The sequence below is a fragment of the Anthonomus grandis genome, chromosome 13, assembly GCF_022605725.1.
Source record: "Anthonomus grandis grandis chromosome 13, icAntGran1.3, whole genome shotgun sequence".
In the NCBI taxonomy this organism is placed as follows: Eukaryota; Metazoa; Arthropoda; class Insecta; order Coleoptera; family Curculionidae; genus Anthonomus; species Anthonomus grandis.
Window position 1 is genome coordinate 8,066,812 of NC_065558.1, and position 1,052,211 is coordinate 9,119,022.

Here is a 1,052,211-nt window from a genome sequence, read left to right on the forward strand (position 1 = left end):
AGGAGAAGAATTGGTATAGCAAAAAAAGCTTTGGATCAAATTAGTTAGGTAAAATCTGGAAAGACCACAGTATTTGGAAAATGTTCAGATGAGTCTAAAAACGCTGATATTCGCCATCGAATCTAATTTCAAGCCAATTAATTTATAATTCTCTTAATTAAAAGAAAATATATTTCAAATAATCCTTTAGATTAGTCAGACATAATCCATTACCGATGAATCATCGGCAAATTATCGTAGAACATTTTCGACTAATTAACAACTAATCCCTTTCATAATAAAATTTCATAAATCAAATAATCCCTAATATATAATATTTTCGCAAGAGAACAAACGTAGCTGATTTAAACATGAATTATTGAGTTTCCAGCTGCGGTCAATACATTAAATAATGTACTGATAATATTATTTTTAGATAGAATAACATTATTCCGGGTACGTTTTACGATAATATGGAAATGTTTAAGCTGAAAAAATTTATTTGCCTTTAGAATTATTATAAATCAAACATTTTAAATGTTAAATGTCCCTTTTGATATATAGGGGGGAAATAGAGGTCTCGGCTTACAAAGGGCTCGGTAAAGTGATTTAGCGAGTTAAGTTATTAAGCTGATGGTGAGTATGTAATTGTAGCTTTCATATGCACGTCTCCCGTACCTCTTTAACTTTACGATAAACCAGCTATTTGATACAAAGTTTAAATGGTGCCAAATGACGAATTCAGGATTAGGGTGCTAATATTGATTTATTATTGTTTATACTATGCATTTTTTTATTAAATGTTTCACAATTTTGGATATCTATGATCTCATTTTTGTGACTGGTGTTCACGCTATACTGCGATTTTATTATGTATATAACCATTTTGGAATTTGCAAATCGAGGTTAAGTGACGTAGTAGTGACAGGTGTTTTCTGTGCATTTCCAATATTTTAAAAATACGGGGGATTTTTTAATCTTTAATTTTTTGATGTATGGCTTAATGATTTGTTCTATTTTTGACAAAGAATGCAATAAAGAGAAAAAATTTTTTATATTATTAATAGTTTTCGAAAAAATGAGGAAGCACTTTTAAGAGGTTTTTCCCAATTTTCTAAAAAACTGTTAAGCTTAAAAGTTATTTTTCTATTGCATCTGATGCGTATTATCGTTTCAAATAATTTTTGTTTTAACAATTTTTTTCTCTAATTAATAGTTTTGCAAAAAAAAAATTAAAACCAGAATTACGAATATTTTCCTATGGATAGCTCTCCCAAACAACACATCATAATATTATTATGGTTAAATATATATTTAACTTATATTTAACTAATTTATTTAACGATTTTTTAGTAAATTTTTGGTTTTGGTATATTGATCAATCGTATATCGTTAAGATAAATTTATTAAACTGTAGAATATACGTATATCATATACGATTCTGTTTAAAAAAACAAGAAAACTTTGGTGTTTAAAAAAATTGACAAGGGATTTACATATCTAGTTATAAACTTGATTCTAAAAAAATCATTATTTTTCGTCCATACTATTCAGTCTAATAACGCTGTTTTTACATTAAATAATTATACCATGCTTTTCTTTGAAGTCCCTCCCCCCATTTATTTTTTGAACGGGTCAAAAAAAATTTTTGAAACTTGGCATAAGTAAATTGGTCTATAGATACTATTTTTCACTGTAAAGGGTAGTTGTAAATTCCAAGATGGCGGCTGGGCGACATCTTGAAAAAAAATTTTAAATAGAAAGGGGGGTCGTGTGGTACCTCATTTTAAAGGTCTCAATGAGTACTTTATAACCCTGAAATATTAGACCCATATCTTAACTCGTTTCAAAAAATGGCGGCCTAATAAAAAAGTATTTTTTTTTATTTTAACGTTTTACATTTTTATGATTTTTGAATAGGTAAAAATCAGTGTACGAAAATAAATGCGTCACTATTTTATTTTGACATAAAAACGACAGTTCTAAATGTCAAAATAACACATAAGCGCCATCTTAAATAAATGCATTAAATAGAAATCTTGTGTTACCTCATTTAAAAGGTTTTATTGAGTACTTTTAATATTTATTACATGGACTCGGTGGACTCCGTTTTGACTTGTCTAAAAGTAACAGCCAAAAAAAAACACTGTTGCGATTTTATTAACGTTTTTAATAATAATATACAAATAATTTATAATTTTTGAATTTTGGATTTAAAGATTAACTTTTTGGTTTCTAAAGACTTACTGAACCGCCCTCGTATGTCACATTTCACGTTAAAGGTTATTGAACATTATTTAGACATTCCAAAAACCAAATAGCTATTAAAAAAACTCGAAAAAAATTTTTAAGATATTTTTCCTTAACCGGTAAATTACTCTTGTATCGGTCATTGCTAAATATTTAAGGGAACTCGTAAATAAATTTACAACTACTGGTACTGTCCAGGATAAAAAACGCCCAGGCCATATGTCTATTTCAGAAGAAAAGCAAGTCCAAATAATTGGCGAAATAATAGAAAATCCCCAACATTCTACTCCAACTGTTGCTGACATCTATGAAGTTTCAACTTAGACGGCATGGAGAGTTTAAAAAAAAAATAAGTTTCACCCATACAAGATCCAAATGGTCCATTAACTGACTGAAGATGATTCTGACCGAAGAGTGCAATTTTGTGAAATTATGGCAGAGAGAGTAGAAAGGCAACCTACGTACGTGCGCAACATTTGTTTTAGCGACGAATGTACTTTTTTTTTAAATGGTAATGTCCACAGACAAAATTGTCGATATTGGAGTGATACCAATCCACACATTTTTCGTGAAACCCGATCTCAGTATCCGCAAAAAATCAATGTATGGGCAGGAATATTAGGGAATCATATCGTAGGGCCGCTGTTTTTAGAAGAAAATTTAACAGGTGAATTGTACTTAAATATGCTGGAAAATGCTATCGATCCTCTCATAACAGAAATTGTTGAGGCTAATATCCATGAATTTGACATGGAAATTACTTTCAACAAGATGGTGCTCCTCCGCATTTTGCCAGGAATGTGAGAAATTATGTAAATGATAATTATTTTAATCGTTGGATATGTCGTCGGGGTCCTATTGAATGGCCAGCTCGGTCACCAGATTTAACGCCGCTAGACTTTTTTTGTGGGGATACCTAAAGCAAAAGGTATACAAAACAGAACCTGCCTCAATTTTTGAGCTACGACAAAGAATCACTAACATTTGTCAAAATATTGAGGCAGATGTATTTGAAAATGTTCGACGTGAATTTTCAGATAGGTTATTTATGTGTCAAGAGTTACAAGGAAATCATTTCCAGCATCTTTTAAATTAAATATTGTTTTTCTTTTGATAAATTGTTTATTTGCTAATTGTAAATTAGTATTTCATTGTATTCTAATAAAAACGTTAATAAAATCGCAACAGTGTATTTTTTTGGCTGTTACTTTTAGACAGGTCATTGAGACCTTTAAAATGAGGTACCACACGACCCCCCTTTCTATTTAAAATTTTTTCTCAAGATGTCGCCCAGCCGCCATCTTGGAATTTACAACTACCTAGTTTACAGTGAAAAATAGTATCTATAGACCAATTTACTTATGCAAAGTTTCAAAAATTTTTTTTGACCCGTTCAAAAAATAAATGGGGGGGAGGACTTCAAAGAAAAGCACTGTATATAAAATTATTTCAAATTTAAATTAATAGGGTTGATAAATTAAATATTGAATATATACAGGATGTCCCGAAATTACATCGCAATATTTTACCAGCCGCATCTTTGTCTAAAAATAAGACAAAAGGTCAATATACAGTATGGTTCAAAAGTGCATCGTTTTTAAGTTTTATGAATCATGTTAAAGATGGTTTTTTGTTAATATATCCGGAACGCCTAGTTGTAATCTTTTGAAAAATTCAACATTTACTATTGGTTTTATTAAAAACTGATATTGCAAGCATTTTTGCCAAAATGTATACAGGCTCGTGTAAAATAAGTGGTCGGTAAAATTTAAATTGTTAAAACTTTTTTTCTAGCAACTCCGTGATAATTTTGGTATTAGAATTGAAAAGAACAAACATTTTTACATAAAAAAGGTGCTCTTGTCTAATTTCGATAGGAGCTTCCGTTTTCGAAGAAATTAGATGTAAATGTTTTGCAAAGGGAACGCGTAAGTTATTTTGGTAACAGTTAATAAAATTAAAAAGCATCTTAAAAATCCGTTGGGGATAAACATGACCTAAGACTATCACAAATACTTTATTTAAGATCAAAAATTGTTTTTTTTTAATGTAATTAAATAAGTAAAAAAAAGGAACAATTAATTTATTACGTATAAAAAAAAACATAAAAACACCAAACAAAAAAGCACAAATTACAACAAATGTTCAAAGTGATTTCCATTTTGCTGAAGACACAATCTTGCCCTACGCGTTATTGCGCGACTAGCCCTTAAAACAAAATGATTCCCCAAAATTAGAAGCCCTTGAAACAAGTGGATTTCTCTTTATTTCATTAACAGCCCAATTAATTCTTTACATCAGTTGTTTACGGGTATTTATCTCCACGGTATATACCAACTCATTTCAATGTCCCCATAAATAATAATCTAACGAAGTTAGATCTGGAGATCGAGGAGGCCAATTTATAGGACCAAGTTATTCATCCACTCACGCACATTGCGATCAAAATGAGCAGGCGCTCCGTCTTGTTGAAAAATCATGTTTTGGCTTAAGATAAGAGGAACTTCTTCCAGAAGCTCCACACGATTATTTTCCAGCATATGAAGATAATTCTCCGAAGTTAGCCGATTGGGTAATTCTATCGGGCCAATAAGTTGGTCCCCGATTAATCCTGCCCACAAATTTACCGAAAACCTTCTTTGAAAATTACTACGCCTTATGGCTCTTGGATTTTGATTTGCCCAAAAATGCATATTATGCATGTTAAATGAACCATTTCGTGTGAAAGTGGCTTCGTCCGTCCATAAAATGGAACGAATTAAGTTTGGATTATTAATTACCCATTGACAAAATTGGATCCTCAACGGAAAATCATCTGGCTCTAAATCTTGGACCCGCTGGTAATGAAACGAATGTAACCCTTGGGATCTTAGCATTCTTCCAATCTAATAAAAATTAAATTTCTATCGTAACAATAAGTAATTTTTTTAATTACTTACTATAGAGCGAGGGATATGTGTGGCTCTTGACACATTTCTTATACTTGCCCCCGGATTTTCTTTAAAAACATTTAAAACATTTTCTAAATTATAATCTTCATGTGGTCTGCCTTGTCCACGAGCTCTTTGAAAACTTCCGTTATTGCATAAATTTCGGTGAGTGTTCATAAAAATTTGACGATCTGGAACATGTCTTAGGGGAAATCTTCGGCGATACTCACGGACAGTCGCTAAAGAACTGCCATTACATAAACCATAAACAAAATGCATGTCAGCTAACTCTTGATTTGTAAATCTATCAATAATTTTTGAAAAATTAATCACTAAAAAGAACTAATTTACTTTGCCAAAGCAAATTTAAAAAATGTGAAATGTCAACAAAACGTTAAACAAAATTTAATAAATAAACTAATTGTCAACAATATCGAAGAACTTCGTAATAGAATTATCGAGGCTTCGTGTACCATTACTCCCCGGCAGCTCCTAAATATTAAAAGACATTTCTACAACTGTCTGGGCTTTGGTTTGGCTCAATTTGGAGGTCACTTTGAACAATTTATTTGAAAGGTTTTATTTGTTTATTGTTGATTTTTGAAAATATATTTTTGAGATTTTGAGGAAATTATTTTCACTGTCAGATATTTGTCTACCTGCTTTAAAGTGTAAAGGTAATGAAGGTTACGAGGTGCAGAAAAAGCAAACTTTTTCATCAGAAAAACGTATTTTAAATAGGTTTCTCGCAAATTTTTTTTGCAAAATAATGGGATTTTTTAAAGTCTGTTAACTTAAACTTCACTTGTTCCAAGTTTCAATCCTATCGATTAAATAGAACAGGTTCTAACATGGGGTTGAAAATATTACACGTAAAACCCTATGACCCGAAATAAAAAAAATGCACTGTATATTCTACTGTGTTTAATTCTAGGCAAGAAAAGAAAAGAATAAAAAAACTTCATTCAAAAATTAATAAAAAGAGCAATTGGATTTTTAAACTTATGAATATGCATATTTATTATTTGTTTAAAATTGCATACTTAATTCTGGAAGAAATATATGTATAAAACAAAAAATATTACAGAACTGCATAAATTTTACAAATTTTATTTTTTAATTTGTAAATTCTGCAAAATTGTGTGTTTGGGATTTTCCTTATGTCCTTTACCTCTTACTTCAATATTTGCAAATTTAAGAATATAGTAAATTCTTTTTACTTATAACTAAAGGCAAGTTTTCATACATGTATATAATTATTTTATAGTGTAATAATGGAATAATATTTACAAAGAAATCTAGAAAAAAAATTGTACATTTGACTTTAAGATATTATATAGATTTTTAAATAACACTTTGTCCTTTATTTGTTAGATAGGCATAGAATTTAACATAAAGCAAGTCAAATATATACCGGGTAAGACATTTTTACCTGGGAAAATATGACGTTATTGAGTAAACTGCAACAAAAATAGAACGAAAAGGTTTTATACATTTTTGTAAAAAAGAATGAAAATTATAAAAGCTTTATTTTATTTAAACATAACATTATATTAATAAATAAAACATCATCTTCGTGTATTATGAATGTTGCTAAAAGTTTCACAATATGCCAGTAAAAGCACGGCAATCTACAATTTTATATTAAGTTGATCGCTTGTCGGTTCCTGTTACACACTGACTCTTTCATCTGCCACTTGGATATGGTCCGGTTGTAGGTTTTATTAAAAAAAAAACCAGAAATAAATCAACAAAGAAACCGGGTCGGAATTTCACGTGTGAACGCTCGACTAGTCCGAGGCTCGTTACAGAGACGAGCCCTAACAACGTCCTAATTTGCCCTAAAGGGCGAAAGCGCAACTTTAGTTTGCACATCGACACGGGCACGACAACGTAATTATTCAACGAACCCCGAGAAAATAGCAGCCAAATGAAAAACTGGCTGCTCTCGCTGCTTGTTTTGCCATTATTACGTCTTTTTTATTCAATGAGCGACGACGCTTTAGTTTATGTTAAAAATGTCATTTGAGCAGGAAAAGAGGCTCTTTTGACGGTCTTTTTTTGTTATCTTACGAATTTGCTTGCTAGTTGATTTTAAAATTTATTATATATTTACCTCTATTTTTGTTGCTGTTTTATTGTGGTCTGAGGTTAATTTTATTTTATTCTATTTGAACATTCTAATTTTAACATAGATTAACTTCATCAAGAGCTAAAAAGTATATTTTTGTCGTTTAATATTATTTGACATGGGTCAGAATGTACCATCGGCGAGTTACTTATTATATTGGGTATTACGTCACCAACGTTTCGGTAGTTATATCTACTACCGTTATCAAGATAATTAAAGTAAAATTAAATTAAATTAAAAATAAAATATACTTATCTTTCAAATTTTCAGTAATGCAGTCTCATCAAAATTTCTTCCTAATTCGAAAATACTTTATATACTTTTTTATGATTTGACGGTTTATTAATAGTTTGACAAACTATTTTGAAAGATAACAAAAATTTCAAAGGTTACTTTTTTTAAATTAAAGGGGTGTGATCTTAATGTAAATTAATCATAGAAAATACATGAATATCAAATATTTTAAATCATTAATTAATTTTGAGAATACCCTGATCTACTTCTCTCTTTAGCAAAGGAATCCATGTATTATGAAAATCAACCGAACAAGTAGCTAGGCATTTATCTTCATTTAACATTATAAATGCACTTTCCTTTAGCTTACGTAATTTTGAAATTGGTTCCTTTGCTAAAATTGAGGAAGCATTCCGGTCTATTCTGTGGTTATTGTCGAATGCATGTTGTGTAATTTTTGATTTTTGAAAATCATTGTTTTTTATGTAAGATTTATGTTCATTAATTCTTTTTGGTAATGGTCTACAGGTTTCACCTATGTAAAATTTACCACAAATACAAGAAATTTTATAGATTACATTTTTATTAAATTCATTTTCATTGAAAGGTTTAGTTTTTGTTAATAAGTATCGTAATGTGTTTTGTGATTTAAAAATAGTTCTTATATTAAATTTTTTAGCAATTCTTTTTATCTTATCAGAAAAACCTGGAATAAATGGTAAAATAAGATTTGTCGTAAAAAATGGTTGATTCAATTTTATACGTGGATTATCAAACTCTTTAAAGCAATTTTCTAAAAATTCTTTGGGATAATTATTTTGAATTAAGATATCTTTAATAAAATCTTTTTCAGTTGTTAAATATTGATTATTACAAATAATGTGTGCACGAATATATAAACTTTTTACCACTCCTTTTTTTACCATTATTGGATGATTAGAATTAAAATTAAGATATCTATTAGTATGAGTTGGTTTACGATAAATTCTAGTTTCAAAATTTTGTAAATCCTTTTTAATTAAAATATCAAGAAAAGGAAGCTGACCATCAGCCTCCTTTTCAAGAGTAAATTTTATAGTAGATTCTTTTGAGTTAATGTAATTTAAAAAATGTATAAGATCTATTTCATTATGGTGATATATTGAAAAAATATCATCAATATATCGCCACCATATTTTAGGTTTTTTATCAAATGTATTAATAATTTCAGATTCGAAATTTTCCATAAATATATTATTTAAAATTGGTGAAAGAGGATCGTGCATCGTGCCGAAAAAAAAACTGAGACGTTAAATTGAAGGTAGGGAATTGTCTCCTAGTCTATTATAGTAAATCGCATTCCTTGGGTATGGTATGCATATTTACGCATTATAAATTTTTGGAGCCTCAATCTTATATATAAAAAGACGTGTCCTGACTGATAATCAATGTGCAGCCCAAACGGTAAAACCACAGTCTAACAGTTGAAATCTATTTACTTTGGTAAAACTTACAAATATGACATTTGGGCACAACATTCCTATGGTTATATAGACATCCACTAAGAAAGGATTTCTTGAAATTCCATCGGGAAGGGGATAAAACCACCCCTTATGTATCATAGCTTCAAAACTAAGTACTTTTTTGAAAAACGGTGAAACACGTCATTTTTACTTTATTTTTTTACTCAATTTCCACTTTTTTGTTTTTTTTTGTGGGGTTAAAACTACTCTTTAAGATCTTAACATCTTTTTTTATCCTTAAATTGATTGCTTTTCGGAACAAAACTGCACACAACAGATTCTCCAAAATTCCGCCACCCTGAAGGGGTAAAAACTTCTACGAAAATTCTTTCTTTTTAAACTTATAGCGTTGAAAATTGATTTTTTACATATTAGTAAGTATACCTAGGTAGTATTGTTATTTAAATTTTGTTTATGCCAGGGGTGTATTAAGGTAAACGGGGTTAAAATATACAATTATTTAAAAAATAATTGATTTTAAAATTACCCATAAAATAAAACCAACATAAAAAAAAAAATTTTGTTGGCCAGAAAGAGGCAAGGTGAAAAAAAGGAGAAAAAATTATAAGGAAACTTTATATATTTTAACTTTAAAAAGGGGTATTTTGGATTGATTTACGCTTTACGCATTGACAATTCTAGGTACCCTGTTCTACAACAAGTTCACCAAAAAAATTAATAATTCTGGCACAAGGAGGCAAAACAAAAAATGTTGTTTGCAAAAGAAGTTCTACAGTAGAATTTTTCTTTTATTTTCAAATTCCATGCGAGTAACGCCGCGGGCATTCGGCTAGTAATTTCATATTTAAATAATAATATTGATACAAACATTTTTATTTTTCGATATTTATTTTTATTTGGAACTAATATCTTTTTTAATAATATGGAATAAGAAGTTATTAATACTTAGTAATTATATTATATTATATTAGATAACGACGGTGCGCTCGTCGTTATCAATTACACCTTGCAAACGTCGTGGCATACTTAAAATTAAGTTTCTGGCATATTCTTCGGTCCCATGCGTCATCTATCTTTAGGCGTAATCCATTCTGATGTTTAGGCCTTAAGTTATCTTTATACATATTTCTTGTTTCTTGCCATTTTACCCCAAACGTTTTCAATTGGGTTGATATCAGGGCTTTTCGAGGGCCACGGAAAAACTTGAATTCGTCTTTCGTTTAGATAGTTTTGAACTATACAGGCTGTATGTATAGGAGCATTATCATGTTGCAAGATAAAATCTTGCCCATAGACTACACCAACCGATGGCATCATAACATTGTTCAGGATATTGCAATGATTCTAAGGCATTAAGCCTTCCCTGCACTATTTGAAAAACGCCTAGTCCTCTAGAACCTAATCCAGGCCCAAACTTTTATACTAAAACGCCCACTTTGATTAGTCTTAGTTTATGTGCATTAGCTGTATTAGCAGAATCAGGAAAATGCGTGTCTTCTTTCGCCTTTATTGCTGTTTCAAACGGATTGTTTCTTAAAAAGCCAACTCTCTATCTTGAAGGTCGTTTAAAATGAATTTCTTACAATAGCTCCATATTCTGCAAGTTTTGCCTTAGCTAAGAAAACTGTATTTTTACTAATGCCCAATTCTTCTGCGTTTCTTCCAATAGGAACTCCATCCATGAGACGAGTGTATATTATCCCTTTTTGTTGAGGAGATAATGCAGGCATTTTGAAAGAACGATTTTGTTGACGCGGCTGTCACAAAATTAAATTAACTTTGACAACATCAAAATATATTATTCTAATAGACCAAGAGATTTAGAAAATTTTGCTCGCCCAGTTGTTTTTCGGCACGATAGTACCAGAGTGAGTAATAAGGGTTCAAGACAGATATGCTATATTTACTCTAATTATGATAGTAGCGAAATTTGCATACTCGTAAATCTAAAAAAGTGTGAGTTCTCTGATCACCATCCCCTTTTACTAAAACTTAAAAATTCTTAAGAAAAAATTAAGGATTTTGATGCAGTACTTCTGCCTCAAATTTTGCATTCGTGCAGTAGGATCTTACATCCTATCACGGAAAAAAAACTCCACAATAATTAAGACTAATAATCTTGACTAAAGATAAGCTTAACGTAAAAATCACACTTAATCTAACGCAAAAATTACATTTTATTTAAATATTAATAATTTTTGTCCTAGTATAGCAATACTCGGCAGAACACGTTTGCAAATATTATTACAATAGGATAAAAGCTTCATTTAAGAATAGTAATCTTTCGATACAATTTTTTAAATGTATTGTTAGTTAGAAGTAACTAAACTTGAAATAAGTATAGCTTATACTTTATTAATAATGTGCTATTCTTAAATAGAATGTAACTATAATTTTAAATTTGAAATACGCATCTTCAAATAAAACGCTAGAACTTTTTGCTTAATAATAAGAATATAAAATTTGCTGTAGCATCAAAGTTAAAAAATGCTATACAATTTAAAAAAAAAGGTACTTTTGCCTACTAGCTAATTTTCAACAGTTCTTCAATAGAATGATTAATGAATTAGGTTAGGTAAAAAGAAACTCAAATCTTATGGCATTTATTTAAGTTGTTTTGTCAACCAGTCATTAATACAAATGATAACGTTAGCCCTAATTTATAATTTAGGTAATTTGATTAATTATAATTTTTTGGACCCTATAATATGGTCCGTACATTAATATAATGACATGTAGGTTAAGCTTCTTATTTCAATATGGAATAAAAGCATATAACAACGTAAGTTTTGTTAACAAAAACTCATATTAACATTAAAAAAATATTTATTTTTTTTTATACAGTAGGCATACCATATAATATATGTATACTGAATAATTCATAACAAAAAAATGTTATTCTATTCTAGGGTTTTGAGAATGAATTTGCATTAAAACATTTTATAGTGACACCCTCCATAAAAGCAAATAAAATAAACAATTTTTTCCAATTAACAACTTTCCAAAACAAAAAAAAAATTAATTTAAAACAAACTGAGTTTTATCAAAAAAATAGGATCTACACACTTGCTATTAAATAATGGACTTACAACATACAACATGAAACCCAAAGTTCGAAGCAAGTGTTACCACGTGAAGTTTCGGTGGTACCTTTAACTGGATCCAAGTATAGCAAATATCGGGTAAAATAATTTGGCATCTTGCAGAGAATGACGATATTATTTAATTAATATGGTGTGCGTTTCAAGAAAGGTAAGTTATTCCCGGTTGAAAATATTTAATTTTTGATTTAAAAAATATAAATATTTGTGTTAAGGCACGGAAAATATATTTCTAAGAATATTAAATGTAATTATAATAACATAAACTTAGAATTTGATTTAACTGCAATATTTTCCCTAATGTGAAATATAGCTTGTTCTTGACTTATTACAAACCAAACCAAAACAAAAAAATCACCCATCTCATAGGTGATTTTTAGTTTTGGAAATTAAATATTGGATATATCAGTACCTAAAGACAAAAATAACAAAATATATAAAATTAGCCACAAAGATTTCCCAAAGAGACTTTGAGAAACAGAAACAAGTAATTATTAGACCATTCATTGTTTCAATGACCGGTATCACCAAATCAAAACATCCATATAAACATACAAAATTGTGTAAAATTTCGTTAAAACATGCAATATACTACGATCATTCCTCGATTCGAGCAATAGACTCTGAGACGACTTGGATTATCACAGAAAAGAAATAAATATCACTTAATAGAGTGAGACAAAATAAAAATATTTTATCACCTCTTAACACCCTGTATCTTCGTTATTAAACATTTCTGAGAAAAAAATTTTAAGGAAAGTCTATTTCTTTTTAGATTCTCTATCATGTATTAAAATTAATGACGTTTAAACTGGCCACCCTGTATAAAGAATCCGTCCATTATTAAGGATCCCATTTTCTCTGTATATGGCAATCAAACGCAATAAAGCCATAAATAATACATTAGTTTATAGGCAAATGTTCATTTTTGTAGATTTCTAATAAAGAGCGGAATTAATCGAACTGACAGACAATGAAGGGGCCCCATTATCTTTTCGAAAATTCACACAAACAAACGAACAAACAAAATGCGCCTTTAAATGGAATTGATCGATCCGTGTCCGGGCGATTTTTCCTCGTTTTGTTTGGTCCCATCACACAAAACCAGATAGTGCGAATTCATGAATACATCCCGAAATTAAATGGTTATTGGGCCGCATACATGCACATATAACGATAGTTGTTGTTGTTGCTGTTGGGGGGAATTTCAGCGTATTCCGGATAGGAAATTTTATTTTCTTCTTGATGGTTAAACCTGTTGCCCGTATAAAAATCCCGTTACGGGACCCGATTTCGCATTTAGATCGCCATCTGTAACTGTCACATACGACGGACGACCCTTTTCCAAGATCTACTTACCCTTATCTGATGTCCGACTCCAATAATTCCCATAAATTTCCTTTAGTTTGTGCCTCTTTAGCATGCAGCCAGTGTTATCGACTGCACTGGACACATTGTGCGAAATTACGACACGTGAAAAAGAGTTTTATGTGTGAAATATGAAGTTTCTTCAGAAGGTCCGTCATAATATTATTTTTAACCCTATAGGGTGTGACCATAAAAGGATTCTGCAGTATTTTCATTTTACTTTATTGGTTGTTCTATCATCTGTTTACAAGGGATGTATAATTAAACTATAATATAGTCTCACTCTTATTTTATTTACTATAATCTGAATTGGGTAGCAAAATTACATTTTTGTTATATTGCAAACTAGCTATTGAAAAGTGACTTTTACTGCAGCTAGTGTTTAAGTATATTTTTCTCGTTATACCTCAAAATGTACCTATAGTACCCATACCTTAATATAGACTACCTATTAACTAGTGTGAACTAATTCTAAATTAAGTACAAAAAAGGGTTTTCCTAAGTAAAAATTAAAAAAATACTTTTGCTACAGTTAGTGTTTAAGTATTTTTTTTACTATATCTTAAGGTGTTTTAATTACTAGTAAAAACTAGAATAAAATCGGCCCAATAGTTGTTGCGCAGTTTTTTTTTAAATATGGAAAGTGCCTTTTTCAGCGGCAATTAAAAAATACTTCTATTACAAATAGTGCTAAAGGGCATTTTTTTATTATACCCTAATGCGTTTCCTATTCATTAGTAAAAACTAAAATAAAATCGGTAGACTAGTTAATAAGCAGTAATGTTTTTTTGGTATTTCTCAATTTTGATCGTTTCTGCCCGGATTAATATAAATCGTTATGAGTGAAATAAATCAAATCGCCATTTTGAAAAAAAAATTTTGCTATAGTCCGATGTATAAGAAAAATATTTTTCTTTTATGCTGTATCTGATATACTTGGTAATATTTAGTTTTGCCCGGACTAATGTAGTCATTAAGCGACAGTACATAAATCAAGCATGAGTGAGCGAGATGGAAAATCTACAGTAAGGTTATTTCTGCTACCATAGTCCGGGCGTTTTGAAAGAAAATAGTTCATGTAAGTTTTCAGGCATGAAAATTAAATATCGATTCTTTTTTGCATATTTTTTTTTAACCTAAATACCTGGAAGGAACTTACATCTTTTTCTTATAGCAAAAGATTTGAATATGAATACATCAAGAAAATGAACATTATCAGAACTATAATGCATAAAAAAATCTGGATTACTTTATGGCTTCAACTGCCTGGAAAAATAAATAAATTCCTTCACAAACATTAAGCAAAGACTGCAAATATCTGTTGCACCGTTTTCAACTGCCTTGAAGAAGTCATTAGTATGTCATTCTGCCTTGAACTGAAACCTGAAGGGAAATATCAATACTTTTCCAGGAAGTTGAGGTTTAAATATTTCCAGAATTCTGAAGATAATCTATTTTCCATTTTAAACCGGTCTTTTTTTATTATACATGATATTCCTTGCTAATATCAAAAGGGCATAAAGTCAGCTCGAAATTCCTGCCGCGCCAATATTGCCAGTATTAAATTAAACAGATAAAGCACCTGACATGCATAATTGAATAATAGACCCTGGTAGACGATATATTATCCGCGCCTCATTCCCCATTAAATTTATACGTGACGTGCTAGCAAAATCAATAAAGAAAATTTTTAACAATACTAAAACTTGTATTATCCAGAGAATGGCCTCGGGAAGATCTATATGGCATCAGCTAGTGAATGGGGGCGAAAAGGGGCAGAGATTGGGGTGAAAAATCGAAATTTGTCCTTTCCATAATTAAAGCAGTAAATTGAAATCCCCGCGGGCCAACTCCGGAATTATCCAGAAGTAATCCGAATTATCGCCTCCGGTGTTAATTTTCCTTTACACTTGGCCGCGGCACGTTATACGGTCGGTTGCACGTCCCTTCGTTCATATTATTATGGCCACGATAACCTCAGTCAGGTTCAAAATTTTTAATTTTCCCGCACCGGAGTCAGTTTCCCCTCCGCCCACTTTAAAATTGTCGAACGACTCTATGCTAATTTTCCAGGCAAAAACTTAATTACCATTTAACTGCAACAGTTCAGTGCGCGGGACTGAAATGCGCTCTAAATGGAAATTCTGGATAATCGTGCAATGAAATCTTACATAAACCTGGCTGGGCTTAATTGAAATCTTTTAGTTTATTGCCCTACTGCCTATATCAATCCGTTTAATATTTTTTAATACGTGTTGACGATGTGCCATTAATTAAATTAAAAAAATTAAAAACCGCTAGATTTGAGATTATGACCTTACAGATGAAAGTGTAAATTATTCAAAAAATATTAAATAATATTTTGATTTAGTTTACTTGTTTGGTACCACTTATTTAGTCAGACTATATAGGTGTTGACAATCAGAAACAATTTCGATCGATTCTTGGGTAGTCAGCAAACAGTTACTTCTGGCCTTCAAGTTATTATCCTAGATCATTTATAAATAGCAAAAATAGCAAAGGGTTTAAATTTCAACCCTAAGAAACCCCAGATTTAAAAGCATACTTTTACTACAAGAAATTTTAAAAATTATTTTTCCAAATTTGATAATTAATCATATAGGTCATTACCATTAAATGCATTTGGAAAATGGGTATCATTTACATTGATTTATCTCTGAATCTCAATACAATCCTATTATGTAATAAATATTTTAATTTATACTATATGATTGTCAAATGAAAGTTTTTGTCAACATTTTTTCAAAAAATACTAAATCAAACTAAATGGAATCAATTGTATTGAATTTAGATTTAAGTTCTTTTAAAATGACTTTAAGGGCTTTCGATTCGGTCATAAACACTTTTGAAGTTATATCGCCTTAAACCAAATAATGCATCAAGGCCTTTAAAACCTAGAAATCACGGTCTCTTTAAATATATGTAAGCTTGTATACGCTTCACGTGTTTCGCTTCTGTCGAAGCATCATCAGGTCTAGGCCTGCACCTATACAGATCATATTACAACTGACCATTTTCAATGTGATTTGACTTTAAGGGTTTCTGATTCTAAAATAAATCCATGTTGAAGCTATTTTGCCTTAAACCAAATTATGAACCCAAACTTTCTAACTGAAACCATCGTCATTAAAATTTTTGAATTTGTTCAAAAACTCCGAAAGCAAACTAAATAGAGCTAATTGTGTTGGATTTAAAATTAAATTCTATATTCAAGACTCTTTTCTTACGTTGCCCTATAGCTTAAAGCATAATATGACTTTAATACTTAGGGTCATTAAACTAAATTTTCTTAAATACTATTGAAACATACCGAATGGAAGTAATTTGTATTGGATAGAGAACCATATTCACTTCAAATGACATTCAGGGTTCATAACTCTATATTTAACATCTGTTAAGTTATTAAGTTTTAAAATTCGAAAATATTATATTTACAAAATATATTGAAGCATTAGTCTTGATTTTGTTCCTAACATCGCCATTTTTCTTGCGAAACCAAGCCTAAAATTTTAAGAAACGCTAAATGTTATGCTCTTTATAAATTTATTCCAGGCCCTAAGATCGCAAAAGTTTGATATTGTTGCTATTGTCTAATAGGAATTAGTCAGTCGTAAAACGTTTTATGACCTTTACGTTATCCAAACGATTTTGGTAAAATTTTAATAACTGTATTTTGTGTTGAAAAGTCGCGAGGTGGAAAGCGCATGTCATATTTCGACGGCAAGCGAAGGCCAACTTCTGTTTATTTCAACGTCGCCTTTTTAATTTTGTCTTAATATTGGCGATCAAAAAATATCAACGCGTTTAATTTCCTCCACATTTGCTTATATTCGCCAGCTTATTGATAGTTGTTGATAAAATTGCCAATTGCAAAAATATATAGGGTGCATTAGTTTTTAAGTTAATAAAGGGAGTTTTTTTTAGAGGCGGCGAACTTTAAATTGAAATTAAACACAAAATATTTTATTGATATGAACGAATTTGCTTTTATATTAAAGATTTTTTTTTGGCATTAATATTAAAAAATGATTTCGGGCAAGTGACCCCCACGGCTGGCGCGTACGTGGCGTAATCTAGAGGTCCGATTTTCACAAACTCTTTCCAGTACTGCAGGCTGTATTTCGACAATCACGCGTCGTATGTTGGCTTCCAAGTGCTCAAGTGTTTCGGGTTTATCAGCGTAGACATGCGACTTAACATAGCCCCAAAAAAAATAACCTAATGGCGTCAAGTCGCACGAATGAGCCGGCCAGTTTACAGGTCAATTCCTTGAAATTATTTGTTGCTCCAATGTCTCTTGCAGTAAATTAATTGTTTGACGCGCTGTATGGCACGTGGCACCGTCCTGCTGAAACCACATTTCTGCAATGCCTGCAACGGCTTCCAATTGAGGAAAAAAAAAGTTGGTTATCATGTTTCTGTATCGCTCACCGTTTACTGTAACGTTCTGACCATCAGCATTTCTGAAGACATAAGGACCAATGATTCCACCGGCCCATAAAGCGCACCAAACGGTTAGTTTTTCTGGATGTAAAGGTTTTTCGCCAATAACTCGTGGATTCTCATCCCCCCAAATTCGGCAATTCTGCTTGTTTACATAGCCATTTAACTAAAAGTGTAATTCATCACTGAAGAAAATTTTCATATAAAATCGTGGATCCACAGCAATCTTTCCTTCCGCTTTCTATCCCAAAAAGTGAAAAAAACGCTTTTTTGGGTACTTTGACGCCATCTATTTTTTGTAATTTTTATCGCAGCAAGTGAACTCAATAAGAAAAGTAGAAAATGATGTCCCCGACATTTTTTGTCCTTACAAATTTTTCCAAAAACCTACCATTCTCAAAATAAATGAAATTCAAAAAATTTTTGAGTTTTTTCAAAAACCCGGTACGCGTCGAGGTCACAAATTTTAAGTTAAGCTTTTTGAATACTTTTTTAACGATTTTCGCAAAAAAAAGTGTGTAGGCACTTTTTCGTCAAAACGGCCTTTTTTTCGACAGATTTACTGTACTATAGGAAAAGATAATTGATGCATAGGAACGTTCTATTATCATCAAGAAGAATAGTCTGACCTTTTTATTGGTCGCTTTATCATTTTTGTTATACTTTGGTATCGGTGTGCTAAATAAATATATTCTCTTGTTAAATGATTTATTTAGTTACTTTTACCAAAGTTTACACTTACAACAAAATCTATACAGTTAATAAAACCAATCCTTCCGGATAAAATTCCATTTAAAAACCCGGTTTCCGTTCTTTAATGTTGTGCTAATGGTATGCACGAATAAGCAAGTAAGTCGGGGATTTCAGTGAGGAGTGAGGACAAAAAACTATCGAACACCGAATGGGATTACCGGAGGGGACTCCCTCTCGTTAATCCGGCGGCGACGACGGTGGCATCGGCAAAACAAAGAGATAACCGTTTCGCCGAAGAAAAATGTCCCATTTTCGTGCAGGTTCCCGCGACAAACGCGGATATTTATCTGCTTGTTTTTCGGCGAAAAGAAAAATATAAAGTTTTCCGGAGCGGGGGGGAGGGCGACGGGGTGAGGAGGGTTTTTATTTAGAAAACTTTTCGCTTTATCAGATCGGAGCGTGGGCAAGTAAAAATTAATTAGACGTCCCGGACGGAGGGTGGACGAAAAAACTGTTCTCCATCTGTTTTCTGGTCGGTGGTGTTTGTTTTTTTTTTCGTTGGCGTTCTTTAGTCCGGAGCTTTTTAAGCCTCGGAGTTATTTTGCCTTTTGGGACGTTGATTGATGACGGGGACGTTGTAATTTCCTTGCACAGGCAGGAGGTTAATCAGCTTGTACGGTTTTATGATTGCTACTTAACTCAAAAAAAAAAACGAAATTATAAGCATAAAAATCGGTAATTTTCATCTTCAACTGCCCGCAAAATTTTTTTTTTGATTTCTTTTAATTCAACTGCCTTTGAATCAGTAAATATTTTTCTTCTTCCAGGCAGTCGAAAAAGGAATGAAAATTTCTACAACTTGCTAGGTTAAAGGTAATAAGAAGACTTTTGGTTTTATCTTTAACTCCCTGGACATAGTGGAAAATTAGTTTATTGCATAGAAAATAGGTTGGATAGCAGTTCACTGCTTGGAAGAATCTAAAATATTAATTTTTCCAGGCGCTTAAATCGAAATCTATAAAAAAATAAATAAATTTTAATAATTATGACTCTCTGGGTAAACAAAATCTTTTTCCCAGACACAATTTTTTTTGAAGTAACTAAAGTCACCATGTATATTTAATTTAAGGCTTGTACTGCATTCAATTTACTAAATCAGTATCTTTATTGTCTTTTTCTTCTTCTTCCTTAAAAAAACATTGTTTCTACTACCGTGCGTAAAGTACTCACTTTACACACTTTCCAAGGCTTATATAATTTCACTTTTTACACACTAGTGTATAAAAAGACTTAGTAAGTAGCGTAGATGGAATTTGCAGGTTTAGGACCAAGAAATTAATAACATTAGTATTTTTAAAATTTATTTTTTACTTAATTTATAGGCAATAAAAATGGACAAAAATAATAAAAAAAGTACAACATTAAAATCACTATATCTATAAAACTGTCAAACTAAAAATTTTATAAAAATTACCTGTTTACTATGAAGACGCTTTTTTGTCAATTTTGCATATATACTAGTTGCCATGCAATTTTTTTCATTAATTTTTTATGAATAATATTTCCCATTAATAAAAAAATTATCATTTTACACGCTCGTTACATAAATAACTATTGCATGCAGTTGTATATTAAGTACACTATTCAATTGCCATGAGTTTTTTTTTTAATTAAACTCATTTAAAATTTTTTTCAGAGAATCAATTAAAAATTACTGAAAATCAATGAAAACTATTTATTTGCTGACACACTTTAGTCGCTTTCTTTGTCAATTTTCTAGAATAAATAAAAAAATTGTTATTTCTAGGCAGTTGAGTTTTTTATTTTTATTGCCCAGGTATTTTGTATAAAAAATTATGTGCTAGACTTAATAGCAAAGTGCAGGGTCTTCCAGTTGCTATATAATCGTTTGAATAAATGTATTATTTCTTTAAAAAAATATTTTGTATAATATTTTTCTTCTTCCAGGCAGTCGAAAAAGGAATGAAAATTTCTACAACTTGCTAGGTTAAAGGTAATAAGAAGACTTTTGGTTTTATCTTTAACTCCCTGGACAAAGTGGAAAATTAGTTTATTGCATAGAAAATAGGTTGGACTGAACTGCTTGGAAGAATCTAAAATATTAATTTTTCCAGGCGCTTAAATCGAAATCTATAAAAAAATAAATAAATTTTAATAATTATGACTCTCTGGGTAAACAAAATCTTTTTCCCAGGCACAATTTTTTTTGAAGTAACTAAAGTCACCATGTATATTTAATTTAAGGCTTGTACTGCATTCAATTTACTAAATCAGTATCTTTATTGTCTTTTTCTTCTTCTTCCTTAAAAAAACATTGTTTCTACTACCGTGCGTAAAGTACTCACTTTACACACTTTCCAAGGCTTATATAATTTCACTTTTTACACACTAGTGTATAAAAAGACTTAGTAAGTAGCGTAGATGGAATTTGCAGGTTTAGGACCAAGAAATTAATAACTTTATTATTTTTAAAATTTATTTTTTACTTAATTTATAGGCAATAAAAATGGACAAAATTAATAAAAAAAAGTACAACATTAAAATCACTATATCTATAAAACTGTCAAACTAAAAATTTTATAAAAATTACCTGTTTACTATGAAGACGCTTTTTTGTCAATTTTGCATATATACTAGTTGCCATGCAATTTTTTTCATTAATTTTTTATGAATGAAATTTCCCATTAATAAAAAAATAATCGTTTTACACGCTCGTTACATAAATAACTATTGCATGCAGTTGTATATTAAGTACACTATTCAATTGCCATGAGTTTTTTTTTAAATTAAACTCATTAAAATTTTTTTTTTAGAGAATCAATTAAAAATTACTGAAAATCAATGAAAACTATTTATTTGCTGACACACTTTAGTCGCTTTCTTTGTCAATTTTCTAGAATAAATAAAAAAATTGTTATTTCTAGGCGGTTGAATTTTTTATTTTTATTGCCCAGGTATTTTGTATAAAAAATTATGTGCTAGACTTAATAGCAAAGTGCAGGGTCTTCCAGGTGCTATATAATTGTTTGAATAAATGTATTATTTCTTAAAAAAAATATTTTGTATAATTTATTAAGCATTTTTCCAAAGTCCCTGAATACGTGACTAATCATTTTAAATGAAAATCGTTGTATAAATTTTTTGGGGCTCTAGCTTTTTTGGTATTTTTTTTATTTACTGTATATTTTTTTTAAACTTCTAAAATTTGTCTTTAATCATTTCAAATGAAGTAAATTGGACAAATTTTTCATGTCTCTTATTCACTTAATGTCTCAGTTAAATACGATTGTTGTGAAAATATATCAATTTTTCCAGAAAAAAATATTTTTTCAACTTCTTGTACAATTTTTGAGAATGACTGAAACAATATATCTCTCTTCTTTTCTTTCCCATCCATTTCAATTAAAAATATCGTCTATTCAAACGCAAAAATCTCATCTTGCAATAGACTTAAAAAACCATTTTGAAATTTGAACGCTATTACATAAATTCTAGCTCCTCACTTAAGAAAGCGAAAATCGATTTATCCAAATGTCTAAGAGATAAAACCGCCATTTATCAACCAACCCTCCCCATAACAACAGGTAAGGGTGGTTTTCCGAATATTTTTTTTTATATATTCGGCCTGTCACCGCCTGGGAAAACTAATGAATCCCCCACCGCCTTGCTGAAAATGATGTTTTCCCTTAAAGAAAAATATGAACCAGAAAAGGAAGGAAAGAAAAACAAAGAAAACCTGATTTACAACAGGCGTCTGTTTTAATTTAGTTTTAAAACAAAGCGGCCGGTTAATTAAGAATCTGATTTGAATTTTCTTACGATCCTAACGAGAAAAAACTGCTTTAATCGACTTTACCGGAAAGAATTGGGTTTTTTTTGATACTGAGAGAGAGAGAGAGAAAGAGAGAGAAAGCAAAAAAACTACCACTTTTACCGAAATGTATAAAAAGGGCTTGAATTAAGGGTTCAATTTCGTAAAGGGCAATTAATAACCTTCGAACGGGAAAAAGAGCGGGGAAAGGGGGCAGCAGAAAATTACGAGAGAGGGAAAATTCGCAATATCACCGGGCCTGTCTCAAATTAAATCGTTTCCTTACAAAATTAGTGACATAATTTTAGTTTATCGGCCTCCTAATTACTTTCGCAATGGGCTAAGGGGTGAAAAGTAAAGGGGCGCCACTTTAACTACGGACACACCTTTTGACATCGCGCACTTTTTCATTAAGGGTAATAAAATAAGGGAAAATTTCATTCGCTTTTTTTCATATCATTTCATAATAGGGATAGATTTTCAGAATATCCAGACAGTATTATGCGAATTAAAAAAAACGTGAATTTTGATTTTAATATTTTCATGTTTGAAAACCTTTGATATCAGTTTTTTAAGACTCTAATTTTATTACGAAAATGTACATTTTTCAATAAAAACAAATAAAATTTATGGTATCTCTAAGGCACTGTACAATTATTTGAAGAATTGTACTTTTGTCCAAAATAGTTATGTAAAAAGTGTATAAAATGATCTTTTTTTTATAAATGCGACAATTCCTATGAATTACACACGCGTAAAATGCAAAATTTCTTCTACTACCGAAGTACACATAAAAAGATCAAAAAATCCAAATTGCTTTACGCACTAATGCCTAAAAAAATTACTTAACGCACTGGTCAAAACATCGTCAAAAAAAAAACATGACAAATTAAATGTCAAATTAACGTTTAAAAATTATTTTTTACGCACTAGTGCGTAATTAAGAGACATGAAAAATTTGTCCAAATTAAATAATATCTTTATTTAGCAAAAAGCTACATTCAATAAAAACATAAATGAAAAATAAACTAAAAGTATAAGTTGGCCATAACTGTATCAGGACACTCTGGTTTGTCCATGGATGGTCTCGGTAATCCAGAAACATCATCTCGGTTCTAGAAATATCCTGTTAGAGGTAGACCATAAATTAAAACAAGACTTAACCTGAACATTATTTCCTTCCCCACTTATTAAAAGCACAGTTAATTGTTGCTTGCCTTATAATAATAAAAAAAATAATGTCGACTCAGGTTGATCGAGTCGGTTCGGTTGCAAGCAGCCGATGACACACATTTGGAACTTTGTTGACCTTGCTGACCAGACACATTGTTCCCCCCGTGTAACACTTATGGAGGGTCCTCATGGGCGCAATCACGGCGGAAAAGCGTAAAAGCGGATCTCCGCGAAATACGGCGGATCGTCCTAATGCAAACTGACATAACAGATCTTAGACAAGGAGAAGAGAGTCTCTCTTTCCTTGTAATATCCTCAATAAATAAATAAAAAATAAATAGTTTAGTTTTTGCTAGTTTTGAATTATTACCTATTTATTATGGAAAAAGAATGTGATTTAGTTTTGCAAACTATTGGAGTATTAGTTATTAAGTAAGGAGACTGCTCCTTTTTTTATAAAAACCATTATCGACACCAAATAATCAAAATGTTTAATTTATATAAAAGTCTTCTGTTAAGGCAACAGAATAAAAGATTTTGGTTAAGGGATATATTTACTGAAGACCAAAGGCTATCTCAAGGTACTAGTCATAAACTAGTTGATGAAATGAGAAGAAATGATCCAAAAAAATTCATTAATTTTTTGAGGATGTCACCAAAAACTTTTGACATTTTACTTACAAAACTTACTTACAAAAGCAATGTGTAATTCGAGAACCAATAGAACCGAAAATTCGTTTAGAAATTACTTTAAGATATTTAGCCTCCGGAGACAGCATGATGTCATATAGTTTCCGCATAGGAAAACAAACTGTTTCTACTATTATTTCTGAAACATGTGAGGCGATTTGGAATGTATTAAAAGACCAGGTATTTCTTAAACCAACTGCTGAAAATTGGAAGAAAGTGGCCCAAACATTTGAGCAAAAATGGAATTTTAAAAAAGATATATCTGATTTACCTACAACCACTCAAGGGTTAACAGATATTACCAGAGGGGGTTCTAAGACATATAGTAAAAATGCTGCAGCAATAAGAGAATCTTTCACAGATTATTTTTGTGGTGATGGTGCAGTAGAGTGGCAGTGGCAGAAGGCCCAAGACAATGAATTTTAATGTATATAGATTGCTCTAATATAATTAACTTGTACAAATATTTGTTACATTTATACAATTTTATTTTTTCCACTGTATTGCATATTGTATTAAAAAAAAAATTGAGCTTTTTGGTTTTATTTACCCAAATTATTTTAAGACATTTTTTAATTATAATTTACTTCAACTTTATTTTTTTATTATATTTCAGAAAACAATCCATTATTTACTATTTATTTTGTTCTTAATAACTTTAGCCCTAAAATTAATTTCATAAAAAGTATAGAGATTTTTTATATTACTTATTATAAACCAAAAATGAGACAGATATTTTTTCAAGCATAACTTTATTTATAAATTTAAATGAGATTTAATTCAACTTCTCTTGAATAAACTAATTGTAATATCTCAATCTCTATCCTACTTCGTTCTCTTTCTGGGAAACGGCGGAGACTGTAGCCCAACCTCTCCAAAAAACCATTGACCCCATCTAATTGCCTTGGAGGTCTTGTCCTTAATGGCCTGTTAAATTGACGGTTTATCTTCAACTTTTCTTCCTTAAAAACATTAAAAAAATAAAATTTAGATGCATTTTAGCAATTGCAATTAAGCAGAAATTTAAAGGATATAACATAATATTATTGAGCTTACTTTTGGAATTGGGAGTTTGAGATTGGGATTTGCTTCCTGAAGCACTTATAGAAGAAACATCTTCTTCTTGCTCGGAGGTAGATGCCAATGTTGGTGTGGGTGGTGACAATAAAGACAGGGGAACTGAACTAACCGTTCTAAAAATAAGAATTAATAAAATATCAAATTAAATCATTTATTCATGCTAAATAAATTAATATGTGCAATATAATATAACTATAGATTATAAATTATTAAATTACTTTGGTTTTAAAAACATTTAAATTACAGGCTGTCCCGAAGTTAGATATCAATATTTTAACGACATATTTTATAACCAACAATAAGGTTAAAATTTCATATAAAGTAAGGTCCAAAAGGCTTAGTTTTATGGATACAGGGTGTTAAAAGTTGATGGTGGTTTGTTGTAAATATTTGCGAAACATGCAAAGATTTTGAAATTAAGATTGCTACAGTTGCTAAGCTTTTTACACTCTATTTAACAAACTAAAACTTAGTCATCATTAATTAATAAATTACAAGGAGGGGAGGTACAAAATAAAAATTATAATAATAGTTATTTAAGCACCAAGGGAGTAAAATAGGCATTTATTCCCAATGGTAAAGTTTACTGCACCAGCTTTAATGAGGGCAGTAATTCACCCGAGGGAATAACTTCTATTTATAATATAATAAAATTTTTCACCTTATCACTTACAAAAGATGACTTAAATTAAAAAAAAAAAGTGTTGTATTTAATAATTATAGTATTACTTTCAGTATTGTTAATTTCAAGTAATTATTTTTAATTAAAACTGAAATAATTTACTTTAGAATAAAATGGGTCTACAGGTCTAAAATAAAAGTAGTAAAGTAAGTATATGGGGAATAAAGTAATAATTGTTTGGGGAGTAAAGTAAGGTGATGGAGGAAAATGATGTTTTACTTCATCATCATCATTTTACTCCCTCTGAGAAGGTCAATAAAGTGCTCGGTAATTACGGTTGCCTATCAATTGTATCATCTAAAAATGTCATCAATTTGTAAAACCGAAATCCAGACTCTTCCACAACAGTTGCTGCTGACCCACTGGGAACATATTTCTTAACTTTTTTTTGCTTTTAAATAGCAATCCCTAAGGTATTTCTACTTTGACTTTAGGTCCTCAACTCCTATGGTCCCATTAAATATTGTAAATATCTCCGACTACAATTGATTTTTTTAATGCTGTTCTTTGTGCTACAGGAAGTTTAATATTATATAAAGCAGGTCTATCTTGAATGTACTTTATGAGTAGTTCTTCCCATGGCCCTTTATTTTTTTCCTGTGGTTCATCATGTTCTTTCTCAACTTAAAATAAATGTAACTATTAGTGTTGTATTAGTTTAATAATTGATACTTTCCAAATAGAAAAATCAAAAACTAATTTTATTTCAATCAACATGACAAATTATTTTAAACAAGTAGTTATGCTCAAAACACCTACTTACCTATAGTAAGAACACCATTATCACTCACCAACTGGTGTTTTCTTTTATCATAATGTTGAAAACACTGATGTTCCCACAGGTTTTCACAGTTAGAATTGATCAGGTAAAAACAAAGGCCACATTTATATTGCTAAAATAACAATTAATAAAAATACTAATTATTGCTTAAAATTGCTAAACCTTTTTACATACCTCTTCCATAATTAATATTAAATGTAAGAATAACAAATGAAACTAGCAAAAACCTCGAAAAAACAAAACTAATAATGATGAAATATTTCATACTATTTATGAAAATAGGAAAAATTAATACATAACATGTGCACAACCCAAACACAAACAAAACAACACAACATTTACGTTGCGCCTTTCCGCTTTTCCGCCGTGATTGCGCCCATGAGGACCCTCCATTAGAAATGCTTCGGTAGTTCCAAGAAGCTGTAACCAGTATCCCGGTTGGCCCAAAAATATCCAGTCAACAGATAAACCCATAATCAAGATGATGATTGGAGCGGAAACAATGCATACTAAAGTAAAACTTAATAAACCACATAATTTAAATAACATAATAAAATAACAAACACAATATTACTTATTCATGATAAATTTTCTCAAGAGCCTTCTGAATTGATTGAAAGTAATACAATTTTTGATGCGAGCAGGCAAGTTGTTAAATAGAATTAAACCTTTGTACAGAACTGAATTATGCATTTGGGTTGTGTTACATCTGTCGACCAGTATGAAGTCTACGATTTCTCGTATTATAGTTATGTATATCTCCAAAAACTCTTAATTTATTACAAATATAATCGGGGAGATGTTTTAATTTCAAAATAAACAAATAAACGTTATACAAAATTCTTTGGAGTACAGACAACATATCTAGGACACCCAACATAGAGACAACAGGCGTGTAACGATTACAATTTAGAATCAGTCTCATAGCCCTATTTTGAATTATTGCCAGTTGGTAAATTCTATACTGTGGCAAGTTAAACAATCATGTTGAACAGAACTGTAAATGAGGAAGATCATAGTTATGGCGTTGTAGAGTTTTAATTTGATGTACATTGACAAATTTTTTCCAACTCTTGTGATAAATCCAACTTTTTTTGAAAATGTTCTCATTACGTAATCTACATGAGCATGGAAATTCAGATTGGCATCGAAAATTGTTCCCAAATATTTAATTTCTTTGGCATACAAAATACTTTCCCCATTCACAGAAATCTTCTCACAGAACTTAATCTAGATCTCTTGCCAAATATACAGAACTTGGATTTACTTGCATTTAAACTTAGTTTATTTCTACAAAGCCAGATGAATAAATTGTTGAGTTCAACGGTCATGATCTGTTGTAGTTGATAAATGTCTTTACCCACCACATATAACATTGTATCGTCCGCAAACAACACCACATTACACCCCCGCACTACCTCTACCATATCGTTGACATAAAAATAGCAAGGGGCCCAAGACCATTCCCTGTGGTAAACCATGCATTACTATCAGATGAACTATTTTTGAACATGACTCACTGAACTCTACCACTTAGATAAGATTGAAGCCACTTCAATACATTATTTTTAAGGCCTAACCGTTCTAATTTCCTAATTAACATTTCTCTACTCACGGTTTCAAATGCTCTCTTAAAATCTGAAAACACAGCAAGTATTAGATTATCAGAGTCAAGGGCCCTGAGAAAACTATCAAGTATATTAATAATGACAGAATTAAATATTATTTCAAATATCTGAAAAATATAAAATATGATCACAATTCCTTGGACGATATGAAAAATTATGCCTTGAAAGACATAAACAATTTACCAAAAATGCCTGCAAAAAACAAATCAAAAAAATGTTTTTTAAAAACACAAGAAACAAGATTTCTGTGAAAAAATATAAATATAATGCCTTTAAGGCCAAAAAAAAAAATTATAAATCTACTCCGAAAGCCTAAAACTATGTATAAATTATTTCGAATTATTTGAAATGTCTTAGAAACATGAAAAATTATTCCAAGAGCCTAGAAACCTTAAACATATCGAATAAATCCTTGAAAAATATAAATAATGCCTAAAAGAATTTAAAAAATTAATACAAATCTGTTGAGATGAGAACGAAAAATTATTATAATAATAATAATAATGAGAAATACCTGGAATATTTAAGAATTGTCTGAAATGATTGAAGCATAAGATTTCAAATACTTGTAGTAAAATTAAAAAGTACTTTAAATGCCTGAAAACCATAAACAAATTAAGTGGACTGTCTAGAAGATATAAAAAATAAATCCACATTCTCGGAATTAAGATAATATATAAGAATAAATCTTAAAAATCCTGAAAAAGTTAAAATTAATTTTTAAAGTTTGAAAAAACATCAGGACAAAATAGATAAATTATTTGAAAATAAAAAATTTCTCTAGAGACGTACATGATTGAAAATGCCTGGAATAAAATAAGAAAATTATTTAAAAATTGGTTCACTTCTTTTTGATCATTTTTCTAACCTGCAAATTTAGACCTTTAACACATTCTATTCTATTTTTTTACACGATTAGTTAATAAAACATTCTTTTAAAATAACAAGAAAAACTTACTCTCATATTCCATTATCAGACCAAACATTGATTTAACAATCAACCGTTATATCTAAAACCACTGCTTTCACCCTTATAAAAACATTGAAAAGTGGACCTTAACGTGAACTTTTAAGTAAGTTTTATATGTTTTAAAGTGAATGCCATTAATAAAATATAATTTTATTATAATTTGACGTTCACAGAAAAAAACTACTAAAATTTTCCAATATCTACATACGTGGCAATATCGCCATTAAATTCAATTTACTTTTAATTACACGGGCCGAAACAATAATTAACTGCGCTTTTCAATACACTCGTAATTACTATTTTCGATTTAATGCGGCCTTACGGGTGATATATTATAATTATAGCGGCGTTTTTTTAGTTTAATAATAGTATATTTTTCGACTGAAAAAGTCTACTAGTAATAAAAACTATTAGTTTTTTATTCGGGGGGATTTTAAATCTATGAGGTAGTCCTACAAGTAATTTCCATAATAATTATCTAAGCCTTAAGGAATTTTGTCAAGTATGCCAAATATTATTGAAGGGAATTAATGTGTTGGTGACAAAGTTACGTTGTTTCGACGCAAAATTGTGCCTCTATTAAATGCTTTCAAGCTTCAGGTGAACTATCCTGCATAGTGTTACAAACGTTTAGTTCTTTTGTAATACGCTCTATAAAACAGTTTTATATTAGTTATTATTAATAAACTTATAACTGCTGTTTATTAAAGAGACGGAGATATTTTAATGGGTGATGTAAAAAAATATGAGAAAAAGTTTCTATAAACATGGGTCCGGAAATGCACAGTTTTCAAGATACAGGGTGATAAATTTCTTTAAAAATATTATTTTTTTATTAATTTTAAAAAATATATTTACTCGATTCTTGAAATTTGACACTAGTACTTGTTGTATTAAGAGGATAATTTAGCCCTAATTAGATTAAAATTATAAGGTCCAGTGGCGTCCCGGGGGACATCTTAGCAAATATTATTGGCAAAAAAATGTACGCCACTGCCTTTTTTCAACTTTAATATTTGTTGTTTGATTAAACATTTAAAAATACAATTTTCTTGCTTCTTGTATTTTTTTCGTGTCTCACTTCGTTTCCGGCAAAAAAATAAATACTGTTTTATTGCATGCCACTGGACAAAATTGGTTTATTAATTTTTGGTAAAAAAATCACAGGTGCCTTGGAAAATCATTTCTGCATGGAGGTTTGACATTGACATGTGTCAGTTCTCCTAGAAAAATAATTAATATTGATAAAAAATTAATATTTAAAAAAAAATGTATCACCTGTATCTTGAAAACTGTGCATTTCCGGACCCATGTTTATAGAAACTTTTTCTCATATTTTCTTACAAGGAATCACCCATTGAAATATCTCCGTCTGTTTTTCGAACACCCTGTATAAAACACGCATACGTAACGCATTATTCATCTGTCTTTTAAGACCTTTAGGATCAGTTCAATTCTAATATGATATAATGACATACTGATCGTGAAATCCTGGGGAAAAATATTTCAAATGCTTAACCCTATCATACGAATTTATTGCGTTTAAATTATATTTTGTGTATACAGGGTGATTTTTATAGGGGACGTTCAAATATAACTTTTGATATAAGACACTATGGGTCGGAAATGCCTCAGAAGCAAAATACAGGGGGTTAGAGTTTTTAAAAAAATTAAGAAATTAATTTTTAAATTTTTGACTGTTTAAGACATCGGTGACAAATTTTCTCAATAAAGCGACCTAATAAAGATGCTTTTAATGTAAAAAGTAAATGTTTACGTTTCAACCAGTGGCGTAGATTAGTTAGGCATTAGAGTAATTTTTTAATAAAAAAAATAATAAAAAAATTTTAAGAATCCTTGGTTTATTTAACAGAAAAAAAGGTATCCTGCATCTTTCTCCCAAAAGGCACCATCCAAATTTGGCACGTGCCAAAGGATCATGTTCATAATGGTGTAGAATAAATAAGTTGGTCCAAATGATCCCACAAATAAAAATCACAGGGATTTAAATCGGGGGAGCCCGCTGGCCAAGCCAATCTTTGGTTTAAATATTCGCTGATAACGCGACCATAGTGTGCCGGACAACCATCATGTTGAAGCCACATTATTTGCCGAACATCCAATGGCACATCTTCTAAAAGTTCAGGCAGTACATCTTGAAGAAAAATCAAATAATTCCCTGCAATGAGACGTCTTGGCAAAATGTACGGACCAATCAAGTTCTCCCCTACAATGACTGCGCAAACATTCACAGAGAATTTTTGTTGGTAGCCACGGATAAATTTAGCATGAGGGTTTTCATCAGCCCAGACATGATTGCTTCTTGGGTTGAAAACTAAACAAAATAGCTTGGCGAATGTCTGGGTGTTCAGCCCCTTGTTGAAGATACCAAGTGGCAAACGCGAACCTATTAACATAGTCTTGGGGCAACAGATGCTGAACCTTTTATTTTTTAAATGGATAAAGGTGGTTATCATGCAAAACTTTCCAAACCAACGTTTGGCTTATCCTCAGGTGATCAACAATTTTTCGGGTACTTGTACTTGGATCCTCTTCAATATTGTGAAGTATTTCCTCCTCAACATTATCACGAATAGGTCTTGCACGAACTCTTATGCCTGGGTTCACCTAAAACAAAGAGTACTTGTTAATTTTTTGTTTTTATTTTTTTTAAGTAGGTACTTTTTATATATTTGTGATGTGAGCCCAGCAATTGCATCCTCCGTCGATCTACCCTCCATGAACCCATACTGATTCTCGGATATCAATTTGTATTTTGTTAAGAATTTCATGATTCTACTTTTTAGCACTTTTTCAAAAATTTTTGCTATGTTTGTTAACAACGAAATTGGTCTGTAGTTTATAATATCCAGTCTACTTCCAGATTTTAGCAAAGGAGAAATATTACCTATTTTTAATGGTTTTGGAAAATATCCCTTTTTTATACATTTATTTATTAAAAATACTAATGGGTATGAGATTTGACTGTCTATTAATTTTAAGATTTCAGTACGTATACCATCAAAACCGGGGGATTTTTTTGTCTTTAATTTTTTTATAATCTTTAATATTTCTTGTTCAGTAACAAAATTAAGAAACATATTGTTTGCTATTTCAGGTTCGTTGACAATAAAATTTTTAGGTTTTTTAATTTTTTTGGCATAGTTTTCCCCTACTGAGCAATAGTGTTTATTAAATACGTCGGTTATTTTTTTTTATCAGATATAATTTTATTTTTTGATTTTATTTTTTCAATTTCCTGATTTGTTTGGTTTTTATTACAAATTTTATTGACTGAATTCCATAGGCATTTGGTGTTTTGTTGGTTACTTAGTAATTTTTCAAAATATTGTTTTTTTGAGGCGGCGATGGATTTTGCAAGACTTCTTTTACACATGTTGTAATTTTGTTTTAGAGTTAAATTGTTAGGAGATTTTTTTAATTCTTGATGTAGTACATTTTTACCATTAATAGCATTTAGTAGGCTTGGACTAATCCAACCCTTTCTTGGAATTTTTTTTTTGTTTATTTTAACGTTTTTTGTATTTTTTGCATGATTTTTGTTATGTTATTTATAAAAATGTTCGTCATTTCATCTAAGTCCTTACAAGAGTAAAAATAATTCCAGTCTATTAAAAAGGAGTCTTGTATCAATTTTCCATAATTAATGTATTCTTTAATGATTTTATTTGGACAATTTCTACATAAATTGTTCTGATCTCCTATTTCAATGATAGTTGGATAATGATCCGTTATCTTGTAATTTAACAAATAAGCTTTAATATTTTCAGAATTTCCGGATTTAACAAAGTAGTGGTCTAGACAGGATTTCTGTAAATTTCTCTCCCAAGTGCCAACATTATTTACGTACGAAACATAGGAGTTTGCATTAAGAAGGTTAAGATATTCTTGAACATGATTTAAATCTTGTTTTTCCTTTAGGATATTAATATTAATATCCCCACAAATAACGTGAACATCCAACTTAGGCAACTCAGATAAATAATGAAGCAAGTCTGCATTAAAAACGTCAGCATCTGTGGACGGTGGTCTGTATATAGCAGTAATTTTAAAAGATTCATTTTTTTGTTGAGTTAGATCAATATGAATAAAATTTATATTTGACAATTTTTTATTTCATATTTATAACTGAACTTTTGACTAATGTATACAAGAACACCGTCATTTTTATTAATATTGCCATGATTGTAAAGCAAATCATATCCTGAAATATTTAAAATATCTGTGTTCAATATCTGAAAAGTTTCTGTCATACTATGATATCAAAATTTACCTCAATCTGTGACAATAAGAGCAATAAATTATCAAGATTTTTAACAGCACTACAGATATTTAGTTGAAGCTAAGCACTGCTAAGTACTTAGCAGGTCACCTAGCTATAAGGTCTGATGATGCTTCATTAGCGAAACATGTCATCTGAATAATTAAAAAGACATTTTGAGACTGAGACTTGGAGTTTTCATTTTTTTCTCTAGTTACGTATAGGTCTCTTTAAGATAATGGACGAGTTCTTTCAACCATATCTTAAACAGTCAAAAAATTAATTTCTTAATTTTTTTAAAAACTTTAACCCCCTTTATATCAAAAGTTATATTTAAACGTCCCCTATCATCCCTCAAAAGCATGACCTTATAAAAGTCACCCTGTATAGTTTAAGTATCTAATGTTTGTGTGTTATTTAGGCAAATATAGAATTCAAATCAGGTACATTCAGAAACATTTTGTAAGTTTTTTAAGTAGTTTTCGCAGTGTCAAAGTTTATATACTTAAACGTTAACGGAGTTGTTATTAATGGAGTTAAAGAGTTGTTGTTGATCGTCTTTTAGAGATGATTAACTCATCCTTGAGTAGTGATGTTTCTGTGATTCATGAAAATTAACTAATGATATTATAAGAACAATCTTGAAGGCTTTATATAGTAGGCAAAGATGCACAATATTTATTTTATAAATAAATTCGATCATAGACATGCGTAGACATACATTTTGTTACAAAGATAAAGTACTAACTAACCTTGTAACATAATACAGACCTTAAGGCATAATTACTAGTTCTTTAGTAAAGTAGTTATTAAAGCTAGACGGTACATTAACATTTATTTACAGCTCTATATAAATTTTGTTTTAAAAATAAATATTAGTTCATCAAAAAACTAAAAGAATACGCTTTTATTGCTAATCGAATTAAAAAGTTTTACTACATCCTTCTTTGGCTTTTTTTTTTTTTTTAAGAGGAAATCTGCAGATAGACACCCTGGACATTGAATCCAGGGTAGCATGGGGTTGGATTTGGCCATGTCTCTAGGATACTTGGTACTTTCACTTTTAGTGTAAATAACATAATTTATTACTCCTGGCAGTCCTAAGGATAAGGATAATGGGAAACTGTTATCAAATTATTGCATTGTCATCGGTCCTTGATACGTATGCAAAGTTTCAAGTTAATCAGGCTTTTAAAAACCAGTGAAAATTAAGCTTAAAGATTTCATCACATACATAGATACAACCTCAGCTAATAAAAGCGTGTGGACATTTATTCATACAAAAAAAAAAATTCTTTTCTCAGGATCTGATTAAAACAATGTGACGAACTTCATGAACTATATAATGAAGTTCAAAAAATTCATGTATTTTAAGTACCCTTTATGCTCTCTAGCGTATTGTAACCTGTTTACTGCTCGTTTAGGATTAAATTAAAAGACTCATTGCATAAAAATAATCATCTGATTTATTACATACTTATAATAACATTTATTTACATTTGTATTCGGTTCATACTATTTATTTCGATTTAAAATTCGCGCCAGTACTCAGACTTTAACTGGCCTCCTAGCGGCGAGGGCTTCTAATTTATTAAATAGTACCAATTTTTCGGAACATTCACCATATTGTCCAGAAATGTCGCGAGATGTGCCCGCCGCTTGCTCCATCTTTGTCCTATTTAGGTGCTTTATAATTATATCTAAGGTATTTTACACCCACGATTGTTTATTAACTGCCTTAATTTTCTAGTTTTGATAGAAACATACTGAAGATTTATGTTTTGGGTTATTTTTGCCTTTAAGAATCGATATCTTAGCTTACAATTTTTTAATGATTATTTCTTGGGTAACTGCCTACTGTATAGTATGTATTTAAACTACCTGGAACTAACGAAATTTTTATGTATTTTTTTGGGAAAATTGACTTTATACAAGCATTTTAACTGCCTAAGTACCTTTGCTTATATTTACTTCTATTGCCTAGCATAATGAAATAATGATAGTAAATGCCTGAATTTTTGTTTTAATTTGAAATCAATAAAAATTGTTTTTCTTGGGTAATGTCTTATTGCCTAGGGAATTTTTTAAATGCCTAGGCAATTCAATTTCCTTAAAATAATAAAATAATGGTATTACCTGCATTAAAAAAATTATTTGATTGTCAAATGATTAGCAATTACGTCAGTTGAATCGCTCACATGAAAATCATCTAAAAAAGTTTCAAAGCGCTTGAAGTCTTGAAGAATTAATTTACGATCAAAATCAGGATCAAAGGATCAAAATCATTTTAGAAGTTTTCCAAATAAATTCAAAAAGTAAAATAGTTGATAGTTACTAACGATTAATTTAGAAGAGTTAAAGTTAATTTCACATAATTTAAGGCGATTTAAAATAAGGGACATTAAAACTGATTCAAAGCATTCCATAAAAAGTAAATAATTAGCAAGTTTCTGAATGAATTCAATAAAATAAAGAGAGTTAATTCTGAAGAGTCCAAAGAGACCAGATGATTTTTTGGCAAAAAAAACTTTAGTTCTGTAATCATGACTTTAGATTGACTCATAAGGATCAGAATTAATTTTTTAATGCTCAGGTAATAGGAGTCATGGATAATTCTTAATCGATCAAGTCAGAAGAAACCCTTAAAAATTTATTGATAATTTAGAATTGATTCAGGGGATTCAGAATTAACTTCTTAAGATTTTTTATATTAGAATAGCATAGTGATTCTATCAAAATCATTTGTCTAAATAGAGAGTAAGTAGTAAAAAGAGTTACAGATTTCTTAGAAAAAGTCAAATTTATCTGTATAGTCGCTAATGATTTGTAATCAATCCAAAAGAGTCAGAATGCAATTTTTATTACAATTTTTGTACAATTATTGATTAATTGAATTTGATCAAAGGAATTCTCAAATAATTTATTCTGGAATGATTTTAGAAGAGCCAAAATTAGTGTCAATAGATCCCAATTAATTAAATGGGAATCACACTAAAAAATTCAAATTTTTAAGGAAATATTGGTAACTTATAATTGATTCGAAGGATTTATAATTCATTTATGAAGCCATCTTAGGTCAAACTTATATGATCCATTAAGTGTGTTTAAATTTCAGAGATGTTAGAATTTTCTTAAAAAAGAATCTTCAGAATCCTTAATGACTTATAATCAATTTAGAATAGAATAAATATAAGTGTCCAAAATTTTCTAGACTTTCGATTGCGAGGAAAAGAAATTGTTTATTACCATTTTTTCCAGAATCCATTGAATAAAAATGAAATTTATTTTATTAATTTCGAACTAATTTTATTATGACCGTCAGCGTTCTTGGACCTGAGATGGATAAGTTGAAAAAAAAAGGTAAAATCTGCAATAATATTATTAAAATGACGCGTTGTGATAATATTGATTTTATGAGATTTGTTGAGTTTCTTCCACATTTTATTCTTCTGCCTAGCTCTCCAACATACCAATATTCTAAAAAAAAAGTTTCCTTCTTTGTAGATGCCAATTTCCATACAAAAATTCATCAAAGCTTTTACAGGAGCATCCATAAAACCAGTCAAAAAAACGACCGCTTCAAACCTTTAATGGCACTTAAATCTACTTAAAACGCATTATTATCTGTTGCTCTTCAGTCAATTCTTCGCCTTTTTTATATATATAAAATGTCTTTTTTTTCTCGGGATTAACTGTTTGCAAGCGATTCGTTATAAAGACAATTCGCCCTCAGAAAATGGTGTGAGGCCTTTCAACCAACTACGCCGCAGCTATTTTGGATTTCCGAGATGTAAAAAGTCATAAATTACGGGTAAAATGTCGACAAAAAGTCGGTCGTTAACGGCGGTTAAGAAACTTTTAAATCCATAGTTTATAACTACGGTATGGACCGAGCCACCACTACTACTATACTGGGCTCCCGGCAAGTGTTCCTAATTCTTATAATTTAAATTAATGTGCGAAGTTTCCGGCAAATAATGATCCCGGAGGGTGGGTGGGGGCGGTTTTAGTTGTAACGGCTTCATTAGTTGGGATTGAAATTAGGTTTTGTCACTGTTTCGGGAGAATAAACTTAAATCTTTTTCATATCCTACAGAGCCAAACTACGTAGCCAGCTACGTATGGCCAAATCCCTTGTGGAATTAAAATTTAGCAACTTATCCAGAAATTTTAGTTATATAACAAAAAAAAACACTTTTCTCAATTCTTATTTAGTTTCGTCCTCTTGATTTTAATAAGATCATCCGCAAGGTCGTAGCTCTCATATTAGCCGATATTTCGCATTTTAAGAGCCTATTTTTGGGCTCAAAAACGGCTAAAATATGACAATTTCCAAATTTTTAAAGTGCTCTCATTCCCTTAGTGGTGCTCGAATCCTGTTATAAGCCAATATTTTCGTAATGTAGGTGACAAGAGCAAGTCGATGGTATAGATAATTTTATTTCAAAAAAAATCTACGGAGATTACGAAAACACCGGGTTAAAACCGGATCCAAGCAGAACTAAGGGAATGAGAGCACTTTGAAAATCCTGAAAAAGTCGTTTTCGACGACCGTTTTTGAGGCCAAAAATGGGCATCAAAAATGCCATATCTCGGCTATCGTAAAAGCTACAATCTTGCGGATGGTCTCGTTGGATTCATAATGACGAAACTAAGACAAATCCGTTGAAATTTTCCCGATAGCTCGCATAGAAGCCGAGATATCGACCTTGTATAAAAAAAAAATTCTGAAAAAAATCCAAACGGTATACTCGAAAAATGAAAAAACCCAAACTTTGAAGGCCGATATCTCGGCTTCTATGCGCACAATCGGGAAAATTCTAACGGTTTTGTTTTATATTTGTCCTTCTGAATCCAACGAGACCACCGGTAAGGTCGTAGCTCTTATATTAGCCGAGATTTTGCATTTTTAGAGCCCATTTTTATGCTCAAAATATGACTTTTTTTCTCAATTTTCAAGGTGCTCTCATTCCCTTAGTTCTGCCCGTATCCTGTTATAACCCGGTGTTTTCGTGATGTAGGTGATAAGAGCAAGTCGCTGATATAATTATTTCGATTTCGAAAAAAATCAATTTTTGGTATTTTTTTTAATAGGTTTTTTTTTTCATTTCCCGCTACTTCTCTCTTTCGAACCGGAAAAAAAATTTCTGAACTATTTTCGAATTTTAAGCATACCATACCCATTTAAGTTATGCATAATTTTTATATAAAGTTGCCCATATATATACACACACACCCACATCTCTCAGTTCACTATTAAAATATGGACCGTTTCACGATCTCGTTTCCTGACGTCGTACATTATAAATTTAAAACTTTTCTTTCGGACCCCGGCACCGTTCAAAATGGGGAAACTGGAGCAAAACTTTTCCGTTTACTGCAAACGTTTAACGTAATTTATTGACGCTTAAGATTTACATTCTCTTTTATCGGTCCGCCATAAACATCGACGTTTGAAAGTTTAAACGGTCCCCCCATGACTGTTTCGTTTAAAACCGGTTATCATTTACATTTTGTTAGTCGGGGGCGTAGCCGAAAAACCTCCTCACAAATTAATGGCCAGAGGAATTGTCACCAATATAATCGAGACCCTAATTGAGCGAGTCCAAGGGTTCCGAAATTAACTCAACCCCAAATTGAGATATTGGTTTTCATCCTGGTTACAATTAAACTTAGCAATTTGCCCAAGTAAGCCATAAGCCCTAAAATTATGTGAGACAGTGACAGAGTACAATGTCCATTATCGCTGATGGGAAAACCGCACTCTGTAAACGTGCAACCCCTTAAGTAAATTGCCGATTTCTCTTGTGCCGCCCCCAGTTCGATTAATTTCCGTAACATGCAACTATCAGGGAGTAGTCCAGACCGTAGTATAGAAAAGAAACGATAATTAATTTATAAGTGAGCAGCAAAGGCTTTGTATATACTAAAATATCCATTAGCAAATCGGAAACCCCTAAGCGAGCGTATCCTAAGCAAATATCATTGAATCGGCGCCCGATCAGATATGATTGCGTATAATACCCGTTAGCTAATGTAATTCCAATGGAAATAGGCCGGCCATTACCTGTATTTTCCTTTAGGTTATACGCCTGTCGAAGATATATGATTCAGATATTGGGTTTTGTTAATGCTAGGGTATATGCGATTTAATTGGTATTTAACGGCCCAGGTAGAAAGATTATGCGTTTTTTTGGGTCGAAAGGTTTCGAGGCCGTTTTCCAGGGTAAGTTAGAAAGAAATATTTGAAACAAGTCTTGGTAAATAATTAAGTAAATCCCTAGAAGCCTTATTTTCTTTTAATTACAAAAAACATCCTTACAATTGCAGCCACTAATGCACCACGATCCGTACTTAAACAACTCTACTTTAGTCCGTGGGGACCAGTAGAAATTTTAAAAATGTTTGTTAGTATAAAAAAAAAATCTCCACAATTATCCAAGGAGTGCCCTAAACACACAGTGGGGAAGATACCTGCCTTATCCTCGTAAGACTCTGAGTTCAAACCTTAGCCTCGGCATGATGCTCTGCCCAACTTTTCTTTTTTTAGTACTTCGAAAAAATAAACATCTATAGTAAATACAGAGAGAAAAGGCAAGGTCTTATTATATATTATAATCAGAAATAAATTTCATTGAAATATTACTTACTTATTTCTGGGTATCATGCTTCAGAGAATCATGATGTATTACAGTGGACCACAAAAGTGATGGTACAATAGACAATTTATATATAAATTTTATTTATAATTTTTATATGAAATAAAAATCAATTTTTACTTTTATGTATTTATTTTTTCCAATGCCCAACATCATAACATAAACCTATTTGCATAATATATCTAACACACAATAAAGAAAAAAATAAAATAAAATTTTCTATAAAAATTTAATCCACAAAAGTCAAGGTACTCTTAATTTGTGTAAATTAAAATATGCAAGTATCTTTTAAATTTATTGTTATTTTGTTATTTGCTAATAAGAACATTCCTCTAATACTATTCTGGCATTCGTTTTCAGTATTCACTAGAATATTTCTTCTTAACTTTGACTGGTAAATACAGTGATAATCATGGGAAGAACCGAATTAAGTGTCAGTGAGCGGAAAATTATTATTAATTTGCATAGACAGGGAAAATCATACACCAAAATTGCAGAAGTGATTAAAAGAAGCAGGTCCACTATACAAAAAGTAGTAAATCGTTTTCAAAATGAAAACAGAATTGAAAATAAAACGCGAACAGGACGTCCTCGGAAGCTGTCAGAGCGCGAATCCCGGTACATATTAAATGAAATTAAGAAGGACCCAAAGAAAAGTGCCATACAAATATCATCAGAGTTAAGAGAAATGTTTGGAGTATCTGTTCATGAAGAAACTGTTCGCCGGAAACTTAACCAGGGTGGATACAAATCCTGTAGTGCACGTAAGAAGCCCCATGTTAGCGATATTAATAGAAAAAAGAGACTGGAATTCGCTGAAAAGTACAAGTCTATTGAACTTGATTTCTGGGATAAAGTTATCTGGTCAGATGAAAGTAAATTTAACATTTTTGGGTCCGATGGTCGTGTCAAGGTGTGGAGAAAACCCGGTGAAGCTCTTAATCCGAAAAATACAATCAAAACAGTGAAACATGGAGGAGGTGGAGTAATGGTTTGGGGTTGCATGGCAACTTCAGGTGTAGGAAATATTGTTTTTATCGACGAAACAATGGATCAAAAAGTATACTTAAATATTTTAAAAGAAAATTTACGTGCCAGTGCTGAAAAATTAGGGTTGCATGAGAACTATTACTTTCAACAGGATAACGACCCTAAGCACAAAGCTTATACAGTACGTCAGTGGTTGGTTTTTAATACTCCCCATCTGCTGGAAACTCCTCCCCAAAGTCCCGATCTTAATCCTATAGAACATTTATGGGATGTTTTGGGGAGAAAAATTCGGCAACATGTGATTCATAATAAATCAGACTTAAAACAGGTAATTTTAGAAGAGTGGCCAAAAATATCCAACGATGTGACGAAAAAACTAGTTCATTCAATGCCAAATCGCTTAAAAGAGGTTATTAAACTGAAGGGTTTTCCCACGCGTTATTGACAGAACTTTATTAGCCCATAGTCTGAAATGTACCTTGACTTTTGTGGATTAAATTTTTGTAAGAAATTTTATTTTATTTTTTTATTTATTGTATGTTAGATATATTATGGAAATAGGTTTATGTTATGATGTAGGGCATTAGAAAAAATAAATACATAAAAGTAAAAATTGATTTTTATTTCATAAAAAAATTATAAATAAAATTTGTATTGTAATTCTCTATTGTACCATGACTTTTCTGGGCCACTGTATATACAATACGCTCCGCTCACAAGTAACTCGCATAAAAGTAACCAATATTCAATGATACCTTCTTATTTTAATATAATACGCTAGTGGCTTCTAGGGTAAATATGCTGAAACAGACTCATCAATTAATACAGTGTCGTACTGGTGAACGTTATGGAGTATTCGCCATAATATGCAGATAATCGCTGTTTTCAAGGTAATTCTCTATTTACGTTTTCAAATTATGCTTCAAATTTAAAATTTCTTTTTTTATCTTAAAGGCCATTCAAAATTAAGTAAAAAAGTTTTTAAAGTAAATTTGGAAAATTAAAGTGGAATTTCAAAAAGTTTGTTCGTATCCGGGGCCTACATTATAAAAAGATATTGTTGCAGTTAATTTTTTTTTCTTAAGGCTCCGCATCACGACCATGCGAAAATATCATTTTTAGGGTTTAGAAATCTGGGTATAATTTGAAAACCGTTAAACTTTTTGACTCAATTTTTTTTTAATTTTATGGATAAAGGATCAACACATGTCCGTAATTATATGAAAATCTGAGGATATGCCTAGAAATATATAAATTTGTTAATCAAACATTGTTAATATTCAAACGCCATTTAAGAGTAATTATAAATTTTAAATTAAGTTTAAACATAATTATAGACATCGACCAAACCTTCTAAAGGCTAGTCAAATTTTAAAAAAAAAGTTAAACCATTGCTGAAATATTCGCGGATTTCGAGAGCCTTACAAGTGCATTTTTACTAGCAGCAACTACTAGCAGTTAGTCAAGGCATATTTGAATCAACTAGGTACCTACTATTTTTTAAGGAAAAAGTTGTGCTCGTGTTTTGATTAATCATTATGATTTTATGAAAATGGCAGTAAATTAATTTAATAAATGTATTAAATTAATTAATTGCAGTGATAATAAAAATTCAGATTACTAAAGCCTATTAAATTAAATCAACACTATTATTAAAATAGCCTAAAAATACAGGATTATTCCGGTTTTCTATCAATCTCTCTTAAATTCCAAATTTCTTGGATGGTAAAAATTATATGAATTTAAGGGTTTTATTCTCTCTTTGGCAATTCTTAAAAAGAAAGTTAAATTACTTCCTTTTTAAGAAGAAGAAGAAAAAAAGGAACTTATTGTAGTGATTAGGAATATTTAGGAATGGAATAATATACGGGGTGACAATTTAAAAACTTGAAATGACCATTTATATTAGGAACGAAAAACTGGAATAAAAAAACGCTCAAAACAGTTTCTATAACACGAAGGGGGAACAAAAAGAAGAATATTATCCCATCCTTATCTGCACCCCTTGGACAGGGTGAGATACACCCCTAAAATCTTAAATAGAAAGGGGGGTCGAGTAATAGATCAGCTTTGAAGCTTTTGAAAAATGCTTTCCAATGATACCATAGAAAGCCACATTTCAGGAAATTGATGTCACTCGACTCCCCTTTCTATTTAAGATTTTAGGGGTGTATTTCACCCTGTCTAAGGTGTTGCAGATAAGGGTGGGATAATATGCTTGTTTTGTTCCTCTTTCGTTTTATAGAAACCCTTTTGGGCGTTTTTTTATTCCAGTTCTTCGTTCCTAATAGATGGTTTTATTTAGTTTTTCATTCCTAATCCTCCTGGGACCCAGAGGTGTTTTTTTTTAGGAAAAAAAAATCCTTTTAAATTTCGTTTAAAAGTGTAAAAAGAAACAACTTTTGTTAATAACATTTTTTATTTTTTTTATAGTTAACAAAAAAACTGGTGTCCATTTAAGTGGAAATTGGGTCTTAATCCCTAGAAAAAATAGAATAAACAAAAATATTTTAAATTCTTAAAATAAGAAATACATGTTTCATTTTAAACTAACATTTTAAAAATAAAAATATAAAAATGTCAACATAGCTTAAGAATTCAGAAAATATTATATTTCTGCATGCAAAATTTAAAAAAATACAAGTTTTACTGAAAAAAAAACCGAAAAATGCAGTTATTTCAAAATTGTTTAGAATGAAGCTCTTTGAAACAGTTTCTATTGCTTGTTATGCATAAAAAAGTTTCGCAAGTATCACAATAAAATTTAGTTTTTTTATTACAATTTTTTAATTTGCATCTTACAGAATTTTTTTATCTCAGAATCTATTTCAGGAAAATGTTCGCGTTTTTTTCTATTAGTTGAATTTGGAGATAAAGAGTCAACTATGATATTTCCTACTGGGTTTTTTCTAGTAGCCATACTTCGTGGCATGTCTATTGCAGCATCAGGCTGTCTTGTTAGCAAGTATGTGGCAATCTCTATTTTGAATTCAAGAAATTGCTGAACTTTTCGGGAATATGTTTTAAAAAATGCTTTATCTCTCCGATAAAGAACCCAAGAGTTTGACATTGCCAAATCAAAAAAAAATTGAAATTTGTTCTTACTGTCCATTTTCTTGACCGTGCTTGAATTCTGTAGTAGCTGATCATTCTATCTATGAGATCAATTCTACCCATGCAGTCATTGTATTTTGCCACAATTTCAGGTCTTGAGACTTGGAGTTATTTCCCATCTTTTTTGACCATCGCTTGCACTCATTGATTGGTTGACTTCCTAAAGCCGTAGATGCCATTAGAACAGATTTTAAATCATACCATTACACAACAACCAACTTGCCATCCTCCCTTTTAAACTGTTTCGAGGTTCCACGAGCCATTTTTGCCAACGTTTTGTCAGGTGTCATGTGAACAGCTGCTGGTACACGTGACTTCATTATGGTACCAGTACTATACAAATTCCGTTCATGGAGGTATTCAAGAAGTGGAATGGTTGTAAAATATCTGTCGTGGTAAATATGTGATCCTGGACGTAGAAGTCTCTATTTTTAGCTGTATTTTCCAAAAATGTATTTTTGCCTTGCTCCTTATCGCAAAAAATCTGTCTCTGGCCATAACATCTGCAATCGCTGAAACTCTAGTTGTTTTGGCCCAGTACAGTCTAATCCTTGGATACTTTAAACAGGACATTAGGCATACTACGCCAAAAAATTGTTTTATCTCATTTAACGTAAGTTTCAGAGATAATCCTTTTAATTCAACATATCTAGCATTTGTACAGTCACACATTGTTTAAAAAAGTTCATCATCAATATACATTGCGAGGTAGTCTTTTGCGGCCCATGTACTTCGACTTTCACAATCAGATTTAGCAGGAGAGGAATCTCCAAATTCCTGAGGTGAGAATACAGGATTTTTCATCCAAACAGCTCTCCTTGAAGAAGTTGGAACTTCATTGGAAGTTGTTAAATTATTTTTAACGACACTAAGAGGAAGGTTGTCCTCCTCATCTTCACTGCTAGACTCAACATTTTCAGCCTCATCTTCTTGCTGGTTGTTTTCAATATCCAGATCTTCAGTTTTCCCTTCGTCGTCGGACATTCCACAGTCTGAGTCGTCCTGGATAAGATTCAAAATTTTCTCTAACTTTTCGTCGTCTTCTCCAGGCCTCAAAAACTATTTTCGGCCGAATACAGCTAAAACAAACAAAAAGACGGTAATAACAAATTGTGGTGATTAAGACCCAATGTCTATTAAAATGGACAGGTAATGTTTAGGCAGATTAAAGAAAAAACAAAGGACCAATAAAAAAACTATTTACGTTAAATTGTTAAATAAACATTATATTTTAAATTTCTCTAAAATGAACAATGCGCACGTCATGATTCTGCCAACATAGTGCTTCGGTGCGGATCGTAATTTTTTTTATTTCTTACCAAAGAGCATAATTACATATATACTTACAATCTGTCCTTTTTTCGGACCTGGGCGTTTTCTAACTGCATTTAACCTAAGTCGGCCTTTTAATCCTTTTCTTTTAGCATCCATATTTTACAAGTATTTAAAAAAAATACTATATATATATATATATATATATATATATATATATATATATATATATATATACTATACTTATGTAAGTAACCACCAAAATAAAATGCAAAAAATGATCGCAACGAAACCACACGGCTACATCCCGGAACTATCACGCACTAAACAAAAAAAAAACCCAAAATGCATATATAATAGCATTATTAGGTAGTAATGCAGGTATATAATTATACTTGCATAACCTGCACCAAATTTATGTAGGCCAACCCTGAAATTACATCGGATCCCGGCGTAAGAGGGTGCCTGAAATTTTATCAACCGTTCTAAAATAGACTTTTCTTACTACCGCGTCTCTCACCGCTGCCCCTCAGCTGTGTGACTAGAAGATAGGTAGCGGAGCCTTAAGTTGATGCATGCGACTCGTTGGTGCGGGCAGTCTCCGTTCAAACTCCGAAGCCACGCCGCCCCCTTAGTTCTCGAGGTCACGACTAACAATTTTCCCATTTTTTACCCCTTATCGGTGGAATTCCGAAAAATCCGTTCTTATCCGGTGCCTACATTATAAAAGAAACCCGTTGGGAAAATTTTACGTTTCTAGCTGTTGTAGTTTGGGCTCTGCGATGATGATTCAGTCAGTCAGGACGAACTCTTTTATAAGATTTATGTTCATCTACATATATTATTCTGTTGCCATTAGTATATATGCAATCGACAAAAAAGCGTCTTCACAGTAAACAGCATTAAAAAAGACGTAAATAAACATCGATACGTCGGCACCTTTTCAAAAAAGGAAGTTTTCGATTTCTTGGTCCTAAACCTGCAAACTCCATTTACGCTACTTTTAGTCAGTAAATATCAACTTAAGCCTGAATCTATATTGATTCCCAAGAATCTTGTAGACTAATTATTTATTATGCAATTTTCATTTGTTCTTATAAGGAAGGATTTAGGATAGTGAGATAGTGAATTTTATATAACTGTTCATAAACCACAATAAAGTTAATTAAAAATTATTGACTCAAGCTGTACACCAACCTTTTTTTCTAAATTTTTCCTCATTTTACTCCTCTTCAGATTTTTCTATTCATAAAAAATGGCAGTACAGAGGCTTAACATCCTTAACACCAAGTTTTCCTCAAACCTATAAATAGCCCATAGACTCGTAGCTGATTTTGTTCACCCTATTGCTCAAATTCGTCCACCGATGCTTTGAAAGAAGAATCATTTTCCTTCTTAAGTGCGACCACACGACTTTCCAAATGAGTTATCTTTGACGATTACCAATTAATCAATTTTATTAAACGAAAAAAAAATCCTACCGACTGCGCCTAATAACCGAGCGATTTAAAATAACAAATTCTAATACTGTGACAAGGAAGGGACATTAGGATGGACAAATCGTAAGGATAACAAAGAGCCCGAAAAAATAAACGAAAATCCAGGGCCAATATTTATATCCGAACAAATGGGATGTTACACGGCCAACGATCCCCTACACTTGTCGGATGCCATTAATTATTCCCTAACAATGCGTCCGTAGATTATAATTTTTTTTTTTTAATATATATGTTTGTTCGTCCGTTGTTCGACATTGGTTGACTTTCGTCACTGGACGTTATGTCCCGGGATAAGCCAATTAGTGAGACAGTTTTATGTTTGTTTGTGTTTTTTTTTTATTGAGCATTGCTTTTGACATTGTATTTCTGTTATTATTATTAATATTGAGTATCAGTTATTGTAATAGAATTGGGTTTTTCGTACAGAATGGGCTTAATTGGAATGGAAAACTGCAAATTTAGGGTCATACAGGCTGTTTTAGAGAAGATGTTCGCATTTAATTAAATTAATTATTCCTTTCAGGCAGTTGAGGTGATTTCATGAGAAGATCATCTTAAGGTTTTATTGAAATCGGTATAGTTTCTGCTTTAACTGTTTGCAGTTTACTGATCCATTTTATCCAATAAAATATATTTTAGAAAGAAGGGATCTGTATTGAAATTATCCTACTAGAAGACTAGAGATTTTTACTCTTGGTCTTTTTGCTACAATTTCTTTCGTTTGATTTTAGACTCATCAAGCATCTTAGAGGATCATAAGAAATCATGCGTTACGTATGTAATAAGCTTTTTTAAAATGATTCTGGCCGTATTAGAGAAATCAATCGTAAATGATCGAAATTGTGCAATATTCCAGTTTATTGAAATCTATGTTTATTTTTAAATTAAGAAAATTGACAGATCTTGCTTCTTCTGGTTTAATTTAATCCCGATGCCTTGCAGATCTAGAGCAACCTCAACATTGTTATAGTTTATTATACAAATTAGAGATAATCGTAAATGCATATAATATATAATTGTTTATAAAAAGGACACAAAATTACTTCGATAGTCCGGAATATGTAGGAAATTATTTTAAATTCGCAGCAGAAATAAACATGTTATTTAAGTGCCTTACAGGAATAATTTGTCAAACTATATTTGCTATTCTGCCATGGAATTCAGCACCCATTGGTGCTGAATTCCTTTTGAGAACTTCAGACAGTACAAAAAAACACGTGCTGAATTGGATAGTGGAATGTCAAGTGGTACTCATCAAATGTCACAAATCTTTTATATAAATGAAACAATCTAAAGAAAATCGAAAATGCATATTATTTCATCCTCTAATTTTTAGGCTGAGTAGGGATATAAAAATTAAAATTTGATTTTTCCACCAATTTTCATTAATTTTATTTTTATTTTTTAAATAGTGTTTGGATCGGTTGGAAATAGTATTTTTCTCTCGTAATATGTCTAATTATATCCGAAAAATATCATTTTATTACCACTTCCTTGTAATTTTTAAATTGAAATAGGGATATATAAATGAGAACTCGATTTTTCCCCCTATTTTACATATCATCGTTTCATTTTCTAAATAGCGAAAAACATCTAATAATTTCTATTCTCTGCTTTTCTATTCTTAATTATTCTTTTTTATTTTTTAATTCTTTTTTAATTATCCTTTTTAAATATATTATTTATTAAATTAAAAAGTTCAGTTCATTTGAAGTAGTTAAAGAAAACCTTAAGACTAAAGATCTTCTGCTTAAAATGACCTCAACTGCCTGGAAGAAATTAATAATGTCCTTTTACTAAGTAGTTGAAATAGAAGATGCAATTTCCGTTAGTTCACCAAGACCTACTTCATTAGTATTCAAGGATTCCAAGGATTATTTCTGATGTATTCAAAATTCGTTGATTTATACCAAACCAGGCATGACTGAAAGCCTCACGAGCTAAGATCATTTTTAATATCCTTGATCTTGGAAAGTACACTAAATTTTGTCAGTTTGTCAGATTAGTGCAATCTCTATTGATTAATTTTGCCCAATTTTATTAATTATTAAACACATAATTTCCTTAACGAATAATATCGTTTGTTTCAGGACGATCGCGTGTTCGCACCGGCACCAGACGTCACCAGAAGACTGGGTTCGACCACAACCCTGTCGAAACCGGAACCACCCGGATCACCGCCCTATTACCGCTCCACCTCTGCCTCTAGTTCAAACTCGGTTTCTTCAAGAGGTAATGTACATACACTATTAAAAAATCTAATTTAATAATATTAAAAACTATCTTGGATGTAAGCGCCAATGTTGAAAGTCCTTGTCAAAACCGGGACCTTAATTAAAACTAAAATATTAGCGTGGACGCGTCTGAAATGCGAGTGTCTACGCGCGACATTGTTTGCACGATTAAATCCGTGTCGGTCTGGAAATGTCCCGAATTACGTCGCCTGGAGTAATGACCGGAGTTATTAGTTTAAGACCTTTCTGGATGCATGAAAGCTAAAAAATTATTATAAGTGGTAGTGAAAGATTCTATCTACTTTCTGTGGTTCTTATGCGATTTCTGAGACTTATGCAATGCATGGTTCCATTTTAGAGATAGTTCAATTGTCTCTATTTCATACGCTTATACTGGCAGAATACATTTTATGTTTAAAGTATGCATTGTTCCATTTAGTTCCATTTATAGAAGAATATATAGAGGGGGTGATTTTTTCGTTTTTCGTTTCGTTGTTGAAATAAACGTTTATTTTCAACTATAAATATCGGATAAAATGTCCGCATGGTGATACACGTTGAGGAGTTTAATATTATGTTTATGTTTTATTCACGTTAAACAAGAAGGTTTATTACATTATAATATGTTATATTGTATACTATTTAAAGATGTTTATAAAATGAGTTTAATGGAATGAGATTTTTTTTTAAATTTGCAGATGTGTTGTATGCATTAGAGGGCATTTCTTGACGTACCGGGTGTCCAAATAAGAAAGGACGCCGGCTGTATCTCGGAAACTATTCATCGTACAGCGCTAAAAAAAAAATTCTTAAGAAAAGTGGCCAAAAAAAAATGGCTGGAAAATATTTACAGATTCCTAAGACTACCACAAGAGGGCGTAACTGGACAGTGATTTCAAAAAATTCAAATTTCGTCTAAAATAACCAGTATTAGGTACCATTTTGAAAACATCAGAATAATCTTCATTAATTTTGCCTTAATTACTAAATAATTTTCTTCATAACTCCAATAAGAAGGAGGGGGGGAAGATCATAAATAATGCAACTTTTTAATCGCCCTGTACTCAGATTCTTTATTAAAAGTAATTCAAGTGGACACTCGTTTAAAAGGAAATTCAAAGGGCTTTCAAAATATGTACCTGTCAATGTCACTTTGTTTTCAGTGAAGTCGTCAGAGGGCGTTGTTTAACAGAGACTGGGTTTTTAGAGATTTGCTCTAAAAAGTTAAATGCAATGATATGATTTTTTCACTGCGGTTTCCAAGACTTAAAACATACTAACAAACCAGTGAACCGCATTTCGATATCTCCATTTGTCTTCGAGTTATTTTAAAATAACCTATTTTTCAAATTTTAAATATAAGTACCTATAATTAATTTAACAAATGATTCAGAATTAGCAGGAATTGACAGATTAGATAAGTCGGAATAAGTTTGTCTCAACGTTTTTACATATATTGAGTCGCATTAATATACAGGGTAATTCACGGTAGATGGCTTATTAGACGTTTTAGGCGAATGGCAACGCCGATCCATCTGAAAAAAAAACGATACAAAAATTAAACTCTCCCGACTTGATAACAGTTTATTTCAAATGCAATCAGAACTCAACGGATGCCTCTAGAATAATATATATGCTATGCGGTATCCAGAACAGAGACATTATACGAAAAGGACATTTGCAAGATTAGCTACTCGGTTAGCAGAAAATGGAAGTATCCGTTTACCTCTAATTTAATCTTCAAAATCCTTCTGACTAAACAATTGTAACAAATAGCGTAAATTAATACTAAATATAAAATAAATAAAAGTAAAACATATAAGTTAAACAATTTCTTTCAAGATGTTCGAAGTGTCCACCATTGTTATCAATAGAGTCGCGTACTTTTCGATAAGTAACGTGAACTGCAGCCTCCACTTCGGCAACTGATATGCTTGTTACTGCATTTCTGATCCTGGCTATCATATCATCTCGTGTTGTAGGTCTGGTTTGGTAAACGATATCCTTTAGTCTGCCCCACAAATAAAAATCTAGGCAAGTCAGATCAGGAGATCGCGGGGGCCAAGGAAATATACTTCCTCGACCAATCCACCTATGAGGAAATCTTAAATTTAAAAAAAATTTCACATTTATCGCAAAATGCGCGGGACATCCATCTTGCTGTAAAAACATCCTTGCACGGGTTTGAATTGGGATGTCTTCAAGCAGTACAGGCAAGTGATCTTGTAAAAAATCTAAATAGATGTGTCCATTGAGGACCTCTTCAAAAATGTATGGACCCCCTATTATCCCACACCAGATATTAACAGACCACCGAACCTGATACTGCACTTCTCTCATCCAGTGGGGATTTGTGGGAGCCCAATAGTGCATATTGTGTAAATTTACACTAGCAACACTGGTGAAAGTTGCCTCGTCTGTCCATAGAATGTTTGAGACAAACTGGGGATCTTCTTCCATCATATTGCTAAACCAGTTACAATAATCATGTCGTCTATCAAAATCGGTTCCTGTTAATTCCTGATGCAGCACCAAATGATATGGATGCAACCTAAAATAACATTCAAATTAGGTAAAAAATAAAAAGAATATATATTTTTTAATATTCGATTCTAGTAATAGTTAAATTTAATTATCAACTTTTTAACAAACCTGTGGTCTCTTAAGATGTTTCTGCACAGTTGATTTCGTAATGCCCAAATCCAATGAAATTTGCCTTATTCCTATGTGAGTGTCCAATATAAGTAAGCACATTAACAATATTTTCTTCAGATCGTCCAGAGCGACGTCTTCTGTTAAGAGGTAAATGGATGCTAATCTTGCAAGTGTCCTTTTCGTATAATGTCTCTGTTCTGGATACCGCCTAGCATATATTCGAGAGGCAACCCCGTTGAGTTATAATTGCATTTGAAATAAACTGCTAGCATATTATAGGCTACTTCATTTGGAATTTTCATTTTTAAACTTATTAATTTGTAGTAAAAAAACACTTACACATAAGGAATAACTTAAAACTGACAACTGTCAATTTAAGTAACTTTAAATGACATTTTCCAATCATTTGTTTCTGTTTATATTTCCATAGGCCTCTTGGTATAATAGTAATATTCAAATAGAATTAATAAATAATGCTCTATTAAATCATATTCGGAGATTCTCGATTGCCAATTATATTTTCAAGTGGAAATAAGATTATGAGCTTTCAAATAATTTCCAGTAATTTTTGATAATATTCTGTTACAAAGACCGCCCTAATATTGCTAATAATATTTAAAATTTGAAAAATAGCTATTTTAAAATTACTCGAAAACGAATGGAAATACCGAAACGCGGTTTTCACTGGTTTGTTAGTATGTTTTAAGTCTTCGAAACCGCAGTGAAAAAATCATATGTTTGCATTTAACTTTTTAGAGAATCTTAGAGATTAAAAGTTGCATTATTTATGATCTTCTCCCACCCTTCTCATTGGAGATATGAAGAAAATTCTTTGGCCAAATTAAGGCAAAATTAATGAAGATTATTCTGATGTTTTCAAAATGGTACCTAATACTGGCTATTTTAGACGAAATTTGAATTTTTTGAAATGACTGTGCACTTACGCCCTCTTGTGGTAGTCTTAGGAACTTGAAAATATTTTACAGCGATTTTTTTGGCCACTTTTCTTAAGAATTTTTTTTTTCAGCGCTGTGCGATGAATAGTTTCCGAGATACAGCCGTCATCCTTTCTTATTTGGACACCCGGTACAAATAGAAAAATTAATTTTTACCAATGGCGTTTATAGGGGATTTATCGTAAATATTATTTAATAAAAAAGAAGTATAGCACTACATTTTTCTAAAATAAATTGTATTTTTTAAATATTTGTTTAGTTTTAAGCAAATTGATTGTTTTTATTTTTATATCTTACTTGGTATAATTATTGTTTTATACACGGTATTTTTGAACTAAAATAATAAAAATTATCTAGAAGCAAAATAAACTAAAGTTTAATGACTTTGTTTATCTTATTTTTTTCTCGAAAATCTTAAGGTTATGTAAAAGAAGTACAGATACAAAAAAAATCAATCTATAATCATCTATAATTTTCTTAAAAAGCATTTTTTCTCAGGCAATTGTTCTCTGTAAAAAAAAACGTTTTTCATTAAGCCTACCCTTACCCCCCCACCCACCCCACACAACTTATCAGTAAGAAATTGTTTCCAAAAATCATTGTTTTCCAAAATAATACGCATGGATAATAATGCTTTCATCGTTAATATCTAATTTAATAACACAGTTTGTTTATTTAAATTTTAAATAATTATATATATGCATATTAATAAATATTTAATACAAAAACAGTGCAATCAGATTGGATTTTATAAACGAAAAACGGTTATTTTTCAGAATTATTTAATCAAATATTTCAGGTGTAGTAATCGAGTTTAAAAACTAGATATGTATTTATTTTTATTTTTTAATTCCGTATGTTTTTCCCTTTCGTAAACAGATTAGTATATAATATACGTATGTTCTACAGTTAATAAATATACCTTGACTATATACGGTTGATAAAAATACTATAACCAAAAAGTTACTAAAAAATCCTTAAATAAATATATATTTATTTAAGGATAATAATATTACTTGGAAATAAAAGACAAATTATTTTGTTTCTTAGAGGCACCCTTAGACTAAGAATTATTTTATCTTGACTTTTAGTTAATTGATTTTAGTCATTTCCTCAAGAAAGACTTTAGACTAGTCTAGTTTTTTTTTAAATTTTAATATACAGGGTGTCAAAATGTTTCTTTAAAAAGGTTATCTGCCGATTAAAATTAAAAACGTTCAGTCAATATTACATTAAAATTTATAATAAGAAACAAATATGTATAATAAATAACACAAAACAAGAACTTCTCTGATCCATACATATCATTTTGAAAAACAGGAATTTCGCAGAGGAATTTCTTACTGGTAAGTTGTTTGGGGTGGTTGGGGGGTGTAAGGGTATTGTTGAATGAAAAACGTTTTTATTACATAAAATAATTGCCTTAAAAGAAATAATTTAATTTATTAAATAATTTGCTCTCTCATATTATTCTTTATTTTTGCTCACTTATACAGAGTTTTGTTGGTTTGAATTGTTTTTGAATGGTAAGTAGTAAATTACAAAGATTTTCCTCCTTCATAAAACTCGTTTTTCATTAACCCTACCCTTACCGCCCCGCCCACCCCTTATAACTTACCAATAATAAACATTTCCAATTTTTCCATTTGAATCTTTTAAATAAAAAAGTCCACAACATACAGTTCCTTTACTTGAAATGACTTACCACAATTTTTTTAAATAAAACCATTTATTAGGTAATCAAGACATTTCAAGTAGTTTTCGAATTCTAACATTTGCAATCCCTTTTTATTTTTCGTCCAAGAATTTGAAGGCATTTTATAATTTTTTCATGTCTGTATCTTGATTTTTTCAAGATTTAAAGAGATTTTCGATATGTGTCAAAGATTTGTAGTGACTTTCAATTTTTTGCAGCTTTTTAAAAAACAATTTGTATTAATCCAAGTCACTACTTGAAGCTATCTTATTCTAGACATCTGAAGTCATTTTTAATTATTTCCCCCCAATTTCCAGTTATTTTTTTCAGACATCTGATAAATAAAAATTTATATCTTAGACGATGGCTATTCAATAGCTTATATGGTGACTTTAACTGGAATAAATTCAGTTAAAACTAATCAAATTTTATCTTACATAATTCCTGAGACCCGTCGATTTTTGTTTATTTTTTTTTCAAATGGAAAGCCACTTTTTTAAACTCTCATTGAAAAGAGCCCTTTTTCCTGATTAAATTGCCCTATTTACTTTTGTGATAATCTAAAGGAGAAATACGAAAAAAAAATAAAAACCATTCAATTATTAAAAGTCTCGAAATTTTTGGCGTGTTTGTTTATTTTATAGGTATCGACACATTTCCTGACATTGTTGTAGTGTCACTGTTAAATTGAATTTCATTGTTAAATAAGTTAACTTATATTGAAAAAATGCCTTATTTATCCGAATCCCACAAGATTGAAATCTTAATGATGATTGGTTATGGGGACAGAAGTCGTACTCAGCTAGAGGTTGTCCACTTATTCAGATTTGCCACCTATTAACCAAGGTACGGTTAGTAAAATCGAAAGCAGATTTCGAGAAGTTGGGTACGTGAGGGATGTTTCAAGGCAAAGGTCTTCTAAAATCGATGAAAACACCCAATTAAATGTATTGTTAGCGATGGAAGAAACTTCCGGTAACTACAGCCAGAAGAGTAGCTCGCGAAAACTCTATTCATCATAAATCTGTGCTAAAAATTTTAAAAAGTGCTTATAAAATGCAACCCATTCAAGAGTTATTGGAAGACGATCCAGATCGCAGAGTTCAGTTCTGTGAATTAATGATGAACACCATTGACCCTAAAGGGCCATGTTAATAAGCAGAACTGTCGCTACTGGTCTGACGAGAACCCACACTGGGTAAAGGAAACTAATACACAATATCCCCAGAAAACTAATGTTTGGGCTGGCATAATTGGCAGGCAAGTTATAGGGCCTATATTCTTCAATGATACTTTAACTGGGGAAAGATATCTAGAATTTCTTGAACATGAAGTAGTTCCAGTCTTACGTGCCTTATATCCGAGTCAGTTCAATCCAGATTTGTATGATGAAAGAATCTGGATGCAACAAGATGGTGCTCCCCCACATTATGCCCGTAATGTACGCCAGTATTTAGATGACAATTTTCCAAACAGATGGATTGGTAGAAGGGGTGCAATCGAAAAAAAAAAGTTGGGTTTAATTTGGACCCCCCCTGTAGATGAAAAAATACAAAAACTATCTTGAAATGTAATAAAAAAATTAACAAAAATCGACGGGTCTCAGAAATTTTGCGAGATAAAATTTGATTAGTTTTAACTGAATTTATTCCAGTTTAAGTCACCACACTGTATGTTGAGAACGGTTTGGCTAAGTACCATCTAATTTACCAAACTTGTATTTTAATAGTCCTATGGCTGGAACCTTTGGTATGACAATTCAAATTACGAGACGACCTTTATAAATTTTTGAATATTGCTAAACTTTTGTATGTAATAATTTTTTTTTAAGGAGATTTGTATGTAGTTTTAATTTAGTTTTAATCTTCTCCCGAAGATGTTAATATCGTTAACCAAAACTCTTTCTTTTTGCTCTTAACACGTGTTTCGCTAACGATTTTAACATCTTCGAGAGCAGATACAAATATAATTTAAAAAAAAATTAGATGCATACGAAAGCTTATTCAAAATTCAAAAATCCATAAGGGTCGTTTCGTAATTTGTATTCTAATGTCTCAGCCCAGAAAGAATAAAATCAAGCTTCCTTGAACTGTATATAATAAAGTTCTACTGCCAATATTTCTATACCTCATTTGTGCTTAAACCTAATTAAAAATCTGGATTTATTCTGGCTAACTTTTGCTGTAAACAAAACAATAACAGACATGGTAAAATCAAAACTTGCCGACGGACACGTTACCGATAAAACTCAACTCAACATTAAAAATAAAACAGGGTAAACTGAAAATGAAGTTTTGTTCGATTTTTACGATTTCATAAACTAAAAACAACGAAAATAATAAAAAGCGAGGCACCGGCCGGTTCGGCTCTATTTAGGTCCAGTTCCGGATCGAATTAGGATTCATTGGATTTATGAGGAATTTTCTACTCCGGAGGCGTATTATTATTACGTGCATTTTGTGGATTAATCAATAAATTGACTATGGAAATTTTTAATATCCAGATGTTTTTGACAAGGATAAATGTCGTGCCTAATCAGGTTTTTATTACATCAGTGACATTAAAAATGTATTAATACAAACAAATTGTTTTTTTTTCTGTTTAGTTTCGCTGTTAAAGTTTATTTATTATGACAGGGATTTTTTAAAATACGTTCAAAAATATTAAAATATTTATCACATGAACGATATCAAAGATGTATTATCCCCTAAGAAAATTCTTTATAGACTCAGTTGTAGTAAAACATTTATCTCTGTAGTGATTTTAAAAATTGAATAAAAACATTATTTATAAATTAATATATTAAGCGTTTTTTAAGAAATCATATAATAATAAAATAAGCATTTTGCAATAAATTAAGTAACTATTTTTTTATCGGCATAACTACGTTAAAATATATTTATCACAGCAGTGAAAGCAATAGTTTATTATCCCAAAAAAAATGCACTGTTCATGTTACAGGCTTTATTATTATTAAAAAGCTTATCTTGTCAATAATTTCTCGACATAAATCAGAAAAAAAAACTGTTTTTTATTAAGTAAAAAATAATAAAATACTCATCACATCAGTGATATTAGTCCAAGCAAAATTTATTTTCCGTTATCGGCTTAACTGTAAAAATTTATTCAGACCCTTCTTTTAAAACACCGAAAAAAAAAACACATTTTGATCCTTTATTACCTTGAATATAATAAAAAATTTAGCACATCAGTGATATAAAAGGTGCATTTGCCAACAATTCCTTTATCCGTTTAGCTGTGGTAAATCCTTTATCTCTGTAGTGATTTAAAAAAATTTTCGACCTAAATAATGACAGTCTTTAAAAATTCATCTCATCAGTGATTTTCAAGGATTATTAGGCATCTTCTGAAAACTACGTAACTATTTTCTTATACGTTAAAATATATTTATCACAGCAGGGATAGCAAGGTTTATCAGCAAGGGTTTATCAGCACAAAAAAATACACGATTTTATTTAAGGTATAAAAAATTTTTTTTTCTTGTTGGTTTGACTGTGATAAAACATGTATCTCGTCAATCATTTTCAAAATTCCTCGAATAAGGAAAAAAAAATTTTGGTGCTTTTTTAATTGGGAAATAATTCAATATTTATCACATCAGTGATATAAAAGGCGCATTTGCCAACAATATTTTTTATCTATTTAGCTGTGGTAAAACGTTTATCTCTGTAGCGATTTAAAAAATTCTTCGACCTAAATAATGACAGTCTTTAAAAATTCATCTCCTCAGTGATTTTCAAGGATTATTGGGCATCTTCTAAATATTACGTAACTATTTTCTTATCGGCTTTAATACGTTAAAATATATTTATCACAGCAGGGATAGCAATGGTTTATCAGCACAAAAAATGCACCATTTTATGTATGGTATAAAAATATATTTTTCCATTTGGGTTTGACTGTGATAAAACATTTATCTCGTCAATCATTTTCAAAATTCCTCGAACTACAATAAGGAAAAAAATATTTTGGTGCTTTTTTAATTGGAAAATAATTTAATATTTATCACATCAGTGGTATAAAAGGTGCATTTGCCAACAATTTTTTTTATCTATTTAGCTGTGGTAAAACGTTTATCTCTGTAGTGATTTAAAAAAATCTTCGATCTAAATAATGACAGTCTTAAAAAATTCACCTCATCAGTGATTTTCAAGGATTATTGAGCATCTTAGGAAAATTACGTAACTATTTTCTTATACGTTAAAATTTATTTATCACAGCAGGGGTTTATCAGCACAAAAAAATGCACGATTTTATTTATGTTAAAAAAATATATTTTTCTTTGTTGGTTTGACTGTGATAAAACATTTATCTCGTCAATGATTTTCAAAATTCCTCGAACTACAATAAAAAAAATAGTATTTTGGTGCGTTTTTAATTGGGAAATAATTAAATATTTATCACATCAGTGATGACTCCCTAGTCATTCCTGGATTTAAAAAAGAAATGCTTTTAAAACTATTTACTTTTCAGTTATTCAGTCAAATATTTACTTTACAGTGATTTCCTATCATAATTATTCTGCTCAGGCAGAGTCATTTTTAGCCAAAGATTGACCCTTAACAAGTCTATCCTTAAGGTAAAACCTAACGTTATGGTTGTACAAAATAGTAGTAAATTCATGTTATCAAGGGGTCTAAAGCAATACTTTTTACACCAGTATTGTTCAATGTTCAATAAACTAACTCTATCGATTGGGGAAATAAAGAAGCAGATAAGCTAGCTAAAACAGGCATTGAATATTCAATTTATTTTTTTTACATTTTTGCAAATATTGCAAAAAATCTTGAATTGGATACAATCAAGTTAAAAAACTCACGGTTCGTTGATCGCTGTGGCAAAAAGGTCCTACTCACTCTAGAAACCCCTTTTTTCAACACAATTTCTACACTCTTTGGAAATTCATAGATGTAATAATTGGAAAAAGAAGAAACCAAGCAGGTTTAGTGAATAAATCTCGTAAATTTAAATTTAAACACTTATTGATAAAAAATGAGTAAATTCAATGTCATTAATTGCTGCAACAAGAAAGAGGAATAGCGTACTAAAAATGCAATCAAATATTCACGTGAAGAAGTCGATGAATGTCTTTAAGTAATGCATTCAAATTTTTAGGTAGGTCTTGGATTGGGAAAGTGCCCAATTTATGAAAAACCTACTAGAGTTCTAAAATTTTGAGATGATACAGAATTAAAATTACAATTTCCAGGCAGGGAATCTACTAATACCTAGAAAAATTGAAAAAAAAATGGAAAACCTATGATAGACTTAAGACTATAAAGGCAAAAGTTCTTAGGATAGAAATTTAAATATGATGGCAAGTTGTACCTGTAAGAAATCATGAACTTCAAACAGTTAAAGAATTTTTAATAAAGTTCAAATGCTTGTTAGAAATTATTGATTCCAAGCAGTTTAAGGATTTATCCGAAATAAAGAAAAATCGAACAGTGTCTAGGAACTAAAAATGTAGAGGTTCTTAGGATAAAATTGAAATATGTATTTCGAGTACCCGTAAGAGATTAATAATACCAATTAGTTAAAGGATTTTTTATGTAACTCAAGAATTTCAGATTCAAGAAAATTTAAGCATATGGTTCAAGTGCCTGTAGGAAATTATTGATTCTAGGCAGTTAACGGCTCTTTGAAGTCATTCATTCCTTTGAGAGATAATTTATTTCAGGCAGTTGAAGATATATTTAAGTAAGGTTTTTTAAGTAGTTTAAAAATTAGAAATTATAGAAAATTTAAGAAAAAGAAGAGATTAAGGGAAATAAGCAGCGGCTAATAATTCTACATGCAAAGGTTCTTCGAATAGGAATACAACTACGATGTCAAGTGCCTGTAAGAAATTAATAAATTCCAGGCAGTTGAAGGATTTTTCAAGTAGTTCAAGTACATGTAGTAAATCATTAATTTGAAGCAGTAAAAGAATTTTTAACGTAGTTCAAGTGCTTGTAAAAAATTATTGATTCAAGGCAATTGAAGGCTTTTTCAAGTAATTCAAGTACTTTTAAAAAATAATTAATTCCAGGCTGTTTAGGGCTTTTTGAAGGAGTTTAAGTTCCTAAGAGAAACAATTTATTCCGTGCATTTGAAGGATTTTTTATGTAACTCAAAAATTGGAAATTTTAGAAAAAAGGACAACTAAACAGAATCCAAAAACTATAAATGTAGAGATTTTTAGGATAGTAATTCAAATATGGCCTTAAGTGTCTGTAAGAAATCATTGATTCCAGGCTATTAAAGGCTGTTTTAAGTAGTTCAAGTACCTTTAAAAAATAATTAATTTCAGGCAGTTCAAGTTTTTTTTAAGTAGTTCAGATGCTTATAAATAATCATGGATTTTAGGCAATTAAAGACTTTTTTAAGTAGTTCAAAAATTGAAAATTCAAGAAAATCCAAGGAAAAGGAGAAACTAAAAGAAAATTAAACAGTGACCAGAGATTCTAACATTAATTAATTAGGCAGTTGAGGGCTGTTTCAAGTAGTTCAAGTACATGAAGGCAATCATTAATTTCAAGCAGTTAAAGATTTTTTAACGTAGTTTACGTGCATGTAAGAAATTATTGATTCCAAGCAGTTGAAAGATGTGTCAAGTAAAATCTGAGATGAAGAACCAAAGAAAAATTAAAAAGTGTCTAGAGAATATAAATGTAAAGTTTTTTAAGGTAGAAATTCAAATATAGACCTAAAGTGTCTGTAAGAAATTATTGATTCAAGGCAATTGAAGGCTTTTTCAAGTAATTCAAGTACCTTCAGAAAATAATTAATTTAAGGCAGTTGAAGCTTTTTTTAAGTAGTTCAAGTACATGTAGGAAGTCATTAATTTTAAGCAGTTGAGGGCTTTTTGAAGGAGTTTAAGTCCTTAGGAGAAACAATTAATTTCGTGCATTTGAAGGATTTTTTATGTAACTCAAAAATTAAAAATTTAAGAAAAAAGGACAATTAAAAAGTATCTAGAAACTATGAATCTAAAGCTTCTTAGGATAGAAATTAAAACATGGCTTTAAGTGTCTGTAAAAAATCATTGATTCTAGGCAATTAAGGGCTTTTTGAAATAATTCATACCTTAAAGAAATAATCAATTTCAGGCAGTTGATGATCTTTTAAGTAATTCAAGTGTAAAAAATCATTGATTTCAGGCAATTAAAGGTTTTTTTGAGTAGTTCAAAAATTGTGAATTCAAGAAAATCCAAGGAAACGGAGCAACTAAAAAAAATCAAATAAATAATAAACTTTTTGAAGTAATTCATTCCTTTAAGAAATAATTAATTCCAGACAGTTTAAGCTTTTTTAAGTAGTTCAAGTGCCTGTAAAAAGCCATTAATTTCAAACAGTAGAAGCCCCTTTTCCAGTTATTTAAGTGCCTATAAGAAATCATTGATTCCAGGCAGTTAAAAGTTTTTTTAAGTAGTTCAAAAATTGTAAATTGAAAAAATCCAACAAAAAGGAAGCGGCTAAAGATTCTATATGCAGAAGTTAATAGGATAGAAATACAAATACGACACTAAATGCCTGTAAGAAATTAATTAATTCCAGGCAGTTGAAGACTGTTTCAACTAGTGGATCAGTAGTTTACAGATTAGAAATTAAAGAGAATCCAAGAAAACTGTAAATCAAGCTGAAAAAGCACAAATTTTATACAATAATTAAGAAACTAATAAGAATATTTTCATGAAACAAAAACATGCTTTTTAGGAAAATATTCTCCATAAATTATAGGAAAAAAGAGAATCCTCTTTAAAAAAATTGAGCTTTACATTCAGTTGTACAAAACAATAATGTAATCACTCACTTTAAAACAAAAATCATGAGCGGTGGTGTTATATAAATGGAGCAAACTTTTTAGTTTATATTACATTAAAATAAAATTAAAATCTAGACTTAACAAAATTCAAGTTGTCTCCGTTCGTTAACAGTCATTTCCAGGTGAAAATTAAATTTTCCATATTTTCGACACAACACGGAGTGATTACATTTGCTGCAATCACACTCCTACCGTTAAAAGTTTATTTAGGTCTCTTAATAAAGTTTATTTTCAAAAAGAGGTCCTGGGAATTATCCATGTTTTATTAAACGAAATAAATTTTCAAGAATGATTTTTGTTGCGAAAAAACATCGAATGTTCGCGTACAAATTGAAATAATTTCCACTCATATGGGAGATAAAAGAAAAAAAGGGTTATGGAATGTAAAAGGTTCACTTAGCACATGCTCTGTTTTACATTATCATCCCTTGGAAATTAGATTCAATTAAGCCGCTCCGCAATTGAAACATAACTGAGCAGATTTTTGGGGTAAATTTTAAATTAAATTTACAGGCCTAAAAAAACCATGCGAAAATCCAGATTTTCGCATGGTGTTTTTGCTAACTAAGCTGCTTCACTATAGTACCATCTATAATCTGTAACTGTTGAGAAATGTAGTTTTCTCACTCAACCCCATTTATATCCGATATATATTGAATAAAGTTGTTGCCTTTCTCTCAGGACGACCGCACGAAAACCCTCCTGAAATTATTAAACCGCCGTTTGAAAAATCGCCCAATTTGTCAGCAAATACTCTCGAAAATACGCGAGGGCCACACAAGATAAAATATCGAGGCTCGTTTTATCACGCTCATTTACCCTTAAGTTTGATTGATGGCCCTTATCAAAGGACCTCACTAGCGGTTCCTTCATTGCGTCATTAGGTCAGTTTATCTTTTTAATTAACTATCTTATTATGATAATTTACTCATTGATTAGGCTGATAAGCATTAAGGGCCAGAAGAAAGTTTCAAGGTTCAATTCAGTTTTGGGAAGGTAGAGCTTTATTTCCGCTTTTCAGATATACGTATATGAGCTTCTTGTTTCTAGAACTACAATTTGTAGTATAGTTGAGGTGCTTAAGAACGACTTACTCAAAAAATAACAAATACAAAATTAATTCACGTATATTAAAAAGTCTGAAAAAAAATATAAGAAACTTAGTTCCACTGTCTGAAATGTAATAAAAAATTATTAAAGGAAAATGTCTTTCATTCATTGAATATTTCCAGATTTTCGGCGTAAGCTTCACGTTTATTCCAGGATTTTGAAATAATGTTTGGATTCCAAGCATAATTTTTTTTATATTTTAGACTTTTGGTGGCAGGGTTTTCGTCTTGCTGCATTATAACTAATTTTTTTCCCATTGTTTGAATATTTTAGAAAATTAATTCAAATGCCTGGAATAAAAACAAAAATTGCTCCGAGAATCTGGAAATAATTATATTAATGAAAAACATTTTTTATTTAAATAATTTTATAATTTTGGGGAAAAAATTAAATATTAGTTAAAATGCTTGGAAGACGTCAACAATGACGCCAAAAGTTTAAAATATAAAAAAATATTCCATATGATTAGAATATTATTAAAAATTATTTAAAATGCCTGCAATAAAAGTAAAAATTGCTCCGAGAATCTAAAAATATCTATATTAATGGAAAACATTGTTTTTTAAATAATTGTATTCTGGGGCAAAAATGAAAAATTAATTCAAATGCCTGGAATAAAAATAAAAATTGCTCCGAGAATCTGGAAATAATTATATTAATGAAAAATATTTCGGAAATTTTCGGAAGACGTGAGCAATGATACCCAAAGTTTAAAATGTAAAAAAAATATTACACCTGGAATGTCTCCAAAAATGGTGTCAAATATCTGAAGTAAAAGTAATAATTTTTTAAGAATATTTTTTTTTTCTAAAAAGTGTATAGTAATATAAACAACACAATTTTTTTTTTAATTCTGAAAATAACCAAGAAAAATACTTAATGCCTGGAAAACCAAAAAAAAAGAACTTCAAGAAAGTAAAAAATACATTGAAATGATAAGGAGTAAAAAATTACTTTAAAAAGTCTGGTTAATATGAAAGGCAATTTAGATAAGCATAAGCCTGGAAAAAAATTTTAAAAATTAGTTCCAGAACCTAAAAGACATGAAAGTCTGAAATATAATAGTAAAATTAGATAATGGAAATTTCTACAAAATTACTTCAATTGTCTGGAACAAAAATGAAGTTTACTCCAAAAATCTGAAAATATCCAATGCAATCCATTTTTTGATTACATGCGTATGCAAACTAGAGATTATTAAGTCAAGAAAGGTCAAAAATTGCCTACAAGCCACCTGCAAAATTAAAAGTCTGATCAGTCAAGAAAACGGTCAAAAAACTGTTCAAATTCAAGGTCAAAGACTTAATTTAGGATAAAAAAATCGCATTTTTGAAAATCAATCTTGTTCCCCGAATAAGGTTATCAATTAAAGAAAATATTAAATTTAAAGTTGTCAGTCAAAGTTTTCAAGTAAAAAAGTCAAAAATCCAAGGTTATTATTAAAAAAATGTATAAACACCTCTAGATAGTTCTAGTCAATTAAGAATATACTAAATTCAAGGTTGCCAGTTGAAAAGTTACATTTTTCAAGTCAAAAAACTTAAAGGTCAATTGAGGAAACTATCCTCTAGTCAAAGGATCATTATCAAATTATGTGAGTCAAAAAAGCGAGGTTATATTGTTAAAAATTCTAGATATTCTCTAAAGAAAAAGCAAATAGTTGTTAGTCACATAAGCAAGCTTTAAAATCAAAAATGAGGTTCAAGGAACCTCTTTTTAGTCTGAAATGTAATAAAAAAATATTAAAGGTAAATGTCTTTCATTCATTGAATATTTCCAGATTTTCGGCGTAAGCTTCACGTTTATTCCAGGATTTTGAAATAATGTTTGGATTCCAAGCATAATTTTTTTTATATTTTAGACTTTTGGTGTCAGGGTTTTCGTCTTGCTGCATTATAACTAATTTTTTTCCCATTGTTTAAATATTTTAGAAAATTAATTCAAATGCCTGGAATTAAAATAAAAATTGCTCCGGGAATCTGGAAATATCTATAATTATGGAAAATTTTTTTTTTTAAATAATTCTACAATAATTCTGTGGAAAAAAAATTAAAAATTAATTATAATGCTCGGAAGACTTCAACAATGATGCCAAAAGGTTCATATAAAAAAATATTTTATATGATTGGAATATCAATAAAAAATTGCTCCGAGAAATTGGAAATAATTATATTAATGAAAAACATTTTTTTAAAATAATTTTATAATAATTCTGGGTAAAAAATTAAATATTAGTTAAAATGCTCGGAACACGTCAACAATGACGCCAAAAGTTTAAAATAAAAAAATATATTTCATATGATGAGAATATTATTAAAAATTATTTGAAATGCCTGGAATAAAAGTAAAAATTGCTCCGAGTATCTAAAAATATCTATATTAATGGAAAACATTGTTTTTTAAATAATTGCATTCTGGGGCAAAAATGAAAAATTAGTTAAAATACTTGGAAGACGTAAATAATTACGCCAAAAGGTTAAAATATTTAAAAAAAAGTTCATATGATTGAAATATCAATAAAAATTAATTCAAAAGCCTGGAATAAAAATAAAAATTGCTCCGAGAATCTGGAAATAATTATATTATTGAACAATATTTTTTTTCAAATAATTGTATATTTCTGGAAAAAAATTGAAAAATTAGTTATAATGCTCGGGAGACGTCAGCAATGATGCCAGAAGGTTCATATAAAAAAAAAACTTCAAGAAAGTAAAAAATTACTTTAAAAAGTCTGGTTAATATGAAAAGCAATTTAGATAAGCATAAGCCTGAAAAAAATTTTAAAAATTAGTTCCAGAACCTAAAAGACATGAAAGTCTGAAATATAATAGTAAAATTAGTTAATGGGAATTTCTGCAAAATTATATATCCAATGCAATCCATTTTTTGATTACATACCTATGCAAACTAGAGATTATTACGTCAAGAAAGGCCAAAAATTGCCTACAAGCCACCTCCAAAATTTAAAGTCTGATCAGTCAAGAAAACGGTCAAAAAACTGTTTTCAAATTCAAGGTCCAAGACATAATTTAGGATCAAAAAGTCGCATTTTTGAAAATCAATCTTATTCGGGGAACATTTAAGGTTATCAATTAAAGAAAATATTAAATTTAAAGTTGTCAGTCAAAGTTTTCAAGTAAAAAAGTCAAAAATCCAAGGTTATTATTTAAAAAATATATAAACACCTCTAGATAGTTAGTCAATTAAGAATATATTAAATTCAAGGTTGCCAGTTGAAAAGTTACATTTTTCAAGTCAAAAAACTTAAAGGTCAATTGAGGAAACTATCCTCTAGTCAAAGGATTATTATCAAATTATGTGAGTCAAAAAAGCGAGGTTATATTGTTAAAGCTTCTAGATATTCTCGAAAGGAAAAGCAAATAGTTGTCAGTCACATAAGCAAGCTTTAAAATCAAAAATGAGGTTCAAGGAACCTCTTTTTAGAATTGGATTTTATTATACATAAAAGAGCAATGAATGAAGAAGTAAAGTGGCATATCAAAGAGAAAAAAAATCATTTAAATTACACAAATAAACTTGATAGAATATAAAATTAAAATAATATATTAAAATAAAAGGTTGATAGGGTAAAAATGTATTATTCGAGTAAAACATTTGAGTTGAATGAGAATGCATGGAAAATTTAATATTTTAATTAACAAATTTCTCTTGACAAAATAATATTTTAGATTCAAATTGTTGTGATTTATATCATTTAGTGTTATTTAAATATATGTTTGTCCTATATAATGAATATATATCACGTTATACAGACTGACAAAGAAAACGAATTTTAAATCGTCAATTTGGTGCTTTTGTTTGAGTTAAAACATTATTATAAAATATAAAAAAATATGAATTGCATAATATTAGGTGATATATCGAAAGCGTGTAAAAATATGCTTTTGAACTTGAGTTGACATGAAAAAGAACTATTTAATAATATTGAAAGTCGACTTGTCATGTTATCAATCAAAAAAGTATTAAATTCAAGGTTGTCAGTCAATTTTCTGAAAAAAAAGGATACAATTTAATAAAAATAATAATATCATAATAAAGCATTTATTTATCCTCATAGCTACATATTAGTACTGGTGTATAAACTTTTACGATAAAAGTGAAAATATTTATTAATAAAAATAAAACAAAAAATAAAGTGGCAAGAAAGAAAATAAACACTTTCCTAAAATTTAAACTATATATTATTCGAGTTAAACATTTCATTTGAATAGCACCAATCATAAAATAAGGAGTCCGGAAAAAGGCCTTTAAGTGCCTGGAAGGTAAAGACACTAACTTATAAGTCTGAGAACAAATAAAAATTAGGTACAATGTCTGAATAAAAAAATCTTGACAAAAAAATTCTTTTATACATACCTAGAATAAAAATGAGAATTTTTTAAAGTTAATTTTTTGAAACATGTATGTGTGAGTAACTTTAAAACGCCTTCAAAACTTGATAATACTAAAAATTCATTTTCCTGGTCAATCTGTATAATGTGATATTTATTCATTATATAAAAGGCTTAAAGTTAAGAGACAAACATTTATTTAAGTAAAGTTAAATGATAGTAAGCGATTTATATCTCGTTAAACGAAAGTCTTCAATAGGACACTAAAATAAAAATGAAGTTTTACAGTTGGGTAGCAAAAGAACACAAACAAAATATTATTTTAAATGTATTATCAACAAGTCATTATTCGTTAAAAATTAATAAAAAAAAAATAATTTTAACCAATTTACTCATTAAACTGGCCACCCAATTTAAACCACTATTAAGTTATCGCGTACGAGATTTCCTTATTACGTGTTTCCCTCTACTACCCAGCGATACTTTTGCGGACGATAGCCATTTAAAAGCCGAATTTCCAGCGCTTAATAAGTTGTAAAAATGTACAATTAAAGTGCTCACGCCCTGTTTAACATCAAAGGACCGATTATAATAGTTACTAAAGGTTCAAATTTAAATCGGAATTAACCGATTTTAGTTTCGACTGTAGACGGTAAACGGAGCAACGAGCTCACTCAAGACGTTCATGATGCCTGGAGTAATTAATTTCCCGGTTTAGTCTTGTTTATCTGCCGGGCAATTTCGGTGAGTCCCTTGTTAATAGTTACATGTGAGAGAACGGTTAAGGGAGGTTTTAGAGGTATGTTAGGAATTTAAAGAGGGGTCCCGTGGGACGCGGATCGTTTTAGCTTCAGTACAGCAATCATGTACAGCTTAAGGTAAAGAGTTATAGTTAATCATTAAAGAAAACAAGTTTTAGCAAATTATATTATTGGTGGTACTCACAGCACATAAAGCTTAAATAAACTACACTAATACTAATGCCAATAATTAAAGAATACAGTTGCCAATTATTTTATAGGAGGTATCTAATATGCTCATACAATTCCTAGATCCTCCAGTGCTGTTCAGTTTGCCAATTAGGAGTTAGAGGATCGACATTTCTTTATCTGTTCCGATATAAGTTGTATTCAATTTTTAATACAATTCATGTTCTTTTTTATATGTATAATATAATAATCTTTTAGTTAAACAAGAGCACAAAAATTGTTATTTAAAATTCGTTTTCTTGATCAGTCTGTATAATGTGATATTTATTCATTGTAAGGATAATTCATGTATAAGTAAGTCATCTGCTATCGATTGAAGAATCGTGATTTTATACACTATTTATTATGTACATTTGCAATTTTGGCATTTATTAACATATGCTAATGTACAATCTGGTAGTTATTTTTCTTTTTATAAGAAATAAATTGCTTTGATGAGTTTCCTATTAAATGCTTAACGAGATAAAGGCATGTTATAGTCAATATAACAGGAAGTTAAATTTAGCAAATTTGTGCCTATTCAGAGAATTGGACTTGAATTGTATTACACTGTCGACAGAAGGTTTCTCTCTATATATTTCAAACTCCATTTAATTTTTTTTTGTAACTAGATCTACTAGAAAAAGTGTTGCGTTCCATTTTACTGTGAGAGGAATTTTAGAAAATATGACAATTGGTCGTCTTTATTGCAGAGAATACAAATACCATCCACATACATTTTGTACAGTAGCAGATTGGTATTAAAATCAGTATAAAGGATCATTTATTCATCAAATTAATATTAAACTGTAAAAAATTTTGCTTTAACACTAGATCAAGTAAAGATTCTAAGAACGTAAGTAAGTATTCTAGGATTATTGTTGGAAGTAGATAAGGAATAGGCAATATATGTTGATGGAATACTTGGAAATGATTTTTTTACGTCAAGAGAGATTAGACGAGCATTATAAAAGAAAAATTAATATTTTACTTTAGCTTCTAAAACGGAGACAGTTTTTATGACTTACAGGCAATTGAAGTAATTTATTTTTTTTATTTGTTAACTGTCTTTAAGAAAGAAAATGACGTTAATTGCCTGGAATAAAAATACGTTTTACATGCTTCAACTGCCTTGAAAAAATATAAACTCAACATCAACTACTTGAGATGTAAGCTTTTTTAATATTTACAAACATTTAAAGTAATTTGTTATTTTTCCCTTAAAATGTCTTGGAGAAATAATAGAAATTTAACTGCCTGAAAGAATTTTTATTTGTGCTTTAACTGAATGAAAGAAAATATAAAATTTACTTTAGTTTCTTAGAATAAGACAGTTTTGATGATTTCAGGCAATTGAAGTAATTTATTATTTTAGTTTTTAAATACCTTTAAGTTGGATTCAGTTGCCTGAAATAAAAATACATTCTGTATGCTTCAGCTGCCTGGAAGAAAAATTTCCTTGTGCTTGAACTGTCTAGAAAAATTAAAATTTTACTTTAACTCCTAAAACGAAGACTTTTAAAGTCTTTAAGAAAAAACAAGAATTTAAATGCCTGAAAATTGCTTTAACTTTTAAATCAAAGGTAGATTTGATGACTTACAGATGGTTAAAGCAAATTATTATTTATATTTTAACACCCTTTAAAAAACAAAATAGGTTTTTTAATTGCTTGAAAAAAATATAAATTTCACATCAACTGCTTGAGATTAAAGCTTTTTTATTATTTACAAGTAGTAGAAGTAGTTTGCTATTTTTCTTTTTGACTATCTTTAAGAATTAATAGAAATTCAACTGCCTGGAAGAAATTTTTCCTGTGCTTTAAATGCCTAGAAAAACATAAATTTTACTTTAACTTCTTAAAGGGAGACATTTTTGATGACCTATAGGCAGTAGAAGCAATTTATTATTTTATTTTTTAAATGCCTTAACAAAATGGATTCAATTACCTGAAATAAAAATATTTTTATATGCCTCAAAAATATATAAATTATAATATAACTAATAATTATACTACTATTTAATATATTATAAGAATAAAAAAATATATAATTTATTATAAAAATATATAAATATTATTTTATATTTTAACTGGTTTTAAGAAACAAACTGGTTTCAATTGCCTGAAATAAAAACACATTTTCTATTTCAACTGCCTGGAAAAAATATACACTTTTTTATTATTTACAAGCATTTCAATTTTTAATGCTTGTAATAAAATTCGTTGGTTTTTCATTCAAACGTCTTATAAATTTTGGAATAAATTTTTTTTCGTGGTTTAACTGCCTGGAAAAATATAAATTTTACTTTAACTTCTTAAAGGGAGACATTTTTGACATTGATGACCTATAGGCAGTTAAAGCAATTTATTATTTTACTTTTTTTATGCCTTTAAGAAAAAAAATGGCTTCAATTGCCTGAAATGAAAATACGTTTTAAAAAGCTTCAATTGCTTAAAGAAAATATAAATTCAACTTCAATATCTTTAGATGAGAGCTCTTTTATTATTTACAAGCAATAGAAGTAGTTTGCTAATTTTTCCTTCAATGGTCTTCAAGTAATAACAGGGATTGAACTGCCTGGAAGAAATTTTTCTTGTGCTTTACCTGCCTGGAGAAATATAAATTTTACTTTAACTTCTTAAAGGGAGACATTTTTGAAGACCTATAGGCAGTTGAGAAACAAACGGCCTTTAAGAAACAAAATGGCTTCAATTGCCTGAAATGAAAATACGTTTTATATGCTTCAAAAATATATAAATTATAATATAACCTATAATTATACTACTATTTAATATATTATAAGAATAAAAAAATATATCATTTATTATAAAAATATATAAATATTATTTTATATTTTAACTGGTTTTAAAAAATAAACTGATTTCAATTGCCTGAAATAAAAACACGTTTTCTATTTCAACTGCCTGGAAAAAATATACACTTTTTTATTATTTACAAGCATTAAAATTTTTAATGCTTGTAATAAAATTCGTTGGTTTTTCATTCAAACGTCTTTAAGAAATAACAAGGTCTTAACTGCCTGAAAGAATTTTTTTGGTGCTTTACCTGCGTTAAAAAAAATATAAAATTTACTTTAATTCCTTAAAATAAGACAGGTTTGATGACTTCAGGCGGATGAAGTAATTTATTATTTTATTTTTTAACTGTCCTTAAAAAAAGAAATGACTTCAATTGCCTGGAATAAAAAAGCATTATATATGCCTCAACTGCCTGAAAAAAATATAAATTCCACATCAACTGCTTGAGACGAAAGCTATTTTTATATTTACAAGCAGTAAATTAATTAATTTGTTATTTTTCCTTCAACTGTCTTCAAAAATAACCAGGATTCTACTGCCTGGAATATTTTTTTTCGTGGTTTAACTGCCTGGAAAAATATAAATTTCACTTTAACTTCTTAAAGGGAGACATTTTTGACATTGATGACCTATAGGCAGTTAAAGTAATTTATTATTTTATTTTTTTTATGCCTTTAAGAAAAAAAATGGCTTCAATTGCCTGAAATAAAAATACGTTTTAAAAAGCTTCAACTGCTTAAAGAAAATATAAATTCAACTTCAATACCTTTAGATGAGAGCTCTTTTATTATTTACAAGCAGTAGAAGTAGTTTGCTAATTTTTCCTTCAATGGTCTTCAAGTAATAACAGGGATTCAACTGCCTGGAAGAAATTTTTCTTGTGCTTTAACTGCCTGGAGAAATATAAATCTTACTTTAACTTCTTAAAGGGAGACATTTTTGAAGACCTATAGGCAGTTGAAGCAAATTATTATTTTATGTTTTAAATGCCTTTAAGAAACAAAATGGCTTCAATTGCCTGAAATAAAAATACGTTTTATATGCTTCAAAAATATATAAATTATAATATAACCTATAATTATACTACTATTTAATATATTATAAGAATAAAAAAATATATAATTTATTATAAAATATATAAATAATATTTTATATTTTAACTGGTTTCAAGAAACAAAATGGTTTCAATTGCCTGAAATAAAAATACGTTTTCTATTTCAACTGCCTGTAAAAAATATAAACTTTTCTATTATTTACAAGCATTAAAAGTTTTAATGCTTGTAATAAAATTCGTTGGTTTTTCCTTTAAACATCTTTAAGAAATAACAATGTTTTAACTACCTGGAATAATTTTTTTGTTGCTTTAACTGCGTTAAAAAAATATAAAATTTACTTTAATTTCTTAAAATAAGACAGGTTTGATGACTTCAGGCGGATGAAGTAATTTATTATTTTGTTTTTTAACTGTCCTTAAAAAAGGAAATGACTGCAATTGCTTGGAATAAAAAAGCGTTTTATATGCTTCAACTGCCTGAAAAAAATATAAATTCTACATCAACTGCTTGAGACGAAAGCTATTTTTATATTTACAAGCAGTAAATTAATTAATTTGTTATTTTTCCTTCAACTGTCTTCAAAAATAACCAGGATTCTACTGCCTGGAATAATTTTTTTTTCGTGGTTTAACTGCCTGGAAAAATATAAATTTCACTTTACCTTCTTAAAGGGAGACATTTGTTGGTAATAAAAATTCGTTGGTTTTTCCTTTAAACATCTTTAAGAAATAACAATGTTTTAACTACCTGGAATAATTTTTTTGTTGCTTTAACTGCGTTAAAAAAATATAAAATTTACTTTAATTTCTTAAAATAAGACAGGTTTGATGACTTCAGGCGGATGAAGTAATTTATTATTTTATTTTTTAACTGTCCTTAAAAAAGGAAATGACTGCAATTGCTTGGAATAAAAAAGCGTTTTATATGCTTCAACTGTCTGAAAAAAATATAAATTCCACATCAACTGCTTGAGACGAAAGCTATTTTTATATTTACAAGCAGTAAATTAATTAATTTGTTATTTTTCCTTCAACTGTCTTCAAAAATAACCAGGATTCTACTGCCTGGAATATTTTTTTTTTCGTGGTTTAACTGCCTGGAAAAATATAAATTTCACTTTAACTTCTCAAAGGGAGACATTTTTGACATTGATGACCTATAGGCAGTTAAAGTAATTTATTATTTTATTTTTTTTTATGCCTTTAAGAAAAAAAATGGCTTCAATTGCCTGAAATAAAAATACGTTTTAAAAAGCTTCAACTGCTTGAAGAAAATATAAATTCAACTTCAATACCTTTAGATGAGAGCTCTTTTATTATTTACAAGCAATAGAAGTAGTTTGCTAATTTTTCCTTCAACGGTCTTCAAGTAATAACAGGGATTCAACTGCCTGGAAGAAATTTTTCTTGTGCTTCAACTGCCTAAAAAAATTGAAATTTAACTTAAAATAAATTTAAGGAGACTTTTTTGATAACCTATAGGTAGTTAAAGCAATTTATTATTTTATTTTTTAAATGCCTTTAAGAAACAAAATGGATTCAATTGCCTGAAATAAAAATACGTTTTACATGCTTCAACTGCCTGACAAAGATATAAGCTCAACATCAACTGCTTGAGACGTAAGCTTTTCTATTATTTACAAGCAGTAGAAGAAGTTTTCTATTATTCTCTTCAACTGTCTTTAAGAAACAACATGGACACAATTGCCTGGAAGAGTTTTTTCATTTCCAAAAAATATCAGTCTCAATTATTTCGGCTGTAATGGAAGCTTACCTATAATCCGCAACTCTGAGCTCCCGTAGGATTTATCTAAACGACCAGTGATGTCCTATAAAAACAAAGAAAAAACCAAACAGGATAAAATCCGCGTGAAATCAGCCTAAATAACGCATACAACTACACACACGGACAATCGGGATTTCTCCGATGCCGAGCACGGATATTGTTCGCAATAAAACTTGATCAGCATTCAGGGGTGGATCCGGAACGCAATAGGAGAACAGATAAATCAATCGACTTTGTCAATGGGCAGCATTAACCCGCACAAAGCCTTAAATTATCCCGAATTGACAGTATGTCGAGACTGTTATTGGATCCTTGCCTGGTTGCTTGAGTGAAACTTAGTAGTGCTGCCCGTTCCCGGAGTGCTCTTGTCTGGATCTGACGTGTCCTACATGACGATACGGTTTTATTGAACCTCGGAAATATTGGATAAATATATGGGAAGTTTTACAAATCCCTTTTTTTTTATTGATTAAGCAGTCATGTATAGGCTGAATTTTGATCACAGATTCATCGAATAGAACCACATCTTTTGCCGTTATAAAATATTCAAAATTGCCTCGTAAAATTTAAGATTCAGAAGAAAAGCTTTTTATTTTGTAGCGTTTTTCCGTGCGTAATCCGCTAACGATATTCCCAGTAAAAATACGGAGAGAGTCAAGCCTAAGCCAAGTTGGAAGGGATTTATTTTTGTTTAGTGTTTGAATAGGGAGTAGTTGACTTTTTTGCTGTTTTTTTCCGGTTTTATGTACACTTTCACACGTTTATAATTTTTTTTTATATTGACCTTAATCTTACAGTTAAAGTCATTGTTTGAGGTCGCTTCTCATTTTTTTGAAGTAATTGTTTATTTTTTCATGAAGTTACACTCAATTTTAATTAGCGCTTAAAGTTAGTTCTTAAGTTTTAATTTTTAATTAATTTATATTTTTAAAGAGTCATTTAATGTTATTTCTCAATCATTTCTTTTTATTGAAAATTTTCAATAAAAGTCAATTTTAATTTTTTTTTTGTGACTAAAGTCTCTTGTTTTTTTTTTTATTAAATATTATAAGCGATTTCTGATTTTTTTTTTATAATTAAAAAAATTAAATCTTAATGTTTGAAAATTGTCAAAATTAATTATTTTAAATTGGAAAAAAATTAATATTCTTTTCTTTTTTGAGCAATTATGTGACACAAAATTCAAATAATTTAAAAAAAAGACCAAATATTTAATATAATTTTCTCTAGGGATTTTTTTCAGTTTTTATCTCTTGCTGGTCAGGATTTATGATTTTAAATTTAAAAAAAAAAGACAAAATTTTTAATTATTGTTTTTTTATTTGGGGAGAATTCCTTGGAATTTGATCGCTTCCTGAAAAAAAAATTAATATATAAATTTAATATTTTAAAAATATTGTTTATATTTATATATTATTGTAAATTTCTTTGAGGGACTTTTTAATTAAAAAAATTAAAAATATAGAGTAACTGCTTCTAACTGTAATTATAATTATTTATATTTGTTTTTTTTTTGCAGAAAAATCAAAATAATTTTTTTTTATACAAAAATTAAAGTTATTGGATTTTGATTTTTTAAAATTCAATATGTAAAATTTCAATTATTTTTATTATGACATAAATGTACATTGTTTGCTAAATAAATATATATTATTTTATTCAAAAGAGTCAACATTAATAATTTTAAATCTCAAAAAAAAATCATAATTATTTGTTGAGAAAAGGTTAATTTTTTTTAATTAAAAAAATCAAAAATTTCAAAATAAATAATTATAAAACAAAATTCATAACTATTGATTTATTTTTGTATTTAAAGAGTATCATGATAAAGAGGTGATATGAATCATTCTTTTTCTATCCCTCTCTAAAGCAAAGAACTTCTCCTTTAGCATCCTTGTCGGAGTAGATTTACTGATTAAGTAGCTCCTGAAGATGGTCTGATTCATAATGAAACCGTTTCAAGGAGTAATCAACCTAAGTTAAAAAATAGGGTTGAGTAATGAAAGCTTTCAACAAATTTTTAAAAAATAATTCTTAAAAATCGTAAATTAAAATATGAATGTACAAAGAAGGGAGGATGAGTGTAATAAATGAAGATATTGGACAAATATCTTCTAAAGATGTTGGATAATTATTATTTTTGTTATTGGGGGGATTTTTTGGAATTTGATTTTTTGCTACGGAAATTTAAACATTTTTTTTAATAACGTTAAAATCAATTTTACATTTGTTTTTCTTGTAATGATTTTTCGTGCCTTTCATTAAATATATTAATTATTTCCTTATTTTAATTCCTGATTATTTTTATTGAAATTTTCCACTCACATTGTTTTACGCTGTTAAAGTCAATTTTACGTTTTTGCATTTTTTTAATAAAATTTTATATTTTTATTTTTCATGTAAATTAAGTAATTTTTTCATTATCTAAAGTAGTTTTTTTATTTTTTTTATTAATTATTTTACTCGAAAATTTCATTAAAAAATTAAGTAGTTAAAGTCATCAGTGATTTTTCTCTATCTTAAAAGTCTCATTATAAATATTAATTCATTAAATTTTATTTCATTTCTCATTTTTGTTAATTGAAAACCACCATTTAATTTCTTATACTTTTTTAAGTCTATCTAATGTAATTTCTTGGACTTTTCATTACAAATTTCTACTAATTTTTTACATTTTTCATTTTCTTCATTAAATTAATATTCTTTAATTTTTTTTAGGCAACTAAAGTAATTTCTCTTTTTGATATCAAATATTTTTTTAAACAATTAAAGTCAATTTTACGTTTTATAATTTCTCATTTTTTAAATAATTTCTTCATTTTTTAAAGCAGTTTAGGTCATTTTAATTTATTATAACTGTTGCATTTTTAGTGATTATTTTCCTCAGATATAATTTTTAATTTTTTTTCAAGAAGTTAAATAAATTTGTGAAGGGAATTTTTCATTTTTTTAACCAATATCTTATAAATAACTGTTATTTGAAAATGTTAAAATTACTTAAACTACTTTAAAAAATTAAGAAATTGGTTAAAAAAATGAAAAAATTTCCTACACAAATTAATTTAACCTGTGTTACTCAAAGTAATTTCTCACTCTTCATAAGAGATTATATCACTTTATATTGTCTAAGCAAATAAAGTCAATTTTTAATTGTTTTGTCAATATTTAAGTAATTTTTTATGTTTTTTAATAGGCATTTTCTTAATATTTTTAATTAATTTTTCTCATTTTTTTTAATTCCTCAGTTCTGTTCTAATTTTTTCAATTAAATATTTTAAGCAAATAAATTAAATATTCAACGGAAGTTCTTATATTTTTTAACAATATTTAATTTTTTCAAAGCACTTTCAATGACTTTGTCAAAGAACTTGAAGCCATTTTTCACTCTTTCTATAAGATTATAAGTAATCGTAAAATATTTCCTCTAAATATCTAAAGTAATTTTTAATTTTTGTTTTATTAAATATTTCATTAATAAATGTAATAATTAAAGTCATCATTGATTTTTCTACGTTTGCTTATTTCTTGCTTTTTTTCTTGTTGATTGATTTCTCGTCTTTTATTAAAAATATTAATTTCCTTATTTTAATTACTTATTGTTTTTATTGAAACTTTCCAATAATTGTTTTACGCTGGTAAAGTCAATTTTACGTTTTTGCATTTTTTTAATAAAATTTTATATTTTTATTTTTCATGTAAATTAAGTAATTTTCATTTTTAGATCAAAGTCAATTTTCAATTATTTTGGCAATATTTAAGTAATTTTTTATGTTTTTCATTAAATACTTTAGGCAATTTCTTAATGTTTTTAATTAATTTTTCTCATTATTTTAATTAGAAAGTTTTGCTAATATTCTACGTTTTTTTGTAATTAATCATTTAATTTTTTTAATTCCTCAGTTCTGTTCTAATTTTTTTCAATTAAATATTTTAAGCAAATAAATTAAATATTCAACGGAAGTTCTTATATTTTTTAACAATATTTAATTTTTTATAAGTACTTTCGATCACTTTTTCAAAAAACTTGAAGCCATTTTTCACGATTTCTATAAGATTATAAGTAATCATTAAATATTTTCTCTAAATATCTAAAGTAATTTTTAATTAATGTTTCATTAAATATTTCATTAAAAAATATAATAATTAAAGTCATTATTGATTTTTCTGTGTATTTAAAGTAATTTTTACTAGACTCAAATTTTTTTTATGCATTTAAGTTTAGTTTTAATTAAAAAAATTGAGGTATTTCTTGAGAAATTAAGAAAAATATTTAAGGCATTTAATTTAATTGCACATTTTTTATTAAACATTTTTACTATTTTTTACAGCTAAAGCCATATTGCTTATTTTTTTGGAGAAATTTCGCATTTTGTTTATTGCAAATTTGAAAGTTTTTCTACCCATTTAAAGTCAATTTTACGCTCTCTCAAGGTTAATCATTTTTTTTTACAATTTCTAAAATTTTGCATGCAGTTAAAGCCAATTTTTCTCAGTGTCTGAAGCTTTACTTTCTAGTTCTTTTAGAGTTAAAGTCAGTTTCAACTTGAAATGTATTTTTAAACTTGCGAAAGCACCTTGTCCATTGAACATTTAAACTCATTTCCTATTTTTTCCACAGCAGTTACTACTTCTATTAGATAAAGAAAAAAACTGTGGTAAATTCTATAGATAAGCTCCCTAAGTTAAAATGCTCTTAACATAGACACCGACATAGATATATACATAATTCCGTTTGCAGGTCTTTAACGAAAACCCACTCGACACAAGCAGATAACCAACCAACCAGATTCTGGCTCATTACCGTTCCTAGTTAATTCTAAGCAAAGGAAAATTTGCCTTCGGGAAACTCCCGACATTTAATAAGCCTCCCGCGTGTTTTCTTATCTGAGGCTATTAGGCGAGGAAGGTGCGGTTTTAAATTAAACAAACCCACCCCCCCATACCACCACCTACACATAATTGGGTAGACGTATGTATACATTTGCACCTGGGTAGGTGGATAATAAATTATAAAGTCGATGTATTTTGGTTTTATTGGAAATTACTGAAAATCTTATTAATTATGTCTCATTGTTTATAGAGAATCTGGAAGCCCGAAAAGTTGTTAAACTCAAGAAGATTTCCCTTCGTAGAAACTGGGACGAGTTTTCATTAAAACGGTATATGCATCAGATATAAAAACACAATAAAGATTCTTTATCGCTTTTTTGGCATAATAAACCGTAACTTCGTTAAGTGCACGGAGTGGCATGATTAGTTTACTAAGAAAAGTCAATAAGGCAATGACATAATGCCTACGGAGAACTAACGAGAAAGTAATTAATTATTCGGGAACTAATTGAAACTTCATTTGGATAGGATAATTATGTTAAGTTGGAGGGCTTTAAGTAGTGCTTTTATAGGTCTTAATGAGTTAGTGAGATACAGAAATGATGTTTCAAATTAAACGTCCAGTTCCAAGGAGTTAAATTAGTAAAGAAAACTGAATAGTGAAAATGGGAAATATCAGTTTTAAATTATTATTATGGAGTAGTCTGATTAGATCCTAATTTTTCCATGCATATGATTCTAATTTTTTTATTTGTTTTTTTAGAAATTTTATCTATAAGATATTATAAAAATTACATGACATACAATATGTCCAAGAGAAGGAGAGCTAATACAAGCATTTTCCAAGCAGTAAGGAATTTCTTACAATTTTTTTTTCAGTAGATACCTACTTTAGAGAATTTATTAATTTCTCAGGCAATTAAAGTAATTTATTAATTTTTCACATTGCTTGAAGCCATTCCTTGATTTTTTCATTAGATATTTTTTGTGACTTTCAAGTATTTATTTAAATCCCGAAATATTTATTTTCCTAACTTAAGCATCCTTAAATAATTATTGTCCTGGTGTTCATGTGAGTGATAAATAAAATGTAGGTACAATTGAATCCTATAGAAGCAAAACCCGACAAATCCACTTTTGGTCAAAAACGAGGTTATTGTTTTGACCGTCAAAATACGCTGAAATTTAAAGTAGAATATTGGCTATAGTTTCAAAATCCGCCAAATCCTAATGTCAAATCCAACGCGTCGTAACAAAAACCGACAAATCCATTTCGACCCATCACAGAGCTCCCGGTGTCCACATAACAATAATAATTTTACGCGCGAATTTTTTACGATGTTTGTTAGTATAACGTTGTTCGCGGACTCGAACTGTAGTATTTTGTACTTTTATTTAATTATTGCCAATTTTTTTATTAAACAATAAGTTGTGTCTAAAACTCTGTGAAATGGAATTGACAGAGTCAATAAAACCTACGACGCCTCTCTTAGCAAGGAAAAGAGTGGCTAAACCAGAAAATTGGAAGAGAAAACGAGAGCAAAATGAGAGGTCAGTTTTTTTATTGACAGTGTTTTGCATAATATTCAATATTCTAGATACAAGAATAAAAGTTTGCCGCAGTATCCTAAATGACACGCGACAAAATCGTATCGTTGCAGTTTGTCATTGTCAATGTACGATGTTTCAAATTTTCATAAAACTTTTTATATTCACAAAACCAAAATTGAGCAAGACAATCTAATTTTATGGCACTGCCTGATTAGAGATATTAAACGCAAAAAGACCCAAAATAAGAAGGGCGCGTCTAAAAGAAGTTTTTCAGTTGTTTATAATATTCCCAAGGCCAATACTTTAAAACTGGTTCCAGTCTGCGGGAATACATTTACTAAAATTTTGGCAGTTGGTAAAGATCGGATTAATGGGGTTTTAAAGAGGTTTAAAGAATCCGGAAAATGGCCTCTGAAACAATGGGTGGCGACAGAATTTCTGGAAAATATAGTGCGAAAAAAGAGTCAGTAATAAAATTCGTTGAAAGGTTTAAGGTAATCGAGTCTCATTATTGCCGAAACAGAGCTAACCGCAAATATTTACCCTCAACACTTAGTATTTCAAAGATGTGGAGACTATACTGTCAAAAAATGAACGAAATACCAACCCTCCTTGTTAAAAAAAGTTATTTTGCAATGATATTTAATACTATTCACATTGGCTTTGGTTCACCCCACACTGATGTGTGTTCCGTGTGTCTCCAATTAACAGAAAAAATAAAAACTGAGAAAGACGAAAATAAAAAAAAAAACTAATGGCGGAAAGACATGAACATAAATTACGCGCCAAGACTTTCTTTGACCATTTAAAAGAAGAAAAACCCAAACTAATTACAATATCATCTGATTGCCAGAAGAATCAGGTCCTATCCAAAGATTCCTGACCAATCAGTTTATTAGAGCCGCCAGCTTTATATTTACAATTTTACCATCGTTACTGGCAGTTCACACTCACCCCTCACTAAAAATAATGTGTCAATTTATGCTTGGACTGAAGACGAATACCATAAGGGATCAAATGAAATAGCAAGTGCTGTATTTTACAAACTTTGTCAACTAGACCTTAGGAATAAAAATAAAGTAAGACTTGTTGCTGACGGATGTACAGGTCAGAATAAATACTCTATTTTAATTACAATGTGTACCATGTGGCTTAGTCAGAAGGCTCCTCAGTCAGTCTCAAAATTAGAAATTATCTTTCCAGTTGTTGGGCATTCTTTTCTGCCTGCAGATCGTGTGTTCCCTTATCGTGTTTTCTCATTTCCCAAAATTTTCTAAAAGTGCATTTGTCGGATTTTGCTTTTATAGGATTCAATTATACAGTACGGTTTGTCTTTTTGTGTTTGTATTTTTTCCCAATTTCATTGTTTAAGAAGCATATTTTCGCACTAGTATTTTTACTCATTAGCAAAAATTCATTGGGCTTAAGAACATTTTCATGAAATATATATATCAAAATGAATAGTTTTTTTTTGTAAAGTTCAGGTATTAGTTAGCGATAGCTAAAATCAAAAATTCAAAAACTGACATAAAAGATGACATGGATACTGTTTATTCCAACCTCGTGAATGACAAAGAAAATAATTTAATAACCAACTTTCGGGATTACTTGGAACAAATAACATCCGACGAGGAAAAAGTTTATGAGAACATTAAAGATTTCGAACCTAATGATTGAAGATTTATATGAAACAACAGCTTTTTAGGGATTGTTTTAGTAGCACACGACTTAACGATGCATTCCTTGCTACAGGGTGTTACAGAATAATTAGAGAACAATTAAAGAACAACTTTGTTTAAATTCAACATGTGCACAGGGGCAAGGAGAAAATTTTGAGGTACACATCAAGACGTATAATAATATTAATTTAACTTATAATAATGTTAATTTAACTATTGATGTTAGATTTTGGATTAAAAAGAAAAAGTAGAAATAGACATATGTTGTTTTCTAACCGCAAAAATAACATCTTCAAAGCAAAAAAAAAGTTTCTAACATTCTTATTCTTAAGACTGCTTCTAAAAAATTTGAAATGGCAATACCGCAGGCAAAACTTAATGTCATCTTGACAAACGACTTTGTGTTTACATTAGGCATTTGTGAGGTTCTGTGTTTTTTATTTAGTTTATGGTTGAAAAAGGAAAATGGTTGGGTAATTTCTTTTTACCCTAACTACCCACTACATTTAATCTAATGAAGTACATTGAAAAAACTCCTAAAGAGTTAATAAACGGTAATATTGTTTATAATTTGAAACATATATTTACCATGTAAATATTTTTTGACGACCCCACTGGTAAAGATTACTATTTGTGTCGGTAGAATCAACAATGCGACCAAGCGGCGTTGCGATGTTGTTGCCTTTTTCTCTAATATAGAGACGTTATCTACATTCATTTAACTTTGAATGTTGACTTCTTTATAGAGTAAAGTCCAGTTCAGAGATCTATTAGAATCTTTGATGTGTCGCATATGCCGCACTAAATAGTCCATGCGTCTATGTCGTATTTATTTTCGCATGATATACATGTTTAAATGGCAAAATTTTATCTAATTTATTTATGAAATTATTTTAAATATACGTAAAACCCCATGTTGTACACTATTGACCGCGGACTAAGCATTTTACAAATCATTTTAAACACTTGCAGCACTCCCAGACTCTTTTTAGCTAGTCTATTAAACAAAAATAAAACACCTGCGATCTGGCGATTCCTACTTTAAGTTGTACAAGTGATTATGTATCTCTATCTATCCCACTGATTTTGAGGATTACGGGGCCGTACCCAGATAAATTTTTGAGCCGTTTTTGTATTACTTTCTTCGTGTTTTTAAAGAGATCTTTAAGGATGGGTCAATAGCCTTTAAAATGGTTGATTTACTGTACACCGGTCAAGAAACCACTGGAAAAAATTCACGCGGGGCATAAAATCATTGGGTCCTAATGATTGCACCTTTTGCAGGTGGTAGGGCCGAAGAAGCTGTTCATTAACAACGTTCCATACCCTAACATGATTTACATGCATCGCATCAGCTACTGCTCGAGTACTTACTGATGGGTTATCTTCAAATCGCGGAAGCACTACTTCCTCAACATCCGTGATTCGGATGTTCCTTTGCGCGCCATTATCTTGGCGTTTTATTTTAACGGAGCCAGTCTCCCTGAGCCGTTGATTGACCCTTTCAAAAAGTGTGTGAGCTGGGATTCGCCTTTCGGGAAACCGCTCTTCATATAGTCGAGAAGCAGCTCTACCATTACATCGAACTTCCCCATAAATTAAAAGCATATCGGCGTATTCAGCAAAAGTGTAATCATCCATTACTTAACCGTAATAAAAAGGGAATTAAAATCATGTAAAAAATACTGACAGTGGCAATGAATTAGCATTATTATTATTATTATTATTATTATTATTAAAATAATTAATTCAGGTGCTGTATCTTAATTTGGTTTTAGTAAATTTCCACAAAAACGGTGATATTTACCGACTTTTACTTAGAGCATCTCTTTTATGTAAAAAGCATAGGAACATCATCATCTAATGCCCAAACGGGCAGAAATTAAAGTCTTAAAGAAATGGGCCTAAATTTACCAAATACCCCCCTGATTCTGAAGCCCCTGGTAAATATTTTTTTTATTTAGTAGGTTCAAAAGAATAAACGTACTAACAATAATTTACCTCTCAAAATTGGTTGCGGTAGCTAAACTAGTTCCGGAGCTATTAAAAAAAAACTAGTTTTTAAAGGTTATTTTCAAAGAGCTCTAGCTCCCTGAGGAAGCTGTTCCGGACCCATGTTTCATGATCATGTTAACATGATCAACGGAACACCCTGTATAATTGATCGTCTGAAGTGGTTTTTTGACTTTAGAGAAAATAACTGCATATCTTAAATCATGTCGATTTATTACTTTAAAGCGTAGAATTCGAAACGTAAAATTAAATGGAAAGGGGGCGGCTACGTCCCAACTTTTATCCGGGATCCGCTTTTATTCCCCCGGATTATTAATTTGCTTATTCCTAGTTATTAGGAGTCTCGCCAAAACGCGGGTTCCTGAATTATTAAAACAATTCCTTGCGGGACGATGATTAATGGCCCGGTAGAACTATGGGGGCCAGTTTTATCATTACTATCCCACGCTTTCTATTTTAATTGCTTTATACATCTATTTTTTCTGTTTTAATCTATTGATTAATACGATTCGGGCCAATCAACAGGATCAGATTTATGAGTTTTTATGTTTAAGTAATAGTTCTGTCTAAGATTGATATCATTCAATCCAAGTAGCAGCTAATGAAGAATTTAACTCGAAACGCTTAATTTGAATAATCAAAACTCGACCGCATATAAAATACAGTTTAACAGCACAGCAACTCAAAAGGTAATAAATTAACGATCGAGCCAAATCAATTGTCTCATTTGAATTAGTGCATCGGGAATTGCGCATAATTCATAAATAATGGCCCTAAAGGGAGTTTCGACCGGCTACAAAAGGTCTTTTATGCAATGGTTTAAAAATGGCGACGAGTCAACTGTTACTTATGTGTTTAAACCCGGGGTGTTAAATAATGACTGTTCTTGCTTTTCATTATTTTGATCTTAAGAGATGAATTATTGGATATTGATTACAGGTTTCCTGGACGTCTTATAGGGGACAAGTAACTGTGTATTAAGAACGACCTTAAAAGATATGTATATTAACATATATTAAAAAAACTATTTGAGTTCAGATTTATATTATGATGTTTTTTAGTTCGTCTAATTATACCAGAAAAATATCACCTTATACGGATATATAAATAAGATTTCAATTTTTTCCTCAATTTTTTTTATCATGGTTTCATTTTATTGATAGGGTCTGGATCGTCTGGAAATTGTGTCCTGACAAAAAGTCAAACTTTATTTACTGATGGTCCTTCGACCCGGATTAAAATTAAATTGCTTTTTAGAAAAACCTTTGTTTTACTGCTTTTTAATTTTTCATTCAATTTCAAATAAGTTAACATACTTGGGAAAAATTTCATTGCTTTAAATAAAAAAATATTTTAATTAACTGAAAAATAAAATACCCTACATTAATGAGCAACATATTTTTTTAAAGATTAATAAACTTTTTTCACTATTTAATAAAAATATTATAAAAGAAACTGATCACTATAAAATAATCATTCTCGTTTGCAACTGATCCAATTATGTTGAGGAAATTATCAAAATATTAAAATTTAAAAGCAATTGAAGGAATAATATAAAAATTAAATTAACACAGAACAACTTAGTGACGAAAGAAGAAAAACTTGGAAAAAGAAATAAGCTGAATTTCTTTCTTTAAAGTTGTATGTAAAACTGAATAAAGACTCTTTATTACCATTAATTAAAAAAATTTCTTTGAAATAAACGAAAGTTTACAAGAAATAAAGAAAAACAACAATTTTTCCAGGCAGTGTAATAAAGATAATGTCAACAAGAAAAGAAAAACCCACTTACTGATCTGAAAATTAAATTTCGAAAAAAAAGGTTTTTGATGTAATTTGAAAATTAGATAATTGTTTCTAAAAAATCAAAATAAAAACTCCTTTCAATCAATCGAAGATAAAAAAGAAATATTTCAAAAAAACAAAAAAAGCAAAATACTAAACAATAAAATACACCTAGTGTGCTTGAGGTTAAGCCAAGAGGAACTTTAGATTTCATAGTTACCGAATACTGACTGAAACTCTCATGAACCCAACAGTATCAGTAAACTCATTGGGATAAATAATGAAAATATTATAACCTAGATCAAATAGACGTAAACAGAACCGACTCGACAACAATAATAGCTAATCCTCAAAACAAACTATCCAGTTCCAAACCATATAATTTAGCTCAGCAGTAACGGAACAAACGGTGGAAGTTTTGCCAACACCAAAGCCCGAAAGTTTCTGTTGCTCGAACCGCGTTTTGCATAACATTAATGCGCGTCTCCCTCTCTCACTCACTATCCTTAATTTAATTACTTAAAAGCGGCTCGTGTTTGGTAATGCATGTATAAAATCATCTCATTTAAATTTTGATTCGGTGTATGGAAAGTCATGGAAGGAGTGTGGATATTATTATGGATACGACCACTTCAATCCATAATAAATTTAATTAAATCATTTATGGTAATAATAATATTGTTATGAAAATGTAAATACGTTAATTATTCTCCTAGTTTTTGTACAATTTTTTTAGTATTCTGTAGTTAAAGTTGATTCGTAGGGTTCCTTTAGGGTTCTACTTACATTTGGTTTATTATTTTCATCTATAGTGCTTAGTTTTTAAGTAGTTCATCTTGTTCGAGAGCCCCATTTTGGCCCCAATTTAGATTATATTATTGTAAATCCCTGTAGCTCTAATTTTCTAGAATTTGTATACTTGCTTGCTTTGACTGTCAGTATTCTTCTAAAATTATTGGTCTCTTTGGGCAAAAACAATGAAGATAATTCTAAATATTTCGAAACTGTTCCATCGGGTTTTGAAAAGGACGCGCTTGGTGACAATTCATTCAGTTTTAATTGTTTAGTCAGTTTTTACCCTGGAAACAAGTAAACGACAGTCAAGGCGAGTTAAGTTAGTGTTTTTGTGGTTGACAAGAAAAGTGTGTTCCCAAATTTCGTTACAATATTCTTAGCACAATACAAAATTTAACTAAAAAAATTGGAATAATATAATAATTTAATCTGTTTGAATAACCCTAAAATTTAAAGTTTAAAGTTTTTATTCCATTACTTTTCTATGACAGTCTGACGTTGCCAATGCGTCATATTGAACCGCTGTTTGGCCAAAAACAATTGATATATCGAAAATTACTCAATTATTTTGCATAGATCAAAAATAATAATTATAACACATGTGTCTAGGTTTCTAAATCAAAGTAATGATTGCTGATCCATTTTGAAAATAAAGTGGATACTGCAGTATTCAACGGCTCATTCCATGAAACACTGTATCACAGAGACTTAAGCTAAATTCAACAACACAACAGGACCGTTAAGTATATATTTTAAATATGTTTAAATTGTTAAATTTTTTTAAATTAGTTGGATGTTCTTTAAGAAATTACATGCCTTTATGCAAAATTTTCCTGTCAGTGTGAAATCTCCACGTTGTCTAGTACTATAATTCTGCTTGTTTTTTCATAAATATATTAATTTTTTTTTAATATAAACCTACAATTTTTGTTTCACAGACACAATATTTAAAATACATATATAACATGACATCAATTGGTGTATCCATTGCCCCTCAGATCAGTTCCTACCACGTAGATCATTGTTGTTTAATTATATAATAAATAATAAAAAAAATAACTAATTTTATATTTCACAACCTGCTTTCTATTATATCAATATAAGTTGAAGCACTTTAAAGCTGTATTTCTAAGCCTCATTTTTTTTTAAATAAAAGATTTTTGTTTTATTTATTATTTTAAAAGCCTGGAAGAACAGAATTTTTTTTTCTAATTTCTTAATGGTTATCTAAGGAGCCTGGAAAACAAAAAAAAATATTTCCTATACCTGGACAATTACGTCACATATGAAAAAACATTTTCGCAAAAGCCTGGAAGAATTGAACTTTTTGTTCTAATTTATGGTTTTAAGTTACGTCAAAGACGTGGCAAACGGAAAAAATTATTTCCATTTCCAGGAGAAAAAAACGAATCTGGAAAAATAGAAAAATGATTTTCAGTTCCTGGAATATACCAAAAAAATCTGTTAAGAGCGTGGAATATAAGATTTTTTTCTGATTTCTGGTATAAGAATTAGTACAAGAACCTGGAAGAATTGTTTTATCCAATTTCTGGTGAAACCTAAGAAATAACGTTGATAAAATAGACAAAACCTCTATAAAGTAAAAAAAAAATATTTTCAATACCTGGAAAAAACAGAAAATTACGTCATATATAAAAAAATTGCTCTAAAATCATGGAATAAATTGTTTTTAAATTATGATTTTCTGAAGTCCTAAAACTCGAAAATTGGAAAATTCAAAAACTTTCGAATTCTAAAACCGATAAAAGTATGCAAAACGAAAAAAATAGTTCCAGTTTTTGAAAAACATTAAAAATTACGTCAAAAACCAGACAGAACTGGATAAATGTCTTTGAAAACTTGAAATAAAATTAACGAACGTGGAAAACGAAAAAAAATACATCCAAAGTATTAAGAAATTATTCCTAAGAGCCTGGAATATACTAAGGGTAGATTTGTTAAAAAAACGGTTTTTGTCTTTTACAAAAAAAAAACCGTTTTTCAAAAAAATTATCCTTGCCCCCCCCACCCACCCCAAAAATTAACCCAGTAAAAAATACTTCTGCAAAATCACAGTTTTTCAAAATGGTATGCATGAATAATAGATGATTTCGTCGATAATATCCCATCTAATCACACTGCTTTTGTACAAAATTTTTATATAAAAAATTATATTATATTTAAATAAACAAAATAACCCAGGAGCACATACAACGAACTATTTTAAAAAATAGTGATTTTTCAGAAGAATTTTTTACTAGAAAATCGTTAGTAAGGAAGGGTAGTATTATTGAATGCTCTGCAAAATCTTGTATCAAATTTTTTTAATCACTCTTGGTTATTTGATATATAAAAAATTTACAAAAAAAATTTAATTTCTGGAAGACCTAATAAAAATTCTACAGAAACCTGAAATCTGGAAAAAAAAATTTAATGTATTATATTAAATACTTTCTTTCTCATGGGTCCAAAATAGATCAGCTATAATCCACTTATCACACGTCAAACTGAAATTTAAAAAAATTACCCATTTCTAATAATACAAAATATAATAAAAAAATTTCAGACCAGTTCGGACGTTCCGCTAGCATGACGTTCCGTGATATATGTCCAACCTGGTTTCGCACATAACAAAAGAGAGAGAGCCAAGTAGCCTATGGAGAGTCGACGTGTGCCAACTGTTCCCGAATCAGAGCCATCACGTTATTAAAAAGTTACTTAAAATTTTACTAATTTAAAAAAAATTGTTGGTATTTATGCTTAAAGTTTTGTACTTGATTTTTTTAGTTTCAATATCAATGGAGAACTATAGAAAGTCATAAAAGTAAAAATCATTTAAAATATATAAAATAAAATATATATAATAATATGTCTCATTTATTACTGTAAATTTTAATGTAATTATAGATAGACATTTTGCAACAATATCGTATAGGTTTTCCTTTTATTTTATATTTTTTAAATGATTTTAACAACCTTTTTATTTTATGACTGACTATGAAAAAAATCTTTACAATTTAATAAAATTATTTAATAAATAATAATCTCAAACTATTTAAAACAATTTATTAATGCCAATGAAACTAATCACCCCTTCAAACAGCCCACAAAGACTGAAATTAGCTTTTAGGGACAAAGGGATGCTCTACAACCCTTTAATAGGGATTGCGGGGGGCGAAATCAATGTCGGCTCAACATGTACTTTATAAGGGTTATTAGGAAGGTGAAAATGTTTGAATTTAATATGTGATGCCTGGAATAAAAAGAAACTGTCTCAAACCAATTTAAGTTAATTTCTAGGGGTCATTTTAATTGCCCTAAAATTATGTGAAAAATATTGGAAGCTAATAAACGCTGGAAGGAATTTTTCCAAGTAGTTGAACATTTTTTATTTGATTCTAACTATCAACTGTCAACAATTGCCTAGCCACCTGCCTAGAAAATTGAAGACTCTAAAATTTCTCCATTTTTTGGAGCTACTTGACAATATTATTTTACTACCTGAAAAGTTGATGATTTCCAGGCCTTTAAAGGAAATTTCCAGTTTTTCCAGGCCGTTGAATAATGTTTACTTGCCAGAAAGTAACAAATAATTATCAACCTGCCTGGAATCATAAGAAGAGTTGAATATATTACCAGTTTTTGGAATCTCTTCCCAATTTTATTATAGCAGTTAAAAACTTTACAACTTTCAGGAAATTAAAGGAATTTTCGAACTTTTTCAGGCAGTTGAATATTTTTTGTTTGATTTCAACTGCCTGGAAGAAACAACTGATTTTCAAAATTGTTGTAATTTTATATATAAATATTTAGTATAAAAACAGCCTTATTAGATTGGATAATATGGACGAAAAATAAAGATTTTATGTGATTTTAGTGATTCAGACTTATTTATCAACAGCTAGTCCTATCCCAAAGGTGCTAAATACCGAGTTATGTAATAATGTAATAGCACTTACTATTGTATATACAAATTAACGTATTGTTTTTATATAATAAAAGGTCTAAGAAGTATGGACAAAATACTGTGGCTTCCATTTATTTTAAATAATTTTAATGAATGAATAATTTTTTGAGATAAAAAAATATTAAGTATTAGTATAATTGGTTTACAAAAATTATTTCAAAAATTTATTAATTAGTAGTAGCTTATATACTTTATCTAAAAACGCAACTTTTACATTTCACAGATTCTAAAGTAATATAAAAATTATTTAATTTAAACTATTTAATGCTTTTATATAACATTTACTGTTGTTGAATTTCATATCAGAAAATTTAAATGGCAACATGTATGCTGATATACAGGTCTATCGAACCATTTATAGTACAGGAATTAAAAAATCAGAAGAAAGTTGATAACAATTCCAACAGGATGGAGTATCTCCTCATTATGTAGTTCCCGTCAAGCAAAAGTGATCATTATCCTAACTGATACTACATACACTTAAAATTATGACCCACTAGTAATTTTCTTAGGAACCCCTAGTTCTTACTATACACTGAACAAAATTCAGTGTATGATGACACACTATTAACAATTTTTTTTAGAGAGTTTGTTTATTCTACTTTATTTGTATATTGTATTTTGTGAAATAGACATAAAAATTTATCCGGAAATTTCCCTTTTTCCAGTAGAATTTGCACAATTACATACTTTGAAAAAAAATATTTGATTATTATTCTTTAGAATATTTTGAACTGAGATCCCGTTATAAGTCTGACTATTAACCTTGTTTGCTTTTTTCAAAAATCATTATGGGATTTTCTTTAATCAATTTCTAGCTTGTAGAACCTTTAATTTTTTGCGAAAGAATTTAACATGATAAAGATTTGGTAAAATAAATGTTTTACTTTATTCAAGTCTATGGGAAAACAGTCTTTTATATATATATATTCAAAATTCGAAAAAAAACCTCTAGTTGTTTCACGATGAATCTTTTATATTTCAAGTATATTTAAAAAAACGATACCGCACTAGTATTTTTTTCAGAAACCCCTAGTTTCATCTTATATACACTTTAAATTATATTCAGTGTTTGACTCAACAGTAACTTTTTGCAAACCCCTAGTTTCATATTTATTCAATCACTCAATAATCAATTTCCTTAATTATTTTAGAATGGCAATTAGGTTATTTTAAATAGGACACTACAATATATTTTTAAACTTTTATATTCTATGTCAAATTCTAAGATCTTTGATAGGTCACTCGCCATATTTTACTCAAGAAGTCTTTTAGATATGAGAAGTTAAAAATTGACTTACTTACTAAACGGCCGTCTAGATCTCCGGACCTAACAACTCTTGACTTTAATCTTTTTTTTGAGTTGTAGTTTTTTTAAAACGCAACCGAAATCCCTAAAGCAATTCCAGCATAGAATACGTGCAGGAATGACGTGCTATAGAGAATTTTTTTACATTTAATTAAATAATATAAAAAATTTCAGAATAATTTATTGTTCTCCTTGATAAACAGAGTAGAATTTCCTAAAATGCGGCTTTCTATGGTGTCATTGGAAGGTAATATTTTAGAGCTTCAAGATGTATCACTCGAAGAAAAACGTTTTTTTTTTTGGAAAACTTATATACTAACCTATATTTTTGATAATAATGTTAGAAAACCTAGAGAATATGTCTATCATAATGATTCAAAATTAATTAGTCTACGAACGACAGTAAGGGTGGGCGAAGCTATTGAAAGTGAATTTCCTATTAAAATCGTACAAGTTCTTCTGAAGAATGGCAATCAAGAAAATACTATGCCAGTTTATTTGGTGAAACAATAAATTTACAAATCAAAGAAATAGTATTTGAACCTTTTTAGCATATAAACAAGTCCTTTTAAACCTGCTAAATTATTCTTAAAAACCGATTGTGCCCAGGTGAAATTTATAAGGTCTCCCGTGACGTGAGATGGTCGGGGATTACATGCGGCGTATGTCCCACGGGAACAAGCCGAAATGTTCATCCCGTGTCCCCTTGTTAGTACACGTAGAAGAAATAACACACGCAATTTCCCGGACATGACTGCTGACGGATAGTGGGTAAACCAGGATTTATTATTTTGTCGCGGGAAAATTAGATCTTCCGGTGTACGATTTATATGAAAATTATTTGTTGGTTATTATGCTAAAAAGTCGCTTCATGTTTATACTGGATCTTTTGGTAATTGTAATTATCAGAGAGATGTAAAGAAACAAGGAACACGTATTCGTTCAACTAAATATACTCTTATTGCTGTTTTATAAAATTGCACAGAACACTAGAATAACTTGCTTTGCTATTTTACTCCTCCATATGAGAAAATTTTATTTCTAGGATAAATGTACCGGTAAATGTATATGTTTTTCTCATAATAGCTTAATAGTTGAATGTTTTGCTAATTACGATTTTAACTGAACTAACCACGTATTTCAAATGCCTGTGAAAAAAATATTGATATATATTATAACTAACCGTCAAAGATCACCGAGCTGTAATGTGTGAAATTCTCAAATTTCAGCCAATATATCGAAACCATTTGCACCCAGGATTACCTCAAATAATAAAATATTAATAATGAGAAATACTGTTGTAAGCGCTATACAATTTAAAAAGAAATATTTTTTGGAACCACATTGTCAACGTAAAGATGACAATAGAGACTTTTAATAAATAATTTATATAAAAAATATAAAAAAATAATTGCTTACTTCTCAAACATTTAATAAATCCAAATCCCATAAATAATTACTTTTCTTCAGTCAAATAAAATTTTAACAATCTTTAATGACTTTAAAGCACATGCGTATTGCGGGATGATATATCAGCTAAAATGATTGATTATTGTGCCTATTCGATTTCATATCAGATTGCTCATATCATAAATTGCTGTTTGGAAATTGCGTATTTTCCAGACATATGGAATGTGCTTCGATTAGACTTTTGCCCAAGACTAGTAAACTTATTACTCAGAGCTTAGACCTACATCAATTATTCCAACTCTATGACTAATTTCAATTGGCAATCTAGTTTTCCCAAGAAATAATATTTTTCTCCTGTAATGTGTCTTATTAAAAAAACAAAACAATAAAATAACGTTATTTTGTTTTTTTTGCATTACTACTATTACTATTATAAAAATTGAACTTATTATTCTACATCTTTATCACTGACTTATTTTTTTACTACTGTCTAGATCTTCTAAAAATTATGATTTCCTAGCATAGTTTATCCAATTTCAGTAACAAATGATAATTTTATTGCCATTCTTTATGACATCTCTTGTAGATTTAATAGTGAAAATTAAACTTTATCACCCCTATCCTTTATCAACGTGTTATTTCGACACCATTTTAGAAATTGTGCTTTTATTTAATTTTTAATGAAGAACCACACTCTGCCTTATAATAATATTGTAAAATGTGGTTGCCTCTAAACCCGATAATAGGCCACAAAATGTTGTCCGTATCATACAAAGTCCCGAACTACCTTATGCAAATTGTTGGGCGTTATTTAACATACCCGCCGTCTAATTTATCGATTGGTCAAATATTTGAATTGTTATTCCCCCGTAATCAGCTAATTAGCCAAATGCCATTATATACAGGTCATTTTATATGTAAACGTGTTTAGGCACACCCGCACAATTTAAAATTTACCACGAGGACTTATTTACGTCCTTTGGATGAAGTTTCACTGAAAGTTTTCATTCTCGAATAATAACTAAAACTGTCAAGTGACTAAAAAACTGAAAAATTTTAAAAAATTTGCAATTTTCCAGGTAGGTTGATGGTCAATTATTTTTTCCAGGTAGCTAAAACTATACTAACAAAAAAATATTCAACTGCCTGGATAAAGTGGAAGATTCCTTCGAGTGCCTGGAAATGATTACTTTTCGACTACTGGACGAAAAATTGTCAAGTGACTAAAAAGTGGAAAAGTTTTAAAAAATCCTTAATTTTCCAGGCAGGTGGATAGTCAGTTATTTTTTCCAGGCAGTTAAAACCAAACAAAACAATATTTAATTATTTGGAAAAATTTTAAAAATTCCTTCGAGTGCCTGGAAATGAACAACTCCTGAAAAAAAATTGTCAATCTACTAAAAAGTGAAAAACTTTTAAAAAATCGTTAATTCTCTAGGCAGGTTGATAGTCAATTATTTTTTCCAGGCAGTTGAAATCAAACAAATCAATATTTAATTACTTTGAAAAATTTTAAAAATTCCTTCGAGTGCCTGAAAATGTACAACTCCTCAACTACTGGAAAAAAAATTCTCAAGTAACTAAAAAGTGGAAAACTTTTAAAAAATCGTTAATTCTCTAAGTGGGTTGATAGTCAATTATTTTTTCTAGGCAGTTGAAACCAAACAAAACAAAATTCAATTACTTGGAAATTTTTTTTTAATTTTCAAGTACCTGGAAATGAATAACTCCTCAACTACAGAAAAAAACAAATTGTCAAGTTACCAAAAAGTGAAAAACTTTTAAAAATTCGTTAATTTTCTAGGCAGGTTGATAGTCAATTATTTTTTTCAGGCAGTTGAAATCAAACAAAACAATATTCAATTTCTTAGAAAATTTTTAAAAATCCCTTCGAGTTCCTGGAAATGAACAACTCCTGAAAAAAAATTGTCAAGTTACTAGAAAATGTAAAACTTTTAAAAAATCGTTAATTCTCTAGGCAGGTTGATAGTCAATTATTTTTTCCAGGCAGTTGAAATTAAACAAATAAATATTTAATTACTTGGGAAATTTTTAAAAATTCCTTTGACTGCCTGAAAATGAACAACTCCTCAAGTACTGGAAAAAAAATTCTCAAGTTACTAAAAAGTGGAAAACTTTTAAAAAATCGTTAATTTTCTAGGCAGATTGATAGTCAATTATTTTTTCCAGGCAGTTGAAATCAAACAAAACAATATTCAATTATTTGGAAAAATTTAAAAAAATCCTTCGAGTGCCTGGAAATGAACAACTCTTTAACTACTGAAAAAAAAATTGTTAAGTTACTAAAATATGCAAAAAATCAAAAAAATCCTTAATTTTCTAGGCAGATTGATAATCAGTTATTTTTTCCAGGCAGTTGAAACCAAACAAAATAATATTCAATTACTTGAAAAAATTAAATTCAAATTCCTGGAAATGAACAACCACTCAACTAGTGGAAAAAAATTGTCAAGTTACTAAAAAGTGGAAAATTTTTATTAAACATTCAATTTTCCAGGCAGGTTGATAATCAGTTATTTTTTCCAGGCAGTTGAAACCAAACAAAACAATATTCAATTACTTGGAAATGTTAAGAAATTCCTTCGAGTGCCTGGAAATTGACAACTCCTCAACTAATAAAAAAAAATTGTCAAGTTTCTAAAATGTGGAAAACTTTAAAAAAATCCTTAATTTTCTAGGCAGGTTGATAGTCAATTATTTTTTCCAGGCAGTTGAAACCAAACAAAACAACGTTTAATTACTTGAAAAAAATAAAAAATTCCTTTGAGTGCCTGGAAATGAACAACTTCTGAAAATAAATTGTCAAGTTACTAAAATATGAAAAACGTCTAAAAAATCCTTAATTTTCTAGGCAGATTGATAATCAGTTATTTTTTCCAGGCAGTTGAAACCAAACAAAACAATATTCAATTACTTGGAAAAATTTTAAAAAGTCTTTCAAGTGCCTGGAAATAAACAACTACTGAAAAAGAAATTATCAAGTTACTAAAAAGTGGAAAACTTTAAAAAAATCCTTAATTTTCTAGGAAGATTGATAGTCATTTACTTTTTTCAGGCAGTTGTAACCAAACAAAACAGCATTTAATTTACTTAAAAAAAAATAAAAAATTCCTTTGAGTGCCTGGAAATAAACAACTCCTCAACTACTGATAAAAAAATTGTTAAGTGACTAAAAAGTGGAAAACTTTTAATTATTATTCAATTTTCCAGGCAGGTTGATTGACAATTTTTTTTCCAGCTAGTTGAAAACAAACAAAACAATATTCAATTAGTTGGAAAAATTAAAAAACTCCTTCAAGTGCCTGGAAATGAACAACTGCTCAACTATTGAAAAAACATTGTCAAGTCACTAAAAAGTGGAAAACTTTTAAAAAACCGTTAATTCTCTAGTCAGGTTGATAATCAATTATTTTTTCTAGGCAGTTGAAACCAAACAAAACAATATTCAATTACTTGAAAAAATTTAAATAATTTTTTCAAGTGCCTTGAAATAAACAACTGCTCAACTACTGAAAAAAAATTGTCAAGTCACTAAAAAGTGGAAAACTTTTAAAAAATCCTTAATTTTCCAGGCAGGTTAATAGTCAATTATTTTTTCCAGACAGTTGAAACCAAACAAAACAATATTCAATTACTTGGAAAAATTAAAAAAAGTCTTTCAAGTGCCTGGAAATAAACAACTACTGAAAAAGAAATTATCAAGTTACTAAAAAGTGGAAAACTTTTAAAAAATCCTTAATTTTCTAGGAAGATTGATAGTCATTTACTTTTTTCAGGCAGTTGTAACCAAACAAAACAGCATTTAATTACTTAAAAAAAATAAAAAATTCCTTTGAGTGCCTCGAAATAAACAACTCCTCAACTACTGATAAAAAAATTGTTAAGTGACTAAAAAGTGGAAAACTTTTAATTAATATTCAATTTTCCAGGCAGGTTGATTGACAATTTTTTTTCCAGGCAGTTGAAAACAAACAAAACAATATTCAATTAGTTGGAAAAATTAAAAAACTCCTTCAAGTGCCTGGAAATGAACAACTGCTCAACTATCGAAAAAACATTGTCAAGTCACTAAAAAGTGGAAAACTTTTAAAAAACCGTTAATTCTCTAGTCAGGTTGATAATCAATTATTTTTTCTAGGCAGTTGAAACCAAACAAAACAATATTCAATTACTTGGAAAATTTTAAATAATTCCTTTAAGTGCCTTGAAATAAACAACTGCTCAACTACTGAAAAAAAATTGTCAAGTCACTAAAAAGTGGAAAACTTTTAAAAAATCCTTAATTTTCCAGGCAGGTTAATAGTCAATTATTTTTTCCAGACAGTTGAAACCAAACAAAACATTATTCAATTATTGGGAAAAATTAAAAAAATGCCTTTGAGTACCTGGAAATAAACAACTCTTTAACTACTAAAAAAAAATTGTCAAGTTACTAAAATATGAAAAGCATCTAAAAAATCCTTAATTTTCTAGGCAGATTGATAATCAGTTATTTTTTCCAGGCAGTTGAAACCAAACAAAACAATATTTAATTATTTGGAAAAATTTAAATAATTCCTTTAACCCCTCAACTAGTCAAAAAAATTTTTTTAAGTTACTGAAAAGTGAAAAACTTTTAAAAAATCCTTAATTCTCTAGACCGGTTCATAGTGAATTATTTTTTCCAGGCAGTTGAAACCAAATAAAACAATATTCAATTACTTGAAAAAATTAAGAAATTCCTTCGAATGCCTGGAAATGAACAACCCCTTAACTAGTGAAAAAAAATTGTCAAGTCACTAAAAAGTGGAAAACTTAAAAATTCTCTAGACCGGTTCATAGTCAATTATTTTTTCCAGGCAGTTGAAACTCCTTAAACAATGAAAAAAAAATTGTCTAGTCACTAAAAAGTGGAAAACTTTAAAAGAATCCTTATTTCTCGAGACCGGTTCATAGTCAAAGTGCCTGGAAATGAACAACCCCTCAACTAGTGAAAAAAAATTGTCAAGTTACTAAAAAGTGGAAAATTTTTATTAAACATTCAATTTTGCAGGCAGGTTGATAGTCAATTATTTTTTCCACGCAGTTGAAACCAAACAAAACAATATTCAATTACTTGGAAAAGTTAAGAAATTCCTTCGAGTGCCTTGAAATGAACAACTCCTTAAAGAGTGAGAAAAAAATTGTCAAGTTACTAAAATGTGACAAACTTCTAAAAAATCCTTAATTTTCTAAGCAGATTGATAATCAGTTATTTTTTCCAGACAGTTGAAACCAAACAAAACAATATTCAATTACTTGGAAAAATTAAATAAAGTCCTTCAAGTGCCTGGAAATGAACAACTCCTCAAATAGTGAGAAAAAAATTGTCAAGTTACTAAAATGTGAAAAACTTCAAAAAAATCCTTAATTTTCTAAGCAGATTGATAATCAGTTATTTTTTCCAGACAGTTGAAACCAAACAAAACAATATTCAATTACTTGGAAAAATTAAATAAAGTCCTTCAAGTGCCTGGAAATGAACAACTCCTCAACTACTGAAAAAAAAATTGTCAAGTTACTAGAAAATGGAAAACTTTTAGTAAATATTCAATTTTCCAGGCAGTTGAAACTAAACAAAACAATAAGTAATTACTTAGAAAATTTTAAAAAATTCCTTCGAGTGCCTTGAAATGAACAACTACTGAGAAAAAATTGTCAAGTTACTAAAATGTGAAAAACTTCTTAAAAATCCTTAATTTTCTAGGCAGATTGATAGTCAGTTATTATTTCCAGGCAGTTGAAACCAAACAACACAATATTCAATTACTTGTTTCATTGCTATAGGCAGATCTGAAGCCTGATGTATCGGTAAAATATTATACTGTTGTAAAAATGATCCAATTTGTTTTCTCATAATTTTTTTAAGTACAGACCACTAAGTTTGAAAGAATTTTTTAATTGGATAGAGGGAAGGTAGGTACCTATTTCCACGCAAGTTGAAAATAGGAATTTAATATGCATTCATTTATAATGTGTGTAATTAAAGAAAGTATAATAATTGAAGGGCAAAGTTGGAACATATGTATCCTAAGGCACCGATAGCTTTGGATTTTATTTGTCTCAATATTTGCGAAATGTCATCTTCGCTTGATAGCAAAAAATTAAGGAAAAAAGTCTAATTTACAAGCAATGGAGGGTTATTTAAGATTGCAACGCTTTAGTTACAAGAAAGTTGTAAATTTATTAATGCTCGTTGGACACTTCAAAGAAAAACCCTTTAGAAAAACTTTCTAGCCTAATCCGGCCACACATAATAAACACTCGAGTCATTCCAGTTTCCGGCGTCCATTTATTTCCGGACGGAAACTTTAGCTCGCACAAGTTTCTTCATTCCAGCTGGCGTCGTCGGAATCGGCGTAATAATCTCGAAACGCATTAAGTTGGCCTTCGTGCGACCGCGTTCCTGCTCTGAATTAATTCATTTTAATTTTCTTATATTCTATGTAGCTTTTACAATTTATAAAATTATGAAAAAAATATTTCTGTGTGTCTAATAGAATTTTCCATCAAATTTTCGAAAGAGCATTCTGACCTGGATTTGAGCACTTCAAGAAAGCTAAGTAATCAAAACTCATTTATAAACTAAAAACTTCTCTTCAAATGCAACGTCTACTAAATAACGAAACGTCGGCCATATACAATAATGTTATGCACGATAAAGTAAATTTACCTTGCGACCGTTTTAATCTTCTCTTATTCGGAGCGTTCGCTACTCCCCGGTCGAATTACTAACGTCATCGTAATAAAAACGTTACGTGAATCTCTTTTCTCGTAATAAGGATTAAGTATACAAGTCAATTATTGCTGCTGCTAAGTAATGCAATCTCAAAAGAAAAATACAAATTTAACTATTGACTTAACAGTAGTCATATTGCCAGGTTATAATAATAAAGTCCAAACTAGTGGTATCTCGGGTCGGAAAGTTTTCGGTTTTGTAACGTTAAGGTTACTCCCACAGGAATCGCAATGCACCAACAAGGGAAGTCAAGTCAGGCATGCCATAAACTTTCGCCCATACATTTCTGGAAGTTATCGTGTAATAAACAGCCGGTAGGAACGAATGTTTGCGGGAGTTGGTTGTATGATGGAACCATTTTTCGAAATTTTTTGATAGTAACTTTTTGATAAAAAGGGTTGAAGAATTTGAATTTAAATATCAGGTTATTAATGGGGGTGAATTAAAAATGGCTTTTGTTTAGTTACAGGGTAAGAAATGACGATACATTTTTTTATTAAAACAAAAAAAGTGAAAATAGTACGAAAAAATGCTCTAAAAATTGATGTAAAGAATTATTTTTTTTTTAATATATATTTTAATTTATTTTCAAGGATTTTTGAAAATATTTATTATATGAAGTTTAAAGGTAATAATTAAGTTTAAATTTTTTGGTGTATCATATTTTCACTAAAATAACAATTTTAACCATATTTTCCTATTTTTTTTTTAATTTAATCATGTAAAAAGTCTAGGTAGGTATCTCAAAATTTAAAAAAGTCCTGAATATTGTAATTATCGTATTTGGCTTGCATTAAATTAGGTTATATCTTTAAATATGCATAATTATCGGAATTTGAAACGCCAATCCGGCTCAAAGGACCATATCTCTATAACTTTTCATTTCCATGGATTATTATTATAAGTCTCTCAAATAAAATATAAATAAGCTGCATCGAACGTCATACATTTTAATATTTAAAGCAATCCAGAAATTTAATGAATGTGAACAAAATAAGAAAAAAATCAGTTAATAACGTCATCGTATAAAAATACGTCATACGACCAAATTTACCGAAAAACCTTAATTTTCACAATAATAGTGTAAAATAAGGGCCAATTATCTAAATAGACCGTTGGCGGATCGTTCAGTTCCTTACCCCCTTAGAATTTCAATTTTCTCCGGCTTTAAATGCATTTGAAAATGCAACCTAATAGAGCAATCGGGTTGGTTTTTAATGCGCTTTAAGTTGCTTTAGCGCTATAGAATTGATTTTAAATAAAGCACTTTGATTACCAAATAATTGTTGACCATGGTCTTTTTTTTTAAATTTTTCATTGATTTCCGGACCAAAAGTTTACTATTTCCAAAAGAAAAGCTGCGACTGATTTAAGTTTAAAATAAAATGTATTAAGCATTCGTTGATCAATATTCTGTTTTTTGTTTCATAAAAATTCTTCCAGCAGTTCCTGAGATATGAAGCAGTTCCTGAGACTTTAAAGTGAGTGATTAACTTGGAGGTCACTGGACAAAAAATTCATTATCTTTAAGAAAAATGCTTGAACTGATTTATACAATAAGCAACATTTATTAAGCATGCTTCTACTAATATCACGAATTTTATTTTATGAAAATTTTTCAGGCAGTTTCTAAAATATTTAACTTTGAAATGAGTGATTACCTTGAAGACGAATGATGATTCTTGGAGATGAACCAACAATTCATTATCTCCAAAACAAATATTTAGATTGATTTATACTTTGAGCAATGTGTATTAGGAATACTTCGACTAATATTATGCATTTTATTTTACAAAAATTGTCCCAGCGGTTTTCGAGATATTCAACTTTAAAATGAGTGATTACCTTGAAGATGAATGGTGATTCTTGGAGGTTATTGGACCAAAATTTCATTATCTTCAAAACAAATGTTTGAAATGATTTATATCTTGAGCAATATATATTAACCATACTTCGACTAATATTACGCTTTTTATTTTATGAAAATTGTCCCAGCAGTTTCCGAGATATTCAACCTTAAAGTGAGTGATTACCTTAAAAATGAATGGTGATTTTTGGAGGTTATTGAACCAAAAGTTCATTATCTTAAAAAAAAATACTTGAAGTGATTTATATATCAAGCAATATTTATTAAGCATGCTTTGTCTAAAATAATGATTTTATTTCATGCAAATCTTTTCAGCAGTTTCTGATATATTCGACTTCAAACTGAGTGATTACCTTGAATATGAATGATGATTCTTGGAGGTCACTGGACAAAAAATTCATTATCTGTAAAAGTAATATTTGGATTGACTTGTGTTTTAAGCATTTTATTAGGCATGCTTTGACTAATATTACTATTGTTATTTTATGAAAATTAGCTTAGCAGTTTTGGAGATATTTGACCATGAAGTGAGTGATAACCTTGAAGATGAATCATGATCCTTGGAGGTCACTGGACAAGAAGTTCATTATTTTCAAAAGTCATACTTGAACTAGTTTGTACCTTAAGCATTCTTATAAACGCATGCTTTGACTAATATTATGCATTTTATTTTACGAAAATTGTCCCAGCGGTTTCTGAGATATTACACTTTAAAGTGAGTGGTTAGCTTAAAAATGAATGGTGATTTTTTGAGGTTATTGGACCAAAAGTTCAATATCTTCAAAACAAATGATTAAATTGATTTGTATCTTAAGCAATATGTATTAAACATACTTCGAGTTATATCACACTTTTTATTTAATGAAAATTGTTCCAGTAGTTTTTGAGATATTAGACTTTAAAGTGAGTGATTACCTTGAAGATGAATGATGATTCTTGGAGGCCACTGAACAAAAAGTTCATTATCTGTAAAAGTAATAATTGGATTAAATTTTGTTTTACGCCTTTTATTAAGCATGCTTCGACTAATATTATAATTTTTATTTTATGAAAATTAGCTTAGCAGTTTTTGAGATATTTGACCATAAAATGAATGATTACCTTGAAGATGAATCATGATCCTTGGAGGTCACTAGACAAGAAGTGCATTATCTTTAAAAGTAATACTTTTACTGATTTGTATCTTAAGCATTTTTAAAAAACCATTCTTTGTTTAATATCAGGCTATTTATTTTATGAAAATTGTTCCATCAGTTTCGGAGAAATTCAATTTTAAAATGAGTGATTACCTTGAAAATGACTCGTGATTCTTGGAGGTTATTGGACCAAAAATTCATTATCTCCAAAACAAATGCTTAAATTGCTTAATATCTTGAGCAATATATATTAAGCATACTTCGACAAATATCATGCTTTTTATTTTATGAAACTTGTCCCAGCAGTTTCCGAGATTATAGATGATGAGAATGGTGATTCTTGGAGGCTATTGGACCAGAAATCGATTATCTTCAAAACAAATACCTAAATACGTCAAGCGATGTTTATTAAGCATGCCTTGACTAATATATTGATTTTTATTTCATAGAAATCGTTCCAACAGTTTTTGATATATTCGACTTTAAAGTGAGTGATTACCTTGAAGATGAATCATGATTTTTGGAGGTAATTAAACTTAAAGTTCATTATCTTCCAAACAAATGCTTGGACTAATTTGTACCTTAAGCAATATCCATTAAGCATCTTTAGGATAATATCATGCTTTTTAATTTCTGAGAACTATCTCAACAGTTACTAAGATTTTCAATTTCAAAGTGAGCGATTACTTTAGAGGTCACTGTACTATTTTGAACTCCTAACAACATTTATTGCGTTCTTACATTGGGTCAACTATGCCGCTATAATATATTAAATCATCTCGCTTTCTCAATGGAGCCGTTTATCGTGTACATTTAAGTTATGCATAAAAATCAATTCAGAGATGTTCCATTGCCAGTTAAAATGAAAACTTTTACATAAAATATCTCAACCGTTAAAATCTTCAATATATATGCATAAAAGTCGAGTTTATGTACTTGGAAAGTCGAGTTTTTTATTACAAGTTTTAATCAGAATTTTTCGCACGACTAATGGATCCGAGCCATTATAACTTTTATCCACCTTCGCCATAAACAGTGAGTTACTTTACGGTTATTGCGACTCTCATAAGTTTTACGAGAGTACCAGGTTGGCTGGCTCTTTAAATGAAATTGTCAAAAGGGCCGGTAAGACGGTAAAAAACAACTTTTATTGATGTCCCTCGGTGCTTTTATGACAACATGCGGATACTAGTCGTCGTCGCGACATTTTTCTTTTTATTTGCCATTCGACCGTTGGGATATAACTAATTTTAATTTTCATAGTTGCCGAGATATTAATCGACTTTTACTGCGGTGTATATTGTTGGATCGCTTAAATTTATTTAAAAATATAACTTTTATGGCCTTACGAGCTGCTAAACACGTCGATTTCGGTTTAAGTTTAAAGGCACACCGAAGGGCTTTCAGACTAACCTTAATATTGCAACCAGACATTTACCACATAATTAATTTTTTTATGCATAATTTTAATGTATGTGGTGAACTATTTTTTTGGCAGTGCGAGGTTTAAGGGAAGGGCATTTGTAATATTATGGAGTATTGTTATGGTCTTCAGCTTTGTCTGGAATCTTGGAATTAAAAAAAATTAATTTAAACGAGGTCCATCTTATTTCCTGCTTTTGACTCATTTATACATGTTGGCTATACCACTGGACGGCAAGAACCAGCTTTAAATAGATTGGAAATAAATGCACAAAATGTTAATATATACAATTTAAAAATGTTAAACTTTGGAAAACCAGGATGGAGATAACTAGGGGTTCGTTCTTTACTCAATTTGCACTATTGCCTTATAAATCGACTGAAATTATTCAAATTGCCGTTTTTTTTTTAGTTTTTAAGAAATGGCATTTTTCTATGCATAGAAATTTCTCAAAAAATGCCGTTTGGAAAAATTAGAAATTAAAACTTTTAGAGACGATTATTGGAAAACTAGAAATTTCAAAAATTTATAAAATCCTTTTTCTTTAAATTACAAAAAGGATTTTTAAAAAAATATTAAGAACTATTACAGTCTTAATTTGTAAAAAGTAGCAATCAATAAAAAGTGAGGAAAATAAGGACAAAAGGAAAAAAATCATAGTAGAGGGGAGTAAAAAGAAAACACATTTTATATTAACAAATAAAATTTAATGGATCTGAATGAAATTGAAGAATATCTAAACATCTTAGAAAAAATTAAATGAAATTTATATATACATATAATCTAAAAATTATGAAGAACTAGAAATATTTAAACAAAAAATAATAATTGAATTTTAAATAAGAAAAATGATATAAAAATTAAAGAATTTTAAGATATTTCTTTTTTATCATTTTTATTTTAAGTCTAAGGTAAAATCCAAAATTTCCTCTTTTTTTTTTAATTTCACAATTTTTTACCCTTTAGACCAGTACTTGAAAGTGAAAAATTATCCTAAAGAAATGCAATAAAGTCAATACACCAAATAATAAATAAAATATAAAAATTAGGAACAAATCCAAGGAAAATATGAAATTAATGGAATGTCGAACGTATTTCAAAAAGTGCAAAAAATTAAATTATTATGATTTTAATGAATTTTTATGGAATTAAATAACATTACCTGAACATTACAGGGAAAATTTAAAGAATTATATATATAATCTAGAAATTATAAAAAGCTAGAAATATCTAGGGAAAAAAATTAACTGAATTTTAAATTAGAAAATTATATAAAAATTTAAGAATCAAAATTTCCCCTTTTTTTTATTGACAATTTTCTTACTCTTAAGCCCAGTGCGTGTAAGTCAAATTTTATTTTAAAAAATGCAATAAAGTTTATAAAGCAAATAATAAATAAAACATAAAAATTAGGAAAATTCGACGAAAATAATAAGTTATTAAAATGATCGAAATTATGTAAAAAAGTTCAGAAAATTATTTCAAAATTAAGTAGTAATAAAATCGCTTACAAAGGGTAATAAACAGAACAGAGTTGACAAATACAAAAATCACAAAAGAGTACCCTAAAGAAAAAATAAATTAAAATATGACATGACGCAAATTAATTCAACACAAAATTTAAGAAAGGTAAACCTGGAAAGAAGGAAATAAGAATACAACAAAATAAAATTGAAAAAAATAATGGATTCCTGAACATTTAAAAGAATATTAAAAAAATATATATATTTTAAATAAAGTACGAAAACTAGAAACATCTGACACAGTTAAGAAGAAAGTTAATTAAATTTTAAAAAGAAATAATAAAAACCCATAAGAAAATTTATTTTGTGATCTAAATCCTCAGAACTGTTGGCATTTTTGAAATTTCATCGTTTTTTTTAAATAAGCAATTTTTGACGTCTTTTCGTATCCCAGTGCTTAAAAATATAAATTTGTGTAAATTTCAAAAAAAAAATAATTAAATTGACCCTAAAAAACAAATGATAAATAAATAAAATAACTAACTCAAAAGTACAGATAAAAACTAAAAAAAAATCCAAGGAAAATTAGAAAAAAATGGAATGACGAAACTATTTCAAAAAAGTAGGAAATGATTTTAAAAGGAGAGTAAAACAATTCCAGAAGAAAACAAATTTTATACTAAAAAATGAAATTTTCAAAGTTAACATTGAATTAAATGAAATTAAAGAATGTCTGAGCATTCTAGGGAAAATTAAAAGAAAAATATATATAATCTAGAAATAATAAAAAACTAGAAGAAAAATAATTGAATTTTAAATAATAAGAATGACATAAAAATTAAATAATCATTTTTATTTAAAGGTCTAAGGTAAATATCAAAATATCTCTATAACTCCCTTAAACTCCATACTTATAAGTAAAATTTTATTTTAAAAAATGCAATAAACTTTATAATATGAATAATAAATAAAACAAAAAAAATTGGAAAAAAATCCGATGAAAATATGAAATTAATAGAATGTGGAAAGATTAAAAAGAAATTATAAAAAGTGCAAAAATAAAATTAAAATAATGGAATTAAATGGCATTAAAAAATGCCTAAACATGTCAGAGAAAATTAAAAGAAATATAGATATAATCTAGAAACTATGAAGAACTAGAAATATCTAGGGAAAAAAATTAGCTATAAACATAAAAATTCAAGAATCTTAATATTTTTCTTTCTTATCATTTTTATTTTAAGGTAAATTTCAAAATTTCCCTTTTTTTTTATTGACAAATATCTTACTCCTAAGCCCAATGCTTGTAAGTAAAAATTTATTTTAAAAAATGCAATAAAGTCTATAAAACAAATAGTAAATAAAAATTAGGAAAATCCGACGAAAATAGTAAGTTATTAAAATGATCGAAATAATGTAAAAAAGTACAGAAAATTATTTTAAAATTAAGTAGTAATAAAATCGCTTACAAAGGGTAATAAACAGAAGAGAGTTGACAAATACAAAAATCACAAAAGAGCACCCTAAAGAAAAAAATAAATTAAAATATGACATGACGCAAATTAATTCAACACAAAATTTAAGAAAGGCAAACCTGGAAAGAAAGAAATAAGAATACAACAAAATAGAATTGAAAAAAATAATGGATTCTTGAAGATTCAAAAGAATATTAAAAAAATATATATATTTTATATAAACTACGAAAACTAGAAACGTCTGACAATTTATTAAATTTTAAAAATTAATAATAAAAACCCATAAGAAATTAGAATAAGAATTTGGGATCTGAGGTGGTAATTCCCCAGAACTTTCTTGTATTTTTTAAATTTCAAAATGTCTTCGTTTTTTTTTTAATAAGCAATTTTTGGCTTCTTTTTATATCTCAGTGCTTAAAAATATAAATTTGTGTAAATTTGAAAAAAATTAATTAAATAGTAGACTCTAAAAAACAAATGGTACAGTTTTTGATTAATAATTTATATCAAAAGAAGTCTTTTAAAATTTTAAGTATTGACTTATTTTAGAATCACGGTTGCCATAAATCAGTAAAATTCAATTTTTATTTCTCTAATTTGTGTAATAAGTATAACATAAATATAGTGCACGTACGTGATAATTACACTGTTAACATTAACGGGTTTTCTATTGTAAACAGTATTTGTCTGAATTAACTTATATTTATTTCATATACGGGGTGATTTTGAAATTGTGATTAACTAATGTAATAATGGCTAGAGGAAGTACTACGGATGACGGTGATCCAGGAAGTAATTGTGCTAAATGTAATTTAGTATTTGATGAAGTATTATCATGGAAAGTGTGTTAATGTTGAAATGCGCGGTTTTCATTTGAGAAAATCGACATGGAAATGTGAATCGTGTGATCCCTCTGCATCTAGTGATGGTGCATACAAAACAGAGCGCGCTAGGAAAAGAAGCCGCACAGATGATATTGTTATTGATTTAGATGATGTAGGAGATATTATGGCCACCTTGCAGCTTTTAGTCAGTAAAACTAACGAGTTAAATCAAAAAGTCGATCTCCTCTTAAACGAAAACCAGAATTTGAAACATGAAATTGCCAGCCTGAAGGAATGTAAGCCGTCAACAGCCACCATCAAGTGTGAACTCCAATGCTGCAGCAATAGGCACCAAAAATGACAGCAAAGTTTTGGTTGTGAAGCAAAAGTATCCGGAGAAAGACGTAAAGCAAGTGAAGGAGGATTTGAGAAAGAAAGTCAATCCTACTGTTATTGGAGCCGGTTTATCGCTAGGTAAAGCAACTAAAAGTGGCGGTGTTATCATTAAGTGTGGCAATGAGAAGGAGCTAACTTCGATTCAGTCGCAGATCCAGAACAACATGGGTGACAACTACAGTGTTGAGGTACCAAAACTTTTAGAGCACAGGATTAAGGTGGTAGGCATTAATGAGTCTGAGTACAACCTATTAGATAATGAAATTTTGGCCGAAATAAAGAGTCAAAATAATGTTCCAGAATCTTCAAACCGAAAAATTCAAATTGTGAGAAAAACTAAAATCGTAAACAAAAAGTTCAATATGATCTTGGAAGTTGATGCTACCACGTATGCAGTATTTATTGGAAAAGAGAAGATGAACATTGGTTGGAACCGTTGTCCTGCCTTCCAAGAATATTGTATCCGAAGGTGTTTCAAGTGCTGTCGGTATGGTCATTTACTGAAAGAGTGTAAAGAAAATAAAGTGTGTGCAAAGTGTAGTGGATCCCATGATGTTAAAGAATATAATGTAAGTAGCGTTAAGAGTATCAGTTGTGTAGTATCTAATGAAAAGTATGGTCTTAGGCTAAACGTCAATCACGTTTCTTGGGATGTAACTAGTTGTGATTCCTATAAGCAAATTGAAGAGTTACAAAGAAATAAATATATTAAGTAGCAATTAGACCTAAATATTGCACTTAACACCAACGTTGTTTATTTTAATTGCCAAGGTTATCTAAACAACAAAGATAACATTATTTTACTAGTAAATGAATGGAGGCCTAAGATCTTGCTTTTGAGTGAGACTCACGTAACCCCGCTATTGAACCATGTGGGTTGTACAATTGGTACAATTTGGAGCAATGCACTAGTAACAACAGTAGAACAGGTGGGGTCTGTATTGTCTATTGATGATTATGTCTGGTTGTTGTCTTTTGAGCTATCTATGGGTGGATGTAAAGATTTGTGCTCTGTTTTGTACCATTCGCCTCAGATTGTCCTGATACAGTTATAGCCAACTTACACTTCTAGTTTATTTTTTATTTATGTTTTTATTGAATGTAGCTTCTTGCTAAATAAAGATATTATTTATTTATTTATTTATTTATTTATAGTAGGAAATGATCTAAAATCAGTATAAAAAACGAAATTTAAAATAGGGCACCTTATAAACAAAACAGACATAATTATTAGATATATACGCATCTTTAAATTAAGAAAGACTAAGAGAAAGTGAAATAAAAATAATTAATATACAGGAGTATAAGATGACTACTTGAAGATCATACACTTTGCAATATTTCCAGAGGTGCTGGAATTCAAAGATGTGCTTAGAAATGTGGACATAGAAGATGTACTTAGAGAATTATTGATATATTTTTCTACTATTATTCTATTTTGCCTGCACTAAACAATATATCAATTACATTAATTTCTAGAAGGCTTTTTAGGTGAAATATAAAAATTATTTGTAAAATTTAACATGGGGTGCATATTGAATTTCGGAGAGGTCCCCCATTAAATGTGAATTTTTCCCCTTAACTAAATTCCGATTAATTTTAATTATTTATACGTTACAGTTAATAAAGCCCGGCCGGGCCCTTATTTGCATTCAGTTTCAATTTTACCCGGGCTCCTTTCAAATTTCCATTTCTTCCACTCGCTTTTCATTGCCGTATCATTTAATATGTTCGTAGGGAAATGAATTTTAAAATTGCCAGTCTGGCGAGCAGTAGACGTCTCCCGTTTATTAATAACTAATAAGTATGCCGCCTACGCCTTTTAAATCAAGTATATATCGGTTCGTTATGAAATGGATGCTCTTGTCGCATTTGGACGTTAAGCTTGTCCTTCAATTTTGTGACACTTTTGACAATTCTCTTGAGATAATGACATGAGTAGCGCATAATTATTATATTTTCTTAGGGTCATCTTCTCTAATTTACTTTTTCTACTTATATATGTTTTACTATTTTGTCAATTTTCAATTTTTATTTATTTTCTGGTGCTATTTTCTTGGATTAACTCCTGATTTCTGTGTTTTCTAATTTTTGTTTATTGAAATTTGGATGCATATAACATCTGGTTTCCTTCTTGTAAATATCCAGATTTCTTTTTTTTATTATCTCATATTTAATATTTTTTTAATTCTTCCAGTCTCTCTTAATTTTTCTACCTACTTAGATAAAAAAAATTGCCTTTTTCTTGTTGATAATAATAATAATAATCTTTATTTAGCATAAATAGCTACATACAAAAACAACAAATTTCTTACTAACTTCAATAATATTATTAATTAATTAATTATTAATATAACCTTATAAATTAATCAATATTGTGTAAAAAAATATAATATACATATGCACTTGAGGTTACTATTAACATATGAATCTAAACAAAACAATTGATGTAATCAAAATGTGCAGTGCTCGCAAATAACCATAAAATGTTACGCCAATAGGTGAATCTTGGTCATGAGGTTAATTACCTATGGACTGGTGAACTAGATCTAATACAGGGTATCCTGGTTTTTTTGAACAGACCATGTCAAATCCCGGTTAATCCATGAAAACTTTTTCAGTATCCCGGTTGTTCCATGGATAGCAAACACAACTCTTCTGCCACCCAAAAACACCTCATCATTGTTCTCACTTCACTACAATATTTATCTGCACATATATTTACTATAATAATTCAAGCCACATACTAAAATTAAACTAAAATAGTGATCCTAAACAACATACTATAAAAAATAAACAAAATGAAAATTAAAAAAAAAACTTTTTTCTGATTGGGACATTTTTCTATTTAATTTTCAAGTACAATTTTCATCTACTTTTTTTTATAATTTTTCTCCTGAATTTTTTATTTATTTTTAAAATCATGCCTATAAAATTTTAAAATTATTCTAAGTTTTTAAATTTTCTTAAAAGAAATCTATATACAGGTAAGTCTATAATAATGTTTTTTTTTCTGTAATTACTAGCCATCCTTTTTATTTAATTTTTTGCGCATGTTCTTTAATAATTCTTACTGATATATGATTTTTAATATTTACGTACTTTTTCGTTTTTCTTTGACTGCTCTAGTTTTTCGTCAATTTTTTGTAAAATTTTGCAAATTTCTAATAGCATCCAGGGAAATCCTCTTATAATTTTACTTTTTAAAAATTTTCTTCTTTATATTTTTAATTAATCTTTTCATTTCACTTTTAATTTTCTGTGCAATTTTATGTGATTTCTCCATACACCACACATTGCACTTTTTAGCTTAGTTTTTTCCTTTATTTTTTCAAATTCTTATTTGGAATATTGAATCATTTGTCGACAAGTGTTTTTTGAGGGGTATTTCTTATTTCTTTTACTTTCCGCACTATTTTGTCGATACTTTAACTTTTATTCATTTAAATTTGAATAACTTCTCTACTCTCTTTGGAATATTTGTATCATGTGTAAATTTATTTTTTTTCTTAGATATTTCTGTATCATTTTTAAATTATCGTTTAATGAAATTTAAAATTTCATAAAACTTTGCTATGTATTCAGTTTTTTACTTCTTTCCTATTATTAATCAAAACTTTTTCTTCACTCTTACTAATAATAACAATAATTTGTTTATTTAGCAAATTTTCCACATATAAATTTTAGTGTATTAATATAATGGATATAAAACACTTAAAATTATGTAACAAGGCAAGAGAAAAAAAATACAAACTCAAAATTAACAATATAACTTAAAACTAGTATGTTTAAAACGTTTAAAAACTAAATTATTATTTTAAATTTAAAACTATACTGAAAGGTGTAAAAATAAAAGCACAAAATAAGACAATAAATATATAAAACCACTTATATACTAATTTAATCTACACTAAAAATTGTAAAAAATAAAAATAAAAGCAGAAAAATTTCTTAAAATTTTCCTGTTTTAGGGTTCAATCTTTTATAGTCATTCTTTATTTTGCATAGAACTTTCCCGCTTTTCTTTCTTTTTTATTTATTTTGTTATTGCTCTCTTTTAATTTTTTTCGTAATTTTTGGGTTTTTCCTTTTTGAAATTTCGAGGTTTAATTAAGGTAATTCTATCAAATTATTTTTATTATTAAAATATTTTTTTATGTTTCAATGTTTTCTTCGCCTTTAATGATTGTTACCGAGATGTTTTACTAGTTAACTAATTTTTTCTAATTTTTCTTTTAGGCTTTCATTCTTTTCGTCCTTTTGAATGTCCTACCTTTTTGATCAGTAGTAACTCGTCTAATTAGTATTTTCTGTTTCTTCGATGCGCTTCTTAAATAAAAATAAAAATAAAAATACGCAACTACAAATACCAATACGAATACAAATACGAATACGAATACAAATACGAATACGAATACGAATACAAATACAAAAACAAAGAACTAATGTTTATTGAAGCATAAAAAATATTACAGTAAGCTACATCTGACACACAATTTTTCTTAGAGAAATGTATTGTCTTATTAATGTATTACATTTTATTTATTTTTTTCTTCTTGGATTTCCACCGTGTCATTTTCCATTTTTAAAGTTTGATTCAAAATAAAATGCAATTGAAATTAAAATGTTCTTACATCTGCTGATTGGGTTTTTTGTATTTTTTTTATTTCTTGGTCTTTTTCTTCCCTAATTTCTTGATTTTGCTTTAAATTTTGGGTCATTATTCAAGTCCGCTGTCCTCTTGTGATTTTTCTTTTTCCTCTTCTTCTTCATTTTTCCATTTTCTTTCTCTTTAATTTTCTTTAAATTTTGACTCATTATGCTAATCCTTTGATAGTTATCTGTATTTCCTTGTTCTTCTTCATCACCTTCTTCTTCCGATTTAATCCTCTTATTTTTTTTATTGCTCTCTTTTAATTTTTTTCGTAATTTTTGAGTTTTTCCTTTCTGAAATTTCGAGGTTTAATTAAGGCAATTCTATCAAGTTATTTTTATTATTAAATTATTTTTTTTTGTTTCAATGTTTTCTTCGCCTTTGATGATTGTATTTTCTGTTTCTTCGATGCGCTTCTTAAATGAAAATAAAAATATTATAAGTATAAATACAAAAAAATATTATTTATTGAAGCATAAAAAATTTTACAGTATTCTACATCTGACACAATTTTTCTTAGAGAAATGTATTACATTTTATTTATTTTTTTTTTCTTGGATTTCCACCGTGTCATTTTCAATTAAAATTAAAATGTTCTTACGTCTGTTGATTGGGTTTTTTGTATTTTTTTCTGATTTCTTGGGCTTTTTCATCTTTTTCTTCGTCTGCATTTTCTTCATCTTTTTCTTCTTTATTTTTCGATTTTTCTTTCTGTAAATTTCCTTTACATTTTCGATCATTATTTAAATCCGCTGATAGTTCCTGTTTATTTTCCTGTTTCACTTTTTTTTCCTATCAATTCCTTCTTTCTTACTTTTCCATTTTCTTTAAATATTTGCTAATTATTCTAGTCCGCTGATAATTTCTTGTTCGTTTTTATTTTCTTCTTCATCTATTTTCCTTCGCTTTAATTTTCTTCAAATTTTGCCTCAATATTCTAATCCGCTAATAGTTCCATGTATTTTATTGTTCTTCTTCGTCTTTTTTATTTCTCCATTTTCTTTTGCTTTCATTTTCTTTAAATTTTGGGTCATTATGCTAAGATTTTGATAGTTCTCTGTATTTCCTTTTTCTTCTTCTGATTTTGTTTCTTCTTCGTCTTCTTCTTTATTTTTCCATATTTGGTTACTAAATTGTGAATCATTTTTATATTGTAATACTAGACTTATGATTACTACAATTAGTAAAGCTGAGGAATATAATTAGTAACTCAGAAAGTATTTTTGAATTTTTTGTACAAAGTTTCCCTGGTGATTTTCAATCATCCATTAATTGTTCCTTTTTTTGGTATATCATCGGGAATTTCGATATAATCTAAAGTTTCATTTACTTCCAATTATAATATATTTTTCCTCGCATCTTTACTTCTTCCACATCTTCTATTTTCTATTGATAATTCTCTTCTTTTTTTTCTCTTTTCTCTTGAAGTTTTTAAATGATCATCTTTAGACAAAGACCTCGTGATGCAGGATTATCATCAATCTAATTTGACCCATTACATTCAAAGGTTTCTCCCCTTGATCTTTCGAATTTTGTGAATTCCTCGAATATTCAATAATTTATTGTCTTCTTCTTAGTTTCATTGAAAGGCCTTCTATTTATCACTATTTTCTTAAGTCCTCTTTCTCATTTCATTGATCTCACTTTTGTTTCTTCAATCCTCATCATATCATCATTTACGTTGTTTCTCTTCTTCTCCTTCCTCCTCAACTGCTTCTTGCCTCTTTATCTTCTCAGTCATTTATTCTAAGGCAATTTCCCTTGCAATCTTGTTTTTTTCGGTCTATTCAAGTTCAAAATGTAGGCCACATTATAGGAAAATAACAAGGCTCGTTATCAGCCGTTGAAATATATGTGTGACACATGAGAGCCGAAAGCCGCAATATCTTTCAAAATGCATCCGTTCGTGGCAGTGCGACAATGAACGTCACAGAAACGAATTTTCATTCGTGATTTATTTGTGTATGAGTTTAATATAAATTTTTAGGTCGTTTCGCGCTTTATGTTAGTTTGAACACTGTAATTATTTACTTCGTATATTTAGCGGCGGGGGTGGATTTATGGACTACAGGAGCGGGCAATAAATAATTTGTTTGTTCGAAAAACGAACCAATCGAAGAACGGTAAATTTTCATTCGACGAACGTGCTGTAATTTAGAATGACACCTCAATAATCCCATAATTTCCTAAAAAAACGTTCTCGCTGTTGCTGATTGCCAGCAGCAACAACAATAATAACAACAAACGGCCCCTTCTATCAGTTCTTGTGCAAATACCCCGGAAAATTACATCAATTTGTTCCGTTTGTTCGCGGTTATGCTTCGTTAGTTGAAAGTTCTAGAATAGAACTGGACTAGATTTAATGACCTTAGTGCGTGCTTTAAAGCGTCATCCTCTCAATAATACAAAAATATTTATTCTCTTTTCAGGAGGTTTAGAGCTGAACCCGAAACACTGGTGGATCATAGCTACCGTTTTACTATTGGCAGCTGCCGTGGGGGTTGGGGTGCCTATAGCCTTGAAAATTAGCTCAGGAGCCTCGTTTGAGGAAAGACTAGAGGTAGCAGCCAGATTACTAGAGGTAGGTAGCCCCCGTTCGAACCTCTGTTATTTTGTTTTAATAATTTCTTTTATTTGACAGGAGACACCGTTGGTGGACGGTCACAATGACTTGCCATGGAACATACGAAAGTTCATGCATAACAAGTTGAAGAGTTTCAAGTTTGACCATGACCTCCGCGAGGTGGCGCCTTGGTCTACGAGCGCCTGGAGTCATACCGACTTGGTTAGGTTAGAGCGTGGTCACGTTGCTGCCCAGGTCAGTAATTAGTAAGCTAATGACTTTTTGATTAGTATCACGTCAACTGTTTTGGTGCATTTTCATGAAAATTATGAGCACTCAAAAAAAAAAATAAAAAATCACTTCAACAGCCTGGAATTTTAACTTTTCTTTAAATTTAAATCTTTAATTTCCTGGATTTTCTGCTTTTTTCCAAAAAATTGGAAATATCGATTAATTTATTTTAGGAATTTGAAATGATACTTCATTTCTAGTGAGTCAAGATCCATTTTTTGGCACTCAAAAAAAAATCACTTCAGGGGTCCGGAATTTAAACTTTTTTTCGTAATTTTCTGGATGTTCGGTTTTTTTTTCCAAAAACTGGAGATTTCAAATTAATTTTGTCCAGAAAAATTAAATTAAATATTATTTCTATTAAATCCAAGATTGATTTTTTGAACACTCAAAAATGAGACTAAAGATCACTTCAACTGCCTGGAATTTCAACTTTTTTCCTTAATTTCCTGGATTTTCTGATATTTTCCAAAAAAATTATAAATTTCGATTAAATTGTTCTAGGTAATTGAAATAAAATTTTATTTTCACTGAGTCAATATAAATTTTTAAGTACTCAACAAAAAAAACAAAAAATTACTTTAACTGCCTGGAATTTTAACTTTTCTTTAAATTTAAATCTTTAATTTCCTGGATTTTCTGCTTTTTTCCAAAAAATTGGAAATATCGATTAATTTATTCTAGGAATTTTAAATGATACTTCATTTCTAGTAAGTCAAGATCCATTTTTTGGCATTAAAAAAAAAATCACTTCAGCGGTCCGGAATTTAAACTTTTTTTCGTAATTTTCTGGATTATCTACTTTTTTCCAAAAAACTGGAGATTTCAAATAAATTTTGTCCAGAATATTTAAATAAAATTTTATTTCCATTAAGTCCAAGATTTATTTTTTGAACACTCAAAAAACAGACTAAGGATCACTTTAACTGCCTGGAATTTCAACTTTTTTCTTTAGTTTCCTGATAGTTTTCCAAAAAAATTGGGAATTTCGATTAAATCGTTCTGGGAAATTGAAATGAAATTTTATTTCCACTGAGTCAATACCAATTTTATGGGCACTTAACAAAAAAAAAACGAAAAATTAATTCAGCTACCTGGAATTTTAACTTTTCTTTAAATCTTTAATTTCCTGGATTTTCTGGTTTTTTCCCAAAAAATTTAAAATTTCAATTAAATTTTTCCAGGAACATTTCCAGTAAATTAAATCCATTTTTTACCACTCAAGAAAAAAAAACAAAAAATCGCTTCAATTGCCTGGAATTTCAATTTTTCTTTTTAATTTCCTGGATTTTCTGTAGAGAAAAACTGAACATTTTGATTACAATTTTTCCAGGAAAATTAAATGACATTTTATTTCCAGTGAGTCGAAATCGATTTTTTGAGCAATCAAAAAAAGAAACAACAAAGCACTTCATCTGCAGGGAATTTCAATTTTTTAAAATTTCCTGGTTTCTTTTTCAAAAAACTGAAAATTTGGATTAATTTTTGTCCAGGAAAATTGAATTAAATTTTATTTCAAATTGCCTGGACATCAATTTTTCTCTAAATTTCCTGAATTTTCCAATATTTTTCAAAAAACTAGAAATATTGAGTAAATGTTGTTCAAAAAAATGTTAAAAATAGTTCTTTAAAAATTAAATAAAACCTTATTTCCAGTAAGTCAAAATCGATTTTTTGGCCAATTAAAAAAAAAAACAAAAAAAACACTTAAGAGAAATGCTAAAATATGTATCCAATAACATTAAGAGAAGAACATATGGTCCAATTTTCAAGTCTCTATTTCTCTTAATTGCAGAAATATAATCATTTTGTCCTCAAAATATCGAATTTTTCAAAAAAAAAAAATTCTCAATTTTCAAGGCAAATTTCTTTAATTTGAATTTTTTTCTGGAAAAATCCTGAAATAGGTGTCCAATGATTTCATGTGAAGAATCTATGGTTTAACTTTCAAGCCTCTATCCCTCTTGGTTGCAGAATTATGAGCATTTTGTCCCTAAGATATCGAATTTTTCACAAAAAACAATGCTCAACTTCCAAGACAAATTTCTTTATTTTCAACCTTGTTTCTCGAAAAATCCTGAAATAGGTATCCAACGATTTTATAAGAAGAATCTATGATTCAATTTTCAAGTCTCCCTTAGTTCTAAAGATATAACTGGAATTGGCCATCAAATGCCTGGAATTCAATAAAAAGTTAAAATTCCTCCTCTGTTTTTTTTCCATATATTTCAAGCATTTAAAGCAACTTTTACTTGTATTCCAAGCTTCCGAATAGTAGTTATTAATTCATTCCACGAATTTGATATTAATTTACGAGTCTCAATGTCTGGAACTCATACAAGCAGTGCCTTCAAATGCCTGGAATTAACGATCAATTCAACAAAATGAAACACCAATGAAGTCACAATGAGACCTCTATCATTTTTTGAATATCGAATTCAATAACAAAAAATGCTCAACTTCCAAGGCAAAATTCTTTACTTACAATTTTTTTTCTGAAACAATGCTGAAATACGTGCCCAATTATTTTATCAGAAGAGTCTATGGTTCAATTTTTAAGTTTTTACCTCAGTTGGTTCCAAAAAAATGCCTGGAAGTCACAAGAGTGACGTCAAATGACTGATAAAACGAATTAACTACACAAACGATTCCGAGAGCCTGGAAAAGATTAAAAAATTTCGTCAAGTTCCTGGAAGCTTAGAGGAGTCCCAAGTCCCATCCTGAATCAAATATAAACCCTGAAAATTCCCTAGAAAATTTCTCACCTAACTGCAACAATTTATCGTGCAAACATGGCAAATAGGCCAAAGTGAGCTCAGCCGACAGCCCCCAACATCCGCTGATTATAATAGTCCGGGAGCAAATGTTCGCATAACGTGACCAATAACCAAAAAGCCTCCTCCTCGCTACAGTAAATCAACAGCACCGAAGCTACAACAGAAAAGAAATTAATTATTAATATAGGTGAAGTAACAAGTAATCAAAGTACTGCCCTTACCATCATCGCCTGACAGTACCCAATGCTGGGGTTATGTACGGCGTAAGCGCATAACACCCGTCTTAAGGCGTCTATGCCTATTTCGTTTTGAAAGGCGGGGTGTTCCGGTAAGGATCTGGAAAAATGCAATTTTAAGCGTTATATAACCAACCAAGGGCTAATCATTTGCACATATACTAAAAAAAACATTATTAAAGGTTTATTCGTAGAGGATTAAATTGAACCTCTTGAAAGTTTCGGTTAACCCACAGCTTACAATTAAATTCTTCAGTTAAACCATTAACTTGAATTATATTTTTTAATGGAAAGTCAAGTTTTCTTAATGTTTTAGTGAAACTTTTAGTAAATTTGAACTATTTTTGAGAAAGTTATAAGCATTTTTGTACTGCAGGTCTAAAAACATGGAAAATTTGTTACTATCATCTTTGATAGCCTGTAAAAAGTTCTTCAAGTTGAAATCTATTTTCTAATGAAAAATGAAGTTTTCTTAACGGTTTGGTGAAACCCTGAATAAATTTGAACAATTTTTGCCGAAGTTATGAACGTTTCTGTATTGATAATGCAAAAAAATTGAAAAATTGTTAACATCATCTTTAACTGCCTGTAAAAAGTTCTCCAATTAAATCATCAATTTCAAATATATGTTTTAATGAAAAGTGAAGTTTTCTTAACGGTTTGATGAGACTTTGAGTAAATTTGAACTATTTTTGAGAAAGTTGTGAACATTTTTGTACTGCAAGTCTAAAAACATGGAAAAATTGTTACTATCATCTTTGATAGCCTGTAAAAAGTTCTTCAAGTTGAAATCTATTTTCTAATGAAAAATGAAGTTTTCTTAACGGTTTGGTGAGACTTTGAGTAAATTCGAACTATTTTTGAGAAAGTTGCGAACATTTTTGTACTGCAAGTCTAAAAAAAAATTGAAAAATTGTTACTATCATCTTTGATGGCCTGTAAAAAATTCTTCAAATAAACGATCAACCTGGCACATATACTAAAAAAAATATTATTAAAGGTTTATTAGTAGATGATTAAATAGCCTCAGATTAAATTGAACCTCTTGAAAGTTCAGGTTAACCCCCAGTTTACAATTAAATACCTGTGAAAATCCCGCTCAATTTCGTCATTAGCGGTCGAATGTTGCCTTAAAGCTTTATCGACAAGCGACCTATAGTACCCGGGATGGGCGGCTTTAACATTCAAAGCACCTACAAACGATGATTCGTTAAAAACAGGCAAATTTATCTCCTTTCCATAGTAACTGCCTGGAATTTGATTTTTTTATATTTTCTGGATTTTATTTTCTAAAAAACTGAACATTATTGGTTACATTTTTCCAGGAAAATTAAATAAAATTTGATTTTTAATAAGTCAAAATTACTTTTGTGCGCACTCAAAAAAAAAACAAAAAATAACTTGTTGAACCAACTGTCTGAAATTTCAATTTTTTCTTTTAATTTTCTGGATTTTCTGGTTTCTTCCAAAAAAAACTGGAGATTTCGAATAAATTTTGTCCAGAAAAATTAAATAAAATTTTATTTCCATTAAGTCCAAAATTGATTTTTTGAACACTCAAAAAAAGGACTAAAGATCACTTCAACTGCCTGGAATTTCAACTTTTTTTTTAATTTTCTGATAGTTTCCAAAAAAATTGGAAATTTCCATTAAATTGTTCTAGGAAATTGAAATAAAATTTTATTTCCATTAAGTCAATCAAAATCCATTTTTTACCACTCAGGAAAAAAAAAAATAATTTCAAAATTTTACGGACACTCAAAAAGGAAACAAAAAAATGACTTTAACTGCCTAGAACTTAAACTTTTATTTTTAATTTCCTTAATATTCCGTTTTTTTCCAAAAAATTAAAAATTTAAATTACATTTTGTTCAGGAAAATTGAATTAAATTTTATATCTACGAGTCAAAATCTCCTTTTTTTAACATTTAAAACAAGAAACAAAAAACTACTTCAACTGCCAGGAATTTTGAAATTTTTTTTTTAATTTCCTGGATTTTGTGGTCTTTTTCAAAAATCTAGTCATTTAGATTAAATTTTGACTACAATTTTTGACGAACATGAAATAAAATTTTATTTTCAGTGAATCAATATCCATTTTTTGGGTACTTAACAAAAAGGAACAAAAAAAACACTTTTTCACAAATTTCCTTTTTAATTTCTCAAATTTTTTATATTTTTACAAAAAACTGAAAATTTCAATTGAATTTTTCCAGGAATATGAAATAAAAATTTTATTTCCAGTCAATCAAAATCCATTTTTTACCACTCAAGAAAAAAAAAACCAAAAATCACTTTAACTGCCTGAAATTTAATTTTTTTTTAATTGCCTGGTGTTTTTCAAAAAAACTCAAAGCTTGGATTAATTTTTGTCCAGGAAAATGAATGAATTAAATTTTATTTCAAATTGCCTGGAAATTAATTTTTCTTTAAATTTCGTGGATTTTCAAATATTTTTCAAAAAACTGGATATATTGAGTAAGTTTTGTTTAGAAAAATTAAATAAAACGTTATTTCCAGTAAGTCAAAATCGATTTTTTGGCCACTTAAAAAAAAACGAAACATCACTTCAACTTCCTGAAATTTCAACTTTTTTCTAATTTCCTGAGTTTTCTGGTCTTTCCCAAGAAACTGGAAATATCGATTAAATTATTCTAGGAAATTGAAATAAAATTTTATTTCCATTAAGTCCAAGATTGATTTTTTGAACACTCAAAAAACAGACTAAAGATCAATTCAACTGCCTGGAATTTGGATTTCTAACTTTAATTTCCTGGATTTTTTGGTATTTTCCAAAAAAATTTAAAATTTCGATTAAATCGTTCTAGGAAATAGAAATAAAATTTTATTTCCAGTCAATCAAAATCCATTTTTTACCACTCAGGAAAAAAAAAACAAAAAAAATCATTTCAATTGCCTGGAATTAAAATTTTTCTTTTTAATTTCCTGGATTTTCTATTTTTTTTTCCAAGAAAAACTGAACATTTTGATTACAATTTCTTTCCAATTTTTCCAATTTCAATAAACTGGAAATATTCAGTAAGTTTTGTTCAAAAAAATTAAATAAAACGTTATTTCCAGTGAATCAAAATCGATTTTTTGACCACTTTAAAAAAAAAAACGAAAAATCACTTCAACTTTTTTCTAATTTCCTGAATTTTTTGGTCTTTTCCAAGAAACTGGCAATATCGATTAAATTATTTTAGGAAATTGAAATGAAATTTTATTTCCAGTGGATCAAAATCTATTTTTTGGGCAATCAAAAAAAAATAAAAAAAACCACTTTAACTGCCTGGAATTTGATATTATTTAATTTTCTGGATTTTATTTTCTAAAAAACTAAAAATTATTGGTTACATTTTTTCCGGGAAAATTAAATAAAATTTGATTTTCAATAAGTCAAAATCACTTTTGTGCGCACTCAAAAAAATACAAAAAACCACTTTAACTGCCTGGAATTTGAACGTTTTTTTAATTTCCAAAGTTATCCAGTCCTTTCCAAGAAACTGCAAATATTAACTAAATTGTTCTAGGAAATTGAAATGAAATTTTATTTCCAGTGGATCAAAATCGATTTTTTGGACAATCAAAAAAAAAAACAAGAAACCACGATAACTGCCTGAAATTTACTTTTTTTTAGTTTCCTGGATTTGCTTTTTCAAGAAGCTGGAAATTTCGATTAAGTTTTCTTAGGAAAATTACATAAAATTTTATTTGCAGTGAGTCAAATTCCATTTTTTGACCATTCAAGAAAAAATCACTTCAACTATCTGAATTTTATTTTTTTTATTTTCTAGATTTTCCGGTCTCTTTTAAAAAACTGGAAATTTTGATTAAATTTTTGTTCAGGAAAATTAAATTATATTTTATTTCTAGGGAGTCAAAATCTCCCCTTTTAAGCATTTAAAACAAAAAAAACACTACAACTGCCTGGCATTTTAATTTTTTTTTAATTCTTGGATTTTCTGGTCTTTTTCAAAAAACTGCTGATTTCAATTAAATTTCCTTTGGGAAAATTAAGTTATATTAAATGATAATTATATAAAATTAAGTTTTATTTCCAGTCAGTCCAAATCCATTTTTGGACACTCAAAAAAAAAAAGACTACTTCAACTACCTGCAATTTCAACTTTTCCTTTAAATTTCCTGGAGTTTCTGATCTTTTCCAAAAAAACTGGAAATTTCAGTGGTTGTCATAAAATTTAAAAAATATACTTTGAAATGTTTTTGGTAACTTCTCGAAAAAAATGCTAAAAATCAAAATTATTTCATTGCCATAATTTGCCTTTTCTGCTACTTTTTTTCCAACAAAGTAAATAGTATAACTTCACTAAAAATAAAAATAATTTCCTTAACATGATACTTATATTCAGGTACTTTTGTCCAACTAGTTCAATGGCAAAACCAAGTTTTGAACCCTATCACTCGAAATCACCAAATTATTAAGACATTACCTTTTTTTTGATCTACCCACAAAAAATACCCTATATATGCGACAATTTCAATAGCAAATCTCATATTCATTATTTGCTCCAACTCTTTCCAGATTGATGGCCAACTTATCCGGAACATTCCACGTCGACAATATAAAGATATAAAACATAAGTTTACGACCGTAGGGCGACGTACATACATAACTAAACTGGCTGCTAGGTGTGCAATTTCCTCGAACTTTGGCAATGTGTCCTATATTAAGCCAAGATTTATTGCCCTCATAACAGGGCCGTAGCCGAACGTAGCTGACTGCAAGTTAGTAGTATGACCGCTCACATTTTCCAGGGGCAATAGCGCATTGTCATCAGTTGTACCAACTTTGACTGGAATTACTTTTAAGGTCGGAATTCCCCAGTAAATAAGGGCGACAAAGTGACGATTAGAAGGAATTCTTAGCAGGGCGTTTAACTGCGTAGATCACACTTTACTCTTGGATAGAATGGAATTCTATGGTGTAAGGGGAGTAGTGTTGAGCTCACATATGTCGCAGTGAGGGATAGCTCCGGATCTAGTATGCGGTCTGAAAATCTTAAAGTGGACATTGGGGCCCTCAAGGTTCCGTATTGGGCCCGATGTGGTTTCTTTTATTTATTAATCCCTTGCCTCTGCACTGATAAAGCATAGTATAAATTTCCATAAGATTACGTTGGCAATTTTGTTACCATAACATATTATGTATGTATTTTCACATGGTATATTACGTATAGATTTCTGTGTAAAATTAAGTGGTAAAATCTAACTTTTTGGAAAATAACGTTATGTAAAATTACCTTAATTTTGTAATATAACAGGTTAAAAAAAATAGAAAATACTTAAACCAAATTATTATTTTCCAGGTTTTTTTTTTCAGGAAATTAACAGTATATTCAGTAAATAAACTGAAAATTATACCTACTTATAAATTATAAGATATAACTTAAATATTTCAATGTAGCAAAAACATAGGAAAAATTACCTAAGTTTAAGGATATAGCTACAAATTAAAAAAAAACAAAATCAGTGTTAAGCCATCATCAGTATTAGTTAATTGTAAACATTATGGCAAAATACTTGTTTTTATATTTATTTATGATCCAATCTGGATGAATTTTTTGAAACATTCTTTGAAGTAGTTCTAATAACGTAGTTATTTCTTTTGGGTATTGTAGGTTATAGATTAAATAACTATCCATGCAGACTTTAAAAGAATCTCCAAAGCTGTCAAATGGTTCAAATAAACGAAATATATTGAGGCCGCAGGATCTTCATTTGAATGTAAAAAAGTTTATTTATTAAAAGAAAATAATAATAATAATAATAATGTAGGATAGTATTTTTTTTTATAATTAAAATAACATAATCAGTTAGTGTAAGCTTTTCTTTATCTTTATATTCTAAAAGTATTTTTTCTTTCAAAGTGATGATGTGATATATAATTTGCGCTCGTTAAAACAATATTTAAGGTTCTCAGAAAATTGATACTGCCGAACCGAATCTGTGGAAACTGCTGACTTAAAAACCCGTTTGATTTCTGTTAACGGTACGACGGCGATTAAAGAGGAATAATAAAAAAGCTGACTTAGTACTTAATACGTATTAAAAAATGAGGACACGAAAAACAGGCAGTCAGTCGAAGTCTTTGAAGAGTAAAAGTCGATTTAATAAGACGTAAAGTCGCGGATCACCAAAAAAGACGGTTTTGGTGTCTTGCAAGAGCTTTATAATTATAACATGAGAAGACGGCTCCCGGTATTATAATTTTGAGTATTTTAAAGACGAATTAAGATGTAACTAAGACGGATTTTTAAAATAAATCGAAGACGTAAATATAATAAGCCGCTGTCGTGTAGTGTGAAGTTAATTAAGCGGGTTTTATGTAGAACAAGTTTTATCATCACACTTTATTATTCTTGTTATTAACTCTACTTGATTCACTTATTTATTAAACTATTTCTTTTGTTGTTCTACCATCCAGACTTTTATTTCCTAAAAGAACCCAATAATATATCTAGCGATAAAGAAAAAACCTACAATAATAATAACATACTTACCATTAATTTCTATGATGCAGGGTGTGAGTGGGATTTCGTTAATGTTTAATTCGTCGACAGTCTAAAAAAATTTGCTTATTTATTTTAAAAACCAAAATAATTATTTTTGTTATACTATTCCTTGTATTTAATTAAGTGTTAAAGCATTTACATTATCCCCAAGATATATTGCTACATTTTTAATTATAAATTTGAGTTCATCTTTTTGATCAGCGTTTTCGCAATATCTATCTCGTAAGATGTTTTCAAAAACTCTTTAAATTTTAATTCGTTGAAAGGTGAAATGCTTTTAACCCATTTATAAATATTATTTAAAAGCAATGCCGACCTGTGATCTATTCCAAGGAGGAAGATTTACAAGACTCATGTATATACCAACTAATTTTTATTTTATTCTGGCGGATCCTAGAGGATTACAAATTTCAAAGGCATCTTGGTATAAAATTATTTTAGAGCAATTTTTTTTATTTTTTAAAATACTCGCTGTTTCGGTAACTAAAACCATCAGAAAAGTCTTGAAAAATGCTGCTTACTGGTTGAGTTTCTGGTAATGAAAAAACTCATTTAAGACATACTTATGTTTTAATAGTGTACTTAGTATTTTAAAATTGGTATATAATAAAACAAAGAATCTTTGTTTAATATTTTTCTTATTAGTTTTTTTAGGTTCAACAAAATTATAATTTTATTTATAATATTTTTTTACTATATGTTGTTCTTAGTTGTCCATTGTCAAAATTATGAGCCTCCGAAAAAGTGATTTCTGTATATTTGTGCTATCATTATTACAAGTTTTAAAATCACAGTTTAATTTATCTAAATTAGAAAAGCCTTCTAGGATTGAATTCTATTGAAATAATCGCAATTGTGTACACGAAAATATATGTAACATGAAGCATTTTATTACACACTTTACGTGTATTTAATGAATGTTGTCTATAAATGTGTTATTAAAAATCAAAGTACGTTTTAAAAATCATATTGCAGACATGATACACACAAAAAAATACGACGCCATTCCAATTACAGTGTAAATACTGGTGCATTTCATATTTTTTTAATGTGAAACTCTTAAATTAATAAATTTTGCATTATATCAATATAAAGGCTTACAAAATGAAATGCGGGAGGTTAGGAAATCAGTAGATTTTCTCAGTGAAAAGTATGAGGAAGAAAAACTAAGGAGTAAGGCTTTAGCAGATATGGTGAACAATCTCTCCAAAGACAACCAAGTTTTGAGGGAAGAAATTGAAAAACTTAAAACTGTGCGTAACGTCGAGGAAACTAGGAAGCTAGATAGAAATATCTGCATGAAATATCTGCTTCTGATACATTCCGGAATCAGAAGTTGAAGTATTTGAAAATATTGATACCAAAGCAGGAGTAAAGACTATTATCTCCCTAAAAAATAAGGAGACCAAACATAGCATCTTAAAATCCAGAGGAAGAAAAGGAAAACTTACTCTAAGTACCGTAGGTCTTGGCAATAAGAACACACCCATTTTTATCAATGAGGAGATGACCAAAGAAAACTACAGACTTTTTAAGAAAGCAAAGCAGCTCAAAGGCCTGGGGTATCGATATGTATGGCATCGTGATGGCAGAACTTTGGTAAGGAAAAATGAAAATGATAAGCCAATCCATATAAAAAATGAGGCTATGTTAGAGGAACTTTGTAGCTAATTATTTTATTTATTGTACTTTTGGATTCCTTTTATATTTTTATTTTATTTGTTTTTTAAATTGCTTATTTCTTTAGCGTTTTGGTTTGTGTATTTTTATATTTTTAAATGGCTAAAAACAGTTTTAACAATTTAAAGGTAGGCCACGTTAATATACGTTCCTTGCTACCTAGTGTTGTTGAAGTAAAGTTAATCCTTTCTACTCTAAACCACAGTATAAAGAACAAGACAGTAGGTTCACTCTCTTGCGGCCGTTTGAAGTGGGGACTTCTAAACAGTGCCGACTTTTTTTACGCGGTCGTAAATCATTATTTAGTTTCGGCGGCAATCCTTTACGATACGAGGGATGTTTAAAACATTTTTAATAAGGAATATTTTCGTACATCGCGGCGGGCAGCGTGTAATATATGGAATTTTTTGAAATCAAAGGCACTTTGTATTATTGTTAAAATGAAATTGAAAGAATATTATTAAGTATCTCTTTTGAACAAATAAATGTAAGAAAAACACTTGGTAGATAGCTTTAAAATTAAGTTTATTAGAATGTACACAATTAAATCTTAGCTTTACGTTCCTTTCATGCTCTTTTCTCAACTGACCAAGAAACTACCTACCTAATATTACATACACTTAATTAATAACAACTTGGTTAATATAGCCGTTTTTTAAATATTTAATAAAATTTACATAATAATGTGATAACAACACTCAGCATATGGAACTCGGTAACAGTGAAATATAAAAAGGCAGTTAAATAAAAAAAACTTATTAAATGCCTAATTATTTGCTTTTAAAATAGGGGATGAAAGAACAAACCACTAAAATTAAAATAAAACGAAAATAGGTGTTTTACAACCTAGAATTCATATAAATATGCAAAATAAATATAGTTTTACATTGGGGATTATAGTACACATCAATATTTTGAAACTTAAACCCTTAAAAACCACCCTTAATGACGAAAAAAATGCAGTTTTAAGTATGGTTAGACGGTATAAGTGGCTAAAATTTATATCATTCAAATGATTGCAATGCAATTAATAATAAATCGAATAGCTTTCACTATTAAAAACCACCACTAATAACAGAATATTACCACAAATTTTGCTTTTTTTTAGATTAAAATCACGATTTAAAAAAAATATGTACTCTAAATCGCTGATACTTTTTGAACATATTATTGGTACCTATATATAGTCCATTGTAGAAGGCTACGCTTTAATTTTTGAAATAAATACATAATTTTTTTATGATAAATTTTTTTAAAACTGCAATTATTTTTATTTTATTCCTAACTTTTTTAATTTTTATGCTAATGACTTACAATCAAGTTTATTTTTAAAGTTTTTGATAGTACATACTTAAAAAAACGTGCTAGATATTTGTCTAAGAAACGTGATTTTTTAAAATTATTTCAAGTTATTATTTTACGTCATTATATTTTGTTATCTAAAAAAAGGGGTTATGTTCACACAGTTGTATCTCGGCGCCTATAGAGTCATATTGGCTTTATAGAGCCTATAAAGCCAATCTTTTATTTTTAAACCAACTTTTGTTTATTAGATTTTTTTGTAGGATCTCAATTTTCCGAGATATTTAAGAAATACTGAAGAAAAGCGTGTATTTTTTTCTGTGAACTAATCCATTTTTATTTTAAAAAAAATGTATATCCCCTTTTACTCCTGCAGCCATCTACGCAACATATCGTCGGCAATTTTAAAGTACAAAATTTCCGCACAACGCTATTATAGTTCTAATATTGAAGACGCCCCTGTATAACGCAGTCGCCACCGGGCAGCAAAAAAGAGTAGCATCAGAAAGCGAGTGAGAAAGGCAACAGTTTGGGCGGCGCTTAGAGTGATCCTTCTATTCTAGTTTATGTTCGGTGTCTAAACCTAGATATATTAGGAGTAACGGAAAGTTGGCTTTCAGAAAATATTTTACATAAAGAGATCGAAATAGTAGGATATAACTTTTTGCGACTGGACAGGAAAACTAGAGGTGGGGGAGTTGGCGTTTACGTGAGGTCAAGTTTAAGGGTCCATAAGGTGGAATTGGTGGAACAAGTAGAAATTTTTGAGCAACAATGGTTTATTTTACAAATAAACAAACTTAAATTAGGATTTGGGGTTTTTTATCGTCCGCCTCAGTTTAATGTCCTTAGGACGTTAAAGCATTTAGACACCTCGATTTCAAACATTCTTCCCATGGTAGATGAAACAATAATAATGGGTGATCTCAACATTAACCTTCTAGAATATAAATCTGTTAATGAGCAATTTGATTTTCTCTTGGACTCATTTAATTTTAAGCAAGTAGTAATGAATCCCACTAGGTTTTCAAGGGAAAAAGCTAGCTTAATTGATGTCATAATTCTGTAAAATGAAAATCTACTAATAGGTAATGTTGAACATAGAGATATGCATGAGCACTCTGACCATCAACTTATTTATTGCACTCTTGCAATTAATGCTCCAAGGATTTCCCCAAAGTTTGTTACGTTTAGAAATTTTAAGATCTTCGACAGGGCAGCTTTTGATCTTGATCTTAACGCCGCAAATTGGGGTAAGGTGTTTAGTTTTGCGGAAATAGATGATAAGGTCCAGTGTTTTACACATATTCTTACACAACTTTTTAATAAGCATGCACCTTTCACCACGGTTAGGGTAACAAAGCCGAAAGCACCTTGGTTTACAGATACTCTAAAAGAAATGAAAAAATACAGAAATTCTCTACTTTCAAAATATAAAAAAAACAAACATCCTGGCGATTGGGAATCCTATAAAAATGTGCGTAACATGTTTACAACCGCAGTCAGAAACGAAAAAAGGGGATATATAAATTTTCTGCATAGAGACAAGAATAAAAAAGCCCTCTGGAACGGTTTGGCCAATCTTAATATCTATAGTAAGACAAAAGGCACTTCTACATCAAATCTACCAGATAGCCTAAAAGATCCGGAAGCAATTAACCAGTTTTTTGTTGAGTCGGTACGTCAGGTATCCACGCCAGTTTCAGCGGAGACCATTTGGGAATACCTGGGTAGAAGAGCCACGGATCAAATATACTGGAGGTATAGATACTAGATACTGGAGGAGTATATGAAGCTATTTCGCAAATAAAATCAAATGCCAGTGGCATAGATAAAATATCATTAGAAATGGTTAAGATGTGCTGTCCTCGTGTCATTCCGGTGCTAACTCATATTTTTAATACTTGCATCGAGATAGGTAAATTTCCCTCTTTGTGGAAAAAGGCAATAGTGTTGCCGCTACCTAAGGTCTCTAACCCGGATGGCTTTTCTGACTTACGACCAATAAGCCTACTTTCTGTATTGTCCAAGATTTTTGAGAAACTCATATACAAGCAGATGATTGAATATATCGTGAAAAATCGGGGTTTCGCCGTGGCTTTAATACTGCTTCAGCCCTTCTTGGAGTCTTGGATGATATTATTGATGCTTGGGATAAGGGTGAGACGACAGCTTTGGTTCTGTTAGATTTCAACAAGGCATTCGATACTCTTCATCATAACTTACTTTTAGCGAAGCTCTCCTATTACGGATTCTTACCGAAAGCTGTGCGTTTTTGCAGTAATTATCTTACAAATAGATCCCAGATAACAAGAGTGGAAGACTCGTTCTCTGAGCCAGCCGATTTAAAAAGAGGTGTTCCCCAGGGATCCATTCTGGGCCCTTTGCTGTTTATACTTTATATAAATGACCTAAATTCGCATTCGAAATAAAATTCGCGACTGTCGTATGGCTCAATACTGTGATGATACACAAATTTATAAACAGTTTACTAAGAATAACGTTGATGAATCTATGCAATCATTGGGTCAGTGCTTAGATACAATTCACCATTATTCAAAAAAAAATGGTTTAAAATTAAACCCAAAAAAATCGGCTGTTATTTACATTGGCCCCTTGGCATCATGGTCTCGTATGAACTGTGATCTTGTGATAGATAGTGAAAAATTCTGAATTTAAAAGAACACAAAAACTTAGGTGTAACTTTTGATACAAATTTGAGGTTTAAAACACAAGTATCTAAAATAGTTCAAAGAGCATATATGTCCCTGAGAAATTTGTATAAAAGTAAGGATCTATTAAGTATTACACTAAAAAGGCAGCTTTGTGAAGCTCTAATTTTATCACATTGTAATTACTCTAATTTTGTTTATGGACCATGTCTTGATGCTTCTAGTAGGTACAAACTGCAAAAAATACAGAACTCTTGCATTCGCTTTGTTTATGGGTTGAGAGGAAGGGATCATGTAACTTGCAAGCTAAAAGAAATGAAGTGGCTTAATGTGCAAAATAGAGAAAAACTTCATTACTGCAGTTTCCTATTCAAACTTTTAAAAAACAATAGTCCCTCCTACTTACGAAATAAACTTAAAACAGGAACTACCAGACATAATCGAACAACACGCACGGTTTTAAAATTTGATATCCTCCGACATAGCACTGCGATTTTTCAAAGATCATTTTCTTTCTGTGCTTCAAAGCTAATAAATAAATATATTATTAGTCACTGTACTGATAAGTCTTTCCAATCCTTTAAAAACAACCTAAATAAGATATTGATTAAAAGCCAACAATAAATATCGAGAAAAATAGCAATAATATAAAGTAATAACTTAGAATTAAACAGTCAACTGGATAATTTTATTTCAACTTTTTTTAAGATTGTTTTTTTTTTTTATTTTATTTCTATTGTTCTATTTAATTTTTTAATAAGTATTTGTATTGTTAAATCGGTCATGCATATATATAGTATTATGATGTCAAGTAGTCGTTAAGCTGTAAAATTTGTATTTTTCTTTGTAAGTTATAGTTAATTTTTTTTTGTCTTCTGTATATTTTAACATTTTCTATTAGTAACTACTTAATAATTATGTGTTTTTGTGATAGTAATAATATTATTGTAATATTTATGTGTACTCGGTTAAGTTAACAGCATGCTGCCCTTCGCCGAGTATAAAATAAAGGCCTTTTTATTTATTATTTATTTATAAAGAAATATATTGCGGAGGGTTGTTGGGTGGGGTCAGAAATAAAACAGAAACCTGTTTACTTAAATGTCGACGTTTCGACTTATATTAAGTCATCCTCAGGACACTAAGTCTAGGTTTCTTTAGTTATAATTAAAACACATTTATAATAGGAGTGTAGAATTATTTTTAACATGAGTTACATTGTAGGTGTTATTGTGGGCAAACTAGAATCAACAATAATTAATATAAAGAAATATATTTTTTTACTTACCTTAAAGGGTACAAATAAAGATTCAATGAAACTCAATCTTAAAACAAAGGGACGTGATTAACCCGACAAGATGAGAAATATTGAAGACGAAGTCTCGTGGTAAAAAGGAACGAGGTTGGGAAATTGTGGGGGCGCTAGTGGTAATATTTTGTGATTTTACAGCTTGTGTACTGTAATTTTACATAATATAATATGTGAACAATTTTGACATAATATTTCATGTAAAAAGAGAAGTACATAATTATAACCTGTAATTTCTAATACATTATTTCTTATGTGAATTATTTATTCACATAGTTTATACGGAAAAAATTTACCTTTAAGAAGTAAAATATAAAATACAAAATATTAACTGTAAAACCGGAGATTTTTAAAATGTTACCTAATATATCAAGTAGCAATATTATTACTTAAGATATTATGTTAAATGTACATGACTTACTATCATTTTTATCAGTGTGGCAATAACACATAGTGTCATTCATCACCATGTATGCTGATGATACATCTGCGCTGGTCCAAAGACAGAATATGGATACAATAAATTGATGTATCTACTGGAAAAGTCTTAGAGGAACTTAGCAATTGGTTTATTTTAAATCAATTTTCTTGAACAATAAAAAGACTATAATTAACTTATAATTACATGGTTTACTTATAATTACGACTTATAATTACATAGTCAAATAAATAGTGATATCAATTTATGTGGAACCAACGATAACGATTGTTTGAAACGCCAAAAATCAGTTAAGTTTCTTGGCTTAACATTGGATGATTCACTTTCTTGGGAATCTCATTGTGCTGAGTTGTCGATGAAGCTCGGTAGTTTATGTTAAGCCATTCGGACCTTAGGGTGGTAATGGAAATTAATCAACTAATTTGTCTATACCACGCTATTTATTATACACTCACGAATTTTGTACGGTATTCAGCTTTGAGGCTGCAGCTTTGTCGCATGCACGTCCAGTGTTTATTAGCCAAAAACAGATTCTTAGGTGTATTGCCGGAATATCACTGATGACTTCCTGTAGACCTCTTTTTAGGGAATATAGAATTTTGACGGTCCGATGTGTGTGTATATATTTGAAGTTTACTTTTTTTTAAAGAATTTTAATTCCTTTACTGTTAATGGTAGTTTTCATAATTACCCAACTCGTTCTAGAAATGACTTATTCATGCCTCATAGCAGACTATTTATTTCTAAAAAATTTGTAATAAGAATAGGTCCAAAACTATACAACAAATTACCGAATGATATAAAGATTAGCAAAACAAATATGTAAAAGAAAGTTAAAGGAATTCCTAGCCAATAAATGTTTTTATGATGTAGATAGCTATCTAGCCGATTAGACAGTTAAGTATTATAACTTTTTTAACGATGTAATATCATTTTACTTTTGATTATTTTAACTTTTTTTGTAATATAAAGTATAGGTGGATAATTTTTGAATTTCAGTTATCTAGGTAGTTAGCAGTATTATATTTTTTTAGGCCAAGATTATAAAATATAAAACTGTGGCGAAATCCATACACTTGTATCTTTGCGTCTATTTTTTTTGATAATAATAAAAGTTTTAATTTTTTTGATTAATTGGGTGCAAAGGTGAATAACCCTTTTAGAGACATCAAACTCCACTTCTGGGTTTCTTCACCTTTTCTCTTAAACTTAGAGATAGTTACACATACACACAAACACGTTAAATGATTCAGTTTTAATTTCCCTTCGGCGATGGCTTGAATGTCCGACACGAACGGGCAACCCTTAATCGAAAAAGTGCACGTAATGAGCGCCCGTGGCCCTTAAAGCTTTAAAAGGGGCCCTCGAGACGTCGTCGTCTTCGTCGCCACAGTCCCGTCGAGAACTTAAAGTGGACATGAAGGACCCTCCGCGCCCCACGTACACTTCGGCAAACATAATCTGGGCCAGCTCCGATTGACGAGTTAAATTTTAAATATTGCCATCAGCACCAGCGGTTCCCCAGGGAGAAGAGGGAACTTCGACTCTTTCATACTAATTAGTGGATTCCTAAGACAATTTGTCATAGGACAGTAAATCTGTCGGAAAAAAAGGCCACTCATGTACTACTATGTATTATTATTGCAAAAGGGTGATCCAACAACTTTTTCATTGCCAATGTTGCAATAAATAAACTTTTTCTATCCTAAAAAGCGAAAAAACCCTTTTTTGGGTACTTTGGCGCCATCTACTTTTTGTAATTTTCATCGCAGCAAGTGGACTTAGTGAGAAGAGTTGTAGAAAATGATGTCTCCGACATTTTTTGTCCTTACAAATTTTTCCAAAAACTTACCATTCTCGAGATAAATAAAATCCAAAATACTTTTGAGTTTTTCAAAAAGACCCGGTACGCAAATTTCAAGTTAACCTTTTTGTATGCTCTTTTAACGATTTCCGCAAAAAAAAAGTGTGTCGGTAATTTTTCGTCACAAATTTGACAGATTTCGTCATCAGCACCAGCGGTTCCCCGGGGAGAGGAGGAGGGAGGAAGCAGAACTTCGACCCTCTCTCGTCTTTCTCTTCCATACTAATTAGTGGATTCCTAAGACAATTTGTCAGGGGGCGACCACAAAGGTCTTGGTCCGGTGGCCCCTCGGCGACACTTGGCGACAGTTTCTCAGCTGCGACACCCTGATACGAACGAATAAATCATTTCAGTTTGTGTTTGGAGAAACTAAGCGGAAACTGTTTATCAGGCATGTCCTAAGATAACGTTCCGGATGGAGATTATATTATTAAGAGTTTAAGGGTGGTTATGCGAGGGTTGAATAAAAAAATCTCGTAATCAGTCGTGGTATCCAGAAATGGGCTCTACCATTCAATTTGTTGGAAAAAAGTTTTTCTTCCAAATCACTATCGTGAAAAGAAATCAACCAGGAAAACGTCTATATAGGGTGTAAGTAAATTGATGCGAAAAAATTCAGGGGCTGATTCTTGAGTATCATACCTGTAAGACCCCTGTAGATATTTTAATAAAATTTGGTATGCGTTTTCTATGCATCAAAAGACATTTTCCGAGGCTCACTAATTTTTTTTTGCACCAGTGATGTTCGTGTAAGGTTTAAACTAAACATTTTTGATGAAAAATATGGCACGCCACTTTTTCTTTCATTTTTTTTGTTTTTGTAATTTTCATTTATTTTTGAGCAAATTTGATCCCTTGACTCTCTTTTGTCCGAGGTTTGATTAAAAAAAAATAAAATTCATTACCTAAATGTATTACGTGCTTATTATTAATGTTTAGATGTGATACTGATTTTTATTCTAAACCAAATGAAAGAAAAAGAAATTAAATAATTATAAAAAATGTTTAAAATGACCACCCTGTGTCATTATGCAAGAGTCTATACGTCACCGCATTTGTCGACGAATCCGATAAAAAAATCCCGGAGAATCTCGATTTCTCAAGTTGTCAATATTGTGAGTCAATATCCAGTACCAGAATCCTATATACCAAAGTTTCTAAATGACCTCATGTGGTAAAATCTAGTGGATTCATATCTGGTGACCGAGGTGGCCAAAACTGAGGATCGCCTCGGCCTATCCAGCGATTTGGATATATTTCGTCTAAATAACGACGTTCTAATAAACTAAAATGGGCACATTACTCTTCTAACATCTAGTAGTGCCGCCTTAAGAAGTCCTGGAAGTATGTCTTGGAGAAAACGAGTGTATATTCTATTGGTAGAAAATGTGGCTCAATAATATCTCCAATAATTCCAACCCATACCACAATAACCATATTTGTATACCCATAACATACAATTGTGGTTATTATGGTGGTAAATTATTGCCTTTCTGGAAAAATTAGCTTCGTCGGTAAACAGAATCTGCCCTAAAAACTGAGGGTTTTGCTGAATGACTTCTAACATCCAACGAGAACATTCAAGACGCCTAGGAAAATCTCGCGGTAATAGAATCTGGACTCGTTGTACGTGATATGGATATAATAACTGATCCTTTACAATAGTCCCTACCGTCATATGATTGACATGTAGCTGCAGACCAATTTTTCTAGTACTGGTGTCAGGTTATTCATCAATTAACCCTTTCGCAACGACTTTATTTTTTAAAAAATGGTTTTGATTTTACTAATGAGATATATATGTCCCACACGAGCTGATGCATTCAAAATGCGAGTTTTAAATTTTAATTTTTTTTAAACAAAAAATCTTGTTATAGGATAAGGTAGCTTAGAAATAAAACAAAAAATTGCTTTTTATCTATTTATATAAGCGTATAAAAGAAATACAACCTGGGACACGGGTGTCCCACTAGTAATGAAAACTAAGTAAACATCGGGACAAATGTGTACCACCAGATAAACATAATACATAAAATTTAATTATAGAAACCATAAACGCGCAAACTATTTATGGTATATCGAAAAACAGTCCGCGCATAACGGAACTTTGCAACCTGAACACATAGTTTTTGTACGTTTTTCGATTTTTTTTGACGAGCACGAATGGCATCTACGTCGAGTGGTTCCCTGAATAGGTAAATGATCGCCAACATTTACCATATTTCTTGACGAACTTGAAGGTCTGCCAGTACAACGTTTCCTTACCATGCCTGCATTTTCTCTTTCCAAATTAATAAGCGATTCAGCTAAGTTAACTAAAAAAACTATAAATGGAACATCACGATTGTGAGCTTCTTTGAAAAGTATCCACGCATTTGTGGCTGAAGTAAGAAAAAGTTTATAGAACACCTTTCTCCACCATTTCTGTGACTTCCGGTCTATATCATAAAGGCCGGAGAGTTGATCTGAGAGATCCACTCCTCCCATATAGGAGTTATAATCTTTGATTGCTTTGGGGCACGGCACTGTAGCCTTAGTTCCATCCTTCTGTCACCGTTCTACAGTTTCCATCTCAGAACTGTGGCAGTTTGAGAGAACAATTACTTCTTTTGAATCTTTCCATAAGTATGCAGCAACACCTACGTTGCTAAATAAAGAGCAAGAATCGCCTTTCTTCATATTTTGTTTAGCGACAAAATCTTCAAATTTTGGAAGATTTTTTCGTTTTGGCATACATGTACTCACTGCAGCAAATTTTATGGAAGACATCAATGAAACAGAAGCAAAAAATCTATCAAAGCATACCATTACCTCCGGGTCTCTAATAGACTTACATAAGGTCTTTACAACCCGTTCACCTAATCCTTGGCCAAGAGTGTTATCTGGAGTATCAACTTCTTTCCCGCAATATATGTTCATATCATATACGTAACCAGACTGTGAATCACACCTTTCCCAAACCTTGATGCCCCTTTTTATTGGTTTTAGAGGAAGATACTGTTTAAGAGCTGAACGGCCTTTGAATTTTACCATAGACTCATCTATGCTTTGAAATGTGCCCTCCGAACGCGCTTTTGAAAACGTATGCTTCAAACAGGACATTACTTCTTCAATGTAATAAAGCTTTCCTGAATTTTCTGGACGACTTGGATTATTATAATACATCTTAGATGTAAGAAGAAGAAAACGATCGCGTGATATGGCTTCTTTTATAGCTTCATTTCCAAGTGACTTATTAGAGGACCAGTAGTTTGCCATGCACGGTACTTTGTTATATGCCATAACAATATAACACCCCAAAACTATCATGATCTCATAATGATCAGTTGGAGCATATGCTTTTTTTGTTTTGACTTCGAGAATTTGTAATCTCTGGTTGGTGCATTGGGAAATAAACATAAACAGGCTTTTAGGAAACAGTTTGAAAAAACACTCCCGTTCAGACGATTTATGAGTTATGTCGGAATACAAAATGCTAGGGATTTTTATTTTTGGTATGGTTTTTGCTGGCTGGAATAAGCTGCTACTGGTGGTCCAATGAATGTTTGTAGTGTCACAAATTGCATTTTCAGAATTCTCCTGGTTTTCTTCAATTACTTCAGGTTCAATAAGGCTTTCAGGGCTTTCGTTTTCAATGTTGGAAGTATTGTCGGTACTACAAATAATTGCCAATTCATCCTGGGAGACTCGTTTTGGCTTCTTCTTTTTAGGTGAATCCATTTCGATATCACTTTCAGATGAGGGCTGGTACTCAGAGCCGAAATCTTGAAAAGGATCTTCCATATCTGAATCATCGGATAACCCATACTGGTCAATACTCATAGCCATTTCTTGTAATTCTTTAGGTTTTAGCGGTTTTCTACTGCAAGCACAAAAAAGTAAGCATCAGCTGATAGGTTTTTAAAAATATATATCATGTAGGTCTTCACCAAACATAACGACTATAAATGCTGTAATTATTATTTTTTAAACCTACGTACTGTAAACTGTAATAAACGTATTATACAGTATTATTTTTATTATATTAATTTAAATTCTAAATACTTATTGGAACTTTTTATAAAATTATTATGTTCAAATTTTTACGAGGTGTAGAGGGATAAATTCCAACCGAAAAATATCAAAAAAATATTCACATATTCAAAAGGCTTACTAACTTTTTGTAATTTTCAATGATTTTTTGCCTTATAAATTGACGTTATAAGAAACATACAGCTAATGCCTAAATTTCCACTTTAATCTTAATTTTACGACTGGGACATATACGTCCCTAAATCTAAATATCTGGGTCTTATTTTATTCAAATACAACATACTATATTTTACCTTAACTAAAACTTACCTTGTCATAGTTTTAATTCACTTTTAAAGACAAAAAAACACCTTTAATAACCACAAAAACAAGAGCGCCACTTAACCGCTTGTTTACATTTCAAATTTACTATCCAATCTAACCTCAAAATAAATCCCACGAGTTATATTTAATTTCAAAAACTGGATAATACTACTGGGATAACAGCCGATATAAAAATAATACATTTTTGACCCACCCGTTTGTAAAAAGAATTGTCTGGGACATATATGACCCAGTAGTATTTTTTAAACATTTAATTAAAAAATAAATGCGTATATTAAAAACAGTTTTTTTGGTGGAACACATATCACCCGTTAGTATCGAAAGGGTTAAATTAACAATTCAGAGATTGGAGGGACACAAAGTCAATGGTCTCAAATTATGTTTTTTTTTAAACGATTACACGTGTTTCGCCCTAAGGCATCATCAGATCTAAAAGTAGAAAGCAACCCTAGTATAAAAAATAACAACGCATCGACATAAATTACAATATTGAGATTATGACGACTTATGACCGTCCAATCTCTGAATTCTTATTATTAAGAGGTCTCTTTGAGAAAATGGACTACTTTTTTTAATTAAATTAGGTACTGCTTCTTCCAATTCCGGTGTTCTAATATCTTGTCGACCAAAATCATGTTTTCTTACTTGAAAAGTTCCAGTTTCTCGTAGTCTTTGATGAAAGTGTGCAAATAATGTATGACGAGGTGCCATTCGTTGAGAGTACATTTCAGCATACATTCTACACGCTCGCATTAAATTTTCGTTAGCAAGACCATAAACAAAATGCATATCGGTTATTTATGCATTTGAATAATTTGCCATTTTGATGAAATGGATCGAAATTGCACAAAAAAGTTTCTACTTTAAAGGAGGCAAGGACTGACAATCAACCAATAATCATCAGCAGACATTTAACAGATTAATAGGTTTATATATTATTTGAATCAATTATTGATTTAAAAATAATTTATTGATCAAAAATATTTACTTTAAACCTTGCACGAACGTCACTAATACAATTAAAAAAAATTAGTGAGCCTCAAAAAATGCCTTTTGATGCATAGAAAATGTATACCAAATATTACTAAAATAGCTACAGGTATTGCAATTGTAACATATATTTTTCTTCAATCTTTACCACCCAGTATTTCAAAAGTTAGGACTTTTAAAACATACATTTATATAAAAAAAACCCAAAAATCAGCCTCTGAGTTTTTTCGCATCTATTTATTTACACCCTTTATATGACTCTTTTTCTCATTAAAATTATCATCCTCATTTTCTTCTCTTTCTTATTTTTTTTTAATTTAGACTATTTATGGCTATTTTCTCGTCCACTGTCCTTAGAATATTTGCAGTTGTTGTGTTGCCCTCCGATTGCGTAATTATACTCCTCTATTGATTTGCCAAATTCGTCTCACGATTTAGAGCAGAATTAAATTTGACCGATATAGCAGTTAAAGATTTCGTTGAAATAACATGCAACCTAATATCCTAAACTAACCTAGCATTATTGCGAGTCTTATTTTTGCCCCTTCGGAAAGACATGGTTTCAGTATAGATGTGGATCCTCATAATTATACCAACAAATTGCATCATAGATTCAGAAGTCGATTTGGTTACATTTAATTTTCAGATATCAGCTTCTCTCTCTGACAAACGCGCATTTAAGATATTTTGACTCATTTCCAAAATATTCTCTTTTACATGTTCGTTAACTTCCGGTTTGAGTCATGATAACCCGAATTAAAGTTTTCTCTACATATTCCTGACTCTGACCTTGATTTACTTACTTGTAACACTTTCTTTATTTTTCCTCCTTTCAAAACTGTCTTTGCTCAAATTACGGTTAAATGGTTTTTAACGTATTTGAATTTAAATCTTAGTACGTAAAGTATTTAAAACGGAGCAAACATGGAATTTTACTATAGGTGGTTCCAAAAATGTGGAAAAAAAATGTATATAATAATACTCCAGACATCCTATGCAAAATTCTGCATAATAATTTTTAATTCCGTGTCGCACCTTTTATATCCGTATATCCAATTGACATGCAGGCATTTTGAATATAATTTCGCGCCTGCATATTCATACCGGGAGTTATTAAGTAAGTCCGTAGGGCAGCAGTCCAAATTACCCCGTAACCTTTTTAATCTGGACTAAAGGACGTCCGGAAGCGGACTCTGTACATGTTAATGGCTTTAACTTGTCCGCCCCACTTACGCTCGCGCGAATACTTAACACAAGTTTGAATTCTTTATGGGGTTCGTTTTGCTTTCTGTATTTCCAGGGCCTTTAAGTTTTTTTTTAGCATTATACAGGATGTCCTCTTTCAAATACTACAGTACATACAAGAACCATTAAACAGTAGTTTGAGATAGGACATCGATGGTCGGAAGTGCCTCAAAGTCAAAGTCAAAAATAGCTTTATTGTTACATAACATCATCTGTTGTTAACAAAGCATTATATAAAATCTTAAAGATAGTTGACAACATAATCTTTTACAAAAATATAAAAATTTTAACAATTCTTACATACATAGAATATAGAACACACCCAAAGAAAGGGTAGTAAGAATTCACATTACGCTGCGCAAAATTCTTCACTGTCAAAAGATTGTATTTAAAAACTCGTCTACAGAATAAAATGCTTTAGCAAGCAAGAGTTTCTTTATATTTTTCCTAAAACGTTTTTCACAATTTATTAGCCTTATATAAAGGGGTAGGTGGTTAAAAAGCCTTCTGCCCCCATATACAAAAGAGGACTTAATCTGCTCACTTTTTGGGATAGGTAGAGGTAAAGAGAAGGTTGTTCGGAGATTGTAACCCGAGGAGGGGGGGGCCAAGTTGATGGCGATATTTTTTGTGGATAAGACAAACAGTCTCTAAAATAAAAAGGCATGGCAATGTCAGGACAGAGTGTTTTAAAAACAATGGCCTACAGGGGCTACGAAAGGGAGCTGCACACATATAGCGTATGGCTCTTTTTTGCAAAATAAATAGAGAACTGAACAAATACTGAGAGCACACACCCCAAAACACAATACCGTATCTCAGATAAAATCTCGTTTCCAAGATACAGGGTGTTGAAATTTTTCAAAAAAAATCAATTGTATTAAAAATGCTTATAGCGATTTGAATGAAACTTGAGGTGAGGCAACTATTTGAGAAATTGCAGGTAATTTGCAAGCCCAGGGACGGAGTTGTATCAGCACATCGTCGGTGCAACCAGAAAACCGTGTAACTCCACTTTTTGTCGAAAATTACATTTTAGTGCCAACTTGTAGAGAACGCTTAAATCTTTATACTAGCAAAATTTTAAAATTAATTTGGACGCGCAGATTTCTGTATTTTGTATTTAGAATTGTGTGTGAATCCAGCGTTGGTTAGATTGACGGGAAAAAAGTGTAAGTCCATACAGTATCGTTATCAACAAGGTTATGTGGTAGAAGCTCAGTAGAAACTTAAAGTTTTTACCAAGAAAAAAGTTAATTTAATTATTTATTTGTGAGAATTGTGACAAAAGGTAAGTTTCTGCATTAGTTATTTACTTTTTCTGTAACAATGCCGCTAATGATTTGGAAATAAATTAAAATTTTGTCAAGGTGTGGAGATACACTTTATTCTAAAAACTGGTTTAATGGATATACACGATTTTCTCATAGGTCATTTTAATAGGTTGGAAAAAGTTTATTAGGACAAAAATACTCTAATCTTTAATTCTTAGAATAAAGAAGTAGCCCATACTTTCAGTAGCGTTTTATTGAAAATACAGTCTTCTCTACTTATATTGAATTGATATTAATCAATAAAATTATTTTTGCCTACATGTTTCGCACACAGAGGTGTTCATCTTTAGACAATTTTACTTTAATTTTTGTTAGTTTCATTTTAGTTAAATCTTTCAATTTTTTTTACGTATACCATAATATTTGACGTATACCACACTTTTCTTTTTAGTTCTTACCATAATGTCACGCAGACGTAAAATATTGGAACTCCTAAAAATTGAAACACAAGATCCAAATCGACTATTACATGAAGCACTCCAAAATGATGTATTATTTGAGGATAATATAGAAATCCAAATAGACATAAATGCTTCAAATAATAATGTTGAAGAAATAGTCAGTTTTATTAACAATGATAACTTGCAACTTGATGAAAGTATGGATTATAATGTACCATTTGAAGAAAATTTTACTAATACTTTGGTTACAACTGATGCGCAAATTTTGGAGGAAAATAAAGAAAACTGTTTTACGAGCTCTCTCGTGCAGAACAAGGAACTAAGGTTCAAGTTGGAGTTTCTGATATTGGATTGAATAAGAGAAATACTGATGGCAATTTTGAAATTTCTACAGAGAGTGACGAAAGCGAATTTTCACCATCAGAGACAGAAGACGATATCAGTTTTATGAAGAAAGAAAATAATACTGACAAAGAAATAGTTGAAGCCGAAGTGGAAAATGAAAGCACTGATGAAGATGAGGAGAACAAAACGTCTAGTAAACGAAGAAAGAAAAGAAAACTTCCTATTAAGAAAATAGATTCTTCTTATCAAGAAAATAAGAAAAAGCGAGAATTGGGATTACCTTATTTAGGGAAAAAGAAAATGGAAGGGAAATGGAAATATAATGTTAGTAAACCCGGCAAATTTTTATCCAATCCTTGCAATTGCAAAATATCAGATAAAAAAAATGTTTTTGCATGTAAAAAGCTCGATGAACATAAGAGACGCGAAACTTTTGAAAGTTTTTGGAAAAAATCATGGCCAGAAAAAAAAGAGTTTGTGAAAGGTCTTATTGATTTTGAACCTGTGAAAAGGCGGAGAAAGAGCTAGGTACTACTTTGTGCAAGATTTGGTAAAATCTAGAGTTTGCAAGAAAATGTTTAATGCTAGCCTTGGTTTAAAGCATAACTGTGCTTTACACTGGCTTAAATTGGAAGAGAAAACTATGAATATAGAGCGCCAGACAATGATAGATAATCCAGAACTTTTAAAGATGAGTAGCAGAAGAACAGAAGCATCCAGACTCATTAAGGAAAAACTTAAATTCTTTTTTTATTCTTTACCAAATGTGGAGTCCCATTATTGCCAACTTCTACACAAAAATTATATTTAGAACCCATGTGGACTAGTAAACAAGAGCTTTACCGCTTTTATTGTGAGAAGTACTGCAAAGATGAAAACATTAAGCTATTTTCAAGAACGAATTTTAAAATTTTTTTTTGTTCAGGAATTAAATCTTTCAATGTATCATCCGAAAAAAGATCAATGTGAGGTTTGTGTTGCATCTAAAAACAAGAATATTTCTGAATATCAGCAACACCTTTTACTGAAAAACCAAGCAAGAGATGAAGAGAGAGCCGATGACACCGAATTCATTTTCACCATGGACCTACAATCTGTCTTGTTGGCTCCAAAAAATAATGTTAGCACTATGTACTACATGACTAAATTGGCAGTGAACAATTTTACGTTATTTAACGTAAAAACCAAAGATGGGTTCTGCTTCTTATGGAGTGAGGTGGAGGGCGCTCTTACAGCAAACGAGTTTTCTTCTATTTTAGTGAATTTCATAAAAACGGAAGTTGTCAAGACCAATTCCGGATTGGAGTGATGGGTGCAATGCACAAAATCGGAATTCGGTGTTGGCAAATGCTTTGCTAAACATTGCTATGCAGAACAACTTTATCATAATACAAAAATATTTATTTAAAGGGCATACGCAAATGCAAGCTGATTCTATGCATTCTACAATAGAAAGACGTCTTAGAGGTAAGGATATTAATGTGCCAGCAGACGTGTCTCATTGTAAAAGTGCAAGAATTACTCCATTTCCTTATAACGTGTCGTACTTAAATCATACATTTTTTAAAGACTTTTCTGGCTTAGATTATTATGCATCAATAAGACCTGGTCGAAAAGTTGGCGATCCTACAGTTAATGACCTTAAGCAATTAAAATACACTGACGACGGCATTATTCAGTACAAAATAAAACCAAAGTTTACTAAATAAAATATTTTTCGTTAATGGTATGCTCTATCGAATTAAACTAAGAGTACCTTTTTTACGTATAAGACTCTAGAAATTTTATAATTTTCAAACAAAATCACAATAACTTAAAGAGTAAAAGTAAAGGGATGTTTTACCCTTACCAACCCCCGCATGTCAAAGTCAAAGTCAAAGTCAAAAAAGTTTATTACCAAAAAAATAGTTATAAATATAATTAGCTACATGAGAAAATAAAATTGACAATTTCTGGTAAAAGGAACTGCTTCGCGATTATATAAAACCGATAGCGCAATTTGCGTGAAACAGGCCTTAAAAACATTATAAATAAACACAAAAAAATTCCTAATTAACCTAAAAAAGAACAAAACTAAAACTAAAAAGGGTAGAAACAAAAAATGGCAAAGCAATTTGGCTGGCATGCGACGGAAGGTAACAAGAATAGACAAAAAAGAACCATAAAAGAAAAATTGGATAGGCCAGCTTATCTTTGGTCTTAGTTGATTTTGCAGTTTATACTACTATGTATCTACTACTAGTCATACTACTAGGCATCTCGTTGGGAGTCGAGAAGAATTTGCTTAACCTTGGTGTAAAATTTATTAAATGACAAATCTTTAATATTATTTGGCAAGTTATTCCACATTGTAACTCCGACAACCGAAAATGACTTGTGGAAGTTACTTGTTCTATGTTGAGGTATCCTAAAATTTCCAACATTACGAGTATTGTGTAAATGCGAGAGAGTATTAAATAACTTATTTAAATAAGGGGGTTGACCCGACTTTATTATTTTATATATAAAGGCATATATGTGTAATTTTCCTCTCCTTTCCATATTTAAAATAGAATTTATGTTTAAATAAGGTGTGATATGCTCCCGATAGGCAGCGCTATAAGAAAATCTTATACAGCTATTTTGCAATTTTTGTATAGATCTAGAAAGCTCAGATGTTATAAAATTAGAATATACGATATCACCGTAGTCGAGTAAGGAGAGAATGAGGCTATTGCAGAGATAATATTTGGTTTTACTCTTTAAGACATTTTTAAATCTGTACAGATTTCTAAGACGCATATAGCCTATATTTAATTTGTTCTTAATGTGTGTCTCAAAACAAAAGTTAGAATCTAAAGTCAATCCTAATATTTTCACTTAATTGCCAACTGGAATTTTTTCTCCATTAATCTCAATATTTATACTTTCATATAAGTGTCTCAGAATTCCTGACTTACAGCCATATAAAATGATGTTAGATTTAGCAAGGTTAATTTTTAAGTTATGCTCATTGGAAAAATTAACTATGTTTAGTATATCCGATTTAATTTTTTGCTCAGAAATATTAAAATTTAAAAAATTGAATGGCATGTATATTTGAGAATCATCAGCATATTGTTGTAATTTACAATGTTCAATACAGTTAGGCATATCCGCAACATAAATCGAAAATAAAAGAGGTCCCAATATGGAGCCCTGAGGAACACCAACCTCCAAATCAAGATACCCTGAGTGCTCCAAACTTCCATTGTTGGTTTTTAACAACACCGAATGTGATCTATTTTTAAGATAGAAATCAAAAAAGAAACTGTAGATTCGGAACAACCAAAATATCCCAACTTTGCAAGGAGCATTGAGTGATTTATAGTATCAAATGCTTTGCTAAAATCAAGCACCGCCATGCAAGTACTTTGTTTATGTTCTTCGTTAAGTCTTATATTATCTAACATTCCCACCAGACTAGTAGTTGTACTATAATTCCTCCTAAATCCCGATTGCGTATCTGGACGTATACCAAATGAGTTAACAAAATTATAAAGTTGTTGGTGAATATGCTTTTCTAGAATTTTAGAAACTACTGATAAAATACTTATAGGCCTTATGTCTTTTAGTTCTTTCGGATTAGAGATTTTTGAAATAGGTCTTATAAGTGCTTTTTTTCCAGATATCAGGATATACATTTGTAAGAATGCAAGTATTTAAAATGTTTAGAAGTGGTTTTTTACAAAAAGGTAGGCAAAGCTTGATATCATTTATACAAAGTCCGTCAGCTCCTATAGCATTTGATTTTATGGTCTTAATTATACTGTTAACCCTTTCTTCATCAAGAAGACTTAAATTTAATTCTTGAATACTATTATCTTATTTATTTTCATTGTAAAAATTTAATTTGGTTTGTGATATATTATTGTTAATTTGGTTAACGCATTGAGAAAAATAATTATTTAGGGCTTCTGGATTACTAAAATTACAAGGCAGATCGGTATTCTTTGATTTAGTTAGATGTAGTTAATTAGCATTTATCCAAAAATCACGATTTTTTTTTGTAGAAAGTGTGTTAAAATATGATATTTTTTCCCGCTGAATAGCATGTTTTGTATAGTTTCGCAATTGCCTATAATAGTTTAAATTTAACTCAGTTTTATTTTTTTTATATTTTCGCAGTGCTTTATCTCGGAGCTTCATAAGCAATTTAATATTGTTTGTTATCCAAGGAGTAAATGGTTTATTTTTAATATTTTTAGTCTTAATTGGCGCATGTTTATCAACTAAACAAAGTATATTGTTGTTAAAAGCCACAAGTTTATCGTTAACTGTTAAAAGTTAATTTTAACAATTTATTTTATTTTATGATTTTATGGAATCGAAGTTTATGGTTGTCAAACGAATAATACCTTTTTTCTCAAGTAAATAATTTTTGCCTGAACTTTCTCCCAAATCCCAACATGTGTTTTTACCTACTTTTTAAGAAATGCCTTTGTTACCATTTTAGCTTAAGTGCACTTAAAAATCCATTTTTCTTCTCAAGTTCACTTAAGTGTTGGCCCCATGACACACGTGCATCCCACATTTTTACCCAACATTTCACCCCGAGTCCCACGAGAAAAAATCAGTATTCACTCCGTCGCCGCAAAAAGAAGTACCTACTCTCGCGCCCCCGAAACACAAGGTTTCTTTCACCAGTGAAGGAATTCACAAAGCTTAAAGTACCGAGAAAATAAGTTAGTCAAGAGCAAGTTGGCGCAAGCAATTCCTCTCTCTCTCACTCTCTTCCGTTTAAGTATTTGTCTAAAGTTCATATATGTATACCTAATTGTTACGATAAAGTAGTTTAAGTTATGTAAAAAGGTCTATAGTGAATAAGTGTGCGTAAAGGTAGAAAATTGAACTGAAAGTGAGTGCAACGTTGTGAGTGCAACAGTGGTTGTCAATAGCTGCACAAACCAAGGTGACGTTAGTGCTAATGCCGTTCCTGGTTCCTGCTAAGTTCCTGCTATTGGTCTTGTGATTCTGGAAGGCTGGTAACGTCAACTAATATTGTAAACCCTGTTAAATAACTAACTTCAACATTGTAAATCGTTCATTAGTCTATACCTGTAAATTATTACTAACCAAAAGGTACAATAAACCCTTATGTAATCGTAAATCACAACTGTGTAATTTATTGAACTGGACCTATGTCATCGAAGGGCTCGTCAATGCAGTAGCCGTTGCTCGAGCAGGTATAGGTAGGTTTTTAAGAAACCCTAATCTATATTCATGGTCCTTCGAGCCGGATCTTCCCAAGTTGTGATTTTACGATTCATCTAAGCAAAAACAAAACATACTTCTTGTGTAAAAAGTATATAATTGGTTCCGACATATGTGTCGGTGGTCCTTCGAGTAAACAGTATTTTAGTTAATTACTTACTAACAAACCTTTTAGTTATTTGTCCCTTGTTATTTTGTTATTTTTACTTGTTATAATTGTTATTTGGAAATAAGTAGCAACTCACTTTTTACTTTTTCTTTTAAATTGTTTCTTGGTAATTAGTTTATTTTCTCTTAACAATTATTGTTTAAATTTAAAGAAAATCTATTCCCAAAAAATAAGCATCTGGTTGTCTCGTCATTTTTTGTGTTTATTCTGTAAGCCTAAAACAAAAAAATTAAATGGCTGAAGGAATAGAAATATCAGTAGAAGCGTTGGTTAAAAATCGCGGATATTTAAAGGCTAAAGTAACACGAATTGTTAATTGGTTTTTAGAAAATAATGATAGTATACATGACTTTTTAGAAATTCAGGTACGTGAAAGTATGTTAACCCACGCTTTTAAAGATTTTGAAGAGGTAGAAAAACAAATTGTAGTTTTAGATATAAGTAAAGTAGACAAGGATGATGTAGAAGACAAATACTTAACGTGTGTTGCTAAAATGCAACGTAAAATTTTAGAACTTTCCCCGCAAGCGCCAACTCAAGTAAGACATATAGTTCCCCAACACTCTCATTCCCCAAATGTTAGTTTGCCCCAAATTAGCATACCTCCATTTAACGGAGACATCACTAAATGGAATGCCTTTTTTCAACTTTTCTCTACCCTTATTCTAGATAATCAATCTCTCTCTGATATTCAAAGATTAATTTATTTAAAATCTTATTTAAGAGATGAACCCCTAAATTTGGTCGATAATTTACAATTGACCACTGACAACCTCCAAATTGCCCTAAATACCCTTAGACAAAGATATGATAATCAATTATCAATTATTTTTGCCCATATTAAAAATTTAGTTGACATTCCTATCCTAAATAAGGTATCCTCACACACACTTAGGGAATTTATAGTTTGCATAAAACAGAACTTTGATTCACTGAAAAATCAAAACATTCCAGTATACCACTGGGATTTAATTTTAATTTATATTTTTTCTCAAAAATTAGACTTTGGCACAAGAAAGGCATATATATCCGAGAGAGGTTCTCAAATGCGCTCTTCCTCACATGTGGTCCCTAAGCTTGAAGAATTTCTAAGCTTTTTAGAAAAGCGTTGTTCGGTGTTAGAAGATCTCTCTGAAAGCCCTTCAACTAGAAATTATTCCCATGGACGTTCTTCTCAACACAACACTCCCTTTGTTAAAAAAAATTCACACTATGCTCATGGTAGGCAACGCCAAGGCAACCAAGTCATACCTCAAAACTCTCCTCAAAACTCTCGCTCACATTTTGTTGCAGGACAAAAGTGTCCCTTTTGTGAGCACCCTGATCACAAAATTTATACTTGTTTTAAATTTAAAGATCTTAGTTTAAAACAGAAACAGGATTTTGTTATTCATAATAATCTATGTTTTAATTGTCTCGGTTTAAGGCATCAAGTAAAAAACTGTACATCTCAGAGGTGCCAGATTTGTCATATGAAACACCATTCTCTTTTGCATCCAATGGATGATGCAGCACTGCCCTTGCAAAGCAGAAATTCACATTGGAGGCCAAATCCTCAAACCCAAAATGAACGATCTCAAAATTTTAACAGAAATTCGCTTCTCATAAATAGCTCCCATTCTCGGAATCAAGGTTCAAGCCAAAGCTCCTCTCAGACTCAAGAACCACAAATCCCAAGCACAAGCAATGAAATGAACTCGAATCGCCCTCACGCTAATAAACCTGTGACTTTGTCAGTTTTCGCCACTGAAGATAATGAAGTTTTATTAGGTACTTCATTGATTCAAATACCCGACAAGAATGGTCATTTTATTATTGCAAAGGCAATATTAGATCCCGGGAGTACTATATCAATAGTAACCCAATCGCTGGTTCAAAGACTTGATCTCTCTCCTAAGACGCAGCCAATACAAATCTCTGGTATTGGCGGCAAAATTAAGCACTCTAATCACGCAATTTCCCTGAGAATTCATTCCTGTCACAATCACGATTACTTCCTGAATGTTAACTGCTGTGTATTAGACAAAATCACAGAAAAATCCCCTCACTTTAAAGTCAACAAATTTATGTTGAACCTTCCCAATAATACACCGCTTGCAGACCCCTACTTTGATACGCCTTCTACAATAGATTTATTGTTGGGAGCAGATGTATACTACCACATTCTTTCAGGCGAATACACCAAGGTTAACAAGGACTCTTTAACGTTGGTAGGTACCTACTTTGGCCACATTCTTTCAGGATTAATCCCCTCCCAAGCTCTCGTTCACAAAACCCCTTTGGCAAATTCTAAGAATTGCTTTTTAGTGCAATCATTAAATTCAGATTGCTCACTGGACTCATTAATTGAGAAATTTTGGTTACTAGAAAATGTTTCGCCCACTCACGAAAAACCCCTATCCCCTGAAGATTCTATGGTTGAACAGAATTTTCAAAATACCACGGTATTTAAAGATGGTCATTTTCAAGTCCTTAGGTTAAACCCCTTTATCGATACCTCCAATCTCATAAGGGTTGGAGGCAGATTATCCCAAGCACCCATATCATTTGATCAAAAATTTCCAATTTTATTGCCCTCAAAAAACCATGTTGTTGGACTCTTGCTGAAAAAAGAACACATTAGGTTAGGACATGCTGGTCCTCAAACGATATTGTCAAATATTCGTCTTAAATACTGGCCGCTAAATGGATTAAGAGAAATAAAAAAGATCTCTATAAACTGTTTACAATGCTATAAATTTAAGCTTAAAACAGGAGAACAAATTATGGCAGATCTCCCTAAATCCAGAGTTGTCCCTTCTAGACCGTTTTTAACAACAGGTGTCGATTTTGGAGGACCATTTATTATTAAATCGTCATCTCTTCGACGCGCCAAAATTGAAAAGGCGTATATCGCTTTATTTGTATGCATGGTCACTAAAGCTGTTCATTTGGAGCTAGTATCAAGTCTCTCTTCACAAGCATTTTTAGCATGCTTTAAACGTTTTATTTCAAGACGTGGATGCCCGGCAACAATTTTTAGTGACAATGGTACAAATTTCTCTGGTGCCAGCAATCAAATTAAAGAAGTTTATGACACGCTTAAGTCACAACAGACACAAGAGCAATTGACTGCATTTTTCTCATGCCATGAAATACAGTGGCAATTTATACCTCCTTTCTCTCCTCACTGGGGTGGTCTTTGGGAGGCAGCTATAAAAAGTACTAAACATCACTTACGAAGATTAATTGGAAACCAGAATTTAACCTTTGAAGATTTTTCCACTATTTTAGCACAAATTGAGGCTATTTTAAACTCCAGGCCACTTCTTCCCCTATCAGCTGATCCACTGGACTTAACTTGTCTTACCCCTGGACATTTTTTAGTTGGAAGTCCTCTCGTTTCGTACCCTGAGCCCAATGTCTCGTCAATTCCTGAAAACCGCTTAGATCGTTGGCAAAGGTTAAGTCAGATTCAACAATTCTTTTGGACTAGATGGACCAAAGAGTATCTCAACAATCTTCAGAATAGGCCTAAATGGATGTCTCCAGTCCCCAATATTGAAACAAATGACCTTGTTCTTCTTAAAGATGAGAACACCAAACCTCTTGATTGGCCGTTGGCCAGAGTAGTAGACACTTTACCTAATAAAGATGGTAAAATACGCTTGGTAAAAATTAGGACTAAAAATGGAATATTTACTAGAAATATAACCAAATTATGCCCGTTGCCCAAATCTGATAGTAACTTAGTTTAACCATAGTATTTCTTGATAAGTTTTGTCTATAAGTTATAATGTATATTGTTTGTTGAAGGCAAAGCCTTCAAAAGGGGGGAGTATGTTAAAAGTTAATTTTAACAATTTATTTTATTTTATGATTTTATGGAATCGAAGTTTATGGTTGTCAAACGAATAATACCTTTTTTCTCAAGTAAATAATTTTTGCCTGAACTTTCTCCCAAATCCCAACATGTGTTTTTACCTACTTTTTAAGAAATGCCTTTGTTACCATTTTAGCTTAAGTGCACTTAAAAATCCATTTTTCTTCTCAAGTTCACTTAAGTGTTGGCCCCATGACACACGTGCATCCCACATTTTTACCCAACATTTCACCCCGAGTCCCACGAGAAAAAATCAGTATTCACTCCGTCGCCGCAAAAAGAAGTACCTACTCTCGCGCCCCCGAAACACAAGGTTTCTTTCACCAGTGAAGGAATTCACAAAGCTTAAAGTACCGAGAAAATAAGTTAGTCAAGAGCAAGTTGGCGCAAGCAATTCCTCTCTCTCTCACTCTCTTCCGTTTAAGTATTTGTCTAAAGTTCATATATGTATACCTAATTGTTACGATAAAGTAGTTTAAGTTATGTAAAAAGGTCTATAGTGAATAAGTGTGCGTAAAGGTAGAAAATTGAACTGAAAGTGAGTGCAACGTTGTGAGTGCAACAGTGGTTGTCAATAGCTGCACAAACCAAGGTGACGTTAGTGCTAATGCCGTTCCTGGTTCCTGCTAAGTTCCTGCTATTGGTCTTGTGATTCTGGAAGGCTGGTAACGTCAACTAATATTGTAAACCCTGTTAAATAACTAACTTCAACATTGTAAATCGTTCATTAGTCTATACCTGTAAATTATTACTAACCAAAAGGTACAATAAACCCTTATGTAATCGTAAATCACAACTGTGTAATTTATTGAACTGGACCTATGTCATCGAAGGGCTCGTCAATGCAGTAGCCGTTGCTCGAGCAGGTATAGGTAGGTTTTTAAGAAACCCTAATCTATATTCATTAACGGAATTTAGGTAATATATACTATCCCAATTAAGTCTTAAAGCGTCATGCTCAAATAAATCCGTATTAATAACACTATAGTTCCTATATTTCATTTTAAAATGTCCCTCTTTACTTTTAGGAAACTCAAGACAACAGAATACTAAGTTGTGATCACTAATGGTTTGTGGCAAAGACAACGAACCGACACCATTTATTGGGAAATGTTTATTTATAATAATGACATCAAGTAGGGTACTTGTATTGTTAGATATATTCCATCTTGTAGGCTCGGTTATTACTTGATTTAAATCAAATGTATTTAAGAGCGCTAAAAATCTGTCAGAAAGTCTACACTTCTTTAGTAAATTAATATTAATATCTGATGAAGGTGGACGATATATCACGGTAAACAAAATATTTTTGCTAGAAATCTGAGTTTTTATGCTTAAGAATTCGAAGTTCTGTGGCGGGTTTTGAATGTGATAAACTTCAAAATTAACATATTTTTTAACATAAAACCCGACCCCACCGCCACGCCCTAATCGATCTTTCCTGACGAAATTATAACCCTTAATTTGATGTGCCAAGTTATCAGTATAAGCCGTCAACTAGGTCTCAGTCAATCCCAAAATGTCAAAATTATTATCAGTTATGTAATTTACAAATTCATCGAATCCAGTATTAAGGGACCGAATATTGAGATGACCACATAAAAACTTATTATTGGATTTTAATAATTGATGCGTATTAAGACCAACCTGGCCATTTCCGCCATTATCATCCATTACAAAAAACAAGATTGTTCCTATTACCCTCCGTCAGCACTGACGTACCTGAATAAAATTTAAAAAACTTGAATTTAGAATCTTATTCACAACGAAATGTTTATGCAGTACACCAATTTTCAAAATTTAATTCTAAAGGGTTTTAAAGTTATAGAGAAAAAATTTTCTTCAAGGGGTCCTATTCAAAGGGGCGTAGCTCCCTTAGGAAGCAATTTCGAACCTATATTAATATGAACTTTTTGCCTTAATTTCATACAAGGATTACGCCCCTGAAAGGATGCCGCTTACTGTTGAATCACCCTGTATATGAGGCGACTTTTGATTGGGTCGAACAAGCTTAAAGCAAACTGGTTTGACAAGAAAAGGGAAAAAGAAAATGCTAAAGATGATGAGAAGAAAAGTCAAGGTGGTATAACAGGATGAACTCGTTGGGATTATTTAAGTGCCTGGAATAATGCATCCGCCCCTACTATAATCGCACTTTTAAAACATATAAAAAGGGGTATTCAATTAAATTTTATTTTTAAGGCGCTTTCAGACCGCGCGCAAACATCAAACAAGCGAAAACAAAAAAAAAGGAAAAAGGAGAAAGAGGCAAAAGTTAAAAGCATTTATTGTTTGCATTATCACGAATATAGGACGTCGTCCTCTGGCCTTTTGTTCGAGGATCACAGAACCAGAAAACGCCTTTTTGCCGTCACCATATTATTGCGACGACGTCTTTTATCGCGGTGAATTTTAGTTTCTCACCCTCCCGAGGGCGAAAAACGAAAATTATTTTTCGCGGTTTGACGTTTTTCTTTTTTTTTTTTATATAAATTAAAACGTTCAACCCTCACTTTGTCAAAAAAGGGTTCAACTGGTATCCGCATGTTGTTTCGTTAAATTTAACACTCGAGACGTGCTCTCGGGGAATTATTTTAATGACCCCTCCATAATTGAGTCTGTTTACTCTTCAGAATACTTCTTCGTGTTCTGACCCTTTTTGGGGAATTTATTTACTTATATACGACTCTTGAGTTTCAGCATTCGTCTGGTAAATATTGAATTGAAGTAGTTTAGGGATGTTTTACTATATTTAGGGCTTTAATAAACATGATGAAATTCAATTTTTCCAGGCTTTTTTGGACATTGTTTAATAATATTGAGGTTTGTGTTTTTTCGGGAAAATATGCGCATTAAAGTTTCGGGTCATTTTCTTTTAGGCATTTGAAGTTAGGTTTTATGCCTTCTAGTCAAAATTAAGGAATGTACATCCAGGTCTTTTATAGGATTCCACTTTTAAGCAATCTATATTATTTCGTTATTTTTTCTAGGCAAATAAGTAATTCTTCCAGACGGTTCTTGTTAGTTCTCGGACTTTTTAGGCTTATTTAGAAATTTTTTCACATGAGTTTAGTGATTTATTTCCCTTAACTTCTTACAGGCAATTGAGAGCACTATTTAAACAAATTGAAGTTTTTTTTTCTTGCTAGTTAAAGGTTCGTCAATCGTTGTTTCTTTTAGGCAGTTGAATTTAAATCTGATTTAACTTACTACTAGCAAACTGAATTTTTTGCTTAGTTCTTTCAGATCTTTCTAGTTAATAACGATAGAGCACGATAGTTAAAGAACTTTCTGGTATTGTGTTAAATTCTTTCTTATGTGGATTCACCAAATTACGGACTTTTTCAAGCAGTCCGAGTAGGAGAACTTTATAAAGTTCACAATCTCCATGTAATTCAATTACAAGCCTGTTTTTTCCATTTGTTTTTTAAAAGATTTAAGGTGATATATCTACTAAATAAACAAATGTTTTTTGTAGTCTTTTTCAAAAGGTCCAATGTTGGTTTTCATTTTTTGTTTCTTTGAATAAATAATTTTTTTTTTAATTCCAGGAAGTTGATTCTGAGCAGTTTTTCGGGCAATGTTTAGCAATTACTTTTGGTTTTTTCAGGCAGTTAAGACTTCTGCTTATTTTAAAGACTCATTATTCTTGCATTCTTAAGTCTTATGAACCTTGGTTTAGTTGTACTAGCATAAAATTAAAACTAACTTTTACAAAAAATATACTTTATTCAGTAAATAAATCAACATAATATGAACAACTGTCTATGATATTACAGAAATAATCAATAAAATAAAACATACAGCTCATCAGATCTTTATTAATTAATATAATAATCTAGTATACTTTTGTTATTTTAGGACCCAGTGATAGTTTCACTATAATTTACAATTAACTGAGATCAGGTCAATATCCGAATTACAGCCCATTTAATATATCACTCTCCTTGTGTGTCCCAATCAGCCTGATCTCTTATATTTAAACATATTATATTAAGTCTACAATATATTATATGCCATTCAAATGTTATTTACCATAAAACCTGAATGGGCGGTAGGTACATACTGAAATAAATATTGGAATGAAGGAAAACATTTATGGAAGAACTAACTATTCTGATTTATTATTTACATGTATTTTTAACTTATAATAATAAGATGTTTATAACAAATAAATAATAGAAATATAACAAATATACTTAAGGTAAAAGTGAAAGCACCAGTTTTGTTCTGTATTTTATTTTTGCCATGGTAAACTTGCTTTTGTCAAATTTTAGCACTTATAGGATATTGTTCATTTTTGAGCAACATTGCACAATTTTTATCACCTTTACTAAAAACTCCCTTAGCTCCTAAAGATATTCAATATAATTTCAAAAAAAAAACATCAAAACCATATGCATCCATATTAAAAAACCCTTAGAATCAACAAAAATTAAACAAAACTCATAAATTGATACAACCATGTCAAAGATACTGAAATACCCCTAAAAGATTAACAAATAAATTATTAAAAACAATCTTAAAACAAACATTAGTATATGCATAAAATTAAACCCAAACGGCAACAAAAATTATGTCTGTCCCTTAGTCATTACCTGCCTTTCCCTTGCTTAAACTCCTCTTGTAACTGTTCCAGGTTCTGCTTCACCAAATAGACCATAAGTCCCTTACATAAATTTGCCTTTTGATGCAAACCATCCCCGGGGTGTTGCCCCATTTGTCTTTTAGGGAATTTATAACTCCTAAATGTCCATTCCTTTTTCTCTTGATAAGATATGTCATACTTGGGTTCTGTACAGCGTCCCGGTGGCTTATTAACATACCACTCTTGACGCTCCAGTCTGCGACTTATAACACTTTCTAGACACTTGTGGTTATCCCTTTTCTTTAATTCAAGACCTAAGTCGGATGAAAACGGTATGTTATCACTGTTGGCGTACTTGATAGGGTGGCTAAACGTTGGCAGCACTGGTTCCTCAACATTTGGAGCAGAATGAGTCGTATGCAGTCCTAAATTCTTTAAAAACATGTCTTGGGTCAGCGGTTTTGCAGGGGGCACCCACAAAATGTCTTTCAACTTAATTATAATTACTTTATCAAAAGTTTGTGAAGGTTTTTTAGTTGATATAACATGTTTAGGTGGAATTAAGGTTCGTCGCTTACTCGAATACACTTTGGGGCTCTCACTCCTTTTCCTCTTGACTCCAGTGACATGCTTGCGATCATTAAGGCTTCCAGTAGGTTTTTTAAAAAACTCACAACACTTATAGACTAAAAAACGTAGGACTTCCATGAAATATTTACCGTCTGCTGTGAGGCTTTGGGCGATGATGCTCTCGGAAGGCCACCACTTTGGCCTGTTGATTTCTTTGAGGCACAACCCCCGGTACAGTTCCGGGAAGTCTTTGTGCTCCTTTGCACTCGAATCGGAACTGCATTGCACCAGCTTGAGCACGAATTTTTCCAATCGTTCGCGACCCATTCGTCGCAGGGCTTCTTTGGGAAAATCCCCGTTTAGGACCATCTTTAAGCTCGCACTACCATATTTTGTATTAGGGCCAGGATCGAACATTATAATATGGCACGACGCAATAGGCTAAAATCTTGAGCGATAAGCAGTTTTTATGGAAAAAATTGCAATGTTTGTTGTTTGTTGGTCACTTTGTTGATGTTTTTCACATGACAGATGACACCCAACTGACAGATTGGTGAAGTTTAAGGGTTCGTTTTATAATGGATCAGGGCTAGGAGTAGCACGTGATCAACTGTTTGTTAGTAAAGGGGCGGTCACGTGATAAAATATTGATCGTATAATGGCGCACGCAATGGGCGGTATTTGAAATTCAAAACGGTAATTACGTTCCCGGGCTTTAATTTGCATCTTTTTAAATGAAACACTTGATTATAGGAGGGTGGTGAAACTTAAAAACATTTATTAAGTAATTGCAAGTTTTTTTTAGGATATTGTTTTATGAAAAATTGATAAATCCTCGGTTCCGCTGTCTGTCGATACGAGGTTTTCAGGTAGGGTCAATAGATGGCGCCAGCAATGTTGCCGTCAATATTTCATCAAGACCGGAGGTTTTATTACACTATGTTCTCTATTAAGAACCCAGTCAAGGGAAAAAATAAATCAAAACCAAATAATTTCTTTAAATTTAAATAAATAGGATGGTGCACTCCATGGAAATAATGCAGTGCACAAGCTTCTCAATATACCAATTTTGGACAAGCAAGTTTCGCAATGTTGCCACACCTTAGGAAATTTCATAATGTTTAAAAAAAAGTTCCCAATTAGATCTTTATTAAAAAAAGTCAACACTACGCAAAGAAATTTTATATTACAGCCAATAATTCATAATTGTTTTTTTTTTCCACATAACCAGGAATAATATTTAATTTTTTAGGAATTGTGTATTATTTTCCCGGTACAAAGCATATTTTTTTTAATTTTTCAGGATTTTAAAGGCATTTTTAATTTTATTACAGGCATTTTAAATATGTTTTCAGTTTGTTTTTAATGCCTTCCATGGATTTTTAAATAAAAAACTTCTTCCAGACTTTTGGTGTAAATTCTTTTGTTTAATTTGTAGAAAAAATTAGTTTCTTCCTTAGAACATTGAAAGGCCTTTCAATGTTCTAAGGTTTCTTCCTTTTGTCCTTAATATATATAACTTTGTGAAGAAATATGTGACGTCAATGTAGATGGCGCCGGCAATGTTGCCGTCGATATATTCTCAAGACGCGAGGTCATATTTACAATATGTCAATTTTAAACAAGCAATTTTCGCAATCTGGCCATACCTTAAGAAATTTCGCAAGTTTTCAAAATAAGCTCGCCATTATCTTTTCGTAATAGTAAATATATCTTGTTTAAAAAAGGATAACACTATGCAAGGAAATTTTATATTGAATCCAGTAAATCCTTGCTTTTTTTCCACAAATGGCAACATAGGATTTTTTAACCATAGTCTAGAGCGCCCCATCTGACGTTTTCACATTAATTATTGACATTTGACAGGTCTCGTCCCTGTACTTCACCGGTTAAACAACGTTGCCATATTTAATATTTCTTATTTAAATTTTAGTTTTGGGCGGCTTACGTGCCCTGTGACTCGCAGCACAAGGACGCAGTACAACTGACCCTGGAGCAAATCGATGTCATTCGGAGGTTCACCGAGTGGTACCATCCCAGACTTGTACTTTGCACCTCCTCACAAGGTACTAAAAAGGACTGTAGCAATGTTGTCATTTACATGTAAATTTTTACCCTATAGATATAAAGGCAGCCCATAAGGATCGCCATATGTGTTCACTAATCGGGGTGGAGGGGGGACATTCTTTGGCGGGAAGTCTGGCAGTGCTTAGGACGTTGTACCATGTCGGAGTAAGGTACCTTACCTTGACGTCGACATGTAATACACCATGGTAAGTTAAATGTGGCGACAAGGTTACTTGGGAGAGTAAATTGTTGCCATGTTGTTTTAGGGCGGACTGTTCTCACGTGGACATGCCCGGGAAGAAGCCAGAGCATGGAGGCTTAACGAACTTTGGAAAGGTGACTGTCCCGCTACTTTTACACGTCATTTATTAACAAGTTTCCCACTTTTAGGCCGTAGTAAAGGAAATGAACCGTTTGGGCATGATCGTGGATCTCTCGCACGTTTCCGTAGGAACGATGCGCGATGCGCTCGAGGTGTCTAAAGCGCCGGTGATTTTTAGTCACTCATCGGCGCATGCCCTGTGCAATTCCACCCGGAACGTTCCAGATGAAACTTTGAGGAAACTGGCCCTCAATGGTGGAATTGTTATGGTTAATTTTTATTCGCTCTTTTTAACTTGCAGGGAAACTTCCACGGTGGCCGACGCAGTCGGTAAGACTTTAACTTCTTGATACATAAGGCAGTTGTTTAAAATTCCTTTATGCTATAGCTCACATAAACCATATAAGGGAAGTGGCTGGAGTGGACAACGTAGGCATAGGAGCTGGATACGATGGAATTAATTAGTAAGTTCAGGTTTGCCAATAATTCAGCTACATCTTCTTAAAATCTGAAACTAATCGATCTTCTTGTTGGTCCTATGTACTAATCTCATAGATCCCCTTTTCATTATTAGTTTTTATTTGATTTGCAATAATTATTCTTAGAGCTAAGTCTTTAAAAACTCTATCAAGGCCTTTTGTCAAGATTGGTTTAAAATTTGTTAAGGGGGTTGCTTATAATCTTACATGTGATGCAGACAACCCGTTCTAAAGCAACGTTGTCATATGTTACTATAACTATATCTTTATATTCGTATTTTAGTGTTCCACAAGGTTTGGAAGACGTGTCCGCCTATCCGACCCTCTTCGCAGAACTAATGGGCACAGGAAAATGGACGGTGGAGGACCTAAAAAAACTGGCGGGCTTAAACTTTATTAGGGTGATGCAGAACGTGGAAAAAATTAGGGATGAATTTAAAAGGGCGAACGTGCCTCCCTACGAGGACGTGATGCCCCGCCAGAAGGGTACGAATAATTGTACCTCGCAGGCGAATTATTAGGTCAATTTTTCAGCTTGACTCGGCAGAAATTCGGCGAGAATTATCGCCCTATCAACGATCGAAGCGATAATTGCGCCCCTTTAGTTCAAAATCCTTTAATACGTTAATTATTATAGGTCCGACTGAAAAGCTTATTATTATTTTTTGTTAACCTCGATACCATATATCTTGCACGTCATATTAAGGGAATTTTTGTGAAATGGAGGTTTAAGGCAGTAAAGCATGTCAGAGTCCGAGTTATACATCGAGCACATGCGCTATATATTTTATAATCGAAATGGATCATATGGAAAATCAGCAGAGTGAATTGAATAATGAACTTTTGCTGCAGGTTCTTTTCATATTTCGAGTGCATTTATTACAATATTAATTCTTGAAATAAAGGCTCGTTTTAAACTCTTACAAGAAAAATATAATGGGGAACTTGCAATAAAAGAAAAGCGTCAACAGTAAGGTCTGTTTGAAATCTCAGGAGTTTCTTTAAATATATCTATAGATTTGGGCAAGAAAGTGGTTGTAATAATTTGCCGCATATGCATCTAAACATTACGTCTTCCTTACAAGTGTATTGAGTTTTATCATGCTTTTATAGGTATAAAGAAGACTAAAGAGATTGAGTAGCTTTGGCATACTAACTGTATCCATGAAAATTAATAACGCCCTGTAAAATTGCTAAAGTAATATGCAGCAAATATAAAGCGTTCTCTCCCTGATCTGTATTTTGTTTTGTTAGCTTCAAACTTAGTGAGTCGCACTCACTATTCACGGAATAAAACAACAATAAAATAACGAATGTCATTTCAGCGCACATGATAAGGTTGAATTTTATTTATCGATCAAACGAACTTTAGGAAGTTCGATCGAAATTATATTTCGGCGCTTCATTCTTCATAGATTACTATACAATTATTCACTATGTAGTTCTTTAAAGTCTTATTTATTTTGTTTGTTGGTCAGACTTTGGAAAATTCTTGCGGATAATAACACATTCTTATATCTAGTTATAACTTTTATTCCTAGACTCAGGTGTTCATACATTTAGCAAAATCCACTAACAGTTTGCTTACAAAACTTTAACAAAATTCTACTTTCTTTTAGAAAATTAAATAAATATTCTACCCTAATGTTTTCCTATATACTTCCTAATGAAAATGATTGCTGAAGTACAAGAAAACAGTTAATGCAACATAGTGATTCAAACAAAAATAGTATAATAGAAAGGTGCACAAATCACAATAACACACCTATAGGGTAACTTTTCTTCTGCTATTGATTAGTACTTCTGCAATGTTGTCCGTTGTCTTAACTATAGGCCTGTTGTAGAACTTAGCAAAAGTATCTGAAGTTTCTGTCCAGCTTGCAGTTTTACGGATGAAATTTATAGGTACACCTCTCTTGAATGCTGAGGATGTTGAGGCATGTTTAATAGAGTAAGCTGAGAAAATATTTGTGTTGATTCCAGCTTTTGTTAAGGAGTCCTTTACCCATCTGCTTAATGTCTGACTAGAAACTCTATTAAAAGGAGCAGAATATGAACTAAAAAGGTATTCATTGTTTATCTTCCGTAAGGTGGCTGTCTTGTCGATATACTGCATTAATGCTGAAACTAAACAGAGCTCAGGTTGTTCAGTGAATGTTTTAAATTGAAGACAAGGTTGACTCTTATTTGGGCCAGAGGTCTTTATAGCATCAGAGATAAAAATAAGAACCTCAGCTTCATTTGTGAAAATGATATTTTCTACTTTAATTAGGCCAAATGTTTGAAAACGTTGGGCCGTAATTAAAGCCAAAAGAGATATCAACTTTTTTGAGAGCAACTCAAGAGATAAAATTTCATTAGGGTGAAGATTTCTGAGGTAATTTAGGAGTACCTGGAGGTCCCAAGTTATATTGCATCTAGGAGTCTGTGGACGTAGTTTTGAAATGCCTCTTATGTACCTTTTTATTAAGGGGTGTTTACCTAAACTGCCTGGCATTATTAATGCCAAGGCCGAACGGAAGTTGTTAAATGACCCATATTTAAAACCTCTTTGTTTAAAAAGGAATTGAAAAAACTGTATCACTTGAGTGGGTGTTGCCTTGAATACAGGAATATTCCTCTCTACAGAATATTTCCACCAGGACCTATAAGCTGTGTCATACTGTTTTTGTGTTGTGGTAGAAAGGGATTCCACCATGACATCCATGCATTCATTCTTCTGGTACATTCCTCAGTCGATAAGCCTCCCTGATAATTTCCCTGCAACCAGGGTAAGGTTTGCTATGGGGAATGGTTCCCTAAAAGGAGATGTAATAAAATTACTGTCTGGACCAAGAATTATTGGTTCTATAGTAAGGAGCTTGATAAAAGCAGGATACCATGCCTGACCTGGCCAGTCTGGTATAATTAGAATCCCTTCAGCCCTATCATTATTAATCTTTTTAATAACTCGTAATATTAGTGAGAATGGAGGAAAGGCATAAAAAAATTCCCTCCTCCATGAAACTGTAAAAGAGTCTACTGCACAAGAGGATGGATCCTTGTTTAATGATATATATCTTTCACATTTCTTATTAATGATTGAGGCAAACAGGTCAATTGATGGTTTCCCAAACCTTTTAACAATTAACTGAAAGGCAGCATTGGATAGTTCCCATTCAGTGCCTGGACTTGTTATGCGGGAGCTTTTATCAGCCAAATTATGATCAGTCGAGATATATGAAGCATGAATCCATATATCTTTTTGTTCACACCATTTCCAGATCTTTTGGGCTACTTTATTTAATAAATGGTTTCTTACACTACCCATATGATTTATGTAAAATATTGCTGTGACATTATCTATTCTAAATAAAACATTACAAGATCTTAATTTAAAAGCAAAACATTTTAGCCCATAATATACTGCGAGGAGCTCTAAAAAATTAATATGGTTCTTTTTCTCTGCCTCGCCCCAAAACCCATGTGTCTCCTCCCCTCCTGAGTAAGCACCCCAGCCAGAGCTTGAAAAGTCTGTGTAAATTTCTAAGGAATAATTATCTTCTCGAATATTTTGCCTAGCCTTTGAAATGTTATCAATCCACCAATTAAGGTCTTCAGCAATAATACTTGGATTAATTTTCATATAGGAATCATAGTTTTGATTTGATACTTACGATATATACTATACTATACGAGGGCAAATAGAATTTCTTTTTCTAAATTTTTAAGTTATAGAAGGCCATATTTTAGGGTTGGGAGGGTAGAAACTAATAAACCAATTAAATGGGCAAAAAAACTAATTTTACATAAGGTCAGTGTCTTAAATTTTTTTATCTTCCTAATAATTCTTAACCCTTTCTCAAGAGGTAATTCTATAGAAAATTGTCTAGAATCAAGTATAAATCCCAAAAAGCGACATCTTGTTTGTGGCTCTAATGAGCTCTTTTTATCATTAATCAGAAAACCAAGATATTTTAAAAGTTCTAAACATCTAAAAGAATCCTGTCTATTTTGTTCTTTTGTTTTGGACAAAATTAATAGATCATCAAGGTAAATAACACAGCATATGCCCCTTTTATGTAAATATGAGACAACTGGCTTCATAACCTTGGTAAATATATATGGTGCACTAGACAACCCAAATGGAAGACAGTTGAATTCAAAAAGTTTTTCATTAAATTTAAATCTGAGATATTTGTTACTAGATTGATGCATAGGAATTAGATAGTATGCATCCTTCAAGTCCTTTGCATTAATTTAACAGCTGTTCGCCAGTCATCCATTTTAAAATGATTCTTTTTTATATGTACATTTAATCTCTTTAAATTAAGTATGAATCTTTTTTTGCCATTAGGTTTTTTAATCAAAAAAATAGGTGACAAAAATTGTCCTTTAATGCTCTTACATAGGCTAACTGGACCTGAGATTAACATGTCATTGATTACCTGACTTAATTGAGTTTTTTCAATGTTATTAAACCTCTGAGCATATGTTTTTGATGACATTGTGAAGTTGCCGTTAAAATCAATTTTGTACCCTTTTATCCAATTTAACACTAAGGGATTAGGGTCTAAGATGTACCAATGATGTGAAAAAGCCTTGAGACGACCTGCTAAGATACTAACCTTTAATATTTCTGTCTTGCTGGTCTTGTTGGTCTGTGCCTGTAGGTCACATTCTGCTGAGGTTTTTGCCCCTGATGTCTGAACTTCCTCGAGGAACGAGACGGGCCTCTCTAGTTTAAATGGTCTGCCTCTTGAACAGCACTTCTGGGATTTGTTGTTAAACCAGATTTTGTGGCTTTTAAATCTCTACTGTTTTTTTCTAAATCTCTTGCAGTTTTAATTTTATCTGCAAAATCAGAACCAAATAACTTAGAGTCTGGGGTCGTTTTGACCACCACTTGCCGAAGGGAATCATCTAGGGATGGTATGATAACATACCTCCTAGATATTGATACATAATGATGTAAATCACTTAGTAATTTGCCAGTATCTGAAAGTTCAGTTATAATGGCCTTAAAATGATCATTACTTTATTGACCTAGGATTTTATTTAATGATGAACCCAAGGCTGCTAAAGAAGCTCCTAACTGAGATTGAATGATAGCTAAATACTTATCTTTTTTTAATGTGTCTTGGGATAGAATTTTTAGAATTTCCTCATTTAGATCTGGGACTTCTAAGGTTTTTACATTTTTGGGTACAAGATATTTTTTAGCTAGATCTAATCTTTCTTGTTTACCTAGGCCGCATTTAATTATGTTAGACCATCTAGAAACCAGGGCTGGGTGTAGTTCAATGCCCTCGCTTATAATGTCATTGGGGTCTGTGCCCAAGCACTCAAGAATGTCATCTTTCAGAGTTAGAAACTGTTCTGTATCCTTGTCTGGGTGGATGACTAGGATCTCCTCTCTATTGTCCACCTCAGAGTCTATTGTTCTGCTGTGCACTTGCACCTGCTCGGTGATCTTGGAAGGTCTATGATTAGGTTGGTCCAGCTCACTCGAGTCTAGACGCCTATACCTCTTACATGGATGGATAGGGGTTCGGAGCTCCTGCTCACTCGAGTCAGGGCTCCGCGAAATCCAGTCGCGTCTTCGAGGACGCGCTGGATGTTCTGAACACGAGTCAGATGATCTAGATCGGCTTCTTTTTGGCCTGCCTCTAGATTTAGTATTTCCACGTGTTGTTTTAAGTATGAATTGCTCAACACGCTTCATACGGGCGTCGAGGTCATGGAAAGCCAGCGCTGACTCCCTTGAATCGGAGCCAGAAACTGACCTGTTTCGGTTCCTTGAACCCTTTCCCATTATGCTGAAAGAAATTAATAACGTTATTACTTAAAATTACAACTTACTCCTCGGATTTGAGCTGAAATTTATTTGTGGAAAAATTCACTTGTTACCACCCAAGCGCCAAAAACGAAAGTGATGGCTGACAGCCGTGTCGGTAAGTAGGAGACCTGTCAGATAAATTTATCTGACTTTTACACTTGGCGCCACCTAGCACCGGAAGCGGTACTACATAGTGAATAATTGTATAGTAATCTATGAAGAATGAAGCGCCGAAATATAATTTTGAATTGTTCTATAAAGTGTCACTTTACGCACGAATTAATTGTGAATGCACCTTAATTATTAGGAGTTGTCAATTTCGAATTATGACATAGAGTAAGAAAAATAAAGAGGGCAGTTAATATACTAAATGTCACTAACTATATCTACAGCGTCAAAGAAGAACGCCGGAAATTTGAATTCAGTAAACGAGTTAAATTGAAGGAATTTAATAACGATATTAGATACCCAGTTCCAAATTTTTTCCAATACTTGTATAGTAAATATTACATCTGAAGCATCAGTATACGACAAAAAATGCGCTGATTGAATTAAATACTTTATTTTGTTTTCTCACTCTCTAAATATCTGCTGCTAAATAATAAATTCATCTGAGGAAGAAATAGTTCTATGTCAGCATATGTAGGACTTAAAGCTTTAAGGAATTCAAATAGGAAAATGCTTTTATTTTCCTATAAACACAAGTTTTTAAACCTTAAATTCCAAGACCAACATTTTCTACTTCAGATGAACATTGTCAACACATTTTTACAAAAAGATAAATCTACATCTTTAAAATTTCTCCAATCTAGACCAAAATGTTGTGACTTGGTAAACGTGTCTCATTATGTCAACTGTCAGTACCAGTGGCGCCATTGGAACTAGAGGAACTGTCGAGATAAGGGGTCATAAATGAGCAATCGTTTGACGTCCTCTCTTTATTCTTCTTATTCTATTGTAGTAACATAATAGCTAGGGTTGAGCGAAATTTGACTACCTGTGAATTATTCACTATGAATAAAAGAGTTCATATGCACTGCTTTTTAACGAGTTAAAAATAAACTGTGAAAGCGCGTTTATATTTTATGTGAAAATTGCTATTAAATTCATTCGTTTAATATGAAAAATGAACGCTATGAAAAGTGATGCATATTTCTTTGTATTACTGTTACAAAGAATATTCTAAAGAATTCGATTAATGTAGTATGTTTGTTTTTAACATAATAAAGTGTGAAGATTAGCTTTAAGATTATTATATAATAGCCAATCACCGCGCTATTTTATCGTAAATTCACCTTCACAGCTTGTATTCACATTGCATAAAATCACCTTAGATGATCTCTCTGCCCTTGTCTAGCGTTACATCAAATGTCACATAATAAGACAGATGACATATGACAGTTGAAAACTTCCAGATATATGGCAGATGCTGTACCCTCATTAACCTCCATTTTTACAATAATAATTCCTTCAATAGGGATGTATTAGATGTTAAGGGTTTTATAGACTGATCCCTTCACAGGGTGTTAAACCTAAGACTTTGCATAATATTTTCCACGAAATTTTTATACTTTTAGCCAAGTTTTCGTAGAGTTAGATATGTGCATTATAGCTCCACCGAGTTATGCTACCATTGCACCACTATTATAATCTGTTTGTAGGTTATATGGAAAAAATTAAATTCTCACATAACCTCAACTGTCAATTTTCCAAATTGGGTCCCTTTCAATTAGTAGCGGTGCTGCCATTTAGAAAATCTTAAAGTGGTGCGCGTGTTATATTAAATTGAAGTGGACCTGTGTAGTATAACACTTTATAATCCTTATTCAATGTTCTAGTCAAATTAAAGTGTACAAATAGTCCCCCTATGTAATGTTGTTTTTAATAAGAATATTTCGTTGTGTACAATGTACATAGTAAATTAATTAATAAATAATATGGTGCTATGAACACTGATAGTTTTTTATATAGGAAAAAAATGACAAATCAACCACTTTATTCTGTTTAAAAATTATATAATAAGCAGAAATTGTACATAAATACTGACTTATAGTTATGTTTTAATGGTGAAACGTTAAAACGAATTTTTCGTGTTTTTATTTTCTGTTAATTCCTTCTCTGACCGACGGATCTGTGCGATCTGGGGTCTACCTATGTGGGTAATTCTAAAATAATTAGTAACTGAGTGCCAAATTGCGAGCGTTTTGTATTATATATGATGTTGGCACTGGAATTTTAGAATGTATATTAACCCCTATTTAAATATGATGATCGATTTTTTTAAATTTAAGGCTAAAATTTGTATATACATAAATATAGAATGTGTAGCATAAGTTAGGATTTTGCTGTAAATTGATTTCCAATAACAGTCAGGACTTTTACAAATAAAGTACCTTAAGAAGTTTATAAAAAGCTAAATGGCTCTTGATTTAACTTAATATTGCGCATGGTCTTTCCAAATTTCGAGAGAAATTATTTAATGATCATTTTTGGGTTTGTAGGCGATATTTAAATCTCCCGCCAGCCACAATTATTGCCCGTTTCCCTCTGTTATTTTGACAAAGGTCATGCGCAGTTTCACTGTTAAATGTTACATACGTGATGTCATTATCTATGAGTTTCATGTTAGATATATCGATTTATAAGAAAAAAATCAGGTCAAACTTGCCATTGAGCGACAACCTTTTTAGATTCCAATAAGTTTGCAGTGATTTCTTGTAAAAAAATTGTTGTTTTTATAATGTAAAAGTATATCGCATTAAAACGTTAAATGATCCTTAAACGCACAATTCCTTAATCTATATAAAAAGAATCCACTTTGCAAGTTGTTGATAAGTCCCTTGACAACGTGGCAACACTGCAAATCGAATTGCCCCATTGTGCTAAGATGACGCTTCCCTGTAATTTACAAATAACATTTTACTATAGAAACTATAAAAAAATAGATGCAGTGAGCAAATATTTCTCTGCTCACCTAATTTTAAACATGCCGCCCTTTTAGTGACAGTTCTAAATGTCAAGATCGCATCACGTGTTAGTTTTAGGCGGGAATTTTGAACATGCAACCCTATAAGACGGGATTTTTGTAGAAAGTTTCCGTATATATGCTTAAAATCGTGCTTCGTATATATACAAATAAAGCAGTTTATAAAAAGCTAAATGGCTCTTAATTTAACTTAATATTGCGCATGATCTTTCTAAATTTCGAGAAAAATTATATAATGTTCATTTTTGGGGTTGTAGGCACTATTATTAAGTTCAAATTTGGCGCCATGTACGATATTGAAATCTCCCGCCAGCCTTAATTATTGCCCGTTACCCTTCTGTCATTTTGACAAAGGTCATGCGCAGTTTCACTGTGTGGCGGGTTGCCTATAAGAGAATCTTAAATTATCATTAACTATTAGATGTTACGTGATGTCATAATCTATGAGTTTCATGTTGGATATATTACAACCTTTTTAGATTCCATATAAGTTTGCAGTGATTTCTTGCAAAAAAAAATGATGTTTTTATCATGTAAAAGTATATAGCATTAAAACGTTAAATGATCCTTAAACGCACAATTCCTTTATCTATATAAAAAGAAACCACTTTGCAGGTTGTTGATAAGTCCGTTGACAACGTGGCAACACTGCAAACCGAATTGCCCCATTGTGCTAAGATGACCCTTGTTATAAAATATTTATATTAATTCCCTGTAATTTACAAATAACATTTTACTATAGAAACTGTATAACATAGATGTAGTGAGCGCGTAAATATTTCCCTGCTCACCTAATTTTAAACATGCCGCCCTTTTAGTGACAGTTCCAACTGTCAAGATCGCATCACGTGTTAGTTTTAGGCGGGAATTTTGAACATGCAACCCTATAAGACGGGATTTTTGCAGAAAGTTTCCGTATATACGCTTAAAATCGTGCTTTGTATATACACAAATAAAGTACCTTAAGCAGTTTATAAAAAGCTAAATGGCTCTTAATTTAACTTAATATTGCGCATGATCTTTCTAAATTTCGAGAAAAATTATTTAATGTTCATTTTTGGGGTTATAGGCACTATTATTAAGTTCAAATTTGGCGCCATGTACGATATTGAAATCTCCCGCCAGCCTTAATTATTGCCCGTTACCGCTCTGTCATTTTGACAAAGGTCATGCGCAGTTTCACTGTGTGGCGGGTTGCCTATAAGAGAATCTTAAATTATCATTAACTATTAGATGTTACGTGATGTCATAATCTATGAGTTTCATGTTGGATATATTACAACCTTTTTAGATTCCATATAAGTTTGCAGTGATTTCTTGCAAAAAAAAATGATGTTTTTATCATGTAAAAGTATATAGCATTAAAACGTTAAATGATCCTTAAACGCACAATTCCTTTATCTATATAAAAAGAAACCACTTTGCAGGTTGTTGATAAGTCCCTTGACAACGTGGCAACACTGCAAATCGTATTGCCCCATTGTGCTAAGATGACCCTTGTTATCAAATATTTATATTAATTCCCTGTAATTACAAATAACATTTTACTATAGAAACTGTATAACATAGATGTAGTGAGCGCGTAAATATTTCCCTGCTCACCTAATTTTAAACATGCCGCCATTTTAGTGACAGTTCCAACTGTCAAGATCGCATCACGTGTTAGTTTTAGGCGGGAATTTTGAACATGCAACCCTATAAGACGGGATTTTTGTAGAAAGTTTCCGTATATACACTTAAAATTCGTGTTTCGTATATAATATGTACCTATCGACTCGTAAACCTCGCTGCTACTTCGGATGATGTTTAAAGCATTGGAAATTTATGGGCTCGAAACGCTCCGGTTTATGTATTTTTTATAAGGGAGAAAAATGGGGGGTTGGAGTGTGTTCATTGCACGTTTTACTGCCTTTTCATGTGTTTAGGGATGTTGCTTCACATTTTCTGATTGACACACGTATGCGTTTTAAATCAGAGTTTTTGTGTTTTAGTGTCAAGAGGAAATATCAGATATATAAGAGGTCTATTGAGTTGAGCAAGTTTGTCCTCTTATAATTTTCTTACGCAAATTTTCATCTTTTTCTTTCTATTTTCTTAGGCAGGTTTCGCCTTTTTTTAATCTTACTCTACTACCTAAAATAAAAAGAAATTATATTCAGCTACCTGGAATTGTAAGCATATTTCCTTCAGAGATGTATAGCACAGCCATGTTTCCCACTTTTCCAGGCATTTTTTAGTCTTGAATAGTCATATCAGTTTTAGTCGTTTTTTTAAGGCAAATTTGAAGTGGTTTTCCAGGCAGTTAAATTTGTTTTTGAAAAGTAAAGCAATGTTTCCTTGGGTCTGATTTATCTTACTTTTCCAGCGAGAAATTTTTTACATAGACCTTATTTAGAGTCATTAAGAAGTAATGAATTTAAATTGTTTAGTAACTATGATTTCAACTGCCTGGAATATAATATAAGAAACTACATTCAAAATTTTCAATAAAAAAACGTATCAAAAAAAACTGGAAAGATATGAATAATATAATTCCAATCTCTCTTATTAACTAGAAAACTTGCTTTAAAGTTTGAACGAGTACACACTAACTATAGATTAATATTTTCTATTCCGATAAATGATCCTGGACAGACAATTTTTTTTAGCATACATGTTATCACTTTTCCTACTGATTTTTTCATGAAATAGTTAGATAATTTTTAAAATTTATTTATCTAAAGAAAAAGCAGTTGTTTTCCAATAATTTCATATAAAAGCCATTTTCTGTACCTCAAACATCAATTTTATTCATCAGCCTACATTTAGGGCATATCGGACCAAATTCTCTTCAGGAAGCCTTTGAATCTTAATCAAAGATTTTGATACTCTAATATTATTTCATTAAATATATTCAGCTCACAACAAACCCCCTGGATATAAAAATCATTTTTTAAAAGTCCAAATCGTTCCAGACACTCTCTCATAAATTATGCCTGGAGGGTCGTAAACCGTTCCTGATATACACGCTTTCGCCCTATGAAAGATACATGAGACATACTTCTTTACATTGTGGTTACATTTATTCATAGTAGTGTTTCTATAGTTAAATGTTTTTGTTGTATATATATTTGTATATAAATGTTAAAAGAAAAGAAAATTTCCCTGGACCAATTTCTCACTCTTAAAATCTATATAAGTGTTAGTTGTTATATACTTTTTGACATATCATTAACTTACTAGAACATAAATGGACAACAGCATACTTCCTATATATTATGTATATATTGCTTATATATATATACCTAAAGGATCACCCTGGATATTGTGTATATTATATTAAATTGTTCTATATAAGTATGTTGTTTGTGCCCTATAAAGCGTAAAAAGTGTTAAATTTAGTTAGGCACTATTATATTATTATCTATTATTATAAATGATTAGCGTGTTTAGGAAAGATGATAACCGCCGTTTTAATGTCCTTAGATGAAAGTGTATTACGGTAACGTTTTTTAACCTTTGTTAATGTTTTAAATAATTTTTGAATATTGCTGTTAATAAAGAGTTTCTATATAAGCGGGTTTTTATTTCTTGTTTCTAGGATCGGGGAAATAGTAGACATTTTGGAGAAAATTAAACAAATTATATCCAATTGCCTGGAGTTGCTATTTTATCATGTAATTTATGGAATCTCCACTATCTGTGTATTATAAGCTTAATAGAGTTAATTTTTTGTATCTTCCAGGCAGTTGAATTTATTTGTTTTTTTGCTATCTAACTCGAACCTCACAGATCCTTATATTGGACTCTATTATATCTGTAATAGAAAAAGTAACAATATTTGCAGATGAGACTTTTAATATATGGCCTAAGGATTGGTGTGATGCAAATTATCTGAACATTTTTAAAACTAACTTATTGTGCTTTAGATGTCAAATAAATTATGTGAAGTATGAACGATAACTCTTGTCGTCCTCTTGTTGTTAGGTATAAGATTTTGATAAAAGGGGTTTTTAAGTAACCTAAAGTTTGCGGATGATATCGGTGACAGGTTCGAGCAGGCACAGACAATGCTACAAGGACTCTTCATTATTTACATTTATTAACAGAACATCGAATTTAGAAGAGAAATTAGTGGGAAGAATAAGATCAAATCGGGCTGAATTTGGAAAGCTGTGAGACCTAGTATTCCAATAAGTCTGAAAAGAAAAATGTTTGATCAATGTATGGTGATCGTATGGTGCAAAGACTCTAACAAAAAACAACGAGTTGCAAGTTACCCAATAAAGAGCGACGGAGTGATGCTATAGTAGATCAGCAGTAAAAGACGTTGTCGTATTAAGGATGATCACCCTAAAGGGACAAACGATAATAAGATGATGGTAAGAGTGGAGATCCTTAATTCAAGCACACAGAAACAGATCGAGTTCAAACGCTTGCACACATGGTTTATTCTCATCAGTCATTAATGCTTTTGAAGCAAATCAAAGTTTGTGCAGACTTAATAGTGAATCTTCTGTGCTAACAGTTTGGTTCAGAGTTATTTGCAGAAACGGGATGTATATTGTATGACTTCTGCAATCTGCATGGGTCATAATTCTTTAAGCAAGTAAACAAAACTAACGCATTTGCTCTATACGAATGACCTAAGAGTGTAACCAAATAATGAGTGGCATGAACAGGGTTGCTGAGAGGAGAAAACGGGTCTGGGCTTAAAAAATTTACGGGCTCTTATACAAACATCCCAAGCAACACATCATATATTATTATATCGTTAAATATATGTTTATTAAACTATAGAAAATGCGTATATGATATACTATTCTGTCTACAAAAGATAGAAAATTTCGGCATTTAAAGAAAATTGATACGGAATTTATCATTTATCTAGTTTTTAAACTCACTAATTACACCTCAAATATTTGATTAAATTCTTCTGAAAAATCACTGTTTTTTGTCCATATTATCCAATCTAATTCCTAAGGATGAATTTAAGTATAAAAACGGCCCTCTGAACTCAAGATTTGGATAGAAGAGGTATTTTTGGACCTCTTTTTTTTGGCTTATTTTTTGATCGATTACTCAATTTTATCGCCAATATTTCTATGAAATAGTTGGATTATTTTTAAAAGAATTACACATAAAACAGTCCAATCATTTTCGAACAATTTCATCGATAAACGTTTGTTGCACTTCAAAAACTTTTTGAGTTAAAGTCGATTTTGTCATCCAATGTCCACCAAATTTGTAGATTTTAAAACCAAATTGTAATTTTATGATTTTTATTTTTTAACGGCGATTTTTGGTCATAACTCGGGAACAACTGGAAATACTTTGATAATTTTCTCACGACAAAATATTGAATTCCTGAGGATGAATTTGAGTATAAAAACGTCCCTCTGAATTCAAGATTTTAATAAAAAGGTCACTTTTTTTTGCTCATTCCTTTTCAATTATCTTTTAGAGGCCACAATGAAAAATCCGATTCTTTTAACACTGGCAATTTTCGTGAAACATTTAACTTGTTAATTAAACATCGAAATGCAAAACCATTTAAAAAAAATAGGCAATAATTTTTCTGGTTTGTCTAAGACTATCCAAAACGATATAATAGGTTGTATCTCTGAACACCTTTTGGAGACAATACATAAAGAAATAAAAGAAGCATTATTTTTTTCTGTACAAGCTGATGACACTACTGACATTTTAGAAAAATCACAATGCGCTATTTCGGTCAGATATGTAAACCAATCTGGTGACATTAAAGAGAGATTTTTGGGATTTTTTGATGTAAGTCAAGATAGAACGGCAGACGCGATGTACGAATTAATTGTTTCTGTTTTAAGTCCTTTCGATTATAAGAAAAATTTAGTTGGTCAATGTTATGATGGCGCTAGCGTAATGGCTGGTTCGTTAAATGGTTTGCAAAAAAAAAAATTAAAAACGATGCTCCATTAGCTTTATTTACACATTGCAGTGCGCACCGATTAAACTTAGTTCTACAGAATGGAGCAAAAACTATTAAAAATTGCCGAATTTTTTTTGCGAGTGCAACTTCAATTCCCGGCTTCTCCCATCAATCTGCAAAGCGAACATTTATTTTGGACTCTATAGTTGGAAAAAGGATACCGACTGCTGTAGATACCAGATGGGCTTCACGTTCAAAAATCGTTCATCTTTTAGATTCAAAATGGAATGACTTAAAAAAAGTTTTTCAAACAATTATTGACGATCAATCTTCATCATCCGAGTCAATTAACGGGGCAAAGGGATATCTTAGATTTATGAAAGGTTTAGAATTTTCTTTTTTAACCGCGGCTTACAAAAATGTATTTGATATTACGGATCCACTATTTAATATTTTGCAAAAAAAGTCTTTAGATATAGCTTATTGTCAAAAACAGGTATTTTTAACAAAAGAGTGTCTACAGTCCTTGCGGAATGAATTAACCTTCGAACAATTTTTTGAAGAAGCAAAAATTAGAATTTCAGGCGATATGATAGATAGCGTGGATAATCCTACACCATCAAAAAGAATAAAATTATCAAACACTATCAAAGGGGATGAAAGGTCTTCTTTGCGAATTTTATTTTATGAGATTATTGATAATATTTCGACGCAAATAGATGTTCGGTTTGCAGATCTATCGCAGTTAACTTATTTTGCATTGGTTGATTCTTCTAAGTTCCAAGAGTATAAGAAAAATTTTCCAACTTCTTTAGTTACAAGTGTCACCAACCTTTATAAAAATATTTTTGACAAACAGCAACTGATTAATGAGTTAAGTGTAATTTTTCACGATGAAGAACTAACAACATTAAATGTAGAGTCGATTTTAAAACATTTTATAGATAATGGTCTTAAAGAAATATTTCCCCAAACTTTTACACTTTTTACGCTTATTGCTACAATACCAATCACAAGTACATCAGTTGAAAGACATTTTTCATGCCTTAAACGCATAAAAACATATTCCCGAAATAAAATAGGTAATGAGCGCTTATCATCACTTGCTTTAATTTCCATCGAAAAGGAACTCTTTTGCTCTTTACAGGGATCTGATAATTTTACAGATTTAATAATAAGTAGGTTTGCACTTTTAAAGGACAGAAGAATAAACCTTATTTATAAAAATTAGTTGTTTTACAACTAAAATAAAAAACTAAAAAAAAAAATAAAAAAATCAAAAATGAAAACAAAATCTATGTTAAGTAGAAGAATATTATGATCTCTATTATATGATCTCTATGATCTATGTTAATAAAAATGAATTTATTTGTATTTGTTTATAATATAGAAAAATATTTACTGCATCTTTGCATCTTATAGTAGGTATCTGTCAATAACAGTAGGTAGTGTATATATCTAAAAATTTAGTGAAATTAAATGAAATATAGATATAACACAAAAATTACGATCATAATTTAAATTCATACAACTTTGTAAAGATGTGTTTCATTTTGTTTTTTTTGTTTCCGCATTTTTTTTTGTTGATTGAAATCTAAATTTAAAAAAAATATTATTTTTAGGTTAAGATTTCGAAAACGTTATTTTTTTCTTAATTTTAGTAAATTATTAATGAAAAGTGGCCGTGGCACCACAATTTTTTTTTAAATCCCGAAAAAGCGGGGGGAGGGGGAGCTCGGGCTACTCGGTGTGCGTACTGTTATAATAAAATGTCGCCTACCTTAGATTACAGGGCGCGAGCCGCCACTGATTCCTTTAGTAATTTCTCAATTTTTATTGCCAATATTTTTAGGAAATATTTTTAAATCATTGAAATATTTTTTAAAAGAAATACACATTAAAAAGTTCAGTTTTTTTCAATTTTCAAAAAATTTGTTTCATTTTTTCTAACTGAAAAATGTACAATCAAACTTCCCATTTTCGAAAAAATGCAAAATGAAATTTTAAAATACTTCAAAATCTTAAATAAAATTTAAATTATTTTTAAAAACCCTAAATGCCATAAAAACATTTTTTTTTCAAAATTCTTAAGAATTCCATTAAGTTTGCAAGGATATTTTCCTAATGTAAAATCTGATGAAATCAATTTTCCCCGATCTATTATCTATTAACATTTCTGGAATCCCAGTTGATATTCTAGCAGGAATAAACTCTATTGAGCCCACCCTGCTCCCTGCTTGTATACAAATAATTTAAATATACATATATTATAAAATTTATCAAGGTTAGGCGTTCCAATCACCAATCCACTGTTTTTAAACTAACTATTGATATATAACATTATATTAATTTTAAATAACTAGTATTACTTAATTAAATATTAAATATATATTTTCTGCAAAAATATTGTTTTTCATCAACACAACCCTTAGCCCCCCCACCCACCCCAAATATTTAACCAGTAAGAACTTCTTTTGAAAAATCACCGTTTTTCGTCTGTAAAATCCAATGTAATAGCATTGTTTTTGTATTAAATATTTTTTAATATATATTTATATATATAATTATATTAAATCTAAAAAGAAACTATGTTATTAGATTGGATATTAAAAACGAAATCAGCTGTTATTCATGCGTATTATTTTGGGAAACAACGATTTTTAAAAACAATTTCTTATTGATAAGTTGTTAGACTCTTTCAGTAAGTTGTAGTGACTCTGATTCCTGGAAAATCATTTATTTGCTGCCAAACATGTATGGCTAGATTTAAAAGCACAGTCCTAGAGTACATTTAAAAGGAGTTGCAAACTTTGTAAATATTTAAAGAATATTTCCAGGCCTTCAAAATTGATTCAGAGTCCTGGAATAAGACTTCTAGATTCACTCATTTTTTTTCGCAGGGAACTGGGAAGAATACATAAAAGTTTAGTCCAGGCATTTATAATGACTCAGATCCCGGAAAAACATTCTTGAACTATCTAAGATTGATTTGTACAGTTTCCCTTCATTGGACTGGATATAAGGTCAAGAAATATTCCAAGTACTGTTAAAGCGACTTTTGAATCCTGGAAAATACTCTTTAAAAGGAAAATCTCGCTGACAAGTCCAAGTTTAAACCAGGAAATTACTGTCTGAGACAATCACGTAAGTAGTGGAAATTGTCCCTTTTTTGTCTGAAATCCTATCGGAGTGCTTTCAGTAGGCGGCTAGAAAAGGTTAAAAAATACTCGAAAGCCTGTTTCAGCCATTTAAAGCAACACGAATTCCTGGACAAAGAAAATTTTTTTTTGCAAATTTCTTGAATTATATCTTCATTTCATTAGATTTCTTATAGAATACTGAAAATTCAATATGTACGGTATAGTTTGTTAAGAATTTGTATCGATTATAAATATGTATAGACAAAATCTGTTCTTCCACAAGTATTTGTGAGACATCAGCAATTTAAAATTGTCCTTTTTGTGTCTCAATCAAGGGGGGGGGAGGTAAGTGTAGGGTTAATAAAAAATAGAGTTTTTGCAAAAAATTATTGTCTTAGAGAAAAAACTTTAATTTATAAAAGGTAGTTTAGGTATTAAGGTAATTTACTAAGGAAATTCAAAAAAATACCATTCAAAAAGATTAATTTGATAAAAACTATACAAAGCTTTCCATGTTGTGTATAAGTGATGAGTATGAGTAAATTATAGTTAATTTTTTGTAACCTGAAAGAGTAAATTATTTAGTAAATAATTTTTTTTCTTTTAATGCAATTATTTTATGCAATAAAAACATTTTTCATTAACACTACCCTTACACCCCCCACCCACCCCAAACAACTTACCAGTAAGAAATTGTTTTTAAAAATCATTGTTTTCCAAAATAAAACACATGAATAACCGCTGTTTTCGTGATTAATATCTAATCTAATAACTCAGTTTTTTTATTTAAATTTAAATAAATATTTACTATAAAGGCTGCATCTTCATTATTTGTGCTTAAACCCTCCTAAAAGCCAAATTAACATTATTGAGAAGATTCTTTACTTAATCAACTTTTCTATGATCTTAGCAGACATGGCAAAAATAAGACATTTAGTTCACCACCTTTAAATAGAGCTGTAAATACTTTGAGGTTATTCGAAAATGCACTAAATACCTCTCTGAAAACTAACATTAATTACAAATGCAACAGAGGAGAAATCTTAATCTATGAAGAATCTTAGCAGACTTCCATCAACCCTACATAAGTGTCTTAATTTTTTTAACTTTATACATGTCAGGGTAAGAGAAGTCCTTGATAAAAATATGTTGAGTAAAACCTATAGGGGATCTTGTTTAGGGGGTTTAGATTATCTGTCAGCTCCTTCGCTATTGAAGAGTAAAATTGATTAAAGAAATTTGCATCAATTGGAAGTTCCTCCAATTTTCCTTGGGTTTAATGTGTGCCATCTCCTCTGTTGTTTGCCTTGCATATCAATCAATTTGCTGATGACTCTCTCATGTTTTTTTAATTCTGACTCACAGAAGGTCCTTTCTACGATTCTCAATGAGGAATTTAAAGTTAGTTTAACCGTGACTGTGTCAATAAGCTAAAAATTAATTTGTTAAAATTAAGAGGTATAATAATTGGAAAATCTAAAACAGATAAAGAAAGGAATTTTAGTATTAAAATAAATAATGCAAATATCGAATTTGTTGACAGAAAAAATATCTTGGATTTATATTAAATAGTCGGTTAAATTTAAATCATTATTTTGAGTATGTCATTGGTAAGGGATTGGGTTTTTATTTCGTTTAAGGTACAAGCTATCTTTACAATCACTTCTCATTTTACATCAACTTCTTTCGTTTATTTTTAAAATAGAGCATGGTCTTCTACCTCCATATTTGAAGGACTTTCCTAAAAAGAAATTCATAGTTATCAGACAAGACAACATACTGCCGAATTGGGATCTTTGAAAAAAACAAAAATGATTTTAAAAAAAAATTATTGGATTTTCAATAGTTATTATCTCAGTTACAATATAGTGACCTTTAATGATTAAGATTCAGTAGTTCCTGTATATAGGCTTTGTTGCCTTAGGTTTATTGTATGTATTGAAAGTTGAAATTCTTTGAAATCTATATACTGTATAAAAATTCATCTAAGCCTTTCTTATATTACAATAAATCAAAAAAGGGTTTTTTTTAAGATCGATACTTCGTGTTGTTCTCTATATCAAGACCTTTTTGAATACATGGACGACTCCTTTCACTTATTATATTACAATATTAAAATTGATTTCCGGTACTAACAATATCAATTTTTTATTAATGATATTTTTCCATATAAACAATTATTACTCGTAGTAATTTTTCTGTAATTTGTTTCCTAAACATTGAATAGTAAAAAGTAATAAGGACGCAAAATTATCATTTTTAAGGCCAGTGTTGTCCAAGGCTGTATCTATAAAAAATGATAATTTAAACTGGTTAGTATCATGTTAACAATGAATTACCGAATCTTGAGAACAAAGGAGAGTAGTGTCAGATGAGTCCTGATTGCACCAGAGTATACATTAACTAAATTAGTAACTCTCGAAGTACAAAATTCTTTAGTAAATTTTCCCTGTCTACCCCAAGCCTTTTTCTATTGAGATTTGTCAAATTTCTTAGACAAATCAAGAAAGTTAAAATTATACAAACCATTTAGAAGTTGACGATTACACATTTATTATTCGTCAAATTAATTACTTGAACTCATACTGAAAATAAAACTAAGACATTAAATAAAATTAACAGATTAAATATATTATTTCCTCAATGTATTACAATATTTTACAAAACATGTTCACGATCATTGAAACACTAAAATCAGTTTTTGTACTGACTGTATTTTAACATAAAATTAATTTAATAAATAAGTAAACCGACTACCTGAATTGTTTGACAAAAAATGCAGTAGTAGTATCGAGACATAACTAAAATATGATTAAAAAAAGCAATAACATAAAAAGCATAATCGATTAAGAAAATTGGCCTAATCGATACTAAAATATTGATCAACAGAAACATTGGTCAACAAATCGTCGGTATTCAAAAGTTCATCCGTACCGAGTCCAATAGAGGTAGATGGATCAACGTTAGGCTCGTTCAAATTGTTCGGATAAGTAACCACGTCGGGCTGTTCACTTTGGACCTGGATGATATCGTTCCAAACTGCCTCACTTAACTGGCCATTATCAAAATTGTCATTTTTATCCATAACACTATCCAAATCAACCTGGGCACCCTGCGGTTGCGAATCCGTCGGTTCTTTTACAACCTCCAAATCCTGCTCCGCATCGTGCATCAAATCGTCCTCTTGCAACTTATAATTGTCATTTACCAATTTATAGAAGTTGGTCATGTCCTCGGGGGTGAGGTTCATCAAGAGCTCTTTGATTTGGTTCCGTTCTACCCTCGAATTATCGATGCGATACCCTAAAGATTCCTGACCTCTGGCTCTTTGTAAGGCACCGTTAGAAGGCGTTTTACTTGTTGACGGTATGCTGGTCGAGTAATCAAACTGAGGAAGGTTCTGAGGGTTTTGGTTGGTTAGATTTTGACTGGCGCTAGGTAGAATGTCTTCTAAGGCAGTTGAGACCTGCATGTTCGGTAAGGGACTTTGACGAGTTTGAGGATTTTCTACAAAACAATTTGTATTATTAGTCTACAGTTAACAGAAAATAAACAAGTTTCGAACTTTAGAACGAGGGCTTATTGAGCAATGTAACAAAGACAACCCAAGGAGACAAATAAAAAATAGAATATATGGATATTATAGATGGGTAGTATTGTCTGTTGTAGATTTTTACCAGGTCATAGAGTCTTTCAATTTTTTTGTAGTACCTATAATGTTAAGTTAATTTTGTGGATACTATTTTGAGTGTTTATAAAATAAATTTCTTCCAGGAAATTGAGTGCACTTGGTCACAAAACAGAGGGAGATAAGCTCAACTGCCTGGACGAATATTTCAATTATTCCAGGCAGTTGAGTGAATTTAACCATCTCAGAGAAAGACAGATTTCTTCCAGGAAATTAAGTGCACTTGGCCACATGACAGAGAAAGAAAAGAGACTGATGGCTACCACTGAACTGCCTGTACAAATATTTTAATTATTCCAGGCAGTTGAGTGCGTTTAACCATCTCAGAAAAAGACAGATTAGATTTCTTCCAGTGAATTGAGTGCATTTAACCACCTGACAGATAGAGAGAGAAAAAATAGCGTGATAGTTACCACTCAACTGCCTGTACAAATATTTTAATTATTCCAGGCAGTTAAGTGCATTTAACCATCTCAGAGAAAGACAGATCTCTTCCAGGAAATTAAGTGCATTTGGCCACATGACAGAGAAACAAAAGAGAGTGATGGCTACCACTCAACTGCCTGTACAAATATTTTAATTATTCCAGGCAGTTGAGTGCGTTTAACCATCTCAGAAAAAGACAGATTAGATTTCTTCCAGTGAATTGAGTGCATTTAAACACCTGACAGAGAGAGAGACAGAAAAAATAAAGTAATAGTTACCACTCAAGTGCCTGTACAAAAATTTTAATTATTCCAGGCAGTTGAGTGCATTTAACCATCTCAGAGAAAGACAGATCTCTTCCAGGAAATTAAGTGCATTTGGCCACATGACAGAGAAAAAAAAGAGAGTGATGGCTACCACTCAACTGCCTGTACAAATATTTTAATTATTCCAGACAGTTGAGTAAATTTAACCATCTCAGAGAAACACAGATTTCTTCCAGGAAATTGGGTGCACTTGGCCACATGACAGAGAAAGAAAAGAGAGTGATGGCTACCACTCAACTGCCTGTACAAATATTTTAATTATTCCAGGCAGTTGAGTGCGTTTAACCATCTCAGAAAAAGACAGATTAGATTTCTTCCAGTGAATTGAATGCATTTAACCACCTGACAGAGAGAGAAAGAGAAAAAATAAAGTAATAGTTACCACTCAACTGCCTGTACAAATATTTTAATTATTCCAGGCAGTTGAGTGCATTTAACCATCTCAGAGAAAGACAGATTTCTTCCAGGAAATTGAGTGCACTTGGCCACATGACAGAGAAAGAAAAGAGAGTGATGGCTACCACTCAACTGCCTGTACAAATATTTTAATTATTCCAGGCAGTTGAGTGCGTTTAACCATCTCAGAAAAAGACAGATTAGATTTCTTCCAGTGAATTGAGTGCATTTAAACACCTGACAGAGAGAGAGACAGAAAAAATAAAGTAATAGTTACCACTCAAGTGCCTGTACAAAAATTTTAATTATTCCAGGCAGTTGAGTGCATTTAACCATCTCAGAGAAAGACAGATCTCTTCCAGGAAATTAAGTGCATTTGGCCACATGACAGAGAAAAAAAAGAGAGTGATGGCTACCACTCAACTGCCTGTACAAATATTTTAATTATTCCAGACAGTTGAGTAAATTTAACCATCTCAGAGAAACACAGATTTCTTCCAGGAAATTGGGTGCACTTGGCCACATGACAGAGAAAGAAAAGAGAGTGATGGCTACCACTCAACTGCCTGTACAAATATTTTAATTATTCCAGGCAGTTGAGTGCGTTTAACCATCTCAGAAAAAGACAGATTAGATTTCTTCCAGTGAATTGAATGCATTTAACCACCTGACAGAGAGAGAGAAAGAGAAAAAATAAAGTAATAGTTACCACTCAACTGCCTGTACAAATATTTTAATTATTCCAGGCAGTTGAGTGCATTTAACCATCTCAGAGAAAGACAGATTTCTTCCAGGAAATTGAGTGCACTTGGCCACATGACAGAGAAAGAAAAGAGAGTGATGGCTACCACTCAACTGCCTGTACAAATATTTTAATTATTCCAGGCAGTTGATTAGATTTCTTCCAGTGAATTGAGTGCATTTAACCACCTGACAGAGAGAGAGAGAAAAAATAAAGTAATAGTTACCACTCAACTGCCTGTACAAATATTTTAATTATTCCAGGCAGTTGAGTGCGTTTAACTACCTCAGAAAAAGACAGATTAGATTTCTTCCAGTGAATTGAGTGCATTTAACCACCTGACAGAGAGAGAGAGAGAGAAAAAATAGAGTGATAGTTACCACTCAACTGCCTGTACAAATATTTTAATTATTCCAGTTGCAGCAGTTGAGTGCATTTAACCATTACAGAGAGAGAAAAAAAGAATTGAGTAGGCTGGAAGATTTTTTTTCCTTCTAAGGATTTGAGTGCATTTAGGCACCTGACAGAGACAGAGAGAAAAGAGAGGGATTATTGAATACCCAATGTGGCTAAATTTTGAATAGTTTATCATTTATGTATTGTACAACCACTGTGCTTTAAGTTCATACGTACTGATTGTTATAACTACTTGATCGGTTGTTTTTCAGATTGTTTTCTTTTCTTTTCTGTACCATTTGGTTTTACTGTAGTGTACATTTCAAATAAATAAAACAGTCATAATATAGACAGAGCCTTTTACACACAAGTTTTGTTTCAGAGAATTAAGCGCATTTAGCCACATGGCAGAGAAAGAGAGAAATAAGAGTTTAGACAAATATTTTAATTATTCCAGGCAGTTGAGTGAAATTAACCATTTCAAGGAGAAAATAAAGAACTGGAGAGCCTGGAATTGTTTTTAAAATTTCTTCCAAAGAATTGAGCGCACTTAGCCACATGACAGAGAGAGATGAAAGAGTGATGGCGCTTACTCAAGTGCCTGGAGAAGTATTTTAATTCTCCCATGCAGTTGAGTGCATTTAACCATCTCAGAGGGAGAAAAAAGAAAATTGGAGAGCCTGGAAGTTTTTTTTTTTAATTTCTATTAGGGAATGAAGTGCACTTAACCACATCACAGAGAGAAAACAGAGAGTCATGGCTACCACTTAACTGCCTGGACGAATATTTTAATTATTCCAGGCAGTTGAGGGCATTTAACCATCTCAGAGAGAGAGAGAGAGAAAGAGAAGGAAAATGGAGAGCATGGAAAATTCTTTTAAATTTCTTCCAACAATTTGAGTGCATTTGGCCACATGACAGAGAGAGATAAGAGTGTGATGGCTGTCACTCAAGTGCCTGGAGGAATATTTTAATTCTCCCATGCAGTTGAGTGCATTTAACCATCTCAGAGGGAGAAAAAAGAGAATTGGAGAGCCTGAAAGAGTTTTTTTTTAATTTCTTTTAGGGAATGAAGTGCACTTAACTACATGACAGGGAGAGAAGAAAAATGAAGAGCATGGAAAATTCTTTTAAATTTCTTCCAACAATGTGAGGGCAACTTCAGCTCTTTCAAGCACAGTTTACAGGATATGAATTGAGACAACCCATCAGAATCCAATAGCTCACAAGTGACAAGAAGTGTTTACTTTGCATTAGTTAAAGCACACCTAATATATGAAATTTTGCCATGGGCATGTATCTTCATTATGGAACAATCTGCCTAATGTATAGAAAATGTAATAGCACTCAGGAACAGGCAACTTAATGAGGTTCACAATTGCAGTTAAGAAGTTGCTTGTATTAGATGCATTTTATACAGTTGATGTTACATGTTAGCATTGAGGTATGTAGTTTTAGTCCTATATCACTTTATGTTATATATTTTAACAATGTTCAAATTTTCAAACACCTACATCAGCTACAAGGTTTGTGAATTTTGTAAATTGTTGTTCTAGTTATCTATTTTTCCCTTTGTCAACTAGATGGTTACAATAAATCAAATTTGGACTTTGACTTACCATTATCACTAACATTTTCTCCAGGTTCCACAACAGTATAGGCCACATTTTCAACACCATTCTTATCATGGTGTTCATCAAATTCTGACCAAAACTCATGAGGATTATTCCGATATCTATAATCAAGCTCCAAGATCTTAGGTCCGGTCTTAAGATATTTGTTTGAGTTGCTGGTGCTCACTGTCCTTCCCCCTCTACTACTCCTCGCATTGTGATGCTTTTGCACATAAGCAATAAGGAAATGTATCAGTTTATTAATGATTTTCGTCTGTTTCGAGTACTTCAGTCTTAACGAGTTCATTTCCCTCCATAGGGCGGCGTTCTCTTGCCGCAATTTCGTCATCTCATTTGAGATTGTATCACTTTTTGTTTTGATTTCCTTTAGAGTAGTCTGGAGCTTTTGCACATCAGTTTGATGTTGGTTCTGTTGCTGTTGGTTGTTGGATAGTCTTGAAGTTGAGGCTTTTGGACGACCTATAATTTATAAACAAAGACCATTCTTCTCTGAATAAGTCTATATCAAGGTTCTTTAGAAATCATTCTTAACCAATGTTCATTAAACAATATAACGGGGATTCATTAGAAATAGGTTTATTTAACACTAATATTGAGAACATTCCCCAATGTAAGACATATATAATTTAAATATTATTAACAACAGTATTTACTTGTTGCTCCATGCTATGCTATCAACTTATAATACTTATCATTACTTATATATTTAAAGATACTTACTTGGTTGAGTTTTTCTTTTAATCAATGGCAAAAGTTCAGGAAGATCTTTCTGAAAAAATGGTTGAGTAAAGTGACATTCGTCCTCAACATTTTGCACTTTATGAAAGTCATACAAGTTCAGCTGTCTGACGAAACTACTCATCTGGTTATGCTTAAAGTACTTCGGAAGGGTTTCTGATATAAACTTTAGTTGGTCATGTATAACGAACCCTTGTCCATCTTCGGTCCAGCTAATGATGTCATCTGTGCTGGGGTCGTTTATCATTTTCCATATTTTCTTTATGAATAAGGGAATTTGTACGTTTAAGCTGTTTGTATTAGACGGTACCTGACCGGGATCTAACACGATATTAATAACTGGGATATCCTGGTTTTCCAATTGGTTTAATAGGGATTCCGGGGAACTCTCTGCATGATCTTCTATTTCAGTTTTGGGCTTTACATTTTTATTCATTTTGGAACATTTGACTCTTCACGCAATAAAATAGTTGCACTTGTTTATTATTATTGTTATTATTATTATTATTAATCGATCTATTGTATTTGCTATTTATTCAAATTGCCTTTTTTTTTAGTGTTGTTTTTCTCATTCGTATGTTTGACGTTTACTTTGACAGTTTGTTCCCGGTTTGACATTGATTTACAGGGCGCGGGAAACCGACGTTGCCAAATTTATGCGCGCGTTTCATCCAACTTTGTTTCCTTGGATGCTGTTATTGTTACGTAAAAGTTAAATGAGAGATTCTTAAAAGAAATTGAATTGTCTGTAACATTGTTTATGTTATAAAATAGCGCAAAATTAATAATAACTGAGATATCAAATAAAATGTCCAGGTAGACTGTGTGACTGACCAACATTAATTCGCGTAAAAGTTGCGGTAGAATTTCTTAAAGAAAATTAAATTATCTATAACATTTGAATTTCTCCCTACAACTCTTCTAAGAAATCCAAAATGGCCACCGAAATGTCTCAGTTTTTGTATGATTTTTTGGTAAAGTTATGGCGCGAAATTCAAATGATTCATTGTTCCTTTAGGCCTACCGCACACTGGCAACTTTTTAATCTCGGCGATTAAATAGTTTAGTCACTAAAAATTATTGCAAATCTATTTACAACGCCCAATGATGACTGAATAGTTGCTCCGCAACCTCAGTCGAAATGGATTTCCTAGAAACAGCGTGCGTTTGTGCTTTGATTTTAAAAAAACGTCGTCAAAAAGGAAAGCGAAAATTTTGGGTCCATCCTCTGTTAAGTAAAAGACTTCTAGATGGGCAATTTTATAAATTGTTCAGCACTTTGAGGGAACATCCAAATAAATTTTTTAATTATTTCCGTATGAGTATACGAAGCTTTGATGAGCTTCTGGTGTTGATAGGTCCTCATATTTCATACCAGAATACACAATTACGAATGGCTGTGCCGCCACAGGAAAGATTGGCCGTAACTCCAAGGTAAGAAAAAAACTCATTTTATCGAAAAATATTTATTACGAAGAAATATATTAGTATTATAAGCATTTAATGTAATTCAAGCAGAGACGACATTTCTGACTCATCATCAATTTGCTGTTGGGACGTATTTGCATAAACCTGTACCTGTCCTGCGGAAAAGTCTGAAATATATTGTGCTGCAGTATAGCTTGGATTGCGATTGCTGCTTTGTATAACATTGTTATAACCTTCTTGGTGGTAGGAATATGTTGGCGAGTGCAAAGAACTATTTCTATCATCTCCATAATGTGATCCTTCTGCACTAGTTGAAGGAATATTTACGGCAAGACTTTTGGCAGTATTTTGGTGGTGCAAAGCATTTGCTTCATGGGGAATTTGATTTTGGCCGCTTCCCGACATACGAACGCGTCTTATCACATTCAGGATTTCCGTTCGTGCAATAAATTTTTGGTCTTCATTAAATTTTTTTAATGAAGGGAGTAGAGACAAAAGAAAATATTTATCTTCGTCAATTTCATTCTCTGTATCCTCTTTTTCCCTCAAAATCTGAAGCAGAGATTCCTCATATGTTTTCTGATGAGTTTTCTTTTGGTAAATTTTCTTTCTAGAATGGTCAGTCTTGGCACCAGTACGAAGTTGCGTAGCTTCACTAGCTTCTGATTCTTCCTCTCTGGTTTCTGTGTTATCTTCCACATCATCAGTACCTTGTTCGAGACTGTTGTAACTAATTCTGCTTTCTATAGAATCCCGCAGAAATAAAAGCTGCTCAAAGTAAAGATATTTCCTTCTCTTTTTAGCCCCAGAACCAGAGGCAATATTCTTTTGAGCATCGTACTCTCTTTTAAAACATGTCCTAAGATTTTTCCATCTTTTTTGTAACTCGTTACCTAAAAAAACATTATGTATATGATATGATGTATAAAACATGATGTATATTAGACAATTTTTTTTTTAGATATTTAGCAACGGAAAATAGCTTTGCATCACTACATTATGAATATTTACTTGGAATTACAACGATACAAAAAATTGTAAAAGACACATGTGAGAAACTTTGGGAATGTTTGGTGCCACTCTATATGCCAAAACCGGATCATGATGACTGGATAAGAGTTTCCAATGAGTTTAATGAGAAAACACAATTTCCCAATTGCATCGGAGCAGTAGACGGGAAACATATTAGAATAAAAAGACCTGATAAATCTGGGTCCGAATTTTTTAACTATAAATCTTTCTTTTCTACTGTTCTTCTAGGCATTGCAGATTCCCATTATAATTTTATATATGTTGAAGTAGGATCTTATGGATCGACAAGTGATTCCAACATATTTAAACAATCGGCATTTTCGCATTTGTTTGACAAGAAGGAATTAAATATTCCGAATGAAAAAAATCTTCCTAATGATGAAAATGGAAAAGCTATGCCGTTTGTGCTCGTGGGAGATGAAGCTTTTGCTCTCTCAAAATTCGTTTTGAGGCCATATCCAAGCAGAAATTTAACCGTAAAACAACGAATCTTTAATTATAGACTTTCGAGGGCGCGTAGAATGATAGAATGTACATTTGGAATTTTATCCAACAAGTGGCGTATACTCCACAGGCCTCTAGATACCCAAGTTGAATTTAGCGACTCCATTACAAAAGCATGCTGTATTTTACACAATTATGTGAGAAAACTTGATGGACTAAATTTTGAAGACACCTTTGATGAATGTCCATTGGAAGATATTCTTGCTCTTGGACTAAGGAGCAACAATGAAGGGTATACAGTTAGAGATTATATTGCAAATTACTTTATTTCTCCTCAAGGGTCTGTTCCTTGGCAATATGATAAGATTTAAAAATTTATGTTCTGGTCTTTTGTGAATATACAGGGTGTTTTTTAAGTTGAGGTTTTTCTTTTAACACTAAGTATATAGAACGCAAGAAAATAAGAACTTTTATAAGAATAAAATTTTGTCTTAAATTGTCTTGTTTCTGAGATACAGGGTCTTCACGTTTTACATTTTGCTAACTTAAACACACTGTATTTTGGAGGAAAGCAATTTCGACGATAAAAAATGTGATTATAAAAAACTTTATTTTTTATTTAAATGCAATGAATATTTTTATTATTTGGCAGAACAAAAATTTGTAATTTTTTAGGCCATTTTTATTTAACATGTTTTTTCATTCATAACCGAGAAATCGATTGTTAAAAAAAAAAAACTTTTATAATTTGTGCTTTAAAAACGACATTTTGTAGGTCAAAATAAGAACAAAAGTTCCTATAAACAGATGACTTAAATTGCTTAGTCTCCTAGCAAAATGAAAAATTTTTACACCCTGTATCTCAGAATCAAGACCTTTTTGAACAAAATTTTATTCTTATAAAAGTTTTTATTTTCTTACATTCTATATAGTGTTAAAATGTAAACCCCAAATTTAAAAACACCCTGTATATATTTGAATAATTCTGTAGGTATGTTGAATCTGTGACTTGATAAACATAAAATAATTTGGTAAAACTTACCTTTTTCATTCTTTTCCTTATCCCCAAGTTCATTCCAATTCTCAATGAATTTTTCACATAATTCAGTCCATAATTTTTTCTTTAGATTTTTATCTGAATATTCTTTTTGTTTCGTATTGTACAATGCTGGTCGTTTTTCGACTTCAGTAATAAACAATTCAACATCTATAGCAGCCATTTTTGTTGTAATTTGCCGGCTTATCGACAAATATTAACTACAAAGCAACTTTTTTCAAAGCAAATCACCAGTGAGCGCGATCCCGTTTAAAACAAGCTTGTTCTATTTTATCAGCAACTGTTTCGTCTCTCAAAGAATCCAACAGGTTGGAATTTTTTAGTTACCGCAACTAAATAATCACCTGTGTGCGGTAGGCCTTATGGTCTTCTGCAACAGGTCACTTCCGGTGGCCATCTTTGACCCTCTCAGTACTTGTGGCGCGAAATTCAAATGTCGAAATAAAATGTTCCAGGAATATGAAATAAGACACTATTTTCATAAAATTTATTTTATTCTTATTAAAGAAACACATATTAATGGCAAATATTAAATTTTTATTACCAGGGGATTACTTTCAGAGGGTCAGAACAAGTTTTTCTTCTCTTGTGCGCAAATATGACGGAAAATGTTGAAAAATTACTTCTGAGCAATCTTGATTATGAAAAGTGCTAGTGCGTGGATTTGAATTTCCCGCCACAGCTCTATTTAGAGCATTCCGTGTGAAAGTCAAAATAAAGAATGTCACAGTTTTTGTATAAAATACTTCAGGAAAGCAGATTGTTTTTGATTATTCTACATAAAAATGGTCCATTGTTTGGCTTTACTTGGTATGTCACTTGTGGCGGCCATCTTGGCAAAGTTATGGCGCAAAATTCAAATGATCCATTGTTTCTTATGGCCTTCCTGAATACGTCACTTCCGGTGGCCCAGGAAATAAAATGTTACATGAATATGGAATAAAACACAATTTCCGACAATTGATTTATTTTACTCTCATTAAACAATAGACAACAAATTAATATCTATCATATAAGCAAATATTGATGTTTTATTACCGTGAGGAGGTTTCTCGAAGGTCAGAAAAAGTTGACCTTGTATGGAACAACTGACAGTAAAATTGAAAAATTGCTTTCGAGCAATCCTGATAATAAAAGGTGTAGGTGCAAGCATTTGAGTTTCCCGCCATAACTTTACCGAGAAATTCAAAATGGCCGCCGGGAGTGACATACCGGAGAAAGGTAAAATAGAGGATTGTAATTGTGACAATAAACTCGACCTTGTCACTTCCTGCGGCCATCTTGGACCTTCTCATAGTACTTACGGTGCGAAATTCAAATGTCGAAATAAAATGTTATATAAGTATGAAATAAAACACAACTTCCATCAACTGATTTATTTTATTCTCATTAAACAATAGACAACAAATATTTATCATATATGGCAAATTTTGGCATTGAATGCTTTGGCATTAAACCCCATCTGAACTAAACATTTAATACTCTGAAAATAATTAATATAACATATTTACATAAACTGTTAAGTAATACTAGAAAATAACTAACATAATATAATATATTTGCATAATATATAGCATTAACGACGTGTGAAAATACTTTTCTCTTCTTGTTTTTTGTAAAAATACTATTCTATGACTAAAAGGCATTATTGTATCGTCTAATTTACTACATTTACATGATCACTAGAAGTTTGACTAATTTACTTCCATTTGAAGGTTATTGGTATTTTCTACACTATTAGTAGCTACTTCACCCTTATTATTATTAAACTTTTCCCCCTCATCATCGTTATCCAATAAAACCTCATTATCCCGTTCACCGTTACTGGCCTCCAACCTTAAATTATCACATAACATGTAACCGTTCACATGATTAACCTTATTTGGTATAAAATGAAGTTTCGTATGGTCACGTAGAAAGTGAACCTGTGGCACTGAAAAATCACAGTGATCGCACGCATAAGTATGAACAACCCCGGAGACACTTTTGTGTTTCTTTTGGTGATTTTCTAGGGCATCCCTACGTGTGTTCACGTAAGGACAATATTGGCACCAATGCAGTTTTTTCTCCTCACTGGGCACCGGAGTCCTCTGATGCAGAATCTCAGACATTTGCTGCTCCTCTGCGCTAATTTTCACTAAATCCGTGCAAGAATCTTCTTCTGCTTCTTCTTCCTCGTCTTCGTCATCATCCAGGTTCTCTTCAGAGTCTTCTTCCTTTTTGGCTGCATGAGCGTCATCACTGAACTTGTGTTTCTTCAAATGTTGCACAAAGTTCGCATAGTACTTCACCGAATAGTCGCATGCAGCACAGTTGTATCGCTGGTTAGATCCGTGGAGACCCAAATGGATTTTGTACTGCTCACGTTTCTCGAATGCGCTGGGGCATTTATGGCACTTGTAACGTTTCTCTTTGGCTCTGCCGTTTTTTATGTACGTTTGATAGATGAAGTCTGGATTGCCGTGCATTTGGGTGCCGAAATGTTCTTCAGAAGCTTTACTCCTTTTTGTTTGGGTTTCCTCGGTTGCTGATTGCCTCTGTTGGGCTTCATGAAGTTGCTGAAACAAGTCGGTTCCAGACAGAGGGACTGTTAAAGCGGATTTCAAGGGTTTACTAAGGAACGATGCCAGAATGTTGTTTTTTTGTTCCAGTTTGCTCTTGACTGGTTCGGTTTTCCATATTACGTCCCCTTCGGGTCCTGTGGCTTCTTTTAAGGGAGCTTCAGCATGTTCGGAGCTTACCGTGTGAAAGCTTTTAAGCACATTGGTTCTTTCTTGGTAGTCTGTGGTGTGCACTTTGGAGTGGGATTTTAAGTAGTCGTCCACGTTAGTGGCGTAAGTGCAGTGCTCGCATTTAAACTGGTTGTCTAGGTTATTATGGAAATCTTTGTGTATAGCGAGCTCGTTTTCTTTTAAGAATCTTGCTGGACATTCTTGGCAAAAGTGCAAAAACTTCTCAGTGTCCACCTCTTCCATTTCAACTTCTAAAAACTCGGAGGTATCAAACTCGTTGTTACCTAGCAGTTCTTTCAGTTGTTCTTCGTCAGGCTTGGTGGTGTCCACTGGGCAATGCACCACTCCGTACACCCCCTGGTGTACTTTTATATGTGAAGAGAGCACCCCCGCATTATTACACACGTAATTGCACTCGGTGCACTTGTGCTCCTGCTCATTTACTTTAGGAGACTTTTCGCGGGCGCCATGCATCTTTTCGTGCTCCTGAATGTTGACCTTACGAGAGTTCACGTGAGGACAGAACCGGCACTTAAACATTTTCGAAAACTGATTATTCTTCGACACCCACACCAAAGGAATATCAGTAGAATCAGAAACTTCCTCCCCAGAATCACCACCAGCCGCTTGACTATTATTCTTCATATTGATTCCGTGCACCTTCATATGTTGATGCAACAAATGTCGCTTGCTAACGTTATAATTGCAATGATCGCAAACGTACTGACCGCCCCGATATTTATGAAACTGTTTGTGATAAGTGTACTGGGATTTCGAATTGGTCACGTAAGGACAGAGGGAGCATTTGAACTTTTTCCCTTCCGGGTCACTAGAGGTCGTCTCGTGCAACTTTAAATGTTCGATAAAGTCCTTCTCGGCGTTCACGCGATAGTTGCAATACATACACTTGAACGCGGCAGTGTTTTGGGGCAAATGTCCCTCGAAGTGTCCTTGGAAGTCCGCGTTCGTGTCGGTGGTGTAGGGACAAACGCTGCATTTGTACACTCCAGATTGTGAGGAGGGATCCAAGTCGTCCAGGTCGTCCAACAGTTGCTCCTCGATTTCGATTTTTTCTTGGCCGTTCTTAGTGCTGACCACTCTTATATCGCCGCTGTGTTTCAATCTGCAGTGACGCTGAAAAGAAATAAGATTGTCAGTATTTAATTCAAGAGTCAATTTGTGTTTTAAGATTATTAATGAATTTTTTGGAGCAAGTGTTTACTCCAGCTGAACATGGGTTGGGTTAATACGAAATTTAATCTGAATATTTATTTCAAGCATTTTAAACAGGAAGGCCCGGATTTACAAAAAATGGCGTAAGGTTGGTAATTTGTTGCTGGTCAACTGATTTATTTTGTACATTTACGTTTATATCACAGATGTACATATTATTGTGTTTTCTGCAAAACAGGAATAGCAAAATAAACAGTAAAAAGTGACAAGATTATATTTGTGGCCTGTGAACTGTGCCTTATCAATAACGATCTAGAAGTAGCAAATTCTATTCAAGTTTCTATAGATAATAATACTTGTATGTAAATAAACTTATATTTTATCGTTCGATCTATCTCTTGCTTCAAACGATGTGTAATAAGCTGAATGAATAATTTTTTTATTCCATCTTTTTTTTACATTTTTAAGAGTCCTTTTTTAACCTTAAGAAAAAACTAACATAAAACTTTTGAAGAACTTGAAAGAAAAACTCACAAATCTGTAACACTACTTATATAATAACGTGCCGTACTACTGTAGTTGAAGGAAAACTCTGTATCTGACCTCTATGGTAATACATAACATCCATAGCTTATCATTCTTTTTTTTGTAAGGTGTTTATATATATTTTATTGTCCTGACGAGTACGGTTGCTAGATCGATTTGAGTATTAGATTTCATATTATCTAAAAGTATCATATTGAAATACTAGTAAAATCATTATTTTAGAAATATATTTGTATCCAATTAAATATAATTTACTTTCGTCTTTTTTTTATCACGAAGGGAGGTTAAGACAAAAAATATATAAAATAACAGGAGAAAAATACTTTTTATTAAGAATTGAAAGATGTAAAATGTTCTGTCATTTAATACAATTGCAAAATGGAGACGGATTTTTAATTACAGACTTGTTTGATCATGTAGTCTAGTTGAATATAAGAAATTTATATATAATACACTATATAGGATACTTATTTCAAACATTTTAAACAGGAAGGCTTCAGTGATAACTTAGTCAAAAACTGTTTTCAATTAGTCCAGGGTTCACATTCAAAAGGAATGGGACAAAACAGGGAATTATGTAGATTTTAACCTATAAGCTCCATCTTTCCAAAGAATAATTCAAAATGTCTCAAATGCCGAAAAGTAACAAATGATATTTTTCTCAGGAACTTTAGAACGAGATTTCCTAAGTAAGGTTAATTTAAGTATCTAGAGCTGTGAGATTCTTTAATTATACTGTTTTATTTTTCGAAGTTCGTACAAGAACTTGAAAAAAAAAATTTCAAAAATATTGATTTTTTTAAAATTTATTCGGCACAAAGTTCATAGCTCATAAAATTGACCAGATATCATTTTGAAAAATTGTACATGGACAATTTTATTAGACACCTATTTCAAAGTTCGTACGAGAATTTGAGAAAAAAATATTTTTCGAAAATATTGTTTTTTTTCTAATTTATTCGACACAAAGCTCATAACTCATAAAATTGATCAGATAGCATTTTGAAAATTTGTACATATCGTCGGTCATCTCACGAAGGGGCGTATCTTATATTTAGCAAATTGTTCAGGAGAGGCAAAAAACGAAAATGTTTCATATTTGAATTGCCGAAGAGCCGGAAATAATTGAGATTCAGATCTAATATTTTTATATCTTGCGTACTGCTATGTAGCCTATGAGTACCTGTCGCATAAAGCGTTATAACTATTTACGCTTTCGAAAAAAAATAATTTTGAATGCAGATACGTCACTTGGTGTGAAACTAAATCTTGACTTTTGTGAGGTACGTCTCTTATCCTTAAAAAATATTGAAAAATAAGTAGGCACAAAAAAATAGCTAGTTAAAAATCAAATAATATTTTATGACAAAATAAAATAAACAGTAATCAAAATATTAAAAAAGCATTAAAAAACAAATAAATCAAATTCACAAATGAAGAAAATATCATTATGCTGTAACAAAAAAAAAACTTTGAACGAAAATTAACAGTGTTTTCTGCATGTTATAATATTGAATACAAAAGTATTACTAATAATATTAGTAGTGACACAACTTCATTCCTAAGTTATGCCTATTCGTCAGTGTGGGGAAGAGAGAGGAAAAACTGTTGATGCTTCGGTGAACGAATTACTGGAGTTTCTCCTTGACACAATGAAATCAAGTCTTTATATTTTTTTCCAGATATTTTTGGCAGTTCCTTGTTCAGTTGAGGTAGTTCTGATGCTGATACATCAAGGGTTACACGTTTTAGAACTATACAGTCATGCTCAGGCTCTAAATGGCTAAAATATTTTAAGAGGGTCAGCTTGTTTAACTAATAATTCCATTACGTTAGTCCACTTAACGTTCTTGCCACGCTCACTGGTTCTAATACTTAAGATTCTAAGGTCTTTTGACAATGACTTAAAACCTTTAAAGTCTCTGAACAGCATTGGAATAACCCTGTAAGGTCTTTTTGTTCGTGCCAGACTAATTATTGTGTATGAGAAGGCAAAAATATATTACCAGCTTTGGAAATAGCTCTGTTGATAGCACTGTGGGCTGAATCTCCTTCGCTTTGCCCATGATTTGTTTCAAAAAAACGTAAAGAGGTTTTCTCTATTGTGGGAAATTTGCTTATGGAATGAATCAGCATAGAAGCGACGATGGAATTTTTGTTTTGGCCGTAACATCCGTCTGCGTACAAATAAAAATTCCGAATACCTTTCTTACTATAATATTCCAGAAGTTGTAATACGCAGGATGCTATTTCAGAAGAACCACGCTTAATGACTGCTTCGTTCCACACGAAACAAAAGCACTCTTTCGTTGCTATGTTATAAAACATAAAATTTTATGTGGCCAAACGACTTTTATAAAAAATGGCGCTTTCATTGGAAATTGACACATAAATCACCTGTTGTAAGTCAACAACACCACACACACTGGATGAATCTTCTATGGCTTTTTTTTACACTGGGATTTCAGTAAACGAACCCTTGTTTTTTCGGCAATATGAATATCGGAGCGAGTTTTTAGTTTCTCTTTAACGGTTTATTCGCCTTCCCTATAGGATACGCAAAGAGAACACAAATCTTTTTTTGGTGAGTGAAAAGATAAATTTTTAGTTTTAAAAAATCTTTTATAGGTATGACTACTTGGTTTTTCCATCCTTCCAATTTTCTTTAATTCATCTAGATACATACCATGCATTCTCCTTAGATTCAAATCTGGATGCAAGTACATTTTGGTCGTGCTAGCACGACAATAATGAGATTCCATCTTGGGAAATCCATCGATGTGATCACTATAAGTTCCTCTCGTTGTTTGTCGCCATTATTTCTCTGTCTTCCTCCCCTTTTATCTGTTTCCAAGATTCCAGCTTCTTTTACCTTACTTAAAGCAGTTCTGGCTGTACGTTCTAAAATCGATAACGTATTCAAAAATAATTTTTTACAAACTATCAAGCATTTTCCAGATAATGCTGTTAAACTGTAAACTATACTTTGTTGTCTTCTTGACTCCTTATTAGTAGTTTTTCTTTTGGTTGTTCTGTTTTCCATGTGTCGTATAAGATACTCCCTTTGCCGCGTCAAATCACCAAGTTCATAATAATATTTGAAAATTGAAGGGTGGAAAAGCTAGAGAGACTAAGTGCCAAAAATTTTAGTATTAACATTTTTGCAAAAAACAGACCTATTTACTGGGATGGATGTCCTATAAGCGACCTAAGTCCATATAACCATTGAAAGCGCCAGTAAACACGCATGACATAAACGTAGGACCTATCTCCAGAAAGGCAGGTCGAGCTTGTGGGCCTAAGTGCCAACAGCGGCGCCTGTCGCATTGTTCCTTATTATTTATTTGTCAGTTTACCTTCTGCTTCGAACGTGTTTGCGTTAAATAGTAAAGGAGGTTAAAATAAATAAGAAAAATGACAGGAATAAAAGAAGAGTCAGTGGAAAGGAATATCAAACTAAAAGTGGCAGATTGCGGCCTGCAAAATCATTGCCAGCGGAAATGGTAAGTTTATGGTTATGTCGAATTGCTTCCAATAATAATTTAACGCGGAAATATCAATAACGTTTCACGACCAGCATGTTGCTTGGTTAAAAACCACGCCTCTTAACTTTATAGGTAGGTACAACATGGTGTAGATGCTTTTGGTATAAAATTATTGAGCATTTTTGTTTATAAGAGAGTAATTCGCACAAAAACTTTTTAGTTAACTTTAAATGGCTTAATTTTATTGACCAAATTACCAATTCTTTGTATTAGGTACCTACCTAGTTTTGACATCAGTATTGTTTTTGTTGATTTAAATGATCTTAAAATAATTGATTAATACATTTCATTGGATACTTAAGGTTGTTTTTTTGTAGGTAACTTGTAAATGCAAGTACAGTTGCCGCGTGCTTTCCTTTGAACAAAGGTTAAAGCTTCACCAAGATTTCTATTTACTTGATGAAAAAAACCAAGGAACCTACCTAATGGGAATCATACAAATAGCCGAAATTCAAAGAAGGTGTCATGGCCACTATGACACGCCAGCTGCGAGTCGAAGGCAATGTTCAGTTTATTACCAGAATCCAGATAAATCAGGAAAATTACTTCACGTATGTAAAAAAACATTTTGTAACACATTCGCTTTGTCCGACAAGAGAGTACACAATCTTGTTTTAAGAAAGCAAAATGGGGAATACATCTTTAAAGAAAAAAGGGGAGTAAAAAACCTAAAGTTTACTGAAAGGGATGAGTTATCTGTTATAAATCATATAAACTCAATTCCGGCAGAGGAGAGTCATTATGGAAGAAGTCAGTCTTCTAAAAAGGAACCTTAGTCCGGATCTTAACATCAACCGGCTTTTTCATGCATTCAAAGATAAATATCCAAATTCCGTGGTTACATACAAATATTATAGTCGAATATTTAAGACAAAGTTCCCCAATCTGTCGTTTCATCGACCAAGGACCGACACATGCAAGACGTGCGATTTTTTGGCATGTTCTATTAATTTGAATAACTCCGAAAGTTCTGAGGCCAAAACGAAATTAGCTTTGCATCATAGCAAATACAAAGCTGCTCTTGCAGATATGCATAATGATGTTTCTAATTCAACCTTGCCATCTAGTCAGTTTACTGTCATTTCTATAGACTTGCAACAGGTTATGTTCGTTCCAACATTAACCCATAGTGACATGTTTGATAAAAGACAGCTTTCGTGTTATAACTTGGCAGTACACATTAGCAATATTAATAAGGCCTACATGTGTATGTGGCATGAGGCCACAGCTTCCAGAGGTGGTGACGAAATTGCCTCCTGTCTTCTTACAGTACTCAACGAACCTAATACTTTCTGCTACAAGGAACGGTTAATCATCTGGTCAGATAACTGTACTGGCCAGAATAAAAATCGCATGATGCTGTTTTTGCTAATTTGGCTTGTAGCTCATGGCCAATTTAAAGAAATTACTCACAAATTTCTTATCAGTGGACACAGCTTTCTCAGCTGTGATCGAGATTTCGCTGTAATAGAGAAAAGAAAACGAAATTCAAAAGCTTTTATCCCCTCAGAATTACACGATATTGTAAAAACAGCGAGATACCATAACCCATTTGAAGTCATAGATATGGATTCAGTCGGGCACTTTTTTCAAATTCAGCAAACAACTGATACACTTGTAAATACCAAAAATATGAACATTTCTAAAGCCACAGGAATTAGAATTTCTGACAGTCTTTTACGGGAAGGATATATTGAAATGAAAACGTCAAATGGCACATGCGAAAACTGGTATAAAATTAAAATATTTAAAAAAGGAAAGACATTTCAACACTTAAAAGAAGCAACATTCCTGGAAAAACCTAAAGGAGTAGTAATAAACCAAGATAAAAGGAAAAATTTATTGGAGATGGTACCGTATCTTGGTAAAGAAGAATATAAGGAATTCTACAGATGTCTTCCAAACTAGTTTAATTTGTTCATTTATTTTAAGTTTTGGTTCTTTTCTTTGTATTAATACAGAATGTTATTTTTTAACTAAAATTTTCGAGAAATAAAGTTTTTTAGTTTTGTTCACAATCCGTTGTTTAAAATACCCAATAATAATAACACGGTACTTAGGCCCTCCAATTTAAAACCTTCTCAGCACGTCAAAGCTAGGCGACCTAAGTACCACAAATTAAAACACGCTCTCCTGTAAAATTATGTTTTTGGCACTTAGGCTCTCTAGCTTTTCCACCCTTCAATTATTTTTCTATCTTCTTCAGTTATCATGATGCATTGCTTGCCAAACTTCTTACACTTTTTTGAATAACAACGTTCTTTGATTGATCTGGACGAAACAGGTTTTTTCGTAAAAGGACTAATGTATTCTTTGCCCAAATCTCTCATTTTTTTAGCAAGTTTTTGTTTATTAATCCTTGGTTGTTTTGCTGAAACATTTCCTTCTTTCTTTGTACCCTGAACTAAAAATGATTCTGGACGTGCTTGTTCTTGACTCTTTGTGGGCGGAGTAACTTCGACAAGTTGCTTTGGTCAGAACAAGTTCAGAACAAGTATCTGGGTCTTCAATAAAATGTTTCCAACTCCCCACGGCGGGTCAGCATCTGAGTCATAACATGGCGACGGGCTGCGCGATTGAGCAGAATGAGACGTATCGCCTTGCGGAACATTGGTTTCTTTTTCAGGAGTTATCACTGGCAACTTCTTTTTAACTAATGTAAAAAGTGGATTTACATAATCATCCTTGCTCCATATCTGTTTCAATTTATTAAGCGGAATGTTGTCCTCGGGGTCGCTAATACTTTCCTCCATGGTTTCAACAGCCAAGACACGTCCCCAATACCACTTCTCATTAAATAACATTTTAACTCGATTTCCCACTCTAATAGTCTTAGATTTATACGTACGTAGTTCACTAACATATACCACGTTTTTGGTACCATCATCCCAGAGCACAAGGGCATCCATGTCTACCCGCAGTGTGGTAATCTGAAACAGAGTGATTTATTTAGATTATTTCCACTGCAAATAAGCTCTACTTACAACTCGTTAAAAGCATACATTACTTACCAGTTATACTTTGTATCACACTATTTACACACACTTAGTCAAACGCTTAGAAATACTCTTTAAAAAAATTGATCTAATAACGGGTTAATACGGACAATATAAAACCCGAAAACTCTGGAAGACTAAATATTACAGTGTGCACAGACCGTGTACCGTCTCCGAACGAGATCCAACAGGTTAATAATAGTAGATACGCCGCTATCGTCAATACAAGTGTTTGTACTCAAAAGTTTCACACGAATAGGCATATCTTAAGGGGGGTTTACACGATACCAGTGACTTGAACAAGTTACTAGAATCCAGTACCAAAAGCAAGTGCTTTGGAAGATAGTTCTTGTCTACATGATGCCAGTCATTTGATCAAGTAACTTGCATAAAATCCATTTTATCACGTTTTTGTAGTGTAGGTTACAGGCGAGAATTAAAAACGTTAAATTTAAATGATGAGTGCGAAGCAGAAGGAATATGTTTTACTTAAAAGAAGCTTAATATTAGGTGTTAAAGTACTGATAGAGGAGTTAATTGACATTGTTCAGAGTGAATTAACAACAAATCCCAAGAAAAGAATTTGGGTTAGAAAATGGCTGGCAAGGAGAAGCACGCATGGTGCATCTAACATGCTTTTAAAGGAACTTGCCATCGAAGACGTTCAAGAATACAGAAACTGTATGAGAATGTCTCCTGCTTCCTTTGACGTTCTTCTGAAAAAAATATCGCTAGCTATACAGCGATCTGACACCACAATGAGAATGGCTTTACCTGCCAGAACAAAATTAGAAATTACTCTGTCATATTTAGCTACTGGAAATAGTTACCGAAATTTGCAGCAGCAATTCCGTGTTTCCCGGCCTGCAATTTCCAAGTTTATTCCAGAAGTATGCGATGCCATATACGATGCATTGGAGGATTTTATACAGGTAAATAATGTCGTATTCCTTTTTTTATAAAATTAAAATCATAGTTTTCAACAGTAAAAAAATAATTATTCATATATCATATTATTCAATTAAACGTAAAATAACACATTATTCTTTAAACTGAAATCTAAATATTAAGTATAAATGAAAATAAAGTATATGATTCTAGCCCCAATTATCAGTATCCAGATCAAAAGCGGATCTATATGCTTCGGAAAGAATATTGCTTGTATTGTTATCTGCCGGTGGTAGGGATGTGTTGGGTGATTCTGGAGAAATCAAGGTTTCACCTGATTCCGGGATCGGAAAAGTACTAAATGCACTGGTGCATCAAGAACCTAATGAGGTGCTTGTACCTTCTATATTTGACACTCTGGAACGAGTCAAAATTTGCTGAATTTCAGCTTGAGCCGTGACGGCCGCTAAAAGGGGCAACTTATTTAATTGTGCAGCTACGCTCTTCCCGAAAATATCGAATTCATTTTCAGATGATTCCGTAGATTGTAGATCTCGAATAGACGTTAAAGAATTTAAGTCTTTGATGCAACCAGCAACTTCTTTAATCTTGGACTTCGCTGCCTTATGGCGTTTTGGAGTAGGTTCATTAATAGCTCCACTAACATTCGCTTTTATTACCTCTGCTGCTAATGGTACTTCTTCGTGTGTTGCCTCTTCAACTTCATCTTCTACTTGTAATGTATTCGATCCATTATATGTTTCTGAGGCCTAGAAAATATCTCATATTCACACATTTGGCATAATAAGAAATTATTTAGTATTTTTTATTTTAGGTACCAAAAAGTAACAAAGAATGGAAAGCTATCGAAAGTGATTTCAACCATAGATGGAATTTTCCAGGATGTTATGGCGCCATTGATGGAAAACACATACTTATTCGAGCTCCTGAGAATTGTGGCAGTAACTTTTTCAACTATAAGGGACAAAACAGTATTATTTTGATGGCAATTGTAGACGGAAATTACAATTTTATATACATTGATGTTGGCTACAATGGAAGAGCCTCAGATGGAGGAGTTTTTGCGCAGTGTTCTATTTTTGCTGCTTTAGAAAACAATATATTACCGGATGGTGGATTTCTTGTTGGAGACGACGCTTTTCCGTTAAAGCATTATTTACTTAAACCATATTCAAAGAATGCACTTACTGTTGATGAAAAAATCTTCAATTATAGATTGTCTCGTGCAAGAAGAATTGTGGAAAATGGTTTTGGTATTTTAGTGTCTAGATTTCGAGTTTTTGAGAAACCCATAGCTTGTGGACTATCATCAGTGGATAAAATAGTCAGAACATGTTGTGCCCTACATAACTGGCTTAGATGCACTACTGTAAATGAATATTTGCCAAAGGGATCCGTTGACGAAGAAGATATCGATCAAGGTAGAATTATTCTTGGAAGTTGGAGGTCAGAAGTAGCTGGTTTGCCATCAGTTTCACGTATAGGAAGTAATCATTCTTCACAATTTGCAAGAAATTTAAGATATAAATATAAACACTATTTTATGATTACAGGGGCCGTTTCATGGCAGGAACGAATGATTTTTTAATTTCATTTTAATATATTTTGTATTCAATTACTAATATAGGTACATATAATAAAAAATATATAGTAGCTTCTTACTTACCAAATTACTGCATGTTACCCTTCTCTTATCCATTGTTTGTAAAAACATATGCATAACTGAAAACCACTTCATTTTTGGTTTATATATTTCATCGGCTCCAGCCCCAGAGCTTTGCGATTTCTTAATTTTTGCTACCTCTTGTACATACGTTGACCTTAGAGTTTTTATTTTGTTTTTTACATCTATTGGGCCAAAATTCTCGATTTCCATTGTTTCCACAATTCTTTTTATAGCCGACTCACGGGCTTGTTTATTTCTATAGATTACCAACTGTGTATTCCAAAGGCACTCTTCCTCCCTATATAATTCTACAAACTTTACTGTGGTATCTTCAGTCCATTTTGCGCACATTTTGAATAATAATAACACCTACACTTTAAAACAATTACTAAAACTACGTACTGATTTATTTACTAAAATCGAACGCTGGAATCATCGTGTCTACACAGGTTTAGTTAAGAGGATAGTGGGAGTGGGGGTAACCACTTGCTCCAGTAAATAGAAATGCTTTCTATTCACTGTACTGGAATCGCTACTAAAATCAGTACTGGAATTTAGTATTGGAATATATGTTTACACAAAGCAAGTACTAAAATCCAGTGCTGGATTTTAGTAACTTGTTCAAGTCACTGGCATCGTGTAAACCCCCCTTTACTATACGACTTTTCGTGTGATATCGTACGGGTATTTTGTAAGATACGCCGAAAATGCAATATACATTTGCACCATTGGTATAACAGTTACAGATACGCCGCTTCGTGAGATCAAAGTGAGTTCCAAAGCAACTTGTTTTACCGGCGTAACTATTTTCTGAACATTTTGTTAGATACGTCACTTCGTGAGATGACCGACGATATAATCCATGGACAATTTCATTAGACACCTATTTCAGCGACTTTCAAAGTTTGTGCAAGAATTTGAAAAAAAAACATTTTCTAAAATATTGATTTTTTTTCTAATTTATTCGACATAAAGCTACTAACTCATAAAATTGACCAGATATTATTTTAAAAATTTATACACATAATCCATGGACAATTTTACTAGACACCTATTTTTAGCGTTTTTCGAAGTTCATACGAGAATTTGAGAAAAAAATATCTTTCGAAAATATTGATTTTTTTTCTATTTATTCGACACAAAGTTCATAGCTCAAGTTCAAGAAATACAATACTTTTCTATAATTCAGATACTAAATAGAGAATTCAATTTTATCCTTAACAAGACAGGCTTGTTCGCATTTTTCCCAAACTAGTTTAAATATTTTCTTCATTAAAGGAAACAAATTAATGTAATATATAATAAAGACGCACACATGTTACACAGGATATGCGCCAAAGTCAAAAACAACAATAGGATGTGCGAGAGTGTAATTTTCTTGGACGAAAAGCGCAATTATACCCATAAAAAATTACATATAAATAATAGTAATATTAAGACACGCTGCGGTTTTGTTGCATAACCAAGAATAAATTACCGGGCAATTCTTTTCGAAATTACAATGGAACCTTTGGATGTATGGTTCACATCAGTCTAAAGATTAAACATCGTTAAAACGTTAAGATTAAAGAGACGAGATAAGTGATTAGTCGTTAATTTTCGGTAAATAATTATCGAAAAGACCGCAAAAAAAAACAAAGACATGACATGTGATAAGGATACACAAGGTTATTACTTTTTTCATTTTTAATACGTCATCGCATATTTTCAGGCAAATTAAAAATGTCGTTATCTTTGGGTAAATATTTGTTTATTTAATGGAAATGTTCTTTTACAAGTAGATAAATACGGTTCTTTTTTAATTTGATGTTTATTCGTTTTTTGAGATTTTCAAAAACTGCTCATTTTTTTTTGTGTGTATCAAATTTAGAAAAGTCTAAGAAAAAATATAAATCAATTGAACCCCATCGACTTGGTACTCTTTTAAAGCTACTTTTTACCAATCAATTCCATCGCATTTTTCACATATTCTCGTACTTTTCCTCCAGGCTATATTTCCAGAATTTTATTTTTTTAAGACCACGAAAGTGATTCTTATATTTCTTTAGAGTTTTTGAGATGGAAACCATAAAAATCACTTTTCAAAACTTCATTCTTTCATGTCGGATATTTCCGGAACATTTCGAGCACTTACATTTTTCGGAAGACCTTTTTTTGAAGATTCATATATACAGGGTACAAAATATCATGTACAAAAGGTAAAAATAAATGCAGCAGATCCTATTTAGGTAATTAATGTTTTTTATAAATTTTAACGCGTCTTAGGGCCGTAGTGGCGTAGTGACGCATTTCCGGACATGGGTTCCTATACTCAAATCGATTCTTCTGTTGCACTGAACAATGAACAACCCCCAGAAGTTTGATCTCATAGTTCTGAAACACCCTGTATACTACTTAGATAGGAAACTCCCGTAAGAGCTAATAGAACGGTGAACATCGATTGACTGCTGCGCCCTCTGAATTTCGAGGAGTAGTACTAACCGGTTAGTTAAGTTATTACTATGCATAAAATTAGTGGGAAATGCGAGGTTCTTTCAGAAATTATGTATAAGTGACAAATGAAGGACTTTATTTAATATGGGGATAAAAAAGTCCCAATTTATCACTTTTTCAGGCATATTTAAACCTGCTACCCTGCACCGAACACAAATATAGAGAACTGCGTGTTGCCTAATGATCAGACGGAAATTCCACTGACAAGGACGGGGGGCGATCATCTTGGGTGGCGTGTGGCGGGAAACTTAAACCTGAGCTATTAGGAGATATTTGACACCAAAAGCGCGAGAAGAAATAAATTAATATTTTAATTTCTTAGTAAAAAATCCTCTAATAAATTTAAATTAGAATAATATAAGCAAATATTGTTATTTCCATTTCCTTTAAAAATAGAAAGAGTCAAAAGATGTCAAAATCACCGCAGAGATCAACGATAAATATGAAGATACACAAGCCAGGGATCAGACTAAAATTCAAAGTAAAAAGGGCATTTTCAGATATGAAAAATAACAAATTCCTCCAAATTGGGGTGAAACTAAAAAAAATTATATATTAAAAAACTAGTTTGGTTTAACTGCCTTAAATAGATATTTTTGTTTTCTTTCAGGCAGTTTAACTTCTTGTTTTCAATTGCCTCACTTGGAAAGGAAGTAAAAGAAAATAAAAGAAAAATTCCAGGCAATTGTATAATTAAAGAAAAAAATCTAATTTTTATTTTCTTCCAGGCAGTTGAGTTTTTTTTCCAACTTCCTTATTTGCCCGGAAATCAAACAAAATTGAAACATTTTTTCCAGGCAATTGTATAATTAAAGAAAAAAATTGATCCATTAGGTATTTAACTGCCTGGAACAAATATTCTAATTTTTATTTTTTTCCAGGCAGTTCAATTTTTTTTCCAATTTCCTCACTTGCCTGGAAGTCAAACAAAATTGAATAATAAAAAGTATAATTAATAAAATGATTATGTGTACAAATTTTCAAAATGATATCTGGTCAATTTTATGAGTTATGAGCTTTGTGTCGAATAAATAAAAAAAAATCAATATTTTCGAAAAATATATTTTTTTTCAAATTCTTGTACGAACTTCGAAAAACGCTGAAATAGGTGTCCAATAAAATTGTCCACGGATTATGTGTACAAATTGTCAAAATAACATATGTTCAATTTTTTTAATAACGTAGTCACTAAGGGAATTCAATTGAAAAGAAAAATTAAAGAAATATCTAGCAGTTCGTAGTAAAATAACTAGTGGTTCGTCTACAAACTACGTGATGTTTTTACCCTTTTTATAGTAAATTTATCATTTATTTTATAGTGGAACTTATTTTGAAAAAGTATATTTCTCCAAAAAAAAACTTCAAGAACTTTAACTGCATAAAAAAAAGAATCACGTTTTTTCTTCTCCTGCCTCGAATGGATGCACTATTTAATTACCTGGAAGAACTTTAATATTGATTTTAATTTTCACTTCTCTGTTTACCACCAGACAGTAAAGAAAAAGGTGACTTCGAACCAGTTCATACTAAATTGTTAGAACTGGTTTTATTGCATAAAATAAGCGCGTTATTAATTGAAACGAAAAATTAAATAAATATCTAGCAGTTCGTAGGAAAATAACTAGGGGTCCGTCTAAGTAGAAATATAGTAATTCTATTGCTATTATGGATAATTTTTCCATTATTTTTTTTCAGGGAACTAGAATATTTGTTTCTTTCTTCCAGTTAATTGAACTCTTTTTATGCTTCATCCAGGTATTTGAAATAACTTTATTTCTGTCAAGGAGTTGGGATAATGGTGTATTACTTCCAGGCAATTAAAAAAATGTTTTCTTCCAAGGAATTGGAATATATTTTTATTTCTTTTCAAGGATTTTTTTTTCTTACTTCCAGGTAATTACAAGTCACGGTTGATTTCTTTTTGGAAGAAAAAAAATTATTCCAAGTCACCCACTTCAAAGCTCAATATTTTAAAAACTAGTTGGGATTTAGAATTTCAAGGATATTTAAAAATTAATGAAGTTGAATTGTTTCACGTAGTTAAAACTAAGGAAAATGCCTTTTTAAACTGTTAAGAAGAAAACAGATGATGACATGAACTACCTAAAAAGGAGAAAAAAGTTAGCTCACGTTTTGTCTGGATGAAAAAAGAAAATATAATTTTCAACTACTACAACTGCCAATCATTTTTTTAAATTCCAATCAGTTAGAAAAAATCTCTGTTTTAAACTTGTTGTTGACACCAAAAACAATTGAAAGGAAATTAAATCTTACATAAGTGGAATATTTAATTTTGTAAAAATTGAGAGTGTTTGAGGAAGAAATGTCTTGCAACTCAGTTACTTGGTGCAGTGAGTGAGGTTATTTTTAAACTATTGCCATACAAATACGTTCGAAACTCAAAAAGAAAAAAGCTTGATCTACGATAATAAATCATTGAACTTTAAAAAGTCTTCATTGTCTTTTACCGAGATTATAACCAACCAATCCACAAACAAAATTAAACAAATTAATAATAACCTCGAGACGAGACCGATAAGACCTCGCAAATATTTTTTTTTTAAAAGATCTAGGGGATTTTCCGTCAATTTTCATTAGAAAAAAAACATATTATATGAAATTAAAAAACAAATTGCCGGTTTCATGCTAGTATTGTTCTAGTGTTGACACACGTTTTTGCGGTCAAAGAATGAAGAATAATCACTGTAATACGCCTGAAATATCCTTCAAACATTCTTTATTACCCGTTTTAAGATTTGTTTTTCCAATTAGCGATAAACCTCAAAATATATTTTTTTTGTTTCGCTTTTGTTATGACGCTAATATCGTTATCTTAAGATATTTTAATTATCTTAATAACCCGAATGATCTAATCTAGGATAGCACAACTAAGAACAAACACATACCAATAATAGATGAGACATATAAATATGACAAATAAATTAGCCTTTGCCCACCATTCATATAAGCCATGCATAAAATATCTGTGTATAATTGGGTATGTGGGTTTTGGTAAATGAAATATGCTTTATGGGTATACAGGATGGTCAATTTAAGGTTTTTTTTTATGATGTATTAATAGAATAGACAATTGTAATAGGGTATTCTATTTTGAACTCTTGATTGTACACTATGGATTTTTTGTTATAAAATATATCGACTCTTCAAATAATTTTTTTTATCATAAAATTTTATGTTTTTTTTCAGCACTTCGTTTTGCAATTTTCCATGTTTTTTTCAGGCTTCTAGGGTATTTTTTTCAAGATTTTATTCTAAGCATTTAATATCATCGTTTCCAGGCTTTAAAAATTATTTCATTCTGTTTTTCAAGCATTTATATCAAAAATTATGATTTGCTTTTCAAGCTTTTTTTTATATTCCAGCTATTGAAAATAATGTTTCAGGCCTTTCAAATATTTAATGTAATTTTCCAGTTTATTCCAGACATTAAAATTATTTTATACCCTCCAAAGACTTGAAGGAGTAATGTTTTATATCTTCCAGGCATCAGGAAGAATTTTTGAAAATAATTTTTCGCTTTGTTTTTTTGCAGGCATTGAAAATCCAGAAGATTTGCAGGCATTTTGTCAATTTTTATGTTTGACTTATCTGACGTAATTTTTTATGTCTTCCAGTTATTGAACATCGTGTTTCATGACTTTCGGACATTCAATGTAATTATTTTCCAGTTCATTCCAGGCATTTAAGATAACTTTTTATGTCCTCCAAAGATTGAAATCCTTTTCCATATTTACACGTTTAATTTAAAAAATTTGAAATACTTAAATTTTTTCTATACACCTAGAGTCATTTTTTATGACATTCAACTAGTGGAAATCATTTTTCAGTATTCTGGAACCGTTTTTGTATTGCAGATCTTTAAGGTAATTTTTTTATGTTCTATGAGAATTTTAAACAATTTCTAGGATCTCCTGGAATCAAAAAAAAATTTCCGTGTTTTTTTTTATAGCACTGTATTAAGTTTTTTTATGTTTTCCAGATAATTGGATTTATTTGAATTTTTTATGCATTTTTACATACTTTTCCACCTTAGTTTAGGTGTTTGACGTGATTTTTATATTTTCCAGGCAGCATTTTTTCTGTTTTTTAGGCCTTTGTCTTCATTTGAAAATATTTTTTGTTTTTCAGTGCATTTAATGAATATTTCCAGTTTATTCCAGGCGTTTAAGGCAATTTGAATACCCTCTAAGGGTTTAAATGATTTTTCAAACTTAGACCAGTTATTTCAGGAATTTAAAATAATTTCATATTTTCTATATACCTTGGAGTAATTTTTTATGACTTTTAGTCATTTTTAGGATTCTGGAACTTTTTTTTATTTCAGACATTTAGGGTAAATTTTTTATGTTCTCTGGGAATTTGAAATAATTTTTAGGATCACCTGGAATCTTAAATAATTTTTTTTAAGTCTCTTTAATAATTTTTTATGTTTTCCAGGCATTAAATATATATTTTTAAATGGCACTGAATATTATGTTTAATTTTCCTATTTTTTCATTTTATTCCAGGCATTGATAATAATTTTTCATGTTTAATTTTTAATTTTATTCCAGGCATTTAATTTTTTTTCCTTAATGTTTTTTTGATCAATTTTGATGTGATGTAAATTAGTGCAGAACTCTGGAATAATTTTTTTATTCCAGACATTTAAGGTAATTTTTGTATTTAATATGTTGTTCTAGTGACCTAGTTAAATTGTGTTGACTTTTAAGGACTAACTTGGATGTGAGAAAACAGCTATGTTCTATACTGACGAACGAAAAGCTTTAATTTTACCGTTCGCCCTGAAGAAGGCCTATTAAAGAAGAGAGAATTTGAGAAAATTTGTATGTGCTAACAATTTTTAGGGTTTCCTGAAATCTGACAAAATGTTCCTTATTCATTTTAATTGCTCTGTAGAAAACGTTTATGTTCTTCAGATATTTGGATTCATGTCTTTTAACGATTTGAATTTTTTTTCGTCTTTGTTATGCCTTTTGAATGATTTGACATTGAAAATTCTTTTAAGCTTTGTCCAGGCATTTGACCTAATTGTTACCTTTTTCAGCCATTGAACATAATTTTTCATGTTCAGTTTTTATTTTATTTTAGGCTTTTGGGGTAATTTTTATGTTGTTCGAGGAGTTTACGTTATAACTGACGTTATAGTTGACGTATAAATATAAAAATTTACATATAAATCATAGAAATATACTATATCTTCTAGACCTAGAAAAAAGATTTTTTATATTTTCCAAGCATCAGTAAGTATTTTATATAATTTCCAGTTTTTTTTTCCGGATATCCGATAGACAAATTTTTCTACATGGAAAATTCAGGTCATTTTAAATTTTATATTTCTTATTTTTTAGAAAATTCACCAAACGCACGTAAAAAATTATTTAAGATATAAAAACAATATGACGTAAAAACAATACAATATTAATAAAACGTTGTCAGATTCAGGAATTTACACTTAAGAATGCCGGAATATTTCCCCCGATTTTACCCATATCTTTTACCCTTAAACTAAATCTCTTTGACAAGCAGAGTATACCTTAAAAAGCATTTTTCATACCAAAAGCCACACACTATAAAAGCACCAAGCGAAGCCTTTAGGATTTGTAGTCATTTAAAAGCGTACATCTATTTTTAAATTACCCGCCTCAAAAGAAATTCAAATTTGGCGCCAAAGATGAGATTTCTTGTCGTTTCATAAGGTTGTACAGGATTGCCATGTTGCATTTTCTAAAGATTCTAGAAGGAATTTAAAAACGTGTTTTTTTTTTGTTGTAAATGTCAAAAAGAGGCGATGGTTATATTTTTTGAGAGAAAATTGGGAAGATACTTTATTGACACAAAGTCATTTGTCATATCTTTATGACACAGTTGCCAGGTCAAGTAGGTTATAACATGTTATATAGAAACTATGATGATTATATGTATAGACACTATCGAACGAATATACTAAGAAAACATGTGAAATTGAAACATAAGAATTGATTCTAGATTTATTGCAACTAAATCTTTAATTTGTTGTTCATTTGATACAATGTGTCCTCGTGACTACACTGTATAATTGGTGTAGTTTAAATGGTTTAGGGGTGAATATTGCAAAAGCTAAGTGTATTTCGAAGATAGATCTAAACATAAAGATAAATGATAATAATATAAAAAGAGTATCCAAAGTCAAGTATTTGGTTATTTGTATAGATCAGTACTATGTACTGGAAGTAATTAAAATATTTGCATTTAAAATGTATTGTATTTCTGAGTTCTTGGACCAAAAAAATTAAAAAAATAGAGCAATGCGAGACACTAGGAAAATCAAGATTGACGCCTATAAAAAAAAATACTACAATGGTTGCCAATTAAAGAGCATTCAAAGTCTCATACCAAGTCGATATTCACCAACATAATACACGTAACAAAATTGATTTTATTTGACACAAGTTACCCAAGAAAGTGCTCAAAATTTTTCGTCTTTTTTTATGGATTAAGAAAATATAATATGCTGCTGACACATATTAAAGAAGAAAACCAAAATGTTCTAATTCCTTCAAAATGACTCCAAAGAACCATTTGTTGACAACACTTGATGGTTTGTTTTGTTCATCTTTTTTGGATCTTCCTAATTTTAGGGAAAATGTCTTTTTTTATATACTGTACAGGGTGTCCTAAATTCGAGGTTGACCATTGGGATCTTGGAAACCGTAAGAGTTACGGGGTCAGTTGCGCAATTTGGAGCTTAATAAAATGACGTTTATTTGTCTTTTATTAGTATCCGGAATTTTAACATTTTTTGAACATTGTCATTTTATTAAGCTCCAAATTGCGCAACTTTGCCTCCATTTAACTGACCCCATAACTCTTACGGTTTCCAAGATCCCAATGGTCACCCTCGAATCTGGGACACCCTGCACATACATATATTTTTAATTGGGAAATTATATTAGTTTTTTGACTAAAAAAATCTGTCTCACGGCCACTCAATCACCCTCTCTCTAATATTTTTAAGTCGAAACTGGCACTGAGATTCCCGTTTTTTACACAACCTGTGCACCATTACCAATTTGTCATTTTTATACAGGGTGTGCCAACAAGGTGTACGGCTAAGATAGCGCTATAAAATTCGGGAGATTTTTCAAACAGCCACGTCAATTTTGTTGGAAAAGGCTAATGACTCATTCTCAAAAAGGGTAAACGCTTGCGTAAAAAATTTAGGAGGTCATATTAAATACAATTTATAATAATTGTAATTGATCTTTAAGTTTTAAAATTAGTGTAATGATGTACATTTATGCAAAAATTCTTAAGTAATTATCTAAAAATATACAGGGACATTAAAACATTTGAAAAATTTGAGATATTGCGTATTTAATTTCAGCAAGTTTGAAAGTTCTTTAGAACACCCTGTATCAAAAAATTACAAATTATTATAGTCAGTCTAGAGGAGGTACCCTAGACTAACTGTGGTACAAGTTTGATAGGCGCAGAATAAATTTTAAGTTAATTATGATTTTTTAAACGAACCCTCTAAAAGGCAAAAAATCACATAAAAAAATTAATTACGTTGCAACGCCGCACGGAAATTTTAAAAACGTTATACCAAAATAAAGTACTCTTTTTGCCTCACATTTTAGTACCATAATATACAGGGCGTACCATTTAAAAAAAAATCATCATTTTATAGTAACTTTTTTGTGACACATTCAGTATACATAAAAATATTTTTAGTTCATAGGTTTTTGTCAACCCTACAACTTTGCTGTAGCTAACTTTTTGCTCTACCTCCTATAGTTAAGGCGTTACCTTAGCCGTACACCTTGTTGGCACACCCTATATATGGAGCTGACTCTGATTAAATACTAATGACTATGACTACAAATCCCTAAAGGCCTCTTTAAAAACGATACTATACAATAACAAAGACATAAATTAGTACGGTTAGTAAGCCCGGGTTAGTATACCTGAATGACATGCTTCCAGTTAGAGACCTGATTACAATGACCGCAACGGAAAGGGGGGACGTTGGCGTTAGTACTACCGGACGAGCCCCCTCCGCCCCTCGACGCCGCGGTTGTAGCTGTTGATGAGCCGTTTTGGTTATTTACACTTGCCTCGTCATCATCATCATCATCTCTATCATGATCATCATGAGGACTACTCGTACCCCGTAAACTTAAATCCTGATGCGTGGCGAACAGCGAGGCGAGCGCGCTACTCGCACCGCCCGAGCCCGTGCTAGTGACCAGAGCGAGTGGTGAGGCGGCAGTACCGAGGGCGGCCGCTTGGTGGGCCTGCGCCGCCGCCACCGCCTGCTGGAACAGTTGCTCCTGGTGCTGCTGGTCGAGCAGCAGGTCCGTCGGTGACGGTTGTTGCTCGTAGTGACCTCTCACGTGTTGAAGCAGGATGTCTCTGGATGCGTCTCTGCAATGTTGAATTCAAATAATAGTAAACATTCAGAGATTAGAGGGACACAAAGTCAATGGTCTCAAAAGATTTTTTTTTTTTTTTTGAAAACAGAAAGCAACCCTAGTATAAAAACAACAATGCATAGACACAAATTACAATATAGAGATTTGACTTACCGGTAAAGCTATTGGATTAACACCACAACTTTTTATACTAGGGTTGCTTTCTGTTTTCTTTTAGATCTGACGATGCCTTAGGGCAAAACACGTGTAATCATTTAAAAAAAAAAAAAAAAATAATAAACATCTTTTAAGACCATTGACTTTATGTCCCTCTAATCTCTGAATTTTTATTATCAAGAGGTCTCTTTGAGAAAAATGGACTACTTTTTTGAATTTCAAATAATAGTAATAATCCAAGCTATGAACGAGAGAGAAACTTAGAAATATCTGGGATTTTAACAAGCAAAACGAACAAAACAAAACGAGGAGTAAAAAATGAATACCTCCAACGAGTAAAGCTTTACTGAGAATCACATGCGTGAAGCTTGTATGGTGAAAATCGGAATCGTATGTCGGCCATCTTGCTTGGCAAAATTGACAGGGAGCTGACAGACAGTAATGACATTGACCATTTGAGTTTGTTTTTTATTTCAATGAATGCTGAAATCAAACTATATGTATGTGTTTAATTTATAAAGAGATCACTGAAGCTTGAAGTTTTTTCAGGCTTCCAGGGTATTTTTTCTAAGATTTTATTCTAAGCATTTAATCTATCGTGAATTTTTATGTTTCACATTTTTCTTGTGAATCTGTACGTTTTTCAGGCATTTAAAATAATTTTTCATTTAATTCCAGGCATTCGAAATGCCATGAAAGTTTTTCGGGAATAAATTTTCATATTTTCCAAGAACTTCTACAATTGTTTCCTCCAGGCACTTGAAGTAGTTTTCATGCTTTCCAGGATTTAAAAATTATTTCATTCAGTTTTTAAGCATTTGTACCAGGAATTATTATTTTTCCTTTTCAAGCACTTTAATAATTTTTCTTTATTACTCCAGGCATGTGATCAATTTTTGTTTGACATCTTTGAGGTAATTTTTTGTCTTCCAGGTATTGGAAGTCCTATTTCAAACCTTTCAAACATTTAATGTAATTGTCCAGTTTATTTCAGACGTTTCAAATTATTTTTTTTGCCCTTCAAAGACTTGAAAGAATAATGTTTTATATCCTCCAGCCATCAGGAAGAATTTTTTTAAATAAATTTGAGGCTATTCCAACAGTTTTTTGCTTTGTTTCATGTATTTTTGCAGGCATTGAAAATCAATTTTTTATTCCAAATTTTCCTCTGTTTTTCATTTGGTCAATTTTTATGTTTGACCTATGCGACATAATTTTTTATGTCTTCCAAAGATTGGAAGTTCTTCAACAGGAAGGCACAAACATCAGGATCTTTCTAATAAGTAACAAATCGTATATTGATCTCTCCAAAGGTCACAGTAATAATTATAATGATTTGTACAAGACTGTCAATGATCACATATTGATTATGGCGAGGTCATACAGTTATAAACAGAGATCGATCAATTTTTGTAGGTTACGTATTGCCCTTATTAAAAGTAGTAACAAATTAACAGCATTGATGCACATATATTCGGAATTTCTTTGAAAAAAAGCTGGTAAATGAGATATGCTAAGATGGTCCCTGCTCTGTCCCTCGTGACAACTGACAACCCTCAGGATAAAAATTATGATTTTCCTGGAAAGTTGTTTGGAATTTCTTTACATTACAAGTACAACCTGAAGTACAAGGAAGGCATAGTCAGAAAACTCAGCTTAAAAAATGAGGCCTACAGAATTCTCGATGATGCAGCGAATCCTTGAAATGAGTCGCTGAAATCCTTACAAAAGAAGTTAAGATATTGGAAGTTTCATTATAGGAGCTGTTAAACCTAACACAAGTTTCTTTGGCAGATATGCTTAAGTACATTCAACTGCCTGAAAAAACTAAGAGCTTTTGTCCACATAGCTGAGTTGAGGCTGATGTTAGGTTTATCCTATAGATGCTCTCTAAATATACTGAACTCCTTGAAATAAATAAAAAATTACTTCCAGGCAGTTGAGTTAAATCCATACACCTCCTCATCAAGAATCAGAACATTTTGATCATAAAGTGCTTCGATACAGGCTGATTAACAAAGTTTTTACTACAGAAACTTCTGTACTTAAACCAATCAATAATGTCTGGAAAATCTATCAATATCTTGACACCTGGTTATCAAATCCAGATCATTCTTGAACCTTAAGATCTGTTTCAACTATGATCGAAGGAATCATTGAAATCCTTTTTGTAGAAGTTAAGTTATTAGAAGTTTTATTATAAGAGCTCCTGTATGTAAAACAACCATCTTTGGTGAGTCTAATTATGTATGTTCACTCAACTGCCTGGAAGAATCTTTTACCTTCCTCAGACAAACCGTGTGGACTATTTTGGTTTTTGCGACAAACGGCTGCAGCCAAACCGTATGGATATCGAGAATCGTTTTTATATGAGAAATATTTAATGAACTCTATACTTAACCAATATAAATTAGTATAAATAGAGTGGTAGTACTAGTAGATCAAATATTTGTGTGCTAAAATATGGGATGCTCTGGTACCTAAAAGTTGTGTGGACTCTGATCAATTCGTTCTTGAGTGAAGATTGGAAACATTGAAACTTTGACGTTGTTTATGCGCTAAAACTCTCTCGCCTAACCGATCATATTAATATTAGAAGATCATTATCACATTTTGCTAGTTGCATAAGTTAAGGTCGCGTCGTGGAATTATGTAATTCTTGTTAAAATTAACAGACTGGTGATCTTTTTTGGGGGAAATGTCTTTAGGTTGTAACAAAAAAAGATGCCAACTAATTGTGTTTTATTTCCACAACAGGCCCCTTAATCTTCTCCAATAGTAAAATTCACTTTACAGTTAAAAAAAATGCTTTTAGTAAGACATGATGTAGTTATGTATATACGTCATTCCTGGTAAATGTTCATGTAGTACGTCGAATAAACGTTAAAACACCAACTCGATCAAAGAAATTAAAAGAAAATTGAAGTGCCAAAGATCACGTGTGCTCCCACCAACTAATTAAATGCAATTTTCTTAATTAGTGACAGTGGTGCGCGTTTTCTTCTACAAAAACTTTTAACTAACAACATGTTCATGGCTATAATTGCCAGGAAAAAAATCTTGTTTCTTTTAATCTTTCGGGTTCACAGTGCAAATCGTTCGACAGAAAAAAGATATTTAAACGTGTATAAATAATTCGGTCGGGTTTTTTTAATTGACGGGTAATTTTGTTCGGAATTATACTGTCGTTATAAGAAGTAAAAATTATCAAATCTTAATGGGGAAAATGTAGGACTAAAGTCAGGATTTGCGATGAATATTTTACATTTAAAAGTCGATTTTCTGTTACACTATTACAGTTTCAAGAAAATATATAGAGAGGATTTTGGTAGAAAACATTCCTATCTACACTTTTGATTACTACAAGTTTTATTATAAGATTAGAAGATTTCTAATTATCGACATTTTAAAAATTCAAATTTGATTTTTTCAGAAACCATTATAATTATGAGAGAAATTTTAGATCCACTTTTGGTAGAAAATCTCCCGTTCTCTAAGTTTTGTTATTACATGTTTTTTTTATAGGAATAATGGTTTCTGAGTTATAGACATTTTAATGTTTTTAATTTAATTTTTTTAAAAACTGTTATAGTTCTGAGGAAACTATAGTAACATTTTTGATAGAAAATTTTTCACACTATAATTTAGGTTATTACCGTTTTTTCATTAAGTAGTGAGTTCTGAGTTATAGACATTTTATTGTTTCAAACACGAATTTCTCAAAAAGTGTTATAGTTATGAGAAAAATTGTAAAAACACTTTTGATAGAAAATTGTTTGCTTAACAATTTTGATTATTATAGTTTTTACATAATATTTGTGGTTTCTGAGTTACAAACATTTTAATTATTGAAATTCAGATTTCTCAGAAACAGTTATAGTTATGAGAAAAATTATAGGAACATTTTTCATAGAAAATTTTTCATTCTATAATTTTTGTTATAAGATTAGTGGTTTCTGAGTAACAAACATTTTAATTCTTCAAATTCAGATTTCTTAAAAACAGTTACAGTTATGAGAAAAATTATAAAAACATTTTCGATAGAAAATTATTTGTTCTACAGTTTTGGTTATCACAGTTTTTTTATAAGAATAATGGTTTCTGAGTTACAAACACTTTAATTCTTCAAATTCAAATTTCTCAAGAATAGTTACAGTTATCAGAAAAATTATAAAAACATTTTTGATAGAAAATTTCTTACTTAATAATTTTAGTTATTATAGTTTTTACATAATTTTAGTGGTTTCTGAGTTACAAGCATTTTAATTCTTCAAATTCAAATTTCTCAAAAACAGTTATAGTTATGAAAAAAATTATAAAAACATCTTTGGTAGAAAATTTCTCATTCTACAATTTTTGTTATTACAGTTTTGTTATAAGATTAGTGGTTTCTGAATTACAAGCATTTTAATTCTTTATATTCAAATTTCTCAAGAATAGTTACAGTTATGAGAAAAATTATAAGAACATTTTTGATAGAAAATTATTCATTCTGCAATTTTTCTTATTACAGTTTTGTTATAAGATTGGTGGTTTCTGAGTTACAAACACTTTAATTTTTCAAATTCAAATTTCTCAAAAATAGTAACAGTTATGAGAAAAATTATAGGAACATTTTTGATAGAAAATTTCTTACTCAATAATTTTAGGTATTATAATTTTTACATAATGTTAGTAGTTTCTGAGTTACAAGCATTTTAATTCTTCAAACTCAAATTTCTCAAGAACTATTATAGTTATGAGAAAAATTAAAAGAACATTTTTGATAAAAAATATTTCTCTCTGCAATTTTGGTTATTACAGTTTTTTTATAAGTTCAGTGATTTTTGAGTAATTGACTTTTTAATTCTTCGAATTCAAATTTATCAAAAAATTATATCCTTATGAAAAAGTTGTAGAAACATTTTTGATAAGAAATCTTCCGATGTACAATTTTTCCACAAAATGAATAAATTTATAAAACCATATATAACTACCATTGAAACTACCATACATATGTACAAAAAAATGATCGCTAAACTGAAATAGGAAAACTTTGATCCATTATAGCCAAAAAACCAATATGCTCAAACGTCTAAAATTATTTCTAGGACCGTTTCAAAAGTATCGATAATCCTTTAAAACTCTTACAAGCCAATCCCCAGATATCTATCAACAACAAACACAAGATAAGACTTCAATGTATATAATTTTTCGAGAGAAAAAAACCCGAATTCAAAGATTAAAATGTTACCGCTGCAATAGATCAAATTCTGTTGTAGCTTTTATGTTCTATGCACGTACCATATAAAATAAACGTGTCGCGTATATATCGGTGCTTTTTTTCCAATTTCCCTTATCGCCGCAGTAACAAAAAGTACTTTAAAATTTACGTCTTCTTATCGACAAAAGAACAATATACTTAATAATTTTAATTGCGAAATGCGCCATTACCCACCACGACTTATATATTTTTTTTCCTGCAAATTGCAATTTCTTATCGGACATATTATACACATATGCACATGTGTGCGAAAATGTGGCCGCCCCGTTTAAAATCAACGCTTTTTCATTCTTGATAACACTATATTTTTTTTCATTTTCACGGTAATTTTTAGGTAAGTAGTAGTACGCGACGAGTCTTTCGTTCAAGGTTTCCCCGTATTGTATAACGTTTAATTAACTTGCTTGTTGCTTGAACCCGACTCGTTATTATTGTCGTACTTGGTATTTTTCTCACACACTGAAATATAGATTCACGTGGCAAGAATTCGTCCAGTCGTCTTTTCCAGACCAAATTCAATCCAGCATTTTATTTATGCATAAGTAGAGAGTAATTTCCAATCTATTTTAGATGCGAGAAAAATTATAGATATGAAAAAAAACCGTTAACTCTACATTTTTAATAAACTCGACAATGAACATTTATCAATATTCGCAAGACCTCTATTACATACGATAGACAATTCCTTTGATGTTGCCGACACTCGGCAACAAACATTTGTCGATATTCAAGTAGGTGTGTTATAATGCAAATCCCATGGAGCTTTATTACACAAAAATCGAAAAAGCAGTCTACTTAATCGCTACTTAAATTTTTTGGTACATTTCTGGGTAATTTTTAGGCATTTAAGATGAATTTGTAGTGAAATTTTTATATTTATATATATTAATATTTTTTTTTTATATTTACATGATCTCTCTCAAATAAAAAACATGCTTTGTCAGTTTATGGCCTCTTTCTCTATGTGTATTAAAAATCATAATATATTCATGCTTTATAAATTCGTTAATTCATAGTCATTTTCCTTGAATTAATGCCCAACAGCCTGGAATAGAAAAATTATGAATTTATTATTAACTGCTTATAATAAATTCGTGAATTTATGATCAGTTTTTCTAAATGCTAAAATTAAAACTCTATGATCAATTGTTTGAACTAAAAACTCAAAATCTGCTCTATATGCTTAAATTATGAAATTATGCTCAACTGCCTGGACGAAGATATTTATTCCTTTATGATCAACTGTTTGGGATGAAAAATAAGAAATCTATAATCAACTCTTTGGAATAAAAAAATCATGAATCCTTAGCGATCTCCTCTAAATGCTTAAATCTCCAATTTATAATCAACTTCCTGAGAAGGAATAGAATAATTATAAATCTATGATTAACTGCTTGGAATAAATTCACGAATGCGTGGTTATTTTTTTCTAGACCAATCAAAAATTCTGAATAAGCAGATTTGCCAAAGAAGATTGATTGTTTCAAGTAGAGGGGCTTCTATAATATAAAATGAATGGAATTATGTAAAAAATTTATTGGATGTCTTGATATAAACATTAAATACTAGTAAAACTTTATTGCAAGCTTATGAGCCACCATTTTATAATAAAATAACTAAATCGAATAGACAAATTCTACGGGCAGCTTTTTGGCGCCCAACACATTTCATAATAAAATTGCCAAATTTTGACATGAAAAACGATTTAAAAGTCGTTGAATATTATTTACCATAAATGTAAACTATAAAAGTAAATCGAAAGCGCCCGTTAAAGAAACATAAATGTCAATGCAGATTTAAAATTGACGTGGAATCAATAATTACAACATTTTAGCTATTTGAAATCAGGATATTTAGTTGCAAATAAGAGACACATTATTTTATTTCTTCCAGGCGCTCTAGTGACAAAAATATCAATATTTTAATTTTTAGTATATAAATTTTAGTAATTTTTTTAAAAAGTGCTAAAAAAGCCATTGAAGTATCCCAGAAATCAAAAATTATAACAATTATCTTGTTTTTTCCAGGCACTCTAGTGAGAAAAATGTCAATATAAATTATCAATATATTCTTTGGTATATTTCTGGGTAATTTTTAGGCATTTACGATGAATTTGTAGTAAAATTTGACATATTTGATTTTACCAACATTCGATAACGAACATTTGTCACAATTCTCTCTAACACTAAATGCGCTGTCAATTCCTTTGATGTACATATCTGTACGTATATTTTTTGATATTTACATGATCTCTCTCAAATTAAAAACATGGTTTAATGGAATTATGTTAAAAAAAATTGTTGAATATTCTGATATAAACATTAAATACTAGTGAAGCTTTATTGAAAGCTTATGAGTTACCATTTTATAATAAAATAACTCCATCGATTATACAAATTTTACGGGCAGCTTTTTGGCGCCCAACACATTTCAGAATAAAATTGTCAAACTTCTCAACAATAAATTTTGATATGAAAAACGATTTAAAAGTCGTCGAATGTTATTTACCATAAATGTAAACTCTAAAAGTAAATACAAAGCGCTTATTAAACGAAGATAAATGTCAATGTCAGATGTAAAATTGACGTCTCGTATATAATAGACAGTTTTTGATAGAACAAGAAGGTTGTGCGTTAACCGTAACACATACACTATTATTAATTGATTATATTGAGATGATTGATTGTGTTGAGTACAGGAGCTCTTGTAGTAAAAAAGACCCAAATCACAGGCGTAACTGTTTTAAATAAAACTATATTTAATAAGCACTTGATGATCAAAGTGGTGTAATTTTTGCTTAGGATGTGTACGGAATGACAGGATCCAAGTTAATTTTTACTTATTCTAAGTATATTTAAAGAGCTTTTATGGTATAACCCTAAAAACTAGCCTCAACTCAACCGCCTGGATGAAAGCTCTTAGTTCTTCCATGGTGTTGAGTGTACCTAAGCAAGTTTACCATAAAACTTCCAATATCTTAACTTCTACTGCAAGGATTTCAATGAATCCTTCGATCATAGTTGAAGCAGACATCAGGGGATCTCACGGAACTAAGAATGACCTCATTTTGATTACCAGATGCCAAGATATTAAAGGATTTACCACACATAATTAATTGTGTTAATTACAGGAGCTCCTATAATAAAACTTCTAATATCTTCACTTCTACTGCAAGGATTTCAATGATTCCTTCGATGACTGTTAAAGTATACATCAAAAGATCTTAAGGTTACAGACTAACCTAGTTTTGTTTGCCAGATTCCAAGATATTAACAGATTTGTCAGACATGATTGATTATGTTGAGTACAGGGATTGCTATTGTAAAGAAATTCCCAAATTACAAGAGTGCCTGTACTCAATAAAATCATTTAGCCCTTGTAAGTCAGCTCATATTTAAGCATTTAATGTATAAAGTGGTGTCATTCTTGATCAGGTGTCCGAAATGACAGGATTTCACTCAACTGCCTGGAAGTAAATTTGTATTTATTTCAAAGAATCAAGAAGTATTTATGGGATAAACCAGCTTAAACTCAACTGCATGGACAAAGACTCTTAGTTCTTTTAGATTGCGTTAGGTATAGGAGCTCCTATTATAAAACCTACAATATCTTAACTTCTACTGCAAGGATTTGAATGATTTCTTTGATTATAGTTGAAGCAGACATCAGGGTATTTCAAGGTTCAAAAATGATCTCATTTTGATCATCAGGGGCCAAAATATAAACGGATTTGTCAGAGATTATTGATTGGGTTGAATACAGCAGCTTCTGTAGTACCCAATGCCCAAATCACACAAGTGCCTCTACTCAATAAAATCATTCGACTTTTGTAAATAAACCCATATCTAAGATCAAAATGTACGGAATGACATGATTCAACTCAACTGCCTGGACAAAGACTCTTAGTTCTTTTAGATTGTGGTAAGTATAGGAGCTCCTATTATAAAACTTCCAATATCTTAACTTCTACTGAAAGAATTTTAATGATTCCTCCGATCATAGTTAAAGGAGACATCAGGGGATCTCACGGAACCAATAATGACCTTATTTTGATTGCCAGATGCCAAGATATTGACGGATTTACCAGACATAGTTAATTGTGTTAGGTACAGAAACTCCTGTAATAAAAGTTCAATTTTCTTAACTTCTACTGTAAGGATTTCAATAATTCCTTGGATCATAGTTAAAGCAGACATCAGACATCTTACGGTACAAGAATGACCTCATTTTGATTGCCAGATGCCAAGATATTGAAGGATTAACCACACATAATTAATTGTGTTAAGTACAGGAACTCCTATAATAAAAGTTTAATTTTCTTAACTTCTACTGCAAGGATTTCAATGATTTCTTCGATCATAGTTGAAGCACACATCAGGGGATCTCACAGTATAAGAATGACCTAATTTTGATCATCAGATGCCAAAATATCTACGGATTTGTCAGAGATGATTGATTGGGTTGAGTACAAGAGCTTCTGCAGTAAACAATGCCCAAATCACACAAGTGCCTGTACTCAATAAATTCATTCGACTCTTGTAAATCAGTCAATATTTTAGTCCTCGATGACGAAAATGTACGGAATGATAGGATTCAACTCAACTGCCTGGAAGTAAATTTTTATTTATTTCAAGGAATTAAGAAGCAGGGAGATCAGGGATCTCTTGGTACAAGAATGACCTCATCTTGATTGCCAGATGCCAAGATATTGAAGGTTTTACCACACATAATTAATTGTGTTAGGTACAGGAACTCCTATAATAAAAGTTCAATTTTCTTAACTTCTACTGCAAGAATTTCAACGATTCCTTCGATCGTAGTTGAAGCAGACATCAGGGATCTCACGGTACAAGAATGACCTCATTTTGATTATCAGATGCCAAAATATCAACAGATTTGTCAGTGATGATTGATTGAGTTGAGTACAAGAGCTTCTGTAGTAAATACCATTGTACTCAATAAAATCATTGATCTCTTGTATTCAACTCAACTGCCTGAAAGTTAATTTTTATTTATTCTTTATTGCATTTTTAAAAAACTTTTATAAGAAAAACTCAACTGCTATAATCCTTGCAGGTATTAATCTATGGACTGGATAAGACAAAGAGTCAACACCTTAAAGACTGAGTTTAATAACACTCACCTGAAGTTACACTTCTTGCACTTGAACAAGGTCCTCTTGCCGTCCGAACTGGATCTCTTCTTCTCCTGAGTGACGTTGGCCATCAGCTGCTTCTCAGCAACTTTCAGAGCTGGACTGGCCCTGATGTTGCTGCTACTCAGCTTCAAGAGCGAATTAAAGTCCCCACTGGTAGGCGCCTTCTGTTGTTTCTCCTTGCTAGTGGAGGGCGAGCTGTTCCTGTCGTGGTTCCTTGGTCTAGTACCCGACCCGCCGCTAGTCTCGTTATTCTGTAAACTGCTCAACGGTATCTCGGTGAGATACTTATTGTATTTGGTGTAGTTCCTTCGGCCGGTTTCGTCGGTCATGAGCACCTTAGCGTTTTCGTGTGCCTGGTCCCTCACCGATTTTAACTTGATATGTTTGGTGATGTCCCATCGCCAGTTGGACCTGTACGAGCACAAGGAGCACTCGAACGGTTTCTTGTTTAAATGTCCGACGATATGGACGTGGAATCTGGAGGCCGTGGAGGCCCAGAAGGTGCAATGGGGACATTTGAAGACCCGCTTGTGTTGCGCCACCGAGATGTCGTTGCCGTGTGTAGGGATTTTTTCTGTTGGTACGGATATGGGGGATTGTCGTACCGGTGTCGTCGGGATGTTGTTGTTGGTGGTGCTTAAGGTGTTGTTGTTCTCTTGGATGAAGCTGTTCTCGCTTGTCACGGGGGATTGGGTGCGTATGGAGAGGTCCAGGGAGCCGTTATCCTCGATTTTGTCCTCTTGGTATTCGTAGTTGGAGTCGTCTACGTCGATGTCCATTGGTACCAGGATGTCATTCCAGACGAAGACTTTGTTTTCCATCGGGTGCGGTTTGGTTTCGGTTGGTTCCTCTTCGGTACTGTTGCGGTCTTCGTCTATTTTCAGTTCGTTTTCGTGTTCCGATGAGGTGTCGTCCTCCTATGAATTAGATTCGATGTTAATTTTTTGATTCTTGGAATATCTAAAGGAAACAAAAACTTTTTTTTGTCTTTTCGTTTTTCTTTTTTTGACTTGGTATCAATGTAGGAAATGAAAAAATTTTAACACAGGCCTAAGTTGTGGTCTAGTAAAATTTTTCGTTTGATTCTTTGATGTTTAATTAAGATAATATGAAAAATTAGAATCACATTATTTTTTTTTTAAATATCTATAGTTAGTACTATGAATTATATTATAACTTTTAAGTTGTGTCTATAAATTGGATTGTGTAGTTGTGAAAATTTCCGTAATATATTGTATCTTTTTATTTTAAACAGTGAAAAAAGAAAAATATGAAAAATGAAAAAAATATTAATAACAACATTTTCCGTAAATCAAAAAAAAAACAAACAGGTGGGGTTTCATACAAATTACTGTCATTGATTGAAAAAGAAAATTACAAACAAAAAAGTATTTTTTACTAGTTTTCCTCTTTTTTTTAATTTTAGAGTTTTTGGTTTCGCTTAAATTATTTTCATAAATAAATATTTAATCTTGTTATTCGGTCAAAGTCAAAGAAAAGTCAAAATACTTTTTTCCTAAAAAAATTTACCATTTAAAGGAAAATGAAAAAGGAACAATAGCAAAAGGAAGGAAACAAGGCAAATAAATAATAAACTAATTCATATTTAATTTAATAAATAAAAAAAATACCAAATAATAATTATTTATATAACTCTTGAAATAATGATTAAAAAAATAATTTTACCTAAATAAAAGTTGAAAAAACAAAATGACGATATGTATAAAGAATTAAATGATAGAAAATGGATATTAATGAAGAAGAACCTAATCAAAAATTATATTGAGTATTTTTAATATAAAATTATAGATATGCAAAAAATACAAGAAATCAAAAAACTTTTTAACTTTTAAAAGGTTATTTTTATTTTCCTATCCAGAATCGGAACTCTTTTAATTTAATTGCTTCTTCCAGGCATTTGACTACATTTTTCCCTTTAAATATTAACTATGTTAAACCCTTTAAAGTTTGTTTTCTCAATATTTAATTTTAATTAAAAATTCCACGTTGGGCGCCAAATTTATAAATTTGTTTTTTTTTTTAAGACAACATTAAACTGTCTGGAAGACTTCAATAGCTCGAAAAAATCCAAAAAAATTGAAAATAAACTTTTTAAAGTCTTCTTAGAACAAAAATTAAGAACTTAAATTTTATTAGGATATTATTAAAAATTTAAAGCAGCTTTAGTAAAAAAGACTTAACCAATAAAAAAATATGGTTTTTTAAATGTCGATTTCAAAAGAGAAATAATTGTAAAAATACAGAACATGCTAAAAATCAAAAATTTAGGAAAGATTCCACAATTTTGATTTTTTTTTAAACCCAGAAACTTAAGAAAAAAAACTTTGCAGAAGTCCTCTGGTCTGAAAAACCTTGGAAGAGACAAAAGTTGATTTTAACTACCTGGAAAAAAAATTTAAAAATGACATCAAATGCCTGGAAGAAAAACATTTTTTTTTAATTGAAAACTAAATAAAAAACAACTTTATAAAAGCAAATATAAAGTTTAAAAATTTTTTAAATGCGGGTCCTAAAAAAGAAATATTTGTAGAAATACAGGAAATATCTAAAATAAGAACAAAATTAACAAGAAAAAAGCCAATTTAAAAATCCAGAAAAAATTTTATATTTTTTCAAAGCAACTGAAATAACGTTTACATATTTTCAGGCAAATTTTTCTACTTTTGCAGGTAGTTAATCAACATATCAAATAGGTTGAATTTTTTACTAAAAATAAAATAAAATTATGTATAGGTTTTCTCGGATTCATAGGTATAGTTGGGCACCAAAATGTCTAATAATAAAAAATCTTATTCTTTAAAAATTCGAATTTTCGATGTAATTCTTCCAGAAAATTGGAATTATGTTCAAAGCAACTGAAATTGAAAGCAACAATTTAAGTTGTGTCAATTTTTCCAGATAGTCAATCAATAATACTGTTTTTAGTGAAAAAATAACCTGGAAAAAGAGCATTTTTAAAAATTTCCTGGATTAAAATAAAAACGATCGACGTCTAAGTAATTAAACGTGGACTTCAATTGCCTAGAAGAAATCAGATATTACTCGTGAGGAAATTGAAAAATCAACATTTAGGAAAAACTGAAAAGTAACCTCAACTTGCTGGAAGAAACAAGAAATTACTTTCAGGCAATTCAAACGTGATCATTTAACTTTAATTTTCTGAGAGATTTTTTTTCCATGCAATTTCTACCCGGTTTTCTGTAATTACTTTCTTGTATATAGCGCAGCTTATTGAAAAATTCATTGCCAAAGTCAATTTTTTTCTTTTGTGCAATTTGTACCCGTCCAACTTCCAAAGTTCACAACTCTTACAATGTGTAGGACTTCCAAATATTGTTTTTCCATGCAATTTGTACCGGTCTACCGCATTTGTATTTGTATTAAACTAGACTTCTTATTTGTGCAGTTTGTACGCGCCCCACGACTAAGACATCAAAAATGTCTTAATATCAAAATAAAGAATTTGCATAGATGAGATTTTTATGCACTGAGAAGACTTTTCTACATACTTTGCATAAAAAAGGACCTATTTACAAAATTTAATTGAACATGACTGTCGTTTGTTAGCTTTTTACTAAAAAGGTACTTAAACTAGAAAGTTACAATTTTCTGACGTAAAGGCCCGCGATACTGCCTATAAGTCCTGAAAGTTTCGTATCTGTAGGTTTCGTCAGTCTAAATTTATTTAGGTCTTATGTGCAAGCCAAAAATTGATACAAAATTTAATTGAACATGACTATCATTTGTTGATTTTTTAATTAGTAAAAGTACTCAAGCTAGAAAGTTTAAATTCCCTAACAAAATGGCCTGTGCTATTTCCTATAAGCCTCACAGATTTCGCATCTAGAGATCTCGTTGGCCAAAAGTTATTTAGGTCTTAAGTCCAAGCCAAAAATTTATACACAATTTATTTTAACATGACTGTCATTTGTTAATTTTTTAATTAAAAAGTACTCAGGGTAGAAAGTTAAAATTTTCTGACGTAAAGGCCTGTGATACTGCCTATAAGTCCTGAAAGTTTCGTATTTGTAGGTTTCGTTGGTCAAAAGTTATTTAGGTCTTGAGTGCATGTCAAAAATTGATACACAATTTATTTTAACATGACTGTCATTTAATAAATTTTTAATTAAAAAGTACTTGATCTAAAAAGTTAAAATTTTGTAATCAAATGGCCTATAGTACTGTCTATAAACCCTGAAAGTTTCGTATCTGTAGGTCTCGTCAGTCCAAAGTTGGGCGCCAAAGTGTCTCTTTCTGCTTACGAAAATTTAATTTCACTTAAACATATAAATATTTTAAAATTAATTTTACTTAACAAAACAAGACAAAAATCGACTTTTACATTTTACATCTTTATATAGAACCATGTTAAAAATTTTAGTTTCACATGTTGGGCGCCAAAATGTCTCTGTTTCCTCACGAAAATTTAATTCGACATGAAGATGTAAATATTTTGGCACTAATATTAGCTACCTGGAAAAAAGTCACTTCGAAAGTCGAATAGTCGCCTTACGAAAATTTAATTCCACTTAAACATATAAATATTTTAAAATTAATTTTAGAGGTAAAATTAATTTTAAAATATTAAATTAATTAATTTTACCTCTATAAACAAGACAAAAATCGACTTTTACATTTTATATCTTCATATGGAACCATGTTAAAAATTTTAGTTACACATGTTGGGCGCCAAAACGTCTCTTTTCCCTCATGAGAAAATTTAATTCGACATGAAGATGTAAATATTTTGACACTAATATTAGCTACCTGGAAAAAAAGTCAAATTGGTAATAAAGAATGCCTTATAATAAAATACAATTTAAGTCATATATGTTCAAGTCATTTGTCAAAAGTCAAATTTTGAATTTCTTTTCTGGTGTCTAAATCCATTTGCCGTTGGGTTTGATTTACTTAAAATTTCCAAACTTCCGGAGTAGATTAGGACATCCACATATGGCTTAATATAGACCGAAAGTTTGGCAACTTTCAAATTCTTCTACTCTTAAAACAATTAAAAAACAAAGACTACTTACATCCAAATTGGTACATTTCCTACGACTATCCATGAACTCGCTATGCGCCCTCAAAGCCTGCGCGCATCCCTGCAAATGTACATACAAATCCGCCGAAGACTTACAACGTTGCCTACAATATTGACACCTGGACGCACTAATATTATGCACCGGAATTATCTTAGGAACTTTATCGGTCTCCTTTTTCCCGCACCTCTTTTGATGCTTCGCCTGTTCCGTGAGGCACTTACTCTCATAACCGCACAACTTACACGTGAGGTTACTAGCTGACCCCAACTCCAGTCTTTCCTTAAGACGATCGAAGAACGAGGCATTCTTCTCTTTAAAATTAATAGTTGGCTTATTGAAAAACGACGTGGGAATGAGATCAGGTACTTTGGAGGTCGTGGGGGTTTTGAACACGTCCTCAGAACCGAACAGCGAGGCGAAATCTTTCAGGGCACTATTGGCAGACCGGCTGCAAATATCACTAATGTCCTTGTCGCTCATTATAGGCGATGATTCCTTAGAGGGTGAGGAGGATGAGGGTTGTTGCTTGATGGGGATCAAGTTGGGGATGGGTCTGGAGGGTTTTTTGTTAGTCAGAACGTCCCTGTTCAGGTTGTGAAAGAGTTTCTCGTGTTTGGCCATCTCGGTGTCCCAAGGGGTCTTGAAGTTGCACAGTTTACATTTGGTTTTGATGTAGACTCTTCCATTAGAGTGCTGAACGATGTCGTCCGGATGGATAAAGTCTGATGAGGACTGTTTTGAGGCTGATCCGCTGGTCAATGGGGTCGCTTTCGTTTTCCTGGGGGTGATTTTGATTTTCGGTTTGGACTTTACGAACACCGCCGTGTCTTCTTTTAAGGGTCCTCGGTCCTCGTCACTCTGCAACAAACGAAAGAGTGTTACTACGCCCGAACCGAACGAATTATTGTGATCATGATGATGATGATGATAAGAAAAGCGCAGGAGGTATATTAGGTGGTACCTCTAGGCAGGTACTGCGGGCGCACCTTGCAACTACAACACTGCGTATCGTCAGCGACGATCGTCGTCGCTTTTCGGTTTTTATTTTTTTTTATGTTAGCACACACGGGTTCGATCATTTCCTGCCGCGACCTTCGTGAAATTGGAACAAACGAAATTTTATATAAACCGAGAACCGTGTTGCGATAAGAGCATATTTTAAACGCCGCATGCATATAGGTTTACAGGAAAGGTTGGGTCTCGTTTCATACAGTTTCTTATTGATGATTTAATTAGGGGATCGTGTTTGAGCTCTTGAGGTTTTTTCTTGGGTTTATACACATAGTTGGGCGCCAAAATGTTTGAATTTTATTGCCTTGTAAGTTCTTCTCTGGAAATTAGGATTGGCACTGCAGTTGCGGTCGGGGGAGCTTGGGAAGGGGTACGGGGGGCTAAAACTAAAATTAATTGTATAGATTATGGCTAATGATCTCAGTAGTGTGCGTGTATCGGATAATCAAAATATCATGCAGGATTTGGTAGCTAATTTTATGAGAAACCTATCGGTGGGTCACTTAAATATCAGGTTAATGAATACAGGATTTGATGAATTTTCTTGGTATATGTCACAGTATCCTTTTGATTTTTTTGCCCTTACGGAAACCTGGCTAGACAAAGACTGTGAAACCCAATGATTTAATTTGCCAGGATATAAGTTAATAAGACAAGACAGAGAGGGTCGTGGTGGAGGAATTGCACTATACATAAAAAATTCTGTAACATTTAACAACTTAAATTTGGCTTTTAATAATTTTGAAGTATCATTTACAATTAAAAAACGATCTTTCGCCCTTATTACGATATATCGTGCACCTGCCAATAGTATACCAGCTTTTTTAGATAACTTGGAGGATCTTTTTAGGTTCACTTTATATTTCGATTACGTAATTATAACAGGCGACTTCAACATTGATTGTTTAAAACAAAACACATATTCAAATAGATTAAAACTTATTTTAGAGTATTTTAATGTTTTACAGCGTATTACAGAACCAACAAGAATCAACATGAACACTGGTGATGGTACCCTTATTGATTATATAAATTGCAGTAGCGATTTGGTGTCATTAAAATCAGAGTGGCTTGCCATAGCAGAAACAATCACGGATCATAATATGATTTATTCAATATTTCAATATGATAACATAAAGGTTAAAAAAATTCATGATTTTCAGAGTTTATAACAACATAAATATGGAAAATTTTATAAACGATGGTTTGCTTATAAATTGGGATCAGATGTACCGCCTTATAGATATTAATGACAAAGTGCAGTTTTTTAATGAACATATTTTACAGCTTTTAAATACACATGCTCCGATTAAAAATAAAATTATTAAAGAGAAAATTTACTGTCCATTAATAACCGAAAATATAAAAACTCTTATCAAATTATGTGATCGTGCTCATAAAAAATATCTGAGAAGTAAATCTCAGCTTTTCCAGGTTATAAATTAATATATGCACGAGGTTAGTTTTTAACTAAAAATTGATTATAATTAGGTACAGGTTTTTTTAATACCTAGCTATTGTTGGGCGCCAAAATGTTTGACTTTGTATTGTCTTTCAAAAATAGAAAATATTATTCTCTGGAAATTGGATTTTTAAGTGCAATTCCTCCAGGAAACTAAAATTAATTTTTTTCATAGCAACTAAAATATTTATACAAATTTTCCGGGCAACTTAAGTAATTTTTCCAATTTTCCAAATAGTCAATCGAGAAGATTGAAAATTATTGCAGCTTTCTGAAAAAAAAAATAAGATGGTTCAATAAATTAATAATTTTTTTAAATTTTCTGGAATAGAACCAAATACTGCTTTAACTACCTGAAAAAAAACCCCAAACAAATTGCAAATTTATTTAAAGGTTCAAATTAACATTTTCTTTATGAAAAAAATGTTTCTCTAAAAATTAGAAATTATAGCTTCCAGAAAACTGAATTGATGTTTTTCCCTGGAAGAAACAAATCAAAACTAATTCAACTTCCTGGAAGAAATCTCAACTGCCTGAAGAAAGAACAAAAATATTTCTGTCAATTTTTATGAAAAAAATTGCAGGAAAAAAAATAAATTGTTACTTCTAGACAATTAAAGTTAATTTTTCTATCCAGACATCAACTACTTTTGTTCTTTTGAAGTGTTTTGTTGACATTCTTAGTTCAAATTTTTTTTAGAGAAAATTGCTCCCACATTGTTGGGCGCCAAAATGTTGAAATTTCCATTTCTTTCAGATAAGAAAATTAAAAAGTTTAAGACGTTTTATGTGTCTTTTAAGGATGCACAGTAAGTGAAGAACACACACAAAAAGTGATATATTAACTGGATGAGAAAACATCAGAAAAATTATTTTAACCTGGTGGAAATTGTAAAATAGCTTGACAAATTTACTGCGTTTCCGTTTATTAATTTTTTTTCATTTTTAAGGAGTTAATGTAAATTATACATATTTTCCTAATAATTTAAATTATTCTTCCAGGCAGTTGAAATCAATATTTTTAGAAGGTTGAAGAATTTTATTGTTTCTTTTTTTTTCTTTTGCATCTCTTAGAAGCAGCTGAACATCAAAAAATGATCTTTCACACAGATCAACTAATAAATTACTGCGGTTTTTTGGAAGAAATCTCAACCGCCTGGAATATAAATCAATCCGACAAAAAAAATAATTTCGCATTTTTTTTTAATTTCCAGCAAAAAGAAGGCATTAATAATTGCTTTTTATCGAAACATCAATGCTTTTATTCTTTTGAAGCGTAAGTTTTTGGGTTTCGCTTGATGTTGGGCGCCAAATTGCCTTTTTAAAGTTGCATTTCTTCCAGGGAAAAATTTTTTCGAAAAAATCCACCAGGCAGTTGAAGGCATCCAAGTATCGACTGTCTGGAAAAACAAAAACATTTGGCAAATTTTATTTTTTTTCGGGAAAATGAATTATTTCTTCCAGGCAGTTGAAACCATTTTCCTTATCCAGGCTTAATTGTCTAGAACAGACAAAAAATTAAAATAACTGTCTGAAATAAGTTAAAAAAACATTCAGTTGCCTGGAAGTCGTTGTGCGTTTCCACTTTTTCAGGAGGTTGAATTTCTTATTAAACAACTGCAGCTTCTTGGGAAAAAAATTAAATAGTTCAACTGCCTGGAAAGAAAATTTAATTTTTAATAATGTCTAGGAATAAACGAAAAAACTTAAGAATAATGAAAATATTTTTGCGGTCTTTTATGTTCAAATTGGCATTTACTTTGGGGGGAAAATTGTTTCAGGAAATTGAAATTATGTTTCCTCAGAGAGAAGAATCACAGAGAAATCCCTCCCAAAAATCAGCATTTCCAGAAGATCACTAAGAAATTGTTTTTCTTTTAGATATTCACCTTTCAAGTAGATCATAACTACTTCAACTTACTGGAAGAAATATTATTAGTTGTTGCTTCCAGATAATTAAAGATATTTTTCCATCCAGAAATTGACTTCCGTTGATCTTTTAGAATATTTTGTTTTAATTCCTAACAAGTTTGTCAAGCATGGTGAGAATGCTCCCACATTGTTGGGCGCCAAAATGTTGAAAAAAGTATGAAAAGTGATGGTCACAAGTTCAACTGCTTGGTAAGTTATACATATTTTCCAGAAAATTAAACGTATTTTTTCAGGCAATTGAAAACAATATTCTTAGGAAATGGAATATTTTTTTTTGTTTCTTTTTTTATGTAAACGTTGTAATTTACAAGCAGTTGAGCATCGATCTTTCAAGATTTTTTCCAAGGAAAAAATGTTCGACCTAGGAGTTGATCCAAATATCAACTGCCTAGAAAAAAGAATAAAAATAAAAGGGAATTTTCTAGGGAAAAGAATTGTTTCTCTATGCAGTTGAAAACATTTTTCTTATTTAAACCTCAACTGCCTAGACGAGAAAAAACATGAGATTAACTGCCTGATTAAACAAAAAAGAAATACTTCAACTGCCTGAAAGTCGTTAATTACTTCTTTCAGACGTCAACTGCCTAGAAGAAAGATTTAATAAAGCAATGGAAATTGTTTTTCCCGCTCGCATGTTGGGCGCCAAAATTTATTTATCCAGATATCAACTACTTAAAAAAAACAAACAATGACTTTACCTGCATGGAAAAAATAGATAAAAAAAATCGTTTGTTGGCTGTTTTTTAATTTATTTATTGAAAATTTAGTTCAGTGATTGGACAAAAATCAAAACAGGACTTTAGCTCTCTAGAAATCTACAAAAAATGCTCTAGTTGTCCAAAAAAAAAAACAGGGTACCTCCATCTAATTAAATATGCCGCATGATTGTAGTTTGAACAGGATAGGGTATATGTTAAGGGGAAAATAACTTATTTATTATTTTACAGGCACGAATAATGAGTCACTTATAGTAAAAATTAATTTAGAAAATACTATCTCACACGCTGAAAAATTGAAAAGAATTCATAAGCACGTTCTTACCATACAAAATCGCACCTAAATTAAGCACCTCATATAAAGTTGTACAAAGCGAAAAGTATGTCAAATAGCAAATCTGTTTCTTTTGCAAACCATCAGCAGAGTCAAAGTGCAACGACAATCGTTTTTAATTCGAACCAAACAAGCATAATTTTTATTATTTTTATAATTGAAGCACCTCCGTGCACATCCTGCTGACTGTCCGCGTTTTATATATTCAAAAGACCACCAGTCAGCTCTTGCTAACGTGGTAAAAGAAATTAGAACGAACAGGAATCATAAGAATACGTACAAAGAAGTCGTAAAAAGTGATGGAACGTCTCGACTGTTTATATTCTTGATGATATAAGTTAATTTATTCGCACTTAGACGTAATTATTACGGTTGGAATAATGAATGAATCACGAAAAACAGGGGCGTATCGGTCGTCTTTCTTCCATTTAATAGTGAGGAGTTGAAGTTTACTTTTGTGGTTGTTAGAAGCGATCGACGTAATAGTTTATGTTCTTTTAGCCATAAAAATGGTTCATGTTGATGACGAGTTTATGTATTTACACTTAGACGTAATTATTACGGTTTGAATAATGAATGAATCACGGGGCGTAGATCGCGTTTCTTTCATTTAACCTTGACTAGATAAGAACGCCTATTTTCGGTTATTACAAGATCTAACAACTCTTTACTTTTCCAGGTAAAAATGTGCACCGCCAAATCAAACATCGCCACGATTAGATTAGACGGCGATGAATGATGGTTTTATGATCGATAATGTGTTTTTTCTTATTATTTGTGCTGAGTTACACATCCTTGTTTATCTTGGTTGTTATACAACGTGTCGTAAAGAATTTTGGAAATGTCACGTAGACTTCCTTTAATACAAGAAATAAAGAATAAATAAACTTAAGAGTTGGAGTTTATTTAATTAAATTTCGTATAACATGAGTGTAAGAAATTTGTTTTTTATGTTAGTGATGTGAAACATTTAATTATTTGTTATATCTAACCATTGTTTCAGTGGAATTAATTCAAATTTTTAAATAAATAGAAAAAAATTAGTTAAACTCTTTGGAAGAAACAAGTAACTATTTTAACTGCTTAAAACCTGAATGTACCTGTTAGCAGGATTTTTTATATTATACATGATTTATTCACCTGATGCTAATATGTTCAAACTTATAATCCACTATGCACTCTTAAATAGTTCTTTAATAATTTTGTTATTGGTATAGATAAAATTTCTGCAAGATTTCTTAAATGTTTGTCTATCTACTATTTTTCTTACATCTTTTGGTATTAAATTGAGTATTTTTGGTGCAAGTAAGATATGTGTTACAGCATTATTTAGTTCAGGGTTTTTATGAACAAAGCAACAAACTTCCAATTTAATTTTCTTGCAATAAAAAAATTTAACTGCCTTAAATAGAAATCAACTTATTTGGAACTACTTAAAAGTAAAAGGAAAAAAAGTCTAAAAGAAAATACAGAATTATTTCAATTTTGTGAAAGAAAAATAAAATTCTTAAGAAAATTGGTAAAAAAGCATTTTCTTGTCCTAATAAACACATTTGTTATTTTAACTGCTTGGAAGAAGCATTAAATAATTTCAATTAACTAGAAGAAAGAAAGAAATAAGTTTAATTCCCTGGAATAAACAAAAAATTATTCCAATACCCTAGAAGAAAAAAATTAACTGCGTGGAAGAAATACACAATTACTTCAATTTCTAAAGACATAAAATTATTTTAACTGCCTTTTTTTATTCAGGAAAATCTACGGAAGTCACGCTAAAATTGGCTCATAATAAAGAGTTTTTCACTTGAGGGGTTAAGGGATACTCCAGGTATTTTTGAGCGTGTCAGACACTCAATGACAAATCGTTTGCAGTCGTGTATTTTATCAGAAGGTTGGTATTTTGCTCATTTACTTTAAGGTCGAAATTGTTTATCGAATTAATTGGTTTTTATTTCATGTTGTCGTCCATGGAAGATTTTTAGAATGAGTTAAAGATACTTTACATTTTTCTCGAAAACAAAGCCAGATGTGAAGATAATAAGATAAGATACGAAAAAAAAAGCTGCAAATATATATAAATAAAATAATAAATAAAAAATAAATAATAAATAATAAATAAAAAGCTGCAAAACAATTAATGATTGGCCTTGTTTTTTTTTCAACAATAAGCATGTGGTGCCCACTGACACGCCACTGGACCTAATAATTTCAATCTAGTTACAGCTAAATAAGCGTCTTATAACTTCAAATAGCTGCACCAAATTTCAACCAAATCGGTTTAAGGATAGTTATAGTATTTTTAAAATACCCTTATTTTTTTGAACCTTCATCGCCCTGTATCTCAGAAACAAAGCAACTCCCGACATACGTTCATAGGAACTTTTTTTCATAAAACGACCTAACGATTCACCCTGTATAGTTTCGTACCGTAGTTAGGAAACACCCTGTATAAGAAGACAATACAGGCATTGACTGACCCCAAAAAGTGACGGGAGGGAAGAAAAGTATTAATTATAGAATCGTATAAAATTAGTGGATAAGTAACTAATAGGCATAAGGTTTTTTTTTTCACGGTAGATTTACAGTTAGTTGGTATATTCCAAACTATCACAATCCTCAAACAAAGAATAAATCATTAAACAGATTGTTCTTGCAACAACATTGTATTAATATATTGATAGAATTATTGCGTTATTAGCACATATTTGCCTGGATTCCCTGGATAAAACAAAAAAAAATATTGCCTAAGAGAAAAATAGAATCAATGAATTTAAATTCCTGGATAAATGCAAAAAAATTGTTAAAATTTCTAGAAGACAACATAAAATTAGTGCATTTGTCTGGACACAATAATAAACTGGCATGTCTAAAAATAATCAAAAACTAATTAATCTACTTGAAAAAAAATGTTGAGTGTAAAAATTGAAAAAAAAATCAACTCCCTGGAAGAAACCAATGATGACTTTAACTAACTGGAAAAAATAAAAAAATATATTTATTAAGTTTCTTTTCCTCCCCATTTAAAAGCAAAAGCAGTTTTTCATTTTTTTTAATGCATTTTAGTTTTAAGTGAAATACTCTTTTTTATGAGCTAATCTTAGCGTGATTTCCGTAGATTTTCCTGAATAAAAAAAGGCAGTTGAAATAATTTTATGTCTTTAGAAATTGAAGTAAATGTGTATTTCTTCCACGCGGTTAATTGTTTTCTTCCAGGGTATTGCAATTTATTGCAGGGTATAACAATTTGTTTATTCCAGGGAATTAAACTCATTTATTTCTTTCTTCTAGTTAAATTTCTGTATTTCCTTTTAGGCTTTTTTTTTTCTTTTACTTCCAAGTAGTTCCAAATAAGTTAATTTCTATTTCAGGCAGTCAATATTTTTTCTTCCAAGGAAATTGAATCATGAAGAAAATAATTCAGCTGCCTGGAAGAAATACACAATTACTCTAATTTCTTATTTAAAATAAAATAATGATTTCATCTGCTTGGAAGAAGCATAAGAAGATTGCAATTTCTTAGAATAAATAACCAAATGAATTTATTTTCCTAGAAGAAATAAAACATTATTCCGAGAAAAATGTCCTTATGCGATATTTTAAGGTCGCCAAGACCATAAAAACATTTGTACATAGTTAGTAAAACACGGTGGTGACCTTGACCCAAAAAAATACAAACATTAACAAAATGCCTGTCGAACCTCAGTGTAAAATTCCCATGTTGCACCTCTGGACAGAACTTCTTTAATGACAACTTAATTTATGGATATCTTGGAAAATGTTAAAATTACATAAAAGTTGTATAAGAGTTTTATAAAAGAAATTTCATTCTTTTTCATTTTTATATAAGACAAATTATTGCAGGAGTAAAGGAACTACTTGTCATGCCAAAGATCCATTATCAAAAAGCAAAGGAAACTATTTGTTTAATATATTCCAATTTTCTGGAAGAAAAAAATTTATTTCAATTGCCTGAAAGAAATACAAAATTATTCCAACTCATTGACAAAACGGTGAAACTGGAATTGTAAAACAAAAATCTTTGTTGCACTCAAATAATACTTTTGACAACAAAACCATTGATCATTAATAAAAATCGACTCATATCTGACGCCGAACTTATAAAATGTCTTGATATTTAAGAATCTACGAATTAATGGCAAACATTTGTTGCACTACACTCAATAATTAAAACTAAACTTTTATTAATAATTATAGTAAATCCACCGTTGTTACAACTAAAAAATAAATAACCGAGAGCATTTGTTGTACTATTCTGGTTAAAAGAATGTTTTATTCCAGGGAAATTAAAATCATTTGCTTGTTTCTTCCAGGGAATTGGAAAATGTCTTTATTTTCTTCCAGATTTTTTTTCTTTGTAGTAGTACAGGCCATCGTTAAATTCTTCTAGGGCTGAAAGAATTTTTTTCAATATCTTTCCAAGATTTGAAATCATTTTCTTTCTTCCAGGGTATTGGAATATATTTTTTTAGGAAATTAAATTTTTTTCTTCCAAGTAATTCAGTAATTCTGGATTGTGTACTAGATACTACAGTGGATCATACCTTGCACACTATTTGTAAGATCCCTGTCAAGGCGGTCTTGAAAGCATTGACACTTGTGACGGTCACAGTTTCTTTGGATAAGGTGTTCCATGGATATACCACTTGGTAGGACAAAAAGTTTGAAATTTAGCAGTTTTCTTCTTTTTCAATTTTTTCGAATAACGACATTGAATATACTTTAGGATATTTCTAATTTGACAATTATAATGTCCCTTCAAGATTTTGACAGCCTCTATAAGATCCCTTTAAGTCTTCTTCCTTTTAATTCAGGAAGGATTTTTTGTTACTCTTTTTTCCACCCTCTCTAATATTTCAATTTATTCAATATAATATGGGTTCCACGCTGTAACTCCAGTTTTGGCCTTACATAATTTTTATATATTTTCATTATTATTTCCTTTGAGTGGTCTTTAAATGATTGTTTTATGAAGTAAATAAATGAAATTTTCACAATTCAATTATTCAATTTCTTCTAAGGAAATAAAATAATTTATTTATTTCAGTTAGTTAAACCCTCTTTGTGCTTTTTCCAGGCAGTTGAAATCTCCTTTCCAAGTCTCCCAAGCAGTTAAAGCCTTTTGTTTTGTATTCTTCTCTTTTGGTTGCTTTGCCTTAAAAAAGATATTTATTAAACAGAAATTCGTAGAGACAAGAACCATATTTGTTTTTGCTGCTTTCATAGCACCTCAAAAATTCGCAACTTAAACATATTCCTTTTTAAAGAACTTCTAATTTAATGATCTCGTAGAGACTTTGAACAGATTCTTCTCTTGTTTTAGCAACATCGTGAAACTGCACCAATTAACCAAAAGGTAAAAACTATATAAAATAAATCTCTGATTCTAATTTTAACTAACTGCGCGTGGATTTATTCTTGACTTCTTACGTTCTTGCCGATCGCAGCATTAAAAATAGACGACGAAACCTCTTGACGGGTGGCTGCCGTTGCCAAAATATTCCTGGACCTGTTCGCGTTTTTCCCTCTCCTCCTCCTCCTCCTCGCTTTCCGTACTAGGAAGGAGGACTTGACCCGGTTTCTACAACGACGTGCCCCAAATAGATTCCTTCTATTTTTTTCTTTTAAATTATTCCGCTCCTCTTGCCGTGTGGTGATGTCACAAACAGAGAGATAAATCAGGTTATGTAACGACTGTATTCCCGTAAAATGTTCAACCAGTTCAGCAGTGAATAGATCGAAATGTGTAAAGGTTGGAGTTGTTGAGAACTTCTTCTTTAAACAACGATTTGACTTCATTTAGATTTAGTTTTAGGATCTATTGATAATTTTTTTTCAGGCATTGTTTCTTCTCAGACATTAAATCGGTTTTTATTCCTACAAGAAGTGGATCATTTCTGTGACTCCTTTTTCAAAAAGGAATCATTCTTGACTGTTTTTTCCAAGATGACCTTCATCCGCTATTTTGATACTTGCACGAACTGTCATTTCCACGTCAAAAGTCACATGATTATTTTTCTTAAAGAGTTGAGAACATATTTGTATGGCAATTGTTTAAAAATAACCTCACTTTGCACTGCACCAAGACGAGTAGTAGATGAGTTGAAAGATATTTCTTTCTCAAACACTCTCAATTTTTGCAAAATTGAATATTCCACTTATGTAAAATTTAATTTCCTTTGAATTCTTTTTGGTGTCAATATAAGTTTAAAACAGAGATATTTTTTTTTAATTGATTGGAATTATTGGTTTTATTTCTTCCAGGCAGTTGAAATTATATTTTCTTTCTTTTTTCATCCAGACAAAACGTGAACTAACTTTTTTCCCCTTTTTAGGTAGTTCATGTCCTCGTCTGTTTTCTTCTAAACAGTTTAAAGAGGCATTTTCCTTGGTTTCAACTACGGGGAACAATTTAACGTCATTAATGCCTAAATATCCTTGAAATTGTAAATTTCTAGAGTAGGTTGGTTCACAGCGATCATACTTATGTCCTAATATCCCAACTAAATTTTAAAATATTGGGCTTTGAAGTGGGTGGTTTGGAAATTTTTTTTTGTTTCTTCCTGGGAATTAAAATCGTTTGTTTCTTCTTCTTCTTATTGATTTGGAATATTCTTTCAGTTTCCTTCCATGGAATTTAATTTTTTTTCTTTCAAAAAGAAAACAACAGTGACTTGTAATTATCTGGAAGTAAAAAAAAATGCAGCTGCCATGATGGAATCAACAGTGGTTACTTCTAACTGGAAAAAAAAATTCCTTGAAAAGAAATAAAAAAATATTCCAATTTCTTGGAAGAAAACATTTTTTTAACTGCCTGGAAGTAATATACCATTATCCCAACTCCTTGACAGAAATAAAGTTATTTCAAATACCTGGATGAAGCATAAAAAGAGTTCAATTAACTGGAAGGAAGAAATAAATATTCTAATAATGGAAAAATAAACATAATATGTAAAATCATCACGTAAATTATCCCTAACAAAGAATTCTTTATTTCTACTTAGACGGACCCCTAGTTATTTTCCTACGAACTCCTAGATATTTATTTAATGTTTCATTTTAATTAATACCGCGCTTATTTTATGCATTAAAACCAGTTCTAACAATTTCGTAAGAATGTTAGAGCTGGTTCAAAGTCTCCTTTTTCATTCATGCCTGGTAAACAGAGAAGTGAAAATTAAAATGAATAATGTATTAATAATAATGTATATAATAATAATTAAAATGAAGTCCTTCCCTGTTTAGTTATTTGAAATAAATAACTTTTTTTGGGAAAATAACTTGCTATAAAATAAAGGATACATTTACCATAAAAAGTGCAAAAATATCACGTAGTTTGTAGATGAACCCCTAGTTATTTTATTACGAATTGCTAGATATTTAAATTTTCTTTTTAATTGAGTTCCCTTAAATATAATTCCCTTAATATAATTAACCAGATGTTGTTTTGAAAATTTGTATATAATATCTATGGATAATTTTGTTGGACACCTGCTTTAGTGTTTTTCCAAATTCGTACAAGAATTTAAGATTTTTTTTCGAAAATATTGATTTTTATTATTTGACACAAAAATCATAATTCAAAAAATTGACTAGATATCATTTTGAAAATTTGTACACATAATCTATGGATAATTTTGTTGGACACCTGCTTTAGTATTTTTCCAAATTCGTACGAGAATTTGAGAAAAAAATATTTTTCGAAAATATTGATTTCTTTTTATTTATTCGACACAAAGTTCATAACTCAAAAAATTGACCAGATGTGATTTTTAAAATTTGTACACATAATCCATGGCTAATTCCATTAGACATTTATTTCAGCGTTTTTCCAAATTCTTACAAGAATTAGAAAAAAATATATTTTTCAAAAATATTGATTTTTTTTTATATTTATTCGACACAAAGTTCATAACTCAAAAAATTGACCAGATGTGATTTTGAAAATTTGTACACATAATCCATGGCTAATTCCGTTAGATACCTATTTCAGCGTTTTTCCAAATTCGTACAAGAATTAGAGAAAAAAAATATTTTTCAAAAATATTGATTTTTTTTATATATTTAACACAAAGCTTATAACTCAAAAAATTTACCAAATATCATTTTGAAAATTTATATACGTATTCCAAGGACAATTTTATTAGACACCTATTTCAGCGCTTTTCCAATTTTGTACAAGAATTTAAGAAAAAAAATATTTTTCAGTAATATTATTTTTTTTCTATTTATTCGACCCAAAGTTCATAACTCAAAAAATCGACCAAATATCATTTTGAAAATTTGTACGCATAATCTATGGACAATTTCGTTGGACACCTATTTCAGCGTTTTTCCAATTTCGTACAAGAATTTAAGAAAAAAAAAATTTTTTGAATATATTGATTTTTTTTCTATTTATTCGAGACAAAGTTCATAACTCAAAAAATTGACCAAATATCATTTTGAAAATTTGTATACGTATTCCAAGGACAATTTTGTTAGAAACCTATTTCAGCGTTTTTTCAAATTCGTACAACAATTTGAGAAAAAAAAAAATTTTTCGAAAATATTGAGTTTTTTTTACTTATTCGACACAAAATTCATAACTCAAAAAATTTACCAAATATCATTTTTTAAATTAATACCCATAATCCATGGACAATTTCATTAGACACCTATTTCAGCGTTATTCAAAGTTCCTATAAGAACCTGAGAACATTTTTTTTTCGAAAATATTGATTTTTCTTTTAAATTTATTCGAGACAAAGCTGCCAGCTTTTTCAGATGGGGTGGAAACATTGACATAGTAATAGTAAATCTTTCAATAAATTATAAAATGTACCCAATTTTTTCTGGATATCTTTATTAGAAAAGGACAACGAAATATGGCAAAGTAATATGTATAACATATATAAATATGGAAATCTCATACCATTGGTGTTTTCTGAAGAATATTATTTTTTTTGTTGACAAAGATATTTAGCATTAAAATATTCATTATGCTAATCATTGATCTGTATGCCGTCATAATAACATTGCTTAAAATAAAGCATGTGCTTTAAGCAATTGTTAGTCCTTCATAGACAGTGCAAGCAAGAGCAAATATCTTTTATTAATCATAATTCCATAATTCCATTCCATTCCAACATTTTCAAGACAATTCCACAACTGTCCACCTTCAGTAGATACATTTCTCTGAAAATGTTATTCAAACCGAATCATGACAAAACTTTAAATCATTCAAAGAATTACTCATCCACATACTCGATCCACTGTTGCCAGATTTAATGAATATTTTTTATATTAAATGATAAAAACTGTAATGTAATATCAAAAATATATGTTGCACAATGCTCTTTAACAATTAATAAAATATTTTATTGTCAAAGGACCGTAGTACAAGAAATGTTTGTGGAATCGTAATCTTTGGCAAATTTATTCAATGCATTTTTGCCAAAAGTAATTATTTATATTAAAGAATTTAACAGCAGTTGGAATCGCAAAAGAACCATGTGTTGTACTACAGTCCTTTTAGAATAAAATCTTTTGCATGTAAGACACTTAATGCGAAGAAAGTCGTATAAAAATGGTAATTCCAACACACATCCACTCACCAAGAAAGACATAAATCATTTGTTGCACTATTTAAGCGCACCCGATAAATACCGTAAAAATTCGCGCGGTCTACTAACATTCCGCGTATTTTTACTTGGGCATTTATTTTAAGAAAAGAGTTTTAAATTTAAACGTTCTAACACATGCGGAAGTTGGACGCTAATAAATTTGCATAATGTAACGTTTTCGAAATCGTCTCGCGTTTATTCCGATGCATAAGAGATTCGGGAATTGATTATTCCTTCGATTCGATTAACCTATTTTTTTACCCTATAGCTTGTCTTGCATTAAACATCAATTTGTTAATGAGAGGTTAAGAGATGGAAGAACTCAAGCATCGATTATGTAAATCATCAATAGTAAGACCAAAATTACATACAAAGCCAGTATCAACGATAATAATATTCAAATGGCATTGACTGAAAAAAAAATGTCTGCAGGAGGTGTTAAATAAACTCGTCAACGGTTAATGGAATTAACACTCGTCCAGTTAAAAAGATGCGACTTCTTTAATAGTCTTTAAGGACATTTAAATAAAGATCTTCTACGCGTTTAGCCGATGGTATTTTCAAAAGGTCACACGATTGTAATATTGATTTGTTAACCTCTTAGTGGCTTTGGTTTTAATTGCCTGAAGTGGGTATAGCATCACATTGATGCGGTCTGTTGTTTATAACCACCTGCAATTAATTTAAAAAAAATTGTAGAAAAATTTAACTTATTAAAGTGGTTTTGATTGTCTGGCAAAAAAAAACAGAGAATATAGACGCTTAAAAATTCCTAAATATTTTTTTAACTTCCTTAAATAAAATAAACGAATAAATATATTAACTGTCTGGAAAACAAAAGATTAAATATAGAATAAACCAGACAAGAGGAACCTTCCTTAAATTCAAAAAATTGCTTTCAAATAAAAATATCAACTTCAAGCGGAATAATTGGAGCTTCAGATGCCTGGAAGAAATCCTGCAAGATCTCAACTGCCTGGAATATAAATGCAAAATTCCAGATAAATGAAACTAAAGTCATTTAGTTGTCTGGAAAAATTCGAATCTACGATACAGTTGAGGCTTCAAATACCTGGAAAAAAATTTTTAGATATAGAGTAGAACATTTTATTTCGAATATATCGAACAACTTCCATTAAGCTGTTTTTTTCAGTTATGAGTAACTCAAGACTGATTGAGGTTAATTGAAGTGATTAAACTGTCTTAGAAATTCTAAAATAAGATTTAGCTGAGGCTCAAAGTGCCTGAAAAAAATTTGAAAATGAGTGCAAGGTCTAAACTATCTAAAATCAAAACAATTTTTGCAATATTTCAACTGCTTGGAATAAATTAAAGGTGATTCTTACAATATTTAAACTGCCTGGCAAAAATGAAAAATGACTTAAAGGTAATATTAATGTGAACGACTTCAGGTTTTAATGCCTGGAAAAGACCCTGCAACATTTAAACAGTCTGGAATAAATTCAAAGTAACTCTTTTAAAAGCCTGGAATAAAATATTTATAATTTTTGAATTATTGCAACTGCCTGGAATAAATGAAAAATAATTTAAAGGCAATAATATTGTGAACGACTTCAGGTTTTAAATACCTGAAACATTAATAATTTACTTTTTATTAATACATAATTTTTTTAATCGCAATCTTCAACTGCCTGAAATAAATAAAAAATTGCACGAAAATTAAATTAAAGTGGTTTAATTAAGGCTTCAATTGCCTGGATAAAATCTTGCAAAATCTTAAATGCTTGGAATAATTTAAAAGTAAATATTTCAACTACCTGGAATAAAATAATTAAAATTTTTGAAACATTACAACTGCCTGGAACAGACGAAAAATGATTCAAAGGCAATAATAAAGTGAACTAATTGAGGTTTCAATTGCCTGGAATAATTTAAATTTATTCTTTTAGTTTTTCTAAATGATTCTTCAAATTCCTGGAAAAGACCCTGCAACATTTAAACTGCCTGGAATAAATGAAAAATAACTTAAAGGCAATAATAATGTGAACGACTTCAGGTTTTAAGTGCCTGGAACATTTTAAATTTATTTTTATTATAATATTGCTAAACAATTTTTTTAATCGCACTCTTTCACTGCCTGAAATAAATAAGAAATTTTATGAAAATGACATTAAAGTGGTTTAATTGAAGCTTCAACTGCCTGAAGAAAATCTTGCAAAATCTATACTGCATGGAATAAATTAAAAGTAATTTTTTTTAACTACCTGAGAAAATTTAATATTTTTGAAATATTACAACTGCCTGGAACAGACGAAAAATGATTCAAAGGCAATAATAAAGTGAACTACTTGAGGTTTCAATTGCCTGGAATAATTTAAATTTATTCTTTTAATTTTTCTAAATGATTCTTTAAGTGCCTGGAAAAAACACTGCAAAATCTAAATTGCCTGGAATAAATTCAAAGTAACCCTTTCAACCCCCTGGAATAAAATAATTACAATTTTTGAAATATTGCAACCGCCTGGAATAAATAAAAAATTACTTAAAGGCAATTATGCACACTTTTGTAACTATTAGGATCAAAGGAAAGATATTTCCACGTATTTTATCATAATATCGCACCTTAAGGCCCTGGATTTAGATGCTAAAAATATTCGATTAATTAGCAATCTGTACTGCAAACAGAAAGCAGATATTCGACTGAGCAACTTGACAATAACCGAGTGTATTTAGATATAAAACTGGGTGTAAGACAAGGCTGTGTCTTATCAGCAATGTTGTTAAATCTCCACTTCCTCAAATATGTAAAGAATATTGAACAAGTGTTAAGCAATTTAAGTATCGGAGATGTATGCTGAACCAAAATTGGGATCCACCACAAAAGATTAAATGTAGAATAAAACAGACAAGAGGAACCTTCCTTAAATTCAAAAAATTGCTTACAAATAAAAACATCAACTTCAAGCGAAAGAATAAAGGCTTCAGATGCCTGGAAGAAATCCTGCAAGATGTCAAGTATCTGGAATAAACCAAAAACATTTTTTTCCATATTTCAACTGCCTGGAATAAATATAAAATTACTTAAAGGCAACAATAATGTAAACGACTTCAGGTTTTAAGTGCCTGGAATATTTTGAATTTATTTTTCCAATATTTTCGAATAATTATTATAATTGCACTCTTCAACCGCTTGGAATAAACACAAAATTATATGAAAATTAAATTAAAGTGGTTTAATTAAAGCTTTAATTGCCTGAAAAAAATCCTGCAAAATTTTAAATGCCTAGAATAAATTAAAAGTAATTATTTCAACTATCGGGAATAAAATAATTAAAATTTTTAAAAAATTACATCTGCCTGAAATAGATGAATAATGATTGAAAGGCAATAATAACGTGAACGACTCGAGGTTTCAAATGCCTGGAATAATTTAAATTTATTCTTTTAATTTTTCTAAATGATTCTTCAAATGCCTGGAAAAGACCCTGCAACATCTAAACTGCCTAGAACACATTCAAAATAACTCTTTCAAGAGCCTGAATAAAATAATTGCAATTTTTGAAATGTTGCAACTGCCTCAAATACATAAAAAATGACTCAACGGCTTTAATGAAGTAAACGACTTAAGGTTTTAATTGCCTGGAATAAATAATAAATTGTAGGAAAACCAAATTAAAATGGTTTAATTGAATCTTCAAGTACCTGGAAAAAAATCCTACTAAATTAAGCCGGGAATAAATTAAAAGTAATTATTTCAACTAACTGAAATACAATAATTAAAATTTTTGAAACAACATTACATCTGCCTGATATAGATGAGTAATATCTCAAAGGCAATAATAACGTTAACGGCTCGAGGTTTCAATTGCCTGGAATAATTTAAATTTATTCTTTTAATTTTTTAAATAATTTTTTAAATACCTCGAAAAGACCCTGCAACATCTAAACTGCCTGGAATAAATTCAATGTAACTCTTTCAACAGCCTGGAATAAAATAATTACAATTTTTGAAACATTGCAACTGCCTGGAATACATGAAAAATGACTCAAAGGCTATGATGAAGTAAACGACTTAAGGTTTCAATTTGCCTGGAATAAATACTAAATTGTATGAAAATGAAATTAAAGTAGTTTAATTGAAGCTTTAATTGCCTGGATAAAATCCTGCAAAATTTAAACTGACGGAATAATTCAAGAAGTATTTATTTCAACTACCTGGAATAAATTCAAAGTAACTCTTTCAATTGCCTGTAATAATTAAATTTATTTTTCCAATATTTCCGAATAATTTTTTTCACTCTTCAAGTGCCTGGAATAAATAAAAAATTGTAGGGAAATTAAAGTGGAAAAAATTCTGCAAAATCTAAATCCTGGAATAAATTAAAAAATTTTTTAAACATTGCAACTGCCTGGCTATTGAAATATGATTCAAAGGCAATAATAAAGTGAACGACTCGAGGTTTCAATAGCCTGGAATATTTTAAATTTCCTCTTTCAATTTTTCTAAATGATTCTTCAAATGCCTGGAAAAAACCTTGCAACATCTCGAATACATGAATAAAGTGATTTAATTGCCTAAAAAAACCAAAATTATATTAATTTAAGTCTTGGTGTGTGGAAGTGCCTGGAAAAGTTTAAAAAGATGCCTGCAATTTCTTAACTATCTGGAATAAATTTTAAACAATTCCTTCAACTCCTTGGAATAAATTACAAACGAATCTTCCAATAGTTCAACTGTCTGGAATGAATGAAAAAATTAGATTTCCTTCTTCTTTAATTATTTACTGTAAAAAAATATACAGATACCTGAAAGATGGAAATTATTCTAATTCCTTTCAGCTTTTATCGAAATAAAAAAGGGAGTTAAACTTATTAATAGTCTGGTTAAAAAAGCAGGTAAATAAATTAATTTTTATCTCAAATTTTTCAGGAAAATGTATATAACATTACAGGCAAAATTTATGTAATCATTATAAAGATGGGAAAAAGAGTATACGTACCAGAAGCTTCTTCGTTCTAAAAGAACAAGAATTTTCGGTAATCCATTATAATGATGTGAAGGAGAGTCCACGGATCAAATTTAGTAAAGTATTGTTATAGAATATTATTAGTGATTAGGACACCGGTTTTTTAATTTAATGAAAAAAAGATGGAAAGATAAAATGTAAGAAATTGACCCTGAATCCGTGACAACCAGAAAGAGAAAGAAAATATTTCTATTAAATTAAACCATATTACTTACAAACAATTCCGTATGAAAAAACCCAAAAAAAGAAATTTCTTTCGGCATTACTCGTCTATTTCTTGCAATGACGCAGATAGCTCGACTCAAAAACCACTTTGTATGTTATATTTTTGGCCTCTTGCCCAAACATCCTGCTACTTCTTATTTTAACGCAACTATACTTGATCTCCGACCTTCCTTTTGAATTTTTGCTTGGGAACCTCAGATCATTTCCGAGCCAAACGTTAATTTTGTTTAACATCATTTTTATTTTGGCATCGTTACGCAAAAAGGGAGAAAAGCACCAACAGAGCATTTAATACCTTTCAGATTATTAAAATGAATTCATCGATACAGAGAAAAAAATTTTCCTTTTATCCTCGCGTTAAAAAAGTTTGACCTTCTGCATTATTATCTCGCGTATGTACCGCATAAAATGTTTGTTTTCGTGCTGCACTATATTGGTTTTTAGTTACGCAATCAGTCAAACTGTTCAGTTTATTGGAAGTTTTCAAGTCAAAAATGGTTAAATTAATGAACCCGAAATTAATAAATCAAATGGAATAATAAAACAGGCTGTTTTTCAATGTAAAAAAGCATGAAAACCCAGATAAGAATTTAAATTTTCCGCTAAACTGTTAATTTAAATTCAAACAGTGCCCGATAATTGTGTTCCCAGCAAAGGCTCAAAAGGTTTTACAGATTTTTTATTGTATTTATTCTTTTCCTTGACTCCTCGTTTACAATCGCAACGATGTATATTCAAATTTCCCGCCATCCGTAACGAAAAAACAAGATTTCTACACAATACAAATATTATAATTCTTAAGCAATTAAAATCTCTCAAAAATTGCCCGCATTAGTAGTATGCCGATATAAATTTAAATTTCCCGCTACACCATGTCAAAATAAGGTGATTTTTCAGCGATATTTTAAGGTCACCAAGACCATAAAGGTGTTACATTTGCACATAGTAAAGCACGGTGGTAACCAAAATGCCTGTCATAAGTCACTTTAAGTGGAACAGCTAGTGTCGAACCTGAGTGTGAAATTCCCATATCGCACCCCTGGACAGAACTTCTTTAATGCCAACTTAATTCATGGATATCTCGGATAATGTTAAATTTAGAATGAAAGTTGTATAAGAGTTTTATAAAGGAAATTTAATTCTTTTTTATTTTTATATAAGATAAATTATTACAGGAGTAAAGGGAATTGAGTTATGTGGCGAAATTCCCCTGGTGACCACATTATTATACACCATCTCGATTTTTGGATATCTCGAATAGTATTAAATTTACATCAAAGTTGTTAAAATAGGTTTGAGTCTGTAGCCAGTGAGTATCCCAGAAATCAATAATTAAAACATTTTAGCCACTAGGATTATTTACTTAGGACAATTATTTTATTACTTCAGACAGACAGACACTTCAGTGAGAAAAAATCAATATTGTGATTTTTAGTGTATATATTTAAGTGATTTTTTTTAAGATATGTTAAAAAAGCCATTGGAGTATCCCAGAAATTAATAATTACAACATTTTATCTATTAAAAATCGAGATTTTTAATTGCCAATAAAATTTACCTAAAAAATTATTGTGCTTCTTCCAGGCACTCTAGTGAGAAAAATGTCAATATTTTAATTTTTAGTATATAAATTTTAGCAATTTTTTCAAAAAGTGCTAAAAGAGCCATCTTTTGATCTCAGAAATCAAAAATTACAACATCTCAACCACTAGAAATCAAGATATTCAATTGCCAATAAGAGACAAATTATTTTGTTTCTTCCAGGGACTCTAGTGAAAAAAATGTCAATATCTTAATTTTTAGTTCATGAATTTTAGTAGTTTTTTCAAAACGTGCTAAACAAGCCATTGTAGTATATCACAATTAAAAAATTACGACATTTTAACCACCAGAAATCAATATATTCAATTTCCAATAAGAGTCAAATTATTTTATTTTTTCCAGGTACTCCAGTAAGAAAAACATGAATATCCAGAGTTTCAGTGAATGCATTTCAATAATTTTTTCAGTAGTTGCTGGAAAAGCCGTTGAAGTATTCCAGAAATTAATAATCACAACAATTTAGCCACTAAAAATCAAGATATTCAATTGCCAATAAGAGCCAAATTATTTTATTTATTCCAGGCACTTCAATGGGAAAAATTTCAATATCTTAATTTATAGTGTATGGATATTAGTAATTTTTTTAAAGGGTGCTATCTGGGTATGGGGCGAAATTCTTCTGAACCGAATTTAATATAAACCATCTTGATTGTTGGATATCTTGGATAATATTAAATTTACATGAAAGTGGTGGTATTCTTTTTCATATAAGATAAATTATTGCAGGAGTAAAGGGAGCCCGACAGACCCGATAGATTCGTATTTCGCTTGTTCCAATTTCACCTTACAAACTAAATAACTTACCGGTGGTTTTTCTCCTCTGCCAACCTTCACAGAACCATCGTGTTCCCTCTCACCGGAAACCGGAACCAGCACCTCCTCCCCCTCCTCCTCCTCCTCCTCCTCCTCCCCAACCTCCTCCTCGGCGGCGGTACTATCACTCGCGCCCACTTTGTTCCTCCTCCTCCCCACTCCCAAACCGGCCGCCTGACCCACCGGGGGCACGTGATGATTCATCTCGTGCACCGTCAAACTCTGTTTAATGTCCGCGGTGAAATTGCACGCGGAACACCGGAACGCACCCCTCCCGTTATGGTTCTTACAGTGCCTGTCCAGGTTCCATTTGTACGGCGTGCGGAAATCGCACATGTCGCACTTGATCATCGGCATCGAGTGGTACTTCACGTGTTTCGTGTAGCGGGCCTTGATGTGGGTCACGTAGGTGCACTTGGAGCATCTGAAGAATTTCGTTTTGATGTGCTCCTCCCGCTCGTGCCGGTTCAGTAGGACGCGACTACGGCTGCTGAACGTGCACACCGAACACTTGAACACTGACTGCTCCTCTTGCTCTTCCACGAGGAGCATCTCGTCGTGGTCCTCGTAGGTGCAAGGGTCTTCTTCAGGTTTACGCGGCGCGGACGTTTCGGCAGGAGTGACACCCTCGCTGGTGCCGTGCACCATCTTCGAGTGCCGCAGGAGTTTCTGGAAATGTTTCGAGGCGTACAAACAGCTCGGACACTCGTACACTCTCAGTTTGATGCGGTGCACATCGCGCAGATGATACAAGTAAAGACGCGGGTTCTGCGTGAAGAAGTCGTTGCAACTGGTGCACGTGTAGTTGCGTCTCACTTTGCACTCGGGCAACTCTCCGTTAGAACTATTATTATTGTCGGCAAGGACGGCGATGACGGCGTCTCGCTTCGGATCGGCGGCGTCGCGACGCTCCTCTATACTGATACGATTCTCTACTGCTGCTGTTGATGGTGTTGTTGTTGATGACGATGATGCTCCTCCTTGTCTTCGCGATGGCATGCTACTACCCTGGCTCGCTGCAAAATTAAAGAACGTGCAATTAATTTACCATTCGTCTTCCTTTTACGATTATTATTGATCGTTGTTGTGGTTCTTTAAAGTCGCGTCAATGTCATATCGGCGGGAGAGATTGTTGCGTTGTGCGGTGTCGTCTTTTGCGATTTACGCTGCTCGACGCGGTAAATAAGTATGATTTTTAGGGGCAAATAATTTAATCAACTTGGAAAACAATTTTTTTTTCCAAATTAAATGGAGAATCTTACAGATGATTTCTTATAAAAAAATATTTTATCGCCTCGCAGATTTGAGGCAAAAAAAGTCCCTCCGTATGTTACGCCACTGACAATTATGATAATTGAAATTGAGAAAATAAATTAAAATTGAGCTGGTAGTTTAAAAGTTATGATAAATATTTTATTTTTAAACTAACAAATTATTTAATTTTTTCCAGGCACTCTAGTGAGAAAAATGTCAATATCGTAATTTTTAGTGTATAAATTTTAGTAGTTTTCTTAAAAAGTACTAAAAGAGCCATTGGAAAATCCCAGGAATCAATAATTACAATATTTTAGCCACTAGAAATCAAGATATTCAGTTGCCAATAAGAGACAAATTATTTTATTTTTTCAGGAACTCTAGTGAGAAAAATGCTTGACGCAGTAAATTAGTGTGGTTTTTAGGGGCAAATAATTTAATTAACTTGCTTGGAAAAATTGCGCACTGTCTAGAAGTCAAACTGTAATTTTCCAGGCATATACAAGTTGGTCCAGTTTAAACGTCATTAATTTTAATACGTGATAAGAGAATTTAAAAAGAAATATGCTTTCTTTATAAAATTTTTCTCAGAAATGTTTAATAACAAAGATATAGGGTAACGGATATAGGGTAACTACCAGCTCAATTTTAATTAAATTTCGCATGCAGGTTATTGTAGTGATTTGTCAATTACCGATGAAGCCAATTTTTTAAAAAATTGCCAGTGGCGTAGCAAATTGCCTCAAATCTGCGAGGCGATAAAATATTTTTTTATAAGAAGTCAACTGTTAGATTCTCCATTTTATTTGGAAAAAAAAGTTGTTCTTGCAAAATTTCGATTTAAGGCCCTGTTTTTCATACAAGAACCTTCTGAAGTCCCATTTCCTTAAGTAGCCTGAGAGTATGAAAAAAATTATTAGGAACGAACTCCTTGTTTCTCGCAAAACTCATAACACAAATCTCTAAGAAAGTCAGCACTTGAAAATTTTCAAAATTTGACGCTTTTTTCCAGGCAGGTCCGGAAGTCAATTTTCCATCATTCCTGTACATTTTAAACCCCCTTGAGGTCACACTTTATTCGGATTTGATTAATTATCAGATGTCTTGTCCGAAATTCTACCATAAATTACATACGTCGAAAATACATGTTTACTAGAAGGGGTTTTCCTTACAGCCTGGAAAATAGCAACAGTACAAAAATAAAAATAAACTTGTCAGAGGAATATAACGACTTAAGACCTGTAACTATTTTGCTCTGGCCTTGCTAGCAAGAGTACTGCTGTTGTGTCTTTACATAGATTTAGTACCTGCTAGAATTCCCAGAAGTAAGAAAAAATTACCTATGATGCTCTAAGTGAGATGTTGCAGTTAGGAGTGGTGGAACCATCGAAGAGTCCTTGGTCTAGTCCAGTCTATTTAGCACTGAAGAAGGATGGATCTTATAGAGTCTGTTTGGATTTTCAATCCTTAATAAAGTCACCAAGAAAGATAGTTCCTTGGACCAACCTATCTTGGACAGACGATGGATATCTGAGTAGCATCGACATCAAGTTCTCAGCCCTGAGTGCTGAGCAAAGGATTGTTTCTCAATTTTTTTTCTTATTTTTAGAATATATCTCTATCTCAGTCTGAGGCATCACAAATTATGGTAATAGAATGATAATTTTTATAAACAAATAAATAAACTGCGTCAGAAAAATAAAACTGGATGTAATGGAGCAATGAAATCGAGATATATACAAACGAAAACTGAAACAATTAACCTTTTTATTTAAATCTTTACACGAGTTTCGCTCACTATGCTAGCATATTCAGAGGAGATGATTGACGCCCAATAGTTGAACTCTCTTTTCTCATAGTCCAAATGAGCGGGATAATTTGTAATATATTTCCCAAGCAACACATCATATATTATTATCGTTAAATATATAGTTATTCAATGATTTTTTACTAAATTTTTGATTTTGGTATATTTATCAACCCTATATGGTCAAGGTACATTTATTAAACTGGAGAATATACGTATATGATATACGATTATGTTTACAAAAGGGAGAAAATTTCGAAATTTAAAAAAATTGACACGGAAATTATGTATCTAGTTTTTAAACTCGATTACTACACCTCAAATATTTGGTAAAACTTTTCTGAAAAATCACTGTTTTTCATCCATAATATCCAATATAATAATGCTGTTTTTATACTAAATATTTATATATAAAATTATATTAACTGTGAGAAAACACTGTTATTAAATTAGATATTGAATATATATTTTCTGCAAAAACATGTTTTTTATTATTACAACCCTTACCCCCCCCCCCCACCCACCCCAAACATTTACCCAGTAAGAAATTCTTTTGAAAAATCACAGTTTTTCGTCCATAATATCCAAACTAGTAGCACTGTTTTTGTATTACCTATTTATATATATAATTATTATATCTAACTTAAATAAAACTGTGTAATTGGATTGGATATTAACGACAAAACCAGCTGGTATTCATGCGTATTATTTTGGAAAACAATAATTTTTGAAAACAATTTCTTACTGGTAAGTTGTGTGGGGTGGGTGGGGGGGCAAGGATAGGATTAATGAAAAACGGTTTTTTCGCAAAAAATAATTGCCTGAGAAAAAAATGCTTTTTAAGAAAATTATAGGTGATAAAAAATCTATAGTTTTTAATTCTGTACTTTTCTCACATAACCTTAACACGTTTGCTGCCAACTGGGTCTATAAGACCAAAAATTTAAACAAACGTATTAAAAAAAAATTATCTATGGATTTAAAAATCTATGAAGTTTATTAAATCATTCCAAGCAGAAAAACGATTCACCATCACAGCCTTTACAATAAAAACGTACTCCAGTGAGTTTTCGTGCTTCGTTTCATTCTTTTTTGGTTTTTTATACCATTTACTGTAAGGTCTTCGTTTTTTTATAGTCACTTTTGTTTATTCGTGCTTTTGGCGCTTTCTTTTTGGAGTAATCTCTGCATCTGGTTTCTCTCAAGGATCCTGGCTTCATATAACTCATATTTGACAGCTTCTCGAAACTGAAGTAAGGGAACTGTGACATCCACATATTCCTTATATATAATCCATTCATTAACCATCACAGTATTCAGGATAATCTTCACGGCTAACTTACGGTAGCATTTGAAAGTTCTACGCAAAGGCGTCTGGTGAGCTGTCATTTGATCAGATATATCGACCGACGGCTTTCCTGAATTATATACTACAATGGATTCAGACTTCGTTACAGTTTTTTGTGCCTGCGATTTGTCGTGTTGCTATGTTTTGTAGGAGGAACTAAAACGTTGCATTTATTATTTCATAAAATTACTGTGACATCATCGTCGTTTTTGAGTGTGGCTATTTCTCCAGATTTAAGTTTTTGTTTACCAGATCTTTTGGAAGGCCTCGTCTGTTTTTACCCAATGTTCCTATCAAATATGTTTGCATATCTATCAATGTTTCAAGTTGTTCCTTCTTTGCTGCACAATTTAAATACTTTGATTCCATACTTATGGCGTTTGTTTTTTTTTCATCAATGCAACAAGTTTTGTAAGGTTTATATGATGATTTAAAATTTTTAACTATTCTGTTAATCAAAGGTTAAATCTTGTGGAGCTTGTAATTTTCTGGATTATTCTGCTTATCTGCAAAGTGCCATATGCGTAGTAACAGCTCAATTCTTATACGTGTCATTGAGAGCCATAGATTTTTTATACATATCTTTTCGGCTTCAGTAGGCTTGTATATTAGGCATTTTTAAAATAACCATATAGGAAAGCAAGCCAAAAACTTTCTTGGTTTTCATTTTTGTTTTTGGGTAATCAGTTATGTAACCTAGATTTGCTTCTTACATTTGCCTCATTTGTAATAACTTGCGTGGCCTAAAGATTCGTTAAGTCTTCTGTTAATGAATTAGAAAAAAAGATAATAAAACTGGTTGTCTACCTACTGGAATTCCATATAATATTATCAGCTATCAACTACTCCATATCATATTATCAGCTAAATCATCAGCAAGCAGATAAATAGGAAGCCGGTGGAATTTATATGGGAACTTCCAGATGATTCATTATCAGTGGTATCATACGAGGGCGGGTCAATAAGTCCGTGACTTTTTGGATAAAAGACAGGTTTTTATATAAAAAGTTATTTTATTTTTCAACATAGTCTCCTTTGAGTTCTATACACTTAGTCCAACGTTTCTCCGGAAAAATATGATTTGTCGAGGTCATCAAAATAGGCATTTGTTTGAGAGATGATTTCGTCGTTGGAGTCAAATCTCTTTCCACCGAGCCATTTCTTTAAGTTTGGGAATAGGAAATAGTCACTGGGGGCTAAATCTGGAGAGTAGGGCGGATGAGAAAGTAATTCGTAACCTAATTCATGGAGTTTTGCCATGGAAACTGCACATGTGTAGACCCTTGCATTGTCCTGGTGGATAAGAACTTTTTTTTGGCCAAATGTGTTCTTTTTTCTTTCAGTGCCTCGTTGAATCTATCCAATAAGTTGGTATAATATTCTCCATTGATTGTTTTCCCCTTTTGAAGATAGTCAATGTGGATTATACCGCGTGCATCCCAAAAAACGGTCGCCATGACTTTATTGGCTGACAAACCCACCTTTGCCTTCTTGGGCGCCGATTCACCCTGAGAAATCCACTGTTTTGACTACTGTTTGGTCTCCGGCGTGTTGTGGTGGATCCACGTTTCGTCCACGGTGATGAAACGACGCAAAAATTCGTCCATATTGCGGTTGAATAACGCCAAACACTCCTGGGAAATTGTCACACGGTTGCGTTTGTGGTCGATTGTGAGCAAACGCGGCACCCATCTTGCGGAAAGCTTTCTCATACCCAAATCATCATTCAAAATTGAAACTACTGAACCATGTGAGATGACTATGGCTTCCACAATCTCTCTCACTTTCAATCTCCGATTGGCTAAAACCATATCGTGAACTGTCTGAAAGAAAAAGATTGAACTGGAATTTAAAAAAAAACTCAATAGATTAAAAATAAAAATTTGATTGCTTGGAATTTTTAAAAAACGGTCTCGAATACGTAAAATTCCAGGCAGTTGTGAAATTTTATTATACCAGGCAATTAAGTAAACAATTTTTCCTTACTACTGCCTGGAATTTGAGAAAACAAATTTAACTTCCTGGAATTCTTCCTGGAAGAAAAATAATCCACATGCCTGTAAAATTTCAGACAGTTAAGCAAAATGTTGATTCTAGTGCCTAGAAAATGAGAAGAAAAACTCAACTGCGTGAAATGAAAAAAAAAACTCAAATGTCTAATAATTGGAAAATATTGGCGCGACAGCCTGAAATTTAAAAAGTAAAAAGTCGATTGTTTGGAATTTTAAGAAAATGGACTTAAATACGTGAAATTCCAGGCAGTTAAGTTAACAATATTTTCTTGCTTCTACCTGGAATTAATACATAACTTACTAAAATCTGATTAAATGCCTGAAATTACACAGAAGCAAGTAATTTCAATATTCTAGGCATTTAAAGAATAATAATAATGTCTGGAAAAAATTACTGAAATTTGAAAATAAAATGACTCAATAGACTGAAAATAAAAGAATTAAAAAAATGACTGCCTGGAATTTTAAAAAACGGACTCAAATACGTGAAGTTCCGGGCAGTTGTGTGATTTTATTATTCCAGGCAGTTAAACAAACAATTTTTTCTCGCTACTGCTTGGAATTAAAAACATCATTTACTGAAATTCCTAAAATCCGAAGAAATTTGACTCAAATACTCGAAATTCTAGGGGGCAAGTGATTTCAATATTCCAGGCAATTAAGAAAAAATATTTAGAAAGAAAGTGATTTAATTATTCCAGGTAGTTGATCAAATAATTTTTCCTTACTACTTACAATGTTTACAATTTGACTTAAATGCCCACAATTTTAGAGAGTCAAGTAATTATTTCAATATTCAAGGCATTTAAGGAAAACTAAATTATGTCTGAAATAAAAATAACTGAAATACATAGAATTTGAAAAAAATTGACTCAATGTCTTGAATAATAAGAAATAATAAGTCGACTGTTTGGAATTTCAAAAAAACGAGAAATTAAATACCTGAAATTTCAGGCAGTTGAGTTATTTGTATTATTCCAGGCAGTTGAACAAAACATTTTTTTTACTACTGTCGCGAATTTAAAAAAAGAAGAATTCAATTGCCTGTAAGTAATAAAATATTTCGTATACCTGAAAATTGAAAAATAAAAACTCGACTATTTGGAACTTGAGAAAAACGAATTCAAATATGTAAAAATTCAAGGAAGTTTAGTGGATTTCAAGCAAAAAAGGTTCAGTTGCCTGGAATTAAAAGAAATATTGAAATTTGAAAAAATAGACTCAAATAGCAGAAATTCCAAACAGTTGGCTGATTTTATTATTCCATGCAGTTAAGCAAAATTATGATTCTACTACTTGAAATTTTGACAAAATTGACTCAATGTCTTGAAAATTAAGAAATTAAAACTCGACTGCCTGGAATTTAACAAAAACTAATTTAAATACGTGAAATTGCAGAAAATGCGTGAAATGCCTGAAAAATGAAAAGGAAAACTGAACTCTCTGGAAGAAAAAGATTGAACTGGAATTAAAAAAAAATGCCTGAAATTTGAAAAAAAAACTCAATAGATTAAAAATAAAAAAATAAAAATTTGACTGCTTGGAATTTTTAAAAAACGGTCTCTATAATCTTCCGTGCTTGTACGGCCACATCGAAATTCAGGAAACCACTTCTTTACCATGGAAATGGATGGTGCAGAGTCCCCATAATATTTATCAAGCTTAGCCTTGGTTTGAGTGATGGTTTTTTTCCGCAAAAAATAATGCTTAATGAGCACACGAAATTCACTTTTTTCCATTTTCTTCTCAAAACGAGTGGCAGTCTGCTATCAACAGCTGTCAAACACAAACTAAATGACGCAGCTTGTTCAAATTTTGACAGGCGTCAACTGACAGTTTTCTGTTGACAGGAGCAGAATTTCCATTTCTATTAAAGGGCGGGAAATTCAAAAAGTCATGGACTTATTGACCCACCCTCGTAGTTTCTATCTGCGATACTATCGTTTAAGAAAATTAACCCATAAAGGTGTATAAGACCTTCGCAATCCAGTTATTTTCAGAAGCTAACTCAGTTTAGGTTGACTTAACTTAAATTTAAAACATGTTTTAGATATCATAATAGAGTTGTAAACAAATTAAAAAAATTAAAGATAGGTATAAAACAGGCGCTAGTGACATAATAGCAAATTTTTCTTGGTAGTGAACGTGTTAAGGTTTTCAAGTAAAACGTAAAAAAACCCTATTTTATTTCTCGTAAGCAAGTTTATCTTTTTGAACTCTGACATTCCATTTTTGTTAAAGTCAACTGGTTGGAATAAACCCAAATTGCATGATCACATCTTGAGAAACCTTGAATATTAATTTCAGGCAGTCCAAGCCATTTGTGTTGCAGATTCCTTTATTTGCTCTTTCAAGTAGATTAGACAGAGATAAAAAATGCCTGGAAAAGCCATTATCTTCTTTTGTTCTACATATAAACAGTGGTATAAGTTTTTTGTTCTTCCAGAGAGTTGACACTATTCCGAATAGTCAAGTAAATGAATGTAAAGGCCTTGAGAAAATTAAACATCACACTTAACTGTTTAAAGTCAATACATTGAAGAGGCTCTTGCGCAAGCAGTGTATAAACGAAATTTCTCCTTCCTTCCTCTGTTATAAGTGTTTCTGTTTCATAATAATTAGATCATTCAAAACAATATCATGACAAGTTAAAAATAGTGCAGATTATACGTAATAAATCATCAGGCTATTTCAAGGATATGGATGGATGTCTTCCAATCGATTGCAATTTAATACGTCAGCTTTATGAGCTTTACGGCGAATATGTAACAGAATAGTAAATTAGTAATATTTATTTTAATAATTGTTGCTCGGCCGGGGTTTTGTTAATCGATAAAAAAATGATTTGCGACTTTTCTGGTATTTTAAAATAATCTCTTCGAATTCAAGATTAGATCGAAGGCACGATATGACGGAATTTATTAACAAAGGATTGTCAATTAGTAATCGTAAGATAAACATTGTCTGGCTATCGAATGTGCTAAGAACGTTATTGCAATTATTGTTTTTGAATTTTATTTAAAAAATTAATATTTCTTTTAGGATAATAAATTTATGAAAATGAGGCTGTCTGCTCTGTCAGGTGCTTGATAAAAACGTAATCAATATATTTTATTCTTTAACTGCCTGGAATAAAGAGAAAATGAATTGTTCAATACATGATGTTTTTTTTCTTTCAAATAATTAAGAGAGTATTTATGTACAAAATAGTAATTACAACAATATTAATATAAAAATATAAACTAAATAATTTTTCTTTATCTTCCTCAAATAAATCGAAAATGAATTTTCAACTATGTACTTGGAAAGTATTCATTATATTAATTTTAAATAATTGAAGCAGAGACAAAAAAAAGTAATGAATGAAGAAGATTTTTCCAGGCAGTTAACGACGTGGAAAATGGCCTAAATAAAGCCAATCAATAAGATAACCATATTTTTTTCTAGAGCAAATGAAAAAGGTATTTAGAAAGAAATTAGACATGTTTGACTACCTAGATTTAAGGTAGTTGCAACTATATTCAGCATATTATTTTCCTGGTTCTTCCTAAATATAAAACAGGTAATTGAGAAAGAGAAAAATAATATATCTTTTATCTCGATTTCATTATTTTACTCCTTAGAAAAATCATAATATTCATTTTTAGCACATAAAATTTTCTCAAGAAATTTATCTCTTTTCCTGTGAGGCCGAAATAAACCAAATTAACAGGTTTTATCATTTTTGGTTTACATCAACTGCCTGGAATGAAGAAAAAATCAATTTTTAAATAGTATACAAGAACCATTGTATTTTAAATCTAAATTCCAACTTTGTGTTTCTTCTCACAGTTATTTATTTTTTTTTTATTTTTTTATAACATCATATTATAGTTACACAGTTATAATAAGTTATTACAATATCAAAATTATGCAGTTATATTCCCCTAGATGCAAGCATCTGTATGGGAAGTAATAAATGAACAGTGTACAATAAACATTTTTCTTCTGTTCAACTTATTTAAAGAAAAAATATATACATTAATATGAGCTCCTAAGTATATTTATAAAATAATAACAGTGAGGTAATAAAGTACCTAAACAATTTAACAAGGGAAGGCATCTACTAATATTAGGATACAACAGACTTAAACTTATTAAGATTGTTTACATTATATTCCTTCACTATTTTTGAATTTTTTTTATTTTTGATGTTTCTAATATGTTTAGGTAATAAATTGTACAGTTTTGGTCCTATAAATTTAATGGATCTCTTTCCGAACTCACTATAGCATACAGGAAAAATTAGTTGATTATCTTCATTAGATCTAGTGTTTTGGTTATGATTTATTGGATATCTAATATTTTTACGATTGTGTATGAAGCAACAAACAGTTATACAGAATAAAGTTCTTATGTTTATATAGGTTTCATTATAAATTTCTTTAGTGGGGTATAAGAATGGTTTTTTAAGGATTATTTTTAATATTTTATTCTGCATTATCTGGAGAGGATTTAAAGAATTGTAATGCATACTGCCCCAGAGTAATATTCCATACCTTAGTATTGATTCCACTAAACTTTGGTATATGGTTATAAGCATATTTCTGTCTAAAATATTTCTAATAGTATAAAATTTGTAGACTAGGAAATTTAATTTTTTTGTTAAATGTGCAGTATGTAAGTCCCATTTCATGTTACTATTAATGATAATTCCCAAATACTTTACATTTGATGCTTCCTGTATTTTATCTAGTAGATTTTGAATATCTAAGTGTGTGAACAATGGTCGATTTATTTTAGTCTTTGAGAATGCAATATAGTTGGTTTTTTGGACATTTAATGTTAATTTGTATATATCAAGCCATTTTTTTATAAGCATAATTCCAGTTTGAGCACATTTTTTTACTTCCTCCCACGTATCTCCGTCAAAAGCAACAACAGTATCATCTGCGTATGAAATAATTATACCGTTTATGTTTAAAGTTGTAAGTGAGTTGATGTACAGAATAAACAACAGGGGTCCCAGAACGGTCCCCTGTGGAATCCCAATTCTCACTGTACATGGGTCACTTAAAGTGTCATCTATTTTAACGTACTGTTGCCACTCCACAAGATAGTTCGTAAAGACCTGTAACACGGGACCCCTCACCCCGTTTTTCTCGAGGACATCAAGAAGCTGTTTGTGGGGCACCGTGTCAAAGGCCTTCGCCAGATCCAAAAATACTGCTAAGCACTTTTTGCCAAAGTCCAATTTACACCTTACATGTTCAATGATTTGTGCATAGCATCGCCAGTACTCAAGCCCGAAGAAAAACCAAACTGGTTTTCAGACAAAAGACCATTTTTATCCAAAAACCCGGCTAGTCGCTCCTTTAAACACTTTTCGTACAATTTTGCGAAATTAGAAATTGTACTGATTGGTCTGTAATTATCATAAACTTTCGTCTCCAGATTTAAAAATGGGGGTTATAATGGATGTTTTAAAAGATTTAGGAATAATTCCGATTTTAAAGATTAAGTTTATTATATATGTCAAGGGTTCAATTAGATAAATGTGAAGTTTTTTAATTAGTTTTACTGAAATACCATCATGTCCCGGAGCACTGTTACTTTTTAAAGAGTTTATATGTTTTCTTAATTCATTGTGATCTACTGGCCTTAAGAACATTGAGTTATTTGCATTTTTTAATTGAAATATATTTGACGAGTTTGGTATTTTGTTGTACATATCGAGGCCTATCTTAGAGAAGTAATCATTACAAAAATTTGCTTTTTCTTTTAAATTGCAATTATTTTTAGCTTCCATGGGAATTATAATAGGGATTTTATTTTGTTTTTTATATTTATTGTTATATTCAGATAATATTTCGTATATTTTATTTAAGTTATTTTTATTTTCATTAATTTTTGTCTTGTAGTAAAGGTTTTTTGTGTAGTCAATTATTTTTTTTTAATTATTACCGTATCTTTTATACTCTCTTTCTTTTTCTTCTGTAAAGTTGTATTGTTATTTTTTTTTTTTAATCTATCTCTTTTTTTTATTGATACAATAATGCCATTTGTGATCCAGGGTTTAATTTTTTTGTAAAAAATTGATGTTGTTTTACATTTTAAGTAAATTTCTAAAAATTTGTTTATGAAAAGTGTAGAGGCTTCTTCTGGATTGTTTGTTTTAGACACGTCATTCCAATTTTCACTCTCAAATAAATAGTTTAGTTTTATGTAATTTATTTTATTTTTAACATCAGTTTTTACAATATTTTCTATTCTCTTAATATTTAAAGCATGTGAAAAATTTAATATTATTGGAAAATGATCCGTTATATCATAATTTATTATATACGGTTTTGTGTGAATGTTAATTATTTTATTATTGTTCTTTACAAATATATGATCTAAACATGTGCCTGATTCTGGCCTGGTGATTGAGTTTATATGTGATTGAAAACCATATGAACTTAATGTTGAAATGTAATTTACCACGTTTAAATCAGTATTATTTAAGAGGTTAATATTTATGTCTCCAACTAAAATTTCAACATTATTTGACTTGTTTCCTGACTTTCCTGTAAAATATACATTAAGATCCTGTACAAAATTTTCGATAGATGAGTGAGGAGATCGATAGATACAAGAAATTTCATAGTGCACATTTGTTATTCGACCCACCTTTATTTTAGTGGAATCAAGTTCATGAAATGCCACTTTAGCATTTAGATTGTCTCTTACCATAATAAGAACACCATCATTTCGTGTGATATTTCCATTACTATAGTGAGTGGTAAAGCCTTGAATAGTAAATTCTAAAAAAGAGGTGAGTTGAAAACATTCACTTAGGACTCTAACATCACAGAAAGAAATTTTGAAAGTCTCTAAAAATAGTAACAGTTCATCAAAGTTTTTTTTTTAACTTCTTATGTTAACATACATTATATTTAAAAGTTTTTTATCTGTGTCTATTTTACCACAGATCTCTACAGGCTCCACAGTTTCACTAAAAATTTCACTCGATATCGTTTCAAGCAGCTCCACTTCTTGTTGTCTAGCCATAATTTATTTTACTTTTTAATACTTCTAGATGGTATAGGTTTGTGGGGCATTCAGAATCCGTGGCATCATGTTTGAGATTATGGTTCGTTTTATATTTTTTATTTGAATGTTCACAATTCACGCATTTCCTATTTTCTTTATTTTGGGTTAAGTGACAGTCCTTTAGATTATGTTCTCCTCCACAGTATGAACAGGTGGTTTCATTTGGGCAGTCTGGACTTTTGTGGTAATATCCACAACATTTAAAACACTGTTTTACTGCTAAATTTTCATATGCAGGGTATTGTTCCCATCCAATGTATATTTTTTTCGTCCACATGATTTTTTTAAAGAGGTTTGGGGAACAGTCGGCGAAGATGGTTAATTTATTTAATTTAGTTTCCTTCATAAAGGTAATTTTAAATGAATCTTCATTATTAAAAAATGTATTTTGCATTTTTATAGATTTTTCAATTTCTTCAGTTGCTGATTTATCCTTGCTGATTTACGCCGTTTTACGGAGCAACATTTCACGCGTTATATATCGACTACGTTCATTCTTATACGTGTTATATTATGTATAGTTAGAAAAGAGACTTTTTTTGATTTCGACTACTTGAAGTGAAGAGAAAAAAAAATCAACAAGTTTAATTTAACAAGGTTTACTCTTAGGTTTCATGACGTTCAGTGACGCGAGTTCTTCGTCAATAAATCGCAAATTTTATATGAGAAAAAAAGTGAATCACTTGGGGCTCGACATGATTGTTGTTTTGTTATGTTCATTTCTGCATTTTTCTTCGATTAATTCCTTTAATTTGCATAATTATTGTCGGCTGCTGCGTAATATTTAATAGGAAATGCTTCGTCGGGCACGTGGAACAACCTATGATGAGTTGTGAGTAGTGGGTGGGGCGATATTTATGGTGCGATATGACAATAAGTTTTTTTCCTTTCTATTGTTTAATTACGATGAATTAGTTAGAGTCAAAGGAAGAGTAACGTACGTAAGAACCATCAAAAAACCAACAAGTAAAAACCAGAGACCGATCAATCAAAGATGACTTCTGACAACCTGATAAAATGAAAAAGAAAATCTGCATGAGTGATGAGATTCTGCAGTTGATGGACCAACGAAGAAAAAAGATGATAGCACATACAATAGTCAAGGAAAGAGATATTGAAGACTAAAAGTACTGAAATAGACACAAGACACAAAGATTAAAGAGTTACCTGGTACATCTGTGTGACCACCCTAATCAACAATGAGGATAAATTATGACTAATGTTGCTGATTTGAAAGATACAAGATCCAAATCTTCCAAAGTAGATCATCATCATACAGCTTCACAATTTTGCAGAGACTCTGGAAACAATAGAAGAATGAACTGCTCGACTTGCTATCGAGGCGAATAAATAATAAATCATCAATCACAAATCCAAGTATAATGGATAAAATGACAATGCAGTATAATATACATATATGTATATATCAAGTATTAGTGTTATTATCAAATATGCTACATATGTTACAAGTGTTCCCAAAGCTGTATTTTCAAGGAGCCTAAGGTTAGTGGAGATGTATTTAGGTTTCCTTGTGACTTTCTGCAAGAGTCTCCATGTTCGTTACTCCTCAATTATAAGTTCTATTATGTTCCTGGGATTAAAAAGGCACCTACTTTATCTAACCGTGTTGGTGATCTTGCGGATGCACTTACTGAAGTAAGCAACAAGAAATTAATGACGAACTTAAGAGCATGAGAACTAATCATATCACTAGTTTAAATGATGTAAAGTTATTAAGGCAAACTTATCGGCACATCGGTTTTGCTTATTACTACATCAGTTCATTGCAATAACATTCTGAATGAAATGACCGAAAGATAAAAGAGATCAAGTATTCTCATGATGTTTGACTTTCCAGAAAGCAGTGAACATTAAGAATTGGAATGCGGAAAAAAGGCTCAAAATCACTCACTTCGTGTTACTTTACCATCTTGTAGTTTTTAGGAATAAAATAAAATTAGATCAAAGGCAATCAGTATACTTACCTGGAATGTGGTCTAATCTAAGAGCAATAAGTCGAACACAATAACCTAAAGACTGAGTTTAAAAGAAGACATTGTGATGGTGAAAAGAACTTAATATTGAAATACAATTTAGATTTGCTCTTTGAAAATGTCTTATACTCTATGATATCTTGATGGTAGTCTAAGGAGTTCTTAGATGCTGAGTTCCAGATGGTTCATTATAATGTATACTACAAGGATAGGTCATCTGATAAGGGGAGGATGTGTGTTGATAGCGGTACGGAAGTCCCTCACTAGCAAAGCATCATCTGCTAGTAAGAACATTAAACAACAGAGAAGAATTTACTTCCGTATCCATTGTCATCTCTTGATGAGATGAAGACCATTCAGGTAATTTTATATATGTGCGGCTACCATAATCAGTTGAACTTGGTTAGAAATGAAAACGATAAGATACGGGTCTTGTATTCTTTTTCTTTGTTATTTTATGAATGTTGACGCAATATTGGATTTTTTTCTCAGTTTTATTGGGATTCTTTGCTCATCTCTAGGTCTCTTAATGATATGTTAAATATATTTTATGACATCTTATATTTGACAGTTGAGTTTTTGTACCTTTAAAGTAGTACCCCACAAGAGCTTAAACATTCTATTATTGAAAAAAAGAAGGCCCATAAGAAATATCTTTTTACATGTTCCTAAATGCATTAAAAAGATCAAGTTGCAAAGCGCTAAAGAAACATTGCTATCAAAACTACATAACCTCTACTGAGTCATCTTTAAGGACAAATGGTTAAAACCTTTGGAAGTTTATTAATGATAGAAGAAAGGGTTCTAACATTCCATCTGTAGTTCAATACAGAGGTTTTTTTGGGAGCGAAATTGTTGCAGAATATTTTGCTCAAGTCTATACTGATAAAGTGTGTCCTACACCAGCGGTTGACTTTTTTTGATGTGAATTTTTGTAAAACTTTCGAAATTAGATGTCCAGATCCTGATGGCCTTTCTCCAGTCTTGCTTAGGTACTGTCGATTTCTTCTGACACGTCCACTTTATGTTATCTTCAAGCTTTCTCTTAAACTTGGTATATTTTCCTAATACTAGAAGTCCAGTTTTATTACACCTGATTTTAAGTCTGGGGATAATTCAGACTCTTCAATTACAGAAGAATTAGTATTTTAAGCTGTATTTCCATGGCCGTTAAGGCTGCTTTATAGATTAGCAATTTGGGTTTATCACTCGACGTTCAACAGAGTTAAACCTTCTATAGATTCTTTAATTGGGACTATGGAGGAGGGCTCTGACAGACCGAGTCAACCATGAGATTTTAATAGATAGTTTAGAGAGATAGGATGTTCATAGTAGCCTTTTAAATTGTCTCTGGAAGAATTCGAATAGCGCGCTTTTTGAGTCATCAGTCTGTATGTACTATTAATGTCTATGTTAAAAGTATATTTCTTGCTTTCTTAATTTCCACTTTTGAATGTTTGCCATTGATTTAATTACATGAAAATTCATAATATGGATGATTGGTTGAAACTCCAGTCACATCTGGATCATCTTGCAAGTTGTGTAATGCCAATGGAATGGAATTGAACATGAGCAAGTGTCATTTGTTATGGTTTGGTGGTGGTAAAAACCCAATCCAATATACAGAGTGGTTGTAAAGGAGGGGTAAATTCAATATCTCGTAATTTTTTTTAAGAATCGCTTGGACCATATTTTGCGAAAAAAATTTTAGTGAGTGTCTCAAAAAAGCTTTGCCAAAAATTTTTTTAAAATTTTTTATTGTATTTTTGGATTGCCCTTACAGTTCGAAATATTTTTCATATAGCATGTGCTATACCTAAGTCCAAGAAGCGTTTTGGAGTTATTCTTATTTAAAATTTAAAAATTCAATATTTCAGCATAGCTCTGCTTGGAAAAAAATGCGATGTTGTTGACCTAGTTATTCAGTCTATTTTCGTTTTTATAACACTTAATTGTGAAGTTCGAACATATTTGCACTACACTTTCCCAAACAGGTGGATTGGAAAGAGCGGTGTTATTGAGTGGCCACCAAGATCACCCGATTTAACACCACTAATTTTTTTTTTATAGGACGAAAATGGTTCGAAATTTGCAGCAGGAATTTGTAGATCGATTAGACTATTAGTGTCAGTTGACTAACGGAGGATATTTCGAACAAATACAAAAATAAAATTATTTTTAAGTTTTCGAAGCTTTTTTTGCAATAGAATAAAACGTTTTAAAGATTATGTTATTTTTCCTTTTCTTCATGACCTTTATTCAATTTTCAAATTTTGAATGAGAATAACTCCAAAACGCTTGGACTTAGGTATAGCACATGCTACATAAAAAACGTTTAAAATTGTAAGGGCCATCCAAAAATGCAATAAAAATATTGAGGAAAAAAATATTTTTTTGTACGAAATATTGAATTTATTCCTTACTTTCCGACGAACTGTATCCACAACTTTTGAGGCTTTAGGGTTGTTCTTGATGAACAATTATCCTATATTCCTCTTAGCTGTCGCTAATTCCCTACAAATCGTCTCCAAAATTCCAAAATTTCACAGGAAAGCGAAAAAACAAAATAACCAAAGTTTAATTTGTTATAGCGTTGGTGCAAAAATGTTAATATACTTAAAATTTTGGCATATTTATTTAAAGAGATTCAAATAACATGAATGGATTTTTGAAATAGTCTTTTAGTTTTGAATTATTTGAAAAAAATATCAGATACGTCGTTTTGCTATATAATCTTGTGAAATAACAAAGGTGATTTTTAAAATAAAATTTGCATTATTTTTGGAAAAATAGTTTATTGCTACATTAATTTGCAAAATTGAACAAAAGAACGTACATTTCTTAAATGGTGTCATATAATAAAATACCGAACATTAATATTACAACACTAAATTGAGTATTGTTGAATAGGCAAAAAACAAAGTATCTCATTTAACAGAGCAAGTTCTTATAATATGCTTGAGATTCGGGATCTTTTATCTACACAACGACACAAGATCGTTGTATTTTTGAAGACTAATTTTATTATATTCGTTGTTTAATTTGTTAAGTTTATATCTACTTTTATACGCTTAAAGCAAATCGAATCAAAGTCCAACTGAAGATGACTGTTTTTAAAAAATAATTATTAATGGGGATGATTTTTTAACCACGATTTCCATCACATTGGTGCATTTTATTTTTCTTACATCTGTATGTAATGTCCCAAAAAGAAATTTGTCAGATAAGTCAAAAATTGGATATTTTTTTATAGAAGAAATAGAGATACACCTGTTTGTCATGTGAAAAGTACACTAAAATTATATAATATAAAGGCCTCGGTATGTGGACGAAATATTGGTCTAATTAAGCGTTGCTTCAAGTACGCCCTCACCTTCATTATTGTTCAAGTGTATGAAAAGTATAATGTCCATATTTTGTATTTATATTGGGTCTTTCGACCGTTGATAAATTAAACAGAAAATATCATACAATATAAACGGTATCTTCAGTTCTAATAAGCCTGAAACGTACATAAAAAAAATGAACAGAACAAAACGTAGTGTACGTTTCCATTTCCAAATATAACCCGATGATCCCAAAAAACTATCCTGGCCTATACTTTTCCGACTCTTTTCTCGATCTATTTTCATCGTCGGCTTTTATAAAACGCGCCCGTGTTCCGCTTGTCTTTTGGACTAAATAACAAATTCCCTCCTCCCAAGGTGATTTTGCAATACGAAAACAAGACTTGGCAAAGGCCTCGGATAGCGTCTTGGCGAGATCCAAGAGTATAGTCGCGCATCGCTTTTTGCGTTTCGATTTATTTTTAGGTTCTGTTTGCTTTTGTTGCCGATTTTTTTTTTCTCTGTGTGTGTGTGTGTGTAATTTATCTATACAGGGTGACCGATATAGGTTAATAGAAGTTTTTTTTTTAATGTACTGGTAGTCGAATTATTTTTTTATTATGATAATTTTATACAGGTTTTTATCTTTGAGATTTCCTCTCCTCCTTATAATTTATATAAATGACATATAATTTTTACTGATGATACAACAGCCCTTTTAAACAACAAAAATTAGTGAAATGAATAGTGCATTGACTACAATGCAAAATTGGTTCAGTACAAATACGCTATCATATTAAACTCAGGTGAAGTGGATATTTTGGGCATTACCTTGTCTTAATTTAGGCATCAAATTAGAGAAATTATTTGAATCTTTTTGTTAATTTTTTTTCTCAATTATTTTACATTTGATTATGGAAGGTATCTTAATTTTTAATGTTTATGATGTAAGCTTTTAGTCATTGTTCTTTTTTATATTCATGTATAGATTGTAGTTAAGTTATAGAGCCAAATCAGTGTTAATGACAATTAAATGGTTGTTAATTCTGTTAGAAACATAAATTATTATGTTTTATTATTCTTTTTTGCAATGGGATTGATCCCGTATAATAATAAATAAATTAATAAATTATTCATTAAACCACAATAAAACCGTATTTAGTCTGCATGGCTGATGTGAAGAGATCTTTTGTTAAATTCGAAATGTTTACTCTTCACTCATTACAACAAAAATACTATAAAATTGTCGCTGTATAAAATTTTAATTGTGCACCACCTGATGTATTTTATTTAGTACAATGTTCCTATTGATAGTTTTTATTTTTCCAAGCTGTGATATTCTGGATTTTTGACGTGTATAAAAAATTAGCCTAAATAAAATTGTATTACTATCAGTGACTCTTTTTACTGACTTTAAAGACATTTTTACACTATTTTCCAGGCATCTATTATCTTCCGAGAATTTGCAAGTAATTTCTTTATGCCTTCCAGGCATTACACATCATTTTTACCCTCTTATAAGTAATATTTGTCTAATTTTCTTCCAGGCATTGAATGTCTTTCTGATGAACTGATTATATTTTAGGCCTCTGAAGTCTTTTTTGTCCGTTTTATTCGAAGTTTGTCAATATAATTTTTAAAAATTTTTCAGCCATTTGATGGTTGATAGAGTCGATTATTTATTTGTTAGACACAACAACTAGACTAATAACGATGAGTTGAAATATTTTAAAAAAAAACACTAATTTTATGCCTTCTATCAAAAATAACAGAAGCACCTTATATGCTCCTTTATTAAAAGTAAAATTTCCTTTAATAACTTCTGTATTACTTTTTATTAATTTTAATATTAAAAGTTCTTTCTGTTGTAGATATTTAATTAATACGAGGAATGTCAAATTTTTTTTTGATGCAATTTCCATTTTTTCTTTTCAGAAAATAATTGTTCACATTTTCCATGCAGTTAATATCCTCTATAAAAAGTAAATAATTTTTAATAGAGTTCAGGCATTTGCAAGTAATTTTTCGTTTTATTTCAGGAATTTGACGAGTTTTTTTAATGTTTTCCAGGCTTTTTCATTTTAAGAATTTTACGTAATTTTTACAGTCTTTCTGTTTTAGGTTTTCAAATAAGAGCTTTATTTTGCTACAGATATTAAACGTCTTATGTCTACTTAATGCTTTAATGTTTATCATTAAATTTTTGGGTATTTTTCAATATAATTTCTTGCGTTTAACAGGATTTTATATTTCCCCAATATTGAAAATAGTTTATACAATTTTTTTTCAGTATAATTTTTGATGTGGTCCAGGCATTTGATAGTATTAAAATAAGTAAATAATTAAAATAGTATGGATTTTTTAATACTTCATTTTTTAATTATGTTTTATATTTAAAAAAAACTGTCTTATGTCAAACATGACGTCAAAGGTGTCATAAAAAATTGCATGTTTTTTTATTAAATAATTTTGCTTTTAAAAAAATAATTTCTGTTCCAGGTATTTAATTTATTCCTTTATTGCAGAAATTATAAGTATTTTCTCGCGATTTCCAGGTTTTATCAAATTTGGTTATTAAATTAATTTTTCACGTTTTCCAGATTATTGGGAGTTACTGTTATGCTTTCCAGGAATAATTTTTCATTTTATTTGTGTATTTGTTGCAATTTTCCATTTTTGTTCAGGCTTTTAATATCTAATATGGATTGTAAATAATTTTTAATACATTCCAGCCATTTGCAAGAAATCTTTATTGTACCAGGAATTTAACGATATATTTCACATTATCCAGGCCTTTGTCTTTTGAGGGATTTGACGTTATTCTAAAATTTTAATTACCACTTTTAATTTTTGTTTCACGCATATTATGTCTTTCCGTATATCCTATTAATTTCCAGGTTTTTTCAGGAAATAACTGTTGACATTTTGCAGGTTCTTAAAAGTAATTTTTTATGCTTCCAGATTCCTAGATAATGAAATTTTCTCTTTTACTTCAGTCATATTAAATTTTTTCATCAAATTCATTTTTTTTTGTAAAATAATGTTTAATAAACTAAGCATTTGCAAGTAATTTTTCATGTTATTCCAGGCGTTCGACGACATTTTTTACATTTTCCGGGCTTTTGTCTTAGGGATTTGACGCAATTCTTACGGTCTTAACGAATTAAAGGACATTTTTGTTCCAGGCTTTTAAATACAAATTTTATTTTATTCCAGGAATTAGAAATAAATGTCCATACAATTTTGGCATTTTAATCGAATCAAATTTGATTATGACGATCCTGCTTGTAAATCAACTAGCAAAGAAGATATAAGCGATATTTGTATCGGGGCCATGTTGAAGAAAACATTCCATTCAACAGCCGAGATATCTCAATAATTATTAGGTTTAGAGGTTCGGTGAACATTATCAACATTTTAGAGTTGATCATTGCTAATCAACTGAAGTTTGTTTCACGGTTCTAGCTGCGGTAAATCAAGAGTTATTAACCAAAAACCTTGAGCCTACTGCAGCGGAGGTCTGTTCAGACGATCATAAAAATTTAAACATTCATTTTCATGTTTCTCAGGCCTAATACAGGAAAATAAACGAGAAATATAAGAACTCCCATTCGTAAACGACGAGTGGGTCTTTCATATTCATTTTGATCACCCTGTAGTACCACAAGACAACTGAAAAGAATGACCTAATTTCGCTATTTAAAGACCATCACCATCTCGGTTGTTTAATTTGCCATAATGACTCGTTACTTACGTATGGGAGCGTTTTTTTTTATTTTATCAAAATTAAATAGACAAACGGGATGGGCCAGAGAGAGAGAGAGAGAGAGAGGAGGGAACATCTGATGAAGATAATCTGTTTTTCAGGGCCAAATTCCTGTAATTATGCGCGAAGCAAACCGTACACAGATGCCAATGGATTTTATATTTATTTTTATGGTGTATGTGAACTATTTAGATCAGTCACTTAAGAAGATTTAAATCGATAAAAGCTTATATTAGTAGGGACTATATATCTATATCTGTATCTGCCACGTTAAAAATTTTTACTGGTTGTGATAAGTCAAAAAAGAATAATAAAAAGTAATATCACCGATAGGATTTGAAGAGTATTATAATTAAAGGGTTTTCCTAATAAAATCTCGAATAACTCTTTTGTTAATTAAGATACAGACATGAATAAAAACGTATAAGTTTAGTAATAAAAAAAATAATCCGAGGCAAATGGACTACTTTTTTGAATTCAAAAAACGTGTATATTGGACAAATTACGATCGGCCATGATTGTTGGAAATTCTTACAAAAAATTACTTTAACGGTTAAATACTTTTTTTTAATGTCGTATTCGTCACTTTTTAAAAAACTTTATCACATACATATATTTTTACAAATGTTGCGCAACAGCAAACATGCTTCACATAAAATTAAGTTAATTGCACACGAACGTATTTTTTAGATCTAAAACCGACTTCTTTACAAATGTTTTATAGCAGAGCTTTCTTATTTCTACTTCAATTCGTAAATAGTTAAACAAATATTGAGAAACATCAAACATGTTTCAATACCTAATTGTATTCTTTAATAAGTTTTCTAAAATTTGTTGCAACATTAATGTATAGGCATTTTTTTCATAATCATAATTTTTATTTTTGCTACATGGCCTTACAAATGCTGCGCAACTCTTTATATTTTTTCTACAATTGAGTAATATTTTGTTCAGACATTCGAGGACATCTTTCCTTTTCTACTCAGACACTTTAGCTCCTTTATTCGATATTTTTTCCAGGTTTTCCTCTTAAGAACTTTGTTGATATTTTCCAGGAATTTTAATAATAATAATAATAATAATAATATAATGATAATAATGTACACTTGCGAGCATAGAAATCGGCCCACTGTAAACTTTTGGCTTTAAATATATTTTTTAAAAAAAATATGCATTAGATCAAAAAAAGAAATATGCTATTTGAAAGACAATTTAATATCCTTTAATATGAGTATAAATTTATGAAAACTCATTTGAACATCCTATCTTTAACATAGTGAAATTAATACGTTAAGAAAATTAGGCTTTTTTATTATTAACATAAATAGAGTTTTTGACAATTTAAAACTTAACACTTAATTTTTTAATAATGGGTATGACCTCCTCTTGCCCTAATAACATCTCTCATACGATTAGGCATAGATCTAATCAAGTTTGCTATTGTTTCTTGTGGGATGTTTAGCCACTCTTCTTCTACTGCAACAATAATCTCTGGGATCGAGTTGGGGTATGAAGTCTAGCTCGAATTCTTCGTTTTAGCTCATCCCATAAATGTTCGATCGGAATTAGGTCAGGACTGTATGCTGGCCACTCCATAACCCGAAAACCGATTTCTGCAATGTAATTTTGCAGGATTCTTGCGGTGTGCGGCCTTGCGTTGTCATGCATAAAGGTAAATTCATCTCCAATGTAGTCGACGTAAGAAACCACATGAATTGGTATACGTAGCAGCCGTTAAACCTCTTCTTCCGTGAACACGGTTGCCCCTACGAATGAACTGAAGGTCGGTTTGTGCTTCTATAGAAATTGCACCCCAGATCATGCAGGAACCATCTCCATAAGCACTTCGCTCTTCAAAGCAGCAATCTGCAAATCGCTCTCTTGGTCTTCGGTACACTTTCCTTCTTCGGTCGCTACCATGGAGGCATATTCTGGACTCATCTGAGAACAGAACAGATCCCCATTGTTCCAACGTCCAATTCAGATGATCCCTCGCAAAACGCAGGCGTGCTTGTCGATGAGCTGGAGTAAGTTTTGGACCAATCGCAGGTGTTTTAGGGGTCAGGTTATTTTTCTGCAGTCTTCGTCTCACTGTCCACTGACTAATAGGCACTCCTCGCACCTCACGGAGCTGTCGTTGCACTTGAACGGCATTAAGGTGACGATTTCTTAATATTGTTGACACAATAAAGCGGTCATCACAAGCGGTTGTAAATCGCTTCCTACCTGTTCCAGGTCGCCTATGAAAGGATCCAGTCTTTTCATAACGATGGCACACACTTCGAACCGCTGCGCGAGTCATATCCAATTGTCTAGCAACAGCTCGCTGACTAAGTCCATTTTCGATTCAAGCAATAACTTGGGCGGCTTTTTGTGGTGTAGTATGCATTAAATTAACACACTTGAACACTATTGAGGTTATAAAAAACGAATAATATGCAAATTTCAGTTGCAAACGCAATAATTTTATTATTTGACAAATTTGTTATATTCGTTACACTCACCACATAAACACGGTTCATTTGTTTACCGGTTGCTACGCTCTTCACATTAAAGGATATTAAATTGTCTTTCAAACAGCATATTTCTTTTTTTGATCTGATGCATAATTTTTTTAAACAATATATTTAAAGCCAAAAGTTTACAGTGGGCCGATTTCTATGCACGCAAGTTTATTTATTTAATACATAATATATAGATAATAAAATACATATTTAAAAAAAAAACATAAAAATTTAAATCAATAAAAATAAAAAAATGCAAAAGTAACATTAAGTAGCTTTTTTTCAGATTTTTAAATATAATTAAACAGGCAGTTTAGGCCTTTTTCAATTTTTCCAGTTATTATACGTGATTCCCAAAATACTAATTTTTTAAGTGGTGTCTTGGACTTTTATTATTTTTCGGTCATTCCTTATTTTTCTATAAATGCTCAAGCAGTTCAAGTAATTTATTAAAAAAACATTTAGGCATTCAAGGAAATTTTTATTAATTTTTTGAGAACCAATTTTGAACTTTCTTTTAATAAATTTTTGATTTTTTTATGGTCACTTTTTTATTGAATCACTTTTTTTTTCAAACCTTTTTAATTTATTTTTTTACTTAAAATTATCCACAAAAAATCAGACACTTTTGTCGTAAGGAGTACTTGAAGAGTTTGTTAATATCTTCCAGGCATTTTAAGTAATTTTTATTATTTAAGAATATAATAACTATCAATTTTTAATTATCCTCCAATTAATTGTTTAAAATTTTCAAGCACTAGCTTGTTTCTCTTTGCCTCCTAGGCACTTAAGCCTTCATTTCATGAGAAAGAAAAGGATGAGAAAACACTTATACACCTAGTCTACTAGATGTTGAACCAAAGTAGTTCATTGACATTTCCAAAGTCTTTGACTTCTGATAACTCTTGCTGAGACTCCATCAAGATTCTTAAGTGAACTTTCAGTAGTTCCAATTCATTCATTAATCAATCATTTTTCGAAAGCAAGCCCTGAGATTCCTATTTTGTCTTTCAGGATCTTATCGATACCTACGAATATCGCCTCCAGTTAGAAAATATGAGAAATATGAGACAAGTTCATGCTTTTTAGACCTAGTCCAAGATGTAACCGTGTACCATTTCAAAATTCTTAGACCTCTGATAACATTAGAAGAGACTTCAAAAATCCATCCGGACCCTTATATGAGCTTCTGGTTCATGTCAGTACCTCAGAATCTATTCGCTTTACAGATTGCTTAAGGATATGGCATGAAACAAAGACACTTCTTAGGGTTTTCCTTAACTCACTTTGACCCCCCATGAATTTTCCCTTGGGAAATTCCACCGATCCATAATGAAAAGTTATGGACAAAAACAGATTTTTTTTTAATAATTTAATAAAGAAAACTTTTTAGAATGCCTAGTTGATATTCAATCATGACTAAATATCCTCTTCTAGAAACCAATTATCGCCCTATTTTAACGAACCGATAAATATTTACCATTTATTCATAATATTCTTGCTATGCCAACTAAATATGTATGGGTACCTCTTATTGGTGTACTTGCTTGCTTGTGACCTTCGTGTCGTTCGATTTTGTTTGAACAACCGCAGCGATGCTCTTTTACGTAACAAGCCCATAATACATGTTAATTATTATTACTCTTTTTTTCACATATAATTACTGTAGCATCCGCTGAAATAAATATCAAATTTTAATAATAATATATTTTGAACTAAATGATCCTCTACTAATTGAAGAAAAATTAAAGGAGGAATGTATTAAAGCATTTTCATCGTTTTTAGAGGTGCTTTATATTCCTCATCCTCTTGTTTAATTAAAGCTTTAATAGCATCCAGTGGAGCCGCTGAAGAAGCAGTTTCCATTTTTTTAAATTCTGTAGATGATTTAACGTAATTAGACCAACAGTGTACAAGGGATTTTAGCTATAACCACTGGAAATTAATAACCTAATTAGCAAAGGTTGTAGAAGTGTTGGTCAAAGACTAAGGAAAACTATTTGTAATTTGAAATTTATTTAGCTCAAGTTTAGGGTTCAGAAACTGGTGTAAATTGTCGGTTTTTTCTATTGCATCTTATTCTTACCCAAATCTTTTTGAAATTGTATCTCTTTTACATGTATATTCTTTTTTACTATTTCTGGTTGAAGAAATGAATTTTTATTATAAGCGTCTACGAGTCTTAAGAGATGAGTCTCTGAGATCTATGAGTCGATATTAAATGGATCCTAATTGGAAAGTTGGTTTTTTGGTATCTTGTCATTTTCAACCGCATTTCACTCTTGGTATAAATCACCTTGAATAAGTCTATATTCTCATACACTAATCAACACTGTAAACAAACACTACAAATGATACACATTATTTCATTGTAATCGTCAAGGATGCCTGTTCTAAGGATAATCTTATCAAAAAAAAACGGATAAAATGTAATTTTTTAATATTTTTAAGTGTGTGCTCTTTCACTTCTTTAAATTAAATTAAATAATTAAAATTTAGTTTTTTGCAACTGAAAATAAAAACGTGAACTAGAAAACTGAGATGTAAACCAAGCCAAGGAGTATCTTTTATATTAGAATAAAAAATTTGTGAAAAATCAACGGTTTTTGGCAAAAATAATGAAATATATGAATGAAAATTTTTAAGAAATTAATAGTTTTCGAAAAAAAAAAATAAAATTAAGAATTTTTTTTTAAGTTCAAATACATACTTCCCAAAATGTCTCATAACTTTTTTGTTACCGAAGATGGAGACTCGAATCGAAAACTGTGATGTATACCAAGCTACGAAGTAGATTTTCTATTAAAATAAAAATGTTGGAGAAATCAACGTGTTTTGAGAAAAATAAATGTTTGTAATTTTGGCCTATTTCAAAGCTTTAAACATACTTCTCAAAATATTTCATAACTTTATTGCACTAGGATTAAAGACTGCGATGTAAACCAAGCCGTGGCGAATATTGTCTCTTGGAATGAAAATGTTTGAAAAATCGACGGTTTTTGGCAAAAAAATATACTGTTTGTGATTTTGACATATATTAAATTTCATATACTTCTCAAAACGTGTCATAACTCCTTTGTTATTAGAGATAAAGCCTTGAATGAAAAACTGTGATGTAAACCAAGCCAAGGAGTATCTTTTATATAATAAATAGAAAATTTATGAAAAATCAACGGTTTTTGGCAAAAATAAATGTTTGTAATTATGACCTTTTTTTTTTAAATTTTCTTTAGAATGAACATTTTTGAGAAATTAACAGTTTTTGAGAAAAATGAAAATTTGGGTTTTAAGTTTAATACATACTTCTCAAAACCTGTCATAACTTTTTTGCTAATGAAGATAGAGACTTGAATCAAAAACCGTGATGTAAACCAAGCTACGAAGTAGATTTTCTATTAAAATAAAAATGTTTGAGAAATCAACGTGTTTTGAGAAAAATAAATGTTTGTAATTTTGGCCTATTTCAAAACTTTAAACATATTTTTTTAAATATTTCATAACTTTTTTGTACTGGGATTAAAGACTGTAATGTAAATCAAGCCACGGAGTACGTTTTCTATTAGAATGACATTTTTTTTTTAAATTAACGGTTTGTAGGAACAATGAAAATTTGGGATTTTTGGCTTTTTTAAACTTTATGTATGTACATACATCTCATATTCTGTCATAACTTTTTTGTTATCGAATATAGAAGATAAAAATTTAAGTCAAAGACTATGATGTAAACCAATTTGCTGAGAACGTTTTCTGTAAGAATGAACATTTTTGAGAAACCAACGATTTTTGAGAAAAATTAAAATTTGTTATTTTTGGCTTTTCTACAGTGTGCAGTAACTTTTTTGCTATCAAAAACTGATGTAAACCAAGCCACGAAGTATATTTTTTATTAGAATCAAAATTTTTGGGAAAAAATCGAAAATCAAAAAACTACCAGTTTCATGAATTTACTTATGTTATTGATAAAAAATCAGTACTTTTTTTTTCATGTTTTATTCATCCAGGCAGTTCGTTTATTTTGTGTATCTCAACATTCCAGACCAATTGGTACTCAATTGGTAGTAGCTCATCCAGGTTTTTTCCTAAGTCTGGAAAATTAAATTATCAACTTATTACTGATTTGATAATGAGTCTAGTTGATCTAGATGCTTCTGATTCACACATTAAAGTACCTTCACACTATGAGAAATTCTTTTTTAGGAATCCTATTGTAAAACTGCTAATGGAATCATTACTTGTGATTGTCAAATAAGTTTATAATGCAGTAAAAAGACACAATATGATAATATAATAATTCATTATAGTCATCTTCTTCTGCTTCTTCTTATGCTTTGTCCATATTAGACTATTTTGACCAATATTTATTTTGCAGTTTTTAGTGCCTTGAAAAACAATAAAATAATGATGTCTAATTATTGCATTCTAATCATATAATACCCAATACATAATGTGTCTTCAGAAAACATTTTACACCTTAGTAGGATTTCTAATATTTGGAGATATATTAATTTACTCTTTTAAATTTATACTGCAGATATATTAAGTTCTCTTAAGCTGCAGGGGTTTGCTGATGATACGCAAATTTATTATTCTTTTCGTTATCGTGAATTTAAAGAATCCACTTTTAAAATCCAATCTAAATATAAATATTGGTAATATAAGATTGACATGTGTAAGCTCTGCTCAAGCAGTATTCATTACTATAAGTATGATCCAGATATTGTATATATAAATTGAAGATTCTGATTTATTACACAAGAAAAGGTCTAAAAATAGCACTAAAATTAGGCAACTGTTTGGCTTAAGAACATTCTTTCGTAGTAGAACCGCCGAAAGACATTTTAAAGACACTAAACCAACCGAGATAATATGGGAAGTGCGCTCCAGATTTTTCTTCGTTTACATAGTCCACATTTCGAATAATGAATAAATGTAAAAGCGAAAGTTCACCGGATGAATGAATATTCAACACGTAAATTACTTATCGCGAAGACCCAAATTTAAAAACAAAAGATTATATAATTTTCGATGAATTCGTAAGTATGTCGGCTAAATAATGAATTGCCCCGAAGAATAATGAAAATCCGACAAGAAATTCAACTGATTACTCGGGTCAAGGGCCAAAAGCCGAATAAATCGAAGTGTCACAAGAAATTAACACACAATATGATGATGGTACGGGCGACATTGAATTACTTATACGTACGAATTCTTTTACGAAAATAATAAATTCAGTTGCTAATAGCAGTTTTTTTTCCACAATTATTATTATTACTATTGCACTCGTCTTTTTTTTTCATATAGTCTGGAATTTAATGACAGAGGACTTAATGATGGGTACGACGACTAAATAACTCTTGTCCCGACAACAAGAACATTTACTTAAACGAAATCAAAGGTCGCCTCATGCGACATCATTAACTATATATTTTTCAAGGTGGGTCAAAGACTAAATGCTAGTAAGTAATTATTTTATTGGTGTGGGCGAGTATGAAAAAAGATCATCTTCATCAAGTAACAGGTTCGAATTTTTCGTTTGTTAAGTTTATTTTGTATAGTTTGTTTTGCGCACTATTATTTTATTGTATATGTAGCTCTGAGAAAGCTCTGTAAAAAACTTAAAAAGAAACCAAATAATGAATTTTTGGAAAGGAACAATGAATCTTATGTAATAGAGGTCTCACAGTTACGTCAGCATTTCTCGAACCTCAATAATATCTGTCAAGTCTCTAAACTGTACGCCCCGAAACCATCAGGCAAAGACACAATTACTGGCAAGGCTTCCAGCAGGAACTTGGTGGGATCTCTGGTGGGAAAGAAGATACTTGTTATGGGTTTGTATGTTCAGGGCTATCTTCCACTTTTAAAACGGCTCACCAAGGGTAAATACGATATAAACAGCCAAAATATCGAAAAAATCACTATTGAAGACATGCTAGACAGCAGTTTACCCTATTGCCGTCGGTTTACCAAAGACGACTATGTATTTTTGTTTACTTGTTCACAAGCTTCTATAAGCTGCAAAGAGCTAGATGAATGCGGCATTAAAGAAAAAATAAGACTATTTGAGCATACGAATCTTGCATTGATTGGCCCAATGCCATTACCTAATCGTCCTACATTTAATAACATTATTGCATCCCATAACCTGACACTCCACAAATGCATTCAAGGTGCACCTACAGCCATCTTCATACCTCTGCTCTCACCTTCTCCTAAACAGCTGGTGGCTGAATACCTAGTAAACTGTCTTGCTCTTAATGACGGTAGGATCCACTCACTGGAGGTCCCTCTTAATCCCAACATCCAGCTATCATCAAGCAGAAATCCGTCAAGAGTGGAATCAATGCAGGTTCCCAACACAGATGAAAATCTTTTATTGGCCCTTCAGATTCCAAAGGAGTCAAGGTAGCCCCAAATTCGAAGTTCTCGTTAATGTTACTAAATGTACAATCTCTCCGTAATAAAACAGGTGAACTTGCTCTACTTTTGAATGAACTAAAGGAACCTAATATTATCCTCCTCACAGAATATTGGCTTAAAGTGAACGAAATGATGTAAATTAGTAACTATGTAGTGATTTCTAGCTTTTGTAGAACTGAATTATCTCATGGCGGATGTATGATCTTAGCTGGCAAAAGTTTTTTAACGGAAAGCACTTTTCAAAAGATTGATAAATTTAACCATCTTCTAAAGGAATCTGTTTTTGAATTTGCTGCATCTTTTTGTAAGGATTTAAACCTATACATTATTTGTATTTATCGGTCACCATTATCTGATAGCTCTGAATTCTGCTTATGCTTGGAAAGTCTCCTGCTTATGATCCCATGTTCATCCTCCATACTGTTGGCGGGTGATTTCAATGTGAATTATAATGAGAAATCTATTGCAACACTGACCTTCGTAATTTACTCAGTTCATTTAACCTTCAAATGCATGTTAGGTCTCCCACTCGCATCACACGGTTCTCGTCCAGCACCATTGACTATGTTTGCACTAATTATCCCGAACATATGGTGGATTGCACTGTTGTGAATTCTGGCATGTCGGACCACGAGGCAGTGATCTGTGAAATCAGTGAAGGGAAATGCCCCAAAACTGCTGAGTGCTTCTACGGTCGAATTTTCAGCAGGTGGTACTACGACAGATTCCATGACTCGTGTGTGGCTGCTGGATGGGAAAGCGTGTTGAATTCGACGGATCCATTGTCGTGTTTTCACCGGAAATTGATAAACCTCTTTGATATTTCTTTTCCCATGGTGAAAATTAGACCAAAAAAGAACAAGAAGTCATGGTTAACTAGGGGACTTAAAACTTCATGTAGAAATTTGAGATCCCTTCACACATTAAGACAGTTCACGAATTGCCCGGCTTTTCATCAATATTTTAACTCTTATAAGTCTTTGTATCGGCGACTAATAAAAATCGCCAAAAGATCCTTCTACTCAAATTGCCTAAATAAGGTCACAAACAAGTCTAAAGAATGCTGGAAGATTGTTAATGATATCCGTCAATCATACAGCAATTATTCCATGGCAGTCCCTGAATATTCTGCTAGTCATATAAATGACTTTTTTATTGGAATTGCTGATAAAATCCATAAAGATTTGGGTTTCCCAACAACAGATCCACTTACTTATTTGTCAGGCACCAGTATTCAAGGATCATTTTTCCTTATACCTACAGACTTGGTTGAGCTTAAGGAGGTATTAACTTCTATAAAAAACAAAAACTCAGCCGGGGAGGATGGCCTATCTGCCAAAATACTCCTGAACATGCCGGACATCTCTCTGAGTGTCCTTGCTGAAGCTATAAATGCATCATGGGTTATAGGCACCTTTCCCGCTTGCCTAAAATCTGCTAAGGTTATCCCAATTCATAAGACGGGCAGCCTCGCTGAACCATCAAACTTTAGACCAATATCCCTTCTGTCCACATTTGCAAAGATTATTGAAAAATTGGTTAAAAAACGTGTGATGTCTTATTTAAAATCAAAGATTATTTTTAGTGGTTCTCAATTTGGCTTTCAAGAAAATAAAAACACAAATGACGCAATGTTTAACTTTATGAGTGATGTCTACTGTCAGATTAACGGTGGTGGAGTTTCCGCTGCTGTGTTTTGTGACTTGTCGAAAGCCTTCGACTGCGTCAGTCACGAGGTTCTGCTGCGGAAGCAGGAGGTTCTACCGACCCCTGGGGAGTACCTCAGGGGTCGATACTGGGACCAATACTTTTTCTCCTATATATTAATGACCTCATCCGACTTAATATCTAGGGAAAATTCACGCTCTTTGCTGACGACACCACCGTTCTCTGGCATGGGTATGATACCGACTCTTTGAGAATAGCCATGTTGGCTGATCTTCAACTTATATATGAGTGGTTCGTTCAGGGCAAATTTACTATCATTAAATCCAGAGAAGACCAAACTAATTTGTTTTACAAATAAAAGTAGTCTTGATAATATTCTTATTGCTAACTGCCCTGTCCCGTCTTATTCTAACAATAAGTTTTTGGGTCTGGTGATTGACAAGGAGCTTAAGTTTGAGGACCATATACGGAGTCTCAGCAATAGGGTTTCTGCGGGTTGTTTTGCTGTTAGGGTGGCCTGTCGGGAGCTTGGCATGGGGATTGGGAGAGCCGTGTACTTTTCCCTGATTGAGTCCCATCTCAGGTATGGTGTCTGCTTTTGGGGTAGTGCAAGCAACATCTTCTACAGATGTTGTTTGTTCTACAGAAACGTGCTGTGCGTTATATATGCGGGATATCACCTACGGAATCATGCCGACCATATTTTATCAGGGAGGGCATTCTTACAATCTACTGCCTATACATACAGGACGTGGCATGCCTTATTTTCTCCCATAAATACAGGTTTGTCCTACAGAATCCACGATATGTCACCCGCCAGCGGAATAATTTGCGGCTTCCCATTCCAACATCTGCCTTGGTAAAGAGATCAATTTTTTATGAAGGTATAAAAATCTTTAACCACTTACCAGAGGACATTAAAGGGGCAAAATCTCTCATCAAATTTAAGTTTCTCTTGAGGAGATTTCTGAGTGGTCGAGCTTATTACTCTGTGGCTGAATATTTCAACGACAATCAAATTTTAATTAATTAAGGGAGACCTAGCTCTTTTCCTAACCTGTTTGTTTTAAATGTTTTTCTTTTTTTTTTTTATCCCTAAATGTTGGACTGTACTTAGTTAAGAAAAGTTAGATATAGTTGATTTTATTAATTCAAGAAGAGAAAGGGAAGGAAGAACAAAAAAAGGAAGGAAAGGGGGGAGAAAGAAAAAAAAAGAAAAAAAAATGTAAATTTTAACTGTTTAACTTTGATTCATCATTGTAACTTGTATTTTTAAATATAATTTTAACCCTGTAACTCTGTCTCTTTAGAATTAGGTGAAGCTTTGTTTATAACAATATTTTGTTCAAACAATAAAGCATATTTGAATTTGAATTAATGTTTGCTTTTAAATAATGTATGAAAAAATCTGGATAACTTCTGTTCAAATGGCCTCAACTGCCTGGAAGAATGACATAATTTATTCACAAACTGGAGATTTTCCATTGCAGTTGTCTTAACTGCCTGAAAGAAAGCAAAAATTTAATTCTACGTTAAAATAAAACCTGAAGAAGGGAAATAACAAGACTTGTCTAGGCAATTGAAGAACTTAATAAATTTCAGTTATTCACCAAGATGTCTAAAATTTTTTGTATGAATATTCTATGTTGAATGACCACTCTTACATGATCTTCATAAATTATCAAGACCTTAATCGTTCCAACCTATACTCTTACCTGAAGTCGAGCCCTTTGCCAAGCACGTCATGCAAAGTGCAAGTGATAATAGTTCCAAGAGAAATAATATTTTTTTTGAAATGTAACCACTTAATAGTAGTTCCACTCCAGCAGTTTAAATTGGTTTAATGTTTTAATCAAAGGAATTGTTTAGAAAGAAGAAGCATTTATTGTATGTGTAGCTCTGAGAAAGCCCTGTGAAAACTTAAAACTGCCCAAAGGAACCAAATAATGTTTGCTATTAAATATAAGAAAAAATCTGGATAATTTCTATTTAAATGGCCTCAACTGCCTGGAAAAATAACATAATTCATTTACAAACCTTAAAGAAACTGTAGATTGCAATTGTCTTAACTGCCTGAAAAAAAACCAAAAGTGTAATTCTGCCTTAAAGTGAAACCTACAGAAAGGAAATAACACGATTTTTCCAGGCAGTTGAAAAACTTAGTAGTCTGAAAAAAATCATCTTCATCATGTAACAGGTTCCAATTTTTCTTTTGTTAAGTTTATTTTGTATAATTTGTCTATTTTGCGCACTATTATATTTATTGTATATGTAGCTCTGAGAAAGCTCTGTAAAAAACTTAAAAAGGAACCAAATAATGTTTGCTTTTGAATGTATTAAAAATCTGGATAACTTCTGTTCAAATGGCCTCAACTGCCTGGAAGAATGACATAATTCATTCACAAACTGGAGATTTTCCATTGCAGTTGTCTTAACTAGAGAAAAAATGAAAACTCTAAATCTCAGTCTCCAAATATCTTTTTAATTAATCAGATAACATGTTTCGCTAATAAAGCATCATCAGACCTACAATAAACAGAAAAACACAGGCATATATGCGTATCGTGAGCAGAAACAAGAGGTTAGATAAGATTATTAAAGATAAGTCCTGGCTCAAAGGTCAAAACATCATTAACGCATGTCAAAATTGGATTCTTTTTGGCTTTGGTGATTTCTATTTTCTCCAAGAGATCCAACTTTCTACCCTTAGGGCACTCGTGAACAATGGAAACATTTTCAGGGACAGAAAAACTATGACCCGTTGATAATAAATGGTTAGCAAATGCTGACTTAGTTTCTGTGGTGTTGGTGTCCCTGAACTTATTAACGAGGCTTAGGTGTTCCTGTACCCTTGTGGATACTCTCCTTCCTGATTGTCCCACATAAACAGCAGGGCAATCCTTACAATTAAGACAATATACACCCGATTTAGATAGAGGATCACTTTTATTTAACGTCTTTACTAGGTTCTTTCTTAGCGAGTTAGTCGTTTTGAAAGCTATGGAAAAGCTGAAAGGCTTAAAAAATTTTGCAAGTTGTTGAGAAATGCCGCCGAATTAGAGTTTTCATTTTTTCTCTAGTTACGTAGGTCTCTTTGAGATAATAAACGAGTTCTTTCAAGTTGTCTTAACTGCCTGAAAGAAAGCAAAAATTTAATTCTACGTTAAAATAAAACCTGAAGAAGGGAAATAACAAGACTTGTCTAGGCAATTGAAGAACTTAATAAATTTCAGTTATTCACCAAGATGTCTAAAACTTTTTGTATGTATATTCTATGTTGAATGACCACTCTTACATGATCTTCATAAATTATCAAGACTTAAATCGTTCCAACCGATACTCTTGCCTGAAGTCGAGCCCTTTGCTAAGCAACTGCACGTCATGCAAAGTGCAAGTAATAATACTTCCAAGAGAAATAATATTTTTTTCGAAATGTAACCACTTAAAAGTAGTTCCACTCTAGCAGTTTAAATTGGTTTAATGTTTTAATCAAAGGAATCGTTTAGAAAGAAGAAGCATTTATTGTATGTGTAGCTCTGAGAAAGCCCTGTGAAAACTTAAAAGTGCCAAAAGGAACCAAATAATGTTTGCTATTAAATATAAGAAAAAATCTGGATAATTTCTATTTAAATGGCCTCAACTGCCTGGAAAAATAACATAATTCATTCACAAACCTTAAAAAAAACTGTAGATTGCAATTGTCTTAACTGCCTGGAAGAAAGCAAAAGTGTAATTCTGCCTTAAAGTGAAACCTACAGAAAGGAAATAACACGATTTTTCCAGGCAGTTGAAAAACTTAGTAGTCTGAAAAAAATCATCTTCATCATGTAACAGGTTCCAGTTTTTTTTGTATAGTTTGTTTGTTTTGCGCACTATTATATTTATTGTATATCTAGCTCTGAGAAAGCTCTGTAAAAAACTTAAAAAGGAACCAAATAATGTTTGCTTTTAAATGTATGAAAAAATCTGGATAACTTCTGCTCAAATGGTCTCAACTGCCTGGAAGAATGAATTTATTTACAAACTTAAGATTTTCCATTGCAATTGTCTTAACTGGCTGGAAGAAAGCAAAAATTTAATTCTGCTTTAAAATAAAACCTGAAGAAGGGAAATAACAAGAATTGTCCAAGCAGTTAAAGAACTTAATAAATTCCAGTTCCTCACCAAGATGTTCAACATTTTTGTATGCATATTCTATCTTGAATGACCACTCTTACTTGATATTTATGAATTATCGAGACTTGGTTCGTTCTAACCTATACTGTTGCCTTAAGTTGAGTCTTTTGGTAAGCAACTGCACGTCATACAAAGTGCAAGTGGCAATACTTCAAGAGAAATAATTTTTTTTTTAAATGTAACCAGTTAAAAGGAGTTCCACTCCTAATAATTTAAATTGGTTTAATGTTTTAATTAAAGGAATCGTTTAAGAAAAAGAAGAAGCATTTGGACTCAGAAGAACTGCACAGCCTAGTAAGAAACTCTACGGAAAAATTAGTATATCAGAAGAAAAAAACTATATCAAAAATGTTTGAGCACCCACTACCACAAAGACAAAGACCAATACTGAGAAATTAAAAGAGCTGTAAATATAGAACAGAAAGAAACGTAGGACAAAAAATGTGGGGAAATTAACACCTATATAAACGGAAACGTGCTCAGAATCCTGGAACATGGATGAAAAACTTAAAGTCCTACTCAAAAAATAAGGCAAAAAATTTTCAAAATGTACCGATCACTATCAAGAGCTGTTGATTGAAAACGGATAAGAATGTTTGCTGAACACACCTAAAAATGTGATGTGCGTAGAGGATGATCCAGTGATGGTCAATATTGACCTAATCGAGAATTTAGTACAAAATTTAAAAATTTTAAGCTAAACTAATCAAATGTGGATTAGAAGAACTGTTTCAAGAACTCACTTGATGCATCAACCAATACCTAAATGGAAAAGTTCAAGCTACCGAGGTATATTTAAAACCATCACCATTAGTCGACTATATAGGAGAATTATTCGAGATCTCTTTAATTAGGAATATATGAACAAAGAAGTAGAAGAGCAGTCAAGATTTCGAGCTGGAAGTACGTGAACATAGATCTTCAGAAAACCTATGTCAAGTGTAACGGGATGTATTGATATCGGAGACAGTTGCCTTTATACTCTACAAATTATTTACTGACGACTAAGTTATCATAGCTAACGATAAAGATCACTTAAGTGGACTTTTAGTGTCGGCATATCGTTTAAATAAATAAAAGTTGAGTTTCGTGGTCACCTGTGTTTATGCCAGTTATTAGAAATACCATTTATCCTATTGTGGCATTTTCACACATTGTCCAGAACGCAGTTATTCCACGAGAACGTCTTTAAACGAGAAAAAGATGCCTTATTTTCGTGATGCATATTTGTGTTTTTTTGAAAAATAACACCTTTCGCGTATTTTACTTATCCGAATATGCCCAAGAATTTATCAGTCAACTCTAAGGTCCAATAATTATTTTTAATCAATAAAATTAATACGCTTAATATCTGGTTCATTAGGCCTTGCATTACTCTCCCGTCAGATTTATTTGGGTGATGTGACGCGTATATGGGTCACGCGGCCTGGCAACGAAATATACCTATAATGTGTTGAAATAAATTGTTTAACGTTCATAGTAATAAAAACGAGCGGCGACTTTTGGGGTAACTTCTTCCATATTTAAAATTAACTTTAACAATTTTATTCTAAAGAATTATAGTCATTTTTAATTTAATTTCAGGCATTTGAAGTCTATTTTAATGTTATTATAGGCATTTGAAGTAATTTCATATGCTTCATAAATTTTTAGAAATAACTTCTCTCTCCTTTGACTTTTAGGGCAATTTCTTTTTTTTCTCTTTAGTCCAACTATTCAAGGTTATTTTTAATTTTATTTCAGGCATTTAAAGTAATTTTTAAATTTATTTGAGGCACACAAAATATAGCGAAAAATCGGAGAAAGAGTATAATAATTTATACACAGAAAACGTAATATCTCCCCATAAAAGCAGAACCATTAGTTCGAATATCAAATTCAAAAGCCTGGAATAACATAAAAAATAAGTTCAAAAGCCTGGAAGAAATAAACCGTTAATATCAAATACCTTGAAAGAAAGCGATTCCTTTCCAAATTACAAGAAATTTTTTTTCATAAGTTTAATGGTACAAAAAGAGATCAACAATCCAGGATATTAAAAAAAAAATCAAATACCAAATTCAAAGGCCTGGAATAAAATAAACAATAAATCCAAAAGCCTGGAAGAAATAAACCTTTAATATCAACTACCTTGAAAGAAAGCCGTTCCTTTCCTAACTACAGGAATTCCTTTCAAAAGTTTAGTGATGCAAAAAGAGACCAAAAATTCAGGATATTAAAAAAATTACTTCAAATACCAAATTCAAAAGCCTCGAATAAAATAAAAAAATAAATCCAGAAGCCTAGAATAAATTATTCTCTATTATCAATTGCTTTGAAAGAAAGCCATTCCTTTCCAAATTATAGGTTTTTTTTCATAAGTTGTGTGATACAAAAAGAGACCAACAATCGAGGATATTAAAAAAATTACTTCGAATAAAAAATTCAAAAGCCTGGAATGAGATATAAAAAATAACTTCCAAAAATACGGGAAAAAATTTAAAGTGACCACAACGACTTATTATAAATGAGTCGAGTTGAAATGAGAAGTTGCAGCTTTACCATTACTTAGCAACAATGATAATTGCTTTAGTTAGTCTTTCAAGGCACTTGAAATTAAAAAATAATTTCTTCCAGGTTTTCAAAAAACTTTTATTTTATTCCAGGCATCTGAAGGCACTTTTCATTTTATACCATGCATTTCAAGTATATTCCAAACACTGAAGCCCTCTTTTGAATGTCGAAATACTTTTTGTGTACTGTGAAGTAAAGAAATGAATCATCACAGATGCATTTCAACTGCCTTAAAGTTATTTAAAATTGTCTAAGCATTTTTTTCCTTGTAATTGAAACCTTTACTTCAAGAGAGTTAAAATTAACAATTTTGCTTTTGCAGGCCTTCCTGGTATACCTGTATTTTATCCCAAGCATTTGCACTGATTTTAAGCCAGTTCTTACTTCTTCACTTTTTTTGGAGATTTAGAGTCATACTTCACATATTCTGAGAAACTCAAAATAACCTTAAACGATCCTATTTGCTCTGTACATTCACACCTTTTTGGCATCACCTGCATACTCTTCTAACCCAAACCAACAACAACAATCAATCAATCAAAGACAGCTGTCAACTTAACAAATCAATCGTAAGCGATAAAAACACCCAACGAGGAATTTTAACGCTCTCGCCTAATTAAAAGCAAATCGAAATCGTGTGTGTTACCTTTACTGTCGTCCAATGTCGACGGATGTTCTTGCATCTTCAGCATCTCTTTGCTTTTGAAATCAAACGGACCGAGGTATGTTAATGAAGAACGACCTTCGCGACTTACTGATGATCGTTTGTTATGAAAGCCATCACTTTGACATTCTTCGTCGTTGTTGTTTTTTTTTCTGTTGTTTTTGTTAAATGTAAAGGTCTAGTGTTCTTGTGGAAGAGCTTGATTTCGCTTCGGTTTATAGCAACCATATGTTAAGATGCAGATAAAGATTCTAAGGAAAAATCCTTGTAGAAATTATGTAAGTTGATGAGTGACCGTAGAAAAGAAACAGTACAACCAAATGTATTAAATTATGCACTTGGAACGTTAAAACCATGGCAAAAGCAGGAAAAATGCTTAAATGAAGAGAATGAACATTGGCAATGAAGCATAGACAAAGAAGTCGCAGTATTTTAAAATAATAATTGTAAAACATCTTGAAGAAGAGGAATTGGTGGAAACTCATTGTTCGATGGATGCATTGTATGACAAAATTTTAATATTTAAATCTGACAACTACGCATAAATAGAGGATGCTACAATGCTCTCGTCGTTCTCATTAGCTTGGAAGCCTGGTCTTGAATATTAAGGGGCGGAGCATCCGTAGAAACAACGTTGCCAAAATTAACATTTTAAAATTGTTCATGATCATTTAATTGTGTTAATAATTGTCCTTTCTGTTAGAGTAAAGAAAAAGCAAGAAAGCATGGTTTCAGTCATTTCAGGGAACATAGGGAGAGAGGCCTTGGACCTATTGTGGCTAAATGACTTATCTATTTATCCTTTTCTGTCCTTAATTATTAAACTCTTTCTATCAAGGCCCAGATACTACCCCTCTCTTTTTTCGATAACTATTTCAAAGCATCCGTCGTTCCTATTGGCTTGACATGCTGGCCTTGAGCTTCAGTGGGCAACAACGCTTCCAATATTAATAAAAAAACAATAAAAGGTTCATGGCTTATAAGTAAACTTGGCTAAATATACGCAACCATTGTAGAGAAAGAAGAGAAAGTCCAATGTCTTTACTAAAATATAGAAGACGTAATACAACGTCACTTAAAGCAAAAAATAAATGTCGTAATTGGTGATTTTATTGTCAAATTGGAAATGGGGCTGAATAAAGCTGTTATTAGATTATTTGAATTAGGAAAGAAATAATAGAAAAGACAGGCTTGGGACATTTGCAGAAAACAATGCATTAGTTGTATTAAAGAGTTTCTAAAAACTGTAAAAGCGAATACTACATTCATAGAAGTCTCCAGCCGATACACCTAGTTACATAATCACAACAACTAGAAATGGATAATTACCTGAAGAAGAAGATGTTGATATTGTATTTGCAGCTGCAGCTAAAACTTGATAAATTGCTTCAATATCAACAGGACACTTAATTAGGACAGCAAAATTCAAAATTTATGACTAAAAATAATGGAAAGATATCAACTTTTTAGGCTCTCCAAGAATTACTTCTTTGAACCAGTAAGTACTAAGCTGAGGCAACTATTGAATGAAAAGTGCAATTTTGGTTTAATTGTATTGGAGCTGAAGTAGAACAAGCTTAAGCAGAAAATTAGCTGATGTTTACACATTAATGAGAGATTTGAACAGAAGGCTTTATTAAAGAAATAACTTGCTTATTTTGATAAATCTTTTAATGACTCTTACCAGAATAAACCAAATGATTAATTGTTTGGTGGAATCTGACAACTACGCATAAATAGAAGATGCTACAATGCTCTCGTCGTTTTTATTGGCTTGGAAGTCTGGTTTTGAATACTAAGGGGCGGAGCATCCGTAGAAACAACGTTGCCAATATTAACAATTTAAAATTGTTCAAGGTAATTTAATTTTGTTTTGTTTTAAAAATTGTCCTTTCTGTTAGAGTAAAGAAAAAGCAAGAAAGCATGGTTTCAGTAATTTCAGGCAATATAGGGAGAGAGGCCTTGAACCTATTGTGGCTAAATAACTTATCTATTTATCCTTTTCTTTTCTTATTTATTAAACTCTTTCTATCAAGACCCAGATACCATCCCTCGGGTTTTTCGATAACTACTTTAAAGCATCTGTCGTTCCTATTGGCTTGACGGACTGGCCTTGAGCTTCAGTGGGCAACAACGCTGCCAATATTAATAAAAAAACAATAAAAGGTTCATGGCTTATAAGTAAACTGGTCTAAATATACGCAACCATTGTAGATAAAGAAGAGAAAGTCCAATGTCTTTACTAAAATATAGAAGACGTAATACAACGTCACTTAAAGCACAAAATAAATGTCGTAATTGGTGATTTTATTGTCAAATTGGAAATGGGGCTGAATAAAGCTGTTATTAGACTATTTGAATTAGGAAAGAAATAATAGAAAAAACAGGCTTGGGACATTTGCAGAAAACAACGCATTAGTTGTATTAAAGATACATACTACATACATGGAAGTCTCCAGCCGATACACTTAGTTACATAATCACAACAACTAGAAATGGATAATTACCTGAAGAAGCAGATGTTGATTGTATTTGCAGCTGCAGCTAAAACTTGATAAATTGCTTCAATATCAACAGGACACTTAATTAGGAGAGCAAAATTCAAAATTTATGATTAAAAATAATGGAAAGATATCAACTTTTTAGGCGCTCCAAGAATTACTTCTTTGAACCAGTAAGTACTAAGCTGAGACAACTATTGAATGAAAAGTACAATTTTGGTTTAATTGTATTGGAGCTGAAGTAGAACAAGCTTAAGCAGAAAATTAGCTGATGTTTACATATTAATGAGAGATTTGAACCGAAGGCTTTATTGAAGAAATAACTTGCTTATTTTAATAAATCTTTTAATAACTCTTACTAGAATAAACCAAATGATTAATTGTTTGGTGGAATCTGACAACTACGCATAAATAGAAGATGCTACAATGCTCTCGTCGTTTTTATTGGAAGCCTTGGAAGCCTGGTCTTGAACATTAAGGGGCGGAGCATCCGTAGAAACAACGTTGCCAATATTAACATTTTAAAATTGTTCAAGGTAATTTAATTGTGTTTTGTTTTAATAATTGTCCTTTCTGTTAGAGTAAAGAAAAAGCAAGAAAGCATGGTTTCAGTAATTTCAGGCAATATAGGGAGAGAGGCCTTGAACCTATTGTGGCTAAATAACTTATCTATTTATCCTTTTCTTTTCTTATTTATTAAACTCTTTCTATCAAGACCCAGATACCATCCCTCGGGTTTTTCGATAACTACTTTAAAGCATCTGTCGTTCCTATTGGCTTGACGGACTGGCCTTGAGCTTCAGTGGGCAACAACGCTGCCAATATTAATAAAAAAACAATAAAAGGTTCATGGCTTATAAGTAAACTGGTCTAAATATACGCAACCATTGTAGATAAAGAAGAGAAAGTCCAATGTCTTTACTAAAATATAGAAGACGTAATACAACGTCACTTAAAGCACAAAATAAATGTCGTAATTGGTGATTTTATTGTCAAATTGGAAATGGGGCTGAATAAAGCTGTTATTAGACTATTTGAATTAGGAAAGAAATAATAGAAAAAACAGGCTTGGGACATTTGCAGAAAACAACGCATTAGTTGTATTAAAGATACATACTACATACATGGAAGTCTCCAGCCGATACACTTAGTTACATAATCACAACAACTAGAAATGGATAATTACCTGAAGAAGCAGATGTTGATTGTATTTGCAGCTGCAGCTAAAACTTGATAAATTGCTTCAATATCAACAGGACACTTAATTAGGAGAGCAAAATTCAAAATTTATGATTAAAAATAATGGAAAGATATCAACTTTTTAGGCGCTCCAAGAATTACTTCTTTGAACCAGTAAGTACTAAGCTGAGACAACTATTGAATGAAAAGTACAATTTTGGTTTAATTGTATTGGAGCTGAAGTAGAACAAGCTTAAGCAGAAAATTAGCTGATGTTTACATATTAATGAGAGATTTGAACCGAAGGCTTTATTGAAGAAATAACTTGCTTATTTTAATAAATCTTTTAATAACTCTTACTAGAATAAACCAAATGATTAATTGTTTGGTGGAATCTGACAACTACGCATAAATAGAAGATGCTACAATGCTCTCGTCGTTTTTATTGGAAGCCTTGGAAGCCTGGTCTTGAACATTAAGGGGCGGAGCATCCGTAGAAACAACGTTGCCAATATTAACATTTTAAAATTGTTCAAGGTAATTTAATTGTGTTTTGTTTTAATAATTGTCCTTTCTGTTAGAGTAAAGAAAAAGCAAGAAAGCACGGTCTCAGTCATTTCAGGCAACATAGGGAGAGAGGCCTTGGACCTATTGTGGCTAAATGACTTATCTATTTATCCTTTTCTGTCCTTAATTATTAAACTCTTTTTATCAAGACCCAGATACTACCCCTCTCGTTTTTCAATAACTATTTTAAAGCATCCGTCGTTCCTATTGGCTTGACATGCTGGCCTTGAGCTTCAGTGGGCAACAACGCTTCCAATATTAATAAAAAAACAATAAAAGGTTCATGGCTTATAAGTAAACTTGGCTAAATATACGCAACCATTGTAGAGAAAAAAGAGAAAGTCCAATGTCTTTACTAAAATATAGAAGACGTAATACAACGTCACTTAAAGCAAAAAATAAATGTCGTAATTGGTAATTTTATTGTCAAATTGGAAATGGGGCTGAATAAAGCTGTTATTAGACTATTTGAATTAGGAACGAAATAATAGAAAAGACAGGCTTGGGACATTTGCAGAAAACAACGCATTAGTTGTAATAAAGAGTTTCTAAAAACTGTAAAAGCGAATACTACATACATAGAAGTCTCCAGCCGATACACCTAGTTACATAATCACAACAACTAGAAATGGATAATTACCAGAAGAAGAAGATGTTGATATTGTATTTGCAGCTGCAGCTAAAACTTGATAAATTGCTTCAATATCAACAGGACACTTAATTAGGACAGCAAAATTCAAAATTTATGACTAAAAATAATGGAAAGATATCAACTTTTTAGGCTCTCCAAGAATTACTTCTTTGAACCAGTAAGTACTAAGCTGAGGCAACTATTGAATGAAAAGTGCAATTTTGGTTTAATTGTATTGGAGCTGAAGTAGAACAAGCTTAAGCAGAAAATTAGCTGATGTTTACACATTAATGAGAGATTTGAACAGAAGGCTTTATTGAAGAAATAACTTGCTTATTTTAATAAATCTTTTAATGACTCTTACTAGAATAAACCAAATGATGAATTGTTTGGTGGAATCTGACAACTACGCATAAATAGAAGATGCTACAATGCTCTCGTCGTTCTTATTGGCTTGGAAGTCTGGTTTTGAATATTAAGGGGCGGAGCATCCGTAGAAACAACGTTGCCAATATTAACATTTTAAAATTGTTCAAGGTAATTTAATTGTGTTTTGTTTTAATAATTGTCCTTTCTGTTAGAGTAAAGAAAAAGCAAGAAAGCACGGTCTCAGTCATTTCAGGCAACATAGGGAGAGAGGCCTTGGACCTATTGTGGCTAAATGACTTATCTATTTATCCTTTTCTGTCCTTAATTCTTAAACTCTTTTTATCAAGACCCAGATACCATCCCTCGGGTTTTTCGATAACTACTTCAAAGCATCTGTCGTTCCTATTGGCTTGACGGGCTGGCCTTGAGTTTCAATGGGCATCAATGTTGCCAATATTCATATTTTGAGAAAGAGATACTCTGGGCCTTACATAAAAAAAACAATAAAAGGTTCATAGCTAATAAGCAAACTGGTCTAAATATACGCGACCATTGTAGATAAAGAAGAGGAAGTCGAATGCCTTTACTAAAACATAGAAGACGTAATACAACAATACCCAAAGCAGAAAACAAATGTCGTAATTGCCAAATTGGAAGTGATGTTAAAAACTGCTTTTATTGGAATATTTGGATTAGAATAAAGAAATGATAGAAAAGACAGGCTTGAGACCTTTGCAGAAAACAACGCATTAGTTGTATTAAAGAGATTCTACAAATCGTCAAAGTGAAGACACCTAATTTCCAATATGATTGCCAACATTCGAAACGGATAGGTTCCTGAAGAACAAGAAAGTTAATAAGTTGATAATGGTCGTGTTTGCAGTTAAAGCAAAATGTTGAATAACAGATTTCATCCTAATTGAATATGGAACTTAATTAAGAGAGCAAAATTCAGAACTTATAGTTAAAAATAATAGATATAGGATAATAATTTTTACTGAAGAAAGAACTTGCTTATCTTGTCAAAGCTTTAAATAACTCTCACTTGACAAAGCCAAAGAATTGACTATAGGTAATGGAAACTCATTGTTCGATGGATGCCTTATATGATGTAATTTTAATGTTACAATTTGACAACTACGCATAAATAGAAGGCGCTACAATGCTCTCGTCGTTCTTATTGGCTTGGAAGCCTGGTCTTGAACATTAAGGGGCGGAGCATCCGTAGAAACAACGTTGCCAATATTAACATTTTATAATTGTTTAAGGTAGTTACTTGTTTATAATTGTGCTTTCTCATCGAGTAAAGAAAGACAGACGAAGCACGAAAGTCAGTTGAGGTAACATAAGTAGAAAACAATTTTATCTATCAAGACCAAGATAAAATTCATTTCAAGTGCAGTTATACTCGCTATTGAAAAAATAGTCACTTGCCTGTTAATTTTATTACTGCAGATTAAGTTAATAAAAAAGATAACTCGTTATAACTGAACAGTCTTTTCAAAGTGGCATTTCACTGATGGATGCAGATGATCAGAAAAGATGCAGCCAGCTAAGCACATGGAAGTTTTAATTTGCATATTACTAGCATTAACTGTATTTTAGTTTTATTTGGACGAGTTAGTCAAGAAACCACCATTTTTCAATGGAGTTTGTAGAACAATCATTTATTTTTCAATCAACTAAATGTATCTTCGTTTAACTGCATGTAAATCACGACGTCATCTGCAAGAACCTTGGCTACATCCTCCGATGGCGAGCGACGTTTCTCAAAAATGGACGACATCCATATATACATAACTATATAATAACATCGCAGCAAAGTAATCTATTTCCTTTGTTATTAAGAAGAACAATGAAATCACTAGATTACTGGGTTTAATCATAGTTTCCTGCAATTTTTTTTCTGTTTTAATGTTAAATGGTATCGATGTATATGTGTGTATTTTTTTTCTTTAAACTTAAACGGAATACATAAGCGGTTAATCTTAATAAGTGACACATTTTCGTAAGAAACGTGCGAAAGAATGGGTTTGTTGTTCTTTGTAAATGAGTCACGGTCAAGTGGGTTCAAAGTTCCAAAGTCCAAAAATCGAGAAAGTCACATATTTTTTAATTGGATTTTTTTAAGGCAGTTGATGAACATCATTAATTTTTCCATTAGAAGTTATCAAATTGAAAAATTTATTAAATTAGGTAGCTTTAGGTAGTTGAAAAATAGTTGACAGTAAAATTGGAAGTTGAAGCATTAACGAATACGTTTTATTACGATAATAATTAATGTTTTTAATTCATTTTAACCTGGCTTAATTCTCCATCTCTTAAATGATTATTTTCTCTCTTATATGCACTTGAAAAATGAATGAAAGTAATTGATTTCTCCCTTGAATTATTTATTTCTCTTTTACAGGCACTTTTAATTAGTTAATTCTTTTCTCGAATGATCTCTTACGGGTAGTTGAAAATTGGAGCAAAATTCTCATTTCTCCATTGAAATTATTTTAGCTTCTTACAGGAAATTGAACCATTAATAAAATCATGGTTTTTAGATGGTTTCAAAGAAAAAACCCTTTCTAGGTTTTCCAGACTAACGTACATCGATAACCCTTTGAGAATCTGTTAAGATTTTCTGGTTAACGTCAATTAATAAAAAAAAAACAACGATGTGCTCCCATATAACATAATGGAATTCGTAATCTTGGACCAGCCAAAAATTTGAAACGAACTTTTCTATTTTTAGTCTCTGCTTGTTTTTCTTCCTTGGCTCTTGCGTGCGAAGAGTTATAACGTCTCGCCAAAAGATTTACCGTGTTAATAAGTGCTGCACTCGCTATTTATAATATACCTCAAAAAAAGTAAAATTTTCACTAATCAAGGAAGCCAATTAATAAGCTCACAGTTTTATCAAAGGCTATATTAGATATTTCTATACAATGCAGATACTGTCAAAGACTAAGATATATGAAACCAATTGCAATGACTTAATGACAAAAATCTTCATCACAAGAATTAGATCATTAAAACAAAAAATAATGAAATGCTCGTTTGGTATGCAAAGAAAACGAGATCTTGTGTCACTCATACATCATAATTAATTGCATTGACACGAGCAGAAAACGCGTCCTTGGAATGCTTATGCATAGTGGAAATAATCATAATTTATTTTGTAAACAATACGCGACCATCGTTAGTGGATCTTTAAAAAAAGAGGAACACGCCGAGGCGCATATGTGAATTACATTAAATAGAACTACAATGACTATCAAGGAGACATCACTTAATTATGCAACGGACGTTTAAAGGTTTTAGGAAGTCCACCGTAAAGGGTTATGACGCTTTAAAGGCAGAAAATGAATTTGAATGGAAATATTGATCTTCCCTCATTATTCTTCTTATGCCTCTTCAACATTAATCCATTCTTCCATATAATTTGATAAAGATATAAAAAAGCTCCTATGATGATTGCTGAATGAACTATAATCATTAATTTATTATCGGAAGATCAGTTATAAGGTGTGGATACATTGCTCCTTAAAGAAATAGGTCACTTATGCGTTTTTTAATTACTTACTCAATATGCATTATTAATTATGAAGTCATCAGTAGATGACAGGAATTTTAAAAATTGATGCCAGTGGTTCCTAAGAATATTCATCTTTTGTTATTTTTGTAATAACAGTTCTAAACAATTTGATAAAGATATCATCAGTAGAAGGATCTATACAGATAACCCTTGATGAAAATCAGTTTTAAGGAGTGCCTAAAATTTCTCTTTCAATATATTTCAACTGCCTGGAAGAAATAAATAATTATATCTACTTACTCAACATGCATTATCTTTAATGGAGTCATGAGCATCATAAATAGGTGAGAGATCTTCTTTGAGTGAATGATTTCCTTTAACGATGGCGTTATCAAAACTATTAATTTGAATGATTTGGCACTAGACCATTACCATCAATATGAGTATTATCAGTAGATGAGAGGAATTTGATGCCAGATTAATTTTGTAACAATTTCATAAATGATCTGATGAAGATGTCATCAGTAGAAGGAGTCTTTGCCGTTGAAAATCAGTTTTAAGTAGTGAATAAATTGCTCTTTCAATGTATTTCAACTGCCTGGAAGAAAAAAATTATTTTCCGTCAAAACCGAAGGTAATTTCACAAATTGGTTATTTTCTCCTATTCCTAATCTGTAATGTCTTTTTTCCTTTGGTTTTCTGATTGCCCTGCCCTGAAGAAGCCAAAAAAGCAGAAACACGTGTCTTCAGATACCTTCTTTGTTCTACCAGATGTTGAATGATTTACTTTAATGATGGCTGAATATGAGCATGATCCATAAAAAGAGTCTTCTACTGATAAATTACTGGTATCATTGAAAAATTCTATTACCCCGTTTGCAGATCCATTATGAATCTCTCAAAGGCCATTTAAATCCCTTTATGTTTCTTTGAAGTAGTTATTGATTTAGGAATTGTTTTTTAATTGAACGACTTGGAGTGCATATAAAAAAAATCGACACGAAATCTTCTGGTACTAAACAAACATCACAATTCCTCGATCCGATAAAACAATAACAATAAATAACATAATGATATAATAATAATGAATTCCAAACCAGTTCTCCGCGATGCCGCCGGTCATAAAGCGAAAGCATCACTACTAACACACATTCTAGTGCAGATATCGGACGTTCTCACTTTCTTTTATCACTTTTCATTTCGCTTTTTTTGTTGTTTATACTAATTGTTTATTGTTTTTAACGATTTTTACCTTGTGAATTATGACCTTCTTACATTCGGATCTGGTCAAGTGTGAAATGACTTCATATGGTGTGTGTGTGTGTGTGTGTGTATGGTATCTCCCAACCCATATGATTTGATGACTAAGACTTTGTATAGTATAAGTTTTAGGAGCTTTTTTGAATCAATTTAAAAAAAATATCGTTAGCTTACTACATATTATAAGCATTATCTGAAATAAATGAACATGATAAGACCTTAATAATAAGCCTGAAATTCAGACTCAATTAAGTCAATTTTGTTCATTCTTTAAGTGTTTATAAGACATAAAAAATAATTTAATTATGAAATGATTTACCCTTATTCATGGTTCAACTGCCTGGAAGAAATAAAAACAATTTCAATGAATAAATAATTTGAAAAGTTGCCCAGAATAAAAATTATCTGAAAAAACTAAAATGCCTAGAATTTATGACTAATTTTGAAATTTAACAAATAGATTTTTACTGACTTCAAAACTTTCCTGTTTTTCATTTCAAACCAAATGCTTCAAAAGTTGTAAACTAAAGAATAACTAGATATCTGCAGATGGTCTGCAGATGGTAAAAACATATCAAGTACTAAAACAAAATAGTCAAAAGAGTTTTAGTAATTTTTTCTAAGAAGGTAATTTTTCCATTAATTATTTAACTTTTTTCCAATTTTAAAATAGAAAACATCTTACATTACATTTTGTAAATTGCCTGGATTTGTTTTTACGTTTAAATGCCTTGTATCTGTCACCTGAGAACTGCCTGGAAAAGTGTTTAAAGAAATCTGAACGAACTGCCCTAAATCAACCATTTACAGAAATTAAGAAAAATATCTTAATCATATAAATCTTAGGAGAATACTTTTTTATTCAAACGCCTGGAATAAATATTTATATTTATCCTCTTTCAGGTACTTGAAAAATACAATTGCATACCTTTTTCTTAACAATTTAATTCTTATTGAATTTTATAGCCAGTTTTTTAAATATGAAGCGAGCAGTTTTTCAAACACTTACAGCCTTCTTTTTTTTTAATTTTCCGTACAGTCAGCGAAAATTAGAACGTTTGTATAATGTTTTCTCATATTTAACTGCCTGGAAGAAATTTTACGCGATTTAGATCTTTCAAGGCACCTGGAACGCCCTTTTTCTACACTTAAAATATTCAAGATTTTCTATTAAGATAATACAAAAGCCGGCATGTCTTTTCATTTTTCTAGTCAACAAATTTCTTGCTTAATTGCCTGGAATAAATGTTCATTTTTCTTTTCTTCCAGGCACTCAAAAAACGGCTTCTTTTGGATGTTCCATGCAAGCGTTGTGTTCCTCAACTGCCTGGAATACAAATTAATTTTATTCGTCCTACCTGACAGTTGAAGTATTTTTTTAAAATTTTCCAGGCAAATGTACCTTTATCTTGAAAGAATTGCCTTTTTTATAATTTCTTGTTCAACTGCCTAGAATAAATATTATATTTATTTATTTATTTATAATACGGGAAAACCCCATTAACTGTAAATTTTACAAAGCAATAATATTTACATAAACAACTGTCATAATCTAAACCTATATACATACCTATATACATATACAAACGTTCTAATTTTCGACTGTACGGAAAATTTTAAAAAAAGAAGGCTTTAAGTGACTGAAAAACTGCTCGCTTCATATTTAAAAAACTGGCTATAAAATTCTTTTAAATTTAAATTATTTTAAATGAAAGAATTAAATTGTTAAAAAAAGGTATGCAATTGTATTTTTCAAGTACCTGAAAGAGGATAAATATAAATGTTGATTCCAGGCATTTGAATAAAAAAATATTCTCCTAAGATTTATATGATTAAGATATTTTTCTTAATTTCTGTAAATGGTTGATTTAGGGCAGTTCGTTCAGAACACTCCTCATATTTAACTGCCTGGAAGAAATTTTACGCGATTTAGATCTTTCAAGGCACCTGGAACGCCCTTTTTCTACACTTGAAAAATTCAAGATTTTCTATTAAGATAATACAAAAGCAGGCATGTCTTTTCAATTTTCTAGTCAACAAATTTCTTGCTTAATTTCCTGGAATAAATGTTCATTTTTCTTTTCTTCCAGGCACTCAAAAAACGGCTTCTTTTGGATTTACCATGCAAGCGTTGTGTTCTTCAACTGCCTGGAATACAAATTAATTTTATTCCTCCTACTTGACAGTTGAAGTATTTTTTTAAAATTTTCCAGGCAAATGTACCTTTATCTTGAAAGAATTGCCTTTTTTATAATTTCTTGTTCAACTGCCTAGAATAAATATTTTATTTATTTATTTATTTATAATACGGGAAACCCCCATTAACTGTAAATTTTACAAAGCAATAATATTTACATAAACAACTGTCATAATCTAAACATACTTAAAAAATTAATACTAAAGTAAAAAACACCTATACTACATATACTAGAAACGACCTTAATAATTTATATGCAAGAATGTAAATACAAAATTGTATGCACAATTATGAAGTAAGTGACCTCTTTAGATGCATTAAGGAACTTATGTTAAACACATCAATATTCGAATTGTTTAACAAATTCATATACCTATCCATAGGATTATTAATTCCATAGGATGTTCTGTGGAATGGAATGTTAAAGGTTACATTATGGCGCAACCCGTGATGAGGAACATTAAATCGTATGCGACCCAACAGATCAGGGCAATCAATTAGCCTATTAACGATCTTATATATAAAACTAGCACCAGAAATATTACGGCGTTGCGACAGTGTCGGAATAGCGTTCTATGAGCACAATATCTCAGGAATTTATGTTGAACTCTTTCTAAAGCATCGATATGAATCTGGTGGTATGGAGACCAAACTACAGAGCAGTACTCCAATATAGTTCTTACTAGGGAGCAATAAACCCTTCTTGGTGAAGAGACTGAGAAATATGAACAGTTTCTCATAACAAACCCTAGTAATTTTGATGCTTTACAGAAATTGAATTAATATGATCATAAAATGTGAGTTTCTCATCAAAAATAACTCCCAAATCCCTAATAGATGCAACATAATTCAGTGGCTCATTATTAATGAAGTAATTGGATTGAAACCGGTTGATCCTGCGAGTGAAACTAATAACACAACATTTCTTAACATTTAAATAAAGATTGTTTTGTTCACACCAATTATTTAAGCGATCCATATCTGCTTGTAGTAATTCTTGATCCACAATACTATCAACCACCCTCCAAAATTTTAAGTCGTCTGCAAATATACAGGAAACAGTTAACTATATCATTAATAAATAAATTAAATAATAAGGGTGATGTATGACCTCCCTGAGGGAGACCTGATGTTACGCTGATGGGATCAGAAAGATGTCCACCTACCCTGACCCTTTGAATACGGCCAGATAAAGAATTTTTAATCGAACTCACAAAATCAACATGAAACCCTACGGAGATCAGTTTTGACAGAAGAATTTGATGATCAATACGATCAAACGCCTTACTAAAATCGGTGTATATAGAACCAATTTGTTTATGATCCTCTAATTTACTCATAAGATCAGATTGGTAACAGATCAAGTTAGTGGCAGTAGACTTATTCTTGCAAAACCCATGCTGTGAATCTGATATTAAGCCTTTGCATAACCAAGAAAGTTGATTAGCTATAAGGCTATCAAAAAGTTTAAGTATTGAAGATTGAATGCAAATACTTCTATAATTATCTATGACATCCCGACGGCCAGCTTTAAACAATGGCACAATAAAACTTTCCCTCCAGGCAATTGGAAATGTGGATGTTTGTAAGGAAGCATTAAATAACAAAGATAAAGGAATGGCAAGAGTACATACACATTTCCTCAAGAGAAAATTCGGAATCCCATCTGGGCCTGCAGTAATCTTGTTAGAGAGTGAGCTAATACCTTCAAATATATCATATGTTAAGATCTTAGTAATGTTTAAATTTAAACTATTAGCGGGACCATTTTGCAGCTGATTATTATCAATACCAGGAGAATAAACAGTTTAGAAAAATTCTTTAAACATGTTTGCAATATCCAAACCACTGGACGCTTGCTTGTCACCATAAAAGAGAGTATTGAGAAGGGTATAATTGGACCTCTTATCAATGATATATTTCCAAAATGATTTAGGGTCGTTCTGTAAGCCGGAATCTATCCCTTCAATATATTGTCGGAAGCACAAATCAGACATACGTTTGCATTCAGACCTAAGGCGAGAAAATTTTATATAGTTTTCGTCTGTATTATCTCTCATATATAATGAATGAGCACTCCTTTTGTTCCTAGTTAAGTTCAGGGGAGAACCACTTAGAAAATGAGGAAGTTCTATATTTCTTCAAAGGAACAAAATATGCAATCCCCATAGAGAGATATTCATAAAAAACGCTGATTGATAAGTTAAGATCACTATACATATAACATCATTATATATCATATAAATCATATCACCAAATATTCATATTTATCCTCTACCAGGCACTTAAAAAAGTCAATTTTTGTACTTTTTTTTTAACAAATCTTTGTCACAAATCAAATTTGATTTCCAGGCACTTGAAATATATTTTTTTAAAATTTTCCAGGCAGTTGACAATATCAGAATATTTGATGCTTACTCATCTTTAAATGCCTGGAGGTAACGATCCAAAAAATATTTTTTTTAAATCATTCTTGGTAACTAAAACGCGTTTTTTTTACACTTCCCAGGTACCTAATTTCTTATTCAACTGTCTGGAATAAATATTTATATTTATTCTCTTCCGGGCACGTCTTTTGAATTTTCTAGTCAACTTTGTACATATCTGGGTGTCAAAATATGCCTGCACCGTGTCGAATTGAAAATAAATATTGAAACATGCTCAAAACAAGAATATTCCATAAAAAGAATAAATAATGTTAAATAAATTTAATTAAAAGAATTTTAACTACTTAATATAATTGTATGGTGTATGTATAGCAAAGTGAAAAAAAATATTTTCAGGTAATTTAAGATTTTCCAGTTTCTCTTAATAACTAGTAATTCTTTTCTATATAAAATGTAATTATGATGAAAATTTGATGTCTTCTTCTAGATTTAATTTTCTAGGATTTTCTTTAATTTTAAGCCTTCTACCCTAAATTAATAGTCTCGTTTTTCTTGACAGAATTGATTTCTATACAGATAATGGAAACAGTGAAAACTCAATTTTTTATTTTTTCATCCATTTATACATAAAAAGCTTTTGTATTTAAAATACATATATGGACTGTATTAAAACCTGTAAAAAAAAGAAATCTTTGGAATAGAAGTGTAATTAGGGAATTCTCTGAGCTAAGTACCTAAAAAACAGCCTAGAAAATATAAAAAAAGACTTTTGAGGCTACGTGTCTAAGCAAATAAATGGATTTTCAGCTTTGGGTACAAAAGAAATGCTTTTCAAAAAAGAAAGCAATAATAAAATGACTCTAAAAAATAATTCAAAACATAAACAAATCGTGAATTTCGAAAAGGACTCAACTCGGATTTTGATCAAATTTGACTTTTCCGCAAATTTTTCAGGTTCAATAGTAGGCCAACATTTTATGAAGGAAAAGGGCTCATATCGGATTTTGTTCTTACAAATACGAAATACGAACTTGTGGTTTTAAAAAAAAGTCGCTGAGATGGGTCCTTTTCGTAATGCATTGCGACGCGTTTAGTAAATGAAGCGAACCAAAAAGCGAATTTCTTATTTTTATAAGACGTGAATTTTATTGGAGTATAGGCATCGTAAAGTTTGCTTGTTTCAGTCTCTTTACGACAGTTGCTTGGTGTACGTCAAGTTTGTCATTTGAATTAGAAAACAATCACATATTTTGGGTACTGTTTTGTTCAACGTTACTAGTTTTTTTTGTAAACAATGAGGCAGATATAGGAGTAGAGAAAAAGAAGCGAGGAGTAAGAAATAGTGAAATGTATAGAAATGTAATTATCAAAAAAGCCAAAGTTAAGGGACTTGCACACACAAACCACGTGGGTAAAAATATCCCTTGTAGGAAATCTGGGGCTAGTTGTAGGTAAGTGTATACCTATGTTCTATTACATAATTAAAAAATAATAGGAGATGTGGATAGAGGTAGATAAATAATGTTATTTATTTACTAGGTAGATAATATTCAATATATAATATATACAAAAATGGTTTTGTGAAAAAATAATTTTATCTTTGTAGGTGCATTCGAAAATGTTCCGATCTTTCCCATGATGCCAAAAAAACAATATTGAATCGCATAAATGGTTTTAATACAAAAGATGAACAGGACATATATATTGAAAGATTGATGGAGGCGTTCCCTGTGAAGGATACTTCTAAACGTCAAGAACATAAAATTAGTAAGCCAAACAGTTACTCTTATAAGTATTTTATCGAAGCAGATGGAAATAGAAAAGAAGTATGTAAAGTAGCCTTTCTAAACTTGCATGGTGTTACTGACAAGAAGAGAATTCGACTACTAAAAATTGCAAATAAAAGCCCCCACGATATGCGAGGAAAATCTGCCGGGTCTAGAAGCAATGTAATGCCCCCAGAAACATGTGCTTTAATTCACAACTTTATCAAGTCAACTCCTGTTAAAGAAATTCACTATTCAAATCACATTGTAAAAAAATACTTATCATCTGTTTTGAATGTGACAATATTGCATGAGAGATTTTCGGCAAAATATCCAGAAAGCAAAGTAAATTATCAGTTTTTTAGAAATTATTTCAATCTAAATTTTGACTTGGCATTTGGTAGGCCACAAATTGATGTGTGCTCAAAATGTGAAGAAATTAGCGTTAAGCTGAAGAATCCCTATTTAAACGATAATGCCAAGAGGGTCGCCAGTGCGGAGCTAATCATACATAAGCATCGAAGTTTTTTAATAAAGCCAAAGCTATTACAGAAAAATATAACGAGAACGGTAGTACCATTTTCGGATTGTCTTTCGATTATATGCAGAATCTACCTCTGCCAGTACTTCCAGTCCAAGAAGTGTTCTATTACCGCCAACTTTGGGTATACGAATTCTGCGTACATAATATAAAAACGGGGAAGGCAACTTTGTATTCCTATCTCAAGGGCCAAGCGTTGAAGGGACCAAACGAAGTAGCTTCGTTTTTAAATGACTTTATATGTAAAAATGTTCCTGAAAATATTACAAAATTACATTTGTTCTGCGACGGATGTTCTGGGCAAAATAAAAATAATGCCATAATAAAATATCTTATCGCTTTGTCACTTACTCGAAATTTAAAAGTTGTTCTTTATTTTCCTCAAAGAGGTCATTCCTTTAATGACTGTGATAGAGATTTTGCAACCATAAAGCGTAAGATTAGAAGAGAAGATCGTTTATTTACTCACGAGCAATATACTAATTTAATACTCAGTAGCACTAAAACAGACAAATTTTGTGTAAAAACGATAACTTATACCGATATCATTGATTTCAAGGCATGGTGCAAAGTACACTTTAACGAAATTAATACTGAAACTTTTAGCCTTTTAAAAACTAAAGGTATTTGTGCTAATCTTCCCACTGTTGAAGACTTTCGATGCTACTCCTCAAAACTGCCAATAAATAACTTGAAAAAGTTGAGGCAGTATATACCTGCAGAATATGAAGACTTTTACGATAGTATTTTGAGCTGGCCGACTACTGACAGAGAAGCAGGAGCTGACATCGAACAAGACTTTTAGCAGAGTTACTTTTTATTTGTTATTATTTTCCAAATAAATTAACAAAAAAAAATTTTGATCTTTAAGGATTTTTTTTAGTTTTGTTGCATCTTTCTTTAAAAAATAAAGTTGAAGTTTCTTTATTAATGTTCTTGTGATTATATAACCTCTCAAGTGGTGCTTAAATTTCGAAAACGGCTCATCTCGGAAAATTCTAAAGTCCATTTTCTGCATGTATACTTATTTGAAAAGAGAAAAATTTGGCAAGGTTAAGATTAAAGGTTAAGGAAAATTCATATTTTCGTAGTTCAAATCTATCAGAAGCAATTCAGTTTTTAGCTTTTCCTGGAAAATTACGTTTTTGCGAGATAAGCCCTTTTCAAAATTCACGATTCAAATATTTACTTTAAGTCCGTCAATTTGACGAAGCTGATTAACCAGAAGCGCCATTCTAATTCCATAAATTTAACCCAAATGAAATCACAAAAGGGTAAAACTGTTGTGAAACAAACCGCGCGATATTATCGATGTAAATCAGTCTTTAGAGCTCTTTAAAGAGGAAGTAGTTGCCAAGCGGTTGTATAGGCAGGGGTCATACAGGGCGACCCAACCAAGGATGAATGAGTATAATAAGTACTTATTCACTACTATTGGGAGCAGCCTGCATTAGTGCAGTGAGTCATCCTTATGTCATTCTTTTATTTGATATACCGATGTGGGTATTTTTAATATGAGATTTAAACAAAATTAAAAAAAAAAAGTTTGTTTAGCTGAATTTTTATTATAGATAGTTTCAGAAGGTCTTAAACTGCCTGAAAATATGGTTTATATGACATAAATTATACAGATGACCTATACTGTTAGAGATCAATGATTTTTTGCCTAAAAGAATGAAATAGAAAACATACTACATGGAAAATAATTAAATTTTTAAATGAAAGTACCCAGTGGTTATTTTAAATAAATGACTCAATGGCCTATAAAAAATGTTTTTTTTAGCGATCGCGTCTTCTTACACCTCACTCTTAATAACTTTTATTTTTTTTTATGGAATAATCTTGTTTTGTGCATATTTTCGATACGATACTTTAGAAGAATATTTTGGCATCCACATGTCATACAAAGTTCTATATCCTGGGAATACTTAAATTTAATTCTGATTATTCAATTTTTTCATTTCTTTCAGGCAGTTGAAGTTTTATTTGAAATTAATAAAATAATTGAATTAAAAGAAAAATATGCTTAAATAGAACTTTAACTGCCTGGAGGACACCTTAGTAATTATTTATTTTGATCACTCATTTCAGTTCACTCACTCACTCAGTTATTCCAGACAATTTAACCTCACATGCCATCGGACACATGAATAAATATAAAGAAAATTTATATTACTGGCAGCAAATTAATTACAGAAGTTTTTTAAGAAACTTTTTTATTAATTTATTAATATTGATATTTTTGTACTCATATCATATCGAATTTTTTTTATTTGAAGGTAAGACTGTTAAAATTTAAAAAAATATATATAAAAGAAAAATCATAGATTGTTTCTAATACTATTGAAGTCATTTAGATTTTTGATGAATTATGACAGAAAAACTACTTCGAATTTTGGATTTTAATTGGAAAATTGCCACTTTGTTATAAATACATTATACAATAATATTTAGCGAAACTGTATTTCAATTCTCTTGAAAAATTAAGTTTGCCTAAGGAAAATTCTATTCTATTCTAATTTTAATAAAAAAGGGATTTTGAGACATTTAAAACACTTAAGGATATTTTATATTATCTGTAAATCCAATTATTCTGATGTTTTCAACTGCCTGGAAGAGGAATGAAATTAATATGTCTTTCGGGCAGTTGATGAAGAAATCAGTTGCCTGGAAAATTACAAAGAAGGCCTAATTTAGGTGCCAGCGGGGTAATAAAAAAGAACTTATTTATTCCAGACAATTAAGAAATTTAGTTGACGATAATATTTAAAAGGCTTGCCTGAAAAACACTTTTTTATCAAAAAAGAAAATTGGGAATTATCTAAACCAGTACAGAAATGGACTTTTTTAAGTGTTTTGAAGAGGATAAATATAAATTTTTATTTCAGGCACCTGAACAAGAAATTAATGCCTAGAAAGTGCTGAAAAGGGGGTTTTCAGGTTCTTTGGGGATTAAAATAACGTAATATTTTTCCCAGGAATTTAAAGATGAAGAAATAGCAAACGTTCGGTCGGAAAACATCTCGTATTTTTTTGTATACTCATTATTTTAAGAAAAGATCATAATTATGTAAAGAAAGGAGACTGGAAGATATAAATATGTCTTCTAGGGATTTGAAGATGAAGAAACACCAAACGTTCTGAACTGCTTAGAAAATATTTAAAAAAAAGATTTTTTAAAAGTCTGTAAAACCTGTTGTTTCTTTTAAATTTCATAAAAAAACTCGTAAACGGCCTAAAAAAGCATTTTTTTCAGGCATTTTAAAATCCATATACTTTAAGTACCTGGAAAATAGACTTTTTTATTATTTTAATGCAAAACCTTAAATTCTTAAAAAAAGTACGCTCAATTTGCTTTTTTCAAGTGCCTGAAAAAGGTTAAATAAAAATATTTATTTCAGGCAGTTGAATAAGAAATAAATTGCCTAGGAAGTATTTTTGTACTCATATCATATCGAATTTTTTTTATTTGAAGGTAAGACTGTTAAAATTAAAAAAAAAATATATAGAAGGAAAATATTTAAAAAATCATAGATTGTTTCTAATACTATTGAGGCCATTTAGATTTTTGATGAATTATGATAGAAAAACTACTTCGAATTTTGGATTTCAATTGAAAAATTGTCACTTTGTTATAAATACATTATACAATTATATTTAGCCAAACTGTATTTCAATTCTCTTGAAAAATTAAGTTTTCCTAAGAAAAATTCTATTCTATTCTAATTTTAATAAAAAGGGTATTTTGAGACATTTAAAACACTTAAGGATATTTTATATTATCTATAAATCCAATTATTCTTATGTAAATCTGATGTTTTCAACTGCCTGGAAGAGGAACCAAATTAATATGTCTTTCAGGCAGTTGATGAAGAAATCAGTTACCTGGAAAATACTTTTTTATCAAAAAAGAAAATTTGGAATTATCTAAACCAGTACAGAAATGGACTTTTTTAAGTGTTTTGAAGAGGATAAATATAAATTTTTATTCCAGGCACCTAAACAAAAAATTAATGCCTAGAAAGTGCTGAAAAGCGGCTTTTCAGGTTCTTTGGGGATTAAAATAACGTAACATTTTTCCCAGGCATTTAAATATGAGGAAATAGCAAACGTTCACTCGTAAACGGCCTAAAAAAGCATTTTTTCCAGGAATTTTAAAATCCCAATACTTTAAGTACCTGGAAAACAGACTTTTTTATTATTTTAATGCCAAACGTTAAATTCTTAAAAAAAGTACGCTCATCTTGATTTTTTCAAGTGCCTGGAAGAAGTTAAATAAGAATATTTATTCCAGGCAATTAAATAAGAAATTAATTGCCTAGGAAGAATTTTTGTACTCATATCATATCGATTTTTTTTTATTTGAAGATAAGACTGTTAAAATTTAAAAAAAAATTATATAAAAGGAAAATATAAAAAAAATCATAAATTGTTTCTAATACTATTGAAGTTTTAGATTTTTGATGAAGCATTTAGATTTTTGATGCATTTAGATTTTTGATGAATTATGACAGAAAAACTACTTCGAATTTTGGATTTTAATTGGAAAATTGCCACTTTATTATAAATACATTATACAATTATATTTAGCGAAACTGTATTTCAATTCTCTTAAAAAATTAAGTTTTCCTAAGAAAAATTCTATTCTATTCTAATTTTAATAAAAAGGGTATTTTGACACATTTAAAACACTTATATTATCTGTAAATCCAATTATTCTTATGTAAATCTGATGTTTTCAACTGCCTGGAAGAGGAATGAAATTAATATGTCTTTCAGGCAGTTGATGAAGAAATCAGTTGCCTGGAAAATTCCAAAGAAGGCCTAATTTAGGTGCCAGCGAGGTAATAAAAAAGAACTTATTTATTCCAGACAATTAAGAAATTTAGTTGATGATAATCTTTAAAAGGCCTGCCTGAAAAATACTTTTTTATCACAAAAGAAAATTTGGAATTATTTAAACCAGTACAGAAATGGACGTTTTCAAGTGTTTTGAAGAGGATAAATATAAATTTTTATTTTAGGCACCTGAACAAGAAATTAATGCCTAGAAAGTGTTGAAAAGGGGTTTTTCAGGTTCTTTGGGGATTAAAATAACGTAACATTTTTTCCAGGCATTTAAATATGAGGAAATAGCAAACGTTCGGTCGGAAAAAATTTCGTATTTTTTTGTATACTCATTATTTTAAGAAAAGATCATAATTATGTAAAGAAAGGAGACTGGAAGATATAAATATGTCTTCTAGGGATTTGAAGATGAAGAAACACCAAACGTTCTGATGTTTTAAACTGCTTAGAAAATATTAAAAAAAAAAAGATTCTTTAAAAGCCTGTAAAACCTGCTGTTTCTTTTAAATTTTATGAAAAAACTGGTAAACGGCCTAAAAAAGCATTTTTTCCAGGTATTTTAAAATCGCCATACTTGAAGTACCTGGAAAATAGACTTTTTTATTATTTTAATGTAAAACCTTAATATCTTAAAAAAAGTACGCTCATCTTGATTTTTTCAAGTGCCTGGAAGAAGTTAAATAAAAATATATTTATTCCAGGCAGTTGAATAAGAAATTAATTGCCTAGGAAGTATTTTTGTACTCATATCATATCGAATTTTTTTTTATTTGAAGGTAAGACTGTTAAAATTTAAAAAAAAATATATAGAAAGAAAATATTAAAAAAATCATAGATTGTTTCTAATACTATTGAAGCTATTTAGATTTCTGATGAATTATTACAGAAAAACTACTTCGAATTTTGGATTTTAATTGGAAAATTGCCACTTTGTTATAAATTCATCGCCATCGCTTAAAAAAAGGTTTATTTCCCAGGAAAAAAAAATTCTAATAACAATCTGGAAAAAATGAGAATTTGATATGCCTGGAAAATGAAATTTTTGACAAAAAATTGGGATATCTCAAGCAATTTAAAAAAAAATACGGATTTCTAATAATATCTAGAAAAATTGTAATTTTTGGTAAAAAAGCACTATTGGACATTTTCTTAAAAAATTAGAAAATCTTCTTTAAATGACTGGAAATAAAAAAAAGGTATGTGCGGCCAAAAATGTATGAAATGCCTGAAAGAAGAAAAAAAATTAATCTGGAATATCGATTGGTTTCTCCAATTTCAGCATAAAACATCAAGCCTATTGGATTTAACTACCTGGAAAAAACAAGTATTTGATACTACCTAGAGAAGTAAGCATTAAAAAAACTGTATGGAAACGAGTTAAAAAAAAACATTGCTTGGAAAAAGTTCTATTTCCCAAGAAAAAAATGTATAATAACAATCTGGAAAAAAATCAGAATATGATATGTCTGGAAAATGAAATTTTTGACAAAAAATTGGGATATCTCAAGCAATTTAAAAAAAAAACGGATTTCTAATAATATCTGGAAAAATTTGTATTTGTTGGTAAAAAAGCTCATCCATGTAATGTTAAAATTTCTTAAAAAAATTACTAATTTTTCTTTAAATGCCTGGGAAAAAATTAAATGCTGCTTGAAATGCTTTGATTGCCTGGAAAAACAAAAAAAAAATTCTAATAAGGAACTCTTCTGGTCCAAAAAAGTTAAGAACTTTTATAGCTATAAATGAATCAATGATAAAAAGGGAAAAATTATTATTTGAAAAACTTTGTTTAAACTACATGACAAACTCAGAAATTTTCTTCAGATGCCTAGAAATTTAATATAATTTTCACCAAAATAAAAACCTTCATGATTCTTCAAACATTTAACATAAATATACAAATCAAATCGATTCCTTCCTACAATAGGTTATATGTATGTACCTAAACGTGACGCAAGAACATAATGTACATATTAACTTCCACGCCAAATTGGGTTACCTTATCTGCTGATAAGCCCAAAGCCAAAGAAACAGCATTAACGAGGTTCGGTTACCAGCGGAAATATTATTATTTAAACTTTACTCGATAACATCACGAAGAATTTAAGTTACTTAAGCCTAAAATTCTTTGGCTTATTTTAGAAATATTAGATAAGCCGGATACACCTTTAAGTCGCCTAATATAAATAAAATACTACTATCATGTGACACCTGTCTTACTACATCAAGTGCCATCGACTTTAGATAAAGGACACATGAATAGAAAAAAAAATGAGTAAGACGACTTACCAGGCTTAAAACCGTCATGTTTCTGCACCGAATTTTCAACGAACTATTTAAAATTTTACTGTATATGTATAAACTAGTAACTACTGGCCGTCGTGCATATGCAGAACGGAATTCGAAGACCACACCGCCACGACAAGATAAAAGAATGAAGCAAAATAGACGATGAAGGATGAAGAAAAAGTGTTTATCTTATCTTATCTGCTTTTGAATGCGGGTACCTTGCTGTCGATTTGTGCGTGTATGATCTTCAAGAGAACCCAAATATTCGTTTTTTTTTTAATTGTCTAGAACAATTAGAAGAGAATCTGTTTTAAAAGGGTGCTTGCAAGGGTTAATGTAGCAAAGGGCGATAACCAAAAAAAAAATCAAATTTCTGAAAAGTCCCTAAAAGACTCTTACCGGCAGCCAAAGTGTCTCAAGTGACTCGAATAAGCTCATAAAAGGCTTAGAAGAAGCTTAAGAGTATCTAGAAGACTCTTACAGGCAGTGAAAGTGTCTCAAATTCCTGGAATGGACTCTCAGATACTCTCAAGTGCCTAAAAGAGACTTGAAAGTCTTTTGAAAGTCATTGCAATCAAAGGGCCATAAGTGCGTGAAATAGAAAAAAATTAATATAGATATCCAATAAAATTAATCAAAGAATCTCAGTGCAAATTTTTATGATTTTAAATTGCAATTTTTAAATTATGTGCATTTTTCATTTTTTTTTTAAATAAAAAATATTTCGAAAAACAGTTTTTTTACAAAGTTTTGTCAAATTTTGAAAAAATCCTAAAATAGGTGTCAAATGGAATTAATCAAAGTATCTTAGTGCAAATTTTCTTGGATCTGTCAAAATGCCTTCAAGTGCTTAGAAGAGACTAAGAAGACTTAGAAGTCTCTTACAGGGAGTCAAAGGACCTGAAAAGCCAAAAACAGACTCCTAATTAATTTCAAGTTTAAGAACTTGAACCTCTAAGGAGGAAGCTTACGAGTAGCTAGAAGACTCTTACAGGCAGTCAAATTATCACATATTCTTTAAAAAGATTCTCAAATACCCTCGAGTACCTAGAAGAGACTTCACAAGACTTAGAAGTCTCTTACAGGCAGCCAAAGGACCTCAAAAGCCAGAAATAGACTCCTAATTACCTTTAAATCTTTAGAAGACACTTAAGAGTATCTAGAAGACTCTTACAGGCAGTCAGAGTGTCTTAAATTATTAAAAGAGATTCTCAAATACTCTCGAGTGCCTGGAAGAGACTTAAGAAGACCTAGAAGTTTCTTACAGGCAGTAAAAAAGGACCTCAAAAAATAGAAATAGACTTCTAAATACCTTCCAAGTATTGTAAAGTTTTTAGAAGAAGCTTAAAAGTATCTACAAGACTCTTACAGACCATAGAAATATCAAAAATTCCTAGAAAGGACTTTCAGATACTCTCAAGTGCGTAAAAAAGACTTAAGAGTCTTTTACATGCAGTCAAAATGTCTCAAATTCCTGAAGTAGACTTCCCAGTCCCTTAAAGTCTTTAGAAGAAACTTAAAAGTATCTAGAAGGCTCTTACAGACAGTCAAAGTATCTCATATTTTTTAAAAAGACTCTCAAATACTCTCAAGTGCCTGGAAAAGACTTAAGGAAGCTTGAAAGTCTTTTACGGACTGTGAAAGAACCTCAAATACCTGTAATAGAAAAACTCTAAATATGTATCAAGTGAAATTAATGAGAGAATCTCAGTGCAAATTTTAATGACTCTAAGTTGGATACTTTTTAAGTTACATCCACTTTGACTACATGTAAATGCAGTCAAAGTACCTCGAATACCTGAAATAGACTTCCAAATACCTTAAAGTTCTTAGAAAAAGCTTAAGAGTATCAAGAAGACTCACTTACAGGCAATCAGAGTGTTTAAAATTCTTGAAAAAAACTCTCAGGTATTTTCAAGAGCCTGTAAGAGACTTAAGAAGTCTTTAAAGTGTCTGGAAGACTTTTACAGGTAATCAAAGTAAGTCAGATTTTAGGAAAAGACCCTCAGATACTTTTAAGTGCGTAAAAGAGACCTGAAAGTCTTTTTTTACATGCAGTCCAAATGTCTCAAATGTCTGAAGTAAACTTCCCAGTACCTTAAAGTTCTTAAAAGAAGCTTAAGAGTATCTAGAAGGCTCTTACAGATAGTCAAAGTATCTCATATTTTTTGAAAAAACTCTCAAATACTCTCAAGCACCTGGAAAAGACTTAAGAAGGCTTGAAAGTCTTTTACGGGCTGTCAAAGAGCCTCAAATACCTGTAATAGAAAAATCCTGAAATAGGTATTCAGTGAAATTAATCAAAGACGCTCAGAGCGAATTTTAGGGCTCTGAGTGGAAATTTTTTTAAATAATAAACATTTTTCAATTTTTTTGGATAAAAAAAAATTTTTTTCAAAGTTTTGTCAAATTTTAAAAAAATCTCGAAACTGGTGTCAAATGAAATTAATCAATGTATCTTAATGCAAATTTTCTTGGCTCTAAGTTGGATACTTTTTCGGTTACAGCCACTTTATTAATTAGTATACAAAAAAATTATTTCCAAAAAAAATTGATCTCAAAATGTTGTTCAAATACCTTCAAGTTCTTAGAAGAAGCTTAAGAGTACTTAAAAGACTCTTGCAGGCAGTCAGAGTATCTAAAATACTTAGAAAAGACTCTCAAATACTCTCAAGTGCCTGTAAGAGACTTCAGAAGACTTGAAAGTCTTTTACATGCAATCAAAGGGCCTGAAATAGACTCTCAAATACTTTCAAGTTACTTAACTTACTAAACTAAGGAGTATCTAGCAGACTCTTACAGGTAGTCAAAGTATCTCATATTCTCTAAAACGACTCTTAAATACTTTCAAGCGCCTGCAAGAGACTTAAGAAAATTTGAAAGTCTATTACATGCAGTCAAAGTGCCTCGAATGCCTAAAATAGACTTCCAAATATCTTAGTTAAAAGTATCTTAAGTTCTTAGAAGAAGCCTAAGAGTACCAAGACGACTCTTACAGGTAATCAGAAGTATTTAAAATTCTTGAAAAAGACTCGCAGGTATTCACAAGAGCCGGGAAGAGACTTTAAAGTTTCTTACAGGCATCCAAAGAGCCTCAAATGCCTGGGAAAGACTCTCAGATACTCTGAATTAATTTTCTGAATGGCTGACGAAGGCAGTGAGCTTTATTAGCTCTATATATAGAAGCCAAGAAAACTAAATGTTTAATTTACAAGAATCCGTTTTAGAGACTCGACTGCTTCAGTTGAAAAATTAATTTTTTGGAAAAAGAGTTTCCAGAGAGGTTTTTAAATAATTAGAGTAACAAATAATTGTGTCAAGTGTGCAATCTTTGTAACGTGAATTGAACCAAAAGGGACCGCAGTGGAATCCTTGGGGCAATCTTGAAACTATTGAGGCCATATTGAACTATTTGTATTTTACCAATAGGGAAACTCTATCACCCACTCTCTGAACGTTAGAGCGAAAAAAGTATGATCAACTTTATCGAACGCCTTAGAGATATCCATATAAATAAAGTCCATCTGATTGACCTGTTATTATTTTAATTTAGAAGTTATTTGATAGCTGATTTAGCATTCTAATAAGATCTGCCAAGAAAATTGAACTTTTTCCCATTGGGAAATGCAAAACTCTTTCATGATGTCAACTACCGCAATTCATCATATTCGGGTCAAAGTTATGTTAGATAAGACTTTCTCACAATTTTCGACGTTTTTTTAAAAATTTGAAAAGAACATTTCATCAGGTCTATCCTATAACCTACCCTGGCTACAGTCTGGATAACGTCTCGTCGAAGAGAGTCTCGATGTAGCAGCAGCAGCAGCAGCAGCACGGGCAGGAGGAAGGAGGAAGTCGCGCGCAGACCAACACGTCGAATTCTTTACCGACGACAAGAAGATGACGCGTTAACGGACCCACCGACTAAGGAGCACTGCTGAGGACTGAGGCCTCCTGCCCCGACGCCGATATGGCTGGGCCTGGGCACTACAGTGCCCGTCCATCGTGATGATGTCTTCGGGATTTAACACCGACTCCCTTTTTTATATTCCTTCATTTCTCTCTTCTTGACCAGGCAAACTGTTTAATCGATGGGTTTGACCTGTTTATACCTCTTTCGATCGTTTGATCTTAAGCAAATATACGAACTAAAACTGGAGATTGATTTACTGATGATAACATTCCTTAAGCTATTAGAAGAGAACAATGTAATATGCTGTCTAATATGCCACCTCTTGTGTTACCTGGTTCTGTTTTCTCACCTCAAAGAATTCTTATCTAAGGGGTGTACAATCACTTTGGGCCTTAATAAAGCACTATCTACAACTTGCAATGGTGAATTCAAACCTGATATGGATACATCCTGGGAGAAACAGAGAACCTCTAACCCAACTTATTCAATTATACATGAAAAATATCACTTTATTCCCAAAGTCTTTAAATTTATTAATTGATACAAGGATATACAGGGTGTTCGAAAAATAGACGGAGAAAAAAGTATGAAAAAAAGTTTCTATAAACATGGGTCTGGAAATGCACAGTTTTCAAGATACAAGGTGGTACTTTTTTTTTTAAATATTAATTTTTTGTTAATATTAATTATTTTTCTAGGAAAACTATTTTTTTACCAAAAATTAATAAACCAATTTTATCCAGTGGTATGCAATAAAACGGTATTTATTTTTTTTGTCGGAAACGAAGTGAGGTACGAAAAATACAGAAGGCGAAAAAGTTATACAGGGTGTTTCAGAACTATGGGATCAAACTTCTAGGGGTTGTTTAGTGCAACAGAAGAATCCATTTGAGTATAGGAACCCATGTCCTGAAATGCATCACTGCGCCACTACGGCTCTAAGACGCGTTAAAATTTACGCGTAATATAATAAGTAAAAACATTAATTACCTTAATAGGATCTGCTGCATTTATTTTTACATTTTGAACATGATACCATAACAACAATTGCTTAAAATCAACGCTTATCAATGTCAATTTTCAATGTCATGTTTAAAAATTTTAAAGCTTACAATTTTTAAACATTTATTGCTAATGGAAAACTTTACCAATCAAGAATTGGCGGATATGCATTTGGCATACGGAGCAACAAACTGCAATGCACAAGCAGCATCGCGATTGTATCATGAACGTTATCCCGAACGACAGCATCCTGGATACAAAAAGTTTATTGCGGTTCATCATATTCATACAAATACGCGAGTATTTGGCTCAGCGGTTTGGGCACCGTTGGATTGTCAGAGGTGAAGTAGTTTCTTGGCCTCCTAGGTCACCCGATTTAACGTCGCTCGATTTTTTCTTGTGGGGACATGTAAAGTCTTTAGTCTACGAAACTCCAGTAGAATCAGAGCTAGACTTAAGTGGACGAATAACAGCAGCATTTGAAATCATTCAAAACGAGGATCAAATTTTTAGTGTAGTCCGCCGAAATCACCTGCGGCGTTTAAATCGGTGTATTGAGGTTGGAGGAAGACATTTTGAACAATTGTTGTGATGGAATCATATACAAAAGGTAAAAATAAATGCATCAGATCCTATTTAGGTAATTAATATTTTTTCTAAATTTAAACGCGTCTTAGGGCCATAGTGGCGTAGTGACACATTTCCGGACATGGGTTCCTATACTCAAATGGATTCTAAGAGCGCACGTTTTAATTGGTAAATAAAAGTCATAATTTATTTTAAACTGAGTGTTATTTATATTTTAATGTAAAGCTAATACACTGCAATTAAACGTGAAAAATAATATCTGGCAAATGGCCGCCTCGACTTTCGTGACAGACTCTTATTCGTTTTGAGAAATTTTCAATTAAATTTTCACATAATTGCGGCCCAATTTCGCTAATAATACGTCTAATTTCGTTTCTCAACTGTGGAATTGTTGTTGGGTTATTAGCGTATACGAGGGATTTTAAAAAACCCCAAAGAAAAAAGTCACAAGGCGTTAAATCGCATGATCTTGCGGGCCAGTTCTAGTCTCCATTCCGTGAAATGACACGACCGGAAAACTTTCTTTGCAATAATTGAATTGCTTCACGTGTAGTGTGACATGTCGCACCATCCTGTTGGTACCACATACCACCCGTATCCATACCATCCAATCGAGGCCATAAAAACTCAGTGAGCATATTACGATAGCGTTCGCTGTTCACGGTAACTGCATTTTCAGCCTCGTCCTCTAAGAAGTACGGTCTAATTACTCCACCTGTCCAAAGTCCAGCACCAAACAGTGACTCTTAATGGATGCATTTTCTTCTCATGAATGACTCTAGGATTTTCTTCGCCTCAAATTCGGCAATTTTGTTTATTAACAAAGCCATTAAGGTAAAAGTGTGCCTCATCGGTAAACAAATTTTTTTTCGAAAAATCGACATCCATTTGTTGTTTTTGCAATACCCAAGAAGAAAATGTACGGCGCGTCGCATGGTCCACTGGCTTTAATTCTTGGGTCAATTGAATCTTATAGGCATGTAAATGAAGATCCTTCAGTTGTATCCTTGAGTCTCTATCCTTGGATTTACATTTTCATTTTGTATATCCTTTTATTCCTGGGTTTGCAAATAATTTTTTTAGAAAATTAAAATACGTTCCTTAGAATTGAATTTTCTTTTTATTTACAGTTAATTTAACTATATTGTATCTTCAACTATTCATTCCAGGATTTATTCCCTGGATTTTAGTATTTTTTTGCATTAATTTTGGGGTTGTATTTGTTGGATTTATCCCTGGACTCATTTTTTTATAAAATATATATACGGTTCTTAGAATTTTGTATTCTTGAGTTCCCATTCCAGAATATATATCCTTGAATAATTTAATTTTTTTCCAAGACATTTGAAATTGTATCCTGGAGTCTTTATTTAATAAAAGGTTTATGTCCTTATGGGTAGTGCTCTTCGAAATGTGCAACTGCTGTGCACGATGACGGATAGATGTTACCGGATTCTCACCCAACACTTTTACGCACTGCGGCAATATTTTCAACAGAACGGCTAGTACGGTGACGCACTGGTGTTTTTACATCCACGACAGAATCATTTTATTCAAATTTATCAATTAGTCTTTGGACGGTTGTGTGATTTGGTGCATCGTGAACAAAAATGCCCCGCAATTTACGAACTGTTTCCGCAAAACATTCTCCATATTTGTAGTGTGTTTTAACAATAATAATTCGTTGTTCGACCGTATATCGTTCCATGCCTACTAATCGCAAACTGTTTACATTATTCTTTTCAGTTTTTTTTTGACATATTGCGATAAAAAACGAATGCTGCGCAATTCAAAACGTGCGTTCCTATTGGGGCACCCTTAAATAAGAAATCGGTTTTTTCACCTTTTACTATATCATCGTGTAATTTTCTAAAAGTGTTTGGATCGTTTATAAATAGTGTTTTTCTTCCGTAAGGTGTCTAATTATACCCGAAAAACATTATTTTATTTCCATCCTCGACTAATTTTTAGATTGAGATACGGATACATAAATGAGAAATCGTTTTTTCTACCTTTTTCTGTATCATCGTTTAATTTTCTAAATAGTGTTTTTTTTTCCATAATGTGTCTAATTTTACCCGAAGAACGACAAGGATGTATAGTGTTAGAAAACTGTCAAAATTACTGACAACTGTCAAGTGAAAGTCAACAGGAAGATTGTTCAACACAATTCAAATTGACAGTTAACACATAATATAAGTTTATTAAAAAAATTGATTTTCTTTACAATTTTGTACTATAGATGAATTTTTTGTCGGAGACACACCCTACGTAAACATCTTTACTGGGTTTATCCTTTTTTAATTGCCAACTGTTTACAGATAAAACACGTCATTTTATGGCAAAATTTTTATGAAGGATATTACACCGAGCGCCTTCGTCTATATACACACATTATAAGAACTTGAAAATAATGTAGCAATCGCTACATAGATTACCAAACTTCTTGTAATATTGAATCAGCGATAAGATAAGGACGTTGCCGATTTATTACCCGCATCTTGGAAAATTATATTAACGCTTTATTATTAATATTATATGAGAACTCTTCATTAGAAATTGGTGGTATCTTATCTGTACTAATCTGTTTATATTTCCAAAGTCTTGTCTTTAAAATTAAAAAAAAAAAAAAATACCAAAAGAAATGCCACGTCCGTAAAGTATCTTTGTTTGTACTAGTCGAGTGTTATTGACTGGTATTTTTTAGATAAAAATGATTAAGAGATTAACGTGTTATATTAGGCAATCTTGACGCAATAATATTTTCTTTTTCCGAAACAAAAAGAATTAATTGGAGTGCGAAATATGAACCCTCTTTTCATTATATGATAAAATTGCTTGTGTCGCTTTTTACAGAGAAAATTGTTATTTTTTTATAGACACACCTCGAAGATTATATACTAGGCTTCAAAATAACAGTTTCATTAAGCTAGTTTCACTGGTTTGAATGGAAATTATTGTTAGATCAGAAACTTTATTATAATAATAAATATGTTTATTAATTCCAGGCAGTAGCCATAAATTTTCTTTATTCTTTAAAGACCTGGAAAAATTACCATATTTATGACCTCAGATTCCTGGAAAAAAAATGTTCACTTATTTCAGACAGCTGGAATCATTTTATTAATCTTTACCAGAAAAAGTTAAAAAACGACCTCAAATTCTCAATATTCTTGCCTTAAAATTTTATAAATGTCTAGAAAAAAGAACAAAAAAAAATGCTTGGAAAATGCCAAAATGACCATAAAATGCTTTAAAAAAATTTTTTATACTAAATTGGGTATAAACTTTATTTCTTACATACATACCTGGAAGAAGTAGGGAATGATCTCAAATGACTGAAAGAAAAATTAATTTTTTTTATTTATTCCAGGCAGTTAAAGTCATTAACAATTTAAATTTTTTCAAATGCCTGGAAGAGGTAAAAAATAACCTCAAATACCTAAAAATTGATTGGATTTTTTTCCATTATTTCAGGCACTTTCAGATTTTGTAGTAGTAGAAATTAAAAGGAAAAAATATGCTCATTAATTTCTAGCAGTAACTATAAATTTTTTTCATTTTTTAAATGCACGAATTCCTGGAAGGAAATTAATTTTTCATTTATTTCAGACAATTGCAGCTAATTTATTAATTTATTAATATTTACCGAAACCAGTTAAAAAATGATACCAAAGTTTTCGAAAAAATATTCCAATATTCCTCCTATAAATGCATAAAAAAGACCTTAAATACCAAAAAAAAAAATTTTGAAAGATGTTGCTTCAAACGTTTGCAAAAAAATATTTTGTATTAAATTGAGACAGCGGGCATAAGTTTTAATTCCAATAAGAAAAAAGTAAAAAATGACCTCAAATATCTGTAAAAAAAGTAATTTTTCCTTTATTCCAAGCAGATGAAGTTGTTTAATTAACATTATTCATTGAATGCCTGGAAGAGGTGAACAATGACCTCAAATTTTTAGGTTTTGCAGTAAAAAATAAAAATGACCTAAAACGAGATGGACGAAACATTTTCATTAATTCCAGCTAGTAGCCATTAATTTTCTTCATTGTTTGGATACCTAGAAGAAGTAGGAACTGATCTCAAATACGTGAAAAAAAATATTTCTCCACCTATTCCAGGCAGTTGTAGTTGTTTATTTATTATTTTTCTTCGAATATTTGGGCGAAGTAAAAAATTTCCTCAAATGCCTAAAAGAATAATAGGCATGTTCTAGGTTTATCAAACAAGCTTTACTATATTTTTTTTTTACAACGAACCACCAATTATATTAAAAAAAACTTTATTAAAATCAGAACAAAAAAATATATGCAGGGTGTCAATTTGAAAACTTTCAATGCGAATATCTTTGAAAGCAAACAAGTAAAAAAATCCAAATTTGCCAAAAATTTTATATGAATATGGGTTAGACAAACTTGCATATTTAGGTAGCATATATGAAAAAAAGGAAGCATTTTTAGATTTAAATGTTATTCTAAGATAAATGCCTGGGAGAGGTCAAAAATAACCTCAAATACCTAAAAATTGGTTGAATTTTTTTCCATTATTTGAGGTACTTTTAGGTTTTGTAGTCAATAAATAAAAATGACCTGAAATTAAACGGAAAAAATATGCTCATTAATTCCTAGCAGTTAAAAAATAAAAAAATGGAAATATTAACATATGACCACAAGGAAAATAATTTTTCATTTATTTTAGACTATTGAAGCTAATATATTAATCTCTACCGAAATCAGTTAAAAAATATTACTAAATTCTTCGAAAAAATACTCCAATATTGCTTCTATAAATGCATAAAAAAGGCCTTAAATACGAAAAAAAAAGGTCAAAAAAAATTTTCGGAAGGGGTCAAAATGACCCGAAACTTAAAACAAAATTTTTTTGCACTAAATTGAGACATCTGGCATAAATTTTAATTCGAATAAGAAAAAAGTGTAGAAAATAACCTCAAATATCTTGAAAAAAAGTGATTTTTTATTTATTCCAGGCAGATGAAGTTGTTTAATTAATATTTTTCTTTAAATGCCTGGAAGAGGTGAACAATGACCTCAAATTTTTAGGTTTTGCGGTAAAAAATAAAAATTACCTAAAACGAGATGGACGAAATATTTTCATTAATGCCAGCCAGTAGCCATAAATTTTCTTCATTGTTTGGATACCTAAAAGAAGTAGGAAATGACCTCAAATACCTGAAAAAAAATTAATTTTCGACTTATTCCGGGCAATTGTCGTTGCTTATTTATTATTTTTCTTCGAATATTTGGGAGAAGTAAAAAATGCCTAAAAAAATATTAGGCATGTTCTAGGTTTATCAAACAAGTTTACTATATTTTTTTTACAAAGAAACAACCAATTATATTAAAAAAAAAACTTTCTTAAAATCAGAACAAAAAAATAAGAGATATATGCAGGGTGTCAATGCGAATATTTTTGAAAGCAAAAAAGTAAAAAAATCCAAATTTGGCACAAATGTTATATGAATATGGATAAGAAGAACCCTTTGTGATACTTCAAATTAGGGTTTTTTTTGAGTAGTATTCATCTAGGCGTTTTTGAAAAATTGATATAGGTTCGAAAAAAGTACAAGTTATATGAAAAAAAGGAAGCATTTTTATATCTAAATGTTATTCTAAGATATTTAATGGTCAATTTTTTTTTAAGTACAAATAATATTTTTTGCTCCAAATATTTAAGTAGGAATATAGTCCGTCAAGTTTTAGTTGTTTTAAATAATTATTACTTATTTCAGTTTGTTAAATTGCATTTTAAAGACATTATACTATCTTATTTTTTCCGCGGATTTTTAGGTATTTCTCTGAAATAATTTTTTAAATATTTTCCAGGAATTTCACAGTTTTTCTTGGCAATTAAAGTCGTTTCTTCCAGGCAGTTGAGTTCATAGTCGATTCCAGTATTCCTTCAATAAATTGATGGACATGTTTCAAATGTTTATAATAATGATATTCCAAGATATATTGCAGGAGTAATTTTTGACTTTCAGGCATTTGAAAGGATTTTATTAATATTTCGTAAGTATTTCTTCAAGGTATTTCAAACTATGGAATTAAACCATTTTTGCCTTTTTTTTAAATTATTAGTTAAAATTATGGTCCAGACTTTCATAGTAATTTTTGTCTTCCAGGTAACTTTTTCTGATACCTTAAGTCATTTATTCCAGGCAGTTGTAATTATGATAAGTCATGTTATTTATCATCGGGGTAATTTTCATCTTCCAGGAATTTGAAATAATTTTTCCATATTTTCTAGGAGTTTCACAGTTTTTCTTGGCAATTAAAGTCGTTTCTTCCAAGCAGTTGAGTTCATAGTCGATTCCAGTATTCCTTCGATAAATTTATGGACATAATTCAAGTGTATATAGTAATTAATAATATTTTAAGATATATTGCAGGAGTAATTTTTGGCTTTCAGGCATTTAAAAGGATTTTATTAATTAATATCTCGATTTCTTCAAGGTAGCTCAAAATACAGAATTAAACGATTTCTGTCTATTTTTTTCATATTAAAATCATTTCTATTTTTCAGGTATCAGTACTCATTTTTCACAAGTTTTTCAGCTATTTAACAATATTTTTCTGGTTAAAGTTAAAATTATGGTCCAGACTTTCATCGTAATTTTTGCCTTCCAGGTAACTTTTTCTGATAACTAAAGTCATTTATTCCAGGTAGTTCTAATTATGGTTGAATCATTTTATTCAGGGTAACTTATATCTTCCAGGAATTTGAAATAATTTTTTCAATGTATTTCAGGCATTTGAAGGCATATAAAACATTTCCCTTTATTAGGCTGATTAAAATTATGCTTTATTTGCACCTGTCTTTAAGGTATTTTTCCAGGTTTTAATAATCAATCTTTTTCATATATTTTCTGTAATTTTTTGACATCTTGAAGGATTATTGACTCAATAAGTCCTGCCTTATTTGTTCCAGGTTTTTCTAAAGATTTAGCGCCATTTTTCCCATACATAGTTTGTTTCAGTTTTCATTCCATAAATTTCTTTCCTTTCGTAATATTTCAAAATATATTTTAGAAATTCAAAGTGATTCTTTCAATTTTTTTTTCCAATTTTTTAAAAATTCTCCATAACTTCTTTATTTTGAGGTTCACGACTAAATGTTATTCCATATGATTTGTTTTATTTTTGATAGAGCATCTAATGCTAAAAGAACATTTTCCATATTCCCAATAGTTTTTGAGAAAATGAGGAAAAACTGTCTAGAGGTTTTTCCCAATTTTCCAAAAAACTGTTGGACCTAAAAATTATTTTTCTGTTGCATGTGATGCGCATTGACATTCTCAACAACGTTTGTTTAAACAATTTTTTTTTTCAACCATTAGTTTTCCAGAAAAAAAATAATAACAAAAATTATAAACTTTTTTCCAGGGGGTACCCCTTTGGAATTTTTGAGGGAGACTTTGGAAAATTGGGTATAATTTACTTAAGGTGCATTTTTCAAAAAAGGTTTATAAGACTTTTTTGGCGTATTTTAAAAGATAAATCCGTTTCCAAAAAAAAATTAATTTTTTTTCCAATTTTTTAAAAATTCTCCATAGCTTCTTTATTTTGAGGTTCACGACTAAATGTTATTCTATATGATTTGTTCTATTTTTGATAGGGAATCCAATGCTAAAAGAACATTTCCTTTATTCCCAATAGTTTTTGAGAAAATGAGGAAAAACTGTTTAGAGGTTTTTCCCAATTTTCCAAAAAACTGTTGGACCTAAAAATTATTCTTCTATTGCATCTGATGCGCATTGATATTTCCAACAACTTTTGTTTAAACATTTTTTTTTTCAACCATTAGTTTTCCAGAAAAAAAAATAGTAACCAAAATTATGAACTTTTTTCCAGGGAGTTTTTGAACCTTTGGAGTTTTTAAGGGAGACTTTGGAAAATTGGGTATAATTTACTTAAGGTACATTTTTCAAAAAAGCTTTATAAGACTTTTAAGTGATGAAACCGTTTCCAAAAAAAAAAAAAATTCAAATTTTTCACCCAAAATTTTTCCAATTTAAAAAAAAAATCTGGATATTAAAGTCATTTCCGTTCTCCAGGCATTTGCTACGAATTTTGTATAGTTTTCAGACTTCTGGAATAATTTTCGATTTTACTAGCCATTTTAATCTTTTTCCTGGTATTTCAAGTCGTTCTTTGAAGGATTTCAAATATTAATTTATTTCTTCCAGGCACGTAAAGAAACTTTTCTAAAAATCGCAAAATATGATTTTGTTTCCTTTTCTATTTTCCACTTATTTGAAATAATTTATTTCCAGGCATTGGTCAAGTCATTTCATCCAGGCATGTCAAATCTTTTCTTCTATTTAAATATATTTCGTGCATATTCCAGGATTTTAAAATAATTTTCATTACAAAAATAATATATTACATTTATTTCATCTTGGCAATTTTAATTATGGATTATTCCTTCCAGGCATTAGAGATAATTTTATTCATGTTTTCCAGGCGTTTTTTCTTATATAGAATTTTCACAACTGCATTAAAATTCCAGAATGATAAAACCCTCAATCATAACAAATGTATTTCTTCTAGGCAGTTGAATTCAAAATTTCTGTTTCATTCATATGAATTTCAATGCATTTCTCCAGGTTTTTAAAGTCATCATTGTCTTACAAGTATTGAAGATTTGTTTTTAGGTTTTTCTGGCATTTCTTCAAATTCGAGTATTCAATTTTTTAGTTGTACGCTTTAAGTTTATTCATGTTAACCTAATTTCTGAAATTCCTTCCATATAACTTGCAGGCATTTCAAACGATTTCCTAGCATCTACTTCTATTATACGTATCACATTTTTCAAAAGGAACATTTTTACCTTATCGGCAATGACGACCACTCGAAGGTTACATAGTTGCTATTTAAACAACCGATGACAAGTTCGCTAAAAACGTAAGAACTTCGATAATGAACCACAACGTATCGGCGCAATTATAACCAATTTATTTACGTGTATCTATTAAAGAATTTCGTTTTTAACTCGAAACGGTAAAAAATTATTTTCGATATTTTATAAATGGACGTCGCCGATAAAGAGACAACGATAGATTATTCTTTCATTTCCGGATAACATGATGTATTATTTGTTTCTTGTATCCGGGTCAAGTTAGATCGATAGTCCCTGAAGACTTTTAAGAATCCTTTAGTACGAAAAAAGGCTTCACCCTCTTGCTATAAGTAAATTAGTTATAAGGACTGGTAAACAAGGTGCAGAAGCTTATTTTTATGCTAGTTGTGGAATCTTTATTGTTTTTTTTAAATGCATGCAATTTGAGTATACTATATACAGTGAGTATTGCGGTAGAAACAGTTTTTAGTGAGAATGACTCAGCTGTAAAGGCATTGAGTGACATGCCTCTAAGACCCTGGAACAGGCCTTTTAATGTTATTGAATACATGCAACTAATAGTCAACATAGAAAAAAGAACATTTATAAGCCATGAACATGAAGAATACCTCTAAATTGGAAGGAATATTATATGATTATAATTCCTTGGATGCCATTAAAAAAATTTACAAACTTCTTGGAAAAATATTAAATATTTAAATATTATTTTAAATGCCTGTGAGGTATAAATGCGTTTACATACAGGGTGTTTTAAATTCGACCCTCAACATGGAGATCTCGGAATTTATAAGTGATACGATTAGATGGTTAAATTGGGGCAAATTTGAGAAATTTTGAATTAGATTTAAAAAAATTAAAAATTTCAAACGGTACCTAAGATACTCGAAAAAATAGGAAATTTAAAAAAATCAATTTTATTTAGAGTGTATTTCTTATCCGATATCAAAATAAGTTGCACATTTACGTTGCCACTTTTTTCGTTTAACATGATGGTATTTTTAGATTTTTAATACGACGTTTCGTCTTTTGCCAACCATCATCAACCTTGTTTTTTCTTATAAGTGCTATGTTTAGTTTTTGCATTTTCTAAGATCTTTGAAAAATGTCCTTTTTATTCCTATATCAGAAGTAATTTTTTTCATCTTTAAAAACCTGAATTTTTGAAAAAAACCTAATTTGTCACAGTAGGTCAATAAATAATACACACTAGACAGAAATATTAGCAATGCAATACCGTAGTAGTGCAGACACATCACTTTAGAGTTACACCCTTTTTTTTACAAAATTAAAATGTCTGGAAAATATTTCAAAAAAATTATTAAAATCCCTGGAAGGAGTAAGAGTTTTCTTTAAGTGTCTGAAATAATATATAAAATTAATCCAGTTTTCTGGACAACCTACAGAATTACGTTAAATGTGTGGAAGTCCTAAACAATCACTCCAAGGGTCTGGAACATAGAAAAACTGATTCTAAAAGCCTGGAATAAAAAATCGACAACATGCCAGTTTTCCAAATTTAAACGATCCTTAACACCAAATAGTGTTAAATTAAATAAAAACCTAAAAATAAATAAAAGCATTGTATTCCAATATTATATAATGCAAATACCTGCAAGACATGGTAAATTACTTCAAAATCTTGGAATAAAACAAAATTTTACTACAAATGCCTGAAATAATATAAAAATACTCAAAAAGTCTGGAAACTGTTAAAAGTTATTTTAAAAAATTCTGAGATTAAAAATTGAAAACCAAAACTTGTTTTAAAAAATTAAAAGAAAAGTTATTTGAAATACCTGGAAGACGTAGAAAATGATTCCGAAGTCCTGAAATAAAACAACATTTTATTTCAAATACCTTGAGTATTTTAAAAATACCAAAAAAAATTTGGAAAATTTTAAAAATGATGTTAAAAATTTCAAAAATTCTAAAATTAAAACAATAATTATTAGAAATACTTGGAAGACGTGATAATTGACCCAAAGTCCTGGAAAAAAACAATATTTTATCCAAATGTCTGAAATATCATAAAAAACTTAGAAAATCTGGAAAATATTAAAACTTTCAAAAATTCTGGAATTAAAAGTTGAAAACAAAATTATTTTGGGACATTAGAATTAAAAGGTAAATTATTGAAAATACTTGATGTGATAATTGACCCAAAGTCCTGGAATAAAACAAGATTTTAGCCAAATGTCTGGAATATCATAAAAATATTCAAAAAATCTGGAAAATATTAAAACTTCCAAAAATTCTGGAATTAAAAGTTAAAAACAAAATTATTTTGGGACATTAGAATTAAAAGGTAAATTATTAAAAATACTTGATGTGATAATTCACCCAAAGTCCTGGAATAAAACAAGATTTTATCCAAATGTCTGGAATATCATAAAAAACTTAAAAAATCTGGAAAATATTAAAACTTCCAAAAAATCTGGAATTAAAAATTGAAAACAAAATTATTTTGGCACACTAAAATTAATAGATAAATTATTCAAAATACTTGGAAGATGTGGTAATTGACCCAAAATCCTTGAATAAAATAATATTTTATCCAAATATCTAGAATATCATAAAACTACTAAAAAATCTGGAAAATGTTAAACTTCCAAAAACTCTGGAATTAAAAATTGAAAACAAAATTATTTTGGCGCATTAACATTTAAGGCTAAATTATTTGGAAGGCGTGGCAAATGACCTAAAGGTCTAGGTGTTAAAAGTTAATTTTAACAATTTATTTTATTTTATGATTTTATGGAATCGAAGTTTATGGTTGTCAAACGAATAATACCTTTTTTCTCAAGTAAATAATTTTTGCCTGAACTTTCTCCCAAATCCCAACATGTGTTTTTACCTACTTTTTAAGAAATGCCTTTGTTACCAGTTTAGCTTAAGTGCACTTAAAAATCCATTTTTCTCCTTAAGTTCACTTAAGTGTTGGCCCCATGACACACGTGCATCCCACATTTTTTACCCAACATTTCACCCCGAGTCCCATGAGAAAAAATCAGTATTCACTCAGTCACCGCAAAAAGAAGTACCTACTCTCGCGCCCTCGAAACACAAGGTTTCTCTCACCAGTGAAGAAGGAATTCACAAAGCTTAAAGTACCGAGAAAATAAGTTAGTCAAGAGCAAGTTGGCGCAAGCAATTCCTCTCTCTCTCACTCTCTTCCGTTTAAGTATTTGTCTAAAGTTCATATATGTATACCTAATTGTTACGATAAAGTAGTTTAAGTTATGTAAAAAGGTCTATAGTGAATAAGTGTGCGTAAAGGTGGAAAACTGAACTGAAAGTGAGTGCAACGTTGTGAGTGCAACAGTGGTTGTCAATAGCTGCACAAACCAAGGTGACGTTAGTGCTAATGCCGTTCCTGGTTCCTGCTAAGTTCCTGCTATTGATCTTGTGATTCTGGAAGGCTGGTAACGTCAACTAATATTGTAAACCCTGGTAAATAACTAACTTCAACATTGTAAATCGTTCATTAGTCTATACCTGTTAATTATTACTAACCAAAAGGTACAATAAACCCTTATGTAATCGTAAATCACAACTGTGTAATTTATTGAACTGGACCTATGTCATCGAAGGGCTCGTCAATGCAGTAGCCGTTGCTCGAGCAGGTATAGGTAGGTTTTTTAAGAAACCCTAATCTATATTCATGGTCCTTCGAGCCGGATCTTCCCAAGTTGTGATTTTACGATTCATCTAAGCAAAAACAAAACATACTTTTTGTGTAAAAAGTATATAATTGGTTCCGACATATGTGTCGGTGGTCCTTCGAGTAAACAGTATTTTAGTTAATTACTTACTAACAAACCTTTTAGTTATTTGTCCCTTGTTATTTTGTTATTTTCACTTGTTACTTGTTATAATTGTTATTTGGAAATAAGTAGCAACTCACTTTTTACTTTTTCTTTTAAATTGTTTATTGGTAATTAGTTTATTTTCTCTTAACAATTATTGTTTAAATTTAAAGAAAATCTATTCCCAAAAAATAAGCATCTGGTTGTCTCGTAATTTTTTGTGTTTATTCTGTAAGCCTAAAACTAAAAAGTAAAATGACTGAAGGAATAGAAATATCAGTAGAAGCGTTGGTTAAAAATCGCGGATATTTAAAGGCTAAAGTAACACGAATTGTTAATTGGTTTTTAGAAAATAATGATAGTATACATGACTTTTTAGAAATTCAGGTACGTGAAAGTATGTTAACCCACGCTTTTAAAGATTTTGAAGAGGTAGAAAAACAAATTGTAGTTTTAGATATAAGTAAAGTAGACAAGGATGATGTAGAAGACAAATACTTAACGTGTGTTGCTAAAATGCAACGTAAAATTTTAGAACTTTCCCCGCAAGCGCCAACTCAAGTAAGACATATAGTTCCCCAACACTCTCATTCCCCAAATGTTAGTTTGCCCCAAATTAGCATACCTCCATTTAACGGAGACATCACTAAATGGAATGCCTTTTTTCAACTTTTCTCTACCCTTATTCTAGATAATCAATCTCTCTCTGATATTCAAAGATTAATTTATTTAAAATCTTATTTAAGAGATGAACCCCTAAATTTGGTCGATAATTTACAATTGACCACTGACAACCTCCAAATTGCCCTAAATACCCTTAGACAAAGATATGATAATCAATTATCAATTATTTTTGCCCATATTAAAAATTTAGTTGACATTCCTATCCTAAATAAGGTATCCTCACACACACTTAGGGAATTTATAGTTTGCATAAAACAGAACTTTGATTCACTGAAAAATCAAAACATTCCAGTAGACCACTGGGATTTAATTTTAATTTATATTTTTTCTCAAAAATTAGACTTTGGCACAAGAAAGGCATATATATCCGAGAGAGGTTCTCAAATGCGCTCTTCCTCACATGTGGTCCCTAAGCTTGAAGAATTTCTAAGCTTTTTAGAAAAGCGTTGTTCGGTGTTAGAAGATCTCTCTGAAAGCCCTTCAACTAAAAATTATTCCCATGGACGTTCTTCTCAACACAACACTCCCTTTGTTAAAAAAATTTCACACTATGCTCATGGTGGGCAACGCCAAGGCAACCAAGTCATACCTCAAAACTCTCCTCAAAACTCTCGCTCACATTTTGTTGCAGGACAAAGGTGTCCCTTTTGTGAGCACCCTGATCACAAAATTTATACTTGTTTTAAATTTAAAGATCTTAGTTTAAAACAGAAACAGGATTTTGTTAATCATAATAATTTATGTTTTAATTGTCTCGGTTCAAGGCATCAAGTAAAAAACTGTACATCTCAGAGGTGCCAGATTTGTCATATGAAACACCATTCTCTTTTGCATCCAATGGATGATGCAGCACAGCCCTTGCAAAGCAGAAATTCACATTGGAGGCCAAATCCTCAAACCCAAAATGAACGATCTCAAAATTTTAACAGAAATTCGCTTCTCATAAATAGCTCCCATTCTCGGAATCAAGGTTCAAGCCAAAGCTCCTCTCAGACTCAAGAACCACAAATCCCAAGCACAAGCAATGAAATGAACTCGAATCGCCCTCACGCTAATAAACCTGTGACTTTGTCAGTTTTCGCCACTGAAGATAATGAAGTTTTATTAGGTACTTCATTGATTCAAATACCCGACAAGAATGGTCATTTTATTATTGCAAAGGCAATATTAGATCCCGGGAGTACTATATCAATAGTAACCCAATCGCTGGTTCAAAGACTTGATCTCTCTCCTAAGACGCAGCCAATACAAATCTCTGGTATTGGCGGCAAAATTAAGCACTCTAATCACGCAATTTCCCTGAGAATTCATTCCTGTCACAATCACGATTACTTCCTGAATGTTAACTGCTGTGTATTAGACAAAATCACAGAAAAATCCCCTCACTTTAAAGTCAACAAATTTATGTTGAACCTTCCCAATAATACACCGCTTGCAGACCCCTACTTTGATACGCCTTCTACAATAGATTTATTGTTGGGAGCAGATGTATACTACCACATTCTTTCAGGCGAATACACCAAGGTTAACAAAGACTCTTTAACGTTGGTAGGTACCTACTTTGGCCACATTCTTTCAGGATTAATCCCCTCCCAAGCTCTCGTTCACAAAACCCCTTTGGCAAATTCTAAGAATTGCTTTTTAGTGAAATCATTAAATTCAGATTGCTCACTGGACTCATTAATTGAGAAATTTTGGTTACTAGAAGATGTCTCGCCCACTCACGAAAAACCCCTATCCCCTGAAGATTCTATGGTTGAACAGAATTTTCAAAATACCACGGTATTTAAAGATGGTCATTTTCAAGTCGACTTACCCCTTAAAAGGCCCCAAGAGTCACATCCGCTAGGAGAGTCATATTCATTAGCCAAGAAAAGGTTTCACCACTTAGAAAAGCGTTTTCAAAAATCTCCTGACCTTTTTCTTGAATACAAAAAATTTATCGGTGAATGTATCTCACTCAATCATGCACGAATTATTCCCCTTTCCCTTAAAACTGAAAATCACAACAATCGATACTTTCTGCCTCACCACTGTGTAATTCGTGAGGACAGTACAAGCACTAAACTTCGTGTAGTGTTTGACGGATCTATGAAAACGTCTTCTGGGCTATCACTCAATGACGTAATGCATAAAGGATATACAGTTCAACCTGAACTGTTTGATATTTTACTTAGGTTTCGAAGTTTTAAATTCGCTCTCACTTCTGATATCGAAAAAATGTATAGACAGGTGCGCGTTAACCCAAATCAAACTTACCTGCAAAATATTTTATGGCGCGACCATCCCTCTCAGCCAATGCAATGCATTGAATTACTCACCGTCACTTATGGCACGAACTGTGCCCCCTATCTGGCTACACGCACCCTGAATGAACTTGCCATTATTCATAAAGACGATTATCCTCTTGCGTCTCAAGCTATTTTATCTCAATGTTACGTGGACGATGTTCTCTGTGGGCAAGATACCTATGAAAATTTGGTAGAATTACATAGGCAGCTGTTGGAACTTTGCAATATTGGAAATTTTCACTTACATAAATGGTGTTCAAATAGCAATTTATTTTTGTCCAAAACTTGTGATAATGGGTCCCAAGAAAGTTTCACCATAGAAACCGAGGGAATTTCAAATAAAGTCCTTGGTGTAGGCTGGAATCCCGACTCAGATGAGTTTTTTATCTCTTTACCTGACACTAGGTCCGAAAGCATAATTACTAAACGTATAGTTTTATCTAAAATTGCGCAAATGTACGACCCCTTAGGATTCATAGCTCCCATTGTTGTAAATGCTAAATTAATTATGCAAAACATTTGGAAAGAAAAAATTAATTGGGATGAACCCCTGAAAGAACCCATTTTAACCCAATGGACCACCTTTATTAAAGAGCTTCCCCAACTAATGTGTTTAAAAATTCCACGTTTTTTCCTAGCTAATAATAATCCCAGTTCACTTCAAATCCATGGATTTTCAGATGCCAGCAGGAAGGCATATGGTGCGTGTGTGTATATAAGAGCCCTTTATCCTAACAAAAATGTCTCTTGTCAACTTATTACTGCCAAAAGTAGAGTAGCCCCGATAAGAGAAATTACAATTCCCCGCATGGAACTCTGTGGAGCACTTTTACTTTCCAATTTAGTCACTCGTGTGTGTTCCATATTAAAAGAAAGATTTTCAGTTGACAACATTAATCTTTGGACTGACTCTGAGATTGTACTTGCTTGGTTAAATGCCCACCCTTCTCGTTTCAATGTGTTTGTAGCAAACCGCATTTCTCAAATTCAGGTTTTATCCCAAGACTGCAAATGGCGTCATATTCCAACTGCGGATAATCCAGCTGATCATCTTTCTCGCGGATTTACCGCAGACCAGATTCTCACCTCTACGCTTTGGTGGAACGGCCCAAAGTTCTTACTGGACCCGAATTTAAATTTAAAAATGTATGAAAAGGGACCTTGCTCCACTGAAGAAGAAGCAAGAAAAGCAAAAACGGTCTTGCTTGTTAACTCCGAAGATTTCTGGATAACACTTTTTAATCGGTTTTCTAACTTCTCGCGATTGCAACGAACTATTGCATTTATACATAGATTTGTAAATAATTGTAAAGGTAATGGTAAAAAATTTTATGGTGCTTTAGCTGTAACTGAATTAAAGGCTGCAGAAATTTTTATAGTAAAGCAAGTTCAACACCAAACGTTTTCAAAGGAAATCAGTGAACTAAAGTCAGAAGAAAGAAAAATTTCAAATAAGCAAGTCCTTAGGTTAAACCCCTTTATCGATACCTCCAATCTCATAAGGGTTGGAGGCAGATTATCCCAAGCACCCATATCATTTGATCAAAAATTTCCAATTTTATTGCCCTCAAAAAACCATGTTGTTGGACTCTTGCTAAAAAAAGAACACATTAGGTTAGGACATGCTGGTCCTCAAACGATATTGTCAAATATTCGTCTTAAATACTGGCCGCTAAATGGATTAAGAGAAATAAAAAAGATCTCTATAAACTGTTTACAATGCTATAAATTTAAGCTTAAAACAGGAGAACAAATTATGGCAGATCTCCCTAAATCCAGAGTTGTCCCTTCTAGACCGTTTTTAACAACAGGTGTCGATTTTGGAGGACCATTTATTATTAAATCGTCATCTCTTCGACGCGCCAAAATTGAAAAGGCGTATATCGCTTTATTTGTATGCATGGTCACTAAAGCTGTTCATTTGGAGCTAGTATCAAGTCTCTCTTCACAAGCATTTTTAGCATGCTTTAAACGTTTTATTTCAAGACGTGGATGCCCGGCAACAATTTTTAGTGACAATGGTACAAATTTCTCTGGTGCCAGCAATCAAATTAAAGAAGTTTATGACACGCTTAAGTCACAACAGACACAAGAGCAATTGACTGCATTTTTCTCATGCCATGAAATACAGTGGCAATTTATACCTCCTTTCTCTCCTCACTGGGGTGGTCTTTGGGAGGCAGCTATAAAAAGTACTAAACATCACTTACGAAGATTAATTGGAAACCAGAATTTAACCTTTGAAGATTTTTCCACTATTTTAGCACAAATTGAGGCTATTTTAAACTCCAGGCCACTTCTTCCCCTATCAGCTGATCCACTGGACTTAACTTGTCTTACCCCTGGACATTTTTTAGTTGGAAGTCCTCTCGTTTCGTACCCTGAGCCCAATGTCTCGTCAATTCCTGAAAACCGCTTAGATCGTTGGCAAAGGTTAAGTCAGATTCAACAATTCTTTTGGACTAGATGGACCAAAGAGTATCTCAACAATCTTCAGAATAGGCCTAAATGGATGTCCCCAGTCCCCAATATTGAAACAAATGACCTTGTTCTTCTTAAAGATGAGAACACCAAACCTCTTGATTGGCCGTTGGCCAGAGTAGTAGACACTTTACCTAATAGAGATGGTAAAATACGCTTGGTAAAAATTAGGACTAAAAATGGAATATTTACTAGAAATATAACCAAATTATGCCCGTTGCCCAAATCTGATAGTAAGTTAGTTTAACCATAGTATTTCTTGATAAGTTTTGTCTATAAGTTATAATGTATAATGTTTGTTGAAGGCAAAGCCTTCAAAAGGGGGGAGTATGTTAAAAGTTAATTTTAACAATTTATTTTATTTTATGATTTTATGGAATCGAAGTTTATGGTTGTCAAACGAATAATACCTTTTTTCTCAAGTAAATAATTTTTGCCTGAACTTTCTCCCAAATCCCAACATGTGTTTTTACCTACTTTTTAAGAAATGCCTTTGTTACCAGTTTAGCTTAAGTGCACTTAAAAATCCATTTTTCTCCTTAAGTTCACTTAAGTGTTGGCCCCATGACACACGTGCATCCCACATTTTTTACCCAACATTTCACCCCGAGTCCCATGAGAAAAAATCAGTATTCACTCAGTCACCGCAAAAAGAAGTACCTACTCTCGCGCCCTCGAAACACAAGGTTTCTCTCACCAGTGAAGAAGGAATTCACAAAGCTTAAAGTACCGAGAAAATAAGTTAGTCAAGAGCAAGTTGGCGCAAGCAATTCCTCTCTCTCTCACTCTCTTCCGTTTAAGTATTTGTCTAAAGTTCATATATGTATACCTAATTGTTACGATAAAGTAGTTTAAGTTATGTAAAAAGGTCTATAGTGAATAAGTGTGCGTAAAGGTGGAAAACTGAACTGAAAGTGAGTGCAACGTTGTGAGTGCAACAGTGGTTGTCAATAGCTGCACAAACCAAGGTGACGTTAGTGCTAATGCCGTTCCTGGTTCCTGCTAAGTTCCTGCTATTGATCTTGTGATTCTGGAAGGCTGGTAACGTCAACTAATATTGTAAACCCTGGTAAATAACTAACTTCAACATTGTAAATCGTTCATTAGTCTATACCTGTTAATTATTACTAACCAAAAGGTACAATAAACCCTTATGTAATCGTAAATCACAACTGTGTAATTTATTGAACTGGACCTATGTCATCGAAGGGCTCGTCAATGCAGTAGCCGTTGCTCGAGCAGGTATAGGTAGGTTTTTTAAGAAACCCTAATCTATATTCTAGGAATAAAATGATATTTTATTCCAAATGCCTGGAATATTGAAAGGATATTCGAAAAATATATAAAAAATTTATTTTTAAATTTCGAAATTTTTGGAATTAAAAATTGGAAACAAAAACTTACCCTTATAACATTAAACATTAAAATTAAAAGGAATATCATTTAAAATAGTTAAAACACGTAGAAAACGACCCTAAATTTATTCCAAATGCCTGAAATAATATAAGAATGCTCCGAAAATCTGGAAAATGTTAAAATTTACTTCAAAAACTGAAAAGAAAAACTTATTTTAATTAAAAATCAATTTTTTGAAATAATAATAATTTCCTGAAATTGTAAGGGTTTTTTGCTCAAAATGCATTTAATATTTCTGTTAAAAATGCCACAGTTTCTAAATGTACTTTCATCGATCCATTTTACCTTTATAATAAATTTTATATATAGTAATAAATCATAAATTTTTAATAAAATAACTGCCAGTTTGTCATAGAATACCAACAAAACAGAAAAATATTTAAAATTTATTTATTAAAATTTACTTGTCAGTTTATCACAGCCTACTGCGGCAAATTTAGTCTTTTTACAAAAAATAAATATTACTTGTGATACATTGTTAAAAATGTAAACATTCAATATGGCCATAAGGAAAAACAGAGTGGATGATGGTTGGCAAAAGACGAAACGTCTTATTAAAAATTTTAAAAACACCATCACGTAGCACGAAAAAAGTGACAAAACAAAAGTGCAAATTATTTTAAAATCGCATAAGAAATAATCTCAGAAAAAATAAAATCCATTTTTCAAAATTTCTCATTAAGAACCCCATGTTGAGGGTCGAATTTAAAGCACCCTGTATATGGAGGCAATAGGACTTAATGAATTAAGATACCCGGAAAAAAAATTAAATAATAAAATAATGAGGGATGATTGAACCAGTGACCCATGTCGAAAAGACTCCTGTAGGAACATGCCTATAAGAAATTCCCTAAAATTTGGCATATGTCTGGAAAATAGAAGTTAGTGCAGCAATCCTGAATAAATAAAAAGTTCCTTTAATTCGGTTCAAAAAAAATTAAATTAAATTCCTTTATATGTTTTAGGCAGAAAATTTACCCTTAATGGAAGGAATAAACCATGAATTCATTTGTCTAGAAAAAATTACTGCGAATGTCTGACTTTTTTTTTAAATAATTTGAAAACATTGAAAAAATGATTTTAAATACCTGAAAAACCAAAATGACTTTAATATCCTGAAAAATGCTTAAAAAAATGAAGTACCTGGAAAACTTAATTTTTTCTATCACGATGTCATGAAAAAAAAACATATTTTTTACGAAGCAGACTTTAGGGTAAATATTTACAGGGTGTTTCAAAATTCACCACATATATTTTAAGGGCGTATTCCTGTGGTCAAAATAAGACTTTTTTTCCTATAAACATGGGTCCTAAAATGCACCCCCTTCAAGTTACAGCCATCGCAAGAAGTGTAAAAAAAATCGATTTTTTTAAAACTGTGTCTACATCAAATTTAACGAAATTTGGAACACCCCCGTTATTTTAGGCGGTCTATTGACTCTTTATCTTAGAAAAGGCGTAAAACAAATTTTAATGAGGGGGTGCACACTTTTGACGGCCAAAATTTTATGTGTACATACATTTTTTTAAAAATTAAACTACACCGAAAAATAGACCATACAAAAATCTAAATTTTTGATCTCTCGCATTTTTTTCATACGACTATTAGTTTTTGAGAAAATCGCCGGTGAATAAAAGGATAGCAATATCGTAAATTAAAAATCAAAGAAAAAATTTAGGAAGTAGGCTGTGTTTCGCAATTGTTGACATTTTTATTTTTGAGGTTTTAGTAATAGGCTGTGAGTATTTGTTTTAGACATTTTTTAACTTGCTTGACATTTGGTGTAAAATAAATTTACTGTCATTGTTGACTAATTCCAGTAGTATACTTCCCGTTTTAGACTTAAAGTGAAGTTTTTATTCCCATGTTTTATTTCTAAATGCTAACATTGCAAAAATGGAAAATGAACGCTATTCATTCGAACATCTTGCAGACATCCATTTTGTTTATGGTCTTGCTGATGGTAACGCGTATGAAGCTCAAAGATTGTATCAGTGTTAAGGTTTCCTAATCGCCGACTCCCGAATGTACGAACATTTTCAGAGTCACATCGGCATCTTAGGGAATACGGTAGTTTTCGGACCCCCAGGAACAATGCAGGCAGACCGCAACAAGCACGAAACCCAGTGGCAGAGGAGCAAATTTTGAATGCCATCGACGACGATCCTGGCCTAAGCACCCGACAAATAGCTCGGAATTTGGATGTTTCTCATGCAACTGTCTGATGGGTTTTGCACGAAAATAGCTTGTATCCATACCATATTCAAAGAGTTCAAGCTTTGCTACCTCAAGATTTCCCAAGGCGCTTACAGTTTGCAAGGTGGTTACTTCAGAGATGCGCGAGAGATAATAATTTTTTATCAAGTATTTTATTTACAGACGAAGCTCATTTTTCGCGGGAAGGGGTGGTGAATTTTCACAATGTGCATGTTTGGGCAGCAGAGAATCCGCACGAAATCAGGCAATCTCACCACCAGGAGCACTTTAGCCTTAATGTATGGGCAGGTTTAGTGGGAGATGAGTTAATTGGTCCTTTCTTTTTTCCTAGAATTTTAGTTGGCGACGCTTATTTAGACTTTCTACAGCACCATTTAAATGGTTTACTAGACAATGTACCTTTAAATGTGCGAGCGAACATGTGGTTTATGCATGACGGTGCCCTCCCTCATTTCCGTATAACAGTGCGTGACTATTTGAACTTTGTGTTTCCTGAGAGATGAATTGGTAGAGCAGGCCCAATACCATGGCCTCCACGCTCCCCGGACTGTAATCCTCTGGATTTTTTTTCTGGGGATATGTAAAAAGCGTCGTCTATAATCGGTCAAATGCCTTCGCTCGAGGTCCTAAGGGAAATAATTATTGATGCCTTTGAAACAGTAAGAAATACTCCCGGAATTTTAGAGCGAGTAAGACAATCTATGTGAAGACGAATGGAGGCTTGTATTTCAGCGGGGGGTGCGCATTTCGAGCACTTTTTATAAAAAAAAATATTTGTTTCTCAGAAGTTTATTGTTTATTTAAAAAATAATTAATTATTATATTATTAAATGTTAAATAAATTTTTGTATTTTTTTAAACCGTCATTCTTTAACGTAGATAATTGTTCATCAATTTATTGAAAAAACCTCAATAACAAAGTTTCAACAATAGCGAAACCAGTCTACCTATTTATTGTTAAATGTCGTGTCGCTTAAAAAATGTCCTAAAACAAATAGTCACAGCAATATTATCTGTTTAAATTTTAATTATTACGTTATTGGTAGCCTTTTATTAATAGGTGATTTTCTCAAAAACTATTCGTATTATCAAAAATATGCAAGAGATATAACATCTAGATTTTTGTATGGCCCATATTCTGGTGTAGCTTAATTTAAAAAAAATGTATACGTAGATAAAATTTTGGCCGTCAAAATGGCCCCTCAATTTACTCCTTAACATTATTTTACGCCTTTTCTAAGATAAAGAGTAAATAGACCTCCTAAAATAACGGGGGTATTCCAAATTTCAAAAGTTAAATTTGATGCAAAACTGTAGACACAGTTTTAAAAAATCGATTTTTTTTACCCTTCTTGCGATGGCTGTAGCTTGAAGGGGGTGCATTTTAGGACCCATGTTTATAGGAAAAAAAAATTCTTATTTTGACCTCAGGAATACGCCCTTAAAATATATGTAGTGAATTTTAAAACACCCTGTATACTTTTCCTTGTCACTCTCACCCCTGTGTCTTTTTAGCTATTACAGTACAAATCGATGAAGAGGGTCGCACCACCAGCCTACAACTCCTAAGGATTCTCAAGCAGTGATCGATATACCCTAGACTACTTTCTAACTTATAAAATATGCCAATAGGAATAAATTAGCAAATAAAATAAATCATTAAAAATTGGTCTATTAGTTTTTTTAAAAGTAGGTCCTAAAAAGCAATGCTTATTAGATATTTCATAGGATGAAAAAAAGTGAAAAAGTAAAGCAAACTGTCCTCATAACAATTTTTCGAAAAACAGCTACACAAACTTACTACACTTTAGGAAAATTCAACCGACTATTGGGACATTATAGTCAGCACTAGGGTATAGTTGGATTTCAAAAAATAAAATAAGATTTGCTGAAAAATGTCCGTGACTTGAGGTACTTAATGTATTACCCAAAGATAAAAAAAGAACCCTAAACTTTGGAGGACAATTGTGGAAAAACTAAGGGAACTTATGGGTTCCTTCCATATAATTCTATACATTCATCCTCTTGTTATAGTGTCCAACAAACGGCATTTTTGGAATAAATAAGTTTTCTTTAATATCAGCACCTAGTCTAGTCACTCTTCTTGGTTTTCCAACCCACTTATCACCATATTATCATAATTTCGTATGCGAATATAAAATTTACAAATAAACGCCACTCTTTAACTGACAGGAAATACCCATACGTACCGGCAAGATAAGAAATATGCAAAATATATTCAGTTTATAACTGTTTCTACCCAAAAGACCATATTCATATGATAAGAAGCGATTTAAATAGATATTTTATGACTTCATTCGAATCTTCATTGTTGCATTGCAAATGATCTTTAATTAAATTAATTTATTGTTCTCATTAATAAACAAATTAGAATACGTAATCGGGGTTCTCCGGAATTGGTAAGCGAACGTAATAACAAGAAGTACCCATCTGAAGAACACACACACATTACGTTCGACCATAAAACAATTAGGTGCAAAAATTTATGTTAATTTATTTATGTACAAGGTTGAATTATTATATAAGGCCAATAATATAATTATTATTATATTTATTGGCCTCAGAGGTAATATTGTTTAATGTCAAGACATTTGGTCAATGAGGGTGAACATCAGTTTAGAAACGTCGAGTTTCAATCACCTTTTGCGCATCATTTCACTGTGTTTTCGGTGGTTTTTAGTTGAAAAAATCGCACTTTTTAACAAACAGAGAAACTTTAATTTATTTACTTACTAAAGAAGTGTTTTTTGGAATTTTTTTCTCAAAAACTGAACTGGTCGAATTTCCTTTAATCTCATATCAAATTGACTTATTTTTACGTTTGTAATTCAGGTAGTTAAAGAGTTTTTCAGTCTCTATTATAAATTTAAAGCCTTTTTCTAGGTAGTTGAATCTTCTTTTAATTTTGTCCAAGCAGTTAGTTTAAATGTCGCTCTCATATTTATTATCTACTGAAAAATCCCTCAATCTTTCAAATTCTTCTAGGTAATTAAGTTTTAATTCATTGGGAATCCTACTATATTAAATTTGCTTAATATATTTACATAGTGTGCCAGAATAAATTTAAAGGAGTTTTTAATTTTTTCCAGAGAGTTAAAGATTTTTTTTTTATATATAACTTTGGTGGATTTATTGGAAGTCCTGTAAGATTCCATTTATGTATTTTCTATGAATACATAGTGTTCCAGAATAAATTTAAAGGAGTTTTCCCATTTTTTCCAGGTAATTGAACCCTTCGCTAATTTTGTCCAGGCAGTTAAATGCCTCTCTCATTTTTATTATGTACCACGAAAATGTTTTAGATAGTTAAATTTTCATTTATTGGGAGTCGTATGATATTTCATTTATTTCCTATATATGCAAAATAATTCAATAATGTACAAGGAGTTGAGAAAATTAATTGAAATTTCCTCAAATAAAAAATTCTCTCATTCCAATTCGACATTTTAATTAATTTACAAGGCGCTAAAAAATTTGAACTTTTGTTAAAAAGTTTATTTTTTTTTATAAAAATGACCACAAAATGCCCATAACTCAAAAACTAAAATATAAATTTGAAAAATACACAGATTACTCAATTAATTTTATTAGATACCTATTTCAGCGTTTTTTGAAAAAAAATTATGTTTTTGAGAAATAATTTGTTTTTTGTAAAAAGTGATTTTTTTTTAAGTGAAAAATCCAAAAAATGATCGTAACTCAAAAACCACTTAAAATAGGGTTTTGAAAATTTGTACACATATTATTTATTTAATTTCATTAGACACCTATTTCAGGGTTTTTTGAAAAAAAATTTAGTTTATGAGAAATAATTTTTTTTTAGAAAGTGACTTTTTTTCAAGTGAAAAATCCAAAAAATTACCATAACTTAAAAACCACTCAAAATACGGTTTTAAAAATTTGTACACATATTCCTCATTTAATTTTATTAGACACCTATATTAGAAAAATTTGAAAATATTTTAGGGTTTTAAAAAAAAATAGTTTTTGAGAAATAATTTTTTTTTTGTAGAAAGTGAATTTTTTTCAAGTGAAAAATCCAAAAAATTACCATAACTTAAAAACCACTATTAAATGATTAAAAGACACCTATTGGAGAGTTTTAAAAAAAAAAAAATAGTTTATGAGAAATTATTTTTTTTTAGAAAGTGACCTTTTTTTCAAGTGAAATATTAAAAAAATTACCATAACTCATAGATTACTAAAGATAGAAATGTGTAAATTGATACAGAGATTGCTTCATTCATTTCATTAGACACCTATTTCAGCGTTTTTTAATGAATATACAAGGGGTTAAACAAAATTGGTTTTTTGTGAAAAAGTTGAATTTTTTTTATAAAAATTACCACAAAATTACCATAACTCAAAAACTAAAAAATAAATAAAATATAAATTTGAAAAATACACAGATTACTCAATTAATTTTATTAGACACCTATTTCAGCGTTTTTTGAAAAAAAATTATGTTTTTGAGAAATAATTTGTTTTTTTTGTAAAAAGTGATTTTTTTTAAGTGAAAAATCCAAAAAATGACCGTAACTCAAAAACCACTTAAAATAGGGTTTTGAAAATGTGTACACATATTATTTATTTAATTTCATTAGACACCTATTTCAGGGTTTTTTGAAAAAAAATTTAGTTTATGAGATATAATTTTTTTTTTTAGAAAGTGACTTTTTTTCAAGTGAAAAATCCAAAAAATTACCATAACTCAAAGACCACTCAAAATACGGTTTTGAAAATTTGTACACATATTCCTCATTTAATTTTATTAGATACCTATATTAGAAAATTTTGAAAATATTTTAGGGTTTAAAAAAAAAATAGTTTTTTTTTGAAGAAAGTGAATTTTTTTCAAGTGAAAAATTCAAAAAATTACCATAACTTAAAAACCACTATTAAAAGATTAAAAGACACATATTTCAGAGTTTTTTTTTAAAAAAATTAGTTTATGAGAAGTAATTTTTTTTTAGAAAGTGACTTTTTTTTCAAGTGAAATATTAAAAAAATTACCATAACTCAAAAATTACTAAAGATAGAAATGTGAAAATTAATACACAGATTGCTTCATTAATTTCATTAGACACCTATTTCAGCGTTTTTTAATTAATGTACAAGGGGTTAAAAAAAAAATTTTTTTTGTGAAAAAGTTGATTTTTTTATAAAAATTACCACAAAATGCCCATAACTTGAAAACTACTAAAAATTGAAATTTGAAAATTAGTATACAAATTGCTTAATTAATTTCATTAGACACCTATCTTAGAGTTTGCTAATTAATCTACAAGAGGTTGAAAACAATTAAATTTTTGTAAGAAAGTTGATTTTTTTTTATAGAAATCACCACAAAATGCCCATAACTCAAAAACTATTTAAAATAGAAATTTGAAAATTGGTACACATATTCTGCCGTTCTTAGTTAAAACATCCTAACTCTCAAATCGATAAAGCTGAGAAAATTGAGATTTTATGAAAACTAATATGGAGTCCTCAAATTTTAAAGCAATTCCCCGATTCTTTTTATATGCTTCGGAATTTGCTTTTTACATTTGTGGATAAAGTTTAATAAGGGACTAGATTCAATATTTGGTGAAACTTTCGAAAAAAAAGTTAAATAGGACTTTTTAACTTAGTAAAGTAATTATAATAAAAAAAAAATATATATATATATATATATATTTGGACTGATTTTTATTAAAGACAAAGGAGTTACCTTTCAAATTAACATTATAACTAAATTACTCACTAATAAAACATTAGAACATTAAAAAAAGTATGAGAGTAAATAATGAAATCTTACTGAAAATCTACATTTTCTTTATTGTCAGTATTATTATTTTGGGAAACGGCTAATTCCTCCAGAATATCATTCGGTTAGCCGGAATAATAGGACGTAACTTAGAAATCAAATTTTGTTTTCTTTTTAATTTTACACCTCGACATTGTGTTCGGCAAGAAGGTTTTGGTTCTTCCGAAAAGGCATTTTTGTGGTACAACACATTTTCTCCCCTTTTAAGGTGCAAATGTATCATATTTGGCAAGTAAGGCTTGAAAACATTTTTTTGAAGCTTAAACTTGGATGAACAATCTTTCCATTCAAAAAAGTTTTGTATGTTCATCTCTTTTACATGGACCTTGATGGAGATGAGTTTGCCTTTTTTTCAGATGATTTAAAATTACCAAAATCGATCACCTTACCGTACCTTTTCAATAATTGTTCTACTTGGTGATGGAACGAGTCCGCGGACATAAAAGTGTGGCCAGATTGAAAGTATTTTATTTCCAAATTCTGCAGTTCAGTTTCGATAGAGTTTACAACGTAAACAAAAGCAAAATAAAGCCCAATTTTTGTTTCGAGCTGCACAGTCGTCAAGCCAGATCGTAACATAAGTCTCTGTTATATATAAAAAAAATTAAATAAAGGTGAAATTAAATTTTCCTCAACCCCTTTGCTTAGCACTTCATAGAGTTTGAAACCTGGAATATAAATTCAGCCATATTTTCATTTAGGCTCTTTTTTTACGACTCGTAGAATTTTTCTTCTGACTTTTGTTGGCTTTAAACAACCCTCCCTATATATTGTTTTTTTCCAAAAACCATACAGTTCTCAAGCCTCCATTGAACTTTTAGTCCTGGAAATTTCAAGCGGTTTGAAGGTTTCGAATTTTAGTTATTGCGTTCCAAAGAATTTGACATTATGCCTCGTGTTTCTAACAACTTTTAGATTCTTGTCTTCCAGAGACACCTGAAACCCCTAAATATAAAAAAAGATTTAAGAGTCAAAAATCTAGGGTAAGAGTAGCCATTGACAGGCTACACCTTATATTATACTTCTGAATGCACAAGGTGTGTCTCTCTCGTCTCATCAATGAATATTCTTCAAACGGAAAGCTACTTAGGACATTTTAACTTAGAAAAAGATAAATAGGATATTTTAATTTGGGATTTTCTGCACATAGAACAATATATTTAGGTGAATTTAAGGCATAAAATATATAGTTAGGACTTTCTAATTTAGCCAAGGAGGCAGATACCATTTGATAGGTCAATAAAATGTAATAAGCCAAAAAAAGACAATTTTGTAACTAAGGAAGGCAGTATTGCTCAATTAATTTTATTAGACACCTATTTTAGAGTTTTTTAATTATTCTACAAAAAATTGAAAAAATTTGAATTTTTTCGAAAAAGTTGAATTTAAAAAAAAAGTTGAATTTAAAAAAAAATCACTAGAAAGTGCTCATAACTCAAAAACTACTAGAGATAGAAATTTGAAAATTAGTATAGAGATTTCTTAATTAATTTTATTAGATACCTGTTTCAGCGTTTTTAAATTAATGTACAAGGAATTGAAAAAATGTGAATTTTTGTAAAAAAGTTGATTTTTTCTTTAATAAAAATCACCACAAAAGGCCCATAACTCAAAAACTGCTAAAGATAAAAATTTGAAAATTGGTATACGGATTGCTTAGTTAATTTCATTAGACACCTATTTCAGCGTTTTTTAATAAATCTTCAAAGGTATCAGAAAACTAAAATTTTTGTGGAAAAGTACGATTTAAAAAAAAATCACAAAGTCCTCATAACTCAAAAACTACTAGGGATAGAAAATTAATATACAGATTACTTGATTAATTTCATTAGACACCTACTTATGCGTTATTTAATTAATTTACCAGGAATTGAAAAAATTTGAAGTTTTTGAGTGTTCCAGAATAAATTTGAAGAAATTTTCCAATTTTTTCGAGTTGGTTAAGGCTCTTTTCAAATAATTTCCAGACAATTAAAGCCGTTTTTCTTTTTCACAGATATGTTAAAGAATATAATAATTAAAAGAATTATTATTATTATCATTAAGTGTAATAAAAGGTGGGCTTTCACAGAAAAAAATATTTATCAAAGCAGTGATTTTACATTTTATGAAAACGTGAAAAAAATGTTTTCCTGTATCGAATTACAGTACCTTTTTGACGGAAACTGGACAAAATGACAACAAAACAATAATTCACTTTTTTGCTCAACTAAAAAAAAAAATCTGCAGAACATTTTGAATTTTTAACCAACAACAAAACTGCACAATTCTGAACATTTAGAATTAAATTATACCAAAATGACTCCAAGGTCCATGTCTTAAAGCAAATTATGAGCTATAATATAATTAGCCTTTTTACCGAAGGATTTGTTCAAAAAATTCTAAAACAAACTGAATGGAACAAATTGTATTGGATTTAGAATTAAATTCTCCCAAAACCACTTTAAGGGTCCATGACTCGATAGTTTTTAGGTTATCCTGTCTGAAAGCAAATGATGAGCCATGACGTAACTAGCCTTCTAATTGACCGGTAAGAATTAGGTGTTTTTAAAAATTCGAATCTCGCGCCAAAAAATGGCAGTGCTTGTCAATTTGATTAATTTCCAGTCAGATTTAGACTCACCAGGTGAACATCATCCAACTTACAACACTCTATATATAATAAAATAAATGTATATGTATATAGTATAATATGCATATTTCAGCACCTGTGCACGTGAATAATATGGTCAGCAGAAGGTCATCTGGGAATTTATCAATAATTTGTCTTGTGCTGCATATTATTTATACACCGGCGGCTTAAGACGTACGTGTTCTTCGAAGTAAATTTTAATTATGTTTAATTAGTATTTTATGCAGGGACGGACTCAAGAATGGTCTGGGATTATTGAGAATGAATATCAAAATTTGAGGAAAAACTAAAAATTTGGCAAGTTCTGAGACAAACATTTTTTCCATTTATGATGATCATAGGAGAAAATCGAATGGTTTGTCGCTCGCCAATAAGATTTAATGTTTTTTTTTTAAATAATTTCTTGGTTCACCTAAAAACCACAAAAAGAGCAAACGTGATTTCATAGTCTTTGTGTTTAAAAGAATTCGAAATGGTACTATGGGTTCGTAATGAGACGAATCATTGTTAGCGCACGTACAGATTTTTTTTAATGAAAAATTACGACAGTGATTTTCCAAAGAAAATAATTTTATGCGAACAGTTGCGCGAGTAATAATGATATTAGCGTACTTAGATAAGGAGGGTGGGAGGAGGATCTTGAAAGGTCTTTATTTAACTTTAAATAAAAAAACTACGTTAGTTGGTTCAAAAAGTCAACTAACAACAAAAAATACTTTTGCTTTTTGTAATTATCGAGTTGCAATATTTCCTCAAACTGCTTCGATTAACAGACGCTGATGAATCTGTTCCATAAGTAAAGATATTAAGAAGCTTTTATGTGATTCATTGGTCCTTTCACAATGCAATTACTGTGATGTAGTGTATGGCTGGTGTCTTGATTATGAGGATAGGGGTAGACTGCAAAAGCTCCAAAACTCTTGCATTCGACTAATATTTGGCATTCGTAGGAGAAACCGCATTTCCCATAAACTTCACGAACTTAGATGGCTTAATATGCATAATCGAAGAATTGCTCATTCTTTAACATTTTTTTATAAAATTTTAATATAGCGTAGTCCGCCCTATCTCTATCAAAAAATAACTTTTAGAAATGATGTACACCATTTAAATTTAAGAAGAAATACTATTCTCATTCCGAGACATAAAACACAGTTATTTAAACGATCATTTTCTTACAATTTTGCTTATCAAATAAATTCTTTAAATTTGGATCCGGACCAATTATTAATTTCTTGTAATACTTTTCGTAGGAGGATGATTGTAAATCTAATGAATCAGCAGGGTATATAATTTAAAATATATAATTTAAGTTCTTTTTTTTTAACTTTTTAACTTGAATGGTTGTTTTCTTGAGTAATTTATTACAATTTTTGGTATTGGGATCATTTTATTTATTTATTTATTGTCTGCAATAATTTTTCTATTTTTTGTTATTTAACAAAAAATTTAATCTGTTTTTTGGGTATTTGCAGTGTGTATTGTTTTGCTTGATGTTAAACTGTCAAATTTGGAATTTAGAACTCTTATATGTAGGTTTATTAGGTATATGATTAAAGAAAAAGCTGTATTTAATCAGTTACTAGTTAAGCGTTACTATTAATGAGCGTTACTGAAATTACCATTTTTTTTTAATGAAGTGTGGGGCCACAATGTTAAAGACCAGAATCTGCCATGGCAGAATTCTGAATTTGTAGGCCTTTTATTTGCGTAAATTTATTGCTAGATTTTGTAAACTTGTATTTTCTTTGTTTCTTCTATGCAAATAAAAAATATTTATTATTATTATTATTATTATTATTATTATAAGAAACCAAAGAATGTCGTATAGAAGAAATACTGATAACTATGACGTCTATACTCTCATTAAGTCCAATTAGACACGAATAATGACAATAATAAGCACAGAATACAAGTAAACCATAAGTTTAATTATCAATAACTTTCAAATGATGTAAGTATCCACTTTTAAGGTTGAAACCAGTAAGAAACAGTTCAATTTCCTAGTTGATATATACTAAGCCCAATACTAAATGACTGGCTTGACTATTACGTAGATAATAACTAAAGTGTATAGCGAGTCTGCAGCAACTGAGTTTGTTTTTTTTAAGAGATTATATATAAATAGATAATAGAGGACTGCTGGACCATGTGAATTTTGTGTATTAAGTAGCCTTCTTATGAAGGAAATCTTACAAAAGCGTAATCTTGTAGATCCAGCAAATGTTTTCTTAAAGCAGTAATTTTACGTTTAAGATTCCAGATCTTACGTGTTGTAGAAGATAAATGCACAGGAGTTTGTAACCCTGATGCGAAGATTGGAAAATGGGCAAAGAAAAAGGTCTCAAATACTATGAGACATTAAAAGAGAACGCTCACATAACCATAGTTTGTGCCGAGTCAAGCTTAGACAATAACGATATCTGGAAAAGTGTTAAAAAAAATGTGATAACTCCAAGTCTCACGTTTTAGTGGATATTGTCAATTTACTTTATTTGATGAAAGTGATTATTCCAGATAAAAAAAATTATATGTGTCAATTAGACGACATGGTCAACATGACCCTTAAAGTCATATTAAGAGACTTTAATTCCAAATCGAATACAATTAGTTTCATTCAGTTTACTTTAGGGATTTTTGAGAATATTCTATTTTGGTAAACGGTCAAGTGATGTCGTGCTTTAAAGCATGCTTGAGGCCCAATTACATTATGGCTCTTAATTTGCTTAAGAACATGGACCATTACAGTCATTTAGGAAAAATTTAATTTTAAATTTTCAGAAACAGTATAGATGTGTACGATTAAATTTTAACAAAGAATTGTGAAATTTGGTTTGCAGATTTTTTTTGGACTATTTTTGATTAATAAAAAAAGTGAATCATTTTTTTGTTGGCATTTTTCCAGTTACCTTACGATAAGGAAAGCATTTTTTCTCAAATTTACATAAAACTTACCAATAAGATTTCCAATGGGAAATCACACATGGGGCTATGTCACAGCAGTCTACTCAATTTTCCATACATTTTCAACTTGAAATAATTTGTATTAATGTAATTACATATGTGTGCGGTTACTGGAATATTGCTTTATTATTAAGTTTAGCTTTTGCTGATGATTTTAAAATACAAGGTGTATAGAGTTTATATAGGAACAATAGAAAAATTGTTTGAAATAGGACCGAGTATTTCCTTCTGTAATAAAAATCATAAAATTACAATTTGGTTTTAAAATCTACAAATTTAGAATCTCTTGGACCTTGGATGACAAAAAATTGCCTTACACCCAAAAAGTTTTTGAGGTACAATAAACTTTTTTACATTAAATTGTTCAAGAATAATTAGACTTTTTTATGTATAACTCCTTTAAAAATATTCCAATTATTTCATAGAAATATTTGCAATAAAATTGAGAAATTGGTTAAAAAATCAGGAAAAAAAAGTAATCTAGCCAAATAGAGGATATTCATTTCTATTTAATTTTTGAACTCAGAGAGACATTTCTTACAGCCAAGTTCATGCTCAGGAATTTCACTATTTTATCGTGAAATAATTATAAAAATTCTTCCAGTGGTTTCCAAGCTTTGACCAAAAATGTTCGTCAAAAAATTAAAATCATAAAATTACAATTTGGTTTTAACATCTACAAATTTAGCGTCCCTTGGATCTTGGATTACAAAATTACTTCGAACTCAATAAGTTCTTGAGGTACAAAAAAATTTTTTACATTAAATTATTCAAGAATAATTAGACTTTTTTATGTGTAACTCCTTTAAAAATATTTCAATTATTTCATAGGAATATTTGCAATAAAATTGAGAAATTGGTTAAAAAATCAGGAAAAAAAGTAACCTAGCCAAAAATCCTCTTTCTATTTAATTCTTGAACTCAGAGTGACATTTCTTACACCCAAGTTCATGCTCAGAAATTTCACTATTTTATCGTGAAACAATTATGAAAATACTTTTAGTGGTTCTCAAGCTATGACCAAAAATGTTCGTTAAAAAATTAAAATCATAAAATTACAATTTGGTTTTAACATTTACAAATTTAACGTCTCTTGGACCTTGGATGACAAAAAATTGCCTTACACCCAAAAGGTTTTTGAGGTACAATAAACTTTTTTACATTAAATTGTTCAAGAATAATTAGACTTTTTTATGTGTAATTCCTTTAAAAATATTTCAATTATTTGCAATAAAATTGAGAAATTGGTTAAAAAATCAGGAATAAAAAGTAACCTAGCCAAAAATCCTCTTTCTATTTAATTTTTGAACTCAAAGTGACATTTCTTACAGCCAAGTCATGCTCAGGAATTTCACTATTTTATCGTGAAACAATTATGAAACTGCTTCTAATGGTTTCCAAGCTTTGACCAAAAATGTTCGTTAAAAAATTAAAATCATAAAATTACAATTTGGTTTTAACATTTACAAATTTAACGTCTCTTGGACCTTGGATGACAAAAAATTGCCTTACACCCAAAAAGTTTTTGAGGTACAATAAACTTTTTTACATTACATTGTTCAAGAATAAATAGACTTTTTTATGTGTAACTCCTTTAAAAATATTCCAATTATTTGCAATAAAATTGAGAAATTGGTTAAAAAATCAGGAAAAAAAAGTAACCTAGCCAAAAATCCTCTTTCTATTTAATTCTTGAACTCAAAGTGACATTTCTTACAGCCAAGTTCATGCTCAGGAATTTTACTATTTTATCGTGAACCAATTATGAAAATGCTTCTAGTGGTTCTTAAGCTATGACCAATAATGTTCGTTAAAAAATTAAAATCATAAAATTACAATTTGGTTTTAACTTTTACAAATTTAACGTGTCTTGGCTTGGATGACAAGAAATTGCCTTACACCCAAAAAGTTTTTGAGGTACAATAAACTTTTTTACATTAAATTGTTCAAGAATAATTAGACTTTTTTATGTGTAACTCCTTTAAAAATATTCCAATTATTTGCAATAAAATTGAGAAATTGGTTAAAAAATCAGGAAAAAAAGTAACCTAGCCAAAAATCCTCTTTCTATTTAATTTTTGAACTCAGAGTGACATTTCTTACAGCCAAGTTCATGCTCAGGAATTTCACTATTTTATCGTGAAACAATTATGAAAATTCTTCCAGTGGTTTCCAAGCTTTAACCAAAAATGTTCGTCAAAAAATTAAAATCATAAAATTACAATTTGGTTTTAACATCTACAAATTTATCGTCCCTTGGACCTTGGATGACAAAATTACTTCGAACTCAAAAAGTTTTTGAGGTACAAACAACTTTTTTACATTAAATTGTTCAAAAATAATTAGACTTTTTTATGTGTAACTCCTTTAAAAATATTTCAATTATTTCATAAAAATATTTGCAATAAAATTGAGAAATTCGTTAAAAAATCAGGAAAAAAAAGTGATCTAGCCAAAAATCCTCTTTCTATTTAATTCTTGAACTCAGAGTGACATTTTTTACACCCAAGTTTATGCTCAGGAATTTCACTATTTTATCGTGAAACAATTATGAAAATGCTTCTAGTGGTTCTCAAGCTATGACCAAAGATGTTCGTTAAAAAATAAAAATCAACTCAAAAATTGCAAGGGTATATGACCACCGTTTATTTTTGAAGGAATTTGAGAGATTATCCTTAGAAAATAGGCAAATTTAACTGGTCTTGTTTATATGTAAAACGTATTAACAAATAAAACCAATTTTCCAATACTTAGTTCAGTGGTACTCCCTTTCTTTGTAAATAATGCCAATAATGGAAATATGAGACTAAAAAAAAGACTTTTCACCTGGAATTTTGTAGAACGAGTATTTAAAAGAATTCACACCAATAGAAAAGAAAAAAATCCTTGACGCCAAATTGAGGATAGAATTTTTACTTTTCAGAATCGACTCAATAGGCAGTGGAATTAGGATAATTAATATATGTATATGACAATTATTAATTTATGTAATTTTGTTCTCAATATGAAGGTCATAGATGTAATGTATTAAAGACTTTATAGTAAGTGTCTGTAATTGGCCTCTGGCTGTTGATACTTATAAATATATAAATTATTATATTTAATTTTAGGGCAATTTCTGAAGATTAAATAATAAAAAAAGAAATAAATGTTGATCGTTATTATTACAACATTTAAACTCGCTTCGTAAAAGCCGTAACAATAACATCAATCGAACATGGAACACAACATATAATAAGTAACGACCTATTGATAAAACCCTTATCTAAAGAACAATAATATAACGTGCCCAAATACGAACGAATCGGTATAGCGCACGTTCAAGAAATTCTTCAAATATGACTTTGCTGCGAACATTTAAATAGGTTAACGTACATAAACTGTAACTAGAGCAGCCATGTGACGAACAAACACACACACACACATACATAAACAATTTTTAGTTCCAATTAAAGTAAACTAATCTTAATTGGTTTATAGTTTACGTTATCAGTCATATATAAGAAGACATTTTATTTTTCGGAATAAATAATAATAAAAAAAAGAACTTACCAGGGCAGTATATTATGTATAAATATACACAGAGGAGGAGCGCTGCTAATCTGGATAATAGAGAAAATCGCGTAACACTAGTGAAATATAATAATAAGCGCCATCGAGGTCTGGCTTGGACGAACTACGACTTCTTTTCCCACTCACCGCTGGCGGGTTTGTTTCGCCTTCGGACTGAATTTGTGCTTCTTGCGTCACCACCATCCTCCATCCATCCATGTGCTTTACGTGTTTCGTGGATTCATTTCAGTGTATAATAGTAGCATCGTCCGACATAGATGATGGCCTGGATAACCAATTGTTTTATTCCAATTTCACCAAGAAACGATATACAGGGTGTCAATTTGAAAACTTCCGTAAATTGGAAAGACACGTCGATTTTATTTATAAGGGGGACACTTTAATATTTTTAGACTTTTTATTTGGACCTCCTAGTCGGAGTAAATCCCTTAAAACCTTAAATGGAAATAGGAGTTAATAAGTGGCTTCAATACTCCTGTCAGTGGTATCCTGCTTGGTCGCTTTTCAATCAATCAAATATGCTTTATTGTCAAGAAATTAAAAAAATCTTGTAGACAAAGCTATACATAAAAAGCAAAACACACAAATATAGAAACCAAAATACAAGTACTAAATAATTATATACAAAACTGGGTACAAAAGATATAAATGTACATGGTCAAATTTCTTATGTTAAATGTAAAAAGTAAATAAATTAAATAAAAGTAAGTAAAAATATTAACAAGAAAGTAATATAAAAAAAGTAAAAAAAAAAACATTAATACAATGTTTAAAAAGTCATAAAAATTTTTATAGGAATTTAGCAATACACAATTTTACTGTTCTACATCGTAAAAATTTTAATAATTAGCCAGTGCGTGCATGATACTCAAAAATTAATATTAAGAAAAATCATCTACTGCATATAAAGCTCTCTCCAGTAAATATGATTTCAAAGCATTGCGAAATTGAGGAAAAGATGTCAATGATTTAATTTCCAAAGGCAGATGATCGTGCATTTTTTTAGCTCCGTAAAGAATAGAGCTTTTTATTAATTCTGACCTTGGGATTGGCCCATAAAGATCATGCTCTGCGTTTCAAAGTGGATAATTGCGAGATGGTCTATTAGGAATTTCTGATGTATGCTTGCGAACCAAGCAAATAGGTTCAAGAATGAATAAAGATGGAAGAGTTAATATTTTAAATCTTTTAAACATTTCTTGGCAGTGAGCTCGACTATCAAGTCCTAGTAAATAGCGAACCGCTCTCTTTTGTAGTTTAAAAATGCGCTCAAACTGAGTCGCACAGCATGTGCCCCAGAATGGAAGGGCGTAACGAAGATGGGACTCAAAAAGGGCATAAATACACTGTTCTTGATGACGAAAGATTTAATTCCCTGGAAACTGATCTTATGGCAAAACAAGCTGAACTTAATTTTTTAGATAAAACATCGATACCGTCAATGCGGGTGACTTGATAACAATTTTGACATGTTCATCCCTCTACGAGACACAGAATAAAAAATTGGTTTGCAAAAAAATATGGAAAACTTGCACATAAGTTTGGGGAATATATACATCGGAAAAAAAGTTTCAAATTTCTTTTAGTTTTTAAAAAAAAAAAATTAACATAAAATTTCAAGTCTTAAAGTCGTTTAAAATGAAAGTCACCCGCTCTAAAAGGTGTATCAAAACAAAATTAGTTAATTAAAACTAATTTCTTTGGTTGTACCGATTATAAAACCATATTTTATATAAAAAATATAAACTAAATATAGCTAAAACACTATTCTAATTTAACATTGTTTTAAAAAAATAAATTTTAGTGCTTCCCTCCTTAACTCTTCAAGACGCTTAAACTTCCTGATCACCTGCTCCACAGTAATGTCACTAATATCTGGGGAAAAACAATGGCATCTTTGGCCAAAATCTGACCAAAGGCTTTTGGTCTACTTCCATTACTTTTGCCAGATATCTTTGTTGCTTTTTCTTTAGTGTATAGTAAACTCTACCAAGATGAAGTCCCTTTCGACCAAGTTGTCCAGAGCGATTTGCACTTTCTCGACTTTTTGTAGGTTTTCCGAGTTAATTTTTTTTTTTCTTGCACTGGGTTTACAAAGCAGGGCAGCTCAATATCTTCAAGTTCCTCTGATCCTTTATTTGATAATATATCTTCTTCTGGCTCGATTATAGTTTCTTTTTCCGATGAGCTTGAAATCCTTTAATCTGTAACGGTTTCTCCAGGCGCCACTACCAATTTCTTACGGTTAATTTGTTTGGCTCGCGGTTCTTTAAATCTGGATTCCTTAAAAAATGATGTAACTGACTCTGCAACTAATGATGTAACACTATTATTGGCGTCAGTCTCATTGTAGTCTGGGACTTTAACAAGGACTTTTTATCGGTTAAGCGGATATAAACCTGTAGCCTTAAATCCAGATTTGATATTTTTACCAACTGTGAGAGCAATGGATTTGATTGTCCTGTTCAGAACTCGGGGAAAATGATCTTTCTGTAGCACACCTGGATTTGACATTTTCCATTTTTTTAGCTGCTGTCGCCAGGCAATCTTGATTGGTCTGAAGCAGGATACATCAAGGGGTTGTGTCAAATGGGTACTGTTTGCTGGTAAGAAAATGAATCTAATATTTTCTTCCTTGCATTTTTTTATTACAGCCTCTGACAAATGACAACGGAACAATGATCTTGAAGAACCAATCCTCAAACAAACTTTGATCGAACCACCCAGACTTGCTGCGGTTGTAAATACAACCTTCAGGGCCACTTTGAGTCCAAGTGGAGCACAAAATTTCAGATTTGTAGACGACGTCTTGAGGTAACAAAAGTCCAGCCGCTGTTACAGAGAACATGACTAAGTGGGCAGACTTGGTGGAATCACAAACTTTCTCTGCGTGCTTCATAGTTCTTCGTATAACAACTTTAGGCCTTCCGAGATCATCAACAAAATTTGTTTCGTCATAGTTTATTAAATTCTCTGGTGGTACGTCTTTGAGAGAAACTTCCAATTTATCAAAATATTCATATAAAACATTTCTTGATACACCTGCCCTAGATATTTTTATATTTTTAGCCAAACAAACCTTTAATACATCTTTATGCCTTGTAAGAAAGTCCGTGCACCAATCTTTTCCAGGCATGTTATTAGAAAACTTGGTCACCTGTTTGCCGGCTCGATCCAAGTAGTTTATAACTAATAATTTTATATCCTCCTCATATGGATAGCCCCATTCTGCCGCCGCAACAACAGCTGCTACAATAGCATTTTCTTCTCTTTTATTTACAACAGGTTGTCCCCTAGAATTTTTCGGGTGTTTATTCTTAAACTTCCTCCATATGGTCACCAAAAGAATGTTATATGTTTGGGAAGCCTCGGAATAGGACATCCCACCTCTAATAATTAGAGAAAGTGCTCTAACCGCAATAATTGCGGTTAGAGCAGCACTTTCTAGGTTGTCATTTGCATAATTCACATATCGCCGTCCGCCAATTTTCTTCTTATATTTCTATGGCATGATTTTTCAAGTCAGTCAAATATAATTAAAAGTTAAAAAAAAAATGTGAAACAATTTTTTGAAGCAAAACTGTGATGACATATTCAAAAAAAACAATTTTTTCCATCTAATATTAAAAATTCATCCCTTTGACTGAATTCCAACTATGGCTCAAAAGTAAGAGTTCTAGAGGGTCACAAAATCAACAATTTTTATTAGATACTTTTTTTTTATTAGATAGTAGTGGCTCACTACAAGTATTTGCAAACTAGCGTCCTACAGGTAACAATAAAACACTTACTGGACAATTAAAAGTATATTTCCGTTAAAACTTAATCTCTAACACATATAAAATCCTAATTACAACTTCCCTAAACAGTTCTCGTCTTGTAATATGGTCGAGATCAGTTGCGTATCCTTCAAAGCTTCAGAGACCTCGTTCTCGTTCCATTCCAGAGTGATTTTATGCAATCTCGGCTCTTTTTTCCCGGAAACTCTGATGATTCCTTTGGTCTCTATTAACTGACACAGTCCAACGAACTCGGCTTGATCGACCGAAGTCAAATTACGTTTCTGGCAAATTCTCCTTATTTTTTGCTTTTTTTATAATCAATAGCAAAGAACACACGACGATTTTCTGCTGTAACGGAAACGCCTCCTGTCAAACAGTCGTCCGCTAAACTTTGCGAGGTTTCATAGACGTTCCAAGAACTGTGTTCTTCCTCTTTCTAAACCTAAACTATCAGTAAATATGTTATTGATTTCAAAAAAGTTAGTCAGTTTGTATGCCATGCACCTTTCATAGGATTGTCAACAGTGAAATGGGGCGGTAGTTGAAGATGTCATTTTTGTCACCTTTTTTAAAAATTGGAGTCACGCCAGCTTTCTTAAGAGAGTTTGGAAATGTATTTTCCCTAAAACACAAATTTATTAATTTTGTCAATGATACTACTAAAATTATGTTTTTTATAAGGCGCACACTAAGCCTATAAATATCTCCACTTTTATACCTCCAGTGGGCCAGTCAATATTTCTAGATTCTCCTGGAGGATCCTCACTGGTTTTTGTGATATTGCTTACTGCACTATCGGGAATGTTTAAAATCTTCAAGGCTTATATTTGCTAGTGGATCATTATACGTATTTGCAAACTAGAGTACTACAGGTAACAATAAAACACTTACTGGACAATTAAAAGTATATTTCCGTTAAAAATTAGTCTCTAACACATATAAAATCCTAATTACAACTTCCCTAAACAGTTCTCGTCTTGTAATATGGTCGAGATCAGTTGCTTATCCTTCAAAGCTTCAGAGACCTCGTTCTCGTTCCATTCCAGAGTGATTTTATGCAATCTCGGCTCTTTTTTCCCGGAAACTCTGATGATTCCTTTGGTTTCTATTAACTGACACAGTCCAACGAACTCGGCCTGATCGACCGAAGTCAAATTACGTTTCTGGCAAACTCTCGAATAAATTTCGTGTAGTTTCCCAACGGTCACATCCTTATTTTTCGCTTTTTTCATAATCAAAAGCAATGAACACACGACGATTTTCTGCTGTAACGGAAACGCCTCCTCACAGTCGTCCGCTAAATTTTGCGACGTTCCATAGACGTTATTCAATACACAGATGACCTCCTGATAGTTCACCTTCTTAGATTCTTCGACCACAAAGTTTTCGACACTTTTAAATATATCGGACTTTTTATTTTCATCTATTAGCTCGACGACCCTTCGGCCGATATCTAAGGCACGTCTAACGTCACCGGATATTGATGCTACTTTGCCTGCTAACATTTGCAACGCTACAGGAGAGAACACATCTAGGACTCCCGCTTCTTTAAGTCTAGAAGTGAATATATGAACGATTTGTTCTTTGGTGTAAGGAGCAAAGTGCAGTAGTCTTGGTTTCAGCTCGCAACGGGCTTGTAGACGCGGTAGCATACGATCAGTTAAGTCCAGAGCGTTAGCAATACCAACTAAGATTATTTTCGAGTTCAATCTTGAAGGCAATTCAAAGATCGTGTATAAAATTGAGTGGTTTTTGGTTTCTAGCTGATCGATTTCGTCCAGGACAATTAGGCTAAACATAAAGGGGGTTTATTAGTAATTAATTTATTTTGGTAACGAATACTTACACGGTTTTATGCTTCTGTTTCAAGTATTTTTCAAAGGCTGCCAAGTTGTCTTTTTCAGATTTTCCAGTCACTTTAAGGTTGAGCTCCTTATTCAGTCGGGAGTAAACTGAGGTGGCTGATTTGATCGCTGTGCAGTTTACATATATTTGTTGAACTTTTGTGTTTATCTGGAAAGACATAGAAAGGTTTATTGGGCATATACAATAGCAGATAGTGTTAATTTTCTCTGCTGAAAGTACTATGGACCTAAAAAATGATATAAAATGTATACGTACAGACTTAACATGAACACAACAAAAACTGTTTATATGATTATAAGTAAACAAAAATGTGACATAAATTTATACTCGAATAAGGTCAAAATCACAGAAGTTACAGATATAAATATCTGGGTTTGAGTATAAATAATAAATTAACATGGAAGAAGCATATATATATACAAAAAATAAGTGACAAAATATTCCCCATTAAAAGATGCTCTCCATTTACTAAATACCAAGACAAGACTATTATCTACTAGATAATAGTTTTGTTGAATTCCATCCTAGATACTTAAAAGTTTGTTGGAAAAATGCACCAAAATATATATTAAAAAAATAAAAATAGTGCAAAATCAATTTACATATAGAGTATATACTGCTTACTGGACTTCTAGTAAACATTTGTATAAAAAGAACTAAAATACTAAATATAGAATAAATCAGAGTGAGAAGTGAGCAAATAAAATCTATAAAAAGTGGGCAGCAAATTTTTCTTGAAACAAACCTAAAGTCAAAACTAGTACAAATTAAAGACATGTCATAGTAAAAACAAAAAATGCCAGAACTGTCCATTATATACAAGCATATGATTCAGTATGCTCTATTTCATAAATGAATAAAAGAAGTTGATAGCAACTAACACTCTTACTTTTAGATACAATTTTGCAAATATTGTTCTTGACACAGATAAATTAAACAATCCAGATAGTTTAACATTTTTCAGGTATTAGAATGGACAATAAATGAACAAATGAACTTATAACAAATTTGATATAGGTTCTGCTTGTTTAGTCACCCTTGACAGTGAGCCGCTCTGAGGAAAAGTGGTATATGTCAGTATTTTTAATTTTTGAGTTATACCATTATGTTTCTACTGGTCTAATATATTCAGTCGAAAACTGGTATAAGTCAAAATTTTAACTTAGCTAAGATAAGAGCTTTCTAACGTTATTCCTCTCAACATAATGGATTCGTTCGCTGGACTAGTGGCATAAGTCAAGGCACCACGCTGTTCCGATGTCGCGCCAGGTCCTATTAAACTCGCTTTTTCTTGCTTAGTCACGTTTTTTTAATGTTATGGTACGTAGAGTGTAGATCAGTTACTGTAGCTAAGAAAAAAGATATGATAGAACTTCTTCAGTGGATTCCCCCAATTCAGCATCAGTTCTTCCTGGACTTACTGACAAAAGAAGATGCTGTTGACAGTGGTCCATTATCCGATTCTGATGAAGATTAATTTGTTAAATAACTTGTTCTTACTCTCCTTACTGTAAGTTTAGTATGTAAGATAAGTAGTAGTAATGTTTTGCTCTTCAAGCTCATATTTTTTGAACACTTTCATCAGTAATAGATATAGTAAACATACTACAGCTATTATTTTTCTTTGGTTCATCAGTTTTGTGAAATTTGGTTAACTTTTATGAGGAAAAGTGATATAACTCTCCAAGTTATACCATTTTTCCCCTATGTTTTTGAAAAAAACTTACTGGAAGAATGACATAGGGTGGCAAAAATGTAATTAATGGGCACAATCAGTAAAAATCTTTACCATATGAAATTTTAGTACAGGGTTATTATAAATATGTACAAAAAAGTAAAGAATATGTTACTGTGATTTTTTAATTCATCCATATGCAAAATATCAATTTTCTAAATTTCTACTTTAAGGGAGTTAGACCACTTTTCCACTGAACGGCTTATATATGTTTAGTTTTTACAAAGTATAGGCATTTAATTGTGCAATGAGAGCATCTTACAACATTTATACCCATTAACTTGTGAAACTTTAAAAAATTCCAATGTAAATGTAAGATTCTTCTAGTTAGCAAAGCATATGTGATAATATAGAGGAGTATTTTAGTGTAATGCTGTATAATTTGGTATAAGGTTTAAGTTAAAAATAGTCTATATTTAAAAAAAATTAATATAAAAAGGTATATACTTGTATTTTATTATCCTTTATATTCTTTTTGTGTACTAAGTTTGATTTAGTGTTATTTAGACTATGGAGTAGTTTCTTGATATATTATCCTTATTTTTGGAAGTAAATTGACAAAATTATTAAAATATTCTTAAAGGTTTTACTCAAAGAAAGTCTATTTGTTACTCAATAGTTTCATATAAAAACGATAAAATTTAGAAGCAATTTTTTCCTCAAAGATCAAGAATAATTAAATTGAACACCATAAAATGTATATAGCATTTATGAGTCTAATTTAGGAATTACTGACAATAATGTCATATTTCTTTCATATTAATACAGAATCGAAGGATCACTTGAAATTTTGATTGAAAACAAGATTTGGGTAATTACAGCAATAATTTTAAATACCAACAATTTTTATACCCCAATTCTTGACTACTGTGTTGTACATTAAGCACATTTCTACCTTTAACATTCCGCATCCTTAATCACCTGAAAGTGTCAATATATGCTCTATTATTAGTTGATCAAACAATTGAACTTTTATAATAGAGTTAGATTAGATTTATATAACTGTACTTAAAATTAATTGTTCTTACATCTTCTTGTTCCAAAATCAAATTTAAAGAGGCAGTTTTTCCTGTGCCAGGTGGTCCACTAATATAAATAGAACCCGAGGACTCATTCTCCAAATGACCCTTAATAAACTCACTGATTTCCTGAATTTCTTTCTCCCTGCCAGGCATATCGGTTGGGAAGTTACTATGTAAAGCTTTTCGGGCATTCTGGTACTTTCCAACTTTTACTCTCTCTTCACATTTATCATTTTCTTCAGGTTCAGTGTGGAACAGTGCTTTCTTCGAAACCGTTTCTTTAACTCTCTTTTTAGGACTAATTAGGGTGAGTGTCTTGAGCATACTGCTCGGCGTCATGGTAAGTTCCTTACGGTCAGTTTTGGGCTGTTTCGGAGGAGTGACCGGACTTAAGAGGGCCATATCCGACTCGCTACATCTCGACTTCTGTTTCGTAGGGGTGTTTTTGCATGGTTTCATCAAAATGTTCTCTTCTTCATCCTCACTTTCGGAACTGGAAACGATTTTGCGTGGGGCACGTCTCGTCCGTGTCTCTTTTTCGGGTTTTTTCTCTTGGGAGGCTACACTTTTTCTAGCCGAGGATCTGGTAACTCTCATCATGATGAAGTCTAGGCGGTTTACCGTTAAATTTATGGCAATTAGGGGCTATTTTAAACACATATTTGGAAGTTCAGTTTGAACACGATTCAAAACAATAACATCTGATTAATGTTTTGGCGCGAACAAATGTCAATGTCAATGTCAGTTAGACGTAGACGTAAGGTCGTTTGTCGACGTTGCCAAAGTGAGAAATTCCTCAAAAAAAGGGAAAATGCAGTAAGAACATTAGTTAGGGTAAAGAACATTAATAAGCATTAGTGACAAACATAATAAATAAACCTAAACTGCAAATGCAAATGGCCACCATAATCAAAAATTAATCCTGCCTGGTGGCCGCCATTTTTGTAGTGGTTGTGTTTTTTTGACCTTGGCCACTCTGGACATTTGCAAAAATATGAAGTTGACAACGAGGACGTTTAACATGTGAACGAACTTAAAGCCCTATTTTAGCCAGTAAGCGCCTATAAGCGTCTTTCGAGACGCTCGTGACGTCATATACTGTGACTTCAAGGCGCTTGAAGCGCTAATACACTCGATATGTCAGAAGGGAACATATAGAAAAATAATAAACAATAAATTGACGTCAATTTTTCGATATCTTTTTGAGTTAAGCAGCATTAAATTTTTTACTAGTAGTTTATTTAGTTTTTAAGTAAACACAAGCAAACAATGAAAACCACAATTTTCATGATATGGTAGAAAAATCAAAAAAACCCTAACTTTGAAAGCCAATATTTCGGCTTCTTAGGGTACTATCGGAAACATTCTAACGGTAGCTCTTATAATAGCTGAGATATCGCATTTTTTATGCTTATTTTCGGGCTCAAGGCGACATCAAAAAATGACTCATTCCCTTAGTTCTGCTCGATTCTATCAATATTTAATAGTTAATTCCTATTTTTAGAATTCTATAAATTTGGCGTATTGCAGGCGCGCCCCGCTCAGTGTATACGCACCTTAAGATAACAATGTCTTAAAACAAATACAATTACGTCCGCAAATATAATTATGTGTACGCTGCATTTATTTATTAAATCAAAATATGGCAACTCTGCGAATGACGTATTTTGACAAGTGACAATGACAGGTGACAGATAAACATTTCGCAAAGAGAAACGGTGAAATTTTTGTTCTTTCATTCTCGTCTTTCGATCCGACCAGTTCGTAATCGGCTGATATCTGAAAAATCTTCTAGTTTTACTGAAACTAGAGTTTTCAGAACAGTTCCAAGATGAGAGCGAAGGTAAGCATTCCTAATATTTTTGTAAAATTCCCACTATTTCTTGTCCGATTCTTTGATTCAAAAATCATCGTTCTGTGGCCACATTTGTATTATCTAAAACCGCCATTTTCCTGTTTACCCTTATTGAAAATGTATTTACAAGTTAAAATCTTATCAATTTTAAACACTATGCAACTCCTTAAAAGCAAAATATTTTGTAATTAAGGGCTTTAAATCAATGTACAAAATTTTGAGGTTACCTACCCAAACCCACATGAGCAACTAATGTTATTTTTCCTAATTTTCAGTGGCGTAAGAAGCGTATGCGTAGGCTAAAGCGTAAGAGGAGGAAGATGCGTGCGAGATCTAAGTAGACAGCCCCATTTTCCCTAAATGTAAGTACCTATACAATTTTTCATTCATAACCCCGAAGAACTTATATTAGTCTACACAGTAATACCATTGTAGAAGAAGAGTTCTTTGGGGTAAATTAATTTGTGACTCCACCCATACTAGCCACTTTTCATGGTAGGAATGGTCTAAGATCACAAAACATGCCTTTCTTTGTTTAAAGTAGTGTTTGACCTGCATAGTGTAAGAGTGTAATAGAAAGTCTTGTTATAACTCAATATTGACCTTACTGTCTTCCTAAGATAGAGTAAGTCTTTTATTATCCATATATTTTATTATCCAATAAATTTACATTCATAATTAGAATATCTCATCCTATAAGTGTTAATGATCTTCAGAAATTTGCTTGGTTACATGTTCCTCTCATTTTCTCATTGACTTTTTTGTAAATGCTTGTTAGTTAATTCTTGAAACTATTGGGGTTTATTCCTGAGAGGAAAAAGGAGAATTAAATATAATAATTAATAATTCCGTAAAATTAGATAGATCACTTCTCACACACATTCCATGCCAATTTACTGAATGTAAAGCAAAAAACTTGGCGTTATAACTAAGGATGTAATTTTTAAAGTAATTGTGACTCTAAATACATATATTCAGAATATTTTTTTCATACCTTAGAGTTTCAGGTCATGATTGAGAATCACAATTATTAACTTAAAGTTGTAACATTATGTTTTAGGACTAACTCTCTCGCACCCTATTTTTTTTTTCAAAAATGCACTCAGTTTTCAAATTCAGTACATCTTTTCTGCTTGGTCTATAATACCAATATCAAAGAAGTTTATGCAGAATTTTATGCCAAAATTTGGTCATAATCAGTGGTTCTGATACTGATAGACACAGTAAAATCAAATATATATTACCAGTGCTAAATCTACAAAGCTCTATAATACCAGAGAAGACTTCAATATTACCATGCCTAAAGAGTGAAATGACTAGGAACTCTCGCATTTATTTATGTATTAATATTTTCAATCTCCTAATTATTATAAAATATGCAAAAAGTAGGAAGCTTTGGCTTTTATATTCGAAACATTTGTTCAGGATTATTGATTTATTCTGCTACTACATCAAAATACAGTAATTGTTTGGTCATATTTATTTAGAGTAAAGAAAAATACATATTTGTTTCCAGTGGGCATTTTTACATTAAAGAACTTGATTCTGTAAAATATATTTAGTTATCTAATGATTTATTTATGACCTTTTTCTCTTTTTCAGGTATTTTACTTCATCTGACATGTTCTTGGAAGGAGGGCGAAGAAGACCTATTGGACAAAGTAAAATCCATTTTTTATAATATAAGAAAAATCCCACTTTGCTTGAATGTTCATGTGTTGTGGTTTCAAAAAAAATATAAAATGTTAAAAAAATATGTTTGTTTTATTTAAAAAAAAAAAAACACCTTATAGGAATTAGATACAGGTATGTATGCTTTGTGGAAAGAAAAGAATTTTGGATAAATTAAATGATTCTTGAGTTATCCATCCTGTTGTTTTCCTACCCATCAAAGTGCATTAATCACTTTTAGGACCTACAAGCTATATTAATAAAACTTCATCAGGTAAATTATTTTTGGTCAATTTTATCAAAATTGAGCAATTCAGGTTTGTATTTTGGATATTAAGATCTTTGAAACTTTAGATAGCGGATGATTTTGTCTGAGACAATGTTTTTAACCTTTCTTGAACTCTTGAATGGTTTATAAAATTGTTCAGACACATTTTGATTATTGCTTCTCCAAATAGGCTTCAAGAGGTGCCTGAGGGTTATTTTACAGGTGCATTGAAATGTATTTAGGACCCATTTTTAGAATTTCAATTGTAAAATTTTCACTAAATAATTAAATTCATTATTGGAAAAGTCTTTCAAGTTATTAGTAATCAGAATAGTTGTTATAATTCTCTCATGTAATTTCCTTTTGAGACCCATTAATGATGAACAAGTCATGATGGTCTCAAAACATGTTGGAGGAACAGTAAATTAATTAAAACATAAATGGAAGAGACTTTTCACATTAATTGAATGTATGCTATTTTAACATCTTTTTTTGTGTATATCTTAGAAATTCTGAATAGTTTTGCATATTACTCCAGGCATTTAAAGCCATTGTTGATGTTGCAATATATTATTTACTTTTTGTGTTATTTAGGGAAATTGTTTGTCTTATTCGAGGCATTTGTTGGAAGGTCAGACATTGAAAACACTTTTTGTGTATTCCATCAAAATTTGAAATAATTCTAAACATTATTCCAGGCATTTTATGTGATGTAATTTTAACATAAATAGGAAAATAGTCAAAAAAATATCAACATTTGTGGCCACTCTTCTTCAAAAGAAAAACCTTAAATTTGCTAATACCAATTTTTTTATCTCCTTATGTGCTTAAATCACTATCCCAGTTTATACCTACAAAAACTTAAAAGTAAATAATATATACCTTATATCACAGAGTATAAAAATTAAATAAAATACCTCTAGATACTAGCTATTCCCCCTTTATCAATCTGCTCTAACATAGTTTTCAAATTCTGATCGAAAAGTTCACACCTTATGGGCATTTCTAATGAATAAAACGGATTCTTCAGGGCATAATCTGCATAAAGCTCGTACACCCTCTTCAAAAACACTTCTGCCCCGATCTGATTCTTATCCACCACCACCATTATCTTAACCCCAGTTAAAGTTTGAAAGCAGTGCAACTTAAATGTATCCGCTTCTAACAGTTCAATACCAGAACTCTTGGGTTCGGGACTCAGCTGACTTGCTATAGCAAACAAGGGATAAAACATACTGGCTAAGAATATTTTCTCGTTAGTAGTCATTTTGGGACGCTCGAATGTTAACGTTAATGGGTAGTTCTCCTTGCTTTCCAGTATTTCCACTGCATCCTTGCCATCGTCCAACTGCCTTCCGGTGATCTGGATACCATTTATAGCGGTGAGAACGTGCCCCACGTGAATTCCATCCCTTTGGCCAAATTGCACGGATATTTTTTTACTTTCGTAGTTTAGTTTTAGGTCTATGGGATAAGTGAAACGTCTGGTAGTCTCTATTTTCGGTACGGTGTGATCGTAATTGAAGATCAGCCCTCCTGACTTTGAAACGATGTAGATTCCGTATATTACCATATTGTTGGTTTAATTATGTAAAAACTGTCTTGTGTAAAAAGATGCGAGAGCTTTAATAAGCAGTTTTAATTTTTTTTTGAATTTTCATTATTTATTGAGTTTTATTATTTTGGGTTATTGGACCAGTGGGAATTTGAGGTGTCAATTTTGACTTTGACAGTTTGGACAGAAGGCTTGTAGGGAGCACCTAATACTGCAACGTTGCCGCTATTACTAAATGTTTAAAAGTTATTGCTGGGGTACTTGATAGATTTAAATTGCACGCGTAAAATTGTCCCTTTTAACAAAATTTATTACCTTGTAAATAAATCAAATTCAATTCCTATTAATAAATTAAATAATAGCAAGTTATAAGGCGATTCAATGTGCTGTCTATAAGGCAGTTATTACAACCTTGTGAAAAGTGACACATGCCATTGCTGTCAATTGTGAATGTCAGTGTCATTCATAAACGGAAAACAGTTTGTCATTGTCGGTGTTTTGTGAATTTCTCCTGAACTTTTTCAAGATTTAAATAGATTTTCTGTGTTTTATTGAAGAATAATATGAATATCACGTCAGCTGGTAAATTATAGCCTTAATTAAAAAAAAATTAACAATCAAACATATATCTTATAACGTTCTTTTAAAGAGTTGCAAGTCACTTAGAAAAAATACGTCTTTTCACTTATTTTTCCTAATCTATCAATAATTCTTTTAAAACTTCTTTAAAAAACAGGCCGAAAAACCTACTATCATGCCTTATTAACCCCCTGTAATTAGCTTATTGCATTAATTTGTTGCATTTTAGACATAACCTCAAAAAACTTTTTTCCACCTTTGTTTCCCTCCTATAAAGTTCTGCTTACTTTTTCCATAGCGGGGGTAATTTCCCTCCTAGAAGAACCCAGGCCCGAGCTTAAGATCTTCGCTCTAAGAAAATTGGACAGCATCGTAGACGAGTTTTGGCCTGAAATATCTGAGGCTATCGAAAAAATGTATGTTTTACTAACTTTAGGGGTCAAATTTATTGGAAAAACATTTATTACAGTGAAATTCTCCATGAAGACAAAGTATTTCAGCAACACAACTTGGCAGCCCTAGTGGCCAGTAAGGTCTACTATCACTTGGGAGCTTTCGAGGACTCCTTAACTTATGCACTGGGAGCCGGAGATCTATTCGATGTCAATGCACGCTCCGAATACGTGGAAACAATTTTATGTAATACTGTTCAACCATGGTACAAGTGGAAATGTAAATTTTTAATATTTTAGCTAAATGCATCGACTATTACACTCAACAAAGAATCGCTTTGGCAGACGGAGTCACTGGCACCAAACCTCTTGACCCCAGATTGGAAGCAATTGTTAACAGAATGTTTCAGAGATGTCTGGATGATGGGCAATATCGTCAAGCCATGGGTTTGGCCCTGGAAACCAGACGAATGGATATTTTTGAGGCATCAATCACTCAGTCTGATGATGTTATTAGTATGCTCAGTTATGCTTTCCAGGTACCCCAGTAATTTATTAGTATAGAATATGGCAATTTACAATTCATACCTTTCATATTATTTTGAGCACAAATTCTTTCGAAAATTCAAGGAAAAATTATTTTGTAGTACCTAAATAGTAATTTAAACTGGTAGGAATTAATGTTACTTTAATTTTAAAACTTTTAGGTTGCAATGAGCCTAATCCAAAATAGGGGATTCAGGAACACAGTATTAAGGTCTCTGGTGGGGTTGTACCGCAGCCTATCGACACCAGACTACGTAAACATGTGCCAATGTCTGATTTTCCTGGAAGATCCACTTTCTGTGGCCGAAATTCTGGATAAATTGGTGTCAGGCAGTGAGGAGAACCAGCTAATGGCTTACCAGATTGCTTTCGATTTGTATGAATCTGCTACCCAGCAGTTTTTGGAAAGGGTGATGATCGCTTTGAGGTTAACAGCTCCTGTACCCAGTTTATTGGAAATTAAGCAGAGGAAACCAGAGGAGGTTCCAGTAACGGATTCTACCGAGGCCAGTGCGGAACCTAAAATAGAAGTACCCACTTTGGATTCTCTGGTAAATATTAACAGTTCTGACAGAATCTGTTTTATAGTTTAAAAGAGTACTTTCTAACAAGGGGTTTCTTGATTGCTTGGCATGTATTTAGTGTAAAGTTTAATAAGAGGGTCAGATTGTTGTGAATATTTTGATTTTTCCGCAGGATGCAATGTAACAGTTGTAAAATCAAATCAAATCAAAATATGCTTTGTCACAAAAATAAAATATTCCATGAACTAAGCTTAAAGGTAAATTTATACAAATCAAAAAAACTACCACACTGTCTATAAATTGTCAATTATGGATAAAATGAATGTACTAAAAAAAATTTTACATCAAAAAATTGTATATTAAGACTGGAATAGGACTCATATTGCAGAAATAAAAAACACAACAAATTTGCTGGCAGAAACATACAAAGTAATAACAATTGAATCATTTATTTTTGAAACACCACCAGCAACATTTTTTTTTTTTGAATTTTTCTGGAGGTAAAAAAAACATATAATTTTGACACAAGTATCTGTTTTATTTTTAAGAGGGTCTTAACATGTAATTTGCATGTATTTATTTAGTATAAAACAAAAAGATTAAAAAAAAATATATATCTCATGCTTTAAAAATGATTTTGAAAAACTGCACTTAGATTGTTTCTGCAATGAAGACAAATTAACATTTTAGTAAATTAATTTTATTATTACAAAGGTTTAGAAATCTTAAAGTTTAACTTAATTATAGGTATTTATTCAAATCTTTTTACTTTTTAGCTTTCTCTGGTTTATGAGCATGAGTGTTTAAAATTTTTTTGTAATAGTATTCACTAGACTCCCAACGCAACAAAGTTACTAAGTTATCCATTTTAATGGCTCCTATTGGTAGTGGACCTTTTTATGCCTTATCAATTGGTAGTTTGATTATTTCCTTGCATGTTTTTGGTTGATGAAAATCACTAACTATGCCAGGTGAATCCATCTATAAATTCAGAATCCTTGACAACATCATTCTCTTCATGAATCAAGTGATGGTACCGGGAAACTGAAAACTGTACCTTCTGGCTTCTATTTTTTTTCTTTTCACAACATAACTTATATATACATAACATTTAATTTGTTCGTATGTTTTGAACACATATATTTTGCTCTCCATATTTTGTGCTTTTCCTGCGCTCACAGTAAGTTTTAATGTCTGAGTATTACATCATTGGAAATTTGAAAGTCGGCAGTTTTAGTGGATGTGTTGATAAGCGAACTGTGCATTTGCTCTTTAATATTCACAAAAGAAGCTTGATGGCCGGTTAAAGTGTGTATCATGCTAAAATTATTTCCATTGTTAACCGGATTGCCCAGATAAATATGGTATGCAGGTGTTTCTGCTAGGCTCCTGGGCCTATTTTCGGACTGTATTATTGTGGTTGTTCAGTTGAGTTGTAATTGTACAATTATAGAGTAACGGTGTTGCCGTGCCAGACAATTACAACTGAGAATAGCCTGAAAAATTAGGTCCCTTAATGTCCCTATTTACAGTGGGCTCAACTGCAAACAAAAATAAAGGAATATCAATTTAAAAATTGGTTTAGCTTGTTGCCGCGCCTAGCAATTTTTACTAATGAACTTTACGAAAAATAAAAAGCTCATTAAAAATGGAGTGTGATGTGTGTAAAACTAAAATTAAACCACTTTTCCAATGTGACACATGCAGAAAAGGAATATGTAAGAATTGTGGGAATTTGTCAGCATCGGAAGTGAAGGTCCTAGATCTAAAAGGTGAGAGAATTTTATGATTTGATTGCACTGAATGTCAAAGATTTAAACCTCACAAACTTCTTCAAGGAACCATAGAGGATAAAAATAAAATAATAGAAAGCAAAGAAGAAATAATTGCCCTACTACAACAAAAAATAGAAAGTCTTGAATCCAGTAAAAGTGAAGCTCATGTATTAAATTCCTTACAATACAGTGATATGCTTAAAAAGCCATTGAATCGTCAAAAACAAACAAATATTCCTAGCCTTATTATTAGGCCAAAAAAACACCAGAACATAGAAAAAATAAAGGAAGACGAAGAAGAGAAAGAAGATAAATCCTGCCGAGTTAAAGATTAGTGTAAATAGTATTAAAAGTACAAAAAACGGCTATATTCTAGTTAAATGCCAGGGAAAAAATGATATAGATATACTTAAAAAGGAAGCAGAAGAAAAATTGAACGGCTACAACATAGAGGTGACAAAACTAAGAAATCCCCGCTTCAAGATAATTGACTATAAAATAAATGATAAAGACGATTTAAATAGTGAATTTGTAGAGGCCAGAATCCGGGAACAAAATCATTTTATTGCAGCAATGGACCACCTAGAAATAACTTTGTTTAAACTAAATAAAAAAAGAGATTCTTATACTATCTACGGAAATTGTTCAGCCAAATTATTTCATAAGTTAATTGCAGTAAAGAAACTATATATAGGATGGCAGCGTTACCCAGTATTTGCAGATATAAGTGTACCTAGATGTTTTAAATGCCAAGGATTTTTTCACAAAAATACGGAATGTCCTAATGAGGTCTTTTGTGAGTATTGTTCGGAGAAACACGCAGTTAAGTGCCCAAAAAACCAAAAAAAATGGATCAATTGTATTCATGCAAACGCAAAGTTTAATTTGGAGCACAATATAAATCATGCCGCAAACGCCAAAACTTGTTCGTCTTTTGAACATCAAATCACGCTTTTGAAAAACAAAATTGACTATGATGGAAGTTATGGCGAATAATACGCAAGAGGTAGAAGTGCTACAAGAACTGGACGTTTTAGATAATGCGGATCAACACAGTACGGACTGTGATTATGTAAGCAAAAAAATTAACATAGGTTCCAAACTATAATGGGGGAGACTGTAACCAGAATGATGGGGTGGTTATTTATATAAAAAATAATTTAGACATAAACAAAGTAGAAAATATAAAACTAATTAAGGGAATTACTTTGATTAGGATAACTTTTGCTATAACTGATGTACAATATGGCATAACGTGTATATATAGACCTCTCTCGACGGTAGTATCGTCTTTTCTCGAAATGACCTGGAAAATTATTTATTACGTGAATGTAATCAGCAAACAGAAATACTTCTGGGAGATATAAACATAAATATTCTATCTGAAAATTCAGCTGATACAAATAACTACCTAGCTCTCTTGATGTCTTACGGATTCTACTCCCTTATAACTGGTCCTACACGGGTCACATTAACATCAAGGGCCTGTATTGACCACATTTTCCTTTAAAAAAAATTTTTGGAAAACGAAAATAAACATCTTTCTTTTATTTTGGAAACTGACGTCACCGATCACTATCCTGTGTTGCTTAATTTTGCTAGAGACGAGGTTCGGACAGGTAATGTTTCCAATAATATAAAAAATAAATCTATAAAAATATTAAACAATGAGAAGGCAAACAATTTACTTATAAAACAAAATTGGGAAAACACTATCTTAAATATTAATGATGTCGAAATTGCAACCAACATTTTATATAATGTTGTCGAAGATATTATACAAAGCTCTGAAGAGACAAAAATATTAAAACAAAAAATTATTAAAAAAATAAAACCTTGGATAACTGCTGCTATTATATGTTCAATAAAAAATAGGGACAAAATGAAAAGAAAATTGAATAAAAATTATAGTTTGGAAAAAGAACAACAATATAAAACATACAGAAACTCATTGCGTAAAATAATAAATAAATGTAAAAATGACTATTACAAAACAAAAATTGAGGAATCTAAGAATAATATGAGCAAAATGTATAAAGTTATAAATGAGGTTACAAATCAAATTACTACTAAAGGAAATGACATAATAAAAATAAAAAATAATAACAAAGAATTTTCAAATAACAAAGACATGGCAAACTTTTGTAATCAGTATTTTATAAACGTACGAGTAAATATGCAAAACCAAATAAAAAAACCAAAAAAACAATTCAAAATTAATCATAACAGTGTATCTTCAATGTTTTTAAAACCAACTAATAGGAATGAAATAATTAAACATATTTTTTCGTTAAAAAACAATTCCGCGCCTGGAATAGATACTATTAGCTCAAAATTTATAAAAAAATTTAATATTTACCTTATTGTATGTAATGCTCCACAATAATTTTTCTCACATCACCAGAGACGGTTTTTAAGCGACCCATTTTAAGTTAATTCTGAGATTCAAAAATAACAACTTTACAGCAGGTAAATCGATATTTAACTGATAAAATAAATGCGAAACAAGAATGTTGCTATATTTATGCACATTGTCTAAATAAACAAACATGAAGTTCCTTACTCTGCATTGGCATTCTTATGATATCTCGGTATAATTATAAATAATACAAAGGCATGTACTTAAAAGTAAAGAAATAATATGGAATAAATAAAGGACCAAATAATATTTTTGAAAACATCGCTTGTTGCTATATTTATGCACAATACTATATAACTACAACTATATAAAATACATACTTATATAAAATTACTCAATTTTTCTTGGGTACTAATAATTATTGGACCTTTCAGAGTGACGTGGAGAAGGAACGCCAACTGAGAATCCAAAAGTTACACACCATATTGTCCGGAGAGGTTTCCATAGAGCTGCACCTGCAATTTTTGATCAGATCGAACCATGCGGACTTGTTGATATTGAAGCAGACTAAGGAAACGGTCAGAGTGAGCATCTGTCATACCGCCACTGTTATCGCAAACGCTTTTATGCACAGTGGCACCACCAGCGATCAATTTTTGAGGTAAGAAACCGATGAAACATTATTAATTTGTATTATTTATTAAGAAATTCAATTATCTGAAAGAAATTCGACATTACTTCTTAGCTTCAAGCAGGCTTTCGAAATATGAAGTAATTAAAAAAAAATTTCATTATTTGTAGACTTAACTGATAAACTAATTTCCAGTTCTATTTAAGGCTTATAAAGATTTCTTTTATTCCATTTAATTTTTTGTTTGTTAATTTTTTTACATATTTAAATAGAAAAAAAAACATTAATTAACAAATAAATTATATTATTTTCAGCCTTTATATACATAGGAAACAGTCACTTATAAATTGATAACATCGCTCTAATGCTAATATTTAAAGGACTTATATGTAAAATTCGAATGTAAATATAAAGAAAATAATAGCATAAGTTTTTATAGTTAAACAATTTAAGTATTTTTATTACCGATTTTCCAACGTTAGCTGTATCAAGAGAGAAACTAAAAAAGCATTTATTAGAGAATTTTCCTAACTTATTGGAAACAAATAAATGACGCTTTCTACTTACTCTTCCTCTCCCTCTTCTTCTTTAGGGATAACTTGGAATGGTTGGCGAGAGCGACAAACTGGGCCAAACTAACAGCCACAGCATCCCTTGGGGTCATACACAGGGGTCACGAGAACGAGGCTTTGACCCTAATGCAAAGTTATTTACCGAAGGAAGTGGGGCCGAGTTCTGGCTACTCCGAGGGCGGCGGTCTTTACGCTTTAGGGCTGATCCACGCCAACCATGGCGCCAATATTATCGATTACCTGTTGGGACAATTGAAAGATGCACAGAACGAGGTAAAAATTCGATTATTTTTTTTGGCGGTATATTAGTGCGTGCATATACTTATTCCATTGTATCTAAATATTTTCTATAGAGCAACTGAAAAAATTACAAAATGTACGATTGAAAATACTTATGAATAGTCTATTTAAATATCTATCATATGCAGTAGTACCCAAAAGTAGATAGGCAAAGTATTATTTTCATGTAATTGTTTAAAGATTTACCCACAGGTCCCCTAGATTTTAAATTATTGTTATTTGTAAGGCGGTCTATAAAAATATACCAGTAAATTTCAGTTATACTCTATTTCAGAAGTGTATAGAGCAATAAACTGGGGAATTCCGTTCTGTTTGGCTACATTTCGTGGTAGTTCATAGGCGCAGGTACTTATAATATTTATGAATTTAATTTTCACGGATTAAATGCCTTTATTTTGAAAGAGATTAAATACTAAATAAATACTTTTAATCCTTTTGTATAGGTACCTATCTTTTAACGCTTTGTAACATGCAAAAATGGGGTCAGGTAATATATACAGACTATAAATACTTTTAAATCATATTTTAAACGTTAGTAGTCACTGCTACGCTGTAGTGTAATCACAATATTATTATCCCAATATTTAAAAAATGGAGGTATTCAGTCCAACGAAAAGATGTACTAAAAATTCTCCACTATCGCTGAGTGAAAAAGTTATTATTTTAAATGTACATGATTGCATAAAACACGATTACCCTAGTTTTACTGTGCAAGAAATTGTTGAAAAATGTTCTCGAATGAGTGGAATTGGAAAGTCCACCATTTTCAAATTGTTGCGGGAAAGAAAAGTAGCAGGTCAAGTGGAATCTCCCAAGCAAAAGCCAGGACGACCTACAAAAGTCCTTGATGAAAATGCTAAATGTATATTTCGAAGAAAAGTTCACTCTTTTTATTTTAAAAAGGAAATACCCACCCTAGACAAAATTTTAATGGAGCTTGGCCGAGATGACAGTATTCCGTTGATAAGTAGAAAACTTTTATGGAAAACTTTAAAAAATATGGATTTTGCCTGGGACAAGCATAACCGCAAAGCACTTTTACTGGAGAGCGACGAAATTGTTTGTTGGAGACGACAATACTTGAGAAGTATCAAGCAGTACCGCAGGGAGCAAAAGAAAGTTTTTTATCTTGATGAGACGTGGATTAACGAAGGTTATATAGTCCAAAAAATGTGGCAAGACAAAAATATAACCAGTGCTCGCCAAGCTTTCATAGAAGGCCTGTCTACGGGTATTAAAGTACCTTCGGGAAAAGGAAAAAGACTTATAATCACACATATTGGAAGCGAAGAGGGATTTTTAAAAGAAGGTCTGCTAACCTTTGAGTCGACTCGCACAGGAGATTACCATGAAGACATGAACTCAGACGTTTTCGAGGACTATTTTGGTGAAATGATAAAATTTCTTCCGGCTAATTCGGTGGTGGTTATGGATAACGCAAGCTATCATTCACGGCGAATAGAGAAGACGCCAACTTCAAGTTGGAGAAAGCAAGAAATTATCGATTGGCTGACTGCAAAAGGTATTGCGTTTGAAGCAAATTTGATAAAAAAAGAACTGCTGGCAATAGCAAACTTACACAAAACTCGTTTCTTGAAATACGCCGTGGAAGATATAGCCGAAAAATATAATATAACTGTACTGCGCTTACCGCCATATCATTGCGAACTAAATCCTATAGAACTGATATGGGCGCAGGTAAAAGGATTTGTAGCAAGACAAAACACGACTTTTAAAATGAAAGATGTTAAGCTACTGTTTGATCAAGCCATTACGGAAGCGACACCAGAGAATTGGCGAAAAGCAGTCCAGCATGTAATTAAGCAAGAGGACAAAATGTGGGATCTTGACAACCTCATCGATCAGACAGTCGATCCTTTAATTATAATGTCAAGAGGTGATGACAGTTCGTCAGATGACGAAGAAGACTACAATCTATTATAATTTAAAATTGTTATACACTGTTCAAAAAGTGCCAGATCCAAAAGTGACATTTTCAACTGTTTTACTCTACATATTATGTTCAATAAATTTGTGAAAAAAATATATTATTCCATTTAAACAAAAGTAACTTTCTAAAATAAAATAGCATTTAAGTACATTAATTATAAGGTAAAAAACAAGTCCCAGTTGCACGCCTTTGGCGAACCGTTTTCAATGTTTATCAGTGGGTAACAATGGGCATAACTCATAAATTGACCCAAAACCGGGTGGCACTACCTGCAATCAACGAAAAGAAAGAATTTTACATTGAAACTAATACCCAACTAAGGTAGTGGCATAAAATATTGGTGGATCACCAGGTACTACTTTTGCATACCTAATGAGGTTTTATTGCTCTACACACTTCTGAAATAGAGTATAAATATTTTGCTCGCTATCAGATAAAGCAATAATATAAATATAGCTGGTCAAAAGTAGATAGAGACAAAAACAATTTTGGAATTATTTTTTGTCTAGATATTTATAAAATAAAATTAGTATAGTATTGCTTCTCTTTCACTCAAGGTGCAACATGCCACGCGGAATTAGATTCTCTCTTGATTTAAGACAACGCATTATTAGCGCATATCGCGCGAGTGATCGTCAAATTGATATTGCGTAGATTTAATGTTAAAATGTTAAAAGAAAAGCTGTTGACTGGTCGACGAAAAAAATGGACATTAGAGCTGTACGCAAATTAAAACAAATTAGCCAGAATAACCCTTTCATGACTTCTTGTCAAATTCAGATAGAATTACAGGCTCTAGGGATTTGTAATGTGTCCTCAAGGACTGTAAGACGAAGGTTGGTAGAAGAGAATCTATTTGTACGTAGGCCAGCAAAAAAACCATTGCTTTCAAAAAAGAATCGCTTAGCCCGATTGGAATTTGCCCGTCAGCATATACACTGGACAAAGCATGAATGGAAACGTGTTTGCTGGAGCGACGAATCGAAGTTTAATTTGTTTAATTCCGATGGAATTCAATATGTTCGACGTCCAGCGTTTGAATCCCAAGTACACAAAACCCACAGTTAAGCATGGAGGTGGATCAGTGATGGTTTGGGGTTGCTTCAGGGATATTCTCAGAGATGTTATGTTGCCCTATGTTAAAGACAATTTACCATTGCGATTCCAATTCCAGCAAGATTGACTGAAGACTGAGGCAGCTGCCAATGCAGTAGATAGCCAAGAGCAGCTAGATGTTGTCTTGATAGATTGTGCTTTTGATCGGGTTGACCATGGGCTGTTGGTGAATAAGTTGGGTAAATTTGGTTTCTCGCTGAAAGCATGTAGGTTTATGGTATCTTATCTTACCGGAAGGCCTCAGCAAGTTAAAGTTGGTAAAAAATTGTCAAAAATATATATAGTAACATCTGGGGTGCCTCAGGGCAGTAACCTTGGGCCTCTTATTTCTAATTTTTCTGAACGATTTGCCAAACTGTATAAAGCATGCTAGATGTCTCGTGTTTGCTGATGGTTTAAATTATTTATGCACATAACATCTCTTATTGATTGCCTTATAGATAAATGTCAAATTCTAACCTTCACCAGAAAAATGCAATTTATAAATTTTGATTACAAAATTGATTAAGTAAAATTTGAGTTAGTTCTCTAGTATTTGTAGTGTGAGCAATATTATGGAGAGTATGGAAACATTTATCCAAAGAGGTTCTAAATTTACTGTATATACATAAAAATAGAAAAAATTTTTGATAAATCTTAATATCGTAAAATCTATTTAAATTTTGCAGTTTTACCTACCTTATATGTATGAGAAACAGATTTTTGCGTTGCTTCACCGGTCCTTGGACGTTTACGGGCTATCAGTTTTGACGAGATTAGCCCCGCTAAATATAAGTCTTGTTTCTCCTTATCTGCTAGTTTATTAAAAGTTTCTAAAACCGATTGCCTAGTTTGCTGAGATAAATTTAAGAAGCACCGTCGTGGACCGTGGATAAACACAATCACTTCCGACCACTATTTTCGGCACGACTTTTTTAGCAGTATTTACGTATTGATCTCCACTAGCCCTTGAAATTTTTACATTAACATTTCTGGCCCATTCATGTCCACGCCTTGGATGTTTTTGAACCTTTTTTAACATTTTCTGCCTTTTGTGGTTGTTTCCGGACACGTAATTTAGTCTTACGTATCCCCCTATGTGTTCCAGGTTCACCTGCTTCAGTTGGAACACATTCACTTTCCGAACTTTGAAAAGGTTCCGACTCTGAATCTTGCTCCGACATGGCCTATTTAAAAGCTAGACACGTACTTTAAAGATAAACAATAAATTAATTAACGATGAACGAGCCAAAAGCATACTATACCGGTTAAAGCGGCACGGCGGTTCCAGATGTGTGTCACATTCTCACGCAAGCAAGTCCCCACCACTATGCGAAATTTGGTGCAATAATCAGGACTTGCCTGTTTCTTGATCCAAATTGGTTAAACGGGCAAGTCCTTTGCCTTTATATCTTTCACTATATGCCAGGGACTTGCCTGATTCTTGCACCAAAAGACGCGCAATTTTAATTTATGTGGGTTGATATGTCTAACTCATTTTATGAGGAAAATGGACTTGCCCGGTTCTTGCATCAAGGGCTTCAATTAATAAGGTCACCATTAAGTCATTTTTTATTTACATTTTCTTTCAACAAATGAATAGCAATGAAAATTTTAAAAATTAGTTTAGAAATTCGAAAGAGAGAAAATCCTTGAAAACTGACATCAAAACGTCGTTAGGGAAAGAAACCCGTTAAAATTAAGAAGTGCCAAAAATAAAAAAAGAAATTACTTGAATTGCTTTAAAAACCGACCTTCTCAAACTTGACCAATGACATGAAATTAATAAAAATAATTAAAAAAGTATTTAAAAAAAATAATAAATAATAAATATTTAGTTTTAAATGGCTGCTAATGTCTGATACAGGGAAAGTGAAAAGGCAGAAATAAAATGAGAAAATACTTTAAATGCCTGGAAAAATCTTTCAACTTTACTAACGTTAGTTTTTAATCCTTTTAAGGATTCTGTTATTTTTCTATGTAATTTGACCTCATTTCTCAAGACTGTTAAGGGTAAATAAAAAAAAAACTCGTTTTACTATATAGATTTTATTTTTATTTGCTACCCTCATATGACTTAGTTAAAATATCAATAATTTATATAATTATTAAAAAAAAAGTACAGAGATATACTGTTTCGGGTCTGTTTATAATATATGTTTAATTACTTAAATCAAGGTTATTTCGATCTTAATTATTTATCAAGTAATCAAGGCCAGACTGTAAAGAAATAGGGACGCTGCTCCAGTCACACTGAAATAAGGTGATCCTTCTGTTTTCGACGCACACCCTTAGTGATTATGTAATGAACGAAATAAAATAGAAACGAAATAAGAAGAGACACAATTTGACGTAAAAGGAAAAAGAATGACTCGACTTACCCTAGTAATAAATGAAGTAAAGGATGTTGATATAAGGAACACCCCAATCAGCTTTCATTCATAATCGACAAAGACGTGATGCACTTCGGTATTATATTGCATGAGGTTTAGGTACCGATTCAATAATTGCCGTGGTACTACTGCTTTCCGGTATCGCACACCTGTTCCGTATTTTGGCGGATGACCTCGATCAAATAGCTTACTCTTCTCGCCCCGAGGGGTCCATAAGGTAAAGTAGGATAAAAGAGCAAGGCTTTATGGAAGGAACATTGGAGTAAGAGAGTAAGGAAATGTAAGATAGGTCGAGTTTAAAATATTAACAATTTACCAAGAAACGCGTGTGTTATACCGGGTGAACTTTTATATGCAAAATCAATGTAAATAAACCAAAATAAACAAAGTATTACCGAACTAATTATTAAATAACTTAAACTTTAAAGAAAACTTATGTTAAGTTAACTAAAAATAAGTAAAATTAGCAAAAAGTAATAAAAGAATAGAGAACGAAACATATACATTTATTTATCTAATAGATATATTTATACTGTTTTTCTAAATAAAGCTTTAGCAGATCCATCAATAGGCAAATTGGCAGAGGTTACTTATGAATAAAACAAATTCTTTTTAAGAATTTTTACTATACATTATAAGGAAAATTATTCATGGATTATTGTGAAATTACCCTTTTACTGTTAAAGGGGCGCTTAGTATCATATGAATTGTTGCAAAAAAAACCTGATTTCGAGGCTTCAAAAGCCATTAAGATGGTTTTCAAAAGACAAAAAATCATAATGGTTGGTCTACTAGTTTAACATTTATTTCCTGCTATTGTGGAACAGAGGTACAATTTTTTTTTTTAAATTGTTTTTTAGATGGTTAGACATGGAGGATGTCTAGGTTTAGGTTTGGCCGCCATGGGCACCCACAGACAGGACGTTTACGAGCAATTAAAGTTCAATTTGTACCAAGACGATGCGAATACTGGCGAAGCAGCCGGTATTGCCATGGGAATGGTGATGTTGGGGTCGAAAAACGCTTCGGCTATCGAAGATATGGTTGCGGTGAGTAAATATGAATCCAAATAGGTTTTTAAGTTAAGTTAATGTACAGGGTGTTCAAAATCAGTCTTTTCTATAAACATGTCTCCTAAAATGCATCATGTTTATAGAGAAACAAAATCTTATTTTGACACCAACAATACCGCCTTAAAACCGAATTTTGTGATACCCTGTATATTGCTTTTATAATAAAGTGAGCGTTTTTTAAGGATTTAGTGGAATTTCGTGCAAGTTTAGATCATTCTTTAGGGAGTTATGAGTGTAATGGAAGGAGAGAATTTTTTTTACCTCAGTCTTTGACCGCCTATAAATAAATCCACATGAAGAATACTGAGTTGAAATATTGTTTTATAATTAAAATGAAGTTTTCTCAACGATTGAATGGAACTTTGATCAAATTTCAACCATTTTTGAGGAAGTTGATGAATTTTTTTTGCAATGAAAAGAGGAAAATTTCACCACTATTTTTGACAAAAGTTTTTAGGGTCAATTGGGGTAATTGTGGACGATATTTAATGTTTTGACTTGCTAAACGATTTTTGTGGACATCACGCATTATGTTATATATGTAAATTAGCAGTCACATAGCTTATAGTATCTTCTTTGATAATTACTAGTGGTTTTCTGTAATTAGAAGTCACATTAAGATAAAAAAAAATATATTCAACATGCTTGTCCGTTTACATCTACGACCCTACTCTTTAGGGGTAATTGTAAACAAGCATCTCTTGACACATTTACTTTACCAGAAAAAAACCTAGGGCAATTGTAAACGAACTATATAAAGTCGTGTTTACATTTACCCCAAAATATTGTCAACATTGTTGAAAAGCATTTTTGATGCATCCCAGGATTTAAGACCAGTCACTTTGATTTTCGTTAATTTTTCATCCACAGCTTCAATTAAACACATATATTTAAAAAGAGTAGTCTTTCTCTTTCCACCTTTGAACTGCACAAGAATAAATTTCCCTGTGGGCACTCGACTGTTTTAAGCTCTATATTTTGTTTTTCCGGTTCTGCCCAATCTATTTCATCATCAGTATCACCTAGACTTATTTCTCCATCAGAACTTTCCGACTCTGCAACTGGTTCACTTCTCATTTTTTTCAATTTCGGCTCTAACTTTTTGTTGTCCGTTTTCAGATTAGCCATTTTTTTTCCTTTATTTTTCTTCTTCTCTTCTGCTTCTCTTAGTCTTTCCAAGACTTGGTTGATTATTAATACCTCTCCATATCTTTGTTGCTTTAATCTCGGCATGACTTGTTTGTTCTCTTCAACAATATCTTCACGGCGGCTGAGTGTCAAGAAAATATTGGTAATTTCTGTCGATTTACTGATAGACGATGACGTCGATGGTTGTGGACTATGAGTAGATGCCACTAATAATTTTTGGTAGTCAGTTGACGATGTAGAAGGTTGCTGTCGGCTTTCAGCTGATGACACTAAATGATGTTGACTACAACATGATGAAGTTAAAGGCATTTGATCGTCGACCGTGGGTAGAAGTGGGTTTAGTATAGAAATTGCAACAACAGTTGATTTAGAGGATACTGGTTGGATAATAATAGCATCGGATGTTACAGATTTCGGAACTTTGAGGGTAGCTTCGTATTTGGCCGTGAAGTCTTCTGGTGTAAATTCATTTTGTGGGAATTTGTTTCGATCAACTGGGTATACGCCAGTATTTTTAAATCCAGATATAATATTGCTAGAAACCATAGACTCTTGCCAAGTAATGCCAAGTAATTCGGTAAATTTTTCCTTAGTTAGCCGTCCACACCCTCGTCCCATGTGTTCCTTACCAAACTTCACCAATTGTTTATTCCAGTTCACCTTTAAGGGTCCGAAGACACACTTGTCCAAAGGCTGAAGCTTATTCGTAAGATGGCTTGGAAACTTTATCAAAATAATATTATTGTGCATTGCCTCTTCAATAATTCTGACGCTCATATGACTGCTGTGACCATCATACAACAGTAGAGCTGCTTGATCTAGAAGGTTTTGGGAAGTTCTTAAATCTTTAATGTGAGGTATAAACCCTGTCGTAAACCACTGGAAAAATTGCGGCTCCTCCATTCATCCATAAGTGGAGGCCGCATATAGAGTCCTGAATAGGCACTATTGGAAGTCCAACGAGCCTGAACTCCAGCTCCCTTGAATACGATGAGCGGTGGAAGTGCTTTTCCATCGGCAGAAACATATCCTAAGACTGTCGTCGACTCTCTTCCAGAGCCTCCAGATATCCGGCACAGGGCCTTTCCTTTCTCTCCAATTGCCCTAATACGATAGGGATCATTATTAAAACCTGACTCGTCAGCATTAAAAATAAAGCTTCCTTTATCATCTAAATAATTTTCATCAATGATTCTTTTCAGGTCATCAAAAAAATGGTAGACGATCTCAAGTTTTCTAGCATCCTTCCGCAGTTTTTGCAAATGTTCCGGTTTCTTAAGAGACAGTTCAGGATGTCTTCTCATGAATTAGTAGTACCAGTCTTCTCCCGGTACTCCATTTTTAAATGGTATTCTTAAACCTTATGCATTTACATACTTTCCAACCAGTTGTCTAAGTTCTGCTTTGTCACATGGCAGACCCATCGCAGTACGTGCCAATAAACACTTCACTATTTCATTTTCGATATCTGAGGATAAAACTTGGGAACGTCCACCCTTTGTCACATTTAATGGAGTCTTTCTTCCTCCTATCCTTTGGTAAATAACTGATCTGGGAACACCATAGAACGTTTCTGCTTGACGATACGTTTTATTTTTATTCTGGACATCTGCAACGGCATTCCCAACATCTTCAGTTGTATAAGAAGGTGCTTCTTTTTTCCTTACATCAGTACGAGGCATCTTTACACTGCAACAAGACAAAGAAATTACTCATTTTACATAAATTATAGGCGAGACACTAATTTTATTATGTTTACAATTACCCCAAAAGTGTGTTTACATTTCCCCCAAGAACAAATTTATTAGGGGAAAATGTAAACACTGAATTATTTTAGTGATTACAAAATGTGTTGACAGACATTTAGGCGTAAAATAGACACAATAGTATAACAAACAATGTCCAAATGAAATATCTAACTTACCTCGATGATTTACATTCGAAAACTTCAGTGCCGAAATTCAACATAAAACCACCAAACACATCAAATTGCATCAGCCAACTAATGCAAGAAGAGCACAAACAGGAGTAAAATTTCGAGGGAAACCGAGTTCGCCCGACGTCGGCACGACTCGAATAGTGAGCTTCGCGCCAAATTTGAAATCTAAATGTGGTTGTGTTTCTTATTTTAGATGTGTCTACAATTACCCCAGTTTACATTTACCCCAATTGACCCTATATCAAGAATATTGACCTGACCTTTGGTTTTTTAATTAAAATAAACGTTCCTGGTGCAACATGCACGTGGTTACAACTCCCATATTAAGAAAAATTGAATTATTATTTTTCTGTTCCTTAAAGGAAATGAAGTTTCTTTAACGGTTTAGTAGAACCTTTACCAAATTTCGACCATTTTTTGAAAAAGTTATGATTTTTTCTTGTACTCAAAATAGAAAAATGTCACCACCGTCTTTGACATCTTGGAAAAAAATATATTACGAATATTGACTTGAAATGTTGTTTTTAAATTGAAATCGAACTTTTCCTTAAAATATACGATGAAACTTTACGTAAGTGGGCCGTTTTTGAGCTAGCCATAAATTTCTTTGTACTGAAAATGGCGAAATTGCACCATCATGTTTGAGGGCTTCAAAGAAATTCCATATTAAGAGTATCCGCTTGAAATATTGCTCTTGAATTAAAATGAGGTTTTCTGATGAATTAGGAATGGAATTTTGAGCAAATTTAGACTGTTCTTAAGGGAGTTATAAATATTTTCACCACTATCTTTGACAGGTTGTAGAAAATTCTATATTAATAATTTTTACTTTTTTTAAGTTAAAATGAAGTTTCCTTAATGATTAAGTCGAACTTGCGCAATTTTGGATCATTTTTCAGGGAGTTTTCAAAGATTTTTTTTTAAACTGAAAATTGCGAATTTTCACCATTATCTTTGACAACCTATAAAAAATTCCTTATTAAGAGCATTGGCACGAAATAGGCTTTTCAAGTTATATTGAGGTTTTCTTAACGATTTACTGTAATTTTGAGCAAATTTGGACTATTTTTGAGAAAGTTAGTATTTTTTTTTGTACCGAAAATGGGAAAATGTCGCTAGCATCTTTAACAGCCTACAAAAAATTCGTTTTTTAAAGTATTGACATAAAATATGCTTTTTAAAATAGAATAAGACCGACGTAACGATTTAGGGGAACTTTGCGCGAATTTGGACCATTTTTAATGAAGTTATGAATTTTTTTGTACGGAAAATGGATTTTACCATTATTTTTAACAGCATATAAAAAATTCCAACAAAATTAAGGGTATTGAATATGCATTTTTAGTTTAAATAAGGTTTTTGTAATGATTTATTGTTATAGTAATTTTGGGGCATCTTTGAACAATAGTGAATATTTTATTCAATATATTTCAATGGTATTTTAGCATTTAAAAAATATTATATCAACTAGCGGGGAACAATAGTTTTACATACTCAAAAATAATATTTTAGAAAAGTTATATTTATTTAATTTGAAGTGTAAATCTATGTGTTAATATTTGGTTCATTGAAGGGTTTCTCATTTGTATGGTTTTTATTTATTTTTTTTTGGTTGCTTTATAATGTAATAGTTCAATATTGTAAATAAATGTACTGATACGCGACATCTAGTGTAAAGTCGGTTAATGACCTTGTAAAAAAATAAGAACTCATAGGTGGCGTTAGCTAGTCTTCGCTTTAAATTTTAAGCAATTTACTGGAATCAGGTTGTTTCTCTCTCTCTCTCTCTCTCTGTGACTAACGTGATTTTTCTGTTTTGTTTGTCTTTGTCCTTGGTCACGTATGCTATGCTCAACTTTTTCCTGCAATTTGAATACTTTGCCTTTTGGGATTAGATTGATTTCCGAACTCGTTGTAACCTACAGCTAAGCAAGGCAACGTTGTATTATCCATTCTTGTAAAACTGGGCCTGTGTTCGATTATCCATCGAAGAGATACCCAGAAATTGCGTTTTGGCTTTCTTTTTACATGATGTGGTCTTCAGGTTAACAAGTTCAATTGCTCGAGGTTTGGATTCGACCTCAAGGCGACACTAGTCGTGTAATGTGAGGAATGCCTTTAATACACTTCATAAAAAAACCCTCCAACATCTTGAGAGTCTTAAGTAAGGTCTTATGCAGTGTCTTTAGGTTTATCAGGATTCCTTGCCTCTGCCAACCCACCACCAATTAAAGTTCTCTAGACTGATAAGCTGCCGTTAGCATATGTATGTGCCACTCTATTAAAGACTTAAAGACATCGGTCAGTTTTTATTGAAAGCAAAAATCTAATAAAAAGTGGTTACACACTGTTAAACAAATAGTTTTTATTTGACATTTTTTAATACGTCGTCAAACTTTTAAAATTACGTTTGGCGTTTAAAAAGTGTCAATTTAACAGTTAAAAATTTTATTGAACGTTTTGTTTGTCTCAGTCTGGGCTTTTCTTCATTTTTTTGTCCTTCCCCAGGAAGCTGGGATTCCTAACAAATCTAGTAGATTTTTTTAGACCAAATTCATAATTCAGTTCCTATAAATTGAGACGTCCTCAAGTAAATAATTCCGAACTCAACATAAAACCTCTAAAATCCTTCATCAGAGCCTCATTACTCAAAGATTCTTCTCCTCTCGATCTCCGACAAATTAAATATCGACTTGAGGCGAATTGAAAAATAAAAAATTAAAAGTATCAGCCGTAATCCTCCTCCTCCTTCTCCTCCTCTTCATCCTCGGACACTTCGAATTCGAATTACGAACGGCGGTGCCAAATTGAAGGGAATAATGCGATAATGGGTGCGGGGGTGAAAAGTCCCTTCCGTTAAAAAATCGCTTTGGGGTTCTTAATTTCCGATTGGAAGAATTTTTTCGTTCCACGAACTGGGGTAATCCCCGAGGGACATCGGGAAAAAGTCGAGGGCATTAAGGCCGTATAATGATGGATTTTATCTTTTATCTGACTTATACCGGGACTATTTTACAGGTTTAAAATACCAAGCCGCTCTTATTTATTCACTTAATTAAAGAAATAGTAGAGATTTAAGGCAATATTGACTAATTTGTCTAGATTTTCTTTTTTAAGTTTGCTATTATACATCGAGATTCGATTGAAAAACTAGAATAGTAGTAGTAATTTTTTATTAATGTTTTTATGAAAAAAATTCGAGATCATGAGATACAGTGCAATTTGCCCCATAATCTCTCTGAAAAATGATCCAAATTTGCTGAAATTTCCACTAAATCTATTTGTTGTAATTTGGAAACAATATTTAAAGTCAATATTCTTATAGGCTGTCAAAAGATTATGGTAAAATTTCCCCATTTTCTCTGCAAGTTTCTTCAAAGTTCCACTAAATTGTTAGAAAAACCTTATTTTTAAATTAAAAGTAATATTTCAAATTAAAATCCTAATTAAGGAAGTTTTTACAAGCAGCCAAAGAGGGTGATGAAATGTTCCTATTTTCATTACAAAAAATCATAACTCCCTTAAAAATGCTCCAAGTCGTTAAGAAAAACTTGTTTTTAACTTAAAAAGCACATTTCGTCTTAAGATTCTTCATCAGGAATTTTTTATAGGCTGTCAAAGATGATAGGGAAATTTGCCACATTCAGTACAAAAAGGTGTAGACATAATACATATTTTAAAACCAGAATTTTGTAATTTTTTTAACAATCCTGAAATATCGGTACATAGTGTGATGTCATTTTGTAAAAATTAATTTTACTTTTATTATAAATTGCCAAATAATGAGAGTGATTCTTAAGATGTGAAGAAAATGAATTGGTCAAAGTATCTTAATTTAGTTAAAAAGAATTTTATGCCAAAGGCTATCAAAACCCTTCATAAAATTTTATAGACCCAAGCATGTAACAATTTTATTTTTTACATCTTTACGAACATTATTTATCAAACTTCGAATACACAATAAAGAAAGCTAGCTGTATATCTTACATTTTTTTTAAATAACATCGATAATGTGCAAATTGGTCTCAAATCATTAGATCTTACGAGGATTGATTCCAAAGAAGAAATTTACCAATTTTTTACCATTTTATTTGCCTAAAAGTCAAAGGTTAGGCAAAAAAACACACTATAACTATCCCAATTTACCATATTAATAAATTTAAAAAAAAATTATAGATGTGGAAAAGATATCCTTAATTGACTAAAAAAATACGCTTTTAAAAATTTGTTCAAGTATTTTTTAAAATATTACTAACTACTTTTGTACCTTTAGTAGTCTAAAAAAAAGGGTTAAGTGCTTTTTAAAATCAAAAGTTCCTTAATTACCTCGATGCATATAAAATTACTTTAAGTACCTAAAAATTTTAAAATTGAAGGGGTTAGAATCATAAGGGTCTAAGTGCGTCTGCCACTGTCTTGAGATAATTAAGGTTAAAGTTAATTGATTATTGTAAATTTGATTTAAATGCTTTTGAAATGGTTTTTGTATAAAAGAATGTGGTTTATGTAACTATTTTAAATACCGTATACTAGAGATTAAAAGAATCTAAAGTTCACTGATTTTATGTCACTTGGATCCTTATGGTTCTGAGCACTTTGGAAAATTTTAGTCAGGAAAAAAGCTACAATTCCATTTTTATAAAAACTTACACTTTATTATACAACAAATTATCGAAATTTACAGCAAAACCTATCTAAAATATGTCTTACCATCGTAATCTGACACGATACTATCGTTGTCTTCATCCAGTTCTGTATTTTCTTCATCGTTAACCAGAACCGTCTTCTGACTTTTTTTCTTGGAGCTTTTCTTTCCTTTGATCTCATGTGGCATATTTAAATAAAAATCATGACAAATGGGTGAAATAAAAGGTTTTCAATTCAAAAAACCTGTGATTAATTTTTTCTAGACAGGAAGATTGCACCAGATACATAAAAAATTTTGCAATGTTTTTGTTTTTGTTCTGGCCCCCACATTGATCACTATAGCAGATTAAATGGGTGACAGTACTAGGAAGACTTTTAACATACTAAAAAAAAAAAACAGGATAATAGCCAATGACCTACTTTTATAATATTATTTTGCAAAACTCACCTTAAGTAAGCAAGAACCTATCTCCTGTGAACCTCTCTGAGCTATTGTTTCATTCCAAATAAACATCTGTGATATTCCACTAACCATAACATGGATGCAAAAATTGTACGTCTACAACTGTCGTAAATAGTACACCTTGCTTGTGGTAACTACTGGCGTAGGTAAGGTTTTTCAAATCAAAGCAAACCACTCGAGTTTTTCCTAAACTTTGCATCCCATACTCAATATCAAGTTTTTTTTGAGTTTTGACACTTTCAACTTTTCTAATATGTAAGTCGTATTCTATTTTATATTGTTTCTGGGACTCCGTCCCGTTTTTTATTAAACGGTCACATGTATGGCATGTATCCGAATGGGGTTTGTGAAACTTCAAGTTAAATTCAGTACAAAATATGTGCCTATAATAAGGACTGCTTTACAGGCTCTTTATCTAATTGAGCACACCACTCGGTATATAGGGTGTATATTTTGGAAACCTTCAAGCCTTCAGGAAGTAACGGGTATTAGCATTTTGGGATCTGGAATAATGATTTTTGTAATGCGGAAAGGTTTGTATGTGTTTTAATACATTTTCACGTTGAATTTCATCAATTTTTGTCGCTGGCGCGTGACGACCGCGCTTATCAAGTTCTATAAAACCGTGGCTATCCTTCTTTAAGCAGACAGTTCGGTACCTCTTGTTTGAGATGTCAAACGTTTTAAAAAAAAAAAACTCCTTGCAAACCCGAAAGCCTAACAGTTTAACGACGACAGAAACTTTTTTGTTAGAAGTAGCTCCACTATTTTTTCTTTTTCTTTCATTTTTATCAATCCATGATGCTAAATACTGTGTTTGTGCATCATAGCTTGGCATGTCATAGAATTTAGTGAATAGAGTTAGTCTTTGTTCATCTGAAATTTTATTACAGTCATATCTACAACTATGGTCATATGGTTTTAATTTTTTTTCCGCGATTTTTTCGCATCTTACTGTCTCATATTCTTTTCCCTGCTTTCTCAAACGTTTTATTTTATTTCTCTTCCATTCATCAACATTTCTTGCTCTTTTTTTAGCTCGTTTTGGAGAAACTGCAAGTAAAAGACATTTTTGTAAAACTTTTTGACACTAGTTTCATATAATTCACTATTAAAATCTCTATAATTGTAGCAATCCCCACCAGAAATCTAGATAAGAAAGTTACATATTGAAAGAACCTTCTTGAGTGAACTTTAATAGTGAATAGTTATATGAATAGTGAATAGCTTTATATAGAATTAGTTTTTAGTGTTCATTATTATTATGTATACATAGTTAATATTTTTGATGGATAAGTCTCTGTGGTGGATTTTGGAGTATGTGGCGACGTGCGGGGGAGGCGCGGGGCTGCTGATGGGGATTCCTGATGGATGAACGCGATATTTTGCGGGATGACGACACGCGTAGCGCCCTGGTTGATGATAATTTTATCGGGATAAATAATTTTGTTTCTGCTCATTTGAACGTAAGGTCCTTAAACACAGGCCTTGATGAATTTAAAAATTATGTATTTTCTTATGCGTTTGATATTCTAGGCCTTTCGGAAACTTGGTTGTCTTCAAATTGTGATAGTAATTTTTATAATATACCGGGCTATAATTTCGTGAGAGAGGATAGAGTTTGCATTGGAGGGGGAGTTGGATTTTATATAAAAAAATCGTTACAATTTTCTCGAATAATATTCGACAATGTCAATTCTCCAGATTTTGAACATATGAGTGTTGGGTTTGAAGTGAGTGGTAAGCGGGTTTTGGCCCTTACTATATATAGACCACCTTCTGGAAATACCGTCACTTTTTTGATACGTTAGAAAATGTACTGGCGCAAGCAAAGACGCTTTGCGATTATATTTTGTTACTTGGTGATATAAATATTAATTTACTAAATGAAAATCTGAATACAAGAAACTTTAAAAATGTTTTAAATGTCTTCAACTTAAAACAATTAATAACTGAACCTACACACCATAATTTATTGACAAATGGGTCAAGTCTTATTGATGTGATTATTTCAAGTCAAGAACTTGAAGTGATAAAAGCCGTTTCTACACCTGTGTGAAGAAGCCTAACCGACCATAATTTAGTATACGCCATATTAAATTTTCCAAAAATACAAAACAAAGTAAAACATTTAAAATACCGTAATTATAAAAACATTAGTCCCGAGGATTTTCGCAGAGACGCTGAGCAAATAGAACGGAATTTATTTCACAAACAGTATTGATACAAAATTAGATATTTTTAATAGAAATATATTAAATTTAATAAATAAGCACGCTCCACTTCAACAAAAATTAGTTAAAGAGAAAACTGTTATGCCCTGGATAACTGATAACATAAAACTTTTAATGCGTTTAAGGGATAAGGCACACAAGAAATATTTAAAAAACAAAACTTTGGGTAACTTAGAATATTATAGACAGTTTTACAGAATTTTATAAAACATGCTATTACACGGGAGAAAACTACTTATTTTAGGCAATTTTCTTCAAAAAAAGGAAAAGATTTATGGGAAAATGCTAAAAAATCATCCAATAAGACAGTTGAAATTCCCAATAAATTATGTGATCCAGAGCAGATTTGCAACTTTTTTTCATCTACTTTTCAAGCTCCTAACTGCGTCAGATGACAAAATCTTTTTTTATAGTTCAAATGTCCATCCCAATGTTAATATCAAACTAAATTTTACGCTTATAGACGACAATTCCCTGTTAAAGATTCTGAATCGTATATCCACTGGGGCAATTGGCGATGATGGTATATCAGTGAGGGATATTAAACTTTGCTTGCCATACTGCCAATACCATACCTTATTATATATAATAAATTCCTGTATTTTAGAAAGTTATTTTCCATTTTCATGGAAAAAAGCAATCGTGAAACCGCTAGCTAAAAATACGAATCCTAAAGAATCTAAGACCGATCAGTATTCTTTCGGTAGTTTCTAAACTTCTTGAAAAACATATTAATAAACAATTGTAAGACTTCCTAAACACGTCAAATTTTATCTCATCGTGCCAGTCAGGATTCCGATCTGGTTACAGCACCTCTACTTGTTTAGTTAATCTTTTAAATGATGTTCGTCACAGTGAAGATAAGAAACTAATAACTTGCCTGGCATTTCTCGATTTCAGCAAAGCATTCGATACGATTAGCCACAATATGCTTTTAGCCAAGCTTCATTACTATGGACTTTCTGATAATTCTGTAAAATTTTTCGAACAATATTTAATAGATAGATCCTTTTGTGTGGAAATTGTGAGAGATTTTCAAAGCGTTCGATCTGAATTTGTACCAATTGCCACAGGTGTGCCTCAAGGCTCAATTTTGGGCCCTCTATTGTTTTCCATATATGTTGCAGATATGAGCAATTCTATTGAAAACTCGAAAATTCAACAATATGCTGATGATTCTCAAATATACACTTCATTTTCTTTAGATTATGTAAACGAAAATATTGACTTGAATAATTTAAAAAAATTCTCCGATGATCATAATTTAAAACTAAACTCCTCTAAATCCTGTACGCTATTTTTTAATGCTAATAAATATCAGATTGAGAGAACTAGGCAATTATTTGTTCCACAAATAGATAATATGCCTCTGGTCTCAGTTTCAGAGGTGAAAAATTTAGGTATACTTTTTGATGATTCGCTAACATTTCAAGCACATATTCATAATAAATTAAAAATTGCTTATATAAGTTTGAAAAAACTTAATTATTTTAAAAAATGGCTACCATCCAAAATAAAGTATTAATTATGTGAAAGTTTAATATTATCGCTATTCGACTACGGTGATGTGGTTTATGTTGTGCGCAATTAGCACACGAAATACAAAAAATACAAAACAGCTGTATGCGTTTTTCTTGCAATATTCCATTTAGAGAACATATTAAACCTCATTTAAATAATAAAAATATCCTTGATATGAGTTACTATAGAAAAACTTCATTTTTATACTTTTTTACATAGAATCTTAAAAACTGGACAACCCTCATACCTTGCAGCGTTGTTTAATCCATTTTTACATCAGCATCATACAAGATTTGTTAATAAATACAGGGTACCTCAACATCGCACTGCAGCTTTTCAGAAATCTTTTACATTTATAGGGATTAAATTGTGGAATGATTTACCAGATGAAGTAAAAGAATTTACTTATAAAAGATTCCTAAAATACGCTAAGCAATTTCTTATTAATGAGCAAAAATAACCTACATTTCTTCCAAGCCATGCGTGCTTTGCTGTAGTCAGATTTTCCCGCAAAAATAAAATAAAATAAGATAGGACATCCTGTAAAATTAATATATTTACTGTTAGCTGCCCTTGTTTTGTCTCGCGCACGCCTTTCGCCCTTTTTTTCTGCCATTTGCTGTTCCATTGAAAATTTTATTGGCTTCTTTAATTATTTATGTATTTATTTATGTATAGTTTAGGTGATACAGGGTTACCGCGCACAAATTCACATGATTTGTGTATTTTGTGTTATCGGCCACTATGGTCGCGCTGTGGTCCTTTTTGTCCTCGGGTTATATAGTATATAACCCGAGAAGAAAATTGATTGTGTATAATTTGTATATGTATATATTGGGCAAATAAAGAAGTTTGATTTGATTTGATTTGATATTAATAAATTTAAAAAAATATATAGATGTGGAAAAGATATTCTTAATAAAAAAATACGCTTTCAAAAATTGTTCAAGTATTTTTTAAAGTATTACTAACTACGTTTGTACCTTTAGTAGTCTAAAAAAAAGGGTTAAGTGCTTTTTAAAATCAAAAGTTTCTTAATTACCTGGATGCATATAAAATTACTTTAAGTACCTAAAAATATTAAAATTGTTCTCCGATCTTAGTTGCTTGAAAGAAAGAAAAATTTTAGTTTTTTAGTTAAGTACATGAAGAAAAAAATAAAAAAAGCCAAAATATCCTCAAAAGCATTATTCTGGTCAAGAGCTACATTTTTTTAATCACAATAATAATAATATTTTTTTTATTAGCATAATAGCTACACAGAAAAGCCAAAAAACTAAGAACCATAAATTATTTTTACACATTTAATAAAACCTAAATCTTCAAAAAAAAAACAATTGTAATACCTTGTACTTTTTATTAATCAATTAATTTTCGTTAATTTAATTTGATTTTTACATTTTTATACAGTGGTGGCCAAAAGTATGGAAACTTTTTCAAAAAATGCAGAAAACTTTCAAAAATATATATAAACAGCTGATCAGCAAATAAAGAAATTCCAATGGAGGTAAAGCAAAAGAATGTTGTTTATTAGTTTTGATGAAAGAGGAGTTATTCCTCTGTGGCCGAATGTATGGAAACCTTTAATAAAATCATAATAATTGTTTACTACAAGCTGTTTAACGGTACGATTTTGTTTGAGTGAAGACAGGCATCATGCCTAAGTGTAAATACTTATCTAGTGATTTAAAAAGTAAAATAGTTGAACTATACCAGATGTATGAAATAAGTAAAAATTTAAACATTTTAAAAGGCACTGTTTCAAAAATAATTAAAAAATTTAAAGAGAGAGGAAATGTTTCGGTAGCCCACAAGGAAGGAAGACCAAGAAAGTTGTCCAAAAGGGCTATGAAGGTAATGAAAAGAATATCGATGAACGACCCAAAGAAAATTTCTATAGATATTTCTGGAGAAATGAGTGAAATGGGGATTTCTGTGTCTGCTCGCACGGTGAGAAGAAGGCTAAATGAAGTGGGGTTTTTTTGGAAGAGTTCCTGTAAAGAAACCACTAATATCAAAGAAAAATAGAAAGGATCGCTTGAAATTTGCACGAGATCATCTTACCTGGTCTCACCAAAATTGGAATACTGTATTGTTTAGTGACGAAAGTAAGTTTCAATTATTTGGGAGTGACGCGAGACGTTATGTCCGGCGACCAAAAGGTACAAGGTACAGCCACAAATACCAAATGCCTACGGTAAAACATGGACCGTTTTGTATATAAAGACATATTGGAGAACAACATGTTGGTTTATGCTGGGGAGGAAATGCCATTGAGATGGCTGTTTCAGCAAGACAGCGACCCTAAACACAAGTCCCAATTTGTGAAAAACTGGTTAAATGAACAGAGCATTGCTTTAATGGATTGGCTTCACAGTTCCCAGATCTGAATCCCATAGAGAATTTATGGGATCATTTGGACAGGAAGATTCGAAACCATTCGATTGCAAACAAGGCTCAACTGTGGGAAATACTGCAAACTGAGTGGGCTGCCATTTTCAGTGAAGACTGTGCAAGACTTGTCGATTCTATGCCACGAAGATGTAGAGAAGTAATAAATTCAGAGGGATATGCCACAAGATATTAGCAGATTTTGATTTAGATGTAATTTATATAAATAACTTTCTTCAGTTTCCAAACTTTTGGCCAAGAAAATATTAATTTTATTTCATTTTTTTTTATAATACGTTTAATTTCAAATTAATATGTTAAGTTAGGTAACATATTATATATACTTTATCACAATATGAGTAACTTTATTATAGTTCCTGGTTTCTTAAAAAAAAAATACAAATTAAAAAAGTTTCCATACTTTTGGCTACAACTGTATGTTGCTGTACCATAATTCAATATTTTCTTTAATGTATTTTAATACGTTATATAGACTGAAAATTAAGATTAATCTTTTAAAAATAATAATTTAACGAAACAAAATTAATTAAGTTAAAAAAAAACAATTTATGAAAGATAAAATTTGTTAACGAATATAAAAACATTTAAATTATTCTTTTTTTTACATCTACATATTACTTTATAAATAAGAATCATAATGAAATAAATCTTAAATGTCTTATAACACATATGTACATTATACATTGTTATTTATCTTGTAAAAAATAAAAGATTACTATTTTTGAAAATTTTTCTATAAATAGTTAATTGATTTTTAACAAGGACTAAGAGTAGACTAAATATAACAAAAGCAATAATTTTCTCAAGCACTATTTTAGCAAAATATGTGACTGTTTACCACTTGACTTGATTGGCTTTGATATGCCCATAGGATTTATTGCTAGAAATAAGACAAAATTTGCTATATAATTTGTGAAAAAAAGGGCGATCCAATATTTTAATAATAAATACACAGCAATTTTTTTACAGTGTAGACTTCTAGTTGAAAAAGTGTTAATATAGGACAGCCTGTATAAAAAAAAAACTGGTGAAGCGAACTTTCAATTACCTCCTTGATAATTCCCGAATATAGAAGAAAACTTTCGTATAGTTAACGGTAAACTTTGCCGACGTAAAAACTGCTAATAAATCAATGAGCGGAGAACCTCCCTCTCTCCCTCCTCCTCCTTTATTCCTCAATACACGGCGCCGAACTTTTAATTGTGCGAAATTCCAATCCAAACTTATCATTGGGCCTTTTTTTCTCTATCTCTATCTCTCTTCCTTCGACGGAATCTGGAAAACAGATTGTCTAACTTTTTGCTCCCTGGAGAGGCGACGCTAATCTTTTAAGAGGAGAGATCCCAACTTAGCGGGTGTGGTGAGCCCCAACTCCCGTTTTTATCTTTATTATATAGAGACAAACTTTGAACGGTAAAATGTCTTAATAATATTCCCACCTCGGACCGGTAAGCGGATCAGAAAAAGGAGAATTTTAATTTTTTTAAGTATCTTTATATAACCCTGAAGTGAATTAGGCCCGATATAACTACGAGCAACTTCAATATTTGTCCGTGCCAATCCGACTCAATGTAAAACATGCAATACAATCAAAAACCAGATCCCGGATTGAGTGGATCGGCAGGGTCGGCAATCGGTTTTTACGGAGCACGTGAAAATTCGTAAATCCGAACAAAATAAACGTGAAAAACGCCGAATAAAAAAGTTTTTGTTTTTCGACGTTTTTTACGTTAAAAAATGCACGCTGTTAAAAAATGCCGCGAAACCTTTTTAGGGGGGTTACACCGTTACTGCTGCCTCTGCTGATTTATTTTTTGTTATCCTTTTTTGTTATCCAGGGAGCAGTGGCTTTTGTTTTATTGAGTACTCGCACGCTTTTACCATTATGATTCTGGATCAGCTTGTTCCTGTTTTGATTCGGGTGCTATTTTTAGGGAGGAATCCCTCTTCTTGTCAGGACTTTTGCGTTTGTTTTATTTTGTTTACGGTTTTTCCTGCTCAAAGCTCTCTGGATGGATCTCTCTTCTGTTCTATATACACCACATAAAAAGGCCGATATTTATAAAATTTATTTTGGGATTGTTTTGTGCCCTGGATAGTTTTTGTAGCAAATATTTTGCTGAATTATGCTCTTTATTTTATGAAAATATTTCCAGCAGATCTTCAGGTTTTGGGACTTTCAAGTGAGTGTTACCTACATTATCCTTGAACAGACTTAAACCCCCGATATCTGACCAACTTTTACTTGAATCTTTTTAAACACTGAAGAACATTTGTACAGAATATTCATGCAGATATCCTGCTTTTTATTTCATGAGAATAGTCCCACTAGATGTTCAGACTTTGAACTTCGAACGAAGAATTATTATATAAATGAGTGTATTTGTACATGATTGAATTAACTGCAATAGAAAAACACAATTTTAGAATGATACCGAGGATATTAAAGAACTGAGACAGGGATATGTCCCATAAGTCGATATTTTGACTCTCTTAAAACCTATGTCCTGGACGCAGTTTAAAAATAAGAGAAGAATTTTTATAAAATGAACGTATTCGTACATGATTGGATTAACTGCAATAGAAAAAAACAATTTTAGAATGATACCGCGGATATTAAAGAACTGAGACAGGGATATGTCCCATAAGTCGATATTTTGACTCTCTTAAGACCTATATACTGGACGTAGTTTAAAAATAAGAAATGAATTATCATAAAATGAATGTATTCGTACGTGATTGGATTAATTGCAATAGAAAAATACAATTTTAGAATGATACCGAGGACATTAAAGAACTGAGACAGGGATATGTCCAATAACACCTCTACAAAAGGACAAAGCGCTCCAAAAAATTTTGCTCGTGACGTCACGCGTTTGGGCCATGCACTTCGGGTTGATTTTCGGGTGAATTCAGCTGTTGACGCTGCCGTTGTTCGTCCACGGAAGGCTGCCTGCAACGCTGCTATACCTTGCAGATTGCTATATTATTACTATCTCTATTACTATCTTAAAATAATTAAATCTATATCCTTAACTGCTCTTACTTTACAATTTAGTTAAAAAAAAATAGTGCATCCTTATTTCTCTTTTTATAATTTAAACTTCCATTTCTTTAAATTTTATTATTTATCTTGTACCTTGTTACTTGCCAATAGGAGTTCTTTCTATATAAATCTAACAACAGCGTCATTTTCCTGAAGGTAGTATAATAAAGTTCTACATACTGAAATAAAATTCTTACAATAGAATTACTAAAAATACGGCCAAGTAAAGATGAAAGGTTTAAAAATATTGACGAGTTGAATTTAACAAAAGCCCTTGAATTAAGCAAAATTGACTTTGGCGAGTATGAGAAACAAAATAATTTTGACAGTTTTGAAGAGTTTATTGAAAAATTTTCTGCTTTTAAACTACCGAAAGATTGGTTTACTGCTCACAGTGAATTTCAAGACAGCAAAAAGCTAATAATTTTTAAAATTGAATACACACCTGGTCCATGCATTAATTGGGCAATTTTTTTAATTTTAATTTAAATGTTGAAACTTTTTTATATAGCAAGCCAGTTTGCGTTTTAACATCAAAATTTAAAACTCCATATACTTCCCATAGTTTAGATCATTTGTATGCAATACTTGAAGCAATAGACCTTACTATTATTACCCTGCCTTTGGAGGAAAATGTTACCAATAATGACAACCCCGACTGTGACTTAAATCCAAATACTGCTACCGAGACTGCTACCAATAGCCTTGGCAATACTATTCTCAACCATGTCAAACCATCAAATGACATAAATAAAATGAAACGTGTGTTCGATTTTGTGTCAAACATACTAAAAAGTTTTAAAAACATTGAAGACAACAAAATAAAATAGTGCATGCTTTAGATTTTATTTGTGAACAATTAGCTTCGCGTATAACTGCAAAGGAAAGGTACAGATATTCAAGTAGTACAATAGTTTTGACTTCTATAATCTATACTATTAGTCCTCATGCATACAAGTATTTCCGAGGTTATGGATCCCTAATTTTACCACATCCTCAAACTATAATGGGTATTTGTAACAAACACATGACCGATCCCCACATAGGTGAAAAAAAATGTTTTTAACTTATGCCCCAAATGTGTTTAGTTTACTAAAGGATTATGACAGATTTGTGACACTACTTTTTGATGAAATTCATATTGACCCTTACATGGATTATAAAGGCGGTAATATCACTGGAACATCAGTCAATAATAAGTGTTTAGCTTCCTCAGCATTTACTTTTATGATTACAAGTGTGTGTTCCAGCTTTAAGGAAGTAGTTCACATAGCTCCCATCTCCAAAATTACATCAGACATACTTCATAATTTTATTAAGACAATTATTGAAAATTTAGAGGAGATTGGGTAAATAGTTTTTTGTGTTCTAAGTGATAATAATGCCATTAACGGGAAAGCCATGAGTCATTTTTTAACTGCAGACCAACCATTGTTTATCCTCATCCCATAGATAATCAGAGACCATTATTTTACCTATTTGACACAGTTCACTTCTTAAATGTCTATTTAATAATTGGCCTAACTCTAAACCAGACCAAAAATTTTATTTTCCTGATTTTGACACTTTGAAAAAAAAATGTGCTTCTTTTTCTGCAATTAAAGAATTACATGAACTGGAGTATGATAAGCTTTTTAAGCTTTTAAAGTCAATATATGTATTTAGTTGTATATAATAACATTTTTTACTAGTATATTTTGACTTTGACTACTTGATGATATAAAAAAATTATTATAAATACCTAAATACATATGTTGAATTTTGGCGCAGATGTAGGGGAGTTGGCAGTCTGCATTTAATATTACACCATAATATTTAACCTGACATTCAACCAGAACTAAAACATACCTTTGAATGTTTCCTGAACTCTATTCTATTCCTAGCATTTTTTAAAATAAGCCAAATATTGAGATATTAGCATATGAAATCCCTTGGTTTTTAAAAATCGGTGGCCCACATCGATGACGTCACGAGCCAAGCACTAAGGCCTTGTCTTTGAGTGGGTGTTGATATGTCCCATAAAGTCGATATTTTGACTTTCTTAAGACCTATATCTTGGACGCAGTTTAAAAATAAGAGAAGAATTGTTATGAAATGAGTGTATTCGTACGTGATTGGATTAACTGCAATAGAAAAACACAATTTTAGAATGATACCGAGGATATTAAAGAACTGAGACAGCGATATGTCCCATAAAGTCGATATTTTGACTCTCTTAACACCTATATCCTAGACGCAGTTTAAAAATAAGAAAAGAATTGTTATAAAATGAGTGTATTCGTACGTGATTAAATTAATTGCAATAGAAAAACACAATTTTGGAATGATACCGAGGATATTAAAGAACTGAGACAGGGATATGTCTCAAAAAGACGATATTTTGGCTCTTGGGTTATACATGGACCAACCATTGAAATTTGATTTTCATATTAATAATGTATGTAGACAGGCCTATTTTAAATTAAAATTAATTCACGAAAACAAATTCTACATCCTCTTTGAAGAAACCAAAAAAATACTTTAAAAATCTTTCTTTCAATTCCTAATTACCTAGACACTGTTTATGGGCCATATCTCACAGAATTTAATCAATTTAAATTACAAAAAATCAAAAAATTCAAAACTGGAGCTTTTCAAAACCAACATAAAGCAACGGCCATTCGTGCATATGGGTTCTATAGTGCATAATATTACTGTCTCAGTTAAACCAAATTATTTAGCAGAATTTTTTAAGCTTTGTGGTGAATGCCATAAAGTAAATATCAGGGAAACAAATAGTTTGCATATTCCCAGGCATAATACAGAGTTTTTCATATATCAGGCAGCTAGTTTATATAACAAAATACCTGTGAGAATCTTAAAACGGTAAGCTGTCCCTGTTGTTTTAAAAAGAAACTAAAAGATTTGATCAGGAGTGGTAAGCTGTGATGAGTCAGTCTCTAGTAATTTTGTGATATGTAATTTTTTTTTATTAAAGCTTTTAAGTAATGTCATGTATTTTAAAATTTGTCAGTATATTTGAAAGTGGATATTTTATTTGTTATTGCCTAATGGCTAAATCTTTATCGGTAATTGTTAAAAATCAAAAATAAGCAAAGAATTATTATAAAAATTAGTGTTTTTATACGTAAGTGGATGAACATTATTCTTGGACCTACTTAAACACCGATAGTTCACAAACTTTTACTCGAATCATTCTAGACTTTAAACAACATTTGTACAAAATATTGATGCAAATATCCCCCTTTTTATTTCATAATAATATTCCCACTAGTTTCTTAGTTTTTTCACTTATATCACCTTAAAAGACTGCAGTGGTACTCTCTAACTTGAACATAGAAATAGACAAGAAAATGTATAGAAAAAAAATATCTTTCTATGCGCGATTATCGTTTCTCTGTGTCACTCGGCATCGTTCGCCTTTAGACATTCTTATACCACCTAATTTACAAACATTAGCCTATTTTTATAGTTAATAAGATTTTTCACAGCCCACAATGTCAATTACTGAAATGTCATTTAACATAATCGATTTTTTAAGTAATAAGTATGCTTTGTTATTGTTTCTTTTTTCATCCTACACTATCGGACAAAAGTAGAGAAACTTTTTAAATTTGCGTTTTATTTGAATATTTCAAAACTAATGCAGTTCTACACATAATGAAAATCAACAATAATTGTTAAGACTTAATTTGTATAAAGTAAAATAAATTGTAGAAGAAAATCCTAAGATTTAATTTAATTAAACAAAATATTTATGAGACAAAAGTAGAGAAACTAAATTTTATTCCAAAAGTACAAGTTATTTCTTATTTCTATCTTAGAAAAATTAATAGTAAGTAGAGTATCCCTTATTGGCACTCACCTCGCGGCATCGATTTGGCATGGATTCCAACAGTTTCATAATGGTTTCCTCTCCAATAGAATTCCAGGAATCTTGTAAAACTTTTATAAGATCATTTTTATTACTGATCTGATGTTGCCTTACACGCCGGTCTAGTTCCTCCCAGAGGTTTTCAATCGGGTTAAGATCGGGACTTTGCGCAGGAAAGTCCATAACCCTAATATTTTCCGATAAAAACCAATCTTTGACAACCTTTGATTTATGTTTGGGGTCGTTATCTTGTAGGAATATCCAAGTCAAAGGTAAATTATCCTCAGCAAAGGGTAGCATTACATTTTGTAGGATGTCTAAATACACAAATCGATCCATGATACCCTCAATGATGTGTAATGGTCCTGTACCGAACCCAGAGAAGCAACCCCATACCATGCAGGAGCCACCACCATGCTTTACCGTAGGCTGTGTATATCTTGGATCGAATCTTTTGCCTTGTGGTCGATGTACCCATGAGATTCCATCGGACCCAAACAAATTGAACTTACTTTCATCAGTAAAAAGAACTTTTTTCCAGTCGTTGGTTGTCCAATGCAAATATTTTTGTGCAAAGTTGAGCCGGGCCTTCTGATTCTTCTTGCTAATAAACGGCTTTTTAGCGGCTCTTCTACTAAATAATCCTCCTTCCCTCAGTCGTCTTTGTATGGTCTTAGAACTAACATTAACACCAGGTAATTCACTTAAAATTTTATTTGCTGATTTGTGAGGATCAGACTGAACAATTCTTTTTATCATCATTTCCATGTGTTTGGTTGTTTTTCTTGGGCGGCCACTTTTTTTAATGCTTTTTGTTGAATTTCGTGTTTTAAAATTAGAAATTGTCTTGCTAACAACGGACTTATGCAAATTAAGCGTTTTACTAATGTCCACTTGTCGTATACCACTCTTGTGTGCATCAACTATTTTTCTACGAAGGTCTTCAGACAAATATCTTCCGCGAGGCATGTTGATTAAAAAAACTATGCAAAACTATCAACAGAACTCACGTAAAGCAAACTAAATACTAAATTTGGACGATTGATATTTAGGTTTCTCTACTTATGTCCATCCGAAAATATTTAAATTCTTTTATTGTAAATAAACAACTGATAAGAGGCATGTAAAATGCGGTAAAAAAACGCAGTTGTTGAGAACTACGATATTTGTAGTAAATATTTAATTTAAATACATGGTTTCCGTAAATCAAAGAATTTTTAGAAGTTTCTCTACTTTTGTCCGATAGTGTATATCGATAAGGGATGCCGATAAGGGAAAAGTTTGAAGTAATTTTAGGTATCAATAAGACGGCGAATTTTATGATGGATCCTCCTAATTTTATCTTTTCTCTTTCCTAGTGTGTATTTATAATAGCTTAATATATTTTCTTTTTTTTATTTAAATTTATATTTTAATATTTGTCTTAAAATATAGATTTAAGATAATAATATTATTAATTTTGCCTTAGAAAGGGAAGAGAAAGAACAAACGATTGAATTAAGGATAAAAGGATTATAAAACCCATTTTATTCCCCTCTGTGGAATCACTGGGAATTTCCCAATTTCGGGGCGTAAATAAGCGTGGATAAACTATAATATGACCTTATAAACTTAATGATCGTTTTAAACCTGAAAAAAGTAGTTAACAAATTATAGTTCACTCAAAGATATACCGTTGATCTTTTGACCGCAATAAAACCCTAACTATCTGTTGTAACCAAGTGATTTAAGTAAGTTATTTTTCTGTGGACTTTTATGGTTTAACATTTTCTAATAAATTACTATTCTTTATTTAATTAGTAAGTTTCATTTAGAATCACTTTCAAGCCGACCCTATTCCCTTTAACACCTCTTAAAAACTTTTTTTTTGCACAATGGGGCTTAATGGTCTAATATGAGAATTTGTTGATTTTTAAATCTGCTACAAAAACATCCCCACAACAAAGATAAATACGTCTTTTTTTCAATGTACTAAAAAGAGACGAAAGTAATAGCAAGACCATACAACCTCTTTCTATATATCTATTCCGAGGGACCCAACCCGAACTCTACCCGATCGAAGCCAGTTGAGATTGAGAGTAGAGTTTAGACTTTTTTTTTCTATAATAGAAAGAAATTTTCTTTCTAGCGCGTTAGAGAGTTCGCTCGCTGAATTTCCATTTATCCGTTTATAGTACGCCCAAGAGAGTCAACACGAAAAAATCCTGCGTGGTCTCGCGGTGGGAATCGCGTTCAACATGTACGGACGTCTGGAGGAGGCCGAGCCTCTGATCAACCAACTGACCACCGACAAAGACCCCATCCTACGTAGATCCGGCATGTACACCATCGCTATGGCCTACTGTGGTACCGGACACAACCAAGCGATCCGGAAGCTTCTTCATGTTGCCGTAAGTATTGATTTCTTTTTTTTTTTTTAATAAAAATTGGACTTAAATCAGGTGTGCAAGCAGGCCAATCAATCTTTCTGGGGGATGAGCGAATTTATACGTAAAAATGACAAAAAATGTTGTAGTTGGAGTTTGGCATTCAGCCCTGCTTGATTAAAAAATAAAATTTTGCATTTTTTTAGTTTTTAAATTTTATGAGTAGGTAAAGTAGTATTTTTAGGCAAGGTATAAAAAAAAAAGTTTATAAGAAAAAGTTGTTTAGAATGCGAAATTATGCCTGAATACCGAATTTCATAACCATAGGCCTACTTTGATATTTGCGTTTTGTGTACCAACTAATTTTTTTATTCATATTTAATTATTAGAGAGAAACTAACTAATTTATTTATCTAATAGTTAAATCACTGATCTATGAGTTACAAACCATCCTCAAAAATATGTTTGTAATAAAATGTACAGAGTACGTCTAATTTAACGAGAAAATTTATTTTATTTACTTATTTTAAATTTATTCATTTAAAAATATTACGCGAATAGCGCTAAATATCTCGCTTGTACTAAATTAACAAAAAAAAAAAATTCTATTATTAAACTATTTTTCAGATATAAGGCTATGAGTACCCTTTTTGATATATTATTTGGTAAAGATATAATTATCGATATATTAATCCACGGACCCTTCGATGAAGATGAGTACAAACTGGAACTCCATATGCAAGTACCTGGATCTTTGAGCATAAAAGACGATAGAGTATGTTTAAAAATAACCGTTATTAAATGTTTTTTTAATTGCAGTAATATTAAAAGCATAATGACAGTCAACCATATTTGTACCTACTCAGAAGTTTTTAGTTTATATGTATTTTAAAAGAATTGATAAGTAATAGTATATCTTTAAATATCCTGCATACAAAATTATAAATTATTTATTTTTATTGTAGGGGCCATATTCTCTTGAACTCGTTTCCAGAACAACCGATTCCTCTTGTAAAAAATTATCGAAATATAGGTTTACTATACATGAATATCCAGGCTCGATTCTTCCTTTCGATAATGTAGCTACCTCCATTATCGAAATATTTATCAATATAAACATTTATATATATCTTTCCTAAACATTTTAAAAGAATTTCTTCAATGGAAATTGAATTAAAAGCATCTCTAATTCTTTGTTTTAGTAATTCCCTGTCATTTGGTAATGGCTCGGAATAAACAATTTGCTTGAGCCGGCCCCATAAATAGGAATCAGAAATGGTTAAATCAGGTGACCTTGGCGGCCACTCAATTGGGCCGCGTCTTCCAATCCATTGATTCGGAAAAGTTCTATTCAACCAGTCTGCTTCTCGAATAGTGTGTTGCGCTGAAAATAAAGAATTATTCTTTGATCAACCGGTAAAGGTTCAAAGTATTCTTCAAAAAAATCTGTCCAAAATTTGAAGATACGTTTCTTGATTAATTGATCGTTCAATAAAGTATAGTCCAATAATACCTAAGTGGTAAGATATGGCGCACCATAGGTTGACTTATTGAAAATATTGCCTCTTGCCATGGATTACAAAGTTTGGCGTTTCATTGGACCAAAACCGACAATTTTAGAATGAAATTACACGATTTGTTGTGAAAGTAGATTCCTACGAGAATTTAATTTTTTTTTAAATGAAAATCAGCAGAAAATAATAAACGGCGCGCTTCATCCCCCTGTTCCAAAGTATGCAAGTACCCTGGTTTGGATGCTTTAATATTGTTGGCATGATAAATTCTTTGTAATTCAAATTTGCTTTTTGAGCCGTTTTTGTCCGACATAGTACAAGACTAATCAAAAATAGCCTTTTTGAAATAAATATCTTAAGATATCTTTATAATTCTTCAACAGAACGATGATGTTATTCTTGAGAATTAATTTTATATGTCTTGTTCAGTGAAGAATTCGTCGAGGTAAAGCACTTTTGTTAGACGCATGTTTTTGGCGTAATGGAAGTATTTTGTGTTTTTGAAGGTGGTAGACAATGGTACAGTGAAAACATCTTGTCGGACTTGCATTGTCTTATTTATTTAATGTACACACTTGATACAGTTGATACAGCAGTTTACACTTGATAACGGTTGGAGATACTTACCAACCGAAACGTCGTGTTACATTAAATTATATTATAAACATAGTCAGCTATAATATGTTTATAATTTAAAAATTATTCCTGATTGCCAGTCAGGATTTCGTAAATCTTATAGTACTATAACAAGTCTTATCAGTATTGTTAATGATATCAGGTTTAAAGAGGATTCAAAGGAAATAACTTGCCTAACTCTTTTAGATCTAAGTAAAGCATTCGATACCATAGATCACCAAATGCTTTTGGCAAAACTGCACTATTATGGTTTTTCGGCAAATGCCATAAATTTTTTTAGCTCTTATCTTAAAGATCGGTTACATTGTGTCCGAACGGTGAATGATGGTGAATTTAAATTTTCAAGGTTTTTGTCATTAAAAAAAGGGGTGCCTCAGGGTTCCATATTAGGCCCCTTACTTTTCTCTTTATATGTTGCTGATATGAATAAGTGCATCGAAAATTCTAAGCTGCACCAATTTGCTGACGACTCCCAAATTTATAATTCTTTTAAAATATCAGACGATCAGGTGGCACAGAATAAAATTAACGCCGACTTAAATCAGATTGCTTTGTTTGCTGAAAACCATAACCTCAAATTAAATGCTTCAAAGTCATGTGCAATGTTTTTTTCACAAAATAAAAGTCATCTTCTAGATTGCATGGAAAATTTTAAAATTAATATTAATGGAACAGCTATACCAACCGTTGCGGAAAAACGTAATTTAGGGGTTATATTCGATTCAAATCTCAGCTTTGCCTCCCACATTAAGAACAAAATTAAAATTGCTTACGGTCGTTTAAAAAACTTATATCAATACAAAAATCAGTTACCATCAAACACCAAATATTTGCTTTGCAATTCGCTTGTACTGTCTTTGGTGGATTATGCGGACATTGTATATGGCCACTCACTAACCGTATCTCTGTCAAGGACGGTGCAAAAACTGCAAGATAGTTGTATGCGTTTTTCCTTTAATATATCGTATAGAGACCACATTACTCCTTATCTAAATTCACATTTTATATTAAATATGAGAAATAGAAGGAAGTGTCATATGTATAATTTAATTTACAAAATAATTAAATCAGGTAAGCCGCCATATTTAAGAGACTTATTTTTTCACCATGATTATATACACAATGTAAGAAATCCAAACTTAATTAGAATTCCATTTCATCGAACATCAGGTTTTAAATAATCATTCCAGTATGTAGGCATTCATATGTGGAACAAGTTACCGGATTACCTTAAAAATAGTTCACCAACGAAATTTATTGCATATGTTAAAGAAATTCTTCTTAATTCTCAACTAACATAGGCATTTTAACAAATTCACACCACCAACTTTTTATTAAAAATATAATTTAATTATTTTTATTTAATTGCAACCTAATTATTTTTGAGTTCTTACTTTTTAAATCAACACTGGTCTTGTTGATCTGGCAGGCATAAAAATAAAATTTTAAATGGTTCATTTTGGAATATCTATTCATTTTTGCGTCGTGTTGCCCTGGTTTTCCAGCCTCGGCTCGTGTTTTTTGCCGCCCTTCCTCCTCTCTGTCTATTGCACAGATGGTACCTATATTAATGTAATTGATATAGTAAATTATTACACTATATTTTTTTTTGTTTTTAGCTTTTATATGTTTGTAGGGTTTAATGACTTATTTTCTTAATAATTATAATTGGAAAAGTCTTTATTCTTCTTTTAGTTGTAATTAGGTTAGTATGTTTTAACGGTCTGAGCAGCACATGCGCGCTAGCTCGTGTTATCGGTTGTTTTTATAATCGCAGTTCAGTCCGCATTACTCTTAGCATTGTGTAAATTCTTGTAATAAAAAAATGTAATTTTCTATGTACAATGTTTAAGTGGTAATAAAAGTCTTTTGAATTTGAATTTGAATTAAATAAATAAGACAATGCAAGTCCGACAAGATGTTTTCGGAAGTATTTTGATGCGGAAAAAAAATATTTAGCCCTGAAGACGTGCAACGTTTGGTAACATTGATAATAAAATTTCCCATTTTTATCTCGATCTATGTACAGCGACGAGTCACAAAACCAGAACCAAATTAAGCCAATTGCCTCTCTATTTATTTGTTTCCCTATTCCACTAAAAGCTGCTTAAAAATCCCTTATTTAACCACACAAAATCTAAATGGGTAAACGATACGACGTAACGTAGAATTCGGATAATAAACCCGAAACGACGTCCCGCCGGGGCAAATAAAATTTATAATTCAAAAAGAAGGAAAAATCTTTTTCAAACGTCTCTCCTTAGTAAAACGGTCCGGGGGTAAAATAAAAGTTTTATGGAGATGACGGGGAATGAATAGACCGGAACTAGTTTTCGGGGGGAACATTGTCGAAGAATATTCTCAGAAAAAATGCCCCGTTTTATATCTTAAACCATTGTTAAAGAACGTCATGTCGCTTAAAATATGTCCCTCCATATTTAATAAAGAAAATCATTGATTTTTATAGGATATACAGGTCGGCCCAATTTAGGTCTCCGGTGCCTCAATCAACGAATTAACTAACAATAACAAATATAAGTCACGAGTTAAAAAAGGAACAATAGTAGCGTCTCTCCTACTTCGTCTCTGCTATTCATTAATTCACGGATGTTTTCGCACTCAAAATAGAACTTGATCAGTCGCGTATATAAAAATGACAAAAAATTTTGGGGTTAAAATTTCACCGTTTGGCATCCAGCCCTGCTTGATCAAATTTAGCATATTTTTATATTTTTTTTAAATCATGCATGCCTTGATACGAGCATTTTTAAAATTTTATGACTAGGTAAAGTAGCATTTCTAGGCAAGATATAAAAAAAGTTGTTTAGAATGCAACATTATGCCCGAATACCGAATTTCGTAATCATAGGCCTACTTTAATTTTTACGTTTCAATTATTTATCAATTAATAAAAATCAAATAAATACACTGGTGGCTAAAAGTAGATTGACAACTACTTATTTGTCAAATTTATTTCTATCACGGTTTAGGAAATGATAAATTAGGTGGGACACTACCTGATTAAAAAACAACGTAGCCTATTTGTAATGTTTAATTATATTTAAACTATTTATTCGTAATACCCAATTTTATAAAAAAAAAATTAAAAAAATAAACAATTTTCAAGTGGCCAAAATTAAATTGACAAATTCAAAGCTTACTAAAATAAAAATAAGTATAGAAAATTTAAAGGGTTTTATTCAATAATGCGTTGCATAGCCTCTATTTCTTCTCACTTCAACCAATCTTTTGGGCATTGACCTAATTAAATTGTCAATATAGGACGTGTCAATGGATATCCGGCATGTCTTCAAAGCTTCAAAAAGTTCTTGTTTATTTCTGAAATTTGTAGTATAACAAACCCAGGTTCGTCCATAAAGAATGGATGAGATAAGTTTATTTTTTTTAATAAATAAGAAAAAGATCGAACGAGAAAAAAATAAATAAATAAGAAACCAATACCCTCCCTACGTTGTGTTTTGTAACAGAATCGCTCTCTCTTTTACTTATCTCGCATGCGTTTGACAAGGCAAAATTAGGGAAATTTGAATTATTAGGGTGGTATTAAAGAAAATGCAGTCTTGATAATACACCTACTTAGTTTATTTATGTAAAAAAATGCCGTACTCAGCCTGGAATTCACGAGGGAAAAGAGCACGACAGAGAAACCCTCGATCTCAATTCCCTAAAAATCGAATCATGCTGAGTAAATAAGTTCTACCTTCGGTTACAAAAAAAAATAAAGATAATTTATTTACTGTTCCTTTCTAATTCCTCATACATACTATCCATTTAAAACTGAAGAGAGTTGGGTTAGTTATCCAGCCATCACTAGAAGGTACTGAGGTCCCATACGGGAGGCTACTCAGCTATGAGTTGAATAGTTGAGTCAATATTCTAGGTATTATCACAGATAAACGGACAAATTCGCGAAACATATTTTTATTTATCCGTGGTATGATTTACGTCTGAATATTCTCCCAGTGAGGGTCGAAATGTTAGTTAGATTCAACAAGGCTCTAGCTTACTTTTGAAACACACAAATAATTTAAAAAAAAACTAATTTCGAAAATATACCTAAAATTCAGTAAATAAATTATCTCAGATGATCACTTTAAATATAAATTTTCTCTTCAGCATGAAACAATTTTAGATAAATACATGCATAAGTTATTTCCTCCTATTCACGCAAAATATTAAATTTATAAACATTAATAAAAATATATTTACACATTGCCAATAAAAAAAAAAAAAAACTAATAAGTTTTAAATTTACTAACCTGTAGAAAATCTTAAAAAAAAAAACCACTTTAACATAAATTAAATACGATTCAATAATTTTTTAAAGTAGTAGAATAGGGCTGTCGTTATACAATCAAAAAAAAAATTAAAAAGGTTTTCGACAAAAAAAACGACGCGACATGACATGCTGAATCCCAAATCCAAACGAATGTAACATACTACGCATATAATTTAAAAATAGGTGGTTTTCTTCAAATTCTTACATCGGATGTGACGATTAATGTAATCCCAAATGTTCTCGATCGGATTTAGGTCCGGTGACTGACGGCCATTTGATAACATTCATTTTTTCTTGGGTCAACCATTGCTTAACGACCTTGGATGCGTGTTTCGGATCGTTATCATGTTGAAAGTAGTGGTTGAGTGGCATAACTTTATCAGCGTAAGGTACCATAACATCCTGCAGTATGTCTTTATACATGAAACGATCCATCGTGCCTTCTATCAAGTGTAGTGGATCCATCACACAGAAAAATCCCGATGGATTTTTTCACATTTTGTTGTGTAAAAAAAATGTTTAATTTTAATACACAATTGTTAGATAATATCTCACAGTCCTGTATAAAAATTCTCAGGCATTTTGTATATGTTTTAATGTGTATAATTCATACAATTATTGCATATTAAATTAATACACCATAAGTGGATATTAATTATTAAGATAATGTGTATAAATATTCCACATTTTTTTTAAAATCCAATGCAGTTTGGTAAAAAATCTAATAACCAAATATATTTTTACTACAATTTTTAATTAATTTTTTGTTCTGGCTTGTGTTGATTTTATTTACAATTGTGTAGAATAAAAAAGATTCTTGCTAATAGCCCTTCACAATTATTGAATTTTAAAACATGTATTGTGTAGTTATAATACACAATTGTGTAAAAAGGGGGACGCGCCCGACGCCCTTGCCTTTGACGCTAGAACTTCGTTGTTAGCGTCAATGTTGCCAGATTCAATATTAAACAGTTGTAAAGGTATGCATCAAAATTTGCAGTCGATTTAAAGTTGTTAATTGAAAATGATATAATAGGATATTTAAAAATAAGCCCAATCAGCATAAGTTCTAATTTTATTTTTTCTTTAAATAATATCGTGATAATAACACGCGCAAGGAAAAAGGAAACGTAACTTTTTTAATTGGCGGTGTAATCTTTAAGATACATTTGATTTGGCAGCATTGCTATAATTCCCAGTGTCACAACTGTTCATTCTTTAGTCCTTCAATCAACCGGCCGGCATTAATTTGTTTTAAGGTTTTTTCGTTTTGTTAAGTGTTAAAAGGGTTAAAATTGCATAAGAAAAAAGTGGATATATTCGTTGAAGATAAACTTAAGGAGTGGGGTTTATTGGACCAACTCCAGGAGCATATTATTATGTACCTGTAAATAAAACCCTTAGCTTAAAACTGTATGTTGTTAATATGTAGGTATGTACCTACATAAGAAATTTCGTTCCTATTAGGTATTTCTATTTTCTTTTAAGTTTTTTCGTTTTGTTGTGTCATTTATTTTTATTAAGTGGTTTTGAAATAAATTGATGAAGGGCGATTTAAAACGAAATAACAATCATTTTGATAAAAAAAAAATTGTAATAAAAAACTCCAGTTCTTATGTTAATTTGATATACAAACCCTATAAAACCTAGTAACCTACACTATACTTAAATTTATAAAACAATATATAGTATTATTATACACAATTTGTAATAAAATTTTATAGTTGAAATAAAAGAAAATACAATATATTGTAAAAACAACCTACACTAACGTGTGTATTTAAAATGCACAAATTGTGTTTTTTTCCTGTACATACCATATTAAAAAAAGACACTAAGAGTTTGCTTATTTACTGAACAATTATATTAAATAAATATAAAATATTGTCGAATTTAAGTACACAAATAGTGTACTATATATACAATAAAATAAATCAAATTGATACACAATTTGTTGATTATAGAACCACAGTTGTTTAAACACAATAGCATAGAGAAATTCTACACAAATTGATTCTGTACCATTTCCAGAATCAAATTGTATGTAAAATCTATACAATTGTTGAATTTTTATTCACCTATTTTTAAGAGTGATCCCATAGCCCGAAAAACACCCCCACACCATCACGGAACCACCTCCATGCTTGACTGTGGACACCGTATATTTGGGATCATACCTTTGGTTCACAGGACGCCTAACATATCTTTTGCCATCCGAATTAATCAAATTGAACTTTGATTCATCATTCGGAGACTGTCCAGTGACTATGATCTCGAGCAAAGCTCAATCGCGCCCGTACATTTTTTAAACTTAGCAGTGGTTTCTTTGCAGGGCGTCTTGTTTTTAAATCACTATGTCGAAGTCTCCTTCTAATGGTACGATAACTAACTGAACCCACACCTTCTTCTTCCAAATGCAGCTTGATTTCTTTTGAAGTTGCGAATGAGTCAAGTTTTGCTTTTTTCAAAATTAATTTGTCCACACGACTAGTGGTCTTCTTTGGTCGGCCAATTTTTTTTAGAGGAACAACACTTCCACGGAGATTAAAATTTTTTATTATTTGACGTACTGTTGCCCTCAAAAGAGAAAATTTTCGAGCAATATCCGCCTGTTTAACCCATTTCCGGTAATCGTCGATTATTCGCATCTTAATATCGATTGATAAAGTTATACTACGTGGCATTGTGAATATTTTTCAAAACTATTTTAGTAAGGAAAGTCATATCAACAGAAACCAACGCATGAAACAGTCTTGAATAAATATGTTGTTTGTCAATCCAATTTTGGCCACCTAGCAGTCAAACAAAGTTATTGGAATTTGATAAAAAAAAATATTGAGAAAAAGTGCAAGCAATAAAAATCTATGGAATTTGTTTGTTCAAACTATGTTGTTTACATTCCTGAACACTAATAAGCTCAACCGGTTTTCCCTTTGCTTCAGATGAAATATATCCATAAAAATGGAATTTGTCAATTTACTTTTGGCCACCAGTGTATATCGTGAACATTTTAAATTACAGTTCCTTCTTTATGTTCGTTTTTTTTTCAAGTTCAAGAAGTATAATTTTTTGCTTATTTCATTTATAGAAAATTTAAATTTATATATTAATTTTTTTAATGCAATTAATTTCATCTTTTTTTTTTGATTCTCAAAAAAATCAAATTTTTGGAATTCCAAGTTTCGAATTTAATGTTTACTATTAAATTATTTTATATTGTGAAAACGTGAATTTTAATTACATTTTCAAAATTCAGGTTTTTCAAATTATAAAAAGAAAACTAATTTTTCCATAATTTAATTTTAAAAAACTCTGAATTTGAAGTATTTACATTTAAAACTAAATTTTTCTAATTCAATTAATTTACGTACTTATTACACACACGAATTATTTCAACAACTGAAAAGGGATCAAAAATAACCTTAAATTACTGAGAGAAAATTAGAATGTCTTTAAATGCCTGGACTTGGTTAAAAACTTATTCAAATGCCTGGAATAAGATGGAAAATTACTCTAAATGTCTTAAGTAACATAGAACAAATGGACAAAAAAATGCCTAAAAATAGGTAAATAAACTGTGCATAAAAACTATTAAAAAGCTACAAATTACGTTATTTTATAAATATGCTACATTTTTAGTTATAGTTTTTTTGTCTCTATTTTTTATTCATTTCATAAAAGAACTCTTAGTCAAACGTCGTATCTTTGACGAAAAATATGATGTCATAATTTAAAGTGATTATTACTACGTAACTCCGAAAATCGTGTCTTCATCATCAAAATTACGAAAATTCCTATTTATTTACTAAAAAACTAAAATGTTATTAAGGCAATTTTAATGAACATTATACTGATTAATGTGGGATATGAATTCCCAAACAACGCTTCTTATTGTCATTGATGAGTTTTAACTTTTCTAACAGGTTTCCAGTCATTTTTTCGACTTGAAATTGTCTCCAAATTGTTTCTTTCCAAATTCCTTATTGAGTCACTTTTAAATCCGAAACAACTTTTTATCCTAATACTGATTGTGTGAAATGCCTTTATGCAATTACACCCCAAAAGACATTTTCTTTCTTATACAGTGTACGCATATTTTTCGGTAAAATTCACCGGAAGTTATGACGTCGACTGTCTGGTTTTGTACAAAGGAATTCGCAATATTCGATCCAAAGTTCGCGAATTCTTCCCCATACTATACATACACTGACATAAACCAGAACTTAGACGACACATCCTCGCGAGGCTGATTACTGCACGACTAAGACTAGAAATTTGCATTTCGGAAGCGTTTCCGCTGTTCCAGAATCCGTACAGGATGTTCCTCCCTAGCGAACACGTTATCCCGTTTGTAGTAATTATTGTTACGAAAATGGTTGGGATTTGAGGCGTCTTTTTAGTTGAACGTGGCACGTGGCGGTTAGGAGGAATGACGAGCGGAAAAATACGCTGAGAAAATCCAAAGGGTTTCCTCATAGGGAAACTTTTGAGGGTTTACAGCAGCATTTATAAAAGAGCGAACTTTTTTTTGTCTATACACTCACTTACTCTAAATATATTATACTGAACCATCTTGAATATTGAATTTCCAGGACATCACTGCATAAAAAAGCAATGATATTTCTGGAATTTTTTAAGAACAGCAATGAAAGGGTCTTATTTGACGACACAAAACGAGCCCTTCCTCCCTTTTTATTAAAAACATTCTGCTCCCGCTACTCTGCAACAAAAAAAAATAATAATAATAATGAAAAGAAGAGAAAACAACTTAATAAGAACTTTATTCTTTTAGGGAAATTGGAACGTGCCCCAGGGGAGGGTTTATAAATTTCATGCTTATATGTATGTAAACGGGGATACTGTATGAAAAAAAAAGGTTTTTTGGATGTAAAACTCAAGGCTCAAGCAAGAGAACAACTTAAAAAAAAAACAAAAATGTTGTTATGGTCATTTTAAAGAACATTAAACTGATTGATGAAGGAGGAGAATTCTTAAACTGTTTTCAGGATATCGGTTATTACGTACAAATTCACTCATTTTATAGTAATTCTTTTATTTTTAAACTGCGTTCATGATAAAGGTCTTAGAAGAGTCACATATCGACTTTTTGGGACATATCGCTGTCTCACTTCTTTGATATCCTCGGCATCATTCTAAAATTGTGTTTTTCTAGTTCAGTTGATCAAATCACATAAGAATACACTCATTTTTTAGTAATTCTTCTCTTATTTTTAAACTGTGTCCATGATAAAGGTCTTAGGAGAGCCAAATATCGACTTTTTGGGACATATCGCTGTCTCACTTTTTTGATATCCTCGGCATCATTCTAAAATTGTGTTTTTCTAGTTCAGTTAATCTAATCACGTATGAATACACTCATTTTATAGTAATTCTTTTCTTATTTTTAAACTGTGTCCATGATAAGGGTCTTAGGAGAGCCACATATCGACTTTTTGGGGACATATCCCTGTCTCAGTTCCTTAGTATCCTCGCTATCATTCTAAAGTTGTTAATTCTAAAATCAGTTAATCCAATCACGTATGAATACACTCATTTTATAGTAATTCTTTTTTTATTTTTAAACTGTGTTCATGATAAAGGTCTTAGGAGAGCCACATATCGATTTTTTGGGACATATCCTTATGACAACGTTGAAAACGCTACCCAGATTACCCTAATTTGTCTGGAAGAGCACTTAGAAGATCACTCCAGACTTTCCAAGTGGCTCAGATCCTTGTACTAGACTCTCAGACTATATAGAATAGTATGAACCAAAAGAGAACCTCAAACCTCACAAACAAAACATCTTTAAGTTAAATGAATAATTTTTAAAGTCTGACCTTTGAACTTTAAAAGGCACCCTTATTAGTTTTTTTTTTGAAAACCCATTTTGTTTTCAGGTTTCCGACGTAAACGATGACGTCAGACGGGCCGCCGTAACCGCTCTGGGCTTCCTTCTATTCAGGTAAGTCAATTTATTCATAACCAGTAAAAAAATCCGAGTTCCACCCCGAATAATAGAGTGGAACTAAGATGGAAATAAGACGCCAGTTTCCATCAAAGGGTTGCTTGGCAATTTTTTTTCCTCTATTCGTTGTACAAAGGTGCCGAGACCCTTTTGTACCGGGGGTTGAATGTATGTCTGCGTGGGCTCGTATTAGATTAAACAGGTTTTTTTTCTCTCTTTTTCTTACGGAGGCGTTGAGTTATGACTGACACAGGGAATAAAAAAGAAAGATCGATTTCCTTATGTAAATTGAATAAAATGTTGTGTATAAGGTAGCGGGAGAAGTTTAGATAAGGTGCTGAAAAATGGTCGTGAGTACATTTCAGAGGTTTTTTAAAAGAGCTTTTGTGTTTTTAAATATCGAGGCTCTAATACTGCAAAAAGCATTTTTAGTTTTGCAATAGCAGCACACTAAACTAAAACCCCAAAAACCACATTTTTCTTTATACTTTTGGGACCTACCGTATGCCGCTCGTACATTAATCACGTAATTTATAGGACAAAACTTTAGCGAAGGTGTTAATGACGCCAGTTAAAAGATAAAATACCCCCCGGTAGATCTTAACGTTTATTACGGGGGGGATTATATAACAAAAGCCGCCGGTGCATATTATTAATGGACGAACCGTTTATAGTTCCGTTCGAGTTAATTATCTGCGGTCGTGCGTAAATGACACACGGCCATTTATTTCCTCACTATTAAAAGACTTGGAAATGTTTATTTATTTTTTTTAATGGGAGTATCATTTTATGCAGGATGGATAGGAGTACGCCACACTTGTATGAAAGAGGTAAAATGCGAGTTATTGAATGCGAGCCTGTTAAAGGAGAATTAAGAATTTGAAGGGGCATTATGTTTGAATAGTTAAACGTTTTGTATATTATGGTTTTCTCGTTTATAAGCAGCACAAATGTGCTTGAAATTATGATATAGCACGCTATATAATATTACAAAAATTACACACTCACATTTATAAACTCGAGAGGGGCCAACGCTAATAAAATATTTTTATTTCATTAAACTCATTTAAGAGTTTTATATAGGATGATAAAATCGGTTCCAGTCCATAATAAAAAAGCATTTACAAAATTATTTTATTAATGTTTTTTTATTTATTGTTTTATTACTAACTTATAAGACTATTTAAACACAATTATAAAATATAAATATTTTAATCAAAACAATTTGTATTCGAGGATTATTAAATATTATTTGAGGGTTTTCTGGGCAAACATTTTCTTGCGCAACAAATTTTACTGATATTATAAGTGTATATTCGCATCTTAGGAATATTAAAGATTTTGGATAAGTAAAAAGAATTTCCTAAAATCATTCTACCATTAACAATTATATTATGTACATAAATAAATAAAAGAAATATCACAACTCAATCGTAATTCAAGTCTGTTTTTCTTAAAATTGCATATGCATTTAATTTATTCCGTAAAAACCAACATGGCGGAAATAAACCTAAATAAATGTCATTAAAAAATGGCGTCATTAGATAAATCTATTTAATTTTATAAGAAACACTAATACAGGGTGTCCATCTATAAACTGACACATTTTAACTGCTTATAAGTCGAGAACGAAAAATGACAACAATGTGCGGTTTTCACAGAACTTCATCAATATTTTGATGATTTTTTTTTTGACAGTGTGGCCAAGTTTAAAAATTTACCTGAAATAGGAGGAAAAAAATGATGCACTTTTAATGTATGTACCCTGTACTTTTTAATTTCACATGAAAGCCTGTTAAATCCCCTTTCTGAAAATGTATAAATTGTCTTAAATTCATTATTTTTTTTTTACAGAGCCAATTTTAGTAAATGACACCTTTTTGAAAATTTTCCTACAATAAATACCTATTAAATAACAATTATAGCAATAAATAACAATTGTAGCTTGTCAAGGAGCCTGTGAGTTGCAAAATTTGTTTTGTGGGTTTCAACTACTGTGAAATCTTTTTAACGTCATTGGTTGGGCAGTCCCAATAATTTGATTTCTATATGTATTTTTGCATTTTTTTAAGATTTTGAAGGGTTTAAATATGTTTACCACCCGGGAAAAGGCACGTTGCGTGTTATTATTTAGTGAATGCCAATCAGTTACGCAGACGAGAAGAAGATTTAGGCTGATTTTTGAAAGGGCTCGACCTTCACGCAATTCTATACTTCATTGGGTACGCCAATTTTCCCAGGAGGGAACAGTTAAAAGAAAAGTTAGAACAAACCTAAATGCACAAGATAATCTGTTGGATGATATTTTGCTGGTAAAAGAAGTGTAAAACAATAACCAAATATCTATTAGGAAGATAGCTCAAACGACAAATATGTCAAAAAGTAAAGTACATAAAATTCTAAAAATAATTAAGTTTATACCCTACAAAATTCTTCCAAACTTCAAAAAAAATAAAAAATCACGCCCTTGAAAAAAAATACTTAATGTGCGAAACACTACTAGATCTAATAAGAAAATCTCATCCATTTTTCACAAAGAGACCGACGTATACAACAGACGGAAAACAATGAAACATTGAAACACAAAGTCACGGTCTCACAACATTTACTTAAAGCTACACGTGTTTCGCTCTATTCAGAGCATCATCAGGCCTAAAACAATAATAATTAGTATTGAAAGAAAAAAAGGAGAACATTAAAAAGACTAAAACCTTAAAAAGCCACTAACGTTGGCAAAACAGTAAATAAACATACATTTAAGGTTAGGATGACTATACAGTTATTTCGAACCAAAAAAATAAAAAATTGCAAAATAATATCACACCTATTGGGAATCGAACCCGCGACAACAAGCTTACAAGCCAGAGACTATAACCTATGGGCTACCGGAACACCGAGAAGAAGTTCAAAACATTTGTTGTTAAGCCAAGGCATTTTAACACAATATTAAACTTATTTCAGTTGGAAGAAATTATGTAAATATAAAATTGATTAAATAAGATTATTAAAAATAAGGTTGGGTTCAAAATTAAATACGTCGTTAACACAGACAAGAACAGGACTCTTCTTGGCTTTAGTAATTTCCATCCTCTCCAGAAGGTCAAGCTTTTTCCCTTTAGGGCATTCATGAAGTATTTCAGCTCCGACCTCTGGAGGAAAGTGATGTGTGGAAGCTAACAGGTGATTCGCAAACGCTGACTGTATCACGGACGTCTGTATTTTTAAATTTCTCAAACAACGCTACATGTTCTTTAACGCGTGTAGAAATTTTTCTTCCAGATTGGCCAATATATACAGCGTCACAATCCCCACATTTCAAAGAGTAAACCCCTGATTTCGAAAAGACATTTGCCTTGTCTATCACGCTCACTAACTGTTTTTTTTTAATTATTCGCGGTTTTGAAAGCGATTTTGATATTCGAGGTCTTCAATTAGCTAAATTTAATGAAATTGAGCCGAAAAAGGACAAAGATCTAAAGGACTTTTTGTCGTCTTTCTAATGAAGAAGATTGTAAGTCAACCTGTATTTATTTAAGAACTTAAAGTATAATTTGTTAATTAAGTAAAGTGGGAATCCATTATTAAAAGCAATATGTTTTTATAATATTAAGCTCTTTAGCAAACGCTTCCTTTGACAGGGCGATGTTAAAAAGTCTTCTTAAAGCCAAGAAGAGTTCTGTTCTTGTCTGTGTTAACGACGTACAGTAGTGGCCAAAATTATAGCAACAAATCTGAATTTTACTAATATTTAATAATAACTATTATATGTATGTTTTAATCGTAAAAGTACGCCACTGGTTTAGATGGCCTCTTAATATTTAAACAAAATTTCTCATTCAAATAAAAAAAAGCCTACCTGTTTTTTTGCTGACAATAAATATTTGTAATTGCAAATATTTCACCTAGTCATAATTATAGCAACATTTGAAATTTAGTGCTCTTTCAATCTTTTGAAGTGCAATATTGAAACAATTTATATTGTGATTTCTTGGTAGTTATTAACTTATTTAAATAACAGTATGAATCGTGGTAAAACCGTGTCTGTTGAAGTGAGGCAACTTATAATTAATCAGTATCAAACAGTATATCAAGTCAGGCATCAAACAGTCATCCATTGCAAAAAATTTTGCTCTTCACAGATCAGTTGTATCACGTATAGTGAAAAGATACAATAACACAGGGCTGGTAGTACCCAAAAAAAATTCGGGACGTCCCCGGAAAACTTAAAAAAAAAGTGACAAAATGATTGTTCGGATTTCCAGGCAAAACCCATTTTTGTCCTCTTCAAAAATTAAAGGGCTTTTGGATGGCAGTGGGTGTTCCGATCTTAGTGAACGATCCATAAGGCGGCGTCTATTTGAAAATAAGTTGTTTGGACGCAGACCAGCAAAAAAGCCTCTTCTTTCCAAGAAGAACGTGAAGGCCCGACTTGAATTTGCTCTAGAACACCAGGGCTGGACTATTGATCAGTGGCGCAGAGTTATTTTTAGCGATGAATCAAAATTCAATTTATTTAAAAGTGATGGTGCTGCATACGTTCGACGTCCTGTAGGCAAAAGATTTAATCCTCGGTACACTTCTCCTACAGTTAAGCATGGTGGTGGTTCAGTTTTAGTGTGGGACTGTTTTTCGGGGTATGGTATGGGACCTCTTCACAGAATAGAAGGGATTATGGATCGATTTATGTACAAGGATATATTAAAGAATGCTATGTTACCCTATTCTGAAGAAAATATGCCGCTGTTATATCAATTTCAACATGACAATGATCCAAAACATTCTTCAAGGCTAATAAAAGAGTTTCTCCATGATGAAAAAAATTAATGTTATGAAGTGGCCCTCCCAATCTCCGGATTTAAATCCAATAGAAAATCTTTGGGAAATTGTGGATAACAGGTGTAGAACCAGGAATTTCAAAAATGCTGGAGAACTTTTCGAAGCTCTTCAGGATACTTGGTTGTCAATCGATCATGATGTTATAAACAAACTTATTTTATCCATGCCAAAAAGATGCATCGCTGTTATAAGGGCTAAAGGGTACTATACTAAATACTGAAGAATATTATTGTATTGTAATCTTATTTTGACTTTGGAGAATAAATAAATTGATTTTTCTAAAATGTGTTGCTATAATTTTGTCCAACCCGTTTCCTAAAAAAAATTCCCATTTTTTATTCCTTTTATAAAGTAACAAAAAAATAAACATAAATAAAAAGCTTTGTAAAAAATACATCATAATATATACCAGTTTTTTTTCTAATCTACCACATCATATAATTTGAAGGAAAAATGTACTTGTTGCTATAATTATGGCCACTACTGTATTTAATTCTGAACCCAACCTTATTTTTAATAATCTTATTTAATCAATTTTATATTTACATAATTTCTTCCAACTGAAATAAGTTTAATATTGTGTTAAAAATGCCTTGGCTTAACAACAAATGTTTTGAACTTCTTCTCAGTGTTCCGGTAGCCCATAGATTATAGTCTCTGGCTTGTAAGCTTGTTGTCGCGGGTTCGATTCCCAATAGGTGTGATATTATTTTGCAATTTTTTATTTTTTTGGTTCGAAATAACTGTATAGTCATGCTAACCTTAAATGTATGTTTATTTACTGTTTTGCCAACGTTAGTGGCTTTTTAAGGTTTTAGTCTTTTTAATGTTCTCCTTTTTTTCTTTCAATACTAATTATTATTGTTTTAGGCCTGATGATGCTCTGAATAGAGCGAAACACGTGTAGCTTTAAGTAAATGTTGTGAGACCGTGACTTTGTGTTTTTCATTATTTTCCGACTACTAGATCTTTTTAGAAATGAGCCGGAAAGCAATTTAATAATGGGTGGAATGCATAAAAAGTAGTATATGCTAATGCTTCAAGTATGTACTACATTTCTAAAGTTTATACTACACTAATGAAGCATTTACTACTCTCTGTAGCATATACTACTATGTACGCGATACATAGAAGAAGGTGCTTTGGAAGTATCTACTAGTTATAGTAGTATTTACTACAGTTTAAATGAATTTGGTGTTTGACAAAAAGTGTTTTAGTAAAAAATGGCAGTTTTTATGGATGTGCATCGTCAAAAAGTATAGAAACAAAGAAGAAAATACAATAATGACGATTTATATCGAAAATTATTTAGGTAATTACCATAAATTTAATAGATTTTTCGATCCCAATCATCTAATTTACGCTTTGGTATTTTAGATTTAACAGAGAAAATGTAGAGTGGCTTGGACGTTATTTTCTTCAAGATGATAATGAACCGGTGGAAACAAGGGGTGGAGCCCTGTCACCAACTCGGAAAATTGAGGGTTTTTTGAGAAGTTTAGGTGTTTCTAGTAAATTAACTTTGTAATTTGAAAAATGTAAATAACTTTTCTTACAGGAGATCCTGGATTTCAGCAAGAAGTTGGTGTTGATCTAGACGTCAATAAAAGCACTGTTTCCAGAACCTTAGCCACGGTATCTAAGGCAATTTATTCAAGAAGAAACAATTGGATAAAGTTTCCCAACACTAACGAGTTGCTATTAATGGGGGAGCACGTGGTGAGCGAATGCCCAGGGTTATAGGTGTTATTGACTGTACCCACGTAAAAATAACAAAACCATCTATTCACGGTGATGAATACGTGAACAAAAAAGGGGTATGCTCAATAAATGTTCAAGCTACTTGGAATGCCCGAGAAATGTTTACTACAAGTGTGGATGCATCTTGGCCAGGCTCCGTACACGATAGTCGAATTTGGCGAAACTCCATAGTGCATGGAATTACGTATAATAATGTGCACAAAACAGCTTTATTAAGTGATGAAGGATATGGTGTTGCCCCGTGGTTATTGACACCATATAAAAATCCAACTACACCAATGCAAGAAAATTATAATTTAATCCATGCAAAGGAACGATGTGTCATAGAGCGCTGCTTTGATCAGTTAAAACGGCGTTTTCCAATACTCTAGTATAAAAACTGAAAACATTCCGGAACATATTGTGAGTGCATTTGTACTTCACAATATAGCTAAATATCTACAAGATCCATACCATGATTTTGATCGAATTGAGATGGAAGTTCAGCATCCCAATGAACTAATGCCAGAAGGTAATCAAGCACAAATTCGAAATCAAGGTACACAGTGCAAAAATGAAGTTGCTGAGTTTTTATTTCGTAATGATAGCTAACATACCTAATAATTTAAGTTATTATTATTATTATGATAATTATATACTAAATAGGTAACTTATGAAATGTTCAATAATAAACTAAGTATAAAAAAGTATAACAACTAAATAAACTAATTATTTCAATTTTAAGTTTCTGACAAATATCAAACTATAAAAGAAATAAATGGATACTACACCTCATATTATATTTAAATTATGGGTTCATACGTAGATTTTATATTCCTGTTAATAATCCAACATGTCTCGCTTAATTAAATGGTCAACTAACTGCCCACCAGCTTTGGCAAAATTTACCAATGCAATTGCGGCCCGTTCCTGACCTTCGGCTGACTCTTGAGCTCGAGAAGCCGAAATTTGGGCTTCGGCTGCTTCAATTTGTTTTCGTAGTTGTATAAGTGTCTCCTCCTTATCAGCTGCTTAAGAACCTTTAGGTGTCATGACTTTAACTTGTTTGGAGCCAGATTTAGAACTGAGGAAGTCATCTTCACTGTTTTGGAAGGAAACATTAATCTCATTGCTTACACCGGCCTAACATGCACCTGGTACTCTGTGTAGAACTGGGTTTTCTCCTACATTCCATAAGTCGTAGAATTTTTTTTGCCATTCCTTCAGTACAATTCTTTTATTTTTAGTTTTTTTCAAGTCAACTATTTTCTTAACTTTTTTTTTCATGTTATTAAACTTTTTCAAAATTTGTTTTGGGTCTAGGTTTTTTTCCATTATTTTATTAAAATCAGTTGTTAATTTTTTTAGCGCATCTTCTTTTTCGTTTTTAATTTTTGGTGTTAAGTAGAGTAACAAATAATACTTGTTCGTTTTTATCTTGTCCTAGCTCTTTTGTTGCATCGGAATCTGAAGAACCACTCATAGTTAAACCAGTATTATAATCACTGAACTTTTAAAAAGTTTAAATCCGAACCGAATTACACGAACACACTAGACGCACTGATAGAAAAACGAGTTTTGACAAGTGTCTTGTCAATTTTGAGAACTTTGACACGCGCTTACTGCGACACTAGTAGATACTTTTCTCTTAAGTAGTAGGTATTTCTGCCGGGCCGTACAGTGTAGTATTTACTTCATAGACGAAGTAGATACTTTTATGTAAAAGCAAATACTACTTTTTATGCATTCCACCCAATGTCTGATGAGGCAACATTTCACATCAGTGGTCGAGTAAATAATCATAACTGCCGAATTTGGGGAGATGAAAATCCTCGAGTGTATAACGAATTTGAAAGAGATTCTCCTAAGCTGAACGTTTGATGTGCAGTATCGAAATCTAAAATTTATGGGCCATTTTTTTTTCAATAAGCAACAGTGAATGGAAACAATTACACCGATATGTTGGAAACTTTTTTTTATCCTCAACTTCAGCAGGGTGGAATTTTACACACGGTCTACTTCCGGTGCACCAAGACCCTTCTCCAGGGTCGCAAGGGATTTCTTAGATATTACTTTTGGAAACAGATGGATAGGGCGGGCAGGTCCAATCAAGTGGGCACCTTATTCTCCCGATCTAACCATTCCAGATTTTTGTATATGGGGATATGTAAAAGACCGTTGCTACAATCCAACCCCAAGAAATTTGGATGAACTGCGCAACAACATAGTAAACGTTTTCAACCAAATTACACCGCGAATGCTACAAAACGCCTTCGGCAACTTATTTTTCCGTCTACATTTGTGTTCCGAACAAAATGGGGGTCATATTCAGCAGCTAATTTATTATTTATGAATTAAAATTAATTTCTTCAATTGTTTGTTGTTAAAAAAATTAATATTAAAATTAACAAAAGTGATATAAATATTTTATTGATATAATATCCTCTTAAAATTTTCGGATTTTTAATGTTTTTTCAAGAAGAAATTCTAGAAATTTTCAAAAAAAAATCATACTTTATAAATAAGTATTGGCCAGAAAAAATAAAACACATTTTATTGTAGCAGATATCATAAATTAATTTAATTACGTAGTCTTCAAAAAGTTATATAACCTTCCTAAATAACAATTTTATGGACAAAAACACATATTTATGTTATACAACTTTTAAAAATACTGTATGTATGAATATCATTTTAAAGAGTGTAATAAAATATTTTTATAAACATATTCCTTACAACTATAAAGCCACTGGACGTAATTTCTTCTATAATAAAGTCTTCTTTCACCTAATATAACTTCCTAACCGTTCACCTAATAAACAAATCCTGCTTAACACAATGTAGCTATATAATATTGCTTTAAAAATTGCTTAATAGCAAATTACCTATTTCATTACTGTCACATAGTTATTGTTATAAAATAAGGTGTTAAAAAGCCAATTAAAGCCATTAAGTAATATTTTATTGTTCAATACACTCTTAATATAAATAATATAAAATAATTTTGTTTCGTAGTAGACTTTGTGTGGTGCTTGGGTAATTTCTATGTAGGTGTGGAAATTGATGAGATGAGTTGAAAAGTTGAGTTATTATTTATATATCCTTATCTCAGTTTGAGAATTAGGAGGGTATGTTTTTTTTTGTATAATTTGAGAAACTACGTCGGAAAACACCATTTCCACCGTTTAAAAGTTAATTCTTTTGATTTAGTTAATTTTATATTTTTCACTTTTAAATTATAGTTTTTTGTTTAAATTCAAAAATTCTAATTCGGTAAAAAAACTAATTAATTAACTCTTTTGCAACTAAATAAAACTACGAAATTAATTTATTTGAACTTTATTTTTAAACATTTGAATTTAAAAAAATTGAAACTTGAACATAATGTAAAAATTCAGCATGTTCTTTAATTAAATTAAAAAAAAAGTGTTTTTAAACCGAAAGTGCAAAAAGACAAAGTTCACAATTGGGATTAACAACTAAAATAAACATTTGAGAAATCGGAATATAAACCACCTATATAGTAAATTAACGACAAAAAACTAAAAATTAGTTTCTATTCAGAACTAAGCTTGTTCAACATTTCTTAACTCCTCGATTCTCATAGTGAACGATCAGTTCTTTAGGGAAAATCGAGATGGGACAGGGGAATTTCGGGATGGTCTCTAGCAAACCAGATTGCGAAATTTAATTTAAATAACCGCCAGGGATCGCGTTGTGTTATTGTTTCCGGCAGAGGCAAAACGTCGCGTTACATCGAACGGAAACTGGAGAATCCGAAATTTAGTCGGCGCCTGTCACTGCATTACAAAGTGCTGATTTTCCCCTCAGTCAAGCTGCGACGACATCGTCAAAGGAATAACTTAAAAATTATTAGTTTGAGGGTAGAAGTGCATAGAGCTTCTATTAATAGAGGCACGTATTTCTTTAGAGTGCACAAGTATATTTAGCTATTATTAAAAACTGCACCCAAATCGTCCCAATAGTTAATGAGAAGTGATTTTTTTTTGTAAAATAATTAGTGTTTTCTTTGATGACACTTAAAAATACTTTTCTTTTAATTAGTATTTTAATGTGTTTCTTTCATCATACTTTAAGGTGTTTTCTGGCCACTAGTGCAAACCGTAATAAAATCGGATCAATTTTTACTGAACAGTGAACATTTTTCAGCAGACGGATATTTAAACTGTTTGAAAATTCATGGCCCTAATCGATGTGTATACTAATTATTCACATTGATGACCGACCTAGTTTCGATTAATCATAAAGTTGCTTTCGTTTTTATTATTTAAAATCTATGTTTCGATGCTTAGGAAAAGTGAAAACTCTAAACTAAAAGAATACTATTACCAAGGAATATTTTCTAATAAAAAACTCGTGATTATTTACCGAAAACTGATAGGCAATAAATAGAATTTAAAAATTGCTCTAAAACTATAGACTTTCTTGTAAAAAATATATAATAACAATAATAAAACCGACTGTTTTGTTGGAATGTTATCGTCAGTTAATTTAGTCAAGGTTTACCGAAAAGTGACAAGGAATATACGTAATTTGTTTGAAAATTCACAACCTCACTCGGTTTGTATAATAATTAATTAAGAGATGTTTTGAATGTTGCTTTCGTTGCTACCTTAATCCACCATCCGCTTGATTTTTTTTTTAAATTATGGCAATTATTAAAGTATCTACGTAACTTCTTAATTGAACTTTCAAGAAAGGCTTTTTTTCCAGTGGTTAATAAACAAATTTGGGTGTTGCGTCGAGAATCAATTAAGGCACTTTTGTTTCTATAAAAAAAAAATATATATCGGATAAATTAAATCCTGATCACGGTACTGATACTATACAAAACATTTTTTTTTTGAAATTTTACATTTAAAGTGCCTCATATTAACAAGCTTCATACATCCTTAAAAAAATTAATTACTTAAAGAACGTTTTATCAAATGTCTCTCAATACAGAGAGACAGTAAATACTCAAAAAAACTATTACCAAAGAAAGTTCTCTAATGAAAAACTCGTGATGTTTGTTTAGCAAACAGCGACAAGGAATAAATAAATCCCCCCAAAACCGAGAAATGCTAAACAGACCCGAAAGTTGCAATACAAATCGTATTCGAAGAACAACTCGGAAAAGGTGTCCTCGGAACAGATGTTCGCTTAATCCGAGAGTCGGCACCTACCGGAATAAATTTTCAATTTAGAAGTTATTTTGAGTCTCGCGAGTCCCATATTTTTCGCGATTGAAGGGAGATATTGGGAATGTGTGTGTGTTTTTTTCTTCTTTCTTGGAAGTTTTCGGATCTTCAGGCGAATCGGTGTAAAAAGTTTAGGGAAAAATAAATTTGGCATAATCTGATCTAAGGGTGCCATAACGAATCACTGAGAAACATAGATTATTCTTGGAAAATTGAATGGTTTTTGAGCATTTGTCGAAAAGTTTAAAATAATATCGAAATTAAAGATATTTTACTAAAAAACAATTTTTCTCATAAACTAATACACAAAATCATTAACAAGTCAACAAGCCAAAAATAACCAAAACAATGAATTTGCAAAAATTCCTGAAGGTTTGTCCGAAAGGCTAGCAGCAGTGGTTTCTGATGATGAAGTCAAAATAGCGTTCAAAAATAAAAATACCATCAACAAATACCTCTCAAAACTCAAGGATTAAACACTAAATGAGCTACAAAGTGTCGTGGTTTCTAAAACTAAGATTTAGTTCCCACTTTCTTGTAATTGTTAAATTGAGATAAGGATATATAAATGAGACTTCGATTTTTCCACCTATTTTCTATATCATCGTTTCATTTTCTTAATAGTGTTTGGGTCGGTTGGAAATAGTGTTTTTTTCTCGTGATATGTCTAATTATACTTGAAAAACATCATTTAGTTCCCGCTTTCTTGTAATTGTTAAATTGAGATAAGGATATAAAAATGAGACTTCGATTTTTCCACCTATTTTCTATATCATCGTTTCATTTTCTTAATAGTGTTTGGATCGGTTGGAAATAGTGTTTTTCTTTTGTAATGTATCTAATTATACTTGAAAAACATCATTTAGTTCCCACATTCTTATAATTCTCAGATTGAGATAAGGATATGTGAATGAGACTTCGATTTTTCCGCCTATGTTCTATATCATCGTTTCATTTTTATAATAGTGTTTGGATCGGTTGGAAATAGTGTTTTTCTTTTGTAATGTGTCTAATTATACTCGAAAAATATCATTTAATTCCCACTTTCTTGTAATTTTCAAATTGAGATAAGGATATGTGAATGAGACTTCGATTTTTCCACCTATGTTCTATATCATCATTTCATTTTCTTAATAGTGTTTGGATCGGTTGGAAATAGTATTTTTCTCTCGTATTGTGTCTACTTATACCCGAAAAACATCGTTTAGTTCTCACTTTCTTATAATTCTCAGATTGAGATAAGGATATGTGAATGAGACTTCGATTTTTCCGCCTATGTTCTATATCATCGTTTCATTTTTATAATAATGTTTGGATCGGGTGGAAATAGTGTTTTTCTCTCGTAATATGTCTAATTATACCCGAAAAACATCATTTAATGCCCACTTTCTTGTAATTTTTAAATTGAGATAAGGATATATAAATGAGACTTCGATTTTTCCACCTATTTTCTATATCATAGTTTCATTTCCCTAATAGTGTTTGGATCGGTTGGAAATAGTGTTTTTCTCTCGTAATGTGTCTAATTATACTTGAAAAATATCATTTAATTCCCATTTTCTTATAATTTTCAAATTGAGATAAGGATATATAAATGAGACTTCGATCTTTCCACCTATGTTCTATATCATTGTTTCATTTTTGTAATAGTGTTTGGATCGGTTGGAAATAGTGTTTTTTTTTGTAATGTGTCTAATTATACCCGAAAAACATCATTTAATTCCCACTTTCTTGTACTTTTTAAATTAAGATAAGGATATATAAACGAGACTTCGATTTTTCCACCTATTTTCTATATCATCGTTTCATTTCCCTAATAGTGTTTGGATCGGTTGGAAATAGTGTTTTTCTCTCGTAATGTGTCTAATTATACTTGAAAAATATCATTTAATTCCCACTTTCTTATAATTTTCAAATTGAGATAAGGATATATAAATGAGACTTCGATTTTTCCACCTATGTTCTATATCATCGTTTCATTTTTATAATAGTGTTTGGATCGGTTGGAAATAGTGTTTTTCTTTTGTAATGTGTCTAATTATGCCCGAAAAACATCGTTTAGGTCCCACTTTCTTGTAATTTTCAAATTGAGATAAGGATATGTGAATGAGACTTCGCTTTTTTCACCTATTTTCTATATCATCGTTTTATTTTCTTAATAATGTTTGGATCGGTTGGAAATAGTGTTTTTATTTCGTAATGTGTCTAATTATACACGAAAAATATCATTTAATTCCCACTTTCTTGTAATTTTCAAATTGAGATAAGGATATGTGAATGAGACTTCGATTTTTCCACCTATGTTCTATATCATCATTTCATTTTCTTAATAGTGTTTGGATCGGTTGGAAATAGTGTTTTTCTCTCGTATTGTGTCTACTTATACCCGAAAACCATCGTTTAGTTCCCACTTTCTTATAATTTTCAAATTGAGATAAGGATATGTGAATGATACTTCGATTTTTCCACCTATGTTCTATATCATCGTTTCATTTTTATAATAATGTTTGGATCAGTTGGAAATAGTGTTTTTCTTTTGTAATGTGTCTAATTATACCCGAAAAATATCGTGTAGTTCCCACATTCTTATAATTTTCAGATTGAGATAAGGTTATGTGAATGAGACTTCGATTTTTCCACCTATGTTCTATATCATCGTTTCATTTTTATAATAATGTTTGGATCAATTGGAAATAGTGTTTTTCTTTTGTAATGTGTCTAATTATACCCGAAAAACATCGTTTAGTTCCCACATTCTTATAATTTTCAGATTGAGATAAGGATATGTGAATGAGACTTCGATTTTTCCACCTATTTTCTATATCATCGTTTCATTTTCTTAATAGTGTTTGGATCGGTTGGAAATAGTGTTTTTCTTTTGTAATGTGTCTAATTATACCCGAAAAACATCATTTAATTCCCACTTTCTTGTAATTTTCAAATTGAGATAAGGATATGTGAATGAGACTTCGATTTTTCCACCTATGTTCTATATCATCGTTTCATTTTCTTAATAGTGTTTGGATAGGTTGGAAATTGTGTTTTTTTCTCGTGATGTGTCTAATTATACTTGAAAAACATCATTTAGTTCCCGCTTTCTTGTAATTGTTAAATTGAGATAAGGATATAAAAATGAGACTTCGATTTTTCCACCTATTTTCTATATCATCGTTTCATTTTCTTAATAGTGTTTGGATCGGTTGGAAATAGTGTTTTTCTCTCGTAATGTATCTAATTATACTTGAAAAACATCATTTAGTTCCCACATTCTTATAATTCTCAGATTGAGATAAGGATATGTGAATGAGACTTCGATTTTTCCGCCTATGTTCTATATCATCGTTTCATTTTTATAATAGTGTTTGGATCGGTTGGAAATAGTGTTTTTCTCTCGTAATGTATCTAATTATACCCGAAAAACATCATTTAGTTCCCACTTTCTTGTAATTTTTAAATTGAGATAAGGATATATAAATGAGACTTCGATTTTTCCACCTATGTTCTATATCATTGTTTCATTTTTATAATAGTGTTTGGATCGGTTGGAAATAGTGTTTTTTTTTTGTAATGTGTCTAATTATACCCGAAAAACATCATTTAATTCCCACTTTCTTGTAATTTTTAAATTAAGATAAGGATATATAAATGAGACTTCGATTTTTCCACCTATGTTCTATATCATTGTTTCATTTTTATAATAGTGTTTGGATCGGTTGGAAATAGTGTTTTTTTTTTGTAATGTGTCTAATTATACCCGAAAAACATCATTTAATTCCCACTTTCTTGTAATTTTTAAATTAAGATAAGGATATATAAATGAGACTTCGATTTTTCCACCTATTTTCTATATTATCGTTTCATTTTTATAATAGTGTTTGGATCGGTTGGAAATAGTGTTTTTCTTTTGTAATGTGTCTAATTATACCCGAAAAACATCGTTTAGTTCCCACATTCTTATAATTTTCAGATTGAGATAAGGATATGTGAATGAGACTTCGATTTTTCCACCTATTTTCTATATCATCGTTTCATTTTCTTAATAGTGTTTGGATAGGTTGGAAATAGTGTTTTTCTTTTGTAATGTGTCTAATTATACCCGAAAAACATCATTTAATTCCCACTTTCTTGTAATTTTCAAATTGAGATAAGGATATGTGAATGAGACTTCGATTTTTCCACCTATGTTCTATATCATCGTTTCATTTTCTTAATAGTGTTTGGATAGGTTGGAAATTGTGTTTTTTTCTCGTGATGTGTCTAATTATACTTGAAAAACATCATTTAGTTCCCGCTTTCTTGTAATTGTTAAATTGAGATAAGGATATAAAAATGAGACTTCGATTTTTCCACCTATTTTCTATATCATCGTTTCATTTTCTTAATAGTGTTTGGATCGGTTGGAAATAGTGTTTTTCTCTCGTAATGTATCTAATTATACTTGAAAAACATCATTTAGTTCCCACATTCTTATAATTCTCAGATTGAGATAAGGATATGTGAATGAGACTTCGATTTTTCCGCCTATGTTCTATATCATCGTTTCATTTTTATAATAGTGTTTGGATCGGTTGGAAATAGTGTTTTTCTCTCGTAATGTATCTAATTATACCCGAAAAACATCATTTAGTTCCCACTTTCTTGTAATTTTTAAATTGAGATAAGGATATATAAATGAGACTTCGATTTTTCCACCTATGTTCTATATCATTGTTTCATTTTTATAATAGTGTTTGGATCGGTTGGAAATAGTGTTTTTTTTTTGTAATGTGTCTAATTATACCCGAAAAACATCATTTAATTCCCACTTTCTTGTAATTTTTAAATTAAGATAAGGATATATAAATGAGACTTCGATTTTTCCACCTATGTTCTATATCATTGTTTCATTTTTATAATAGTGTTTGGATCGGTTGGAAATAGTGTTTTTTTTTTGTAATGTGTCTAATTATACCCGAAAAACATCATTTAATTCCCACTTTCTTGTAATTTTTAAATTAAGATAAGGATATATAAATGAGACTTCGATTTTTCCACCTATTTTCTATATTATCGTTTCATTTTTATAATAGTGTTTGGATCGGTTGGAAATAGTGTTTTTCTTTTGTAATGTGTCTAATTATACCCGAAAAACATCGTTTAGTTCCCACATTCTTATAATTTTCAGATTGAGATAAGGATATGTGAATGAGACTTCGATTTTTCCACCTATTTTCTATATCATCGTTTCATTTTCTTAATAGTGTTTGGATAGGTTGGAAATAGTGTTTTTCTTTTGTAATGTGTCTAATTATACCCGAAAAACATCATTTAATTCCCACTTTCTTGTAATTTTCAAATTGAGATAAGGATATATAAATAAGACTTCGCTTTTTCTACCTATTTTCTATATCATCGTTTCATTTTCTTAATAGTGTTTGGATAGGTTGGAAATAGTGTTTTTCTTTTGTAATGTGTCTAATTATACCCGAAAAACATCATTTAATTCCCACTTTCTTATAATTTTCAAATTGAGATAAGGATATGTGAATGAGACTTCGATTTTTCCACCTATTTTCTATATCATCGTTTTATTTCCTTAATAGTGTTTGGATCGGTTGGCAATAGTGTTTTTTTCTCGTAATGTATCTAATTATACTTGAAAAACATCATTTAGTTCCCACTTTCTTGCAATTGTTAAATTGAGATAAGGATATAAAAATGAGACTTCGCTTTTTCCACCTATTTTCTATATCATCGTTCCATTTTCTTAATAGTGTTTGGATCGGTTGGAAATAGTGTTTTTCTCTCGTAATGTATCTACTTATACCCGAAAAACATCATTTAGTTCCCACTTTCTTGTAATTGTTAAATTGAGATAAGGATATATAAATGAGACTTCGATTTTTCCACCTATTTTCCATATCATCGTTTCATTTTTATAATAGTGTTTGGATCGGTTCGAAATAGTGTTTTTCTCTCGTAATATGTCTAATTATACGCGAAAAACATCGTTTAGTTCCCACTTTCTTATAATTTTTAAATTGAAATAAGGATATGTGAATGAGACTTCGATTTTTCCACCTATGTTCTATATCATCGTTTCATTTTTATAATAATGTTTGGATCAGTTGGAAATAGTGTTTTTCTTTTGTAATGTGTCTAATTATACCCGAAAAATATCGTGTAGTTCCCACATTCTTATAATTTTCAGATTGAGATAAGGTTATGTGAATGAGACTTCGATTTTTCCACCTATGTTCTATATCATCGTTTCATTTTTATAATAATGTTTGGATCAGTTGGAAATAGTGTTTTTCTTTTGTAATGTGTCTAATTATACCCGAAAAACATCATTTAATTCCCACTTTCTTGTAATTTTCAAATTGAGATAAGGATATGTGAATGAGACTTCGATTTTTCCGCCTATGTTCTATATCATCGTTTCATTTTTATAATAGTGTTTGGATCGGTTGGAAATAGTGTTTTTCTTTTGTAATGTGTCTAATTATACTCGAAAAATATCATTTAATTCCCACTTTCTTGTAATTTTCAAATTGAGATAAGGATATGTGAATGAGACTTCGATTTTTCCACCTATGTTCTATATCATCATTTCATTTTCTTAATAGTGTTTGGATCGGTTGGAAATAGTATTTTTCTCTCGTATTGTGTCTACTTATACCCGAAAAACATCGTTTAGTTCTCACTTTCTTATAATTCTCAGATTGAGATAAGGATATGTGAATGAGACTTCGATTTTTCCGCCTATGTTCTATATCATCGTTTCATTTTTATAATAATGTTTGGATCGGGTGGAAATAGTGTTTTTCTCTCGTAATATGTCTAATTATACCCGAAAAACATTATTTAATGCCCACTTTCTTGTAATTTTTAAATTGAGATAAGGATATATAAATGAGACTTCGATTTTTCCACCTATTTTCTATATCATCGTTTCATTTTCTTAATAGTGTTTGGGTCGGTTGGAAATAGTGTTTTTTTCTCGTGATATGTCTAATTATACTTGAAAAACATCATTTAGTTCCCGCTTTCTTGTAATTGTTAAATTGAGATAAGGATATAAAAATGAGACTTCGATTTTTCCACCTATTTTCTATATCATCGTTTCATTTTCTTAATAGTGTTTGGATCGGTTGGAAATAGTGTTTTTCTTTTGTAATGTATCTAATTATACTTGAAAAACATCATTTAGTTCCCACATTCTTATAATTCTCAGATTGAGATAAGGATATGTGAATGAGACTTCGATTTTTCCGCCTATGTTCTATATCATCGTTTCATTTTTATAATAGTGTTTGGATCGGTTGGAAATAGTGTTTTTCTTTTGTAATGTGTCTAATTATACTCGAAAAATATCATTTAATTCCCACTTTCTTGTAATTTTCAAATTGAGATAAGGATATGTGAATGAGACTTCGATTTTTCCACCTATGTTCTATATCATCATTTCATTTTCTTAATAGTGTTTGGATCGGTTGGAAATAGTATTTTTCTCTCGTATTGTGTCTACTTATACCCGAAAAACATCGTTTAGTTCTCACTTTCTTATAATTCTCAGATTGAGATAAGGATATGTGAATGAGACTTCGATTTTTCCGCCTATGTTCTATATCATCGTTTCATTTTTATAATAATGTTTGGATCGGGTGGAAATAGTGTTTTTCTCTCGTAATATGTCTAATTATACCCGAAAAACATCATTTAATGCCCACTTTCTTGTAATTTTTAAATTGAGATAAGGATATATAAATGAGACTTCGATTTTTCCACCTATTTTCTATATCATCGTTTCATTTCCCTAATAGTGTTTGGATCGGTTGGAAATAGTGTTTTTCTCTCGTAATGTGTCTAATTATACTTGAAAAATATCATTTAATTCCCATTTTCTTATAATTTTCAAATTGAGATAAGGATATATAAATGAGACTTCGATCTTTCCACCTATGTTCTATATCATTGTTTCATTTTTGTAATAGTGTTTGGATCGGTTGGAAATAGTGTTTTTTTTTGTAATGTGTCTAATTATACCCGAAAAACATCATTTAATTCCCACTTTCTTGTACTTTTTAAATTAAGATAAGGATATATAAACGAGACTTCGATTTTTCCACCTATTTTCTATATCATCGTTTCATTTCCCTAATAGTGTTTGGATCGGTTGGAAATAGTGTTTTTCTCTCGTAATGTGTCTAATTATACTTGAAAAATATCATTTAATTCCCACTTTCTTATAATTTTCAAATTGAGATAAGGATATATAAATGAGACTTCGATTTTTCCACCTATGTTCTATATCATCGTTTCATTTTTATAATAGTGTTTGGATCGGTTGGAAATAGTGTTTTTCTTTTGTAATGTGTCTAATTATGCCCGAAAAACATCGTTTAGGTTCCACTTTCTTGTAATTTTCAAATTGAGATAAGGATATGTGAATGAGACTTCGCTTTTTTCACCTATTTTCTATATCATCGTTTTATTTTCTTAATAATGTTTGGATCGGTTGGAAATAGTGTTTTTATTTCGTAATGTGTCTAATTATACTCGAAAAATATCATTTAATTCCCACTTTCTTGTAATTTTCAAATTGAGATAAGGATATGTGAATGAGACTTCGATTTTTCCACCTATGTTCTATATCATCGTTTCATTTCCCTAATAGTGTTTGGATCGGTTGGAAATAGTGTTTTTCTCTCGTAATGTGTCTAATTATACTTGAAAAATATCATTTAATTCCCACTTTCTTATAATTTTCAAATTGAGATAAGGATATATAAATGAGACTTCGATCTTTCCACCTATGTTCTATATCATTGTTTCATTTTTATAATAGTGTTTGGATCGGTTGGAAATAGTGTTTTTCTTTTGTAATGTGTCTAATTATACCCAAAAAACATCATTTAATTCCCACTTTCTTGTAATTTTTAAATTAAGATAAGGATATATAAATGAGACTTCGATTTTTCCACCTATTTTCTATATCATCGTTTCATTTCCCTAATAGTGTTTGGATCGGTTGGAAATAGTGTTTTTCTCTCGTAATGTGTCTAATTATACTTGAAAAATATCATTTAATTCCCACTTTCTTATAATTTTCAAATTGAGATAAGGATATATAAATGAGACTTCGATTTTTCCACCTATGTTCTATATCATTGTTTCATTTTTATAATAGTGTTTGGATCGGTTGGAAATAGTGTTTTTTTTTTGTAATGTGTCTAATTATACCCGAAAAACATCATTTAATTCCCACTTTCTTGTAATTTTTAAATTAAGATAAGGATATATAAATGAGACTTCGATTTTTCCACCTATTTTCTATATCATCGTTTCATTTTTATAATAGTGTTTGGATCGGTTGGAAATAGTGTTTTTCTTTTGTAATGTGTCTAATTATACCCGAAAAACATCGTTTAGTTCCCACATTCTTATAATTTTCAGATTGAGATAAGGATATGTGAATGAGACTTCGATTTTTCCACCTATTTTCTATATCATCGTTTCATTTTCTTAATAGTGTTTGGATCGGTTGGAAATAGTGTTTTTATTTCGTAATGTGTCTAATAATACTCGAAAAATATCATTTAATTCTCACTTTCTTGTAATTTTCAAATTGAGATAAGGATATGTGAATGAGACTTCGATTTTTCCACCTATGTTCTATATCATCATTTCATTTTCTTAATAGTGTTTGGATCGGTTGGAAATAGTGTTTTTCTCTCGTATTGTGTCTACTTATACCCGAAAAACATCGTTTAGTTCCCACTTTCTTATAATTTTCAAATTGAGATAAGGATATGTGAATGATACTTCGATTTTTCCACCTATGTTCTATATCATCGTTTCATTTTTATAATAATGTTTGGATCAGTTGGAAATAGTGTTTTTCTTTTGTAATGTGTCTAATTATACCCGAAAAACATCATTTCATTCCCACTTTCTTGTAATTTTTAAATTGAGATAAGGATATATAAATGAGACTTCGATTTTTCCACCTATTTTCTATATCATCGTTTTATTTTCTTAATAGTGTTTGGATCGGTTGGAAATAGTGTTTTTCTCTCGTAATGTATCTAATTATACCCGAAAAACATCATTTAATTCCCACTTTCTTATAATTTTCAAATTGAGATAAGGATATATAAATGAGACTTCGACTTTTCCACCTATGTTCTATATCATCGTTTCATTTTTATAATAATGTTTGGATCGGTTGGAAATAGTGTTTTTCTTTTGTAATGTGTCTAATTGTACCCGAAAAACATCGTTTACTTCCCACATTCTTATAATTTTCAGATTGAGATAAGGATATGTGAATGAGACTTCGATTTTTCCACCTATGTTCTATATCATCGTTTCATTTTTATAATAGTGTTTGGATCGGTTGGAAATAGTGTTTTTCTTTTGTAATGTATCTTATTATACCCGAAAAACATCATTTAGTTCCCACTTTCTTGTAATTGTTAAATTGCGATAAGGATATATAAATGAGACTTCGATTTTTCCACCTATTTTCTATATCATCGTTTCATTTTCTTAATAGTGTTTGGATAGGTTGGAAATAGTGTTTTTCTTTTGTAATGTGTCTAATTATACCCCAAAAACATAATTTAATTTCCACTTTCTTATAATTTTCAAATTGAGATAAGGATATGTGAATGAGACTTCAATTTTTCCACCTATTTTCTATATCATCGTTTCATTTTCTTAATAGTGTTTGGATCGGTTGGAAATAGTGTTTTTCTTTTGTAATGTGTCTAATTATACCCGAAAAACATCGTTTAGGTCCCACTTTCTTGTAATTTTCAAATTGACATAAGGATATGTGAATGAGACTTCGTTTTTTTCACCTATTTTATATATCATCGTTTCATTTTTATAATAGTGTTTGGATCGGTTGGAAATAGTGTTTTTCTTTTGTAATGTATCTTATTATACCCGAAAAACATCATTTAGTTCCCACTTTCTTGTAATTTTCAAATTGAGATAAGGATATAAAAATGAGACTTCGCTTTTTCCACCTATTTTCTATATCATCGTTTCATTCTCTTAATAGTGTTTGGATTGGTTGGAAATAGTGTTTTTCTCTCGTAATGTGTCTAATTATACCCGAAAAACATAATTTAATTCCCACTTTCTTATAATTTTCAAATTGAGATAAAGATATGTGAATGAGACTTCAATTTTTTCACCTATTTTCTATATCATCGTTTCATTTTCTTAATAGTGTTTGGATCGGTTGGAAATAGTGTTTTTCTTTCGTAATATGTCTAATTATACCCGAAAAACATCGTTTAGTTAATAAAAGGAGATTTTGACTATTATAAGGTCGGTTTCATTCCTGAAACCAAACAAAATATTTATTATGATATGTTCAATTTACAAATCTTCGAACATGATCAATATTCTTAACATTACTTGCTGTCGAAAACAATTCCTAAAGAAAGGACGCTTTAAAAGCCCTTCAGGAAACTCACTTAAAAATAATACGAATTTATTTATATAAATTGCAGTGTGTTTATTAAAAAATTATGCAGTTTATAAATGCGTAATTCAATTGGATTTGACGCACATTTTCTTAAAAATCACTTGATAATGAAAAATATTAGCAAAACGAAAAGCGCCCAATATGACATTACCCGTAGTATTGTATTACAATATTGGTACAGCTCCTCTTTTATGTTAACACTAATCGAATGGAAATATTGACACAGAGAATATTACCATCCTATTCGGATCCGATTAATATTGAATTAATTAACAATTACTATGCTCAACAGCGAATAAATATAATATGCTAAAACAGGACACTTTTCTCCCTGAGACAATAGGGTGAAAAAATTATTTATCCCTCAGTCTGTTTTCTTTTTCCAACTCAATTTCCGTGGCTCTGTTTATCCCCGTTCATTTAAATCGAGTTTGGTTGAGCCTAAGAATTATAATCTCGCTTTAAGCTAAATTAAAATAATCTTACGCAAGCATAAAATTTATTTAAAAAATACGGTTTTAACGCACAATAAATAATTATATAGCCAGAAAGCGACCGTTTAACATAATTAATATCAATTAAATCCACGAATTACCTTCATCATTTCTCGTTAAATTTCTAGCAGGAAGTGAGCGGCAAAAGGACTAAAGTAAATTAGGAAATATACATAAACCACGTTTACATTAGATCAATAAAACTTTTTAGTAGTGTGAATTATATTAGTGTAGTTCGTATTAAGATTCCGTGTAAAAGGAAATATGCATTTTCTGTTAAAAATTGAAAAAATAATTTTTAAGCGTGAGTGAATGCGAGCCTTTTAAAATATGTGTTTTTTTATATAATTGGCCTAATGCTTAAGAAATTAATACGGATTATGCTTCGATGTAAACTGGGTGTCACCAGTACGTCGTTTTTTTTATTCATATTTCGTCGAAGACATGTAACCGGGAAAAGTATATCCGTGGAAAATGTGATCCACGGGAGACTTGGTGACGCTTCTCCCTAGAATATAAATTAATAATTTAGCTTTTGAAGTCGTTTTTTATCGGATTAGGGCCGATGCAGGCCTTAGTAATAAAAAAAAAGTATAAATTCGCCTTTATTAGTTTTTAAATTAGTTTTCCTAGCTGCGGTGGCTGAGCTGCTATATGAAGAAAAAGAGAGACGTGGCGTGGGATCTAATACGACCCAGGAAATTCTATTATTTTTCATATGTTTTTTTTTTTTGTAATTTATGAAGGAAGTTTTCCTGTTAAATCATGTTTATGATTTTAGTAAACCAAGGAAATTTAATTCACTTAACGAATTTGCCATTTTAATTCTAGACATTCAAGAGTAATTTCAGACTGTTATTCTAAGAATTTGAGTGCCTGAAATAATTATTTAAGTACATTCAAGTCTTTTCCAGGCTTTTCAAGTGGATTAAATGCCTGAAAAAATCCGTTAAGTACATATGACTTTGCCCTTTTAATTCTAAACATTCAAGAGTAATTTCAAACTGTTATTCCAAGAATTTGAGTGCCTGGAATAACTATTTAAGTACCTTTAACTCTTTTTCAGGCTTATCAAGTGGATTAAGCGCCTGGAAAAATCCCTTAAGTCCCTGTAACCACTTGCAGGCATTTGAAGGAAATTGGACTTAGTTATTTAATAGTTATTTAAGTACACTCAAGTCTTTTCAAGCGGACTAAGTGCCTGGAAAAGTCCCTTAAGTTCTTGTAACCACTTACAGGCATTTGAAGGCAATTAGACTAAGTTAAGGACTTTGCCCTTTTAATTCTAGACATTCAAGACTAATTTCAAACTGTTATTCCAAGAATTTGAGTGCCTGGAATAACTATTTAAGTACCCTTAACTCTTTCAGGCTTTTCAAGTGGATTAAGCGCCTGGAAAAATCCCTTAAGTCATTGTAATTACTTACAGGCGTTTGAAGAAAATTGGACTAAGTTTAGGACTTTGCCCTTTTAATTCTAGACATTGAAGAGTAATTTCAAACAGTTATTTTAGGAATTTGAGTGCCTGGAATATTTATTTAAGCACACTCAAGTCTTTTCCAGTCTTTTCAAGTGGACTAAGTGCCTGGAAAAATCCTTTAAGTCTATACAACCGCTTACAGGCATTTGAAGGAAATTGGAATAAGTTTAGAACTTTGCCCTTTTAATTAATTCTAGACATTCAAGAGTAATTTTAGACTGTTATTCCAGGAACTTGAGTGGCTGGAATAAATATTTAAGTACATTCATGTTATTTCTAGACTTTTTAAGTATATTAAGCTCCTGGAAAAATCCTTTAAGTGCCTGTATCCACTTGCAGGCATTTTGAGGGAAATTGGAATAAGTTTACGACTTTGCCCTTTTAATTCTAGCCGTTCAAGACTAATTGCAAACTGTTACTTCAGGAATTTAAGTCTGGAGTAATTATTTAAGTACTTTCAAGTCTTTTCCAGGATTTTTAAGTGGATTAAACGCATGGAAAAATCATTTAAGTCCGTGTAACTACTTACAGGCATTTGAAGGCAATTGGACTAAGTTTAGGACTTTGCCCTTTTAATTCTAGACATTCAAGGCTAATTTCAAACTGTTATTCCAGGAATTTAAGTCTGGAATAATTATTTAAGTACTTTCAAGTCTTTTCCAGGATTTTTAAGTGGATTAAACGCATGGAAAAATCATTTAAGTCCGTGTAACTACTTACAGGCATTTGAAGGCAATTGGACTAAGTTTAGGACTTTTCCCTTTTAATTCTAGACATTGAAGACTAATTTCAAACTGTTATTCCAGGAATTTAAATGCCTGGAATAATTATTTAAGTAAACCCTAGTCAGTAGAAAGTGGATTAAGCGCCTGGACAATTTCTTTAAGTCCCTGTAACCCTTTATAGGCATTTGAAGGAACTTAGACTAAGTTTAGGACTTTGCCCTGTTAATTCTAGACATTCAAAAGTAATTTGAAACTGTTATTACAGGAATTTGAGTGCCTGGAATAATTATTTAAGTACACTCAAGTCTTTTCTAGTCTTTTCAAGTGGACTAAGTGCCTGGAAAAATCCTTTAAGTCTATGCAACCGCTTACAGGCATTTGAAGGAAATTGGAATAACTTTAGAACTTTGCTCTTTTAATTCTAGACATTCAAGAGTAATTTTAGACTGTCATTCCAGGAACTTGAGTGCCTGGAATAAATATTTAAGTACATTCAAGTTTTTTCCAGGCTTTTCAAGTGGATTAAGCGCCTGGAAAAATCCTTTAAGTCTGCGTAACCATTTACAGGCATTTGAAGGAAACTAGACTTGGTTTAGGACTTTCCCCTTTTAATTCTAGACATTCAAAAGTAATTTGAAACTGTTATTCCAGGAATTTGAGTGACTGGAATAATTATTTAAGCACACTCAAGTCTTTTCTAGTCTTTTCAAGTGGACTAAGTGCCTGGAAAAATCCTTTAAGTCTATGCAACCACTTACAGGCATTTGAAGGAAATTGGACTAAGTTTAGAACTTTGCCCTTTTAATTCTAGACATTCAAGACTAATTTCAAACTGTTATTCCAGGAATTTGAGTGCCTGGAATAATTATTTAAGTACCCTCAAGCTTTTCTAGACTTTTCAAGTGGATTAAGCGCCTAGAAAAATCCCTTAAGTCCTTTTAACCACTTACACGCATTTGAAGGCAATTGGACTAAGTTTAGAACTTTGCCCTTTTAATTCTAGACATTCAAGACTAATTTCAAACTGTTATTCCAGGAATTTCAGTGCCTGGAATAATTATTTAGGTACCCTCAAGTCTTTTCTAGGCTTTTCAAGTGGATTAAGCTCCTGGAAAAATTCCTTTAAGTGCCTGTATCCACTTGCAGGCATTTGAAGGAATTGGAATAAGTTTACGACTTTGCCCTTTTAATTCTAGCCATTCAAGACTAATTGCAAACTGTTATTTCAGGAATTTAAGTCTGGAGTAATTATTTAAGCACACTCAAGTCTTTTCTAGTCTTTTCAAGTGGACTAAGTGCCTGGAAAAATCCTTTAAGTCTGTGTAACCATTTACAGGCATTTGAAGGAAATTAGACTTGGTTTAGGACTTTCCCCTTTTAATTCTAGACACTCAAGGGTAATTTGAAACTGTTATTTTAGGAATTTGAGTGCCTGGAATAATTATTTAAGTACATTCAAGTTTTTTCCAGGCTTTTCAAGTGGATTAAGCGCCTGGAAAAATCCCTTAAGTCCTTTTAACCACTTACACGCATTTGAAGGCAATTGGACTAAGTTTTGGACTTTGCCCTTTTAATTCTAGACATTCAAGACTAATTTTAAACTGTTATTCCAGGAATTTAAGTGCCTGGAATAATTATTTAAGTACCCTCAAGTCTTTTCTAGGCTTTTCAAGTGGATTAAGCTCCTGGAAAAATCCTTTAAGTGCCTGTATCCACTTGCAGGCATTTGAGGGAAATTGGAATAAGTTTAGGACTTTGCCCTTTTAATTCTAGCCGTTTAAGACTAATTTCAAACTGTTATTCCAGGAATTTGAGTGCCTGGAATAATTATTTAAGTACACTCAAGTCTTTTCTAGTTTTTTCAAGTGGACTAAGTGCCTGGAAAAATCCTTTAAGTCTGTGCAACCACTTGCAGGCGTTTAAAGGAAATTGGAATAAGTTTAGAACTTTGCCCTTTTAATTAATTCTAGACATTCAAGAGTAATTTTAGACTGTTATTCCAGGAACTTGAGTGGCTGGAATAAATATTTAAGTACATTCAAGTTATTTCTAGACTTTTCAAGTAGATTAAGCTCCTGGAAAAATCCTTTAAGTGCCTGTATCCACTTGCAGGCATTTGAGGGAAATTGGAATAAGTTTACGACTTTGCCCTTTTAATTCTAGCCATTCAAGACTAATTTCAAACTGTTATTTCAGGAATTTAAGTCTGGAATAATTATTTAAGTACTCTCAAGTCTTTTCCAGGATTTTCAAGTGGATTAAGCGCCTGGAAAAATCCCTTAAATTCTTGTAACCACTTACAGGCATTTGAAGGCAATTAGACTAAGTTTAGGACTTTGCCCTTTTAATTCTAGCCATTCAAGACTAATTTCAAACTGTTATTTCAGGAATTTAAGTCTGGAATAATTATTTAAGTACTCTTAAGTCTTTTCCAGGATTTTCAAGTGGATTAAGCGCCTGGAAAAATCCCTTAAATTCTTGTAATCACTTACAGGCATTTGAAGGCAATTGGACTAAGTTTAGGACTTTGCCCTTTTAATTCTAGCCGTTCAAGACTAATTTCAAACTATTATTTCAGGAATTTAAGTCTGGAATAATTATTTAAGTACCTTTAACTCTTTCAGGCTTTTCAAGTGGATTAAGCGCCTGGAAAAATCCCTTAAGTCCTTGTAACCACTTACAGGCGTTTGAAGAAAATTGGACTAAGTTTAGGACTTTGCCCTTTTAATTCTAGACTTTGAAGAGTAATTTCAAACAGTTATTTTAGGAATTTGAGTGCCTGGAATATTTATTTAAGCACACTCAAGTCTTTTCCAGTCTTTTCAAGTGGACTAAGTGCCTGGAAAAATCCTTTAAGTCTATGCAACCGCTTACAGGCATTTGAAGGAAATTGGACTAAGTTTAGAACTTTGCCCTTTTAATTCTAGCCGTTCAAGACTAATTTCAAACTGTTATTCCAGGAATTTGAGTGCCTGGAACAATTATTTAAGTACATTCAAGTTTTTGCCAAACTTTTCAAGTGGATTAAGCGTCTGGAAAAATCCCTTAAGTCCTTTTAACCACTTACAGGCATTTGAAGGCAATTGGACTAAGTTTAGAACTTTGCCCTTTTAATTCTAGACATTCAAGGGTAATTTGAAACTGTTATTCCAGGAATTTGAGTGCCTGGAATAATTATTTAAGTACATTCAAGTTTTTTCCAGGCTTTTCAAGTGGATTAAGCGCCTGGAAAAATCCTTTAAGTCTGCGTAACCATTTACAGGCATTTGAAGGCAATTGGACTAAGTTTAGGATTGTGCCCTTTTAATTCTAGACATTCAAGAATAATTTCAAACTGTTATTCCAGGAATTTGAGTACCTAGAATAGTTATTTAAGTACCCTCAAGTCTTTTCCAGACTTTTCAAGTGGATTACGATTAATAATTTTTTTTTTTAAATAGATTATTTTCCATTTAAAAATTCCAAAATGCTGTTCCATTTACGCCCCAGCATGATGAATTAATTTTACTCTGAAGCCTTATTTAAAAGCTGTTCCAATAACGCCCTGTCATCACCTTTAATCTCTCAAATTTCCAGAGATAAGAATGTCTTTCGTGTCCAATTAAGATGCGTAACCAAATAATACTTTTTCATAGGTCCAAATCTAGGCGCCAGATTTATTTATCAATTTTTAACAAAAACTTTAAGGAACTTAAAAAAGTTTTCTTGGTTCGGGTTGGCTTAACTGTCACATTTCCTGGAGGGAAAATGCCAAATTTAAAACCCAAGAAGAACCTTGGAATTCCAAATATGACATTTTTAATGCTTATGTTAATTTTATAAAAATGTCCCTTATATCCAATAAAGTTATGCACAACCAAATATCAAATTTTTCCAATTAAAAACTATTGATTTTCTCATAACAGGGGCGCAAATATCCCCCCTCGCATCTAAAAAAAAAACACGCTTCTAGAATATAAACCCGAATTTTAAAAGAGCATTTCGCTATTTTTCTGTCCTTTTTTTGCAATCAATGGACCAGTTTTTATGTTTCCAGTACAAACGATAATTAGGCTCGAATATGTGTGTCGCGGGCATTAAGGTTCAATCACGACCCTGTAGTAAATTTATGGTCGGACCCTAATAAATAATTAGATACGGGCCTGTATGACCTCCCTCCTAGAAAAAGGGTGAGAGCGTTGACCCAAAATTAGCCCTAACGGTTTTCGTATACATAAATAAATATTGATATGGTATGAATAAGGATTCGGATTGGCGAGAGGATTCCGATGGGAAATTAGTTTCTGTACCGGTCCGAATTGACCGTACATTTAGAACTAATGGAAAAGTCGTCAAGATAGATATTGTTCGAACGTCGGAATTTACCTCACAAGGTTCTAAAATTAGTCGAATATAATGAATAATTACTTTGTTTTGGGAAGTACGTTATTATTTCAAATTCAAAACATATAAACAATAGAAGTCTTATTAGATATAGCATCAAGAAATACAAGGGCTGAATCAGGATTATTAAAACCGTCCATTATTATTTCAAATGCAAATAAAGTGATCATATCACAGTCGTTGTTGACCTACCTAATAAAATACAAAAGTAATAATAGAAGATATAATAGCTCAATTGGTATTTAAATAATAATTCGCTAAAAATCGAATAAAACCCCGCCCCGTTGACGCTTTATTTTAATGAATATTTCTCATCGAAAGCACTTAATGAATAATTAGGTCTAAAATGTAACTTGAGTACTCACCCTGAATAAAAAATCAATAATACTCGATTGAAAGACCATTTCCATTAATGCCTTAAGATATGAATTAATTTTATTTTAATGAAACATTAATTCTGTTTAAGTAAATTATTATTCTCTACTTGTCAGAACGTCAATGGTTTGTAGTATTGTAATTAAAAATTTCCTGTCAATAACGTTTTAACAATAAGAAACAATTTTTGTTTTAATGAATAATTTATTCTTACAGGCAATTTATTACGTTTAGAGTCTAGGAATCAAAACTTCTCTTCCATTACCTTATTAGCATTAAAAATGTATTTTCTTCTTAACGAATAATTGACTCTTATAGGACGAGTGTTATGTTTGGTTTGAGGATTGATTCCCTTTGATTAATGTTTTAACATTGAAAATTAATTTCGTTTTAATGAATAATTAATTTTGAAATTCTTATTACTCGCTTATTATGTGTTTTGTCAAGAAGGGCCTATAAGTTTACAAGAGCCTATAAGAAATATTTCATTAATCTTAAATAAATTTAAAAATAAAGACAATTTTATAAATTGGCGGATGCACTAGATAAGGACCTAGTCAAACTTAACTGACGATAACTTTTAAAGGAAACAGGCGATTTTATTAATTTATTGTTTTTAAGAAAGCCTATAATTGTAAGGACATCTTTAAGGTCTCTCAGTTGGTATTTGAATAATAATTCGCTAAAAATCGAATAAAACCCCGCCCCGTTGACGCTTTATTTTAATGAATATTTCTCATCGAGAGCACTTAATGAATAATTAAGTCTTAAATGTAACTTGAGTAACTTAATGAACTAAGTTTATTGTAATGAATAATTTTGATTTAACAGCAGTCACCCTGAATAAAAAATGAATAATACTCGATTGAAAGACCATTTCCATTAATGCCTTAAGATATGAAATAATTTTATTTTAATGAAACATAAATTCTGTTCAAATAAATTATTATTCTTTTCTCGTCAGAACGTCAATGGCTTGTAGTATACTAATTGAAAATTTCCTTTCATTTACGTTTTAACAATAAGAAATAATTTTCGTTTTAATTAATAATTTATTCTTACGGGAAATTTATTACGCTTAGAGTCTAGAAATCAAAAATTCTCTTCCATTGACTTATTAGCATTAAAAATGTATTTTTGTTTTAATGAATAATTTATTCCTTTTAATTAACATTTTAACATTAAACATTTATTTTGTTTTAATGAATAATTAATTTTCAAATTCTTATTACTCGCTTATTATGCCTTTTGCCGTAAAAAATCATAGTATCCAAACTGATTTTTCTTTCCCTACAAGAGCCTATAAGAAAATGTCATTAATCTTAAATAAATTTAAAAATAAAGACAATTTTATAAATTGGTGGTTGCACTAGATAAGGACCTAGTTAAACTTAATTGACGATAACTTTTAGACGAAACAGGCGACTTTATTAATTTATTTTTTTTAAGAAAGCCTATAGCTGTAAGGACATCTTCAACGTCTCTCAATTGGTATTTGAATAATAATTCGCTAAAAATCGAATAAAACCGCGCCCGCGTTGACTTTTTAATTTAATGAATAATTGTCATCGAAAGCACTTAATGAATAATTAGGTCTAAAATGTAACTTGAGTAACTTAATGAACTAAGTTTATTTTAATGAATAATTTTGATTTAAAAGCAGTCACACTGAATAAAAAAACTATAATACTCGATTGGAAGACCATTTCCATTAATGCCTTAAGATATGAAATAATTTTATTTTAATGAAACATAAATTCTGTTCAAATAAATTATTATTCTCTACTCGTGAGAACGTCAATGGCTTGTAGTATAGTAATTCAAAATTTCCTTTTTATTCACGTTTTAACAATAAGAAATAATTTTTGTTTTAATGAATCATTTATTCTTACAGGCAATTTATTACGTTTAGAGTCTAGGAATCAAAACTTTTCTTCCATTAACTTATTAGCATTAAAAATGTATTTTCTTCTTAACGAATAATTGACTCTTATATGACGAGTGTTATGTTTGGTTTGAGGATTGATTCCCTTTGATTAACGTTTTAACATTGAAAATTAATTTCGTTTTAATGAATAATTAATTTTGAAATTCTTATTACTCGCTTGTTATGCGTTTTGCCAACAAGAGCCTATAAGTTTACAAGAGCCTATAAGAAACATTTCATTAATCTTAATAAATTTAAAAATAAAGACAATTTTATAAATTGGTGGATGCACTAGATAAGGACCTAGTCAAACTTAACTGACGATAACTTTTAGAGAAAACAGGCGATTTTATTAATTTATTGTTTTTAAGAAAGCCTATAGTTGTAAGGACATCTTTAAGGTCTCTCAGTTGGTATTTGAATAATAATTCGCTAAAAATCGAATAAAACCCCGCCCCGTTGACGCTTTATTTTAATGAATATTTCTCATCGAAAGCACTTAATGAATAATTAGGTCTAAAATGTAACTTAAGTAACTTAATGAACTAAGTTTATTTTAATAAATAATTGTGATCTAAAAGCAGTCACACTGAATAAAAAAACAATAGTACTCGATTGGAAGACCATTTCCATTAATGCCTTAAGATATGAAATAATTTTATTTTATTGAAACATAAATTCTGTTCAAATAAATTATTATTCTCTTCTCGTCAGAACGTCAATGGCTTGTAGTATAGTAATTGAAAATTTCCTTTCATTCACGTTTTAACAATAAGAAATAACTTTCGTTTTAATGAATAATTTATTCTTACGGGAAATTTTTAACGCTTGGAGTCTAGAAATAAAAAATTCTCTTCCATTGACTTATTAGCATTAAAAATGTATTTTTGTTTTAATGAATAATTGATTCCCTTTAATTAACGTTTTAACATTAAACATTTATTTTGTTTTAATGAATAATTAATTTTCAAATTCTTATTACTCGCTTATTATGCCTTTTGCCGTAAAAAATCATAGTATCCAAACTGATTTTTCTTTCCCTACAAGAGCCTATAAGAAAATATCATTAATCTTAAATAAATTTAAAAATAAAGACAATTTTATAAATTGGTGGATGCACTAGATAAGGACCTAGTTAAACTTACTTGACGATAACTTTTAGACGAAACAGGCGACTTTATTAATTTATTTTTTTTAAGAAAGCCTATAGCTGTAAGGACATCTTCAACGTCTCTCAATTGGTATTTGAATAATAATTCGCTAAAAATCGAATAAAACCGCGCCCGCGTTGACTTTTTAATTTAATGAATAATTGTCATCGAAAGCACTTAATGAATAATTAGGTCTAAAATGTAACTTGAGTAACTTAATGAACTAAGTTTATTGTAATGAATAATTTTGATTTAACAGCAGTCACCCTAAATAAAAAATCAATAATACTCGATTGAAAGACCATTTCCATTAATGCCTTAAGATATGAAATAATTTTATTTTAATGAAACATTAATTCTGTTCAAATAAATTATTATTCTCTACTCGTGAGAACGTCAATGGCTTGTAGTATAGTAATTCAAAATTTCCTTTTTATTCGCGTTTTAACAATAAGAAATAATTTTCGTTTTAGTGAATAATTTATTCTTACGGGAAATTTATTACGCTTAGAGTCTAGAAATCAAAAATTCTCTTCCATTGACTTATTAGCATTAAAAATGTATTTTTGTTTTAATGAATAATTGATTCCCTTTAATTAACGTTTTAACATTAAACATTTATTTTGTTTTAATGAATAATTAATTTTGAAATTCTTATTATTCGCTTATTATGCCTTTTGTCGTAAAAAATCATAGTATCCAAACTGATTTTTCTTTCCCTACAAGAGCCTATAAGAAAATGTCCTTAATCTTAAATAAATTTAAAAATAAAGACAATTTAATAAATTGGTGGATGCACTAGATAAGGACCTAGTTAAACTTAACTGACTTTAACTTTTAGACGAAACAGGCGACTTTATTAATTTATTTTTTTTAAGAAAGCCTATAGCTGTAAGGACATCTTCAACGTCTCTCATTTGGTATTTGAATAATAATTCGCTAAAAATCGAATAAAAAGTAATTCAAAATTTCCTTTTTATTCCTTTTTATTAACAATAAGAAATAATTTTTGTTTTAATGAATGATTTATTCTTACACGAAATTTATTACGGTTCGAGTCTAGAAATCAAAAATTCTCCTCCCTTTACACTATTAGCATTAAAAATGTATTGTTTAGTTTTAACGAATAATTGACTCTTATAGGAAGAGTGTCATGTTTGCTTTGATAATTGATTCCCTTTGATTAACGTTTTAACAATGAAAATTAATTTTGTTTTATTAATGAATAATTAATTTTCAAATTCTTATAACTCGCTTATTATGCCTTTTTCCGTAAAAAATCACAGTATCCAAACGGATTTTTCTTTTCCTACAAGAGCCTATAAGAAAATGTCATTAATTTTAAATAAATTTAAAAATAAAGACAATTTTATAAATTGGTGGATGCACTAGATAAGGATTCAACTTAATATCGAATTTCTTCTCTAAAACTTAATCCATCAAACAAGATAGATTAAGTTGTTTAAACTTAACTGACGATAACTTTTAGACGAAACAGGCGTCTTTATTAATTTGTTTTTTTTTTAAAGAAAACCTATAGTTTAGTTTAGTTAGGACATTTTGATTCCCTGCGACTTTTTGGGTAAACAAACATCACGAATTTTTCATTGGAAAACTTTTTTTGGTAATGGTTTCTTCATGTTTTATGTTACTGCGTAGTTTGGAAGACATTCGGTAGAACATTCTTTAAATAACGGAAAATCAAGGGAATTTTTAAATATTTCTTAAATAACTAACATCATAATACAAATCGAGGAGGGTCGTGTATTTTCCAACAAATGTAGAAAACCGAAATTTTATGCAAAGAATTCCTTATATAATTTGTCATTTAATTGCTAATTGAACAAAGATTTTTGCAAAAAAAGTCTGTCCAGGTTCAATTCAATTTTATTATTCTCTGTATAACTGGATTAAACCTGGATTACGAAAGTGCATATATCCCTCAAAAATTGTGCTAAATTTAGATTTTCTTGTACCTGTTATCTGTTGATGTTAAGACGTCAATAATTGAGTTTTTGCTTTTTAAATAAGATACAACTGTCTAAATTTACCGAAATAATTTATTAAAATAAAAAGCTCTGTCGAATTTTAAATTGAAAACCGTTGAAATTATTACACATAGAGAACGTTAAAAAAAATCCCATTTAGGATTTTGTTGAAAAGTTTCACAAAGAGTCTTCTAGTTGTCCAACACTTGGAACTTTTTAATAATGACGGTAATAAGGATGAGTAAACAGAAGATTTAATCTGTGAAAAATTCACCAGTTTAGATGACAGGACACGCTTTTTTTCTTACTTCTGAGACGCTCTTTTATTGGAAAACTTTAAAAGATCTCTCCGTTTTAGTAAAACTCTTTCTTTATATATATACACACTTTTCAAGCTCGGGGAAACTTCTTTTTAATTTTCATCGCTTTGTAATCCTTACCCAAGAGTTGGATTCCGTTTTTCGCGTTTAATTTCGTTTTCCTTTGCTAGGTTCAAAAACCATTAAAAAAGGAGTCGGGATTATAGGGTATCTAAAAAGGAAACTGATGATGTTAAATATCTTGAAAGCATTAGTAGCTACGTAGGTATGGAGGTTCAGTCTTAGCGTTAGAACGTCGATGGAAGAATGTCAATAAATGTTTCGTGAATTAATTTGATAGATTTTTTGGGGTCAACAATATAACTTATGCTCAAAGTTAGAACGTCGATGAGTGAGCTTTAGTGCTGTTTGGATGGCTCATAGTCATAGAAAATAACCAGTTATAAGTGACTTAATTATTAAAATGGAGTTAGTTCTTGATGTTATTGGACAAATATTTTTAGTTTGGTAAGAATTAACTTTCCAGAAAATAGAGTGTAAGAGAGTTTATTCTATTAATTGTTGATTAAAACAAGAATTAATTCTTATTATTAAAATGTTAATGTAAACCATTGACTTCCTAACAAATAGAGAAAAATACGCTGCTTGTAAGAACGAACTATTCATTAAAACAAACATTTATTCTCATTGTTGAATGTTATTGAAAGACGATTTTTGATTTTTAGAGTGTAGACCATTGACCTCCTAATAAATAGAGAAAAATACGCTGTTTATAAGAATGAACTATTCATTAAAACAAAATTAATTCTCATTATTAAGATGTTACACTGCAATGGAATTTTTGATGAATAGATTGCAAATCATTGACGTTCTGATACGTAGAGAATAATAGGTTCCTTATAAAAATTAGTTATTCATTGAAAATAATTTTTGATTTTTGCATTATAAACCATTAACGTTCTGACACGTAGAGAATAATAAGTTCCTTATAAGAATTAGTTATTCATCGAAAATAATTTTTGATTTTTGCATTATAAACCATTGACGTTCTGACACGTAGAGAATAATAGGTTCCTTATAAAAATTAGTTATTCATTGAGAATAATTTTTGATTTTTGCATTATAAACCATTGACGTTCTGACACGCAGAGAATAATAGGTTCCTTATAAAAATTAGTTATTCATTAAAACAAAATTAATTTGCATTATTAACATGTTAATGCAATGGAATTTTTGATTAATAGATTGCAAACCATTGACGTTCTGACACGCAGAGAATAATAAGTTCCTTATAAGAATTAGTTATTCATTGAAAATAATTTTTGATTTTTACACTATAAACCATTGACGTTCTGATACATAGAGAATAATTGGTTCCTTATAAAAATTAGTTATTCATTGAAAATAATTTTTGATTTTTGCATTATAAACCATTGACGTTCTGACACGTAGAGAATAATAGGTTCTTTGAAAAAATTAATTATTCATTAAAACAAAATTAATTTTCATTAATAACATGTTACAATGCAATGGATTTTTTGATTAATAGATTGCATACCATTGATGTTCTGACACGTACTTAATAATAGATTCTTTAAAAGAATTAATTATTCATTAAACAAAAATTTATTTTTATTGTTGAAGGTTATTGAAAAGCGTTTTTTGATTTTTAGTGCATAAACCATTTACCTCCTAACAAATAGAGCAAAAAAAAGCTGCTTGTAAAAATTAACTATTCATTAAAACAAAATTAATTCTCATTATTAACATGTTACAATGCAATGGAATTTTTGATGAATAGATTGCAAACCATTGACGTTCTGACACGCAGAGAATAATAAGTTCCTTATAAGAATTAGTTATTCATTGAAAATAATTTTTGATTTTTACACTATAAACCATTGACGTTCTGATACATAGAGAATAATTGGTTCCTTATAAAAATTAGTTATTCATTGAAAATAATTTTTGATTTTTGCATTATAAACCATTGACGTTCTGACACGTAGAGAATAATAGGTTCTTTGAAAAAATTAATTATTCATTAAAACAAAATTAATTTGCATTATTAACATGTTAATGCAATGGAATTTTTGATTAATAGATTGCAAACCATTGACGTTCTGACACGTAATTAATAATAGATTCTTTGAAAGAATTAATTATTCATTAAACAAAAATTTATTTCTATTGTTGAAGGTTATTGAAAAGCGTTTTTTGATTTTTAGAGTGTAAACCATTGACCTCCTTACAAATAGAGAAAAATACGCTGTTTGTAAGAATGAACTATTCATTAAAACAAAATTAATTCTCATTATTAACATGTTACAATGCAATGGAATTTTTGATGAATAGATTGCAAACCATTGACGTTCTGACACGCAGAGAATAATAAGTTCCTTATAAGAATTAGTTATTAATTGAAAATAATTTTTGATTTTTGCATTATAAACCATTGGCGTTCTGATACATAGAGAATAATAGGTTCCTTATAAAAATTAGTTATTCATTGAGAATAATTTTTGATTTTTGCATTATAAACCATTGACGTTCTGACACGTAGAGAATAATAGGTTCTTTGAAAAAATTAATTAATCATTAAAATAAAATTAATTTGCATTATTAACATGTTAATGCAATGGAATTTTTGATTAATAGATTGCAAACCATTGACGTTCTGACACGTAGAGAATAATAAGTTCCTTATAAGAGTTAGTTATTCATTGAAAATAATTTTTGATTTTTGCATTATAAACCATTGACGTTCTGACATGTAGATAATAATAGATTCTTTGAAAGAAATAATTAATCATTAAAATAAAGATTTATTTTCATTGTTAAATAATTAGGATTATTATTGAAAGGCGTTTTTTGATTTTTAGAGCGAAAACCATTGACCTCCTATTGAGAAAAATACGCTGGTTGTAAGAATAAACTATTCATTAAAACAAAATTAATTTTTATTACAACATGTTAATGCAATGAAATTTTGGCTTAATAGATTGGAAACCATTGATGTTCTGACACGCAGAAAATAATAAGATCCTTATAAGAATTAGTTATTCATTGAAAATATTTTTTGATTTTTGCACTATAAACCATTGACCTTCTGACACGTAGAGAATAATAGATTCATTAATTATTCATTAAAACAAAAATGTATTCTCATTGTTGAAGGTTATTGAAAGACGTTTTTTGATTTTTTGATTTTTAGAGTATAAACCATTGACCTCCTAACAAATAGAGAAAAATTTGCTGCTTGTAAAAATGAACTATTCATTAAAACAAAATTAGTTTTCATTATTAACATGTTACAATGTAATGGAATTTTTGATTAATAGATTGCAAACCATTGACGTTCTGACACGCAGAGAATAATAAATTCCTGATAAGAATTAGTTATTCATGAAACCAATTTTTGATTTTTACACTATAAACCATTGACGTTCTGACAGGTAGAGAGTAATAGTTTCTCTAAAAGAATTCATTATTCATTAAAACAAAAATATATTCTCATTGTCAAAGGTTATTGAAAGGCGATTTTTGATTTCTAGAGTGTAAACCATTGACCTTCTAACAAATAGAGAAAAATACGCTGCTTGTAAAAATGAACTATTCATTAAAACAAAATTAATTTTCATTATTAACATGTTACAATGCAATGGAATTTTTGATTAATAGATTGCATACCATTAATGTTCTGACACGTAGTTAATAATAGATTCTTTAAAAGAATTAATTATTCATTAAACAAAAATTTATTTTTATTGTTGAAGGTTATTAAAAAGCGTTTTTTGATTTTTAGAGTATAAACCATTGACCTCCTAACAAATAGAGAAAAATACGCTGTTTGTAAGAATGAACTATTCATTAAAACAAAATTAATTCTCATTATTAACATGTTACAATGCAATGGAATTTTTGATGAATAGATTGCAAACCATTGACGTTCTGACACGTAGAGAATAATAGGTTCTTTGAAAGAATTAATTATTCATTAAAACAAAATTAATTTCCATTATTAACATGTTAATGCAATGGAATTTTTGATTAATAGATTGCAAACCATTGACGTTTTGACACGTAGATAATAATAGATTCTTTGAAAGAATTAATTATTTATTAAAGCAAAATTAATTTTCATTATTAACATGTTAATGCAATGGAATTTTTGCTTATTAGATTGCCAACCATTGATGTTGTGACACGTAGTTAAAAATAGATTCTTTGAAAGAATTAATTATTCATTAAACAAAATTTTATTTTTATTGTGCGTTTTTTGATTTTTACAGTGTAAACCATTGACCTCCTAACACATAGAGAAAAATACGCTGTAAGAATGAACTATTCATTAAAACAAAAATAATTCTCATTATTAACATGTTACAATGCAATGGAATTTTTGATGAATAGATTGCAAACCATTGACGTTCTGACACGCAGATAATAATAAGTTCCTTATAAGAATTAGTTATTCATTGAAAATAATTTTTGATTTTTGCATTATAAACCATTGACGTTCTAACACGTAGAGAATAATAGGTTCTTTGAAAGAATTAATTATTCATTAAAACAAAATTAATTTGCATTATTAACATGTTAATGCAATGGAATTTTTGATTAATAGATTGCAAACCATTGACGTTTTGACACGTAGATAATAATAGATTCTTTGAAAGAATTAATTATTCATTAAAACAAAGATTTATTTTCATAGTTGAAGGTTATTGAAAGGCGTTTTTTTATTTTTAGAGTATAAACCATTGACCTTCTAACAAATAGAGAAAAATACGTTGCTTGTAAGAATGAACTATTCATTAAAGCAAAATTAATTTTCATTATTAACATGTTAATGCAATGGAATTTTTGCTTAATAGATTGCAAACCATTGACGTTCTGACATGCAGAAAATAATAACTCCCTTTTAAGAATTGGAGAACGTAGAGAATAATAGGTTCTTTGAAAGAATTAATTATTCATTAAAACAAAATTAATTTGCATTATTAATATGTTAATGCAATGAAATTTTTGATTAATAGATTGCAAACCATTGACGTTCTGACACGTAGAAAATAATAGGTTCTTTGAAAGAATTAGTTATACATTGAAAGTAATTTTTGATTTTTGCAATATAAACCATTGACGTTCTGACACGTAGAGAATAATAGATTCATTAATTATTCATTAAAACAAAAATGTATTCTCATTGTTAGAGGTTATTGAAAGGCGTTTTTTGATTTTCAGAGTCCTCCTAACAAAACGAAGAACACATTCCTTGTAAGAATGAATTTAAGAGAGATGGCGCTTGTCATTACTACAAAATGAAATGTCCAACAATAATTAAAATAAAATAAATAAACCAAATCACATACTGCATATTTGTCAAAAATTGTTTAGTTTCATATTCAAAATGGCCTCGATATTCTTTTGATTATTTTAAAAGAGATGGCGCTGAACTGTCATTTCTGAATTAAAAAATGTGAAAAAATAATAAATATGAATAACTGGTGTTAAATATCTGGAAAGTGTTACTAGATACGTAGTTGTAGAAATTTGGTCTTAGTGTTAGAACGTCGAGGGGAGAATTTGAACAACTGTTCGTGAATAAATTTCATGGACTTATTGGGGTCAATTAGTTATTAAAATATAATTTATTCTCAAAGTTAGAATCTCAATGAGTGAGGTTTAGCGACGTAGGATGTTAATAAAATATCGTTTAGAATTTTTAAATTAGTAATAACTGATTTTTCAACAAATAGACGGTATCAATGTTTTTTTCATTTAAAAATTAATAATTATCTCCTATTGACATTCTAACATTACGATAATCAAGTATAGCTTCAATCAATAATGACATGATTTAATTGATAACTCGACACACGTTTAATTCAGGTCAATATTCGTCCTGAAGGTGCACTGTTTCGAAACATCTATCGCGTGCTACAACAAAATATATAAAAGTTAAAAAATAATTTGAATCCTGACCACAAGGACATGATGAAGTGTCTTAACAAAATGTGGGAATAATTAGAAACAATTAGGGTCAAAATTAGCATTCGATATACCCCAAGGGTCCTCCTCCTCCCTCCAATAATATCCTACGTGAATATTAATGGGTAGTATTGCTCGATAGGCTTCCGAGATCAAATCGCATCAAGAAGATTAAATAGACTGGGCAATTTCGAGCCGGATTATTCGATCAAACAATCAACCTTTATTTGATTGAGCAACAAAGACCCCGTAATACAATATAAAATTTAACGTTTCTGAGAGGGTTAAGGAAGCCTTTAGGGTTTAGAATAAGGATGAAAAATAGATGGGGCATTGATATATTAATTTAGAAAAAATAAAGGAGGGAAGAAAGGTTAAGTAAGGAAAATGTGTGCAATTTGTACTGAGTTAGACTTAAAATTATATGGTGTTGCCAGTTTGAAAGAATAAACATGAAATTATCCCAGGTAATTGAGGAAACGAAAATTATTGCAGGATTTTGTTCTCAGAGAGAATAATTATGCCATTTATACACTTTTGGTCAGTTGTACAGTACAGTAACAAAAAACGTTAAAAAACAAAAAACTAGGTAAAATTCTTGAAAGATGTGGATTTATATTAATTTCAAATTTTCAGTGTCATAAATAATTTCTTAAAATATATTTTTTTATATTCATCACAAAAAATCAGATAAAAGGCTAAAAAGTTGCTAAAGTTTACCTGGTTTTGGTATTCAAATAGTTAAAATTAATAATTTTACGTCCGCATACAGGAATTTTAAGGAAAAGCCGGGAAAATCTCAATAAATATTCTTCTATTTAGTGTCCTGATGATTTTATAGACGACCGAAACGTTTAACCCAAGAATTGGTTTCGTGAGGAAAAATGAGTTTAGTACCTTGAAAAATGTAAAATCTTGTATTAAAGGAAGGACTAAATTTATTGGAACAAATAAAAAAATTATTCCAGGCAGTCGAGTTGCAACCCAGTGCTCTCTATAACTGGTGATATGGAACTAAATACCTTTGAAAAGTTACACAATTCTTCTAGAAAGTTGATTTAAACACTACGGCTCTGTTTGTGAACAAAAAAAATAGATTAAAGAAACAACAAAACAAACAGCAACAACAAAATAATAAAAAGAACACTCAAAAGAGGCAACACATAAAAAATATAATAAATAATCAAAAAAGTAAAAATCTGACAACCTTTCTAGCAAATTAGACACAGTTTATATAAAGTCCAATTTTAATGTCAAATCTGGGTTTACTTCTTGTTGAAGCTTTGGTACCTTAATTGATAATAATTGTTTTGATTTATCACATTCACCAGAACAGTATTTTCTATTGACTCGCATGAAAAATCTTTTTCTAGAAAGTCCCAATCGTGTCTGTTATTTTTTGCTATTTTTAGTAGAAAACATTATTGTTATCCACGAGGATTATGTTTTATTTGTACAAATAACATATAAGGGACCAACATAGGAATAAGGTGGTTCTGAACTTATCATTGTTAGTTGCTTGACTAAATATAAAATTTAAAAAGATAATTTTATTTGTAGAGCCTGCGTAGACATATCAAATTTAATAGCGACCATAAGAATAGTTTACTAATATAATTTTTTTTATTGGCTTAAGTTTCAATATATTTGGTTTATTTTCAATTATTTTATTTTAGTTTAAATTGTCATTATAAGTACCTCTATTTTTTATTTTATTGAAAAATGTTAAGTATTGTATTTAAACTAAAATAAAATAATGAAAAATCCTGCATTCTTGCTCTATTTTAACGTGTCTTGTATTAAAACAAATATAAGATCATCTAATTAAATGATCTTCTTAGGCCGAAAATCATTTAGTAATATCTATATAGGTAGGTGACCTGATTAGAAGAAGTCAAATTTTTACAAGAAATAAAAACTTTCGTCCAGGAAGTTGAGTCAGACCCTGATGCTACGCATACCTTTCTTTAAGGTGATCAATTTGTACTCGACTGCTTGGAAGAAATAAAAAAAATATTTCAGGCCAAAGTTTACTCTTTTGCTTCCTTAGTTCCAGAACATTATTTCAAGTTCCATTTGATTAGAGCTGGCTTACAAGTGTACTTTTGAACAGAGCAGTCGTAAGTCAAGTCCTTGAAAACTTAATTTGCTGAATACTTTTTTTACATTCGACACAGCACTTTCACCTCCTTGAAGCCCAACTGTAGCCTTAACTTGGACTTCTTCTGTTGCTTTTTAGTATTTTTCTCCAGTGCTCTCTATAACTGATGATATGCAACTGAATACCTTTGAAAATTACAAACAATTCTTCTAGGGAGTTAAATTGAACGCTATTGTTATACTATAAGCTGATCAGAAGGAGTCAAGTGTCTAAAAGAAATGAAAACTTTCGTCCAGGAAGTTGAGTGAGAACTTGATGCTACGCATGCCTTTTGTAAGGTGATCAATTGTAACCAACTGCCTGGAATAAATGAAACAAGTATTCCAAGAAGTTAAGTTGGAACCATTGCCCTCTATAACTGATGAGATGTAATTAAATTCCTTGAAAAGTTACAAAATTCTTGTAAGGAGTTGAATTGAATACTACTGCTCTGTTTATAATATTATGAGCTGATTAGAAGAAGTCAAATGTCTACGAGAAATAAAAACTTTCGTTCAGGAAGTTGAGTGAGACCCTGATACTACGCATACCTTCTTTGATGTGATCAATTTTATTTAACTGCCTGGAATAAATAAAAAAAGTATTCCAGGAAGTTAAGTTGGAACCCATTGCCCTCTATAATTGATGATATGCAATTAAATACCTTGGAAAATTACAAACTTCTTTTAGGGAGTTAAATTGAGCACTACTGTTCTTTTTATGCTATTATGAGCTGATTAAAAGGTGTCAAATGTCTTCAAGAAATGAAAACTTTCGTCCAGTGAGACCTGATGCTAGGCATACCTTTTGTGAGGTGATCTATTGTATTCAACGGCCTGGAAGAAATTTAAAAAAATTACTTCAGGAAGCTAATTTGGAACCCATTGCTCTGGATAACTAATAAAATACAATTGAATGGAATTCCTTTACTATGGAATGGCAATAAACAAAATCTTAGTGATTTTCTATCATTTATTAATAAAATTCATCCAAAAATAAAATTTATATTAGAAGTGGAAATCAATAAAACCATAACCTTTTTAGACTTACTTATTAAAAACGTAAATAATAAACATTATTTTGAGATATATAGAAAACCTAACCACACTGGAACAATTCCATCCTTTTTCACATAAAGTAGCAGCTTTAAATAGTTATGTAAATAGAGCACTACAGATTCCTCAAACAACTGAAAGCAGGGATAGAGAGTTGAATATTATCAAACAAATTGCCCAAACTCATAATTTTTCACCCAATTTAGTAGACAAAATAAAAAATAAATTTCTATTACGTAATGCGTTCCAAAATGTCTACATACCACATCAAACAATATTAAGTAATCAGCCAGTAAATAAGTTCATTTCACTTACATACAATGGAGCAGTTTCTTATAAAATCCAACGAGTTCTAACTTCTTTAAATGTTAAGGTTGCCTTTAAATCGAGCAATTCATTAGGTAACTTATTGATTAATAATAAAGGCAAAGGAATTTATAAGCTTTATTGTGAGTGTGGTTATTTTTATGTAGGTAGAACGAAGCGTAGTTTTAAAGCTCGGTTTAGCGAACATGACCGATGCATTAGACAAAACAATCCTGAGTCATTATTTGCTAAGCATATTATGGAGACCGGTCACCCATCGAATCTACTAAATAATTACAAGATCTTACATAGAGTTCAGGACAACATAAATCTAAATAATCTTGAATTACTCGAGATAAAAAGATCTGTCAAAAAAGAATATGATAAATCTCTTAATATTCAGATTAACATTCCTGAAACTAATTTAATTAATATTTTATTTGAATAACTCTTCCCTCCCTTTCCGGTTAATTTATTTTAATAAAAAACCCCGTTGTTTTCTTAATATAAACTGGTAGAGACATATGTTTAACAGTTAAAAAAAAAAAATATTTTAAAGTTACTGTGGGTACCGCTATCTAGTACCCATTCGGTTATATGATATAAAATATAGATTTCTTTGTAACGTTCTTTTTTAATTATGAAAACTTGATATAGATGACTCTGCTGGTCAGATTAGTTTGAATGGCGGTTATCATAGTTTTTAGATCGTTTTGTCTATTGTGTTTAACGGTGCTTTTTAGATGTTATTGTTTTGAACCTAAGTGTATTATTTGTTATCTTCGGATAAGATTTACTCGCTTAATTTTAACTGTACCGTTCTATATGTGCTTTTGTTTTGTTTTGACAAATCTCGTTTTTAACAATGTAAGTACGCTTTAAAATTCGATTTTATTCAGCATTTTACCAATTTTTGATAAGCGTAGTATCTATGTAAATTGTGTCTTTTACTTTTAGTCCTCGACCTGATGATGCGATGATATTGTAATCGCGAAACCGGTCGTCATAATAAAAGGAATTTCTGGTGAAATAAGACCTTTATTTTCTACTGTGTTTGCTAGCAAATACCTATAAAAATACATCCCAGAACATGGACATCATTGTCCAAACTATACAGTTGAATAACTTGAAGGGTTAGAAATATCTTTCAAGGAGTTGACTTGACACTACTGCTGCTCTGTTTATGTTACTATAAGCTGGCTAAATAGTATAATAAATCTGAAATTTTGTTTAAATGACAAATGGGAAACAATTGACTGAAAATATCATTGTGCCAGTTTCAGTTATTCAAACTAATGCCTGATCTTTTTATATTTTTTTCCCTACTTAAAAATTTCTATTACTATGAAAAAAAAAACCGAAATTACCCCCATTGCCGTTTATAAACTTTTTAAAAAAAAAGTAAGAGACCCTTGACATTTGACCCCATTTCCCTAAACATTTTTAATATAAAATTGCTTTAAGTAATCTACATTTTCGTTCTCGTTCCGTATGCCGCGCCACAACTCGGATTATTAAATCAGATCCCTGCAATCCGAGTGCCTCCATTAATATTAAAAAGTGACTACTTTTCATGGAGGAAATGACGGTTATTATTTTTGATTGTTATTTTCAGGAAATTACTTTTAGATACCGGCCAGTTTATGGTGGCCCCTTTTTTTTCTCTGTGTTTGAACGTAACACTATAGTTGCTCTTTATTGTCGATAAAATAAAATGCAATTTGAAAAGTAATTATGCGAGTGCAAAGGGAAATATTACTTTTTTTTAAGTAGTAAAAAAAACGAACCTACGAGCTAATTCGAAAGCTTAAAAAGTGCTCAGGGCAGAGGGTAATTGTGTTTTTTCTTTTAATTCCACGTTTGTCAGCGAAATAAAGGTTTTTTCTTGCCTTCGCTTAGTTTGCATATTAAAAGGTTCCCGAGGCGGCTATTATGAATATGACGCTCAAAGACGGATTTTCGGATTTGTTACTACGGGGTTTAATTAGTTATTTATATACTAACGTAATTTTTTTTATGGTACGGTATTTTTATTGTTTCCACAGACTTTACGTAATTTTTTTATGAAGTGTTTTTTCAAGCACTTTATAGTGATTTTCAAATTAATTTTTTTTTTGTCATTTTTATATTTAGTCAAATAATTTCTAAAAAAATTATAACTGTAAAAATGTTTTTGAATGTTCTGATAGAATTACTGTCCATTTGGAGAAAATTAATTATCTTCTACTCACTCTTTAAAATCAATTTTTAGTGAAATAAACTGCCCAACAATCGAACTGGATATTTTATAAATTACCGAAATTTAAAAGCCTAAAAAAAAAATTCATCAAGTTGCATTTTATGCTATGAGTAAATCCTGTTGATAGCAAATATTTTTTGTCGTTTTTTCCTTTTTTTCATACATTCTTATCTCTTTTAAAGAATTTCAAACGGTTCAAACGGTTTCAAAATCCTAACAATTTAGTCACATAAAGGTGCTTGTAGAGACTTTATTATTCTCATTGTTACCAATAAATCTCTTTACTTTCTTAAAAATAATGGTTCTACGACGGTTAGAAACAGTGCAACTCGAGCAGTTAGTACGTTGGCTACAGGAGGGCCTAACTCAAGAAGAAGTTGCTAACCGGCTTAATGTGTCCCAAAGTGTCGTGAGTCATGCATAGAATCGATATGTAAAGACTGGGTCTTCAGCCAAGTCAGTCTACCAACCAAGAGTACGCTGACATTGTCTTCACATATGGACGCGCTAACGGTAATGGAGCTTTGGCACGACGCTTGTATTAGGAACGTTATTCAGATCGGAGGTTACCAAACTTCCAGAATGTTTCAAAACACCTTTTGCCGTCTTACTGAAGCCTTTAAGAACTTAAAAGGGTCTTAAAATATCCTTTGGACATTCTCCATGGTACTTTCCTTCGAATGGAATGATATTTTAAAGAAAATGGTTTAAGTTTAATGCTATTATCCCTTTGGGGCATTTTTAAGTAATTTTTATTATTATTATGGGCATTATTTTGCCATTTGTTACATTATTTTCTGAGATAATTTACATAAATATTTGCTTTTTTATTCCATTTTTTTCCTTATTTTCGGGAAATTTAAGAAATTTTTAAAATTTTTTAAGTAATTAAATATTTTGTCTTATTTCGTCAGTTTCATTGGCTATTTAAAAGATCTGTTTTTAACATGAACTTAATTACAGGATTAAACAAACTTACCTATGTGCAGTTTAATCCAGATTATATGAAGCCTCGCCTCCATAAATAAGAATAGTGTAGTAGCTCCGTATGGCGTCAACTCACACAGTCCAAAGTCTATATCTTTTTTCTCTCTCGGATTCCCTAGACCCGGTCCTATTTACCCCATCACATCATTCTTATTCCAAGCTTGTTGCAACTAATTTGGGAAGGGAAATAAGGGGTGGGAGCTTATTTATGGAGGCGAGGCTTCATATAATCTGGATTAAACTGCACATAGGTAAGTTTGTTTAATCCTGTAATTATATTTCAGCCTCGCCTCCATAAATAAGAATAGTGTAGTAGTTTAAAGTAAGTTGCAACTATGATTAATCTGAAAAATTAAACCACCATTCTGATATAAATCTGATATATTCCAACAAAACTCCCCAAAGAACAAGTAATTGTATTATTCATATATGTACTAATTTCATGTAAATCTATAAACCCACTATGAATTAATGGCGAAATAACTCATAAATTGCACATTGCTAAAGTAGTGCAAACAACTTATTAGTAAATAAGAATTAACTCTAAAAACAACAACTTAACCCTATAGATAACCTCTTAGGTCTATAAATAACAACTTATAGCTCTATAAAAAAAAATGCATAAAAGAATCCATTTAAAAGAACTTAAGGATGGTTTAAAACGGTTTTGGCAAAATTAGTTTTATCGTTTATTAATGGCTTTTTATAAAACCTGGCAAATGTTTTAGACCTTTCAGTCCACCCTGCTGCCAACCGAATATTGTCATAGCTTAGCCCTTTCCTGGCGGCAGCAGATGTGGAAGCGTGTCTAGTACTATGCCCACTGAAATGTTTCTCATCTATTCCGCTTTTTGCCAACACAGTTTTCAGCCATCTACTGATCGTTTGAGAACTAGCTGTTCGATATGGTTTTTTCAAAGTTATGAATAAACAATTAATGTTTCCCCTAATAGAGTGAGTTCTCTGTATGTATAAAAGTAAGGCTTTTGCCGGACATATTGCATTATCTGTGAAGAATGGGAGGATAAGCGTAGGCTGTATTTTATTAACATTAGAAGTCTTTAACCTTTTAGAGATTTTTATTTCTAATCTGTCAGGGTAATTTTCAATGTTACTTAACTCTATGCTTGCCAGTGTCTGTACACGTTGACCTGTAGCCAGAGCAAGAAGCATAGCCGTTTTAAAAGTTAAATGTTCTATAGTCAAATTATTAATGTATGTGTTTTTTATATAATTAAGAACAATACTTGGATCCCAAGTAATGTCGTATTTGGGAAGAGGAGGTCGTAAAGCGCTGAACCCTTTAAATATTCGTTTAATTCTAAAATCTTCACTAAGATTTGGACCTAAAATCTGTGAGAGAGCTGCTCTGTATGAATTTAAAGAACTAAAAGAGGCGCCCTTATTAAACTGTAGCGTTAAGAACTTCAGTACCGTCGGAATCGATAGAGAATAAATGCTCGTTTTTTCCTGGCTGCAGAACTTCCACCATAGCTTTAAGCCAACATTATACTGCTTAATAGTATTAGTTGTGATTGATGCAAGGCATATATCCAACGATTCGGTAGGAACTCCTCCTAACTTCAATGCTTCGCTGATACAATCCCTGCTGCCAGGGTAGTTTTTCTCCAAAGGGGGTGTGGTGTGCTGTTGAAAGACATTAGATTTTTATAGGGTGCAAAAATTATAGGTTCTCTCTCTAGAAGTGAGAGAAAAACAGGATACCAAGGCTGAGCTGTCCAGAGAGGCACCACTAAAATACCTCTTGCATTGTCAGAGATTATTTTGTTAAGCACTCTTAGGATTAAGGCAAATGGTGGGAATGCATAGAATTTAAGCTGATTCCAATTTAGTGTGAATGCATCTATTGCAATGCTCTCTGGATCCCTCAGCCATGAAACAAATTTCCCGCACTTTGCGTTTGTTCTAGATGCAAATAGATCAATTTCTGGTTCGCCAAAAGATGAAGATATCTTCATAAATGCTGGTAGATCCAGAGCCCATTCAGTCTGTGTTGCCAAACTACGAGATTCATGATCCGCTTCCCAGTTGTCTATAGATTTTATATAAGACGCGTATAAAAATAAATTTCTTTCCTCACACCATTGCCATATAGTGCGTGAAAGATTATTGAGTTTAGGATATTGTACACTGCCCATTTTATTGATATATGCTAATGCTGTAGTATTATCGACACGGCACAGAATGTTGCAATTTGACAGATGGCTGGCAAAACACTTGAGTCCAAAGAAAACAGCTAGCAATTCCAGATAATTTATATGATATTCTTTTTCAACTACTGACCAGAACCCCCGCGATTTTTTGCCTAAACAGCTAATGCCCCAGCCTGTAGAAGATGCATCTGAAAATATTTCTATTGCAAACGAATCAATTTGAATAAAGTTTTTCGCCTTTGGTAAGTTTTTAATCCACCACTGAAAATCCTCATAGAGTAATGGTAGAATGTTCATTGTTGCATTATAGTTTTCATTTGAACTCTGCAATGCTAGAAATTTTTGGCGCTCAAAATACTTTGTGTATAGCCAACCATATTTAATACCAGGACAAATAGATGTTACTTTCCCTAGCATTCTGGCAAAGTCTCTAATACTACATTTTTCTAATAATAAGAATTTTGAAACCAGTTCTAGGGTGCTTGAAACTTTATCTTGAGGAAGGCTTACTGACATATCTATCGAACTATAAATAAAGCCAATATACTGAATTACCTGGGAAGGAATCAAGATACTTTTCTCATAGTTAGGCACAAACCCTAATTTAAGTAAGAGATCCAAAGTCTCATTCCGATTAGTTGAACATTCTGCATAAGTGTTACCAATAAGCAAAATGTCATCTAAAAAAACCACCGAGAGAAAGCCTCTCGCTCTTAGAAAACTAAATATAGGTTTCATTAATTTAGTGAACACATAAGGCGCTATATTGAGACCAAATGGCAGACAATTGAATTCATAAATGACCCCATTAAATTTAAATCTCAAATACCTTCTATATTTTCTGTGAACTGAAATTAGAAAATATGCATCCCTAAGGTCTATTTTACACATGAAACAATTTTTCTTAATCAAATTTTTTACTGTACGGTTATCCTCCATTTTGAAATGATGACAAATTATATGTTTGTTAACATTTTTTAGGTTTAGAATCAGTCTGTGAGAACCATCACTTTTTGGCCTAAGAAAAATATTTGAAATATATTGATTTTTGCACCAAGAGACTTTACTAATTACTTTATTTAATAGTAATTTATTGATGCAGTTTTGAATAGAAGCACGTTCTGCAGGTGACCAAGATGTAGTTTTAAAATTATACTGTTTTGGATAGTCAACTTACAAACGGTATTTTAACACCTCTAACCCAGCTAAGAACTAAACGGTCTTGACAAAATTTGGTCCAGGCCGGATAGAAAACCTTTAATCTTTCAGCAATACACACCTGTTTATTTAGGTTTGCCAACGTCGAACTGCTCGCTTGCGTTGAGGGTTGTTGTTCATCACTGTATTGTAAGCCCTGTGCTGGGTTGGATATTTGGGCACTGGTCGGTATTGACGCGGGTTCCCCTCTCGACGTGTCGTCCCTCGCTGTTGCCGAGAAGGGGCCTTGGAGTTTAAAGGCTTTTTATATGAAGTTTTGTTTGGCTTCGGTTTAAGTATCTTTCCGGAAACCTCCAGATTCTTAGCAGCTTTAAGCCGCTCCTCCAAATTCTCTCCAAACAAAAAACCATCTGGGGTTATATTTTCCTTGTTTGCCTCTTGAAATTCTTGATTTAAATTTACGGCAATTAAAGCTCTACGAGTTTTCGATTGTTGATGAAAAAGATCTAGGAGTAATTTACTTGTATCATTAAGCAAACTAATGTGCTGGCGATTACCGCCCCCCTCTTCCGACAGAACCGAACTAAAAAGTTGCCCTATAGCAGCCAAAGTTGCAGCCACCTGCTGTTGTTCTGCAGCCAAGCGATTGTCTCTCGACACATTTGAGGGAGACACAGCCTTTTCGATTAGTGGATTGAGTTTTGGCGCTGCCATGGCCGATAAATTTTTAGGTGGAAGATAAGCCTCACATAGTTTCCTTTTGTCTTCGTCTGACAAACCTTCAGCTAATAGCTTGTCCCACCGCAAAGCTAAATCGTCATGTAGACTAGGGCCATATTTTTTTATGTTAAAATCTTTAGGCCCCAAAATGGCAACAACATCGTCTGACAGTAAGGCATTATTTTGAGGAGAAGTATGCTCTTCGGCTAAAACCAAAAAATATAATGGGAAACTATAAAGATAAAACCTCTGATTTTTATTGACACATTACAATTCCCTTCTATTTATTTATTTATTTATTTTTTAATTTATTCTTGAACCATCTGTCGTTGGCATAGGTCGGCATTGGTATGGCAAATCAGGTACCCTCGATGATACCTCCAATTGAGTATATTTGTATTGATACTATATTGCAAAATAAGTATAAATACCTACTCAATTTTTTCCATAGAGAAATAAGTTAGTATTCTCGATGATACTATGTGGCAATAAAGGTATACTCGATGATACCTCATAAAGAAAAAATATTCTCTCTGATACTATAATATGCCACAATAGGTATACTCGATGATACCTCATAAAGAAAAAGTATTCTCTCTGATACTATAATATGCCAAAATAGGTATACTCGATGATACCTTATCATTAATAGTTTGCCATGCATATGCTCAACGATATAGTAAGAAATGCAAGAGTGCTTCCTTGATCTTACTGCCAGTATTATATAGTTTAATCGCTCATCGCGCGATAAATAAATCGGTTTCAAAACACAACACCGCATTAATAGGGTTTCTTTTACTTACCGGCAAAATTCGATTCAGCTCCCTCTGTAACCAAAATATTTTCCTGGGCGGTGTCCGCCTCGTTATCGGTGGACCTATCCATTATCAGCGATCCTGGGGGTGTCGGGTTGCTTATACAGCGAGACAAAGACGAACTGCGCGATTCATGCGAAGAAGACGAAGATGTAGAGATCCGACGAAGCCGCTTACGCGTACTCGGACCACTACGACTACGACTTCGAATTTTATTTATCTTTTCGATATTTTGTAATCGTTTGTTCATATTTTCGAGGTAACTTAATACCTTATTAATAGAAGGATCTGCTTTCTTAACTCGGGAAGGGCTACGAGACCGATGTACTGACAATCTTTTAGACATTTCGCTTACACTTCACAAAATTACCCGCACTTTTTAACACTGACTGGTTCGAGTCGACACACAAACGAAGAATGGTGTGATGGGGTAAATAGGACCGGGTCTAGGGAATCCGAGAGAGAAAAAAGATATAGACTTTGGACTGTGTGAGTTGACGCCATACGGAGCTACTACACTATTCTTATTTATGGAGGCGAGGCTGAAATATAATGGTTAATTAATAAGTGTAAATCTTTATTCAATATTTAATTGTTTCTTCGGTTTATTAATATTATTATAATTTTAAGGCAAAATGTCAGTGATTTCATTTTTGGAGTTATTGAAGTTGATCTTAAATGGCTCTACGACTGTTTGGTGCACCTTTAGACCTACAGCATCTAAAACTAAAGAGAGTCAAAAGAGGTTTAACTCGGAAGAAGTTAAGTAAAGAGTAAGAAAATAATTATTCCAGACACTTGAATGTTCTCTGAGTCTTTGAGGATGGCCTTAAAGTGTCATAAAGCAAATCAATGATTATTTTCCTATTATTTTCTATATAGATATTTAAATAATTTTTAATTACAACATAAATTACTACGTAAGGTTTTAATTATTCTTTGTATCGCTGAAACACGATTCAGTTTCGTGTTAATGCCTGGCCAATTAAACGGACTGCCAGTTTACCGAAATTATGTCTGTGTGATTTGTACTAGAAAAAAAAATGACGCCCAATGACACCAGTGTCTTTGTTACAGTAGCAGAAGAAGTGACATCGGTGTAATTTTTTTCTGTTACGTTATGCAAACTGGTGTAAAATTGAATTCATGTCTGTAAAATATTTTCTTAGGTGTTCCTGAATTTCGTTTTATATTGTAATTTTATTTCTGGCATGTGAGGTCACTTATTATGCTTTCCATGAATTTTAAGGTTATTCTTCATACAAGGGCTATAGGGATAAATATGAAGGTAAAATCGACAGTTTCATAGAAGTAAGTTTTACCGTAAAATTAAAAAATTAAATTTAAAATATGTATTAACCCATCGACATTATGCTCATTTTTAGTTCCTATTTTCAATAACCTTTTTTCTAGTGAATTATTAGTAAATTAAAAATATTGATTAAACCAACACTCATAAAATTTAAAACAAAACCCTAAAACCCGAATAAGCTTATCAGCATTACATTCTTTTTTATTTATTTTTCTTAAGTGATTCATTGGTAAAATTAAAAATTTAATCGGAGGAAATCTTACCCTAAAATTTTAAATTATTATCTGAATAAATACATCGATATATACTAATTTTTACCTAAAAAATAATACTTATGATATGTTGATGAAAATAATTCTTATGATATGTTATGTTCCAGAATTCAGCAGTAATATTCTTTTTATACCTGGCATTTCAAGTAATTTTAAATAGGAATTTAAATTAATTTTTGTTTTGGGTTTTTTGAGTCGGATTATACGAAATATTTTTTCGTATATCTTAGATATTTGGTGTGATATGGTATGTTATACTGGGATATTTTAATTCTTCAGGCATTTGGAGATACATACTTTACCTTTTCAACAGATTAATTTACCATCTTTATTTAAGTTATTTATAGCTATTCAGTCATTAACCTCTTAGTATTAGGGAAATTATTAATTAGAAGAATAAACAGACAAATTGATTTACAATTTTCACAATTCGTATTTATAATTTCTTAAAATATTTCGCTAATTTAGTAACTTTACTTTTAAATGCTCAACTCGATAGCTATAATTCTTTACCACTCTGACAGAAGAAGCTTAATTCTTTATATAACATATTTTATGATCAATTAATTTTTATGATAAAATAGGAACTTGACTTCATTTATTCTTAATAATGCTTATCTTACCAATGGGTTGCCTGAAAAATCTAGGCATGTACCAGCTGCCAGCCAGCTTATTTAATTGCTCCTCATCATGAACCGGATATAATTTAGTAATCAAATCTTTGTTCTTCGCTAAAGGTAAAATAGCTTGGCCTTCCTACAATTTTCCCAATGGCATTGGGAATAATCCGGCACGTGGAGTCAACCCTGGCCATAATAATGTAGAGATTGAGGAGCAAATACTGGAAGCTTTTACCGCAGACCCTATTGCAAGCGTCAGAAAAGTAGCTGAAGACCTTCGCCTTTCTAGATGGAAGGTGTGGACGACCATGAAGAAAGATTCTTAAGAAGTATATTGAGTCCAATTTTTCCACGGAGGATATTACCAACTTCCATAACCTCCACGAATGGACTGCCAAAGATGCAAATCCGCACTGGAAAAAACAAAAATTATTTCAGAACAGATTTTCGGTCAATGTGTGGGCCGGAGTAATAGGCAGGACTATTATTGGGCCACATTTTCTACCAGAGAATTTAAATGGTTTTTCTACAAAATGATATCCCCGTTCTTCTAGACGAAGCTGGATTATTGGAACGAGAAAGACCAATAATCTTTCAGCAAGATGGTTGTCCAGTGCATTGGTCCTTGGCTGTCAGGAATTACTTAGACGACTGTTTTCCGGACGGTTGGATCGATAGAGGCGGAACCTTTCCTTGGCCTTCTCGATCGCCTGACCTAACTCCGTTGGATTTTTTCATATGGGGCCGGGCAAAGGAGCTTGTATACACCACCGAAATAAGAACAGGAGAAGAGTTGATTCGCAAAATAAATGAAGCATTTGACAGGATGAAAGAAGATATGACCACAAGAGTAACCACCACCGAAGTAACAAAAAGGGCTCGTGCCTGTATTATAAATAATGGATTGCATTTTGAACATGAACAATAAATAGTTTAAACAAAATTGTGTTTTATTTAACATTAAAATCTAAAATAACCCCACAATCGGGGCTCTAATGCTTAGTAGGCTTATGAGAGGTCTCAGTCTAATAATTTTTGTTTACATGACTTGCCGCACAAAAGAGGCTATAATTCTGAGAATCGGCCAGGCATCGGCATGGGTGATATCTAAAAATAAAGGGCGTTTCAATGTCTCTATTTTTTCTATAAGTTTACACAGAAGTTTGGAATTGATCGTATTTTTATTAATACACATTAGACAAAACAAAATAAACTTTGAAACTCCGATACTAATTGTAACTTGCGCTCTATTATCGTTTAAGTGTGAAATTTTGGTATTTCTTGAGAAAAATGCAAAAATTGCTATAAAAAATGTATAAACAAATTTCGAGCTACACATATTTAGCTTAAAATGTTTGAAATTAAGTCAACTATCACCCCCTTAAAGGATTGCATCTAGCTTCCAGACACCCTGTATAACAGTAACCGCAAGAACAAACCGAACATTTACGGCTTCGAGAATTAACAACTACTTAAGGCATGCTACTGGGAGGGTAATTTCTAATCAGACTGTTAGAAGAAGATTACGTGCCTCCAATTTAAGAGCCAGACGACGTGCCACACATCCACAGTTAACGGGGAACATCGTGCATGCAGGTGGGCAATAGAACTCATTGGAATTTTCAAAACTGGAGGTCTTGTATGTTTCCGGATGAGTCCAGATTTCGGCTACATATGTGTGATGGTCGAATTTTGGTGTGGAGGGAAAGGGGACAGCGATACCATGAAAATTTGATGGCGCCCACTACCCTTTTTGGTGGCGGTTCAGTTTGCGCTTTGGGGAGGCATGTGTTTCGATGGCCGCACCGATTTAGTGGTGTTAAGAAATAAAATAATTAACTCTATAAGATATAGAGACATTATTATAGAGAACATAATTGTACCATTTTTTGGTGCAATAGGCGAAGAATTCGTTTTAATCGATGATAATGCGCGCCCGCACCGTGCGAGAATTGTCAATAATCGCATTGAATTTCATGGCATTACCAGAATGGACTGGCCACTACATTTACCCGACATGAATTGCATTGAACATGTATGGGCCGAAATGTCTCGAAGATTAAACTAGCTCAAACAGCCACCTGTAACCTTAGAATAACATATATTAGAAAACAACTTAATAAGAACTATTTCAAACAGGGTGACAGCACTAAGACGGGCCAGGGGTGGACCTACGAGGTATTAATTTTCATGACAGGACTTTGGGGCACGCTTTACAGGGTGTAATTTTATTTTAATTTTTCCTGTTGTGTGTTAAAAATTTAAATTTTTTAGGAGATATCTGTTTATTTAATTTTTTTTGGGGCTATTGTGAGTGAACTTAGTGAATTTAGTGAATAGATATTTATTTATTACATTTAATTTTGTTTTATTGTAAATCATTGGCAAACTAAAATTGCAGATTTGTATAATATCCACTTCGATTGTTGAGCAGTGTATTTGAAGTAATAAGTAGATTCTTTAATTTTCTTAAAAGAATAATAAGATCCTTTAAGTGCCTGAACAAGGAAAGAAGTAAATTATTTGAACTGCCTAGAAACTTCACTATAAAAATCGTTGAAAAAAAGACCTTTAACTGGTTGGAAACAATTGTATATAAACGTCTAGACAAGGAGTGAAAATATTGAAAATTTTAATAAAAACAAAATAAAAATAGTTACGACTTTCTTTGATATCAATTAATATTTAGAAAGGACTAAAAACTGCCTAAAGTAAAATGTAAATTAATGAATAAGAAATATGTTCAAAAAATTAAAGTTATTAAAACTTTAACAAGGAAAATACTATTTTGATCTGCTCGGAAAATGCTGTCTTCCAACGTCATTTCATTACCTATAAAACTAAACAATTCCTCTAAAAGAATTAATGCAAAAATTCAATTCCTAGACAAAATTAGAAATATATTTTAAGGTTTAAAAAATTATAAAATTCGTTTAACAATGTTAAAAAAAAATAAAGAAATTTATATCAATGACTAAAAAAGTTATTATCTTTTAAAATAATAAAATTTATTTAGCAATGTAAATGAAAAGTATTTAAAAAATTACCCTTGTGGATGGATGACTTTGGAAAAAATTAGTAATTTATTTTAATGCCTATGAAATTAAGCAATTTATCTATAAATATTTAATTTATGATATCCTTGGAAGGATTTCATGGAAATGCCTGGAATAAATAATAAATTTGTTCTAATGCCTAAATAATTTTACAATTTCTTCAAGATTCTAAAAAAAAAAATAATACATTTATTTCAGTGACTAAAAAAGTTCCTTTAGAAATCCGAAAAAATTAATTAAAAAATTAAGTTTTCTTACACGCGTGAGAAATGCTTAGCAAAAATAAGAAATTTATTCCAATGCTTAAAAAAATTAAGCAAGTCCTAAAAATCTGAAAAAACAATAATTAAAAAATTTAATCTTCATGGAAGTATTAATTTTTTTTTTTTGGAAAAAAATTCCCTTGGAAACGAAAAAAAATTGAAATATTTTTCAATGTTTAAAAAATTATACAATTTGTTTAATGTAAAAAAAATAATTAAAAAACCACGACTTTATGAATGGACGACTTTGGAAAAAATTATTATTATAAAATTCAGCAATTCGCTTAAAAATATGGAACCTATTGATCAAAAAATCAATTTCCTTGGAAGGAGTCCATGGAAATGCCTGGAATAAATTATAAATTTGTTCTATAATAATGTAATAATAATAATAATAATAGTATTCTTTATTAAGCACTTGGCTAATACATTTAATTTGCTAAATTTAGTAGTATATAAAAAATAAGTAAAACCTATATTAATACATAAATTTTGTACATCACATTTTTAAGATTCTTACTAAATAATCTTGGATTACTTGCGTTTTTAATTTCTAATGGAATTGATTAAAAACTTGCAATCCTTCAAAAACAATGATTTCTGCAATAAAGTTGATCTAACTCTTGAACTATGATAATCATTTCTTGACCTTGTATTATATTGTTAAAAGTTGGATTTTTTTCTCTAAAAAATGTTGCAGATATGATTATATAAATCCACGCTCTATTTTATAAATTAAAATAAAATTTGCCTTAAGAATATTTTACTTCACAGGAAGTAATTTTAATATTTGAAGCATCCGATTGATAGGTGTATATTTATTACAATTCGCATTACTTTATTTTGTTGAAGTTGTAATTGAAGTAACTAATGCCTAAATCATTTTTCCTTTAAAATTGTAAAAAAAAAATAAACAAATTTATTCCAATGACTAAAAAAGTTATTACTTTTAAAATAATACAATTCGTTTAACAATGTAAAAAAAAATAATTAAATAACGACTTTTATGAATGGACGACTTTGGAAAAAATGAGTAATCTATTTTAATGCCTATAAAATTAACCAATTCATCTAAAAATCTGGAACTTATTAATCAAAAAATCAATTTTCTTGGAAGGATTTCATGGAAATGCCTGGAATAAATAATAAATTTGTTCTAATGCCTAAATAATTTTACAATTCCTTCGAGATTCTAGGAAAAAAAATTAATACATTTATTTCAATGACTAAAAAATTTAAGCAATTCCTTTAGAAATCCGAAAAAAATCATATTAAAAAATTAACTTTTCTTACAAAAATGAGAAATGCTTGGCAAAAATAAAAAATTTATTCTTGATGAAAATATTTTTTTTTTTTGAAAAAAATTAAAATTTAGTCCAATCCCCAAAAAAATTATTCAGTTTCTCAAAAAATCTGAAAGAATTAATTATTAAATAAATTTAACTCCATTGGAAAAGTAAAAAATGTCTCGAAAAAAATGGAAATATTTTTCAATGTTTAAAAAATTATACAATTCGTTTAACAATGTAAAAAAAATAATTAAAAAACGACCTTTATGAATGGACGACTTTGGAAAAAATTAGTAATTTATTTTAATGCCTATAAAATTAAACTATTCATTTAAAAATATGGAACCTACTTATCAATAAATGAATTTCCTTGGAAGGATTTCATGGAAATGCCTGGAATAAATAATAAATTTGTTCTAATGCCTAAATAATTTTACAATTCCTTTAAGATTATAAAAAAAGAAATAAATAATTATAATATATATTATTTATTTTTCTAATAATAAAAAATATATTCCAATGCCCAAAAAAAAACTAGTCAGTTGTCTAAAAATCTGGCAAAAAAAAAGCCACAAAACATTAATAATAATTTGACAACATCTAAAACTAAAAAAAAACTATAATAAAATAAATATTTATAATACCCCATACAAAAATTACTTTCCATTACATACATTAACATTTAACTTGATATATCGAATAAATACATTGAGTTCAATTGGAAAGATGCTGGAAATGGTTGTCTTGAATTTCTTGACACAAGAACAGTCGGTCCTAAATTTCACACCGAACATTTTCAAATACACTAACATCGCTATTTTTACAAATATTCGTTATTGTTTGTCGTAAATCCAATACCGAACCAGGTTCAGTTTCGACCTGTGGAATGGCCAGCTCGCTCGCCAGATTTGACACCTCTAGACTTTTTTTTATGGGTGTATTTGAAGCAAAAGGTGCACGAAACTGAACCTGCTTCAGTATTGGATTTACGACAGACAATAACGAATATTAGTAGAAATATCGATGTTACTAAATTTCTTTTTTTTTTGATAATCCAACTAATATAATACAAATACCATAATTTATAGGTAATTCCTAGTGATAATTTCAAATCTTACGGCTCCCGCGATTATCTATCTATAGCGGTTAAACGTTAAAAAAATGCAATGTTGTCAATCCTATTTTTCCTCTTTTAAGATTCAAATAGAATAAAGTAAAAAGTATGCATGCTCAAATTGGCAATTCGCTTGAACTTAACTATTGCTCTTTTGAACATTATGTTATGCAAATAAGGTTTAAATCAATTTAGGACTGTACTGAATGTTAGGACTATAATATTGGGATTGACTGTCACAACAGGTTTTTCCAAAATCCACAAAATTACTCTTACCCATTTCTCTATTAAACTGTCAATAAATGTTGCACGTTATAAATTTAACATAGGCATAAATACTAGTACATTACTTTATTGGGGTTACACCCTTTGATTAAAACAGAAAAATCTCTACATGTAAAAAAGGTCGATTTTCCTCAGCAATTTCCAACAAATGTTCATATCTCTCTCTAAGGATTTATAGGCGAAAACCCGAAACCGTATTCAGAAAATCTGAACAAGAGAACGAGTAAAACATTTTAGAAACTAAAGAGGATCATTTATATTTTTCGGTGACAGATGGTCCGTGAGGATTGTTTAAACAGGATTTCACAATATGTTACGGGCGATCTCTACCCCCTCCCCCACCCCTTTTACACTTTTTACCATAAAGAAAACGAGGGTGGGTGATACAAAAGAGCTGCTGCGGGGGAAAAGTGAAAATTATTCACGGTTTGGCGAGTGGAAATAACGACGAAATCGAGCCGCCGGCAACGTTCGCCTAATTACGTTTTATATTAAACGCGTTTTGTTATGAGCGATTTTACTTCTTGTTAAAATTGTTTCGGGGAGTGGTAAACGAGATCATTTCGAGGGAAAAACGACTGTTTCCATAAAGGGAAATTGGGAAAGGGGGCCATTTTCATTAACTGCGAGACTTCGTGTTGTTGAATCTTATCACCCTTATAAGGTGCATTTAATTTTTTTATTTTCAGTTGAGAAGTTAAGCAAATTCAAAATAGGCTTTATTCAAGTCTTAATTCGTTGTTCTCTATTTATCAGAACGTCATTGGACAATAAAAAAAATCTGCAACTTATCATTCTCTATGTGTTCAAATGTCCGTTTGAGTTTTCCGAAAAATTACACAAATTATTTATTGAAATGAATTTTAATTTTATTATTATCTCTTTCTTATAAGGTCGATGGTTTATCGTTTAGAAATTAATGAAATTACTCCTATTGACATCCCAACAATTAGGATAAGATGATCAACATTTTATTGAAATTGGGTTGTCTGACATGGCATTAAGGTTAATTGAATCATATTTAACAGAGAGGTTTCAAAGTGTTAGCATCGGTGACTCTGTTTTAAGTAGTGCAAATATAACAGCTGGTGTGTTCCTCAAAGAAGCATTATATACCCTATTTACACTTGTAACATCTACAAATGTCTTTAATACAGTGATCGCCATATGTATGCTGATGATACCCAATTAATTTACCGCTTCAATGTTTCTGGTATTGAGAAAGCCAGAAAATTAAAAATATTTCAAATATCTGAAATATAAAAACAGCGCTTCCAAAAGTATGAAATAAATTAAATATATTTTATATTAATTATTGATTATTTTATTATTTAATATGAATTTCAAATACCTTTTCATTTTGTTCCACACTTTTGGAGTCAATTTTTTATAATATTAGGCATTTGAAATTTGAGTAAACTGGAAAATAAAAATTATTTCAAAATGCCTGAAATATGACAAAAAGCGCTTTTAAAAGGGTGGAATAAGCTCAAAAATATTTCACATTTATTAATGAATATTTTATTATTCTAAATGAATTTTAGGGACATAAAAAAATGGAAACCGAGACTTAGGGTTTTTATATTTTTTTTCTCTATTCTCTATTCTTCTAAAATTGATCGTTTGGATTAATCTCTCCTAGTCACGTCACGAGTATTAAATCTAATAGCTAAAAATTCCATGACGATCTTTTTTTTTTTTGAGAATGGCTTCAACAAATAAATTATTATTTTCTATGTATTAGAAAGTCATTTATTGATTCAGATTTAAAAACCTTTCCTATTGACGTCCTTACCATTAGATTCAATTAAATTTTATTGACTTGTTGAATCCAGTATCTTAAAATCCGGTGACGAATTTGATTAATGGATTTAAAAGGATTAAAAAAAAAGTTAAGGATTATTGGTAATTGACAACTTTCCATATATTAAAATATTAATGAGTTCTGATTTAAAATTAAATAATCTTATCCTATTAACATCCGAACCTTTAAATTCAATAAAATGAATAATTACAGCCAATAATCAAAAATAAATCCTCTGACATTTTTGTTTCTGAAAAAGTTGAAAGAAGAAAGAAAATGTATAGCTGTAGCGGGGGGTACTTACGTACTCGCCGTATGTCTACCCTCTAACCTTTGACGTCGCAGGGTATCCGTCAACCCCCCTCACTATTTCTTTACAGTTATAGCAGAAAAAGTTGACAAAATGCCTCGGGCGCCACTCTAAGTAATTAAAGGAGCTTAGAGTCCCCTCTAGCCTCTCGGGTAAGCCTTTAGATAGTGGAGAAACCAGGTAAAGATTGAAAGTAGACTGTCCGGTTATAATGAGATCTTATTGCTCTTAATCTTTATTATTACAAATACTAATAAGTAACAGGTTTGGTTGCTTAAAACTAAATGGACAAAAGTGTCCTTAAAATCTAACAGTCCCCATTACCAATTTCTATGATTAAGCACAGGCAGTTATTTGAGAAAATGTACCGGAAAATTCAGCACTTTATTAATGACGCTTATTAAATAGTATGACGATTAAATATTTGACTTTATTAAATAGTATGATTTAAGGGACGGGGTTATGATAATTTGTACAAGCGGTTACGGATGACATTCGTTAAGCAAAGCCGGAAACTCAACACCATCAAGCGAAGCAATCTCAATCAATCGGTCAACATTTACCTCTGCTCTGTTGCTATACGAATAGTAATTATGACATCACGGACTCGGTTATTACTTGCCTCTCACCATTTTGAGAAGCCAAGTAATAATTAATAAACGCGGCTACTGCCTGCCCTACAAAACACGAAGAAAGATAGTGTCCAAGCAGTAGTTTTCATCAATCAAACAAAAAAAAAGTCAACAATAAAAATGATCAATTAAATACAAAATAAATCCGCAGTGAGTGTTTCTCTGGTTGCAAACAAGAATGTAACTTTTCGCGAACGGAATTAATGAAACGTTGGTTTAATCACCCGTTTACTACCTGCCCTACAAAACACGAAGAAAGATAGTGTCCAGGCACCAGTTACTAATATTCGCGACTGTGGCTTGCCCTACAAAACACGAAGAAAGATAGTGTCCAAACCACAGTTTTAAAATTAAATAAAACGGAACGATATCAATAGCAACGGATTCGATAAAGATCTTAATACGCGAGCTTGGAAGCGGCCGGTCAACTGTCAACAGGTGGCTCTTACCTAACCCAATTCACACTGTCAACGTCAAGACAAATTTAAACGTAAATATTGAAAATTTAACGGTATTGAAATATGGGAAAATTACTGGTACTTCGCTCGAAAGGTATGGTACGACCTTACTGCGACGAATGTGTCTCCTTGGTGGACCTGGAACCTTTTTATACCCATCGCAGAAATTTGGATGCCGACGACTCACGAACATCCTCGGAATCAATCGTTGAATAAAAACGCAAATGGGAAAACTTGATGAAAATAGAGTTTTTCCTCATGAAAACGGTACGGGTTTATACTAGGTGAAAACAGCGGGACAAAAGCTGGCCACATGTGTACAAGAAAACCGCGGGAAACTGGAACATGATTTATATTACATTTTGCCACACCGGGCATGCCCCATCAGTTAACAGGGCTTCCCAAGGTAGGTAAACCTTGAAACTTGCAAAATAGAACATGTAAACAATGCAACAGCATGAAAGGAAATTTCATGAAAATAACCGAAAAACTAGAAGCATAGTGATGAAAACCCTCTCAGTTTTAGGCGTTTGTGGTTCTTTATTATCCTAAGAATAACCAGGGCTGAAAACAATAAGGCCAGAGACTACAACATAGTCAACGGAGAACTAGGCATAACCTATAAGAAATCAAACCTTTCCAGGATAATATCAGGCGAGAAACCTCTTTAAGTTGGTTTCTTTATGTATGTTTACAATTGTAAACCACTCATGACTCACAGGTAAAGCTTAAAATGTTGTTATGTAAATTATAAATTTAGAGGTTAAAATGTTAACGGAGCAAAATTATCTAAGTTGCCTTATAAAAGACTGCCTGGGCTTACCCTTATTACTATAAAATAAAGACAAAATCTTGTAATTTCGTTACATAGCACAGGCACATCTGTAAGAAACATTTTAGGAATTTCCTTGGCCATACTTATGAAGTTGTGATGGAACCTTTATTATCTAAAATCACTTAATTTTAAAGGTCTGGAGTAGTGAAGTTACTTCCGAATTTACGAGATGAAGAAAAATATTTTATAGCACTCCTGTAAGAAAAATACTAATAACTCATCTATTTGGACGTTGAATTTTATGCAATGGGCTTTATACTGATAAAAACACAGTTACTAACACAGGCTTTGAAAATATCTTTGACTAATGTCCTGGTCGTAAATATTTATAAACATTTACCTTGCATCGACTTACTAAATATAGAAAGCTGTACAAATGTTTGCTCTAATGTACGTCTAGGCCAATAGGTCCATTATTCTCCATATAGCATATAGATAGTATCAAATCGAATTTAATTTCCTAGGGTAGAACAAGGCTCTTTTATCCATCTTTTATTTGGAAATTTCACTTTTTTTTTTGTTGACCCAATTGTTCTCGTTCAATTACGTAATAATTTCTCTGGGCTTTGCAACCGTCTCAATTAAAAGCGAAACAAAAGGGCCTTCCCTCGCCCCCTCTCTATCCGCGATAAAGAGCAGCCAAAAGCTAAAATACCAATCAAATCCGCCAACATTGTCCCGGATTTTCGAATTGTTCCCTTTTAATCCTTTTTCCACGATCGACCTGGAGCAATAAACGTGACGAAGGGGGCGAAATTGGAAATAAACAATCGGTTAATGTCTCTTGAATTCCGTTTATTTTTTTTTCTTTTGATTTTTTTTTTGCCCTTTACGTCTGTTTTCGAACGAGGGATCGCCGTCGCGGTTTCGTCGAAACTCTTTAAACGCGTTTTATTCGAAAGGGTCTCCGGGGCGGATAAGGACACGGATGTCAAGGGTCGACTTTATAGCATCGAAATAACATAAAAAAAGGTTCGAAACGTTCTCGTCGAATAGGTATATGGATAACCCTAAAAATATATAAGAAGCACGTTAAGAAATTTTACGGATTTATTGAGGGGTTAAAAAGAAATAGAAAAAAAAATCCCTTTTATGAATAAAAAAAAGGGTCGGAAAAGTTTGAAATTTAAAGCAAAAAGTGGATGAGTCTTGCCTAAGTATCCTCTAGTTTTTGAGATTTAGGGTTCTTTATGGCAAAAAAAGGGTAAGTTAATTTGAGACCTGTTTTTTTCCTTTTAAAACTCTCGTACATTGAAACTTTTTAACGTTAAATAAATTATTTACTTATAGAGTTGCATTGACAACTTAAACAATAGAGAATAATAAGTCAGTTAATAGAACCAATTATTCGTTAAACTACTTTTTTGATGAAGCAATTCAACTTGAAAAAGTGGCATTTTAATTTTTAAATAAGATGCAATTGTCCTTCTAATCAACGACTAAAGTATAAATTATTCATTAAAAGAAAATTCTCAATTTCAAGACGTCGAATAAAAAGTTTCAAAAGACATTTTTACTAATAGAAAATATTAAGTAAATTACAAGATTTAATTGTTTGAAAATAAGAAATATATTCTTATGTTTAAAAGATTAAAAGTGCGTTAAAAATCTGGAAAAAATAATGAAATTTTTCAATTCAATTTTTTTGAATGGACTAAAAATTGCTGGAAGGTTCTGGAAAATAGGAAATTTATTCGAATTGCTTGAGAAGTTGCTGAATACTCCTCTAGAAATCTGGAAGAATTATTTAAAAAATTAGTGATTAATTTAATGTTCTATATAAATTCCAAATAATTTTTCTTTTCATTTCAGGCTTTTCGAGTCAATTTTTTATAATACCAGGCATTTGAAATCTGAATAAACTGGAAAATAAAAAAATTATTTCGAAATGCCTGGAATATGAAAACGGCGCTTCCAAAAGTGTGAAATAAACTCAGAAAGATTTCACATTAAAAAATGATTATTTCATATGAATTTCAAATCACTTTTCATTTTATTCCACGCTTTCCGAGTCAATGTTTTATAATACCAGGCATTTGAAATTTGAGTAAAATGGAAAATAAAAATTATTTCAATTGTCTAAAATATGCAAAGAGCACTCTCAAAAGGGTGGAATAAGCTCAAAAATATTTCACATTAATTAATGGTTATTTTAATATTCTATATGAATTCCGAACAATTTTTCTTTTTATTCATTTCAAACATTTGAAATTTGAGTAAACTGGAAAATAAAAATAATTTCAAATTCCGGGAGTATAAAAACAGAACTTCCAAAAGGGTAGAATAAACTTAAAAATATTGCACACTAATTAATGATTATTTTAATATTCCATATAAATTCCAAATAATTTTTCTTTTTATTCCATGCCTTTGGAGGGAATTTTTATAATACCAGGCATTTGAATAAACTGGAAAAGAAAAATTATTCCAAATGCCTGGAATATGAGAACAGCGCTTTCAAAAGGGTGGAATAAACTCACAAATAGTTCACATTAATGAATGATTATTTTATTATTTTTGATAAATTTCAGATAAATTTTCATTTTATTTCACGCTTTTGGAGTCAATTTTTTATAATACCAGGCATTTGGAATTTGAGTAAACTGGAAAAAGAAAATTATTTCAATTAAAATGGAATATGAAAACAGCGCTTCCAAAAGGGTGGAATAAGCTTAAAAATATTTCAAATTAATTAATGGTTATTTTATTATTCCATAAGAATTCCGAATAATTTTTTTTTTATTCCAGGCTATTGGAGTTAATTTTTTATAATACTAGGCATTTAATATTTGAGTAAACTGGAAAATAAAAATTAATTTTAAATGCCTGGAATATAAAAACAGCGTTTTCAAAAGGGTGGAATAAGCTCAAAAATATTTCACCCTAATTATTGATATTTTTTTTATTCCATATGAATTTCAAATAAATTTTCATTTTATTCCACGCTTTTGGAGTCAATTTTTTATAATACCAGGAATTTGAAATTTGAATAAACTGGAAAATAAAAAAAATATTTAGAAATGCCTGGAATATGAAAACGGCGCTTCCAAAAGTGTGAAATAAACTTAAAAATATTTCACAATAATTAATGGTTATTTTATTATTTCATATGAATTTCAAATCACTTTTCATTTTATTCCACGCTTTGCGAGTCAATGTTTTATAATACCAGGCATTTAAATTTTTCTTTTTATTCATTTCAAACATTTGAAATTTGAGTAAACTGGAAAATAAAAATAATTTCAAATTCCGGGAGTATGAAAACAGGACTGCCAAAAGGGTAGAATAAACTTAAAAATATTTCACACTAATTAATGATTATTTTAATATTCCATATAAATTCCAAATAATTTTTCTTTTTATTCCATGCCTTTGGAGTCAATTTTTTATAATACCAGGCATTTAAAATTTGAATAAACTGGAAATTAAAAATTATTTAGAAATGCCTGAAATATGAAAACAGCGCTTCCAAAAGTGTGAAATAAACTCACAAATATTTCATATTAAATATTCCATATAAATTTCAAATAACTTTCCATTTTATTCCACGCTTTTGGAGTCAATTTTTTATAATACCAGACATTTGAAATGAAAATAGGCTGGAGAGAAAAAATTAAAATATGGAGAAAAAAATGTTTGCAAGACCGTGGAATAAACCCAAAAATATATCATATAATTTAGTGATTACTTTAATATTCTATACGAAAAAAATGTGAACAATTTATTAATATCTTCTTAAAAGAATTAGCAATTAATTTAGCTTTAGCAAAAACCATAATAAATCATCAGTTTCCTTTTTATGCTTATAAATCCATGTTGTCACATTATCCGACTTCATCCAGTCACTTGCATTAACATTCACTTTCAAAAAGTTCACCCCCAGCACTTCAACAGGAGTTAAATGTAACTTCAGCCAACGAAACTTCTTTTTCTTCGTTGGGTTGCGTGCAGTAAACGCGACAAAACTCCCGATATAGAAAATGCCGCAAACTTTAAAAAACTTCTTCTTCTTCTACTTTGATAATCGTCGAAGGAGTTTTCACCGGAAAGTTTAAAGTTGAAATGTGTTTCGAAAAGTATTTTGCGAGTAAACGACGTGCAGGTATAAAGTTGCACCTTAAAACGGTAAAACGAGTTTTGCTAACGTAGTAGGAGGGAACTTTTGACGGAACTTGGGGAGCATGTATTATTATTTTAATTTCGGTAGTGAGTTGATGGGAAATTTACGGTTTTCTTAGAAGTAGAATATTCAAAAGATCGAGAATTATTTTTTTTTTAATTTAGGCCATTGGAGAAATACTGGATAATTAGATCAGAGCAGATATTTTACCTGCTGTTTAGTCCGACTAATGATTGTCATTTCCTCTTAAGCGGGATGTAAAAATAATAAATAATGCACTTACTGTGGAAAATATCAAAAACGTTTAAGAACCATTATTAAGTGACAACGTTCGACAACAATAATGTTCGTCATTGTTAAGACATACCTAAACTTTCGGGGAAATTTATTCAGTTTTTTAGTATCCAAAAAAATTTTGGAAATTCTTCGTGACAGGCAGGAATGGTTTCCTTTCAATTATTCGTTAAACTGCATGTCATTCTAGAGAAACTAAACAATCTATTCGAAGGTTTAGAAAAATAAACAAGTCGTCAAAAAATTAATAAATTAATTCAATTCCCTTTGAAAGAGTGATAAATTCCTGGAAAAAAATATGATTTATCTCAATCCTTAAAAAATCCCCATGAATTAGTTAAAAAACTTAATTTCCTTAGAAGGATGAGAAATATCTGGAAAAAAAAGAAATTTATTTCAATGCCTATAAATATTAAGCAAATACTCTAAAGATCTGGAAGAATTGGATAATAAAAAAATCCATCTCCTTGGAAGGACGAAATTTCCTGGAAAGAATAAGAAATTTATTCCATTACTTAAATAATTCAAAAATTTTTTTAAGATAATAATAATAATAATAATGTCGTTTATTTAGCATAGTAGCTACATACAAAAAACTGGTATCAAAAAAAGTATACAAACTACATAATATTTAAGGCTGCAAGGAGAAAAAAAATAAAAAAACCTTGAGAAGCACGAAAAACTAAATATTAAAGTCATAAAAACTAACCTAGATTAAAAATGGTAAAGATAAAAAAGTTTAAAATTGTAAATACAATTCCAAGATTAAAGTTAAAATTAATTGGTAATATAAAATGGTAAAGTTAAAAAATTGTAAATATAGGATAATCCAGGTACAATTTTGAAATTCGTACATGTATTTCTCGAAAATTTTATTGCACATCTATTTCACGGTTTTTTAGAAATTGACAAGATTTTGGGAAAAAAAAAATTTTAGGAAAAATTTTTTTTTTTCTAAAAATTTAACAACGCGACCCTAACTCAAAAAATAGTCCAGGTACAATTTTGAAAATTCGTACACGTATTCCTAGGAAGATTTTATTGGACACCTATTTCACGTTTTTTTTTTTAAATTTGAACAAGATTTTGAAAAAAAAAATTTTTTTGAAAGTAATGTTTTTTTTTTCTAAAAATTTAACAAAGCGACGATAACTCAAAAAATAGTCCAGGTGCAATTTTGAAAATTTGTACACGTATTCCTTGGAAGATTTTATTGGACACCTATTTCAAGTTTTTTATAAATTGAACAAGATTTTGAAAAAAAAAATTTTTTTGGAAATAAATTTCTTTTTACTAAAAATTTAACAAAGCGACGATAACTCAAAAAATAGTCCAGGTACAATTTTGAAAATTCGTACACGTATTCTTTGGATAATTTTATTGGACACTTATTTCAGGGTTTTTCAAAATATGAACAAGATTTTGAAAAAAACATTTTTTTTTGAAAAAAATATTTTTTTTTCTAAAAATTTAAACTAAGCGACCATAACTTAAAAAAAAGTCAAGGTACGATTTTGAAAATTCGTACACGTATTCTTTGGATGATTTTATTGGACACCTATTTCAGGTTTTTTTTAAAATACGAACAAAATTTTGAAAAAAGATTTTTTTTTGAAAAAAATGTTTTTTTTTCTAAAAATTTAACAAACCGACCATAACTGAAAAAATAGTCCAGGTACAATTTTGAAAATTCGTAAACGTATTCTTTGGATGATTTTATTGGACACCTATTTCAGGTTTTTTTTTAAATATGAACAAAATTTTGAAAATATTTTTTTTTTTGAAAAAAATGTTTTTTTTCTAAAAATTTAACAAATCGACCATAATTAAAAAAATAGTCCTGGTACAATTTTGAAAATTCGTACACGTATTCTTTGGATGATTTTATTGGACGCTTATTTCAGGGTTTTTTCAAAATATGAATAAGAGTTTGAAAAAACATTTTTTTTTTATTATATTAATAATATTAATCTTTGTTTGCATAATACTTAATATACAAAAGCCAAAAAATAATAATAATTTTACATATTTATATAAACCTAAAACTAAAAAACAAATAATAAACTAATTAATTAGTAGTAATTTTTGGGGAAATTTTTTGTTTTTGTATGTATCTATTTATGCTAAATAAAGAATATTATTATTATTATTATTATTATTATTATTATTATTATTATTATTATTAATAATATTATTATTAATATGCTGTACAAAAATTACATTCCATTACTTATTTTTATAACACATTACCAAGAAATTAAATAAATAAAAAAATAAACTGACAAAATTGTGGGCAGTTTTTTTTCTTAATTTAATGAAATTTTTTTTGTGAAAGGATTCTAAACTCAAAAATGAAAATAGTATATTTAATTCTTTAAAATTCTTGACGATTAGGTATTTTTTTATTGAATAATTTTATGTTGTGTAACTTAAAAATTAATAAGAAAATTCGATCTCCATAGAACGATAAATAATGCCTGGAAAGAATAAGAAATTTAGTCCATTACCATCATACTTCAACAATTCCTTTAAGAACCTAAAAATTAAAAAAAAAAATATACAAATGCCTAAAAAATTAAGCAATTTCTCTAAAAATCTGAAAGAATTCAATTTACTTGGGCAGATGAAAAATTCCAGAAAAAATTATAAATTTATTTTAATATCTAAATAATTTAACAATTCGTTTAAGAACCTGAACAAAATTTAAGCAAATGGTCCTACGCTTTAAAAATTAAGCAGTTTCTCTTGCTAAAGAACCATTTTTAAGTGACAACTTAAAATGTTTCCCATTGTTGAGGCAATGTCGATGTTTTCGACAAAATTTCGAGATATGAAAACTTTCGGGGAAACTTTTCCAGTTTTTTTATACATAGAAAACTTTCGGAAATTCTTCGTGACGGGCGGGCACGGTTTCCTTTCATTTTTTTTTAATTTTTCTTCCAGCAAAATAAGTCGCTTTTTTAAGTGGTTTGCAAACCGGGCGGGTATAGCTTAAAAAAAAAACTCTCCTGTCGGATAATAAGAATCGTTGTTGTTCGGTTTCCCTGAAATGGAAACTCGTGTATTTTGCCATTGTTAATGAAACATTTCGGAGGGGATTTTTACGGGTAACAATAGAAAATCCGGTAAGAGTGTTAAGAAAATCTAGTTCTCAATGTCACTTTTTTAGCACTGGCAAAATCGGCTTTTAAAGTGTAAACTTTTCGGACCGGCATGTGCCGGCTTAATATTTTAATTAACCGAAATCCGCTTTTGCTTTTTGGAGGAGCACAGGTGGGTCCTAGAGTTTGTTTCGGAATAATTGGTTTTCGGGATAAACGAGGGCCGAAAATGTATTATTTCTGTCATATTTTGCTAAGGGCTCTCACCTGGAATTTAATTAATAAAAAAGTCTCCATTCATAATAATTGACTCTGTTTAATTAAAAATTTCGGGGTTCAACTGCCTCGAATTACAGGCAGTTAGAATAGATTGTTCTAAATTATGTTGTGGCGGGATTCTGGCTGGAAAAATAGCTGACAAATACTAGTTTTAGGTTTTATATTGTTAATTATGAGTTTGTAGTATCTCGAATCTGGCCTTATATTAATATACATATTATTATTATTATTATTATTATTATTATTATTATAGATGCTATTCTAGCCAAATGATGAATTCTATTCTCTATAAGTAGTTAACCAAATATAATAAGTTACCAAATAATATTAAGGAATGTACAGAATTTAAATGGTTGTTAGGAGGGTATATCTAATTTTAATTATTGTGTAGTTCAATGTTGTATTTTACTCTTTTATTATTTATTCGCTTACTTTTTATATTTACTAGTTTTATTAAGGCATTGTAAATATGTTTTAAGAAATTATAAAATATTTTATTGTACTTGTATGTAGCAATATGCTAAATAAATAAACATTATTATTATTACTGTACCGCGTACCAAATTTCCTTGTAATCCAAAAATGCTTATTACAGGGTGTTGCCTAAAGCGGTTATAAATAATAAGAATGCCCTTATAAATCCGTTAAAATCCGAATCACTACTGCTTCTAGTACACTCGAGAAACTCCTCGTCGCGGAAATATTCCTTAATGCATTTCCTCCTCAAAGATTTTCCCCGACCCGACATATTTTCCCATTTATTTCGTTCCCTCGTAAAAATCCTCTGGATGGAGGGAGAGGCTTAACTCGCTCGCGAATTGCACTTACGTCGCGAATAATTTCGAGGTTTCGATCCCCACTTTAACATATCGTTACCAATTATTGTTAAATCGCGGTTTTATGCTATTTTGGATTTAAAATAATTAAAAATTTGCTTTTTTTTTTTTTTAAGAGAGTGTTTGTTGGATATTTATTTAGGGGGTTATTGTTCTAAAAAGTCTTGTTTTACCATTGAATTATTTGGAAAAAAAATGGCTAAAAATGAGTACCATGTCAATGGGGTTTTCTTGATTTTTTAAAAAGATTTTTGCGATTTTAGGACGTAGGTTGGTCTATATATATACAGTATCGGACAAAATTAGAGAGACTTCTCTATTTGCTAACTCCAATTTTTTGTACTTGAAATAATATTAATATTTGTTAAGCAGTGTATACCGGAGTTGACGAGAATTCTATTATCAACAATTCATTTTTGTAGCTCATGTTTACATTTATTTAAAGAATGTTTTTAACATTGATAAAAAATTACTGCGACAGAATTAAAGAGACTCATTTTGTATTTAGTTTCGCTGAAGTCGCGATTAGTTTAATTTCTGTTTATTAGTTTGAGAATATCATTAGCAATGCCTCGTGGTAAACATTATTCCATAGACCTAAAAGAAAAAATTATAGAAGCCTAGAACTCAGGTCGCTCACAAAAATTAATAAAAGAGCAATTCAACGTCAGTAAACAAATGGTTTCCAGAACAATAAAAAATTATCAGCTCCGTGGAAGAGTGACAAACCTTAAAAGAGGTGGCCGCAAGAGAAAAACCTCAGTACTGCTGGACAGGAGAATTAAACGACTAAGTCAGAATAATCCGCGTCTATCTTCAACACAGATTTTGGCTGAATTGGAGGCGCCTGGGGTTTCATCCAGGACTGTGCAGCGGCGATAAGTGGTGGCGGGGCTTCCTGGAAGGAGACCAGCAAAAAAACCCCATCTATAAAAAAAAATGTAGCTGCTAGAATGTTACTTGCAACACGTCACCGTTACTGGACAGCTAAGGACTGGAATAAGGTTTTGTTTAGTGACGAGTCTAAATATAATATTTTTGGAAGTGATGGAGCGCAGTTCGTACATCGCCCAGCAAACAAAAGGCTTGATCCAAAATATGTTTCTGGTACTGGGAAGCACGGAGGTGGCAATTTAATGGTTTGGGGTTGTTTTTCGGGTTATGGAATGGGTCCTATCCACAAAATTGAGGGCACTATGGATAGATTTATGTATCGGACTATACTGGAAGATGTAATGTTGCCTTACGCCGAATGGGAAGTGCCGCTAAGATTCACGTTCCAACACGATAACGACCCCAAACATACGGCCAAACTTGTGAAGGAATGGTTTTTGGCTAACAAAATTCAAGTTTTAAAATGGCCACCGCAATCGCCGGACTTGAACCCAATTGAAAATCTTTGGGAGATTATAGAGAAAAAGATTCGCACTAAAAACATCGGGAATCGTGCTCAATTATTTGAAGAAATCGAGAATGCCTGAAAATCAATGGATCCGGCTGTAATTTCGAATCTCATTGGATCGATGCCGAATAGATGTGAAAAAGTTATCCAGAATAAAGGGTACTGGACAAAGTATTAGGTTAGTTTCTTTAGTATAGGGTACAAATGTACTTTAAGGATAAGTCTCTCTAATTTTGTCGCACAGAATTTTTTGCATTTTTTTATTTTTCCTAATAAATCTTGAGAAATGTTTTTTTTTTTTAATTATTTTAGTGCCTTTTTAAACTACTTCAAAACATAACATCCTTGAGCACAAAAAGAGGAATTTAATCATTTTTATCTTACATAAAAGACGTAAGTAGTCGAGTCTCTAATTTTGTCCGATACTGTATATATTGTAAATATTCCCTTAACCTTTAAAAGAATAAGAATTCTAGTTGAAATTATATATTATACAATTACTTTTTTGCAATTTAATATTAAATACAAAAATTATGTTAGTTTCTAAGCTATACGTATTGTTTTTAGAAGATTTGTAGAAAATTTTATTGCACAAATTTTTTTCCTAAAAATTTAACAAAAATTTAAAATTTATGACCATAACTCAAAAAATAGTCCAGGTACAATTTTAAAAATTCCTACAGGTATTCTCAAATATTTCCAATATTTCAGGGTTTTTCAAAATATGAGCAAGATTTTGAAAAAAAAAATTTTTTGGAAAATTTTTTTTTTTGCTAAGAATTTAACAAAGCGACCATAACTCAAAAAATAATCCAGGTATAATTTTGAAAATTCGTACACATATTCTTTGGACGATTTTATTAGACACCTATTTCAGGGTTTGTCAAAATATGAACAAGATTTGGAGGAAAAAAATTTTTTTTAAGTTTTTTTTTTTAATTTAACAAAGCGCTTATAACTCAAAAAATAGTCCAGGTAAAATTTTGAAAATTCGTATACGTATTCCTTGGATGATTTTATTGGATACCTATTTCAGGGTTTTTCAAAATATGAGCTAAATTTTGAAAAAAAATTTTTTTTGGAAAATTAAATTTTTTTCTTAACTAAGAATTTAACAAAGCGAGCATAACTCAAGAAATAGTCCAGGTATAATTTTGAAAATTTGTACACGCATTCTATGGAAGATTTTGTTGGACACCTATTTTAGGGTTTTGTAATATATAAACAAGATTTTGAAAAAACATTTTTTTTGGAAAATAATTTTTTTTCTATCTAAGAATTTAACAAAGCGACCATAACTCAAAAAATAATCCAGGTATAATTTTGAAAATTCGTACACGTATTCTTTGGACGACTTTATTAGACACCTATTTCAGGGTTTGTCAAAATATGAACAAGATTTGGAGGAAATTTTTTTTTTTTTTTAAGTTTTTTTTTTTTAATTTAACAAAGCGCCTATAACTCAAAGAATAGTCCAGGTAAAATTTTGAAAATTCGTATACGTATTCCTTGGATGATTTTATTGGATACCTATTTCAGGGTTTTTCAAAATATCAGCAAAATTTTGAAAAAAAATTTTTTTTGGAAAATTATAATTTTTTTTTTAACTAAGAATTTAACAAAGCGACCATAACTCAAAAAATAGTCCAGGTATAATTTTGAAAATTCGTACACGTATTCCTTGCAATATTTTATTGGACACCTGTTTCAGGGTTTTCCAAAATATGAACAAGATTTTGAGAAAAAAAATTTTTTTGGAAAAAAAAGTTTTTTTTTTTTTAATTTAACTAAGCGACCATAATTAAAAAAATAAGGGTCTTGTCGACTTTAAGTATCTCCGATTTTGCAATATTTTAAAATTTGAGCATAAAGAGTACTTTGAAAAGAATAGATTAAGAGAAAAAAATTTGCGGATTATTCACATAGGACGCTAAAAAATAATATTAAATTATGTCAAAAAAGAGGTCTACTCTACTCTATTTGATGATCGAAACTCGTTGCTATTGATAATTACATTTTCAAACTTTTGACGTATGATCTCGCAGTTGCCAAATTGTGTATATATGTAATAAGAAACAAGCACATCTAAAAAGCATATCTTATATAAGAGAAAACATGAAAGACATCTAAATCTATCTGTCAAAAAAAATAGTCCAGGTACAATTTTGAAAATTCGTACACGTATTCCTTGCAAGATTTTATTGGACACCTATTTCAGGGTTTTTTTAAAAATAGACAAGATTTTGAGAAAAAAAAAATTTACAATTACTCTTTTGCAATTTAATACTAAATACAAAAATCATGTTAGCTCCTACGACTAGGCTGCATGATTTAATGTTTACATTTTTCAATTCGTGTTTAAAGCATATTGTAACGAAATTCAGGAACACACTTTTATTGTCAACGTCAAAAACACTAATCTAACTCGCCTTGACTGTCGTTTAATTGTTTCCAAGGTAAAAACTGACTAGACAATTAAAAATAAATAAATTGTCACGAAGCGCGTCCTTTTTAAAACCCGATAGAACAGTTTCGAAATATTTAGAATTATCTTCATTGTTTTTGCCCAAAGAGACCAATAATTTTAGGAGAATACTGACAGTCAAAGCAAGCAAGTATACAAATTCTAGAAAATTAGAACTACAGGGATTTACAATAATATAACCTAAATTGGGGCCAAAATGGGGCTCTCGAACAAGATGAACTGCTTAAAAACTAAACACTGTAGATAAAAATAATAAACCAAACGTAAGTAGAACCCTAAAAAAACCCTACGAATTACCTTTAACTACAGTTTTTACTAATACTAATAAAATTGTACAAAAACTAGGAGAATAATTAACGCATAATATAAATATTTGTAGCCTTTAGGACATTCGGTACCTGATGTAGTTGAATGGACCCAAAAATTCAAACGAATTTGTCAAATGGGTTTTTCAATATTGATTTGTTTTTTTTCGACTATATTTCAGACTAGAGATTGTGTATTAAACGTGGTGTTTTGTGGGTGTATTGGTTAATGGTTAAAGGAAACTATTTTTTTAAGCCAAGGTTTCGAATTATATTTAATTCATCTTCAGGGCTCGAAGTCGTAATTTTCGCTCAACTAAAAAAGTACAGATCACATGGATAACAAACGTAGATAGCATAGTCAAAGGGCGGTTACATAGAGGAGGTATTACAATTAAAATATAATAAAATGTATAAAGTGGAACAAATCGGTAAACTAGAGAAATGTACTATTGATAAATTTTAATAATTTATTGGAGATGATTTTTATAATTTTTTTTTCTTATTTACTTTTATTTTTAATATTTGTATGTTTATAAGTAGTATGACAACATGTGAAATTATAGCAATTATTATTAAAATTTAAATCTAGTCTTAACCATTTCAATTTTTATGTTGATAGGTTGTAAAAATTATTCAGATCCAACCAAACCTATTTTTCTACAATTGACTGCCAAAGATGACTTTGGATTGGAATCTTTTGGATAGTTCCATTTGATTTATTTAATGAACGAACTTAACCTTGAAGTTTCCAGACATCCAATGAACCATCCAAAAATTAATTCTTTCAACTTGATATTTATATTTCTTTTAAGGTGAGGTTAAATTTATAATTCCTTGTCAAAATTCCTCAATTAAGGTTTTTTATTAGGTCCAGAATCGCCGGTTTTTTTGCATATACTCATATCTCTTATAAGAACGAGAATTTGCGAACATTTTTGAAATTATAAAGAATGGACCCTTAGCTTTCCTTCAATTATCATTCAAATATTGAGATTTGCCAGATATTTTTTTTAAATTAAAAACTCTCTCCAAAGAGTACCAGGTCTGGGAAACTAAAATTTCGTTAAAATAACAATGTTTCACAAGAACTTTACCATCTCAATAAATTTTTGATGATTTTCAACAAAGTTTTTTGAACCCTAGGACAAGAAATCAAAAAAAATTACTTGAGAAAAACACTGTAAAAACTGCTTTTTATTTAAGTGTCCATTTCTTAAGGACTGCTCTCTACAAAATCCCATAATTATCCCGAATATTCCCGTACCGCCCGGTTTTTCTTCCAGAGGTCTTCATGCACACATTAATCCGCCCAAGGATCGCTAAGCCCATTTATAATGTGGAAGGTGAACATAAATTATGCGGAAGGTTACAAGAAATTACGAAGGGATTTTCAGTTCAGGTCGCAAGTTATTACCGGGGCCGTTAAAATGAATATAGACACGGGATTTGACGGCTTCCTGCCTCAGATATGCCATTAAATATATAATATACCGTAAGGGTAAAGTTTAATTAGCTTCCTGTCACGTCTTCCGATTGGAGATTCCTAATATTCAGATTGACTGCTTGTTAATTTAATGGTGCAGTGGCATTTTTTTGGACCACTAAGCCCTGAGTTTGGCATTAGAAAAAACTCTTAAAAATTCCTCGATATGCTACTCGTTTTCAGCTAATTTGTTAGCTATCTAACTTAGCTTAACCTATCTACGTCCTAATGAAAAACACTGCTGATTTTTTTGGATTTACACTTACACTGTGGTGTATTTTAGACGTCTTTGTCTTCAATGGTTTGTTTTGGAAGCATCAAATCTTGAGGAAAAAAGGAATATCTGATTTGTGTGTCTGAATTACAATTATATAGGGCTGTAGTAATATTACATGCGTAAATTGAAAAACAACTTTCAAACGCGACTTTTAATTATACGGTATTCAGATTACCCTGATGATGTTTCAACAAACTGAAACCTTCTATTTAAATCCGATGCGATCTTTTAAAATTAACGAGGAGATTTTTAGTTTGTATGGAGGCTGATGAGGTGCGGATTAAGAGTTGTATGACTAAGGAAAACGGGTTTCTCTTAGTAAATGAATAAATCGGTGTGTTTTTATTATGTTTATTTAATTCTAAATTATTTTTTTTTTAATTTAAATTTTTATTTAGTGTGTAATTTAGGGTGCCTGGAATAAAAAATACTAATATTTCCAGGCAGTCCTTTACCAGCAAAATTTCATTTTAATTGAAACTACCTGAAACGGGTAAAAATGAGTTGTGAATGCCTGGAATATTTTAAATATTTCTTCCAGATAGTTACGGATTTTTCAGGCTATTTTCCAGACAACAATATGATTATGAGTGCCTGAAATAAAATAAAAATAAACTTTTTTCCAGTAATTTCTTCACAGTTACCTGTATGGTATCAAAATTACTTTAAAATGTCTGGAAATGTTAAGAGATTGTTCCAGGAAATTAAGGAATTTATTTCCAAGGCACACTGAGTGCCTGGAATAAAAAATACTAATATTTTCAGGCAGTCCTTTACCAGGAAAATTTCATTTTAATTGCAACTACCTGAAACGGGTAAAAATGAGTTGTGAATGCCTGGAATATTTTAAATATTTCTTCCCGGCAGTTAGGGACTTTTGAGGCCATTTTCCAGGCAACAATTTAATTATGGGTACCTGAAATAAAACAAAAATCGACTTTTTCAGGCATTTAATTGACTTAAGAGGCATTAAATGCCGACGTTAAATTTCTACGAAATTAATTTCTTCACAATTACGTGTAAGGCATCAAAATTACTTTAAAATGTCTGAAAATTTTAAGATATTGTTCCGCAGGCAATTAAAGAATTTATTTCCAAGGCACACTGAGTGCCTGGAATAAAATATATTAATTTTTCCAGGCAGTCCAATAAAAGGAAACTTCAACCTAAAAACAACTCAAACTACCTGAAACGGGTAAAAATGAGTTGTGAATGCCTGGAATATTTTAAAGATTTTCCCAAATGATTGAGGATTTTCCAGGCAACAATATGATCACGAGTGCCTGAAATAAAACAGAAATCGACTTTTCCAGGCATTTAATTGGTAAATGTTGACGTTAAATTTCTACGAAATTAATGTCTTCACAATTACTCTATAAAACCAAAATTACTCTCTAAATACTATTTAGAGCGATCAGGGAAGCGAATTTTACAATAAGGAGTTCGAGGAGTTTTGTTACAAAAGGACGTCGATAGCTCAAAAAGATGTGCAAATATGATTTAAAAAAACCTTATACGTATTTCTTGGAAGATTCTACTGGACCGCTGTTCCAGGATTTTTCATAATATAGACGAGATTTTTAGAATTTTATTTTTTTTTTAATTTAACAAAGCTGTTATAACTCAAAAAATAGTCCAGATAGAACTTTCAAAATTCGTATATGTATTCCTTCGAAGATTTTATTGGATACCTATTTTAGGGTTTTTGGAAAATATGACCAAGATTTTGAGAAAAAAATTTGTTTGGAAAAAGAGTTGTTTTTTTAAAAAATTTAACAAAACGACTATAACTCAAAAACTACCCCGGGTACAATTTTAAAAATTCGTAAACGTATTCTTTGGAAAATTCTATTGGACACCTGTTCCAGGATTTTTCAAAATATGGACAAGATTTTAAGAAAAAAAATATTTTTGAAAAAAAGTTTTTTTTTTTAATTTAACGCTGCCATAACTCAAAGAATAGTCCAGATACATCTTTGAAAATTCGTATACGTATTCTTTTAATGATTTAATTGAATAATAGTTTCAGGGTTTTTTAAAATATGGAAAAGATTTTGAGAATTTTTTTTTTTTGGAAAAAAGTTTTTTTTTCCATATATTCAACAAAGCGACCATAACTCAAAAAATAGTCCAGGTACAATTTTGAAAATTCGTATACGTATTCCTTTAAAGACTCTACCGGACACCTATTTTAGGGTTTTTAGAAATTAAAACAGGATTTGGAGAAAAAAAATCCCAAATGTGCTTTTTTTTTAGCCAATTTCCAACAACCAAAATTTCACACAATTTTCTAGTTTTCAAGATTTTTAGGTCAAAAAAGTGAAACTTTCTCAAAACTCTCGAGCTCAATAATTTCTTTGCTCAACGATTTCCATACCTCGAGAGTGGAAATATTCGAACTTATTTTACAAAAACTGGGGGTTCATCGTTCTTTAAAATTTGTTCATTCATTAAGACAAGTAAAAATTGTATTTTTCAAGCAATAAAGTCATTTCTAATTTCTTCCAGGCAGTTGAGGACATTTCAAATTCTTTCTGGTCAGTCAACTGCCTAAAATTAAGATAATTTTGATCTTTTCCAGACCGTTCAAAAGCCACGTGCTCCTTGTCTATGCTTGTAAAAATTGGAAAATACTTCAATGCATAAAAAAATACTTTGACGGTTTATTGTGACAACTTTTTTGTATTGGACCAGTTAAACTGCATATAGATCTACATTTGACCGCTTGCAAGCACACTTAAGCCATATAAGAACAATTTTTAATAATGTATATGTCCTCTTTAACAGAGAAAATCTCTCCCGAGGAAATTAGAAAATTGGGTTTCGAAGTTGAGCGGTAATGAGGCACGAGAGTTTTTTTTTCTGACACGTAAAGAAGACTAATGAGTCACAACGTGCTCAGGAAAAAAATAAAGGGCCAGATGCTATTGAGATGGAACTTTTTTTTCGCTATTAAGGTCGATAAAACTGTTTTTAATGGTTGAATTAGGCAGGGGACCTTTTGATGCCAACAGTTTATAATTTATTTCATAAAAAAAGTGATTTATAGCCATAGGACAAAAATTATAATAAGAGTTGTTCGGGGATGTTGGTAACCTTGTATCAATTAAATAAAAGCCTTGAGTCATACATTTTTTGGGCTGTTTTAACCCTAGAAATTACAGAAAAATTACTGGAAAAAAAATTGATTTTGTCCCTCTATATTTAAGGTCCAACCCTGACGGCATTATTTAAGAAAAACAGCTGCCGGACCGGACCGTCCATTAACTACCCTCCGAAATGGGGAATAATAGTGTCAATTTTCATTAATTTGGAAGCTGTTAAAGTTCAGAGAGAGTAAAAGTTTCTGAGTCGAGCTTGAAGGGAAATACCCAAAGTTCAGGGCAGTTGTTATTTTAATTCGAATGTTTCAGTTAGAGTTCGTTTGGAGTTCATTTGAAGTTCTTTATGAAACGAACCGAATTGTTTGGAAGGTTCTGTCTCTTTTGGATGGAAAAAAAATCGTGAAAAGAGTGAAGTTTTAGTAGAATCGTTAATAAGTCCCTAGCTCTATTTAAATTAAATCACAACTCATGGTCGTACATAGATCGTAACAAATATTTTTGTCAAATAAAATGTTCCAATTCACTTCACGTAGCCCCAAAGCCCTTTCGTACCTTCAAAATGAAACAGACAATATAATCTGTTTACGACTTTCAATATAAACCGATTTATTTGAAAATTTTATTTTCCTCTCCCACCCTCCGAAATTCATAAATATTTAACATTCAGAGGGAAGCAGGGATAAAGGGTAAGCTTATTAACGTACTGACTCGTTTGCAATGGTCTTGATAAATTTAACAAAGCGGCCATAACTTAAAAAAATAGTCCAGGTGCAATTTTGAAAATTTGCATACGTATTCTTTGGGAAATTTTATTGGATGCCTATTTCAAGGTTTTTCAAAATATGACCAAGATTTTGAAAAAAAAAATTATCGCAAAAAAAGTTTAAAAAAAAAGCGACCGTAACTGAAAAAATAGTCCAGGTGCAATTTTAAAAATTCGTATACGTATTTTTTGAAAGATTTTATTCGATATCTATTTCAGGGTTTTTCAAAATATGACCAAGATCTTGAGAAAAAAAAAATTATTGCAAAAAAAAAGTTTTTTTTTTCTATAAATTTAACAAAGTGACCATAACTCAAAAAATAGTCCAGGTGCAATTTTGAAAATTTGTATACGTATTCATTGGAAGATTTTATTGGACACCTATTTCAGGGTTTTTTCAAAATATGGCCAAGATTTTGAGAAAAAAAAATTTATTGGAAAAAAGTTTTTTTTTTTTCTAAAAATCAAACAAAACGACCATAACTCATAAAATAGTCTAGGTACAATTGTGAAAATTCGTATACGTATTCATTGGAAGATTTTATTGGATGCCTTTTTCAGAGTTTTTCAAAATATGAACAAGATTTTAACAAAAAAAATTTTTTTGGAAAAAAATATTTTTTGGTCTAGAAATTTTAACAAAGCAAGCACGACTCAAAAAATAGTCCAGGTGCAATATTGAAAATTCGTATACGTATTCATTGGAAGATTTTATTAAATACCTATTTCAAGGTTTTTTTAAAATATGAACAAAATTTGAAAAAAAAATCTTGAAAAATATTTTTTTTCTATAAATTTAACAAACCAACCGACCAAACTCAGAAAATAGTCCAGGTGCAATTTCGAAAATTCGTATACGTATTCCTTGGAAGATTTTATTCGATACCTATTTCAGGGTTTTTCAAAATATGACCAAGAGTTTGAAAAAAAAATTATTTTTTTTGAAAAAAAAAGTTTTTTTTTCTATAAATTTAAAAAAATAAATTAAAGTGACCATAACTGATAAACTAGTCCAGGTACAATTTTGAAAATTTGTATACGTATTCATTGGAAGATTTTATTGGACATTTATTTCAGGTTTTTTCAAAATATGACCAAGATTTTGAAAAAAAAATTATCGCAAAAAAAGTTTTTTTTCTATAAATTTGACAAACCGACCATAACTCAGAAAATAGTCTAAGTGCAATTTTGAAAATTCGTACACGTATTCTTTGGAAGATTTTATTGGATACCTATTTCAGGGTTTTTCAAAATATGGCCAAGATTTTGAGAAAAAAATTTTTATTGGAAAAAAAAGTTTTTTTTTTCTAAAAATCAAACAAATCGACCATAACTCATAAAATAGTCTAGGTACAATTGTGAAAATTCGTATACGTATTCACTGGAAGATTTTATTGGATGCCTTTTTCAGAGTTTTTCAAAATATGAACAAGATTTTAACAAAAAAAATTTTTTTGGAAAAAAATATTTTTTGGTCTAGAAATTTAACAAAGCAAGCACGACTCAAAAAATAGTCCAGGTGCAATATTGAAAATTCGTATACGTATCCATTGGAAGATTTTATTGGATACCTATTTCAAGGTTTTTTTTAAAATATGAACAAAATTTGAAAAAAAAAATCTTGAAAAATATTTTTTTTCTATAAATTTAACAAAGCGACCATAACACAAGAAATAGTCCAGGTGCAATTTTAAAAATTCGTACACGTATTCTTTGGAAGATTTTATTGGATACCTATTTCAGGGTTTTTCAAAATATTACCAAGATTTTGAGAAAAAAAATTTTATTGGATAAAAAAGTTTTTTTTTCTAAAAATTTAACAAAGCGACCATAACTCAAAAAATAGTCCAGGTGCAATATAAAAAAATTGTATACACATTCCTTCGAAGATTTTAAGAGAAAGCATGAATCATGTGATGCGCTGTACATCTACGTTATAAAATTTTAAAATTTATTTAAGAAACACCACTATTTAAGGGACAAAACAAAATACACAAAATACACTTTAGATTGTTAAAGTTCTTGCTATTTTTGACGATAAATCCATACATTGTTAATGCTTTGTTAACAATTTTATTCTCTTATCATAAGTAATTTCAGTTTTTTTTTTCTTATAAAGCTCATTATATTACACTTGCTAATATAAAACGTGTAGACGATATAGCTTTTACAACGTTTACTGATTTCTAAGTAATTTCTCCTTTTCCTTTAATTAGGGAAGTACATGTAATTTGGCCAGGAAGTTTTCAACTAATTTAGGTCAACTTTAGAAAGTTTCATTCATTATTTAATTATAATAGGCACTAAAAGTCAGTTTTTTTAATTAACAAATGTACATGGACTTCAATTGATAAATGAATTAACTTAACTACGTACAATTATGAAAATATCGATTTCAACTGCCTAAAATAAAATTAAAAAATTACTTGAAATGGCCCAAAAAAAGTGACGTGAATGTCTTGAAAGCCTGTAAGGATCTACGATTAATAGATTTAAATAAAAGTTACTCAAATGCCTCAGTTTTCTCAACTCAGATTCTCAATTATGAAAAAACTGTACTAAATTAGTATTAAAATCAAATTCTTCCTCTAACTTATCTAAAAGAACACTGTGTTAGGTCTTCTTAAAATCCTTTGTAAAATCCGTGTACAAAAACATCTATTTGGAACTTCTCCATATTATTTACTATATGTTACATAAATTTGTAGACGTTATGGTGACGTTACGACAGTTTCTTTTGAAAGTGGGTGTAAATGTACTTAAAATCTTTGCACTACATAACAAAATCGCTATTGATATTTCAAGCTAATTATAATAGGTATTAAAGAGAGTCGAAAAGTTGTATTGTATCAGCACCGCGGGATTTTAAGTTGATTCCCTTGACTTTTATCGTCTTAACTGGCATGGGAAGTGCATTCGACGACCCTCCGATAGTTTGCAACTTTCCAAATCAGTTTGGAAAACTCGCCGAGCAGCAGCAACTCCTCGGACAGACGAGAAGTTTCGCTTAGAATTTTAATGGAGTTTCCGGGATAATAGTTATTGTAGCAAATAAATTATTGCTGCATAGCGATCCGGATTATTCTCGAGGCGAATCCTCCCTCGGTAATGCCATCGAATGTTATTTTAACGAATAATTATGGGTGTCAATTTAAAAAAAAAATGAATTGTTGAAGTAAAATTTGTAATTAAATAAGTCAATTTTTGTTGATTTCAGGCAGTTATAATTAATTTAGTTACTCCAGACAGTTATAATAAGTAAAATCGCCAGGCATTTATGCCACATTAATATCAGCTGCTTGAAATACAATAAGTTTTTAAAGCATTTAAAGCCAGTTTGTAGTAATTTTTTTATTTAAAAATTAATTCAAAATGCAAACTGGCTTAAACTGCCTGGAATAGATTAAAAAAATTATTTAATCAATTATTATTAATCAATAATTATAATTAATTATCAAAAAATTATTTAATCAATCAATTATTTTATCAATTAGTTAATATAGATTTCCAGGCAATTTGAGAAATCTTTATATTTTTCCTACTCTCCCATTTTTGCCAAGCAGGCAATTTTTAATTAATTTAGCTCAATTTTTAATGAGTTTATATTTTTTATTTAATCTTTCCAGGTACCTAAAGTTAGTTTTTGCTTATTATATTTCCAATGCAAATGGACTTTAACTATCAGAATTAATAAAAACAAAATCACTTTAACTACCTAAAATGATTAAAAGGTCGCTCTCAACTGCCTGGAATAAATTAAGAAATTCCCTAAAATGGCTCGGGAAAAAATGAAAATGCCTTGAAAGCCTCTACAAGTCTATGAATAATGAAAAAAAATAATTAAAATCAAAATTATTAAAACCGACTCGACTGCCTGTAATTAATAGAAAATTAACTATATTTGCCTGTAACACATAAAAATAGCCAAGTTACTTGAACTGTTTGTGCATTTTAACTTCAACTGCTTGTAATTTAGTTTCGAAGCAGTTGAAGTCAATTTTTAATTGTAGTAGGTCCATCTTTATTAGTTATAGGCAGTTGAAGCAACTAGGGAGTAACCAGAAATCTATACAAGAATTATATCAATTGCTTCAATTAAATACAGTTTATTGTCCAGTTTATTTAAAGGCAATTTTCCTCAATTAAAAAGTCATTCAAAATGCAAACTGACACAATCAATTGCCTGCAATAAATTTAACAAAAAAAAAGGAGTGTGAAATGATTTTGGAAATTAACCTTAACGGTCTGGGATTAATTAAAATGCAATTAATAAAAGTGGAACACTCTGAATTAAATAGAAAATTAAGTATATTTTGTTATAAGTAAAATGCCTATATTGTGAATTTTTACTTCAACTGTGTGGAATTAATAAAAATGCTTAAAATGGCATAGGAAAAAATTAAAATGTCCTGAAAGCCTTAATAGGTCTAGTATTAATTTAATTCGCTTGATATATATATTTTTTTATTAATTTAATTATTTGTTTCAGGCAATTTAAGGAATTTCTATTTTTTTAGCGGGAGTTTTTCGAATCAACTATACAGGGTGTTTCATAATTAGTGGGACAAACTTAGGGGGCCTTAAAATAAGCAAGTTTTCGCAATAAACCCCTCTCCGAAAATCATTGGATTTTGAGATACATAAATTTGATATGCCTGTAGATATTTTCTGAAAATTAGTAGATAGCTTCTATGCATCTAGTGCTATTTTCTAATACATAATTTAATTTTTTATTTTACCAGTGGCGTCCATGCGGGCTAGAATTTTCGCATAAGAAAATAAAAACGATTGTTTATTTTAATTCCCGCTAAATTTTAAATTTTTTTGTTTCATCCGATTGATAATATTTAAGGTAGGTATTTATTATTAGAAAATAAATTGCAATAAAATTTTTTGATAGCTTGTCACAATCAAAGCAAGTAATTTTTTTTCTAATAAATACCGTAAATATTATGAAACTAAAAATTTAAATTTTGGCGAGAAATAAATTTTTTAAAGAGTTCACTGGGCTGTAGCCTGCACGAACACCACTGGTAAAATAAAAAATAAATTATGTATTAAAAAACTGTACAAGATGCATAGAAACTACCTACCAGTTTTCAAAAAAATATTTACAGAAATGTCAAATTTATCGTGAAAAATAAGACTTTTCCTTAAAATTTTTTCACCCTATATCTCTGGTTTTATTGCGCGAATTTGTTTATTTAGAGGCCCTCTAAAACCCTTCTTTATCACACTAACTATGTTACCTTGTATACGTAATCCAGGTATCTAAACGCAGTTTATATTCCTCATTTTTTCCAATAAAAAAATACAAATGTATTTCAACTGCTCTTAATAAATAAATTAATTTAACTGCCTAAAATTATTAAAAAGTCCATTTCAACTGTTGTGAAAATAGGGGAAAATATCTTGAAAGCCTTTGCAGGTTTACGATTAATAAAAAAATATAAAATTTAAATTAAATTAACAAAACCGACTTAAAGGCCTGGAATTAATGGAAAACTAAATATATTTGTGTGTAACAAATAGTAAATTGCTTGTGAAAGTTGACTTTACTTACTTGAATAGATAAAATAATTAATAAGGAAATCTCGTTAAAAAAATAATTTTTTCCATTAGAAATTTATATTTTTTCCCAAGTTTTCTATCTATTCCAGCCAATCAAAGAAACTTATTTCTTTTTAAAGCAGCGTAAGATTTTTTTTAGTAATTCATTTTTTATTGACAATTTCCCATTTTCTTTAAACTGGAATAGTAATTTTACCAGGGATTTTATGATTAATTTAGGTCAATTTTTATTGGTTTCAAAGAGTCGAAATCAATTATTGAAATATTCCACGCAGTCACTTTCTACTCATGTTTCTGTTTGAAATTAATTAAGATTTAACTTTAACTTCCAGGAATAAATTAAAAAAATACCTAAAACGGCTCACGGAAAAGTGATAATATATTTACTGATTTACTGTTAATTAAAATTAAATTATGCCTGGAATTAATAGAAAATTAACTATATATTTGCTTGTAATAAATAGTAAAATTGCCTAAACTAATTGAATTTTTTGTGAAATATCACTTGTAATACCTGGAATAATTTTTATAATTTTTTCCAAAGCAGTTTACTAGAATTGCTATTTTTTTTTAATGAGGCAAACATAATTCGTTACTGATATCTATGGTAATTAAAAAGTTTCCTATTTCTCTTCAGTCATAAAATTTCTTATTGTTTTTCAGTTAGGTAAGAATTGGTTTTTACTTTTCCCTTGACAATCGATGCAACTTTATTATTTTTTCTAGGTAATTAGTAAAAAATTATGATTCTTTTAAAGGAAGTATAGAAATTTCCATTCTCAAGAGTCATTTGAAGCAATTTAATAAATTTTATTTAAAGTGTAAAAATTCGTAACAATATTTTTTAAATTTACGGCCTAAAAAATTCCTGATTGGTGCCAGAAAGTTGAAGAAACTTTCGTTTTCCTGCCAGTTTTTTATTTTTAATCGTCTAGGCAATCTTTTTTTTTTAGTGAACATCTGAAATCTGCTATTTTTTGATAGGAAAATACCATTCCAGTTATTTATTTTCCAAGCAATTGAAATAATTTTTAATTTCTTTCAGGCATTTAAAGCTATTTTTTGAGCTTAATTATGAAATTTCCTTTCCAGAAAAAGTTCAGTTTTCAGATTTTTAAATATTCGTATTGAATTAACGATCTGGTTTCATAATACAAACTCATGAAAATAAATTGCCAGGCAGTTAAGGAGATTTTACTCATTATTTTGAAATGATGCTTTTTATTTTAATTTTTTTTTATGAATACTTTGCAAATAGTGTTAATTTTTTTAAGTGATGATTTTGAATCAAACTGTAACTGTATCCTAATATACATTTTTAGATTATCTGCACTTATTTGCTACTTCTGTATGAAAGTTTATTTTCTTTAGGCGTTTTGTTGATTATATTTTGTTTGAATATTTAACAATTTACTGTACAACCAAAGAAAATAAGCAATTCAATGAATTTATTAATTTTTCAGAGCAATTAAAGTCATTTTAAATATTTTTGGTAACTTTGTTCTATCAAAGTCAATTCATACTCCTCGAAAAAAAAAATACAGATCGTGTTACGATAAATCCCAGATCCCTTCTGGAAGGTGGTGCGATACGTCTTCATTACTACGACACAAATTTGACAGGGACGCCGCATCCTGGGGCTCGTTTCTCCTGCGACCTGAGTGAAATGCAACGGCATCAGGAAACCGTAACGAATCGAAGGGTGGCAGGCCGAACGAAATACAGGAAAGTTCGACGCGACTTCGTATTTATTTATTTATTTACGAGGGGAAACTTCGAGGTTACGAGCAATTTCGGTTTTACGGTGACAGGCGGAAAATAGAAATTGAAAGGGCACACGGCGGTTAGTTTAGGGCATAAAGGACTTAAACTACATGACACCCGAACGTTGTTAAATTATACGTTTCCTCATATATGATTATTTATAATTGAATTAGAGCCGTTGTTTAATACTCGCTTTGAATAATTTTAATATTATTATTATTAAACGAAAAACCAGACAGGCGCACAGTGGAATGGCTTAATATAAAATTAGACACATACAAAATTAAATTATGTTTATTTTTTTTCATTTAACTTGCATTATGATTTGTAGCAATCACCTATTACGAATTTCGATATTGTTTAAGTGTTCTCTTAATAAATTTTAAAATTAAATTTATATTAAAGTATTAAATCTGGCTGATTGATTACTAAGTTTTTAACATTTACAAACCGCTTTGTTTATCAGAAATATAATAGTAACCACAATAAACTATGTAAAAATTCTAAAAAAATACACAGGTCAAAGTCGAGGAACCTAGAAAATTTAAGATTTGCTCTACCATTAATATCAATACAATTGCTCTAGTATAGTAATTACGAAAATGTTACATTTATTTGCTACAAACCGCTACCAAGGAATAAACAAAATCTCAGTATATATGCCTAAAGCGTTATTTTTTAACAGTTGATTAGCACGTTGTTAACTAGAGTTTTAATGCTTTCAAAATTTAAGGTTATTTATAATATTACTGTGTGTAGTCAGATTAAGTGTTTTTCGTTGATAAGCCATTGTTAATCATTATTTTTATATAATACTGAGTGCTATTTTTATTTAGGATTCTTAATATGGATAATAAGGTATTCTCGGATAAAAACTCATTCGCAAGAAAGAGAAGTTTTTAAAATCGTTATTTTTGTGGCTGATCCATTTTAATTGGGTTTTTCGCCATAAGAAAATCTATTTAAGACTCTTAATAAGTAATCGATTTCTTTACCTTCAATATAGTTTCCTATCCTTATTTTTCCTTTATTTATTTATTTATGATTAAAGTAATATTTAAAATATTCACATTAAACGAATACATTTGATGAATACAAAAATACCCTGTATATACAGGTCACTGCAATGTATTTACTGTATGCCATTTTTTGTTTTTTCTTAAGCCAACGTTTAACGATTTTTATTTACTTTCATTAAGAATTTCCTACTAAATTGGGAATAAAAATTAAATGGTTTTAAAGAATTGACTATTTTTCAATAATTAAATTTATATTACTATAGGGATTTTATAATTAGAAAAGGATGGGCATCATATAATGTACAAGCAGTTGTTGACCATAGATGGAGGCAAGATAAAATTAGTAGCAGATACAAAGAATAGCTCAGTCTTGCTTTTTTATTCAAAATAAGGAATATTATGATTAAAAGATTAGAAATGTTTTTTCCCAGCTCATAATGCCACTATTTTAAACGGCTCAAACTTATACAAATACCATAAAAATTTGCCTCAGGTAAACCTTAAAATAATTAAAAGATAACTTTTGTAACCTAAAATATTAATAAATTTCAATTGCCTTGAAGAAATTAAATTGTTTTGCCCAATTTATATTCTAAAATTTCTAAAAATTTAAAAATTAATTCCAGGCAGTTGAAGTCAAATTTCCTAAAGAACTCAGGTAATTTAGGCATTTTCCGATTTGTTACAAGCAAATATAGCTTATTTTCTATTAATTCCAGGCATAATTTATTTTTTATTAATTTTTTTTATTGTTCGTGGGTCCGGAGAGGCTTTCAAAATCATCAATCATTTCCAGGCAGTTAAAATCCACCTGTTAATAATTTTAAGTAGTTAAAGTTAGTTTTTTTATTAATTTCAGCCAGAAGAATTGAGTGCCTAAAATAGTTAAATAATTAACAAGTTGTGCTAATTTAAAACGACCCAAATATTGGAAATTGTCGAAAAAGATACAAACAGCCGTTTTTTTAAATTTTTTTTTAAACTTTTCTAATCATCGAGTTTGGGTTATCAAAACAAGATTAAATTAGTTTTTTTTCAGACACAGTCAATCAACGGTCTGCTATCGTGTGTCATTATTTCTATGTGTGGTTATTCATAACAAAACTCTTTTGGCTTTATTAGTCAAAAGACTGTTTTGTTTAATATTACGTAAAAATTAAGCAAAACTTCTTATTTGCCTGACAAGTGTTTGCTATGAAACATAGATTAATAATTCAATATATGAAAAAAATATTTTAAGTTTATCACACTTGGAAATTTCTACTAATTCTTGTTTTTTTCCATGCCTAAAAGGCTCTGCAATTCCTGGAAAACTTGAAACAATAATTTAATTAAATTCAATTGCCTGGAAGAAATTGAACTGTTTTGCCCAATTTAGTGAAAATGGTGAATATGAAACCATATCGCAAATGAATTATTGTAAATTTGACGATTAAACCCTAGAAAATCACGATAGCTTTAAATGCCTGGAAAAAATTGAAAATTACTTCAACTGCCTGGAAAACGAGTTTAACTGCTTATAAAAATGACTAGACTAAAATTTTCTTTCAAAGAAAATATTTTTTTTTTAAGTTTTTAGCCTGAAAATTTAATAAAATTAGATACAAACAAAGTCTATATATTCCAAATATATAGACTCTGATAGGGATTTTCACAAGCAATTTAAAAAAAAATTGAATTTATCATACTGTTAAATTTATCAATATTGAAAAATATGAAGGGTTTCTTCACTTTCCTGAAACAGTTTAAAAAATTTCCACATTAAGAAATAATATAAACCATACTACTAAATTGCTCGAAATAAATAGCAAATATCCAATGACAAATCACGAAATTATAATTCGTAAAAAAAAAATTAAGTCAAATCATAATATATATTTTATTTAAGGGAATTGTCTCACTAATGACCTAAGAAATATTAAAAATAAATTGTTTAATGAAAAAATAAGAAATTGTACCTTAGGAACTGATTTATTTTTAACTGGATACTAATTTACAAATTCTATATGTAAAAAAAGTTCAATTCCCTGGAATAATTTAATTTTTTTCCCAATTTAGTGGAAATGGGAAAAATTCTATAATTTTTTAAGAAAAATAAAAAACTTTTAAGTTATCTAAAAATCGGTTTGAGGGTTTAATGAAAATTAATTCTAGGTGTTTGAAGTAAAATTTCACAAGGAATTCACGTAATTTAGGCACTTTACGATTTGTTACAAGCCAAAGTAGTAAATATTATTTTAATTCCAGGCATAATTTAATTTTAATTTAGTTGTTAAAGGGTTTTTATAATTTTATTTAAGAAATGCACAGGGATCCGTGAAGATGAATTTCTTTGACAAAACATTTTTTTAGGTGCAAAACTAACTGAGCTACGGGAGTTTTGATTCATAGCAATTTTTCCTATGAAAATCTTACTTCTATCTATGATAACTCATAACCTATTTTAGGCGTTTTATGGAGGTTTCTATTTAAAGTTGAGACACTTCTAAGGAACATTTTTATATATGAAAGATTCTTGTAGCTCAAGAACTTTCTGAGTTACACTCAGATTTGCAAAAAGTGCACCTAGTATGTAGATGCAAATTGAATTTTAGGAGTGAGATCTACTATGGTATATTTAGCGACATATTTGAATATAACTCAAAAAGTTCTTAAGGCGTTTTTACAATTTTTTATTAAACTGTAGAGGGATCCCTGAAGATGAATTTCCTGCATCCTTTATAGCACTTTTTCCCATAAAATCTCACTTTTATCTATAGTAACTCAAACACCTATTATAGGCATTTTACGGAGGTTTTTACTCAAAATTGAGCCAATTGCCAAGGAACATTTTCATACATTAAGAATCCTTGTAGATGTTTTTATGTTTTTCTAGAGAATTAATAAAACTAGAAATTAAATTCAACTGCTTCAAAAACAAATTAATTTAAAAAACTAATTTAATTAGGAAAGGGAGAAATCTAAAAAAATCGGGAAATATTTTCAAGATTTTGTGACTAATTGATACTAATGATAAAAGACTGTTGTCTTTAAATTACACCGAAATTTTTCCCAAATTTGAAGGAATCAAGAAACTCCCATTTTTTCCCTAATATGCCCTTAAGTATAAAAAATAACTTCAAAAATGCCCGGAATAATCAAAACTGCCTAAAAATATGCCATTTAGTTAAGCCTTCCTCTCTTCCAATATGCAAACAAATCATTAATGTACACAATGTACCATAATGTATCATAATGTACAAACACAATAAATGTAAACAAAACACAAAGGAGACCAACGTTCTCCCCTTTTTAAATACTGTTCGTCCTGTTTAGTGTTATGTATAGTCTTAAGTGTGTCTAAATGTTACGTGTAATTTTAATAATATCGAATGTGTTCCCACTATGGTAAACTTCTGGGCTTAACTGACAATTAGCACTGATGATGGTTCATACGCCGAAAGCGCTCTGCTAAGCTTTTAAAATAAAAATTGCTCTGAATACATCTGGTTTGATTGATTTGTAAATCATTAATTGACTAATCATTCTGTTAACAACATCTCTGGTTTCATATCAAATTCTAGGCACATCTTTTTCTTCGCAGTTAGTGCTATGAAACCAGATCGTTAATTAGATAGTAACCCTCTTATAAGTCAAGTAATTAGGGGTGGTGTTACGAAACGAAACCGGTTTGTTAACTGATAAATATAATCCCCTAACTGTTCCTTTTCCACCCGATTTCCGGGTATTCAATCTTGCATCGAATAATTACTTGCCATAAAATATTATCGATCCGAATATATATCAGAGGGAATATAAATTAAGCAGCAATCCTTTGTAACTCTGTCCATATTATGTCGACAATAGTACGGGATACGGGCGCTTTTGCCATATCACATTTTAATGAGGGCTGTTAGCAATAAAGCTTACCATCAGCTTATTTTAGTTCCCGATACATATATCCCTGATCGTTAAATTTGACTAATAATCTTACTATACTACGTCTTTAAATTTTTTTTATTATGATTAATTTGACAAATAGCCATTATTAGGTTTATTAGTCGAATAACGGTCCGGATTGTTATAGACGATATTTAATCCTAATTGTGTCCTATCTAGGTATATATAGGAATCCTGGAATTATTCCAGATCGTCCAAACACTCATGACCCGGCCTATAAACATGCTCGGACTGAATAATTGTGCGCTACATAAATCAAGATTTTACCCTAAATGGGAGATACGGTGTACGGCCTAATAAAACGGTGTTGTGGGTATTGGGGCAGTGGCGTACAAGGGAATTTTCTGTACTAAAATGATGCATAACTTTATTGGATCTGACTTACCGATACTTTTTTTAATAACGGGCCGATTTGGTTGGAAAAAAAATAGGGACCTCTGAAAATATTATGGAAAATCTCTATCTATACACAGCTCTACTATATAGTTCTGAAAAGACTAATAATTGATCTAAAAATGTGTGTCTTAAATTTTTGATATTTTTAATATTTCTGCTTATAAAAAAACTAGGGGTGTGTAAAAATTAGCCAATTTTTTTTTGAAAACTGCTCATAGAAAAATACATTAGGTAGTGGCAGTTCTGGAAGGGTATATTTTTAATCGAAAGACTAATTTCTTAGGAGTAATTTTTCTCAATTTCCTCCAAAATTCGTGTAAACCAAAAAAATTCATAATCTATAATGGTGAATGTTAAGGTTATAGCAGATGCTGTTCTGAACAAAAGAATCTATTTTTTAATTTTCTTGGATTTTCTTCTAATAATATCATCTCTGAAAATCAGCAATAATTAATGAATTGATGCACAACTTTAATGGATCTGGCTCTCAAATTATTAAAATACCCAAATGTGCCATATATAATAATCTTAATTTTTGTTACAGGTGAGTCGTCTAATACATCCAACTAAGACCACGATTGCTTATATGAGCAAAGACCGTAAGTATGGAAAAATTTATTTCAGATTACAAAAAATATAAACGAAACTGACTTAACCAATTGTTTACAAAGCGGTCGGGCCTATGAATTTTTAAATAAAATTAAATCAAATTCTCTTTTAAAATAATTAATTCGTGTCCCATTAAATTATGCATTGTTTTTAAATATTTGAAAAAGGGTCACAAAATAATTTTAATAATTTCTTTTTACACATAAAAAAGTGCCCAAATAAATCCGTTCTTGTAAAATGTGCTAAGTATCCTTGATCCAAATTTTTTTTTTTGGATAAAGTCTAACAAATCACAATATTCATTCATTGTCCATGACCTCAAATTGTAACAATACATTTTAAGTGGAATTTTTGGTTACTTATTTACGTAAATTTTATATTCGGGGTATACACTCAAGCTGAACAACCCATAAAAAAACCCTCTCCCGCCCCCCAGATCGTTAACTTTACATTGTTGAGCTGGCGACAGGCTAACTGGACATTGTAACAACTCTCCTATCCGGGCCAATAGCCAGTGGCGTACGAAAACGTACTTTTTTTAATTTAAGACAGAAAATATTTGAAAGTTTTTACTTTTTTTAGCAGATTATTGAATTTACTGATATTTTTGTCGCTCTTCCTCGATTTTTTTCAAAAAATTGATTTTTCTATTCTTGCTTGTAATAGAAATGGAATATGGTTTTTCTTTAAGCAATTTATGAATTTTTTTATTTGTGAGGAATAATTTTTTTTAATGTTATTAGCAGTTCAAGAAATTCCCTAGTACCTCCAAGCACTTTATTAAATGTTCAATTTCTCTTACTCTTGAATTCATGAAAAAATCAACCTTTTGCTTGAAAAAAACTTTTTTTTTCAAAAATTCCTACTTTAATTAAAAAACGCTAAAATAGGTGTCTAATGAAATTAATTAGAGAATCTGTGTGCAAATTTTCAAACTTGTAGATTTTTTGATTTTTGAGTTATGAGCTTTTACTGCTGATTTTATGGAAAAAAATCAACCTTTTTCCAAAAAATCCAATTTTTCTTAAAAATGCCTTAAGTAATTAAAAAACGCTGAAATATGTGTCTATTGAAATTAATTAAAGAATCTGTGAACCAAATTTTCAAATTAGCACCTTTTTTGATTTTTGAGTTATGAGCTTTTACTGGTAATTTTATGAAAAAAATCAACCTTTTTCCAAAAAAATCTATATTTTCACACAAATTTCTTAATTAATTAAAAAACTATGAAGTAGGTGTCTAATGAAATTAATTATAGAATCTGTGTACAAATTTTCAAACTTGTACCTTTTTTGATTTTTGAGTTATGAGTTTTACTACTGATTTTATTTAAAAAAATCACACTTTTTCCAAAAAAATAATTTTTTCTCTAGAATTCCTAAATTAATTAAAAAACGCAAACATTTTTTTTTGTTAATCCAGAAAATTAAAAAAAATTCTCCATGTTTTCCAAAATGTTTTATTTTCCAATTTTTTCTAAATTAATGAAACTCTTTTTTTTCAAAACATAATTATTTAAGAAACCTTATCGGTCTATCAGCTTTTCACTATAAAAAATTCATTGGGCTACCCTTATCGCATCTTATCTAAATAACAGTTAAAAGGAAAACAAAAAAAGATTTACTAATAAATGAAATAAATCAAAAAGTGTTTTAATCAATTTATCTTTAATTATTACATAAAGTTTTCAAAATGACGACCTTGTTGTTCAATACAAATACGGCATCGGCGAAAAAAATTATCTTTTAACTGTCTAAATGCTATTCTGTTATTTGTTTTGTTTCGTTCAGTTTCTTGACTCTTGAGCGTACACGACCTCCTTGTAGTAACCCCAAACAAAAAAATCAATTGGGTTTAAGTCCGGTGACCTGGGGGGCCACTGAATTGGTCCACCTCGACCGATCCACTTGTGTCTAAATCGCCTATTCAGATATTCTCGAACATTTATCGCATAATGGCAAGGAGCCATCGTTCTGAAAAAACATCTCTCTCCTTGTCTCCAAATCAACATCTTCTAACAGCTCATGGAGATTTTCTGTTAAAAAATGTAAATAGGATTCTCCATTCAATCGGTCGGGTAATTCAAAGGAACCAATTAGTTTTTCATTTACTATCCCAGAAAAGAGGTTTACACCGAATTGCTCTTGAAAATTTGATTGTCGTGTAAGTTGAGGATTTTCAATATTCCAGGAATGATAATTATGAATATTAAAAATGCCAGTGCGCTTGAAATTCGATTCGTCGGTCCATAAAATTGAATTTAAAAAATTTTTCATTTGCCGCTTGACGTTGCAACATTTCTTCACAGAATCTTACTCTTCTCGGATAATCATCGGGTTTTAGTTGTTGCACCCTTTGAATATGATATGGATGATAACACATCTCATGGAGTATTCTATGGGCCTTCGATTTCGGTATTCCGATACGGTGCTCAATTGCTCTAAGGCTTACATTTGGTTTTGCTTCATCTTCTTCGACCACTGCATCTACCAAATCTGGGTCTCTCATCCCTAACGGTCGTCCCTGGTACTCGCCCTTCCCTATAAGCATCGCGAACTCTTAGTATCATGCGATGATCAGGACATCTCTCTGGTATTGGATCACCTCTGCGTTCTACTTGCCTCCGGTATAATCTAGCTGCTTCCAAAGCATTCCCTCTCGCATATCCGTAAAAGTAATGCATTTGTTCAAAGTCTTCGCTTGTAAAAGGGGCCGCGCATCTAGCCATATTCACAAAATACAGTACAGAAAAAAATCGACTTTACCACTTACAAAATAAATAAACTTAAACTTGAAATTCCACTTAAAAAAAGAAAATAAAAAAACTAATTCAGATCAATGTGCACACAAATGTAAAAGAAACCAGTTCGTTAAGACGTATTTATCAAAAATCGCTAATGTACGTGAAATCGCTACTGTACACTACTAAGTACTGCATGTGAAAGAATGTGAAAATAGTAACGGGCCAGTGGTTTATTATTTGTTTGTATCTGATTTAGAATACTTAGAATACTAAATTTCTTAAGAAATACTCGTTTTAAATTTTTGACAGTCAGTGGAGGAATTTTCTGTCAGACACTTAAACATTTGTCCAAAAAGTCCATTTTTTTTAATATGCTTTTGGAATAGTATAACGTATTTTTTAGAAATTCTTTCGTGGAAATTGAAATTTTATTTATGTAGAATTAAAATAATTTTTTCTCAATAACTGAGCTGTTCCTGCAGAAAAACGAGTAAAAACTGTTTACTCAATATTTTGAAAAAATCAAAAATTTATTGATATTTCTGAGAAACGCAAAAATTATATATTTCTTTTTAAATGTCTGGAAAAAATTTAATTCTACTGTGACTGTCTGGAAGAAATAACAAGTTATTAAATGTCTGGATTTTTTCTTAATCTTCAATAAATAAAGTTAGAAAATACTGACAATCATGTTCAGGCATTTGAATTTATTTATATGCCTGCAACAATTAAGATTTTCTTTAATTAACTGAAAAAAAACGTCTTCAACTTTCTGCATTTTGTTACCAACCAAAGAACAAAGAAAAAAACCAAAGTCCTTAAAAATAGGATTTTTTGAAATGCTTTGAAATAATTCAAAATTTACTCATATCTAAGAAAATATTTCTTCGATTAATTCCAAAAATATAATTTTTCTTTAGGTGTCTGACAAGTAAATAATTCACCTAAAAAATTTCAAATGATTGGAAACTTCTTCAAAGACATCTAGGCCATAAGCAAAACTTTTTATTGTAATAAAAATAACCTGGACGCTTTTAATAACAACCGTATCTCTCCAACACTTAAAACCCTCTAAATTAGATGGTTTCCGCTTCGTGTCTGATGTAAGGATTAGACGGGGTAATTGGGGATTCCCCCAAAGGATTTAACCCCGTTGGTCTACCAGCTTTGTACCAAAAGATTCCTCTTTAAACGTGTTTATGTTAAAACCGCCCTCCTCCCTTAGTTTTTACCCTCATCATTTCAAAGTCGTTAATTTTAATGGTTAATAACGGCCTCTAAAGCGGAAACCGGGAACGAGTAAAATCGTTTCGTTAATTTTTTATAAAGTCTCTCCACACTGGGAACAAAAGAACTGTAAAAATAAGTATAGAAAATTTGCGGATTGGATTTTTTTTTTGGAAAACATATTTTTTCATAACAATTTAGGATTTTTTTGAGTTTGACCTTTTAACGTCCAAGACGAGTTTTATATAATATCATGAATAATTATCTATGAAAAGTGTGAGAATTCTTGACTTAAAATCAATTTTAAAAACCACAAACTGGAAAGTTTTGCTCTTTTTAAATGAAATTTAGGCCCTTTTTTGCTTAAAAAAAATTAAACAGTTCAACGTTTCTAGACAATCGTGTCGAGTACATTATACATTAAAAAAAAAATTCTTATGTTAATTCCAATATTTATTTAAACGATACATATTACTTTTTCACTTACTACCCTATGATTTTTTTACACCACATAACATTACTTTTTATTATGTACAATTCTACATCGTCTTAACATTAGAAGCATCTTGTTTTCCCCACTGATATTAATCTTAAGAATATTTTAACGCTAACATTCATTAATTTTAGGGTATCACATAAAGTAATTAGGGTAACGTTAGAGAATAACCTAATTGACTAAGCAACAATTACCCCATCTAACAGGCCGTATAAAGATCGAAATATAAAAGTTTTTAATCACATTTATTGGTAGAAAACTACTAACCGGTTACAGTTACATCTTGAAAATTATCTACTGTATAATATGTTTTACAAAATGTACAGGTACCTATAAGTAAAGTAACCCAAGCAACACTGAGTCGCATAATAAAGTTGATAAATGATGCCATGTTGACATATACGTACTAATAACATGTTTTATCAACTTCAAAATGTCCGCGATTTTAACATATATTTGTAGATATTAAACGTATATTAACAAGGTATGGATATACCAGATTTATGTTCACAAGTTATGTTTTATTTTATTATAGGTATATCAAAAACAAATTATAAATGTTACTTTTCTATATAAATTGTATACTATACAGATATATTATTATTTCATCAATATGAGTGAGGTGGATAAATCGGGAATGTTTTTGTGAATTGACTTTCAAAGTTTTGATAGTTTTTTAATGTTAGTATTTTTTTACTGAATTTTTCAAAAAACTACTAAAAGTTTGAAATTTATTAAAGTCAGTTTAATGTTGACATATAATAAATTGACAATTTATTTTAATTTAATCATCTCTTTAAGTCTTATATTGGCCAAGATCACAATATATCGATATGATATATACATCCAGACGCAGTTTTTACAGGCTGGATTTATTGTTTTGATTGATTGAAATTAAAGATTAAAAAAAAACTGTTTATAAAAAAATAAAAAAAACATTTGTTAAGTTCTTTAAAATAAACACAAATTTTATATGCCCAAAGGAGAATTTTATGGAAAATAAACCAAAGAATTTTTATAAAAATTTGACCGGGTGCACTTTTTTCCATAGGATTCATCAAAATAAAATAGCAAGTAAAAAACGTTAAATTCTATGAAAAAAGGTTCTTGCGTTTAATAAAATAAAGGTAAAAAGTAAAACATATTACGTATTGGAGGATATTACGATTTTTCTGCATTAGAAAGATTTTATAGCTTGTACTATACTGCATTGCTTAGGCAAGTTGTCCTAACAGCTAAATAGTAGTTTTGAGAAATCTCTCATTTTAATGTATTTGTATGCACTTTTTTACTTATTTAATCCGAATATTTTTTTTCTGAAATATATGGTAAAAAAATAACACTATACGTCAATTTAGGGTTAGGTTTATTAACTCTCTTTATTCTCCAAAATATTTGTAGTTGTAAACAATAGAAAAATACAAAATCCTAAGCTCAAATATCACAAGTGAAAAACAAGCCTAAAACAACTTAAACAAAAATAGGTGACAAGGTAAATATACAGGGTGTAGCGTTCATTATTTGCTAAATTGAATTGGCTGAAAAACATTTTTTAACTTTTCTTTTAACCAATTAAATTTGTCAAATGATGCACCAAACACCCTGTAATTTTTAAAACTATTCATTTTCAGTTCATGTCACCAGAATCATCAATTATTGAAATCGGTAGATTTTCCCAAAATAAAAGACTGTTTGGTGGTATACGATCCTTTAATTAACTGATTAATGCCCTTAGGAGCATTTCTTTGTTTTGGTGTGGTTAGCTCATATTTGCAAAACTTAGCCAAAAATAAACTCCTGGACAAAATTATCGCACCACTGATTATTTTGTCAAGAAAATGTAAATAAAAATAAATATCAGTTGAAACAGTTATATATCTTTTCTCATACAAAAAGCAGTACTGGACAAGAACTATGTTTATGCTCTATTTTGGTATTCAAGGTCAAATTTATCTGAACATTTAAATTCCTTATTTTGCATTTTTCGTTACATATGTACCTAAAGCGAACAGTTTCAGTAGTACTTCGTACGTTTTAAGGTGATAATTTAAAATAACTGTTGTGAAACATAAACCGTCCTTTTTATTGAGTATGGAGAGAGCGGCACGTCATCTAACTGAAAATGAAGCGGTCCAAGCAGTAACTTTAGTTGGAGAAGGTCGAAGTTACCGTTATGTGGCTGGCATTTTAGGCGTGCATCACACAACAGTTATACGAGCTGTGCAGCGGTTTCGGGAGACTGAAACCCACACAAGAGGACCAGGACAAGGACGACATAGAGTTAGTTCTCAAAGAGATGACAATTTCTTGCGCCTCAATGTTCTAAGAAACAGAACATGTACCAGCCGTAGCTTAAATGATTTGATTAGGGAAGTCCGCCATTTCAATATTTCAGATCGTACAGTTAGAAGACGCCTCCATGAAGCGAATCTAAATAACAGAAGACCCGCAACTGGACCACTCCTTACCAGACAACACCGTGTTAGTCGTTTAAGATTTGCAAGACAATACTCGGGATGGAATATAAATGACTGGAGGCGCGTTTTGTTTACAGACGAGACGAGAATTGCATTGCGATCACCAGACGGCCGTTCTAGAGTCTGGAGAAGAGAGGGTGAACGATTTGCCCAAGCATGCATATCTCCAAGGGAGCCATTTGGTGGAGGAAGTTTTATGTTCTGGGGAGGCATCGCCTACGATGCCTGTACGGAGTTAGTGCCCATACCTAGACCAGCTCTTGATGCACGTAGGTATGTGTTGCAGGTCCTTGAAGGACATGTAGTTCCATTTGCGCCATTCATAGGAGCGGATTTCTTACTTATGCATGATAATGCTCGCCCTCACGTGGCTGTAGATGTTATTGAATACATTAATGATGTGGGAATTACCACTTTAGACTTGAATCCTATAGAACATGCCTGGGACATGTTAAAACGGCGCATTTGGCAAAGAAATCCTCCTCCCCGAACATTAGCTGAATTGGAACATGCTGCTCGTGAGGAGTGGGAAAACATTCCGCAGGAAAGTTTTCAAAATTTGATACGAGGAATGCCGCGAAGACTTCAAGCAGTCATTGTAGCTAGAGATGGCAATACACGATATTGAGAATTCATTATTGTTTTTCTTGGGTCTATTTTTTTATTTTTGTATCAAAATTGAAGTTAGTGAAAATCGATGTTTTTTCCTTGTATTGAATTTAGTTACTTAAATCTCGTTTTGTTAAATAGAATATAATTTTTTTTGGTAATAAATAATGCATAGTTAAGAATGTTTATTTATTAATTTTTTTTTATCTTTCTTAAAAAAAAAATCTCTGAAAATCATGTGGTGCGATAATTTTGTCCAGGAGTGTATATTGTCCAACTGCTTAAGTTCATCAGAAAATTTTTCTTTATAATATAAAAATTTACAACCTCTTTTAAAATTTATTTGAATTATATTTTTTAAATAAACGCGGTCATTCAATTTCTGTAGCTTTTGCTTTGAAGTATAATCAGTATAGAACTAAAAAAATATTTGCAGTCATTTCCAAGACATTAACTTTCCTTGATTTGGCATTTTGAACTGAGTCTCTTAAATCGGTAAAATCATAAACTTTTTCTAAATTCTATTTAAGAAAATTCGTTTTAGGAATCCTTGCAGTTTTTGCAGTTAGGCAAAAATGAATAGTACTATTTCGGGTATTTCAAATACACATAAGACTTTCTCGTTTACTAGGCCGAAAGATTATCGCCATTTACGTGCAAAACCGTCTTAACCTTAAAAACCATTTTTTGCAGTTAGGACAACTTGCCTTAGCAGGGCAGTATAACCGAATTGTTTAAATCGAGTGGTTCTTTTGCCAAATAGTTCTACTTTTTTAATATTACTACTTATTAATAAAATTATTATATTGAACATATTGTTGACTCGCCCCTTAAAATTCAATTTATTGTTACACCCTGGATTAAGGCAAAAAATCCAGCAACATTGCAAGAAGTTAACCGATCGACACTGTATCTTTTACGAACTTTGAAATCCCATTAGTGAGTCTAGTGTTCGAGTCACCCTGTACATATATTACACATATATTTACTAGTATATGAATACATTTATACATACATACAAAATTTTCTGTTTAATACTTAACCTCAATTGCTTGTAAAAATAAGTTTAACAATTCTAATACCACTTTGACGGGCGGAAAATTGCTTAGTTTCATACACATATAGCACGCCGTACCGTCAAATATAATCGAGTTTCAAAACAAGATATGTAAATTCCGTGTAAATTTTTTTAAATTCCAAGATATTCTCCCTTTTGTAAATAGATGCGTTTATATTTCTAAAGTTTAATAAATATACCTTGACTTGACCATATACGGTTGATGAATACACTAATAGCATTAATTTTAAAACTAAATCTAGATAATGAAAAGTTATCTAGAAACAAAAAAAAACTTATTAAAAAACTGAATTTTTATAGTTAGGAATAGGGTTTTTTCACGTTTTACTCGAAAACCTTAAGGTTATGTGAAAAAAGTATAGATGCAAAAACTATAGATTTTTTATCACCTATAAGTTTCTTAAAAGGCATTTTTTTCTCAGACAATTATTTTTTGCGTTTTTCATTAACTCTACCCTTGCCCCCCCACCCACCCCACACCACTTACCAGTAAGAAATTGTTTTAAAAAATAATTATTTTCCAAAATAATACGCATTAATAATAGCTGGTTTTGTCGTTAATATCTAATTTAATAACACAGTTTGTTTATTTAAATTTGATATAATTATATATATGTATATATATTTATAAATATTTAATAAAAAAACAGTGTTATTAAATTGGATATTATGGACGAGAAACTGTGATTCTTCGAAGGAATTTCTTACTGGGCAAATATTTGGGGTGGGTGGGGGGTCAGGATTGTGTTGATGAAGAACAATTTTTTTGCAGAAAATTCGATACCTAATTTAATAACACTGTATTTAAATTTGATATAATTTCATATATAAATATTACTAAATATTTATATATGAAATCACACATTGGTACACAATTTTATATTCTACAATATTTATTCTATGCAGTTTTGCTGTAGCACTTGTAATTTTCCAAATATCTTGAAAATTCCGTAACGTACACTAACGTACCTTAATCTTTGCTAAGAATCTCAGTTCCGAAAGACAGTGTTATTAGATTGGATAATAGCTTTTGAAGACTAACCTTACTCAAAACTTACAATTGAAATTATTGTATAGAGCCAAAAACAGAATAATATAAACCTATACTATATGCTTCGGATAAACGTTAAAAAAACGCTAATTATAAAAAAAACAACTAAGGTAAGAGGAATTAGAAAAAAACGCATATCAAACGTTTCGTAAAAAAAAATAATATGTAAAACTAACGTACATTTTACGAACTCGTGTTGCTTGAGAAGTAAGTAAATATATCACAACTTAATGAAAGACTTAAGTTCGTGTCAAGACCAGAACAGTTTGATCAATCAATGACGACAAAAAAAATGAGCCGCTCCCGTTCACACGTTCGTCTTTTGGACGTTTTTCATCCTCATTTGTCACCGATGGGGCCTCCAGGTGGTGGTTTTCCGATACTTACACGTCAAAACCTTCTTAAAAGCCTGCCGAAACACTTTATTAAATATCGTGTAAAAAATCGGATTGACCATCGAACTGGCATAGCCCAACCAGGTGACGAAATGCATCACCCACGCGTCCATATTCGCCTCGCACTCCTTACAAAAGGCCGGCAACAGGTTCAGGATAAAAAACGGAGCCCACAGGATGACGAAGGTGAAAAAAACCACGCCCAGCACCTTGGTCGCTTTCTGTTCCAGCCGAATTATCCTGCCGTGTCGCGAGGAATTCCTGGATATCACCGAGGAATTTCTGGAGTGGTGGGAGCGCACGCTTCGGGTACCTCCGACGTTGCCGTACTGATTGTACCTCTGTAACAAACAGGGGGTCGAGGAGGGGTTCTTTTGGCGCTCCGGCAACGTGGCGGCGATGTTGCCGTTGTGTCGCAGGGTTGCCGAGCGGCGTAGCAGGGGCGTCCTCTGGGAAACGCCCGGGGAGGTCGTGGCGGTGGTGGTGGTGGTAGTCAGGAGGGCGCTCTTTGTATTACCGAAACTCGAGCCTGGAATTGTTAGAAGAAATAAGTTTTTAATAAAAAAGGTGGTTTCTTAAAAGGGTGTATTTTCTTCGCAAAATCAGTGCCAATCTTGTTTTAAGAGTGACGAGTTTTAAGATGATGAGAAAACTCATTGCTGCAAGAAATGGTCGAATGGAAAAATTAGATAAAGGATGAAATTTTGACACCCCCAAAAAAATTATCAAAACTATACATCAAAGAAAAAAGTGTTGGATGTACAGAAGGTGGAGAAAAATTTTATCTTTAATTTGATAGTAAAAGCAACCCTCAACTCCGTACGTAAACCACCCTTATGGGGTGTGAACGTTTTGAAAACCTTTTTTGGAGACTAAACTATCGACTGTACGATGTTGCTCCTACGCAACAAATGAAAGCAAAAAGTCTAAGCTATCATATCATCAAGCTTCCACAGTAAAGAGGTGATTGCATTTTAAGGGCTGTAAAAATAAGAAGAGGCGCATATTAGAAACCAGTTTTTTCGAGTTATATCTTCGGGTAAGAATTTTTCAACTTTCAAAATCGATCAATGTACGTGTCTTTTTAAGAGCTTTAACTTTGCTATTTGAACAAAATGCGTGGGATTTTTTCCAAGAAAGTTATTAACTTAAAACCATTTTTCAAAACTTCAACCTCTTTTTACACCCGGCCGAATTCGGCTCTGTGGAAGAAAAGGTAGCTCTGATTTTTCTGAACAATTTATCTCACGGAGTTAAAGTTGTAAGTGCAAAGGTGCCAATCCAAGATCATCCCCTCGGAATTTTTGTTCGCATTTTGGGTTTTTGCACTCTCTCAACCCATACAACTTACTGTCAAAATTTCATCTTCTATCTAATTTTTGCATCCATTCTCATACAGCACGACCGTACTATCATGGGACTCTAAAAAATTACTATAAATAAAAATTGGCTTTTTTTAGATAAAAAAAAAGATAATAATACCCTCGAAGTTTTATATTGCTTAAAATAGTCTATGTATATTCAAAACAAATATTAATGTTTTGATATGTATTAAATATTGTATATATATTTAATTACGAAAAATTTTGTTATACACAAATAAGTAATTAATGTTACATTATAAATAACTATAAATACAGTATTTTATACTATAATACAAGTACTTTAAATCTCACATGATATAGTTGCAAATATAATTCCAGAGTATTTGAGAGTAATGTTCTTTAGGTACTTCTGAAATATTTATTATAAATTTAATTTAAATATTTAGTTAATCTTAAAAAGAGTGGCGCGAGATATTTTTGTCTAATATTCGTAAATTTATCTAATATTTTGATGCTACTAGGGTAAAGTCTGAATAGGGAAAATTTCGAAGCAAATGCAAAATACTTTAAAATTCCTCCCAAATATAAATATATAAAAGGGACTGAAGAATTGAAAAGGGATTGAAGTATACAGTGCGGCCCAAATTTATAGTGTGGGTATCTTGAAACTTAGTGCGGCTTTTAGAACGATTTTATCTTTTTCCGATTTTGAAATATTTGGAAAAAACGGCCAACTCAGCGAAAAATAAAGTATTTAATTTTTTGACGTAAACATAAAATATTTTCATAAAGTGTTATCATACCATCATTTTAAAGGGAAAAAAATATCTTTTTAATTTAGCAAAAAAACAAAATGGCCGCCATCAGAAAAAAGAAGTTGAAAACGTCGAAAACAAAAACTGAATTCAGGTAAGCGTTGTCCTTAAATAAAAAAAATACAGCCCCATTTTTAAAATGCAACTTTTTGATTTTTTCCAAATATTTCAAAATCGGAAAAAAATAAAATCGTTCTAAAAGCGGCAGTAAATTAGTAACTAAATGCCCTACAACTTTCCCCACTTAACCAATTTTCTATCTCTTATAGTTTCCAAGATACCCATACATGTACACCCAATTTGGGCCACACTGTATAAATTCAAAATGCTTGAAGTGCATTAGAAACATTCTTTTAAAACCGGAGAATTTATTATAAAAAAATACATCAATTCCCTAAAAAAAACCTTAAATAAGTGAAATTTTCATAAGTGAAACTAAAAAAGTGATTATTACATCGAAATTTTATTATTGAAATAGGTAAAAAAAATTAATTAAAGAATAAATCCTCATATCCATTAAAATTATGCATATCGTTGTAGAGGCACAGATATTTAATCATTTTAAATTTCTTACACAGAATAAAAATTCACGCAACGCAAATAAATACCTGTAAATTTCAAAAGTAAAATTTTCAAATTGTTTAAATTTATATACTTATGACAATATTTATAGTTGGTCGAATATAAAAATGGAAAAATCAAGTATGACATGTTTAATAGTTTAATTTTATTTTCCAGTGAAATTTCTGATGAGGCACATTGCATTAACCAAATATAACTACTTTCATTCAAAACATTAATATTTGTTAAATGTCGAAACCAATTACGGAATGTCAAAAGGAGGCATATCTACCCACTACATCTATGAATAAAATGATGACTTGATATTAATATTTTTAGCAATTCCTCATGTTCTTTCTCTTGTGTGTATAGACTAAAGGAATTTAAAAATTTGCCCGAGATCTCCACCTTGTTTGATTTTTGTCGAACTCTCAAAGCCTTTTATAGCTGCCGATTTCAATAACGGAAATCCAAGATGTGAACAGGCACTTCACTTAAAATTTACAGAATAAAGAAAGAAGAGACACCAACTTTACATGGACGAGACCTTTAACCGGCTACTCATGATTTCACTAATAATATTTACTCGAGTGCTGAATCCATGGATTATAACTAATTTGACGTTTATTCATTAAACGCTCAGTTTCTAAAGCCTCTTAAATATCATCAAAATAAAAGCTTGATATAACTATCAAAGTGAATATTTAATTGTTTGTAAGGCGTCGTTTCATTCTAGTGTACACACAATCTATTTCTCTCGCTCTCTCGTGTGCCAAGTCTAATTACAGTCGTCTCCTTCTACTAAACATTATTCGCCTAATTATTCCACTGATATTCAAATAAAAGAACAGTATAGTTATCGCAGTTATTATATCTGTTTACTATTAGTATGTAGTAATTCTTCAGTCGGAGATTTTAATTAACTTTTTTTTATTGATGGCATAAATCCGTGTGGAATACCACGGTCGAGTAATTATTATATGGCATTTTATAGTCGTATTAATATCTGCCGGTTTATGGCCAATGTCTAAAACGAGAACGCGTTTTTTAATTATAATAACTTCGACTTTAAATGCGACCGGCGCTTTTGGATGTATGGGAAGTTAAAGGTCGTTGAAGGCCACAAATACCAATTTTTAAAAACATCTTTCTTTAAATTAAAAGTAAATAAACGTAGTATTTGATGTGTGTTACGTTTTCTTGCTATAGTAAATCCTTAAAGATACATTAAGTGGAATCCGAAATGTTTAATAATTTATCCACAACACGCCACTTCTAATTTCTTTTATTAAAAAATATATTTATAATGTATATTTATTGAAATAAACGTCTTTATTATTATTATTATTATTATTATTAAATTCGGAATCAAAAGACCAGAACCAGAAATAAATTAATAAATTAGAAGCGACCAAAAACATAAATATAAAAATTTCGCAAAAGGGGTTATTTTCTACTTTTTTCTAAAAAAAAAAAGTTTACTTTTTCGTAACTACACTATTCTTACCTCTCCTATGCCCCCTCCTAGCCTCCCAAGTAACCACTATATTGCTCGGTGAGGAGTCTCCACTTCCACCTCTACTCCTCGCACTCAACGCCGACTTCTTCGTACCCGGCGAGGGTTTTTCCGCACCCACGCCCCCGAAACTATTGCGGTGCCGCGGCGAAAAGTTCACCACCCCCAAACGATCTGCGCCCGAAACGATCTTCACCTCGATCTGTTCGCACTTTTCCGCCCTTTTGGACGCGCCGCCGAAGTACGGACAGGTGCACGGGGGCGGTAGCGACAGGGAGCACTCCTCGGTCGGGCGAGTTCGCTCGCTCTCGTTACTCGGCGTCGAGTAGAGTTCGTGGAAGCTCGAGCCTCGTCGTTTTCGCCACTTCGGGGAGGGGGAGTCGTCGCGGGAGTCGCCCTCGTGGAAAGTCGAGGCTCGTCGCCGTTTCGGTTGGGGCCACGGTGATAATTCGGAGTTGGTGAGGAGGGAGGAACGGGAGGCGCTTAGACTGTCCGTCGAGCTGAAAGAGGTCGAGTTTTAGTTAGGGTTTTTGAGGTTGTTAAAGTGATTATGCATAATCAAGGTCACAATATAGAGTGCATTTACGACGAACGCAACAAATTTATTGTTTTAATCGAGAGACACTCCGGTTCAACATAAGGGAACACAAAATTGTAACCTGATTATAGAACTGACAAATAAAGTCTATTTGTACTTAAAATTCAGGCATTTTTTTCTTCTGTTATTCTTTGTGTCACATCGATTAGCATTGTCAATTGCACGTCTTTTAACAATAATAATCTTTATTTAGCATAAGTATCTATATACAAAAACAAAAAATTTCCCCAAAAATTAATAAAAATACATACAATATTAATAATAATGTTCATAAACCTAATCCAACAACATATTTATTCAGCAAGAGTACCATATAGGTAACCAATAAATATATCAAATGAAAATTTTCTAAACAGGGTGCCTCAACTATGGCGTCAATTTTCAAAGCAACACAGGATAATTAGGTAAACGTTCATTTTTGGTTTACAACAGGTGTACATTTTTGGCTGAACTTCAACTATAAATATCGGATAAAATGTCCGCGTGATATACGTTAAGGAATTTAATATTAAGTTTATGTTATGCACGTTTAACAAGAAGTGGAGTGAGACAAGAGTGAAGTTTATGGTGTATTGTATTCTATTTAAAGACGGTTACAAAATTCAATGAGCTTCTAAACAAATATACTTATCATGGTCAACAAAACGTTGAGTTTTTAGTTATAGAAGACAAGTATAAAAGGTTTATTTTAATCATTAAATAATTGTTGATATGGAATTTTTAATAAAGGTATATATTTAAGCTTTAATTGTGATAAATTTTTGTTGTGTTCTCTATCTATGATATTCCATTATTACTAGATATATACGTATATAAAAAGTATATCATATAATACACACAGTGGCATAAATGTCATATCATTTTACCACATATTTAAAGTTTAAAGACTAGATGTAAAACCCTTGTCAATTTTTTTAAATGCCGAAATTATCTCGGATTTGTGAACAGAATCGTCTATTATAGACGTATATTCTCACCTTTAATGTTCTTAAAAAGTATTTTTCTCTCAGGCAATTATTTTATGAAAAAAAATTTTTTTTTTCATTAACCCTACCCTTAACCCCCCACCCACCCCACACAACTTACCAGTGAGAAATTGTTTTCAAAAATCATTGTTTTCCAAAATAATACGCATGAATAACAGCTGGTTTTGTCGTTAAGATTTAATTTAATAACACAGTTTGTTTATTTAAATTTGATATAATTATATACATATATTTTTTCATACATATACATACATACATCGACGGAAGAAGGTTATAAGTTAGTAAGTTCGAAAATTATTTTGGTTCAATTTTAAAAATTCTTAAAAAATTCCAATCAGGACCAATTTACTTAAAACTTCCTTTTATTATTAGGAGATCCATTGCTAATTCATGAAAGGAAATGATAAGTTAGTTGGTCTATTATTTTTTAAATTATGATGTTTTTTTCCAAAAAAAGTCCAAACATTATTTTGGTAAACTTTAAAAATTAAAAAAAAAAATCAAATTAAGACCTATTTATTTAAAACTTCTTGTAACTATTAAGAGATCTATTGCTAAACGATAGAAGAAGACTATAAGTTAATTGGTAACTTATTTTTTAAGTTCTGAATTTTTTATTTAATGTAACAATCACTATAAGTTATGAATTGATTCGTAGACGTGCCTTACAGAAACAAAATTTAAAAAAGAGACAGATGATAGGTAGCACACAAGAGCAAGGCGGATAGAACAACTGCCCAACACGATTTTCTTGATCTTGGCATATACTCTTTTTAACCTTAATTTCCGGTAAACCTTGAATTTTGTTCTACTAACTACCTCTCTCCTACGGTTACCGAATATTTTTTTTGCTGTCAAAAATAAAAATTTGCCAGGAGGATCTAATTTAATTAAGTAATGGGTGTTTTTCGCGAACGAATAGACCGCCATTTATAAAATTAATTACGACCTCCCTATAATTTATCCTCGGGGTCACATCTAAGAGCCCGACGTCGTCTTATTAATATTTATAATTAAGAGCCTTTCGCGTGACAATTTCCCTCTCTATATAAACCGAAAAAAAAATAATTTAAGAAGTGCTTTACTACTTTTAATGGTATTAATTTCGCCATAAAACACAAGCGAGAACGTCGCGATTCATTAATTTTCCTGCAATTTATCGGTTTTAATATATTATATACTCTGGGTGTGTAAGGCAATATGTCTCTGTTGTGTAACATAAACCCTGTTTTGTATATATCTACCCTCGCCTCGAAAAGGCAATTTGTTCCTGTTCAGCCATTTCGAATTATTATATTTAAGCCCTCCGATGAGCTCTACTAGATTTGTCATTTGTTTTATACAAATAAACGGGGATGATTAGGTGCTAGAACTTATAATCCATTGCGAATATTAAATTTTATCTTGGAAATTCAACACTCACTTACTTATTGGTTTTACTTTATTATGAGTAATTTGAGGTAAAGAGATGGCAAATGTGAAACAAACCTAAGAAACTAAACCACCCACCTTAACTTGTAGCGAAGGTAAAAAATAATTAACTCATAATTTTTTCCGTCGTCGATTAGCCATGGACCTTTTAATAATCACAAGAAGTTTCATGTAAACTGCTCGTAATTTGATTTTTTTATGACTTTATGAAGTTGAACTAAAATAAGTTCGACCAAAATAATTTTTGGACTTACTTTTGGAAAAAAAATTATAACTTAAAAAATAATAGACCAATTTAATTACAATCTTCTTGCGTCGGTTAGCAATAGATTTCTTAATAATTACAAGAAGTTTCAACTAAATTGGTATTGATTTGAATTTTGTATCAATTTTTAAAAGTGAATTAAAATTATTTTGCAAATTTTTTTGGAAAAAAAATCATAATTTAAAAAAGAATAGACCAATTAACTTATAATCTTCTGTCTGATTTTTTTTCGAAAAAAAATCATAGACCAATTATCTTACACTCTTTTCCTGTCGGTTACCAATAGATTTCCTAATGATTACAAGAAGTTTCAAATAAATTGGTCTTGATTTGAATTTTGTATGAATTTTTAAAGTTCAACTAAAATTATTCTGGAAATTTTTTCAGAAACAAAAATCATAATTAAAAAAATAATAGACCAATTAACTTAACCTACTCTGACATCGATTAGCAATAGATCTCCTAATAATTACAAGAAGTTTTAAGTAAATTGCTTTTGATTTAATTTTTTGATACATTTTTAAAGTTGGACTAAAATAATTTTTGGATTTTTTTGGGATAAAAAATTCATTACCTAAAAAATAATAGATTAATTAACTTACAACTCTTCATCATCGATTAGCAATAGATCTGCTAGTAATTACAAGAAGTTTCAAGTAAATTGGCCTTGATTTGAATTTTGTATGAATTTTTAAATTTGAACTAAAACTATTTTGGACATTTTTGTGAAAAAAAAATCATAATTTGAAAAATAATAGACCAATTTAATTACAATCTTTTTCGATCGATTAACAATAGATTTTCTAATAATTACAAGAAGTTTCAAATAAATTGGTCTTGATTTGAATTTTGTATGAATTTTTAAAAGTTCAACTAAAATAATTCTGGACATTTTTTTAGAAAAAAAATTCATAATTAAAAAAATAATAGACCAATTAACTTAAACTATTCTGTCATCAATTAGCAATAGATATCCTAATAATTACAAGAAGTTTTAAGTAAATTGCTTTTGATTTAATTTTTTGATTCATTTTTAAAGTTGGACTAAAGTAATTTTTGGATTTTTTTGGGAAAAAAAATTCATTACCTAAAAAATAATAGATTAATAAACTTACAACTCTTCATTATCAAATTGGCCTTGATTTGAATTTTGTATGAATTTTTAAATTTGAACTAAAACTATTTTGGACTTTTTTTTGAAAAAAAAATCATAATTTGAAAAATAATAGACCAATTTAATTACAATCTTCTTCAATCGGTTAACAATAGATTTCCTATTTAGATTTTCTAAATTGGCCTTGATTTGAATTTTGTATGAATTTTTAAATTTGAACTAAAACTATTTTGCACTTTTTTTTGAAAAAAAAATCATAATTTGAAAAATAATAGACCAATTTAATTACAATCTTCTTCAATCGGTTAACAATAGATTTCCTAATTATTACAAGAAGTTTCAAATAAATTGGTCTTGATTTGAATTTTGTATGAATTTTTAAAAGTTCAACTAAAATAATTTTGAACATTTTTTTAGAAAAAAAATTCATAATTAAAAAAATAATAGACCAATTAACTTAAACTATTCTGTCATCGAGTAGCAATAGATATCCTAATAATTACAAGTAATTTTAAGTAAATTGCTTTTGATTTAATTTTTTGATTCATTTTTAAAGTTGGACTAAAATAATTTTTGGATTTTTTTGGGAAAAAAAATTCATTACCTAAAAAATAATAGATTAATAAACTTACAACTCTTCGTTATCGATTAGCAATAAATCTGCTAATAATTACAAGAAGTTTCAAGTAAATTGGCCTTGATTTGAATTTTGTATGAATTTTTAAATTTGAACTAAAACTATTTTGGACTTTTTTTTGAAAAAAAAAAATCATAATTTGAAAAATAATAGACCAATTTAATTACAATCTTCTTCAATCGGTTAAAAATAGATTTCCTAATAATTACAAGAAGTTTCAAATAAATTGGTCTTGATTTGAATTTTGTATGAATTTTTAAAAGTTCAACTAAAATAATTCTGGACATTTTTTTAGAAAAAAAATTCATAATTAAAAAAATAATAGACCAATTAACTTAAACTATTCTGTCATCGATTAGCAATAGATATCCTAATAATTACAAGAAGTTTTAAGTAAATTGCTTTTGATTTAATTTTTTGATTCATTTTTAAAGTTGGACTAAAATAATTTTTGGATTTTTTTAGGAAAAAAAAATTATTACCTAAAAAATAATAGATTAATTAACTTGCAACTCTTCATCATCGATTAGCAATAGATCTGCTAATAATTACAAGAAGTTTCAAGTAAATTGGCCTTGATTTGAATTTTGTATGAATTTTTAAATTTGAACTAAAACTATTTTGGACATTTTTTTGAAAAAAAAATCATAATTTGAAAAATAATAGACCAATTTAATTACAATCTTCTTCAATCGGTTAACAATAGATTTCCTAATAATTACAAGACGTTTCAAATAAATTGGTCTAGATTTGAATTTTGTATGAATTTTTAAAGTTCAACTAAAATTATTCTGGACATTTTTTTAGAAAAAAAAATCATAATTAAAAAAATAATAGACCAATAAACTTAAACTATTCTGTCATCGATTAGCAATAGATCTCCTAATAATTGCAAGAAGTTTTAAGTAAATTGCTTTTGATTTAATTTTTTTTTCATTGTTAAAGTTGGACTAAAATAATTTTTGGATTTTTTGGAAAAAAAAATTCATTACCTAAAAAATAATAGATCAATTAACTTGCAACTCTTTATCATCGATTAGCAATAGATCTGCTAATAATTACAAGAAGTTTCAAGTAAATTGGTCTTGATTTAAATTTTAAACGATTTTTTAAAAAAGAATCAAAATAATTTTTGCTAGGTATTTAGAGTCTAGGATAGGTTTACCTATTACCCTTTCTTAATAAGAAATTTGCCAAAAAATAAATATTTCTTTAACAGTTGCCTTTAAAAAAAATTATTGCGACTTTAATAACATGGAATAATTTAACCTAAAATACTTGAATATTTACTTTAAGGTTCGTAAAAAAATAAATTGCTCCAATTGAAATACATGAAAAATATAAAAATGTCTTTAGCTGCCACAGAACACCGACTTAAACTGCCTAAAATAAAATTAAAAAAAGCTAACGGTTTTTTCCTTTACACTACCTGAAAAAACCATAATAAAATAAGTTAAATTAATGAAAGAACATTGACGCTCTAAAGCTGTTTTAAAAATATATAGAATTTTCTAAAAAAAAATTACAAAAAAGACACATTGTCAACAAAGAATACAAAATTCATCGTAAAAAACGTTAAAAAGAATCACACAAATGTCAAGAATCAAAAGAGTTAGGCTCTCGCAAAAATATTATTTCATTTATTTTTCGTATCCAACTTTACTTCTATTCCTCTTGCTCTTCTGTGTCCTTATGATGATTTTTCTTTTTTTTTTTTATATTTTTGTATTGAAATTGAATATGGTAAATACTGTGGATTATTTTATAATAATTTTCTTAATATTCAAGAATTCTTTAACTGCCTGGAAGAAATAAAGAATTTACTATGGCACTCAAAGTTATCACTTTTTTCTTATGCTTAAATTCCTTGAAAATAAACAGTGATTTTTTTTCTCTGTTAAACTAACTAAAAATACTAAAAAAATTATTTGTTTTGAATCAATTAATGATACATAATAATAATGCAATAGTACAAGGAAATTAATGCATCAAGATCTTTCGCTTTTTCACGTGGTTATTTTTTGGCGCCCAACACGTTCGAATTGTGTTCTTCGTACACCTAGTAAGTAAACTATGATTTTAATTTAAACAGTTGGGGGTTGAATTGTACTCTGGGGGCAAGAAAATACATAGAAACGTCTACTTGTAATAAACTTTTATTTTATTCCAGGCAATTCGGGTCAAAAAATTGGCAACAAGGACTATATAAAAACTATACAAGCTGTGATAGCTCTGAGGATTGTGATATAATTTTTTTGTCTTTCAAACAGTATAATTCAATGAATTTTCTTAGTTAATTGAATTACTTGTCTTTCAGGCAATTTTTCACTTCTTTCAAAAACATCCACAATTTTTTTAGGTATTTCCAGTATTTAGTTTTTAATTAAAGACAAATTTGATATATTTTTTGTTATCTTTGTTGTCTTCTGAGCTGTACTGATCATTGTTCTCTTGTTTATAAACCTTTTTAATGCATTTGTTTGTTTTATAATTATTGTTGGCAATTGTTCAACTGCCTGGTAGAAAACTGTAGTGGTCAATTTCATTGATTGAGAAGCATAAAAAGTGTCATCAAACGGATCTGAAGAGAAAGTTAATTTCAGACACATTAAGAACTACAGAAGCTACTTGCTTGTCAAGAGACTCAAGAATGTAGTAAGGATTTTATCTCTTCTGTTGCTACAAATTTTTATAGTTAAACAAGTGACGATACACCTATATTATCCATCGCTAATGGAAAATATAATTGAAATGTTCTCTCTCCATTAAATTTTATCGCATTAAGTGGGGTAGCGATGGCAGAATTGGGAAAAGTGAGCTTCGGAAAAATGTTTATTTTGCCCCGGTTTATTTTTATACAGCATTCCCATTACTCAAGAGGGTGCTGCAGTAAGTAAGTGCATGCACTCACTACCTGTAATAAAGACAGGTTGTCTTTTTATCACTGAAATGTATAGACTTTTTTTCCCCAATAGCATACAGGGTGTTCGAAAAATAGACAGAGAATCAACACACAATCACCCATTGAAATAGATCTATTTCAATGGGTGATTCCTTGTAAAAAATATGAGAAAATTTTTTTTATAAATATGGGTCCGGAAATGCATAGTTTTCAAGATACAGGCTGGTCAATTTTTTTGAAAATATTATTTTTTTTATTAATATTAAAAAAAAATTTTACTCGATTTTTTTGAAATTTGGTAGTATTACCTATTAGGAGGCTAATTTAGCCCTAATTAGATTAAAATTATAAGGTTCAGTAGCGTCCCGGGGGACATCTTAGCAAATATTATTGGCAAAAAAAATGTACTCCACTACCTTTTTTCAACTTTAATATTTATTGTTTGATTCAGCATTTAAAAATACAACTTTTTCGCCTCTTGTATTTTTTTCGTATCTCACTTCGTTTTCGATAAAAAAAAATAAATACCATTTTATTGCATGCGACTGGACAAAATTGGTTTATTAATTTTTAGTTAAAAAATCATTTCTGCATGGAGGTTTGACTTTGACATGTTTGATAAGTGTCACTTCTCCTAGAAAAATAATTAATATTAATAAAAAAATAATATAAAAAAAAAAATTATCACCCTGAATCTTGAAAACTTTATAGAAACTTTTTCTCATATTTTTTTACGAGGAATATCTGCGTCTATTTTTCGAACACCCTGTATAGTCAACTCACATTTAATATATCTAACCGTAAAACGGTCTAATTCCACATTAAGCCCTCCTGAAGGGTGTTTCATGCAACAGTAATAAATCCGATCGGTTTATATAGTACACACCGGTTTCCGCGGCAATTCATTTTAAGCTTGAGAAATACGTGCGTTACGGTTTTAATTAGTCGTTGGAACCCCGATAACGAATGCGCGCCCCATCAGTTTCTACTCCCCCTTCTCTCGCCCTCTGTATTATCAATTTCCCTCGGCGAACGCGTGTTTGAGCGGTCATTGTACGTGTATCCGTGTCACTTGCATCCAGGTTAATCCAGGATTTTTTTTCGTCCCGACATGGGAAAAGGGCAATTTCAAGAGGAGATTCATTCGTACGTCAGGAGCAGCAAAAAAGATTGAGAGAAACAAAAACGTATTGTCACTGTTTAATTCGTATTAAAGTTGTGGAAAAAATGGAAAATCAGTGTGATTTTATTTAGAAAATTAAAAAAAAAAATGTCAGGATATTTCTATATTTTTTTCTTTTTTTTAGTAAACATATAACTAAAAAGAGCTTCCGTCCTTGTCTGAGTCCTTAGACAGTGTGGGTATGTTCTACTTTACATCCATAAACCGCCATAAAAAATTAAAATGTTCAATACCTGTCTTTCTTATTAATCATTCACTCCACTGCCAAAATAGACTTTCTCAATTAAAAAAAAATGGGAATTATCTTTGACCACTATCAAAATTTCGAAAAGACCTATTTGGGGGTTTTACATTTTTTTCCTAGGGGCGGACTTATTTTTTTAAAGTGTGTAAAAATCTCTCTGAATAATTCATAAATTATAAAGGAAATGGGAAGCCTATGAATAAATTTTTGACTCATTTAGGTAAAATCACTGCTCTGATGATTATTTTATTTACATTTTTTATTTTCTTAAGTTTTCCATTTCTAGGCTCTCGAATTTTTTAATAGTAATAGTAAGCCTAATTCTGTTTTTTTGCACTAAGAAATGATTGAATTTATTAAACTGCCTGGAAGTAATCAAAATATTTTTTTTTGGGATTTTTAAAAAAATCGCTTTTGAAATTTTTTATTTTTTTTTTTAGTTTCTACCGCATCTCACCTCTCGAGGACATTCTGGATCATTATGAAATTGTACTTTTCTTACGTATTTATGAACATTACACATGGGAGAGATAATTTCATAGCGATCGTCAAAGATTCATGGGACTCAGATCGGTTTATGTGTCCAAAAGGGGGTAAAAAGTCCACTTTTTCACTTTCTACCGCTTCTCACTTCTCGAGAATACTCTGGATCATTATAAAATTTTACTTTTTTTACGTATTCATGAACTTTACAGACGGGAGAGATAATTTCATAGCGATCGTCAAAGATTCATGGAACTCAGATCGGTTTATGTGTCTAAAAGGGGGTAAAAAGTCCACTTTTTCACTTTCTACCGCATCTCACCTCTCGAGAACATTTTGGATCATTATCAAATTGTACATTTCTTCCGTATTTATGAACATTACAGACGAGAGAGATAATTTCATAGCGATCGTCAAAGATTCATGGGACTCGGATCGGTTTATGTGTCTAAAAGGGGGTAAAAAGTCCACTTTTTCACTTTCTACCGCATCTCACCTCTCAAGAACATTCTGGATCATTATGAAATTGTACTTTTCTTACGTATTTATGAACTCTACAGACGGGAAAGATAATTTCATAGCGATCGACAATGATTCATGGGACTCAGATCGGTTTATGTGTCCAAAAATGGGTAAAAGGTCCACTTTTTTACTTTCTATCGCATCTCACCTCTCGAGAACATTCTGGATCATTATGAAATTGTACTTTTCTTACGTATTTATGAACATTACACATGGGAGAGATAATTTCATAGCGATCGTCAAAGATTCATGGGACTCAGATCGGTTTATGTGTCCACAAGGGGGTAAAAAGTCCACTTTTTCACTTTCTATCACATCTCACCTCTCGGAAACATTCTGAATCATTATGAAATTGTACTTTTCTTACGTATTCATGAACTCTACAGACGGGAGAAATAATTTCATAGCGATCGTCAAAGATTCATGGGACTCAGATCGATTTAGGTGTCCAAAAATGGGTAAAAAGTCCACTTTTTCACTTTCTATCGCATCTCACCTCTCGGGCACATTCTGAATCATTATAAAATTGTACTCTTCTTACGTATTCATGAACATTACACACGGGAGAGATAATTTCATAGCGATCGTCAAGGATTCATGGGACTCGGATCGGTTTATGTGTTTAAAAGGGGGTAAAAAGTCCACTTTTTCACTTTCTACCGCATCTCACCGCTCGAGAACATTCTGCATCATTATGAAATTGTACTTTTCTTACGTATTGATGAACTCTACAAACGGGAGAGATAATTTCATAGCGATCGACAATGATTCACGGGACTCAGATCGGTTTATGTGTCCACAAGGGGGTAAAAAGTCCACTTTTTCACTTTTTATCGCATCTCACCTCTCGGGAACATTCTGAATCATTATGAAATTGTCCTTTTCTTACGTATTCATAAACTCTACAGACGGGAGAAATAATTTCATAGCGATCGTCAAAGATTCATGGGACTCAGATCGGTTTATGTGTCTAAAAGGGAGTAAAAAGTCCACTTTTTCACTTTCTACCGCATCTCACCTCTTAAGAACATTCTGGATCATTATACAATTTTACTTATCTTACGTATTCATGAACTTTACAGACGGGAGAGATAATTTCATAGCGATCGTCAAAGCTTTATGGGACTCGGATCGGTTTGTGTCTAAAAAGGGGTAAGAAGTCCACTTTTTCACTTTCTACCGCGTCTCACCTCTCGAGAACATTCTGGATCATTATGAAATTGTACTTTTCTTACGTATTTATGAACATTACACACGGTTGAGATAATTTTATAGCTATGGACAATGATTCATGGGACTCAGATCGGTTTATGTGTCCACAAGGGGGTAAAAAGTCCACTTTTTCACTTTCTATCACATCTCACCTCTCGGGAACATTCTGAATCATTATGAAATTGTATTTTTCTTACGTATTTATGAACATTACACACGGGAGAGATAATTTCATAGCGATCGTCAAAGATTCATGGGACTCGGATCGTTTTATGTGTCTAAAAGGGGGTAAAAAGTCCACTTTTTCACTTTCTACCGCATCTCACCTCTCGAGAACATTCTGGATCATTATAAAATTGTACTTTTCTTACGTATTTATGAACATTACACACGGGAGAGATAATTTCATAGCGATCGTCAAAGATTCATGGGACTCGGATCGGTTTATGTGTCTAAAAGGGGGTAGAAAGTCCACTTTTTCACGTTCTGCCGCATCTCACCTCTCGGGAACATTCTGAATCATTATGAAATTATACTTTTCTTACGTATTTATGAACATTACATACGGGAGAGATAATTTCATAGCGATCGTCAATGATTCATGGGACTCAGATCGGTTTATGTGTCTAAAAGGGGGTAAGAAGTCCACTTTTTCACTTTCTACCGCATCTCACCTCTCCAGAACATTCTGGATTATTATGAAATTATACTTTTCTTGCGTATTTATGAACTTTGCAGACGGGAAAGATAATCCCATACCGATCAAGGAATCTTGTTGACATTATTCTTTATTTAATCATAATCTTGTTGGTAATACATGACAGTGTTAAATGATTTATTTTGCTGACTGTGAAATTTTTATATTGAGTAATATGCAGTGTGATATTTTCACACTTTTCTACTTGATTCCCTTGATAAATAAATATGTTAATTTCGCTCAATAGAATCACACAATAAAATGACTGCACATTAAATTGGAAAATAAAAAATGCAGAATAATAATAATAATAATAATAATAATAATAATAAATGACTCCGAACCGGAATTACCCCGAATATAAATTTATTATTCGGATGGTTCGGGCTGACGGGTCGACATCATTACTCCCCGTAAGTAATTGATTACACAAAAGGGAGAACAAATATTGTGAGAAAACATATTTTACTGTCATAAGTTGTTCCGTGACCCTTTAGACTCCGGGCGAACGTTCATTTGTTAATGTGGGGAATTTTTTATGTAATTTGACGTTCCGGTTAGGGGATTAATTATTGTCGAGACCAGATATCGATTGGTAGTAATAATAGACGTATGTCGGGTGGAAAAAGGGGGAAATATCACGTGTGTTCTTCCTTTTCTTTATCGGCGCATTTTGGTTCTCTGTTATTGTTGTAATACATTTAAAATGCTATTTTTCTAGTTTGTAGTTTAATTTTAAAAAAGTCGTATCTTTTTTTATTATTTAATTAATTCGATTCTTTAACTTGTAGTTTAACTGTTAATCCTTAAAAAGATATGTCAGCTGCCATATGTCACTACTGCCATCTGTTTCAGATTGACAGATATCAGACCGGACACTAATGGCGTTTGACAAGTGACAAAGAACAGAAAACTTCTTCTCTTCTCCTTTTAAAGTAGTCTAAATTCAATTTTGGTCTAAAAAAATATTTTTTTTCTTAAAAGATTAGACAACACCTTCAAAATAAAGATAACAACTGTCATCTGTCAAACGTCATTGCTTGCATGTATTAACACGCAGCATGACCAGTTCAGATCTCACAGCTGTCAAACTGCCGTCTGTCAACTTGTACAATCAGTACAGATGGTAGTAATGGCATATGACAATTGACAGGGACTTGATGTCATTAAAGAAGAAGAACTACGGTTTAAAAAAAACAAATGATTGTCTAATAAATTTTTTCATGCTTACTGGACCCTGTTCACATAGTCAAGACAAGGATACGTGTGCACCGTTCAGTTCTCCATTCGACCTTCGAATGAATTCCAATATTATATTGAATACAATATTGAGGAGTTAAGCTGTAAAAAAGAAGAACAGCTGTATACTCTAGCAACTCAACTAACTGTAAAAAAAATTCAGTGATTTCTTGCAGGCACTTGATGATATTGAGGAATAAGTGAAAACGTTAGAGAAGCAACTGCTTGTCCTAAAAGAATTCAATAACTTCTTCCAGGCATTCAACGTCATTAAACATATAATAGCTGTCATCTATCATTATTGTCATGTGTCAACCAGTTCTGGTCTGATAGCTATCAAATCGCAATCTGCCTGTAATTTTTTTAACTTTAAATTGAACGCTTAATAAAGATTTATATGACAGCTGTCAAACTGTGTAAAATGCCAAATGTCAGTAATGACGTATGAAAACTGTCATATTTTTAGTTGCGATTGTGGGACATAAAAACCTTATCGTTTTAGAGTCTCTGGATCTAGATCACAGTAATGACATTTAATATTTTTACATTTGACAGGTGTGTTAAAATTTTATGGGTAACCAAAAGTGTATTATAGCCCTATCCCTTTATATTAATTTTTTTTTTAAGATAATTGAATAAAAATAAGACGGCAAAATGTCAATGCCTTTTGAATTTAAGCAAGTTAGAAAGTCGCCATCTACAATAAGTTAAAAAAAAATTCTTTAGTTGAATACTCGCCGTATAGACGGTGCTGGAAGTGTATTGCCCATCAGAATCTTTCTCTAAGAGTTTATCGCCATCTACTATTGGGAAAATCAAGTTTCAACTTGACATCATGCCAGTAATGACATTTGATATTTTTGGCCTATTTAAATTATTTTCTATTTATGAAAATGTCTCTCAGTGTCTCATTGCCTTTTGAATTTAGGACATATTAAAGAGTCGACATCTACAATCAAATAAAAAAACATTTTTTAGTTTAATATGTTACCGTATAAAGGGCGCTCGAAGTGTATTGTATGATGCTATTATTGACGTTTGACAGATGACAGCTGCTATACTTTAAGCAGTACTTGTAGAACCTTTCTCTGTCTAAAGAGTTTATGGGTCTGTCATAGTAATGCACCGTGAGAGAGTCGCCATCTGCTATTGGAAAAATCAAGTTTTACCTTGACACATGCCAGTAATGACATTTTTGGCAGCTGTCATATTTTGAGTGACTTACAACATACGAAAATTAATATACCAGTCACACCATCTATATCCAGCAAAAAAAAACAAAATGGACGAGACGACGTTTAAGGTGGTGGCGTTTTTGACCCATCACCATCAATGAACCTCCACTATAACTCCTAGTATATTGATTAAAATTATGCCGGGGGCGTTTATCTGGATAATCCCTTCCCTCCCTCCCTCCCTCCCTCCCGACCTCTCAAAAGGGGTATTGTATCGAAACTTTTCCCTTATTTAGCCCCGGCAAACATAATAAGAGCTTTCGCAAGCACAATTTCTAAGTTAATAATAATCGACGATTAAACATTCCTCCCACTCGAACTTTCCCCAATAAACCGAAGAAGATCGAACCGGTATGAAACGCCCAAGTAAATAATTGTTTCTATGGACTTACTCATTTTTATTGGCGATGGAGGTCATGTTACTGGCAGCTGCAGCTGCGGCAGCTTCTTGTAACCCGCGGGACAGTTTCAGCATCTCAGCTCCGAACTGGCCTAGAGCTGACATGGTGCAAGGGGTCGGTTCGGATTCTTGAATCCAGAGCTCGTGGGTATCCAGGGTGGTCAGTTCTGTGTCAGTGGAACCTGCTGAATGACCGTGTTGCGGCGTGGAGAGGGTTGAAAGTTTGCCCGCTTTTGTTGCTTTGAGGAGGCGACGCCAGGTGCATCTACGTTCTAAAAGAAAATTCAGTTTTGAGTTTCTTAGGTCTAAGGGTCTAAGATTAGTAAGTGTAGGTTTAAGTCAGTCTGGAAACCTTGCATTTTTTTTTTTAATTTAGAGTTTTGGCTGCAAAGTAAACAGTCTGATTAAGAGAAATCTATAATCAGTACATTGAAATTGGAAAAAAAAGCAATTCTAAATGTATGAAATCGCGGAAAATCTAAAAATCTCACTTTCTGAGAGATTCAATCGCCTAGAATTTTTTTTTCACTCTAGGATTAGCAAATACGGTCTAAAAGTCTAATTAAATACCTCACTTAATTCAATGTAAGGCTTTAATGGTTCAGTAGATCTAAAATCCTGATGAAAGTCTAAGGGTATAGAAATGCTTTTAATTGCTTGGAATTTTTTTTTAATTTAATATTAAATTATTTTAAAGGTGTCATTCTTTAAAAATTTTAATCTCAAAAAGTTGTCAAATTTAATAAAAAATTATTAAAATATTCTAAAGTCTTGCTAAATTATTAAGGAGTTCTAAAATATAAAGAAATATAATTGATTAAGCCTTTAAAGGTGTTAAAGACCATAGAGTCTAAAGATTTCAAGGCGTAAAACTGGTATGAAAAAAGTTAAACTGTCTGAGTAGTTTGTGTGATTAAAAGTCTAAACAGTCTAAAAATTTTAATGAAAAAATATTCAAACATAAAATCCTATTGGAGATTCTGATACTTGATGTTGAAAGACCCTAAAAGGCTAGGACCTTAAATAAAATTAGAATTCAAAGGGTCTAAGGATTCTATGATGAACATTGTAAGGATAAGACATAAGATAAAATGTTAAGTTCAAAAGTCTGAAAGTTTGAATTTTGATAAATAACTACGAGACCTGTAATAATTACATTAAAAAAAAATATAAATAACGCACAACAATTAATTTAAGCCCTTAAAGGTTTTAAAGTTTATCGAGTCTAAATATTCTAAGACATTAAACTGGTCTGAAAAAGAGTTACGTAGTCTAAGAGTGATCAAATTAAATGGCTAGATAGTTTGTGGAATCAAAAGTCTAAAGAGTCTAAAAGTTCTAACGAAAAAAATATTAAAACATGAATTTCTATTGAAGATTTTGATATTTGATGTTTTAAAATTTAAAAAATTACAATTTTTTTTATTTGTCTTTCAAGCACTTTTAATTTTTATAATTTTTTTATGCTCGAAAATTATGAGCCTCAAAAAGTTGTTAAATGTTAATAAAGTGTTTTAAAGGTTTAAGTCTCGCTAAATTGTTGAGGAATTCTAAAATTATAAAAATATCCCACTACAAATGATTTAAGTTTTTAAACTGGTCTTAAAGTCTATCGGATCTAAAGATTTAACACTTATGTAAAAATGTAACAGGGCAACTCTAAAAGTGAGAAAATTAAGTGACTAGATAGTTTGTCGAACTAAAAGTCTGAAGAAACTAAAAGTTCTAACGAAAAAATATTCACATATGAAATTCTACTGGAGATTTTGATATTTGATGTTTTAAAATTTAAAAAAATTTATTTTTTTTTTTAATTATTTGTCTTCTAAGCACTTTTAATTTTTATTGTTTTTTTTTAACGTTTTAAATAATTTAGAATGAAAAGGTCTAAGAATTCAAAGGATCCAACATATTTTTTTTTAAATAGAAGTTCAAGAATCTAAGAATTTGAATTTTGATAAATAACTAAGAGACCTATAATCTTTACATTAAAAAAATCATTAAAAAAAAATATATAATTTTGAAAACTGCAGGGTCTAAGATCTAAGAATTTTAGTATCTAAAAAACTCAACTCCCTGGAAAAACATTTTTTTAATTAAATAGAATCTAAAAGTCTAAAAATTAAACGCCTCACTTTATTTTATTTAAAGCTTTAACGGTTCAGTAGATCTAAAGATCTTAGGGTCTAAGAGTGCTTTTAACTGCCTAGAATTTTTTTGTATTTAATAGGAAGTTATTTCAAAGGTTTTATGCTCTAAAATTATGAGCCTCAAAAAGTTGTTAAATGTTAACAAAGTGTTCTAAAGGTTTAAGTCTCGTTGAACTGGTCTTAAAGTCTATCGGGTCTAAAGATTTAAGACTTATCTAAAATTGTAACAGGGTAACTCTCAAAGTGAGAAAATCAAGTGACTAGATAACTTGTCGAATTAAAAGTCTAAAGAGACTAAAAGTTCTAATAGAAAAATATTTACACATGAAATTCTACCGGAGATTTTAATGTTTTAAAATTTAAAAAATTATAATTTTCTTTTATTTGCCTTTCAAGCACTTTTAATTTTTATTGTTTTTTTTTTAACATTTTAAATAACTTAGAATAAAAGGGTCTAAGAATTCTGAGGATCCAACATAATTTTTGTTTCTAATAGAAGTTCAAGGATTTAAATTTTGATAAATAACTAAGAGACCTATAATCTTCACATTAAAAAAATCGTGCAAACAAAATTCTATAATTTTGAAAATCCAGAAAGCTAAAGGGTCTAAAAATCTAAAAATTCTAGTTTCCTAAATATTCAACTGCATGGAAAACCTATTTTTTAATTAAATAGAAGTCCAAAAGTCTAAAAATTAAACGCCTCACTTAATTTTATTTAAGGCTTTAAAGGTTCAGTAGATCTGAAGATCTTAAGGTCTAAAACTGTATTTAACTGCCTGGATTTTTTTTTTGTATTTATTAGGAAGTTATTTCAAAGGTTTTATGCTTTAAAATTATGAGCTTCAAAAGTGACTAGATAGCTTGTCGAATTAAAAGTCTAAAGAGACTAAAAGTTCTAACGAAAAAATATTGACACATGAAATTCTACTGGAGATTTTGATATTTGATGTTTTAAAATTTAAAAAATTATATTTTTTTTATTATTTGTCTTTTAACCACTTTTAATTTCTCTTTAATGGAAAACTTATTTTTTAATTCAATAGAATCTAAAAGTCTAAAAATTAAACGCCTCACTTTATTTTATTTAAAGCTTTAATGGTTCAGTAGATCTAAAGATCTTAGGGTCTAAGAGTGCTTTTAACTGCCTGGAATTTATGTTTGTTTTTAATAAGAAGTTATTTCAAAGGTCTTATGCTCTAAAATTATGAGCCTCAAAAAGTTGTTAAATGTTAACAAAGTGTTCTAAAGGTTTAAGTCTCGCTGAACTGGTCTTAAAGTCTATCGGGTCTAAAGATTTAAGACTTATCTAAAATTATAACAGGGTAACTCTAAAAGTGAGAAAATCAAGTGACTAGATAACTTGTCGAATTAAAAGTCTAAAGAGACTAAAAGTTCTAACGAAAAAATATTCACACATGAAGTTCTACTGGAGATTTTGATGTTTTAAAATTGAAAAAATTATAATTTTTTTTATTTGTCTTTCAAGCACTTTTAATTTTTATTGTTTTTTTTTTTAACATTTTAAATAATTTAGAATGAAAGGGTCTAAGAATTCTGAGGATCCAACATAATTTTTGTTTCTAATAGAAGTTCAAGGATTTAAATTTTGATAAATAACTAAGAAACCTATAATCTTCACATTAAAAAAATCGTGCAAACAAAATTCTATAATTTTGAAAATCCAGAAAGCTAAAGGGTCTAAAAATTTAAGAATTCTAGTTTCCTAAATATTCAACTGCATGGAAAACCTATTTTTTAATTAAATAGAAGTCTAAAAGTCTAAAAATTAAACGCCTCACTTAATTTTATTTAAGGCTTCAAAGGTTCAGTAGATCTAAAGATCTTAGGGTCTAAGAGTGCTTTTAACTGCCTAGAATTTTTTTTGTATTTAATAGGAAGTTATTTCAAAGGTTTTATGCTCTAAAATTATGAGCCTCAAAAAGTTGTTAAATGTTAACAAAGTGTTCTAAAGGTTTAAGTCTCGTTGAACTGGTCTTAAAGTCTATCGGGTCTAAAGATTTAAGACTTATCTAAAATTGTAACAGGGTAACTCTAAAAGTGAGAAAATCAAGTGACTAGATAACTTGTCGAATTAAAAGTCTAAAGAGACTAAAAGTTCTAATAGAAAAATATTTACACATGAAATTCTACTGGAGATTTTGATGTTTTAAAATTTAAAAAATTATAATTTTCTTTTATTTGCCTTTCAAGCACTTTTAATTTTTATTGTTTTTTTTTAACATTTTAAATAATTTAGAATGAAAGGGTCTAAGAATTCTGAGGATCCAACATAATTTTTGTTTTTAATAGAAGTTCAAGAATTTGAATTTTGATAAATAACTAAGAGACCTATAATCTTTACTTAAAAAAAATCGTGCAAAAAAAATTCTATAATTTTGAAAATCCAGAAAGCTAAAGGGTCTAAAAATCTAAGAATTCTAGTTTCCTAAATATTAAAAAATTCTTTTAAAATTTAAAAAATTATATTTTTTTTTATTATTTGTCTTTTAACCACTTTTAATTTCTCTTTAATGGAAAACCTATTTTTTAATTAAATAGAATCTAAAAGTCTAAAAATTAAACGCTCACTTAATTTTATTTAAGGCTTCAAAGGTTCAGTAGATCTAAAAATCTTAGGGTCTAAGAGTGCATTTAACTGCTGGGAATTTTTTTTTGTATTTAATAAGAAGTTTTTTCAAAAGTTTTATGTTCTAAAGAGCCTCAAAAAGTTGTTAAATGTTAACAAAGTGTTCTAGTTTTGTCTAGGTCTAGTTTTGAGGTTTAAGTCTCGCTAAATTGTTGAGGAGTTTTAAAATTATAAAAATATCCCACTAGAAATAATTTTGTCTTAAGTCTTTAAACTGGTCTTAAAGTCTACCGGGTCTAAAGATTTAAGACTTTTTCGAATTAAAAGTCTAAAGAGACTAAAAGTTCTAACGAAAAAATATTCACACATAAAATCCTATTGGAGATTCGAATATTTGATGTTCAAAGTTGAGAAATTGTCATTGAAATTAAAAAAAATATACACTTTTCTATTATTTACTTCCTAGGAATTTTTAATTTTAATTTGTCTTTTTCTAAGACTTTAAATAAATGAGAATTCAGAGGGTCTAAGATTCTAAGGATCTATATAAAATAAAATTGAAAAGAAGTTCAAGAGTCTAAAAGTTTTTTTGAAATTTGATGAACAACTAAGAGATATAATAATTCCATTGAAAAAATTTTTTTTAATTACTTATTTTGAAACTACGTTAACCGTTACTTTTTTAATAATTAAAAGCTGCTTGATTAATCTTTTACATAAAACTTGACGGTAGGGTCTAAAGCATCGAGTCTTGAAATATGTGGGAATATTTTAAAAATTCACAATGTTTTAAAAATTCTAAAAATAATTTTATGCATAAATAAAGTTAGAGGCAATTCTAAAACCCTATACCTGGAAAGTCTAAGTTAGTAAGAGCCGAATGGGAGTTAGTATTATGTTCTAAATTGCCCTTAAAGCTACCAATAAATAGAAAAAAAAAGCTTTCACTCCTTTGACAGGTTTCATCATTATGTTTCTAAAACACTCCTCATCAGGGAAGTTTATTATCTTCCTAACGCCCTAAACCGGTTTTGAAATTACTAAGATAATAGCGAGGCGGGCTTGAACCCTCGGATACCATTATATCTCTTATATTATCCCAGGCGCAGTTTCTATTAAAACTCCTGCGATAATTCGCTTTTATTTTCTCGGTAATAATATTTCGTTCCGACCGAATTTTGATGCAGAGATTTTTGATTTTATTAAAAACTCGTTAAGTATAGTCGGGTTGTTATTAAGAGTCACATGTTTGACAAGTATCATCATCTAAAATGATACTTCCTGTCTTAGACCTTTGACCCTTGAGGCATAAAAATTTCTAATCCAATTTTGAGAATTTACGTCTTTAGACTCGAAGGACCTAAAAAAGCCCTAAAAATTTGTCATTTCAGAATTTTAGATCAGGAAACCTTATAAATTAAAAAAAAAATACATTTTTTTCAGGCAGTTAAATGTATTCCTAGACCTTCAGATCCTTAGACTTTTAGACCTACTGAACCTATAAAGTCTTAAATAAAATTAAATGATGCATTTAATTTTTTTGGGCCCCAATTACTTTTATTTAACTCAAAAATTTTCCAGGCAGTGGAATCTCTTAGAAACTGAGATTCTTGGATCCTTATACTATAAAGCTTTGTGGATTAGATACACTTTTTAACCTTTTAAAGCAATCTGTGAATTTTAAATTCTCATGATATTTTTAAATATTTGAAATACTCTTTTAGCCTTTAGAGACCGATTCCTGCAAGAGCTAGCCAATGACTTAATTTGCTCGAGTATTTCTAGAATTTAGAACTCAACCTCTTAATGTCTTTAATTTTTATTTTGACATTTCTTACAACTTTTAGATTTTTTTTCTTTGTTTCTCTCACTTTTTTAGACTTTAGTGACCTCTTGGACTACTAATTCTTACATATAAAATTTCCTGGAAGAGGTAAATAATTACTTTGAAATTTTGGACTCAATGTTTGGCTTTATTTTTTGGTTATACTTTTATTTCTCCATTTTTAGGAACAAGCTTTGAAGATCTAATACTCTTGGACTATGTAACTCCATTAATCTTAAAGTGCTACTTAGACTCTTATATTTGGATTTTAGAACTTATTCTAAAGGTCTTAGTCAGTCAGTAATTCTCTTAGACCTCTTATTAACCATTTATACCTACACAGCTTTAGAATTTATGATCAGGCTTCAAGGCTTGGAGCTCCAATAGCCTTAGTTTTAGAAGATACTTTATAGGCTCTATTAATTTTTTAGACTCTTTTAATATCTTGGTCTAAAAGCCTTCTAAAGCTCACTTCAATTGTTATATATAAGACTTCCTGGAAGATGTAAATAATTACTTCGAAATTTTAGACTTCAACTTTTGGCTTAACTTATGATCCTAACTAAGAAATTTTTTTTCAACAAAGTGTAGACTCCAATTATTTGATTTAAGAACTCATTCTAAAGGTCTTAGTACTTATTCTAAAGGTCTTAGTCAGTCGATAATTCTCTTAGACCTCTTATTAACCATTTAGACCCACACAGTTTTAGAATTTATGATCAGGCTTTAATTCTTGGAGCTCCAATAGCCTTAGTTTTAGAAGATACTTTATAGGCTCTGTTAATTTTTTAGACTCTTTTAATATCTTGGTCTAGAAGCCTTCTAAAGCTCACTTCAATTGTTATATATAAGACTTCCTGGAAGATGTAAATAATTACTTCGAAATTTTAGACTTCAACTTTTGGCTTAACTTATGATCCTAACTAAGAAATTTTTTTTCAACAAAGTGTAGACTCCAATTATTTGATTTAAGAACTCATTCTAAAGGTCTTAGTACTTATTCTAAAGGTGTTAGTCAGTCGATAATTCTCTTAGACCTCTTATTAACCATTTAGACCCACACAGTTTTAGAATTTATGATTAGGCTTCAGGGCTTGGAGCTCCAATAGCCTTAGTTTTAAAAGATTCTTTATAGGCTCTATTAATTTTTTAGACTCTTTTAACATCTTGGTCTAGAAGCCTTCTAAAGCTCAATGTAATTGTTAAATATAAGACTTCCTGGAAGATGTAAATAATTACTTTGAAATTTTAGACTTCAACTTTTGGCTTAACTTATGATCCTAACTAAGATATTTTTTTTCAACAAAGTGTAGACTCCAATTATTTGATTTTAGAACTCATTCTAAAGGTCTTAGTACTTATTCTAAAGGTCTTAGTCAGTCGATAATTCTCTTAGACCTCTTATTAACCATTTAGACCCACACAGTTTTAGAATTTATGATCAGGCTTCAAGGCTTGGAGCTCCAATATTCTTATTTTTTTGAAGATTCTTTATAGGCTCTGTTAATTTTTTAGACTCTTTTAATATCTTGGTCTAGAAGCCTTCTAAAGCTCACTTCAATTGTTAAATATAAGACTTCCTGGAAGATGTAAATAATTACTTTGAAATTTTAGACTTCAGCTTTTGGCTTAACTTATGATCCTAACTAAGAAAAATTTTTTCAACAAAGTGTAGACTCCAATTTTTTGATTTTAGAACTCATTTTTAAGGTCTTAGTACTTATTCTAAAGGTCTTAGTCAGTCAGTAATTCTCTTAGACCTCTTATTAATCATTTAGACCTACACAGCTTTAGAATTTATGATCAGGCTTCAAGGCTTGGAACTCCAATAGCCTTAGTTTTAGAAGATACTTTATAGGCTCTATTAATTTTTTAGACTCTTTTAATATCTTGGTCTAGAAGCCCTCTAAAGCTCACTTCAATTGTTATATATAAGACTTCCTGGAAGATGTAAATAATTACTTCGAAATTTTAGACTTCAACTTTTGGCTTAACTTATGATCCTGACTAAGAAAATTTTTTTCAACAAAGTGTAGACTCCAATTTTTTGATTTTAGAACTCATTCTTAAGTTCTTAGTACTTATTCTAAAGGTCTTAGTCAGTCAGTAATTCTCTTAGACCTCTTATTAACCATTTAGACCTACACAGCTTTAGAATTTATGATTAGGCTTCAAGGCTTGGAGCTCCAATAGCCTTGGTTTTAAAAGTTTCTTTATTGGCTCTATTAATTTCTTAAACTCTTTTAACATCTTGGTCTAGAAGCCTTCTAAAGCTCAATTTCATTGCGATATATAAGACTTCCTGAAAGATGTAAATAATTACTTCGACATTTTAGACTTCAATTTTTGGTTTAATTTATGATCCTAATTTTTAGAACTGAGCCAGACTAGACTCTTGGACCTTTTAGACTAAAAAACTTCTAGTGCTTTAGAAGTGACTTTTTAGAATCAAGCATTTACTTTGGAAGGTCTTATATTTTTTAGACTCTGGACTTTTTGTAAACCCTCATATGTATTGCGCTGCATTGACCTCATAGTGTTACTAAGATTTTTTAATTCAGTTATTCTTTTAGACCTTAATAATTTTTTAGACTTCGATTAGGCTTTAAGGCTTGTAGCCCCAATAGTCTTAAAGTTTTCAGATTTTTAGACTTCACTGACCTCTTGGACTTAAAAGCCTTTTAAATCTTTATTTAATTTTTACATAGAAGACTTCCTGAAAGAGATAAATAATTACTTCGACTTTAGTTCTAAATTCTAAACGTACCTAAGCAAATTAAGTCACTAGGTCTGTAAGTCTTTTAGATTTTAAAATATTGTGATATTTTAAAAGTCCAAAGGTGTTAAAATCAGTCAAAATTTTAAATTCAAATTTGAAATTCTAAAGTTGCTATAAAAGTTTAGGGTTTGAAAACTGTTAAAGAATTGATTTTCCCAGGGTCCCAACCATTAGAGTATAAAAGGTAAATTTTTTAAAGGTTCTAAAATGATTTTTGGCGAACGAAAATTATAAGAAATTCTAAAATCTAAAGTTCCAAAAGTATTACATTGACGTGATTCCATTATTCTTCAAGTATTACTTACACTTTTGAATTTAGATTTTAGAACCTATTTCAAGGGTTTCATATATCCGACTAATCTCTTAGACCTTAATTTCCTTAACTTCTTCTAGAATTCTAGAACTTTAGAATTTAGGAGCAGGACTTAAAGCGTGAGGTCCAATAGTCTAAAAGTTTTAGAAAATTATTTTTGTCCATCAATTTCTTAGACTTTATCGACTTCTTGGACTAGAAGCGTTCTAAAACTTAGTTTAGTTCTTACATATACAACTTTCTGGAAGGGGAAAATAATTACTATATATACTTAAAAAATTTGGATTTTTAGAACCGATTCTAAACTTATTATTAAGTATTTTCTTAGACCTCATTAACCTTTTAGACTTTTAAAAAAAACCAAATGAAACCCTAGAATTCATATTTTTAGGATGTCAACGCTTGACGCTTAAGGAAGTCATAGTCTTTGGATTATGAACTCTTATTCCTATCTATTAACCTTAAAGTGCCTCTTAGACTTTTGGATTTGGATTTTAGAACTTATTTTAAATTAATACTTATTCTCCGTAATCTTCTAGACATCTAGAGCTTTAGAACTTAGGATCAGGCTTCAAGGCTTGGAATTGCAATAATCTTAGACTCAAGTGAGTATAGGTTATTAAATAGGATTCCCTGGAAGAAATAAATAATTATTTTTGTTGATTTGAAGGGTTTTTCAGCTTTAGAATTAGACTTTGAGTCTGGACTTTTAGATTTATATAACTCTAAGATTTTATTCATTCATACATTCTTTTAGACCTCCATAATCTGCATGAAGACTTCTATAGCTTTAAAATTTAGGATCAGGCTTTAAGGCTTGGAACTTTAAAAGGCTCAAGTTTGCACAGATTTTTAAATAGGATTTTCTGGAAGAAATAAATAATTATTTTTGTTGATTTGAAGGGTTTTTCAGCTTTAGAATTAGACTTTGAGCCTGGACTTTTAGATTTATATAACTCTAAGGTTTTATTCATTCAAACATTCTTTTAGATCTCTATAATCTGCATTAAGACTTCTATAGCTTTAAAATTTAGGATCAGGCTTTATGGCTTGAAACTTTAAAAGGCTCAAGTTAGCACAGATTTTTAAATAGGATTTCCTGGAAGAAATCAGTAATTATTTTTTTTTATATGAATGGTTTTTCTGCTTTAGAATTAGACTTTAAGCCTGGACTTTTAGACTTGTAGGACTTTAAGATTTTATTCATTCATACATTCTCTTAGACCTTCATAATTTGCATCAAGACTTCGAACGCTTTCAATCAGGTTTTAGGGCTTGCAGCTCCGATACTCTTGGACTTATGTTAGCACAGATTTTAAAATAGGATTTCCTGGAAGAAATTAATAATTAATTTCCCTGTTCTCAATTATTTTACAGCTTTTTGGCCTTGACTTTTAGACTTGCCCCTTGATATTCTTTACCTAATAATGATTGTTTGCCCTCAAATACTCGCACTAAACATTTAATACTAAATTTCCTTTTATCCGGAAAAAACTTTTCTCATTCCGCTAAATTACCACACCACGGCCAGGCTCTAACTCAGTTTTATCAGCTTTCAACTGCGAAAATAAGCCGGTTATATTGCAATTCTTTCGTGGCATTTTATATAGGAGGAAAACCCGGTTTAGGAAAAAAATACAAAAAAAAACACTCACCCAGTGGCGTAGACGCGGATCCCATCCAATTACTGGACCAATTCGGGGTTCCCAGGTTTTGTTTCTGATTCGCCAATAATCTGACGGTGAGGGCGTACGTCACTAGCATCACCAATAAGGGAATGTAGAAGCAGATTATTGATCCGATCAGTTTGTAGAGCGGATCCGGGATCTGGCACACTCCATCGATGATCAAAGACCCTTGATCCTAATAAGACAATTTTATTAATAGAAGAAAATTAATGAGGAAGGTTATGAGGGCAGAAACGCGTTGCACAAGCAGGATTGTTTTTTTTTGTGTACTAATTAATGAGAAGGGTAAGAGCGTGAATTTAAATAATTTGAATAGGAAGTACTTTCAGTTAGAAGAAAAATATATGAAGGAGAAACGTTGGAAGAAGTAAAGGGAGAAGAAAAAATGCCAATTAAAGTCTGAAATCAAGGAAAAAAAATTAAATAAACAAGAAATGTGCTTTTACAGTAATTTTAAACAATAAACAAAGACTAATCTGTTCAAAAATGGCCCAAAGGGGGCTGATAATTATCGCGTGATCCAGATCGCGATGGAGAGTTTTTTTTTTGTGGAAATTTAAATTTATGACCCCATAGAAACGACGACGGTGCAATTTTAATGTTGGTTTTTCCGCGTTAAATTAAAAGTAAATTAGAACGTCAAAGGGAATAATTTGACGGCCTGGTTACGGGGTTTATTAATTGGGTTTCGAAAGTTTATTTACGTGAATTTAAATAGAGGATTAAAAATCAAAAATTAAAAAAAAAACCTGTTGGTATCTGATTGATAGTGGTTCATATGTGTTTTAAAGGAGGTAATCCTAAAATTTGACTTTTTGCAATATAACCATATTTCACATATTTATATAAATATCCCTTGTATTGATAGATTTTCATTTGTCCAAGATCTGGATAAATAAAGGTTTTCTTCCAGGCATTCTGTTTTTTTTCTGGGAGTACTTAATCTCCCCAAGATTTTTCCTGCAGGAAGCGCTTAATAGATATCGGTACCTGGAGGAGTAAATCTACTCTTTCTGAGTAGTCCTAAGTAATATATATCTTTTTCCAGGCACTCTGTTCTCCTTCGGGAACCCTTAATGTCTTCTAAATCCCTCAGGACAAAAAGAGTACTCTATTGACTACCTGGAATGAATTAATTTTTATATATTCCTTCCAGGCACTTGAGAGGGAGCGAGTTAGAAAGAACTGTGTCCAAAAACATAAAATCCTTTTGTCTTTCTATTTTTCCTTGAAATTATCAAAGCTGAATAAAAGAGTCACTTGATCAACTGCCTAGAATTAGTAAAATATTTCTATCTCTTACAGGGAACTGAAACAGACAGAGAAAAAGGTTATTGGATTAGAATAATGACTCTATCAACTCCCTGAAATTCGTCAATAATTATATATTTCTTCCAGGCACTTGAGAGAAAGAGATAGAGAAAGGACTGTTTATAAAACCATAAAACCCTTTTGTCTTTCTATTTTTCTCTGGTAATATCAAAAGGGGATTAAAAGAATCAGTTGATCAACTGCCTGGAATTGGTAAAATATTTCTATCTCTTACAGGGATTTGAAACAGACAAGGAGAGTGTCACAGGATTAGAAGAATGACTCTTTCAACTGCCTGGAATTAGTTAATAGTTGTATATTTATTCCAGGCACTTGAGAGAGACAGATGGAAAGAACTGTGTCCAAAACCATACAACTCTCTTGTCTTTCTATATCTTCCTGGAAATATCAAATAGGATTAGAAGAATGACTATTCCAACTGCCTGGAATTGGTAAAATATTTCTCTCTTCTACAGAGAATTAAAACAGACAGAGATAGAATGTCATAGGATTAGAATAATGAATCTATTAACTGCCTGAAATTACTCAATAATTATATATTTCTTCCAGGCACTTGAGAGGTCTGCGTCTTAAACCATAAAACCGTTTTGTCTTTCTATTTTCCTCTGGTAATAACAAAGAGGATTAAAAGAATCAGTTTATCAACTGCTTGGAATAAGTAAAATATTTCTATTTCTTACAGGGATTTGAAACAGACAAAGAGAGTGTCACAGGATTAGAAGGGTGACTCTTTCAACTGCCTGGAATTAGTAAAATATTTCTCTCTTCTACAGGGAATTAAAACAGACAGAGAGAGAATGTCATAGGATTAGAATAATGAATCTATCAACTGCCTGAAATTACACAATAATTATATATTTCTTCCAGGCACTTGGAAGAGAGGGAGAGAGACAGAGAAATCTGTGTCCAAAAGCATAAAACTCTTGTCTTTTTATTTTTCCTTGGAAATATTAAAGAGGTTTGAAAGAATCACTAAAACAACTACCTAGAATTGATAAAATCTCTTACAGGTCTACTCTCTCTAATTTAAAAATATAGAGAGAGAGTGCCACAGGATTAAAGATTGACTCTATCAACTACCTGGAATTTGTCATATTATATATATTTGTCGTTTTATAATTATATATTTCTTCCAGGCACTTGACAGAGAGAGAGACAGAGAGAACTATGTCCAAAAGCATAAGACTTTTTCGTCTTTTTATTATTCCTTCAAAATACCAAAGGGGATTGAAAAAATCAATTGATCAACAGCCTGGACTTGGTCAAATATTTCTATTTCTTTCTTTCCTTTACAGAGAATTGAAACAGACAGAAAAAAAGACAGAAAAGTGTGACAAGAGTAGAAGAATGACTCTGCCAACAATTGGTCAAAGAGAAGAGTCTCCCATTGAGTTTTGATTATTTTGCCAGGAATTCAACTGTTTCTGGATATTTAATTGCTCTTCCTGAGAAGTCACTTACAGGTTTCTAAGGAATATATATATTCTTCCAGGCACTCTTAAATAGGGCTCCTCATAAGGAGCCCTAAATAGGGAGGAGACTTATTCTTCCAAGCATCCACTGTTCCTAAGGGCTAATATTTTGCCCTTTTTTAAGGTGAATATCCTTTAATCCCCCAGATAACGTTCTACTTTCCTTTGGTTCTTCTATAAGGATTCTGAATGTACTATTCGTCTAAGAAGAGCCTGGAAGAGTAAATCTACTTTTCTCTTCAGGAATTTATGAACAGTGAGGGGGTTTAGGGATCAGACTAGGAAATAATGACTAGAACACATAGGCGGTCCTTCAGGCACTTAACATATTTTTTCTAGTCGTTTTTTTTGTATTATTAAATACAAATAGTATTATCTATCCGAATGTTGAAGAAACCCTTGCACCACACTCAATTATTATATATTTCTTCCAAGCACTTGGAAGAGAGGGAAAGAGACAGAGAAATCTGTGTCCAAAAGCATAAAACTCTTGTCTTTTTATTTTTCCTTGGAAATATTAAAGAGCTTTGAAAGAATCACTAAAACAACTGCCTAGAATTGATAAAATCTCTTACAGGTCTACTCTCTCTAATTTAAAAATATAGAGAGAGAGTGTCACAGGATTAAAGATTGACTCTATCAACTACCTGGAATTTGTCAATAATTATATATTTCTTCCAGGCACTTGACAGAGAGAGAGACAGAGAGAACTGTGTCCAAAAGCATAAGACTTTTTCGTCTTTTTATTATTCCTTCGAAATACCAAAGGGGATTGAAAAAATCAATTGATCAACAGCCTGGACTTGGTCAAATATTTCTATTTCTTTCTTTCCTTTACAAAGAATTGAAACAGACAGAAAAAAAGACAGAAAAGTGTGACAAGAGTAGAAGAATGACTCTGCCAACAATTGGTCAAAGAGAAGAGTCTCCCATTGAGTTTTGATTATTTTGCCAGGAATTCAACTGTTTCTGGATATTTAATTGCTCTTCCTGAGAAGTCCCTTCCAGGTTTCTAAGGAATATATATATTCTTCCAGGCACTCTTAAATAGGGCTCCTAATATAGAGCCCTAAATAGGGAGGAGATTTATTCTTCCAAGCATCCACTGTTCCTAAGGGACACCATCGCTAATATTTTGCTCTTTTTTAAGGTCAATATCCTTTGAATCCCCCAGATAACGTTCTTCTTTCCTTTGGTCCTTCTATAAGGATTCTGAATGTATTATTCGTCTAAGAAGAGCCTGGAAGAGTAAATCTAGTTTTCTCTTCAGGAATTTATGAACAGTGAGGGGGTTTAGGGATCAGACTAGGAAATAATGACTAGAACACATAGGCGGTCCTTCAGGCACTTGACATATTTTTTCAAGTCGTTTTTTTTGTATTATTAAATACAAATAGTATTATCTATCCGAATGTTGAAGAAACCCTTGCACCACACTCAATTATTATATATTTCTTCCAAGCACTTGGAAGAGAGGGAAAGAGACAGAGAAATCTGTGTCCAAAAGCATAAAACTCTTGTCTTTTTATTTTTCCTTGGAAATATTAAAGAGGTTTGAAAGAATCACTAAAACAACTGCCTAGAATTGATAAAATCTCTTACAGGTCTACTGTCTCTAATTTAAAAATATAGAGAGAGAGTGTCACATGATTAAAGATTGACTCTATCAACTACCTGGAATTTGTCAATAATTATATATTTCTTCCAGGCACTTGACAGAGAGAACTGTGTCTAAAAGCATAAGACTTTTTTGTTTTTTATTATTCCTTCGAAATACCAAAGGGGATTAAAAGAATCAATTGATCAACAGCCTGGACTTGGTCAAATATTTCTATCCTTTACAGAAAATTGAAACAGACAGAAAAAAAGACAGAAAAGTGTGACAAGATTAGAAGACTGACTCTGCCAGCAATTGGTCAAATAGAAGAGTATCCCATTGCCCTGTGTCTAACAGATCAGAAAGCCCGAAAAAGTTGATCTATTTTGCCAGGAATTCAACTGTTTCTGGATATTTAATTGCTCTTCCTGAGAAGTCCCTTAAAGGTTTCTAAGGAATATATATATTCTTCCAGGCACTCTTAAATAGGGCTTCTAATATAGAGCCGTAAATAGGGAGGAGATTTATTCTTCCAAGCATCCACTATTCCTGAGGGACACCATCGCTAATATTTTGCCCTTTTTTAAGGTCAATATCCTTTAATCCCCCAGATAACGTTCTACTTTCCTTTGGTCCTTCTATAAGGATTCTGAATGTACTATTCGTCTAAGAAGAGCCTGGAAGAGTAAATCTACTTTTCTCTTCAGGAATTTATGAACAGTGAGGGGGTTTAGGGATCAGACTAGGAAATAATGACTAGAACATATAGGCGGTCCTTCAGGCAATTGACATATTTTTTCAAGTCGTTTTTTTTTTGTACTATTAAATACAAATAGTATTATCTATCCGAATGTTGAAGAAACCCTTGCACCACACTATTACGTAATATCAGGGCATTATTTAAGTCACATCTGTTTGCTCCTTAGGGATCCATCAATCCATTTCTTATGCATTTCTATCGATCAATTTGTCTGAAATACATAAGAAATTATTCCGAGGCCGTTAAATCCCTGAAATAATTTTTAACTGCCTGTAAGAAATACTGAGTTAAGTCCAGGCAGTTGAACAATGAAAAAAACTTCCTAAAAAAATTAGGAAAACTTTTCCAGAGATTTGAACAATGAATACTCACTGGGAAACTGGCATTGAATTCAATTTCCAACTTTCAACTGTCTGCAAATCCTAGAAGTGATGTGGGAGATAAGAGGAAGACTATAGTATAGTTAGTTCGATTTAAAAAAAAATCAATTTTTGATGAAAAAATTCGACCCGGGGGATATACCCGAAAAATGAAAAATCCCAAACTTTGGAGGTCAATATCTCGGCTTCTATGACCACTATCGGGAAAATTTCAACGGTTTTGTCTTAGGTTCGTCATTTTGAATTAAACGAGACTATTTGCGAAGTCGTAGCTCTTATATTAGCTGAGATATCGCATTTTTGGAGCCTATTTTTGGCCTCAAAAACGAGATCGAAAAATGACTTTTTCCGAATTTTCAAAGTGCTCTTATTCAGTTAGTTCTGCTCGAATCCCATTATGACCCGGTGTTTTTGTGATGTGGGAGATAACAGGGAAACGATAGTATAGTTAGTTCGATTTCGAATAAAAAATCAATTTTTGGTGAAAAAATTCGACCCGGGGGATATACCCGAAAAATGAAAAATCCCAAACTTTGGAGGTCAATATCTCGGCTCCTATGGCAATTATCGGGAAAATTCCAACGGTTTTGTCTTAGTTTCGTCATTCTGAATTCAACGAGACCATTTGCGAAGTTGTAGCTCTTATATTAGTTGAGATATCGCATTTTTGACCTTAAAAACGAGGTCGAAAAGTTACTTTTTCCAAATTTTCAAAATGCTCTCATGCATTCAGTTAGTTCTGCTCGAATCCTCTTATAACCCGGTGTTTTCGTGAATTACTTGAACGAATGTTGAACGTGAATTACTTGAACGAAATTGAAATTTTCAGGATTACGATTAGAAATTCTATGAATGACCTCAAGTGCCTGTAAGTAATAAACAACTACATCCAAGATGTTAAAAAATGCACTGTATACACTCTGAAGTGCCCAATCTAGAAGTGTCTGGACAAAACAAAACACTACGCCACGCAATTTGAAAAAAATTAAATTACATTTTTTTGAAATGTTCAAATGGCATTTCTGAAATACCTGGAAAGCCTCACTAGGGAAATGGCATTTTTTAATTCAGATACATTTTTCATGACGTCTATGGACTTCATTGGAAGGCATTTTCAACCTCTTATAACCGGGAAACTCCTCAATCGTTAAGTACTTTACAGACATGAAAAAAATTAGGTAAATAATAAACCTTCCAGTTAACCTCCTGGCCACACGTTTTTATGGTTTACGTTTAACCCGTAAATCACGGCCATTCATGCTACTTTCTCCCTTTACAACTGCATTAAACCATCCTCGTGGAACAAATTACATCCCATAAAGTTTTTACTACACACCGTGTGAAGGGGGGGGAGGGTTAAACTAACTTTTAAGAAGGACAAATAACACGGTTAGTTTGCATAACGGTCGTGGTGGCAGCTATTTATAAAACCGCGAGACAAGGGACTGTCTAATCTGTCTCTTGCTTTACTATTCATAATTTCGGGACAGTTCGCTTAAGTACACCGTGGCTGATGGAGGAGGTAGAAGAGGATGAGGATAAACATCGTGCCACTTCCTCCCGAGTTTTATGCTAATAATGCCGTGGAATAACAGAAGGAAGTCGGTTAATTTCGGCTTCATTTGAATAAAAATGCAATGATGAAGTTTAAATTTCGAAACTTTATAAAGTGAGGTTTCTTGGGTAAAGTGTCATTTTTTATTAGAAGGTACGTGAATTTGTCTTGTTGTTTAAAACGCGTTTAAATATTAGGATATCGAGTTGTATGTAATTTGGTTTATGGCAAATGGGTGCATAATTTAATTGAGCGCGATGACATTGTATTTCTATTTTAGGATTTTTGGAAAAAAATTCAAAATTTTGCAAAAAATTATTTTTTTTTAATAATTTTTTTTAATCAAAAAGTTAACAAATTGATCATAACTTAAAAATCCTAAAACATATACGTTTGAAAATGTGTACATAAATTCTTGATTAAAATTGATTGGAGACCTATTTCAGGATTTTTGGAAAAAAAAAAGAAAAAAATATTTTTTTTGTAATTAATTTTTTTTTAACCTAAAAAGTCAACAAACTGTCCATAACTCAAAAACCGTAAAATGTATATATTTGAAAATTTGTACATAAATTCTTAATTTAAATTCCAAAAATTAAAAAAAAAAATTTGTAAATAATTTTATTTTAACCAAAAAGTCAACAAACCGTTCATAACTGAAGAATCGTAAGATGTACACGTTTGAAAATTTGTACATAAATTCTTTATTAAAATTGATTGGACACCTATTTCAGGATTTTTGGAAAAAAGTTCAAAATTTTGCAAAAAAAATATTTTTTTGTAAATAATTTTTTTTTACCCAAAAACTCGACAAATTGTACATAACTCAAAAACCGTAAGACGTACAGGTTTGAAAATTTGTACATAAATTCTTTACTAAAATTGATTGGACACCTATTTCAGGATTTTTGGAAAAAAGTTCAAAATTTTGCAAAAAAAATATTTTTTTGTAAATAATTTTTTTTTACCCAAAAACTTGACAAATTGTACATAACCCAAAAACCGTAAGACGTACAGGTTTGAAAATTTGTACATAAATTCTTTATTAAAATTAATTGGACACCTATTTCAGGATTTTTGGAAAAAAGTTCAAAATTTTGCAAAAAAAAATATTTTTTTGTAAATAATTTTTTTTTACCCAAAAACTCGACAAATTGTACATAACTCAAAAACCGTAAGACGTACAGGTTTGAAAATTTGTACATAAATTCTTTACTAAAATTGATTGTACACCTATTTCAGGATTTTTGGGAAAACGTTCCAAATTTTGTAAAAAAAAAATATTTTTTTGTAAATAATTTTTTTTTACTCAAAAATTGTAAAACGTATACATGTTAAAATTTGTACATAATTTTTTTTTTTATTGATTGAACACCTATTGCAGGATTTTTCAAAAAAAGTTCAAAATTTTGCAAAAAAAAATTTTTTTTGTAAATATATTTTTTACCCAAAAAGTTAACAAACTGTTCATAACTCAAAAACCGTAAAACGTATACGCTTGAAAATTTGTACATATATTCTTAATTAAAATTGATTGGATACCTATTTCAGGATTTTTAGAAAAAAGTTCACAATTTTGCCAGGAAAAATTTTTTTGTAAATGTTTTTTTTTTTACTAAAAAGCCAACAAAGTATCCATAACTCAAATATAGTAAGACGTACACGTTTTAAAATTAATACATAAATTCTTTATTAAACTTGATCTTTAAAATCTTTCTAAATCTAAATATTTGCAGACATTCTAAAAACTAAAAAAAAAAAATTCCAGGCAGTTGAAGTAATTACTTGATTTTTTTCAAGGCTTTTATTTTCAGTTATGTAAAGTAAATCTAATTTTGCCAAAATGATTAGATTTAGAGATCAAACATTTATATAGTAAATGAAAGATGCATACACACTTTTTAAAAAACAGCTCACTTTCAGGCAAACTGCTTTATAGATTATCAAGCACGAAGTGATTTTTAAAGAAACATTCGAGATTATTAACTATGTAGTAAATATATTAGCAAGTGTCCTTCACGAAATAAAAAACTAAAAAAATTGGTGAGTTCCAAGGATAAACCACAAAAAGAAAAACCCGATAATATCGTCAAAAAATTAGTCCTCTCAGTCTTTTAATGCGAAGGAACGTGATGTCGGATGAAAATGCCTTCCCACGAAAAATGCATCTAAATTAAAAAATGCCGTTCCCCTACTGTGACTTTCCAGAGAGTCATTCTTTAAAAAAAAATTAATTTTAAACCCAAACTTCCACTCTCCCGTCCCAAAATGCCGTTAATAACACTTTCAAAAAATCCCCATTATCCCGGAAATATTTGCGTTCAGGTGTACGCTACCTCGTGACGTTAAAGCATGCAAAATTCATCGTCCGTGGATCTCGACCCACTTTTTCTCTGCCAGTTTTTCGCACTTACTTTCGAATACATCAGGCTGAGGGGCAGGCTCATCGCGATCGAGAGGAGCCACACGAAAACGATTTTCAGGATGACGCGACGTCTGGATTTGTTCCTTCCGAATTTCATCGGGTACCTGAGGGATAAGTAGCGGTCGACGCTGATCGTGCACAGGTGCATTATGGACGCCGTGCAAAACAGCACGTCCAGGCAGATCCAGGCGAGGCAGTAGATCGACGGTAACGGAAAATAACCTGGAAGAAGTTAAAAATGTGGGGTTTAAGGGACAGTTTTTTTTTTCATATAAAATAGTCTGTATGTCATTGTTATACAGACTGATCAGGGAAGTGAGTTTTCAAGAGGCTCCATGATTTACGAATTGTTAAACTGAAATATTTATTTTAAAAAAAACGTAATAGACTAGAACTAATTAGAACCAAGGTGATTCAGATTAGTGCAAAATTCGGGCTAGCGAACAAATTTATTTTAGAAAATTTAGCGTATACAAAGTATAATAAATAAACATGTATAATTATGGTAAGTTGGCGGCCACAAGGGCAAATTCTTCTCTATTTAAGGTTCGATGGATCAGGCGTATTTAAAAATGTTGTCCAAAAACCTTTTTTTTTCGGTTAACTTTTTTCCTTTTATGCAATTTTTTTTTAATTCTCTTCTCTAGTATCATGTGTCATGTCTGTTGAGATTGACGATAACTATGCCAAATTATTCTCCATGTGATCCTCGACGGATCAGGGTATTACCGTTCATGTTTGTCCAGTCTTTTATGTTTCTTAGTTGAACTTTTTCTTTCTCTCTAACCAACTTTTCTACCTTCTAGTATTACTTGTATTTTTCATATTCCTCGTGCCGGATTAGATGTTTCAGATAGACTGTTTTTCTTATCTTATGATAACTCGTTTTTTTTAAGTAAAAATAATAGAAATTTGTTATACAGACTGATTAAGGAAGTGAATTCCTGGAACCATACATTAATTATATATTTTTTAAATTCATTTAAGTAATTAAATGTTGTATTAATAATTATGGCAATTGTTTTCTTTGGCCAAAAAAAAAGTTTAATATACATTTTTACCTCAAATGTTTATGTTTTTTTTTATATCGCAATAACGTTTTCGAAAATTGAGTCTAGAAGCTTTTTCGATTCACTTTTTGCCCTTCATGTCTTCAAAGCAATTTTTTTTTTTTTGAGCAATAGAGGTTATTATTAGAGGTATTGTATTTATTTTTTGTTTTAACTTACATTTTTATGGTGTTAAACGAATAGCTTTACCGATCTGATGATGCCTTAAGGCGAATCACGTGTAATAGTTTTTTTAAAAATAAACATAATCTAAGACCATTGACTTTGTGTCCCTCCATTCTCTGATTTTTTATATTCATTTAAATTTTTGACATAGATACATTATTTAATTTTTTTTTTAATTATAATAGAACTGGAGGAGTAATTGCTTTAGTAAGTTAAAAAATATGCAATGTGTTGGAAATGTTGTTTGGTTGTTGTCCTTGGAACTGTCCTCGTCTGGTGTAAAGTATTTGTGTTCTCTATTGTACCATGCTCCACAAAGACAGGATGCTACCTTTATTGAGTTTTTTGAAAACTACCTAGATGAGGAAAGCGATTTTAATGGCACTATTATTATTTTGGGAGATTTTAATCTTGGTTAACTTAAAAACTCATTTTATGCTGACAAAATAAAGGATGTGATATTTTCCAGTGGATTTACACAAATTGTAAAATCGCCTACAAGAATAGTACCTACGAGCCAGACGCTTATTAATTATGTAGTAACTAACGATAAAAATTTACCTCTTGAAGTTCATTTAACATCGAAAATCAGTGACCATTCCATTATCTCGCTTAATGTTGATCATCAAAATATAGTGATTCCGAAAATAACTACTTTGAAAAGATCTACTAAACATTATAACTCAGATCAATTGCAACATGATATTATTAGTACACCTTGGAACACCAGCATTTCAGATGTTAATTTACAAGCAGAAGCCTTCATCTTCTCTATTACATCAAGCCTCAATGAAATGTATCCCATGATCCCAGCTGTCACAGAACAAAAATATCAAGATAAGAAGTGGATTAACTCGGAAATTAAAAATGTAATGCGTGAGAGGGATAGTCTGTATAAAAGAGCCATTTTACATAAAAGTGAAGACATATGGACAGAGTATAAATCAAGACGAAATGCTATCGTGAGTAAAATTAGGAATGAGAAAGACAATTATTTTGCTGCAACCATAGAAAAAATCAAAAAAATCCAAGGGAGCTGGAAAAATCTAAAGACCCCTCTGCCGGGTAAAACTGAAGCAATACAGAGCGAAATTCTATTTGGAACAAAGATTGAGAGAAATTTAATCATTTTTTTTATAGATAGTATCAGTGAGTTTATTCAGAATATACCGCAATAAAATATAGTTAGCAATGCCCCAAGAAGTCCAACCTCAACTAATATTTTCCAGAATTTTGAACCAATATCAATGGCTAAATTGAGACAAGTCGTTAATAATCTAAAAAATGTAGGCGGGGGTGAAGATGGAATCTCCAAACAGATTCTTTGTGATGTCTTTCATGTTGCTGGAAATAGGCTGTTGGACGTCGTAAACACCTCACTTTCAAATGGCGTCTTCCCGGAGTCCTTGTCTAATGAGTTTCGTCCTATCAATACTGTTCCTGTATATAAAAAGGTCTTAGAAGTATGTGTAAAAGAGCAATTACTGCAGTTCTGTGATAACCAAATTATAGTTCCTAACCAATCTGGCTTTCGTGAACGTCATTCATGTGAATCTGTACTTCTGAATATCTGTGATAATTTTTTAAAGGCAATTGACTGAGGTAATTATGTGTTGGCTGTGTTTTTGGATTTTAAAAGGGCGTTTGAAAATGTTGATAGAGATATATTATTGGGTAAGTTAGAGAACATAGGAATTAAGCTGAACGTTTTAAAGTGGTTAAAGTCTTATTTGTGTAATAGGTTACAACGTGTGAAGTTTAATAATGCTATGTCTGAAACTGTAAATGTCGATGTCGGTGTGCCCCAAGGTACTGTTCTGGGTCCATTGTTGTTTTTATTTTACATTAATGATATGGTTAGGATGGCTCAAAAATCAAATATTATTTTATTTGCTGATGATACTATGCTCTATATAGTTGGTCAAAATCTACAGCAAATAGTTTGCGACATGAACATAGAACTTGGCAATTTGTTTGACTGGCTTTGTAACAATAAGTTAAGCTTAAATACCACAAAATCAAAATTTTGTATATTTGGTAGACGGTCGAAGACATCTTCTATTGACATTGAAAGTGTAAGTATTTGTGTGGATAGACAGAAATTAGTTTACCGAGGATTAAATTAAATATCTCGGAGTAATTTTAGATTCGAACTTAACTTTTCAGACTCATGCGGATTATATCATGAGAAAGTTTGCTAAAAAGGTAGGGTTCATTAATAGGGTGGGACAAAACTTATCAATGAATACAAAAATAACGTTATTTAATGCTATAGCTCTTCCGCATTTACAATTTTGTTCAACTCTTTTATATAATTTACCGCAATATAAAATCTCTCAATTGGAAAAAATGCAAAATAGGGCAATGAGAACAATATATGATGATGTAACCGCTATACTCAATGCTTAATTCCGTGCTCTATAAAGGTTGGCTCGAATTTAATAAATTGCCTAACGACTTAAAAATCTGTAATAATATAAATAGTTTTAAACGATTATTAAGAGTACATATTTTAAAATTGTTTTATTAGGCCCATCTTTTTTTTTATATTTAATTTTTGTCGTTTTAACCTCTTGGTATTTTATATGTAGCAATTTGCAAATAAAGATTATTATTATTAAATTCATTTAAGTAATTAAACGTTGTATTAATAATTGTGGAAACTGTTTTCTTTGAACAAAAAAAAAAAAGTTTAATATTAATTTTTGCCTTAAATGTTTATTTATTTTTTTCAATCGCAATAGCATTTTTGAATTATTTTTTTGCTTCATTTTTACAAGGCAATTATTATTATTATTTTTTTTTTGAGCAATAGAATAATAATAATATCATTTATTTAGCATAATGGCTACATACAAAAAACTGATATCAAAAAGAGTATACAAAATGCATAAGGTTGCAAGAAGAAAAAAATACAAAAACATTGAGAAGCACGATAAACTAACCATTGAAAAGTGATAAAAACTAACCTAGACTAAAAATGGTAAACATATAAAAGTTTAAAATTGTAAATAGAATTCCAAGATTAATATTAAAAATAATTGATAATATAAAATGGTAAAGTTAAAATGGTAAAGATAAAATTGTGTTTTTGCTTCATTTTTTCAAGGCAATTTTTATTTTTTATTTGAGAAATAGAGATAAAATTATATTGATTTAAATTTTTGACATAGAACCATACATTTTTAATTTTTTTTTTAATTCAAGTAATTAAATTCTTGTTTTCTTTGACCAAAAAAAAAAAGTTTAATATTAATTTTTGCCGCAAATGTTTATTTATTGTTTTCAATCGCAATAACGTTTTCGAAAATTGAGTCTAGAAGCTTTTTCGATTTACTTTTTTTCCTTCATATCTTCAAGGCAATTATATATTCTTTTTTTTTTTTAAGCAATATAGGTAAAAATATATTGATTTAATTTTTTTTAATTTATTTCACTTTTATTAAAATTTTCATGTTTTCTGATTGATCCTCAGTTGAAATTACTTTTAATTTTCGTCACATATTTCAAGAAATTCACTTTAAGCAGTTGAGGTTTAAACTCCATTTTTTCCAGGTTTTAGTTTTTGCTACGAAATTTAAATACATTTTTAGGTTTCCCAAACAACGGATTTTTTTTTTCATATTCTGTAGCAAAAACATTTTTATTGCCACTTTTTTCAGGAATTAGTTTAAAATAAATTAAATAATTTTTTTTTAAGAAGCCAGATTTTTTTTTATTAATTGGGTTCAATTTACAGTTTTTTTTTTCATTCATTTAGGTAATTTTGCTCTAAGCTAAAAAACCTTATAATCACTTTTTTTATTATTTTTTTAATGCGTTTGTCTTTTGGCTGTAAGTATTTCTTCCCATTTTTAAGAATTTCGGAATAATAATTTGGTACTTCCAGGCATTTGACGGAACTAATTTTTCGCGATTTTCAGTCTTTAGTCAAAGGAATTTTAAGCCATTTAAATAAATTCCTCTTTTGATATTTGGAATATGTTTTTAGGACTTTTAAAGGATTTTATATGATTTTCGGGCTATTGGGAATAGTTACTTATTTTTCATGAAATTAATTCCAAGGCCTTGAAATAAAATTTTTTTGTTTATTTTTACTGCTTTAGTTATTTAGCAGACTACTTGGAAGTAATAAGACAGTACTTCCCAAATTAATATTCAAATTGAAAAAGTTGACCCATTAAACCATTAATTGCATTATTATCATCGATCGTAATAAATTATTTGCCTTATTTGTGAATTAAATTAATAATAACATCCATTTTGATTATGCAAATCCTCTGTGAAATGGATAAAACTGATTTATTTTATCGAACGTTCAATCATTTTATTATTTCTATTTGGATGTCAAAAAAGAGCTTCATCGCACCGGAAACAATAAATAACCCGTGGGATACGAACTGTATATTTATCGGAAAGTATTGGGGATCAAGTTAAAGCCTTTTTCCATAAATTCCCGCTTATGGATGCGACACATCTCCCAGGAATTGTTTTTCCATTGTCACTTTCAGATTTATACAATAGTTGTTTACTCTTGGTTTTCTGATGGGGAAAGTTTAACATTTTGCCCATTTCATTATTATACTCTTACGACATTCGTGTTATTCTTGTAAGATTAATACTGAATCGTGAGGGAGACGTGTTATGCTTTGATGTTATTTTTATCACAAAGCAAACACCTGTAGAAAGGGGGAAAATAATGGAGTATAATGTCAGGTCTAGACTGGGAAATATTATTCGTTTTTTTTTGTAAGTATAATTTCAAGGTATTAAAAAAAAATTTGGTAAAAAATATTTTTTTATTGCTTAACTGCTCGATTTTGGGAAGAAGTTTTGAAATTTTAATATCCAGGGATCAGTTCAGAAACGCAGTTTATTTTTGTAATTAAGGGTGTGTTTCTAATAAATGAAAAATCCAAAAAAAGTAGGAAAAATTATGGTTGTAATTAAAACAAATTAATCGATTCATTTTTGATCTTTGATTCATTTTGAAATTTAAACTGTGTTTCTAATAAATTTATTGGCAAAGAAAAATCCAGAAAAAATTGCAAAAGTGTTGGTTATAATTTTAAAAAAAATTACTGCTATAAGAGAAACTTTAAAAAAAAGTTTTCTAATATATAAATTTATGTATTTTTTATTTCTTGAAGGGCTAATTTAAAAAAAATTTAATTGTTTAATTTTCTTTGAAAAAATATAAATTTTTGATGGATGAAGGAAATTTAAAGAATAAATTGGAATTATCACATTTGAATATGTACCCTATTTTTTATTTCTTAAAGGCAATCCAGATAAATTTTAACTTTTTCTAGTCAATAAAAACTGATAAATATGATGAAATAAGTGCCTTTCTTTCTGGAGATTTTTTCCAGGCAGTTGATATCGACTATTAATGATTTAATAAAAATTGCCGATTTTTTTTAATTAGACAGTTGCACAGTAAACTTTAATTTTTTTTCCAGGATTTTGAAGTAAATTTTCAAAACCTTCATGCTATTGCTTTATTTTTTCCAGGCATTTGAAGTAATCTTCCCAGTCATTCTGACTATTTCCTTATTTTTCCAGGCATGTGAAGGCATTTTAAGCAAGTATTAAAATTAAGTTTTTATTATTTCCAGGCAGTTGAATTAAAAATTTTTTTCTTTTTTTTTGCTGATGATTATTTTTGGTCTGGAGAAAAAAAACTGGAAATTTATCTTTGCTGATACAAAAGAAAAGGTATAATAATTGCAAAAACTTATACAAATTAAATAATTGATGAACAAAATTAATTTAAGCAATATTTTCTTTAGTTTCTTACAGGAAGTAATTTTTTCCAAGCAGTTCCCAATCCTAATTTTTTTTAAGCAGCTATGAATGGTGAACTAATGAAATCTGACAAATGCAGGGAAATACAAAATGGCGTAGAAGATATTTTTTAACTGCCACAATTGCTTAAAACAAAATAATAACAACACATAAATTAATTGCAAATGCCTAATTTTTTTTACAACTGCACAAAAAAACGTACGTAAATTATATTAAAAAAAAAAGTCCCGACAATAAAAAAATATAGTTTTACCAAAAAATGTAAATTTAGGAATGAATGGGAATTGATTTGAATTACTTAGACAAATTTTTTTCTATGTTACATTTTTCTCTTTGGAAGAAATTAAAAATTACTTCCTATAAAAACTATCCCTTAAATAATTTTTTTTTCATCAATTTTTTAATTGAAATAGTTTTTGAAATTATATTCTTTTCTTGAATCAGTAGAGATTAATAAAAAAAAGCACAAAATTTTTTATTCTAACTGCTTGAAAGAATTAAATAAAAAATGTCTGTACAACTGTCTAATTAAATTTCTTTTAGTGAATTATTAAATAAATCTTGAAAAATACAAAATGGCGTAGATGATGTTTATTTTTTAACTGCTAAAATTGCTTATAACATAATAATAACAAAGAAAATATTAATTAATCACAGCTGCTTAATTTTTTTAGAACTGCTTAATATATAAACGTAATACGTAAATTATATAAAAAAATCATGGACATGGACATGGACATTGATTTAAATTACTTATACTAAATTTTTTTTGTGCTTTGTCTAAATTAAAAAAAAAACATAAAAAAATAAAAAAATCTTAAACTGCTGTTGATTGAATTGATTGACTTGACTGAACTGGCAAATATATATTTTTTTTATTGTGTTTTCCTCTTTAGCAGAAATTAAAAATTGGAATGAATTAAAAAAAAAACAAGGGCATAAAAAAAAAATTAGGTTAATTACCAAAAAAAAAAAAATTGAATTTGGTCGCCAAAAAAATTTAAAGATTCATTTAGATATTTACACAATTTTTTATTTCTTAGAGACAATTGAGGTAAATTTAAATTTTTTCCAGTCAATTTGACAACCAACATTTTTTTTGCGCCCCAACAGGGCACCTCGATAAAATGCAACCATAAAATCAACAAAAAAAATCTGCCTTGGAGATACTATATAATTGCTTGAAAATATAAGTGGAATAAAGGGAATTAGTCAGTTCTTCATAATTACATTTTATAATATTTTTATCTGTAAGTGTGATTTTATACTTTGACTCTAAGAGGAGGCACTCGTTGCTTAATTTAAATATTTTTCTTCTTTTTACAAAAGAAACCGGAAATTAAACTGCGAATAATAATTGCGAAAAAAAAATCAATTAAAAAATTGATTCGGGTTTTATTAGCTTTTAGTTTTTTTTTATTTGTTTGAATTTAATTCTTAAATTTGTTTTTTTTTAATTTCGGAGCAGCCTATAGCTAAATATTGCCTCTTTGCATAAGTTTTTATTTTTTTTTATTTTAATAAAAAGATGATTATTATTATTATTATTATTATTATTATTATTATTATTATTAATATTAATGGAAAAAAAATAAGGACTCAAATTAAAAGTAGCTGCTTATTTTTTTTTAGAACTGCTTAAAAAACGTACGTAAATTCTAAAGTACAAAAATTTTGAATTTTGCGCCAAAAAAAAAACAGTTTTATTAAAAAATATAAATTTACAAATACATGGAAATTGATTTAAATTACTTATACTTAACTCAAGAAAAAAAAACAAAACATTAGTGTTTTTCATTAAAAAAAAAATAAATAAAAAAACTGGATTGTAGTATAATTATAAACAATAAAAAGGCAAATAAAACTCATGTTCGAAATTTTAATATTGCCGACGTTTTGGCCTATATTAGGCCATACTCAGGGCGATAAAAAGTAAAAATCTATTATCGATAAATATCGCACGTACAATAAATGTAGTTAACCAGCAACAAATATAATGATTAATCTAGTTCTTAAACAGAAGTGAAGGAAAAAAAATGATTTAATTACAACAATATTTCACCGTCTTCACTACTAGTTTTTAAGCGATACGAAATTGTATAAAAATATAATATTTTTAATTATTAAATAACTCTTTTAAAAAAAAGTCAAAATTTTTACCTCTCGCTGGTCCCAATACCATTGTACATGCAATAGATAGGCAGGCAATCCCCCATACATCGATATTTGCATTATGAGACGACCAACGAGGGAACAAGAATTTGACTGTCATTCATACCATAAAATGTTAAATAAAGACTTATGCGTATAATTTGTCAAGCAGAAAATGATAGCGAAAAAAAATTATTGAATATTCAACCATACAAGAACAATTTAATAAAAATATCAATAATCAGGAAAAAAAAAATTATCCTGAAGTAGTTAAAAGAATTAGAGAAAGGATAAAAAAATAACACAAAAAAGCACACAATAAATTTAAAAAAAAAACACATAAAAGCGTAAATAAATTTAAAATGTCCAAAAAACATTTTTTTTCACACTAACCTAAAATTATAGTGAAAAATAACTGCGAAAGCATAGAAATCAAAGGGCATATTAACTATGAAGACTAAATATTTGCCTTAAAAAATCATATGCAAAAAGTTAATAAAAATAAATCAATTATTCTTAAAATAGATCGAGACAAAAATATTTTAATTTACGAAACAATGACAAAAAAAATATATTTAGACCCTAAACATAATTTTTGATTTAGTTGGCACGAAATGGTAAAAACTGTTTTTTCTTTTTTAAATGTTTGATAAATCCCTTTTTATTCCACGCATATATAACGGTCGCGCTTGAATAAAACATTTTATAAAATTCTCCCCAAAAAAAAAACTATAAATAATACACACTTAAAACAAACGAACAAAACTCCATTATTTTCGTCCGTGACGATGCTTCATCCGTGGGGATTTCCACCGTTGCAATTAAATGTAGAAAAACAATAAAAATGTAATAACCGGGACCGTCCAGAGTCCCGTTAATTCCCGACTAAACCCCCGTTCTATCCCGCGTTTGATTTATTTGATTTTCGCCTTTTGCACGCGAAAGAGTTTTCCGTAAAATGCCACTTGACAACCGTATTGGATGCGCCCCTAAGGGTTTTATTTTTAGTCTATTGAGTGACGGCCGTAGAAACTAGAGGTTTTATATTAAAATCGTTAGGACTTTTAAAGGGGAAAATTTGGAGGGAAGTAACCGTTTATCAACCTAACGAACCAAAAAAGGGAAAAGGTAAACGTAAACGCCGCTTTTTGTTTATACAAGTCCCGGGTTGTGTTGATTTTTGTTTATGCGGCGTAAAAGCCTCTTTTTTTTAATGCGTAATGCTTTGGTTTTTTAGCAGACTGTGTATTGAAATTGGTTTACGGTAAATTACATGAGAGTGTGATTTCTCACTAGTGAGCAGTCAAACGAAAACTGAAGTTTTCCATACAAAGGCGCTTTTAAATTATTATCAAAATCAGGACTATAGTCTATAAAATTATGAGACTTCTACTAATCATTATGTTCTTTCAATGAGTTAAAAAAAAACCATAATGAATTTAATTCACGCCTTTAGTACTTGAAACATTATTGAATTTTTCCAGGCAATTGACTCCAACTTTTCTCGTTTCTGCTCTTTAATTTATGCCTTTAGGGCTTAAAAAATTGTTAAATTTGTCTAGGCAACTGACACTATTTTTTCGTGGTACTAAAAATCCATTTTTACAATGGTATTTCAATGACTTTAAATGATTTTTTTTTAGCCCAATGAATTCTTGAATTTTTCCAACCAATTTAATCTACTTTTTCCACGTTTATAGGCTCTAAAAGTGATCTTGGCTAAAAAACCGTAATTCAATTTATGTCTTTGGGACCTGAGGAATTGTTGAATTTTTCCAGGCAATTGACTCCAATTTTTCAGACACTAAAAATCCATTTTTCCAATGAGTTTAAATTAATTTTTTTAGTCCCTTTAACTATTGAGTTTCTCCAGGCAATTGAAGCATTTTTTCCAGATTTTCTAGGGTCTAAAACGGATTTTAGCTTAAAAACCCTAATATTTCCATACGCCTTTAGGACCTGCAAAATTGTTTAATTTTTCCAGGCAACTGGCACCAATTTTTTTGTGGTTTTAAGGCACTAAAAATCAACTTTACCAATGAGTTTAAATAAATTTTTTTCATCTAAATATTTTTGAATTTTTTCCAGGCAGTTAAAGCCATTTTCTAGGCTCTAAAAGTGGCTTTGACTAAAAAAACGATAATAAATTTAATTTGTGCCGTTAGGCCCTGGAAATTCTTGAATTTTTCCAGGCAATTGAAGCCATTTTTCAGGTAAAGCCGATTTTGGCTAAAAAACCATAATAAATTTTATTTATGCCTCTAAATCCTGAAAAACTCATACATTTTTCCAGGCAATTGACATCAATGTTTCGTGGTTTTCAGGCATTAAAAATTCATTTTTCCAATGTTCTTTCAATGGGTTTAAGTACATTTTTTTGGTACCATTGATTTTTTAATTTTTCCAAACAATTGAAGCCTTTTTTCCCAGGTTTCTAGGCTGTAAAACAAATTTTTGGCTAAAAGATCATAATGAGTTTAATGTATGCCTTCAAACCCTGAAAAATTGTTGAATTTTTTCCAGGCAATTGACATCAATTTTTCCTGGTATTCAGGCACTAAAAATCCATTTTTCCGTTCTTCTTTCAATGAGTTTAAATCACCTTTTTTGGTTTAATTAATTTTTTAATTTCTCCATGTAATTAAAGCAATTTTTCCAGGTTTCTAAGCTCTAAAATTGAATTTGGCCAAAATACCATAATGAATTTAATTTATGCCTTTAGGACCTGAAAAATTGTTGAATTTTTTCAGGCAATTGCACCAATTTTATTCGTGGTTTTCCGGCGCTAAAAATCCATTTTTCCAATGAGTTTAAATTAATTTTTTTAGTCCCTTTAACTATTGAGTTTCTCCAGGCAATTGAAGCATTTTTTCCAGATTTTCTAGGGTCTAAAACGGATTTTAGCTTAAAAACCCTAATATTTCCATACGCCTTTAGGACCTGCAAAATTGTTTAATTTTTCCAGGCAACTGGCACCAATTTTTTTGTGGTTTTCAGGCACTAAAAATCAACTTTACCAATGAGTTTAAATTAATTTTTTTCATCTAAATATTTTTGAATTTTTTCCAGGCAGTTGAAGCCATTTTCTAGGCTCTAAAAGTGGCTTTGACTAAAAAAACGATAATAAATTTAATTCGTGCCGTTAGGCCCTGAAAATTCTTGAATTTTTCCACGCAATTGAAGCCTTTTTTCCCAGGTTTCTAGGCTGTAAAACTAATTTTTGTCTAAAAGATCATAATGAGTTTAATGTATGCCTTCAAACCCTGAAAAATTGTTGAATTTTTTCCAGGCAATTGACACCAATTTTTCGTGGTATTCAGGCACTAAAAATCCATTTTTCCGTTGTTCTTTCAATGAGTTTAAATCACCTTTTTTGGTTTAATTAATTTTTGAATTTCTCCATGTAATTAAAGCAATTTTTTCCAGGTTTCTAAGCTCTAAAATTGAATTTGGCCAAAATACTATAATGAGTTTAATTTATGCCTTTAGGACCTGAAAAATGATTGAATTTTTCCAGGCAATTGCACCAATTTTATTCGTGGTTTTCCGGCGCTAAAAATCAATTTTACCAACGAGTTTCAATTAATTTTCTTAGTTTAATTATTTTTGAATTTCTCCAGGCAATTAAAGCAATGTTTTCCAGTTTTCTAGGCACCAAAAGTAATTTTGACCAAAAACCTATAATAAGTTTAATTCATGCATTTAAACCTGGAAAATTATAAATTTTTTTCAGACAATTGACATCAATTTTTCATGGATATCAGACACTAAAAATCTACTTTTTCAATGAGTTTTAATTAACTTTTTGGCTCGATTAATTCTTGAATTTGTCCAAGCAATTAAAGTCAATTTTTCAGGCAGTTACGGTGACTTGATAACCTTTCTCTAATAAGTTTAATGATATTTCTCCCATGACTTTAATTTGACTTTTTTAGGCTCTGAATAATTATTGTTTTTTGAAAGCAACTTTTGACAATTGTTGGTTCCACATTTTTCCATGAAATTTTATGCCACTTTCCCAAATTTGTAACGGTTAAAAAAAACTGATCGTATAAACTAATCTAAAAAAACAGGTCAATAAATGTAATCTTTTATCTAATCGTGCGGCCATAAAATCTATAATATACGAAACCGTGTTAGGAAAATAATTTAGGGTTTTGCCTTATTGAATATAAACCAATTTTTCCATGATTTAAGAGTGGTAATATAAAAAATGCAATAACAGTTAAACAATTTTTATCCCAATAAAACAATAAATTTGCCTTTTTTCCTTCATCGAAGCTCTGATGGAATTTAATGTTCTTATAAGAAAACAAATTAATAATTTCAGTCTAATTCTAATGGCCCATTACAAGAAATCGCTTACAAATTCGCATATTGACTTAAAATGCACAAACAAGCATATTCAATCCGTTTCTCGCTAACTCTGGGATAACTGCTTAATCGATTTTCCTGTGAGCTTCCAGGCATATCTGCAAATATGCGTTATTCAAATAGACAGGTACTGTATTATATTCAGCGAAGGACCATTTCGAATAAATAGATTTTCTTATGCTCCAGGTGTTCCCTTTGGAATTTGGTCAACTGGAACGGGAATGATCCTTTCACATTTCTTTGATGTGAATATATAAATTCTATTGTTAAAAATGTTTATCCAGCTATAACTGCTGCAGGCCACTGCTTAGTAATCCAACTTTTATCCATTTAAAAACGAGTTTGCTAATAAAACTAACTGTAACAGATTCAAAATTAAATTCCCCTAAAAGTTTTAAAAATGTTTAACTAAGTTATATAAAATATAAATAAACGTGCCTCATATCACTTTAAGTTATGCATAATTTCCTTTTAAACATTCAGAATATTGCTCGATATTTCAAAAAATTAAATCCTTTCACATTTCTTTCATGTAAATATATAAATAGTTTTCATATTCTATTGTCAAAAATGTTTATCCAGTTATAACTTCTGAACGCCACTGCTTAGTAATCCAACTTTTATTCATTTAAAAACGAGTTTGCTAATGAAACTATCTGTAACAGATTCAAAATTAAATTCCCCTAAAAGTTTTAAAAATGTTTAACCAAGTTATACAAAATATAAGAAAACGTGCCTCATATCACTTTAAGTTATGCATGATTTCTTTTTAAATGTTCACAATATTGCTCGATATTGCCAAAAAAAAATTCATATAACGATGGTCGCATGACCCCAATTGCTTGCTTATCTTTCCGCATGGAGAAACATAATCGTTATCCTCCCCCATACGCTAGGGAGGAAGTGGCTGGAATATTCCACCGTGAAAATCTATTTACTCAAATTGGGTCGCGTTGAATGAATTATTTAAAAATTTGCCCTTTTTTAAATCAATCCGGAGCTGTATGTTACAAACAAACGTTCCCTTTTAAATTGCATTTGGTTCGATTTTTTGTTACCTGAAGTTTCCCCGATCTTTTTATATTTATTTCGTTAATTTTATTTAATTTTTAAAGGGAAAAACAACGTGAAAAGCGGAGGAAAAACTAACGGAGTGGAAAACAAAAGGGGCGGAATTATTAATGTTCTTCTTCTGATGTCTCAGTAGCCGCGAACTTTTTGTTTTTATTTAATTATGGTGCGGATTTCGGGCGAATTTTAAGCAGATTTTTCTTACTAAACGTTTTATTTAATGTTTTTTTTTTTTTGATTAAGTGGAATAGTTTCAGTTATGAGAGGATTTAAGGATTTTTTTTTTGGAAAAAGGACTGGTGTTATAATATTTTTTTAAGAGTATTAAATAGAGGAATTATAACTGGGTCTTGTTTTACTAATTTACTACTTGCTTGCAGACGGTCATTTAGTTATTCCAATAAATAATGCAAAAACACCAAGTATTAAGAGGTCAAAACATGTTAAATTTTTTTCACGATCATAATTATGTAGGACAGCCTTATTCATCTTAAAAGAAAGTTATATTCATAATTTCAATTTCAGTGATTAGTGAAATAAAAGAAGGGAAGAATGTTTTCAGATAATTCAACTTAATTTTACAATAAAAAAGCAACTTGTTACATTTTGATTCAGGAAATGCCTTCCACTGATCATGATTTTAATTGCCTGGAAGAAACAATTTTTTTCCTGAAAAACATACATTATTAACCAGGAAATTAAAAAAAAATATATTTTCAGTAATATTTTATAGAAAAGGGTTTTCAGGTTGTTTTTTAATATTTATTTGTTAATTTATTCATATAAAATTAAAAAGAAAAAAATCAGCGGCGGGATTTGAACCGCAGGACTGCCAGTTGTCATAAGCCCAGTCCCTTATCATTACGCCAACTGAAGGGAAATCTTTGGAGATTATGAGATTCTGTCATTTAAACTTAATTTTCTCAAAAACCACTCAGAATATTTTAATGAAACAAATTGCGTTAGATTCAAAAATAAATATTCTAAAAATGTTTGTTTCTGTTTGAGTTAGTCTCCAACTAAATTTTTTCAATTATCCGGGCCTAAATTATGAGTTGAGTCCTGAAGTTCGTTATCCTTGACCGACCCTTAGTCATTCAAACTCGATTTTGTCAAAAACTACTCAAAATATTTTATTGAAACAAATTGCGTTAGATTCAAAAATGAATATTCTAAAAATGTTTGTTTATGTTCAACAGTCTTCAACTAAAAGTTTTTAAGTTCCGGACCGAAATTAGGTGTTGACTCCTAAAGTTCATTGTCCTTGACTGACCTTTAGTCATTCAAACTCGATTATCTCAAAACCACTCAGAATATTTCAGGGAAACAATTTGCGTTGGATTTAAAATTAAATAGTCTTATTCTCTTCTTCATGTTTCTAAAGAAAAACTTCATAAAGCACACAAAGTTTTAATTAATTTTTTAATGTTATTCTATTACAGGAATGGGTAAGAATACAATGAACACTTGTACAAATACCTATTTAATAAAAAAATATAAAATATATTTTTTAAAGCTATATTTTAGTGACAAGTAACTGACAAATTTAGAAATCCATTATCGGGGATACAGTATAGTCATTCATCACTTCGTCCAGGAAGTTGAAATAAATTTTCTAAATTAGGAAAAAAAAAAATTTGTTATTAATTTCAATTTGATTATATTGTAAGAATATTATTTTTATTATTTTTATTATTATTATTATTATTGTAATTTTTTGGTATCCTGGGTAAAATGTCCATAATCATTTAACAAGAAACTGTGACAATGTCTACCAAGAAAAGGATGATATGTACAAATTTATATATGCAAATTGTATGTTTCCAAAAAATAGATACTTAGTTTCTCCCACTCAAGCACAGACATCCAGGAATTTACTGATTATAAAATTGGTCCTAGAAAAAAAAATTGTGAACGGGAAATAATTACATAATTTAATATTATCCTTACTAGTTCCTTGTAAATCGTTGATTTTCATTGGTTCATCTATTTACAATGATAAATTTATCAATCGCAAGCTGGCTGTTTAATATGCCTAGTATATAAATTTGTGCAGATTTATCGGTTGTGATAGTCGGCAAACAAAATAAGAAGCAAGCCAGCAGAGGAGCTTTAAAAATCAGACCGTTTTCATAACAGACATATCATCGGCATACTAGTTATTTTTAATATATCTAATATAAGTCCTGAATGTTTTTAAAGAGCTTTATCGATATTATCCCCCGCGTCGATATTACCAGTGGAATTGAAGAGACTTTGTTCAACTAGATTTGATTTAGTTCCATAGCTAGATTTTCATATTTTGTCATTTTTTTCCTACGTCAATAATGAGACCAGTTTTGTTGCTTTTGTCGCAAATGACGATTTTAGGTTTATCGTAGTCAATTGTCCTATCAGCCGTTATGGGTCGATCCCAGTAAGGCACCATACCACAATGGCGTTAATCGAAGTATCCAATATTTTTATTATTAAGGAGTGTAGATAGCGGGTTCAATGCTAAGCAATCGTGATGACAAAGAATCTCCTTGGAAAATTAATCTAAAAAATATTACATCTTCAGAGTATCAATACATATAGTTTTTCTTAACAAATATTGAACAGGCACAACATTATGATGAATTGTTACGTTCATCTTCTTGCTAAGGTCCGACTTTTTTTTTACTATAAGGTTATGTAGTACCTCTCTCACTTTGGTACATACCTTGCGGATTTCCAGTACTTTTATTATCCAGTTATGAGGGACAAAATATTATTATTATTATTATTATTAAAAAAAAAATACTGGTTCATAATTCAATTTCCTGTAAGAGGAAACCGATTTTTGTTCAGTTCCTGAAAAATGAAAAAAAAATAATTTTTTATTCCAGGCAATTAAAATTTCGAAAATATGCTTTTATTTTTAAAAATAAAATTAAATATTAGGTAACTTACTTATATACTTATAAACCTTCTAAAACGAGCTTTTTTAAAAAAATAATCGAATACTCTATAAAAAAAAAAACAATAAACCATCTCTTTTCCTCTTTCAGAACTCCAGAACAATGTCCCTCGGTCGTCTCTCTATTGGCCGAATCCTATAATCCGCACGTGCGCTATGGCGCAGCTATGGCTCTGGGTATCGCATGCGCTGGAACTGGCTTACGCGAAGCTATCGCTCTCTTGGAGCCCATGGTCATGTTCGATCCGGTCAACTTCGTCCGACAGGGGGCGTTGATCGCGTCCGCGATGATTCTGATCCAGCAAACCGAGCAGACCTGTCCCAAAGTGAACTTTTTCAGGCAGACCTACGCGCAGGTAAGAGACCGTTTATTGAATTTTTATGCATGTGACAGACTCTCAGTTATCAATTATATATATCTCTCGATTGTTCAAAAGGGTTTGATGTTATTGATCATGCAATAATTGCAAAGTTACATTAGCAGCATCACTTTCTATAACAAGAGATCTCTTTTGGGATTTTTTTGGTTGAGGTTGAAATTCATGGAAATCATTTAACTTGATCCAAGGAAATTAATCAATCTTTAGTTATGTCTCAGTAATCTTAATTTTGTCCTAAGAAATCCAGATACAAACTGAGATGATTGACTGGAAAAATACTGCAATGAAAATATTTGGAAAAACTGAGAAAGCTTGAATAAGAGATTAATGCATGTGATTTTTAAAACAGAGACTAACGTTCAGATATTCATCTTCGGAGTAGGGAATTCAAAGGTGACGATGAAGCCTGAGGTTATATATGAACCTGTCAAGTTGAAGAATGTGAAAGTGGAAAATAAAGAAGGACTAAGAAATTTCATTTTCAAGAAATCTGAAAAAAGTTGAAAATTGACGTTGAAAGACAGATACTATTTAAAAAGTTTTTTCTTTGAATCTTCTTGGTTGAGGTTGACCTTCATGGAAATAATTTAAGTTGATTTAACGAAATCTGTATATAGAATTTAAATGTTTCACCTTATTAATCAATTTCTGGGGTAATCCTATATTTATGAACTTAGATAATTTACTGAAGAAATACTGCAATGAAATATCTGGTTTCCAGAAACTGGAAACGTTAGAGATGAAACTTTGAAATTTATGCATTTGACTGTAAATGTGTAAGGTGAAAATGTAGATCAATCAAGATAGAGACTGACGTTAAGATATTCATTCATTCATCTCTGTGAGTGTTGTTGTAAGGTATTTCATAATTACTGAAATAAAAAATTCCTAGTGTTTATTTATTTTGAATTATTTTATTGTTTTTTTTTTATCTATTCCTGAAAGAACATTTTTTAGGTTAAAGTCAACGAACATTTTAGCTATTTTTACAAAAGTATAAACATTTTTAGGAATTTTAAGTTGATTTCTATTTTTTTTTATTCGGTACCTCAAATATGACGATTTAAAGTAGTTGAATTCTTATTTATTTAACAACCTGATTAGAGATTTTAATTTAATTTGATTTTAATATGTTAATATAATATGATTTTTAGATAATTAACTGATTTAGAGTTTCAAGATTTGGAGAAAGGGTAACTTTTAAAAAGCTTCTCCAGGCTGTTAATAAAGTTATTTTGTGGAAATTACTTATAGATAATTTGGTATAAAAAATATTTAATTTCTTGAAAGAAAAGAAATATTTTAACTTTTCCAGGAAGAAAAATTATTTCAAATTTTATTTTAAATACTTTAAGACAGAAAAACTTCAGAGATTTTGAAAATTTCCCATTTTCTATGCACTTCAAATAAATATATTTTTTAGAAGATTTTTTCTTTGTTACAAAGAACAAAACTGTTTATTTATTTATTTTGTTTGTGTTTATTTATTCCTGAAAGAACGAAAAATAACACGTTTGTTTAAAGCGTTATAGTTTTTATGATCCTAAAATACACAATTTCTGATTTGGTAAATATACAATCCTAAGAAATTGTTCATTAAGATAAGAATCAATTCCTAACCCTAATTTATTATTAAATTATTTATTAATTATGAAATATTCTTGTTGTCATTAAGAATATGGCTGGTAAATAGCCTGAATTTTACTGGGTTATTAAATAGGCCATAATAATTAAATTAATTATTATCCGAGTAGAATAATCAGTAAAAAAACTCAAAAATAATTTTGTCCTTTTTTTCACATCATTATAATTAATTTCATTGCATTTACAATTAAGATACGATTCAGTAATTATATTTTACTTATTAATGAAATTATTATTATCGGACTTATAACTGAGTTAGGCCTTTTCTTATAAAAAAATACTAAGGGTTCACTTATAAGTCAACGAACATTTCTATAACTATTAAAAATATTTTTATAAACATTTTTTAGATACATAGTTTGTTGTTTTTTTAATTTAGATACTTAAATATGATGATTTTAATAAATAAATAAAAGCTTCAACTGCTTCTGATTTTATTTAAAAAACTTGGAATTTTTAATTTTTTTACGACTCTTACCAATATTCTCATAACTCAACAAATATGTACAAATTGCTCAATTAAAATTATTAGGGACCTATTTTAGAGTTTTTCGGAAATGATCGATTAATTAAATAAAGTGAGTTTTTTTTTGTTAAAATTGAATTAATATTTTGAAAATTAGTTATCCGATAATTGCGTAAATTTTTTGAATTATATGAATTGCAATTTGTCGGTCATTTTAAATTTGAAAACTTTTCTAGTGGAAGGTATTTTGTGGAAATAATTTAAAAATAAACTTTTGAAGGAATATTAATTTCTTTGAAGAAAAGTTTCCATTGTTTCAGGTAGTAGTTACGAAAAATCAAAAGTAACTTTAAATGCTTTTAGAAATTTAAGAGATTTTTAAAATTTCCCATTTTTGATGCATTTTAATTTGAATTAAAAAAAAATTAAAGTACATTTTTTCCTAGCAATCAAAAAGCCTGGAATGATTTATATATTTTCAATTATCTTATTCTTTGTTTTTATTTATTCCTGGAAGAAAATGACACAATTTTTAAGTGACATATAAAAACTATTTAAAATATTTTTAATGGTTGATAAATGTAATATATATCAAATGAGGCGTCTCATAGCAAAACTCGTCTCATCCATGTTAAGTCGTTCTACGCAAATTCAGAAAAACCTCTACTAAATTTATTTTTTTGGATACAATGACAAAAAATAATAATATAAAATGAGTTTTTAGAAAACACTCACATCAATTTATTTAAATGTAAAGTATCCTTTATCGGCTAAAATAAATAAACAAAAAGGGATAAGACAAGTTTTGATTAGTCATTTTGGATTTGACAAGTTATGCCGCAAAAAAAATTAAACAACGCCGAGTTTGAGAAGGGACATCTATATTTTTAAAAATACAAAAGTCTTAAAAGTTATCTTCTGCTTCTCGTGGTTCGCAAAATTGATCTTCTGGAACAGAATTAGATCCTATCAATGTCTGCGATACTCCATCTAAAACATCTTTATAAAACTTTAAATCCTGTTTGCTCTTCCATTCATTTCCAAAATGTTTTTCTAGTAAATTATCAACGTCCTTTAACTTGGCAGAATTTACTGGAGCTCCCATTGGAACAGTGTCTGGAGCAGAATGGTCCCATCTTTTCCTTTTTTTAAATCGACTTAGGTACCTCAGTATCCGAGTTATGAAATTCTTCTCCTCTAACCATAATATTATTTTCACCAGAGTTTTTACTCAATATAAACCTTTTAGCAAAGGAGAACTTAAAATGCCAAGAGCTAACAATTTTTTAAAAATCGCCAACTTGAGATTTCCAGTCCATAACCAGACAGTCTTGGCCTAAGTTTACTACAGTACCGTGTTTTTTAAATAAATCCAAATATATTTTAATTTCTTTTCAATTCTACCGAACACCCTATCAGGTGGTAATTATGAATGTCCAGGAACAGGAAAAATGATTTCTATGGATTTAATATTGGACGGTGCGATATTTATAAGAAAATGAGATAACATACCTATCATTGTTGAATTGCGATTTTGTCCACCGCATCAGCACATAGCCTTATGACCGAATAAGAGGACAAATCAGCTATATGTGTATAACTGCCTGCTATAATAAGCAATCTGGTCGGGGACCTTGGGATTGACCAAATTTTTTGCAGTCAATCATATTGCAGTCGACCTCTTTAAGTTTGGCAAAAAATGCATTGGCTCTTAGCTTGTGCACCCTTTTTTCTATCATCAATTGGTTTTTTTTATCGACGACTTTTTCTAATTTTATTTTTTCAGAAAGCCTTTGGAACATGCATCGGTTACAGGACTTCCAAATCCACTGTTGTATTCTTTTGAAAAAATGTGATAGAAAAAAGTTTTTTTTACTTTAAAAGTCGCTTTTTGATTGTAGAGCCTCCAAAGCTTGGAAACATTTAAATTACTACTCAAATAGTGCCGACTACCTGATTTAGAACGACAATAATGGCTTTCCACTCCAGAAATGTTCTCATGGCCACTCGCTTTTCGCGATCGCCACCACGATTTTCTCTGGGCAAAAGCCCAGTTTCAAGATATCGCGTGGCAATTCTTTGGATGCGATCCTTAGAGATATTAAGAATGTTCAAAAACGTTTTTTGGCAAACTTGTATTTCGAATTTTTGGCAACCGGACTTTTTCACAAAATACTTAACACTTACACCTTTTCGGCTGCTACCTACTTTTATATGTCTATCGCGCTTCGGTTGTGAACATTTACAAAATTTTAATATGTACGCATCTTGCTCCTTCTTAGTTTTCCCCTGATGAAAGTCATAAATATCTCGGCTGGTTAATCTTATACATTTGTATGTTTTTCCATTGTGACCGCAGGTAGGATATACTGGCAAACCTTTGGCGGAACGCCTAAAGTAGCAAAACAATTATCTCTAATACCCTGTCAATCTTGCAAAAAAAAAACATAAAATACCCTTCGCGTTTTAGTATTTTTCTTTTCCACTGAGATCTGTCACTGATATTTCTTTTGTATTTACCCCGTTCTGCGGGGATAATTTTTTGCTCCATATTAAAAATAACTAGTTAGTTTTATAAATTATAATTCCAAAAAGAAGTTAAAAACAAAGAATTTAGTAAGAATATCCCACAACAACTCTGTTATAACCTAAAGTAATCCAAATAATCTACAAAAATATAAAACGGGTGATACAAGCAGGCACGTGTTTCATGTTTTCGACTTCTGATTGACACATCAAGTGGATAAGGCAAGTTTTGCGATAACAGCAATATTTTACCGTTAAATTTTAATGGGATAAGTCAAGTGTTGGTGAATATTATTAAAGTAGAAGGAGCATATCAACCTAAAGAAAATATTGCCATATTTACCAGATTTTTCGTAAAATTTGGATAAGACGAGTTTTGCTATGAGACGCCTCAAATAATAAAATTTTTTAAGTACATTACAAAAAATAATGGATTAAACCTCTGTCTATGTTAAAAATTCAAAACGAAATTTGTTAAAACAAAAACAAAATTGATCAACTTCAAGAAAGTCATCTAGAAAATTACTCTAATAAAACAAAATAAACTTTGATGAATTTCGACGATATTCAAGCCATCAGTTCACTTCATTTAGACATAACAGGAAATAAATTAACCTAATTATCATTACTCGCTTTGACCATAAAATTCTCGTTAAAGAAACATATTTCCTAGAAATTGTCTAATCCATTTAAAATAAAATATTCAGTAGTCGTGAATTAAACATGAAACGAAACATGGAAAAATCATTTTATTGGTTTATAATATTAACCAGTACATTTAGTTTCATTAATCAAAGGATAATTAATGGTATATCTAACGTATAATAATACGTTTCTTTTGAAATATGTGTTACCAGCAAAAAAAAAAAAGAATAAGCACGTGTTATTTATTAAGCCCAAATATTTGCACCTTAATTATACACACAATATACAGTGAGTTCCACTTAAAGGTTAGCTACCCCTCTGAAATTTTTGTTTCTTGTCCAATTTTCAAAAACTTTTTTTTGTTGGTTAGATGGTCAAAAATGGCACTTATGAGCCAAGTTCGACATTTAGAGAAAGCAGGTCATGCTATATTATCAGGTCAATAGTATGATAATATGATCGATTGTTGTTTATTGAAGGATATTTCCAACCTTTGTGTTCTCAAGACGCATGCCAATTAGCCAAAAATTTTAAAAATATTCGTATTTAATTAAGAATGTTATTGCGCCTTTTAAAAATTTGACTCCAATTTATTTCAACACCCTGAATCCTATCATAACCAAATTTGGTACACTTATGTTTTAAGGGGTCCTGAACAATAATCCAGTACCATTTTTCAAAAATAAATATCGCTAATACTACTTCTCGATTTTTCGCACTTCAAACTTGAATACAGTAGACCATGACCTGCTTTCTCTAAATGTCGAACTTGGCTCATAAGTGCCATTTTTGACCATCTATCTAACAAAAAAAAGTTTTTGAAAATTGGTCAAGAAACAAAAATTTTTGAGGGGTGGCTAACCCTTAAGTGGGACACACTGTATTTGGATTTATGGTATACCTTATTGGCTAACTATTTATTCCTGTTTTTTAAAACCAAGTACATAATGATATATTTATTTAAAGGAATTATATTTTGAATTTTATTTATTTCATATTGTTCATTCAGTATAGTAACTTAGCAACAGAGCCAATGGAGTTGCCCAAGCAACATACGATAGTTAAATAAACGGTGTTTTTTCAAATATTATTATATAATTAAATATTTTCTTTTCAGGCAATTATTTTCTGCAAAAAAAAAACGTTTTTCATTATCCCTACCCTTACACCCACGCCACATAACTTACCAATAAAAAATTGTTTAAAAAAATCCATGTTTTTCAAAATAATATGCATGAATAACAGCTGGTTTCGTCGTCAATATCCCATCCAATAACACAGTTTGTTTATTTAAATTTAATATAATTATATATATGTATATTTATCAATATTTAATACAAAACAGTGCTATTAGATTGAATATTATGGATGAAAACATTGATTTTTTACAAGAATTTCGTACTGGTCAAATGTTTGGGGTGGGTGGGGGGTGTATGGGTTATCTTGAAGAAAAACAATGTTCTTGCAGAAAATATATATTCATTATTTAATTTAATAACACTGTTTATTCAAATTTAATATGAGTTTATACATAAATATTTAGTATTAAAACAGCCTTATTAGATTAAATAATATGGACGAGAAACAGTGATTTTTCAGAAGAGATTTTTTTATCAAATAATTGAGTTTGAAAACTAGATATGTAAATCCCGTGTCAATTTTTTAAATGCCGATATTTTCTCCCTTTTGAAAACAGAATAGTATATGATATATGTATATTTTACAGTTTAATAAATATATCTTAACTATATGTGGTTGAAAAATATACCAAAACCAAAAATTTTCTTAAAAATTATTGAATAAATATATTTAACGATAATAATATATGATGTGTTGCTTGGGTGGTTGAGAGTAAAGGCACCAGCCTTCTTATGCAACAGATCACTGGAGAATCTCATTGTTTCATTTAATAAAATTTTCTTTGTGAGGAATTTCTAGTTGCACTAAAATTGACTACTAACCGTGAATGAAAGAGCTGACGTCACAAGTAATTTGTAAATAGTTATGATAAATTATGTGATACATTTTCCCAACTTTTACGATAATAGTAACCCCTAGATATGTTGCTTTATCTGTAATGGTAAATTTTTGTGATTATTTTAAGGGTAAGTGCCTTCAAAAAAAATTTAAAAAAAAAACTTATTCCAGGTGATCTCAAACAAACACGAAGACGTAATGGCGAAATTCGGTGCGATTTTGGCCCAAGGGATCATCGACGCTGGCGGTAGAAATGTCACCTTATCCCTCCAAAGTAGAACCGGTCATACCAACATGCTCGCCGTGGTCGGTTCCCTGGTGTTCACCCAATATTGGTACTGGTTCCCGCTTGCCCATTGTTTAGCCCTGGCTTTCACCCCAACCGCTTTGATCGCCTTAAATGCCCAACTAAAGGTAAGACATTTTTAATAAAAAAATGCTTCTGTACCTTAAAATGGACACATTCTTAGTTTTAAGTAAATCTGGATTAAATGCATAATAGTAATGACAAATCGAATCAGCTGCGGATGCAGCTAACTAAACGGCGGTTAACCGTTCTTGCTAATAAATTAGTGAAATCATATTGTGTTATGCGACCACTTTGCTGTTGCTGTCACGTGCATTAGGGGGAAGGAGAGGGTGGTAGTGACCCACCCGTTGATTTTCCTGTCGGTTTGCCCTTATTTGGTTTATTATGCAAGGGTGAATATTTGAATGGGGACGTTATTTATAATTAATGTGCTGTTTGAGGTTTTGAGAAAAAAAAATATGTTAGAAAAAATTCCTTTAATTTCGCTTATTTTTATTCTATTTTTAAATTTTTTAATTAACAGTACACTCACTGGTCATGGCTTTTTTTTAAACCATATATTGATTAGCAACTAATTAATTTTTTTTAATTATTCGTTTATTTTTTTCTCTCGATTTTAAATGTTGATTTTTCTCCAAAGGTATGTAAATAATTTTTTTGTTAAGTTATTTGCCATTTTGAAATTTTAATTAAAAAAAGACAGCTTTTTTTTATGAAGAGGTGATTTTTTCACCAAGATGTACATAACTTAAAACATAAGAAAGTATTATTTTTTAAAATTTGTGTACAAATTGCTTAATTAAAATGGTTAGACACCTGTTTCAGCGTTTTTTGAAAAATGTCTAGGAAGTTAAGAAAAAAAATTTTTTTGGTGAGCCGCAAAAGCTTCTCCGACAAAAAATAGGTCCTAAAGGCAGAAAGGTCCTCTTCAACTTTCGTGGATCCAATACCATAGGTCTCGTGGAACCGGATGTACAGCTTTCGTAGCGAGACCAGATCGGTCGGCAGTCCCTCAGCAGCAAGCATTAGTTTAATGCTCCTTTTGGTTTGTCCATCAAAACATGTACTCGTCGGTTGATCATGTAGATGTGCCAGGTAAAGTCTGAGAGATTTAAGGAGTAAAGGATCTCTCAGTCTAGCCAACAAGTAACGATCATTTTCCATGTCAGATTTACGAGAGAGCCGTACTATTGGTGGGATCATTGGGTCGAGATGGAGCCCACCACTATCGTTATTGGCTTTCTCCACAATCTTGATGTTGACGGCTTCACCGTTTAAGGACTTACCAGCAGCTATGGCTTCCCTATCTGAGTTGATCTTAAGCAGCTTTTTTTGCTTTGAAATGTTATCGAAGGCTGCTCGGGCAACAATGGACATTGGAGTTGGCAGTAAGGCTATATGCTGGGATGGATGTGCTTTATGGCCATCTATTACAGTACCAGCAGGCCACAGGTCTGTCTCTTTAAGGAGATCCTTGTTTTGCACACCGACTTTAAAACTAGAGGGTAAACTGTATCCATCCTTAAGCATAGGAAAACATCAAATAAAGTCGTTGGTGCCAAGTTTAATCTTAATGTAATGTGCAAGCTGACTCAGGCAGGAATGTTTTCTACAACAGTGTAATGCCATTCATCACTGGGTATTTGTTTTGAAGAAGTTTTCTGAGTTTTTGATGATGTAGACATTTCAGGAGTTTTATCAGTCTGGGTCGAAATCGTTTTTTTGATTTTAGGTGCAGCATAATTAATAACAGATTTTTCAATTCTTTCCAATTTGTCGGCCATTTGATTTACGCTTTTTCGTAGGTCCCCGATTTCCCTTATTAATTCCTCCTTTGAAGGGTCCCGAATCAGTATGTTTACAGGCTCCTCATGATTACCCATTAGAAGCGAGGAAATATTAAATATGTCCTGTTTCATGTCCCGAATGGAGTAGAATAATGACTCTTGCCCACTCTCAGATCTGTTGCCTGAGAGCAGATTGTGAATGTCATCCACTTTTTGGTAAAGCTCTTTCCATTTGGAGTCGTGATCGGTTAGAATTTCATAAACTTCATTTACCACGTGAAAAAGGTCATTATTTTTTTTATGTCCCAAACGCTTCCAAAACTTCCAACGGAAGTTGCGAATTTTGCAGTTGGGTGACTTTTTCATGAAGGTATTTCATATTCGGGGAATCGCATAAAGAGCAGAAAAACCTTACGTTGTTGTATTTTTGGTTGTATAAGGCCTTGGTTGTTGTTTTGTCCAGGCCCGTACATGATATACAAAAACTTCGTGGGCACTCTCCACTACAGCGAACTTTTTATTTTTCTTTTTCCAAGATGTTCTTCTAGCAGGAATCGCACTTATACTCGGCCATCATAAAATAATAAAATCAATGACAATTCAAACAAAAAACAGTCTGGTGGACAGGAACTGTTTGTAAAATAGGAAACAGGAACTATTTATTTTGGAAAAATACACGCGCGGCGCGAACTAGACGATGTAGAAAGTTCAAGTTCAAGTTTACTAACTGCTGTGAGAAGTCAATGATTTTTTTCAAACGGATAATTATTTTAAAACAAGATGTACATAACTCAAAAATTGAGAAAGTTGCACGTTTGAAAATTTGTGTTCAGATTGCTTAATTCAAACGATTAGACACCTATTTCAGCGTTTTTTAAAAAATATTCAGAAAGTTGAGAAAAAAGTGCTGAAGTGGTGATTTTTTTTTATAAGAGCCTTACCAAGATGTACATAACTCAAAAATTGAGAAAGTTGCACGTTTGAAAATTTATGTTCAGATTGCTTAATTCAAATGATTAGATACCTATTTCAGGGTTTTTTGAAAAATGTCCAGAAAGTTAAGAAAATTGTTTTTTTTTTTATGAAAATGTGATTTTTTTATAAGACCGTTACCAAGATGTACAAAGCTCAGAAATTGAGAACGTTACACTATTGAAAATTTGTGTACAAATTGCTTGATTAAAATAATTAGAGACCCATTTCAAATTTTTCCGAAACCTTATTAATTAACCACATTAAATAAAGTAATTTTTTTTAAAATAAACTTGAATTACTATTTTGAAAAATAAAGCGCAGGAAATGCCATATTGGACGTTTTTCTGCAAAATGCGTAAATCTTCAATTTAAAAATGTTGAATTATATGAATAACAATTAGTTTACCATTTTAATTATTTATGAATTTCTCTTTAGCAGCGAATTTCAAATTAAAAATAAATACACAGTTATATCAAAATGGTGTTTATTTATCTGTTGATCATACAAGTATTTAACATATTACAAGCCCAAAAAGGGCTTATCTTAACCAACTTAAATATATTATTATAATCATTATAATAATAATATTAATCTAAAAAACTAAACGGTTATGTATATAAATCAAAGCAATTTGAATATAAAAGTTCTTAATGCTAGATAAGTGCTACATTATCCTCGTAAACTTTCAAAGACAATATTTTGCTTCAAACTATTTTTTACTGTACACCAGTACTAAGTTATAACTTTTTGTATTCTACATAATAGAGTTCTGAGTACAATTTTTTTCCTAAATGGAATAAAAAATAATTCGCTTGATCTGATATTAATTTTTATAACAAGTAATTATTTGGACGCATTTCAATGGATCAATATAAATTACATACCTTTAAATTTAGCAAGAATAAATGTATTAAAACACTTCGCATTAGAATTCACAGAGGACATAGATGATTCTGTTGCTATTAGATCAATATGAATGTAAAACATTAATTTAGAGTCTAATGTAATTCCCAAATCGCGTACGTGGTTCAGTTTAGGTAAAGAAATATCATTAATTTTATATTCAACATTTATTTTTTGAAAAGAAAATAATTTGGCATTTTTTAATAATAAGAAAGAGACTAGACTATTTTAAGGTAATCTGATATGTTAAATATCGTAAGTAAATTTTTAGATCATCGGTATATAATAGAAATTTAGAGTAACGTAAGCAAGATTTGATATTATCAATGTATACTCGATACGTAGACTCAAAAGAGTTTAGGTCCTTATATGCCTATTTCTTTCCTACCTTTCTTAACTCAGTTGTTTCATGCATGTTATCAATGCCCCATCCTTGTTTCAGATGCCCAAACTCGAACTAAAATCCAACGCCAAACCGAGTCTCTATGCCTATCCCGCTCCGATGGAAGAGAAAAAACGAGAGGAACGTGAAAAAGTCCAAACGGCCGTACTTAGTATCGCCGCACGTTTGCGCAGACGCGATCACGACAAACGTCACCGCGACGAGAAAATGGACGTGGACGACGAGAAAGACGAGAAGAAAACCGCCGATAAAGGAGACGATAAAAAAGCGGGCACCTCATCGTCCACCGACGACAAATCCAAAGAAAAGGACAAGAAAGACGAGAAAGAGAAGGAGGAAAAGAAGAAGGAACCGGAACCGACCTTCGAGATCTTACAGAACCCCGCTAGGATCCTGAGACAGCAGTTGAAAGTGGTTTCTTTGAACGATAACAGTCAGTATGTGCCGATGAAGGACGTCGGGATCGGAGGGATTATTATGGTTAGGAATCTTAAACCCGGGGAGGAGGAGCTGGTTGAGCCGGTTCAAGGTAAGATGTTTCAAACAAGTAGAACTTATTGAAAGAATTCGTCCATTATCCCAAAGAGACCTACGTTAGTAGAGAAGAAATTAACTCTTTGTGAAATGGTAAAAATTTACACAAACAAAAAAAAATTATTCTTATTTATAGCAAAAAAATAAAAACTAATTCAAGGTAAAATATCTAAAATAAAATATAACATTGAGAAATCAATCAAATTTTTTACTTTTTTCTTTAAAAAACCCATGGTAGATATTTTGACCCACCATACCACTGCCTAAAGTTATTTTGTATGGTAGAATTGAAGGCAAGACTTGCTCTTTCCCAAACATAGGGGAACTTGACACACGCTGCAGGTCCAGTTTGTGCGTATTTTAAATTCTTTAGAACTACAGACTGCACTTCTTCGTCTACTGGTTCGTACTGGATGATGTGTACTATGTTACCAATTTGTCAGCAACTAGATGTTCTATAATATTTAAACGAAATTCTTTCATGTTCATTTTAGGCCCTTCAGATAACTCGTAAAGCACGTAAGCATTAACAACAGCAGCATCAATAAAGAAAAACATGATTCTATGCAACCATTTTTTGCTTTTTCGGCGAAGCCGTAAACTGCCCTCATTTGGTCAAATTTATCTACAGAGTTCATATGTTTATTGTAATCAGTCAGCGCTATTCGGCAAGGTATGTTTTCTATACTGCCGTCTTTCGCTTTCCTTTTGACCTCAGTTTTGTCATCTGGGTTGTAATAATTTGAAAGAAGGTGAACTGTGCTTTTATCGCGCCGTTTAAATTCTGAAAGTCCTGTAGAACTCACGTACCAGTCACAGTCACCTCTGTGCATTGCTTTATCTTCCAGAAATTGGGCAATATTTTTTCTGGTATGTCTAACAGTACCACAGGCATATAACTTTTCTTGATACAGTTGATTCATTAGGGCTACATTTGTAAAAAAGTTATCAAAGAAAATTTTATGATACCTGTGTTTTAAATTTTGTGTCATCTGAAGCACTACTTTGGTACCCAAACATTTTTCTGCAACAGGACCGGTTTTGCCACAATATATTTCAAAATCCCAGTAATATTCAGTGCTGTCAGCTATTATCCACACTTTATAGCCTCTCTTTACTGGCTTTGTATTGTTTGATCGTAGATCGGCCTTTAAACTTTATCATAGACTAGATGTAGATTACGGAGGAGCCAACCAAAGCGATGGACAGTTATTATTAGTCTACTAATATAGGGTTCATGTAAAATTGGATCTGTACTCCAGTAATCCCGATATGACGGCAGCTTTTTGATACCCATTAGTAAGTTTATACCAATAAATGTACGCATTTCTACACTATCGGTTGGCTTATAACTTTTGCCAGAATTGTGAAAAGTTTGCTCTGCGTAGAGGTTTGTTTGCAACACCATGTTCGACAATTTTGTCTAAATTCAGAAGTTTCAAAATATTATATGGTGTCATCCTATCTACTTCTATCTGGTGGAACCGTTTTATTATTCTTACTCTACTGTATTTTGAATAATGTTTTTAATTCGCTCAGTGGAATAAGGTCTTCGGGGTCCCATTCATCCGGTTCAAAATTAACAAAAAACCATCTTCTTTCATAGGAATTATAAAACACCCTGTAACAGGAAGACGATTTACTTTTCAAGATTCCTGCATATGAAGTTTTTGTCTTATTTTTAGACACACTGTATATCTTTTAAGGAACATGTGAGTGTCTGCTTAAAAAAAGCATGTTTTACCAAAACTAAAATTAATTTATGCACACCGTCATTCACTGACTTCGAAGACTAAAGCCTTGTTGTATAAATTTGTAATACGATCAAATTTTAATTTTGCGGATTTGGTCTATGATCCTTTTTTGGATGTCGTTGATATAAACCGTATTAAAAAAATGCGAACATCTTGCTTACGTCTTATACAGTGTGTGTCAATACCAACTTGCTTAGTTTAAACATAACACCCTGTATGTTAATTAATTTTTAGATTCCTCAGATGATTTTAGACATATTTTGTATACAATGTCCTAAATCTATCATTGACTGTTTCGGAAATATTAAGTAAAATTCAAAAAATAACATTTAGAAAAGAAAATTATTTATTTTTCAAGATTGTCTACAACTCACTTAATACTTCTTGCCCATTTAGGTCTTGGTAATGATAAAGCAAGCAAAAACTATTTCAGCATTCCTTTTTATTGATATGAGAATAAAAAAAAACTAAAAATTGTTGTTTACTTTGATTTAAAATGCCAGACTTAATGTTGACTCATGTTGCATGACAGAAGTAGTCGTCAGTACTATAGTCGTTTGAATTTCATTAACAACAAGCCAGAAAAATGGTTTATTTAACAGAAATGCACAAACTAATAATTCTACAGATGATTGGCTACGGAATTAGCTCGTTTATTTCACGAAAAATTTCCAAATTTCCCGCTTTTAACCCAAGGGACAATTAGTAAAATAGAAAAGCAATTCCGCGAGCTGGGCCATGTTAGGCAGGTAAAAAGAGCAGCTGCCGATGCTATAAGTGAGGATACCAAATTGGCTGTGATGCTTGAGTTTGAGGAATACCCCCATACATCTACTCGGAAAGCAGCCCCAGTACTCGATATTAGCTTTTCATCAGTTATTAGAATATTAAAAAAAACAAAATGCACCCCTATAAAATTATACCCACCCAGGAGCTCACGGAAGACTGTATTTTTGTGAACAAATGATAGTAATGTTAGACAGCAATGTAATCTAATTAGAACATGTTATGTTTTCTGATGAGTGCACCTTTACTCTTCATGGTCATGCCAATTGTCAAAATTGCCGCTATTGATCCAGGGAAAATCCTCGCTGGACGAGAGAAGACAATACTCAATACCCTGAAAAGGTTAACGTGTGGGCAGGAATTATTAAACATCAGATCATAGGTCTCTTTTTTATTGAGGGTAATTTGAATGGCGATAATTATTTAGAATTGCTTCAAAATAATGTAGTGCCAACGTTGGCCAACTTGTATCCTGATCCAGGAAACCCACAAGTGCCAGCGAATATAATATGGGTTCAACAAGATGGAGCACCACCCCACTACCAAATTAATGTCCGGCAGTACCTCAACCAAATATTTCCAGATCGGTGGATAGGGAGGCGAGGGTCGATGGAATGGCCAGCACGGTCTCCCGATCTGACGCCATTAGACTTTTTCTTATATATGTGATATGTGAAAACTATTGTATACAAAACTAAACCCACTGACTTAGCTGACTTACGAAGCCGAATAACCCTGGCAATTAGATCGATCACACCTGAGATGTTCAGTAACGTAACGAAGAAATTTCTATTTACGGGTAGGGTGTTGCCAAGTGATGTTCGTGGCGAGCATTTTGAACATCTCCTACATTGACATTATTGTTTAGATTTGTATTATGTATAAGTTTTTGAATATGTTTTAACAATTTTCGGCAAATAAATAATTTTCTTTTCTAAATGTTATTTTTTGAATTTTACTTCATATTTCCGAAACAGTCAAAGATAGGTATAGGACATTGTATACAAAATATGTCTGAAATGATCTGAGGATTCTAATCAATTAACATACAGGGTGTTATGTTTAAACTAAGCAAGTTGGTATTGGCCATCGTTATCTGATACTCTGTATAAAAAGTTTTTATGAAAAAAATGCGCAACTATAAAAACCAATGGACGTGTTCGAGCGTTTTTTCCAACACGCTCCCATCTATTTATTAGCTAATTTATTCCATTTGGCTGACACACTGTATATGGATTACGACGAAGACAACCTGTCTCTTATAAGCTAAAAGAATTGGGGTTAAAAGACGCCTTTTGCACTCTTTGTGTTTATTTTATAAAATAATAAAATTTAAAAGTCCGCCCTACTTGTATGATAAGATTTGATTTTGAACAGATGTTGATAATCTAAATATTCGACGACAATCCATTTTAACAGTGGCAACTTTTTAAGAAGTCCTTTTCATTTCAGAAGTCCAATACATGATTTTACTGTCTGCCTGGTGTTTTGAAAACTTTGAAAACAAAACCTTCTCTCTGGTCCCTGAGAAATGGTTTAGATTTATGATTATTTTTTTCTTTTATAATTTTTTTTAGTCCTTACTGTGTATTAATTTATGTTAATAGTATTTAGTGCTTAAAATTTTATAGTCCTAATTTCCGTAAAATATTATTAAGTTTTCTATAGCTTTTTCTTATCCCAATATTTGATCAGCAGTGCCAATGTTATTTATAGAATCTTGTCAATTCAAGGCTTCAACAGCCCTTTCTTTGTATAAAGAATGGAAGCTAAAATTGCCTTTTATTTCATGGAATTTTGTTTTTTTTTGTATACAGTGTATTATTATTATTTTTATATAAAAATATGTTTTGAGACCAAGACTTGGAGTTTTTAGTTTTTTTTTTAAGTATAACTTTCCATTTTTAAGCCACTAGTTTTCCTCACCTTGCAAGAATATGCCCAGTGAAATTAGAAGGCAATTTTTTGATTTCTTTCAAGGTGCTAAATTCTTAATTCGAGTTTTCTATGAATCGAAGGTCGACATTTAAAACAATTTTTCTTTTACAGCTTGTGGACCAAAAGGTGAAGATGAAAAGGAGCCGGAGCCCCCAGAGCCTTTCGAGTGGCTCGAGGATTAAATTACAGGCACAGGATACGTCTCAGTATATATCATCAATATCAATATAATCGCTGTCTGTGTTTTTTTAATTTAAACACAATTTTCAATAGGGACTTAGAGTTTAATTTTTGAATGTTACGTGCTTAATATAACCTATTGATGCATCAGCTTTTGATTTTTTTTTCTGTTTCCTTAAATGATGACCAAAGGAAGGTAAGTAGAAATAGTGAACTTCAAATTCAAAATTCGCTTAATTGTTATAAACCTAAAAGTTGTAAAAAAGAGAAAATAGTGGAAATATTTATAAAAAAATAAGGAAAAATTATAAAAATTTATAAAATATACGTATCAAAACTAGTCAGTGAATAACAATAATAAAAATAACATATAAAACAAAAGGATATGACTAAAAATGGCGCAAAATTCATCCAATGAGTAAAAAGCTTCACTTTGTAAAAATGTCTTTAATTTTTTCTTAAATTTAACTTGACATTCAGTATTCCTCAAATTAAGAGGTAAATAATTAAAAAGCTTCCTTCCGCCGTATACAAACGAGGCCCTTACTCTTTCAGTTCTTGGAATAGGAAGAGGCATAGAAAATGGGTTACGAAGATTGTACTCAAATGGAGAATTAAGCTCATGTTTGTATTTCTTATGAACAATACAAACTGCTTCCATTATAATTAAGGCGGGCAAGAATGAATGGAATGCGTCAGGAAAAGATCCCGACAAGAAGTGCGAAAAGGGACACGGCACATATAGCGAATTGCCTTCTTCTGCATAACATATAAAGAATTAAACAGATACTTGGAACAAACTCCCCAGAAGACAATTCCATACTTAAGATGGGATTCAATGAGCGCATGGTAAGCATTTTTGGCTGCAACAAAGTTTAGGGAATTAGCAATTACTCTAATAGCATAACAGTTAGATGACAATTTTTCTTGCAAGTAAGAGATGTGGTATTCAAATTTGAAAAGTTTGTCGATCGAACACCCAAAAATTTGCTTGCGGTAAACGGCCTTTAGATCACACCTAAAGGATAGAATTTTAGTTTTAGAGATGTTAAGAGCTAACTTGTTAGCATCACACCATAGCTCAACAAGAGTCAGATCCCTGTTACCTATTAAAGTACCTATTAAATTGAGTAGGTTTCTATAAACAGCTCTATAAAATAACAGAAAGACTAAAATATATAGGAGTTCATAGTAAAATATGTAGGGGTTCGTAGAAATCTAGCAGATGTATAGTAATAAAAAGATTTTTTTCAAGTGCTCAATATAATACCAAGGACAACAAGAATATCCCAAGCAATACATCATATAATATCATCGGTAAATATAAATTTATTCAACGATTTTTTAGTGATTTTGGTTTTGGTATATTTTTGTCAATCGTATATGATCAAGGTATATTTATTAAACTCTAGAATGTACGTATATCATATACGATTCTGTTTACAAAAGGGTGAAAATTTCGGTTTTAAAAAATTGACACGGGATTTACATATCTAGTTTCTATACTTGATTACTATACGTCAAATATTTGATGAAATTCTTCTGAAAATTTATTGTTTTTCGTCCATATTGGGTAGAATTATTAAAAAACGTTTTTTTTGCATAAAATAATTGCCTGAGAAAAAAATCCTTTTCAATAAAATTATAGGTGATAGAAAAATGTATAGTTTTTTTTGTTTCTATACTTTTCTCACATAACTTTAAATTCGTTTGCTACATAAATTGGTTTACTCCATAATTCTTTGATCTGAAAGTCAAAAAGCTATTTTTCTTAGTTTGTTCAAAGTTAAAAAACTCCATTACTATTATAATCGACTTAAAATTGCATTTTTCATACGTAATTTAGCTCATTACATACAAGTATCATTCAGGTATCTACCATAAATTGGACAGGTACCACATCACACAAATGCCGAAGAAAAGTATAAAAGTAGGAGTTCGTATTAAAATAAGTAGAGACTCATAGAAACTGCCTTATACAGGCTGTTCGAAAAATAAACGAAGATATTTTAATGGGTGATTCCTTGTAAAAAAATACGAGAAAAAGTTTCAATAAACATGGGTCCGGAAATGCACAGTTTTCAAGATACAGAGTGATACATTTTTTTTAAAATATTAATTCTTTATTAATATTAATTATTTTTCTAGGAGAACTGCTACTTGAGGCGTTAAGAATCATAGTGGCCTAACCCCAAAATAAAAGAAATAAGTAAGTCAAGTGTAAAAATCGGTTCTTTTCAATGGTGGCTTTTCTAAAAATTTTAAGTTTATTATCAAAAATGTACAACCAATCTATTAATATTTTATCAAAAAGATGATTTTATGTGGGTTAGGCAACTATGTAATTTTGTAAGTGCAACTAGATTTTTGGACCTAATATTTTACATATCTAAAGAACTAATAAAAAGAGGCCAATTTTATTATATCTGGGTATATTTTCATAACATAAGTATTTTTTAATACATAAGTAGTACACAAATAAAATAATTAACTTTATTTAAGGTATCAAATCATCGTCATTTTCCCGTTCTCCCAGTTCGTCAATGGCTGTGGCAGAGATCTTTAAATTATTGTAAAAAATCATGAAAAATAGATAAAACGTATGAAAAAGTTCAATAAGATCTGCTTTTTTTTTCTATTGGACGTCTGAAAGAATAAATCAGATCCAAATTTTCAACTGGTGCACAAGGATTCCGTTTTGCCGTACACTTTCTGTGTTAAATGGGTTACACTTTGAGTTTGAAAATTGGTGTCTAGTACCATTCGAAAGTTTGATACATTGCATTTGCATCTATTCCACCTTAAAACCATCTGGAGTATTTTTTTTATTAGTAATAGCATCCTCCAGTTTCTTGGAAAAAAAAATCATTTTTTTGTCATATTTACTACTTGGAATGGCTTTTGTTTCCGTGCAGGTCTTTATGAAACTTCTTTTATTTTTCTACAATACCGAATTCCTTGATCACGGGGATAATATGAGTAGCCTGACATTAAAAACTTAAAATAATTTATGTTCTATTATTAATTTGGTGATAAACTAATTTACCTAAACAATATGTCCATAGCCTTTATCAAGTCAAATGTAATAGCGACTGTTTCATTTTCTTATATCGACGCTTCTTCTCTATCAATTTTCATTTCATTTCTCGCTAATTCCGCTTTTATGAAACTGTAGCTCTTGTTGTGCTTCCAGGTTCTTTTTTTCGTCGTCTCTACTAATTTTAAGTTTATTATTTAATTGTTAGCATTGAAAATATTTCTAAATACATGATTGCTGACAGGAAACGCTTACTATTTTTTATATAGATTGCACAATATTTGTATATTTAAATAGGGAGCCAAATATTTTCTGCCAGTCTTCGCTCTGGAATAATGGGATTTAAAAACAGGAAATTTTTCCATAAATTCCTTAACTTCTTGAACCTTTGGATCAGGCGTTTTCTTAGCATAAGGATTACTTCTTCGGTGATTTATTGGAGGAATTCTCTCTGACTTTTTAAGCAGAACTTTGGATAGTCTGCAATCCGTAATCTACAAAATCTGCTTACAAAACTCTTTGCAAACTTTCACGTAAAACTTCCATTTTCATTCGGTAATTTATAAACTCTCGTCATACTTCGCCTGCTCTGTTCATTTTCCGTGTATACCCTATTTTTTTTTTTACATCCGCTGGTCCAATTATATATGATGCTTGCAAGTCTAAATTTGCCAAATTATAAAAATGTTTAACTTTCATTTTTTCAGAGCAGTTACTAATGCATTTACAACAGGATCATGAACCACTTTTGCAGGAATATTTTGCCTCCTTACATTAATATAATAATATCCTGATGCTGTTCTAAATTTCCGAGTATTCGATTTCTAAATTTTCTTTATTCGTATCCGTTTTTTGCCAGAAATATCCGATAAAGTATCTAAAATAAATAAATGTACTTAGTATTGTGAATGAGTATTAAAAACATACAGGGCTCAAGTTAAATACACCTAAATTGTTACTTTAAGCAGAAGTGGGCATTTAAAAAATAATAATGCACTTATATGTACACTTGTAATTTACGTCATAAAATGAAGCATACTTTGACTCTGCATAGTTTAAACACTTATTTTTTGACACAAAAATACTAGTTTTAATTTCACTATAACAAGCACGTTTTAACCTAAACGCACGTAAATAAATGATAATCTTAACATAATAGCGGCCTAACCCACGATGTAAAATATTGAAGTAGAACTTGTGGCGACATCCCCACATACAAGCTGTTATATCGCTTAGGCCATTTTTTTTATCGAATCTTTGGGTATTCGGGAATTATTTTCTATGTTTATCTAAATTTCGATTTTTTGTGGATTAGGCCACTCTAATTCTTGACGCCTCACTTGTTAATGTCAAACCTCCATGCAAAAAGAATTTTTTGTTTTTTAAGGCACCTCTGATTTTTTTACCAGAAATTAATAAACCAATTTTGTCCAGTTGGATGCAATAAAATAGTATTTATTTTATTTGTAGGAAACGAAGTGAGATACGAAAAAAATACAAAAGCCAAAAAAGCTGTATTTTTAAATGTCTAATCAAACAACAAATATTAAGGTTGAAAAAAGGCAGCAGCGTACATTTTTTGCCAATAATATTTGCTAAGATGTCCCCCGAGACGCCACTGGGCCTTATAATTTTAATCTAATTAGGGCTAAATTAGCCTCTTAATACAACAAGTAATACTGTAAAATTTCAAAAGATTCGAGTTAATATTTTTTTAATATTAATAAAAAAATAATATTTAAAAAAAAATTTATCAACCTGTATCTTGAAAACTGTGCATTTCCGGACCCATGTTTACTGAAACTTTTTCTCATATTTTTTTTATAAGGAATCACTAATTGAAATATCGCCATCTATTTTTCAAACACCCTGTATAATAACAAGGAAAACTTAAATGTAGTAAACATTATAAAGGGTAAAGAGAAAAAAAATATATATATAAAACCATATCACAAGTATACTAAAATCTCATTCTTATTATTTGTTCAACTTTAATTAAAAATTATAACGGAATGAAAGGATACCAAGTAACATGGATATGGCAAAAGATAGGTTACAAATAACCCCTTTAGAGTCACTTTGAAATAAAATTCTTAATCAAGGAATTATTAATTTCAGTTAAGTGCTAAGCTGGTAGGATTTTCAAGTGGTAATAACAAGGATGGTTCTATGTGGAATTATGGTTTGGACTTTATATGAAGGAAGATTCTCAGATCTCTAGTATATCTTTTGGCATCTAAAATTTCTTGTACAACTGCCTGTAATAATTTTCCCTTCCATGCAATGTGTTTCAAACGAACCCTTCTGGAAGGCTTAATTACCCTTTTTTTATAACAGGAACGAACACCGTATTACCATTAAATTCGAAATGGAAAAAAATACCAGAAACTGAGACTGTATCAGCATTGACCCTTTTTTGGGGCTCATATAATTAATCTTTTTTTTTGTATGCTTTAAATCCGCCCCGACTTTTCGGCGAATCATTAATTAGTCGGTTAATCTACGCGTGGGTGTAGTACAGCGTTTAATTTCCAAAACGGGTTTTTGCGTAAATTGTTTAATTTTAGGTTTAAAAAAAAACTCGACTAATTATCTAAAATTGCAACAAATCGCCCTTCGGATTCGCTCGGGTCTAAGCAATCCCTCACTTTAACCGACGGATAAATTAATATGAGAGGGTTTACGGTGAACTTGCCGGCTCGCAACATAATTCTTGGACACTTTAAATTCACCGTGAGTTATACCTTGAGCCTCGAAATCGCCATTTTGTGGCGAGCTGAAGCATTTCGAAATAAATTAGGCAATAAGTCGGATGATTGCGAACCGGACACGCTTGGAATAAATTGAAGTTTGGTAAAGGAGGTGGAGGAATGGGATTTTTTCCTTTGATAATAAATTACCTCTTTGGGAGTGGAATGTTTTGGGGTGAGTAGGTACGAAACGTGACTATTTGGTTGAGTTGTTACTGCCTAATATTTCTAAAAAATAATCAAATCTGCAAATTCCAATCTGTATTATTCAAAATTAATACAGTAGAATCTATAGAATTCGCCAAGGTTTAAAGAATTTGAAATAACACAGATTATATAGCTAATTCTACACTATTACTAAACCTATACTCTATTTACTTTTTGGTGAGAGCACAGTGCCCCATTATTTATGCAGAAGTAGGATAAATATAGGATGAGTCTTCCATTTTTCTACATGTAACAAAATGATAAACCAGGCTGTTTTTACCAATTTTAAGTGGACAAGTCCTGTATGGTCTCAAATACAATAGGTCGTAAAATTCGGAACAATGGTTTCGACTTAATTTTTATGACGGGTTGCCAGTGTCGTGCCGATTATGGATATTGATTTTAATTTTTAAGTTAAATAATTATCTGTTATGAAAAATTTATAAATAATGTTGGATTTTATCTATTATCTATTAGATAAAGATTTTTAAAAAAAGTATGGTTGGTAGGTATAACCTATATTTATTAAATTAACAAAGAAAAACACTTATAACATTAATTTAACTTATTTATTATTAACAAGAAATGTTTCATTTCTTAAAAGCGGAAAAGCCTCATTATAAAACTATTGCAAATAAAATGAAATATAAAAATTTGATTAATACCGCAATTTGATTGTTTTTTAAATGTTTAAAAAATTGTTGTAAAATTTCACTTTTTTAATACCAACCAATAAAAAATGCAACTCTTCAAACATATCTTGTCATTTATAAGAAAGGTACATAAATATAAGGATCTTTTAATTTATTAACCATATTTACATACATTACAATAAAACTATTTACGAAATATACAAAAAAAATCAATTTATAAATCACACATTTCATCGCTTTCATCCGAATCAGACATTCTCACTGTTATAACTAAGGGTTCGACAGTTTCTTCTAGCAGATTATCGAGGGTCCACATCTTTTCTTCTACTTTTATAGCATGATTCACAGCATTGCTCCAGTTTTCCTGGGTAACGTTATCCACTGCTGCTTTCAGAATTTCTCTCACATCTTTCAATTTAAAGGTTTTATTATTTGTAGCCACAAATCCTTTTACTTGAGCCCAAATTAACTCTATAGGATTTAATTCACAATGGTAAGGTGGCAAACGAAGTACAGTTATATTGTGTTGTTTTGCCATTTCGTCAATAACGTGTCTTTTATATTTTGATTTATTTTCTTTAACTATTGTCAGAAGCTCTGCTTTTACCGCGTCATCTCCAAAAGGTATTTCTTTTTCGGTAAGTCAGTTTTTTATTTTCCCTTTTCGCCAGCAGGATGATGGTAATTTTTCTATTAATCTTGAATGGTAGCTGGCATTGTCCATAACAATAATTGAATTTTCGGGAATTGACTTGATCATTTCAGAAAAATAATCTTCAAAAACATCAGCGTTTATTTCTTCGTGGTAATCCTTAGTTGACTTCGATTCGAATTCAAACAGACCGCCATTTAAAAATCCTTTATAGCTCCCAATATGTGTAATTATTAATCTGTGGCCCTTACCAGAAGGAGACTTCAAGCCAGTCGATAAACCTTCTAAAAAAGCCTGACGGGATCTTCCAACATTTTTATCCTGCCAGCACTTGCTCACAGTGTATCCTTCGTTAAGCCAGGTTTCATCCAAATAATAAATGTTTCTTCCTTCCTTTCGATACTCCTTATTTTGCCTTAAATACTTTCTTCTCCAACAGAGTATTTCTTCTTTATCTATTAAAATAGACTTTCTATTTTGCTTTTGCCAAGAAAAATGTAATTCCTGTAAAATTTTCCATAATGTTTTTTGTCCCATTTCTGGTACATTTTCGTCTTCTTTTATAAGTGTCAAAATTTTGTCGATAGTTAGGATTTCATTCTTAAAATAAAATGAATGTACTGTCCTCCTGATGATATGCTTTGCTGTCTCATCAACTGCTATCGGCTTCCTACCGGCAGTTTTCTTTACACTCTTCTTAGGCAAGTTCTCACGGTTTTTAAATTGTTGCTTTACTTATGCCTGTCATATTGGCACATGTAGAAACTAGATTTCTAACAGTACTTAGAGGCATTTGATGCACAAGTGCATCATGTACGTTTAGTACTACATTCCTTGCTTTAAAATCTAAAACACCTTTACACACTACGGGGCTAAACTTTGACATTCTTACAACAAATGCGCAACAATACTGAAAAATAAATTAAGTTTTTAGGATATATCTACATTATATACCATAAAATAGGTGTCATTAGGTACTTAAGTAATTCAAAGAATTTATGGCTAAAATCGGCCTATTTCTTGCACTATTAAATAAACCCAACAAATGAAAACATTCAGGTCTTAATGTACTTGAAAAGTGGGACACCAATGGTTTACGACCGTTTCATGGCTATCGACCCTTTCGTGTGCTCCTACGGATTAAGAAATGGACATAACTACGAACACCCTGTATATGACAGAAGGAAACAATTTAAGTCAAAGTAGTTCTCCATTCTTCTAGATTCCCAATTAAGTCCAATATTGACATTGAATTAACATTTCTAGTATCAAGATGAAATTAAATGTAAAGTAATGATTTTTAGATTTTTTTTATTAAAAAAAATATTGCATGCAAACTGCGCATGATAAAGCAGCCATATTTAGCACGTATACTAGGTAGCCTAAGGCGGTCTTAAAAATAAACTAAAAAGAATGGCATTCTATTTTAAAAAAATGCTGCTTATATCGTTCTACTTTTTTAAAGCACCCTGTATACTTATATTTTCCAGAGATGCGCTATCAGGTCCCAAAAATTTTTTAACCTAATTTTTTAGGCTTTATGGAAGACCGACGCACTGTTGCAGGACCCTGTATATGAATTAGCAATAAAATCGCAAATTAAATAATTTTTGTTTTTAAATCGTCTATTTTACAAAACAAAATATAAAAATCTTTCTAATAAAGCAAAACATCGTTCCTAATTTTAAATTTCTCAAGTACTGTGCATTTTATATAAAAAACTATAATAACGATTCTTTTAAAGTAAACCGTAATCATGTTCTATTTTTTGCAAAATTTGTACTGGGGCCTAAATGATGGCTTACGCCCAGGAAATCACTTTAATTAAGTCCTTTCCCTTAAAATAAACAATCAATATTTAATCTAATTAAACCGTTTACACTTGACTTTTAAAGGCTAAAACGACACATTTTGCCCTTAACCTTTTTAACCGACCAGCGTTTTTCATGCGTTTAGCCAACTTGAACTTTCGAAAAAACCAGGTTTGAGTACGTTCCAAAAAAACTAAATTTTATATCAAGAAGCTTTATTTCTAAAAAACCTCTTAACTTAAAATTCAGCATTCACAAAGAAAACTTTCCGAATAATGAATATTTGTCGCCCGAGTTTCCATTGCAGAATATTTTAATGCAGATCCGAATAATTCGTAAAGCTGCAACTGTTCTCTGAAAGTTTCCTTTTTAGAATTGTAATTCAAAAAAACCCTAAAAGAGTTAATTAGGCTCAAATGGGAAACTGTCATTAGGCATACACAATGTACATGATGGCCAATTAGTTTCACTTTTTTTTAATTTAAAACATGGAAATCTCTGTAAATTGTGGTGTATAACTCATCCTTGTTCCACTCACTGTAAAAGCCACAAACCGCTTCTTTTCATTCATATTTCTTTGGTAAAAACACGACATCCCTAATGAATTCGTTTTTTATTTATCCTCATAAATTTATTTATAAAAAAACCAGTGGACCAGTTAGTATCCACTAAACATCTAGCCATCCTTGTTCCACAGTATGACGCGTCCTCAACTATCGATTTCGTAGATTTTCCCTTAACTTTTATAAAAATTTATTCCGTTTTTAACTCTTTTAGTAATTAATCATTTTTTTAAGGGTGCAAAAAAGACAGCCGACGCCATTAAATTTCCCGTTATAGTCATTTTTCTTTTCGAACAGGTAAAATGAAATTGAATAGACGCCCCATATCGATTTAACCGTTTAAATTTACATTAAATTTATATGGAAATTATTGTATAAATATTTAGGGTTGATATGATTCGCAATAATTCAATGTGTTAAATCGAGTAAACGCATTAATATTAAAATTTTTAATTTATATTTCTGGATGGTTTTTCGATCGTAATTAAATTAAAAGGAAAAAATTATTAATTTTTAAACCAATTTTTAAACAATTTTTGGACCAATTAGTAACTGCCCTAGAGCCCCATGATTAATGCGATATCTACCTATCCTTGTTTCACTCATTACAAAAAACATAAACTGTGAAAACGCACAGTTACCTTTGGAAGTTTGACGCATCCAAATTCAACAAACATAGTGATATTATTATTCGTGTGACTGCATTTTCCTAAAAAAGCGACGTAAACCTAGTTTTGCTTTGGCGGGAAATTTAAATTAGCATTAAGATTAAAAAAGACACCAAGGGTCTTAGATCGATAAAATTATTTAATATTTGTTATTTAAGGTAAAAAATACAAATGTATTAATCTATATGTTCTTATTTTGGGCTGTTAAAAGTGTATTTTTGTCCTTTTTTTTAATTAGCTTAAGAGTCTTTTTGTCCAAGAAATCGACAAATCTGTCTGTCTTTCTTTCAAGCAGCTAAGGAGTAACTTTGTCTTTCTTCCGCACAGTTAAATGGTAATTCCGTCTTACTTCGAGGAAGTCAAAGAGTCATTTTGTCCTTTTTCTGGAGAGTTCAAGAGTTATTTTCTCTTTCTTCCAAGGACTCGAAGAGTCTATCTGTCTTTCTTTCAAGCAGCTAAGGAGTAATCTTGTCTCTTTTTTTATACTCTTTTCATAGTTGAAGAATCATTCTGTCTTTCTTTCACGTTGTTAAAGAGTAAACCTATCCCTTTCTAGGCAGTTGCCTCTTTTTGTATTACTTCCACGAAGTTGCAAAGTCTTTTTGTCCTTCTTCCAGGCTGTCAAAGATTCATCTTGTCTTTTTTCCAAGTGATTAAAGAGTCATTTTATATATATTCTGCACATCTAAAGAGTATTTCTGTCTTTTTTCTTAACTTTCAGGAAGTCAAAGAGTCTGTCTCTCTTTCTTGCAAGCAGCTAAGGAGTAATTTTGTCTTTTTTCTGCACAGTTAAAGAATTATTCTGTCTTTCTTTCACGTATTCTTTCTGTCCCTTTTCATTGAGTAATTCTATCTCTTTCTAGACAGTTGAAGAGTGATTCTGTTTAACTCCCAGAAAACTGAAAAATCTGTCTGTCTCTCTTCCAAGCAGCCAAGGAGTAATATTGTCTTTTTTCTGCACAGTTAAAGAATCATTCTGTCTTTCTTCTACGTATTCTTTCTGTCCCTTTTCATTGAGTAATTCTATCTCTTTCTAGACAGTTGAAGATTGATTCTGTCTTACTTCCAGGAAATTGCAGAGTCTTACTCCCAGAAATTTGAAAAACCTCTCTATCTCTCTTCCAAGCAGTTAAGGTATAATTTTGTCTATTTTCTATACAATTAAAGAATCATTCTATCTTTCTTCCACGTATTCTTTCTTTCCCCTTTCATTGAGTAACTCTATCTCTTCCTACATAGTTGAAGAGTGATTCTGTCTTACTTCGAGGAAATTGCAGAGTCTTTCTTTCATACTCCCAAAAAATTGAAAAATCTGTCTGTCTCTCTTCCAAGCAGCTAAGGAGTAATATTATCTTTTTTCTGCACAGTTGAAGAATCATTCTATCTTTTTTCCACGTTGTTAAAAAGTAGATCTATCCTTTTCTAGGCAGTCGAGTCTTTCTGTCTTACTTCCAGGAAGTCGAACACATCCGAATTCCACAGGCATAGTGTGACCACTTTAAAATGTCCCGAAAAAGTGACAAAAAACTTATTTTGCTTTGGCGGGAAATTTTAATTTCTAGCACACCAAATATTGACATTAAGCGGGAAATTCAAATTACGCTTTAAATTTAAAAAAAAAAACGAATTATTGGTGTTAAGTATTAATTTTTAAACAATAAAAACAGTCTTTAAATAATCTTTTTAAAGAGCAATATATTCTTTAACAACCCATGGACCAATTGGTAATTGCCCAAAACCTTTTTGATTTTTTTTTTGATGGAAAACTTTTACCCATCCTTGTTTTACATATTGTAAAAAAACATACACTGATAAGACGCACAAGTTATTCTTCGAAATGTGACGCATCCGAATTCCACAAGCATATTGTAATTCGTGTAATAACTCTACAATTTCCTAAAAAAGTGACGTAAAAGTAATTTTGCTTGGGCGGGAAATTGAAATTTAAATTTTAGCACAGATAGGCAATAGGCGTGAAATTTAAATTAGGATTGATTATAAATTATCATTAGATTAAAAACAAATGTAATATTGGTAAAATCAATTAATATTTTGTATTATCTGGATAGTTCAAAGAGTCTGTCTGTCTCTCTTGCAAGCAGCTAAGGAGTAATTTTGTCTTTTTTCAGCACATTCTACGTTATTAAAGAGTAATTCAAGAAATGAGAGACACATCATAGTACAGTAAAAACCTTTCCTATATTACCTCAATATTTTTAAAAAACAATATACAAACTAATAAGATTTAGAAAAAAACATTTAAAATCATGGTAATAACCCGATCGGTGACAGTCCTTTATTAATGTCCAACGGTTGTTATACGGTCGCCCACCTTTTCCACCGTGACCATAAATATTTTTTCCAGATTTTTTATGAAAATCCAATTTATATTTCGGTACCTGGATAAGACCGGAAGTGAAGAACAGACAGAATTATGAAATATAGACCCCGGCGTTTTAACCGGAAATTTTCGGAGATTTATCTTGGACTTAGAGTAGAGAGATTTCATATAGTGGGAACATATTTACCTTTATTTTAATTTTTATTGTCTTAAGTTCGTTCGCCATTTTGAATGTATTAAAAACTAATTTTTCAAAGTTTGAGTTTCTGGTCAAGCCTCAACAATTACTGTGCTATAATTTTAAATTTTTCGCCAAAGCTGGACCTTCCTTATATATACGTTATGTCAGTATAGAACAAAAAGAGCATAAAGGCATACATCCAAAAAAATTGAAATTTCTGGTTTATTTTCACGGCCATTTGCTGAATATATCGATAAGTTTTACGTCATTTTTTTAGTAAATTGTAAAGCAGTAACAAGAATTATCATTATGCTTGTAGAATTCTGTAACTGTGCCTTTCATCAGCTTGTGTCGTTTACAATACGTGAAACAAGGATGGATAGAGGTTGCGGAATTCAAAAATCATAATGGTTTTGGGTAATTACCAATTGGTCCATAGGTTTTCGTCGCAAGCCTTTTTACGGCGGATTTGTCATTATGGCGTCAAATTGGTTTAATCGACTTGGACTTGCTTCCTAATTTTATTAATAAAATGCTTATAATAAGACTTTCAGGAATTGGGACTCCGTACCATCCAAATATATGCATATCTTTTACCAAATCTTGTATACCTATAATAATTTTAGCACCCGGGCGAATTTGATGACAAAAGTGTTTGCCAATACATTTACATCAAAGATATCATTTTTCTAATAAAGTGCAAAAACAGTTAGTCTTGTAATTTATCACATCCAAAATTCTTAAATGACCTTAAAAAAGGAGCGTTCCAAGTCGAAGAAGTCTTCTAAGATATCATAGACATTTTAGAAGGATAACTCCACCAACTGCCTGGAATTAGGCATATATTTCCATCATTTCCAGGCAGTTGAAACAGGAACGTTTCAAGTCCAAAAAGGTCTACAAGACATCGACATTTATGAAGAATGATTCCATTAACTGCCTGGAATTAGTCAAATATTTTTATCACGTCTAGGCAGTTGATACAGGACCGTTATAAGGTCAAGAGAGCCTGAAAGACATGATGGACATATCAGAAGAATGACTCCATCAATTGCCTGGAATTAGTCTAATATTTTCATCATTTCCAGGCAGTTGAAACAGGAACGTTTCCAGTTCAAGAAGGCCTACAAGACATCGAGATCTATAAAGAATGACTATCAACTCCCTGGAATTAGTCAAATATTTCCATCATTTCCAGGCAGTTGAAACAGGAACGTTCCAAGTTCAAAAAGACCTACAAGACATCCACATTTAAAAAGAATGACTCTATCAAATGCCTGGAATTAGTCAAATATTTTTATCACGTCTAGGCAGTTGATACAGGGCCGTTCTAAGGTCAAGAGAGCCTGAAAGACATGATGGACATATCAGAAGAATGACTCCATCAATTGCCTGGAATTAGTCTAATATTTTCATCATTTCCATGCAGTTGAAACAGGAACGTTTCCAGTTCAAGAAGGCCTACAAGACATCGAGATTTATAAAGAATGACTATCAACTCCCTGGAATTAGTCAAATATTTCCATCATTTCCAGGCAGTTGAAACAGGAACGTTCCAAGTCCAAAAAGACCTACAAGACATCCACATTTAAAAAGAATGACTCTATCAAATGCCTGGAATTAGTCAAATATTTTTATCACGTCTAGGCAGTTGATACAGGGCCGTTCTAAGGTCAAGAGAGCCTGAAAGACATGATGGACATATCAGAAGAATGACTCCATCAATTGCCTGAAATTAGTCAAATATTTTCATCATTTCCAGGCAGTTGAAACAGGAACGTCTCCAGTTCAAGAAGGCCTACAAGACATCGAGATTTATAAAGAATGACTATCAACTCCCTGGAATTAGTCAAATATTTCCATCATTTCCAGGCAGTTGAAACAGGAACGTTCCAAGTCCAAAAAGACCTACAAGACATCCACATTTAAAAAGAATGACTCTATCAAATGTCTGGAATTAGTCAAATATTTTTATCACGTCTAGGCAGTTGATACAGGGCCGTTCTAAGGTCAAGAGAGCCTGAAAGACATGATGGACATATCAGAAGAATGACTCCATCAATTGCCTGAAATTAGTCAAATAATTTCATTATTTCCAGGCAGTTGAAACAGGAACGTTTCCAGTTCAAGAAGGCCTACAAGACATTGAGATTTATAAAGAATGACTATCAACTCCCTGGAATTAGTCAAATATTTCCATCATTTCCAGGCAGTTGAAACAGGAACGTTCCAAGTCCAAAAAGACCTACAAGACATCCACATTTAAAAAGAATGATTCTATCAACTGCCTGGAATTAGTCAAATATTTTTATCACGTCTAGGCAATTGATACAGGACCGTTCTAAGGTCAAGAGAGCCTGAAAGACATGATGGACATATCAAAAGAATGACTCCATCAATTGCCTGAAATTAGTCAAATATTTTCATCATTTCCAGGCAGTTGAAACAGGAACGTTTCCAGTTCAAGAAGGCCTACAAGACATCGAGATTTATAAAGAATGACTATTAACTCCCTGGAATTAGTCAAATATTTCCATCATTTCCAGGCAGTTAAAAAAGAAACGTTCCAAGTCCAAAAAGACCTACAAGACATCCACATTTAAAAAGAATGACTCTATCAAATGCCTGGAATTAGTCAAATATTTTTATCACGTCTAGGCAATTGATACGGGACCGTTCTAAGGTCAAGAGAGCCTGAAAGACATGATGGACATATCAGAAGAATGACTCCATCAATTGCCTGAAATTAGTCAAATATTTTCATCATTTCCAGGCAGTTGAAACAGGAAAGTTCCAAGTCCAAAAAAACCTACAAGACATCCACATTTAAAAAGAATAATTCTATCAACTGCCTGGAATTAGTCAAATATTTTTATCACGTCTAGGCAGTTGAAACAGGGCCGTTCTAAGGTCAAGACTAAGGTCAAGAGAGCCTGAAAGACGTGATGGACATATCAGAAGAATGATTCCATCAATTGCCTGAAATTAGTCAAATATTTCCATCATTTCCAGGCAGTTGAAACAGGAACGTTTCCAGTTCAAGAAGGTCTACAAGACATCGAAATTTATAAAGAATGACTATCAACTCCCTGGAACTAGTCAAATATTTCCATAATTTCCAGGCAGTTGAAACAGGAACGTTTCAAGTCCAAAAAGACCTACAAGACATCCACATTTAAAAAGAATGATTCCATTAACTGCCTGGAATTAGTCAAATATTTTTATCACGTCTAGGCAGTTGAAACAGGGCCGTTCTAAGGTCAAGAGAGCCTGAAAGACATGATGGACATATCAGAAGAATGATTCCATCAATTGCCTGAAATTAGTCAAATATTTCCATCATTTCCAGGCAGTTGAAACAGGAACGTTTCAAGTCCAAAAAGACCTACAAGACATCCACATTTAAAAAGAATGATTCCATTAACTGCCTGGAATTAGTCAAATATTTTTATCACGTCTAGGCAGTTGATACAGGGCCGTTCTAAGGTCAAGAGAGCCTGAAAGACATGATGGACATATCAGAAGAATGACTCCATCAATTGCCTGAAATTAGTCAAATATTTCTATCATTTCCAGGCAGTTGAAACAGGAACGTTCCAAGTCCAAAAAGACCTACAAGGCATCCACATTTAAAAAGAATGATTCTATCAACTGCCTGGAATTAGTCAAATATTTTTATCACGTCTAGGCAATTGATACAGGACCGTTCTAAGGTCAAGAGGGCCTGAAAGACATGATGGATATATCAGAAGAATGACTCCATCAATTGCCTGGAATTAGTCAAATATTTTCATCATTTCCAGGCAGTTGAAAGAGGAACGTTCCAAGTTCAAGAAGGCCTACAAAACATCGACATTTAAAAAGAATAACTCTATCAACTGCCTGGAATAAGTTAAATATATCCATCACTTTCAGGCAGTTAAAACAGGAACCTTTCAAGTGTAGAAAGGTCTGAAAGACATCGACATTTAAAACGAATGACTCTATCAACTGCCTGGAATTAATCAAATATTTCCATCCCTTTCAGGCAGTTAAAATAGGAATGTTTGAAGTCCAAAAAGACTTTAGGTGATTTGTACAGGTTAGTTTCTTTGGTCGATTTATTCTAAAAAAAAATCAAAATTTAAATTTTGTCTAAAAAATTAAATTTAGATTTTTCTCAAAAAATTTGCTCTAAAAAACTAAAAATCCGAAGCTACTTGTTTTCAATTAAATTTTACTAATTCAAAACAAATTAAAAAAAAAAACAAATTTTGCTTAACTTCAGTGACAATTTTAATAAAAAAAAAAAACTTATTAACTTAAAATATTAAATGTTCTTAATATGACAATGTACCGACTAAAAGCGATCCATCTCAATATAACTAGTGAATTAATTCGTCGTTTATCTGCGAAACGGAAATTAATTTCAACGTAAAACGAGCGACTGAGAACGAAATAGCTGAACCCGACTTTCCGCTCTCACTCCTGGTGATTAATTAACTTTTCCCGATTTTTCGGTCGTGTCCAATTTTCCATCCTGAAAATTATTATTTTCGAAGCAGTTCATTTTTGTTTCGTCAAAAAGTGGCCGATCACTCACTCAAACCCAGATTCGATCCTTTTTTTTTGTCCAAAGGACGACGGGACTTTTTTCGATCGAAAGCAAAGAGATTCGTGGCTATTTTTATGGAAGAGGGTTTTTTCGTGTCTACTTTTTTCGTTAAATTAATCGGTTTTATCGGTTGTTGTGGCCAGTTTATCAAGGAATTGGGAAAGCTCTTTTCGTTTAAACAGTCTCCAGGAAACCCTTTTTAGGGAATGGAAAGAAAAACTTTTTCATTTTGTATCTGTACATATGTATCCAAATTTAAAGTTTGTTATTTTTATAAACCCAATAAGCACCCTTACATAACATTTAAGTCCTGCTACAACCACAATAAATCCTATAATTTCCTCCCTAATAAAATATAAGCCCAATAACTTTAAACTATGCCAATGATAATAAAGAATAAGTAGCAATAAATATTTGAACCGAAACGAGAGCGCGTTTCAGAGCGAAACCCTCCCAGCCTTTTTAAATTTGCAAGAGTCACTTCTATTCAGTGTTTCGCACTATTTGAAGCATGCAATGCACGTATTCCAGGAGGAAAATATGCCAGGAACGGGTGTTTTAGTTTGTTGGAAATATGCACAATAAAATTCCTCTGTGACGTATTTTTCATTGACGTATAATTTAGTTTGAAATTAAAATTGGTGTGACTTAAGGGAAAAATATACACACCGAAGTATTCCCGGAAGTTGGTAAGTTAAATACCACGCAACTTAGCCGACAATGGCGTGTAAACTTTCTCGCATTAATTGACCTTCAATTATCGCTAAACATGCGAGCGTAGCTCTTTAATTAGACTGGAATTTTCCTGCCAAAATTCAACGGTTTAACTCAGTTTTACACTTAACTATTCGTGCATCGTTGGAACATTTCCGGGAAGGTCCCAGGAAATGACAGTAATTTTTGATTAAATTGATTTTTGGTTAATTTCCTATTCGGAATATCAATTTATTGAATGGAAAATGTTAGACGAGAACTTATTCTATAAGAATGTTTTGCAACAAATATTTCTTTAAGGAGCTTTACTTTAATTTCTACTTGTTAATTTTTTGAATTATAATAAATTCCTTTTCTATATCCCTCCTTAAACAAAATATTTTTTGCGCAGCCAGTAGGATAAATACCTTTACATACTAAATATTGACGTTAATATTGAATACTTTTGGTCAAGCTTAAGTTGGAAAACTGATTGCTATTTTTATCAGGATATGGCCAAAATACTGGAAAAACTGATCCATTTTTTTGCATTTAAGCTTCAATGATTCGGCAGCTATTGGACCCTATTCCGTTCCAAGTCCAAGAAGGCCCACGAGACATCGACATTTGAAAAGAATGACTCTATCAACTACCTGAAATTAGTCAAATATTTCTATCACTTCTAGGCAGTTAATACAGGACCGTTCTAAGGTCAAGAAAGCCTGAAAGACATGATGGACATATTAGAAGAATGACTCTACCAACTGCCTGAAATTAATCAAATATTTCCATTACTTTCAGGCAGTTGAAACAGAAACGTTCCAAATTTAAGAAGGCCTACAAGACATCGACATTTAAGAAGAATGATTCTATCAACTGCCTGGAATTTGTCAAATATTTTTATCATTTCTAGGCAGTTGATACAGGACCATCCAAAGTTCAGGAAGGTCTACAAAACATCGACAGTTATGAAGAATGATTATATCAACTGCCTGAAATTAGTCAAATATTTCTAATACTTCAAGGCAGTTAATACAGGACCGTTCTAAGGTCAAAAAAGCCTGAAAGACATGATGGACATATTAAAAGAATGACTCCACCAACTGCCTGAAATTAATCAAATATTTCCATTACTTCCAGGCAGTTGAAACAGAAACGTTCCAAATTTAAGAAGGCCTACAAGACATCGACATTTAAGAAGAATGATTCTATCAACTGCCTGGAATTTGTCAAATATTTCTATCATTTCTGGGCAGTTGATAGAGGACCATTCAAAGTCCAGAAAGGCCTACAAAACATCGACATTTATGAAGAATGACTAAATCAACTGCTTGGAATTAGTCAAATATTTCAATCGCTTCTAGGCGGTTAATACAGGACCGTTCTAAGGTCAAGAAAGCCTGAAAGACATGATGAACATATTAGAAGAATAACTCCATCAACTGCCTGGAATTAATCAAATATTTCCATTACTTCCAGGCAGTTGAAACAGAAACGTTCCAAATTTAAGAAGGCCTACAAGACATCGACATTTAAGAAGAATGATTCTATCAACTGCCTGGAATTAGTCAAATATTTCTATCATTTCTAGGCAGTTGATAGAGGACCATTCAAAGTCCAGAAAGGCCTACAAAACATCGACATTTATGAAGAATGATTATATCAACTGCTTGGAATTAGTCAAATATTTCAATCGCTTCTAGGCGGTTATTACAGGACCGTTCTAAGGTCAAGAAAACCTGAAAGACATGATGGACATATTAGAAGAATGACTCTACCAACTGCCTGAAATTAATCAAATATTTCCATTACTTTCAGGCAGTTGAAACAGAAACGTTCCAAATTTAAGAAGGCCTACAAGACATCGACATTTAAGAAGAATGATTCTATCAACTGCCTGGAATTTGTCAAATATTTTTATCATTTCTAGGCAGTTGATTCAGGACCATTCAAAGTTCAGGAAGGTCTACAAAACATCGACAGTTATGAAGAATGATTATATCAACTGCCTGGAATTTATCAAATATTTCTATCATTTCTAGGCAAAAATAATATTATAACAATGATCTGACTAACTATATAATAAATTTATTTTTAATAAACAATATAACAATGAACAAAAATAAATCCAGAACTTATTTACAATAAATAAAAACTATTAAATAATATGTATATAATAATGAAATAAATTGTTATTAATCTAAATGTTTCAAATGACCACCATTATTTTGTAAGCATTTGTTGTTGAATGAATTGAAATTTTATTGCACACTTTCTTTATTTTTAAACTTAGGTCCTCTAAATGTCGAGGCATAGTTTGATAAAACCACGTATGGAAAAATCCATGGGTGTTATATCAGGCGATCTTGCGGGCCCATTTATAGAACCGTTATTACCATTTCAACAAATATTAACGTGAATAAGAACTGGAAAGCTTGATGACTTCTGGCAAAAATATTATTTTTGTTTGGTAACTGTCACAGCCAACTAAATTGAAGGGATAATATCAATAAGTGTCATAATTTAAAACTAAATTTTTTGACATTTAGATTTTTTCATTCACGATTTAATCGGGTTTAACACAAACATCATTTAAAATCCTTTTAAATGATGTATCATGTGATATACATTACATGATAGTGATATACATTATTTTAAAGGGAATAAAAAATGCTTTCAAAATAAGTTATAAAAAATGCAGGTCCGTATTTAAAAAAAGAATTTGAAGCCGTTGCCAAGATACCAAAAATGGCATAAAAAAAATGAAAGGTGAAGTTTTGTATAGTACAAAAAATTTGTAGTTAAAAGTAACTTTCTAAGACCAATAGTTTTGTAAATATTAATTAAAATAAAATATGGCGTTTTTTATAAATCACCCTGTAATTCACAAACTGATAAACATCTTGCAACGCTGTAAAAGGAATTAGAATAAGCACCAAAAAATTAAGAATTTTTTCTAATTCAACTGTAAATAGGACCCATAAAAACCCAACTGTTAAGGACCAAATAAAGCGCCCTTTATCACGAAATATTCCTACAAGTTTCACCCGTTTAAGGACCGACGGTCGGTGCAATATTAATGAATCGAAGCCCACAGATATATCGATAAATATCCATGGGAGGATGTATATAAACTACCCCAAAAATTAGACCCATCAAAAGTTGCTTGTGGTTTTATCGGACACCGGGGAAAAGTTAGAAAATTTCAACCGACATCGGTGGTAAAGTGAAGTTACGATCCCGTGGCGATTATTATTCATGCGAGCACCATTGGGAGAACTTTTAAGCTTCACATGGGAGGAGCAGCTTCCGTTTTCAATTATTCATTTCATAAAAATTCTGCATGCAAGAGTTGAAATGCTCAAAAAAACAAACAAACATCCCAATACTTTTATATATATATCTTTCTTTGCAGACAGTTTTGACACAAAGTTAATATAATAAGTCTCTCTTTTCGGCATAAAAAACTTTTTTCATCTTTAATCATCGTAAGCTTCTCGACTCTTTTTTTACGTCTAAATTTACTGTTTGTAATTTAAAATGTTCCCAGAGAGCGAAAATTAAAATCAGCCTTAATCATCGAAGCACCTGCCGTGAAGCCGATAAGGACTTTTAATAAAAACCGTAAAAGGAGATATTTTTTGTGTGGAAATTTAGAGAGTATGAGAGAGGGCGACTTCTCATCAAAAATTTAAGTTTAAGAAGTTTTTTTTCGTCGTGGGCGTCACGTTGTCTGGAATCAGTTTGGAGAAGGGGAAAGAGCGTCTCTGGATAAATGTTTGATGTGTCTGAGACTGGTATTAAGTTTCAATTTAAATTAAGTTTATTATTAAGATTTTTTTTTAGTTTTCGGAATAGAGAGAAAAATCAATTAATAAATAAATACCTTGAAGCAGGATCTCATTTTCCATTTTATACACTATACCGAAAAGTGGTTCGCCCCTAAAACTTTTTTAATTTTTAAATTTAAAAAATTAAATTTTGTAAGTGGGTGTAGCATTTAAATTGGGATTGGCTCAGGTATTCAGTTGTTTTCTGTCACTTCTGGTTTAACCAGGAATGACCCTAAATTTCCTATTTTAAATAGGATCCCCTAATTTTTTTGACATATTTTGATAAAAATGACATTCTAAGAAAAATAATACCCCATATGTCAACTTTTGACACCTAACCTTTAAATTATTTAATGTTTTAAATTTTAATCTAGAGCGACATGAATAATTTAAAAAAATATATTTTAAATACCTAATCTCTGGACACAGCTTTTTAGCAAATGATACTGATTTTGGAGAAATCCAACGAGGTATGAAGCACCAATTACGTGTCTATACCTTAGATGATTTTAAATCAATTATTTTACCAAGCAAGAAGAATAATAAGTTTATTGTAACTGAAATGGACACCCATCACTTTTTCTCTATTGAGGATGTTGAGAAGGCTATTTCAAACAGAAAGGTATTTGAAACAGGTGAAAAGGCTGATTGGCTAAATGCTATAATATTCAACATCAATAAAGAAAATCCTTATAGCATCTTTTTTAAACACTCGCACGTCGAAGTCGATTACAGGGAGCTAAAAATAGACAAAAGGTCTAAAGGTATTAAACTCAAAACTTTAAATGGAAATTTTAAAGCAAAACTAAAAACATTATATCCAGAGGGAAAACCGATTTCTTTACTGTTGCTTACTTAATTTGCTTACTTACTGTTACTTTAACTCTGAATATATCCAGAGGGAAAAAAAGGCAGCGGATATCCAAAGCCTCATGACTTTAGTTCCCGAAGCGTGTAAGAACTTTTATAACACCAAACTGCAAACAGCAAATTTTGAAGAAGACTTGGAAGAATTTGGACCTGAAATTGACTTTGGAATTGAAGAAAATTATTTTTTTTTTAATATAAATAAAAAAAGTTTAAAACAAAAGTTCTGCTAAAGATCTAATTAAAATTTTTGTCTATAATTGCTTTTTATTTTACCTTATAATCATAATTTGTATCATACAATATGGAACCAACAGACAACTATAACAGAGTATTGAATTTTCAGTTTTTCAAAAAGGAACCAAAGACCAAAAATGAAATTTTTGCCCTTGATCTTATGAAATTTTTATAAAATTCAATAATCCTCTTTATTTTACCTCTTATATAGAATATTTTTTTTTAAACATCATTGCAAATTTTTTACAATACAATTTCCGGGATAGCTTGAAATATACAAATTGAATGACTTTTCTTCAAACGAGGAAATGTCGCTTGGTGCTCTTTAGATAAGCGGTATCCAATTGACAACAGAAACTTTCCAGATAATTTGAGCCAGAGTGTCAATATTATAATTTTTTTAACATTTGTTATTCTATTATTTATTTTATAAACCCGTTTTATATTTAATAATAATAATTTAAAAAAAAACTGTGACTCATTAGGAAATTATGCGAGTCCAAGGGAGCAAAACAAATAGTTTAACGTAATCTTTCGGAGAAATGTGACGGGATAAAGTGACTCTTGGCTCACCAATTTTGGCATTTTTTGTCCTCCAAAAATATCCAAAAAGAAAAATATTAAAAATTGTACGATATCAGGCTTACATCTGAAATGGACACTCATGGGGGCATTAGTATAAAGTTGGATAATTTTTGGCTGTTGCGACGATATTTTGACTCCTGATAATGAAAACTCATGCTTTTTAATAAAAAAAAATAACATTTACAAAATTTTTTTATAAAGCAAGATGCAATTTATAATTGTGCATAAAATATCTCGAAATTCGGTCACAAGAAAAATCCAATTGAGAATTCGTATTTCTAATCGGTTAGTATAATGTTGATAAATTTTTAATTTATTTTTTGGATAATTTGCTACTATGGCGAGCGTTCGACACTTAAAAAAAGGTCATAACAGTCAATTTTGAAAATGTAGGCTTTGCATCACAAGTTTCCAAATTTTTAAAAAAGTTCTTATATTTACAGGAAAAATAGCAAAGTTAAACCTTTAAATTTCTCAATAATAGTCAATTTTATGACAAAAATTATAATAAACTTTAATGTAAAGCTACCTACTGCTGCTTCCTACATGCCTACATTTAAAAAAATATTATCTGAAATTTCGAATATTTTCCCAAAAACTATTGGCTCATAATATAAACAACAAACACTCGTATTAGCACATAATTTAATTTCGAATAAACACTGCGATTATATCCAGAGGCAACTCATTAGCAAACAACCTTGGCTTTAATTGTAAATAGTCTCCCTAATTCATCCCTTTGTCGGCGTAGATTTATTTAACTACGTCACGGGGTTAAGGGTGGTGACCGTAATAGATACCTGTAATAATTTGATAAGGACATTAAAAAAAATGATTTGTTTAACACTTGTTGGGCGCCAAAATATATGTAAAAAAAAAGAACTTTATTGTCTTAAAAGAGAGTGACAAGACACATAGAGTTGTAAATCAAGTAAAGAAGAAGAAGAAAATTAAGAATAGGAATTGTTAAATTATTTTTTTCATGGCACACCTCGAAATTCGGTTGTAAATTTTAAATCTGAGTACCGCTCCTGTGTCACGGCTACTATATAAACTTTGATGAAGGTAAAACGCTTGGCCTGATGAACCTAAAATTATATTTATGGTTTCCAATAGTAATGTAATGGAAAGAAGGAAATAATCGGATAAAAAATTAAGCAATGCAAAGCGAACTGCTTTTTTCATTTTTTAAGCTCTGTTTAGCAACATCGCGGTCTCGAGATAAAAACTCAAGTTAGCTCACTAGGCCACATGTACCATATATGCGTCACGAGAATAAGAATTATCCTTAAGCCGAAGGTTTTTATAAACTATAAGTAATTGTTGTGCCGCTCAGAATACTTAATTAATAAAAAAACTTGCTAAATAAAATAACCGAAAAAGGCCCTCCAGACTAAAAAAATTAAAAAAAAAACATGTTAACACAAGCCTAATTAAACATAATTAATAGGCGCAAACGTATTTTAGACCCAATTAATACTTTTATGGTATTGCATATCAATAAAATTTTTTTTGCAAACACACGTTGGGCGCCAAAATATACCAAAAAAAAATTACTCAAAAACAAAAAATATCCTTAATGTCTCGAAAGAAAGTGACAAGAGTGTCCTTTTGTGTGTATATTAAATGCAAAACTTGTCGTGAAAACTTAGTTGGGAATGCAAAAGTCGTAGCATATTCCCTCATAAATTATATACAGCCAGACTTGTAAATCAAGGAAAGAAGAAGAAGAAGAAAATTAAGAATACAAATTTCTAAATTTTTTTCTCATGTCACACCTTGAAAATTATAATGTGTGACATGGCCTGGTGAACTAAGAATTATATTTAGAGTTAGAGCTAAATTGTTTTTTATTTAATGGCGCTTTCACTGATATACTGGTGGGTACTATGAATTAAAAATTCAATAAGATAATGTAATTTTTTAGTAAGTTAGTAAAAAAATTATTCGAGGAAAAAAATAAATTTCTAGTAAGGATAACAGCAAAACAAAAAATAACTACCCGTTGTAAAAAAAATGCCAATCATGTACCATATATGCGTCACGAGAATATAAACTTCAGAATTTGTTATATAATTTTTAGAGAGTTTCAAAAGATTCAAAACAGAGCTTTGAGAGCGATTCTAAACTGAGATGGATGTTAAATATTTTAAATATGTTTTCTGTTAAACAAAAGAAAACTAATTTGTTTCTAAGTGATATTTGTGTTAGACCCAAAGTATTTAAAGATGTACATAGTTAGCTATAAACCTAGAAATAGAAACGATTTTATTTTGATGGAAAAATGTATGGGTAACCAATAAATTGTATACTCACCATTGCCCTTATTAATTTAATGATTGGCCTCATTTTCTAAAAAAATGTACTAATTTAGGTCCTTTTAAAAAAATCATTAAAAAAATATGTATTAACTTGCCAGTAATTATATATTATTTTATTCAATCAAATGTATAATTTATCAATTATCTTCTATTCAAAGGTTTTTATTAACTAAAAGGAAGTAATTGCTAATTTGTTCAGAATATTTTATTAACAAAAAAATGTTATACGAAATAACCCAATAAGGGAATGTATAATAATAAAAAATAACTATGTTTACATAACCTTAATTAAACATCCAACAGGAAACGAACCAAAACCAATGTTTGACATACCGAAATTGCAATATTTCGTGCCCTACGCTCCATTGAACCCGAAAACCATTACGCCCATATATTTCTCTTAAGTTAACAATCGATTTTAGCAGCGAGTTTAATTTAACCGGTATATATAACTTAGTCATTAAAACATATACAGGGCCATAACTATATATTAATTTTAAATAAAAATCGAGCCCAACCTAAGGCAAAATTAGTATTCAACCTTCCGCCCTAATCTGATATCTCTATAAGCCCCGTTGCGTTTCTAAAAATAAATTCCATTATCCCACAGGGAAACGGGATAAGGAGTCTTTTATTTGGGGAAAAATGTTGGAAACACCTCAGCCAGGTTGTGGGATAAAACAGATGTTGATTTTATCGTTTTAAGCCTGACAGGTACCGTGGAACGTATTGGCGAAATACGATAATGGATATTGGAAGTTTGAAATGCGATAGCGGTACAATACAGATTTTTCATTCAAATATCTCCGTTATACACTAAAAAATGCACAGTGTAAAAAGTGATAGACAACCTCTTGATCTACAAGAACCTTGGCCTATGGCGAAACTTACCTCTAACCAAAGTTAAAATTCCAAGTGGCATAACCAATATGGCGACCATTAAATCCGTTATGGCCAAACTCATCAGGAAATAATTGGTGACGTTTTGTAGACGTCGTTCCCAACAGATGGCCAGACAAACGAGAATGTTCCCTGCGGCTGTACCGATGGCGAGACCGATGGCGGAAAGTGCCCACCAGTTGTTCTCTTCCAGGAATATTTCGCTACTGGTGTTCAGTTGTAGATCGACATTGTCGTAGAGGAATATTGAGTCGTTGTAGATCAGGGGTGGTTGGTCTTCGGACATCCTGCTGGTAGTCTGTAAAGTTAGAAGATAAAACCGTTTTAAGCAAGGTGTTTCAAAAAATTAGATAAAGTGGTATTTGGACGGTTTTCTTTTAATAATTAGGGTAAAAGTAGATATCCATTAATATTTTTAGTGTGTTTTTCAAAATAAATTTAGAATGCTCCTAGATATTTCTGGAAATGCTGAGTATCCTGTTCCAGAATAAATACAGGAAGGAATATTCCTAAAACTTGTAGTTAAATTCTAGATTAGGTGTCCTAGCATTATTAAATTAGCTGAGGGTCTTTGAAAGTAAAAAATTTACTTTCAGCAGTCTATTTCCCTTTAATGGAATATTCTAATAAATTTTAATATTTTGACTATATTAATTCTCCATAAGAATATTCCATTAAAATTTTTTAAAGTTGTCTTATATTAAATATTTATCAAAATGGTAATTATCTCAATATTCTAAGAAAAAAATTACCTAGAAAATTTTAATTAAATTCTGGATTAAGCATTAAAGGAATTTTAGTTTTTACAATTATTTTGAGTGGTCTAGTCCATTAATCTGCCAAAATATTCTAATAAATACCAATAATTAAAAACAAATATATTTTAGGCTAATTCCTTATGAGAATATTCCAAATAAATTTTGGGTTCGCAGGACTTTAAAAATAGTCATATTAAATATCTTTAGTTTAGAACATTTGAGAGTGTTATTAAATCATTAAATAGTTTTAAAAAAATGCAACAGTGGCTTAACTAAAAATTTTTTTAAAAATGTTAAATAATAATATTAAGAATATTATTACAAAAAAAACAAATTTTTTTTAGTATTTTAAGATCAGGTTTAATTTAATTTTGGATTAAGCTTATTTTAATTAGTTATGGGTATTTCAGTTTTATTATTTTGACTGGTCTAGTTCGATAAACTGGTGGAATATATAAGTAAAAAAATATATTTAAGGGGGATCTCAACATTTATTGAAAATCTAAGGATTACTTGCAAAATTGTAATTAAACTCTAGATCAAGCATATTTTAATTAATTAAGGGTATTTTACTTCTAAAAATTTACTTTAATTATTCCGCTAGACACACTCTTTGCAAACTGCTGGAATTTTTTAATTTATCCCAATAATTAAAAAATATATATATTTAAGCATGTGAGAATATTCCAAATAATTTTTGATGTCCTGGAATATAAAAATAATTATTTCAAAGTACATTAACTTAGAATATTCTATTTGGTATATTAGAATTAAAGTTTTCTTAGACAAATTTTCACTTAATATAAAAAACAGGTAAAATTGTAAAATATTCATAGAAGAAATCTGGGGAATGTTCTGGAATTATTCATTTATATATATGTGAAATTTATCTAAATTAATAAAAAACTGGAAAATATTCTTGATTTATTAAACTGAAGAGTTTATTTACGACATTGCCATTTAAAATAATTTAAGAATATTCTGAGTACATTAGATTTGAAAATAAGTTTAATTGTAAATTGATATTTTCAAATTATAAATGTGTAAATCTAATTTGAATTGATTAAGTCTTGAAATATTCTGAAATCAATATTGAACTAATACGCTAAATAAAAGGTAAAATATTCATGGAAAAAAAATCTGGGACATGTTTTAGAATTAGTCTACATAAATCTACTTTATCCAAATTAATAAGGAAACTTGCAGGATATTCTTGATTTAATAATTTAATTGAACAGTATTTATATATACTACAACTATTCCATATAAAAAAGGGAACATTCTGAGAACATCAAATCTCAATTAATTTTTTTAACATTATGCTCAATGGTAGATTAATTCCTAATTAGGAATATTTATTTTAGATGGATTTTATTGAGTTTTTTAAATCCTGGATAAATCTCATAAAAATTGATAATTTAAAAAAAATATTAAGAGTTTATTTTATGAGAGAATATTCGCAGTTAATTTTAGTATTCTAGGCTTATAAAGAGAGTTATATTAAAGAATATTATTTAAAATATTCTAGGAATAATATATCTTTAAATATTTTAATAAGTTAGAGTTTTAGATCAATTAAATCATATATATTTATATGCTTAAAAAAATTGCTCGAAATGTTTTAATATTAGTCTATATAAGTTAAATTAAAAAAAAAAGCAGAATATTTTTGATTTATTAAACTGAACAGTATATTAAAAATAATTCATATTAAACGAGGAATAATTCTAAAAAAATTAAATTGCAAATTAATATTCTTATACGGAAATATGTACTTTGGAGTAGTTTGAGTTAATTAAGTCGTGGAATATTTGAATACATTATTCATTTAAAAAGGATCATTATTCTAGGCTCATTTTATCTGAGAATATTCCAAATGAATATTAGTATTCTAGTATTGCAATATATTAGAATATACTCCTTCAGAATCTAGGATTTTTTGCATAAATTAATGAATATTCTAGAAATTTTTAAATATTTTATGAAACGAAATATGTAAATTAATTAAATCTGAAATATTCTATTTATGATATTAAAAGTAAATTCTTTTAAAATCATTAAATCTTGTTCTTTAAAGACAGATATATTAAAGGATATTCACATAAAATATTCTAAGAATTCCTAAATATTTAATTAAATAAGAGATATTTTAAAGTAATTTACTACACATTGGAATATTCTATTTAATACAATATAAATTTAATAAAAATTTTATATTTTGAAACGATCTATGTCTCTGAGAATAATCTTAGATTAAATTTAAGCAGGTTCTTATATATTGTGACTATTAACTGGATTAAGGAAAAATGAAACATTTTGAAAGAACCAATTAAAATTAATTAGACAGTAAATATTCCAAAATTTAAATATTTATTCTGGAGTATGTTGAGTTCATTAACTATAGGTATATTATAGTGAATATTTCAGTAGATTAAAACAATAAATATTTAAATTTTCTTGTTACTAGAAATATATATTATTAAATGTTGGCATATTCTATTTACTTAGATTTTAAATGTTAAAATTAAAATGTTCATAGATCATGAGGTACTTAATAAAAAAAATACGTAAAATATTCAGAAATAATTTGTAGAATCTTCTCTACGTTGTTCTTACTTCTTTCTCTACAAAAAAAGAACTAGAATATTCTAAGAATAATATATAAAAAACTTGCAGGTATACGTTCCTGGATTATACTATAATAAAATTTTAAATTATAAATAGATATTATAATATTAGAAATATTCTTTTGAAATTTCTGTTTTCATTTTCCTATTCTTCAAATATTTTAACTAATATTAATAATCTACATTTAAAGAAGGAATATTCTTGTTCTTAACATTGTAACATTCCATAATATAAAAAATCTGGAATGTTTCGAGATATACAAACAATCGTAAAACGTTGAGACTAAATCTAAATAATTAAGTTATTCCTAAATTAATTCGCCCAAGGGCAATTATTTCCTAAAATATTTTAATTAACTTTGAGTGATTTAAAATTTTTCAGTTACAGGAATTCCTGGTTACAATTATCTTAAAATATAAAAAAATATGTAAACTAACTAGGGCTACTCTAGGATAACCTAATAAGGTGAAATTAACCTGGAATTAGTTGGAAAGCCTGTAATAATCCCCAAGTTAATTTGGTCCATTTAACAATTCGTTACCCTCATCGATCTGTATAATGTTGTTCAAAATTGAATAATATTTTTTAGGAGTTTTATAAACCACCCAGTATTTCAGCAAAAATCATTTTTTAGTCAAAGGTAAGCCCCACAAAGTAAAGAACGTAAAAAGGACTAATTAAAAGTGCCATTGACAAAAAAAAAAGTGGAACGACGACTACAATGGAGGCTAATCACTTTAGATAAGTTTCGCTCCGGCACACAAAAGAACTAATTATAAAAGCGGAATTTTTCACTTTACGTGTAGCGGAAAATTTATTTCGTTTTATGCATACAGATTCCCTCCATAGTATAGCATGTTAAATCAAATTTAACCATATCCAGGATAAGAAAACAAGGAAACCCTCTATAACATCCTTGACTTTAAAGATCCAGATGTCGTGATTGCCTTGAAACGTGAATTGCGGTTGCGTTTTGGTAATCGAGCCTGGATAAATTGCTGCACCTGGCGAATGTATCTTCTGTTTCCAGTTCAAGGGTTTATTATTGGAGGGGTGTGGATCCAAACGGTTATATATGAGGTAAATAGAAAAAGTATTTTAGACACACGTTTATTTTATTTAATTCTATAAAATAAAAGTCCCTAGATAGTATAATAATAAACTCGTAATTCCGGTGAAACAGAGCGTTGAACTACAAAGGCTTAATTCGCGAAAATATTCTGGAGTGTATGGGAACAAACAGCTGCTTTGAAGGTTCCCATTAAAAAAAAATTAATGGGCGCTTTAATTACTTCTTGTAAAATAAATATGTGATGCGTATCCAATTAAGTTATGTAGTCACCATTTTTTTTGTACCTAAAAACTTGTGGTATTTTACACGAATATTCTTCAGAATGTACGTGCCTAAGAGGGACCTTTTTTACTTCCTTCACGCGGCGAAATGCAGAACAAATTGGGTTTTTTGTTATATGAAAAATAGGATACAAAATTGAGAAGTTTTAAGGGTAGGGTAAGGGTAAAATTTATAGATATTTATTTTCCTGGACTTTCTAATAACTTTATTTTAATGCCTGGAAGAAAACAACAAATTACCTGAAGTACTGCAAAATAATCCCACTGCATGAAAAAAGGCTGCGTTAGAGAACAATATGAAGAAACGTGGGTGCATAACTTAAATAGATACGATCCGCCTACATAGATTTAAAAAGGAAATTGAAGCCCTACCCCTTTAGTTCTTGTAATAAGGGCCTTTGTAGCAGTTGTACCCCTATAAATTCGTTTTTCCTTTCTACTCCTACACTCTATTTTAAGAAAATTAGATGTTTAGTTTTATGTCAAATAAGAGAGCTCGTTTGCCGTTTTTTTTATAGGTTATATGCGAAAATTAATTTAAGTTGGGATACACAATTAATTAACTTAACCTATGCGTTTGAATCGAGACCCCGATTTATCAAATTGTAATTATCGTTATTTGAAATTTGTAATGATTAATTTGTTTGTTTCGAAGAGTGGAGTTTGTTAAATCAATTTTAAATTACACGAATTGATTTTTGAGCTAATTATGCTTTTGATTTATTATCGTTAATTGATCCTCGAGTCGCTATGAAATAATTTAAATTTAAAATTAAAGCTATTGACCAATAGTGCTGTTTAAACGTTATTCGCATACATTTAAGTTGTGTACAAAATGCATGTACATGAGTTTTTTCTTTGTCTTCTTTATAGTCGCTTAAAGCTTCTTTTTAGTTGTGAATTGTGAACAATTTTTCTCTATAAATAGACCTCAATTTGTTTTGCATTTTAAGAAATAAAAAAAGATCGCTCTGAAGCACGTACATACTCAGAGGAATATTGATGCAAAATACAACAAGTTTTTAGGGACAAAATATTTACTGCAGAACTTAATTGGATCTGATATACATATTTAAATCACAAAACAAACTTAAGCTTACCCCCTATTAATTTTTTTAAAGAGAACTCTTGTAGCAACTGTTTGTTCCCATATATTCCACAATATGTTCACGAACTAAACCTTTGTAGTTCAACGTTCTATTTCACGAGGATTTCGTGCTAATTATTATTTTATTTAAATCAGAGGAAGCCGTCTGGGAACTCGTCTAGACGTTTCTTTATGAAAGGGAGCAAATAGATTTAAATAGAATAAAGTTGTGTCTAGGAAAGTTAATAACTTTTTGTATTAACCCCGCATGTTGGCGGTCAACTTGGATCTTTACCCCAGATTAAAATAAATCATTAGACTGGAAACAGAAGATACATTCGCCAGGTGCAGCAATTTATCTAGACTGGATTAGCAAAACGCAACCGCGACACACGTTTTAAGGTAATCACGAAATCTGGATCTTTAGAGCCAAGGATGTTTGGGAGTTTCAGGGCTTTTTTCTGGATATGCTATATTATAGTGGATTTCAAATAGTTAAAACCATTTCTTAGACTTTGGAGTTATTCAATATGTATTCTAGGCATATTCCAAAGATGTTTTTTTGTTTTAAATTCTTGGTGTATTTGTTTACGTGTTAAATATTAAACTCATTCATGCGATGATACGTTAGCCGTATATGGAAAACAGACGGTAGCATTTTTCTAAAAATTTGGAAACCATGGTAAAAGACAATGCTCTGTAAAATAACTTTAGCACTGCAGCGTTCCGCTTATACAGAAAAATGGCAACATTTTTGATTTTTTAAATAGAACATCCTAAATATTTTGATGTCCTATTTCGGTTTGAGTATTTTTTAATCATACTTCCCTATCCCTATCTCTAGTGGTTTTTTGAACAAAAAAATTACTTTGCGTGTTTTTTTGTTAAAAACCAAGGGATAAAAATGTTTATTTGTCAGTTATTTAAGTTCCTTAAAAGCTCAATCTCTCATTTACTAAATTGGTGAAAAGTTAATTTTTTTAAATGGAACACACTATATTTTATATAATATTCTAATAGACAGTTAAAATACCTTTATATTCCCAGGATAATTTAACTCGATACCTTATTCAGCAATTTAAAAAAAAATCACAGAATTTTAAAAACAAGAAAGATTTATTGCAGAGGTCGATTTTTTTTGCAAACAAAATGCCCATATTTTAAAAAACACTGGAAATGAAAATCTTTATACACATTTTTAGAATAATTTGACTCGACACCAATTTTTAACGTTTTTGAAAAAGTGTCCAGAATTTCGAGAGAAAAATATTTTTTTGAAAGGTCAATTTTTTTTCCAAGAAATTCACAAAATTTTCAAAAACCAATTGATACAAAATTCTTAATAATTTGACAGGATACATATATCAGCATTTTTCAAAAAATTGAAAAGGTTTTGATAAAAAAAAATATTTTTGAAAAGTTTAATTTTTTTTCTGAAAATTTCATAAAATGCCCATATCTCAAAAACCAGTTAAAATAGAATTTTGATTAATCGTATTTTCATATTAATTTATTTAGATGCCCAGTTTAGCATTTTTTTAAAAATACCTCTTGCCTTATTTTTCCATAATTTCATAAAATACCCATATTTAAAAAAACAGTGAAAAAAAAATTTGAAAATCTCTATACATACAGTATCGGACAAAAATTAGGCGACGCTATAATATTCCTAAAAAAACTTTGTGACTGTACCTCGTATAATGAGGAACAATTTTGTAGTATCAGTACATACCTTTGTTAATCGTATTTAAACATTATTTGCCTCTTGTGATGAATAGCAAGAGATGTAAAGTGTTGTATGTTTTTATGCATTTTTTTATGGACAAAAATAAAGCGACTTGATCGATATTGTTTATACCATTAGTAGATAAACATCGGTTTTGGTCGGCATCAAATCTATATTTTGTTTAAAAATGCCTCGTGGTAAAAGTTTTTTTATTAATCTTAAAGAAAGAATTATTGCATCGTATAAGATGAGAACACCACAATACGTAATAAAACAAGAACTAAGGGTTTCAAAATCGGTTGTGTCGAGGACGATTCAGAACTATCGAATTAGGGGAAAAGTAGTTAACCGAAAACGGACGGGTAGACCGAGAAAAACTTCAAAGAAACTGGATAGAAAAATTAAAATGATCTCCTAGGCAAATCCTTTTCTGTCAGCAAAGCAAGTTCTGGCTGAAGCTGGAGGCTCTAATGTTTCCTCTCGAACGATACAGCGCAGACTAGTTGAAGCAGGCTTAAAAGCATGCAAACCTGCCAAAAACCGCTTCTTAGTAAGAAGAATATTAAAGCACGTCTTCTGTTTGCAGAACAACATGCTTACTGGACACCAGAGCAATGAAAAAAAGTACTTTTTAGGGATGGGTCAAAGTTTAATTTGTATAAAAGTGATGGTGTTCAATATGTTCGTCGTATTGCAGGTAAAAGACTTGACTCAAAGTATGTCCAAGGTACTGTAAAACATGGAGGTGGCAACGTGTTAGTGTAGGGTTATTTCTCTGGCTATGAAATGAGAGCAATTTATCAAATTAAGGGCATTATGGATAGGTTTAATTATAAATATATCCTTGAAAATGTCATGCTACCTTATGCGGAATGGAATATACCACTACGTTTTGTTTTCCAACACGACAATGATCCAAAACATACAGCAAAATGTATAAAAGAATGGTTTAATGAAAATAAAATAGCCATTCTTAAATGACCAGCCCAATCGCCCGATCTTAACCCGATCGAAAACCTGTGGGAAATTGTGGATAGGCAACTTAGAAGTAAAACCTATAAAAACAAAGAGTACATTTTTAAAGAAAATAAAAATATATGGAAAAATATTGATCAAGATATAATTGATAATTTAATTTATTCCATGCCTCAAAGGTGCCGCCAGGTACTCGCAAATAAAGGCTTGTGGACTAAATATTAAGGGCGCAATCTGATAATGTTTTCTTTTATTTTTATTGTAAGCGTCGCTTCATTTTTGTCGTATAGAAATATTTAACTTTTCTTTTTTTTTTTTATGATCTTGCTTATACGGAAGAATTTTGGTATGTTATGTAATAAATATATGTTTATTAATGAGTGTATTTGTTTTATTGAGTTTTAATTCTTCTTGCGTTTTTGCTTTTTTAATAAAAGAAAAAAACTGTATCGTCGCTCTATTTTTGTCCGATACTGTATTTTCAGAATAATTTGACTCGACACCTATTTTAACGATTTTTAAAAAGTGTACAGAATTTTGAGAAAAAAGTATTTTTTAGAAAGGTCAATTTTTTTCCAAGAAATTCACAATATAGTTATTTCAAAAACCAGTTGAATTAAAATTTTAAAAATTCTCACACATATTCTTGGAATTTGACTGGATCACTTTCCTGCGTTTTTCAAAAAATTGGCAAAATTTTGATTAAAAAAAAATAAATGCTTGGAAAGTCATTTTTTTTTCTCAAAATTTCACAAAATGCCCATATTTTAAAAACCAGTTAGAATAGAATTCTAAATAATCGTATTTTTATGATAATTTAATTAGGTGCCCAATTTAGGATTTTTCAAAAAATCTTCAAACTTTTAGAGAAAAGACAAATTTTTGAAACGGAATTTTGAAATTATTGTTTCAAAATGTCATAAAATACCCATAAACCAAAAACTAGTAAAAGAAAATTTTCATAAACATTCCTGAAATAATTTAATTACACACCTGTTTTAGCGTATTCAAAAAAATCATCAGATATTTGGGAAAAAAAAACTTTTTGAACAAGTCGATTTTTTTTAATTTAACAAATAAATAACTCAGAAACCAGTGGCCATAAAATTCTGAAAATGTTTACACGTATTCCTGGAACCTGGAATACTCCAAATTTTTTAAGAAAAAAAATTTTGACGGGGTTAAATTTTTTTTTCAAATTTTGCAAAATGCCATATCTCAAAAACTACTGGAAATGAAAATTCAAAACTTTCTATATACATACGTATATTCTTGAAGTAATTTAACTCAATACCTATTTCAGGGTGATTTCAAATATTTCCTATAATAATACTTCTAAAATGCGGCTACTTAGTTATAAGCATATGTTATATTACATTAAAGGTATTTTAAGGTGTTCCATTAAAAAAAATGAACTTTTCACCATTTTAGTAAATAAAAGGCTATTAAATTAATTAAATTAAATTGATTAAATCAGGCTATAGGAAGTTAATTAAGTCAATTAGAATTTAAGCTGTTCAGGAGCTTAAATAGCTAAAAAATTAACAATTAGTTATCCCTTGGTTTTTAACAAAAAATTCAGTTATTTTTTCTTAAAAATCACTAGAGGAAGATATAGGAAAGTATGATTAAAAAGATTCAAAACAAAACACGGAATAAAAATATTTAAAAATATACAGGGTGTTTCACAACTTATCCGAAAAATTTTAACCACATATGCGCCGAAACAAGTTGATTTCTCAAAAATAATGTAATAAAAGTCCTACAGAAATTAAGTCATAAACCTGAGTTTCTGTATTTTATATTTTGCGTTCATCGTCGTGATATTAGAATACGCATTAATAATTGATTGTAGCAAATGTTGTACCAAACAACTGACGAAAACAAAGTCTCTAAAGTGGGTGATCTGAATGAAGTACCGTCGATTTTTGTGAATTTATTTTGCGGGTTTAATTTTTGGTTATTTATTAATAAAAATGGCACATGTGTACACTAGTGAGGAGTTAGTGGACATTGTTTTAGCGTACGGAGATGCAAGGCAAAATTCGTTAGCGGAGTCTCGTCTGTATGCACACCGATTTCCGAATAGGCACATACCACATCACGAAACATTTAGTTTAATTGTTTTACGTGCACGTGAAACTGGAGATTTGCGCCCCAGACGTGGAGTAGAAGGAGGTTAGCCCAACAGGTCCCAGAAGTGTCACATGCAACAGCGTTGCGCGCATATTACATGAGGCCCAACTGTACCCTTATCACGTCCAGAGAGTCTAGGCGTTGCTACCTACAGACTATCCCCTAAGAGTAACATTTTGTGAGTGGTTTTTGCAAGAAAATACTCGAAATGCGCGTTTTACAGCTGCTATTTTGGCCACCGATAAAGATATTTTTACTCGTAATGGTATAACCAATCTTCATAATACACACGTTTGATCCTTGAAGAATCCTCACGCAGCAGAAACATCGTTTTTCTTTAAACGTGTGGGCAGGTATTGTCGATGAACGTCTAATTGGACTGTTCATTTTGCCAGATTGGATGGATGGTCACCAGTATTTGGAATTTCTTCGGAATGATTTGTCGGTCCTTCTTGAAAATGTGCCATTGGCGGTCCGAGCACGGATGTGGTTTATGCACGATGGGGCACCTCCGCATTTTCGTTTAGAAGTTCGTGATTTTTGGAATCATGTACACCAGATACGCTGGATAGGAAGAGGGGGACCAATTGCATGGCCTCCACGGTCGCCCGACCTACATCCTCTGAACTTCTTTTTATGAGGACACTTGAAAAACGAGGTATACCGTACTCCAGTTCAGAATATTGAAGAATTGGGTGACCGAATCATAGTGGTTGCCGATAATATGAGACTTCAGGAACAGCAGGAAAGAGGTGTATTTGAATTAGTGCGTCAAAATTGGATTAAACGTACCCAAGCTTGCATTAGAGTCAATGGAAACAATTTTGAACAGCTTTTATAAGTAAGTACAGTGTTAAACTGTATTATTTTATTATTTCGATATCTGTAGGACTTTTATTAAATTTTTTTTGAGAAATCAACTTGTTTCGTAACAGCGCATATCTGGTTAAAATTTTTCAGATAAGTTGTGAAACACCCTGTATATAGAGTGCTCTACTTGAAAAATCAAAGATGTTGCCATTTTTTTTACATATAAGCGACAACGCTGCAGTGCCGAAAATATTTTAGACCGATAAAGCGTTGTCTTTTTTCCACATTTTCAGCAAAATGCTACTTTTCATTTTCCATATACGGCCAAAGTACCATTAACCTAAATACAGTTTAATATTTAAGTCGTAAAAAACTACACTAAAAATTTGGAAAAAAAATCTCTGGAATATGCCTGGAAAACAAAATAAATGACGACAATGTTTGAGAAATGGTTTTAACTCCCTAAAATATAAAAGAATTATATTGGATGCTTGGAAAAAAAAATGAATTTGCTTTAAATGCTTAAATAATTCAAAAAATTACTGTTGATTGCTGAATAATTAAATTTCAAAAGCAGTAAAAGTATAAAAGCTAAAACAGATTTTAGTGCCATTTAAAACCTGCAAAAAAATAAAAACTCAAAAATTACCTGTAAAAACTTTTAAAAATCACACATCAAATTACACTAAAAAAAACACGCAAATAACAACAAATCACCGGAAAAACCGCACTTTCATCAAGTTCACTTAACACTAACTTAACACCAACCAACCCAAAAAAAAAAACCTAAAAAACTCCCGCGTTTACCACCACCTGTAGATCATCGGAAATACCGGAACGCGCGCGACACGTAAATAAACCACCAAATTCATGAATGAACGAGGCGAACCGGCTTCTGGAAAATCTGGACCGCGCCACGCCACGCCATCCGTGTCACTGGAACAACTTTCGCGAAACAGTTAAAACAGCTGCTGCTGCTCCTACTGCTGAATCGCGCAGGGCTATCCAGAGAGTCTGGATAAAACAAACACGAAAAGGTCCCCCCGCGTGTTGTTTTGTTGTTGCCTGGCAAAGGCTGGAAACAGTCCACTTACTTGTCTGAGGTTAACGGGAGTCTTTGATTAATTAGCTAGTGTTTTTAGTTTATAAATAATATATTAATTTATTTAGCAAAATGCTACTTAAAAAAAAAAAGTAAGTGAAAAACAAAGTATAAGTTGTCTCTATCAAGACACTCCGGTTTGTCCATGGATGGTCTCGGTAATCCAGAAACAGCATCCCAGTTCCAAAAACATCCTGTCGAAGGTAATAAATTAACCTGAACATTGTTTCCTTGCCCCACTTATTGAAACCACTCCTTCTTCTGCTTCCAATTTAAGACAGTAAACTGAAATGGGGATAAAATTTACAAGAAGAAAATTATAGAAAATTCGGAATGAATCTAATCCAGTTCGATTTTACAATATTATTTGCTGTTTTTAAGTAACCTGTTCTGAATTTTAAATATGTGGACCAAATCATCACTACTGATGATGGATCTTCTTTTTTTATCATTTTCTTCTCTCTTCAATAAAAAAAAACAGTGGACAAAGTTCTTGTCATAGACCACTGAGAATGGATTGATTAATGCTATTATATTATTTTGATAATAAATTCCTTATACTTAATATATTTCTCATCAGTAAAAATCTTATCTTTGACATCCTTTTATTCATCATAAGCTTTCTCGTGTTTCTCCTTTCTCTATTTCTGATTATCCATACTGAATTCCATCATGCCATTTACTTATCTCGTTTTTTTTCTCTCATTTTCTTCATCTTCCTCTTCTTCTTCTGCTACTCCTTTATCTCTTAATCATTCCTCCGCTCCATTTAAACCAAAGTGAAACATTAATAAATAAATCAATTTTCCTGCAAATAAAAGAAAATTTTTTCATCATGTTCCAGCAGTAGTAAATCGGATACAAGTAGAGCAATAAAAAAAAAAAAAAAAACGGTGGACAACGTTCCTGTCATGTGCCGGTGAGGGTGGATTGATTAATGCCATTGGGGTCGAACACCGCTATTTTTCATTGCCAGTTAATTTCCTGATACGTTTTCCAAATTGATGCCGTCCGCCGCGTACTGATGCCCATTAAATCGCTTTATTGCCTTTCCATATTGTTTTTTTTTCCAGTTGTTTTTTTTTCCAGGGTTCAAAAGCGATAGTTTCCCATCATCGTAATGGGGATTTTAATACGAATTAATGGAGAGGGGACATCTCGGGATTAGTTAGAGACGACGTTTGTCAGAAAGTTGAGTTGGGTTCACACTTTAAAAGGGTCTAAAGGACATTCTAAAGTGGTTATTTATAGTTTCTTGGGGAGCATATGATGGATGATCCCGCAGTTGGAGTTCTTTCTATTTTAAGGTTTTCTAGTCCAGAAGTCAAGGATAAATTGACAGAAAGAAAAAGGGAAAGAAAACGAATGACCAGAATAAGGTGAAGACGAAGAAGATGATGATAATGATGAACATTCATTTTCAGTAGTGATGATTTGATGTATATGTTAGAAATTTAGTACAGAATACTTTATAGCAGCAGATAATGTTATAAAGTTGAATTCGAATATCACTGTTTTTTTTTGTTAATTTTATTCTAATTTTTGTTGTTTTACTGTTTAAAATTAGAAGCTAAAGAAGGACAAAAAAAGGAAAACGTACAAATAAAGAACAAAAACAAGAATAAGAATTATTATGGAGTATGATAATAAAGAGTTAAGAAAAATGAAAGAAAGTAGAGGAAAAGGAAGACGAACGAAAGGGAAAGGAGAAGAATGAAGATAATGGAGTAATCGAAGATCACAAAACCTCGAACCTATTGCCAATTTAAAAAACTTGAAATTAATTAATAACATGGGAGGAAAAACAAAAACTAAATATAGGAAGAGAAAACTAGAAAGAATAATGATTGACATAATAGGCAAACGAGATACAGAAGAAAATTAAGGTCTAGAATAAGAATTCTTATGTTAATATTATTAAATTTAATAAATGAAAGTACTGTAAAAAAATATCATAAAAAGAGGCGAGTCGTAAAAAAAGAAACAATTGACGATGTTGAAAAAGAACTAAAAAAATTAAAAAACAATGAGCAAGAGAAGGAGGAATATTAAAACATTCCTAAGACGTAAATGCTTTAAATTTATTATTCATTTAAAAAAAAGATTGATTTAAAAAAAAACAGAAAAAAAACCTAAAGAGTATAAAAAATTTGAAAATAAATAAGGAAATAGGAGAGAAGGAAAAATTTCTATATAATAAAAATTATTGTTAATATTTACTTGAAAAAGACCAAACCAAAAGTTTTAGGCCAAAATTGAAAAAGAACAGGATAGAGCAAAAATAGAAGAAGCTGGAAAAAAGTAGAGCAAATAATTAAATAAAAAAAGGAACGAAATTGTTAAAAAAAAATACACAAACCAGGAGAAAGAAACAATAAGAACAGTAGAAGAATCACAAGAAAATCTTTTTTTTTTGTAAATTTAATAGCTATTTTTTATTTTACTATTTAAAATTAAAAGCAGAAGATGGAAAGAAAGATGAAAAGGAGAAAATATGTAGATTGGAAAAGAAAAAATTATTATTTTATTAAGTGTAAAAAAGAAACAAATTAAGATCTTGAAAGAAAAGGACAAAAAATTAGAGACTATCGAGCAAGAAAAAGTGGATGATTTAAATATTCTTGAGACGTAGAAATTTATTTTTAATTTTAAAACTGCAATTGTAATAAATTAAAAAAAATAAAAATCTAAAAACATTATTTAAAACAGTTATTTATTAAAATAAAAAAGGGAAGGAAGAAGAAGGTGATAATGATGATGATGAAAAAGAAAGGAAACTCAATGAAAAAAGTAATAAATTTAAAGTTGACAGGTAGGTATAAAAATAGAAGGGCTAATAGGCAAAGTATCTAAATATTAAAAAATATTTTCAATATTTACTTGGGGAAGACAAAGAGGAATATAAAATTATCATATTAAAAAACTTGTTTTTGATTTTTGAATCACAAAGAAAGAATTAAATAAAGAAATAAAATAAAAAGGGAAAAGCTCAAACCAAGAGGACACAATAAAATAACAAATTAAAAGGATAATGAGTATAGGAAAAATATATTAATGGTTGATTTGTCAGTACTTAAAAAAAAAAATTTAACATATTCTAAAGCTTGAATCCTTTGCTAAATGGAATACCTTGAAGGAAGAACCATTTAATGAAGAGCCTGCCCTCTAACTTGTAATAAAAGAACCACTAGAAAATTGATTAATTGAAGCTCAGTAATTGATTTCCTTTGATATGAAAACTGCTTTGGTCTGCTCATAGATGTCTCTCTCGCAAACACTCGACGTAATGATCCAGAGAGTGGCGACATCTATTAGTAGTTAATATTTCCATTCTTAAATAGATGTTCTTGTTAGATGTTTCTTAAGTACTTAATGGCGAGGGAGTGTTACATCGTATAAAATAAATAAAATATTGATTTTCCAATTTTCTTTCTTTGAATAATTTATTCCATTAATTTTAAATTATTCCAAAAATTGTAAGATCTACCTCATATAAATATGGATATGGCTCAGAAATTACCTTACCTAAAGCCTCGAAAACCTCATTTAAATGTCTGGACTGCTCTTTTAAATATTAAAAAATAAATAAAAAGTGCTCTGAAATATCACTCAATTAGAACTGCTGAATTTTACATCTTAAAAGATGTTTTATGTAAGAAATGAATCTTCTGATCTACAGTTTCAATAACTTTTTGAGTTATACTCGAAAATGTCTCTACATTGTATGTCACACTCTTTTAAACATAAGCAAACCTAATTCCAATTTTCCATTATTCAAGTATCTTTGATAAATACTTTGGACTATGTTTATCTTTATCTTTATTTAAAAAACAATAAATTACTCTAAAACTGACCAATGACTATTTTTCATTAAACATTAACTACTTCACTGCTTTTTTTATCTTTGCCTTGTACTACAAACACTACTTCCTCTCCTTTTTTATGTTTTCATGTCATCTTTTTCTATTCATCTTTTCTGGAAATAGCGCATTTAACAACCTGAAAACTTGACATAACTTCAATCTTCAAAAACTCAAAGTTAGTTAATCTAACACTGATAAATAGCACTTTATTTATTACATCATACAATAGAAACAATTTCCCCTAGTTTCTGCATCTTTATCTTCATCTACTGCTTGTCCACTTCTACTTCCTTCCTTGTTTGCTTCAACTTCTCCTTTTTAATCTTGTATTTCTTTACAACATTATTTCGCTCTTTATATACTTAATAAGTTATTTTTTTAACAGTGTTTGATCACCGAAATGCTTTGTTGGATGTTAAAACATGCTCTTTCTGCACTTGCTTTCTTTATCTTCTAATCGTCTGCTTCAATCTTCTGTTCTTCATTCAAATACTTTAGATTTTTATTATTCAGGAAAAACAATAAATTGCTCTTTTTTAATGAGAAAAGCATTATACTATCTGCTTTCTTTATCTTTTTCTCTTGCAACCCCTATCATTTGTCCTTCTTCTTGTGTACGTTGTTAAAACTTAACACACTGATTAAATCCCTAAAAACAAACAAGAAACAAACATAGTTTTTGAGCTTTTTTTCAGTACTTTTTATCTTCCTGTCTTTGTTCTTTTTCTTCGTGTTCTGTTTCTTGTCATACCATGTCCTTATTCTTAACAATTTTTTTCTTCTTTCTCCTTATTTGGCGTTATTATAACTGTTTGAATATACATTTCTCTTCTTTTCTACGTGTCGTTTTTTTCCCTTCATCATCATTACAATAATTATTTTTTTATTTCTTCGTCATGATTCCAGTGGCGTTAAAATACCCATTGTTAAAGAAGAAAATTAGTTGACGTGTAGCAAAAAAACTGCAAAAAACTATTGAGTTGGATTGGGCACGATTGGCTGACGTGAAGAAAGACAAACAATGTAACCATGTCAACCAGTGTGGTTATTGTTGTTTTCGAATTAGAAAGAGATCACATCTATACCACTCAGCTGACGAATAATTATTTAAACATTGCATAGTTATGACGAAGCCCCATTTTAACGGAAGTAAAGTAGAGTATTGATGAAATGGAATTCGTTGAAGCAAAAAAAAACACGTTAGCACGTTTGGGAAGAGAAAAATTAAAATATTGAAAGAGTTACTGACGTAGAGCACTTTTAAGTGTTTAATTACTGTTTTTAACAATAATTATTTTTTTTATTTCCTCGTCATGATTCCAGTGACGTTAAAATACCCATTGTTAAAGAAAAAATTTAGTTGATGTGGAGCAAAAAAACCAGATAGAGAAGAACCGGATTCGTTAGAGAGGTGTAATAGAAAAGCTTGAACAACGATTTTATGCTGAACAAAACACAGACACTGATGAATATCTCCTTCCTCGTCACATTACGAAATTATGCTTACTGCACTCTTCACATTTAGGTCCTTCTTCCTCGTCTTCTTCTACCGCTTTCTCTTATTTATCTCTATCCTGTTCTCTTATTTTTCCTTGTCGTTCTTGAAACAACGTTCTTTTTAGTAAAGATGTGTAAACCTAGAATTGAATTGATCCCAATCATCTATTATTCATATATTTGAATAACGTATCCTTATCTTCATCTTCTTCTACTGCTCAACTACTTCCATTATCTAAACCAGGACTAATGTATTATTATTTTTCGGTAAATATGTATTTAATTTAATGCTTCAATGCTTTTGTTATCTATGTCTTTTGCTTCAACTACTTCTTCTCTTTCTCCACCACCACATGTTAACCACCTAAGAACTGACAACTTTGCCAATCATCCCTTACCCGTGTCATTACTCTTTGTCCCTTTTAAAACTGTCTTAATATACAGTCATCTTCTTCTCTACGTATCCTTTTTTCCCTTTTATATGTTAGAATTCTAGATGACACTACATATTATTAATGCGTCTGCAGTCTCTTCACTGTTTTTTTTTTATTACTTTTTTCATTTTATTAATTATTAATGATCATCATCACTACAATATTTATATTTGTATTTTTTCGTCATGATTTCAGTGGCGTTAAAAGACGTGTAGCAAAAAAACTGCAAAAAAACTATTGAGTTGGATTGGGCACGATTGGCTGACGTGAAGAAAGACAAACAATGTAACGATTTTAACAAGTTAAGTCATTGTTGTTTTTGAATTAGAAAGAGATCACATCTATGCCACTCAGCTAACGTACAGTTATATAAACATTGCATAGTTATGATAAAACCCCAGTTTAATGGAAGCAAAGTAGAGTAATGATGAAATGGTACTCGTTGAAGTAAAGCAAAACGTTAGCACGTTTGGGAGGAGAAAAATGAAAATAATGAAAGAGTTGCTAACGCGAAGCAATTTTTAAGTGTACAAAAACAGTAAGTTGGCGTGGAGCAAGAAACTAGATAGAGAAGAATCGAATACGTTAGAGAGGCATAATAGAAAAGCTTGAACAACGATTTTATACTGAATAGAACAGAGACATTGATGAATATCTCTTTCCTCGTCACATGACGAAATTATGCTTACTCTTCACCTTCAGGTCCTCGTTTTCTTCTACTGCTTTTTCTTATTTATTTCTACTCTCTCTCTTCTCTTATTTTTCCTTGTAATTCTTGAAACAACGTTCTTTTAAGTAAACATACCTAGAATTTAATTGATTCCTATCGTCCATTATCCAAAACGGGATTAATATAAGACTAATGAATTAATGTTCTTCGTTAAACATGTATTCAATTAAATGCTTCAATGGTTTTATTATCTTTATCTTCTGCTTCCACTACTTCTTCTTTTTCTCGATATTTTTTCTTGTCTTCTTCTTTTTCTTACCTTTTTTGAAAATATCATAGCAATTTAACCCCTTAAGAACTGACAACTTTGCCACTCACCAATGGTGAAATAGAAAGAACTTTCAGGGTTTTTTTTTTATTTTTCTTCTTCTACTGCTTCTGCACTTTTACTTTCTTCCTTGTCTACTTTAACTTGTATTTTTTAATTATGTGTTTCTTTCTTTCACTCTTCATCTATTTAAAAAAATATAAGTTATTTTATCAACCGTGGAAGTTCAATTTTTTCTTTGTTAGATGTTGCAATATGAGTTAACTCCACTGCTCTCTTTATCATCTTCTTCTATTTCTTATGTATTTTTGTATCAAAATATATTGAAATTTAATTTCATGTAGAATTCCAGAGCAAATGCTCTCAATAAAATACAATTCAGGCTGAATCCAGTTTATTTAGACATTTAGTCCAGTTATTTATAACAACTATTATTATGCACATAAACATATAGAAAACTGGCTTTTATTTATTTCATCTATTGTACTATATGTTATATAAAAAAAAAGATGTACATAGAAATATCCTATAAAAGTACTAACCTAGTAGCTAGACTAAGCTATTATAGGATTAGGTATCGATTTTTTAAAGAAAATTCTTTGGCATTTAAATGAAAGATTGTCGATATTTAGGTACTACAATTCTTTGGACTCCACTACATATTTAGGACTTAAAAACTATTTTTACAAGATAAAAAAAAAGAAAAGCTAACAAACTAATCCTTAATATTTATAACATCAACAACATATACTGCATACTTAAAAGTTATGAAAGACATATCGCTCAGTAGTAGTAGTAGAGATGAGAGAGGAAAAAATATCGCTACCACTCGCCTCAATAATTTCGTCCTCTATAAATGTGCACTACAACTAACTAACTAAAAATTAAAAATCGTGATCCTCGTAGCTGTCCTTCCTTTCTCGCATATAACTGAGAGATGGGGTGCGTATAACAAACGAGGACTCCGTCCCTGGAGTGATCAGGGGCGTACCGGTGAGACTGATGGCCAATGGTAAAGCAGTCGGGTTGCACAGGTTCGATGCCCCACGGTTTTCTGTTACCGAACGATAACGAACCGGTCTTGAGAGTCTGTAAAAAAAAAAACAGTTGAAATTAGAAAATGAAGATGAAGATGAAGATGAAGATGAAGATGAAGATAGTGAAAAAAAACAGTCAAGAGAATAAAGAATGCGTCGTTTTATGTACATGAAAAATGACAATAAAGAGGAAAAATAAGCACATGTGGAAGAGAAGAGAAATTTATATAAGAGTAATGGATTATGAGTGTTTTGTTTGCACCCACCATATTAGTAAAAGGAATAACGATATATAAGAATAAGGGTATAGGATAATGAGAAAAAGGAGCAAGAATGAAAAAAAGAGTAAATAAAACACAAGATAAAGAGAGAAGAAGTGCATGTAAAAGAAGCGAAATTACTATTAGAACAAAACTGGAAAGGTAGTAAACAGATGCCTGGATCAACGTTACATGAGAATAAGGACACATAATAATGAAACTAAGCAGAAGAATAAGAAAAACGAAACCGAGAAGACGCAGATGATGACAGTGGGAATAATGAGTTGATTGTCTTTCTTGGTCTAAAGTCTTTCTTAATATATGATTGTGAAAATAGAAAATTCTGGCGGACTATTTCGAAAAGTAGAAGAAGCAAAAGAAAACGATGCAGAGGACAGAGAAGCAGAAAAACAAGTATAAGAAGATAAAGAAAGCAAGTAAGAAAATGCATGTTTCAACATCTATGAAAGAACAAGCCTATCAACCACTCTTGAAAAAATAGTTTTTTGTAAATAGAGCAAAAAATAAAATAGAGCAAATAAAAGATCAAAAAGAAAAAGTTGTATAAACAAATAAAGAAAAAAATAGGAGTAAAGAAACAGTACAAAAAAAACATACAACCAGTGAAAACACTTTCTATTTTAATGTTATAAAGTTGTTATAAAGTAAACGAAGAAAACAAGAAAAAAAATAGAGAAGGTGAACAAGTATTGAAAATCGAAGGATGAATTGTAGAAGAAAATGGAGATAAAGAAACACTATTTAAAATATTTATCAAAGACAACATATATGGGTATTGGAAGGTTAAAATGAACTCAAATTTAGGTTTACATACCTTTATTTTAAAAAAAATTGTTTCAATAATGATAAGGAGAATTAACAGAAAAAGATAAAGATAAGTAAGAAAACAGCAGTAAAAGAAGAAAAGGAAAAACAAGCAGAAGAAGAAGAGAACCTGGAAAAGGTAATTATTTAGAAAAATAAAAGTGTTTGAAATAAATAAGGATTTACTCCCGGGCAGTTAAAACATATCACCCTAAACTACCTGGAAAAAACGTCAAATGCTGTTAAGAAATTTTAAAATAGTAAATACCTGAAATAAAATTGCAAATTACTTCAAATATTTCAAATAAAATGGAAACTGACTTAAAATGCTTTAAGAAGATAAAAAATGTTTTCAGATACCTGAAAGGAATTTTTATATGGTTTTAAATGCCTAAAATAATCTGGAAATTGAACTTCCAAAAAAATGCCTTCGAAAGTTTGGCATAGAACCTGATCTCGGAAAATCATCGAAAAATTTATTTATAATCTCTGGAAAATGAAGGAATGACGTAAAATGCCTGGCATAGATCTTCTAGTACTAACTCCGGGCTCCGTTACTAGTACAATGAAATTAATTCTTTCTTTGTCAGTTCTGCATCTGTTCAGTATCAAAATGTATGTTTTTAATAGGTGAGATAAGGAGGAAAAGTAAAAAAAAAAGCTGATAGGGAAGAGTGTAAAAACTTCTTTTTTTACAATAGAAAAAGATGAAGAAAACAACGAAGAAGATGAAGTTAAAGCCAATAGTGAATAAAAATAATTTTTTATCATTTGACAAGGAACTAGTCAATTATTCATGTTGGATCAAATCATCTCAGGTTTAAATACTTAGAAAGAGAAGAAGAAGAAGACTGAGAAATAGGAATATAAAAACTAAAGTTCAAATAAATATTAGTTATTGTTCTTTTGTCAATGTTTAAGATTCATAAATCTCCTCGTAGAGAGAAGTTAAAATAAAGAAGGAAAATGACGGAAGTGGTAAGAGAACTTTATGAAGAATTTAAAAATTTAACTGGTACTAAAGGTATAAAAAGAACATTGATATACACCTCCAAAGAGCCAAAAATATAATATTTTCATTTGCGTATACCTCAAAAACTATTCAAAGTATGGCATGTGATCCAGTAAAGTTCATAAAAGTTTACATATAGAGTTCGAAAATATAGAAAAAATATAAAACATCAGCAAATCTCGATAAAAATAGAGAGAAAAATAAGATAATTTTTCTAATAAAACCATTCACTTTTACCGAGGCAAAACCTCTTAAGAGAGTTTAGACAGTAGCGGGCACTTAAGCCACTAAAATACTAACAGCAGGAATTACAACGTATAATATCCTAATTTCTGTTATAAATGCGGAAGCATGAACCTTCTGTTAGTTATCTATTAAATGGTTTATGCTTAAAGTTCGTTACTTACTACCAGACCCCAAAAATACACTTTTTTAATTAATAATACATTAAAAAAAAAGAAGCTGCTTAGCTGCGGCAGACCCTTTAATTAGATTTATATTTTCCGCAGTTTTTCACACGAGAGGCTTGACAAGACGATATCATTCTTAATTTGGAGGGCCAGTTGTTATTTAAGGGATAAGGTCACCGTCACGAAATTTAATTTCCCACCAATGGCGGTAACTAACTAACGCCAGTTTATGGCAGATTTTTCATTTTCGTGATAACATTCTGATTAAATCAGTGCGTTAATTAGGGCTGGATTTATATGGAGGGAAGATAAAGTGAGGAACTGTTAGGGTCTTAAGGAAACTCACGTTTGACGCTGTTATAATGTCCTAAATTAGAAATTGTATAGCTACAAAGGTTTATGCTTATTTGGTTAAATTTAGTGAATAAGAATAAGTTTATGTTACTAACTATTGTTCCTCGTTTGAATTTTGTTGATCGGTCAATGCGTTTTTGAGTAATTCATGAACAAAGATCAAAGGGATTTGATCAAGGGCTGACAAACTTTTAAAATTCTCTTCCCTGATCGATCTGTCTTTTACTAAGTGTCTACTTCAATGCTTATTAAGAAATGCGTATGATAAATGTGTTGTTTCTCTGTTTGCTTGTCAGTGTTTAATAGTATTTCAAATTTTGAAATGGTATTTTAGTAATCTCCATAAACTCTCCTTGGTATGCCCATTGTCCGATAAATACCGAAAAGTTTCTTAAAGGCCATCACAAACTATTTTAATCCCTCGACAAGTTTTTTCCAATAAACGAACGTTTCCCGTTAAAACTATTTAAGCAAATTCGAAAAATCCCCACTTCGGCATACTTTTCTTGCAATATGCCGCTTGCAAATACTGTCCCACCCTCGTTCTTTCGAGGTTTAATCGATCAGGCGATTCGCATTCCTCTATGTTTCGAAATTGTCTGGAACAATTCCGGAACTCATACACACATACACAGGAGGAATTACTTTTCTGTTTGATTTGCTGTTTATTAGATCGGAAGCACCGGCATCGGCGAATTCGGAATCGAGAGAGCTAATCACTAGTGGACACGATGTTACCCAAATGTTTGAAGGACGTGAAGACACACAATCGGTTTAATTTGTGTAATTGTTGAAGTTTCTTTTGTGTCGTAATAGTTTTAACAAGGAAGGGACATTTGACAATACTGCTTAATATTATTTAATTAAGTTCGTCTTGCTTGCAATTACTCGCTTTCGCTTTATTGTAATGAATGCAGAGGTTCGTATGCAGAGAGCTTGTTTCTGGTGGACGTTATAAACTCACTTCCTTTAGTAGTAGACTATGCTTTGTCATACGTTATATTCAGAAAACACTGCATAACCAACCTAAAGAGGATCAATTAAGCTAACATCTACTTAAACAGACCAGAAAGTTTTCAGCTACAAATGCTGTTGTACCCTTGTGCCAACTTTCCCCAAAAAAAGGGTGAAAATTAGCTGCATTAAGAGACACAAAGAAAGTAGTGAGTCCTTAAATCCTTAGGTCCCCAAAAAACGAACAAATGTCAGGCTTATGTCTACCAAAAGATGCCAGAAAAGCAAGGTTTTGAGAAATTGGTCAAACGGATAATTAAGGAGGTTAATGAAGGATATAGTTGCCAGGGCCGGAAGTTGAAGTGTTCGAAATGTAGCAACGCAGGGCACATAGGAAGACAGTGTCCAGAAGATGCTAGTTCCACTCCCTCTAAAGTAAGAATGGTCGATGTCATTTACTAGGCTGATAAAAAGAGGATCTAAAGTCCAATAGTCCCAAGACTTTCCAGAAACTTTTGATCACTTAAAGAGGCTCTTTTTCTTAGCTATTTTCTACCTGAAAGAAAATTTGTATTGGACATCAACCCTAGCAACGTAAGTCTAAAGGCCATCAAAATCTTGTAAAAAACCTAAAGGTAGATCTCGATATCCAGACAGTCCTAAACATCAAAAGCTCTCTGTGTGACCCGTTTCTTACCATTGGCTTCATCACGACAAGCCGATCTTCAAAAGAAATATCCAGTAAACGAATTATTAACATTCATTTTGTTGATAGGTCACCTTGCTGGTAGAACTATATAAATATTGTAGACGTTCTAACACTACGCCTGTTTTATCCCTTTATAGTTTTAGATTACATATGATCTTTTTATGGAAATAAGCTCTTATTACTCACTATCGTTCCCGGTTTAAATTTTATTAATCGGCCCATGCGTTTTTGAGCAATTGGTGAACAAAGATCAAAGGGAATTGGTCAAAGGCCGACAAATGTTAGAAAATTCTCTTGCATGATCGATTTGTATAACGTAGATTTCTCCATGGTTGAGAGTTAATTTTAAGGGTAAATTTAGAGATCAGGTGCAGGAGGTAAGATATCAAACTTAAAGGTAATTTTTGAAATATAATAATAGAGTTAACAACAGATTTTTCAACTTTGCAAATCTAATTTAAGATTAAATCTGTCAAAAAAAATTTCATTAAAAAGAATATATATAGTAATATTAACCATAAAAGCTAAAAGTATTATCTAAAGTACTAATAAAGCAAATATGAATAGAATTAGATCAACAGTTTGGCTGACTTCTAATCCATAAATAGAGACCTCCAATCATTTCTTTTCTAAACTTGAGAAAGTCCTCGATCAGTCTTGAATCACTTTAACGCTACGAAGTCCAAGCCATATCTCATAAATCTTAAGACTCTTATTCTATTGTCTCTTAAAGGGACAGATCGTCTATATTCTATGAGATCCCTTAACTCCTAATCAATTCCCTAATAGGTCCCTCCCAAAGTCTATAACAAGGACTTTCTTCAAGACTCCATTATGTTTTGAAACATAATACTGATTTTATTAGCTCATATTCATTCAAAAGCTCCATGGAATTTGATAACCTTCTTGAAGATATGCTAATGCATTCTTTATTTCTTTAGAAGTCAAAAACCCTTTTCCAAGGATCCCACCATGCGAATGCTTTTTGTTATTAGATAATTTTTAATTTTTTAAGAGCTTGAATTATTTTAAATTAACAAAAAAAGGTTTTTCATGCTTAATAACTATTTCCTCAGGGGTAAGAGCAACAATTAAAAACTCCTTTAATATCAAAGTTTGTTTATTTGTTTGGAAGCCTGTAATATTTACTATCATTTACTGTTTAAATTTTATTGATCGGTCTAACGGTTTTTGAGTAATACCTGAACAAAGACCAAAGAGAATTGGTCAAAAGCCGACAAATTTTAAAAATTCACTTTCCAGATCGATTGGTATAACAAAAAAAATTATACTGATCCCTTGATGCCTGAGGGTTAAAAGAAATATTTTCAAGTTAACAAATCTTTATTATCCACTATCATCTGGGGTTAAAATTCTTCTCTTTTTTTAACTTTGGATTCCCTTAGGTTAGTAGATCTGTTAGTTTAAGGACCACAACAAGACTTACTTATACACAAAACACTAAGTAATACCCATCACCTCGCTTGAACTTTTCGAACTCCTCCACGACACCCCGGCTCTGACATACCTCTGACATTTGCAGAGCAATAACCTGATGAAGGCCGCCCGAAACGTCTTGTTGAACACCGTGTAGATGATCGGGTTGATCGTGGAGCTGACGTAGCCGAGCCAGAGACACGTGACCACCACGTGTTGAGGTACCTCGCAGTCCGGACAAACCGCGAAGATGATGTTGAGGATGAAGAATGGAGACCAGCAGAGCACGAAGGTGAAGAACACCAGGCCAAGGACCTTGGAGGCTTTTTGCTCGGTCGCCACCGAGTTGGAGGCGAAGGTTTTTCGTTTCACTTTGCCAGCTAGTAACCTGAAAAGAGAAACTGATTGAAAACTGTCATTTGTGCCCTTGTAATAGCTAAGAAACTAGGGTTAAACTGGGTTATTCTTGTAGACCACGATGACGCTTATATATATCTTGTCTAATTTCCAATATGTAAAATACGGCTTTAGACCAATTTGCACTTGTATCTGCCCATTTCTACATCCAGTTTAATTAAAAGGTCAACAGTTTATGAAGGTTTAAGATCACTGAGCATATTAAGGCGTTTTTACGTTCACAGTGAAATTTTGTGGGAAACATGTAATCAATTTTGTTGGGAATTCGTTATCCCGATCGATCGGTATAAACACTAAAAACAGTATAAAAGTCTTTTTTATCCCTTCTTGTCTAACAGATGAACAAAATATTTTAAAGAGCATTAGTTAGTATCACTCTTTGTTGTTTTCTGTTTAAATTGCATTGATCAGTCAAAGAGTTCTCAAGTAATTCGCGAACAAAGATCAAAGAGAATTGGTCAAATGCCGACAAGTTTTAAAAATTGGCCTCTCTGATCTATTTAAAAAAAATTCTCCTTAATCATCCCCTCAGGATAATGAGTCTTCATTATTTATGTTTCAGTGGAACATGTGAGACACATGCATTGTATATGTTCACTTTTATTTATTTATTTTAAAATTTCTATGATGATGACCTTTAAGTTTGATATCTTACGACAGTCTATTGAAAGTGATCACCTCGAATTCGGAGATTTTCGAGATCAGGTACATTTTTAAACTTATCCTTAAAATTAACTCTTAATTATCAAGGGATAAATATGGAGAAATTTATGTTATACAAATCGATCAAGGAAGAGAATTTCTAACATTTGTCGGCATTTGACCAATTCCCTTTGATCTTTGTTCACCAGTTGCTCAAAAACGCATGGGTCAATTAATACAATTTAAATAGGGAACGATAGTAAGTAATAAGAACTTGAAATTATTTTATTCAATCTAAAGCCATGAAGGGATAAAAAAGGCATAGTCTTATAAATTTAATTTAATGTATTTTTTATTTCTGCAGAAATCTTTACATACTAGAGGAGAATTTTTCGACAGAAGATTTTGAATATATATATATACCTATCTTATTGAGTACCTAACAATTGTCTTTTAAGCACGTGTTTGTACTTTTTACCAAAATTTAAAAATTGTAAACGGTCTTATAAATTTTTGTATCTGCTTGTACAACTTGTAAATACCTTAATGATAAGACCTTTTAGCCCAAACTTTTATATCAATTTTTTTGTAATGCGTTACTTAATAATTGTTTTTTACTAGTCTCTTTTTAAAACAGTGTTGTAGTTTATCTTGTAGACTTAACATTTTATTAAGTCTATAATACTTTAATATTTTAATATAGAACAGGTTATATATTACTCACAGTAGTACAGGCTTATGTAGTTATTATATGTTATCTGTCAATTTATGGTTTTTTTTGTGCAATAAATAATTTGTACAAATTAGTTTGAAGTATAATTACAAACAGTTAGCTTATTTTGATTTATTCTTTTCTTAATAAAAAACTTTGTATTTCGTAATAATAAAGTATATCCTATCTTATTTACCTATTGGCAGTTTATAATTTAATTTTGCTGCTCTATATCCTTTTGGATCTATTGTTACATTGTAATATTTAATTAATATGTCTTAGTTTCTTTTGTTTTGCAATAGTTTTAACAAGTTTGGACAATATTGCCTTTGAAGTCATTTTAAGCTTGATCCAGGGTAAATAAGCCTATTTCTACCTAAGAAATACTTTCAGGCATTTAAGCTCATTTGAAATCATTTTTCCTTCCAGATTTACTCCAGAATTTTGACGAACCCAAAAATGTTTATTTAACCGATTTATACGTGGAATATATAAATTAATTGAAGTATTCCAAAAATTAAATTGAATACTCCATATATTCCCTTCGATAGAAAAAACGTAATATAAACTGAAAAAAAAATAGACTAAAACTAAAAATAAAAAAAAAGCAATTTTCCTTTTTTGAATTTTAGTCCTAAAATATGTTCTTGGAGAATTCTCTCTCATCATCGATCTGTATATCCTTTAATAACTAGCGCATTTAATTCTGGAACTTTCGAACTCGACCGAAATCATGTAAGAACTGTATATTTCATATAACAATAAACTTTCTAAGCGCAAAAAATTTATACCGCACACTAAAACGGCATAACTCTAGGCCTCCTCGTCTCTAAACTGCTGCTTAAAAAAAAAATTGCCAAAACTTTCCGAGAAAACTGCAAGTAAAGCGAGTTTCCTTCGGTCCTATAAAATACCTGACCGAAATGATAGCGTTGGTTACACGCCATTTATAACTTGCCCGTAAAACTTTTCCAATCCGATCACAATTTGTAGGTTCGAAAGTTCCCCCGTGTAATTACTGGTAAGTATCGCCTCTATATATATATACATTTATATGTATATGTTGACCCTACTTTTAAATTGGATTTTTCTGAAGAGCGTGGCAAGGGGGAACATTTTTACATTTTACCGCATATTTTTACTTAATTGAGGCATTTCAAAAAGTTCAATATGGATTTTCAGAGTTTCGAATTCACTATCCTGATCGATCTGTATAAACAATGAAAAGACAGACAGCTATAGAATATTTGAAATATTTCACATATTAAATTAATTAATCTAAAATAATATTTATTTCAAACATACGGCTCAATGTCAGTCAACAAACCTGAATAATTAAAACCGTATTGTAATGAAAGAGTATTAAAAAAAACACCTAAAATCCCTCTGGAAAAACCCTATTTAAACATACCAAAAAGCCCTTTTAATAAATTCACTTTCATGGCTAAAGGGTCATTAACACCCCGGTCGTGGCTTGCAAAAATTAAAAAAAAAATTGAGAGCGTTTTTATGAATTTTTCGGATAAGTGTAATATATGTCCCGCGTAATGTACATATGCACGTTTCGGCGAAATGTAATTTATGTATGTATAACATAAAGTGCATTCAAAAGCGCCCCTTTTATACATATATACGAAAATATTCCGTGGGAACATACGAAAACTATTTGTTTTATGATATTATTACGCTGTTTTATAGGGATTCACTCTGGAAAGTTCTGGGTTCCACAAGAGTTTTATTACATTTAAGAGATTGCGGTTTGTAAAGCTTCTTATGCAAATTATTTTGTTGACAAAACTGATTTTATTAAGTACTCTTTTCGTTGTATTTTATAAAGCTATTTTCTTGGATAATTAGGTTTAAAACATGTTTTAAAGTAAAAAAAAATTATATAGAATTAAAATAAATTGGTTTCATTAGTACAGGTTTTAACTCAACATCCCGTGGCAGAGTATTCCTTCAATATTTTTCCATAAATTCTCAATATTCTATTAAATTTTAATTAATATTTTTAATTCGGAGTATTCTTACTCTTATTCCTTAAATATTGATGCTAATACTATATATAATTCATTAGAATATTCCAGGCAGTAAATTGCATTTTACCTTTATAAGGTAATCACGGCATTAACTTCAAAGGGAAACAGGAAAGCACTAATCTGTTAGAAGCAATAAATTAATAATTAAGTGCCAATTTCATAATACGTTGGCCCTTTATTCGAAATTAACTTATCGAATAAGTTCACGTCTAAATGGACTTTGAGCATTCAATGCTAATTATTCGGGGGTTTTTGAGCAAGGGAATAATTCGCCAAAATCAAATATCGCCTTATAAATTTATTATTAATGTGATATAGGGTAAGTTCGAGAATTAAATGCGCAAATTATTAAATATTATACAAATCGATTAAAATAGTGAATTCCTCAAAAAATGTAGAATTCAAATTTCTGTTTTCTACTTTCAGTATTTCTTTGGAAATTGACACGTTTCTTTTAATAGAAGGGAAAATTAAGGATATTTAATTTAATTTCTAAAATATTTTAATTAATTTGTATATTTTACAATTTAAAAAAAAACAACGCCAAAAATCCTAAAATATTCTAAAAAAATAAAACACCCCAAGTGTCTATAATTCTATTGCTGGATTGTGTTAATAAATTCAAAGTCCTTGAATAAACTGCGAAATTAATCCAAAAGCCTAAGACAGGATTGTCAATAAATTTAAATGGAAAATTAACTTCAAATCTCCGTAATATATCCAGAATGACGATGAATTCACAAGGGTAGCAAGTTGCTCCAATCATCTATAAAAATGGCTTTAAATTCTCTGTAGGGCGCTTCAAAAGCCTAGCATAAAAATTTAAATCACCCCAAATGCCTAAAAGATAAAAATAGTTATAAAATATATAAAATTAGCTTGAAATTCCTTGACTAGGTAAAGAATGACACTAAAGTTGTAAGTTGTTTCAATATCCTTAGCAAATTGTTTCAATAAATTAAGAAAAATTACTTAAAATCCCTTGGAGGTAGCTTGAAAAGTTAGGAATTGAATTAAGCCTGGAGTAAGTGTGGTACGATTTAAAAATGACTTTAATACTTTTTATTTTCCAGGAAGAAATTACTTTATGTACCTTCGATTAAGCCTAAAATGGCTTTAAAGACCTGAAATAAACAGGGAAATCAATCTAAAATCCTGGAACAGGACTGTCAATAAATTGAAATAAAAAATTCTTAAATCTTCGTAATATATGCAGAACGATGATAAATTTAGAAGGGTATTAACTTTTTTCAATAATTAATAAAAAATGGCTTTAAATACTCTGAAGGAAGCTTTAAAAGCCTGGAATAGAATTTAAAATTACTTCAAATTCCTAAAACATATAAATAATTATAAATTTATTAATATCGTTATATAAAATATACAGTTGTGACATGATTTCGGTTATAGTGTGTTATTAATGCGCAACTTAATAAATATTATTCGGTCCGATAAAAAGAGCGAATTTTTAAAGGAGCTTTAAATGCTTCAAATACTCTGAAGGAAGCTTCAAAAGCCCGGAATAGAATTTAAAATTACTTCAAATTCCTAAAAGATATAAATAATTCTAAATATATTATTATTATTACATAAAATATACAGTTGTAACATGATTTCGGTTATGGTGTAAGTTCGAAAGTTCCAGAACTAATGCGCAACTTAATAAATAATATACAGTCCGATAAAAAGAGTGAGTTTTTAAAGAAGTTTTAAATTATTCAAATACTCTGAAAGAAGCTTCAAAAGCCTGGAATAGAATTTAAAATTACCCCAAATTCCTAAAACATATAAATAATTATAAAATTTACAAAATAAATAAATTACAAAGTCTTTAAATCGGCAAGTATAAATTCTATAAAGAAGTGGTCCTAATATACATCCTTGAGGGACACATACAAATAGAGGTATATTATTAGATTTACAACTTTTCAAAACTGTTTGCTGTCGACGATTACTCAAAAAGAAGTAAAAAACTTAACTGCATAATTTAAAAAGCCGATCTCCGGCTAATCAACTTATCTATAATTTATTTATATAAAAATTGTAGATCTGCTGTATCATGAGAAAAGCCAACTTTCAGATACACTCCTTTGCATTTAAACCAAATAAATTTAAGAGGCTTACAATGTATATTTTTAAACTCTTAAATATGGTTTGATGGTATAGCGACCATACTGGGTAAGAGTATTCTAAATATGAACGATTAACATATGAAAAGTATGAGTTAAGTGCTAAATTTATTGTCAAAGATTTGAGAGTTTCTAATAATGAAGGCTACCATTTTATAACATCGAAGATTTCAATCTTCGACATGCAAATTAAAGGTAAGTAAGCCGTCAAAAATAACCCCCAGGTCCTTAAAGTGAGTTGATTTTATAGTGGAAAATAATACAGTTTTTTTTGAGTATAGAAAGCTACACTACATTTAGAGGCATTTAAAGGTAAATTGTTTTTCTTGCACTAGTTGTTTACTGAATTAATGGCCGCTTGGCGATTAATGCAGTATTCAATAGTGGCTATTCTATGGTAACAGAACTTAAGAAGTAAAAATAGAATTTAAAATTACTTTAAATTCCTAAAAGATATAAATAATTATAAATTTATTAATATCGTTATATAAAATATACAGTTGTAACATGATTTCGGTTATAGTGTGAGTTCGAGAATTAAATGCACAAGTTATTAAATATTATACAAATTGATTAAGATAGTGAATTCCTCAAAAAATGTTGAATTCAAATTTCTGTTTTCTACTTTCAGTATTTCTTTGGAAATTAACACGTTTCTTTTAATAGAAGGAAAAATAAAGAATATTTAATTTAATTTCTGAAATATTTTGATTAATTTGTATATTTTACAATTTAAAAAAAAAACAACGCCAAAAATCCTAAAATATTCTAAAAAAATAAAACACCCGTGTAGCAATCCAGCAATAGAATTAAGTGTCTTTAATTCTATTGCTGGATTGTGTTAATAAATTTAAAGACCTGGAATAAACTGCGAAATTAATCCAAAAGCCTAAGACAGGATTGTCAATAAATTTAAATGGAAAATTAACTTCAAATCTCTGTACTATATCCAGAATGGCGATAAATTCACAAGGGTAGCAAGTTGCTCCAATAATCTATAAAAATGGCTTCAAATACTCTGGAGGGAGCTTCAAAAGCCTGACATACAAATTTAAATCACTCCAAATGCCTGAAAGATAAAAATAGTTACAAAATATATAAAATTAGCTTGAAATTCCTTGACTAGGTAAAGAATGACCTTTAAAGTTGTAAGATGTTTCAATATCCTTAGTAAATTGTTTCAATAATTCAAGAAAATTTACTTTAAATCCCTTGGAGGAAGCTTGAAAAGTCTGGAATTGAATTAGGTCTGGAAAAAGTGTGGTAAAATGTGAAAATGACTTCAATACTTTTTATTTTTTAGGAAGAAATTACTTTATGTACCTTGGATTAAGCCTAAAATTACTTTAAAGACCTGAAATAAACAGAGAAATCAATCCAAAATCCTGGAACAGGACTGTCAATAAATTGAAATGGAAAATTAATTCCAAATCTCTGTAATATAACCAGAATGACGATAAATACCCACAAGGATAGCAAGTTGTTGAAGGAAACTTTAAAGCCCTGCAATAGAATTTAAAATTACCCCAAATTCCTAAAAGATATAAATAATTATAAATTTATTAATATCGATATATAAAATATACAGTTTGTAACATTTCGGTTATAGTGTGAGTTCAAAAGTTCCAGAACTAATGCGCAACTTAATAAATATTATACAGTCCGATAAACAGAGTGAATTTTCAAAGAAGTTTAAAATGCTTCCATTACTCTGAAGGAAGCTTTAAATGCCTGGAATAGAATTTAAAATTACCCCAAATTCCCAAAAGATATAAATAATTATAAATTTATTAATATCGTTATATAAAATATACAGTTGTAACATGATTTCGGTTATAGTGTGAGTTCGAAAGTTCGAGAATTAATGCGAAACTTAATATATAATATATGGTCTGATAAGAAGAGTGAATTTTCAAAAAAGTTTTAAAAACCCTGTTCTTACATCCTGTTTCAGCCTGATCTTTTTCGAAATTAATACATTTCTTTTAATAAAAAGACAAAATTCAATTTAATTTCTGGTATATTTTAATTAATTTAAGTACTTCAAAACAAACCAATAGTCAAAAACTTTGTCAACTTCACTATTTAAAAAAAAATGGATGTACCTCCTAAACTTACCTAAAATTCGTAAGATTCGAGGTGGTACTATTCAACTGCAACTTCAAAGACCTCAACCGACAATTTCTCGCTTCTTTCGCGATATTTTCCGGAGTCTGTGTGCACTGGTCTCGTCTCAACGAGGCCAAACTTCCATTTCCGCCATTTGCGAACGACATTTGGCTCTCCGTTAATCTCATATTGCCTGACCTATAACATTAGAAAAAAAAATATAACCATAAGGAATTTAAAAATTGGAATTTAATGCCGATATCGAAAGCTCCGGTTATAGTCGAGGGGAAAGATTGAATAATCCACGGATCAAGGGAGATTGTTGCCAAAGGAAATTTGACGGAGCCCTTTACGAAGTCGAGAGTCGGGAAGGTATTACCAGAAATTTCCTATTTCTATGGATAAAGGTGGATGTAAGGGGAGCAATAGCGTAGTAAGTGAGGGTTTAAGTTATAAAAGTGTGAAATTTGTAAGGAAATATGGAATTAAATTTGAAGTCATGCAGTTTGGCCTTTGTTATTATAAATTAAGGCGACGTTGCTGATTATGGGTTGGGTTAGTTTGAATTAATAATAGAATTTAAATAGAATTGGTTTTATTAAATAATGAAAAATTCTTAAACAAAGTAGATACAGGAGGCGACGTATTACGAGTGGAATACCAGAAAGAAATTACAAGAAGAATACCCCTAGTAGATATTATTGCCAATGTGGATAATAAGCTAGTTAGTAAAGGAATACTATGATAATATAATCAAAGGTAATCGAATAAAAACACTCAAAACTAAGCGCTAATACCAATGATTAATATACAGATCGATAAGAAGGGTGAATTTTTTAATTTATCGGGATCTGACAAAGTCAGTTATTTTGACGTCAATGTAAAACTCATTGTCTTATAACGTAAAACAAATTAAAACAACATGAAAATGCAGCTTAATTTTTGTCTGTAATGGCACTTTGTTCCATGACGTTGACATAAAAGGTCGTTACTATATTATAGTTTATTTAATCATAAATGTGAATTTTGCACAGTAATTATTATTTCTTACTAGAAAATTATCATTATTTTTAGCAAAATAAATGTTTACATGTTACGGACTAATTTTTCCGACAATCTATAAGACTATAGACTATATAGGCTTTACAACAATATTATTAACAATTTTTCTTCTCCATTCAATGGTTTTTGAAATATCTAAAATTTTTCTTACCGACGAGACTCAAATGACCCAAATTTTGACAAACCTTAAAAATTTTTGAAATCTCAGAACCTAAGGTCCAGATGCTTACAGATTTTGCTTGCTCTGGTTAAGATTGAACACAATTTATAACGAATATTCTTCTGAATATTATGCTTCTTGTTTCACGTGAATAACCCAATTAATTTTTGAGATATTGCACTTTAAAGTGAGATATTGCACAAATTTCTGAAATAAATAAGAAATGTACCTAAAGAGATTCCAAATTTATTTATATTTTCCAAATTCCTGGAAGATATAAATAATTAATTTTAATGCCCAAAGGCGTAGAAAGGGTACATTTTAAATTAAATTATAAGTGTTATTTACGGTCGAAATACGTATGATTTTCGAGCAAACGAAAATTGGAAATTGCAGATTTCGGCTTCAGTTTCTTAATGAGAGGAAAATTGGCGCCCTACATGTCAGTTTTTTTAGTGTTTCGAAGTGTTACTAAACAAATATTTGCGGTATCATCTGAAAAACAAGTGACTTTTCTCTTTTGACATTTTAAGGAAAAAATTGATAAAAACAAATGTACCGGACATAAGATTATCATTAATTAAGCTATGAAGAGTCTCTGAAAGAAACTAAATGCGTTTCAATATTATGCCAGAAAGGATTTGAAAAATAGCTTTAAATAGCTTAAAAATTAGATCCAGAAGATATTTTTTATTACTTGAAATGCCTGGAATATGATAAAAATTTATTTTAAAGGCCGTTGTAAGGGTAAATTTTAAATTTATAAAAAATTTTACTCACAGTTAAAATTTGCATAATTTTCGAGCAAAGAAAAATTGTAAAATAGAGATTTTCGCTCCGGTTCCTCAATTTTAAATTTCGGAATAAGAGGAAAATTGGCGCCCAACATGTGGGTATTTTTTTCAGCGTTAAAATTTTTACAAAATGAATACTTCCTTTATCATCTGCAAATAGGTGACTGTTTCCTTTTGACATTTTAAGGGAAATACCGATAAAAACAAGTATACAGAGCATAGGATTATCTTTAGTTAATCAATAAAAAGTCTCTGAAAGAAATTCAAAGTGGTTTTCAGTGCTATGCCAGAAAGGATTTAAAAATAGCTTAAAATAACTTCAAAACCTGGTCCTGATTATTACTTGAAATGCCTGGAATAAAATTAAAAATTGTCCAGGCTTAAAAATAATAATTCCCTAAATTCCTGTAATATATTAAAAATTCATTTTAAGACCATAGAAAAAGTAAATTTAAAATTTAATTATAAATTGGTAACATTTATAGTGGAAATTCGTATGATTTTCGAGAAAAATAAAATTAGAAATTGCAGATTATAATCTACACCTCAGATATACTTAAATCAAAAAAGTACTGTAAACTGAGAGCTTTTGCCGATGATACCCAGGTTTATCTTCACTTCAATCATCAGGATTATTTCCATGCATCTTCTTTAATAAACCATGACCTGAATTTACTTAACCAGCTTTCTTCTTGCCATAATCTAAAACTTAACCCTCTTAAATCAAATGTTATGATTTTTGGACCTAATAAAGATTTTTTTTTAAATAATTTAAAAATCTTTTTAAATGATGTTTCTCTTCCCAAGATGGATCGTGCAAAAAATTTAGGCACTGTCCTGGATACTGAGTTGAGGTTTCGTAAATATGGTAACTTGTTAATTCAGAAGTCATTTTTGTCGTTGAAAATTTTATATAATATTTGTCAGGTTCTTAGTTTTCATTTGAGGAAAATGCTTTGTGAGCCCCTGGTCCTGTCCAAGTTCGACTACTGTGATTTTATTTATGGTCCTTGCTTAGACATTGCAGATAAAAATCGTATTCAGAAAGTTCAAAATGCTTGCTCACGGCTAATATTTGGATTACGAAACATTTCACACACATTTAAAGAGCTTAACTGGTTGAGGATAGATAGGCGCAGAGAGTTACACTTAGGTAATTTTTTATTTAAAATTTTATTAAACGGAATAAATTTGTTCCTCGTTTAAGCGTTCACACAAGAGTGATCCGATTTCCGGAGAGGATGACACTTCCTCGTCATTCGACTGCAATGTTTTAACGTTCTTTTACGTACAATGCCATTAAACTCTACAATAACCTACCAATTGAATTGTCAACTTTATATCAGAAGAATATATATTGTTCTTTATTTGGGTATTTAATGAACTTAATAGAGTTAATCTTTATATTGTAGCTTAAGTTTATGACCGTTAAGTAGGGTTCAGTAGAGTAGCTGTCTTAGCTAGACTGCGCCCTGCTTCTCGGGTACTTAATTATAGAATGTTATTATTGTTATCTACATCTGTAAATTTTGAATAAAAGACATTTATTATTATTGGTATTATTTTGGCTTCAGTTCCGTAATTTAAATTTTCAGAATGAGAGAAAAAATGGAGATCAACATGTGGGTCAGGTGGTTGGGAGGAATATTTTGTGATGTGGGTATTTTTTTTTCAGCGTTTAAAAATTTTACCAAATAAATAATTGCATACAGAAAATATGAAAGAAACTTTAAGAGTGTGTCAATGATATGTCAGAAAGGTCGTTAAAATAAAGACATTACTTGAAATGCCTGGAATAAATTAAAAACTAATTTTAAAGCCCAAAGGCATAGAAAGAGCAAATCATAAATTTAATTATAAGTGTTGGAACCCACAATGGAAATTCGTATAATTTTTGAAATAAAAAAAAATTGGAAATTGCAGATTTTGGCTTTGGTTTCTCAATTTAAAATTTCAGAAGAAGAGAAAAATTGGCGCCCAACATGTGGGTATTTTTTTTCAATGTTTGGACGTTTACAAAATAAATATTTGCTGTATCATGCGCAAACAAGCGACTTTTCTCTTTGAACATAACAAGGGAAAAATTGATAAAAACAAATGTATAGGGTACAGGATTATCATTAATTTAACTATAAAGAATCTGTGTAAGAAACTTTAAGAGCGCGTCAATAAAATGCTAGAAAGGAGGTCAAAATAGATTCAAATAGCTCTAAAAGTTTGATCCAGAAGAAAGTTGACATTACTTGAAATGTCTGGAATAAAGTAAACATTAATTTTAAAGCCCAGGGGCATAAATAGAGTAAATTTAAAATTTAATTATAAATGTTACCCAAAGTGGAAATTCGTATAATTTTTAAACAGAAGAAAATTGGAAATTGCAGATTTTGGCTTTGGTTTCTCAATTTTAAATTTCATATAAGAGGAAAATTGGCGCCCAACATGTCGATATTTTTTCCAATGTTTGGAAGTTTTGCTGTATCAGCTGCAAACAAGTGACTTTTCCATTAAAACTAAAAACAAATACGCAGGCCAGAGGATAATCATTAATTTAAAGAGTCTCTGAAAGAAGCTTTAAGAGTGTTTCATGGAAATGAGAAGATGTTTAAATGGATTCTAAAAGCTTGATCCAGAAAAAAATTGGTAATAATTGAAATCCCTGGAATAAAATAAAAAAATTGTTTTTATTGCAGATTTTAAAATAATATTTGCCCAAGTTCCTGTAATAAATTATGAGTATATTATAAAAGCATAAAGGCACAAAAAAGGGGAAATCCGTTAAATAGATTCCGAGCAGAAGGGAACTGAAAATTCTAGGTTTTGACAAAAGCAAAGAATTCTCATAAGAACGAAACCTTTAGACGAAAACACGCTTTTCACTTCAATTGAACGATTACCGAATAACCTGACCGGTTTGATTACAAATGCTCTATTTACCTGTAAAACCGCGAATTTCCACCTATCAACCAAAATATATAAATCGTCCTTCGGAAAACATTCCAACCGATTTGTCGAACCACCGTTTTGATATCACTAATGCCATTAGAATTTCACTAATTAGTAATTAAAGTCTAGTTCGATCAGAAAGGTCGACATGAGTGGCTCGCAAAAGCGATTTCGAACGGTAATAGCATAGATAGGATTCAATTGTGACGGGGTAGTGGGACGATTTTAGTTTGAATTCGAGTTATTTCGCTTCGGGATATGTGTGGCTATCAAACTATTTATGTTCCCTTATCCCTTTATACCTTTTGTTTGTGATTTAAGTGTAGGAAACTAAATGGGCTCTAATTGAATCGATATGAAATATATTCGTGCAATGTCACGTTAAAATGGAAAAAAAAACATATATTTGAAGCGAGTAGGAGAGTGGTCAACAGCAATTAATGTTACAAATTGAACCAATTTATAAATGACTGCTGATGTTTTTTTTAACGGACTAGGTAGTTTGTTGCGTTTTTTTTTCACAGATAAATTTAATAACTGCATGTAGTTTGATGTTTTATTAGCGCCCAACATACGGCTATTTTTTTCAGCGTTTGGAAGTTTAACAAACTTAATACTTTCTGTATCATCTGCATACAAGTGACTGTTTCCTTTTGACATTTTAAGGGAAATACTGATAAAAACAAGTGTACAGGGCATATGATTATCATTAGTTAATCAATAAAAAGTCTCTGTAAGAACTTCAAAGTTACTTCAGATAGCTTTAAAACTTGATCCAGATGACACTTTTTATTACTTGAAATGCCTAGAATAAAATTAAAATTTTGTCAGGCTTTAAAATAATAATTCCCCAAATTTCTGTAATGTATTAAAAATTCATTTTAAGACCATAGAAAAAATAATCAAAAGCTTGATTCAGAAGAAAGTTGACATTACTTGAAATGCCTGGAATAAATTAAAAATTAATTTTAAAGCCCAAAGGCATAGAAAGAGTAAATCATAAATTTAATTATAAATGTTCCCCAAAGTGATTATTCGTATGGTTCTCGAGAAAAAGAAAATTAGAAATTGCAGATTTTGACATCAGTTTCTTAATTTTAATTTTCAGAATGAGAGAAAAATTGGCGCCCAACATGTGGTTTTTTCCAGTGTTTGGAAATTTTACCAAATAAATAATTGCATACAGCAAACAGAAAATATAAAAGAAACTTTAAGAGTGTGTCATTGATATGCCAGAAAATGGCTCCAACAGCTTGATCCAGAAGAAAGTTGACATTACTTAAAATGCCTGGAATAAATAAAAAATTAATTTTAAAGCCCAAACGCATAGAAAAGGTAAATCATAGAATTAATTATAAATGTTACCCACAGTGGAAATTCATATGATTTTTGAATGAAAAAAAATTGGAAATAACTGCATGTAGTTTTATTAGATAGATAGAATTTTTTACTCTGAAATATGAAAATTCTGCAATTCAAATAAATAAACAAAATATGGATATTTCGGAAGCTATACATGGACTGAAATACTTGTTTCCTTAAGTTATATCATATCTCCTATAAATTTATTTATAATTTCACAGTTAAAGAACAATTTTTTTGAGAAAGGATAAAAACAATATTATTCCTTCTAGGCAGTTATTAAGTTGAATTACGTCCAGGCAATTGAGATTCTTGTTTTTTCTAAGTAGTTAAAGCCGTTTACTTAAAGTTCAAAAGTTGATACTTAATATTAATATATTTTTAGGTAGTTGTAAGGTTTTACTTCCAGGCAATTGAGTTTCTTATTTAATTTAGGTAGTTAAAGTTAATTTTTTATTGTCTTTTAGAAACTTCACTTGTTTTGACTAATCGGTTTGACAAAAACCTGTTAGGTATAAAAGTAGCATTAAAAACTTTATCAGAAAAATTTTTTTCTTTACATAAATTTCGACTATATGCATAGTTTTAGAAATTTTTGAAAGAAAACACGGTTACTTTATTCTTGCAGGGTAATTCCTAATGTATAAGCTTAATTCCTAAAATAAAATTTTGGATAGGGATTATAGTTTTCCAGATTTTTGGCAAAATTCGTATCAGTTGTAGCGTGTGAGATAAAAATGTAAATATTTCAGTAATGTAAATATAAAGGGAGTAACTTTACAAAAAAAAAAAATAATATTGTTCAAAAGGACCTTGATATAAATAAATCAAAAGACAACCTGTAAAAATTTGGATTACATTCAAAGTTTTTAAAATTTTTGGTAAAGTTTCAGAGACAGTTAAAGCGTTTTAGGTAAAGTGTAAATATCGCGACAAGAGGTGACTTTACAAGAAAAAATTGTTAATATAATTGTTGTAAAGCAAATTCGAATAAGTCGATATCTCGAAAAGGAGTAACTTTACAAGAAAAATGGTTATTATAATTTTTGTAAAAAAAAAATCCAGTTAACAAGTTTGCCTGGAAGAGATATAAATATTTTACTAATTCCAGGCAATTGATGAATTTGATCTTAAAAGGTTTTCAGTATCAAATTCCTGAATTGACAGAAACTATAAGAACCCGTATCTCATTTCTCAACTACTTGGAAGAAAGAGAATTCATATATTGTGCTCAAATTATTAAAAGTCCACGCAGAAAATTCTGGGTTTTTACTTAAACGAACCCCTAGTTATTTTACAACGTGCTCCTAGATATTTATTGAAGTTTTGCTGTTTGCCAGCTGCCTGAAAGAGATATAACTGTTTCATTAATTCCAGACAATATAAGAACTTTTTTCTTCTTTCTCAACTGCCTGGAATAAAGAAAATTTATATATTATTTTCAGATTATTAAAAGTCCATGCAGAAAATTCTGGGTTTTTATTTAGATGAACCCCTAGTTATTTTACAATGAGCTCCTCATTGATATTTATTGAAGTTTTGATGCTTGTCAGTTGCCTGAAAGACATAGAAATATTTTACTAATTCCAGGCGATTGAGGGAGTTATTCTTCAGAATTTGATCTCAGAAGGTCTCCAGTATCAAATGCCTGAATGGACAGAAATTATAAAAACCCGTATCTCATATCTTAACTACCTGGAAGGAAAAAAATTCATATAATATTCTCAAATTATTAAAAGTCCACGCAGAAAATTCTGGGTTTTACTTAAACGAACCCCTAGTTGTTTTACAACGTGCTCCTAGAAATTTATTGAAGTTTTGCTGTTTGCCAGCTGCCTGAAAGAGATAAAACTGTTTCATTAATTCCAGACAATATAAGAACTTTTTTCTTGTTTCTCAACTGCCTGGGATAAAGAAAATTTATATATTGTTTTCAGATTATTAAAAGTCCACGCAGAAAATTCTGGGTTTTTATTTAGATGAACCCCTAGTTATTTTACAATGAGCTCCTCATTGATATTTATTGAAGTTTTGCTGCTTGTCAGTTGCCTGAAAGACATAGAAATATTTTACTAATTCCAGGCAATTGAGGGAGTTATTCTTTAGAATTTGATCTTAGAAGGTTTCCAGTATCAAATGCCTGAATGGACAGAAATTATAAAAACCCGTATCTCATATCTTAACTACCTGGAAGAAAGAAAATTCATATAATATTCTCAAATTATTAAAAGTCCACGCAGAAAATTCTGGGTTTTTACTTAAACGAACCCCTAGTTATTTTACAACGTGCTCCTAGATATTTATTGAAGTTTTGCTGTTTGCCAGCTGCCTGAAAGAGATAGAACTGTTTCATTAATTCCAGATAATATAAGAACTTTTTTCTTGTTTCTCAACTGCCTGAAAATAAAGAAAATTTATATATTGTTTTCAGATTATTAAAAGTCCACGCAGAAAATTCTGGGTTTTTATTTAGATGAACCCCTAGTTATTTTACAATGAGCTCCTCATTGATATTTATTGAAGTTTTGCTGCTTGTCAGTTGCTTGAAAGACATAGAAATATTTTACTAATTCCAGGCAATTGAGGGAGTTATTCTTCAGAATTTGATCTCAGAAGGTTTCCAGTATCAAATGCCTGAATGGACAGAAATTATAAAAACCTGTATCTCATATCTTAACTACCTGGAAGGAAGAAAATTCATATAATATTCTCAAATTATTAAAAGTCCACGCAGAAAATTCTGGGTTTTACTTAAACGAACCCCTAGTTATTTTACAACGTGCTCCTAGATATTTATTGAAGTTTTGCTGTTTGCCAGCTGCCTGAAAGAGATAGAACTGTTTTATTAATTCCAGACAATATAAGAACTTTTTTCTTGTTTCTGAACTGCCTGGAATAAAGAAAATTTATATATTGTTTTCAGATTATTAAAAGTCCATGCAGAAAATTCTGGGTTTTTATTTAGACGAACCCCTAGTTATTTTACAATGAGCTCCTCATTGATATTTATTGAAGTTTTGCTGCTTGTCAGTTGCCTGAAAGACATAGAAATATTTTACTAATTCCAGGCAATTGAGGGAGTTATTCTTCAGAATTTGATCTCAGAAGGTTTCCAGTATCAAATGCCTGAATGGACAGAAATTATAAAACTCGTATCTCATATCTTAACTACCTGGAAGAAAGAAAATTCATATAATATTCTCAAATTATTAAAAGCCCACGCAGAAAATTCTGGGTTTTACTTAAATGAACCCCTAGTTATTTTACAACGTGCTCCTAGATATTTATTGAAGTTTTGCTGTTTGCCAGCTGCCTGAAAGAGATAGAACTGTTTCATTAATTCCAGATAATATAAGAACTTTTTTCTTGTTTCTCAACTGCCTGAAAATAAAGAAAATTTATATATTGTTTTCAGAATATTAAAAGTCCACGCAGAAAATTCTGGGTTTTTATTTAGATGAACCCCTACTTATTTTACAATGAGCTCCTCATTGATATTTATTGAAGTTTTGCTGCTTGTCAGTTGCTTGAAAGACATAGAAATATTTTACTAATTCCAGGCAATTGAGGGAGTTATTCTTCAGAATTTGATCTCAGAAGGTTTCCAGTATCAAATGCCTGAATGGACAGAAATTATAAAAACCTGTATCTCATATCTTAACTACCTGGAAGGAAGAAAATTCATATAATATTCTCAAATTATTAAAAGTCCACGCAGAAAATTCTGGGTTTTACTTAAACGAACCCCTAGTTATTTTACAACGTGCTCCTAGATATTTATTGAAGTTTTGCTGTTTGCCAGCTGCCTGAAAGAGATAGAACTGTTTTATTAATTCCAGACAATATAAGAACTTTTTTCTTGTTTCTGAACTGCCTGGAATAAAGAAAATTTATATATTGTTTTCAGATTATTAAAAGTCCATGCAGAAAATTCTGGGTTTTTATTTAGACGAACCCCTAGTTATTTTACAATGAGCTCCTCATTGATATTTATTGAAGTTTTGCTGCTTGTCAGTTGCCTGAAAGACATAGAAATATTTTACTAATTCCAGGCAATTGAGGGAGTTATTCTTCAGAATTTGATCTCAGAAGGTTTCCAGTATCAAATGCCTGAATGGACAGAAATTATAAAACTCGTATCTCATATCTTAACTACCTGGAAGAAAGAAAATTCATATAATATTCTCAAATTATTAAAAGCCCACGCAGAAAATTCTGGGTTTTACTTAAACGAACCCCTAGTTATTTTACAACGTGCTCCTAGATATTTATTGAAGTTTTGCTGTTTGCCAGCTGCCTGAAAGAGATAGAACTGTTTCATTAATTCCAGACAATATAAGAACTTTTTTCTTCTTTCTCAACTGCCTGGAATAAAGAAAATTTATATATTGTTTTCAGATTATTAAAAGTCCATGCAGAAAATTCTGGGTTTTTATTTAGACGAACCCCTAGTTATTTTCCAATGAGCTCCTCATTGATATTTATTGAAGTTTTGATGCTTGTCAGTTGCCTGAAAGACATAGAAATATTTTACTAATTCCAGGCAATTGAGGGAGTTATTCTTCAGAATTTGATCTCAGAAGGTTTCCAGTATCAAATGCCTGAATGGATAGAAATTATAAAAACCCATATCTCATATCTTAACTACCTGGAAGAAAGAAAATTCATATAATATTCTCAAATTATTAAAAGTCCACGCAGAAAATTCTGGGTTTTTACTTAAACGAACCCCTAGTTATTTTACAACGTGCTCCTAGATATTTATTGAAGTTTTGCTGTTTGCCAGCTGCCTGAAAGAGATAGAACTGTTTTATTAATTCCAGACAATATAAGAACTTTTTTCTTCTTTCTCAACTGCCTGGAATAAAGAAAATTTATATATTGTTTTCAGATTATTAAAAGTCCATGCAGAAAATTCTGGGTTTTTATTTAGACCAACCCCTAGTTATTTTCCAATGAGCTCCTCATTGATATTTATTAAAGTTTTGATGCTTGTCAGTTGCCTGAAAGACATAGAAATATTTTACTAATTCCAGGCAATTGAGGGAGTTATTCTTCAGAATTTGATCTCAGAAGGTTTCCAGTATCAAATGCCTGAATGGATAGAAATTATAAAAACCCGTATCTCATATCTTAACTACCTGGAAGAAAGAAAATTCATATAATATTCTCAAATTATTAAAAGTCCACGCAGAAAATTCTGGGTTTTTATTTAGATGAACCCCTAGTTATTTTACAATGAGCTCCTCATTGATATTTATTGAAGTTTTGCTGCTTGTCAGTTGCTTGAAAGACATAGAAATATTTTACTAATTCCAGGCAATTAAGGGAGTTATTCTTCAGAATTTGATCTCAGAAGGTTTCCAGTATCAAATGCCTGAATGGACAGAAATTATAAAAACCCATATCTCATATCTTAACTACCTGGAAGGAAGAAAATTCATATAATATTCTCAAATTATTAAAAGTCCACGCAGAAAATTCTGGGTTTTACTTAAATTACTTTTACTTAAAATAACCCCTAGTTATTTTACTACGCACTCCTAGATATTTATTGAATTTTTCATTTTATTTAAGTTCCTTTAAAAAATTCACTGAAACGCCTATTATACACATTAAAACAATTATGTAATCCTTGTTATTTGATCACTAATCAACTGTTAGATATTACGTTTTTCTCCATTGCCTGCAAAAACAGAAGTGTATATAAGTTTCTTCAAGAATTTTTATTTTTGACAAGAATAACGTATTTCTTTCTTTTATGCAGTTGACGTACTTCGTAAAATAGAAAATAAGGAATTAGAAATATGGGATGCTCTGGTACCTAATCAAGATACATATTTGGTATTGAAGAAGCGTTCTTCTCTCTTTAATTTTACTTCATGTTTCATATTAATGCATGAGTATCTTGCCACAAGTGAAGTTTAGTGCTATCGATGACATACAAATTACTAGTATTTTTTTTAGTTACTTTTGTATTAGGATATAATACGTTAGAATCAAATGACTCTTTTAAGTTGAAACCATTTCAAGTTTTTGACTCTTAATTCAGGTCGATGAATCAATCATTCAAGTCATTGATTTTGGAAACATCGTAGTGATTATTTGATAAATTCTATTGACTTCACATCTATGACAACACTTTAACATTACTTGAATTAATTCCAGGCTATTAGTGAACTTAAAAAGTTTCCAGATTGGTCAGATCCTTTCAAATGGTACTACTTTTTTCAATTACATACTATCGCAGCACAATCTCTTGTTAATGAGTGTATTTCAATTTGAATAAAATAACAATGCAGGTCTGGTCAATTCTAATCTTCAGTGCATGGACCATGGGAATTCTGGCCTTGTAAGAGCAGCTGCAAATAATCGACAAGTATCGTTGTTACTTCAATTGAATAAGCATAACTTAATCCCGGTGATTGTACAAAACTATTTAATTAACTGTACACTTAAACGTTATAAGTTAAACAAAGCAACAAATAAAATACTAAAAGGCATTATTCCTGTAAAAAATTTCATTACATGCATAGTTTTTGAAGTAGAAGCTTGAGAGGTAAAAATGTAGATATCTCGAAAAACAGAAATCTTACAAGAAAATGATTAGGACGTTTCTTGTTAAGCAAACTCCAATTTACTATCTAAGTTTGCAACAATTTCCATTAGATGCATCGTTATGAAGATTTTTGCCAAAATTAACCTCAACCAAATCCTGTCAGTAGAAAAGCATTTGACATATGTAAACAAGTAACAGTATTACAAAAAAAATGCACTTCTTTTACTTATAAAGCAAGTTTCAACCCACAAGAGTTTTATGATTTCGCCCTTTCATTTTAATAAAATTAATATATAAAGAATTACTCATAACTCAATTTACAAAAAAAAAACGATTATATTAAAACAATTACATGCTAAGCCGACTGCAAAAAATAAATTATATTTATTTAAAAAGCTCTCAATAAATCATAAAAACATTGTAAAATATAATATTATAGAATATCGTATTTAAATCGCTAAGCCTATCTGCATTCATTAAACAAATACCGAATAATAAATTAGCATAACCATGAATAAACACAAATAAAGTGATACGTGAATTTACCTAAAATCAGAAATTTAATTTGGTTACGTAAACATTTTTATTGGGCCACGTGACTTTGAAGTTATCGGGTAAATTTAACTGTTTAGTATTAATTGAATTCTATTTATGCCTAAAAAAGTTTCCCCAATCCACAATATTCGATTCAAGAACGAACAAAAGTGCCGATATTCCCTTTGAACTTTTAACCAAAAAAAAAGTCGAGAAAAAGTTTGAAATTTGTCGGCAAATATAAAGGTGCCCCTATATATTTTTTCCTAATTAAGAGTATTTAAGTGTGCAAAAGTGTTAGGACAAATCCTTTTCAATAGCGAAGAACCGTTGTTCGCCCTTTAAAAGATAAACGAGATTTTCCGGAGGAAATAAATTGAACACCAACTGATAGCTGCTATCAAAGCAGGTGTTTGTCATTTTAAAAAGGGATTTCGATTTGGGACGCTCGTGCGCCCTCCTGCTATTTAACTATTTTATTTTCGAGATAAGATATCCGCTATTTTACAAAATATAAGGCGCGGTTTTCTCTCTCTAATTCCGGGCCAACAATATGCAATTAATGAGACGTCCTTGTTGTAGATACCCAAGCAACGCACTATAATTAAATAAACATAAATTTTGGTTTACATCATATATTTTTGATTAAACTTCAACTATAAATATCGGATAAAATGTCCGAGTTATATAAGAGTAAGCTGGCGAGGTCGTTACGAAAAGTGTGATCGGGCGAGGCGAACGGTACTTGAGAAGGAGATATTAGTTAGTGGAAATAGAAAGAGAAAGAGAGTTACGGTTAGCATATTACTGTAGGAGCAAGAAAAATTTTCTTTCTCTTTTCCTCTCATAGAGAGTGCATGAAATATATATATATTTCAGTCAGTAGTTGGTTTGCGAGTTTGCTAGCGTTACGCGAATGGAGATTTCTTGAATATTTCGTAATTTTATTTCGTTCTTGAACAATTTTATGAATTAATTTGTATTGTTCAATGTATTAATTATTTTACGTTTAAAGTGAATAAAATTATAAATTCATGTTGAAGTTCATATTTTGTGAATTTTCGCGGGAATAATAAGAGATTATGGCAGGAAGTGATACAGACTATGAATATGGGTGGTGCTCCAGGACTATTTTTTCTAGATGTTCTTGTGTATGATATTCTATTATTATACTAGAAGATATATACATACGTGTATATTCTACAGTTTAATAAATATACCTTACCATATACGGTTGATAAATATACCAATAGATTTAATTTAAGAATTGTATTTTTGAACCTAGATAATGAAAAGTTGTCAAGAACCAGAAAAAAAATTTATTAAGTTTTTTATCACCTATAATTTCCTTAATTAGCATTTTTTGTCAGAAAAATATTTTGTGCAAAAAAAACGTTTTTCATTAACTCTATCCTTAGCCCCCCACCCACCCCACACAACTTACCAGTAAGAAATGGTTTCCAAAAATCATTGTTTTCCAAAATAATACGCATGAAAAACAGCTGCTTTTATCGTTAATATACAATCTATTAACACAGTTTGTTTATTTAAATTTGATATCATTATATATATTATGTGTATTAATAAATATTTAATACAACAACAGTGCTATAAGATTATTCACAAAAAACGGTGATTTTTCAAAAGAATTTTTTACTGGGCAAATGTTTGGGGTGGGTGGGGGGCTTAGGGTTGTCTTGATGAAAAAACAATGTTTTTGCAGAAAATATATATTCAATATCTAATTTAACAACACTGTTTATTTAAATTTAATATAATTTTATACATAAATATTTAGTATAAAAACAGCGCTATTAGATTGGATAATATGGACGAAAAACAGTGATTTGTCAGAAGAATTTCAACAAATTTTTGAAGTGTAGTAATCGGGTTAATATGTAAATCCCGTATCAGTTTTTTTAAATGCCGAAATTTTCTTTCTTTTGTAAACACAATCGTATATGATATACGTATATTCTAGAGTTTAATAAATATGCCTTGACCTTATATGGTTGATAAATATACCAAAACTAAAAATTTACTAAAAAAGAGTTGAATAAACACATTTTAAACCATAATAATATATGATGTGTTGCTTGGATCGAATGAATCAAATTTTCGGTTTTAAAGGCAAACAATGACATCTGCACCAAATTAGTAGTAGTGAATAATAAACACCCTGAATAATATACCGGGTGTCTTAGAAAAGTGGTTCACTCCATAATATAATATACTATTTTACGATTTTCCATAATATACGATATATACGATTTTAATTTGAATTACGCTGTATACAAATAAAATTGACTTAAAAAGAAGATTATAATGATATCAACTTTGAAACCAATTTAATTTTACTTTATTTAAATATTGACACCCGCGTATGAGTGGATACCCCATGTGGATATCCGATAATTGAATCGATGTAAGCAAAAAGAGCACATATCAAAAAAACACATTTTTGGGAAATCGATAAAAACTGTTTTTTCATCAAATTAAGTAAAATTATTAACATTTATTGTTATAATTGATTTGTAGTTTGAATAGCACGATTTGTCTCCTTATATTTTAAATTTAAAAATTGATTTTAGCTCCCCCAGAAGACTTTGAAAGAATTGACATGTACCCTTTTTGCAAATAATGCTATTTAGTAAATTTAAAAAATATGTATTTTTTTTATACAGCTTTAGTTAAGTACAAGTCAAAACTAAACAGCTAATTTCAATAGAAGAGTACAATGTTTTGGAAAAACTAATCTTCGGATCACTCATTGATTGTTGATTGTAGGCCACTGAAGAATAGCATCAAAATATGGTTTGTGTTCTTCTGCAACAAAAGCAGTGCATTTCCTTATATGCTCCATTTTGTTGGCCTTAATAGGAACTTTTCCCAAGGGAGGCGCAAGGCTCATTGGCAATGTTGGGCAGGCCATTCCAGATTGTGATAAATTAAATGTATGTGACACCAAACCGTCAGTAAAAGGATAGGCTTGAACAGTGCCTTTTTGTTGGGATGTGTATTTAAAACATGAAAAGGTGCTTATTTGAATGACTTGGGTACGTAAGAAAGCTAAAAAGTTACACCACGACAAATGACAAATGTCAAATGACAACAACAATATGTAGCACATATTGTTGTTATCACAACAACAATCGCATAGCATGTTCCACGATCTTCTCATTTGACCATTCAAAGAATCGATGACGCTTTTCAAACTATCAGAAAAGAGATGCGGTTTCGTCTCACGACAGTGGAAATGCGACGGCGATGTAGGGCATGTATTAGAGCCAGGGGAGCGCAGTTTTAATAAAATTTGTAATTTTGAAATAAATACATAAAATTAAAAAGATATTTTTTTTACTTTATTGTCCTTTAAATTCATGAATTGTGGCAAGTTAGTCGACTTTGTGTTACACATCGTATATCATTGAAAAGAGTATTAGCTGGAGATGTTTTTAAAACTACCTGAACATCTTGAGAGATTTTAGTTTTCTTTTTGCGTCAACTTAAAGTTACCTTTCATAACTTTTTTTGCTACTTGTATTAACTTTTTCAAAAAATAAACGTGTAAAAAAAACGTGAAAAACATGCTGAAAAAATTTAAAGATGTCAAAAAGCATAATTTTTTGAAAATCCTGAAAATAATACAAAATCAATTATATACAAAAACCTGAGACTTTTAGAACACAAGTTTATTAAAAAAATATCTTCTATCTGAGCCTATCTATATGCCTACCAAGCTTGGCTAACCCTCCGCCAAACACCCTGTATATTTTTGAAAAAGTAAAAAAAATACCTTTTTTATGAACTATAAATATAAAGAGTGTTCCATTTAAAAAAACATAAGCTTGGGCTATAACTCAAAAACTATTAATCAAAAAAAAAAAAAGCCTAATATATACCACTAGATTCTATAGAAAAAAAATTATAAGAACGAATTTTTACTTTTACAAAAACTTTAAAGATACCGAAGATACGACGGGGGTCCCAAAATGCAAAAATTTCAAAAATGCCCTGTATCTTAAAAAATAAAAGGGCTACGAAAATTTTGTTAACGGCATCTTTAGTATCACGAAAAAGTAGCACAGTGTCGCAAAAACCGCAACTCTCTATCTCTAAAAATTACAAAGATATCCGGCATAAGTACCCAAAATGGGACACCCTATACAACAAGATGCTACCTGCAGGTTGAGCTTTCATAGATCAGCTAAAACCTATATGGAAAAACTAATGATTCAATCAGTCGTGTTATTCTTTCTAAAGTAAATAACTCGAACCCTTGTCTTTTTCCCTCGAATCCGGGCGTTTGTTAAAATGCAAATGAAGAGCCGTCCTTATTACACGTAGAATTAAATTCCCCCCTTTCCTCACTCGCAGAGATGATCAATCATAGCTCAACTTCTAATCTGAACCAATTCAGGATTTCAAATATTTGTCAATGTTGCGCCTTCCCTGTCATTAGGCCCCGTAATTTCAGTCGAGACAAAGGCATTAAATTGAGATTTAGTCATTTCATTAAACTTCTGAACTTAACAATACGAGAACTGGGAAGGGAAGGGAGATTTTGCAATAAAGCAGATCTCTTGAGAAAGCTGGGTCAACTATTAAAGTAGCAATGTAAAACGGTTCATTTTATACCAAAAATTTTGTCTTTAAAACTATTTTTGCGAAAAATAATTTCTGAAGCAATCCATCTTTTCCAGATATACCCCTTTTGATTCAAACCTGCGTATCTCTGAAACTAACAATAATAAACCTATAGAGTCTGACCTCGTTATAATCAGCGACAAATTCCCTATTGAATTATAGCTAGAACTAACCTTTCGCCACTTCCAGCAGTCCTCCACAGTAGATGTTCGCCACTTTGTCCGGAATTTCGATCTCCTTTCGAGGCAAATCGTCCGCCCAATCTACGTAGTTGGTCGGTGTCTGGATGTTCAGCTGCAAATCGTGCTTTTTTCCTTAGAAGTTGAACGGTCAGGGCGTAGCTGACCATCATCACTAACATGGGAATGTAGAAGGCGATCAGACTACCGAATACGAAGAACGCTCGATTGTTTATCACGCATTTTTTTGGGTCTGGCATGATGTTTTCGTGGTTAATTATACCTGTATAGAAAATATAGAGGTTGGTCATTTTTATGGTATAGAAAGGTCATTAGTGAGGTATTTGATGGTTTTATAAAAGAGACTTAATTGTAAAATAATTTCTTAATTCTGCAACCTAAAACTGCGAATTCTTAAAAATCACTCAGTTACGTATTTATAAAGAGTGTTGAAAGTAACTTATTAACCAAACAAGAAAATATCTTGTGATTTATCTATTTTATTTTTTTTTTCTTTTTGTATTTCTTGTTACATCATTATAAGTACAATTATAATTGTTTTATAAAAAATAAAAATTGAATCCCTCCATTATTTTTTAATTGAACGTGTATGTGATTGAATTGATCTGTGTATCACAGGTTATTGCTTTGATTAAATCTATTATAGATTTCTAATTAATAATACAAAGTGCGTGCATCTATGGTTTCTTTTAGCTTTTTAAGTGAAATAATTTAAGAGAACTGATTAGTGATTACTCCGTGTGTTCATACATAAAAGTTTTTAGGATTTTATTTTATTTTGTTATTGTAAATCTAGGTTTAGGTTTTATGTAGACTTAGGTTTTAATTTATATAAGTATAAAATTTTTGTATTAGACACTTTTATATTGCTGAAAATAATATATTTATATATTTAACGAGTAGCATTCCGCAGATATGTATTTTATATTTGTTTTTTATAATAGCGATGCTTTCCTTATTTGTCCTTTTTCAAAGATTTGATAAGATTATTTCTGTATTACTGTATTTTATGTGCATATTTTGTATAAATAAAAGGGAGTTTTTTTGGGAAAGTCTGAGGTTGCTTAACAGATTATTTTAATTTTTTATCCCTTACAAAATTTATGTCAAGAGTTTTTATCAGACAGTATATTGGACAAAGATAAATGAATGAGCAAACTAGTGTATTAGAGAGAAATGAGTGATTTAATAAATTTTTAAGGTAAAAAAATATATCATAACAATTTATCATTATCACTTTTTTACCTAATTTTCCACCCTGTTTTTCCTCTCGAGGGCCATTATTAATTGTTTTATGTTTTATACTGTAATTTTTAATAAAAAATATATATATTTTTTTAAGGAATTTTCAATTATTTTAGTTAAAAGAGTTTTTTTCATGTTTTATTATAATTGAAAGTAGATCTAAGTCTGCGGTTGCTCAACAGATTATTTAAAAATTTTTATCCCTTACAAAATTTATGTCAAGAGTTTTCATCAGACAGTGTATTGGACAAAGATAAATGAATGAGCAAACTAGTGTATTAGAGAGAAATGAGTGATTTAATAAATTTTTAAGGTAAAAAAATATATCATAATAAATTATCATTTTCACTCTTTTACCAAATGTTTCACCCTGTTTTTCCTCTCGAGGGCCATTATTAACTGTTTTATGTTTAATACTGTAATTTTTAATAAAGAATAGGGTAAACCACCCAGTTATTGGCACCTTAAGGACTTCTCAGGTTTCACATATCCACTAGTTTTCAGAAAATTGATATTATAGTCACCTTGTGACTAGTTTATGTTCTTTGATGATTCTACTTTGTTCTTAAATGACAAAAAAAAGTTTTTTTAAACATTATAATAGCAAAATAAATAGAAGTAAAAAAAGTTTAGAGCTTAATTGTTGGCACGCTTTCCCAATCAATGTCACCCGAAATTATCCCAGTTATTGACACCCCCCAGTAGTTGTCTCACCAGTTATTGGCACATTGTCCATTATGCACCTCAAATATTAATCTTCATTGATGAAGTTGATGCCGTCAAAGGTGTCCAAAGGGAAAGACGCTTTTTTGGCGGAGAACTAAAAATTTTTTAACATGGCTTTGATGATCATCCTTCCTTGTAGTTAGAGTCTTGCCTTTGTTTTCCTTTTCTGCCTTTTTTGCAGCCTGTCGCTTGAGTCTCTGCTCTTCCTCTTCCCTCTGAAGCTGTTCTTTTTCCTCAACAATCTTTTTGAAACCCGACGACGAAATAACATAAGGCATTTTGTTTACTGCTCTTTTGCCCTTCCTCTCAGGTGTTTGTGGTTTAGGTAAAAATAATTCTATGGACGACAAATTATCAACCGGTAGAATTTCTCTATCAGTATTCATCTTTTCATTGGCGTTATTCTTCTGCTTTTCTTCTATATTTGTGTCGATTACCTCAATAACTCTAGGTTCAATGGTGAACTGTTCTTTATTTAGGTCTGAAAGTCTTAAGATATTATAATTTTCCCCTTCTAAAACAATAGACATATCACCTATCAGCTTTTTGAACAAAGTCAAACTCATTTGTTTTTCTGATTGGCATTCATTAATATTTGCTTTTGGTTCTCCTACACTATCAATAATATGGGTATTTTTTCCTAGACACTTAGTATAATTTATTGCATTGGAGTCCCAAGGAAATAATCCACATGCTTTAAAGCCGTTTGATATAGTTGTTGCATCAAGTTTTTCACTGCCGTCTACAAAATAGGAGCAAAATCTTCCTTTCGTAGTTTCATGAATGAATGATTTTTTCTCCAGTGCAAAACCCCATAACGCCAAAGATTTTTTAAGGGTCTGAAACTGGCAACATTGGGGGGTTGAAAAATTCGAGTGGAGTTGGGATCTAGGGCTATTAGGACTATCTCCAGCGTGTTTTGTGTCCATCAACAAATAATTTTACTGGAAACGCAACTCCAGATTTGATAAGGCTGGGATGCAAGACAAATTCAAGGTAAAATAAAAAAGTTTCGGATTTCATCCAGCCATTATCAGTTAACGGATATGTCCATCCTTCTGGAACACTGTCCTTCACCGATTGTGGAAGTCTCTTGTTTGGGAATATGATCATCGGCGGTGTTATTGTACCCAATGCTGAGACGGTGCACATCACAGTAAGATTCTGTTTCGCATCTCCTATATCTACTTTGTAAACGTTCTTGGAGCCTTTTAGAGCAACGACTTGTCCAAGTTTTGGCCCATAATAAAAGTTTGTTTCATCGTCATTAAAAATTCTGCTGGGATCCTTCATGATGTCGATATCTGTGAATCAGTTTTTAATATCGCTTTCCGCTACATTTGCTGAAGCTGAAGTAACCGCCTCTGCAGTTCGATTTGCTAATTCAGGATGCCTTTAAAAAATGGTTGAACCATTTATCGCCTGGTAAATTATTTTTGAATGGTGTTCTTTTATCAGTTTGATTTAGAAATGTTTGAACAGATGTTTGAATGTCAATTTTACGCCTTGGGAAACCTTTGCACTGACTATCAATAATCCATTTTATTTAAATGAATCTCCTCCACTGTCAAGTATGTAGACGGATCTTTTTTTATTTTTTTTGAATTTTTTACTTTAAGTCTGAACTGTAGGGTTGCCCCATACTTTCGAGATGTTGCCTTTTTTGATTCTCCTGATCGAATTTCTTCAAGAGCTTTTTGAACAATTTCCTCGCTATATCTGGTGGAGCCATTGGGGGCGATTGTGTTTTCGTTTTGGAGTCATATTAATAAAAAAAGAAAAGAACCTATAAAACCTCTATACTTAGGTATCTAAGTTTTTTCTTGATGAAATACCCTATATTTTATAGACGCCACTAAAAAGCACTCGATTCCCGGCGGTGATCGTGTATGTTCGGAGAAAAATTCGATTCCCGCGTTTGTTAGTTGTTTACTTTCGTAAAAAAGCTTCCACTAATATGATCAATTATTGCAATTATACTGAACTTGTTTCTTTGTGAAATATTGACCATATTATTGCTTATAGTGTTTTAAAATAATACATGAAAAGCTGTATTAATTCCAATTCAGCGATTTTAGCTGTAAAGATCCTACTTGAGTAGGTCCTACTCAAAACTATCAGAATCAGGACCAAACTATCAACAAAAATTTGTGCCACTTATGCAGTAAAATGTTTTCTTCCATTTCAGCTAAGAACAAACATATTAAACTTATTCATAAGCAGCAGCTCCCAGATAACCCAAAGTCACATATTTCTTGTCCCTTATGCAAAGAGACTAAGTATTCTTATGAGACTTATCAAAGACTTGAAGCTCATTTACAGGTTAAGTCATGATATCAAAATAGAGTCCTCAACTTTCCATTTTTCCAGTGAAGAAAGATTTGAGGAATGGTTAAGAGAGCAGAAAATAAGCACAAACTATGCACTTGTTCGCACAAGGAAAATTGAAGACAAGATTGAAAAAGTATATTGTTGCAATCGAAGCGATTTTAGAGGTAATTTGTAGCAATTTCAATTGTTCATTATGTTGTGTGAGCAACGGAAGGGAAGCAGTTCTGTTCAATGATTTTCTGCTAGCCATAGTCTAGAAATTAAAACATTTGTTAATGAGAAGACGACTGAAAATCAACAAGTAGCAGTACAATGATTGAACAAGCAATCAACAAGAGAAGTTGAAAGTGTATCAAACTTTTTAAGATCTTTAAATGATAAAACTTATGATAAGTAAGTTATCTTTTTGTAAAATTATATGAGATATATTAACATATACCTGTAAATGTCTAGGTGCATGCGACAACTGACATCAATGATGGAACGGATAAATAAGAGAAATACAAGTAAACGAAAAATGGACAAACAAGTTTATTTTCCATCAAAGAAGAAGGAGCAGTAAATAAAAATAATTAATTGTATATTTTTTTCTATTTATCAGTATTTTTTATATAATAGTAGGTATATTTTTATAGGTTTAACTATATAAGGATGTATATGTGTATTATAATTTTGTATGTAAGTTTTAGACAAATATTTGAAAAACATTACCTATCTCATAAGTTTCTTGCAGTTTCTTCTTATGAGTATTAATCGAAACTGCGAATTGTAAATTAGTATTTTAGCATAAAATAATTAAGTTTCTTTTCAAATCAGTCATATACATGTCTTTGCAGCATTTATAAAATAAAACTTGTTAATATATGATACATTTATATAACAGTATAACTAATTAAATCCATTGTGTTTTCACTTACCAAAATTACCTCTCTACCTAGGTATGAAAGTTATTTAAAAAAATAGGTACTTATTTCAAAAAGATTAATAACATTTATATATTTAAGATTAACATTAAAGTACAATACTACAATATTTTATAAATTATGTTTTCCTTTTATTTATTTTTTCTAAAACACTTTCTCAAAAATAAACTATAGTAATTTTAAATAATATCCAAAATCAAATAAATCCATGTCCGCCCAAAGAAATTTTTAAAAATATTTATTCAAAAAAAAGTAATTCAATTTCCATTTCATTGGATCGTTTAACCAAATTTTCTTGTTTGCATACTTTATTTATATTTAATTTATTTAAAGAATCAATAATTATTATTATTCCAGAAACGCTATTTTTTATTTTAATTTAATTATTATTCCATTAATTATTATTTACATTAATTATTCTTATTGCCAGAAACCGTTGCTTCTAGCAGCAAACATTGCTCTTTTGTTGGTTACCCGCCCTTCACATAATATTTAAATATCCGAATGGGACAGTCGGAGATCGGGTGTTTTTTAATGGCGTCTATATTTTATATGCTATATTTTTTAATTATAAACACCGCAGATGTAACATGGATCAAGTTCCCTTATTACATCTGTTTAGATACATAACATTTTAGGAATTTTTTTTGTGGGTATAACAAATGCCATTATTTTATTCATATTTTTTTTAAAATGTAAATAAAACCCTGTATGAAAACACAGTCAAATAATTCTTGGTTTAAAAAATATACAAGTTGTTTAATAATTGAGAGTCTATAATACAGGGAGTGTTTGATTTTGAGAAAAAAAGTTAATAGGAATATATATCGTAAGCCTCAAATTTAAAAAATAATCTTTAAAAAATTTTAAAAATGATACCTGGTGAATTTAACAAAAAAAATTTAAGTTTTAAGACGAAACTCATTGCTTGAGATGAGCAAATAAAAAAATGGAATAGGGTGCCAATAATTGGAAGAATATTATTAGCAGCAAAATCCAATAATTGGCAGCATAGGTGCCAACCACTGGCAATATAACATTTTTCTCTGCCTATCATTGTCACCCTATAAATTTTAATTTATATTGAAAAATATGTATTTTTTTTAACGAAAAATAATTTTAAATATAGTTAACAATATCACCAATAAGAAAAATAACTATTTAGTTAAGAAGTCATAAAGTTTTCACGTTAGTTATGAGTACCAAACCCTTAATAAAATCATAAATTCCTACCTTGTTTCAGTTTCACTCACGACACGTCAAATTCGATTCGCAATTTTACTTAAACTTAAGGAATAATAATACCGCGTTGGCGGTTCACTAGTCTCGGCGATGTTGCCAAAATTACCTTAATTAATAAGTTGACGATAATATTGTCAGATTAGAAGTAAATATCAGAAGTGCCAACGATTAGGTGTTTTACTCTATATCCTTTTTTTATTTTTGGTGAAATTTTCAATTAATATTAGTTAACAGAGTTTTTTTTTCATGTTTTATTATAACTGAAAGTAGATCAAGAAAGTCTGCGGTTGCTCAACAGAATATTTAAATTTTTTTAAGTCTTACAAAATTTATGTTAAAAGTTTTCATCAGACAGTGTATTGGACAAAGATAAATGAATGAGCAGACTAGTGTATTAGAGAGGATTAAATGGGTGATTCAATAAAATATATCATCACAATTTATCATTTTCACTTTTTCTCCTAAAGTAAATGTTTTTCCACTCGAGGGCCACTATAAACTATTTTATGTTTTATACTGTAATTTTTACATGATTTCTCTGGGCGTAATCGCTTTGTCTTGCACGTTGTTATTGACATAAGTCTGTCTCTTTACTACACTATTACATAATAATAATAATAATAAATTAATAATAATAATTTATTTATTTAGCTTGAGCTACAAAAGGTAATACATAATATAATACATATTTAAAAAAAAAAACTTAAAAATTGAAATCAATACAAATAAAAAAATGCAAATTTAAATGACATAAGTCCCATTTAAATGACATTAATATTTCTCACTGTTATTTGAAAATAAAAGGAAATTAATGGTAGTTTGACATTCAGAACAGGCTTTTAAGCTTTTTAAAATAAATATCTGCAAAAACGTGGTTTCCACCGTTACCAAATTGAATCAAAATTTAGGAAACACGGTCATGTAAGAACTTTATCGAAAGGAAAATCTCCAAAATCATCCGAAGATGCTGCGCTAAATTTTCTATTAGAAACAGAGATTAATGTCCATGTTGCGATTAATACAATTTCTAGGAATTGAAATTTATCAGTAGGCCAGAATACTACGTGTAAATACATATCATCCTGATAAAGTACAACTGATACATGAATTGTTAGAAGACGATTCTGACCGTTAAGTGCAGTTTTCTAAGGCTATCAATATCAATAAATATTTCTTTTGAAATATTATTTTTTCTGATTCTACCTTTACTTTAAACGGAGACGTTACCAGGCAAAATTGCAGATATTAGGCAACCCAAGAATACAACATACAGCGTTCTCAAAAAATTAATGTGTGGCCAGATGTTCGATGTCTCAAATCGAATTATTAAACCCTTTTTTTAAAGAAACATTAAACGAAAAGTTAATCCTGATCGACAAGAGGCTGACTTACCTAGTAACAAGATACAACTTCAACAAGACACACACTTTTAAATTGAAAAAAAAGTGTGTGCTTGTACAAAATGGCATACATATACAGAAAACACAAAAAGTCTCACATACAGAAAATTTATAAATCAAATTTAAGCCTTAAATAGAATAACGAAAATAAAACAAAATATGAGTTAAAATTGTAAAATAAAAATAAAATAAATACACGTACAAACTGCAACTACACAAACAAGGGTAATAAGAATAAAACGGTAAAAGAAAGTATGAATAAATAAAACTAAAAATTACTGTTTAAAAATGTATAAATAAAATGAAACTAAGAGTAAAATGTTAACATGTATAAAAAATTATTCTCTATATATTCTCTCAAAAATATGCTAGTTACCTTACTAAATGATCAAAACCTCAATTTATTCAACCCTATTTTTCAGGTTGTCAGATACTTAAATGGGTTTTATTAATTTCTCGGATATTTCGGCATTGTATGGCCATCACCATCAACTTTAACCCAAAAATTTCCCTTCATTTAATTTAGATGCATCCGTCTTAATTTTACACCTTACTAAAACCATTAATTTAACTTCTTTATAAAATTAATATAACATAATATAACAAAGTTTAAAGTAACAAAAAAAAAAACGAAACAAATTCGACGTTGCACAAAGTGAGACAAAGAAAGCGGTTTCATTAAGGTTCGCCCATAAAACGTTTAATCTTGGCAACGTAATAATAAAACTAAAAAGCTGCTCAGCGATGTATTATAATACTATATAAGAGTTATAAAGTTTATTTGGTATAAAAGTTTATTTTAACGATGAGCTAAGGGATAATAACAGTGTTTAATAGATTTTAAGAAAATTATGGTAAAAGGTACTAGCTTAAAAAAAATCGTAGATCCTATCATTAGCCGAGATCTCGCATTTTTTAAGTACGAGCACTTCATCTAAAACATTTGCAAGAAATTACTTTATATGCTTGGAATATGCCGAAAAATTCAATTCATCAATAGAACATTAATTTGAGCAATTTTTAGAAAATTTATATAATTTATAATTTAGTAGGTGAAACAAAAAAATTGCAATAATTATTAAAACAGGAGCAACCATTGTTTATTGAGCACATTTAAGCAGTGGATAAATAAATAAAAAGCAAGGTGTTACATAATATGCAATCAAAATAAATAACAAAAGTCGCCATGCATATAACATAATCCCAAACGAAACGCAGCCCTTTTTTTTAATTGAAAAATTCCATTTCTCCGTTGGTATGTGCTCATTTTGCGAGAAAAAAAATCCCATTTGTAGGTTCAAAAGCGTGTATCTCGACAGAACGTCGAGTGTTTTAAGAGGTGAGAGTGATTGGTAATTTTTGAACAAAATCTCGCATTTCGCTTCCGATTTTAGATTAATAACGGATTTTGATTAAAAGTTCGTGATAGAAAAGTGGTTTGGCAACGTTAACCAAAAATAATAAAAAAATTAGACATTTTGTGAAAAACTTCTTAGTCGATTGTCACCCTGTCGGAATTTAGGTAATAAATAAACATTTGATCAGTAGCGGTTTAATAAATTTAAATGGAAAATCTGTGTATGAATTTCAAATGTGTAGGTGATGTAGTTTTTAAATTATGACCAGTGTTTTGAATTCTCATAATAATAATTTTATAATTTTTTAATTAATTTAAAAAAATATTTTTTTCAGAAAACGCGAAAACAGGTATCCAATCAATTTAAATGAAGAATCTGTGTACAAATTGTCAAATGTCTCGGTTTAGTAGTTTTTGAGTTATGGACAGTTTTTGTTATTTTCTACAAATAAAATCATCCTAAAAAAAATGATTTTTTTTTAAATTTAATCATACCAATTTAAATTGAAAATCTGTATATGAATTTTCAAGAAGAAACATAAAAAAACGACCTTAAGTGTTATAGTTAAACATATATAAAATATGACCCAAATTATTCGGAGAGAAATAAATGATTATTATACCTACCTGTCGTCAAATTCTTGGAATAAAATTAGGCAAATTTTATTTTTTAATCCCTAAGATATTAAGGGATTTTTTTTTTAGTTCTACCCTTAGATTACAAAAGTAATTTTTTATATAATGTTCCAGATATATAGAGTAATTTTTTTAAATATTTAAAGTCATTTGTCATCAAATCCAGGTATATGCAGTAATTTTCCGTTTAATGGTGTAAAAATCATAGTTTATTACTTACAAGCATTGAAAGTAAATTCAAGAAATCCTAGTATATGAAAATCCAGATATATCGAGTAATTTTCCATTAGGTTCCAAGCATTGGAAGTCATTCCTTTAATGATAATTTTAGATTATTAATTGGACCTTTGGACTTTTTTTAACGTAATTTTTTATTTAATCCAGTTTCCAGCACTTCAATATCATTATTTTTTCAAATTATTTCTGTATTCTTAGACTTTACCATTTTCTATTGCATCGTTTTATTCCGGGCTTCTAAATTAAAATTTTAGGTCTTCTAAACATGTGAGAACATTTTTTTAATTTTAGTGCGTGTATTTTATATTATGCAAATACAAACAAATATAATACAATGCTTGTAAGATCTGAAAATTTAATTTATAAACCTGGAGTGAATTGAAGCAACTTTTTAAAATATCCGAAGGCCATAAAAAGGTTACTTAAAGTACCTAGTTACTCAATAAATAAACGTACTATAGAAATAATTACATGAAAAATTGTTTCAAATACCTGAATGACGTCAAATACCTGGAATAAAAGAACAAATTACTTTAAATGCCCCGAAGACGTAAACATTGAAGTTAATTGAAGTTTTTATATATTACTAATATTATTATTATTATTATTATTATTATTATTATTATTATTGGTTATTATTATTATTATAAATGGTCAAACATATTTCATTGAACCACCAACAGTCCAGAATACCTTGACACAATTTAATTTATTTTATTTTATTTTATTTTAATTACACCACTCCACAGAAGAAATTCCAATTATTGAGTGGGGGAAAAAAATACAATATTATACAAATTACAATCCAAAACTAGAGAAAAAAAAAAGAATACATTATTAATAGCAATAGTTTCCTACAATATTATACAATACTTGAATAAAAAATAATTTTGTTTATGTCTACTATCTAGGAAAAGTGTACTCTTTTAATTTCGGACAAACTGCAGTCGAATATGTCACATTGATCCTGAACAGAACTAAAAGTGCCACATGCTCTACGCATTGGAGAATATTTACAAATATTCGTTCTAGGTCTAGATAGGTAAAATGGGTCAGAATTTCTAGATGATATGCGGGGCACATGAAGATTTACATGTCGTAAAAAGTCTGACGAATCAATTTTATTATTAAGAAGTTTAAATAAAAATTTCAGATCAGCAGATTTTCGCCTCTCCTCAAGACTACTAAAGGAGTACCTTTCTAGTATGCGTTGATGTGAAAAACCAATTTCTGGGTACACTCCGTCACATTTATATGAAAGGAACTTTAGGAATTTACGCTGAACATTTTCTAGTTTATGTATATGATTAAAAAATATAATAAAGTTTCGATGAATAAAATAAAGGAAGAAGGGGAGAGTGACATCTCTAAGCAGGTTCTTTGCGATCTTGCTTATGTTGTGGGTGATCGTCTTTTGGATATTATCAATACATCCTTAAGTACTGGGGTTTTTCCGCAACCCTGGAAACTTTCTCTCGTTGTTCCTGTTCCAAAAGTGCAAAACACTAAATTGTGTAATGAATTTCGGCCAATTAACACCGTGCCTATTTATGAGAAGCTCCTTGAAGTATGTGTTTACAGCTACTCGAACATTGTAATATAAATAAAATAGTTGTACCTAATCAATCGGGGTTCCGTAAGAATCATTCATGTCAGTCTGTCATTATTAATATAGTTGATAATTTTCTCAGGGCCCCTGACTCTGATAATCTAGTACTTGCTGTGTTTTTGAATTGTGGAAAGTTTTAATTTTTTTAAAGAACGAAGATTTTTTTTCAAAATTAATTTTTTTTTTGAAAATCGCTGTAAAAAGGTAGGAAAGTAGGTGTCGAATTAGTTTAAAAAAGGAAAATCTGTATACACATTTTCAAATGTGTAAATTAAGCAGTTTTTGAGTTATGGATAGTTTCCTGAATTTTTATGAAATAAAATAATCCTAAAAAAAATATTTTTTTTACAAATTTTAAATTTTTTTAAAACACACTGAAATAGGTGTCCAATTAATTCAAATGAAAAATCCGTTTTACAGAGTGTCTATTTCATGTAAAAGGAAAAATCAGTAGTGACAAGAATTTTTCTATTAAAAAATTACTCCATTGACAACGTTTTACTTTGAATCCCTCCCATATATCAGAACTAACTTCTATCCATTTTCTCTTGAGACCAACCAATTAAAACAAAATAATCATACATAAGTTTTCTTAATTATTTATATCCCTTCAAGCACGTAACACTTTTTTCAAGTTTCTTTTAGGTATTTTTACCCAGGCATTAAAAATCGTAATCTTAGACTTCAAATGTATTTTTATTATTTCCTGTTGCATCATTGTATCCAATCCTGTAAATTTAATTTTTAGTTCTTCCAAGCATGTGAGAACATTTTAGTGCAGGTATTTTAATTAACGTGAACCTATTTCAAATATTTGAAATAATATTCAAGGCATTTGACATTCCAGAAATAAAATGATAAATTGTAATAAAATTGAACACTATTTTTAAAATTTAGAATAGGTACAACTTACTTAAAATGCCTGTATAGTAAAGTTTAAAAAAATCACCTCCAATGCTTGTAAGATCAGAACAATTTAATTTATAAGCCTGAAGTGAATTGAAGCATGATTTAAAAAAATTCGAAGTGTATTAAAAATTACATAAATGTATTTAATTACTCAATTAATAAACATACTATAGAAATAATTATATGAAAAATTATTTAAATACATAAATGGTGGAGTCAAATGTCTGGAATAGAAAAAACAATTACTTTAAATGCCCTGAAGACGTAAACATTGTCAATTGCAGTTAATTGAAGTTTTTGAATATTACTATTAATATTGTTATTAAAAAAATTAAAGATTATAAAATGATAATCTTTAAATGTATCAGTTAAATAGATTTTGAGTTATGGATAGTTGCTGATATTTTTCTTAAATAAAATCATCCTAAAAAATATTTTTTTTACAAAATTTTAATTTTTTTTAAACACGAAATTTTTTTTCTCAAAATTGAAGTTTTTTTTTGAAAATCGCTGTAAATAGGTGTCGAATTAATTTAAAAAAGGAAAATCTGTATACAAATTTCTAATTTTTTCAAAAAATGTGTAAATTTAGCAGCTTTTAAGTTATGAATAGTTTTCAGAATTTTTATGATTAAAAACTAAACAAAACAAAATATCTAAACAATAAACAAAAAATCCTAAACAATATATTTTTTTTTACAAAATATTTATTTAAAAACGCTGAAATAGGTGTCCAATTAATTCAAATGAAGAATCCGTATTACACGATTTTGTATTACAGAGTGTTTATCTCATGTACAAGGAAAAAAAACAGTAGCGACAAGAATTTTTCTATTAAAAAATTACTCCATTGACTTCCAACATTTTACTTTAAATCCCTTCTCATCACAACTATCATATCATATCACAACTAACTTCTATCCATTTTCTCTTGAGACCAACCAATTAAAACAAAATAATCATACATAAGTCTTTTTAATTATTTATATCCCTTTACTCTCTCTCTCCTTCTCCCACCCACCTTAGGCCCCCATGCCGACATTCATTAAACTCCTCGCTTTTATGCATGTCAGAGGTTCATTGTGAAAGATACTATCTTAACAGGGAGTTAAGAGACAAAGGGCCCAAAATTCAAAAGACCTCCCCATGCTGATATCACACACTTTGCATTAGTGTGAGTACATGTTTTTGGGTAAATTGGACCCTTATATTGATACAGAAACTGCAAAAGGGGGCTTAGGAACTTATCGTCTTATTTTTTAACAGATTACTTAGGCCTCCATAGTTTAACCAACAAAAAAATTGTGTAGTTCTGCCTTATTTTTACTCGCATTTATAATATTTCTTGTACTGCGATAAGGCAAATAAATCAATGTTTCCATACTACATGAATCAGCTCTAAAACGAATCTTTCATGACTTTGGAACTTGATGGACTCATTGTCATCATTAATAAATACTATATGTTTCTTACCTAAAACAGTAATAGAACTGGATACGGTCATAGAAAGCAACCAAGCCAATCCTATTCTCAGTACCACGGTTCTCGTGGTGGTGCTATGTCTAGTCTTCAATGGGTTTCTAATGCCCAAGTACCTGCCGAGGCTTATGAAGCACATGTGCATAATTGAAGCCGAACAGGCCAAAACGTCACAGGTAGCGTACACGTTACACCATATCAAACCAAAAGGCCATTCACCTAAAAAAAGAAACAAAAAAGCATTTACTTGTCGAATAAAATAAAAAACTTGATAGTGAAGAAATAGTCCTCCATTTATTTATTAAAGATCTAGTTACTTAAAATTCCCTACATGTATGAAATTAAAAAAAAAACAATAATAATAAATAGAGGGTTTTTTAACATGGAATCAAACCCTGGGGCGTATATCCAGTACCAATTTTAAACCTTTTATCCTCTGATGATGGACACCGCTGTGTCCGAAACATGTAGAGAATTTTAAATAACTAAATGTTTAATAAATAAGTAAAGGGAGACTGCAGAATAGGCTAATAAGATAACTAAGATAATATTTGATGTGTTCTATATTTTATATCCTAAATTTTCACATTTAGAATTTATTTTTATTTAACATCCTTGATTATGGTGCATTTGTTTATTGGAATGTATAATTGTGCGTCATCTGCAAATTGTTGTAGTTTTATTTTTTTTACTTTTTAAACAATGTTTTATACATTTATAAAAAAGAAAATTGGTGATAGCACAGAACCCTGGGGAGATATTTAAGATTTTAAGAAAAATGGACACTTGCCTACCTTCTTTGGACTTAATTTTGTTTAAATTGTTTTACTTTGTCCTTTTATTTTTATTTTTATACTTTTTAGTATAGTTTTAAATTTTATATTGTTAATTTTAAGTTGTATTTTCTCGAATCTTGCCTTGTTACCATATATGTAGCAAATATACTCAATAAACATATTATTATAGTTATAGATGCCATTCTAGCGAAATGATGAATTCTATTGTTTATAAATAGTTAATCGAATTTAATAAGTTGCCAAATAATATTAAGGAATGTAGTTATATAGGAGAATTTAAACGGTTGTTAGGAGGGTTCTAATTTTAATATTTATGTGGTTTACCGTTGTATTTTACTCTTTTATTATTTATTCGCTTACTTTTATATTTACTAGTTTTATCAAGATATTGTAAATATGTTTTTAGAAATTATAATATATATTATTGTACTTGTATGTAGCAATATGCTAAATAAATAAACATTATTATTTTTTTAAACTACCATTAAATTTTTTTATGTTTTTTTTAAATTAAGGTTTATTATAAAGGACGTAAGATTTTAATAATCACTTCTAAGATTCGATTTAAAAATGAGTACAAGAATAAAGAAAGCATTTTATTTAATTTTTTTCCAGTGTTAAAAACTAAAAAATTCAAGGAAAGTCATTACAGTTAATAAATAAAAAATATATAACAAGGACAAGTAATAGGAAATATAAATGCTCGAAAAAAATATAGAATTTTAAAAAAATCGTCAAGGGGTTATAAGAAAGAAATTTTAAATAAATACGGATTTTTAAGTAATTTATTTATTTATTTTTAGCAATACATCCCAACAGTATAAACCATTTACAGAGCCAAGGGTTACAATAATGTTTTAACAATTTTTAAGATATAAGAAATACATACATAAATTAAAACTAAAATATTCTCCGCGACATCATAGTATAAACTATATTTTAACAATTTATAGCAACAATCTTAAGCTTCCTATATAAAAATAAGGAACCACAAATTATAAACCCCAAACAAAATAAATACTCTTATACCTAAATCTCAAAGAGAGAAAAAAAAAGTAATGAAGTAATATAAAGTAATAAATTGTTTAACTTTCAATTTTATATGGTTCTTTTTAAAATAATGATTAATACAAACTTATTATAATCAAAAAAAAGAAATACGTAAAGAGCATAACAAATTAATAAAATAAATTCCTAAGAAAAATAAAAAAAATCTTATTCAAAAAGGGTTTATAAGAAATTTAGTAAAAAAGAAAAATAGCTGCTGAAAAAAATATACAGGGTGTCTAAGATAAGGATTTTGCCAAAGTTGCGTACTTTGAAGCGTATTTAAATGCCGTTGAGAAAATTCAAAAATTTTCATAAGCTTCCGAGACATTGGGAAAAAACGGAATTGCCAAAATCGATTTTATTTTTTTCTGACCTTATTTTAAGAGATATAGAAAAACTAACAACACATTTGTATTGGTATTTTTTGAGAGCTACATGATGGCATTTTTCGATTTTGTATCCGACGTTTCGTTTTTGAGAAACCATCATCAACTTTATTTTTTTATATGGCCTGAAAAAAAAGTATTCCCTATCAAAATCCTAATGTTACTTTTAGACTTTTATTATTAGACTTGAACATTTGGGTTTTTTTGTTAAATTAAGACAATTGTAATAACATTTATCATCCCCTATTCAAAAAGGGTTTATAAGAAATTTAGTAAAAAAGAAAAATAGTTGCTGAAAAAAGTATACAGGGTGTCCAAGTGGCGTACTTTGAAGCGTATTTAAATGCCGTTGAAAACATTCAAAAATTTTCATAACCTGCCGAGATATTAGGAAAAAACAAAAATTTGCCAAAATCGATTTTATTTTTTCTGACCTTATTTTAAAAGATATAAAAAAACTAGCAACACTTTTTTATTGGCATTTTTTGAGAGCTACATAATGGCATTTTTCGATTTTGTATCAGACGTTTCGTTTTTGAGAAACCATCATCAACTTTATTTTTTTATATGGTCCGAAAAAAAAGTATAACCTGTATTTTATTTAGTTTTTTATTACAAATTCAACAATGTATCACTTGTCACATTTTTTTTCCATTAAATGCAAGAATAAATGCGATTTTTCTATTTTTTTTTTATATTTTAAAATAGGCTTTTTAAGAAAAAGTGTTGTTAGTTTTTTTATATCGTTTAACTTTTAGCGGCGCCTAATTTAGTTGGTAAAAAAATACCTAGTGGAGCCAAAATATTTTTTTATGAATTTTTATATTTTTTGTAAAATTGTAGTAATTTAATACATCAGTGGAACATATTGTGGATCACCGCGACATAAAATAAAAAAACTAAGAGTAAGATAACAAATTTATTTAAAAACTCATACAAACTTGGGTACAAAAAATATATTGCATGATAACTTTGGAAACACTCTTTACGTTTTCCCAAGACAAGGGACTTTACATATAGAACATACCCTTTCCGTCCTTACTGGGTTAGCCTTAGTGCTACAAAGCGCACATCTTCTTCTGGTACTCCTTATTGGTTGATGAGCGGATGACTGCTGTCCTATCTCTAAGGGTACGTAAGGTTTGTATTTTTTTATTTCAACATCTGATGGTGCAACAAAATTTATCTTTCGATTTACAAGCGTTTCTGAGATTAAGCCGTTTCTGACACTTCGTCTAAAATCTATAGCAGACATTTTTGGTAACTCTAACCTATTATAAATAATATTGAAATTTACAATTGATGCATCTAATAAGTAAAAAAATATTGGATGCCACCACTTTTTACTGCGACGGTCAATCTTGTAGTTAGAAAGTCTTTGGCCAAATATGTCGACTCCATTCATATTACAATTGTAATCGATTATAGATTAAGGACATGGAATTTCAGTAATTTGTCCACGTCTTTCTTTTCTTTTTACTGTTCCTACATCTTCTGGATGATGAAAATTTGATAACATGTGAACACACCGACGGTCTTTCCATTTTGCAGCTAACAATCCGGTACTGCTTGTAAACCATTGCACATCACCGCGTTTCAAATTCTTGTCTGGTTTAAATTTTGGCATATGACGACGATTAACATTTTTCGGTTCCAACAGCATGGATTTTTCTTTCTTTCAATTGTTGAAATAGATCGACGCTAGTAAAAAAATTATCAACATATAACACATGGTCTTTATTTTCTAAGTGTTTTATCAAATTTGTAACGACTCTTGAACCAAGGCACTTTTCTATCTCACCAGTAGGTGATTTTCCAGTGTACAAATCAAATTTTAGGCAATAACCAGATTTAACATCCACATCTTATACCCCCTTTTGATTGGTTTTTTTGGCATGTACTGCTTAAGGCTTCTACGACCCTTAAATTTAATAATTGACTCATCAACTACAACTACTTGATTAGGAATTAGGCATTTTTCAAAATTATAAGTCATAGGGCGAATTTTATAGAGCTTATCGTCTGGGGAAGATTTTGGAGGCATCAGAAAATTATTATTCAGATGGAAATGACTCAAGAGCCATCCAAATCTTTTTTGGGTCATTACTGAGCCGATAAAAGCATCATGCAATTCGGGAGCAGTTGACCAATAATACTTATAGCTGGGACTACGTTTGTTGTTTACTCATACAAACTTGGGTACTAAAAATTACGTTGCATGATAACTTTGGAAACACTCTTTACGTTGAGCAGTTGACCAATAATCCTTATAGCTGGGACTACGTTTGATACCCATTAACAAATTTATGCCTAGAAAAAAGCATTAATTTCATACTGATTTGTAGGGACATAGCTTCCCAGTTGAAAGTTTTTCCTGCTCGGCATAAACATTTGTTTGTTACACTAAAGTATCAATAAATTTCTTAATAATAAACAGTTCAAAAATCATCTACGGTGTTGGATCATTAATGTATTTGATAAACTGAGGAATTCCAGAAGGTTCGGTAAATTGAGGAAGAGGATCAGGTCTATGAACAAACAGGAATTTTACCTTTTGACCACTGTTGTTGCAGTTCGGAAAGGGGGATATTATCACTTAGATCTTCCTCCTCAGAAACCGGCAGATCTTCTTCCATATCTGTAATAACTGTAGGAACTTAAGTTTCGTCCTCTATATCGGAGGAGTCCATATAAATTTCTGACTCAGACCCCGAAGGCAGTGTATCGACATAAAATGTATCGATTTGTGTGTTGACTTCATCGTAAGTCAAACCTCCTACCGTCTTAAATGGCAATGGCTCCATAACTTCAAGAAAATATTGTATAGGTATTTTATAATTAGTGAAACTCAATGGAGCGGTGGTAGTAAAAAAGGACCACATAAAAACAATGTTTTTTTACAACATACTAATAAATATATGTAAATTAAATATCTATACTTACTCGAATGATGTAAGCTATCACTTTTTGCAGGATCTAATAGTATTTATCAATTTAGACACAAATAACTAACTTTTGTTTATTTTAACCTCAAATTTAATTCGTAACAGGTGTTTCATCAATGCTGCTATCCACCGAATAAGAAATCTAATCGCCAAAATAAAAAAAATGTCCACGGAGCGAGCTCCAATAGGTGGTTTAAATTTTGTGCTTCGGCAGCGCATTGCAAAGCAACATCAAAATATGGTCTATTTTTTGAACCAACGAGCCTTTAAACCATTAGTCAGGTTGGTTTAAATTTTTGACCATGAATACTTAAAGAGTTAAAATAAGGTCAGAAAAAAATAAAATCGATTTTGGCAAATTTCGGTTCCTTCCCAATATCTCTGCAGGCCATGATAATTTTTGAATTTTCTAAACGGCATTATATACGCTTAAATACGCTTCAAAGTACGCAACTTTTTTCTAATTCAACCTAAGCTGTAACTTCAAAAGGTACTGAAATCCCCATGCTTATCTTGGACATCCTATATATTAAAAAATTCTCCGGAATTTAGAGTGAAAATAAGCTTTTGGAAATTTTATCTTTTTTTATATTAGACCTTATTGGACTTTATAGTTAGGACCTTGAAGTTTAATAATCAATCATCAATATGAATCTTAGGAAAACCTTGATTCTTATTTTAAAATCAAAATCCTAAGTTTTTTTTTGTTAAATTAAGACAATTTTAATAACATCAATCATCCCCTAACTCTCTAAAACTACATTACTTTTAACTGCTTTCCCTAATGCCTCTAAGATAACAAATTTAAGCAATTAAGAAAAAAAATGTAAGAATCGCTCCAATTTTCTTAAGAACTTTCCTTTTACCACGCGGGAATTAAAAGATAAAACAAAATTCGCCCTTTTCTTTCTCTCTCTCTCGATTTTACCTTTCATTTATAAACGAAGAATTTTTTCTTCTATTTTTTTTAGGCTCATATTAATCCGATAAGGACGGTTTGAAATGCAGGATATCTCCTCTTATCCAAAAAGCCCCGGGGTTGAACGTTCCCTTTGTTTTCCTTAAATGTCCTTTTTTAATATAATTTTTTTTGGGAAATTTAATTTTTCATGCCTTTGACTCGAAATGTCTTGAAAAAACATATTTTACGGGGTGAATATCTTGTTATTTGATCCTAAGAGAAGGGTAATTAAATAGGCTTTTGGAACATAGAGAAGGAGAGAAAGAAAACGAGATTTCTTAACTATATGTAGTAATCCAAGATTATTCAAAGGGAGGCAAAAAAGTTGCGGTAAAGTGTACAATAAAACATATAACAAATATACATAAAACATTTATTTTTCTTATTAATTTTCATGGTTTTCTTAGGTCTAAAACGGGGTTTCCTAACAATTTTTTTAGTGCAAATAGGACCTATTCATTACCGTTTTTTCCTTAGCCAAAAATCGAGGTCCAATTACTCATTTAGCAGCTCCACTTTCCGAACTATTACTCAAATATAATAAATCCGGCCGAGTAATTGGACCTGCTTATTCTAGCGCAAACCTTTCGGCAACATTCTATATTAGACAAATAAATTACTCCCTACAACTGAATTTATAGTCCAAGGTTATCTTATAAATTCCATAGTTACATGCGATTTATATATGTACGTGCGGCAGTCTCTTAAATATGAATGGATTTCGATCGGTTTTTGTTTTGGACGGAATTCAAATTTACGTATCAACAAAAAAAAACGACTCTTGTACATTAATAAATTTTGGTCAGGTCAAGTTTTCAAAAAAAAATCATTTTTGAAAAGTGGTTGCTTATTGCACTTTAACATGCCTCAATCGTTACTCGATATAATTAAAATTGCTTAAGTTATAAATAAATTTCTTCATGAGTTAAAATTACACATAAATATAACCAGAAAATGAAATAAAATACAGTATCGCGGTACCAAAAGAGAAAATAATTTGCTTTAACTAATGTTGTTTTTCAAAGATAATTTTCAAATCCTCTCTCATTTTCCCATTGCTCGTTTATTGCAAATTGCAAGAGAATAAACTTGCTCATTGGCAAATTAACCACAAAAGGGAGTTTAATTGCAATAAACGAGGTTTCACTTCTATATAAGAAAAAATTGATAATTATTTATTGATCAGTTTTCATTAATATATTTTATTGGATTTTGCTGGAAACCAGTTAGACTTAATTGCAATAAAGATAGCCTCCAAGGAGTGTTACTACAATAAAATAAATATAGTTTATGTCAGAAAAAAACCAAGAAAATATTGAAGAAAAAAAAAGCACAGCTAGAAAAAAAAAACGTTTAAAAAAATACAGAAATTCAATTTGAACAGGCACAATTTATAATTAGTAAATTTTTTTAATTCCTCTGAATACCAAATAGTGTAGTCTTCATAGAACTCTTAATTATGTTAATAAATATGTCCTTAATATAAAATTTTAAGCATTAAGATTTGTTTATGAGAGCGATATTAGAGATATTAGAGAGGAAAACAAAAGGAGTATAAAATAAAAAATAAAGTTAAAGAAGAACAGGAGAAAAAAGAATGGAAAGAGAGAAGCTTGTAGGAACTCATAAATTCCGTTGATAAGAGAACTCATGTCGGAGGCAAAAACAATAATGAAGTGCAGAAGAAGAGGATGGAGAAGAAGATAGACAGAAATATGAAGAAGAGCTTCAGAAAAAAAAACTTCTTTAATTTATATTACAAGAAGAAAAAGAAGGATAAGAACAAGAATACAAAATGGAAGAGCAAGAATGAGAATGTCTTTGAAACAATTTAAATTAACATGAGACTAGAGATAAAAATATGAAAACAGACACTTATATTGAATACAGAATTAGATGAAAAATCAGAAAAAACACAAAAAGGAAAAGGAAGGATATAAATAAATAAGAGATGAAAAAAAATGCACTTCCTCATTTTTTCTATAGATTTTTTCAGCTTTCAAGACTAATATCTCTACTTTTAAAAGTTCTTGAGAAAAACTCTGAAACAGGTGTCCAATGAATTTTTTAGAGAAAACTCTGTTACAAATTTCACATCTTTAACTGTCCTGGTTTCAGAGATATGAGCACTTTGTCTTTAGGAATCCTAATTTTTTTATAATTTTTTTTTAATTCCAAGACTAGTATCTCTACTTTTAAAAGTTTTTCGAAAAAATCCTTAAATAAGTATCTGATAAATGTAGTCAAAGAATCTATGTTTTAAATTTCAGATGTCTTGTTCTCCTAGTTTCAGAGATATGAGTACTTTGTTCTTAGGAATTCTAATTTTTTTAAATATTTTTTTTAATTTCCAAGACTAATATTTCTACTTTTAAAGGTTTTTGGGACAAACTCTAAAATAGGTGTCCAATAAATTTGTTCGAAGAATCTATGTTTTAAATTTCAGATCTCTAGTTTGCCTAGTTTAAGAGATATGAGTACTTTGCCTTAAGAATCCTAATTTTTTTATAGATTTTTTTTAAATTCCATGAGTTTTTCGAAAAAATCCTTAAATGGGTATCTGATAAATGTATTCAAAGAATCTAAGTTTTAAATTTCAGATCTCTAGTTCTCCAAGTTTCAGAGATATGAGTACTTTGTCCTTAAGAGTCCTAATTTTTTTATAGATTTTTTTCAAATTTCATGAGTTTTTCGAAAAAATCCTTAAATGGGTATCTGATAAATGTATTCAAAGAATCTATGTCTTAAATTTCAGATCTCTAGTTTGCCTAGTTTAAGAGATATGAGTACTTTCTCCTTAAGAATCCTAATTTTTTTATAGATTTTTTTTTAATTCCATGAGTTTTTCGAAAAAATCCTTAAATGGGTATCTGATAAATGTATTCAAAGAATCTAAGTTTTAAATTTCAGATCTCTAGTTCTCCTAGTTTCAGAGATATGAGTACTTTGTCCTTAAGAATCCTAATTTTTTTATAGATTTTTTTTCAAATTTCATTCAACATTCAACATTGGTGTTCAACATCTATGTTTTAAATTTCAACATCTATGTTTTAAATTTCGGATTTCTGGTTCTCCTAGTTTCAGAGATATGCGTACTTGGTCCTTAGGAATACTAATTTTTTTATAGATTTTTTTTCAAATTTAAATACTAATATTTCTACTTTTTAAATATTTTGGGGAAAACTCTGAAATAGGTGTCACATAGATTTATAAGGAGAAGTTGTGTTCCAAACTTCACATCTCTAGCTCTCCTAGTTTCAGAAATATGAGTACTTTGTCCTTAGAAATCCTAATTTTTTTATAGATTTTTTTAAATTCCAAGACTAATATATCTAAAAATTCTTGAAAAGAACCCTAAGAATTAGAGTTAAGAGTTAGAGAATCCTAATTTTTTTAAAGATTTTTTTGTTCTAATTCCAGGACTAATAATTCTACTTTTAAAAATTAAAAAAAAAACCCTAAAATAAATATCTAAAAAATTTATTCAAAGAATCTATGTTTTAAATTTCAGATCTCTAGTTTGCCTAGTTTAAGAGATATGAGTACTTGGTCCTTAGGAATCCTAATGTTTTTATAGATTTTTTTTCAATTTCCAAGACTAATATCTCTACTTTTAAAAATTAAAAATAATTATAAAGGTGTCAAATGAATTTATAAGGAGAAGCTGTATTCCAAATTTTAGATCTCTAACTTTTTTAGTTTCAGAGATATGAGGACTTTGCCCTTAAGAATCCTAATTTTTTTATAGATTTTCTTTTCAAATTCCAAGACTAATGTTTCTACTTATAAAAGTTTTTCGAAAAAATCCTTAAATAGGTATCTGATAAATGTATTCAAAGAATCTATGTTTTAAATTTCAGATCTCCAGTTCTTCTAGTTTCAGAGACATGAGTACTTTGTCCTTAGAAATCCTAATTTTTTTAAAGTTTTTTTTAATTCCAAGACTAATATTTATACTTTTAAAAGTTTTTGGGAAAAACCTTGACATAGATATTCTTTGTCCTTAGGAAACCAAATTTTTTTTCTCAACTTTGAATATAAATATTACCATTTTTAAATGTTTTTAGAACATTTATAAGACATCTGAAAAAAATATCACGGACATACAATTTAAATACAATCTTAATAGTAAAAACCTTGACTAGCAAATAAGATATCTTAAACAATAATTAGGTTGTTTAAAAGTTGTAATAAAACTGATATCTAGAAAACCAGAGGTTACGCACCACCATAAAATCCCTCTCATTATCATAGTTTTATTTTGGTGAAAACTCAGTTTGGAATAAAAAGTAATCAAATGAATGACAAACTAACTAAAGATGCGACTCATTTGGTTAATATTAGTAACTACGAATACAAAGTTTCTTTCTGTAATATTCATGTAAAAGCAAAAAAGAATTTTGCTGCTTTCAAGAACATTGTAAGAACATTCTTTTTTACCAACGAGTCCCCTCTCAAACTATTTAAATATTAAAACTTTTTATCGTAATTACAACCGAAAATTTAAATCACGTATTTTATGTCATATATATCAAACGATGTTAATAAATAAAATTTAAATTCGCGGATGAATATTGGATGCGCATTAAATCCGTAACATGTCCCGACATAAAGTAAATTTAAATGAAAAATTACGCGCTTCAATGGTTTTTGGGCGCAGACAAAAAAAAAATTATGAAATTTATTTTATTAAAGAGACAAACAAAAGCCAATAAATTACGCTCGTATAAGACAACCGTGGGAGGGGGAGGGGGCAAATAACTCCCTTCACCCCCCGCGACATCGTCGAAACAAATTTGACTGGAAGGAACATTCTCATCGTAAATTTTGAAGGGCTTTAAGGGGCCATTTCAAACTAAGAAAAATGTCAAAAGGCCCTTTTATGAGGCGAAAAAAAGGTTGTGTTTCGAATGCTAATGGCCTTTAATATAAAAGGGCCTCATTTTCGAAAGTGGATTATTGTGGGGAGGTGTGTTAAAAGGGCTTTTGGGATTAGTGTTGGATCGAACCGTTTATTTAAGTATAATACCTCTTTAAATAACTGCCATAAATAAAATTTAAACGGTTCCTGTTTGCATATTTTATAATTTGTTTATTTTTGATAATAGTCCATGTTCTGCGAAACTGAAAAACATTTTTAGTGTCTTTCAACTTGATAAAAGTATAAAAGATTTAAGAAGAATAAAATTAGGAATAAATTAAGGGATCTTAATTGATGTGATTGTATGTAATTACAGAAACTTCACTTTATTGTTAGAAAAAAAATCATGTAAAAAAAAAACCCGCGCCTCCTTACTGTTCATTCAATGCAACAAACGTTTCGAGCACTTTACTTCGTCATTAAACTTTCAACTGGTTTTAATGAACAGTAAGGAAGCGCGTTTTTTTTTTACATGATGTGTTATTTTCAGTTTGTCACTCTTATTTTTTGTATTCATTGCATTGTAAATTGTTTGTTGATATGACTGGATGTTTTTTTTTATAGAAGCACTGATGTCCTATAATGTTTTCTAACAATAAAGTGAAGTTTCTGCAATGACAAAAAAAAATGATCCATCCACCAAGACCTTGACTTAGCTTTTTCATTATTTAGTTCAACCAAGACAATTAATTAAAAAATTATTAATTAAAGCCCAAAGATTTTCCAGGGTTAAGAGTTTAAGATTTTAATGTTTTAAGATAAATTTCGAAATTTTAATTTAGCAATTTTTACGTTTTTCAATTACTTAAATGAAGATCAATTTCAAAATGGTCATTTTAGGCATCAATTGAAATCAACAAATCAAATTTCAGGGCCTTAAGAGTAAGTTCAAGATCTAAAATGTTTAATTTAGGGTATTTAAATAATTGAAAGAATCTAAGATTCTTAATACTTCTTATAATGAAGAGTTAAAGGATTAAGATTTTTAGTTAAAGTTAAAGATTTTGAAAGCTTTACTTTTAGTTTTAGGGAAAATAAATTATTTTTTTAGAATTCTTTAAGTAAAATTTTAAGATTTTTAATATTTTATTCTAATAAAACTTTTCGACTTAACCTTAAACATATACTTTAAATTTAAATAAATTTGAAGGTTAGAATATTAGGGCATAGATTTTCTAGTGTAAGAAAATTTAGGGTTTGTTTGAAAATAAATTTCAAAATTTTATTTCATATTTTAACGTTTTTCAGTTATTTTTTCAAGTCTGTTTCAAATTATTTCTATTAATTGTTTGTACTGTTAAAAGTTGAAATATTGAAAGAATTAAAGATAAATTGAAAATTTTGTTTAATGCTGGAAACTTTAAAGGTTAGCAGATCAATTTTAAAATTATTAATTAAAGCCTTAAGATTTTCGAGATTTAGGTGTTTAGGATTTTAAAGTTTTAAGATAAATTTCAAGATTTTCTATATCAACCTTAACGTTTTTCATTTACTAAATTATTTTGTTTTAAATAAACCTCAAAATAACTATTTCAGCCATAAAGATTTTTTAAGGATAAATACTAAAAATTCAAGGATTTAGGAGAAAGTTCAATACTTTTAACTTAAAGTGTCATAAAAAAATTGAAGATCTTTAATATTAATGTTCAATGACAAGGATTAATTTGTAAAGAAAAAAATTAGAATTAGAAATTTTATTTTACACATAATTTCAAGGATAAAATTTTAGGATTTTAAGATTAATTTCGAGATGTTTATTTTAAGCGTAAAGGTTTTTTAATACTGGTATTTGAGGATTTAAAGGATTGAGGTTAAATTTTAAGGATTTTGATATTTGTCTTAAGCTTAAAAATTTTTTAAGAATAGTGAGTTAGGACTTCAAGTTTCATTATAGATTTCAAGACTTTTTATTTTGATTTTAATATTTTTCAAATATTTATTAATTTTCTTAAAAAAAACATTTTTCGGTTTAATATCTTAAAACCTTAAAATATTAAATTTTTATATCATTAATTTGTTTCAAATTTCTCTTGTAGTTCCTATTTATTTTTTTATAAAATTCCTTGTAAACTTTTCTTGATCAAGATGTTTTATAAATTTTATTTCTTATTTCGGTGATTATTTTAGCCACTTTTTTCTATTTTTTAAAATTTTCAAATTTTATGTTTTTTTTTCTCAAATTTATACTAATTTTTAGTTTCTTAATATCCTTACTGTGAAGTGCTTAGTACCTGAATTTTACTGATTGTTTAAATCTTTATGTATTTACAATTATTTCAGAACCCTGGAAAAATTGGAAAGTTACTTGAAATTCCTTAAATTTTTGCTTAAAATTCCTGGAATATACCAAAAAATACCTACAATAATTAAAATCAAATAAAAAATTACTTCAAATACCTAATACACTACTATACTTAATATGGTAAATAATTACAATTACTAGGAAACAAAAAAAATACATAAATTACACGTAACTTAATAACATAAAATTCATGAAAGACATACAGAAACTACCAGAAAATCCTGATTTATATCAAAAATAATTTATCCCTAGAAAAGCGTTTTAAAAAGATCTGAATTTAAATGAATGTTATTAATTTAGATTCCTAAAAATGTAACATTTTTTTAATATTTAAATTTAATAATTTTCCTTAATATTAAATTAAATATTAAAAAACTTTAAAAGCCCAATTGTCTGGTTGTCTAAAAAATCGAGTAAGCCTCAAAAAATAAAAAACTAGAATACCTAAGCAAGAACTCATTTTTCGGTTCATTCTTTACATGGAATAATTTTTTTTTAATTTCTCTTACAGGCACTATATTTTGAACTTCTTTCCTTTTTATTTTTTAGTTTTCTTTATCATTTCTTTATGTATCTTCTTACTTATTAATATTTTTAAATTGACTTCCCTTTGCTAGCAGTCAGGGATAACCGATCTTCAAAATTTACTGATAAAACAAATATCGCCAAGACTTTTATCATATAAAAAAACTATAAAATTTGTAATATATCCTACAATAAATTAATATTACATTCCTCCAGTTGATTTATATTCTTCGAAGGTAGAGGCCCTTTAGGGCGAATATATTAAATTCAAAATTAGCATACACCAAGGATTAAGGCGACGAATATTGTATAATAGCGTTTTACTCAAATTCGTATTATATTTAAAGGATTTAATCCTGTTCGGGTAGTAATACTCCTAACGGAGTTGTAATAAATTATTTTTTTAAGGTTAGGAAAATTACGTTTTCGTTCTCTTTTAGAGGCTGAAGCTCTGACTAATTTTGCCATACAATATTATATATTGGAAGTGAGGTTTCTTTAATAAGAATTTTTTTACACAAAAATAATATTTTTGAAAAAAAAAAGAAAAGACACAAGAAGTAGAAGAAAAGCATTTGCAATTTAAATTCTCAAAAATCCCCGAAAGGAATAAATAATTTCCGCTTAACTATTCTTTTAATTGCAGGAAGTTTTAAATTCCACGAACCTCACTCGGTCCCGCAGTCTTTCTAAATCAGGACGCCCTTTGAGCAACTAAAAACGCACATTAAATTAGTTAAAGTGAGTGCAGATTAAAGAAAATGGCAAAGTGGAGATTTTTTCTTGCTCATTTTTTATTTTTAAATTAAATTACAATTATGTCCTCGAAAGACATTTTCAATTCGATTTTCTCGATATGAGCAAACAGAACGTGCACATCCACCGTCGTAGCCGCCGAATTTCGAAAGTAATCGCGCGGAAAATTGAAGTCAATACGGATTTCCGGTTCGGAAATATTTTTCCTCTGTATTTTCCCGTTGTTGCATCGGACATTATTTACTTAAGGGAATAACGAGTGCGCCACAGTAAATATACCAGTTTTCTTTCGTTCAATTAAGTTCAACAAAAGAACTTTATATTAAAGAAAATGGAAACCACCCCCTCGGATAATTAGGGTGCCTTGTATCAAAGTAGTTTTGGGACAATACGGTTTTACAACAGACAGTTTATCAGTTTGAGTTATTTAGTAAAGTTTGGAGAAACTGTGCATCTGGGCATACATTTTTAGAGAAAGTTTTGCTCGTTTAAGGGTTGAAGTAGAGAACTAGAAACAAATAATATTTTTAGACATTATTGAAGAAAGAAAAAAATATTTTAAAGTGCTTGAAGAAAGTAAATAATGGTATTTATTGTAATTTAGTACTAAAAAACGTACTTATTATGTACTGTAAAGGATATGCCAAAAGATCCAGAAAAAAACATTATATTATGCCAGGAAATTGAGAAAACATAAATGTACATTGTACGATACCATCGACTTATTATGAACCCCTAGTTTTTTTTCTTTCTGGCGGTCGAATAAACAGCAACGCTGGCTCTTTTAAGTCAAATAAATCAAAAGTTCGTGATTCAATTATTTTAAGTGCTTAATAAATTTTCCATAGAAAAGTTTTCTTAATAAATTACTGAAAGTTTCACTTTTTTGAGAGTAGTTTTTTCAAAATTTTAGTCAGAAGTCAGTGAGGAGTTTCTGAATATGGGTGCTTTTCTGTTCTTTAAACCTCAATAATTAAACAATATGTTAGTTAATATTTTCAGTGCCCTATGAAGTTTCTATTTAATTTAATTAACAAAGAAAAGAAGAATAAAAAATCTGTTTAATCTGAAATCTGTTAAATTAAAATTAAATAAATGGAAATTAGATCTGGTTCTAAAGAATCTAATGAAATGAAGGAATTTACAAATGGAACTAAAAAATAAATAAAACACATGACAATAAATTTAACACAATTTCATGAATATTCAGGAAATATTTCTGCTTTATGTAATAACGTTCTGATAAAATCCATGGTCAGATAGAGGATCAGTAAATTTCAAGTTATTAAAAAAATGTACGTTGTACGATGCCTTCGACTTATTATGAACCCCTAGTTTTTTTTCTTTCTGGCGGTCGAATAAGCAGCAACGCTGGCGCTTTTAAGTCAAATAACTCAAAAATTGATCATTAAATTATTTTAAGTGCTTAATAAAATTTCTACATTAAAGTTTTCTTAAGAACCTACTGAAAGTTTCACTTTATTCATGAGAGTGGTTTTTTTTCAATGTTACTCAGAAATCAGTAAGGAGTTTTCAAATGAAGGTGCTTTTCTGTTATTTAAATTTTAATAATTAAACAATATGTATATTATAATTTTCAGTGCAACTATATCTTCTCTATTTGCTCAAGATAATATTCTACAGTCACCTGTATTTATATACTAGAAGTTGCTTGCATCATATTCAAGAATCGACACAACTTAGGGCAAAAAACCCGAGGTATGTCACGCCACAACAAAACAATTTGCAACTACCAATTCCCACATTCACTCTTATTCAGAAATCAATTTTTTAAAAGTATTTGTTAGGGAAGATCTACTAAAACCTAGGGGAATTTTATGCAGAGTTTTGGAGTGAAAGTGCTTTTCTGTTCTTTAAACCTCAATAATTAAACAATATGTCAATTAATCATTTTCAGTGACGTTTCCACTTAATTTAACTTAATTAACGAAGAAAAGAAAAATTTAAAAATATGCTAAATAGAAATTAAATAAATGAGGATTAGATCTGGTTGAAAATGAAGAATCTGATAAAATGAAGGAATTTACAAAACTAAAAAATAAATGCCTTCGACTTATTATGAACCCCTAGTTTTTTTTCTTTCTCGCGGTCGAATAAGCAGCAACAATCCATTGGATGTAGGTGCTTTGCTGCACACTGACTTTTTTAAGTCAAAAAACTCGACGATTGGTGATTAAATTATTTTAAGTGCTTTTTAAAATTTTTACAATAGTTTTACTTTCAGTGGCTTATTAAGTAACTCTCACTCACTGAAAGTAGTTTTCTTAAAATTTTAGTCAGAAGTCAGTGAGGACTCCTCTATTGTGTTTCTCTCTTCTATTCTTTGAACCTCAATAACTAAAAAATGTTTAAGTTAATAATTTTGAGTGCTCTACGAAATTTCCAAAAAAAAAAGGTTTCTAGAATTATATACAATTATATCATTTCAATTTGTATTCGCTTGGTCATTTGTACAAGCTCTTAAGGTTCATTACTATTGCGAGAGTAATTTAGTTTTATGACAAGGGGGTAAATTTACATAGTATTCCAGTGTTGCCAGTTTAAAACTAAAAACAGAAAAGTATGTAACAAGGAAAAACAATTTCCAGGATTTCACTTGTAGATAGGAAAATTGTACAACATGTACTGAGTTGGGTTGTATAGGTCCCTAAAGTTTTTTATTATTGCTTAAGTAATTTTTGTGACTAGCAAATAAAATTTCATACTTATTCCAGTGTTGTCAGTTTACTTAAATAAACATTGTATGATGGTTATCCTATCAAATGCCTTTTTAAAGTCAATAAATCATATATATAGGCTCTTTTCCTAGTGAATTTTTCAAAAATCTTAAGGAAACGTATAATTACTGGAAGACGTACAATCTTAATAAACGGAAACAAATTTTATAACGTGAAATTCTTGAAACACTTATAAAAATTACTGAAGATACATGAACAAACTGATTATAAAATAATTATAAAAAAAATATGTGATACATTGAAAATTATTTAAAATCCTTGCCAAAAATTATGGAAGGCTTAAAATAAACTGGAAAATTATTAACAATAGCTAAAAATACAGAAAAATATGTTTTTCAACAGATGGTTACTTCAACTATCTGCAAGATTTAAAAAATTGTTAAAAATATCAATACATACGCAACATGAAAAATTTTTTAAAATTACTTCATGTTAATTATAAACGCCTGGAGAAAATAAGGAAAATTATGTGAAAGGGTGAAAAATGACGAAAAGTACCTGAAAGACATAAAAAATGACTTAACATACTTGTAAGAAATAAAAAATTACAACAAAAAATAAACTGAACGAAGTACAAAAAGCCACGTTCAGTGCCTGAAATAAAATGAAGAATTATTTTCATTTACTGAAAGAGGTAAAATATTATTTAAAAGGCACAGAACTTATAAAAAATCACTTTAGTTTAGTAAGAACTATAAGAAATTAGTTTAAAATCTAGAATATAATAACAAAAAAATTAGGTATTATGAATTTTATTTATAAAATATTGAAAATTTGCTTTAATTCCCTTAAAAGTTAAAAACAAAATAATATCAAATGTCTAAAAAAAAAATATATACAAAATAAAAAATATTATATAATGTTTAAAGGTCAAATTTAACTTTAAAAACAATTTTCGTTAACTTTTTTTGAAAGGCGTTAAAAAGTTACGCATAAATATGAAAAATTATTCCAAATCCCTGATGTCTATCTATTGTCTGAAAACATTATTTCTAGTTACTGAAAAACGTAAAAAATACATACAATATTTGCAAAAAATATTGAACGCACTAAAAATATAGGAAATTAAGTTTCTTATATGAAAAATGATAAAAAAACTAAAAATTATTCAACTTTTATAAAAAAATATGGAAACCATAAAAAATAACATAAAAAGCTTGAAAAGCATGAAACAATAACTCAAATCCCTGACACATATTTAAAATAATGTTAATAAAATTTTCTTAGGTACAACCTAAATTTTTTCATAAACATTATTTTTCGTTATATTTTTTTATGACTCAAAAGGGCTGAGCATTAATAAAAGTTGAAATAGGAAATAAAAACACAAAATGTGTGGAAAACCTGGAATAAAGTGAAAAATCACTTTAAGTATCTAAGAGATATGAAAAAATATTTATTTAATTTTTTTTATCTCAGCATTAAAAAAAGTAAAACAGATGATACAATAATTTATATAATGAGAAGCAATGTCAATCATATAATAACTGATATGAATAATGACTTAATTAACATATTGAGCTGGCTTTATATCAACAAATTATGTTTAAATATAATAAGTAAATCTAATTTTGCGGACCAAAAAATTGAAAAATATTGACGATGTAAACAACAATGTAAATAGAGACAGCATTTTTTATGAAAAATAAATAATGTACTTGAATACAATTTTGGATGTAAATTTAAATTTTCTCGCACATTTCCGAAAATAATTTCCAAGAAAGTTGCGTTTATTAATAATATTACATAAAAAGTCTAAAAAAAATGAACAATTATTTTCGAGTATTCGAAGGTCTATAGAATAAGGTAATTAGTCTAGAAGGCAAATTAAGAAAATATTGTCAAAAACCAATATTGTAAAATGGTGAAAAATAATAAAAAAATTAGGTAAGAAATGTGCCAATTACCAAAAAAGCCTAAAGAATTACATAAATATCTAAAGAATATAAAAACTTACTGCAAAAGAAAAAAAACGGAAAAAAAAATCATATGAAGGATATGAAAAATAAAATATTTATTTATTAATTTATTTATTAAAACTTTTTATTACAAAGGTTCAACAATGAACATAGCATGCGTCAATTTCAAGCCTTACCTAAATGTAGACACTAAAGTCATTAATAATTAAAAGTTAAACAGAGACATACATATACTAACAATACTTATTAAAACGAACTTACAAAAGAAGACTTGAAAGCTAAAAGACTATAGCCTAGGGACGAAACTTGCACAGATTTTTAATTTTTTTAGGTTCAAACAGTAAAAGTCATTATGACAGTATAAAGGATTATCTAAAAGGAGTTGCTTTATTTTTTATTTGAACTGGTTTACACCGTCAATTGTTTTTATGCAGTTTGGTAATTTATTAAACGCTTTAGACGCTACGAAAATCGCACTCTTTTTAAATAGAGCCGTATTGTGGTGCAAAATGTTGAGATCTTGGTGATATCTTGTAGGCATACCCATATTATAGTCTGAGTTCCTTGTAAAGTAATGACTGTATATTTATGCAAAAACCAAAAGTTTATAGAAGGATAACGAATATGTTTTTTAAACAAAGGTGCTGCATGGTCTAAAAAACCCAGCTCCATCTAGCGTTCTGATCATGCGTCTCTGTAGGACAAGTAAACGCTTCGGCTTAGAAGAAGCCCCCCAGTTGATGATACCATAAAATAGTCGACTTTGAACGTGGGAATAAATAAAGAGTCGAACAAAATCCGTGCTTACTATACGTGTTAGGTTACTTACAACAAAGCACGACGTTGCCAAGCTTTTCGCAATGTGATCGATGTGGGTGTCCCAAGCCTGCTATCGATATGTAAACCTAGAAATTTAGTAAATTTTTCATTTTTTATTGATTGGCTATCAGTTTTTACTAGGGCACTTTGAGGGTTTTTAATAGTTGAACGGTTATTTTTAAAGTGCATAACAACAGACTTCTCGGCGTTTAATTGTAAAGCATTTTGCTTGCACCAGTTTGAGAAGCTCATAGAAACCTCATTGCAGCTTGCAACTGCATCGATGTATGTCTGGTTTCGGACTATGATTGAGGTGTCATCTGCAAATTGACAAATATGCGAATCCTGGTTATTTATGTTAATAGAAAGATCGTTACAAAATATAAGAAAAAGAAGTGGGGTCAGAATTCCCCCCTGGGGAACTCCAGATTTAACATCAAGGATGGTTTTCCATTTCATTTAGTTTGTTAGTGATTTGAACGTATTGTTTTCTGTCAGAAATATAAGAAATTAGCCAGTCTAAAGGTGGCCCATAAATGCCGTAGGCTTCCAGCTTTTGTTTTAGTATTTCTCCATCAATTACATCGAACGCTTTGCTTAAGTCGTAGAAGATTCCAAAGGTTTCCAGACCCGAGTCTAGACTTTTATTTATGTAGGTGAGTGCTTCGAAAAGAGCGGTTTCTGTAGACTTATTTTGAAGAAAACCATGCTGACTTGGTGAAAAAAGTTTGTTAAATTCTTTATGTTAATTTAATTTTGTTGGGAAAATACCTTCAATAAAAGAGGCGTTTATTATATATTCGAGAGGTGCAATAATTAACTTGGCAACATAGTTGAGTATAAAGCATGGGATTTGGTCGCTACCAGCTGATAGTTTTTTTGTGACTTTATGAATAACGTTAAAAATGTCTGTGTCACTGACCGGTGCAAGAAAAAAAATTGATGTTCAATCAGCACGATGGAAGTTATATAAAATATTTGGAAGTTATATAAAGTAATTTCAAAGTAGTCCTGGAACACGTGAAAAATTATTTCAAATTCCTCGAAACTTTGTCAAAAATGCACCAATTTCCAAAAGTGTTAAAATATTACCAAGTAAAAAAATTACTTCAAATGATATGATAAATTCTGATAATAACTAAAAAACAGTCAATTAACATAATGAAAAATTTCTAGAACACAAACAAACATTACTGAAGATGCCTGGAAAATATAAAAAATTGACCAAAGAAGCCTGTGACAGATGGAAAATTATTTAAAATTCTCGGAGAACATTTTGAAAAATCTGAAATATACCGAAAGCCTCATATGCCTACTTTAATACCTAAATATGTAAAAAAAATATATGTCCATTAATGAGCATTTTAAAAGTCTGGAAAGATGACATGAAAATTACTGAAAATATATGGACACACTGATAAATTATTAGAAAAACATGTGATACATGGAAAATTATTAACAATACCTAAAAATACTGAAAAATATGTTTTTCAACAAATGGTTAATTTAAGCGTCTGGAAGATATAAAGAATTATTAAAGTTCTTGGAATGCTTTGACTTTATATATAAAATAAACTAAACAATTACTTTCAATACATAAGCGATATAAAAGATTATTTTCAATTATTGCATGCTAATAAAAAATATACTCCAGATATGAAAAAAATTCTGGAAACAAAAAAAATTACGACAAGTGCCTGAAATTAAATGAAAAATTACCTTGTGGTTGTTCCTATGCTTGTTATAATTTTATTATTATTATTATATACTGTGAATATATTTTCTTATTTATTACATTTTAACATTTTATTCTTAGTTTTAGTTGTTTCGTATTTTTTTGTACATCTATGCCAGTCGTTGTTTCATTTAATGATTTATTACATTTTGTATGAGCACCTACCAGCACATGCTTTTCTTAAGAAAACGTTTTATTTTAATTATTACAGTATGAACCTTTTGAAAGTTTGAAAAATATATTCCGTATTATGTATTGTAGCTAATGTTAAATAAATATATTATTAATAATTTGTGCTAACTTTAGAGCTAGTAACTTGGAAATTGACAAATATCACGTAACTTTTCTTGTATTTCATTAGTCGATTAAAAAGTCAAAAAAAAAAACTTTAAATGCTTATTTGTAATCCGTGAAAAAGAATTATTAATATATTACGTTTCCTGATTATATCGAAACACAATCTATCCAGGTGCACATGATATATTTATTCCAATAAATTATTAGAACCAAAATCAAACAATCAATATTTCCCCCTATAAACTGAAAAATCCTGTATACAAAGAAACTTATTACAAAAAGCTCGCTCTCGCGAAACAACAGTCGCTAAAACAAAATTAATACTTTTATTCAGCCCGGTGCAGATACAGATAGATAGAGAAGAGCTTTGAAGCATTAAAAAAAAAACCCGAATCGACTGCACCCCGTGAGAGCTTCTCTCGTATAAAACGATATTTGTGTTCGTTCTTGACGACTTGCCGTGATAGACTTTTATTCAATACGTTTTAAAGGAAATCCATTTCGTTTTCGTACGAGTGTGTTTATATGAACGTCTCCTTTTGAATATCATAAGCAAATTCGAGGAGTGAAAATCGAATTTCAATCACTTTAGCGTATATGGGATGTTTATGTTTGTTTGGGGGATAATGAGGGATATGGTATGAGTCTAAAAATTAACCAGTTATTTCCAATGATATCTTGGAAGGCAGAAAAAAGCCGTTGTCACTCAATAATAAAAAATCTAAAGCAAATATTTTCAGTAAAATATAAAAGGCTGAAAGTGTGCAAAATTTGATAAATATGCAAGGGAAGTATATAAGGTAATAGCAAAGGATTCTAGGCGTGGGTGGAAGTGCAAAAATATTTATCATACTAAACAAAGATTGTTGCTTAACTTAAGTGGTACTGACATTTTTAAAATTAATACCAATTTTTAAAATCAATACCGTATTATTACTGACAATTAAAAAAAGTTTCATTTATTTTAAATAACTTATGCTAATGGAATATCTCACAAATAGAGTAATTGTAGACTATATTCACATATGATATTTGGAATATTTGTGAGATATTCCAGGCTTATTCCACGGTGCTCTCTGGGTAAGATATAACTTTTGTGATTTTTGCTAGGAAATTCTTCAATACACTGTGTAATGTCTAAATAATAATTTTCATGTCGAATCAGCTTAAATAAAGAATTTAAAGCCTAGAACAGATGAAAAATAGGTCCCTGATAAGAAATCACGTAAGAAAAAATTCAACGTCTGAAATATTCATACAAATTACTGAAAAAATTACGTAGAGGTATAGAAATTGCAGTAAAAGCCTGAGATTAATTAGGAATATATGAGATTAAATAGGAAATTTTTCTAGGCAAAAATAAAAATAAAACTTTGAATACCTAAAAGACGTCAACCAGACATTGTCGTAGCAACATTTTCTGACTTCTTCGAGGCTTTCGATTGCATTATTTGCACTATTTCAACTTACTTATCTTATAGGAATTTTACAAAGAACTTTTGTAAATTATCGGTTGATGAGCCTGCCTGATCCAATAAAGTACCTGAGGATTTGCAAGTGTCTACCAATAATTATTCTTAAAGATATTTAAAAGACAGTCGACTTGTTGGTGGTATATTAATTACTTATGCATTATAAATATTACAGTTGTGCAATTATAGAAGATGAAATTCCATGTTAAAGAAACATTTTGTGACTTCTTCGAAGCGTTCGATTATACGTCATATGAGATTCTTTGTGAAAACCAGAAATCTGCACAGTTGTGCACTATTTCAAAAAAAAGAATTGTAAAATGTCGGTTGAAATACAAGAGTTAGATTATTAGAACGTTATTCCTAATACCTAAAATTGTGAAATAAAATTTTCGTTGAATTAAAAAAAATCACTGGAGGTCGTAAAATATTACGGAAATCCTGGAAGATATAAAAATTGCTTATATGAGCTTGGAAAAATTTAAATTTATCTTAAATCGGTTGAAATATTAAAGTAATAAATATTAATTAACTTTGTCTAATAATAATGAATTAAATAATCGTCAGACAATATTATACTGATCGATGAGGGACACGAATTCCTAAACAGTTAATTAAAGCGATATTTTGTTTTTTTTTTCTGAAAAAATCGTTTTGTTTTTGTTCTTTTGTCGTATAAGTAGGAGCACTAAAAATCTAGATTCAATTTAATTTTTATGAATTTTATGATTATTACTCATTGTCCAGTAATCTACCTGAACAATTTGTTTAATTATATATTTTTTTTCAAGTTAACATTACGTCAAATACTTGAAAAATAAGTAATTGAATGCTTGAAATATTAATTGCAATTACTGAAAAACGTAAAATTTTGAGTAGAGAACATGAAAATTGTTTTCCAAAATCCCTTAAAAAAAAATTACTTCCTGGCAAATTATAAAGAAAATTCTCTAATTACTAAAAGGTGTAAAAAATCGTTGAATTTCTAAAATAATTACTGAAAGAAGTAAAAAACTACGAAAAATGCCTGGAAGATATAAAAATTGCAAGAGCCTAAAAAAATTAAAATTATTTTAAATAGCTGTAAACAAAATAAATCTTATATCTGCAGAACACACAATTGATTTCCAATCAGTGAAATTTTAAGTCTCTTAGTCGATTTTTGGTTTTTTTTTGCACGAATTTCATTCTTACTACTCACTGTACAGTGGTTCACCTTAGAAATTTATTGTATTGTCAGTAGTTATCCCAAATAATATCAACAATAGTATATCAAATAGTAATCAACAATTACTTTATTAATAATTAATTAATTAATCGATAAACATTATTGTACAGACCGATGAGGAACACGAATTCCTAAACAGCAGTATTTGCATGTATTTTAATTTTTTCCTGAAAAATCGTTGTTTTTTTGTTACTTTCTCGTATCTCTGCCAGTAAGGTAAAGAAAAGTGTAAATTTCCGTGTTCATTTTTGTAAATTTTTATAAGAATATTAAATAATTAAAGTTTTTTTTCATATGATTCCCGTCCTACGGTTGCTTCTCTATCTTCTACCGTTCTCATTACTTCAGCGCTTGAAATGTCTGATCTTGGTCATTTTCTGGATATCGCGGCCTTTCTAGATCTTAACTTGGTTATTTTTGGTTATTTTTGCACCAAGATGAGTGACAGTACCATTGGTTTTTATATCGTTGATGAGTCGAAATGGTATTGGTATTATTGTCTCAGGTCTGTTTATAATTAACATAATTTGTACTAGAATTGTACAATTAAACGATATATGGTGAAACCAACTGTTAAACACCAAATCTATCACAGATCGACCAAAAGATTTCCATTTTAAGCTCAAATACAAGAAACAGAGAGTTTTTGGTAATGTTTACTCATAGGTCTGATTCTAGACTAGCAGCTTCTACTCACTCGTCAGAAATTTTTAAAATATTAATAAGTTGACTTTTCTCTAACAATATTTAATTAATTGTTTAATATACAGGCCGATTAGGGACACGAGTTCCTAAATATTGCTCTCAAAAATCTCCGTTTTTTCACACATCTTCCGAAAAACTGAGAACATTAAAAAAATTGATTTCTTAGTAATTTTTCAAGACAAAACACTATTACTTACACAAAAAAATATTTAGCACTTTTCATTACCCCACTTAATTTTCACGACTTTCATTTTAATTTCCTCTCTCCAATTGTAGTTTTTCCGTAAAAGTAATGAAAGAACGGAACTTTCATTGCTTTATTAACAAACAGTTGCTTAAATTATTCCCGGATCCCATAAAAACCTGAGTAATTTTAAAAAGGGCAGATAATAATACAAATTTATATTCCAAAAAGGGGCGAGTGAACGTACGTTTATAGGGTCTGAGGCAATTTTACCCCGTAACATTAATTTTTTTTATTAATATTATCTTTAAATCGTTATACGACCCATTTAACTAAGGAGATTACTAAGGAGATTGGAATAAAAATATTTAAGTTTTTTTTTGTTTGTATAATTATGTTTTATTTTCTCGTTTAATTATTCCTAGTCATTTCCTGTAAAAGTATTTATATTTTCAAAGTCCAAGGGGTCTTTTACTTAATTTTGATTCTTAGAACAATAAAGAAAAAGAAAAGAACAAAAATATTTACTTATAGAAAAAATAAACGTTTCTTCGTTAAAATTTCCCTTTTCATAAAAACATTCTTTATGAATTTCTTATCGGGCCCTAACAAGCTCTTCCGACAACGTTTTACTTAATTTATTTTTGTAGATTTTTTATATAACCTTAAAAAAAAACCTAAAGCTTCCAAAAAGCTACGGTTAATACGAGAACTCTTGATGGCATTTTTTTTTCTTAAAGTGTAAATCCGCCTGGTGCAATTAAGCGATGGAGGGAGGCTAATTAGCGTCAACGGTAATGAAGTTGTTGTTTCACTCGGGGGGAGTCAATTTATACTGGAAAATTGCACATTTTGACCTCAATTTATATTTGCCAGGGGGGGCCAGCGTAGCTGAGATGAAATATGACGCTTAGTTTGGAAGTGTAAAAAGAAGAGTCTACCTAAGGGTCTTAACTATACACGGCCTTAAACTATACTCCGGTTGTTTAGTATGATGTGAATTTCACTCAGAATCTGCTTAGTAATTTGGTGAAATATGCTATTAAACCAAATCTAGGATTGTTATAGTAGTTATTTATTATGCTAGTAATGTCAATACACATATTTTTGGTTATTTCTTTAAAGGTTTTTTATTTCAATTTAAATCTCAGTAAAAGTCTAAATGTAAGCTTCTTAAAGTCTAAGATCATACATTTTATAAAATGTCTAAAGAGTCACCACACCTTAGAGTTCTTTTTTATTATTCTAAGTAAATATGTAAAACCTTTAGGAAATTTTCTGCATTTTAAAGTTCTAACGTATTAAAATAAATTTCACTTTTAGTACAAGTATATTAGGATTTGTATTTATTATACGATATTTACAGTACATATTTATATTTTATGTAAAAATGTATATTCTTTATATTGTCTGTTTATTTTAAATATTTTACTTGCATACATTGTCTATAAAATTTAAAAGTATTATTTTTAAACTGTTCCACGGTTCCAGATTTTTGTTTCTTTATCCTTTTAATCATTTTTTACATCATTTTAATTCTAAGTAAAAATATTTTAAAATCACAGCTTTCAAAAGTCTAAGTTCTTTTCAGAATACTTGTATTTAGACCTTTGTCTAAGGAAACTAAAATAAATTATTTTTATTTGTGTAAAAATTAAATATTTTCTTTTAAAATTTAATATTTTCCTAGTTTATTTTTCATTTGATTTTTAGACTTTAAATAAGTTTAATTTTTTATGACATCTATAACTCGAAAATCACCAGACTTTATATTTGGCTTTTAGACTCTTTAGAATGAATAGCCTTTAAGCACTTAGAATTTTGTAATTCAGGGGCTTAGATTCTTGGACTCCAAGGAACTTAAATACAAAAAAATAAATATTTTTTAACATTTCTTTCAACTCAAAAAGGAACAATTCATTTAAATTAGAAATTAATTAAATGAATTATAAAAAAAAATATATGGAAAAAGAGATCAAATAAAGTAGAAACACATTTTTAATTAATTAAAGGTTAATAAAGCAAATAATTGGGAGCAAACTATAGAAAAATTTCCTAAAAGAAAAAAATTCTAGTACAAACTGTGTTAATTATAAACAGACCTGAGACAATAATACCAATACCATTTCGACTCATCAACGATATAAAAAACCAATGGTACTGTCACTCATCTTGGTGCAAAAATAACCAACAATGGAAGCTTCGAACTAGAAGGATTCGAATGCGAAAAGAAGCCTATTAATAATAATAATAATAATATTAATAATATTAATAGGATATTAATAATAATAATAATAATAATAATAATAATAATAATAATAATAATAAGTCGTTTATTTGCCACTGTTTACATGATAGTATTTAGCGGATTTATTTAACATATTAAATTATATCTATTTACAAAATAATACCATATTATCTATATTACTCATAAAACAATCCTATACTATTCCACACACACGCCATACACATACAGATCGTGTTTTCGTTCGTTACTTATAGGAAACAAAATGTTCCAAAATATTACGCGAAAATCCAGGCATTTTTAAAATATTTACTCTAATGCGGGTTTTACAGACATGACAATGTGTAAAACCCGCATAAAATTGTAATCTTAAAATGTTTAATATGCTGTGTTTTGCATAATGAAAATTAAAGCGTTATTCTAATAAAAAATAAAGTATCAACTCTGATAAAAATATAATAAAATATCAGAAATAAAACTCTAATAAACAAACTTAACAACATATAATTTTTTAAATAAAAGGCTCAAATAAACCGCCTTCTTTCGCTAAACAAAAACTTAACCTATCGTAAAAGCTATTTCGCACCTCCAAAAGAGTTTCAGGTAAAATGGAATTGGCACTTTCGACAATTTTATTTCGCAACTCCTCTAAATTTGTTGGCCTACTGAATTCATGCTTGTAAATGGTCTGCTTAAGATAATTTGGAGACAAATCTGGAGATCTAGGAGGCCATTTAATATCACCAGTCCCACTAATAACGCGGTTAGGAAGAGTATTTGTTGAAAATTCTTTTACCTTAGCCGCGTTATGAGCAGAACATCCATCTTGCTGAAAATAAACCGATCCCAGGTCTACATCAGGTAGGATTTGAATGGCAGGAAGAACTTGGTTTTGTAAGAATTAAATACCATAACATTCTACTCTTATAAATTATTTATAAAGCTTGCAAGGTCAAATTAATAATTAGGCAAAGCCTAGAATTAAAAATACTCTGAAGTATTCTACTTAAACAATAAAGTATTATTCGATCACTCAGGAGTTAAGGTGGTCAATATCTCTTTAAAAAGCTCTTATTACACTCTATTACTCTCATAAACTAACTCTAACCGATTTGCCTTATTATTCCTGAAAACTTCATAAAATCCCCAACAAAGTAACAAAATTCCCAGTTGACACCGACCCTTTCGGCGCCTGCAAAAGTATTATTGATGGATAAATAATGTTCCAATTACTACCCACCGACTGTTTTTACTACCGGCAACTGACTGATGCATCTCGTAAAATCCCACTAGGCAAATATTTTATGCGCGTTTTAGTTATAAATCCAATTCGTGCACCGTTCTGGGTCGCAATGTCAGTATGTAATAAGTAAAGTGTGAATTTTATGAGTTTTTAGCAATGAATTTCGCTCAGAACTGAATAACATGCCAAGTAGTCGACAAATATATTGATTAAAAAGCATTAGGATCATGGAGCCCTGAAGGGTTTTCTCGAGGAAGATTTGAAATAAGATCTTAACACCCACAAAATTTCTAAAATATCAAAATCGACATGATACTCGTTTTCAGCTCATTATGAGTCAAAAGTCAATACAGGGTTATAGAAATTGTTCGTACAAAGAGCCATTTATATACTTTAACCTGATATAAAACATCTGATGAAATATAGAGTTGGTTTTAAATAATCTGAGATAGTGACACTAAGGGTCCAAATATTTGATATAGAAATATAGCGTACCAACTGCCTGGAAATAATTTAAGCAAACATTTCTTTAAATAATTTCGACCTCTATGAACCACTATCCTTAAAATCCTAAAGTATTACAGACATTTAAAGTATTAAAAATATAGGTATTACCTCTCATGATTGCTTTGTCAGATTTAAACATTTTTTTTCTTAATTATTTAATAGTTTTTTAAATGTTTTAGCTAGACTTTAGATCGAAAACATAATCCAAACCTGCGTTGAAAAAAGCGTTCCTTTACTGTTATTATTTTTCAATTTATTACTGTCTTGTGATTAATTTGTCATAGTGATAATTTTTCTTTTATAATTTCCTTAATATTTCTTCCATTTGAATAATTGTAAATGAAATTTGTTAAAGCTTTTATAAGAGACTAGCTGAATGCCCGCGGCGTTGCTCGCGTGAAAATAAAAGAAAAGCCGAAGAAGGCCTCCAATAATAAGTAAGTGCAACCCACAATTGCCACGCCATTTTTCTTGAGGTCAAGGGGCGCGATTAATATAATATAATTATTATAAAACCAAGACACAAATAATCTTAAAGATGATTCGTTAGATGCAGAGCGAAGTCGAGTCACCTCTCGGGTATCAGTCTCGCATGGACCCGCCTTGTTGTTATGTCTACCAAAATATAAATAATACAATCGCTAATCATATCGCTAACACCCCTTATCGGTGGAATTTCAAAAAGTTCGTTCGTATCCGGGGCCTACATTATAAAAAAACATTGTTGCAGTTAATTTTTTTTTTCTTAAGTTGATGCCTGCGACTCGTTGGTGCGGGCAGTCTCCGTTCAAACTCCGAAGCCAGGCCCCCTTAGTTCTCGAGGTCACGGGTAACAATTTTCCCATTTTTTACCCCTTATTGGTGGAATTTCGAAAAATCCGTTCTTATCCGGTGCGTACATTATAAAAGGAACCCGTTAGCAAAATTTCACGTTTCTAGCTATTCTAGTTTGGGCTCTGCGATGATGAGCCAGTCAGTCAGTCAGGACAAACTCTTTTATATATATAGATATACGTACTTGGAGGTCTTGTGGGTCACTTAATAACCCAAAAGCTCTTAGTGATAAAGTGCCTTAGAGTACTTTTTAATTCTTGGTAACATGGTCTTGAAAGCTTAATAATTCAGAAATATGTCATTTTAGCTTAATAAACGTTAAATAAAAGTAGTACTGCAATGTTTTCTGAATATTTTGATACTAAATTTGTAAATTTTCGGTAATTATTTTTTGAGATATCAAAGGTTTTATAGATAAACTTTCTATGAAAAGCTAAATTTTTAATACTTAATTCAAATCTTAATGATATGAATAAACAGTTGAAGTCTTTAGTATTTATTACAAAAGTAAATATTTCATTTAAAAATAATTTTTTTGTTCATTTGAACCTTAAATTGGCCTTCAAATTTTCAAAATTTCGAAAACTATTAGTGATACTGCCTTTTGAATATTGGGATATTCAGACGATTAAGAGTATGAAAAATCATTATAATTATGACATTGAATGACATACTTTTTCCAGAATCCACTTCTAAAGCTAATGATTTTCCCACAAAAACAACTTGTTTTTCACAAAAAATAATAATAATTTTTGAAAAATGTTTTTCTGTCTTCTTGTTTCTTGTTTCTCTGTTTAGGACCAATTCCTTTTAGTATCTCCTGATGATGGACACCGCTGTATACGAAACGTGTAGGGAATTTTAAGGTATATGTGAAATAAGCAATTGGAGGAAGACGGTGTGATTTTCTTTTACCTTAATCTACGACTCCACTAAAAGTATTGACTATTCACTATCCAAATAGTTGAATAAGGATTAATCCAAGAAAACCATTATTTTCTGTAATTGAAATAAGACTACAGCGATCTTTTGTACAGAGTCGTAAAGTGACATTATTGCACTTTAATCTGATGTAAAACATTCTGAGAAATATAGAGTTGGCTTCAAGTAATCTGAGGTAGAGGCACTAAAGATTCAATTAATTGTTAAAGGATCCTTCCAAGAAAACCATTATTTCCTCTGGTTGAAATAGAGCTACATCGATCATTTGTGCAGCATTGTAAAGTGACATTAATGCACTTCAATCTGATGTAAAACATTTTAAGAAATATAGAGTTGGCTTTAAGTAATCCGTGGTAGAGACACTAAAGGTCTAATTAATTGTTAAAGGATCCTTCCAAGAAAACCGTTATTTCCTCTGGTTGAAATAAGGCTACAGCGATCATTTGTACGGCACCGTAAAGTGACATTAATGCACTTTAACCTGATGTAAAACATTCTAAGAAATATAAAGTTAGCTTCAAGTAATCTGAGGTAGAGACACTAAAGGTCCAATTATTTGTTTAAGGATTATTCTAAGAAAACCAATATTCTCTGTAGTTGAAACAGGGCTACAGCGATCTTTTGTACAACATCGTAAAACGAAATTAATGCACTTTAGGCTGATGTAAAACATTCTAAGAAATATAGAGTTGCCTTCAAGTAATCTGAGGTAGAGACACTAAAAGTCCTAATATTTGTTAAAGGATTCTTCCAAAAAAACCATCATTTCCTGTAGTTGCAATAGGACTATAGGAATCATTTGTACAGCATCGTAAAGTGACATTAATGCACTTCAACCTGATGTAAAACATTCTACAAAATTTAGAGTTGGCTTCAAGTAATTTAAGATAGAGGCACTAAAAATTTTGATTGATTGATAGAGAATTTTTCTAAGCAAACCATTATTTACTGTGCTTAAAAATCAAATAAGAATAATTGACAGTATAGTAACTCGTTTTCAGCTGATTTGTGTTTAAGTCATTAGTAAAATAATTTTTTTGATACTACCAATCCACAATCAAAATCAAATAAAAAAAATTAATAATCCAATGACGCGATTCTCATTGCAACTGATGAAATTGGATCTTGCGATGCTTTAAAATTCTCACAATTAATGTGTGAAGCACCCTATATAAATCCACTTATAAAATTACCCTAAACCTTTATCGAATTAATTATACATGAAAATTAATAACCATACATCAACGTACCCAAGTGGTAATCGCGATGGCCCTTAAGGTTGTTTCAAAGTAGTTATGTGAAACAATTTAACTATAACTAAGATCCCCTTTACATAGAGTTTCAACTGGGTAGCAAACTAAGTTCGTGTTTGTTTTAGTTACGTGCTAATAAACAACTGACCCTAGAAAGCATGAAAAAGTAACGAAAGCTTATTTTCCAATTAAAACGGATGCACAACCTAATCCCGTGCAATCTTCTTTATTTGGTACACAAAACGGCATTAGGGGTCCATTAAAACAGAAGTTTTGTTTTGTACTACATTAGCAGGAATTTAGAATTGAAAAAACTAGTAACACCCTAAATTGTCACAATTAACTCGATCGACACGTAAGCTACCCCTTTGTGCAATTAAAATTTTAACGAACAAAAAGGGCCGAACAAGTTTGAAACCGTCATCAGCCATTTTTTTTTTCATACGCTGATTTGGGAAATTTTAATGAAGAACTTGACTTAGGCAAAACGTGGATAAAATATGGCGCAGTTGATTTATGGACGGAGCGAGAAAAATATAATTTTATTATATGAGGGCGGTTTAGTTTCTCATTCCATTGGATTTTGTACTGTCTCATAAATTTTCGGTTTTACGGCGATACCAAATGTGAAAAAGACAATATCTTCGGCTCACATAACAAAGTTATGTATGTAGAATTTATTTTGTTGGCATTTTTCGTTATGAAACCTAAAAGACTTTTTAAGTTGGATAAGGTCAAGGTTTTATAAAATTAATTTTAGACTCCTCTTTGTAAATTTGTAGTTGATTATATGTAAATACTATGAGGTTTCCAAGCAGCTAAGACTTTTCGAGAAAACTGAATTTTGAGAAATTTTTAGGAAATATATTAATTAAACTTACCACAATAAATACAGTGTGCAGGATTCCTGGAACGAAAAAACACTTCTGCACAACAAAAATTATATTTTTCCAGGCAGTTACGTTAGGTATAAGACAAAATTTGCAACAACAAAGTATTTAAGAAAAAATAAATTTTTTTCAGGACCTTAATGAGGTAAATTTCTTTCAATTGTGTAAACATTTACGAATTTTAAATTAGGGTTCAATAAAGCTTCTTGGTTTTGAAACAGGGTTGTTTTACTTCAGGGTTTCCGGAAGAAACTATAGATTTCCTCCACTATTTTGAGCTAGAACACAAAATTGTCAATGGTTAAGAATGATTAAAAACTCACTTAAACTGCCTAAAAGAAATTATAGATTTTTCCAAGCAGATGGTCTAAGTATAAAAAAAAGGTAGCTAGAGAAAGTTGAAAGTTGCTAGAAAAGTTGCTTAGAGATAACTGTTCGGGATGTGAACTATTCAAAATTCGTGCATATCGCTAACACCGTAATAATAAATAATAAAAGGTGCTTTTTTATTAAGATGCTATGAATGTTTAACCACTCAACTTTTAAAGAGTTTGTGATTAATTTTCTGTTTGTAATAAAAAGAGACATGAATGCCGATCTAAGGGTCAAAACTCCACTTTTTCACTTTTCACTGCATCTCACATTTCAGAAACATTTTGGATTGCCCGGAAATGTTATTTTTCTAACGTATTTGGATAAAGTAAAGATAAGAGGCATAATTTTATAGCGATCGTTCATGATTTCTAGACCAAAGATGAACATTAATGCCGATTTAGGGGTTAAAAGTCCACTTTTTCACTTTCTACCGCATCTCATTCTCCAGAAACATTCTGGATCCCCTGGAAATGTTATTTTTCTAACGTATTTGAACCAAGTTAAGATAATAGGTATAATTTTATAGCGATCGCCCATGATTTCTGGACCTCAGATCAATATTAATGCCAATTTAGGGGTTAAAGTCCAGTTTTTCACTTTCTACCGCATCTCACCTTTCAGGAATATTCTGGAATGCCTGGAAATATTATTTTTCCAACATATTTGAACTCAGTAAAGGCGAAAGGTATAATTTCATAGCGATCGTCTATGATTTGTGGACCTCAGATCAACATTAATGCCAATTTAGGGGTTAAAAATCCACTTTTTCACTTTCTACTGCATCTCATCTTCCAGAAACATTCTGGATTGCCTGGAAATATTGCTTGTCCAACGTATTTAGATCAAGTAAAGACAAGAGGCATCATTTTATCGCGATCGTCTATGATTTGTGGTTCTCAGATTAACATTAATGCCGATTTATGAGTTAAAAGTCCATTTTTTCACTTTCTACCGCGTCTCACCTTCCAGAAACATTCTGGATCGCCTGGAAATGTTATTTTTCCAACGTACTTAGACCAATTAAACACGAGAGTCATAATTTCATAGCGATCGTCTATGATTTGTGGACCTCAGATCAATATTAATGCCGATTTAAGGATTAAAAGTCCCTTTTTTTACATTCTACCGCATCTCACCTTCCAGGAACATTTTATATCGCCTGGAAATATTATTTTTCTAACGTATTTGGACCGATTTAAGATGAGATGCATAATTTCATAGCGATCGTCTATGATTTGTGGACCTCAGATCAACATTAATGCCAATTTAGGGGTTAAAAGTCCACTTTTTCGCTTTCTACCGCATCTCACCTTCCAAAAACATTCTGGATCGCCTGGAAATGTTGCTTGTCTAACGTATTTAGATTAAGTAAAGACAAGAAGCATTATTTTATTGCGATCGTCTATGATCTGTGAACGTCAGATTAACATAAATGCCGATTTATGAGTTAAAAGTCCATTTTTTCACTTTTTACCGCGTCTCACCTTCCAGAAACATTCTGGATCACCTGGAAATGTTATTTTTTTAACGTATTTAGACCAATTAAAGACAAGAGTTATAATTTCATAGCGATCGTCTATGATTTGTAGACCTCAGATGCAATTTTTCATTAATGCCAATTTAGGGGTTAAAAGTCCATTTTTTCACTTTCTACCACATCTCACCTTTAAAAAACATTCTGGATCGTCTGGAAATATTATTTTTTGAATGTATTTAGACTAAGTGAAGACGAGAGGTATAATTTTAAAGCGATCGTCTATGATTTGTGGACCTCAGATAAACATTAATGCCAATTTAGGGGTTAAAAGTCCACTTTTTCGCTTTCTACCGCATCTCACCTTCCAAAAACATTCTAGATTTCCTGAAAATGTTATTTTTCTAACGCATTTGGACCATATAAAAATGAAAGGAATCATTTTATAGCGGTCGCTTATGATTTATGGACGTCAGATTAACATTAATGCCGATTCAGGGGTTAAAACTCCACTTTTTCACTTTCTACCGCATCTCATTGTTCAGAAACATTTTGGATCACCTGGAAATAATATTTTTCTAACGTATTTATACCAAGTTAGGACGAAAGGTATAATTTTATAGCGATCGTATATGATTTGTGGACCTTAGATCAACATTAATGCCAATTTAGGGGTTGAAAGTCCACTTTTTGACTTTCTACCGCATCTCACCTTCCAGAAACATTCTAGATCGCCTGGAAATGTTATTTTTTCAACGTACTTGGACTAAGTAAAGACAAGAGGTATAATTTTATAGCGATCGTATATGATTTGTGGTCTTCAGATGAATATTAATGCCGATTTAGGGGTTAAAAGTCCACTTTGTCACTTTCTACTGCATATCACCTTCCAGAAACATTCTGGATTACTTGAAAATGTTATTTTTCTAATGTATTTAGACCAAATAAAGGCAAGAGGCATAGTTTTATAGCGATCGTCTACGATTTGTGGACTTCAGATCAACATTAATGCCAATTTAGGGGTTAAAAGTCCACTTTTTCACTTTCTACCGCATCTCACCTTCCAGGAACATTCTGGATCACCTGGAAATGTCATTTTTCTAACGTATTTACACCAAGTAAAGACAAAAGGTATCATTTTATAGCGATCGTCTATGATTTGTGGACCTCAGATTAACATTAATGCCAACTTAGTGGTTTACCAGTCCACTTTTTAACAATCTACCGCATCTCACCTTTTAGGAACAGTCTAAATCGCCTGGAAATGTTATTTTTCTAACGTATAATATACGGTATATAGAATGGAACAACTAATTAAACTATTAAATTAAAAATAAAATAATCAGAATTAAACAGAACTCACCTAAAAATCCCGGAATGGCACCCAAAGGCATGACAAACAGACTGACAAGCAGATCGGCGATGGCCAAACTAAGCAGAAAATAGTTCGTAACGTTTTGCAACCGTCTATCGAGCAACACCGCCAAACAGACCAAAATATTCCCGACACCACCCGCTAAAATAAACACCACCACAAACAAAAAACTCCAGTCGTACTTCCCCCTGTGCCAGACGTCTAACTCGACACGTCCGCACGTCAAATAATATCCATTTTCCGAGGAATTCCTCAAATCGCAATCGAACATCGGTCCACGCACTACGAAACTTTGCACGTGTCTAGTGAAAATGTTCACCACCAAGTCCCTGGTCAAATTGGAGTTGCAACCGGTGCACAAGTATTGATTGTCCAACGAGAAGTAGTTCGATTCACAAAAGTAGTCTTGGAAGTTTCCAGCGGAGCTGTTTCCATCGCACTCTAGCATTAGTGTGGTATCTATACCACAAGTGGAGTTCAGAGTGGGGTTTTCCAGGCATTGTATCGTTGTCGTGAAGTTTAATGGGTTTTGTAACATGGTTTATTTTGAAGCCATAAGGAGGAAACCCTGGAAAGAAATACCTTAATTAATATGTTTGTTCATATATTTACTTTTCTTTTAGGATATTGGCAACATCGCAAACATTAGCTGTCTTTCGTTATTTTACGAGAGCTCTCGTCACTAGGGGTCGCGCAAGCCGGAATATTGGCGCGACTTTTAAATCGACATACATACTAGTAAATAAATACAGTGTAAATAATTATTTATAGTAGACTTAAGTGAGCGTGTTTAGTGTGTACGGGTAAAATTAATCAGTTGACTGTTTTTTGGTAACTAACTAACGAATGGGTAAAAACGCTACATTTAGTTAAATAATTACTTCATCTCCTGGGTGCGTTAGAAACGTAAACACCTTAACCCAATTTTATCTCGTCTAGTGGCAAAACAATTAAATCTTTCAAATTTCGGGACGATGGTTCATGTTTAAACTATAAAGGTAAATACAAGCAAGCAAAAAATTTAAGTTTTTTTTTAATACACGTCCCCCTAAAGCAATTTTTCATATATGTCATGGCATAAAAAAAAACTACCAAATCTAAATTCACATTAAAGGGATCCGGTCTGTTATTTGAACAGTCCGTTCGCCGAATAGCCATAAAATCGCTCTGATTTAAGCCTGTTCAGTAAGCATTGCGTACGTATGTGATTTTGATCTCCAAACATTTATTGTTGAATAAGCTTTTCGGTTTTTGTATTAAGTTTTATTGGAGAGAAATATGGGCTATACGAAGCAAAAGTGTTTTTTTTTTATTTAATTTAAAAGTGGACGGGTTAATGTGAAACTTAGCGTATAATTCATTCGTTCAGAGGGATGCAGTCCAAGATCTGTGGGAAAATCTTACGTTTTATTTCAATTTCAAAATGATTTATGTTGTAATGGAGAAATAAAATGCAGAAATGGAAGGAAAAGGATCCGATTTTTATTTGTTTTAAGTTTTTGCGTATAGTAGTAAGTCAAGTTTTGTTATGATGAAAAACTGACGTTTAAGGTCTAAATGTGACTGAAATTTCTTGTTTTTTAGGCCAGTAGTTGAAGAAGAAAGTAGGAAGTAGTTAATTCATTGTTCAGTTATTGTAGAAATTTTACCAACTGCCTAAAAATCATTGATTAATTTTTTTTGGAAATACCTGGAAAAAACATACATTTTCTTCAAGTGCTTTCAACATAATCGAAAAATTAAATCAACGGTTTCTATATTATAAAATATTAAAGCAAATAAAAAATGTCATGAATTATTTCAGAAACTTGTCAAGATTAGAAAAAATACAACTCAATCTTCAGATAAACTTGCTGCAAACAAAAACTACTTTAAAAAAAATTACGAAATCTTTACTACCTTAAGGAACAACTTTATTGATTATTTTGAAAAAAAAACTGGCTTAAAGAGAAAAAAAATTATTTTTTTTACGAAACGATGTTATTTATTCGAACACCTGCACCGGAATCCGAGTACGTACATACATACGCGTTATCAATAAAACCAAAGGTTGACAGAGAACAGTGATGGAGATCCGTCCGTGCAGACCGCCAGTGATAAATTAACTGTCGTTATCTCGAGATGGGAAAGATTTTAATTTCGGTTCTGGACCCGTTTTGATAATTGGCTTCCGAAAATCCCGTCAATCCGATTGAAATTCAATAATACTTCCCCGGCTTTTCACCGGTGCCGACAAATCACTTTTTCACACTGGAATATGTGGAGTTTTTTGCCTTTTTTGGGAGTTATACTGATGTGTTACTTTGATGCATTAATAATTGAATATTCTTGACTAAAAATAGTACGCCAGTGCTTATTTCTTTCAGTTTGGTTCTTTGCCTTTTTTCGTACAATGGCAAGGTTTTCAGGTAAAAAATTAAATTAATAAACCTGCAGATTTTTTGTCAGTTTACTTGGAAATGAGGAGTTTTCTTACAGGAGATCCATACTACCTAAAGAAATATGCCTATAGATGCTTGAAGAAATATTCTAATGATTAATGATCTGTTTCCTTAGGCCGGGTATACACGATCCGGTATGAACGGTCCGGCGAAAACGGTCCGGCGCCGGATCGTCACGACAACACATAGGTTTTAATAGAAGACGATACATGGATGCGTCAATGCCGGATCGACGGATCAGCGCCGCAGCTTGCTGCGGCAAGACCGCGCGCCGGATAACCGGATCATCCTGGGCAACACACGTACTTCAATGTATCGCGATATACGTTCCGGTTGTAACGCGCGTTTTTAGTTATTTTCACTCAAATTATTACATTATATATCTTGTTTTAACACAGTCAACAATTCGCCAAATGATTTTTTAGACATTCTGTAATAATTAAAAAACTTATTATGATACTGCCGAATATTTGTATGAAATTTGTCGATTTTTTTCTACACCACTTTCAAAATATGGATGCCTTCAATGTTTTCACGTTATACTGACTCTCGCAAAAAATCTTTTGCTTCAAGACCACAAATAATTCTTGATGAAGAATCTTGCAATGAAAACATTATTTCCCGATGAAAGTCTCGAAGCAATCAAATTTTTGAATTTTTTTTAATACCTATCCGTTTTTAACGCAGTGTGTATCGCGTATATCCTATGCGGTAGAAACGCATCCGTTTCTACCGCATCCGTTGAAACCGGATCGTGTATACCCGCACTTAAAGTATTTCTAATAAATTAATTTTTTCTAGGCATTCTAAAATACTTTCTATGAATAATCTTCTTAAATATTCCAGAAATACATCCAACAGAACTAAATTGAAATTTTAAAAAAAATTATTTTTTATGCGAATTTTATACGTGCCTAAGAGAATATCTAAGATATATTCTAATGATATCTTGCCTAAGAATAATCCTAATAAATAAATACCTATTTTTTTAAAGCAATCACCCAATAGGTATTGTATGTATATTCCTTGAACATGAAAATATGATGATTAAAAAAATTCTTTTATAGGATAATTTAGATATATTCATGGCATATGTTCATAGGACCATTTTTAATATACCAGGAATTATCCAAACAGAAATACAATTTAATTTTAATAGTGTATTTAAAGAAATTTTTTATTTTGAAAATTTGTACACGATCCATGAACAATTTTATTGGACACCTATTTCAGCGTTTTTCCAAATTCGTACAAGAATTTAACAAAAATTTTTTTTTAAAATATCGATTTTTTTTTTCTATTTATTCGACCCAAAGTTCATAACTCAAAAAATTGACCCGATGTGTTTTTGAAAATTTGTACACATAATCCAAGGAAAATTTCATTGGACACCTATTTCAGCGTTTTGCCAAATTTGTACAAGAATTTAGGAATTTTTTTTTTTGAAAATATTGATTTTTTTTTCTATTTATTCGACCCAAAGTTCATAACTCAAAAAATTGACCAGATGTGTTTTTGAAAATTTGTACACATAATCCAAGGAAAGTTTCATTGAACACCTATTTCAGCGTTTTTCCAAATTCGTACAAGAATTTAAGAAAAAAATATTTTTTGAAAATATCGATATCTTTTTTCTATTTATTCGACCCAAATTTCCTAACTCAAAAAATTGACCAGATGTGTTTTTGAAAATTTGTACACATAATTCAAGGAAAGTTTCATTGGACACCTATTTCAGCGTTTTTCTAAATTCGTACAAGAATTTAAGAAAATTTGTTTTTTTGAAAATATCGATTTTTTTTCTATTTATTCGACCCAAAGGACATAACTCAAAAAATTTTTTTGAAAATTTGTGCACGTAATTCAAGGACAATTTCATTGGACACCTATTTTAGCGTTTTTCCAAACTCGTACAAGAATTTAAGAAAACATTTTTTTTTTTGAAAATATCGATTTTTTTTTCTATTTATTCGACCGAAAATTCATAACTCAAAAAATTGACCAGATGTAACCAGACACCTATTTTAGCGTTTTTCCAAATTCGTACAAGAATTTAAAAAAAATATTTTTTTGAAAATATCGATTTTTTTTCTATTTATTCGACCCAAAGTTCATAACTCAAAAAATGGACCAACTGCCATTTTGAAAACTTATACACATAATCCATGGACAATTTCGGTGGACACCAGATAACAATCAAAAAAAAACAAAAACGATTTATCCAGAAAATCTGTAGAAGTCAATTATCTCTTTAAGTAAACACCGAATTGTGTACGTATACATACTATAACATAAATAATCGTAAAATCTTATTTACGCAAATTAAACAAAACTGTCGATGGCGGTTTAACCAATAAAATATCGTTAACAAAAACATTTTCGCGCCAATAAAGTTATTAACAACAATGAGGCGCTTAATTGAGTTTTGTTTGCCGCTCTATCAGACTTTAACCAAATATTTATCCGTTTACTGACATACTCGATATTTTGACTTTGGTTGTTTATTTAAGGCATATTTCAATAAACCAAAAAATCATTAAAATAAGTAAAAGTTATTTTGTATGACTTTCCAAAGGCTTTCGATAAAGCTTCATCCTACATAAATAAAAAATTGTCTTTATATTTAATTTAACCGAACCTCGAGTTTCTCAAAACCAGAATGATAAAATGTAAATAATCCTTCATGTTGTTTCTTGTCTCTTGTGGCATTGTTTTAGGATTTTCATTGTTCCACTGAAATTAATCCTTTTTATTATGGTTCTATTGTTCTCGGGATATTTTATTTTCATGGTAATGTTGACCAGACAATACTTGTAAATAAATTTATATTATAAAGTTTGGATCACTTATATGGGATCGTACCATTAAAATACAAACGGTTTAACAAAACTCTTTAAGTTTTTAAGAAGAAAATCTAAAAAAAAAACCACGTCACAGCAAAGAAAAACCGAAACTCTTTATTGATAATTTATAGTTTTTTTTCAAGTATTTACGATCCATTTAGAGGCGACTTTTAATTCCGATTTTATATGTTTAGCTGCCCCATAATAAATCCTCTATCCCAGTCAGTAATAAATATTTTAAGAGTAAGATAACGGTTTACACGTTCTCCCGATTTTTATGTTATATGCAATAATAAATAAATAGTTTCGACGCGGTGGTTTATGGCGTTTCGAGGGCCATTTTCAACCAAAAAATTTCCGTCATTAGTCGCTGTTTAATATCAGAGTTCGGTGTTAAATAAGCGTCGTTATTTGATGTTTAGTTTATTGAATTAACATTAGGAAATTTTACTATAAAGGACTTAAGTGCCCTGTTAAATATGTTGTATTTTTAATTATACCAGATGCAAGTTTTGCTTATATTTCACTTAAAATTCCATAGTTTTTGTGTGCGAATATTTTTTTGAATTAAATTGTCTAGTTTTTTTTTGCGTGTTAAAATTTGTTTTAACTTTATTTAGTTAGTCCCTAATATAATTTAAATATAATTTTCCATAATAAATAAAAAATTACCACTTTGCTTTAAATAAATTTCCATACGCCTTTAAAATCCGGCTCTATGCATAAATAATGTACGTATCATCGGCACATAATAAATTTTACCATAAAGTAAATATTTAAAACAATATGGAGGAGTGCTTGGGTTTTGGGAGGCGATCTGGATTTACATCTGAAAACAGGATTTACCCACTTTTCGAACGTTGATTATTCCCGGTTTTTGTCAATTTAAATCCGTTACTTCTTAGCTTGATTTACATAGAATTAGGTCCTACCGTTCTGTTCTGTTGGAACTAGGGGTTTTTGCATTAGTGAGACAGGCACTTTTTCACATAATTTTATTTTTTTCGCTGTTACAGCATTATGAGGTATGGAAAATTACCAAAAAAGTTTTTTTTTTAAATTACAATATTTAATTTTTAAGAACTATAAACGAATTCTGAACATCTATGAAGTGCATTCCCAGAAACATACTTTGGGTGCCCAACAAAAAATAAAAAAATTAACCACAATATATATTTAATTAAATTTAATTTTAAAATACTATTGTAAAAAACTAAAATAAAATTGCCCGCTTTTTTTCCTACATCTAAGCCCACTTAAATAGATTCAAACAACCAAAATATCACCAATAGAATACGCACAGGTGCCAAATATCCTTGTATCTCAAATTATATTAATTAATCATACTATAAATAAACAATTTTTTAGCGTGACAATTACTTGGCTATTTAATTTTCAATTATTAATTATGATTCTAGGTATGTCATTAGTTTTAAAAGCTATTAGAATATATTTTGTGCATACTATACCGGGTGTATAAAAATAAATAAATAAACAGTTATAAAGATATCACTTCGTATAAAATCTCAATCGTAAACCGGAGCTCCTAATGAAAATATGAGGGATCTTTTATTGATCGTAAAATAATATTTTCGATAATTAATTTATAGTAACCCAGGCGGACTTTATTACGAATTTTCTTGATTATGTAACTATAAAAATTTTTAAAAGAAAAACTTAATTAAATTTGTTTTGTTTATTGAGTCTGTAGCGATATTTTAATTTTTTTTATCAATTATTGATTCCAGGACTTTTTTAATATTTATCAAAGATTTATAGTAATTTTTGTGTCTTATAGACAGTTGAAGTTAGGTAGGTAAAAACTTGAGAAAGAAGTCCACAAAGGAAGATAGAATTTCTTTCTTCTCAATTAAAGTTTTTTTATTTGGGTACTTAAAGTATTTTAAATTTATTTTTGAGAGCTTTTAATTTTTAATTCCTTTTTCTTTCAGTTATTTTTTAATTTTTCCTCCAGCAGTTGGTTATGATTACCTGAAATTTAAGAGAAATGTGCTGAAAAAACTGCCTGGAATAATACAAACCAATCAACTTAATTCCCTTAGAACAAAAATTAGTGTAAAAAAAATCACTCAGCTATTGAAAAAATTATTTATGGTCGAGTTATTCAAAATTGTTAAAAGAAAATCCTAAATTACATAACATTATAAAAATCTGCCTGAAATCATGAAATAAACTGATGAAATAAACTGAAAGTATATTTGCTTAGAGTTTAAGAGAAATGTGCTCAAGAGCCTGGAAGAATAAAACCAACCTGTTCAACTGCCTGAATAAAAGAAAAATTAGTTTAGTAAAGATTCGCTTAGCTATTAAATAAAATATTAGTGGTTTAAGTATTCAAAATTTCGAAAAAAATATCATAAATTGGCCTAAAGGAATTGTGTCTATTTTGACTTTTTGGAAAAAAATTAAAACCGTATTAATTGCCTGAAAAAGAAATGAAAAAATACTTCAATTGCTTATAAAAAGCATTTCTAGAATTCATATTTTATTTTCATTTCTAAATTTTTTCCAACTAAAAAATTTTTTTTCAAGATTTTGCAGTAGAAAGAAGAAATAATTTTGAGATAGTTTTAGTATTATATATTTTTCATAGTTTTTGTGCAATTTTCAAAGCAAAAGTTCTGCTTATATAATATTAATCATATATTTGTATTAATAATAATAATAATTAATACTACATTCATTCTTTTTCTCTTTAAACTAAAAATTTTTTTCTTCTCGGATTTCTTAACTGATAAATTAACTTTTTTGTGTATTTTTCACTTAGTTTCAGTCCTGTGTTAAAAAATCGTTGATCTCGTGATTTTATTATTTTTTTTGAATTTCACAAGCCATTTTAAAATGTGTGTTTTTTTGAATTTCAAGTAAAAGAACTAAATACATTTTTGATTATTTTTTTTTCAGAAAGCATCTATTTAATAACAATAAAAAATGCCAAAAAATTGGATTTTAAGAAAAATTTATGTTACCCTATTTTTTTTTCTAATTGCATTTACCTAAAAAAATAACCCATAAAGCTTCACTATTCTTTACAAAGGCCTATGTTAAACTGATGAAAAATCCAAAGAGACCACCACAACTTTCAATAAAGCAATTCCTTATTATTTTCTTCCAGTGATAGATATTTAATATTAGTATATTTCTAAGAAAATTCATTGTTTTGAAATTTCATTATGTTTTTTAAATTTCACAAGCCATTGATGCTTTTATATATTTTTTGTTTTTAAAATGTGTATTTCTTTGAGTTTCTTAAAAAATAAATACAATACTTTCAAAAAAATTTATTTTTGGAAAATATTGATTTTTTTCTATTTATTTGACACAAAGTTCATAACTCAAAAAATTGATCAGATATTTTTTTGAAAATTTTAACATATAATCCAAGGACAATTTCATTGAATACCTATTTCGGCGTTTTTCCAAATTCATACAAGAATTTGAGAAATAAATATTTTTTGAAAATATTGATTTTTTTTCTATTTATTTGACACAACGTTCATAACTCAAAAAATTGACAAGATGTGATTTTGAAAATTTGTACACGTAATCCATGGACAATTTCGTTGGACATCTATTTCAGCGTTTTTCCAAATTCAGACAAGAATTTAGAATTTTTTTTTTAAATATTGATTTTTTTTTCTATTTTTTCGACATAAAGTTCATAACTCAAAAAATTGACCAGGTGTCATTTTGAAAATTTGAACATATAATCTATGGATAATTTTGTTGGACACCTATTTCAGCGTTTGCCCAAATTCGTACAAGAATTTAAGAAAATTTTTTTTTTTGAAAATATTGATTTTTTTTTCTATTTATTTTATATATATATATTAAGTTCATAACTCAAAAAAAAAAGTTACCAGATATCATTTTTAATATTTAAATACATAATTTATAGACAATTTCGTTGGACATCAGACACAAATGAAAAAAGAATAAAAAACGATTTATCCAGAAACTCAATTGTCTCTCTAAGTAAACACCGAATTGTGTACGTATACATACTATAACACAAATAATCGTACATCAGTTTATATTCAAAAAAATTATTTGTTTCTGAGATTTTATTATTTTTTTTTTAAATTTCATACCTCTATATTTTTTTGTTTTTAAAATGTGTGTCTCTTTGAATTTCAACTAAAAGAACTAAATACATTTTTGAAAAAACTAACTAAATAAATGTTTTCGTTGTTCCGGAAAAATCTCTATTTAATAATGCAAAAAAATTAAATTAAAAAAAAAATTATACTCTCAAAAACTCATAAATTACCATCTTCATCTAATTTTTTTAATATCATCTAAATCCATGAAGCTTCACTATTCTTTACAAATGCCTACCTCAAACCGACCACAAACCCTTAAAAAAATCCAAATAAACCACACAGAACTTTCACAGAAAATTTCCTTCAAAACATACTTTTTACAACCGCGATCGCGTTTTCGGTTTTCCCAACTTTTCACGCGATAAATGGCGTGATGCGTTCCTGCTTCCGACCGTTAATGTGCCACGAGCGTTACTGAGAACGCGCTCATGGAGGCTGAGTCTTGTTTTGTTTTTACATGGAGGACAAACGCAGGATGACGAACGGAGAAGATGAGTTTTCTGTTATATAGGAAAAAAATCGTACTTCAGTTACAGATTAAGGAATATCCAGTTTTAACCTCAATGTCCACTTTCTATATTGCAACTAAATCTACTACTAAATATAGTAGCTTTATCCAAAGATATAGCAATTAGAAAGCTCAAAGACGAAGCAGAGAGATGTGCAAAAATAAAAAAACTTTGAAACTGACACGACAGCTTTAACCTACATAAAAAAGAGGTAACTGGATACTTTAAAAAGCGAGAAATTATGAAGGTCATATTTAGAAAAGCCCTGAGTCACGTACTCAGTGTCCGAAGAAGCTACAGGCCTACCCACACTAATCCACGAGGTAGAAATAGCAATAAAACAAATGAAAAACAAAGTGTGATCAGACAACATGGAGGCTAAAGTGATTAGAAGAAGGTATGCTTTTAAGTAGAATCAGACTCAATAATATTAAATATTGATACGCCGAGGACCCATAACGCGCAGTACAGTTACCAATACAGTCTTAATATCATACAGCAAAAGAGATATAAATGGAAATCACATATGTGAACGGAACTTGAATATTGCTCTCTTGAAACCATGATAAATGAGCAATGAAGTTGTGCACAAAAAATAAAATGTCATATAGGAAAATTTTCAATTGCCAACATTCGAAGCGGATAGGTACCTGAAGAAGAAGAAGAAGGAGAATCCAATGATACCCAGAGGCAACCAAAGAGTTTCATTTTCGAGAAGTTTACCTTCATACTTAGAGTTTTTCAGGTTTTTAATAGAATATTTCAGAGTAAAAACTTATTGTAGCTTATAATGGTTGAAGTATTTTCTTTCAGGTATTCAAAGTATTTTTGAATAATTTTCAAGATGTTAATCAAAATTAAATTTTGATCTTCCAAGCAGCTAAAGTCACCTTTTGTTTTTTCCAGGCAGTCGGTACTGTTTGGTGTTTCTTCCAGGCAGATAAAATCTTTTTAATTTTTTTTTCAAATTTAAATTAATTTTTAGCTTTTTCTAGATGATTACAATAGGTTTTAGTATTCGAGGACTCGTGGGAGTCATTTTCCGGATATAGAATCATTTTCTTTTATTTTTCCCAATTTTTGAGGTAGTATTTTTCTTTTTCCAGGCAGTCAAAGCTTACTTATTTACCTGTATTCAAATCTTCCTTAACAATTTCCTATAGGGGAGCTAAAGTCGTTACTTTTAAACAGTTTCAACTAAGCTGCAACAAATCCACTTCAACTGCATAATGGATAAAAAGGGGCTTTGACTTCCAGGCAGTTGAGTACTCACAAGCAAAAACTGCTTTTACCAAATAGAAACTGCTCGGAAAATAAATGACTTTAGGCAAGAAGTTTCGGGAAAAATTACATTAAGCAACGAAATAAAAAATTGTTTTGAGTACCCGGAATAAATAGGCAAAGATCTAAAGTAATGTTCTCCATTTAAGATCGAAAACACTACTTTAATTTCTTAGAAGAAATGATGTTGACTGCCTGGAAATAGTTTTCAACTGCCTTGAATAAGTAAGAAACAATTTCAATTGCCTGGAATAAAAGTGAAAAACTTGAACTTAATATACTTAAGCAACTAACAGAATTAAACTGACTGCCTAAAAGTAACAAAAATATTCATTTTCAACTGCCTTGAATAAATAGAAAACAATTTCAATTGCCTGGAATAGACGCGAAACACTTAAACTGAACCTACTTGAACGATTTACAGAATTAAACTGACTGTCTGGAATAACAGAAAAGTTGCTTCGACTACCTTGAATAAACAAAAACTAAACGTGAAGTAATTTTAGTTTTAGTGAGGATTTAAGTCAGGTTTTTCAGGGCAATAGAAATCCATATACTATCTCATTTTGGGTAATGAAAAAATTCCCATTATTCTGTTTTCTGAAGACTTTTATTCAAGAACAAAGGAATATCCAACTGTAACCTCCATGTGCCCTTTCTGTATTGAGACTAAATTTAATGCTAAAGTTCATAATTTAGCCACTTTACTCAAGGATGAAAAAGATAACCAGAAAGTTTCTTTATCCAGAAGTTTAATCCGACTTATCGTACAATTTCAGCACTAGAAATTATTATTTTTTTGTTATTAATTTGATTTTTTTAATTTTTTATGCGTTTGGTAACTAAACTGGTTTTTCCATTTTATTTTCGATTTCGTAAAATTTCCCTTAATTTTTCAAGCATTTGGAGTAATTTTTATGCCTTTGTAAAATCCGAAATTACTTAATTAACGAAAATATTCATATTTAATAAAAACATGAGGTGGCTGACGTGGCTTTTGATATCTTACAGAAATGTGAATCAATTTTTCCAGGCTTCCGGAATTTTTACGTCTTCTCCATATTAATCAAGGCGTTTGACGTCATTTCTTGCATATCAGGTATTTAAAAAAAATATTTATGTTTTACAGGCTTTTGGAGTTATTTTCTACGACTCCCAGGCATTTCGCAAAAAAATATCCGAAAGCGTTTATATTGAATAAAAACATGCGTTGGGTTGGGTAAATTACAATTTAGGATTTTCGTTTAGAAATTTTCATTTTTCTTGAGTTCCTTAGGTCTTTCAATATAATTTCAAAAATTAAGTAAGATCAGAGTTTACGAGTAAAAGATTAATGCAGTTGTCTTTTCTTGTTTTTAGGAAATTCAGAATCAATCAGAGATTTTCAATAAATTTAATATTTCTCTAGAAGGCTCTCTATTAAGGCATTGCTTCAAAAAAATTTCAAGCCATTTCGTATTATTTTTTTTTAGTAATTAGAATTATTTTTTTACTTTCCAAGCAGTCGCTGCTATTTTTTTTTCCGAAGTATCGATTTAATTTTTAGCTTTTTCTAGATTTTTAAACATAGTGTTTACGAAACTCCAAAAACTGTCAGTTTTAGATTGTTGATAATGTTTTTTTGAGGTAACTTTCTCTTTTTTCCAGGCATTCAATAATTTGTCTTATTTCAAGTCATTACTTCTTGACACCTTTAACTAGTTGCAAGAAATTAAAAAAAAATCATCTATATAGAAGATGTAAAAAAGGTTTTAAGTGTCTGGATAAAATAATTTTACTGTCTAACATAATAAATAAAAGACATAAATAAAAAACATACTACCTGAAAGACTGCTCGAGTGCCTGAAAGAAACAAAATAATTTTTTTTTTCTTCCAGGCATTCTCAGGCGAAAACTGACTGGAAATATGGGAAGCGACTTAAACTACCCGGAAAAACAAATGACTTTAAGGAATAACCTTTAACTGCCTGAAAAAACAATTATTTTAGATGTTTGGAAAAAAAAGTCCAATAAAAGCCTTGCAGAACAAAATAAAAATTATTTCAAGTGCCTGAAATAAATAGAAAAAGGTTTGAATTATTTTTTTATTCTATAAGATCAAAAAAAAATGCTTCAAAGGAAAAAATGGCTTTGACTGCCTGGACGTAACAAAAAAGTGAAGAATATTTCCAGGTGCCTTGAATAAATAGGAAACAATATCAATTGCCTAGAATAAAGGTAAAAATTTCAGACTTAAACTACTTGAAAGACTAATAGAACTAAATTGACTGCCTGGAAAAAAAATCCTTTTTATTCGTCCAAAATATACACATAAAATACAGTAAGTAATACAGAAATAATCTTATCAATTCTTTGAAAAAGGACAAATAAGAAAAGCATCGCGATTATAAAACACCATAAAGATGTCTATAGATTTACAATAAAACAAAATAAAAATAAAATAAAATCCTAAAAACTTTTATGTATGAACACACGGAGTAATCAGTTCCCTTAAATTATTTCACTTAAAAAGCTCAAAGAAACCGTAGATGCACGCAATTTGTATTGTATTAATAAGAAATCTATAATAGATTTAATCGAAGCAATAACCTGTGATACACAGATCAATTCATCACATATCCAATACAAAAAAAAATTAAAATATATAAATCACAAGATATTTCCTTGTTTGGTCAATAAGTTACTTTTAACACTCCTTATAAATGTAAATGTATATGTTTGTGCTTTTATTTCGTCCGCTAATTAATTCCATAACTTAATAGCTACGTACCTGAATGATTTTTGGAAATTCTCAGTTTTATGTTGCGGAATTAAGAAATTATTTATATGCCTTGTATCATGGTTATGTCGACTACAGTAAAATAACTGACGCAAATACGGTGGCTGACAAGTATTTAAAACTCTATGCACAAAACTATTCATTAATAGTCATTGATAAAATGGAAAGCCTAATGTGTTTTCTGTATGTTATATTAAAAGAAAAACGTTAACAGGAGTCTGTAATTTTTGAATTGAATTTGCCGTTTCCGCTGTTCATTCAACTTCCGTAAACAACATCTCTCATTATAGAAGATCTGCAATAGAATGTAGAAAAATGGACAGTGGCCGATCGTTTGGACTACAGAAAAGTGGGTCAAAATCAAAAATGTAGCAACAACAAAACTATCGCACTGATATCCCATCCAAGTAAAGTTTAATGTTTAGAAACCGACTTAAACATTTCTTAGAAGACCCAGCCGGATTCCTAATCCAAAAAAGCAATCAGAGAATGTATTATAAACGTATGACGGCAAGAGAGTTTGATTGAGGAGCTTTCTTCGATTACAGTAAAGCCTTTGACTGCGTAGAATAGTCTCAACTCTGAAAAGTATTGCTAAACATGGAAACCCAGTTATACCTTGTCATACTATTGAGACAGTTATACTATAATAGCATAAGAATAGTCGTCAACGTCGATGATAGGACTTGCCAAGGATGCATCTTGCCACTCTTCCTATATACATAGGTGAATACATAGTCAGGAAATATGGATTAAATGTCCTTTAGGAAGTATTTTGCTATTCTTCACAAGGTTGGAACCATTCTCTGTTTCCTGAAGATTCCCTTATGCAAACTACTTATGGACAATCAGACGTCAAAAGCAAATCTTATCTATTAACGACAATACAATAAATAATTAATTCATAAATTGATGTAATTGGAATCCCTGGAAGAAAAAATTGTATTTTTTCTTAATTTTCATGTTTCTATTATATTATTTTAATTTAATACTATTTGTATTTGTTTTCATTTTTTATTAATTTGTATCCGATATTTCTATGTCATTTTTGACCAGTCAAGTTCATTTTTTATTTATTTAAGGTAGTCGAGGGATTTCTTGAAGTACCTGGACAAGAACCAGAATATTAAACTTATCCTGGATGTTTTTTAGAAATTTAAACTCCCTGGATTATAGACCAAATATGGCAATCAAAACACATCAAAATCATCGCTTAAGGTCTTTTTTTTGCCATTTTAATGTAACGTTTCTCCAATATTTGTTAACTTTCTCGATTTTTCTATTTAGTTTTATTAATATTTTTACACTTAAACTGCTTTAATTTTACTTTAATTGTTATTAGTAGAAAGGTGTATAAAAAAAGCAGTATTCTGTATTTTGTGTCCAATGAGTCAATTGCAACCTTTCAAAATTTACTTGTTTATTCCAGGCAATATGCATATTTCGTCCAGGCAATCGAGTTCGAAGATAATAAATACGAAACTACTGAAATTGCCTAAAGGAAATAGAAAATAGGTCTTAATAACCTGGATATAAGACAGAATTACTTTGAATGCCTTGAATAGATACAAACTTACTTCAACTGCCTGGAATAAATTAAAAAATAGCTCCAAGAGCCTGGAAGAATCACATAAGTATTATAATTGCCTTAAATTAATAGAAATCCAATATTAATGGCTAAGTTCAAAGGTTTTTTTTAATTCCTGTAATTTTTGGTCCATTGAGTCGGATTTTTTAAATTGGTGTTACCAGAACTAAGGCAACAAACAAAACAGTGAAATACAGTTAAAAAGACGTTCTGTTGAATCACTTAGACATCTTCTAAGTATATTCTTTTTGTCTGAATAATTAGGAACATGATAAAGAAAAGAAATAAACTTATTACGTACAGAAATAAAATATATAATGTAAAACAATATTAAACACATAATAACTTAAGTATAAACCTACAGAAATTAGTCAGACTATCCTATTTTTGTCTTTGTTCAAGTCTTTGCTTGACAACATTTTCAGATACATGATAAAGATCCGTCGTACCAGTCCTGTATACTTCAGATTTAAAACACTTGATGATCCTTAAGTTTCTTGGAATGTTCTAATTTCTAAATGTAGAGAGAGATTGAATTTAATTTCTATATCTTCTAGAAGGAGTCCCTGGAAAGAATAATATTTTTCTTAATCTTTATTTACTTTTTGAGCTTCTTAAACTAATGAAAATTTGAGCTATAGAATTCCTTTAAATACTTTTTTTTAACCAAAACTTGTCCTTTGAGCCAGAAAAATTGATAATTTGTCTATTTTATTATTGTTTTTATTCTTCATTGGTTTTTATCTGACATTTCTGTGTTTTTTGAGGAGTTAAGGTAATTTTAAATTTATTTAAGGCAGTTGTTGAAGTGCCTGTTCAGAAAACAGAATAATAAAGTTATATTGGATGTTTTTTAGAAATTTAAACTCTTTGAGAAAGAATAGTCGTCAATGTCGATGATAGGACTTGCCAAGGATGCATCTTGCCACTCTTCCTATATACATAGGTGAATACATAGTCAGGAAATATGGATTAAATGTCCTTTAGGAAGTATTTTGCTATTCTTCAGAAGCTTGGAGCCATTCTCTGTTTCCTGAAGACAAAAGATTCCCTTATGCAAACTATTTATAGACAATCAGACGTCAAAAGCAAATCATATCTATTAACAACAATACAATAAATAAATAAATAATTAATTTATAAATAGATGAAAGTCTAGTGATGGTAGTAATGAGGTGCCGTGGCATATTGTACAGGAGCAGCAAAAATGGCCTTGGTCACAGCTGGGGCAGCTACCACCAACTTAGCTGGAGCTGCTGCAGGATGTACTGGGTGTCCAGACTTCTCTACTACAGCATTGAATCCATTATGGTCATCAGCGGTGTAATGTACAGTCCTCAAGGTACCATCGGGCTCAGCAACGGTATAGCTGCCTTTTACTACATCACCGTCACGTTCTTCATGCTGACTCTTATGGTCTCCAGTATGGGGATCCTGTACGCCATAATTGAATTCATATTTGGGGTGAGCATAGTAGTCTTGGGCTTCATGATGAACTGGCAGTTCCAGAATACCTGCTTGGCAGAGAGCTACCAAAGCTGAGACGAACACAATCTGGAAAAAAGACATTTTGATCATAATTTAAGGGCTTAAAATGCGTGTTACCTTAGCGAACATTTTCAAAGTTAGGTCGTAACTGAACTGAATCAAATCTGGTCGGCAAAGGACTTTTATACGATACCGTTTGGATACTTAACCTAGACATTCACCTAGACTAAGAACGATAACGTAATAAAACAATAATAGCGGCACGGCATGGCAGTGCGCCCATGTGAAAAATTTACACGGTAACGTAATAAAGAAATTGAAAGTGGTTAACTATGTGGTATTCGGTCTAGATTTTTCGGTTTCTATCTAGGTTAATCAGCGTCAAGTCTCTTTTTTGGCGTACTTGTAAAGGACGTTTGTTTGCACCAGATTTTTTTTTGTTTTAATTGATAATTAATTACGCAAGATTTTTATTGGGTGCACTTGCAAGTTCTAAACCTAGAAGTAGTAAATGATGTCCTAGATCCACTTCAAAACGCAGAGCATGATCTTTATGTGCCAATCCCAAGGTCAGAATTAATAAAAAGCTCTATTCTTTACGGAGCTAAAAAAATGCACAATCATCTGCCTTTGGAAATTAAATCATTGACTATTTAAATCTTTTCCTCGATTTCGCAATGCTTTGAAGTCATATTTACTGGAGAGAACTAATTTTGGAGTATCATGCACGCGCTGGCTAATTATTAAATTTTTTACGATGTAAAATAGCAATATTTTGATTTTGTATTGCTAAATTTTTATAAAATTTTTTATGACTTTTTAAACATTGTATTAATGTTTTTGACTATTTTTGTTTTTGTTACTTTTTTTATTTTACTATCTTGTTACTATTTTTATTTACTTTCATATTTTCTTACTTTTTACATTTAGTATAGGAAATTTGACCAGGTACATTTGTGTCATTTGTACCCAATTTTGTATATATTTATTTAGTACTTGTATTTTCGTTTCTATATTTGTCTGTTTTACTTGTTTTACTTTTGATGTATAGCTTTGTCTACAATTTTTTTTAAATTTTTTGACTCATTGATTGATTGATAGATTTTCTAAAAACAACAAATAAACAAGTTCAACTGCTTTGCATTTATGTGGAAGATAATTCTGAATGCCTGGAAGAAGTAGAAAATTAATTTAATTTTGAATAAATTTAAAATTAGTCTAAGATTTATGCTTTAAAGAAATAAATTTTTTAGATATTCCAGGCAGTTAAAGTAATTTGCTACATTCGTTCAAAAATAGTTAAACTCGGTTACTTGTTTTTTCTAGATAGTTAAAGAAACTTTCTGCTTCTTCCAGATATTGTTACTCGATTTTTACGTTAATTTCAACGCAATTGAACTGCCTGGAAAATTAAACATTCTACTGCTAAAAATAAACATAATTCTTGACATTCTGCTACAATATTTGTTAAGGCACAAAAATGGTTTGAGTAAGATTAACTGATTCATAGACCTTCTAGTCGAGTAATGCTGTTTAGCCTTAGAGTCAAATATCTCAAGAACCATTAATGATAACTCAAAAAAATAAATAGCAGACGATTGATACAATATTTTGCTACAAAATTTCTAAATACATACAAATTATTTGAGCGACAATAGTTGAGGTATTCGAGGCTATAGATCCCTCTTGTTAAGTTTCGCCTTAGAGGTAATGTCTGGCTCTAGAGTCAAATATCTCAAGAACCACTAAAAAATAAGCACTTTATATACCTTCCAGGCGTTTGATATCATTTTTCAATTTATTTAAAGCATTTCAGATAATTTTTTTATGTCTTTTCAAACTCTGAAGTAACTTTTTATGTATGTTTTTCTGACTTTTGGAATTTTTGTTTAATTTTTCATTTTATTCACGTTTTTTATCTCCCATCACTGAGGATTTAAATATTAATAATAAAAAGTAAATAAATTCCGAGAAAAAAAATTGCAATTTATTTTGAATTGCCAATGTTACTGCGATCAAGCAGTCCGGGCCGTTCAGTCCTCCGTCCGTCCGCTCGTTATTATATTAGGAAACTATTTAAAACACCGTTCAGTTCTCCCTTCGAGCTCATTTTTAGATTAATTCAAAGCAATTATTGAACTGGTTCATTTATTTTTCCAGAAATAATGTTTAGTCGATTCAGACGAACAGAACAGAAATTGACATGTTTTATTGATGCTTGAAGTAGTTCAAGTCATTTTCTACTTATTCCAATGAGACACAGTCATTTCCTACATTTATTCGAAGTAGTTGAATTCGTATACTTGCTTTTCCTATAGACACTTGGAATTATTTAAATTCTTCCAGGAAGTTAAATAGGTTTTTGTTTTTCTTTTTAGTTTTCGTTTTCACTTCTTTTAAGTAGTCAATTCATTTATTTTAAACAGATAAAGCTGCTTATTCTTTTTTCCTTTACATGTTATCTATCTGACATGGAAGAAACCCATTTTTTAATTAATTCAGACAGTCAATTCTTTTGTTTTTTCTAGGCAATCTAAGCCATTTTTTTATGTCTTGCTTGCAATAACTAAGAAAATATATGAACTGCCTGATAGAAGAAGGAAATATCAATTTATTAAACTAGAGCTATTTCCGCTGTCTTACACTACTTGTTTAGGTCCAAACATTTATTTACACCTCGTAAACTGAATCTCATTAAGTATAAAAGTGAAATAATCCCAGATTGGATAAAGTTACATAATAAATTCCATTGGCAACGCTTATATACTCGTATTGTACCCCCGATTCCGAATTTCGCAGTCTAATTTTTCGTAAGAATGTTAAATATTACTTTGATATACATAACATACCGCGCCGATCTGGGAATTTGGGTGAATGTCTAGGTCTAGATCGATATACTTTTACACCTAATTTTTCAGTGCCTTTTATAGAAATAATATATATTATATTACCCTTTTCATGACAATATTTTTTAATAAAAAAAATATATAGATAAATAAATGAGTTTCTTTGAAAGTATCTAATTTCTTCCAGGTTAAGCTTGAAAAGTTACTTTTTGTACTAGTTATTAACTATCATCGATTCTAATGGTTCACTAAATAATAGGATATCTGAGGAACACATACACCAATACTATAGAAAATATTATATTGCCAGTACCTTGTCAATAACCTGAGGGAAATTCTCATATTCAATCCAGTATCTAGTTTAAGATTTTAACTCGAGATTTCATTCAGGAAGTTAGTTACTTCCAGGTAGTTAAATTAAATTTCTATTTCCTCTAGAAATCTCTGAAAGAAAAAATTATATTTTTTCTTAATTTTTATTTTTCTATAATATTATTTTAATTTAATATAATTTGTATTTGTTTTCATTTTTTATTAGTTTAAATCCGATATTTCTATGTTCTTTTTGACCAGTTAAGATAATTTTTAATTTATTCAAGGTAGTCGAGGGACTTCTTGAAGTGCCTGGACAAGAACCAGAATATTAAACTTATCCTGGATGTTTTTTAGAAATTTAAACTCTCTGGATTACAGAAAAAATATGGCAATCAAAACACATCAAAATCGTCTTTTTTTAGGTCTTTTTTTTGCCATTTTATTGCAACCTTTCTCCAATATTTGTTAACTTTCTCAATTTTCCTATTTAATTTTATTGTTATTTTGACACTTTATTTGCTTTAATTTTTTTTAAGTTGTTATTAGTAGAAAGGTGTATAATAAAGCAGTATTCTGTATTTTGTGTCCAACGATTCAATTTCAACCTTTCGGAAATTTATTTGTTTCTTCCAGGCAGTTCAAGAATTTGCATATTTTGTCCAGGCAATTGGGTTCGAAGGTAATAAATAGGAAATTACTGGAATTGCGTAAATAAAACAGAAAATAGGTCTTAATAACCTGGAAGTAAGACAGAATTGCTTTGAATGCCTTGCATAAATACGAACTTACTTTAGGTGCCTGGAATAATTAAAAAATAGCTCCAAGTGCCTGGAAGAAACACATAACGATATCAATTACCTGGAATTAATTGAAGTTAAATTTAAATTCTTAAGATCAAAAATTGTTTTTCAAATTCCGGCAATTTTTGGTCCTTTGAGCCGAATTTTTTTTATTTAGTGTTGGCCAAGGCAAATGGAACAATAAATTTGATATTTGAGAGGCACTTTGTTGGGTCACTCACATATTTAAGAAAGTTTGTAATTTTTTTCACCACAGAAAAGAAATACAAAATTATGCCTTAACATCTTTTTAATTAAATAAAATATATACAAAAAATAAATAAATAAATCTGAGCGGTTCAATCCTTAATGATGATAATAGTGAGGAGCTCGTACAGCGTAGTGAGCTGGAGCAGCGTAATCAGCTGGGGCAGCTACAATAGTCTTATGTACAGCTGGAGCTGGATGTACTGGGTGTCCAGACTTCTCTACTACAGCATTGAATCCATTATGGTCATCAGCGGTGTAGTGGACGGTCCTCAAGGTACCATCGGGCTCAGCAACGGTGTAGCTGCCCTTTACTACATCACCATCACGTTCTTCGTGTTGGGTCTTATGGTCTCCGGTATGGGGGTCTTGTACACCATAGTTGTACTCGTATTTGGGGTGGGAGTAGTAGTCTTGGTGTTCGTGGTGAGCTGGTAGGGCGAGTTTATGTGCAATAGGTGCAGCGTGGGCAACTACAGCTGGTGCTGGTTGGCTGTGATGGAAATAGTCCAAGAAACCTGCTTGGGCTACAACTACTAAGCTAGTAAGAGTCAAAATCTGAAAAGAATTATATTAGTTTTTATCACAGGTAGACTTCAACTATCCTTACTTTGGAGAACATGTTGTCGATTGTGTGTGTATCAAACAACTAATGTATTATATTAAGAGTTAATACTTTTATATACTCATTCATTGTTAATATATTTCGTGGGTTCACGCCCCTGTTATGCAATCCCGAGCATATTCAAGATCAAACTTTGAAATTATTTTATTTCTTCAAGGTTAAACTTGAAAAATAAAACTTTTTGGATTGATTGGCCTAGTTATGAACTATCGACGAACTTAATGGTTTACTAAAGAATTGGGTATCTGAAAAGCATCTAATACTATCGGCAATATTGTATTGTATCACTATTTGTTTCTTGTAGGAAAATTATATCGGTTTTTGCTTCTTCCAGATTACATAGATTGAGAAATCCTCTTACACTTTTTGAGCGACTGCTGGATTTATTTGGATACATTTTACAGCAACCTGGACTTTAAGTGATGCCAGGAATTCTTTAGAACGAAATTCCACTCAATTTGACCCTTAAAGTTTTTTGTTGGGTTTCTAAGAAGTTTGAGAAGGCTCCTCGGTCTTTTAGGAGTTTTTGGACTTAAAATGATTTTTCATTTAATTTGACTCCTCATGTTCGTTCTTGGAGCCCTTAGAAGATTGAAAAGTCTTGTTACAGTCGTCTTGAGACTCCTGGACTTGTTTTCAAACGTTTTTTAGCATTTTGAATGTGCATACTTCATCCAGGCAGTTGGGTTTAAAGGAAATTAATAGAAAATCACTTGAACTCGTCAAAACCTTTTACAACCTGGAAGTATTTATCACATATTGCTTTGAATGCCTTAAATAGATACGAACTTACTTCAACTGCCTGGAATAAATTAAAAAATAGCTCCAAGAGCCTGGAAGAAACATATAATAATTTTAATAGCCTTGAAATAATAAAAATTAAATTCGAATTTCTGGAATTTTTGCAAATACAGGATATAAATAGGTACATACATTAAATTTAGAGATACAGTTAGAGAGACGTTCTGTTAGATCACTTAGACATCTTCTAAGTATATTTTGTTTGTTTGAATAATTAAGAACATGATAAAGAAAAGAAATAAACTCATTACGTACAGAAATAAAATATACAATGTAAAACAATATTAAGCACATAATAACAGTAAATAATAATTAAGTATGAACGTACAGAAATTAGTCAGACTATTCTATTTTTGTCTTTGTTCAAGTCTTTGCTTGGCAACATTTTCAGATAAATGATAAAGATCCATCCTACCAGTCCTGTATAGTTCAAATTTAAAACACTCGATGATCCTTAAGTTGAATTCAATTTCTATATCTTCTAGAAGGAGTCCCTGGAAGAAAGAATATTATTCTTTTCTTAATCTTTATTTAGTTTTCAGGCTTTTTCAACCAATGAAAATTTGAGCTATAGAATTTCTTTAAATACTATTTTTTTAAGTTTTGGTCCTTTGAGCCAGAAAAATTTTTAATTTGTCTAATTTATTATTGTTTTCATTCTTCATTGATTTTTACCTGATAATTCAGTGTGCTTTGTGAGCAGTTCAGATAATTTTCAATTTATTTGAGGCAGTTGTAGAAGTGCCTGTTCAGGAAACAGAATAATAAACTTATACTGGATGTTTTTAAAAAATTTAAACTCTCTGGATTACAGAAAAAATATCGCAATTAAAATACATTAAAATCGTCGCTTTAAGTCTTTTTTTGCCATTTTATTGCAGCCTTTCTCCAATATTTGTTAACTTTCTCGATTTTCTTATTTAATTTTATTAATATTTTTACATTACTTTAATTTTATTTTAAATGTTATTGTTTTGTGTCCAATGATTAAATTCCAACCTTTCGAAATGTATTTGTTTCTTCCAGGCACTCCAACAATTTGCATATTTCGTCCAGGCAATTGGGTTCGAAGGTAATAAATATAAAATTACTGAAATTGCCTAAAGGAAACAGAAAATAGGTCTTATTAACCTGGAAGTAAGACAGAATTGCTTTGAATGCCTTGCATAAATACGAACTTACTTTAGGTACCTGGAATAATTAAAAAATAGCTCCAAGTGCCTGGAAAAAACACATAACAATATCAATTACCTGGTATGAATTGAAGTTAAATTAAAATTCTTAAGATCAAAAAATGTTTTTCAAATTCCGGCAATTTTTGGTCCTTCGAGCCGGATTTTTTTTTATTTAATGTTATCATGGCCAAGGCAAATGGAACAATAAATTTGGTAATTGAGAGACATTTTGTTGGATCACTCACATATTTAAGAATTTTTGTCATTTTTTACCAAGATAATAAGTACAAAAAATATGCCTTAACATCTTTTTAATTAAATAAAATATATACAAAAAATAAATAAATAAATCTGAATTGCTCAATCCTTAATGATGATAATAGTGAGGAGCTGGTACAGCGTAGTGAGCTGGAGCAGCGTAATGAGCTGGAGCGGCTACAATAGTCTTATGTACAGCTGGTGCTGGATGTACTGGGTGTCCAGACTTCTCTACTACAGCATTGAAACCATTATGATCATCAGCGGTGTAGTGGACGGTCCTCAAGGTACCATCAGGCTCAGCAACGGTGTAGCTGCCCTTTACTACATCACCATCACGTTCTTCGTGTTGGGTCTTATGGTCTCCGGTATGGGGGTCTTGTACACCATAGTTGTACTCGTATTTGGGGTGGGAGTAGTAGTCTTGGTGTTCGTGGTGAGCTGGAAGGGCGAGTTTAGCTACAACTGGGGAGTGAGCGTAAACTGGGGCAGCATGGACTGGGGAAGCCACTGAGTAAGACGAAGCGTGACCATAGTCCAAAAGTCCGGCTTGAGCGATAGCTACGAAGCTAGCGACAGCAAAGATCTAAAACAAAAATTAAGGCACTCGTTATTAGACGTAACAAGTTTATATAAGTAGACTCACTTTAGATAACATGTTTGTTTTGAAGCAATAGAACTACTGATGAATAAAAATCTGTAATAGGTGGCTTATATAGTTCTTGAATGATTCGCAGAAATAAATCATGCAATAACAAGCGGACACCCCACCTAGAAAATGTAAATTGACTTGGGTATACCCGAAATCGAGCTGATCTGAAAGTGTTCCATTGGAACCAAAACATATCTGATTTTGACCTAGATACGGATTTGTGCTCGCACGTCAGATTTTTTAAGTAATTATTGATATTACAAAAAGCCATTACGCGTGCTATTAAGTATGATTTTTCAAAGCCTATTTGTTATTTAGATAACTATCAGGATCTTTTGTTACGATTAAATTGATTGTGCAATAAATAACAGGGAGTGCATTTCCCCGCATACAGATAAAATTAGTTCTATTGTAACCGTAATTTTATCAATGAACATTGTCATTATCCAGGTCCTGGAAGAAAATTAGTTATTCCTAGATAAAGGTTTCTTTCGTTTGTTTTTCCATTTGCATTCGTTCTGAGAAGATTCACCACGCATCTGCTTTTCCTTGAATCGTTGTTGCATTTTTATGTACGCTTCCGATAGCCGAAAGGAAATTAGAAATTACTTTAACAGCCTGGAAAATTAGAAAACTTAAATACTGGATAGAAATGGAATGTTTTTTTTAAGGGGCAGAGAGTTTTTTCAGAGCGATGAAGGACAGTTTTAAATATGTTAATCCAATATATCCTTAAATGATATTTTAATTAGCGACCTAATATTTTTACCGTGAGTTTGAAGCTCAAACGTTGGTGTTATCTAGCAGAATTTGAAAAACCAATATATCAAGAAATTTTGGTTGAATTATTTTAGGCTTTTAACAGCATTTACAGATAGTAATTTTTCAAATATCATGCTTTTTTTATGACAGTGTTTCACAACACCTTGAAAATCAAACATTTCTTGGTCTTGGTTTAGTCATTTCTTCAACAAAAGAATTATGGATGTTTTTTAGAAATTTAAACTCCCTGAATTACAGAAGAAATATGGCTATCCAAATACATCAAAATCGTCGCTTTAGGTCTTTTTTTTTAATTTATTGCAACTTTTCTCCAATATTTGTTAAATTTCTCAATTTTCCTATTTAATTTTATTATTATTTTTATACTTTACCTGATTTAATTTTACTTTAATGTTATTATGAGAAATGTGTATAATAAGGCAGTATTCGGTATTTTGCGTCCAACAATTCAATTTCAACATTTTTGAAATTTATTTGTTTCTTCCAGGCAGTCGAAGAATTTGCATATTTTGTCTAGGCAATTGTGTTCGAAGGTAATAAATAGAAAATTACTGGAATAAATAGGAAAGCCTGGAAGTAAGACAGATTTGCTTTAAATGCCTTGAATAAATACGAACTTACTTCAGGTACCTGAAATAATTAAGGAATAGCTTCAAGTGCCTGGAAGAAACACATAAGGATGTCAATTATCTGGAATTAATAGAAATTAAATTCCTAAGATCAAAAACTGTTTTTCAAATGCCCGGAATGGCATGCTTTTTTTATAATAGTGTTTCAAGTAATTCCTTAGTTTTTACACTTTCATATAATAACCATACTCTGAAAAATTTCAAAATAGGTACTACTAAGCATAAAATTAACAAATTTTAATGATAGCTGTTTCTGTCGTAAGGCCTATAATATTAATAATAAAAAATTCAGATTTTACAAGAACAATAGTTATTCACACACTTTTTACCGTCAGAAACAAAAAAAAATTGGGCAAAAATTCGAAACTCTCTAGCCGTTAAATTGCCCATATAATTACTAGATTATGTTAAATAAATTCATTTCTTAATTCGACTCTTTGTTATCGCATTAATTAAATTAAGGTTTTTTTTTCAGTGTTATTGTTGTTATTCGTGGTCGAATATATTGTCAGAATGAAAATCCGGGTCGCAATTACAAAATAGATAAAGTGGGACAAAGTAGCTTTTCCGGAAACAGAAGACATGAGCAAGAAGTGTATCAACACCACGTTTGAGTGAACTTTATTACTTTGCACCGTAAGCAGCAAGGACGTGATCTTGCATTATTACGTTATGCAAGGCGTTTTCATTACTGGTTTGCATAAATTGAAGTTTACACCAGTTTTAATGTTATATTTTTTATGTAAGTTTTAGGGTTAGTTTTTCGTCCTTTTAGGTTCAATAAATATTAAGATTTAAAGGGAGAAAGTTTTCTAGGCATTTCTATAATATTATATAATAATATTGTGGTCTTATAAGTACCACTAGAAAAAATGACATTATTGAAATCTTTTGATACGTAGGTAGTTTAGCCAGTTCCAAGTTTTGTTCTAAGCTTACCTTAGCAAACATTTCGTACACTAAATTTATGTTAGGGGAGAGATCCAGATATTTAATTTTATTTTAGCAATTTATTTGTTTTTGGATAGTTCTTCTATTGTAGAATGGCATTTATTTTTTTTAAATATTTGTATTGTTAAGTCAAGTCGGTCATGCGGTAGGTACATTTTTGTTTGTTTTTTTGTATATTAAGTTAGTTAAATATTTTCTGTATGTTTTATTTGCTTTTTTAAAAGTAGTTATAATAATATTGTAATTACATAAAATTAAAGTACTCGGTTAAGTTAACAGCATTCTTCGCCGAGTATAAAATAAAGGCCTAATTTATTTATTTATTTTTTATTTACACCGCCTTTATTTTTGCTTATTAAAGAAACGGTAAAAATTGAAAAAACTTGTGTGTTCATTTAAATTCTTAAGAGCTTTTCTTGCTTCTGGAACTCATATATTTTTAGCAATACAATATCAAATTTCACAAAACACTCAGTACACGTCTTGCTCTTGCTGTAACTGGGTACTAAAAATGTGTATTCTTGTAGTACTTTTTTTTTGATTATCTTAGAATTGTAAGCTTGTTATTAAAATTAAGGAAAGCTCAAAAGTCCTCTTCCAATCAATTTTAATGAAGTTGTAGAAACCAACTGCAGGTCCAGGAATTATAAACGAGCTCATATGCAGTGAGTAAGAAATGTACATTTCAAGATAATTTTTGACGTAATTGTAATATGAAATGCGGTAGAACATCAATAAACTTTTGTTCATTTTACGATACAAAAACTCACCTCAGAGCCAAGAACCATAAACGATCGTGATAAAATAATGTTTCTCATATTATGCAATCCTTAAAATAGTTTGAGTACCGAATAATAATACTCGCAATAAATTGATAATACATCATTTAGAGTATCAGTAACTACGTGCTAACTGGAAATTAAAACGCTAGTGAACGCGGGTTTTCCATTGGATCTTCTTTTACCTGTTCCATAAGTTTTTCTCGATTTTCTTTAACCATTGGAGGAGTATTTTCCAATACAAACAGATTTTAAATTTTTTTTTTGCATATAGCTCAAGGTGTTTAAGAGACCAACCATTTTAATAAAATACAATTGAAACAGCTAAGAAGTATTTGGACCCTCTCTGAGTTATATTTTCGACATTTTAGATTAAATTAGTTTAATCTAAAGAGCAATTCCAGAGATTTTGGAATTCAAATTTATCTGGAAAGGTGCTTGGATGATACATTTTAGAGAAGATTGTAGTGGAAAATAGTGATTTATTTTATATTCTTTACTACCTGAATTAATTGGAGAAGTTAGGGACCAAAATAACCAGTAATTAACTGAATGAAGTCTTCTTGGATTCTAAATCGGTAAGTTTAAGAAAAAAATTGATATTTCAAAAATCTGAGCAAATCTATTTCAGTATTTGGGCCGTCTTTGGATTGCGTTTTCTTAAGTGAAATTCAAATAAAACCTAAAGCAGTAGAGTTTTCATGAGTTTTATGAAGTAACTTGTTGTCAATATTAATTTAAATAAAAGAATAACTAGAGTGTTCAATATCTGAAAAATGAGGTTCAGTTGTTTTTTTGAAGGCTACTAATTTTTAATAAAATAAAATGAGATTATTTTTAACCAGGGAAAATAAAATTTACAGATCTAAGAAAAAGCAAGGTTACACTCTTTAAAATACAACAAATTTAATTAAAACGTCTAAATTTAAGGTAAGTCTAAAATAAATAAGAAATCCTTATTATTGCACTGAAATTCGGTGTGTTTTTATCTAGATTGTATTTTCCTTTGATAAAAAATTCATAAAAATCTGAATAGAACTGATCAAAAATAAATGTTTACTTAAAATTCTCTTTTTCAGACCAAAGAATTATCAAAACTCGCAATAAAATGGTAAACATCATTTATAATATAAGTAACTATGCTAAAAAGAAACATTACATTTGATGTTATTATTAGAAAAATTGGAAATAGTTTTTTTTTAATAACTATTGCTGAATTATCATGAAAAGGAAATTGATCAAAATTAAGTCCAATTTAACCTAAGACTTCTCCTTTTTAACAAATATATGCATGATAATTAATAAAATGATGCAGGGGAGCAGAAAAATTCAGGTCAAGATTGGAAATTAAAATACTGTTAAACGCGCATTTCACATTGGATCTTTTACCTATACCATAAGTTTTCCTGGATTTTTTTGCACCATTCAAATATTTTCCAATACAAGCAGATTTTAAATAATTTTTTTTGTCTATAGCTATAGATAATTAAGGTATTTAAGGTACCAACCATTTCAATAAATCACAACTGAAACATCTTAGAACCATTTGGACCCTCTCTGTGTTATATTTTAAACCAAATTAGTTTAATTTAAAGAGCAATTCCAGAGATTTTGGAATTCAAATTTATCTGGAAAGGTACTTGGATGATACATTCTAGAGAAGATTGTAATGGAAAAAAGTGGTTTTCTCTAAATTCTTTACTACCTGAATCAATTGGGGAAGTTAGAGGCCAAAATGACTAAACATTAACTGAATGAAGTCTTCTTGGATCCTAGATTAAGTTAGAGTGGAGTTTAAGAAAAAATTAAAATTTGAGAAACCTATTTAAGTAATCGTGCCGTAAATATGCATCTCAGACCTAAAAATCACAATAAACTATTACTGAACGATTATATAGTATAAACTTTGACCAAAATCGATAACAAAAAAAGCCTCTCAATAATCATCCCAGAATCGACCTTTTAATACCAAGACTGTCTCATATTTAAACAAAATGCAATCATACATAAAACAATGTCTCTCGCAATAGTATGTTTTATACACATAGCAAAAGACTTTCCACCACGTCGTGGTCGTGTATACAAATGCACTACTTGAAGATATTTTTTCTTTTTTTTTTACGTTTTCGCGTAATAATTATAACAAAAGTAACGGAGAAGCGGATGATGGTTACGGCTATAAAAGCAAGTTCGGCGGTAGACGAGGAGTTAGTATCGCTTCTGCCTTTTTTCCTTCTACGTTAGTTGAACCTGTTGAAATGTTCGTTAAGGTGCGTAATAGATTTTCTTAAAATAAATTTTATATAATTTTTTTTGATACAGTTTGTAGCTCTGTCCGTGCTAATTTCCTGTGTCGCAGCAGGAATTTTGGGATACGGAGGAGGACACGCCGAGCATTTAGTTTATCCAGCACATGCGGCCTATGTGAAGCCTGAGGTTGATTATTATGTAAGTTAGAAGTCGATATTTGGAAATAGTTCCTTAAAGGGTTTTCTCATTCTTTTAAAATGCAATTTAATATTGCTTAAAGGAGTGGATTGACTTTTTCTTTAATATTCTTGATTTTGAAATTTTTCTTGATTTTTTTATGAGAGTAATTATTAAAGAGACTTTTTATTTCGATTTATTACGTAGTTCTTGAGTTTCCTTGAATGTTTTGATTCCATGTAATTTTTGCCTCATTTATTTGCTTCTCCAAAGATCCAAGAAACCCAAGATTTTTTAAGCTGAAGATTGGATACAAACCAAATTTGAATATTAGATGTTCACCCAAAAACATCCATCAAGTGTGTATTTCTTACAGGCCTCAGTTTCATCTCACTAAATTTGCTACTACTTAAGTTTTCTGTGGTTCTTGTGGGTTTTCTTTTCTCGATTTCAAGCAGCTTACTTGGGTTTCCTTGGTATAAAAAAATCAAGGAAAAAAAAATACGATTCTAATGTGTTTTCCCTTAGATTTAATAATCTTTGAGATAAAATGACAAAATCTCCAGAAAACATGTCCTAAGAAGGATTCAAATACCTTTAGGAAAACTGCAGGATCTCTAGGATTTTTTTTTGACTTTCGCGGTTCTCAGCCTAATTTTTCGTATACCAAGTGGTTTTTTCCACAAAACAAAAACACAGACATCTCAATAATTCACATACCACCTTAATAACCTCAAGACAATGCTTCTCAAGAATTTTTCATTAATTTATTTCTCTTGGTCTCAGAAAAACATAACTTCTTAAGAAGGATCTTCCTTGGTAATTTTTCAGTTAAATTTCTTCCAAAAAAAAAACTAAACCGAGTATCCTCATTTAAAAATTCTATTAATTTCAGTTCTGCCACCTGAAAATTTAATTCTTTCTTTCAACTTCTAGGAACTTCCTAAGATTTTTGAAATCTTGATTTTCTCTTAAACCCCACCCTGCCTGATCTAGTACCTAAGAATGTTTTATTCATTTAATGTTTCCCAATTGATTCGAGTATTAAGGACATCACACAAAAATGCTATTTTACACTAAAATTTTATTTAAAATGTAACATCCAGGTACCTTTCCAGATAAATTTGAATTCCGAAATCTCTGGTAATGCTCTTTAGATTTGTGTCATTTGATCTAAAATATGTAAAACAAAATCCAAGGAGGTTAATAAAGGTTTTTTTAATGAACAGTTTTACTTGAGTATTCTCGTTTTACGCACTTACGTCGATTTTCTCAAGGCTACTTGGCTTAGAATACTTTCTTTTAGAAAATTTTCAAATGTGCTTTCAAAATGTTATGAAAAAGTATCTAATAGTGCTGAAACCTTTTTTTCCTTAATTTCTCATGTATTTTCTCAGTATTTTGAACCTATTTGTGTTAACGCTTTTTTTTATTGAACTTCTTGCAGAAAAAATTAAATTAAATTTTCTGCTCTACAAATCTATAAACACTTCTCTATTCTAAATTTCCTTGGATTTTCCAGCATTTTTTTAATTTTCCCGTAAATTCCTCTCTAGCTGATACAGAACCCAAGGAGAATTCATTCATTCAATGTTTCGTCATTTTGACTTAGGTAGTAAATACTTTATAGGAAAGAGTACCATTTTCCACTATAACATTATTTAAATTATATCATCCAGATACCTTTCCAGAAAAATTTGAATTCCAAAACCTCTGGAATTCCTCTATACATTAATTTCATTTGGTTTCAAATGTTCAAAACTTATTACAAGGACGGTATAAATGCTTAACAAACGTTTTAATAAGTCGTTTTACTTTTAGTACTCTCATATTATAGTTTTTATGCATTACGTCAATTTGCCTTAATTTACTTGACTAATAGTAAATTCTTTCGGAAAATTTTTATTTACAGTATTTGATTGTAATGATTTTTATGTAACTTAGTAAGATTTTCATGCAATGTTTTCCCAAAAAAGACACCCTGAAAATTCAAAAGAAATATGTAAAAAATTATTAAATGAAACTTCAAATATCTTTTCTTGCTTATGCATGGTTTTCCTTTTTTTCAATTGATTTTCAGTTTTTTGACCTTATGTTTTGTTCCTCATCTCTTCATAAACTTCTTCCAGAAAAAATGTAACTAAATTTCTTTGCCAAGATGATCACTTCTGCCATTTGACTATTTAACTTTTATTTTAACTTTTATTTTATTTTCCACTTCACTTGAACTTTACACTCTAACTGATCTAAGACGAAGAAGACTTTCTTCCTTTAAAGTTTCGTCAATTTGTCTCCTACTTCGCCAATTAATTCAGGTACTAAAGAATTTAGATAAAAGCACTATTTTCATTACAAATTTTGTTAATGCGGGTGATACCAGGTACCTTTCCAGATAAATTTGAATTCCAAAATCTTTGGAATTGCTCTTTAGATGCCTTTAGTTTGGTGTTTTTTGACTACATCTTACGTTATGATTTCTGTCATATGGACTAACATAAATAAATTTTGATTTATTGACATTGAAACATTTATTCTTGATTTTTCATGTTTTTTCATTTTTTTTTCAATGTTTGTTTGATTTTCTGAACCTTTTTATGTTTTTACGTATTTTTTGATAGAAAAAAAATTAAACTAAATTTCCTCGTTTACAGATCTTTAAACACTCCTGCCTTATGATGATTGGATCCTGTTATTTATATTTCCTTGAATTCTCTAATTTTTTTTTAAATTTTCTCTTAAACTCTACTCTAACTGATCGAGGATCCTCATTTTGCACTATAGCACTAATTTTCACTACAATCCTTTTTAAAATATATTATCCACGTAGCCTTCCAGATAAATCCACTTAAATTAAGCTTAATTTCCTCGTTCACAGATCTATAAATACTCTGGCCTTCTGATGATTAGATCCTTCTATTTATATTTCCTTGAATTATCTAATTTTTTTTTTAAATTTCTCTTAAACTCCACTCTAACTGATCGAGTATCCTCATTTTGCACTATAGCACTAATTTTCACTACAATCCTTTTTAAAATAAATCATCCACATAGCTTTCCAGATAAATCCGAATTCCAAAATCTCTGGAATTGCTCCATAGATTCCTTTAATTTGTCCTGCAATTTGTCATTAGAGAAATTTCGGTTAATAAACATCTAAATGTTTATTCGACCAGTTAAAAAATTAATTAAATAGACAATTAAGTGAACAAACATGTCCCGGTTATGTCACGTAGCCCATTACGCCGAAATAGTCAAGTATTTCTTCATTCTTTTCGGTACTTTTTTCTACCATATCAGTAAAATCTCATATTGTGAAATTTAAGAGTTATTATAGTTGAACCCCAGCATAGAAAAATCAGTTTTTGCAACAATGATAAGAATTATTTTAATATTAAGAAATGAGTTAATTAAACACACTGATGCACTATAAAAGGTTACATTTTTTGTAACATAACAACCATCTTCCTGCATCAGTAAGAAGATACACGACATACGAGGTACCATGGGGAAGCGATAAATAGCGAAAAAGGTAAAATGTCAAATGTGTGACCATTAATTTAAAATCGTGTATTTAGATTGCGATTGCTCCAGTGGGATGTCGTCGGTATATGTGAAGATTTTGCAAAAAGTGAACGTGGTGATGCAAGGATAAGGGTGCAGTATCATTAAGCGATTTTTTTTTTAATGGGAATGTGTTAAAAGTGTTAGATTGCTATTGAACTGAAACTAGTCTTTTGTTACGAGCTAAATATATTCGATGTTAAACAACTAGTGCATTGAACCTTAAATTGAACCTTCAAGTTAATCCCTATCTAATCAAACTTCCAAAAAACCAACTTGTCTATTTATGTTGAACCATATGACTAATTTTTTCCTTTTTTATTCTAGTCACCAGCAAAATACGAATTTAAATATGGAGTAGAAGACTTCCACACTGGAGACTATAAAACCCAACACGAAGAACGCGATGGTGACGTAGTAAAGGGCAGCTACACCGTAGCTGAACCTGATGGTACCTTAAGAACTGTCCACTACACCGCTGATGACCATAACGGTTTCAATGCAGTTGTTACTAAGTCTGGGAAAGCCCATCATCCGGAACATTACACTACGTATGACAATGGGCATTACTAAATAAATTTATTTTATCTGTATAGGGTACACTGGCCTAGATATGTAAATATAGCAGGGCGCGATGTGTTTTATCGCATGATATAATTATTTATTCTGCCATAAATTGATTTTTTTTAAATCAATAAAATTGTTGTTTAATTTCTTCCGCCTACCGTTGGGTCTCGATGGCGTGAAAGTACCCATTATTTAAAATAATATTTGGAGCAGCGTACGTATGGTATATCTAGGATCTCGAGCGTGAGGTTATTATATCTTAGAACGACCTTGCGGTTGAGTAACTTCCTTTTTTGCCCATGGTGAGGTCAAGTTGTTAAGTAATTTACAGCTTTTTTTTCTGTTTTTAATGATTGATATTATTTTTGGGAACTTGAATGGAAATTATTGGCTTGGGTTCTTAAGTAATATGATGCCTGTATCAATATATGTATAGTTTAGAATTAAGGTAATAGGATCAAGAGAGATAAATTATTGTCTTTGCCTAATGCACAATAAATGTGTAAAGGAAATTAATCTCGATTTCCTCAAGGAAATATATGTTGGTGAACCATTTTTACTATTATAAAAAAGCAACTTCTGCAAGAAAAATTATTGATTAATTGCCTGGAAGGAATTTTGATATTATTTAAAAAGAAAATTGAACCATAACTTATTAATGTAAAATCTTATAAGAAAATGTAATAAAATTATTTATTTTTTAAAATTTTATATATAATATTTAATAATTAAAAATTATTTTATAAATAAATTGATAAAAATTCGAAATTAAGTACGTCAAAAAAAATTTTTTTTCTCAGTTTGTTGAAAAAATTATAAATCAGCTTAACTTCCTATAAAAAAAAAGTCATTTTTGCAACCACAATTTCCAGAAAAAAAAAACATGGAAAATAGTGTCGATTTCTTGAGAACAATTACTTTTCCGGACTAATTGAAGACACTTTCCAGGCAGTTTCTCGATTTTTTTATTTTTTATTTACTAATTTCAGTCAATTGAAGTATTTATGTTTTTCCAGGCAATTGACGATTCTTACGTTGACGCACTTGTTTCTCCCTCCTTGTATGTTAATCCAACTGCCTGAAAAATTAAACAAATTATATCCTACTGCCTGAAATTGCTATTGAAAAGTAATTTTACTTTTACTACTACTGTTTCTGTATTCGAATTTTCTATGATTGAATATATATGTTTTAAATAAAATGTTTGCTTTTTAAGAGAAATATTAAAGAAAAAACATAGTACATAATTAAGCAACAAATTTACTTAAAAATATGTGTTACTATAAAAAAACACATAATAAATAAATACTATTACAATCAATTCTAAATATCTTGACCAAACAATTTCCATTAGCAATACATTGACTGTTTAAAAAAATACTTCTCTCAAGTCAATTAAAAAGACAAAAATGAGAAAAAGTAATTTTGATTAAGAAAAAAAATTTAAATCAAAAATAAAAGCAAGCAATTTGCTTGAAAAAAATATATAAATTATTAAAAAACATTAAAAAAAAATAATTATGCAAAGAAAACTTGGTACCTGGAAAAAAATTATTTTTATTTTAATGGATTAAACCATATTTTCTTCAACGTAAAAGAATTTCGTGAAATCCAATTTTGTAAATTGTTATTTTCGTATAGTATAAAGTGATCCATTTTTTTGAGGTGGGAAATTGGTCATTAATAAAAAAAACAATTTTACACAAATTTTTTGCCCATGGTGAGGTCAAGTTGTTAAGTAATGTACACCTTTTTTTCTGTTTTTAATGATTGATATTGTTTTTGGGAATTTTATTGGAAATAATTGGCTTGGATTCTTAAGTAATATGATGCTAGTGTCAATATATGTATAGTTTAGAATTAAGGTAATAGGATCAAGAGAGATAAATTATTGTTTTTGCCTAATTTTTAGGTATGTACGCACAATAAATGTATAAAGGAAATTTCTTCAAGGAAATATATGTCGGAGAACAATTTTTATTATTAAAAAAAAGGAACTTCTGCAAGAAAAATTATTGATTAATTGCCTGGAAGGAATGTTGATATTATTTAAAAAGAAAATTGAACCATAACTTATTAATGTAAAATCTTATAAGAAAATGGAAAAAAATTATTTATTTTTTAAAATTTTGGGCCTGTATAATAAATAAAAATTATTTTATAAATAAATTGATAAAAATTTGAAATTAAGTACGTCAAAAAAAAATTTTTTTCTCAGTTTCTTGAAAAAATTATAAATCAGCTTAACTTCCTATAAAAAAAAAAGTCATTTTTGCAACCACAATTTCCAGAAAAAAAAAACATGGAAAATAGTGTAGATTTCTTGAGAACAATTACTTTTCCAGACTAATTGAAGACACTTTCCAGGCAGTTTCTCGATTTTTTTATTTTTTATTTACTAATTTCAGTCAATTGAAGTATTTATACTTTTCCAGGCAATTGACGATTTATTTTCTTAAGCAGAACTATGTTCTTGTTCCTATTTTATCCTTTTCTTATGCACTTATTCCTCCTTTGAAAGAACTCCATTATCTCAAAGAGACCTACGTAACTAGAGAAAAAATGAAAACTCCAAGTCTCAGTCTCAAAATGTCTTTTTAATTAATCAGGTGGTGACATGTTTCGCTAATAAAGCATCATCAGACCTTATAGCTAGATGACCTGCTAAGTACTGAAGTAAAAGCCAATAATTTTCATTCAAGTACTGAAGTACTTAGCAGGTCATCTAGTTATAAGGTCTGATGATGCTTTATTAGCGAAACATGTCACCACCTAATTAATTAAAAAGACATTTTGAGACTGAGACTTGGATTTTTAATTTTTTCTCTACTTATTCCTCCTTCCTTGTATTTTATCTAACTGCCTGGAACATGGAACAGATCATATCCTACTGCCTGAAATTACTATTGAAAAGTAATTTAACTGTTAAATCTTGACAATCTTTATACGACGCTGGAATGACCTTAAACGTAAATAATTTAGGTGTCAAAAATAAAAAACGTTTCTATTTTGTCCTTTTCTTATGCACTTACTCCTCCCTCCTTGTGTGTTAATCCAACTGCCTGGAAAATGAAACAAATTATATCCTACTGCCTGAAATTGCTATTGAAAAGTAATTTACATTTTAAATTTTGACAATCTTCATACGACCCTGGAATGACCGTAAACGTAAATAATTTAGGTGTCAAATATAAGGGACAAATAGAAGTTGAGTTTTAAAAACAATTCCAAGTTTTTTAAACATTAACTTTCTCTTGGAAACTTTGACATTTGTGCTGATATTTATTGAAATTTTAGTGCTATTCGTAATGTTTCTGTATTCGAATTTTATATTATTGAATATAATTGTTTTAAATAAAATGTTTGATTTTTAAGGGAATTATTTAAAAAAACACAGTACATGATAAAGTAACAAATTTACTTGAAAATATTTGTTACTCCAAAAAAAAATACATAATAAATAAATACTATTACAATAAATTTTAAATATCTTCCAAGCAAACAACTTCCATTAGCGATACTTTGACTATTTTAAAAAATACTCCTCTCAAGTTAATAAAAAAGACAAAAAATAATTAAACTAACTTAAATACAATAAAATAAGATTGTCAAATTTCTTTTAAGAGGTTTCTGGAAAACAAATAACTACCTTATTTGCTTGATTGAAATTTGTAATAAAAGCAAGCAATTTGCTTGAAAAAAATATAAATTATTAAAAAACACATAAAAAAGTTGATCGTAAGTATCTGGAAAAAAATTATTTTAAACCTGATTTGCTTGATCGTAAAAGAATTTTGAGAAATCCAATTTTGGAAATGGTTATTTATGTATCGTGTAAAGTGATCCTTTTTTTTGAGGTGGGAAATTTGTCATGAATAAAAAAAGGGATTTTATATAAGTGTAAATTTTTCTACTATCAAAGAAAACATCAAAAATACCAAATTTTAGTAAAAAAAGTACGTAAAAGTGCGGTGAGTGTGTAGAGTGAGTACTTTAATTTTACGGTAGTAAAATTTTTGAACTAGTTGCTTGAATTTCTTTTTCTTGATTGAGTTAAAACACCTAATTTTCATATAAGAATAAATAAATAAAACGTAAAAAAACAACAAGTTTTTTTTCATATTTTAAAAAATCTATAAGAAAATATAAGAAGTTGATTATTTTTAAATTAAAAAGAAATTATTTGTTACCAGAAACAGCAAATTTTAGCTAAAAAAAAAAATTAACTTCAGTAAAAAAACAAAACTTGATTGATAAGAACATAAATAAAAATCGGAGAAAATTCGCGGATTATAAAAAAAATATTTGTTAACAGGAAATGCAAATTCCAGGCAAATAAAAAATATTAAAATAATAATTAGAAAAAATAATTTCAAAAAATAGACTTTTCAAGAAAAAATACAGAAAATCTTAAAATATTTGATCATTTTTGATTAAAAAAAAATTTTTGTTGTCAAAAAGAGTAAATTTTAGCCAATTAATCAAAAAATAATAATTATTATTAACACGTTGACTGCCAAGCACGAGATCACTCGTGGTTGGCAATCTATAGCCAGTCGCCAGCCACGAGTTATCTCGGTTGTGACTAACTGTTTTACGGCGCCCAGTACGAGTAAACTCGTGGTGTTCGCGTTGATATTTGAGGCGCTGGGCACTCGCAATAGACCAGTAAAACTCATTGTGGCGTCATTTTTAAATTATATATTCATCTTGTTTAGTACAGAGGAAGCAAAATGCAGTGACACAAAAAAAAATTTTAAATGTTTTTAGTTCCAACAAAAAGCGGAAAAACATAAACTGTGCCTTAAAAACAGGGAAACTTATGTGCTAGTGTTTACAGATAGTTACGATAATAATATGAAGTTTACAAAAAAAATTGTCTAAGAAATCTTGTTTAGTCATGTTTACTTTAGGTGGTAGTCCTTGAAGCAATTTTCCACACATAAGGCTGGTTTTTCTTCACAGGCAGAGCAGAAATAACGTGTTTCACATCAAAGTGTATTCGAAGTACATACACGGCAAGGTCTTGTAGGTCGTTGTTTTTTTTCGGTTGGTGATATACCTTCCAAATAGCAGGATTTTCATGCTGCTGTACGCTGCTGGATTTTTATCACCGAGAAGTGTAGACACAAACATCTCTTTACATTTTAAAGATTTTATTCTGCTTCTGGTCGATTCACGAAACAGCAAGTAAGCGTTATGAATATATATTTCGAGTATATGCAATGCAATCTTTTTCGGCCATCTAATGGTTTTTCTTAGTGAGCTATAGTAACTTAGCATTTGATCGGACTGGTCGATACCTGACATTCCTGCATTATAGTCCTTTATTAAATTAGGTTTCACAGAAACTTTTCCTTTCTTGTTGCGCACTTTAATCATTTGTACTTTTTGCATATTTGAAATCGTGGTTGGTCGCCAGAAGAAACTTCTACTTGGACACGCCCGACCACGAGATAACTCTAACTGTTTTTTTTACAAAAAAAAATAACATATAATATTAAAAATTTTTTCCAATTTATTTCAATTTTGACATAGTGGCATCTGAGAATGGTTTTTATTTAAATGTCATGGCAGTCAACTTGTTAATAAGAACATAAATAAAAATATAAGGAAAATTGACAAGTAATCTTTACCTGCAAAAAAAATCTTGAATAAAATAAAGAAAATATGCAAAAATTTTTTTTTTAAATAATTGATGATTTTCGAATAAAAAAAATTGTTGCCAAAAAGAGCAAAAAAAATTCCAGTGAATAAATTTTGATTTAAAAAAAATAAAAGAAAAAATGATCTGCTTAAGAAAAACACGTGTTGGTTGCTTAGAAATAATTGAAAAATTCTGGAAATTGTTCATTATTTCTGGATAAAGAAAAAAATAATTTATTACCAAAGAGAGCAAATTTCAGCCCAATAAAAAAAATACAAATTAATGTTAGTGAGAATTTTTATTTATAAAAACATTATTAATTTAAGGAAAATTAGTAATTAATCTGTAATTCAAAAAAAAATTCCTGGCTGCTTGAGGAAAACTTACATAATTCTCATAAAAGACCTGGAAACAGTTGATCATTTCCAGATTCAATTTTCTTCTTCAAACTACTTAAAAAACGTTTTTTTTTTAAATAAAACATACACTTTAACTTAAGCCACCCATACATATAAAGTAATAATTTTAAAATGTTTACCTAAATTAAATATATAATTTATTGTTTAATTTTTTCGGTATTTAATAAGAACATGCACACTAAATTAACCAAACAAAAAAAAACGAACAAGCTTGAATAACCATTGACAATAACATGAACCCACATTGCGCTTATTCTTTCTTATACGCAAGTTACGAAACGAAGTATCTACATATTTTTTAAAAGAATAATTGATTAATTTTCGTTGGAATTAGGGCACATGTCATGGTAACTCAAGAATTATTAGGTTGGAAAGAACTTTGTTTAGATGTCCATTAATTATGTAACAAACGATTTTAATTATTAAATTAGAAGAAATAAATATTTTATTAGCCAGATATTTTCGGCTTTTAAGGGTTATCCTCAGGACATTTGAATTGCATTAAACCTTATTGAAGGGAGAAACGTTGAAAAGTTATTTAATTTTCATTGTATGTATTTTACATAATTATTAATTTAATCTAGTTTTATACTTCAAGGAAGCATCTGTTGCATAAACAGCAATAGTACATTTTGAGGAAATTGCCATACATAAAAATTATTGAAAATTTTGTTTTCTAGAGATCTTCTCTCTTATCATTTAAAACAGCTTTTGTGTAAATCATATTTTTCTTCCATAATTTGTACGAAAGTAGTAATAATTTATTTTAAAAAATCATGGCTGTACGTACCCCTATAATTTTTTTGTCAACAACATTTTAATTTTCTTTTAAAACTTTTATATGGGAATTATATAGGAATTTACATAATTTAATTTATTTTTATTTAAACAATCTTTATATATGATCAAAATGTCGCAGCCACCTTAGGTTAAAAAAGCACATAACAACGAAAAACTTCTTGCTGGTTCATTTTTGGTGTAAAGCTTTCAAATACTCTTTAATTTGCCTTTGAAGAGAGTATTCTTTGCTATAATACAATAAGTAAAATACCAAGTAGGTTTCAAGATAGTTGGCCTTTTTGATCAATAAGTATTTAATGATTTGGTCCCACTGTATGGGAAATAAAATTAAAATTAATTTTTTTAGGAGTAGCTCTTATTAATCTAAGCAACTTTTATATAAATCATATTTTTCTCAGACCTTTTTGTAAAAGAATAAAAGCTGATTTCCTAAGAAATTGCATCGCTTTACGTACCCCTATTTATTTTTCGTCAAAAAAAAACATTTTTATTTTTTAAAGGCTCTCTTTGACGAGAATTTGAAATTTTTTTTATGGTCTATTTGATATATATTTTTTTTAAATTTTCAAAATTTCTAGGAAACTTTTGGTTAAAACTCGAAAAAGTCCTTTCTGGCCTTTTTTTGGAAAAACATAAAACAACTCTAAATAAATAAATTGAATTGTGCAATACAGAAAATCATCAGAATGAACTTCCAACTATGAAGGAATTAAATATTGATTACTGAGATTAATATGAATGACTTGTAACTTTTTTTTAAAATCACAATTTAACATCCATTCCTACTTAATACCATTAATACGACTATTTCCAAGTAAAACCGATTTAATCGTAAAAAATCTCAAATTACAAATCGTACAGATTAGATCATACCCCCAGGGAGGTCACAGCGGTCTAAATCGTGCATTTTCGATGAATTAAATAAAGCACTTTCAAATTTTTATATACGGTCATAAATAAGGGCGGGGCTTCTATGTAATTTATATTATGTATGACTGTCAAAAAATTCTCGTATAAATATCGGTCTCTGAAGAACGTTTAATCATTGGTTCGTGTGGTTCGGTCAAAAAAAACAATCATGTTCTCTAAAGTAAGTCAAAAACTTTTTTTTAATTTGTTTGTAACTTAAATAGCCGACTTTAAATGTTTATTTTCATTTCCACTATTTTCAGATTCTTGCCGTAGCTGCTTTCGTAGCTGTCGCCCAAGCCGGAGTCCTCGACTACTCCCACGGACACCACGCCACCTCCTACTCCGTAGCTTCCCCAGTCGTAGCCGCCCACGCTGCTCCAGTCTACGCACATGCCGCCCCCGTCGTAGCCAAATACGCTGTCCCAGCTTACGCTCATGGACACGAGGAATACCCCAGCGCCCCAGCCAAATACGAATTCGACTACGGAGTCCAAGACCCCCACACCGGAGACCACAAGAGCCAACACGAAGTACGTGACGGTGACGTAGTCAAGGGCAGCTACAGCGTCGCCGAAGCTGACGGTACCTTGAGAACTGTCCACTACACCGCTGATGACCACAACGGATTCAACGCTGTCGTAGAAAAGTCCGGAACTCCCGTTCATCCAGTCGCTGTTCCCGCTAAAGTCGTTGTACCTACAGTAGCCAAGACCATCGTAGCTGCCCCAGTTCAATATGCTGCTCCAGCTCACTATGCTGCCCCAGCTCACTATGCTGCCCCAGCTCACTATGCTGCCCCAGCTCACTATGCTGCCCCAGCTGTGACCAAGGCTTATGTATCTGCCCCAGCTCACTATTCTGTAGCCAAGGCTGTTGTAGCTGCCCCAGCTCACTATGCTTCCGCCCCAGTAGCTTACGCCGCCCCCCATTACTACCACCATTAAGTCTGTTATTGCCATGCTATGTATATATTATGAATAAGTGGGTTTTTTTATTTATTTTTTGTACTCTATATATAGACATTTGATTAAATAAATCCGCAACTTCAGCTATGTGTTTTGAATTTTGAAAAATATTAATGAGGTTCAATTCAATTAACGCTATTAATTGAATTTTAGATGAATTTCATTTTTTTTCTTTTTTATAAATCCCTTCCTCTTCGATTTCATGTTAAGGCAACGTCGCGTTTAAATCTTGTGTATGATAGAGGTTATGTTGTCGTGACAGCAAAGTCCAGAGAAAACCATTGTTGCCAACTCTTGATTTTAGTATGGTTTCAACAGTAATCTCTTTAGGCATGAATAACATGATATGTTAAAGCCAGTGTCAAATGTACTCGTAAGGACAAATTACCTTCTTATAAAGGTCGAATTGACTATCTCATAAAACCCTTACAAATTATATTTATTGTATCTTTAAAAACCAATATATTCCCTAATAAATTAAAAGGGAAATATTTGAAATTTTTTTTTAATTTTCAAAATTTCTAGGAAACTTTTGGTTAAAACTCGAAAAACTACGAAAAAGTCCTTTCTGGCCTTTTTTTGGAAAAACATAAAACAACTCTAAATTAATTGAATTGTGCAATACAGAAAATCATCAGAATGAACTTCCAACTATGAAGGAATTAAATATTGATTACTGAGATTAATATGAATGACTTGTAACTTTTTTTTAAAATCACAATTTAACATCCATTCCTACCTAATACCATTAATACGACTATTTCCAAGTAAAACCGATTTAATCGTAAAAAATCTCAAATTACAAATCGTACAGATTAGATCATACCCCCAGGGAGGTCACAGCGGTCTAAATCGTGCATTTTCGATGAATTAAATAAAGCACTTTCAAATTTTTATATACGGTCATAAATAAGGGCGGGGCTTCTATGTAATTTATATTATGTATGACTCTCAAAAAAAATTCTCGTATAAATATCGGTCCCTGAAGAATGTTTAATCATTGGTTCGTGTGGTTCGGTCAAAAAAAACAATCATGTTCTCTAAAGTAAGTCAAAAACTATTTTTTGATTTGTTTTTAACTTAAATAGCTGACTTTACATGTTTATTTTCATTTCTACTATTTTCAGATTCTTGCCGTAGCTGCTTTCGTAGCTGTCGCCCAAGCCGGAGTCCTCGACTACTCCCACGGACACCACGCCACCTCCTACTCCGTAGCTTCCCCAGTCGTAGCCGCCCACGCTGCTCCAGTCTACGCACATGCCGCCCCCGTCGTAGCCAAATACGCTGTCCCAGCTTACGCTCATGGACACGAGGAATACCCCAGCGCCCCAGCCAAATACGAATTCGACTACGGAGTCCAAGACCCCCACACCGGAGACCACAAGAGCCAACACGAAGTACGTGACGGTGACGTAGTCAAGGGCAGCTACAGCGTCGCCGAAGCTGACGGTACCTTGAGAACTGTCCACTACACCGCTGATGACCACAACGGATTCAACGCTGTCGTAGAAAAGTCTGGAACTCCCGTTCATCCAGTCGCTGTTCCCGCTAAAGTCGTCGTACCTGCAGTAGCCAAAACCATCGTAGCTGCCCCAGTTCAATATGCTGCTCCAGCTCACTATGCTGCCCCAGCTCACTATGCTGCCCCAGCTCACTATGCTGCCCCAGCTGTGACCAAGGCTTATGTATCTGCCCCAGCTCACTATTCTGTAGCCAAGGCTGTTGTAGCTGCCCCAGCTCACTATGCTTCCGCCCCAGTAGCTTACGCCGCCCCCCATTACTACCACCATTAAGTCTGTTATTGCCATGCTATGTATATATTATGAATAAGTGGGTTTTTTTATTTATTTTTTGTACTCTATATATAGACATTTGATTAAATAAATCCGCAACTTCAGCTATGTGTTTTGAATTTTGAAAAATATTAATGAGGTTCAATTCAATTAACGCTATTAATTGAATGTTAGATGAATTCCATTTTTTTTCTTTTTTATAAATCCCTTTCTCTTCAATTTCATGTTAAGGCAACGTCGCGTTTAAATCTTGTGTAAGATAGAGGTTATGTTGTCGTGACAGCAAAGTCCAGAGAAAACCATTGTTGCCAACTCTTGATTTTAGTATGGTTTCAACAGTAATCTCTTTAAGCATGAATAACATGATATGTTAAAGCCAGTGTCAAATGTACTCGTAAGGACAAATTACCTTCTTATAAAGGTCGAATTGACTATCTCATAAAACCCTTACAAATTATATTTATTGTATCTTTAAAAACCAATATATTCCCTAATAAATTAAAAGGGAGCATCACTATACTCATTTTTAAATCCGATTATTGCAATGACTTAAAAAATTATAGGCCTATAAGTGTATTAAATACTCTGGTCAAAATTTTTGAGCATGGTCTTATACTGGATAGATCTACAGTTACAAATTCACGTGTTTTCTTTCAAACTGCTGCTGATGCCATTAATTTTAAAAAACAAATTGATGTAATTTTTACAGATTGTGCAAAAAAGTTAGATGAGGTTGATCGTGCTTGAAAATTAGATCAAATTGGCTTTTCCACTAATGCTTTAAAGGTTTTAATTCCATATCTCATAGGAAATTATTAAGAGGCGAGGGTTGGAGTATTTAACTAACTCTGTTGTTCCTCTGGATAGTAATTAGAACCCTTTTTTATTTGTTTTATATATAAATAATTTGCCCAATTTCCTTTAATACTGCCTTCTGTTTTATATTTAAAGAATGATTTTAAGATGTTCAACGTAATTGAAAACCAGAATGAATAAAGCTGGATCTAAAAAAATAAAAAGATATTTTCCCTTACTATCCAAATATGTCTTGAATAGTCTTCAAAATGTGAGAAAAAATAAATTATGGCAACATTGGATTTAAATATTGACTGTCATAGTTCATCCTCGATACTGAACTGACAGCTGCAAATATTGAATTCAGAAAGCAAAAATCAGGCCATGTTACCAAATGTTAATTCTGATGAGCTATCTCTGGTGTTACTCAGGGTAGTAGTTTGGACTCTTTTTTATTTATTTTATAGGCAAATGATTTTCCCAATTGCCTTTAATACTGCCACCTGTTTAATATAAAATGATGATTTTAGGATGCTCAACATAATTGAAAACCAGAATGATTAAAGTTGGATCTAAAGAAAAAAGAGTATATTTTCCCTTACTATCTAAATATGCCTTGAATAGTCTTCAAGATGTGAGAAAAAATAAATTATGGCAACATTGGATTTAAATATTGACTGTCATAGCTCATTCTCAATACTGAACTGACCGATGCAAATAAGAATTCGGAAGGCAGATATCAGGCCCCGTTGCCAAATGTTTTTAATTCTTGCTAAAAATACACTAATAATAAATAATAAATTAAAATAAATAACGAGATTTCCAAATTAATGGTAAATATTCAGCTACCAGCAAAAGCTAATTAAAAAATTGACTTTTTTTTAAACTACGGTAAATATTACGTCGACGTAATAAAAACACACAAAGTAAACAATTGCCTAAAACCATATAATTATTATCAATTCAAAAAGTGCAATTAGGAAAATAAATTCCACGAAGACCAAAACTGAATCACAGATCTAACTAAACAAATTATATTGAAGGCAAATGTGAATAAACTTAACATAAGGTTGGCTTGGATAGTGGGAGATTCGAAGATACAATAGGAAGGAAATATATTAGCAAATTTAGTATCCAACAAATAACAAATACCTTAATATAAAGCAGAGACCCTGGGAAAAGGCATGAAAGAAAACTCTGGACAAAAAAGGGAAGTATTACATAAACAGTTCTCTACAGAAGAGTTCCATGGTAGAAGACATATCACAACGTTTATACGCATGAGAACGGAACATTGTTCTACTTTTCAACATTTATGGGATGAACTGTGATATACTGTGATGACTTATGCGAAGTAATCCAAATACCGATTGCATTGATGACAATTTTTCGTGAATCGAAAGTGGAAATTAATTAAATAGTTCATAAATAATTGGAGAGAAACCGCATTAGACTATAATATGGGTTTCTGGGAAAAAATATAGCCCTTCAAAACCATATACGTCAATATCTGTGATGTCTTACCAATATATGTTTAAAGAGACATAATAAAATAAAGTTAAAAGTATACAAATTAAAAAATTAATAAGTGAAAAGTGTCGTTTATTTAAAAGTAATAATAATCTGAAAAGCAAAGGCCTTCAAAAAATTAAACGAAAAAACTGCAGTGCAGGAAATCTAGGAGCCAAGAAGTTACTGAGAAAGACAGTAGTAGCTTTTAGAGAGGAAGAAATTGAAAATAGAGGTTGGGAGCAATAGAGCCCATAAGAAAGAAGAGAGCTAGAAAGAGATACCTACAGGTAAAGAAAATCTAGGACCCAATATTACCATTGTTGCGTGTGTGTTGCACTATAGTGTCAATCTTAATAAAGTATAATTAGACTTCCGTACAGAAAAAAGCAAATTTTATTCAAAATTTGAGTTTTAAATAAATAAAACAATAGAAATAATTTATAATAGTTTATTTGGCGTTTTTTTAATGTATATATTACAAAAATAAATTAACAGTAAAAAATTAATTCTTTTATGGCATTTGTCGGCTTAGTGATGGTAATAGTGGGGAGCAGCATAAGATACTGGAGCAGAAGCGTAATGAGCTGGGGCAGCTACAGCATAGTGAGCTGGAGCGGCGTAGTGTGCTGAAGCAGCTACGATAGCCTTGGCTACAGTCGGGACAGCATAGTGAGCTGGGGCAGCATATTTAACTGGAGTAGCGACAATAGTCTTGGCTACAGCAGGTACGACAACTTTAGCGGGAGCAGCGACTGGATGGACGGGCGTTCCGGACTTTTCTACGACAGCGTTGAATCCGTTGTGGGCATCAGCGGTGTAGTGGACAGTTCTCAAGGTACCGTCAGCTTCGGCAACGCTGTAGCTGCCCTTGACTACGTCACCGTCACGTACTTCGTGTTGGCTCTTGTGGTCTCCGGTGTGGGGGTCTTGGACTCCGTAGTCGAATTCGTATTTGGCTGGGGCGCTGGGGTATTCCTCGTGTCCATGGGCGTACGCTGGGACAGCGTATTTAGCTAGGATGGGGGCGGTATGTGCGTAGACTGGAGCAGCGTGGGCGGCTACGACTGGGGAAGCTACGGAGTAAGAGGTGGCGTGGTGTCCGTGGGAGTAGTCGAGGACTCCAGCTTGGGCAACAGCTACGAAAGCAGCGACGGCAAGAATCTAAAAATAAAGAGTTTTTTCAATGTTTAAACTTTTTACTGCATTGTTAAAATGCAGATATTGACTTAAAAAAATATTGTTATATTCCTAATAAATTGACAATTCATTTGCTTACTTTCGAGAACATGTTTTTCCTTCTAGACCAAGCAGATCTGTGATTAAACAGTTTCGGCGCTTCATATTTATATCTAATTTTTTGGCGGTCATACGTCTGCAAGACTGTAAATCATTGAAGAGAAAGGCCCCACTCAGTCGATAATTACGAGGATAGAGGAATTTATATTATACCTTATTCGTAGGATCATTGTATTTACATAGTTTGTTTCATATATTATTCGGATATTAGATTCTTTTAAAAAAAGTGCATGTTTACTTAGGAAATCTTTATTCAGATCTTACCGCACGAACTTCAGATACATTGCAAATATCAATTTTGCCTAAAAAAGAATAATCATTCAAACTTTATCAAAACTCCTCCAACAAGACCTATGCCCTTCAATTCTCCCAAGAAACGTGAAGTTTTTGCAAACATTTAAGATTGAACCTGAGAGAAAGCTCTTTATATGATGATAAATTTTTATAAAAATCATCTTGAATTTGCATAAGAAGTTCAATATTGCATATATGATAAATCTACGTCAGTACAAGGGTGATGCAAAGCAGCTCCAATATGAGATTCTATATTCGTGTAATAATAAACTGGGTGTGGCCTATCTCTACTATATTATCCGCAGTGTTCTAAATATATGACCGCCAAAAAAATAGATATAAATATCGGGTCTCAAAATTGTTTCATCATTGGTCCGTTTGGTCTAGAAGAAAAAACATGTTCTCTAAAGTAAGCAATTATTAATGTAATTAACTTTAGAAGTCAATCTTAAAAATTGATAATCATTTAAGCTCAAGACGAAATTTAATTTTTTATCCAATTTACTGAAAATTGTAAATATTTTAATACTCTCTATCCTTAGATCCTTGCCGTCGCTGCTTTCGTAGCTGTCGCCCAAGCTGGAGTCCTCGACTACTCCCATGGACACCACGCCACCTCCTACTCCGTAGCTTCCCCAGTCGTAGCCGCCCACGCTGCTCCAGTCTACGCACATGCCGCCCCCGTCGTAGCTAAATACGCTGTCCCAGCTTACGCCCATGGACACGAGGAATACCCCAGCGCACCAGCCAAATACGAATTCGACTACGGAGTCCAAGACCCCCACACCGGAGACCACAAGAGCCAACACGAAGTACGTGACGGTGACGTAGTCAAGGGCAGCTACAGCGTCGCCGAAGCTGACGGTACCTTGAGAACTGTGCACTACACCGCTGATGCCCACAACGGATTCAACGCTGTCGTAGAAAAGTCCGGAACTCCCGTCCATCCGGTCGCTGCTTCCGCTAAAGTTGTCGTACCTGCTGTAGCCAAGACTATCGTAGCTGCTCCAGTTCAATATGCTGCCCCAGCTCACTATGCCGCCCCAGCTCATTATGCTGCCCCAGCTCACTATGCTGTAGCCAAGACTGTTGTTGCTGCTCCAGCTCATTACAATTCTGCCCCAGTAGCTTATGCTGCTCCCCACTACTACCACCATTAAACCGATAAATGCTAGGAAGAGATTTATTTTTTGCTAATAATTTATTTTTGTAAATATTCATTAAAAAAAAACACCAAATAAATTATTATAAAATATTTTTATTGTTTTATTTACTGAAAACGCAAATTTTAAGTGAATTGTGCTGTAAAAAAGGTTCAATTCACTTACGTCTTAATTTGACAACAATGGATTGTCTTCAGAGTAGATTCTCTTCTTATAGCTACCTACCACGTCGAGATTATTTCCAATATTCCATCCTCAATTATTTTTCTAAAGCAACCCCTAGTCTAAATTTCCAATCCTTTTCTCGTGATAAAGCTATATATAATATGGCAATAATTAATTACCGTCATAGTCACAGTTACCTAATAATACCCAAAGTACAAATATGCCCAGTAACTACCAAGAGACAATCCCGTTAAATACCGTATTTCACCAAATACGTTATTTTTGGTGTATCTTTAATAAGAGTTAATATTTGGCAACGAAGCCTGAAATCTTCTTCTTCTTCTGTTTCAGTCCCCATGGGAATCTCATGACGAAGGTCACGAAGGTTATTGGTCTGAGCTCCTAGGCTATTCAAACACTCGCTGTAGCCTCACTTGAGGTTTTTCTTATTATCTCCCTTCCTTTCTGTATTGTCCTTTCCATCCAGTCCAGTACAAACTGGACGGAATGCTGATGGAAGGGTTCTGGCTCCTTCTATTGGTTTTTCAATTCTAAATTCTTAAATGCATGGTAATGCTTCTACTACGCTGCATCCGACATCGTCCAGCCTAACTACTGGTGTGGGTTCTGCTACCATCGGCAAAGGGTTGGTAAGAGTCTTGGTAATGAACCTCAAGGACAAAGAATAACCACGTGTTATGTGAGTAAGGGATGACGTGGAAGTCCAGCACTAGGATTCTAAAGTCACCACTCGATCTCGATACCATCACGACTTGGAAAAGGTGGATTCTAAATTTTAATCGTCGACTAAACTCGTTTTAATTTAATTTCGGTTTGTTGGTATATTTTTCTTATTTTCCATAATCTTTTACAGATGGAACGTCAATTGTCTTTTCTATTGATAAACACTCTAAAAATTTTCATTTGTTTGGTTAATTTTGTTCGCCTCCGTGTTTTTTTTATTTAAATATATGGCCATATTATTATTTCTTTAAAAAATAAAAAACCCACAATAGGGAAATAAAAATCGAATTCACGGAAAAACATAAAAACTTGTTGTGTTTATCGACTTTTGGTTTTATTATGGCAATCAATAACACCTTATAACACCAGGGAAATTGGATTTCTCCATAAATGTTAGTTCATTAAGTTGTCTCTCATCTCTTGTATTTGAAAAATTAATTAATCAGTCAGCAAGGTGATTGTCAATAATTTCATGGATCCAACGACTTGCAGTAGTTTCGCTAATTAAAACCTTCTCTAATGTTTCTTTGGTAACAACCTGCAGTGGCATAAAATCTTGATATCCTAAAACAGTCAATTTAATCGTAACTTTACTTCTTCTGCCTCTATTATTGACAGGAGGATGTGAAAAATAGGGTCGAATTAGATCTATTCTTGATAAAAAAAATGAAAACATGGTATGACTATTGATAAACAATCGATGAAACAAATACGTTTAAAAAAGGATGCTGACACATTATGCACGTATTAAATAAAGAAGAAGGTATATCGTCTGGTGCATACGATATACCCAAGCGTGTCGTCGATAAATCGTTAAAAACTAGGCAATCAGCAAGACACGATTGAAAATGTTATTTAAAATGAGTAATCGTGTCGAATCCTAATTTTAGAATCCCACTACAAGCCATATCTCTTCCTGAATTCGTTGTCGCATCTGTTATTTTAATATGCAGGATGAACTCTAACACTCAATATCCAAATCCAATGTTGCCATGATAATTTTTTTTTAAGATTTCAGGAAAAAGATACTAATCTAAAAAAAGTTTGTCTTATAGACTATAAAAATTTGGTATGATTTAACCTATTTTTTAAAAACCAAAAACAAGGAAAGGAAGGAACTATTGTACTTCAAGCATTTTAGTTTCTATCAACGTTTCTGAAACCAACAGTTGGCAACAATGGAACTAGAGTTTGTGGCACAGCATGTCACGATAACATAACCTCTATTATATGGAAGTTCTAAAGCCAACGTTGCCAGAACATAATTATTTAACGCAAGTTTGACGAAAATTAAGAAGGAGAGTTTATTGATAGAAAAAAAAAGGAAATCATATGAAAAATAATAGTGCCAATTGAATAAGGCGACTTATTTGAATTTAAAAATAACAAAACACATATTTGATGTAGCGAATTTATTTCACCAATTTTCTATATATACAGTACAAAAAATAAATAAAAAAAAACCCACTTGGTCACGATATATACATAATAAAGCATTCACAGACTTAATGGTGGTAGTAATGGGGGGCGGCATAAGCTACTGGGGCGGAAGCATAGTGAGCTGGGGCAGCATAGTGAGCTGGGGCGGCATAGTGAGCTGGAGCAGCTACAATAGCCTTGGCTACAGTCGGGACAGCGTAGTGAGCTGGGGCAGCATATTGAACTGGAGCGGCTACAATAGTCTTGGCTACAGCAGGTACGACAACTTTAGCGGGAGCAGCGACTGGATGGACAGGCGTTCCGGACTTTTCTACGACAGCGTTGAATCCGTTGTGGGCATCAGCGGTGTAGTGCACAGTTCTCAAGGTACCGTCAGCTTCGGCGACGCTGTAGCTGCCCTTGACTACGTCACCGTCACGTACTTCGTGTTGGCTCTTGTGGTCTCCGGTGTGGGGGTCTTGGACTCCGTAGTTGAATTCGTATTTGGCCGGGGCACTGGGGTATTCTTCGTGTCCATGGGCGTAAGCTGGGACAGCGTATTTAGCTACGATGGGGGCGGCGTGGACTACGGGGGCGGCATGTGCGTAGACTGGAGCAGCGTGGGCGGCTACGACTGGGGAAGCTACGGAGTAGGAGGTGGCGTGGTGTCCGTGGGAGTAGTCGAGAACTCCGGCTTGGGCGACAGCTACGAAAGCAGCGACGGCAAGGATCTAACCATAGACAATTTATTTTAGCATTCTAATATTTACAATATTCAGCGCATCCTTTAGGCTTCTTTACAAAGATCAAAGCTGTTAAAATCTAACAAATCGACTTTAATTCATGCAAATATGAATACTGTAATTTATAAATAAATGATTTACTTACTTTAGAGAACATGTTTTTTCTTTTAAGCTAAACAGATCAATGATTAAACAATACTGGGGGCCCATATTTATATCTAATTTTTTGGCGGTCATACGTCTATAAGACTGTGCAAATCATTGAAGAGAAAGGCCCCACCCAGTCTATAATTACGAGGATATAGGAATAAACATTTTACGTATATCTTATTAAATCATTCTTCCATTGGTCTAATTTTTTTTTAATTTGAGGTCATGAGATTTAGATTTTTTTTATTTCCTTAAATTTGAAATTAATTTATTTCAGATCCGTAGATCTCTTGGTTTTAGAGGTATGAGTATTTTATCTATAGAAATTTAAATTTGAGAAACATGAGAAGAGATTTAAAATGGCTTCAACTGCCTTGAATTTATAAGAAAATTACCTTAAAAAGTCCAAGGATGGAAGAATTAGTGTCTGGACAATTCAAGGAAAATGCCTTTAAATAACAGGATAAGTATTTCCTTTTTAAATAACCCCAAATACATTAAACTTGGATCATTGGTCACTTAAACTTTATAACAATAAACAATTGAGTTTTACCGGAAATAGAGCGGAAATATGTAGCGGTACGATGTACTTAAAAATACACAAACGATATTTTAAATCCGGATCTGTATAGCTCTAAATCCGTCCAAAGATTTTTATAAGTAGTATATATACATATAGTAAAAAGAAATCTTAACTATTAGGCAAATATACACTCTGTGTAGGGCACAAATAGATATTACTAAATCCTTCTAATTATCTTTAGTTTATATTCATGACTCTCATAATTGTTCTTTAGTTAAGTTAATAAGATTAAACGATGAAAATATAGTCACGGATGTAAATTAAAATATGATACTTATTACATCTCCCGGTTCCTCATCCTTTGCGTCAATTACGTCATAATTAAAAAAAAAACGTTAAACGTTATACCGGATTAGCCATTTTATCTGCTCCGGAATTTCACTCTCGACGGTTTTATTGAAATTTTAATAAGCAGGCACATTTACCTTATTACGATTTGCACTTTGGATATTATTAGGTAACTGTGTGACGGTAATCTAATTATTGCCATATTATATATAGCTTTATATCACGGGAAAAGGGTTGGAAAATTGGAGTAGAGGTTGCTTTAGTAAAATAATTGGGTGACTCAGGTTAAGTGTTTTTTGACGATGAGATTTTAAACGGGAGAAAATTGAATTTTAATTGATTGGAGAAAAAATCGAAATGTTTTAATAGTTTGTCTCTATCTTAAGAACTAAGAACTTTAAGTATTCTTAAGCTTCTTCCACGCACTTAAAAGTAAACTGAAAACATATTTAAAGAATCTGAAGCACTTTGACTGCCTTTAAGAGGCACTTGAATATATTAAAATAAATTTATTCCAGGCACTTGAAAGTAGATTAAGAGTTCAAAAAAAAATTAAATTGAATTTAAATGTAAAAAATAAAATATTTTGAGACAGACGTAATTTATTGTAGACATATTTTTAAGGAAAACTGGAGCGTTTTTTACTATCTGAAAAAATATTAGAAAAATGTGAATTTTTTAATTTATTCGAACTAGAAATCAATAAGGGTCAATAGTTTCAATAGTTTTATTCTAATCACTTAAAGCTATTAACAAAATTTAGATAGTTTCATTTTCCTAATACTTTACTGTTTGTTTCGTTCATCTACACCCAGTGGTTCCTGAGAAATTTTAATTTTTGCGACGTCTGGCCTGAAAATCAATTAATTCAATCCAGGGGTCAATGAAGCTCAATAGCTTCAAAGATTTTATACCAATCACTTAAAGCCATTAACAAAGTTTGTAGGACTATGCTTTCGTAATACTCTACTGTTGATTTTATTGATCTACACCCAGTAGTACTTGAGAAATTTTAATTTTTCTAACGCCTGGACTTGAAAATCAATTTATTCGAACTAGGGATAAATAAAGGCCAATAGCTTCAAAGGTTTTGTTCTAATCGCTTAAAGCCATTAACAAAGTCTGTTGAGCTACGTTTTCTTAATACTCTACTGTTGATTTCATTCATCTACACCCAGTAGTTCTAGAGAAATTTAAATTTATGTATTGCCTGGGCTTGAAAACTAATAAATATTGAAAAATAACTGTATGAAGCTTTCTCAATATAATTTTTATATAAAACTAAATAAAAAATTATTTTTTTTTCCTTTTAAATATTTTTTGTTTCCAAATCTTGTACAAATTTTGAAAAACGCTAAAATAGGTGTTTAATTAAATTGTCCAAAGAATATATGTACTAATTTTCAAAATTGTATCTCATAAATTTTTTGAGTTATGGACATTTTGTTGAATTTTTAAAATAAAAAATTATTTTTTTTTCCAAAATCTTGTACAAATTTTAAAAAACGCTAAAATAGGTGTCTAATGAAATTGTCTAGAGAATCTATGTACAAATTTTCAAATATGTATCTGATCAATTTTTTGAGTTATGAACATTTTGTAAATTTTGAAAATAAATTATTTTTTTTCCAAAAATATTTTTTTTTTCAAAATCTTGTACAAATTTTGAAAAACGCTGAAATAGGTGTCCAATGAAATTGTCCAAAGAATATATGTACAAATTTTTAAAAATGTATCTAATCAATTTTTTGAGTTATGGACATTTTGTCGAATTTTTAGAATAAAAAACTATTTTCTTTTCAAAAATATTTTTTTTTTTTAAATCTTGTTAAAGTTTTGAAAAACGCTGAAATAGGTATGCAATGAAATTATCTAAGGAATATGTATGCAAATTTTCAAAAATGTATCTGATAAATTTTTCCAGTTATGGACACCTTGTCAAATTTTTAAAATAAATATTTTTTTTTCCAAAAATAACTTTTTTTTAAATCTTGTACAAATTTTGAAAAACGTTGAAATAGTTGTTCAATGAAATTATCCAAAGAATATGTGTACGGATTTTTAAACATCTGATCAATTTTTTGAGTTATGGACATTTTGTCGAAATTTCAGAATATAAAATATTTTTTTTTCCAAAAATAATTTTTTTTTTTAAATCTTGTACAAATTTTGAAATAGTTGTTCAATGAAATTATCTAAAGAATATGTGTACGAATTTTTAAACATGTATCTGATCAATTTTTTGAGTTATGGACATTTTGTCGAAATTTCAGAATATAAAATAATTTTTTTTCCAAAAATTATTTTTTTGCAAAATCTTGTATAATTTTTAAAAAACGCTAAAATAGATATCCAATAAAATTGTCTAAAGAATATGTGTACCAATTTTCAAAAATGTATCTGATCAATCATTTGAGTTATTGACATTTTGTCGAACTCTTAGAATAAAAAATAATTTTTTTTCCAAAAAAAATTTTATGTTTCAAAATCTTGTACAAATTTTGAAAGACGATGGAATAAGTTTTTAATGAAATTGTCCAAAGAATATATGTACTAATTTTCAAAATTGTACCTGATCAATATTTTGAGTTATGGACATTTTGTCAAAATTTTAAAATTAAAAAACTATTTTTTTTCCAAAAATAATTTTTTTCTCAAAATCTTGTAAAAATTTTGAAAAACGATGAAATAGGTTTTTAATGAAATTGTCCAAAGAATATATGTACTAATTTTTAAAATTGTATCTGATCAATATTTTGAGTTATGGACGACACTTTATCAAAATTTTAAAATTAAAAAACTATTTTTTTTCCAAGAATAATTTATTTTTCAAAATCTTGTTAAAATTTTAAAAAAACGCTAAAACACTTATCAAATGAAATTGTCCAAAGAATATATGTACTAATTATTAAAATTGTATCTGATCAATTTTTTAAGTTATGGATATTTCGTCGAATTTTTAGAATAAAAAATTATTTTTTTCAAGAAATATTTTTTTTCAAAATCTTGTACAAATTTTGAAAAACGCTGAAAAGGGTGTTTGATAAAATTGTCTATAGAATATGTGTACAAATTTTCAAAAATGTATCTGATCAATTTTTTGAGCTATGGACATTTTGTTGAATTTTTAGAATAAATAAATAATTTTTTCCAAAAATAATTTTGTTTTCAAAATCTTGTACAAATTTTGAAAAACGCGGAAATAGGTGTATAATGAAATTGTCTAAAGAATATATGTGCTAATTTTCATAATTGTATCTGATCAATTTTGTTATGGACATTTTGTCGAATTTTTAGAATAAAAAATGATTTTTTTTTCCAAAAATAATTTTTTTTTCAAAATTTTGTACAAATTTTGAAAGATGCTGAAATAAGTGTCCAATGAAATTGTCCTGATCAATTTTTTTGAGTTATTGACTCCAAATGCCTGGACGAATGGAAACTAACATGCTGTTTTAAGTTATCGTATATTATATATTATTATACGTGTTTTAGTGTTTTTTTTTTCAAAAAAGTTGTAAACTGAATATTACAGGGAAAAAGATGCTTCCAGACCTGACTCGGTCCAAGTTGCTATATCTTAAGAAATTATTCACTTAAAAGGTTGCTTTGTTTATGTAATTCATTCTTAAGTATCCCTCTACATTCTTCTCAAAAAAACACAAAAATTCCTCAGAAAGTGTATGAGTTATGCCCATGAGTGTGTTTACATAAATTGTAAAAGTCTTGGAATTTCCATTTTAGCTCCTCCTACATAAATCTGATTATAACTCAGAGAGTTTTGATGCTGCAATAATTCTTAATACACGAAATGGTTCAGTAAGAATTGCTTGAACTTATTTTTTTCCACATATACCTAATTTAATTAGGCTCGTAAAGGTATATAGTAAAACCAATAATTTCTTCATTAACAATATATTATTGCACCATATGACAACACTGCGATGTACATAAAAATTAAAATATAACATACATATATTTACAAGGAATAACATTAAAACTAGATACCCCTAAACATAAATAGAAGAGCCATAACAGAACCATATAAGCCATCAGTAAAAAAACGTCAATTGTTCCTATGGGACAAAACACATAAATTAATAAGTAAAAAACAAACAGAATAAATTATAAAACGTGTTTTGCTCCATAGAGTCCTAACAGAACCCTTTTAGTGGTACCCTCCCCAAGGACTGGCTAAAGCGGGAGCTGCATAGGCGTGGCTCAGCGTCGGAGCTGCGATAACTTTGGGTGCCACAGCTACAGGATGACTGGCATGACCAGACTAAGAAAAAATAAATTTTCAATATAAATATAAAATATAAATAAAATTTATTAATAATTACTCTAGTAACGACCGCATTAAATCCAGTGTGATCGTCAGCAGTATAAGTTACGGTCCTAACAGTACCATCGGCTTCCACCAAGGAGTACTGGCCCTTAACCACGTCACCATCGCGTACTTCCGATTGGGTTTTTTGGTCTCCAGTGTGTCCATCGGCCACCCCGTATTTAAATTCGTATTTCGGGTAAGTCTGTTAATTAATGACATAATAATAATTAGTTTAATAAAACGTTTATTGAGCAATAAGTGAGTTGCCTAATGTGTAACGATTTAAATGATATTCGCGAGAGATTCTCCGCCTTTGCTTCTCAGTCATGTAATCGTTTTTTTTATTTGTGTGCTAAATACATAAGTAAAAAAGTGGGTTGATTTATGTATACAATTAAGTGCTTTAGATGTAATGAATTAACATAAATAAGATGGAAAATGTAGCGTTTGGTAATCGAGCTATTGATGACCTACAATTTTTGGCCCAAAAGTGTCAAAGACAGTCTTGAAACAAACCACAGAGCTAAATATTTTTTTTTTATTGCGGTAGGTAGACTATTTTTTGTTGTTTTAGGTAAGTATCTTATAGCATAAACTAGGGTGAAGTAAAAATCACCTTACAAGATTTGTGGTTGCATTGGTAAGTAGATTTTTTCAGCCAGGTTTATTACTCTAAGAGAAATCTTTAGTGTTGTAGGAATTACATTAGTGATCAAGATTATGAATTGGACAGATTGCATTCTCCACATCGCCTTCGCTTTAATTAGTAGTAATTATTACAGTTACATCTGGTCGGCTAAACATCTGTAATGATGTCTTTATCCTAGCAATTAGTGTTTCCTTCGACTGGATTTTAATGTATCAAATTTATAGCATTTTAAGTGTTCCAAATATATGGTTATGTCTGGTAAGGTAGTGTGTATTCACCGTGGTACAACAAGATAATATTAGATGATTTATGCTTTTTGGACTTCGATTTAATTTAGGTAAGTTTGAGTGACAATAATTTGAATCTTGAACGATGAAATAGGTGTCAAATAAAATTGTTCAAAGAATATATGTACAAATTTTTAAAAATGTATCTGGGCAATTTTTTGAGTTATGGACATTTTGTTGAAATTTTAAAATTAAAAAACATTGAAAAAACAGAAGCTTGAAAATCGATGTTCTCTTTGGTTAGATTGTGTGGATATTGTCGATTATACAGTCAAGTGTTCAACAGAAGGTATTTCTTACAGTGGGTCTTCCTCCAGTTAAAACTAGACGTTCTCGTATTATTCCTGTTATAAGGTTGATTTATTATTAGTCGACGTTTTGACAATAAGAGCATTCTTTAAAAATAAAAAATAAGCAAATCAAAAAATGGTTCGTATTCGAGTCCTAAAGTGGACCAAATATTAAACAAAATGCTGATTAGAAATAGATCCGATTGAAATTGTTTATTGACTATAAAAACTGCATTTATAGAAGGAAGCTTAAATTGGGTTGAAATGGTTCCAGAAACCTGGAAATTACACATAGAGGTTCAAATGCTTGTAAAGCTTTAAAAAATACGTCAAATGCCTCGAGAATCTTTTGGAAAATACGAAGAAGCCTGGAAAACATATATAAATACTGAAATGCTTAGAATAAAATTAGGACTTCCAAACGCCTGTAAAATATAAAAAATTGAATAAGAAATTATAAAAATGGAGCTAAATAATTAGTTTAAAAATTAAAAGACAAGACAAGAATTTTTATTTAAAATCTCATGAAATCTAAAAATTTCCATGAAATACATATAAATTTAACAATAAATTTAAAATTTTCTTCAAATACTTAAAAGAATGGAACTGAAAACATGAAAAAATGCCTGGAATAAAATACGTATTTATTTCTAATACCAAAAAGAGATAAAAAATAATTCCAATGCCTGGAACATATGCAAATAATAACATCAAATAGCTAAAGTAAGACAAACTGATCATAATTATGTTTAGTCTCTTAAACCCTGTACTGAAAGAAAATTGATCCATTGAACCAGAAGAGTCCAGGAGTCTGGATAACTATGTCTGAAAAACATTATAAATGCCTATAAAAGCATTGAAAATTATTACAAATCATTGAAAAATTGAAAAAATTACTCTGAATACTTGAAAACATAAAAAATTATGCCAGTTAAACACTTGGAAAAAATGGACAATTTGTTAGTTGGTAGCGATGGAAGATACTCCAACGAGGGCTCAAGTGAAACAGAAGTATTTTCCGGATAGTGTCGATAGGGTTCAACAGTGTCAAGTGGATCAATCAATACCAACATTAAAATCCCTACTAGAAAACAATAGCCCTATGACGGAAGAAACCAATTTAATAAGCCAACTGATAAACCGACAAAGTACTGTGGAGGCAAACTTATATAAAATGCAAAACCACCAACCGGAGGAGTGCGTCCCTCCTCCGGTTTGTCACGAATTTCAAACTGCCCGGCTATTTCTGAGCCATTTATTAGAGATAGATGAAGAGGACAATCCTCACACCACCTAGTGGCGCTGAACAGTAGTCCTACGGAATTTTGCAAAGACCTGCAAATCTTGGATCAAATGAGCCCCAGAACATGCGATACAGTACACATTTTATACGTAAAATCTCAGCAAAATAACGCGGAGAGTATCGTAGGAATTTCACTAAATTCCAATTCGATTTCTTCATACTTTTTCGAGTTTATTCATACTTTAGGATGGCCGGTGTGTGTTGATAAGCATCCGGGTTGGACGGGGCATGTGACTACTTCGTGGAAATTAACCGGAGACTCGGAAAAGGAAAACGTCTCAGAACGGGCGCAGAATCAGAAGAACTACGATGGGTCGCAGCACGTGCGCTATGTTCCGAAATAGCGTTTGTGGTGCCCTCTAAGATCAAACATGCAGACCCTTTGGAGAAATTTAATTCGGGATCATTATCTTCTTGGAATGAACATTCGTCTTGGTCCGACTCGGCTTCGTCAAAACGCAGTTGTTAGTTAACCTAAGACACCTGAATATTTATTTTCAATATATGAAAGCCTAGGCCAAACAAGAAAAACTGGGAAAATGTGTCAATTATCTGGAAACCATACAAAAATGCGTTGAATACATGCATCAGATATAAATTAATAAAATTTATATAATTACTTAAAAAACCTGGAATAAACGTCAGTCAAGTAAGACAAAAAGTCTGAAGCCTATGAAAAATAATACGGATGTAAAAGGTGTCAATTTAGTTTATAACGTTCCTCAGAAAAAAAATCCATGAATTAAAAAAATATAGAAATACTCTACACAATACACCCCAAAATACATAGAGTTGATATGTGTAGAAATTTCATGATAGTTTTCTACCCTCTAGTTTCTCACCATAAAGAGTGTGATCTCTGTTAGAATCGTTCACTCTTTGTTAAATACTATCAGTGTTGTTGTTCCCGAAGAAGAAGGTTTTTCAATTTACTATAAGTTGATCAAAAAATTTCATAAGTGTTGATGGTTTTATAGAGGTATTTAGAGCTTAGTTTCTTATTCATGTGCTTGAAGTCGATCGTATTTATTGTAATATGCCTATGTATTTGTAAGTCCATCACTGATATTTGTATCTTCTCATTTATACTAAACGATTCTTTTCAACTAAATTAACAAGATTATTTTTAATTTTTTAAGTCCGATCATCTTTTGCCAAGGTATTACTAGTTGAAAATAACCCTTTTTTCCACTTTTTGAGCTTATAGAGCCAATACTATTGAATTTTTTTTTGATTTATATAAGCCTATTGATAAAAAATTTAAAACTGAAATACATAAAAAGCAATTATTTCTATGTCAAATAGATTTGGTTCTATGGCCTTTGATAGTTGAAGGAGGGGTGATTTTTAACTATTTATAACTTGAAATCTGTTAGACATTTATTAAACAAAACTCCAAGAGAAGTTGAGGGCATGTAATACCCCAAAAATCTCGGAATTTTATGTAGAATCGGGAAATGTAATAACATGATTAAAATTAGTAATAAAATGATCGAAATAGATGCTGTCATTACTCTATATGGGATACCTATAAATCTAAGGGCAGCTATTGAAAATTGAAAATTATCTCTTTCCTTGACTTTTATAAGCCATAGAAATAAAACGTTTTAACAAAAAAAGAAACCGTTTTCACTTTTATTTTCTAATCTAAAAACAAAAAATGTCGAAATTATGATCACCTGTCAAATATTAAACATTTTGACAGTTGACAGTCTATATGTCTATAGATCAATATCTGAACACTAAAACTTATAAAAAATAATTATTTTTATGCCAAATAAATTTGGCTCTATAGCCTTTGATAGTCCATTATATTTTGATACTTATATAGAGTTTTAAAAAATATAAGGAAACCCAACCCAACCCCCTCTATATAAAATGACACACAATTCAGAAAGCCAGAAATTGTTATACCTAAGATATTAATTTATTAATGAATCCAATGAGAAAAACAGCGAAAGTCGAGAAAATTCAACAACAAAAAAAAGATCTAAAAAGAATGGTTAGTTCTGATATTATTAATAAATGCATATTAAAAAATATAATTTGAAATAAATATATTTATTTTTTATATGATACATATGTCATTAACTGGCATAAAGATCCAGATGAGTTAAGCTCGTTAGTCATACAGGGTGTCTTAGATATATTAATATTTATCTATCTAGATAACTATAAATAATCATTTACAGTGCTGCACTATCCAAACTGAATTGAATGCTTCTAAGATCAATGTAACTCAGAAACTGTGAAAAATCATGCAACACTGTAAGAATATTTGGAATGAGCCAGAGCCTTAATTAAAATCCCATCATGAACCATTGTACTGACAAAAAATTAAATTTAGACCATTTTTTAGAATAGAAAAATTCTATTTATAAACCTTTAGGGTCTAAAACTACTAGGAATAAGGAGAAATTCTTTGCAGCTGACAACACTGTATATATTCAAGCACTATATAAGCGCCGCCATCTCTTTCCATTTTTATAATTACTAGTTTGCAGCGAATACATTTTTTTACAGCGTTCTACATTGAGCGCCAACGATTTTATACGGTTTCGTACACAGGATGGCGCCAAAGGTACGTCATAGAAAGAAAATTAATCAACAAAAATGTTTTGTTTTATATGGTTATTTTGTATTTAAGTCTATATTTGTGTTCTGTATTTAAGTCAGAATAGATAAGAGATAAGATGAAGTTTTTGCGGTAAATAACGAGATCGCGCTACCAGATGCATGAGTTAAGGTCACTAGATTATAGTAAAGATTTTTTTTGTGAAATTAGTTAAAAGAAGAATGTCGTTTTTTTTTAAATGGAACACGCTATATATTATTTTATTTTTAGATTATAACCTCTTGAAGTTGGAAAAAGTCGTTTTTCAACTGTCTCTAATTCAAAAACTACTTAATTAAAATGTAACATTATGTTACATCAGATTTGTTAGAATTTTATGTGGAATCTAAAAATAAAATAATATATAGGGTATTCCATTTAAAAAAACTACATATTCTTCTGAAACTTTTTTTGCAACACCCTGTATACGTGAAATTATTTTTAGATTATAGATTTTTGTCAACCTTATAACCACGCGACATTTTTTTTTCACCCTGTATAGTTTAGGCACTATTTTAGCGGTACGCCTTGCTAATGCACCCATATTAATAAAAAAAATCATCAAAAAAAATTTTTTTACTTTTATTTTAGAATCCAGCCACCGATAACAAAAACATAAGTGTTCAATCTTTTGAAAGAAATCTAAATCTAGAAAGCAATGACGCTACTTTAGAGGTATGTTTGTAACCTATATTTTTAAAGGAAACTAAAAATTTACTAATTAGTTGGCCTAAAAATTGATACTCGTTGGTTATCCTTACTAGTCGAAACGTCGCGCCATCCTATATTATTAACAATAAACAAAAGTTGTTTTTTCAGGTTAATAATACTGTCAAAATGGTTAATGAAGATAATCGCAAAGCAGAGCAGAAGCAGCAGAAAATAGTTGAAAAAATGCTAAAGGGAAAAGAAAAAACCCAAAGGTGTAAAGAAAAGCATCCAATAAGACCAGCATGTTAAGGCAAGTGTGGTAGGATGTGCAATCAACAACTAGCAGGGCACCAAAAAAAAAAAATGGATGGAATACTGGAACCTAGATTACACAAGTCGGCGAAAATGGCTATACAAACATATAAAACTAGTTTCTGTTAAGCGGAGGACACAATCAGCAATACGTAAGAGGTGCGAATCAAGGCGTTATTCTTTACCACTTGAAAATTCCACAGATTTAGACGTATGCAGGTGCACATTTTTAAATACTCTGGGATATATGAACGATTCAGTTACACCGAGTTAGTTCTGGTCATTAAACAAGGTTTTTGTGGTAATCAAATTAAGGAACGTAGAGGAGGCTGCCGAAAGCATTTGAATAAAGATTTAATCAAAGACCACGTTGAGTCGTATAAACCCTCCATTAGCCACTATCGCAGAAAAAACGCTCCTAATATTAGAATATACTTACCAAGAGAGTTAACTTATAAAAAAATGTATGATGATTTTAACTCAAAACATCCATCAGTCTGTAAAATTGAGGTTTACAGACAAGTTTTAAAGCAGATGAATGTTCGTTTTTTCGCTTTGCCAGCCTAAATCAGATATTTGTGAGGACTGCAAAATATTAAACAATGTGCTAGAAGATAAAGAAGATCATAGCATTCAGGAATAGCTGGATTCTCACCGTGCTAAAGCTGAAGAGGCAAATCTTCTTTATAAAAAAGACTCCGAAGAAAAAGTAAGTTCGACGAAACGTATTTACTCCATGGACTTACAAAAGGTTATTATTTTGCCCATTATGCCGCAAAGTAAAAGTGCAATTTTCATCAGCCGCCTTGTGGTCTTAAACTTGACTTTTGCCACTTTAAATAAAAATTCTAAAAACAAAAGTTACTGTGTGCTTGGCACGAAGCCTTAGGGGGACGCAAGGCTGAGGCAATTGTTGACGCTTTATTTCAGATAACAAAAAAAGAAAGAGATGTATCCCATTTTATTTTCTGGGCTAATAAAAATTGGGTTCTTTATACGACCCTGGTTACTGAGGTTAATCGTGCTTCCGGACCACAGGAGATCATTATACGATATCTTACAAAGGGACATACCGACATGGCTGCCGATGGCGTTCATGGAAATATAGAACAAAAGATTCTAAGAAATAGAAATATTTACGACTTTCAAGAATTAACGTACTTGAATTAATTTCACTTATGGCAAAATAAGAAACGTACCACAAAAAAACGGATGATCCTTTTAAAGGGGTTTTTGTTAGGAAATTTAGTAGAAGTTTGCTTTACACAGGGAAGTAATTGCATGAAATATAAAACCGATTTCAATGACGAATACAAGGAATTGGATTTTTTACAAAAAAAAACATTTTACGCCCAATGCTTTAAATATACGAGGAATTTCACGTGAAAAAAAACTGTTATTTTAAAAGACTTAGTGCCATTAATGCCCGAAAATAGAAAAGTGTTTTGGCAAACCCTACCAGAGTCAGAAACATCTTTGGACTTGTTAAATCATGAACAATTGGAAGCCATAGATGGCGATTCTTAGTCTGGTTTTTTTATGTTACCTGTTTCGTATAATTTTTGTTCCGTTTTGACTTACCAACAAACTTTTAATGGACGTTTGTTAGCTTATTAGTACGAATATGTTTTGTTTTTGTTTTTGTTTTTGTGTTAAGAATTTACTTATTTGTTTCCCCCTTTATTCTACGGAATAATAAAAGTGTAGTTTTGCATTGTATTTTCTATTTCTTAAAATATCCATTTTTTACCTACTGATATCTTAAATAAATTTTGTCAAAACACAGTAAGGGCCCTTACTGTGCAGTAAAAAAATTAAATACATCTTATTTTATAACAAAACACAGCAAGGGCATTTACTGTGTTTTGATATAAAACAATTTGTTAATTTTTTTATTAAAATCTATGCAAAGTTAGTTATTGGACTGGCGATCTACTATCATGATTAATTAATTGAATAAAAAAATAGTTCAAAGATTGTAAATGCAGGTTATCTAACATTCCATAAGATTTTTTTGATAATTATATTAATAATGACTTGCGGCTTGTAAATTTTAGAAAAATCGATTTTCTCAACTTGTGTATTAATGCAGTTACTGTCTTTTGCAATGGGACAGCCGTGCGGGGCACCCGGGCGGCAGGTCAGAGGGTCAAAAAAAAACAAATTAAATATTTTTTTAATAAATTTTTTATAATTTTATTTTTCCTGAAATTTAAGGAGTATTTTTTTCCTTTTTTTAGATATCTATTTACTCCTATTAGAAATCTCCCAAATTTTTCATCTTGAGATTTTTTAAATTTTTGTTAGCACAATTAATTTTATTTTAAAAAGTAATGTTAACTTATTTATAGTCAAATAATATAATAAATTAAAAAAAAAATTAATTTTGAACTTGAGGAAAAAATGAAAAAATGATATGCGTTATGAATAGCCAGTAGTCGCACTCATCCACTAATTCCGTTTGGCTACTCACCTCAAATATTAGTTATTTGCTTAATAAAAAAGTAGCATTGTCCACACCTTAATATTTTTTTTTATTTGAAACGTTAAAAATATATCTCTTTATTCATTCAGGCAAAATATAGGATAACTTGGATTTATTTTAATTTTGGACTTGTTTTATTAAAGATGTCTGATAATCGAAAAAAGCTTTCTGGAGCACAGTACAGAAAACGAAAGCGTGAAAAAGAAGAATTAACTAAAAAGGCTTGCAGTTCACTCCAAGCCCGAGATGGAAATGTGACGGAGACTATATGTATAATGGTCAATAGCGGAGAAGAGAAGGAGAACTCATCGAATACCAAAACTATAGTGGAAGGTGATGTTTTACTAGTAGAACAAGAATCTGAAGTAAGCTTTGAAAATATTAATGTCTATAAGGATCCTGGCTATTGGCCAAATGTTTTATTGGATAAAATTAAATTAACTCTGATAGAGTTAGGGCCTGGAGTACGCTATGGAGAAATAATTCTGAGGGTTTGGCTAGTACATTCTAAATCAAAAGATTGTGTATATTGTTTTCCTTGCAAAATATTTAAAACTTTTTCTGGTGGTAGTGGTTTGGTTGAGGGTTATAACGATTGGAGACATTTAAGTCAACTTATAGAAAGACATGAAAAGTCAAAGGGGCATATTTGTAATACAAAATCTTGGCTTGATTTAAAACAATCAATTTCTTCTAAAATGACAACTGATTCACTAAACGAGAAATTAATAAACATGGAAAAAGATAGATGGGTTTCTGTTTTGAAAATTATAATTTATGTTGTCAAGTTTTCAGCCGGTCAAAATTTGAGTTTTAGAGGTGAAAATAACAAGATATACGAGCAACAAAACGGTAACTTTTTAAAATTAATCGAAACAATTGCCAATTTTAATGAAACAATATGCGATCACATTAACAGGATTAAAAGAACTCCATCAAATATGCCTTATTATTTAGGTGTTCATATTCAAAATGAATTAATTTTCCTTCTGGGAGAGCAAATAAGACATGACGTTATATGTATGTTAAACGCTAGTAAATCTTTTTCAATTATTTTGAATACGACTCCTGACGTGAGTCATCAAGACCAACTAACTGATGTAATAAGGTTTGTTTTATTAAATAATGCATCAAAGCAAATCGAAATTAGAGAGCATTTTTTTGGATTCATTTCAATATCAGATTCGATAGGACAAGGCTGAACTAATGTTTTATTGGATTTTTTGGAGACTCACAACATTTGTTTAGGTGATTTAAGGGGTCAGGGATATGATAATGGAGCGAATATGAAGGGTCGCAATAATGGTTTACAAACAAAAATTATTGAATTGAACCCTAGAGCTTTTTACGTGCCTTGTGCAGCCCGTAGCTTAAATTTAGTTGTTAATGACGCTGCCAAAGCATCTTTAGAAATTACAAGTTTCTTTGCTGTTATGCAGGAACTTTCCTTTTCTCCGCATCAACTAAACAAGTTTAAAAAAAAATGAAATCCCTACGTTACCAGTAAAACCTCTTTCTAGTACTAGATGGGAAAGCAGAATAGATGCTCTGAAAGTTCTTAGACATAATTTACGAAAAATATATGACGCTTTATTTGCACTTTACTCTGATAATAACAGGGACTCCGATACCAAAACTATGGCTAATTCATTACTCTTAAAAAGTAAGTCATTTAAATTTATTCGTTCCATTATTATATGGTATAATGTGTTAACAAAAATTAATATTGCAAGTAAAGTGATGCAGGAATCCGATGTTGCCCTACCTAATATTATTTTAATCTTAAAACAGACTAAAACAAAACATATATATCAGATGAAGGTTTCACTGATATTTTAGAGGAGGCCAAAAAAGTTGCTGAAGATATTGATTGCGACCCTTCGTTTCCTCCGATTAATATTGTTAGACCCCGAACAAAAAAGCGTTTATTTGACCATGAGTGTGTAGACAAGGCCCCTAAAAATCCAGTTGATCAGCTTAAAATTAATTTTTATTTTGTTATATTAGATACTACATTATTAAAATTGGAAGAAAGATTCGAGCAAATGAAGCAACATGATACGTTGTTTAATTTACTTAACAACCTACATAGCTTTCTACAAACAGTAAAATCAATTAGGTTTGCAAAATGTGAAGCTCTTGAGAACATTTTATAAGATCCATCAAAAAATGAAAAAGATATTTTAGCTCAAGATTTATCTGATGAAATTGATAATGTTGCACCCTATATTTCCCCTGAAATGAATGCCTTAAATGTTCTTATCTACCTATTTGTAAATAACCTCATCTATGGTTTTCTCAATTTAGTAATTTCCATTAGAATTTTCTTAACACTACCTGTCACAGTAGCTAATGAAGAAAGATGCTTTTCTAAACTCAAAATAATAAAAAATTATTTACGATCCACAATGGGTCAAGAGAGGCTTTCTGACTTATCAATAATTAGTATTGAAAAAGAAATTGCAGAAAATATAGATGCGTCTAACATTGTTAAAACATTTGCATTAAAAAAAGCGAGAAATGCAAACTTTGTATAATCATTGGATATATTAGCTACCTGCCCCTTTATGTATACAAAGGTAAAAAAATACAAAAACTATCTTGAAATGTGAAAAAAAATAAACAAAAATCGACGGGTCTCAGGAATTTTGCGAGATAAAATTTGATTAGTTTTAACTGAATTTATTCCAGTTAAAGTCACCACACTGTATACATATTATAAAGTGCACGTTGCGTATGTAAATCATATGTATGTATGTATTTAATTACAACTTATTTGTAAATACATTAAATTACAAATAAATTGTGAAAATAATAAAATTATGATTTAATATAAAATAAAGTGTTTATGTTTCTAAAATGTTGTTTTTTTAACGTTAAATTATTTCAAGTTATTTATTTACAAATGTTTATCAAAGGCCGGATTCGGTGGGGTAAAGGAAAATTTTTTTCGCACCCGGGCGGCAGATACCCTAGGAACGGCCCTGCTACTTTTCTACAAAAAAAGTTGCCTTAGTTTAATTTTCCATATTTAATTTTGAAAAAAAAATACAAATAAATTAGGAAGTTAATATAAGATGAAAAATATCCTTAGAACATTTAACAATTTTTTTTCTTCCATTAATTGTGTTTTTAAGAACCAAATTTTTGTTCGTAAAATTATTTTTTAAATATTATTCCTAGTTTACATAGAGTATATAAAGTATTATAATACATTAAAAATCAATGTAATAGAGCATGCACTAATACAATTTTTTTTTTTATTTAAATATATTGAATTTTTGCCTTTATGTAAAATCTAATTAAATTAGTTCATATAGAGTATTTTTCTACAAAAAAGTTTAATTAAAAAAAAACTAATAAATCAAGAATTTAATATAAATTTTAAAAATTCCATGATCATATCATTTAACAAGTTCTTTCTTTAATTAACTGTTTTTTAAAAATCTGTTTTGAAAAATTATTTAAAAAATATTATTCTCATTTTTACAGTCTATATAAAGCAATAAAATATATTGAAAAAACAAGTAAATTTGATATTTGATGCACTTTTTTTAATGTAATCAATTTTTGCTTAAAAGTAATGTAATGGACTTAATAAATTCAGTCTTCTCCACTTTTTGAAGTTTTCACATAAAAGTATGAAAGAATTAAAAAATTAAGTTATTCTTACTATTAAACCCTAATTGGCTTTCACTATTCTATTTTGGAAAATTTTGCATAAAATTTAATAACGACAATTCAATTAAATAACAAAGTTATGGCCTGCATTAACTGCAACGTTGATATTCAAAAATCAATTAACTCAACTCCGATCCAATTACTTTTTATTTCTACTGGTTTAATTGCAATCGAAACCCGGTAAATACCAAAAAAAGAATGTTCTCCAACCGATTGTCTTATTAGAAATCTAGGTCTCCGATAAACGTATTCTTGAACTAGAGATTCCTTCTATGGGCCTCTCGAGTTATAATAAACGAAATAAAACAACAATATGGAAACCAACAAAAAAAAAAGTGAAACCAACAGATTTGAGCATAAAACGACAGATGTACGATATCGGTAAAGTCGTATATAATGGTCATAAAAATAATTATTAGGTACCTACTCTCTTAAAAGTGAAAATATGAGACGAGATGGGTATCGAGTTTCTGGCTTAGCAGGTGCCATCGTACGTTTGCGTAATGATTATTTCATAAAAATTTCCATTTGGGAGTAAAATTTGATGATTTTACAGTATCCAAAGCATTAGACAAATCCAAAAGAAACTTTCAAAAAGTCGCAAAATTATTGCACAAAAAACAAGAGTGAGCGAGGATCAGGATTGTGTCTATTGCCTTTCATTACATTTGTTTGGCGATGATACGTTAAAAAGTCGTAAAATCGTGTAATAAAATAGCATTCAGTTCAATCGCATGCAACACATGCAATGTTTCATATCTTTGATAGAATAATGCCAAGGAATAACTGGCAAATTAAGAAAATGGCAATCACAGTGGGGTAATGTTGTGTTAAGCTGTATCAATATTATCCTGAAATCCAGTTTTTCCTTTATTTCTCATATTTACTGAGAGAAATTAAGAGACTAGGTCTTAAGTAAAACCGAAGGCATTTAATGTTATCGAGCAACATTTTTGATATGTCTCGCTTTTGACGATAATTTGCATCGTAGCAAAACTGTGCGATAAAATTGTGTTTGCATTTCGATATATTCGCAGTCCAAGAAATGTAAGAGACAGAAATATATATTTTCTTAATTCCCAAAGAAAGTTTCTTTGAAGTTGTAATATTGCGCAACATATGTTGCTCCTCCTTAGCGATCCTTATTATCCTTAGCGGTTCCTTGTGTTCTCCTTAGTGGTACATTGTTGCAAATTTACACAATCGTCTGCTCGTCAAGTTGTATTTACACACTTATTGACAATTTAAGGAAAAGTCATTAAGGAAAAAATGATAATTTAGAAAAACTTAAGATTGACGAAAAACAAAGAAAAACACAAAGTCACGATCTCACAACATGTAATTAAACGGGCTACACGTGTTTCTCTCTAGTTAGAGCATCAGGCCTTTAGAAGCCATCCACACACTTCACAGTACTTGTACTGTGAAAAAGTGTGTGGATGGTTGTTTTGCGATTAAATCGCATTTCAGTCACTTAAGCGGTACGTAAATAAAATAATATTAATTGTTTCATTTTATCTGCTCCTTAGCGATAATTGTCGTAAAGTTGCTCGTGCAAGTCGCATTTGCACTGCAAGAAGAGACTGAAATAAAAACAAGAGAATGTCTAATTCTTTAGAAGCATTGCAATATCGTGCAGCATAACTCGCGTACGGCAATGCAGTTGCGCGACATGGAAAAGCTCTTTTCCCTTTCTACGGTACATTGTTGCAAAATTACACGATCGTTTGCTTGTCAAGTCGTTTTCACAATACAAGAAGAGAAAAAGATAAAAATAGAAAATTACTAATTGCAATACCGTCCAGCATAAATCGCACCAAACCTTAACCGAATTGTATAACATGGAAAAGCCCTGTTTCCTTTGTAAGAAAAATTCAATAAGTCGCATTGAACTCAGTTAAGCGCTATGTTGTATATCCATCAGTTTTATCAGTTTTTCTACCATTTCTCGTATTTATTCTATCTGACAAATTTGTCTCACTTTCACGTACTAGGTTGTATTGGTACTTGTACTTTAATGCAATATCACTATTAAGGACTGAGCATAAAAAATCCTATTAATTTTATTGACAATTTAAGGAAAAGCCAAAGACATTTGATGTTATCAGTGAAATTGTCAAGGATCGCCTTTGATTTATCTCGTTTTTGGCGATAATTTAAAATATGGGAAAACTGTACGGTAACATCGCGTATGCATTTCAACGTGTTCATAATCTAAGGAAAGAAAGAGAATGGCGTGATAAATAAATGGTATAATTTCAATTGAAAAGAGAAATATTTTAAGAGACTCTATGAGGTAATTAATAAAATCTTAATAATAAAAGGAGATCTTCAGTGATAATTTGTTGTGCGATTAAATCGCATTGCAGTCATTTAAGCAGTACGTAAATAAAATCTTGAATAATTCTATCATTTTGTCTCTTTCTTAGCGATAATTTGTCTTAAAGTTGCTCTCGCAAGAAATGAACGAGATAAAACAGGAGAATGTCTAATTCTTTAGAAGCATTGCACATCGTGTAGCATAAGTCGCGTACGGCAATCAATGCAGTTGCGCGACATGGAAAAGCAATTTTCCCTTTCTAAGGAAAATTCAATAATCCCGATTTAAATAATTTTTTTAACAAAAAACTTGAGAGGCAAAATTCTTTTATTTTGCCTCCTCCTTAGCGATAATTTGTCGTAAAGTTGCTCTCGCAAGAAGAGAACGAGATAAAAATAAGCGAATGTCTGATTATTTAGAAGCATTGCAATATCGTGCAGCATAAGTCGCGTACGGCAATCAATGCAGTTGCGCGACATGGAAAAGCTCTTTTCCCTTTCTAGGGAAAATTCAATAATCTCGATTAAAATAATTTTTTCAATAAAAAAACGAAAAAAAAACTCTTAATGATCCCAATGACGTTGGACGCGATCTTATTAATGCTTGATCACACTTTTTCGTGTCTAGCGACCTTTTGTAAGCAACATCCCAGACAGCACAAATCTGTTTAGTAGACATCCGTTTAATTTCTTAAAAAAAACCATTGGATGCTCATAGAATTTTACAAATTTTACATCTTGTCCAATGGCTGGTAACTTTTCCTCATGCATAATATATCCAAGCAACTAGGAAACAGAAAAATGTCCAGTTGTGAAACAGGTCCATTGGTACTACTTTGTTTCTCATTTTAAACACATCCATTGGAATTGTCCCATGTCCAATGGCTTTTTATTCTTGTTTGACGAAAGACTTCTTATTTTAATGAAATCCATAAGACGTGCAATATATTCATTAGACGATGATAGATGGACGTCTAATGAAGGATGTCTAGGAAAATAATAATCCAGTGGATTTTCATTTATATTCGTTCAATGGCTTTCCATTGTTAAATGGTTCGTTTTTTTTTTAGAAGTTCCTAAATGACTAAATCCTTGGTACGTTACGCATATTCATCAAAACAAAGAAACATGTTTTTACCAGTAATGGATGTGTGATAAAAAAATATAAAATATGAGTCTAATAGGACTAGTAGCAAACTAATTATAGTTTTCAAGACATCTTATGGAAGACCAATGAAACTCCATTGGATAAAAATAGTTTGAAATCCATTGACTTATACAAAATTATCATCTATAAGTTGTATCATAATGATGCTGCCAAAACCATGTGGGATTGCTGAGAGCCCAAATTTTTTCCCTACTGTGTGTTCAAATATGAATTTTCAATTTTAAATTTAGAAATCAAGAGAGAATATCGGATCTTATAAACTTACCACATAGTCTACGGCGGGGGCGGCCTTAACCAAAGCAGGGGCGGCATGTGCATAAGCTGGTGCAGCAATGGCCGCGGGTTTTAACAGAGCGGGGGTGGCATAAGAAAATTGGGGCAAAGCGGGGGCGGCATAGGCGGCAGGTCCATGCCCGAAACTGGCATAAGTAATCGCGGGGGCGGCTGGAAGTAGACCCGCATGCGTCGACGCTACCGCCACTGCTACTACGAAGAAGAACGTCAATCTCTGAAAATAGGTTAAGGTTGAAAAAAATAGGCAAAAAGAATCTTGATTTTAACCGATTTTAGACCGTTATGGTTATTTTACCACCATGACCAACAATGCCGCGGTTTCCATATGAGTAAACTGGCGGAATGCGTTGACCTAGAGTAAATTTCATTCATTATCGGGCGTCGCGGTTCGATTCGCGGCCAGTCAATGGGGTTTGATTTACATAAATGTTAAATAATCTGTTATAAACAATAATCAGTTATGGGTTTTCTAGTAGTTTAAAAGGATTCTACATAAATCAATTTTTCCTAGCAGATCCACTGTTATAAACCTTTGCCTTCTTGGTAAATTTTGTAGAAGCAACACCTTGACGTAATTCATACTGATTGTGCAAAGGCATTCGACAAGGTCGTCTATAACAAATCATTGGTGCTAATGGCTTCATACTTATTAAATCGAGTTCACAATGCCTTGTCTAACATTACTTTCCAGGTTGCAGATGATTTTAAAATGTTTAAACCTGTAAGTTCAGGATCTTTTAAATTTGGTCCAAAACTGGTTTAAGAACAATAAAATGGTTCCAGAAAGAGAAAGGTCCATGTATTTCTTAGGGACTATTATGTTAACAATTTGGAACTTCAAAGATTTAGATTTAGGAGTTCTATTGCAGAGAAATTGTCAATTTATTGGTCGTTTTAATTACATAAATAATAAGGCATATAAAGGCTTTATAAATACGAAACAACTCAGACTTTAGTATAGGAATCACTATATAAGACTTCAACGAAGATATATCACCTTTCTTTTCAGAGAGGGAAAACACAAGCTGTGATATTTATATAAAATACATTCAATAATTCAATTTCTTATCACAGGATTTATTTTTTATTGATTGTACCAGTTCTTCAAGACTCTTCTCAGGATTTGTAATGATATACTTACAATTGCTATAGTCGATGATTTCTTCGCCACCTGTTTTGTTGCCTATTAATAAATTTGGTTTATTTAGTAACAATTTAATTTTTTATTTTGTAACCTTTGCATGTAATGAATTACCTTTTAGGTATTTGTAAAGTGATATTAATAATTGAACGAATCTTTCTATATTCGAAACAATTTAATTTAAAGTTAGTATATAGGGTGAGGAAGGAGAGATGGCACACTCTAAGTCAAAAGAGTCTTGGAAGAGCCAATTTTATTTTACTAAATTTTCTCAAATCTTCATTCCGGTACGGATTTATTAAATTCCTTATATTTTATTGGGAATTTGGCAAATATTTAGAAAAGTGTTTCTGGAATATCCCTGGAATATCATGGGAACTTACAGTGGGTCTTCCTCCAGTGAAAAATAGATATTTTCGTATTATTCCTGTTATAAGGTTGATTTATTATTAGTCGACGTTTTGACAATAAAAACATTCTCAAGATTCTTTAAAAATTAAAAAAAATAAGCAAACCAAAAAATGGTTCTTATTTGTAGAGTCCTGAAGTGAACCAAATATTATTAGCTGATTAGGAATAGAACCGATTAAAATTGTATATTGACTATAAAAACTGCATTTATAGAATGAAGCTTAAATTGGGTTGAAATGGTTCCAGAAACCTGGAAATTACGAATAGAGATTTGAAATGTATGTAAAACTTAAACGCCAAATGCCTCGTGAATAATTTGGAAAATACGATGGAAGCCTGGAAAGCTCATATACATACTGAAATGCTTAGAATAAAATTAGGAAATCTAAAGGTCCACAAAATATGAAAAATTGAATAAGAAATTATAAAAATGGAAATAAAAAATTAGTTTTAATAAATTTTAAAAAGACAAGAATTTTTATTTAAAATATCATGAAACCTAACAATTTACGTCAAATACTTGAATAAATTTAAATTGTTCTTTAAATACTTGAAAGAATGGATCTAAAAAAATGCCTGGAATAAAATACGTCTTTAGTTCTAATACCAAAAAGAGATAATTCCAATGCCTGGAACATATGCAAAGAATAACATCAAATAGCTAAACTAAGACAAACTGAACATACGTTTAGTCTCTTAAATCTTGTAGTGGAAGAAAAATGATCCATTGAACCAGAAGTCTAGACACATGTCTGAAAGACATAATAAATGCCTATAAAAGCATGGAAAATTATTCCAAATCCTTGAAAAATATTAAAAATTACTCTGAATACTTGAAAACATAAGAAATTATGCCAGTTAATTTGTTTATAACCTAAGAAACATGAATATTTATTTCCAATATATGAAAGACTAGGCCAAACAAAAAAACTAAGAAAATTGTTTGAATTATCTGGAAACAATACAAAACTGCGTTCATATATAAATTAATAAAATTTATATAATTACTAAAAGAACCTGGAATAAAACTAATATTAAATCCTGGAATAAACGTCAAATAAGTCCAAAAGTCTAAACCCTATAAGAAATAATAATGTAAGCGGTGTTCGATAAAAAAATGCCATTTTAGTTTAAAATGTTTTTAAAAAAAAAACCCTTAAATTTAAAAAAATATATAATTACTCATAATTTTGTACAATACACCCCAAAATACATAGAGTTAATATGTGTAGAGCATAATAAACTAATTCTAACTATCTTCTATAATCTTCTAAGATTAACCCTTCTATTCTTAAAGGTTGACTTACCTTATACATGGTAATTAATTAAAACGATATAGTAGTACCTACAACAGAAACCTATGGGTGGCAAAAACTGAATACTCATGGACCCAACCTATGGCGGCTTTTATACCATTTGATTGTCACCCCATAAGCGGGCCGAAGAACGAAAAAAATGCAGTTGCAACCGACCCGTCGAGCCGTTTGAAAAAAATTTGCAATTTTTTTGATCCCATTGCATCTGGTCCCAAGGTCGGTGCATTTGGTATAATACCGTTTGTGTTTCAGTACCATGTAATATGATGTGGGCTAATTTTGTTGCGGTGATGATGGGTGTGGCCGGATGACACACTATCATTCTTACGGGTAGATCATTGTGTTGCTCGTGATAGTTGTTTTTGATGTAATAATTGAGAAAAATCTATTGGTTACGTAATTTTAAGAGTAAGGAGGCTTCGGTGTAGATGTTGTTTTTTTTTATAAGAGTAACTTGAAGAGTTTTTTTAATTTTTCGTTGTCTCTACTACCAAGTTCTTCGTTACTACCTGGAACATTTCTTTGTATAAAAGTTGTAATGTAATTAGTATTTTTTTATAGACTTTCAAGAATTTCTTTAATAGTAAATGCTGCTTCTACTCCAGAAACGTGCATTTATTCATTAAAGTAAATGTGATACTAATTTTAAAAAAATATTTCCAAAGAACACATTTTTTTCTAAACATTCACTCAATATGCACGTAGAACTTAACATACATTTGATGAACTATATCAAATATATATATGTGATAATATAAAATATATCATATATCACAAAATTGTCTATAAAATATCGATCATCTTCGCTTTTCTATTCTGAAATCTATAATTTCAGTATAATTTAAATAATAAATTAATAGTAAATAAATAAATTAATAAGTATTAATTTATTTATTCAACTACGGCCGTTCTAATGAGTTAAATATTCTAACGTTTTCTGACTTTCTAGCTAGTTCTTTAAAGGTTTTCAGGTCCTTCAGAAAGGCTTTCGACAATGTCAATCACCAAATGTTACTATATAATTGAAAGAGAATGGGTGTTGATGAATCTTCAAAGAGAGATTCCTGTGCTATCTTAGGTATCACAAGAAACACACTTCGTGTTATTCAATATTATATCAACGACATCTCCCAATATTTTCACTATTCATCTTTGTGTCTTTTAGCTGATGACTTGAAGATGTACCTGATATTTTAATATTAAGAAAAGTAGTGATTCTCTTCCTTTATTTTTCTGATATCACCTTGCTCACTATAAATGAGAATCATCATTTCGTTAACATCATTAATGATACTTGGGTCTGTGCTGTATAAAATAAAAAGAAAACATTGCATTCTTTGTGTCCACTGCATTTTTATTTAATTTATATTCTATATCTCCTCTTTATAAGCTTAAAATAATAAATCTGAAGAAAATTGCGAAAAAACACCCTATAAAATTTATAATACCATCTTACGTACAATATGGGCCTAGAATCATCAAGATTTATGAGGACACATACAATAAATTAGCATTGGGCTTAATAACAGTGAAAGTAAAATGAGCATGAACTGCCACGCCCTGAAACATGCATATATATATTTATAGATTTGTCTGTATCCGTACAGGACTGTATTAAATTAAAATTTCGTCACACCTAAATCCTTAATAAACTCCACATACTTCAGGATAGTGTAGAGAAACATTGACCAATGTCATTTAAAAAAATTGAGAACAAAATCGGTCCCAAATAAGAACCTTGCGGTACTCCTGAAGTTACGGTTGTACAAGAAGACTTTACTCCATTTACGACAACGTACTGAGAGCGATTTGTTAGATAACTTTTAATGAGTTTGAGCAGGGCACCGTGCACACCGAAATTCTCCAACTTCACGAAAAGTGTAGGATGATGTACCTTATCAAAAGCCTTGGAAAAGTCAGTGTACACGGCACAAGTTTCCAGACCACTATCCATACTTTCGTTTATACTAATAAATGGTATTAAGTTGGTTATTACCGATCTTTTTTGGAAAAAGCCATGTTGGTTAACATCAATAGCATCTTTGCATCAATTTGAATGCTACGTCAGCTGATACCAACGATGATCTTGGATAATGATGGATCCTACAGGGATTTTACTAATCAGATTAATTGGGACTCATTACTGCTAAGTTTCCTGTTGCTTTAATGTTTCTGCTCAAGAAATATCTGATTGAAACTTCTCCAGGGCATAGAGTACTATTTGGGATTGGTAAAACTTTATATTAGGTGCTACTTATACAAAAGAAAGCGGTTTTTTGTCCCAGGTAATTTTTTTTTATTGGGTTCCTCAGTGTTCAGATACTTGCTGTAACTATGTTTTGCAGATAATCTGAAGGTAAGCTGTGTTATCAAATCATTTGTAGACTGTGAAAAATTACGATATGATCTAATCGGTGTTTATGAAATTGTATGCCACGGAATTCTTCTACACTTAAAACTAAGAGCTTTTAAAGTAAACATTTCTACATTATTCAAGCTATTGTCTAATGCACATTAAATAGAGTATTTATAACACGATTTTGAAGGGTATGAATTTTGCTAAAATTAGTTGTACATGCCGCACCCCATACAGAAATTAAATATCTCATAATTGACAAAAATTTTAATAAAATTATAAATTTGCCCATTTTTGCCTTGTAACTAAGAAAACCCATATATTTAACAATAGCTCTTGTAATATGTATAACTTTATTTACGATGTACTCAATATAAAGCTTCCAATTTAAATACCTATTCATCTAAAATAAGATCCTAAGTATTTAATTGGTTCGATTTTCTTCAAATTACAGATGTTTATTGAGACATTCAACTCTCCTAAAGTTTAGTGTTTTTTGCTCAAAAACTAAATACTTGGTCTTATGTATATGTTCATCTTTAATGTATTTTGAAGAAGCTCTTTACCTACCTGTTTAAATCATTCATCAGTGTTTATTCCAAAATAAAGTAATAGTGTGTCATCAGCAAATGCAAAATTAAGTTTATGGGTGGTACCACGTAACCCAATCTTTTCCAATATATCCTGCAATACTCACGACATCAAAGGGTTTACGTAGATCAATGAAAATAGCAACAGCTATATTTCCTGAAGATTCTATAAGTCTATGTTTAGAGTGAATTGAGAGAATTTAATTTAACATATTGCTAAATAAATGATATAATTCTAGTTCCAATGATATTTTTTGCAGGGTTTTTCAAAAAACACTTACTAAACTTATGGGTGTGTAATTATTCATAGATTTTAGTTCTTCTGAAAACATACCAGTTAACAGTACATTAAAAATTTATTTTACTAATATACTGAGAATATGATTTTGTAAATTTTTGAGGTCCAAGACCGTTACATCAAGAAATAAGAAATTTTTTTACTTTGTTTTCGTCTATAGGTGTTAAAAAACTCTATATGAACAAGATATTACTTGAAGTATTGGTAGATTTTCAATATTGGATTTCTTCAAGTTAATACTAGTACTGTCGTCGTAAAAGAGAGTGCCGTATCTGCAAAATTTCTGTTTTGAGAAAATGGTTAAAACGCGTATTCCTCTATAATGGCGTGAACTAATGATTTCTAAAATATATTTTATTTGTTAATTTTGTGATAAAAAAATGAATAGAAATTTTTTAAGCCGCTCAGTGTAACCAAAAAAGCTTAACTGCAAAACAAATTAGTTACGGTATTTAAAGAAAACAATACTCTATAAAAACTAGAAATTATTTTAGCTTTAAATCTTTACTTGTAATAAATATATATTTTTTTGCACCAATGAAATAAAATAATTTGTCTTTTTTAAAGAAATGTATTTATGTTAACACTTTCATTCTTAAGTTTTAATATGGATATTAACTATCAGCTTTATTCAAAAGTTTCAATGAGGTCATTGGACGAATCAGGAATTGGAATATTCTCCCAAAATTTCAGTCTATCTTTGGGCACAACAGATATTTACATAGATATTTACATTATTATACACAATTTTTTAATATATTATCACGTTTTAACGTAGGTATCCCCCAATTTTTTGTGTATTTTTCAGGTTCTGGCATTTGCAGCCTATTTTTAGCCAAAGAAACTTTTAAAAAATTTAGCTCTTTAAATTCCTCGTTCATAAAATAATCTTTGTATTTCAAGTGAAGACAGCCGCGTTTTGCAACTACCTCTACAAGATCTGCTATATACACTCTGTGCCTCAATCTATTCAAAACTGCCTTTGAGGAATGATCTTTCCAATTAAAAAAATCAGAAAAATCCATTGATATTGTAATAACGTTTTCAGAGTTCGCTTTTGATACTGCAGTTTCAAAATCTCGAAAGTCGTATGTTTTTTTTTTGCTTTTTTAAGGAATTTTCAACCTGGTGGTGAAAATGGTTCGCAGACATGAAAGTGTGTCCAGGTTCAAAATATTTTAAGGTTATTCTTTCAGTTCTAACATGGTCTGAATTTATTAGGTACACTAGAAACGAAAACAACGCCCAATTCTTGTTTTGTCCACTGCAATTGTCAAGCCAAAGCACAATGTCATTCTCGATGGTACAGAAAAAACTGAAAATAGGCGCTGATTATTTCCTCTTTTTTTCGGCCTGCAGTGGCTTCATGCCATATTACTGCAAAAGGTTTTTGTCTAGATTTTTTTCCGATTGGCACAAAACTTTCATTAAAAGCAACAATTCGTTGAGTGAAAAGAACACTTTTGAACATGTCCAGCCTAGGTAACATTATCACTTTCTGTAAGTCTGCGGAAAAATATAATGTTGTAGACTCGATGGAACATCATTTCTATACATCTGACGGCCAATATTAGATTGTTTAATATGTTTGTCTCATTGTTGACAATTTTCGCAATCCAAACACAAATTTTCTTTTGAATGTGCTTCATTATGCAACTTAAAGCATTCACATATTTCACATTCCTCGTGGCCGAGATGTGCAAATGGAATATTTTTTTCTTTAACCACAACATTTCTATAAAGTTCATATGAACATTCAATAGTGGGATTATTTTCAACAAAGTCAGAGTGCATTTGTTTAACTGTTATATCAGAGGGTAAGTATAATTTAGTTGGGGCGTGTTCTCGCCTGTAGTATGACACGCTTGGATGATATTTTTGATTATGATCATATATGGCTTGTCGATAAACTTTTTTGTATTTTGGATGTAAGCCTCGTTTGTCTTTTTCTACTGACATAGCCGTGGAATTACACACTAGCTTTATAATTGTGTCATTATGACTGTTATACCCTAATGTTGACAAATAAAATGTCTTACATACTTGCAAAAAATCTTCTTTATCATCTTTCAGATAAAAGTTTATTGTTTTATTTCTCATTGAGTCTTCTTTTAAGGTATTTGCCGTTCTTCTTTTTACATTTATTTTTTTAGTAGTGTGAAGAATAAATAACCTTCTTGCTATCCATTCTTGATTCCAAAATTCTTCCTTAATAACCTCTCGTCTAGCCGTAGTTATTTTTGGGACATTTTCTTTTGCAAGTATCTTTGCAGGGTGGTCTAACTTTATGCTTCTCTTTATTTTTTTGCTTTTTTTTGCACATACTACATCTTTTGTTTCCCTTGCTTGCTTCATTTTCCGTTTTCGTGGTTTTCCTTTTTTTGTAACTTCCATATTTTCTAAGTTGTTTTCATCTGCAATGTTTGCGTCTATTTACAGTTCTTCTCCATTTGTAGCTAGATCTTCAGTTGTTTCAGTAAATACGTCATTCGGTTCAGTTATTGCTTAAGTGTCTTGGTTTTTATAGTTGGCTTCGGAATTTTTGTCAGAAATAGAGCCAAGGTCAGACAACATATTTGCTGATTCAACTTCCGAGTTTTGTCAATAATTACATATACAATATAACAATAATTGTCAAATTTTGGGTAAAAACTGAATTTTGTGTTAATTTTATGTTAAAAATTCGAAAATAGAATTTTATTTTTAACTCCCTGTATCTCGGTAAGTATCGACTTTTGGATTATAAACTTAGCCAAGCCAAATCGATTTTTTTTAACTAGAGAATCTCTCGGAACTCTATATGTCGCATTCATTACAAACCATCCTGTATACATAAATAGTTACTTACCAGCTAACTTTTGGTATTTATTATTGTTTTTAAAACAAACTGGCACAAAAACTTCGAATTTTTTTCCAAATAACAAAAAAAAATACAGATATATGTAGGTAACATATATCGAAAGCTGATTGCTGCACGTGGTTTTTCTATTATTATTATGATTGGAGACAACGTATGTATATCTGCACAGCTCGGTGGTCAAATTAATCCTAAATTATCCAAATTATCCTATCACTGGTAAATTTAAATTATTATGGAACTGTAGCATAAAAAGCCGTAACTGTTTTGCGCCAATGCAGTTGCGGTTTTTTAAACTAGTAATCCGCGTTACGTCTTTCTAAGCTACAAACGTCTAATATACAGGGTGACAATTTCAAGAGTAGCCATGGCTTATAATTTTTAAACCGTAAAAGATATAAAAAAATGCTTAAAACCGTTTCTATAGTAACAAGGGGGAACCAAAATGATGAATTTTTTAGGGATATACTATCATTCCCCTAACCCCCAGAGCCACCCCCTTAAAAATTTTAAATTGGAAGGGTAGTCGAGTGATACCTTGTTTGAAAGGTCTATTAATTCCCTATATTTTGCCGTCTTACTCATTAAAATCAATGCAACCATTTCCGAGATATGTATGTCCTTTTAAATGTTAGTCAATTCATTTTACTATCAGAATAAAAATATTTATTCTGATACTAAAATGAATTGTTAAAAGCCAAAACAAAACTCCAATAAATAGTACACTTATACTGAAATTATTGAATTGTCGGAATGGTATTTGGCGATGTAAAAAAAAGGAAAATTTTCGATGCCTGCCATTCTCGAAATATTTGTTGTTTTTTGTTTATTTAAATTTTGCCTTAAAATGTTCAATTTTTGGTTTGGTTAGTAATATCGTGGTTCTTTTTGTGATTTAAAGTTCTCTCACTGCTCTAGTTTTATTTTTACAATCTTAGAACATTGAAAGGCCTTTCAATGTTCTAAGTTTACAATGGTTTATACGATCGCCGAAAGAGTTGAAATGATATTTATTTATGGTTCTCAAAATCGCTGTTTTCGTAGAAGTGCCACAATATTTAATGAGAGGCACCCAGATAAGCAGGTTGGGCATTATTACATCCAGAAGTTGGTAAGAAAATTTGAATTTGAAGAAACTGGGTTTGTAGGTAATATAAAGAAAAATCAGCCAAGAATACTGGATGAAGCAACTCAGATTGAGGTTCTTGGGCATTTTGCTATAGATCCTGGTATGTCGACTCGTCAAGCAGCAGCTGCCACAGGAGTGTCTCGTGAATCAGTACGAAAGATATTAAAAATTAATAAATTCCATCCTTACAAGCTACAGATTGTTCAAGAACTTGGTGATGACGATCCAGACAGGCGGATCGAATTTTGTGAATTAATGACCCAAAAAATAATAAATGAGCCACGTTTTATAAAAAACATTTGTTTCAGTGACGAGTGCACTTTTTATTTAAACGGTAACGTTAATAAGCAAAACTGCCGTTACTGGAGTGATGAGAATCCCCATATTTTTAGGGAAGGGCACACCCAATATCCCCAAAAAATAAATGTGTGGGCCGGAATTCTGGGGAATAATATAATTGGGCCATTGTTTATTGATGATAATCTAAATGGAGAAATTTATGCTGAAATGTTCGAAACAACTGTTGAGCCTTTAGTAATAACGGAATTGGAAAACCAAAGGGATAAAAATGGAGATCTTGTTCTTGATGAAAATTTATTGCATTTTCAACAAGATGGGGCCCCACCACATTATGTATTGCCTGTTAGAGAGTGGCTAGATAATCATTATCCAGACCAATGGATTGGTAAAAGAGGACCTATTGAGTGGCCGCCAAGATCGCCAGATCTCACCCCTCTCGATTTTTTTCTTTGGGGTCACCTAAAATCGGTCGATTTCAAAACGCAGCCTGCCACCATTGAGGAGCTAACACAAAGAATTACACAAGAGTGCCGATTATTAACAACTGAAGTTTTTAGAAATGTTCGTCAAGAGTTTGAAAACAGATTGTACTTTTGCTTGCAAAATAATGGAAGCCACTTTGAGCATTTAATAAAATAATTAAAGTTCAATGCAGATTTTTATTGTTTTAAAAATAGAATAAACGCAATATTGCAGAGTGTTTTCCTAGTTCTTAACCATTTGTACTAATGTTCAAATGTTAAATATTTTATGACATTTTCAAAATATGTTAATTTTATAAGAAATTAAAAAACACTTAAATAACCTTTAAGAAAATATTAAAATTGGCATAACTCTAAAATAAATGCATTGATTATTAGGGTCGCATAATATAGGGAATTAATAGACCTTTCAAACAAGGTATCACTCGACTACCCTTTCAATTTAAAATTTTTAAGGGGGTGGCTCTGGGGGTTAGGGGGATGATAGTATATCCCTAAAAAATTCATCATTTTGGTTCCCCCTTGTTACTATAGAAATGGTTTTAAGCATTTTTTTATATCTTTTACGGTTTAAAAATTATAAGCCATGGCTACTCTTGAAATTGTCACCCTGTATATTTGCGTTAACTGTAAAGTAAAAAGGTAAAAGTTTTAGATACGGGAATGTAAGCAACATTTGCTAGTTAGGGTTGTTTAAGTTATGAAATCGGAAAATTACGTCATTTTGTAGTAATCGTATATACATTTAAGCAAACTTGCGATGCAGATACGCGTTTTTAAGATACATCAATCGACTCCTGTTGCCTCAAATATTCATATTATAGTTTTAACTAAATTAAAAAAAAAATGCAGATACGGCTCTCTTTCTTACGACGGCAGAGCACCAGTAGTGTAAAAAGAATAATTGACCCTGGGCTATTTCCTCTTTATTACAAGTCAGCTTGTCCTGCATATATGAGTTCTGATTTATTGTTGTCGTTAGAACTAGTTTTTAGAAAATCATTTATAGTTTTCCACTGCTTTTTAACATTAATTTTGAGTTATTTTATTTTGTTGTTTACCAAATTTTTTAGTTTTTTGAGACTGAATTTTTAGGATATGTTTTAATTTTTCTTTTAACAAATCTCTTTTTTAATTAAACCTGTAAATTCTAGAGTTTTTCCAATTTTTGTTTATGTGGCACCTAATTTTTGAGATGCATGTTGAGTTCTTTTTGCTTGCCGAATTGAATCGATTAAATATTGAAACGTTTCTAATGACTCATTAAGCTTTATATCTGCAAAGTGCCCCTGAAATTTTTGTGTGTTTATATTTTTTTTACAAATATATGCCAAAATTAACCAATACAATCTCAAAAGAGTTATTACAAAAAAAAAGATTTACATATTCTTTCGCATTAAATACTTATGGCTTGAATAAATAAGAACCACCATCAGACTGGGTGATCAACTCTATCATAATAACAATCATATGTTTCAAAAAGTAATAGAATTTTTAACTTTCATTATACACTCATAAATGTTTTTAATTAAATCCAATCCTGTCGTACTAGTACAGCAGCACGTGTTGTCTGTCTATCTGTTCGCCAGTTAATAAAGTATATATGGCGGTACTCGGATAGAAATCAAATAACCGGATTTAAAAGGCTAGAATGGACGATTTAAAGAACATAAAATTGATTTTTTGCACATTGGAATGGCCGTTTAAAATGGTTTTTGTTTAACCCAGTTAAAATGCTTTGTAGTGTACGTACAGTATGTAGGGATATATGCTTTCTTGCTTTCAAAACATTAATAATTTCTATATCAAAGACTGAAGATGTTGCGCTACAACAGTGTGCGAAGGTTACAACACCTTCAACGCCATCATGTCCGACGAGTAATAAAACACAAATTTAACGAAACATTGTAAATGTATTATAACTTTAAAATTAAACCTAAATAACTAATAAATGTCTTAACCACTTATAAAAATATAAATTGGATCCATGATTCGGTTATATTATAGTGGCCGCCACCTTGCTTTCATGTCTATATGCTAATCGATGATGATGGATGGATGGTTGGTGATGTTTCGAGGTTTTTAGAACCTGAAAAAAAAAATAGTTTGACCCCAATAGTGAAATTAAAAGCAACGGATGGACGGGTCGATTTTGGCATAGACGCAAATCTGTCCGGTACAAATTCTAAATGGATTAGAACCGTCATAGTAGAGTTATAAAATGTTTTTTACACCTTCATGTCGGATTCTTGGCACCGTTACACACGGTTTGGAAAAACGCAAATATAAATGTACGGTTTTTATTTATGAGTGTTTGTCTATTTTAAAATGATTTGTTTTTGTTTTTTTATTATATGTATTTTTGCTCTTTTTGGACTCTTTGTGAAATTTCAAATAATTTGATGGGTCACGTTCTATACTTTGGTTCAACAAAGCTTGAGATTTAAAATATTTTATTTTGAATTTTTATTAATTACCTAAAGTATGGTATATTAAGAAACTTCTAGGAATAAAATCTCTTAGGAATTTCGTTTATTAATAAAAAGTATTCTTTTTATAACATTTCAATTGGATTGAAGTCTGGCGATTGAGAAGGCATCTGCAGTAAATCAACGCTTTATCAGAAGAAACCCTGGAATATTTAGAATAAATAATAAATAGACTATTTTTATTTTAAAATTTTATTTGAGAAAAAGTAGCTAAACCTAGTAGGCCATAAGGAAGTGCTCCATTGATTTTTCCGAAAAAAAGAATTGTCTTCCTTTTTGTATATAGTTAGGTCTAGTTTTTTTTTCAGAAAAAGTTAAATAAAAAGATCAATATTCTTTTTTGAGATGACTTTTTGAAAAAATGACAATATTTAAAAAAAAAACTTTTTTTTCCAAAAGAGCAAAATAAACGAACGTTCAACATTAGGAAACCTAAGAATTTTTTTTTGATTTTTATAGAAAGATTATAATTTTGTTTAATTGTTCACTGTTTTTGTTTTTCTAAAAATGATATAATCCAATCATTAAAAAAATTATACATTTGTTATAAAAAAGTTCATTTATATTGCGATTAGTTTTTTGAGAAAAATTGAATGAAAACAAAAGTTTCGAGATATTTTATTCAAAAAATAAAATGATCGACTTTAGGAAGAAACAAATTTAAAAAGAAAGTTAAATAAACGTATTTAATGGAAACCCAAAAGAGGTTTCTTTTATATAAAAAAAAAAAGAAATTTCGCAAAAAGCAAAAGCACCTAAGGATATACAAAAACCCAAAATACCACTAAATAATTAAAAAAAAAACAAAACATGAAGGAAAATTACCAATATACTCTAATAAAACTCAAAAAAAAACTGTGTTGGGTTTAATACTGGGCCTTGGTTCTAAAAGGGCCCAAGTCATTTTTTTTAGATTTGGGCTTAAGTGCATTTTTGGAATCGGCACAGACCAGATTATTATGTGTAATAAGGGCAAAAGTCTATCTTTCACAGGTAAAAAATTACAAATCCGCTAAAGGCCAATGTCAACATTTCAATTTTATACTCTTTTTTCAATAAAAGGGCCAATGTGAATATAGGCCCCAGGAATCCAATATTATATAACTTCTTATAAGGCCAATATCGACATTGGCCTTTTTAGAAATAAATGGTTTTGATCTGTTGCGACAATGGCCCTGAATTAGGCATTTGTTTTTCTGTTGCTCTGAATAACAACGTGTTGGCGGGAAATAAGTGTTGATTTGTTATTTTATGCATTAGAAAGGAGAAATACTAGTTTTTTAGTTTAATTTTACTCTTATTTATAATGTTATCCCGTGGCCAAAAATTGGTAAATTTGTGTTCAAGTTCTAAAACTGGTTACAATGATTCAGGTAAAGACTTAAATATATCATAATTTTGATTCCAAAATTGCCTAGGATATATAATAAAATTTAATATCAAAAGTGAGTTCTTATAATGTTTTTAAAATAGAAATAGTATTAATAGTAACTAAAATAAGTAATGGAAATACTTTTTATATTCACGTATGCACGTTGAAAGCTAATGAGACTATTTTTATAGCTAATAATTTTGTCGTATAAAAATTAGTCATACGTTTTTTTTTGTTATTAAGTTTACTGAGTGACTCGAAATCAGCATTAGCAGCAGAAAGTATTATGCGGTTATTTTTAATTTAATTAAAAAAATATATATCTATGCATTTGTTTTATTACAGTAGTTTTTGAGGAAGCAAAATCCTTGCAAACAGAATCTATTATCCGAATTACCAAAAGCTGTGAAAGTATTATAAAAAAAAGAGATTCAAACTGGTAATTTAGACGACCATATCAATAAGGATTATGCTATTTTGCAAAATGCATGTCACTCTTTTGAAGCGCCCTCATGTTCACGTATAGGCGGGAATTTAAATGAAACCAACTATTTATCACGTAAGTTGTTATTGCTTATTATTTTTAAGAGATAATTTTTTTAAGAGTTTTTACTAGAAGAAGAAGTAATACAGCTGGAAATAGACCAGCCAAATATCGACGACACTGATAAATCCAACACTGATAGCAATCAATCTGGGGATTTCGAGCCATATTCAAGTGATGAATATGATCCTGTAAATGATGATACCAGTAGCGGTTCTGATTCAGATATAAACCAAAACATATCTTAACAACTTGGTACTCCGGTTCATATATTAGCAGACACTGTTGTTACAAATAACATAAATGTTACGAAGAAGAAAGGAAGGAAAACAGTCATAGAGGGCCAAGAAAGTAGAAAAAGGAAAACGGATCAGAACAGTTGGGATAAAAATAAAAGAAACAAAAGCAGGGAAAAGAGTTTCTGAAAAAAAAATTAAAGATCCCTGTACCTGTAAGAAAAAGTGTTCAGAGAAGTTTTCTAACGACGCAAGAACAGAGTTATTTCAGGGATTTTATAGGTTATCACAAGAAGCACAAAACCAATTTATTGCTAACCATATTCAAGAGTTTCCAAAAAGATCTGAGAGGCGTAGAGAAAATAACAAAGAAAGCAGAAGAAATTACAGTAGACACTATTTTGTCGAGCTTAATTCTAAAAGCATCGAAAAAATCGTCCAAAAAAAAAAGAATCCCTGTGTAGAAAAATGTTTAATGAAGAATTCAACTTTTCGTTTAAAAAACCTTACAATGACACCTGTGCAACATGTGACAAGTTTTTGCATCGGCTTAAATCAGTTACTAATGTGGAAGAAAAAGCCCAGATTGAAGCCGAAAATGAAGAACATAAAATATTGGCTGAATGCGGATATAAAGAAAAAAAGCGACAAGCTTAAGTGCAAAACAAATGCTAATTTATTAGTTAAGAGCTTTGACTTGCAAAAGTGTTTGCCAACTCCTAACTTACAAAGCAGTGTGTCTTTTTATAAAAGAAAACTTTGGACATTCAATCTCACAGTTTTTGAATCACATAAAAACATAAATTCGGCAAAATGTTATTTATGGAATGAAACAATAGCTCAGGGAGGCGGGCAGGAAATCGCTTCTTGTCTGTATACTTACCTTCATAACATTCCCTTTGATGTGAATAAAATAATTATGTACAGTGATCTGAGAGTTGTCCTGGACAAAACAAAAACATTTTAATTTCTGCTATGCTGCTAACGATTACTGAAGAATATTTTAAACGAGAAGGAAGGCATGTCAGCATATATCACAAATTTCTTATTCCGGGACATATGGAAGCCGACCAAATTCATGCAGCCATTGAAAAGGCTAGAAAAAATACCACAATAAAAATAGAAATTTAGGGCCAATTTATTTCGGTTAATGCCTAGAAAACCCCCAATTTTTGTGCATGAGATGGCTCAGGAAGAATTCTTGAATATTACGTCACTCCTTTCGGAAAAGTTTCAGCACAAAAAAGTTCATACTTTGGGAAACCCTGTTGTTTGGGCTAAAATAAGAGTCATTCACTGTTCTACCAAAAATCCTGATCTGCTGAAATACAAAACCACTTTTGCTGAAGACGAGCCATATCAAACTTTAAATTTATTAAGAAAATCAACCCGTAATGCCGAAAATGCAATAAAACTTTTCCCTATTAATAAAAAACCGTTAGGCATTCCAAAAAAATAAAGTACAACATTTGAGGGACTTATTATCATTTATTGATAAAAACAGTCAGCCATACTATCTGCAGTTTCTTAATGGACTAAGTTCTTCTGAGACTGCAATTGATAATCTTGGTGAAAGTGAAGATGATGAAGATTCGCTTTAGGTGCCTATATTTTTATCAAAATGTATGTGCAACGACTTTTACGAAGTTTTTTCTTGTGTTTTTAGTTTCATTTTGATTTTTTTAAGTTGGGCCAAAGTGTTATTAGTTTAATTTATTATTTATTAAAAAAAGGCTAATGTCAATTTTTTTTTTAAATAAATTTATTTTATACACTTTTAAGATTTTTTTTTTAAAACCAATATCCTCTATACCCAAATCAAGCTTAAGAAAAATACAGAAACCTATCTATGTTGTATAAAAACCAAACCTAATGCGACCTCATTACCTTTAAAGTCAATTTGTCAAAAATTGCGAGTTATGACTTTGGCCCTTTTAGAACCAAGCCCCAATTATTATAATTTTTTTGAGAAAAAATAAAAAATTTAAAGCCGAATCTAAGGAAAGCCAAAAAAGCGTGAAAAAAAATAGATAATAATAGATAAACCTAAGAAAAACTAAATTAAAAAATGTCAAAAAAAATCAATTTTCCATCATTCCAAATCAGGGTTTAAATTGCAATATTTTATATTAGAAACAGTATAAAAGGCATTTTGAAAAAAAACATCGATATTAGGTTATTATTAAAAAACTGATTTTTTTTGAACTTTAACACCCTGTATCTCAAAAGTTAAGACGATTAGGACATATGTTCATAGAAACTTTTTTTCTTAAAATGAGTCCAGGAATCACCCCCTTACATATTAGCACGCTTTAAGAAACACCCTGTATTTTTTTATAAAAAAAAAGATACTTACATTACTTTAATACATTCCCGAATATAGGGCCCATAAAACTAGCAAAAGGGCTATAAGGATAAGATAGGTAGTTATCAAGTTGGTTCCTTCGCTTCCAGGCATTCTGTGAATTTTCTACAAAAAAAACATCAAAATAATTAAGTAAATTCTCAACATTCTCACTTGCCAATTTCGTTTAAAGAATTTCGATTATGACAAATGGATTTTTCGAAAAATTAAAAATAAAGAAAAAAACCTCCCGATAACCGATGCATGGCAAACCTCCAAGGATTCAACGAAAAACAAGTTATTTTGAAAATTGTAGGTAATAGTACTATTTACTTTTGCACGTCCGCCTACACGAATAAAACCTTCTAATTCTTATTTACAAATATCCAAAGTTATTTTTAAGTTAAATGGAACACTACCACTTGCGCTATTTTCAATTTTTTAATTTCTAGAAAATATCACAGTAAGCATACATATTGCGGCTTCAATTATTAATTAGATTATAGTTCAGTACACTTTAATTTTGGCAAGGGACATCCAAAACAATACAATTACATTTGTCATAGTGAATTTAGTGCTAAATTACCATTGTGGTTTTCAGATAATTAGGTTCATTCACGATTTTATTGTTGAATGAAGTAGGTACAAGTATGTGGAAAAAAAAAAGGTTTGTGCCATAAGATTTTGGAATTTTGACCCTTTTGGAAAAAAGTTACCTCTTCACTTGCACCTATATATCTCGAAAACCATTAAATCCAATTATAGCAATTCGATGTGATACATTAAGTTAAATCAGGCTGCATACTTCTACAAACTCAGATAAGCTATTAAAATATTTGCTTAATAAACTGAATCAAGACATAGACCTGAAGGAATTTCATTAAAAGAAGTTTAGGTCTTCCAGGATTAACTCAATTATTAGTAATTAGTAGTATCTATAATAGTAAATTAATGTGCCTGCGAAAAATGAATATTCCCTCAACTATCTGACTTTAACTAGAAAAACTGGGATATCTTTAATTTGCCTACCTGGAGAAAATATGAAATGAAATCAATAACCACTTCTATTAAATGAATAGTCCATTCTAATAAGATATAGGCGAGAAAATAAATGTATTAATGTAAATGACTTTAAATGCATGAAAAAACACTTTTGTCAAGTTTCTAAGTAATTGGGAATATTTTACTGTAGCAAGGTAACTTTTAAAATTTCTTCCAGGCAATTGGAGTTTCTATCAAAGATGTATGTTGATCATAAATTATGACTAATTAAGAGAACTGAGTCTCAAAAACATCCAAAAGAAAAAACAGAAATAAATAATAATAATAATAATAATAGTGAAAGAACAACAAGGAAATTAAATAGGAAAACTGAGAAAGCAAAAAAATATTTAATAAAACGCGAACAGAAGTGAAAATAAGGGGCGTAAATAGACAATTTCAGTCTTACTTTCGCTACAGCTCTCAAGTTCGATTATACAAATAGTTTTCAAGAAATTGGAAACATTTCACTATAGCAAGAATATTTCCTCTAGGAAATTGGAGTTTCTATTAGTTCCAGGTGTATAAAAATAAAGAAAAACTGTATGTTGATCATAAAATATGACTAATCAAAAGCTCTAGGAAACTAAGCCTTATATAAATATTATTAAAAAAACAAGAAGGATTTTAAATAAGAAAATTGAGAAAGCAAAAAAATATTTAATAAAACGCGAATAAAATTGAAAATAAGGGACGTAAAGCGAAAAATTCGATCTTTTTTACTTTTTTACTCTCTTTTGACTTTTATTCTTACAGCTTTTTCTAGCATACTTCCTTGTCCGTTTTTTTTCTAATTTACAGACTTCTATAGTTTCCTTAAAGGCTTTAACAAATCGAAACAAATTTTCAAATATCTGGAACAAACTAAAAAATGTTTTCAACTGCCTGGAGAGGACAAGATTTGTTGAACAACTATCTAAGTAAAATTTGAAATGTACCTGAATCAAACGAGAATAACCTAAACGACCTGGAAAATAAAAATTGATTTTAATTGCCTGGAAAAAATAGGAAATTCATGTAAGTGAAAAATATTACATATTTCAATTGGAACTGTTCCATTCCGGCTTTCTAGCTCTCCTTTCCGCAAACCTTTACATTACGTTTTTCTAACAGTAGAGCGATTTCTGAACAATTTTTTAATTGTTAATTACAAAATAAAAAGATATCAGAATGAGTGCAAGTCACTTAAACTATAGGAGTACTGAAGGAGCAAGGTATTTCATCAATCACCTTGAAGTGACGAATAATTATTTAAATCGTCTAAAAAAGCCTCTTGTGTTTTATAAAAATCTGGATCACCTCAACTGTCTAGAACAATTAGGAAAGAATTAAAAACAACTAATTAAAAAAATTAAATATACATAATTCAGGGTTATTTCATCTTAAGCACTAGATTAGATGCGATTTATTTTATTAAAAAAATCAAATAAAATTGACCTACCTATATAAACCACTGTTTTATCACTAAATTGTGCGTTCAACCACTCGCCAATACGGTTCAATACGCTATGGCGTATCCAGGGTCCAGTGATTTTTAACATGGACTCGTTCTATTTTTGTCTGGATTTTGGATACACATATAGACATTTAAATTTGTTTGAGAATTTGTATTTGAAAGCACAGTTTCAACTGGCTATTAATAAAATAATATATCTGAACAGGACGTCTTATAGGGAATAATATATTACACGTTTAAAAATATCTTTATTTTCATGCTCAGAAATTTTGAATTAATTAAAAAAATCCAAAAAACAACATTATTATTATATTAACTTAATATAAACGGTTCTAAAACTAGTTAGTTATCTATTTCTGTATAGAATTTCACTTTAATTTCCTTCACTCTTTACTCTAACCATATAAAGCCTAACGGTCGCCATATAAAGTGAAAATGGTCTACTTTATTTCAGAGAAACACTCGTGTACTAAATTGAAAATCCGCAAAAATTATTGAATCTTTAGCAAATAATCTGATTTGTTAAACAATGTCTATTATATGGCTATGACGAAATTTGACCCACACCCATAGATCAATTAAGGGAAAACAATGCTTTAATTTGCAATAATGGATAACGAAACGGACAGGGAATGTGGCTCATAGTGGGCGAAACAGTTTAAACCACGACCATGCGGTCATAATTGGACATCGATACCAGATTTGTCCTTTTAATGACGCATTTTATCTCACCCCGATGGCAATTAGTCAATTTCAAATTCTTCTTTATTGGTTGTTTGATATTTTACAAAGCCACAATTAACTTTTTCGTCACCGTATACCATTATTATCTGATAATGTGGTCAATTGTATGCAAGACTGTTTAATGCGCCAGGTCGTAATAAGCGTTAATATCAGATAATGTAAAGGTTAGGAGTCAATGAATAATTATTTTGTTCGAAGCTAATGTCCTAGATAGGCCGATGTGGTTAAATTAAGTGCACTATTTGTGCTTAAAAGAAATATTATGACCCATTAGGACCAAAGATACTCTTAGCTTTTTCAGGTCATTGTATTCCTTGTTTATCCAGTTCATGGAGAAAATGACACTCTTCATTTTCTTTGCAGGTAGTTGACAGTATTCCTATGTCTTCTGGATTTTCATTAGTTAATTGGCATTTAAAAAGCGTTTTTTTCAATTAACTGAATTTATTAATTTTTTCCAGGCACTGGAAACCATTCTTTACATTCCAGGCAGTTTAGATTAGATAGTTTTTATTTCTTCTCAAGTAACTTAACTCATTTCTTAATATTTTATTATTAGGCAGTTAAAAGCAATTCTCTAGTCATTCCAGGCAGTTAAGTTATTATTTAGTTAATATTTCAATGTAGTTATTAAAAGTTATCTTTTCAACTTCTCAGGCTATTGTATTCCTTGTTTATCTAGTTCATGGAAAAAATGACACTCTTCATATTCTTTGCAGGTAGTTGAAAGTATTCCCATTTCTTCTGCATTATCATTAGTTAACTGGCATTTAAAAAGCGTTTTTTTCAAATAACTGGATTTATTAATTTTTTTCAGGCACTGGAAACCATTCTTTATATTCCAGGCAGTTTAGATTAGACAGTTTTTTATTTCTTCTCGAGTAACTTAACTCATTTCTTAATATTTTATTATTAGGCAGTTAAAAGCAATTCTCTAGTCATTCCAGGCAGTTAAGTTATTATTTAGTTAGTATTTCAATGTTGCTAATAAAAGTTATCTTTTCAACTTCTCAGGCTATTGTATTCCTTGTTTATCCAGTTCATGAAGCAAAAGACACTCTTCATATTCTTTGCAGGTATTTGAGAGTATTCCTATTTCTTCTGGATTATCATTAGTTAACTGGCATTTAAAAAGCGTTTTTTTTCAAATAACTGAATTTATTTATTTTTTCCAGGCACTGGAAACCATTATTTATATTCTAGGCAGTTTAGATCAGATAGTTTTTTATTTCTTCTCAATTAACTTAACTCATTTCTTAATATTTTATTATTAGGCAGCTAAAAGCAATTCTCTAGTCATTCCAGGCAGTTAAGTTATTACTTAGTTAGTATTTCAATGTAGTTAATAAAAGTTATCTTTTCAACTTCTCAGGCTATTGAATTCCTTGTTTATCCAGTTCATGGAGCAAATGACACTCTTCATATTCTTTGCAGGTATTTGAGAGTATTCCTATTTCTTCTGGATTATCATTAGTTAACTGCCATTTAAAAAGCGTTTTTTTTCAAATAACTGAATTTATTTATTTTTTCCAGGCACTGGAAACCATTATTTATATTCCAGGCAGTTTAGATCAGATAGTTTTTTATTTCTTCTCAATTAACTTAACTCATTTCTTAATATTTTATTATTAGGCAGTTAAAAGTAATTGTCTAGTAATTCCAGGCAGTTAAGTTATTATTTAGTTAGTATTTCAATGTAGCTAATAAAAGTTATCTTTTCAACTTCTCAGACTATTGTATTCCTTATTTATCCAGTTCATGGAGAAAATGACACTCTTCATATTCTTTGCAGGTAGTTGACAGTATTCCCATTTCTTCTGGATTATCATTAGTTAACTGGCATTTAAAAAGCGTTTTTTTTCAAATAAATGAATTTATTTATTTTTTCCAGGCACTGGAAACCATTCTTTACATTCCAGGCAGTTTAGATTAGATAGTTTTTTATTTCTTCTCGAGTAACTTAACTCATTTCTTAATATTTTATTATTAGGCAGCTAAAAGCAATTCTCTAGTCATTCCAGGCAGTTAAGTTATTATTTAGTTAGTATTTCAATGTTGCTAATAAAAGTTATCTTTTCAACTTCTCAGGCTATTGTATTCTTTGTTTATCCAGTTCATGGAGCAAATAACACTCTTCATATTCTTTGCAGGTAGTTGAGAGTATTCCTATTTCTTCTGGATTATCATTAGTTAACTGGCATTTAAAAAGCGTTTTTTTTTTCAAATAACTGAATTTATGAATTTTTTCCAGGCACTGGAAACCATTCTTGACATTCCAGGCAGTTTAGATTAGATAGTTTTTTATTTCTTCTTGAGTAACTTAACTCATTTCTTAATATTTTATTATTAGGCAGCTAAAAGCAATTCTCTAGTCATTCCAGGCAGTTAAGTTATTATTTAGTTAGTATTTCAATGTAGTTATTAAAAGTTATCTTTTCAACTTCTCAGGCTATCGTATTCCTTGCTTATTCAGTTCATGGAGCAAATGACACTCTTCATATTCTTTGCAGGTAGTTGACAGTTTTCCTATGTCTTCTGGATTTTCATTAGTAAATTGGCATTTAAAAAGCGTTTTTTCAATTAACTGAATTTATTTATTTTTTCCAGGCACTTAAAGCCATTCTTTATATTCCAGGCAGTTTAACTTAGATATTTTTTAATTTCTCCTCAAGTAACTTAACTCATTCCTTAATATTTTATTATTAGGCAGTTAAAAGTAATTGTCTAGTCATTCCAGGCAGTTAAGTTATAATTTAGTTAGTATTTCAATGTAGTTAATAAAAGTTATCTTTTCAACTTCTCAGGCTATTGTATTCCTTGTTTATCCAGTTCATGAAGCAAAAGACACTCTTCGTATTCTTCGCAGGTAGTTGAGACTATTCCTATTTCTTCTGGATTATCATTAGTTAACTGACATTTAAAAGGCGTTTTTTTCAAATAACTGAATTTATTCATTTTTTCCAGGCACTTGAAGCCATTCTTTATATTCCAGGCAGTTTAGATCAGATAGTTTTTAATTTCTTCTCAAGTAACTTAAGTCATTTCTTATTATTTTATTATTAAGCAGTTAAAAGTAATTGTCTAGTCATTCCAGACAGTTAAGTTATAATTTAGTTTGTATTTTAATGTAGTTAATAAAAGTTATCTTTTCAACTTCTCAGGATATTGAATTCCTTGTTTATCCAATTCATGGAGAAAATGACACTCTTCATATTCTTTGCAGGTAGTTGAGAGTATTCCTATGTCTTCTGGATTATCATTAGTTAATTGGCATTTAAAAAGCGTTTTTATTTGACATTCAAATAATTTTTCATTGGATTCACTTCCTAATGTTTCCAGGCAATTGAGAGTATTTTGATTTCTTTCAACCACATAGATAGAACCTTTTTCTAGTAATTTTCAGATAATAATTTATTTAATCACCATATCCGAGAGTAATAAATGAAAATAAATAATTAGTTTAGCTTTACGATGATACCTCTAGGCACATTTCATTGATTTGCATAAACTCTAATATGCAAATAATCAAAGAAAAATCCTAATCAAATCGACCATCTGAAAAAGTAAAATTTTTAAAAGAGGACCAAATCTCTTTTACTCAATTCGAAAATACGTAGTAGGGTATCAGTAAAGATTATAAATAAAAGTAAAGATTCACGTACTACAGTGTTTGTGTGCGTGAAAGTACCCACGAGACAATTACTCCTTCTTTTTAACATTTCTTTGAACTTGAAGATGGTACTTGCGGTTAAGGTGGGTAGGTTATAATTTAAAAAAGATATATTTATTTATTTTCCTATTTTAGAGTTTCAACTGGTTTTTGTTGTTTGGTTTTACTTTTTGCAGTGCCGTATATGTACAAAAGTACGCACCAGAATATGACGTAAGTATAAAATTATTTGCTAAAAATTTTATTTCTCAAATTCAGGTTTTTTTTTGTATTTGAATTTTTAATTTTATTTTAATCCGATATCTGTGTATTTTAATTTTATAATTATTTTGCAGTGAAATATTTTCTTTTTTTTTTATTATAGTTTCCATAAGAACATTTAGAAAACCACTTTTGAAAAATGCACAAATTTTTTTTTTCTATTTTCTATTTTCTATAGAAAAGACAAAATCATTTCTATAAGAACGTGAGCATTGGAAATTAAAATTTTAATTAAAAAACATTCCTGAAAAATCGAAAGAGTTCATTAATTAAATCCCAAACTATTCATCACTCAACAGTGTCAGTATATAGTTTCATGCAACGTTTATGATTAAATTATAAATATCTTTAAATACTAGACACAAAACAAAAGGTTACCAATTATTTTCAGAAACCCACAGATTACAGCTTCAGCTATGGCGTAAAAGATGTCCACTCCGGTGACGTAAAACACCAATGGGAAAAAAAAGAAGGAGATACCATTAAAGGACAATATTCCTTGGTAGAACCAGATGGTTCCATAAGAACAGTAGAATACACCGCTGATGAGAAAAACGGTTTTAATGCAGTAGTCAAGAAAAGTGGACCACTGCATCACGTCACTTTAGAAACCAAAGAGGGAACGAGCCATAGTAACCTACAACTGAAATCTGTTCAATCAGTACTTAAAGAGGAAGAACCTAGGATGACCCAGTATCAGTTTTCTAAGCAGCAACATGAAGGTACTAAGTAAATTTCCCTAGTGAAACCTTCTTCTTAGTTCATTATTTTAGATACGGATAAAGAAAATTCAGGATACATTTACCAAAAGCCAAATGAAGCAGAAGAGCCTCAAACTCACACCTACAAACAAAGACGACCTACCGTAAGCATTAACGAGGAGTATGAAGAGCTAAAGTACGAACCTCCAGTAGAACTTAATCTCGTACACCACAGAGATGCAGTGGAGAAAGTAGTGCCTTTGGTAGTGGAACCAGTGAATCCAATTGAAGTTACCCTAAAAGAAGGAGAAGTTTATGAAGAAGACCCTGAACCGGTTCAAAAAACTTCGTCGCAAGACCAAGGGGTGGAACCCAGTCACGAACTATCACAGGAAGAACTTAACAAGTACCTTGCCGAGTATTATGCCAAAAACGAAATAGCATCCCAACCGAACCTGGAAACCGGCTTTAAACCGATCAGACCCAAAACCAAAAACCCCATTACGCAACCCGTTATTCCTAACACGTTCAAGTCGAATAAAATGCCCCAAACCACTCCCGGATTAAGACATTACGCTTCCAAAAATAACAACAACTATGGCCACAGATATACTAGTGCCAGGATGCCAAAAACCGGATACTCCTTTTACCCTTATCCGTCTTATGGCGTTAGAATGTTAAATAATCACGTGCAAAATGCCGAACTGAACCGCCTGTATCGAAAAACCTCGAACGATGGGTTCACTAGGTACGCCAGAAGGGTAAGGTACCATGGCGCTTAAAACGAACGAGACCTAAAGTAAATGTGCAATATTCAGTGCCAAATAGCAATATTTATTTTAATTAATTTATTTTAGACTAATTTAATAATTCACTTGTAAATTTATCGCTGTAGAAAATAAAATATGGTTTGTCATAGTAATTATTTATTTCAGTTTGACGCAAGTCGATACGTTACATTAAAACTATAAATTTCTCGGTTTGTCATGACACCTTGATCTACATATACGTATTTGGTGTATGTCAATACCAAGGAGAGTAATATTATATGGAATTGATCGTTATTACTTTAGTGTTCTATAGAGTCTTTTTAGTGCAAATTGTACATCTGGAACAAGCTAGAGTATGCTACAGTAATATTAAAAAAAAAAATCATGTTCCGCAGAAAACAAACGTGCTGTAAACATATGGTTAGTAAAGATATAGTCAGAAAAATATGGTTTTAAAATAGAGAAATAAAATGCAGTTACTGAAATAGATAATATCATAAAAAACTGACATGTCTCTCAAATCTCTTTTAGTTTCAAGAGTTCTTCGACTTGATGAGAGTAAGGTTGATAGAGATTGGTCCTATGAAGATTTATAATTTCTTTAATTTAATTTTACTATTTTAAATTCAAGGATATTATCCGTTTCCTCATAAAACTACTTTGCTTAAGGGTTTCTTTACGTTCCAACAAACTCCTTATAAGGAGCTATTATACCGTATTTAATAATAGTTGTCTTATTGTTTAATAAAGTTCATTTGTTGCAACCATGAACAAGCCCCTAAAAATAAATTTTTTTAAACAAGAAAACCATGTTCAAATAGTCCAGGTTCTCATTAAACTTTAATGAAGCCCAAGCACATCATATATTAATTTAATACCGTTAAATATAAGTTTACTCAACGATTTTTCAGTAAATTTTCGGTTCTTATTTATCCTGTCAAAATATATTTATTAAACTGTAGAAAATACATAAGTACATCATGTACTATTCTATATTTATCGTTGAAGTTCAACTAAAAATGTACACCTAGTGTAAACAAAAATTAAACGTTTTTTTGTTTAGATTTTTTTTGATTAAGTCTACACGAATTGTGCCGTTTTAAAAACATTGCATCATAACATACTATTTATTTAAAGATTTAACAAATCGAGACACTTATTACAAAATGATGTTAATCTTAATGGCGGTTGGCACGATTCAATTCAACTAAGAGACAGTGGGAAAGTGTAACACTGGGTTATATTGTCTTACTTAGGTCAAAGTCCATTTAATAATGACACGCCTTATTTAAGAATGATTTTCAGATCTTTTAAATTAATATAAAAATTAGCCCAGGCAGTCAAAGATAAGACTTTTGATCTTAGAAACATCATGGTTTTCATTTTTAAGAAAATTGAAAGTAGAAAGGTAAAAAAGAAGGATGGAATGAAAAACATCCTTTTAATAGAATATTTCTTTGGAATTTTCATCTGATCCCACTTCTGATTTTTTATGTACGATCATAAAGAAAAGGACAAATAGGATATCTTTTTTTTTATTTCTATAGAAGCAGGTAATAGTTAAATAAAAATCCCTTGCAACTGAAAATCATTAACTAGGTAGAAAGATAAAAAAGAAGGAAGAAATGAAAAACATCATTTTAATAGAATATTTCTTTGGAATTTTCATCTGATCCCACTTCTGATTTATATGTACAATCATAAAGAAAAGGACAAATAGGATATATTTTTTTCAAATTTCTGTAGAAGCAGGTAATAATTAAATAAAAATCCTTGCAACTGAACAGCATTAACTAGGGAAAAAGATAAAAATGAAGGAATTGTAAACAGCTATTTAAACGAAAAACATCACTTTAATAAAATTTTTCTTTGGAATTTGCATCTGATCCCACTTCTGATTTATATATACGATCATAAAGAAAATGACAAATAGGATATCTTTTTTCAAATTTCTATTGAAGCAGGTAATAATTAAATAAAAATCCCTTGCAACTGAAAATCATTAACTAGGTAGAAAGATAAAAAAGAAGGAAGAAATGAAAAACATCATTTTAATAGAATATTTCTTTGGAATTTTCATCTGATCCCACTTCTGATTTATATGTACAATCATAAAGAAAAGGACAAATAGGATATCTTTTTTTTTTATTTCTATAGAAGCAGGTAATAGTTAAATAAAAATCCCTTGCAACTGAAAATCATTAACTAGGTAGAAATATAAAAAAGAAGGAAGAAATGAAAAACATCATTTTAATAGAATATTTCTTTGGAATTTTCATCTGATCCCACTTCTGATCTATATGTACGATCATAAAGAAAAGGACAAATAGAATACCTTTTTTTCAAATTTCTTTAGAAGTAGGTAATAATTAAATAAAAATCCTTGCAACTGAACAGCATTAACTAGGGAAAAAGATAAAAATGAAGGAATCGTAAACAGCTATTTAAACGAAAAACATCATTTTAATAAAATTTTTCTTTGGAATTTGCATCTGATCCCACTTCTGATCTATATGTACGATCATAAAGAAAAGGACAAATAGAATACCTTTTTTTCAAATTTCTATAGAAGTAGGTAATAATTAAATAAAAATCCCTTGCAACTGAAAATCAGGTAGAAAGATAAAAATGAAGGAATTGTAAACAGCTATTTAAACCAAAAACATCATTTTAATAGAATATTTCTTTGGAATTTTCATCTGATCCCACTTCTGATCTATATGTACGATCATAAAGAAAAGGACAAATAGAATACCTTTTTTTCAAATTTCTTTAGAAGTAGGTAATAATTAAATAAAAATCCTTGCAACTGAACAGCATTAACTAGGGAAAAAGATAAAAATGAAGGAATCGTAAACAGCTATTTAAACGAAAAACATCATTTTAATAAAATTTTTCTTTGGAATTTGCATCTGATCCCACTTCTGATCTATATGTACGATCATAAAGAAAAGGACAAATAGAATACCTTTTTTTCAAATTTCTATAGAAGTAGGTAATAATTAAATAAAAATCCCTTGCAACCGAAAATCATTAACTAGGTAGAAAGATAAAAATGAAGGAATTGTAAACAGCTATTTAAACCAAAAACATCATTTTAATAGAATATTTCTTTGGAATTTTCATCTGATCCCACTTCTGATCTATATGTACGATCATAAAGAAAGGGACAAATAGGATATATTTCTTTCAAATTTTTATAAAAGCAGGAAATAATTAAATAAAAATCCCTTGCAACTGAAAAGCATTAACCCTTCTTTAATCAGCAACATTCCAGCACAGTAGTATTGAAAAACTACATCTAGTATATCTTCGAAAAAGCCCGATCTGTAGCTTCAGAAATCTCAGAGTTTTTTTTTTATTTGCTTATTTTGAGGACGTCGTAGTTCAGTGTTTCAGTGGTTTCCTTTGGCCTTCTTTGTGCTTTACGTGATTAAGATTGGCCAATTTAATGCGTGTAGTAAATTGTTATTTTTAAGAGCTTTAAAGGTCAAAGGTTGGTCATTTTTTTAAGACGGTTTTACGTCAAGTTATTTGTTGATTTACTCTTTTACGATTTAACAGGATTAGAAAAGGGATTTGGAGAAGGTTTAATTGAGCAGGAAATAAAATTAATTTGGCGTTTAATTGAGGGTACTTTTTTATTTCCTTAAGTTTATCACTTTTGATTTTATTAATCCAATATTTAGAGTTGGTTTGTCAATACCGATTTTCCCGAATTTTGACCGCCAAACGTACTGATAGTTATTTTTGCCAAAAATCAAATCAAACCACTTTTTTCTCCCACGTTTTTTCGAATAAAAGATATTTTTGGCACCGATTAAATACACTTAAAAAAAAACAATATGTATAAAATATTTTTGCAAATGTCCCAAAACGTGCTTTCCAAAATATTGTATCATACGCACAAAAAGAATATATTAAAAAAAACACAAATTAATTAAAAATACTATATAATAATAATAATAATAATAACCTTTTCTACAAAATAAATCTAATATAAAAAAGTATAATATTGCAACTTAAAATCTATACATAAAAACGGAATGGCATATTGATATATCTATCATGGGTGTTTAAGGGTATTTTACAGGGGTGGGCCATAATATCATATAGCAAAACAATATTTACTTATAATAAATATTTAAGTAATATGGTCCATCCTGTATAATAAGTTCATAAAATGGCAATAAGGGTAGGCTCACTATCGTATCCCAAACAGTAGGAAGTTTAGGGAAAGAAAAGTTTTAGGGATTTGTCGATCAACTGCAGAGATTTATAAAATAATTTAAATATTAGTCAAAGTTAAGGGAAAAAAAACCGATAAAACATTGCGATAAAAATTGATTTTTATAAGCTAGTAAAGTGGCAACATATTTATGACAGCAGTGATTTTAAAGGTGATAATTTTTACTCAATACTCAGAGAAAACTGATTTTTTTTTGGCATCGGAGATCCTATTTAATTCATTGTTTATAAAAAAATACCGGATGCATTATTTTAGATTTTGTTAACCCACAAAGAATAAAATTATTGATTTATCAATTTTTGAGTGAAAAATCATTAAATCAGTATTCAGTAGTTATCACCCGACAGAAAACCTTTAATCGTTTATTTCATAAAATATATACGGGACTTTTGCCTGAAAAATTTCAAAAAAAATTGGTACCTCTCAGTTATTTGGTTATTTCTAAGAAAAACTTCAATGTCGTCATACGTTGGTTAAGTCAAAAATTATGGGGTCAAAAGAGTTGAGAGTTGTTTTCATTATGGAACAAAAAAGCTCAAATAAAAATTGCCTAAAACATCTCTAAATTATAAATATTTCAATCATTGCTTAGGAAAAAAATTAACATAATCAAAATCAGACAAGGGTAATTATTAATACGCGTGTTTCGCCCTTTTAAGAGGCATTATCAAATCCAAATTAATATAAAGTCAGACCGCATACTTAGAAGAGAAATAGTTATATTAAGAGTATCTCTAATGATTATAATAATTCAGATGATCTACATGAAGTTGATCATATTTCTAAAGAAAGGAAACAGCATGCTTAATTAATTAAGGAAGGGAAAAATAAACGAGTCTAATTGGATCAAAAGTGTAAACTGGTCATCGTCAAAATATTATGACAGGAGATTTGTCAAAAAGTCATGCAACGAAAAGTGGAAATTAAATTGTCCTACCACAAGAGCAAAAACTATAAATTATTTCTTGCAATATTAAGAAGGTGTACATTATTTTTCCAGGCTGCTGTATATATAAATGATATATGAGTTTTTTTTACATAATAGAAGGAAATATAGGAGACACTATGCATATAAAACCAGGCATTCAATATCATATCGACTCTATCCGGAGAATTCAGTCTCATTTTATGATGGGGATTTACATTGACGTTATTAGTTAATTGATGGCTATGAGGCAGAACAGGGGTAAACCTTAGCGAAACTATATTTTGTGGAGTTATGTCCATATTCTGGAATTTTATTTTTTTGTTTTTTATAAAAGAACTAAGGTACTTACATTAGTTAAAACAATTTAGTTTTCATTAGTTTTCACTATAAAATATTTGGAAAAATTAACATTGTAGGTTTTTTTCTTCAAATCAATATACGAAGAGCTCAATACTCAAATTTACAAACTTGGAAAAAAAAATAGAAAAATAAGTGAGCGTGCTTATTAGGACGGAATCCATTGACTCCAATCCTCGTCACAAAATAAAAATTAAAAGGCATTTTCTGGATAAATAAAACCTTTTCTGTTTTTTTTTAACCTTTATCTTCGTATCCAAACTATTTCATGTTCCACTGAACTATTTGCCGCTCCTAAGAAGGATTAGTGTGAACTATGTTTAGCATTTAAAAATGCCAAATCAGAACTGAGTCTTCTACAAAAGACGGATCTCACAAAAGGAACTTGATTCTTGCCAAGCTGATTTCCAACAGTACCATGTACAAATGCGTCTAAGCTCAATGTATTTAACAGTATATCATGCTTTGTTTGGCATATGAAATAGGTATCAATGTATAATTATATATCTGTTAAAAAATTGTCTAAAATTATGAAAAAAACACATTTTGTCAAATAACATGCTTCGAATGTTAATTTCATGCTAATAGAGTATACAGTATTGGCCATAAAAGTTAGAACTTTTAAAAATTTAAAATTTTTTCAATGTTGCAAATTTATATTATTTTTGTACATCCAATCAATAAACATATTTATAAGTAAACAAAAAAGCATACCAGAATTTCAACCTTATCTTGTTTCGGACAATAAAATTTTTGTGCTGGACAAAATGCTTGGAACTTTTTATAAAAGATGTATTTTACAGGCAGTCTTTGACACACCAGTGTGCAAGTGGGTTCTTTTTATTTATTTTATTTTGTGTTACCATGGGAAAAGGCAAGGCCTATTCCCATTCGCCAAAGATTTTTAAATTTTTACAATCAGGGTGTTAGGCAGCGTAATATTGCTCAAAAACTAAACGTTCCTAAGAACACCGTATCACGAATAATTAAGAAATATCGTATATTCAGAAATTTGGGACCTGGTAAAAGCACTCGAAGACCTAAAGCCACGACTGCCCGTGTAGATAGGCGGTTTTTAAATATTTCCCAGAATGAGCCATTTTTGTCATCTTATGTTAAGTTACGCCTACAATTTGCAATGGATCATCTTAACTAGACTTTACAAGATTGGAAAAAAGTGCTATTCAGTGACGAATCTAAGTTCAATCTGTTTTCCAGTGATGTAATAATTCATGTAAGACGACCGAAAGGCGAAAGACTCAAGAAAAAGTTTATCCGACCTTCCGTTAAACATGAAGGTGGTAATGTGATAGTATGGGGATGCTTTTCTTGGTATGGTACTGGGCCAATACATAAAATTCTGGGAAAAATGGATCGATTTATGTATTGGGATATTTTGCGAAATATAATGGAGCCTTACACATTTGAGTCTATGCCAGTAAATTTCGTATACCAGCATGATAACGATACAAAATTGGTAAAAGAATGGTTGGACCAAGAAAAGATCACAGTTTTAAAGTGGCCGGCCCAGAATCCAGACTTAAACCCGATTGAAAATATATGGGAACATCTGGACCGCAAAATTCGGGCATCTGGAACAGTCGAAAATGCTGATGAACTATTTCATAAGCTTGTTGAAGCCTGGGCTCACATTGACAGACAAATAATTGATCATTTGATTGAATCAATGCCCAGAAGAATGCAGGCAGTAATTAATGCTATATGCTAATGTGATTAATTATAATATTATGGTCTCAATAAGTTATGTTTTATGTCGTTTTTGAATAAAAATCATTTAGTTCCAAGTATTTTGTCCAGTTTTTTTTTTTTTTTTTTTATTCCGAACTGCTACTGGTGCTGAATTTTTGTCAACATTTAAATTAATTAACACTAGTTTTTTGTGTACAACAACTTTATAAAAAAAAATAAAATGCTAATTAAAAGGCACACAAAATATAATAAATTTTCAAAAGTTCCAACTATTATGGACAATACTGTATTTTGAGAACCAAATAGGTTAAAACAAGGCAAGACCAAAGTAAAACTAATTTTAAAAATCAGCAAAACAGAAACTCTACAATGGTTGCAATGTGCATTTACTTCTTGGGGAATATCGCACCGCCCCATATTGGTGAAAACGAGCTGGTTTTTCCCATTAGAGGTCATTCATTCCTACCATCGGACCGTGTATTTGGAATCATCGAAAAAAAATTAAGAAAACTTAGTGAAATCACAAACCCCAACACGTATATCGATATATTTAAGGAAAGAGGAACCGTCATTAATTTAACAGATTCTGGTGTCAAATCTCGGAAGGAAGTTGCAAAGGAGTATCTGAAAGGTGTGCTCTGTGCAGTCTTGGCACTTTAAATTTTCTAAAGCGAAAAGGATTGTTATTGAGAAAAATGGTGATAAAATAACAGTTAGAGGCGAAGAACACTACAACAGTGATGTTGGAGAATCCAAGACAATTTTTAAACGTGGGAAACGATTGAATCAAATAGAAGTGGGTAACATTGATAAAGGAGTGGCGGTTAATGAAAAAAAAGTTCAAGATGTCAAAAAGTTACTAGTTGCTCATTATAGAGAAGATTGGATGGGGAGAAATGATTTAGAATTTTATAAAAATTTCTTCGAGGAACAGGAGAAAAACATTGGGAGAATGGACGAAGAAACTGAAAATAATGAATTTTGCGAAGGAAGAGTGGAGGAAGATATTTCGCTAAGAATTTAAGAAATTACGATTTTTTAAATAATGTTATCTTTTTTTAATAAAAAAAATAAGATCAGTCAATTGCTGTACTTTTTCGTGCCAAAACTTGTCTTATCCATGCAGTCATGTCAAAACTTGTCTTGTCCATATTGTTTTAATAAATTTTATGGAAATTAAATAAACAGGATTTAAATGAATGCTAAAATTAGCACACAAATAATTATAGTAAATCCATACATATTAAATTTGTATAAATTTGTATTTGAAAATCTTATAATACGTTTTTTGCCAATTGTGAAATTTTACCCAATATGGAGAAGGCAAGTTTTGGAATGATGGTTTGAATTGAAACGGTTTTCTCAGTTTTTTTTTGCCTAGCCTTTCACATATTGGAAATAAATATTCACGTTTCTTGGGTTATAAACAAATTGTCACTTTTTTTCCAAGTATTTAACTGGCATAATTTTTTATGTTTTCAGTGTAATTTTTAATGTTTTTTAAGGATTTGGAATAATTTTCCATGCTTCTATAGGCATTTATTATGGCTTTCAGACATGTGTCTATACTTCTGGTTGAATAGATCAATTTTCTTCCAGTACAGGGTTTAAGAGACTAAAAATATGTTTAGTTGTTCTTACTTTAGCTATTTGATGTTATTGTTTATATATGTTCCAGACATGGAAATTATTTTTCATCTCTTTTTGGTATTAGAACTAAATACATATTTTATTCCAGGCATTTTTTTCAGTTCCATTCTTTTAAGTATTTGAAGAACATTTTAAATTTATTCAAGTATTTGACGTAAATTGTTAGATTTTATGAGAACTTAAATAAAAATTCTTGTCTCGTCTTCTAAATTTGGAATTTTGGAATTCCTGATTTTATTCAAAACATTTCAGTTCCAGGCTTTCCAGGCATCCATCGTATTTTCCAAATTATTCTCTAAGCATTTGACGTATTTTTTTAAGTTTTACAAACATTTCAAATCTCTATTCGTAATTTCCAGGTTTCTGGAAACAGTTTAACCCAATTTAAGCTTCCTTCTATAAATGCAGTCTTTATAGTCAATATAACAATTTTGAAATAACATAAAAATGAAAAACCCTTTACTTAATATAAAATTTGTACTTCTTGTGTCATCGTGTCATTTTCGATCTAACTAAGCGAAACCTAAACAAGAACAAAATTCTTCTTAAACACTGATTATGGGTCCCTTAAAAGGCTGAAATACGTGTAACATTAGAGTATTTTAGTAAAAAATTCATATTTAACCAAAATTTCCGCAATTTACCAACAAATCCGTCTAAAACTTTTCCAAAATTCATCCTTACAATTACATAATTTCCACAGTGTGTATGTTCAGTCTCATAAACTGGTCATGGCCGGCGGTCGGGCATACGCTTTCGGTATAAACCCGTATTTCCTGGTTTTTGGTGCATACGCCCACAGCCACCCGTCTACAGTTTGATTGTTCAGATCCGCGTAGATCCAATCGCCTCTACGCACCGTCAAGTCGTCGGGCGCCTGCGCCTTGTAATCGTAGAGCATCACCAGCTCCGTACCGTGGTACCGTAGATCGTCTCCACTCGACGCGTTCACCATGTTCTGGCTATTTTGGTTCGGGAAATTCCCGGATCCGGTCATTAGGGCTTGCGGTTGGGTCTGACCGTTCAGGTGACCTGTACAATCAACATTTATTATTTATTTATTACACGTATCAACAGCTAAAAAACCAATAACTTATAAGATGGGTAATAAAAGAAATATAAAAGACTATAAACACACAATACATGATGTAAACCAATCTGCAAACGATAGGGATTGTCCGGATTGATGTAAAATGGGGAATGAAGTGCAAGAAGCTGACCTGCTACAGGATCTGGATAACTTACACGTTTCAAATCAAATGTGAGGACTGTGATAATTTTGGTAATATTTAACAATGTTGAAGCTGAAGGATTATTTATTAGGCTTTCAAGATTGGAATAAGGATGTTCTTCAGAATAAGTAGGAGTGGCATAGATTAGTAATTTTCTTGCTACTGTTTTTTTTTAAATTATGAGCCTTTTTAAGAATTTTTTATGCATCTATAATTGAGTTAAACATTATGCTATCAGTTTATTGCTGGTATTTGGCATGTAATTTAATGTTTATTGAGTATTGAGTAATAGCTTTATTTGAAGACCTTAAATTATAGTTTCTTTCGTTAGAAACTAAACTTTCTTGAGGTTTCTTAAACGATCTTAAGAGCATTCTATAACAGAAAAGCTGTCTAAGATCCATGACACCACTTATGCCATATAATGTATCCGATAGAAAAAACCTACTTTTGTTAAATACAATTTTAAGTGCCCATTTTTGAGTTATTTCTAAACCTGTAACATGTGAGTTTAGCACTCCTCCCCAACCAATTATTCCATAGATCAAATGTGACTGCACTAATGAAAAATATAGAGTTTTTAATTGATTCGTTGACAGGAAGTCTTTCAAATAGTTTAATTTTGGCATGACACATCTAATCTTTTGAACAACATATTTGATGTGATGGTCCCATCGGAGGTTGTTGTCTATAATAATTCCCAAATATTTTATAGTCTTTGTCGCAGGTATTGCTTGATTATCCACTATTATGCCTTGACAGTTTATTGTTTTACCATTGGGACAGAATAATATGCATTTGGTTTTTTCAAGATTTACAGTTAATAAGTTAAAATCAAACCATTTTTTAACTAGCGAAAAATCCCTTTCTGCTTGAATTTTTAATTCCTCCCATGTTTCTCCCTTAAACAAAATAGCAGTATCATCAGCAAATGATATAGTTTTACCATTAATGTTCAGTTTAAGTAAGCCATTTATATACAAAACAAACAGTAGTGGTCCCAAAACAGTCCCCTGAGGAACGCCACAGGTTATCGACCCAGCCTCACGAATGCCTTGGCCAGATCAACACAGATACACAATGTCGGGCTGCTTTCATCAAGATTTTTATATATTTGTGATGTGAGCCCAGCAATTGCATCCTCCGTCGATCTACCCTCCATGAACCCATACTGATTCTCGGATATCAATTTGTATTTTTTTAAGAAGTTCATGATTCTACTTTTTAGCACTTTTTCAAAAATTTTTGCTATGTTTGTTAACAGCGAAATTGGTCTGTAGTTTATAATATCCAGTCTACTTCCAGATTTTAGCAAAGGAGAAATAATACCTATTTTTAATGGTTTTGGAAAATATCCCTTTTTTATACATTTATTTATTAAAAATGCTAATGGGTATGAGATTTGACTGTCTATTAATTTTAAGATTTCAGTACGTATACCATCAAAACCGGGGGATTTTTTTGTCTTTAATTTTTTTATAATCTTTAATATTTCTTGTTCAGTAACAAAATTAAGAAACATATTGTTTACTATTTCAGGTTCGTTGTCAATCAAATTTTTAGGTTTTTTAATTTTTTTGGCATAGTTTTCCCCTACTGAGCAATAGTGTTTATTAAATACGTCGGCTATTTTTTTTTTATCAGATATAATTTTATTTTTTGATTTTATTTTTTCAATTTCCTGATTTTTTTTGGTTTTTGTTACAAATTTTATTGACTGAATCCCATAGGCATTTGGTGTTTTGTTGGTTACTTAGTAATTTTTCAAAATATTGTTTTTTTGAGGCGACGATGGATTTTGCAAGACTTCTTTTACACATGTTGTAATTTTGTTTTAGAGTTAAATTATTAGGAGATTTTTTTAATTCTTGATGTAGTACATTTTTACTATTAATAGCATTTAGTAGGCTTGGACTAATCCAACCCTTCCTTGGAACTTTTTTTTTTGTTTATTTTAACGTTTTTTGTATTTTTTTGCATGATTTTTCTTATGTTATTTATAAAAATGTTCGTCATTTCATCCAAGTCCTTACAAGAGTAAAAATAATTCCAGTCTATTAAAAAGGAGTCTTGTATCAATTTTCCATAATAGAAATTTTGTTAATAAAAAAAAACTATCAAATAAAATATAATAATAGATACCTAAACATATTACTGATCAGATCAGTACTGTTTCAGTTTATTTAGTTATATTGTATTAAACTGATTCAAACTATCTGAATCAATATCAATATCGAAAGACACATATTTACAAAGTTTACAAATGGGAAAAATTGATAAAGGTTGCTTTGTGGATAAACCATAAGAAATACTTTTAGATGATAAAATGTTTATTCTGTTTAAAACAACAGGTAAGATCAAGTATGACCAAGAATCTCTTTCGTTTTTCAATATTTTAAAAAGGGTGCACGAGTAGTGTATTTTTGAAATACAAGCAGTTCAAAAACCGTCTTTAAATCCTTTCTATCATTGCTATCTAATCCGTGTACCTGAAGGACCAATTCCAAAACGAGGAAAACCAAACTGTCAAAAAGATAAACACAGTTCTTGGTGGTAGATAGCTCCTTGGTGGTTCATTAATAAAACCAGAGATTTTTTGGCCATTTTCTCCTATTAGAGTCAAAAATTACTCCTAAGTCCTTCGGCCGGGGTACTCTTTGAAGAGTTGTTTAACCTTTAAGGTGTAATTAAAAATTATGGACTTACCATAATTTTACAGGCACAGTTACTGATATTAAATATAAAGATATTTAATTCGCATCAGCACAAAATACCTGTTACAACACCTGACAGCCAGTATCTTTGATTCGTTCTGAAGAAAACATTTGAAATCATCCGCAAATAGTAATAATCCCTTTATATTTTTAATATTGAAGACTCAACCACTGCTGAACAGTTGGTTGTATGACAACTAGTGTTGTGAATCAAGTGTTCAAAAATTGGAGCCCTGTGTAACACTGACTTGGAACCTTTAATTTCGATATACTGAATCTACAACTGAGATATAACCGAATTAGGCAAGAAGTACAAAGTCTGACAAAGATTTTAAAATTGTACACTGTCTCACTCTATCAAATTTCAACTTTCCCTATATCTGAATAGAACATCAACCCGGGATTTTTCATTAATAGCTTCATGGACATGCTGACAAAATGAGGTTAGATTTGCAAAAGTTAATTTACTTCAGTAATGCGATATTTCATCAAACAAAGGCTCAAATTGGTCCAATTGCTCCTTTCATTCCCCACACATATAACTATAAAAATTATTTATAATTACCCTGTATCACATTATCCGCGGGATAAACGAATCCCGAGGGAATAAAGCCCTCTTGGCCGTCGCTCCGTACTATCCAGTACCAGTCTGGATCTTCCCGATTTAAAACGGTGACGAATTCCCCCCTTTCCACCGACACGTCGTTTTCATCTCTAGCGATGAAAGTGTAGAGAACGATATAGCGACCCGATGGGTCTTTTTGAAACGGGATCATGTCGGGTTCGGATTGTATACTGACGGGACTAATCGCTCCCGTTTCCTGATGGTGTTTGCTTTTCCCTAAGGAATCACAGTCGCTGTTGTCTAAACCTGCTGCATCACTATAAAATATTTGAAATTAATATTATATGGGTCATACTCGTCGTGTTATACAGATCGTTCAGAGAACATTAAAAAAAATCAATTATCAATGTATATTTTTCGCATTAATAATAAAGAGGATAGTTCCTGAGGATTTAGCAGGCACTTATAAAATAAATCTGTTGATGTTATGACTCATTTATATTTAACCCATTTTTTACCAATGATGCGAAAACGCAACAGTCATATTAATTTTTTTTATAATATAAATAAAATAAAAAATGAAATATCTAACGTTACTATAGTATTTACTAAGGTTGAATTAAAAAGATTTTTAAAACACTCAATAAATAAACCAGTGTTTTAATTTTTAAATTTTTATTCCAATTCTGGCAAAATTTTAATGTCTAAACATACTTTCGAATATTATTGTTTATTATTGGTAAGCATAATACAGGCGAGATTTGTTTAGCTGAATCATATTGCTAACACATGTGTGTATTTACCTTTTTTTACTAACAACAAAAAAATGTTACAAATTCCAAAATACTTGACTCCAAATTGTAAATGTTGCGAAAACGCATCACTGGGAAAATACGTTATCTGTATTTTGGTCGAAATAGCGCTTGAGTTGCCAACGGAATCAGCTAAAGATATAGCGGTTTAGGCTGGTGTGTGCGTGTTTGTGTGTAAGAAAGTTTTTAGTAATATTGAATGTTAATCGGTGCTAAATGTATGTGTATTTTCGAAAAACATGCCCGAATTTCTTACGCAAAAAGAGCTGGAGAGTGCTTTATATGAAGTAGTAGATGAATTGAAAGCAGAATATTGCGTATGGGTGGGCAAGTTGTTGTTGATTTATTGTCTATAGTGAATGACCCAATGAATCATCAGGTATTTTTTGATAATTATTTTTCTTCGTTTCAATTATTTTCATATCTTACCGATAAAGGTTATTTTGCGAGCGGAACTATAAGGGAAAACAGAACCCTCCGCTGTCCTTTAGAAGGGACCAAAAGTGTTTCTAAACAAAAACGCGGCTACTACATTTCGGCACATGACACTGTCAGTGGGATCTCATTAGTTAGATGGAACGATAATTCAGTGGTCACAGTAATAAGTAACCATTACAATGACGAACCATTATACAGAGCTAAAAGGTATGACCGTAAAGCAAAAAAAGACAATCGTATTCAGCAACCTAATGTTATCAAGATGTACAACAAATTCATGGGGGGAGTAGGTAGATTTCCACGATAACGGGATAGCCAATTATAGAATAGGGATATCTGGAAAAAAGTGGTGATGGCCTTTGTTCGTTAACACTATAGATAGCACTTTAGTCAATTGTTGGAAGGTTTATAACATTGTAGGTGACAAAAATATTAGTCAACTAGACTTTAAATTGTACATTGCTCTTCGCCTGATAAAAACTGAATTTTCCATTCGGACATCTATTACTACCCCTATAGGGCAGTTCTTGAGCAAAGATATGATAATATCGGTCATATTATCACTAAATCGCTTCACTCCAGACGTAGATGCAAAATATGTAGTAGTCAAATGGTATTTCTATGTAAAAAATGCAACGTGCCCCTCCATACCGATTGTTTTGAGCGTTACCATAAAAAGTAAAATTACGTTTTTTTTGTTCATATATTTAGCCAATGATGCGAAAACGCAACATGCCCTTTTTTGAAAGTTTTTGAATGTAACTTTTTTTTTGTGTCATAATCTTGTTTTATAACCTATTTTAATACATAATAAATATTGCTATTCGAAAAATTTTTGTTTTTTCATGCCCTGGTAAAATATGGGTTAATTGCAAATACTTGCATACCTAAGCAAAATACATATAAAGGATTGTTATTAAGACTGTATTGAAATTATTTAAATAAAATTCAATATTTTCATTTGGTTCTAATAGTGGGATTTTATATCCATAAAAGACTAAATAGTTCAAGTTCTTTTTGATGTAGAGACAATAAAATAGTTTCAACCCTATATAGCCATGCTAATAAATGCTCTATTCTCTGATTTTCTAGAAAACTGTGGCCAATCAATTTTGACTATAGAGCAAATAATATTGTGTTACATACTTATGATGCGAAATTGAGTTTCGCCAAGCATGTAGCAAAAATAGTTTCTAACTCTGCCAAATTGTTGGGTTTTATTTATCGACACTGTCGGCATTTTGAAAATATTAATACTTTAAAACTACTTTTCTTCTCTTACATAGAATACGGATCTCTAATTCGGTACCCAATTATATTGAGCGCAAGTTTATGAAATATCTCTGGTTTAGAGAAAAAGGTGTCTTTCCAGCCAGAGGTTTGGATAGTCAATGATACTTGAATAAATTAAATATTATACCCTTAGCAAAAAGAAGAGAAATTATTTACATAAAATTCTTATATAACCTTATTCATGACAAGATTGACTGTCCCACCCTTTTGGCTGGATTAAATTTTCGGGTACCAAGAATAAACTCTAGGCATTTTAGATTATTTTATGTAAATCCCGTTAGGACTAATATTTTGTTTAAATCCCCTATTAATATTATGTGTCAAAATTATATTAATAATAATTTACATATGAACGGTTCGATATTTTTGTTGACAGTTTAAGGTCCATTATAGAAAGTATAAAGTAAATGGGTGATGCAGAGTCTTTCTATTATGTATACAGATAGTCTGTTTAAGTACTTTGAGCATTTTGATTTTTTATTTTCATACATATTTTGGTAATATTTTTTTAAATTCTTTCTGGTAATTGGGTAACAAACCTGTTGGAAATAAATGCCTCTTTTTTTTATTAGTCTAATGTTTGATATAATTGATAAATAACTAGATAGGTATCATCTGAATAAAGAAACGCTATTCGGGATCAAGAATTTAGCTACTTAAACTGGCATTTTGTTAGTCATTATTTTTGCTTATAAGACCTTAAAAACTTGTTGAATTAAATGCAATTCAACTGAGGTCCGAAGTACATAACTTACTAGTTAAAGAGAGTATATCTTTTAACCTGATCTAAAATGAAATGTAGAGAATCGATGAAGCCTATTCTCGTTCCTTACTTATGATTTTCTGTTGCATGTTAATGCATGGGTATTATGGCACTCAAGAAAGAAATTTGTCCGACCGGTATACACGGGTACGTGATAATAACATAACACATTTGATGTGCAATGAATGTTCTAGGAAAATTCATCTTGCTGAGATAAATCTTTGCCTAAGTATTCCTGGAACATTCACAGATTGAGCTCAGAGGTTCAGTGAAATGATACCCAATAATTTAAATTACTTACCAGTCGAGGTTGTCACTACTATCAGCAGAGGCCAAATTATGTGCCTCCCGAGGTAATTTCTTCTTTATGGCCATCTCAGCTAAATGATTGTTGTAAGGGGTACAATAGGAAAATGGGATGAAGCCCTCCTGTCTGGTATCAGGGGCTATCACGTACACCCAATCGTTTTCCCTATACAGTATGTTTACAATCTAGATTTTCGACAAAACAATATTATATAATAAGGGAAAATCTCTGGTTACAAAAGTACTGACTTGGCCCCTTTTTACTTCCAACTCGTCATCGACGCACGGGGTAAAGTCGTGCAGTACGACCATCTTGGAATCGGGGGAGAGTCCATGTTCCTTTTCGATTCCCACGCGGACTAAAGTTTCTATGCTGGCTGATCCGGTGATTCTGCCCATGCCTGGGGTAACTCCATTGTTGACCCTTCCAAGTTCCTTTTCTAGGTCTACACTGGAAGCTAGAGAAGCAATAGAAATATTATGTTAAGGAATATTACACTTGGTAAAGATTAGATGATTATTGGGATGGATCTTTGACTAATTCTGATGGAGGTTCACCATCATTTCCTTATGGGAATGACCCCAGCAAGAACCCTTAAAACGCTGTTAATATAGGCTAAAATTTCACTGAGTGTTACCATGTTTCATTAAAGAAAAACCGCCTATTGCTCTAATGCAAACACATCCTCTATACGTATGACACTGTTAAATGCAAGACAACTAAAGTGAAGACCCCAAGGTAAAAATCCAAAAATTACCTTCTACTTATGTACATACAGGGCAGATATAAAAACCTGTCAAGTAACCTAAATTTGGGTCAACTAGTATATTACTAATTAATCAGCACCTGAAACGGTACCAAAAACTACTCACATTTTTTCTTTTTACCGCGTCTGATCCGCACTGGGCATAGAAATGCCATCTTTAACACCTTTTCACATAATTACAGTTCAACTTTTATTTTCCTGAAAAATGTCCTTCTTTCAGTGGTTGTACGTTGACCTCTTCATGTCTCAAATGTTCACATTCGGTACGACCAGTCTTGACGGGTCAATTCTTGTAAATAAAAAATCTGGTACCATTTCGATGTGGCGCAGCATGGACCGAAAAGAGACGGGAGATGGATGCTTGGGTGTGCGCGAGCGAGAGGCGTAAAGTTGCGGTGGTACCAGGTAGATTCCGGATGGTAACAGTATTGAGCAAACCGATTGGTCGGAATGGAGAGTTCATTGTGTTCTTCGGGTAACCTGATTGGACACAATCTAGAAGGTAAACTTGGCAACTGCGCTACAGGTTTTGGATGTCAAAGTTGACAGCGTCAGATAAACTTCAAACGGGTTTGAGACAAGGTTGCCAGGTATTCAAATTTTTCCGAAATGAGAACTTTTATTGTCTTTTTAGATTGATTAAAAAGAATTATTAGCTACGTTTACAACGCGTGTACCAAATATTTAGTACATGGATTAAACAACTTCACAAGGACTATTTTTTCGGTGTAAACGGCAGCGCACTAAAATTTGATAAGTGATTTTGATCCTTCCAAAACAAGGTAGATTAAATTTATTTTTTTTCAGTGTAGCAACATCTAGGACCCATTTTGAAGTACCAAAATGACAAGTTTGACATTTTAATGCATGTTAGCTTACTGGTTTTTATTTTTATACACAAAAATAAAGAAGAAGAGGACAAGTTTAAGCCTTGAAAAAAAAAGAATTTATATTGTTTAAAAATAATAACACTTTTAAAGATTTAGAGGTTATATCCTACAATTCTTCGTCTAACCTGATAAACTCTCTTCAACTGACATTATGATCCTGGAAATCCTGCACTAATTTAATTAAATCAAATAGGTATAAAAATCCTGTTGTGCTCCAATAATTATGCATAAAGTATCTCATACTTAGTTTTAGGAGCAAGTGTTCTTTATCACGTTAAATTAAACGTTTTTTGTAATTTCATGAATTATCATCATGCTTCTCTAAAATCGTACAGCCATACAACAAAATAAACTTGACAACTCTGTACCAAGTTTACAATGTCAACAATGTCAATGTCAAACACAATCCTAACCTAACTTACTTAAAGTCAAAATAAACAAGCTTCCCAACAAATTCCTAAACCCCACTGAAAAAGCTCTCAAGGTATAAGCTTCAATTATATGCTTCAATTTTTTAATACATTCCACCTTTCTGTCAACTTTAAATAATTAAAAAGACATTCTAGGTTTGAAAATGTCCCTGTACGACGACTACGATACGGCCCAAGACAAGGTCCAAGGTTGGTCTTCCAGTATAAAGCTTCTACAGTCCCAACTTCAACTAAAAAAAGCCTCCGTAACCCAACCCAAGAGAGATCAAGCACGTAAAGTCAGCTTGGCCCCAGTTATCGACCTGAAGAGTAAAAGGGATGAGGAAGATGGTGTACCGATCATGAAACATGACAATATTGGTCGTTTGCCCATTATCAGCGGTGGTGTGTATGGCAGTGAGTTCGATTGGAAAGTAATCGATGAATATGACCCACTATGGCCCAACGAATACGAAAAGGTGGTAAAGGAACTGAGAAATAATAGAGATAAGGAAACCGACAGGTTGGAGAGGGAAAGGGATCGTGATAGAGAGAGGCCCGATAGGGATTCTGAGAGACGCAAGGACAGGAAGAGGAAGAGCAGGTGAGTGTGATTTTACTTCTTTAGTTTGCTATTTGTTTTTTTAGTTTATTTTTAATATTGTAACAGACACCGAACCATAGGTTTCTTTGCTATTTGCAACAAAAAAATATAGTGTCAAGTGTTGTTTATTTACTGAAAACGGTTTATCTACAATCCAAAATATTTGCATTGAATTAAATCAATTATTATAACTTAAGGAACATATTCTATAAACAAATTCTATGAACAAAAAAAGTAGCTCAGTTAATTACATTTACTTGCTTGTTTGTGGAATCGGAGACTTGTTTTAAGTTAAAAATCTTAAGCAATGATACCATGTAATCAACTTCAACAGATTTCACAAAAAAGTTTAAATTCAAGTCACCCATTAAGATTATGTAGTGATATTAGCCTAAAAGATTTCTATACTATTCAAAAAACTATAGCTCATAGTAGTTCAACTATCTCTTTACCATTCTTGCTCTGAGTGACACCTTCCAATTTATCCAAAAGTTGCTCCTCAGAAGGCTTAAATGCCTTGGCAAGTTTCAATTTAGAGCCTTTTTTAAGGGAAAATAACATTGCAAGCATTTGATAAGTAAACTATTTTATTCTTAATTAGATTTAGCGAACCGGATGATAGTCCTCCAAGGACTTTAAGCTCTTCGGTTCCCCAGATTAGTCAGCCTGCTATAGGTAGTGGTTTTGCAGGTAAGATAATAAAAATTAATGTTATCCAACTCTTAAATTAATGTTAAAAAAAAAGGTCGTTGGGCAGACGACGAGGAAGAAGAGCGTCCCAAGCCTGTCAGACCTATGGGTGGTGTCGCCATAGCCCCTCCACCCAGTTTACAAGACAGCTCGCCCGATCCGGTACCTATCATACCCAATAAACCGCAGTCTAATAGTTATGGAGGATCTGTTGCTGCAAAGATTATGGCAAGGTAAATAGAATAAAAGATCTCACAATGTCAAAGTCAAAAAGTACCTTTATTTGTAACTAACAAAATAATGTCACTCAATACACAAAGCACATCTCATTATTCCGTCACTTTTATAAACGTTTGCATTGATATGGATATTTTTCAGTTGAAGGGTGTTTTATTGTACACATTTTCAGCAGTAGTTCCTCCCTCTTGATACCTCATAATGTACACTAAAATTTGTTATTTATTAAAATAATTTAAGTGCCTGATTATGCTACTATTAATCAATAAAAAGTTTTTTTATATTATTTATTTTTTGCTCTACCTCTGGCTCTTTGCTTTTCCTGATTAATTTAAAATTGCTATGATTCTGTTGAGGTAAATTTTCTATTTTCCTCAATAGATATGGCTTTAAAGAGGGCCAAGGATTGGGCAGAATGGAGCAAGGGATGTCAAGTGCCTTACAGGTAGAAAAAACGTCTAAAAGAGGAGGGAGAATCCTTCATGAGAAGGACATCATGCCTCCTCCGCCTCCTTTAGAAGTTGTCGAGAAAAAAGAGCCTCCCATAACTGAGATTATGAAAAATCCTAGCAAAGTAAGTATGATACCTGTGAAAATTGGTTTTATAACATCTTATGTTTTAAACAAAGCTCATATCTAGAATTAAGCTAAAAATTAAACATTATACATTATGTACCACATACAGAACATATAACCCAACAAGTTTTAGTTAACAAGTAGTTTAGAGTCTATTATCAAAATATTCTTGAATATTATAATAGGTTTCTGCAGTTTTAATGAATTAAAGTGACTGTTTCAAGTATATACAGGGACGGTAGTGTTAGAATTTTATTTGTAAACTGGCTTACATGAATCTCTGACTTTGGCTTCATTCATTAGTCTAATGGTCCTTTTTAGGACTCTATGAATGCAAAATATGCTTGTTTTGTTATGTTTTTATTCAATTCATTAGACTATTTTCAAAATGAATCAGTTGGATGACAGTTTTTTATTATGATATATATGATTTTATGAGAGTTTGTAATTAGCAAGGGTTCATATAGTAAAAAAAAACAACTCTATATATTTTATACTTATATATATTTTATTCTATGATAAACAACACGGACAACTCACATTTTCAATAAGGATGCTGATACATTATCCACCTATTAAATAAGGAGGAAGCTATTAAGTTCGTGTATGCACCATAGATTACTTACTCATTTTTAGAAAAGAAACTTTCATAAGCCCCATAAGAATATTGAATGTTGCGCCCTCTGGATGTCGAGGAGTAATACTAACCGGAAAGGAAAATGGACTCAGGACATCATATTAGCAGGAAATTTAAAATTTTTTGAATTTGAATTTCGCTCTGTTTTACCTTACACTTAATAAGTGGGAAATATAAAAGAAATTACGTGTTCTTTCGAAAGCTACAGTTTTACAAAAATTTCCATATTAAGCAAATATATAATATAAAATTATGTTTTACATTTTGCCTATTCCTTTGGTACGCTGACGATCAATTTCAACCATTTCGGAGGAAATCAGAAAACCTATTAAAAGAAGGATAAATCCGGAACAATGGAACCGTTTGCAAGTTAAAAAAAGAAGAAATAGTGGCCTAAAGTATGTGGGACAAAAAGGGGAAGTTCACGTTTGTAAGCAAGTGCAACCTTATCCCCATTCCTGTCGTTATAAATGCAAGGAGCGACTTGCCATTTTTACAAAATTTTGGGAATTGCAAAACTGGAATCTTTAGACTTCTTTTTTGTATTCATGTATTGGAGTAAGTGCTCCTCGCCGCAGACTTCAAGGAGCCATAAGTCATAAGACGGTCAGAACAGCAATAAAATTAACTGGGAAACGTGTATGCAAACAGTTTTTTTTTGCGTACTTTGAATATAAGTAACAAACGGTTTACCAACGTTATGAAAAAAAATCTGACTCTCCCACTGGTATAGCACACACTGACAAAAGAGGCAAACATTCCCCTTCTAACAAGTTTGATATTTCTGTAACAAACTTTGTAAAAAAACATATTACCTCGTTTTCCAAATTTAAGAGCCATTACACAAGTCATTATAATCCAAATCGAAAATATCTGGATTCTGCTTTAAATGTCAACAAAATGTATGACCTGTACAAAGAGTTTTGTAATCAACACAACAAAACGCCTGTAAAGATCAGCTATTATCGCCATATCTTTAATACTTGCTTTAATTTAAGCTTTCATAGATCTTATACAGATACTTGTACATTATGTGACCAGCTTAGTAATACAATAAAAAACGGAAGACCAGAGGATACCGCGGTTGCAAAAGTCAATAAAGAAGTTCGTCTTAAGAAAGCAGAGAAAGCTCGACAGGCTAAAAATAAAGCAAAAGCTGAAGCTGCAAGTTCTGCTGATCGAGTAGCCATTTGCTTTGATCTGCAAAAGACCCTACCGACGCCTTTACTGACTAATAGCAAACTATTTTACCTAAGACAGTTGTAGACCTATAATCTTGCTAAGGGTCAAGGACAGATGTTTATGTGGCATGAAGGAGAGGCATCAAGAGGGGCTGGGGAAATAATTTCATGTCTCCTAAATTTTATTTTAAGCTTACCGCGAACCGTCCACATTGATGCGTTTAGTGACAATGCAGGGGGACAGAACAAAAACAAGCACATTATTAAATTTTGGAACTATATTGTATTATATACCCAAATTGAAACTATAGATCACAGATTTTTGGTGTCAGGTCACTCATTCATGGAATGGCCTCATTGAAAAAGCAAAGAAAAAAAAATCGTTTGCTTTTGTCCCGACTGAATGGATGGATGTTGTAGCAATGTCTTGTAAGAAATGAAATGAATGAAAATGACTTCAAAAGTATTGCTCCCTTGTGCAATATTATGAATGATAATGTAAAGGGCTTACGAAAAATGCAATGGCTTCACTTTAAAAAGCAGACACCTTGTACTTTGTTTTTTAAGGACACACTGATAGAAGAATGCCTTTTGCTATTGTTGACTTGAAAAAGACGAAAAGGATAGGACGACTTGCACAAATTCCCTTGGCGATTGAACTCCCGCCTCTCCGCCAACGACCCGTTAAAATAAAACCCGCTTCCAAAATATTAGAATTTATTGGAGCTTTTACCCTTTGTACCCCCGATACACCACGATTTTGACCGCAACCTAAGACACGACGAAGTTCTAACTCGCCAACGCAATAATATTCTTCAAGATAAAAGAACCTCTTAGGAAGCCCAGGTGGATGTTTCCTCGGAGGATGAAGAAAATATCGAACAAGACCTGGAATCATATTACGATTAAAAAAATGTTTCTTTTCTAAAAAATAAATGTGTTTGAGTTAATTTTATTTTTGTTTTTGTATTTTGGAATTTTTAAAATACTTTAGTGGCAAAGGGAAACAAGTATTGATTTTTATGCAAAGGGGTACAAGTGCAAACGTTTTTTTTCAAAATTCTAAAATTTTTTTATGAAAACAAATACCAAATTTCAAAAAGTTTTTACCGTAAAATAAAAAAAATTTACGAAAATATTGTAAAAAAAAATTCTATGTAATTGCTTTAATGCAGAATTTTTTATTTAAAAATAACTTTTACCTCGATTTTTTCAAAAACATTATTTTGACACTTGTACCCCTTCATAATTGAGGGGCATCTAAGCCCCTCAATTATAAGTACAATTTTGGAAATGAGTCTTTAAAAAGGGTGTCTTATATTAAGATGTCCTATCTGGAAACAATATGAAATAAATAAATAAAAGGCCATGAAATGCTGTGATTTGCCAAAAAACGTAACATAATTTATTTTGATAAACCATATCACCATTATTGCTCTTACACTGCTCTTTTTTTACACTTTAAACTCACATAAAGCTTTAAACCGTCGAAACTAAACAGATTGTGTAGCACAGTTATAGTGGCAAAAAAAAATGGATCAATTTTAATAAACCCTTAGGTGGTCCTACTGAAAAACATGGTGGGTCCAGGGGAGGTGGACGACGACCTGGAACCGGAAGTAAAAGACGAATGCAACACGAAATACGGTCCGGTGGTGAGCTGCATTATCCACGAAATCCCCCACGAAAATCCCGAGGAGGCGGTTCGGATTTTCGTCGAATTCCAGAGGATCGAGAGCGCGATTAAAGCGGTCGTAGACTTGAACGCGCGATTTTTCGGCGGTCGAATGGTCAAGGCGAATTTTTATGATCCCGAAAAGTTTGATAATTTACAGTTGATGGATTAGAGAGACTCTCTTTATTGTGGTTTACCTTTTTTTAATTATTGTTGTGCATTAGTTTGAATAATAAAGTAAGCGTGAGTAATAATAATAATAATATAGATTTTCATTTCTAAAGACCCTATTTATAATTTCCTAAATATTAATTTCTCAGAAAGACAGCCAATCAGGTAAGGACAAGTACATATTTAACCACTTTAATTGTTTAAATTCTGCTGAAACATGATCATATCTCCTCAGACCGAATATGAAGCGACAACGGTTATTTTGTATAACTTGCAGTCCAAGGGCGTCGCCAGAGAGGGACAGGGAGGGGGGCGGCTGCCCCCCCTAGAGGCCTAAAGGTTAACGCTAAACCAGTCATCCGGCTAATTGAAACTTTACTTTTGAAAACGTATATTTGGTAACTTATCACTTATTAATTTCTAATTTCACTTAATAATTAGGCTATAAGGTAACTTCAAGCTAAGATAAAGTTTTACTATACCTATACATATTTAGATTTCGGGGGCTCGAAGCGCTCGCAAGTGAAAAGCGAATTGAAACGATTACGCTCACTTTGAGCCAAGAACCTACGGATACTACGGAAAACGTACTACTTTGCCAAAGACGTCCAGTACCGTCAAACGGGGTTAAGTGAATCATAGTGGGTAAAATGAATTAATCGGGTATTTCCGCAAAAAAGTCGATCCCGTCGCAGACCTGCCCCATATAGTGACATTATTGCATCGAGATGACCTCGTTAGTATGTCTTTGTATGTGGTAGGGTGTGTTTCGCTGCTCAAAAAAATACACGTGAGTACCATAACGACATGTTCCGGTTAAACGATTTTTTTGTATTTTACAAAACTTTGGAAACGATTGGTTGCGGAAGTGATCAATATTAATATTTATTTACTTGAATGTAATTAATGTGTTTATTAGACATTAATAAACAAATTTGTGCTTAATTTTTGGTAATTTTTTTTTTTGTTGAATTTTAGCATTTTTTTTTTTCTAAGATGGTAACTTTAATGGGTAAAATGAATCATTTAAGTGTCGCTGTAAATTTATGATTAAATTTTTTAGAACTTTTTTTTTAAATAATTTTTTATATAGGAAATATTTTTTTATTAGTTTTGGTCTTTTTAGCATGCCGAGAATTTACAAAAAAAAATTGGGGCCGCAGGGAAAATGTAACTACGATCAAGAATATGTTCGTCGATCAGTGGCAGCGGCTAGACGAGGTGATATGTCCATGAGACAAGCATCTGAAAGATTTGGTGTACCTTTCACTACCATTCAAAGAAGATATCATGGCAAACATTCTTTAAAATATGGTCGACAGCCTGTACTAAGTGGTGAGCAAGAGCTAAGACTAAATACAAAACGCGTTAGAGGTGCATTAACCCGCGAGGTTATTCAAAAATATTTTGAAAACTTGCAGGTCACGTTGAAAGACGTCCCTGCTCAAAATATTATCAATTACGACGAGACCAATTTTGTGGATGATCCCGGGTCGGCTAAAGTAATTACAAAAAGAGGTGCAATGCCCATAGGTTAATAGACTCCTCAAAGACCAGCACAACTGTGATGTTTGCAATAGCCGCTGATGGAACATTACTGCCTCCATATACGGTATACAAGGCAAAACATTCCTATGATGGTTGGACAGAGGGAGGAATTGAAGGAGCAAGATATAACAGAAGCATGAGTGGATGGTTTGACTCTGATATATTTGAGGACTGGTTTAAGACAATTGTCATGCCTTATTTTCGAAAGCTTGCTGAGCGTAAAGTTTTAATAGGCGATAACTTAAATTGCCACATTACCACTAATGTCGTACAGCAATGTGAGAATAATGAAATTGATTTTGTCTTACTCCCTCCCAATTCAACTCATTTGCGTCAACCGCTCGATGTCGCGTATTTTAGGCCTTTAAAAGCTGCATGGAGCATCCACCTTGGAACAATGGAAACTAAAACACCGTGGAGTCATTCCTAAAACGGAGTTTCCAAGGCTGCTGAGACAGAGTGTGGAAAAGGTTTGCATAAAGTCGAAAGAAAATTCCATTGCTGGTTTTAAGGCATGTGGAATTTTTCCGCTCGATCCCAACAAAGTTTTAAATAAAATTCCACAAAATTTACACATCGATGAAAATGGTGAGAATAATGATCAGGCCTGGAGTAACAGAATAATCAGTCACCTAAAAAATTTAAAAACTACCCCGAATCAATCAACAAAGAGAGGAAAAAAAATTATTATCGAGGCTGGCAAAAGTGTGTCAAGTCAAAGTTTATTATCAACGATAATAGATAAAACACCCACAAAAAAATCATCTAAAAAAAACATGAAAAAAAACGAAAGAAGAGCCCTGGAAATATCGGATGATGAGTTAGATCAAGAGTTAGATAAAGAATTTTCCCTAAGTGATTTCGAAAATATTGTTGAAAACTTTGACGAGTTTGATCCAAATCCGTCGACATCGAATGATGATACTTACATGATCGACACAGACTTATCCATGGAGCCAAGGATTGGGGAGTTTATTATTGCAAAGTTTCCAACCGAGAAACGAGATCGATTGTTTGTTGGCAAAATCGAGAATTGTTCAAAGAAAAAAGAATTTACTATAAATGCCATGAGAAAAAAGGGAAACTCGGAAAAGCGGTATTTTGTTTATCCAGAAATACAGGACCTTTGCCTAATAAGCCAAGACCAAATTATTAGAAAACTGCGTCAAAAGTCTTTCAAGAGGGGTAAATTTGTTTTTAACTTAGACAACGACGAATTTAAAAAGTTGGAGTAATTTCTTTTTTGTTAATTTTCCTATGTTTTGTATGTAGACTTAAGTTTTTTTTACCAAGAGTGCCTTTTTGGTTAAAAAAAAATTCCTAAGTTTGTTGTTTTTATAAAGCCTTAATATTCTGTGATAGAATGTGTTATAGAATAAGACTTTGTTACTTAATCTTACTTTTGTTACCTTTAGAATAAAGAATTTGTTTTTTTTTAAGTGTTTTTTTCCGTTTAAATCTTCTTTTTTTATTTTTTGTTGATTCATTTTACCCACATTATGTTTAAAGTGAATTTTACAGCACTTCTAATACATGATTCACTTTACCCCAAACCGGAGGGTAAAGTGAATCAGACTTTATCAAAAAAAATGGAGGACTTCCCATGCTTAAATGCTTACAAGTTTTAACAAAATCTTTTAAGACGTTTACCAGAATCTACAATATTTTTTACATATTTTTTAATTTAATACTTTGGCAGAAAAACGAAAAAAACCACTTATTTTGATTCACTTAACCCCATTTGACGGTATCTGAAAAGAAAATTCAATCATTCCTGGTTGGAAATGTACTCACCATGGTTAGCATACTCCCACCAACAAAAAGGAGCCTTCTGTAAATTCTGTACACTATTTCCACCCAATCTGAGCTCCGTTAGAGGTGTTTTAGGTTCGTTCATCATAAGGCCGTTTTGTAAGTTCAAAGATGTTTATGAGTACTGCAGAAAACACGCAGATACTCACTTTCATAAGACGGCATTGGAAGCAGCTAAATCTTTCCTTGATAATGTGCCAGTAGATGTGCAAATTAACAAATACTCTCAGGAAAGTCTTGAAAAAAACAGGAAAATTATAAGATCGATTATTTCCTGCATTGCGTTTTGCGGATTTCACGACCTAGCATTAAGGGGGGCAAGCTATGGTGATGGAATTCTGGAAGGGCTGTATAAGATGCGAATTGACGCAGGAGACACTATTTTAAAAAACCATCTTGAGCATGGAAAGAAAAATGCAAGTTATCGATCGGTTGACATCCAGAATGAGATTATCAGTATTTGTGAAGATGTTATTAAGGCCGATTGCATCAAAAATGTGAAGATGTCGCAAGCATATAGCATTTTAGCAGACGAAATAGCGGATATCTCTGGAAAGGAACAGCTTTCAGTTGGCATAAGATATTTTGATGAGGAAACCAGCAACATTGAAGAAGTATTCCTCGGATTTGCTGAGCTTACAGCCTTGGACGCTAAATCGATTGCCACGGCAATAAACGAATTCCTGACGAAAGAGGATCTCGATCCAGATAAATGCGTTGGTTTGGGATTCGATAGTTGTTCCACGATGTCTGGAAAAGAAGGTGGCGTTCAGGCTATTTTGCGTAAAAAATACAAGAAAGCACTATTTTTTCATTGCTCGTCACATAAACTCAACCTGGTAATCAATGATCTGAATGCTCTGCCGGAGATCCGAAATACAGTTGGAGCCATCAAAGATATAATTACATTTTTTCGTGAATCGGTTCTAAGATGAAAATTAATACCCAATATTCCCAAGCTGTGCGAAACAAGGTGGAGCGAGAAATACAAGAGCATCAGAGTTTTTAGAGAACTTTTGTCATTTAATGGAGGCACTAGAAACCCTGTCTCGAGATGACAATATTGCGACAAGGAAACATGCATATCAGCTCCATGCTGCAGGTTCCAAAGTTTCGTTTATTTTTAGCCTTGGATTGATAGCCAAATATTCCGCTCTTTTAGAACCAACAGTAAACGTGCGGTCTATAACAATTCCTTAGTTGGACTCAATTATAAATTCCCTAGAAATAAGGTTTTCTGAAGAAAATAGACCATCATTTACTTAGTCAAAACTACATCCTGCGCAAATGAAAAACATTTCTTTGGAACTTGAAGAGGCTTGCGAGGAATTTAAAAATTTTTACGGTGTTACAAATATCCAAAATGACTTTTGGAAAAAAATATGAGAGGAAAAACCAGAATCGGTCAAAATGAGTGTTGTCAAAACTGGTTGAGGATCAAAACCTGGTTGAGGAGCACCATGTCTGAAACCCGACTTAATGGCCTCGCTATGATGAGTGTACACAGGCAACATATTTTTAAAAACTTGGACGATTTTGTTAACAAAGTGACTAACGAATTCGCAAAGAACCTTAGAAGATTATGTTTCAATTGATTTTCATGTAAATATTTTGTTCGGTTTTTATTTTTTTTTAATTAAAATGTTTGTTTTTTGTCTTTAGTTCTTTCATGCTGCCCCTCCCTAGCTTACCGGCTGGCGACGCCCTTGTTGCAGTCGATTATTTGTAACTAAATCTAAACAAGGATAGTACACTTTATATAAAAAAATTGCCAAACTAGAGATTCAAAAAGTTTTTTCCTAATCTTAAACTCTAAAGTAAATCTGAAATAAATCTTCTATAGCAGTTTTCTGCACAAAATAGAAGTATATATCTCTGTTTTGTCAGGATTTATCTTCAAGTTATGTTAACTTGAGTAATCATTTATAGGTTTAAGATCCTCATTAGGAGATGGTTCATTGGGTCAAAATAATGCAAAACCTGTTTATCATCTGCATAGGACTGTGAATCTGAATTTGTGATTACCTGGAATATGAGCCTTAGAGGAAAAGTGGTATATGTCAGTATTTTTTAATTTTTGAGTTATACCATTAATTATGTTTCTACTGGTCTAATATATTCAGTCGAAAACTGGTATAAGTCAAAATTTTAACTTAGCTAAGATAAGAGCTTCCTAGCGTTATTCCTTTCAACATAATGGATTCCTTCGCTGGAATAGTGGTATAAGTCAAGGCACCACGCTGTTCCGATGTCGCGCCAGGTCCTATTAAACTCGCTTTTTCCTGTTTAGTCAGGTTTTTTTAGTGTTATGGTACATAGTGTGTAGATCAGTTACTGTAGCTAAGAAAAAAGATATGATAGAACTTCTTCAGTAGATTCCCCCGATTCAGCATCAGTTCTTCCTAGACTTACTGACAAAAGAAGATGCTGTTGACAGTGGTCCATTATCCGATTCTGATGAAGATTAATTTGTTTAATAACTTGTTCTTACTCTCCTTACTGTAAGTTTAGTATGCAAGATAAGTAGTAGTAATGTTTTGCTCTTCAAGCTCTATATTTTTTGAACACTTTTATCAGTAATAGATATCATAGTAAACATACTACAGCTATTATGTTTCTTTGGTTCATCAGTTTTGTGAAATTTGGTTCACTTTTACGAGGAAAAGTGATATAACTTTCCAAGTTATACCACTTTTCCGCTATGTTTTTGAAAAAAACTTGCTGGAAGAATGATATTGGGCGGCAAGAATGTAATTAATGGGCGCAATCAGTAAAAATGTTTACCATATGAAATTTTAGTACAGGGTTATTATAAATAGGTACAAAAAAGTAAAGAATATGTTACTGTGATTTTTTAATTCATCCAGATGCAAAATATCAATTTTCTAAATTTCTACTTTAAGAGAGTTAGACCACTTTTTATATAAGAAACAAAAGTGGTCCAATTATAGACCCATGTGGTACACCAGATATTACTGTCTCAGCAGAAAAAAAAATAAGAAAAGAAAGAAAAAGAAGTTTCATCAAAACCCAGCTATTTTTGTTTAGCACACATTAGTAGTCCAGGGAGACTAAAAAAACTACAATATCTTTATCCAATGTCCTTCTTATGTTGTCAGTTAAGTTCAAAAGAGCAGTAGTAGTACTATGTTTTGCCTAAAGCCTGACTGATGAACTGGAAGTAAATTATTAAGATTTAGATAACTTAATACTTGTGTGTGCATACTTCTTTTGAAAATTTTAGATAGGACAGGCAAGGGGCTTATAGGACAAAGTTCCTTCACAGCAGTTACTTTTCTGCCCTTTAAAACAGGAAGAATTATGGACTTCTTCCAGTCCTCTGAAAAATGGCCAGCTTCAAATTTACTATATGTGTCCAATGAGGTAGGATAGATAGATGAAGTTTTATCATAAAAAGTGTCAAATTTTAATTGCGAAAAGCATTAAATTTAATGGGACAAATATTTTTTTGTACTGAACTGGAATCTATCATGTTATGTCTAACTAATCTATCTAATCTAATCTATCTGCACTTTTAATTTAATCTATCAATTAAATTAAAAGTGCAAATTATCCTTAAGTTTATTTGTAATACAGAAAGTTGTTTTTGGTGACATTCATTTGATTTTTCAAATACACTAAAAAGGTAGTCATTTGCATGATCAGGACTAATAAAGTCATTCCCTATTAGAAGTTTTTGAACTTATATTTCAAATTTTTATTTCTCCAAAGCAACTTGTTTTTTTGCTGTTCCAAAAAGTTTAAATAGCCCTTTTTTCCCTTCAAATAGAAGTAAGAACAAAGTTTCGAGAGTGCCTATAAACTTCGAAGTTAGCTAATGATTTTGATTTTTTAAGTAACAATTTTTTTATATCTTAAATAACACACATATTTTCTAATAATTTGAATGCAAACTGTGAAACACACGTTTATTCACCAATACATCAAGAAAATGATTTCTTCTGAATAAATATGATTAATAAACACACAAATTTTGGCAAATAAACTGAATCAATTTAATCTTCTTATAAATGAATTTTTAATCTTTAACATAATTTACAAATATTTTAGTCAACAAACCTTTAAATATCAATAATCACAAAACACTCGAACCTCCTGTTCTCCGGCTCATTAATAATCTGCATGGCTGAATAAGTTATTGCCTTAACTTCTGTCCCCTGTGGATGCTTTCCTATAACAAACTCTTCTCCGTAACATTTGCACTTAATCCTAAACTCTTCCCCTGTTAAAAATTCTGTTATAACCAGCTTGGAACAGATAAGAAATGGATCACAGCTAAACAAAAATAGCAGTTCATCGAGGAAGTGATACAAGAGGTTTTCTAAGTCGGTGCCCTCAGCCTCTATTTCGTGACATTGCTTGATTTCTACCGATTGGATTTCGGTCATGTAGGAAAACATCGCTTGGCCGCATTGTTCGAATGCCTCTTTTAAGGTGTCGCCCCAAGAGTGAAGTCTTAAAATTTAAATAGGTTTGTTCCTAGTTAAATTAAAGGGAAGTTTTACTTACTGAACGTCAGCAGTATGGTCTAGATCTGCAACAAAAAAAAAGGGAGAAAGTAATTCATTGTGCAATATTGCTTAAATTAAAGGGCTTGCTACCTACATTCATATTTCACCGGGGCTAGTTCTAGCTCTTCTGGAGTGAATTCGGTCATTTTTATAGGTAATAAAAATGTCTGAGGTTAATAAAAAATTAAGTAGTACTTAAAATTGTCACTTTTAAAGGAGTTTTTAATGGAAACATATGATTTTTTAAGTGTTTAGTGCTTTTTTTCATAAAAATTAATAGGTTATGTTATTATTATTGTCAGTTGATATTGACGTCTGTCAGCCATGACACATTGGACATTTGAATGAAGTACATTAAACATTCCAAACTTGCCATAGTTGCCACTTCGTTACAAATGTTTTTAAGTTAATCTTCTTAAACTGTCTTAATAATTCATTGTTATAAAATGGTTTATTATTGGGGTTAAATTAAAACAACATTTACCACATATATAAACTAATTAAACAGAAAAGGAGCAATCAGTAATAATAATAAACCCTAACCTTAAAACTAACTTCACACCGATCAACTGTCAAAGTCAGCTGTTTTATGTTTTGACACATTCACCATTCAAAACTAATTTTCTTCAATACCCTTTCTGAATGGTAAAACTGAGACTTTCCTGAACAAAAGTGAAATGGTAGAGCCCGAGGGTAGTTTGTGGGGCTACCTGCCCTATCCGGCCCTACAAAACATCTTCCACCATTTAAATTATAAGGAGCTGATCAGCGCTGGAATGGTTTGTAAATTATGGTACCAAGCCAGCAGAAACGATCTACTGTGGAGGGATTTGTTCTATGATAATTTTTTAGTGGATAAGTCAGTTCCCGTAGTATCCGGTAAGCGGCAATACCATAAGAAACCATTAAAATTTATTAAAATATGATTTTTTTTAAGGTAAAACTTGGTATGAGGAATTTAAAAGACTCTCTTATAAGATCCCTATTGTCCAGACAGAGACCCTAGACGAGCACGCCAATCAGGTGTTGCACGTTAGTTTTTCACACAATGGACGTTATTTTGCCACTTGCTCTAAAGATGGTTATGTTACCGTAAGTGTAGATATCAAGGTTTCTTCCTCATTTAAAGTGAATCATTAATTTTCTTGTGTATTTTTAATCTTCTCTTTTAAGGTATGGAACGCAAACTATCCAGCTACAGTGAAATATAGCAAAAACATGAAACATTTTAAATGGAAATACACTCAGTACTCCCAGTTTAATGAGAGTGATACATTATTGTTGGTTTCTGGAGTACATTTTGGGACTACTCATAGCACTTCTGGAGAAATTGCTGTTTTTAATTTAGGTAAGTCATAGTTTTACTTTGTATTGTTATAGAGAATAGAGAATGTAGTACATAATAGAGCTGCACTATTCTGTTTGATAATCATTTATTTACAGGACAGTAGCTACATTAAAAATTTAAAACAAGTCAGGCTTATATGGTAATAATGTTTATTTGTAATAGGGATGGAAAATAATGTTGGTTTTGGAAATTTCTAATTCAAGCCTTCATTAGTTCAAGTACTTAATAAGAACCTTAAACCAGTTGCTGTTTTGCTAGAACTATGTAAGACCTTCGATACTGTGGTGCACCATATTTTATTTATAGACTTAAAAGAATTGGCATTTGATGTTCTAAATATTTTAAAATCTTACTTGCCTAACAGATATAAAAAAACCAAAGGATTCTGTTTTTGTTTCACATTTATATTAACACTATTTTTTTAATTAAGTAATTATATTGATGACACAGTGTTATTAGTAAGGAAATTCTATGGAATCCTAAGAGCACTAAAGTCAACTTCAGACAGAAATAACTTAAAAACTTCCTGAAATATTTTCATGAAACAAAAAGCATGTTATTCAGAAGAAAATTCTTTTTAAATGTTGTTTAAAGTTGAACATGATCCAAAATGTAGTTTTAGAAATATTGGACTTTCTTAGTTATGGGACTCTAAGAGCACTAAGGTCAACTTTAAAGTCTAGTAGCTTAAAAACTATTAGGAATATTCACGTAAAACAAAAAGCTTAAGATTTAGAAGAATAATTTCTTTAAATGGTGTTTAAAGTTCAAAATGATCCGAGATTTCGGTTCCAAGCACCAAGGACAACTTTAAAGTCCAATAATTTAAAAACAACTAAGTACCTTTCTAAATCCATAACTAATAGCCAATTTAAGTTATTTCACACACAAATGCTTACACATAAATAATTATAAAGGTTTTTTTAAGATTATTTTTTTTTTTTTGACAAATGGCTTATATGAAGATTAATAAAAATGTTAAATAACTTGCTTACCAATAAAATATCTTGATGTTGAAATTTTAAATAAAAAAACTAATTAAAAGTATTTACTATTTGTTAGTTAAATCAATCATCAATAATTATAGTATTTCATTTTGGGAACCTTTGGACAAAATTCAAAAGTATATTATTAAACTGATGCTTTTTATACCAAAGATATTTTCATCTGATTCATTATATCAAGAATCAAAGTTACTAAGGGAATTCAATTCATCATTCATCAAAGCTACAAAATGTTGAAAAGGTTGATAATAATATCATAAGGAGACATAAGAGTTTAAAAAAATTATATTGTTCCTCTTCTACATTTTACTGGTACACAATGGATTATATTGTATGATGGATTTAAATTGTTCATTATTCTACCTCTAAAAATAAAAATCCTGACTTACTTAAAGTCACAGAAATCGAAACGAAATGACAAATAGCAGTACTACATATTTCTTATTTGTTTTGAATTATTAATAATTTCTTTAATTCTTAATAGACTAGATAAGGTACTGTAAGGTTTATTGCTGGAAGAGCATACATTTCATTAAAAATTTAACATTCTTTGAAAGATAAATTTTGTTGTTGAAAGCCATAAAAAATCATGCCTGTTTCTCCTTAGATGGTTTCGAACTGCAATGCAGAGTAGTAAACAAACCTTATGATATATTTGGTACATGGTACAGTGACCAATACCTTTTATCAGGGGATTTACATTGGCTCGCCCATCTGGTGAGCAGCTCCCACTTGTGGCTGAACCGAGCCACCCAGGAGGCAGATTCTGAACTGGTCAGTCACCCCCCTGTTATTACTTTCGCTGTGTTTTATTAACTAGTTTATTCCAGGTTCCGATAACACACTATTTATTCCGTTTCTATAATAGAAACGCCAGCTCCCTCAGAGCTATAATGATAGCGAACTGTTTACCGAACTCTGAAAATGTCAGTTTGGAAGAGACCGAGTACTCGGGAGTGCCTGTTGATCAGGGAGTGATTTTCGAGCATGGTAATCCGGTTAGTCATAGGGATATGGGCAACAGCATGCCCAGTACCAGTAAGGTTCTCGATGAGATTCCCACGTTGAATCCGCTCAGGGTTAGTGACGATTTTGCCAATTTAATTTGGTACAATTCGGACTATAGGAAGGTGGAGGCGGAGCGGAACGAAGGGGCTGGAGACGACAGCGATTATGAGATGGATCAGGACGAGAATAAGGATGAGGGATTCGATGATGACGATCATTCGACTTCCAGTGATGAAACTGACGCTATGAATGATAAATATTTGATATTTACTACTGGGAATAAGACTTATACGCCTCATCAGATTGGTAAGTATGATGTTTTTTGTAAGGAAGTATTGCAGATATATAATTTGTTCCTATAATAAAGAAAAAAAAACATCTATGAACATATCTTTCATCATAGCGACGTAAACAGTAGGCGCAACAAAAAAAATATGTTTTTTTTCTGAAAACGTCTTAATTTTGAAAGATTTTAAATTCTCCAACGTAGAATATATCAGGAATCACACAAATATTGATTTAAAAAACCGCCTATCTTTTTTAGTAATTTAAGGTATTTTTTTTTTGATACACGGTACAGTAAAGCCTCGATAGTCCGGACTAATAAAAACGACAGTGATCCGGATTATTCCGGACGAAAAATTCGGATTACTGAAACATGATGTCTTCTTACATACATATATGTTTTTTATTAGGGAATATTATATGTATATAACTAAAAAATTGCCTACAAATATGTGATAAACGAGAAAAACATACAAATTAAAAAGATAAACTAAATTACATGTTTGCTATGTAGTAGGTACATCATAAAGCTAATTAAAAAAGTCTGTAATAACTCAGGTCTTAGGTTCGTTTTTAGAGGCCATTAATAATAGTCAAAATTCAACCTTTCTACATAGTTTATTTAACTATTCTGATCACAATATGGGTCGTATATTGACCGGACATTGCACTTGCTTACTTTGCAGAATTGCATAAAACTATAACGATAACAATTACCCTAGCATATTAATTAATTCTAATAATATACCGGATGATTTTATTTATATTAAAATTACTTCCTACTACATTACACCTCCCCCCGATAGTACATAATACATAATAATAATTATTATTATACATAATATATTATCAACTATATAATTATTAAATATATGTATATATCCTAAAAATTTAAACTACACAAAGTAAAGTTTTGTTCTATTTTTATGTACAATCGTCTCTTTATTATTTCTTATAATTTTTACATTTGAAGACAAATCCTCTATTACTAAATATGGACCCAAAAAACAAGGGTTAGAGAGTTTATCCCCTGTCTCGTTTTTAAGTAAAATTTTATCTCCTTTCTTATACGTTATGGGATTTTTATTTTTATCATACACTTCTTTCCGCTTTGACTTGGAAATATTTAAGTTTTTTCTTGCATCTTCGTATGCTTTTTGAAGCCTGTATTTTAGTTCTATGGGGTAGTTGTCAAAATTATAAATAGGGTCGATTTCGTTATTTAAGTTACTTGGTATGTGACATTTTCTTCCAAATACCAATTCAAACAGGGTATATTTAGTTTCCGAATGTACAGTCGTGTTATAAGAGAAACACCAGTATGGAATCCATTCATTCCAAGCAGTGGTATTATCGATTGTTTGTGTTCTAAGATATGCCCCCAAAACTTTATGTGAATTTTCCAACGCGCCTATACTCTCATGGTGATAAGCCGTCGACTGAATTTGATTAATTTTTAAAATATTAGCAATTTCAGTCATTATGGATGAGATAAACTCGGTACCTCGGTCAGTAGCAATTTCTGTCGGTATACCGTACCTAAGAATAAAATTATTTACAAAACTTTTAGCAACACTTATTGCGTCTTTAGATTTTAATGGATATGCCTCAACAAATTTTGTCAAATCGCATTGAAGAGTCAAAATATATGAGAATCCATTAATATCTGTTGGTAATGGGCCTACCAAATAATCTAAAAATACCTTTTGAAATGCAAAATTAGCAGTAGTCGTGATTGCCATAGGCTCTTTAATATAGTGATTAGAATGTTTCATTTTTTGACAACTATCGCATCTTTTTACAAAAGTTTGAACATCTTTATACATACCTGACCAGTAGTAGTATCTTTTTAAATTATTTACCATTCTATTAATACCTGCATGACCGCTCGTGGGAAGTAAATGAAAGTCATTTAGTATTATTCGTTTTTCATCATTGTCGACAGTTTTTCTTACGCCTCGAATTACATATATACGGGGACCGGTCCAACTTTTATCTTTTACTTTCTTTAGTATGTCTTCTATTATAAGCGCATTATTTTTATTCTTTATTATAACTAATTCGCGAATATCTGACTTATTACTAATATTAATCAAATCTCTCAACATTTCGTCTCGCGCAAATGTCGATCGAGTATTTTGATTAAGATAAATAGCAGCGTGCGTAGGAACAAAATAAAATTCCCCTGAGCTTAGTGTTATATGATTTCTAAGCTGATTTATATTTTGTAAGGACGTCGGTATTAATTCAATACTATTTTCAGGTCTTTTTAAAACTCCTACAATATCTAGTTGATCAGGTCAATTATTTGTAGTCGTTTTGTAATTTTTGCTTGTTTTACTTTTTCTTGGTTTTTCATAAAAGCCATATCTTTAAGTCTTCGAAGAACAAGAATATCATGCAATGGCACTCGATTTTCTTCAGCCCACTTTAAGCACAAATTGAAGCCCTTCACAGCTTCATCATTTTTGACTCCTTTCTCTCTTCCCTGATTTTCGTCATCGTCTTCACATTCTTCGCTGCTGCTATAATGCATTTCGTTGCTTTCTATCTCATCTAATACCAAGTTGTCATCATTTTCAATCCAGTTATTCACTTCGTTAGGATTTATCTCGTTTTCACTTAGTGTTTGGAGCATAGTCGAAACATCCGTTAAAGCTCGTAGCTTTTCCTGTAATTGCTTTAGCGAAATCAGATCATCGGCTTCGTATTCTAAATCATTACCAAAAACCGTTCCTTTTGGAATTACTTTTTCCCAACATTTTTGTAAAACCTCTACAGTAAGTTTTGACCATGCATTGCTCAGTAAGTATGTTGCAGTTTTGAGATTTAAGGTATTTAATACCTGGATAACATTTTCTTCATTTTGTGATAAAATGAGCGCCAAAAGGCTCTTACGGTAAAACAATTTAGTTAAACTTTATGGCATTTCGATCCATGGGTTGCAGCAATGCTGTGCAATTTGGTGGAAGAAAGATTGTTTGGAAATGGCCATCCTCACTTCTCAGTTCTTCTGGCGATCCATGGCTTGAGGCATTGTCAATGATTAAAAGAGCACGTTCAGTTAGATTTTGGCTTCTTAAATACTCTTGTACTTGCCTAATAAACGAATTATGAAATCACTCTTTAAATATTGCAGATGTCATCCAAGCATTGCAGGAATTTTTGTACCTACGGGTATGGGTACATTTTTAAATGCTCTGGGATTTTTTGCTTTTTTAATGACGAGAATTCTCAATTTGTGAGAAACATCTCCATTTACACATGCCAGGAAAGCAACCCGCTCCTTACTTATTTTTCGTCCCGGTGCTGTCTTTTCTTGAGAACGAACAATTGTTTTTTCCGGTAACATTTTCCAGTACAACGCTGATTCATCAGCATCGTAAACCTGCGTAGGAATTAAATTGAGGTCTTTCATTTTCTGTGCCAACATATTTTTATAAGGCTCAACAGCAGTTTCGTCATTGGATAATTTCTCACCACAAATTTTTAAAGCTCTCAAACCATGTCTTTTTCTGAAATTTGCGATCCAACCTCGACTGGCTGCAAAATTCTCATTTCCATAAACATCGTTGTAGATTTACTTTGCTTTGGCTGCTAAAATTTCATATGATATGGGAATATGTCTGGAACGTTGCCTGCAAAACCATTCGAACAATCGCTTTTCCATTCTGGGATATTCAGGTTTTCTTAGTTTTCCTAGCTTGTGGTACGCTATCACAACCGCTAATAAAACTAAAAATAAAATACAAAACATTAGTAAAAATAAAACGTTTTTATAAACCTTGGCACATACCTTTTAATGTGCCTACATCGTATTCACTAGCTAAGGCTTTTCCACTCACGCCACGTTCTAATCTGTTCAGTATATCAAGCTTTTGTTTTAAAGATAATGTTTTATGCTTTCGTCTTGGAGCCATATTCCCCAGAATTGGTGTAGGAAGGCCAGGAAGCAATAAGTGTCGACTGTAATACCTATGTAACGTTAAAAATTAAACTTTCGCAAACTACCAATCAATTTAAACTTGTCAAAGCCTGCAAAACGGCTGAAAACAGCGCCATCTGGATTATCGCATACAAGCGAATCCGGACTCTAACGTACATAATAGCGGTAAAATTCGTGTTCGGACTACTGAAGCATCCGCGAGAGTAACGCATGTCCGGATTATCAAGGCTCTACTGTATTCAAATTAAAATTAAAATTGGGATTCCTAGGGACGAAACGCGCATATCTCTGAAACCAAGAGAGTTAGAGATGTAAAATTTAGAATATAGCTTCTTCGAATAAATTTATTCGACACCTATTTCAGGGTTTTACCCAAAAACTTTAAAAAATAGAGATATTAGTCTTGGAAGTTGAAAAAAAATCTTTAAAAAATTTGGGATCTTAAGGAACGAAGTGCTCATATCTCTGAAACTAACAGAGTTAGCTACGTGATATTTCGATCAGATTCATGATGATGTTGAATATATAAGCATCATTTATATTTTGAGAGTTATACAAAGAATACCACTCAGTCATGTTTAGTTCTGTTCGTATGTCATTGTAGTCTGCCCGTTTAAAGTTTCGATATTGCTTTATTTTGCAATTTCTTTACAGTGAGTAGAAGGACATTCAAATAGAAACTTAGAGGAGGGGTGGTTAATGTTCTCAGGTAACAATTATCACATTAAAACAAACTATTATTAAAAAATTGATTAGAAAACACCAAATCCAACAACTTGGAATTTGGATTAACCACGTTATTGTTAGTCTCAAGCGAAGTGACTGTTAAGTCAATCTCCACATCCTTTTTTGAACATGTGAATATTCGATTTCATCAAAAAATTGAGTTTCTTTATGTGTCTATAAATGCTTGATGCAATATGGTGTCAGAAACAATATCAAAAAAACAGTTATCAAGTGAGAGCTTTAACTACTTTAATTTCGTTCTACAACTTTGAATATTTTGAACATTAACAAGGAAGGCATTTTTAAATGTAGGAATCTTTAGATATTTTTAGTTATTGATATGCAGAATCAATACTGAGCCACTCTTAACGCCCTAGTATTAAACGTATGAAAGCTTAAGAACCTTTCAGTCTAATCTAAGTCTTCTAAAAGGTTTCAAACGGATAAAACCCTTCGTTTTCCCGAAAAAAATGGACCTCGGACCCTCGCTGAAGGAACGTCTGATCCTTCAAGAGCAAAGAAAGGAGCAAAAACGTTCGGCCAGTCCTTCGCAAGACCCGGACTGGTTGGATTTCGATAAAGTGGCGGACAAGTTCGATAAAGTCGATCATCTGATCGATCTGCACGGCCATATCGTCGGAATGGGACTCAGTCCGGACCATAGGCATGTCCCGTAGTGATAATTTAACACTACTTAGTGTCTAAACCATCAAATGTTTACAGATATTTGTATGTGAACAGTCGTTCTTGGCCAGAGAACTACGTCATAACGAACCCGTTAGATCCGCCCCCTATAGCGCAAGAAATCGACATCCACGTCATCGATTTGGTGACCCTGAAGCAGGTGGGGACGATGCTTAGGGCCCATAAGGCCTACACCCCGAATCACGAGTGTTTTTTTATATTTTTGGATGTTTGCAACGAGTATGTTGCCAGGTAAGTGTTGGCCCCCAAGTAGTTTTATTCCTCTTTAACAATAAAATCTTTGTTTAGTGGTGCGGAGGATCATCACGGTTACATGTGGGACAGGCATTACGGGATCTGTCTGGCCAAATATCCGCACTTGGACGTGGTCAATTCGGTGGCGTTCAATCCGAAAGATCCCGAGATGTTGGTCACGACCTCTGACGATTTTAAAATTAAAATTTGGAGGTCCAGGTCGAAGGTGAAAGAACTGGGATTGGACGTGCGGGATTTTCCTAGGGGGATCGAGCTTAGGAAGACGGCCAAGACTAAAGGTGAGTCTTGAGTGGAAAATTAGTTACGATCCTATTAGTTTTTATAAATAATATAACCTTCATAAAATACCTCAGGGTTATTTTCCGGCAGACCTCGACTTCAGAAATTTTGATATTCTTTCCGTCTTTCGTTTTTATGGATACAGTGTGTCCAAGATAAGGATGTCTACCATGGGGGATTTTGATAAATAAAAGAGATACGAAGATGGTTAAATTAGAAAAAAAGTTGCGCATTTTCAAGCCTAACAATATGCCGTTTAGAAAGTTTTAAAATTCCGAGATATGCCCGAGATAAAACCAAAATTTGCTGTTTTCGATTAACAGGATGGTGTCCCACCCCATTTTGCGTGGTGTGATTCATAAATGTGATATGATACATAACTTTTTTAATTTAAATGGAACACCCTATATTGTATTGCATTTTTGGATTGCTTTAAAAATTCTACATACCTTTTATCAAGCATCGTCTATACCAAAACTTACCCGTTTGTGAGATATTTAATATTTTATCAAAAAATCGACGTTTGCACGTCTCCACAAAAACAAAAATAATTCACTCATTTGGGATCCTACAAGCCAAATCTTTTATAGGTTGTTAGTGCATACTTACACTTACTTTATGGTCCTATGAGAATTTGATAATATTTTACAGGGTGTTCGCAATACTCTATCCAAAACAAAAAAATGTAAACAACTATATCTTATTTTTTTCAAATGGAATAACCCATATTTTAAAATGTTCACAATGTGATAAGCTTTCTTTTTTGTTAAGCATGTCCTATACCTATCTGTAATAGTTATCGAGTTTTTTACACTTTTTCCTAATGTCGCCCTTAAAATCCACAATAGTCGCGTTTTAATTTAAAAGAAGTTTGCTTAGTTGGCAATGGAAATAAGAATTGCACAAATATCAAGCAATTACTTTGACAGAAGATTTACTGTTTGGGTGCAAGTGAGAAAAATTGTTTACTGGCAAGCAGAGTTTATGCACAGAGATATCCGGATGCGGAACGACATCCAAATCGATTGGCATTTGAAAGACTAAAGGAGAAATTTGAAAGAACTGGAAATTTAAATTATGAAATGTCACAAAGACAAAAAACAGGGGCAAATCCACAAAATGAAATGCTTGTTATGCAAGCCCTAGTAGAAAATCCGCATGTCTCTTGTAGGCAAATTGAAAGGCAGTTGTACATTAAAAAATCCACTGTTAATAGAATCACCCGGAAACATACATTTCATCCATATCACGTACAGCTTGTACAAGAATTAAGCGATCAAGATTTTGCTAATCGCCGAAACTTTTGCCGCTGGGCTTTGCATCAAATCCAACTGCAACAGGACTTTTTTGACTTTGTGTTGTTCACTGATGAAGCGACATTCCATAAAAATGAATTTTTAAACCGACACAACTTCCATTATTACAACGATGTAAATCCAAGGCATGTGATACCACTGGATCATAAACATATATGGTCACTTAATGTATGGGCTGGTATCATTGGGACAAAGCTTCTTGGACCATATTTCTTTGATGCGGCAGTGAACGGTCAGAACTTTCTACATTTTTTGCAAAATAAATTCGAAGAAGAGCTGGATGATTTACTGTTACAAACAGTAAGACGACCATTTTTGAAATAAATGGATTGGCAGGAGAGGACCAGTTGCTTGGCCGGCCAGATCTCCTGACCTCACAAAACTCGATTTTTTCTTGTGGGGGTTTGTGAAAAAATCGGGTTTATTAACGGCCTGTTACCACCAAAAACGACATGAAGTAAAGAATTCGGAATGTTTTTTAAGAAGTAACTAGAGAAATGTTACAGAAAGTAAGCAGTTCTTTTGTTAAACGAATTCGTTTGTGTGATCAACACCCGGGTGGGCATGTCGAACATTATTTATAGTTTAATGTACATACCTTTTTGGTTTAGTCATTTGTTGTTGTTATTGTTCACAATTTTATTTTTTTTTATTTAAGGAATATTTTTTTGTTAATTTTTCGATTAGTTTTAAGATTTTATTATTTGGTAAATTTTAAACAAAATTTCTTTTCGGTACATTTTGGTATCATTAAATTTGTTGTAATTTAATAAAATGCCAAATTTAAAAATGCTTTTCAATCCGTTTCGTTTACTATTTACTATTTAAGTTTAAGGTTTAATAAATTGTTTTTTTCAAACGTTTTTAAAAGTTTAGCAAAATCTTTATCAGATAATTCTTGCATAATCTGTAGGTACCTACATAAAAACATGTGATTCTGTTTACAGTGGATTTTTGAATTATCTAACTGTGCTTGCCAATAAACAGTAAAGTTACCTCAATTGCATCCAAACAGTTGAAACAGTAAATCATTTTCACCATATCCTCTTTCGAAAAACTCATTTTTAGTGCAAAAATGTTTCGCTTTAGTGATAAACTGACAACACTAAATCTTCTGTCAAAGTAATTGCTTGATTTTTGTTCAATTGTTATTTTCATGGCCAACTAAGCAAACTTCTTTTAAACTAAAACGCGACTATTGTGGATTTTAAGGGCTTATCACATTGTGAACATTTTAAGATAAAAAAATTATGGGTCATTCCATTTGAAAAAAATAAGATATAGTTGTATAGATTTTTTGGTTTTGGATGGAGTATTGCGAACACCCTGTAGAATATTATCAAATTCTCAAAGGACCACAAAGTAAGTGTAAGTATGCACTAACAACCTACAAAAGATTTGGCTTGTAGGATCCCAAATGAGTGAATTATTTTTGTTTTTGTGGAGACGTGCAAACGTGGATTTTTTGATAAAATATTAAATATCTCACAAACGGGTAAGTTTTGGTATAGACGATGCTTGATAAAAGGTATGCAGAATTTTTAAAGCAATCCAAAAATGCAATAAAATATAGGGTGTTCCATTTAAATTAAAAAAGTTGTGTATCATATCACATTTATGATCCAAAAATATTTTTATGTTATGCACCTTAGACAGTAAAGTAACTTTGTATAAAAAAATTTTTTTTTGTATGACTGTATAAGTAGCTATCGTCCGTTATCGCACTAATGGGACACCCTGTATAATCAGATTGTACACTATAACGTGTCTTGAAGATGTCCTAGGAAACGTCGGCATTTCTTTTGGAACTAAATTCGTTTTTATTGGAAACCTGAGCTTCCTACACTTTCTGTGTACTACATTTTTTTTTAGGCGTTACTGGGAATGAGAACAATGTTTAATGTATCCAGGATTCAGAATCATTCTTTTATATAGAAATAAATTTTCATATTTTGCAGGATTTCACAGTATTTTTTAAACTTTTCCACACTCTGGAGTATTTTTTATGTGCTCCAGGGATTGCAAATAGTTTTTTATATGTTCCGGGAAGTTGGAGTAATTTTTCATACATTTTAGGATTTTTGTTCGATTACCCAAATCCTTTTATTATAATAAAAACCTCTAAAAAAGAAATTAATTGTTAAATGAACGCTTCTGAAGCAAATTACAGGAATTTTCCAGGCAGTTCAAATACTCGAGTCAGATTGTTCAGCTTCAATTGTCTGGAAGAAATTTAAACTTCTGTAAGACAGTCCTTTTTTCAAAATTTGCCAATTACGATTCTCCAGATAAACCTTTTCTGGTTTTTGGAGATTTAAAGGTCTAAAAAAAGTGATATTTTTTAAATAAAACAAAAATTTTTATTTAGAAATACTAACTTATAGGAACTAAGTGCCTGATAAAATTATAAGAATTTTCCAGGCAATTTAAATAATAAAGGAGAGGAGAAAGTAAACTCAAAGTCCAAGTCTCATCAATCAAGCGTCTATTTAAAGGTTACGCGTTTCGCCGCATTAGGGCATCATCAGACCTAAGTAAAATTAACAAAATTAAATAATACGGAGCAGAACGCTAATTAACAGAAAAGACATACCTATAATAATATATAAATACAAAAAACTGCACACTGACTCACACTAACATAAAAATAAAATAAGTTTATACCATCGTGTATCGTTATTGACTAAAATATGAATTATAAAACGCCAAATATCACCTCCAGTAAATTCTTTACATATTATTTTATAAAGAATGAAAACAAATACAATTATGAAAGAAAAAAATATACAAAAAGGTTTTTCAAAAAATATAGGTATCGAACCAGAGACCATTGGATCTAAAGTCCGAAGCATATACCTTATCGCCAAACCGGGGTAATGATGTAGCATGCGAGTAATTACGTTATATGAGACAAGATTAAAATTTTTTATTGGAGATTATTGAAAATTAGATTAGGTTCGAAATTGAAGATATCATTGACACAATTTAATATTGGGCTTCTTTTAGCTCTTGTAATCTCCAGCTTTTCGAGGAGATCTAGTTTTTTACCCTTTCATGTAATATAGTTACACACTCATGTAATATAGTTACATCATCCGACACCGAAAAGTTATGACCAGTCGATAAAAGGTGATTTGCAAAGGCTGACTTTGTTTCTTTAATATCGGTGTCCTTACAATTGTTGAAAAGACTTAAATGTTCTTTTACCCTAGTGGAAATTCTCCTACCAGACTGACGCTTGATTGATGAGACTTGGACTTTGAGTTTACTTTCTCCTCCCCTTTATTCATATACTTAAGTCTCTTTGGGAATGATGGATGATTATTTTGAATTAATTTAAATAATGTTTTTAATACTTCCAGGTACTCCCAGAAGTCACCTGTTACATGTCAATGTTAAATGTCGTTTTATTGATTTTTCCCTACAAACTGCAGAGAATCAAAGTGAAAACTAAAAAAGAATACAAATTGTTGCTCAGAATACCTACAGAAACATAAATCATAGAAAATGACATAAGTAAATAAATAAAAGGGCATGGATCTTACACATACTTACTACAAAATAAATATAATTCAATATCGCAATTTTTTTTTATTGTTGTACCATCATTAAAAAATTGGTTTGGACATTCTACATTAACCTCACTAGTGATTGTGATGATGATCTAACTGGTCCTTTTATATGAAGAAGACAGTTTGAAAAATAGACAATTTTCAAGAGGATAATGTTTAACTATTCTCATTAATAATATTTCACCTAAATGCGTAAACAAGTTATAGAATCTTGTGGTCAAATTTTTGTGTACTTTACTAATACTATTTTACAGTAAAAATCCATGTTTTTCCGAGCCATAACCCTAATGTAACTTTTTCTTCCAGGTAATACTAGTAAGGACAAAAGTAACGCCTACTCACCCCACAGGTCTAGATAATAAACTAATTATTTAAAAAGAAAAAAAAATAGTTCGTTTTTGTTGTAAATAAAATTAAATTATTACTATGTACCATTAAATTTTGCTTGTGGTAAGATGCGCTTTTTGTTCTGAGGATAAGTATTAAATTTGTAACATACATGATTTAGCATCCCATAATAAACTGATGTAGGTAATAAGGTTTATATGTCATCGCATTATAACTCATATATATCTCTCTCTCTCTCTCTTATCTATAGTGAAAGGTGCTTATTTGGAAAATTTGTATTTTAGTAACGTTGAACCTAAAGCCATTTTTTATAATAGGAATGAGGGTGTTACAGAATTGTTGGTCCACGTGAAAATCCGACTTTCATAAGCAAAAAAGTGCAGTTTTATTTAATATTTGTAATTTTTTTTTCAAGTGATGGTAATTGGGTAAAATCCTTTTTTCCTCTTCTACATTGCTATTGACATAAGTCTGTCACAAGGTAAATGGTACTACTTCTATGCCAATGCTTTCTGTAACTACATAGTCTTATTTCATTTAAAATGCGACGTTTTGGCTTTAAGTGGTCATCATCCATTTAATTTTTTCACTTTTTCTTCTGATTCGGCTGTAAGTTGAAAACCACTGAAAGCTGTAACGTCGGATTGTAAATAAACGATTTATTTTTGTTTTCTTAAACAATTTATGCATAATTTTGTTAAATGTGTATAAAATCATTCTAGATTTACCTACAGGAATTTCTGATTCGGATTTTTCTGTTTCACCACCAATTTGTGACACCTTGTACAGGGATGTGATCAGTTATAAGGCATAACTCACTATGTATATTATATTTATTTTTGTTTGTTAAAATATAATAGGAACTAACACGTTATAATTTGCAAGCGATTTGTAGTTTTTCTTTTTTGTGAAATAAATTACTGTGATCTTACATTAATTATGTTTCATTTACCTTTCTTAACATGCTGTCAAAAGCAACATAAATGCCTCCAAGTCATAAAATCCTCGACATTACCACCGATCTCTCTAAAGCATTTGACACTGTAAAACTTTTGTGTTACTCTTTAATTGTTTTAAAATAATATATACTTTGCTCAGAAAAATGTGAAAATGAATTTTATGAAGATGAGAATGATTTAAAAGTGTATGAAGAAAAATTACAGAATTCAAAGAAAAGATTTGTTATTGGAGTAATAGTCAGATATTCGAAAATGGTGTTACGGCAGCATAAAAAAGTTCTCTCTTTACCTAGAAAACACTAACAATCAGAATGATGTTTTAAGCAATAAGCTGCAAAAAATGATGACGAAAAAAAAAACTTGAGAAAACTAAAAATGAGTTCGAACGAAAAATCAATTGAACGAATTAAGCACATTAAAAAAGAACTTAATAATTACTATTATTACTCTGAAGAAACAAAGTATTGCTCGTGTAAATGATGTTAACGAATTACAAATAAAATTGATGAGTTAATTAACGGATCTAAATGAGTATCTCAATTAACACTCTGGAGGAAGACGATAAATCTCTCAAAATGAGTCACATGCAAAGTGTAAATAATATTGAGCATTTACAGCATTTTCCACTCAATCCATTGCTTAAAACCAAGAAAATTATTTTCAAGTCATGTGAACAGAAAATCAGAGTTTCAAAAAATTCTCATTAATTGGGCGAGCAAACTATTTTGGGGATAAATCAGAGTTTGAACAGATTTGAAGGTCAGTGTACAATCTTTTGTTAATCCAAATGCCTACCAGCAGCAGGTACTGGAAGATCTTTATGGCCTAGCTAAAGATCTTTGTGCGATAGTGGAATGTGGTGGCACAAATGACTTAAAGAGTAGGAAATATCCACAGATAAAAGTGATAAATCAAAAAATTAAAGAATGTCTTCAGACTAACAATTTGTTCCTATCTGCAACATAAACAAAAAATCACGCGAACAATAAAAAATTTTATGCAGATTTGTAAGTATAATAAAAAATTGTATCAGTTATCAAATGTCGTAAACAGATGTACTGAAAATTGTGTGTTATTTCTTAATATTTGTGTAAAGTTGATAATAGTAATATTTCTTGATGGTTATTGCGTGAAATAATTAAAGAACCCCTTATCGTTAAAAAAAAAGACACTGTTTTACGAAAATATCAAAGAAGCATTAACATCAGACTATGAGCTAAATCTTGATTATAGTAATAATAATTTGAGAAATAAGACAGCCAATATGGAAATTCCAAATGAAAAAAAAAATTTCAATATATTAATGTGATCAAGGAAATAACTTAGACAAACTGGGGATTTATTATCAAAATGGTAGAGGTTTAAAAACTAAATAATTCGGTTTATAATTAAGAATTCAATTTTGATAGGTATAGTTGTTTCTAGAAGTCAGGCACAGGGATGTATTATTAGCCTTAAATAAAGAATTAAAGGCTGAAACTTGTGATATTTTTGGATGAAAATCTGTGTATCAGTCTTGACGATAATGATTTTATGTTTGCAGTAGTTGTTTATTTTGCACCTAATTATAATGTTGACGTTTACCTTAGATTTTACTATTGTGTTGAGTTCAAACTTTTAAATTATAAGTGTTTACTTTTAGAATATTTTAATTTTCATGATATGGCCTTTAATGTTCGTAGTGGTGCCTATCTTGATTTTAATAGTTTTTTGGCTTACACAAATTTTAACCAAATTAACACTGTACATAATGTTTTTGATGTCCTATTGAATTTGGTTATAATAAGCCCCCAGTTACAGAGATCTAGTGTAGAGATTTATGATGCCCCATTCATTATTGCTCGTCGATAAGTACCGTGCTGTGGGTTGTAATCAGCCTTAATAAAATTATGAAAAGAAGGAAAAAAACTGTAATTGGTGTGATATTGACGAATATGTGACGGAATTTTATGCAATTTAAGAATGGAATTTTATGGAGTTAATAATGTTTTTGTGTCCCTATGGCCACCTAAATAGGGAAGGGATTTCCAGTTTGGTATAAAGGTGAAATTATTAGGCTGCTCAAAGAAAAAGATACAATCACAATCAATAGACTACTTGTCTACAATCTTCAATATATCCAAAAGTTTGGCGTTTAAGCAAAGTAATACCATTATTGAAAAAAGGTGCCACCAGTAATGCAAAAAATTATCATGTAGTTACCATTCTCAAAAGTTTTTGAATTGGCTTTATTTATACTGTATATGATGAAGTTAAGTTCAACATATCTGAGCATCAACATGGATTTTTATCTATGAAGTCAACTTTTTGTCAGTTTATTCACAATGCTCTAAATGACAAAGTTAATGTTATTTATACTGATATCGCGAAGACATTGGATAAAGCACAGCAACATTATAAAATCTCTTTACGAAAACAACGTGACTATTAACTTTATTTATTTATTTCAATCATATTTGTCAAATAGGCAAACATTTGTTGAAGTGAGGGGTACCAAGTTGATATCTATCATAGTACAACTGGAGTCCAATTTAGGACCTTTTCTTGTAACCCTGAAGCTTTTTTTTGCTGATGATTTAAGTTATACGTGGGGATTGGACTGTTCAGACTGGTGTATTGCAAATGCAACTTTCTTCAATAACAAAAAAGGTTCAATCAATTCAAAAGGATCAATTGTCAATATGGTGAATAAAACACACAAACCAATAGGCTTCATTTGTCAGATCTACTAAGCATTTTAAATGTGGAGTTGTCTGAAGTTGTTGGACAGTCTGGTATTACCAAAGTTGGAATATGCTAGTATAATTTGGTCCCCTAAGTATGAGGTTTTGATTAAAACCATTGAGCGCGTACAGATAGAATTTCTTAGGTATATCTTTTTAAAAAGTTGGGGTATGACCACTATTTACTTTTACGTAAATCTCATAGATTAACTTTGGAAAATCGGCGGTTCAGAACGGGTCTTATGTATCTCTTAAAAATATTAACCAATAAAATTGATTCCTCTGAAATTCTTTCCATTGCCGTTCTTTATAAATGTTAGAAATACCAGACAAAGAAAGATGTTTCATTTAAGCCCCTCTAGAACTAATACTTGCCATCATTTTAATATTTATACGTGTGATTTAGAACCTTTAGATTTAAATAAATTCACCAAAAATTATTGACGATAAACTTCATGCTTCTCAGACTCAAGCCTATGTATTTTAAGTCGCCCTTTGTTAACATGAGAAGATAGCTTGGAGTTATTCTTTATTTGGTATTGTAAGGTTTAATTGTTTTTGTTGCATTTGATCGTACACATTTGCCTTTATATATATTATTGTGTTGGCCCTTGGGCTGTTGATACTTAATAAATAAATACATTTTTGTTCTGATTTATTGATGTCAAAGGCTTTAGTTTCCAACACCTAAATGTCCTAATAATCCTATCAAGGTATGATTATGAGTGACTTAGGATTATGAGTGCATCTATGCACATAAAAACCAACAAGAATACATTATCAATAATAATGCTTATCATAGTCATGACACAAGACACACAGTAGCGATATAAGAATTAATTTCCTAAGACTTCAAAGAACTCGTTTCTCATTTAATTGTTGTCATGCACCTTGAATTGTTGTTATGAGCTATGTGTTTTATTAAATTTTATTGTATGTTTTATTTATATTATGCATTTTTCACTTGATAATTTATGTATGAATTAATTACTCGTAATATATACAGTCAGTCAAAATGAAACTCGTACACCTAAGGTTTTTTTTACATTCTGTACAAATAACGTGCAAAATATTTCCAACTATATATATCTGCAATCAGCATAAAATGTTAAAGTTGTTGAGCAAAAATATGCAAAGAATGCATGCTAAGCATAAAAAAGTAAAAGAGATAAGAAAATGTTATGGTCAAAATGAAACCCGTATATCATATTTACTTTACAATAACATTAATATTATTTATAGTTAGCACTTGGTATTAAGAGCATCTGTTACTTTTAACACTCCTGTGTAATTTTTAATAGAGTTTAATTAATTTTTTGTCCTTTTACCAAAAATGTTTAATTCGTACGACGAACGTTGGATCCTCAGGAAAGTTGCGGAAAACCCGAAAATATCTGCACCGAAGTTGGCAAAAGAAATTGAGAAATATTTACGAAAAACAGTTAATCCTCAAACAGTCAGAAATTTTGTGGCTCGAAGAAAACCTTGGATCAGTAAGCTAAATAAAATCAAGAGGTTAAGCTTCGCTGAAGAACACAGAGACAAAGATTTTTTTATTTTGGAAGGACGTAATTTTTACAGATGAGAGTAAATTTTGTATTTTCGGATCAGATGGACAACAACGGGTGTGGAGAAAGCCCAATGAATCTCTCAAAGAACAAAATCTACGAGCCACAGTAAAGCACGGAGGTGGTTCAGTCATGGTCTGGGGGTGTATGTCAGCTGCAGGTCCTGGAAATCTACATTTTATAGAGGGTATAATGGATCAGAACATGTATTTGGACATACTTAAGCAGAATTTAAAGGCAAGCGCCCGAAAATTCCGAATTGAAAAAAAATTTAAATTCTACCAGGACAATGATCCAAAGCATAAGGCACAGAAAGTAAAGAATTGGTTGCTCCATAACTGTCCAAACGTATTTGAAACTCAAAGAGCAATTAAAAGTAGTGAATCAAGAAGAGTGGTCTAAAATATCACCCGAATATTGTGAAAAATTGGTGCGATCAATGCCCAATCGTTTGGCAGATGTTATAAAAAATAAAGAAGTACCAACAAAATATTAATCTCTTTTTTATGTTTTTTTTCCTGTATATTTTTAATGGTATAGTTTTAATGTTTTGACTGACTGTATTTCTGTAATTTGGTTTCATTTTGTTACAATATAAAGATTTATTATTATATGTTTGCATTACTACTTATGCTACTTATCGTGGTTAACTTTAAATTAGTTTGTAAATTACTAATAATAGGGTATTTCGTTATAATAAAATTCTCCATGGAGCCTTTTTGGGTACAACTATTCTCAAGCCTAGTTAAACATAAATTCAGTATTTAAACCTAAAATGAATAAAAGACCAAAATAAATGTTCATATATATTTCTTTAATAATAGTTATCAACAGATGCCCACTGTTCGGATCATTGACAATAATTAATTTGATATGCCTCCATGCGGGAGTATCAGTCTAAAATTATTTAGGCACGGTATACAATAAACGTCTTACCAACCAGCTATGTTCTAAATTAAGTGTTACTTTACAGTGTTAACGATTTTCTAAACATTCTTTTAATAAAAAAGTTAAAATTCCTTAGGGCTAGCGGGCATAGGAAATTTGTATTGGTGTAGGTAGTATTTTCTTTTTTTATGTAAGTACAAGAAAGACCGAGAGCAAACGATTTAAAAAAAATATATGCAGTTTCCTGATTACCCTGCTTTTTTGTTCATTAAAATTTCGGATGAGTATATACACATGGAAATTAAAACCCAACAAAAATATTTACAAAATTTACATTCGTTTAAAATTGGAAACAATCGGGTTCTGTACAAAGTTGAAAATATTGCAAATTGACTACCTTCGTTCTCCTAGTTCAAATTCACCTATACATAATCGAACATAGCGTGTTTGGTTTTACAGTCATTTAACATTAAACTTTCTAATCAACCAACAATATAAAAAACAGTGCATTATTTACTTACAAAGTTAGAAATCCATAAATTGAAAATAACTCAACATATTATGTTTACCACTTATGTTCGTTTAAAGCAACGAATCCGATTATTTTAAAGAGTTTCATACATAACACAGTTCTAAGGCGTCCGCGATTAAAGGTCTCTGTCACGCCCGTACCGCACTTAAAAAACGTCCGGAAAAAATTAACGGAAAAAAGGTCCATTTATTTAAAAATTGTTCATTTAATTTACATTACGGTAATTTTTCAGTCAATCTTGTTCACTTCAGCGAAACACAAAACACTGCACTTGTAACTTTCTTTTTTTTTTTTTTGTTTAATAGAATCCTCCATATACGCCTGATCCGACTAGTGAGCCGCTAAGTTTGTTAATTTTTAACTACAATACTAGAGAATCCATATACCTTTTTTTTTTTTGTTTTAAAACATTAATCGGTTATATCCCACGAATTATTTTTCTTAACTACCTGGGCCAGGTAAATCAAACTTTCTCGAACCGAAAAGGAATATCATCGGTTTAGTAAAAAATTATAGTAACATATAAGAAGCTGGTGTATGGTGTAACACTAAGGTAAGTCAGCGGCCATTAATTCCAGATTAAAAAAAAAAAAAACAACGAAAACTTAATTATTGGTCGCGTGAAGTTTGATTAGTTGTTCCTTCCACCGTTACGTCCCCCGCCTCGGCCTCTGTTATCCCGATCCTGTAAAAGAAAATTTTATTAAAATTTATTATTAGGGAAGTTGAAAAATATACGAGGGCCAAATGGCAACATGGTCCGATGCCAAAAGTTACACTACACAGGGTGTTTCAGTTTACTACCAGCACGCGAATGGACAGTAATATATTACATATACAGTTGCGGATAAAATAATAGCAGTATGTGCACAACGAAAAGAAAAACGTATTTTTATTGGGAAATTATAAAGCAAATACATTTTTATGTAATGAAATACACAATAACATATGTTAATATTATTAAATAACAATGAAAAAGAAATGTATGTATTTGTATACTAAAAAATAAAAAAATATATCTCTTATTTATTGTTTAATTTTGCGTACACGTTACCTCATTTGGGAAGCGCGGAGATCAGTTTCCTGACATCCGGTCTCCTTGGTTTTGCCTAAATGATACCCGGTATATGCATCACTGCATATTCTTAATTTCACAATTATTTTGTAAATAATAGGGTTGAGCAAAATTTCACTACCTGTGAATAAAAAATCACATTCACGACTTGATAACAACTTAAAAATAAACTGTGAAATGTCAAAATGTGAATGAGAAAGGCGCGTTCACATTGAGACAAACCAATACGCGTCAAAATTAACCGAAAGAAGTAAGAACCTATTCCACATTCAATCGTATTCGTCCGCGCCCGATCTCGCATCAGCGATTGGCCGTCGTTAAACAGACTATCCGATTCCCATCGTCTATCCGTCTCTCTCGTTTGTGAGGAGAAACGAGAGAGACGGATGGGCGATAGATTTATGTCAATTGGAGACATCGTTTTGATCGTAGCTTATAGCGGGAATAGATGTTAACTTATGATTCGATTGATATTGATAGCCATTTAGGGCCTATGTACCTGTGTATATTTTTAATTCTTTCATTAATATATTTTAATCGGTTTCATTATCTATATCTTTCTTATTAACAGTTTGATCTTAAGTACAAAGTGAATAGCAAAATTGTGAACGAGGCGTTTTCACATAAATAATAAATTATTTGTGGTAACTAGCTACCCAAGTAGGTAAGCTTGATTCTTTGACCAAATGGATTTTTTCTTATTAATAATTCAGTTTTAGCTTGTGAAAGACTGAATATTAGTTTTATAATTGAAATATGCCATTACCTGCGAAACGAAGAAAAATAAGTTATTTATCGAACTTTTTTACTCAATTGAACGAAAGTTATGCAAAATGTAATTTGTGTAGTGCAAAATTATCCTACAAGACTAGTACATCAAATTTGAAAAAACACATGGAAATCAAGCATCCCACAGTCTCCTTAGGTTTTTCAAACGAAGAGTGTTCATCGGACTTAGAAAATAAGGTAGGAAAATTATGTCATATTTTTTGTGCAATTTTCCACTTTTATTCTAGGTTTTTGGAGGTGATGGTCCTACTTATATTAATTTAAATTTATTCTTTATAAGGTAGAGAATATTTCAGAAATGGACGCTCATAAATGTCTTTGATGCGTTTTATTTATTATCATTTTCGTTTATACGTGATGCTATTTATCACTATTTAAATTTTTTTTAGAACTCCCAATTGTCGCAGTTGACTACTGGTGAAAGTGTTGCAGTATCAAGTATTTCCAAAGCTGCAAGAAATCCAAAAAGCACAGATGAAAGCAGTGATCAGCCAGATGTTCCTAGTTCTTTAAAGTCATTGCATTCTAATTCGGGCCGTATTATAGGACCTCGTCAAACTGCTATCTCTGCATACATTCCTAAAAGAGTAACACCAAAATGCAAACAAAATATAGATGATAAGCTGCTGGCTCTTTTTACAGAGAGTTTTCAACCATTTAGAATTGTAGAGGAACCTGCCTTCCGTGAATTTGTAGCAGCTTTAAATCCGTCTTATGAATTACCATCAAGACACAATATCAAGAACACTCATACCTGCAATGTACGAAAAATGTTTAAACGAAACTCGTCTTCTTTTGAGATGTTCTAAGAAACTGTGTGTTACTACAGACTCTTGGACGTCGATATTATGGTTAAACATATATATTAGATATTATTGTTATTACAATATATAGAGAGTTTTATGGCTATCACAGTGCATTTTCTGAACGACAATTTTGCACCAATCTCGCTTCTTTTAAAATGCTCAAATTTATCAGTTCAACATACTTCCATAAATCTTGCTGCTGAATTAAAAAGGGTGCTTAAAGAATGGAACGTAGAAAATAAAATTCTGATGGTCGTTTCTGATAATGCAGCCAATATTAAAGCTGCAATTCAGAACGAATTAGGTTGGAAACATTTTGGTTGTTTTGCCTATACCCTAAACCTTCTCGTGAATGATGGATGGCTTAAAAGAAGAAAAAATAACTGAAATAATTACCAAGGTAAAGGGTATCGTAGGGCATTTTAAAAGGAGTCATACGGCTACATCTAAATTACTAGCATATCAGAAATCGCAGGGAAGTGGAAATCCATTAAAATTATTACAGGACGTGTCCACGCGGTGGAATTCCACATTTTTTATGTTGGAAAGATTTTTATTACTAGAAGAGGCAGTAAAAACCACAATGGTTCTAACTGACATGGATGCGGCTAATCATTTAACAACACATGAATGGGATATTTTGTGGCAACTTTGTCAAATTTTAAAACCGTTTGAAAAAGTGACGCGAACGGTGTCTAGTGAAAAATATTTAACCGCATCACTTGTCATTCCACTTTACCAATGGATTAATTTCAATTTATAATAATTTTGCAAAGCAACAGTTTCTAGAATGTATAAAAAATTAGTAAATCACTTGATGAGAGGTTTGGAAAGTTAGAAAACAGCAATACTCTATCTATAGCGTTATTTCTTGATCCACGGTTTAAACAAATTGCCTTTAAGGATAAAAATAATCCAGAGATTGCAAGAAAAAATGTTATAAGCCTAGTTGCAAAAAAGTTTTCAGTTCAACAATGCATCGACAAAGATAAAGAAATAAACGGGATATCTAAAATACCTCCTGATCCTATGAATAGCGATGACGAAATATGGGCCGAATTTGACGAAATTGCTGCAAAAGACCAACCAATAATAGGTACATCCACTAGCAAAGCAATCGTTGAAATTCGGAGATTTTTAGACTATGAAAGACCACAGAGAAAAGAGGATCCATTAAAATGGTGGAGAGAAAATAAGCACATGTTTCCCCATGTTGCTTTAGTTGCCCAAGAACGCCTTAGTGCCATTGCGACTTCCGTGCCCTGTGAAAGGCTTTTTTTAAAAGCTAAACTATTTGTGTCGGAGAGACGAAGTCAACTTAGTACCAGAAAAACTCAAATTTTACTTTTTTTGAATAGTAATACCAAATTTTTAGGATAATTACTATATATTTTATAAAAAGTTTTTAATGCTATTAATATTTTTTTATTATATAAAAGGAGAAGTTATTTTAGGTTTGTTATAATTTAAAAGTCTATATTTTATTTTAGATTTATTAATTACTTTACGTAGCGATCTAGTGAATATAGTACAAAATATGGTCAAAAACTAAGAATGCAAAAAAAAACTAAGAGATGCAAAATAAATTATTTTTATTGTACATATATTATATTTTATATTGTTATGCTTATTTAGTTTTTTTTTACTGGATTTTTATTATGATAGAATATTTTAATTTATCCATTTCTGAGAAAGGTCAAATATTAAAATATGTTTGTTTTTATCATTATTTTAAACTTTTAAGACAATTATTTTTTATTAGGACATAAGTTTAATATAATTAAATAAGTTTTGAAAATGTCTATGAAAATATATATTTTTTAAATATGACAACAATGAATCATCGTTTTCATTGTCAATGATATTGTCTCCAATTTTGATTTACTTTTATCCCCTTTAATATTTGTATCTGGGTATAAACAATCACGATACAGTAAACACAGAATAGTAATACTTTTCTTATTATTATGCGACTTCACTGCCATGATATTACACTACACGATAAGCAAACTCGCCAACCGGCGTTCAATCGTGAATTCACATTCACAGGTTATATTCACAGTGAATAGAAAATCGCGTTAACAGTTACACCTGTGAATTCAAATTCACGACTTAGCTCAAGCCTAGTAAATAACCAAATTCCCATAAAAAAAAGAAGTGATGTCCGTCTTACCCTATGGTATCCACCACCACCACCCCCGTGGTGTCCGCCATCCCTATCCCGTCCCTCTCTATGTCCACCGCCGCCTCCTCCTCCACGATGCCCGTCATTCCTATCGCCGTCCCGATAGTCGCGATCGTGGTTCCGATTGCCGCCCCCCCTGTGGTCGCGGTGATGGTCCGGCCGTCCACCGCGTCCGTCATTTACTACGGGACCGTCTCGGCCTCCGCCGCCGCCCCCTTCGTGGTAACCGCCGCCCTCCTTCGGTTGTTTCCGGGTGTCCTCCTCCTCTTGCCGCTTCTCGTAGTGGATGAAATCGTCAAAAATCGAGGTCGAGTGTCGGTACGAGTGCATTATACGGAGGACCTAAGGAGAGTAGATTTGTGTTTTTTTTTTAATCAAATGGTAAAAGATGTATTTCAGGCACGTATTCTACGTCAAAAATAAGCCCTAGTTTGTCATATAAACATACCGTGTGTTCAAATCGTCCCGGACCCGTTTAATATTCGTCAACGCCCCCTGTTATTTTTTAAGTTCAAATTCAAATATATTACTTAACATTGTACAAGGTGTCCCATTTTGGGTACTTTTGCGGGATATCTCCGTTATTTTTAGAGATAGAGTTGCGGTTTTCGCGACACTGTGCTACTTTTCTTAAAAATAAAGATGCTGTTAACAAAATTTTCATAGCCCTTTTATTTTTTAAGATACAGGGCATTTCTGAAATTTTTGCATTTTGGGACCCCCGTTGTATCTCCGTTATTTTTACAGTTTTTGTAAAAGTAAAAACTCTTTCTTATAGATTTTTTTCCATAGAATCTAGTGGTATAGATATATATTTTTTTTGAATAATAGTTTTTGAGTTATTACCCAAACTCATGTTTTTTTAAATGGAACACTCTATATATTTATAGTTTATAAAATTGGTCTTTTTTTACCTTTTCAAAATATATAACAGTATGGAGTTATTTTCAAAAATACGCAAATAACTAAGAATTTTCTAAATTAAATGCATAATTTAATAGTAGGCTAACAAAAATAGACAAATAAAAAGTTACAGATTAATAACGAGGAATGGGCAATTGCATCATTCTTTTTTTTTTGTAATAAAGGAACATAATACATATATCAACAAAATAAATATATAAATTTAATAACCACTATAAGAAAACAACTATATAACAAAACAACAATGTAACAAAACAACATTTTTACAAGAGATGTTCAAAATGACGAGCATCTTCTCTGATACAAAATTGGGACATCTTTGTAACTCTTTGAATAGCTTTCAAAATTATAATTTGTCTCCTTCTCAGATTTTGAAATGCTAAATAAATTGCGTCTTGAAGTTCTATGAGATTATTGCATTGTCTTTTATACACTTGATCTTGTATATACCCCCATAAAATTATTTATTTATTTATTAACGGTATCCACCAATTTTATAAAAATAAAATAATACAAAAGATACTAATATTAATTCAGCTTAAACTTGATAAGAGTAAGATATAAATCAATGTTACCAATTAATTTAAAGAAACATGTTAATTTAATAAAAAACAATTTACTTGTCATTTTTTTGTTTCTTGTTATGAATAGCCATGGCCTCCCATTAAATTATGAATTTAATCATTTAAATTTAGAAAATTGTAATTTTTTTGCGTATTTTTGAAAATAAGTCCATACTGTTATATATTTTTAAAAAGGTAAAAAAAAGCCCAATATTATGAACTATAAATATACAAGGTGTTCCATTAAAAAAAAAACATAAGTTTGGGTTATAACTCAAAAAAAATATATCTACACCAATGGATTCTATACGGAAAAAATCTATAAGAATGAATTTTTACTTTTACAAAAACTTTAAAGATAACGGAGATACGACGGACGTCCCAAAATTCAAAAATTTCAAAAATGCTCTGTATCTTAAAAAATAAAAGGGCTATGAAAATTTCGTGAACAGCATCTTTAGTTTTACGAAAAAGTAGCAGTGTCGCGAAAACCGTAACTATCTATCTATCTCTAAAAATCACGGAGATATCCCGCAAAAGTACGCAAAATGGAACACCCTGTACAGTATTCTTACAAAGTTAGTGTTTATGCGCTAAGTCACAAGTGACTGACTTATCGGTACACAGTATTTCAGAATGCAACAATAATTTAACAATAAATTTGAGAGCTTGTTATAAAAACCAAATTAAATTTGTAAAAGTAATATTTAAATTAATTCATTCTTCTATTCTATCTTTGTTTACCATAGAAAAGGTAGCTTAAACAAAACATTTTCATAGCTAATAGAAACGTATCATCCATTTTTCACTAAGAAACCAAACGAAAACAAAACAAAGGTAAAAAACACAAAGTCACGGTCTCATCAAATCCATATAATTTTTTAAAGCTACACGAGTTTCGCTCCTATCACAACCAAGTTGTAATGTGATCTGTGTAGGTCTAGGCCTGATGATGCTCCGATAGGAGCGAAACTCGTGTAGCTTTAAAAAATTATATGGATTTGATGAGACCGTGACTTTGTGTTTTTTACCTTTGTTTTATTTTCATAGCTATACCTGATCCATTCGGTTATGCGTATATAAACAGTTTTTTTCTTATAGCCTTAAAAGCGTGTGGTATAAAATTAAAGATTCTTGGCCCCACATAAGAAATATGACGCTGACAAATTGTAAAATCTACTTTAGTCAAAATAACATGTTCTTTCGTGACAGATCTAGTAATATTAAGGCGTTGGGGTAGAATCTTATAAATTATTTTTATTTTTCATAAAGTTAAGGGTGCTCTTCAGGTAAAGTTCTCTTACAGTGAGAGCACCACTTTCCAAAAACAAATTAACTGTTGGGTATCTTTTTGATTTTTTATTTATTATTTTTAGTATATGTTGGAGTGATAACCAGGTTTGTTAACATTGTGCTACATGCACTACCTCAAATTCTTATACCATAATTTAGAATGGATTTAACCAGAGCCTGATAGACCACTTCCAACAACTCACGAGACATAAATTCGCGTAGTTGATAAATAAAACTTAAAATTGTTTACCTTATCTTTTTAGTTATGTAATCAATGTGCATATTGTATCTTAAATTTCTATCAATATAAACGCTGAGGTATTTTGTGTACGAAACTGAAGAAATCTTAGAATCACAAGTACAATTTTCCATCTGATTGGCAAAACAAGGATAAGTATGTATTGTTAGTTCCACAGGTTCTTCTTGTTGATTACTGTTATAAATCAAGAAATTTATAAAGTGAGTTTTATTACTATTTAGAGTTAGAAGATGCTGATCCGCCCATCTCGATAGTCGAGAAATTGGAATTCTTATTATAGGAGTGCCTGTAAGAAACTTTTAATAATTACTCACTTTTATTCATTAAAACTTGGCAATTTCTGATTTTCCAATGCTTTAAAGAATTTTCCAGTCGTTCTTGGAAAAAATCTGAAATTTCTTCAAGGTAGTGGAAAATTGAAATTTGGAAAAAATTCTTTTATTTTCCCTTTATAGCAGCTTTTCTTTAAAGCAGTTTTTTTTTTTAATTTCTTCCATGGATACCACAGGTAATTAAACCCATTCCTCACCTAACTACCAAGCCAAATATTTGATAAACTTTTACGATCGTATCCATTTAAGTTATGCAACCTATATAAATCCCTAGGTCGAAATTGTGCATTAAAAATATAATAATTACGAAAATCTCTTGCTTTTGTTCATAACATTAGGAACGTAATTGAATTAATCGCTTTGAAATCAGTGATAATGAAAGTTTAATTTAATTAATGTGATATGAATGATATGGTTTTTTTTTTGCATTTTCCAATTCTACGCAACTTGATATAACATATGCCACACCTAACTTCAACAAATTAAAAGATAAAATAGTTAATGAATTATTATGTAAAATTTATTGTAAATAAAACATGCAAATACTAACAAAAAAAAAGATAAAAAAAACAATAAACCTTAAACTAAAAAAACCAATAAACGGTCCCACGTTAATGACGTTAAGAACTTTTACTGCACCTCAACCTTTTTTTAGCAAAGTATCAAACTGTAGCAAAAATCATTGATTCACAAGGTTTTATTACGATTAAAATAAACCATGAATCACTCTTTTAGTGACAACAATATATAAAATTCGTTGAAGTTCGCCATGCAATCAATCCGATTTTTTTTTCAGCAAACCAATGTTTGCATTTATTTTTCAGAACTCAAACTAGTCTCATATTCATACATTTCAGAACTACTACAGTATTCACTTATTGAAGAAGCATATTATTTACATTAAGTTAACTAATTTTCCTTTAAAGGCAGACATCGACTCTCGACGCATGTTCAAGGTATAGCCTTGTCAAAATAAATTTTGGGTTTGCAATAATTCAGGGAAAGCTGAAAATTTACATAGATGTTAAAAACAGTATTACAAATAAAATGTCAAAAATCCCCATCGATCCTCCTTGTGCTAAAAATTTTATTCAAGGTCAAACGTCAAATATATTGGTTTTTCGCGTTTATCTCGTAAACGGTAAATTTAGTAATCAGTAAATTTTTATGATAATAGGTTAGATAAAAATTGTAGATCAGAAAATTACCTACACAAAATGTCTCTACACCTTTTTTCGTGCGAGTCACCATTCTTGAAATATTGCGATTCTAAAAGTTGAAAAAATCGTATTACACATAATATGTACACATTTCCGCACCATCTGTTCTATACGAGGTAGTGTGCTCGGCGCATTTTTTTTAACGTGGTTTCTCCAGTAGGCATAGTCCACAATCTATTGCAAGTAAGGAAGTTTCATGAAATAGCGTTTAATAGCGTTTTTTTTAGTTGTATTAATTTAAAAAAAATAATTATTGTTATGGATTATATCGTTTAAAAAATTATTGTATATCTGTATAATAATGTTATATATGTTAAATAATTTTATTATAATGTAAAAATAATTTTATTCTAACTCATAATCTTCATCTTCCTCTTCTTCTATTTCTATAGATTCTGATAAATATAAAGATGAATCAATTGTCTCTTTTATCTCATACGGATCCTCATCTGCTAAATTTTTGTCAGCATTGGAGCATGATTGCCCTTGACAATGCGTACACACTCCTGAGCAAAACAATCCTACTCTTTTACAGCCACAACTATTACTACAACCCTTTTTGCAATTACAGAAAATAGTGTTAAGGAGTTTTTCTGGAGCAGGTGGAAGTACAGTTTGAATTGGCTGCAAACTATTATCTGTCAACCTCCAATCCCAATCTTGTGGGTCCAGTTCATTGCCAAGCCAGACTTGAACTTGGTAGTATACTAGATATAAGTGTTGACAAGCAGAAGCAGATGTCGGAGGAAGGCAAGATAACTGTACTCTTTTATTATTTCGTGTGTTTTTTACAAAACTTAAATATCGATACTTGTCTAAACAATCAATCTTTTTTGAAGCTCCGTACATGGCAAGAAGAAAATGGATTCCATTTGCAATGATGGCTTGTGGGGAAGAATCGTCTTTTTTAAACACTTCTGCGCAATCAATTAAATCGGTACGTTTTTCAAATAATTTAAAAACTTTTGTTTTACCTCTTTTATAGAGTGCAGATGTAGTGCCACAACCAGATATTGCATGCAAAAACAAAACATGAGATTGACATTTTGGGTACTTTGCAGTTAAACTTTGAGACGAATATATTTTTGTTTGTACTTGAGCTTTTCCTGGTTTAAAAAAGTACATAATGTGATCAATTGGTGTTCGTGCAGTCAATAGTATTAATAAATAAATCGATGTCTTCTGCCACAATGATCGTTGTATTTATTCCATTGAATTTTTCTATTGCTGTATCAACTATGAGAACATCAGGATCATTGTCCGCTTGTTTTACAGAAATATTCGCAGCGATTAATTTTTCAGAGAGCATTTCAATAAAGCGAGACTTGTGATTATTTGCTAAGAATTTTTGTTGATTTGTTGAAACTTTCATAAATTGATCAAAAACGACGTCAGCAGATAAAGATGTTTTTGCAGTTCGACGAAGTTGCTCTGCAGCTTTAATATTTTTTTTATGATCATTGTATCCATCGAATATAACGATCACATTATTACCAAAATGTCTATGTACATATTGAACGTACTTTTCAAAAAGAACATTAAATGTTTCTTCTCGATCCCACACAACACGATGTAATAGATATCCTCCGTCTATGATATAGGTAGCGTTTGTTTTATCAATTTCAATATTGATACATTCAAAGCAATCATAAATTGCTGACTTCTGTGTTTTACGCATTCCAGCATCATCGAAAAGAGATAACGGGTAAGGGGATAATTCGTATTCGAAGAATTTTTCAAGTTCATCCGGAAATGCCTTGGTAACACTCATGCGTTGAAATAAAAACACAGGATCTGCAGGTACCTTTTCGTCATGTATTTTTATGGTACTACTCATAGTTAAAAGAGTAAGTACTTTGTCACTGTGTTTTAATTTAATATAATTAAATGTTTGACCAGTCATTTTAGTTATAGAAGCAACTCCAACTTCATAAGCGTTATGGCAATTTATTGTATCATCGCCGACGACTCCAGTTTCAATGGATGTGATTTTGTCAACCTTAGGAAAAGGGTCATGTAATTGTAACCAGTCAACAAGTTTTGTAGATAATTATAATATAATATAACATTTTTTGTAGATAATTTTATGATCTAGAATTTTGTCTGACCTATTTTTATGATAAAATTTATCCTTTACGAGATAAATGCGAAAAACCAATATTTTTGACGTTTGACCTTGAATAAAATTTTTAGCACAAGGAGGATCGATGAGAATTTTTGCCATTTTATTTTTAATACTATTTTTAACATCTATGTAAATTTTCAGCTTTCCCTGAATTATTGTTTTTTCCTACTTATTTTGACTGGACTAGTATTAAAGTAATAGGTATAAAAGGTAATATTACTTCCCTTGCTCATTTTCTATTTTTCACGCCTCCCAACTGTTATTTTTGTTTTGTTTTTTTTTTCTTTATTTCCTGAGCTACATTAAAATAATTTTAATATTTCAATAAGTAGTTCTCATAAACTGAATATGATTGTAATTATAACAGCGGCGCCTCTGTGAAACTGAATTGTACAAAATATGACTGACCGTCTTTAAGTTTTGTTCCATGTTTTGTAGGATCTTTGGTTTCGCTCGAAAATTTAATACAAAAATTTTTCGAATTTCCTAAAAGCAGGTTTCTGAACGCACACGAAAAAGCACAAAAGAGATAGGGATGTTATTACGATTTACAATATATCAATCCGCGAAGGTAACGTGTAGTACACAATTGTCGGTTATCGATTTCATGCTAGTTAAATATACACTTGAAAAGAATTTTGGACTACTTCATATGGGCGTTTTTGAAACAAATCTATATGCGACTACTATGAACTCAAGGGAAAAACTTATTGGACGCATTCAGAATGCTTGCGAGGAATTAAGAAATCGAAATTTAGCGCCTGCTATCGGATCTATTAAACGTTGATGTAAATTATTTGTTCAGCAAAATGGTTCATACTTCGAACATCTTCTTTAAATTTGTATGTGAGTGTGGCTGTAAACGCTTATTTGTTTTTAAAGTACACGTTTCGTTTATAAAGATTGCTTTATGTATCATAAATTTTAACGATTTCTTTATGCATGATAATGTGTTTTTTTTTTTACTTGGAAACAGTGCCTCGTACGTAAAAATGTCAAGAGACCGAATTTGTTCCAATTTAAATGAGGATTTCAGGAATTATTTTTATTTTTTGGAAAAATCAATGGCGTAACGTTTTTTTGTCTAAAAATAGTCAGTCTCGATGCAGTACGGAGCAATTCAACCACTGGTAGAATAGAAAAAAATTATTTTATGTAAAAAGTGGTCCTTAATGCTTAAAAGCTGACCAAAATTTCATAGAAATATTTCAAGCGTGTAACAGTTATAAATAAAATACTTTTTTTTCTTATCGTTTTAACATCCTGTATCTCGAAAAGGAAGCGTTTCTCAACATCTGTTTATAGGACAGACTAAGACTTACTTTTAACGTCGAATAGGTGGTTAAAATTTCTTGTTTTAAGTGTGGACCATCCTGTATAGAAAGTGCCAATATAGTACCCAAAATTTACAATATTTACCTGTAATCCTCTGGCATGTGGCACCTCTTGAGCATCCCGAGAATTCGTCACCGGTTTATTATCGTTATTTTCTAAACGAATATGCTTGAGCTGTACGTTCGGAACGTCCTTAACATATATCCACCGCACCTAGAAATCAGACCGTTTTCTATCGACTTGTTAGATAAGAATATGCGTTAGTCTTACTTTAAATTGCCCCTTCCACTTATCCTGCGACCAAACGGAACTGTTGGAATTATAATCGACGGCGGACACCATTTGGGCCATGCCGCAAAAATGCCCGGAACCGTTTACGGAGAAGAATAAGTAAACGCAACCGTTACCCTCCCTGTCTCTGTAGGCGTGGTCGAGTCTTTTGTTGCCGTGCTCGGTACTACACCATATTTCGTACTAAAATGTATTAAATTAAAAAAAATTGTTTATTGGCAAACGTCTATAGGGACTTCTCCAAGGCTTCCGATAGAGCAAATTTTAAATCAAATCTTTTGACATTATACTACATCTTGTCGGAACGGTTAAAAGAGATATGAAAGGTATACCCTTAGAACATTGAATACACTAGACAAACCTTGGCTGCTTTGGGTTGAGAGTATGGTGCTTGTGATATCTAGTTTTCTTTCACTTTATGAAAAAGATGGTACTAATTGTAACATTAAAATTCATGATATCTATTGTGAGATTGACGAAAAGTATAACTGCGTGCAAATAAGTGTATTAGTGGAAGAAATAACATTTAAACGTTTTTATTAAAGAAATAAAAGATAAGGAGTCACACCAAAGGTTTTAACCATACTACTAATATTTTTATGAAAAACTTATATCTAAATTTTATATATTAAGAACAATTGTAAAATAAATATAAGGGACAAGTGAAGTCAATTCTTAGCATATTTTTTTACTCAACCTTGTCAACAATAAACTTTAATAATAAACCCTTTTTGAATTTGACTTGCATCTTAGAAACTATAAGGGATACACCCAAACAACACAGATGTCCAGTATTGGTCCAAACTAAGTCGAAATGTCCTTGGATTAGTTATGAAGATCCTATGGATAATACTTTTGGGCAATTCTTTAAAATAACTTTGTCTAATGGAAATTCGTTGACCTTCCAAAAGATGCTTTGAAAAGAATAGTTAGTTTACTTGAAACCAGTGGAGAGATTTTCTTGAAAATACTTCTTTTTATAGATACATAAGATGTCCATCTCTGGTCGAAAAATGCTTCTTAAATATACGATTTACAAATTTCTTAATGCCATAGCTTAAAGAGCAGCCATTAAAAAAATAAAAAGAAAAAGCCATTGGATGCATGTCCATCTTTGGTCGAAAGTCGAACGACACGTTATTGAGCGTATTGATTGGCGAGTATTGGCCAATCGGCGATCATCACAGCACTGAGATGACGCTGACGGCTTTACAGTTCTAGTTAGAGTTGTTATGATTACATTTTATTATCGATGCCGTACATTAATTGAATTATTCTCGAACTGTACCAGTATAAATAGGTACAATCATTATACTAATTAGTTTGTATATGCATATTCTTTTCACGTATCCAGAGTTTCATTGCAAAAGAAAATTGTGAAATGGAATCTTTTTATCAGACTCTCTGGGTAAGTATAACAAATCTTGTTGTAGTGAGCAAGCATTCATGGACGCTGTAACAGTGTACATATGTACATATATTATTCACAATCCACACAGTAATTTTACATTCTTATCTTCTAATTATAGATTTTTATTAGTCACAAAAATCATGTTTGTCTTTGAAAAAGTTAGAACATTGAAAGGCTATAATTAGCATTGCCATGGAACTATGCTTATAAGGGCAGTTTGTATAAATATTATTAATAAGATAAAATGTAAATTTAAATATAAGAAAAAAATTAACCAAAACAGGTAGATAACCAATACGCACAGATTTATACTGTTAGTATATTGTATAAATGAGTTTAGGTACTAGTAGTAATTTAACCTTCAATTTGTAAACCAGAAGTATGGTATACTAATAATAATAAATAATCCCTAAATTTACATTTTGTGCTTATGTAATGTATTTTTTTGTAATCACCCAATAATTGAAACTTTGTTTGTGGAGTGGTGTAAATTAAAGAAATTAAAATAAAAACAAAAGTACCTAAGGAAATTGAACAATCATATCTTCGATATTAACAAAATTGCATTAAAAAATAGCTCCATCTACCAGTAATTAGTGATAATTATTGTCATACATTTATATTAGTCAACAAAAAATAGAATTCTCTTTAGGCAAGTGGTAATCTGTAGATATTGAGCTGATGATTGTAACTTTTGCTACTTTTCATAAGGCACCTTAGGTAGGATACAATTTTTTAATAGGATTGATGATTGTATACATACATTTCTTTATTATTTTTAAATTTGTTAACAAAATATTGGGATTTAGGTTTAATAATTGTTCACAACTCTTATTTAAAATCTCATGGAAGGCACAAAACAATGCTACTGTTGCCGCTTTAATAAAATATAAAGCATTTTCTTTAATAAAATATGATAAGATACTCTATAAAGAAGTCAATATTCAAAGTTAAATGAATGTAGATAACGTCCCCTATATTAGAGAAAAAGGCAACAACATCGCAACGCCGCGTAATCGTATTCTTGATTCCACCGACACAAGGAATCTTTACCAGTGACGTCGTCAAAAAATATTTTCCTGATAAGTATTTATTAAAAATAGATTATGCTTTAAATTAATAAGAATATTACCATTTATAAACTATTTATAAATTTTTTTAATGTACTTCATTAGAGTAAAGGTACCTATCTAATAAAAAGCTTTTTTATGAAAAACAAAATTTTATAATTATTATAGATTTTCAAAGTTTTTGTTTACTAATCCTAGTCATTCAATGTTCTGTAAAGTGTTTGTCGTTTTTCTTGTATACGGTAAAAATTGCAATATCAAAATAAACACTTTTTTTGACACCTCAATAATGCATGTTATTGCAACATGTCCTGAAATTACATTCAGGACATGCTATTTTATATACCCCTTTGCACTGATAAATTATTCCTCCAATGAACAATTTCATTCAACGGTCCTATGGTGATTCACTATTGTGACATTTGTATCATCCTATGGACATCCATAGGATTTTTTTAAAGAAATTAACGGATACCTTTATATTTCCAAAAAGAGGAAACCATAAACAGTACAAATATGTCTTAGGAAAATATTTGTGGTGTGTGGGTAGGATCAGTTATATTATGGCAAACGTCTTACCTTGATGCTACGATGAATATCGTCCTCAGAGTACGATTTGATTACGAAGAACCTCGCGTTAGGAGCTGACAAGTCGAACTCGGTGGGGTTGTAATTGTTTTTCTCACGGAGCTCCTCTAAAACGGGATGGTTTCCTTGTTGACCCGGTGCGGTATTGGGCATTATCATCGTAACTGGGGCAGGCATTATGCTTTGCTGCGGGAGTAATAACCAAAAAGTAAAAAAACCATTACATATCTCACTTAGGACTAAAGACACTTATTTTTGTCAGGTATACGGATTTTATATTGAATTTTGAAAAATATTAATTTTAGATTTAAAAAACCAGTAATGAAAAAATTGTTTTGGTAATAGTTTCTCATTTTCTAGTTAATAAAAATTAAGGATTCTATTCCCGTAACAGTAAGGTATATACCAAATTATGGATATGTTAAACATAGCTTGGCCAGCAAGATCACCAGATCTTAATCCACTAGATTTCCGCTTCTTCTATAAAACTTTGTTTTGGCAACTACACATTATTGACTGTTCCAATCAAATTTGTACATCAGGGATATTCCACGGGGTACGCAGATCGTGAACAAGAGCAGATATCTGCATTGAAATGAAGGGTGGTCTGTTTGAACGTTTACTATGAATGAATTAAGGAATGCATTAATTTAATAAGGAATTTTGGTAATTGTTTTATTCGGTTTTTTAAGCAATAAGATGTTTTGTGAAAATCATGAAATTTTGATTTTTCATTGCATTATTTAATAACTAGTTGGTTATTTTTGAAACGCCATACCTTTCATAAATTTATGTTGATTAAGCAGTTAGCAACCCATCAAAGCGAACTCTTTGCCTTTAATTTTCTCGAAAATGCAACAAGAGTACCTTCTTTGTAGGAAAAAAATCAAAAATTAAACCCACGTTACAAAAAAAATAACCTCAAAAAAGTTATGCACGAAACAACCGCCTATCGTTGCAAATACTACTCTTACCGATTTTTCAAATAATTTTGCAGTATCACGATTTGATTTAGGGTCAAAATTTTTGTGTGGGGAACTATTAAAAAAACGCTTAATAAAGTGCAATTGCAACCTTAAGTGCGGTAGTGATTGACAATATTCGCAGTCATTAGTGAACTAGCCAAAGATGTATGGAGAAATTATGTTGAACATGTAATAAAAAAGGAAATTGAGCATGACGATTCCAGTTCCACACACTATGAATAACAGATTGAGAATGACAGACATTGAGACTCTTTTTCTTCCGATTACTGAGGCAAGGTTTTTCTACTTTATTAAATTATTATAGTATTATTTTATTCATTTTTGCATATTTCACAAAAAAAAATATTTTTAATATAATATGGTCGTGTAAATGGTAGCCTGGTGCCTCAAGTTTTTACTGTTAGAACGTGCAAATTAGATTGTTATATTAGAATGTGTAGATTGTTATATTATATCAAGTCAACAATTTTCATTTAAAATAAATGAGGCTTGATTTGTAAAATATTGTAAAAAATTATTATTTTTGTAAAAAATATGTAAATGTATGTACCCCATACATACATAAATACGTTAAATTTAATTCTTATTTTAAACTTCATATTTCTTTCGACTATTAGTAAAAAACTGTGGAGGTTGTTTTAAATGCTTTGATATAATTATAAAATACCTGCAAAAATTTCAAATTATATTTATATTATACTAAAAAACAAATAAATATAATTATAATAATAAAAATTGTTGCATAAAAACAATTTGGAAAATAAGCAAAATCGACTTATTACAAAAATACAAAATTCCCGATTTAAGTATTTTTTTTTAGCGCGCCAATTTCTTCTGAATTAATGCATTACTTAACTTGTGGGATATATTATTTTAATACCGAAAAAATATTTAATCATAAGGTTATTTAATTAATATTATATTTATTAAATTTAAGTTGAGTATAAATTATTTCGGTACGCTCGTGACCACTACGGAATCGTCTGAGAAATATAATATTTTTGGCTGCTTCAAGTAAGTTTGGGAAAACTATACCAATATACATGTATTTAGAGATCCTTATCTCTTCCTTTACTTATTCGCTTCGTCTTTTCTCTGAATAGATTGAAGTTACACCTTCTAGTGGTCATTTTTAGGACTTGAAAATCTTTTCCATTTTACCCAATAATTTTTTTTTACCCTTAAGTCATTCGACGAACGATTCCCGAGATATGGCCGAGGAATAGTCTTATTAGATCACCCGGTATATTTGTTTAATATTATTCCAGAAGCACTATTTCCACAATAACATACCTGTATATGCGTGTTTGGAGGCGGCACCTGAGGCGGAGGCAAATGCGCCGGCATCATCGGGGGCGGCTGTTGGAAGGCAGGAGCCGCGGCGGGAGGACCCTGCATCGGAAGTTGGGGCCCACGGGGCGCCTGAGCGGGTTGACGTGGCTGCGGCGCAGGTTGCGGTTGTTGGGGCGGCGGACCCGTCCATGCCGCACGTACCGGACCGGCCGGAGCTTGTGGAGGCGGTAAAATGCCCGTCACCGGAGGCGGTACCGGTTTAGGCTGTTGCTGGGGCGGTAACGGTAGCGGGGCGCTCGGTACCATCGCGAGCGGTATTTGGGGCGGGGTGCTCTTGTTCGTTTCCCACGTACCGATATCGATATTATGTTTGCCGGGGACAATAGGGCCGGGCGGCATACCCGGTCCTTTCTTTTTAAGCCCTTGACTCGGCATCGGGAGTTGAGGCTTTGCCGGTTGGCTCGCGATACTCGCCCACGTTGCCTTCTTTTGTTGACTTAAGTCTTTACTATCGCTAGAGGATTTCAGGTCTAAAAGAAATTTTGTAATTTACTAAAAATGTTATTCATTTGATCATTATTACATATGAATGAACATTCAAATTCAAAACGTTTAATTGTCAATATCAAAAATTACAAAACAATTGTGCGAAGTTGAAGTTAGGAAATAGGAATGCATCTTGATTATAAAAAGGCACTTTTAAGTGATACATCCTCAGGAAAAAAGCGCCAAAAAAGGAACCAAACAAAAAAAAACCTTGCGTAAAAATATTTTGATAATGAGAGCTTGAATTTTTTTTTAATACAAATTATTTATATTTATGTACGAAGGGCAGGGGTAGACAATGACTGAATCAGGCAAGCACAGGAGAGGAAACAAATCCAATACAAAATGATACAGATATATCTTATTAAGTGCGAAACGAAAATGTAAGTGTAGGCTTGACCCAGTATAGCTACATGAATATGACACAACCTGAATGAAAAAAAGACTGGAAAAAATCGAATTCACATTCATCTCAATACATATTTATTTATTAGGCATCATACTGTGACCGCATAAGCATATTTTTTATGTATTTCTTATACTTATAAAAAGAATAATCTTTAATAAAATGAGGCAACTTGTTCCACAAATGAACTGCAACTAAATGATTTTTGAAAAGCTGCTGTTGTATGTTGAGGAACCCTAAAAATAATAAACTGTCTGGTGTTATGGTTGTGTTCATGAATATTGAAAAGTTTTCTTAGATATGGTGGGTTTTCCGAGTTTAACATTCTGTATATGAAAGAGTACATGTGATATTTGCGTCTATTTGACATTGAAAGAATAAAATTATTATTAAGATATGGGGTAATATGACTTCTGTGGAAAATATTAAAGGAGAAATGCATACAGGAATTTTGCACTTTTTGAATAGAAGATGAAACTTAAAATGTAATTGCGTTATTGTAGATTACATCACCATAATCAAACAATGATAATATTAAAGAGTTGCACAAAAAATACTTGGTTTCACTCAGTAAGTGACGCTTTAGATTATTTAAATATTTTAAGCGCATATAAGCAGTGGCAATTTTTTATGTGGGCTGAAAAAGACAAAGTATTATCAAAAATAATACCCAAATTCTTGACTTCATTAACCACAGATACTATTGTATTGTCTATTTTAACCACAAAGTCTTGAGAAACATGTTCTTTGTTATTTCTACTGGATCCTAGAAATAAGAGACATGATTTTGAAGGGTTTAGTTTCAAATTATGAGCCTTACATGAACATATACATGTAAATTATTTGAGTCGGAATTAAATTGTGTTTGTGAGTGTAGTAAGGAGTTTAATGAGAATGATGTATAAATCTGAGAATCATCTGCGTATTGTTGTAGTCTTGATTAAGATATAGTATTTTTCATATTATCAGCTACATATAATGAGAATAATAAGGGTCCTAATAGAGATCCCAGTGGTAACAGAAATAAATTCAGATTTTGAGTATAAAAGGTGAGAATCAATCTCCAAGCATTGAAACCTGCTGGTCATTTAGGATCTTAGAAAGGCAATTGAAGTATTAGAAAAACCAAAGAAATTTATCAATGAGTCAAATGCCTTACAAAAATCTAGTAAACATAAGGTTGTTAATTGTTTTTGTCCTTCATAGTGCCTGATAACATTCATAAGATTTACAAGACAAGTGGTTGTACTAAATTGCTACCTAAACCTGGATTGACATTCAGGTATAATTTTATAGCAATTTGAAAATGCAATAATTTGATTATACATGTGTCCCTATACAATCTTAGACAAACAGGTAAAATACTAATAGGGCTTCTTTGGAATTTGAGACTTTTGCAAATGGTTTAATGATAGCCTTTTTCCACAAGTCTGGAAATCGATTTTCTAAGATACTTACATGAATTAATAATATTGAGGAGCGGTTTGCTACGGAATGGATGAAGTTTTATTGTAAATAATTGTTTTGTCTAAGTTGACAAGTTCTTTGTATTTTTATTTTATACTTGACTTGTGCGAACACATTTGTGTATCAACATTAATTAAACTATTGGCTCATAAAACATATGGATTGGAAAGACGCTAGAGGGGTGCTTGGATGTGGATAAGGATACAGCTGTTCTACAAAAAGCTGTATGGATGCATTACCCAAAAATATCAGTCAATACCCAAAAAACAGTGAAGAAATGTATTACAAACAACAAATAGTTAAGCCTTTATAGGCAGGCAAATAAATTTGCAAATGCTTTGGTTTCAACTGAATATCAAGCTTAAGACAAGAGATGAAATGACACAGTAGGGTGGCATATAGATCTCACAATAGAAATATTAAGAATAATATACAAACTGATCCCGTGGTCTCAATAATACAATTCCATCTGGGGTTTCTTACGGGGGAGTAGACATTAGACCATATTTAAATCAGATTATTACACACCAACTGAAGAAGTGTACAATGTAACTAAAATATGAACTCTAGAAAAACTTCTGAAACTAGAAAGATCTTCTGAACAAGAGAACTTTATTTTATCTATCAACAATAAAAACCTAAAAACTAATTTAAATATGTCATGAGTAAAGAACTACCATAATCACAATCTAAGGTCCAAAAATGATTATTACAGGACTATTACATCACAAATATCATCTTTCTATAATATTATTATAACCTACAATAGTGTACCAAAGACTGTAGTGGAAGCAAGAACAATTAAGATTTTAGAATGCAATAATTTATCATTGATACATCAATTTATGTTCATAAGTTATAATCATATATTTATATTAAAAAAATATTTATAAGATTAAATTACTGTAAATGCCATAGATTATATATATTGTAAAATTGAAGCTCTGTTACCATTAATTGTTACTGTTTTGGAGTCATCTATAAATTAAATAAATAAATAGTGGTTTTAGGGCCAAATTGAATGTTTTATCTTTATTTATTTGCAATTTGGTTCCAAAGCAAAAAGATCCACGCCGAATATCTATAAATTTTTAACATCACATAATATGGGTCTCGCCAACTAAGGACGTGGGTGCCGAAATACCCATGCTTTAGCAGTGACAAATTCTTGACATTTATATAGACTGCAGTTTTTTCGAATATACTTATTTATGTTAAATAATGTTATCATTATTTAAAAAAAATCTTACCTAGGTTTTGCATAGCATGTTCGACGCCCTTAAGAGAATTATCGGGCATGGCCTGTGTATACATATTTTGCTGATCTCTGTAGTAGTCGTCGTACTTGCGCTGACCACTTAACTGGTTGCTCCAGGTGTTGTAGTCCCCATTGCTGTGGAAGTAGTTGAAGGAAGAGGGTTGCCCTTGGTATGTTGCTGTGGAAAATGTGGTTGACGGACCAAACATCCCTACAAATACGTCGCGTTCATGCTAATGATACACTCGAGAATATAAATTTAAGCTATAATGTGTAAACTAACTGTTATTTTGATAATTATAAGATATACCGTCCATGGAGTATGAATCGTGGGGGTAGCCACTCAAAAATGTCATGTCTGTGCCGTTTGACCATGTTCCATCTCCTACCCCATAAGCTTGGTAAGGATAAGTTCCTCCACTGTTGTAATAACCTAGAAAATGTTTAACAGACAATTATTGTTAAGTGATCATTTATGTTGGTTTTACTAAAAAACATGAATGAGTTAGATACAATTGGTTTCCTTCATTGATCATATTGTAATAAATGCAGCTGGTAGTTTCTCTAATAGAGGAGCCACTGAGGTATTTTATTGCAACCACATGCATTTTTTGGTACTTTTGGCTATTTTTTAAGTACTTCTAGGAGTCTCAACACATATTTTTGGTAAAAGTGGGCATTTCCATAAAAAAAAAGCTTGGAAAACAAATATCTTTGAGTAAAATTATTTTTTCCTAAGAGAAAACACCAAGTAGGTAAAAAGGCTTTGAAAAATGGGCAGTTTTAAGAAAATGAAATGGATATTTGAGGTAATTGAAACATACCTAGTTACCCCATGTGTGTTTCATTTAGGGTCAATAACTTTATTTACTTTAAAGTTCTATAAATAAAATATTTTTTTAGCCAGAAATTTGATTTAAAAAGAGATTATTGTCTTCAGGTGTCTGTCTATTTATTATAAACAAAATAAAATTGGAGGTTTTTTTCTAGGGATCTGTCACTTAGGATGAGTAATTGGACACAACAAAAACAGTAGTTGGACTGGACTGATCCATCAAAACCAGTCCAGAATTAGAAAATAAATAATTATGTTTAATTAATTGAGGACTCTACTTCAGAACAAGCTGAAAGGTTAATTGATTAAGTAGTAGAGTAAATTAGAAAAAAATGCAAAACGTTATTATATTAAAGAAGTTTTAAATAAGTAATAACTTTTTTCATGCTGATTACTTCTCATAATGTTTTTTTTTGACTGGTTTTTCTTCGACCTGCATCTTTTCCAGTGCATTTTGCACACATTTTATATGATTGACTGCATTAGGAATATGGGTTAGAGCCATACATACACTATACATACAGCCGTTTTTTATGTTGATTTTATCATTTTGCTGTTGATGTGTAATAAATCCATTTATTATGGTGATTTTCATATTAGGATATCAAAAATTTTCTTTTAAAATTGGGCAAAAATTTGCCATGTTCTGATAGATTCCTTCGAATATGCCATTATAAGCTTAAAATACTCATATTACCAAAATTAAATTGACATATTTAGATTTTACAACATTTTAATGTTTACTAATAGGTAAATACATTTCCTAAACAAAACCTAATTTTTGTATGTAGCAAGAGTTTAACAATAAAAACTAACTGGATAAATATTAAAATAAAACTTATTGTATAGTTTGCTCAAACTTAACAAAACTTAATTAACTTGATAATAAAAATGAAAAAAATTACAGTATTTCCTGATTGTAGTAAATGAGTTGCGTAATTAGGCAATGCATATAAGATTATACCATTAACATGACATAAAGGCGTATTTTTGGACTAATAGTTATTTATTTATCAATGGAATTCAGTAACATTGTTACTATAAAAATATAATATGTAACATCCAAGTTCATCACACTTCATATCACTCAAAAGCACAGTAAGCAAAGTAGATTTAAGACAGCTACAAATTACTAACAAGACTGTGATTGAAAATCATAAAATTTGATTTAATTTTTGCTTAAAAGTACTAAATTTAGAAACAGGTTTATCTATTTGTCCTAGCTGATCACTATTGAGCCAGTCATGTAGTTGATTTATTGACGCCTTAGTGACTATGGTAAAATAATATAAAAGTTTCAGACTGTCTGATATTTCAAGAAGGGATTCTAATTTTAAAAAGTGACAACTGAGGACAATTATTACTTTATATGAAAATTATTGTGCAGCATTTATTACTTTTTACAAGTCAACACTTTAACCTTAACTGAAACCAAGTACCTTCATTGCCTGATTTGTTACATGATTGATGTGGTTCAAATGATAATTTGGAATCCATCCGTATTTCCAAGTCTGAAATTTCTGTTTTAGAGTCAATTGGAAGAATATTTATTGAGCAAATAGAATTTATAGGTTTTCTCTTATTTAAAAATGTAATTTTATGGCATTTATTAATATTATGTGACTTTCTCTTTAAATCACATCAATTAAAAAATTATTGAAGATCCTCCTGAGCAGCATCATTGAAAGGCTCAACACTTCTAAATAGTTTGAGAACATTAGAACTGATTGCACACATATTTCATCAGATAAAGAGCCTGCAAGATTGAACACTTGAGTTCTCCCTCTAATAGGAGAATAGGTTTCAATCATTAATACCATTTGCCACATATTCAAAAAATATCTGACTCTGATCTCCCTAAAATCTAGTCGAGCATAGATTCAATGATAGCTTTTAGAAGTTTCACTTATGGGAAAACTACAAGAGGTGGACAAATACTATTGACTGCTGAGAAAGTGACTAACACTATTACATTTTTATTATCACTCCCTTTCTGAACTATGCAGCCCTATGCTTTGACAATACCAAGATATTCAATACTAACTATTAGATAGAATACTAAGAACTTTCCCAGTTTTCGGACAGAGAATTCATCTAAGATACATTTGGGGTCATGAAGTACATTACTAAAATTATGTTCCTCAAGATACTTCATCAAATCAATAAACCATGCTCAAATATACCCTTTCTAACTTGAGTGCAATATTTTTTTCAGCAGATCTGCTGTTTTCAGGATTAATTCAGGGTGCCTTTTAAAAAAGAAACTTATTTCAAAATTAATGCATTTTTTCTGAGTACTGTGTGTTCAGGTTACCGGCACATTCACCCTACTTAATGAACCATTCAATTCTTAAGCTCAGGTACTATGTCAATCCCTAAGCTTGTTTTTTTCTCAACACATATATGATAATGATAAATATTGTAAACTGTTCTAATAAATTATATTATTTCATATCAATTGTTAGGTATAGTAAACTCTAACCTACACAACCAACTCATGAATTTTTATTCAAAATGTTTAGATTTTTCTGTCTTTATTACATATATTGTGTGAGATTAGACAAAGTATTCCTCATTAGTAAAGTTAGGGGTTCGGCTAAATGAAATAATTCATTTGGTCATGTTTGTTTGATATTGTGCCTAAACCTTGAAGAAATGCAATACTTTTAGTATTTTTTACTTAAGTAAATAAATAATAATTTACTATTTAACCCAATTATTAATATTTTCCCAACAAAAGTCCATTGAGCTTAACTAATAAAACAATCAATTCAGTTCTTGTACCTGCTGTACTCATATTGTAAATATCGGTGGCAGTTGAAATGGGAACTGAAGCTCCATAAGGTGTATGAGCAGAGTTTTGCTGTTGGGTCCTCCATGTCTCAAATTCCTCTGAGCCAGTTGCTCCTTCAGCTGTCCCTATTTGCTCTTTTGACCCATTGGAAACTAACACAGAAAAGGGTATTTATTGCTAAATAGTTTTAATGTCTAAAGTACTACTGTGAGGAATAATGTATATACAGACCTTGATTTCCCTGTCCTTTCATCCGCTGCAAATAAAAAACGTATTAGAAAGATGAAAGGGTCGGCGTGGGGCATGTTTATATGATAAAACGATTTCGAAAATTTTGGTAGAAACTGTCATTTTTTTAAATATTTTGATAATTACCTGATCTGACACGCCTGCTGACATTGACTAAACTTTTTGATTGTTTCTGCACTGAAAAGGTTAACGAACAAGCACTGCCACTATTATTGCACTATGGTTAACGGTTTTCACTGCACTTTATACAGTTTTTTAATTGTTTTTAGTAGTTTTTCTGAAGTAAAGAAAGTCCTAACAGTCCACAATCCACAATGGAGTTTGTTGACCACTTGACCAGTTTGTTCCACAGAATTTCTCGGTTATTTCATCTGCTGCGCATGCTCGCCCCTTTTCGGCTCTAATAATTTCGTTATAAAGTTTTACCGATTTTAAATTGGCCGCATTAATGAAACGAATATTTTTATAAACATTTCAAAATAATAATAATAATAATGTGAACGTTTAATAGGGCTTCGCTAACGGTAATATCAAAATTATTGCAAATTAATATATTTTGAAATTTTTATTTGTCCTGTTGGTAACGCTGATGGTTGACGGAACATCACTGTCATCTGTCACTTTTTTTTATGTATCAGCTGATTGTTAGACGAGGAAAGGCAGGGTCAAGAAGACTGGAAACAGGAGAGATATTTTCTATGTTGCCCCAAACATCGCACTGTTCAGAAACGGCACACCCAGTATAACGTCTTAGGCGTTCAAAAATCAGAAACTCACCTTGGTGTGCACCTGCACCCTGGTTCCCGTTCCGAAATTCCACCGTGTGCACACCCAGATACACCGTAATTAGGTGGTATCATTAGTGTGATGAAATGTCATTAACGTCATTTGTCAAGAAATGTTTATTTATATTTTTATTTGTATGGGGCTTATGGATTGAATTTCTCGATGTTTCCTTTATAAGATCTCTTTCTTTTGCCTACAAAAAATTGATAAAACTAAAAAGATAATGTTGCGCTAATAAAACTAAAACATACTAGGACTTTGTTTTATTTTTATTTAAAACTTGATAATCCCCGATGATGAGTTTTTTATTTTCGTCAGTTACCAATTCATGAGTACTCCTAGTAATAGCCTCTGTTTTTTCCTTAATTCTAATTCCAAACTATTTTCTTTTGTTGAAATCGTTACTGGTTTACTGCTATTATGTGTCCATGTTCACACATGTTCCGTCCGCATGTTTCGTGGTTGTTTACGTGTTAATTTTATTTAAAATTGCACACTACACTACTGCGAAAACGCCAGTACGCAAATAACATTATGGGGTAGCGAGCTTGCCATACAGAATTCGGCTAACCCAGCACAGCCAAGCTATCTCTCCTCTGTACTGTACCACAGATTTACAGAATACTTATTATATATTACTTATTTATTATATATACTTACTTATTATATATTATATTATTATACTATATTTTGTAAATCTGTGTCTGTACGGTCTTCTTGGTTACCAATTACATCCAAGCGGTTCTCTAATAAAAGACCCTTTATTACGTCACTATTTGACTAAATTATCAATCAGTATTTCATCAAACCGATAAATACCATAGTCATTTTCAAGTAGATTTTTTAATGAATTTAATGTACTTAGACTCTTTAAGAGTCAACCAAGATTAACCGAAACATTACTGGAGTTTTGAAATCAGCTTTGCATCCCTTTTCTAGAGAATACCAGGACTGTGATTAATATCGAACCACATCCTATAGGCACCATTCCATCTACTTGTAATACTTGTACAAACTAAACCGCGGTATTTTCACAGATCACAGAGATTTCGCAGCTCTGGTTTACCTCACTAACTTAAAAGTAGATTGATATAATTAGGTTAAAATTATTTATTAAAATAGCACAGAATAACTTATAATAGTTTGAAGATTAGACATAGATTGAAGACCTTGGGGTAAAAATCGGACATGTCCAATTTTTAAAAATTGTTGGGAAATCAAGAAAAACTGAACAGTATAAGCAGTATATAATATTTTTAGCCAGCCTTTTTTTTGTTGTGTATTTATAGTCCCTATATACTATACTCTTAGGTTTAAAAGATTTTTTAATAAAAAACATCTGACAGAGACAATTTTGAAAATTTGGACATGTCCGAATGTTGCCCCAAATTAGCCAAAATAATCTAAATAATAAAGTAGCTTTAATAGAAATGTGTTAATATTCACAAAATATATATTTAAAATAAAACAAAATTTATATATTGATATGCAAACAGCATATTTATATATTAAGAACACATAAACAAAAATTCAAAACCAATAAACAAAAAAAATATATGTTAAGAAAACATAAACAAAATAATCATATAAATGAACTGTCTGATTCATAGGCGGGTTCTTCTAAATTCGCGAGATTTTCGGCATTGTCTTCACCTTGAATACCTTCGGATTCTTTGGCAAATATCTCGTCATAGTACTACTGATAAGCTTTTGGGACATACTTCTGCCCTAAAAGCATTATATCTTTTACTTTTTTTTCATTAATTTTAAGAGGATAACACTGTGCCAGTTTATTATTCGGTAATGAAAGAACGCCCTCCGATTTTTTAGCAGAGAATTTATTATAGACGGGTAGAATCGTTGACTCACTGCATTCAATTTATCACTCCTTTTTCGCATAACTTTAAAAGGTCTTCTTTTTTTTTAACGGATATTGGCAGCATAGTTTTGTACAACTTGCTTATTTTCAAGGTACTATAGTCAATTTTTTGAGTGGCTCTCGATTTTCTTTCAATATTAATGCTTTTATATTCACCAAAATAATCATAGCGGTATTCAAGAATACCAGGCTGTATTTTCTGAAATCTGAAGCACTTTACTTTCAACCAGTTTACTTTATCATTATTACAATCAGTTGTCTTATTTCTAAATAAAGTCTTGGATAAATCCAGTAAATTAAGAAATTCATTAAACTTAAACTCTTTGGTGATGAATGGATCTCCAAATTTATTTCGGTTACGTTTGGATCTAGCTCGTTTAAAAATACTTATCCAGTCATGGACTACATAAACTGGTTGATATTTTTTCTCTTTTTCAATGGCACTGTGCATGGAATCAACCTCCATGTAGCTGTGGCCACTTTCTAAGAATTTATGCTCTATGATATAACCGCAGTTGTTTGAACAATATAAAGAAATAGAGCAGCAATATTCTGGTTTCGGTTTTGTCCACCGCATGCATCCGAATATAAGGTTACATGTTTTACTTCCGGCTTTAAGCCTATAAACCAATTATACAGTGATGTTCCAATTTCACAGCTACCTCGCATTCCATGTAAAGCAGTATGCTCTGTGTGGTTCTGGAGCTTCATAAATGGTTAAGTTATACACATTAATTTTTCGGCTGTAATACATCGGTGAAACATCGGACGATGAAATCTGTAACACAGATTGTAAATCGAACGTAACCATGATAAATGCAGAATTGTCTTCCAAAGCAGCTTTATCAATTTCTTTTGATCGGGCTGCTTCGTTTTTCCGAGTAATATGATTTTGATATGTATCTTCCAAGTTACAGCGGTCTTGAATGTTAGAATCTTGATACCGATTACAAGTTGCGCACTGATCTTTTTTTGGCTTAAAAAAATAAATATTATAAGATGTGCAAAAAATGTTTCTATATGCATGGGAAGAAACTGATTTAAAATTATTTTTTAAACAGTAGGCCCGGTATAAGGTCGTACATTTTTGAGATTGATAGCTTACGATCTAAACAGAGTCATTTTGAAGATTTTCGATTGTAATGACTTTCCATTGTTGGAAAACTTTCAATGTGGGCCTTTACAATATCTATGTCAGAATCGGAAGTTTTATTAACATAACATAATCATATTAACATAAACATAACATAAGCTTTTTTTCCTCTTCCATCTTCACCTTCGAATACATCCAAAGAATTTCTCTTTTTAAAAGCTGTCAAAATAGGACCATTATTTATATTAAGCGTTTTCATAAAAAATGATTGACAAATTCTTATCTTGTTAGTACCTTTATAGAAAACAGAATTTTATTTTGACGTTTAAAACTCACTAAGTTTCAGTGATGGCACCACATTTATTATATAAAACTCATTAAGTCACTTAGTGAGTTTTTGCATGAACTCAAAACAGGCTTAATGACTAGTGTGATTTTTATGGACTTCTTTTTTGGTACTTAGTGAGTTTTTAAGCGTTTAATATTTGGTTCAGTGATAGAACAACATTAGACTTAGTGATATTTATCAAAATCTCAAAATCTGAAAATATTGACTTAGTGAGAGTTTTTGCTGCAAGCCGACGAATATGTTCTTCTTTCAATGATACGAGGCATAGCTTTATGATAGCCTTGATAGCCTATGATAGCCTTACAAGTTTGTGGTATTAAAATGCTTAAAGTTGGTGCAGATATCCCTGTGAAAAATTTTAAGTCCTCATAGGAACGCCCAGTGGCCAAAAATCTTAAGGTAGCAACTAGTTTTTCTTCGGTACCAATGGCTTTCCTCATGATTGTGTCTTTTTTTAATATTCTCACCAAATTCATCAAATAGTCAAAACAGGCATTGTCCATTCTTAGGTAATTTTTATAACCTTCAGGATAGTTTTCTCGCAAATGTTGAATTAATGGAATATCATTATACCGGGACCTGTAATATTATTTTGATGAAGAAACGAAGTAATAGTTACAAACGTTACATATAAAAAAGTAATTAAACATAAGTCATACCGGTAATCTTGCGCTTATTCGATTTTTTCAGATACCGACATATTTGAATATAAAAATTAAATAATATAAAGAAAACCTTTCCTAAACCTTTTTAAAAAATACAAATTCCACGTCTCGTTCCACGCGCCACGTAATCGCGCGCGATTTATCCTTTACACGTAAGGATTTACGCTCGCTATTCATTCCAACCAGTTTTAAGCAAACGCAAGAGTTTCTTGCTAAATTACGAGTTTTTTTGAGCTACAGTTTTGATCGTAGTTTTGACCGTCCAAATTTGCATGCGAGCAATCGCGCGTTCCGCAGGTGCGCGGTTAAAACGATGCGTGTAAAGGCCGCTAATGTTCTAAGTACAAATCCTTTTGAGCAACTTGACGGTCCAAATTGCTGTGTACAAAGCTTCTTTGACGTTTCTTTTGACAGGAATCATATGATGAAAATGCTGAATACCATAACCCGACAAAGAGACGAGTATTGTGTGCTGCCTACCAACAAACCTTTAACATTGAAAACAATTGCTGCATAAAAAGTAAACAAAATAGATTTTCTAGTTTAGAAATGAATAGGAAAAAATCGATTTTCAACCATGAATTAAACCGATTAAAAATACTAATCATAGAATTTTAATTAAATTATTTTATAGGCTTGGTTATCTCAAATCGATTTTTCAACAATGCGCAGTGAAAAGCGCCGGTTCCCGCATGGAAAACAGGAATCGGCAGGAGAAAAATAAAATTCTAAAATTCCGCCGCCGTCAGTCTGGCGAAAATGGCGATACCGAGGGTATTGTGTCGCGCTCGTTTCCTCTTAAATAGCGATATTTTCGGGATTAATAAATTTACGCCGCTTATTAACAGTGCCTCCTTGAATAAAGTAAGTTAGGTTTTAATTTATAGTTTTTGAATTATAATTTAATTTAGCTTTATTCGCTTAGCAGGAGCAGGAATAAGTTAAATTTAGTATCGAAAAACCGAGAAAAAACACTTGTTGTTCCAAGCAGTTTTCTATATTCCTAGATAAGTTGTCAAGAAATCACAATATTTGCTATAAAAGTATCCAGCCTACTTTGCAAGAAAATCAATTGTTTTTTAAAAATTTCAAATGTGAGGTTAGGAGAGCCCAGTAACAAACAATTTAAAGACTTCTGTGTCAAGTTTTCAAGCTTTTTAAGTGAAAGTGTATTAAAATCAGTATAAAGTTATAATTAAATAATAGGACACATTTATATACCCTAAATAATTACTATATTTTAAGCCATTGAAGCTAACTTATGTGCTTTTTAGAGTGCCCAGTGCATCCAAAAACAGTTATTTTTAACCTTAGTTGCTTTAAATCTGAAATGCCCTTGTTGGCCATTCCTATAAACCCCACATATCTTCTAAAATATTATTCATATTTAGTACTGAACAACTTGATTTGTGAGTTTTTTAAGTATAGAAATATATTGTCTTGACATCATACTTAGAGGGACATAAGTGTCCTTCACAGATCAATTCTGGCCCCGCACTGTTCTTAATTTAAATAAATCATTTAGGACTTCATCACAGTATATGTATCTACACATTTAGAGCATACAAGAAAATGAATCAGGCTTCAGAATTATTAAAAGGAGGTTGCTGCCTTTTATTTATTACATGGCTTGATCAGTACCAATATGGATTTATTAGCACCATTTCAAAAGCATTGGATGAGGAAAAAATAGTGTTATAAAGTTGTAATGTTTATTAATTTAAAAAAGGCTTTTGATGGGGTGGAACTTGTTTGGAAACTAGAAATCAATATATTAACTTGAGTGGTATTACAAGTGGGTTATTAAGAAACAGGTATGGTGTACCTCAGGGTTCGGTTCTAGGGCAACTATTGTACCCTTTGCATTGTATTAAGTCTAAAATCTGTTCAATTAAGAGCAAGATATTCTATGTCCGCTGTTGATATAGCAAAAATGTACATAGGAAATAAATAAATAAATAAAAGGGACTTTATTTTTGACTCAGTGAATTTAGGCAATGCTGCTTTTAACCAAGTACATAAATGATCAGTATACATAATAGATAATGTTTGGAATACAAAAATATTACCACTGTATCTAAATTCACAATCTTAATAATTATAAAGAAAAACAGAAAAAAAATATATAGGTAAATCCAAAATAATGAAATCATAAAAAATTAAATTATGAATTTAACAAACTAAACCATAAATTATAACAAATAACAATAATCCATGCATAGAAAAAAAAGTAATGGACAAGAAGTTCAATGTAATATCTAATTAAAAGACACAAGAAATAAGCAATAAGATGGGAAAAAAAATCATGTAAAAAAAGCATTGTTATTAATCTAGTAAAGTCTGTCTGTCTGTACTTTTTTTAAAAGCTTGTCTTTGCAAATCTATCAAGCTGGATGGTATTTCATTTAAAAGTTTGCTGGCCTGGTAGCTAAAACAACCTCTGAAAAGGCTTGTTTGGTATTTTGGTATTTCCAGTTGATTTCTGTACCATGTATTTAAGTTGTGTACAGAAGTTCTATATGATAGTTTGTCTATTAAATACTGAGGTGTTTGTGTTGTTATGAGATTAGTTAGGAAGGAAGCAAAATGCAACTTTTGTCTTTTTTCGATATTAAGCCACTGTAGTTCTTTTATTTTGTGACTTATGTGATCCCTGATTCTTAAATTGAAAATTAATCGTGCACAAGAATTCTGTATCTTTTGCAATTTAAACTTTGTCCCACAATCAATGAAAGGTCCGTAAACATAGTTGCCATAATTGGTATGAGAGAGCACCAAAGTGCAAAATTGATAAAATGTTTGCTTTTATAAAGATTTCTCAGCGCATAGTACGCTTTCTGGCATATTTTAGCAGCATGCGATTTAAATCGCAAATTGCTATCTAGAATGATGCCCAAGTTTTTGTACTCAGTAACCACCTCGCCCATCATTTTTACGTTTACGTTGGACAATACATAATCCCTCTTGTTACCAAAAAACAGCACCACTGACTTCTTTGGATTCAGTTTTAGACCATTTTTATTTGAATAAGCATGAATTTGATCTAGGCATTGGTTAATTTGTCTTTCAGCTTCAAAACAGCCTTCCTTCTCGAAAGGAAACTTGAATCTGACTATCATCAGCAAATTGCTTTAATTTACACTTGTTGGTTATACACCGGTGCATGTCCATTGTATAGATTACAAAGAGCAGCGGGCCCAATATTGAGCACAGGCAGCACACTCGAAAACTTCTGGTTAATAATCTCTCGCTGAGATCTTTGTGTTAAATAACCTCTTAAAAGTTTTATGATTTGGTCGTTAAATCCATAATAATGTAACTTGGCACACATAAGTTCTGGATCCAGCGTGTCAAAGGCCTTGCTGTAGTCAAGTAACACCAGGGCACATTGTTCTCCTTTATCTATCGACTGGATAATTTCATCCAAAACGTCCAGCAAAGCTGCACCTGTACTAAAACCTCTTCTAAAACCTGACTGATATTTATAGAAAAGATTATTTTTTTGCAAAAAATCGAAAATTTGATGGTATATTATCTTTTCAAAAATTTTAGAAACCACGCACAACAAACTAATTGGCCTTAAGTCTGAGTGATTCTTAGGATCACTATTTTTTGCCAAGGGTAAGACTGTAGCTGTTTTCCATTGTTGGGGAAAAGTGCTGGTTTCTTTGATTAAAAATATGCGTTAGAAACGGAATAATAACTGGACAGCATCGTTTAAGCATTTGAAGCGTAATCTGGTCCGACCCAGATGCATTTGACGTAAGCGAAGAAATAGCACGCCCGACTTCGTAATCATTAACCAAACGTAAACCAAATGTGTCTTGAACGGTCGAATTGATTTGGTAAAATTTTATTGTATCTGGATCAACACTTGGACATATTTGCTGTACAGATTGAATAAAAAAGTTATTTATTTCATTTGGATCCTGTAGTTGTATGGGAATGTGATAATTGCTTTTATTTTTATTATAAACATTCATGTCATTAAGACCTTGCCAAATGTTTTTGCTATTATTTGTTGTGCTCGGAAAATTGAGATAAGCTTTTTTTTCATTGCGAACTGCCCGTGTAAAGAGGTTTCTAGCTCTTTTGTAATCCTCCCAATCACCAACGCTTTTTGACTTTTTGTACTTTGACAAAAGGCTATTTCTATATTTTTTCATTGTTTGCAAAACCCCAGTAAACCAAGGAGATTTTGGTCTGGTTACCATTATTTTACGTTTTGGCGCATGCTTATCAAAAACAAAACATTATCTGTCAGCGTACTAATTTTGTCATTAAGTTCAACTTGATCAAATATTTGTCCCCAGTTTAGGTTAAATAAGTCGCTATTAAATTTTTCTAGATCAAAATTGCTGTAGTCACGATACTCGAGAATTTTCGGAGGCAGCACTGGCAAATTAATTGTAATATTACAGTATATTAATTAATGATCAGATGTTTCATGCATGTCGTGATGATAGACCTGACCATTCAGCAATTTCTCATTTGAAATGATAATCATATCTATTAAAGAGGCCTTTTTTAATGAAAATCGAGTGGGATTCATAACAATCTGTCTGAAATTAAAAGACTCAAGCAAATTGTTGAAAGATTCATTAATAGTCGCGTATTCTAACAAGTTTATATTAATATCGCCCAACAAAATCAACTCATCACAAAGAGGTAAAATGTAACCAATAGTATATTGTATATATATTCTCCAAGAGATTAATTGCAGAGTAAACACCAACACTACCACCTCTAGTATCACGATCTACTCTTAAAAACCGGTAGCCCTCGATAGTGTCTATCTTGGGCTCATTAGAAATGTCCTTAGAAAGCCAACTTTCTGAGATAGCCAAAATATCCAATTTAAGACCAAGAAGGCAATTTTTAATATCTACTATGCTTGGCAGCAATGAACGTACGTTTAAATGACCCACTTTGAGACTAGATGCCATAAAAAGTTAAAAAAAAAAAAACAAATAAATAACTTAATAAACCCAAAGTAACCAAAAAAAAACAAAAAAAAAACAGTAAAAAACAAACCAACTAAGCCAGCAAACTTTCTAAGAACCCCATACTTTTTATTGCAATTACTGGCTCACCATCATCCTTCATGGCTAAGATCTGTCCATTTTTGTGCCATACAAATTTGTAGCCTTTTTGTCTCAAATTTTTGGCTTTTTTAAAAAGTTCGTATGAGCCTTTGGTCATATCTTCATCTAAGAAAATTCGATCCAATGAGTCTCCCAGCCCAGAATTCTTCACTGTCATCTTTCCCCTCTTAGAGCGCGCTTCCAGAACCGCCCTTTTCAGCTCAGTGGGTAGAGTAAGTATAACCTTAAAATCGCCATTTTTTAGTGAAACATGTTTTATATATTCTATGTTAGCCTCAGAAGCATCAACATTTAAAGATTGAAAAAGCCTGATTGCTTTTGAAGCCGTCTGGTTTTTCTCCTCTTCCCCCTTAATTAGCCCTGTTATGCATACATTATTCCTAATTTTGTTTAATTCCTGGGAGGCTTGAGATGATTTCAAACATTCTACCTCTTGTTTTAGGATAGCATTCTCTCGTAATAATGAAGAAAATCTGGTAGAAACTGTTAATGATGATTTAGGTCTATATTATGGTGGCTAATTTGATAACAAAAATGAATGTCTATAATGCCTTTTTCGTATCATATATCAGGTATCTTTTACATATATGGGAATATATGGTAGAACAAAATTTAGTCATGTTCAAGATAGAGCTACTCATGCAAGGACATTGTATTATTATTTAGGAGTTTTTAACCGAGAGAAAATTTTGTTTCTTGACCAATGTAGAGTAATGTATAAAATCCTTAATAATTAAACTAACTAAAATATAATTCTAGTTAATTGTTTTCAAATGAAATTCACAGCTACAATACCAGACCTCAATTTAATTTATACCAACCTAATTAACTGTGTGTTGAAGGTATATAATGAATTACCTAATAACCTAAAAAATATAAGAATTTGTAGGACATTTGTAAATAAACTAAAATATTTTCTTCTGGTAAAATAGATGTAGATTATGTTTAGAAATAGAATTAATAATATATTATTCATAGACAGTTTAGAGCCAAAAATATCCAAACTATGTTGAAATGTTACATGACTCTAACATTAAAGTGAAGGAATAACAACTGCTCAAGTTTTCAAAAAAATCTCCCTGCATTCTTAACCTTAGATTGATATTACGAAATCTTCTATTTATCAATTCTATCAAATAAGAGTCATTGGATCTAATATTATTAAGGATTTAGTAAATAAATAACACATCCTGTATTTATCTTTTGTTAACAAGTGTTTGAAACTTAAAAGTAGTTAACATTGCATTATAAGATATTAAGTAGGGACAGACTTTATTTTACTTGAGGCGACCAAATTCTAGAGGCATACTCATGGTGTGGTCTTACTAAACATTTATTGTTTTAATTGTATCAGATTTTATAAAAATAATTGAGTTACTCATAATAAATCCTAATTTGCTAATGCCTTCTTAATAATATGGATTAAGGGTGAGTTGAAATTGACATTAGGCTGCAGTATTTGAATCTCAGCATTGTCAATAATCATAAGAAACAAGATGTACTTTATCTGTGAAGATAATTACATAACATTTGTCAATATTTAGTGACATTTTGTCTGCAAAAAACCATTGAGAAATACGCTGCAGGTCGTGCAGAACGCCCTGAGGCTGAAAATTGAAATCATTTGCAAAAAAGAAGGATTTTTGAATATTACTGACATTAGGCAAATCATTAATAAAAAGTGTAAACAAGACAAATTGGTCAGAGGCCTTACTTAGATCATGATAAATTACCATGATATTCTCTAAATAACTTCAAAAAATGATAAAAACAATGAGAAAACTAGTATAAAAAGTTCCTTTTCTAAAAATCTTGCCATTTCAACTTAAAGGTGAATGAATTCCACTGATTTTCTCTCACATTTTTTAAGTAATAAAGAACCTCATAAATATCTAAAAATAATTTGTTAATATTTAAACAATGATTAAACTTCCTCAACTAATTCGTGACACTCTCGATTAATAATGATTTTTCCTGGATTTTTACAGATTGTGCATGTCCAAGTGGTGAGGTCATTCCGAACCAACTTCTCAGTAAACTTGGTCACCACAGAAAAAAAAGAAAAGGACAAAAACAAGGAATTGACCAGCAGTACGTCCAGCTCATCATCATCATCATCCGATAGTGATCACACTGATGACGATTCGGATTCAGAAGGTATAAATTATTTTGAAAAAAAAATGGTGTTCTCTAGACCTGTATATATTATTTAAACCATCTAAAATGAGAATCTTGGCAATGCGTTAGGTTTAAAAGATAAACCGATTGATAGAGAATATTTTTAGCTGATGTTCTATTTCGTGTTTTGCGCGAACTGAACGTTAAATAAAAATAGATATTTCACAAAATAAACATGTTAAAGGCTTAATGATACCGGAGCTCTTTAGCCACCAGCGCATTTTTTTTTGTAAAAATGCAAATGTTTAAAAGGATAGTGGAGATCCAGGTTTATTATCAGTGTTTAATTATTTATTATGTAACAGGGTTTTTGTTTTGTCTTTGGGTTAACTGATCATATTTAAGGATCTGAAAGATCCTGTAAACTAAACTTCTTCAGCAGAAAATCGATTATACATGTATGTACATACATTTGTGGTGTCCGACCTATCTCTTATCCCGCCTCGCCTATAAAGTTGTATCCTATAAAACTCCTTAAGATCGATACAGAAAAGTTTTGGAACAATTCGTCCTGAATGGAGTTCGAGTACTTTAAATGCTGAGATTCTATATTAAAAAAAAAACTTTCTAACTATACGTTCTAAATTCGAAGAACGTACCGCTAATATATTTTCAAGCTGATCCTCGATTTTTCGGTGCTCCCTCGAAAAATTGCTGCAAAGGATAAATTATTTGCCACTGCAGTGCCTGTAGTTAATATGCTGTAAAGTGTTCGGTATGCATTATGCAAATTATTGTGCTGCACATGTATTTCACAGTTTCTGGGGGATTATATGAGAGCATAATTTCATCATTCAGGTGTCACCCGAAAGTGTAAATTTGCTTTTTTGGTTTGTATAAAAGTGGCAGATTGGGTGGGTAAATAGTATGTGGCATTCAATTTTAAGTATTATTTACATTTTTAGAAATCTTTATTTGTTTATGAAAAAAAAGTCATATTATTACTGATATTTACTTTTGCTTACAAATAGGAACCAAACAGTAATAAATGACCAAACAAAGGACAGTAGTAAATGCTATAAAGGTAAGAAAAAAGTTTTACAAAAAAGAGACTATTAGAGCCTGTTATATTATGATGATATATAGTCTTAAAGATGTGCATTTGACATGTATAAATCTTGAAATCTTCAATTGGAGTTCATCAATTTTTATACCATTTTTTTGCACTATGTTACTAACAATACTCATGCCTTGTCCCTAAAAACACCAGCGTAATCAAACAGAATATTACTATTATTTGGGAAAACGTTCATTTTATACCTCATTAAAGACATTTATGTGCCATTCACACATCATTTCAACATCAATAAAATTCCATGACTTGTTTCAAAGATTATTACCGAATTAATTTTTTTATTGCCTAAGGTAAATAACATATCAGATTGGCGTTAAATTCAATTATGTTGGCAATGTGATATTACACATAGGTTTGCTTATTTTATATCAAAGTTATTATGGTTTCAATAGTTCTATCTTATCTGGCTGAATAAATCTATTAACCAATATTACCAGAATTAGTGTTAAAGTAGGATCATAGTTATTATAAGATTTAGTTCAATAGATTAAAAAAAGATTCGAATTTCTTTTTGGTTCAAGATCCATTGTACTACATAGAGCTTTTTTTGTCAAAGAAATTGTCTATTTTTTTCATTATTGGCTAAATCATCTACCGAACTTCTTGGCTTTTAAATTGTTAATTACCTAAGATAAACAAACGATTTCCTTTACAAAATCTGAATTTATTTGCAATATTTGGTATAATATACACTATCAACGACTTAAATATTATTGTGGTTTCATTGTAAATGACTCTAACCCACACCTTATCTACATGGATAACCTTATAACATCTATATCTAAATTACTATAATCGGTACAATGAAAATATATTCTTAAGCAACTTCATAGGGCTCGAACTCCATTTCGTTGTGTCTTTTGGCCGGTGCCAATTTCTCTTCATAATCATAATTATTTATTTTATCGTTAAACTGATTTTTATTGTTCTCCTTTTTTAACTGGCTCCATTGCACGAATTTATTATTATTAGTTGAACCTTTTCGTTCTTCCGCTATTATCCTTGGCTGATGATCCACTTGATTATTCATCTTAATATTTTCGTTTATTGCATTCTTATCCCTGACATCATCAATAATTTCTTTGATAACATTATTGTTCTTCTCAGTATTATTGCAAATTTTCTTCAACTCTTTTTTATTTGGGGCTCCCACAAGCTCCAGTCGGCTGCTACAGCTATTAGACTTAACCAGTTTGAATTTCAAGCCTTGATACTCTTTGCTGACCTCACTGAGGGTCTTATCGATGCTTCTCCTCCTGCAACTCTTGCACTCCATACACCTTTTTTCATTATCTTTGATTTCCTCCATGATAACTTTGGTTAAGACAGGCTGGTTTTGGTGCTGATTAACCACTGTACCTCCATAATATGTGACAGTGGTGCCATATTCTCTAATTTTTTCCAAAATATCTTCACTCACGTACTCTGTACAGCAGTCTAACGAGTCATGCAAATTTTCACCATCCATTTGTTCCTCTTCATGTTCTGAGATGGTTGATGGTGAACTAGACGTGCTACATTTGTCCTTGTCAGGATCACTGCTAGGATATAACTGTTCCTTTGTTGGATGTACAGTTTCAGTGCCTTTTTCAAAAAACTGCCTGGCCTGTCTAACAACTTCAGGACGAGGAAGTTCATCATCGTTAACCTCTTTGTTCACTCTGATTGGGCGAAAGAAAAAATGCTTTCTGATGCCTTGCTTGACATCGTCAAACTCGCCCTCTTCGTTGATTTTTGGCTTAGGAACTGGATTGTTGGTCTTGGAAGTGGATTTTTTATAAGGAACTTTGGACCGTATTGGTTCAATAATTACTATATTGTTATCAATAAGGAGCTCCTGAAAGCTGTAGTCTTGTAGATACTGCATCAAGCCATCAAATTGTTCCTCGCTCTCACAGTTTGCTAAAATTTTCTTGTTGAATAGTTCTGGTTTGATCACTTTATACCGAACATGATCGAACTGGGGTACGTTTATGCTATTTGATTTTAAAAGCACGGGCTTTTTCTTTTCATCGTTTTTCGGTACCAGTTCTACAGCAGTGGGGCAGAGGCTTTCATAGCAAGGTTTCTCAAAGAAATCGCACGTTTCTTTGATTATTGGAGATATTTTTTCAACTTTTTCTGGTAACTTTGGTTCGAACATTTGCTTTGCCAGTTGGACTTTATTGGGTGCTTTTTCTTCGACCACCTCTGGTTCGAATTTCTTTTTCACTGAACTGACTTTACTTTCAACATTCTCTGGTGTTGTTTTCATTTCGTCGCACTTTTCAACGCTACTATCAACCCCTGCTATCTTAGTCCAATAGTTCCTGATATTGTCAACTTTCTCTTGAATTTCTGGATCCATGGTTTTCACCTCTAAGCTGATGTGCTGGGAAGAGTTATTGTTAAAATCGATACAGAAACCGTTGTTTTGTAAAGTGGTATTGACGTTCTTGACAGCCTCCTCGAAATCTTTCTCGCTATTTTTAATTTTAGTTGGTTTCTTTTTTTTTATCTTCACCTGGAAGTCTACAGGAATATTGCTCTTTGCAGTGATATCAAAATGGTTTCCGATATTAACGATGAAACGATTTTCGGGTAATTTTTCACAATGCCTCAGCTTCCTATCGATTTTTTCGCACTGATGCAAGTTTTTGCTTGCAGTGATGTCTGGTAGCGAGTAAAACTGATTGGTGGCCAAATTTGACTTTTTCCTGGTTAAGTTTGAGAGTTTTTTCGCTATAAAGCTCTGCAAGGGCTTCTTGGAGCCCTTTTGAGTTTCCAAGAACTCCTTCAGGTAGTTGTGGCTATGAGTTTTAGTTTCAGGCTGCTCAACCTCAATGATACTCTTAAACTCTTCTTGTGGTGATTCTTCGGAAGGGACCTCAATTGTAATGGCGTCACTTTGTTCAGTGATAGCTTTGGCCTCCTCCTTAACAATATTTTCGTTGTTCAATTTGATTTCGTCACAATTCGTGTTAGTTTCGAACTCTATGCTAGACTGAGCTTCTTCTTTTGCTACTTTTTCACTTTTTTCAGTAGTTTGAAATAACTTTTCGTAGTCAAAACTTTGATAAGGCGTGGGGCCTCTGATTGTTCGCGGTTTGGAGTACAATCCTTCGACTTTTTTCGTTAAAACGATATTTTCGTCATAGGAAATACTTTCTGGCTGCTCTGGGGTCCAAGAAATGTTGTCCAAGGAAACGTATCTCGATTTATCTCTGGAATACGTTGATTGATTATCGACGATAGAGATGTTGTCTGTCGCATCAGAATCAGGATAGTAATTAGGGAGACTAAGACCAGCTAGTTCTTCAAGTGATTTCCTAAAAAATTTTTATGATTAATCATAATAGATATTTACAAAGAACATTTTACCCTTCATATTGACTCTCATCAAACCCTTTTGAGTCTTCAATTATTTCCACTAAAGGGCTGTTATTACGAGTGGTGTACCCAGGCGGAATATCATAGATACTTCCATCAAGCGGGAAATTCTTGTAACTCGGGTTACTTGGCAAAGGGCTGTAATCCGGGGGTATTTCCTCAGGCTTGCCGTGGAATCTCCTTAAATGAGACGCCTCTATACGGAGGGATTCGTACCTAAAAGTCAACATTAGGGATCACTGGGGTGTATAGTTGGTTTAATTATACATGGGATAAGTGTGATGACTTTTGTTTTGGGTTTAGGCTCGGGCTTGATGTTAATTTATTCGTCTGGCCCCTTTTATGGCCAGAGGGCGATGAACTATTTAAGGGCAAAGTTATTTTATTTGATAATAAACTCCATCTTAGGCTATTTTGAATTCAAATGAGAGAGTTATCTAAATTTTGTTTAATTAAGGACGGTAGGGCTTTAAGTTGGTAATTTTATATATGCTGAATGTTTGCCAAAAACTCACGCGAAACTAGAAATGATAATGAATATTCGGTTAATCCTGAAGTAACTTGCTTAATATTTGGCTGCATAACGGAGGGAATTTGAATAAAAGAATTATAAAGAATTATTAAGTTACTAAGGGCTCGTTTTGGTTCCAAATTTAGTTAGATTGTCGCTTATCGGTTTTAAGAAGAAAAACCATAAAAAAGTGAAAATACGCCTAAAATTCCATTTATTGAATTCAGGACAATTAGTCTTACAAAGCCATTAAAACTTTTTCATTAATATTTAAAACACATTAAAATCACAACTTCCTAAGTTTTTTCCCATTTAATAAATTATACACATTTTTATACAATTTCGCTTAATAAAGGTTCATATTTTACGCCCTCGTTAGTCGTCGCAAATAGACCGCGGGGGACACGTGATTTTAGTGTACCAGGGTAGGCAACCCACAATACGCGGCTTAATGAATATACACGCGACACCCTGTTGAGAGACTAAAGAGGTAGCAAAGCCGGGACTTAAGCTACAGAATTAAATTGTGAAATTTACAAGAAAATAGTGTGCCGTATATTTCGGTGGTTTTTGTACCTTGTGTCCTGAACAAAACTTTTTTCGACAAGTTTCGCCCTGGGTATAAGTTGCGGCCTGCGGCCGTTACTCTCCAGATAATCCAAACTGTAAAACAAATTTTCTCGGGAAACCGCGAAACTACGGGTTCGTCTAAGGCTACACTGTTCGTCCCATGGGATTTGGGATACGTTGTCTAAACTTCCCCGTTTGTGTTTGTCGCTTTTTTGGGTAGACCTAGAGAGAAAAAAAAATATTTTAACTATAAGTTGATTAAGAAATTTTAATTTTCTGAAAAATTGTTGATCTCTCAAAAAAAAATTATTCTAATAGAAAATCTACTCTTTTTTTGGGTTAAATTAACAGTTTTTGATAAACGTTTCTATCCTTAATAAAACAAATAAAAAATATCCAAGGCATGAAGATGACTCAAAAGTTTACAAACACTTAAAATATATAAAGATCGAATTGCCAGTATTCTTTCACTGTGGCTATGTTGGAAACACTTTATCCTTTCTTAAAATGATTTTAAGCATGTAATTTTGGATTGTCTTTAAAGGTTTTAATGCATTTTCGTAAGAACTTCCCCATACTATTATAGCATAACTCAGTGTTAGCGTTCAGTTAAAATATATTATAAATTAGTTTGTATGTTCTATGTTATTAGAATTAGGCACAACAGCGCCGCTTTATCTTAAAATTTATTATATAAACACAGACAAGTCCAAGTGGTAATTCGATAGGGTCTGGCATCAACGGGATTCGACATCGTTGACAAAAAGACAGAATCACCACGAGCCTTGGTGTAAACGGACACATTTGATATTCCTCATTTTTAGTGACAAATACAGTGTGTTGTCACTTACATTTAAGTCTAATATTCTAAAACTCAGTAAAGACTTTACAATAGCTTTGTAAACAAATATCAAAAGTTGTTCGTTTAGAATTTCTCAATCCATTTACCTGGATGCTATAAAAATTGGGACGATTGGCGTTGGTTAGGGAGAAAGCGATGTAGTTAGTTTTGTCAACATTTAATGTAAGTTTAAAAGAGTCTAGCTAATTTTTGATTAATGTTAAACCTAAAGATGTTTTTTCACCCACAAAAATGCCCACAGTATCGTCAGCATAAGAAAGTACAACTCAAGTAAGTATTTGTTAAAGAATTTATACAGATTAGGAAAAGTAATGAATAAGTTAAATAGATTAACCTTTGGCTAAATTTCGCCTATGTATATATTATTGAAAAGTACAAACAAATTATTAATCAAAATTATTTAGGTATTTATGACTTAAGTTTTGTACACGGGTTTGGGGTATCGAAAGCCAGTTTAATCTGAAAGATTTTTTGTCAGTGGTATCCGTATGGGGTTTTTAATTGAATATTCTTGGGAAAAAAAATCGTACGCCACTGTTTTTTCCAAAAACAAAAATTATCTCTAAAATCCCCTCTCAGTTTGGAGCAAATTTTATTCGTTGCCTTTTGTTCGTAAGAGGTAAGGTTTTCGAGTAAAAAAATAAAAACCACGTTTACTCTGCACGGAAATTCTTCATTTTCTTCAGATAAGGATAACAAAGGTTAAACTCTTTACACCTAGCGCAAGACGTGAAACTAATATGATTCATTAGCATTTTCAAGTTCTTTGTCGCCGATAACCTGAGTGAGACTCTTGATTCCTATCAATACCTCCAAATATGCACAGAATTCATTCATTAATCAGTCATTTTTCGAGAGTGAACTCTGAGTTTCCTAGATCGCCTTTTAGGATCTAATCTATGACCACGAATATCAGCTCCAGTTAGAATTTACAATATTCTTTAATACGCCACACGAATCTAGCCACATTATGGGACGAAGTGCTTTCTGCGAGTGAGGATGACTTTTCGCCGGATATGAGTGAATATAACCCTTCTGGTTCTGAGTCTTCCAGTTCTGAAGAGGATCCAGAAACACCGAGAAAAAAGATTAGGATTTGCAATAGCTCTGAGAAGAAACGCGAGTTTTTTTTCTCCTCCCTCTGATATGCCCAGCACTTCCGCAAAAAGAGTAGTGTTTGCAAAAGAACTCCAAGCTAATGACAACACATCGCAAACGTCAATACCAGGTAACAATATTGACGAAGTTATTGAGAGTGTCATTCAGCGAAATATCAATTATAATGATGAGACCATGCTGGATGAATCTCTAGCAGAACATGAAAGTGATTTGTTTTTTTGGTCTGATGTAACTGGCGTGCACATGAAAAATTTTTTATTTACAGTCACCAATCCTGGCATTCGAGCGCATCTTTATGATTTGTATGACCAAACTCCATATTATGAATTTTATAAATTAATAATTACTGACGACATAAATTTGATTTATTTGTTCGAGAAACAAATATATACGCTGAACAACAAAAAGCCCAAGTTCAGTGTTTAATCACGAAATGCACGTGTTCAAAGCTGGAAAAACACAGACCGCTCGGAGATGGAACTACCTTCAATTTCCTCATATTGGTCAACAAGCAAAATATACTTAAACTTTATAAAACAAATTACGCCTAGAAATCGTTTTCAACTGTTGTTAAAAACTTGGCATTTTGCAAACAACGAAACCGTTCCTGATGGTGACAGATTGTACAAGATAACACCTCTTGTTACAAAACTATTGGAGAATTTTCAGTCTCCAATTGTCCCTGGCGAGTTTATCTGTATAGATGAGACTCTTGTACCTTTTAAGAAAATTATTCATTTAATTCAGAGAGTGATAAAACGAGCTCAATGTCTTTAGACCTAGTCCAAAACGTAAAACCAAGAAGACTAATTGACTTGAATTTCTTTGGCCTTTGATAACTCTAGATGAAGCTCTAAAAAAACCATCAGGATCCTTATGTGAACTTCTGGTTCCTCTCAAAATTTACAGCCTATTCAAGAACATATAATCCATAAGACAAGGACAGTTCATTGGCTTTTCCTTAAATATTACGACCACTGGAACTAAATAATTTAATAGAATGAAAAAAATGTCCTCCGCGTTTCTCAATATATGTTTATAAAGAAAATTAAGGCTTATTCTAAGTAAACACTGGACTCTGCAATTTGAGACACCCTGTAGAATTATTTATAACACAAAAAAATAGAATCAATACAAAAGCCCTTTTTGGTAAACCTCTTCGGACATGTTTGCTCAAGACTTTTTCTGGAGAAGTTTCTGTCAGTTTTGTTTGCTCTTCCTCCATAGGAGTATTTGCGGTTTATAAATAGACTTAATGGAATATGACTGTTGCCCTTGAAACTAAAAACCAGACAGAAAATTTAACGTTTAAATATAATTTATATTTCCTTCGATTAAGCATAAAACACTGCCAGCGGGGAGAGAAAGTTTTAATTAAGTGGTTCTTTAGAATTTATTAATTATTAACTGAAAGGGTTTCACCAGAGTTCTGATTGTGTCTCAAATTAGGATAATCTCATGAATTTTTTATGAATAAAGTTTATTTCGCAGCATCGAATTTACTGCATGCACAAGCGTTCGTTAACTACTATTTGGGCCTGGAATTTATCAAAATATGTAATAAAAGCTCAATTTAGATTCAGATTGGATTGCGTATTTTGGTTAGAAGAGCCAACAGAGCAGTTGTTTCCATTTGATTAATAGAACCTAAAATACATATGTATATGGGATAATTTCACATAAAATTACTACCGAATTTCCTGAAATATACAGATTGTTAATTAAAAAGTCTTGGAACGATTTAATTAAATTCGGCCTCAAAGCGAATTCGATTAAAAGAAAATATTTGCTTGGCTGAATTTTATGGAACAAGCCGGTTCTTTTGATTAAAATTAAAGCATGCCCGCACTTCTTGCACCAGATGCTTTTTTAATATAGTTTTGGGTTGACCCATATATGATGTGCCCTTAGTATTTTTATTTTTACGTTTTTAAAATTATATAATATCTAGGATTTTTTTGCGGTACTTTTCCTTTCGACAGATATTGATAAGAATTCTAGGGTGATATGGTACTTCATTGCTTATAATAAGAAAAATTAATATATCAACAATTAAGCCTCATAATAATACGATGAGTTGCAAGGATATAAGTATAATATTATTTCTTTACCTTTCTTGGGATTTCTGCAGTCTCCAAAACAAATTGTCCCTTGATGACTTGCTCGTCCTGGGATAATCCGCTTTCGTGGACGAGAGGTTTATATTCAACTTTAGATTGTTAATGCATGCGTCCTTCTCGGTTCTGAAAGTACACAGAAAAAAGCATATTTTCAAATGGAGTAATTAGATATTCTTATTTATATTTATTCTTATTTGGAGAAAGACTCTTTAAAAGGAATATTTCTCAGTATATACACTCTTAAAAATAGGTGAATAAAAATTCAACAATTGTATAGATTTTACATACAATTTGATTCTGGAAATGGTACAGAATCAATTTGTGTAGAATTTCTCTATGCTATTGTGTTTAAACAACTGTGGTTCTATAATCAACAAATTATGTATCAATTTGATTTATTTTATTGTATATATAGTACACTATTTGTGTACTTAAATTCGACAATATTTTATATTTATTTAATATAATTATTCAGTAAAAAAGCAAACTCTTAGTGTTTTTTTAACATGGTATGTACAGGAAAAAAACACAATTTGTGCATTTTAAATACACACGTTAGTGTAGGTTGTTTTAACAATATATTTTATTTTCTTTCATTTCAACTATTAAATTTTATTACAAATTGTGTATAATAATACTATATATTGTTTTATAAATTTAAATATAGTGTAGGTTACTTATTTTAGGTTTGTATATCAAATTAACATAAGAACTGGAGTTTTTTATTACAATGTTTTGTATTTATATTCATAAAAATTTAAAAATAATCAATATATTTGTATAAAAAAAATAAACAAATTGTTTAAAAATTTAAAATACATTTTAGAGAATTTCGTCATAAATCTGTGTAATAATAAATTCTACTGAGCCTGGGAAAAACAGGATAAAAAAAAGCTGTTTTTTTATTTTAACAATTTATTTAATAGTATGAAATATTTTCGAAAATTCCACCATTAATACATTAAAGCAATGTATTAAATATTTTCTTCAATCGTTTCAAACCTAAGTTTTTTCCATAGATATTTTACACTGCCTCCTTTGTAGCTCCATGTAAGTTTAGAGGATCTTGGTGGACACGATATATCTACAGGAGCCTTCCTTCCTATCCAATAAAAAAAATCTTAATTATTTGTTTTAATAGTAATAGCCTAGGTAATTTTTAAGAAATTTTTAAAATTTAATTTTAAAAGATTTTTAGTTTGTTGATAATAGTTTAATTACCATAGTAACATATCCAAACTATGATTAAGTAGATACCATTTTGTAATACAAATTGAAATACAAATGCAATAAAGGTTACAAATTTAACCGACCTCTACATTAAAATTGGATAGGTACAAAGATAAAAAAGATGTAAAAAAAGTAAGTATACCTACTTATCTATTCTACTGTAAAGTTATCAGTTATCACTGAAAAACTAAATAGGTACCAGCTACCTGTCTAAACATCAAAATATCCAGTAAATTCCAAGTTATACAATAAATGCAAAAAAAATATGGTGCTTACCTAATTACCTACCTACAAACTGCTCCTGGAGTTGGTCCAATAAACCCCACTCCTTAAGTTTATCTTCAACGAATATATCCATTTTTTTCTTATGCAATTTTAACACTTAACGAAACGAAAAAACCTTAAAACAAATTAATGCCGGCCGACTGATTGAAGGACTGAAGGTGAAGAATGAACAGTTGACCACCTGTGGCACTGGGAATTATAGCAATGCTGCCATCAAATGTATCTTAAAGATTACACCGCCAATTAAAAATTTACGTTTCCTTTTTCCTTACGCGTGTTATTATCACGATATTATTTAAATAAATAAAATAAGAACTTATGCTGATTGGGCTTATTTTTAAATATCCTATTAAATTATTTTCAATTAACAACTTTAAATCGACTGCAAATTTTGATGCATACCTTTACAACTGTTTAATATTGAATCTGGCAACATTGACGCTAACAACGAAGTTCTAGCGGCAAAGGCAAGGGCGTCGGGCGCGTCCTCCTTTATACACAATTGTGTATTATAACTACCCAATACATAGTTTAAAATTCTATAATTGTGAAGGGCTATTAGCAAGAATCGTTTTTATTCTACACAATTGTAAATAAAATCAACACAAGCCAGAATAAAAAAATAATTAAAAATTGTAGTAAAAATATACTTGGTTATTAGATTTTTTACCAAACTGCATTGAATTAAAAAAAAAATGTAGAATATTTATACACATTATCTTAATAATTAATATCCACTTATGGTGTATTAATTTAATATGCAATAATTGTATAAAATATACACATTAAAACATATACAAAATGCCTGAGAATTTTTATACAGGACTGTGAGATATTATCTAACAATTGTGTATTAAAATTAAACATTTTTTTTTACACAACAAAATGTGAAAAAATCCATCGGGATTTTTCTGTGTGTATATTTTCATTTTAATTTACGGTCTAAAACTAAGACTCGCATTATTTTGGTTTGAGCTTTTATGATCTTTAATTATAATAACATATATTTTTACTTAGAACATTGAAAGATTAGAATTAGTAAACAACAACTTTGTTTGACTTGAACACGTGCGCAGAGGCAAGGGGGTATTTTGTTTACAAACATGTTTATCGATTCTCTGTTGTCAACCTTACACACATTTTCAAAAGAGGAAATTGTTAGCTATATATCAACGCATAATATAATAATGTTAATTTAACTTATTGGTGTTAAAATACTAACATTCTTACTTCTAAAACCGCTTCTAAAAAATTTGTAATTGCAACACCGCAAACAAAAACTGATGTCATCTTACGAAATGTCATCTTGTTAAACGGCTTTGTGTTTACATTCGGCATTTGTGAAGTTCTGCGTTTTTTCTGTAGTTTTTGGTTGTAAAAGGTAAAACGTCTCATCAATGTTTTTGTGAGCTGTTACGATGGTAAAAACTTGTGCTTTTTGTGCACACCATAAAAAAAGGCCGATCTTTTCAAAACTAAATACCGATACTGCCATAACATCATGATACTGTCATCATGAATGTAGAATACTAAAAACTTATTTAAGAAATCTATAATAATTATAAAATATGGAAGTGTTTATTAGATAGGTACCTTTACTCTAATGAAGTAGGTTAAAAAACGCATAAAGAGATTATAAACGGTAATAGTGTTTATAATTTAAATCATAATCTATTATTAATAAATATTTGTCATGTAAATATTTTTTGACGACGTCACTGGTAAAGATTCCTTGTGTCGATGGAATGAACAATGCGATCGAGCGGCGTTGCGATGTTGTTGCCTTTTTCTCTAATCTCTCTAAAAGGTGTCTACTATAAAAACCGCCAAACTTTAAGAGGTGATTAAACAAGTCATTTGCAACAAAAAAGTCGTATAACATTTTTTTCGAAAAGATGTTAGTTCTTCTGGCATTTAACATTTTTTGATTTTAACTTTTTTTTTTGTTTTTTTTTTCATATAAACAAGAATATCTCCGTTATTCTTACCACCACAGAAAATTTAGGTATACCATCTGAAAGAGAATTAAATTTGCTATAAGATGGGTATATTTAAGTTTTTGAGTAATTTCTTATACCGGGTGTTATCAGAAGTTAAATGTAACATTTGGGAAATGTGCAAAATTAGTGGTACCTTCTGCGTTGTCGTTTTTCTAAAATTTGGTAAATAGGGACATTTTTTTTTCAGCAAAAACTACTGCATTTAATATGCTTTCCAATGATATACTTACTTTTGTGATAGCTATTTGTTTTCACAGCAATATCATGGGCAAAAGAAAGAAAACCACAAAAATTGAAAATGTTCAAATTTAATATTTCTTGATTGACCAAAATTAAAAACAGACGAAAAACAATGAAGTAAATGTTGTGAGACCGTGACTTTGTGTTTTTTATTGTTTTTCGTCTGTTGTATACGTCGGTCTCTTTGTGAAAAATGGATGAGATTTTCTTATACAAAATTAAAAAAATCAAAATTTCATTAAACAAACCTAAAATTATAAAAAATTGTTCAAAATGTCTTCCCTCTTGTTCAATACATTTGATGCATCTTCTTCTGACACTATCAACAACCCGTTCAAGTTCAACGCGTTTTTGTCGCATTTCATTGCAACACACACTAATTCGATTAATTAATGTTAATACTATAAACATTAGATTTTAATGTGCCCCAGACATAAAAGTCAAGGGGCGTAAGGTCAGGGCTTCTGGGCGGCCGTCTTACCGGACCGTATCTTCCGATCCATTTCTCCCCAAAGCATTGATTTAAGGAATTTTGCACAATTCTGCCATTATGGGCTGGGCATCCGTCCATTTGAAACCAAAGTTCCTGTCTAGCGACTAAGGGGATTTCTTCCAGAAAGCCAATAAGGTTATTATTTAATAAATTTGAAAACTCATTGGAATTGAGCCGATCAGGAAGTATTACAGGCCCGAAAAGGTGACCTCTCGTTAATCCTATCCATACGTTGACCCTTATCTCATGCTGAAAATGTGAAACAACAGTCGCATGAGGGTTTTCTGTATGCCATATATGGTTATTTCTTGAATTCATTATTCCGGCTCTTGTAAATGTTGCTTCATCTGTCTAAAATATTTGATCTGTTCCCCACTCTTGCAACTTATTCAAGTACCACCTACAGACCTGCCTCACCTCACCATCCACTGGCAATAAATCCTGGACTTTTTTTAAATGAAACGGATGCAAATTATTTTTTTTTTAGAACTCTATGTACAGTGGAATGGTGAATCCTTAATGCAGCACCAATGCGGCGAGTACTTTTAGATCTATCTTCTGTAACAGCTCTCATAATCGCAGGTTTTTGTCTCCAGCGTTGTCTCTAATCCGCAAACCTCGAAAGGAACCAGTTTCCCCACAGCGTCTGAACACTTCTGCAAATGTACCTCTATGGGGTTGCCGTCTATTAGGAAAACGAAGCGAATACTCCCTGGCTGCCTCTCGCGAGTTTCCATTTGCGACACCGTAAATAAATAAGATATCCCGATATTCAATGTTTGTGAAACTAGGCATTATTTATTTAGGCACGTTTAAATCAAATTTCTTATTTAACTACTTTAAGTCGAAGTGAAAACTTAGTGATAGTTCTTATCAAATTGTAAATATCTATGCTTTTGTTTTAAAAACAAGTAATACATGGTTTGTGAATTTCCTTCTTTTGCAGATTCATTGCCATCTACAAAAGAAGGAAAACCTGCCTTTTTTCTTAAAGAATGAATATCGCGATGTGTTATTTGTTTAGGGTTTCTCTAATGGAAATTTGTGGATTTGTTGTGTTAGGGAAGATAGATCTACAAGTACTCACCGCATTGGTGCTCAAAATATCAAGAAATATAAAATTTAAAAATTTTTAATTTTTGTGGTTTTTTTTCTTTTGCCCATGATATTGCTGTGAAAACAAATAGCTATCGTGAATCGATATAGTGAACTAATTAATGCACATCCAGTTCACTATATCGATTTGTTGACTCTAACAATTTTTTTTTTAATGTACGTATTAAAGCAACGTTTGTCTTTAGAAAACTAACTTTATTAATGCGAAACAGAAAAAGTATTACATATGTAATTAAAATAAAAAAACGGCAATCTAATCTATTTTTTCAAAAAATGAAGTAATTTTTGTTTGCTTTTTTGTTTTTAGTCCTGTTTGCACCATCGTATTCCTTAAGTTTTGTAAAACGAGTATACTAGAATATTCCACTTTATCTTCATTTTCTTCGGCCCATTGAAGGATGTTGTTAATCGACTTTATTGCCGAATTTGTTGTCACTCGTTCATATTCATCAATAGGTTGAATATGAACTTCTGGATTAAAAGTCTGCAATAAAGTAATGATTTCTGATCTCACTGTGTCAATGTCTTCATTTCTTATTCGGCTCCGTAAAATACTTGAGGGGATGTTATCTTCCGCATCGTCAACTTCGTCGGCTAATGGTGAAAGTAAATTATGCCATCATTTTTCTATAACTTCAGGCCTTAAATTTCTCCACGCCAAAGCCAAATTTTAACGAAATATGTTTTAGAGCATCTCCGATATCCTGGTTAGTTCCAATAATTTGTGATAACAAATTTTTTCGATAAAATAGTTTTGTCAGACGAATAGCGTTTTGGTCCAATGGCTGGATTAGCGGAGTAACGTTAGGTGGCATATAAACAGTGAAAATGGAACCATCATCACTTCTTAGCTGTTCTGCAACAAAAGCATGGCTTTAAGTGGAAGGTTTTGGCTCTGTAGGAATTCCGTAACCTAAGACAAGAACAAATGCTAGAATAATGTGCAGTTTAAATTTTTAAAAGGAATAAAAAAAGGGCGTAAATTTGTAAAAATCGTAGTTCAAAAGGACTGAAACCATTTTTTCTAATTCTCGAGATACAAAGAGGCTAAAATTTAAAACGTCTTCCTATGACAAAACTTACCTCAGGTATAAACATTCGCTGAAACCATTCTTTGAAAATTACTGCCGTCATCCAAGCAGTTTTGGAGTTTCCATAATGGACGGCACAGTTAAAATTTCGACACGAACGTGGATTTTTTGCTTTCCCAATAATTAATGGTTTAACTTTGTGAGTACCTGCCGCGTTTGTGCATGCTAGAAAAGTCACTCTTTGTTTCTCGGTTTTCCTACCTGGCGCAGTTTTTTCTTCGCGAGCTACATATGTCTTTCCGGGCAGAAGTTTCCAATACAAACCAGTTTCATCGGCATTGTAAATCTGTTCTTTTGTTAGCTAAAGCTCATTTATATTTAGGCGTAAAGTTCTTTTAAAAGGATCAACAAGCTCGGGTTCTGAGGATATTTTTCTCCTGAAATCCTTAGGAAGCGTATTCCAAAACGTTTTTTATACTTTTGCATCCGACCACTGCTCGCATTAAAAGAAGGAGATTCCTTGTATTGACTGTGAAGTAACTTGGCCTTCTCTTGGATCATTAAACCAGTTACCGGAAAATTTCTCTCCCTTGTTTTTAAGAACCACTTATATAAAGTTTTTTCCATTCTAGGACACTCTGATTGTCTCAAAGTTTTCGGTTTTCCAGGTCCTGTGAAAGTCCCAGGTACTGTTGACTCGTTTCAAAATCTTTATCCTTCTGTGACGAATCGCGCATATAGTGGATTTAGCAACACCATATTGTCTAGACAAAACGGTCACTCCGACACCTTTCTTTAATTCTTCTAATATTTTGGCTTTATCGCTTAGGGTTAAATCCTTTCTAATTTTTGCCATAATTATTCTGGCGGCGTGACGCGACCTACTGCACCCAAATACTAAAGAAAACTAATTGCCCGAAAAGAAACAAACCGTTTAATATCCAATAAAAATATTGGATTTACTATTTCGAGAATCAATTTGTTCACTTGACAGAATACATTAAGGAAACAATGTCTGTTCACTATTTAGAATAGTTCACTAGACAGCGTGTTCAGTATAACGCGAGTCTACTGTATATCATTGGAAAGCAAATGCAGTAGCTTTTGCTAAAAAAAAAACATGTCCCTATTTACCAAATTTTAGAAAAACGACAACGAAAAAGATACCACTGATTTTGCACATTTCCCAAATGTTACATTTAACTTCTGATAACACCCGGTATAAAAAATTACTCAAAAACTTAAATATACCCATCTTATAGCAAATTTAATTCTCTTTCAGGTGGTATATCTAAATTTTCTGTGGTGGTAAGAATAACGGACGGAGATATTCTTCGTATTACCTAAAAACAAAGAAATTTGATAAAATCAAACAATGTTAAATACCAGAAGAACTAACAACTTTTCGAAAAAATGTTATACGACTTTTTTGTTGCAAATGACCTCTTAAAGTTTGGCGGTTTTTATAGTAGACACCCTGTAGAGTATCTTCTTAAATTTTATTATTTCTTTTTTATCAAAATAAGTGAAAAACTTTAATGATAATATAGAGTGCTTTTTTTGCCATTTCTAAATAAGCATCTAGCATCATTGCATCAGAGATGTTGCAAGCAAACAAACTGCCCATATATAGTTCCACGGCATGCTAATTCTAGCCTTTCAATGTTCTCAGGACGAAACTGCTTTGTTCTATTTTTCTCATAAATATCTTTGAAAGTATTGAGAAGAGCAAATAAAATTGAAAAAATGTATTTCTTTCCCTAGACTTCTACCCGTATTATTATTCTAAAAAGTTTATGGAAATATCCAGTGTCAATTTCACTTTATGACATCCAAACCTCATTTTAAAACCGTCGAGTTTTTCCGGCCTTATGTGCTTTAAATATGATGTTCGAACATAAAACTAGGGTGGTAAAATAAAATGGCCTTTCCATAAAGTCAGTGGCGCTATTAGCAAAATTGAACTCATTAGCCTAATTTATTAAACTTGACATGAAGATATTTTATTATCAACTTCGCATGTCGCATTCACATAAATATTAATAACCTTAATATATAAAGGTATTTTAGGTGATTTTTTTTAAAACTTAATTGCCCCAGAAATTAGTTTAATTTGCCTAGTTTCTTTAAATGAATTATTAATCACTTTACTCGTTACAGTTAACCATAAAGCACGCATTTGCTTTCTATTAATTTTAAATCATTATAATTTAATTCACTAGAAAAAAGTATCATGCTATACGGACGCTTTTATATTTATAACCTCCCAAAAAAAAACACCCTATGAATTTTTAAGTTTTATCCAGTATAATACATTTCGCATTAAGGGTTTTATTGGAGCCTTGATTTATGAGGTAGTTAAAGGCAAAATGGGTCTTTTATTTATAAGATAATACTATCGAGTTCTTTTTACTTTACACGGAAAAAAGAAAATACTCAATTTGAGCAAAATAATGTTAATATAAGGCTATCTTAGCTTTGTATATCTCCAAACTAAATTTTTTTAATATAAAATCTTTATTTAAATTAAATACACATATCGTTATTTATAACATGTGAAAGATTCATTTTTATGTATCCAATTGAATTAAATTGTTACTATAGATATTTAGAATAAAGATATCAGTAGTTCAGTTTAAATCAAAGGCGTTTTTTGAAATAAATACATATAAGATTTGGTTAGATTGAAGATTCTATCCAACTTGAAAAGTTAATTCGAAAATTTTGGTATGTTTAAAATAAAAAAACAATTTAATTATATGCCATACTTGTATTACCAAAATACGACTAGAAATTGAACCAAAATTGAAATACTTACTCAAACTAAGTATTTCAATTTTGGTTCAATAATCGCAAATCATCTGTAAAAGTAGGTAATAAAATAATAACTATTGATATTAATGATTTTAAAATGTTTGGCTTAATACGCTGACGTTTTTAGAACTAAAATTTAATATGTTAAAGAGAAGCTGTTATACTAATAACTGTATCATATTTTTTTTAAAAAACGTGACCGATGTTTTTTCGTATTCACCTAATTTTAAGAAAATAGCGTTGTGTACGATCTAAACAACGTTATTTTTATTAAAATTGGAAATACGAAAAAAATAACGTATATCTATATAAATACCTCATACTTATCTATTTCTTCTAACCGGTACATGAAAATTAACTAGTGCAAGGAGATTAGGATAATTGATCATACAATTCAGTAATTTAAATACAGGAGCCGTATTTTTGAAACCATTCGAATTTGATTCGTATACGAAATCAGAGGATTTCCCATTAAAAATCGATGTTCGTATTTTCGACCGCTTCGTATGCGAACTTTTTCGCATGCGGTGTCTCGAATGGGTATATACCATTCGAATTTCAAAGTTCGTGTGCGATTTTCAATTTGAATCTGCCACTTGTCTTGTTTTGATTTTAAACTAGCTTTGTTTTTTTTTTAAATTGTGTGAGTTCGTTAAGTATTTTCGTAGTGTTTTTGTCTTGTTTATTGAAAAAAAAAATTACCAAAAATCAAATGGCAAGATTAAACAATTTTGTGTAAAGAAACGTCGTCGCTGCACTGGAAGAGACTGAAACTCTGGCAGATAGAAGGAATAGGATGTACTCATTCTATTCCTTCATTTCTTGACCCGTTTAAAATGTATTCACTAATCAGATGCTCAATTTAATAAATTATATAGATTAAGCAAATAGGAACTGATGTGCTCTTTATGTGCTCCAGAGATTTTATAATCTGTCCGCTACTTTTATACACAAAGCTTGTGCAGTTTTACCTGAAAAATCTTGGGTGAACTTGCCCGACTTTAATTCCGAATGCTCTTCCATAAATGAAATTAGTTCTTTCTTTTGCTTACTCGATACAAAACCGCAATATTTTTAATTTTTTGAATCCATGTTAAAAAAAGGGAAATTCGAAAAACCCAAGAAACACTATGAAAAAAACTTAAAAATTCCCTGATATTTTTAACTTAAATTTTAAGTTAGGTTAAAAAATCTTTATCGTCTTCATCCCGTTTGACATGGCCTCCAATAGTACTTGACTTTGCTACTTTGCCACTACATTTCATGTTCGTATGCGAATGAAATTTCGAATGCTGTTCAAAAATGCACTTTTTAATTCGTGTGCGAATTTTGCCGCTCGACTTTGTTCGAATTCGAAGATTCTCGAATAAACGATATAAATCTGTATAAATTCGTAAGTCTATTAACACATAGAGGTCATCATACTTAATATTATCTACCGGAATATTCAACTTATAGACAATGAATCTTAGGAATCGTCTTTGAACCCTTTCCAGAAGATGTGGTACTGATAGACCAAACAGTACTGGCATACTCCAATACAGATCTTACAACAACACAATAAATATCCCTAATGACATACACATTTATATGGGAATAAAATTGATTTTTTTTATGCGGTGAAAAGTTATTGAGTTACACTTATTTATATTAAATTAAATTTATTTAATTTGCACCACTGCATGATTGATGCAAGATCCTGCTGAAGCTTAAAGCAGTGATTAATATGTTTGACCTCTGTAAAAATTGTCAAATCATCGGAATCAACGGCAAGACAAGTGTCCACCTTGGGAAACACCAGAATGAAGAGGTATCTTTCTAGATAAGGCAGAGTTGGATCATTTTAGAGATTAGAGATCTTTGAGTGTGTTCTACTATATATCTAGTTTATACTAGAAGAAGAGAGAGGAAGATGAGTTTATTGGTAGTTTGGCTTGCAATAGATATTGCATAATAGATCAAATATTCTTTAAATACAGAGATTTTTATGGAAAATATGCTATGAATAATAGAAGAAGATCCAGATTATTCAGTTATTCCATTACCGTTTGCATACACCATTGGAGTAGCGTAGAATGCTTAATATACTATACAGAAATGTAAGCAGTAAATAAAAGTAACCTTATAAGAGATAAATATAAGCCAGAGAGACTGCCAGCAAAGCTTGAGCACAAGCTCAAGAAGAATTATGGAAACAAATTCTTGAAGACATCATAATGAAAGTAAAATCTAATTTTCGAACTTCCATTGTACAATTCGGCACGACGTTTCGGTTGGGAAGTATCTGCAACCTGCATAAACAGGGTTTGTTATCAAGTGTAAACTAACATTAATAACTATTCGACAGTTTTATATAGTAGAGGTGTATGAAATCGGCATTAGATCTTGCAGTGTTATGAAAGTAGTGGCCTCCAGAAGTTAGGAATATCCTAGAAGATTCCTTGGTATGCATGTAAGAGGAATCTTCTTTTCTTCCAATGTTGCTCCTTGCACAAAATCTTTGATTCTGTCCAATGTATGTTGTGGCCGTTGGACCAAGTGTGTTCTGCTATTCCTGATCTGGAAACCTCTTCTGTTCGGGTCCACTTTCGATGTTTTTTAATCCTGACTTCTAGTGGTCGCTTTGTCTCGCCAGTGTATTGCCACATTCTCAGGGAATTTGCTATACGCAATTCTTGGTTCTGACTTCGGTCTTCTATACTAAATCATCTAAGATTGCCTTCACTTCGAATTCGTCTTGATGTCTCGATTTCATGTCTCTGAGTCATTTTTTATTCTATTCCAGGCATTATTAGACACTTATTCTCGTAATTGTTTTGGACTAATTTCCAAGCGTTAAAACATGAATTAAGATCACTGGATTTAAAAGATAAATCATTCAAACAAAACGATGTATCCATTTTTAATTTAGGACGCCATCTAACAGTCATGCTTTATTTAATCTATGGCTCGTTTTGCAAAATTTTAGACGATTATTGTGAGAAGGTAATATACGAGGGTGGTCCCAGAAGTACCCGGCCTGACCTAGAGATGTGGGTAGTAGTTTGAAAAATATTAGTGTATTAGAAAGTATACAATCTATAAAGCATATGTTTCAAGTTTGAAGACGCCACGTTGTTTAGTATTTGTTTGGCAGCCATCAATAGTGAACGTTTTCACTGAATTTGTGAAAATAAAGAAAATTGGTCATCGTTATGTGATACAATACTTTTATTTGAAAGGCCTCAGCCAAACCAATATAAAAGCTGACCCGGATTCTACTCTGGGTGAGTCTGCTCCTTCGTAAACAACAGTAAAATATTGGGTAGCAGAGTTTAAACGAGGCCGTACGCGCTGCCAAGACGAGCATCGCAGTGGTCGACCAAATGAGCTGACGACTCCAGAAATTTTAAAGAAAATTCACAAAGTGGTACTGGATGATCGTCGACTGAAAGTGCGCGAGCTAGCGGACATAGTAGGCATTTCAAAAAGTGCGGTACATCGCATATTAACCGAAAATTTTAAGATGAGAAAGCTGTGTGCAAGATGGGTGCCGCGTTTGCTCACACTCGAGCAAAAACAGTGTCGTAAAGATGTTTCAATTGAGTGTTTAGCGAAATTTAATAGCAGAATTTTTGCGCCGTTTCATAACCATGGATGAAACATGGCTCCATCACTTCACACCTGAGAGAAAAAAACAATCAAAACAATGGACTCAAAAGGGAGAACCGGCCCCAAAAAAGGCGAAAACCGTTTCATCTGCAGGCAAGGTCATGGCGTCGGTTTTTTGGGATGCGCGAGGGATAATTTTCATTGACTATCTTGAAAAAGGTAAAACTATCAACGGCGAGTATTATGCGAACTTATTGCAATGTTTGAGCGAAGAAATCAAGCAAAAACGGCCGCATTTGGTTAAGAAAAAAGTGTTGTTTCATCAAGACAATGCACCAGCTCACAAATCCGTTATTGCAATGGCCAAAATTAACGAATTAAAGTTTGAATTGCTACCTTATGCACCCTATTCGCCAGATTTAGCCCCCTCAGATTATTTTCTGTTTCCAAACTAAAAAACTGGCTCAGTGGTCAAAGATTTTCCAACGATGAAGAAATGATGTCTGCAGTTAATGGCTATTTCGAGGCGCAAGACAGTTCTTATTATAAAAAGGGTATCGAACTTATAAAACATCGCTGGGAAAAGTGTATAGAGCTGAAAGAAGATTATGTTGAAAAATAAATAAATTTTTTTCCAAAATGTTCGTGTTTTCTTTCTTGGGTCGGGTACCTCTGGGACCACCCTCGTACTCAACGGGAAGGCAAGGCCAAGCATTCTTTAAGGTACCCAAAATTTATACACTTAACAAACATATTTGTTCTACTAAAAATATAAATGATCCATTTATCTTTAGTTCCAAAAAATATCCAATTTTTTCACGCATTGGGACAAAAATATGTGAAAATAAAAATTATCAATTTTTCAAAAGACAAAATTAAAAGAACTGAAAAAAAAGAACTGAACTTATGTATATTCCTTTCCTCCGGATGCTCCTCTGGATAACACAATGGCAATCATAACAAAAACAGGTGGGTTAAATAAAAATTACCTTTTGAGACCAACCCTACACAGTGGCCAGCCTAACAAAAACAGATGGACAAAATTTAAAATTAAGTTTTTTTGAATTTTTTTCCTCCCGCGTATCAGCAAAATACTTGTAAATATGACGTGGCAAACCCCCTTTTGCCGACATTTCGAAACCCACCACAATTGACATTAAAGCAATCAACCCTACACAGTGGCCAGTCTAACAAAAACAGATTTCACACCAGTTTTTGGGAAATTTATTATTTATAAAATGAAACGAACATCTACTAATACGTACCAATAAAATAACCTTCAAATTGACACCTTGTACCATCACATTAACGCATATTAATGAACTAAATATACCCGAGTTGATGTAACTGATAGAGCCAGGGTTCTGACATCATATAAGAAAAAATATACTTTGTATTATGCTATTTACCTTTTCGATTATTACTTGAACGCCAATAACTGGTAATTATTTGTTACCATCAACAAAAAAACAGCCTAACGAATAACCTGTCTGGCGTGTTAATATGTTTAATGACATCATTGCGGATTATTGCGTTTGTGCACGATATTAGTTTATTGTTTTATTTTATGTTAATAAATTAGACATTTTCTTTGGTGTTTTCCCGTTTACTAATCACATCAAAGTTCCTCTATAAACTGAACCGAGTTATTAACAAATTGCATGTTTATTTATGCCAAGGCGAAAACCGATTATAGCGTTGCCAATTCGGACCTTTAAAGCCAACAGCCGTGACATATTAACAAACGAAAATTAATCGTTTATCAGTTTGCAAATTAAAAATGAAATTATACGACAGGATGTTTTATATGTGGAGTACAAAAGCAGCTCGTCCCGTTGTTCCTGATTGCTCCACGTGAACGGAAAATCGCGATGAAACGAACTGGGGGAATAAAGGGATGCACTTTGCCAGAATTCCCGACAGATTTTCCCAGGAATTATTCTGTGAAATTAAATTTTCCTAATATGTTTTGGGCATGCTTGTGATGACGAAGAGGCTATGCTGGCTGGCGCTCGATAAAGCTCTTATAGAACTTGAAAGGGTTAAGTGCATAAGGTTGTTAAAGTAGATTTTCAACAATCTATATTCAAGCTATATTAAAACTAATCGAATTTAAAATAATAGGACAATCCAAACAGCTTTTCACAAGTTTAAACATAAACAGTATAAAAAATGTCTCTCTGCGAGTATTAAGTAGAGGTAAGTTTAACTGTTGTTCCATCACACTGTTCTTTATTCTAATGCCCTCCTTAAATACAGCACATATTCTGAGAAATGTATGTTAAACATGTTCTAAGGACTGTGTGATTTTGAAAATATGGTGACCACACAACTGAGCAGTATTCCAGGACAGGCCTTACTAACCAATCACAGAAAAATACTGGCAATTTCTTAGAACAAGCCGAAGTATCTTTGAGCTTCTTACGGATATGGAATTAATGTGGTCAACAAATAGACAAAACCATATAATATGTCGGAGAATATTTAAAAAGTAATGAACAACAGGTTTAACTTTTTGAGGTATTATGTTGTTTAAAAAGCATATAAAGTTGTGCAAATACAACTTCATGAGAAGAAATTGGACCCTGACGAAGAGGGGCACACTCAAAAAATATGTGCTGAAAGGTCTGCTTTACATTTGCGTCGTCAAGATTTATAAAGTAAGAAAGTCCGTCAAAAGTAGCCTTAAAAAAACGTTAATTGGCAGTCTGGACTTGGCAAAGAAACTATAAAAGACAGCTATAAAAGAGAGGAAATGCTGAAGCAGATGCAAATTCAAGGTCTTTTTTAACACAAACCTGTTTAAATTCATCCAACAACAAGACTTTATTCTTCTTTAGGTAGGTACTCGTTAATGATATAAATGGCATGCCAAAATTAATTTTTGAAAAAAATAAATTCTTTACTTGTTAAATCCAATTATAGGAAGGGTCTGGGTTTTCAAGTTCCAGCTGTCTCTTATAGCAGATCTGTTGGTATCTGGAGGGTTTCATAGACAAACGTTTGATTAGTCAATTAATAGCTAATTTAAAAATAGTTAAAGAAAGGTTATCATGCTATCTAAAAGGACACCCAGATAGTAGTGACACACTGAGTGGTTATACCATTGGTAAATTCGGAAGACCTAACCTATTCACTTTGAGCGTAAAAGTAATAAATACGAACTTTCTAATGTTAAGGTTCAGTTGATTTTTCGTACACCAAACACACAATCGATCAAGATCTTGCTGCAGCAGTTCTTGCTCCAATAGACTCATAATAGATCTTCAAAATTTCAGACTTTTACTCTTCTTAAACCAATAAGTAATATCATTTACAAATAAAATAAAGAGTAGAGGCGAACAGGGTTTGCCTTGAGGAACACCTGAATTGCCTTGTATGATATCAGACAAGAAGTCACCAATTTTAACATGCTACACATGACCAAACAATAAACTGGAAAACCATTATATTAGCTGCCAATGAAAACCCAGTGCCACCAATTTCCCCCAATTGGATGTTAAGGTTAACCCGATCGAATACCTTGGAAAAGTCAATATAGATATTATACTGAGTGTAGTATAATAGAGTATGATAGGGAAGCTATCCGGCCCTGGGCTAGCATCAATTTCCATGTCATTTACTGCCTCCTCTACTAATTCTTCAGTAATATGCCTAGAGTTAAATTCTGAAATAGTTTTAATTTCATTGGGAAAAATTGGAAAGTTTTGTGGTGTTTGGCAGGAGTTTAGCTCCTATGCTTGAATCTGTGACAAGATTTTCATTGGTCTTTTACATGAATATCAGACAAATAACTTGATAAAGTTCGGTTGATGTATGTATAGAAGTTTTTCTCCTCTGTTTCCAGCAAGTCTTCTTCATACCGACTGCGTGCTTTAGTTATTTCTGCTTTTAGTTAAAGAAGTTCCCCTTCACTGTTTTTCCATTTTTGCAGAGTCTTAAGTGCATCTGTATTGTTGCCATAATTACTGCATAATCAGTTTTTTGTCTGTGCAGAAAAGTAAATCTAGAAGCGAAGCCTGTTTCCCTGTCCGAGTGTAGGTAATTAGTTGCTTGCAATTCCATCCTTTATATGCATTCTAGCAATTCCTCTGTTGCTTGGCATGCTTTTGTCATAGAAAGACTTTGCCAATGTATCTCTTATGCAGAGTGAATGTCTGGCAGACTATTCTTACTTTTAAAGTTGTTGGTATACTCACTCATGCAATTGGGTAAACAGTGATCGATAAAATGTGATTTTTAATAAATATGCACGTTTCTCCCCTCTTGGTAGTCTCTATCATCTTTGTAGAGAGAATAGTCGTCATTTGATAGTAATATTGAATCAGGAATTTTGTTATGTAACTAAGTTTCAGTGACAAAAATAAATGATGGCATCAGTTGGTATTTTTTGGTAATTTTTTGGCTATCATAAAGTATTTCACTGGCTTCCATCTTGTTGCGAAACACTACTCTGATTGGTTATAAAGCTAATTAAATAAAATTCTTAGTTTGTAGCAGTAAATTTAAATATTATTAAATTTTAATTTTGTCCTTCCTAATGTAAGTAGTAGCCCACTGCCTAATCATCAATGCATAGCATGCAAATAGATTAGGCAACCAACAATGCGTACAATGGTTCGTAAGTCAAAAAATATCGGACAAAAATCCAATAAATTTAATTAAATCTTATTGCTCGATAATGTGATAAAATCAGCATAATTAATAATTAATTATCTTTTAATAATCAGATTGTTTTATTTAAGGATATCCCAGGCATAGGTATGCTTTTAAAAAGTTACGTATTTCTGCTGCATAAACGTTACATGTATACTTTTTGAAAGTTTAAGCGATGATCATCGTCTGCAGCGTCAATAATTCACGCATTCATTCATTATTAATAAAAAATAAATCCGAAAAAACTGATCAGATCTGGGTCAAGATTAAATCTCCCTAGTCGACCCCATTAATAAATAAAACATGCGGACACTTTTGGCAATGCTTCCGGTGCACAGCAGTGGAGTTTATTTCCTCTTTTTTTGTTTTTGCTGCCATATTATTAACATTTCAAAGAATTCTGTCATATTATTTGTTTCTATACTCCGGTGACCCGTGTGCATATTGAAATTCTTTTCCGGAATCGGCATAAAATAAATCATGCAACTAGGTTCATTGTTACATAAAATGTTTCTGTATTGACGGTCGCATATGCGATTTTTACATTTTGCAGATATTAAATATTCACTCTTATCATAGTCAAGTATTACAGTTTCAATTTTTCGCGTAAAGTTAACTGCAAAGTTGTCTGGTCTGATTTGACTAGTTTTTCTTTGATGATAGTCGTCAAATTAGCAATAAAAATATCGCAACATTTGCAACATATGTTGCTAAACAACCCCAACCATATTTAGACTGCCACACGTGTAACGCGATGTTATGGTCACGGCAATAAAGTTATACATTCTAGCATTTTTATAACAACGACAGCTGTCGTCCATTTAGCCGCACCCTGAAGGTACTTTTTTACCCTTTTATACGATGATAAAGCATTTATGTCGCACGAAAAATCTGGCTACAATTCGCGTGTCGCATCGTTTTAAGCTGAAGCGACACGCTGCTTAAATAAATAATGATCAAAACGACCCCGACAAATTATTACTCTGCGTAATTTTGGCAAATTTGCGACACTTTTAGGCGAAACAAACCTATAATACAGCCATAGAGTCAGCTGCATCGCTGGGGATTATGCGAAACGTCAGCGCTTTACCGCAAGGATCATTATGTATGTGTGGTTTTAGGAAATTTCCCCTTCGGGGTCTGTGAGGACCTATATATTCAATTGCAGATAGGATATGAAATACTAAAGAGAGAATGTGCAAGAGATGACGCTGAGTGCTTAAAATAACTCAGCTGTCATTGTCATTTGTCTTAGTTTGACAGTTATAATATAGGGAAATCGTTTCTATTTTTTGAAATACTGGTTTTTCATTGCGCAACGCTCTCAGTAATAAGAAGCCAGTATTTTAACCAACAAGAATAATTAATCTCTCTGTTTTATCTGTTACAGGATCACAATTTAAAATTTAAGGTAAAAAAATTATCGTTCCAACATTTCCGTTAGATGGCACCACGGGTCAGTTTTCCGATTGAGCGGTTTTAGTCGCGTCTCTATTTCCTGTTCGGAATGTCACGCGAACCCTATACATTCGTTCGCGTTTCCGTTTACATTTTCATTGTTGTTTTTTTCATTAGGTCATCAAACTGCATAATAAAACAACTTTATAGTCCCTGGGTGACGAATTTTAGTTTTAATTTAATTAATTGCAACTTTTAAGGGATACGTACTATATGAAAGGTAGAAGAAGCTAAGAGTTAAATGCCCCTTTTTAATACCCTACTTAGATAATAAAAAATTAACGCAAAGTTGGTTACTAAAGCTCAGTTTAACCTTGGCCTCATATAGGTATTTTAATGACATGTTATTAATTAGACAATCCGGCTAAATTTGTAAGACAATAACATTTTCTCAGTTAAATTTGTTACAGTTCAATTTTGTAGCCCATTAAACACAGTAATTATATTTTAATAAAATTAACCTTAAACCCGGCTCGAAGGGCCAATATCTAAAACAAAGAAGGAAAATTAAGACCCTATTTGGCTGGAAACCATATGAAGCAAAACACTATGAGAACACACAGTCAAATGCCTAAAGTACCCCTTGAGTTTTGTCTTATAAGTTACAGATTCCAGCTCGAAGGACCATTTTGTAAGAAGATTTATTTTTTGTCGCCAAAAAAAACTCATACATACTAATTTTTTTGTCGCAATAAACCCAAAATACAAAAGTTCAGTCGAAACTACAAATAGGAATTCTAATTACCATATAATCTCAATTAATTAGAATAACATTTATTTATAACCGAGCCTAGGCTCTGATATTTTTTTCTCAAATCCGCCTCTAAGGACCCGACATGAAACAGGTATTTTAATGTTATCTAGGTAAAAATCTATTTGGTGTTTTTTTTAATGGGTATTTCCTAAAGATAATTTTTTTTAAAGAAATAGAACAAGAGAGAGAGTGGGAGAGAGAGAGAGATATAATAAAGCTCTAAAAGTACTGCAAAGGTTACAGCTCTAACTTGAGTTCTATGAATCAGTGGTCATTTAAAAATAGATATTTTTGGTCGTAGTAGAGGAGCAAGAATTGTTAATGAAGATACTATGCAAGGTTAGTCTAGTCTTTAGAAAAGAACGAAAGGAATTTAGGAAAAGAAGGATTCTTACTAATTTCAGGAATCATTCTCATTATATGGAATATCAAATTAAATTTCCTTTGTCAAAGGATAAAAAATTAAAATTTGATGATTTCAAAAAATTTGAATTTTTTGGTTTATTTGGTGAACGTATATGTTTTTTGTAATGTTCTGTATCTGATAATGGCTGTTTACACAGCCGAAATGCATAATACATTTACCTAAGTGTCCTACATGCATTTTTCTTGGAGATAAAGACTTCCCCTATTTGTAATCTTTATCTGAATAAGAGTTATCCTATAGGATATCCTAATAGAGTTAGTACATAACACACTATGAACTTAACCATTCTTGGTTTGAAGGGCATCCAAATAAATCATCTTGGCAATCTGTCATGAAGGACCAAATGGAGAAACATATTCACTTTTACAACCTGCTGGATCGCTTTCTTAGGTTTTAAAGAAATTTTACGACTTCCAAATACATGAGAATTAATTAGAACGGATACGTGTAGCCGATGACTGCATAATTATAATGATAAAAAAACCACTGAACTTGTTTAAAATAACATGAAACATTAGCAGTAATTTTTTTAATGCAGCTCTAGTAAAAAATGTTCGGGTATTTTAGTGTTATGTTATAAAATCCGGGTCGAAGGACCGATACCTCAGGGTATTATTTTACAAAATTCGACTTGAAAGACATTTCCGAAAGAAGTTAGATATGGGATCTATTGACAATTTTTGGCGAAGAATCGTGGTATTTGTACTATAATAATCTGAACGTTATACATACTCGTAACCAAGAAACGTATAAGATAAGGTCGCCTCCGTATATGTGCCAACATTGACAAGGAGCCGTTTATCCAAGCCTCTTGCTTTAGGTACAAAAATTGGAAAACTTCCAAATAAAGTTACGGGGAATTCAATGATTGTATCCGAGGATAAAACGTGACTACACATATACTCTCTTACCAAATTGTTGTAATCATTGTCACAACCCAATTCTTATTCCAATTTCACAACACCTGCGGCACTTTTGTCCATAAAAAAGTAATGCAATATCGTTCCACTTCACCCAATTACAAAAAAAATTTTTTTTTAATTGTCGGACAACCAAACGATTGAAAAATGACCAAACCGCGGCGGTACCGCGTAAAACTCGCGACTGCGGCTCGATTTTCCGTTCGTGTATAAAGTACCAACCGTAAACAAACACCGAATCGGTGTGTCCTTGCAATTTGTGGAAACCCACCGGAGTGTGCCGTAATGAGTGTATGTAAAAATGGTAATTTGGACCCGCTAGGTGGTGAGTAAGGTCGCACTAGGTGGGTTAGGTGTGTGGTGGTTAACTCACCATATATATACGCATCTCGTGTTTGCTAAGGGTCTTTTTTTTAGAAAATAAATGTTCAGCCAACGTTGATTTATGTACATTTGTTAATAATTTTGCTTATTAAAATGTGCTCTGTGTGAGAAGACAACCTCACAAAAATTACACACTATTAAAGCAGTACTAACATATAAATGTGTCCAGTTTATCCATTATTTTTGTTTTCAGGTCTACTGCTCGCATTTGTCCTTAAAGGGTAAAATATATACAAACATATACAGCGGCTATGCCAACAAATTATGGAAAAGTTGTTTTGTTTCAATTGAGTTCTTTTTCAATGAAAGCAGAATATGAGAATGATCTTTACATCGGTTTTTCTCAGGCCATACGGCCTACAAATCGACCGGACTTTTTTACATCTTGCAAGTGCTTCATTGGAGATTCATCAACATTTTTTTCTTATTTTGATGATTTTAGGTCATAGAATAAAAAGTGCTCATTTTATTCGAAATTTTGAGACACGATGAATTTTAACATTTTTCAATTGAAATATTATGAAAAATTTTTGGTATTAAACCGCTGTACTTCATGTAGGTTGCCTAACTTTATATAGTCGCGCATGCTTGGATAGTATGCTAATTCATCGACATTGATGAGCAAATATAATGTAAAGAATAATTATCACAAAAATGTACGTTCAGAAACTGAACAAAAAAATAGAATGTTTTAAGTAGATCTTTGTAAAGGAGTAATAAAAGATGTAAATTGTTAATGATTAGAAAACTTTTTTGTTACTGAACCGCTGTAGATCATATAAGTTGATTGTACGGTCGCCTAACTTCACTATATTGCTCATGCCTGGACAGTAGGCTAACGTATCAATTTTGATAAGCAAATGCAAATAATAATAAGGAATTTAATAACGATATTAGTATTCACACTTAACTTCTATATCAAGAATAAGGCCAATAAACTTAAACAAATATTTTAGTAAAGAGCTGATTTACCTCAATTTTCGTTAATACCAAAGTGTTTATTTAACAGGTCGATTTTGCATTTTTTTATGATAAATTTCATTATAATTTTTTGAATATTAATTTGACAATTAAATGCATTTGTTCATCAAAATTGTTGTAGGAGTCCATGGTTCGCACATGAGCCTAGACAATGAAGTTAGGTAACCCCCAAATAAAACCAGCGGACTAACTAAAATTAGCATAAAAAAATGTTTTTTTTTATTTAAAATAATTTAACAATTTCATGATATTAATGATACAAAGTACAGTATTCAGCGTCTGTGTTAAAAAGTATGATTTTTTTAAATTGAGTCTTTTCCAATAAAAGCAGGCGAAATGATCTTTAAATCGGTGGATTTTCGCACTTTTTTCACTTTTCTGAAACGGCCTACAATTCAACCTTAGAGCGTTTTTAAATCACGTTCACCAAATTTAACCCCATTATAGATTTATTTATTAGAGGTATGCAAAAGAATGTTAATTGGCATATAAGGCTTTTTTCAATATTCTTTTAAGTTGTCGGATAAAAATTGCCTACTTTTTGGAAACTTGGATACACAGTGAATTCAAAAATCTTTTGCAGTTCAATTATTATTTAAAAAAGATCTTTTTGTCTTGATTTTTTGGTATTAAGCTGCTGTAGTTCACGTAGGTTAATTGCTCGGTTGCATAACTCTAAAATATACTCGCGCATGCCTAGTGCGTAGGCTAATACATCGACTGAGCAAATACATTTTATTATTAATACAATGTAAAGAATTATAACAAAAATTTAAAAAAAAATAGAATGTTTCACGTAGATCTGTAATAACGGGCTTCGAAATAGAGCAGCTTCGGTACTAATCGTTTATTTCTTCCTTGTACTTATACGTAAAGTATAATAAGTATTTTGTATTTAAATTTTGTAATTTTGGAAATAAACGTATTATTATTATTATTATTATTTTATTAATTGGGAAATTAACAATATTAAAAAAATCATTTTTATCTAGACCTTTTTTTGCTACTGAACCGCTGTAATGTAAGTTAATTGTACAGTGGTCTAACATATCAATTTTGATGGGCAAATAATAGTAAGAAATTTAATAACGATATTAGTATTCATAGGTTAAAAATAATGAGGTTTTTAAAAAAATTAAATATTTTAATAAAGCGCTGGTTTACCTTAACGTTTGTTAATATTACAATATTTAATTAAATCAAGTATACAAATTTCATTAATATAATGCGATTCTACATCCATTTTGTATTTTTTTATGATAATTTGTTCGACGTAACTTGTCCATTGAAATTTTTTTAAAAGTTCCCGCAGATGCCTAGACAATGAAGTTAGGTAAACATCAAATAAAACCAGTGGGCTACTAAAATCAAATTAGAAGAAACTAAAATTGGCGTAAAATTTTATCTTTATTTAAATTGCAATAAAATAACTTAACGGTTTACTGATATTGATGATAAATCTGCATTTCTTTTCAACTTTACTCAGAGATTTTAGTAATTATATTTGCTTTTGGCTTAAAAAGCGTTTAGCACATTATCACAAAAGCCAAGGAGGACTGAAATTAGCCAACACAGCGTTGTTACAAAAAAAAATGGACAAAATTCAATATTTTTCAAGTAAGTATTTGATTTTACGCCATAAAGAAAAATATACTTATTTTTTACCAATGTTTAAAAAATTTACGTTTAATGCTTAAGCTGCTTCAAAATCTCCCAGAATTCCCTAAGGAGCATGCAAGATGGCACATTAGGCAACCTACTTGACACAGTGGGACCACTGTGTCAAGTAAAGTCCAGTGCAACGATATATTAGAATGGTCACCCGTCAAAACACCAGCATTTTAGTTCTCAAACAATGTAAATAGAAGGTGGATGACATTGTTTGGCAGGTGGAATGCTGGTGTTTTGACGGGTGACCATTCTAATATATCGTTGCACTGGACTTTACTAGTCGGAGTAAAAAAAATATATACACAACTTTCTTTAACCCTTATTTTATTTTCTCAATTTATTGACTCTAGGGTTTATATTAGAAAAATCGTGTTTCAGAAAAAATTGCTTTCATATTTCCCGTTAGGAACATCCCTATGAAGTGGATTTTTTTTAAATTTTAATGTAATTAGACAAAATTCTTAAGAAAAAAAATTTAATCATTTGATCGTGGATCTCATTTATATCGGAACACTGGATGGTTAAAAATGGACCTGCACATGTCTGCTTTTAGCTTAATCTTGCATTTGCGTTTAATTTTTTTTTTGCAGTGGCATATTATTTCTACAAAAAAGGACAAATAAATTAATAATCTCAAAAAATGCACTCTAGACTAACAAAATGCAACACAAGAAAAAAAGCATTTTTTACCCAATTTAAAGTGATTTTCAAAGAAAAAAGCATTAAAAATACATGCCATTTTTAATTCAGTCCCCATTATGTCACTAATTGGAAAATCCCGAGCAGAATTACATGTGCAAAAGCGAATTTTCCAAATAATTCGAAATAGCTTAATATCTACGTGATGGATCTATTTGATTGACACTAAATCCAATGAGGGCAATGGGTAATTAAAATAAAAGGAATCCATTTATTAAATTACAACCGAGACACTATTTTGTAAATAAGTTTTAAGTAGTTTAGCACTAAAATTCGAAGTGCTAATCTAAAATAAAATTACACGAATTTGTCAACATAATTATAGTAGAAATTGAGGAAGCGTGTAGTAAATACGGCTCATTTACCCAGGACGGTGCAAGCACATCCATTATCATTAGTCGGATATTGTTAACGATATGAACCAATTTTATTATTGTTATTGGTTTTACGTAATATTTTAACGATAATGGGTGGAAATTAATATTTTAATATTGCAGGTTTAAAATCTCACTTATACTTCACTGAACGTTTTATTACTGTATATACGTAATTTGAAAAGTGATTTATTAGTCGAGAAATTAAAAATTTTGTTGACGAAGCAAGAGTATAAAGAATTAAAAAAACAAACATTGATAGCAGCCATCATCTTATATTAATCGACAAATATCGCCATAAAAGAAAAATTAAAATTCAAAAAGTACGTCCTGGTAGAATTCTTCCATACTACAGGGTCTGGCAAAATGATCTCCCACATTTTGATTTTTAATAAAAACGCCAATGTATATGCTATTTATATTTTATTTTTATTAAGTTTTGAAAATTACAGAGTCCAAGTGGCGACCATTTTTTTCGACACACATTCGAAGCTGATTTCTGAAAGTTTCCATTACTCGAGCAGTAATTTGAGGCGATATTCCTGTAATTTCTTGGCGTATTGCTGCTTTCAATTCGTCAATGGTTCGGGGATGATGTTGAAAAACCTTCTCTTTCAGGTAGCCCCAAAGGAAAAAGTCGCATGGGGCAAGATCGGGTGAACGCGCAGGCCACCCAACGTCTCCACGTAACGAGATTACGCGTCCTGGAAACATTTCCCTTAACAGGTCCATTGTCTTTCTTGCCGTATGAGCTGTAGCCCCATCCTGTTGGAACCACACATCCGGATGTTCAAGTTCCCTAAGTTTTGGTTCCAAAAAATTACGTAGCATGTCGACATATCGATCAGCAGTTACGGTAACCGCTACCCCTCCTTCTTAAAAAAAATAGGGACCCCAAACACCAAAAAAAACCAATAGCACACCAAACGGTAACACGTTGGCTGTGAAGTGGCCTTTCATGGAGCTGCCGCGGATTTTCTGGTGCCCAGTAGCGAAAATTCTGCTTACTCACACAGCCAGACAAATGATTGAGCCTGGTCACTCGTTATTAAAAGCGCATTTTGTGGGACGTTTTGAAGAATATCACTGGAACGATCCTCGATCGATTCTCGGCGATTTTCCCAATCCCGTTCACTTGGATGTTCTTGTACGATCATCATTTTGTATGGGTGGAACTTCAGATCGGTGTGCAAAATTCTTCTCACAGAACGATCTGACAAACGCAAAGCAGAGGCATGTTTAACAGCTGAACGTCTAGGAGATCGTTCAACTGCTTCTCTTACAGCTGCAATGTTTTCAGGTGTCCGAACACTTCTGGGTCTACCAATTTTCTTTTTAAGGCTGAACCTGTAGCTCTAAAATTTGAAACCCACAACAGTATTGTTTTGCGATCTGGAACTGGATCATGTCTACCAAGCGCGAAGTGAGTACGAAAATTTCTTTGTGTCGTAATCACAGATTCGTTACTTTTGAAAAATGTTTCGATAACGAAGGCACTCTCTTTAGTGATTCGGGCTCAGTGGCGGCGCAAAATGTGGGAAATCATTTTGCCGGACCCTGTATAATAAGCCCTACCCAATAGTAAAATCTTAAGTTAGTATCAAAAGGTCTTTAAGGAATTCAGGGTTTTTTGATTTGTTGGTAAATGGTTGAACAACTTCCAGCTTTTGTAGACAAGTGACTTTTTTACCAGTGGAAATCTTGGAAGCTGTAGAGGCAAAAGGTGATTTTGCCGTATGTTGTAATAAACGACAGGACCAACGAGTGCAAATCGATTTTTAAAAATAAGGTTAGAAGCTTCTTCTAGTATGAATAACAATGTAAGAGTTAGGATTCTTAGGTCAATAAAGTGTGGTCTACAAGACTCTCCTTGACTTATTCCAGTAATATAACGAAAAAACTTTCTTTTGGATCATAAAAACCATATTCAAAAGTCCCTTAATGGCAACATCCCAGATTGGTCTTCCATACCTGAGGTGCGACTTAAATAATGAGAAATAGGCCGATGTCCCAGTTTTTCCCTCATCACCCTTATAGCAAAACCTCTTGATGAAAGCTTCCTACTTAAATTTAGTTTGTCGTCTTTAAAGCCTAATTCTTGATCAATCATAATGCTAAGAAACTTAGTTACTTCAACCTTCTGCAAAGGGTTACCTTAGAATAGATTTACTACGTCACACTCAAATCCAACAATATTTGCTTTGGTGATTTTTTTTGATGAACAAAGACGATGTATGTTATCCATTTATTGATAATGTTTATGTCTATATATTTATTTTCTATTATATTTATGTTTATGATAATATTTAAGATAGATGATTTTTTGATGACTGACCATGATTGCTAAGATACGAGTTAACCAGACATAAGCCACTCCTCATATTAACCAATAAAGCGTTAAAAATTCCCTTGAGACGTTTATTCCGCTGTTGTGCCTTTTCAAGCACTCTATTCTATGGAAGTATGGATTCTCACTGAAACAGTGTGCAAAATAATCGAATCGTTCGATATGTGGTCTTATCGCAACATGCTTAGACTATTGCTGATCAATTAAACAGTTTTGCAGCATCTAAAAAAAGTAATAGAGTTTTTTCAACCGTAAAAAGGAGAAAACTGAAGTACTTTGCTCATGTAATGAGAAATAGAAAATATGAGTTACCAGGATAAAAATAGAATGGAAAGAGGATACTGTGAAGAACATTCTTTTTATGTCAATAGTTGCTAAAATTCTCGGAGGACAAGGAATTTAAAGAAGAATAAGATGCGATATTTGTTCATGTTAATTTAACGCTGTTGTCGCTGCGTTAAGTTGGCCTAACCTTTTTGCACACACTGTATAAGAATGCTAAACTATACAACAAAAGTATTAAAGACAAATTTGCCCATGCTTTTTTGAGCTTGGAACTACTGTGTAAGTTACTTAGGAAAAATATCAAAGGCCGCTAAAAAATTAAATCTTGGATTAAATGGTAAAAACATTGTTAAAATAATATATAATTAAAAATTACATAACTTTCATTTATATATCAATAAAGTAAATTTTGTCCATATCAGTAGGCTGTCTAACTTCAGATTCTATCTACGACGTGCACAATGGGTTAACTAAAGCAATTTTATGACCAAAAATGTTTTCATTTTAAAATTTAACCATACATCAGTGTCGTCAAACCATTAAATTAATGCAATTCAAATAAAAATACCATTTTGTACTGCCCATTTTGCTATTAGGCCACTGTGTTTATTTGACGGTTCCCTACTTCAGTCTCTATATTCATGCGTTCACAGTGGATTATAACGACAATTTAAATGGACAAATACAATATACATTTTATTAAAAAAACATGATTTATGAGTTTTTTAAGATATAGGATATCCTAAGCAAATTTGAAGATGTTTGGATTAATGGTCTTCAGGAAATTGCAGACTTTTTTGAGTCTGTATATGGCAGTTGATAATTTTTTTTGCTAGCAGCTAAAATCCCCAAATCTAATTGTAACAGATGCAGTTCAGATATCGAAATTAACAGTAATGTAGTTTTTAAAAAGACGATTGATCTAAAGGTAGATAAAGGTTCTGGTCCAGCTAAGATTCCACTTATTGTTTTTTTTAATATCATATCCATTTTATTACATTAACAATTACGCTCTCAAGAAAATAAGATATTTCACAAATATGGAAAATTGCCAATATAATGACCATTATTTAAAGTAGGATATAGATCTCATATTACAAATTACAGGCCAATCTCCGGTCTAAATATTTGAATCAATTCTTAATGAGTGATCAATGATGAATTAATGGCAACCTTTTACAATATCAGAAAAACAGCATGGTTCTTATAAATAAGAGTCGATCTTGCCGAACAAATTTTAATTTTTTTTTAAGTTATGTTGCTAATGTGTGATAAGGTCCAGGTTAACGTAATTTATTTTGATTTAAAAAAGATCCATTATTATTTTGGTTTTGCAGCAATTTAACTTAACGAAAACAATATGTAAACATAGGTGGTTCTCAATCAAAAGATATAGAAGTTACCTCTGGTGTACCCCAAGAATGGTATATTGCTCCATTTCTCTTTGAGTGGTTTGCTAACGACATTTCAACTTATTTTAAAAGTACAATTTGCAGATGGTCTAAATTGTAAGATATCCAGTAAAAATCACTACAAAGCTATCCTAACATTTTCGAGAAAGACAAACCAGATTAAATTGCCATATAAACTGAATAATGTTCAGATAATAAGGGTAAACCGTGTTCTTGGTGTGTTGTTTGATTCTGAATTTAGGTTCACTGAACATATTATGAGTCATAAAGTGGCAAAGTTTTTAAACTGTTGGAATTTACTGTTAGATCTTATTATATATGAGTTACTGCACCATATAAATTTTAGTATAGTCAGGGTTATTTTATTATATACCATTTTTTATACCTGAAGTGAACTTAATTCGTGTACTTTTAAGTATTACTTTTACTTTATTTTATTATACTACTTAAGGGCAACCGTGTTTGTACCTTTTAGGGTCTTGTTTATTTATCATGTATTAATATATTCTCAAACTGAAGTCAGACTATCAAATGACAACGTGGTCAGAAGTCAAGACGATAGGGTCGGTTTCCACAGGAAACTTGACAATAAATTCCTCGATTTCCATAGAATAAAATATAAATAAAGAAATAAATCTGGCCTTTATTAAGTAACATTAAACAAATATCAATATGGCATCTAGCAAATCAATATTGTACTATATATAGATTTTTTATTATTATAGATATAATAAATTTGCTACATTAAAGCTCAGTTTTTTCAGGACATAAATTGACCCTTTTATCAAAAAACGTCCTTAATTTCCAAGTTTAAACCCTTTAATCCTACAAATGCCTACGGGAACAAAAACTAAGCAACTTTAGCAAGCCGTGGCCATCTACTATAGATCTTAATTAAGATTGTCAATAAAAACTTTCCTAATTATCATTAGAGATTTTCAATTTATCATGAAACTTTTCAGAAGAGCCTTGAAATGTGATAAAAGTCATACAGCGTATTAAGTTGCTTAATACATAATCTATTTTTGAAGAAAAAAAAACAAAATGAAGTGCTTTAATTGATTCTTAACATAATTTTATTATCCTTTAAAAGGGTTGGTAAATACTAGAACCGAAATTAAATTTAAGCTTCAGCTTAATTAAAAAGATCTGGCGTTAAGCCGCTTACCTAACACGGTGGTCCTATAGGGAAAGAAACAGGGGCAAAAAAGTTTTTTCATTATTTTCAGTTTATTAATCTCTAAGATGTGGTAGAACTCTGAAATCAGCTGAAATTTTGTAACTTGTCAAATTCATGCCCTTTCTTCATTCGATTTTTCAATGATTTTATTATGATGCCGTATTTAAAAAAAAATCGTTACAATGAAAACTAAACGCATTTTTATCCCTCAAACACCATATTTCTAAATGTGCAATTTCCTTCCTGTAAAAGTTCAATACCGTAAAACTAAATTACCTTTTTCTAACTATAAATGAGCTTTTGAACGAATCAAACGCAACCATAAAAACTGAAGTTTACACTCTTTGTTAGGCGAATCGAAAATAAAAAGTGGAAAAATCGGAAAAAGCTCTGCGCGAAAATGTCTTTTTTACCTTTAAATGTGCTTTTGCCCTCAAATAAAATGCGAAATGTTCTAACTCACCGTTTTTATTAAGGATTGTTTGCTGAAACTTTTAAAGATTTTTTGTCATTATCTAAAAACAACTTGTTATCAACGACGGCTACATGAAAAATTGCTCAATGTTACTTTCGCATGCTTTCTTATTGATTTTATGGTAATTTATTAAAATGTCAACGAAAATAGGCTACAAGCCGAGACAAACGCCCTTCTCGTTTAACTTGTAGATAACAAAAGTTCCACTTTGTAATCCATCCACAAAACCGAGATTAAATTAGGTGAACCGTGTTGACAAATTTACGTCACTTGAAAAGGGGAATAATATATAATGCAATTTCCTTGCAGACAAACCTATTTAGGTTTTTGCACACCATATACATATAACCCACGTTTCGTTGATTTGCAATATTAATTTTTTTTCTTCTACGCTAAAAGGTGTTAATTTTTTTAATTAATAATAGCCCGAACCATTAGTCATCCTAAATAAAAACTATAGTACATACATTATTGAATAACCATAATAGTAACCTTCTCAGCTGAGAATAAGACAAGCGTATAATTACTAAGAAAGACAAGGTTAACACTAATTGACCGTAACCTTTTTGCTGTCATTAATAAAAACTTGACTTTATACTAATATTCACGTAATAGTACTGTCAATAGGTTAATTGTAAAATAGTAAAATATGTTTTTCACGGGTACTACACCCGAATTTGTGAACCCAATTTTTTATATTTTTAGGGGACAATTGGGGACTGCTGAGGGGTAATTCTGTTAGTCATTATCATCAATCATCATTATATCATTATCATCATTATATCACCATTGGAGTATGGTGTGCCACAGGGTACTGTGCTTGGGCCTCTTTTATTTACACTATACATCAATGGTCTTTTTTCAGTTATCCCAAAAGATAGTGTGGTATGTTTTGCTGATGACACCTGCTTAATAATTGAAGATAGCAGTTGGGAGGGAGTCAAAAATTAAGCTGAGTCATTAATATCAAGGGTAAAAAATTGGTTTGATTTCAATTTGCTAACTTTAAATACCGACAAAACAAAGTTTATGTGTTATGCCAAAAATAATTCTAGTCTGCCAGGTTACACTATATTAGGAATTCATAACTTTTGATTGGCAAAATTACAATTTTTGCCAGTGTAACACTAAAATTGATTGTGTAAAATATTTGGGAGTATTTTTTGACAACTTACTAAAATGGAATGTACATATTGATTACATAATTGGTAAAATACGTAAGTTGTTGTATAAGTTTTACATATTAAGGCATTCTTTGTTAAAAAAAACAATCTTGTCATTGTATAAAACTCTAGCGGAGTCTGTACTTGGTTATGGTATAAGTGTATGCGGTGCTTCTTATAGGTCTGTTCTTGATCCTCTTCTTATTGCTCAAAAAGCATTGCTGAAAATTTGTTTATTTAAAAATAATTTGTACCCATCAACTGATTTTTTTAGTGAGGCAGGAGTTTTTCAGCTGTATCACATTTATGTAAATTCAGTTACAAGACTTCTTTGTAATAATAAAATAGCTAAAAGTAGACCAGTATTGCCTTTGGCAACCAGGTTTCAAAGTAACAATCCTCTATCTTTTCCTAAAATAAATTTTACTTCTACTAAAAGATCGTTAATTTATACAGCTCCAAAAATTTACAATATGATGCCTCTTGATTTGAGAAATAAGCCCTATGCCAGAATCAAGTATACAATAAAAACTTGGATCATTCATATTAATATTGAGCAATTGTTTGGTTAATCTTAATTGTTGCTAGCTTGTAATCACTATACTGTTCACATAATATTAGATTTTATTTTGTCTGAACTTGATATATCTATATATTTTGAATGAGAATACGCACAAACTTAGTAGTTAATTGTGTTTCCAACTGTATTCTTAGTTACTTTGTATTATTGTTTTTTCGAACTAAACATTATTATTATTGTCATTTGTAGTTCTACAATTATTGGTGGTTCTTAGCTGTCTGCACGATGTTGTCCTCCATCTCATACGCGGTTTTCCCGTAGATGTCCGCTCTTCTGAATTTTGTTGCCAGTCTATTTTGATCACCAGAGAGTCTGGTTTTCTTTGTAATGATTTTGATATTGTCTGGTCCCTCATAGAGATCAGTCAGTTTCGATGTATGTTCTTGGACCGGACTGCTCTGTTCTGGGTCTTTGTATGGTCCAAGGGTCTTGCGCAAAACCTCTCGTTCGAAACACTTCAGCTTGCGCTCCTTTTCCTTGGTAAGTGTCCAAGCCTCATTTCCGTACATGACCACTCAAATCAAATCAAATCAAAACTTTTATTATCCCAAAAAAATAGACACAAAGTGTATGGATTTCGTCACAGTTTTACATGTTATAATCTTGGCTCAAAAAAAAAAATGTTACTAACTACCTAGATAACTAAAATTCAAAAATATCCACCTATACTATATATTACAAAAAAAGTTAAAATAGTCAAAAGTAAAGTGACATTACATCGTTAAAAAAGTTATAATACTTAACTGCCTAATCAGCTAGATAGTTATCTACATCATAAAAACATTTATTGGCTAGGAATTCCTTTAACTTTCTTTTAAATATCGAAACGGTTTTGCTAATCTTTATATCATTCGGTAATTTGTTGTATAGCTTTGGACCTATTCTTAATACAAATTTTTTAGAAATAAGTAGCCTGCTATGAGGCATGAACAAGTCATTTCTAGAACGAGTTGGGTAATTATGAAACCTACCATTAACAGTAAAGGAATTAAAATTCTTAAAAACATATAAGCAAACTTCAAATATATTCAAACACGGGACCGTCAAAATTCTATATTCCCTAAAAAGAGGTCTACAGAAAGTCATCGGTGATACTCCGGCAATACACCTAAGAATCTGTTTTTGGCTAATAAACACTCGACGTGCATGCGACGTACAGCCCCTGAGCTGAACACCGTACAAAATTCGTGAGTGCATAATAGCGTGGTATAGACAAAATAGTTGATTAATTTCCACCACCCTAAGGTTCCTAATGGCATAACATAAGCTACCGAGCTTCATCGACAACTCAGCACAATGAGATTCCCAAGAAAGTGAATCATCCATTGTTAAGCCAAGAAACTTAACTGATTTTTGGCGTTTCAAACAATCGTTATCGTTCGTTACACATAAATTAATAACACTATTTATTTGACTATGATATGCATCAAAAACCATGTAATTAGTCTTTTAGTAAGTAAAGTTCATTTAAAATAAACCAATTGCTAAGTTCCTCTAAGGCTTTTCCATCAGATACATTAATTGTTTCCGTGTTCTGTCTTCGGACCAGCGCAGATGCATCATCAGTATATATGGTGATGACACTATGTGTTATTGCCAGAGGCAAGGGATTAATAAATAAAAGAAACAACATCGGGCTCAATACGGAACCTTGTGGGACCCCAATGTTCACTTTAAGGTTTTCAGACCGCATACTAGATCCGGAGCTATTCCTCACTGCTACATATTGTGAGCGATCTACCAAAAATTATGCAAACCAGCTCAACACTACTCCCCTTACACCATAGGATTAACTATTTTATATATTTAAATTATTGTAATTCGGAATAGATGTTTGCTGTTAATAACCTTTTTTAGAGCGTGCATGCATCTGCAGCCGCATTGGATTCTTATTTTAACTTCGTCGGATATACTGTTTCCTAATTGTGGCTCCTAGGTACCTAAAACTTGTTACCCTCTCGAAATTGTACTCTCCCATTGTAACATTTGGCCCTATCCTATTTTTTCTCGTTCACTTAGTAACATATATAGCGTTTTGTCCTGGTTAATTTCAAGACCAATTACTTCGGACTGTCTTCCAACTTTATCGAATAACTCCTTTACCATTATTGCGGTGTTTTCAATCACGTCAATAAAGTCGCCAAGAGCTAGGGGAACCCTTGAGGCTATCAATGCCAAAGGCCTCCGTGGTCAATTCTGCCACTCTGATAGCTTTTTTTAAGGTAATATTGAATAATTTTAAGGAGAGAGAATCACCTTGTTTCAGGCCGGTTCTGACGTTACCTCACCCACTTTTAATCTATTTCTGGACACATATACTTGTTCAGTTGATTAGTTTTTTAGGAATTCCTAGCTCTACCATTGTGTTCCAGAGCTTAACTCTTAGAGTACTATCGTGTGCTTATCTAAAGCCGGTAAACAGTTGGGAAATGACACAATGTTGTAAATATCTGATCGACAGTAGATATATTTTTATGGAATCCACACTGGTGGTCCTCCAGGTTTGACTCTACGATAGGTTTAAGGCGTTCCAACAGTATATATGCAAGGATTTTATATGTCGTGTTGATTGAGGATAGTCCTCGGTTGTTACTACATTTTGATCTGTCTTTCTTTTTATGTTTTTTTTCTCCATAAGGATAAGGAGTCTATGCAGTGCTTCTCCTCCGTGCTGCTTAAGTAAGCAGCTCTGCTGATATGTTGTCTTTTCCTGGAGCTTTATTTTTGAGCTTTTTCATAGCTTTGATAATTTTTTTTGTATGTCCTGTGGTTCTACAATTTGGTACTCGGTTGTTGAGTTACATTTAAAAGCTTGTCAAAGTACTGATTCCATTCATTTACTATTTCATTTTTTTTTGGTCGTTATGCTACTACTACTCTCTTAAATATTCATTCCGCTCTAGGTCTGAAGCCTATTTTAATGTTTGCAATTTCTTTATTTCTATAAATTCTTAGACCGGTTCTGCTGGCTTCATTGGTTCTATTTATTTTAGTTTTTTGTTGATCGTGCTGTCTCTTCTTTGTTTTTATTAATTTTTATGTGTTTTTCTTAGTTCGCCATATAATCATATATTTTCATCCATTCTCTTTTGTAATACACTTTGTATTGAACAGTTTCTTTCCTTGAAGATCTTTTTACTTTTTTCATCGAAGCATGTATTGTGTTTATTTTTGAAGTGTTTTCGTAGTATATTATCAGCCTCTTTTGTTTTGCTATGACTTGTCTATGTCTTCGCTCTCTTCAGCAAGTTCCAATTGACGCTCTGAATGTAGCCTTTGTTGTAACTTTCTCCTGCTAGTTTGTAGGTATTTAATTTAATTTTTGGTAACGTTGAATCTGTTAGTGTTACATGAAAAATAAATTCCAATTGTATTGGAAGCATTCGTACATTTTTTGTACAAATGGCAACGTTATACACAATACGTTTGTATATATTATGAACTGTATACATTCTGCAATAAAGTAATTTAATGGTTTGATTACAGGTGCATTTCTAATAAAAAAACTCATAACGGTCTGTTCCCTTTTAGAAATTTTCCTGTAAAGTATTTTTGGATGGAGGTTTATTTTTGACCATAAAATTGTCTATGTTGGCCTACTGTCCGCAAAATCCACGCTGAGCATAGAATAGGACAGGTTAGGCAGCCTATTCAACACAGCGGTCATATAGTTAAAATAACATGGACAAAGTTTGTTTTAATAATATGTTAAAAAAATCATGCACAAAATATGTTTTTTTTGTAATATAAAGAGATGTATTCTTTTTTAAATTTAAAACCCCATTTTTTTAATAGCAGGTTTATGAAAGTTTAATTTACAAATCCAGTTTTTTGTTATTTTTATTGCTGTTGAGTAAAGCATCTCATATAAGGCGCTGGGTCGCAGCCGTTTCAGACTCAAACAAACATGGACAAAATTGTTTTCATTATTTAAAAAAATTATTCAGTTAAAGTTGCATCATCTCGAAAGTTTAATAGATTATGCGATTCTGCGCCAACTTTTATTTTTATATTTATTTTTTATACTAATAAACTGTTTAGGAGTTTGAGCATAAAGAGCCCTAAAATCAACACAGTGGACTAGTTGGCAGTAACACACCTCCAAAAATTAATTTTAAATATCGGAACATTTCTAGATAAACCATTATTTTCTTTGTAATGCCAACCCTTGTTTACCCAAGTCTTCACCCTTAGAAACCCAATTTATATAATATTCAAAGCTAATCCTTGAAATGGTTCAGATCCTCCTTGTCAAGATCTGTTCAATCAACTTTGACAATTATTTCTCACACGAAATGCTCAAAGGCAAGGTGACAATGTTTGCTGATGACATAACTATTTTATGGCATGAGAGAAATTTGACAGATTCGAAATGATTGTGAACACTGATCTTGAAACAATTAAGGAGTGGTGTGCTGCAAATAATCTTTGTTTCAATTCCTCGAAAACAAATGTGTTGAAGTGTTATATGGATAATGTTGTATTGGACAATGAGTCTATTCTAAGGCATCATTCTAGCATTTTTGGGTCTAACAATTGATAATGGCCCTAAATTTCAAGATCATATTACCAACATAGGTTTGACTCACTGTTTATACTTCAAAAAAGAGCAATTCGCTTTCTGTCTAGAGTAGGATATCATATATATCTTAAAGACTGCAAGTTTTATAATTAAAAATCATAAAAATGAAGATACAGTTTCAGATTGCCCATAAACCAGTCATTTGTTTGTATAGGTAAGAAAATCTTGAACCACCTTCCTCTTGAAATGAGATCAATAGACTGTTAGATTTAAGAAAGCTTTAAAGAAAATGTTGGTCTTAAAAGCTTGTTACACCCTGGACGAATATTTTAAGGTAACTAGCTGGAATTAATAATCTATTTCTCTTTTATATAATTAGTTTTAATAATTTATATATTATAATTTATATAACCACTTTTATACTCAAGAAAGACGTATAAGAGCTCATTTCAATGCTTTGTCAAAAACCTGTTCATGACTAAATCGCCGCTCAGTTATTAATCATCTTCATTTCTAACTCGTTAAAAAAATTATTTTGTGTATTGACAATGATGTATTGAAAAAAATGCCGCGGGTTAAGATCTAGGGATCTTGCTGGCCTTTCCAACACCTACTAAATTTACTTGCCCTTAACTACGAAAATCTTTTGTCTTACGTGCTTTCATATGCATTTACGCGTGACATATTTAACCATATCGCCAGCAGAACAAACAAAGTGAAAATTGCGACAAAGCCTAATTTGCAAATGTCGAAGTGTACCATATTACACATACAAATTAGCCGCCATGTCAGTCAAATGCAAAAGGGGTTAGCAAATAGACATGCCGGAAACTGTTACCTTTTTGTCGGCGTGACGTTGTTTACTACAGTTTATTTAGGGATGGCAAAACATTAGCTAAGGGTTTTTTATTCCCTTAATTTCCAGACATTCAAATTTGAAATATTAAACATTTAAGGGGTTGGTATAGAAAATATTGTACAAAGAAAAACGGTGGATTAGTAAATCGTCAATTAAAGAAATTTTAATTATGGCAAACAAATTGGATTTAACTGATTCATAGCTATGACATTGGTATTGACCTTAAATAAGTAAGAGGAACAAATTAGGTACTGATTGAAAAGTAAAGTGAAGTAGAAGCTAAAACAATAAACATTCATACTATTTTAAGCCATAATAATCCACCTCAGAATTAACAATCATAAAGAACCTCATCAACTTTCATAGGAGAAAGGCATTTCTTTATAGTGGGTTAGTAATTTACATTTTATTAGTCAAATAGCTACTGTAACTCCTAGTTAGTCCCTTGGATTAAACTCTACACCCCAGAATATCCATATATTAATTCGGGCATAGGCTTCCAAGGTCCAGTAAGCCACTCTCAAAGTTTTAATTAGTTTAAACTGAATTATGAAAACAAGAGCCGACATGTCTGAATCATGTAGTTTCTAAAATGTTTTTCATTTTTACTGTTTTACATTGGAAGTAATTTATAGCATAAAAATTTAATTTAGTGAAACTTATTATTTTAAAACTAAAAAAAAATCCTGTTTTGCCCCTTACTTTAGAAACGATCAGGTGGCATTAGTAGTCAAGAGGCCGATTTTATTATTAGCCAAATAACGTCTTGATTTTATAGTAAGTTAAAATATACTATTATGAAAATGTAAATTATTCTCCTAGTTTTTGTACTATTTTATTCGTATTTTATAGTTAAAAGTTGATTAGTAGGGTTTAATTAGGGCTTTACTTACGTTTAGCTTAATATTTGCTTCTATAGGGTCTAGTTTTTAAGTAGTTCATCTTGTTTGAGGGCCCCAATTTAGGTTATATTATTGTAAATCCCTGTATTTTACATTTTCTAAAATGTCATGTCAGTATTCTCTTGAAATTATTGGTCTCTTTTGGCAAAAACAAATAAGAAAGTTACAAACTTTTCTAAATTATTCCATAGGGCTTTAAAAGGGACACGTTTCGTGACTATTCAGTTTTAGTAAAGTGACAGTCAACACGAGTTAGGTTAAAGTTTCTGACGTTGCCAATAAAAGTGTTTTCATGAATTTCGTTACAATACCCAGAAAATGCTACAACAAGGTTCATAATAATAGAAAAGTCTGTGTTCATAATAATTGTTTGAATAGGGATATTTTAATGTGTTATTATCCACCCTGGATTATTCAAATTTCTTGTGCGTACTACAAACCAATTAAGTCTCAAATTAATAGCAATTATCAGTGCACCAGGGGATTAGATTTTAGGCCCTTGGCGATATATCTCGATACCTAGTTAATGTGGAATATAACAGTGATTTATGGGAAACTGCAGTCGCCCAGCAAGCGGTGTGTTTGATTGATGATTATGGAAAGTGCTAAAGGGAAAGTCAAGTTTAAGATCATTAGGGAAATGTTGCGGTATTGTACGAGAGTTTCGTAAAATCAAGTATTGTATTGGGAAAAAAATCTCTGGCGATATGGAACACGACTTGTATGGGGGGCAGAAAAAAGTCTGGAACATGCTAAGAAACAAGAAAAGTTCAATTTAAGATATCAGAGATCACTACTGAGGATTGGAAAAAAAACACTGAGATATTCATAAATGATGAAACACCACCGAGTTAGCAGATTCCGATAGAGAGGATCAAACAAATAGCAAGTGCTCTAAAAAATAGAAAACTGCCTAACCTAGGCGGAATAACCAACGAAATAATTAAGTATGGAGGGAATGCACTTAAAACATTAAATCTACAAAAAGACCCTTAGAATGGAAGGACAGCATAAAAATCCCAATCTTCGAAAAGGGAGAAAAGCAGATTGCAAAAACTAGAGACAAATCAGTCATTTAAGTTCAGTTCTAAAGTTATTTACAAAAATATTGGCAGAGAAAATGACTAGCACTGGAATATGTGAGGAATAAAAGGGATTCAGACACAATAGATCGTCTCTAGATGTCTTATTCATACTCCGTCAAATGGCCAAAAAAGCTATGTAATTCAACAAGTGGTTGTTTATGTGGTTCATAGATCTTACCCAAGCTTTTGACAAAGTTAAACTGACAGACGTCAAAAGCTATCACCAAAGGGTTAAACTGCGACACCACACCTTTGTGAAAGTAGAAAATAAAATGTCAAATGTCAATAAAATGGAAACCCCGAAACTTACCCAGAAACCCAATCATTCACCATATCCAGCAAGTCCTGAAGATGCAATCAGAGTGTGGAACAGGTTTAATAACCTTCAAATATCTTGGAGCAAACATAACGAGAAACAGGGAAAGGAAGAACTTAACACGTGGTGATAGAACACCCGAATACGGCATATAACGATAATTTCGTTGACTTTCTGGTGGCAACAGATGCTTTAATTGACTATGTATCTAATCTAAATGTATGTTTGTAAACCTTTATATGTGTTGTAAATTATGTGCAGCCAGACGAAAAATATATTTGACAAATGTAGGCATAATATCGTGGTGGAGATGATCTTGAAAAAGAAACACATGAATATAGAAATGAAAACGTGTGTCAGGCCAGTGATGATATACTCAGTAGAGAGTAAAATAAAATAATTAAACGCATGCTACAAACAACAGAAATGCGAGTTCTAAGATCCATAATAGGACACACACTTTACGATAGGAAAAGAAGCGCGGAAATTAGAGACATCTGTAAGGTTAGATGTTGTAAGATGATCTAGAGCAAGACGAAGAACTTGGAAGAAAAACCTGGCAAAAATAGCCAAAGACCAAAAACCCAACAGCTCTAGACTCTTCGGAACACCACCAAAATAATGGCACGAAAGCTGGACATCAGCATCTGAGGACTCAGCAGCGGAAGAACAAATACAGTCCTAATGTACAAAAAAGAAGATGAAGAAAAAGGTGAACCAAAAAAGAGATTTAAATGTCAAATGGTAGACCAGAGAGACACACGAAATTTGCCAAATTGAAGCGCATTGTAATTTTTGCGAGATAGTATCACCTAATGGTGAGTTCCCTGGTAAAAAATAACTTTTCAGCGTTATGTAATTTTTGTTAACATTGCTGAGCATTTTGTACTGACATATAGGATCAAGTTGAACGTGTTAAAGCAACAAGAAGTTGCCATGACAAAACTTTATTACCATTTTGGATAATTTAAAAAGTTTCAAATTTGCCTCCATTTGCTTCTGCTCTGTTTGCACCAAAGTTTGCCTCATTACATTTTCTTAATGGTCCAACTTGACTCCAATTTAGATTTTTTTTTAAACTAGCGATGTAAAAATAATTTTAATTCAATTCGCGGTTATACGGAAAATCCATTGCTGCATTGTCGATTAAATTAATTGCCGCGGTAGTTTTTAAAACGGCAAAAAATAGTGGCTTTTCGCCTGATAAATATTCAAAACCCGGTTTATATATTTATTTCTATGGTGATTTTTATCTATGCTATAAGAGCCCTCCTAATTGTCCAATTAAATCTCAGCACATCCGAACTTTTTTTTCCAGTGAGCAAAAATTCGCAATTTATTCTGAAAACGTACGACAAGTTCGAGCGGACTCGGTTTGGATCAGGACATTTAAGCAAGGCAAAATAAAATATAAAACTGTTACGTCGAGTAAATCTAATTTATTGATATAACACGGTTTTGAGTGAAATCTTAGACTGTCAAACGTAAATAAATTAGAAAATAAAGTTTGGTGAGTAACAAACCTCTGCTTTAAGCAGGTCGGTTGCTATTGCAATTTAATAATGTATAAAACAAATTACAAATTGACTATAATAAGGTTTAATTTCGATTTATTACAGTAATTTAATATTGTCAAACCCAAGAAAAATTTAGGGTTACTCTAGCGAAAAATTGAAATAAACCGGGAGACGTATATATTTGTGGTGAAATAGGTCAACCTTTAATCTTAAAACCTAAAGAAAAATGCATCGGCCGCATGACGATGATTTTCTCTTTATTTGCCCATTTTAAAGACAAATGGAGCAATTTTTTTGATAAATTGTTGGAAAAATTTATCCTTTATCTTGTTATTTAATACTTTTAATATTAAATTTTAGGTTCTATTGCCAAACTTCACCATGCATTTTAACGGAAAAATTCACGACTACAGATTCTCTGCTTCATTCTTATCCTTTGGTTAAATCAATAGTAAATAAAAAATTTAAATTTTGTCCATGGTTTATTAACTACCAAACCTCTGCTTTAAGTATATTGGTTGCCTACCGTTACCCATTCAATACAACAAAATGCTGTGGGCAGTGGGGCTTTAATGAAATTTTAATAGCCAAAAATTTATTAATTATTTTCTTCTCTGTTTCTTTTAATCTTATTATCGGTCTAGATACTTTTACCATTTGGAAAATGATTCATTAAATTAGTCAAAAATAATCTGGTTAATTTTTAATAAACTTCTTACGACCCATTTATATTTTCATAGGAAATGTTCATGCATCTTCCTATTTTCTTTAATAAATTTTAGTTTAATTAAACTTCTTTGTGGTTTTTCATCTCTATTTATTATAGGTTATTAATTTGTCTTTCCTTGTTGTCCTAAAAAATTGATTCGAAGTAGAAAAAAATGGTTGCATTATCTTAGTCAAAATTGGTCTTGTTTCATATTGATGTTACTTACGGTATCCGTTAGGGCCAATTTTTAATTTGACCACCAAATAGCACAAATACGGATTATTTATCAAATAACCTACTACAAAATTTTGTTTCATAATAACGTCATTACTATAACTATGACGAAAGTTTAAACCCAAAAAAAAAATTAAAATAAGTACTATACAAATTTTTTCTCTTCATTTCGATATTCGTTTTATATATTTTGCAAACTAACTCATTTCATAACAAGTAAAAAAAACAGTTTAGTTTGGAAATGGCGTATTAGCTACATCTTCACAATAGTCTTTGGGTGGTTATAATATTGCCTGAAATATTGTCCCAAAATAGGGCTTAGCAAAAAATGCTCTAAAACATCAAATATTTGGGCTAGAACAGCATTTATTACATTAAATCTGTCTTTGGGAACGCCTTTATAATCCACTAAAAGAATTACAAAAATAACTCTACAATTGTTCCACTGGTAGTCAAAAGTGTCCTGAAACTGTACGGTTTGTCCTGGGCTTGGACTACGGCTCATAAAACTACTTCTAGCTCAAAAACTTGTTAAGGTACAAGAAGCCCTCGTATATGAAAATGTTTACTAATAAACCCTGTAACTTTTAGCCAAAATTGTATAAAAAAGCCTGGAGTACTTTTTAAAATATCCTGGTTGGAAGTTTAATATTGCCTGAAATATTGGCCCAAAATAGGGCATAATAGGAAATGCTGTGAAAAAATCAAATATTTGGGATAGAACAATATTTATTACATTAAATTTATCCTTGTACACCCCTTTATAATCCACTAAAAAAATTACAAAAATAGCTACAATTTTTCCAGTGATAGTCAAAAGTGAACTGAAACTGTACGGTTTGTCGTGATCTTGGACTACGGCTCATAAAACTGCTTCTAGCTCAGAAACTTGTTGAGGTACAAGAAGCCCTCGTATATGAAAATGTTTATCAGCCAAAATTGTATAAAAAAGCCTGGTATACTTTTTAAAATATCCTGGATGAAAGTTTAATACTGCCTGAAATATTGTCCCAAAATAGGGCATAAGAGGAAATCCTCTGAAAAAATCAAATATTTGGGCTAGAACAACATTTATTACATTAAATTTATCCTTGTACACCTCTTTATAATCCACTAAAGGAATTACAGAAATAACTCTACAATTTTTCCACTGATAGTCAAAAGTGAACTGAAACTGTACGGTTTGTCGTGGTCTTGGACTACGGCTCATAAAACTGCTTTTAGCTCAGAAACTTGTTGAGGTACAGGAAGCCCTCGTATATGAAAATGGTTACTAATAAACCCTGAAACTTTTAGCCAAAATTGTATAAAAATTCCTGGAATACTTTTTAAAATATCCTGGATGGAAGTTTAAATATTGCCTGAAATATTGTCTCAAAAAAAAATTCTCTGAAACATCAAATATTTGTCATTTATTACGTCAAATGTATCAGAACCTCTTAACCTACTAAAAAAATTTATAAAGACAACTCGAAAATTCTTCTAGTGGTCCTCAAAACTGTACAGTTATCGTGGTCTTGGACTATAATCTAAAAATTAAAATCGTAACTGATAGTCAGTCTGCAAAGAGGTCCGGACTTTTTAATTCTAGAGCCATTAGTCGAAATATTAATTAAATAACGGCCTGGTTTCATAACAGCATTACTTCCTAATTCGGGGTATTACTTGAGGTTAAAAAAATTATAAGAAATAAAAAATTAAATTTGGTTATAATTCCCGTCCTGGTTTCATCTAAGAGCTGATGATTACTGCAGTTAGGGCGTACCAAGGCATTAAATAATTTTACTGTATATATTTAAGTAAAAAGTGTACTTCGAAAATAGCAATCAAATAAAAAACATCCTGGTTTCATAAGTACCCAAACGCCTTTCTAAAACTAAGTTGGTTTTTAGTTAAACTTCACTAAACTTTTAAAATTCAAACTTTACAATCCTCCCTTTTAAAATGGCTCTTGGTCAAACCTACTTTCATTTATCATTAAAGTTACTAAAGCGATAAAAGTGATATAAGTTCACAGATTGTGTGAAACAGATAAAATTCGACCTAGACGTTCGAGCAAGGCAGTTTTCCGGGCTTTGATGATAATTCCCTAAGAGTAATGAACGCCCTATAAAGAACACGGTAAATGGTGGCTTCGAGACGCCCCCAATTGACTTTCGTTTAGGTAAAATGTGGCAATAAATGCTTCGTAAATACTAGTAATTACATTAAAAGTTGCTCCAATTAAACCTGACCTGTAGCAATTAAAATAATCATAACTCGATTTAAAGAAAGTGCGAGTTAATAAGTAAAATAATTTAATTATGTGGAAATCTTATCTAGGTTAGACCAGCACTTAAACTTAAAAAGTACGTTTAAATTAATCGTAAAAATATTTTTGTACGAAAACAACGTACATAATTTTTATTTCAAGAGCAATAAACAAACACATAACCTTCCTGCAGGTATTGTCAATATAATAAATTTTTACCTGGTTCTGAAAGGCCACTGTCTTACGTAAACTGATTACCTTGATTTTTTTTCATAATGTGCAATTTGTGGTTTGAATTCGTAATAAGAGAATATCATTTTAAGTGCGGTAAACATGATACTCTGTTAATTCGTAAGGATTTTCTAACCTATAAACCAAATTAGGATTGTCTGCTCTAAAAGTTGGAATAATTTAATATCTATTCATATTAATTCTGATTTTTACTTTTGGAACCTGTGTGTGAATTTTCTAACTGGAACACCACAGTAATGGATACATGGATTCAATGTAGATAGATACATATTATGATACATTTGTACTATAATGATAATAATATTTATTATTTGTTACAGTATCAACAGCATTGATATTGAGATACCAAAATTACAATATAATAGTAACATAGCAGATTGTCTAAAGCCTATTAGTAATTTTATTTCTGAATTAAGTCGAATAATTTTTGTAAATATCAATATCAGAGGCATATTTATTGAATAAGGAACACATTTTATATATATGTGAAGCCTTAAAGCTATATTCGAGCGAGGGAAATCCAGGTAGAAACTGTTTCTTGATCTAGTACTTTCTTTAAATGAAACGTTAATTTCAGATAAAATTCTGGAACAATTTACCTCATATTTAAAAATATTAAAAAGAAAAATGATGTTTTTATCCTTCCGTTCTCCATGAATAAACACTCAAACATATGAAGCAAAGTCGAATTATTAATCCGTTTTTCTGGGTAGTAAGCAAACTTTTTGAAATATAAGTAAGATACGTTCAATACCACATTGCGAAGACCATGTAATAGAGCCGTATTCTAGTTTTAGTAAAACGAGACTTTCAAACAACTTGACACATACACTTTGGTTAACATTCTCAGTGGTTCTAATATCATACCCTACGGCCTTCTATGCTTCTTTAGTACCAATATTATCAGCAAAGGTTAAGCCAGCATCATATAATTCACATGTGTCTCTCTGGCTAGAAGCCAATCATCAATCTTGTACATATGTCTACAGATATTTTTATTCAATGTAAAACTCATATGTATTGAGTGGCAAAAATATTTTCCGCATACCAATTAACCACTCTATTAAGGTCATTCTGTACAAGTCATCTGCAAACAAAAGGGCAGTAGGATATTTGCATGCGTCTTGCACATGTGGTTTAATTCTGCAAATAAAATGTGAAGGACCGTTGGGGAACACCCTAATCACTGGGATCAGGATTCGATCTAAAATTACTGATCTCCATAATATTTTGCTTTTCTGATAAGTAAGACATTAACAACATAAAAGCAGGTGCTGCATTCATTCGTTAAAGGGCACCAATTATGACAGTGTGTTTAAGTTCGTCAAAATGGGACCCGTTATTTAGTGAATTTTGATTGGATTTTGATATACTGAGAAAATCACTCGGTCCGATAATGTAGCATTTTGGGTTAGAAAATCATGTAACCATTATGAAACTAAGTTGTTATTTGACAACAATATCACCAGAATCAACCCAACGAAATTGTGCCTTCATATAGACTTAGGCTTCATATAGATTATGAAACCACCTGTACTCCGACTACATTAGTTTTTTTTTTAACAAAAGAACGAGGTAAAAAATAGCGCCCTCTTTTTAAGCGAATATTTTATAGACTATTTCTTTTTTTGACTAACCGGCCTATATTTTCGACCATACATTTATTTGAATTTTATAACCGAACCAAAATTTATTTCTTATGAATAATTTGTTGTTTCTAAATTTAAGAATCAGTTCTAAGATATATTAATCGCGAAATTATAAAATCTGACTTTGTTTTGAACTTACTTATCAAAAACAGACTATGGCTAACTATTTTGGAGAAAATTCATTTTTCTCTCAAAGTTTACAACATGGTTATCTTTTATTTAGCAATTAGTTTTTACCCAAAGTGAATGAAAATGTTTTGAATTTGTGAAAAATAAAATGTACTCTATACGAAAAAAAATTAAATTATTTGCACAATAAAATTTATAAAAATTGTAAATTGTAAAAAACCTTGAAACCCAACTAAACATATACACAAAAAAATATGTGTCGAAAATGTTACATCCGGACCTGTATACAACCGAACACCGCGTCGAAACCTGAATATTTTGGGTACTACAAGATCAGTTTGATGTTGCCAAGGTTTGCGTACAGTTCACAGTTTTTTATTTATCGTGAGCAAAATGGACTCCGACAGTGAAGATGATTTTTTATTTTTGTTGGCGGCATCGGCACTGGCATTACGCAAAAAACCAAAAAAAAAAAAAAATAGAACGAAACGTAAGCTATGGATAAAAACCCTAAGGGTGTTTTTACCCTTAGTCCTGTAAGGATTTTTACAAGTGGATTATTATAATTTTTGTTATTCCTTAGAATTGGTGACTAAATATTTTAAATTATATGGGGTGTTTTGTAAGTAAATTGGTCAAATACCGAATAAAATAAAAAATAAAAAAATCGTTCTTTGGTAAGTGTTTTTCATAGTTTTACCTTTCCCATGCATATTATCGTTTACATACATAAATTAAATTTTTTAACAAATATTTAAAAAAAATTTTGAACACCAACTATTCTTTCTGTCTATTGTAAAACGCTGAAGATGAATTCAACGTAATTCGAAACGTTGGCTAGAAACAAATAGTTTTCTTCAGCATTTGACTAATATGACCAATTTTTGTTGTAAAAAATTGGCTTTATAGAAACATGAAGTTCTGTCTATAAAATATTCTGGTACGTACGTATACAGCAATTAAAAAATTTTAAACGTCCGGACTATGCCGCTCAGATCAAAGACAGTAACGTTTCTGGACTGATTTAAAAATACTTTCTCTAATATTTTTGAATAAATCGAAAAACATCTTTAAAATAGGGTTTAATGAATTTTAAAATATTTCTATAGGAATTTTTTTACTTAAATTCCCTGTTGTTTATGTCTGTTTTAAACGACATGTCATATTTACTTTCAAAAGATTCACATATGTATAGACATTATGTCAATTATTTTTAGCTTAAAATGTTGTTTTTTGTTTAAAGGCTCTAGTGAATTGTAACAATATTTCGATATAAATGGTATCTTTTTATTTGATTTGCAAAAGGTTGGTAGTCTGTAGGTTGGAAGAATGAAGATTTGTAGCTTGGTGCATCAACTGTTCTACACTTGAAGCTGTCACTAACGATCTTGGCATATTTAAGCCACGAATAAAAAGAGTATAGCATATTTTCTCATACTATACTGCAAAGTAAAAGTTTATAATTTTTAAATCCAAAAAACTTGTTAAATAAGTATAAGAATATTGAAATTTAGTTCAAATGAGAGTGAGTGCCCGGACCAAAGTGAAAAATAATTGCAAATGCCTAAGAAATGGCCTTTGGAATGCCTGGGATAAACCTCCAATGACTCCGTATACCTGGAACATAACAAGCATTCTGGAATAAAATTGAAATTTACTTCAAATGCCTGGAATAAACTGGAAATAATTCCGAATGCCTTGAAAATTTTAGAAATGCCTTTAAAAGTTTAAGGACGTCTCGAGAAATTTCAAATCTCAGATTTGAGTTAAAATTAGTTCAAATTTCAATTTAATGCGAGGAAGAGCGACAATGCCTGGAATAAACCAGAGATTAAAAACACAAAATTGCTCTACGTTCCACTAGTTTTTAAACGGGAGCCCGCTATTGGTCAGTCCTTTAAATTCAGCCAATCAGAGTTAGTGAAGTTTAAAATGATCTTTTTCCAAGTTTCAATCTAGGACCTGAATGGTGACCTGGGAGTTTCGCTGATACGCCGTTCAAGTTTGTACATCCCTGCATTAACCTTTCAACTTTAACTCAGTCTCAAAAAAAAATTGTTATTGATGATTCATTTACTTATTCATGTAGAAATGAGAAAAACTCGTACTGTATTTCTATCGGATTGCAGCATAACAAATGAAAAAATACAATAAGATTTTATAGAACAAGGTTTTGTTAGTGCTGTTGTGAATGGTGAAGAACAGCGACGTATTGGTATCAATTGTTGCTCAAAAGTCGATGCAAATGACAATTTGTGGAGCGATCAACGTCAGCATCGAAATCGTAGTCTCGACGATACTATGTGTAACTCCCATGTTTTTCAGCCGATTTTAATTATTTAAAGTTTCCTGAAAAGAGGATTTTTTGCTTTCTAAAAGAAGAAATATTTTTTCTCTCATGCGTTTTTTGTTTAAGCTCAATCGGTCTAGAAATGCCAAAGTTAATAATAAGAAAAGACCAATGTGTCCAGAAGACAAAACAGTCTATAACTTTACTTCCCAACCGATTTTGATTATTTAAAATTTTCTGGAAAGAAGTTTTTTTTTTCCCTTAAAAGGACAAATATTTTCTCTTCCAGGCATTTCTTGTTTAAGCCAAAGTTACAAATAGTTTTATATAAGAATGTCAACTATGCAAAGACCAGTGTGTCCAGGAGACAAAAACGACTATAATTTGCTTGTTCCTCAACTGATTTTGATTATTGAAAGTTCCCTGGAAAGAGGATTTGTCTCAGGAAAGATGAATTTATATATTATGATGAGAGTGGTGCAACTCCTTTTTGAGATATAAAAATATATATTCAAACATGCGTATATTTCTAAACAAAAGAAAACTCCACCGAAATTGCCAACTGGGAAAAAAACCCAGCGTTCAAAGAGGGAATCATCGTTTGAAGATGCTGACTTTCATATTATTTGTTTTAACAATTTACCACAAAAATTTACATTTAAGAATTCAATAAAATGCTGTGAGTTTCAACGGCCTGTTCATTTGAAATGCATTGATTCACGCAGAGACTCTTTTACCTACAAGCATTGTGCATTTGATCATTAGGAAGATGATATGTCAGAAAATTGATTTTCTAGTAACATGTATGACCATTTTTTTCTTTTTTATTCTAAAACAGTGAAAAACAACAAACACTGAATAAAAGTAGGGTTTTTAATGCAACCTCACATCTCTTTGTTTCAAAATTTGAACGAACTTTCTTTACTGTTCCAACCTACCTTTATGATTTTGTAACTCTCTTGAATTTCTTAAAAAATTTAAATTAATCTATTCATATGAAATAATTTCACGATATTATGAAATATATGAGTCTAGCTTTCAAACAGTATTAATCAATTTGGAAAATATACAGTCGTTTTGAATTTATCGGTGTAAAAACCTAACCCGTTCCAACCTACAAACCTCTCCCCTAATAAAATAAACCACGGAATAACCCTCTTTCAATATTAACATGATATTCATAAACCACCCTATATAATTATGTGCCTTTAATGTGTGGCACCCTCTACTGTAAATAACGAGCTTACCATATAATTTGATCCACTTCAAAACAAAATAGCCGAAGAGCTCTTCAATGCACTTTTATCCACATAAAAGCGCCTAACGCGTTTAATCTTTGATTTTGAACGAGAAGCTTTAATTAAAAGCGATCTCGCGTGTTCGGGACCATATAGAGCGGAAAACTGCACGGGCAGGTTAAAAAAAAATCGCACATTTCACACTTAAATACCCGTATTTCTTTTTTTTTTAATTAAGGATTTTTTACACCCTGAAAATTATGGTTATGTTCGCCGTTGGTGAAACTTTCTTTTTAGTTATGCTTATATGACTGTTTATTATTACTATTACCGTCCTATATGCCTATAAAAGTCAAGTAATAAATGTGTTTTTTTTAAGTGAGAGAAATAAAGGAAAAGTCTAGTAGAGGGTTAAAAAATGCAAATTAGGAATTGAAGTTAACAATGAAAAAGAAAATATTTGTTTACACAAAAATGCTTATTAAAGAAGATAACAAATACAGGGTGTCCAATCATGGATACACTGAGAATAGTGTGCAAGAATAAATGCTACCATTTGAGAAATTTTCTTTTTAAAAAAAGGTATGAATAGGAACAAATTATTAAAACAATCTTTTTAAAATTTTAATTGAAATGTCCTTAAAATTGTGATTTAAAGTGTTCCAATTTGATAACAAATTATATACAATATATCGAAAAATGTGATATATTATAGGAGATACTATTACAAAAGTGAACAAGCATAGATCACACGAAAAGTAGAAAAATTGCCAATAATATTGTAGAGTTTGATGATTTTTTTTAACTAAATAAATGATTTCCAAAAAGGCCTAGAATCTTCTTCATCTTCTTTTTTTAGTTTATTTGCCTCTACTTTTAAGCGATCTTTATTTTGCAATGTGTGAATTAAATTAGTTATTGTACCCGTTTTTTCTAGTAGTTTTTATAGAATATTATAACATTATTCGGACCTTTTTTTCAGTAAAATTTCCATTAGCTTTCTGTATACTCTTATCTATTTGCAAAAAAGATTGATGTATTATGAATATTACTGTTTATATCTCTATCCATTTATATAAGATTTGATTGCAGCGACTACACTGTAGGCCATTTTGAAGATGATGAATGTAATGGGTCTACCAATAGAAGTAATAGAAGTTTAGTGGGCCATGTACGCAAAATGGTATGTGTCAAAACGCGGATCAAGCGTCAGTTGTGTTGAGTATACTTTGACGTTTCATCATGAATCGTTTAAGTCGAGCGCAACGTATAGCTATCATGAAAAGGTATTACGAAAATGCGCAATCGGTTAGAGCCTGTTATCGTGCTCTTAGAGAAGATTTTGGCCATCGTGGACGGCCTTCTGAGTTTGCAATAAGGCGCACAATTAATAAGTTTGAACGGGAGTACATTCTTCTGGATAATAAGCCACCAACGCGACAAAAAAGTGCAAGGACCGCTGAAAATATCGCCGCTGCAAGAGAAAGTGTTGACGCGAATAACAATGTGTCTGTTTTGCGCCGTTCTCAGCAATTAGGCATTTCACCAATGTCTCTGTGGCGCATTTTGAAGAAAGACTTAGGTCTACATCCATATAAGATGGTTCTAACTCAAGAATTGAAGCCTGCTGAGCATGGTTTGCGAAGAACGTTTACCGACTGGGCTCTGTTGCAGTTGGAACAAAATGCCGATTTTGGGAAACAAATCATCTTTTCAGATGAAGCCCATTTTTGTCTTAGTGGCGTTGTCAATACGCAAAATTGCCGCTTCTGGTGTCAGAACAATCCCCAGAAATTAGTACAGGTGCCATTACACCCGTTAAAAGTGACTGTGTGGTGTGGTTTGCATGTCGGTGGAATTATCGGTCCATACTTTTTTGAGGATGCAGGGGGGCGTACTGTGACAGTCAACGGAGAGCGCTACCGCGACATGATAACAAACTTTCTTTGGCCTGCAATTGATGGTGGAGACTTCGAACAGAATTGGTTTCAACAGGACGGAGCAACATCACACACCACCCGAGCCACAATTAATTTATTAAGAGAGCGTTTTGAAGATCGAATAATTTCGCGACATGGCAATATCAACTGGCCACCAAGGTCCTGTGATCTTACTCCCCTGAACTTTTTTCTTTGGGGATATGTGAAGTCAAAGGTGTATTCTAACAATCCTCAAACCATCAATGAGTTGAAAGTTAACATAACTAGGCTTATTTGCGAAATTCAGCTTAACTTGTTAGAAAAAGTGATTGAAAATTGGGTTCATCGTCTAAACGTCTGCCGCCGTAGCCGAGGTGGACATCTTAATGGTATTTTGTTTAAAACATAATGTTACATAATAAACTACTACATGAAACATCAATCATAGAAATTAACCAATTCGTTTTTATTTTTTAGCAATTTAAACTTATATCATTCTTATTGGTAGACCCGATATTTACCTTAACACGTTGACTGCCTATAAGTATTTTGTGCCCTTATTCAGAAGCCGTCGGGACTATTTGCAAAAAGTAGTTCGAAAATAGGATTTTTAATACTTTGTATGATTAATATTGTGTTTTTTTTTGCTTTTTGGGCCTAAATCTACTTTGACTCAATAGCTGAGTCACCGGCCCCTGAGGTATATTTCTCCTAGAATATGCCGGTGACTCAACATTTGAGTCAAATTTTAAAGTCAGAATTAAAATAAAAAACAAAGAACTTTTAACAGGTATATTTTATATTATGTATTGCACGTGTAATTCTTATCACTAAAACTTTGCAAACACATAACGTAGCGAAAAAAAACATAAATAATTAATTTTTCTTAGGAGTAAATCACAAAAAATAATAACAAAATTAACATTTTTTAAAGAACAAATGAAAAAAAGACCTATTTTTCATCGTGGTAGATTCGAAAGCAATTTCCGAGGCAAAGACCTGGCTTATCTGGACAAACCGGGCAGAAAAATGGCGTGTTCTTGCGCATTTTCTGTGTATAACAAACCCTGCATCTCTTTCTCATTTGACGACCTTTATTATCCATTTCACATTTTTCAGGCAAATGACTAGGCTGGTTTTGTTTGACTTTAGGAGGCTCAGGTGGTTTTTCTTTGGCTTCAGACAACAAATTCTTTATAATATTATGCCTATAATCATAGTAGCTTAACTTTTGCTGAGTAGAATATTTGTTATAAAGGTGATAACTATTAAGCAGCATCATTGATATCAGATGAATAGCAAGCTTCTTATACCATCTGATGGTTTTTCTTTCGCTGGCATAATAAGCAAGCATCTGATCTTGCCTGTCGATTCCTGACATGTTTTTATTATAATTAATGATAGCATTTGGCTTTTCTTTTTCCTCGTTTCGTCTATTTGGTTGCTTGATCAGTTCCCCACTAAACTCTGTAGATATAAATAAAACCTCCCTTTTGTCACGCCATTTACCCACTGCAATGCCTTTAGAGTACTTTGTAATAGATTCACCTTTTTTAAGTTTTTTAGAACTCACTTCGGGAGGATTTCCTTTCCTGTTCAGCCTTAAGGTTCCAGTAGCATAGGTTTTTTTTAAAATTAGCTCTTTACATAGTGCAATCGAGTTATAGTAATTATCCATGTATAAGGAATGGCCCTTATCAAGATAATTCTTTGTCAAACTTAAAACAACGTTTGCTGCATGCCCTAATTCTCCCTTCATATCTTTTTCGTCTCCAGTATATATCCTAGCTTTTAACACAAGCCCATCAGGTTCTGACAAAATATACAGTTTCACCCCAAACTTGTGCTTTTTATTTTTAATATACTGGCAAAAAAACAGTCTTCCTCTCCATAGCACCATGGACTCATCTAGTGATAGCTCCTTGTTTGGGTAATAGATCTTGTCAATTCTGTCATTGAAGAAATTTTGAAGCCATCTTATCCTGCACAAACGGTCACCATAATCTGGGTCACCTCTTTCGGGATTTTTAGAAAAATGTAAACATCTTAGAATGACTAGAAATCGATTTCGACTCATGTTATTTCTGAAACAAGACAGATTATACAATTCATCGGTCTTCCAGTAGTCCTGCAAACGGTTTAGCTGAATATTGCCCATGTGAAGCCACAGACCCAAAAAAGTTTTCAGTGTTGGCACTGTCAACGGCTTCCATTCAGTGATTTTGTTTCTTTACTTAAAAAGAGTTGTTCGGCATAGTTGTTAGTTTCGGTAGCAATATGTTCCAGAAAATCGTCTGTGATAAACAATTGAAAAAAATCGATGGGGTTGTCCGAGGTTAAATTTACTCTAAGTCCAGGCACACCCGAAAATAAAAAGTCATTTTGATTAGGCACATCAGTCCAGGTCGGAATATCACTGTTACTGTTTTAAACACTAATCGTCTCATTATTCTCAATGTCGGTAAGGCTTGCATCCTCTAAAGCGGCAACATCGGGCAATTCGTCTTCGTCGCTTGAACTCTCATGATCAGTAGGCTCGTATTTACTGCCACTGTCGACGAACGGGTCCTCCTCACTTTCTGATAAATACAAAAGTTCTTCTTGTTCAGATAATGTCAGGGGTCTCATCATTTTGAAATCTGTATGCCTCCGTTTAGGCCGAGAAGGACCTGGATTTTCTTCATCCATGTCAGGAAAACTACTTATCACCAACAAAAACCGATTTCGAAAAAACACGTGTTTAAAACCCATATAAATGCTTAAAATTTACAGATATCGGATTGTCTGCCTTAGACGGTGGTTCTCTGATCAATATTGCTAGACTTTTCGAAATGTGACCAGACAAATTCTATTAAAAAAAATGTCTATAAAAAATATTTTAATACCTACATATAAAATTTACAAATTGCTTGAAAATTCAACTATTTATTTATTACTGGCAAAAAAATCAAGGTGATAATAGGTACCTGCTATAAAACTTACTAGATTCATCAACAGATTTACGATTCCGGGATTCTATAATAAAGTCCACTGCAACTGCAGATATAAACATCCTTTTTAACTTTATTGCCTCTTACAAATGGTTATGCATGAGTTCTAAAATTCGTATACTTCAAGACGGCATTTACTTACAATATTTTTAGTGGCTGGGGACTCCATAATATCCATAGGCATACTGAGGATGTCTAAATCCTGCACGCTTGCCGAAAGGTTTTAAATTTTTGCCCCTATGTTCATCTTTTGCAGACTTTCTGTATCACTGATAATTCAAATTAGTATGAGATTAATTATGTTCAGTTGCTGCAAATATAAAGGACGATATACAATCATCGAGTCGGAAATTTAATTATCAAAACAAGTAATTAATAAAGGATTCTAGTTTTTATAACATTTCGGTTTTATTTAACGAGGCCTTATAGTTTCTGTTTAATTTTTTTTTTTGAATATCTTAAATTTTATTCTTATAGACCACTGTGATACATTCCCATACAAAGTCATTTTTTACGATTGACCTTCTTGGAGAACATTGGTAATAATTATTCATTTTCCAGGAATTTTTATAATTTTAAATTTTCTAGGTATTTGGATTTATTTATTGTGTTACTTCGAAAATTCAAGATCATTTTTTATATCTTCTGAAAATTATAATTTATTATTTTTCCAGGAATTTGAAGTCAATTGTTTAAATCTTCCTAGAATTTTTTTTGCAAATTTCGAATAATTTCTAATTTTTTTCTAAAAAGTTGGATTCGTTTATGTATATTCTTTAGGAAATAAAAAAATTATTTTATTTCCAGTACCTGGAAGTCAAATAAATACATTGTCTAGATCTACGTACTTTTTGAAATAAAAAATAGCATTCAGTGCCTGGAAAGAGTCAATAAATAAATTGTTTGGAAAACCACAAAAATTATTTGGATTCTTTGTAATGTATAAAAAAAATTGTATGTAAAGATCGGCATTTTTTGGAAAATATTAAATATTACTCCGGGAAGGATTTATTTGAAATATCTATCTCGAAAATACTCGATAATTAATTTGCAATGCCTGGAAAATATCAAGGAATATTACAAATTTCAGAAAGATATGAAAACTGACTGAAAAATATTTTTAATTATAAGCAACGTCTAAAGTTAATAATTTTTTTCCCAGGATATTTGAAGTCAATTCTCTTAACTTTCCTAAAATTGCTAATAATTATTCATTTTTCCAGATCTTTTGAATAACTTTAATGTTTTTCAGGAACTTGGATTAATTTATGTGTGTATTTTAGAAATTCAGATTTTTCAGACCTGGAAGGCAATATAATACGAGTCAATGTATCAAACGCCTGAAAAATCTCTGAAGTTTATAAATGTCTCATGAATGTCTGGAAAAAATGATTAGTTCAGTTGTTTGGAAAACATAAAAATCATTTGAAAAATGTAATAAAGAAAATTAAAAATTATTCAAAATTCTATATAAAAAAATTTAAATTTATTTCAGGGAGGATTTATGTAAAATATCTCGGCAATACATACAATTTCACAAAAAAAAATTAAATAAAATTAGCAAAAATAAGTACGGGAGTGTTTTTTTTTTTAATTTGACCACAATTATTGTGATTAGTTTAAATATATGAACAGACACAACGACAAAGTCAAACATGAAACAGGCTGAACAGCATCTTAGAATTTATGTTCCATAATTTTGCTACCATAGAGCGTCAAAACTAATAATTTCTAAAAAAATGCTGCGGTCTTGTGAATTGTCTCATTGGATTCAGAAGAAGGAGAATATGAAGAATGAACTCCTAGTTTTCCTGCAATAGTCTTCCAAAGATTGGAATATTTCATATTTCACTGCTCATTTTTCATAGTTTACGAAAACACAGTTAAGATAATCTAGAATTTAACGAGTACCAAACCTACTTAATCTGCCTAACTATAAATAAATAAATAAAACCCTACAAAAAACAGAGATATAAATCGTGAGAATTTGGACACACCGTACACCACCTGCAGGTCACTAAGAATTCATATGGCACTTGCATAAAAACCATTGTTAACATGTCAATTAAAAATGTTCGGACTGTTATTAACTAGCGGTTAAGTGTTTGTTTAAACTAACAGATGTTATGACGTGACATCAATTCGGTTAAATTTATGGCTCGCCGATGGACCATTAATATTATATTATGCTTTATTTTATTCACGTACTCGGGTCTTATATTCTTAAGTTTCTGGAGGGTACATAAGCACCTTTAGACTGGTGAGTTGAATATTGTATAATAGCAGCAAATGAAAAGAAAATTACCCAAAAAAACTTTCAAGGTTCGAATCTGAAGTTATTTCAAACTACAGTTCCTGGAGTTACAATTATATATTATAAACATCATAATTTTCAAATCAAAGAAATTCTATGAAATAGTTGCAGAATATCTCCAGTTAGAGTTCAACAATTATTTTTAATTATAATAGAATCTGCGCCGATGTGAGATTTCAAGAAGGGTTAAAAAAACAATATACAGGGTGTTTCAGAACTATGGGATCAAACTTCTAGGGGTTGCTCAGTGCAACAGTAGAATCCATTTGAGTATAGGAACCCATTTCCGGAAATGTGTCACTACGCCACTATGGCCCTTAGACGCGTTTAAATTTAGAAAAAATATTAATTACCTAAATAGGATCTGATGCATTTATTTTTACCTTTTGTATGATACCATCACAACAATTGTTCAAAATGTCTTCTTCCAACCTCAATACGCCGATTTAAACGCCGCACATGATTTCGGCGGACTACACTAAAAATTTGATCCTTGTTTTGAATGATTTCAAATGCTGCTGTTATTCGTCCAATTAAGTCTAGCACTGATTCTACTGGAGTTTTTAGACTAAAGACTTTACATGTCCCCACAAGAAAAAATCGAGCGACGTTAAATCAGGTGACCCGCTGAGCCAAATACTCGCGTACTTATACAGAAAAGTGAGCCGGCGCTCCATCATGCTGAAACCACATTTGCTGTCTAACGTTTAGTGGAACATTTTCAAGGACTTCTAGGAGAACTTCCTCCAAGAAACGCAGATAAATAGGTCCTGTTAATGGTATGGCCCAATTAAATAGTCACCAACAATGCCTGCCCATACGTTGACAGACCAACGATTCTGATGTTTTCTTGGAAAAATTGCATAAGGATTTTCTTCGTCCCAAACATGGCTATTCCTACTATTAAAAATACCGTCTCTTATGAAAGAGGCTTCATCGGTCCACAAAACATATATAAAAAATTTGGTTGTGCAATGATGATCCAGAAGCCATCGACAAAATTGAACTCTAGGATGATAATCGGCTGCAGTTATACCTTGAACTTTCTGGAAGTGGTAAGGATGGAGCTGTTGCTCGTGTAGTACCCGCCAGGCAGAAGCGTTACTCGTATTTATATTCTTAGCGACGTCACGTGTGCTATTTGATGGTTCATCGGCAACTCGCTGAAGCAACTCTTCTTCAAATTCGACCGCTCTTACGGTTCGAGCAACACCAGTATCATGCATCTTGGTCTTAAACATGCCTGTCTCAGCGAGCCGCCGATTAACCGCAATAAACTTTTTGTATCCAGGATGCTGTCGTTCGAGATAACGTTCATGATACAACCGCGATGCTGCTCGTGTATTGCAGTTTGTTGCTCCGTATGCCAAATGCATATCCGCCAATTCTTGATTGGTAAAGCTTTCCATTAGCAATAAATGTTTAAAAATTGTAAGCTATAAAATTTTTAAACATGACATTGAGAATTGACATTGATAAGCGTTGATTTTAAACAATTGTTGTTATGGTATCATGTACAAAAGGTAAAAATAAATGCAGCAGATCCTATTTAGGTAATTAATGTTTTTTATAAATTTTAACGCGTTTCCGGACATGGGTTCCTATACTCAAATGGATTCTTCTGTTGCACTGAACAACCCCCAGAAGTTTGATCCCATAGTTCTGAAACACCCTGTATGAGACAAGAAACTGCTAGGAGTACAAAAACGAGGAGACGGACATAAAGGACCGATAAGAACTATAAAAGAAATCAGGAAGGATAGAAATGATGAAAACCTAAACAGGAAAGAAGACTGGGAAGCTACTAAAAAATCTGTGAGAAAAAAGGAGTTTGAAGGTCTAGTGATGAAAAGAGAACAGGAAGGATCTAGCGTAAATTAAAACTATAAGAAAAATCAATGTGAATGGTGGATTTTATTAACTGAAATCTCCAAATTGCTGCGGTTCAGTTCAGAAATCAATTTTTTTAAACCATAATTTTTCATTATGGACCTGAACCCTGGAATTATACGGTATTATTACGCCATTTTTATTGAATTGACAGGCATAATCTTAATTTCGTAACAAAGGCTTTTTTTTAATATTTTGCCATGGATTGTTAATTTCTTTCGGGCAGTTATATTTAACACCAAAACTTTATAATATTATATCAAAACCCATACAGGAAAAAATGTCTACAGCAACGTTTAAAGTTTATGTAAGGCAATGGATTGAACAGACAGATGCAACTATATTTCATCGTTTGGCGAATAACTTGTAGCTTGTTCTTATTATTTTTGTAATAACAGAGCGATAACTTTTATTAAACGTTTGATAATTCTCATGTTCTTTTGTCGATTATGTGCTACTGTGAGTATTTGAATTTAAATAGTGTTGTCTTTTCTTATTATATGTGTTGTGCAAGATGTGGTTGCCCTTATTTTTAATGTTGTTTTAAAACCCGCAATAAGAATAATTGAATATGGACAGATACGAATAAATTATGAGTGATGTATTGAAATGCCATTGATAGAATATTTTCTCGGACTTGACAAGAAAAACCCGATATTGACCTTTAAACCCGAATTGGACCATATATATCCCTAAAGAAAAAGTACCAACAAGCTTCTAAATAGAGCAGCTTCGGTACTAATCGTTTATTTGTTCCTTGTACTTGTACGTAAAGTAGAATAAGTATGTTGTATTTAAATTTTGTAATTTTGGAAATAAACGTATTATTATTATTATTATTATTATTATTATTATTATTATTATTATTATTTTAGTTGAGGTTTATCTTTATTTATTACAAGAGTCAGAATGATAAAAGAGAAGAAGAAATAATAAGAAATGCTTGTGCTAGCTAGCAGATGGCTTTTTTATACGAGAATTTACATATTTTGGATCTATGTAACTTAACTGGAAAAGGATTATTTGTGTAGAACATTTATTTCTGATAGAAGTTGAGTTTTATAATTTCTTCCGGGAATTTAAAACATACTATTGTTTCTTGTTCGATAAACTTATCAATCCTTGTTCTTTTGGATTTTTCACCTTTACGTATATTTTTTGATTTTGGCTTTTCTTCTTCTAATCATCCTTTGCTTCCTATATTTAACTTCATTGATTGCCATTCCTTGCCCTTTTAAGTCTTTTTAACATTTTTAAAGTTTCCGATTTTTGCTCTTCGCATTATTCATAGATGTTTTCATAGAAGAATAAATAATCGGATGAAAAAAAAAATATTTGATATATTTTTCTCAGCTTTTAGGTTCAGTGAGTATGATTCTTTGATGTTTCGTGTGTTTATTGTTTTTTTTTTTAATTCTTTGCTCATCTACAGATTCTCTACATCTTACATATTTGTATTTTCCATTTTTTTAATCTTTTTCTTATTAGGAATTTTTCAGTACTCATATTTTTCTTTTAACTTAATTTTTTGGCTGAAAGTAAATTTATAAAACTCATTATTTATTCATCAAAAAATGTAAAAAAATTAGTTAATATCTACCTAATAAGTCGGAATAAATAAAATGTCATTCCAAGAATCATTAAACTATTTATTCATGAATCCTTCACATCTATCTATAGAATTATTAATTAATTTCCTCAGTTACTTCTACGAAGAAAAATACAATGGAAACACTTTTTATCAACCAAGAAGAAATGAATATGATCAATTTTTGAGCAACATAACAGGTGAATTCATTGATTTTGAGTAAGAAAAGTTCTCTTTTAATTCTTCCAGGCAATTGACACAAAATGCCTAAATAAGGAATGTGATCAATTTTCAGTAACATAAGGAATATAATTAATTAATTTTAAGTAATAAAAGTATCCTTTTAATTTGTCCAGGCAGTTGAATTTATTTTTATTATCAATTAACTGGAAGAATCAGTAAATGGCAAAAAGGCCTGAAAAAAGGAATATGATCAGTTTCTATAATATAAGGGACGACTAGTGAATTTATTGATTTTAAGTAGTAAAAGTAATCTTTTAATTCGTCCAGGCAGTTGAATCTATTTTTCTTCTAAATTACATGGAAGAATCAATAAAACAAAAATTAACAACATCAACTCAATGGTTTAGATTTAAATGTTCCGAAGTATTATTCAATAACTTTTGTAAGAATTCGCAATCTTACATTGTTTGATTATAGTATAGGTTCCACTATTTTAAAAAGGGTAACTAAAAAGGGAAGTTAGGGAGTAATTTTCGATTCTAAGTTGACATTTTTGTCTCATGCTGAAAAGTTAGTTCAGAAAGCGTATAGAAATCTAGGATTTAGAACTAGATGCAGTCAAGACTTCTCATGCTCTGTCTATAAAGTTCTGTACTGTTCGTTAGTCCGTTCTGGTTTGGAGTATGCTAGTCCCATATTGAAAATATTGAGAAAGTCCAAAATAAATTCTTAAGAAATTGTTCTTTTAAACTTAAGGTTCCATTAGCTAATGGTCATACTGATTACAAGTCGGTCATGTCAGTTCTCTCTTTCGACTCACTTGAGTTAAGGCGTAATAATTCAGACTTGTGTTTTATTTTTAAATTAATATCTGGCATGACTGATTGTGATTATCTTTTAAATAGGCTAAATTTTCGGGCGCAAAAATTGACTAGACTGAAAAAACTCTTCTATGTAGATTTTGATAGTAGTTCTTATGGACAGCATAATCCTATAACTAGAATGCAACGTTCTTTCGATATAGGTATAGTCTTGACTTGCACGTTTCTTTTAGCAGTTTTAGGAGTTTTCTTAAATTAATTAATTAATTAGTGACTCGTTACTTTAACAGGTTTCTTTAAATTAATTTGTAACTTTGATTGATTTATGTCTTACTATTATCTAGCTTAAGTTGTATTATTATTAGTATCTTTTGTGTTATTTTATTTTTGTAAAATTGGTGGATACCGTTAAATAAATAAAATAAATAAAAAAACTCAACTTTTCATTAATTTTTTTAAATGCAGTGCAGTCTGATTTAAAAAAATATCTTCCAGGCAATTAAGGCAATGCCGAACCTCACTAATTAAAAATGGTTTTTCGTTTGGATTGTTCTCAATGAAAATGAGAAAATTGGTTAATAATATCATAAATAAATGATTCGTTAAGAAATAGTTGAATGAATTTTATTGATATCACTTATTGAATAACGTCTGAACTAATATAGATTTGACTGGTGAACGTCATTTACCTTTTGTTTCTTTGAATTTTCGTGACAATATAATGAATAGTTAATATTTTTCCACAGTTCGAGAAATGAAAAGCTTAGTATTTTCTTAAGATACTAAATATTTTTTACATCTATGTTTAAAAAAGGTGGTAGTCAAAACTATAGCCCCGACTCTCTACAATACCAAATACTCAACAACCACCGTTCTAGATATACGAGGAATCGGAAAGAATTAAAAAAGTTGATGGATTGAAATTTGCCCTCTTAAGGGAGTTTGATCCCTCACTCATGAATTTAGGGAAGGGTTAGGGTTTTAGGGAAACTAACGTTCTATGAGTGGACTCTCTTTGAGCTGATTATGAGTTTGGGAGAACCATCAGTGTCTTTTTCTAAAGGTGGATTTTTTCTGAACTGATTACATGTAGTAGAAAGAATTTCACTGTAGTTAAGCCATTTTAAACTGAACAATCATAAAACCAGACTCCTTATTTTCAGGAAGATAGTTGGTTTACAAATGGATGGGAATCTTAACTGAGAGAATTAAGTATGAAGTAATTTTTTGGCCATCATCAATAAGTCCCCAAACTATCGACACCTTCAAGTGTTTATTTTAACTGCCTGGAAGAAAAAAATTAATGAATTTAATAATTAGTACTTATTTATATTAAGGAAAAAGTTCATTCTGAAGTGGAGTCAAGATAATATTGAAAAGTTAGTAGGAGAAGTCTTTTCTCCAAAAATAAGAATCAGACTAGCCAACAATAATAAAAAAATCATAAGTAAGGGCTTCAGCTGTTCCAGACCGACGAACTTTAAAATCCCTCTTTGATACCTAAATAGTTTATCCTCTCTAAGCCGATAAGGGAACAAAATCCATTTTCAAAAAATCCCTGGATGAAAAGCCAAATAATTGAAACATTTACTGAACTCAAGCGACAACCACCACCCTTCGGCTTATTATTTTTCCGAGTGGCACCCCTGGAAACATCGTCAATTTTTCCCACGCTTTTGCGCGATTAATTTCCAACAACAGGCGGGATCCGGGAAACGCGAACTAGAATACCGGGACAATATTATTCCGGGCATACAGACCGGGTGGAAGTACACGAATGACATTCTGCCTGTTGTACGGACCTGAGGTGGGTTAATGGAGGAATATACGCTTTTAAACGGGTTTATTTTCGTGTTAGTGCTGACACAGGCGTGTCAGCTTTTAAGGGTGTTTAAGATTTCATGAGATGTAAAACTGGTTCTCGTCATATTCTTCTTTTAACACTTTTCTTTTCTATATTTATGATTTGCCACTTGTCCAGTCTAAACTTCATACTGATTGGAGAACATTTCTACCCGTTGGATGAGTTTCTTAAGCTTGTGTGATGGGGCAAAAAGTTCCAATTCATCCATGTACAACTGATGAGATGTTGTGCGTCTCTTTTTGGTGTTTAGGAGTAGTATCCTATTCCAGTTAAATAGTGAATTTAGGGCTAAACACGAAAGAGGGCTTAAGAAATCTGCTTGGTACATACCTGGGTTAATCATGATTTAAGGGGTAGTTATGTAAGAAACATTAATGACGTGTTAAAAGAACTCCTTCCTTTAAAGTGTTTATAATTGGAGAACCAGAACCAACCAAGTATGCGGTACAGTGTCACATGCCTTTTAGTACTCGATGTAGTAGCAAACCAGTCTCCTTTGCTTCTTCTTGAACTTTTTAAATATAGTGAGTTAATGATAAGCTGCTCTTTACACTTCTTGATTCCTTTCTTACTTCCCTCTATGTGTTTGTTCACTAGTTTTGCAAAGCACAGTATTATAATTTTGTAAATAGTCTGTAGCAGGTACTATCTCTTAGACTCTAGTGTTTCTGATAATTTCAGGGATTTACATCATCTCATTTACTTCTGATTTCTTACATCTGTGTTCTCAGCTTCTTGTTTTAACCACTTTGCATTTTCACTGTATTGTTTGCTGACTCCATTTTTGTCATATTATTACTAAATATAGTTTATTACTAAATATAGCTTTGTTTATATAGTTTACAAAAAACGTTACATTTTCATTGTAAAATTAGATTTAATCTTATAAATATCTAAACATAGAAAAATAGGATTACTAAGCCTGAAGTCCCTAAACAAATGAATAAAAGAATTTTCAAATGATTTTTAGAAAACATTTGGGAAATTGGGGCTAAAGATTTCAATCTAGAAAATAAATGCTTTCTACCATAATATTTTAATCAGCCTGAATCAAAAGTTTTCAAGTATAATTTTCCCATATTTAGAAAACAGGGATTTACCGCAAAAGCAGATAAAATAGGTAAATTCCACATATTAGCAAAAAAATTGCATTGACAAAATATCTTCATATTATGACTAAAAACCTTTTTTTTTAATGGTTTCGGACTAACGAATCTTTAAAATCACTGCGGAGTATCACGTATGTAATATCACGTATACAATCATGTATATTATATGATATACCTACTGTATCAAAAAAAATATATATATTTTTTTAATGTTAATGTGAGTTTTTGTTACCTACACCTATACGTTGTGATACGCTTTTAATCCATAATGAAATAAGAAACTTGACCTCTATGTTATTATATGGATATATACCAAATTACCTAACTTATAAATTTAGGCTAACGTTATCATTTGTATTAATGACGGGTTAACAAAAAAAACTTATATAAATGCCATAAGATTTCAGTTTTTTACCTAACCTAATCCATTAATCAATCTATTGAAGAATTGTTGAAAATTAGCTAGTAAGCGAAAGTACCTTTTCTTTTTTTAAATTGTATCGCATTTTTCTTACTTTGATGATACAGCAAATTTTATATTCTTATTAATGAAATATACAAGCGTAACTATTCTTTGTAATAACAACCCTAGCGTTTTGTTTGAAGATGCGTAATTTAAATTTAAAATTATAGTTATATTCTACGTATTTTGTGTATTGGATTAACACCAATACGTTTTCTGAAATAAAATTAGTTATCATTGCGGATATATGAATCTAAGCTTATCTTCAGTTAAGATTATTAGTCTTAGTTATAAAGGAGTTTTTTTTTGTGTAGTACGTGGTCTTAACCATATATCCCACTTCATCGACATTCTCTTACCTTCTTTTTCTTTGACTCTGGCCCTTAGATATTTTATCCTCGACCATCCACAGCGCCTCTTGGGCCTCCTGCAGCAACGTATCCGCTCCATTTTGACAACTCTGCGCCGACCCTATTTTAACACAAAAACAACCCACCACTGTTAACGTTAACAACAAAACCACCGAAATCCTCTGTCTAATAAGGCATAAGCGTTACCACAGCGGCGCTACTTCTTCGTATACTAATCCTCATCTACCACGGTCTTAATTACAATTTTTTTTCTTTTAACAATATGATATGCCAACCGATGTTCTCTTTGCGTTATGGTCGGTAGGTTATATGGACTAACGGATCGGTCGTATATACCCAGTGAGAGAACATAAATTTTCTTATAAATAAGAGGACGATACATTAATTTAAGCTGTATAAATATATATGCGAAATGTATATCCTTAAGTGCCCTTCAGGGCCCTCGTTAAGGAAATACATTAGCTCCCTTTTTGATCCCTTAAAGGTTGTAGGATTGTATTTTTTTAATGGACTCGTCTGCCCTTGGGAACGCGGGAGTTTGATTCGACAAGGGGTTTTTTGCTACGTAGGTTTTTAAATAATTTTTGATTTTATTGGCTGAGATTGGTGTGGTCTCTTTATTCCAGGCACTTACCTTTTTAAGTATTTGCAAGTCATTCTGAGTTTCTTCCAGGCAGTCAGTGAAAAATCTACTTTAGTAGTAAGAAAATGCATATTTAATAGGATGTAATTAATTTCCATTATTGAATATTGAAAACCTTTGAATTGGGTTTCTAAGTGGTGAAATATTGATTTAGTCTTCAACTCTAACTTTTCCATTTTGTTTTTTTCCAAAATGTCTCAACCTTTTTTCATGAACATATCTGATCACTTAAGACTTAAACTTATTGAAGAAAATAAGTAAATATTTAATGGAAGGAATGGAGATTTTATTTATTTCTTCCCAAAATCTACTTCAGTTGTAGAGGCAAAGTCTTCTTATTCTCTTCAACATCGTCGAACGGAAATTAATTCCCAATAAAGATCATTTCACCCAAACTCAGAAACCATCTTCCGTTGATAAGAGTTTAGATGTTTTTTGAAAAAAATTTGCATCATGTTACTAAAAAACTGACGTAAACATTTTAAATGTTTTTTTTTTATGTTGTTATTTGATATTTATTCTTATACTTAGTGTTGAAGTTGGATTTTCATTTCAATGCTTTAAATATTTATAAATTATTAAGCTAGTGTTACCTCGAACAATCTGTTTTACAATGTCATGCTGGTCATAAAAAGAGAAGTCCTTAAAAAAATTTTAATAAACTAACTTTTTCCCTAAATGACCATGGTTATCCAAAAATGTTTATGGTAACTTAAGGTGGATTAAGTCGATTAGGGAAATCAAATTTTGAGAAGGATATGTCAATCTGGATGTCATCATTTTCTTTAAACTGAACAAATAGATGTTGTGTTTCTCCATCTGAATTAACTGAATATCATTTCTACTCCAACATTCTATCTAAGTCGCACAGGATTATCAGGGTTGTTAAAATCAGAACCGGAAAAGTGTTTGAAGTAAAATCGATAATTGGTGACATTTTTAGTCAGCCTTACATGACAGATCTTCCTCCAAGATTTTTGTAAGGATAAATTCAATGGAAATGTAAAAAAGTCTATGATTTCTCTGACTGTCTGGGCAATTCCTAATATACAAACTAGTGCATAAAGTATTTGCATGAATATCTTAATCTAGATGAAGACAAGGAAAAGGAAATACTAGACATTTTCCCAGTGGAAGTCCAAGAATTAAAACTGAATTGTAAAAAAAATGTTAAATTGAGAACAGTGCCATAGATATGTCCAAAATAGTATTGAATCTATAATTATACCCTGGAAAATGATAATACATCCAAGATGTACCTCAGCATTATTAGAAAACACTTAGGTATGGCATGTCATAATTGAAATTTACCTGTCTCCAACTCTATGTAGTTGCACGATGATTCCAATTACTTAAAAACTTTAAATTGGAAGAAAATCATGAGGCTTGGCTTGTTTTCCACCCAAAGAGAACCTATAAAAGACAATCGTCAAATACAACAGTTAAAATGGCACTATTGTCATATCAATCGGCCATCTTGTGTGGCAGACTATTCCGCCCCGCCACATTCAACCTTCAAACCGGTGCCTACTACTATAAACATTAAAACTAAAAATGTTTTTGATAATACAAACAAACGAAACAATGTGATTAAAAACAACAAACAATCATAACCTCAAAAATATCCGTTTTGTGCAGCGAGATCCATACTACAGCGAGATACTACGCGACATTCCACCCTGGGTTTCAGCACCGCCTAAACATTCCACTATAGGATTCGGCAGGAGTCTTTATTCTGCTCGTTTGATTTGAATAAATCTCGATGCCGCCAAACTATGAACTATTTGAGATGCCGAATCGTATAGCGGAATGTTTAGGCGATGCTGAAACTCAGATTCGAAGGTCATGCAATATTCATTTATAACGGTTGCTAAAAAGCTTAAGTGCAATGTTTCAGCGGAATGTTTAGATTGTCGATGTAGGCGTTTCCAGTTTGTTTTTGTTCCAAATTTCTCAACCTTTTTTCAGGATCATATTTGATCCCTTGAGACTTGGAATCTTGATTAGGTAATAAAGTTTATTCAAGAAAATAAGGAAATATTTGAGGCAAATGGAAATTTTCTTTATTTTTTCCAAGCAATAGAAGAAAGGAAGGAACTACTATTGACAGTTTGACAGTTTGAACTACTTTTGACAGTTTTGACACCTCTTAATAAAGTGTTAATAAATGCTTGGATTAATTCAATGGTCATTAGGGATTCTAGGCAGTGAGAGCTTGAATTTGCTTGTTAGATCATTTCATTAAGGTAGCTTCAGTGTTGCTAGGTGAAAAATAAAACTAAATAAACGAAATAAAAAATCTGACAGAATAAATGCAAGTTACCAGCTCCGCAAATCCCAAAGTCGTAGAGTCCAAGAACATATTGGCAACTATAAATTACTAAAATTCCTACTATTACTACTTATAGGAGTATAGTAGGAATTGGCAGCAGTTTATAGTTATATTAAATGTGAAATTATTCGTTGTACAATTTTGGTAAGAGCCAGAAAAAAGTGGTGAAAAACCTGGTGAAAATTCACCAGACCTGACAACGTTGGGTAGTAATTTTTTTAATACTAACTAGACAGTGTGAGGTTGAACAAAGCGCCAACTATATAGCATGGCTTTAGGCTTGTTGAAGTCTTGTAATAGCTCCTGGAAGAAAGGGGAAAAGAAAATAATGTGGATGTACTACAACCAGGATTCCTTGGGCTGCCTGGAAAAATTGCAAACAGTATTACAATTTCTTTAAAAAATCGACATCTAACATATCTAAACGATTTCTTATATTTATGTAAGGCTTTTAACACCTTGCAATATAAAAACTTGTGCCTTCTTAATTCCTAAACTGAGACACCGTGTATACAATAAAGAAAACCGATTAGTTTCACGTATCTCGTGACGCTCGTGGGCAGAGTAATAGCACATGTGAACATTTGAAAGCTTCATAAGCAATTAAAGCATCTAGGTATGTGTATATAGCATTTATGACTTAATGCTGGCTATTCAAATGTGAAAATAATGAAAAGTGAGTTTTGTTGCCTAATAATAAGCAGTTTTTGGGTGCTATTTATTATTAGAAATTTACACTTGAAAAAATCAATGTAGAGAAAGTGACACCCTATTGTTTCCCAGTAATTTTCAAAAATAGCTCGCAGCACACCTTCAAGTAATTGAATAAATTAACTAAATCGTCTTGTCGTTTCAAGTATGACCATCCAGCATGCGATGCCCATTACAACGTAATGGTCTGTTATCTCGCTTCGAACTTGTATTGTAAGTTTATTTAATTGTTCCGCAAGTATGAGTATGTGGGGGACAAGTTTAACGCTTTGGATATTTGAAATTAACCCATTTTTGTTTTTGCGGTTATTGTTGGATGTATGATCAGTATCAACAATTTTTATGACTTTTATGGTTTGGTTTATTGTACATTTATATATTAAAGTAAAAAAGGCCTTGGATGAAGCATTTCATGTTGTTTATACAATGCGAGACTTATTGATTACTTGTTTTGCATTTTTTTTCAGGAAATTTTAGGTTGATTAAAGCAGTTGGGTTTAGGATGTGGTTGTATTATTCCATTTAGTTTGTAACAAACATAATATTCAACATTACGATAATAATATAATTGGCTGTAATTTCTTTAGAGCCAGTTACATTATTATTGTATAACTACATATAATTAAAGCAATCACAGATATTTAATTATGACAACATTACAAAAAAACCTGTTAGAATGATGAATATTTGAAAAATTACTTGTTCAAAAAAAAGTTTGGCTTCTTTAAGACTGTTAGCGTTATACGAAATAATTTTTTTGTTTGTTTTCTCAGCAATTTTTCTCTAATCTAAAAATTAATTTTTCATTTCTTTCAGGCTGTTAAAGTATTTTTTGTTTCCTTCAACAAGCTTAAATCATTATTTTTCGTTTCTTCCAGTCGTTTGAGGATTTTTTTTTTGTTTCTTTTACTCAATTTCTCAGCAATTTTTAAAGTATTAATATTTCGTTACTTCCAGGCATTTGAAGTGAAGTTTTTTTTTTCCTCAGCCAGTTAAACTAATTTTTTTCTCAACAATGTTAGAAGTCACATTTCTTTATTTTCAGACATTTCAGTTTAATAATAATCTTCCAGATATTTGAGGATTTTTATTGGTGTCTTTACTGGAGTTGAAATAATTTTATTTTCCATTTTTCAGCAATTTGTTCAGCAAAAAGTTCAGCAAAAGTTCAGCAAAAGTAAACATAATATTTTTTATTCCAGGTAGTTGAGGATTAAACAACCCCAATTGCCTGAGAAAAAACCTATTTTTTTGGATCTTTTCTCAACTGCCTGGAATAAAAAATGTTTGATCTGTTCCAGGCAGTTGCTGGGAGGAAACATCATTTTATTGGATTTTTTTTCAAAATGCGTCTTTCTATGCGTAGGAATCTACTATCAATTACGCGATAGGAGGTTTTCCAAAACTATCGAATTTTTTCAAATCGGAAATTTACTTGTGAAATATTTCTTTTAGTTCTCTTCATCTTATGTGGTGTCATCTACATAATATTTAATTGCTGAAAAACATGAAAAATATGTGTAAATCCTTGGATAAAATAAAAAAAGTCAATAAAAAGAACGAACCTCAATTTAAATACCTGCTCGAAGTTGGTAATAGCGTTTATGAAAACCTACATATGAATGTTCGTAAAAATATTTTTGCCATCATAAATTAATTAATGATACAGCCGGTACTCGTTAATTGCTTCACCCTAAACAATAATATAATTAACTTCGATGAAAATTGGCCTCCAATCATTTATAATGTGGAAATCAGTACATATTTTCTAACTTGAATTCTTGAATCCTTCATTTTCTCCGATATATTATGTATAGTCCATATTTTGAAATTTACAAATATTAAACTTACCCCTTTCTCTTTATTCTTTCAGGCGAAGTAATAGTAGAAATCCACAGGGGCCTCCCAAGAATAACAGTTCCTTTACCGAGCAGAAAAGAAAACTGCAGTTTCACCGTAAAACCGATCTCGAACACCGTAGGTGACTTTATTGAAATGTTAAAGAAGGAAGATAAGGGCATCGACAGGGTCGTATGTAAAACGAAAGAGGGCACGAGGATAGCGTCTTCCAATACGATAGAGACCCTCTTAGAAGATGATTTTAAGTTAGTGATAAACGACTGCACTTATAATGTAAATACTCCGAAAGATGAAAGACTGACACAGGAGGAAGTTCAAAGGTAGGGCAATAATATTAATATAAGAGGCGCTTTTTATCTTTTTTTTTGTTATAATATCTGCCTAAATTCATTCATTTTTTCATGTAAACATAATCTACATTTTGTATCTACCGAATTGCCACTGTCAGTGTCAAACCCGATTAAGAAAAAAAATATTTGCGGCAACGTTGGATAGCATTTGTCATTTTGTGTCTCATTGCCAATTTGTCACTTGTCCGTATGGTCTCTTAAACCTCATTGGTTTCATGATCTGTATATTTCTAATTATGAAAAAATTACTTCGCCTTAGGGGAATTAAAGTAAAGAGTGAGGATAAATTGTAAGTGAATATAAATTACGCAAATTGAAAGCAGAAAATAAATGTGGCAATATGTTTTACGTATGTCATTATGTACCTCATTGCCAATATGTCAAATGTTAACACTTGATTCAAATATTCCAGTCCAGTAGAAATCTTCCTGGATTTAAAATTTCAATTTGTTGACGAGGTCCAATCAAACACTTCTATACTTTTAATGTGGTAAAGTAAATTAATGAAAATTACGAAAAGTTAATTTGATACGACATACGCCATTTTTTGATAGACGTCACACTAACAGGAACTTAGCCGAGCTTCAAAATTTCACCAATCAAATATGAAATAAAAATACACTCTGTGGTACAACTAACAAGAGATATATATATTTAGCCTTTACACTTGACAACGAAACTGGATTTTGTTTTTCCACTAAATGTCATTTTTATAAACAGTTATGAAAAATCCAGATACACTTTTGCTATCTAGCATACAATTTGAAAAATATGCATCAGCAAATGCTGAGATAATACAGGGTGTTTCAGAACTATGGGATCAAACTTCTGGGGGTTGTTCAGTGCAACAGAAGAATCCATTTGAGTATAGGAATTCATATCCGGAAATGCGTCTAAGACGCGTTAAAATTTATTAAAAACATTAATTACCTAAATAGGATCCGCTGCATTTATTTTTACCTTTTGTACATGATACCATAACAACAATTGTTTAAAATCAACGCTTATCAATATCAATTCTCAATGTCATGTTTAAAAATGTTATAGCTTACAATTTTTAAACATTTATTGCTAATGGAAAACTTTACCATTCAAGAATTGGCGGATATGCATTTGGCATACGGAGCAACAAACTGCAATGCACGAGCAGCATCGCGGTTGTATCATGAACGTTATCCCGAACGACAGCATCCTGGATACAAAAAGGTTATTGCGGTTCATCGACGGCTCGCTGAGACAGTCATGTTTAAGACCAAGATGCATGATACTGGTGTTGCTCGAACCGTAAGAACGGTCGAATTTGAAGAAGAGGTGCTTCAGCGAGTTGCCGATGAACCATCAAATAGCACACGTGACGTCGCTAAGAATATAAATACGAGTAACGTTTCTGTCTGGCGGGTACTACACGAGCAACAACTCCATCCTTACCACTTCCAGAAAGTTCAAGGTATGACTGCAGCCGATCATCATCCTAGAGTTCAATTTTGTCGATGGCTTCTGGATCACATCATTGCACAACCAAATTTTTTACGATATGTTGTGTGGACCGATGAATCCTCTTTCACAAGAGACGGTATTTTTAATAGTAGGAATAGCCATGTTTGGGACCAAGAAAAGCCTTATGCAATTTTTCCAAGAAAACATCAGAATCGTTGGTCTGTCAACGTATGGGCAGGCATTGTTGATGATTATTTAATTGGGCCATACCTTCTACCGGAACGGTTAACAGGACCTATTTATCTGCGTTTCTTGGAGGAAGTTCTCCCAGAACTCCTTGAAAATGTTCCACTAAACGTTAGACAGTAAATGTGGTCATCATTCAGCATGATGGAGGGCCGGCTCACTTGTACCGGCGTACTTGCTGTACAAGTACCTACGCGAGTATTTGGCTCAGCGGTTTGGGCACCGTTGGATTGCCAGAGGTGAAGCAGTTTCTTGGCCTCCTAGGTCACCCGATTTAACGTCGCTCCATTTTTTCTTGTGGGGACATGTAAAGTCTTTAGTCTACGAAACTCCAGTAGAATCAGAGCTAAACTTAATTGGACGAATAACAGCAGCGTTTGAAATCATTCAAAACGAGGATCAAATTTTTAGTGTAGTCCGCCGAAATCATGTGCGGCGTTTAAATCGGTGTATTGAGGTTGGAGGAAGACATTTTGAACAATTGTTGTGATGGTATCATATACAAAAGGTAAAAATAAATGCATCAGATCCTATTTAGGTAATTAATTATTTTTCTAAATTTAAACGCGTCTTAGGGCCGTAGTGGCGTAGTGACACATTTCCGGACATGGGTTCCTATACTCAAATGGATTCTACTGTTGCACTGAACAACCCCTAGAAGTTTGATCCCATAGTTCTGAAACACCCTGTATATGCACGTTGACTGCCATGAGAAGCAAATGTGGCTTCACAATTAATTTCATCTAATGGCCGTGTGAATCCACGTAAGCAACTCAGGTCGATCAAGCGTAAAAAGCCGCGTGAAGCTACATCTGCTACTGGGCGGTGTGCTTTTGTTATGGAGAACGGCCGTATGTGCGTAAAATAAGGTTTTGGCTTGTGTCATCAAGAGTACTATATGGCTTCACATGGCTGTAAAGTAATATGAAATTAAAACGCATTACCTTCTTTTGCTAGTACTAGTATATATTTCTAATTATTATAAATTGAAAAGAAAACTTATGTGAAAAAACGCACAACATAACGAATACAAGATTCTATCAAACAAGATTTTTTTAAAAATCTGAACAAACTGAAAAAAATTAGCAAAATAATAATTTACAAGTATAATTATACTTATTTAGTACACTGATGAACCGTAAAAAAACAAGGAAGACAATAATTTTTTGACATATGTTGCACCTGAATTTTGTGAATAATGCATGTTTTTGAGCATAGAGTCTACCGCTTTCATCACTCATGTTCTTATAACATACAACGCATCTCTGTCTGCCCGTTCGACCGACATCTTCTAAAAGATGTTGTGGCGTTGATGGTTCTTTATGAAGTTGAACCTTTGAATTTTTAATTGGAGTAACTCCCATGTGACAAGTTCCTTCAATTTAGTAATACTCATCTTGTCGTTAGTAACTTGCTGGTGTAATATAAACGCATTTACTAAAGAGGTGCCAATAAGTAGCTCGATTGCCAATTTTCTATACCATTTGACTCCTCTTCTAAGAGATGTAGCGTATGATTTCATTTGATCAGAGAGATCTATAAACGCTTTATGATTATTGTAATCCACAACAGCGGAAGGTTTTTCCGTTTTCAGAGTGGCTTCACGCGGCTCTTACAGAGTTTATGTACTTTATGGCCGCGAGCAGCACATGCAGCGTCTCATCAAAATATGCAAAGAAAAACAAAAAAAAACATTGTTTTGATTTAAAAAAATAACTAAAATACATTTTAAACAAGTTAAACGTTAAAAAAACAGGTGCCCCATGAGATTATTTTTGTAATATTTTTGCAATATTGGACCCAACACTGTTCCTTGTGGTACACCTATTCTCATTTTTAATGGATCACTTAACGTTTCTCCTATTTTAACATATTGGATTCTTTCGTCTGAATGAAAGTGACTTTTTGATATACTGCTACATAAACCCCTCATTTCAAATTTTAACATAGGTTTATTTTTACAGTCATTTAGTTTTTTTAAAGACGTGAATTACTAAAAGCACACACTCAGTAAAATACTAGCATAGATTTGATTTTAATCACGTACTCCTCAGATCGTACCAATATTTAGGACCTTGTCAGAGATAGTGTCACACTCAACGTTTAATTATGACACAAATAATACTGAGAGAGAAGAGTATTGTGATTGTCATCATCTTTGCAACGAGTGAGTACATTACGTAATTAGTGTCACATTGTTTGTAGCCTCTTACAACTAGCCGAGTTTTCTTCAAATATCATTTAATCAAATACATCGATAAGGATATCGATGGACAAACGATCCTCTTGAAAATCCACCTGAAATCAATGATAGTTTGATATAATATAATTTTTTAAGTGTTATTCTTCACCAAGGCATCCCTTCACCCTGTATTGGTTCCTTCCATCCATGACCAACTGTTATTGGTTGGATATGGCACAATTTCCCAAGTGTTATCCATAAGGACCCTTAACATCATGATTGCTATCGAATACAAGCAAATAGGTTTGTTAATATATGAATAGGAATAAACGCAGGATCATTGTCTATATGTAGTATGGAATATGAGTAAACGTGGCAACGCTGTCAAATAAATACAAAACAAAGTTGGCATTTAGTAGATCACAGGAAAATATTATTTAGTTAATTTTTCTCAAGGTTAACATTTAAAAGTGGGTACATTACAAAAACTGGTATAGGCCAATCAGTGTATTTTTTGTTAAACCATTAAATCACACTTCAATTACGTAATAATCGCGGTGAGAAAGTTTATTAAAATCCACCCTCACTTTCTCTTCACTTTATACTTGGAGGGCAAAATTGCTTTTCTTGTTCATAAAAGTGTCATAAACTCCGTCCTATAGTACCTCGTTTCATGCAAATGGGCAGTGTGTTTTTACCTCTCCCTATTTTGGCCCTTTTTCACTTCTAACGATTGATATTTCCGTATTTTCAGCCTCCATGACATTAAATGCCTAGTCCATAAACTATACGAGCAACTGAACGTACAAGAACACCAACTATCAAAGGAACGAGAGTTGGTCATGGAACTGGAAGCTTTAAAGCAAGAAGTTCAACCGTTAGAACAAGTAAGTATTTTACTCTTAAACATTCAAATCTTTTTTAAAACTCAGCATCAGACAAAGCAAATACAGAAACCCATTTTTCCTAAAAAATCAATTTCATTTCACCCTCGCGTAGCATCTGGCAACTTTCAAACGTCCCAAATGATCCCTTATTGGAATTATATGGCCGTGCTGGAGATACAGCTCTTAACGTCACTGGCGTCTGTCCAAATCAAATAAGAGTCTACATATTCTCGTTTAGTTTATGTAAGTTTGTTGGGCTTTACTGAATGTGGATAATGAAATGCGGACAAACCGCTCCGGAACGCCTGGGTTTAATGAATTGTAGTTTAATTGCTTGCACAGTGGACAGTGTTATACGATTATTCGGTATTTTGAGATCGGATTTGTAATAAATGAATTAGGGGATGCTATTATATGTTTATACTGTGAAACTGTTGTGAAAAACTATTTTCTAGAGGGAGCAAGTCACTTTACTTAATGTGACTACATCATTTTATTATTCTCATCTATGATACGTCAGACTCAGTTGGGTATTTTATTTCGAAATTATTCTTTGGGTCTTCTGGAAATTGTGTTTATCTGTCATAGTTTATGTAATGTGATAGAGAAACCCACATTAACTCTTAAATTCTTCGACGATATATCAGACTGGGAAGGAGATATTTCTTTTTTTGTCTATATAATCATTTAATTTCGAAATTACTGTCTGAGTCTTGGAAAGGAAAATTGTTTTTTTTTTCAGAAATAGCTTACCAAAAGTGAAATCGAAGAAATGAATGCAAACTTCAAAATCCCTGTTAATAGGAAAAACTATTGTTTCCGGGTCGACGGACTTTCAATACCATTCTTGAGTTAAATATTTTATTTTTAAAATCACTGACGAGAAAAATATTTTATTATTTTTAGGCTGAAAATGAAATAAAATACTTCTTTTAATTATCATATATAAATCTCGAAAATCACTGATGAGATAATTATTATGATATTCATAAGGGCCTACGGGAAACTATTTGCCTCTTAACCTACTTTTAAAGTCACTGTGAGAATAAATATTTTATTATATCAAAGCACAGATCTGTTAAGTTATATGTGCGATTCAAGACAATAGGAGGAAATAATGTTTTTCTAGTTTGGTCTAGGTCTAGGTTTTATACAAACCTATAAAATCTCGACTAAGAGATAAGTTTCATAATATATTTTACTGTATCAAAATTCACGATTTTTTAACGTCAATGTTAAGAATATTTTATTGTTGAACCCAGGCCGAAAGAAACACTGGATCTAACATCTTGAAAACCACTACTGTGATAAATTTATTATTATCTATCGGAAAAATTATCTTGCCTCACTAAAATCGATAAATGAGTATTTATCCCTAAAAGCTTTATTCATTCGAAACCAATTACATATTAAATTAAAACAATTATTTCTATTATTTATTTAGTACAGTTAAGCCATATAAAACTATTGTAATTTGAATGTTAAAATAACGCTTAAGCTTGTGATTAGTTACACTCGATTTAGACGTAAAAAAAATCTATATGGTGCATAATAGTGTAAAACCTTACTCCACAAAAATTTAATTTTATGTTTCAACTTTTATATTCAGGCAAGAAATGAAATCGAAGTTGTGGCACACAAACGAAGCAACTGGTTAGCCTGGGCCGGACTCGGTCTAATGTCCGTCCAGTTTGGAATTTTAGCCAGACTCACCTGGTGGGAATACTCCTGGGATATCATGGAACCCGTCACTTATTTCGTCACCTATGGAACTGCCATGGCTGCTTACGCCTACTTCGTGCTTACCAAAGAGGTAAGAAATCCTGTTTTCTTTGCGTGTAAAATTATTCACAATCAACTATTTTAGGAGTACGTATTAACGGACGTACGAGACCGCCAACACTTACTAATCATGCATAAAAAAGCCAAAAAGGTGGGCGTAGATCTGACCAAGTACAACCAGCTAAAAGAGCAAATTCACAAAGTCGAATATAAACTTAAAAAACTCAGGAACCCCTTGAAGCTTCACTTACCGAAAAATGGAAAGACAGTTGCTGCAGCCCCAATAACCGAAGCCATCGCTACTACTCCTGAAGCTGCCGCCCAGACTGAAACCAGTAAAATGAAGAATGGTAAGACGGGTGCCGAAGCAACAACAACGCACGCTATTACTCCTGATGCTACCATCCAGACTGAAACCCGTACGGAAACCAGTAAAACGACTGCGAAAGAGGGCGTTAAAGTGACTGAATGAGTGTGCGTGTAAGTGCGACCAAAACCAGTGCCTTCAATTTATGGAGGACTCACTTTTTTTTACTGCAGTCGTTACTGTTTTCTCGGAATGTTCTTGACGCTCAACTTAGAATTAATTTAGCTTTAGGGTGTATTGTTTCTAGTCGACTCGCCATCATTTGCCTGAGCTGTAAATGGTGGCCGGTTGATTTATATTATATTTGACCAAAGAGTGTCGTTTTTTGCACTCGAGTGTACGTAAACTTCGAATTTATACCTTGCAAGCTTTAATTGTTGAAATCTCCTTAAAGGTACGGTTTTTTTTTTCTGTTGAAATGTAGAACTACTGAAAAGGGCTTTTTGGTAAGAGGGAGCTCCCAATGAGGTACTTTTGATGAATTTTAATCGTTTTTAGGATTATAAAAAAACATTGGTAAGGATAAAATATTTGAATGCTTTGTAAAATATTCCCTAGCATGTTTTGTCCATTGAATGTGGTCCTTAACCTTCTTGCACTATAAGTGTTCTATTCATTTCAACCGTTCCTACTTTATTGCTGATCACTGCTCACACTTCCTCTTCCTCCGATCCACTGTAACGATTTGAGGATTCCCTTTTCGAAAAAACTCAAGATCTTTAGCATAATTTACACTATGATTTTATTTTTTCCAGACAGTTAAAGACATTATTTATTTCTTTGCATATAGGGTAGTTAAAAGTTAAAAATAACATTCTGTCTGGAAAATAAGAATTAACGAAAAAGGAAAAATGAAGGGTAGAACGATAAAACACGAAAAAAAAAACAATTTTCATTGACTGAGAATGACTAATTGAATTGACAGATTTATAAAAAAACAGGAAAATCACAAATATTAAATAAAACGAGTTATGCTACTGGTTCTTGGTACTGTTCATATATTACTTTGTTTGCCATTTAATGCCGATCATACTGAGACAAGGGGCTAAATTTATATACCCGTTCCAGTGTTGCCAGTAAGAAGCAACGTGAATATAACCTTAAACTTTTTTATGGAGCTTATTTTTTAATCTGTACCTGCTGATTGCCTTACCATCAACACAAGATATAACCAAGCCAATTAAGGAACAGTTCCCACTGGAAGAAAATATTTATAAAAGCGAAAACTCAGCTTAAACATGTTCTGGTAACACTGATATGAAAACGCATCCGGTAAGCTTAAGCCTTCAAGTTAATAACGACTAAAGTGACATACCAATTACAGTGTTGCCAGAATTTTAATGATGCCTTCTTGAATAAATCGGTTTGATTCACTGGTGATACATTAAACCATAAAGCAGGTAATATAGGTTAGATTGAATTCGCGGCAATGACTAAACTTTTTATTTCATATCGTTTTTCTTTTCTTTATTTGTTTCTAAGAAAAATATAGTATATATTTTAAGGTTATTTTAAAATTTGTTCTTTGTTGAACTGCAACGTCGGAATAGGTGTGTGAATTTAGTTGCTAGTTTGAACTATGACATGTTGATGGAAGAATGAAGGTTGACCCTTTCAAAATATCGATGATTGGGCGAAGGTGAACAACGTCTTTCTTGTCATTTAACATAGACCAATCAGAAGGGTATGAGTGGTTCGATTTATATGAATGAATTAAACTTTGTTTTTTAATTTTGTCTTCACGTCATGGGTTGTGCGATAGATTCTTTATAAAAGTAATTTGGTTCACTTCCATGACTGGTTATATTGGAAATTTGATTTGTTATTCAAAACTGGCAACGCCGGAGTGGTTACTTAAATTTAGTGGCTAGTTTGACTTTGATGCATATTACATATTGACAGTTGATACAACCAATATATATATCAAGGTAAGTGCACATGACGAGATTGCTTTATTAAGCTATTAACTACAGATAAATCCCACTTCATTTAAATAAATCCTAATTAGGTACATAGGGTTTTGTGAGGATCTTACCTGGTTTTCTGTAGGATATAATAATCAGTAACATAATAAAAATTCAATTCCTTTAGAGTTTCCACAACTCTATATTAAACCAATTATATATGACCTTTGCGACTTCTATTTCCTTTGAAATTTTACAAACATTTTCACGGACTAACATAAATTCTAAAACATCATCCAGTTTAAACGAGCCAATAAGAATTCGCATAAATCGAAAGGTTAACCAACTAATCTGTCATTCTTGTCATTTGAATTGGACCAATCAGCTTTTGATCGCGCATTTTGTATTTATATGAATTATGCCTTTTTTTTAAATGTCTTTTTGTCATTCGTGTTCGTAGTATACAATATTTATTAATGACTAATTTTATATGTTATTCGTTTACGAAAAAAACTGAACTAAAAAATTCCTGTAAAACTTGATTTTGTCTTTTACTGGAGAAAATCATTTAAAGTGAAATAAATTGGATTTTTATAGTTGTAAACCCTTGAGTAAGCGGTTTCCCGAACGTTGGACCTCATTAATTTATTTAATGGTATTTCAGTAGTTCTACATTAATCAAAATCATTAAATCCGGTTTTCCTAACCCAATTCTGTTCCCATTAAAATATTCCTACTATAAAAATTGTAGTGCAATAGCTTCCGTCCTAAATTAATGATTCTATAATTTAGCTCACACCCCTGCCTCCCAACGTTCCATCATCATACGCCTTACTCTTTTTTACATAAAATGTAAAATAAAATCTTCTCGCCGCATATATACGCACATGTATAAACATGCACATTTCGCTGTGATTACGAGCTGTTTTTTACACATTTAAGTACTTGAGGAACAATCATGCGCGCTTCGCTTATATGCTTTTATTTTCGGTCTCTATTTACTAGGAAATTATTTAAAAATTTAAAAAAAAAAAACGTTTTCGTCGAGATTCTTGAAGAAATGTGCCAAAGTGCACATCAATCGACTTTTCTAACTTTTACTGTAAATGGCTTTCCCATAGTTTTTAATCACTGAATTCGTGATACTCTAGTGAGAGAAAATATACAAGAAAATATTTCTAGCTACTTTTTATTATAGCTATATATTATATGTACTAAAAGTTATTTTTTCTTTTTGTTATATATATACACATATTGTGATGTTTTAAGAGCGGTTGAACGAAAAACTACCAAATCTGGACTGAAAAAAGTGGATTTGGCTGTATTTCCCGTCAATTATTCTTGATTTTAGCGTTTTTTTGTCTCTTTTTGTGTTTGTCTACTATATGCCTCATTTAAAACTTAAAAGGATGTTAAAGGCCACTGTTCTTATAATTTTTAAGATAAATCTATTGTTGGTTGTAAATACTATAAATAAATTAAAGTTTGTTGCCATCAAGTGTGTTTTTTCATTTAAGATTCTGCAAAAAGACTTGTTCCTTAAAGAAAGCGTATCAACATCTTTGAATTTCCAGGGTTCCCAAGAATCCTATTATGGCTGTAGCAGTTTGACCTTAAATCTTTAACGTATTGAGTATTATCTATCTTATCGGATCAATACGGTTTTGAAGAGCATGATGGGTGAACACGACCACAAATAGTGATTTCACCCATGAGCGTACCCTCCAGAATAATCTTGAAATGCGACTACACTGAAATGAATACTAAACGTAGCAAAATACAACAGTCAACGCACTTTTTCCTGTCAATCAAATTATTTTTATTAAAACATGACGTATTTTGAAAATCACAATTTTTTAAATAGTAAATTCGAGCAGCCCCACAACCACCTAGACCCTGGAAATGGAACGACAAACGGTCCGGATCCAAATAAAATCTGGATGGAGGATTCCATAACCTCTGCCATCCGGGTTATTTGCGGTAATTTTGACATTTTAATCCTATAATATTCCGTAAGGATTCGTTACAGTGTCTTGTAGTTTTGATACTTAGGATCGGATTTATCCTGGCTCAAGTAGGCAGCATCCCGGTGGAAAATGCATTTATGATCATTTTTCGGAACATCATTGAAATGGCCACGGCGATTTTCGTTTACGGTTTTATCGGGTTTCAGCTATCTTTTGGCAAGAAGTCTTTCTATGGAATGATCAATTATGAAGGTTATATTGGGGATGAGAATGCTAATCTTAGTTTGGCAACTTTAGGCAAGTAAATGAGTTTAGTATGTTCACGCTTCGACATAAACAAAAAGGTATTCATCAATTTTTTTACATTTTAGGGTTTTCATCGTGCCTCCTCGGTACAGCCATTACTTCAACTATGCTGGTCGCAAGACTCCGCCAATTACCCATGCTCCTCATAACCGTCCTGATCAGTTCGGCGTTTCTTCCGATTCTTATGTGCTGGTGTTGGAGCAGTCAAGGTTGGATGACCCATGTGAAACTAGTCGACCAAAGAGTCTCTGTAAAGGATTTCGGTGCTAACTTAGTAGTCCACGTACCTACAGCCACTATAGGGCTCATCGGGACTCTATTTTTGGGCAGACGAATCATGAAGTTGAAGGACGTTGATAAGTTTTCTTTGGGGAACGAGTATACTAGCGGCATCGTTACTGGTTATATTTTTATTATAATTGGACATATTGGACTTAACATGCCTACATCCAGTTACGAGGCTCGACATGAAATGAGAGATTACATCAGCCATGTGTCTGTTAACAGCCTTATGGCATTGGGAGCTGGAATATTGGTAATCTCCCTGCTTGTCGTAGTTTTCACCAGAGACGTTTATAGATATTGGATAATCGTGAAGTGTCTCCAAGGAGGGTTGGCTGGTGTAGTCATTGTGTCAGCAGGAATAGACGTGTACACTCCTGCAATAAACTTCGGAATTGCTTGTGGAGGAAGCATGATCTTCTTTCTCGTATCGAACCTGGTCCATTACTCCGCTGTTGAAGATTGCTGCAACATAGTGGCCATTTATTTGGTCTGTGGCTCATTAGGAGTTCTGCTGCCATCGGTATTGGGCAGTAAAGAGCATCTGGGACTTTCGGTTCCGTTTTATCAAAGCTTGATACACTTGCTGTGGCAATTTCTTTGCTTGATTATTGTTTTAATAATGACAATCGCGATATTTCTATCTGTATTCACGCTGCTTCACGTCATTGGGGTTTTGCGGAATGAGTACGAGGAAGAGAATCATCAAAGGGCAAAAGTTTTATACGGTCGGTTACCGTGGAAAAGGTACCTCGATAGGATTTTTATGATAAATGACAAGAGTAAGGATATTTCACCGGAGAGTAATCGGGACGCTATGAATCAGACTTTTACCGCTACATAATGTTAATTTAAGTTATATAAAAATGTCCAGTTAGTAAAGAAAATTATATTAATAGAAATGTTTTATTGTAAATAGATTTAACTTAATTAAGCACGCATACTCCTCATGACGTCCTTATTAGTTCAGTGTTTCTCCCTAATCTGATGTGCAGTCACGATAGGAAGGCCCACGTGAAAGTAATCGATCGATTGGAACTAATGACTAATTTTTGCGAATAAGTCACAAAAGTTGTTCTTTTTCTCAACAGATTTCTATTCGATATTATCTCATCATCAATCCATAAACAAAAAAACCTATATCTTCCATAATTCGACAGTGATTTTTACCACTCAGGAAGATGTTCTTCTATAGTGGCTTGGATGCCATAATATATTTAAAATTGCAGAGATTTTTCTGATTTATTGACCAATGAGCCTTAATCGCTAAAAAAAGTCTTTTTCCATAAGCTTTGATGCAATGACATTTTTATACATTGGCTGTGATTTTAAGAACTCATGCATCAGCAGCAGAAATTGTTCCTTATTACCTCCAAGGAGGATTGGCTGGTGTAGTTATCGCTTCAGCAGAAATAAATCCCTGCAATAAACTTCGGAATTTCTTGTGGAGGAAGCATGATCTTCTTTCTCGTATCGAACCTGGTCCATTACTCCGCTGTTGAAGATTGCTGCAACATAGTGGCCATTTATTTGGTCTGTGGCTCATTAGGAGTTCTGCTGCCATCGGTGTTGGGCAGTAAAGAGCATCTGGGACTCTCGGTTCCGTTTTATCAAAGCTTGATACACTTGCTGTGGCAATTTCTTTGCTTGATTATTGTTTTAATAACGACGATCGCGATATTTCTATCTGTATTCACGCTGCTGCACGTCATTGGGGTTTTGCGGAATGAGTACGAGGAAGAGAATCATCAAAGGGCGAAAGTTTTATACGGTCGGTTGCCGTGGAAAAGGTACCTCGATAGGATTTTTATGATAAATGACAAGAGTAAGGATATTTCACCGGAGAGTAATCGGGACGCTATGAATCAGACTTTTACCGCTACATAATGTTAATTTAAGTTATATAAAAATGTCCAGTTAGTAAAGAAAATGACATTAATAGAATTGTTTTATTGTAAATAGATTTAACTTAATTAAGCCCTCATACTCCTCATGACGTCCTGATTAGTTCAGTATTTTTCTCCATTCTGATGTGCAGTCACGGTAGGAAGGCCCACGTGAAAGTAATCGATCGATTGGAACTAATGACTAATTTTTGCGAATAAGTCACAAAAGTTGTTCTTTTTCTCAACAGATTTCTATTCGATATTATCTCATCATCAATCCATAAACAAGAAAACCTATTTCTTCCATAATTTGACAATTATTTTTACCAGTAAGGAAGATGTTCTTCCATAGTGTTTTGGATGCCATAATATATTTAAAATTGCAGAGATTTTTGTAGTTTATTGACCAATGAGCCTAGGTCGTTAAAAGAAAAGTTTTTTCTTCATAAGCTATGATGCAATGATATTTTTATACATTGGCTGTTATCGTATAGAAGCTGATCCGTTACTCTGCTGTTGAAGATTGCTACAACATCGTGGCCATTTATTTAGTCTGTGGCTCATTAGGAGTTCTGCTGCCATCGGTGTTGGGCAGTAAAGAGCATCTGGGACTCACGGTTTCATTTCATCAAAGCTTAATACACTTACTGCGGCAATTTCTCTGCTTGATTATTGTTTTAATAATGATGATCGATATATATATCTGTGTTCACGCTACTTCACGTCATTGGAGTTTTGAGGAATGAGTACGAGGAAGAGAATCATCAAAGGGCGAAAGTTTTATACGGTCAGTTGCCGTGGAAAACGTACTTTGATTGGATTTTTATGATAAATGACAAGAGTAACGATATTTCACCAAAGAGTAATTGGGACGCTATGAATCAGGCTTTTACCGCTATATAATGTTAAGTGATATGAAAATGTCCGATTTAATAAAGAAAATTACAATAGTAGAAATATTTTATTGTAAATAGATTTAATTTAATTAATCACCCATACTCCGCATGACGTCCTAATTAGTTCAGTGCTTCTCCCTATTCTGATGTGCTGATGATGGAGCAGTTACGGTAGGATAGCCCCTTGGAACATTGAAAGGCCATTAGAACATTGAACATTGTCTTAGAACATTGAACATTGAGGCCTTTCAATGTTCTAAGGATAGCCCAGAATAAATATTTATTTTGTTAAAAAGTATTTCGACAGTGACTTTAACCAGTAAGTATTCTCCCAGTAGCCAGTCATATTTGTCTATGGAGGCTTGGATGCCATAATATAGGTATTTAAAATTGCAGTGATTTTTCTGGTTTATTGGGTCATAAGCCTAAATTATTTAAAAAAAAGGTTTTTGTTATTGGCAGTGATTTCAAGAGCTTATAAATTAGACGAAAGTTCCTTATTATCTCGTTAGTGATTTTAATCGATAACCTTTAAATTTGCAGTGATTTATTGATTCATCAACGCAGTACGAGTGCAGGCTTGGATGTGATCAGTAAAAAGTTATTTATAGATTTGAATGCGATTAATCTCAGCAGTGATTTTAAGAATTTATCGACCGATAAAAGGGAAGTTTATCCAATTAGCTTGGATCCTATGACTATTTATTTCTACCAGTGCGATTTTAAGTTTTCACCAACCTTGTCATCAGTATGACACGTAAGAAAATTGATATTTCACTTATCAGCTTGAATATGATAATTTATTTATCTAGACAATGTTTTTAACGATGCATCGTGACCAAAAAAAAATCTTTCACGGACTTTTACAGTGATTGACGCTAACCTTTCAATCAATATTTTGCCTTTGATGTGATTATCTCTACTATGATCTGAAGGTTTCATTGACCGATGAGCAGTGAATTTTTTTTTCTTTAACAGTGATTTCAACTCTATCGACCTCTGATCAATTATACCAAAACATATAAAATATGCAAAAAAAATCGATAATGTGAACAAATATTTATTTGATTTTTCCCAATACTAATCATGCGGTCTCCAAGGGTGATATTGACAAAACATTGACAAATCCTGTCAACAAATTCAATACACTCATTTAATTTTTTACATATTTATTTTTACAATTTATAACCGTCGTCATGTCCTTTCGGTGTCCAGAATTACCCTTTTTACCAGGGTACTCTTTCGACCCAAACGTAAGTAAGAAGGAATGTCTCTTAAAAATTCATAAATAATCAATTGAATTTCCAGATCGGGAAAACGAATTTTCACTTAAACCCGATATTCGGTTTTATCGGTAAGGGCAATAGAGCTTTAATCGAGAAAGTGAAACCGAATATGTTCGGACCGCTATCTGATAAATTTCCATCCATTTATCCGAGAGGACAATCTGTGGAGCTGCCTGGCTGGATTATGTTCGATAAACAGGTCAGAAGTGCAATTTTTCGTTCATCTGCATAATTCACAAAAAAAAGAATCTATTATTTTCTTGTTCTCTCTAGCTTTTTAATGTATTATTCCTATCATTTTTAAATCACGTAGATTTTGTGTTTCGACGCATTTTTCCAAGAAACCCTTCAAGAAGTGCGCGGATCGCCCTTCCAAGTGAGGAACGTGAAAATTTATTATTTTCTTGAAGATGGCACCATTCAAGTGGTGGAACCGAAGGTGGAAAACAGTGGGGTTGACCAAGGTAAGATCCCTATTGGACATTTTTTTTATTTACTAAACAAAAAACGTTTCTTAGGGACATTAATATCCCGCCAACGTATACGCCTTCCAGCCCCGATGGACGATAACTTCTACGATATGGTAGACTTCAATATTGGAAGAGAAGTAGAATTTTACGCGAGAGTGTTTAAAATAGTCAATTGCGATAAGTTTACTCGAACTTTCTTAAACCGTTGCGGCATTTCTGTGCCAGATCCTATAGTCACTCCCGCCGATCCTTATACGGAGCTCAGATTTCACGATAAGGATTCCATACAACCGAAAAAACCGAACAGAATGAAGGACGAATTGGGGAAGTTTTTAGAAAATGACCGGAAGGTATGAAAGATACGGACAATGGCAAAATATCATTCCAGGCAGTTAAAAAAGAACACAAAACCAATTCCAAAGAAATTTCACGACATTTAAAATTCTTGTTCACATTTTAGGTATTGCATTTCAAAGCTTATTGGGACGACCAAAACACTGAATACGGATATCTGCACCTTCTGGAACTAAGATATTATTTGGCAGATGACACTATAGAGATAAAAGAGCTGCAATCTGATTCTGGTGGAGAGCCCGGTTTTCTGTTCTTGAGGCGTGGAAAACTGCCTAAAAGGTATCTAGGTTACTGCTCCGCTTGTTCTTATAATATAATTGTTCCATAATTTAGATATAAAGAACTACCATCGGTTGGAAGCAACTCAAACTACACAGTCCTAAACGTCCTGGGGTCCGCCCTGAGCAACAGAAGGTACCTGGTTGACCCTTTGGACTGTGGTAGAGAAAACATCGAATATTATGGCGAAAAAGACTTAAGTATAGGAGGCATGTATATTAAAAACACAATAAGGCATTCAATTTAAACAAAAAAAATCGTTTTAGCGGTAATAAATTGCTATGGCAGAAAACTGGTGCTGACCGAATGCGACGCATTCACCAAAGAATACTACGCCACCAAATACGGTATAAGCGAGTTCACCCCCGTAGAAGTACCGACGAAAAATAAGACTACGACCCTTATTGCCAAACCAAGCGAACGGGAATTACCGCCGTGGAACGGGTTCGGCACTTACGAGGATTCTGCGCAAAACTGTATCACTGTTGAACCGAAGGCGCCTATAAAGGACTTTAAGAAGTTCTTGTTGTATGACAGGTATGTACGTGCAAATTTGTTTTTGGTACATCCACTGGAGGATAAGGAACATTACAGGAATATACTGAAGTAAATTCTCAGGAATGAAATATTCTAGAAATACTGTTTACTGAACCTTTCAGTCATATTATTCCTCATCTTACAAATATTTTAACTAAGGTTGAAATTTTAGTGTGTATAAAACTTGCTTTCAATTCCGACTAGGTATGTTACTGTTGATGAAACAAACTATGAGAATGAGGGTGAGATTTCTATTTGCTGCTTGGCAACGTTGCCTGTATGAGAAAGAGCGATAGTAGATAATTGTTTGTAAGAAGAAATGGCTGCAACCAAATTCTAGAAGCCGTAGTCTCTTATATGAATTTCAGGTTTTGTATCGTACCCTTAAAACTATCCCTAACCTGAGTTGTTTCAGCGGGAAATTCAAATTTATATTCCTACAAATACTTTGGCGCGAGATTTGAATTTGCTTATAATTTTAGTTTTATATTTTAGTATTTTTCTATGCTTCTTTTACAAGTTTCTTATTTTCTTCTTCTTCTCAGTATTTTCACTCTCTGGAGGGTAAATGTATTTCAATTTTTTGTTTCCATGCGCTTCTTTTAGCTATTTAACCAAAGTAACTGAGATCTGCTCTATTGATTTCGTTAAGTAGACGGTTTTTGATTTTTAGTTCTTGTAGAATAGAAGCCTATTTTTATCCATGACACTCTTAAGATTAGACTGTACAGGATGTCCCATTTCGGGTACTTTTGCGGGATATCTCCGTTATTTTTAGAGATAGAGAGTTGCGGTTTTCGCGACACTATGCTACTTTTTCGTAAAACTAAAGATGCCGTTAACAAAATTTTCATAGCCCTTTTATTTTTCAAGATACAGGGCATTTTTGAAATTTTTGCATTTTGGGACCCTCGTCGTATCTCCGTTATCTTTAAAGTTTTTGTAAAAGTAAAAATTCATTCTTATAGATTTTTTTCCGTAGAATCCAGCGGTGTAGATATATTTTTTTTGATCAATAGTGTCTGAGTTATTGAAACAGCATCTTAGTTTTACGAAAAAAAAGCACAGTGTCGCGAAAACCGCAACTCCCTATCTCTAAAAATAACGGAGATATCCCGCAAAAGTACCCAAAATGGGACACCCCGTACACCCATATTTCAAAGGCTTCAATTCTTTTTCGTAATTTATTAATCTGTTTTCTTTAGTCCTTGTTTTAGCGGAGTAAACATTAAGTGGAAAGATCCATTATTGTTGTAATGGTTTAGTTGTTGCTAATCTGGCCATTGCCAATGTTCTCTTTATTTTCTCTGAACAGTCTCCATTTTTGGTTATCAACGATTCCAGGTATTCAAACTTCTTCACCACATCATCTCGCTACGTTTTTGATAACGGATATGTCATTGGACCGATCGATGATCATTACTTAGGTTCTTGTTTTGTTGATTTTTAAACCATATTCTCTACTATAGCTCTCTAATTTCTTCATTGTACATATTTATCAGTTGTAATTGGTCTGCTTCAGTAATCATCAAGATGTCGTCCGTATACCTCAGGTTATCCATTTTTCTTCCTCTAATTGATATACACATTCCCAATCGTCAAAGATTTTTTTCATCTCTCATTGGTTAAATTAATTCATATTAACCAGTAATACCCTCGGCAGTTATTTGTTAACCAAAATAAAAGCGAATAAGCTATAGTCACTAACTAAAATGAACATTTTCTTAGGGTTGGCTTAGACAGTCACGTTCTTCGCTTCACTGCCAAAATGATATCAAAGACACCAGAAAACTGCACTAGAAACTTCATAATAAGCTACAATCTCACCGATGATACTATTGCAGTGTTTGAGGTGGCTCAGAGGAATTCAGGTACAGAAAACATCATGAAATTACGAATTTACATCGATACAACTCTCAATAAATAGGTTTCACGACGTCTTGCTTCGCAGCAAGATCAGCAGTTCAACTGCCAGGCCAAAAAATCTTCACAAGCAAACCGCCATTAACTTACACCATTCAGCACATGTTTATTGGCGCTACCCTTATTATAAACGGGTTTGAGTTCGTCTTGGTGGATGCTGACGAGTACGCTTTGCGTTATATGGAACTGAACTGTGGTCAAGTATTTGGACTCATCGATATTATTAACTTTTATTGTAATTAAATTTTTTGGTAGTTTCCCAAAGCGAATATTCAAAGGATCATGGATAAAGTAAGGGAAAAGTTACGTCCCATTTATAAAGATTTCGTTGCGGAAAATATACCCCACGAAAGTTCGGTTATTTCGTATGAAAAGTTACGAGCGAAATTGTGTAAGATAATGGGAGATGACTTTACCGAACATGAAATGATTACTATTGCTCGAGCTTTTTCTGCTAGCTGTTACAAAGAGAGATATGATAGGCAAAAAATAAGGTTGGTATTAATAGTTGACGTTTGAGATATAATCTATTTTCCTTGATCTAAGCGGAATAGTCCGGATGGTATGATAGAAAATATTGCAGCTTTTAATCAAATAAAATAGATTAATCTTGACGGAATTATATGCATTGTTCATACACCAGACTTTCCTTGTATTCTTGTATTTCTTTTTTAGGGCAATAGCCTTAACAGAACTAAAAAGGTTCCTTTGGGACGACCTGGAGCGACTTCGAGAGTACTTTCTACAAACCGACCACTCTAAAACGGGAAAACTCACTAAAAAAGAATGCTACACTGTTCTAAAAGGAGCTCGCTTACCATTCGATAATGAACTCTTGGAAAAAATCTTAGAAGTGTAGGTATATATAGTGTGGAAGGTTTTCAGTTCTTTAAAAAATATTGTTTTTGACTTACTAGAATGCAGAAATATGAGGACTGCAAAATTTCTTATGATGAAATACTGCAGTTTCTGGACAGGAATATTTGTCCTCCTCCTGATCAACCACCGATCAACGTCAAGGTACAAAACACCTAATAATTTCCTTTATGTACAGGATGTACATCTCAAACTATGTATTAATAATGCTTGTAGAACGATCTGTGGTGGGGTTCAGAGCCAAGACCAGAAGCAGGAAGATTAATAGACTGGTGCGCCTTCAACAAATACCTGAACCTAGAGTCAACATTCAGAGATACCAACGAGCCGGACTCGATCAAAGCGTTGGAAATGAAAAATCCCCAGTAGTAGTTATATCGGCAATATTTATTTAAATATACAAAATTAAAAATTAATTGGGTTTTATTTACATTGGCTTCTGGCCGCTTTGTTCGGATCTCCAGCGATGGTTCCTTTCATCTCTGGTGTTTCTTTATGGGTCCAACCGGCTAAAAATGTACGAAGTCTCGCTATCGCGACACCGGGTTTGAGTTTCTAGAAAAAATGGAAAGAAATATATTAAATTTATTACAAATTCAGTTTTTTTAAGAAAAGCACAACTTTTGAGTTTGCTTGGTAAGGATTATAGTAAATGGTGGTCAGCTTATCAGTTTTAAGCGAATCAACAGGTGACAGCTTTCGAGTGTCTCTTGTAATGTGGCTTAAGATCCTGGATGGGCAATCAAGTCTCTGTTTTTCAAATGTGTTTTGAGATTACGGACCACAGTCTTTTCTTCAACAATAAAAAGAATTTTCTGGTATTTTATTATATGTATCTACACTTTTGTATATCGGGGACTCATGTGCTTTTCTTGTTCTTGCATAAATGCTTTATTTTATGTAAGTATACCCTTTCCCTGTTCCACAGTTTTTAAATTCTTTTTTTCAAAATGGGTATTCTTTATACACATTTTCACTGGGAGTGTAGTAACTTAGAAAAAAATTGTTTTTATAAATAATTTTGCAGCCTTTGTTTAATAAATGGCATTTTCGTAACATGACAATAAATATCGTACATGCCATTCCTTAAAACTCTTATAGAGTAAGTATTTCGTGCTTTTATTCAATCTATGATTACACCTATACCCAACATTGGCGAAACCTTATCCAAGATATTTTGGATATGTGCAGTCCATTTTAATCTTTCATTAATCACTCGATATTTGTATTCAGTTACTTTGTTCAGGATTTTATTATTGATCTTTACTACTGGTTCTGTATTTTCTGTTAGTTTGGTTATCACTATGTACACAGTTTTTTCCACATTTAAACTTAATTAAAATATTGTTGTATTTCACTATTAACTATTTGTTCAAGTTGTTCTTTCCTCGTTCCTGAGAAAATGGGTACAGCATCAGTATAGTACCATTACCTTACTAGTATCTAATTACTGTTCTGTTCACCGTTCATCACAATACGAGTATGAAGATAACAAATCATGACATTTATTTCGAAGCTCCATTTTTTTGAGCTTTTCCAACATAAGTATTATATCAATTGTATCAAATGCTTTTTGTAAATCTAGGAACACACATACGAGATAGTTGTTTTTATCGAGTTCACTTGTTATGTATTGTAAAAGTTCAACAATTGCTCCTAATGTACTACTATGCTTTTGGAATCCTTATTGGTTTTTATCAAATTTAAAACCAGAAATTTACGACTTACTCAACAATTTTGCTGAATGTACTCAGTAACGACATAGAGCGGTAATTGCTTATCATATCATGTGCCCTGTTTTGTGTATAGGCCACGAACTTAATAAATATACCTTGACTGCCAATTCAATGAAAAGTACCGCTACTAGGGGGCCGCCATTTTGCGTGATTGTGTCCTTTCGATGTTGGTCACTCTGACAGACAATTCACAATAATCCGGTTTTGAGAAACAGTGAACCAAATTCGTTTACAGAAACGATGGATCGATGAAATAATGAAATTGCTGAACCGATATAAATGGATACAGCAAGGGCAGACCAGCACGAGTAGATGCAGAAGGGTTGCCGAAAGAAGAAGAAGAAGAAATTATAACTTGATCTTGCAGGAAAAAATAATTTTCCAAACTTTTAAAAAAATACAAATATAAATATAAATAGAAATATAAATCCTCCCATTGCCCAAATTAAAAACTTTTCACCTTCCCCCGGTACGCCACACTTGGCGGCCATTTTGGATCGCCACGTCAAATAGTAAGCGCAATTAAGTTTTTACGGAACTACCACGTGACCATTCGGACATTAATACCCAATGGATCACGTGACGTGCGTCGATTGAATAAAAGAGGTGACTATTAGCTTTATTATAAGGGTTATTCAAAGAGTTTAAAACGAACAATATTGATCTGCTAAATAAGACAACGTAGGTTATTCAGCAGTTGTTCTCAAAGGTAATAGTACGTAAGATATAGCAGGGTATATCCCAAAATTTTATATATCTTTTGGCGACAAATTTTAATATTATTGAATGTATAACAACGTTTCATCAATGGATCTAAAAGGCCCAAAAAATTCCCATAATTTCCGAAAAAGGTGAAATTGTGAAAATCAGTAACTTTTAAAATTTTTATCCGAGCCGCTCTTCGAGATCCCTCTCTCATAAATAAGAGACCTACCTTGGGACAACACTTCGTACAATTATTAATCTGATGACACCGGTAGAGCGAATAATAATTCCTCAACTGATCCAGCCGTCCAGCAGTTGCTTGGTCCCTGGAATCGATTATCCAGCGATAAGCGTTCAATAAGGCGGCAGGACCCAGAAAATCGTTTGGTTTCTTTGAATGACCGTGCCACCAGTACTCCGGACAAGAAGTTGCACAGCAGCCGCATAAAATACACTCCACATATCCGTCCTATAATAGAAAATCAAATTATCTATTTTAAAAACAATTCAGGACTACTATACCAACCAGTTTATCCCGATCTTTCTGGCTTTGTAAATAGTACTCGCATCCTTCTTCAAATTTATCTTCCTCGCAACGTATCAAATACGGTCTGATCCTTTTATGTTGTTCCAAAAATCGTTCGAAATCCACAATAAGATCCTTAATAACGTACATATGGGGCAAAGGGTAAATTTTCGTTTTTGAGGAGGAGCTGATTTTTCTAAAATTTAAAAATTATATATTTTTGAACTGCTATGGTGGTAGCTCTTTATACTCTAAGCATGCCAGTCCATTGACTCCGTCAATATTCATGCCGCAAGATCCACAAATTCCTTCCCTACAAGACCGGCGGAACGTTAAAGTGCTGTCTTGATCCGATTTTATTTTTTCTAGGGCGTGTAGGACCATTGGACCACAGCTAAAATACGTTGAACCACTTTAAGGTTTTTCAAAATTAACAATTTATATAAAGAAGAGTATTTAATAATGGAGACTTACCAGGTGTATAGAGTCAGAACATTTAGGGCATCTAAGGAAAATCATGTAAGTAGTATTATTATTATTTATTCTTATATGGTATATGGATACTTAATGTAGGGAGGGGTAATGGCTTGATCAGAGGTGATATTAAATATACGGTTTAGGCTGTAGTGTCTGATATAGTTAATTGTTGCCTGTTGAGCTGTTAATGAGTGGCATTAAATATTTGTGTTCAGTCTTGTATCATTCACCTTAGAACGAAGATGCCAAATTTATAGAGCTTTATGAACATTACTTAAAATAAATTAATGATTTTAATGGTACTAATAATATAGTTAAGGATTTTAATTTTGATAATATATATAACGTTTTCAGCATAACGTTCATTTAACCCATAAAAAAGCGTATGTTCCAGTATATCAATCCTACGTATAGATACCATAAGATGTAATTAAATAATATCACTTGCACACAGAAGGATGACATTGCATAGAGATTCAATACCCAAAAAGCACCTATCCTTCAATTTATGTCTTCACTGATCCGAACTAAATCCAAATTTCCATGGATTAATTTTGGAGATCTTCTGGATGATAATTTTGTACAAGCAAATGAATTTAAACGTATCCAAATTCTTTAAAAGAAGAAAAAAATCAAGAGTTCCTAACCATTTCAAATTCCAATTCCATGAACCTTCCAAAAGATGTTTTGAAAAGTATAGTTAGTTTGTCTAGAGTCGAATGGATAAATTTTTTGAGCTATTGTACTCATATTTTTATACGTACATCAGACGTCAATTACTGGTCAAAAGATGTTTGTTCATTTTGATGAATATACAAAAATTACCATGGATTTAGGTAAATTTCAAGGCCCTGGATTGAAAAAAAAAACCGGAAAAGCCACTAGATTCTATTTTTCTAGATTCATCAGATGTCCATCTCTCGTCGAAAACTGTAATTTTATGAATTTTCATTTTAATGAATATATTGGACGTCTTATACACGTATGAAATTCTCATGGTTTATAAACGTACGAAACGTCTTATAAACGTATGAATCTCATGGCTTCAATAAAATAAGAAGTCATTTATAAAACAACAAGCCAATGGACAATATTAGACATTGGACGATTTAAAATGAGAATTAAGGTAGTACCATTTAATGAACCTGTTCGTTAACCGTATGGACGTAGATATTTGGAATGAGAAAAAGTCACTATCATTGACCTTTCTATATTACAGATTCCTGTGCATTATCAAGTAAATTATCTGTCCAATTTTATTTAATGGTCCTATAGCCGGCAGAGTTTGCCAAACTTGTGTAGTCCGATGGATATCAAATGGTTTTTTTAAAAAATTAAACGAATGTCCACTGGACATTCATATTTAAAAAAACCGGAATTTTGGATGTCCATTGGATAGATTTGTGCTGTCTGGGTAAATATTTTGTGAATAGTATTGAGAGTATTTCCCAAGCGGCTAATGGGCTAACTGATTTGACAAGAACCACTGTACTAAATAGTTTAATGACAAAATTTAATAAAATTTCCATATCAAGAATGAAAGAAATCTTTAAAGACCTAAAAACGTTGGTGGAGCTGGAGACGAGACTGGAATTGCAAAGAAGGTTCTGTCTGATGTGACTTAAGCTGTTGGTGATGGTCCTTTAGATATTGTAACACTTCATTGAGTACTGGTATCTTTCCATAGTTCTGAAAACATGTGGTAATGAATTCCGACCTTCCTAAAGTTTGTGTCAAGGAACAACTTAAGAATAAATTGATTGTCCCTGTCTAGTTAGACTTCCGTAAGAATTATTCATGTGAGTGTGTTCTTGTTGGTATAGTTAATAGTTTTCTCAAAGCCCTTGACTCTGACAGCCTCTTTTAAGCTGTGAAACAGGATATAGAGAAATTTTGATTGGAAAATTAGAGCATTTGGAAGTAATATTTTGATGTGGTTTCAGTCTTACTTGTCTGATAAACTCGCCAACTGCCATAGTTCACGGATTGTTGGAAGAACAGAAAGGAAGTAACCGGAATTTAACTTGCGACAATTGGTATTCAAGTTACCCTTTGGCACTGGAGCTGCCAAATAAAAATAGATTGGTTGGGTCATCCATTTTCGGATTTCAAAAGGATGTAACCATAGCTTCAAGTGTCCAAAAAAAAAATAAATGCGTTGTTTTGATTTCTACTATGCACGACGACTCTTCCATTGACCCAGATACGAACAAACCTGAAATTATAATGGATTATAATATCACAAAGGGGGGTGTGGACACAGTGGACAAAATGTGCAATACGTTTTCTGTTGGAAGAAGAACAAGGAGATGGCCATTGGCTTTTTTCTTTCAGTTACTAAATATAGCAGGAATCAATAGCCAAATTTTATATAACGCCACTCATCCTTATTCTCCTCACAAATACAGAAGACTTTTCCTAAAATCGCTTTCTCTGTCATTGATGAGACCTCATTTGTCTGAAAAAGCTATCTACTTTACCTATAGATATCAGACATTTTCTATCTAGGTATAGAAAAGCTCAAGTAAACGACGCAGAGGAAGAGCCACCCAGAAAAATCAGAGGAAGATGCTTCATCTGCGGCAGAAAACAGAATAGAGTTACTACAATTACATGCAATACTTGTCATCAATTAGTGTGTAAAGAACACAGTGATAACGTAATTACATGCCATAAATGTAAGGAAGGCGGATCTGGCAGTGAATAGATAACTTTTTGTGTTCGTGTTGTTAGAATATTGATTTTATGCCAAAAATATGCACTTAAATTAGGCAATTATTACACGTGTATTTATAATTCATAGAGTAAATAAAATAAAACAAAAACAAATTTAGACCATAAAATGCAATGGTGTACAAAGTACACCGCGCGAGTAGTAGCGTAAAAAAAAGTGCGCGAGTAGTTAAAGGTTAAAAACATTTTCAGAATTTATGTACTAAAAACTCAACAGTAATATACTAAACACTCATACCTTCATGAAACTTCGGTAAGGTATACCAGGAATATCTAAATAGAGTAAAAATAGCCTAGGTATACACTCACTCGTTTTAGCTAAAACACTTGCACAATGTACCAGAAAAGAAAATAAAACTTACTCGTTTAAATCGATCGTATATTCTTGCATATGGGGTTTTTTAGCCGAAGGATTTTCCGGATTATACCGATAAATCTTGAAAGTCTTATACTTTGGCTTCTTTTCCACTTTCTCTTCTTTTTTCGCTGATTTTTCCTCTTTTTTGGCCTCTTTTGCTTTACCAAAAAAACGTACCGGAAGCCACATTCCTCTGGATTTACTCATTAGGGAAACATTTCGGCAGATTATATTCATTTTATAAGGGCAATAAAAGAATTGTATGTTTTGTGTATTTTTGGTAAGACAGCAGTCAATCTTGAGTTGTCACAATTTTACCTTTTACTTACCTGAGAGAATATATCTTTAATAAAGTAATTTTAATACATAATTTTTTTATTATGCTTCTTTAATTAATATGACTACTGTTACTAATATTCTACTATTACTAAAAGAAAATCTTTGTTAGGTCATTTCTGGTTGTATGCATAGTCCATTTATCTGTTTAATATGGTTCTTCCCAGGCTTGTCACCGTATAAAGCATTTTTACACACTAAAATATTTAACATTTTAATTCAATTTAACAATAAAATACAATTCTTACATCTTTGAAATAATTATGGTCTATTTTTAGCAAAGGAGTCATATTAGCAGATAACTCCACTGAAGCTTGTATTAGGAAAATTTGGAAAAGTTTCTGATTGGGTAAGTTCCATTCGTACCAATTAAGGGTGCATAATAGGCAACGAAATTTTTCTTGCTAAAAATCCATATTTAAATACACTTTACATAAAGTAAGTTCTGACAAAATGGTAGATGGGTTTAGGTATCATCTTGTGATTGGTAAATAAAACGTGGGTAAAATACTGCATTATTTTGTATAGTGCTCTTGAAAATAGTGATCATTTTAATGAAATTAAAAAAATTACATCATGATTTTTTGGAATAAAAAATAATTGATGGGTGTAAAACAAAAATAAATCAATTGTGATAAAATGGTCGATGGGCATTGATTCCTTCCTACAATTGTTGAAAGGCACAAAAATCAAACAATGGTGATTGAATAGGCATTCAATGAAATTATAGCACGTAACAAAAATAAAACAGTCAATTCTCACAAAATGGTGGTGAGACATGAATGGCTTTTCCAAGAAAACAAAAATTGAAGAAACTCATCGGTTTTCGTGTCAAATTTAAATAAATAAAATCGGACAATTGGTTTTTAAGGTATTGAGATAAGGTATTAGAATGACTAAAATCCATTCATAAACAGTCAAGATAATGGAATTCTTGTTCCAGGAGTGCCTGTAAGGAACAAAAGACTTATTGGCAAGTGAATATTTTGGGTTCCAGTAATTGAAATATAGAAATTGTTCATTTATGCACTACTCTGAAGAGTTTTTAGTTAATTTTTGAAAAACTAACTAAAATCCATCAACAAAAAGTCAAGATAATGGAATTCTTATTCTAGGAGTGCCTGTAAGGGACAAAATAATTTGTTTCTTATTGCCAATTGAATATCTTGGGTTTTAGTCTTCGGAATTTAGAAATTATTGAATAATGGACTAGTGTGAAGGTACCTTTAGTCTTTCTTGAAGAAATGACTAAAATCCATCAACAAACAGTCAATATAATAGAATTCTTGTTTGAGGAGTGCCTCTAAGGAACAAAATAATTTATCTCTAATTGACAAGTGGCAATCTTGGATTATTCACTTGCGTGAAGCCTCTGACAGTGTCGAGTAGTTAAACAAAAAAATTAAGTAGCTCCAAAACTTGTAGAGAAATAAAAAAAAGTTATCAATTTAAATACAGAAAACCGGACAATTAGTTTTTAAGTTATTGAGACTTCCGTGAAGCCTCTGACAGTGTCAAACAATTAAGCAAAAAATTAAATAACTTCAAAACTTGTAGAGCTACAGTAAAATTGTAGTAACTTTTTTGTAAGGAAACTCTTCAACTGTCATGAGAAATTTTAATAAATGAAATCGTACATTTAGTTTTTAAGTTATTGAGACTTCCGTGAAGCCTCTGACAGTGTCAAGTAGTAGAGCAAAAAATCAACTAGCTCCAAATAAAATGAATAAGTTAAATTTGTCATTTGTTTTCTCAACTTTTACCACTTCGCCAAAATATCGATATAAAATCGACATGTGTCATCTCGTTAGCGTAAGTCAAATCTCTCTTATTTTAATCACTCTGATTGTTCCTGGAATAATATGCATATATATTTCCTAACTTTCACAGAACGTTTATTAGGCTTCGTGAATAATTTCCACTTGATATTTAATGATGGTTGTTCATAGATAAACTCCATCTACTTTTAGGGTGCTTTTACTTGTTATATTTACCTCGTTTTCCAACATCTGGGCTTCATGTGTGAAATAAAACAATCTTACCATGAAAACTAGCGCCCCACTTGCAACTGACAAAACTCCTGTATTATCCTAAAATTATTTAAAAAACTATAGTACTAATATCTTATATTTCTGAGCCAATAAACATGTTTCTTACCGCAAAAAACACCATCACTTGATATAGAATAAAACAGATAATAGAAGCAGTGAAAATAAAAAAACTCACAAAATATTGACGTAAGATCTCTTTGTGTTTCCTAAAATACAATTTAGAAAAATTACTAAGGAATTTAGGAACCAGTAGTAAACTTTACCTATACAAATGGTCGTATCGTCTGATAAAGTATTTTAAACCGTTCTTCACGTAAGAGTCAAAATTCGGGTGTCCCTTCAATTTTTCAAAATTTTCAGAAAATCTAACGACATCTTCATTTAACATGAAAAGCCATATCTTCATTGGGGTACGAAAGAAATATATGTAGTAAGGAGATATCGCTAAAGCAGAGGCGAACATAAATAATGTCACCCTTTCCAACAATAGAAATACTGGCATCAAGGATGGAAAATGTTTTTCTAAAATATTGACACTCTCATTGATCATCCTCAGGATCTTGCAAAGTTAGTGTACAATGTGTCCCATTTTGGTTGTTTTTGCATAGAAAGAACCTTGCCAATAAGTCTAAATTACTTGAGTAACCAAACATTATTTTATTTTTTTTCAAGTTATCTTTCTTTATCTCAAAGTGACATTTCTAAAGTATAGTCTTACTTCTGCTTTTTATTTTCTAAGAATATTCCTACTACTTTGAGATTTTAAACTTTTAAGAGTACACTTTTAAGATATGAAACACCACTACTCAAAAATGCCAATATTCCTTTATGACTTTTGAAACTACACTAACAAAACAATTAATAAAATTGGTAAATTACAGAAACCTAACTTTGAACTCCTGAGGATGATCTCATAGAGACCAAAGTTTCGATCAAATATTTAAGTTATGATAATCTATGACAATTTTATTTTATTAATTCAAACCCAACTACTGACAATCAAGAATCATTTAAAAAATACCAAATAATTCAGCAACAACCAGACACTCGAACCCATTGCCTTCCACCTCTATTTGCTTAAACAAACCGGCAATGATTATTATTAAGAAATCCGCTATTAATAGGATATCCGCAACACGACATTCCAGCTGAATTTTTTTATTTAGCGTGGATCTTTCGAGTCCCCAGGACGCATCCCGCACCAATTCGTTTCTGTAGTGTTCCCACGTTTTGAAATTGAATAACATGCTGATGGTCATCAGGATCAGCTAAAATGTTGAGAAAACTCTAAGTTAAAAAAACATCCAAATGAATCTTTTATGTATCACAGAAATGGTTCTTTAAGTGAGTGAGGGTGTATTAGGCTCAAATTATAGAAACCACGTCACACATGGTCTTAAAAACTACAAAGTTCCAAGCACAAATGTATTTTTTTCCGTTTTTTTGGCCTAGCCGTGACTAGCCGTAACAGGTTGCTAATATAGTATTTAAAAAATTATACTATTGAGTAGTATGACATTGTATCTAATAAAAAGAGTATAAAAAAAGAATAGTGCAAGAAAGATTAATACTAGGGATCTTAGACAGGGTCACACGCTTCTCGTCCTGGAGCCAATGCAGGACATTTTTTAAAAGACAAAGGGGGGCTCGGATAGGTAGGTAAAAAAAAGTAACTAAAATTATTGACTAGTGCATCTACGTTCAAGTTATATTTTCCTTTTGGACAATTTCAAAAATTTTAGGAAAATAGACTCCATTTTATCGTCGGCAATTACGTTTGCCATAGTGAAGTATGACACATAGGAAGCCAGCCAATCTCTTCCAATGTATTATGCAGAAACATCCCTGCGTCAATATTATTTTTACATTCAAATAAAATATGGTTCAAATCATCAATTGACTGGTTGTCGCAATTACATATATATGAGTCATTTATTCCTAATTTATGTAAATATTTATTAAAATTACCATGACCCACTAGAAATCTGAAGAAAGGTGTCAAATATCTTGGAAAATTACATTTGGAAACCATACTATAACTGCTAAATGACACTTTTATTGTATGTATTTGCTAAATATGCAAGATATTTTCTTTTCCAAGTTTCTGAAGACCTCTTTCGGATAATTGGAACTATATCACTAAAGTGTACTTTGGAAAGAAACCTATCTGTCTTAATTGCTTCCTTGGCTTCTTGATCTGCTAATTCATTTCCTAGCAATCCTGTGTGTCCTTTTAACCAAATGAATGCTATACCTAGTATTATGTTTATCAAGATTACTGAAAGCCTCTCGAATCTTAAAAATAACTGGGTGTTTAAAATTATGTCCGTTTTGTGAATCAGAAAGTATTGAAAAGTTTTAAATTATATTAGCATTACTACTAAATTCGAGGGCTTTTAATATTGCTAATGCCTCTGCAGTAAAAATAGAAGCATAATCCTCACACTTGTATTTTCTTTTAATATTTTCGGAATAATAAAGGCACAACCTGTACCATCAGCAGTTTTTGATCCATCTGTGTATATTTCGAAGTAATTTTGAAATTTATTTAAAATATCCTTAAGAATAGTTTGATTGGCTTTTTGACAGTTCGTAAATGTAGGGAATATTATTGTGCGTTCAAAAAAATTAACCCCAAAAGGTAATTCATACATCCATAGTATATTTATTTCATTAATGAATTGATGGAGGTTTTTTGTTTCAGTATAAGCTTCAGCCAATGGAGGACTCTTTTTATTCAACCAATATTTATTAGTTAAATTAGACATAGCCAGATTATGAATTTTAGCTATTAGTGGGTTATTCCGATATTGCACATTTTTAATCAAACGTTTTTCTGCTAAAGTTTTTTGTCTTATCTCTAATGGTAGCTCATTAGTCTCTGCCAGCTAATGCTTCAATCGGCGTGGATCTTAAAGCCCCTGTGACTAATCCCAATCAAAAAAATGTAATTTCATTAAAAATGAAAGGTATAAATTTGAACATATTTTTAGATTTTAAATTAGTGTGTGATAAATTAGTAAATAAGTGAAGAGATTGTGATATTACATTAGAATCTCATTATTGTGAACTACAGGATAACTATACTAAGGAACTCATTTCAAACTTTAAAACCCTATTTCTCTCTCTCTCTACATCCTATACTTACCCCATTTGCTCCAAAAAACACCGCACCGTACTTCATCAAATTGTCCACACTAAATTGTAAGCAATACTCTAACTGTAAAAGACCACAAACAAACCATATGATAAGGGATACGTAGCAAGGAATAGTGAAAATCTTGCTGCCAAAAAACTCTAATATCATACAATTTACTGGCAAAAGTTTCCTGAAAACTGTTATAATAATATTAGTTTCGAGATGTGCAGTTTTATAGGTAAACTCATCAAGTGCTAAAGAATACTATTTGTTTCTTACAAAATGATTTACAACAGCGCCCTGATCTCGTAGTAGTTACTTGCATGTACCGGTCTGGCAAACGAAGCTGTTAGGTGCGACCTAGAGATGGCCGAAACGTGCGACGTATTGCATTGACTCTCTCAGCAGTAAATGCAAGTGGAGAGAATTGAGAAATCCGTATATTCTATTTAACTTAACGCTTTGCCTACGATTTTCTGTTGCATGGGTATTTTGGCACTCAAGGAAGAAATTTGACGGATCTGCATATAGTTTTTCATTTATTCTTTTAGTTTTACTCTACTGCCTCACTCTTGGCTTAGTAGCCATTAACGATGGAAGCAGGATCTACGCTTCCGCCAAGTGTGAATCGCGGATTGTGATGTAAAGGGTCAACTCTTATTGAAAATCCATCGCCAGTGCATCGACATAAGAAAATGTGCATACATGGTATGGGAAGTTTGCAGAAGGCGGTACAAGCATGCACAACGAGCAGCATTACAAGATTTATGATAATTATCGTTTTTTTACGATATCGCAACATTAAGCAATAATTTTAACATTAACCAAAATATGTCTTAGTAAAGATACTTATAACGTATTTCTTTTAATTTTTTTGTTATTATTAGGACACATTCAACAGTCAACATTTTCATTAGTCAACATTCCGTGGACTGCAGTACGAAGTTATAGTCCATGAGTAAGGTACCTGCGGCAAATAAGGCCCAGCTAAGGAAAAAATGCTTTATTGTTATCAAGAATTTAAACAAAAACAGGACACTCCAAATATTGAAAATATGAAGCCTTCTTAACAAAATAATACATTACTTAAAAAGTTTATTATTTTGATTAGGCTTTTGACAAGCTTTGTAAAAAAATATGAAAGTGGGCCTTATTATCCGACCGTTCGGTAAATAAGGCCCCATTAAATTAATGATGTCGTTTAAAAAAGCCCATCAAGTAATAAAAATATAAATGCAAGAAATACATTTCTAACAAAGAAACAAATTTGACCACTAAAATCAAAGAGTAGTTTGGGCAGATAAAGTCGTCATCATCTTGTGAGAAGCCAACACACGCCTCGTGACACCAAGTCCCGCACGCTATGCACTGTCTCATGTCGATTTTATCTTGTGCCTGGCAAACGAAACAAAACCAAGAGTCCGTAATTGAAGGATTTACTTCTAAAGGTCCTTCGTCCAATACCTTTTGAAGATGACGGTATCGGCTCTTTAGAAGATGCTCCTTAGAAGCAGATATTTTGGATGGCTTCGTGGTGGGTTTGGTAACTGATGCAAAAAGATCTTTAGTCACTACTTGTGCCCTGTAGTTAAGTAATTTCTTCCTTGCTATGTTAGTTTCTCTTTCGAAAAGTTTAGGGGTTGGTAGTAATTCTTTAAAAGATTTATTAAGATGGTCATTATTAATTAAGGAAAAAGTCCATTCTGAAGTGCAGTCAACATAATATTGAAAAGTTAGTAGGGGAAGTCTTTTCTCCACAAATAAAATGCTAATCCTCTAATTTCAGGAGTGATGCATTTCGGAAAGTGTTCTTGCCATCATCAGACTCTAAAATTGAGTTACTTAACACATACACAAATTCTAAACAATAACAAACATTTTTTTTTTTTTAAATATTAAAGATATGGTCAGTGGGCCTTATTGACCGCCAGGCCTAATTTGCCGCAGGTACCTTATATCATAAAAATTCTAGAATGTTATCTTAACAAACAATGATTTCCAGATATATGGAAAAAAATGTAGAATAAATATTCTTAAACCCCACAAGGACCTTAAGATCACCAAAATATGTTAAAAAATATACGCTTAAGCTTTGCAAGCTTATTAAATAAAAAAATACCAATACAACAATTCGGTCAAAAAAAATTCTACAATTCATCCACTAGCTATATTAATTAATTGTCAGTAAAAAATAAGAAATACTTATAACACTTATCACCGTAAAACTCATTAAGTGTATAGTAAGCTTTACCAATTAGCAGTGCCTGAATTTTTCTTTTAAAACGTTTTAAATGAAAGCTCTTTAAACTATTTGGAATGTGATTATAGATCTCTTAATAGATAGATAGGAAGTTGTATGGATAATATTGCTAGATTTTATTTTATTGGAGATTTATAATATTGCTGAACAAATCATCTACGAGTAAGAGCATATGAAAGACTTAGAACCAGATTCCAACAAACCAATATTCACCATTTAGATGCTTTTGGTGGAGGAAGTGTAAACTTAGGTACTTGTACTGACAACCAGGTACTGTAAAATGCTGGAAGTTAAATTACAGGCATTTTGCAAGAGTCCCTTTTACCCCATTTCTTGTCAATCATTTCATATGAATGCATTATAATACTCGGCCACACACATCCCGCATAATACGAACGTTTTTGCAGGATAGGGATATTTATGTCATTGATTGACCAGCTAGGTCGCCAGACCTCAATCTAATAGAATACTTTACAATTTGTTTCTCACGAATTTTGTCAATAAGCGATGCTTTTTCTTCTCGATAGTCGAAGTCGAAAAGGGCACAATACACATTTTCCCGTTAACTTTTCCAGCTTACTAAGACTAACTCTGACTACATAAGTACATAGCAACCAAAATAAATCTTATTTCCATGTGCAACAACATGTGCATCAAAGCTTAGATCACTGTGAACAGTTAAATCTAAAAACTTTGATGTAGGTCTATTCATAATTGTAATATTGTTAAAAGAATATCAAAAGGCCGGCTTTACCTAAAAAGCTAAAAAGTTAAGTAGAAGAAGATTCGAATTGCACTGATCAATACCCACAATGAGAAAGCTTCTGGAGCAGAATTCTATGATTTACCTACATACAAATCAAAGGTCACAGAAAGCTGCTGCAGCAGCCACCCCATTATTAATACCTGAGTATAAGCTCTCCAAAAATCTAAAAATGGCATCATTTGTGTTGCAGTTTGGCTAGAATCCAAATCGTTGAGTACATAACACCTTGTGTTTATCCAAGAAGGAACACATTTATTTTTTACAATTTCTCAATTATTTTAGTGAGGCTGGATAATAAACTAGATACATGGACCCTTTAGGTAACGACACTTTTATGAAAATGTATGATTTTCACATCTGCGTCATACCACTCTCCTGGCAGTCTGCGGAGGAAGGAATCGAGAGCTCGGGGAAAATGTATTCCTCCCAAGTGCTGTTCAAGGTGGGGAACAAATAGTACTCACTAGGGGCTAAATCAGGGTTGTATAGAGGATGGTCAATGATTTCCTACCCGAATTTGGGGGGGCAAGATACGTTGTGATACGAGCATTGTTATTCTTTTCCCTGTAACGGCGCAGAATTTCACGAGGACCTTTCATGCGCTTCTTCTTTTATTCATCAAATCATCAGTATGCAGATGGAGTCAGAAGTAATTTTTGGAATCGCCATGTGACCATGACTTAACTAAAGCACGCAGTCGGTATAAAGAAGACTTGGAAAGAGAGAAGAAAACCTTCTATAAATACCACTTGTCTGATATTCATCTAAAAGACACAGGGAATCTTGTCGCAGATCCAAGTATGGTAGCTGAACTACTGGCAAACCATTTTCAAACAGTATACACTGTTGAAACTCTTTAAAACGTTCAATTCTTCCGAATGCAATTAAAAGCATTGCAGAATTTAACTCTATGCATATTTCTGAAGAATTCATAGAGGAGGCAGTAAATTACATGAAAATTAATGCTAGTCCAGGGCCGGATAGTATTCTCATCACACTTATCAAAAACTCTCTTTCCTGAAGGTATATTTCTATCCTAAACAGAAACAGATATTGAAACCGAACCTTCAAATTGGCTGACAGCATCTGTAATACTAATATGCAAGAAAGTCATCGAAACAGCGGTTTGGAAGTTCCGAGTTCTGATGTTTAGCAGAACTTGAGTCAGCACCTCTTTTTTTTGATATGGAAAAAGCATTCGAGAGTATCTGACACAGTCCTTTAAAAATTCATTCATTTATTCATTCATTCAATTCATAAACATTCATATCAAAATGGTCTAGGGAACACATACAAATATGTTAATATTTTTGAGAAGATTGGAAAAAAGTTAATTGTTGCAATTTTTTTACATTATTCGAATAAAATAACAATATAATTATTAACTTTTTTTTGTAGATTATAATTTACTCATAATTTAGGGCCTAAATAAAAATAAAGAACAAAATCCCATTTATTACCGTTTATTAAAAAAAAATTATAAAAATAAAAATTTACCAAATACAAATTAAACTAGTAGCCAGATGGTCCACCTCTATTATTAATAACACTTTGGCATCGCCTAGGCATACTTAAAATTAAATTATTAATTAATTCTTGGGGCAACTCCTCCCAAACATGTGTCACAGCAAGACGAAGCTCCAGAGCGCTTTGAAAAAGTCAAATCGTTGAAGAAGTTGCCTTTTTAACCAATCCCAAACATGCTCAATTGGATTAAGGTCCGGTGAGGTAGAGGGCCAGGGTAGAAGATTGATTTGATTTTTCTCAATAGCGATTCGTACAAGCCGTGTTAAATATGGAACAATTACAGGCAGTAGTATATTATCCCTATAACTTATTCCAGTCATTGTATTTTCCACAAAAATGAGGTTCGTTTTTCCGTCAAGTCTAATGCCACCCCAAAACATTAATGATCCACCACGTTGCCTTACTACTTCCCGGGCATGACGCAAAAGACTTTCATTTCCTTCCTCTCTCCAGACATGAATTCTATCAGAATCAGGATAAAATTAAAATCGAGAGTCATCCGTAAAAAGAACTGTGGCCCATCTTTATTGATTCCAATTAACATGTTCTTGGCACCACGTTAATCTTGCACCTCGATTTCCTAAAGTTAACCGAGGGACCCCAGGGTCTTCTGGCATGAAGTCCTCTCTCATGCAAACGGTTTCTAATAGTTTGACCTGAAACCTTGACGTTATGCACTCGTGAGAGCTGCTGAACCAAAACAGAGGCTGTTACTGTGGGATTTATTTGAGCTTGCAAAGTTATAAAACGGGCTTGGGCAGATGTGGTAACTCACGACGGGCCTTGATGCCCTTCTCTAACGTCATTTGTCTCTCTATATCTTGTCCACAAACGGTTAATTACACTGGGAGATGTATCCAAAGCTCTTGCAACGTCTCTTTGACTTGTTCCTGCCTCAAGCATTCCGACTGCTCTTAGCATTTCCTCTCGAGTTATATGTCGTCTTTCCATTTTTATTGAATAAAAACTAAATCACAATTATTCGGTCGGAACCACAGAAAATGCGAAATTGCGTTAGAATTTAAAAATTATAATCTGCGTTATTTCGACAAAATGTGCAAGTAGCAAAAAACGCTGTTCTGGCATGATTTGTTGTACCCAAATATTTATTTTACTTCGTTGGTATCCTAATATTAAAGGTAGTATCTAGTCCGTATGAAAATATAAATATATAAAAAATTATAAGTCGAAAAAAACTATTTTTCTAAGTGTTCCTTAGACCATTTTGATGTGTATATCTTTCTATTATGAAGTTCCAAATAGCAAGACATATACACTATTTACCTCTTCCAATTCCCTACCGATCTTTAATTAATTGATCTATAGGGGAGAGTGGGGCAACTTCGATATGTTAAGGCTTACGGGCTTTTAAAAATAATTTGGTGGTGCAGAAAAAAATCATTTTTATTTAAACTTAGTTTTGATAATTCTTTATTAGGCAAAAAACATTTAAAACAAAAACGTAAAAAATAACTCTTAAATATATTTTTTTGTTATTAGTGCCAAATGACGAACTTGCCCCCATCTATCCGGCAAATTGGACAATGCAATTGTTATGGAAAAAAAATTATTTTCTGCATAAATCGCATCAAAAAGTGCCTGTTTTTTGTTCAAAATCTGTGCAATCCTCATGGGCTGGTAGAAGGCATTCACAGCATTGAATCCAGTTATCTTCTGTTAGTCCATATTTTTCACAACAATAAATGCAGAATGTGTCACTTGACTGTTTTTACTGTTTTGAGATACTTGTTTTTTCCTTTTGTTTTTTTTCCTTTCGGACTTATATAAGGAGAAGACGTGAGTTCTGATTTTTCC

At 31.1% G+C, this 1,052,211-nt stretch overlaps 29 protein-coding genes and 5 long non-coding RNA genes across 44 annotated transcripts; 13 read left to right on the top strand and 21 right to left on the bottom strand.

Moving 5' to 3' along the window:
- Positions 1-25,041: 25,041 nt before the first annotated feature.
- On the bottom strand, positions 25,042-29,546 carry LOC126743876 (uncharacterized). Its single transcript, XR_007663014.1, has 3 exons — positions 29,438-29,546; positions 25,365-25,501; positions 25,042-25,270 (listed from the first exon to the last, which is right to left on the bottom strand). It is a non-coding gene; the product is annotated as an uncharacterized LOC126743876 (long non-coding RNA).
- Positions 29,547-46,141: 16,595 nt separating this feature from the next.
- Positions 46,142-163,272, top strand: LOC126744163 (dipeptidase 1-like). The gene is made up of 10 exons (XM_050451521.1): positions 46,142-46,147; positions 49,356-49,497; positions 116,508-116,659; positions 116,720-116,896; positions 160,773-160,905; positions 160,962-161,112; positions 161,173-161,242; positions 161,297-161,558; positions 161,617-161,692; positions 161,991-163,272. The coding sequence occupies exons 1-10, from the start codon at positions 46,142-46,144 to the stop codon at positions 162,226-162,228; spliced, it is 1,407 nt and encodes a 468-aa protein (XP_050307478.1). The 3' UTR covers positions 162,229-163,272.
- An 18,871-nt stretch (positions 163,273-182,143) lies between these two features.
- On the bottom strand, positions 182,144-188,486 carry LOC126743998 (heat shock factor protein-like). The gene is made up of 3 exons (XM_050451304.1): positions 187,867-188,486; positions 187,132-187,605; positions 182,144-183,045 (listed from the first exon to the last, which is right to left on the bottom strand). The coding sequence occupies exons 1-3, from the start codon at positions 188,318-188,320 to the stop codon at positions 182,399-182,401; spliced, it is 1,575 nt and encodes a 524-aa protein (XP_050307261.1). The 5' UTR covers positions 188,321-188,486; the 3' UTR covers positions 182,144-182,398.
- An 876-nt stretch (positions 188,487-189,362) lies between these two features.
- On the bottom strand, positions 189,363-192,136 carry LOC126743999 (uncharacterized). The gene is made up of 2 exons (XM_050451305.1): positions 191,831-192,136; positions 189,363-190,205 (listed from the first exon to the last, which is right to left on the bottom strand). The coding sequence occupies exons 1-2, from the start codon at positions 192,006-192,008 to the stop codon at positions 189,385-189,387; spliced, it is 999 nt and encodes a 332-aa protein (XP_050307262.1). The 5' UTR covers positions 192,009-192,136; the 3' UTR covers positions 189,363-189,384.
- Positions 192,137-193,206: 1,070 nt separating this feature from the next.
- LOC126743997 (zinc finger protein 236-like) lies at positions 193,207-361,722 on the bottom strand. 5 transcript variants are annotated; one of them, XM_050451300.1, is made up of 6 exons: positions 361,574-361,722; positions 254,681-255,705; positions 231,975-232,841; positions 226,906-227,837; positions 215,876-216,335; positions 193,207-195,711 (listed from the first exon to the last, which is right to left on the bottom strand). In XM_050451300.1, the coding sequence occupies exons 2-6, from the start codon at positions 255,686-255,688 to the stop codon at positions 193,540-193,542; spliced, it is 5,439 nt and encodes a 1,812-aa protein (XP_050307257.1). In that variant the 5' UTR covers positions 255,689-255,705; positions 361,574-361,722; the 3' UTR covers positions 193,207-193,539. The 5 variants fall into 5 exon arrangements, with proteins under 5 accessions (XP_050307257.1, XP_050307258.1, XP_050307259.1 ...); XM_050451301.1 differs by lacking the exon at positions 361,574-361,722 and adding an exon at positions 319,314-319,447; XM_050451302.1 differs by lacking the exon at positions 361,574-361,722 and adding an exon at positions 295,238-295,393 and having other exon boundaries at positions 216,026-216,335.
- On the top strand, positions 337,761-346,603 carry LOC126744164 (uncharacterized). The gene is made up of 4 exons (XM_050451523.1): positions 337,761-338,827; positions 338,954-342,108; positions 342,226-343,107; positions 346,422-346,603. The coding sequence occupies exons 1-4, from the start codon at positions 337,761-337,763 to the stop codon at positions 346,601-346,603; spliced, it is 5,286 nt and encodes a 1,761-aa protein (XP_050307480.1).
- Positions 361,723-366,269: 4,547 nt separating the features above from the next.
- Positions 366,270-370,734, bottom strand: LOC126743843 (cell division control protein 6 homolog). Its single transcript, XM_050451075.1, has 3 exons — positions 370,006-370,734; positions 367,223-367,389; positions 366,270-367,167 (listed from the first exon to the last, which is right to left on the bottom strand). Exons 1-3 carry the CDS (start codon positions 370,597-370,599, stop codon positions 366,327-366,329), a joined length of 1,602 nt encoding a protein of 533 aa, XP_050307032.1. The 5' UTR covers positions 370,600-370,734; the 3' UTR covers positions 366,270-366,326.
- A 941-nt stretch (positions 370,735-371,675) lies between these two features.
- Positions 371,676-373,722, top strand: LOC126743845 (uncharacterized). The gene is made up of 3 exons (XR_007663009.1): positions 371,676-371,842; positions 372,130-372,216; positions 373,457-373,722. It is a non-coding gene; the product is annotated as an uncharacterized LOC126743845 (long non-coding RNA).
- On the bottom strand, positions 372,487-375,518 carry LOC126743844 (trafficking protein particle complex subunit 4). Of its 3 annotated transcripts, none has more exons than XM_050451078.1 (2): positions 374,711-375,518; positions 372,487-372,661 (listed from the first exon to the last, which is right to left on the bottom strand). In XM_050451078.1, exon 1 carries the CDS (start codon positions 375,364-375,366, stop codon positions 374,713-374,715), a length of 654 nt encoding a protein of 217 aa, XP_050307035.1. In that variant the 5' UTR covers positions 375,367-375,518; the 3' UTR covers positions 372,487-372,661; positions 374,711-374,712. The 3 variants fall into 3 exon arrangements, with proteins under 3 accessions (XP_050307035.1, XP_050307033.1, XP_050307034.1); XM_050451076.1 differs by lacking the exon at positions 372,487-372,661 and adding an exon at positions 374,586-374,644; XM_050451077.1 differs by lacking the exon at positions 372,487-372,661 and adding an exon at positions 374,586-374,653.
- Positions 375,519-375,793: 275 nt separating this feature from the next.
- LOC126743935 (26S proteasome non-ATPase regulatory subunit 1) lies at positions 375,794-608,540 on the top strand. The gene is made up of 14 exons (XM_050451217.1): positions 375,794-375,930; positions 376,226-376,343; positions 376,397-376,566; positions 376,620-376,858; positions 377,027-377,416; positions 381,958-382,184; positions 382,747-382,999; positions 389,326-389,514; positions 412,998-413,213; positions 425,540-425,604; positions 591,273-591,537; positions 598,991-599,233; positions 603,238-603,727; positions 608,322-608,540. Exons 1-14 carry the CDS (start codon positions 375,912-375,914, stop codon positions 608,390-608,392), a joined length of 2,955 nt encoding a protein of 984 aa, XP_050307174.1. The 5' UTR covers positions 375,794-375,911; the 3' UTR covers positions 608,393-608,540.
- On the bottom strand, positions 475,625-479,758 carry LOC126743937 (uncharacterized). Its single transcript, XM_050451220.1, has 3 exons — positions 479,286-479,758; positions 477,884-478,688; positions 475,625-476,077 (listed from the first exon to the last, which is right to left on the bottom strand). The coding sequence occupies exons 1-2, from the start codon at positions 479,641-479,643 to the stop codon at positions 477,892-477,894; spliced, it is 1,155 nt and encodes a 384-aa protein (XP_050307177.1). The 5' UTR covers positions 479,644-479,758; the 3' UTR covers positions 475,625-476,077; positions 477,884-477,891.
- On the bottom strand, positions 532,748-647,518 carry LOC126743945 (5-hydroxytryptamine receptor 2A). Its single transcript, XM_050451230.1, has 7 exons — positions 647,406-647,518; positions 635,275-635,581; positions 573,594-573,826; positions 564,051-564,258; positions 552,731-553,010; positions 537,582-538,090; positions 532,748-533,902 (listed from the first exon to the last, which is right to left on the bottom strand). The coding sequence occupies exons 2-7, from the start codon at positions 635,567-635,569 to the stop codon at positions 533,325-533,327; spliced, it is 2,103 nt and encodes a 700-aa protein (XP_050307187.1). The 5' UTR covers positions 635,570-635,581; positions 647,406-647,518; the 3' UTR covers positions 532,748-533,324.
- Positions 647,519-655,125: 7,607 nt separating this feature from the next.
- Positions 655,126-748,751, bottom strand: LOC126743936 (5-hydroxytryptamine receptor 2A). Of its 2 annotated transcripts, none has more exons than XM_050451218.1 (7): positions 748,594-748,751; positions 738,939-739,518; positions 702,046-702,270; positions 687,931-688,219; positions 669,706-669,894; positions 661,740-662,036; positions 655,126-655,739 (listed from the first exon to the last, which is right to left on the bottom strand). In XM_050451218.1, exons 2-7 carry the CDS (start codon positions 739,486-739,488, stop codon positions 655,535-655,537), a joined length of 1,755 nt encoding a protein of 584 aa, XP_050307175.1. In that variant the 5' UTR covers positions 739,489-739,518; positions 748,594-748,751; the 3' UTR covers positions 655,126-655,534. The 2 variants fall into 2 exon arrangements, with proteins under 2 accessions (XP_050307175.1, XP_050307176.1); XM_050451219.1 differs by having other exon boundaries at positions 655,600-655,739; positions 661,659-662,036.
- Positions 748,752-755,597: 6,846 nt separating this feature from the next.
- LOC126744165 (uncharacterized) lies at positions 755,598-763,786 on the bottom strand. Its single transcript, XM_050451524.1, has 4 exons — positions 763,716-763,786; positions 763,191-763,655; positions 760,340-760,768; positions 755,598-756,096 (listed from the first exon to the last, which is right to left on the bottom strand). Exons 1-4 carry the CDS (start codon positions 763,725-763,727, stop codon positions 755,671-755,673), a joined length of 1,332 nt encoding a protein of 443 aa, XP_050307481.1. The 5' UTR covers positions 763,728-763,786; the 3' UTR covers positions 755,598-755,670.
- LOC126743943 (cuticle protein 19) lies at positions 760,236-760,849 on the bottom strand. Its single transcript, XM_050451227.1, has 2 exons — positions 760,821-760,849; positions 760,236-760,768 (listed from the first exon to the last, which is right to left on the bottom strand). Exons 1-2 carry the CDS (start codon positions 760,830-760,832, stop codon positions 760,310-760,312), a joined length of 471 nt encoding a protein of 156 aa, XP_050307184.1. The 5' UTR covers positions 760,833-760,849; the 3' UTR covers positions 760,236-760,309.
- Positions 763,787-768,982: 5,196 nt separating the features above from the next.
- Positions 768,983-773,542, top strand: LOC126743944 (cuticle protein 19-like). The gene is made up of 3 exons (XM_050451228.1): positions 768,983-769,133; positions 769,186-769,311; positions 773,179-773,542. The coding sequence occupies exons 1-3, from the start codon at positions 769,122-769,124 to the stop codon at positions 773,422-773,424; spliced, it is 384 nt and encodes a 127-aa protein (XP_050307185.1). The 5' UTR covers positions 768,983-769,121; the 3' UTR covers positions 773,425-773,542.
- Positions 773,543-781,268: 7,726 nt separating this feature from the next.
- Positions 781,269-782,245, top strand: LOC126743939 (cuticle protein 21-like). Its single transcript, XM_050451223.1, has 2 exons — positions 781,269-781,375; positions 781,458-782,245. Exons 1-2 carry the CDS (start codon positions 781,364-781,366, stop codon positions 782,139-782,141), a joined length of 696 nt encoding a protein of 231 aa, XP_050307180.1. The 5' UTR covers positions 781,269-781,363; the 3' UTR covers positions 782,142-782,245.
- An 881-nt stretch (positions 782,246-783,126) lies between these two features.
- On the top strand, positions 783,127-789,107 carry LOC126744166 (uncharacterized). Its single transcript, XM_050451525.1, has 7 exons — positions 783,127-783,207; positions 783,290-783,954; positions 786,919-787,231; positions 787,280-787,415; positions 787,565-787,577; positions 788,189-788,261; positions 788,395-789,107. The coding sequence occupies exons 1-7, from the start codon at positions 783,196-783,198 to the stop codon at positions 789,010-789,012; spliced, it is 1,830 nt and encodes a 609-aa protein (XP_050307482.1). The 5' UTR covers positions 783,127-783,195; the 3' UTR covers positions 789,013-789,107.
- On the bottom strand, positions 786,697-787,565 carry LOC126743941 (cuticle protein 19-like). The gene is made up of 2 exons (XM_050451225.1): positions 787,539-787,565; positions 786,697-787,423 (listed from the first exon to the last, which is right to left on the bottom strand). Exons 1-2 carry the CDS (start codon positions 787,548-787,550, stop codon positions 786,791-786,793), a joined length of 645 nt encoding a protein of 214 aa, XP_050307182.1. The 5' UTR covers positions 787,551-787,565; the 3' UTR covers positions 786,697-786,790.
- A 2,214-nt stretch (positions 789,108-791,321) lies between the features above and the next one.
- Positions 791,322-792,258, bottom strand: LOC126743940 (cuticle protein 19-like). Its single transcript, XM_050451224.1, has 2 exons — positions 792,232-792,258; positions 791,322-792,074 (listed from the first exon to the last, which is right to left on the bottom strand). Exons 1-2 carry the CDS (start codon positions 792,241-792,243, stop codon positions 791,430-791,432), a joined length of 657 nt encoding a protein of 218 aa, XP_050307181.1. The 5' UTR covers positions 792,244-792,258; the 3' UTR covers positions 791,322-791,429.
- A 4,748-nt stretch (positions 792,259-797,006) lies between these two features.
- Positions 797,007-816,508, bottom strand: LOC126743942 (cuticle protein 19-like). Its single transcript, XM_050451226.1, has 4 exons — positions 816,350-816,508; positions 813,462-813,704; positions 797,451-797,639; positions 797,007-797,389 (listed from the first exon to the last, which is right to left on the bottom strand). The coding sequence occupies exons 1-4, from the start codon at positions 816,356-816,358 to the stop codon at positions 797,276-797,278; spliced, it is 555 nt and encodes a 184-aa protein (XP_050307183.1). The 5' UTR covers positions 816,359-816,508; the 3' UTR covers positions 797,007-797,275.
- Positions 816,509-826,263: 9,755 nt separating this feature from the next.
- LOC126743946 (uncharacterized) lies at positions 826,264-834,003 on the bottom strand. Its single transcript, XR_007663025.1, has 3 exons — positions 833,838-834,003; positions 831,368-831,481; positions 826,264-826,459 (listed from the first exon to the last, which is right to left on the bottom strand). It is a non-coding gene; the product is annotated as an uncharacterized LOC126743946 (long non-coding RNA).
- Positions 834,004-838,191: 4,188 nt separating this feature from the next.
- LOC126743938 (uncharacterized) lies at positions 838,192-840,150 on the top strand. The gene is made up of 4 exons (XM_050451222.1): positions 838,192-838,349; positions 838,402-838,479; positions 838,919-839,249; positions 839,301-840,150. Exons 1-4 carry the CDS (start codon positions 838,332-838,334, stop codon positions 840,008-840,010), a joined length of 1,137 nt encoding a protein of 378 aa, XP_050307179.1. The 5' UTR covers positions 838,192-838,331; the 3' UTR covers positions 840,011-840,150.
- Positions 840,151-843,934: 3,784 nt separating this feature from the next.
- Positions 843,935-858,179, bottom strand: LOC126743864 (SH3 domain-containing protein Dlish). Its single transcript, XM_050451105.1, has 5 exons — positions 857,889-858,179; positions 857,265-857,473; positions 857,011-857,201; positions 853,404-853,720; positions 843,935-849,924 (listed from the first exon to the last, which is right to left on the bottom strand). Exons 1-5 carry the CDS (start codon positions 857,935-857,937, stop codon positions 849,611-849,613), a joined length of 1,080 nt encoding a protein of 359 aa, XP_050307062.1. The 5' UTR covers positions 857,938-858,179; the 3' UTR covers positions 843,935-849,610.
- An 827-nt stretch (positions 858,180-859,006) lies between these two features.
- LOC126743975 (splicing factor 45) lies at positions 859,007-864,947 on the top strand. Of its 2 annotated transcripts, none has more exons than XM_050451270.1 (6): positions 859,007-859,156; positions 859,239-859,686; positions 860,288-860,376; positions 860,432-860,609; positions 860,995-861,187; positions 864,567-864,947. In XM_050451270.1, exons 2-6 carry the CDS (start codon positions 859,247-859,249, stop codon positions 864,852-864,854), a joined length of 1,188 nt encoding a protein of 395 aa, XP_050307227.1. In that variant the 5' UTR covers positions 859,007-859,156; positions 859,239-859,246; the 3' UTR covers positions 864,855-864,947. The 2 variants fall into 2 exon arrangements, with proteins under 2 accessions (XP_050307227.1, XP_050307228.1); XM_050451271.1 differs by having other exon boundaries at positions 859,085-859,156; positions 859,230-859,686.
- Positions 864,948-872,205: 7,258 nt separating this feature from the next.
- On the bottom strand, positions 872,206-873,059 carry LOC126743798 (protein archease-like). Its single transcript, XM_050451021.1, has 3 exons — positions 872,840-873,059; positions 872,744-872,768; positions 872,206-872,689 (listed from the first exon to the last, which is right to left on the bottom strand). Exons 1-3 carry the CDS (start codon positions 872,889-872,891, stop codon positions 872,296-872,298), a joined length of 471 nt encoding a protein of 156 aa, XP_050306978.1. The 5' UTR covers positions 872,892-873,059; the 3' UTR covers positions 872,206-872,295.
- A 268-nt stretch (positions 873,060-873,327) lies between these two features.
- On the top strand, positions 873,328-888,468 carry LOC126743797 (F-box/WD repeat-containing protein 5). Its single transcript, XM_050451020.1, has 9 exons — positions 873,328-873,624; positions 873,683-873,837; positions 873,919-874,093; positions 875,705-875,871; positions 875,928-876,411; positions 881,495-881,726; positions 881,786-881,998; positions 882,056-882,300; positions 887,496-888,468. The coding sequence occupies exons 1-9, from the start codon at positions 873,423-873,425 to the stop codon at positions 887,546-887,548; spliced, it is 1,926 nt and encodes a 641-aa protein (XP_050306977.1). The 5' UTR covers positions 873,328-873,422; the 3' UTR covers positions 887,549-888,468.
- A 5,112-nt stretch (positions 888,469-893,580) lies between these two features.
- Positions 893,581-920,819, bottom strand: LOC126743800 (YTH domain-containing family protein 3-like). 2 transcript variants are annotated; one of them, XM_050451025.1, is made up of 11 exons: positions 920,434-920,819; positions 920,290-920,314; positions 920,049-920,210; positions 916,740-916,862; positions 916,422-916,640; positions 912,753-913,282; positions 910,465-910,659; positions 907,384-907,587; positions 907,198-907,326; positions 899,051-899,404; positions 893,581-894,892 (listed from the first exon to the last, which is right to left on the bottom strand). In XM_050451025.1, the coding sequence occupies exons 1-11, from the start codon at positions 920,455-920,457 to the stop codon at positions 894,839-894,841; spliced, it is 2,019 nt and encodes a 672-aa protein (XP_050306982.1). In that variant the 5' UTR covers positions 920,458-920,819; the 3' UTR covers positions 893,581-894,838. The 2 variants fall into 2 exon arrangements, with proteins under 2 accessions (XP_050306982.1, XP_050306981.1); XM_050451024.1 differs by having other exon boundaries at positions 916,713-916,862; positions 920,434-920,818.
- A 4,983-nt stretch (positions 920,820-925,802) lies between these two features.
- On the top strand, positions 925,803-1,024,218 carry LOC126743512 (calcium uniporter protein, mitochondrial). Its single transcript, XM_050450644.1, has 6 exons — positions 925,803-925,943; positions 932,173-932,341; positions 1,013,579-1,013,885; positions 1,018,535-1,018,667; positions 1,020,277-1,020,480; positions 1,020,535-1,024,218. The coding sequence occupies exons 1-6, from the start codon at positions 925,839-925,841 to the stop codon at positions 1,020,919-1,020,921; spliced, it is 1,305 nt and encodes a 434-aa protein (XP_050306601.1). The 5' UTR covers positions 925,803-925,838; the 3' UTR covers positions 1,020,922-1,024,218.
- On the bottom strand, positions 938,093-963,258 carry LOC126743513 (uncharacterized). Its single transcript, XR_007662896.1, has 3 exons — positions 962,995-963,258; positions 941,980-942,111; positions 938,093-938,109 (listed from the first exon to the last, which is right to left on the bottom strand). It is a non-coding gene; the product is annotated as an uncharacterized LOC126743513 (long non-coding RNA).
- A 301-nt stretch (positions 1,024,219-1,024,519) lies between the features above and the next one.
- LOC126743736 (putative ammonium transporter 1) lies at positions 1,024,520-1,027,219 on the top strand. Of its 2 annotated transcripts, XM_050450949.1 has the most exons (4): positions 1,024,520-1,024,700; positions 1,024,760-1,024,984; positions 1,025,059-1,025,711; positions 1,026,755-1,027,219. In XM_050450949.1, exons 1-4 carry the CDS (start codon positions 1,024,550-1,024,552, stop codon positions 1,027,160-1,027,162), a joined length of 1,437 nt encoding a protein of 478 aa, XP_050306906.1. In that variant the 5' UTR covers positions 1,024,520-1,024,549; the 3' UTR covers positions 1,027,163-1,027,219. The 2 variants fall into 2 exon arrangements, with proteins under 2 accessions (XP_050306906.1, XP_050306907.1); XM_050450950.1 differs by lacking the exon at positions 1,026,755-1,027,219 and having other exon boundaries at positions 1,024,558-1,024,700; positions 1,024,773-1,024,984; positions 1,025,059-1,026,177.
- Positions 1,027,220-1,029,144: 1,925 nt separating this feature from the next.
- Positions 1,029,145-1,034,198, top strand: LOC126743888 (EF-hand domain-containing family member C2-like). The gene is made up of 13 exons (XM_050451139.1): positions 1,029,145-1,029,310; positions 1,029,366-1,029,542; positions 1,029,657-1,029,807; positions 1,029,862-1,030,163; positions 1,030,274-1,030,446; positions 1,030,501-1,030,655; positions 1,030,713-1,030,983; positions 1,032,712-1,032,854; positions 1,032,911-1,033,107; positions 1,033,162-1,033,400; positions 1,033,582-1,033,761; positions 1,033,824-1,033,926; positions 1,033,999-1,034,198. Exons 1-13 carry the CDS (start codon positions 1,029,254-1,029,256, stop codon positions 1,034,149-1,034,151), a joined length of 2,301 nt encoding a protein of 766 aa, XP_050307096.1. The 5' UTR covers positions 1,029,145-1,029,253; the 3' UTR covers positions 1,034,152-1,034,198.
- Positions 1,034,149-1,040,629, bottom strand: LOC126743889 (succinate dehydrogenase [ubiquinone] iron-sulfur subunit-like). Its single transcript, XM_050451141.1, has 5 exons — positions 1,040,322-1,040,629; positions 1,037,000-1,037,143; positions 1,036,750-1,036,945; positions 1,036,453-1,036,692; positions 1,034,149-1,034,337 (listed from the first exon to the last, which is right to left on the bottom strand). The coding sequence occupies exons 1-5, from the start codon at positions 1,040,552-1,040,554 to the stop codon at positions 1,034,206-1,034,208; spliced, it is 945 nt and encodes a 314-aa protein (XP_050307098.1). The 5' UTR covers positions 1,040,555-1,040,629; the 3' UTR covers positions 1,034,149-1,034,205.
- A 98-nt stretch (positions 1,040,630-1,040,727) lies between these two features.
- LOC126743601 (uncharacterized) lies at positions 1,040,728-1,042,724 on the bottom strand. The gene is made up of 3 exons (XR_007662930.1): positions 1,042,648-1,042,724; positions 1,040,902-1,041,057; positions 1,040,728-1,040,850 (listed from the first exon to the last, which is right to left on the bottom strand). It is a non-coding gene; the product is annotated as an uncharacterized LOC126743601 (long non-coding RNA).
- Positions 1,042,725-1,052,211: the final 9,487 nt, after the last annotated feature.

What these genes read in the sequence shown, in the direction of transcription:
- LOC126744163 (XM_050451521.1), top strand. An exon ending in TCGACATGTAATACACCATG is followed by an intron (nt 161,113 to 161,172) that starts GTAAGTTAAATG and finishes ATGTTGTTTTAG; the next exon opens with GGCGGACTGTTCTCACGTGG. An exon ending in GCTTAACGAACTTTGGAAAG is followed by an intron (nt 161,243 to 161,296) that starts GTGACTGTCCCG and finishes TCCCACTTTTAG; the next exon opens with GCCGTAGTAAAGGAAATGAA.
- LOC126743998 (XM_050451304.1), bottom strand. Translation starts at nt 188,320, where the DNA reads ATGAATAAAAATGTAAAGCCCAAAACTGAAATAGAAGATCATGCAGAG. An exon ending in TAAAAGAAAAACTCAACCAA is followed by an intron (nt 187,606 to 187,866) that starts GTAAGTATCTTT and finishes TATAAATTATAG; the next exon opens with GTCGTCCAAAAGCCTCAACT. An exon ending in AGAAAATGTTAGTGATAATG is followed by an intron (nt 183,046 to 187,131) that starts GTAAGTCAAAGT and finishes ATTGTTTTGTAG; the next exon opens with AAAATCCTCAAACTCGTCAA.
- LOC126743999 (XM_050451305.1), bottom strand. Translation starts at nt 192,008, where the DNA reads ATGGCTGCTATAGATGTTGAATTGTTTATTACTGAAGTCGAAAAACGA. An exon ending in TAAGGAAAAGAATGAAAAAG is followed by an intron (nt 190,206 to 191,830) that starts GTAAGTTTTACC and finishes ATGTTTTTTTAG; the next exon opens with GTAACGAGTTACAAAAAAGA.
- LOC126743997 (XM_050451299.1), bottom strand. Translation starts at nt 295,283, where the DNA reads ATGCTGAAGATGCAAGAACATCCGTCGACATTGGACGACAGTAAAG. An exon ending in GACATTGGACGACAGTAAAG is followed by an intron (nt 255,706 to 295,237) that starts GTAACACACACG and finishes TTAATTTTGCAG; the next exon opens with CGAGCCAGGGTAGTAGCATG. An exon ending in ACTGGAAGCATGTCATTCAG is followed by an intron (nt 195,712 to 215,875) that starts GTATACTAACCC and finishes ATTTCTTTTCAG; the next exon opens with CGTCACTGCAGATTGAAACA.
- LOC126744164 (XM_050451523.1), top strand. Translation starts at nt 337,761, where the DNA reads ATGACTGAAGGAATAGAAATATCAGTAGAAGCGTTGGTTAAAAATCGC. An exon ending in CATTAGGTTAGGACATGCTG is followed by an intron (nt 342,109 to 342,225) that starts GTCCTCAAACGA and finishes AGCTTAAAACAG; the next exon opens with GAGAACAAATTATGGCAGAT. An exon ending in CACTTTACCTAATAGAGATG is followed by an intron (nt 343,108 to 346,421) that starts GTAAAATACGCT and finishes GAACATTTTCAG; the next exon opens with AGTCACATCGGCATCTTAGG.
- LOC126743843 (XM_050451075.1), bottom strand. Translation starts at nt 370,599, where the DNA reads ATGATGAGAGTTACCAGATCCTCGGCTAGAAAAAGTGTAGCCTCCCAA. An exon ending in TGATTTTGGAACAAGAAGAT is followed by an intron (nt 367,390 to 370,005) that starts GTAAGAACAATT and finishes ATGTCTTTCCAG; the next exon opens with ATAAACACAAAAGTTCAACA. An exon ending in AAACAGAAGCATAAAACCGT is followed by an intron (nt 367,168 to 367,222) that starts GTAAGTATTCGT and finishes CTTTATGTTTAG; the next exon opens with CCTAATTGTCCTGGACGAAA.
- LOC126743844 (XM_050451078.1), bottom strand. Translation starts at nt 375,366, where the DNA reads ATGGTAATATACGGAATCTACATCGTTTCAAAGTCAGGAGGGCTGATC.
- LOC126743935 (XM_050451217.1), top strand. An exon ending in ATACGTGGAAACAATTTTAT is followed by an intron (nt 376,567 to 376,619) that starts GTAATACTGTTC and finishes TTAATATTTTAG; the next exon opens with CTAAATGCATCGACTATTAC. An exon ending in GGAAGCTTCTTCATGTTGCC is followed by an intron (nt 413,214 to 425,539) that starts GTAAGTATTGAT and finishes TTTTGTTTTCAG; the next exon opens with GTTTCCGACGTAAACGATGA.
- LOC126743937 (XM_050451220.1), bottom strand. Translation starts at nt 479,643, where the DNA reads ATGTCTAAAAGATTGTCAGTACATCGGTCTCGTAGCCCTTCCCGAGTT. An exon ending in AGCTGAATCGAATTTTGCCG is followed by an intron (nt 478,689 to 479,285) that starts GTAAGTAAAAGA and finishes TTTTGGTTTTAG; the next exon opens with CCGAAGAGCATACTTCTCCT.
- LOC126743945 (XM_050451230.1), bottom strand. Translation starts at nt 635,569, where the DNA reads ATGTCCGAAGACCAACCACCCCTGATCTACAACGACTCAATATTCCTC. An exon ending in AATTTTAACTTTGGTTAGAG is followed by an intron (nt 573,827 to 635,274) that starts GTAAGTTTCGCC and finishes AACTTCTTCCAG; the next exon opens with GTTATTTTCCGTTACCGTCG. An exon ending in TCCATCGCCAATAAAAATGA is followed by an intron (nt 538,091 to 552,730) that starts GTAAGTCCATAG and finishes GACCTCTTTCAG; the next exon opens with CTCGACGGACAGTCTAAGCG.
- LOC126743936 (XM_050451218.1), bottom strand. Translation starts at nt 739,488, where the DNA reads ATGTTACAAAACCCATTAAACTTCACGACAACGATACAATGCCTGGAA. An exon ending in TGCCATTCCGGGATTTTTAG is followed by an intron (nt 702,271 to 738,938) that starts GTGAGTTCTGTT and finishes TTCTTTTTTTAG; the next exon opens with GTGAATGGCCTTTTGGTTTG. An exon ending in TCGAATCTTACGAATTTTAG is followed by an intron (nt 662,037 to 669,705) that starts GTAAGTTTAGGA and finishes TTCTCTTTTCAG; the next exon opens with GTTACTAGCTGGCAAAGTGA.
- LOC126744165 (XM_050451524.1), bottom strand. An exon ending in CTGTACCAGCTCCTCACTAT is followed by an intron (nt 760,769 to 763,190) that starts TATCATCATTAA and finishes AATTCTTTTCAG; the next exon opens with ATTTTGACTCTTACTAGCTT. An exon ending in CTGCTCCAGCTCACTACGCT is followed by an intron (nt 756,097 to 760,339) that starts GTACGAGCTCCT and finishes TTAAGCCCTTAA; the next exon opens with ATTATGATCAAAATGTCTTT.
- LOC126743944 (XM_050451228.1), top strand. An exon ending in AGCCTGAGGTTGATTATTAT is followed by an intron (nt 769,312 to 773,178) that starts GTAAGTTAGAAG and finishes TTTTTATTCTAG; the next exon opens with TCACCAGCAAAATACGAATT.
- LOC126744166 (XM_050451525.1), top strand. An exon ending in CCCCATTACTACCACCATTA is followed by an intron (nt 783,955 to 786,918) that starts AGTCTGTTATTG and finishes CCTTGGCTACAG; the next exon opens with TCGGGACAGCATAGTGAGCT. An exon ending in GAAAAAACATGTTCTCTAAA is followed by an intron (nt 788,262 to 788,394) that starts GTAAGCAATTAT and finishes CTCTATCCTTAG; the next exon opens with ATCCTTGCCGTCGCTGCTTT.
- LOC126743942 (XM_050451226.1), bottom strand. An exon ending in CCCCCGCCGTAGACTATGTG is followed by an intron (nt 797,640 to 813,461) that starts GTAAGTTTATAA and finishes ATTAATTAACAG; the next exon opens with ACTTACCCGAAATACGAATT. An exon ending in TTAATGCGGTCGTTACTAGA is followed by an intron (nt 797,390 to 797,450) that starts GTAATTATTAAT and finishes ATTTTTTCTTAG; the next exon opens with TCTGGTCATGCCAGTCATCC.
- LOC126743938 (XM_050451222.1), top strand. An exon ending in AGTACGCACCAGAATATGAC is followed by an intron (nt 838,480 to 838,918) that starts GTAAGTATAAAA and finishes AATTATTTTCAG; the next exon opens with AAACCCACAGATTACAGCTT. An exon ending in TTCTAAGCAGCAACATGAAG is followed by an intron (nt 839,250 to 839,300) that starts GTACTAAGTAAA and finishes TCATTATTTTAG; the next exon opens with ATACGGATAAAGAAAATTCA.
- LOC126743864 (XM_050451105.1), bottom strand. Translation starts at nt 857,937, where the DNA reads ATGGCATTTCTATGCCCAGTGCGGATCAGACGCGGTAAAAAGAAAAAA. An exon ending in ACGCGGTAAAAAGAAAAAAT is followed by an intron (nt 857,474 to 857,888) that starts GTGAGTAGTTTT and finishes TTGCTTCTCTAG; the next exon opens with CTTCCAGTGTAGACCTAGAA. An exon ending in TGGAAGTAAAAAGGGGCCAA is followed by an intron (nt 857,202 to 857,264) that starts GTCAGTACTTTT and finishes TCGAAAATCTAG; the next exon opens with ATTGTAAACATACTGTATAG.
- LOC126743975 (XM_050451270.1), top strand. Translation starts at nt 859,247, where the DNA reads ATGTCCCTGTACGACGACTACGATACGGCCCAAGACAAGGTCCAAGGT. An exon ending in TATAGGTAGTGGTTTTGCAG is followed by an intron (nt 860,377 to 860,431) that starts GTAAGATAATAA and finishes TTAAAAAAAAAG; the next exon opens with GTCGTTGGGCAGACGACGAG. An exon ending in TTATGAAAAATCCTAGCAAA is followed by an intron (nt 861,188 to 864,566) that starts GTAAGTATGATA and finishes ATAAACCCTTAG; the next exon opens with GTGGTCCTACTGAAAAACAT.
- LOC126743798 (XM_050451021.1), bottom strand. Translation starts at nt 872,891, where the DNA reads ATGACCGAATTCACTCCAGAAGAGCTAGAACTAGCCCCGGTGAAATAT. An exon ending in AGCCCCGGTGAAATATGAAT is followed by an intron (nt 872,769 to 872,839) that starts GTAGGTAGCAAG and finishes TTTTTGTTGCAG; the next exon opens with ATCTAGACCATACTGCTGAC. An exon ending in GACCATACTGCTGACGTTCA is followed by an intron (nt 872,690 to 872,743) that starts GTAAGTAAAACT and finishes TTAAATTTTAAG; the next exon opens with ACTTCACTCTTGGGGCGACA.
- LOC126743797 (XM_050451020.1), top strand. Translation starts at nt 873,423, where the DNA reads ATGGTAGAGCCCGAGGGTAGTTTGTGGGGCTACCTGCCCTATCCGGCC. An exon ending in TTATACGCCTCATCAGATTG is followed by an intron (nt 876,412 to 881,494) that starts GTAAGTATGATG and finishes GTCTTCTAAAAG; the next exon opens with GTTTCAAACGGATAAAACCC. An exon ending in TGCAACGAGTATGTTGCCAG is followed by an intron (nt 881,999 to 882,055) that starts GTAAGTGTTGGC and finishes ATCTTTGTTTAG; the next exon opens with TGGTGCGGAGGATCATCACG.
- LOC126743800 (XM_050451024.1), bottom strand. Translation starts at nt 920,457, where the DNA reads ATGTCAGCAGGCGTGTCAGATCAG. An exon ending in TTACAATATGAGTACAGCAG is followed by an intron (nt 916,863 to 920,048) that starts GTACAAGAACTG and finishes AACATTTTCTAG; the next exon opens with GTTATTACAACAGTGGAGGA. An exon ending in AGTGGAAGGGGCAATTTAAA is followed by an intron (nt 907,327 to 907,383) that starts GTAAGACTAACG and finishes TCTGATTTCTAG; the next exon opens with GTGCGGTGGATATATGTTAA.
- LOC126743512 (XM_050450644.1), top strand. Translation starts at nt 925,839, where the DNA reads ATGGCGATACCGAGGGTATTGTGTCGCGCTCGTTTCCTCTTAAATAGC. An exon ending in TGACGATTCGGATTCAGAAG is followed by an intron (nt 932,342 to 1,013,578) that starts GTATAAATTATT and finishes TTATTCTTTCAG; the next exon opens with GCGAAGTAATAGTAGAAATC. An exon ending in AAGTTCAACCGTTAGAACAA is followed by an intron (nt 1,018,668 to 1,020,276) that starts GTAAGTATTTTA and finishes TTTTATATTCAG; the next exon opens with GCAAGAAATGAAATCGAAGT.
- LOC126743736 (XM_050450949.1), top strand. Translation starts at nt 1,024,550, where the DNA reads ATGACGTATTTTGAAAATCACAATTTTTTAAATAGTAAATTCGAGCAG. An exon ending in TCTTAGTTTGGCAACTTTAG is followed by an intron (nt 1,024,985 to 1,025,058) that starts GCAAGTAAATGA and finishes TTTACATTTTAG; the next exon opens with GGTTTTCATCGTGCCTCCTC. An exon ending in TCTTCTTTCTCGTATCGAAC is followed by an intron (nt 1,025,712 to 1,026,754) that starts CTGGTCCATTAC and finishes CTCGTATCGAAC; the next exon opens with CTGGTCCATTACTCCGCTGT.
- LOC126743888 (XM_050451139.1), top strand. Translation starts at nt 1,029,254, where the DNA reads ATGTCCTTTCGGTGTCCAGAATTACCCTTTTTACCAGGGTACTCTTTC. An exon ending in AAACAGTGGGGTTGACCAAG is followed by an intron (nt 1,029,808 to 1,029,861) that starts GTAAGATCCCTA and finishes AACGTTTCTTAG; the next exon opens with GGACATTAATATCCCGCCAA. An exon ending in GGTGGCTCAGAGGAATTCAG is followed by an intron (nt 1,032,855 to 1,032,910) that starts GTACAGAAAACA and finishes CTCAATAAATAG; the next exon opens with GTTTCACGACGTCTTGCTTC.
- LOC126743889 (XM_050451141.1), bottom strand. Translation starts at nt 1,040,554, where the DNA reads ATGAATATAATCTGCCGAAATGTTTCCCTAATGAGTAAATCCAGAGGA. An exon ending in TATACGATCGATTTAAACGA is followed by an intron (nt 1,037,144 to 1,040,321) that starts GTAAGTTTTATT and finishes AACGTATTTTAG; the next exon opens with CTGTGGTCCAATGGTCCTAC. An exon ending in AGAAAGATCGGGATAAACTG is followed by an intron (nt 1,036,693 to 1,036,749) that starts GTTGGTATAGTA and finishes TTTCTATTATAG; the next exon opens with GACGGATATGTGGAGTGTAT.